General features: G+C 46.4%; 4 protein-coding genes, 1 non-coding gene and 2 pseudogenes across 6 annotated transcripts; 2 read left to right on the forward strand and 5 right to left on the reverse strand.

The window, feature by feature from the left end:
- Window positions 1-52,914: 52,914 nt before the first annotated feature.
- Window positions 52,915-512,285, reverse strand: Fars2 (phenylalanyl-tRNA synthetase 2, mitochondrial). Of its 2 annotated transcripts, XM_045137011.1 has the most exons (8): window positions 512,213-512,285; window positions 478,985-479,073; window positions 415,384-416,016; window positions 378,919-379,078; window positions 369,438-369,569; window positions 253,505-253,665; window positions 186,197-186,348; window positions 52,915-53,186 (listed from the first exon to the last, which is right to left on the reverse strand). In XM_045137011.1, the coding sequence occupies exons 3-8, from the start codon at window positions 415,993-415,995 to the stop codon at window positions 53,048-53,050; spliced, it is 1,356 nt and encodes a 451-aa protein (XP_044992946.1). In that variant the 5' UTR covers window positions 415,996-416,016; window positions 478,985-479,073; window positions 512,213-512,285; the 3' UTR covers window positions 52,915-53,047. The 2 variants fall into 2 exon arrangements, with proteins under 2 accessions (XP_044992946.1, XP_004666214.2); XM_004666157.2 differs by lacking the exons at window positions 478,985-479,073; window positions 512,213-512,285 and adding an exon at window positions 417,100-417,118.
- Window positions 453,178-453,284, reverse strand: LOC123455724. Its single transcript, XR_006634099.1, has one exon. It is a non-coding gene; the product is annotated as a U6 spliceosomal RNA (small nuclear RNA).
- A 573-nt stretch (window positions 512,286-512,858) lies between the features above and the next one.
- Window positions 512,859-608,320, forward strand: Lyrm4 (LYR motif containing 4). The gene is made up of 3 exons (XM_004666158.3): window positions 512,859-513,067; window positions 540,258-540,378; window positions 607,889-608,320. Exons 1-3 carry the CDS (start codon window positions 512,982-512,984, stop codon window positions 607,955-607,957), a joined length of 276 nt encoding a protein of 91 aa, XP_004666215.1. The 5' UTR covers window positions 512,859-512,981; the 3' UTR covers window positions 607,958-608,320.
- A 15,503-nt stretch (window positions 608,321-623,823) lies between these two features.
- Rpp40 (ribonuclease P/MRP subunit p40) lies at window positions 623,824-636,836 on the forward strand. Its single transcript, XM_045137035.1, has 8 exons — window positions 623,824-623,996; window positions 625,662-625,806; window positions 628,259-628,327; window positions 630,102-630,197; window positions 631,427-631,552; window positions 633,825-634,026; window positions 634,129-634,263; window positions 636,623-636,836. Exons 1-8 carry the CDS (start codon window positions 623,874-623,876, stop codon window positions 636,819-636,821), a joined length of 1,095 nt encoding a protein of 364 aa, XP_044992970.1. The 5' UTR covers window positions 623,824-623,873; the 3' UTR covers window positions 636,822-636,836.
- Window positions 636,837-676,772: 39,936 nt separating this feature from the next.
- Window positions 676,773-799,394, reverse strand: Cdyl (chromodomain Y like). Its single transcript, XM_045137001.1, has 7 exons — window positions 799,343-799,394; window positions 727,209-727,866; window positions 693,404-693,660; window positions 692,306-692,478; window positions 687,248-687,458; window positions 679,092-679,235; window positions 676,773-678,300 (listed from the first exon to the last, which is right to left on the reverse strand). The coding sequence occupies exons 1-7, from the start codon at window positions 799,364-799,366 to the stop codon at window positions 678,142-678,144; spliced, it is 1,626 nt and encodes a 541-aa protein (XP_044992936.1). The 5' UTR covers window positions 799,367-799,394; the 3' UTR covers window positions 676,773-678,141.
- Window positions 799,395-832,527: 33,133 nt separating this feature from the next.
- LOC123455540 lies at window positions 832,528-854,655 on the reverse strand (annotated as a pseudogene).
- A 149,496-nt stretch (window positions 854,656-1,004,151) lies between these two features.
- LOC101607755 lies at window positions 1,004,152-1,022,347 on the reverse strand (annotated as a pseudogene).
- Window positions 1,022,348-1,153,433: the final 131,086 nt, after the last annotated feature.

Below are 1,153,433 nucleotides of genomic sequence, written 5' to 3' on the forward strand. Positions count from 1 at the left end.
CAGAGACGAGGGTCTGGGACCCACTGGTAGGAGGGACTGACCAGTGCGCTTTACGGGAGGTGGTCCATCCCAAACTGGGCTGATCTGTCTATTCCCAGAGCATCACAGGCCCAGGGTTCTGCATGGTCCTCAGCGGGACGACAGGGCCCCTGCAGTCCCCAGCTGGCCAGTCATGCTTTGGTGAGAAGCACCACTGAGCAGTGTTTTGGAGGTCGGGAATCTCTCTGCCTCCCATCCTTTCCTTGGCACTAGATGGTCGGGGGGGGGGGGTGTTCCAGGTGGTCAGATACCAGACAACCCAGCTGTCAGCACCAACGTTGACAGGTGCTAGACACAGTTCTGCCCAAGGGCCCCCTGGGAGGACCAAGAGGCACAGACAGGAGCCGTCTGGGCAATGACATGTGCTGGGTACAAAGGTCCGATGGTGCCAGGTATGGTGAGCGCTCCCAAAGGGCGAGGGGTGAGGGTGTTGCTAGGGGATGGAAGTGGAGGAGAGGGGGCACTGGGGAGGAGGGCCAGCGAGAGCAAGAAAGAGTCCATGCACGTGCCAAATGAGCCCCTGCTTTGCCCAGAGGCCTGGGACACCGCTCTCGCTGCAGGACACAGCTCTGAGCCCTAAGAATCAGGCTTTGGTTCTCATGGGAGGGAAATGAAGGCCCAGAACCTTGGCTGGTGCGCGTCCTGACCAAACGCAGCCGTTCCTGTCCTTCAGGTGCAGCTCCTCAATTCTGCCTGTTGCCCCAGGGACCACAGGATCGGAGGCCATCCCAAGCAGAGAGGAGCAGCTTGTCTGGTCAAGGGAGCGCGCGCGGGGGGGGGGGGGGGGGGGGGGGGGGGCCTGGTAACTAGGGCCCAGGGGTAAGTGGTAAACAGAGGTCTAGTACAAGAAGCAGTGATGACAAGATAAAAGTGGAGAGCCAGGGCTGGAGAGATGGCTTAGTGGTTAAGCGCTTGCCTGTGAAGCCTAAGGACCCCAGTTCGAGGCTCGATTCCCCAGGACCCACGTTAGCCAGATGCACAAGGCGGCGCAGGCGTCTGGAGTTCGACTGCAGTCGCTGGAGGCCCTGGCGCGCCCATTCTGTCTCACTCTCACTCTCTCTCTCTCTCTCTCTCTCTGCCTCTTTGTGTCACTCAAATAAATAAATAAAAGTAACAAAAACAATTGTTTTTTAAGTGGAGAGCCAGAGAAAGGGAATCTTGGTGCAGTCCAAGGTCCCTGAGAACGTGGAGCTTTGCCCTGTGGCCTCAACCCCCAGATCACTGTCTGAGAGACCTTGAGTCAGTCAGTCATCTGGGCTCTGGCCACTGCTGTGATCTGGAAAGCCCCGTCCTCCCCTCCCTGGGAGCAGCGTCCTCCTTTCTGGAAGTTCCCTCACCTAGCACAGCTGTCACCCTGTGCAGAGGATGGGCAGATGGGTGCAGATGGCACGTTCGTGCTCATGGATGGGGTGGAGGTTCTGACACCCAGGATGACTCAAAAGGGGTGCAGCACGAAGCCGTCCCTCTCTCCTACCGCCTGCCAGCCGAGGACGAACGTGAACGGCCTGGAATGGCCCAAGACGACGTCCTGCAGCAGCCTCTGCACTTCGGCAGGCGCTGCGCCTCCTCCCTCCCTCCCTCCCTCCCCCTCTCTCTCCCTCCCGACCCCCCCTTTCTCCAGACAGCTGGCAGTAGTTTAGATGGAAAGAGCGCCAGCCTTCAGGAAGGTGAAGTCAGGCTGCTGGGTGAGAGGAATGAGGCCCGGAGGTGGGGTGCGGGGCAGAGAAGCGGCTTCCTGGGGAGCGAGGCCAGGCCCGGGAAGCTGCTGTTCCCCCCCAACACACACAGACTCCTAGCGCAGGCACACATCCTTTGCCCTCCTTTGACATCCTGCCTCGTCATGCAGCTCTTCCCCAACTCCGTCAGCTACGAATCCTTTCTTTAAAAGAAATCTGATATAGAAGCAAAACCAAGACATCATTCAATAATTGAAATAAATGCATAGCAAGCGCGGTGCTAGGAACTGGATATGTGTTGGTAGCCCGGACAGCCCTGGCCTCGGCCTCACGGAGTTTAGTTCAGCAGGAGAGAGCGACGGCAAACAAGCGAATGTTTGACGAGCTATTACTGCTGAAGCAGTGAAGACTTGTCTTTGAAGAGGGCCTGTAGCTTGCATGGTCAGGCAGAGATGCCCTTGCCTCTACATGGAACCCTTCCGTGGAAAGCTGGGCCCAGGGCAAACTCCACAGGCAGATGGGATGGCGAGCCCCTCTGTGTAGGTACTGCACACATTTCCCCACAACAGAAGTGGAGAAAAATGAAAAGATTCTGGCCTTGCCTCAAGAGGCTTGCTGAAGCCCAGCTATAATTTCACAACAAAGAGCAAATACAAGCCTGGGTGAGGTGGTGCACACCTTTAATCCCAGCTTTCCCGAGTCAGAGGTAGGAGGATCACCATGAGTTCAAGGCCACCCAGAGGCTACATACTGAATTCCAGGCTAGCCTAGGCTTGAGTGAGACCCTACCTTGAAAAACAAACAAACAAACAAAAAGAGCAAATACAGATGTTTACATGCAAATATTTAAAGATGCCCAACCTTGAAAAGAGGTTGTCAACAAACTCAACCAAAAAATGAGCTTATGACTAAGGATACTGAGCTAACATCCACAGTGAGAGGAGAAAAATCTTTAAATCCATGTCTTTAAATTCTTGGAGAGATATAGGAGGGTATCTATATGCCAAATGAGCAAAGATGGTTATGAATAAAAAGCTAGTAGTTATGAAGAAAACAATGACAGATCGTAGAACTGAAAGATGCAATTATTCAAAACCCATTCCAGCTCCAGCATGGAGAATGGGCTGCAAAGAGGCTCCGCGCTGCCCAGGCGCTGCGGCTTAGGGGAGGGGCGGCAGAGGGAAGGGGGGCGCAGAGAGGGCTGCACGCAGTCCCTGGGCTTGCCAGTGTGCTGAGGGCCTGCGTGCAGGCACGGTGTCTGGGCAGGCACGGTGTCTGGGCAGGCACGGTGTCTGGGCAGGCACGGCACTGCTCTGGGGCGGAGCTGGCCTGCCCCTGCGCTGACCCCAGAGACCTCTTCATGTCTGTCTGTATATCAAGGTGAGGTGGCCGTGGGCATGCCCCATTCTCAAACTGCATTTGGCAGGTTTGGTCCTCTCCTGGCCCTTGTCCAGATATGTCTGCAGAGGGTTTGAAAGAGGGGAGGCGAGTCCTGTTTTCCTGGCTGTGGAGAGTGGCAGACGTGACTATGGAGGGCTGAGAGCCTTGGAGGCAGACTTGAAATAAGACTATCCTCTGGGTCAGGAAAAGGGACACACAGAGAAAGATACTGAGCCAAGGCTAAGGCCAGCGTTGGGCAGCCATACTGGCACGGGGCTTGGGTGGCTCTTCAGAGTTGTGGTCATTTCAGGTGAAGTGCCAAGTCGTTCTGCATGCACACTGACCCATCACAAGAAGGGGTGTGGCCTTGCAGCCCACGAAATCCCTGCACTGGCCCAGCTTCCTGCAGATAGAGCCCATACTGATGGGGAACCTGAGTGGCACTTCATAGGATTCTCCATGGTGGCAGGGCCACCATTGCCTCCCAGCGGCTTGAAGCAAGCCAGGTACTTCGCTCCTTGTACTGTGTGTATACCTGCTCTGAAGCCTTTGGGAGAAATCCGAAGTACCCAGGCTAGATCAAGCCCACACAAACCACAGAGACCCTGACTGGGCTACAGAGAGCTGACCGGCTTTCTACAGGTCAAAAGTGCAGCAGGGAGCTGGAGAGATGGCTTAGTGGTTAAACGCTTGCCTGCGAAGCCTAAGGACCCTGGTTTGAGGCTCGATGGCTCGATTCCCCAAAGCCCACGTTAGCCAGATGCACAAGGGGGCACTGCCAGGCTCCTTCCCGGGCAGGTAGGTAGTGCTGTGGAAGGACCAGGCCTGCTGGTTCCTCCCAAGGGGTTGAAGGAGGAAGAGGAGCGTACAATGACTCAGAAACCTCTCCTGGCCAATGGAGAAAAACCACAGAGTCGGGAGTCTTTTTGAAGCAGAAACTCACAGGAAAAAACTCACTTTATTGGTATGAGCAGTTGCCTATATCATGTTGGGGACAAAGGCGGGGATTTTAGGATGGGGGAAGAGGTAAGGGGCAATAGTAAACTGTAACTATTGAAATGGTAATAACAATTGCCACACGGAGGTGGCAGGCCAGAAGCCATTAGACATCTTGCTGAGTCCTAGCTGGCCAGAGACAGGTCGCCAAACCTTAGCTAGGCTCAGGAAGTTCCACTAGACCTCACGCCTGGGCCTTTCAGAGCCCAACATCTCCCCCTTTTGTTTTTGTAAGAGCATTAGTCACCGTGGCCCCTGTCTTAGGTTGTCCCCCTCCAGGGATCTTACCCGTCATTGTTCACATGGAGGGCAGGGGAGGTGGCAGTGGGTCATCTGAGGAACTTAATTCCTAAGTTGCCAACCTGTGATAATGTATCTCGACCTGATGAAGTTTTATTGCCTCTAGCTTCTGGTGAATAAATTGTGTAATTTTGTTAATTACACAAGGCCCAGCAGGGAGGAGAAGGAGGAGGAGGAAGGGGAGGGGTCCAGGTAGAGGGAGGAGGTAGGGTAAGAAGTCATGTAAGCCCGTCCGCAGTGGGTTGTCCTGGAGGTCCCGCTGTCTCCTCTCCAAGTCTTCCTGGAGCCTCTTAACCTTGTCCTGGACGATTCCCAATTTACTGGCATAAAAGCAGCATTTTTCCTGTAAAAATAAATATACATCTCCCTTCTCGGCTGTTAGTAGGTTTAGTCCTCTCCTGTTTTGTAGGACTACTTCAGCCAGGGAATCTAGCTGTTGTTGGAGGTAGGTCTCCCTCCACTATAATCAAAAGAAGTCATAGGAAGGGCCTCATTTCCAGGGATGACATCTACATCTGGGATTAAGGTGGCTGGAGCATAACGGCCCATCTAATTGGTGGGCAGAAAGTTATAGGCCATCTTGCCTCCACAAACATAAACCATTCCAGAAGGCAAGCAGTGTTGAGCACTGACTGGGCTCAGTTGTGTTAAAAATACAGAAGGAAGGATGATTGTATCCCACATCTATACTGGAATTATTAGGGGAAGGCGGGGCACAAATGCCCAGAGGAAACATTGGGAAAATCTGGACGGGGATGGGGAAGGTGGCTGAGCAGTTTTTTAAGGTCGTATGGGCAACTGTACTGCAAGCAGCTGGAGAGGCCCAGATCGGAGGCAAAGCCAGCAATCCTCCGCAAGGAAGGGAGTTATTTAGTTTAGCAGGGTGAAGGACCATCTTAGGAACAGTCCTCAGGGGTGGGACGCTCCCTAGAAGTGATTGTCAGTGTCCCCTTGTTGGGACAAATATTTTAGGTCTCTCGCTGGTACCCAAATGGGTCTTTTTTCTTTCTTTCTTTCTTTTTTTTTTTTTTTTTACAGTTTTTCCGTGGACAAAAATTCCATGAGCTTTACATAAGTTTCTATCAAAAAACTCCTTTCTGTTACAGAGTTTTTGTACTTTAATTACTTCTCAGTACAAAGGTTGGGAAACAAACAAACCCTTTGATCTTAGCAATATAAATATAAATATTAAGGAATGGCCAGCTCTTATCAGTAACACTGAATGTGTATAATCTTATTTACATGTAGGTGCTAAAGTCTTGTCAAATGGCCCAGAGCTATGGATACAAGGCCAGCCAAATGGTTTTAGACAATTTCCCCTTTTTTATTTATTATTTTTTTATGAACGGGCCCCTCTGGGCCTCACTGCAGAAAGACTGTGTCTGTCTTAGGCTGTCCTCTACGATATTTAGGCCTTACCTGTCATCAGTACATGAATTCCATCATTCATTCCCTGTCTTAGGTTGACCTAACTCGAGAGAATCTTACCCTTCTTTAACTACTAGCCTCTGCAGGGGCTTTAAGATAATGTCTCAGGAAGCCAGGAAGCCGGTCGGTTCCATAGCTGTATCTCATGTACTTCTGTACGGATATCCATAAAGGATCTTAAAAGGCATTTAATGAGTATGGGCAGCAGACACAGAATAAGCAAAAGACAAACACCTGAAGTAGCAAAGCTTCCTATCTAAGAAGTGAGAGAATTCCATCCAGGCAAGGCAGACTTAAAAGCAGATATTAAGTCATCAGCAGCTTTAGCTGCGTTAAAAATAAGATGATTATTTTGCAAAGACAAAATCTCTGAATGAATTTTTTAGAAGTAACATAAATCCATTGAAAATCTACATGACACTCCAAACGAGTTTTAACTTTTAACCCTAGTATATAGAGCTAACAGGTGAAACTGTATTTAGGGTAAGGATCAAGCCCAAGATCTTAAAGGGAGGTACAGTTTGAACTTTCTCAGGAGCTACTTTAAAGCTGTGAGTATGAAGGATAGACATTAAAAGTACAAGGCTAAAGCCAAATGCCACAGCACACTTTAGGAACTCCTGTTAGGCACACTTTGCACGTTAGGCGCCAGATGCCGGGCTCCTTCCCGGGCAGGCAGGCAGTGCTGGGGAAGGACCAGGCCTGCTGGTTCCTCCCAAGGGGTTGAGAAGGAAGGTGAGCGTACAACGACTCAGAAACCTCTCCTGGCCACCAGAGAAAAACCACACTGAGTTGGGAGTCCTTTCAAAGCAGAAACTCACAGAAAAAAACTCGCTTTATTGGTATGAGCATTTGCCTATACCATGTTGGGGATGAAGGCGGGGATTTTAGGACGCGGTTAGAGGCCAATAGTAAACTTTAACTATTAAAATGGTAATTACAATTGCCACAAGGAGGTGGCAGGCCAGAAGCCATTAAGCATCTTGCTGAGTCCTAGCTGGCCAGAGACAGGTCGCCAAACTTTAGCTAGGTTCAGGAAGTTCCACTAGACCTCACTCCTGGGCCTTTCAGAGCCCAACAGGGTGCAAGCATCAGGAGTTCATTTGCAGTGGCTGGAAGCCCTGGTGCACCCAGTCTTTCTCTCTCTGTCTCTCTCTCTCTGCCTCTTTCTCTCTCTGTTGCTCTCAAATAAATAAGTAAAAATAAACAAACAACAAAAAAAGTGCAGCCAGCATGAGCTCCCCAGAGACAAAATCATCTCAGCAGGGACCTTCAGAAATTCTCCTTCTGTGATCTAAAACTTCTAAAATTTGCAGTATAAATTGCCGGGTGAGAGGAGCAAGCTTGCCTCAGTTGATAGTTGTGACCCTCTCTGCTGATTTAAATTCAGTTTGCAGATGACCCTGCTGACCATGGGCTGAGCCCAGTCTCTCAGAAGCCTTTGAGGAGCCGATGTGGCTCCTGAGCTGCTGGAGGACATCTTCACATGCTCATGGCACTGGGGGACTTGGCGTCACAGCAAGGCCTCCCTTTGCAATCTCCTGATTGACACAAGTAACAACTGAGGCAGAAGGGAATTAACAGCGGACCCCAGGACGGCTGCTCAGCTATGGGGTTCAGCAGGTTCTGCGACTTCACAATCCCCATTCTTCAGTTCACTTCTGGACTGGTTCCCCAGAAGCTGACCCAGAAATGAGAACTGGTGGGATGTGTCCCCTGAAGGAGCAGGGATGCCAGGCAGAGACACAGAGTCACCTGAGGCCACGGGCATGCAGGCTTGTCCCACAGAGGAGGTCTGGAGAGATCGAATTCTCTACCCAGCAGCCAAGGACTCCCATGGTTTGGTTACAGCTTGCCCATGTCCCCAAGGGCTCATATGTTGGAAGCTTGGTTTTCAACGTGGCAGAGTTGAGAGGCAGGACCTTTGAGAGGGGACCTGGTGGAAGAGCTTTAGGCCACGAATTAGTTCCTTTGTGTCACTGTGACCGACATACCCGACAGGAACAACTTCAGTGAGGAAAGGTTTGTTTTGGCTCACAGTTTTAGGGGTGTTTCAGTTTGTTATTGTGGGAAAAGCATGCTGGGGTTCATGTAAAAGTGTGTGGAACCCCATCACCTGGAGGTAGACTTGGAAGCAGAGGATGCACGCCAGAAGCAGGGGACTTACTCCCATCAGCCAGGCCTTGCCTCTTAAAGTTTCCACAGTGTGCCAAGATAGTTCCACCATTTGGAGGGCCTCAAAACCTAAACCTGTGAGGAACATTTCATATTCAAGCCATTGCAGGTCACTTGGGTCTGTGCCCTCAGAAAAGACTTCAGGCACTCTGGCTGCTTTCCTGGCAAGATGATTTCTTCCTCTCTCACCTTCTCCTGTCACCTGCCAAGGAAGCCTAAAGACAGGTGGGTCGATACTGACATTATATCCTTCAGTCTCCAGAATCATGAGCTGAACAAATCTTTTCCTTTATAAAATGAACCCACCTCAAGTACTTTGTTATAGTAATGAAAAACAGATTAACACACAGACCGTCTAAGAGGTATGTATGTTTCCAGCAGAGGCAAGTGTCCTGGGCGATGAGGGGCATGAAGAAAGGAAACGGACCCGAGGAGGACGTCTGCTGTAAGAATATTCCACTCTCTGTGAGCCGACACCTGCTGCACCCACCACCGTGTCTGTGGCTTGGAGAAGACAGAAGTCACCAGACACCACCACTCTCATTAGTAACAGATGACTCCCTGTTCCCTAATCCCTCAAGACAACCTGGAAGGGTCATGATCTCCCAGCGTGGCTTATCGGAGACAGCACCTGAATATTCATCCACAATCTGTCCGAAAATAGGAAACAATTACCTTTAAAACATATATTAATGGCAAAAATAATAGTAGTATGGCTGGACCATCATGGTGGTCACCACATCTGGACCTGGACACACAGCTAAGAAGTCTATCCCGCCCCTTTGGATTGAGTCACCTCCTTGTTCTCAACCATGAGGTGCTTCCAAGACAAGGTAAGGCAGTTGTGGTTGTTCTTCAGAAACTGTAAAGACTGCACACTAAAGACAAAGATGCCACAAAATACAAAGATGGGCGCTTTGGCTTCGGTTACAAAGAGAGACACTCATCAGAAACATTGACTGCCCCTCCCCCAGAGGTAAGAGTTTGTGGTCTACACCAAATATGGTGGAATGATTGGTTTGGAAGCATACATGTGGGGCACAATTTGGGCCAATGAAACCAAGAGAAAACTGCATGTGAGACTTTGTAAGGCTTTTCATGGCTCAACAAATAAGTAAATAAACATAACTTAATTTGAAAACAAAATTTAGTAAATATCTGCAGGCATGGGGAAGTGGTTCAGTGGGTTAAAGTGCTTGCTTCACAAGCATGAGGACCTGAGTTTCGGTCCCCAGCACCCACGCAAAATGCTGGTCATGGTGGCGGCTCAACTGTAATCCCAGCAATTGCGGAGGGAGAGAAATGAGGTTCTCCTCAGCTTCGGGGCTAGCTTGTGTAGCCCAGTCCTTGGTGAGTTCTGGGTTTAGTGAGAGATCCTGTCTTAGAACACAAGGTGAGGAATGATCAAGTAAGGCACTTGGCATTGACCTTGGACTTCCACATTCATTCACACACAAACATGCACATACAGAAACAGCACACATGTGAAAAATAAGTTTGCTTTTCTGCCTTTAGACTTGGGATCTCTGTGTTATTCTTAAAACCCAGGCAGTTGTCTTAGATCCAATAGCTCAGAAGCCTATGCGCATAAGCCAAAATGTTTAGGATGGAAGACCAGAAAGTAGCAAACAGCTTGGGTCCCCAAGATGTCGGTGAGCTGCGGATTAAGCAATCCTGGAACCGGCATTGTGCTGGACTTGTTAATATGTGCGATGGCAAACTGTCTAATTGTTCCAATCATAGTGAATTAGGGATTCTGTTACATACAGCCAAATGCGTCCCAACAGATTCAACTGCTATTTTGTCAGATGCCCTTTCAGAAAGGGCACAGAAAACATGTCCAGCTCCCCCAGCCTCTTATGCAGTGGCTACAGCTGCCAGATCGATACTGAGCCCTCACCCTCACCTTCCTCCCTCCCTCCCATATCACACTCCTCTTAGCCCTCCTGCTGGCAGAGGGTGTTTCATCACGTTCCAGCGTGACCACGCCATCCCCCAGATTCTCAGCTGACCACTCACAAGCTTTCCAGAAGGAGCAAGACGGTAAAAACCATGAGCCTAGTTGCTTTGTGAACTGTTTTCTTGGCTTGCCATACATGAGGAATCACATGAAAAATAAGCTCATTTATTAGCATTAATTAATCCACACAAGGTCATTTGTGAATTTTATATCACTTTAATTAACTTTTATTGAGTTCATGTTCAAAAGGAAAAACAAAAGAAAAAAGTCATTAATAAAAATCATAAGTATAACAGCTTGGTTATTCAGCAAGATAGAAAATTGGAAGGAAATCTTTTCCCATTCAATGCATGGTAGGGTTTTCTAATTTCTAGCTTTTCCCAAATATGTCCCCTTTTCAGCAGATGGGAAGGAACAGGCTGGAAGGAATTAGCTTTTTCACGTGCTTTCCTAAGACTCTTCTTGCTGCTGTCCCCTCCACGGCCACCTGTTCAGGCCGCCTTCTCTGCTAACTCTCTGAAACCTGCCTCACAGCCATTACATTATCTTGAAGTTAGCACTCCACTTTTTATTTCCCTCACAATATCCGGAGCTTATTGAGAAGAAAACCAGGTTGTTTTTTTCTTTAAATCTCCTAGTATACCTGGCATAGAGTCACCACTCAGTATAAATTTATTCAACTGGAAGTCATGAAAGTTTTCCTAGGTTTTATGAAGAATAAATGTGTTTATATTGCTATATTTCACTGTGGAAAATGAAAACCAAGAGGGAAATGCCCTTTCATAGTTTGAATGCCCCACAGCTCAAGTGCCGGCTCTGTCTTCACGCTGAGTGTGGCGAGGTGACCGGCGGAGCAGACCGTGACCCGACCGTCACCGAGGTGGGGTAGGAGGGCAGGTCTGTGCACTTTGCATGAGTCAGAGTCCCGAGGTGCGCTTCATGGGGGCCTTCCCTCTGACACAGCCATGTTTGGGCTCTTCAGACTCCTTCCTAAATTAAGCAAAAACATTTAGCTGGCTCTCACCTTTGTTCAGAGAAGCTTCTTTTTGCAGATGGCTGTGGCTACTGGGGAGACTCCAAAATCACTAAAATGCCGAGACTAAGTGATTGTCAAGTGCTCGGGGCTATATGAGATATCTATACCATCCCTTCCAAGGCTCAGGGAATAATGTGGAATAGAGGGAGGAAAAATATGTAACAGCCAGAGAATGCGGAGGAGTGCTTTGGAACACTGTTTTTGGGTCATTATGTGGCCAGCGCATTCATGACCTCAGGGCAGCTGTCATCACTGCACAAGGAGCCATTAACATTACCATTCCCTCATGGACGGTGGAGGAGGGGCATAAAATCAAAATAGAAGAGGACTGTTTGGAAAGAAAGGGGGTTCAAGTTGAAGGTTGAAGGTTGACGGGGGAGACAAGTAGTGGGAGAGGTTACAATCAAACTACATTATGGATACTTATTAAAATTGTCAATAAAAAGTTTTGTTTTTTTTTTTAAGAAACCATTTAGCTAGCCAGGTGTGGTGAGGCATGCCTTTAATCCCAGTACTCGGGAGGCAGAGATAGGACTGCTGTGAGTTCAAAGCCATGCTGAGACTACATAGTGAATTCCAGGTTAGCCTGGGCTAAAGTAAAACCCTACCTCAAAAACCCAAAACCAAAACAAAACAAAAATCCACTTAGCTAAGCTGACTGCCTCTCTTACTCAATTGTCCTCTACCACTCATTCGCCACCCTGGCCAGCCCCGGTCAGATAATTCCCCCCCAGCCCCACCGCTCTTGGGGAGCAGGCCAGGGTTCCCATGACAGAACCAGCCCAAGTGCATCTCTGTGTCCCTCCCTTGCCCTACTTATGACCTTTGTTGCCCACAGGCCGCTTGATGGATGGAGCTCTTCCAGTCTCTGATCTAGAATGACCTTGCTCGTTCTGCCTGCTGAACCAGTGGGAGACAGCCCGAGGGAGAGAGTGATTGCCTCATCCTTGGAGAAGCTTGGCATTTGGAAAAGCTGAAGGCCAATACGCACCACACTTAGGTTTATCTCAGGACTGAGGCTGATAAGTAGCGCTCCATGGCTTGCTTCTAAGAACCCAGGAATGCAATTTCTAGACGTACACTGAAACATTGTTCATGCCACAAAGGTTCTCTCGGGCTCAAAAAAATATCCCTTCTAGAGCTCCTATGAGTCAACAGAAATATCAAAGAAAGCCCAGTAGAAAAATGTACCAGATCTTTGATCTTCTTTTAAAAGGTTAACTTAATAGCTGTTAAAAAATAGGAAAATAGGTTGGGCATGGTGGCACGCACTTTTAATCCCAGCAGTTGAAGGCAGAGGTAGGGGGATCTCCATGAGTTGAGGTCACCCTGAGACTACATAGTGAATTCCAGGTCAGCCTGAGCTAGAGTGAGACCCTACCTCGAGAAAAAAAAAAGAAAAAATGTGCTGAATTTCATTAGTCAACAGGATACACATAAATTAAATCTATAGTCTGATGCCAATAGGCTCCTGCCAGAATAGATGAAATGTGAAACAGAAAATAATAAGTGTTGACAAGGATGTGGAGAAACCAGAGCTCCCACCTGCAGCTGGCAAGAGGCAGAATTAATGCCACCATTACAGAAGTGTGCCTGGTAAGATACCCAGGAGCTCTGAGCGAGATCCAGCTCTTAGGATACGCCCAGCACAAACACACGCATCTTACTGGAATATGCAGAGAAGAGGTGGTGTGGAACAGAACCAGTAATTCGACACTCGCCAGTCAGTTGTGGGACGGGTAGAAATGAGCTGAAATATACTGACCCGGTGGACTAGTCTACAGAGATGATGCCTCTTCAATCACACTCCGCGTGAGTGTGTTCACACAGCATTAGGCAGACACAGGTGGGCACAGGAGTGTGAGATACAGCAACACCTTCAACCGAGAGGCGAGGCTGAGCTGAGCTGCGTTCTCAGAGGTCAGGTGGTAGCTTGCTGGGGGATGAGTAGCTAGCTGCCTGGGGGCTTAAAGTTTTGAAACTACTTTTAATTTTAAAAATCTGGGTGCCAATTACATGTCTGTGTGTGTGCAGCTTCTAATGTAACGTTTCACCATGTATCATTTATAGAAATTGTGAATTGAGTTTGTTTTTTACTAACACATTAATTGTATGCATCATCGGGATTCATACATGCTGTAGCATGCATTGATCATATCCAACGAACACACATACATACACACACGAACACACACGCAATGTTTCCCAGCCTCCAGTAATCAGTATTCTACTTCAAGCCGACTTTGTTTTTTCAGTCTCCACATATGAAAGAACATGTGGCACTTACCTGTTTCTGTGTCTGGCTTGATTCACTTAGCATAATGCCATCCAATCTTCCAGTCTATCCGCGTTGCTAAAATGACAGGATTCCATTCTTCTTTCTGGCAGAATAAAACTCCATTGTGCACCTACTCTGCACTTTCTTTCTTTTCTTTTCTTTTTTTTGGGGGGGAGGGGGTAAGCACAACAGACTGGCCTCTTTTTATACGGAGAGAGAATGGGCACACCAGGGCCTCCAGCCACTGCAATCAAATTCCAGATGCATGTGCCACCTTGTGTGCCTGCATAGCATTGCATGCTTGTATCACTGTGTGTCTGGCTCACATGGGACCTGGAGATTCAAACATGAGTCCTTAGGCTTCGCAGGCAAGTGCCTTACCCGCTAGCCATCTCTCTAGCCCTACCCTTTCTTTGTCTAGCCATCCACTGGTGGGCACCCGGGCTGATGCCGTGTCTGAGTTGTGCTGTAGACAACATGTGGGTATCGTCTTATCCACTGACCTCCTTCCTTTGGCACCTGTAGCTTTTCTACATACCAGTAATGGATTCGCTGAGACAGAAATCATGAAAACAATTGCATTCACTCACCATAACCACAAAAGAAAAGTACTCAGGAATAAACTTAGATAAGGAGGAAAAGGCTTTATGAGAATCATAAAACACTGATGAGAAAAACTGAAGAAGACACCAAAAGATGGAAAGACCTCTCATGTCCACGAATACTGTGAGCATGACCACACTGCCCGAAGCAGTCTATAGACTCAGTGCAATCCCCATAAAAATGCCAGTGTCATCTTTCACAGAACTAGAAACCCTAAAATTCATGCATATTTCAATTAGTTTTTAAGTCTGATTCACTATTGAATATATATAAGATACAAATGTACTACGGAGACTACCTGAGGGAGGATGAAGGGTATAAAGAGAGAAGAGTGGTGAACAGGAGAGGGGAATGGAAGTGGAAAAAGAATGACAAACAGGGCGCATTTTCTCATTTAAATATACATGCATATGTATGAGACATAAAACCGAGGGGGGAGCTCCTGGGGAAGAGGAGGGCGCCCAACAAGGGGGTAGGGGAGAAACAAGGAAGGGCAATGAGGATCAAATACAACAACACAAACATGAAAATGCCACCAAGAGCCCTGCTATTGTGTATGCTGCTGAACAGTTTTTAAGTCCGAGTCAGTTTGCAAAAATGTCTGTGCTGCATGGAAACTTTTTTAGCCATGTTTCTGCCGTATGGAGTGAAAAGCTCTGCCCATATTCAGAGGGTGAGTAGTTCCCTCCCACTCTGTCTTCACACCACTTTCTCAAGGACAGGACTTGAGTTAGGACTGGGGAAAACTTCAACATGCCACTGGCTCCTGCTGGCTGGGCTGCTCCTTCCTGCCGGTGCAGTGAGGTCGTGGCCTAGAAAACAGGGCCGTGCTCCTCCATGCTGGTGGGGTTCAGGATGCTGAGCAGGAGAGAAGACCCCCTCATTCTTCTTTTTTTTTTAATTTTTTAATTTTTATTAACATTTTCCATGATTATAAAAAAATATCCCATGGTAATTCCCTCCCTCCCCCACCCCCGATACTTTCCCCTTTGAATCATTCGTCGAAGTCCTCCCTGAGCCAGCTCTGTCTGTCTGTTATAAAAGCAGACTGGGGGCTGGGGAGATGGCTTAGCGTTAAGGCACTAGCCTGAGCAGCCTAAGGACCCAGGCTCAATTCCCCAGGGCCCAAGTAAGCCAGATGCACAAGGTAGCGTTTGAGTCTGGAGTTTGTCTGCAATGCCTGGAGGCCCTTGTGCACCAATTCTTTCTCTCTCTCTCTCTCTCTTTTCATCTCCCCCCCCCAGTAAGTAAATAAATAAAATATTAAATAAATAAATAGAAGAATGCATAAAGGCAGTTTGACCTGCACAGTCAGGCACACACAGACATCCTCTCCATTCCCCCCACACTCTGTCCCTTACAGGGAAGCAGGTGGCGACTCCAACACCCAACCAGCTTCCATTGCCCCCCACTCTGTGAACTTCTTTCCCTGGCTGCTGTTTCCTTCTGCAAATAGCTGCTTGAACTGCTGTGGTCCTGGCAAGCCACCCATGGGGGTGGGGGACACTCTGTCCCCTCCTCCATCAAAGGGCCTGGGACCGTTGATGGGGACTCACTGCAGGTGGTGCTGGCTCTGCCCAGATCCCAGCAGCGCCCCGGGCAGCCCCGTGACTCTGAGCCTCAACAGCGGTGGGAGGCCCAGAGCCTGTCCAGCCTTCCGCGCAGGGGAGTGGAAGGCGACGCTCCTGGAAGCTGCCTCTTCTCTAGCTGGACATGGGCTCGGGGCACTGACCCCGCGGGCACCCCCGGTCCACTCTCCTTACACACAGTGGCCCGCCTCCACGTCCTCAGCCTCTTCACTGCAGCCTCACAGCTCAGCCCAGCTGGTCAGAACCTCCACGGTTCTGGTCTCAGCAACCTCAGCAGCTCTGTCAACTGTCTACTGAGGGCACGGAGCTGCAGTGGCAGAGGGCAGGTCTTGGCTGGCTGGTCAGTCCCTCCTGACCACTGCTGCTGTACTTCCTGTCACCCAGGAGCCACCTCACCACCAGGCACGCTGTGGAGCCCAGCGCCCTGTCCTCGGTCATTTCTGCAGCACCCTGTCATGTCGGGGTTTAATCTTTTCTCCCTGGCTTTGCCCCCTATGAGAACAAACATTCTCCTGCAGGTGTGCTGGCCAGTGGACATTCACTTCAATAGTCGCTTAGCAGCTGCCTGAGAAACACCCCAGAGTCAAAACCCTGCGGGTTGTTTGCTCTTCCCTCAACCCTCCCTGGCAAGTCCTTGTATCCTGAACATCATATTTCACTCACTGTCCTTACCTAACACTGGGGGTCATGTAAGACTTCACTCTGTCTCAGACTATAAATGACCCTCAGTGAAATGCTTGGGGGCAAATCCTGGAACAGACAAGGCATCTTAGGAGCTTGTGGCAGGTAGCTAGCCCACCGACAGCTTTGGGAATACCCTGTGCTTGAGATGGGGACACCTGTGGTCTGAAGGGGGCTCCTGTGCCTGCCGAGTCTCCTCTTGGCTGTTGACTGCAGCTGAAGTAAACAAATAACATGTGACCACATGGACCTGCCTAGAAACACCATGCTAAGAGAAATGAGCCAAGCACCGAAAGACATACCCCACAGGACACGCCACCACTGCATGCGGATCTCAGGGAGCTGGTGGCTGCCCAGGCTGGACAGTCAAGCAATGGGAAGAGGATGCTCAAGGGGTGGAAGTCACAGTTAGGGAAGAGAAACAAGTCACAGATGCAAGTGTGTTTAGGATGACTAAAGTTAATAATGACACACTCTACATGTCAAAACCTGTAAGAGAAGATTTCAAATGTTTGAGCCAGAAAAAAAATATGTATATAAATGCTTGAGAAAATAGTTTACTATAATTTGCTTTTTGGTTTTGGTATTACTTGAAACAGTGTCTCACTCTGTATCCCAGGTTGGCTTTGAATTCACTATATAGGGACTGGGAAGGTGGCTCAGACATTAGAGGCACTTGCTTGCAAAGTCTGCTGGCCAGAGTTTGATTCCGCAGTAGCCACTTAAAGCCACATGTACAAAGTGAACTCACTACATGGCCCAGGCTGGCCTCAAACTTGCCACCCTGTCTCAGTGCCCTGAGGAAGGAGAGTGTGGGAATTGCAGGCATGTTCCATCACACGTGGCTGACCCCTTTTAAAATCAGTGTAACAGAGCCAGGTATAGTGGTGAACGTCTTTAAACCCAGCACCAGGGCAGCAGAGGTAGGAGGATCACCATGAGTTCGAGGGAGACTACATAGTGAATTCCAGCTCAGCCTGAGCTAGAGTGAGACCCTACCTCGAAAAACCAAACAACAAAATCAGTGTAACATGCACACAACATTACATGGTTTATTACACATAATAACAATGGAAAAACAGACAGATTTTATTTTCAGGCTGCAACTTGGGCCGGAGCCCATCAGACGTATCTGCTGCCTTGCAAAATGGACTGTGCCTCTATGAGGGGGTCCCGGGTCGCCTCTCCTCCTCCCAGCTGCAGCCCCCACTGCCACAGAAGAGGGGCCTCAGGCCTAGCAGCTCCTCTCCTCTCCCCAGCTTCCTTGTTCTGTTACCTCAGGGCCTGGCTCTCCTTGGCTATCACCCTTCATGAATATTCATGAGTACTCCCTCCTCCCAGGGCTGTTTGCACTTGATCAGACTCCAATTATTATTAAAAACAAGAGCTTCTGGTTATGCATCCCTTTAACCACAGCCCTGATTCAGGGATTTCTGTCCTCCTCTGGTTGTAGGGTCCTTTCTTATCACCTTAGCCCCAGTTTACAGAGGAGGAAAAGAGGTTCAGAGAGGAGTTCCCAACCATCCTCCAGGTCACCAAACCGGATCCTGAGGGCTTGAACCCAGAGCCAAGGCTCTGGAGCCCAGATGCTCAGAAGACTTTGGAAATCCCTGTCCAAGAGAGTTCAAACCCAGAGCCCTGGCCAGGACACAGAATCACCGTGCTCCTTTCGTACTACCCAGCCACCCCCTGCCCATCCCTGCAGCCACTTGGAAGCTTAGTCCTGGACACCAAGGAGACCAGGAGTCCTTCACATGCACCTATGAGTCCCAGAACAGATGTACACAGTCACCCCGTTCCCAGTGCACAGAGGAAGAGCTGAAGCTCAGTCGCACAGAGCGGTGAAGGTGGCTCTCTCGGCAGGCCCCGACAGCGGGGTTTTGCTTACCCTATTTTCTTGCTCTTTCTATTTCTCTTTGCTGTATTAGTGATGGAACTCAGGATTTTGCATACTTTGGGCAATCACTGTTCCACTGAGCTGTACTGCTTGGCCCTTCTACTCCTTTGAAGGTTCCCACATTGTCCCTCTTGAGTTTTGATTCAGCCAAGTTCTGGGGTCTGGTTTTATGCAAGTATGAACACAGATGTGTGTGTGTGTGTGTGTGTGTGTGTGTGTGTGTGTGTGTGTGTGTGTTTTATTCACACAGACTCTCTGCCTCTAAGGGTGTTAGGTGAGAGGAAACATCCCAGTGTACACTGTCAAGCCACATAATATGCAAGAGGGCTACACACTGTCTGGGGTGACTAGGGTGTGTGTGGCATGGCTCTCAACTGGTGGTCCAGGCTCCAGAGCCCAGCACACAGGATGAACAGACATTATTTCATTGTGGAGGAAGCCCCCCAGCCTGGAGGAGGCCACATGGCTGCTAGGTCAGGCAGGGGCCCAGAGACCCTGGCCTCTGGTCTCATCTAGGTCAGGTGGGGCCCATCTCTGGTCTCATCTCTTCTTTAGAGTAAAGAGTCAAACTGGCGATAAGAAAATCCCAGCAGGTAGATGCTGCTCTCCCTTGAGAGGAGTTCCTGTGGAGTCCTGGCAGAGTTCTTGCAGAACCGGGGGCTGTGGGGAAATGGCATGCCTGGCAGGAAGCAAAGACTCCTCCCTTCTTGCTGCCTGGCCCCTGTGAGACCAGCATCACCAGGGTAGTGACAAGAAAGAGCTGCTGATCTCCCTCCATGTGCTAGCCGGTCTGAGACAGCCACACCCATTGGTGACTTCTGTCTGGTTCTCTACAGTTCCTGATCTTCTGGGATTTCCGTGCTGGAAATATTGGAGGCAGTAACAGTGGCCCAGCTTCCTGCAACCATCCAAGGTGGAGCTGGGTAGCTAATGTAGATAAGCTAGTGTGGTGGTTTGATTCAGGTGTTGCCCAAAACTTAGGCATTATGAATGCTAGGTTCCCGGCTGTTGGAGAATTGGGAATGAATGACTCCTGGAGGCAGTGTATTGTTGGGGGTGGGCTTATGGGTATTATAGCCAGTGTCCCCTTTCCAGTGTTTGGCACACTCTCCTTTTGCTATTGCCCACCTTTATGTTGGCCAGGGAGTGATATTCACCCTCTGCTCATGCCATCATTTTCCCCTGCCATAATGGAGCTTCCCCTTGAGTCTATAAGCCAAAATAACCCCCACTTTTCTTTTCTAAAAGCTACTCTTGGTTGGGTGATTTCAGCCAGCAATATGAACCTGACTACAACAGTAATGTTGGTACTGAGGAATGATGTCATTTGCTGCTAGACACCTGACTGTGTGAATTTGGCCTTTTGGAGCTGATTTTCAAGAGGAATGTGGAAGGATTTGAAACCTTGGCCTAAGAGACACCTTGTAGTGCTGTAAGTACAGCTTGATGGACTATTCTGGTCAGAGTTGAAAGACCTGAATGCAGGAAGAACTAAGGACTGTGAGGTTTCGCTTATGAAGGTGAAAGAGAACTTTGCTTGGAGTGAGCTAGAAGCAGTTTGTGTGAGAAGTTTGCTGTTATACCTGTGCCCTGAGAATTTGTGCTGGGTTGCAGTGTGTAGAAATTAACTGGTATGTGCAGAGGGATATGTCACAGAAAGAAATGTTTGGGCCGAAACTGTTGCCTATTCAGCTGCAATTGTATGAGAGATTACAACCTTTGAGATTGGGCCAGCTGACCTGCACTGGAACAACATGAAGAATACAGACTCTTTTGAAGGGGCCTGAGTGCTCAAGGAGTGTCCTGTTCTTCAAAGTCTGCTTTATTCTCCCCCTAGATTAACAAATTGGCACCCTACCTGGTATTGTGGAGTGTAAGAAATGCAGGAAAAAAAGGGTCATTGAATTTGCAACATAGTCTTGTGTGTTGGAAACAGCCATTGGCAGTGTGAAGCAGGTTTCTCTCTCTGGATACCTGTATGGAGACCCAATGGAGCCATGAGGATGGACTGTGGGTTGCAATGGAGACCCAGTGGAGATGCCAGGACCACAGGATGGCTGCTAAGGAAAGCTGCCAGCCCTAGATGGAGTTTTCCAGTAGCCTAGCTGGAGGGGCAGAATTGGAAATCCATAGACTTGTTGCTGGTTAGAATTTTCAGACTTGGAGATTTGTCCCTGACTAGAGTTGTTGGACGTGGAGCTACAGAGTTTGATGTTTGCCCTGTTTAAATCTGGTATTGGCTGAATATATCTTTGCTATGCCCAATGCCATCTTTTGCAGTGTGTTTATTCTGTGCCATTATGGGTTTTTTTGGGGGGGGCATTTTTGGTATCATGGCTCAGTTAAAAGACCATGAATTATGGGGATGTTTGAACAACACTGATAAAATCCATGGGGATTTTTAAAGATGGACTGAATGCCCTGCATTTTACATCATATATGGTTATCAGTTTATGGGTGTCAGGGCAGAATGTGGTTTTATTCAGGTGTCCCCATAAACTTAGGTGTTCTGAATGCTGGGTTCCCAGCTGATGGAGATTTGAGAATTAACGCCTCCTGGAGGCAGTGTGTTGTTGGGGGTGGGCTTATGGGTGTTATAGCCAGGGTTTGGCACACTCTCCTGTTGGCCAAGGAGTGATGTCCACTCTCTGCTTAAGTCATCATTTTCCCCTGCCATTATGGAGCTTCCCCTCAAGTCTGTAAGCAAAATAAACCCCCTTTTCCCAAAAGCTGCTCTTGGTGGGGTGATTTCTGCAGCAATGCGAACCTGACGGCAACGGCGAGCAGAGGCTGGGGCAGCAGGAAATGCAGCCCAACGCCCTGTGTGACCTCGGGGAAGTTGCTTAGCGCTGCTGAGCAGTGTCCTCATCCGTGACAGGAAGCAATAGTGAAGACGTGGCACTCCATGAGCACCCTCCTTGAAGCCGGAAGTGTCTGTCTCACAGGGACAGAAGTTCTGCTATGCAAACTGGCGTTCACCAAGCACTGACTACGAACCAAGCTCGGCGCTGAGCATTTCACGTTGTCCTCCTAAAACCACCACCCGCACCTGACAAAAAGACCAGGCAAGCAACCAGGCATCGCTGCCTAGAACAGCGTAGATCCAGAGAGCGGCGTTGAGCGGCCAGAGCAGGGTGGGGCGGCACTGTGCACCCCTGCCTTCTCCACACTGGTCACTCACTGGTTATGGCTGGACAGCTGTCATCGTTTGCTCGCAAATGGAGGCAATGGAAGGACTGAGAGGTGAACACACGGGTTGCAGAGGGCAGAGAAAAGAACAGACAGGTGGGGCTGGGGAGATGGCTTAGCGGTTAAGCGCTTGCCTATGAAGCCTAAGGACCCAGGTTCGAGGCTCGGTTCCCCAGGACCCACGTTAGCCAGATGCACAAGGGGGCGCACGTGTCTGGAGTTCGTTTGCAGTGGCTGGAGGCCCTGGCACGCCCATTCTCTCTCTCTGCCTCTTTCTCTCTCTGTCTGTTGCTCTCAAATAAATAAATAAAAATAAACAAAAAAATTAGAAAAAAAAAAAAGAGAACGGACAGGTGCGAGCACCTTCTCTATGCTGCAGACTGCCAGTTTTGAGACCCTGCGGTCCACTGGGTGCTGGAGTGAAGGTTAGGACTTCGTAGAGGTGAGGCAGCGTGAGCCTGGGATCGCAGAGCAGAAGACGTGGAGAGTCTAAGTATCCCTGGAGTTCACTGGCCAACGAGCAAGTCCCAAACCAATGAGAGACCCTGTGTGAAATGCAGGTAACACCCAAGGTTGTCCTTTGGCCTCCATACACACGCATGCACATGCACACGCACATGCACATACACTTATGCCCACACACACACTAAGTGGCTTCATTATCCTCACTTACATTTCCAAGCTTGTGCGCACCCTGTCTGTACTCTCCACATACCCCCTTCCCTCCCCCCGGGCCCCAGAATGCCTGGGGAGTGTGTAGACACCCCAGGGGAGCACTGCTGGGCACCAGCGCCACACCCAGCGTTCCGCGAAGGCAGGACCCTATCCTCCCACATCTGGAAAAGCAAGCTTCCTCCCACAGACATGCACAGAGCTTTGGAAAAAGACCAGAGCTAAATGGCGTCTGGAGGGTCCTGGGGAGCCAACAGAACTGGCGCAGAGGACTCACCTTCAGCAGGCATCCCTTCCCGCCGCGAGCAGCCCTGGGTGGCGCCTGACTATGGACTCCAATAGGACTCTAGGTCTCTGCTCACTTCCCTAATCAATAAAATAAGCTGGAGCATATGCCTCAACGTGTGAATGTATATTGATTAACAAATTCTATAAATGTGACACTGAGCTTATAAAAGCACTATAAACTAGACACCAAAGTTGATATTTTAAGGAGATGAGAGAAGATCCTGACTTAGTCCTTGTTCTGTTGCTCTCACAAAATGCCCGAGGCCAGCTGATATAAGAAGAGAGAACATTACTTGGCAGATGGTTCAGAAGGTTGGCAAGTTCAAGAGCATGGCATTGGCATCTATGTGACTTCGGGTAGGGCATCCTGCGGTGGCAGAGGAAATCACATGGGGGGACCCAAGCTAACATGCCAGCATGGATCTCTCCTCCTCCTCTAAAGCCACTGATGCAAACCTGGGGAGGTGGCTCATCAATGAAGTGCTTGCCTCACAGGACGGATCCTCACCTTCCCGGGAGGTTATGTAGTGAGCTTTCACCTGTGCTCAGCTCTGCTTCTCAGGAGCCGTGTGGCCCAGGGCGGGGCCTCCTCTCCCGGGTCTTTCACTCCTTCATCGTGATGTGAGGAGGACGGTCCTCCTGGGGGAGCTGGTGAGATGAGGGTCGTGGAGGCACAGCACAGTGTGTGCCCTGTGAAGAGTTGGCAGTCCCACTGGCCGCCCAGGCTGGGTAGATCAGCAGGGGGCCTGAACGTTGAAGCCCAGCTCTGGAGATGGAGTCTGAGCGGGGGACTAGGTGATGTGGACAAAGTTCCCCAGCTCCTTTTGTGGGGTGAGCTCATCACCCATGACCCCTGGCTCTGATTCAAAACACCCTTTGTGGGGTGGGCGCATGCCAGAGAAGCACATTCCGTCACTGCAGGCTGAAGTCTACAGGCAAGGCACTGGTTTAATCCCTGCTCCGGTATTTCCCCGTCCTCACAGGTGTTGCTTGCAGGTCCCTTTGGCAATTTAAAGGCTCAGCAGGGCCAGAAAAGGACTTCTAGAGGAGAAATGTTATATTTGGTTTGGAATAGCCCCAGGGATTGGAGGCCTCTACCGGGTGAGTGTCCTGAGCTACTTAGCAGAACCGCACAACCCCTCGTGAAGGCACTGAAGAAATCCCCCAGACCTCCATGGCAGCCCTGAGAGGCAGCGACCACAGAACTCTCGACACTCCTCCCTGAACATCAGGGCCTCTAGCCACTCAGCATCTGCATCCAGGAGGAGGAAACTGCCATAGGCCTCCTACCTCACCATGCCCTGGCAGAGCTCCTTGCCAAGGACCACCACACAAAAGCCCTTCTCAGCCCGAGAGGAGAACTCTACCAGGACAAAGGAGAACAGGCGTCTGGGAGCTATGAGCCACACTCCGTCCACCAAGCCCCTGTGCCCCACACTCTGACCCCAGGGCCCAGGTCGCCCTGTGCTGCAGCAGACAATGTTGCTTGAGAGCCTGGCTCTCCTCTAGTGCAAGCCTGGATTGAAAAACGCTGGGGGTGGCAGCCGAAATGTCTCCAGTTCCACGCATCTAGCTGTCCCCTCAGCCCTCTTGCCCTGTCCTCTCTGCTTCTCCCTCTCAGCAGTGGAGGTGCTCACGGGGGCTATCGGTGTGTCCTCACAGACAGAGCTCACAGTTACATAATCCAACTTCCCCAGGCCCCGCCTGTCAGTCCCCACTCCAGCCACTGCGAGGACGGGATGAGTTCATTTGCAAGGACAGCAGAAAGCCTCCAGTGGAAAACAAATGCAGTGTACCGCAGTAAGTGGGAGCAGCTTAAAAAAAAAAAAAAAAAAAAAAGCACAAAATCCACTGGGGACCCCGTTGCCATAGGAACTGGCCTTACAGCTTGCTTCTGATAATTAATGGAGGGTTTTGCTATTACAGCAGTCTTGAAGCTTCACTTTCCCTGTGCTGCACTGCAGAATGTAGCATCCGCTCCCCGTTCATCAATATTTCATGACCACCGGCTGCTGCGCGTCCTCGCCACCGAGAACGCTGGGCCCAGGCCACCCCTTGCCAGATTCGTGCTGCCTGTGAGAGAGCGGCTTGCATTTCTTCCTCTGGCTTCTGCGTGTCTCTGCCTCTGGTTGGAAGTTCTTTACAGCCTCCGTGAAGAGTAGCTTTCCCTGTGGCTCATCGCACAGAACCCTCGCATCTGTCTTCCAGGCCTGCTTTGTTTCCTAAAGGCTGAGCAGGCCTTCGCCAGGACTGGTGCTATGCTCAGGGCTTGGGGACACTGGCTTTGAAGCTCCACAATGGGCTGGCTGAGCCCTCGGGTCCCTCGTGGGTGAATGGAGACGCTGCTGCCCCGAGGGGCTGGAGAGAGGCTGAGATGGGACACAGGAGGCCCAGACCTGCCCTCCCAGCCAGGGGGTGGATGGTTGCTGTCATGGTGGCTATAATTGGTGGCACTTGGTCCTCTAACATATCTTATTTCTGTATAGATGACAAAACACCCACATTTTAAAAAAAATTAACAAATAAAAACTGTATATTTTGTGGTATACAACATAATGTTTTGATGCTCATACATATGGAATGGATAAATCAGGCTAATTAACATAGGATTACCTCACATACTTTGTTTTTGTAGTGAGAACACTTGAAATCTACTCTCAGCAATTTTCAAGCAGACAATATGTCATAATGACTCTATTCATCAAGCTGTACAACAGATCTCTTGAGATTTCTCCTGGAAGTCTGATCTTTTGACCAACATTGCCCTGATCATTTTATCCAGCCCCTTGGCCTCATAATGCTAATTTCCATACCTATGGTTCAACTAGTCTCCACAAACAAATGAGATCATGTGGCACTTGTCTTTCTTTTTTTCTTTCTTTCTTTCTTTCTTTCTTCTTTTTTTCGTTTTGTGTTTGTCTTTCTTTGTCTGGCTTATACCATTCACCATCTCACCACAACATTGTCCCTATTCATCTAGCTTGTCACAAATGAATTTTCCTTTTCTAAAGCCAACAAGGGTTCCTTTCCTCCGTGTGTGTGTGTGTGTGTGTGTGTGTGTGTGTGTGTGTGTACAAAACATTTTCTTTATCTAATCCACTGATAAACACCTTGGGTGATTGCATATCTTGACTATTGTGAACAGTGCTATAATAAATATGAAAAGTCCCTCTTCCACATACTGATTCCAATCATTTTGGATATGTGCCCAGCAGCAGTGGTTCAGATTTGGTCATGACAGCCAAAAGAAGGAAACAGCCCAAGTGGCCACCGTGGCATGAATGGATAGACAAATATCAATGTGATATATATGGTGTGTGTGTGTGTGTGTGTGTGTGTGTGTACATGAAAAGCAAAGGAAGTTCTGACACCTGCTGCCACAAGGATGAATGTTGAGGGCAACATATTAAGGGAAAGAAGAAATTCCCAGATCAAGACCATCATGACATGATATCACACACATGAGGCCCGAGAATTGTAAACATGACATGATAGCACATACATGAGGCCTGCAGAGTTGTAAGTCATGACATGCTATCACATACATGAGGCATGCAAAATTGTAAACATGACATAATATCACACACATGAGGCATGTAGAAGTTTGGGGGGATGAAGGATGTGGCTCCTCATGGGGATGGCTTCCCAACCTCGTGGCTGCTCTGGGCACCAGCCTCAGGAAGTAGTCATTCCAGAAAGGCATAGCAACAAAAGAAAAAGAAAGTAGGTGAGCCAAGAGGAGGGGAAGAGGGTGAGGCTCCTCTCTGCACACGGTCTGTCCCATGCTGCAAGGGGACTACCCCACACTTGTCTTGAGAAAGGTACGTGTGGTGCCCTGGCACCTGATTTTCCCTCAGATCTGATCTTGGCAGAGCCAAGCTGCCCTCGGGCAGGAAAAACCAGCAAGTGTGCACACCTTGGATCTGGCCTTCAAAGATGTCTTCCCTGATCTGAGATAGCACATGTATTTGTAGGTCAGCTCTGTCATCATCAACTGGGTCTTGGCAAGACATCTGTCCTTTAGAGCTAGCCTGGGATTGGGGACAAGGGACAGGAGTAGATGGGGGAACATCCTGGAGAGCAGGGGTAGGGGACCACAGTGATGAGCACCTTCATAAAGCAGCCAGCACCTCTCCCCCACGCAAGACCCACCTACAAAACCTTACCTGGGGGGGCACGGTGTGTGGCCTCTAGAGTTTCATGACTTTCCCCACAGTGACTGAGTGATCAATAGACTGTCAGGAGGGGGTGCTGCATGGGGTGAGGGGCTCAGCCTCTGTCCTCTGCACGTGTAAGATGTTGTCTTAGTCAGCTTGTCCCACTCGGACAGGCAGAAGGGTGCTGCTTTGCCGTTTGCACTGCTTGGAAATCTAGTAATAATATGTTGACACTTGTTAGGGCATCCCACAATTGGGGGGCACAGAAGGGCAACAGACAGTGAGAGAGCAGAAGAGGGAGGCTCCCGTGACAATGGCAGAGACTCTCTGACTCACCTCCTCTCGCCCTCCGTGGCATCACGGGCTGGAAATGAAATTTACAGCACATGATTTGGGGGGGCATATTCAAGCCATTGCAACTGTTCTATGGTTTAAACACAAGTGTATAAACTACTATTCTCAAAGTCCCCTCCTGTGTCTCCCCCACCACATAGCGCGTGAGCTCCATGTTGCCCCAGGCAGAGGTGCAAATACCTGACTTTTCCATTAGCCACAAGGACCTAGTCAGCTAAGAAGTCACCAAGAAGGGAGGGAGTTAGGCCATTGCCCCTGTCTGGAGAGAGCAAGCCAGCATGCTCCCACTAAGAACTCTTGCCCAGGGAGCTACAAGTTGGAATTGGTTAGAATGTCTGTCCAAGATGACCTGGGTGGGACCAGGGATGATAAAATGCAACAAATGAAGATGCCATGGGTTGGGATCATCCACAAGAATGAAAGGGGACAGATGATAACTTACCAATGAGAGACACTTCAGAAAAATGAAATTAATTTTTTGGTCAAATGGAGACCCTGGAGACCATGAATATAAATGCATCTCTAGACATAGCAAATGATGGGTCATTAACCATGTCCTTGCTGTTTTAAAGTCTGCAGGTCTTTCTCTTGAGTGGCTGCCTGGAAATCCATAAACACCTGGCATCAGCCTCTTGTGGGTTATTCTTCACACTGGGTGAGATTTGGGATGACCTGGTAGGTTGGTTCACACTAATGTCCAAGCCCGACACTCACCCAATCTGACTTAATGGCCTCCTTGGGGTAAGGGGGCTGGGGGGAGGGGCAGGCACTTTTTAAGTAATGCCAAATGATGATGATCGGGAGCCAGGGCTGAAACTCACTAGTCTAAAATTCAAGCTGGGAATGTTCTAGCAGCATAATGACTTACCGTGAAGGCTTGAATGAGACGCTCCCCGTAGGCTCACGTGCTGAAGGCTTGTAATGCTGGTGGCAGTTCGAGAGGCGGAACCTTTCTAGGAAAGGTGTCTGGCTGGGAGTGGGCTTTGGGTTGTGGTAGCCAAGCTTCCACCATGCCAGCGCTCCGCACGATCCTGCTGCTTTCTGCCAGCTGCTATGGCAAGATGTGATGTACAACCTCTGCTCTGCCATCTTTTCCCTGCCAGGTGAAGCTTCCACACAAGACTGTAAGCCAAAACAAACCCTTTTCTCCTACCAGCTGCATTTGGTTGGGTGGTTTATCCCAATAATATGAAGGTGACCAAAGTATGAAAGGAATTGAAAACATGTCCATGCACAAAGCTCACTTGGAAGCAGCTAAAACGTATTCCATCAGGTGAATGGGTAAATACACTGTGGCTTATCCCAGTGGTAGAATATTATTTAGCACTATAAAGAAATTAAATGTATGTTACTGAGAAAGAAGCCAGTCTAAAAGGTCTACATACAGTAGGATTTCAACTACATGACAATAAAGGGCAAAGCTATGGAGACCATAAAAACATCAGGCGAAGAAGGGTTAGAGATGGGACGTGGAAACAGTGGAGCCCAGAGGATCCTCGTGGGCAGTGAGACCACCTTGTATGATACTGTAATGGCAGACGCATGTCATACATTTGTTCAAACCCTCAGGATGCACCAGACCAAGGGTGAACCCTTATGAAAAACATGGACTTGGGTGATGAGAATGTATTTATGTAGGGTCACCAATTATATTTGTTATTTTACTTTTTGCTTTGTCAAAACATGTCAAGCAGCACTTAGGGGAGGGAGAGCTGTTTTGGTTCATAGTTGAGGGAGCAGGAGCAGCAGGGTGGTGGGGGTGTGAGGCAGCTGATCACGTTGCTCCCGCGGCCAGGGAGCAGAGAGCGATGGATGCTGGTGCTCAGGCCATTTACTCCTTTTCATTCAGTCCAGGACCCCAGCGCATGGGCTGGTGCCTCCCACATGTAGAGCGGGAAGTCCCTGACAGTCAAGTCTCTCTGGAAATGCCCTCACAGACATGGAAGTTCATTCCTAGGTGATTCTACATCCAGTCAGGTTGACAGTGAAGATTAGCCACTGCAGCTCCACCCTTTGCTAACTAGACTCCCAAGCACGTGGCTTTGTATCATCACATCCTGTCCTTGTCCCCCAAAGTCTCATTGCTATCTCAGAATGCAAAACGCACTTAGTCCATCACTGAAGTCCCCCTGGTCTTTAAGAGTCCCGACAGTGCTCAAAAGCCCCAAGTGTCTTCGAGACTTGAGACAAACCCCGAGCTGTTGAGCCCCATTAAAAGCGGAAAGCAAGTTAATCCTTCCAATATACAATGGCACAGGGTAAAGTTTCCCATTCGGAAAAGGATGCATGGGGATGTAGTGAGGAATGATGAATCAAAGCAAGACTGAACCCAACAGGGCAAATATCATGTTCCGCAGCTCCACATCTGATATCCAGGGCTCCGAATAAACTTGTTTGGGCTCCAGTGGCTTCAGTCACATTATCTCTCCAACTCTGTTGCGCACAGCGCGTGTGACTTGAGCCAGCGATTCTCCATGTTTTCAGCTTTCTGCACCGTGGTCCTGGTACCTCAGGTCAGGTATCCCAAGCTGCCTACTGCAACTTAGGTATCACCTTCCCAACTCCGTGCAATGGCATCTATGGGGGTTTGATCCAGGTGTCCCCCATAAACTCAGGTGTCCTGAATGCCAGGTTCTCAGCTGATGGAGATTTGGGAATTAGCGCCTCCTGGAGGTGGTGTGTTGTTGGGGGTGTGCTTATGGGTGTTATAGCCAGTGCCCCCTTGCCTGTGTTTGGCACACTCTCTTGTTGCTGTTGTCCACCCTATGTTGGCCAGGGGGTGAGGTCCATCCTTCTGCACATGCCATCATTTGCCCCTGCCATCATAGAGCTTATCCTCAAATCTGTAAACCAAAAGAAACACTTTTTTTCCCAAAGCTCCTCTTGGTCAGGTGATTTCTTCCAGCAATGGGAGCCTGACTGCGACAGTGTCCCAGAGCACCTTACAGTGAACCTGACTGCGACAGTGTCCCAGAGTACCTTTACAATGATCTAGAGCCTTGTTGAAATCTTCCAAGTCTCCCCTCTTCTTTCATGCATACAATGGGGATACCACTTCCCAGTTCTGATACAAGCTTGAGGTGGTTGCCCAGCCCAGTGGAGAGCAGCGTTTCCTGAAGAGAATAAAGGCCAGCGGCAGGCTCAGCCCCCGGGGGTCTGTGGGTGGGCCCGCTGTGCTGCGGTCACACACTGCTGCAGGTCCTGTTGGTGGTCTGAGGATGCTGCCCTCAGGTCCGGGCCCTGCACAGGCTGGAAGCCCTTCGACTGCCCAGGAGATGACTGTGATACAAACAGAACTAAGAGCCCAAGGGAGGGCCTCCCACGGTGCCAAAGGGCCAGCGTCCTGTCAACCCTGGCTTTTGCTCCTGCTCCGCGCACCTCTTGGCTCCCCAGAAGGCATACAGCAACAAGGCCCTTAATGTACTTTCTTCCAGCTCAGGCAGCTGACAGCTTTGAGACATCCGTTAAAAGAAACAGCAAGTGTTGCAATGCTGGCAAAGTTCTAGAATTTTCTTTCTTTTTTCTTTCCTTTTTTTTTTCCCCTTCCCAACTTTAACTGTTAAAATTCATCTCCGACATTGCACAAACGAAAGAAATCAACAGCTTCTTATCAAATCCCAAATCTGTCAGCCTATGTCTACCAGTTGCCTGAAGCCAAAAGCCTCTTAGCACATGTGTGACTTGAGCTGAACAGGGACGGGGACAACAGCACAGGCAGCTCTGTTCTGGCACCCTCGTTCCCAAACATTTGCTCATTTAGAGCCCTGGAGGCAGCAGTGCCTCCGCTGCCTCCCATCTCCACACCTCCTGTGCTTCCAGCAGCTCCCGATGCGCCTCTGTGTCCTCTCTCTGCAGGAACCAGTCACCAGACCAGAGTGGCAAGGCCGGTGGCTGAGCTCTGCTCTGCTCATCTTTCCTTACTACCAGGTCCCCCAGGGCATGGGAGGGACTAAGGGTACCAGTGAGGAGCCACAGGTGTCTGGGCAGAGGAAGAAGTTCTGTCATCCCTGAAAAACATCACGTATCCCCGCCTCCTCCTTGCGCTGGGAGTGTCCAGCATTGGACTCACAGGAGAACCACTTCTTGGGCAGCTTGCTAGCTGAAACCAGCCCAACAGTGCCAGAGTCCGGGAAGAACCCACCGTGCCTGTCCCAAGACACATGGAAAGAAACAGAGCCATGAGGGGATGCAAGTTTCCCTCAGACAGGTTTGTATTAACCTGGGGTTGACATATAGCCCGTTCCACTGTTGTAAGCACCGCTCATGGGGCATCTTCAGTGTGCTGAGAACTATGCATCATTTGGTTGACAAATATTTTTTAAACTTTTTAATATTTATTTATTTATTTGAAAGAGTGAGACAGAGAGAGAGAGAGAGAATGAGCACGCCAGCCTCTGCAAACAAATTCCAGATGTGTGCACCCCTTTGTGCATCTAGCTAACGTGGGTCCTGGGGAATAGAACCTGGGTCATTTGGCTTTGCAGGCAAACGCCTTAACCGTTAAGCCATCCCTCCAGCCCTGACAAACGTTTCTAAGGGAATGAAAGGAAAAAGCTTTAAAACTAAGGGAACTTCTTAACGAAGCAGTAAACAACTTCCCTTGACTCTTATGATTGGAAACAAATATGCTAAAAAGGATGAGTGAATGATGAACAAACAAGCGAGTCTCTATCTATAAGATATGATGAAGAGGAGTCTGCCTGCCCATCAAGGCAGGCTGCCTCAGTGCCTCTGTTTTGGTGAGAGCTAGGGGGTCCAGGTGAGGGGTGTAGGCTCGGGGTGGGGTCGCTGTAGGCAGAGGCATCTCCTTCCTCTCCTGGAGCTGTTGTAGCCCAAGCCCAGGGCTCAGGGGACATAGACTGTGGACAGAAGTAACTTGGATGCTTCAGCATTGCAGTGGAGACAAGGAAAGTGCTTAGTTAGGTGGTTTGGTTTGGTTTTGTTTTTGTTGCAAAAACAGAATCTCAATTGACTAGAAAATTAATAAACAACGGAAGTTTATTTTGTCCGTAGTTCTGGTGCTCTGGTGCTGGGAAGTCCAAGAACACGGCGGTGGCATCTGGTGACGGCCTTGCTGCTGTGCCAGGGCACAGCGGAAGGACGGGTGAGCAGCGAGGGCGCATGAAAGGAATCAGGCCGGATTCCTCTTTGCAGCAGGAATCCACTCCCACTGTGACTAACCAGATCCCGCAATCTGAGTCTTGTGTTCCTAGGCAGAGTCCCCGCAGCCTCCTCACCTCCTGACTCACCACATGGGCACACTGGCAATTAAATCCCAACATACATTTTGCGGGGGCATTTGAACCCTAGCAGAAGAGATTGCGCTCCGTTCCAGTCTAAAGGAGGCGTGCGGCAGCTCGCCTCCACCAGTCAGAAGTGACGTCACTCTGGGTGTGACAGCATGTTTCCCTCAACCACATCACCCCCCACGTTGCTGCTGTCCTAGTTTATCCTGTATAAGATGGGGGGGGGGGGGGAGGAAGATGCAGAGGGCGGTAATCCCTCCCGAGGGCGAAGCCCCCAGGACCCGAGCCACCACCAGGCCCCACCTCTTACGGACCGCCCGCCCCGCCTCTCTGAACTGGCTCATTGAGGACCAGCTTCCCGCATACCGCTTCCTGCTCCATTTTCAGAGAGGATGTCACGCACCTGGGACTCTGCCCAGACCCTCAGGGGCTAGCTACGGGACACCCTCAGGTGACAGCTCTCCAATGCAGTGGTATGGGGAGACAATGCATTTGGGTTGACTGGCTGAATTTTCACATCCCTTGATCTTGAGCATTCAGAATTTGAATTTCATTTTCTCTAATTCTATATATTTCCTTTCTTTTAAAGTTTCCCCTTAAAGCCTAGAGAATGTGTGTATATCCCTAACACTGGAATTCTAGAATGGCCGTTTCTTTTCTACCAAAACTCCTACCCGATTCATCTTCATAGATCAAAAATACATCCAGATAATAGCTCCCCTCATTGCTTCTTCTTGCTCTTCGTGTTATGGCCAACTCGATGAGAACTGCTGGGTGGGATTTACGACGCACCTGATGCATGCATTCAGTGGGCTTCACCCCACCACCCATGAAGAAGTAGCGCGTGACGGGGGCATTCCTGCAGCCCCCGCTCCCATGGCTGCTGCGTGGCTACCTTCCCACAAGCACAGACACAGCCCCGAAGGCAGACGTGACTCCGCTGTCCTCTCGAACGTTAGCGCGCAGGCTCGTGGTGCCCCAAGCTTTGTTCCCGTGACACCTACTGACTGCTTCTGATCAGTCATGAGTCTTGATGTGAGTGTCCCTCTGCACTTTGCTTTCCTTTGTCAGCATCACATTTTTTCAGATTTGCTGGTGTTTACGTGTGTGTGTGTATGTGTGTGTGTGTGTATGCATGCCTGCGTGCCTGTATATGTCAATCACATGCATGTCATTGCAGCATAGTACTCCTTTATATGAATGTATCATGACTCACATATTAAGTATTCTATTAATTAACATTTACACCATCTATAGTTTTTTATTTTTTTAAGTTTTATTTATTTATTAGAGACACAGAGAGGAAGAGGGAGAGAAAGAGAGGCAGATAGAGAGAGAGAATGGATGCACCAGGGCCTCCAGCCACTGCAAAAGAACTCCAAATGTATGCTTCCCCTTGTGCATCTGGCTTAGGTGAGTACTGGGGAAACAAACCAGAGTCCTTAAGATTCTCAGGCAAGCGCCTTAGCTGCGAAGCCATCTATCCACCCCTGTCTGTAGTTTTTTAAATTTAAACAATGCTGCTAAGAACATTCTAGCATTTGCCTTCTTTCATCTTTGAATGCAGTGCATTGTCTCAGCAGATTTTCTCATATTAAGCCATGTTTTCCTTCTTGGGATCAACCAACCTAACCATGATGCATTTTTATTTTTATAAATGCTGGATTTATTTGTAAGGAGAGAGAGAGTACGGGCAAGCCAGGGCCTCTTGTCTGCAGATGTGTGCACTTTGTGCATCTGTCTCCACATGGGTAATTGGGAATTAAACCTAGATGGGCACACTTGGAGAGCAAGTGTATTTCGCCATTAAGCCCATCTCCGCAGTCCCATCACCTGCCTTCCTTCAAAGGTCAGGACAGTCCTTGAAGGGCCTCGTATGATCAGGTCCCCCTCCTTTTCAGAGACACACCAAACCCCAGTTGCGGCACCAGCAGTGTTTCCCATACGGGGCCCAGTAGAGAGATCTGTGCATGGGAGGCCAGCCCTTCTTTCCCCAGATGGGCCCAGGTTCACCTCCTGCTCTATTCCTGGCTGAGTCTTAGTGATCAGCCGCAAACCCTGGTCCTCTCAATGTGTGTGTTCACCCCCATACCCCAGGGGCTGCTGGACAAAATACCCCCTGCACAGCCAGGTGTGGCTTTTCAGGTAGGGATGGTTACCCTGAGAATTCAACTTCGGAGCATGCCCATTTTCTTGGGAGCAGGTAGGAACATTTGAATATGTATTTTTCTTTATGAGAACACACAAGGGTTTGCCAGGGGGGAGAAATTTGGCAGAGTGTTCTTTGAAGATGAGAGGGGGAAGAGAGGGAGGTTTTAAATGATAGGTATGACCTAAATCTCAAGTAACTCATTCTGATTATTTTGTAAGAAACTGTAAAAACTTATAAATGGATCGTTATAGGGCATTCATTATAAAGGGGAGAAAGCTAGAAAGATAGACATATTTAGAGAAATGCTTCCAAAGACTCATGTGGTTAGGCCTTTGTTTCCAGCCCATGTGAGCCCTTTAAGAGGTAGGGCCTTGTTGCAGTCTGGGTCGCATTGCTGTTAGAAATCACCTAACCAAGAGCAGCTTCTGGGAAAAAGAGGTTTATTTGGCTTACAGGCTCGAGGGGAAGCTTCACGATGGCAGGGGAAATCGATGGCATGAGCAGAGGGTGGACATCACCCCCTGGCCAACATAAGGTGGAACACAGCAACAGTGTGCCAAACACTGGCATGGGGAAACTGGCTATAAAGCCCATAAGCCCGCCACCCATCAATACACTCCCTCCAGGAGGCATTAATTCCCAAATCTCCATCAGCTGGGAACCTAGCATTCAGAACACCTAAGTTTATGGGGGACACCTGAATCAAACCACCACAGGCCTAGTGGAATGAAGTTAGCTCATCAGGTACATGGCCTTGGAAGCAATATTGGGATCTCTCTCTCTCTCTCTCTCTCTCTCTCTCTCTCTCTCTCTCTCTCTCTCTCTCACCTTCCCAAGGAAAGCAGCCTCCTCTGTCACACACCTCCCATCATGCGCTGCCTCACCACAGGCCCAAAGGCAAAGGTGGAGGACCAACAAAGCATTGACTGCGACCTCCCAGACTACAAGACAGGGAAGTCTGTCCTCTCTCGGAGTTAATTTAGCTCCAACATATGTTACAACACCAGAAAGGCTTAAACTAACCCAGCAGATTTAAACAGAAATCCCTTGTCACTATGCCATTCCCCAAAAGCAGGCATGCCTTTCTAAGATCTTAATAACGTCTAGAAAGGAAAAGTCCATGTGGAGTACCCAGGCTGGCTGGACTTCTTTGTGCCCGGTGTGGCATGGAACAGCAGCAGTCAAATGGGCACCGCGGCCATCTCCCTGGCATCAGTACTGATGGGCGGCAGTGGGGTAGAAACTTCCTCGTTTCAGCCAATGGAACGGCACCATTCTAGCCCAGCTTTGGTGAAGAGGTGATGTTTTCAAGCAGACAGAAGGGAAGATCAGACTTGGGGAAACACAGCCTCAAAACTTGAAAAAGTACATAGCTTTGCAGGCCCAGTCTCTGGGCTGCAGACACACCCCTGGGTGGTAATAAGGCCATTCTGTCGCAGCCCAGGCTGCAAGGAGGGCCGGGACTGGCATGGGGCTGAGACCACAGACGGTGACTTGGGGAAAGCAGCCGCCTTCAGGAATCGGCTCTGGCGGCGACACACCACGCCAAGGGCCGCTGCCTCTCGGGGTCCAGCCCCCAGGCTCAGCGAGGCTGCTTCCAAGGCGAGAATAGGCAGTGGGGTGAAGGGACTCCTGGAGGGAGGGAGGCTGAGGGTCCCGAGCGTGCTGCGAGCAGCGAGGAGCGACTGGCTCCTGGGTCCTGCAAGTCACCTGGGGATGAGGCTTGTCACACTCGAGACCCTCATTGCTCGTTTCTTGCCTGGTTGTCACACTCACGCTCACACTCTTGTCCCTCAGAGCGTGTGTTCCTCATCAGGGCCCATGTGCCCCATGGCAGTGACATTTGCCACCCCACAGGCTGTATGTGGTTAGGTGCCACAGAACACACAGGTGGTTCTGTCCTATTATACAGCAAAATTAAAACAATTTCACCAGAGCAAAAAGATCAAACTGTCCAACCACATGGAAAAAAAAAAAAGACCCGAACATTCGAACGTTCCCATTCCCTGCCATTGTGTTTGGCTCTCAGATCCCTGAGGTTAACAGTTAAATTGTCTTTTAAAGCCATTTTCTTCTTCTTCTTCTTTTTTTTTTATCTGTATTTTGAACTAATTCTATCCAGACACTCAGCACAGATTCAGAACTGTTAACCTGGAAAAGGGGGGAGATGGGGAGGTCTCCTTGGTAACCGCTCTGCACGCTGTCCGGGGCTGCGGCCTGGTGGGTCTGCGCCGAGCGCCTCCCTCCGTACCCAGCACTCCTGGCTTCAGTGGCTCCGCCCGAGGGCGGCAAGAAAGGTTCAGAGAAGTGCCAGGGGGCCACAGAAACCCAACGCTCGCTGATCCCTCTGGATTTTAAAATTTGCTCATTAGTGTCTGCTGCAAATCTGCCTTTATTTTTCTACCTTGTCCTTAAGTCTCTTTTAGATCATCGGAAACATTTTTTAAAAATGAAATGGTACCCTTTGACTGACTCTGTGACTCCTACCTGGGAGTGTAGTTCAAACAAAGCAGCCCAGAGGATAAGAAGAGCCGTGCTCATAAAGACCGAACTGCGCTGCTCTTCAGACTGGCCACGGACAGCAACTTGCAAGTAACATACCAGGGTGGCATACATAAATTCTGGTATGCCTGGGCAACATATTATTATGCAGTCAACAAAAGTATGGCTAGGTAGAGACGCAGAAAAACACATAGTAGAGTCTTGAGTTTTAAAAGAATAGAGGGATAGGGAGATGGCTCAGCAGTTAAAAGGCACTTGCTTGCAAAGCCTGACACCCCAGGGCTAGATTCCCCAGTACCCACATACCCACATGAAGCCAGATGCACAAAGTGGTGTATGTGTCTGGAGTTTGTTTGCAGTAGCAGAATGCTTTGGCACACCCAATCTCTCGCTCTCTCTTTCTCTTCCTCTTAAATAAATAAAAATTAAAAATCTGCCAGATGTGGTGGTGCATGCCTTTAATCCCAGCACTTGGGAGGCAGAGATAGGAGAATCGCCATGAGTTCAAGGTCACCCTGAGGTATCATAGTGAATTCCAGGTCAGCCTGGACTAGAGTGAAACCCTACTTTGAAAAATCAGAAAAATAAAAAGCTAAAATAAAAAAAAATAATAAAGAATACAAACAGGGATTGAGAGATGGCTCAGTACTTACTTGCCATACAAAACTGAAGACCACAGTTTGCAACCTCAAAGTTTAGCATAAAGCTAGATGCGGTAGCCTACTGTAAATCAGGGGATCTACAGATTAAAAAAAAAAAAAAAAGATGGAGTGGGGACACAGGAGAATCCCAAAAGCTCGGGGGCCAATTATCCTGGTGTTTCCAGCAATCAGAAACGAGAGGCGATCTTGTCTCAAGGTCAAATTAGAGAGGTTGTCCTCTGATCTCTACACGTGTGCCAGGGCGTGGACACACCCATGCATACGCACAGCATATCTACACACACAAACAAATAGAAAAGCATTAGTGAGCCCATGTGTTCAATGATTGGTTTCAAGTCTGTAGAGGGGAGATAACAGGACGACACAAGGAAGAATAAGACCTGGAGAAGTACTCGGATGGAAGCAAACATTTCGGATGTCTTGACCTTGGATGTCTGTCCTCCACAGCTGAGGGAGAACAACGCTGTTGTGCAGCCCTGGTGGTATGTTTTCAGTGTAGACTGTCCCTCCAGACTCTTGGTACTGAAACACTGGGTCTCAAGCTGGTGGCACTGTTTTGGGAAGCTGTGGAGCTGTTAGGAGCTGGGTCTTACCTTCAGGTAGTGGCCCCTGGGGGTAGACCTTGAAGTTATTGCTGGGCACTGCTTCCTGCCTGAGCTGCTCTGCTTCCTGATCCACCAACATGTAACAAGACATGCCATAAACTCTGGTCACCACAGAGGTGGCCCCTCCTTTGCCATGGTGCACTATATCCCCTAAAACAGTGAGCCAAAATAAACCTCCCACGCTTCGGTCAGATATTAGGTCGCAGCAGGGAGCAAAGCAGCTGATATGGCAGCGTAAGGAACTTCTTCACAGAAACCAGCAACGTAGCACAGGATCCAAACTACGTAGCCTGTCTTTCTAGAATATTACCAAACTGTCAAATACTTAAGCAGTGTTTTATAACATTCCGTGAGGTGTTTCTACAAACGTTCCTAAATTAAATACTTCTGCATCAGTGACTCACTGGTCGACACATTTACTCACCATATGGAATCTGGCTTGTGACATGTATGTGTTTAGTCTCATCTTGAGGCAGGAGAGAAAAGCAGGGAAAATCAGGGGGACATGAGGAAGAAAAAGACCCCTCACCCAGCAGCCTGGTTGAAGCCTCTTGCCATCAGTGAAGCAAACATCTCAGCACAATTAATGACTGCTCAAAGCCTTTCCCTTCCGTATTATAAACCTGCGATTTTCTGGGGATCTCACCAGAAACCCTGCTGTGCAACCCAGTGGCTCCTTGTTTTACCTTCGATTACAGTCCCATCTACATCCCTGGAGCCACCGTATAAAACTCACTTATTGAAAGAAAAAGAAAAGCGGGGCTGGAGAGATGGCTTAGCATTTAAGGTGCTTGCCTGCAAAGCTAAAGGATCCATGTTCAATTCCTCAGGACCCTTGTAAGCCAGATGCACAAGGTAGGATATACGTCTGGCGTTCCTTTGAGGCAGCTGGAGGCCCTAGTGTATGCGTTTTCTCTCTCTTGCTCTCTCTCAAATAAATAAATGAAAATAAAATATTGGGAAAAAAGAAAAGGGGGTAAAGGCTTCTTAGCAACTTTTTTTGGTTTGATTTTTGTTTTTCAAGCTATGGTCTCACTCTAACCCAGACTGACCTGGAATTCATTATGTAGTCTCAGGGTGGCCTTGAACTTATGGCGATCTTCCTACCTCTGCCTCCCGAGTACTGGGATTAAAGGTGTGCGCCACCACACCCAGCTTGTGTCTCACACTTTCTAGGCGTGACTACCGAGGGGCGTGCAAGCCCAGCTGAGCGGCTCTCCTTCCTGCCACGTGCGGATCTTCTGGAGGAACCTGCACTCACGCTTGCACGTGTCTCACTTCCCGTGACTCTCTCACACCCGTGCTCTTAGGCAGGTCTTTCTTTCTGAGCGACTCTCTCCTTTTTCTTAAACCTTGTTTTGTGCTTAAAATCTGTATTGAAATATCTTTAACAAAATCTCCAACTCTGCTTCATACTGGCTAGGCCTGAAATTCGTGTCTGCATTGCTGAAGTCATGGATCCTGGGTTTGCCAGAGTCAAGGTCTCTAAAGCATTAAGGAAACTCTTCAGGCTGCAGAGGGTCACAATGTAGGGCTTTGTGTCTCTCCTCCCGCCCCGGACATCCTCACTGAATTGTTGTATTATTCATATTCACTCCCCAAAGGACCTCTTCGTGTGCTGTGAAAGAGAGATCATGAAATAGTTCGATTAGATATATGGATATCCAACTGAAATCGAACATCACTGCACTGAGGTCCAGTTTATTTTATTCAGAGTCATAATGCAAGTTAGAGAATGGGCATAGTGAGAGAGACTCCACATGGTGTACATGATTGTGCACTGGTGTATAAACTATGGAGGAAAACAACAGTTTAAGAATGAGATGAGGGCACAGGAGAGTGGAGAAGAGAAGCTGGAGGACGCCCATGCTTGCTTCGTGGGGTGATGCTTGTGTCGCTGTCTAGGAGGCTGACCAAGAAAGCTCAGTCTCTCCATCCCAAACTCTTGGAAGATGGGAGGAAGGGCCAGACCAGGAGAGCCTGAAAATCCGTTTGATCCCCTCAGGGCCTTGACAACTCAGTGACCACAGAACAATGCACGTGTGGAGGAGGATCCCAGGAGCAAGCCAAGGGGAGCCGGGAGGAGGAACCAGGAAGTAAGCGTATGTTTCCAAAGGCTGACATCCTGGGGAGAATGCTCTGTAACCATGGAGTCAAACTCAAAATCAAACCTGAACATCCCTAAATAGCTGCAACAGCCATGACTGGGACCATTGGGAGAACTTGATTATGGACCAGGTGCAAATATTGACTCAAGACTCAATGTCCAGATTTTGATGATTACATTGAAGTCAAGTGCATGATTGTTCCTATTGTTAGGAAATATACACAGGGGTTATTCAGAGGTAAAATGACAGAAGGAGAGAGACAGGGAAAGAGAGAAGAGAGGAAGGATAAGAGAGGATAGATGGATTAGATGCAAGGGGAGAGTGACAAACCAAATGGGATAAAATACTAAACAATTAGTAAAACTGGCTGAAGGACATATGGAGATGTGGGGGGCGGGCTTATGGGTGTTATAGACAGCTTTCCCTTGCCAGTGTTTGGTGCACTCTCCTGTTCCTATTGTCCACATTGTGTGGGCCAGGGGGTGATGTCCACCCTCTGCTCATACCATCATTTTCCCCTGCCATTGTGGAGCTTCCCCTCAAGCCAAAATAAATCACCTTTTCCCACAAGCTGCTCTTGGTTGGGTGATTTCTACCAGCAATGTGAACCTGATTGAAACAGTAAAGTGGTACCAAGGAGTGGGATTGCTGCTGGACACCTGACTGCATGGCTTTGGCCTTCTGGAGCTGATTTTCAAGAGGAATGTGGAAGGATTTAAAACCTTGGCCTAAGAGACACCTTGTAGTGCTTTAAGTACAGCTTGATGGACTATTCTGGTCAGAGTTGAAAGACCTGAATGCAGTAAGAACTATCGACTGTGAGGTTTGGCTTAGGAGGGTGAGAAAGAGCTTTGCTTGGACTGGGCTAGCAGTTTGTATGAGAAGCTTGCTGTTATGCCTGTGTCCTGAGAAGTTGTGTAGGGTTGCTTTGAGTAGAAATGAACTGGTGTGAACAGAGGGACATGGAAAAATGAAATCTTTGGGTTGAAACTGCTACATATTCAGCTGCAATTGTTTGAGAGATTACAACCATTGAGATTGGGCCAGCTGACCTGCACTGGGGCAACAGGAAGAATGTAGACTCTTTTGAAGGGGCCTGAGTACTCAAGGAGTGTCCTGTTCTTCATAGTCTGCTTTATCCCCCCCCCCCCCCCGCCTGGATTAACAAATTGGCACTCTACCTGGTATTGTGGAGTATAAGAAATACAGGAAAGAGAGGGTCATTGAGTTTGCAATGCGCTCTTGTGTTTTGGAAATGGCCGTGGGCAGTGTGAAGCAAGTTTGCTGGATGGCTGCATGGAGACCCAATGGAGCTGTGAGGATGAACCGTGGTTTGCAGTGGAGACCCAGTGGAGATGCCAGGACCATGGATGGGTGCTGAGAAGAGCTTCTGGCCCTGATGAAGTTATCCAGGACTGTGAGTAGCCTAGCTGGAAGGGAGGAATTGGAACTCCAGAGACTTGTTGCTGGTTAGAATTATCGGACTTGGAGATTTGTCACTGGCTAGTTGTTGGACTTGAAGCTACAGAGTTTGATGTTTGCCCTGGTTGTTTTAAATCTTTTATTGGTTGAATATTTCTTTGCTATGCCCAATGTCATCTTTTGCAATGTGAATGTTAATTCTGTGCCATTATGGGTTTTGGGGGAAGCTTTTTTAGTATTATGATTCAGTTAAAAGATCTTGGACTATGGGAATGTTTGAATATCATTGGGATTGATTAAAAACTATGGGGACTTTTAAAGTTGGACTGAATGCATTGTATTTTACATCACGTATGGATATCAGCTTATGGGGGCCAAGAGTGGACTGTGGTGGTTTGATTCAGGTGTCCCCCATAAACTTCGGTGTTCTGAATGCTAGGTTCCCAGCTGATGGAGATTTGGGATTAACATCTCCTGGAGGGAGCGTATTGTTGGGGGCGGGCTTATGGATTATAGCCCGTTTCCCCTTGCCAGTGTTTGGCACAGTCTCCTGTTGCTATGGTCCACCTTATGTTGGCCAGGGAGTGATGTCCACCCTCTGCTCATGTCATCATTTTCCTCTGCCATCGTGGAGCTTCCCCCTTGAGACTATAAGCCAAAATAAAACTCTTTTTCCCAGAAGCTGCTCTTGGTTGGGTGATTTCTACCAGCAATGAGAACCTGACTACGACAGGAGATTCCTCTATTTTTGCTTGTTTAAAGTCACATTCACATAATGCTTTAAAGGGCTGGAGAGATGGCTTAGCAGTTAAGGTGATCCCCTGAAAAACTGAAGGACCTAGGTTTGAGTCTCCAGGACCCACGTAAGCCAGATGCACAAGGTAGCACATGTATCTGGAGCTCTTTTGCAGTGGCTGATGGACCTGGTGCATCCACTCTCTCTCTCTCTCTCCCTCTTTCTCTCCCAAATAAATAAAATATATTCACAGAGAGCCAAGGACAAGTGTAGTGTCCTAGAGGAACGAACAGTTGTTACTGTCATACTGTTCGAGGTTTAGAAATGTTTAGATTAGAAAGATAAGCAAGCAGGATTTTTGTTGTTGTCGCTGAATAATGGCCAGGTGCCCTGTGTGTTCAAAGGTGGATGGAGGTGGGAGGCCAAGAAGACTGTTTCTAAGAATGTTTTAAAGAACAGTATGCGTCGTGTGGTCTGACCCCTTGATGCCATGTTTCACAGAAGAGGGACATGAATGCCAACATTACTTGCACATCTGCCTCGTGTGGGCGAAAGCAGCTATGGCCTCTCCAGCTCTGACGCAGACATCGTCTCCAAGCACCCTGTCACCGAGTCATCTCCCCCATCGCCCTTCCACTGCACAGGGATGAGGCAGGCTTCACTCCCCTGGGAGAAGATCAAAACACAGACACTGGCATGTGCCCTTTGCACAATGGGCTGCGTGTGGACAAGCCCTGCCCACCAGAGGGCATCTTCTCAGGTTCTCTCCTGCAGCTGGGCAGGAGACCAGAGGGTTCGTGGGACAGTCCGGTCATGCCTTTTGATGGCCCACTACTCTGTGGTTTTGCCCCTGCCAGCATAATTTTTAAATTTTTGGCATCTCTCTATAGGACTATTTTATAACTTTTTTGGTGACAACTTTTTTTTGTTTTGTTTTGTTTTGTTTTCAAAGTAGGGTCTCACTGTAGCCCAGGCTGACCTGGAATTCACTGTCTCAGGGTGGCCTTGAACTCATGGTGATCCTCCTACCTCTGCCTCCCAAGTGCTGGGATTAAAGGTGTGCACCACCACGCCTGGCGGTGACAACTTTATACATCCATATAATGTATTTTGATCCTAATCCCCTCCTATTACCGTCTTTTCTCTCCATGTCCCTGCTTCCCTCCACTGAACTCTTTCTTCTTCCCAGTGAGTCCCTCTTCTCTCTTTTTTGTTTTAGCAATGGATTTCTTTTCTTAAAATTTTTTTGTTTATTTTTATTTATTTATTTGAAAGTGACAGAGAGAGAAAGAGGTAGAGAGAGAGGGAATGGGCGCGCCAGGGCCTCCAGCCAATGCAAACGAACTCCAGTCGTGTGCGCCCCTTGTGCATCTGACTAATGTGAGTCCTGGGGAATCGAGCCTCGAACCGGGGGTCCTTAGGCTTCACAGGCAAGTGCTTAACTGCTAAGCCATCTCTCTAGCCCTCCCTCTTTTCTTTTGATCACTTTATTTTTTGTCTTTATCATTCACATTGAAATGCAGATGGGCCCAGTACTGCACAGGCTTGTGCAGGTGACAGAAGTCACAGAGGCCACGAATGAAACGGTCACATGTCCAGGAGACAGCATCCCAGAGCGCTCCTCCTGCCTCGGGCGCTTACGTTCTTCTGTCCCTTCCTCGACAGTGTGCTCTGAGCCTGGGGAGGTGTGACAAAGAACAGCAGCCGTTCGCTCTCAGCACTTGGATGAGTTTTGAGTCTCCCCAGTGATCACTGCCACCTGCATGGACAAGCTCCTCTGAGCAGAGGCGGGCGAGCAGCGCTCATCTATGTGCATGACCATGACTGTGGAGAGGACAATGTGATGGGCACAACATGTCCACTTGGCCAAGCGACAGTAGTAGCACCCCCTTTAGGGCCTATGGCCTTCCCAGCTTTAGGCTTTTGACTGGATTTTTGGTACCAGGTGTGAATTTTCTATCGTGGAGTGGGCCTCACATCCAATCAGAAATCTCTTGATTGCCTTCATAACACGCATGCCACTATTGCGCCAGTGGGCACGGCTTGTCTGACTGCCAGGTGGGGAGCTCACAGGCCCGCTGTGGGGCAAGGCTGCTGAGGACTTGGCTCCCCGCAGCCCGCACAGCGCCGTGACAACCAGCCAGCCCGGAAGTGGCCTCCAGCGCAGTTCCAGCTTGAGTTCTCACTGTAGAACTGTTTTTTAATTTTTGTTATAAAATGAACATTTATCATTTAAACCATCTTCAGATGTGCAGTCCGGTGGCACTAGGGATTCTCAGTGCCAACACAGCCATCACAACCGTCTCCTCCTGAGACTTTTTTGTCACCACAAATGGAAACTCTGGGCCCTCGAACCCACCGCTTTCCATTCGTCCTGTCCCTCCCTCAAACACAAGTGTGTCTCTGTCTCTTGGATTTGCCTCTTCTGGATATTCCCAGTACGTGGAATCAAACACACTGTGGTCTGACTTCTTTTCCTTAGCATCTTATTCATCTGTGGTTTAGCATGGATCTGTACCGTACTCCTTCTTATGGCCCAATAATATCATGTATCATAAACAGTTTACTAACCCACTCCTCTGTTGATAAACATTGAAATGCTTCTTGCTTCTGGTAACCATGAAGGGAGCTTCCCAGAATATTCATTAACAAGTTTTGCTTGAACATCTGTTTTCAATTACATGGCACTATTGCATGTGCCCACCCCCTTGCACAGGCTCAGGTATTTGAGCACTTGGGGACCCTTTAGGAGGCAGGGCATAGCTGGAGTAAACCAGCTCCATTTTCTCAGCCTGACATTATTTTTTTTGTGTTTCAGACCCATCGGGATGTGAGCATGCAGCTGTCACATGCTCCTGCCGTCACAGTGCCACCAGCCACCATGGCTTTAGTTGTGAGGGACTGTACCCTTCAAGTTGTGAGACAAAACAAGTCCTTCCTCCTTGAAGATGCTTCTTGCCAGGTATGTGGTCAGAGCGATGAGGAAGGCAAGCGGTGTACTTGGGCTATGCACCTAGAAGTGGGGCTGCAGGCCACATGGTAAGTCTACGGCTCACTTATTTAGGACCTGTCAAACTGTTTTCTCCAATATGTTTTTAATGCATTATTTTTTTTTCTTTAATATGGGCAAATTTTGTTTCTGCTGTTGGTGACTAAGTACGCTGTGGCATGTAACATCCCTTTTAGGGACGGGAAAATTGAGGCATAGGGAGAAGGAATGGCTTGTCCAAGGCTCTGGGCTGTTCAGGGTTTGATTTTGGCTGCCAACTGTGAGCGACTGGCAAGGCCCTAGGAAAGGAGGCTCCCCTTGTATGTGTGGGAGCTCCCATTATGAGGAGAAAGAGGCCAAAGGCATCAAGAACTCGTGACAAGGGCCTGGGAGCTCCTCTGATGGGAGACACGCTGCCGGGGAGAGCCCACTTTCCCAGCGTGAAGCTGCTTAGGACACTGTCTTTTCTCCAGGAAGGAATGAAATCACTGGGGTGGTCATAAGGGTTATCATCTGCCACCAGGAGCCCTGGCTGGATCTTACATGTACATGTATTACTGAACAGTTTTTAAACTGGGAAAAATGAATAAATTACTACTTGACAACTGAGATTGTTTGGTAGGTGAAATTCTCTTAAAAACTGTGGTCCTTAGAGAGAGAACTTGCATACTTATTTCTTGATGGGAAGAAAACCATGTATTAGGAATGTGTCCTTGGTTGGTCACCTGGGGCCCTAGATCGGGCCTTGTTTTTGCCATGGACAGCTCAGGCCTCAGGTAACCTGCACCCAAAACTGCTGTGAGCCCTGCCTTCACCAGTCCAAGCTACCATCTTCCTCTGAAGCCTGCCCAGCCACTGGGAGCCACCTGCAGTCTCTTGGATGGCCTGCAATTCCATGCCACCAAGCCTTCAGGTCACCCATTATTGCTTTCTTGCTCTTTAGCCTGACAAGTGACAAAGGTTTTTGTTGTTGTTGTTGTTGTTTTGTTTTTACCATTTTGATTTCTGGTGACAAATCCTAGTGCTTCTAACAGTAAGTCCTTTAGGCTCTGTGTGTATTGAGGCTAGTCCCTCCACCTCTCTAAAGACTCTCCTGGCACCATAAAGAATATTTGCTTCAGTGATGAGGTGTTGGGGGATTCTGATCACTGAAGATAACTGTGGGCTAACTCCACAATGCATGACCCATATACCTCAACAAGGAGGAGCCGATGGGGAGGGGGTAGGTCACGGATGAGCCTAATAATGGAACCAAACTGGTGCACTTGCAGAATAGAAAACTAATAAAAAATAAATAAATATTAAAAAAAATAATATTTGCCATAGACCTAGCCATGAGTTATGGCCATAACTAAATTAGCATTCATAAAGAGCTCATAAATACTGAAGGAAAGGCCCCTGCAATGAGTAAACACCCCACTAAAGTGCCAGCCTTGAGAGGCAATCTTTCATGTCTTCAATACTGGTGTCCTGGACTGATTAAGCCACAAAGGCATGTATGCCTCCCTCCTTCTTCAACAGAGCCCCAGCTGGTGGGCCAAGTCTGTGCTGTCCTTTCTTGGGCCTCAGTCTGACCCTACTTTCCACTTACCTGTGGGCTCTGGGCTACAGAAGGCAGGAAAGCAACTCCTGGCTGGCCTGACCTCTGACATGTTGCTCAATTTGGACTCTGAGCCTTAGCTTAATACACTCTCCTCCTGGCCTGCATCACAGTCCATTTAAACTCAATGAGGACTAACATGAAGAAATGGTGACAGACCTAAAATATACAAGTGGGGCTCAATCCTGGCCAAAGGGATTTGAGGAGAAGGGTAGGAAATCTTTTCCCCATAGTGGAAAGAAAGTTGTGAAGGGAAGCTAGACCTCTTCCTTTCTCCCTTCTAGAATTTGGAGGTAGTTGCCTGTGGGTACATTGTTTGATGCGCCTGCCAGTGCAACCGTGAGGGGAAGTACGGTCAACACGCTGCAGGTGTGGAGCAGAAAAGCAGGGTGAGCCGGATCTCAGGGCAGTGTGGGACCACAGAGCCACGCCCTTCAGCTTCCTGACTCTATGAGATGCTTGACTGAGACAGACATTGGGCATTCTGACTTTCATAGTCAAGACCATCCATGTCCCTGAGGAATTTATTTCAAATGACAATACCTCCAGCTGCCATCTTTTTCCAGAAGTCTCCCAGAACTCACCATTCTTCAGTGGGGATGGTGGCCCCCTCGGATGCTACAACCAGAGTTCTCTTCCGTGGTTCAGTGCCTACTCATGAGGCCGGATGCCAGCAACTGTGGCACACACTGCATCACTCTGTCCTTAGGACCATGCAGTGCCCCAAACTGAGCCTGCGACTCTGTGAGGCCAAGGGCTGTGCTGAAGGACGCTGAATTTGAACTTGCAGCTGCCCCTACAGAGCCAGAGTTCTTAACCACTTTGTAAGCTGCCCATTCATCTTGAAAATACACTTTCCATGACTCCAATACACAGTATTTTCCCACACTTCTCCAAGGCCCACACAGGACAGTTAGCTACAAGAGTCTCATCTCTTCTCCTGGCCTAGGGCAAATTCCCAGCAAACTCCAGCTAGACCCTACTAGGTAGACCTAACTAGAAAGGGCCAGTCAGTGACCACTGGGCCTGGCTGGAACAGAGCAGTGGAGCCTGTCAGGGCCGGCTGGCCGGGTGTGAGGCAGGGCGGCCTGCGCCGTTTAGCTTCTCCCCTTTGGGGTTTGGCAGCCGAACTGCAGAGAAGCGTCCTGTGCTGTTAAGAGGCCCTGTGGCCTACGCCACCAGCTCATGTAGTGATCAATGCTCCATGACAGGAGCATGGACTGTCATCCTGGCCGGCGACCTGTGACTTGCCAGGTGCGGTTTCCCTCATCAGAGGAGGTGAGCAGGTGAGTGGCCCAAAGTGTTTTCCTGTGCTGGGAGCGGTGGCTTCTATGCAGTCTTCTAGACCTGAACTAATGCAGACAGGCACCTTCCTCCAAGGCAGCTGGAAGGGAGGCAGGAGGAGAGGGGAGGGAGGGAGGGAGAGGAGCGCTGACCTGGCGGAAAGCTGGAGCCTCAGGGCCAGCATGGATCTGGTGGGCTGGTGGTGGTTGGAGGAGGCAGAGAAAATAAGAGACAGGGGATAGAGACCTTATGGTACTTGGATCATACTGAATTCCTTGTGCCAGTCACGACTTCCTTCTCGGGGCCCACCCGACCTGCGGCAGGTCAGGGCCGCGGTGATGCTGCTCTCGCAGACCACTGAGCCCTTGGCAGCGCTGCTCGAGCCCGGGAGCTCTCAGCCCACCCGTGTACCAATCACCCCAGCCCTGCTTCATGCCGGCGACCAGACGACATGGGCGTCCAGGGTGGTATGGCTGGAGACATTTTTTCAGCACTAGAACCCAGGCCTCATGTGTGCTGGGCAAGCACTAAGCAACATCCTCAGTACTCATCCATACTGGAAAAGTACTAAGCCATGTCCCCAGTACTGCTCCATGCTGGGCAAGCACTAAGCTACATCCTCAGTACTCATCCATACTGGAAAAGTACTAAGCCATGTCCCCAGTACTGCTCCATGCTGGGCAAGCACTAAGCTACATCCTCAGTACTCATCCATACTGGAAAAGTACTAAGCCATGTCCCCAGTACTGCTCCATGCTGGGCAAGCACTAAGCCACGTCCCCAGTACTGCTCCATGCTGGGCAAGCACTAAGCCACGTCCCCAGTACTGCTCCATGCTGGAAAAGTACTAAGCTACATCCCCAGTACTGATCCATGCTGGGATAGTACTAATCCATGTCTGCAGTACTGATCCATGCTGGGAAAGTACGAAGCTACATCTCCAGTACTGCTCCATTCTGGGAAAGGTCTCCAGACCTCATCTATGCTGGGAAGACACTAAACCACGTCCTCAGTACTGCTCCATGCTGGGAAAGCACGAAGTTACGTCCCCAGCACTCAGACTCATTGCTTCTATCCCTCAGCAATTGGCGGCAAGTTCCTGGCAAAGGCAGAATGAGGTCGCTAAGCTCGCAGACGTGCTGAGTGTTGAGAGCTGCTCTCGCAGAAACCACACACCTCTCCATCACTCATGCCCTTGGGTGCTGAAGTCACATACGGCCAGGCCCTCTGTAGCTGACGGGGTCTCAGTTCAATGTCCACAGGCTGGGCAGCCCCTCTGGGCCTCAGCCATGTGTTCTAGTCCGCCAGGCTGACTCTGTGACCGTGACCCTGAACTCCGCTGCCTGCACCTCTCACGGGGGTGGGGGGGGGCTGCCACTTGGTGTGGTTCTTGGTGGACATGTGATGGTTGGGCAGCTCCCTGCCTAAACGCACTCAGGTACTAGCTGTGGTCTCTCCCAAAGTGGGAGGGACATTTGGGGTGGGACCCTGTTTGCAGAAGGAGCTGGGAGTGGCTTCTAGGTCTCTGGCCTTGGCAGGTTCCTGGGGCTGTAATGACAATGTACCTGACCAGAAGTGCACTGTGCCATCATTTTGGGGACCAGCAGTCTGAAGTCAAGGGGTGAGAAGGACCTCCACAGTTACCTCCGAAACATACAGGGGACCCTTCCCTTCCTCTTCTCGTTTCTGGAGGCTGTTGGCAGACTTTGGGAAGCCTGGGCTCCCAGTTGCCCCAGCTGGTGTCTCTGTCTCAGGCAGCCACCGTGTCATAACACAGGCACTCTAGAAGAGGGCTTGCCCACCACAGTGAGGCCTCATTTTTGGTAAGCTAAGTGCATCTGCAGCCTATTTCCAAATACTCTCAGAACGTGGTGGTTCAGACATCCACACCTGTCTTTGGGAAGACATGATTTGGCTCGTAACAGGTATGCTCCCAGATCTGGGTGGTGACATTCTCCTCCCTCTCCCCACAGTCCAGTGATTAAACTAGCAGTGAGCAGTGCCAGCTTGCATGGTCTGAAAGAAATGCATTCTCTGGTAAGCGTCTGGAGCTCAGCTGTGCACACAGCGCTTCTCACCAGAGCCTCGTTAGATGCAGCGTCAGATTCAGCAGTTGGGAGGAGGGCGGTGTTGTGTACTTCCAATAGGCTCCTGGCTGGTGCCCGCAGTATACTGCTTGCCTGTTCAGTAGCATGAAGCCCATGAACAGGTGTGAAGCAGGTGTGATGACTCCAGTGTGACAATGAGGACGCTGAGTGTCACCGCTAGCCTGTCACCTTGCCCTGCTGCATATGAAAACAACGTTTCTTGAACTGCAAAGTGGCTGGTCATATTCTGGACTAACTTTCTCTCTTTCTGTTTGAATTTTCCTGTGTGAATCACATGCAGGCCCTTCAGTGCTAGTGGGCTGGTTGGGCCTTGTGGATCTATGTGAGTGCTCTGAGCTCGAGTTCCCTCAGAGAATAAAAGCCTGGGGCAAAAGAGGTGCACTGACCCTCACCCAACTGTTTAGACTGAGGCCATCTGCTTGAGTTTGAGGCCTGTCACCTCTTGGCAAAGAACCTGTCCAAGCACCGTGACCTCCTTGACCTCTCTGCTCCTTCACTGCTGAACTGAGGGAGGTCCATCATGCCTCATGGGGTGCTCAAGAAAGGTCTCTGGGGTCATTTTATAAAATATATATATATTTGTGGGCTGGAGAGATGGTTTAGCAGTTAAGGTGTTTGCCTGCAAAACCAAAGGTTCAATTCCCCAGGACCCACGTAAGCCAGATGCACAAGGTGATGCATGCATCTGGAGTTTGTTTGCAGTAGCTAGAGACCCTGACATGCCCATTCTCTCTCTCTCTCTCTCTTTCTCTCCTAGTAAATGGTGCCAGAAAAGCAAGGCCTTGTCACCCTATATGTGACTACTCAGATTCATCCACTGGAGGGGTTGTACCCAGGGGTCTGGTCTGTGGGAGGTTCCAGAGCAGGCAGGTAGTTTCTTGGACTAGGCAGGAAGGGACTACCTTTAAATGGAGGGATTTTAAGATGACCTTACATCAGAGTCACCATGCCAAGTCCAGCTGGCCCCGCTTATCTCAGCCCACCCGCCCACCCGGCTTCAGTTGCCCGATGCAGCATTTGCCCGTCTCACCCACTCAGATCTCTCTTGAGTGTGCACACTGCCCAGGTGTGGGTGGAGTCCTCCCGTGAGACTAGGCGGATTGGCTGGTTCACCTGGTGCAGGTGTGTCCAGATGAGCTGAGTGTGAATTCTAAAATCTGTCTTCTCTGATCCAGGGAGAGATTCTCGGCAGAAGGAACTGGGGCAGCAATGCTTTTGAGTCTTCACAGTGGTAAGATTTCCCTCTCCCACCCTGGCATGGCATGCCAGGGTGGGAGGGGACACTTCTTATTTTTGTTACTTCTTATTTTTATTACTCTTTAATTTTTTCGGAAGAGTGTGCTTTGTTTTTCTTTGATCTAAGATCCGTGTCTGTCCCCATGGGCTCCTGGATCACGTGGTGTATCTCCTCCTCCCACTTTCCCTTCCCTTCCTCAGAGCTCCGTCCTCTCCCTTCCCCATACCCTTGTGATCTCTGAATAAAATGTGGTATTTTAAAAATCAATTTTCTTGATCTGGAATTTCCAATTCTTTGGTTAATTTGCAGATATGAGCTCAGGGCTTGGGCTTCTAGGAAGCGCCTCAGCGCCCCATATTTATCCGTTACAGGTCTTCACCCACTGGAGGGGCGTCCTTAGTGGGCTCCAGGAATCTAGCTCTGTGTTTGAGGTATGCTTTTCCTGACTCCTTGACAGTCCTAGAGCAAAGTCCAAATTAACTACACAGGAAATTGCCATTCAAGCCATCCCTTCCTTCCCTCTGGGAAGCAGCTGTCTCCCCGCCCCCTGCCAGGCTTGTGCACAGTGGTCCCTCATTAAGTATTTATTCCAGCACTCACCCTCCTCCAGTATGTGGGGGGGGGGGTGGAATCTGGTGATTTCAACTGGTCACAGTGAAGCAGACAGACTACAAAGTGCCTGGGATGGGCAGGGGAGAGGTATCAAAACCCCAGGTTCTCCTTTAAAGGTTGCCTTTAGGGAGCAGAGGCGCCCATCCATCTATCCGACAAGAGGCTGGAGGACCTGGCTTCGTAGCAGCCCTCACTTCTTCCCTCTGCACTGGGGCCGAAGGCAGCCAGGGTCAAGTCCAGGGCAGGGCCTGGCTCCCAGCCTCGGGTTTATGAAAGCAAATAGCTGCCTGGCCTGGCTCAGAGATGTGACTCTTCACTTCCAAGGGACACCCTGGCATTTCATTAGTGGCCCCTTTGAAGCCTGCCCTTTGCAAAACAAAGACTAGAAGGGAGAAAGCAATGGCAGTGATTCAAAGACTTCCTGGACAGGCGACCTTGGAGATGTCCCTTTGGTTCCGGACCACTGCAGTAAAGTGAATATGCCTTAAGTAGAGGCATGTGTATCTTTTGGTTTCTTTCCTAGCACATGTAAAAGTTACACAAGATACTTTCATTGGTTAAGTTAACAACAGCATTGTGTTTGAAAAGCCATATATCTACCTTAACCAAAAACCACTGCTACGAAATACTAATGGTCTATGTGAGCTGTGTGAAAGCGGGCTCTGACGGACTCGGCTTGACACAGTGGCCACAAACCTCCAATGCGTCTGCGCGCCGCGGGCAGGCAGAGCACGGAAACCTGGCGTGCTGCCTGGGCTCCCTCTCTGCGCCTTCGCCCATTACCTGGGTGGAAGAGCGTCGGGCGAGAGTCAGGCTTGGTGCTTCATGGAACCCAGGGACCAACTGACCCCACTGGGAGGCAACGGGCAAAGAAAGCATTTCTAACAGGAGGAGCGGGAAACTGTTACTGTGTCCTCCTCCCCGAATCACAGACAAAGTGCCGCGTCAACACCTTGTAGTCAAGTGATCCTTTATTGTCTGAATGTCCTAAAACCCACCCGTTGTGACTGCCTCCAGCTCATACACAACGGAGGTCCCTCTTTCAACAGGTCGTGAGCCCTGGGCGGCTGCGCGGAAGCTGAGACCTCAGAAGCGGCCCTGCACACCCAGCCGCTGCACGGCGGCCTCCTGCACAGCCCGGTGGACGCTGCTCACTTCTTCCTGGGACAGCGTCCGCTCCATGTGGCGGTAGGTGATCCGGTAGCAGTGGCTCGTCTTGTGTGTCCTAGGCAGGGGGACAGAAAGCAGGTGGTGAGTGACCAGCAGCTGAACAGGTAGAAGCTTATCTGCAGGGACCAGACCTAGCAAGAGGCTCATGCACAGAAGGCCCACGACGGCTTGGGCTCACAGAGTGGTCTGCCCTCGTTGAAGGCTCTGGAATTTTACCATAAACAAGTAAGAAATACGATTTCTGGGCTGGAGAGATGGCTCAGCTGTTAAAGGAGCTTGCTTGCAAACCCCATGGCCTGGGTTTGTGCCCACATAAAGCTAGACACAAAAAGCGGTGTGTGCGTTGGGAGTTCATTTGCAGTGGCAGGAGGCCCCGGTATGCCCGTTCTCTCTCTCGCTCACTCCCTCTCTCTGTCTGTCCCTCAAATAAATGAAAACATTTTTAAAAAAGAAATAGGATGTCTCGGCGGGTGGGACCAGCCCTGAGGACTACACCCCAGCCCCCTGTTGCTCTAAACCCCCCAGCACAGCCTCTGTAGCCTCGCTGCTGCCCAGGAGCCAGGGCGCGGCGGCAGCGGACGGGCCTCTCAGCCCTGGCACATGGTAACTCACTTAAGTCTGCCCGTGCTACTGGACAGATAGCACTACTGACCCTGCAACGCAGTGGATGGCACGCAAATTCTAAACAATTTTTTGGTGTAGGAATTTCACTATTGCAATATTGGCTAAGGTGAGTCAGTCACTGGCTATATCTTAATTTTTTTTCAGAGATTTTGATGTAAGAATCTTCAAATGATTGAGCTTCAAAGGGCTCCCACTATGACTAGCGCATGTAGAGTCCTTTAGTCTCCCTTCAGCAGCACGCCACGCCACAGGCCCAGAGCCAGGCAGTCAGGGACACAGAGGGAATGGAGACTGCCCTCCGGCGTCTCCCAGCAGAGAAGCGGCTCGTGGACGCCACACTCCACACATAACTCAAGAAAGAACTCCTGAGTTCTACTCTTTGGCAAGTGATTTTGTCCTCTGGTATTTCCCCTGGGCTCTGGAAAGACACTGTTTGCCAGGCCATAGTGCTGGTTACTGCAGAAGCCACAAAGGAGACCCAGGTCTCCGGTGCCTGCAGAGGGCTTACCTCGTGACAGCACGTGAGCCCCGCTTCCCTGCTGCGCCCCCTCCTCCGCCTCTTCCCCTTGCTAACTGCCTGCCATCCACTCCCCTTCTGAGAGGACCAGTCCAGCCAGGAAACCAAAAGCAAGGCTTGCTTTGTTCTGGGGCTTATTTCCTGCTCCAGTGTGACCGCCAAGGTTCTCCAACTTCACCTCCCACAGGAGCCCAGATGCTGCAGCATGAGCCGACAGGCAGGGCTGGAGGCCAGGCACTTCCACCAGTTCCCCGAGGGCTGCGGGGTGAGGTGAGCTGGCAGGCCAGTGGAACAAGCCACCGGGAAGGGTCCTTGTTCAATGCTTCCTCCCTCCAAAGCCCTGACTGTAGCTCTCAGACATGGGGTATGGGCGCTGAGAGTGGTCTAGAGCAGTTATGTTATAGCAGCCTCCACAACAGGTCTGTATCCAAAGGAAACGGGATCATCGATGCACCCCATACTTACCACAGCGCTGCTTATAGAATCAGGATATGGAATCACTGCAAGTGTTCATGGATAAAGAGAATGTAGCATATACACACACAACAGAATACTATTCTGTCCTTAAAAAGGTGAGATCCTAGCCTGGAGAGATTGCTCAGTGGTTAAGGCGCTTGCCTGCAAAGCCTAAGGACCCAGGTTTGATTCCCCCATACCCATGTAAGCCAGATGCCAAAGTGGTGCATGCATCTGGAGTTCATTTGCAGTGGCTGGAGGCCTTGGCACACCCATTCTCTCTTTCTCTCCCTTACTTCCTCCCTCCCCTTCTCTGTCTCTCTCTCTGCTTGCAAATAAATAAATAAAAATGTTTTTAAAAAGAGGTGAGATCTTATTATTTGTAGCAACACGCATAAACACCGAGGACATTATGCTAAGTGAAGTAATATGGATACGGAAAGACAAGTATCATATATTCTCTCTTACATGTGAAACCACAGAAGCTGGACTCAGAAGAGAGTCAAGGGTGGGTGCCAGAGACTAGGTGGGGACGACAGGCAGAGATCTGTCAACAGGTAAAAAGTGACAATGGATGCAAGGGAGAGGTTCTGGTGACCCACTACCTAGCAGGGTTACCATGGACAACAATACCACATCCCATATTTCAAATCAGTTATAAGATCTGAAATGATTTCACAATAACAGACTAATAATTGTTTTGAGCTGATGGATATGTCAGATACTTTGATTATGACACAATGAAACATAGATGAAAACACCACACTATTCCCCTTAAATATGCATGTGTCAATCTTTTTTTTTTTTTTTGTAAATTTTTAAAAGCCAAGCAACAATATTTCAAAGTGAAATGGAAAGGGATGATATTGCCAAAAGTAGTGTGAAGGGACCAGGGCTCCCTGGCTTCAAGTGTGCCATCGGGGACTTTCTGGAAGGACTCGGGGTTATGGGGTCTCGGTGGGAAGACGGAACATGAGTCAGAGTGCTGGTGACGGAGGGAAGAGTCCATCACGAGCTCTCGGCTCACACTGGCCACCAAATCGGCTCAGAACTTAAAGGCAAGCCTATCCTGCGCGTGCCGCCCAAGCGCTCACCCCCGGCAGCCACGATGGCCGGCTGTCCCTCGGAGACAGAGAGCCACTCTGTGCTCTTAGAGACATGCCCAACCCCTCCCAGAGCCAATGAGGCACGAGCAGTAGATGCTGCAGCCGCCTATGCATGCAGGGACTGCTCAGTGGGGGAAAGAGGCTGTCGGGGGTGGTCCACTGGCAAGGTGACAGACCCGCTTCCTGGGCTGCAGCTTGCTGGAGCTCCTGTTTGGTGCACTGGCTCGGTGTGGGACTCCCAGTGGGACACCCCATGTGCAGCGGGGAAGGTCAGTTCCTGCAATGCTTTCACAGGGAGACTGGACACAGGCGGGAGGCACGGGGCAGAGGAGGGGAACCACTCACAGCCACTCTTGAGAAGGCAGAGAAGACCCTGAATGCAGTCAGGAGACCTGGCTCCAGCCCCTGCCCGGCCCGGCCCGGCTGTGAGATCTGGGGCAGTCCACGGAACCTCCTGTGCTTCAGCGACCGGACCAGTGAGGGCCGGACAAGGGAGGAACGTCAGAGCCTGGCCTTCCTGCGTGCTTGCCTGCGAAGCCCGAATAAATGAAATGTCAATACACAGCATGGACGTGCCAGGCGTAAGATGACTTATGTCTTGGGCAGGACAGAGCAGGGAGGCACAGAAACCTCATCACACCACTCAGGACATGCAATTATTCACTTCCGGAACTTTTTACTTATTATTTTTGGACTTTATTATTTCAGGTAAGGGGTCAACTATACCTGCTTACTTGTCCTATCTTTCTCCTGCTTGTGTGGCTTCCTGCAGAAAGGAGTGTAACTTTGGGAGGCAATGACTGGCATTTTTGTTTCTGTTAGGGGTTTGGCATCTGACGTTTGCTGCACCCCCCCACAGAGCATGAGGGGAGAACTGGCTTTGGCCAAGCTGTGAGTGCGGAGGGCCGTCAGGAGCGCAGCAGCCAGGACTGCTCAGAACGGAGCGCGCTTTCCATAAACGATCTGGACACTAAGGAAACCTTATTTCCCTGTCCCTATCTTTTTAAAAGAAGAGAGAAAACCATAAAATTCTTTCTGATAGCAGCACAAGGTGTGATGAATAGCACTTTTCCTAGTGAACTGATCTAAGGTTTTTGCTAAAAATAAATAAATAATTGTATTATCTTTGATTCTCACAACAAAACACAGCTATACAGAATGTGTAAATACTACAAAACACCTGACAACAAAATCTAAGTAATTCAATTGAAAACTGGCAAATGATTTGAGTAGACATTTTTCAAAAGAAGAAAAAAGTGGCCAACAAATGCACAGGGGAAAAAAGCCACTCAAATCATTAGCCATGGGGAAATGCAAATCAAACAGTGCAATGAGACACCATCTCACCCAGTCTGAAGGGCTGTCACCAAAAACAACAACAAAACCCCTTGCAGATGCTGGTGAGGATGTGGAGAAAGACGTTAGCGGAGAAAACACGCGCTCTGGGGACTCTGGCCAAGCACCACGGGCTCCTGAAAGGACACAGGTGTGGGAGGCGGCGGTCGGGACCCACAAGCCCAGGCAGCGGTGAATTTGGGTGAGTTGCCTTGCCTGGTTTTGTGTTCCTCACCGTCCTGCTCTAGCACCCCAAGAGTCAGCTCGGAGGGGCTTCTGGGAGAAGTGGTGCCCTGTGCAGTGAGAAGGCGGGGCCGCGGCGGAGGCACGCGGTGCACCGCGGATGTGGGGGGCAGCGAGCCGGCTTCATCAGTGCGGGTGGCAGCTTGAAAAAGAGAAACCGAGAAAGCCATTCTGCAGTGGCCCCGAGTCATCCTGGCAAACACTCTGGACCCCTTTTAGCCTAGTCCCCCCCCACAATCTCCCAACTGCATCAATTACTCTGCTGTGACCAACCATCTGACAGGAAAACTTGAAAGACCAAAGCTTTGTTTGGTTCAGCATACCTGTGGGGGAGGCTCACGTCCACAGCGGATGGGAAGTGGGGGTGAAGACGACAGGAAAAGGTACCAAGGACACACCCTAGAGATCTGCTGCCTCCCACCCACCCCACCACCTGCTTGCACCACTCCCCAGTAACGCTGCGATACGAGCCCGTCAAGGGATTGATTAAGCCTCGAATTAGGACCAGGAGTCATTAGGATCCAGTCCCTTCCCCAAAGCCCATTGTGGGGCAGCCAAGCCCCCAGGACATAAGGCTGAGGGACATGTCATGTCGCACCATGACCACAGCCTTCCTTGGCCTGGCTCCCCGAGGGCCCTTCCCAGCCATGTCTTCCTGCACTTCCCGGCCTGAGCTGCTCTTCTCTGCTGCGGGCCTGCCTTCTCCCGGGAGGGATTTCTGCTCCTTGGAGTCAGTCATAAGAAACCGGACCAGATGGTTCCTCTGACAGTTTCTGCCTAGCGAAAGACAGCTCCCAGGCAGGCCCTGACGGGAGCCAGGGCCAGGGGCAGGAGAGGGGAGGGAGCTGGGCCACCCCCACGTGGGCCGCTCCCAGTCAGCCTCTGTCTGCAACTTAAGAATTCCTTAGAGACACACATTTTGCAGGCAAGAGCTTTTTAACATCAGACACCTGCCAAGTCCCTGGGGGAGGCTTCAGAGCACCCCCAGGTTTCTTGTTCCCACCACTCCCTGCAACTTCTGGTACTTAGAGAACAAGGCTCCTGCCAAGCCAGCAGGGGAGGAGCTGGCGTCCTGGGCGCCTGCATCGTGGGGCCGAGGTGTTCTAGATCCTCACGTCTATGAAATATCTGCCGTGGGGAGCTCTTTTATTGCTCCCCTTACTACTGCTGTCAGCTTGAGGATCTTGGGCCAGTTCCTAATTGGATACAGCTCTGCTTCTGTCATATAGACAATAGACTCAGAAAGGACTGGATGAAAAAAGTCATACAGAGAAATTGTATACCAGAGTTTGGGCTTATTATTAGCAACTGGTATTACTATCTGTGCAGGCAAACACTACAGATCCACTTTGGCCCACACGAAAGACCCGGATCATAGACAAATGATCTGAGCTTCAACTTTCCCATCTGTGCAAAGGGATTGCTCACGAGGCCCCGGTATGAGCACAGGTGAGGGTGAGGACACGGCGCTCAGACACAACCAGACACAGTGGGAAGTTCTGCACAACTGTACTACATGGAGTGCCCGGAGCAGCCCGAGCGCAGAAGAGGAAGGAGAGGGTGGGAAGTTGCTGGATGGGTAGAGAGAGTTTCAGTCTAAGGAGAAAGTTCTGGAGATGGGTGAAGGTGATGGTTGTAGGCTAATATATGTGTCTCAATGCCACTTAAAAGTGGTGATGTCTATACTATGTAAATTCAAGGAAGAGCATTGGCCTACATAATCTGGAGGTGAGGAACTGAAATCATACACAGAGCTTGGCTATGCCCAGGGCAGGATGCTGGGGCATAACATGATTTTTGTCCTCCCCAATGGACCAGCACCATAATGCTATCATGTGAACAGCTAAGATGTCTGCACTTGATATAAACGACTTTTCTGTCCAGGTGCTCCACCCTTACTCCTGCTGAGGTTGTATCTTTTAGTCTATTTCCAAGGATAAAGGTTTTCATACCAGTTCATTTTGAGTTTAGAAGGGCCCTGGAGGGGTGGAATGAAGCCTAAGTGTGTGTGTGTGTGTGTGTGTGTGTGTGTGTGTGTGTCTTTGGCCTGTAATTCCCAGTACCAGAGATTGGTTGCTACCCACAATGAGCTCTTGATCCGAGAGATCTACAAGGTCCCCCAAACAGGATAGGTTTTTGTCATAGCACTTGATTACCCACCTGAGGCAAAAGTAAGACCCTATTGCTAAAGACACCATATGCTGCTGACATGGAGCATGGAGAGACCTGGATGGAATCCAGAAGAGAGCCAGACCCCAGACAGGTAGCCCGTCTAGTGCTGGAAAGCGCTCCATGAGCCACTGGGGGAAAGTGGTCAACAATGGTCTGAGCAACCAGAGGTCTAACCTACTCAGAAGCAGACACCCTGGCATGATGTACACGCCAGGGCAATCATGGCACACAGTCTTGGTGGGTAACCAACAACTTTCTGATTGGCTAAGGGATCCACTCAGCGTAAAGGAACCTATATCTGGAATTGGGAACCAGGTCAGAATCCTATGGAGACAAAGATTATGCTCTCCAGTGTCAAGCTGTCACTAGCCTTTGGCTAAAAGAGGGGTAACATATATCAAATTCTCCCTAAATTAGTAATGCTTGTCCCATTTAAACTATGCTGACTTCACTCTGTTGGAGAATCTGATCTTCTTTTTCAGAAGGCAATGAGACTGCAGGAGATAACCCACCCCTCGCCCTTCAGCCAAGCCACATCTGAATCCACAGAGGAATTGGGGAGACGAGCAAGAGTGCTGCTTCCATGCTGAACCTGATAATCAGCACCAGGGTGTAGGAGACAGACCCTGAGGACACTCAACACCCACCAAAGCAGAGATCCAGAGGGTCCTAAGAGCTCATCACTGAAGTAGACTTAAAATTCACCCACCATGGCTCAGGGAATTTTGCAGAAGAGGGAACAGAAAGATTGTAAGAGCCACAGGTTGAGACATCATGCCCAGAGGCATTGCCTCTCCCCGCCCCCCCCATAACTGCTGCTTCCACAATGCATAACCCACCACAACCCCATGGGGAATACCTGCAACCCCCTGAGGAGGGTTCCCAATGGAATGGGGGCAGGGACAAGGGAAAAGAGAGTACCAACACATGATGTGTCCATATGAAATATGATGTTAATAATGATAATAATTTAAAAAAAGAAAAAAGTGATTTCTCTGATCTCCTTTATGCTCTGACAGGATTTGAATATATGTGAGGTATATCTAGTATATATGTATGTATATGTACATATACATATATGTGGTATATATGTAACATATATAAATTCTTTTTCTTTTCCAGTTGTTCTACTGTCTTCCCAATAATTCTCTTATATTTCTAACAGTCTTGAAGAAATGCCTCACTTTCCACAGATTTGCAAAGCTCTGTGCTTTTCAGTTGTGTGGAAAACTTGGGAGAGATTTTATTTCCTCTCCGGTGTAGGTCTGAGGGGCCAAAGTCAACAGAGCCAGTCTCAAGCCTGCGCCGTCATAGGGACTTCCTGGCCTGCTGACAGTGGTCACTGAGGTTACAAAGTAGAAGATTTGTGGCTGGTGAAATTCACCTTTCCAACCCAGTCGATTGATCAACAATTATTTATTCTGAGTAGTTGGCTGTTTAGCAACTATTTATTCTGTGCTGAGGTTAGCACGTAGAAGATATGAACGTGTATATGAATCACTTGATCAATATATGAATATTCACGCCATGGCCACTCCTGACACAGCAGCAGTCACTGCAAAGATTGGAAAGAAGGACGAAGCTATCACTTCACATGCTATGCCTGATGACATTGTGGTCGGTGACAGGATGCAGAGACGACAGTTCTCCTGGAGACTGTATCAAAGAGTGACATCATATCCACCTGTATTTACGGAATTTCGATGTTTGTGTGAAGACAAAATCACTGAGATGGATTTCTCAGAATGTGGCCCCACCATTAAGCAATGCACGACTACATTTCAGTCCACTTGGGTGTGAAGACATTGTTACATGAAAAGATCACTAGCAGGACACAGCTATTAAATCTAAATGTCAAGTAAATGGCATGAACTAAAACTCGGAGGTCAGGAAAAGCTGAAGGATATGAGGTTAAATCGAGATCTTAAAGGACAAGTAGGATTTTGACAGGTGAAAGTCAAGGTTCTCAGACTACCTGGCAGCAGGGGCAGGTGTGTTTCTCCCTTCCCTTTTAACCAACAGTTGCTGAGTCTTTTGTTCCAGGTGTAACTGGCTCCGTAAGGACTTGCGTCATGGGTGCCTGACGTACCAGGAACGAATGCAAGCGCACGGTCACAGGCTGGAGCTGGGGACAAAAGTGTGGAGGGTGGGAGCCACCCACGGGAGACCAAGACAGTTTCACAAGCTGGTGCAAGGAAGCAGGACACATGAGTTGGGCACATGGCTAAGGGCTGAAGAGGAAAGGCCATTTCTGCAAAGGGCACCGAGTTCAAGAAGTGAGCACACTGCAGTAGGCAGTCTAGGTGCACAGAGCGTATGATCTAGAAATAGTGGGGGACTGAAGGATGGGTGGGGGCCTCACATTTCCAGCTAAGATGCCTCAGCCAAAACCATCACTAAGCAACCAACCCAAAGAACTAGGCTTGTCTTCTACAGGAATCCTCTGGAAGGGTGTAAGGCTACTGTGGTTTGAATGTGTAATGTCTCCCACAGGACTCTTGTTTGAACACTGGGTCTCCAGCTGGGGGCGGTCTTGAGGTGGGGCCCAGCTTGAAGAAGTGAGTTGCTTGGTCCCCACTTCCTACTCACCATGCTTCCTGACCGCTGGCTTACACTCCTGCCGCCATGCCTTCCTTGCCACGATGGACTGTACCCTAAAACTGTGAGCCCAGATAAATCCTTCCTGTCTTAAGTTGTTTCTTGAGAGCTATTTGGCCAGAGAAATGAATAAAGTAATCAATACAAAGACCTTTGTTTGGGCAGCCTCACTGAGTAAAACAGCAGGTTCTCAGTTAACATTGGGGCTCATTCCTTCCAAACATCAGTGGACTACTTTTAGGTGCACTCCAAGCAGTCACTGTGGACGACCTCCAAACCCACTGCTCCAGGATAGACTGTTCACTGCGAAGGTGGCACCTATTCCTTTAGGGACAGGGGCAGCTAATTTTGAAGAGAACCACACATTGGAAAAGAGAAATCTGCATACTTTTCCAATGACGTTATTTATTTATTTATTTATTTTGGAGGTAGGGTCTCACTCTAGTTCAGGCTGACCTGGAATTCACTATGTAGTCTCAGGGTGGCCTCGAACTCATGGCAATCTTCCTACCTCTGCCTCCCGAGTGCTGGGATTAAAGGTGTGTGCCACCACGCCCGGCTTTCAATGACATTATTTTGAAAGTACCCCTGAGAATGGCCTTTTTGGCTCTAATTAATAGCATCATCTCTTGATGAGTAGGAAGAGGCCATGGAATGGAGGAGGGGACTACACAGGGATCTGCCAGGCTGGCAGGGTGCATTTCCACTGTCCAGGAGATCTCACGCTGGAATGTAGCAGTGATATCTTTGTTAACTACCACACAGATGACACACTTTAGACATCATGGGATATATGAGGGACTCCACCGATCTGACCTATGATTACTTCTTGGACAGCCTATCCCACCCAGGCTTCCACAGTGCTGGCTGAGGGCACTCCCAACACGACGAGCTGTCTTGTGAGTCTCTTTGCTGTCATGGAGTCATTCTGGTCTCTCTCTCCCGTGATAGGTACTTAAAGTTGTCAACTCACTCTCGGCAGCACAGGACCAGTGGCAGTAAGAGAGGGAAGGGACCATGTGGTTGTGATTTTCATGTACAATGTCACTATCTCTAGAGTCAGGAACCTACTCATGGATGCATGGGTCCAAGAAATTCATTAATTGATTCATCCAGAAAATAACCAGCAACCTCTATGCCATGGTTTTGCTAGTTGAGGAGGAACTAACAGTGGAGAAAAGCGAGGCAAGATAAATCAGCCATGATCTGGCTTTGGTGGATGGAACTCATAGCCTCCTTCCAGAAATAGGTAAAGCAAAGAATTATATCTTTTTATAAGAAAAGGGAATTACGGTGGTGCTAAAGGCTACAGAGATGTGCATGGACCATGAGGTTACATCAAAGGCCCATTCACTGAAAGGTCAGCGAAGGCCCCTTGTGGGAGTATCCGGGAGCTGTGATATGGAAGAGGACAGGAACCAGGGAGGGGACAGAGCAGCAGGCAGCTCCCTTGCTGAGGGCGTGGCGTGGATCCAGGCCATGGGAGCCACATCAAATCCTAGCCTCTCCTCCAAGTGACAGGGTTCTGGTCATATCCTTTACCTTCTCTAGTCTGTGTACTGGTCTGGAGAAGAGCTCTTCTGCATGTCACATAAGGAAAGACAGTGCGCAGCTCCATCCAGTTGCCCTGGGCACCACTGCCTGAGTCTCCTGGCTTGGTTTGATTTTTGCTTCTTGAGGTAGGGTCTCACTGTAGCCAAGATGTAGCCATATTCACTTGGTAGTGCCAGGCTGGCCTAGTAAGCGCTCCTCGACAGGACCTCGGCGTCTCTGCTACGGGCCGCCTCCCATCCCGCGGCTCCGCACCGTGCGCCGTGTGCTTCAGCACGAGGCAAAGCCGCTGTGCTCGCCGCACATCAGAGCCCACCACGTCCTGCCCGCTGCCCGGGTGGCTGCCTCCGCAGCACCTGCTCACAGTCCCGAAGCTTCCAGGGGTCCTTAAACACCGCCCACAGGAGAAGCCAGGTTTGCAGAGGTGATGGCTTGTCTGAACTTCCCTCCGAATTTACAGATCGGAGTGAAACATGCTTAAGATGTGCCTGGAGCTTATTCAGGAAGATGACAGGATCAAGCCCATGGCGTCCACCGACTGCTCACAAGGATAACTCAGTAGCCACTGTTTATAAGGTAAATCCCAGGATGTTTTTAGAAATGGGACTATGGGGCTGGTTCAAGGTGCTTGCTTGCAAAGCCTGCAACTCAGGTTCAGTTCCCTAGTACCCATGTAAAGCCAGATGCATAAAGTGGCACACGTGTCTAGATTATGTTTGCAGTGGCAAGAGGCTCTGCCACACCCATATTCTCTCTCTCTCTCTCTCCCTCTCTCTCAAATAAAGAAAAATATTTTAAAAATAAATAGTACTATGGCTTTATCATAAGAAGGAAAAAGATAAATCAAGTGTGAAATAGTTACCAGCAGAAATGAGAAGAAAAAGTGTAAGAGAAAGGTAAAAGAACAATCTATTAAGTGTGAGGTTCCTTAACATCCCTCATTTTAACTTCACAATGAACAGAATGCATAGGTAAGGTAAAAAGCCAGAGCAAGGGGAAATATTAGGCTGAGGGAGACAGGCAGTCAGGCTGGGAAACACCTACTGCAAGTTGTGAGGTGAACCTGGAAGGAACACGCAGCATAGAAGCAGAAAAGCAGCTCCATCAAGTGGAGGTCCAGAGAGCTTGAGAAGAGAGCAGTCCATCCCACTAGGGGCGCAAGACTTACCACGGTGGCCTCGTGTTGTAGAAGGGCTTCTTCGATCAAGCTTTAAACAGGTATTTATGATTATGATCAATTAACTGGCAACGACTGATTTGCACATCACTTTCTGTGTCCCAGAGAATGGAATCTGCACATATTAAATCATTTAACTCTTTCTACAGTTCTAGTGCAGTGAGCATGATTTCCCATTTTGCAGTGGAGAAAACACAGCTCACAGAGGTTAAATGTTTACCCAAACAGCCAGTAACATAAGTGGAATTCCAACTTTGGTAGCCGGGGGCCCCCAAAGCTCTGGTCCTGTGAGATGTGTGATGACAGTGCTGGGCGTCTTATCTGCACCCCAATTCCTAAGCACTAGTGGGTTTTGTAAGGCTGCTTCCCTGACAGAACTTTAAGGAATGATTTTAAAATATGATCCCATAAAAAAAGCAATTTTGTTTAGGGCAGGGGTGGGGACTGGGGCAAGTGATTTTTCCCTTTTTTCTTTTTTTGGTTGGGTCATTTTTGCTACTTGTGTGAATCTCTGACCTCTTCAGGTCTCAATAAAATAGAAATAATGATATTTGTTCCAAACTACTCCCTCAGTTAGAAAAACTCAAGTCACGTGAGAAAAGTGTTGCCAGCAACTTGGAACAAAGTGCTAATAAAACAAAAGTTGGAGTCAATAAACCTTCCACAGCATTATTGAGTTGTAGTTGTCTATTTCCAAGCTTAGAGAAAAGAAGTGTTCACTTTTTGGTATTTTCTGAAGGAGAGAAAAAGATTTTAGGCTTAGATTTCTGGGGCATAATAGAGAAACATATCAATTTCCTCAACTTGAAATTTATCCATTAGAAATGTTTTAGCAAAATTCAGTAAGATTGCCTGTGGGTCATCATCAAAAGTAAAGTGTCCAGACACCTCAGGTGTGGGCTGAAGGGACCCTGTCTCGTGCTGTCCAGGCACAATGACATCACGGGTGTGATCAGTGTGTCTAGGTCCAGAACTTCTGGCTGAAGGTTTCCTGGGCAAAGGAATGAGTGCGGCTTGAGAACAGAGCATGCTTGGGGCATATTGTTGACACAGGTGACCAGAAGGTATGACCCTTCTCTCTCTGCCTCAACCTGTCCCATGCCTGACGTGTGGCGCTGAATGAGGTGCTGTGACTGAGGACGTTCTAAAACGACGTCAGAGTCAGACAGAGTATAGACCCTCCTGACGCACAGTGCTGGCTCACACAAGAACTCCGCCCTCTTACAACAGGCGGTGCTGGAGGAGGCGAGCCAGCAGGGAGAAGTGTCCAGGTACAAGGTGAGGAACATCAGCTGTGGAAGGGCACGCGCAAGGCTGCAGCTGCAGGGTCAGGGAGCAGACTCAACCACAGAAACCCGCAGGGCGGACTTTAATGTCCACCTGAGAATAAATCAAGACCCACACAATGTTAGAAGCTGGCCTGAGATTTGTGCCAAAGTGGAGGCCCTAACGGGCTGCCCCCTACCGTACTGGTAGACTAGGAAAGCAATACATCTAGGGGACTAGAGAACAGGAACCTTGTCTGCATGGATCTGAGGACCCAGGGATTAAGCCAACTCTGAAGACCAATACGTATCTCCAGTGGGTTTAGTATCTATGTACAGTACCTCAGGCCCTCAAGCTGAGAGTTGATCCTAGCAGGCACTCACCCTGGACAGCTAACAACAACAAAAAAAAAAAAAAAAATGCAGAAGCTGGCCCAGGGAGAGGGCCGACATCAGGAATCTCCCGAGAAAATGATCTGATGACCTAATCTCAGCCCCACACGGTAAGCACATAGGAAAATGAGTGAGCACGTGCTACAGCCAACAGACAGAAAAACAGTAACGAGTTAAAGGGCAAAACCCAAAACACGTTTAACATGGTTAATAGTGTATAAAATGCCTAAATGGACTCCTAATAGCTACAGGAAGGCCAGGTGGTCACGGCATATGACCAACAAGATGTCAGCGAGAAGTCAGCAACAGGACAGCGGGGATTCCAGGCGGGGAAAGCCTGCGTCCTCTCCCACCAGGACTGCCCTCACGTGGTTTTGGAGAACCTGGTTTTCCAGACGTGGGCTGCGGCTCAGAAGGCGTGCTAGGAAAGCAGACCTTCCTCATCCTGCCTTCCTCATCACCGTCACCTCCCTGCTGCCCAGAGAACCTTCTGATCTCGGGGATGCCTGGGAAGCAGCGGCTGAAGGGCTCACGGCCCAGCTCAGGGGCCTCGAAGACCCGCTCGCACGCCACACGAGGTTTCTTTTCTGTTAATTATTGAACCTATGTGACCCTGATTTGACACCTTTAAAGAAGACTAATAAACCACAATTTATAAAGCTGTGCATTGTTTAGTGATAGGACTTCATGCTGAGACATGTGGGCTTGGCTGAGTGTGCACGTGGACAAACTAAGGTGCTGTGACATCACGGGGTAACATACTCTTAAAGGACTACCTTTGTCTATCAGCCCACTAGCCAGTGACTGCACATGTATAAGACCCTGTTGTAAGACCCACCATAAAGTCGTCAATGAAAGCAAGCTGATACGGCTACAGTGGTTATTACCACTACAAACTTGGTTAATTAATTTGTTTACTGAACAGTACACATGCTTACTTTAAGAAAGCATCCTGTATTCCTCGATTTACTTAAGAAGAATTAAGAGCATGGATGCAAACTGATGCTGGGGTGCCAAGTGCTAAACACCAGAGGGGCATCCCATCCCTGGCTGCGAGTCGCAGGCGCCCGAGAGGCCCTCTGCTTGCCGGCGGGGTCAACCCGACCACCGTGCATTACTGCCCTGCAGGGAGTGGCTGACCAGCCTCCCTCCAACAGGGTGCTTGCCAGGCTTCACTCAGTGCATGGGTCCTGACTGGTTTTGCTTGGACAAGCCAATCTCCACAGTGGCGACAAGTCATAGGAACAACCGGAACAGGGAGGGAGAGAGAGAGATCGGGAGAAAATGGATCTGTTGTTTCCTTTTCCACAGATATGTCACAGCCACAGAAAGCCGATGCTCGTCACCTGGGGGGGGGGGGTGACGGGTGGCAGCTGAGAGGTAGGGCTAGCGCCAGGTCCGTGCCACAGCCCCTCATTTCCCTGGTGAAGCAAAGCGTGCCCTACTGTCACGCCTGGGTATAGACAGAGGTCTATTCCAATGGCAAAAGCAGCAACTTGCAAAACACAGGCACGTGTCCAAGGAGAAAGTTGCTATGGCGGGATCTAATATCTTGTTGGCAGACACTGAGCAGAGCTCTACAGTTGGAATGGTGCTTTAAATAAAAATTCTAGGCCTCCAAGCAAAGCATCCAAGAAGGCAGCCTTTCAACTGGGTCTCTACCAAGTAAACTGATGTTCAAGGCAGAGCCCCTTCCGGCCACCGCTTTCATTCCGAGTCCAGAGTACTAACCATTGCACTACCACTTTCCCTCATGGTTGTGGACGTGACTGTGATTCATAACAATTTCACACACTTATATTCTTTCTCCCACTCCTCCTCTCTCTCTATTCCAATGTCCCCAAATCAAGACTGAAGGGACCTTTGGGAGCTGAGAATACCTTCTTTGGGATGTTTCTACATGGCTATCACATTTGCTTTCACATATCACCTTCAAAGTTAAAACCAGCAAAAAGAGCCGAGGCAGTCAGACCCACCCCCTTGCCCTGCTGTGCAAGGCAGAATGTGTACAGACGCCTCCGTCGCCACACTTGTCCCCTCGATGATGGCTCTGGGTAACAGGCATGGGCATAGGGGGTCAGGAGGTTGGTATTTCTGTCATGCGGAGTGACCTTAACTTTATTTTATCTGGAGCAAGTGACTATCTTTTCTGGGTCTCAATCCCGCATCAGGACCTTATGACCAATAATGGCCTCTGGTTCCCCAGGTCAAGAGCCTCTGAGCACTTCCCTGCCCGTCTCTGGAAAGGACAGAGCACACACTGGCACGAAGGCAATCTCTGAACCTCACCATGGTCACGGCAGGGGGCAAACAAGTGGACTACGGCCTGGGAGACCAGCTGAGTAAGGTGTCCGAAACCAGACTTCACTGCAACTGTTCTGAATAAGGGTCCCCCAAGCTGCTAATTGGATTCGGCAGGCTGCTGAGTCACTGTCGTGTGAGATCAAGTCGCTCTGTGCTGAAGATGAGGCCATCCTGTCAGCAGCTGAGAACACGTCTTTGTGATTAAAAAGAAGACGGGTGCGCAAAGGCGCGGTGCGCTCACAATTTATGATGAGTAATTGAAACCTAACAGACCACAATTAGGAAGCATCTACCACAACCTTATTTTGCCATTTGTCTTTTAATTAAATGCTTCCCATGATTTAGCTCCAGCTCTGTGCAGAGCAGGAGCCCTGATGTATTGCTTATGACAGCGGAGGAGGAGGAAGAGAGGGAGCTTAAGGGTTTCGTTTAAATCCTTCCCTCCATGGATCTCTGCACACCACAAGGAGACAGTAAGTGAGGCTCGCCCTTCAAAACATTGGCATGGGACGGGGTGCACCTAGGGGATCTCTGAAAAGAGGAGCGGGGACAGGGCCAGTTGGAGGATGTTTTTCAATTTTCCAGCATTTACAAAAGTAAGAAGTCGGACAAAGGTACCATTATATTGTAAAAAAAACAAAACAAAACAAACCATTTGGGAGGAGTCTGGTATAAACTGGGTTGTAAGGAATAATTTTTACATGGGAAGGAATTCAGACAGTCTCTGTTTGTGTTATTAAGAGTATCGTGAATGAGCAGCAGCGTGGTGGTTGGCATGTCCAAGGTCACTGTGGAATCGGTCTTGGGACAAGGGAGTGGGGAGGAGGTCTTCACAACACAACCTTGTAGCGAGGCCCTCCAGGGAGCAGATGGGGAGAGAGTAAGCCCTGATCCACCAGCTCACACCTGGGGCTGGACATGGCCGGGGGTTCCACCGCAGAGGCTTAGGAAGGACCGGGGCCGGGAACTGGATTTGCTCACTGCCTGTCTTTCACAGGAGTTCTCACCAGAACGAAGGCTGCCTGACCAGAGGGTTGGAGGCAGTGGACACGGTGGCCTGCTGTTGAGTTGGCTTTCTGCTCAGGAAGCAGTGGTCTGCTGCGTCTTTACCATCTGTCCATCAAGTGCCAGGACAGCAGGACCTGCCCTCGAGGCTGAAGACATGATGAACTAAAGTCTGTACAGACAGCTCGAGTGTATTACCAGAAGCAGCTCATTGGTCACTGTGGCTTTCTTCCCTGGACTGACACCCTAAAGAGTCCACCCTCTCTATGCCCCCAGGTAAGCCAAATCACTGGTGCACAGTCTTCATGGAGATTCAGATTCCAGAATTCACCTAGAAGACTTGTGTCTAGCCCTACAGCGCGCGATCCCCGCCAGAAGCAAGTGCACCATTAGGGCCCCATTGCAGGCCCCTCAAAACCCACCTGACTCCTTGGGTTGCGGACAGTCGCCTGAGTTTTGATCAAGAAAGAATATGTTCTTGGTTGTCAGGTGGGTGCCTAGGCAATCAATATCCAAAATGGTGACAAGGCAAGAGTAAGAATTCCTACAGCGAAACCAAACGAAGTGGGACAACCAGAAGCCGTACTTTGAGATGAGCTGGAAGACTGGCAGCGCATCCTAGTCATCGTGAGTGTGCCCCAGCCTGCCTCACTGGCAGCAAGGAGAAGCCACCAAGAAAGTACTTGAAATTCATGCCAGCAACGCCTCCGCAGCCCCATCCCTGCACGCGCTGGGTCTGAACCTGGGCCTTGAACAGGGAAGCGCTCTCGCCACGGCGCTGTATCACCAGCGTTCCACTGCCTCCGATTCCTTGGGAATCTGCCTGCCAGCATCCTTTCTCTTTTTCATCTTTCATCTCTTTCCTCCCGGGACCACCCTCCCCTTACAGTGGTTTTCCTTGTCAGCCTCTGGTCCCTCTCATGGGGTTGCTGTGGGGTCTATTCTAGGAGGACAACCTTGGCAGCCAGAAGACCGTCTCTCAAGGAGCCACCTTGGTTCAGTGACAAAGCTGCATTCTGATCTTCACCTGCCCGATTGCTAGCTCTGTCTACTTCTCAATTACAACCTAGAAAAGGGGTTGCCATATACTGGTCCCCTCCAAACACGGGCCAACCCACCTGGTCCCTGTTTGAGACTCAACATATGTAAGTAAATGAGAAAGCAAATGTCAGGGTCACAGGCTGTGCAGAGGTTGTATTTGCTGGGTGAGTGAATGGGGACGGTTTCATGTGCGAGCATGTGGAGGTCAGAGGACAACTGCAGACTGCTGGTCCTTGCCTTCCTTCTCTGAGGCAGTCTTTTGTTCGCCAGGCTGGCTGGCCCGTGAGATTCTGGGGCGTTCTCCTGTCTCATCTCTCCACCTGTGTGCTGGGGTGTCAGAGCCCATCACAGCCTCCAGCTTTTACATGAAGCCTGGAAATATATACCCTTGGTACTCACATTTGTGTAGCAAGTGTTCTATCCACTGAGCCATCTGCCTAAGCCCAGGCCTAGATCGTGATTATTGCTTTGGGCTCTGTTCATGACGAGTAGTGTGTCTCTGAGCAAGTTACCTCACCTCACTGAGTTCATCATGATGTTGGGACAAAATGATAGCATGGGTGCCATACATTTAGCATGTTTTTTACCATGCACTGGGAAGAAACGTGGGCCCTTCATTACCAGTTTTTACTCTTGTATCTGATTCTTACCTGTGGCCATGATCTCTGGCTGGACTCGTGCTTGGCCTTCACATTTGGTGAGGAAAGTGGTTAAGACCCCCAGGCTTGTCGGTTGGCACCCGAGATTCCCCAAAGCTCTCAAGCCCATTCTGTCTATACTTTTGCTGCATTTAATTTAGATAAGCCCTTTGTACCAAAAAATATCACTTTTTCCAAACAGACTCATACTGGATAGGAATCCTGCAGACACATGTTTTTCTAGCTCTTACTCACCTTCCCAGATGCAAGTGGGAAAGAAGAGAAGCAGGCAGGGGAGGTGAGAGCTTGCAGGAGGTGGACTCCGGCCTTTTGCAGCAATGGGGATGGAAGGATGAAGGCCAGCTGGGAGAGGAGAGTGAAGAAGAAAGGGTGGGGGGAAGAGACCGCTTCAGGCAGGTTTCCAAGAGCATTTGGTAAAGCCATGTCAGGTAAATGTCTAATCTTAAGAAACGGTATGGGATGAAGCACAGAAAACATAAGAAAAGACTGAGCTTAGAATTAGAGAAAATAGAGACATTTTGATACAGATTTTAAAGTTAAGTGACCTGTAAATTTAATCATTAAAAACAGAGAGGCATCGTGGGAGTCCAAAGAATGGGTTGCTAACTCGGGATATCTGAGCAATTAAAGAGAAAGGAATGTCTAGCAGCACAGCGAGGGTAGGCGGGTGGATTTCTACCCACGACGCTGTTCTGATCCTCAAGACAGAACGTGCGGCTTCAGCAGGGGACCCGCGGCCCCTCTGCAGGACACTGGTAGCCGCCTCTCCACCTGCACACCGTGGCATCCAACCTGGAAGACGGCCCATGCTTCCTGCCGTGTGGTAGTCACACCCATGAGACGTTCCCTCCCCTGTAGCGTCAGGCCTGGCCTGTGTCACCAGGCAGACATGATAGTTGTTACTTGCTAACACACCCGCATACGGCTGGCACAATCAGCAGTGGTCCTCAGATAGTGAACTGAAGAGGCTTCAAAGTGTGTGTGTGCCCGTCACAATCTAAACATCCCACAACGAGTCATCGCATTATGACCTGCCTCTGCCCACTGGGCTGTGAGCTGGCTGGGCACAGTGCCTCATCCTGTGTCCCAGTCACCACTTCCTGTCTCTGAGCCTGGCCAACAGCAGGAGGTTAATAAGTAACAAGGGACAGACTGATCAATACCGGCACCTTCAGGAGACGAAGGTGAGTAAGACCTGACTCCTCCTGTATTCCCATCTACCCAGCTTCCTCCCCACTGAGCCCTGGCATCACTACCAAATCCTGCTGCTGCCCAGAGGCCATTGCACCCTTCCCTGAAGCTGCTGGCCTGAGTAGGTACTGTTTACAGAGAATCTTGACTTGGAAATCTAAGCACTCTGCCACATGTCTTGGCTGGGGGCTGAGTGGCAGGGTCTCAATGACAGGGGGCTGAAAGTGCCCATGAACTACAGTAGACAGGCAAGAACCTGCCACTGTCAGATATAGAAGTGAAGTTGATGCCATCAGTACTGAAGATAAGCGCGCGTGTGTGTGCGTGCACACACACTATGTGCATTTTTATGTCACTGTCTTTGTTCACAAGGGCAGCTCCAGCTGTATCCAGCAGAAAGCCCGGCTTCGGGCTGGTCTCAGCAGTGTAAAAAGATAATTATGTGCTGGCTGCCCGGGAATGCAAGGTATCAAATAGATTACCTTAGTAATTAAAATAATGAAAAGAGTCATCTAGGCTGGAAGATTTCTTTTGTCTTTGAAATGGAAGACTCCAAAGAAAGGCTAATATGTGAACAAGAGAGGATGTTCCAGTTAGCCTTGTCGTAATTACTGGTAGCCAGAGGAGGTCTGTTCCCGCATCACAAGTGTTCAAAGCTCCTCTCACTGGTACACTTTCCTTAGGGCTCTCTGCCAGCCCCATGTAAGGCCGCAGAGGGTCACTTTGGAACAAAGGTTCCTGGAAAGGACCTTGATTTACCTGCTGTCTTATTTGCAGCAAATGGACATTCTATGCTATCTTCAAACAGACTTTCAGTTCTACTGTCTGAAAACAGCCAATGCAGTACCAATGAAAAGAGACACACATGAACACAAACAGGCATTTGTGGATGTGGAATGCCTGAGAGACGATCACTGAACCCCAGGCTCCCTGTGAACTATGCCCACTGAAGACGGACCACAGGCAGCGTGCTGGCAGCCATGCACAGGCCCAGGCACTGTTCTGTGCTGAAGGAGCAGGGCCAAGGGCAAGGCCAGTGCTGGAGGGACAGTTATACTCTGCCCAAGAGCTCTAGAAACCACCCTAGAATCTGGATTTCCAGGAAACCTTTTTAGAGGCCATTTTCCAAGAGAGGCAGACATCACATGAGCCAGAAAGTAGAGCGGCGCTCATGAGAGCCCATGGCTGCCCCATCCTAACTTAGAAAGCAGCTTCACGTTTGTACATGCTCTTTTCCAGGGCACCGGCTCTCATGTAGCCCAGGCTGGCCTTGAATTCATAATCTTCTTGTGCCTCTGCCTACTTCTGCCGAAATACTGGGATTATAGGTGCATACCACCCTGCCTGGGTTGCAGGGTGTCATTTTGTGGTGTGCTGAGGCATAAATGGAATCATCTGTGGAGTGAACACCATGACTTTCCCTAAAGTGCAAAAGCTTCAGATACAGGCGCCGAGGTGGCCAAGCTGGGCCATCATCACTGCTGATGACACAATTGCCAAACCCAAGCAGATCTTCATGGGGCATTATGTTTATGGCATCATTATACAGTATGCTTATGTTTTATGCCCCTTTCTACATGTACATTATATTTTGTAATAAAAAGGACTAAAGATTTAATGAACTGCCTCCTGTGTGGTTCGCACAGCTCTGAACCAATCACGGGACTTCCCCACAACTCAGAGGCACAGGCAGAAACCACCATGCTACGTCTTCACGTACTCAGACCCAAACTGCTGAGCCTGTGCCAGGCTTCCCACTGTCTCCCGGAAACCCGAGTGCTCCTGGTCAGGATGCGGGGACGGAGGGAAGACGCTGCATGAGAAGCGGGTGCAGGAGCTGGATGGACAGACTGCAACCCCCCCCCCCCGCTGTGCTCTGGGACCTGGGAGACTGATAAGCGCTACTGGGCTTCCCCCTCCTGAGTCCCACCTCAGAAGAGCCTTTCCGATGGGCGCTTTTCTCACACGCTGGCCAGTACCAATTCCGACGTGTTGCTGGCAGTCACAGAGCCCCAGTCTCGATGGCCTCCTCGAAGGCAGAGCTGTGCCGAGAGGGCAACGCGGGCGCGCCCTCTCACAGCAGTGGCTCTCTGCCTCTTCTGCCCTGCTCTGCCCCACGTGGCAGCGCGGTCTCTGCGCTTGCATCCACGGGCTTAGCTTCTCACCCCCCAGGAAGTCACTTTCGCTGAACTCCTCCCTTGGCAGGGAGGAAGGAGTGCCAGAAGCACGTTGGCTACCTCACAGCCCCTCCTGGCTGACTGGTCTTAGGTCGTCCGCCATCGCTGAGCCCTTGCCTGTCCGGTCAGCAGTGTTGCGCACTGTTGCCTCTGGCCTGGCCCAGCGGTGGGGCCGGCGGCTCACCGGGGAGGGCTGGTCAACAGGATGTTGAGGGTTGTGCACGGTGAGCATTGCACACGTATGATTCTTCCAAGACTTGGCCCTGGTGAGTAGAAACTGTTACCATGTGATGTGAGTAAGCGATATTTATTAAATGCTTCGTTTCTGACTTCTTCCAAGCAATACTATAATAGTTTGGATTCTTGAATGGCTCCTGAATGTCATGTTGGCCCCAGACAGTGGTGTCCCTGGGAGACTGGAAACTGGGACAGGTGGGTCTAGTGGGACACTGGTCTCTTGCTCTTGTGGATCTGGACATGAGGTGGATGCCTGGTCTACCATGTGCTCTTGCCATGACGGTCTGCCTTGTTATGTTATTCTAAAAGCAACAGGGCCAGACTGACCATGGACTGGAGCTTCTGAAACTGTGACAAAGAATAAGCCCCCTCATTACATGCATGCACCAGCCAAGACCCCCTGTAGGAAGCTAGTGCAATGGTAAACCAATCCCAGTGTGAGCACAGCTGCTAACAAGCACACTGAAAGAGGCCAGTTGTAGTCAGCTGCTGGGATGGACCTCCAGAGCAGACACAGTTCCCGGGAGGAAGGGGGATTACCGAAGCTCACAGATCCAGGGGAAGTTCCATACTGGCAGAAGAAGCTGGTCCCCTTTGGTAGTTTGATCCAGGTGCCCCCATAAACTTAGGTGTTCCAAATGCTAGGTTCCCAGCTGATGGCAATTTGGGAATTAATGCCTCCCAGAGGCGGTGTGGGGCTTATTGGTGTTATAGCTAGCTTCCTCTTGCCAGTGTTTGGCACACTCTCCTATTGCTGTTGTCCACCTGATGATGGCCAGGAGGTGATATCCACCCTCTGCTCAGGCCATCATTTCCCCTACCATTGCGGAGCTTCTCCTCAAGTCTGTAAGACAAAATAAACCCTTTCCCACAAGTTTGGTGAGGTGTTTTCTGCCAGCAATGCAGACCTGACTGCAACACCCCCTTCCACAGGTCCATGCAGAGGAAAATACCAGCAGCAGCACCATAAGCCCGCACGCTCCAGGAACCCCAGCAGACCTCACACTCTGCCTCTCTTTAGGCTGCAATTCCGTACCTGCCCTCAAATACACCATAGGGCTAGATCCCAGGATCTGCCCACCGGGACACCTCCTCCAGCCAGAAGTCCAAGATGCTTTAATAAAACTAAGCCTGCTGGGGGACATCCATTCATTCTAAGTCATGCTGCAGTTACCCAGCAAAAAACTTTACTAAGGCCCTTGTGCAGCATGACTCTTGCCTTTTCATGTTCAAGGCGCTTTCATTCAGTAGCCAAGAGAGAGAGATCAAAGTTAGGAGCATGGGTGAAGCATTCTGTAGGCTAGGACACACTCTTTTAGCTACTGTAGGAAGGTATTGGGGGCACTTGGCCTGACCTGCTGTCCTTCAGACCATGGGTGGTGGTCCCAGTGTTATGGCTGGGGTGAAAGAAGGAAGGTCTTCCCAGTTTTCAATGCCACAGTTAGAAGGATCAATGTTATCACGCAAGCTGTCCCATCACAGGATGAGACACACTGTGTTGGATCCTTACAGAACTTTTTCAAATATCTCAAGAGGGCTTTGGAATGCTGCTAGGAGAACTTTTCAAATCTCAAATTACTTGACGTAACCCACAAGGCAATAAGAATTGATATTGCTATTGATCTGATAAGACCCACATATCCTGCCAATGCCCCATGACCCTTATGGAGCAATCCCTTCTTACACACTTATGCAGATGCAATTTCCAACAGTCAACTGGAAGAATTAAATGGAAAATTCCAGAAATAAATATTTCATAATTTTTGAATGACTTTTATTACAGCATATTGCTAGTATTATTCTATTTTACTATTATTAATTCTTACTATGCCTGACTTACAAATTAAACTTTGTCAGTGATATGCAGAGAGAAAAACAAACATATGGTGGACACATAAGGCTTCAGCACTGCCCACACTCTCGGGGGTCTGCAGGACGGCTCGGCGCGCACTTGTCCCGGCCCCGGGCGAGGATTCCATACGCCCAGCCCCCAGATACACATGCTGCAGTGACTTGCTGCTGTCAGGCAGAGGCACAAAGTCCCTCAGCAGTTCTGTGACCCTATTTCTTATCCAGGCCATAAGCACTTGCTTCACCTCTGCGTACAAGGATTCCACAAAGACGATGCCTTTTCTATTTAAAGCAAGTACCATGGGGTAGGAGTAGGAAGTTTACTTATTTTAAACAAGCTACTTGATTCCTTTATCTTAACTACAGTTTGCTCAAACATGCCCCTCTTTAAAGACCTTCAACAAGTTGGGGGCAAGTAGACAAGTGGAGGTGTTGGTGGGTTTATGTAACGTTGAGGAGAAGCAAGTGGCCAATCAAACCAAGAAAACAAAACCAGTGTTGCAGAGAGAAAACATGAAAGGAAAGTTTGTATTGGTGGAAAAGGATCCATCAGCAGAACGCCATCGCAGCCAGTGCTCAGGAGGTAATGCACAGAAGGGGGATTGAACACGCTTACTCAAAGCAGCTGAGGCTTGTCACCCCCACTCTTATTCCTTAGACCTTATTCTCTAGTGCGAATGGTGTTAGAGCCAAAGAGATAAGAACTATGGGAAGAGAAGCAATGCAGGAAGAGAGTGACGAAGTAGACGAGTTGACGAAAATAAGATGGTAAATGCAGAATTGTGGGAGCAAGCCAGGCTGTCTTCCAAAGGACGATTACACAGGCACTTTCTGTCTAGAGTAAAATAAAAAGAGGCGACTCAGGTTGAGTTCAGAGCCAGAGACCTAGGAAATAACTCACCAAGATCCCAGCACCTAGAGAGATGGGTCCACAGCAGGAAGATCAGGAAGCCGTTGCAGGCCTTGGCTTCTGGGGAATAGCCACAGGGCTCGAAGACTCATGGCACCCACAGGAGCAAAAGCACAGTGAAGGTGCTAGAGATGAGCCATGGTGCTAGAGATGCCCCCGAGATGGGTGGCAGCTTCCAATCCTGTGCAGTGGAAGAACTAACAGGAGACTCAGAACATGCAGAAGGGAGGGCCGGGCCCACACCACAGCATCGGTGTCGGCCAGGGCCACAGCTTCCCAGGGCAGAGTCAGGGGCAGAGACTCTGGAGGGTGGGGAGGGAGCTGGGGAGATGGTTTAGTGGTTAAAGGAGCTTGCTTGCAAAGCCTGCTGGCCCAGGCTCAGTTCCCCATCACCCACTTAAAGCTGATGGGTCAGCTAGACTGACTTTTGTTCATCTGCAGCCTGGCAGTTCCTTTGCTGCAGCAAGCGAGCCTGTCCAAAGAAGGTGGAGCACAAAGACAGACCTGCACTTGTGCGCGCACACACACACACGCACACATATGCACACAAATACTTTTAGAAAAGACATTCTGCTTTTATTAAACTCTTCTTTCTCAAACTTCATGTGAACTTTGGTCATAACAGGGGGTTGAGTGCATCCACTGTCTTGCCTTATGGATGTGCTCAGAACTTGTGGAAGGGAGGACAGCCATTCTGTGGTGTCCATGGAGGGCCCACTGAGAAGACCAGCATACTAGGGAAGTGTGATGGTCAGAAGCTAGCTGGTTTCTGGTTTTGTTTTACAGAGGGGCTTGGGTAATGTCTGCTACAAGGCTCCTGGTAAAGAAGGCTGACTGTGTCAATACTTACCTTCTCAAAGTCACTGTCCAGACAATACAAAGCCCAGGAGAGAAAGGCAACATGACCCAGAATGATCTCTGAGACGGAGGGTCACTCCCCTGGTTAAAGACGTGACAGTGTGTTTTTCCTTGCATTGCTGAGATAAGGCGCAGCTGCTCGTGGGGACAGGGCCATGACTCTGCCGAGGGTCCCTCTGCACCGCAGACACAGCGAGCCGCTTGCTCTCATGGCAGGGCAGCGTGCGATCCCGGAACACAGCCCTCACTAGGGAGACGGGCTGCTGTGCTGCCATGGCCATCCGGGAGATCTGCAGATATTCTTAGTTCAGAAGCTACAGCCAAGCATGACTGATTTTCAAAGAGAATGGTAAGGAGTGAGATAAAATGGTTTTTAAAAGAATTGGGGGCTGGAGAGATGGCTCAGCGGTTAAGGCACTGGCCTATAAACCTAACCCAAGTTCGATTCCCCATTATCCACATAAGGCCCGATGCACAAAATGCATTTGGAGTCTGTTTGCAGCAGTTGAAGGCCCTGGCAATCCCATTCTGTCTGTCTCTCTTCTATCATTCTCTGCTTGCGAATAAATAAGCACATAAATTTTAAAAATTAATGCTTTGTGTCATCCTGTCTGTATCCACTAATTTTGAAATTCACAGACTAACTCACCGGGCCTTTCGTTTTGACTGAAGATGCTAGCCTAGCATGGTCTTAAAAGAAATCTCTACGGCTTGTTCACCTCATGGGAGAACAATTTAAACAGCCTGAAAGATCAGGTTTTCTAGCATGAGGCTCCTGCAAACATTTGCTTACTGATTTTTTTTGCTCATTTTGTGTGCTAAGAACCCAACCCAGGGCCTCACAATGCCAGGCCAGCACTCTAGCACTGAGCTACAGAGTCTCAGCCTCACTTCCTCAGGGAAACAGCTTACATGTTACAGAGCAGCTTGATGGTGTGACCCTATACCTCAGGCGCATCTGCAGACCCCGAGTGCTCCTGAGACTCGGGCTGTTTATCCGGGGACAAGTGTCTGTATTCAGGAGAGTTGACTCATTTTTCACTTTGGACTATAATCGTGTGGTGGTTACGAGCATGGACTCTGGAGAATTTATACTCTGGTCAGGTCGGGGCTTTGCATTCTGACTTTAGGGAAAGCCATAATTGCATCTCCTATAAAATGGGCTCCGTAACAATATCTACTTGTAGAGTTTCTGAGAAAATCAAATCAAATGATCCAACTCATACATTTAGCAGAGAGTTGTAACAAAGGCCTCAAGGACAGAATTCAGTCTTAGCTGATTTCCCAGCTGTTCTGTGTAAATGCTATGAGGATGGACCCCAGGGCTGGGAGTCCTCCTGTGAGGATGGACCCCAGGGCTGGGGTCCTCCTGCCGTTACCCAGGTTCTGGGCAGGGCTCCTCTCTCACCATGCTCCTGTCACAGGAAACCCACAAGGGCCCTTGTGACCAGCACTCCAGACCTGTGCGGTCAGAGCAAAGTGCTCACTACGAGCCTGAGAAGCACAATTGTCTGGAAGAAGCTTCCCAATGCTGATCACGTGTCTTGTATCCAAGTTCAAGGACCCCAAGTCCCTTGTACCCACAATTCTCCAAGCAAATTTTAATTTATTTTAAATGTAAGTAACGGCCCACTGTTTTGGTTTTAATTATAGCCTCTCTAGGGAGACTAGGTCCAACAACGGGCCAGTGCGCTGACTTTGTCCAGGTTGGAAACAGCAGAGCTAGATGGTAGGATTCAAGTTTCATACATGTCACCCTTGAGGAAATCTTGAGGGAGTTATGCAGAGTGCAGAAAACCCATCACCAAAGGCTATGTCCACTACGATTCCATGTGTGACGGCCTGAATGTAAATGTCCCTCACTCATATCCTTGAACACCTAATCCCCAGTGGTGGTGTCTGGCAGTTACTGAGACTTTCGGAGGCGGAGCTGTGCTGAGGAAAGTCTGCTGCTGCCCGGCCTTGTGTGTTCAGCCCAGGCCGCAGACTCTCTGCCTCCTCCCTGCCCAGATGAAGATGTGACAACAGGCTCTCTGCTCGGCCTGCCGTGCTTTCCCCGCGTTGGTAGACGCGTTTCCTCCTTAAGTTGCTTTTGGCTGGGCATTCTGTCCCACATGTGAGAAAGCAACTGATACAGCCTGTCCATGAAATGACGGTTACAGAGATGGAAACCACGGGCGCCACCGGGGGCAGCAAGGCAAGGGAGGCACAAAGATGTCTTTCTGGGGTGGCTGGCATCTACTGTGGAGAGGTAGTGCCAGGCTCTCCTGGGGGTTAGATGTTTTGAATACAACTCTTTTCTTTTTTTCTGAGGTAGGGTCTCACTCTAGCCCAGGCTGACCTGGGATTCACTCTGTAGTCTCAGGGTGGCCTTGAACTCACGGTGATCCTCCTATCTCTGCCTCCTGAGTGCTGGGATTAAAGGTGTGTGCCATCATGCCCAGCTCTTTGAATGCAACTCTTAATCTGACAAGAATTCTAGAAAGTAGTACAATGATTGTTATGGGGAGGTAATATGATGGAGAATGGAATTTCAAAGGAGAAAGTCGGGGGGGAGGGAATTAACACGGGATATTTTATAATCATGGGAAATGCTAATAAAAATTAAAAAAAAAGAATTCTAGAAAGTGAAAACAGTACCAGCAACAACTGTATAAATCTTTGATAAAAGTTTCCTTCTTCAAGAATCTTGAAACTTCGGAATTTCCCCCCCTAAATGTAGGGTCTGTGATAAGTATTTTGAATTTAACTGTTGGAAAATTCTGTGACGAGCTTCGTGACTTGTAACCAACCCTTCTTGCTGTTACCATATGGTGTTTCCTTTAATAAAGACATTCTGCAGAAATAATGGTAAAAATTACTTTAAGCTTTTATGAAAGTTAGAGGTTTCTGGCAATAAAAGTACTCCTTACAATCAGAGATAGCTTTGCATGTGGTAAACAGGAAAAGCACTGCTCTCCTTGCCATTTTCTTCTAGAAAGAGTGAGGCATTGCAGTGGGTTGTTCATCTCTGGACATGTTCTTTTTTTTTTTTTAAATTTATTTTTTGTTCATTTTTTATTTATTTATTTGAGAGCGACAGACACAGAGAGAAAGACAGATAGAGGGAGAGAGAGAGAATGGGCGCGCCAGGGCTTCCAGCCTCTGCAAACGAACTCCCGATGCGTGCGCCCCCTTGTGCATCTGGCTAACGTGGGACCTGGGGAACCGAGCCTCGAACCGGGGTCCATAGGCTTCACAGGCGAGCGCTTAACCGCTAAGCCATCTCTCCAGCCCTCTGGACATGTTCTGACTCCTGTTTTAATGGCCTCACTGCAGGCCTGAAACCCTGCGCTCAGAAACCCTGCTCGACTCCTGACCCCACTTCCTCTGACGTTTACACCACAGTAACATGCCCAGCTCTCCTGAGCCCCGGCACCCTGCATCAGTTTTGAGCATTGCAGCCACACTTGGCGCCCACACAAGATGGAGCCGCTTAACGGCATCTCAGACATTCAGGAGGTGTGCAGACCGGCGAGGCTGCTCTCGCTGCCAGTGGGGCCCGGGCTCTTTCTTCCTTCTGGTTCACGACACTGAGCACGCACACGTGTTCCCTCGTGGTGCAGGACGGCCACACGGCTGCACGGACACCAGACAGCTGCAGAGGGAAAGATGTCGGGGATGTGCCCGGCAAAAGGGGCTCAGGAAACCTCACCTAGGAACTTCTGATCATTCTTTTTGGCCAAACCTGGGACTCCTGGCGATGGGTAAAGTTAAGGCAGTTAGCCTGTACTGTCCTCTCACTCACCCTACTTTAGAAAGGGGCAGAGGGTTTGTTTGCCTTCCCGTAGGATCTGGCTTCTGGAGGGAAATACTCTATTTACGGTTTGCCCGCTATATTTTCGGGTCTCCTTACATGGGTCTGAGTGTGTGAGGTCTTGGCTGCTCGGTGTGGGCTCTGTGGGAAGTCACTGCACAGTCTCTCCTCAAGCTGCCTCAGCTACTCCTGATGTCTGCATCCTGCCATGTCTGCTTTCATGCCTTGCTTTAAGGCACAGGGTTACATGACAGTGGCTTCAAGTTAAATCGCTGTCTTCACCCAAAATCACCTTGCTCAGAGTGGAAGGCAGGCGGGCCACGTGAATGACGTGGCGGGACAGAAGGGGGTGTGAGGTGCAGCGCCGCCCGTGTCCCGGCAGTGGAGGCACGGGCTGCCTTGCTAGTATTTAGCCATCTCTCTTAGGTAACTCGCCCTTCTGGATTAAAAAAGAAGTGTTCTTGCCCCTACGGTGCTTTTACATCTAGGAGAGAGCTGAATTCAGGCTGGTCTGGGTAGAGGTCTGCAGCCACTTCGGTGATGAGTGGCAGGAGAACAGATAACCGAAAATGACCCCCTGACACTAAAGGGCAGACACACATTTCTAGCTTTTGTTTCAAAACTAGTGTCAGTGGGGCTTTTTGTTACTTTAACCCACAAAATAATCACAGAGATCTAGTAAATATGGGCTGGACCTTCTTGAAAGCTCCAAACCTGTTGGTGGTTCTTTTCAGAGCAACAAGCTGTGAAGAGGAGGAGGACAAGGTGATGAGGGAGGATGAAGGAAGGGCTCTGCCAGCTCTCCGGGGACGGGGCCGTCTCATCTGTGCTCTCTGGCCTCCCGGAAAGCCCTTGAAGACTCCACCCTCCTGCGACCTGCCCTTAAGCTGCCTCCTTCACACAAGGTAGAGGGATATGTGACCTGCAGCTAGGCTGTGGGTGACACTGTGGCCTTGCCTTGTCCTTTCTTAGGTCACTCCTCCACAAAGCTGGTGACTACCCTGCCCTACTGGGAAGTCTTGTGAGGAGCTGAGCTCTCCCTGCACAGCTGAGTACGGGAGCACCGGTCTGGGTTCCCTGGCACCAGCTGAGTGGTTAGATACCTGTAGCCTCTGTAATGGTAACCTCTCATGAGAGTAGAGCCAGGAGCAGACCACCTGGGTACTACCCACCAATTCTTGGACATCAGTGTCTTCTGGGGAAAGCTACTCAGTAGGGGTTAAGGCACCCTACAATGAGTAAGCAACCTCCCATCCTTCCCTACCCAGGGGTTCAGGTTCCCAAGCTTGAGAATCATTCCTACAAGAAGAACATTAATGGCTGTCGGGACACCAGATCTGCCCAGGAAGCTATGTGAGTGCGCTTGCGTGTGTGCGTGTGTGTGCGTGCGTGTGTGCATGTGTGCATGCACATAATGAGGCAGGGTCTCACTCTAGTTCATTCTGTACTCATTCTGTAGCCCAGGCTGCCCTCAAGTTCACGAGCATCCTATTAGTGATGGGATTATAGGTCTGAGCCTAGACGTGGTGTGACACGTGGCGCCAGTGCCACGGGGGTTCATGTCCTAGAGCTGGAGGATACTTGCCAAGCTGTGCATTTGAAGGCTTAGGTCATCACCACCAGGGGTCACAGTCGTAAAGAGTCACAAGACTCACAACTGCACATGGCTTTTTGGGTTTCACATCAGTTTACTGTGGGTTGAGTACCCTTCATCCAAAACACCAAACTCCAAACTCCAAACTCTGCAAGGTTGCTTACAGTGACACAGTGTCGCCAGTGTGGCGGCTAGACGCGATAAAGCACGTCTCACAAGCACAGTGGGTCAGAGCTCGGCGTACGGGGTGAAGTAGAGCGCAAGTGTAAAACAGTGCCCACAGGCTGAGGCAGGAGAATCACGAGTTTGAGGCCTGTGGTGGCTATAAAATGATACCCTGTCTCAAAAAATTATATGAAATGATCTTCGGGCTATGTGGATAAGGTATATATGAAAGATAATGACTTTTCATGTTTAAGTTTCATCCAATCCTCAAGATCTTCCTCTCCCATTCATCTATTATGTGTACACATATATATGCAACTACTGCAATTTTTTAAACCCTAATTAAGAAACACTTCCCATCACAAGCTTTTTCAGTAAGGCATATTCAGCAACAAAGAACGAGTGCTGGGAGAATGCCAGCAGCGAGTGCACACTACCCACTAGAGGCCCGGTGACCATCTCTGCACTGATGTGTTATGTCTCATTTCTTCTAAATCTTACAATAGTCCTGAGAGAAACGGGACTCCTGACTGCCAGCGAGCAGAACACCAGAGCCACACAGCTGACAGGGCCCAGAGTCAGGCCTGCAGCTGTTCTCATCACAGTGCACATGGCCCAAACCCCAGGACTTCCTGAACCGTCCAACCTGGTGACCTGCACGTGCCAAGCCAAGATCACGAGAGAAACACCTGGAAGTGCAAAAGACAAATGCTTGTCTCACTGCTAACTAGGTAAGCTCCTTAACCTCTTGGAGTCATTGATAGACATGTACAAAAACAGCACTTCTTGGGGCTGGGGAGATGGCTTAGCGGTTAAGCGCTTGCCTGTGAAGCCTAAGGACCCCGGTTTGAGGCTCGATTCCCCAGGACCCATGTACACCAGATGCACAAGGAGGCGCATGTGTCTGGAGTTCGTCTGCAGTGGCTGGAGGCCCTGGTGCGCCCATTCCCTCTCTCTATCTGCCTCTCTCTGTCTGTTGCTCTCAAATAAATAAATAAAAATGAACAACAACAAAAATTAAACAAAAAAACAGCACTTCTAGCTGTGATGACTGATCTTGACAGGGCCTAGGATCACTGGGAGACACTAGATGCTCTGGGCATGTCAGCCAGGGAGGTTCTAGATTGGGTTAATCGATGTGGGAAGACCCACCCTCAGTGAATCAGGCTGAGTCTCGGACTGAGTCGCGGAGAAAACGAGCTGAGGTGCAGCCATCGCTGTGCTTCCCGACTGGACGCAGCACGACCAGCGGTGTCGTGCTCTTGCCACCGTGACTTCTCTGCCATGAAGGACTGTTCCCTTGAGCTGTGAACCAAAGCAAGCCATTCCTTCTTTCAGCTGCTTTGTGTCAGGTGTTTGGTCAAAGCAAGGAGAATGTAATTAATACAATAGCCAAGGGAAATACAGTTAAAAAAAAATCCCTTGAGGCTAACCTGGAAATTTATACTTCTAAATTTTGTTTTGAAAACTAATAATACTGTATACTTGGTAAAATAACCACACCTGTATCTTAGAATGTGGACTGAATGCCCTAGAAGCCTGCTTAGTTAACTTAAGAGTATATCACATGCAAGGATTTCCCTCCCTCCCCTCTCTCGTTTACTGAGGAGCCGTCAAGCTCTAGTTACCCGGGACGGGACCCAAGGCGTGCTGCATGCCGAGCCCACGCTCCCACCGAGCTGCAGCCCCGCACAGGGCTGGACGCAGTCAGCTTCCTGGGCAGTGCCACCCTGGCTCTCCTCAGGACTACGACTGTGGTTGCCTTAGAGAACAGATCACCCAGAGGTCTGGCTCTCCTGATGCCCTTTTGTCTTATCTCACAGCCTAAAGTGGGCTGAAGGCCCACATCCTGCTTACTTCCTCCCTAGGCAGGGGAGAGGGGCTGGCCAGTGACCTTTCGGGGAGAACGGCGTTCGAGGAGGTTGGTTCGCATCTCCACTGGCAGGACCCAAGGCAGGTCTGAGGGTGGAAGAGGTCGTGTAGGCCACTAGGACAGGTCACCTGCTCCAGCCTGCTTTTCAGAATCCTAGTCAGAACAGGGTGAGCATGCATTCCCACTGCTGGTTACCCCTGAGGCTGCTGCTGGAACTTGGAACTTGCCAAGAAGTTCTGGCTGCTGTCAACACCACACTGTAGGCTGTGGCCACCCCAAGTCCCTCAGCTGCCACATCGGTTAGTCTTCCTCAGTCCCATGGTGCTTTCTCCCACAGCAGCAGTGATTAGAGTCGCAGAGTTTCTTGTGGACTTATGTACTACACTTAAACACATCAGCTCCTTTAGTTCTCAGAGTGGATCTCAGGATGAGGCAATTCCAGTTCTGGTTCAGAACAGGTAGACAGTGAAGCTCAGGTCAAAGAACACGGCTGGCCACGGGGTGACACAGCAAGGACCCGGCCACAGCCACTGTGGAAGGGACGCTCAGCCAGCCTGGCAGGGTGACCCAGCAGGGATCAGACCACAGCCACTGTGGAAGGACCACAACATAGAGCAGCCATGGGCTTCTTGGTTCTGTTTCCCGACTGAGGATAGAGCTTACGGAGGAGCACGGCAAGGATGCCATGGTCCAGTGAGCCGACAGCTCCTCGTTGTTCTTGTTCTTGGGCACAGGCAGCTACAGACTGGGGAATCAGTGCCCCCACCCAAATCAGGGCAGGCAGAGTGGGAGGGAAGCTCTACCTGTGTGCAATATTGTTGGCATTTTGGGGAAAGCCAGTGATTAGTATGGAGACCCCTCCCCATATGCATATCTTTTACAGAAACATTTTCCTTCTGGGGGTATTGCACAGATGCAGGCAGATGTGGTGACCCCCACTGGAATCCAAAGTGACTCAGGACCAACCCCACACGTGACCCACGGAACTCCAATTTCCTCTGTGGAAGACCAAATCCTGATTTCACTTGTGGGCATTTCATTCATCTCTGCTTCTTAATTACATTGCGGAGAGTGTGACTATAACTTCCTCCCCGTGTCATGATGGCAGCATTCATCAGGAAGCTTTTCATTCTCTGCGGCCACTGCCTCTCTTCCAAACACAGATTCAATCTCCGCACAGACAGAAGGGCAGAATTTTTGACCCTAGGGTTAATTATCTGCAAATAAGTTAAAATCACACAAAACTTCATCCTGGAAGAAGAGAACCTACCTAGCCCAAGCCTTCCTGTGGCCTGTCCCATGACACTGGTAGTCACCCTACGAGGAGCCGCCCTGCAGGATGGGGCTGGGGTGAGGGCGGGCATGTCTTGCTCAGGGCTGTATTGTTTACAGCTAAATAGAGACCCTCGTGATGAGAAGCACTGAAAACTGAGGCAGCTATATGAATTCAGAGGGAGTGAATTAAAAAGTTGGTTTTAAAACATTTTGATATTTTTAAAAGATAAATGAGTTTTATTTCTGGAGAAAAAGGAAAAAGAGAAGCAATGAGGAAACTCGCCAGGGGCCATCAAGGGACCAGTGATGGACAAGGGAGGAGTCCAGCAGATCCGGGGGTGGGGGATCCTGATGTCACAGAACCTGGTTTATTCCTCCACACACATGCCTCCTTTCAACACTTTCTCTCCTCCCTACTCATCTGCTTGTCTCTTCATCCACTCAATTCGATTTTGATAGCCCAGCAACCATGTTTGCTTGCTTTTTAATCAAAACGACTTCTGAACACTAGATATAGTATGACCGGGTACTGGGAGCTGGAGGGCGAGATGAGAACGCGCAAGCCAGCCACTGTAGAGTGCCTGCTCTGTGCCAAGCACGGGTGTGGGCGCTTCCCAAGCCTGAACCACTAATACAGAGCTCACTGTCTCACCAAGAGGCTGGCAACACGGGCGGGGGGGGGGGAATTCTGCCCTAAGGGGGGCTGTGTGTGCCATCTGGTACCTCACACAGCACATACTGCTCCTGGTACTGGAGGTACTGGTTGACAAAACTGTCCGTTCCAAGTACTGTCTACCCACTTCCATGACCCCAGCATCCAGGATGGTGACAGGAACATGCCAGGACTGGGGCAATGTTTGCTTTTTTAGGTGATTTTTAATCAAGTGAGGAAGGACCTGTTTGTAAGAAGCTGTTGTAGTCAGGTGCACATTGCTGGTAGAAATCACCCAACCAAGAGCTGCTTGTAGGTAAAAAGGGTATATTTTGGCTTACAGACTCAAGGAGAAGCTCCATGATGGCAAGGGAAAACGATGGCATGAGCAGAGGGTAGACATCACCTCCTGGCCAACAACAGGTAACATAACATAGCAACAGGAGAGTGTGCCAAACAGTGGCAAGGGGACACTGGCTATAAGACCCATAAGCCCGCCCCCAACAACACACTGCCTCCAGGTGGCGTCAAATCCCAAATCTCCATCAGCTGGGAACCTGCATTCAGAACCCCTGAGTGTATGGGGGACCCCTGCATCAACCTCCACAGAAGCAATACACAGCTGGCTCCACGGGGTCTTGGAGAGTGTGGTCTGGGCAGGAGACAGAATGAGAGACACTGCGGGAACCTGGGGGCAAAGGGAGGCTTTGTGACCTGTCTCCATGATGAGGCTGACAGGATTCCACAGGAGGGAGGCAGGCACAGGGCCGGACTATATTCAGAGGCTCACCCACATCCACGTGAGGGTGTGATGTGGCCTGGACCTGATGAGACATTGATCAGGGAAAAGGTCTGGCCTAGACTAATCATGATTGAAGCCTTGCGAGGGACCAAAGGGGCCTATTTTTGTGCTCTTCAATTTTTAATGAGAAAAGATTTGCAGAAGACAGAGAGATCAAACTCCACTCTGAAAGTGCCACAGCTGAGATGGACTTCCACTGTAAAGGGACTTGGAACTCCAGGTTTCTGTCCCCATGACATCATGACATCTCTCACCGAGGGATGCGGGGGAGATCACGGGGTAAGAGCAACGCCGCTCTTTAAGTACCCTACACCCCAGCATGCGAAAAGGCTCCGAGCAGGGGCTGGCCGCCTCTGGGCAGGGACAGGAGTCCATGTGCCAGGCCTCCAGGGGTCTCGGATCCCAATCCCGGGGATACAGGATAGTCTACCCGAGGAGGTGGGCCTTAAGGGTTCCATGAAAAGAGGGAGGAGCTGTGAGAAAAGGATAGAAAGGAAGAGAGAAAGGGGAAAGAGAAAAGGGGAGGTGTAGAAGAGAGGAGGGAGGGGAGCTTTTCTTTTTCCAGTTCCTAGGGGCTGTCCCAGCAAACCCACCTCACTTCTCAGTCAGATTCTCTGAAACGGCCTCAGATGAACTAACTTTCAAACATCATCAGGCCGCCTGCGTGGCAAAGCGGTCAGTCACAGGACCTGTGCGCTCCATCCAGGTCTCAGCCTCCCCAGACACGCAGCACGCGGGCACTGGCGCTGAGGCATTCCATTCCGAAGCAGGGCTGCGGTGCGTACCCAGGATGCCACTTAATAGCTGCAATGTTGGCCAACTTACTTAACCTTGCTGTGCTTCCATTTTCTCATTTTTAAATGGCCATGCAGGACAAAGGACTGGTGGGCAGACCCACACACAGCTCTGGGAGCGTGACAATAACAAGGGCCCCGCGCAGCGATCCCCGCCGCCGGAGGAGGAAGGTCACTGCTGACCAGAGAAGCGCTGCATGGAGCGAGGAACTGAAGCCTCTGAACAGCTGCCAACTCTTGCATAATTGGTCCTCGGTGATACATATTTTTGTCACTTGGACTGGGCATTTATAGAAGGAGGCTTAGTTTCTCTCATGGCCCTGGGACATATAAGACCCGAACATGCTCGGACAGTCACCGAGGAAAAGACATCACTGCCCACTGGTTTCTTCAGAAAATAAGTTCCCCGGAAGCCCAGTTTTACCTGGACAAAGACCTTTTATACTTAGTGACCCTCCACCTCCCACACAGACCGAGGACGGGTTAAGTGCAGCTGTCTTTCTTTTCCACCCGCCCGCCCTCCTCTCTAGTCCCAGAAGCAGCACCCATCCTTCTCCCAAGGTCCCTCCCACACCTTGTGGTGCCACAGTTTGCTCCACACTGACTTCTCTCCCTTCACTTTCCCTGTGCTAGGCTTCTAGGGTGCTTTGGGAAGTTCCTGTCACCCCGGGCTGTTGCTTCTTGGATGCAGAACCTGCTTTCGTCCCTCTGCCCCCACTGTGTGCACCTGCACGGACCTCTCTCTCCTTCGCTTACCTTGGCTCCGTCAGGGCCCCACGACTGCCCGCAGGGCTGGCCTCCCGGGAGCCCACGTTGCTGATAAGCTTTGACTGCACCGCACATTCTCCCAAGTCCCTTAGAGCTTCCCAAAACCTTGGGATCATCTAGGGTCCATCAGGCTTTCTGGCATCCGTACTTAAATCTTTTCAACTCTGCCATCTCCAGGCCCACACTCCATCATCTCCAGGTCTATACCCTGAGACCTAACTAAACATGCCCCAACTCAGTGGTTCTTAACTTGCTGTTGGTTTTCATCTTGTGCTCAGAGCCTTCTTGTTGAGGCACTGGGGGTGGCTGGTGTTGCGGGTGTGCCCGGCAGGGGCTCAGTCCTCTGCTCAGGTCCCTGCTTTCAGTCTTTCGCCTCCAACCCAGTGTCATCGCCACAAAGTCCAGCTTAATCACACCCTGCACCATCTCCCACTAGGTGGGCACTGTCTTCTCCTATGGGCTCTGTTCCCTGCCACCCTGTCATCCTCTGCCCTGCCCTCCTCTGCCTCGCTCTGGGAAGCCTCTGACCCAGCCCCAAGGGCAGACTGCTGAGGGTGTCCTGCCGTGGAAGAGCTGCACAGTCAGTCCCTTGGCCTAACCAGGTGCTGGGTCGCTCAGCAGTACCAAGTCTTCATCCTGGTCACCAGTTCCAACATCAGCCGCCCAGGCTCTTTGCTGCAGCAGGAAGACTGATGCCGCCTGGGACTTGTGTGCCAGCTTTGCTTAAGTGCCCTTTCTGTGAAGTCGTGAAAAATTGAAACAACAGCCTGCCATCTGTAAGCGAGGGAGCAGAACAGATGCCCACAGCCAGCTTTGTGAGGAGTGTGGCATCTTGGCAGGCCACAGGACAAGCTGTAGTCAGATGCACACTAGCCACTGCTGGAGACAAGGGACATCTCCTGCCAGCCCCTCTGAGGTCAGTGGGGAAATAGTGCTCAGAGTCTAAAGGGGGAGCTTGCTCTAACCACAGACTTGGATGTCAACAATGCAGGGCGGCTGAAGGAAAGGCAGGGCAACAGCACAGGGGAAATTCTTTTAAAAAATATCATATTTATTTATTTGAGAATGAGAGAGAAGAGGCAGATATAGAGAGGGAATGGTGTGCCAAGGGCTCTAACCACTGCAAAGGGAGTCCAGATACATGTGCCACCTTGTGCAACTGGCTTACAGGGGTCCTGTGGAAATCAAACCTGGATCTTTAGGCTTCATGAGCAAGTGCCTTAACTACTAACCCATCTTTCCAGCCCTTTATTGATTTATTTATTAAAAATATTTCAGAGTTGCAGGAAAATGGATAGATCTGGAAAGGATTATACTAAATGAGGTGACCCAGGCCCAGAAAGCCAAGTGCCACATGTTCTCTCTCATATGTGGATCCTAGCTACAGATAATTGGACTTCTGTGTGAGTAGGAAGAAAATTCAGTAGCAGAGGCCAGTAAGCTAGAAAAGATATAAAGGGAAGAAAAAGGAAGGGAGGGGGGTACTTAATAGGATGGTACAGATTAATGGGGATGACAAGGCCCAAAGTGAGGTCAGGGGAAGAAATTGAGTAAAGGAAAGGTGGAGGGAGGGCTAATCAAAATCTAAGAGGATATAAAAAAATCATATGGAATCCTCCATTTTTGGTCAGTGGAACACTCCGGAGCCATAGATTGTTGCTAGAAAATTTTCAGTGCCAGGGATGGGATACCTCCAGTGAGTTGTTAGCCAGGGAGGTCCCTGATGCCCCCAAAACATTATAGGCCATGGCTGAGGCCCTTGGTTTCCCACCAGGAATAGATGGTAAGACCCTATTTCTGAAGACTCCACATACTTGGGCTGCAAGGCCACTGAGAAATCCTGCTGGAGCTGAGCTGATAACCTCCTCCATGTAGACCAGCTGACAGAAAGCTGGAAAAAGCCATTCTGCATGCAGCTCAATGGGAGAGAGAGAAATCACCAGTGAAGATCCTCAACAGTGGACACTGCTAGTCTTATATTTGGCCAGCCAGGCCAAATGAGCCAACAGGTGCAATAGTGGCACATCTGTTATGGTGGAAACCAACTGCTCTCTAATTGGACTAGAAGCCCACAGTCATGGGAGGGAATACATCCCTGATACTGAAAACTTAAAACAGGGGTAGTCATGAGCCCTAGGGGTGTAACGTCTGCTGCTGTCTGGCTAAATGTATATACTATGCTTATCAAACTGCCCAGTAAGCACTTCTCTTAATGTTCATACTTATACATTAATGCTACTCTCACTTTTGGTAGAGAATCTTCTCTTTTGAGATGGCAGTGACCTTGGGATGACTCAGAAGGCTTCACGGTGCTAGAAAGAAGTGACCAGAGTGCTCAGTACTGTAATATCTCTATCACACCTTCCAAGGCTCAAGGTCTAATGTAGAAGAGGTGGTAGAAAGAATGTAAGAGCCAAAGGAAGGGTAGGACTCCTTACAACATGCTCCCCCCAGACAAAAAATGGCCTAGATATCCATGACCTCACAGTGCCTGACACTACCTACACAAGACCATCATAACAGGAGGAAAAGACAATGATATCAAAATAAAAGAGAGACTGATTGAGATGGGGAGGGGATATGATGGAGATTGGAGTTTCAAAGGGGAAAGTGAGGGGAGGGAGGGTATTACCCTGGGATATTTTTTATAATCATGGAAGTTGTTAATAAAAATTTGAAAAAAAAAATTTCAGAGTGGAAATTCTTGACCCCAGGCACTGGCCATCTTGGGATGAAAACCCAACCAAGGGGGACTTCCAGCTGGGCCTGTTGTTTCTGATTCTCTAAGCCAAGTCTCCAGCTCTGCACCCCAGTGAGGCGCTCCTGAGCAGGGCTGGCTACGTACCTGAGGCCTTGTATTGTGATTTACAATGACTTTCTGTCAGTTACAGCTATCCACGGCACACAAGATGTTTTTCCTGATGCTTGTGAATATATCCTCAGCTTTGCCCACAGCGAAAACCATTTTGAAGTCGGCATTCTTTCTAGATGAGCCAAATTATTCCCTTTTCCTCCTTGCCCCTCCTCGTCATGAATAAACAGTCATTTCAGCTCTAGCAAACCCCACTTCAAAAGCAGGCAAAGTAAAAAACAAAAGAATAAAACAAACAGAAAACTCAATAAAGCTATAGTGCTCTGAAAGCCATAATTTCCCTCCAAATGTCACCGCGTGAAAGCGTCGAGTTCCTTCTGGGCACATTTGCAAGCCATAGCAGGCCATTCCCAGCTGCTAGATTATTTTGAAATACACCCAAATTATTGGGTGGGATTGCAAGGCAGGCATAATTTCTCCATCTACATTGCCCAGGAAGCTGTGTTGTTGTGACTAGAAACACCCGCTGCCTGTGAAGTTGCAAGTGTCCCCGGACCCTCGTTCACCCAGGGTCCACCAGCTGCACTCGCCCACCCCGCCCTTGGTGCTCTCAATTATTCAGCACCTGTCCAGTGCCCGTGGGTCCAAGCCGCCTCTTGCCCTCAGGGTAGTCTCCCCCCTAGCCCCGAGGTCCGTCGAGCTGCTTCATTCATGGTATGCTTTCCTAATGCCAGGAGCAAGCTGACCTTTCCCCAAGACAGGCAGACAGCCCATCTAGAAAACACTCTGTGGCACAGTCACAGCTACGAGCGCCAAGGACACAGGGCAATGAGCAGGGCGTGACATGCACTGGAGCGAAACGTACCTGGAAATGAGACCCTGGAGGCCCTCGCTCTGAGAACGCCTCCGACTCACTGACTTTGCCCTTAAGTAAGGAATCGGGTATTTACGATGTCCGTAACTAGTGCCCATAGGCCCCAGGCACGTGAGCAGAGGGCGCAGGACAAGCACAGGAGGGCCTGGCAGCACGGCTGAGCAGGGCTGAGGCTCAGCTGGGCTTACGGGCACAGATATGGCCACAGGTACCTCCGTCCAGCCTCTACTCTACAGCAAGTGTCTGGCCGGGCCTGTCCTACACTCCTGCCCCTCAGCGTCCCACACTTGCCTGTAACAAATACAAATGTCACTGCTGCTACCCGACACATGTCTCGGGAGCTCAGAGAGGACAGAAAGCACCGTGCAAGGAATGGGGTCTGATGCCAGGGAGGACGGTGACTCGGAGCTGACACCGTTCCAGTCATACTAAGGACTACACCACCCGTTGTCTGCCACAGCCGTGGTTACTGACAAGGTTCCTGGGAGCAGAAGCGCATGCCTGCTTTTCCTAGTAGTGCCGGCCCAGCATGTAAAGGAGGTATCATACATCTCTTCATCTGACACATGGCAAAAGCCAGGTTCGGTGAGGTCAGGTAGCTTTCCAGACATGGTGCTTGAATGAACTGTTCCCTGACACAGCCTCATGTGTTCTGAATAGTTGCTCCTCCTCAGTTGGTGGTAATTTGGGAAAGTTAAGGAGCCTGTGGAATCCTCGCAGGAGGCAGTATGTCACTGAGGGTGGACCTTGCGATTTTACACTCCAGGCCCCTTGCCAGGGCTAGCTCACTCTTGCTGCTGCCTCCCAGCTGATGTGACAAGAAGTGACGCTTCCGTCTGCTCTGCCATGATGAAGCTTCCCCTTGAGGCTGTATGCCAAGATAAACCCTTTCCTTCCATACGCTGCTTCTGGTCGGGAGTTTCGTCCCAGCAACGAGAAGTTGGCTACAACACCCAAGGCCCCCTTTGCAGCTGGAACTTGAACTAGAGTTCTCTGAACTGAGACCACCACTGTGACAGCCTAAGGATGCCACTGCCTGTCTCCCATGCCCTCTGTCAGGGCTGACCTCGTGGCAGGGCAGGGCCTGCCGTAGGAGCCACTGGCTAGGGATCTGCAGCCAGAGAAGATGTGCATGCTGGGGAAAGAGAGGACAAAGGATCTCGTCCCCACACACCATGCTGGTTACTCCATATGAAGCCCCTCTACTCCGTGAAAACCTCACAACTCAGCTGTGGGATCTGCACGGCTCAGGGGCCTCCTCCAGGTCAGCTCCCTTCTTCCTTCCTTTTTTACCTATTACAAAAATACTACTGGAAAACAATGTCATCAGCCACTCAGCACACTGACACGCATGTTGCCATCAGTCTGTCTGTCTATGGCCTTCCCTTCCATGGATCCATCCGTCTGTCCGTCTATGGCCCTCCCTTCCATGGATCCATCCGTCTGTCCGTCTATGGCCCTCTCTTACATGGATCCGTGTTTTTATAGTGCTGTGACTGGCATGCATATACAAGTTTAGGTTTTATTTTATTTAATGTTACACCCACATCTTTCCCCTGCTGCTTGAATCATTACAATTATCAGCCTCACAGTGGTCCTCTACCATGAAATGTACTCCCATCTTCTAGCATGGGGACTTGTCAGGGTTTGAAAGTCCTTCCCACCCAGTCACATGCAAGAAGCGCAGCCCAAAATGTGTACATGTTTATCACACATCCTGATGAAGGGTTTCCGGGATTAATTCCAAGAGAGGATTAAAAAGAGATTTTAGAGAGAAGAGAGCAGTTTCTATTTGTGTGAGGAGACAGGGAGCCAGTGCTGTGGCAGCCAGGTGCAGCACAGCTTGTCTTTCCAAGTCAGGCCTCGAGGTGCTGGTGGGGCCCACTGGGACAGTCACTCCGCCGCTGGAGTTCAGCTGCCCTCCTTCCAATTACTGTTCCCAAGAGAGTGACCATGATGATGATGATTATGCTATCTAACATTTATAGCACTTTTCCACATGTGAGGCACAGTGCCCAGGGTGTCACAGGTCTCACGATGTTCAAGCTTCACAGGCACACACTATCACTGTTCCTGTTCTAGACGTGGATGTGGAGCCTCCGCGGCAAGGGAGCAGCTGGGTTTGAACCCAGGGAGACAGGATACAAAGGCCATGCTCAGACATGCACAAGCTTTCCTCTAAACTCGTAACTTTGTCTTCCCTAATCAAAACCTTTGTCACGTTATCAGATCAGCTCCTGCTCATTAGCTTGGCACTCAGAGCCTGGGCCAGTGGAACCTGCCTCCCAAGTCACTTGGTGCCTTCTCCCAAACAATCCCTTCAACTCCTCCAGCCTCTGGGGCCCACAGTGGCCTCTTCTGATGGCCTTCTCTACGCTGCAGACACACACATTCCTTTCCTACTCTAGGAGCTTCCTGACCCACTGCTCAACCCCCATTGCTCTGAGCCCAGGACACAACACCCCGTGACCTGTGCTGCAGACACTACACCCCGTGACCTGTGATACAGACACAACACCCCGTGACCTGTGCTGCAGACACAACACCCCATGACCTGTGTTGCAGACACTACACCCCGTGGCCTGTGCTGCAGACACAACACCCCGTGACCTGTGCTGCAGACACAACACCCCGTGACCTGTGCTGCAGACACAACACCCCGTGGCCTGTGCTGCAGACACAACACCCCGTGACCTGTGCTGCAGACACAACACCCCGTGACCTGTGATACAGACACAACACCCCGTGACCTGTGTTGCAGACACAACACCCTGTGACCTGTGATACAGACACAACACCCCGTGGCCTGTGATACAGACACAACACCCCATGACCTGTGTTGCAGACACAACACCCCGTGACCTGTGATACAGACACAACACCCCGTGGCCTGTGTTGCAGACACAACACCCCGTGGCCTGTGATACAGACACAACACCCCGTGACCTGTGATACAGACACAACACCCCGTGGCCTGTGCTACAGACACAATACCCCGTGACCTGTGCTGCAGACACAACACCCCGTGACCTGTGTTGCAGACACAACACCCCGTGACCTGTGATACAGACACAATACCCCATGACCTGTGCTGCAGACACAACACCCCGTGACCTGTGTTGCAGACACTACACCCCATGGCCTGTGATACAGACACAACACCCCATGACCTGTGTTGCAGACACAACACCCCGTGACCTGTGATACAGACACAACACCCCGTGGCCTGTGCTACAGACACAATACCCCATGACCTGTGCTGCAGACACAACACCCCGTGACCTGTGTTGCAGACACTACACCCCATGGCCTGTGATACAGACACAACACCCCATGACCTGTGTTGCAGACACAACACCCCGTGGCCTGTGATACAGACACAACACCCCGTGGCCTGTGATACAGACACAACACCCCGTGACCTGTGCTGCAGACACAACACCCCGTGACCTGTGCTGCAGACACAACACCCCATGACCTGTGTTGCAGACACAACACCCCGTGGCCTGTGATACAGACACAACACCCCGTGGCCTGTGATACAGACACAACACCCTGTGACCTGTGATACAGACACAACACCCCGTGGCCTGTGATACAGACACAACACCCCATGACCTGTGTTGCAGACACAACACCCCGTGACCTGTGATACAGACACAACACCCCGTGGCCTGTGTTGCAGACACAACACCCCGTGGCCTGTGATACAGACACAACACCCCGTGACCTGTGATACAGACACAACACCCCGTGGCCTGTGCTACAGACACAATACCCCGTGACCTGTGCTGCAGACACAACACCCCGTGACCTGTGTTGCAGACACAACACCCCGTGACCTGTGATACAGACACAACACCCCATGGCCTGTGATACAGACACAACACCCTGTGACCTGTGATACAGACACAACACCCCGTGGCCTGTGATACAGACACAACACCCTGTGACCTGTGATACAGACACAACACCCCGTGGCCTGTGATACAGACACAACACCCCATGACCTGTGTTGCAGACACAACACCCCGTGACCTGTGATACAGACACAACACCCCGTGGCCTGTGTTGCAGACACAACACCCCGTGGCCTGTGATACAGACACAACACCCCGTGACCTGTGATACAGACACAACACCCCGTGGCCTGTGCTACAGACACAATACCCCGTGACCTGTGCTGCAGACACAACACCCCGTGACCTGTGTTGCAGACACAACACCCCGTGACCTGTGATACAGACACAACACCCCATGGCCTGTGATACAGACACAACACCCCGTGACCTGTGATACAGACACAACACCCCGTGGCCTGTGCTACAGACACAATACCCCATGACCTGTGCTGCAGACACAACACCCCGTGACCTGTGTTGCAGACACTACACCCCATGGCCTGTGATACAGACACAACACCCCATGACCTGTGTTGCAGACACAACACCCCGTGGCCTGTGATACAGACACAACACCCCGTGGCCTGTGATACAGACACAACACCCCGTGACCTGTGATACAGACACAACACCCCGTGACCTGTGCTGCAGACACAACACCCCGTGACCTGTGCTGCAGACACAACACCCCGTGACCTGTGCTGCAGACACAACACCCCATGACCTGTGTTGCAGACACAACACCCCGTGGCCTGTGATACAGACACAACACCCCGTGACCTGTGATACAGACACAACACCCCGTGGCCTGTGATACAGACACAACACCCCGTGGCCTGTGATACAGACACAACACCCCGTGGCCTGTGTTGCAGACACTACACCCCGTGACCTGTGATACAGACACAACACCCCATGGCCTGTGATACAGACACAACACCCCATGACCTGTGTTTCAGACACAACACCCCGTGACCTGTGATACAGACACTACACCCCGTGGCCTGTGATACAGACACAACACCCCGTGACCTGTGATACAGACACAACACCCCGTGGCCTGTGTTGCAGACACTACACCCCGTGGCCTGTGATACAGACACAACACCCCGTGACCTGTGCTGCAGACACAACACCCCGTGACCTGTGATACAGACACTATACCCCGTGACCTGTGATACAGACACTACACCCCGTGGCCTGTGATACAGACACAACACCCCGTGGCCTGTGATACAGACACAACACCCCGTGGCCTGTGCTGCAGACACAACACCCTATTGGCTTGTACTGTAGAGTATACAGATAGATGCAATTCCTTCTCTTCAGCAATGTTCTTCTCCTTCGCTTTAGGAACCCTCACAGTGTCAGGCCTTGCTTGGAGTTACAATCCACGCCACACTGTGAAAGACTGACTCTCCAAATCTCAGGATACTCTGTGATAAGAAGGAACAATCCACTTACATGCACTGACATGAACACGTTTGTAAGGCTGGAGACAGAACCAGGTCAAAGGCACAAACCATAAGATTCCATGTATGTAACACTGTGACCAACTACAGGGCTAGGAAGCAGACTGGGGCATCTGTGGGTGAGAGTGGAAGGTGGGCTGACTGTAGGGAACCTGGAAGGGCTGGACAGCAACTACTATGGGCGCATGAAACGGAGGTCCATGCATTTTGCTTACAAGCACTCGCTGGCGCCCCAGCTCTCCTGGGTGGCAAGGTCTGTGTTGAACACTAACACTGGCAATATAAGGACCTCAAAGGATGCACTGCTGAACACCTACTATGCGTTGAGTACAGTCCAGGCATTGTGCACCCCGCGGCAGAGCTCCTCACAGACAGCCAGCAGGGCGAGGAAGCACTAGAAGTCCCCCTTAGCCACTGAGGAAGAGATCTTGTGTCGGAACAGAGACCCGAGTGAGGAGGCAGCTTGGCTCAACGTGAAGGAGCTCCTAATGGCCCAGCTGTCCTAAAATGCTACGAGCAGCTGTGACTGAGGACGGTCAGTCAAGCACACCCTGAGAATATCTAGATCTACCCATCAACGGCCAGCTAAATCCTGGCTTCTCCCCTTATCCCAGTCCCCATGAGAGCACTGTACTCTGGAATGCAGGATGAGCTGTTTCCTGACAGATCTAGCCCCTATGGTCTGGGGGCCTTGCTTGGTTTGTGGAGCAGCCTGGGCCTTCAGCTTGTGGACTGTGGCTCTGTGAGGCCTGCAAAGGAAGATCTGGCTACAGCACCTATGATCTATTTATCTTTCTTTCCTTCCTTCCTTCCCTCCTTCATTCTTTCCTCCCTCCCTCCCTTCCTTTCTTTCTGTGTATGCATGCATGGTAAATGTATGTGTGATGTATGAATAATACATGTATGTAGAATGCATGTTATATGTATGATGCATGTATCCATGGTGTGTGATGTGTGTATGATGTAATGTATGTATCTATCATCAATTCCTACACCTGGACTTTTTTATTTTCATTTTTGCTTTTGTCCCCACTAAGTTTCCTTTGTCACAGGAGCTCCAGCTGGTCTGTACTCCTGGAACTGGCAGGAACGGCACTGGTGGCTGCCCCCTCTGGCCGCTGCTGCTGCCAGGCCTCTGCCGGGTGTTTCCTCAGGAAAAGGGCCTAATGTTCTCCACAGGCTCACATGTCTTAACACCCAGTGCCCAGCTGGTGGCACTGTTTTAGGAAATGTGGGCTCTTGGACATAAGGGCAACGGTGGTGGGTGGTGGCTGTAGTCGCCATCCTGTTTCCTGCCCCAGTCTCATTCTGCTTCCTGACCTGGTGAGGTGTCTCAGCCACGTGCTTCTGCCTCCATGAAGTGGGCACGGTTTTCCCACCACGGCGGTGGCTGAAACTGAGAGTCAGAATGAATCCTTCCTCTCTGAAGCTGCTTCTTGTCAGGGATTTGGTCCCAGTGACGAGAAAAGCAAGTAATACAATTATGGAAGCTGCCTGGTCAGGCAGATCCCAAGCCTGGCCAAGAGAAGCACAACTGGTGGTGTGGGGAGAAGTGTTCAGATTTAAAGCCCTTGCCTGTGGGAGCGCCCCAGGACGCCTCTGGGCAACCCCTCAGTGCCCGCGCACCCGCAGCACGGCAGCCGGCATGCCCACCTCTCTGCAGGGTGTTCCTGCTCTCCTGGAGCAATGTGCCTGTCACTAGCAGGCCCTTCAGCAGAGGCTGCCTGTTGTGGCTGTTTCTAAAATTCATTTCAAGCCACATTTTGGCCCCAAGCCCTGAAGACTCTTTTCAGGATGAGAGCACAGAGCCTTCCAATTTCATTTCACTTTCTCCCTGCTTGTTGAGAGAACAATCACCCAAGATAAAAATATCATCCCCAGGCAAAAGAATTTAATTCAAACACTCCGAAGAACAGATTCAACAACTTTTTTCTTACAAACAAAACAACAACAACAAACACAGCTGCATTACTTGTGGTCTACAGTTACAGAAAGAAGGAGCAAGTTGATAGAAGCCGGGAGTGCCCACAGAGGAGAGAACGTGCACCAACCGAGAGGCTTTGCCGTGAGCGTCACCCCCGTGACTGCGCCCAGCAGCGCTGCGAGGGGACCGGCCCACGCTGTAGGAGACAGGAGGCCTGGGCGATTGGCGCTGCGTCTGAGGCTGCAGTTGCGTTTACATCCAAGCAGCCCTCCACAGGACTCATGCTCTCACCAGAGTGCTACCCCTGGTAAGTGCATGTTGCTACTGCCTGAACACGGTAGGAAGTTAACTTGGGGTGCATGAAACACACGCAGATATCTGACCAGCCTCTTTCCTCTCCCTTTGTGTCTTCTTTTCTTGGGGTAGGTGGTGTGTGCTGCGGACTGGATCGAGGATCTTTAGCATATCAGCACATGTTCTATGGGGAAGCTGTAGCCCAGGCCCTTCCTTCCTTTTACATTAAACCCCAGGAGAACATACTTGGGTCTGTAATAATCCACAGCACCTAAAATGGCCTCGCCAACAAGTGGAGCATCATAGCCTGTTCACTTTCACATATACACTGTCCTCATAAGGCACAGACCCCACTAAACACTGGACACTAGAACTCAGGCTTTCAGGAGGACCTCTGTTCTCTGCAGAATCTTCTCCCAACCCATCCTCCATATTTCCACTCTGCAGTCATCATTATTTTAAATGTTAATTGATTCTCCTCTCAATTCCTCCCCCATACTTTTAGCACAACTGTGATAGTTTATGACTTTGTTTTTCAATTTATAAAATAACTAGCATGCCATATATGACCTTTTGAGATTTTCCTTTTCACTTGTATTTATAAAGTTACAGCCAGGGTTTAAAATTTTGAATCCAGCTATGGCCATCTAGAGCAGAAAGGAGGTACAGGGGGGTGAGACACACCTCACGGGCTGTACCAGGCTGCAGTCACCATTCCGGTGGCCTCCAGCCTTCCCGACAGCATGTGCATGGCACTTGCAGGCACGCCCAGCTCTGACATTGGCTTCTGAAGCTGGAGCTGGTAGGATGAAGAACCAAACCATACCTCTGCCACTGTGCCACCAAAGAAGCAATTCTTGTGAAATGTCACAATGCAGGGCTGGAGAGACTGCTCGTTGGTTAAATCTGACAGCCTGGGCTCGATTCCCCAGTACCCACATAAAGCCAGATGCACAATGTGGCTCAAGCAGCTGGAATTTGTTTTCAGTGCAGGATGCCCTGGTGTACCCATTCTTTCTCCCTGTCTCCTTCTCCATTTTTGTGATAGTTTAAATATGTGCACCCTATAGGTGCTTTATTAAGCTTGTAACTTGGGTCTCCAGCTGTCTGGCTGGAGGAGGAGTCACTGGGGGCAGATCCTGGGGTCTAGCCCAAAGGTGTGTTTGGGACGGATCTGAATTGTGACCCAAAGGTCTGCAGAGAGGTGTGAGCTCTGGGGGCCCTGCTAGCTGTTTTTGTTTCCTGCTGGCTGTTTGCTTGCTTCTCTCTGCTTAGAAGGATAGAAGTGGCTTCTTCCACTGTTGATGGAGGTTCCCCTGGATCGGTGAGCTTGAAGTAACCCTTTTCTTTCCATAAACACTGTCTAGGTGTGTATTCATCCCAGCATCATGAAACTGACTTCAACAATTCTCTGTTATTCTCTCTATGTCCTATGTCATCATCACAGCATCCTGTTCTTGAAATATTGTATTTATTTATTTAAGAGACACACACAGAGAGAGAGAGAGAGAGAGAGAATAGCCACTCTAGCCACTGCAAACAAACTCTAGACACAGGCACCACCTTATGCATCTGGCTTTATGTGGGTACTAGGGAATCGAACCTGGGTTCTTTGACTTTGTAGGCAAGTGCCTTAACTGTTAAGCATCTCTAGGTTCCCTCTGCATTTTTTTTTTTTTTAGGCAGAGTTTCATTATTGAGCCCAGGCTGGCCTCAAATTCAAGATCCTCCTACCCAGCCTCCCACTTAATGGGCTTATAAATGGATACCACTGTGTCCCATATTTTTACATTCATTCTCAAAAGTTATTGAGGACTCCAGCAAGCTTGTGTCATCGCAGTTTCCTGTTTTACCACACTCTGCAGCGGGAACACAGCTAGACAGTCTCATTTCCTCTAACCACCCGCCTTCCCCAGTGAGCAGAGCTGACTCGACACCTACCGCAGCCCGCAGGAATGGACACGGTTTGGTGCTGAGTGATGTGGCCCTGCTTTGCTACAAGACTCCAGCGGTCCACTCCTCTTTTCTGAATCTGCTCCTTCATCATTAGAATGGAGATAACTTTTCTTGGACTAGGTTAAAGAATATGTTTAGAAAAATCAGTGCCATTCTTCGTGAAAACTTTTATAGTCATTTTTATAACATTGTTCAGTGTGTTAACTATCAGTGGTTTTATTATTATGCTTAAATGAATCAATAAAATGTCACAGTTGTATTTTCTCAGATGGTCAATATCAGATATAGACATAAGCTTTCTGGAGTCCTTGATAACTTTTAAGAATGCACAAGAATGTGGAACATAGTGGTGTCTACTTGTAATCCCACTATGTGGGAGGCTGGGTAGGAGGATCTTGAACTTGAGGACAGCCTGGGCTCAATAATGAGACTCTATCTAAGAAAATGAATGCAAGGAGAACCTAGAGATCTATTTGCTAGGGAACCAAAACCCACTGCCTAGCAGCTCGTTGGTACTGGGTCAACGTCATTGAACTGTGTACTGCAGACAGTGTCTTTGACACTTTTCTCAAGCCTTTATCCTTTTTTTTTTTAAAATTTTTTTTGTTCCTTTTTTATTTATTTATTTATTTGAGAGCTACAGACACAGAGAGAAAGGCACATAGAGGGAGAGAGAGAGAATGGGCGTGCCAGGGCTTCCAGCCACTGAAAACGAACTCCAGACGCGTGCGCCCCCTTGTGCATCTGGCTAACGTGGGACCTGGGGAACCGAGCCTCGAACCGGGGTCCTTAGGCTTCACAGGCAAGTGCTTAACCGCTAAGCCATCTCTCCAGCCCTCAAGCCTTTATCCTTTGAAGCATCTCTAGTTAACATCTGGAAAATCTACTTCCTTGTTCTCCTCCCTTGTGGGCATCAAGCTTTAAGAATGGCTCACATGCTGGGTGTGGTGGCGCATGCCTTTAATCCCAGCACTCGGGAGGGAGAGGTAGGAGGATTGCCATGAGTTCGAGGCCAGTCTGAAACTACATTCCAGGTCAGCCTGGGCTAGAGAGAGAGACCCTACCTCAGAATACCAAAACAAAAAAGAATAGCTCACAAGTGGTAGAGACATGCTAGTGAGATGAGGAGCCAATGGCACGGAGGCAATGGCCCCAGGTCAAGGGCACTTTCCTCAGGGTCGCTGTATGGGCTTGTAGCTTTCTCTTCTTCCTAGGCCACATCAAGAAAGCTTCAAAGGCACGACTAAGAGCATCTGGTGTAATTGCCTTAACTTTAGTTACTGGTATTGCAGTAACTTGCTGACTTTGAGCATTAGGAATGTAGGGTAATACAGCAACAGTACATGCTAAACCAAAGCTTACCTAATATTTAAACATTCCTTCATAGGTATAGGTGCCAAGTTTTACACGGGACTAGAGCTCCTCAATGGAAGACAGCAGACATTGTGGTTGTGGCCATTTCTGTGGTGTTACAAGGAAGCCACGTTTGGAATCTATGTCAGGTAAAAGCAAACACACTGTGCCTTACAGGATTATTTGTGAATGGACTGTAATATCAAAAATCAACTACAAACTTTTAGATGTGAATGGAGCTGCAGAACCTGAACCTGAATCAGCCTGTCGTGAGGCCTGGGCACTCTCAGCTAGCGAGACGCCATGGCAGGGGCAGCTCCCAGCTGGCCACACAACCACCGTCTGCTTCATTCTGCGTAAAGCTTGTCATCGTGCTGACGTTCGAAAAAATGGACACTGACACTTGTCAGCCTGTGTGTCCCAAACCCCAGGTTAGCATCTAGATGCCTCTTTTGGCATAAGTGGCCTTTGTCTTCAGACCAGCCTGGCCGAATCAGCAGGGAAATGGGTGAGGTAGGAGCTGATCTCAGGCCTGGAGAGAGCCACCTTGGTTCCGAGGAACCAAAACTTCTGAATTAACAGGAGTATTCTAGATATGATTTCCCTGCTTTTAATAGTACTTTACCCTGAAATTAATAAATCAGAATTTAATGTCAGTTTTTATTTCAGCTCCAAAACAGAGAGGCCCCGCCTTGGGGTGAGTGTCATGTCATACATCCTGACTAGCTACTCGGTCAGTCCATGAACTTGGGGAAGAAACAACCTCGTATTTTCTGGATTACTTAGGTAAACAAGGCCTTGGCTTTTTTTTTTTTTTTTAGTGCATTCTGCACTGTCCCCCTTGAGTCTAATTTTGTAAATGTCTCTGTGAATGTTGGTATTCCAGCCCCCATCGCCTGGACTGCTGCTCACAGGGTGGCAGCTGGACTCTAGGAGGCCACTGAACGGGTTCTCAGCACAGTGGTGATATCTCAGGAGATCTTAAGAGGAGCGGCACAGGGTGGCGTTCCTGACACTCAGTCACCAATACGCACTTGGGCCGTGGGCCAGGCTGGGCAGTCAGTGAGTGCTGAGGTATGTATACAAGACAGATCTGTTGCCTGGTCTCAGAAAGGTCACAGTCTGAATGTATTGATAAAATTATCAAATTAGCACAAATTAATTACTGAGACCTTACAATACTTGCAATATGAGGGAACAGTGACATGGTCATCTCAGGAGGCACCTGAGAAGCCTGATGAGGAAGTCCAGATCCTGGATGAATATGGGTCTAGGCAAAGCCTCTGGATGGCTGCCAAGCAACTGACCCCCAGTGCTGACCTCTGGACTCCACAGACACGCATGTGTATGTACACAAACAGCGGGTATGTGGGGAGGAGGGACTGAGTGAAGAGGAGATGGGGTGATCACTGATAAAGGTATCTATGTTTTCTGAGTGGGCAATGTGACTGTTACCATGGGGCACCACTCTGTGAACCATGTTAGGAGCCACTGTAAAAACCAAAAAGTGGTGGGGAGGAAGTGGGCAGGCTACAGGTGGAACTCCACAGAACATGTGGTTGTGAAGGCTGTTTACACATGCAGGCTCTATCGTCCTCCCTCTGGGTGGAATCCCCGCTCTGACCATGACTAGCTATGTGACCTTGGACAAAACTGACCAGTTTGGAGCTCAGCTTCCTCAACATAAAATGGGAAATACATAGGCTTCTGTGGAAGCACTGAGGCGGCGTATGGCACATATGAGGGAGGTGACCAGTAAACATGCCAGGCCTGGTCTGCCCTCCCTCACGTGGCTCTCGCAGGACCCGCTGCCCCAGCACCTCCTCAAACACCATGTCCACTGAGGCTCACACAGGCTCCCGGCATTCTCATGCTGGATCCGTCCTTTGACTTTTATTGTGTTCCTGACCGAGACATTATCTTCAAAGGCTTCTTTAATTTGTGACTTAACAAGCCAGTTTTCTTTTGGGCTTTCGATTACACAAAGATATTCAGGAGGTACAGTGAGAGATAGGAAACCCATGTAGTTACATGAATCCACAATGCACCCAAGGGCCTTGCTACCTACCCAAAGGCCACTCATGAGGAGAATGGCAAACATTGCTAACACTGACAAGCTAGACTGGACTTTTTAGTACAGCCGCCTGCCTTGCCCCTCACTGTAACAAGAGTGGCCCCATCAGTTAGCAAAGACATTGGCTTCTCAGTAACAAAAGTTCCCACGAACCTGAGAGGAGAAACTATGGTAAATATCTTATGGAGGGCATTCTAAAAGCACAGTTTAGATACAACACACACACACACACACACACACACACACACACACACACACACACTTTATATGTTCACATATGCTCAAAACAGAACTGTACTATTTTCTCCCATTCAAGTTCTCTCTCCAAAATAGACTCTTGGATAAATTAACTTTGTTGTGTTGCATGTATAACTGCATGAGGCAATCAGCCGAGGTGAAATCTAAGCATCTGGACTAAATTTCGTGGCTCTGGAAAGCAGAGCCGAGGTAGGCAGTAATAGGCTCTTCTGCTTCTCCCTCTGGGAATGCCCTCAGTTAGGCAAGGCCCCACCAAACACCCAGGCTGAGTGCATCCTGGAGCCATGGGGTTGCAGTGCCACCCACACCCACAGTGGCCTGTGGAAACACACAAAATGTCCTATGGCCTGGGGTACAGCCCTTGTTTAGCATTTGCAAGGCCTGGGTTCTATCCTTAGCAAATGAACCAAGCACAAGGGTCTCTGGGAAAAGCCTTCTGAGGCAGCGCTACTCACTGGTGAAAATGCTGTGTCACATGATGCCCCCAGTGACAGCAGGAACTGGGGAGGCAGCCGGTAATCCAGATCGTCAGTGCCTGTGTGCACCGTATACGTTACTAGGAGAGATTGTCATTTACAGTGGAAATAAGTGTGAGGGTAATTAATCTATTTTTGCAAGTGTTAATATCTCCAAAGACCCATTCTCTTTGTAAGTGAAGCAAGCACATCCTACTAAAGAATGGAGCAAAACACTTCATTTTACTGCTAAGAAGTCTACACTATACATATCTTTATCACTGACCAAAGTGAATTGTGTCCTTCCTAATCTTCCTTGGCTCTGTCTGGTTTGGTAACTGAACCTCACTCAGATATGACATTGACGCGTGACTATAACCTCCACGTGTGCAGTGTATCCACAGGTATCCTGCAACAGGGGCTGACATCATGTTTGGCGTAAGCACTGTGACCAAGGCCACAGCCACTGAAGGCTTGTTGTGGCAGGGCGCAGGAGACCTGCTGTCTGTCACCTGCCTTTCCTGAGATTTCCAAGTGGCAGCTGCAGGTGCCGCGGTACATGCTTTGGGTGCTCCATGTTGGCCCAGGAAGGTCCAGGTCCAGGTCCAGGTCCAGGTCCAGGTCCAAGTCCAGGAGAGCACACTGTATAGCCACAGAATAGTGTGGTCACTGGCAGACTCTGCTGGACAGCCTGCAGGGCAGCGCTCACTACAGCAAGCACAGGGCTCTCCCCCGCTGGTCAAGTGCTCAGCGCCTCACAGAAAGGCGGCGAGGACTCAGCCTGGGGCAGAGAGCTGGGAGAGGCAGTGCTACCAGGGAGAGACTGTGGCCCTTATGGGCACAGGATTTTCTGTGAATCTTCACTCTGCTAGTTTCTGGCTGAGCGAGTAAGGTAGTGAACTCCCCTTCTTGAGCCCTAATGGGCTCATGGATGACGTGGTCCGTAGCTCAGAGCTAACAAGATAGAAAGTCAACAGTAGAGGCAACAGAACTTACAAGTTGGACAGTCATGGAGGCCAGTGCCAGGCACCCAGCGCCCAGCCTCTCCCTTGGGAGCCTGGGCAGCCAGGACAGTCCTCAGACACTGATTGTTGATCTCAAGGTCAACTTTAAAGCAACAGCCAGCTTGATTTGCATCTGTAACTGAATAGCTCAGGTTCTTTTGATCTAACTTGATTTTATTAGCAGAACTCTACAGAGCTACTAACCTCACCTGTTAATCTCAGGAAGGCTGGCCTTGACAACAACACACTGTGACCATGAGGAGGGAAGAAGGAGGGACAGAGATGTCCTTCAACTCTGCTGGACACTGTCTTGTTGATCGTTCAAGCATCTGGTGAGTATTTAAGATTTCTTGAGCAATTAGTACCTGGCTTAAATATGCTATTTAATTCTAAATTTATATAATCACTCTTACATCATGTGTTCGTACCATCATTTCCCTCCTTGCCCCCTTTCCACTGAGGCCCCCTTCAGTAGGTTGCTGGTATTCACCATGGGGTAGTGGGTTATGAGCTGAGAGAGCAGCAGTCACTGGGGTGGGGCCGATGCCTCTGGCTATGCCTCCCACCCTGTGGTGGTTCTCACAATCTTTCTGTCTCCTCTTCCACAAAATTCCCTGAGCCTTGGTGGGTGTATTTTAAGTCTGGTAGTCATTTTTTTTTTTTTTTTTTTTTGATGTTGTTGTTGGTTTTTCAAGGTAGGGTCTCACTCTAGCCCAGCCTGGCCTAGAATTCACTATGTAGTCTCAGGGTGGCCTTGAACTCTCAGAGATCCTCACATCTCCCAAGTACTGGCATTAAAGGCTGTGCCCCTGTGCCCAGCCTGGTCATTTTCTTAACCCCACTTGCACTGTTTTGTTAAGCAGCCCCATGAGCCTGGTGTATTTCTCTCAACTACCAAACCACACACCATTTTACTTAGACTCCATACTCTATGAAAATTGTATTTCTTCTCTAATGTCTGTTTTCAATTCTGGAATCCCATCCAGCACACCTACAAGACAATGAGGCATGTGCTCAATATTTCCAAGCCAAAAAAAATAAAATAAAATAAAATCTTGGAACCTTATACCAAAGCAAACTTTTCCAGTGTTCGTTCCCAGACACTGAATCACAAATACGGCAGAGGAAATTATCTTTACATAGCTTACCACACACAGAGGCTCCCCCATTCACTAGAAGGCCCTGTAGTGAGCCACACAGAGACACTAGGATGCCTCAAAGCCAGTCAATACCATCACTCTGTCCTCCTTCCCCCAGCTGTGGGGACTGTTGCAACAGGGACCACTGCCAATGACACGTGCTTCTGCTCTTGGGGACCTGCCTGTGACCCCTTGACCTTACAAAAGAGTCTCATCTCAGCATCTCTGGTTTCACCCCATCTTCTGTTTTATGCCACACCTCCCACTTCTCACAGCTTCCCACCCACCCACAGGAAAAGGTCACTTAGGGCAATGAACATGGTCCTCCCCACAGAGGAGCCCCACTTAACCCAGCAGCCAGCAGTAACTACCAGACTGTCGATTTTTGACATGGAGTTTCTTATTTAAGACTTGCTGTCTTCACAGCTGGTGAGGAAAGATTCTAGTATGGCAGGTGAGTGTAAGCACCTGATTTTAATTACTGATTTGCTAATCTTTGAAAGGAAGTATATGGGGGTGGGGACAGGACGGACAGGTGTCAGAGCTTCCATAGGACGCTGCTTTGAGGTGGGTCACAGGTTCTGTGTTCTGCTGGCACTCAGAACTGTGCGGAACGAAATGGCACACTCCAGTGACTGGCCCCCTTCCCTCATTCCCTGCAGGATAACTGCTGGGGTCACAGCTGTGGAGTCCCTCCCTCAGGAGACCACAGGACAAGCATCTCATCAACTACTTAGCACTACTGAGAAGTGACCAGAGCTGGGTCATGACAGGCCCTCTGATCTCACACGTGACACAGAGGAATTGGGCCGGAAACAAAAATCAACCAAGGCGAATGCAGACTGAGGTTCTAGCCACAAGGAAACCCTGCACCCTAGTTAAGTCCAAAGGATTGACATTCCTGACCAAATGCAGCTAGTCTGTGTAACAACCGCTCACTGCCTCTAGGACAATGTGCAAGGTCAGCTAGCTGCTCGAGCACTGCCCCCCACACAAGTGCTTGCTACTGCGCAAACACACCCTGTACTCCAGGTCTGCAGGCTTTCATCCTGCCCAGAACATTCTGCCCACCTGGGAACTCTTGCCCCTAACGAGGCTGCTAAAGGCCCTGAACATTCCTGATGGCGATCAGGAAGTGGTACCAGCCCCGCCTTCCCGCTGCAGAGTCTCACAGCCGCGCCCTCCCCTGTCAACCTGCCTCCCACTCCTGAACTTGACGTGCTGGGCAGGGAGAGTCAGTTGTCTCTAGGACCCAATCCTAACAGGGACATAGAACGGGCTCTCTGGTCTGGATGTGCACTGGGGCCTGACAGAGGCGGGAAGGGACGTGAGCTACTCGAGGTCAGAGCAGACGGCACATGCTCGCTTACATGCCCTGCCCTTCCCTTCCACGGGAAGCAGGAGGTGTTAATCATGGGCCACTAACAGTGACACGTGACTGTGGATGACGTGTCCTGAGGCCTGCATTTCAGCCTTGGTCTTCCCTCTGAGTGTACTTGATGACTATGGATTTAAAATCTGAAGGCCTGGGCTATAAGGAATCACTGCTTCTAATCCTCCTGAACTTACCTCTGCCTCCTCCCGGGTCTCGAGGTCACAGTGGTGAGATCTGACCTGGCACTGGGGTTTTCTGATGCTTAGCAGCTTACTGGAGGCCCTGATACCACTTCGTCATCACATGACGACTTTGCTTTTCGAATCTATGTAATACAGAAACGACGGCTGTTCCCCAGCCGGTAATGAGAAGCCGCTTTCATGACTGGCACTTGCATCTCCAGCATGACTTGGGCAGACCACGCTGTGAGCTGTGGGCGCGATCCACGGGAACCTGCGTGGACACATTTGTTTCTTTCAGCAAACATGGCAACAAGGTGATGAGATCCAGCAGGCCTGTAATCAAAGCAAGTCAGGAAAGGACACAGAAAGGAACAGGGACAAGCACGAGCAAGCCAGCACTCACAGGTCCGCTGACTGGGCCTCCACAAAACACAAACGAGGCATTTGGGTTCATCAAGGCATGCTGGAGAAAGCTGAGTGCATCTGCTGGGTCCCTATTATGGCCTTGCCGCTGTGCTGGGGAACAACGGGGGCTTCGTAAATGGACGGTAGGACTGCGACTTTAATAGTGCCTCCAAGTCTAACGAGCCTTCTCTGCAGCCCTGGCAAACCTTGGGCTGGGGATGCAGTCATGGCGTTGCTGAGTGCACATCTCTGCTGCAGACAAGGTGGGTGCCGGATGTCAGAACACAGCCTACGGGTGAAGATGTAGCCCAGCGGAAGAATGCTTGCCTAGCATGCATGACGCCGAGTTCAGTCGCTAGTACTGCTAAATACGTGAAGAAGTAGTTTTTTGTAAGTGGCCTTTGATTAGCAACTGGTTTGTTCTGGTTCACAGCAGAAGTCAAGCTAACTGTCATGTTATTTGCTGGAGCCCAAGCCTGCCCAGCCTCAGGTTGAAGCGAAGCTCTTGGGTCATCAAAGGACTCCTGGCAGGATGCGTAGAATGAGCTGCCCAGCCATGGCCAGAGGCTGGCGCCTCTTACGCAGGGTAGGAGGGGTTCGGAAGAAGCAAGGACAGCGCTGCTTTGAGTTAATGGCAGAACTGCTGAGCCCTGGCCAATGGCATGAAGTGCTTATGATCAGCAAGATGCAGCCTGGCCTCAGAGAGCTGCTATCTAGGGCAGAGACCCAGTGTCCTTGTGAACACAGAAGGCCAAGAACACTGTCAGTGGGGAGCAGAGCAAACACAGCTGCGGTCCTGAGGGGGAGCAGGCACAGATGCCTGGGAAATCAAGCCTGCCTTCCAGCCCTTGGCAGTGGCACCCGAGATAGGCAAGAGATCAAAATCAAGCGACAGGGAGATGAGTCTGCGCTAAGGCCTGGGGCGCATGGTGGTGTGTGCGCAGTGCGTCAAGCAGGGACTGGGTTGTAGGAAAAGAGGAGGAAAACACCTGGAGAACGTGATGGATGAACAGGGTCATGGGCATTACACCAAGCCATCTGGGAGCCATTGGGTGTTTTTGCAAGAGGCTCTACGTCTGTCCTCAAGGAAGATCAGTTGAGCAGCCACTTAGGAGACAGGCTGGAGAATAAGCTGGTGGCTGAGGAAGGGGTGGCTCACATGGGCAGTAATAGGAACTTTCCCTGGCCTGGCCATCCTGGCAGAGGAAGAAAGGTGGTCAAAGTGAGTGGGCAGCATGAGGGGCAGTGTAAAAGGAATGCTGAGGTCCCGTGTCCAGGTTAGAGTGCCCCATGGAAGCTGGCATGATGGGGGTAGTGATTCTCCTGTTTCAGCCTCCTGAGGGCTAGGATCATAGGCATGCCCCATAATAGGGCACCTCAGATTTAAGAGGAGGAAAACATCTATGTTGATCACTTGGCAGCCAAGCTACGTGAGTCCAGAACTTCCGTGGCCAGGCCAGGGTGCCTGAGCAATGGAAGGGCTGTGCTGCCCCACAGCTCCCCGAGGTCCTCATGTCCCCATCGCTTCAGCATATGTTAGGGATCGCTCTTGGACCCACTGGCACAGGGTTATTCACAGGGTGCCAGGAGGGAGCGGGCATATAGCTCAGAGAAGGTATGTGGCATGGGCTGACTTTTGGCTTCTCTTGTTAAACACTCCAGTTGGACTGTGACCAGCAATCGCTGTCATAGGCCATGGGACATGTTTGGTGCTTGATTGGACAGTGGCGGCATGGGACAGGAAGACAAGCCGCAGCAGGAGTCCGCAGTGGAAACTACACAGGCAGAGGCAGCATGCCCGAAGGAAAGGGGCCTGCATCCGGCTCAGGAGGTAGTGGGCAGTGTGGATTCCTCGCCCTTCCACGTTTCTACACCGTGCTGCTTCATGACCTACAGCTGGGTTTGGATATGGTGAGCAACTCTGGCCTTCAATGCATGCTCACCTTTTCTCAAATGAACAAAGGGAATAAAAGAAAGAGGAAAGTCTCCGAGATGTGGCGGGCGGCAGTCGGGCTGGTTGGTTCACAGTGAGGTTGTCTCCTTGTCTTATTTAGTGAATCCTTGAACTCACAGAGGGGCTCTCTATGAGTGCGGTCACTGTTCCAAGGAAGCATTACCTTGTCCCTCATCTTTCATACTCCTGGAGATGAGTGATTAGAATGCCTCTTCCTGAAGTGGTGTGACAAGTCAGGAAGCCCGGTGCCTTGTGGGGTGGGTGGGGTGGCACGGGAAGATGGACTGAGAGGCAAGCATATGAGGACATTTTCTGTGGGACAGAAATGTCAGATCTTGTTTGGGATGGTGACTACCTAGGTGTATGCAATGGTTGTAATGCATAGAGCTGAACAAGTAAGATTGTGGCATTGTATAGATATAAGTTGTATTTCAATAAAAAATTTAAAAAGTAAAATAAATCCAAGTAAGCACTCTTTCTTTTCATAGCCATGAACCCAGATATAGAAGAAGGTGTGGTACCCACTGTCCCGTCTGCACAGCACAAGCAGCATGACTGCTGACGCGCTTTCTTTGTTAGCACCCGGATGGAGCCAAGGAAGGTCTGGCTGACCCTCTGCGGGAACTGGTCAGTGTGGAGCTTGGTGTTTGGGTTCAGCCTCTCTTCTGAGGGGTGCCTTCCTTCTAGCCACAGAAAGAGGTCATCCACAACGGTCTCGTGTACTCCACGGAATGGGGTTGTCCACAGTGGTCTGTATACTCCTCCCAAACTATAGCATGCCAGGGAATAGCCATAGCTTCAATGATGGAGGTCATTTAATAGTTGGTTTGGGGGGATGAATAAAAAGGAAGTTACTAAGAATCTTGCCAGAGTTACTAGGCAGGAGAACAGGTATGCTTAGTAGCCTTGGCAGAAGGCAAAGTGGCCAGTCTGTTAATACGACAGATCACGACTGCTCCATACACATTCCATATCATGCAGCCTCTGCTATCCCTCAGCAGAGGAATTTTGCCAATAGCTCACTCTGGTTTTTGTCTTCCCTCTGAGCATAATGTTAAATCGAAACATATGGATTTCCTAATATTTTATCATTTTGGATGTTTCAAAATGGCAATTTCATATTTTGTGCTAAAGTTATTATTTATAATTTCTGCTGTCATACTGCAATGGGCCAATTTCTGCAACTGTGAGCACACTGCCACGCTTTGTTCATTTCTCTAATGTTAACGATAGCATTTGTCACTTTCATACCAAGAGCACTATTATTTTAATTTGTTCTAGAAAGCCCCGAGCTTACTGTCAACAATCTGAGTATAACACAGACCGCACACGAGTGTGTGCACAAGTCTTCTGTATACTCTGATTCAGTCACTCTTCCCAGCAACTCTAAGTTCTATCATCAGTTGAGAAAGTTACTTAACATAATGCCCTAATAGACAATTGCCAGTGGTGAGAATGGAATGGCTCCCCAGTTCAAGAAAGTTCCAGATGTTTCTTGTCATCACACTTACTATCTGTACTTCTCTTTTTCTGCTGATCTTGAAAAACACTTGCAGATTTGTCCCTGAGTCCCGTGAGAAGCTAATACCGTCTCAGGGCTCCAGAGCCAGGATTTCCATGTTGCTGTCACTTTTTGAACTTTAATGAACTCTGATGCAATCACTGATGAAAGACACAAGTTTAGCATACATGAATATCCAAATGAAGCGAGACAAGATGCACTTTGCGTTAAATGGCAGTGGACAGTAAGCAGGCCAGTCCTTGCAGCAGATGTGCAGTGCCTCAGCCACTCAGGAACGGGCTGGGTGTTAGAGAAACCCTAAACCCCACGGTGACAATATCAGACGTGGCCTTTGGGAGGTGATCAGGACATGGGGCAGAGCCTTCAGGAACAAGACAGAATCTCAGGAAGACCCCTTGTCTTTCAGTCATATAAACACATAGCAGAAAGACAGCCCTCTCTGAGCCAGGACGCAAGCCTTCATCAGAACGCAAGCCTTCATCAGAACGCAAATCCACCTGCACTTTGACTTTGGGCTTCTCAGAATCCAGACCAGTGAGAAACAGATGTTCATCATGAAATCAATCTGGTCAGTGTGAGCATGTCACTCCAGGGCCACTGCCTGCAGGAAGGAGGGCATCCCACGTTGTGACAGGGAGGGCCACTCAGAAGGGCGTGGTGGAGGAAAGGCTCTCGAGGGAATGAGGAGCCTGGTCTGGTCCAGGCAGAGCAGGAGGCACTGCCAGGGGTGGGGGTGGGGATCCTGAGAGGACAGCCTGTGCCTGTGGGGCGCCCCTGGGGTGGCAGCATCTGTGGGAGCCCTCTGAGAAGGTGGACAGGACACCATGGGCTCCCATGACTGGACCTTGAGCTCAGCTCAGCATAGATTCAAGGTTCTCAGGCTTGGTGGAGACCCATTATGCTCAGGTGGGAAGGTGGAAGCCTTCCTGAAGTTCTGGAGACCGTCACTCAACTGGTGTGTGGTGTATGAAGTGAGTAACGGGGAGGAGTGGGAAGCAGACACAATTCAGCTTTCACAAAGAGAGAAGGGTCACATTATCATACCCAGAGTTGGGACATAACATATCTGCCAGCTATAAGTTGCCAAATTAGGAATACAATGGGGTATGTGTACACATTGCAGTGGACCGCATAGTTCCCACTTCCTCCAAAATTATGAAACTGCCAACCAACCCACTAGCCAACTCTCCAGAAAACCCCAGACCTTACTTTTCAAAACAACATACCAGGTCCTACATGGAAGGGCAGGGACCGTGCAGTCCCTCACTGACAGTAAGCATGCAGCGCAGTGTGAACCGGAACTGGGGACGTTTGACTCTAGCGACACGAGTGGCTCTGGAACGCTGCGCATCCCTGGGCGGCGGAGGCTTGTCATTCTTCGGGCTCATAACACGTAATCCACCAGACCCTAGGATGCGTCAGTGTTGACAGTATCTCAACTTTGTATCATTTCGTGAGTGCTCATTCTAGCCCATGCTGACTTGGAACTCACTGTGTAGCCAGCTTCCCAGGTGGTGCGACTCTAGGTGAGAGAGGGCTGTGTCCACCTGAAGCTGGGCCTGCAGAAAGGAAGCTCAGAAGCACTGACAAGCTGCTTCTCTATGACTAAGCAAGGCTGCGCGGGAGTTCTGCCCAGCCTCCCGACTTGCAGGTCTATCCTCACTGTCCAGGGTCAAAGCCCAGCCTCCCCTACCTCAGCCTCAAAGCTCAAATGTCCACGCAGCATGGCAGAGCATGCGAGGGAGAGAAACCCAAAGCAGACGTCATGAATCTTAACGGTGAAGCCTGAGTAAACAGTGTCCTCAGACAAGCTCCCTACGCTTGCCTGACATCACTTTTTAGGAGAAAAGACTGAAGTACCTGTGCACGCAGGTGTGCGTTTGTGCTCGTGTGGCTGTACATGTGGAGGCCAGCAGACATCTGCGGGTGTCAATCCTCACCTTCGGTTGTTTTTGAGCCACAGTTGTTTACTAGGCAAGCTGGGTCACTAGCTGGCCCATGAGTCTCTTTGAGATCTTCCTGTCTCTGCCTCCTTCTTTGCTGTAGGCACACTGGAATTACAGATGCCTACCACAGCACCCGGGTTTGTGGGCTCTGGCTCTGAACTCAGGTACTCATGTTTGCACAGCAAGTGTTTCGTCCAGTTGAGCCATCTTCTCAGTCCCCCAGACTCAACATTTTTAAGCAAAAACTTCCCAGATCTGGCTCAGGGACATTCTGATTGGAGTCCAGGTGGATCTATGCCTTCTGAAACTTTATTATAATAACTAACATATTATTCCAATAAATAAATAAATCATCTTTCCACCAAATTCTAGAAGCAATGACAATTATAGTCCATTAGAAAATGATTCCAGGGCTGGAGAAATGGCTTAGCGGTTAAGGCATTTGCCTAGAAGCAAAAGGACCTAGGTTCGATTCCCCAGGACCCACGTAAGCCAGATGCACAAGGGGCACATGCATCTGGAGTTCGTTTGCAGTGGCTAGAGGCCCTGGCATGCCCATTCTCTCTCTCTCTCTCTCTCTCTCTCTTTTTCTCTCTGTCAAAATTTATAAATAAATAAAAATATATTTTAAAAAACCTGCTGGGCGTGGTGCACATGCCTTTAAAAAAATGATTTCAGTTACTTAACACACACACAGACACACACACACACACAATGTTGCTATATAAACAATAAAAGCAGCAGTAGGATTGAGGTTGGAGCTCAGTGGTGGAGTGCTTGTCCAACATGCATAAGAACCTTGTTTCAATGCCCAGCACCAGACAGAAAAAGAAGAACAATGATTGAAGAGTGTTCTATAATCCCATTAGACTCCATCTTTATTCTCTACTTACTGTCATTAACAAAAGCACAGCACCAGTTAGGACACACACCTCACAGTCCCAATCAGCTAGGGTCAATCACAGCAAACGTGGCTGCCTGTCATCATGATCCCTCTCCAAGGATTTGTTCTAACATTAAAGAATATATCACCAGAAATCTGGCTGAGTACATATTTTGCTAACAGAATACTCTGAAATATTTCACCCTCTGGTATTCCAGTTAAAAAATATGCAACAATTATTAACAGGAGTAAAATTGCTTAAATTTTTACTTTGTTTTTATTTATGTGCTCACCCTTAATGAAACATCTAGAATGATATACAGAGCTGGCCTTCAAAGTCCTGGATTTTGGATACCTTTTACAAGTGATGTCAAGAACAATACAATAAAACAAAAGCCAGAGCAAGGCTAGACTAGGTTCCAAAACAGCCAGTATACATGTGCAAACAGCGTCAAAGCTTTCAGTGCAGACTGCTATACTTGGTGCTGACAAGCCATCCATCTACTTTTCACCTACAGCATTACTCCCTAGGCCTATTTTAATATTTACTGCATTAATAAAAATGAGCAATGAAGAGAAATACAAGTCAGCTACAGGCCAGGAGTGACCCATTAAGGGACAATATAATAACAAGTCTGAATTTCCGTTAGTCTTTTTATTTACTTACATGATTTCAGGGTTGACAAAGCTAACCGCTCTGTTTCTCATTTATTCCACTTTAATGACTGTTAAACTCATCGGTGTTGGCCTTTCAGGAATGACACTGGAGATAAGGAAAAACAAAAGGGCTGCTGGCTCGGAAACTGAGGGTCCTTGACATGACACTTGTGATCTGTTGTCTAGTTTTCTTTTGTTTTATGGCGTCCTTGATTCTGTGCCTATCCAAAGCTGTGTGCCTTGAGTATCTATGTTCCCAGGAAGAGCCTTGCCTCGAGATGCGGTGCAGCCTCACATTCATATTCATGGTGCAGTCCTCCCCTGGAGACACATGCCCCACACCGCCAGGCTGTGCAGAGGCAATGCAGTGGCTGCCTCCAGGGACAGATAGCAATTTGGCTCAGGCTCACGCCACTAATACCAGCTTTCACCTGTTCGACCAGTAGCCTTTGCAGAGAGATGCACACAGGGGGCTCTAACTCTCCACGGGCTGCCAGGGCAGAGCCAGAGTAATCCTGAAGTGTTAGTGGACGGTGTCTCCCAGGGCTGGGCCAGCCACAAATGCACACAAGCTGGCAGGCCATTTTTCTCCCACAGCTTACCAAATCCCATGGAGCCTTTGGAGCCCTTTGTAGTAAGCACTTCATACCTTGGCTTTTATTTAACGTTCACATGGAAGAGTGACTGCACTTGCTGTGCTCATACAAACCTCTGGAATTCTAACAGCATGCATGAATGGAAGCACAAAGGAAAGCATTCATTCTGAGGTCATCTGGGAAAGAAAAAGTCACCCTCATGAGCCAGGGTCCAGGACAACAGGTGCTGTGGTAACAAGAGGGGCTCCCCACCAGAAAGATGGGGCTCTGCTGGTGGCAACCTCATTCTAGTAGAAAAGGTTTGGAAGATGTCAAGGATCATTTCGTAGGTCCTCAAATCTGAATGTCTCTCAAATATGGATCACTAACCACAAGTTCAGTTGGCATAGTGAGAGTAATTAAATGAAAATGACCACTGTTATTGATATGTATACATACATACGTACATCCACACACCCTCCATCTACTCTGTCATCTATCTACATCTATCCATCTACATCCATCCATCCATCCAGCTACCTACTCTCTCTCATCTTACAGTACCGAGGGTTACGTGCAGGGCCTTGCATGTGAAAGGCAAGTGCTCCACTACTGAGCGACAGCCCTCCTGCCATGTTTTGGACGCGTGTGCATGCGCAGGCATGCAGACATCAGAAGCCCACCTCAGGTTTCTCAGGAATGCTGTCTACCTTGTCTGAAACAGAACCCCTTGCTACTCTGCAGATCACCAAGTGAGCGATTCTGGCCGCTCCGTGGGTGCCAAGGGTCCTCCTGTCTGTGCCCTGGCAGTGCTGGGAGTACAGGCAAGCACCACCACAGCAGGCATTTTTATACATGGCTCTGATTCAGAACCTGGGTTTTCATGATTGCAAGGTAAGCAAGCACTTTATTGACTGAGCTATCTCCTCAGCCCCACTTCCATATTTTTAATGTCCAATAATAAATGAGATAAACAAGAAACTACAGTCATATCATGATTATCCAGAGGCTATTATCTGGAGGAACTGAGACTTGACTTATCTAGAAAACACTAAATAGCATTTCAGAGAGTGAGTGTATTTGTATCTCTGTGACTTATACTCATGGCATCTTAAAACCCTGCTCTAGACACCATTGTCCTAGGCCTCCTGCAGTTGTGAGAAGCGGCTCACGGTGACGGGAGGGCTCGGGCTCACTGGCAGTGTGCACTCCATGTACAAAAGACCCGGGTTTGATCTCCAGCATCTTAAGAAAGAAATGAGGGATGGCCAGTGTCTGCAGACTTCTGATAAGCCAAGATGTTGCTCTTAAAAAGCAGTGTCCTGGGGACAAGAGGTCTGTTGGCACAAAGGGAAGATGGCCCTGGGCACAATAAGGGTGCCCACGAGTGACGCTCGAGTTCCTGATCAGCAATGGTCCTCAGCAGTGACTGTCCACAGTCACCTGGGAGTTTAAAGAAATCCTGTAAGGTCCCACTCCAGGCCTGAGTACTGGGTATTTGCAATTTTTTACACCTCTCCTGATAATTGAAAATGCTGAAAAATCTTCTCATTGAGCATTTTCACACAAGAATCCTGTACTTTGTCCTGACCCTCTCCCTCACCTGCTTTGGTCGTCCTCCTCTTACCCCAGTCTCCCGGACTCCTTCCTCTTTCCAGAGAAGACCTTTTCTATCTTGATGTCTTGTTTTGTTTTTGCCCTCATCCCTCAGCCATGCTGGATGTTGATGGGACCAATATAATCAAGTCTTGTGGAGGTGAAAACAGTTGACAGCTGTTATGAGGTCATGAATGTGATGGTTCCTTCATGTCTAGAGTCTAGTGTCCTCTTTCTCATCCTCTCTTCTACAGTGTCTCCTGAGCCTTGGAAGTGTACTAGGTAGTGATGTCTCATTTAGTGTTAGGCATTCAATGACCAATTATTTTCAGCCTTTTGATGAGTTTTGAGCCTCTCAAGTATCCATTACCTTATGCAAAAAGAAGCTTCTGTAGCCAATGGTGACAGCAGCCCTCAATTATAGGCATAAACATAATATAAATGGGGGGTAATGATGAGCAAATCATATATATTTAGTCAAGCAGCAGTAGCAGTTTCCCCCTGGGGTCCATGACCTTCTCAGCCACAGGCTTTTGCCTAGGTTTTCAGTACCAGGCATGGATTCTCCTGTGGAGTGGGTCTCAGATCTGATCCAAACTTGAGAACTAGAGTTCTGGATACATGCTTTTCAAACTCTAAGGCGCACAGACCTCTGGTGGATGTTGTTAAGGAATAGACTAAGATGCAGGTTGGGGTGGGCCCTGAGAAGCTGCATTTAAACAGAACTCCTGTTGATGCCAAGGCTGCTGGCTCGTGCACTGGTTTGAGTAACAACACTAGGGACAATGGAAGTCCTTCAAAATTCTCTGCATGAGGGAGTGAAGTAACCAAAACATCCTTAGTATGAGGAGACCTGGTGGGAGGGATGAGGTGCGAGCCCAAGAAGGAATCTAATGAGAAAGGCAGGGCTCTGGTGGCCTGAATGGACCCCGGAAGTTGGTGACAAGTAACCCTGCCAGTCAACCCCACGGGGGCTGCTGCTGGGGAGTCGGAGGGTCCAAATGACTCCATATTACTGAAGTCTGCTCTATCATGTGTTTCCCCAGCAAGCTCCTTGCACATCACTGCCCATCTCCTTGCAGGCATGTGGGGGTCGCCTGGGAGCCACCCCTGCACTTGGAAGAGCTACCTTCCCTATCAAGCGCACTCCAGGAATAGCGGAGGACCTGGGGCCCCACTGGGTGTGTGATGGTACTGAGGTGCCCCACCCACAGGGGCCACAGAAAGAGATGCAGTTATTGGGTTTTGTTAAGTTAGGGGGATTTCTACATTGTCTGTCACTGCAATAAAGTCTGGCCCATCCTGACTGATTGGTACTCAAGCGGTTCCACGCAGGGCTGAGGGATTCCAGGAACCTGGTACGTGTGACCTGTAGCTCCTAGTGCCTGATTCTCACTTGTACAGGGGCTGCTTAAAGGTCCTGATCCCAGTAACTACCTGGACCCAGCACAGCCTCTCCTCCTGGAAACCGTGGCTGAAAGCTCTCGGAGCTATCTGCCTGGGTGTTGCCATCTCTTCCGCTGTCTTTGTGTTTGCAACAACTGTTCCATGACTCCTGGGCTTTTGTTTCTGCCCTGCACTTCAGAGATTCCTTCTTCTAGTCACAGTTCTAACTAAGGAGCATGACATGAATCTGTTAGGAGGATTTGAAGAATATCAGATGATATTTTTAATAAGAAAACAACTATTGCTTCTACGTTGAAGACATAGCTTGATCTTCTCATCAGACCTCTCACTTTACACGAAGCTAAAGCAGTGCAGAAGGTGCTAATGTCACTCAGCCCAACCTCACCCTGAAGTGAGGGGTCTGAAGTCTGAAAATAAAGGTAAGCCAGGCTCTGTATGAGCAGAGCAGAGCAGCAAAATCTGGTGGTCCTGCAAGCACTTTAAGGGTGGAGCTTCAGTTCTGACTTTCTCTCCTAACTTGTCTTTGTTGAGAGCCATATCTACCTCTCCAGGAGCAACAAACACTCCTGCATCCAGCACCGTCAGAAGTGGGAAGAGTATCACATCAAATATTCAACGTGTTAAAACTGAGTTAACAAACAATCAAAGTTAGCATTGGTAAAATGGAGTCAGAAGCCTTTTCATCTCTAAACTTCAATGCAAGCACTTGTTTAGGATCTCTCTTAGCAGGGTTGTGACTTTGAGGACTTTCCAAAACTAGCTTGACTGCCCTCAGACTCTCTTACACCTGCCAATTCTTCATCTTTTCTTTACCTCTCATAGAACTTAAACAATTTCAACATTCATTCCAATTAAATTACTATCAACAGACACCTATTTTTATTTCATTTTGCTTAGACAAAACTTTTCAAGTACTAACTGTGTCTACATTTGCTGCTCATCAGAGAAAAAGAACCCACATGAGTTTATTGGTATTTCACAAATCTTGATAATGAATATGTCACATTGGTAAATAGAAATGTAGAATTAACATCTATAGAACTGGACAAGATCTCCAAAATTATCCCTCCAAAAATCTCCCCTTTTTGTATTTTAAGCTGAAAATGTCAACTAACCAGACAGACTCACTTTGGAGATAGCCCAGTTGGTTTTGCAAACATATATATATGGTCACTGTTGTCTATACTCCATTGTCAAAGAGTTCTGTCTGTTGGCACAGCACAATTCATTTACACAGGGTGCTTCCTGAATGCAGGATCTTGATAAATGAGGTTTCATAATGGATTTGTAAAAATTACTGCTTTCTTATAAAATATAAAATTGTATTTAGCTCTCATTTGCCCAGATAACTATTAACAATTTCCTTTGAATCTTTTAAAGAAAGTTTTTATGTACAAAATGATTATGTTCTTACAAACACAAAATGTGTTAGCAGTCTACTGAATGCTGTTTATTCATATTCTATCAATATATGTTTGGCTTTATTCTTGGTGTATAGAACACTTCATAATGACTGCTAACATACCATACTATAGAAGTCTATAAATTATTTAATTCATCCTCCACTGAATTGAATACTAATTGTATTATACACATCACTGTAATGAATATATTGGCACACACGTCTTTGAATGCCTGTATTAAGATATTTCTGAGAAGCCAGCATTGTGGTATACTTGTAATTCTAGCACTTAGGAGCTCGACAGGCAAGATGGTGAATTCAAGGCCAGCATGTGAGGCACAGTGAGATTCTGCTTTCAACCCCCCCCCCCCACCAAAAACATCACAGATAAGTTCTATGTCAGAGTATGAATATTTTTAATTTATTTATATATAGGAGATACATTGCCAAATTTATTTAGATAGGGAGTTAATTTATTTGTAAATTATATATCAGGGAATATAATTATGTTAGGGAATATATATATATATATATATATACATATACATGCATATATGGGTGTGTATGTATAACATTGCCAAACATTTAAGCCTTTGCCAACCCAACAGCTGAGATAATTAAAGTTATTTCTCTGCATTCAGTCATGATTAAGGAAGAATACCCCTTCCTATGCTTATGACGGAGCACTCAACATTTCGTGTTTGCTAAGAGTCACAGGAATGCAATTAGTATTTTGCCAGGGCCTGGTAATTCCCTCTCCCCACTGTTTCCTGCACATCCTTGATCTAATTGTTCAGTATGTTTGGTTGAGCCTTACACTTTTATGTGGATAAATTCATCAGTTTTTCTCTATAGCTTCTGGGTTTCTTTTCAGGTTTATTATTCCATGGAGAGCAGAACTGCTTCTAATTTAATCTGTATAAGCAGTTGAGATGGCTGGAGAGATGGCTGTATTACGAACACATGGGGTAACCTGCTACAAGCTACTCATTCTTCCCAGAACTTTAATTATCTCATCTGTAAAACTATGAGAGTAAAAGCTCCCTTAAAGCATTACCACCAACACCAAATCAAACAATGTTGGCATGACTCAGAACACAACCCAAAGGGAGCATACCCAGATGGGAGACATGCATCTCTGAGATTCTACACGTGTCCTTAAGCTGCCGTTGGCGACACCGAGGAGGTAGAGGCAGGAAGGCTAGAACTCCAAGGTCATCTTCAACTACCTAGCAAGATCTAGGCTTACGTGGGCTACATGAGTCCCTGTCTAAAGAATCAAACAAACAAACAAAATACAAAATAGCAGCAGTTCAGCAAGGAGGGATAGACAGGTAGTGAACGTGGGGTTCTCTCTGGAGAAGACATGAGTGACGTCACCCAGCCACGACCCGGGGCTGCTGGCGTTTATGCTGAGCAGCTCCTCGAGAACCAGTCATTGGCACTGCGGGTCTCCAGGCCCCCAGAGACCTGACATGTTCTGATAATTTAGGGATTGAGCTCAGCGATGCCAGGGAAGGCCACATGGGTACAGGGCTTTTAGCTAGGTCTAGTGTCCTTACATTTTGTGAGACTGAAAAGGAGAAATTGATTAAGGCCAAAAATTGGAATTGAAACAAGATACAATCCCAGCTGTTCTGAAGGCTGCAGCAACAGAAGCACAAGTCTAAGGCAAGCTAGATAAGCTACTGAGACGCTTGAACAACTCATTTCAGTCTCACGAAAGAAAAAGTAGGCTGGAAACATAGCTATTTAATCTCAACATTTTTTTTTCATCATGGCTAATTAACTCAAAAATATGAAAGATAGCTAAGTGGTGGTACACCTCTGTAATCCCTTCATGTAAGGGGCAGACCACGAGTTCCTAGCCAGCTGGTCTACATAGTGAGACCTTGTCCAACACCTTCTTTTATCAACCAAGTGCAGAATCAAAGCTTACACAATTTTTGTAAGAAGGAACCAGCTGTCCCAGTAACTTTTAACCATTGTCGCATCCTTACTTTCAGGTGAAAAGCCATCCTAGATCTAAAGTGTCCCCATGCAACTGAGTAGAAAGCACCAGTCACTTTTTGGGTTACATTCAACTTTTAAGTAGTGCTGTGTTTTGGTAACTTAATATCTGTGTCTATGGCACAGGTCCTACTGGAGACCTTAGCCCCTGGAAGGGTAGCTGCAGGCTTAGGCCGTTTCCCATGCACCTGAGTGGGAGTTCGTGATTCTGATGTGCCTGAGCGGAGCCACGCCCTGTCTACCTCCTTTAGAAAACACCACTTGAAATGTATGGCCCTCTCCTTCCAGAATATGGTGGCCACAATATCTCCCCCACCACACCGACCTCTCTTTGAGAGGTGCAGGTCACAGTCCAGTCTCCTGGAAACTGGTTTATGTCCCATGAAGAGGGCGGCAGACGTGCTGACATGTGCCGCCACCCTCTGATAACACTGGCAACTGCCCTCCACTTCCCGTCATCCAGCGCATAAAGGCAACCTGAGGCCACTGCGGTGAGGAGCTCGGGTCACTTGGAGGAGAGGCATGGGTTCTCCAGCTCAAACCCCAGGAACCCCAGGTAAGTGCTGCGTCTACTGCTGGGCGTGTAGCTGACTTTCCTCAGTGCACCCCAGCAGTCAACTCCGAGCCTCCAAGTCTTCAAGTCTCCCCAGACAAGGCCCCACATCACAGAACACAGCCAAGGACTAATGAGCAGATTAGCACTCAGCACCTCAAAGCTCTGTCGTGGTCTGCTACCCCACACAGATAACTGGGTTCTCACAGCAGGCTTACCAGGGCACAGCTACCTCGGAACAGGTGAGGACAAACAACTGCTCAAGGTAGTCCAAGACTGGCCACTCTGCCCATTAATGCCCTGCTCAACACCACTTTGAGGGAAGCAGGTTTCACTCTCCTTCCCTCCATAAAAGCTACGTGGCGATTCACCATAAACCATCAGGCCATGCCAGGATCAGTGGTAGGAGGGAAGGTCTGATGAAAGCTTTCCCAGGAGAAAGGAAAATGAGACCATCTTGAAGAGGCTCATTAGACACCACGTTTTTCTCTTTGTAGGTTCCAGCTAATGTTTCAAAGCCATCTCCGTGGCCGTTTAAGTGTAAAGTCATCTTTACAGAGACTGTTCAAGATCAATGTCAGGCTGGGTTTGCTGTGCATAAAAGTAAACTAGGGGGAGGGGATATGATTGAGAATGCAGTTGTGAAGGGGAAAGTGGGGGGGGAATTATCATGGTTTATTGTATATAATTATGGAAGCTGTCAATAATTTTAAAAAGGAATAAGGTAAGCTAGTTTCTGTCTCAACTGATATTTATATCAGGGTACATTGTGGATATGCATGGAGATTTTCAATAAAAACAGAAAAAAGTAATGGGATGTTACTATATCAAAGTGCTATGGTAATAACTTATTGTTCATGTTTATTTAGCAAAACAGATGAAATTCAAGGTCTCTGATACAAGGCCTATTACAAAACACCAGGACATGGAAGATGAAATATAACACTGGTTAATTTGAATCTGCAAGCATCCACAATTCTGATGTCAGGAAACAAAAAAGAAAGAAAGAAAAATATGTGAGGAGGATAAAATAATTAGCCAGAGGACTAACTCAAGAGGCTTGGGGAGGTTGGCAACAATCTGGTGGCCTGGTGACTGTGACAATCTGTGAATGTCAAGACCAACAGGCAGAGCATCTGTCATACCCCCATGCTCACACAATGTAAGTTCAATAATCAGTGTAGCCTAGTACATAGCATAGAAAACATATCAGACTATGACAGACTTTTGATATATTGTTAAAAATAATTTACCATTCCTTTGCTAATGTGGGCTAGGAATGAACACATTACGATTTCTAATGATCAAGCAGGGCATCGTTCAGGCCCCTCAGCATCTACCTACAGATTGATTGTACTTGAAAGGTGTCAAGAATCTTACATGAAGGTCAAGTTTGACTTCCCAGTGCCCAGTCCATGTATGGTGTGGAACAAATACTTCACGGATATTTTTTGAGGCCCAGGGAGTATGGGTAGCTTGAGAAAGGAGATGCCTGGGGCTCCATACTGCCTCCAAAGCAGAGGCTGAGGACAGTTTTGCACAGCCAAGGAGGCCACGAAAGCCCAGCCTTGCTGCCATCAACGAGGCGGAACCCGCTTCACTGGCACAGACATCAGCTGAGCAGCCGCCCAGCAGCGCACAGGGCGCACGGGAGAAGCGGGCCGGCCTCCCCGGCCACCAGGGCCTCAGGTGTGCCTCTGGCACTGCAAGTCGTTCTCACCATGTCACCACGTGATCCTGAGGATGCTGTGGCACATGGAAGGACCCGAGAGGATGTCTGGACACCTGACTTCCCTCTGGTGGCACTATGTTGGGAGCCTGCAGAACCTTTTGGAAAGGAGGGACATAGGGCTGGGGCTAGCAGGTCCTATCCTCCCCCAGCCACAGCAGACCCTGTCAACTTCAGGACCTGAGATGTCATCAGGCTGCCTCACACTCTCACTGCCACTCCACTACTGTCATGAAACTGAATTAAGACGAATCCTTCCTCCTCTGGGTTGCTCTCATTAGGTACTTTGTTACCGTGATAAGAAAAGTCACATGCTGGGTTGTAGGGATGACTCAGCAGTTAAGGCGTTTGCCGGCAAAGCCAAAGGACCTGGGTTTGATTCCCCAGGACCCTCGTAAGCCAGATGCACAAGGTGGGGCATGTGTCTGGAGTTTGTTTGCAGTGGCTGAAGACCCTGGCAGCCCATTCTCTCTCTCTCTCTCTGTGTGTGTGTGTCTTTCTCTCTCTCAAATAAATAAATGATAAAATACTTTTCTTAAAAAAAGAAAAGTCATATGCTGCCTTTTGAAACTATGGCCTCAATTATTCTTGTTAAGGTAAGGAGGGACTTCTTACAGTAAAGTAGAGGGCAATTCTGTTAGGCAAGTAGACTTGAATAGGAAGAAACGCAATATGATTTTTTTCCCAGTGTGTATGTGAAGGCCAGAGGACAGTCTCAGATGTAGCTGAACGTTGTCCATCTCTTATTGAGGAAGAGTCTCTCCATGGCCGCGAGCTTGCCGGTTAGGGTAGGCTGGCAGGCCAGCAGCCCAGGAATCCTCCTGTTTCCACCTCCCCAACCAATAGTATTATTTTTGTGTGCCACCATGCCTGGCATTTTTAATTTTTTATTATTTATTTATTCAAGAGTGACAGACAGAGAGAAAGAGGCAGATAGAGAGAGAGAATGGGCACACCAGGCTAACATGGGTCCTGGGGAATCAAGCCTCAAACCAGGGTCTTAAGGTTCACAGGCAAGCATGTAACCGCTAAGCCATCTCTCCAGCCCGCCTGGCATTTTTATGAGTACTGGGGGTCAAGCTCAGGTCCTCATACTTGCAAGGCAAGCCCCCTAATATGATCTTCCAGAAAGTCTTTGAGAGTGGTCTCAGCTCTGGCTGGGGCAAGGCCTGAGAGAGACAGTTCAAGAGAAGATGCTGCTACCCTCCTGCCCTGCCCCCTGCCTGGGCTCCCATAGCCAAGACCTATGGTAGAATCTGAAAGGCTGTTGGGAGCCCAAAGTTTCCCTGGCTTGTCCTGCCACCCAGACCAAGCTTATCTCACTCTGCCTCAGAGTGCCAGGTTAGCAGAAGTGCCACTTGTTACATCGCAGTCACGCAAGGCCAGTCACCTCTGGAGAAAGCGGGAGTAGCATCTGGAGGGCGTCACAGAGGCGCCACCTGCGCTGCTCAGTCACCGGCTCTACCTCAGGCTATACTGGAGGGCTGAACAGGCAGTCAGCCACCAGATGTCTAAGAGCAAACATGTCCCGTAGTTCAGCGTGGGGAAGAGAGGGTCTCAGGAGATCGATGAGGGCCTCCTCGCCTTACTGGGCTCACCAAGGATGCTCAAAGACGCCCCCTGTCATGGCATTCATACACCCCTGGCTGGTTTGTCCTCAAACCTCAGGCCCCTGTCCCGTGGCTCCCTTGTGGGCTGGCCAAGCAGCTCCTCTCGCTGGCCGGCTCAGAGCTTTCATGAGCACCTCCCCGTGAGGTGCCCTTGGCAACCTGCTTCTCCTCTGGAGCCTGTAGCAATCCCAGCGCTGAGGTCAGGGATTCTGAGCTTCGTCCACATCGAGAAGAGAAGGTGTAAGAAAAACTATTCTATGGCTCCACCCATTTTCTCATATTTTACATTAGCAAAAAGTTCTCGTTTAACTTTTTTGAAGTTCCTATGGAGAAAGATATACATTTTTCTTTTTAAAATATTTTCTTCATTTATTTACTTGAGAGAGAGAGAGACAAAGAAGTGGACAGAGAATGGGTGCACTAGGGCTTCCAGCCACTGCAAATGAACTCCAGACACATGCACTACCTTGTGCATCTGGCTTACATGGGCCTGGGGAATTGAATCTGGTTCCTTAGGCTTCGCAGGCAAGTGTCTTAACTGCTAAGCCATCACTCAGCCTGACATATATGTGTCTTAACTAGCTAGTGAACTGACCATTTGAATGACTTCAAAAGTATGGAGTATACATGATCAAAATGCAATATATATATATATATATATATATATATATATGTTTGTGTGTGTGTGTTTAAAAAATTAAATTAATGCTGCATATATCCACCCTCCATCCGAGGCTGCTCCTTTTAGCCATTATCTCATCCCAGTGCACTGAGAGTGAAAATGCTGCATATATCTGGGTGCTGTGGGGAGTAATTTAGCAGAACCCAAATTGATCTGACCAGGGCCACATATGAATGCACATGATCTGTCACTAGCAGTCTAAGTGACTCTATCACATTGGCTTACGACAGCAAATTTCTGGTTGTTGCCAGAAACCTCTAAATCACTTTGCAAATTATTTATGAAAGAATTGTTTCAACTTCTGATGAGTCCCCCACCCCCCCACCGCCCGGCCTGGAAATGGCCCCTGAAGGGAGGAGGGAGGAGGGAGGGTGCGCGGGAGCCAGGCTGGGAGAAGGCCTGTCAGGTCTGTCTTTCTCTGCACTCCTCAGAAGACAACAATACTTTGGGAGCAGGAAGAAAGGACTCAGGGTCCTGGGCTCCCCAGGCTGCTCTGTGAAAGGCTTCCTAAGCTCCTGCAGAAGACTGCAGTTTCCTTCCTTTCCGCTGGCCACACTGGCCTAGAATTCTTGATGCACCCAACAGGCTGGTCTTGAACTCTTTAATCCTCCTGCCTGCACCTCTCAAGTGCTCAGACAGAGGCACATACCACCATACCAGCCTTACCTTTTTAAAGAAACTTTTTGTCTTATAAACCAATGTCATATTCGTTGAAAAACCCCTAGGAAACATGGGGCAGTTTGCAAAGAGTAATAACCACCTGCAGGTCTGCGAGCCAGGGCTCTCCCCTGGAGCAGCGCATGCACCTGCCCCTCGGGCTCTGTGGTGGCCACTTCACCAGAGTGACAACGTGAGGACAAGATGTGTGCTTTTCTCTACAGTTAAACAGAAGTTACATTGGGAACCTTCCACTGAATGTTTGTGGCTGTTTGTTAAAAAATGTTTTCACTACTAACACATTCATTGTTTAGAGGAATAAACCAATAAACCTGTCTCTCAACAGGTACTATCAGTTTATTTTACTCTAAAAACAACAATGCAGGAGTCTTTCAACCTTTCTCACAAAACCCCTTCCAGCAGGTTTTCCAAAGAACAATGACTGCATGGGGTAATGAGCACGGCCAGGCAGAGCCACAGCACCAGAACAGGACACATGCACTCCTAAAGATTTACAGGCAACCCAGCTGCCTGCGACAGCAACTATGTCCTACTTCCTCACCGGAAGTAGAGCTTATTGTTTTTATATTTTTAATTAGGGATGAAAAATAGAATCATTATTTTAAATTGCATTTCTCTGATCATTAGTGAGACTGAACTTTTAAATTTTGTTTTCTGGTATAAATTTAGATAAACTGTTCGCTGAAGTGTACTTTATTGCTTGTTTTTCCTATTAGAGTGAGGGATTCTCTCGTTGATTATTTGAGATACTACAACATTGCTTTGTAGAAGAAAGAAAAGTATATCACACACACACAAATACAAAAAAGAGAAGAAAATAAATGGTGGAAAGAGGATTAGAGAAAATACTATGGAGAGTGAAGCGTAATCGGATGGGTGGTGAAAGTACAGGCACCTGGTGAATATTCCAGAAGCATGATAAAAGATAACCGGGCATAAGTGAAAGGCAGAGCATCTGCCACATAAGCTGCACGTGGCGATGATGTAGGACACCTGGACAGTGACCACGTGGGAGACACAGGGAGGACTCTTTCCTTTGTCCATTTTCAGGAGGGCATCTAGCTCTCTCTGCAGTAAGTTGCCCCTGCAGACCAGGACAGCAGGTGATGCCTGGACAAGCCAGTGTCTCCACGCGTCCCACAACTCCTTCACCAGGGGTGACAGTCTTATTTCCCTGGTGTGCACTCAACCTCTGCGTTCACACATGTATGCAACATGCCAGAACGCACAGTGCCCTGGGCGGCCGCTGTTTCTATGCACTCACCAGGCCCTCAGCCTCAGAGCTATGGCAGGGAGCTGAAATCTGACTTCCTGCACGGGGCAGGAAGGAAACGCTGCTATGAACACACCCCCGCTGAAGTTGTTTCTCTGTTAGGATGGAGGCTGAATTTGGTGGTGGAGAACTGCTTTGCAGCTTGGGAAAACGCTCCAGCCAGCGTCTTTACTAGGGGAAGGAGGCTCTGGGGATGGGGACAGCTGAAACAGAAGCTCAGCTGAGCTCCCTAATTGAGCAAAGGTACCTCTGCAGGGGCTGCAGTGGAGGAAGGGGAACGGTGGGGATCTCTTGATGCCAAAGACACAGGATTTGGGGAGACAGCGCAGGCACACAACAGGAACCTGGAGTAGAAGAATCTGCTCTCAGAGAGGCTGTGCTCCACTGCTGCCCCAGCTACGGGACGCGATGGCCAGCAACAGTCTCAATGGTGACAAATCACTGATAGGTTGATACAGCTGCTACACAGAAATTCAACTGTCAACAGACTCTCCATCATCTCCAATCTTTTGAAAACCACGGCCTGGTTAGGGAGCCCTAGAGAAAGAGAGGGGATCAAGTGATCCCCTCTGGGAAGTCAACATTGAGGCAGGGCGGGTTGCCACCTAGGGAGGGGCAATGCCCAGAGAGCTGGGAGGCCGGAGACAAACAGCCTCGGGCCATCTGTGGAAATACTCAGCTGCACATGTCTGTACGAGGCTTACTCGTTGGGTCTGGATTTTAAGTGAAATGGTGAGAGAGCCTGTGGATAGGAGGAGGCATTGCAGACATGGCATGGTTGACATTTCAGCTGCCCAGATCTGCCCTGTGAGGACTGGGTTCAGTCTGGAGGGACGTGGCCCCCAAGGAGGGGGGTATCAGCCCTAAGAGCATAGCCTGAAGAAAACATGAGCAAGTAGTCCCTGCAGCTTACATACTCTCAGTGAGTTGTTCTCCTATTTCACACACTACTCATTAATAGAGTTGTTCTCTGGGCTTCAACAGAAGGTCAGTGACAGTCAGTGTGTCACCTCCCCACTAGCAAAAACGGTGAGGTATTTCCTCAGGACAGGCCTTCGGCAGGAAGCTCCCAGAGCTTAGCTTACTGATCCAACCACAGATCAATGTTTCAGGCATCCCTTCTGACCCAAGGGGCGCCACTTCTAAGGGGCGAAAGGCTGTAGCCTCATCCACTAGGTTACCAACCAGACAGGGGCAAGACCTACAGGAAGAGAACGGGGGACTGTCCCTTCCAATAATCCACAGCACGTTCACAGAAGACCTTGGGAAACTCACAAACCTCATCTCTAAACTTTTGAGAGCAAGAAAATGAATTATTTACCATGTTCTCTTTGTAACTCTCAGACTTTAAGTGCACATACCAGAGATTTTCCCTCCCAGCTTGCACACTCCTCAGTAGAGCTGACCCTGCAGCTTACACACTCCTCAGTAGAGCTGTCCCTGCAGCTTACACACTCCTCAGTAGAGCTGTCCCTCCAGCTTACACACTCCTCAGTAGAGCTGTCCCTGCAGCTTACACACTCCTCAGTAGAGCTGTCCCTGCAGCTTACACACTCCTCAGTAGAGCTGTCCCTGCAGCATACACACTCCTCAGTAGAGCTGTCCCTGTAGCATACACACTTCTCAGTAGAGCTGTCCCTGCAGCTTACACACTCCTCAGTAGAGCTGTCCCTGCAGCTTACACACTCCTCAGTAGAGCTGTCCCTCCAGCTTACACACTCCTCAGTAGAGTTGTCCCTCCAGCTTACACACTCCTCAGTAGAGCTGTCCCTGCAGCTTACACACTCCTCAGTAGAGCTGACCCTGCAGCTTACACACTCCTCAGTAGAGCTGTCCCTGCAGCTTACACACTCCTCAGTAGAGCTGTCCCTGCAGCTTACACACTCCTCAGTAGAGCTGTCCCTGCAGCTTACACACTCCTCAGTAGAGCTGTCCCTGCAGCTTACACACTCCTCAGTAGAGCTGTCCCTCCAGCTTACACACTCCTCAGTAGAGCTGACCCTGCAGCTTACACACTCCTCAGTAGAGCTGTCCCTGCAGCTTACACACTCCTCAGTAGAGCTGTCCCTCCAGCTTACACACTCCTCAGTAGAGCTGTCCCTGCAGCTTACACACTCCTCAGTAGAGCTGTCCCTCCAGCTTACACACTCCTCAGTAGAGCTGACCCTGCAGCTTACACACTCCTCAGTAGAGCTGTCCCTGCAGCTTACACACTCCTCAGTAGAGCTGTCCCTCCAGCTTACACACTCCTCAGTAGAGCTGTCCCTCCAGCTTACACACTCCTCAGTAGAGCTGTCCCTCCAGCTTACACACTCCTCAGTAGAGCTGTCCCTCCAGCTTACACACTTCTCAGTAGAGCTGTCCCTGCAGCTTACACACTCCTCAGTAGAGCTGTCCCTGCAGCTTACACACTCCTCAGTAGAGCTGTCCCTGCAGCTTACACACTTCTCAGTAGAGCTGTCCCTGCAGCTTACACACTCCTCAGTAGAGCTGTCCCTGCAGCTTACACACTCCTCAGTAGAGCTGTCCCTGCAGCTTACACACTCCTCAGTAGAGCTGTCCCTCCAGCTTACACACTCCTCAGTAGAGTTGTCCCTGCAGCTTACACACTCCTCAGTAGAGCTGTCCCTCCAGCTTACACACTCCTCAGTAGAGCTGTCCCTCCAGCTTACACACTCCTCAGTAGAGCTGTCCCTGCAGCTTACACACTCCTCAGTAGAGCTGTCCCTGCAGCTTACACACTCCTCAGTAGAGCTGTCCCTCCAGCTTACACACTCCTCAGTAGAGCTGTCCCTGCAGCTTACACACTCCTCAGTAGAGCTGTCCCTCCAGCTTACACACTCCTCAGTAGAGCTGACCCTGCAGCTTACACACTCCTCAGTAGAGCTGTCCCTCCAGCTTACACACTCCTCAGTAGAGCTGTCCCTCCAGCTTACACACTCCTCAGTAGAGCTGTCCCTGCAGCTTACACACTCCTCAGTAGAGCTGTCCCTGCAGCTTACACACTCCTCAGTAGAGCTGTCCCTGCAGCTTACACACTCCTCAGTAGAGCTGTCCCTGCAGCTTACACACTCCTCAGTAGAGCTGTCCCTCCAGCTTACACACTCCTCAGTAGAGCTGTCCCTGCAGCTTACACACTCCTCAGTAGAGCTGTCCCTGCAGCTTACACACTCCTCAGTAGAGCTGTCCCTGCAGCTTACACACTCCTCAGTAGAGCTGTCCCTGCAGCTTACACACTCCTCAGTAGAGCTGTCCCTGCAGCTTACATACTCTCAGTGAGTTGTTCTCCCATTTTACACACTACTCATTAATAGAGTTGTCCCTCCCTGCTTACACACTACTCAGTACGTGGTTCCTGTGTCCCTTCTAGAGGATACAGAAAATGAGAGTTACCAAGACAGCACAACTGTGCCCACATAGCTCTTAAGTCCTAGAACATGGCTAACTGTGAAATAAGGTGACTGTTTCCTGTTTATTATTAATTTAAGAACTATAGGGCAGGAGTGCAGCAAGGATCATAACAGTGATATGAACTGATGTCTTGGAGAGACGCCGAGACATGTAGCATTGATCCTTGCAGGCAAGCAGTCTTAGAGCCTGGGAGAGCTGTCTTCCCTAGACAATGGGCTCAGATTTCCCATCTCCCTCCTCTCTTCTCAAGGTGACCTTTAAGAACTGATGGAATTGTTTTCTTTTAAAAGAAGCTGGGCATGGTGGCATATGTACTGTACTCAGGAAGATAAGGCACAAGGACTTACATGAGTTTTAGACTAGCCTGGGTTACATAGTAAGTTCTACGCCAGCTTGGGCTATAGTATGATATGCAATCCTGTCTCAAAAAAAAAAAAAAAAAAAAAAACAGCCCAATAAATAGATGAATGAACAATAACAAAAGGTACCTTCTTTGGCACCCATTTTAGCTTGTTTTTGTTTTTCTTTGCTGGAAAGAGATTTCTGTGCAATCAGACCTCCAAAAGGTAGGGTGGGCACAGGACAGGTAAGCAAAGGGATGTGAGAGATGCCTTACAATATTTACTTATTTATTTATTTATTTGAGAGGGGGAGAGAGGGAGAGAAATATGGGTATGTTAGGGCCTTATTCCAGTGTAAAGGAACTCCAGATGAATTGGCTACTTTGTGCATCTGGCTTTATGTGGGCACTGGGGAATCGACCCAAGCTTTGCAAGCAAGAACTTTTAATCACTGAGCTATTTTTCCAGCCCCTGGACGTTGGCTTTTTTGCAAAAAAGGAATTTGAGAATCTGTTCCCAAACTTTCCCTCAAATCATCTAACGGTCCGCTTCCTCTTGCAATCTCCCATCCCCCCACCCCTGCGGGTTCTAGGCCCATCCCCAACCCTTGCTCTCTCCTCTGTGACTTTTCTCTTGGTTTTGTTTTTGTGTTTCTTACATGTGACTGTTTCTTGCAATGCTTGGTCCCTTTGAATCTGTATGCTGAGGCCTCTGGTCTAAGCAGCAGCCACTACCAACATCCTCCCCCCCCCCCCCCCCCCGGTCGCAGTGAGCCTCCTTTATGCCAGAAAGAAGATAAGATTCCTCCTCTCATCACGTGGAGGAAGAGTAACTAATTTCAAGTAGCTGTAAGGCAAAGCACGAAGTGTAAGCAGGGTACACCCTACGTCGCCCACACAGACCTACAGAGAAATAGCTTGGCTGTCCTAAGTTGGGGCCTCTTCTCTGTTCCTACTTGCTGAGGGCAGGTAATCTCCTTCAGCAGGTTTGCAATCCACTGTCTCCACCAGGGATCCACCCAATACCTGTAGGACTTGCTTGCACACAGGTGACTGCACCACACTAAGGCTCAGTCGTTAGAAAGTATTTGGAACACAGGACCTGAACGCTGCATGGTCAAAGGGTGGAGGGTGGCTCACAGCCACTATTGCACAGCTGCTGCAGTATGAGGGCAGAGCAGAGGCAGGGTGGCATGCCTGGCAGAAGACAAAGGCAGGAAGAAAAACCACCCCTTTAGGATGAAGAGAGCTGGACACAAACTAAGCACCTTGCAGGATCCCCTGGGTCTGTCCTTTTCTGGGACAGTTGTTGTGACCCACAGCACATACTGTATGGTCAATGTAGAGACACACAGCTTCATAAAGCATCTACTCTGATTCACAAACTTAGAGAAAGTTAATCACCTTTGGTTATAAACAAATGAGTCACCCTCTGCTTATTTAAAATTTAGAACATTTAAAATGTTTTAAATGAAAAAAGATACTGTTTTGTGAAATCACCCCAGAACCCTTTTAGATGTATATGCGATCACTTTAACAAGCCCCTGAATTTGGCTGTTCCTGGAAAGCCCGTTCTCCTTCTTTCTCCAGCAACTTTCCTTTGAACTCGCTTAGGTCTATGTACAAGATCGCAGGTTGAAACGTCACACTCCCAGGGTTAGTGAGAAAATCCTGCTCTTGTGTTAGGCTGGGGCCAAAATTTAAGGTGTCCTGCAAGAGTTTCTCTTATTAATCTAGAACAAAAGTGCAGACCTATTAAGTTCGAGAGCAGTTAATAGACAACTGAAGAAAATGAAACGTTCACATTTGGAAATATGACTCCATATAGCATTTTTAAATTGCTTTGAGATTCTGCCATCATTTGATAGATTATCACGAGGCCAGTGGCATAGGGCACCTTAATGTGACATTGTAAATGTCCCTATGGGTAGTTCTGCTCCCGCCACGAGTCTTACGAGAGCATCACTGAGAATTACAACACGTCCCAACTAGAACGGCGCACGCATGTGCAAAGAAGTACACTGTTAGTGTCATTACTCAGACATGGAGGGTTACCTATACGTGAATTTCTGTATATGCATCCAGTTTAATATACACAGTGCATCTAGTAAATACAAAATGCAATTGAAGACTAGGGCCTAAGTTTAAAACACAGGAGAGAAAAGAAAAAACTGAAGTTTAAAAAATCATTGCTGGGCTGGAGAGATGGCTTAGTGGTTAAGGTGTTTGCCTGCAAAGCCAATGGACTCAGATTCGATTCCCCAGGATCCATGTAAGCCAGGAGCACAAGGGGGCGATGCATCTGAAGTTTGCAGTGGCTGGAGGCCCAGGAGAGCCCCTTCTCTCTCTCTCTCTCCCTCCCTCCCTATCTCTCATAAGTGAGTAAAAATGTAAAAACAATCAGTGCTTTGAGGTGAACTGAAGCCCTTCACTTTCCTAATGCCCCGAAGAAGAGTGCTTCCCTGATAATGAGGTCGGCGCTGCGCTCCTGTACGAAAGCTTCCTGAGCGCTTACGGGGCTGCGTGGAGTTAAGCCTGTCACCAGCCTGAGTCGGGCTGTGTGGACTGCAACCAAATACAAAACTTAATAGCAGTTGTCTTCATGTTGATTTATATTTTAAGTGCCTCCTTCATTCAAAAAAAGTGCAATTTCCCTTGGGTGGGAGAAATAGGATTCTCACGGGAGCTTCGAGGCAGCATGTGCCACAGTTACGACCGGGATGCTGTGGGAAGGGGGTCAGAAAGCTCTGTCTGTGACATGAGAAAAACGAAATGGAACACGTCCTACTGTCTACGGAAACCAGAGGGAACTAATGAAAGAACAGTTTTTGTAGGTTACTTAGGAACTAGTCCAGGGTCATTTTGCTTTTCTCTGGATTTTCTTACTGGGCTTCAATGAAGACAAGATTTCCCAGGCACTTATGCTCAACTTCTTTTGATGTTTCCTTCTAAGTTTCTCTTAAAATGCAGTCTGAGAGCCTGGTCATAATCTAGAACATACCATGTAACTGCTGTATGCTGTTCTTCCTACACTTCTTCCGAATGATGTGAGGGTAGCAGGATTGTTTTTAACATGCTTCAGGACTAAACGGTTGCTGTGTACACTACTCGCCACCAGAACGCCAGCACACAGGTAAGAGGAGTTTTCTCACTGTAATGGTTCTGGTTGGATGTCACTGAAAAGGGTTAGATCAGCCCTGTCTCCTAAAACTGTGTCATTATTCCTCTCAGAGCTTATTTTACACAGTCACCTAGACTGGGGAGACATGACCATCAAGGCCTGTGCCTTCTGTCCATCCATCTGTGGTCTGTCTGTCCATGTACCTATCTGCCTGCCTAAATTATTTGTCCTTCTCATCTCACTTTACCTGGCTAACCTGAGTAGGATGTATTTTCTATTGACCCAACAGGTGAATACATGCAAGTTTATCAAGTATATTCTTCAAAGCTGGAGAGATGGCTTAGCAGTTAAAGCACGTGCCCGTGAAGCCTAAGGACCCAGGTTCAATTCCCTGGCCCCCATGTAAGCCAGATGTACAAGGTGTGGAGTTTGTTTGTAGTAGCTGGAGGACTTGGCATGAATATTCTCTCTCTTTCTCTTTCAAGTAAATAACAAAATGAATAAATAAATAAAATCTTTATAAAAATAAATACGTACATATATTCTTCAACAAATGTTTACTGGTAACTTATGCTGTGGTGGCATTTTTGGGGGGGAGCAATTGCTTTTCCTCCTATAATTTAGGCTGTGAAACTTTTGTTCCTGTGCTGGTGGCTGAACTGCACACAGAACCTCGTGCACACCAGGCAAGCACTTAACCTGGCCCCAGAAAGCAGGCTTTCTTCCCCTCCCGCAACGACCGAAGTGCAGGCCTCTCACGTGGTGAAAGAGGGCCCTGGCCCAGCTCTGCTGCCGCCGCAGCTTCATGTTGGCACTACTTCCCTGCCCAGGGTGCCGCTCTCAAGTTTGCATTTGCATAACGGAAGAAACTAGACCAGGCAATTTCTTAAAAAAAAAACAACTCAGTACAAAATGCCACAGTTCCCAATATGGAAGTGTTTTGTAGTGTCGGAGACCAGTAAAAATAGTTCTTGCAGAAGAGCTAAACAATGTCCCATGTGGGCTACAGGCACTCCTGTGTGAGAAGACGTACTCGCCCACACTCACCCTATAAGAACAGGGCTGGCAAAAGGAAATTAGGTGTTCACAGAACTCTGAAGAAAAAATGGGATGGCCATAAACATTCTGTAAACACAAAGGCAACTGTAAGTCCCTACCCTTCCTTCTCTATACTTGCTGGGGAACAGGGATTCCCAACCTTGAGACTAATGCTGCAGCGTGGCCGTGACCTCCATGGGTCCAGCTACCACTGTCCTTTCCAGTTAGCCCTCAGAACTCACACCTGGTCAGTAGGACTTTCTCTTAATAGTCCTCCACGTACATCCCTGAGAGAAGTACAAGACACGAAGAGAAGTTGGCTACTGGTTGTTCTGGATGCAGGTTCAGAGGCAAAGAGCCAACAGCATGAAGAGCTCTCTGACTGGCGATGCCTGTGTTCCTATTTCTTGTTTGTTTCTTTTTCCTTCTGGATAAGAATGCATTGACTGAAAATAGCCATTTTTAAAATGTCATTTTAAAATGACAACAGAAAAAAAAGAGGCCACATTTTCAAGGCCATTGTCTTTAAAAGCAACATTTGAATGCAATGTAGATATTAATCTTTGGCAGACTCCTTAAACTTGGATCTCATTTCAACACTTTGGTCAGTATTTTGTTGGGCTGGAAAACTGCACAATAATTCATTGAGGTGACTTAAAGTTAAACAAGTAATATAATTAAGGAAGACTAGGATCTTCCTACCCAGAGATAAACATAGTTGACCTCTTGCTTATAGCCTTCTAGTTTCCTGGGCTGATATGTAAGTCATATATATTATCTTTCCATAGCTAAATTCATCCCATCATCCAGACATACCCAAGAGCTCACCGACGCAGCGGGATGACCGTGCTGCCACACCACGTAACCATGGAAGTGTCTGCGCCTGCGTCAGCTGTGGGGAGCTCGGCCCTGTGCTGCCTGGGGTCTCAGTTTCTCGTCAACGAACATCATTGGCACACAGCGAGGCAGCTCCATGCCTTGTAACGTCCTCATGTTGCTTCTTCCGTGTGCCTCTCCCTTCCGCACAGCTGGCACAGGCTCAGTGAGCATGGGCTTGGCTGGATTCTGCACATGTGCTGGAGAGTTCAACCTTCTCTGCAGCCGGCACTGCACTTAGACAAAGCCAACCACTGTGAGGGGACCCTTGCTCGCACAGCTCATCGCTTGCTTCCCCAGATGCTCGTACCAGTGGACAGGCCGAAACTTGTTGGCTTGTTATAGAGGGAGATGAAAGAATGTCCTGACTAAGACCTGGTGATGACGGAAGCCGGGAGCGAGGGCTGTGGGCGGCACCATCTCACTCCAGGTCCACAATCACAAGGGATCCCCAGGCACCACCAGGCTGCACATGCTCCCAGCAAGGCCAGGAATGCCTTCAGTGCCGAGGGGCAGAACCGTTTGACACATGCGCAGTTGTAACCACCGTGGGGCGGATGGTGCCTCCTTACTGGGCTCCTTTGAGTGTGGGCACTCATCTGCTTCCTACATGGAGAGCGCTCTCTGGGGCGCCAGGAAGATGGACAGATGTGGAGCACAGGGTGGACTCACTTGACACTGAGCTGCAGGCGCAGATGGGGTGAATGTCCTTCAAAGTGGCAGGCTTTGTAGGTCTTTGGCTATGTTAATAATTCACAACTTGCCCTGATAAATGGCGAGGAAGCCTGTGTCACCGTGGGAGCTGCCAGAAGAGCACACTCATTGCAGTGGTCCATCTCATCCCATTACTATCATTATGCAAAGCTATTTTTCTCCACAGGCAAAATACAGTGTCTCCAAATTCCAGGATAAGAACCGAGAGCAAGCATGGCTTCCACATGAGTCACTGCGGCCTCGCTGTGACAGGGCTGGCTGTAGCCGGGCCCTGGACCTCACTGAGCAGTGACTCAGCTACACCAAGCCTCGGTGCTGGTGGGGGGGGGGGGGGAGTAGGACAGACAGAAGAGGGCATGGGAACGCTTACCTTCCCAAACGCCTGTGGCGCTGAAGCCAGTTACCTGCTCCTGAAATTACATAGGCCACACCATGTAGTTTTCATGTTGGTCCTGACTATCAAGGACAAACTATTTCTATGCTCAAATTTGAGCATAATGGAAAAGAGGAGCTCTCAAAAGAGTCTGCACCAAAAGGAAGCTATTGTGGTTTGCAGCCTGAAAGTTCCACTGTCGGGAGCTTGTTGGCTTGGGAGTGAATGGCCAGGATGTGCCCAAAGGCTATGGGGCAGGGCAGTTCTTAATAGGGTCTGTGGCTCTGCAATTTGGGTTTGGGGAAGGGAATTGTTAGATTTGCTGTGGCCCCCTAGATCAATGTTTTTCATTCTTTCTCTTGTCTTCCCACTGAGGAGACCTAAAATGCTGCTCTAAAAAGTGTTCACTCAGTGGGACATCTTTGAAAGGGTCCATCCATGCCAACACATTCTATCACATTTGTTCCAGAGCAAATGGTCCTACCATGTTGAAAGGAAGGGATTGTGATGGGAGGGAGCCGACTGTCTGCTCAGACTGTGTCCACATCACCATGACCTTGGCAATACTGGTTCCTTCAGTGACTTCAGGACGGTTCAGCAGAAACACTGCATAGGGCTGAGCAGAGCCGCACACCAAAGCTGAGATTCCCTCCTACTGCACCGCATCATGCCAACACCTCAGTGGCTCATGAGTTCACTTTCGGAAGCGCATGCGTCCATCTGAGGACAGGAAGGACGGGGACGGAGTGGGAGTAACTCCTGCGTCATGTTCTGCAGCTCAGCCCAGGAGCCCCATTTTCCTTTCTGAGGAACTCATGGGCACTGAAACTTCCTCCTGCTCAGCTGTTGGCCAGCAACAGGCCCTAAATTAGTTAAATTTAACTATAATAAACATACTGCAAATGAATTATATTTAACTCTAGCCGCCACCTCAGGGTGTGTCTTGAGATGGAATAATTTTAGCTTATGCTACCCTGAGCCCCCTAACTAAGGCAGAGAGTAATTACCTCAGGATTTACCATAATGAGATCACTGACACTCATTTATTATAGTGTGGGAACACTCCAGTCTTCTATGTAGTCAGGCGTAGACTGCATACTTCTGACTATGTAGTCTTGGGTGGGCATAATCAGGACAAGGAAAATAAAAATGTTCCATGTACCTGTGAGTTCAGTACAACCACTTCATTTCAGTCCTGAGAGCTACTAAGAATTAAAGAGAGGCCTAGCTGAGCCTTACCCATGAACAGAACAGGGTCTGCTCGGGAAGAAGGCAGGATAAGTCCAATGACACACCTTTAGAGAATAAGCCAAATGGAAACACAGAATGTGTTTATGAAGAACAAAAGAGCCGGGTGTGGTGGCACACGCCTTTAATCCCAGCCCTTGGGAGGCAGAGCAGAGGTAGGAGGATCACCACAAGCTTGAGGCCACCCTGAGACTACATAGTGAATTCCAGGTCAGTCTGAGCTGGAGTGAAACCCTACCTTGAAAAGCCAAAGAGAAGAAGAAGAGTATCCAGGCATCAGTGCTGTGTGCTGAGAACTCTCAGTGGCATTTGGCCAGAGGGACATTTTTCTCTCCTGAAAGTACCCACGAGTAACAGTGACTTGCAAAAAAGGGCATTGCACATAAAATATTATTATTTTCTATATTTCATTTATTTTGAATAGTATTCCCATTAATATTCTTGTTTAGCCAGTTATCTCTAACATATTTACGTGAATCACATGCGGGCAACCTACCATCAGTGTAAAGACTACTAAGACAAGGTCTCTGCTCTCTGGAAGCTCACTTTAGAGACACAATGCTGTGAATGAGTGTTTTCTTGGAGTATGGTATCAGTTGTTTTTTTTAATTTTGAAGCAAGCCCAACAGACTAGACTGGCTGTGGTGGTTTGATTCAGGTGTCCCCATAAACTTTGGTGTTCTGAATGCTGGATTCCCACCTGATGGAGATTTGGGAATTAGCAGCTCCTGGAGGCAGTGTATTGTTGGGGGTAGGCTTATGGGTGTTATAGCCAGTGTACCCTTGCCAGTGTTTGGCACACACTCCTGTTCCTATTGTCCCCCTGATGTTGGCCAGGGGGCGATGTCCACCCTCTCCTCATGCCATGGGTTTCCCCTGCCATTGTGGAGCTTCTTCTTGAGTCTATAAGCCAGAATAAATCCTTTTTTCCCCCAAAGCTGCTTTTGGTTGGGTGATTTCTGCCAGCAATGCAAACCTGACTGCAACAATAATGTTGGCAGTGAGGAGTAGGATTGCTGCTGGACAATTGGATATGTGGCTTTGGCCTTTTGAAGCTGATTTTCTAGAGGAATGTGGAAAGATTTGAAACCTTGACCAAAGAGACACCTTGCAGTGTTGTAAGTACAGCTTGATGGACTATTCTGGTCAGAGTTGAAAGACCTAAATGCAGTAAGAATTATGGACTGTGAGGTTTGGCTTATGATGGTGAGAAAGAGCTTTGCCTGGACTTGGTTAGAAGTGCTTTGTGTGAGAGGCTTGCTGTTATGCCCATGTCCTGAGAATTTGTGTAGGGTTGCATTGTGTAGAAATGGACTGTTGTGAGCAGAGGGATATGGTACAGAAAATGAAATCTCTGGGTCGAAACTGCTGCCTATTTGGCTGCAATTGTTTGAGAGATTACAACCATAGAGATTGGGCCAACTGGACTGCACTGGGGCAACAGAAGAATGCAGACTCTGTTGAAAGGGTCTGAGTGCTCAAGGAGTGTCTTATTCTTCAAAGTCTGCTTTATTCCCCTCCTGGATTAATCAATTGGCACCATACCTGGTATCATGGAGTATGAGAAATGCAGGAAAGAGAGGGTCATTGAGTTTGCAACATGGTCTTGTGTTTTGGAAATGGCCATGGGCAGTGTGAAGCAGGTTTGCTGGATGCCTGCAAGGAGGCCCCATGGGGCCATGAGGATGAACTGTGGGTTGCAGTGGAGATGCTGGAACCATGAGACAGCTGCCAAGGAGAGCTGCCAGTCCTGGATGAAGTTTTCTAGGACTGTGAGTAGCCTAGCTGGAGGGGTGGAATTGGAACTTCAAAGAATTGTTGCTGGTTAGAAATCTCGGACTTGGAAATGTGTCACTGACTAGAGTTGCTGGACTTGGAGCTACAGAGTTTGATGTTTATCCAGGTTGTTTTAAATCTTGTATTGGTGGAATATTTCTTTGCTATGCCCAATGCCATGTGTTTATTCTGTGCCATTATGGGTTTGGGTGGGGGGATTTTTGGGATTATGGCTCAGTTAAAAGATGTTGGACTATGGGAATGTTTAAACATCATTAGGATTGATTAAAAACTATGGAGACTTTTAAAGATGGACTGAATGCATTGCATTTTACATCATAGGTGGTTATCAGTTTATGAGGTACAGAGGTGGAATGTGGTGGTTTTATTACAGGTGTCCCCCATAAACTTTGGTGTTCTGAATACTGGGTTCCAAGCTGATGAAGATTTAGGAATTAACGCCTCCTGGAGACAGTGTATTGTTGGGGGCAGGCTTATGGGTATTATAGCCAGTGACCCCTTGACAGTGTTTTGCACACTCTCCTGTTCCTGTTGTCCACCTGATGTTAGCCAAGGGGTAATGTCAATCCTCTGTTCATGCCATCTTTTTCTCTGCCATCATGGAGCTTCTTCCCAAGTATGCAAGTCAAAATAAATCCCTTTTTTCCCAAATCTGCTCTTGATCAGGTGATTTCTGCTAGCAATGTGAACCTGACTGCAACATTGGCCTTTTTAATTTTTTTAATGCAAGACAGTGAGTCTGAGAGTGAGAGAGACAGAGAGAGAACTGGCACACCAGGGCCTCCAGCCACCATAACTGAACTCCAGGTACATGTGCCACCTTGTGCGTATGTGCAACCTTGCACACTTGTGTCACCTTGTATGTCTGGCTTATGTGGGATCTGAAGAGTTGAGCATGAGTCCTTAGGCATCATAGATAAGTGCCACTAAGTCATCTCTTCAGCCCTGATATTAGTTTTAACTAGTGAGGTATGCAGCCTGCTGCACATATAATAATTGGGTGAGACTGATTGATGTTGAGGAGAAAGTCCAAGTATCACATGACTAATGATCAGACTGTGTATGGCCAGTGCTCTGTATATAAGCGAGTGCATTCAGGGCACAAGCACCTGTGTTTGGGTGCACGCTATCATGAACATACTGATTTTACTTGTTATGTAGGTGTTCATGTCTTGTCTCATTCTACAAAGAACAATTCAGAGTGTCTTTCACAAGAAAATGTACCATAAAATATTTAAATATGAATAAAGACCGAAGAAGGGTATCGTTACAGTTGTCTGAAGCAGACTCACTTCCATCCACTCCTCCCTCACCTCTTTCATCGGTGAGCATGTAAGGAGCTAAAGATGGGGCTGGAAGGGGTGTGGGGCCAACTAAGAGTCCTTTTACCCTTCACCAGCACGGAGCTCTGGTCCTGTACTGGCGCTCTGGGAGGATGCGGTCATGTCTGCTGGCCACACTACTTCACTCTTTTGTGAGATGCTGGGGTGACTGGGAAGGCAGGATTTGAGCACTCTGTGGTAACTGAATGCAGCGATAGCAGTCTTGGAGGCAGCAGTATGTGAGTGTCAGGATTAGCACTACTGATCAGGGAGGGATCATGCACAGGCAGCCCTGCAGGCCAACACAGAGGCTCAGAGGCACCTCTTCTCGGCTAAAGGGAAGGTAAGAACTCCAATTTGCAAAATGTTCTAATTTACCTTAATGTTGAGGAAAGCTATTTCTCTTTACACTGGACTATTTTTTTTTAAAATAATGTTATTTATTTGTAAGGAGAGAGAAGAGAAGCAAGAATGGATGGAGAGACAGAGAAAGAGAATGAGAGAACAAATGGGTGTACAGGGCCTTTTGCAGCTGCAAATGAACTCCAGACACATGCAGCCCTTTGTGCATCTGTCTTTATGTGGGTCTAGGGAATCAAACCTGGGCAGCAAATTTTTTAAGCAAGCGCTTTTACCCAGTCAGCCATCTACCCAGCCCCAGGGTGGACTGTTCATATGTTTCTCACAAAAGGTTTTCACAGACAGAGCTATGATGGACGCGATCCTCAGCAATCTCTCATCTAGTGGCCATTTCTTACAGTCTGTTGATGGAAGGAAGGTTGTCTGTGAAGGACAGGGCAGCATCGTGGCACAGTGTTAACTGTTTCCTAACCAGTGGTCTGCTTTCTGATGAGGGAGTTGACTCATGTTTGTACATTGTGCAGTGTACAGTAGAAGGTGCCTTATTAGAATATAACCAACTTGAAAACTTCATGCAGTAAGATTCTCCCTATTATTGAATGTCCCCACACAGAGCAGCAGGAAATGTGTTGCCTGAAGGAAGCCATGGAAAACACCTGAAAAGTCATCTACTTAGTTAACAAATTTCAGGAATCCCTTTTCCTCTGCTGTTCTTGGCTATCTGAAGTGACAAGTGGGCCAGCCTCTTCCATGTCACATGTTCATCTGAACAACCCAGGCACTGTGCCGAGTGTCCCCCGATCTTCCTCAAGGGTAGTGAACTGAAACGGTATCTTTTACATTCCATCCAACAGTACAGCAGTGAAAATATATTAAATATTTGCTTATGTGGCTACTTACAAAATGCATGCAAAACAGAAAACAAACCTCACATGATGAGGGCAAGCCACCATCATTTAGAAGTAAAATCCAATAGAAGAGACGCTATGAAACCCCACAGTATCCCTTGGGGGAAGCACATTTACACACCTCTCATCTGTTGTTTTGAGCTGCTATTTATTGTCGGAGTGCACAGACTTCTGAAGGAGCGAGGCAGAGGCACGGTGAGGAGTGCGCTGATGCCGGGCATTAAAGGAACGTGGGCAGGAGACAATCACATGGGAGATTGTGGCAGAGATCCACAGCTCCAGAAACCCACACACCACAGACATATTCCACATCAACACTAGAATGGGTTTCTCATGCTCCACGAGTCAGTCACCAGCAGCCAAAATATTTTCAGAGGAAATAGCATCTGTCTTTCCCAACCCAGTACAGTTAAGGTACAGTTCTTCACTTTACACACTGCCAAAAACAAATGCTAACTAAATGTGGCTGGTTCCTTTACCTTCCCGGGGTCTGTCCTCTCCTGCAGAATGGAAGATTTATTTTTTATTTTTTAAAAAATGATTTTGGCAGGGCGTGGTGGTGCATGTCTATAATCCCAGCACTCAGGAGGCAGAGGCAGGAGGACTGGGACTACAGAGTGAGTTCTAGGTCAGCCTGGGATAGAGTGAGACCCTGCCTGGAAAAAGAAGTTGTTCGGGTGTGTGTGTGCAGAAGTCACATGCAGAGCCCGAGGACCATGTCGGCTGTCCTCTTTTTGCTCATCTGAATTTTCTTGAGAGTTTGTCACTCAACCTGGAGCTGCTGTTTTTTGTCAGTGAGCTTCAGGGATTTTGCCAGTCTCTGCCCCACACAGGACTTTCATGGCTATATATGTGTGACCATGGCCAACTTTTTATGTAGGTGCTGGAGAAGGAACTTGGGTGGTCTCAGATCCTCATGCTCCTATGGAAAGCACTCCCACCCACGGAACCATCTCCTCAGGCTCTTGGAATGGAAGACAAGATTGTTCTGAGGTCTCGTCTCGTGCTGATACTCTATTATTCTATAGTTGTGGCTGATGGCTCGATAAATGGCTGGTACCTGACAGTCCTTTATATGTCAAATGACACTTCTTTTTCATTCCTAAATCCTATTTTGTTGGATTTGATCTTAATAGAATTCTGATTATTTTGTCTGTCTTTGTATTCCCATTGTCCAGCATTGCACATGCCTCATACATAACAATTCATGTCCCAAGTCATTACTAATTGCTCTGGGTCCTTGCAGCTAGCAAGTGCTCGAGGAGCCGTACGGGAGAAGACTCGATGCAGTGCGCACAGTCAGGCTGGCTGCTTTCCCGATGAGCCCGTGAGGTGTCTGGACTGTAATTCACGCAGCAGGACTGCGGAGTCCCCAACAGGCCCATGGCGCAGTTCTACGTTTGTTCTGTCTGCACAGCATAGCACGCAAACAGAAAGCAGCAACCCTTCAATAAGAAGAAAGTACTCAATGCTGAGGGGCTCTCTAGATTCTTCTTGATACAACCCACCACCCCTCATCCAGGACACAGTACAGGGGAGGACCCCTGGTTTTCAGGGTTAGCTGCATGCAACTAAACAAGCGTGGCCTTTTCGGGCACAGACCTTCTGTGGCCAAGGCCCTCTTTTCCTCCTTCCAGACCTTTCCACTTGCTGCCTGGAAGACATTTTCTCAGTGGGACAGAGAGGAGGGTCCCAATTCTTAAGTCACTCACATGATCTTTGACTTCTGACCCTTCTTATGTTGGCCACGCACAGGGGAGCTCCTATGTTCAGTGCAGAATTAGCATAGAGATGAAACCATTTCAGGGAAGTTAGAGTAAATTGACACAGGAGATATTTTTTCCATTTCTAAAATGAAAAAGTTTTCCTTTTTCTTTAAACCTCAAAGCTGCCACTTAATTTGTGTTCCGATGAGGCTTCCACAGCAACAGAGGGGCTGTGCTGAGGGCAGAGGAGGAGGCTGGGGGAGACGGAGGCGGCCAGGGGGGTTCAGGAGGACGGCGGGGCAGATAACGAGGGCTGGGTAGGTGCTGAGGAGGGCTGAGAAGGCAAGAGGGAAACTGTAGAAGGCTGAAGGGGTCTCAGGAGGATGAGTGGGGCTGGGGAAGGCTCAAGATGGCTGAGGAGAGCTGAGGGAGGGGCTGGGGAGTGCTCACAGGAGCTGACGGGGCCTTCCCAGGCTAGAAGGATAGGGAGTCTAAGGGGAGCAGAAAAGGACTGAGGGGAGCTGAGGAAGTGTGGAGGTGCCGAAGGCACTGAGGACTGGAGGGCTCAGGAAGATGAGGGGCTCAGGAAGATGAGGGGTCGAGGAGGAAAAGGGCCTAGGGATATCGCAGTTACTGACTGCTGACAGGGTCACCTGCTGTAGGGACAGTGAAATGTCCTCTGACATGTCATGTTCCCAGACCCTGTACTTCAGCACACACACGGGCACGTCCAGGTACAAGCACTAGCAGCAGGAATCCTTCCTGGAGGTTCGTCTGCTCCAGCTCGGCTCCGTGTCCCGGGCTCCGCTCACACCACTTCAAAGACACCGTCACTGCCAGGACTCCTCCTCATCCTTCTTGTCGAGGGAGAAAGATTCCACGCCCACGCGGCTGGGCTGGAAGGAATGACAACTTCCCCTGGGCACCCGCACCCACTCTGTCTTTTTAAAGGGTTTTTCACAGCTCTACTCACCTTTTCTTAGTGCCTTGCTCTGGTCGGGGGAGAACTGTTCCCTGAAACTAGACCCCTCAGACAGCTGCCTGTGGAGGCCTGAAGACACGCCCGGCCATGGCCAACGTTAGGGATGACCAATGAACCAGCACAGGAGGCTTTAAATGACGCCAGATCCTCACAGCAAATAATTCCATCCAAACAGACCACAGGGAGAAGTAACTAATGTCCTTTTCTCTTTTTTTTTTTTCTTTCTTTCTTTCTTTCTTTCTTTCTTTCTTTCTTTCTTTCTTTCTTTCTTTCTTTCTTTCTTTCTTTTTTCTTAGTTTAAACATCTGATTTCACTGTTAAATGGTTTAAAACAGTAAAGGCAAACATGACTTTATCTGTACCAAGCTGGCTGAAGACACTCCCTTCATCAAAGGGCCAGAGTGCCCTGGGAAGAGGCTCGTTGGTAATGCTAGCTGATGCATACAAGACAGATACTGTAGACTTCCACACACTTATTATTTATTATTGTGAGCCCAGTGGAAAGAGTTTAAGCAGCTGGGAATGCACGAGAAGGGGATTGTGGGGCTCTGGCCTCTGCCCCTCTCTGTTGCCCATGAGGTCAGCAACTTCCTTGACCACGTGCTCCTGCCACGATGCACCACCTCACCCCCCGCTGAACAGCAACGCAGCCAAGTGACCACGTGACGCCTTTAGAACCACGTGCCAAGCTAAGTCTTTCTATTGGTGATTGCATGACCTCTGGTATTTTGTTACAGTGACAAAGCCGCCACACCCCTTACTTCCAACACTGGCAGGGCATTCTTGTTGCTTTGCTATGGTGAACGGACCTCGTCTTCCCTGGGAGGTTCAGAGCGGTCCGCCCTAACCACCTCCTCTTCACCTCATCTCCACACTTGCTCCCCGTCCTCAGGTACCCTGGCCTTCTTTCTGGACCTCTGATGGTCGCTTCTTCTTGCAGACAACCGTATTCAGCTTGCTCTTCAGCCGACTGCTCTTTTCTTCCCCACCTCACACTCAACCTTAACTCTACAGCTCCTTCTCTCAAAGCACCATGGGGACACTTTCTCAGTTGTCTCTCCATGATTGTGCTGATTTGGACCTCATCTGTGTGTTTTCTGTTCTATCTGCAGTGCCTGGCACCCACAGACACTCAGCTGAGTGAACAAAAGAAGTAGGGAATGAGGGGAGCACCAGAGCCGGGGAACTGCATTCTCCATTCTCCTTGAGGCAGAAAGCCTTGTCCTCCAGCAGGCTGACTTGAGAAGTGGCCTAGTCAAGACTCAGACTTCGGAAGGACAGAGGAGGGCAACCCAACAGGACCTCCTACCTCCGTAAAAGACAACTGGCCCTGGGAAAGGGGATTGGAAGCAACTTCTAACCCAGAAGGCATCCCCTGAAGACACCAGGAAGGTCTGGCAGAAAGGAAACTATCTTCCCTGTGCCATGGTGACTCCACAACACCGTCAACTCTTTTGTCTTACTGTGTGCCTGCCTCCTTCCACTGGGCTACAATCTACTGGAGACAAGGACAGGACTTTCCCCTCAGGTACACAGCACTGAAGTAACTTGGACACAGCACAGCTCAGGCATTTGTAAGGGTTTCTGATGAATGACTCACAGTCAGAACCATAAGTGAATGGATAAGAGACAACAAAACCCAAAGTGATTCATTCACAGCAGCGTGAATGGTCCAGTGCATTGGCGTCTACCACACCTTTAGGCCAACCTCCACTCCAGGGTCACTTCACAGCGGTGTGGACGGTCCTGAGAAGCAGGACACAAATCGCTGGACACTGGATGACAACGCCATAATTATCTGCTCACCTGACTGCCATTTACCAAAGTGAGTTCTTCACAGGACTGAAGGACCTTCTATTTGTCTTTAGGCATAGAAAATTTGAGTTCTCTTTCTTTATGTCTTAATGAGCAAACAAAGTTCAGCTCCAGCCTTGACATAAAATAGTTGGGTTCGTCTTGGCTGGAACAGCCTTTTGTCTCTTTGTACTTAAAATGAGACAGGAGGGCCAGATAACTTCAAAGGTTTTTCTCTTGGCTTTAATACTTGATGACTCCATAATTAGTCATGTACACAAACAGAAAAGCTAGGGACAGGCCTGTGCACCAATCACAACAGACTGCTTGTGACTCTAAGAAACCTTCCCTGGTATCAATCACTTCAGGCATGGCTAGTAAGGATCTGATATGGGCACTATGCACCGAAATCTCCCAGTGTGTTGCAAAGTGCTCCAGGGAACAATCATTAAACACAGGAGTGAACGAACCTCAGTAACCTGGCAGTACAGACAGTAATTCAAGTAAGATGTAACCAAAGAGCAAAGCTAGATATGAGTATATATCAAATTCTTTTACTACCAGACCCTACAGAAAAAAATGATTAAACAATTTGAAATGAATTTAAAATTATGTAATAACTTGGTTTTAACTTTGGGGGAAAATGCTTAACTTCTCTTAAAATGTGTCCTTGAAAATTTCTATGATAGAAATTGAGTCATAAATTTTGCTAACGACCTTCCTCATTATGGAAAAATTACACTCTTCAGGGGAACACTTTTGGCAGTGTCCCTCTAGTTCACAGCATGGGAAGAGCACCGTGGCTGGGGCGAGGTTGGCTGGGCACTTCCCCGAGAGAAGAGGACGCAGCCACAGTCAGGGGATGAGTGTGCAGGAGCGACACCCGCACACACTCACGACTGTCCCAGGTCCCAGATGGACGAACTGGAATGGCACAATGGCTACCACATTTGGGTGTGGTGCCATTCTCTGCCACACAGTAACAATACTAATGTCACAACCAGCAGCATGTGACAAGCCACTCCTTGTGCCAGGCACTGCTTTATGGTCTCAAGTCTCTTATATACTCTTCTCCACAACTGTGAGGGAGGCATTGTTTTAGCAGTGCCCATCTTCAGAGGACGAACCAAAGCTTTGCCACGTCTGTAGCACCACAGTAGCTAAGTGGTAGGAGCAAGGCACGAGCCCAGGCAGTCCGCTCAGGCCCGGACGCTTCACCACGACTCATGACTTTTTGTTCACAAACTACTCACCAGTGCATAAACTGGACTCAAGACTAAGAGTTATACAGTGGAAGCTGATCTTTGAAAATGATTTGTCCCCCTTTTCAGTCCTCTCTGTTTTTCGGGACCGTCAATCCAGGCTTTGTGTGTCTGAGCAGGGTGAACCCCAGCAGAACACGGAGAAGCCACAGCCCTGGAGTCACTGGCTCACTTAGCAAGGCCTCCAGGACCAGCTGCCATTACCACCTCCCCTCAGGCTAACAATGAAGACATGAGACCAAGATTATGTGCACCTCGGCGACCTCAGGACAGAACAGCAAATATTTAAACGCTTTCCCATGCCAATCTCCCAGGCCATTTCCCATTCGAAGCCCGACTGGACAATGTGATGAGGGCAGTGGAGTGGATGGGAAGCCTTCCTTCCCTGCCGTGAGCCATCCTCAGTTTCTACCTGTCTCCATGGATTTAGGCTCCTTGTCCCTCACTGATCTAAAGGTTTACTTCTAAAAGACAAAAGATAGGGCTTCTAAGCTGTGAGGTCTCAAAATATAAGGAAATACTTCCTTAAGAGGACTCAGGTTCATTAAGGTTGGAAGCCCTGCCAGAAATTAAAAGCATTTTAAAATGAATTTTTCAAAATATAAACATTTTATGTTAACACACACATACACAAATATATATGACTGGGTTTACTAATTAATAGGCTTTCCATGTCTTTGAAGAAGAGATAAAAATAAAATGGCATATTGCCTTGAACAAGTGGCATATGGCTGCTTTATAAATATGCACACTTTGTCTCTCTTTCTTTCTCCTAAAAACATAAAGCCCAGGCTGCATGCCATGGGACTGGCCCCTGGCTCTAGTTTGGGATGCCAGCTGGGCACCTTCAGAATCTTGGATGCCTTCCTTTTCTTAAAGCCTGTCTGGGAGCTCACCCAGCATCACCCATCATGACCACATCATCATACCTACTGAACCTGGCCGTCACCGTACAGGCGCCACTGACCACCCTGGCAACACTGTGAAACTGCACTGGCTGTGCCTCAGCCACATGCCTGGCAGCGTGGCTGCCAGTGAACACTCACGACGCCCTGTAACCAGACCTCCCTGCTTCTCAGCCCTTCAGCAACTAAGGCTGCAGGCGCTAGCAGTTCCGACAGGTAAGTGGTCACTCAGCCCAGCCAGTTCCTGGCTGGAATTCCCACATGGGATGTGTCCTTCCTTGGAAATGGAGGAAGGAGAAGCAGTAACATTTATTGAGTGTCCAGGAAAATAAAACAAATACTTTTGATAAGAGTACTACAATGCACATATTCCTTTGTAAAATTTTATTTATCAATGTTATATTTGCACATATTTGAAGGATCAAATAATTCTAAGAACGTGTCCTGACAGACAGGAACCAGGATCTCCATCCCTTCTCTTGTCAATCAGCTCCCCAGAGGCAACTTGTTTACAGCCCTTCAAGTTGATTCATCTAATAGATATCTTAATATAACATGTTTAATTTTAGGCATTACAGCCATATTTTGCTTAACAGTGGGTACACTCTGAGGACTGAATCATTGGGTGATTTTGTTATATGAACAATTTATACAAACTACGATGCCTATGACATCAACTTATAATCCACTAACTTCTAAGCAGATTGTCATAGACTGAAATGGTATGTTTCCTGACTCTATATATCGTGTGCACGTCTCCATTCTACAGGAAGAGGGGCTTGGTCTCTCACACCTCACTCCCCACCTCTTACCATCCACCCCATGCCTGGTGTGCTGGCCTGGGCCAAATTGCCACTTCCACACTTTCATTCAGACTGCAGGTCTCAGAAGATGAGGAATACTTTCCCCTCCCTGTACAACCTTGTACTTGCCCTGCCTGTAGACTACGTTCCTCTCTGGGTTGCTTCTGTAATAGCCTCTTGAAGACGACTGAGGTCAAAGCTTGTGTTCAATCTGAAATCAGAAGTCTATTACCCTTAGTTCTCTCAGGTAAGGAAACTAAAGGTACACAGAGAGTGTAAATAATTTGCTAGAGCTCATCAATCTGCTCCTAAGCTCAGTCCTCTCTACAAGAGCCACACCGCCTCTCTGTGGAAGGCACTAGACCTTCACGTCATGGGAGACATCTCCCTGACTTGCACTGAGGCCCTGCCCATTCTGTGCCCACCCCAAGTGCTCTGGCATTCAGCTTGAAAGGCCTCCGACGGGGGAGTGAATGCGTCCAACAGCGGCCCCCTTCCTGGGTGCTATACTAGTTGCTTTTCTTGTCTGAGTGATCAAGGTACTTGTGGGACATCTAAAAAGCCTCTTCTCAGACCAAGTCTGGGGTCTTCTGACCAAAAAGTCAATGGAAGGGACACTTTCAGGCCTCACTCACCAACAGCCATTGCTGTCACCTCTTAAGCAACCCAGACAACCTCCTGTGGGCACCCTCACTGCCGACCTGCCCCGTAGACTGACAACACGGGCTCCAGAGCCGCTGGGGCCAGGGTCCAGCTCCCGGCCTGGCCACCGCCGCTCCTGTAGGCTTTGAGCCAGCTACCAGTGCTCGTGGCCGTGGCTTTCTCATCCCTACATCGACAACAGCAACGGTGTCCCCTTCATGTGTTGCCATCTGTAAGCCGGGGCTGGTCCAGGCAAGCCCAGCAGAGGGCCACCCCGTGGGGCGCTCTCGGACCGGAGCCCCAGGCGCTGCAGAGCACGCAGCTCCAAGCCCTGCACGCGAGCCCCTGGGGCCCCAGAAGCGGCCTGAAGCCTTCACAGGTGGCCCCACCACTCAACTTCCAAACACTGCGTCCTGGTGGCGGTGACAGAAACTTTAGTTATGTAAAAGTTTAAAACAGTGAAATGATGCAAGCTACTTTCAGGATACCGGAGATAAACGATCTATTTATATTTTTATGGTGAAGACATAAATAGAAAAAAACATAGCACCCAAAGAAATGTTCTTTAAAATACATGTTCAGCATGGGTGAGAGGTACACACAGACCAAACAGATGCTAGCCAGATGCCTTTTCACATCAGCCGCACCTCTGCAAGATGAGTTAATTCAAGGAGATTTAGCAAACGTCAATATAATTACAAAAAAAAAAAAAAATGAGCTAGCTGCCTGACAAACTGGGACACGGGGTGCTTCAGTGTTTTTAAGTCATTATGTAAGAAGTCTGCTGGAACAGAGTAACACTGAGTTCCTAAATCCAAGCCCTGACTACTGACCCAGAGACAATACAAATAAAAGGACAATGGTTTATATACAGCGCTTATCCATTCAGCAACTGCTTGCTAATAGCTTACTGGCTGCGAGGCATCACTGATCTTCTGGGATACAACAGGAGCAGGAAAGAATTTTTGTCTTCACAAAGTGTGCTTGGTAATGAAGGAGATGGAGATGAGAAGCACTCAGATGTCAGGTTTTCAGACAGCAAAGAAACATTTAAGAAAAGCAGGACACGTAAGGGATTACCTGTAATCTCAACACTTGGGAGGCTGAGGCAGGAAGATAAAGAGTTCCTGGCCAGTCTGGGGTACACAGCTTGACTTTGTGGGAGCAGACTGGGGTACATGGCTTTGACTGTGTGAGCAGTCTGGGGTACACGACTCGACTTTGTGTGAGCAGACTGGGGTACATGGCTTTGACTGTGTGAGCAGTCTGGGGTACGTGGCTTGACTTTGTGTAAGCAGTCTGGGGTACACAGCTTGACTCTGTGAGCAGACTGGGGTACACGGCTTGACTTTGTATGAGCAGACTGGGGTACACAGCTCGACTTTGAGTGAGCAGACTGGGGTACACGGCTTGACTTTGTGTGAGCAGACTGGGGTACACAGCTTGGATTTGTGTGAGCAGTCTGGGGTACATGGTTTGACTTTGTGTGAAGACTGGGGTACACGGCTTGGATTTGTGTGAGCAGTCTGGGGTACATGGTTTGACTCTGTGTGAAGACTGGGGTACCCAGCTCAACCCTGCGTGAAATAGCATGAGGAAGAAAGAAGGCCAGAGCACGTGGAAGAGGAGAAGTGAAAAGGGAGAAAACAAAGTGCCAGACAGAGGCGGCAGGGTTCAGAGAGGCCCTTGCTGAGACCCCCTGGGTCAGTCTCACTGCTTGGAACTGAAGAAGGTGGTGACTCTCCACAGCAAAGGAATACCAGCAGCAGGGCATCTCCCCTGACCAACGCCAGCAGCAGGGCATCTCCCCTGACCAACGCCAGCAGCAGGGCATCTCCCCTGACCAACGCCAGCAGCAGGGCATCTCCCCTGACCAACGCCAGCAGCAGGGCATCTCCCCTGACCAACGCCAGCAGCAGGGCATCTCCCCTGACCAATGCCAGCAGCAGGGCATCTCCCCTGACCAACGCCAGCAGCAGGGCATCTCCCCTGACCAACGCCAGCAGTAGGGAGCATCTGTTAAGTGACTTGTTCAAGGTCTCACAGGTGGTGAGTGGCAGAGCCCCTGTAGCCTGGCTCTGAGCAGTCTTGCTGCTTGGACTGTGGAGGCAGCATTGGACATGCTCAAAACAGGATGACACCATGGGGTGAGGACGTCAGTAAACATCACAACTAAGGACACCGTGGTCTCAAGCAAATGTTACATTTTTCACCCTGGGTCTCTGTCCTGAGCTCTGGCTCCTTATTTTCCTGGAAAGCTCGCCATCCTCTCCATCAGTTAAACCATGAGGCCCTGAGAGAGGGTGGTCTTGGCCTCGCCTTTGCCCAACAACTTTGCTCAACAACTTTGCTCAGCTGTAAACAAGACGCTGTAAAGACACCTCGTTCTTTGGAGGGAGTGTGAGACAACCAATTGCCATGTGGTACCAAAAATGGCAGAGCTGAGAAAGCTCTGCTGAAAGTCATTGTTTATTAATCTAGCAGCCTCAGAAACACAAGAGGCCCATGCAATTAATGCTATCATTTCTCCTGTGCCAATTGTGTGAAGGACCAGGTCAATTGTGTGCAGCTGAGTGTGCCAGACAGCACATCTGTCGAGACAAAGGTGGGATACTCAGGCAGACCCCTTCTATAATCCAGCAGCCTCCACACACACGAGCTTACATTTTTTATTTTTAAGTTTTTTTAAATCTATTTTATTTACTTGAGACAGAGAGAGGGAGAGAATGGGCACGCCAGGACTTTCAGCTGCTGCAAACAAACTCCAGATGCATGCACCACCTTGTGCATCTGGCCTATATGGGTCCTGGGGAATCACACCTGGGTCCTTTGGCTTTGCGGGCCTTACCCACTCAGCCCTCCCTCCAGCCCTCCTAGCTTCCTTTTTACTGCAGTTCACACATCCAAGGGCATTCAGAGGAAGAGAAGCAGGAAAAAGGCCACAGGGAATCAGCTTTTCCTCTCACTCCAAAATGAACTTGGAAAACCCAGCCTGAGTGTGGAGACAGAGGCGCCTGGCTCTTATGTCTGCTCCCTAAGGGTCTGTTAATCTCTTTATACTCTCTTCCAAGGTAATATTTAAATCAACCACACAGCTCAATTTACTTTGCTGTGACTCTAATTGAATAAATCTAAAGTAACAACAAGATGTACCAGCCCAAAGCCTTGCCAGAACCCCCCGTGGGCACTTGGAGCACGCTCTGGAGACTTTCATTCTGCCAGTGTGCAGGTAACTGTACTCCATCCGACCCCTAACTTTGTCTCAGAGGCACCGTGACTGTCATGTGTTGTTTTAGAGAGAGCTCCTATTTAGTGAAGAGTGAAAGCTTCCGAGGGTACGGACTGAAGGGTTCTGGAAGGGAGGAGCACGCTATGAAGATGTTCACAAGGAGCATGTTGGTGATGGGCATCGTAGGCCAGGATCTAGTTCTGTTCAGGGAGTCCTCGGTGAGTGTACAGCCACCCCAGCTTTCAAATAAACGTCTCTGAGTAGAACCCCTCTAGTAACCTACCAATCATTCCAGCGTTTCCCAGTCCTCTTACAGGGATGAGGGAAAAAACGACAGGGAGAAGGGATGAAGGCAAGAAGACTGGAAGCTGCCAGGGCTGCTAACATTGTAAAGAAGGATGGGGCCAGGGGACCCCGCCCCTGACAGGCAGGCCCCTCAAGACAATCACGTGCTTACAGGTGCTCAGGAGTCCTTATGGTCACACAAGCAGACCTGTGGTACTCTGTAAGTTGTGGAAAGACAGAGGTTAAAAGGCACTTGTACAAGTAGGGTGGCCACACATGCCTATGACCCTTGTCCTGTGGGAGCCAGGCTCACGGGCTCACTGAGGCTTGCAAAAACAACAGACTCCAGAATCAGTGAGACTACATCTCAAGGAAACACACGGACACCCAGTGTCCTCCTGTGGCCTCCGTGCGCACACTCACAAGGTGCCTCATCTGATATACACACTCATACACTGCCACCCCAACATCACACATGCACGCACACACACAAACGGCACTTGCACAGAATGGGAACCCTGGCGGAAAGGAAGGAGCGTGGCTGCACCTGGCTGGCCTGGGCTCAGCGATCAGAGGAAGGACGAATGAGGTCAACCACCTCCACGGATGAGCCTCGCGCAGGCGGCTCTGGCAAGGAAACCTGTGTGCTGTTTATTACCTTTCGTGCGGTGCTCTCAAGAGTTAGGAAGCTTGGTCTCATGCGGGAGCAAGTTCTCCTCTTTCCTCTATGGATGGCAAAGTGGCCTTTATCACCACAAGCCTGGCCCTCATCGCCCTCCAAGCTTTCCACCTGCATTAGAATTAGTCAAAGTTTAAGATCCCGGTGTTTCTTTGGAAGCAGTGAAGCATGAGTTTCACGGTGGCTTGGGCTGGTGTGCTGTTCCAGCAGTCTATGCCTGAACACTAACTTTTAACCCCTGGGGAGAATCAAATTCTGTAGTTCCCCAAGTGTACCTGGATACCAGAATCCTCTAAGTCCACCACACATCCTGTCATTGGACAGTAAAAAAGACACGCAGGGCAAAGTACCCTGATGTGGCTGCTGATCCTGCCATGGCTGCTCAAGACAGTGAGGAAATGTTTATCAGTCAGATGAGGAATAAGGCTCTGAAGAGCCTGCCTGCTAACTGTCCCACACCTCGCCCGCCTCAGCTCCTGTTGGAGGGTTTTCCTTCTTATATTTGCTTTATGCCCCTCTGATCTCATGTCTTGCTTCTAATCGCAGCTCGGAGTGAAGCACATGTGAGGTAATTGCTCCTCGGCGCAGCGCGGTAGCGCTCATGGATCAGAAATCGCTTTCGCAGGGAGCTTTGACTGGAACTGGGTTATTATATTATTTCAGGTCCGACTTCAGCCACACACCTGCCCCCCTCCTGCAGGAAATCCATATGTGTGAAGACAGAACGCAGGGTTTTAGAATGGAGCTATTTTATTTCAGTTTTTATTTTGTGAGACAGGGTCTTACTATATAGCCCAGGCCAGCCTCAAACTTGAAACAACTTTCCTGCCTCAGCCTCTCAAGTACTGGGAGTACGTGCGACGACAGACACGCACCACTGCACCTCTCCTCTATGTTTTGGTGTATCTATGTATCTACCTACATATCCATCCATTTTTCTTTTTCGGTGTGTACATATGGCGTGGCGTGTGTGTTTTCATGGTGAGTATGGACACACGTGTGTCCCGCCCTTTCACTCAGTTTGAAGCAGGTGCGCTGCACCGTGCTGGCCTGACAGCTTTCAGATGATCTTCCTGTATCCACCTCCCTTCTTGCCTGAGGTGCGCTGCGTTACAGACTAGCCCTACAGTGGCTGGCTTTATGTAGGTTCAAGGGATCTGAAAGTGGGTGCGCACTCATGTACAGCAAATGCTTTTCCCACTGAGCCATCACCCTGGTCCTCTCTCTAGTTTTTTGGAAACAGGGTCTCATGTATGCCAGGCAAACTTTGAACTATGTGTAGCTGATGATAACCTTGAGCTACAGATGCTCATGCCTTTACCTCTGAAGTGTTGGGATTACAAGGGCATGCAACCATGCCTGGCTAGTTTCCTGAACTGCAAGCAAGTATTTCTGAGCAACTAAATTCCTAGTCAAGCTTCTCCCTGAAATGGATACTCACAACCTGGATGTCTTTGTTCATTAGGCTCTCTGGAATGAAGCTGTGTTCCTACCAAGATGATATTCCTGTAGAGCCAGACAGAGCACAGCAGCTAGAATTTGCCTCATCAGAGCTGCCAGATAGTGGAGGTGACATGAGCTGTGAAAGGTTTGAGGCCTCCAGTAAGCTGGTTCACAGGTCTGAGCTTTCCGCACCTGCCCTAGGAGCAGAGTGATGGAAGTGCCCAGGGATTCTGAAGGCGGACCTTGCCGAGAGGTCAGTGAGTTCATTATGGCACTTTCTAGACTTGGTCCTTCCAGAGCGCTGTAAATAACGAACCAGATATCAACTGAAAACAAGAGGAAAGTTGGTTGGTCCGTAACAGAAAGGGGCCTTTTCACAGCACTCAGTTTCCCACAGGGCATTTATGAAAATGACCCAGGGGAGGGAACCAACTCCCTCCACTTAGGCAAGCACATCTACTTCTCATTTATTTATGTGAGAGAGAGAGAGAGAGAGAAAGAGGCAGATACAGAAAGAGAAGATGGGCGCACCAGGGTCCATCCGCCTCCAACCACTGCAAACAAACTCCAGATGCATGCACCCCTTTGTGCATCTGGCTTAAGTGGGTCCTGGGGAATTGAACCATGGTCCTTAGGCTTCACAGGCAAATGCCTTAACTGCTAAGCCATTTTCCCAGCCACTAATTCTTATTCCTAAAAATCCCCTGAGTTTTCTGAATTGTCTGACAGGATTTGCAGAGGAATTCTCTAAGTATAGAGTGTAAACATTTTAATAGTCTACATGCAAATCTCCACGATGCCTCTGCTGGCCTCCAGGAGTGAGGGATGGGAAAGGCACTTGTTTTAAAAGTCAGGGATCAAGGCATGACAAGCTCTCTATCCCAAGGAAGGCACAGGAGCCGCACTAGAACACCCTTCTCAGCTTCCCTCTGTCCTTCTGATTGTCCCCTTCTCTACAGACAGGCCTCCTTTACCTAGCTGCGCCCCAACACACAGAAGATGTGGAAAGTGCCTCTGTCAAAAGAAAGGTGGCATCCCTGGCACTCCCAATCACTAATTCCTCTTTTAGAGCCCAGGATCTTGGTCCACTCAGCTGACACCCAGTGTCGAGAATGCCCCAGGGCACACATTTTCTTCAGGTGCCACAGCTCTGGGCTGGGAGGGAGGAGAAGTTCCCTGACAGCAAAAAGCACAGAGCTGAGTAAGCTGCTCAGGTGATGGTCACCACGCAGCCAAGCCTCAGGCCAACCTCAGGCATCTACAGCCAAGCTAGCTCAATGCCGCAAACATACAGTGTCACTTCTGCCCAGAGATTTCTGTTTCAGTCTTAACCATTTTTTACTGGAGAGAGGGTGATCCCTGCCTGTTATCCCAGCACTAGAGGCTGACCCGTCGTAAGTTCAAGGCTAGCCTGAGTTACTGAGTAAGACCCCATCTCTAAAATGAAAAACTAAAAGTTACCATTTTCTTATCTCTTTTCAGTATTGTAATTTTATATCTGAATTAAAATTTGGAATATTCACAAGTTATTTACAAACAGAAAGGCTGATTACAAAATCAGACAGTCATGGTGGTACATTCCTCTATCCCAATACTAGGGAGGCTGACATGGGCATGGTCTGAGGGCAAGGGCAGCCTGGACTACACGGTGAGATCCAGTCTCAAGAACCACTGAACCAAACACAAGTAGTTCTGACACTTCTTTAAAACCTCAGCACCAACATGCAAGGATTCTATTTCCAATGGTAAACAGGGATAACATACTCAGTACCAACGTGGAAGGGCTCTATTTACTATGGTAAACAGGGACACCACACTCAGTACCAATGTGGGAGAGTTCTATTTCCAATGGTAAACAGGGATGCGACACTCAGTACCAACGTGGGAGGGTTCTATTTACTATGGTAAACAGTGATGCCACACTCAGTACCAACGTGGGAGGGTTCTGTTTACTATGGTAAACAGGGATAACATCTCAGGACCAATGTGGGAGGGTTCTATTTACTATGGTAAACAGGGATGCCACACTCAGTACCAACATTTAATGATTCTATTAAGTATGGTAAGTTCATGAAAAGTAATATTACTTGTCCATGTCAGAAAAAGCATTAAAACAGTATATGATGGCAGCAGAATTCGTTTTATCTGTGTGTATATATTTATCCTGTGCACTAAAAAAAGGGGGATTAGCCAGGTGTGGTGGTACACAACTTTAATCCCAGCAGAGGAGGCAAAGGTAGGAGGATTACCGTGAGTTTGAAGCCACCCTAAGACTACATGGTGAATTCCAGGTCAGCCTGGGCTAAAATCCAAAAAAAATAACTAAAATAAAATAAAAGCAGAGTACATTAGAAAAAGGATATAAAATATGAACCTTGTTTATCACTGGGTATTCAATTATGGAAAATTTAAGTTATTTGTGAAAGAATTTAAGGCATATAAGAAAGGAGGGAAGGAAAGAAGATGAAAGCATCCGTAATTTAGAAGATTGGGCCAGGTGTGGTGGCGCATGCCTTTGATCCCAGAACTTGTGAGACAGAGGTATGAGGATCACCACGAGTGAAAGGCTGCCCTGAGACTACATAGTGAATTCCAGGTCAGCCTCAGAAAAGACAAAAAAAAAGAAGAAGTTTGGAAAAGGAGCTACTGAGCAGAGTATACAAAGAGCTTTTACAATGCAACGACAGCATGAAAGACAAATCAAGTCACGCAGAGGACATGAATAACTGTTTCTCCAAAGCAGATCCACAAGGGCTGCCAGGCACATGAAAAGATGTCTAACATCCTTTCGCAGGGCTACCACATCCATCCACAAGGATGGAAGGAGGGAGAAGGGAGGAACGAAGGAGGCAGTCAGAGAGACAGGAAGACACGGAATGGGAACTCAGGGGACAGGAAAGCACTGGGGGGGACTGTTGGGGAGCAGGAAGGGCACCACCAAGAAGAGGGTCAGCGTACAGAGAGGGCGGAGCAGCGATGCATATGGAGGAGAGTGCCAGAATGGCACTCATCACTTTGTATGCTAAGCTAACATTAATGAGAGCAAAACGATGACAAAAAGACAACAAGGAAAGGAGGAGGGAGGAAAAGGGAGGACGCAGACTTCTGGAACTCTGGCCTCACTGGAGGATGGACACGGGGAGCTTTGTGCCTTTCTAAGTACCTCTATTTACCCAAACTGGCAACAGTGAATTTTATTGTCATATGAATTTCACTCTTTTTTTTAATGAATCGTCTGTCTCTTTAAATATTTTTGTTCATTATTATTTATTTATTTGAGAGTGACAGAGAGAGAAAGAAAGAGGCAGACAGATAGAATGGGTGCGCCAGGGCCTCCAGCCACTACAAACGAACACCAGATGCATGTGCCACATTGTGCAACTGGCTAACATGGGTCCTGGGGAATTGAGCCTCGAACTGGGGTCCTTAGGCTTCACAGGCAAGCAGTTAACTGCTAGGCCATCTCTCCAGCCCGAATATCACTCTTATATAAAAACGAAAGCCAACAAACAAAAGCCAAAAGGCAGAGGCCTCTCTAGTGAAGTGCCTGCGGGGCAGAAGGGGTGTACAGCATATGCACGCTGTGCTGAGAGAGGAAGTGGTGTGGCTTCTCCCTGGGGCCAGCTCTGCTGGGATCTGATTCCCCACTGCACACATCCACACCATATGGTAACTAAGTTTCAGTTGTTTTACTGAGCAGTGAGTGGCAAGGGGTTTTAAAAAAGTAATTCAAGGATTAAATGATAAGTAAATATAGAGTTCTGACATTCTTAGGGAAGATGAGGGTCAAAGATGTAAACATGTCATCAGGAAAAGCAGGAAAGACATAAGAGCAGGAGAGTGCAAGACACAGGGGGTGAGAGGAGGAGCAGTGCAGCACACAGAGGTGAGAGCAGGAGCAGTGCAGCACACAGAGGTGAGAGCAGGAGCAGTGCAGCACACAGAGGTGAGAGCAGGAGCAGTGCAGCACACAGAGGTGAGAGCAGGAGCAGTGAGGCACAGAGAGGTGAGAAGAGGAGCAGTGCAGCACACAGAGGGTGAGAGCAGGAGCAGTGCAGCACACAGAGGTGAGAGCAGGAGCAGTGAGGCACAGAGAGGTGAGAAGAGGAGCAGTGCAGCACACAGAGGGTGAGAGCAGGAGCAGTGCAGCACACAGAGGTGAGAGCAGGAGCAGTGCAGCACACAGAGGTGAGAGCAGGATCAGTGCAGCACACAGAGGTGAGAGCAGGATCAGTGCAGCACACAGAGGTGAGAGCAGGAGCAGTGCAGCACACAGAGGTGAGAGCAGGAGCAGTGCAGCACACAGAGGTGAGAAGAGGAGCAGTGCAGCACACAGAGGGTGAGAGCAGGAGCAGTGCAGCACACAGAGGTGAGAGCAGGAGCAGTGCAGCACACAGAGGTGAGAGCAGGATCAGTGCAGCACACAGAGGTGAGAGCAGGAGCAGTGCAGCACACAGAGGTGAGAGGAGGATCAGTGCAGCACACAGAGGTGAGACCAGGAGCAGTGCGGCACACAGAGGTGAGAGCTGGAGCAGTGAGGCACACAGAGGGTGAGAGGAGGAGCAGTGCAGCACACAGAGGTGAGACAGGAGCAGTGCGGCACACAGAGGTGAGAGCAGGAGCAGTGAGGCACATAGAGGTGAGAGCAGGATCAGTGCAGCACACAGAGGTGAGAGCAGGAGCAGTGCAGCACACAGAGGTGAGAGCAGGATCAGTGCAGCACACAGAGGTGAGAGCAGGAGCAGTGCGACACACAGAGGTGAGAGCAGGAGCAGTGCAGCACACAGAGGTGAGAGCAGGAGCAGTGCGGCACACAGAGGTGAGAGCTGGAGCAGTGAGGCACACAGAGGGTGAGAGGAGGAGCAGTGCAGCACACAGAGGTGAGACAGGAGCAGTGCGGCACACAGAGGTGAGAGCAGGAGCAGTGAGGCACATAGAGGTGAGAGCAGGATCAGTGCAGCACACAGAGGTGAGAGCAGGAGCAGTGCAGCACACAGAGGTGAGAGCAGGATCAGTGCAGCACACAGAGGTGAGAGCAGGAGCAGTGCGACACACAGAGGTGAGAGCAGGAGCAGTGCAGCACACAGAGGTGAGAGCAGGAGCAGTGCAGCACACAGAGGGTGAGAGGAGGAGCAGTGCAGCACACAGAGGTGAGACAGGAGCAGTGCGGCACACAGAGGGTGAGAGCAGGAGCAGTGCGACACACAGAGGTGAGAGCAGGAGCAGTGCAGCACACAGAGGTGAGAGCAGGAGCAGTGCAGCACACAGAGGGTGAGAGCAGGAGCAGTGCAGCACACAGAGGTGAGAGCAGGAGCAGTGAGGCACATAGAGGTGAGAGGAGGAGCAGTGCTGCACACAGAGGTGAGAGGAGGAGCAGTGCAGTACACAGAGGTGAGACCAGGAGCAGGGCGGCACACAGAGGTGAGAGCTGGAGCAGTGAGGCACACAGAGGGTGAGAGGAGGAGCAGTGCAGCACACAGAGGTGAGACAGGAGCAGTGCGGCACACAGAGGTGAGAGCAGGAGCAGTGCAGCACACAGAGGGTGAGAGCAGGAGCAGTGCAGCACACAGAGGTGAGAGCAGGAGCAGTGCAGCACACAGAGGTGAGAGCAGGAGCAGTGAGGCACACAGAGGGTGAGAGGAGGAGCAGTGCAGCACACAGAGGTGAGAGCAGGAGCAGTGCAGCACACAGAGGTGAGAGCAGGATCAGTGCAGCACACAGAGGGTGAGAGCAGGAGCAGTGCAGCACACAGAGGTGAGAGGAGGAGCAGTGCAGCACACAGAGGTGAGAGCAGGAGCAGTGAGGCACATAGAGGTGAGAGGAGGAGCAGTGCCGCACACAGAGGTGAGAAGAGGAGCAGTGCAGCACACAGAGGTGAGAGCAGGAGCAGTGCAGCACACAGAGGTGAGAGCAGGAGCAGTGCAGCACACAGAGGTGAGAGGAGGAGCAGTGCCGCACACAGAGGTGAGAAGAGGAGCAGTGCAGCACACAGAGGTGAGAGCAGGACCAGTGCAGCACACAGAGGTGAGAGCAGGAGCAGTGCAGCACACAGAGGTGAGAGCAGGAGCAGTGAGGCACATAGAGGTGAGAGGAGGAGCAGTGCCGCACACAGAGGTGAGAAGAGGAGCAGTGCAGCACACAGAGGTGAGAGCAGGACCAGTGCAGCACACAGAGGTGAGAGCAGGAGCAGTGCAGCACACAGAGGTGAGAGGAGGAGCAGTGCCGCACACAGAGGTGAGAGCAGGAGCAGTGAGGCACATAGAGGTGAGAGGAGGAGCAGTGCAGCACACAGAGGTGAGAGCAGGAGCAGTGAGGCACATAGAGGTGAGAGGAGGAGCAGTGCCGCACACAGAGGTGAGAAGAGGAGCAGTGCAGCACACAGAGGTGAGAGCAGGACCAGTGCAGCACACAGAGGTGAGAGCAGGAGCAGTGCAGCACACAGAGGTGAGAGGAGGAGCAGTGCCGCACACAGAGGTGAGAGCTGGAGCAGTGCAGCACACAGAGGTGAGAGCAGGACCAGTGCAGCACACAGAGGTGAGAGCAGGAGCAGTGCAGCACACAGAGGTGAGAGGAGGAGCAGTGCCGCACACAGAGGTGAGAGCAGGAGCAGTGAGGCACATAGAGGTGAGAGGAGGAGCAGTGCAGCACACAGAGGTGAGAGCAGGAGCAGTGCAGCACATAGAGGTGAGAGCAGGAGCAGTGAGGCACATAGAGGTGAGAGGAGGAGCAGTGCCGCACACAGAGGTGAGAAGAGGAGCAGTGCAGCACACAGAGGTGAGAGCAGGACCAGTGTAGCACACAGAGGTGAGAGCAGGAGCAGTGCAGCACACAGGGGGTGAGAAGAGGAGCAGTGCAGTACAGAGGGTGTGAGAGCAGGAGCAGTGCGGGTCACCGACGTGAGAGCAGGAGCTTGACACAGCGTAGTCTTGTCTGCAGCCCTAGATATGTGGGCAAGAGGTTCTTTTACCACAATGGAGAAATTATCTGAGTATGTGGATGATGGAATATTTTTTAATTTCACTGCAGTGACCTTTTTATTACATCTGTGTCTTTGAATATCATGGTCTATATCTTAAATATAAACAATAAAATTTATTTGAAAAGTGCGTCATTATCACTACCATCCTAATTAAACCAATATGCAATTATGTGTGTAAATGTCTAGTCATTATTTTAATTACATCATGAAGTTGGGGATAAAACCTTTTTTAACCCTTTCTTTTATTGTATGAAGTTTGAATCATAGTCAACATTAGTACAGTGAAATTGCGACCACACATCATAAAGGCAAGTCTGGTCACATGTTATGGTGTGATTTCTGATGTCCACTGCACCTGGTCACTAGACTGCAGGATAGGACTCAGGATCTCAGAGCCCTCTGGGCCTGAAGCAAGGTCTATGCTGAAGAGAAGGGGAGTGGGCACTGCCTTGGCAGGTCTGGGCTGAAATCTCTGAAGATGTCTACAATCAGCTCTCCTCTCAAGGTTACAGGGACCTTGAATTTCAGTTCTGTATTAGTAGTTAGAATTTCTCCATCTTCCTCTCCTTTCACCATACTAAGAATAGCAGCTACTGAGATTAGTGCTCTTGAGAATTTGATCTGTCTAATATTGCCAGGTATATTCCTGCCTCAGACATGGCATAGCATTATTTTTGACTCATATTTAAATAGACTCTCTAAGCAGGAGGAATCCCAAAACCAAGATACTCCATGGACAAGAATTCGGTGACGTGATCTAGGTTAAAATTTCTAAATATAATCACCTCTGCTGCGCTCCCCGCAGGACAGTCCTCCCACTTCCCTTCGCTCGGCTTGCTCTCATCTGGGGCCTGAGAAGTGAGGGCTCAGGTCTAATGTCACTAACTGTATGTACTTCGCAATTCAGTGCCCTCTGGGGTTTCCCAAGACCAGGAGGCAATGTTTTCTACACAGCAGGTGAACAGATTTCCTGGACATACAGAACAGAAGGGAAGTGTGCACAATGTTAACAAGTTTTTTCCTCCCATTTTTGAGAAATGCTGGTCAACGTTCGGCTCTACTTCACTCAGCTTTCCAGGTCTTCATCTCCATGCTCTCATCAGGACATGCTAGTGGTGCTGGGGCGTCCGCAGCGTGCCCAAGCACGTGAGTCATTCTTCCTGAGAGGGGTCTGCAAGAGATCTGTCCGTCTCTCTAGTCTTCACAGGAGCAATGCAAGGATGGAAAATGCACACAAGGGAATTGCAGCAAGGTGGGACATTCTCACAGCTTACTCCACACGAAGAGGCCGCAGGTCGACTGTCTAGCCACGACCCTTCTAGAGACGCATCGCATTAAAGCAGATTTCTCTCGTCACTAGCACTTGCGGTGTAGGTGTGTGAGGAATACAGCTGTCAGAGATGACTGTCACCGCATGGCCCACTGAGGACTTCTCACCATCACAGTGCTGTCCCAGGCCTGTCCTTGACTGCACAGGACTGAGCTTTCTGGAGATCACCTCCCAGCCTCCCCTGTCTTCCTAAGGACGCCTTCCTAAGCTCAATCCCTTTTCCTCTGCCCTCTCCCCTTCCCTCGCTCATTCCCTCTCTTCCTCCGCCCCTTCCCTCGCTCATTCCCTCTCTTCCTCCGCCCCTTCCCTTGCTCATTCCCTCTCTTCCTCTGCCTTCTCTGCTACCCTCCCTCATTCCCTCTCTTCCTCTGCCTTCTCCGCTACCCTCCCTCATTCCCTCTCTTCCTGTCTCTCCACTGTGATGCGCTCAGGGCTCTTTCCTCCTCATCTCTTTCCTGCTGGACCCCATAGGGCCTCTGGGTCCTCCCTAGAGCTGCAACTGTCAACATATACATTCAAACCCTGCCAACCTCCAGAGCCCTCAGGCCACGTTCCCTTGTGCCCCACCTCACACTCAGCAAGTCTTCATCCCCCACGTCACAGATGCACAGATGCGTCATCCTTATGCTGCCTCCCTCCCACATATGTCCTGCCTGCCGGCTCTGACCCACAGGCCTTGGCCCTGCCTCAGCTCAGACTATCACCGCCAGAGACGACTAAGACACACCTCAGGCGGGTGTGGCGACACCTTCCTGTAATCACATGGGGAGGGTCACCACGAGTTTAAGGAGAGCCTAGCTGCAGTGACTTCAAAGTCGCTCTAGCTGTGTTAGCGAGACCCTATCTCCAAAGACAAGCTGAGGAGCAGGCCCAGTGGACCGGAGGGAGGACAGGGCACATCTGCATTCCGTGAAGGCGCTTCTGTACTCCAGACACTGGAAAGGAATCTGTGTGCACAGTGAACAGCTCAGCAGATACCATCTGCCGGCGCTTTGTTTATTCTGAGTGAACCCCCAAGCCCAGGTGGTGCCTCAGGAAACATGCCAGGCTCAGCGGCCATGGGAGCGTGCAAAACGAGCTGCACAGCTGCACGGAGGAAAACGGGGAAAGGGGGAGGAGGAAGAAACGGTGAGACAGATGATACGGAGAGAGACCCGCGCACCTTCACTCTTGGAGGTAAGGCCAACCACCTGCCCAGAGGAAGCCTGGGCCCAGACTGACTGGCAGCCCGTTTCCACTGGCCCAGAGGAAGCCTGGGCCCAGACTGACTGGCAGCCCGTTTCCACTGGCCCAGAGGAAGCCTGGGCCCAGACTGACTGGCGGCCCGTTTCCACTGGCCCAGAGGAAGCCTGGGCCCAGAGTGACTGGCGGCCTGTTTCCACTGGTGGCTGGTCAGTAGGTTTCTGTTGTGTGCCTTTCTAACGATGCTGATTCACTGCTTTCTCAGACCACTGGCTCTCTGAAGAAAGTATGGTTTAAAGATTTAGTTCCCATTTTTCCTCATTGGCTACATTCGGGTTACAAAGCCTCAACCTACTTCCCAGCTGCCAACCTTCCCCTGGCCAACATGGTCTCCACAGGGAAGGCTGCAACCCATTAAACATGGCAAACAGATGAGTTAGTTAAATGACTTTCCACATTTTCTACCAGCGCAGTTAGCATCTTCAGAAGGAGAATGAAGTGTTTGGCTGCGGTCTGCACGAGTCCACTACAGTCCATGTGCTAAAATGAAACTCCCAGATTTACAGTGGGTGGCACTTGGAAATGCAGCCTGGGCAGATAACCTGCAGAGTCGCGATGCACTGAGAATGGCAGCTGGAGGCCGGCACTCGGCCCTTGGACTCTGCGGGTGCTGGACGTGCCAGAGGTGAACCCTTACCCGCAGAAACCCACCCGGATCCCATTAGCTCAGCCTCCAGCCCCACTGAGCCCCTCACTTCCTACACTGTCGCACGCTCACTGCGTGCGCAGACCACACCCCTCACTCAGTAAAGGATAAGATTTCTGGAAAGAAAGACTTGTTATTAGGAAACAGAAAGATGGTAGAAATTTATTTATTTCAAAAATATTTATTAATGAATGTATTTATGAGAGAGAGAGAGAATAAGTGCACCAGGTCCTCTAGCCACTGCAAACGAACTCCAGAAGTATGCACCACCTTCTGCATCTGGCTTACGTGGGTCCTGGGGAATCGAGCGTGGGTCCTTAGGTTTTGCAGGATAAATTTAACTTTATAACTTTAACTGCTTTTTACCTTTAACTGCTAAGCCATCTCTCCAGCCCTATTTTATGTCTTTATATCCATTTTCCTTCATTATGACTACATGTGTACAAATAGGGTTGCTGATTTCAGTCACACCTTCCTGGGACTAACTAGTTTCGTTTCCCATGACATTCAAGATGAAAGTGAATATAATAAACCTACTTAAGACAAATATGAACCACTTCACTGATCATGTCTTTGTTCTAGCATCTCAAGCAGGAAGAAAGAATCTACAGCAAAACCACTATTTCCATAAGGGTGTGTGTGGGGGGGGGGGGGTGCTGGGAACCAAACCCAGGGCTTTATGCATGCTTAGGAAGTAGGGCAAGGGCTCTGTACTGAGTGAGCTATGTGCCCCAGTCCGAGGCAGACTGTTGTCTCACTGATGAACATAAAGGCCAGACCCGTACCTGGACTTGCTGCATGTTATAAATATCTATGGTTTTTGTGTTAGACTGTAATTTTATTTATTTCTGATATAATAATAAGTATGCACATTTATGGGGCATCATGTGCTTCTTTTTCTTTATTTGGTTTTTTGAGGGATGGTCTCAGTGTAGCTCATACTGACCTGGAATTCATAATGTAGTCTCAGGTGGCCTCGAACTCATGGATATCCTCTTACCTCTGCCTCCCAAGTGCTGGGATTAAAAGCGTACACCATCACACCCAACTCATGTGCTATTTTAACCTCTGGCTTGTATACCAGTCTTGACTAACCAGTCATGACTTGCATTGTTGGGAACTGCAGAGGCAGTGTACCTAAAAAATCAAAGATCCACCTGCTTCCTGAACCAAAGCTAGAGTTCTTGATCCCAGAAAAGCAGCTGAGGGCGGAGCTAGCGTTGTCAGCCACAGTGCCCCTCCCCTCCAGCGTCAGGCCAAACAGCAGGGGAACAGCTCGCTGATGTCTACAAGCTGACTGAATCCATGCGTCACAATTATGAGTAATGCCGCACTCCAGTGTTTCAAAGAATTCTTGAAACAAAAATTAATTAGCGCTCTCAGGAACATCTTTTTGGGACTAACTACTTTCTTTTTGAGCTACTCATTTTCCCAATTTGGAGTCTTCATAATGTTTATTTCCATATTGGATTACAAACAGTCACTACTGCTGTTACTTTTTTTTTTCTTTTGGTTTTTTCAAGGTAGGGCCTCTCTAGCCCAGGCTGACCTGGAATTCACTATCTAATCTTAGGGTGGCCTCGAATTCATGGCATTCCTCCTACCTCTGCCTCCTGAGTGCTATAGTCTCTACTGCTTATCAGACTGTGAGGCACTTGAAGGCAAGCACTCATTAACTTAAGAAGTCATTTTGGTTGGGCCTGGTGGTGCACTCCTTTAATACCAGCACTTGGGAGGCAGAAGCAGGAGGATCAGTGTGGTGGTTTGATTCAGGTGTCCCCCATAAACTTAGGTATTGTGAATGCTAGGTTCCCAGCTCATGGATATTTGGGAATTAATGCCTCCTGGAAGGAGTGTATTGTTGGGGGCGGGCTTATGGGCTTTATAGCCAGTTTCCCCATGCCAGTGTTTGGCACGCCCTCCTATTGCTGTGGTCCACCTTATGTTGGCCAGGGGATGATGTCCACCCTCTGCTCATGCCATCGTTTTCCTCTGCCATCGTGAAGCTCCCCTTGAGCCTGTAAGCCAAAATAAATCTCTTTTTCCCAGAAGCTGCTCTTGGTTGAGTGATTTCTACCAGCAATATGAACCGGACTGCAACAGTAAAGTGGTACCGAGGAGTAGGATTGCTGCTAGACACCTGACTGTGGTTTCGGCCTTTTGGAGCTGATTTTCAAGAGGAATGTGGAAGGAGTTGAAACCTTGGCCTAAGGGATGCCTTACAGTACTGTAAGTACAGCTTGATTGGCTTGATGATCAGAGTTAAAAGACCTGAATGCAGTAAGAACTATGGACTGTGAGGTCTGGCTTATGAGGGTGAGAAAGAGCTTTGCTTGGACTGGGCTAGCAGTTTGTGTGAGAAGCTTGCTCATATGCCCATGTCCTGAGAGTTGTGCAGGGTTGCTTTGCATAGAAATGAACTGGTGTGTGCAGAGGGATATGGCACAGAAAGAAAAATCTTTGGGTGAACTGTTGTCCATTCAGCTGCAACTGAGAGATTAGAACCTTTGAGACTGGGCTAACTGACTTGCGCGGGGGCAACAAGAAGAATGTAGACTCTTTTGAAGGGGCCTGAGTGCTCAAGGAGTGTCCTGTTCTTCAAAGTCTGCTTTATTCCCCCCCTGGATTAACAAATTGGCATCCTACCTGGTATCATGGAGTATAAGAAATGCTGGAAAGAGGGTCATTGAGTTTGCAACACAGTCTTGTGTTTTGGAAATGGCCATGGGCAGTGTGAAGCGGGTTTGCTGGTTGCCTGCATAGAGACCCCATGGGGCCATGAGGATGAACCATGGCTTGCAGTGGAGACCCAGTGGAGATACCGGGACCATGAGATGGCTGCCAAGGAGCTGCCAGCCCCAATGAAGTTTCCCAGGACTGTGAGTAGCCTAGCTGGAGGGGCGGAATTGGAATGCCAGAGACTTGTTGCTGGTTAGAATTATCGGACTTGAAGATTCGTCACTGGTTAGAGTTGCTGGACTTAAAGCTACAGAATTTGATGTTTGTCCTGGTTGTTTTAAATCTTGTATTGGTTGAATGTTTCTTTGCTATGCCCAATGCCATCTTTTGCAGTGTGAATATTTATTCTGTGCCATTATGGTTTTTTTGAGATTATTTTTTGGTATTACAGCTCAGTTAAAAGATCTTGAACTATGGGGATGTATGAACATCATTGGAATTGATAAAAACTATGGGGACTTTTCAAGTCAGATTGAATGCATTGTATTTTACATCATGTATGGATATCAGTTTATGGGGGCCAGGGGCGGAATGTGGTGGTTTGATTCAGGTGTCCCCCATAAACTTAGGTATTGTGAATGCTAGGTTCCCAGCTGATGGATATTTGGGAATTAATGCCTCCTGGAGGGAATATATTGATGGGTGGCGGGCTTATGGGCTTTACAGCCAGTTTCCCCATGCCAGTGTTTGGCATGCCCTCCTGTTGCTGTGGTCCACCTTATGTTGGCCAGAGGGTGATGTCCACCCTCTGCTCATGCCATCGTTTTCCTCTGCCATCGTAGAGCTCCCCTCGAGCCTGTAAGCCAAAATAAATCTCTTTTTCCCAGAAGCTGCTCTTGGTTGGGTGATTTCTACCAGCAATGTGAACCATACTGCAACAATCAGTGTGAGTTCAAGGCCACACCAAGACAAGTCAGCCTGGGTGGAGGTGAGACCCTACTTCAAAAAACAAACAAAGTCATGTTGACGTCTCCTGACCAGAAATGTCATGGACACAGTGACTCACCCATGCCACGTGTTTAGCACGTGCTCACAGTGGGAGAGCGGAGCCGAATATCGCATGTACTTTTACTCCTTCAGCTGAGGGAAGACATACTCCTACCTTCAATGCCTCCTGAACTACATCTGGTGCCCACCACCACCTCCGCCTCAGCCCTATGAGGCACAGTTCTCTGACAGACAATGCCCTTTCAGCTGGCTCCTTGTTCCTGCCCACCTCCATGCTTAGATGCCACACCTGTATTTGTCTTAGAATGGCTCTGGCCTCCAGTGACAGAGACCCACAGCAAACCAGCTGAAGCAGGAGGGGACTGACCACTGGGACCGGGATCTGAAGACGGACTGGACAAGGTGGCTGTGCCAGAGCAAGAGGGAACCAGGCTCGGGCTCAGCTGCACTTGCTCTCCACCTCTCAGGTGCTGGTCTCCCGCCCGGGCTGCTCACCACTCCCGTGGCAGCACTGCAGAGACAGCTCTAGACTCTGTCTCCACCGCCCCTCTCGGGGGCTGGTCTCCCGCCCGGCTGCTCACCACTCCCGTGGCAGACACTGCAGAGACAGCTCTAGACTCTGTCATCACAAGAGGAGCCTGAGGCTCTTTGGCTTTCCAGCCTAACACTGCAGAAAAGAGGCCATTATTGCCCGCTTTGCAAAATGCCTGCCCTGGACTAATCAGCAGGCCAAGGGGCAACAGTGTCACCCTACTGACCCTGAGGTCCCCTGTTGACCCCAGAGAAGGGGAGCAGCTGCTTCTGGAAGCGCACAACGACAGTGAACACCAGAAGACCACGCCTGCTGCCATTGTAAACAACGTGGCAGTCTGGAAACTCCATGTTCAGAGACCCACTGTTCCTCTGCACAGATAAGCTTTTCTCATCAGGATTCCTTCTTTCAGAAATTTTTCTTGCTCCTCACCTGTGACAAATACACATACAAACACATTATAATCTGACTTCTTGAATTTTTATCCAACCCTGAGCTGTCTCCCCTCCAATCAGCAAAGGTTGCCCAGGTAACCATGAATAACTTTATACTTCCTACAGTTTTATGATTCTAGACACTTGGAGCTGTATCATGTATTATCATTTTTGAGGAAGAGAGGTGTGCTCAGATCAAACCCAGATCCTAGCACACACTGAGCATGTATACTACCACTGAGCTCTGAGCTACAGCCTCAGCCCCAAACCAAACCAACCAACCTTGTTTTTTATTTTTTTTCCTGTTTTTTTTTTTTTTGAGGTAGGGTCTTGCTCTAGCCCAGTCTTAGGGTGGCCTAGAACTCATGGGCAATCCTACATCTGCCTCCTGAGTGCTAGGATGCTAGGATAGGGATTAAAGGATTGTGCCACCATACCTGGCACACAACCAACCTTCTTAACGTCACTTTTCTTTTTCCTCATTCTAGCCCAGGCTGACTTAGAACTCATGGTGATCCTTCTACCTCTGCCTCCCAAGTGCTTGGATTAAGGTGTGCACCACCATACCAGGCCTCCCAGTCATTTCTAAGGAACACTACTGCTCCGCTCTGCTTCTCCCGGGTCAGGAATCATCAATGGAGAACAGAAAGACTGATCACCCATCAGTCAATGTTGGCCTATAAAGTTAGGTCAGCCACATCCTAAGACCATATATGCTATTGCTGGAATTTCTCTTTCTCCTTCATTCATCAAAATATGTATTCGTGCTCCCTGCATTGTAAATCCTAAATACAGTAGAAAACTCAAGACCTAGAGTTTGGTGGTGATTCACCATGCAGTGGTGGAGAGAGGGATAAGCATATTGTAGTGTGCCAACTGCTATCACCAAGGAATGTGTCAGAATGCCTGTCCCTCATCACTGCAGGATTTCAAACTTGCATGTCATGTGCACTGCTCGGCAGACGAGCTGCTATGAGAGAGTGCCAGCCTTAGCAAGCACTGGGAGACGCCCTGCTCCCATCACGCCCTTGTAAAGGCTGAGACCACAGCTGTCATCTCTTACACAAATATTTCACCTTTTAATTTTCACTACTAGCTTCTCTTCTCCTTGCTTTATTATTGCCAGTTTCCTTTAGGAAGGAGTGCAGATAAAGGAGAAAGCCCCATCTGTGAAGAACAGACTCATCAGGCCATTGAGGGGCTCTCTGCCCCCAAGACATGTAACACAAGTAATGCTCAATTTGTAACCAGTTGTGACTGCGAAAGTTTAAGTCCGCTGATATTGGTTGGTTCTTTAAATTGTTCTCCCATGGAAAATACACTGTCTAAACTGACATTGCATCAGGACTTATGTGAAGTATCCAAGCTTTTATGCCCATGCATTTACTTGGTGAGGAGAAAAACCCAAGGGAAGACTCGAGGAAGGGGCTTGGCCAGACCGGTCGGAAGCAGGGGCGCCAAGCACCGTGGTTTGAGTCCCAGGTGCCAGGCGAACACTGCTGGGAGGTGTGGCTCTGCGCAAACTTGGACGTCACAGGACACCAGAAAGGCCTCAAGGCCTCAGGGTCATGCGCCACACTCAAAAGGACTCACTATCACTTGGAAACCCTCTGGGGCATCCAGAAGTACTCAGTGGGAATGTTGCCGAACACTGGGTTCTTGGGAAGTCAGTAGTGATATGTGGGAGATGTCTGAACATGAACATGGGGTGTGCCCCTGGACTCACACATGATAATGTTTGGGTACAAATTCACTTCCCGTGGGCCTCAGTGGCTCCTAAGAGAAGCAGGGTTCCCTTCATTTGTTGTAGGTTGCCCTGAGGTATCCACAGAACATGCTGCCTTTGTTTTTCCTCATTCCAGACTGAAGTCCAATCACACACTTTCCTTGGCTCCAAACAACATATGAGCCAGTGGACTGAGCTGTAGCTGCCTAGGGAGGAAGATGAAGCAAGAAATGCACAGAATCCCCTGAGAAGATACACTGGTCCCTGGACTTCTTAAGTAACGACCCCCCCCCAACCACCACACACCTCATTAAGATGCAGCTCCTTCAGGACATGAAGGAGGGGCTGATCAGCAGCCTCTGGTGGCGGACCCCAGCGGTCCTTTGGAGGCCTCCACATTCCTCCGTAAGTAACCCTTACCCAGGGACTTACCTCCTCTAGGGATCAGACTGCTGTCCCCTAAGCCCACATTCTGTTGCCATAAGAACACAGACAAACTGGACCTTGACTGCCAAGGGCACCATCAGCTCGTGTCCATGCACATCATCAGTTCAGTCCATGGAAGTGACCTCTTGTTCCTGCACGTCCCTGTCCTCTGCTACCCTTGATGTACCTTCAACCTCGGCTATGACCAATATAAGGAAAGTAGCCAGCCCACAACATACTTCCCCATCCACAGCCCCACGTGAGGGCTTTGGCCTTGCCTGTTGTGAGAGCCCAGCTTGTTTGTTGTTTGGGAAAGTATCCTCAAGGCGAGGCCCTAGTTAGCCAGGCATGTCTTCGCTACTGCACCTGCATTTTTCAAGTGATTGTAGTAGGTCTCACGTGTATCCCTGAGAATGCTTTATAGATCACACACCACAGCTTTACAGATTGAACACCAATATCTGTAATTAGGCCAACTTCTTGCTAAGCTTGTGGAGGGTTGGCTGTACCTAAATTCACAAATCTTTTGGTTCCCTCCCTCCTTACCTCCCTCCTTCTCCTCCTTCCTTCTTTTCATGCTTTTTTTTGGGGGGGGGTGTTGCTTTTTGAGGCATGGTCTCACCATAGCACAGGCTGACCTGAAACTCACACTCTAGCCCAGCCTGGCCTAAAACTCTCAGTGATCCCCTAGCTCAGCCTCCTGAGTGCTGGGAATCATGGTCTTATGTTTGGCAATTTTTTGGTTTCCAAGACAACGTTATGACTGTGTGTGAAGACCACGGCACATCCAAGGCTGAGACATCTATGAGACATGAAGGACGAGGTCACTGATACCGTGGACAGTAGAAGGGCAGGGGAAGCGAGGGCAACTCCTGCTGTTGGCTCTGGACATCAAATCTCAGTGGCAGACAGAGAAAATAAGTGGTTTTGTAAGCTGAGGTAACAAATTAAAACCTCCAAACAAGGTAGTTGGAGGTCATTATGATCAAACTACGTTATGTACATGTGTGAAAAGTGTTAATAGAAGTTAATGCATTCAGTGTCTCCCTCACAATTGCATAAGATGACAGGATGGAGAAGACCCCATCTTTGCCCGGTGACTCTGCAGCCTTTGGTCCTTTTCGGTGTGCATGTTCGCACACTTGCATTGGATGGGCAGCTGTGGGGAACAGGGACAGGGAAACATCAAGAAAGGAATGAGCTCTTCTCGGTGACTTTGTCTGGGCCATAGCTCTGCAGGCTTCGACCTCCAGAGCAGGTTGCATGCAGCTCTAGGCAAGGCAGGAGCATAGAGGAAGAAGGGGGGGGGTGCTTGCAACAATGCACTCTGCCTGGAACGCGCTCCTCAGTCCAGCAAGGAGCTGCTGGTCAAGAGGCCTCGTCCCTGTGGCCTGCCCTGCATCAGGCCTGGCCCTGCTCAGGTCTCCCTCGCTGCAGGAGGTTTCCACCTGATTGTCACTGCGGGACCACAAGCGAACCACAATCTCCGGGATCATGTAAACGAGGTGCTAGTGAAACAGTGGGTGCTAGGGGCTCAGGAAAGTCCTTGAACCCCAAACCTTGGGTTCACACTTGTATTTAACCACCAAAGAATTGGGCAAACCAACATGAGGATAATCATTAAATTATTATATTTCTTTAGGGAAGTACAGAACCAAGGGAAGGAAACTGAACATTCCCACGTGACCTGAGAGTCCTTGTGGTGGGCCTGGCAAAACTGTAGCAAGGGCAGAAAAGAAAGCGCAAGCAGCTCCTGCCGCGTGGAGAGCAGGGGGCGCAGCGCGGGCTGGAGTAGGCCGGGGGTCCTCCCCGGGGCTCGGCCCAGCCAGGCCAACACACGAACCTCACCAGAACTTTAAGGTTCACGAGGGGTCAGGAAGCCCAGAGACGTTGCCCTCCTCTCACAAACGTATTTATAGCCTTATGGTGGTGGGCCCGACCTTCAGGCTCAGGTGAGCCAGAGAGACAGCTGACTGGTCTGGGCTAGGGGCTGTCTGAGGAAGAGGCGAGCGGTGACGCCAAGTTCTCGGGGCTGAACTTGACCGACTACAGTGTCAGGATCAGGAAAGGGGACCTCCGTCCCAGAAGGGCTCAGGTTGTTTGTGGAAAACAGACCTCTCTTAGGCAAGAGATAAGGCATCAGATCATCTTGTGTGCAGACTGCACACATTTCTGCCTTCTTGGGGGCCCCATCACCCTAACTGCCTAACAAAGCTACCTGACTCCCTCTCACAGGGAAGAAAAGTGCAAACAACATTCAAAGAGCTCCCTTGAACAACCAACTGGAGCCAAAGAGGAAAGGGGGGCGACGGCCTGGCTTCTGGCTGTGCCCCGCTGTGGGCCGCTGCCTCTGCGTTTCCTTGTTCCCAGAAGAGAATGCTTCTCCTGGGATCAGCCGGGGCGACCGAGGCTGAAGGGAGTCCCACCGACGCCATCTGCAATCCCTGAGGTGCTGGGGGCCCTGCCGAAGCGGGTGCTCAGGACTAGCTAATTGTGTTTTACTTGGGCTAACACTGGTACAAGGAGGGCTGCAAGTAAAGGTAAGGGATGAGAGATGTGCCACATATGTCTGCTGTAAAAAGATGCCTTGGGAAAGAGGGAAAAACCAACGTCCAGGCTAAAAACAGTTCCTCAGAATTGCTGTCTGTGCTGAGTGAAGTCCAGCAAGCCCTCTGTCCCAGCCACCAGCACCACGGTAAAAATGGAAACGAAAGGGCAGGGACAGGCGGGTTCAAAACCGGAGCCTGCTGCCCTGGCCTTCTCCTTGGTACTGCATGCTGCCACTTTCAAGGGGACACGACTTCTGACAAGCTCCCTGCATGCAGGGCTCTCCCCAGATTTAGCAGTTACTGGATATATTTTTTAAATTACATTTAAAAAAAGATTGCTAGGCAATTTTTAAGTTCAGATAACTACTCTTATTTAGTTCTGTGAAAAGAACAAGACCAAGAATGGCTTGTAAACCAAAAGAGGTCATCCCACCTGTCACTGGCCACAGCATTTTCCAGTCCAATACCCAGGGACAGTCACAATGGCTGCCCAGCTCTGCTGGCCAGCACCAAGGTGACTTTACAAAGCTCTGCTGGCACTGGGTGACTTTACAAAGTGTTGTTTCTGATTAAAATGTACTCAAGAGCCGGGCGTGGTGGCGCACGCCTTTAATCCCAGCACTCGGGAGGCAGAGGTAGGAGGATTGCCGTGAGTTCGAGGCCACCCTGAGACTCCATACTGAATTCCAGATAAGCCTGGACTAGAGTGAGACCTTACCTCGAAAAAAAAAAAAAAAAAATAAGTGTGCTCAAGCTGTGGGAAGACCATCCACCATTCCCAAATGACAGTCTTATTCTAAGTCTTGCTCTGCCTCCCTCCATTACCAGGACTTTCAGTCGTGTGTGTCTGGCTGCCAAATCCAAGCCTCCAGGCTCTACTGAGGTGACTTTTATTCTTAAAGAACAAGTCTAACTAAGTGTAGAAGTTACTATTTTTCACAGTAATAGCTAATCATTTTTGAAAGCATTCTGTGAAATCTTCAATGCACACTACGTACAAAGCTTCATTTACAGTCACTGTTTAAGGAAAATATTGCTTTTAATGAGAAAAGAGGAAACCAAAACTCAGAATCCCAAAATGACACACGAGAGAAGTCAGGACTCAGCCCCTAGCTTCCAAAGAGATGTTCTAGATTCTTTCCACTAAGTATTCACCTCTACTCCTTAGGCCACACACCATTTCCAGTCATTTCATTAGAGCTCCTCTAAGAAATAAAGGACTAATTAGCCTTTCACCAACCACTTTGGGTAAGACTCCATCCAGAGTTATAAACATCAAGGGGCACTAATGTAACAAAAAAACCTTTGACTTGATTGCTAAGAAATAATAAAAGTTAATTTGTCTTAGTCCCAGCAAGTCCAAGATCAAGGTGACAGTAGATTCTCTTACTGTCAAGGCTCGCTCTCTGCTTCATAAACCCCTCTTACGCTTCCTCCGAGGGTGGAAGGGACAAGGAACAGAGGGAATGAAGATGCTGTTCTAATACACAGAAGAAATGACAGGACAGGCAGCTCTCTGGATCAAACCCTCGTGATGCAGTAACTTCCCTAAGGGTCTCATCTGGTGTGCATGTGTGTGTGTGTGTGTGTGTGTGTGTGTGTGTGTGCGTGTAGACAAGGTGACATTAGGTGCCTTCCTTGACTACTCCCCACCTTATTTCTTCAGACAATGCCTCTCACTGAACCCAGAGCTTTTCGATTCAACTGAACTAGCCAGCCAGAAAACTCCACAGATCCTCCTGTCTCTGCCCAACAGTGGGGTCACAGGTACATGCTGCCATGCCCGGTTTCTCAAGCATTCTAGGGATCCCGACTCAGGTGCTCATGTGTGCAGCAAGCACTCTATCAACTAAGCTGTCTACCCAGCCCCAAGGTCCCAGGAAAACTTCCATGTGAGTTTCGGAAGGACAAAAGCACAAGCATCAGTGGCCGCTGTGCCGCAGGCTCTCAGGAGCTTCTGTCAAGTGCAACAGCCCACGAGAGTATAAAGGACAGGCAAGAGCACCACCTGGGAGCCGTTAGGGTTCTGTGCTGGACCAGCCTGGGCCAGATGTACCATGAAGGCCTTCTGGTTGGAATCGCGTACAGAAAATGCACAAGAACCAGGGCTTTTTATGAGAGGCCCCAACAAGATCAGCACTGGGTTCTTGACCCTCCGGTACTCATCTGCAGAGCCCCAGAAGGTGGCCTGACCAAAGCACTCTGTCCAGTGACGTGATGCGGCTGAGCCCCATTAACTAGGCTGTTTCCTCACAAAGTCCCCTTTGGATAAAGGAGAGGACAGTCCAGGGAGGACTGCAGGCCATGCAGAAAGAGATGCGAGCATGGAGTGGGAGAAGAGGCAACAGGCTGGTCAAGAGAAGGGAGGACAGGGAGAGAGCCCGTAGACCTCTGGGGACGTACAATTCTCTCAAAAGGCCTGTCTTAACTTAAGCCCATCCTATTTACGTCCACTTCACCTTACAGTCTGTCTCCAATGAAGTGTAAGCTTAAGGGACCGTGGGCTACTTCCCCGTGCCTCCCTGGCTTTCTCACGGCCCAGGCTGACAGCCTCAAAGAAAACACTCTCCACACCTCCAGTGCTTGAGTGGTGTGAGCCGCAAGCCCAGAGATGATCAGAGCATCCAAAGGGACCAAAGGAACAGGAAGGACATAAGATTACAGCCGGCATTTGCTGTCATGAGGCAGGCCATGCACAGTCACCCTGGGTCGCCACCACCACAGTGCTGTTCGCTTAAACTTGACCATGAGGCCCTTCTGCATGGATGGAGCGGCAGCGAGCCCCTGGGAAGAGGCTCTGAACAACCAGCCAGAACAGAACATCATTTCCTCCTGACCCAAGCAGCCATCCTCCTGCAGGGACAGACTTTGTATCTGTAATCAAGACCACACTGCTCTGCTTGTCGAACTTTATGAAATTTGGCTCATATTTGGCAGTTTATGATTCCCTGAAACATCCTCAAATGTTTTATGTTCAAAAATAATACTCAATTTGCTCAACAACTTGTTTATTTCAAGGAGGACCCTTTGCGCCTCCCACGCTAACACGAGGCACAGGCTTTGATGCTAGGCAAGGAAGGGGGCCTGAGCCCTGCGGGGCAAAGTGGCAACCTGTGTCGCCTGCTGTTTAGGAAACAGTCCTGCAGGCGCAGGCACGAGTGGAGGCGTCTAGGCACTTGCTGCCACCCAGGTCAGGGAGTCTGGGTGGGGAGTAGGGAGGTCCAGGATGCTCAGGGAAGGGTAATCTCTCAGGGGAGGACTGAAGACTCTGAGGGAGGAGTCTTTTAAAATTACACATTTTTCCTTCTCCTGAATCAGGGCTTCATGAACTATGTAGCCCATAGGCCAAATCCAGCTTCAAGGCCGTCCTGAAGACAGCTGGGCCTCTTCATTTGTTCACTTACACTTTGTCAGTGGTTGCTTTTACAATGGAAGAAATGGGGTAGACCTGAAAGTTGGAAGGCCCACAAAAAAAAAAAAACAAACTATTAACAATGTCACCTTAATAGAAAAAGTATGTTGACTTCTGTCCTGGATGCAAGTCAGGATCTCTGCGCAGCGAGCCGTCACTGCTGACCGGGGTCCGCTTTCCCTCATACTCGCCCCTCGTGTGGCAGGGGCTATGCTGAGTTTCGAATGTCAGCAACCTCTAAGAAGAATGGTGTTTCAACGAGCTACTTCTCCATCACCCAGAATTCCAGGCCTGAGCTGACAGACTGAGGCACTTTAGGGGTAACAGGGCCACTGACAGTAAACGTGAGCAATGCCCTTGAGCCTGTGGGGCAGCCGGTTCCTACTTATCTCCTTCTCCCCAGTAGTCCCCACAGCCTCCACTCTGTCAGAGGCCAGAAATGCAAGCCGACACTCTGGTTTCCTGATGGGTTTCTTTCTCAGACAAGTGCTCTACCACCAGGCTACAACCTCAGTGCTTTTTCTATTTTATTTTACATTTTGAAGCACAGTCTCAGTAAGTTGTCTTGACGAGCTATTAACTCACTTTGTAGCCCCAACAGACCTTGAATTTGTGATCCTCCTGCCTCAGCCCAGAGAGCAGCTGGGATGAGAGACCTGTGCCACTGGCTGGTTTGCCCATCACAGGCCCACGCTCAGCTTCAGGGTCTCTAAGAGGCCTACCCCAAGTCCCCAGCTGAAAGCAGTTCTTAAATCACATCTCACGCATTCTCCCTCACTCTACGGCAAGCATGGATATATGTAGTGCGTGTTTACCATTTCCCCTCCCACAAGGCTATAAACTCCAAGAAGGCACAGCTCAGACTGCTTGGAGCACACTGAAGCCCTCAAACCTAAGGTGGGTCTTATGTGGAAAGTGCTTAATAAATGTTCACCAAGATTATCGACTTTCCTCAAAAACTGCTCCTTCCTTGCCTTATTTCTCTGTACCTGGAAAGGGATAAGGTAAAAAACCACTTCCAAAAAAAAAAAAACCTATATAACCATGGGCTGGAGAGATGGCTTCCTAGTTAAAGTGCTTGCCTGCAAAGCCAAAAGACCTAGGTTTGATTCCCTAGGACCCACTTCAGCCAGATGCACAAGGTGGCGCATGCATCTGGAGTTGGTTTGCAGTGGCTGGAGGCCCTGGTGTGACCACTCTTTCTTTCTCACTCTCACTCTTTGCTTTTTTTTCTCTCAAATAAATGAATAAAAATAAAATATTAAAAAACTATACAATCATTACAATCTTCTACTTCATTCACTTCCTTTCCTAAGACAGGAGAGAACAAAAGTGCATTTTGGACAGTTTTTGAAAGAGGCCCAGCACGAGACTGTTCTCTTAAGCTATCCATTCACTCCAAATTTAGTCCACTGTGTCTTGGGTGCACTGGGTTTCAGCAAAATTTACTGTTAAGTCTGCAGAAGCTATACATCACACACAGATGGGTAAGGATAAAATCAGAAAGCTTTTCACTTACTTTGGATGTTCAAACTTGTCTATAAGATCAACCTTTTCCACCAAGTCTCCTCCGATTGTTCGGACTAAGTCGTAGAAGTCATTCTCTGTGTAATTCGTGGAGGGCAGCCAGAATGAAATGTCATTGAGAACAGCAGGGTATTTGCTGAGAGGCTAGCAAAACGAGAGGAGAAAAGATCGATGCACTTGTTAGCTGGACAAGAATACATTTTTCATGGAAGGTTCAGTTGGCTAATTAGGGTATGTTGGTAAAATATTATCCTAGCATTTGAATTTTTAAGAATAAAACAGATTTAAGAGGTAAAAACAATATTCAAAACTAGCAAATTCCAGCATGACTGCTACAAATTCTTCTCACATTCATGGATAACATTACCATATATTACATTTATATTATCATTAATGCTCAATGTACTATGAAGCCATCTGAATATATCATGTTTCAGTTTCTCCCATTTGAATACTCTAGGAAAAAAGTTCAAATTTAATTAACATGTGATTCATTAACTTTGTGTGATGTTGTCAGGAAGCCATCTTAATAGAGAAAGAAGCAAAGGCTTGCCAAAACTGATATTTCAATTAGTAATGTCATTATTTGTTAGTCTTTCTAATTATTAAAATAAAGGATTAGGTTAATAAGTCATCATTTAGGAGGTTATTTTTAAAATTATGACTTAAGGATGCAATAAACACAAATGCAATCATCTCTCCCATTTTATTTCATTTATTCCTGGTTCACAAACTCCGTAGTTTATCATTATATTAGACAGACACTTACAAAGTAAATTTGTCTTAAGATATTGTACTGGTTGTACACATGCCCACATGTATGTTACACCACAGTTATATATTCCTGTATGCGCACAGACTTTTAGTTTATAAGTATGCCACAACACTAAATGTTTTAGTTTATAACTGAAATACTAAGGGAATATCTGCTAGATATAGATATTTTCTAGAAGGGCAGATACACCAGTTGGCTTATGCCAAATCTGATCATTACTATAAGCCCTTTGTGGAATCACTGATCAGAAAAAGTATAGCATTTGTAAATGGCAAAATCTCTGAAGAACTAGATTCATACATAAATGATTTTTGAACATGAGATGTCAATAAAGTCAAATAATGAGTTTAGAACATACATTTCAAACAAGTGTGGCAAAACTACCACCTAGGAGCTCTTCCTAATATACCCATGCTTCTGAAAGCTGGAATGCTGGGATCACAGTCCACAGGTTAATGAAAGCAGGAGACAGTCAGTGGCTATATGTGAAGCCTTCCCTTCTTATTGTAACCCTTTGTCCTCTAAGAAACATTTAGATTTGGGGGGATTAGTAAGAGACTAAGATTGCCAAGGATGAAACTCTCCCCTTCAGTGGATCCAAGAGGAGCTTTGACAGAAGAAATATGAGAAGGTGCCCGAGAGAGATTCTGTGTCAGCAGTCTGCAGACGACACAGGCAGTAAGAATACACACACACACACACACACACACACACACACACACACACACACAGAGGAGTATTCCTATTTGCATATGTGTGGATGCAAATACATGTGTGTTGACATGCATGTGGAGTCCACAGGTTGATGCTGTGTGTCTTCCTTGATTGGTCTCCCCCTTGTTTACTGAGGCAGGGTCTCTCATGTGAACCCAGGGTCACTGATTTGATGAGTCAAGCCAGCTTTCCGTGGGGACCCTGACTCCACCTCCCCAGCACTGGGGTTACTTTAGCTGATGCTGAGGATCTGAACTCTGGTCCTCAGACTGGCATGACAAGTACTTTTTCCAATGAGGTATCTCTCCAGCTCCTTCTTTCCCCAAGATATTTTTAAAAGTATAGATTATAATAAACACAATATAGAAAGCCGTAGATTTGCTGGCGTGGTGGCACACACCTTTAGTCGTAGCAGTCTGGAGGCCAAGTAGGAGGATCACTGTAAGTTCGAGGCCATTCTGAGATCCTATCTCAAACAACCGAAAAAAAAAGAACAACAACAAAAAGCCATATACTTTAAAAGAACACCCCACACAACCCATCACATTACAATCTACTTGAAGCTAATGCATGTATTAAGTCTGCACAAGTAGCTTGACTAAGGCAACGTTCAGGTTACTGTACTGACCAGTAGGTATCAGGCAGAGGAAACTTACTAGGGACCTGGTTTACAAATTAGATGACAACATTTGCAGAAATGTTGGCTTGCAAATGCTTACTCCCTGGTGGGTATTGAGGGTGTGGCTCAGTGGTGGAGAGTTTGCCTCGCAGGCATGAGACCTTGGGCGTGACTGGATACTGAAGGCTGAAAGCTTCTGCAGGTGTCTAAAGCTCTCCACATGATGAATCATAACAATATAATTGATAACTGGGATTAAATGAATAATTTCCACTCAAAAATAGAAAACTCACACAAATGACTAGGTACCAAATGGAAATATTTTTCAAATCTCCTTACAACAAAAAAGTTAGACTGACAGTTTATAGGATAACTTCAGGTGGGTAAGGTGAAAGATGTCCTCTCTGTATAAAAGCCTCAAGAGGTGGAAAAGGACGGGACTCAACTAAATCTATGAGACTTGAAGACAAAAACAGACAAGCACAGGAAAATTTCCAAAATAACCTTCAGTCACTTTTATGTTACATCCCGTAGGAAAAGTCCTAAAGTAACTTTAGCAAATACAATATACTTTTATTTTCATTTATTTGAGAGAGACAGAGTCAAAGAGAGAAGAGAGATAATAGGCACAGCAGGGCCTTCAGCCACTGCAAACAAAATCTAGATGTATGCGCCACCTTGTGCATCTTTCTTACGTGGGTCCTGGGGAATTGAACCTGGGTGCTTTGGCTTTGTAGGCAAGTGCCTTAGCCATAAGCAACCTCTCCACCACAAATGCACAATATAAAAGCACATTAACATAACATTTTACAAAATGGCCAGGAAAGGGTTAATCCAGAATTAAAGAAGTGCTTTACACCTACAAATAATTAAATGTGTGATTAAAACCCAGGATTACTTCATAGAGAGGAGGTACTTGATAAGTATGTGATTTTTTTCATCACAAACAAAAACAGATTTAGAGATGTAGAAATAGGAGGAAACTGGGTAATTTCAAAACTTAAAGCACACATAAGACTTAACTCACAAATTTTCAGAGCATTCCAATTCAAGTCAAGAGAAAGAACAAGATTCCTAAGAGCACCTCTGTCATCACACAGGAGATCTGACCAAGCCACTGAAGAATTCAAAGCCATGCGCTAAGTGGCTGAAATACAAGAACAAAACTTTGTGGCTGGAAATTGAATTTTTCAAAAGCGACTTAGACAAACACGCCTCATCACATTTTTCTCTTCCTCACCACTCACTGCCTTGTGGCACCTTCCAGTGGTCCCTTCGGTCCTGGTACCCAGTCCCTTGCCTTACAAGTGGAAACACTGAGTTTTGAAGTACTAGGGGTCAGCTATTAAACAGGAGAGAGAAAACGCAGGACACTTTTGTTTCATTCCAATTAACTTTTCATTTCTGGTAGGCTCTCATAGAAAACCCACAGCAGCTCTGGGCGTGAGAGTCACCTGCCCCAGGCTTTCCCGTTTCATAGAAAACCCACAGCAGCTCTGGGCGTGAGTCACCTGCCCCGGGCTTGCCCGTTGCTGAGCCCAGGAGAGCACCACTGCCAGGACCAGCTTGGTTTCTGCCATCTCTTGTTCTCTTGTTCCACTGATTCTCCTTTCTTCCTTCTGAAGCTCAGTGACGCAAAAGGTTAACTCAAGTGTGTAGATGTTTTCATGCATTAAATCGGTGTTTCCATCTAAACATTTCTTTAGATATACAGTATTCCACTGTTAAGGGTAAAATGTTTGTATGTTGACTCTCTTTTAATATTTTTATTTATTTATTTGAGTGAAAGGCAGAGAGAGAGAAAGAATAAGTACACCAGGGCGTCCTGCCATTGCAAATGAACTCCAGATGCATTATCCCTTTGTGCATCTGACTTCAGGTGGGTGCTGGGGAAGTAAACCTGGGACATCAGGTTTGCATGCAAGAGCCTTTACCTGATAAGCCATCTCTCCAGCCTATTCTGTTTGTATTTCTATCACAATTTGAACTTTATCTAACAGTGAATGTTTTAGTTTTCAAATATATTCTTTTTTTTTTTTATTTTGAGTGAGACAGAGAGAGAATGAGTGAACCAGGGCCTTCAGCTTCTGCAAACAAATTCCAGATGTGTGCACCCCCTTGTGCATGTGCAACATTGCACACTTGCATCACTGTGTGTCTGGATTACATAGGGCCTGGTGATTTGAACATGAGTTCTTAGGCTTCACAGGCAAGTGCCTTAACCACTAACCCATCTCTCCAAGTATATATATATTTAAATACTTTTTCCCCCTCTGCTGGAGACTGAACCCAGGGCTTACACATGCTAGGCATACATGTTATCATGGGATCACTCTCATCTCTAACAAATATCTGTTTACTGCTAATTTCACACTTTGTTGCACTGACCCTGGAAAAGAGTACAGCAACTATTCCTGGCTGTGTGGGACCCTGCTCTGTAACACAGGATTCAGTTAGTTCTGCAAGTGAGCTCAGCAGGCTCAGAGAAGTGGACCTGCTTGGTGTGGGCATGGAGCTTCACACACATGCACACAGACACAGACACACAGACACACACACACACACACACACACACACACACACACACACACACACACACACCCTGCTTCATGACACTGTTCAAATCTTCTGTGTTTCATGTTTAGCTGCTTGACCTTCCTGACCTACAGCTTCCAGTAAAAGATAACACAGCTCCCTCGACTGCTACTTTCTCAACCTCTCCCAGTAATTTCCAGTTTTGCTTCACAGATTTTTGAAACTGGTATTGATAAGTATATAATAACATGTTACATCTTTTTTTGTGAATTTTACCTTTGAAGTCTATTCATGTACTTCTCTTCTCTTTTATGGACTTTTGGCCTAAAGTAATAACATCTCACACTGCCTTTCATTTGAGCTAGTGCTTGCTTGGCAAATAACTTCTGCCTTTTAATCTCTTTGGGAAAAGTTTTTTGCAGTGTTGGGGATCAAAGCCAGGGCTTTGCACATGCTAGGCAAGTGTTTACAGAGTTGTATCCACAGCCCAGTTATTCTTCGTGTTTCCACGTGCATATGATGTGTGTGTCAGCACAGGAGTGGAGGTCACAGGGCAGCTTGAGACGTCAGTCTTTGCTGCCCATCTTGTTCACAGTAGGCTCTCTTGCTGTTTCCTGCTGTGTTCACCAGGCTAACAGATAAGTAAGCTTAAAGGCAATTCTCCTGCCTCCGCCTCCCTCTTCACCATAGGCACATGGACTACAGACATTCTTGCTATGGCAACTGGCTTCACATGGGTCCGACCTCAGGTGCTCATGCCTGAAAAGGGTGATTGATCTCCTCAGCCTCCAATTATTCTTTAAAAGTATCCTGCTTAAATTTAAGATCCAATTTGTTTACAGTGTTTATTGCATTTCATAATGTAACAAATGAAAAACTACTACATTTGTTTAACTCGTGTGTGTGTGTGTGTGTGTGTGTGCTTGCACACGTGCAGGCTAGGTGGTGCTGGGGCTCTAGCTCAGGGACTTGCACACGCTCTGCACACTCTGATCCACACTACTATCACAGTCCCTTTGTCAGGCTTAAAACACATCTCCTTATCGAAAGAAAAAAAATAAACATTGTGAAGACTCCAAATTGGGAAAATGAGTAGCTCAAAAGGTAAGTAGTTAGTCCCAGAAAGATGTTCCTGAGAGCGCTAATTAATTTTTTTTTTAATTTTTATTAACATTTTTCATGATTATAAAATATATCCCATGGTAATTCCCTCCCTCCCCACCCCCACACTTTCCCGTTTGAAATTCCATTCTCCATCATATTACCTCCCCATTACAATCATTGTAATTACATATATACAATATCAACCTATTAAGTATCCTCCTCCCTTCCTTTCTCCACCCTTTATGTCTCTTTTTCAACTTACTGGCCTCTGCTACTAAGTATTTTCATTCTCACGCAGAAGCCCAGTCATCTGTAGCTAGGATCCACATATGAGAGAGAACATGTGGCGCTTGGCTTTCTGGGCCTGGATTACCTGACTTAGTATAATACTTTCCAGGTCCATCCATTTTTCTGCAAATTTCATAACTTCATTTTTCTTTACCGCTGAGTAGAACTCCATTGTATAAATGTACCACATCTTCATTATCCACTCATCTGTTGAGGGACATCTAGGCTGGTTCCATTTCCCAGCTATTATAAATTGAGCAGCAATAAACATGGTTGAGCATGTACTTCTAAGGAAATGAGATCAGTCCTTTGGATATATGCCTAGGAGCGCTATAGCTGGGTCATATGGTAAATCAATCTCTTTTTTGTTGCTCAGTATTATTTTAGATATTCGAGGTTTTTTGTGATTCCAAATGAATTTTTGGATTGTTTTTTCTATTTCCATGAAGAAAGCCTTTGGAATTTTGATAGGGATTGCATTAAATGTGTAGATTGCTTTAGGTAAGATTGCCATTTTCACAATATTGATTCTTCCAATCCAGGAACAAGGGATGTTTCTCCACTTTCTAGTGTCTTCTGCAATTTCTCGCTTGAGTGTTTTAAAGTTCTCATTGTATAGATTCTTTACTTCCTTGGTTAGGTTTATTCCAAGGTATTTTATTTTTTTTGATGCAATTTTGAATGGGAGTGATTCTCTGATTTCATCCTCTGTGTGTTTGTTGTTAGCATATATGAAGGCTACTGATTTCTGTGTATTTATTTTGTATCCTGCTACATTGCTGTAGGTTTTGATCAGCTCTAACAGCTTGCTAGTAGAGTCTCTAGGGTCCTTTATGTATAGAATCATGTCATCTGCAAATAATGATAACTTGATTTCTTCCTTTCCAATTTGTATCCCTTTTATGTGTGTCTCTTGCCTTATTGCTATGGCTAAGACTTCCAAAACTATATTAAATAGAAGTGGGGACAGTGGACACCCTTGTCTTGTTCCTGATTTTAGTGGAAAAGCTTCCAGTTTTTCCCCATTTAGTAATATGTTGGCTGTAGGCTTGTCATAAATAGCCTTTATTATATTGAGATATGTTCCTTCTATTCCCAGTCTCTGTAGGACTTTAATCATGAAGGGATGTTGGATTTTGTCAAATGCTTTCTCTGCATCTAATGAGATGATCATGTGATTTTTGTCCTTCAACCCGTTTATGTAATGTATTACATTTATAGATTTGCGTATGTTGAACCATCCATGGATCTCTGGGATAAAGCCTACTTGGTCTGGGTGAATGATCTTTTTGATATACTCTTGTATTCTGTTTGCCAATATTTTGTTGAGAAATTTTGCATCTATGTTCATGAGGGAGATTGGTCTGTAATTTTCTTTTTTTGTTCTATCTTTGCCTGGTTTTGGTATCAGGGTGATGCTGGCCTCATAGAAGGATTTTGGTAGAATTCCTTCTTTTTCTATTTCCTGGAAAAGCATAAGAAGCAATGGTGTTAGCTCTTCCTTAACAGTCTGGTAAAATTCAGCAGTGAATCCATCCGGGCCTGGGCTTTTTTTAGTTGGGAGATTATTGATAACTGTTCGGATCTCCATGTTTGTTATAGGTCTATTTAAGTGATTAATCTCATTTTGATTTAATTTAGGTAGGTCATATAGATCAAGGAAATCATCCATTTCTTTCAGATTTTCATACTTTGTGGAGTATATGCTTTTGTAGTATGTCCCTATGATTTTTTGAATTTCTCTGGAATCTGTTGTGATGTTGCCTTGTTCATCTCTGATTTTATTAATTTGTGTCTCTTCTCTCTTTCTTTTGGTCAGATTTGCTAAGGGTTTATCAATCTTGTTTATCCTTTCAAAGAACCAACTCTTTGTTTCATTAATTCTTTGGATTGTTCTTTTTGTTTCTATTTCATTAATTTCTGCCCTAATCTTTATTATTTCTTCCCGTCTACTAATTTTTGGTTTGCCTTGTTCTTCTTTTTCCAAGGCTTTAAGGCGAAGCATTAGGTCGTTTACTTGCGACCTTTCTAATTTCTTAATATAGGCACTTAAGGCTATAAATTTACCTCTTAGAACTGCCTTCATTGCGTCCCAGAGATTTTGGTATGTTGTGTTCTCATTATCATTTGACTCTATAAATTTTTTGATTTCCTTTTTGATTTCTTCATTGACCCACTCATCATTTAGTAGTGTATTGTTTAGTTTCCATGATTTTGTGTATGCTCTATAGCCTTTCTTGCTACTGATTTGTAGTTTAATTCCATTGTGGTCAGATAGAATGCAAGGAATTATTTCAATTTTCCTGAATTTGTTAAGATTTGCTTTATGTCCTAATATATGGTCTATTTTAGAGAATGTTCCATGTGCTGCTGAAAAGAATGTATATTCTGCAGCCTTTGGATGAAATGTCCTGTATATATCTGTTAGGTCCATTCCTTCTATGACCTCATTTAGTCCAGATGCCTCTCTGTTTATTCTTTCCCTGGATGACCTGTCAATTGATGAGAGTGGGGTGTTAAAGTCACCCACCACCACTGTGTTTGGTGTTATCTGTGACCTTAGTTCTAATAGTGTTTGTTTGACGAATTTGGGAGCCCCCATGTTAGGTGCATATATGTTTAGGATTGTAATGTCCTCCTGTTGGAGTGTGCCCTTAATCAATATAAAGTGACCTTCCTTATCTTTCTTGACTAACGTCGGACTAAAGTCTACCCTGTCTGATATTAGGATAGCAACCCCTGCTTGTTTTCTAGGCCCATTTGCTTGAAACACCGTCTTCCAACCTTTCACCCTAAGATAATGTCTATCCTTTGTAGAAAGGTGAGTTTCTTGGAGACAACAAATTGTAGGATCCTGCTTTTTAACCCAGTCTGCAAATCTATGTCTTTTCGTTGGGGCATTGAGACCGTTGATATTAAGAGATATTATTGAAAGGTGTGTATTTATGTTTGCCATTTTTGTGTGTGTGTGTGTGTGTGTGTTACTGGTTCTACCTGTGCTCTCTTCTGTTAACTGGTATTTGAGTATAGCTTGTTTTTTCTAGGTTCCTTATATGTGTGCTTTTCCTTTTGTTCAGCATGGAGGATTCTATCAAGTATTTTCTGTAGAGCTGGTTTTGTCTTCAAATACTCCTTTAACCTGCTTTTATCATGGAATGTCTTTATTTCTCCATCTATTTGAATGGATAACTTTGCAGGATAAAGTAACCTTGGTTGACAGTTGTTATCTTTCAGAACTTGGAATATATCACTCCAAGCCCTTCTGGCTTTAAAAGTTTGTGTTGAATAATCTGCTGTAATCCTGATGGGCTTGCTTTTGTAGGTAACTTGATTTTTCTCTCTAACTGCTTTCAATAATTTTTCTTTGGTTTGTGTGTTTGGAAGTTTGATTATAATATGGCGAGGGGAGGTTCTTTCTGGGTTTTGTCTGGCTGGGGTTCTAAAGGCTTCCTGTATCTGTATTGGCACCTCTTTCCCAATTTGGGGGAAATTTTCCTCTATGATTTTGTTGAAGATGCCTACTATGCCTCTGGAGTGGAGTTCTTCTCCTTCTACTATGCCCTGAATTCTTATCTTGGATCTTTTCATAGTGTCCCGAATATCTTAAAATTCCCACTCATACTTTTCTATAAGTTTGTCTTTCTCTTTGTTGGACTGCATTAGGTCTGCCTCCTGGTCTTCTAGCTTAGATATTCTGTCCTCTCCCTCATCCATCCTACTGGTGAGATTTTCTACAGAGTTTTTTATTTCATTAACTGTGTTCTTCATTGCTAGTAATTCTGACTGGTTTTTCTTTATTATTTCTATTTCCCTATTTATGTCTTGTATTGCCTTCTTTATTTCATTAAATTGGTGTGTCCTGTCTCTTCTTTGATTCCTTTGATTTCCTCTTTGATTTCTTCCTTGATTGTTTTCATGTGTTCTTTGACCTCTTTGAACATATTTATAATTATTCTTTTGAACTCTTTCTCAGGCATTTCCTCTAACTCTTTCTCTCTGGAGGACATTTCTGATGCATTAATACTTTTAGGTGGATTTATATCATCTTGCTTTTTAGTGTTTCTTGTGTTATAATGTATATATTTTTGCATCTTGGATTAAGTTAATGCTTGGATTTTCTAGCTAGCTGTGTATTCTTAGCTGTATCAATTGATTTGATGTAATATATTTTCAGGGTAGGACCTTAAGGTATTAGGTGTGGCTCTTACGACTCTCAGAGTATCTATAAAGATGTTCTTAGGGGTTGAGATTCCCTCCTATAGGAGTATTCAAGCAGGCTGAGTGGAATAAAATACAGGTAGATTCTAAAATTTAACTAAAGACTGTACACATTCAGTCAAAAACAGCCCCGCGTATGTATGCAAGAGTAGTTATTATAATGACCAGATCTTCTATCAACAAAGAGGTTTAGATTTCTGGTCTGTTCAGGGATCCAAGTCAGCTTGTGACCAAGTGAGACCCTTCCCTGGTGCAATCCTAGTTACCTTGGGTGATTTTGGTCTCAGTCAAGTTGCTGCCTGGGTCGTCGGGCTGCTGTTCTGATTTCTGGAGCTGGGCACTTGCTTTTCCTACGGGGCAAACTGAGCCGCTGCTGCTGCCTCTGCTGCTCCCATAGCTGCCACCACCGGAGCCACCACCGCTGCTGAAGCTGCCGCTGCCGTGACCACCGCCGCTGCTCCCCCGAAGCCACTGCTGCGGGATCTGCCGCCGCTGCCACTCCTGGGTCCGCTGCTGCTGGGGCCACTGGTACCGGTGCTGGAGCCACTGAAGTTGCTGCCAAACTCTGCTCCTGCTTGGGTCCCGCTGTCAGCCCAAGTTGGCGTGGCCGGTCCCGGGCTGCTTCTGTGTTCGCTGGAGCTGGGCTCAGGCGGTGGGGGAGGGGAGGGAGCCGCGGCTGCTCTGGTTGTCTCGCTGCTCCACGTGTTCTACCTCCCGGTCTTCTCCTCCCCTGCTCGCTGCCGCTCTCCCCTCACGTTTCCCGAGTTGCGGAGAGCGCGGTGTGAGGGGAAAATCCCGCACCTGGCTTTTCCTGCGGCTCGAGCTGGTCTGGCGGTTTTCTGCTGCGCCGCGGCTGCGGCGTTTGGCCAAGCTGCCTGAGCCGCTGGAGCCGCTTTTCCCGCCTGTGCGGGCTCTGGATGCTCTATAACTCTTCTACTTCTCCGCTGCTGCCTCAATTTCCTATACACCTCACTTTTTAGTAAAAGCGTGTATTTTGCTGAGTTTTTTTGGTCTTTTTCCCCCTAGGCTGCTTTGGCGTGGTACCTACGCCGCCATCTTAACCGGAAGTCGCTAATTAATTTTTGTTTCAAGAATTCTTTGAAACACTGGAGTGCGGCATTACTCATAATTGTGATGCATGGATTCAGTCAGCTTGTAGACATCAGCGAGCTGTTCCCCTGCTGTTTGGCCTGACGCTGGAGGGGAGGGGCACTGTGGCTGACAACGCTAGCTCCGCCCTCAGCTGCTTTTCTGGGATCAAGAACTCTAGCTTTGGTTCAGGAAGCAGGTGGATCTTTGATTTTTTTAGGTACACTGCCTCTGCAGTTCCCAACAATGCAAGTCATGACTGGTTAGTCAAGACTGGTATAAAAGCCAGAGGTTAAAATAGCACATGAGCCGGGTGTGGGGGCACATGCCTTTAATCCCAGCACTTGGGAAGAAGAGGTAGTAAGATCACCATGAGTTCGAGGCCACCCTGAGACTACATAGTGAGTTCTAGGTCAGCCTGAGTTAGAGTGAGACACTACCTTGAGAAAAACAAAAAGATGAAAGGAAAAGAAAGAGAGAGAGAGAGAGGAAGAGAGAAAGAAAGAAAGAAAGAAAGAAAGAAAGAAAGAAGAAAGAGAGAAAGGAGCACATGATGCCCCCATAAATGTGCACCCTTATTATTTGGCAATTATAAATAAATAAAATTATAGTCTAACACAAAAACCATAGATATTTATAACATGCAGCGAGTCCAGGTACGGGTCTGGCCTTTATGTTCATCAGTGAAACAACAGTCTGCCTCGGACTGGGCACATAGCTCACTCAGTACAGAGCCCTTGCCCTACTTCCTAAGCCCTGGGTTTGGTTCCCAGCACCCCCCCCACACACCCTTGTGGAAATAGTGGTTTTGGTGTAGATTCTTTCTTCCTGCTTGAGATGCTAGAACAAAGACATGATCAGTGAAGTGGTTCATATTTGTCGTAAGTAGGTTTATTATATTCACTTTCATCTTGAATGTCATGGGAAACAAAACTAGTTAGTCTCAGGAAGGTGTGACTGAAATCGGTAATGTAATATTTGTACACATGCACTCATAGTGAAGTAAAACAGATATAAAGACATAAAATAGGGCTAGAGAGATGGCTTAGCAGTTAAAGTTACCCTGCAAAACCTAAGGACCCAGGTTCAAACCCCAGGACCCATGTAAGCCAGATGTACAAGGTGGTACATGCTTCTGGAGTTCGTATGCAGTGGCTAGAGGACCTGGTGCACCTATTCTCTCTCTTTCTCTAATAAATAGATAAATATTTTAAAAATAAACAAGACATTATATATATAGATATATATAAACAGAAAGATGGTACATGTATATATATATATTTCTACCATATTTCTGCTTCCTAATAACAAGCCTTTTTCTGTCCAGAAATTTTATCCTTTACTATTTTCTATTGGCTTGATCAATTTAAAACATTCTAATCTTCTTCCTTTTTCACGACAAGAAGCTGTTAATGGTATTTCCATCAAGACAAATTGTTATAAAAGCATGACGTTAGTCTGTAATTCAATTCGTTTCCTGAAGAAAATAAGAAAAGTCTAGTTTCTTTAATAGCCCCTTTCCAACTCTTTCTTGTTATGATTATCTAGAGTTTTAGCTTTCCAAAAAGCACACACAAAACCTTTTGTATACATCATCAGTTAATTGTAACTATTGCATTCTATCTCCTTGTTTTTGTATTTATTTATTTATTTGCTTTCTTTGAGGTAGGATCTCACTCCAGTTCAGGCTGACCTAGAATTAACTATGTAGTTTCAGGGTGGCCTTGAACTCATGGTGATCCTCCTACCTCTGCCTCCCAGGCGCTGGGATTAAAGGTGTGCGCCACCACGCCCGGCTATATATTTATTTTTTGAAGACGGGTCTTGTTCTAGCCCAGGCTGACCTGAAATTCAGTCTGTAGTATTAGGCTGTCTTCAAACTCATAGTAATTGTCCTACCTCTGTCCCTCGAGTGCTGGAATTTAAGGTGTATGCCATTACACTCAGCTTGTTTATATATTTTTAGGACAGTCTCGTGTAGCCCAGGTGGGCCTCAACTTCCTGTGTAGGCAGGATGTCCTTGAACTCCTGATCCTCTCGTTTATATATTTTGGGACAGTCTCGTGTAGCCCAGGTGAGCCTCAGGCTTCCTGTGTAGGCAGGACGTCCTTGAACTCCCGATCCTCTCGTTTATATATTTTTGGGACAGTCTCGTGTAGCCCAGGTTGGCCTCAGGCTTCCTGTGTAGGCAGGACGTCCTTGAGCTCCAGATCCTCTCGTTTATATATTTTTGGGACAGTCTCGTGTAGCCCTGGTCAGCCTCGGACTTCCTGTGTAGACAGGACGTCCTTGAGCTCCCGATCCTCTCGTTTCTATATTTTTAGGACAGTTTGGTGTAGCCCAGGTGGGCCTCAGACTTCCTGTGTAGGCAGGACGTCCTTGAACTCCCGATCCTCTCGTTTCTATATTTTTAGGACAGTCTCGTGTAGCCCAGGTGGGCCTCAGACTTCCTGTGTAGGCAGGACGTCCTTGAGCTCCCGATCCTCTCGTTTCTATATTTTTAGGACAGTTTGGTGTAGCCCAGGTCGGCCTCAGGCTTCCTGTGTAGGCAGGACGTCCTTGAGCTCCCGATCCTCTCGTTTATATATTTTTGGGACAGTCTCGTGTAGCCCAGGTCGGCCTCAGGCTTCCTGTGTAGGCAGGACGTCCTTGAGCTCCAGATCCTCTCGTTTATATATATTTAGGACAGTCTCGTGTAGCCCAGGTCGGCCTCAGGCTTCCTGTGTAGGCAGGACGTCCTTGAGCTCTGATCGTCTTGCTTCCATCTCCCAATGCGGGGTCACAGGCAAGTACGCTATGCTTGTCTTCACCTCTCTGTCGACAGACGTTTCTCTATGGAACTTCCGGACAGCTGTGATAGTTTATGGAGCACACAGCCACGCTAGAAAAGACACAGTGGTTCCTGAGACGGGAAGACATGTTTTCCCACGTCAGAAAGTCGAAGACAATGTGTTCCTAAAGAACAAATGTCGGCAGGTTGGTTAAACTCTTTCAGGGTCGATGAGGAGGCTCAGTGGATAAAGTGCTCGCTGCTCGGGCCTGAGTACCCGAATCCAATCCCAGACAACGTAAGTCAGAAGCCTTGGCGGGCGTCTCCGATGCCAGCTTGCTCATGCTGGCAGCACGATGGGGATGTGGAGACACAGGAGTCTCTGGACAGCTTGTGGCAAGTGCTGCACAGAAGACCAGCGAGAACCCAGGGACAGAAACGCTGCCTGAGACGAGGCAGGACAAGGACTGAGCTAAAGGCGGTCCTCTTTCCTCCACATGCACACTGTGGCATGCACACCCCCCACATGAACACGCACATGCCGTGCACACACAGACCTGAAAGAAACCGTTTCAATGCACAACACCCTTCCTCGTGTCGGTCGGCTTTCCATTGCTTTGACAATACATTCTGAAGGACCTGGTGCGTGCCAGCTCGTGGTTTCAGTTTCCCTCCAGGGCTGCTTGGCCTGAGGCGCAGCAGCTGCGCTTGACAGTGGCAGGAAGTTGCCCATGCAGGGCAGGGCAGCCAGGAAACAAGGAGAGGCGCAGGAGGGGCGAGGGTTCTAATGTCCCCCAACGACCTAACTTCCACTAGGCCTCACCCTGCCTAACCACAGGCTGGAGGCCTCACCTGTAACTGGTTCACCTCTGGGGGACCTCACAATCCAAACGCTCACACACGCTCGTCCCTGCGCTCTCCTGGGTGGGCGTGCTTTCGTGCCCGTCACAGCCTGGGGGAGGCACACTCCAGCGCTGCTCTCCGTCCAGGGCCCCTGCTCTTATAAGTTGGCACGGAATCATGGGTGGTGGGTGTTTCAGCCCAGCACGAGCACTTTCCTGGTACCTGTTAGAACCACGTCAAGTGTGCCGTCAGCCAGCCGAATCCTCCCAGGCGACGTCCCCTCTTCCTTGCGGCTCGGAAGGCTGCCACGTTCTCCTTAGGCTCTGCGGTTTGGTTCTGATGAGGCGGGGCATGCGCTTATCTTTATTTATTCCTCTCAGTATGCGGAGTGTGCTTTCAACAGCAGGGCTCAGGTCGGGTTCTAAGTCTGAAAAATTCTAGACAGTACTTCTCTGCCATCCTTTCGTCCTTTTCTGGCACAGTAATGATGCATGCACCGGAGCTGCTGAATCTGGCTTCCGTTTCTGTTAAGTGACCTATTTCAGGTCTTTATTTCTGTCTGTGCCTGCTGCATTCTGGGTGAATTCCTCAGTAATAACTTCTTACCTAACAAGTCTCCCTTTGGCAGAAACTTGTCTCAGCTGTTTTATTTTAACGAAACTTATTTGTGATATTTCAATTATTTTCTTTCTACAACTATTTGTATTTCATTTCTGTTGATTTTTGCCCCTAATTTACAATTTCCTACTGTTTAACTGTTTTACCATTGTTATTGCCCCACTGATCGCTTTGAAAATTATGAAGCATTTGTGGTAAATATTGCTTTTGATTTGAGTTCAATCTCTAGGGCCTTTTGATCCTGACTGGTGAAGTGGACGTCTGCCATGCTAACGTCAGGCTCTTCGTGTGTGGTGTGGGCTCTGCCTGTGCAGGAGAAAGACAATGTTCTCTCTTTTCCTTGCCTGGCATTCTCATGGCTCCACCCCGTGAACCCCATACCACATGGCGGTGCAGTTCTCTTCGGTGCCCCTGCCCAACAGGCAGCCCAATCAATCTCTGCCTAGCTGCTCCAGGAGTCATAGCAGGCAGTGACTTTGGCTCAGGGGTCCTGGCCTCACCATGCCCAGCTTTCAGGCAGGGTATAGCCACAGGTACAACACACCACTTGGGCCTCTTTCAGTCCAAAAGCTGCAACAGGGTTAAGCCATCTCCCCTCCTGTTACAGTCCTGGGGCCACAGTATTTTCAGGCAGATGACCTACCTGTGCTTGGGGTTGTCTCCTGCCCACAGCAATATGTGCTTTTTATGGCAAAAAGAGGATTATGACTTTTCATTTCCTGTCTGTAGGTTTTCATTTATCTTTTCTGTGTTGAACAGGCAAATTATATCCACCAAAGCAACATCAACATGAATTCCTTTCTTCACACAATGGTTCTCTATTTTGCCAGTGAGGAGGGCACATATTTCTGAAAATATGCTGAAACTCAAGTCCTTGTTCCAGAAAAGTATAGGTTTTCACAAATACAGACTCATACATAGCACTTCTAAAATTCACAATCCCAGGAGACATCATGTCAACAACTTGGAATGACAACCAAGTCTTCTATGTGTGACCCTCGAAACGAGGCAGGCAGCTCAAATGCAGATGGTAGAGATGGCTACACTAAGGGAGTTAATACCAAGCTCACACTTGGCTAGCAAGTCATATCTGCATGCATGTGTGCATCTATCTACACTGCCAGGAATAAACTGTATGGTGATAAAACTATACATTGAAGGCATCATGATTTGTCTTGTTGTAGCTATCTGCAAGGTAGTTATGTTCATTTTGATTTACAGTCTTTATTTTGTGGACTGAATTAGAAACCCCTTCTTGAACTTGGACAACTCGGAAATGTAGTTTCAGTCTCGCCTGCAGATCACCTCGGCCCCTGCTGGTCCCAGGCTCTTTCCCCTGCACAGCCCTGCCGTCTCTCAGGTGTAGAGGCCCGACAACAAGCTCCCAGCATGCCCACCTCCACCTCAGGGTCCAGCTTCCCAGGGAAGCTAGCCTTGTCCTGGTGACATCACCAAACGCCACCTATCTGCTGAAAAAAGAAGTGGGTGTGTCCAGGGGATGGTAAAACTCAAGGATGATACATGAGAAGAAGGGAGGCCCAGACTAGAGGTGCCCCAACGGCTTCAACAGTGTCCTGGTGACTGACCCTCTTCAGATCTTCAGGGGACACAGGGAGGGTCTGTAACACAGCTCATCTGCATCTTGACAGGATGCCTGGGATTCTCTTTAGTATGGGCCTATGAGGAAGCTGCTGGAAGGCCACCACATCCCCAGGTTCCATAGGGCCTAGGAGGCAGATTTTCATCATCTCCTGGGTTCTAGAGAGGCGTGAAGCTTGCCACCTCACCTCCCTCAGATCTGAGCCACAGAACGTAAGCCCCCTTCAGCAACAGGGTATGCCCCAACTTGGTGTACAATCACACGATCTGTTGCAGGCTAAATTGTGTGGTTCCCCCCACTACAAATATGCTGGAGTCCTGTCCATTAATACTTCAAAACATGACCTGATTTGAAGAGAAGGTTTTATAGAGGTAGTCAAGTTGTAGTGAAGTCACTGGGGTGGGCCCTCACTCAACATGACCGGTGTCCTTACACAAAGAGGGACTTTAGGACTCAGGGAGATCACCACGGGAAGGCGAAGACCGAGAATGGAGTGAGGAGTCTACGCGCACAGCAATACCACAGGGGGCCAGTGAGCCGCCATCAGGTAGAACGTGGTGTGACACAGACCCTCAGGAGTTAGAACCCAGCGGCTCAGATCCAGCCTCCAGAAGTGCGGCCGTATATTTCGGATGCTTAGGTAGCCGTGCTTGTGGTGCTGGCTATGGTGAGCGCCCCCCAACACCTTCCTTTTGTCCCAGACCGGTCCCTGTGCGATGAGCCGCACCTCTGGACTCTCTTCCTTCTGGGTCTGCGTAAGTCATGTGCCAACCACAACCGCAGGCTCTGACTTACCTGCCCTGACTGCCTGCTGCTCTCGGGCGTGTCATCCAACAGATTCCGAGCTGCTCCAGTTTCTTATGAAAGGCAGACAGCACCTACTTCAGCCATTCATGGTGCAGGGGACAGGAAGTGACATGCATGAGACACACAAAGTAGGCTTTTGTCCGAAACATTCATGTGGACGGTCCCATGAACCATGATCAAAGGGACTGGAAGGAAAGCTCTGGAAGGTGGAATTGTGTTTAACAATACCCTTCCACTCCATCAGGCTCAGGTTCCCTGCTTACCTGACCCCATACCCAAAATACAAAAGTTTATAGGACCTTCAGAGGTTAAAAAAGTTCTCGAAGTTTTCTTCATTTTACTCCATAATAAAATAAAATTTCTCCAGCCTCCATGAATATGTCAGGCTCAAGGAAGATCACCTTATAAGGTAAGCCAGTCAAACAGCCCAGCACAGATGTAACTTTATTCCAGCAATGTGTGTGTTGTGTGTGTGTGCACGCGCGCGTGCATGCGTGGTGTATGCCTGAGTGTTTTCTGAAGCAGCACCTCACGCATGTGCACAGGACAGAGGAGAACAACAGATGCCTACCTCCGTCACTCACTGGCCTATTTTTCCTTGAGACAGAGTCTCTTACTGACTGTGGAGTATATCGGTTACTTTCTTGTCACTAGGAAAAAACAACCAACTAGAAACAGCTTAAGGAAGAAAGGGCATAGTTTTCATTTCTGTCCCAGGCTACACCCCTCACGGCAGGGAGAGCACGGGGCGGGAGCTGGTCACCTTCAGTCCACGCTGAGGAGGCAGAGTGCGATCAATGCCGGCACTCGGCCAGCGTGCTCTTTCTCTTTTTCTGAGGTACAGTCTCACTCTGGCCCAGGCTGGCCTGGAATTCACTATGGAGTCTCAGGGTGGCCTCGAAATCATGGCGATCCTCCTTCCTCTGCCTCTCAAAGCTGGGATTAAAAGCATTTGCCACGATGTCCAGCTCTGCTCTCTCTTCCATACAGTCCAGCCCACCCACAGTTAAGATTCATCTTCCCACTTCAATGAACTGAACCACAGGCAAGCCCAGAGGCTAACCAAGTCTCAGTAACGCCTCACAGGTGGTTCTAGGGCCTGTCACCCTGACAGTCAGTATGACTCATCACATGGGACTTGGTGTTTGTCCTGCGCTGCAGATTCTATGGTCTCCGCTTCCCACGTGACTGGGGTTACAGGTGAACATGGCGACAGCAGCTGTTTATGTGGCACTGGAGGAACTGAACTCAGGTGTCTCAGGCCCCTTCAGGCCTTCATGCTTATGCAGAAAGTCCACTACCTGCTGAGCCATCTTTCCATCTCACGTCTGCCTTTTAAAAATTATTTCTTATTTTTTGAGATTGTTTCTCTCACTACTCTGGAGATCACAAGTAGGCAGGACAGGGAGCCACAGGGAACCCCAGGCTCCACCTCTCCCATGAGGACTAGACTAGCTGAACCGTGAGCTACGGGAAACCCCAGTCTCCAACTGCCCAGTGATGAGTAGACTAGATGGATAATGAGCCACAGGGAAGAATATATATATATATGTAGTCTCATGGAGGCCCAGGCTGGCCTCCAACTCACTATGTAGTTGAGTATGATCTTCAGCTTCTGACCCTACTGTACCCACCACACACCGGATTCATGGGATGCTGGGCTGTTTGCTAGACAAACACTCTACCAAATGAGCTACATCCCCAACCCCTCTTTTTGTTCTGCTTAAGTTACAAAGCACTGTGCTCTGACAGGGGTCTTGAAAGCTTACACAGGGCCCTGTAGACTCGCAGAGGCTATGGGCCATGTACTATAATGCTCAGACTGCTTCACTGACAGGATTTGACAAAGTTCACGTGCAGTATTTTCATTTTTCAAATGCATTGTGGTCTAGGATTTGGTCTAAATAAAAACCTTCTAGAATGTTAAAGTAAATGTAATAGGACTCAGAAAGATTTGAAACTATTTTTGTCCTTAGAGGGCTCATTAGAGAGTTGGGCACCATGGTATAAACACTTTAACAGTTAATTGAACACAAAATGGTATTCCACACTATTCTATTATGGAAGTACTTTGTTTTCTGAGAGTCTTCAAAAAAAAAAAAAAAAGAAAAACTGAAATTCTTTCCAAGTTAAGAACCAATATAGGAAACACAGACGAAAGTTGGAAAGACTATTTAGACCCTGGTCAGTCTCAAACAGATTTTTTGGTGAAGAAACAGAACAAAAGTTACCTGGGGATCAGAGAAGTGGATCAGTGGTCAAAGGCTCTTACTTGCAAAGCTTGCCAGCATGGGTTCAATTCCCCAGCAACTAATTTAAACCAGATGCACCAAGTGGCATTTTGTCTGGAGTTTGCTGGGCTGCCCAAATTCATTCTCTCTCTCCTCCTCCTCCTCTCTCTTATTTTCATGCCACATGCATGCAAGAATAAATAGGTAAAAAATGTTCTTAAAGTTATGTGGGCAGAATTGTGTCAACCTCTGACCAATACAGTATGCACCTGGCACTCGGTGAAATTAAGTAAAATTAAAAATCAAAATATTGGAACAAAGTAAGAAAATCAGTAAAAACCAAGGCAACATGGAATCCTAAGTTTTAAAAAAAAATCTTGTACTCATAATAAACCAAACCTTCCAACCAAATTTAATAAGCAATTTTTTATTACCAAACGAACAGATGGAATTAAAGTAAGGGCTATCAGACTTTTGAATGTAAAACCAAATAATTGATAGTGCATGCTACTTTTGTAGGTAAAAGTGATTTTTAAGTTAATTTAAGTAAGAACACAATCACATGGCCTGCAAGCAGACTGGAGGGTTTCTACATCAAGATAATTAGCCTGAGAGGTAAATGAATCATTTGAAAAGGAAATGCCATGGAAGGCACCACAGGGATAAATGTTGGAGTTGGTCTTATTTACATACTTGTTAATTAGGCTGAATAGATGGCTGCTGAAAACAGGAGAAGAAACGGAGCCACTTCCTACAAGCCTCCTGGGCTGGGTGCTTATGTGCCCACCAAACTTGCAGGTTAAAATCTAACCTAGATTATCATCCTATCACCAAAATGATGACCCTGAGTAAGACATGAGGGAAGAGTCCTCAGAAATGAGTGTGAGGGGCTGGAGAGATGGCTTAGCGGTTAAGCGCTTGCCTGTGAAGCCTAAGGATCCCGGTTCGAGACTCGGTTCCCCAGGTCCCACGTTAGCCAGATGCACAAGGGGGCACATGCATCTGGAGTTCGTTTGCAGAGGCTGGAAGCCCTGGCGCGCCCATTCTATCTCTCTCCCTCTATCTGTCTTTCTCTCTGTGTCTGTCGCTCTCAAGTAAATAAATAAATAATAAAAATTAAAAAAAAAAAAGAAATGAGTGTGAGGTCTCATGAGACAGGGAAGGGAAGGGAAGGGGAGGGAGGGGCAGGGACAGGAGAGACAAGGGAACTTGCACATGCTCAGGGCTTGTTCTCCAGCTCCCACTCTCACCCCCACCCCATCCTGCCCTCTGCAGACCAGGAGCAGGGCCTGCAAGCCCTCGCCATGCCGGCACCTGAACTGTACTTGGAGAACAGTGACGGATAAGTGTTTGTTGTTGAGGCCACACAGGCCCTGGTATTTTTATTGATTTATTTTATAGTACCCTGAACGGAAACAGAGTCCTCAGTATAAAGAAAGCCTTTTGATATTGACTCTACCACTTACTGGCTGTCTGACCTTGGGCAGATCGGGAAGGTCTGTGCACGTGAGCCTTATGAGAAATGCAGAGGGAATCTGGGGCCGCATTCTCGGCCCGGGCTGTGCCGAGGAGGTGGTGCGCATCAAGTGCCTGCCCCGCCCGGCACAGCACCCCAGGGATAGGGAAATCGTGACTAGAAAGTTGGCCAAGGTTAAAAGCTGACTAAAAGTCACCTTGACATTTCAGAACTCTGGGGAACTTGTTGAGAAAACAGCCTGTTTAAGTGCTCTGCAAAGGAATTCTAATGCACAAACCCAAAAGCAAGCACCAGAACTTAGCCTGAGGAAAAGAAGACCAGACGCTGACTAATGGTGACTGACTACAGCACACAAAAGCACATACTGAGGATAGCAATCTGTGATCTTGTCTGAGGAGCCCTGAGGACGAGAGGCGAGGGGCTGGGGGATATCTCATCTGGAGAACTGCCTGCTCTGCAACCACCCGAGCTCCATCCCAGAATGGTGAGGACTGTAATCCTAGTGCGGAGAAGGCAGAGACAGGCCACACCCCTGGGGCTCACTGGCCAGTCACTACAATCCCAGTCGGCCGCATGAGGTCTGGGCTAGTGACAGAGCCTGACTGAAGAGAGGTGGATGGCACCTGAGAAACAACACTCAAAGAGCCCACGTGCCAGAGCAAAGGACAGCCGATGAATGCTAAGGGCCAAAGGTGGGCAAGCCCCAGGCAGGGGCCAACTAGGCCACCCTGTAAGCCTGGCTCAAAGTCTCTGCTTCCCAGGGACAATTACCTTTCCCAAGCGAAGTCACAGTTACTCAGATTACAAGACATGGGAGCTTCCTCATAGCTTTGGCTATCTGACAGTCAACAGCCAAATCTAACAGTGGAAGGAAGAGGAACTGTTTGTGCCAAAGCTGGCAGCCCTCCGTGCCCAGGCTTCTATGTACAAAGGCAGTGCTTCCTACCTCACACGCTGCTGCCCAGTGAAAGTGCTCCAGAGGGTCGCGAAGGACACCCTGGGAGACCTGAGCCACTGTCAGAAAGCGCTGCGCTCAGTCAAGTGCGGCAGCAGAGGCCTGGTCACGATCACAGGTGAATAACAAGTGGGGGGGGGGGGTGCTGGAAAAATGGCTCAGTGGTTAAGGCATTTGCCTGCCAAGTCAAAAGACCCACGTAAGCCGGATGCACCAACTGGCATGTGCATCTGGAGTTCGTTTATAGTGGCTGGAGCCCTGGAACACCCATTTCCCCCACCCCACTTCTTTCTCTCAAGTAAATAAATTAATACAATACTTTTTAAAAGAAGATTACAGGGGCTCGTCCCTCCAAAACTTTAAATTGAAAAGGCCAAGTGTGAACCAAACTTAGATTCCCCAGTTTACCGGAAGCCATCCTGCCTCTCAAGAAGCCAGAAGAGACTGGGGCAGGGGCATCTGGTGAACACGTGGGGGCCTGACTTCCAGAGCACAGTTCTCCCTTCCATTTGAATCACACTCCTGCCTCCCTAATCACCCTAAGCTTCTTGCCAGCCAAAGAATGATAACTATTTGGAGGTAGAAAAGAGCTTTTCTAGAGTTCTAGCAAATTAACCCTCAGCATTATCAGAGCCTCCCAGCAAGAGATCATCAACCAAGAAGCGATGCTCCAAGCCCGATAATGAACCTCCCTCTCACAAAACGAGTAACAATACTTCTGTACACGGTGTCGGCCATGATGCCACGTCTTCCAGCTTCTTTCTCCCGGGCCTGCCATCACATGCTGGTTACCCATAGGATGGAAGGGCTTTCCAACTCCCGCCTCCCATCTGCACGACGCAGCAAGGCAGATGGTGCCATCCGGATTCTGCGGATGGGGAAAGGGAAGTGCGGAAGCCACTGCACGTGAGGGCGCCGGGCAGAGAGGAGTGGGGGATTCAAGCACCGCATGTGGCCCCCGTCTCCCCGCATCCGTAAGGTGCAGCACACCCAGGGTGCCCCATGGTTCTCAAAGTCTTCCCCACATGTACCGAACCCACGAAGGGTGTAACAGTTCTGTCTCTGAGAGCCCTGTACACCTCTGGATGCAGTGAACTCCTGTATCGAATTATTAGAAGATGCATAAATTTACAGAAACTCCCCTGTGGGGGTGGAGAATGCTGTGCCCAGAGGCCAGAGATTGTTACAAAAAAATTTCAGTGTCAGGGATGGGATACCTAATGGAGATTTTGGTCAGGGAGGCCTCTGATGGCCCCAAAACATTATAGGGTACTGCCCAGGTTCTTGGTTGCCCACCAGAACGAGATGATAAGACCCTATTGCTGAAGACTCCACATGCTTCCCCTGCAGATCACTGAGAAATCAAGCTGGAGCTGAGCTGGAAGCCTTCTTGTTGACTAGCTACCAGGATGCTGGAAAGAACTTGTAGCCTAAGGGGGAGAAAAGTCATCAACGGTCTTAACCTGCATTAGGCCCTGCAAGCTTCACAGCTGGCCAGCCAGGCCAAAGGTACTAACTATGCAACGGTGGCGTGTATGTGATGGGGAAACCTGCCGCTCTCCTACTGGCCTTGAGGCCTGCTCCGCAGGAGGGAATGCATGCCTGGAAAGAAGAAATGGTTTGGTGGAGGGGAGATTCCTAAGGGGAAAAGGGGGAGTGGTGGGAGGGGTCTGTGATCATGGTATATTGTCTAATGTATGGAAGCTATCAATCAAAAGCTTTAAAAAAAAAAACATGTGGATGCTCCTCTGTGTCCTTGAGATACATGCTGACAAGCCCACTACACACTGAAGGCAGCCAAGGTGGAAAGACCCTCCAACTCCCGCAAGCTACTGAGCATCCAGGCTGGGCAGCAGTGCGTGGGATGAACGCTGCCTGCTCTCGCTGTGAGGTGGGCTCCCTCCACAGGACGGCTGGCCCTACACTGCCGGCTAGGGAGAAAGACAGAAGTTTGAATCAAAGCACGAGTTCTACTGAACGCTATCATCTTCACCTCACTGTAAAGTCAAGTAACTACTGGCTGAACTCTTGTGAACCATCACTGTTGCTACCTGTACTAGACACCTTCATAAATGACAAAGCATTCTATGACAGAAGGTGTGGTAATTGTCCCTATTTTTACTTTTTAAGCTTTTTAAAAATTTAAAAGATTAACAAAGTAGTACCAGTTAACCTTACTGCCTACATCATGCCAAGCAAAGTCTCCTCATTTCATTTCAAATAAAGCCTCTGAGGGAGGTCACTTAGTGTCACCACCTGCTGGTGTTTGTGAACTTGGGAGGTTCTTTAGTCACTCAGTCACCTATCTGTCCTTTGAGGCCCTCAGAAGGGCTACCACAAGGATGAAAGGCCAAAGTACATACAAACCACACGGTAAAGACACATGTTGATTGTTTAACTTCTTACCCAGCTGTGGACTGAACATAACTGAGTTTGGGTCCAGCTGCTTCTGCTCAGGCTGGGCTGTTTATCATTATGGCCCAAAACCTGTGAAGACCATGACAACTACATATCTTTTTTCAGGTTCCATCCACAGGAACCATAATTCATTGCAGTATTTAGTAAGCAAAGTGACCGGCACATGATGGCAATGACCATGTCTGTGGAGCTGAATTAGAAAGTCTGTGGTCATCTTTCAGACTCCTGGCTTCTCCAGTCCTGATGTGGCTGTGGTACTGGGAAAGTAGCTCTGGGACAGGGAAGCAGGACACAGACCACGAGAGATGCTGACAGCAGAGACAACCTCCTGGAAAGAGCAAGAGAGAGGAGCCACACTTGTTCCCCCTTAGCTACATACATCAGAAATGGAGGGATAGCTATCTCCTGGCAGAGGGATGAAGGGATTAGGAGAGAACAACTTGGAAACGCTTTTAGACTGTTCTGGAAAGCTCAAGGGTGAGACCCCAAGCAGTGAGGAGGAAGAAGAGAAAGCGTGAGGCTCAGTGCTGCTCCGGGGTGAAGACCTGGGGTCGCTCTCAGGACAGTGAAGCCAGTCAGCCGTGGTCCAGGCGCTGAAGCCCTCCACCCAGCTCCAAGGCTGCCGCGCCATGCTGTGCTGTGTGACACTCTGAAAACTCCATTTCTACCTTGCCCAGGGTTCCATCAGGCTCCAACAATGGGGCTGCAGGCTAGAGGTGACAGAGGGACATGCTCCTCCTGGCTGACTACTTGTCCCTGTCAGGATCCCCACAATAAGCCGGCCTCACCTGAGCTCGAACCCTCCTCTGAGCTCAAAGGCGCCTCTCATGCTCTTCCTCCCTGGCCTGGGCCTCAGCCCTGAGGGAGCCCTCGTCCATGCTGCTGAGGAACTCCGATGACCCTTGCCTAGTGTCCTCGGGCCTGCAGGGAGCTACCTTCTGCGTCCGCTCTTCAGCTGCCGCCACCTCGGCGCCGGCACGACAGCTGGAGAACGCTGAGCAGCCCGAGCTCCTTCTACGCGGCCCGCAGCGGCTTGGGAAGCCTAGCAGAAGCCGAGCACGGCGGAAGCAAGCACCTTGCTACGGGCCATTTCCCAGCGACCTCTGAGGAGGCAAAACGGCCTGCGATGTCTGCCGTGACTACCGCACGTGGAGGGGGCCTGGAGACAGTCTTTGTTCCCATGGAACCGGAACTTGCCAAGGCAGACAGGGCACCATTTATTGGCAGAGATTTCCAAAGCTGTGAATTTGTTTATTTTTGTTTTTCTCTTGATCTATTTTCCCTCTTTTGGGGGAGAGAGGGGAGATGCTGAGGAGGGTGGGAAGGCGTTCTTACTTTCTCGTTCCCGAGTCAGGGAGACGCCCATGCTGAGGGCCGTGCACAGAGCACCCCGGGGTGACGAATGGCACGGCAGCGAGCTGGAGAGCCTGGCTACGCGGGCAAGCCTGGCATTCGCAGCCGCCGGCCCGCCTCACTTGTGCCACGTGCTGCTAACGAGGCAGAGCCATGCCAGCACTCGGGCGGCTCTGGTGGAACCTTTCCTGGCAGGTGGCGAAGAGGAAGCGGAAGGAACGCTCGCCGCAGGAGGGCTGAAGAGACACTGCTGTGGGTAGAGGAGCCGAGCCAGGGGCCTGGGCAGGGCGGAGGCCGCTCCTCGGAGTGCCCTGGCTGCTTCCGGAGGCCCGCGTACCCGCCACCAGCTCCTTTCTGGGCTTCCTCCACCTGGAGACAGCAGTGGGAACACTGACTGTGGTAAGTATGGGGCATTTCCTTGCCAAGAGATGGGAAGAAAGACACAGGTAGGGTACGCCAGCACCAGAAACACTCTGCTCTGTCTCCACACTCTCAGTGGTTTGCAAAGTGGCTGAGCAGGTACGGAGGTGATCACCTGCAACCCCAGGAATGGAGTGCTCACCTGCAACCCCAGGAATGGAGTGCTCACCTGCAACCCCAGGTACGGAGTGCTCACCTGCAACCCCAGGTACGGAGTGCTCACCTGCAACCCCAGGAACGGAGTGCTCACCTGCAACCCCAGGTACGGAGTGCTCACCTGCAACCCCAGGAATGGAGTGCTCACCTGCAACCCCAGGAACGGAGTGCTCACCTGCAACCCCAGGAACGGAGTGCTCACCTGCAACCCCAGGTACGGAGTGCTCACCTGCAACCCCAGGAACGGAGTGCTCACCTGCAACCCCAGGTACGAAGTGCTCACCTGCAACCCCAGGAACGGAGTGCTCACCTGCAACCCCAGGTATGGAGTGCTCACCTGCAACCCCAGGTACGGAGTGCTCACCTGCAACCCCAGGTACGGAGTGCTCACCTGCAACCCCAGGTATGGAGTGCTCACCTGCAACCCCAGGTACGGAGTGCTCACCTGCAACCCCAGGTATGGAGTGCTCACCTGCAACCCCAGGAACGGAGTGCTCACCTGCAACCCCAGGAACGGAGTGCTCACCTGCAACCCCAGGTACGGAGTGCTCACCTGCAACCCCAGGAACGGAGTGCTCACCTGCAACCCCAGGTACGGAGTGCTCACCTGCAACCCCAGGTACGGAGTGCTCACCTGCAACCCCAGGAACGGAGTGCTCACCTGCAACCCCAGGTATGGAGTGCTCACCTGCAACCCCAGGTACGGAGTGCTCACCTGCAACCCCAGGTATGGAGTGCTCACCTGCAACCCCAGGTACGGAGTGCTCACCTGCAACCCCAGGAACGGAGTGCTCACCTGCAACCCCAGGTACGGAGTGCTCACCTGCAACCCCAGGTATGGAGTGCTCACCTGCAACCCCAGGAACGGAGTGCTCACCTGCAACCCCAGGTATGGAGTGCTCACCTGCAACCCCAGGTACGGAGTGCTCACCTGCAACCCCAGGTATGGAGTGCTCACCTGCAACCCCAGGTACGGAGTGCTCACCTGCAACCCCAGGTATGGAGTGCTCACCTGCAACCCCAGGAACGGAGTGCTCACCTGCAACCCCAGGAACGGAGTGCTCACCTGCAACCCCAGGTACGGAGTGCTCACCTGCAACCCCAGGAACGGAGTGCTCACCTGCAACCCCAGGTACGGAGTGCTCACCTGCAACCCCAGGTACGGAGTGCTCACCTGCAACCCCAGGAACGGAGTGCTCACCTGCAACCCCAGGTATGGAGTGCTCACCTGCAACCCCAGGTACGGAGTGCTCACCTGCAACCCCAGGTATGGAGTGCTCACCTGCAACCCCAGGTACGGAGTGCTCACCTGCAACCCCAGGAACGGAGTGCTCACCTGCAACCCCAGGTACGGAGTGCTCACCTGCAACCCCAGGTATGGAGTGCTCACCTGCAACCCCAGGAACGGAGTGCTCACCTGCAACCCCAGGTACGGAGTGCTCACCTGCAACCCCAGGTACGGAGTGCTCACCTGCAACCCCAGGAACGGAGTGCTCACCTGCAACCCCAGGTATGGAGTGCTCACCTGCAACCCCAGGAACGGAGTGCTCACCTGCAACCCCAGGTATGGAGTGCTCACCTGCAACCCCAGGAACGGAGTGCTCACCTGCAACCCCAGGTATGGAGTGCTCACCTGCAACCCCAGGTACGGAGTGCTCACCTGCAACCCCAGGTATGGAGTGCTCACCTGCAACCCCAGGTACGGAGTGCTCACCTGCAACCCCAGGAATGGAGTGCTCACCTGCAACCCCAGGTATGGAGTGCTCACCTGCAACCCCAGGAACGGAGTGCTCACCTGCAACCCCAGGTATGGAGTGCTCACCTGCAACCCCAGGAACGGAGTGCTCACCTGCAACCCCAGGTATGGAGTGCTCACCTGCAACCCCAGGTACGGAGTGCTCACCTGCAACCCCAGGTACGGAGTGCTCACCTGCAACCCCAGGAACGGAGTGCTCACCTGCAACCCCAGGTATGGAGTGCTCACCTGCAACCCCAGGTATGGAGTGCTCACCTGCAACCCCAGGAACGGAGTGCTCACCTGCAACCCCAGGTACGGAGTGCTCACCTGCAACCCCAGGAACGGAGTGCTCACCTGCAACCCCAGGTATGGAGTGCTCACCTGCAACCCCAGGAACGGAGTGCTCACCTGCAACCCCAGGTATGGAGTGCTCACCTGCAACCCCAGGTACGGAGTGCTCACCTGCAACCCCAGGAACGGAGTGCTCACCTGCAACCCCAGGAACGGAGTGCTCACCTGCAACCCCAGGTACAGAGGCTGAGGTAGGAGGGCCTCAAGTTGGAGGCCAGCTTTGGCAATAGCTTTAAAAAAAGTGACAGGCATGTGCCATCACGCCCTCAATGGATTTAAAATATTACAAATGGGGCTGGAGAGATGGCTTAGCGGTTAAGCGCTTGCCTGTGAAGCCTAAGGACCCCGGTTCGAGGCTCGGTTCCCCAGGTCCCACGTTAGCCAGATGCACAAAGGGGCGCACGCGTCTGGAGTTCATTTGCAGAGGCTGGAAGCCCTGGCGCGCCCATTCTCTCTCCCGCTATCTGTCTTTCTCTCTGTGTCTATCGCTCTCAAATAAATAAATAAATAATTTAAAAAAAAATAAAATAAAATATTACAAATGACAGGAGACACTGGACCACTTAACGGTCTGAACCACTCAAAACGGCCTGTTCTAAAGGCTTGAGCAGGGATACGGAAACACAAATGTGAACGAGATGTACAGTCTCTAAACACTTGGACATGTTCAGTTCACCTCTGCCTTTATTCCCATTTTTTTCAATGAATATTTTTTGAACATTATGTACAGAGAAATGTAAAAGGCACACAAGAAGCACTAAAATTAGTAAAATACTCTTTTTACATGAAATGTACACATTACTGAGGAGCTAAATTGATTCAAATATTTAATGTGCATACCAGTTGAACAAATTTCAGGAACAAAGTACAAACACACTGTTATGGGAATTCAGGGACCAAGCAGTTGTGTGCTGGTGAGGACAGGGCTATGTGAGAGAACACGCAGTGCGGGCCCGAGTAAAAGCCAGAAGAGCCTCACTGTGGGAAACAATGGACCCGACAAAGACAGTTTATCAGCAAAACACATGGGCTCCTTCAAGTTCCACAGGCTGTGGTATAGACGAACCGAACCGTGTTGAGTTCACGGAACTGAAAGTACAGACAGGACAGACATAGACAAGGCCAGCCTCACCTATCCCTAGGAGCTGGCTGAGTAAGAGAGCACCTGGCGAGAGCTATAGTCCCATCTTGTGTTTCTGAGGTCTTCAGACTAGTGAGCAGAAGTTGGAGATTTGAATTGTTGTCATTTTCACTTAGTCCCCCTCTCCCCTCCCTCCTGCTGCTGTGTGACCTTGAGTCTCCTAGTGAGACTGCTGGACGCTCACATTTCATGTAGGTACAGTCAGCCTCGTCTCGGTACAGCATGCTCTTCCACTAACTACAGGAAATTAACCAAAAATTTTACCAAGAAAGGGCCCCTCCTCCCACCCAGACAGCGACAGAAGCCTGCCTGGGTTATGAAGGTCTGCTGCCACCTTTCTACTGGTTCTCCTGCAGCATTTAATGACATCACAGCTCATCTCGATGACTCGTTAGTACTTTGTCATGGTTAATCCAACTCCTCAAAACTCATACTCTTGTTAGAAAGTACAGGCAATAAGTTAGCTACTAAGAAATTTAAAATATAGTAGAATGTTAAATTCAGTCAGAGATAGGTCCTAGAATGCTCATAACATACAGCATGATGAGCCACATGTAAAAGAAAAGCCAAATCTTTCTTTTTCTTTTCCCTCCTCAAAGAAGTCAAAATGGTCAGGTATGATGGTGCACACTTTTAATCCCAGCACTTGGGAAGCAGAGGTCAGAGGGTCACTGTGAGTTGGAAGCCACCCTGAGACTACATAGTGAATTCCAGGTCAGCCTGGGCTAGAGCGAGAGACCCTACCTCGAAAAACCAAAAAAAAAAAAAAAAAAAAAAGAGGGACAATGCTGACTCACACCTGCACAGTTGACGAAGCTATAGCCGCTGACTGTACACTGCCTCATGGGAGAGAACTACACACGTGGGGGCCAGGATGAGGCACATCAGACAGTGTATCAGTCCCATCTGCTACCAGCAGGTTATATACTGGAACACTTCTCGTAGAGGTGGGAAGTAGGAATGGAGCTGAGTGAACCCTCATCTCTTCCCCAACCACAGACAGATCTCTGTGCTGGCCTCACAAACCTGAAACTTAAGCTGGGGCTGTCTGTGTCCCAGCCCCTTGTCAACTGATTTGCATCTCAAGGGGGAGCTCCTGGCATCTTCTCAAAGATACTTGGGAACCCCTCATGCTTTGTAAACCACAGCTCAAGGCAGAGGCAGGGTGCTCATCTCACTGTGGAAGAGGCCACCAGTCAGCATACAGGACTCTTCACCGGCACACTCGCCACACTGAGAGCCAGGGCTCAAGCACAGTCACCTTGAAATGGTCTATTCAGTACTGATGACTGTGCCCTTACAACGTGACAGCCACTCCCTGACTGTGCTCTGATAACAGGACAGCCACTCCCTGACTGTGCCCTTACAACGTGACAGCCACTCCCTGACTGTGCCCTGATAACATGACAGCCACTCACCGACTGTGCCCTTACAGTGTGCCAGCCACTCACTGTGTCCTTACAGTGTGCCAGCCACTCCCTGACTGTGCCTTACAATATGCAATCCACTCACTGACTGTACCCTTCCAATGTGCAGGACTCGGCCAAGGAACACACACACACACACAGTCTTCAAACGCAGCGTGAGAAACGCGCACTATGAGCTCCGCGGTTTCCAGAAGAGAGCCTATAACTGGGAGGAGTAAAGTAAGCTCATCAAAGCTGCGCAGCTGTTAGGGCAGGGCGAGGATGTGAACCCAGTTTGCTTGGCATCAAAATCTGCACTTCCAATCATTAGGTTTTACCAACTCATATCCACAAAATATTCAATTTTTCAAATGTGTTCTGCATTTATACACAGAAAGCTGTGTAATACATATTTATCCATAAAATAGAGAAAAATAAAAATTGATTTGATTTTCCAAAAGGATATGGCTTCAGCATCTATTTTCAGAAAACACGTTCCTGATTACGTGTCTCTACATCAGCAAGCAGACGTACGACAGGATTTCAGCGGCATTCCCAGACACAGCACAACCTCACGCCTTCCCCAGCACGTCGCCGTCACTGCGGGACGGCTGCCGCCCAGCACTTCTGCAGAGGTGACTGCAGTCAGCCCACACATTGAGCAGGCTCTGAAAACACAGCACGGCCAAGTGCAGCTACAGGGGTTTTGCCATTTCCAAAATTAAAGATGATTTCTCTACTGTCAGCAGACCACCGTCAAAGACACACTGGTTTTCTGAGCTCAGTACTCTGCGAAGCATCACTGGGCTTGGCCGCACGAATGCGAACCCACAAGTAATGAGAATCGGGTGGGCAGGCGCGCCTTTCTTGCTTTGCGTCAAACTGTCCCAGTGCTATGCACAAAGCCCCACGCTCACCCTTCCTCAGAGGTGCTGACCCAGCGCAGGGAGGCCCAGCCGTTTGTGGGGTACAGTCAAGCAGCACAGAACGGAGGTGGGCACTGGGTCACTGAGTTCGCCCCTCTCCTCCCCACACACGGGGTTCCATACCTGCGGTGGGGGGCCAGGTCCCTACGTGCCTTCACAGGTTGAAAGAATGTGAGCCAAAAAGGCACTGAGGACTGGAGAGATGGTTCAGTGGTTACCAGTGCTTTCTTACAGAGCCTGAAGGCCTGGGCTCGATTCCCCTGTGTCTACATAAAGCCAGATGCACAAAGTAGCACATGCGTCTGGAGTTCATCTGCAGCAGCACTAGGGCGAGGCACACCCATTCTCTCACTCTCTACTTCAAATAAACAAACAAGCAAACAAAGCACTGAATACACTCAACATACACAACAGCCTACAGAACTCCACAGTTTGCCTCTCCTGCCTCCTGCGCGCTCAGTGCTGACAGAAGCCCCCAGCAGAGCAGACCCGAGTTTACGACAAAGTGAGGATGTCGCACAGGACACACAGTGGGCTGTGGAGCCGTGGCGGGCAGCACCTATGCAAGGTGCGGCAGTGCAGTGTGGTGTGGGATGACATGCTCACCCGCATGACCTGCGACTGACTAGGAGCTGTGGCTCCTCCTGCTGCCAGCACAGCCAGGAACTCTGGCCGCACACCACCAGCCTGGAAGAGACCCAAGTTAAACCTCAGGGGTGGGGAGTAGCTCAGTGGTACAGGACTTGCCTAGCAAGTGTCAGGCCCCAAGTTCCAGCCTTAGCAACAGGGTATGGGGAAGAAATACCCCCCTCCACACACACACACTTCACAAGTGTGGCTTCTGTTTAGTTTTGATTTTGAGAGAAGGGCTTGTTATGTTGCCCATGCTGGGCTCAAACTGGCAACCCTTGGGCCTCCACGTGCCAAGGCTGTGATCACAGGCACAAGCCAACACAGTAGACCCAGAAGGGTTTCTGAAAGTGTATCCTTTGTCCCACCTTCACCAGTCCAGCACACCTCAGGCAACCCGCAAAGGTGAGAACCAGGGTGGCTCAGCTTCCAAACTTATAAAGACACACAGCTCTTCCACAGCTGAGGCCTGTGCATCTCGACAGGGCGGTGAGGACTGACTCTCTGGGCGACTGTGGGGACATGGGAAAGGCTTAGCTGAGCTCTCCAAACATGCTATGGAGAAGGAGTCTAGCTGATGGAACACTAATTCTGAAGAGCAGATCCCTGTGCCCACAGTGTGAATAGACAGGTACAGAAAGAAACACAGTCATGTCCTTAGGACACAGCTGGAAACCAAACTTGATGACCTCTGAGGCCCTCAAGGAAACTCAAGGATTACAGCATTAGGCAGGTGGATGCCACAAGGAATCACACAGTCTGCTGCCTTCTGACCAAGAAATAAATGTTGATCACTGAGCAAGGGGTGCTCCAAGGAACGACACTTGATGAGGGATGATCCAGTGGACAAAACCAGCCAAACCCATGCACTTAAGAGAGGGATTAGGCTTCCTTTTATCTCAGCAAGGGGAACACAAACGGGCAGCCACGATCCCAACGTCAGGACGCTAAGCCAAGGACTGTATCGCTTGGTGTTTCAATGACTGAGAATTGTAGACTGATGTTCCCTGCATTTTTAACTTACCTGAGACAATTACATGAGTGGGCAGCACTGGACTTGGACTTCTGTGTGGTCGCTGTAGTGCATTTAAAGGAGGCTGCAATGCCCCATGGTCCTTCAGTCTCCTGAGTCCCTTTGCCCTCATACTGACTGAGCCCCTTAACTTCTTTATATCCCTGCCTGCCCTCCTGCACAGCAGAGATCAAGAAGTAAGGCTGCTCTGGGGAAGACGGCAGAGCGTGCTTCACAGCTCAAGGAAACCTCGTCCTAAAGAAGCTTGGATGCCATCTTCACTGGACAACAAGCTTCCATGACCACTACTGGACTCTGTGCTTCCCGCTTGACCTTCCTTCAACCAAAATCAGTTTAAAGTCTCTAAACATGTTATCTCTTAATTTACATACAATACATATCAATTTAACAACAGGCATTAAATACAGTCATCATCCATTTGACAACTCTCTGGGAATTTAAATATCAATCTCTCCTTTAATATTTTATTTTTATTTATTTATTTGAGAGCAACAGAGAGAGAGAGAGAGAGAGAGAAAGAAAGAGGCAGAGAGAGAGAGAGAGAGAGAGAGAAAGAGAGAGAGAGACAATGGGTGCGCCAGGGCTTCCAGCCACTGCAAATGAACTCCAGATGCATGCACTCCCTTGTGCAGCTGGCTAAGGTGGGTCCTGGGGAATCAAGCCTCGAACCAGGGTCCTTAGGCTTCACAGGCAAGCACTTAACCGCTAAGTCATCTCTCCAGCCCTCAATCTCTCCTTTATACACACACAGAGACTGTTGACACTTTAAAAGTAAGTAATTAGGCCAGTGTCACGCGATGGTGATTTGGACAGAACCAGCCCATCTCCAGAGCTCATGAATTTGAGACAAGCTGGGATATTGGGCCTGAAGTATGTTACAAGATGTTTCCTTCTAAATGGGTTTCCCCAGTCCTGGAGGTCCAGGAAGTGGAAGTTCGGGTTCCATATAGGAAGGCTTCTCTAGCAGGCTCTGTGGCTCCCAAGGCAGGGTGCCGTGCTCCAGCTTTCGTCATGGTGGCTTCTGCGCAGACTATGTTGTGGTGGAAGGGATGGGGCTTGAAGCAGGAAGCATAACAAACAAAAGCTGAGCAAGACAGATTTGCTTAAAAAAATCATTTTCTGTGAGCCTTGTATTTTGGAAACATTTCATTTATAGAAATAAGTTAGCTTATGATCCTACCTTTTCCTCACTAACTTTAAGTATCCTCGATTAAAATTAATTTGTATTACGATGTTATTAAGATAAAATGATACTAATTATAGCTGTAACACTTTTATAATAGAAGAAGATTAAATCATAGTCTCACCACGTGATATTCTGAGCTGTTTGACATATTCCTCAGTACAATCTCTACGTGCTGGGAATCGTCATAGCCCATTCCACAGGTGAAGGAAGTTAGGTGCACAAAGAGTAAATGAATGGACAAACATCAAAGAGATACCAAGGAACTGTACCACAGCCCTCTCCACTGACATATGACCTGAGGTACTGCCAAAGGTTAATGAGGAAGTTAAATTTGAGAATGTTGACATAAAAGTACTTTTTTCCTATTTATTAGTCATTTGAAGATTATTCACGTGGGAACTCACATAGCTACTAATCACTATGTATTTTGAGTAATCACGTAACTCGGTCATGGTGGTTTTCAGTTACATTCAAACAAGGCTTCTGAACCATGTGATTTAGTTACTAGGATCTGAACACACCAAGAAGGCAGTCCGAAGTAGCAACAGTCTTTAAGACAGAGACGTGATTGGGGAACACTGAAACAAGAACTGTCAGTCCTTCCCAAACCCCCCCAAACAAGCCAGAGGACAGAGCACTTCCAAGCTCATCTTCAAGGCCAGCACCACCTTCCAAACCAAAAGCAGGTAAGGACACAGCAGCAAAGGGACATCACAGAATGGTAAGTGTGATGAGCATGCGTGCAGGAATTCTAGCAAATCCAGCTCTGCAGTGTAAGGTCCGGGAGTGAACAAGGTCACAGAAACCACTCTGAGGCAAAAATGGAAAAGTATGAGCTGCCTGAAGTTCCAGATAGTGTGCCTCCTAGAGCTCGTCAGTGGGGAGAAGGAGAGGAAGGGAAAAGAACTCCCTTTGTTCTTTACATGAGCCATTTCACATAGCAGGGTGAGGCCAGAGCAGTGACCTTACAAGATAAGGGGGCAGGGAATCATAGCCTGTGGGGAGAGGGGCGTTGTCAGGCAAGGAAGGGATAGTGGCTGGGCGGTTTCCTGAAGAATGTGGATGACCTACTTTCCTGTCTCTGTTGGCACATGGTGACTCCACTGTGGGAGCCTGTCCCAACCTAACAGCAGCACTGGGAAGACCCCGGGTGTGCCAGTGGAGCCTTGTCTAGAATACAAAGACATTCAGCATGTGCAAGTCAAGCAGTTCAGTGCAGTGCAGTTAAGAGAATGAAGGATAAAGATCACATGTCCCCCAAAATGCAGAATAGTTTGTGGCAGAATTAGTTAAGTATGCAATAGTACTAATTAGGTGGAGATTGCAACAGAGCAGATAAAAATATGGACTTAAAGTTTATCTCATGTTTGGAAACCATATAAGAAATAAGAAAATCATCCAAATAGCCTTTTGCCATAAAGCTTCCTGAACTTTCTTTTTTTAAAAATATAATGTTTTAGTGCATTGTGGGCACATATGCATGCACATGCACGTGGAGGTGAGAGGATAATCTTGGGTATTGTTCCTCAGAGCCCATGCACCTTTTTAGGGACAAGGTCTGTCACTGGCAGAGAACTTGCCAACTAAGCTAGAATGCCTTCCAGTGATCCCTAGAGATCCCCCATCTCCATCTCTGGGATTATATGAATGCCTTCCGGTGATCCCTAGAGATCTCCTGTCTCCACCTCTGGGATTATATGCACATGCCACCAATACCTGGTTTCTTATATGAGTTCAGGGGATCAAATTCAGGCTCATTCTTACAAGGCAAGCACTTGGCCAACCAAGCTGTCTCCCTAGCCCCTCAGTTTCCCATTGGGTCTGTATGGTAAACAGAATGGGAAAAAGTTGTTATTTCCTTCCTTTTATTTTTGGCCTCTGTGTGTGTGTGTGAGTGTGTGTGTGGTGGACGCTCCTTTGCCCTGGAGGACTAGTTACGGACAGACGTGTGTGTGTGTGTGTGTGTGTGTGTGTGTGTGTACTAGTTTATGGACAGACGTGGCCGTGTGTGTGTGTGTGTGTGTGTGTGTGTGTGTGTGTGTGTACTAGTTATGGACAGATGTGGCCTTCCTTGCCCGGAGAGTGCTGGGAACCGGAACCTGGCCCTTGTACTTGGGCAGCAAGCACTCTTTCCTCAATTGGGGATTGATATCCAAAATACATTAGGAGCTCACGTACTACTTTGGGGGAAAAAAAGCCAAAACAATTCAACTTAAAAACTGAGCAGGCATGAAGAGATGGCTCGGTGGTTAAAGTGCTTGTCTGCAATGCCTAATGAGCCAAGTTTGATTCCCCAGTACCCATGTAAAACCAAATGCACAAAGTGATGCATGTATCTAGAGTCCATTTGCACTGGCGGGAGGCCCTGGTGCACCTATTCTCTCTCTCTCTTTTAGCTCTTTCTGCTTGCAAATAAATAAATAAAATTAAAAACTGAACCAACAACTCAAAGAAACACTTTTCCAGAGACAATCTGGCCAGCAGGATAGAAAAGGTGCTACCTCTGTTGCTAGGATGTGGACAAAAAGGAAGCCCCGTTTCCTGTAGGTGGGAGTATAAGTTGGCACAGCCATTATGAAAAACAGAATAGAGAATCTTCAAAATTTAACTGATCCAGCTACACCACTCTGGGTATACATCCACATCAGGAGACAGAAGAGAGAACACTCACGCCATCACGTTTACTACAGCATTACCCACAGTATACATCCACATCAGGAGACAGAAGAGAGAACACTCACGCCATCACGTTTACTACAGCATTACCCACGGTATACATCCACATCAGGAGACAGAAGAGAGAACACTCACGCCATCACGTTTACTACAGCATTACCCACAAGCCAAGGCACGCACAGTGTCAGTGCCACCAACGGATGAACACATAAGAAAAGGCAGTGCAGGGAGAGGGAGAAGGAAAGGATGAAGTTAGCCACAGTGGAAGAAATGCTATTGTGATTCATACTAATGAAATGGGAGGATATTAAGTGAAATAAGCCTGAGCCAGATACTCTGCAAGATGTCACTCAGGTGGAATCTGGAAACTACTGAACTCAGCAGCAGAAAGAACAAAGGTGTTTGCCAGGGCATGAGTGGCAGGAAGGAGAAATGAAAGAGCTATTAGCCAGAGGGTGTAAACTTTCATTTAACAGATGAATAAGTCTGGTAATCTAATGGACAGATGCTAACTGTAGTTAACAATACTGTCTTGTTTATTTGAAATGTGATTTTAAAAAATGAGCAAATTTTAAGTGCCCTTCCCAGTTATACACACACACACACACACACACACACACACACACACACACACACACGGTATTCTGAGAGGTGGTAGATGTGGTTGATTGTGCAATCATTATACAACCCAGATCTACATCAGATCAGCACAGTCTATACTCTGAACGCATCATCTTCTATTTCAATCAAATATTTCTAAATAAAACTAAAAATAATATGATGCAGAGGTATGGAAGGTTTTTAATCCAAAGAAGAGTAAATATTTACCTCAGACAATTCTGCTTTCTTTTAATATACAGTCTTTCCCAAAGATTTCTAGTATGAGGTTTCAATATGACAAAGAACATAGGAAGGATATTACAGTAATGCAAATAAAGCATTTTTCTTCCCTGGGCTGCTCCTGTCATATCCTAATTGCTATTCTTATCAGAGCAGGAGCTGAGAATCAGGATTTTATTAAGCCCATCACCATCTCCCAGCTCAACACAACGTCGCCATGGCTTGTAGTTAGGTATGGCGCATAGAGCGTCCCCAGCTGCTCGGCATGTCCAGATGCATCAAGGAATATTTGTTCTCACAGATTATGTCAAAGACCTCTTCATTAATGCTGCGGGAGGGAACCTGCACATATGTGGAAGGGGAAACCAAACTCAACGTGCTGATAAAACAGCCATAAAGGAATAGGAATATGCCAGTGACACACCTACTACAGCCTTTCTTCAAAGAATGTATTACTTACACATGCACATGGGGGGGCAGAGAATGGAGAGAGTTCTTGGTTTCTTAAAGACCTTTAACACTGCTTTTAAATACAAGAAATTCCTACGTAATGAGCAGTTGAACAAACGGGTGGCTGAGGCATATGCAGAAGTCAGGTGCAGAGGTCTGTGTGTTTTAGTGTGGAGGAGTGGGAGATGATGATGCTGCAAAGTGATCCAGTTCCCGCAAAGAGTCTGGAGAATCCTGATGCATCTCCATGCCGTTTCCATAAGTGAGTTTGTGAAAGCAAAGGAAAAGGGAATTCTGATCAGGGAGTGACATCACAGCCAAGAGGAGGGTCCTCTGCACTCTTAACTCGCACCTGCTCAGGAGGCACTTGGCCTGCACGTGCCTTCACGTGCTTGCTCGGGGCTTGTGTGTGTGCCCATGCATGCCCACTTGCACGCACGCATTCACAAATACAGATGGCACCCTGAAAAACTCCCTCCTTTGCCTTTGATTTCCACAGGGAATTGGAGGAAAAATCCACTTAGCCCAACGGCCACAGCCATCATTTCCTCAGGAATATGGACAAGGAAGAACCCAGGCTCCTTGGGTAGACCAGGCGCATCTCCACGTGAGGACAAGGCAGCGGAGAGTATGAGCAATGCTGCAGCCAGAGTCGAGAGCAGACTGACGGCTTGAGCCCTGGCTGCACTGGACACCGTCAGCTGTGTCAGGGCTGCCACATAACCCTTTCTGGGTCTCAGTTTCCTCCTCTGTAAAATGGAAGTATTAATAGTTCAGTATCTAGGCAACAGGCTTTTTACATAATGTGCTTGGAAAAGGGCCAAGAAGCAAGATATAAAGATCTATTAAGCAGAGTTAGTACTCTATTTGTAAATATAGGGACAAGCTAGTTTCTGTTACTAAACAGTTTATTAATAATTTAAACAGCACCCATGTATCTCTGGAAGATTTTAAGATGCATATAAATGAAATTAACTGGAAATAGAGTTATCTTTATTTGTTTTATAAACAGGGAAACTGAGACACCAAGAGGGCAAACTTAAACATGCAAGTTTCTTCCCCAGGTCTTGAAAAATACTGCACTTGACTGCGCCCACAGTAGGTGCTCAATAAACACCAGCGGACCAAGGTCTACCTATGAATGAGACTGAGAGAGAAAGGCTCTTGATTCTAACTTCATTCATATTACAGATGACAGGAAGAACAGAGATATACCTATACACTGAACCATTCTGTGTTCACAATTACTTGTGAAGCTGGGGAGCACTCAACCATTAGTGAAAAGTCCATGTCAAGAGGGCACTGCCCTCTTGAATGGATGGGGCTGGACGTCACACATACTGCAGCGCAGTTATTTCTTAAAGCCCCTCAGGTATTGGCTCAACATTCGCTAGATATACCTCCAATGGCTGCATGTGTGTTCTATGTGACTCTGTGACTCATCCTGCCTTGAAAATACCAATAGTCAAAACTGAGGCCACCATGGAATCTGAAAGGCTGAACTTTATCATATCTGCAAGGATACCAGGACTTTCTTTATCCCTTCTCTCATACTCTAACTTGGAATAGGTCACCTTTTTCATTTGGTGAAATCTGATTAAAGGTTAGTCCAGGGCTGGAGAGATGGCTCAGTGGTGAAGGTGCTTGCCTATAAAGCCCAAGACCCACGTAAGCAAGATACACAAGGAGGCACATGCCTCTGGAGTTCGTCTGCAGTGACTACAGGTCCTGGTGCACCCATTTCCTCTCTATCTCTTTCTCTCTCCTAAATGTGTGTGTGTGTGTGTGTGTGTGTGTGTGTGTGTGTGTGTGTGTGTGTGTGTAAATTTTTTAAGTTAGTCTAACCATGGAGGAGTGTACTTCAGCTCTGATACAAAATGTCCCACAGCAGCACAAAGCCGGTAAACATCCCACTTCCTCCAGCTCTACCACAGAGTTGGGCAACCTTGGTCAAATTCTCCAATTCTCTGAATCTCAGTTTAAACAGAGGCAAAATGGAGACATACTTAGTGATCACTTAGTGGTATTATTGTAAAAATTACAGATAACCCAGGACAAGTGCTGAGCCGAATCCCTGGACACATGAGTGCTTCATAAACACTGGTCGTCCTCCACAGCAAGAAGGCTGGGTTCCAGTTCTGATGCAAAGGAGCTCACAAAAATGGCTTTCAGAAGCACAGGCAGGGCTGGAGAGATGGCTCAGGGGTTAAGGCACTTGCCTCCAAAGCCGAAAGACCCCGGTTCAGTTCCCCAGTATCCACATAAAGATGGTACATTCATCTGGAGTTTGTTTACAGTGGCTGGAGGCCCTGGCAGGCCCGTTGTTTTCTCTTCTCTTTTCTCTCTTCTGTCTCTCTCTCTCTCTGATTGCAAATAAATAAATAAATGTGTATTTTTTCAATAAGAAATTACATGGGACCCAGCCTTGTGCACAGCCCCCTGAGTACGGGCTCTCAGCAGAGCCATCCTCAGCACTGGGCTCTCACTCCCAGGCTCTCAGCAGCCAGATGGGAGGAGCAGATGCTACAACCCACTTGTAAAATGTTCCTCGCCCTCCGTTGTACTGCATAGTGTCAAGGCCACAAGTCTTTCATATAGCAACTGGGGCCTTTATGGCTTTGTATAAACTCTGACATGCTTACCACAAATTCTAAATTCTTGACTTCCTTTTGTGTACTCAGAGGTAGAACTTTCCAGAACTAATGAATGGGCAGCTTTCCTAATAGTTCTGCTTATCAGTCACACTAGAAGAAGGAGAAGAAGAGGGGGAGGGGGAGGGGAAAGCAGAAGAAGAAGAGGGGGAGGGGAGGGGAGGCGGCGGCGGCAGCAGAAGCAGAAGCAGTGTCAGTGGCAGCAGCAGCCGTGCATAGTGGCGCAAGGAGGATTGACATGAGTTCGAGGGCACCCTGAGACTACATAGTGAATTCCAGGTCAGCCTGAGCTAGAGTGAGACCCTACCTCGAAAAAAAAAAAAAGTAGGCTTTAGCAAGCCATTTTTCCTAATTACACAGATACTTAACTGCCCTGGCAAGTTAGAAGCCAAGATTGTATGTGTAATGGTGAAGGCCACTTGGACTGGGAAGGCCAGGTCTCTCTCTAAGAACAGCTTCCATCTTCAAACCAAAGCTGGTAGACTCCAGAAGCTCAATGACAATTTAAAATATCTTTAAAAATATTTAATTACTTATTTATTTTTATTTGAGAGAAATAGAGAAGGAGAGAGACTATGGGCATGCCTGGGCATCTAGCCACTGCAAACAAACTTCAGATCAATGTGCCACTTTGTGTATCTAGATTTACATGGGTACTGGGAAACTGAACCTGGGCTATCAGGCTTTCCAAATAGAGTGCTTTAAACTGTCAAGCCATCTCCTCAGCCTGATAATTCACATCTTGATGGCACCATACAGTTCTGTCCCTACTCACAAAGTAGTTTCACAGGCAAGGTCACAGTCACTCCTGACACATAGGCAGGGCAAGCGCCACCCCCACTGCATGGAGACACTGTGGTTCTATGACTGCAGAGTCCCATGTGGACAAGGCTGCTTCCCAAGTGGGCTTCAGAGAGGTGCTGTGGTCAGGGCGAGCAGGGGGACTGTGTTTCTGTGGGATGGTCCTGTGGCTGACCTGGCTACAGTACAGTAAATATGACTTAGAATTCCACTCTCTTCAGAGGAAAGCAGCAACGTCACCATGTACACAGAGCCAGGGCATCGTCAGCTCTCCCTTTCCTACAGGCCCTGGGTTCTGGCAAAGAAACTGCTGTAAAGTTAGTGGTGGGAAAGTGCGGGCAGCAGGCCAGGACCAGCGCCTGAGTGCCAACAGGAAAGCACACTTGTAAGCAGCTATCTTATTTCCAGTATATTTGAGAGACATGTCTTCCTTGCATTATCAATCAACGAAGAGCGGTGTTGCCATGGTGATTACCTACGTGTTTAAAAATAATCAGAGAAGCCATCAATGACTCAGTAGTCACACACTGTCATACACCGTCAGGTGCACCTTCTAAAAGACAAAGAAAATAGTGGCTTATGGGAAAAAAGTGGTCTTTCAGCTAAACCCAGATCTTGTATTGTAGGCAAAGTCATTCTTGTGAAGAGCTGTCAAAAAAAGTGCTTCAGTGTTTGGTATGGTGGTGCACATGCCTTTAATCCCAGCACTTGGGAGGGAAAGGAAGATTTTCTTGAGTTCGAGGCAACCCTGAGACTACATAGTGAATTCCAGGTCAGCCTGGGCTAGAGCGAGACCCTACCTTGAACCCCCGCCAAAATAAAGTACTTCAATCATAATCTCTTTCCTTAAACTTAAATAGTAACTCGGGCAGTAGATTTGATGTGCAAGCCATAAACCTATTCATCTAAGCATGTTCATGGTATTCATTTGATATTCTAACATGGTCATTTGTAGTTGTAATATTTAAGATTCACTTAACAATTTCTATCTGTTGGCATTGTGCTAAGGGTTTTATTGTATCTGAACTTAGAAAAGAGGCCCAGGAAATCTTTAACACAGTGAAAGAGTGGAGTTGGGACTCGAGTTCTGGTAGTCTACTTGACAGTTCATGTCTCACCATCAATTTTGCCATCACTTACTGATTTTGTATTTCTTTTTTTTCTTTTGTTTTTTGAGGTAGGGTCTCACTCTGGCCCAGGCTGATGTGTAGTTCACTATACTATGTAGTCTCTGGGTAGCCTCGAACTCACAGTGATCCTCCTACCTCTGCCTCCCGAGTGCTGGGATTAAAGGCGTGCGCCACCATGCCTGGCTGTATTTCTTTTACATTGAAAGGATACTAAAGTCTACCCTGCATGTACACCCGCCCCACACACCTAGGATTCTTCACAGCTCTGCACACAGTGATGCAGGCTGGGGGCTGGGAGGCATTCTGATTGAATACAGCCTCTGCATTGCTCTGAGTTTCCATCCCATGGCGCTTAGAGCAACTGCCCAGAGAGAAGTCTCTCTTTTGAAGGCTGTGGGCATGGGAAGGAGTGGATCTGGTGCCCTGGCAGAGAACCTGCTGTTGGACACTAGCTCTAAAAAGACGCAGAGAAAGAAACTGCTGGGAGAGACGCTAAAGGACTTAACTATCTCCATCCTTACCTAGATGGACTAGAACCATGACTCAGGAAATACCAGGTACCATCAATCATGCACATGGACAGTATGACAGTCACAGTAGTAAGCAAGTTGTTTCTATCTTTTCTCTCTCCCCCTCCCCCCCCCAAGATAGGGTCTTGCTCTAGCCCAGGCTGACCTGGAGTTCACCGAGTCTCAGGGTGGCCTCGAACTCATGGTGATCTCCCTAGCTCTGCCTCCCGATTAAAGGCATTAAGGGTGTGCATGGTTTTTTGATCATACTACGCTTGATGTTAGTGTACCCTACCTTCTGGATCCGTGCATATCCGAGCCAAGGTGGTGCTGCTCTCCCATGGGCTCAGTGAATAGTTGAAAGGGAAATGTGACTCAACCTTACATAAACAACTGGAAAAGGAGAAACAGAAAACCATCAGCCACCTCCTCAAGGTTAGCACAGTCTTCTAGGTTGACCACCTTCTCTTGACTCCCTTGGCCTTAGAATCTTTCTTCTGGACAAAGAGTCATACTTCCTCCTTTTAAAGAAATTGTACTAAGAAACCAAGCTCTGGGTACCAAAGTGTCCTGCTCCTGTTGTCCCCAAGGCCCTCAAAGCCAGCAGAACTGAACTAAGGAGGGAGAACGGCGAAAACACACACACACACACAAAGAGACACTTAGGTTCTTCCATATAAAAGTAAAAACCAAGAATGGTTGCCACACTTGGTAGTACAGGCCCAAAAGGGTACTCAAGAAGTTGAGGCAGGACAGGCAGTCCTAGATAGAGCTAGATAGAGCTAGTGCAAAGTCAGCCTGACAACTTAGTAAGACCTTATCTCAGAAACACATTTGGAGAGGGGTGCAGGAGACATAACCCAGTGGCAGACCATTTGTGTAGCATGCTGAAAACCAGAAGTTCAATCCCTAGCACAGCGCACGCGCATGCATGCACGCGCGCACGCGCACACACACACACACACACACACACACACACACACACACACACACACACCACACACACACACACACCACACACAAATACCTCTGATTCTAATCTAACAAGTAGGGTTTGTTCTTGACTTTTATAGTTCAATATTTACAATTTCCTTCTCAAACAATAACAAACTCTCCTCCTCAATATACTTGTTCCTTTATTCAAGCTACAATAAATAAAAGTTAGTTTTAAAACTGCTCACCCATGCCATGGTGAAAACAAAAACAAAAAAGACCCTGCTTATTACAGCTCAATGTTTTCCTTTTCAATCTTTTGGGGATTTTTTTTTGGGGGGGGGCGGCGATATAAATCTACATATACTGAAAAGCACAGATCACAAGTGCACATCTACATGGGCTTACTCATGACATTCTCCCAAAACCCAATCGAGACCTACAGCATTTCCAGCGGGTCTACAAAATACATTAATGTGTCTAGGATCAGAGTTATGACACAAGGACATAGCAGAAAGCTGAACACAGTGTCAGGATCACATCTGACACTAAATAGATGCTGAATCAATGAATCAATCATGCACTTGAGAAAACAGAAGTTTTATGTGCCAATCAAAAAGTAGGCATATGCTGGGCGTGGTGGTGCATGCCTTTAATCCCAGCACTTGGGAGGCAGAAGTAGGAGGATCACCAAGGGTTCAAGGCCAAGCTGAGACTACACAGTTCATTCCAGGTCAACCTGAGCTAGAGCGAGACCTTACCTCAAAAAACAAAACAAAACAAATGGGCTGGAGAGATGGCTTAGCGGTTAAGCCTAAGGACCCCAGTTCAAGGCTCGGTTCCCCAGGTCCCACGTTAGCCTATTCTCTCTCTCTACCTCTATTGTCTTTCTCTCTGTGTCTGTCGCTCTCAAATAAATAAATAAATAAATAAATAAATTTAAAAAAATTTTTAAAAAAGCGGGCATAAGGTGCATTATGTGGAGTTAGTTTATTTGCACTGGCAGGCGGCCCTGGCATGCTCATATTCTCTCTCTCTCTCTCTCTCTCTCTCTCTCTCTCTCTCTCTCTCTGTGCGTGTGTGTGTGTGTGTGTGTGTGTGTGTGTGTGTGTCTTTCATGCTCATTCTCTCTCACATACATATTAAAAACATTAAAATATCAAGAAAAACAAAAGTGGGCATAGCACACATTCTAACATGGGTGGCATCAAGGGCGGGGCTCTGAGGGAAGAGGGGCTAGGAGGGTGTAAGGAGGGTTAGCAAGCAGTGGTCAAAGTAAGTCAGATTCAGGAGTGAGCGTGGCAGGAGGAAACTCATTGCTTTACACACTAGACACGTGTTAACAGAAGACAGCAGTGGGCATAAGCAGTGGCAAGAGCGAGTGGACAAGAAGGGATATTTATGAACAAACATCTTGAGTGAAATGTTAAGAAGTCCAAGATCGCTCTTTTAGCGACACGGAGCTACTGAGACAGTTAAAACAAGGTAGTATCCTCAGGATATGGGGTGGGAGACAGGTATGTTCTGTACATTCCTAATGGGGTCAAGCTGACAGGTAGCCGGCCTCTTGGGAGGTCCGTGAAGGCATTTCCAGGAAGGATTAATGGAGGAAGGAAGATGATCCTGCAGAGTGGGCAGCCCTTCGGGTGGTGGACTATAAATAAAGGAGCCCTAGAGAACACAGGCCTCTTGCCTGGGTGCCCTCACACCTACCCTTGCTGCTGTCCTTAGTGGACTCTTTCAACGTGGACTGAAGACCAGCAGCCCTCCAGGAACCGCCCGGGGCCTTCAGGACCACATTGCGACTGCTGAGGCTCAGCCTCAGGACTGAGCAGCCCCCCGGTTCTCCCACTCTCCAACCTGCAGACAGCCATGGTGACTGCCGCCGGTATTCTGTAAGCTAATTTACCAAAGCGCATCTATAACGCACATTCCCTCTATCAGACCTGTTCCGGAGACAACCTTAACTACAGCAGGGCGGCAGCCAGCGATGGGAAGAACGGACTGAGGGGAACGAGTGCTTACTCTGTAGCACCACGGCAGGTAAGGAGCCCCGTCGGGAGCAGACTTTGGGGTCTTGCTCCCAAAAGCACTGACAGGGAAGACAGAGGATGGAGAGACACCTAGAAAAGGTGATCAGAACTGGGGAAGAGGGAAGAGGAGAGGTGCTAAAGATTATTATTATTATTATTATTTTTGTTTGTGGGTTTTTTTTTGGGTTTTTCGGGGTAGGGTCTCACTCTGGCTCAGGCCGACCTAGAATTAACTCTGCAGTCTCAGGGTGGCCTTGAACTCATGGCAATCCTCCTACCTCTGCCTCCCGAGTGCTGGGATTAAGGGCATGCACCACCACGCCTGGCAAGATTCTTGACTGTATGTTTTTAGCTAAAAAATGCCTGTCATCTAGTTATCTATCTATCTACTATCTATCATCTTACTATCTATCTATCATCTATCTATGCTAGGGATTGAGCGAGGGGCCTTGTACATGCAGAATATGCGCCCTAACACTGAACTACATCCCTGATTCTTACTTTGTGTGTATATGTGCATGCACACTCCCACCAGCACTGGTGCTGAGGTCGGCGTCATCGTCGACCATTCTCACTTCTTTACTTCCTTGAGACAGACTTCTGCTTAACTTGGAGCTTGTGCTGATTTCTGGCTAGCCTGGCTGAACAGCCCCCCAGTGATCCCGTTTCTCCACTACGCACTGGTGTTATAAGCATGTATGGCCATGCCTGGCTTCTTAAGTGGGTGCTAAGGCTGAAACTCGGGTCCTCATATGTGCACAGTAAACTGTCTTTCCCACTGAGCCATCTCCCCTGTGTCTACTCCTTACCTGATGATGAGAGCATAAACTGCACATATGACTGGGGCACCATGTGATGTTTTCATATGTGTACATTTTGCAATGCTGAAGTCACATTAACAAGGTAAGAAGCTAAGACTTTCTTTGTACATGACTCAACAGTCTTTTCCATAAAATATCTATTATTATAGAGCAGCTAAGGAAGCATCTACACCATTCTGAAATGAAGGTTCAATACTCCTAGGACACAAAGGAGGTTTGAATTGAGTGAGAGCAAAAAGAGGCTGACATGTGCTTGGCTGCATGCAGGCCACTATGCAGTTTACCACAAGTCTCTACATTCTCTTCCAATTACAAGCAAACTAATTAGTCAATAAATAATGTTTGAAGCTTTCCCTCATTTGTTTAGCGCCCAAGTTCAATTTACATACTAATGGTTACATATTTGCCTTTAATAGATGCACTATGTGAAATAAATGTAATAAATGAGTATGCATCTGAGTGTAAAGTTACCATGTCTTCATGAAAAATATGAAAGTGGAAGAGCCAGTATTTTTATTTCTCTATACTAGGAAATAAAGCTGACCCCAGGACAGGGAGATCAAATCACTTCAGAGTGGCACAGCAATGGAAATGGTGTAAAGACACAGCAGCACCAGCCAGAAGAATGGCTGGCTCATTAGGCTTTGCCCTGCAGCTGGGAGCCAGTGACGCCCACAGCCCTGGGCCCTCAGTGCTGGGAGCCGGCGACGCCCGCAGCGCTGGGCCCTCAGTGCTGGGAGCCAGTGACGCCCGCAGCCCTGGGCCTTCAGTGCTGGGAGCCGGCGACGCCCGCAGCGCTGGGCCCGCAGTGCTGGGAGCCGGCGACGCCCGCAGCGCTGGGCCCATGGCACGGGTGTTGTCCGGCTTCTACCGGCCTGCGAGGATCTTTCTCGCTCCAGTGCTACAATCTGTTGCACAATTAGCTTTCCCACAATGTGGAGGTTGCACAGCCAGAGGCACCGGCTTCTGAGGCTGAAATACTCTACTAACAAGAGGATGTTTTCCATTTCTTCTCTTTTCTTTACGAAGGTTAAATGGCACAATATGATTTCTGTGCAGCAGGTGTGGAGCTAACAAGGTGCTAATTAGAAAACTGGGCAAGAAGAAGAAAAACACCCACTTAAGACTAGGAGTCTGAGTCCAGGGATGAGAACCCCTGAGCTACGTTTAGAAGACTCAGGCTTGACAGCAGTACAGGGCAAAGATGCAAATACAAGTCCAGGAGCGTGGGCCAGAGAAGGCATTACGGGTTTTCACTGGCCCCACAGCCCTCAAATAGGCAGCGGAAGTCTACTGGCAAATCCCTTCTCTCTTCTCGTTGGCTTACGTTTCCACCAACAGAACACACCAGGAAGGTCTTAATGACGGGAGGCGCAGAGCCTTTAGGATAGCACACTGCACTCATCTGCTTTCCTTCACTTCTAAGAAACAGCTTTTCTTTAACATAGAAACATTAGAGGAAGCAATCACCAGAAGCTTAGAACTGAGCCTAGTGACTAGTGCGAGGTTGTCCTTCCACGATGACTAGCTTTTATGGAACTGTCCTTAAGTAAAGTTCAAGGGCCTGGAACATCTTTGGTAAATCCAGCAAGCTGGGCAGGCGGCTAAGCCAAGGGAGACATCTGCTTGTGCAGTCCTCCTCCACCACACCCACCCGCTTCTGCGGTCCTCATCGCTCTATTTGTCAGCCGTGGCACGCTCTCTGCTCTATCCAGCCATTTCCTGTAGCCAACCATGTCAGTGCCTTATTGCCAACAACCTCCCCTTGGTCTGAGATCATACCCCAAACAAGATCTGCTCAACAGCTACCTTCGCTTGGTCATGAAGCCATATGCCACAGAGGATCTACTCACTACCTCCCTCCCGTGATCATGAGATCACACTCCAGATAGGATCTGCTCAACAGCTACCTCCCCCGGCTCATGCTCCCACACCTCAGACCAGATCTACCCAAAGCCACCTCCAAAACTACCTCCTCTTGGTCATGAAACACACATCCCAGACTGGATCTGCCAGGCTCAGCCCCCACTACCTAGCACTGGTTATGCCACACACATCCCAGACAGCATCTGCCTGGGACCACCCCCAAAAGAGTTCAGCTCTGATGCTCCCCATAAGAAACACCCTGTTCCAACTTCTCATTTCTTCCTGGGCCTGAGCTGTCCATTGGTCTCTGTGTCACCGGCAGCCACGTGATCAGTAATTATTCCAGTTCTTATACTCATTAAGTGTTTGCATGTTCATAGACATATTCTGAAATGATGTTAAATCATGTGGGAAACCTAGACCTGGGGCATTGTTAGGCAAGAAAGGGATGATGGGATTAAACTTTGTTGTAAAACCATGTCTATTGTTGTAGTAATCATGAATAAGCATAAGGCCAAAAGTCTAGAAATAACTTATTTTAAATACATTATACAAATACATTTATTGGAGATCCTGTGGTGGCTGTTCTAGTACCACACCCTGGCTATCTTAGATCTCCCTAAAGAAGCCTTTTTTTAAAAAACGTTTCTCTTCCTCACCTTACCCCCACTGAGGAAGGCTACCTGGTGCGCTATCTGGAATCTCCGGCTGGCTGTGCTCCACTCAAGAGTCAGTCCTGGCAGCTCATGTCCCCCACACCCTCCCCCCTCCAATAAAAGCTTCCATCTTTGCCTCAGAGGGGTCTGCGTGGTCTCAGTCATTCCTGAACCTTACAGTCTTAAGGTTGATTTCTAAATGTTTGTAACAATAAAATGCAGAAAGGGACCATCAAGATTACAATTATAAAGTGTGCTTCAGCTAAGATAAAATGGGTTAACATAAAAAGTTTCTCTGAACTTCTCTCACCTTAATTGTTTAACTAATTCAAAAGTCTCTATAATAAGTTGGTAAATTTATTTATAGCGCCATGCCTTATCATTGAGATGGATATTGGGGTAAGAATATTTAAAAGTCCCTATACTGTACTACAGTCTATACTGAAATAGACTTTTATATTACTAATGTTCCATACTACATAGTCTGTAATTTTTACTGTTTTGACTGTAGTGTTTGTACTGTTTCAAGGCCATACTTTGTATGACAGCTTCTGACCTATATTGAAAATCATCTTGTGTTTCTTCTTATCTTCATAACATAGCTGCAGACATCTCTCTGCTAATTAACCATTTTTTGTGTTTTAAAATTTGCCTATTTCATATTCAAGGATTTTTGTTACTGGGCCAGGACTTTGAGCTCTGAAATTTAAAAAACTGAGTCCTTAACAAAATCAAGATATTTTGTCTAGCCTTGTTTAAGCTTAATCTTAAGTATGATATAAGTCAAAAGTACAAGGTTGATGTAAATGTCCTTCTGGGCCATTACAGTTCTACTAATTCACCTCAGAGGGTCCTGCAGCAGATAACTCCACCTACCTGGGCCATTTTTGATTGTTTTGCAAGACTGAAAGTCAGCGAGAACGCAGAGCCCCTCTCAGTTGTTTTCTTGTCCTCCCACTTCAGCTTGAAACAGTAGGATTTGAACCCACTGCCCATCTCCCAAAAGAATTGGGCGTCTCTCTCCACTGACTTTACACTTGGAGGTCATTAAAATATCGACCCAATTTCCTTTGTCCCTGGTAACATTAAAAGGAAAAAAGCTACTGCCTTCTTACCAGAGGTCTGATCCTGAATAAGATATAGAATATATAATATATGCTAATAAATTAACAGGGTTGTAAAAAGGTTGTTTAATCTCCAGTTAAGATAACTGTTATGTCCAAATGCTGAACTTGTATCTTTTCCATCTGATAAAGACTTTATTTTGTTGCATAAAATACCTGCTTACAACAATAGGTTTCTCAAGTGTTCTACTCTTAAATGTTTTCCCATTAGGTAAAACTTATTTGTTTGCTATAAACTTATTCTAAGACCAAAAAAAAAAAAAAAAAAAAAAAAAACTGGGCCTAATTATATAAAATTTCATTGTGCTTGTAAGGTTAATCAAACTTTAAACTTTTTCAGCCTAACATAGTTTCATTAGTTCTCCTAACTCTGAGACTTGTTGATCTCTGGACCAAGTAAGAAAAACTATAAGCCTTCTACACTAAGGTCTTACAAAAATTCTTTAAACCTGAAAACTAAACTTCAAAATTAGTTTCTTAATCTCTATCATGTTCCAATTTAAAATTATTTAAGATATTTCAAATATTGCTTCAATAGTAGTCTCTTATACTTCTTACCTTACCTAAACCAAATCTTTATAATTTAAAAAAAATTCCAATAAACTCCCTATCAAAGTTAACAATTCCTTCTTCCTTATCGACCACCTATGTTATTATTTTTCAACCTTAGATATATTTGTGTCACCTGTAAATGACATGTTATACACAAAAAAATCCATATAGATACATCTTGACCAGATCATACTGGCTAACAGTTTGAATATCATTTAATAGTTTTTTTTCCTGCTGCCACCTTGCCTATTCATAAGAGCCATGTAGGACAGTTGCCAGCTATTGGGTCAGGACAAAAAAATGGAGTCACAGCAGGAGGGCAACAGAGACACAAGGAAGTGGGTCACCCACATTCCTCATGGAACCGCCCAGCCATCATCCCTTCCTTGCTTAACAATGCCCCAGGTCCAGGTTTCCTGCCCCCTCACCTCTCAGGTCACCTGGTCCCTGTTCTGGTCTCACACTGCGGCCATTTCCCTTCTTCACCTTCACTCAACTGAAGAACTCTAGATAACCCATGTCTATAACCCCAAGTTGACTGCTCAGCTCTTAAGAGTCAGTCCTGGCAGCTCATGTTTTTCCCAGATAAAAGCTTCCATCTTTGCCTCAGAATGGTCTCCGTGGTCTTGGTCACCCCTGAACCTTACACCAGCCATGTGCACATGGTGCAAAATGAAGTTTGGCAAATGGGGAAACAAAGGTGAGGCTCCCAGAAGCCACCCCTTGTGACTAGAACTTCAACGGTGGTCTGCAGCAACTGTGGAGAAATAAACGACACAAGTCCAGAGCCAGTAATATTTTCGGGCTATATTAGCCTTTTTAATGATATTATTTTTCTGTATATGACCTGAGATCTCTCTGTGACCAGCAAAGATATCTGTTACTATAAGTTAAAAAAAAAAAAAACTCACAGTGGGTGGGGGAGGTGGTTTAGCCACTAAGGCACTTGCCTGCAAAGCCTAAGGACCTGGGTTCAGTTTCCCAGGACCCATGTAAGCCAGATGCACAAGGTGGCGCATGCATCTGGAATTCGTTTGTACTAGCAAGAGGCCCTGGCATGCCCATTCTCTCTTTCTCCCAAGTAAATAAATAAATAAACAATTTGTTAAAAATCTCACAGCTCTACTCCCTTCAAGTTAAACCTCTCCTGTCCCCAACATGTAATTTATTCCCCTATCTGACTGGGTCCTCCACACCCACAGTTTAGCTTCCTCTTTGCCTCTAGTCCAGCAGATTCAGTGATTCCTTGATAGGTGTTCTGTACTGATAGGGAGATGTGGATTTCTGTATCCTGACAAGTCGCAGGGCCTAAAGCTCTCCCAACATAGCTCTATCTCAGTGGGCCATTGTGTCTTGAGGCTTCTTGATAGCCCCTTCCCATGTTTAAAGAACCACTTGAAGTCCCCCTCGCAAACTGGGAGGGGTGATTAAAGTGGAGGAGTTAGTCCTCTTCCCTGTGGCACACCCAACAAGTTACATGCACCATCCTAACCGCTCTCCTGCTTACATTTTCACCTTGTCCTTTAGATTTTTACAGTAATGTCTCTTAAAGCATCTTAATGTTGTCACCTGACCCACAACTAAATAAAAACAATACTGCTCCTTCTGTCATTTCAGACACAAAATTCATCGGGACTTCTCCTCTCAGCAATAAGTAGGAAAATCATGAAAATTTGTCTTCTCTACTCCTCTCCTATAAAAGAGTCTGGAATGAAGGAGTTCCTTAGCATGTGGGAAATTCAACATACTACTGGCAATGAAGCTGGTCTGGAAACTGGCCCCTGCTATTTTGGCAGCAGCAGCCTTTGCACTTGCTAATGCTTCTCCGTCTTCTTGACTATAACCCCTCCCCCCAAGGCTAGGTGGACACACCTGGAAATTGCCAAGTCTTGACTGCTAAGATGGGAAGTGTCCCACTAACACTAAGACTTTCCTCCAATAAAGCTGAATTCCTCTGTCATAGATATTCCTACTGATGTCTTTCTTTTTCTAACAACTAGGATGTGTCTCATATAGAAATGTGAATCTCAGATGGATGTCTTATCAATTTATCTTTCAGAAGACATGCAAAGTCAGGCTTTCATCCCCAAATTTGCCCTTGTTGACATTTTCCACTCTCCCTCATAGCGCCCCCATAAGGACTTTGAACTGAACCACAGAGCGGCTGTCCTCTCCTGTTATTGCCACCCCCCCACTCTGAGCAGAGTTCCCAGGAAGCCTGAGTACTTCATGGGAGCCTTCACACGTGCCACTGCCCTGCACCCCCACGAGCCTCCCTGAGCAGGGAGCTCCATTCCGTATCCTAGAGTGGAGCAGAGCCCGACACAAGAGCAGATGCTCAGAAATGTTTTCAGAGCGATAATTGATCGTGTTCTTGTGTTTGAGATGAACCTGTTAGGTCAGGACAAAATGGAGTCACAGGGGACAGCAGGAGGGTGACAGAGAAGTGAGTCATCCACATTCCTCGAGAAACCGCCGAGCCATTACCCCTCCCCTGCCTAACAAGGTTCCAAGTCTAGATACACAGACCCCCTATTTCTCACCCTCACTTCTGGTCTCACCCTATGGCTAACGTAAAGATTAGAGATTTACAGCCCCAACAAAGAAATCCCTTCCCTTCCTCTCCTTCCCCCAACTGAAGAGCCTATAAAGCCCACTATCTGAAACCCCAAGCTGACTGCTCTGCTCTTGAGAGCCAGTCTTGGCAGCTTGTGTTTTTCCTCTGAATAAAAACTTCCATCTTTGCCTCAGAGTGGTCTCCATGGTCTTGGTCACTCCTGAACCTTACAAAAACCTATCAGATTTCACATGCATCAGCGATGGCCTCAACAGACAGTAGAGAAAAAAAGTCCCTTTGTAGGTTCCAAGCAGCTTGGACTTCCCTGCTGGGCTGACAGCCTAACCTGAATCAGAGCCACATATTAAAACAGCGAAAGATGCAGAGTGGGAGCATACGTCGCTTAGACAAAGACAGTGAGAGACAGACAGAAAGTGGAAGGACAGACGGAGGCATAGAAGCAGGCTGACAGTGCAGAATGTCATTATCCCCATGAGAGGGATGCTTCAGTGCCACCGTCCTCATGGACGCTACCCTGCTGCGCCAGGACAGGCTGACAGCCACGCAGCAGCCCAGGGCCACAGGAGCCTCATTCCCACACCTGCAGAGCGGCAGCAAGGACAGAAAGGCAATAATGGGATCCTGCTCTTGAGGCTTATTGTAAATAGTAGTTCTAGGGGAAGTGAGTTTAAGAGCTAAAGATTTGATCCACCTTTCCTCATGTCATATGACCATCTCCTCTTGGCTCTTCATGATCTTAAATCCAAATTTTTTTTCTGAAGTGTTTCCACAATCTCACATGTCTTTTCCAGAAAGATAAGGGCTCCAAAATAGTCATGCAAGAAGGAATAAAAATGCATGCCTGGAATTAGCAACAAAATTCAAGGTGGGCAGTAAAGAGACAAAGAAATAGCACTCATTCTCACAGTAACATAAACATATGCACAGTTATAATTCTATATCCTCCCCCAACCATGCAAAAGCAGAAACCTTTATATATAAGAATAGGCGTGATTGTATGAGGGTGCACTCAACAAAGAGCTAAGCATCTAAGAAGTAAGGAGAGAGAATAAAAATGAACCTCAGAAACCACATGCAAAGCTGGGCAGATGGCTAAATGGATAAAGCACTTGCTGAGCAAGCCGGAGCCCCTGAGGTCAGATCCCCAAGTGGCACCCAAAGAGGGACACTGTAGTGGTGTCCAATCTCAGCATGCCTAGGGCAACAAGGGCAGCGCACACAGGAGCATCTCTGGAAGGTTGCTAGCTAGTAAACAAGGAGAGATGCTGACTCAAAATAAGGTACAGGGTAAGGACAGATACTGGAGGCTGTCTTCTGATGGCCACACATGTGCCCACACTCACACATGAGCACATGCATGCACACACACACACAAAAGGGCCACAGCTTGAGCAAAATGTTATTTGGGAACTTATTAGAATAGATTCTTTCAAATAAAACTCACTTGCGGGCTGGAGAGATGGCTTAGCGGTTAAGCGCTTGCCTGTGAAGCCTAAGGACCCCGGTTCGAGGCTCAGTTCCCCAGGTCCCACGTTAGCCAGATGCACAAGGGGGTGCACATGTCTGGAGTTCGTTTGCAGAGGCTGGAAGCCCTGACGTGCCCATTCTCTCTCTCCCTCTATCTGTCTTTCCCTCTGTGTCTGTCACTCTCAAATAAATAAATAAAAATTAAAAAAAAAAAAACTCACTTGCAAACAGTAACAATTAGCTTCTGGCCAGTGTTATGTCTGTACAAAGGTTTCTCAACACTGATGCCATCTGTATTGTCAGTGATTTGTTTTTGGCAATACAATAGCAAAATTCACAAATGATTTCCTTAGCAGATATGTAAAAATAACATAAACAAACAGTTCAATAGAAAGTTGGGCAAAGGACTGAAATAGACATTTCTCTAAAGAAACACAAATGGCTAACAAGGACATGAAAAGATGTTCAGTATCACTAATCAACAAAGAAATGCAAATCAAAATCACAGTGGGATAGCACTTCATACACACCAACATGACTGTTATCAAGAAAGAAGGGGACAGGAGGAAGGAAGTGTAGGGAAAAGAGGGGAAGAAAAGGATGAGAAGGGGAGGAGCAAGCTCCCATAAACATGCACATTTGTAAGTCAATAAATAAAAAGTAGTCAAATATCTATATTTACAGCAGCATTATTCATAATAATAACAAATAATAAACAAAGTGTGGTATGTGTAGTGGATTGTTATTTCCTCCTATAAAATAAGAGAAACCTTGACACATGATATAATATGAATGAATCTTGAGAATGTTACGTTAAGTGAAACAAGCCAGTCACAAAAACTCAAATACTGTATGATTTCATTTCTATGGGGTAACTGCAGGAAACACATTCATAAAGTCAAATTGTAGAATGGCTGGGAGAGTAGAGATGAGAAATAATTATATGATGAACACAAAGGCTTAATCTCAAAAAAATTAATTAAAAAAAGGCTCAATCTCACAAGACAGAGTTTGGAGATGGCTGGTGATTTTACAATAATGTAACTGCTTAATTCCAATAAACTATATGATTTAAAAAGTGGTTAAGTGCTAAGTTCTCTATTACTTATAATCACGAAAATTAATATATAAATGGAATCAAGGATGTTATTTATCAATTTGACTCCTTGCATCCAAGGCTTTTTTTGCATTTAGGAGAAGAGCAGAGTCACCAACGGTGTATAAACCTGGGTGTGTACATACATAAGGACAGGCTGTGCGTTCCGGATGGCAAGGAAAGGAACAGCTGACTAAACAAACAGACCCCGTAACTTAGATCCTGATGAACAAGAATTCAGCCAAAAGCCTTAACGTTGTGGAAATTTAATCTTCATGAGGCTGCTGTGAGTTGATGCTCTAAGTCATCTCCTCTTTATAGGAAGTTGTGTGTCTGGGGAAAAAAGAAATTCTCAAAGCTGTTGGTGAGGTGTGAGCCAAACCTGTTCACTGGGTGACTACTGAGTGATGAGGTGGGCACCTTAGTGTTAGTAAAGGTCTAGCTCTAAAAAGGAGCACATGAAGGAAGGACAGGCTGAGAGGCAAGACACATGGCCTGAGAGTTCAGGGGCAAAAATGGAGGTGGGTAGGACATGTGGTGGGTTCAAATCATCTCAAACTAGATCTTGGAAAACAGAAATACTGTCGTATGAAAAATGCATAAAATGAAAATCAACAACAACCATATGAACCAATCCCAGAAAGGAAGCTACAGACAACAATGGGAGAAACAGAAAGAAAAATAATGGACAAAATCAAGGAGAAGTCCTATTCAAGAACTAAAGATTTGTCTAGCATAATTCCCCAGACTACAGCACTCTACAGATATTAGGTGCCATAAAGACAAATCCACATCCAGATGCATCACGTTCAAACTGGTGAACATGATAGGCAAAGATAAAGTCCTAAGTGTGAAACAAGACAAAAGTATTATCTACAAAGAACCAGTTTGACTGCGATGAGACTTTGCCAGAAAAAGGGCCTAATGGTCTATCTTCCCAGCGCTGAAGAACCAGCCTGCGGAATTCCACACCCTGCTACGTGAGCGCAGAAAAGGGCAACAGTAGGTAGGTGGAGCGAGCTCAGCATGTGAACAATGCAGGCTTCAGTCTGTAGCCAGGAAGAAGAGAAGGAGGATAAAGGAAATGATTCTAAGAGAAGGACTGGAATGTAAAAAGGATGTTACTAAGTTTGCTCGGTATTAGCTACTTAAAAAACATTTTAAAATATCAGAATAATAAATAACATATAGACAACTTTATGGAAATACAGTTGAAATTTTAGATGAAATGTACACATTCCAAGAAAATATAATTTAATCCAAACTAAAACTTAGAATTTGAATAATCTAAAAAGTAACAAATTTAATTTGTAATTCCCATAGAGAAAACTAGAGCCCCAGATGATTTCACTAGTAAATATGATCAAACTTACAAAGAGACACATTAATCTTCAAAAAGACTTCTGATGACTACAGAAGGGAAATGCTCTTAAACTAGTTTCATGAGAAGAGCAGAATCCTAATGCCATGACCTGAGAGACGGAAAGTTATCAAGGAGTTATAACTTCTCAACAGATACTAGCAAACCAAATTCACAACTACATAAGAAGATAATATAACTACAGTATATATATTTCAAGAATATATAATTGGTTTAATATTTTAAAATAATCACTAAATATAGCTACATTGACAGAATAAAGTAAAAACATCTCTTAAGAATACCTCAAAATATATGAAAAGGTTTAATAAATTTAATATACATTAATAATAAAAATTCTTAGCAAGCTAGAAATAGAAGGAAACATTCTTAATTTAATAAAATGCTTTACAAAAAACTTCAGAGCCCACTTTAAATAAATACACATTTCAAAACTTTCAAGATCAGACATATAATTAGGTTTTAATTTTACATTACCATAGTTCATTTAGTTCAATCTCCTCAATTCAATTTAGTCCAATAAGAATCAAAGCATCACTCATGGTAAAATGAGTTTTTCAAAGGCAGTAAGCTAACAAATTCCCTTTTGCATTTAGATCCACAAGCCCACTGGAATTCAGTTTTGAATAATGAGGAATACAGGGTCAAGTCACATTTTTAGCATGCAGACACCCAATTATCCCTACTCTGTTCACACAGGGACTTTCTCCCGCCACGGCTGGGCAGGCGGCGCAGTGAGCAGCAGCTGACGCAGGAGGGGTGTGCTGGGCCGCTCACAGTACTCCAGGGCCTGCATCACTTCTAGTCTCTCAAGTCTAACAGATGGTTATTTGGCCACTATTGGCTATCTGCGTTTCCACGTAAATTTTCATATTTGCTTATCAACCCCTCCCCCCACAAAACAGACTCTCTGGAATTCTTGCTTGTAACTACATTTGCCATATGATTAAAATTTTGAAGCAATTCTACAAATTGTTTTTAGACATACACAAATTCAATAAGCAGAATGGCAAACACTGAGTTGAAGTGAGGGGTGATTTGGGGGGAGGAGAGCAGGAACCAAAATGTCCTCTGAGACTCAAAAGGGGGTTCAACTGCATTCTAGTGGTTTTCTTCTTCAAAAGATGTATGGCGCAAATTCAAAGGCTTTAATGGCGGTAGATAGGATGGCAGGCTTACAGGCCGGCACTGTTAGCAAATCAAATCCAGAAACACTTGCTCAGGATATCCCATCATTTTAAAAAGAAATAAGGAAAAATATAAAATTAGATAAAAATAGATCTGAGTCCAGGAGCCAGTGTAGCTCTAAACTGAGGCTTTGGACAGAGAGTAAAGTCAAGGCACACGGACATTCTCTCTCCTCTGAACAGCCACTCTTAGGGACCGAAGTCACTTTAATTTTCGTTGTCCTTGCTCATTAATATGAACACTGGACTTTTCCACTGGAATTGACTGATCAACATTTGTTAGTTCTTTCATTACTTTGAGGACTCATGACGTTCCTTAGCTGAGTGACCTTGGAGTGAATGTGTCAGCCCTCTTTCCTGTGGGGCAATATAGTTAATTTTGCTAAAGGATCCATGATGACCCTGATTCCCAACCTTAGTTTACACACACAAAGTTTCCATGGCCACATATAGTTCATGAATTTCATCCAGTTGTTCTACGAACATAGGCACAGCCAGTTCTAGACAAATGAGGCCTTTTCTGTTTGACTGGTGGTCAGAGAATTAAACTGAAGGGAGATTCTAGCACCCGCAAAAGAAAAGGATTTTAGTGGGGAATCATTCTTCTAGAGGTCCCTATTATTCTAACTCATGAATGGCAATCTATTAAAACAGGGTTCAGCAGAAAGCCCCATCTTTGTGGAGGGGCCTGACTACACAGCGTGGTGCTTTGCACTGGGTGACAGGCTTGCCAGAACGAGCTCAGCGAACCTGCCAGGAACAGGCTGCCTACCCGGACCACACCAGCTTCCCGGAAGGCAAGATGTGAGGAAAACTGGCTGACAACCTCTGGAAAACTTCCTCACGCTTACAAATGAAATAAGAATGCTCACTTCCTGCCTCTGGATCTTGGTCCACAAGGCAATTCCTGGTGCTCCTGCCACCATTTCTCAGTCTTGAGGAGACGCGTGTGCGCAAAGGTTACTTGTTTCATGGTCACTGCTCTACACAATTCTGGAACACTGCTTCCCCTCATCACACCCAGGAGGAAACCCTGACCTGCCCATCACCACTCAATGACGTGTTCTTTATGTCTATGCCAGTTCCTCCTTACTCTGATGGTGCTTCTGAAATGCCTCAGGAGCCACCAGTGGCTGGTGTCCACTTTGGATGACTCTGTATCCTTCTTATTCCATTGAGAAATCAATACTTCTGCTAGCTGGACAAAGGAGTCCTAAAGCATATTGCCAACTGTGGTTACAGGTGTTGGAAAATTTAAGGTTTATCATGATATCTATCCAACAAGAAGTTTTTGTTCATTCAGTTAAAAGCCAAGAAAACATTACTAAGTATGCCACACACGCACATATAAATGTCACAAAGCACTCATCATTGTCATCTGCCCTACAAGAAAGACGATACTCAGGGTGTGTGCGTGCGTGCATGTGTGTGTGTGTTAAAGTTCCTTAATAAACAAGGAAACAAAATTGTGATCTCATCCCTCACATACATAATGACACAGCCTATAATCCTAGCAATTGGCGAGTGGAGGAAAAAGGAGGTCAGCTTGTATTCCTAGAGGCTGTCTCAAAAAGCACCACAAAAATAGAAGGGGACATTTTTCTTAATATATATAACATAACAAGATCTGCTAATTTACACAACGTTAAGAAGCAGTCAAAATCCACAGGCCTGGGGCTGAAGAGATGGATTAGTAGTTAAGACACTTTTCACCAAAGCCAAACGAACCAGGTTGGATTCCCCAGTACTATATAAAGCCAGATGCACAAGGTGGCTCATTGTCTGGAGCTTGTTTGCAATGGCCAGAGTCCCTTGCACACCCATTTCCGCTTTCTCTTTCTGCCTCTTTCTCTCTCTCTCTCTCTCTCTCTCTCTCTCTCTCTTTCTTTCTTTCTTTCTTTCTTCCTTTCTCTCTCTCTCATAAATAAATAAATAAATAAATAAATAAATAAATAAATAAATAAATAAATAAAATTGAGTAGTCTTAAAAAATCCACGGGCCTGTAATGCCAGCGTTCAATACATACATGGAGCTTCAACCCACAGGACACAGTAAGACTATGGGCCAATGGTACTATGCAGTGTTATAAGCTTCAGGTTGTAGAATACCAGTTTTGGCAAAACAAGCCAGAGAAAGCAGCTAGGGGCATGAAGGAATAATCAGTGGACTCAGGATATGGTCCTCAGAATGATCTGTCCCATCGTGGTAGGGAAACCAGCAAAGGCACTAAGGATGCTGGTGAAGATCAGGAGAAACAGTGACAGACAGGCTCTGTTGTAAATGATCTCCCTGAGCGTGCTCCAAAGATTCTGAACAGAAACGTACTGCTTTCTAACCCTGGCATGTCTCCTCATTAGTCAGTTGATAATGCCTAATACACAAGTCTGCATGGCCATCTTGCTGTCTTTCTGTGCCCCTTTCCATTAGCTTCTTCTGGAATGAGCATCTCTTTTCCAGGAAAAAAAATTATATTCAAATTTTATATGGTGGGTACAATACACCTGGAAGCAGTTAAAGAAAAGTCTGAGATCCATTAATGCCCTTGCAAGACATGGAAGCTCATGGGAGTCACATGGCTGGAGGTACATGGGAACAGGAAGAGGGCTAAAATCCTGAAGTAAGTCTCTATCAGAAACCACTTATGATAATGACCACAAAACCAGATCTAGGAGCGCTTCCAAGACAGGGAGATTAGCAAGTAATCAGTCTGGAGCCCCAAGACAATTCTGGGGAGACATGGAAGGATTTAGAGAATTAACTAGCAAAAAAGGATTAGAGAAAGGAAGAAGAAAAATTTGACCTCTACATCCACTGGTCAGTGTTAGTGAGAGTCTAAAGCTCTACTGCAGCGCCGTATGATTGTTAAGTCTCAATAAACCTGTCTCCTCCTGCACATTACAAACAACCCGAAGTTGGGAACCACGCATTCCGTCTTGCTGACTCCTGCATCGAACAGCACCTTGGTTCAGGCAAAAGTCAAAACTAGCAGCTGTCTGGACCAAGCTCCATCAATAGACCGAGTGTTGGTGAATTCAACGGTTTGCATACAGCACACAAGAAGTGCCAAGCATTACACAGTCGATCAATTACAGACAAGTCACGTGATGAACTGTGAAGGCCCAAAGGCATCTGAGCGTAACGGAACGGAGCTAACCCTGCCACAAGGAGACCCAGCTGGTCCTGACAGCACCCTTTCCTGCTGATGCCTGATGTGCTCAGGGCACAGAACCTCCAACGCAGTTGCTCTGGGTGGTGAGATGACTTCAGACATGGCTCAGTTGGTACGAAAAAATGTTCAGTTGCTATCGTGGGGATGCCTAAATGCCAAGTTCTTTGCTCTTTCGACTCTTGGATTCATTATCTCTACTTCAATTTTTTTTTTTTCTGATTTAAACAGTAACACCTTCCTTCGTTTTAAAAACTAAGGCACATGAGAAAACTATGAATTAAGTATGATGTTTATACATGTGCATTTAAATTGTATGATTTTACTTACACAGCTTCCTCACCTAGAGATACAACAATGGCAGGACACAGGAGGGAATTTTAGGCAGTTCATCAAAACTTTATAGTATACAAGTATTGCAATCCTTTAAAATTCAGGGCAAGAAAAAAAAAGAGTTTAAAGACGAAGAGCAAAAGATGTCAATTATGAAACATTGCGCCTACCTTACAAAGAGAGTTCATCTGATTAGGAAGGGCATCTCATTCCTGATTGGCTGAGATGAGGTGGCTGAGGGAGGGGCTCTAACAAGGGAGCCGCTCTTGCCAGCACTGCCGCCGGCCTCAGCAAGCCCACACGCACTCAGGCCCCACACAGGAACAGTGGACAAGAATCTGGATTTGACAGGTCCACGAGTGATTTATCTTGCCTGCCAGGCAGCTTACGACTGACCTTCACCCCAGGTGGGCTCCGGGCTCCACCCTTACTACTGAAGAGTGAACACCATTGCTTTGTTGGGTTAAATTTTGCCTTCATTCTTGGCTTGTTACTAGTTTGTTTGTGGGTTAACCGGTTTCTATCTTTGAGTACTTTCACTTTATATTTTATTTTTGTTTGTGTCCCATGTTTTGTGATATCTTTGTTTCCTTTTTGTTTAGCATTCCAGAAGTTTAATTTCTCTTCTCAATTAACAGAAATCACATGATGATCTCAGTAAATGCAGACAAAACACTTGACAAAGTTCAGTTCAACATGTCCTCAAGATTAAAGTGCTAGCAAACCTGGGGACAGAATATACTTCATACTAACAAAAGCTATATGTGACAAACCCAAAGCCAGCTATTGAAACACTAAAGGGAATGCTGAAGACATTTTCTTGAAACTCCCTGTCTCCAGTCAGATTCAGGATCCAACCTGAAGGCTCGGCTAGAGCAGTAAAACAAGAGATGCACGAAGGAGATAAAATTAGGGAAATATCCTTATTTACAGATGACGTGATTCTATGCTGAAGCCCCTCCAGCCTCTACCATAAATCTCTGGGATTTAATAAACACTTGCAGCAAAGTTGCATGACACCAATTCAACATCTGAAAACCAGCAGCTTTCGCATATTCCAACAAAGAACTTGCTGAGAAATAAATTAGGACTAATATCCCATTCACAACAGTCCCCAAGGAAATAAAGTATCTAGGAATAAATCTCACCAAGGATGCAAAAGATCTGCACAAAGAAAGCTTTAAGGCACTGAAAAAAAGAAGCAAAACAAGATCTCAGATGGTGGAGAGACCTTCCACACTGCTGCATTGGCATAATTAATACTGTGAAAATGGCTATATTAGCAAAAGTAATATATGGATTCAATGTAATGCCAATCAAAATTCCAATGACATTCTTCTCAGAATTAGAAAACACAATTCAAAAGTTCATACGGAAACATGAGGGAGCAGACACAGCCAAGGCCATCTTAAGCAGAAAGACGAATGCTGGGGGAGCCACAGCCCTGACCTTTATCATACTGCAGGCACAGTGACAGTGGCAGACAGCATGGCCTGGAAAGAAAACCAGACTCGAGGCCAAGGAAATAGAATAGAGGACCCGGAAATAAGCTCACACAGCTACGGACACCAGCTTCAGCAAATGTGGGGCTGAGAAGAAGGGACAGGAGTGCTCAGCACTGAAATATCTCAATCACACTTTCCAAGGCTCAGGGTCCATTGTAGAAGAGGTGGCAGCAAGAATGTAAGAGCCAAAGGAAGGGTAGGACTGCTTACAGCGTCCTCCTCCAGACACAAAATGGACTGGATCCATGACCTCACAGTGCCTGACACTACCTACACAAGACCATCATAATAGGAGGAAAAGATGATGACATCAAAATAAAAGAGAGACTGATTGAGAGGGGGAGGGTATGTGAAGGAGAGTGGAGTTTCAAAGGGTAAAGTGGGGGGAGGGAGGGAATTTACCATGGGATATTGTTTACAATCATGGAAGTTGTCAATTAAAAAAAAATACAGTGGAAAAAAAGAAAGCCTACTCAACAGATAGTGCTGGAAAAACTGAATATTCACCTTCAGAAGAATGAACTTAGATCTTCATCTCTCACCCTGCACAAAAATCAATTCAACTGGATCCAAGAGTTTAGCTGAAAACCAGATATGCTGAAACTGCAAAAACAAAGCACAGGAAATGCACTTCAAGTTGCAGGCATACTCAAGAACTTTCTGAACAGAATTCCAATAGCACAGAAAAGTGGACCAAGAATCAACCAGTAGAAGCACCTGAAATTAAAAGGTTTTGCACAGCAAAAGAAGCCATAAGCAGCCGGGCATGGTGGTACACTCTAATCCCAGCACTCAGGAGACAGAGGTAGGCTGATCACCATGTGTTTGAGACCAGCCTGTACTACAGAATGAGGAATGAGTGCCAGGCCATCTTGGGCTAGACTGAAACCCTACCTCAAAAAAAAAAAAAAAAAAAAAAAAAAAAAGGAAACCCTCAGCAGAGTGAATGGAAACCTACAGAATGGGAGAAAATCTTTGCCAGCTACATGTCAGACAGCTGACTGACATCCTGGATGTATAAACGTCCAAAACACAAAACTGCCAATCCCAAGAGCCCATCTCTCTCCCTACTCAAAATGACCATCCTCAAGAAATCAAGGAACAAGAACTTTGGGTGAGAATGTGAAGAAGGGGTTCCTTCTTCACTGCTGACAGGCAAGTAAGCTGGTTCAACACCTACTGAAATCAACGTGGAAGCATCTCAGCTGTGGCACTCCTGGGCATGTACCCAAAGGACTCCGTATCTTACCAGAGACACTTGCACATCCATGTTCACTGCTACTCTATTCATTATATCTAGGAGATAGAACCAACCTAGATGTCCATCCACAGATGAATATATAATGAAGATGTGTGACGTATACACAATGGAATTTTACTCAGCTGTAAAGGAATATGAAGTCAGGAAGAAAATGGAAAGGATAATCCTAAAGTGAGCTAATCCATACCCAGGGAGACAAAAGTTATATGTTCTTTCTCATATTGAGATTTTAACTCTTCATATCTCTGTGTACGTAAGTAGAGGATATGAGAATGCACATAGGCCATGAAACCTCAGGAGAGAGCACGAAAGGGGATGACGAGGTTTGCACAAGGATGGAGTGGGCAAAAGGACTCTGGTAACATGGGAGCGCAAAGAGGAGAGATGGGAGGAAAACAAAAAAAAAGACTGGAAGAATGACAAAATGAAAACCAATTATTGTATACTAAATAATAGATAGCTTAAATTTAATTAATTTACTTCTGCATATGTGTTGTGCATACATAGGTGAGCATGTGTGAACATATGTGTGCATGTGAATAATGGTGGAACACCTACCTAGTTTTTAGTGGGCGACTTGGGGACTAAACCTAGGCCACAGGACTTGGCCAACAGGTGTCTTTAATGGCAGAACCATCCCCCCAGCCCCTGCTAATAATATTTTCAATAAAAATTTTTTTTAAAGAAAATTACTACAAATTTTGGTATCTGTAAATAAGTTAATGCTTGTAATGTTTGTAAGAAATGCTTAAAAAGCGTGAAAGTGGTTTTGGAATTGGTTAACATTTCATTGTAAAATTCAACAGTTTTCAAATAGGTGGTCCTCCCAATTCCTCAGGACCATTTTTACTGTATTTTCTTAATTCTCTTAAGTGATCCTACCTGAAACCTGATCCTCTGGTTAATGTCTGGCAGACGGAACTGTCTCAGGAAGCGCTCGTCCTCACTCCAGAAGAGGCGGATGTCTGGGATGTCGTAGAGGATCATGGCCAGTCTCTCCAACCCCAGGCCAAAAGCCCAGCCGATTCGATCTTGCGCACCAGCTACAACAAGAAAACAAAGGGAAACAAGTGTTAGGAAGCAGAAAGAGCACGCCACATGACAGGGACTGGCTGCAGCGCCGCGAAGGCTGAGCAGCAGACAGGCAGGCTACCAAGGTCTCTGGCCCTTCCTCTCCACTTCCCGCACTGCTCCTGGGAAGCACACCTGTTGGAGCAGTGTCCATTTCTGAGTAAAACTCAGGCTCTTTTAAGTTCTGGCTCTGCCTCTGAATTAGGATTTTTCTATAATCTTTCCTGTTCCTATTTAAACATTTCGCCCACTTGGTGCAGGTCACTGAAGAGAAAGAAAGACAAGCCATGTCTCTATGTGGCTTGCCAGATGTGACACAAGTCTTAAGACATTCCACAGTGGGCTCCTAACACTCAAAAAGCAGTATAATGTTCCGCCGTCAGTGCTCTTTAGCTGCCGTGACTTTGTCTGTTTTCTCCTTTTGGTTTGTCGAGGTCGGGTCTTGCTCTAGCTCCGGCTGCCCTGGAAGCCACTATGAAGTCTCACGCTGCCCTTGAAATCGCAGCGATCCGGCTACCTCTGCCTCCAGAGAGCTGGGATTATAGGTGCATGCCACCACTCCCAGCGTTTGTGACTTTAGTTGGTCACCAGTCTTTCTCTGAGATTTCCCTGTATCACTGTGAATGAACCTAAAGTGCTTTTCCTCACATATCAGCAAGGAAGAGGTAAAGAAACAGAAATTTCTAGCCCCAGCTTGGAATTACCCCAACTGAAAGTCTTCCCAGATGAGGGTCCAGGAATGGAACAAGAGGCAGACCATCACCACCGTGTCCTGGCTGGATCTGTGACCATCACTTGTGATAACAAATGATGACTCTCAAAACTGTTATGTTTACAAGTGACGTGTTACCCAACAAGAAATCACCATAAGTTGACCCTTGCTATGTCATCTTGTTCATGCTTTTTACGACAAACATTTCCGCGTAGCAGTGCTAAAGTTAACTGAGCTGCCGCCACAGGGCATAACTTTCTGGGTACGAGGATGACTCTAATGAAAAAGTAAACTAGGGAAGGTTTTAGATAGGAAAGGCCACGAGTTACAGCCTGGAAGTAAGACGGATCCACTGTGCGACACCACCTCATCCACGCACACTGTCCCTTCACCTCTCCAAGATCAGGCCACACAATGTCATGCACAATACTGCTCACCCCAGAATAAACCTAAAACTAGGAGGCCCAATCCCACTGATAAGAGACAGCAATCGGCCAGGCAGCCAGGGTAAAAGAACCCCCAAAATAATGGTTTTGTCTTCCTTGATTAAACACAGGAAGTGGCACAAAGCTTGCAGAAACCTGGAAGCAGCACCCTCCAAGAAGGACCTCTACACAAAGCCTGCACCCTCCCGAGAGGACAGAGACTCTGGACCTTACCTAAGACCACGGGCCAGGCTGTAGCATCTGCTCTCTGTCCATAGTAACCTGTGGCCTTGTCTTCCGCATGAGGCCACTCCTCATAAAAACCCTGATCTGCCGGGCGTGGTGGTGCACACTTTTAATCCCAGCACTTGGGAGGCAGAGGTAAGAAGATCGCCATGAGTTCAAGGCCACCCTGAGACTCCATAGTGAATTCCAGGTCAGCCTGGGCTAGTGAGACCCCACCTCGAAAAACCAAATAATAATCATAATACTACTACCAGATCTGAGTCTTGAGGTGGGCTTCACATAAGAGCTCCACCTTGCTGCCTTCTCTTATGCACTAGACTTCAGCCCCCTTCTCTTTGTCCTCCTAAAGCTCTAAACTGTAATGAAATCTTTCTGAACCTTATCCTGCAGTCCATGGATTTCATTCTCCAAATTCATAGGACAAGGATCCAGAAACACCCCAAATTACTGGCACATTAGTGTCCAAAGAACCCAAAATTTCTGCATCACCATCTCTAAACCCTTCTGGAGAACAAGTTCATCATCCTTGTCATTCAAGAAGCTCTGAGGCAAGTTTTAGCCCAAATTGCCTTTCTTTCAGCTGTAGACTTTTCAATTGCACCTCAGAATTTCTCTTCGAGTCATCACTTCATTCCAGTCCTATTGTCATTGCAGGCTTGAGCCTCCAGCACCAATTCCCAATGCCCTCTGTCTTCTAAGCACCTTTTCATGTAAGTCATTTTGTCTTACATCTGTCCCTCACCTGGCAGAGCCTGACGGGGACAATCCTGCTGGGACTCCTCACGAGACCCTGAGGGGAACCAAGCCTGTCTCCATCGCTCCTCCCTGGAGCACACTGTACACAGAGCATGGCTGAGTCTGGCTCTCATCTGATTTGCAAGCTCCTGAAACACAGCCCAGCTCAATGTCATGTGCATCACTAGTAGTATGTCACAGTGATCAGAAGAATGGTGCTTCCAAAGCACTAGATCCTGGGCGTCATTCCCACAGCACACACTGACATTCAGGACACTGAGATTGAATGGGGTCTCTGGAGGGAAGAATAAGGGCCAGATTTCTAAAAAAAAAAAAAAAAAAAAAAAAAGATGGCACCATGTTCACAACTTGGCGTGGGGGGGGGCAAATGAGTAGGAAAGCAGAGGAGATAGAAACTCAATTTATTGCTTGCTATATATCCCATGCTAACAGACAGAAATATAGCAAGATACAAGAAGCATCACAATAGCGAAACTGGAAGGGATAAACATAATGTGAAACATAAATCAAAATAGTATGACATTTATTGGAAGAAATATCAGAAACAATATTTTTTAAAAAACTTTCGAGGGGGCTGGAGAGATGGCGTAGTGGTTAAGCGCTTGCCTGTGAAGCCTAAGGACCCTCGTTCAAGGCTCGATTCCCCAGGACATAAGGTAGCACATGCATCTGGAGTTCGTCTGCAGTGGCTGGAGGCCCCAGCATGCCCATTCTCTCTCTCTCTCTCCCCCTCCTTCTCTGTCTGTCTGTCACTCCCAAATAAATAAAAACAAAACAAAAGTTAAAAAAAAATTAAAAAAGACCCATGAAAAAAATTATGAGGGGTTGGAGAAATAGCTTAGCAGTTAAGGCACTTGCCTCTGAAGCCAGGTCCAACTCCCCAGTACCGACATAAGCCAGATGTTGCACAAGGTGGCACACGAGTCTGGAATTTGTTTGCTAGAAGCCCTTGTATGCCCATTCTCTCTCTCTCCCTCTCCCTGTCCCCCTCAAATAAATAAAGAAAGAAAATCTATTTTTAAAAAGTACGAGTTCGCAAGGACATAGTGCAAAGCATCAGAAGCACTGACCATGCCCGTTCGAGAAGAACCATGGAGCCGCAGCGCACAGCAGGCCTAGAGCCTGGCCGCCGCAACTGGGGGAGCATCCAGTTAGTGACTCAGAAATGGGGCCACATGGCTTCCACTGAGATGTCACAAGAGTGGAGGGGGATCTATGTGGATCAGCTTCTGAATGGGACAGGGAAGGTGGAGACTGAGAGGGGTGGTTGGGCCACTGGGAAAATGTTGATGATTCAATTTTAAGTTCTTGCATTTGAAGGACCACAGCAGTTAACTGCTTTTCCATCCAGTTGTCACAATGAATGCCTTAACATCAACTAGTCTAAAAGCAAAGTTATTATTCCGATTGGCCAGTAGTCAACAACCCACCCCAAAGATCAAAACAGTTACTGCACATGTAATTTCTAACTACTTTTCTCAGCAGGCTCACTGGAATGCTACCCAGCTAAAAGGCAGAGGTTCTGAGGAAGCCCAGTGACCAAGGTGGGCACTGACAGGACCATGAGGGACGCAACACTGAGTGATGTGCGCGGTCAAAAGGCTTCAGTCCCACCTGGCTGTCAGCAGGGAGGCTGAGAACCTATGCTAGACACAGAGACTGGCCCCACCTGAGAGGTCATGCTAAGGCCGTTCTGGCTGGGGGGGGGGGGGAGCTCCTGCTCCCTCAGGCACATCCAAGCTCAGGCATTCTACTAGTTCCTGTTGTCATTGCTGGGCACAAATGCCTGACAACAAGCAACATAGGAAGGAAGTTTATTTCCCTTCAAGGGGACGTAGTCCATCGTGCTGTGCTGGGGGAGGCATGAGCAGCTGGTCACACTGGGCATCGGAAAGCAGAGAGCGACAGTGTTGTTGCTCACTCACTTTCTCCGTCTCATCCAATCCGGGACCCCAGCCCACGGAGCACGCTCAGGTATGGCTCTCACCCTCAGCCTCATCTAGAAACGGCCTTACACGCCAGCCCACAGATCTGTCTCCTGTGAGATCCCAGGTCTAATCCAGGTGACCGCGGGGGGCACCCATCACAGGGATGGCAGTGCGGCTGGAACAGCGAGCCCCGGGGTTCAGCGTCTCGCCAGCGACTGCAGCAATGTCATCATTCTCAACCCACCCAGTCAGAAGGCCGCCTGCCATAGGCAGTCACCGTGGGAAGTTTCAAGGAAAGACATGGTGCCCTTGTGCTGAGCGGTACCGATTTTCAGCTTTGAAACACTTTGTTGGGTCCCATCGAAACTTGCTTCTTTGGAAGCACGCCCAGCAGTGTGCCACAAGCTCGTACATCACTGCGACACCACCAGGACTCCTATTAAGGTGCCGGGTACTCTGCGACAGTCCTCCACGGGAGGCTTTAGAAACAAACAGATTTCAGACCTAAGAAAACAATTTAAAGATTTGGAAACAGAAGAGTCTTCCTTCAGAACAATCACACTGCTTTTAAGTTTAAACATGTTATTACACTACTGATCACCATAATTCACTTTCTGCTTTGGTCCCCAGGGATGCAGAGAGCTAACTCAGCAAGTCCCTCTACAACTGAAAAAATGCCCAGTGTGTAATTCTGTGTGATGCCTTACTCTTCCAATCCTTGTTTCTTCTTTCCCCGGTCAGACAGTTGATTATAACTATGTATTCATTCTCCTGGATGTGCCTGTACAAGGCACTTGGAATTCTTTATGAAGGAGAGTGAGCCATACATAAACAGATACTTAACAGACAGTGTCAGCTAAGGTTGGGATCACCTTCAAGTCTTTGGCACACCTCAGCGGTAATCTGTTAATAGGGGTTCATGGCTGACAGGGGTTTAAGGTAACATTTTCCCCTTGTTCTAGAATTAAACACTCCAGGAAACGAGTCATGGGAGGAACACCTTCAGCTGGAGAGAACACCTCGGGTGGAAGCTGCTGGGCATCCTGCTGTGAGACTCCCACTACGGAACAGCCAACTTTTCATTGTGGATGCTGATTATCTTTCTAAGAAGGAAGGCCTAGGCATGGGAGGAATGGAAGGTGGGAGAGAGCCCATAGATGGGAGACTTAAAAAAGGAAAAGAAGGACTGGAAGGATGGCTTAGCCCGTTAAGGCATTTGCCTGCAAAGCCAAAGGACCCAGGTTCAATTCCCCAGGACCCACGTTAGCCAGATCCACAAGGGGGCTTATGCATATGGAATTCATTTGCACTGGCTGGAGGCCCTGGTGTGCCTGTTTTCTCACTCTTTCTCTGTTAAATAAATAAATAAATAAATAAATAAATAAATTTTTAAAAAAAGAGGAAGAGGAGGAGACCAGCAATGGAAACAGGACAAGATGCCTTTGAGGCAGCTGGCCTACCAGGCCCTGCCTTGGAAGCTGCAGAGAAAGAAGGTGGGTCAGAGTCAGGAGCCCAGAGGCTCTGCACACAGCCTCTTAGCTGATGCTGCATTCCATCTAGGAATCTTGCAGTCAGGGAACCAGCCAAGGGGACAATGACTGCTGAGTATAGGGCCCAGGGCAGACAGTGAAGGGCACTGCGAAAAGACTGAAGGTGCATGCTACCAGTCAGGGAATAACTGCGGAAGGCACTGGGGTGGGGTGAAGATACTGTCCCTACTCTCTGTCCACATGAGTCTAGCAGGTCAGGTGCCCAGTCATCTGTCTGAGACAGGGCTGGATGTGCATCTGGGTGCATGCACAAGCAGCCATGTCCTGGAGGTGCAGCACAGCAGGAGTGGCCTTCAGCTGTGGGTGGCTAGTGACCCAAAGCCCCAGGAAGAGGGGCTCTGTCCAGGACCACTAGGCTTCTACCAGGAAGTGCCGGAAGGCAAATGATATAGAGAGAGGGGTTAAATTTTCAGTAGGACCTTGCGTGTAACTGATTACCTCTCAACTCCCAAGAAAACATGGCTTTTCACAGTAAACTTTTTTGCGGTTTAGTGTGCCTACACAGGAACACAGATGATGCTCAAATGAAATCAGGTGGGACGACCAGTGCCCATTCCAAGACGATGCCACAGTGAGATGGACTCCCCTCTCTTCCGAAAACAGGGAAGGCCGTTTACTGCTCTATCTACGTTTGTGATCAGTGATCTGGTTAACCCTTTGGAGAAGAGTCAAGTCCTCATTCACAGTATAATCTGGGGCTGGTGAGATGGCTTAGTGGTAAAGCGCTTGCCTGTGAAGCCTAAGGACCCTGGTTGGAGGCTCAATTCCCCAGGACCCACGTTAGCCAGATGCACAAGGGGGCGCACGTGTCTGGAATTCGTTTGCAGTGGCTGGAAGCCATTGGCTCTTTCTCTATCTGCGTTCTCTGTCTGTCGCTCTCAAATAAATAAATAATTAAAAATAAATATTTCAAAGTACAATCTGAACCAGAGTACACGTAGAAACTCAAACGCATCAACTTTTCAGAGAAGAGACACACTTCACCGTTGCTGTGCTTGGAGGCAGATAGGTGCCAAGGCTTAGGCTAAACAGCACTGAGGCCTCACCTCCTCCTTCTATCAGCACTGAGGTCTCACCTCCTCCTTCTATCAGCACTGAGGCCTCACCTCCTCCTTCTATCAGCACTGAGGCCTCACCTCCTCCTTCTATCAGCACTGAGGCCTCACCTCCTCCTTCTATCAGCACTGAGGCCTCACCTCCTCCTTCTATCAGCACTGAGGCCTCACCTCCTCCTTCTATCAGCACTGAGGCCTCACCTCCTCCTTCTATCAGCACTGAGTCCTCACCTCCTCCTTCTATCAGCACTGAGGTCTCACCTCCTCCTCCTATCAGCACTGAGGTCTCACCTCCTCCTTCTATCAGCACTGAGGTCTCACCTCCTCCTCCTATCAGCACTGAGGTCTCACCTCCTCCTTCTATCAGCACTGAGGCCTCACCTCCTCCTTCTATCAGCACTGAGGTCTCACCTCCTCCTTCTATCAGCACTGAGGCCTCACCTCCTCCTTCTACCAGCACTGAGGTCTCACCTCCTCCTTCTATCAGCACTGAGGTCTCACCTCCTCCTTCTATCAGCACTGAGGCCTCACCTCCTCCTCCTATCAGCACTGAGGCCTCACCTCCTCCTTCTGTCAGCACTGAGGCCTCACCTCCTCCTTCTATCAGCACTGAGGCCTCACCTCCTCCTTCTATCAGCACTGAGGTCTCATCTCCTCCTTCTATCAGCACTGAGGCCTCGCCTCCTCCTTCTATCAGCACTGAGGCCTCGCCTCCTCCTTCTATCAGAACTGAGGCCTCACCTCCTCCTTCTATCAGCACTGAGGCCTCACCTCCTCCTTCTATCAGCACTGAGGCCTCACCTCCTCCTTCTATCAGCACTGAGGTCTCACCTCCTCCTTCTATCAGCACTGAGGCCTCACCTCCTCCTCCTATCAGCACTGAGGTCTCACCTCCTCCTTCTATCAGCACTGAGGTCTCACCTCCTCCTTCTGTCAGCACTGAGGCCTCACCTCCTCCTTCTGTCAGCACTGAGGCCTCACCTCCTCCTTCTATCAGCACTGAGGCCTCACCTCCTCCTTCTATCAGCACTGAGGCCTCACCTCCTCCTTCTATCAGCACTGAGGCCTCACCTCCTCCTTCTATCAGCACTGAGGTCTCACCTCCTCCTTCTGTCAGCACTGAGGCCTCACCTCCTCCTTCTGTCAGCACTGAGGCCTCACCTCCTCCTTCTATCAGCACTGAGGCCTCACCTCCTCCTTCTATCAGCACTGAGGCCTCACCTCCTCCTTCTATCAGCACTGAGGCCTCACCTCCTCCTTCTATCAGCACTGAGGCCTCACCTCCTCCTTCTATCAGCACTGAGGCCTCACCTCCTTCTTCTATCAGCACTGAGGCCTCACCTCCTCCTTCTACCAGCACTGAGGCCTCACCTCCTCCTTCTATCAGCACTGAGGCCTCACCTCCTCCTTCTATCAGCACTGAGGTCTCACCTCCTCCTTCTATCAGCACTGGGGCCTCACCTCCTCCTTCTATCAGCATTGAGGTCTCACCTCCTCCTTCTATCAGCACTGAGGTCTCACCTCCTCCTTCTATCAGCACTGAGGCCTCACCTCCTCCTTCTATCAGCACTGAGGCCTCACCTCCTCCTTCTATCAGCACTGAGGTCTCACCTCCTCCTTCTATCAGCACTGTGGCCTCACCTCCTCCTTCTATCAGCATTGAGGTCTCACCTCCTCCTCCTATCAGCACTGAGGTCTCACCTCCTCCTTCTATCAGCACTGAGGCCTCATCTCCTCCTTCTATCAGCACTGAGGTCTCACCTCCTCCTTCTATCAGCACTGAGGTCTCATCTCCTCCTTCTATCAGCACTGAGGTCTCACCTCCTCCTTCTATCAGCACTGAGGTCTCACCTCCTCCTTCTATCAGCACTGAGGTCTCACCTCCTCCTTCTATCAGCACTGAGGCCTCACCTCCTCCTTCTATCAGCACTGAGGCCTCACCTCCTCCTTCTATCAGCACTGAGGCCTCACGTCCTCCTTCTATCAGCACTGAGGCCTCACCTTCTCCTTCTATCAGCACTGAGGTCTCACCTCCTCCTTCTATCAGCATTGAGGTCTCACCTCCTCCTCCTATCAGCACTGAGGTCTCACCTCCTCCTTCTATCAGCACTGAGGTCTCACCTCCTCCTTCTATCAGCACTGAGGTCTCACCTCCTCCTTCTATCAGCACTGAGGCCTCACCTCCTCCTTCTATCAGCACTGAGGTCTCACCTCCTCCTTCTATCAGCACTGAGGTCTCACCTCCTCCTTCTATCAGCACTGAGGCCTCACCTCCTCCTTCTATCAGCACTGAGGCCTCACGTCCTCCTTCTATCAGCACTGAGGTCTCACCTCCTCCTTCTATCAGCACTGAGGTCTCACCTCCTCCTTCTATCAGCACTGAGGCCTCACGTCCTCCTTCTCAGCCGTCTCTGGGCTGACAGATCTCAAAGGACATTCTTGGCTCTTTTACAAAATCGGAAGGGACTACCCAATACTCTGTTTTATTTATTTTGTTTTGGTTTGGTTTTGGTTTCTCAAGGAATGGTCTCACTCTGGCCCAGGCTGACCTGGAATTCACTGTGTAGTCTCAGGGTGGCCTCGAACTCATGGCAATCCTCCTATCTCCGCCTCCCAAGGGCTAGGATTAAAGGTGTGCACCACCACACCTGGCTTTGTTTTAGTTTTTTAAAATATTTTTTTACAAGTAGAGTATGAGTGCACTGTGGCTTCTTGCCACTGCAAATGAACTCCAGATATATGTGTCACTTTGTACATCTGGCTTTACATGAGTATTGAGGAACTGAACCTCAGCCATCAGCCTTTGCAAGCAAGGGCCTTTAACCATTAAGCCATCTCCCCAGCCCAACACTGTTTTTGTTTCCCCAGAGGGACTCTATAGAAGAAATTGCAGACCAATATCACTTACAAACATAGGTACATAATCCTCAACAAATTACTAGCAAACCAACTTTAGCAGCATGTTAAAAGGATTAGACACTATGATAAAATGGGATTTATCACAGCAATGCAAGCAAGAGTAGTTCAAATTGTGACACCCAATCAATGTAATGCAACTCATTTATGATAAAGAAAACACACACATGATTATCTCAAGTGATATTATAAAAGCTTTGGACAAAATGCAGCACTTGTGATAAAACAAAATGTTCAATAAACTAGAAACACAGGGAATTTCCTCACCATGAAGATCACGTGTGAACACCCGTAGCTCGTATTGCACTCTGTGGTGACAGGTGACGTGTGAGGAAGTTACTGCCACCGCTTCTAGTCACACAACACTGAGCTCGCATCAAACAAATTCGGCAAGAAAGAGATACAACACACCCAACTGGAAATTAAGAATTAGAACTATCTCTATTGGCAGAGAACATAAACTTCCATGTAACAGTAAAGATAATAAACAGTTTGAGTAGCTCCTAAAACTCTAACAAATCTATGAAAACACTAAACTTATAAATTCAGCAAAGCTGCATGACACAAAATTAAAGTGCAAAAAATAGTTTATACACCAGCAATAACAATCTTAAAAGTAAATTAAGAAAGCAATTTCACTTATAAAAACATCAGAAAGAATAAGTACTTAGGAATAAATATAACCAAGGAGACAAAAAATTATACATTATAGAATGTTATTAAAGAAACTGAAGACAACACTGACATGGAAAGACATCCTGAACTCATAGATGGAAGATTTAATGTTATAATGATAATGCAATTTCAAAATAATATGCAGACTCAATAGAAACCCTATCAAAATACCTATGACATTTGTTTATTTTTCTGCAGAAATGAAAAAAATATTTATTCTAAAATTTATAGGAATTTCAAGAGATCCCAAATCCATGACAGCAAGAAGCCCAAGGATGGAGGACTCATGCCTCCCAGTTTTTAAACTGAGCTACAAAGCCATAGACAGCAAAGTAGACTTATGCAAGCAAAAGAAAAGGCACACTAAAGAGAGGAATAAAACAGTTCTTGCAGCAAGGTCACTTGATACTTGACAAAAGTACTGAGATCTTGACACAGAGAAAGGCAGCTTCTTAACAAATCATGCTAGGGGTGCAGGATATCTACCTTCGAAAGAAAACAGATGGACTTCAACTTTGCATCTTATACAAACGCTAATAACTGAAAGTAGATCAAGAGCCTAAACTAGAACCTAAAAATCTAAAATTCTTAAAAAGAAAACATAAGGAACAATCATCATACGACACCAATGGCCAAAGCAACCAGAGGAAAGCAGATGAGTTCCGCTCCATCAGCACTACAAGCTGTTTATGTCGAATGGCACCATCGAGAGAGAAGACGGTCCACAGAAGGGGAACACAGGCTTGCTCGCCACATAGCCGATAAAGGTGTATGGTTAAAACTACACAAGGAATTCCCACAATTCAACACAAACCCAACTGAAAAAGGTGCAGATTTAACATTTTCCCCCAAATATACAAATGGCGAGCTGCATGACAAGTGATGCAACATCATTAATTAGTGATTAGGGAAATGCAAATGAAAACCAAAACAAGAAACCACTTCACTATACGTAACACTAAAGATAATACACAGTTGTTGTGGCTCATAAAAAATTATAGATTTGGGGGGCTGGAAAAATGGCTTAGCAGCTAAGGCACTTCCCTGCAAAGCCTAAGGATGCAGGTTCAATTCCCTAGAATCCACAAAAGCCAGATGCACACAGTGGCACATGCATCCAGAATTCGTTTGCAGTAGCTAGAGACCCTGGTGTGCCCCTTCTCTCTCTCACTCTCAATAAATAAATAAAAGTAAAATATTTTTTTTAAAAAGTTATAGACTTGGGAGCTGGGCATGGTGGTACACACCTTTAATCCCAACACTTGGGAGGCAGAGATGGGAGGATCGCCGTGAGTTCAAGGCCTCCCTGAGACTACATAGCTAATTCCAGGTCAGCCTGGGCTAGAGTGAGACCCTACCTCAAAAAAAACAAAAACAAAAAAAAAAAAGAAGTTATAGACGGGGCTGGAGACCCACCAAGTAGAGGCAGAGTGTTTGCTTGGTATAACAAGGTCCTGGGCTTGGCTCCTCACAGCCAAGACTAGAAATTAGACGTCTGTGATCTGACACAGGAGTAATTCAGTCTCTCTTTTGTTCTCCCACCCTCGCTTCCTTCTCTCCCTCCTACTTTATCTCTCTCTCTTTCTCTGGGACCAATGCTCCAGTTCTACAAACACTCAATACTAACATACGATCTTAACTCAGGTTCTACAAACACTCAATGTATACTAATTTAAGGGACTTTGGTTCTGTAAACACCAAATGAAATACAAACTTCTATAAATAACATTAACATTTGATAGCAAAAATAGAGACATTTGCTGACTGCTCTCTCCTGTGGCATCTGGTGCCCATGGACCTTGAGATACACAGGTATACCCAAGCTAGGACAATGCCATCTGATGGATAAAAGCTAGCCTCCCCACCAGCACATTCAGTAACCCGCCAGGCTGCTCACGCCTCAGAACATGGCGCCTTACCAATCGCTCCCATGCCCCTAGTTCACTGCCCAGGGCTCTCAACAGTACAGTACAGAGCAGCTACTCAGTGAACATTTGCAAAGAAACGACAGGATGATGGGAAAGGAAAGGTTTCACAACTTTTTAAATTTTCCATTTTTTTGATTCACTGCAATACAGAGAAGTTTTCAATTCAGTCAGACTTTTTAAAAATTAATTAATTAATTATTTATTTGAAAGAGGGAGAAGCAGATAGCGTGAGAGAGAACAGGCAAGCCAGGGTCCTCCAGCCACTGCAAATGGACTCCACATGCATGTGCCACCTTGTGCGTCTGGCTTACAAGGGTAATGAGGAATCAAACCTAGGTCTTCAGCCTTAATTGCTGAGCTATCTCTCCAGCCTAGTGACTTTCTTTCATTCTGTATTAGTAACAGATTTTATCTATGATGCTATGAGGTAACATCTTCAGCAAGTGATTTGTCCTGTTTTGAACTTTTGGGAGCGGAGAAGCAGGATCTCATGTACTGTTACACTGGGCTCAAGCTCGCTAGGTGGCTGTGTATCACCTTGAACTTTGATCCTCCTGCCTCCAGCTCCCAAGTAGTGAGCTTATAGGCTTGGACACCATGCCTAGCCAGCAACGGGCTTACTCATTTATTTATTTATACAGACAAGATACAGCAATGTTGCCTAGGCTGGCCCTGGACCTCTGGCTACAGTGACCCTCAGGCCCCGGCCTCCCGGGCAGCTGGGACTGCAGGTGTGCACTACTGGGCTTGGCCAAAAGTGATCTCAGTGATGCTATTCCCAAGAAGACACCTCAGGAAGGAAAGAAACAAACATGAAAAGGGATCAAGATAGAACATCAGCTTCCTCTTGCCCCCACACTCCCAGGGATGCACTCACACTCATACGGGGGACGGGCATAGGCGCATGCTCCCCAGACCAAGACGGGGGGCAGGCACAGGCGGCATGCCCCCCCAGGCCGAGACAGGGGGCGGGCACAGGAGGCACGCGCCCCCAGGCCGAGACAGGGAGCGGGCACAGGTGGCATGCTCCCCCAGGCCGAGATGAGGGGTGGGCACAGGCGGCATGCGCCCCCAGGCTAAGACAGGGGGGCTGGCACAGGTGGCATGCTCCCCCAGGCCGAGACGGGGGCGGGCACAGGCGGCACGCTCCCCCAGGCCGAGACAGGGGGCGGGCACAGGTGGCATGCGCCCCCTAGGCCGAGACGGGTTGAGGGTCTTTCAATCATCTATGCAAGGATAGGGGTCAAGTGAAAAGTTTAAGCTATTACTTACTAGAATCAAGGACTGTGTTGTTTAGTTCCCTTTGTCAGAAGGGGTTAATTTCTAGAAATTCTTCAATAGTCACATGTTCCCTAGATAACTGACACAATCTGTCAATTACCAGTCATTATCTCATGGATATCATCCTCCCAGTGTTTCCCCCTGCAGCGATGGCTTACATGCTCACAATGGCGCTATGGGGAAGGCGGACATGCGTCATGGATTGTTTCATAGCTTCAAATCCATGTACACATCCACTGGCTGTTTCCCCAGGTCTGTGTAGACACAGCAACTTAGAGGGGCTGCTCAAGGGTTTCCAAACATCAGGAAGAGCCATCCCAGCTGTGAGCCTTCTCTGGAAGTACTGGCTGGCTGTGCCACACGCCAGGAGGGACAGCACAAGGGCCTGCACGTCAGAAGTCTTCTCCTCTAGCTTGGGTCTGTCTTCTCCATAAACACCCTCATGTTGGAGTTGAGCATCACTCCCAACCAGAACCCCTGAGTGAGATGCCAGGACTGTGCTGGGCAAAGGTAGTGAGTAAAAGCTCCTGCTTCCTGGCCTGTGAGTTACAAGAACAACTACAGGAAGAGAAGTTCAATGTCCCGACACTGCGCAGGCAGAGACAGGCCTCGGAAGGCCAGCACAGCCGCATCAGCTCTGGTTTTCCTCCTCCTTCTCGGGAAGCGGTCCTCCACCCCTACTTTCCAGCTCCCACTCTTAAACTGTTTGCTCAGAGACATGCACTGGATGATTGACTTCCCAAGCTGAGCCTAAAGAGTGATCCACCTGCCTCAAAAATTTCATTTCTCTTACTATACATATTCTTGGCTCCACACACTACTATCAATAAGTCCTTCACACAATTCAAAAGCAGACCCTTCTTTTAAAAGAAGTTTTCCATGGTATGGAGTGGACGGCAGATTAGGTCCTACCAGCCATGAAAGCAGGAATCCTTAATACAGCCTGAACTGCACTGCATTCTCATCAACTCACAGCACAAACACTATCACTCGCCCTATGGAAGTCACTTTGGCCCATGCTCTTTTCTGACTGGATTTCTGTGTTAAAGGGTCAGCAGCACTTTCTGGAGCACATGCCACTCACCACACATGAAGCAATCACAAGTGGTCATTCCCAGCGATAGTCTTATATGGTCATTCCCAGTGATAGTCTCCAGTGCACATTCCCAGAGACAGTCTCCCATGGTCATTCCCACTGAGAGTCTCTTGTGATCATTCCCAGTGACAGTCTCCTGTGGTCATTTCCAGTGAGTGTCCAGTGGTCATGTCCAGTGACAGTCTCCTGTGGTCATTCCCAGTGGGAGTCTTCAGTGGATATTCCCACTGAGAGTCCCCTGTAGCCATTTCCAATGAGAGTCTCCAGTGGACATTCCCAGTGAGAGTCTCCAGAGGACATTCCCAGTGAGAGTCTCCAGAGGACATTCCCAGTGAGAGTCTCCAGTGGACATTCCCAGTGAGAGTCTCCAGAGGACATTCTTAGTGAGTCTCCAGAGGGCATTCCCAGTGAGAGTCTCCAGTAGACATTCCCAGTGAGAGTCTCCAGTGAACATTGCCAGTGAGAGTCCAGTGGTCATTCCCAGGGAGAATCCACCTTGCATATATCACTAGCTTTCCTTTCCTTTGGGACCTGCATCACAGGAATCCCCTCCCCCTCTTCTCCCTCAGCATTTAATCTGGCTGTAGTGGACAGTGTGGGTTGCCATCCCAGCAGCCATCTGTCTCAGTACTGTACCACCCACAGGGAAGGCATGGTAATGAGACCTACTGGCAATCTGTTGAGGTGCTCAAAGGCTAGAGTCATCTGAGGTAAAGGACCCTCCTTACTACATTATCCTCTGTCACTTGAGAGCATGATGACTAGAAAGCGGCACTATCAGGAGGCAACAAGCTAGTGGTGGGAAGCCAGTGTGCTGAGGAGAGGAGAAAGGTGAATGCAGAACCTGGTCCCTCCCCGTGGGCCCAGAAACCTCCACATTACAATCCTCAGTAATCCTCCATTGAAATGGCAATGAGAGCCCATGTGACTGGAGCCACCATTAGTGATGGTTCTTGCTTCTTACTGAAAGCTGCATCAAACGTGCTATGCCAAGTAAAATTACAGAAATACAGAGACAGAGACAGAGATAGGGCAGGCCCTGTTGGGGGCTGGCCTTCTTGAAGCCTTCCCTCAGGACAGAAGACACCCAGCTCCCCTCTTATCTAGCTGTCAGGCTGTCTTCCCCTTTCAAGTCCCGCCATCACACATAAACGGGAGAGGTGCACATGCAGGATCCAGGGCTCATGACACCAGACAGGGGCCAAGGGTGCTACTCCAGTTAGGAGCACCCAGTCTAGAACAGTGCGAAGGGATCAAGCAGAACTTGGGGAATTTTGAAAACAAATTAAATCAAAGGATACTACAGCTTCACCACCAAGGTAGAGGAAGCCTGAAATACACCTTGCTGCACTGCTGACAGAGAGAGAGGTGTGGCTTAACTTGGCAACTCACGAGCACTGTCTTGTGGTTTCCTCCTGCTGTTTCTTCAGCATGCCCCACAACGTGGAAGTACCCACGGGAATAATAAAGATGGCTGCCTGTGAAGTGAGTTATTACGCCAGTGGCGTGAGGAAGGATGAAAACTGCCAGTAACAAGGAGCAGGCATGGGTCTCAGTCATGTGCCCCAATGAGGGGCACAAGAAATCAATGGGGTCAACAAATAAGACACACCAGCCAGAAGTCAAAGCAGAGGAGCCCTAGCGTCCATTGCTGGTCATCCCGCAAGGGGGTGCAGGGCAGCAGAGGGTCAGTGCTTCAGTACAGGTTGAGAATGAACTCAAGGGCATTCGGTTTCTCTGACACCTCCCGGGGCTCACGCGGAACAGCCATTCTACTAGAGAACACCACAAGTGTACAATCTATAGAAGCATGAGCAGACTGGACAGACAGACTAAACAACCTACCCTCAGCCAAAAGAGGGTGGCGGTGGCGACATCGGCTATAACTTCGTACGTCTGCTTACATGTACTGTGGCGATGGGACTGTGAGACGGCCTCCATGGCTCGTAGTGGAGCCGCTAGGGGGTGGAGAGGCGCTGGAGGCGGATGGCGCGTGGGGAGCCCGAGGCGTGAAGGCTGTGGAGTGTATCTGCTCCACTTCTTCCCTGCCTCCCCGCGACGCAACCCTGGCTGCCTGCGCCTGCTGCGCTTCCCCTGCCCGGATGCAAGTTCCCCTGGAACTGGGAGCTAACATTAACCCTTTGCCTCCATATGCTTCTCCGGGTTGGGTGGTTTATCCGGCAACGAGAAGGTAAATGTAGAAACATAACTACAGTATGTATGATTTCTATTTACTGATAATAATAAATTTATATTCATATTTACAAATACTTAAGAATAAAACTTTATAACATTTTTAAGTATCCACCACATATTACAGCCATCTGGGAGCAGGTTGCGTACACCCACCATGCCCAAATGCCTTGACATCTTTTGTATACTTCCTAAGAACAAAGACGCAGACTGCACACTGAAACGATACTCTCACCTAAGATGCAATTCACTTCCCAAATTGTCAAGAATCTCAGTCATGACCTTGAGGCATCTTTTCTTCTCTAGTTCAGGACCCCATTGAGGATCTCATGGTCTTCTTAACTAGGTGATGGTAAATTTTAATTAACAATTTGATTGGATCTGAAATCACCTGAGAGATAAATCCCTGGGCATATCTATGAGGGAGTTTCTACATTAGGTGACATGGGACCTGACAGTGGGCAGCCCCTTTCCAGTGAAAAGGAGAAAGCAAGACGAGCGTCACCACCCGTTGCTCTCTGCTTTCTGATCTCAGGTGCAATGGGACCCGCTCTGTGTCTCGCTCCTGCCACCTCTCCTTCCCTGACTGCACCCTCGGGCTGCGGCTCAAGATGAGCCTTCCTTCTGTGAGGAGCCTGTGTTACAGCAATGGGAAGAGAAACTACGAATCATTACAGATCATGCATGGCCTCTGCCGAGTCAGAACCGCTCCTTCACTTTCCCACATCTGACACAGCATTGACATGACATGAGAACTCAGGCCAGTTGTTTTAAAGAATGCTCCTCAGCTTAAGACTGATGTTTCTTCATGACTGGATTCAGTTTCTGGAACCCAACCAAGCTACTACAAAAGTGATATGATATCCTTCCCTAGGCATCACAGCTAAGATTCATGATACCTATTAATCAATGTTCAGAGGCCCCCAGTCCATTACCTCTATCATTTATTTTTTACTGTATTAAAAACAAATCACAAGCTAGAAGCTGGCTCAGTGGGTAAAGTCCTTGCTCTGCAAGCACAAGGACCTGAGTTCAGGTTTTCAGCACCCGGTAAAAGCCAGGCAGGGTGGTGTGTGCCTGTGATCCCAGCATTGGGGAGCTCCAGGTTCAGCGTCTTGAGACCCTGTCTAAAAATATAAGGTGGAAAGCAACTGAGAAAGACATGTGACATCAGCCTCCAGCCTCTACATTGCTGCATGCATTGGTGTGCCCACACACACACATACACACACACACACTTTCAAACACACACACATGAAAAATAGTACCCCTAAAGAGTGTGGCTTGAAGCAACTGTTCCCTTAGTTCAAAACTGTTTCGCACTTGATTCTACAGTTCTTAGTTGGGTTCACTTCTGTACATATGCCCAGCTAGACTGACACGGCTGCTGTTGGCTGCCTGTTGCTGGGGTGCTGGGGGTCTTACACATCACCCACAAGGCCTGTGTGGGCTCACATACATAAAGGTTGCACAGTTCCAGTTTCTGCAAGAGGGGAGGCCTCGGTATGAAAAGACTTGCATGTTTCTGTTTGCTGATCCCTGATTGACAGAAGCAAATCATAGACCCAAGTCAAATATAAGAGATGGAGGAAGACTGTCAACACCATTATTAACAAGTCTGTGGGAAGATGAGCTACTATAATATCTTGGCATGTACAGTATCATTTATTCTAATATCTGTTAATCTCTTCGGCAGCTATTTATTATGACGTATTTTTGTATGAAACAATGTGGTAGATAATTCATGATTGATGATGTCAAATAAAGGACAAACAATATAGCAATTACCTGCTTCCTATGAGTCAGAAAACAAGAGTCATTAATTCTCACATCATCTATATTAGGTCACTATTATTAGCTCCATTTTACAAGTGAAAAGACCAAAGTTCAGAAAGTTAAATTTGCCCAAGATGATATAAGTATCTAGAAGCCTACTGGCTGAAAGCAGCAGAAAAATCCCACTGAAATTGGCATAATTCGCAGACAACTGATGTCCACAGCAAGGATTTGGAGGTGGGCATTTCATGGTTTGGCACAAGAGCTCAAGGATGCCAAATGAAGTCCCTTGTTCTTTTTATCCTGTTTCTGCCTCAGGAATGGTGCCCATGAGCTTTGTTTTCATACTTGGCGATCTTACAGAACAATGAAGCTTTCCCAGGGCTAGAGATACAGATGACTCAGTAGTTGAAGGTGCTTGCTTGCTAAGTCTGAAAGCCTGGGTTCAATTCCCCAGTACCCACTTAAAGCCAGATGCACAGAGTGACACATGCATCTGGAGTTCATTCACAGTGGCAAGAAGCCCTGGTGTACCCATTCTCTCCCTCTTTCAAATAAATAATATTTTAGAAAAAGTTTCTTAAAGGTCCCTGAGCTTCTTAATTGCCAGTGTCCAGAAATGGATTGCTTGGCCACTGACAGCTAAAGGCTGCGAGGAACATGATTGCCTGGCTTCTCTAGTCCTAAAATGCAAACTCCTCCGGATGGGTGGCGGTGGCACTGGGGTTGGCCAACAGCAGCTAGTAAGTGCACAGCCAAGGGGTGAGCTGGGCAGGCGCTGTTCTGCGCTCACACCCTCGAGGAATCGGATTTGCAGGTGCTAAAGAAGTGTGTGCAGTTGGTCAGCTGTGCAAGTGCTGGAAACAAAGGTTCACAGGGCACAAAGGCAGAGCTGGGTTGCTTTGAAGTGAGCTAAACAGGATGTGTGGAAGGTAGCTCTCGAATAATCTTAGATGACATGCAGCGGTTTGAAAGCTAAGACTGACCAGCAGAGAGAAGTAAAAGCAAACAAACGGAGGCAGAAACATGGAATGAGGCTGAGCTGATAGAGCTGTCCACAGCGCAGCACACACAGCACACACACAGAGACATAGCGTGCACGCACACACAACACACACACATAGCACACACACACAGCACACACACATAGCACACACACACAGCACACACACAGAGACATAGCATGCATGCACACACAACACACACACAAACATAGCGCACACACACACAGCACACACATATAGCACACAGAGACATAGCGTGCATGCACACACAACACACAACACACACACACAAACATAGCACGCACACACACAGCACACACATATAGCACACAAACACACAGCACACATACACACACAGACATAGCGTGCATGCACACACAACACACAAACACACAGACAGCGTGCACACACACAGAACACACACACAGACACAGACACAGCGTGCATACACAGCACACACACACACATACATAGCGCACACACATATACAGACACAGCAAGCACACACAGCACACACACACAGCACACACACATAGCACACACATAGCGCACACACACAGACATAGTGTGCACACACAGCACACACACACAGAGCACACACGCAGCACACACAAAGACACAGCGTGCACACACAGCACGCGCATGCAGCACACACGCAGCACACACACACACAACACACAGCACAGACACACAGCACATACACAGACACACACAGACATAGTGTGCACACACAGCACACACACAGCACACACACACAGCACACATACACACAGCACAACGCAGCTCAGGGAACTGCATGCCAGGCCAAAGTGAAGGGAGGCTGCATCCTGCCCACGAACACGTCCGGCTAAATATACGCAAATTCTAACAACAGGAGGAAAAATGATAACATCAAAACAGGAAACTAGTTGGAAAGCAGAAGGGATTCAGTGAAGGGGAATTTGACAGGGAGGAAAGTGGAATGGTGGAAGGGGATTATGACCATGGTATGTTGTCTATATTTATGGAAGCTGCCAATAAAAAGTTAAAAAAAAGAATTGAGCCAAATAAACTGATGTGCAAACAAGGGCCTGTATTCCACCTCCTTACCTTCTTTTGGCTAGCCCAAAATATACTACTTTGTTTCCATTTAGGATTCCTTGTTAACAAGAGTTACCAAAGCTGGGCCACAAGCAGAAAACTAACTGGAACTCAGAGAAACGACCAGGGAGAACAAACAATAGAAAGAGATCCAAGAAATCCTGAGCACAAGTTATCAGAACACACTGACTCTCGGAGACGCGCCTGGGACAGCAGGGTCAACACAGTCCTTGTGACACAAGAAATCCTGAGCACAAGTTATCGGGACACACTGAGTCTCGGAGACGCGCCTGGGACAGCAGGGTCAACACAGTCCTTGTGACACAAGAAATCCTGAGCACAAGTTATCAGAACACACTGACTCTCGGAGACGCGCCTGGGACAGCAGGGTCAACACAGTCCTTGTGACACAAGAAATCCTGAGCACAAGTTATCGGGACACACTGACTCTCGGAGACGCGCCTGGGACAGCAGGGTCAACACAGTCCTTGTGACACAAGGCCACAGCCGTTGCTGTGCTGAGTCCACCGACCCCGAGGATCAGCTCCTGCCTGAAAGTCACCTGGTTCAGCCCTTTGCTGACCAACAAAAGTAACGCCTGCTGGGCGTGGTGGCGCAGGCCTCTAATCCCAGCAGTCGGGAGGCAGAGGTAGGAGGATCACCATGAGTTCAAGGCCACCCTGAGACTACATAGAGAATTCCAGGTCAGCCTGAGCTAAAGTGAGACCCTACCTTGAAAAACCAAAACAAAAAGTAAAGCCTATGTACTTCCAAGTGAAAACCGCAGTGACTGATATAGGTGAATAACATATCTACTACCTTGAAATGGACACATAATATACATATATGGTGTAAGAGAAACAGGAAGAATGCCTTATTCCTTTCTGAAAGGGAAACTGGTTAATGTCCCTTTTACACAGCTTAACCCATCGCTACAATGCCTGAAGCAGATATCTCTCTCTCTCTCTCTCTCTCTCTCTCTCTCACACACACACACACACACACACACACACACACACACACACTCATACACACACACTCATGGTAAGGCAAACACACTTATTTTGCTCTCTGGTACACAAGCTGGCATAATAGCTGCTCCCACCACTGCACTGGAAAAGCTGCTTTCCAAAATAAAAGTTAATACTGTTCTCTTCCTGGTCACAGTGTTATAATTTTTTTAGCCATGAAAGGAACTTAATTTAGAGTAAGTAATGCCACTGCCACTTAAGTACATGAATGATAAAAGGAACGTCAGCCGTTCTAATTCTATAATTCCCAAGTAATAACAATTAACAAAACCCTCTTGACTAGTGGGAGTTGCTTTAAGCAGTAGATAAAGGAGTCATTGAGTCTTGTAGGATTTATTCTCATAACAAAATTGCATCTCTCTTCATCATTATCCAAAAGATAATTAAAAGATGACATTTAAAAGTAAACCTTAAAAACAAAATCAAACTGCTTCCCACTCCCAAAGGAAATGTGAGTGAAAAGCAGAGCTTGCCTTCCCCTTGGGTGCTGAGACCGACCCCAGAGGGAGCTCACTGCCATCCTGCTCTCCATCCAGGGCCGCAGCTGTAGTCTCACTTGTCAGCATGGGAAATGCTGGACAGCGTCATCCCTGACTGTTACTGGATAGATACTAGCTCTGTTGTTTCACAGCTAAGGATATTGTCCTAAACCTTTCCAAAACAAAAACAAATCATTAGAAGGATCTTGTAAAGACTTACATTTCCTCCCTGGGTTTCCTCCAGCATTCTAAAATTTATGTACCTATGGTCCCTTCTTGTCAGGTCATCTGCTTCTGCAATTATCTGCACCAAAAGAAAAGGTACCCTCTCTGTCTCATGTTAGTCCAAGCACACAACTGAGTAGCCACGGAGTTGTCAATGTTGAAATTTCCTAGCAAAAGCTAAACAGCTTGGAACTATCTAATCCACACAACCTATATATAACCTATACAGCTGGGCACTATTTAATCCATGCCATTATCTAACCCACATAACCTATACATAATCTATACAGCTTGAAACTATCTAATCCACATAACCTATATATAATCTACACAACTTGAAAATATCTAATGCACATAACTTATAATCTATACAGCTTGGCACTCTCTAGTCCACACAACCTCACTTCCCCATGATTTTCCTGTTGCTCATCAACTTTCTCTAGTAGAGGGTGTGCAACCAGAGGGCATGTCCCAGATGAAGCCCAGGTAATCAAGGCTTGATGACAGGAAGATGACACATGTCAACCTGGAACCGTCCAAGGCCTGAGCTGCCACTCCGTTGTGTGCAAGTATTTACAAGAAACCTGAAAATACACAGATCCATCCCAAAAGCATTGTGAAAGGGCATTTCCTGTTCACTCTCATGAAACATTAGGACAGCTAAGAATGTATCAAAAATTTGACCATAACATTAATAAGTAAAAATGATATTTAAAATATACTAAATGAACTTTCTTCTATCAACATTTTGTATCTATTCACCTTGATTTTTTTTTCTCCTTAAGATTAGGTATAAAAATGAGATAAAGTCATAAAACCTCAAGGATGAAGAGGTCAAAGCAAATTCCAGATATCCTGCAACAAGTGAATGATCAGAACAAGTAATACAGACAAGGCAATTAGAAAGGGGACCAAGGAAGGGAAAAGAGGATGTAGTTGTTTGGATGAAATGTCCCCAGAGGCTCATATGTTTTGAATACTTGGGCCCAGCTGGTGGCAATTTGGGAAGGTTGTGGGACATTTAGGAGATGAAGCCTTGCTGGAGGAGGTGTGTTGTTGGGGATGGGCATTGGGGTTACATAGCCCAGCTCCAAGCCCAATACTTAGACCACTCCCACCCAGATAATGTGACAAGATGCGATGCCCAGCAGGCTTCTTTTTTTCTGGCATGCTCTGCCCACCATGATGAAACTTCTCCTGCCAACTGCAAGTCTTTCCATAGGCTGCTCCTGTTCCGGTGTTTTGTCCCAGCAACAAGAAAACAGTTGCAGCACAGAGTGCAACAGAATACATGGGGCACAAGAATGAAAAGGAGTCTATGAGAGGAGGAACGATAGAAGAAGCAGGGCAGGGGATGGGAAGAATGAGAGAGCAGCACCAGAAACAAATTATTTGAGAATGCCATAATGAAACTTAATGTTTTACAGGTTACTTTAGATTCATTTTTTAAGAAGAAATTCAAGAAAGAGTAAGCAGGTTAAAAACATTGACTCTGGAGCCAGATTGAGCCTGGAATCACCACTTATGAACTGATAATCTTGTCAGGTTATTGAATCTCTGACTTAAGTTCCTCATTTGCAAAGTGAGGGTCTTTAGTAAGTCATAAGGCAATGGGCTCAGGAGAGGGCCTGGAACAAAGGAAGGACAGTACGAGGTGCTGACAATTTTCATTTAACAGTTCTGGGTAGCTGGAGACAGGTCAAGTAGCAATGACTATGGACACAACAACTCATATTCACCTCAAATGATTATTCTGGGATTCTCTGTAGCTCCTTCTGCCCATATGACAAGGGCCCCTAACTACCAGCTGACTCTGTCTGAGCTCAGTGCCCTCCCACTCCCTCTCTTGTGCCTGCTGCATCCTCTTCTGGGCTCCCTGTCTCACATGGGGATCTATGCTTATGAAGTTTTGTGGGAGGCTCACCAGAAACCCCCTCTCTACAAGCACAGCTGTGGTTTCAAGGAAACGCATATGAAAAGAGTTATATGGAGCATATTCTAGTACTGGTAGAAGTCCAACAGGCTTACAGAGATGCTGAGGTCATATGCTAATTTCCCATCAGTGCAACAAAATATCTGACATAATTTATAATATTAAGGGTTATATTAGCTCACACCTTTAGAGGTTTAAGCCTATGATCAAATGGCCCTGTTGCTTTGAGCCTGTGGTGCGGTAACATATCATGGTGGGAGTATGGAAGTATGGCACTGCTGTTCCATGTCCAAGACACAAAAGGGCGGGAATAGGTGGGAGTTTCACAGTCTCCCTCAGGGGCATGTCCACAAAGCCTTAAGGACCACCTACATCACCCCATGCCTTACAGCTTTACCACCTCCACCAGTAGATCATAGGTTAGAAGCTAAACTCAAGCAATATACCGTGAAACAGTGGGACTGGTTTGCTCGTTAGCCGCCTCCACACTGTGTATGTAACAACTGAAACCTCAGTGTCCTTTAAGAAAGATCTTGGGCTGGAGAGGTGGCTTATCAGTTCAGGTGCTTGCCTACAAAGTCTAACAAACTAAGTTTGTTCCCCCAGTACCCATGTAAAGTCAGATGCACAAAGTGACATATGCAGCTGGAGTTCATCTGCAAGGGCTAGAGGCCCTGGCATGCTCCCTCCCCCCTTACTCCTTACTCTGTCTCTCTCTGCATGTAAATAAATAACAAATAAATCGGATCTCTTTGCAAGGTCATCAGATTACTGCCTTCCTCTCCCTTCTCGGGAGGAAAGTAAACAGCTACCTTACAAGAAAGTGATGGTAGAAGTGGAAGGAGATTCAGGGAGTCATTTGGAGAATTTGAGATGTTTCTCTGCATTTGGGGCCTAGAGAGATTATCTCAGCCACAGTTAAAAAAAAAACTCGAAAAGCCAACAATGCAATTTAAAAAAGGGCATCAGAGGAGCTGGAAAAAAGTTTCATACCGGACAAAATAGTTAGGCACTTGCTGTAGCTTGATGGGCACCAGACAGACAGCAGGTCCCACGAGAGCTTAACCTCCCTCCCTGGCCCTCGTTGCAATGGCCTAACTCCATTCTCTCTTGCACCCTGCTTCCCTCTTCTCCACACCCGTTCTGACTTCATCAAATGGATAAAACATGAAATCTTTAAGCATTTTACCCCTGGTCCACATAGGGTAGCAGAGGTTAACCTGAGTAGACATGATTGGGAAGGGAAATAAAATAGAACATTATGAGTTCAATGGATCTAAGTTCTCTGTACTTATTCATTTTTTCCAATGTTATATCTTGTCAAGAATTCATCCATTTAGTGAAGAAAATAACTCGCTCTTCCCAAACAAGTCCGATGTATTTTTTAGCTTGGGTATGGAATATAAGAGGCAAACAGATGGAAGGGGGACTCAAAAGGACATTGGAACAGAGCTGGATAAAAATAAGATATCAGTTGGCAAAGCCAAAAACATACTTCCGCCAGTCTGAGAACATGAAACTTCTATAACAAAAACGTGTTAATCAGGCAGACCAAATTGGTAGAATTTAAGCTGTGGAACAATGGTGTCAATTGTTCCTTTTGTCAACAAACTTTATTACATCACAGCAACACCTGCAAGAACAACGTGCCAACAGCAGTGGCTGTGAAAGTCACATGGCTTCATTCACCTTCCTGGACATCAAGGAAGCATCTCGTAGCTGCTATTGCAGACACAACTGAGCCCATGTGACCAAAGCCTTGCTATTGGTATCTAAGCACACAGCAGAACACAAGGCACTTTCAGGTCTGGCCACTGGAGACTCTCCAGTTCTCGCTTCCCATGCAGCACAAACCTTGGGGGGGGGGGGAGGGGGTCTCACATGCTCCACACGTAATGGCTGTTGATAGACAGCATCACAGTGGTTTCTCCTTGGTAAAGAAATAAATAAGACACTTAGATTCAAGGAGGTTATCTATTAGTGCAGCAATGGCCCAGTTGTCAGCTGTCACGGGCAATAGAGGAATCTGGAGCTGCCAAGTTGTATGACCTCTGAACAGCACCAAATTCCTAATGCTAATGCCAGTCTCTGCTTTACTAATAATTTTGGTAACTCAACATAAACCTTGCACTTAGGCTCTGGAGGATGAGACTTATGAAGACTTAACCACTTATAAAGAGTTGTACAGAGACGGCATTCCTAAACTGTTTAAGGCTCAATAAACAAGCATTTAACTAAATTTTAAGAATAGAAATCCCTTTATGTCTAAGAAACAGGCTGCTCAGGAAGGCTATGTGGTCATACATTTTATAAGTGTATATGATGAAGACTGACAACTGCCTAGCCTTGTTTGCATTTGAATTTTAGCTAGCTCTCTGCCTACATAGAACCCCCAAATCATGGTAAAAATACCCCAAAAACTGTTCTCCTGGTTTTATAATTTTTTGATCAAGCAGTGACTATGGGTTTCAGGGAGAAAATCAAGGGGACTCTGGTATTCTTTCAACCAACAGCAACTCAGTGTGCTCTGCTACCAGGAACACTGTGGGAGGTCAAGGGTACTTTGGGGAATCCAGAGACCTCCCCATTCATAAGGAGTAGTGGGCTCACCCCACCTTCTGTTTTTGTTTTGGTAGGTGTGGTACTTTGAATGGATGTCCCCCAGTAGACTCAGAAGTTTATTAAGGCTTTATATCTCTAGTCTCGTGGCTGGAGGAGGTGTCACTGTGGCCACCCTAAGGGTCCAGCCCTAAGGTGTGTTTGGAGGCAGATCTTAAAGTCTAGCCTAAAGATATGCAGACTGCTTGAGCTCTGCCTGTGGCTCCTGGAGTATGCTTGTTTGTGGTGCTGGTGGCGGTATTTCTCTCTGTGTGAATCTGTGAAAGGGGCAGCTTCTTCCACCATTATGGAACTTCCCCTGGATCTGTAAGCTTCAAATAAATCCCTTCCTCCTACAACTAGTGCCTGGTTTGGAAGTTCATCCCAGGAATGTAAGGCTGAATACGACAGTAGGCAAGGCCAGTATCATAACTGAGCATGGCTTCTCAACTTTGGTGTCATCCACCAAACTGTTCCTCCAGTTATCAAGCATCACTACCCCAAATGTCAAGAACAGAGCTTACAACTGCTTGTGGACCAAAACCCAAATCCTAGATAAAAGCTCAATAGAAACTTTCTTCCAGTTTCTAGTACTCAGTCATTGCAGAAATTAGGTTCTTAAAACAGAGCAGCCAGCAAATTAAAAAAGAAAACATAGATTTCTACTTCCTATATTTCTTACAGCACATTCTCTCTTGATAGTCATACAGAATCCAGTTGCTGTTCTAGCTACCACAAGATCAGTTCCAGAGATGCTTCTAGCTCTGCCCTCTCCAGAGCTTCAGAAACTTACTCCCTAACCTCTTTTGAACGCTCCATAACCAAGTCATGGCAATGTCTCCAAAAGTCAATTCTGACTTTAGCAAAACACAACTTTTGTTTGCAACACAGCCATTCATGCAAGGTCATGTAAGATACAGAGCTAAGAATCACCACGATTCCTCCCGGCTCCAAACTCCAACTACAGATCAGCAGCGTGAGCATCACTGCCATTCTAATCTCATGACAGCTAATATCATATGGGCCCCAGGCCCCACAAGAGCTTCAGTCAGTGTGCCAGCCTGTGTTCCAGAGATAGACCCCCATCATCCACACAGACCAGAGCAAGCCACACGGCACGACGTCAGGGTTCCCCAGTGCAACCCCTTCAGTTTGAATAGCTGAAGGCACCTGCCCTGGGGCAGCCCCAGACCTCCCTGTCCTGGCCTCTGCTTCCTTCTGTACCATTACCTTCTGTCACACCTTCCACAGGTAGGATGCAAGTCACATATGTAACCTGAAAATGTTAGAAACCATGTCACAAAAGTGAAAAGAAATGGGGAAATTGCTTCCATTAATACATATTATTTAATTTATCTAAAATATCCATTTTGCCCTGTAATCAATATAAAAATTATAATTTGTGTGTACACGCACATCTCGTGTGTGTGTGCTGTTTGCATGTGTTCCGTGTCCATGCAGCACACCTTACGCACTTATCTACAGAGTGTGCTCACTTGCATGGCTGGAGGAAGTGTCTATTTTCCCTGCTATCAATCATTTTTCTACTCTCACTTGAGCTGGAGCCTTTTAGAGGTCCTGAAGCTTGCTGGCAGTCTCTGTTCCCCATAAGACAGGGTTTACAGATGTGTGGCCACAACCAACCATCCTGGGGATTGAATCAAGACAAGGCTTGCCTTGTCTTAGGCCCCTTTGGGCCACATGCCTTCACAGGAACTGCTCTTAACAGCCAAGCTGTTTCTCCAACCTATAACTGAGATTTTACATTCCTTTTTTTGAGCTAAGTTTTAAAATCCACTGTATATTTTTGCTTAAAACTTATCTGTTGGAACTAGTCCCATTCAAGTGGACCACACCCATAAGTCCAAAGCTGGACAGGGCTGCTCTAATCAACAAAATGTTTGATGCACTTCCCATAAGCCAAGTTCATCTATGCTACTGTTTTTTCTTCAAACTCAATCAGATTCACCTTCCGAGACTCAGCTCAGGCAACCCTTTGTACTTCCCAAGCTGCAGCAAGTACTCACACGCTAGGGACGCCTGCAATGAGTATGTAAGTTCCTCTCCGACTACAGTTCTACACAGTGAGTTGCTCTACCTGCAGCGAGTTCCTCTACCTATAGGGAGTTCCTCTACCTGTAGTCAGTTCCTCTACATGTTGCGAATATCTCTACCTGTAGTGAGTTCCTCTACCTGTAGTGAGTTCCTCTACCTGTTGCAAATATCTCTACCTGTACAGAGTTCTTCTACCAAGAGCGAGTTCCTCTACCTGTAGGGAGTTCCTTTACCTGTACTAAATTCCTCTACCTTAGTGAGTTCCTCTACTTGTAGTGAGTTCCTCTACCTTAGTGAATACCTCTACCTTAGTGAGTTCCTCTATCTGTAGGGAATACCTCTACCTGTAGAGTTCCTCTACCTGTAGTGATTTCTTCTATCTGTAGTGAGTTCCTCTATCTATAGCGAGTTCTTCTACCTGTAATGAGTTCCTCTACCTTAGTGAATACCTCTACCTGTAGTAGTTCCTCTACCAATAGTGAGTATCTCTATCTGTAGTGAATACCTCTACCTGTAGAGTTCCTCTACTTGCAGTGAGTTCCTCTATCTGTAGGGAATATCTCTACCTGTAGTGAGTTCCTCTACATAGTGAGTTTATAGCTCTGTCTCTATCACTACAGCTCTACCTTCAGCAGAGAAAAGTCTTACCAGATCTGCTAATTGTTTTTTTACCCCAAGCATTGCAAACTCTTCCAAATAATAACAGCAAACAAATCTTAGCTTGATATAATAAATTCAGAATAGTTTGTACATTCCTGAAAAAACACAGACTATCCTTAGTTAATCAAAAATGCAAAGTCAAGTGATAAATACATGCTGTCCCTTTACAGCTTCTCTTTGGTTACATCCATGATGACATTGCACCTATAACTAGAGTTTGAACACAACAAAGAAAGTTAAATTTTGGAATGTTAAAGGATCTTAAGCACAATCTAGTTACTTTATAAATGAGGAGAAAATGGATGAACAAGTTTAAGTGGTTAATACAAAAAATGAGGAAACCTGCAATGACATCACAGTGAAGTGTGCAGGACCCTGTTTGTGGCTTCTGTCACACCACTCAGCTAATGTGGTTAGGTCTACAATCATGCTAGCCAAATAATACCTGTACTTAAGTTCAATTTAGGTTGCAGGAAACCTGCACTATTGAACCATGTTGCTGTTAGCCTCTTCTAAGATGGTGGCCGAGAATATCCTTCTCAGCCCATGTTCCTGGGATATGTACCTAGTTCTAGATCATGAAGTTGTCTGGAAGTGACCTGTACTGCTTTCAGCATGAGGCACATATGGCCTGAGATGCCACTGATGTGCTTCTCAGGCCCTGACTGGGATGTCACTGTCACTGGAGCAGGCCTGCTCTGCTGAGTCGCCAGCTTACCCCCGCTGACTTCACTAGTCCTCGCAAGAGCAAGACGTGTACACTGTGGTGCTAAGTGACTGAGATTCCCCTGGATTTGTTCTGTTCCTGCAGCAGCAGCTCATGCTTCATTACCCAGACTAACACAGACAGCAGTCTAGACTCCATACATAAGGCTGTGCATCTCCAAGGGGCGTGCTGCGCCAAAGGTAATTAATACAACACAAGCTACTGAATACAACTCTACTGTAAAGCTTTTACTTCTGCTATTTTTATTTTAAAATGCTATGCCATATTACACATTAAATCTAAGATCTTCAGGTATACGACATGGATAACTTCATAAAATTGTTAATAGCTAAAACAGACAAAATGAAATGTTGAGTCAGGTTTCCACCACCAATTGCTTCTAAAAGTGGCACTACTCCTAAGCAACACATGCACACTGCCACTCTCTGAGTGAGGGTCCTGCCGCCTTCTGTTCACAGGATGACTGCACTCCATGAGGAGAGGACCCTGGAATTCTGAGGTTTTATTCATCATCTGTGAGCAGCACAGAACCAGCACCTGATTTCCAAACTTATAAAAATTATTACTATTGTTAGATGTGCTTCTTTTTAGAAAACACTTTTCTCTATTTATTTGTCAGTGGGGGTGGGGTGGGGAGTGGGCAGGCCAGGGCCTCCTGCACTGCAAACAAACCCTAGGTACACGCACCACCTTGCATGTCTGTCCTTACATGGGCACTAGGGCAGTGAACCCAGGCTGACAGATTTTGCAAGCAAGTGCTTTCCCACTGAGACATTTCCCCAGTTCTTTTCTAAGTTTACTATTTGCAAATTATTTATCTCCACATATTACAGCATGACTTTAATTAGAAGCCATCAATGTCATTCGGCGAGGATTAATGGTGTGTGCTGATTCTCATGCTGCCGCCACAGGACGCTGGCCTAGTCTGTGCTGGAACATCTAGTAAGTGTTACAGTTGACATCAAAAAAGACTCTGTTAGGTCATTTTGCTCAAAGCAATGGTGACTCTTCAAAGGGAAAGTATAAACATGCTGGCTTTCAACAAGAATAGTTTTACTTAATGGCAGGGTGAATTCTCTGAGCCCAAAATGTCCAAATTTAAATGCATACTGAAAGCTTTCTAAACATTTATAATAGATTTTCATAGATGCTTAGGTTTTTAAATATTGAGAAACTTCCCGTAATAATGGATTAAACTATGTAATTCCTGGTGACAGAATGTGCAGGACAAGGCTACCTCATCTGAGATAATTAAAAGTTTTGTCATAGCTAGAACCGAGGAGATAAACCACCCCTCGCACTTCAGCCAAGCCACAGCTGAAACCACAGAGGAACTGGGGAGACAAGTAATGCTTCCATGCTGAACCTGACAATCAGTGCCAGGGTGAAGGAGACAGAAACTGAGGACACTCAACACCCACCAAAGCAGAAATCCAGAGGCTCCTAAGAGCTCATCACTGAAGCAGACTTAAAACTCACCCACCGCAGCTCAAGGAATTTTGCAGAAGAAAGGACAGATTGTTAAGAGCCTCACGTTGAGACATCATGCCCAGAGGCATTCCCTGCCCCCCCAAAATAAATGACTACTGCTCCCACAATGTATAACCCAGCACAACCCCATAGGGAATACCTGGAACCCTCTGAGGAGGGTCCCCAAGAGAATGGGGGAGGGATGAGAGAAAAGAGGGCACCAACACATGATGTGTCCATAAGAAATATGTTGTTGTTAATAATAATTTTTTAAAGATTTTTAAAATAATTCTCTTTTAATGTTCCCCTTAAGTACATTTCCTTCCATTTAACAATATGTACTTGGGGCTGGAAAGATGGCTTAGCGGTTAAGTGCTTGCCTATGAAGTCTGAGGGCCCCGGTTCGAGGCTCGATTCTCCAGGACCCACGTTAGCCAGATGCACAAGGGGGCGCACGCATCTGGAGTTCGGTTTGCAGTGGCTGGAGGCCCTGGCGCGCCCATTCTCTCTCTCTATCTGCCTCTTTCTCTCTCTGTGTTGCTCTCAAATAAGTAAAAATAAACAAAAAATATTTTTTAAAAAAAAGAAACACCAAAAAAAATTTTTTTAAAAAATATGTACTTGGATGGAAAGTATTTCACTATGATTCACATAATTTGTTTTAACTAGATGCTGGCAGATTACTTGTGCTTCATTTAAAGGTTTGGCTGAATACTTTGTGAGCTTTCAATGTGCAGAATCTTTCAAAACCAAAACATACCAGGGGCATTCTTAGATGTGTTCTATTATTGATCTTCTGCTGTTTTTCCTGTCCTGACTTTTACATTCGTTTCTGTTTTCTACATCACTGTATTGTACATTTTCCCATAAACACCCTCACACTTTGAGTACCACAGGAAAACGCAGGTAGTCATGAAAGGATAAAACAGTGTACTTACCTTGACCAAGAAATATTTGTAAGTCTAAAAGTAGATATTTTTTAAAACTCTTTGAATGTGTAATGTTACAAAAAGCCTAGAAACCTGGCAGGTCTCTGGCCAGGACCCAAGTACTGACTTTAATAATATGTTCCAAGGACTTAGTGTTCATTTCCCATGGCTGATGGCTGATAAAGAGACTGGTAAACACCAGAGCTTGACAAACAGTAGTTACTATGACAATCCCAGCCCACAGCCTTCCCGAATACAGAAGAGGCTTGGGAACAGAAGGCCAAGCAGAAAGCCAGGAGGGCCTGGGGGAGGCAACACCAGCAGCAAAGATGAGGGTGCCTGGGCAAAATTCTCATCACAAACAAGGGTACCACAGCTTCTACTCCACCTTCCCTGGCTAATCCAAATCACTTCACTCCTCGGCTAGCTGCCACCTCCTTGGACAGGCCTTTCAGGACCTTCTGGATTAGGGGAATTCCCTCACCAGACTTCCTCCAACCATGCACTGGAATACTTGGGTTATCACCCAACAGTATGTATGGAAGGCTCTGAGCTAGGGCTGCTCCAGGTAAGAAATGCAAACACAACACAAAATTCAGCCCCTTTCCCAGTTTCAAGCCTAGCTAATGCCCACTGCCCACCCTGATGCCCAGAACCCCTCTGGACTCTCTCTCCTCTGCACTTCTTATTAAATTGCTGAGTCATACTCATCCTGGCCTCTGAATTCTCCCCTGAATGTAGCTTCCTTCCACTCCACTAGACCCTGTCTAGCATTCTCCATCGTTTTCCTTGTTAAATATTCCCAAAATATCTGACTCACCTTCCGGTCCCCAATCTCAACATCCCACGATGTCTGACAGCACAGTGCTTCTGACCTGTTAGAATCGCCCAGCATGACTGGACCTCAGCCTGCTCTCGGCGCAGCTTCCATAGCTTCCCAAGAGAACAGTATGCTTGAGCCATTGTGAACATTTTGCAGTTTCCCACATATGGTCTACTATTTTGTGCCCAACAATGATACCTACTGTGGTTCCTAAAGCTTACTGGACACCTAACTCACATTTAAAAAATTAATATTTTATTTATTTCCAAGGGGGGAACTATATATATATATATATATATATATATATATATATATATAGAGAGAGAGAGAGAGAGAGAGAGAGAGAGAGAGAGAGAGAGAATGCCAAGGCTTCCAGCTACTGCAAATGAACTTCAGATATATGTGCCACTTTTTGCATCTGGATTTTACATGGCTACTTGAGAATCAAACTCGGGTTGCTAGGCTTTACAGGTAAGCACCTTAACCACTGAACCATCTCTCTGGCTTGTAACCCACATTATTTGTGGAAGGCATGAACGTTGAGGTATTCATGTCCCCTTCCCTTATATTTATACTCCCCTTATACTAGGCCTTGTGCCTGAACTGATCTTTCTCATATTCACATTACATAAGCCCATGACAATTATCTGTAACCTGGGAAGTGCTAAGAAAAACTTTAGCATAGGGCTGGAGAGGCGGTTAAAATACTTGCCTGCAAAGACTAAGAACCTAGGTTTGATTTCCCAGGACCTGCGTAAGACAGATGCACAGAGGGGTGCATACATCTGGAGTTCATTTGCAGTGGCCCTTGGCACACCCTCTCTATGTGCTCCCCAAATGAAATAAACAGGGCTGAAGGGATGGCTTAGTGGGTAAGGTGCTTGCCTGCAAAGCCAAAGGACCCTGGTTCAATTCCCCAGGTCCACATAAGCCAGATGTACAAGGTGGTATATGCCTCTGGAGTTCGTATATATTGGCTGGAGGCCCTGCTGTGCCCACTGTCTATCTTTTTCTATCTCAAATAAATAAAAATAAATAATTAATTAAAAATGAAGTAAATAAAATTTTTAAAAAACGTAAGTATAAATGGATGGGCAAATGACTGACAGGAAAATCATCTGCCTGGACCAAGGACCCAGGAGAACACAGGTGGATGCAGGGCAATGATCTGAAACTTCACCAAGAAGTCCAAAGGCATTCACTGCTTTCCTTTAGGGATGTGAACTGTGCAGGCCTAAGAGGTAAAATCGGAATAATTTACCACAGTGAACCAAGGCAGAGACATGGTCTTTTTCCCTTTGCTTATAACTCATCTAATATTTATTGGAAAAGCATATCGATGGCTCCATGTAATAGAACAGAATTGCCCTGGCAGTCATGGGAGCGAAAGAAATTCTAGGGCACACTCTGCTTCTAATGTGACCTGGATGCAACTCTGTGGCACTTCTGTCTACGTGAGCAATTGAAACTTTATGTTAGCTTTAGCTGGTTTTTCAACCAGAAGGAGCATTTACAGCCTATTCTTAGTATAGTACAGTAATACACTATACTAAGTATTCTATACTCTTATAGTAATATTACTATGTGGGTGTAACCCTCTACCAAGAAAAGAATTTTTGATTATAGCAAAGAACCTGACTAAAGTCTCTTATGAGATAAACACAAAAGGAAGCGTTGGCTTGACTTCTGAAGCTTGTTGAACTAAGAGATGCAAAAGGTCTGACTAACGGACCTGCATGGACTACGCGTCTGTTTAGGTCCCTGTGGTGGTTGGTCCAGGTGTCTCCTGTGAACTTAACCAGCGCTGAGTGTCTGATCCCCAGCTGATGGCAACCTGGGAACCAGAGCCTCCTGGAGGAGGTGCGGGCTTCCCCTTGCAAGTCTGGCACACTCTCCTGCTGCCACTGTCCACCTGATGTTGGCCAGGTGATGTCCAGCCTCTGACCATGACATCGTTTTCCCTGGCCATCAGTGAAGCTTCTGCTCGAGTCTGTCATTCAAAAATAAGCCCTTTTCCCTCATCAGCTGCTCCTGCTCGGGTGTTTGTCCAGCATGCAGAGCAAGAGACCCCGGGCCTGTCCCTCGTCTGCTTAGGGCTTTCTTTCAGTAGGCACTTGGAGAAATGCAGCCTTGCCTATCCGACTTCTAGATCTCCAAACACAGGAATAAATCGTTAATGCAACACATGCATGAGTGAAGACTCAATGGCCAGAAGACCAAAGAGAATGAGTTTAGTGAGGAAGACAGACGAAAGGCCACTTACGGGTATGAGTCTCTCAAATGCCTCTGTCCCATAATTATTCTGCAGCACATTTGGGAACATTAGCTATAGACCTGACAGCTTCTTTTTTCCTTTTAGTTTATGTGGCTCACAACTGAAGTTTCTTGTCCAGGCATGTATTTTTGATTCTACTTTGTGGATGGAGGATTCTTTCTTAATTGTATGTAACTGCTCCGATAATTATTTGGAAAAGTTGCTCATTTGTGATTAATTAACATTTTAATTACTGTGTGTTCAAGAGCCTTGAAGTCTTAGCCATGTACACCTGAAATTAAAATTTATTAACATTAACATAATGAAATCAAATGATTTTATGTAACTATGATTTATATTTATTCAGGAAGTAATTTAAACATGGTTTCTAGGTTATTTTCCATCACAACTGTTTTCATTCTCCTCATTTTTGCCGGCAAGGAAAAGTCGGTACTTTCCAGATTCTCTCCTCATTTACCAGATCTTCTTCTTGGCACCTATTGGTTCTTCTTAGTAATAACTATCATCCCTCTACCTTCCTCTGCGGTTGTTGATGTTAGTGGCTCTACCACTACTTGCCCTCGTATTTGCTGTTGTCTTCCGTAACTATCCCTCTGTGACTCAAAGTCCGGACCACCTGACGGGCTGCAGGTCACAATAGCACCCCCTGGCTTCTCATTTTCCTGCGGTGTCCTTGGGGTGAATGAGCAGTGTGACTCATGCTCCTGTGCTCACTGGCCTTGGGAGAGATGCGGAGAACTACTGGATCGCAGCCCAGTGTGGCCTTCAACACTAGATCAGGAAAGCTCCGCACTCACAGCATGCTGCTGGAAGCGACCATGACAGCATTAGCAACCCACAGCTCGCTTGCTTCTCACCTGCTGGTCATTGGTCTGCGAGGTCAGCTTCCAAGGCAGTGAAGGCTCCAAAGAACAAAAGGGGGCGGGGAGCAGGGACAATGTGGGGGAGCCAGTTTGCAGCACACGTGGCCCCTTGCTCACACTGTCTCCTCACTCACACATGTGCTTGTGAGGGTGCTCACAGTGCGCCAGGCCCTCTATGAGGCCCAGGGACAAGAAAAGCCAGACGTGGGCTGTGTCTCAGCACCAAACCCTTCAGCTGCTTGGCAAGTCCCACTGGCTAGTGTTCTTCCTGTTCTTGCCGTGGAAATGAGCTGCTCACACACCGTGTCTCCTCCACTGCTTCCTCCTGCTCTGCCCGGCCCAGCACAGCCTGTTTCCTCTTCCACTCTTCCTTAGAGTCTCTTGGGTGCTCCGCATTCTACCCTTTGCTTTATGCATCATGCAGTCCCTACTGCACTGGGGCAACAGGAAGAATGTAGACTCTTCTGAAGGGGACTGAGTGCTCAAGGAGTGTCCTGTTATTCAAAGTCTGCTTTATTCCCCCCTGGATTAAAAAACTGGCACCCTACCTGGTATTGTGGGGTATAAGAAATGCAGGAAAGAGAGGGTCATTGAGTTTGCAGCACTGTATTGGTTTTGGAAATAGCCATGGGCAGTGTGAAGCAGGTTTGCTGGATGTCTGCATGGATACCCCAATGGGGCCATGAAGATGAACCTTGGATTGCAGTGGAACCCAGTGGAGATGCCGGGACCACGAGATGGCTGCCAAGGAGAGCTGCCGGTCCAGGAGGAAGTTTTCCAGGACTGTGAGCAGCCTAGCTGAAGGGGCAGAACTGGAACTCCAGAGACTTGTTGTTGGTTAGGATTATCAAATTTGGAGACTTGTTACTGACTAGAGTTGTTGGACTTGAAGCTACAGTTTGATGTTTGCCCTGGTTGTTTTAAATGTTGTATTGAATATTTCTTAGCTATGCCCAATGCCATCTTTTGCAGTGTGAGTATTTATTCTGTGCCATTATGAGTTGGGGGGGGATTTTCTTTTTTGGTATTATGGCTCAGTTATAAGACCCTGGATTATGGGAATGTTTGAACATCATTGGGATTGATAAAAACTATGGGAACATTTAACTTGGACTGAATCCATTGCATTTTATATCATGGATGGTTATCAGTTTATGGGGGCCAGAGGCGGAATGTGGTGGTTTGATTCAGGTATCCCCCATAAACTTAGGTGTTCTGAGTGCTAGGTTCCCAGCTGATGGGGATTTGGGAATTAACATCTCCTGGAAGGAGTGTATTGTTGGGAGTGGGCTTATGGGTGTTATAGCCAGTTTCCCCATGCCCGTGTTTGGCACACTCTCCTGTTACTATTTGTCCACCTTATGTTGGCCAGGGGGTGATGTCCACCCTCTGCCCATGCCATCATTTTCCCCTGACATCATAGAGCTTCCCCTTGAGCCTGTAAGCCAAAGTAAACCCTTTTCCCCACAAGCTGCTCTTGGTTGGGTGATTTCTACCAGCAACGTGAACCTGACTGCGACACTTGCTTAGGGCTCACACCTGCACATGGAAGCCAGACACTTAGTCACTTGCTCACCAGATTCTCTGAATGTAGGAGGGTAAAGAAAATCCTCTAGCAGGGCATCTGCTGTGACCCCACACACCCATTTCAAAAGTGAGGGCTATAACAGGCTGAACATTTATAAATAAACTCTGGACTTCTAACAAAATAACAAAACCTTTGCCGTCAAGTCCCTTAGGAAAGAAGCTGGGTTTGCTCTCTCCTCTGTTCCGTGCCTGTCCTCTGCTCTTGTTCTCTCGGGTTTGCTCACCACACGTTGGTCACTCGTAACGAGCCTGCCTCACCCCCAGTTTCACCTGCCATCCTGGAGTCACCTACTATTGGGCGGCACCACTGAGAAACAAGCCTCATTCAGAAATTAAGCTCCAACCATGCTCTCTGCCTCTCTCAAAAGCCATTAACATGGATAATTACTATCTCAGCCTTCACTTTATATTCAATTTAAAGCCATCTTTAGCCCAAGCCTTACCCAGCCCACTAATTACTCACTCTTCAATGAGAACTTTCACTTTCAGCTGCTTTTTCAAACATAAATTCAAACACTGGAAAGAAATTGCTGGGAAGTGATGAAAGAGAACATACTTCAGAATCGTTTAGAAGTCCTGCACGCTTAGCAGTGCTGAACACCAGACTCCACACAGAAAGGGCTTCCATCCTGTGGACAGGTACGGCGCATGTGGGAGAGAAGGCCTCAAGCCTGGAGTGGATTGTGAACATGAAATACTGAAGTGTGTGACCACGTCCTAGATGTAAGCTAGTGGACACACGGACAGTGGCAAGGCCAGCCAGACACAGCGGAGTTAAAATGACTGCGACTGTCCACCACAGTGTCAGTGCGTCATGAGCCACCCATTTGCTGCCAAATTCTGAACCCTCTGTCTTTGAAAGGCTGTGAGCCTGTATTCACCAAGAAAGCAGGTGGCAGTAGGGGTCAGTGAGGTCAGGTGTCTGTGTGGATCAGTTTTAGGTAGATCTAAAGTTCCAGAGAGCAGTGTGTGCACCCAATGTGCAAAGCGGAGAGTCACCTGTGCTGGCAAATCAAAGACATGCACAGCCCACCCACATGCAGCAAGGAGGCGGGCTTTAAGTATATAGTTAGCCTTTTAGCCTTTCTCTGTGGAAACATTACATTGCTGAGAGCAACACTGAAGATTCATTGTCACAGTTACATTTCCCTGCTATTCAATTGTTCGTGAACTTTCTGAGTGGCTTTGCCTCTAGCCGTTCTCAGGAATATCTAATGATCAACTACTGTACCACATGGCTTTTCTTGCCAGTAGCTACCTCTGTTAGCTGAGTCTGGTCTACCATCCCAGACCCTCGCAGTAAGTTAGCAGAGGTAAATGATAGTCTGCAGTAGGCTGATATACCCTGGGCAGTGGTGGGAGGTGCCAGCAAAGAACCAGGGACCTCCCAACACCCAAAACAAAAAACAAGAAGCCTGCTGACACACTGGCTGGACAGGCTGTCCTCAGTGCAGGCCACAGCCCCACTCTGGTTGCCCGTATGAATGCTGCATGCCCTACAGCCACAATGGCACACTGCAGTCTTGTGCGCTATGATGACAGGTTTGCGGTGGGGTGCCTTCCTTTCTGCTGGCCTTATGTCTCCATTGGTAGAGAAATGTCCAGTAGAATGGCCTGTCCATCTTTCAGCTGCCACGCTGGCAGGCGCACTCCCTGATTGGTCCCCATTTCTCCATCAGGTGGAGCTCATCTGTGAAAAGAGTTCAAGGCATCGAAGTCTGCTCTGTACCCTATTCCCACCTACGATGGAAGAAAGGCTACGCCTCGTATGGAAGCCCTACTATTTCCTTAAGTGGGGAGAAGTTGAGGGCAGGAGCCCCTCTGTATGTAGAGGATGTAGAGCTGTGTGTTCCAGAGAATTTAGAAGAAATAAAGGTGACATTCTATTTTCCCCCACTTATTTCAAGGGGATCATTTTAATTCACTTTAAACTCAAAGAGGGAAGAAAAGACTTCTGGTGGCAAATAACAGAATAAGTAAATTTGAATTTATAATTAAAAACTGCCAACTTATTATAAAAAGTGCTTGGTGACTGGTGGAACCTAGTGGACCCTCAGAAAAACCTACAACCAGAACATCATGCCATCCATGCCATGCTGTAACTGCCCAGGAAATCATGCCACCCCTATCATTCTGTAACCATTCATCCCTTTTATCCCACTGTCTAAAAGCTATTTCTGCTTCTCAAATCCAAAGGATCAGACCCATGACTACCGAGTGCTCACAGGCATCACATTCAATTGCTTGAGCCAAGAGACAGTACACCATGGTCCTACATCAACATATTTTGGGTACCAATTGTGACTGCTCAGCATAGATGCAGGTCCCTCACCAGCAACCTAGTATTTGGGACAGAATCATTTATGGAAGGGAGGCCTTGATTGAGCAGAGAGCTGAAATATGACCAGACTAAACACCAAGTCCAAGTGGATGAGACTCCAGACAACTAAACCCTCTCTGACCTGATTTCTAGATTCTAAATTCTGGAATGCTGCAAAAAGATTAAGACCCACAGAAGTTCTGGGTGTGGTGGTACATGTCTGTTATCTTAGCATTCAGGAAGCAGAGGCAGGAGGACTGCCTGGTTTACCTAGCTAGTTCCAACCAGCCAAGACTATATGGTGAAACCCATTTCCAAAAACAAAACAAAGATAAAATAATTATCAAAATTGTTCATGAAAAAAATCCATAAATTACTTTTCCACAGCAAATACAATTTTTAGTGTGAAAGCAGTTCTACAGATAATTGATAACACGTGGCCACTAACTAACATGGGGGGTTATCACATTGGTATGTGTAAATTTGATGATTAAGAAACCATTTTCAAAACCCAAATCCTTTATTAAAACATCCTCAGGGTTTGTGGAGTGCTCTGGACAAAATCGCTTACCATACAGGCACAAGGCCTGAGAAACCCAGACAGCATCCAAATGAGACCCCCACACCTGTGAAAGCGGGGTGTGGCCTGTTCCCTCAGGGGCGGGCACAAGAGAACTGCTGGGGCTTTCTCATGGAAAACTTCAGCCCTGGGAGCTGCGCACTCTGAAGGGCAAAGCTCCAGTAAGGGCAGCACACACACACTTGAAGGGGCTCCTACGAACGCTATACTGCACAATTTTGATTTCTGAAAACTCCTGAGGATCACTGGCATGAACAGAGTAAAGACTGCCAGAGAGATGATATACTCAATCCTGACTTTGCTGAAAAAACAATAAGCATCACAGTTAATAAATTAATTGATGCATTATTTATTTAAGACAGAATTTCACTGTGTAGTCTTCAGTGACTTGAAACTGTCAATCCTGCCTTCGTCTCCCAGGTATGGAAGTGCACCTCCTCTCCCGGCTGCAGCCCAGCATTTTAAATTTACTCTGCTGCTCTGCAAGCTTTGAGGCTGCACAGCCAGGCCCAATGTACCAGCTGGCACAATGGTGGCATGCCTCTTATGGGGGAAACTAACCGCTTTCTACTGGACTCCAGGCCTGCTCCACAGGAGGGAACTCCTGACTGGTACTGGAAACCAAAAGTCTAGGGCTAGGGGGAAACTACTACTATTGTCTGGCTAAGTGGCTATTTTATGCCCACCAATCTGACCTCTAAATGCTTCTGTTTATGATCATATATTAATGCCACTCTTAGTTTTTGTTAGAGAAGCTTCTCTTTTCAGTGGTGGTGACTATTGGACTCAAAACTCATCAAAGTGCTGAGAAGTGATAGCACTAAATGAGACTTTTCTATCACACCTCCAAGGCTTGGGAACCACAGCAGAAGCGGTTATAGAAAGAATGTAAGGGCTGGAGAGATGGCTTAGCGGTTAAGCACTTGCCTGTGAAGCCTAAGGACCCCGGTTCAAGGCTCGGTTCCCCAGGTCCCACGTTAGCCAGATGCACAAGGGGGCGCACGTGTCTGGAGTTCGTTTGCAGAGGCTGGAAGCCCTGGCGCGCCCATTCTCTCTCTCTCCCTCTGCCTGTCTTTCTCTCTGTGTCTGTCGCTCTCAAATAAATAAATAAAAAATTAAAAAAAAAAAAAGAAAGAATGTAAAAGCCAAAGGAGGGAAATTTTACAATACTGCCTTCCAGACACAAAGCGGCCTGGATCTTCATGACCTCACAGTGGCTGTTGGTACCTACACAAGACCTGCGTATTATGAGGGGAAAAAATGATGACATAAAAACAGAAGAGACCAGTTGGAAAGAAGGAATTCAGTGGGGAGGAGGGAGAGGGTGGTAGGAGAGGACTATGATCATGGTGTATTGTTTATGTTTGTGGACGTTGTCAACACCAAAAAACAGTTAAATAAAATTCTATTCTTGTGCTTCCAATGCAGAGTCCTGGTCTTGCACAAAGGCTCCACCAAGGCCAAGGCCTTCACCTAAGTTGTCTCTATTTATATACGATTCTTTAGGCTGTTTTACCAAATTTGGATGTTGTGTTATATAAGCTTTCTCAATTTTATTCTACTGTGCTTCAGAATAAAATTTTATCCAGTTAAATAGAGAACTTCTTTCAAAAAATTTTTTCTAGGGCTGGAGAGATGACTTAGCAGTTAAGGTGCTTGCCTGCAAGGCCAAAGGACCCAGTTTTGATTCCCCAGAACACATGTAAGCCAGATTCACAAGGCATCACGTGGGTCTGGAGTTCATTTGCAGCAGTTGGTGGCCCCAGTACACCCATTCCTCTCTCTCTCTCAATAAGTAAATGAATAAATAAAATATTTTATACACAGCTATTCTAAAACAGGATTATAGACTTTTGGAATTACCCCCACTGTACCTTCCACAAGGTCCTCATATAATTATTTGTTCTGTGTGGACGTTTTACAAGAACCTGCTGTATGCAGATCGTGTGTGTGTGTGTCCGGATGCATGTATCTGTGGTGCACTGTGGAGGTCAGAGGTTGACACTGATGTTTTTCTTGATCACTTTACTCTCATCTTTATTCACTGAGTCACTCCTAGCCCTTTGCTATACTTTTGTTAGTTTCGTAAGAGCTTTACTTTCATTATAACATTTGACGCCACAAAAATTTTTATACTTTATTGAAAAAAACTGTGTATACTTAATCACAAATGCTGATCTTTGGGGGCAATATTCAGAGTTATGAGTACAATGATGTGACATGTGTCACCTTCAAAACAATGAGCTTCCCAAAGGTTTCCTTTGATCCTATGGCTTAGAAGTGGGGGGAGGAAATATAGATAGTTTTCCATCTGAAAGTAACTGACTAGACAGCTGTGACATGAAGTCCACGTGCGCACCTTTGCTGATGGAGCCAAGGTATGAACGGCTACCGTCCACTTCTGATGAACATGCACAGGAGAGCTTAGGATAACTATTACCTGGTATATTAAAACATCCTCCAATATGCTGTATGTGAAAACCTCTCATCTTTGGATGTTTGGGGGAGGAGGAGTGGTTTTTAGACAGGTCTTATCACATAGCCTGTGCTGGCCTTAATGGCCCGAGGTAGCCAAGTCTAGTCTTGAACTGAGTATTTTTCTGCCTCCACCTTCCAAAAGCATGAACCACCACTCTGTCTCCACTCTGGGCTCACCAATGCAATCTTTTTTTTTTTTTTTTTTGGTTTTTCGAGGTAGGGTCTCACTGTAGCCCAGGCTGACCTGGAATTCACTATGGAGTCTCAGGGTGGCCTCGAACTCACACTCCTCCCACCTCTGCCTCCCGAGTGCTGGGATTAAAGGCATGCGCCACCACGCCTGGCGCCTAAGGAATCTTTAAAGCAGACACTAATTCTTCAACAGAAATGTGGTCGGTGAGGCCATCACAGTGTTCATGAGTAGAAAATGCTGAAAGGTTACATATTGAACATCAACTTTCTTGAGAAATCTGATAATTCATTTTTCCTTAGAAAAGTACTCTTGGGCAGGGATTTATTGTTGCTAAAAGGCTTTATTAAAAAAAACACTAGTAAGAACAACAGATGAACAATTTCAGCGTATTCCTTACAGTTGGACAACTACCCACAGCAGAAACAGCAGACTTTCCTTGAGCCTCCGTGAGACATTCTGCCTCGGAACCACCTGACCGCTGCTACAGCTGACCGGAGGCCAGCGCCTCAGGCCTGCGAGGTAAGAGAGGGCAGAGGCCCAGCTGCCTGACATGCTACCTGCCCCACTGTGAATCAGCACACTGCTTCACTGGGGCATCACCTGCTGGTTCCACGACATGAAGATAGGAGGGGAAGTGAGGAAGGCACCGCTGGGCACGCACACATCCGCTCCTGTAAAAGCCCTCCAGAGCCAGGGACAAAGAGCAGGTCCATCAAGCCCACGCTGACTTACTGTAATTCAGTCAGGAATAATGACTCTTTTTATCTAGAAGGTGAAAACTCAAGACAATACTAATTTGTAAGGAATAAAGGCACCATTGGGACTGTTTTGGGCAAACTGAGATGTGTGGCCATGCATCCTGTCAGTTAATGAGTCTGCTAAAAGAATGCATGGTAATTAACACTGCCAAAAACCACTGAGAACTTAGTTTCAAGCAATACACTGACAGCGTTTCAGGCTTGTCTTTTCCAGTGTCCACAGTGAGTAGACTACAAAATGGGCCTTTTATCTTCAACAGGCACAGTTATTCCTTTCCGCTTCTTGTGTACAAAGCTGAGATTCTGGAAGTATCACTAAAACTCTTTGCAGTTTACATACAGAAATGTCAAATGACCAAACTCAGTTATTAAATACCACATTCCTCCATTGGTTTGGTCTGCCCAGCAAACCTAAACCCTCCTTTTCATGAGGGTAACCCAAACTCCTATGGGTGAACTAACCTTATGTTTGCTAAACATCCTATTCCTTCCTTCCTACTTCCACAGTACTTGAAAAGAACAAGGACAAACCAATAAGCTCTCCCTTAGAGAGTTGGATCTTGAATGTCACAGACAGAAAAAGTGTCCCAAGTCATTCCAAGGGCATACTCTAGAAGAGGCCAGCACAGCAGAGTACCCTGGTTCCCATTCTTTGTAAGACTAGTAACTGCCCTCCTGGGTGAATTCTAAGACTTTTGATGTTCTTTCAGGTAACTCCTTCCCCTTTTCCAAAGTCAGTTAGCAAAATTGGTTGCTAAGGTTCCCAGTCAGAACGCCTGGGCCTTCCTCATGAATCCACTCTGGAGTCTGTATCTCAGTCATGGCATCCAGGCACCTTCCTCGTCGGCCCTGGTGCCAGACAGGCTGCACGGGAAAGACAGCAGCGCCCACTCTGCCGCAAGCCCTGCGTGTGCCCCGTGCTTTGCCAGCTGCAGCCTCGACTCCCGGGGGTCGTGCAAGAGCCGCTTTCTTCCTCCTCAGGTCTTGCTCACTCAGGAGGATCACAGGCAGCTCTCGGCAGCCCTGCGGAAGGCAGCATCTCTGTGCAGACAGACTTCCCCGGCCTCCACAGTGGCCTTTTTTCTCAAGACACTGAAGAAAATGAAGCACCATTAGCAGAATTTCTCACCGTAGCACACACACTTCTCCAAGCTGCAGCTTCCCAGGGTGGGAATGATAGAGAATGGCAAGATACCCAACGAGCTTTGAAAGTGGTAAGTGCAAAACTGCTGATGTGGAGAATCACATAGAAATTAAATCTTCAAAAGCAACGCATTCACAAAAGGCATTGCCCTTAGACTTGCTACCTCAGCTTGGTATAAATGGCATTTGCTAGTGCCAAAATTTTGGATGCCCCTTATATTAAATTATGCAAAGGGTAGAGAGGTGCACTGAAGAGGTAGCAATCACACTGGGAAAGTTAAAAACCAATACCTCAGGAACGGAAAATGTATGTCACAGCAGCTCCATAGTTTAAGTAGTTAGCGACTACTGTTTGAGTCAGACTTGGTACCAAAAGAGCAACATATGATCTCATCAAAGACATTCTGGACAGATCTGGGCAAGTGGCTTTGTACCAGTTTTCTATTTCTGCATGTGATGACATCAAGAAGCAAAGAGGAAGCAGACTGGAGGAAAATGGCCTTAAAGTTTAAATTGGAGCCAACAATGAGAACTGTATGGGAAATAGGAGTGAGTGTTGAGTGCATTCAGTGCAGAGCAGCAAGCAGGAGCTCTCAGTCCACTCTACCCTCATGACATGGACATGACATGGAGGCCCAAAGGTCAGCAAGATCAGAACTGAGCCTCTGACTGCACCCTTATTATTTTGCAAACTTTACTCATGTTCTGGGATAAAGGACACTAAGGTTTGGCCTTCATCTCATGAACCCAAGGTGTGCCTGGGACTTCTTATGTAAAGCACACAGGGAGGCCACAGTGGGCCTGACTTCCTTCCCTCTTTTCTACTGCCAAGATCCTTTTCTCTGACGAAGTTCTTTGAGATCGTTGTAGGAACCAGCACTCACTCACACGAGACTCCTTCAATGTGAGGCAGGTGCTACTGGCAGTCGTGGGGAGTTAACTGCCTGTTTCGACCCCTGGCAGCCTGGCTCACTCAGGTCACAGGTTCTCTCCGTTTAATCAAGGCACGTCCTTCTCTTCCTTCTCGTCCGGCCGCTGGCCGTTGTGCAGACAGGGCTCCTCTGAACAGTGGCTGATGCTGCTGGAGGGAAGGGGATGGCCGTTCAGGAACCAAGAAGGGCTCCGTCACAGCAAGACACACCAAGCACTACTGTCTGCCAAAAGTACAAACAAAAAATCACATGGATCCGACATCGGATTCAAGAATCAATGATTCCACTCGCCAATGTCTCCCAAGTGGCCCGTGTGTCTAGTCATTTGGCTGGTATTGGGGACACAGCAAAGATCCAAAGGAGACACAGAAGTAAAAGGAACAAGGAAGCACCTTTGCTTCACAAGAGCGAGGTCAGCGGGCAGACTTCCTGCTGTCAGTGCTGGCTTGACTGCTCTCAACCCTCCTGGCATTCCTGTCCCCCACTATTGTTCTTGGGTACAAAGACTCTAAACAACCATCCTAAAAGGTGAAACAGCCAATAGACAAAAACAAGAAAAATAAAAATCCTGAAACTTTCAACCTCTAACAATATTTTCTCAAATCAATAATCAGAGTAGTCATATTTCCAACTTAGAACTGTAAAATATCGAAAAATTAATCATTTCCTATTTTTTGAGGATGTCTCCTCAATGCCATGTGAAGCTACATGCAGGATCAACTGCACAGCTCAAGAAATATATAACTCCTACACACCCCAGAGAGCCTCCCTGTCCCCAGAGCCACCGCACGGGCAGCTGAGCAGAACCGCTGGGGGTGATGTTCTTTCCTCTCAGACCTGGCTCCAGAGCTGCATAATTATCTACAGGTGTTAAATTATAGCACCAGGGAAAGAGGGCTGAAAACTGTTTATTCACAATGAACGATAATGTAAAGCACTTAATTGTCTTCAGATGCCGGAGCTCCTCTAATGATGAAAGGTTAATGAATTACTAATTTAGGGAGAGGAGAAGAAATTCGGGAAATATATTGTTTTAAAAAAGGCATAGTTAAAAACTCTACTTAAAGTGAAACTGAGAGTGTGACTAACCCAATAACCGACATCTCCAGCTCTCCATCAGAGCAACAGGCAGGAAGATGTTTCAACTATACCCAGGGGACTATAAGAAGCCTGAATGATACAACCAGTATTCATTTTCCATGTTAGTATCCCTTTGTTAGCACAATAATAGTTAATACAGGCCTTAATCAAAGGTGTGAAATGGTGTCAGAAAAAACACTGTGATTTCCATTATTAAATGAAATAAACACAATGTTCTTTGAACGCATATTTTTGACATTTACTCTGTGACAGTCAAACATTTCAGATGCCATTCAACTTGACCTTCGGCCCACACTAAACATATCATTCTCAACAGGCCTGGCAAGAAAAAGATCCGCTCTTTGCAGCGGCAGCACTGGCAGAGCAGAGGGTGGCGGGGCACCTGCCCAGCCCAGAGCTTACGTCCTCTGCACGGGCAGCTTCTCTGGGGCACTGGGAACAACACCAAAAACCAGTCCCTATCGTGAGAGGGACTAGTTGTTTATATTAAACTGATGCTACATTTACTAATATGTGTCATATAATAATGCTGCATTATATAGTATTCCTTATAACTTAACAGCATTTCTATAAGTAGGGATATGAAGTTTTCAAAACCTTCACATACAAGAATTCACTTAATACCATCCTACAATGATAAAACGTTAATCTTACTTTTCCAGTGAATGTTGTTCGCAGTCACAGGATTAGAGCTTATTAATTAATCCGTCAAAGCAACACTGCCTCCTAAGAGCTCACATATTAAACTATATTTGAAGATAAGACCTTTAAAGAAGGAACTACTAAACTGAGGTTAATAGGGTAGGCCCCAAACCAATCTGGCTGGTCTGCACAGAAGAGGGCAGTGGCACCCACAGAGGGCAATCAGTCTGCTGGCCCATGACCCCGGACTTCTGGTTTCTGGTGCTCCACACTACCCAGTGTGTTCCCCCACTCGCACGCAGATTAGCCCGGCTGCACGCCATGACTTGCCTGCTACACACAGAAGGTCAGCTTTTAGGTAGCATGAAGTCACCAGTTTCCCCAAATGACTCCCTAGTTTGCTGTCAGATATTCTAGAAGCTGTGCATCTCATAAATTCTAGCTCTTAAATAACCATATAGTGACTTAATCCCAGCACCAAAGTCATTTCTTAAAAACAATGAGTGTGAAGGACCTTGAGCAACATCCTCTGCAACAAGTATTGTTTGAATGGATGCGCCAATATATTTAGGATGTTATTACAGTTTGAAATTTGGACCTACAGCCACCTGGCAGGAGGGGTGTCACTGGTGATCCTCGGGCCCAGCCCTATGGTATGGCGGTGGATGTGGAATTCCAGCCTAAAGATACCCAAAGTGCCCAAGCTCTGCCTAGAGTGCCAGCAGTGAGCTTGCTTGTGGCGGCGGCGGTGGCTTTTCTCTCTCAGCATGGGCTTGGGAAAGCGGGCCAGCTTCTTCTGCGGTTACGTTCAGAACTTCCCCTGGAGTTGTACGCTTCAATAAGCATCCCTTCCTCCGTTACTGTGCCTGGTTTGGAAGCTCATCCCAGCCACCTGAGGCTGACTGTGACAGTCTCCTTCCAGAAAACAAAGGGAGGGAAGGGCACACACAGCTCTATGGGGTCCGGGTGACCGGGAGAAAGGTAATGAAGGATTCTTGGGGCGGTGGACAGTGGCGAGCTCAGTGGAAACCAAGCACGGCAATGTCCTCTGCTTTAGCCTCCCCAGTGCTGGGACCACAGGTGAGAGCTGCCACGCCCACTTCTGCCGGACCTAACAGTTTCTGGCAATACACAGGCGGAGAAGGGCTGGCCGGCAGCTTAGGCAGGGACCCACAATGCTGCAGGATGGTGAGGATTGCCAGTTTAGTCATTGTATTTCTCAGTCCTGAGCTCTGGGCAGCCACTCAGAACAGATCTACAAGTATAAACTACTATGACTCCTGCTAAAAGCATGGGAATTTAAATGGAAACCTCTCTCAGATTCCAAGTTGCTCTGTTAAACTCTTGCTCTTGATTATTGCAACTAGGAAGATAATGAGCTTAGATGAAACCAACCATGAGCTACATGAATGGCTGACCACTTCAACATCACTGGCTTAATTACAGATAAACATAAGTGAGGATCTTGTAGCGCAAAGCAAAGAACAACTCTGGAGAAGCCAAACCCAAGGCCCCACCAGGCCTTGGCTCTCGCTCTGAGGAGCCTGTCTCCTCTCCTCTGCTGGCCACTCCTCGCGGTTCTGAATGGCTTCATGCTTCCATTAGAGCAGACTCAGAAGCGTCAGCAGACCAGAGGCAGCGCTCCCTTTCCAATTCACTTTTAATTATAGAAAACAGTTGGCAAAATATCAAAGGCCCATGTACAATTTCTTCTGGTTCCACTGGGAGCAGAGGGGCTTATCAAGGCAAGAGAACAGCAGAGAAAAACAATAAAGCTTGAGAATTATGACACTGCAAGAAAGGGAAAGAAACATAAGGAAAGGGAGGAAACAAGGACACATTTACATTTTTCAGCTGGCAGGACATTGGTCCAACTGAAGGTGGTTATAGCTTTCCCTGAGATTAAACGGAGTCACACTGTTGACCTCGCTCGTGTCTATAGTTGGAAAGGGATGTTATTACTTGAGGATAGAAAAACAAACGTAATGAAAGGCAGGGAGGGAACAACAAAGTTCACCACTCTGACTGACCTCCCCACCGAGAATGCACAAACTTCCACAGCTCATCAGCTCGCCGAGTGAGTCTGAAAAGAAGAGCAATTACCCTTCCATGGTCAACATGCTCCTTTGTTTAACCGGGTCAAAAAGGACGAGATTAAACTGTAAGAAGCCTGTCATAGAACTATTTTCCAGTGCCTTTTCCTCATAGTTTTCTTCTGAAATGTTAGGTTGTTAGGATACCTTGAACTGGCTATAAGGGGAGAGGGGTGAAAAGTGAAAATATGTCTCAGTATACCCTCGGCCTAACATGTGCATCATTCAGGCAACGGGAAAAGGGAGACAAAGGAAGGTGAAGAAGGACGAAGTGTGGAAAAGACAGCAGGAGAAACCCTGACAGGGGAGGACATAGGAAGTGAGAAGGCAGGATTGGCAGGCAAGGAGCTAAAGACGGGAGGTGCCTACCACCAGGGCACCACCGTCACCAAACACAGAGAGGGCGTCCACAGGGCACACCTCACTACTTGAGCTCTTGCTGGGAGGACACAAGGGGAGTGAGGATGCCAAGGACCTGCCGCACAGCTGGTTTCCGATCCATAAGAGAAGTGAGGTAACGCAGAGCACGGAAGACCCAGCCAGGGACTCGATCCCCCAGCTGCACAGATGAGCAGAGCCATGCCTTGTGGAGCCTTACTGATCCATTCACCAGGACCTCTACTTCATGTTAAAAAGCAGGGGCTGGACCAGCCCTCGGGAGGCAGAGGTAGGAGGATCACTGTGAGTTCGAAGCCACCCAGAGACTAAATAGCAAATTCCAGGTCAGCCTGGACTAGAGTGAGCCCTACCTCCAAAAACAAAACAACAAAAAAGTAAGGAGAGATGGCTCTTCAGTCAAAGGCACTTGTTAGCAAAGTCTGAAGGCCTGGATTTGATTCCCTAGTACACATGTGAGGCCAGACGTGCAAAGTGGCACATGTACCTGCAGTTCATTTACAGTGCAAAAGGCCCTAGTGTGTCCATTTCTTCTCTTGCATTCTCTCCCTCCTGGCAAATAAATAAATAAATAAAAATATATTTTTAATGAACTCTGGGGCTGCAGAGATGGATTAGTGGTTAGAACACTTGCCTGTGATGCCTAAGGACACAGATTCAAATCCTCAGGAACCACATAAGCCAGATGCACAAGGTGGCGCATGCATCTGGAGCTCATTCACAGTGGCTAGAGGCTCTGGTGTGCCCATTCTGTCTCTCTCTATCTGCCTCTTCTTATTTTTCTCTCTCAATAAATAAATAAATTATAAATATATAATAATAAATATATATATAATAAATAAATATATTTTTTAAGTAGCTGTGGCCTGCTGGATATGGTAGCACATACTTTTAATTACAGCACTCAGGAGGCAGAGGCAGGAAGATCACTGTGAGTTCAAGGCCACCCTGGGACTACATAGTGAATTCCAGGTCAGCCTGGGCCAGAGTAGAGTGAGACCTTAGCTCAAAAAACCAAAAACAAACACACAAAAAAAAGTCATTCTGGGCTGGAGAGATGGCTTAGCGGTTAAGCGCTTGCCTGTGAAGCCTAAGGACCCCGGTTCGAGGCTTGGTTCCCCAGGTCCCACATTAGCCAGATGCACAAGGGGGTGCACGCGTCTGGAGTTCGTTTGCAGAGGCTGGAAGCCCTGGCGTGCCCATTCTCTCTCTCTCCCTCTATCTTTCTCTCTGTGTCTGTCGCTCTCAAATAAATAAATAAATAATTTGAAAAAGAAAAGTCATTCTGTACCTTAGACAGTTACTTGGCATCTCTTAGTTTCCTATCTATTAAATGAGAAAATAACAGAAGTTATTCTTCCAGATGTATTGAGGGTTAAAGGAAATATTACACAGCACAAAGAATGAGTATCTTTTACCTTTTACATACTTGGTATTCACAAAATTCCAATTACTTTTGCTATAAAATAGCCAATGAATGGCAATTAAAATTTATTTTTGAAGCACAGTGTGTTACACGAGTCTCTTATGGTCACTGCTGCTTGCCTGTCTCTCGTTTGAACGCACTCCCTCCTAAAGTGCCAGCGCCACTTCTACACAAGGTAAACGGTCAGTGCTGACTGACCAGACCACAAGGCCAGGACTCAGGTTATAGTCTTATGGAAATACAAGGCCTCCTTTATTTTATTTATTTATTTATTTTGGTTTTTCAAGGTAGGGTCTCACTCTGGCCCAGGCTGACTTGGAATTCACTCTGTAGTCTCAGGGTGGCCTTGAACTCACAGTGATCCTCCTACCTCTGCCTCTCAAGTGCTGGGATTAAAGGCATGCACCGCCATGCCCAGCCAAGGCCTCCTTTAGATAACTGTGGCCTCAATGGTCCATTTCCATCTAAGGTTGATAAACCACAGCTTTTATGTAGCCACACATGCAAATGTATTGACTCTACCAGAATTCTGCCCAATCTTTCTTAGATGTAATACAGTACTTATTAAATATCCTACACACTACCCTTAGAGACACCATAATCCCTGCCTTCAAAACTACCAAAAGCTAACTGTGGCGATGTCACACAAATGAAAATTAAAGGCAACTAGCAAATAATCGAATGAGCAAAGAGCAATATGTAGCAGCCCCACTTATGAGGGAGGGATGCACTTGCAGAGCCCACACAGACGCTGAAACAAGGACGGGGTCCAATCCAACATACACTACGTTTCTTCCTCGGCACACATACTGAGGAAAAGCTTAACTTACAGGTTAGGCATAGCAAGAGAGTGACAATGATAAAACAGAACAAACACTGCACCGTGCTATAATAAAAGTGATTCCGTCATGCTATTCAGAATGGAAAATAGTGTAAAACTTAAGAATTATTTGACTTGTGCTTGGCTGAGGGGAACTAAGACCACAGAAAGCAAGACGACAGGAGAGGCCTGCACCACGCACAGGCAGCCAGTTTGGACACAGGAAGCAAGCAGCGCGGTCCACAGGGGTCAGACAGAAATGGGACTACCTGTGGGACCCTCTGAAGTCACATCACAGGCAGACACCAGGACCGCCCCACAGGCACACGTTTACAACTGAAACCTCGCATGCAGGTGGAGAGGGGCAAGGCCTGCAAAGTCCAGGACAGCTCAACGTGGCTCCAGTCACTGGGCAAATAAACGATACACACAAAAGTTGCAAGGAAAAGGAACAAGTTGGTTTAACGATACACAGCCTACCATGTGAAAGCATCCTCTCAGGCTACACCAACTGAGTGCCAACTGTGTAACAAAGACACCGAAACAATCAAATTACACGGATACAATGGCATTTGGCAATCCCCCAAAAGGGTGCTAATGCACTAATAAAGTTAGCATGCATAAACTGGGTCAACATGGATCTAAAGAAACAAAATCAGACACAGTCCTTCCTGTCCCTTGAATGTCCATGAGGCTTTGTTCTCACAGGAACCCGCCTCCCGCAGCTCAGATGTAGGAGTGCACAGAGCCTGTCTAAGTTAGGGTTGAGTATCTCATGCACTGCCCCCTCACATGCTTGTGGGGTGCCCTTCCTCACTCTTGCCATCACGTGCACTTCTCCAGGGGCGTCAAGATTCTTCCCAGTGTCACTCTTCCAGGAAGCCTTTTCTTCTGTGCCCAGGGAGAATGAACCAGGTGCCCCCGGGAGCCTCTTGTCCTGCTGTACAGACAGATGCTGCTGTGTTCACCATCCCACAGAGGCGTGCCCAGCCTAATGGCCTCCCTCTCCATCACAGAGCTGCTAGCCTCCAGGAGCCATGGCGTACTCATTCTTCTTAATCCACAGGATAATACTAGGCCCAGAGCACAGTGAAAGCTTGACAAACACTTGAATAGAAAATAAATCAAAATTCATAGAAAATGTGTCAGCTGCCAACAGCATTTGTAGACTATACACAATGCTTACTAATGTAGAACAAATATTCAATATGTATTTGCTAATATGTTTATATTGCTAAAAGAATTTAGGATCTGTGCTCGAAGTTGCCCAGAAATGTCTGCTTTAACAAAGTTAGTACTAAGCAGTAAAACGCTAATGTTGCATCATAGTTTTCCCTTCATCCCTATGGTTAGCAAGGTTGAGACATACATGATCCTACTCTTCATAAGCCCATGAAGTGGATGCTAATATGATCAACCGTCAAGAACAGCATTAGCCACAGCATGTACTAACTACAAGGGCCAGGGCTTTTAAAGGGACTGCTGAAAATACGGGATTACGATGGGAACAACACTGATGATGACAAAACATGAAGAAGGTGAGAAAACGAAGCTGCCACATGTACAGGAAACGGAGCACGTGCCAAGAGAAGGCCAAAGCGCCAAGGACACGAGCACCCAGGGAATGACTGGGTAATGCCACAACCAGTCACCACCGAAGACGCTACTTCCGCTCGGCAGCAGGGACGCAGCACGGGAGGAGACCGCACACGGGCCCGGGCCGCAAGCAGGGCTCGTGGAGGCCACACTGCAGAGCAGCTGCCACTGCCATTCACTGCTCAGAGAACTACCAAGTGGCACGATCACTTTGAGAACTAAGTTAACAATATTTTAGACAATTAAGCATGCAGTACTGTCATCGTCCAATTTCTGTTGCTAACAACAATGTGAATTATAAAGAAATGATTTTATTCTGGCTTATGATTCTGGTCCGCATCACTGACAGCCTTCTTGCTCGAGGGTCTTGAGGTGGTGCAGTACACTGCGTGTTGAAACAGAAGGCTGTGCACTTGCCACTCCTCTGCGCACGCGCACGCGCTCTCACTTGCCCTCACTCTGTTCCTATAGAGTCACTGGTTCTTAATCATGAGGTCTCCACCCTGATACTTTCATCATAACAGCTTCCCAAAGGTCCACATCTAATCATCATCATCAGATTCAGTTCCAGTCCTCTTACTCAGAAAATATGAAGAATAAAATATTAATATACACCACATGGTGAATCCCAAAAACACTCTGTGAGTAAAAGAAAGCAAAGAACAAATCCATGAATGGGAAATTCTACAAAAGGTGAAGTATGACAGAAAGAAAAATAATGGGGTGAGAGAGAAAGAGGAGAAAATTCAAGGGCCAGGAGGGAACCTTTCAGTTAGAAGGATTTTTAGAACTTTCCAAGTCCTATGTTGAGTCATAAACTACTACATAAACTACTATGTAGGTGATATGTCTACTTACTGAAATTCAAAAAGAACACCTGAAATGGGTTTCAGAAATTCAAAATTATATTATGTGCATGACACCACTATATGCATCTCAACTCCAAAGAAAATGATGGCAGCCTATTCAAGGTACCAAACTTTCATATCTACTTACTCAGACATAAGATCACTACACCTGCAGTGCAAAAGCACTTCTGTATGATAGCAGCAAATAGCCAAGACCAGCAACGCTAAGAGGCGAGGACCGGCAGGGCTGTCTGGAGACTCACAGCTGCACAGGAGGACGCAGCACTCTGAGGAGATGCATGGCGCCAAGCATGGAAAGAAGGAAGCAGACAGAAGCCATTTTACCTCAGGTGAAATGACTGAACTTGCCAAGTGATTGGAGATGAACCGAAGGAGACACTGAAATATCATGATGCCATTCAAACATCAAATGTCACTTTCCCATGGAGGCATCTGGCAAAGGTCCGATTTAAGCTGCTATACCTCACTCACGCCAATCTCCACACTCAGACCTTCCTCCCACTTCCCTGCTTTGTTTTCCACAGTGTCCCTTGTGGTCTGATGATACAGTGCACTCACCCACCATCTCCACCAGACCACAAGCTCCAGAAAGGCGGCTTGGTCTTGCTTTGCTCGCTGCTGGAAACCTGACTCCTAAAAAAGCCTCTGAGGTCAGTTATATTTACCAAATGGACTGAATGAGGACATTAAAAGAAATAAGAGCTCTATGAAAAGAAGTGTGAAGTGTGTGTGATTATAAAGAATAGGAAGAAATGGTGTGTTCTGATTCACATACTCCAAGTATGAGACAGCAACAGCCAAAGGGCTGGAGGCAGAAAGGGATGTTAGCACTTGTGACGTTCCCCCAACAACAATGACTAAAGCACAGGCTCCTAAAGAGCACTGCCCCTTCAACAAGCCCACAACCAGACTCTTACTGTGCCATTACACCCAACAAGGGGTCTACGGCCAACAAAGCCCACAACCCTGCCTCAGTGGTGCTGCAGTGCTAAGCAGATGAGTGTGCCTACGCCATGGAGACGTCTTTGTGTGCAGCCAAATGCCACCACACAGCAAGTCACCCTGACAATGGAAGCAAACATAAGTAGATTAGTTTGGAAAGATTCGAGATCTCTCATAGTGGACACCAACCTTCCTACATCCTCAAGCCCTGACACTACCAGGAAAAGCCCGAGTCCTTTATACAGAAGAGGGCCCAAGCTCTGTGTAAGGGGAAGAATGGTGGACTGACTGGAGGAAGCCTATGGGGCATTCCCAAAATGGATATTTGCACTTTCTTCCTTAAAAAAAAAAAAAAAAAAGAAGGGCTGGAGAGATGGCTTAGCGGTTAAGCGCTTGCCTGTGAAGCCAAAGGACCCCCGTTTGAGGCTCGATTCCCAGGACCCATGTTAGCCAGATGCACAAGGGGGCGCGCACATCTGGAGTTCGTTTGCAGAGGCTGGAAGCCCTGGCGCGCCCATTCTCTCTCTCTCTCCCTCTATCTGTCTTTCTCTCTGTGTCTGTCACTCTCAAATAAATAAAAATTTTTAAAAATCTTAAAAAAAAAAAAAAGAAAAGAAAAGAAAGAGTTTCAAGGTTTGGAAAGATTCAGAGGGACACAGACAAACATAAGTTCAGGGCCTAATGCATACAGTGTAAAAACAACACACACACACATTTGACCAAGGTCACACCTGAACACAACTCCTACCTTCTGCTGAAGAATAGTCCTAAACAAACTATTCGCAAGCAAAGGATGCGTCTTCGGACAGAGTATAAACTCCGAGATAAGTGCCCCCCCGCGCAGAACAGCTCCTAAGCCCCCGAATCGGGGACCGCCGAGAGCTTGGCTTACTCAAGGGCTGCTCATGGAGTCTTCCCACATGGCCCACGCTCAAGGTGGCTCAAGGGCTGTGAAAGAAGGGGCCGAGGGGAGGCCGATGAGTCTACAACTTCAAACCACACATCACAATTTACCCTCTGGAGAATTTCCAGAAGTTTAGTCACACCACTCATTTTCAAGAGAAAACGCACCACAGCACAACACGTGAGCCAGCATTCAGGGAGAGGCAGAGACATAAATGATTCACTGGTGTGGATGGATCCCAGGCTCCCTTCAGACCTGGGGTTGATACCAGCTCTGCTGCTGATTAGAACAGGCGGCTTCGGGCAAGTTTCCTTCTCTTGGTGTCTTTGCTGTTATCCATGAATCAGGAAGTGTCAAACATAAACACAAGGTGGTAAGCACACCAGGAGACACTGAGGCATGGCTCTGCTTGGCACCTGGCATGTAGTTGCAGAGGAATCACAGAGACAGTTGTTACTACTGTGACTGCCCGTGGGCAATGGAGACTGGCTTTCTACCTCTGCTCCAGAATGTTGCACTGTGTTCTCACAAACTTCCTGAGCCTGTGTAGACAGCCTGCTTCAGGAGGTTCAGTACCCACAGAAAACCTTGCCCAAGAGGCTGTTTGCCAATTAATACTTGCCAGCACTGGGTGCTTCTCCACCCAGTGCTCACCAGGCAAAGTATGTTATTTGTGGTGACCTAGAGCCAGAAAGTGTCAGGCGGGACCCTCAAGATGGGGAGGCACCATGTGTGTGACAAGCTGCGAAGAGCGCGAAACAGCTGCCCTGCAAGCTGAAACAGGACAGAGAAACCACCCCTGCGTGTGCGAGTTACTGCCGCTGAGCACTTCGCACACCCACCACACTCTGCAACACCCACCCCAGCCATGGACACGGCAGCCAGCATCTAAACACCTTCCTTCTGTCCCCAGACTGGCCTTGGTGTACAGGGCAGGAAGACGCTCACTAATACATAAATCATAAACCCGATGGCGGCTCATTTGGGATTGCTATCAATATTGCCATCATCAGCGGACGGTACTGGCATTTCAAGCCCACTGTTTTTCTCTGGTGAGGATGGAGACAGATTGCTGCATGGAAAGGCAAAGAGTTAGATCCTGGTGGTCAGTTCATGTAGCCAAGTGACACAAATGCCCACGGGAAACAATGGACAGTCATGATCTACAAGTTGGTCCATTACATGTATGAAAGATGTCTTGTTACTTAGCAACAAGTGATGACACTGGGATGTGAGGAGGAGCCAATCACTACATCAGTGGCTCAAACTTCTTGACAAGCAGAAGTAAAAACGTAAGACAATAACTTCCTCTGGATCCTGGCTGCAAAGAATTCCCCTTGTGAGATAACCTCTATCTCTACCACTAACGAACATTTACCATGGAGTTTTCATGAAATTACCATTGGGGAAGAGTCCATTTGAGCAGGAAGTTAAAGTGAAAACAAGTCATAGTAATGACAGGCAACAAGAACAAAGCTATTCTGAGTGGCAACTGAGGTCAGGGCTCAGAGGAACTTCTCTGTCACTGGTCAGTTACTGAAACTCAAATCAAACATAAGCTCTTACCAGAGAAGTGTCCTGTGAAAAGGGATGGTGATCTCTTTTTCCAAATAAGGTGTTTTTAAAAGTTAAGTTTTACTAGAAATAGTAAGTGAACCTGAGTCTTTGTCTATATTAAATATATTATATATTTGCCAACTCTGAGTGGCCTGGGGCTGAGCAACTTATGCTCTCCGGATCCTTGAGGAAGGTAATACAATCATTTCCACCTCACAACTGAGGGAACAATGACTGGAAAAGAGTAAGTCATCATCCAAGGGCTCAAAGCTGGGGAAAGGGGGAAGATTCCAGCAGACTCAGGAGCACAGTGGGCTGACAGAACTTTCTTCTGTGTTCTGCAAATGATCTCTAGCTACACTGTCCAACTCAGTAGCTACCAGCCAGCCACAAATGGCTGTTTATGGAAAAGAGACTAACTTAATTCCAGACCTGCAGTTTCACTTCTATTCAACACAGGCTCCATGGTGATACAAAATAGGTTGCCTGCTAGCCAAAGGTATCCAGAGCTAAAAAAAAAAAAAAAAGGTTCTTATATTGTTTAAAATGTTAAAAGAGGGCTGGAGAGATGGCTTAGCAGCTAAGGTGCTTGCCTGCAAAGTGAAAGGACCCAGGTTCAATTCCCCAGCACCTAGATGCACAAGGTGGTGCATGCATCTGGAGTTGGTTTGCAGTGGCTAGATGTCCTGGTAAGTCCATTCTCTTTTTCTCTCCCTCTTTCTCTCTCGCAAATGAATAAATACAAATAAAACATTTTTAAAAATAAATAAAATGTTAAAAGAAAAAAAAGCACCAGAGTGTAGAGAAAATAAAATCTGCTGATGCCCACCCCAAAACTGGTGTCAGCCACCATAACTGTCAGCTCCTAGGGAAAAGACTTCAAGCGCAGTCCTGTGTAAATCTCACTGAGGCCAAGATGGCAAGAAGCATGATGTCAGTGTCTCCCTGTTCCGCACTACAGAGCTTACGTGACGCAAGCCTGGACAACGGCAAAAATGCTGACCACGAAATAGCCTCGTGAGTATCCAGCTACCAAACAGTCCACAGTTGTAAAGTACTTTTGCATTCGCTATCTCACATTTTACTGAAAACAATCTTGGGAGCAAGTGAGCCCATTTCATGAAGAACAGTGAGATCCAACGCTCAGGGCCGTGTGGAAGAGAAAGTCCAAGCCCACGACACACGTGAGGTGAGATTCCTGAAGAGCCTTAGGAGCTTACTAACCTGTAAGCGAGACGGACGCAGGCAGGGCAGAGGCGGCCCTGGGGTTCCCCCTCTGGAAGAAGCGGAGGCCCTGGGGTTCCCCTCTGTAAGAAGCGGCCTCTAGAGTCACCAGTGCCTAAGTACGTGCGGAGGGAGAGATGGGGTCACTTCTGGTTTCCGAACACAAACGCTCTGGGCAGGGTGAGGCGCTTTTCACCTGGGGTGCTGAGAGTCAGAGGAGCCCAGCTCTCCTCTGAAGTGTGGGTAGCCCTGAGCCTCGCCCTGGCCCGCGGGGTACTCGTGTTAGACACAGCTCTCTCAGCAGCACGGAAGACCCTTCGACGGGACTTCTGACACTCCCATTGCGAAACCCCTGGGGTGCCCAGGACGGGAGGACCTCGGGGACTTGCTGTGTGAAGCAAAGTGGCCTTCGCTGCGCTGGGATTACTGGCCGTTCCCATGTTTTCCTGGAGCTGAGAGGTTTTTCACACTCTTCTGTTCAACATAGGAGCCACTGGGTATATGTGGCAGTAACAGTTAAGTGACTTCCACAAAATTACGCCTCTGGCTCTTCGGTTGAACTCATGGGCAACTCAAGCTGTGTAGCCACGTGTGGCTGGTGGCGGCTACTTTGGGAAACGCAGGCCCGGAACACTCCGGACCACCGCGGCCGCGTGCGGACTGTGCTGCAACCCGGACCCGGAGTCGCTCAGTTCCCACGCGGTGCCCCGTCCTTCCCTGGACTCCGCGCGGGGGCACTGCGGCGCCCGGCCCGGGTGTGGGACACTGGCACACGTGCCCCCCCCACCCGGCAGCTGGGCCACGCGCTCGTGTGGGAGTTACTGGGCATGTTGGACTTCCCGACGTCTTTGCTCACCTGAGCACGGTGGCCTAAGTGACGTCAACAGAACCCCTCCCGGGTGCACATTACTGTCTGAAGACGCTTTTCCTCTCCGTCCTCTTAGCTCTTGGTGGCCTGCCTTACTGCCTGCCTAAGCTCGCAGCCCCTTCCCCACGCCTCCGCACGCGCACCGGCACCGGAGCGGTCAGGTGTCAGCGCTCGGGGCCGCGACCAGCCGCTGCGACGCGCTCTGGGGAGCACGTGCCCGCAGGAAGGGGCGCAGCTGAGGGCCGGGGTCTTCTGAGACTGCGCCCCCAGTGAGGCCGTCCGCAGACGCGATCCCGTGCGGGCCCCGCGAGGGCCCGACGCGGGCGAGTCCGCGCAGAGGCGGGGCGTGCGCACTGCTCCGGGCCGGCTCGCGGAGGGAGCGGGTGCGGCCCGAGGCGCCCGCAGGCACGGCAGAAACGGAGCTGGGAGGAGAGGAGACGACGCACTCGCCCCCCGACGAGCTGCTCAGCCCGGAGAAGCACGACTTCCCATGTCGTCCTTAAGAACTCGGCTTAAGCAGCGCCTTCCGAGGCTCTTCCAAGGAGCCGCTCGGACCCTCGCTCCGCATCGCTAGCACGGAGAAGCGTCTCTCCTTCACCTCCAGGACCCTGGTTGAGCATATGGCCTGGCACTACTCACATTCAGAAACCATTCATGTGACAGAAGGAAGAAAAGAAATGGCAGGATGAGACACCACGGAGTTCCTTGTGTATTATCTTATCTCATTTAATCCAGTGAGGGTTATAGTCAGTAAAGTCAGACTTTATCAGATCTGAGATATCACTTATAAGACATTGCAATATCTTATTTACAATTAGGAAAGAAAATTCTTTCAAAATAACTGGAAGATGGCTAGAGAAATGGCTCACCAGTTCAGGCACTTGCCTGCAAAGTCTCGAGTCTGATTACCCAGTACCCATGCAAAGCCAGACGCACAAAGTGACGCATGTGTCTGGAGTTCATTTGCAGTGGTAGGTGTACTGATACACCCATTCTCTCCCCCCTCATTTTCCCTCCCTCTTTCTCTCTGCCTCTCTCAGACAAATAAATAAAAATATTTGAAAAAAATAACTGGGAAATAATATATATACTATAAGATAAGTAATGATTCTGGAAATACAAAAAAGTGTGTGTGAAGGGCTGTGTCTTGGAATTTTTTAAATATGGTATGTTTTAAATTTTATGCTAAAAATGATTTAAAGAGGCAAAACTATAAGGCAGAGGCTACTGTGCACTTTGCCGGGAATACATGGCGGGCTGCCCAGGAAGACGGCCCATGTCCCCTTGGCTCTGCTCCCACCCCCCTTCAACAGGCTGTCCACGTTCTGAAAGACCTCACACAGGAAACACTCTGGTGAACCTTTTCATGCTCAAGAGGGACTTCCAAAATGTCCACTGGTAATTATGAAGGAGCCAGAAGTCACCATCAAGGGCTGCCCCTCTGGGGAGGTGAAAAAGTGCAGTCCCTGTCTGCTTACACCAAGCAGGAGAGTATTCTGATTTTTTAGAAGCAGGGAGTCTTTCCACCAGGGGGTGCATGGCAACGGCCAGCAACATGTGAGCCTGGGGCGATGAACTATAACCGGTGGGGTGAGGGGAAACTGAGTGCGATTTCCGATTTCGTTGGGAAGCCAGGTCAAAGGGTGCGGCACCTGCACTACAGTGGCAGCAGAAGTTCTTCCAGCTCTCGGGCCTAGGAGCAAGTAAGTGAGGGGAGCCAAAGGGGCAGCAGGGAAAGAAATCATGGTAGTGACTCCACTTGCTCGGAGTCTCATGGACAGCTGGAGACACGGCCCATGCCCCGTATCCTCGTTTCAACATCGCGGCAGCACTGCCGTAACTTGCCCATGAATAGGTGCTGTGGCTACAAGCCTGGCAGTGCTCCAGCTCAGCCCCACCCCTCCCCTGCCTCTGAGCCTGAGGCCAGGGCACTGGTCCCGGCTTCCATGTGGCAGCCCTGGGAGGAGCACATGGAGGGCTCCCCCAGGCTTAAGAGGCAGGTGGTATCCACGCAGAAGCAAGATGAAGGGATGCTGCTGCCAAGACTATTTCTCCTTCCAGGGACAAGAACACCACGAGGGACAAGAGGGACGATGAGGGGGCAACACACACACAAAGGCCAGCAAGCTTTGCTGCAGGCGAACTGCAAGGAGCGCTCCACAGAGCACTTTGCAAAATCACTTGACCTCAGACTAGTGTGCATGCATACGCGCGCGCGCACGCACACACACACACCAGCAGGTCCTATCAAGTGCAAACGCCTGCAGCTCACCATGTAGTCACACTCAGGAAGAGCAAGGAGGACAGAGACTTCAGTCAGCTCAGGAGACAAAGTTGAGAAGGACAGAACAAAAGGCCAGTCTTGCTCCAGAGCCTTAACAATTTCCCCAAATGTGTCTTGAAAGGGTTATTTTAGGCTGGAGAGATGGCTTAGCAGTTAAGGCACTAGCCTGTGAAGCCTAAGGACCCAGGTTCAATTCTCCAAGTTCCACGTAAGCTAGATGCAAAAAGTGGCACATGCATCTGAAGTTCGTTTGCAGTGGACAGTTCCTGGCATGCCCATTCTCTCTCTCTCTTTCTCTAATAAATAAATAAAAATAAAAAATCTTTGAAAAATGGTTATTTCCACTTCAAAGAATTTGTTCAGAAACTACCTACTTTCATTTGCAGTTAGAATGTTTACTGAACTCATTAAAAATGTACATCACTTGGGGTTCGAAAAGGAAAGAGAAAGGACACAATGACCAGATGCGCCCTGCTTGGTCTTATTATTCATGAACTGCTATGTGCTTCCATATTATGTACATTTTTCAGCAGCCTTGTCATAAGTTAACTCAAATTGAATATGTGACAAATTACATCCTCTCCCCACCCTGGAATTGTGCAATTAATTTTCTAAACCTAATTTGAAGGCTTTATATTTAACTTTACTATTTTTCACCAGGTTATTTTTGGTACATCGTTTCAAACTATCAAGATTTTTTTGACTCAGGATAAAGTCACTAATCATATTAGCTATCCCTCCCAGCCTGGTGCCAACTGCCAATGTGATAAATATGCCTTTACCAAAGTCATTGATAAAAAGCATGAATAAGCCAAGTCTGAGGGCGCTGCCTCACTCCACCGGAAATAGCCTCCCATGTTAAAATGAAGTCAATAACCTTCACTTTGGGAAAACATGTTAAGATAAAAACAAATACAGCTAACTGTGCTCTTCTGCACAGTCCGCTCTGTCCCACAGGCCTTGGGGGGAGATTTTGGTGTTTTTTGTTTGTTTGTTTTGTTTTTCGAGGTAGGGTCTAGCTCAGGCTGACCTGGAATTCACTATGTATTCTCAGGGTGGCCTCGAACACACAGCGATACTCCTACCTCTGCATCCCAAGTGCTGGGACTAAAGGCGTGCCCACCCTGCCTGGGTTCTCTGGGGGACATTATGAGATGCCCTGTGGATAACTACATGCACAACGCTACCACATGGCTTTATCTACTGCTAAGCAAATTAAGATTCTTAGCTCAGGATGAGACGTGAGAGGTTTTTCAGCCATGTTTTAGTGGTACCAAGACCATCAGCATCCAATCCCAACTACCCCACATGTACATCTGCTCCTTATCTTTGTGGGATGTGCACTAATGCCTCCAGTGGATCCCTGAAGCTGTGGACAGTATTGAATCCTATGTTTTGTCCAATGTATGCAAACCTATACTAAAGACGAATTTATAAAATAGCCCCAGTAAGAGGTTAGCAGTAGTTTAAAAGAACTATATGGGCTAGAGGCATGGCTTAGTGTACAAGGCACTCACCTGCAAAGCCAAAGGATTCAGGTTCAAGTCCCAAAGTCCCATGTAAGCTAGATGCACATGAAACTAAGTCATACTAGGAAGACAAAGCACTTTTTAAAAATGAAAGAACAGGTTTGGAGAGATGGCTTAGCGATTAAGTGCTTGCCTGTGAAGCCTAAGGACCCCGGTTCAAGGTTCGATTCTCCAGGACATACATTAGCCAGATGCACAAGGGGGCGCACACATCTGGAGTTCATCTGCAGTGGCTGGAGGCCCTAACGTGCCCATTCTCTCTCTATATATATATCTGCCTCTTTCTTTCTCTGTCTGTCACTCTCAAATGAATAAATAAAAATAATAAACAAAATATTTAAAATAAAAAAAACTATAATTCCAGATTACAATAAAATTCCAAGAGTGTGGCCTTTCTTACTTGCCACATAGTACTGTGCCCACTCTTCCACTAATGATAACACCCACCAACAAGAAGACTGTGAGTGACACACGGCGGGACAAAGAGGAGGGTGAACAGCAAGGAAGTGGAGAGGAAAGAGTGACCCACAGACAAGCAGGGTGCAGCATGTCACTCAGTACAGTCTGCAACTAACACTCAGGACTTGTTCTTCCCTAGAATACAGTTCCTGAGTACACTACTGACAGAATACAGTTCCCAAGTACACTCCTGAGAGGATACAGTTCCCGGGTGCACTCCTGAGGGGATACAGTTCCCGGGTGCACTCCTGAGGGGATACAGTTCCCGGGTGCACTCCTGAGAGGATACAGTTCCCGGGTGCACTCCTGAGGGGATACAGATCCCGGGTACACTTGAGGAATGCTGTGCCAGGCAGGGATCTCGAGGAATGCTGTGCCAGGCAGGGATCTTGAGGAATGCTGTGCCAGGCAGGGATCTCGAGGAACGCTGTGCCAGGCAGGATCTCGAGGAACGCTGTGCCAGGCAGGATCTCGAGGAATGCTGTGCCAGGCAGGGATCTCGAGGAACGCTGTGCCAGGCAGGATCTCGAGGAATGCTGTGCCAGGCATGATCTCGAGGAATGTTGTGCCAGGCAGGATCTCGAGGAATGCGGTACCAGGCAGAGATCTTGAGGAATGCTGTGCCAGGCAGGATCTCAAGGAATGCGGTGCCAGGCAGGATCTCGAGGAATGTGGTGCCAGGCAGGATCTTGAGGAATGCGGTGCCAGGCAAGCTGTAGAAAGACAACAGCCTGGTGTGTCCCCAAGTTGCTCACGATTGTGCAGTTTTGCTTAGCTCCTTTAAAGTTGTTATTTAACCTCAAAATGTTAGGTTGAAATGATGTCAATACTATGATTCAAACCAGAGAGATTCTTGGCAACTATTTCCACATGCATAGATCTGTGCTCACTGTCAGTGGCTGTAACATCAATAGGTATACTGTGCACAAGTCAAAGTTGGCAATGGTGACAAAATCAACAAGGCAAACAGCAGTGTCTTAGAAACAGGTTTGCCACTGTGAGACCAGGGTAGACAACCACCTGCAGGCCTCCTGCCCCTAAAGCTGGAGGAGCACCTCCTCCTAGGCCCTTGCACATGTCTGCGAGAGGCAAGGAAGGCAGAACTCCAGTCCAGCCCCAGGCCCCTCAAACACTGTGGCTGGGATACCTCACTTATGGAGGTAACTGGAATAGGTTAGATCAGATGTTTAATACAAAGACAACATAATTATGCCAACAATAAAGAGCAGACAAACCTACCACATTTCACAGACATGCTAAAGGTTCCAGCCCCAGTGAGGATTCCTAAGCAAAGGGATAAGTGAAAAGACTATATATGAGAATGAAGCATGCGCCAGATGTCCAGGCCCTTCATGTGGGAAGAGGTGAGACACAGGAATGTCCGAGAGGCAGACACAGCCTCAGCATGCTGAATTCGCCACAGCGGCAGCTCTCCTACGTGACAAATCATGTAAGTGCTTAAAAGAATCTAAAAAGCACAAGCACGTGATAAAGCTTATGATTTGTAGTTATTGACTATAAAAAGATAATTCAGAAAACAAGGGAGGTTCGTAATACACCCTTGCAGCAGGCACTTGGGCTCCGTCTTACCCGTAGTTACTAGACTCAAGGTGGGGAGGGGAAGGGCAGTCTTGGGAGGCACTTCACCTGTCACAAAAGGAAAGAACAGCAGGGCGCGGTGGCACACACCTTTCATCCCAGCACTCGGGAGGCAGAGGTAGGAGGATCACCATGAGTTCGAGGCCACCCTGAGACTACACAGTGAATTCCAGGTCCCAACTATGGAGCAGCTGGAGAAGCTTCGGTGGATGGGCTACTTTGCCTCCAGCTCCACTGTGGACAATGGTGGTGGTTTTCCACTTACAAGCTCCAGCGTTCAGTCACCGGAGAGCACCCTGCCAGTGTGGCTGTGCCCATGTTCTGCCCTCCACTGGTGACACAGACTGTGGCTGAGAGACAGAAGAAGTCTCCAGGCAGGGGCTAGGAAGCAGGAGGCTCCTGCTGTCACTTAGTCACTCAGTCAGTCAGTTAGTTTCGTTTATTTGTTTTTAGCAGTGCTGGGGATCAAACCCAGCACCATGTGCCTGCCATCCAAGCGCTCTACCACTGAGCCAGACTCCTACCCAGTTAAAGGGACACTTATTCTATGCTTATTTCATGAAGTGGAAATGATACTTCTTATTCTCAAAGTTGGCTGTTGGGCTGAGATCAGTGAAAAAATAAAACGTGAGGACACCACAGGAATGAAATGTTATCATCTGATTACTTCTGTTGCTAACTTTCTAGAAGTTTACCCAGAAGTGGAAATAGCTACTTACAAAGACAGGTTAGTGGGTGTCTGCGCACAGAGGATGCCAGTGAAATCTGAGAAGCCTCTATTGCAGCCATACCAGTCAATGTTCTTTCAGTGGTACCAGGCCGAACAAATTTCATTCTTTCTGTGACAGCCACCACATATGTATATGTATGGAGTTATTATTATTCATTTACCCTTAAGTACTATTAATTACATATAAAAATTAACAATAATCAGGAATGGAGAGATGTGCCTGTGGTTAAGGTACTTGCCTGTAAAGCCTAATAACTCAGGTTCTACTCCCTAGTACTCACATAAAGCCAGATGCATGAAGTACTACAGGCATTGGGAGTTCATTTGCAGTGGCTAGAAGCCCTGATGGACCCCCTTTATTGCTCTGTCTCTCTTCTCTCTCCCTCCCTCCCTCCCTCCCTCCCTCCCTCCCTCCCTCCCTCCCTCCCTCCCTCTCTCTCTCTCTCTCTGTAAATAAATCAATGAATAAAATATTTTTTTAAAAATTACAGTAATCAGTTAATTGGGGCTCAGAGAGGATGAGCCCAGAGTGGCAGCAGGGACGACAGGCTCAGGTGAGCTGACTCGAGCCATGCTCCTGACCACGGGCGTGCTGCGGCGAGGCAGGACAGGGAGTCCTTCCATGGACCAAGCGAAGGGAAGTGCTGTTTCAGGAAGAAAATAAGACAACTAATGACACACGGAGTGTCAGGAGCAGGTCTGTTGTTGACACTGCTCAGAAACCAGTTCCTGGGAATCTCTAGGGAATTCTCAAAACCAGCTCTGCTTAGCCCTGTAAAAGGTCTTCTCTGTCTGTTTGTTTGGGTTGTTTTGCTTATTTTTGAGGATTAAACCTAAGGCCTCCTGCATACTTCTCAAGCACTCTACTAAGTGAGTAGTGCACAGGCTGGCCCTTCACTAAGCCTATATAGCCCAGGCAGACCTCGAACCTGTGAACCTTGTGGCTCCCAAGTAGCTGGGATTACAAGTGTGCACCACCACACATGGCCTTGATTGCTTGTTTAAGTTATAAAATCACACACAAAGTATTACAGAAGGCATATGCACCAGGATCGTGGACATACACAGTTGATAAGGACATAACCCCCTACTGAGTCACACAGAATCAGGAGTGAGGAGCCCTGACTGCCCACACCGACTTCAGATACTTCCTCCCGATTGTGAAAGCAGTTCTCTTCCCTCCCTCTACCATGTGGAGTGCTGTGCTGCTCAGGCTACTGGGCCCGATGTGCTGCCTTCAGAAACCCACGTCCTTCTCCACAGTGAAGGTGTCCTTTCTCTCGCATGGCCATTCCTCTCAATGACCCTTGGTGGCAGCCATCTCTCTGCTGCCCTCGGGCCACTATTCCTGATATCCAGCCCTCCCCCACCTCCCGTGGCACTGGACAATGTGCAGGCTCTGATTGCCCCCAAGAACTTCTCTGCAATAGCAAGCACCTTTCTTTTACCGTTCACTCCAGTGCCCTTCCAAGGTACTTTATACCAGGCTACATTCACCTCCCCGCTTCTCTTCACACATCCAATAAACATTATCGGCCACTAACGCCTTCATAATGGCTAGGAGCTATGGCCTAGATAGTCATTGAAACAGATGAGATCTTGCCCAATTGAAACCTAAATTCTAGTAAGGACAATAGATAATAAATCTGACAATAAGTAGGATAATTCACAAATTGCTAATTTCTATGGGGAAAATGAAATAGAGTAATATAAAAGAAAAGATGGTTTTTTTGGCTCAGATAAATAAGAACTCTCACTGAAAAGCACTTGAGATGGGAAGAACACCTCGGAAACAATGAGGCGAGGGAAGGCCCTGAGCGAGTGCTGCTGGCTCTCGGCAGAGGTGCTGGGGATGGTGTCTTCTAGGTGCTGGTTTTATCCTTGGGCCTGAGACCAGGCATCGCTCCACTCTGAGGGTGGAAGGGAGCTCCTCATTCTGTGACTTTCTCAGCAGTGGGCACACTTCCCAGAAGCTCTTGGTTGATGGGCTCTTATGTCTCGCTTTCCAGCACAGGGTCATAAACGGAAGAAGCGAATCAACAGTACAAAGATGACCGTGGTTCAGTGTGACTTATCGCAATCTGTCCCTAGGCAAGAGACAGGAGTGCCTAGCCCTAAAATACCAAGGGTCACAGCTGCTACCTGAGCAAAATGACAGCATGACACAAAATAAAAGAAACAACCACCATGTCCACACAGCAAGCCTCGGGAACAGGGGCACAGAGAGAGGAGGCTGGAAAGGGCTCTCGGCACGGTGCTTGCGCATAGAGAAAGGCATGTCCACACCCAACCAGAAAGGAGTGTCAGAGCTACAGACCAGCTGAGAGTGAACACTCTCAACGTCAGCCATTTCGGACACCGAAAGCAGTGAGGGAAGATGAGGGTGGCCAACGCAATGAGAGCAGAAGCAGAGGCCAACTACACAGGGCCCGAGGCCAGAGACTTCCTGGGAACACATGCTATGTGACACATTCTCCCATCTGCCCAGTTACTCTCCTTCAGTTCACTGGCAAACAAAGGAAACCCGGATCCTGACTGAGCCCCTCAGGTCCCCCACGGTCTGGATCCACACTGGATCCACACTACACACTCATATCCCCCAGCCACGAAGCAGTTCCACAGTCACATTCTTGCAAGTGCCTAGAATCTTCTCTTCCATCCTGTACATCCAACTCAAAGACTGTTGACATAGCTGGTCTTCCAACTATTGCCTGTGGGAGAATTGGGAAACTTCAAAGACTAAAAACAGAAACCTTTGCCAAGCGCCCACAGAAAAGCCATTTCTCCTGTCTACAGCCATATCCTTACATCTGGGGTAATTCTTGAGCCACTTGGTGAATTCCAGCTTGATGATGGCTCTTTTTGGCTGAAACTTGTCTCTGCACTACCCTTTAACAAATCACGGCGGCGTCTGTGTGGTCCTCCGCTTCCTCCCTTCACTCTACTTCCTGTGCCAAGCACACTGCCTGACAAACATCAGTTCTTCAGTAAATAGCAAATGAAACAATACATTCAGAAACAAGTGGACAGAGTGCTGGCCGGGCCTGGCCATCAACCTTCGGGTGAAACGGGCACAAGCAGACAGAGGCGCGGGTCTTCAGTGAGCGCGGCAGTGGCCCAAGAAGAGAGCGGCGTGTGCTCAGCAGGACACAAGGTCTTTCCTAAATGGAGAGCTCCCTGATCTTCCCATCAATTCTGGCCAGAGCAGAAGGGTGCTGACCAGAGGGAAGGGTGGTGAAGGGTGGGAAAACAGTGGGAGGGAAGTTGTCTCAAGCCCCCAAATCATCAACACCTAGACAAACATTCTTCTTTGTTGCTCTAGAAGCGAAGCTGTCAGCAGGGCACTGAGGGACAGAAGTCGCAGAGAACTTTAGCACAGTAAAATTGTCAACTCCACTGATTATTTTGTGTGTGGGGGGGTTGTTTTGATTTGTGCTTTTCTTGTTTTGTTACTTTACTTTTTATTCTGTTGGAAGACACAGGGTTGCCCTTATCACAAACAAACATTCAATCTTTTTATGCCTGAGTAGATCAGATTAAAACATAAGGAAAAAGATAATTCAACTCAGTCTGCAAGTGGAAAAAGCTTACTTTTCCACCAAATTGAGCTTGAACAAAAGAAGAATTACTGAAAGAACAAAAATGGTGTAGAACATTCAATGTTTTTTAAACTTCAGGTATTTTCTCCTGAACTAGGAATGAGGAATTCTCATTGACAGAGCATGTGTCAGGAGCCTGAGGTATGAACACCCCCAGAGCATGTCTCAGGAGTATGAGGTATGAACACCCCCAGAGCATGTGTCAGGAGTATGAGGTATGAACACTTCCAGAACACGTCTCAGGAGCCTGAGGTATGAACATTCACAGAGCATGTGTCAGGAGTATGAGGTATGAACACTTCCAGAACACGTCTCAGGAGCCTGAGGTATGAACATTCACAGAGCATGTGTCAGGAGTATGAGGTATGAACACTTCCAGAACATGTCTCAGGAGCCTGAGGTATGAACACTTCACACAGCATGTCTTGGGAGCCTGAGGTATGAACACCCCCAGAGCATGTGTCAGGAGCCTGAGGTATGAACACTCACAGAGCATGTGTCAGGAGTATGAGGTATGAACACTTCCAGAACATGTCTCAGGAGCCTGAGGTATGAACACTTCACAGAGCATGTCTTGGGAGCCTGAGGTATGAACACCCCCAGAGCATGTGTCAGGAGCCTGAGGTATGAACACTCACAGAGCATGTCCCAGGAGCATGAGGTAGAGATCATGAGGTTTTACTGGTATTGCTTGTCCCATCCTCTTTGACCTCGTTTAAATGCAGTGTTTTGCATTCAAAGATTTGCAACACCAAAAGTAACATTAAAATGAGAACAAGCCGGGTGTGGTGGCACACGCTTTTAATCCCAGCACTTGGAGAGGCAGAGGTAGGAGGACTGCTGTGAGTTCAAGGCCACCCTGAGACTACGTAGTAAATTCCAGGTCCACTTGAGCTACAGTAAGACCCTACCTCAAAAAATAAAATAAAATAAAAATAAATACATAAAATGAAAACAAAAAAAGAATCATCCAAACCTATTTAAAATAATATCACATATGAGCACATATATGAATGCTATGAACATATATTTGTAGTTAGTTCATGAAACTGCTAGAACCATTTTTTGTCCTGTATATAAAATCTTCCATGCTATGTCCTGACTTTGTGGCTCTCATTTAACAACGTGGAGGGCTCTTATTTCTTTTACTCAATAAACAAAGCAGACTGACAGCACAGGCTTCTTTTGGCTTTGGCAGACGATTGGACAAACAAACATTTATCCGGGGTTACTCAGCTGTGATACTTAAGGGGATTCATGACATCCTATGTCTGGTGGCTGCTTTGCTTTGACAAGATAATTGCACCTTGGACCACCTAGAACATTGTGGTAAATGGAGAGAGCTGGTTTTAAAATTTAAAAACATGGACTGGGCAGAATTTAATCAGTCACGCCTCTATAAAATTAAGGCAGATATAAATAAATGGGCAATAGAAAGGTGCAATAAAACCAGGATTAATCAAACCATGATTAATTCAGGATCGGATTAAAGCCAATGGTACCAGCTGCATCCGATCCTTTCTGCAGCATTAGTCTCCCCTGCTCCCTTCTGTCGTCCTGCTTCACCCCTTTCCATTCCCTCTGTTCTTGCCCCGAGGGCACCTTCCTCGGGTGAATAAACCTGCAGGAGAGTTAATTGTCACATACATGGATTTAATCACATTGTCCATCACATTTGGGGGCCCTGCCTTCAGCGATCCATGACTAATTGTTGTGGTAATTTTTCAATCATTAACAGCAGCGCATATGCTGCCGACAAATCCCAAGGTACTGAGAGAAGACAGAGACAAGCAGCCGCAGGCTCCAGAAGGGCTGCCACATGCCCCCCAGCCCCAGCCCCAATCCTATTCGCCATGCCTCCTTGTTAATATACACTGATCCCAGGGGTATGGCGGGTGACAGAGAGCTCAGAGGGGCCTGAGCATGCCTTGTGACATTGCCTTGTTTGCAATCTAGACTCAGAAAAAAGAAAAGAGGAAGAGGAAAGGAAAGGAAATTAAAACTCCATGTGGGACAAGAAGCTGAGGGCCTATTTTGAATTCTGATTGTTTTTTCATTCACTTTCAGGCAGGTTCCTGAGCTGTGGTAAGTGCCCTTTCTTTGCGTTTCAGCAGTATTAGCGATCTCCATGGCAACCACCAGCGCACATCTGCTGCACCACACTGCAGCTTCTTGGGCTCAATTCTCAAGTCACCCTGGCGTCAGACAGGGCGTGCCCCGTGCACTGGTGGGACGAGACCCCGCCTGGGGATCCTCAGCTGACTGAAGCCTCGGTCTAATCACCACGTAATATGAAAGAGCAAGATCACAGGGAGTACAATCAGTTTGCACACGGCAATAGGATTCCAAGAATGCTATTTAGTTTTTCATTTTCTTTTTCTTAAAAGTCTTTGTTGGTTAAAAGCAAAGAGCCAATAGAACGACTAACTAGACAAAAATGATTACTTTTAAAAGTGGGTGCTACAATGTCGAGAGCCTCCTATTTTTTATGTATTATTCAAGCATACTTCTCATATACCTTTCATTAAGGCAAGTTATTGAAATGAAATTAAAAATCCTCTGTGTTTTTTTTACTGGGGGGTGGGACCTTGAATAAGGGACATTTGGTAACGTTATGGTAATGTTATGGTTTGGTAATGTTAACCAGAGTATGGAGACATAAGAGGGTTTGTGTGTTTTCATTCAAATTTTAACTCTTCCTACCAAGTGTTGGGAAATTCCCTCTTATACCCAGTTTTCCCAAGATTAAAGTAAGATCCATGTATTTTAGGCACTTAGCTCAGGATCACTGGACAAGACCTCTGCAAAACTTAATTAACATGTGCAATTCATGTTTCGTCTGCAAATGAAACGTAGTCGGGCTCCAGTGCTACAAAACATGGGACAGAGCGCCCTCTGCTGCTGCTGACAGGTCAGTCTCCCGTGTCTGGAACCCAAAGCCGGGGTTCACTTAGTGTGGTTCCAGACAACGCCGTTCAGAGAAGACAAAAGGTTAGACAACCTCCTAGATGTGTACTCTGGCTTAAAGGGCACATGCTAACCCACTGGAGGAGAACGCGGGGGGAGCAGGCAGGCCTCTATGAACAGAGCAAGACCACTCACAGCAATCTGAGTTAGAAACAGCATGAGGAGGGGCTCAGGAAAATTCAGAATGCCCAGTTGTACATCATGAAAGCACACTAAGGAAGAACAAAAAGCAGACTCTCTTCAAGGAAAGGATACCCACATGACTATAATGATTAGTCTGCTTTCTAGAAAAGTCAGATGAAAAGTGAAAGGAAATCTCTTTATTTTCCTTAGAATTTTTAAGTCATAACACTAGTTATTAACTTCCAATTTTGTCTCCTACCTCTTTCTCAACAAACTCCGATTTGGTTTAGTATGGAATAATACAACATAAATTATATCGAAAATAATTTTTTTTTAAAATTAATTAATTTATTTATTTGAGAGAGAGGCAAGGGGAGCGAGAGAAAGAGAGGGGGGTGGATGGCTGCGCCAGGGCCTTCAGCCACTGCAAATAAACTCCACACACATGCACCACCTTGTGCATCTGGCTTACATGGGTTTTGGGGAATCGAACATGGGTCCATTGGCTTTACAGGCAAATACCTTAACTGCTAAGCCATCTCTCCAGCCCCAAAATTCACCTTTAAGCCTATATGGACTTAGTCACGACAGCAAACAAAAACTGCAGAGGGAAATTAATCCAAATGCTGCTCCTATCACTCTTCCCCATTACACAAGTACGGTAACTAACAAGGTACACAACTTCAGCTAGGTATTGTATCCAAGAAGCTGGGTTTTCTTATTACCAATTAATTCCTTTTGTAAAGATGTAGATGCAACAGTGACAACGATGTACTAAGTGACAGTGTATCACAGTCTGATACAAGATGGGCTGTTACTTTGTGTCAAACTATGAGGGAGTGACAGGCACTGAACTTTTATTCTTACAACTCTTTGAGGGCACTGCCAATATTATCCCTCATGGCTGAATTAAGAGAAATCAAGAGGTAATTTTCTGATATATAGTTACACAGCTGATAAGTAACAAAACAAAAGAATCACCTTAGCACAAAGACTTCTGAAGAACACTGAATGAAGGCAAATCCTAAGAAGAGACTCCAACAGGGATTGTGGAGGCCAGTTCCTTGGAAAGAATAACATTGTAAAACCTGTTTACTTCACATATTTACTCAACTAAACCCAAACATCATTTCCTTGAGAAGTGAAGAGCACATTCTTTCCCGTTACCTTACATGTGTGCATGCATGTAGGGAAAGGGGTTCTTGGTTCTAAGCGGTTGTCAATGCAGAAGGCTAAGAAGGCATGCAGAGATCAGCTACTGCCACCCCAGCCCTGGAACCTTTTCACCCCATACCAGGAGGGAGGCTGAGTGGCCTCTGCAGTGTGTGTGGGTCCACGATGGGGAAAGGGAGGAGAGGGGCTCAGGCAGAACCCCAGGAGGCCAACGGGTAGTGAGGACATGGAGGGAGAGTAATGGCGAAGAAGAGCCAGAAAGCTGGCTGCAGCCTGTCCCAGAAGCCCAGAAAATGGTCAGAGGGACAGTGGCAATGAGTAATGATGGGCTTTTGCCAAGAAACTCTTTTTAGGAGCTCATATTGGTCTTCGATCCATAACTCCTCAGATTCAAAGCAACCCAAGCCCAGCAAACACAACAGCTAGAAATTTTACATTTTTCCTGTCACACAATACCTGGGAAGTGGGCTATAAGATTTCAAGTCATGCAAATACCTACACTGTATAGGTACAAACTGCAGATGCCAAATTCATCAACTTTGATCATTCTAACAGGTATATTTCCCTAAAAAGACAAATGGAGTCAGATTTACACTACCCTTACAATCACTTTCCCATATAAGATGGAGAACTGAGGCATCCCATTCTTGTGAGCAGTAGGAACATTCGGTTAATCACTGACTGTGCACTCTCTGAGACTGTTCTACAGACCTAGGGGAAAGACGGCACATTGAGCAATAGTACTCAGAAAGGCAGTACCACGTTTTATGAATGAATGGCTCTCTTTGAAGAAGATCTAAAGATTTTTGGCCAATCTATACTTCAGAAAATAAGATTCTTTCTATATTCTATAGACTCTCTTTAAACATGAAGAACTTGATGCAAAGACAAAAGGTACCTCCCTTATTCTAATAGCTAACAGCTTCACCTCATCATCACACACACCTCCTTTGATTTCACCATAAAGGCAATGTCCTCTCCCACCAGCGAAGGAGAAAGCATGCAATGGAGAAAGCTGCAGTCATGGCAGACCTGGTACTGTGCATGTGGAATTGTTCAGCGTTCTGAAAGGTGACTTGGCAGTGCACTGCAAGACCAGAAAGGTCGCTGGAAAATCACGATACTGATATGGCTTACAAAGGGCCTCAACGAGTGACCTGGATGTGTCTGACACATCACCAGAACTCCTGGTTGAGAATGGCATAGCCTTTCTGACAGACAAGATACCTACAGAGGTTCCCTTCAACTCTGATATTTGGTAGCTGAAGGTTTTCACAAAAGCCTCAGTCTCTCAGTGAGGAAAGAGCTGATCACCAGTGCATAGCAGACCCAGAAGTCTAAGTAGAGAAGGAGACAGAAGAGCTGATCACCAGTGCACAGCAGACCCAGGAGTCTAAGTAGAGAAGGAGACAGAAGAGCTGATCACCAGTGCACAGCAGACCCAGGAATCTAAGGAGAGATGGAGACAGAAGAGCTGATCACCAGTGCACAACAGACCCTGGAGTCTAAGGAGAGAAGGAGACAGAAGAGCTGATCACCAGTGCACAACAGACCCTGGAGTCTAAGGAGAGAAGGAGACAGAAGAGCTGATCACCAGTGCACAACAGACCCTGGAGTCTAAGGAGAGAAGGAGACAGAAGAGCTGATCACCAGTGCACAGCAGACCCTGGAGTCTAAGAGAGATGGAGACAGAAGAGCTGATCACCAGTGCACAGCAGACCCTGGAATCTAAGGAGAGAAGGAGACAGAAGAGCTGATCACCAGTGCACAGCAGACCCTGGAATCTAAGGAGAGAAGGAGACAGAAGAGCTGATCACCAGTGCATAGCAGACCCAGGAGTCTAAGGAGAGATGGAGACAGAAGAGCTGATCACCAGTGCACAGCAGACCCAGGAGTCTAAGGAGAAAAGGAGACAAAAGAGCTGATTACCAGTGCACAGCAGACCCTGGAATCTAAGGAGAGATGGAGACAGAAGAGCTGATCACCAGTGCACAGCAGACCCTGGAATCTAAGGAGAGATGGAGACAGAAGAGCTGATCACCAGTGCACAGCAGACCCTGGAGTCTAAGGAGAGAAGGAGACAGAAGAGCTGATCACCAGTGCACAGCAGACCCTGGAATCTAAGGAGAGAAGGAGACAGAAGAGCTGATCACCAGTGCACAGCAGACCCTGGAGTCTAAGGAGAGATGGAGACAGAAGAGCTGATCACCAGTGCACAGCAGACCCTGGAGTCTAAGGAGAGAAGGAGACAAAAGAGCTGATCACCAGCGCACAGCAGACCCTGGAGTCTAAGGAGAGAAGGGAGACAGAAGAGCTGATCACCAGTGCACAGCAGTCCAGGGAGTCTAAGGAGAGAAGGAGACAGAAGAGCTGATCACCAGTGCACAGCAGACCCTGGAATCTAAGGAGAGAAGGAGACAGAAGAGCTGATCACCAGTGCACAGCAGACCCTGGAATCTAAGGAGAGAAGGAGACAGAAGAGCTGATTACCAGTGCACAGCAGACCCTGGAGTCTAAGAGAGATGGAGACAGAAGAGCTGATCACCAGTGCACAGCAGACCCTGGAATCTAAGGAGAGAAGGAGACAGAAGAGCTGATCACCAGTGCACAGCAGTCCAGGGAGTCTAAGGACAGATGGTACAGAAGGTCCTCTAGCATACTAAGACTACAAGAGAAGCTTTAAACTAGTCCAGACTGTTGCCTCAAGATACACCCAAATTCCCCAGTGTAGAGATTGTTGTAGAGTGACTCTTCCACAGTGGACACCTCAGGTTCTGTGCCCATCAGGAGGGAAAGCCCCCTGGAGGGGGGAATCATGTTTCTCTGACAACTACTGTTTCACATACAGTAAATTTTTCCTGTTGTTTCTCACCTCACAGATACCAGAAGACCACACATGAAATTTTCCACTTCCAAAATAACATTAGATACCAATTTTGAATCTACTTCTCATGAGAAAATGCAGCTGTGAGATGGTTAGAAGATTGGTTAGATGCCATAGATAGAAATTAGAAGCTCCTGAAGAGTATGATAAGGTCCTGCTGGACCATGAAACAGCCAGAATTAGAAATCCCCATTTTGAAGTAATTCACCAAGGAACATTTCATTAACATCTCCAAACTACTGTCACAACTCAGTGCCTAAGACTTCTCAGAAGCTTGCTGATCTTACAATCAGAAATGAGATGGACAAGGACCATAAAGTAATTTTCACATGCAACATGTCCCAGGCTTCAGAGTGGTTAACTGCCCTGACATATTATTATGTAAGTTCAGAATATCCATGCCAGGTGTAGTAGACAGCTTCAGGTCCACTGAGATGAACTTCCAAACCAGGCATAGTTATGGAGGAAGGGATATTTATTAAAGCTTATAGATGCAGGGGTATTCTATAACGGATGAAAAAGCTGGCCCTGCTTTCACAGGTCAAAGCAGAGAGACAGAGAGAGAAGCCACAAGCCAAAAGCCATACAGCACACTTCAGGATCTCCAGGTGGAACTAGACACTCTGAATATTTTTAGATTGGAATTTCAAACCCACCACCACACCTTAAAATCCACCCAGTGACACCTCCTCCAGCCAGGTGGCTGCAGATCCAAACTACAAACTAATAAAACACTGAATATATTGGGGGCCTTCTATTCAAACTATCACAACAGGTAAACAGCAGGTGCCTCCTTGGGGACAACATTCTTATTAAATTCATATACTACAAAAAAAAAACATATGCCACATTTACTTTAAAGAATTGAATTCTTGAGAATCTATGCCTCAGCAACCAGGGAATGGCTTATTCAACTCACAATTAATAAGCTAGGAGATGAGTATTCAACTCACAACCAGTGAACTAGGGAATGACTACTCAAATCACAACTAATAAACTAGAAAATGAATATTCAACTCAAAACTAATAAACCGGGGAATAACTTATTCAACTCGTAAACAACAAACTAAGGAATGACTATTCAACTCACAACCAAAGAACTAGGGAATGACTATTCAACTCACAACAATATGACAGTAAACCTTGCATTTGTATCCAGTTCCTAGGAAAACACCCATGACGGAGACTGCAGAGGATGTGGCTCTCGACATCCCAATGAAGACGATAACCACCTGCACTCTAAAGAAAGAGGTCACGGCAGCATGTGGCTGAGGTGTCCCTGCGCTCTGAAGCTCAAAGAACCACAAAGGAGCCAATGCCAGCTGCTAGCCAAGGTGGGTCCACTCACAGCACCAGCACTTCTCAAAGGGTGGCGAACACTGCCCATACCAGGGCCTCGAGAGTGTGGCTTCAGCGCAGCCAGAGGCACTCCCCACCAGCCCGCATCACAGGTTAGCTCCCAGGGCTTTGAGAACAGCCTGCTAATGACTCAGTGGTTTTGCCAGCAGGCCTAAGAATGAGCTCTCACTGGGTGGGTGGGACCCATGGGGACCACTAGGAAGTCTCATATCCCCTGGGAGTAAGAAAATCAAAGAATCCTAAGGAACAAAGGAAACTTCCCATCCTTTCCACCAAATATTTGTTGATTATGCCTGAGATCAAAGCCTGGGGATAGAGTGACTAACAGTTCCTACTCTTGCTCTTCCGGAACTCAACATCCACGAGAGAAATAGGAAAGACACCTAGCAGTCACACAGGTGTGGCATGGCAATGGAGAGATGTGCAAGGAAGAAAGGAATGGAAATGGAAGGGCAGAGCCATCACTTGCAAAGAATCAGGATGTCACAAGCAAATTGTATCATTATGAGTAAGTAGAAATTAAGGGGAGAAAAAGAAGGAAAGGTCTGTGTAAGGTTACAGAGGCAAAGAGAGAAGGAACATTCAGAAAACTTGCTATTATTCATCTTTCTCGAAAAGAAAGAGCTGCTGTGGAGTTGTCAGAAATAAGGTTTCAGAAGCATGTGAGGGCCAGAATGGCAGCTTGCCCCTGTAATCCAGCTACTCAGAAGGCTGAGGCAGGAGGGTGGCTTCAGTATGGGGACTGAGGCCAGCCTCAGAAACAAAATGAGATCTCATCTCTTCAAAGAAAAGTAATGTGAGACTATGCAAACAAGACGTGTAGATCCTGCTCACTAAGTGTAACTTTCCAGGTTTACTGACACACAGTAAAAATAAAGCTAATTCCTGTACAATGGACGTGTTCTCAAGCTCAAGACAGGAATCACTATTCTTTGTTTTAAATATAGCTATGAAAAGGTCTTTCTGACAAGTAAGTTAAAACAAAAAGAAGAGTAAGAAAGCTATTGGTACTCACGGTACAAATCTTCCTTTATTATAGTTTTCATTAACTCTTTAGGTCTATGAGAGAAAAGAAATCTGCTGATGCTTTTCAGACGATCTGTGGCAAATTCAAAGGTGTAAGGGCTGGTTTTCTAGCAACATGTCTGCCACAGTGGATGGAGAATCGGATGCATGTCCATGTGGGCAGCTAATAAAGGGAAGGACTTGCCAGGGATCTCTACAAAGACATCACCTGGGGGCCAGTCTGAAGGCAGCAGAAGACTCCTGCTGTCTCAGGCTGGTATAGCTTTAGTGAGAAGCCAGTGGAGCAGACTAGTGAGAGACTGGGATCCGAAGTGCCCAGATAAAGGTAACTTTAAATGAACAGCAGTTAACACCAAGCAAAGAAACCAGGATAAAAAGACATGATCAGTCTACATACTATAAAAATGAGCTGAACTTGTTTTATTTTTATTTTTAAATAGATGTGATACAAAGATGGAAGCTGAGTGTGGTGGTGCACGCCTTTAATCCCAGCACTTGGAGGTAGAGGTACAAGGATTGCCATGTGTTCAAAGCCAGCCTGAGACTACATAGTGAATTCCAGGCCAGACTGGTGTACAGCAAGACCCTACTTCAAAAATCAACAACAACCAAAAAAAGAAAAGAAAAGAAAAAAGAAAGAAAGGGAGGAAGAAAGAAGAAATACATGGGGTTTAAATTTGCAAAGTTCAAACCACTTAGTACCAGAGCTCCATCTTCCCAATCTCCACAGGCCAGCACCTGACAGGCCCGGCCCACTTCCCTTCTCTGTGACACCAGGACTCTTCCGTTGTTTAGAGACTCCTGAAAAAAGATACACCTTCGGAGAAAGGTGGCCATTTTGTTATTTTCACCCTTTTTAGGCTAGATCATGTAAAATTATTATTAAATCACTGTTCTCCCTGAAACAAAGTTGATTTTGTTTTGCTTTAACCTATACATCTATTTCTGGCTTAGGGTCACTGATCATTTTAAATGTTTAAAAGTATTATAAAAAGGTCCAGCAACCTATATTTAATATTTCACACAGAACCAGCATTATAGGAGCTTATAACTGAAAGAGGAAAATGGGTACCTGAGAAAACAACTAACCCTATTAAAGAATGCTCACAGCAATGACAATTACCTAACTAACAGTAGAGAGGGTTTTCACATCTGGGAGGGCAAAGGGACAAAGTAATCTTGCAGGTTTGGAAAAGCCCAACTCTGGCAGATGATCCCTCTTCCTAAAAACATCCCCAAGCTGGAAGTAGCCCAGAACTCCCGATGACTCTGCCCTGCTGCCCCGTTGAAATTGAGGATACCGGCCTGCAAGCGGGTCAAGATCATGGCCGTCTGTTCTGCGTATGATGGACGCAGCTGCTCTCACATCCTGGCCTCTGCGCGAGCTCAGTAGGACAGCAGCACCTGAAACCGTCCCTGTCTGCCCCAGATGGAACGCCGGCCCCTTTGCAGGTCTAGAAAGCTGCCCAGAGCAGATGTTCACTAATACTGCTAAATAGTTAGTGCAGCAAAAGATGAAGAAAGAGAGAACAGTCACTATCGGGAGCAAGAGGCCCCTGGAAGCTCTGCTTGCCCCAGCTCACCGTCATACTCCTTCACACAAAGATGAGGAACACTCAAGTCAGAGGCTGGATCCTGGACCACTCCACAGGGCCAGCCACGAGCCCCTGCTCTGGAGAACCCCTGCACACACCTTCAGTAAATACTCCTGTAATAAGACCTCTCTTGATCTACCTATGGGGGGGGAGGGCAAAGAAATCAGTACCATAAGCCAAAAGGAAAACCAGAGCAAGCGGGATGAAGCACGTTATTAAGAGCCTCTGCCAGGCGCAGCATCAGTGACAGCCAACAGCCGTGTGACGTGCTGAGACCCAGCATGGCTTCAGGACATGGACCAACCACCACTAAGCAGCCTCTGCGCGTGCTGCGAGTGGATTTGAGCCTCCAGGGCAAAAGCTGACATCTGAAGAAAACGTCTATCATTCAAGTCGGCCACACTCACTGTAGTAAGCCTGTCCCGCAATGTTTCCATTAGCTGCATAACAATACAGCAATGCTCTTTTCTTTTTCCTTATGAAAGAAAAACAAAAAAAGAAAAAAATAACCTGCCCTAAACTTAGGAAAGGAATTCTAATAGTCTTCTATGGTTGACAAGAAAGTGAGCCTAAAAGTGGGTGAAGATGGGCCCATGTCAAGGCACAAAATACAAGATTGCAAAATTTGGGGTTATAACAAGGTTTGTAAAATGTCCAGGAATTCACAAGACCTTCCAGAACTAGTGAACAAGTTGTCAAGGTCACAGGATATAAGCTGAATATATAAAAATCAACAATAGTCTACATAAGAACAATGACCAATCAGGAATTAAGACGTAAAGAAAAACTCCATTCCTAATACCATTGAAACCAATAAAATACTCAGAAGTCAATTTCATAAAACAAATGTAACATCTGTGAAAACTACACGCTACTGTTATGCGAAATAAAAGGTCAAGCCAATCTCCATCTTGCAAATAAAGAATTTGGAACTAAACCCACTACAAGGCAGAGCTGAGTCACTGTGACAAGCCCAATGGCCCACAGAATAAAATAGTCACTACCTGTAAGGAAAAACCTGCCAGCCTTCAAGTTACATACAGGTAGAAAATATATGTTAACTCAGTCCTATTGAGGTGGAAATTTTCTCCAACATGATCTACAGACACAATGCCTGTTCTATGAAAATCCAAGTTTTGTTTCTAAAACAAGTTAATTGTAAAATTTGTTTGAATCACAAAAAAATTAAAAGGAACTTTTTTTGGAACTTACACTACCTAATTTTTCATGTGTTATAAAGTGCTAATCATGTGTGTACAACGCTACTGAACACACTGCATGCTTCCAACGCGGGCACCAAGGCAATTCAACGGAGAGGAGACGCGCGTATCGGGAAAGCTGAGCTGGCACGGACTAGCGCTGGCACTCACGACGCCACAACGGCTGCACTGTCCACACAAGACCTGAGCAATGTGAAGGAAAAAAGATGATGGATCAGAACACAAAAGGGATTAGCGGAAAAGAAGGCTTCTGTGGAGGAGGATGGGGAAGGCAAAGGACGGTGGTGGGAGACAATGAGGATCAGGATCCACTGTGCAAATACATTCGGGCCTCGTCAGTAAAAGTTTAGGAAATCAATACATAATAAGAACAGCAATCAAAGCGGGCTGAGGAGACGGCTCAGCTGTCAAGGCGCTTGCCTGCGAAGCCTGAGGACCTTGTGCTACTCTCCAGATCTCACACTAGTCAGATGCACAAAGGTGAGGCAAGCACAGGGTCGCACGTGCACACGAGGCAGCACAAGCATCTGGAATTCGATTGCAGTGGCTGAGGCTCTGGTGTACCAATTCTCTCTCTTTCTCTCTCTCTCTTGCTCTCTCTAAAACTAAAAATAAAAAGGAAAAAAATATTAAAAAGAAAGATGAATTAAGAACCTTCGCTTATACCAGAGACAAAATTTAAATCCACATAGTCACAACTGTAGAAGAAAATAGAGAGAGAAAGTCGTTGTGACATGGACTAAGGGCTCTTAGATGCACTACCAAAAGCATAATCTAGAAAAGAAAAATACGAATAAATTGGACTTTATCAGAATTTTAAAAAGTATACTTCAATAGACATTGCAAGAAAATAAAGTCATGACATAGACTAAGAGGAAATATAGATAAATCATAAACAAAGTAAAGATCAAGAATACATATAGAGGCTGGAGAGATGGCTCAGCAGTTAAAAATACGTAAACAACTCAGTGAGCAGGGTGGTGCACACCTATAATCCCAGGTCTCAGGAGGCTAAAGCAGGTGGACTGATATGAGTTCAAGGTCAACCTAGTCTACATAGTGAGTTCAGGACAGACTAGGCTACATAATGAGAACTGTTTGAAAACAAAACAAAAGCCAAAATATACAAGCAACTCATATATAAATAGTAAGTAGGATGAACAATCAAATTAAAAATGAGTCAACTATCATAAGAGATAAATCACCTTAGCAGCTATACAAATGATGAATAAGAACGTGAAAAGATGATTATTTTCATTCTTCCTGAGGAAAACATAAATAAAGCTACCACAGTTTACGTGAGTACCCAAAGGGATAGCTGGCGTCAGTCAGTCAGTCAATACAGCAAGCTGGGAAGGAGGCAGAGCAAACATTCTCCCCCATTTTGAAGGCACATGGATGATCAACTTCAGAAAGTGGCTTGCTTTTGTAAGGAGTAAATCATACGCTGACCACACAACCAAACAACTGTACTCTTGAGTTCTCCCACAAGAACTGAACTCACTCCCACAAAGACATGTATGTCCACAGTGGTGTCACTTAGAACAGACCAAACTCAACAATCTAAATGCCCTCCGCTGATGAGCAGGTAAGAGACGTAGATGGCATTCACCAGTATGAGAACAACTAGAGACATGATCACAGGATGAACCAACAACGGCTACGCTGATTAGAAAAAGTCACAGCAAATGGTCTCGTTTACGTGAGGTGTCAAGAAAACAAAACAACACAATGCAAGATGTAATAACGACTCTCATCAGTCACTCCCGCCCTCTGGTCTGTACCACACTGCTTTCCTGATGTCTGGGTTCTTGGAAGGCCTTTGGTTGCTACACTGGATGCACTTAGCAAGGCTGAGGACTGGGAGTGGAGACCATCTTCCTGGGCTTTGGATATCTTTGTTGGTCACCATGACAGAAAAGTACAGTGTTTCTCTGAGTGTACCAGCCTCCTATCAACACCAGGGTAAGTAGCAACAGACAGCTCTGTCAGTTGGTCTGATCTGGGGACCACTGCTACAGCAAAGTGTTCTTAAAGGGACGCATCCCAGGGTGACTTTCTAGATCCTAGAAAGGAATAGGAAACACGGTTCTAGCTACCTGGCCCATTCTACGGCTCTGGAACATACCTAGAAGCCTAGTCTTGACCCTGCTCCTTGCACTTCCCATTATGTGGAAGGCTCTCAATCCTGTGTCTTAAGTACCAAAGGTTAAAACAGCTACTCAAGTTGTCTTCCTCAACTGAGGCCCTGAGGAACAAGCCACCCAGACAGTAATCTCACAGGTGGCCGCAGAGCACAGAGCAGTAATGGATATTTCCAAGAATCGGCAAGGGGACATCAAGATGATATCTGAGAGTCAGAAATGGACAAACTTGCCCAGGCAGGAGCAGGTCAGAATATTCTGGGGCAACGTCTCCAAAAGATCAGCATTAGAATGATGTAAATGGATGGGTGGAGAGTTAGTTCCAGACAACTTGAAAAACATGGTCAAATTAGTACCAAAAAGGACCCAGAAACCCAACAATATAGACTAAGTAAAAAGTTGTGTAGGGAAGAAAAGGCAATCATACTTTTATGTGAAGATAGTATTCAAATGAAACAACCAACACAACACTGATCTGTCCTGAATTGTCCTAACCAAAGTGAAGTGAGAAAGGACACAGGATTGTAACAGTGTGCTGGGATCAGGAAAGAGTCCTTGAATCCCAAAACCTGGGTTCATGTCTGTATTAGCCAAAGAACTGGGTCAACCACACTGACAAGGAAAATTATTAAATTATTATATTTATTGAGGGAGTATAAAACCAAGGGAAGAAAAATGGGTATAACCACATGGTCTGAGAGCCCATGAGGTAGGCCTGGAAGACATGTGGACAGGAGTCACAGAGGACAGAAGAAAGTGCAGAGAGCTCCTGCCACGTGGAGGACAGGGAGGGAGAGCCCATGTGGGAGTGGAGGACAGGGGCCTTACCAGGACCTGGAAGTTCAGGACAAAGGGCAGCCAAGATGGGCTTGGCCTCTGGTTGGGTCTATTTATGCCCTTATTGTGGTGGCCTTCCCTTCAGGCTCGGGTGAGCCAGAGGCAGGACTCACTGGTACAGGCTAGGGACTGGCTCAAGAAGAGGCCAGCTATAACGCCAAGTTTTGGGGCTGAGCTTAACCAACCACAATGCCAGGATCAGATTTAAATTCTAGGAAAGGGGAACTCCCTCCTGGGAGGGGTTCAGGTTGTTCATGGAATAAAAGGTCTAGGAAGCTCCTTTAGGCAAGAGATAAGAAGTTAGACCATTCTCTGATCTCTAGCAAAGTGGAGATTGCAAGGGCAGACTTAAGGACATTCTTGCCTTTACTTTCAAGGGCCCAGTCACCCTCACTGCCTCAGGATGCTTTGGTGTAAAACCAGAGAAGAAATGGCTATATCCTCATTTTTCATATGGCATGATCAAAAAAGAGTACTTAACATTGGTACAAATTTAAAAATAGTGATATGAGCTACTGACATTGTTATAAAAGTTGTAAGAGTTGAAGCTGGTTCCTCTAGGGAAGAGGAACTGGAAGGGCAGTGGGCAAAGAGCATGCAGGAATTGGTCAGTTGGTTATCAAACCTCACAGAACTATTTGAGTCTTTAAACTATATTGGAAAAAGAAAACCTTTACATAAAAAGAGAAAATCATTTAAGGGAAAAAAAAAAGGGCAGAGGCATGAATCCTCTAGATTTTTCTACTGGCAAGGCCAATATGCTCTAGGTATGGTGGTACCTTCTGCTGTGGGCATATACAAATAATCAGAACGCAAATGGACACTTCTCACTGTCCTGTGTAATGGTGGCTGAGTCACTGTGAGTAAGAGTCAGAAAGCGCAACAGAGGAAAAGTCATCACAGAGGAGAGAAACATCCTGGGGAAGAGAAGTGTCACAGAGGAGACATGTCACAAAAGAAACATCATAGGCCAGGCGTGGTGGCACAGGCCTTTAATCCCAGCACTTGGGAGGCAGAGGTAGAAGGATCACCATGAGTTCGAGGCGACCCTGAGACTCCATAGTGAATTACAGGTCATCCTGGACCAGAGTGAGGCCCTATCTTGAAAAAAAAAAAAAGAAAAGAAAAGAAAAAGAAAACATCACAGAAGATATGTCACAGAGGGAAGAAGCTGAAAACCAAAGTGACTGCCATAAAACAAGAAAAATGGACTTACAAGGAGCACCCTAATATATTGAGGGGGTGCCACACTAAAAGAATCATAAACTGGCCGGGCGTGGTGGCGCACACCTTTAATCCCAGCACTCGGGAGGCAGAGGTAGGAGGATCGCCATGAGTTCAAGGCCACCCTGAGATGACAGAGTTAATTCCAGGTCAGCCTAGACCAGAGTGAGACCCTACCTCGAAAAACCAAAAAAAAAAAAAAAAAATCATAAACTGGTTTTCAGAGAAAGACAAAATACCTGAAATAAATTGGAAGCAACCACTTACTGCCTCTACTTAAAACAGTTGTAAAAAATGCCAGCATTTTGGGCTGGAGAGATGGCCCACCACTTAAGGCATTTGCCTGCAAATCTCAAGGACCCAGGTTTGATTCCCCAGTACCTACGTGAATCCAGATGCACTAGGTAGTGCATGCATCTGGAGATCATTTGCAGTGGCTAGAGGCCCTGGCATTCTCATACTCTATCTGCTCCTCTCTCTCTCTCAAATAAATAATTTTTTTAAAAAAAAAAGGCAATGTAGGGCTGGAGAGATGGCTTAGCAGTTAAGGTGCTTGCCTGTGAAGACCCAGGTTCCCATTACCCACATAAGCCAGCTACACAAGGCGGAGCATGCATCTGGAGTTCATTTGCAGTGGCTGGAGACCCTGGTGTACCCATTCTCTCTCTTTCTCTCCCTCTTTCCCTCTCTCTCTCTCTTTCTCTCTGCCTCTTTCTCTCTTATTCTCTCTCAAATAAATAAAAATATTTTCAAAATGCCAACATTTTGAACTAACAGTTAATCAGATCACCTAAATTCAAATATATCTTGAAATATCCACAAGTCATCATTTCCAGCACACACAGAACCATGTACTTGGTTTGGAAGTAGAACAGGCTCAGGGTCAGGCCCCCTGCTATGCGGGAAATCCTGCTTCCCTCCATTCTGCCACATGGCCCAAGTCACCAGTTCTGCCAAACATCATGGGTAATGAGCTGATGTTAAAATTTTTCAAAGCAACAGATCATGTGGAAACTGACCCCATATAGTCAAACTATTAAGTTTCCTGCATTAATCTTTAATAGAGTTTGACAGGATAATTCTAATGCATCTGAGAACAAAAGGAAAATAAAAACTCCCAGCACCAGCCACGTTAGAATTTGTTTTCAAGACAGACTTGCACCATTTGTATAGGCCTGGCCTTTCCCACCATAACAGATAAATCTGTGCTTGCCAGAGCAAAATTTCATTCCCCCCATAATCAAATAGCTACCAGCATGTTCTGTGAACACTATAAATCTGCCCATGTTGATTCTTGAAATGAAAAATATCAGGGGAAATAAATAATCCTTTACTCCCTGCCATTCTCAGGAATAAGAAACAGACATTTTGAAGAGAGAAAAGAAACAATAAAACGTCCCCATATCAGGCTTTGGTTTGGAAGTGCCAGACTGCACAGTGTCCTCATGTACAGGGAGGAATGAGCGATGGCTTGGGCTGATAGGCTGGTCTCTGAGGGAAAATAAGACCCTGACTTCACACTCTTAATTATTCACCATCAGCAGGAGCTATGCTCCACTTCCCATTTGTCAATTAACATGCAGGTTCAGATACAAAGGACTTGGCTCTGAGCAGCACGGGCTGGAGAGCACACCCTTACGCCTACAGCTCCACTCAGTCTTCAGTGCCAGCTTTGCCCACCCAGGTCCCTGGCACCCCTCGCCCTAGCAGGTAAGGTGTCTTGACGTGGTATACCAGTTCTTGCTTCCCATTAAGCCAGGACTGAATTTCCAGACATGGCAGGCTGTGCTCTAAATAATGACAGGACAAAACCTAGACAGACCCGAGGAGCAGAAGGCAGCGGCAGGCCCGTCAGAGCCAAGGGGAAGAGAGCCAAAGGGATTTGGCCATGGGAGCAGACACACAAGCTGTGCCCTGGAGCTGACCACGGTGCAGGGCAGGATGGACAAAGGAATGAAGCCACACCACAGTGACCCAACCCAAGATCACTTCAGAGCCCCAAGTCACGGCCTCTGGAGATGCCAAGGGACGCCCAGCAGCCTGACAGGTTTCTAGAGAAAGAAGTCCAGCCTACATGCAGGTTCTGCACTGCACATGGGAGGTCGGAAGCCCCCTGAAGGGCGGGGAGTGTAGAGGCTATTAGGAATAGTGCTCCTGCACTGAGGAGATCGCTGTGTCCTCCATGGTCAGTCCTAGCTGAGACAACAGCTCACTGCTCTTTCCTTTAGCTGTGTCCTCGAAGGTCAGTTCTAGCTGAGAGAACAGCTCACGGCTCTTTCCTTTAGTTGTAGCCTGAAAGGTCAGTCCTAGCTGAGACAACAGTTCACAGCTCTTTCCCTTAGTTGTATCCTTGATGGTCAATCCTAGCTGAGCAACAGCTCACAGCTCTTTCCTTTATTTGACTCAGTTTCTCCCACAAAATACAATGAGATCATATTCTTGTTTCCACCTCTCATAGTCAACTATCTGAAATTCAATTAGCTTTTAGTTTCAAGTCTTTAAATACTCATGGAGTCCAGGATTCAGGTGCATCATGGAATTAAAAAATAAATGGGGGCTGAAGAAATGGCTTAGCAATTAAGACACTTGCCTGCAAAGCCATAGGACCCAGGTTCAATTGCCCAGGACCATCATAAGCCAGGCACACAAGGTGGCACATGAATCTAGAGTTGGTCTGCAGCAGCTGAAGGCCCCAGTGTGCCCATTCTCTATCTGCCTCTTTCTCTCTACTCTCATAAATAAAGATGAAACAACAAAAAAGTCAAATAAATAACTATGAGCAGGCTCTGCTATCCAGGAGATCAGATCTGGGAGTTTCAAGCAATCCTCAAACAGAATAAAATACGGTCACTGTCACAGGGACTATGGCAACAGCCTACTTGACAATTCTGCAAACTGAGAGAAGGGTGTGTTAGATTTGGAAAATGACATCCATAAAATAGTCAGGTGGGGGGACTGGAGAGATAGCTTAGTGATTAAGGTGCTTGCCTGCAAAGCCTAACGACCCAGGTTCGATTCCCCAGTACACATATAAAGCCAGATGCATGTAGTGGCACATAAATCTTGAGTTCGTTTGCAGCAGCTGGAGGTACTGGAGTGCCCATTCTCTCTCTGTTCTCTCTCTCTCCCTGCTTGCAAATAAATAAATAAATAAATAAAATTTTTAAAAATTAGTCATATGTGGGTACTGCCGCAAGACTGCAGCAGTTTGGGGAGAAGAAACAGACTCTAGCCCTGGATGTCAAGCGGAAAGCGAGTGAAGTGCGGTGGCACTGCCATCCCCCCACGGCCGACTGTGGCAGGATGCCGGTATGCTGAGATGACAACTTGGTCTTGGAGTTGAGAACGCACACAATGGCTTGAAGATAGAGAGTGAGGCCCTTGGGTGACAGGGAACACGAGTCACCAGTCTGCCCAAGGCTGCAGACAGATAGGGAAAGGGAAAGCGGGGCTCAGATTTCTGGAGAAGAGGATGTTTGAACTTGGTCTGGAAGACAGAATTTCACAAGCATTGGGAATGTCAAAACTGGCAGCTGATTCCAAGAGCAAAAAAGACTTACAGACACTAAGCATGCAGGCTGCCCTCCTTGGCCTCCCCTTCCCTGCCACCATGTCAGAGACATCCTTTAAAAAGTAGCGACATCCAGGACTGAGACCTGGATGATGAAAACCATGTCCTTTGCACTGACCCTGAGGGGCAATGATAAATGTTCCCCAGAGCGAGGCAATCCCAGTAGATACTTACAATGATGCCTGCTAATTTCCTTCCCCATCTCCTCACAACATAGTCTCTTGCCGTGTCCCTTTAACCACAGAACTGTTGACAAGGTGGTACTAATTAAATGTTGTTAAGTCCTTCAAATGCTCCAAGAACGCAAGCAAGATGGGCAAGAAAGTTCATGTGTTTGCATTCTAATATATTTCAAAGACCTAGGAGAGTGCCAAGCACATGGTAAGTTTGCAATCAATACTTATAAAAAGAAGGAGCAAGGTTGGATTCATGGAAGTGAATACTATCTGACAATATAAAACAATTTTCAATGTCATCTCTAATTGTTGCCTTTTGTAGCTGAGAAACTAGATGATGGAGATGTCAAAAGATTCCTGTATGGCCATCCTGTGGCTCGGCAGCACACTGGCTCCTTAACTAACATCCAGGAATTCTGAACTTGCAGATAAGCATCTTCCGCCCACAGTCCCTCTTTTTTTACATTTCCAATGCTCTACAATTACGAGCAATAACACTAGAAAGCACAAGTTTATAGATCTCTAAAGAATTTTATCCTAAAAATGTTTAGAACCTCCATGACAGAATATTAGAAAAATAAAAACAATTTGGGGCTGGAGGGATGGCTTAGTGGTTAAGGCGTTTACCAGCAAAGCCAAAGGACCCTGGTTCAGTTCCCCAGGACCCAAGTTAGCCAGATGCACAAGGGGGCACACACATCTGGAGTTCATTTACAGTGGCTGGAGGCCCTGGTACGTCCATTCTCTCTCTCTCCCTCTCCCTTTCTGTCAAATAAATAAATATATTAAAAACAAATTGGGAGAAGAAGGGGGAAACACTGATTTCAGGTCAATGAGATGAAAACACGTGTTCTCTGTGTTGTTACCACACTGCTGCTCAGGATGTCTGAGATCACCTCCATTACTCTGCTTTGAAATCGCTCAGAAAACCACTTCAGATATTCCTCAACTAACACCTCACAGTCTGGCCTTCCCCGCTGGCTCCCTGGAGACTAACACATACCCAAGCTTCAAAAATCCTCTCTTGGCACTAAAAGTGTATATATTTTGAAAGGTAAAAATAGAGGTTTGTGTCATCTTTGGAGTAGCTTTTTGGAATCTATCTTCAGCAAAGATTTAAAAATCAACGAGCTGCTTGGTAACCATCTGCAAAGTAAGAACAAATAACAAGTAAGTGGTACCCAAGACAGGTTGAAAGAAAAGGCACCTCCTCTCACTGCTGTTCCAAACAAGAACGTGTGATCCCTGGGTCTGTGCAGGAGCTGAGCAAGCTGCTGGGGAGTGTGGAGAGAACCACCAATCAGATCCCTGTCCCCAAACAAGTACACATTATCCCTGGGTCTGTGCAGGAGCTGGGGGTCGGGGGTGAACCAGATCCCAGCCCCTACAAGGCGTACAGGCTGGGGAAGAGAAGGGTCAGTCATGCTGTGACCCCAGGGGTTGTTACAATGATGACGCTCACCACAGCACAAAGAGACATGCGTGGAGACCATAGGGTCTCTGACCCACCCTGGCCATCCGGGCAGGACGCAGACAGCACACCATGTGTCAGGGAGATGGCAGGCTCGTGGGCCGTGTGGTGGTCAGGACGAGGGAAGACACTGGCCCACGGCCATCGCCTACAGCTGTAAGAACCTAAAGATCATGGAGAGCTTCCATGATGGAGGTTTCCAAACAGTACGAACACATCAAGTCAGCATGTGAGGGTTAGTTGCTGACGTAGCATCTGAGAGTGAAAGCAGGAAATACTATACATGTGTCCAGGGAATGGACAGCAGACTCAGTAATCCCAAACGGAGTTGACAACATCAATAGGCACATTTCTTTGGTGGGGAAGTGGGGAGAAACACAATTCTTCAAATACCAAAATACACAATTTCGTAAAACAATCAAATAATGATAATTTACAAGCTGGCATACAAACTAAATAACAAAACTTCCCATTCCTGGTTTTCAAACATCACTGAACCATTCTAGACTAAAACTGGCCTGTCTTATGAGGTCAGGCACAAGCTAAGGTCTGAGCACATGCCTGTCATCCCAGAGGGTGCCTTCCATTGGGCTATGTCTGCACTGGCCATGGGGCTGTGGAATCCTTTAGGGTCCCTGTATACCTTGTTCCATAGGGGTGCTGGGCCCCCAGCCACACACAGGACTCACAAAGCATCAGCTCACAGAGGGAGCTGGTGATGAAAGACAAACAACAGGGTTTGGAAATAATGTCAGATTTAGGTTACAGAGATGTTATAGGGATGTTTCACAATTAATTTCCTCATGTGTCAGACAAAGCAAATCAAATCCTGTAGCTCTGTAAGATCAGAGTAAGGAATGACAGTGAGAGGATTCTGAATTTCAGTTGTTTCTGTAGATCTCCTGTCTCTTAGGTGAAGGGAATTTTCTCTCAACTTTTATGTCAAGTATATTGTGTTGTTCCTGAAGGGAAGAGCTTTGATCTTGCAGACACTAGGTAGTATTAATGAAGTGCTTACCTCTTGCCTTTACCACTGGGGATCAACAGCCAAATCTATCTCTCCGTAGCAAATGAGAAATGTGTGTTTCCTGGGTGCAAGCTCATGACAGCTTTAGTACTTCCTAATTCTTATTTCTCTTTATCTTTTCTCCTCATTTTACTCAAAATATCCATATCAAATGTCACTATCTTATAACCTTTGTGGAACTCTTTATAAATAAATCTATAAATAAATACTTAAGCAAAGAAGCCTTCAAATCCCACTAATTTATTCGTCAGTGAAACTGTTGGTAGTACAGTTTTACAAAACCTCAGTTAGGCTGATTTTCAATCAGAACTACCCAGAATGCCTCCCATGAGCCCCCAACAGAATTTCTAAGGAATGACATGACCAGGGTCTTCAGGAACCCATCTCCAACTTCTCGGCTTCTTTGACCCTTGGCAGCGTCCCTTCTGTCTGCTCCTCACAGAGGCCAGTCACTTTCCAGCATCTACTTCCTCTTTGAGTTCTGTGGCCACATCTGTAATTCAAGCTCTGCCGCTTCTCTCCTGAGCTGCTGCAGATATACTCCTGAGCAACCTGTCTCCATCTTGGCTCCAGTAAATCTGCTGATCAATCCAGAAGTGGAGAGTAAAGAGTTTGTGAACAACACCAAAGCAAAGCAATAAATGAACTTTAGTAGAGTTTGAAAACTGAGAGCTGGGGCTGGAGAAATAGTTTGCAGTCAAAAATGCTTTCTTATGGGCTGGAGAGATGGCTTAACGGTTAAGGTGCTTGCCTGTGAAGCCTACGGATCCAGGTTCAATTCTCCAGGTCACATGTAAGCCAGATGCACAAGGTGGCTCATGTGTCTGGACTTTGTTTGCAGTGGCTAGAGGCCTGGGCGTGCCCATTCTCTCTCTCTCTCTCTCTCTCTCTCTCTCTCTCTCTCTCTCTCTCTCTCTCTCTCTCTGTCTGTCTCAAATAAAAATAAAAAATAAATTTATTATTACTATTATTATGATTATTATTATTGTTTTTCAAGGTATGGTTTCACTCTAGTCGAGGCTGACCTGGAATTCACTATGTAGTCTCAAGGTGGCCTCGAACTCATGGTGATCCTCCTACCTCTGCCTTCTGAGTGCTAAATTAAATTTGTTTTAAAAGATGCTTTCTTATAAAGTCTTGCAGCCTTGGTTTGATTCCCCAGCACCACATAAAGCCAGATGCACAAAATGGCGCATGTGTCTGGAGTTCCGGAGTTAATTGCAACAGGTGGAGGTCCTGGTTTGCCCATATTCCCACCACCCACCTGTATGTGTGTGTGTGTGTCAAATAAATATCTTTTAGAGGTTACCTTCGAAAGGAGAAAAACGGTTAAATTTCAGCAGTGGTCCTAGTGTGCCCATACTCACCCCCCCATCTCAAATAAATAAATAGATATCTTTTAAAGGTTACCTTCCAAAAGGAGAAAAAGAAAAGGCAGAGCTGGCCACCCTCAGGACCCCAGCATCTGTACTGCAGGCTAAAGAAGCCCCGAGGAGTGGCCCAACTGCAGCAAGAATGGGAAGGAGGAAGAAACCCCGTGTGATGGCCCCAGCCAGTTATCGTGTGCTCCATGGGCTGAGTCAGAAGCGCAGGAGATTGAGGCTAGCCTACGCTATACAGCCAATTCAAGGCTATCCTGAGCTATACAATAAGACCCTGTCTCACAAGTAACAGAAGGGAAAGCAAGCGAGAGTGAGAGAAAGTAGGAGGCAGGCAAGGCTAGGGGAAGGGCTGGTGGCCCCTCGGATCTTACCATGTGGCTCCTGTCTAGAAACCACAGCGGTGTCCCGGTCCAAGCACCAATGCATAGCTCTCATCTCGACTTCCCATAACTTGCAGTGCCTGCCTACATGGTCCTCCTGAAAGATTCCAAGCAACTCACTGTTCCCTTTGGTTACTGTGTGGCCCCTCCCATCCTATCCCATTTCTGAACTCCAAACACTATCATTTTCTTCAATGCAGTTTAATTTCATAACCCCTAAGTATGAATTAATTATGGCTCCTGCCATCAGAACCTTGGAGCTCTGTACAAGAAAAGGCTAAATTGAATAACTATTATATGTGGTATCTATTGGTGTTGCAGTCAGGTTCGCATTGCTGGTAGAAATCACAAAACCAAGAGCAGCTTGTGGGAAAAAAGAGGTTTAATTTGGCTTACAGGCTCAAAGGGAAGCTCCACAATGGCAGGGGAAAACAACGGCATGAGCAGAGGGTTGACATCACCCCTTGGCCAACACCAGGTAGACAACAGAAACAGGAAAGTATGCCAAACACTAGCAAAGGGGGAGCTGGCTATAACACCTATAAGCCCACCCCCAACAACAACACTGCCTCCAGGAGGGATTAATTTCCAAATCTCCATCAGCTAGGAACCTAGCATTCAGAACACCTAAGTTTATGGGAGACATTTGAATCAAACCACCACAACTGGGTAATTACTTAATTATAATAAGAATATTCAGGGGCTGGAGAGATGGCTTAGCAGTTAAGTGCTTGCCTGTGAAGCCTAAGGACCCCAGTTTGAGGCTTGATTCCCCAGGACCCACGTAAGACAGATGCACAAGGTGGTGCATGCATTTGGAGTTTGTTTGCAATGGCTGGAGGCCCTGGTGCACCCACTCTCCCTCTCTCGCTCTCCCTCCCCCTCTTTCTCTCTCTGTCTGTCACTCTCAAATAAATTAAAAAAAAAAATAATGTTCAGTGAGAGGTCAGTTGTTTGGAGTCATGTTTCAAAGCAAAACCACATTTAAACTAACCTTGTGGTTACATGGAATCTAACCAATCAGATCTGATAACAAACACCAGCACTGACTGCCGTTATTTCCATCTCTCATTGTACCTGGCCCACACTAAAAATCCAATACTGCCTGCTGAATAACCCATATGTAATATGCATCATAAATTTTAAATAAGATATTAACCACGCAGAACATTACCTTTAACTGTTAATTTTAAGAAATGTCCAGGAGGATCTTGTATCAGAGCAATGCCATTGAGGCAGATGACACCCATAACCTCAAGTACAGAGCCAGAACCTCACAATTAAGTCTCCATTGGTCATTGCTCAATTGTAAATTCAAGCAGTGAGCCCCAAATCTCCAATTCTACTGACAGCTCAGGAACCATCATACTGGCTTACTTGAGAATTAAATACTAAGCAGAACATGTTTCCTAGAGACAGGAATAATTGAATTTTCATGAAACGTGATGCTGTGTTTGCTTATTCTGTGTAAACATACACAGATTGCAAGCAAGGCTAGATTAATTCCTTCAAAGCACACTAGATTCCCACAAACATAATGAAGATGTCTGGAGTAATAAAACCTTAGAAGTCAACACTTGATGACTTTTTCATTTATTTTCCTATACCTGAAGTAGTAAGATGAAAATATAGGACTTTTATATGTAAATTAATCCAAAAGTAGTTCTTGTAAGAAATACATGATAGCTCAGAATGAAAGCAAACCTTATACGCACACACAAGTGAGCAGTGGCCTAGGGAGCCTCAAAGTTCTTGTGACGCCTCCAGTCACATCAGAGCGCCACATCACCGTCAATGGCACAAGCTCCTTCCCAAGATCCTCCAGAAAGAAAGTGGAGTACAAGGCAGCAGACAATGGGAAAGGCCTTGAAAAGCGTCCTGAGGAATCAGACAATGGGAAAGGCCATGAAAAGCGTCCTGAGGAATCACACGTTGTTCCACAGGAAAGCAGAGAGCTGACGGGCGAGGTGGCCAGGCAAGCTGTGTGTGGCCCGTGATGAGTAGAGCACACAGTCCCATGTAGACAGTCCTACACAGGCTCCAAGAGCTTCCTGTGGCCTCTCTAACCCCAACCTGCTGCCCCTCAAGGAAAGAATAGGAATTAGCAACTGCAGACCTCAGTCCAAAGCTGGCACCTTCAACTCCATGGATACGCACCCTTCAAGGGAAGAATCAACTTTTCATTTGTAAACTGCTTGTGTTTAGCATTCATGACACTTGGATATCACAGGAAATTTGGATATCACAGGAAATTATCAGTGTCCACAGATGGCTACTGGAATCCAGCCACACTTTACCTGCTCATCTGCACCTGCCTGTCTCTGTGCTCCCACAGTAAAGTGGACACTGCAATGGGGGCCAGCATCAGGGCCAGCCTGCTTCCCAAGCATGTCTGTCGGCAGATAGCCTACAGCATACATTCTCTCCCCTACCCCACACCAACTTTCACCTATCCCTCGACTTTCAGATGGAGACCTTTTCTGAAGACCCCAGATCACTCTAGACATGTCCTCTGTCTCCACAGCACAGTGCCTGCCCTTCTTGCTGCAGGCACAACACCATGCGGTCACGGCAAGCAGCCTGTCTACATTCCCATCTTTCCGTGAGCTCCAGGAGGACAGGGACCATCTGTAGCCTACATTTCCACTGTAAGTTGGCAGTTCCAAGTGCTCCATACATCCATACTGAGCAATCGCATGACTGAAGAACACAGAACCACATCATCTGACGTAAGCATCAGTATTGTCCAGTTCATACCTGACATCCAAGGAGAGGCCTCCTGCACGGCCTCTTCAGGAACCACTTCCTGCTTCAACTGCTACCACAGAACTGTGGACACGCAGGCTTCCCCAGCAATCTCTACCCCCAGACTGAACAGACTTTAAAGGTAGAAAGTACCTCTTCAAGCACGGGGCAAACCACGCCTATACTTAGTAAAGGACTGCTGAAAGGATCTGAGTTGGAAGGAAAGGTGGGTTCTACTAGCTAGAAGTTCTCAGTATACCCAGGATGGACTGTGAGAGCTTTTCTCTCAGTATACCCATGATGGACTGTGAGAGCTTTTCTCTCAGTACCCATGATGGACTGTGAGAGCTTTTCTCTCAGTATACCCATGATGGACTGTGACAGCTGTTCCTTCTAAGGCCTTTACAACTCACAAAGTGCTTAAGACTAGATCTACACAGAAAAATGGGCCCACATGCTGAATGGGTATTCTAAGTTCCTTGTGTTGGTACCGGCCATTTCTGTCATAGTGACGTGCTCCTGCAGGAAAAGGTTTAAAAAAGAATACCTCATTGTTTGTCATTATCTTCTCAAAAGAAACTTCTCCATTCCCACCAGCCTCAGCAGCCAATAGAAGAAGATGTCTGTAAGTCTTCATCTTGGGATGTGTTCCATCAAAAGAATTTTTCTTTCAACTAATATATGTATATGTGCATGAACATATAGGGTCCAGAGGACAATGTCGAATGTCATCCTTAGGACCCTGTCTATTTTTTTAAGTTAGAGTCACCAATTGACACGGAGTTTGCCAATTAGACCAGCAAGCCCCAGGGACCCACTTGTCTTGGTCTCCCAGCACCAGGGTTAAAGGTGCACCCTAGCAAGCCCAGCGTTTTCACAAGTGCACAGGGTCGCACTCAGGCCCCCATGCCTGTGCAGCAGAGTTTACGGACAGCCATCTGCCCCACCTGAGACACTGTGCAGTGGAGGCAGGGGCGGGGGGGCAGGGAAAGCTACTGCGCACTCTGCCTCTTACTGCCTGCCTCCTTAACTGTCTTGCAACGAAGAAAAGTGCCCAATATTTTCAAACCATCAGTTCCCACATTGAGAACTACTAACGAATCCCCCCCCCCCGTGTGTGTGTGTGTGTGTGTAAAACACCTAGTAATATAATAATATTCAGCTCAATGAAAAGTCATACTTTTAAACCTGGTATAAGTACACTCAACGTCATCACTCCTCCACTTTTCCAGGAGTGTAGCATGGCCATTTCAAGAAGACTTTGCTCCCAACTTAAAATACAGAAATGAACCTTGAGGAAAAAAAATGGCACAAGAAAAATAACTTAACAGATTGCTTTTACCCCCACAGTACCATAAATTCCTCAACTTCCAAATTGCCTTTTTGTAGGGAAAAGAATAAAACCGAGCCACTGGGAGCACATCACACCTGCCTGCAAGGATGCCTAATCCCTTAACAAGGGATCTGCAAGTACTTTAGATGAAATGCAAGTATATGCACAGCTCCAATCCCTGCACAAGGGCTCTGCAAGTATTTAGGATGAAATGCAAGTATATGCACATCCCTAATCCCTGAACAAGGGCTCTGCAAGTACTTTAGATGAAATGCAAGTATATGCACAGCCCTAATCCCTGCACAAGGGCTCTGCAAGTACTTTAGATGAAATGCAATTATATGCACATACTAATTTTTTGTGTTTCAGTTTGTCACTGGGGATGGGGGTGTGGTTAAGCAACCATATACAGCAAATTCCTGCTGGCATGCTATGTCCCATGCGGTGCTTCATAAACAAATGCAAAGCCCTGCGGATCTGATTAACATTTAAAACTCCAGGTTGTTTTGGAGGCTGTGTTCTAGACTTTAAGAGTTTAAAGAAAACCTGGAAATGAGGTTTGCGGACATTCAATGCACAGATGACAAAACCAAGACCCACAGGAGTTGCCTAAGTTATGCCGCCCGGCAGGGCCAGGCCAGGTCTAGACTAGGAGGCCCTTCTGTTATTTTACTCAACTAGGAATCCCACAGAGCAGCTGAGGGCAGGAAGGGCCACGGCTTAGCTCAGGAAGCTAGTAGAGTTTTCCTCTCATATTTCTCTTTCCTGAGTACCTAAGGAAAGTGTCATTAACCTTGGCATGGGGGACAACAGCCTCTCATGTACCTAGCTCATCTGGAATCTGCATACCGAGGGCTTATGAATAAATCAGTACAATATTTCTGAGGCATGCAATAACCATCAGGCATCTGTGGGGCTGGGGTCCAGCTAGCTAGACTAGCTGGGCTATAACTCCCATATGTACACTCATAAAACCCCATAAGCTTGTCACGATTCTGAAACCAGCAGACTACACAGGGCACATTCACCCTTTCAACTGTCGAGGCTCTGGTCCTATCATGTCTGCTAGTGCCCATTAGCCGGAGCAGTCAGAGGGCAAGTCACAGACGAGCAGGCAGTCTCCCACGAGGGAGCGTGCCTCCCCAGGCCAGGTCAAACAAGCGGACAAGGGAAGGAGGGAGGAGCTGGGAACAGTCACGGGCACTGACGAGAGAGGTGGGCCACTGCGGACAGTCCAAGCTGGGTCAAATTCACTCAAGTCTTATTTGGCCTCTTCAAAGCAGACCTCATCAGTTTCAGGACATCAAAAGCGATGACCAGATTTGGTGAGTTTCAGGTATCAGGGAGACAATGGGAAAAAGGATAACATCTGGAAATGAAAAATTAAATCACATGGATGGGGGAGGAATGGGGAATTAATTACCTTATGTAGTCACCAAGGAGAGAAAACTTTAGGTTGCAGAAAGAACCGCCCTAGAAGATGGAACGGCTCCTCTTTTCCAATGTCTAGAATTCATGCCGCCAGCTGTCTTCAGCCCCCACCACCACCGCCTCAGAAGAGCAGGCGTAGCCCAGGCTTGAATCCAGGGCTGAGACCTTTGCTTTATGAGAGCAAGAGAAACATGGGACAGTGACAGGATTAGAAGCAGGATTAGGAAGAACTAAAAACTACACCAGGAAATACAGCCAATTCAGTGCAAAAACCATCAATGGAGACCACAGGCAAGCTCGAAGCTACATTTTCTAGTCAAACAAAAGCACTCTACCACACACTTTCCCAGCACAGAGGAACTGTCACAGAGGGCGGGACCAAATCTGACAGAACACAAGGAGAAAGGTAGATGTCAGACAGTCATGAACTATTCAGAATGCTAGTAGTGAAAATAGTAATGACAGAGCAGCGGCCGAGGGACGTGGAACTGCGAGAGGGACAGAGCAAGCAGCACAAGAGACGTGGAACTGCGAGAGGGACAGAGCAGCGGCCGAGGGACGTGAACTGCGAGAGGGACAGAGCAGCGGCCGAGGGACGTGGAACTGCGAGAGGGACAGAGCAGCGGCCGAGGGACGTGAACTGCGAGAGGGACAGAGCAGCGGCCGAGGGACGTGAACTGCGAGAGGGCCAGAGCAGCGGCCGAGGGACGTGGAGCTGCGAGAGGGACAGAGCAGCGGCCGAGGGACGTGGAACTGTGAGAGGGACAGAGCAAGCAGCACAAGAGACGTGGAACTGCGAGAGGGACAGAGCAGCGGCCGAGGGACGTGGAAGTGCGAGAGGGACAGAACAGCGACCGAGGGACGTGAACTGCGAGAGGGACAGAGCAGTGACCGAGGGACGTGAACTGCGCGAGGGACAGAGCAGCGGCCGAGGGACGTGAACTGCGAGAGGGACAGAGCAGCGGCCGAGGGACGTGAACTGTGAGAGGGACAGAGCAGCGGCCGAGGGACGTGGAACTGCGAGAGGGACAGAGCAGCGGCCGAGGGACGTGAACTGCGAGAGGGCCAGAGCAGCGGCCGAGGGACGTGGAGCTGCGAGAGGGACAGAGCAGCGGCCGAGGGACGTGAACTGCGAGAGGGACAGAGCAGCGGCCGAGGGACGTGGAACTGCGAGAGGGACAGAGCAGCGGCCGAGGGACGTGGAACTGCGAGAGGGACAGAGCAGCGGCCGAGGGACGTGAACTGCGAGAGGGCCAGAGCAGCGGCTGAGGGACGTGGAGCTGCGAGAGGGACAGAGCAGCGGCCGAGGGACGTGGAGCTGCGAGAGGGGACAGAGCAGCAGGAGCAGGGTTATCTATCTTCATGCAGTTCATCACCTACCCACTTGAAGTTTCTGGTGAAGTGATTTTATTTTTAAGACAATGATGTGATATATAATAAGCCCAGAGCTAGAGAGCTCATTGGGTAAAGTTTCGCCTCACAAGTACGAGAACCTGAGTTTGACGCCCAGGACCCAGGTAAAAATGCCAAGCATGGTAGCGCACACTTGTCGTCCCAGAGTGGGGAAGTGGAGGCAGAGCAACCCCAGAGTTCAAGGTTCATCAGCCTAGCCAGTGACCAACGAGAGACCAGTCTCCAAAAGAGGCTAGTGGTACTCCTGAGGGTAACACTTCAGGAGGTCTTCTGGCTTCCACATGCACAGCTCACATCTACACATGCACCCCACCCATTCCATAGTAATACACACACACACACACACACACACACACACACACACACACCATACACAGGCAAAAATAAATAAATAAATAAAAACAATCATAAACCTAAAGCTACTCAAGAGAAAAATACATGTTTCTTTTATGAAAGAGCAACTTAGAAAAAGTCATAAGCCTGGAGAATTATATACTACATAGACATACCTAGTGACTATTATCCAATCTAAATGTAAAAATTTGCCAATGAGATAAAAAGAGAGAGAAATGGGAAAATGAACCCAAGTTGAAAATGATTTTTCTATTGTTTTTTAAGGTAGGGTCTCACTCTAGTCCAGGTTGACTTGGAATTCACTATATAGTCTCAGGGTGGCCTCAAAGTCACAGTGATGCCTCCTACCTCTGCCTCCTGAGTGCTGGGATTAAAGGCGTGTGCACCACCATGCCTGGCTCAAAGTTGAAAATGTAAAAAAAGAAAAAAAACTATAAATGTCAGTTAAGCATGTATTCAGCCTTCATGGCAATCAGTAAATAATGCAAGGCACTGTGAGTTTGCAAGTTTCACCTCATCAGACAGGGAAAGTCATGTGTTCAAGAGGCAGCTGTGGGGCCTGGGGGCGGAGCAGCGGGAGCAGCATGTGGGACTCAGGGCAGAGAAGTGAGAGAATGAAAAGAAAGCATGACGATATCCAGTATGTTTTCAGGTACCATTAGAAAACACAGGGCTAAAGGGAAGAGAAAGAAAGGGAGGAGGATACTTAATAGGTTGATATTGTATATATGTAACTACAATGATTGTAATGGGGAGGTAATATGATGGAGAATGGAATTTCAAATGGGAAAGTGTGGGGGTGGGGAGGGAGGGAATTACCATGGGATATATTTTATAATCATGGAAAATGTTAATAAAAATTTTTTTTAAATTAAATTAAATTAAAAGAAAAAAGAAAAGAAAACACAGGGCCAAGAACTTCAGCAAACATGTCCAACCACACCTGAAACTCACCAGTGAATTCAAATAGCCCAGCCCCGGCTCCTCCTCTGAGAGCAGACAGTGTGTGCCCACTGCTGCTGAGGAGCCCGCAGGGAGCACGCGCTCTCCAGCACGCGGGCCTCTGCCTCAGGCGCGTCTGATCACAAGCTTCATGGACTGGAGAGGAAACGGCCAGTCATGCCACGGTCAGAGCTCATCGCAGAGAAGCACTAAGGCAAGGGCTCCAAGCCACACGCGCCAAGACTGGCCCATCCATGCAGAAACGACAAGATGAAGGACTCAGGAACCAGAGGGATGCCATGACAGTCTTCAGAGTCACTAGTAGGCCCAAGTTCCTGTTTCCTGGCTAGGTTTAACTTTAAGAGTTACTGAAAAAAGATCATAAACTGCCTATGCCATACATTTTTATAGTCATAAGATAAGTTGCTTAAGTTCCTCAAACACACATAGCCAATCACAATAAAGGTTACCTAATCTGCTTGGAATCCCCCTAGCCCCCTGCCCACCAGCTCTGCCCCCCAGCATCCTAAGCCTATCAGAAAAATACAAGTGCAGTTACTACTTAAATCTACCAATCATGTAACCATTCCCCTACTTCTTTGTTCAAGTCCCTATGAAAAACCTGCCCCCCTGCTGCTCAGGGCTCTTGTGCAGATCCACTGCCTTGGTGAAGTCAAGAGTCCGAGCTTAAGCCTGAAATAAAGCTCCTTGCCTTTGCCTACGTGTTTGGTTCTCCTTGGAGTTCACGAGAACTGGGCATAACGGAGACTCATCAAGCACAGTGACAGTGCTGTGGGCCTGAGACAACAGAGATGTGCAGGGATATTGGGCAGAATGAAAGCCATCCAGGCCCATCTGAGACAAAGGAACATGGACATGCTAGATATGATGCTATCTTAGAAAGGATAGGGTTCTATAAAGAAATATGTAACATATGACCTCAAGTTTGACTTAAGTGACCATGAAGTTACTTTCATTCTCTTTTTTATACTTCATGGTTTCAGTCATTACAACTTACGTTTATACCAGAAAGAGCCTTATCATTTTATTACCAATTCCAAGAGAGAAAAAAGAGTTCCCTATTCCAACAGATTAAATACATGTCATAAGGAGGAACTTCAAGGCAAAACTTTACTTCATGTGTTTCATGGGCCTGAAACACATGTGTGGGCATTAAAAAGCAACAAAAGGGCCACACTAACAGCGGGAAGGAGGCAGGTGTGGGTGAGATAAAAGGGACAGGAGAGGGAGACATGGAGGAAGTGGGAGACACGTGGGCAAAGAGGAGCCAGGACGGGAGCTTAGTCAGCCTCGCCCACTCGGCCTCAGAACTACAGCCAGCTTAGCCTTGATCACTAAAGCTGAGGGGGTCAATAGAAAAGTGAAGCCAATGTAGCCAGGGGTACAAACTTGTGTCGTGCAAATATTCTTTCATCTGCACTGCCTTCTGTTCCTGCCTGGGGCATAAGCATACTAGTCAGCCCCTCCCTGGGATTACAAGTGAAAGCTCTGGGAAGGTAAACAAAACCCCAGAGGACTCTGGAAAGTAAAGGAATAGACAATTACAAGAAAGAGTCAAAACCTGTTGCATCACTTCCTTCCTTGTTTTCTTCCTCATATGATTTTGCCAAGGTGATTCCAAGGTGGAGAACACAAACCCCAGGCAACGGACACTTAAAAGAAACCCCTGTGGACACAGGGCTGGGGCTTCCTGACCTGGAGGGGAACCTTGGGTGGAGTCTAGACACAGAAACTCCCACCCGTCTGTGTCAGTCAGCCTCCTGAGCAGCACTGGAGCAGTGCAGGTCATAGAAGCCTCCTCACAAAGCTCACACAGCAAAGACACACTCAGATCAGAATCACTCAAGAATGAAGTCACAACCAAGGCCTGACTCTTGAAGGTTATTCACATACTGAATCACCAACAGGCACCTCAGACTTCTAACAAGACAGGACAGCATGGACACACCTGACCCGTCACAATGTCCACACCCAACAGAAACCTGCTGGACAAAGAACCTGGAAGACATGACCATTTCTCCAAAGAAGTTGTTGAGATATCAGACAAATGCTTTACAATTTGGCTCAAAGAAAGAGAAATATGTTTGGTAGGAGAAAATACAGGTATTCTCAGCAAGAAAGCAGACTGAAAAACATTGCCAATTTTAAAACTAACAAAAAAAATGTGCTAGGGGGATTGCTGAGTGGTTAAGGTGCTTGCTTGCCTACAAAGCCAAAGAACCCAGGTTCAATTCAGGGAAAAAATAAAAATAAAAAAATGTATCTGGTGAACAGGGCAGCAAAGTGGAGAAAAAATGGAAAGTCCATAAACATGAAGACAGTCAGTAAAGATCACCCAAGAGTCTATGAACAAAAAGTCAGTCTGAAATCACCCAAAAGTCAATAAACATGAAGTCAGTCAGTACAGATTGCCGGTGAGCCTCTAAGCATGAATGCAGTCCATAGAGATCACTGGAGAGCCTCTAAGCATGAAGTCAGTCCATAGAGATCACTGGAGAGCCTCTAAGCATGAAGTCAGTCGATAGAGCTCACTGGAGAGCCCCTAAGCATGAAGCCAGTCGATAGAGATCACTGGAGAGTCCCTGAGCATGAAGACAGTCAATAGAGATCACCAAACAGTCTATAAACATGAAATCAGTTAACAAAGGTCATGTATATCTATAAGCATGAAGGAAGTCAGTAGAGATCACCCAACATGAAATATATATTAATACAAACAAAAAAAATCATAGGGTCCCTGGGGATAAAATCAATATGTCTTACATGAGAGTTAGGTAAACTCAAAGAAAAAACATATCTAAAAATATCAACATTACACAGATGAAACCAAAGGCAAAAAATCTTGAAAGTCACTAGAGAAAAAGAATAGACACCAGATAAACAGGTGAAGTACAACTGACATTATTATGTATTTTTCCATCAGAAGCCACAGAGGCAGAAGCAATGAAATACCATCATTAAATTTCTAAGAGAAAGGAAATACCCATGAACTGTAAATTCTATATTCAATAACAGCATTCTTCAAAGGGTCTGGGGAAATGGTTCAGGAGGTAAGGTCTTTGCCATGCAAGCCTGAGGGTCTAAGTTGGGACCCCAACCCCCCCTGTCAAAGGAGGTGTGGTGGCACATTCCAGCCTCAGTGCAGAAGAGGCAATGTCAGGATGAGCCTTGCTGGCTGGCTAGTCTGGCCAGGTGAGTGGACTCCAGGTTCAGTGACCAACTGTGTGGCAGTTCCTGTCTTGCTACTGGGACAAAACACCTGGCCAGAAGCAGCTCATGGGAAGAAAGGGCCTATACTGGCTTACAGTTTGTTTCAAGGAGCGGTCCGTCGGGCAGGGGAAGAATGGAACCAGGGTGTCACGGCTTCACGCAGCAGCAGGAACAGGGCACCGTCTCAGAGGGAGGTAGTCAAGTAGCATCCAGCAGGGCCAAACCAGTTAATAAACCTCAAGCTCTGCCCAGCAACACACCTCCTCCAGCCGTGCTTTACATTCCAAATGCCCAGCAAGCCTCCCCAAATGCCACTAGCATTCGGAAGACATTTGACATTCAATCTGCTATTGCACTGGTCTCAGAAAACAGGCAAGAGAACACGCTGAGTAAGACACTCCATGATGAGCTCTGGTCTCCACATATATGCACATACATGTGCAAGCATAACCACACATATGTGCACACATACATACAAATATGCACTCACACAACATACACATGCAAAAATGTCTCAAGATAAAGAGGAAATAAAAGCATGCTCAGATAAGCATTAAGCAGGTGCAGTCGATATGAAATGCCAAAAGAAATTTTTCACAGCAAAGGTAAAAAGTATTAGAAAGAAACATGAGTCTTTATTTAAATTTTTATTTATTTATTTTAAGAGCAATAGACAAGAGAAAGAGGCAGAAAGAGAGAGAGAGAGACAGAATGGGTGTGCCAGGGCCTCCAGCCACTGCAAACGAACTCCAGACGCGTGCACCCCCCCTTGTGCATCTGGCTAACGTGGGTCCTGGGGAATCGAGCCTTAAACCAGGATCCTTAGGTTTCACAGGCAAGCGTTTAACTGATAAGCCATCTCTCCAGCCCAAAACATGAGTCTTTAAAAGTAAAGGCAGAGCAAGAAAAGTGGTAAATAGTCACATAAATTAAAAAGTATTGTTGTGTCTCAATTTCTTTGAAATGCATGACCATGAAAGAAAAGATTGTCACACTAAAATGTGAGGTTTCATTTCATGTCGATATAACATGAAATTAAAACATAAATGCAATTAGGGAGAGATAAGAGAAGGCTTGAGATTGTTTATGTTGATTGTCAACTTGACAGGATCTACAATCACCTAGGAAACAAGTCTCTGGGCATGCCTATGGGGGATTATCTTAAGTTAGCTGAGATGGAAAAAACTCACCTTAACTGTGAACAGTCCTTGTGCTGGGGTCCTAGACTGAATACAAAAGAGGAAGCCAAGTGAATTAAGACCAAGCATTCATCTCTCCTGGCTTCCTGACTGCAGATACAATGTGACCAACTACCTCATCTTCTTGCCAAAATGACTTCCCCATCATGATGGACTACACTTTCAAACCATGAGCAAAAATAAACCCTTCTATCCTAAAGTGTTTGAACACAGCAAGGAGAAAAGTAAGGAAGAGAACATTGGGAGAGAAATTTTTATATAAGCAAAACAAACCAAGAAAAAGAATTATCATACATAAAGATGTTTATTTCATAATGAGAAAATGCCCTATAGCCTTAATAATTCCTTGGCAAAAAAATGCCAACTATATGTACTAATAATATAGCATAAAAAAAAAAATGAAGACTCCTTCTGACAGAAACTGACGGGTAATTTACAACCACATCGTGATTACCAACACCGGCACTGGACCAGCACCACTCTGCCCATAGGCACTGACACATGGAGGGTGGAGGAGAGCAATAGGAAGGAGACAACAAAAGAGGAAAGACTGCCCTGAAAGAGGAGGGTCCTCGGTGGAATGAGGGCAGGAGAGAAAACAAAGGAGTGTGATCAGAACATGGCCAAGTTACAGTATGCTTATATATTAGAAACCCCAACAATTTTTTTTTACAAAATGAAGAGAAATTGACAGAATAAAAGGACCACGTAGGTAGCTCCACAACCATAGTAGAACTTCTCTTGTCCCAGCATGTGTAAGATGAAAAGATAAATAGACAACAAATGTGTAACTCAGTAGGTACAGAAAAGCAAACAACCCTAGGAATTACTTTGATGTAACTTACATTTATAGAACATTCTACCAGATTTCTTCTGGAAGAGAAATGGAAACATGTCTATACAAAGGCCCTTATACAAATATTTATTGCATTTTGGATTTATATTTCAAAGTAGCAACAACATGAACGCCCGTCTACAAGTAAATGGCAAACAAGCTGCAAGGTGTCTGCCCAGGGATGCCGTCTGCGAGACAAAGCGACAAACCGCTGAAGCACGGAGCGGAACGCGTGAGGATGGTCTCAAAATCACCTCGCACTGAACTGAAGAGGCCACATCTAGGCATACACGGTGACTGTAGCTGTGTACACATCACGATTAAAAAAGGAAACCAGTACAGCAGCAGCTGCTACTGTGCCATGCAGCCAGGGAGGGATGATCACAATCACAGTGGTTCAGAGGAAACAGTCGTGGACACGGATTCTGCCTTGACTGTGGTCATGACTGCATGGCTGTGTGTAAAGATCAAAACGAACCAAGGTGCCTGCTTCCAACACGTGCAGCTCAAGAGGCTGTGATGATTACACACATGAGCTGGGAAACAGCCAGCCTCACCTGAACACAGGGCTTCCAAAGCGTGTCGGACTCGCTGGAAGTCGCCAGGGCACAGCTGGCTGAGTGGGTGCTTCTGCTCTGTGGTGAGGCGGCACATCATGGTGGGTACACACAGAAGAAAAAGCTGCTCATCTCTTGCAGCAGAGAGAGAGAGAGAGGTAAGAACAACCCAGAGTCCCAGTACCCCTTCAAGGGCACCTCTCCCATTAGTTAATGTGCTTCTCTAGGCCCTGTCTCCTAAAGATTCTTCAAATGGCTCCAATCTGGGGACCAAGCCTTTCCACATGGGCTTTAGGGGGTAATAGAGATCTAAACCTTTGTAAGTTTCACAGGGGAAAACACATATTCAATGTTCTTCTAGCCCTTGGTCTAATACCTGCCTTGTACACACAAGACACTAACAACATAAGCAACGGGTCTACCTTTGTCTGACACAGGCCTCTCTACACCTTGCTCTTGTTACCTACAAGTCACCAACTTAGATCAACACTGAATCGTGTGAGTGTGCACGTGCACACGCACGCACGTGCATGCTAACAGCTACAACAGTGAACAGACTAGATGTAGATTCACACTCACACAGGAGAAACAGCCCGAGGTGTGGCACTGTGCAAAGGGCAGAGAAAGCACACTCCTTAGACACAGGAGCCTCACTGATGCACAGAGCACATGTCCAACACGACTTTCATCAACGTTCTCTGCTGAACGTCATCAAGATGACCCAGTCTTCTCCAACCCTCCCCTCTTATCCCCTCTCCTCTCATTCTGCCTAACAATCTCTTACAAACACTTACTACACAACACCATCATCATTTCTGTGTCTGTGTGCTGGGACATTCTCAAAGGCAGGAACAAGGCTTATTTAGTCTCCTACAGCCTCAGAAGAGCTTTTAAGAAATAACTTGATAAGTAGGGAAATGAGTGTTTGAAACTAGAAAATGTCCTGCATGGGTTGACAAGTGTTTCCTGAGATTTACTTTTGGAGTGTTAACAAGGAGGCAAGAAGTACGTTCTGTGTTTTACAGGTTATTTTCCATTACAGGGCATCTTCTCCCTTGGCCTACATATGATCTTCTAAACCTCAAGGGGGCTCAAGGCATGGTAATTTCCTTCTCGGTGTGATCGTGAGTGGTCATCATCCTTGGACGGCGCTAGATGACTGTTCCCCACACACCGTGTGAGAAGACAAATGTGGCCTGAGCCATCCCAGTGGGAAACAGTGTGTAGTACTGGGGATGTGACTCAGTACTGTCCTCAAAACACCTCTCCAAGGACAGAAACAACCAAATCCTCAGGAGAGTGGTCACACTTACATCACAGTTACTCAGTCTAAGGAACCCGAATGTAATGATGAAGATACATATTATAAGAAAGAAGAAATAAAGCAAAATTTCATGAGCCCTTTGGAAAACTTTCATTCCATGCACTGAAACAGTCAACCTCGGTGTGCCCCATGTTTTCTCTGGTTGCTTAAATTAGCAATCTCATTTAATGCTTTAATTAAATGTACTGGGTCACAGGAGGTAACACGTAAGGTGGCAGTCCTTCTTCCTAGGTAACTAATTACAGAACATGTAAGGTTTTGCCTGCTTTTTCTTCCAGTTCCTTATTTTATGGTAGGTAGAATGATTTGTTTGAACTCAGTTTTTAGCTACTGCAAAGCCAAGCACTTTATGATTTGGGCAGCACTCGCAGTGGCAGTGGCTGTGGAGGTTTGGATCAGCTGTCCTCCATGAGCTCGCACGTTCTGAACGCTCGCTTTGTCCCAGCTGGTAGAGCCTGGGAGTCGGGACTCTCGCCGGAAGACGTCTGATGCTAGGGCCGGGCTTGGGGCCTTGTGGCCAGCCCCCCTTGCCAGTTTGGCTCTCTCCTGCTGCTGCTTTCCACCTGCTGTGGCAGAAGTGATGTCCAGTCTCTGCTTGTGCCATGCTTTACCCTGCCGTCATGGAGCTTCCTCATAATAAAAATAAAACCAAGATAAAGCATTCTTTCCAAGAGCTGCTTTTGGCTGGGTGCTTTCTGACAGCAGTGGAGAGGTCACTGCAGCAATGGCTGGCATTAAGACTTGGGAGTCTTCACAAGCACTGCCCAGCTAATAATCCCATGGAGTCTCCTTCTTGGACTTGGTGAAATGGAATTCATGCCAGCTTCTACTCCTGAGCCTCACTGTCAAGGCTAATAGAAGAAGGCTCTCTGAGGTGCTGACCTGATGGTGAGGTGAAAGGGCGCTAACCACTACCCTTGCTTCAGCCTCTACCTGATGTTCTACAAGATGCTAAGAGAAAGAGAATGCATGCCAGTCAGTGGTACTGTGTCTTAGTTCTCTCTCCTTAAGCCCCATATGGTGCTGCACACTTAGCACTCACGAGGCTGAGGCAGGAGAATCAGGAGCTCAAAGCCAGCCTCAGCTGCAAAGCATGGGCTTCATGAGACCCCCATCTCAAAAACAAATTCTCTCTTAAGACGAAATATTGGGAAGAAGGGACAGGAAGAACAGAAAGGGGAGACATTAGAGAGGAGAAGGGGGGCAGAAAACATGAAAGTATGAACTAGAGGGATTACACATAGCCAGTCTTTCTTCAGACTGTAGGCACTCAGAAAACAGAAAATCATTTACACTCATCAAATAATTTCTATGGTTAGCAACTGCATCACGTGTGGTTTTAATTTTCGAATGAAATGAAAACACATTCAAATCTGAACACCGAGCAGAAGTTTGTCATAATGATAAGCAAAAAGCAAAACCTACACAGACTGTCTTTCATAAAATCACCTCTTCTCTCACTTCATTTCATTTCCCTCACGTGTGAGATATTCGCATGTTACGGTAGAACCACACAGCAGCTTGAGCACATCCCAATAGCTCTCAGTCACTGAACCATATTTGCATTGTGTCGGCATGTGTGGTGTGCATGCACACATGAACAGCGCATGCACATGTGTGTACCGATGCATGCACTCCATGCACACATATGTGGAAGCCAGAGGACACAAGGTGTCCTCCCTTATCACACTTCCTTCTGCCTTCACATCACTTGAGGTGACCTTTTCTCTTGCTGCTGCTGCTGCTTGTTACGTTGCCGTTACTTTCAAGGGTACCTGACAGAGCTGGTACAGCCGTATGACAGCAGTGTCACCGGCGTGACCAACATCAGGAAATTGCTGTGAGGGGAAAACTCAAAAAACCATAGAAGATTACAGGTAACAAAGACCACGGAATTGCAAGCAACAAGCGACCCCATAAGGAAATTCAGTATATTTTATGTCCTAGCTCTGGCCCCTTGACAAGGCATGTCAGGGAAGAAGCTGAAGTAGGACTCATTCATTCAAATCCTTTGAAGAGAAAACAGGCAAACGAAGGCCACATGGGCATCTGAACCCTTCCTAGACAAGGAGACACAAGACCTTAAACACTTGCCCCACATTTTGTACTTTTATTGAAAAGCACAAAGTCTACATGCTTTCATTTCTCTCAGTTTCCTATTACTTTGTGTTTCCATTAAAAGTGTTTACTTGATCAATGAACACAGATACAGTTACAGATCATAAGTTTCCTGAGTTCCACCCAATTAAATATGGATTCCACACATGTAGGACAGTTTTTGTTTAGGTATTTCCTATTTGAGAAGACTGTAACCATTAGCAAAAATTTAAATACTATGTCAGCAATTAAACTCCACTAAATATTTTACTGGGTGGCAGATTCCTTACTGAGCATTTTATAGCCATCACCTCAACTAGTCTTCATAAAGAACTTAAAGGTGGTGTCATTGTGACCATTCCAACTATGAAGCATTACAGGAACTGTTACTGCACCAAGCTGTGACAAAAGCCCAAGATGTCCAGAAAGCCAAGGACAACTCTCATAACTCTTAGTCACCAGTTCCCGCCCAAGGTCTGCCCTTCAAATACGTGAAAGCCATCCATGAAGCACTGACCCTGGGCCCTGCAACCATCTTGCTCAGCAGCACACAATCATAACCTGTCAGCGGACTAAACCCACGCCTGGGCTGATAGAAGAAACCAACAGCAAAACCAAGGGCAACCTGAGCAGACACTGGAGCACAAGGGTTTCCGGTTAACTGCTGTGATTACCAAGTCTGGAGGTCACGTACCAAAGAGCTAGCAAGGCACCCACTAACTTCACCACTGGTAATGCCATGAGTTATTGTCACTTTGGTAAAAACCATTAAGCAGTACTTCAAGAAGAAGAAGAGGCTGGTTGAAATCATGAGTACTTCACTAGGACTTGCACGGTTGTCTGATAATGTCAGAGGGCCATAACTCCACCCTCAGACAGATTAGACCAGACACCACCATTCCCTGTGAAGAGTCATGGTGTGTCACTACACATGGGCAAGGGGCTGATTACTTCCCTTTACCCTAACTCTAATCACCTTTCTCTCCGCTTGCCTCAAGCCGTCCTATGTGACATCCCCTAGGCCTTATTCTCAGAAGGGTGGATCTGAGACTGGGGCTCTAGCCTCCTCACATGTAGCACCTCGGGAATTAGCATTTTGTAGTTCACTGGCATGGTAAGTGGCCGGCAAAGCTGGCATCACCGGTGACAAGAGTAAGGGAAACCAGGAGTCATGTCTGCCACAGCTCGGTCATCATATTACTCTGAGTCTTCTGTCCCACCACATCTCCGCTCCCCAGCCCCAACCTGGTAGCTCACCCCAGCCCATGGTCTGTCCTTGTACCTGAATCACCAACAAGGACATCTCTTGCTCACCCTGAGGCAGAGGCCCTGCACCCAGCCCAAGCCAGCTGCAGTCTGAGAGCACGTGGCCCGCGTCCTGGGACAGGGTGGGCTTCGACCATGGGAATGAGCTCCTCTGCACACTGCTTTTCACGTGTGCTCTGACGTCAGAGGTGCCGTCCCTCAGCGTCTCCCAGGCAGTTTGGTATTTGCAAACCTCCAGTGTCCACTGTTTTATGAGGCAGCACTCCTGCAGCAGAGCGCTGGAGACTCACTCAAGTGGGTCCACTTGATCAGCAACAGGCTTCCCACTTCCCTCGTGGATGGGGTGGGATGGGATGGCGCTACATCATGGGAGCAACCAAAGATGGTGGGCCCAAGTATTACTCTTGTAAATTTTTGGTGCATGTATGTGTAGTGTACCCATGTGTGTGCGTGTGTTCACATGGGGATTTGTGCATGTGTGTGTACATGCACACACGTGCAGGCTGGAGGCTAATGTTGGGTATGCTCTTCAGTCACTTCCCAGCTTACTGGCTTGAGACAGGGTCTCTCAAGGAGCCCAGAGCTCCGATTCAGTGCACTTGGGAGAGCTGCTGTCTCTGCCCCCCAGGGCTAGCTTTAAAGGCCTGTGCCACCACACCAACTATGTGGGTGTTGGGGATCCAGGCTCAGGTCCTCATGCTTCCACAGGAGATGTTTTACCCACTGAGCCAGCTCCCCAGCACCCTAAATGGCTTACTCCTGTGTTTTCATGTATTTAAGAAATATCTGCTGGATTGAGCTCTGGAAGTGAATTAAACAACAAAGGAGTGTTACACATTCATTTTGCTGGTGAATAGTTTAGAAGACACACTGCACTCCTGTGGAATGGACCAAATACCCTGGATCAATGACAAAACAGCTCATCAAAAACACAAAATCCTAAGGTGCAAATCCAGAACCAACAAGGGCAATCCCCTACGAGAAGATGTGCCCTCCAGGACCACAGGTGAGTCTTCGTGGCATCTGAGGACAGGCTGCTGATGCTGCCCCTAGAGAGTATGGACAAGCCTGTAAGGGACTGCAGAGGCAGGTACAGTGAGAGCAGAGCGGCCCTTTGGCAGTGCAGGGGGTCTGTTCTACCTGAATTGACGAGTTTCTGTTCCATCACGCCACAGCCAAGAACTTCCAGCCATTCTCCATGGAACTTGATCTCCATCTCAAAGGAAGGATGAGTGAAAGGAAAGTAGCAGTCTACCCATCGGACCTCCAGCCCTGCCAAAGGCAAAGGAAAGTTCAGTGTTACCTTTCTTGATTCCAGTTCACCCTTCAGCTAATGACACTGTTACAATCACAACAGTGAGTAAAATAAATAAGCAACTAATTTACAACATGTGAGGGCAAGGCAATAAATCTTACAATCTGTGAAAAACTAGGCATGTCTTTTCCCATATGGAAAACACTTTGTGTTGTTCCAGAACCTTCTAAACCAAATCAATCACCTGTCAGGTGCCTGCAACCACATGGCAGTGTAAAATTAGTTCAAGATCATGAGAAAGCAGATGAGTCCGTTATTTTCTGGAAGCGACAATGACATATCACAGTCAGAGAATGCCGGAATTTCTGTTTGGAATAACCCCACCATCAACGTCACAGCAAGTAGACTCCATGAGAACAACTTGAGCTTATCCTCTTCAACGTCTCATTATCATGAAATGTTCTTCATTAGACCTGCTTCCAACTATTCCCTAGTCCTACAAGCTCATAACAAACTAGCTAGTTGTCACTTCGTTTTTATTTGAGAGACAGAGGGAGAGAGACAGAGGGAGAGAGATAGAGGGAGAAGAGAATGGATGCACTAGGACCTCCAGCCACTGCAAACAAACTCCAGACACATGTACCACCCTGTGCATCTGGCCTGTGCATCTGGCTTACTTGGTTCCTGGGGAATTAAATCTGGGTCCTTTGGCTTTGCGACAGGCACTTTAACCATAAAGCCATCCCTCCAGCTGGGCTTTCACTTTCTTAAATGTGTATTTTTTTTTAATTATAACAGCAAATAAGGAGTTATTAAAACAAGACATCCAAATGTAAGTAAAACATTTGCAAAGTCAAATGTGCTGGGCATGGTGGCACATGCCTTTAATCCCAGCACTGGGGAGGAAGAGGTAGGAGGATCACCATGAGTTCAAGGCCACCCTGAGACTACATAGTAAATTCCAGATCAGCCTGAGCTAGAATGAGACCCTCCCTCGAAAAATGGGAAAAAAAGTCACTTTTTTCCTACAAATCAATGCCCAATACACATAAATTTAAATCTCCACAAACAAGAAGCCCAATGCCCAAATGGATTTTCTTCTTTTTTTTTTTTTTTTTTTTTTTTGGTTTTTCGAGGTAGGGTCTCACTCTGGTCCAGGCTAACCTGGAATTAACTCTGTAGTCTCAGGGTGGCCTTGAACTCACGGCGATCCTCCTACCTCTGCCTCCCGAGTGCTGGGATTAAAGGCGTGCACCACCACGCCCGGCTTCCAAATGGATTTTCAATAAGCAATTAGAACTATGATACTGTTAGTTAACAAAGGAAAAGTTTATTGAACTCAAAAACAAAGGTTGTCTGAGAAGAGCAGAGGTTAGTGAAGCAGAAAATGAGAGGGGAGGTCACCTAGCAACTTGATAACCCCACTCAAAACACAGACAACAGCAGGCAGTGACAAATCACCTATTCCAATCCCTTCTGGGAGCTTCTTTCTCTCCATATTCCACACAGTGCCTCCTCCATGCGAAACACCTAAATCTCCACGGAAACATGCCCCTGTCCAGTGAATTTAAGAGACTGTGTGTTTTGCTCAAAGTTATCTACATTTTAAGCCTCTAGAAACCAAAATATGGGATGGATAAAAATAATTTCCTCTTGGTGCTGAAGAGACTGCTTAGTCGTTAAGGTGCTTGCCTTCAAATCCTAAGAACCCAGGTTCAATTCCCCAGTCCCCACATAAGACAGATGGACAAGGTGATGCATGCAAAGTTCATTTGCAGTGGCTAGAAACCCTGGTGTGCCCATTCTCGCTCGCTTGCCCCCCCCCTTCCTCTTTCTTTCCCTCAAATAAAGAAATAAAATACTTTAAAAAATAAATTCCTACATCTCTTGAGTACATCCTTGCCTCTGCCACCAGGCTTCATAGGGAGAGAAGGCCTAGAGAGAGTATCACCTGGCTGGAAATAAACTCCTGAAAATCTGGTGCACAGTCTAAACCAAAAAAAGTGACTCATCTCTGCTGGAAAAGACATCTGACCAGGAAACCTCTGTCAGCAGGAAATCCCAAGAGCCCTCTGTCTATACACCAAGCCAGTGCTTGGTTTTTCAGATGCTCACTGGTGCTCCATTGCAGTAACACTCTTTAAGAGTTGTCTGATTAAGTAACACGTTCGTAGGCTTGAACATCATCCCTCTCACGTGACCAACCTCATCATGGATGAAGCCGGCCGGCACAGAGATGTCTCCCTGTGCTTGTTTCCTCCACACACTTCCAAATCTTATAGTTCTCTTGATTGCCAGATGTAAGCAGTCTTCTTCTATGTCCCTACACACATCATTCCACACCATGTTTTTCACCGAATGAAATGCCTGGAGGCCGAGTGGAGGGAAGACACAGGCCCTTCCTCATTCCCATCTGCCCCGCAGTGCTGCGGCACGCGCCCCCCTGCCATCGTACAGGAAGCCCCGGACTGATATGTGCTTGGAGAACATCCATTATTTTGTTACTGAAAGCAATGTTGTAACAAAATACCCTTCTGGGCCAGAGAATAAATGCTTTTATGACTGTGATAAATATTGCCAAGTTGTCCTCCATAAGCGCCATGGAACATTTTATGCTAGCATTGGCTCAATAGTTTTCACGGGGACCAAGGCATTCAGCTAATTAGTAGAAGCGCTGCCTGACCCGCCCTGGATAGTTGCTGTAGGATCCATAAGCTGAGAAGCCACGGCCGGGATCCCCAGGCTCAGGCTGTCTTTCTGGCTGCTTGCCGTCTGTGTGTACCCTAGCAAAGAAAGTGTTCTTTGGAACGAGCAACCATGTCACAGCAGTTATGAGGAAGAGGAGACCCATTTAAGATCTGAAGCATCCTCGTGGGCATGTGAGTGTTGACTCCATTTCCAAGGCAGCACAGAATCACTCATGACTTACAATCCATCCCCATCTAGGGCCTCACAAACCTGGCAATGCCACCACGGCGACTCTGTAGTATGCCATATATATCCTCTATGTCCACACAGCCATGAACGCGGGGTACGGTGCTACAGACGGCTAAGTGAAATGAAGTCACTTCCTGCTGCAAAGCGAAGGTGAGCCACCCCCTCTGGCCTCTCAAGGGTGAGGACCGCTCCCAAGCACACACAAGAAGACGGTCGTGTGTTTCAGCCACAATGACTCCCTCTGCTGAAACACACACAAAGTGGCAGAGAAGGCTGAAAGGCTGGCAATGCCCCCAGCACACGTGAGTGATGCCACCGCTGTGTCTCCTGCTAGGTGAGGACAACAGTGTGCTGGCAGTCTTCTTCACAGGGATCTTCTGATTAGGAACAGGGTCTGAAAGTTGTGTCATTTCTGTACCTCCATTGTAAGGACAGAAGCCGTCAGCAGCATAATTCAATGGGTCGCCTCATTTTATAAACTGGATATGGGGCCAGAGGCACTGCAACAAGTGACCTACTCTCTCCTGCTATTTAGAGATGCAAAACGTGACCACAGTTGGCTGAGTGGCTTCAGATAAGTTCATTTCCTGGTGCTTCAACATGATTAGGATATTGCAAGGTTTTGTGACAATTTAGTAAAGAAAAGTACAAAGGAAAGCACAGAGCTTGGCACCTAGTAAATGCTGGATGGGTGCTTTTTATTTGAATGTTATGGAAATGAACCAGTAATATAAAAAGTTCCATACTTCCTTTGTAAACAAAGAAGTAAACATTTCTAAATTGTAGTGTTCCAACGGACACAGCATTTGTTGCTCATTTCCTGCGTGCTGGGTACATGTAAGTCGTACTCATGCGTTCTCTCAATGCCACGCAGGTGGGTGGCTGGCACTGGCACCCCCGACGGTGCTTGTCATTTTCCTCTTGCAGGTGGAGGAAGCATGGCCCATGCTGCTTACTTGAATTTCCAGCCCAAGGCCAGAGCCATGCACGTCTTACAACAGAGGTTCGTGAAGCCAGCACTGGAGCAGACGGTGAAAACAACACTCGTTCATGCTCCACACAGAATGCATTCCCGAACAGGATGGCAGAGTGGGGAGTTTCAGAACAGAGACAGGACAGAAAATAAAAAGGACATCAACACTGCAGTGAGAGGATGAAACAGGCGTGCTGGTCCACAGCCAGAGAGCACCATGAGCTCGTCCTCTGCAGATGACACACTGCTGGCGTGACACCCGGGGGTGGTGAAAGCTGTGTCATGGCTCGGACAGGATAAGCTCAAGGCAAGTGCAAGAAGGGGACGAAAGCTGTCTCCCAGGGAGCTGGGGAGATGGCTCCACAGTTAAAGGCGCTTGGTTGCAAAGCCTGCTGGTCTGGGTTAGACTCCCCAGTACTTACGTAAAGCCATATGCACAAAGTGGCACATCTGTGTCTGGAGTTTGTTTGCAATACTAAGATGCTCTGGCATGTCCATATACTTATTCATTTATATTCTCTCCCTCTCTCTCTTTTTCTCTCTCTGTCTAAGTAAGTAAACAAAAATATTTTTGTTTAATTTTTACCCCAATGCAGCCTGAGCCCATGGATCTGAAGACTTGCAGATTGAGAGATCCAAGGCATAGGGCATCTGGACACCTCCATTATTGCTGATTACATATCAACTTCCCATGACACGTTGCTCTCTTCTTCAAGTTCTTATGTAAAAAGGCAAAGCATTCACATATGACTACACATATTTTCCTAAATTCTTTAAACTACCTTTAGATTACTGAAACTTAACACATGTAAATACTCTGTCCACAGTTATTAAACTATGCTATTTAGGGAATAGGAAGAAACTACTGCTCAGGAATCATATCAAGATGAAAACATCCACACACAGGCAGTACAGATGGAAATTTTAAACAAAAAAGTTCTTGATCCACATGTACAGAAGTCGTGGAATGTATGAGACAGTGGACACCGGGACAAAGAACTTACTGCTGAAGGTGAGACTTACAGCCCTGCTCCCAGGAGAGAGGCAGACGCAGGGCAACCCAGGGACCTGCTGAGAAGAGAGACAGGGAGTCTGGACAAGCTACGGTGGCTGGGATGCACAGGGCGAAGGGGAGAGAGAAGCACTGTGAAGATATGCAGAAGATCCCCCAGTACTCGGAGGAATGTCAACCAGGGCATGTATGTTGGAGGCACCAGTTGTGGTGAGGCAACAAGCCCCACGAAATGGGCAGGAATGATGCCCATAGAGACCAGAGATAATGTCCGTGCCTGTGAGCAATGGAAAGCCTCCGAGTAGACAGGCTTGTCATTTACAGTACTACGAAAGACACTGCATGAGCAATGGGGAAGCCAAGCACATCCTAAAGTCTATACTGATCATACCTACGATGCTTCAAAAGAAAAATCATAGCAGGGTCAAAGGCCTCTGAGTGCCCCCAGTGCAAAGCTCTTAGGTATTACCCAGGTACAAAAATATCCAAAGCATCACAAAGTATAGTTAACAATGTTGGCATCATATAGATAATTATCAGATAAACAAACAAGAAAAAATATTAAGACGAGAAAAATCTTACCCAGAAATAGCAGGTGGTATTGGGGAAAAGACATTAAAACACATAAAATAATGAAATTCAACTTGCTCACAAAGCTACAGGAAGAGTGACATGTTAGTAGAGAAGGGTAAGATAAGTTAAAAGATCTGAAGTGAGACACATGAATGTGATGAGATGGTGCAAATGGGACCAGCAGCAAACTAGCCATGACAGAGCAGAGACTGGTGACCTGGAAGACGTGGCAATGAAAATTATCCAACATGTAACAGAAGATACAAGCTCAGGAGAGGAAAATGAACAGAGCACCAACAAACAAAAAGTGTCAGCACGCACATAAACACATAATTAAGGCTCTCCAAAGGAAGGTATGTGACTCTCTCAGTTTCCTGAGATAGTGTCCTCATTTGTATGCTGAGCACCTCTACTGTCATGACAGAGGGCAGCTAACATCTCCCTATCACAAGGATCTTCAACCTCAGGAAGGCTCAACACATCGGAGTCTTACTTGAAAAATGCGGCCTGCTGTGCACCATCTAGACCCCCAGGAACACAGGCCTGTCAGCAAAGCTTGCTGAAGTGAATGCGTGGCTTACCCCCGCCCGGGAGTACTCTGAAAATAACCGCCGAATCAGATAGCACCAGCCAGACCAAAAGCAGATTTAAAGCAGGGCTGGAGAGACAGCGTAGCAGTCAAGGCACACGCTGCGAAGCTAAAGGACCCAGGTTCAATTCCCCAGGTCCCATGTAAGCCAGATGCACAAAGTGGAACAAGCATCTGGAGTTCATTTGCAGCAGCTACAGACCCTGGCAGGCCCATTCTCTCCACTCTCTCTCTCTCTCTCTCTGTGTGTGTGTGTGTGTGTGTGTGTGTGTGTGTGTGTGTGTGTGTGTGTGTGTGTGTGTTTGTGTGTGTGTGTGTGTGTGTCTCTGCCTCTTTCTTTCTCAAACAAAGTAACAAAGTTTTTTAAATTTTTTAAAAAGATTACTAAAGTTATATGCTTTAAAATATTGTTAAATCAATGCTTACCCTTTATTTTTAAAGTTTTTACTTGTTTGCAAGGAGAAAGAGACAAGATAGAGAGAGACAATGGGTACGCCATGTCCTTTTGCCCCTGCAAATGAGCTCCAGATGCATGTGCTGCTTTATACATCTGTCTCTATGTGGGTACCAGGAAATCAAACAGAGACCAGCAAGCTTTGCAAGCAAGTGCCATTTCCTTAGTACACTTTAAAATATTATTAAAAGTTCAATGTAGGGGCTGGAGAGATGGTTTAGCAGTTAAGGCACTTGCCTGCAATGCCAAAGGATTCAGGTTTGATTCCCCAGAACACACGTAAAACAGATGCACAAAGGGTAAACGCATGTGGAGTTCCTGTGCAGTACCTGGAGGCTCTGGCACACCCATTCTCTCTCTACCTGCCTATCTCTCTCTTTCTCCCTCTCCTAAATAAAATAAACATTTTAAAAATTCAATTTAGGATCAAAGTAGAACACTCATAAAACTAATTGTTCAACTCAATTACTTTCACTTCATAATATTAACAGAGACTCCTGGGTAGAGAAAATATGAAAAGAAAACATGTAAGACACGGGTTCTCTGTTACTGCTACCTCAGCACTTCCCTCTGGCCCAGAGCTCTACAAGGCTGGACAAGAGCATAGACTGGTCCCTGTGCAGCCTGGGTTAGAAGGAAGGTTACTTGCGGGCATGAGCGACCAGGCTGGGAGGAAGGGCAAGATCACCAACTGCAGCCAGGCCTGACAGAGCCATGCCCTTGTCAGAAGTGTGGAGTAGAGGCTATCAGAACTGCCCCATGGAAGGCCTTCACACTCTTGCCATGCTCAGCCTTCTGATGTAGGACAGACACACCCTCAGGCAAGGTGGGCCCTGGGAGCGAAGGCTAGGACACTGACAGATGGAGGCCACGTGGACACCAGCAATAAGGACCCTTGGGGAGGATTCTTAGGGCTATGTTTCAATGACCAACACAGGCCTTTGAGTTCTGTACCACTTAGGAGAGCTGTGCCTCCCGGCAAGGGCCATGTGCAGTCACGAGGAGCGCAGTGCCAGCGTGCCTCCCTCGGAGCGGCCATCTGCTCCCCACCAACACTGGTGCGCTATAAGGGAAGCAAGCACCCGTTTGTCAGACACTGTACCAGCAAAGGGCTCAGGTCCTGGTACGCCAAGCATGGCATAGAATTTACAGAAGACTGCTAAGAAATAAGAAAAAAAAAATGAATTCCACAAGTATAAAAATATTCTGCAGGGTTATTTGATTTCTTTCTAATTCTGGAATGATAATCTTATAACACCCTTAGGACACTGGTACAACTGAAATGTTAGCAGAATATAATAAACCACATGTATAAAGTGGTGAAAATGCCTGAACTAAAGCAGATATAATAATGACAAGTTGCCACAAGGAAATAATGGTTCTCTAGTTTTTAATTTTGCTTTTTGAGAACGAAAGAAACTAGTAATAATAACAAAAGGCGAGAGCTTGCCAATACAAACACACACTAAATGTGTCTCAGGCTCACAATCCAGTTCCCATTCAGTAAGAAGAAGAAGTAAAACTGAAGTCCTGAGGCGATCTAGGGCACCCAAAGTTCAACTGGACAGGATGCGACAAATGAGGCCGTGCCACAAGCTGCCCCAGGAGTCAGCCCCCAGGAGAGAGACAGGATGCTTATTTTCACATCATGGTTTTCATAGCCTGATGGTCTCAGGAATAAGATACTAAAATGAATGAGACATTCTCGTCCCCTCTTCTCTACCCTCCTTCCCTCTCTCTCTCTTTCTTCTACAACCTGCTGTCTCCTTCTCTCCTTCTGTCTCCCCTTTCCTTCTTAACACAGTATCTCGCTTATGTAGCCCTGGGTGTCCCTAATCCCATGATCCTGCTGCCTTCTCTTCTCAAGTGCTACAATTATAACCCTGCACCAAAACATGGTTGTTTAAATATACATATATTATATATACATATATATATATTATATATATATGTGTGTGTGTATGTGTGTGTGTGTGTGTGTGTGTGTGTGTATATATATATATATATATATATATATATATATATATATATATATTTATTTATTTGCTTTTTCAAGGTAGGGTCTCACTGTAGCCCAGGCTGACCTAGAATTCACTCTGTAGTCTCAGGGTGGCCTTGAACTCACAGCCATCCTCCTACCTCTGCCTCCTGAGTGCTGGGATTAAAGGTGTGTACCACCACACCCAACTTGTTTAAAATATTTTGAATTGGGGCTAGGGAAATGGCTCTTGGCACAAAGCACTTTCTGTGAAAGTTTGAGTACCTGAGTTTATACTTCTAGATCCCAAGGACCCATGATGAACTTCTAGAATCTTAGCACACATATGGCTAGGTAAGTGGTGGAGAAAGAAGAATCTTCTGGAACCTTATGACCAGCTAGCCCAGCTAACACAACAGTGAACAATAAGAGAAATCCTGACCTAAACAAGGGGGACGCAGTGGAGCAACCTGGAAAGTCATGCTCTAACCTCATGCATGTGTGACATGTGTGTCCTATACTCACACACATGAACACATGCACACACCAAAAAAAAAAAAAAAAGCCCCAAGGACTAGACAGCAACACCAGCAGCTGGTCAGCAGGTGCATGGACCCTAAGCCACAGTCACTTTCTTTCTCTTGCAGATTCCATTTTGATTCCTCCTATATATCAAGTCGAATTAACCATGACAGCCATATGGTCTGTCCCACAAAGGACAGAACCATTAAGCCGTCACTTACATACACCAATAAATAAATAAATACCCTAGACACAACCAGCCTCAGTGATTTATACCATGGTAATTGCTGACATTAGCCACCACGGACATAAGTACGTGCACACCTACCATCTCCAAAAAGATGCTTCATAAGCCTGGTGAGGACTTGCTTAAGGTCGAACTCCACAAGCTTCACAGCCTCCATGGTGTGTGTCTCTTGCTTGTGGGCAGAACGGGAACTGTGCTCAAAGAGCTGCAGGCTTTCTCCATCCTTTATGTCAGCAAATAGCTATCAACCAAGAAGAATAAAAGAAGATAAACCATCCAGGTCAATCTCTATCAAACAACATAGAAAATCTAGTCAAAATAATATTTATTCCCAGGCGATAACGTAGAAATAAGAATTACATCCTGTACTTAATAAATGTACTGAAAGTAACAACCACTTTGGACCCACTTTGAGCAAAGCTCTGTGCTACATGGTGGGGAAGGCTTCTGGGGAATCAAGACACTGTTCTGATCATTGCTGTTCTGTTTTACATTTGCATAAATTTATACTCACTTCCTCACAAGGGACATTGTCCTCAATTCCAGGCAAAATGTCAAGCTTTCAGACTCTAAAACAGTAACCTAAACTGTCCCACGGGATCCCAACAGCATCACAGGACAGTAAGTAAGAAGCACAGTTTCAGGATAAAAGCCAGTGACGTTCATACAACAGGACGCAGGCTGGAATGAAGTCCACACAACAGGACGCAGGCTGGAATTTCATCGCTCTCTCCGGGCGCCCTCACGGGCCTTATGCATATTTCTGCCACTGCTGCCCATTTAACTTGGGCATGTGATATGGTCACTAAGCCTCAGATTATGATATATACACTAAGAAAATGTTAAATTTACAGGTTTGATGATAGTGACATATGGAAATACAAGCTAAGTGGGAGAGTACAACAACTAAATAAAAGAAAACTGTCATCATCTTTACTGATAGGGAGCTATTTCACTATGGAGCTAGGGTGTCTCTGTCTTCGGTGAAGGAGCAGATCTTTACTTCTGAGGAGACTGGGTAAAGACAAAGAAATGAACATTAACCATCATTCTTCCTGCCTAAAAAATCAAATCAAAAATGAAAAAAATGACTAATTAAAGGAGTGAAGCAATTGTCATTTCTAGTAATCTTGTAGTGAATGACTAAAACCAAACCTCCTGATTAGTACTTCTAGAAAATCCAAACATTGCTAAAGGCTGAAAAAGTAACAGTAGACAAGACTTACTAAACAAAACTCTATAAGATAGCATAAACCCAAAGACTGGAGAGATGGCTTAGTGGCTAAGGCACTTGCCTGCAAAGCCTAAGGAGCCAGGTTCAACTCCCCAGAACCCATGTAAGCCAGATGCACATGGTGTCACATGCTTCTAGAGTTTATTTATAGTGGCTAGAGACTCTCATATGTCCATCCCCTCCCTCCCTCCCTCTCTCTCTCTCTCTCCCCCCCCCTCTCTTGCTCTGTCTCTCTCATAAATAAATAAACAAATAAATAAATTTTTAAAACACAGAAAAAATAAAGCACTGAGATACTTGCTTGTGAAGCCCAAGGACCCAGGTTTGATTGCCCAGTACCCATGTAAGCTAGAGGCACAAGGTGGCACATGCATCTGGAGTTCATTTGCAGTGTCTAAAGACCATGGTGCACCCATTCTCGATTTTTCTATCTGCCTCTTTCTCAAATTAAAAAAATAAGAAAATAAATAAAATATTAAAAAAAATAATAAAGCATAAAACCGGAAAAAAGGTCCAGCATGAAGCCAAAGACAGTTCCAACCTTGTCAGGACTTCAAGTGGAAGCCAAGCATAGTTGGTAACAATTTACACAGCCAATAACAAGAGTGCAAGCCTGGGAGCTGCCCAAGCAGGCGTGTCTCACGGCAGCCCGGAAGGACTCACCTTCCTAAGAAGAGTGAGCAAACACAATGCAGACCTCGTGGAGACCTGCCCCTGCTGACAGCTGTCACATTTCCTGCGCAACAAGGCGGACCGAGGCGAGGAACAGGAAGCAAGGCAGCCCAGACTGAGTGCTCAGTTTTCTCAGCCATAGAGCCTACTCTCCTAGTCTAGGCCTCAAGAAGTCTCAGGAGAGCTGAAAACAATGACAGATGCAGTGCCTTCCAGTACTTCCTCTGAAAATAACAGAGCAGAAAGACAACCAAATAAACATCTTAAATACAGTGCCCTCAGCAGAATGTGAACACAGAATGTCTAAACATCAACATAGCTATATGCTAAAATGTGGGCAGGCAGGCAGAGTCCAGGAAGAGAGCTCGCACACTCCTGCTCTCTTACGAACTTTTGACGAAGGCCAGGGCAAACCAGAACAGCAGAAGGGCAGAGGAAAAGGGTTGAGTGGGTGCTAAGATTAACCTAAAAATCAGCACTAGGCATGTGACAGTGGGGTACTGTGATGACACAGTGAAAAAAGGAAATGACAGTGGGGACATTCTGATATCTCAATGGAGAATTCATTGTCAAGGAACTACAGGGCAATGTGATGTGATAATGTAGCACTGTGATGTCATAGATGGACATTTTAATGTGAAACTGAGGCACTGTGTGAAGTCACAGTGGGGCACTGGGACATGACGGGGGGCATCGTGTTGTCACAAAGTATCACTGTTTTGACTCAGTGGAGTATTGTGAAGTCATAGTGAGGCACTGTGATTTTACAGGGTGCCACTGTGATATCACAGTGTCCCATTGTGAAAATGGGTCATGGTGATGTCACAGGGGGACATTAAAATGTCACACTGAAGCAATAACATGTGACAGGCCAGCAATGATGTGAAATTAGGGAGTTGTGCTGTCACAGTGAGATGCTAGGATGCCTGAGAAAAGCACTGCAATGCACTGTGATATGACAACTGGGCATTCTGATGTTGCAACAAGTCACTGTGATTCAACAATGGTGTGCCTTTATGTCACCATAGGACACTGTGACTTCACAGTGGATCATGTGATATGGCAATGGGTCACGGTGAGGTAACAGTGAGACACTGTGATGTCGCAGCGGGACATAGTAGACCATGATGATGCCAGAAAGCAGCGCTGTGGTGTGGCACTGGGGCACTGCGACTTCACAGCAGGCACTGTGATGTGACAATGGAGATTCATGACATAACAGTAGGGCACTGCAATATCACAGTAGGGAATTGTGATATGACAAAAAGGCATGGTGACATTAAAAGGAGGCATGGTGATGTCACTATGATGTAAGGCAATGTGATGTCACAGAACAGATTGGGATATGACTGGGGTATTTGATCAGAGATGGAGTACTGTCACAGCGGGCACTGTGATGTCAGACCAGGGCAGTGTGAAGCCACAGAAAGAAGTATGATGTACTGGTGTAGTCAGGTTCACACTGTTTGCAGAAATCACCCAATCAAGAGCAGCTTGTGGGGAAAAGGGGGGTTTGTTTTGGCTTACAGATTCGAGGGGAAGCTCCATCATGGCAGGGGAAAACAATGGCCTGAGCAGAGGGTGGGCATCACCCCCTGGCCAACATAAGGTGGACAACAGCAAGAGGAGAATGTGCAAAACACTGGCATGGGGAAGCTGGCTATAACACCCATAAGCCCACCCCCAACAATACACTCCCTCCAGGAGGCATTAATCCCCAAATCTCCATCAGCTGGGAACCTTGCATGCAGGACACCTAAGTTTATGGAGGACACCTGAGTCAAACCACCACATTCCACCCCTGGCCCCTATAAACTGATAACCATCCATGATATTAAATGTAATGCCTTCAGTCCAACCTTAAAAGTCTCCATATTTTTTATCAATTATAATGATGTTCAAATATCACGTTAATCCAAGATCTTTTAACTGAGCCATACCAACCCCCCCAAAAAAAAAACATAATGGCACAGAATACACATTCACAGTGCAAAAGATGGCACTGGGCATAGCAAAGATATACTCAAACAATACATGATTTAAACAGGGAAAACACCAAACTCTATAGCCCCAAGTCCAACTCTAGCCAGTGACAAGTCTAAGTCCGATAATTTTAACCAACAACAAGTCTGGAGTTCCAATTCCGCCCCTCCAGCTAGGCTACTTACATTCCTAGAAAACTTCATCTGGGGCCAGCAGCTCCCCTTAGCTGTGGTCCCTGAATTGTCATTGGGTCTCCCCATTGCAACCCACAGTCCATCTTCACGGCTTCATTGGGTCTCCATGCAGGCATCCAGCAAACCTGCTTCACACTGCCCATGGCCATTTCCAAAATATAAGACCACATTGCAAATTCAATGGCCCTCTCTTTCCTACATTTCTTATACTCAATAATACCAGGTAGGGTGCTAATTTCTTAGGGGGGGTGAAAAAAGGAGACTTTGAAGAACAGGAAACTCCTTGAGCACTCAGGCCCCTTCAAAAGAGCTGCATTCTTCCTGTTGTAGATCAGCTGGCACAATCTCAATGGGTGTAGTCTCTTATAATTGCAGCTGAATAGGCAGCAGTTTGGGCTCAAATATTTCATTTTTTCTGTGGTATCTCCCTCTGTTCACATCAGTCCATTTCTACACAATGCAACCCTGCACAACTTCTCAGGACAAGGCCATAACAGCAAGCTTCTCACACAAACTGCTTCTAGCCCATTCTAGGCAAAGCTCTTTCTGACCCTCACAAGCCAAACCTCACAGTCCATAGTTCTTACTGCATTCAGGTCTTTCAAGTCTGACCAGAATAGGTCATCAAGCAGTACTCACAGCACTACAAGGCGTCTCTGAGGCTAAGGTTTCAAATCTTTCCAAATTCCTCTTGAAAATCAACTGCAAAAGGCCAAAACCATGCAGTCAGGTGTCTAGGAGCAAATGACACCACTCCTCGGTACCAACATTACTGTTACAGTCAGGTTCACAGCACTAGCAGAAATCACCCAACCAATAGCAGCTTGTGGGGGAAAAAGGAATTTATTTTGCTTTACAGACTCAAGGGGAAGCTCCATTATGGCAGGGAAAACGATGGCATGAGCAAAGGGGTGGACATCACTCCCTGGCCAACATAAGATAGACAAAAACAGCAGGAGAGTGTGCCAAACACTAGCAAAGGGCTGGCATAAGCCTGCCCCCGACAATACACTGCCTCCAGCAGGCATTAATTCCCAAATCTCTATCAGCTGGGAACCTAGCATTTAGAACATTTAAGTTTATGGGGGACACCTGAATCAAACCACCACACGTGTCACGTGGTGTGACACTTGAGCATTGTGACATGACTAGGTGACATGACAGCAGGACACTGTAATGTCACACTGTGGCAATGTGACGTGAGATCGGGCATTGTCCTGTCACAGACAGTAATGTGACGTGAGATCGGGCATTGTCCTGTCACAGACAGTAATGTGACGTGAGATCGGGCATTGTCCTGTCACAGACAGTAATGTGACGTGAGATGGGGCATTGTCCTGTCACAGAAGGTAATGTGATGTGGCAGTATGACATTGTCCTGTCACAGAAGGTAATGTGATGTGGCGGTATGGCATTGTGATATGACAGTATGGCATTGCTATGTGACACTGGGGTATTGGGATCTCACAGAGCATTCTGATGGGAGAGAGTGCTATGGTGGGAAAGTGAGGAGCTGTCATGGAACAGTGCAGCATGGTGATGTCTGGGCACACTATCTCATTATGCCCACCCTTACCCCACCCACATTGGCACTGATATATCTGAATTCAGGCACACTCACCAACTCAGTGCTCACCTGTGTGGCCTTCCCTTGCTGTCGTGGGTGTAACTGAAGCCGCACTCCGCACACCCCTCACTACACCACCTGCCGTTACCACTGTACACGCGAGCTCGGCTCCGCCACCTACTTCTCAAAGTCCTCCTCCCATTTGTGTTGCTCACGTAATGCACTTACATGTACTGGCCTGCAGATAACGGGCGATTCATGAACTCCCAACCAAACTGAGCTCACCTAACCTACCCCATATGGGAAACATCACAATTTCCACATATGAACATCAGCACTAAACTGAATAAGCACTATATAAATTCAAGGCAACCTAATAAACATTTCAGTATCATTGTCACAGAAGTAGAATAATGTTAAAATTGATACGGAAGCACAAAACACCACAAGTAGCCAAAAAGATCCTCATCAAAAAAAGAAAAAAATACTGCTGGAGGTATCACCATACTTGATGAACCATAGCAATAAAAAATGGCATGGCCCCACTCATGGAGAAGTATGCCTTTAATCCCAGCACTTTGGAGGCAAAGGTACTATCACCATAAGTCCAAGGCCACCCACTACGTAGTGAATTCCAGGTCAACCTGGGCTAGAGCAAAATGTGACCTCTAAAAACCAAAAAAAAAAAAAAAAAAAAAAACCAAGAAAGAAAGAAAAAGGCATAGTACAGGGACAGAAACACATATATCAAAGGAATCAATAGGTTCCAGTATAAATCCATATAACTATAGCCAAATGATTTTTTACAAGGATTCTATAATACACATCTTGAAAAGACAGCATCTTCAAAAAAATGGTGCTGAGCTGGGCATGGTGGCGCATGCCTTTAATCCCAGCACTCGGGAGGCAGAGGTAGGAGGATCGCCATGAGTTCAAGGCCACCCTGAGAATACAGAGTGAATTCCAGGTCAGCCTGAGCCAGAGTGAGAACCTACCTTGAAAAAAAAAAAATGGTGTTGAAAAAAATGATGCCTGCTTATAGAAAAATGAAACTAGACCATTGGGCTACAGAGATGGCTTAGCAGTTAAGGCACTTGCCTTTAAAGCCAAAGGACCCAGGTTTGGTTCCCCAGAACACATGTAAGCCAGATGCCCAAAGAGGTGCAGGTGTCTGGAGTTTGTTTGCAGTGGCTGAAGGCCCTAGCACATTTTCTTTCTCTCCCTCTCTCTCTCTCTCTCTCAGATAAAGAAAGTACTAAATATTTTTTAAAATAAGAAACTAAACCCTTATCCCTCAACGAGCACAAAAATCAACTGTCTGGATCAAAGACCTCAAAGTAGGAAACTCTAAGATACCTGGAGGAAACCCTTCAAGATGAGGCATGGAGGACTTTCTGAATAGGACCCTAAGAGTCCAGGAAACAAAGCAAACAATCAACAATAGGACCTCATGAAACTAGAAAGCTATTTTACAGCAAAATAAACCATTAAGCAAGTCAAAAGACACCCTAAAGAATGTGAGAACAGCTTTGCCAACTACGCATCCGACAAAGGGTAAATATACAGAACACACAGAGAACTCAAAAACTAAGCATTAAGAAAAGAACCAACTCAACCAAAAAGTAGACTGCACAAGTGAACAGAGTTCTCAAAAGAATAAATACAAGTGGCCAACAAATATGTGAGAACAATTTCAACACCCTAGCTTCTAGTCACTCCAGTGAGATGGCTATCACAGAAACAAAGGGCCGCAAACACTGGGGAGTGTGTTGGGGAAGGAAACCCTTACATCATTGCAGGTAGGAGTGCACACGGAAATACCATTATGGAAATCAGTGTGAACACCTTCCACAAAGAGCTATAATGAAGGGAGCTTCAGAAATAATCACCCAGTAAAGTGCTTGCTTTACCATCATGAAAACCTCAGCTCAAGACCCAAAACCCATGTAAAAAATCCAAAATACAGCTGTGTATGGTGGCGCATGCCTTTAATCCCAGCACTTGGAAGGCAGAAATAGGAAGATGGCCATGAGTTCAAGGCCACCCGGAGACTACATAGTGAAATCCAGGTCAGCCTGAGCTAGAGTGAGACTGTACCTTGTAAAAATAAAATTAAATTAAACTAAAAAGGCTAAAATCAAGCCACCATATGGCCCAGCTATTCCACCTGTGGAGGACTCTATCGCCTACTACAGGCGTACTACTGATCCAGAACCTGCTGTTGCTCTAGTTACAACAGCCAAGAAACAGAATGAGCCTAGATGGCCAGCACCTGAGGAACAGCTAGTTAACATAGAATACATATACCAGTATAATTTCATATAGCTGCCAAGAAAAATGAAATTGAAGGAAATGGGATAGAACTAGAAAAAATACATTATGTGAGGTATCTCAGAAAGACACTCCCTCTTCTTCAATAGTTTCAGGAAGGTAATGGGGATAACACGGCTCTCTGATTAGACTTGATGTCAGCTCCACAGGGTAAGTGCACATCTGGTCCTGACAACCAGGTCCCAAGCCTGTGTCTAGGGAGAAGGGCCTAAGGAAGACTCTACTATGGTGGTGCTAACAGATATGCTGTCAACCTGCTGCTTGACACTGATCTTTACGTAAGCAGATCAGCTCTTCCCTTGGCCCAGGTCAGAAAAGCGTATTTATTTATGCTATTATTTTGTTTTAATTTGGCAGTAGGAGATAATCAGTGCAGAGAATGAAAAGTGGTCAAGTGCTGACAGTAAGTGACTGGTGCATACTCAGCGCTAATCAACACATTCACACCATCGCCTGTGCGGCTCAAAGAACACTGCACATTAGACGGAAATAATGTCCTGGGGGACAGAGAGGAATTCTGGGGTCTGGACATGAGAAAACTACTGCAATCATGAACTCACACCAGCTGCTCAAGACCTGCAATGACAGGGCAAGTCAACATTCTATCCTGGGGGAGGGAACTGGGAAGGCCACTTAGTTATGACAGCTAAAGGTTGCAGGAGAGACAATGTCATTCTCTTTAGTGGCAAAATTTAGATAGATGCTAGACAGATAGATGAATAGATAGATAGACAGATCATATATAAATAGACAGTTGGCATATTTCTGTATCAACATGTCACCTGCCCCTTCATGGGCACAGTTTACTCTATTACCAAAATTACTCCAGCATACTGGTAAAAGTTATCCCTCAATAGACCTATCCTGACACGCTACAGTCACGCAAAGTGTACAGTCTGCATAGGTGTGCTCGCTTCGGAAGCATGTATGCTAAACTGAAGCCATACTTTAGCTTTGTCTCCTCGAGCTCTACATTCTAGGGGTCTTCAGATGTGAAATGAGGCCTATCCACCATCATGGCATTATGCCAAATAGTTTCATCGTCCTAAAGGACATCTGCGTTCTGCAAATACATTTATCTCTCCCCAATAACCCAATCCCTTAAAAAATTCATAACTTCACACAAGTACATAATGTATTTTAATCATATTATTCAACACCCATAAGCATTTCTTATCCCCCTTCCACTTCTGTTGAACCTTTTATTCTCCCCATCTACTGCCTGGTTTTCATGTGTGTATGTGTGTGCATGTGAATGTGGGGGGAGAGAGAGAGAGAAAGAGAGAGAAGAGTTTAATTAGGATTGTTTGCATAGGCATGGATGAGAAGCGATTTATTCGTCTATAGCTTACCAGTGGCCACACTACTGGGGAATGTGACTCCCCTGCCCAAGCAATCAATAACTGCAGATGGCTCCTCAAGGAGGTGCCCCATGAGCCCCTCCTCCTCCACGATGGAATGGTGATGGTTCCCATCATGTGCAATTCTTTTGCAGATAACCTAAGCTGCTTTGAGTGCATGGCTGCAGTGGCTGTTGACGTCCTCAAGAGAGTGGTGTCACAGCACTCCTCCCATCCTCTGGCTTTGCATTAATTCTGTCCCTGCTTCCATAATGTTGCCTAAGTCTTGTACAAAGTGACACAGATGTCCTGTTAAGGGTTAAGTCTTCAACAGTTGTTATCCTCAACATTCTGGAAGCAGCATTAACCACTGCTCACTGCAATAAGAAGCTTCTTTGACCATAGTTGAGAGCAACAATAATTCTTGTCCCATCCTGTATGCGTCTAACCCCTGATGTCTTTACTCTGCTCCATAATTTTACATTTTCCAAAATATCAACTGAAATCATAGGGCATATGAGCTTTTAAAATTGGTATATTTCACTTACCAATATGCATTGTTCTTTATGTATTTTTATGTCTTCATAGCTTACTTACAGTCTTTTTAAATAAAATATTTTATTACTGATATAGTTATGATCTCATTTTTTTTATTTCTTTAAATATTTTACACCTAGGAATTCTAACAGGTGAAGCAACTGAGGACTGTACTGGCTGTCATTCATAGGAACAGTCTAATAGCATTCTGTTTGCTGTGTTTCCTGATCTTAAGTTTGTAGATGCTAATCAGTGGGAAGCCCAAAGGCTCAAGCTTGTTTATATATAATTGGCCAATGACAGCTTATGAGGAGAGCCCCAGGTCTCATTTCTCCACTGCAGCTGGTGGAGAAAAAGGTGCCTATAGAGCCGCACCGCCACATGTGCTCCAGGCTGTCCGCTCACTCCAGTCTTCACTCCTCAGAGAAGTCACCCCTCCTTTTCTGTATTTTTTGTTTTTTTGAGATAAGGTCTCACTCACTCTAGCCCAGGCTGACATGGAATTCACTACACAGTCTCAGGGTGGCCTTGAACTCACAGAGATCCTCCTACCTTTGCCTTCCATGCACTGGGATCAAACGCAGCACACCTGGCTAAATTCATTCATTTCTATAAGCTTTAAAAATGTAGCAGAATTATTTCATATGTTTAGCTTTTACAACTATTCCTTTGTCCTTCTTCTTTCAGCATATCTGGTCCACAATAGATAAGTTTTTGGAACTTGACTTTATGAATGGCTTTCAGAGCCATACTACAAATTCCACAAGAAGTGAACATCCTTTATACATTTTTACATTGTATATCTGTTTTGTGGTATTTGGGATTGAATCCAGAGCCATGTTATATGTGTTTTTTAGTTATTATTGTTGCTTGTTTGTTTTTGTTGTTAGTTTTAAGCAAGGTTTCAAATACAGCCCACACTGGCCTGGAACTATGTGGCTCAGGCTGGCCTTAAGCTTGAGGCTATAGTATAGCCTCACACTCCCTAGTGCTGGGATTATAGGCATGAGCCACCACATCTAGCACCAGTTCCTAATTTTTTTTAAAAAAAATATTTATTTATTTGCGGGAGCGAGAGATAAAGAGGCAGAGAGAGACTTCCGGTTAACATGGTGGCATAGGAACCACACCAAAGCAGCCTAGGGGACAAAAAAGAAAAAAAAAAAACAGCAAATTACACTCTTCTACTAAAAAGTGAGGTGTATAAGAAATTACCAATGGCAGCAGAGAAGTAGGAGAGACCCAGAGCAGCCAGAGCCCGCACAGGCCGGCAGAAACAGCTCATGCAGTGGCGGCACCAGGTCTGCGGGGCCACAGCTGCCAGGCTCGGCTTGAGCCACAGGAAAAGCCAGGTGAGGAGGTTTACAACTCACACCGGAGCTCTTGGCACACTCAAGAAACGTGGAGAACCGCAGCAAACAACAGAGGAACAGCTCATGAGGTAGAAGATAATGTGGACCAGCAGGAGAAATAGAGCCACAGCCTCCCATCCCCTACCACCAACACAAGTGCCAGCAAGCACCAGAGACCAGCAGAGGAGAGATCACAGCACCCAGCACTGGCAACCAAAGCACTGATCCAGCAACCCAGGCAGCCTACCTGAACCCACAGCCCAGGAAAGAGGGACCAAAGCAGGAGCGCAGCACAACTGAGATGAAAATCATCCCAGACAGTAACTGGGATTATGACAGGTCAGTACTCACCAAATAAGCCTGGTATATAGGCTTGAATCAGAAATGCTAATTGTACCTTCCACGTCAGGATAAATTATATGTTAAATGTGATGGATGGTCATATTTGCTATTCTTAAATAAGCTACATTTTGGGCTTGTCATTTGTTGCTTCCTGATTTATACTGGCTTTGTTTCCTTTTTTGTTGTCCATTAGGGAAGGGTCTCACTTGGTCACAAGGAACTCTCATCAGACTAGAAATCTTAATCTCCTAGTTGACAGGATTAAGGGTGTGGGGCAACACACACCCTAATGGACAGTGACTTTGTTAGAAGATCTGGTTGTCATAACACCTACTCTTGCATAAATACTCTGTGCTGTTTTTCATTGCATGTGTACATTGTTTAGTTAAATTTTAGAATCTGCCTATATTTTGTTCCACTCAACCTACCTGAATACTCTCACAGTGAGGTCAGGGGAAGAGATTGAGTAAAGGAAAGGAAGAGGGATGGCTAATCAAAATCTAAGAGGATATAAATAAATCATATGGAATCCTATTTTATTGGACAATGGGACACTCAGAAGCCATAGGTTGTTACTGGAAAATTTTCAGTGCTAGTGATGGGATACCTTCCAGTGAGTTGTTGGGCACGGAGGTCCCCGATGTGCCCAAAACATTACAGGCCATTGCCGAGGCCCTTGGTTTCCCGCCAGGAATAGATAGTAAGACCACACTGCTGAAGACTCCACATATTTGTGCTATAAGACCACTAAAAAACCCTACTGGAGCTGAGCTGAAAACCTCTTCCATGTAGACTAGCTGACAAAAAGCTGGAAGAAGCCATTCTGCATACAGTTCAATGGGAGAGAGAGAAATCACCAGTGAGGATACTCAACAGTAGACACTGTAAGTCTTATATTTTGCCAGCCAGGCCAACAGGTGCAATAGTGGCACATCTGCCATGGTGGAAACCAACTGCCTTCTAATTGGACTGGAGGCCCACACCATGGGAGGGAATATATCCCTGATACTGAAAACCTAAAACAGGAGTAGTCATGAGCCCTAGGGGTGTATCGTCTGCTGCTCTCTGGCTAAATGTATATACTATGCTCATCAAACTGCCCAGTAAGTACTTCTCTTAATGTTCATACCTATATATTAATGCTACTCTCACTTTTGGTAGAGAATCTTCTCTTTTCAGATGGCAGTGACCGTGGGATGACTCAGAAGGCATCATGGTGCTGGGAAGAAGTCACAGGAGTGCTCAGCACTGCAATATCTCTTTCACATCTTCCAAGGCTCAGGGTCCATTGTGGAAGAGGTGGTGGAAAGAATGTAAGAGACAAAGGAAGGGTGGGACTCCTTATAACATGCTCCTCCAGGCACAAAATGGCCTGTATATCCATGACCTCACAGTGCCTGACACTACCTACAAAAGACCATCATAATAGCAGGTAAAAGATCATGACATCAAAATAAAAAAGAGACAAAATGAGAAGGGGAGAGGATATGATGGAGGATGGAGTTTCAAAGGGGAAAGTGGGAGAGGGAGGACATTACAATAGGATATTGCTTACAATCATGGAAGTTTTTAATTAAAAAAAATAACTTAAAAAAAGAAGCAGAGAGAGAGAGAGAGAGAATGGGCTCACCAGGGCTTTCAGCCATTTCAAACAAACTCCAGAAGCATACGCAACCTTGTGCATCTGGCTTACATGGGTCCTGGGGAATCAAACCAAGATCCTTTTGGCTTTACAGGTAAACACCTTAACCGCTAGCCATCTCTCCAGGCCCAGTTCCTAATTTTTAAAATGCTGTTACTCAACTTGGACAATCAAAATTCTAACTATATGGTTAAATGATTTTTTTTTTTTACCATCTTCAAAAATCAAGTCTGTCCAGAGGGCATAATCTGAGAATCAATGACAATAGATCATGATAAAATTTCAGCCAACCCTGAAAGTAGTTCAAGCAACATGCCCATCACTGGAACTAATGTCCTCTGAGGAAATTAGAAGAAAGACAATAGCCTTTTGATTGCTAGAATGCTGTTCTGGTTACATATATATAGACAGAGATATATATACAGATAGATAGATAGATATAGATATATATTTTTGAATTTCCAATGCACACAATTGCTGATGTTACCACATGCTTGGACTGCAGAACACTGAGCAGTCAAGATGGAACTGAGCTAGAAGCCTGCTCCCTGCTGAGAAGTGCTGTTCAGCCTATAGAGATAAACGTCACCAACAATCTGAACAGGCCATGTCCATTTCACATTTGGAAGCTAGGCCAATGGTGCCAAATGGTGCAATGGTGGTGTGTCTGTTGTGAGGGAAACAAACTGCTGAATGACTGAATTTGAGTTTTACACCACTGAGGAAATTCATACCAAGTACTGAAAACCTAATCAAAAGCCCATGGCTGGGGAGGTCATAAGCCCTACAGGGAAAAGTACTATTGTTGTGTGACTAAATGGATACATTATGTCCACCAAACTGCCCTCTAGATACTTATGCTTCTGTCCATACATGAATGCTACTCTCACTTTTGGAAAGAAAAGTTTCTCTTTTCAGATGGTGGTGACCACTGATGAGACTCAAAACTCATCAAAGTGCTGAAAAGAAGACACAGAATAGTGTTCAGCACAAGTGAGACATTTCTATCACACCCTCCAAGCTCAAGGACCACTGTGGAGAGGTGGCAGAAAGAATGTAAGAGCTGAAGGAAGGGGAGGGGTGCTTACAATACTGACTGCCAAACACAAAGTGGCCGTTGCATTTGCGACTTTATAGTGACTGACACTACCTACACAAGACTTGTGAAACAGAATAACAAGAAAATGAGGACATCAAAATAGAACCAGGACTAGTTGGAAAGAAGAAGGGATTCGGTGGAGGGGTGGGGACGGGGGAAGTGGGCATTGGGATGGGATTATAATCAAGACATGTTATGCATATGTATGGATGTTGTCAATAAAAGTTTTAAAAAATAAAACAAATAAATGTAATTTTTAAACTCTTGGTAGGGAAAGCCCTGTACACACTTGGGTTCACAAACACTATTTTGCATTAAAGACAAATAATCTAGTAAATGCAACATGAAATCAGCAAGCAATCCCAATTTTTCTTTATAGAACAGTTACATTTGAAAAATATTATACCATTACTAGAGATGTTGTTCAGTCATAACATGAACATTAAAATTCAAGATTTAAAATGAAATCATAACATTGTAAAATTTTATCATCTCTATGTGATAGGATTATTCACAATTTTTCCTTCCGTTTGGTGATTTCTATATTTTATGTTTTCCAATAAAGATTATCTTTGAAGTTATATAGAACACAGTAAGTGTTATTTGAAAAACAAAAGATGAAATGGGAAAGTATTTAAATGTCTGTATTTCACACTACAACACAATATAAGGACCAGCTCTAAGATTACTACAGCACAGTGCTCTGACACCCCAACAGGTAAAGACAAGGCTGTCTTTTCTTGGGATGAGGACCACCGAGAACACAGCACTGGGGAATCGAAACCATGAGCCAGCAGGGTGAAATGGAAGGGAGATTGCATTAGTAGTGCTACAAGCAAAGCAGGGCTCTTGGGGGAAATGTGGATCCACACAGAGGCTCATCCCTAGCAGACAATAAACAACGGGCCAGGACTGCAGAGGTCTTAGGTTTGCAGAATTCCGTTGCAATCCAGGAAAGATCCAAGTCCTGCTAGCTGAGCTGATTCAGTAACAGAAAGAGGTATGGTCCCACTGCAGTATGTTAAACGTACAATCAGCACATTGTTGAGGGTCATCCAACTAGAAAAGGAACTAGAATGGGGCCTTGGAGTGAGCCTGCTGTCCCCGGGCGCCATTACCAAGAAGACCACAGGGTGGCAGCCCTCTGTCTACGCGAGTGCAGAGAACCTCTTATGGCTCTTGTTCCACCTCAGTGTCCGGAGAAGTGTCATGTGTGCCACAATGAGCACCAGAAAGATGCTCTTCTGTACTACAGTGATGTAAGGACACTGCTACAGTCAGGTTGGCAATGCTGCAGAAACCACCTGACCAAGAGCAGCTTGTGGGGAAGAAAGGTTTATAGTGGCTCAAAGGCTCGAGGGGAAGCTTGATCATGGCAGGGGAATGACGGCGTGAGCAGAGGGTGGACACCACTCCCTGGCCAACATCAGGTGGACAACAGCAACAGGAGAGTGCGCCAAACACTAGCAAGGGGAAGCTTGATCATGGCAGGGGAATGACGGCGTGAGCAGAGGGTGGACACCACTCCCTGGCCAACATCAGATGGACAACAGCAACAGGAGAGTGCGCCAAACACTAGCAAGGGGAAGCTGGCTATAATACCCATAAGCCCGCCCCCAGCAATATACTGCCTCCTGGAGGTGTTAATTCCCAGATCTCCATCAGCTGGGAACCTAGCAGTCAGAACACCTAAGTTTATGGGGGACACCTGAATCAAACCACCACAGATACTGAATGTTTCTTCAATGCCGTTTATTAACAACAAGGATATTTCAAAGTGACACTCAATCATGAACAAGAAAAACAGCATATTTCCCTACACGTGTCATCAAATGAGGCACCTCCCCATGGAACCATTGGATTTTAACATCCCTCCAAAACAATGCAAAGCATGCCAGGTATGGTAGTGTGTGCCTATAATCCCAACACTGGGAAAGCTGTGGCAGGACGATAGTGAGTTTCAGACCAGCCTGATATAAATAAGAAGACCCTATCTTCCCACCCAAATCAAACAAAACCAAACAACAAAAAAACCAGTGACTTTACAGTGATCTTTTCACGTATACATGTGTCTTGATGCCTAAGACCAGCTCTATGTACCTCCATCTTCTGAAGCTTCAGCCCCACTTTGCACCAACGTCATTAGGCTGTTAGCAAGGAAAAGTGCAGTCTTCGCTCCAACCGCCATTCGAGCCAAGGAGAAATACTGGATCATCCAAGAAGTCAGAACCTAAAACCTTAATCCAATGGGACCATCTTTCTGGTTTCCATGAGCCACAGCCACAGGCGTGGTAGACCCCAAGTACAGACACGAAAGCCAGTGCTCTTCAGCCCAGAAGCCCCCCCAAAATGGCGAAGGAAGGCTCAGTCGTTACCCGTTCCCGAGAGCGCATAGCAGGGACCAATGACAACAGTTTCAGGACGGTCCCTGTCATTACACACCAGTGAGGCGCTACCTCCAAAGGGACAAAGGCACTTACACAAGGCGGGGAAGCACTAGAATAAGAAGCTGAAAGAAGCAGAGGAAGTCAATGCTTGAGAGGAAAATAAAGAATGAGTGTTACAAACCGTGCCATTCGGAACTCTAGCCCTGAAACAGTTACGATGAAATCACTTCAATCATATCTGAAAATATTAAGCTGTTGGCCAATCAGATAGCCATTACTGAATCACCAATTTGGCTAATTTTAGGTCTGTAAGTCAATCTTTGCCTGAGAAACTAAGAGTGAAAAAGATACAACTCTATGGAAGAGACAGAGTGTCATTTTTGCTCTGCACCCTGTGAAATATGCAGAACAGTGACTTGCGGCACGGGCACATGATTCGTGATCATGTTAATGGAAGGGACAGCTGGGATCTGCAGCCAACCAGGATAGTTAGGCACAATCACTGAGAACATGGAAGAAATGGGGTTCAAACTGTGAACTCAGATGGTGCAAACCAGCATTTGAATGAGGGGGACAGCAAAAGGAGGAGGAGGAGGGAAGGAGCAGGAGCTGCTTTTAGAACTGGACAACAGGACTGGACAGATGGCTTAGTGGTTAAGGTGTTTGCCTATGAAGCCAAAGGGGCCAAGTTCAATTCCCCAGGACCCACATAAGCCAAATGCATAAGGGGCACATGCTTCTGGAGTTTGTCTCAGTGGCTGGAGGCCCTGATGAGCCCATTCTCATTCTCTCTCTCTCTCTCTCTCTCTCTCTCTGCTTGCAAATAAATGAATAAAAATAAATTTTAAAAAAATGGACAACAGTATCCAAGTGGTATTTGGTCTGCTAATGTGCTTTGTCCACATCACAGAATACCGTGGCAAATCACTGTGTTTAAATTAGTCATATGATTTTATTAAAAAGGGCCTACCTGAGGAAATGAGCAGAGAAGGAGGCAGGAAGAAAGATGCTTTCCCAATAGTAACAGGGAAGCCCTTTGGCAACTGAGGACATACATGGACATTTCGTGAGAGACAAGAATAACTGGTGTGTTTGGAAATGAAAATGCAACAAAGGGTCTTTCCTTCCCTCCTTCCCTCCCTTTCTGGTTCTGGAATTTCCGGGGCCCAGGAAGTAGGAGTCAGAGAACTAAGACCTGCATGGGGGAATTGGTAGAACAATGGAGAAAGGGACTTGAAGAGAACAGACAGATCCACTGTAGGTTTCCCAGAATGACTGCACTACAGGTCACAGGACAAAAGCACACTGTCCATCTCCCAAAACTATCAGCAAGTCCTGCACCACTCGCAGGGTTCATTACAGGCACTTTACAGTTCCTGGAACAGATTTCCAGACCTGTGCTCTGCTGAGAAAGGGGACTGTGGGGCGCACAACTAGAAACATGTAATTTTGGCCAGATTAGGCTTTCTCTTGCCAAACTATGTAGCTTAAGCATTACAGGCCAGCATAAGATCAGTGCCATCTAGAGGTAGAGCCAGGAACGGTTTCACCATTGGCTGGGATCAGGATACCTCACCACAAACACACTCGTCATTGCTTATAACCATTTTTTAAAAATGAGTATCAAATTATATTGACAATAATACCTTTTAAATTAAAGACAGATATAACTGAAACAAGGATGATATCAACTTGATAATATTCCACTTATATTTATTCTTTTCTGTACTTTTCCCACCTCTCTTACTTGCATGATTGCTGAAAGAGATAAGGATTCAGATAAGAAAACTGCAAACTATTGGCTTAACCCTGGTTTCAGAAGCGGCTGGCTCCTCACACTGCCAAGGTGATCTAAAATGCTACAGCAAGAAAGTTAGGAAATGGAAAAACAAAAATGAACCTAGGTAATAACTAAAGGAACTTGGTTTGTGCTGGGCACCATGGAGCACGCCTGTGCCACAGCTGACAGAGGCTGGTGCTGGGCACCATGGAACACGCCTGTGCCACAGCTGAGGGAGGCTGGTGCTGGGCACCGTGGAGCACACCTGTGCCAGAGCTGAGGGTAAAGGAGGCAGAAGACTCACCTGAGCAAGGAGTCTACCACCTGTCTAGGTGACACAACAAGACTCAGGCTCAAAAAAAAAAAAAAAAGTTTACTGCTATGTGAGGGATCATAAATACTGCTTGAAAGTTCATGTGTTAACTGTAATTCCCTAGCCTGCACAACTCCTGGAAAGTGGTGAAGGAAGTCAGGTTATAGGGTTGTTCTCTTAAAGAATATTATGAGGTCCCAACCCCTTCCTCCCTCTCTTTGCTTTTCAGCTACCACAATATGAGCATCTTGCTCAACATATGCCTACCATAATGTGCCTGTCATAGACCCAAAGTCAGTGGGGCCAAGTGAACACAGAATGAAACCTCAGAAAGCAAAACAAGCCTGTCTTCAAAAATTATCTCAAGGATTTCTTACAGTATGAAAAAATGGATGTAACATAAATTCTGACAAATGTACCATAGTAGTAAGATATGAATAGTGGGAAAGGCAGAGTTTAAGGTGTTCACACTCTCGTGTCAATAATTTTTCTGTGTAATACAAGGGTCAGTACAAAACTGAATACACAGAAAGGATAAAACCCCAAGTGCAGCATCAAGCTCCTACTGTGCATTAGACAGGCGCCGGGGTTTCCAAACAGCCTACTGAGCATGAAGACAGGCAACTGTGGTTTCCAAGCAGCCTACTGAGCATGAAGACAGGCAGCCATGGTTTCCAAGCAGCCTACTGAGCATGAAGACAGGCAGCCGTGGTTTCCAAGCAGCCTACTGAGCATGAAGACAGGCAGCCGTGGTTTCCAAGCAGCCTACTGAGCATGAAGACAGGCAGCCATGGTTTCCAAGAAGCCTACTGAGCATGAAGACAGGCAGCCGTGGTTTCCAAGCAGCCTACTGAGCATGAAGACAGGCAGCCATGGTTTCCAAGCAGCCTACTGAGCATGAAGACAGGCAGCCGTGGTTTCCAAGCAGCCTACTGAGCATGAAGACAGGCAGCCGTGGTTTCCAAGCAGCCTACTGAGCATGAAGACAGGCAGCCGTGGTTTCCAAGCAGCCTACTGAGCATGAAGACAGGCGACCATGTCTTTCTAACAGCTCAAGAGCACTAGAAAGGCTCTGGGTGCCAGAAAGGCCTCAACACAGTACTTCACCAGTGTTGATGCTTTGTGCAAGCCTTTCTAATTACCTGATTAATCTAGATCTTCATCAATAAGCTCATGCTATGTCAAAAATGAAATTCTGGTGAAGGAAGTATTAGATGTTCTCTCCAATTAACATCAGAGACCACACTGATCAGGCACCACATTCCTTTCAATATTCCCACCCACTCTCTTTTCATTTGCTTCGCACTTCCTTACTGAGAACAGAGACGCCACCAGGTAAAAACTTCCCAGGTTCTAGTCCTCCATCCTTTCCCCACAAGGGTACGTCCTCACTGCAGTTCAGTTCCCACACTCCCCAGCCTACTACTAGAGAGAAACTGGGTTTGTCAAAAGGCACCTTCCTCTGGCCAGGTCTGGACTTTCCAGCGTCTGGGGCACCTCTCCTGTTGCTTGGTAAGCTCACAGTTCTTACTCAGAACGCATGTCATATTCCTACCTGGTTCTCTTCTGGCACTTTCCTCTCAATGAACACATTCCACTCTTCACCCTAAAGTGCCCACCAAACAAATGAAACTCCCTCTAATACTAGGTCGTACCCTACGATCCCTTCTCACGGTCACAGTGAGTGCTCACAATGTTTGGCTCTTGCTCTCAGCATCCCTTTCCTCCCACCGTCACTAAGTCTTTCTTTTTTTTTTTTTTGGTTCATTTTTTATTTATTTATTTGAGAGCGACAGACATAGAGAGAAAGACACATAGAGGGAAAGAGAGAGAATGGGTGCGCCAGGGCTTCCAGCCACTGCAAACGAACTCCAGACGCGTGCGCCCCCTTGTGCATCTGGCTAACGTGGGACCTGGGGAACCGAGCCTTGAACCGGGGTCCTTAGGCTTCACAGGCAAGCGCTTAACCGCTAAGCCATCTCTCCAGCCCACCGTCACTAAGTCTTTCTAATCCACAAGTCTCACCCTCTGCCTTCTACACCCTTGCTCTGCACACCACTGTGCCCACATGAATGTGCTCAACCCAGAGCTCCAGCTGCCAGCTACATGCTGATGCCTTGGAGTGCGGATGTCATGGTGGTTGGGAACTCCTTCAAACACTGCCCTCCAGATGGCTGTGCTCAGCCAGGCCCCACAGAAGGGCCACCAAGGGGCCTTGGCGGAGTCCTCCACCCGAGCATGCCCTGGCCTCAATTCTCCCTTCTGTTCCCAGTATAAAGCATGCTCCTCTCCCTTGGGCCTCACTCGGCAGTGCTCCTCCTTCCCGCCCCCCACATGCCGTAGTAAGTAAGGGCCAGTACGTGCCTCCCCCTCACCGTTCTGTCCTGGTCACAGAGCCATCTCCTTGGCCTGACCATCATTTCAGTGTTCCAGCTCCAGTCTCAGAGCATTGCTCCACTGACCACATTACTGCGCAGAACTACTTGAACTTGCCAACTTGATTGCCTCACTCTTACATTTCAACGTGATTAATGACACCTCTGATTTTTAGGAAACTAAAATATAGATGCCCACACAGTTACATGGGAAAGCCTCAATAAGCAGCTCATGCCTCCTCTTTACCACCATCTCACGTCACCTCTCAATGTGTCAGCCATTCAACAAGACCTGTTCTAGGGATGGGTCACAACTGTCTTATTTCACTGCCATCGTATCTTCTACCCCTCACCTAATGATGCCTGACCCTTCTTCTCTGCCTGTTATAAGGACCGGTTCAAGACTCTTCCAGCCACCTCCTCCTCCTCCCAGGAACGGACGTTTCTTGCTCTACATGGTGGCATGGTGGCCATCTCTCTCTTGCTGTGTGCAGTGTGTGGCTTATGAAAACCTTTCTCTCCTGAGACGTAAACAAAGGAATATGACACAGGATCTTTTTTTACTTCACCCTTGCTTGGGATGAGGTTCCCAAGATGCGGTCCAGAGGAGCTGACCCACATCCTAGGGCGGCAACACGGCAAAGCAGCTGAGCTCTGGGCCACAGAGACAGGCCAGTCCTCTAAACTGAGAGCTACGGCCCATCACTCTGACAAGTGTGCCTCATATATTTCCGTCTGACCCAACAGAAGTACTGAGAATCCCTCCGAAACATGATCGCATCCACACATTTTACCTCAGGACTCCCAAGCCTGCATTTCCCATGAAAGCAGCAAGCAAATTCAATTATGTTATCTAAATCCAACTAAAGCATTTCAGCAAATATTAAGTATTCAAATCTCTTTGGGGGAAAGATTGGGATGTCTTATATTAAAGGGACAGCTGACTCATTTAAGTGGATTTTGGGTGGTAATTTCCACAGTTGTTAATTTCTTTAAACAACTGGGCCCGAAGTGGGATCTTCTGCTCCTCATTTGGGAAGACTTGTGTTTGGAAGAGCCAGTCAAACACATCTCTGTCTTCCGGTCTCTGCGGGAAGCCCATTCTTGCTCCAGCTAATTGATACTGAACCAGCTTTGTCTTTGCCTGGATTTCAGCAATGCACCACGTGCCAACTAATCACAGCACTGAGATTAGCAAGGAGAGGGAAGCACTGAGACAAACGACGTGCTTTCCTCCTGGGCTTAGACTCATTTCGCCTCACTGAAACAAGACTGTGCCTGTGGAGTCAGGGGAAGCGCCACACAGACATGCTTGTGGTGAAAGAAGAACACCCTTGCTTGTCGGGGTGCTGTTCTGGTGAGGTGTCTCCCCTGGACGACACATGTGCCTCTCATTGCAGTCTAAGCTTCCTTGGGACATCTCCTACTTCACTTGATATGAACCTCATTTACAAATTTAAGGAGGTCCTTGATGGGCCACATGGTCTGGCCAAGGCTCCAAGCCTCCATGACAGAAAACTCGGGCGAATATTTAATCTCTCTCCCCAATCCCTGGGGAGGCACTTTTGTGCAGGACTCGGCACAGCTGCAAGCTGAGCCCTGCAGGCCACTGAGCGCACAGCACCACTGAGCAACAAGCGGCGCCTCACACAAGGCTGCTCAAGACACTGCTGTGGCTAAGGGGACCGCACGTTTGGTGAGCTGTCCTACCTGCTTTTAAGAACGCTAACATCTCTGACATGTGTAAAGCAGCACCTTTCTTCTGCTGAAACTCTCTCAGGGTGCAGATGGAAAAAGAAGGTGATTAATATTCTGTCAAGTTCTGGCCAGGACAGAGAAAATACCAGATGTTTCATCACATCAAAGTAAGAAAGGTACTGCATGGAGCTATACTAAAGTACAAGAGAGACTCAATAAGTGGACATGTAAAAGCAAAAAGCAACAAAAATGGTAACAAAAGAAGACACATCCATGTGCGAATTAGCTCGCATGACAGTATTGGAAGGACAAATGCACCAATGTCCAATCTAATTTTATGTTCTCTCATCATGCTCCTCCCAGGTCATATAGACAGACAGGAGACAGAGCCTTTTCTTCGTTACATAGGAAAACCACTCATTCATGATGCCACTGGGAGAACAGTGGCAGGATGATCACAACAGCTACACTCTAACACCGGGTGAACTGTGACAGCATGATCACCTCATCTACACTCTAACACTGGGTGAACTGTGACAGGATGATCACCTCATCTACTCTCTAACACTGGGTGAACTGTGACAGGATGATCACCTCATCTAAGCTCTAACACTGGGTGAACTGTGACAGGATGATCACCTCATCTAAGCTCTAACACTGGGTGAACTATGACACGATGATCACCTCATCTAAGCTCTAACACTGGGTGAACTGCGACACGATGATCACCTCATCTAAGCTCTAACACTGGGTGAACTATGACACGATGATCACCTCATCTAAGCTCTAACACCGGGTGAACTATGACAAGATGATCACCTCATCTAAGCTCTAACACTGGGTGAACTGTGACAGGATGGTCACCTCATCTAAGCTCTAACACCGGGTGAACTATGACACGATGATCACCTCATCTAAGCTCTAACACTGGGTGAACTGCGACACGATGATCACCTCATCTAAGCTCTAACACTGGGTGAACTGCGACAGGATGGTCACCTCATCTAAGCTCTAACACTGGGTGAACTGTGACAGGATGTTCACCTCATCTAAGCTCTAACACCGGGTGAACTGTGACAGGATGGTCACCTCATCTAAGCTCTAACACCGGATGAACTGCGACACGATGATCACCTCATCTAAGCTCTAACACTGGGTGAACTGCGACAGGATGATCACCTCATCTAAGCTCTAACACTGGGTGAACTGTGACAGGATGGTCACCTCATCTAAGCTCTAACACTGGGTGAACTGTGACAGGATGGTCACCTCATCTAAGCTCTAACACTGGGTGAACTATGACAGGATGATCATCTCATCTAAGCTCTAACACCGGGTGAACTATGACATGATGATCACCTCATCTAAGCTCTAACACTGGGTGAACTGTGACAGGATGATCACCTCATCTAAGCTCTAACACCGGGTGAACTATGACACGATGATCACCTCATCTAAGCTCTAACACCGGGTGAACTATGACATGATGATCACCTCATCTAAGCTCTAACACTGGGTGAACTGTGACAGGATGGTCACCTCATCTAAGCTCTAACACCGGGTGAACTATGACACGATGATCACCTCATCTAAGCTCTAACACCGGGTGAACTGTGACAGGATGATCACCTCATCTAAGCTCTAACACCGGGTGAACTGTGACAGGATGGTCACCTCATCTAAGCTCTAACACCGGGTGAACTGTGACAGGATGGTCACCTCATCTAAGCTCTAACACCGGGTGAACTGTGACAGGATGATCACCTCATCTAAGCTCTAACACCGGGTGAACTGTGACAGGATGATCACCTCATCTAAGCTCTAACAGTGGGTGAACTGCGACAGGATGGTCACCTCATCTAAGCTCTAACACTGGGTGAACTGCGACAGGATGATCACCTCATCTAAGCTCTAACACTGGGTGAACTGTGACAGGATGATCACCTCATCTAAGCTCTAACACTGGGTGAACTGTGACAGGATGGTCACCTCATCTAAGCTCTAACACCGGGTGAACTGTGACAGGATGATCACCTCATCTAAGCTCTAACACTGGGTGAACTGTGACAGGATGATCACCTCATCTAAGCTCTAACACTGGGTGAACTGTGACAGGATGATCACCTCATCTAAGCTCTAACACTGGGTGAACTGTGACAGGATGATCACCTCATCTAAGCTCTAACACCGGGTGAATTGTGACAGGATGATCACCTCATCTAAGCTCTAACACTGGGTGAACTATGACAGGATGGTCACCTCATCTAAGCTCTAACACTGGGTGAACTGTGACAGGATGATCACCTCATCTAAGCTCTAACACTGGGTGAACTATGACAGGATGATCACCTCATCTAAGCTCTAACACCGGGTGAATTGTGACAGGATGATCACCTCATCTAAGCTCTAACACTGGGTGAACTATGACACGATGATCACCTCATCTAAGCTCTAACACTGGGTGAACTGCGACACGATGATCACCTCATCTAAGCTCTAACACTGGGTGAACTATGACACGATGATCACCTCATCTAAGCTCTAACACCGGGTGAACTATGACAAGATGATCACCTCATCTAAGCTCTAACACTGGGTGAACTGTGACAGGATGGTCACCTCATCTAAGCTCTAACACCGGGTGAACTATGACACGATGATCACCTCATCTAAGCTCTAACACTGGGTGAACTGTGACACGATGGTCACCTCATCTAAGCTCTAACACTGGGTGAACTGTGACAGGATGGATGCCCTCAAGTGGGATCACTGGTTTTTTCTCATCTTTACACTAGAACTCACACTACTTTCTTTCTGCTTCTTTTGACTTCACACCTGAGCTGGAAGTACACCTCCATAACAACATGATGCAATTCCTTATAATGATTCTCATAAATCTTTTTGTTTTTATTTCTCAAAAGAACTCCAATACAAAAGCAATACAAATCTCCTAAGCCTTGGAACACATCAGAAGGAAACTATAAGCAGGTTTCTCCCTAGGTGCATTTGTAGGTACCAAATGCTTACAGACTCTTTGAAAAAAAATAAATCAACTGTATATAAGGTACGTGAGTTGAAATTAGAATCATTTCTATCATTATTGCTAAAGCATACAAACACATATTCCACATAATCCCACCACAAAAATCCCTTGAAATTATGCTGGTACTATGATTTTGGGGTGTTAATCCTCCAGACGAAGTGAGAAGAACCTGGGCAACTATCCTGAAGGGACTTTAAGGGACTTTTATATTTTCTAGGAGGTTTTAGTCTTAAACAATTCAAGAACTGATCGTGGTGCATTGTCTATGTGTATATAGGCCATCAATAAAATGTTTGAAGAAATCAAGAACTAAAAGCTATCAGGCTAGAAAACAGAAATCAGAGTTCCCTTAAACCATACTCTCTCACTCAGAGTCTTTCAGGTAAGAAAATTATTCTTTCCATTTAACCACCATAAATGCTTCTCTAAGCTTAGCTCATAAATTTTAAGTGTACAACAAATTAAACTCCACAACAAGATGGGACTCCCAGGGTCAAGGTGTATCTGAAACCTACTGCTCCTCACAAGACCCATGCCCTCAATTCTGTATGTGCCTGACCTTGAGGGGACACTGTTTGACCACCACTATCCCCTGTCTTCATTCCAAAGGGCCTCTTGACCCTCAAGCCATCTTAACAGGTGACAGGGTCACTCTCAAGTGAGGACATAGTCTATATTATCCGGTAAGTGGGGAAAGAGAGAATCAATTCAGGATAAGAATTTCCATAGAGACTGAAAGTCTCTTTGTCGCTAACTACAAAATACATGGTCTAATCAAGCAACCTGTAAATCCCTCACACAGTGCACAAAAATTTATGTACACATGTGTGTCTGTACTGTCCAAACCACTCACAAGATTCTGAATTGACGAGAAACTGTGTGTGCATGTGTGTGTGTGCGCATGTACATGTGTATGTGTGTACATTTGTGTGTGCACTATGCAAACTTCTCATGTGATTCTGAAGAGAAACAAGGAGAGCAATGACTGGCAGGATAAAACACTGTCAGTCATACACAAAATCACAGTCACGCTGGGCATAATGATGCATGTCCTTGATCCCAGCACTCAGGAGACCAAGGTGGGAGGATCACCGTGAGTTTGAAAGGAGCCTCACACTACATAGTAAATTCCAGGATAGCTTGAGATCCTACCTCAAAATAACAAATCAAGAAAAAATAAATTACATTCTCCATGGAAGTAGAAAACAAAGCTGAAAAAAACATTGCCATCAGATGATGTTATACTTAATGAAACTTTTTTGCCTCTCCAATTGAAGTGAACCCATAACAGTCTACAGCTGTACAGAGATCTACACAGGAGTCAGGACGATGGTATTGGAGAGTGACCTCATCCAGAACTCAGAAAGAGGACCTGAAAGTGGCTGGGAAAAGTGCATCATCAGCCTCCAACAGAAGGAGCCTCTGTATTTAAAAGTTCACTCGGAGTATTCAGACGGGTAGGGTGTGAGCTGCTGCCAGCCGGGTCTGAGGCAAGCTGGGAAAGCCTCTCACCTGCCACCCACCTGCACCACCCCAGCAGAACATGAGAAGTGATGTCAACCCAACCCAACAAGCAATTTGTGGCAATGTGCACCAGGCAAGGAAATGTGGTCCCTAGAAAGCTGTGAAGTCTACTGGAAACATACATATCTTAGGATATCTACTGAATACACATATCTTAGAATATCTACTTAACACACATATCTTAGGATATCTACTGGACACACATCTTAGGCTGTCTACTAGACACACATATCTTAGGATATCTACTGGACACATACATGTTAGAATATCTACTAGAAACACACATTTCTTAAGATAGTTAGAAAAGACATTTTTACTGTAATCATATGGATTCAGTGAAACTTAAATGAGCCCTCTTATCCTTCAATAGCAATAATGTGAATGATGGCACTTTTCTTGAGATTTCGGGAAAATGATGCATAAAGGACATATAGTATTTTCTCCTCATTCCAGGAGCTCAGGATTTCCCTGGTCAATACACCCTCAATCCTATATGAGAACTAAGAGGCTTCTCCACTGTTTATATTCGGAAATATTAAGTTAAAACCAAAACAAATGTTTGTTTCCTAGGTGTGGCTTTCCCTAAACAAGTCATTGACTTTTTGACAAGTAAAAGCCTAAAGCTTTAAAGTCTCCATAAACCAACCTTCAATGCCTGCTCTGTGGAAAATGGAGTTGAGCCTTTGCAAAAGTTTTTCTTTGGCAGCTCTCAAAACAGCTTTCGCTAAAAGGTACATTTTCAATAAATTTCAGGTATGAGCATCCAGAAATCCCACCAACTGTCACTATGCCCATTTCTGACCTGTTTGGTTTGCCACAGTCTTTGTGGAGTGCTCGTTACGAGTCCTGCAGCAGCCAGTGCTCCATGTATCCCCTGGCTCTGTAGAGTGCTCCTCTCTGTTCACCAATCAGTCCTTCTTCCCACAATGCTGTGCTGTGCTTGACAGTTCTTGACCTGATGATGTGACTTCCAGATGGCCACCCAGGCCAGGGTGGGTCTGTGCAGTGATGCAGATGGGTCTGAGTCACCCATGCACCTGTAAGCAGCCTCAATAAGCGCCCTGCTTCACCAAATATAATAATTCTTAATGGTTCACTTTTCCTCCTCATAACAGGCCTTGATTGATAGGCTTGCTGCTCTGGAAGGAGACGCAGGACTGGAAGTGCCTAAGACAGCAGGCTAGGGAACTGCCATGCAACTGAACGTGTACACACAGCCATCTTCTGTGAGTGCAGGCTGGCACAAGGGAAAGGGTATCTAAGTTCAACATGGGCTGGTTGCTGCGGCTCTGCACATGATCCTTGTACACACAGAAGGTACAGCAAAACAGCCTAGAACTCTTAAAGAATTTACCAGCACCTAGGGACACCAAAACACAGAAAGCAGCATTTCAAGACAGTGAGTTGTACAAAACAACAGTCAGGCATGGGCAATGAGGCTACAAAACAACAGTGAGGCATGGGGCAGTGAGGCCATAAGGGCATAATGGGCCTCAGCTAAGAGGTTACATGTCCATCTGCTGCAAGCAGTAACAGAGTTTCTGCAAAAGCACTATGTGCAGAAAGAGGAGGCTCTGCAAATGGGTCTCCAAACCCCACTAAGTCTTCTACATAAAACCCACACAGACTCCAAACTATGACCAGTAAGTACGCTATCAGATTTAAAAATAAGTAAAGAACTGGGAAGAAGAAAAAAAATTGAAGACAAGGTGTTTCCAAGTGTGTCTTGGACTGGTGTACTGCCTAAAAGACTTCTTTAAAAGAGATTAGGGAAACAAGCAAGGTATCTAGAACCTATTAAGGCCAGATGAAAATGCCCTCAGTAAAACCCTCTCCAAGAGGCTATGAAGGAAACCCATTAGCCACTCAGGGGAAAATAAACAACCCCGTCATTCACTGAAGGACAGATCAGTGGTTTGAAGCTGGAAGCAGGAAGAATATCATTGGCTCATGGTGAGAGTGGAAGACAATGGGAAGCCCTGAGAAGCTCAAGAGCAAAAGGAACCATCTGGAAAGAGGGAGAGAGCATCAAAGGGGGCAAAGTGACCCCGTCTAGTAATGAATGGGGCAGTTGCTTACTAGAAATCCACAATGGGGCATTCAATATGAAGAGTCCCCACACTCTTCAATCCACAATGAAATATCCCCGTTCTACTAGCAATCATGACAAGCAAGGACCACAGCCACTGACAGGGTCCCCTCTTCACATTCCTATTGGAAGAAACAGTGAATAACTAATGTGATTTTTTAAAAGCAAATGAGTGGGGCTGGAGAGATGGCTTAGTGGTTAAGGTGCCTGCCTGTGAAGCCTAAGGACCCATATTCTACTCTCCAGATCCCACAGTAGCCAGACACACAAAGGTGAGGCAAGCGCAAGGTCTCACATGCCCACTATGTGGTGCAAGCATCTGGTGTTCTAATGCAGTTCTGAGACCCTGGTTTGCACAGGCCTCTAATCCCAGCACACATAGGAGGACCTCCATGAGTTTGAGGCCACTCTGAGGTCACCCAAAGACTACATAGTGAATTCCAGGTCAACCTGGGCTACAGGAAAACCCTACGTCAAAAACTAAAAAATTTAAGCCAGGCGTGGTGGCGCATGCCTTTAATCCCAGCACTAGGGAGGCAGAGGTAGGAGGATCACCGAGAGTTCGAGGCCACCCTGAGACTCCATGGCGAATTCCAGGTCAGCCTGAGCCAGAGTGAGACCCTACCTCGAAAAACCAAGAAAAAAAAAAAAACTAAAAAATTTAAAAAATATATATTTTTTAAAGGAAAAGAAGCAGCTAACTCTGGAGAAGTCACAATGAGATCGTCTCACCACAACAAAGAAACTGAGAACAGTGCAAACATACCATTCTAAAACCTGTTATGCTGCTCTTGTGATTTGAATTTTTCTGTAAAATAATAAAATTCTGGGCCACAAAGTGACAATACATTGAGGTTTGAGAACAGCTGGCTAAAAGTATGAGAAACAAAACAAATGCACACATTCCATATAGTTATTTTAAATTATGTATTTAACTGTCTTTGAATTTCACTGATGGAGGCATTTATTAGACAAAGGTTTTCTTTAATGGAGTCAATTGTAACATTTTTTTTTTCTCTCTCTAGGATTTTTCTTTCTCAAGAAATTGCAGGTTTCAGATATTGTATTCTACTAAGGTGATAATAGTCTCCTATATTTTTTAAGTTTTGAAGAGTTTATTTTCAAAAAAATTCACCTTAAAAATTCGCCTTAAATTCACATTTGTAAAAAGTGAATATTACATATGGTGTAAGGCTGAGATCAATTTGCTCCCATCTATCTGCCTTAGAACACTCAGTATGGAATTTGTTAGCTCTCCATTTATTTAACATCACTTTATACTTACATTCTAACTCTAAGACTAGTCCTTTGAGTTTTACAATACCCAGTAGACATCCTGGTGAAATTCACACAACACTCAGAATAATTTTGACACTGTTTTCTTAGATAGCAGTCTACACTACTACACTACAGTTACTGTAAATGAAATCATTATGCTGTTACATTTTATGACTGGCTATTATTTAAGGATAAGAAACACTACTTTTTTGACATTGGACTTGCAGAATTATGTAACTGTAAGACTTGGTCTGGATAGTCTCTTTTCTTGCCATTACATTAAATGTGAATAAGGCACCTGGAGCTCACGTTTTCCAGTGTTTGTAATTCGCAGGTCTCTTTCCATTTTACTCCTTCCTTTCCATTTTACAGGAGACCGTCCAGGCCACGGATAAGTAGGGTTAGGACAGGAAGTGACTCTCAATGGTAGCTGGCTTGACAGAAATGTGTACACTGAGGCTGGAGAGATGGCTTAGTGGTTAAGGCACTTGCCTACAAAGTCTAAGAACCAATGTTCAACTCCCCAGATCCCACATAAGCCAGACGCATGAGGAAGGTCACACATGAGCACAAGGTGGCGCACACATCTGGAGTTTGACTGCAGTGGCTGGAGGCCCTGGCACACCAATTGTCTCTCTCTCACTCTCTCCCATAAAATTAAAAAAAGAAAGAAAGAAAGAAGTATTTACAATGGTTCAACAGCAGTTACTGTCAGTGTCTGACAGGTACGACATCCAGGTTCAGGAAGTTCTTTTCTACTCCTAGTTCTTTTCTAAAGTTTTGCCATGAGAGATTACTGTCAATGAATATTTTTTAATGCCAGGAGATAATTAAATGTCAATAAGTTCTTTTGTTCATCTATCTAAAAATAAAATGATTTTCTCCTGGCGTAAGTTTGTGTGGTAAAATGCGATATATGGAAAGAGTAACTGCGTAAGGTAAGATACAACACTGACTTAAATTTACAAATGCTTCAGTCAATCACTATCAGGAATGACTGATATCCACAAAGAGGCATTTCCAAATTGTCCTGTTCATGCAGTTTGGATATTGACATATCTAACTTCACAAACTAAATGTGACAGATGTCTCTTTTCCTCTTTACTGAAACAGACTACCAAAGTCTCACAATTTGGTAAAAACTCATGTGTAAAATTACAAAGACTGATGGAGGACAGACTGTTGATTATAGATTTATATTCTTCCAGTTTTCTATCGTGTGTCATTTATGCTCTTATCTTGACTCTGCCATGACTTTAAACACACTAATATGGCTGGAGAGATGGCTTTGTGGTTAAGGTGCTTGCCTGCGAAGCCTAAGGACTCATGTTTGATTCTACGGGTCCCATGTAAGCCAGATGCACAAAGTGATACAAGAACACAAGGCATCACAGACACTCAAGGGGATGCACATGTCTGGAATTTGACTGCAGTGGCTGGAGCTCTGGTGTACCAATTTTATGTCTCACTCTCACTCTCTTGCATAGAAAAAAAGCCAATCTGTTGTGCTTGCCTCAAAAACTACAATAAAATAAACACACCAATAGTTGTCTTCTAATGAAAGTAGGGACTATTCTCTGTTCTAATGCTTTGTTTTTTTTTCCTTTCAGCATCTAGGAGAATGTCGCAAGCAGAAAAAAAAATTCTCCTCATGTATCCACCTTAATTTTTTCCTTTAAAAATATTTCTCTTGCAAGCCAGGCGTGGTGGCGCAAGCCTTTAATCCCAGCACTCAGGAGGCAGAAGTAGTAGGATTGTTGTGAGTTCGAGGCCATCGTGAGACTCTATAGTGAATTCCAGGTCAGCCTGGGCTATAGTGAGACCCTACCTCAAAAAAAATTTATATATAAATATATATATGTGTATATGTGTGTGTGTGTGTGTGTGTGTGTATTTCTCTTGGGATGGAAAGATGGCTCATTGGTTAAACATGCTTGCTTATAAAGCCTGATGGCCCAGGTCTGATTCCCCAGTACGCATATAAAGCCAGATACACGAAGTGGCACAAAGTCTAGAGTTCTTTTGTACCAGAGGCACTGGTGCACCAATTCTCTCTCTCCCCCCCCCCCTTCTCTCTCTCTCTCATAAATAAATAAATAAATATTTACAAAAAATGCTTCCCTTGGCAGAATCTCCACACTGTCATCAGCTGATCTGTTGGGTTCGTTTTATCATTTCTAGGAGATATTTCCTCCTATTTGCTTTCTTTGCATTTACTTGGAGTGTGTCATTAATTCTGTTAAGCAGCACAGCCCAAACTGTGGCCAAAGGATAAATTTAGATTTCTGATTGGTTGTGAATGGAGAGATAGGCTTACTACACCTACAGCCGCACACACTACACACACAACTCACCAGGAGTTACTAAGAACACCTAAACTTCCCTAAACTCTACCCAAAGAGTTAAAAGAAGTCCATGGACAACAGGTTGGAACAAAAGGACTTAAACACTCCTGAACATTTCACATCACTTGAAGATTTCCAAGGATTTACATTCAATTCTTCTCTATTTCAACCTGTAATCCCATTCAAGCACACCTGCTACCGAGCCCCTGTCTAGATTCGGCCTAAGACAACATGTTCCTCTCCTCTCTATACCTACTATAAATGTGGCAACTGCACCTAGATTCTTGAGCTTGGTCAGATTCGAATGCAACTGCTGTGACAAGTGTGTAGGGTTGGTTGGTGTGACCACTTCCATCAAAAGACACACTCTGCTGTGACATGGCAATCACCGACAACTGTACTGAAATTCCATGCCAAAGTGATACTGGCTCTGTGGTGTTCATCCTCTGTGTGATCCCTGATGAAGGGCACCGTTTCCTGAGCATCGCTGCGTGCCTCCATGAGCTCAGCAGCCGACATGGTACAGAACATCTTATCCAGTTTTGACTTACTACCCAGGGTCTTTGCTAGGGACAACCTGTCACCCACTTGTCACTGTGTATTGTACATGGGTTTTGCCATTTCAGTTGCTCTCTCTATCCTTGTGGAAAGATTTGTCTGGAATAATGTGGCTTTTAGTACCTCTTAGGTACTCTATCTCACAAGGTTTTCCAGAGAAAAGAAAATGAAACAATAAAAATGGAGCCCTGAGGCTAGAGAAATGGCTCAGCAGATAAAGGCACTTGCTTACAAAGCCTGGTACCCTGAGTTCAATACCCCAGTTCCCACATAAAGCCAGATGCACAAAGTGGTGCATGCATCTGGAGTTCACTTGCAGTGGCTGGAGACCCTGATGCACCCGTTCTTATTCTCTCTTTCTATGTCTCAAATACATATATAAAAATATTTTTGAAAAATGAATGGAGACAGGCGTGGTGACACATGCTTTAACCCCTGCACTTGGGAAGTGAAGGAAGGAGGAATGGTATGAATACTGAGACACCAGAGTGAATTCCAGATCAGCCTGGGCTACAGCGAGTCCTGCCTTGAAAACAAGACCCCCCCCCCAAAAAAAAGGTAAATGGAGTACTGCACCAAGCTGCAAGGGGTCACATCCACATGCAGGGCTATGCATTTGTCTTCAACTAGGAACCAGTAACTACCTCACAGCTTCAGAAGAGATTAACTATAAAAACTAAACTGGACACCAAGCAAATACAAACCAAAGGGATGGGTCACCACCTGTCTCTTTTCTACTTGTTGTGGTAGCCTGGATCCCCCTCCTAGCATGAATCTTTACGAGCTTTTCTTTATGAGATGCACTGGACTACACACCTGTCCAATTTGTGCCCTGGACACCATGTTATTGACATCACTTCTTATACAGATTAACCATAAGTGATGTCTATCATGCTGCCATATGTCCCCAACTCTGACTTATCCTTGTTCATTTCCTTTTAGCTTCCTAGTAAAGCTATGCCCTTATTAATAGTTATTATTACTAATGTTAAAAATAACCAGCTAGTCCCAAGTAGTACCCGCCCATCTAAGCTCTCCTGACACCCAGTTCGGAGGCCACTGTGTGGAAAGCTAACTACCACAGCACTGGTCCACAAAACAGAGTGAATGCCAGGGCAGTTCCTTTCAGCTGTCTCCTGCTAAATCACCTAGTTACTAGAATAAAGCAATTATTATTTATTATTCTAAGGACCCGCCCTATGCTATTTATTTTCACATTAACAGCTCATTTAGCCATGTTTGCTGTGACCATAATTCCCCCTTTTCTAATAAACAATGCTGGAAAAAGTTCCTATAGGCAGAAGGGAAATACTTGTTTAATCTTGTTCCACCTATTTCTTACAATATAAACAGAAATGACTTTTAAAATATCTGAATGTGTAATGAGTATTGTGATATTTTGAATTTATTTCTTCTTTCTTAATTTTTGGGACAGGACTTCACTATGAAGCCTAAGGTGGCCTTGAACTCAGAGCACTCCCCTACCTCAGCTTCCCAAGTTCTACGGTTACAGACACTTGCCACTGTGCTTCTTCAGAGTTTTTTTCTTTCTTTTTTTTTTTTCTTTTTCCAGGTAGGGTCTCATTCTAGCCCAGGCTGACCTGGAATTCACTATGGAGTCTCAGGGTGGCCTCGAACTCACGGTGATCCTCCTACCTCTGCCTCCCGAGTGCTGGGATTAAAGGCGTGCGCCACCACGCCCGGCTTCTTCTTCAGATTTTTTTAGGAAATGAGTTAGTCTATCATCTAACAGATGTAACGTGTACAATATACTGGTATATCACCTAACAGATATAAGAAGTTGGGGGCTGGAGAAATGGTTTAGTGATTAAGGTGCTTGCCTGCAAAGGCTAAAGACCCAGGTTCAAGTCCCCAAGACTCCTATAAGCCAGATGCACGAGGTGGTGCATGCATCTGGAATTCATTTGCAGCAGCTGAAGGCCCAGGTATGCCTGTTCTCTCTATATCTGCCTCTCTTTTTCTCTAATAAAATAAAAATGTTTTTTAAAAAAGAAATTGTTATGAAGGGGAAAGAGGAAAGGAAATATGGTTTGTTGTCTGTCAGTATAGAAATTATCTATAAAAATAGATATATATTAGAAAAAAAAGAAATTGGGGCTGGAGAGATGACTTAGCAGTTAAAGCACTTGTCTGTGAAGCCTACGGACCCAGGATCAATTCTCCAGGTCCCATTTAAGCCAGATGCACATAGTGGTGCATGCCTCTGGAGTTTGTCTGCAGTGGCTAGAGGCCCTAATGTGCCCATTTATTCTCTCTCTCTCTCCCTCTCTCTAATAAATTTTTAAAAAGAAAGAAAAAATTGGTTTGTTTTGATAATAGAAGGAATGTCAGACTTGTGATCAACAAGGCTCTACGCATCCATCCAAACTCACAAGTGAATCCCAGCAATTAAGACACACTTACATCATGCAAAGCAGGGAGGGAGTGGCTCAGAGGCAAGAATACAGTGCACAGCCCAAGCCAACACATCTCCAGTCCCATGTGGCATGGAAGCTCATTACCCCTAGCACCATGAAAATGTCATTGAGTTCCAATAACAGAACTGCAATAGCTGAGCACAGGCCTCAGTGCTGAACGTGGCTATGGACGGTCCAGTCACAAGGAGTACATCAGAGAAAGACAGGTCAGCACTGTGACAAAAAGAACAAGAATAGAAAGATAACAAAGAGAGGCTACAGACTGCAATGGTTACCGAGGCAGGTGTTGGGGTCCACAGAGGCCATCTCAAAAAGTCTCTATAGCAGAGTAAGACCAACGACCACCATCCTGGCTTTACTGCAATCACCTGCCGTGGCAGCAACGCTAAATGCCCTTCACCAGTGAGGAGCTCGCGGAGACTCACCTCGTGCTTGGAGAAGAGCCGCACGCCCTCCAGCTGGTGGAACACTGGGTAGTGCTGGGCGTCGATCTGGTCGCGCCGGTAGACGTCGCCCACCACCAAGAAAGCGTTCAGCCCCGCGTGCAGCAAGTCCCACTGGTGCGCCGACGTGTGCGCCCTCAGCATGTGGGTCCTGTTCAGGTAGTAGCTGTCCCCCTTCTTCCTGCTGGGGTGCTCAGCTGGGATGAGCAGGCTATCGAAATTCTGCCACGTGGTGACCACGGGGGACAGCCTGTCGTAGACAGAGAACAGGGGCGTCCCGGAGCGGCCCGTGTACTGCGCGTAGAAGTGGGCCTTCACCCGCTCCTTCAGCAGCCACAGCGGGTGGTGCTGCTGGTTGTGCAGGTTCCGGCCGACCCGGGACAAGACCTTCGGGCTGACGTTGGTGTGGTCATCCTGAGGGTAGGATCTGCCCAGCAGCTCTACCACACCCCCGGGAGCTCCTGGGGCAGCAAACTCTGACGCAGCTGACCTCAAGCCTCCGGCCTGCTCCTGATGGCCTCTGCAGACATGACCAACCCTCCTCACCAGGCAGATGTGCGCATGGGCAGCTCTACTGAGGACTGTGAAAACCATTGTAGAAACGTCTCACAGGTTCTGGAAAGAGCACACAGACAAAACACAGGTCAAGTTTCATTTGATGCACAGAAAGCAGGGCATCTCTCTGTGTACTACCAGCTCCCCACTGGACGTATGGGACCCTGCCACCCCTCCACACATCAGGAAGAACAACGGGAGAATCTGCTGACAGAGGCCAATCTGATGTACATGTCCCTTCAAAGTCCATGGTGAAAGTGTCGGTACTGAGAAGTGGGCCGGAAAGACATCTTGGGTCATTAGGGTTCTGCCTTGTAACTGACTCATGCAGGAACAAGACAAGGGTGTCCACTGTCCCCATTTTATTTACTATAGCAGTGGAAGTCTTAGCCATAGCAATAAGGCAAGAGACACACATAAAAGGGATACAAATTGGAAACAAAGAGATCAAGTTATCATTATTTACATATGACATGATTGTATAATAAAGGACCCTAAAGATTCTACCTGCAAACTATTAGAGCTGATAAACACATATACCCATGCAGCAGGATACAAAATAAATACAAATAATCAGTAGACTTCCTATATGCTACCAACAAACACACAGAGGATGAAATCAGAGAATCACTCCCATTCACAATTGCATCAAAAATAAATAAACAAAGTACCTTGGAATAAACCCAATGAAGGAAGTGAAGGATCTCTACAATGAAAACTTTAAAACACTCAAGCGAGAAATTGCAAAAGACACTAGGAAATAGAAAAACATCCTTGTTCTTGGATCAGAAGAATCAATATTGTGAAAATGACAATCTTGCAAAAAGCAATCTGCACATTTAATCTAATCCCCAACAAAATTCCAAAGGCATTCTTCACAGAAATAGAAAAAAAAAATACAAAAATTCATTTGGAAGAAAAAAAATCTCAACTATCTAAGACTATACTGAGCAACAAAAATAAAGCTAGTGTTATCACCATACCAGATTTTAACCTATACTACAGAGCCATAGTAACAAAAACTGCATGGTATTGGCACAAAAGCAGACATGTAGATCAATGGAACAGAAGAGAGGATCCAAATATAAGTTCGGGTAGCTATAGCCACCTGATATTCAATAAAAATGCCAAAAAAATACTCACTGGAGAAAACACTGTCTCTTCAGCAAATGGTGCTGGGAAAACTGTATATATATATCTGTAGAAGGATGAAAATAGATTCTTGTCTTTCTCCATCTATAAGAATTAAGTCCAAATGGATTAGAGACCTTAACATCAGACCTGAAACTCTGAAACTGCTACTGGGAAATGTAGGGAAAACCCTTCAACATATTGGTCTTGGCAAAGACTTCTTGAATATAACCCCAATTGCTCAGGCAATAAAACCACAGAATAACCACTAGGACCTCATGAAATTACAAAGATTTTGTATGGCAAAGGAAACTGTGAATAAAGCAAAGTGGCAACCTACAGAATGCGAAAAAATCTTTGCCAGCTATACATTTGATAGAGGATTAATATCTAGGATATACAAAGAACTCAAAAAATTTGATAATAAATCAAACAACCCAATTTAAAAATGGGCTGTGGAACTAAATAGAGAATTCTCCAAAGAAGAAATACAGATGGAATATAAGCATCTAAAAAAAATGTTCTACATCCCTAGTCATCAGGGAAACGCAGATTAAAACTACACTGAGATTCCATCTCACTCCTATCAGATTGGCTACCATCATGAAAACAAATGACCATAAATGCTGGCGAGGATGTGGAAAAAGAGGAACCCTTCTACACTATTGGTGGGAATGCAATCTGGTCCACCCATTGTGGAAATCAGTGTGGAGGTTCCTAAGACTGCTAAAAATAGATCTACCATATGACCCAGCTATAGCACTCCTAGGCATATATCTTAAGGATTCATCTCATTACCTTAGAGATACGTGCTCAACCATGTTTATTGCTGATCAATTCACAATAGCTGGGAAATGGAACCAGCCTAGCTGTCCCTTAACTGATGAGTAGATAATGAAGATATGGCGCATTTATACAATGGAGTTCTACTCAGCGGTAAAGAAAAATGAAGTTATAAAATTTGCAGGAAAATGGATGGTTCTGGAAAGGATATACTAACTGAGGCCCAGAAAGCCAAGCATTTCATGTTCTCTCTCATATGTGGATCCTAGCTACAGATGACTGGGCTTCTATGTGAGTAGGAAGAAAACTTAGTAGCTAAGGCCAGTGAGCTAGAAAAGAGATATAAAGGGAAGAGAAAAAAAGGGGGGGTACTTAATAGGATGGTATTGTATATAGATTAATGGGGTGAAAAGGCCCAAATGAGGTCAAGGGAAGAGATAGAGTAAAGGAAAGGCAGAGGGAGGGCTACTCAGAATCTAAGAGGATCTAAGTAAATCATATGGAAACCTACTTTTTTGGACAATGGAACACTCAGGAGCCATAGGTTGTTACTAGAAAATTTTCAGTGCCAGGGATGGGATACCTTCTAGTGTGTTGTTGGCCAGGGAGGTCCCTGATGCCCCCAAAACATTACAGGCCGTTGCCAAAGCCCTTGGTTTCCCACCAGGAATAGATGGTAAGACCCTATTGCTGAAGACTCCACATACTTGGGCTACAAGGCCACTGAGAAATTCTGCTGGAACTGAGCTGATAACCTCCTCCATGTAGACCAGCTGACAGAAAGCTGGAAGAAGCCATTCTACATGCAGTTCAATGGGAGAAAGAGATACCACCAGTAAAGATACTCAACAGTGGACACTGCAAGCCTTGTAATTGGCCAGCCAGGCCAAATGAGCCAACGGGTGCAATAGTGGCACGTCTGTCATGGTGGAAACCAACTTCCCTCTGAGTGGACTGGATGTCCACTCCATGGGAGGAAATACATCCCTGATACTGAAAACTTAAAGCAGGGGTAATCATGAGCCCTAAGGGTGTAACATCTGCTACTGTCTGGCTACATGTATATACTCTGCTTATCAAACTGCTCAGTAAGCACTTCTCTTAATCTTCATACCCATACATTAATGCTACTCTCACTTTTGGTAAAGAATCTTCTCTTTTCAGATGGTAGTGACCTTGGGATGATTCAGAAGGTATCATGGTGCTGGAAAGAAGTGACAGGAGTGCTCAGCACTGCGATATCTCTATCACACCTTTCAATGCTCAGGGTCTATTACAGAAGAGGTGGTGGAAACAATGTGAGAGCCAATGAAAGGGTAGGACTCCTTACAGTGTGCTCCCCTGGACACAAAATGGCCTGTATATCCATGGCCTCATAGTGCCTGACAGTACCTACACAAGGCCATCATAATAGGAGAAATAAAATTAAACAAAAGAGAAACTGATTGAGAGGAGAAGGGGATATGACAGAGGATGGAGTTTCAAAAGGGGAAAGTGGGGGAATATTGTTTATAATCATGGAAGTTGTTAATAAAAAAATGAAAAGAAAAAATTAAAAAATAAAAAATTTTATAAACATATTTCTTCAGAACTATAAGTGATTAAGTTGTTTATATAAACCTGTGACTTAGAGTCCTTATTACTTCCTGCCATAATGTAGTAGTTTAATAAAATACACTGCTTGCTCAAAAAAAAAATAATGGAAAACTTAAAATATAATAAAAAGTGACAGACTATCTCCATGGACATTTATAAATGAAAGTCTTCCATATCTTTAGATCTGCTCACGTAACTTGTGCATCATCCCATCAACTACATATATAAATGTAAATTTTCCGTATCTTTACATCTGCTCACGTAACCTGTACATCGTCCCATCAACTACACTTATAAATGTAAATCTTCCATATCTTTCCATCTGCTCACGTAACCTGTACATCGTCCCATCAACTACATTTATAAGTGCAAATCTTCCATATTCTTACATCTGCTCACGTAACCTGTACATCGTCCCATCAACTACACTTATAAGTGTAAGTCTTCCGTATCTTGACATCTGCTCACGTAACCTGTACATTGTCCCATCAGCTACATTTTGTTCTGTAAAAGTGCACATTTTTACTACATATAGACACTACATGAGGCACAGAATGAAAGTAGAAAGGAAGAAAACAGAGATGGAGGGAGGGAAGAAAGAATGCTGCATGAGGGGCAGGATTAGTGGTCCCGTGGTAAATGCACTTGCCACACGAGCGTGAGGGCCAGTGTTCAGCTTCCGGAACTGACACACACACGGGCCAGCTCGGCAGGCTGCCCGTAAGCCCAGTGCTTGGGAAGTGATGCCTCACGGTAGCAGGGCGGCGAGACGGCTGAGTCAATGAGCTCTAGGTTCAAGGATGAGAATCTGCCTCACCAAATAAAGTGGAAAGTGAGAGAGGAAGATAGCCAACATCAACTTCTGGTCACCACATACACACAAGTGCAGGCATAGCTGTGCACATGTGCCCACGTGCATGCAAACACATATACATGCATGCACATACATAGTCCACATGCATGTGAAAAGAAAAAAAGAGAAGAAATGAAGGGGAAGGAAGAAAAGAGGGAGGAAATGGGAAGGAAAAAAGAAAAGAAGGATGGGCTAGAGGGATGGCTTAGAGTTTAAGGCATTTGCTTGCAAATCCAAAGGACCCAGGTTCAATTCCCCAACCCACGTTAGCCAGATGCACAAGGGGGCGCATGCATCTGGAGTTTGTTTGTAGTGGCTGGAGGTGCTGGCATGCTCATTCTCTACCCCCCTTTCTCTGTCAAATAAATAAAAAAAATTATAAAAATATAATATTTTTTAAAAGAAAAGGAAAAGAGAGATGGAAGGGAAGAAAGGAAAGAAAAATTCCTAGAATTTTAAGACTATCAAATTCACAGCTCACAATCACACTGGCAGTCATATAGTAAAAGCCCTTTACCACTCGGGCATAGCCAACCAATCTCTGTGACTAACTGAGGAAAACTGATAGGATAGGAAGACTGTGGTTCACTCACAAAATGCACACCTTACTAACAGAGAAGCCAGCTTCCATGAAATGAAATGTAATGAAAGTACTGGATGCCATGTTCCAATGTTTGTACATTAATTCAGCTCATAAACTCAAATCAGTCAAATCCAAATGTCTAAAAGTTGGTTTACATCAATTATGCCACTTTAGAACACACTACAATGTGGTTATTTATACCCCAAAAGCCTTCCATAAAGATAAATAACTTCATGAATGTACTGAGCTGCGTTAGGAAGGAACTGTGTTGCTTCAAGTACCACCAAAGGGACCTGGCGTGGATCTGAGCAGCACAATTATCAGATTCAAAATTAGAATTGGGACTACCTAACTCCAAGTTAAAACTATTGCGCTTATTTTAGACTCCGTACTAAAAACCTGTATGCAGCACTTTTGCCTAGAACTTTCCTCATTGCGAAGTCTTCTAAGACACCCAGGAATTCTGGATTTATTCATTACAGAACTCTTTTGTCAGAGTTGCTTCAAGTGTTTCTGGCTAAACTTCAACTGAAATCCATCTTCCCATCTACACTGCTCTGTGACTTGTCACTGCAGTAGATATGAATCTTAAATATGCATGTGCAGCTTGACACATCTTAGCACAAAATCAGACTGTTAAACCATTAGTTTCTTAACTCAGCACCCTTGGTGAGACAGAAGAAAATGCTGCTTTCTTTGAAAGGCATATGCCGTTAGACAAATTCAGAATTGTTCAGAGAAACGCATTTTCATGCAGTCACTCAGGGCTGCTCCCCACGCTTCTCCTTCTCAGTTCCTGCTGCTCCACACCAAAACCTGCTCAAAGTTCCCACAGACATGCCCCAATCTCAGGTCCCTTCTCTCGACTTCTTACATAAGTGTAAGTTTTCTGATCAAAGTTGAACATTCCTGTCTGCATTTTCTGACCTTTAATCCACCTGCCCAACCCCTGCTCACAGCCACACTCTTTGTAGGGGACTACCACACACGCACTTGTTCTTTCTATGATCTCTTTATGGACAAAGAGTACTTACTGATGAGCTCTCCTTGCTTCCATCCCTGCTTATATCCATACTCTTGTCTCCTATTCCTTGTTCTGTCTAAGATCTCCTTACAGAGGAAAAGTACTGTCTAGGCCTCATCACTTTCATCTGAGAAGTGAAGTCCTCTCCTTGTGATGCTATCAGCTTTTTCTATATGAAACGTGCCATGTGGAAATACACAGGAGGCCCAGAAAGACCCAGCAAAGGCAGTTTTCTGTTGACGCCTTGCTCTTCCAATTCACCCTGACCACGAATCAGAGGTAGACCTCCCCACCAAACAAACTTAAACCCTAAACAGACCAAGTACGTCATGTCAACGGCTGTGCCTTGCCATTAGGACAAAGTTCTGAGCTCTGAGCAATTCAAGTACTCGCCAAGGCTCAGTCCTGTCCCCTTCATGCTCAACCTTTGTTTTGCTGACTGATCTAGGCCAAGCACCAATGCTACTTCAATATGTGAATGCATAAGTACATAAATCTCATGAAACTTAGCACCTTCGATTTTGAAAATGAAGTTAATATTTGAACAAATGCACAAAAACAAATGACCCAAGGTCCAGACAGACACAGCACAGTCCCTTCTTCAGCTATCAACTATGGCGTTTTCGGTACGTACACACCATGCAACACACAGTTTTCCTGAAAGCAAAGTTTTAAAGACTGACTGGTCCTCTGCAGTAAATACTTGCTAGGTTCTATTTCAGCTTAATTCAATGAAAAGGTTTTTGCATTATGTATAAAACTTTCCTACTCACAAATATCAGTAACCTTTATAACCACAAAAGAAGCAAAAGCATAAATATGGATGTGAAGTGTTTTGGTACAAAGGAGAAAATGAGACATGAAATGCGAAAACCCCAGATGCAGTACTTATTTTCTGCAGAGAAACAAAAATGATGTTTGGTTCCATCAAGCACATGCACATATCTGCACTACTCCAGAACCGTGGGGAAATGGCAAGTCCCACTCCTCAAAGAGCCCACCAGGAGCAGTTTCTACTCTCTGTTCCTGCTGAGCAGGGTGAGTGTCGAAAGTCTGTAAGCATCCAGTTCCACCCATCACTCACTAGTGGGAGAGTTACGGTCATGAATGTTCCAGCAGGCAGCTCACTACTACCAAGACATTTAGGGGCTGGGATGGTGGCTCAGCCATTAAAGGTGCCTGCTGGTAAAACCTGCCCTGGCTCAGTTCCCCAGCATCCACATAAAACCAGACACAACCAGTGGTACAGAGGTCTGGCATTTGTATGCAAACAAGAGACTCTGGTGTGCTCATACACACATGTGCAAATAAATAAATAAAGATGGTTTGCTTTTTTTTTTTTGGTTTTTCCAAGGTAGGGTCTCACTGTAGCCCACGCTGACCTGGAATTCACTATGTAGTTTCAGGGTGGCCTCAAACTCAAGGTGATCCTCCTACCTCTGCCTCCCAAGTGCTGGGATTAAAGGCATGCGCCACCACACCCGACTTAAAGATTGGTTTTTGAAAGAAAGAAACTTAATACTATTTACATTTTTTTGCCATGATAATGGCCCTTCTGGGAATTTGTCATGAGAAATGTTCTAATGAGGGGGCTGGAGAGATGGCTTAGCAGTTAAGGTCTGCAAAGCCAAAGGGTTGGCCTGCAAAACCAAAAGACCTCTGTTTGATTCCTCAGGACCGACATAAGCCAGATGCATGAGGTAGCACATGTGTCTGGAGTTTGTTGGCAGTGGCTGGAGGCCCTGGCATGCCCATTCTCTTTCTCTCTCTTGCTCTCTCTCTCTCTCTCCCTCTCCCTCTCTCTGTCTCCCTTTTTCTCTCTCACTTTCTCAAATAGATAAATAAATTTTTTTAGAAAGAAATATTCTGATGAAGATAAAAGTGAAACATAAAATTTTACTTTGGTCTTATTTATATAAGAAAAAACTTACAAATAACAAATATATAAAACAAGAGAATGATTAAGCAGATTATTGTAGAGCCACACAAAAAATGCAGTTATTACATATAACAAAATTGGAAAAGTTTTAACAATGTGGCAATATGTTAATAACATGATAAATAGGACATGTAATTGTGTTTATATATATAAATATTTATGCATAAATACATGCATACCATATGCAGAAACTGTGAGAAAAATACTTCAAAAATTTAATAACAGTTATTCCTAATACTTTATACGTATATTCAAATTTTCTAAATATACTTTAATAGTATTTTAAAGGTTTTAATTTTGAAAAGTACGAAGTTATCATGAGAATAAAATATTTAAGACCATCTTTCAGGGCTGGAGAGATGGCTTAGCAGTTAAGCGCTTGCCTGTGAAACCTAAGGACCCTGGTTCAAGGCTTAATTCCCCAGGACCCATGTTAGCCAGATGCACAAGGGGACACATGCGTCTGGAGTTCGTTTGCAGTGGCTGGAAGCCCTGGCGCACCCATTCTCTCTCTCTTTCCCTATCTGCTTCTTTCTCTGTCACTCTCAAAAATAAATAAAAATGAACAAAAAAATTTTTATTTTTAAATCTGTCAGGTTGAGAACTAGATACCTGATGCTTAAATTAAGCTCTCTTGTAATTATATCAAGAAAAGTGTCAGTGCACCAGCTGACAGAAAGCTGGAAGAAGCCATTCTACATGCAGTTCAATGGGAGAAAGAGATACCACCAGTAAAGATACTCAACAGTGGACACTGCAAGCCTTATAATTGGCCAGCCAGGCCAAATGAGCCAACAGGTACAAAAGTGGCACGTCTGTCATGGTGGAAACCAACTTCCCTCTGAGTGGACTGGATGTCCACTCCATGGGAGGAAATACATCCCTGATACTGAAAACTTAAAGCAGGGGTAATCATGAGCCCTAAGGGTGTAACATCTGCTACTGTCTGGCTACATGTATATACTCTGCTTATCAAACTGCTCAGTAAGCACTTCTCTTAATCTTCATACCCATACATTAATGCTACTCTCACTTTTGGTAGAGAATCTTCTCTTTTCAGATAGTAGTGACCTTGGGATGATTCAGAAGGTATCATGGTGCTGGAAAGAAGTGACAGGAGTACTCAGCACTGCGATATCTCTATCACACCTTTCAATGCTCAGGGTCTATTACAGAAGAGTTGGTGGAAAGAATGGGAGAGCCAAAGGAAGGGTAGGACTCCTTAAAACATGCTCCTCCAGACACAAAATGGCCTGCATATCCATGTCCTCACCGTGCCTGACACTACCTACCCAAGACCATCATAAGAGGAGAAAAATATCATGGCATCAAAATAAAAAAGAGACTGATTGAGGTGGGAAGGAGATATGATGGAGAATGGAATTTCAAAGGGGAAAGTGGGGGGGAGGGTATTACCATGGGATATTTTTTATAATCATGGAAAATGTTAATAAAAATTGAAGAAAAACAAAAAGAAAAATGTCAGTGCAAATAGAATCTTGACAAAGGTAGTTTGTGTCCAGTGACCATCTAAGCAAATCTTTCTCTTCATGCTCCATGGAGTATGTGGCTGACAAAGCTTCTCTGCCTCCCGAGCATATCTTCCCCAGATGTGAACTGCCTGTCATAAGCACAGCACACTCCATCAGGCTGCTTCCTGAGACATTGAGATCTTAGGAAACCAGGAATTCCTGGTTTTATTGCAAACATGTTTCTCAATTCTCTTCATGAAAGCTTTAATACATGTTGCACCTAAAAGGTTGAATGGCATTTTAGTCAAAAGAAAACATTTGAGCTGGAGAGATGGCTCAGTGGTTAAGGCACTTGCCTCAGAAGCCCAAGGACCCATGTTTGACTCTCCAGATCCCACATAAGCCAGACACACAGGGTGGTGCAAGCACACAAGGTCACACATGTGCAGAAGGGGGTGCACACATCTGGAGTTCAATTGCAGTGGCTGGAGGTCCTGGTGCACCAATTCTCTCTCTCCCTCTGCCTCTCTCTCTCTCTGTCTCTGTCTCATTGAAACAAAGGGAGGGAGGGAGGGAGGGAGGGAGGGAGGGAGGGAGGGAGGGAGGGAGGGAGGGAGGAAGGAAGGAAGGAAGGAAGGAAGGAAGGAAGGAAGGAAGGAAGGAAGGAAGGAAGGAAGGAAGGAAAGAAGGTGGACTTATTTCTGAGGAGGATACTGATGGAAACGTCACTGAAACGAGCCAGTCCTTCCGCTTCCGGCACGGCACACTGTGAGCTGCAGAGGGCTTCGGAAGCAGGTGCCTCAGTGCAGCCACACACGTCCTTCCTCACGGGCTTCCACCTGGACAGCTAACACGGGCCTCAAGTCTGTCTTTGTTGATACCACTGTCATAACTCAATGCTGCTGACAGCATAACCACACAACAGTACCTTGAGTCAAGGATGTTTATGATGGAAAAGCCAGATAAACATATATGCTAATGCAAGTTGGGAACTGGGGTTGCTTATGCTTCAAATTAGATAAAATAAACCCTAACCAGGCCCCAGCTCTGCTTACCATAGCCAGATACCATCCTAGTGAACAAACCCGTGGTCTTTAAGCCACACGCCAAACCATCAAGACAGGCTGTATTATGTTGAGGTCTGTATTTGTGAGGCCTAAGTAAGATATCTGTGACACATGTGGAAGCCTAAGAGTGAAAACACTATGGGCCATGCCTCTGGTCCAGTTGGTACAGAAAACCCTCTGGTTCTCCCACTTCTGTTTTTAAAAAATTATTTATTGCAGCTGGGCGTGGTGATGCATGCCTTTAATCCCAGCACTTGGGAGGCAGAGGTAGGAGGATCACCGTGAGTTCAAGGTCACCCTGAGATTACATAGTAAATTCCAGGCCAGCATGAGCTACAATGAAACCCTACCTCAAAAAAAAAAAAAAATCATTTATTAATTTGAGAGAGAAAGACAAAGAGAATGGGCACACCAGGGCCTGTAACCACTGCAAACAAAATGCAACTGCATGTGGTACCTTGTGCATCCAGCCCTACATGGGTGTTGGGGTACTAGTACTAAGGTACTAATGCTAGGTGCTAGTGCCTTAACCACTAAGCCATTTCTCCAGCCCCCAGTTCTGTATTTCTAATGGATTGTTGTGAGTGTCTCTGTCCATGCCTCCTTCCCTCTTTCAGGACCTGAACCCTACAGTGCTGGCTGCAGCAATTCTTCAGTAATGGGCCAGGCCTACAACAGAAGGTCTTGGGAAAAGCTTCTTCCATTCTTCTTTCTCTCTAGGATAGATTTCCATTCAGGCAGACTCTCCTGCCCTGAAAAATGGCAGCTCACTGCCATCACTGCCCACAGGTCAAGGCCAGCATCTACCTGATGACACACTTCCAGCTGTACTCTTGGGAGTGTCTTCATTCGTGCTCATTTCCTCACTACTGTCCTCCTCACCCTGCTCTGACCTTGGGTAAGTGTATCATTACAAAGTCTTATAGTTATTCAACTTAGGATTTGGGCTGATCACCTTTCAGTGTAAGTATGATATCTTTTCATCAGTGATAGAAACCTTTCAACATCATCTCTGCAGGTTCACTTATGCACATCACATAGTAACTCAAAGTCAGTCTCACACATTTGTTAATGGCGATTTACCAGCTTTCAAGTGTTAGTAACTGAACAGCCATCACTTTTTTGGAGAGGGGTTGTACTTTTGAGGTAGGGTCTCACTCACCCAGGCTGACCTGAAATTCACTAAATAGTCTCAGGCTGGCCTCAAACTTTCAGTGATCCTCCTACCTCTGCCTCCTGAGTGCTAGGATTAAAGGCATGTGCTGCCATGCCAGGCTTAGCTATCATATTTGAAGCTGAATTCTTTCTTAATGTCCGGGAACCCTAGAAATCTAGGAATGATATAGCAAGTATGGCAAGTACGCATCTTATTTTGTTTTCTAATCTGTGCAGACCTGGTCTCTAGGAGGTGTAAAATTCCTCGGTTGCCAGGCCGCGTTAGAGACATCGCCCTGCTGAGGAGAGAAGCCGCAGCAGGTCTTCTCACGGCAAGCTGAGGAGTGGCTTGCGGAACACAGGCCAGGAACGTCAAGTCCTCCTTTCCTTCTTGTCCAGTTCAGGTTCACTGAACATGTGCTGCTGGTAACAAGTTCTACTGGACAGCCTGATAGCACTTCTTCTGTCACCTATCCATGCTTATAGAAACAATTTAGTCTAAAGAACTGCATTTTCCTTTCACACATCTTAAACCCCTTGCTAACACATGGAATTCTCAAAACAAGTCCTTATGGTTAATATCCTTAAAACTAACTGCTGCCTAGTCAGCCACTAACATTAATCTTTCCTAAAAACCTCATACCTGAAGAACAAGGCTATTTCATCTACAAAGCAAATTTATTCAGTTCAAAGGTTTTCATGAATATTTTCATAGAGACTTCATCACTGAGATGAGCAGAGCTCTCCACCACAGACCCCTAAGTATCCTGAAGCTGCTTAAACCTGCACAGTCATCTCTGCATCCAACTCGCTCTCCTCTGCCACTCACCTGCACGTCTTATAGTCTAGCTTACTTCATAAGCAGTGAGCCACTCATTGGATGCCTTCAATTATTTATTAACCAACCCTCTCGGTTTATATTTTAACTTTTGTGCATATGCCTGTGGTGTGCATGTGTGTCCATATGTGTGTGAAGTATGTGTCAGTGCATGTGTGCATAGAAGTGTGTGTGGATGCCAAAGGCAGACAGCATGTGAGCAGGTACAAGCAGGAGTCTTTCACAATCACGCTGTACTTTACTGAGACGGATCTCTCAATGAACCCAGAGCTCACTGGTCCAAATAGCTTAGCTAGCCAGCCGCCCCAGTATCCTCCTGTCTCCCCCTCCCAAGCCATAATAGGGCCACAGGAGCACTCTGCCATGCATGGCTCTTTGTGTGGGTTCTGGGAATTCTCACTTGTGTCTTCACACTTGTGCAGAACTAACTGAGCCATTACCCTCCACTCCCAATCCTCTTAATCTATGCAGCCAACATCTTTACTTGCTTTGGCTATATAATCGTTTCTTATTTTCATGACTACCTGGTAATCACCATCACTATAACTACACACATGTCCCACAATGTGTACACAGTGTAGCTCCCCAAAAGAGAAGACACCTTGTGGCCATACCACAGTCAGGCTCATAACAACGTTCTGGTTTCTACTACTGATAACAACAGAGCTTCCAGTCCCGCCTCTGTCTACTATTACAGGCTCTCCAGCCCTTAAGGTTTTCACAATGCAACTGGATTCAAGTGCCCCACCCCCTGCTGTCTTTCGAGAACCCATACACACCCAAAAATCGTAACATAGCAAATTATACAAAATCCTAGCACCATCAGTTTCTAAGTCAAATTAGTTCAATTTTAAGTGAGTTTGGGCAACACTTTTATGAGAGAAACAAACAAAACTTTGTTTAGGAGGCTGTCTGAAACTTAAAAACTACAAATCTAGGAACCTTTGGGCTCAGGTGTCCCTTTGTCCCAATTCTACCACTTCACATCAATTTGGCCCAATATGGCCTTTTCTACACCTTCGCCACCATCCCACACTAGGGACAACAGGATGCCCTTCTAAAACACATATGACTGTATCAGTTTTCTGCTGGTAAACCTAACAGCCCTAACTTTAAGTCTAGAACTTGAGAGTCCCAAGCTACCTTCCTCACCTCTGCTTGACTGCTGTCCCAAGACAGACACTGTGTTTCACTCCTCAGAACCTCTGTGCCAAGCGATGGAGGACTTTCAGTCACTCCATGAATAGTGTTTTCTTTCATTTTTTTTTTATTTCAGCATACATATGTTAACAGTTGCACTAAAATTTTAATTACAAAGAAAAATAACAATGACCCTTAACTAAAGCAGTATTACCTCACCTATTTGGTGACATTCAAAAAAGGGAAGTATAATTTACCATGATGGAAAAATAAAGCATATTATGTCCTGCAGTAGAAGGAGCATGTTCTGAATCCAGGAGAATCAAGAACATAGCTGAAATGTAGACAAATGGTACAAATGTGGCAAAGATTAAACTGCATAAGCCCAGCTCCTGGTCATGGTTATCCTGGCCAGACCTTCCTTCTGAAGGGGCATGGGGAAGATAACACACCAGAAGGTAATCATCAGGGACAAAGCTACACACTGACACTGACATGGATATCCACCTGAAGAGCAACAGGGTCTATTTTGCACCGGGCAGGACTTGTGCAAGGCTCAGAGAATAAGATCACCAAAAGGCCAGCTTTACTGTGTAGAGGAGAAGATGCGAGGTCTACATATTCTGGAACTAACTGAGCACCAGGGAAGCTCATCTCTCTCCTGCAGGCTTGAATTAAATAAATATGAATAAAATGCATTTGGAAAATAGATATTGGCTCTTTATGTCTAATAACCTAGTTAGTAACCACCTGTGAACATGGATATCTCTCCCCTGGAAAGTAACACTTTGAGGGCAGGAACAATTCATTTTATTGCTTCTGTTCCATAGTCAGCATATGAAGAGCCCACATAGAGCCTGTGTTTGTTCCACAGATGGATGAATGAGTAGCTCTCGCACCAAACATGTAACATGGTCAGCATAAGTACTCAGGGCTCACACTAACACCGTCATGCATGTGAAGTACTCAGTGCTCACACTAACACCGTCATGCACATGAAGTACTCAGGGCTCACACTAACACGATCATGCACATGAAGTACTCAGGGCTCACACTAACACCGTCATGCACATGAAGTACTCAGGGCTCACACTAACACAGTCATGCACGTGAAGTACTCAGTGCTCACACTAACACCGTCATGCACGTGAAGTACTCAGTGCTCACACTAACACCGTCATTCAGGGCTCACACTAACACGGTCATGCACATGAAGTACTCAGCGCTTACACTAACACCATCATGCATGTGAAGCACTCAGGGCTCACACTAACACAGTCATGCACGTGAAGTACTCAGTGCTTACACTAACACCGTCATGCATGTGAAGCACTCAGGGCTCACACTAACATGGTCATGCACATGAAGTACTCAGTGCTTACACTAACACCGTCATGCATGTGAAGCACTCAGGGCTCACACTAACACGGTCATGCTCGTGAAGTACTCAGTGCTCACACTAACACGGTCATGCACGTGAAGTACTCAGTGCTCTCACTAACACGGTCATGCACGTGAAGTACTCAGTGCTCACACTAACACGGTCATGCACGTGAAGCACTCAGGGCTCACACTAACACCGTCATGCACGTGAAGTACTCAGTGCTCACACTAACACCGTCATGCACGTGAAGTACTCAGTGCTCACACTAACACGGTCATGCACGTGAAGTACTCAGGGCTCACACTAACACCGTCATGCACATGAAGTACTCAGGGCTCACACTAACACCGTCATGCACGTGAAGTACTCAGTGCTCACACTAACACCATCATGCACGTGAAGCACTCAGGGCTCACACTAACACAGTCATGCACGTGAAGCACTCAGAGCTCACACTAACACCGTCATGCACGTGAAGCACTCAGAGCTCACACTAACACCGTCATGCACGTGAAGTACTCAGTGCTCACACTAACACCGTCATGCACGTGAAGCACTCAGGGCTCACACTAACACGGTCATGCACGTGAAGTACTCAGTGCTCTCACTAACATGGTCATGCACGTGAAGTACTCAGCAATCACATTAACATCATCAGCATATGAAGAGCCCACACAAAGCATGTGCTTCTTCTACAAATGAACAACTGAATATGAATGAACAGTTCTCACACCACACTGCTCAAGCAATTGTTTCTAGTAAGCTAAACATTAAACAAAGTGCCATTCATACAACATATGGGCAAATGGACAATGTATTTTGAAATCTGTGGGCAAGACCATGACGTGCATGGAGGATGCATGCAAACACAATGGAACTGACAGCATTCCATACCTTTCCTTGAATTCTGTCCATTCAGAATCAAGGGTTATTTTTCACAGAATCCAGTACACCTGAGTCCCAGAAACAACTGTAGGTTCTCATTAACAATGGCCTTGCTTCTACCCTAGGTACATCAACATCCTTGAAAAGCAAGAAGTGAAAAACTCTCCAGCAATAATTCATCACCATGCATTTCTCTGACTGATTCCAGAACATGTAGGAGGCAAAAGAGACGCACGCAGAGGCTGGAGACCAGGGCTCCAGCACACATGAGGATCTGTAGCTCGGAAATACCAGCAAGCACTTGTCACACACCAGTGCTCTTGGCTTACAAGGGTTAGTATAAGTAATATTTAGCTCAAATGGTTATTTATTTACCTATCATTGATCTCAAGAGCTACTTAAGGCAAGGTTTATAGCCATCAGCAAGAAACTGGCACTGAATGTTGCTGCCTGGGGCACATAGCCTCCACTGGTTGGCAAAGGCCCTTTACAGTAGTAATGAGTGTGCCATTTGTCAAGACAATTATGCATGAGTTTAGCAGCTGCAGAAAGCAGACAAGTAAAGGGCCCAGGGCATATAGATTGGACGCCAGAGAGCACGCCTAACACTTCAGTCTTTTGTAACAGTGATCTTTTGTTATACATAATACCTTTAAAAAAAAAAATAAGTCCAAGGGGGAAAAAGTGGTGGGAGAAGCAAGTCTTGACACAGCTATTATTTGAATTTACAATGCTCTCTTCCCATTCAAGAGTTTTTATCAGCATAGTTCAGTTGACAAATTACTAACAAAACCAATCTTTGCTAATAACTGACAAGGTTCCAATAGTGAGAAAAGTGAAGGAAGGTGTTCTTCACCCTGGGAGTTTATTTATTCAGAAACAGAAAACATCCCATGAGAAAAGTATCTGTGATGAAACAAAAACAATGGGGAAATGCAAATTTTAAAAGGTTTTTCTCTTTTTCATTAAGTACAAGTAACAATACCGTCTCATGAGAAATTGGACAAAAATATGTAACTGAATGAATGCATGCATGAGGGAAAGATTGTGGACAAAGCCCTACAAATTAATTTCAGCATTTGCTGGTAAGTGACTGAAGATGTCATGGTAAGTCAAGCCTGTAAACTCAGCTCTCAGGAGGCTGAAGGGGAGAAACACCATGAGCTAAAGCCATACTGAGCTACAGAGTGCTTTCAGGTTAACCTGGGCTAGATAGAGTGAGACACTGCCTCAAAAACAAGCAACAAAAATAGAAGATATAACGATATGTGGAATTGCTATGAGTTTTTCACTACTTCTCACTTCTAACAGTATCCATGTTACCGGTCCCTATTGGTAGGAATGTATTCTTAAATGTGTTCGAGAAAATAGCCCTCTCAGTGAACGAGGCACATACATGCACACAAATAAACACATGCAAACACATATGCATACAACCAAACATACACACACAGCAAAACAAAACTAAATCACCCCTAACACTCTTTATTATCTCAAGAAAGCCAAGTGATAACAAAAATACTACTTAACCACAGAAAATATTGACCTATTACCACTCTGTATTGTGTTTTGTACAAAAAGAAAATAGTAATTTACCTGCACTTGTATATATTCCACATTTGAGGAGCTACAATATAAATAATTATCCATAGAATTCAGCACTAGAGTTTTACAACAATTTTACTATGATATACATGTACATTACAACTGTAAACTTTTAAAGTATTCAACTAATGATGCAAATGAAGCAAACCAAAAATGAACCCAACATGGCTCAGAGAAATTTTGCAGAGGAGGGGGGGGTGAAAAGAACGTCAGAGCCACATGTTGGGTCATGATATGCAGAGACATTTATCCTACCCATAACTGTGGGCTAATTCCAGAATGCATGACCCATATACCTCAACAAGGAGGGACCAAGGGGAGGGGGTAGGTCATGGATGAGCCTAATAATGGTACCAAACTGACTGTATGTGCTGAATACAAAACTAATTAATAAAAAAAATTTTTTTAAAGAAAGTAAAGCTAGAAACCGGAGAGTACACTGAGCAAACCTTGGGTTGGGATAACAGGGACTACACTCCTTAGCAGTAATGTAAACTTTAATGCGTTTTCTCTTTGGGTCTTGGTTTCCTCATTTGGCAAATGAAAGTAAAATCCTTGTGATGTTTCTCTCTCTGAATGTCTGAGCTATCTTTGGTCTGAATGGAACAATGACAATAAAGTAATTGTTAAACTATAAAAAAATTTAAAAATAACTAAAATAAATAATTAAAATATTCAACTAATGAGAAAAAATAAGGTTTTGCACAGAAATACTTTGGCAATAAGAATGGTAATGGCAAGTAAATTTAAAAATTGTTTTAAACCTGCTCATTAATTACACATTGAAACTATTTTAAGGAATTAAATATATGATTGCTATAGAAACATAACTTCCAGGTTAAACTCTCCTAAGTATAATTAATAAATGGACTTTTCACCTAAGATTGTCCAAAAAAAGTCATTTCATATAAAATCCTGGGGTCCTGACTCTGATAGAGAAGGGAGTGAATGCAGCACAGAGAGGTTCTGGCAGTCCACAGCCCAGTGTCCACAGACCACGATGAAGCGGACGCTGGCTAAGACTTTATAGTGCTGTACAATGCAGAGTACTGACTAAAGCCTGTGCCTCGTGTCTTTAAACTTCCGCACAGCAAGCAGTGCCTCAATTAGGCTCCTAGCGCATGGCTTCTGTCCACCTCACAAACTCTGCACTTGGTGATTCTAAAAGGCACTTACTTACAATGGACACATACCACTTTACACAGCAAAATCACCGAAAAATGCATAAGAATGTGCAAAACATGACACCAAGTATATTATGAAAAGGCCCTTATGTGCAGCCTCAGTACAGCAGGGTGAGAGCAGAGAGCTGTCCCGGCAGCCTCAACCTCAGCCACAGGCGCAGCCGCAGCCGCAGCCGCAGGGCACACGGGGCTACTCTGGGGTTCCTCCTATTCTGCACATGGCCACAGGAGCTTCTCCAGGATTGATTCTGGGTATAAATAACTTTTAGGAGTGAGAAAATTTATCAATACACAATCTGTAAATAATGCTATACACTGCGTATACATCAAGACAATCTGACAGTAGACATCTCCAAGGAGAGGAAACAGGAGACTGAGAGACAGAGAAGTAAGAGAAGTTTGTGTTTTAATAGATGATCATTTTTTTATTCTGTAAATTTTGTAGTGAATGATTATGTGTATGTAAACATTTGCATATGTAAATTGTGTCACCTGAGCTCCAAGAAAATACCACTTGACACATGAGTACTCTAAAAGAATTAAATTTCAGTACTGGGGTAAAAAGAGTCAAAACATAGCAAATTAAATGAATGAAAACAAAACGTAAATGTAGCAATAAATGAATTAAAAAATGGAAAAACCATAACTATTGAGTCTCTTTAAATTAGGAAACTGTGACTCTCCTGCCAAGCAAAAGCACAGAAATTAACTTAATGGCAAACAAAACCTAGGCCATGCATGGGCTCTCACTCCATCCAAGAACACCAAGACCATGTGTGGGCCCTGACTGCATCCAAGAATACCAAGACCATGCGTGGGCTCTCACTCCATCCAAGAACATCAAGACCATGCGTGGACTCTCACTCCATCCAAGAACATCAAGACCATGGGTGGGCTCTCACTCCATCCAAGAACACCAAGACCATGCATGGGCTCTCACTCCATCCAAGAACACCAAGACCATGCGTGGACTCTCACTCCCTCCAAGAACACCAAGACCATGCGTGGACTCTCACTCCCTCCAAGAACACCAAGACCATGCGTGGACTCTCACTCCATCCAAGAACACCAAGACCATGCGTGGACTCTCACTCCATCCAAGAACACCAAGACCATGCGTGGGCTCTCACTCCCATCCAAGAACACCAAGACCATGCGTGGGCTCTCACTCCATCCAAGAACGCCAAGACCATGCGTGGGCTCTCACTCCATCCAAGAACGCCAAGACCATGCGTGGACTCTCACTCCATCCAAGAACACCAAGACCATGTGTGGGCTCCTATGAAGCCAGCATCATCCTAATACCAAAACCGGACAAAGACAGAACATAAAAAAGAAAATTACAGATCAATCTCTCTCATGAACATAGATGCAAAAATTCTCAACAAACTGTCAGCAAACAGAATACAAGAATATGACAAAAAGATCATTCACCCAATGCAGGGATGGTTCAACATATACAAATCGATAAATGTAATACATTATATAAATGGACTGAAGGACAAAAATCACATGGTCATCTCATTAGATGCAGAGAATGCATTTGACAAAATCCAACATCCCTTCATAATAAAAGTACTATAGCAACTGGTAATGGAAGGAACATATCTCAACATAATAAAGGCTGTTTATGACAAACCTACAGCCAACATAATACTAAATGGAGAAAAACTTGAAGCTTTTCCACTAAAATCAGGAACAAGATAAGGGTGCCCACTTTCCCTATTTTTTTAATATAGTACTGGAAGTCTTAGCCATAGCAATAAGGCAATAGACACACACAAAAGGGACACAAATTGGAAAGGAAGAGATTAAGTTATCATTACTTGCACAAGACATGATTCTATACATAAAGGACCCTAAAGACTCTACCAGGAAAGAGACCTGATAAACACCTATAGCCATGTAGCAGGATACCAAATACACACACAGAAATCAGTAGCCTCCTATATGCTAACAACAAACACAGAGAGAATGAAATCAGAGAATCACTCCCATTCACAATTGCATCAAACAAAAAAGAAAGGAAGAAAAGAAAATACCTTGGAATAAATCTAACAAAGGAAGTGAAGGATCTCTACAATGAAAACATTAAAACACTGAAGCAAAAATTTGCAGAAGACACTGGGAAATGGAAAGACATCTCTTGTTCTTGGATTGGAAGGATCAATATTGTGAAAAAGGCAATCTTACCAAAAGCAATCTACACATTTAATGCAATTCCCATAAAAATTCCGATGGCATTTTCCACAAAAATAGAAAAAGCAATCCAAAAATTTATTTAGAAGCAAAAAATATCCTCAAGTATCTAAAACAATTTTGAGCAACAAAAATAACCTATATTATAGAGTCATAGTAACAAAACCAGCATGGTACTGACATAAAAACAGACATGTAGATCAATGGAACAGAGGACCCAGATAAACATCTTGGTAGCTATAGCCACCTGATATTCAACAACAATGCCAAAAATACTCATTGGAGAGAAGATAGCATCTTCAGCAAATCGTACTGGGAAAACTAGATATGTATCTGTAAACAATGAAAATATATCCTTATCTCTCTCCATACACAAGAATTAAGTTCAAATGGATCAAAGACCTTAACATCAGACCTGAAACTCTGAAACTGCTACAGGAAAAAGTAGAAGAAACCCTTCAGCATATTGGTCTTAGTAAAGACTTTCTGAATATAACCCCAATTATTCAGGCAATAAAACCACAGATTAACTGCTGGGACCACATGAACTTACAAAGATTTTGTATAGCAAAGGATACTGTGAAGAGAGCAAAGAGGCAACCTACAGAATGGGAGAAAATCTTTGCCAGCTATACATCTGACAGAGGATTAACATCTAGGTTATACAAAGAACTCAAAAAATTAAATAATAAGAAAGAAAACAACCCAATTAAAAAATGGGCCATGGAACTAAATAGAGAGTTCTCAAAAGAAGAAATATAGATGGCATATAAACATCCTAAAAAATGTTCTGATAGTCCTCTGTCATGAAGGAAAAGCAGATTAAAACTATGTTGAGATTCCATCTCACTCCTGTCAGAATGGCTACCATCATGAAAACAAATGACCATAACTGCTGGTGAGGATGTGGAAAAAGAGGAACCCTTCTACATTGTTGGTGGAATTGCAATCTGGTCCAGCCATTGTGAAAATCAGAGTGGAGGTTCCTGAGACAGCTTAAAAAAATTACTGTTCAGCAAGACTAGTTTTAGATAAAAGGGGGAATAAATATGTCCCAAACACCAATTAATTTAAGATTATTAAAGCAGTAAGGGAAAATGGAGTAAATTTTAAAAAGGTCTCTAAGATATAAAAGGTCTGTTCACTAAGTGTAATTACTATAGACTTGTTTGCAAGAGAGGCTAGCCAGGGCTATGGGAAAAGGAAGGCAGGGAAGTCAGTGCAGCCACGTACCCCACTCCCACCCCACTCGCAACTCTGTTGCTGAGAGCCAGCTCTCCTGCTCGCGGAAGCAGTATTTGAGCTGTAAAATAACTAGCTTGCAAAACTGTCTACATTGCGCTTAACATATTTTGATTTAAAAATATATTCATGTTGCCTAAGAGCTGGAAGTAAAAATATATATTTATAAGTAGAAATTTTATATAATTTTAGTTCTCAGGAAAGAAATAACTCAAGTGTTTTGCTTCTGCATTAAAGTTTTATCGTCTTTCCAGGACTGAGTTGTGAATGGAAAGGGAGCACAGTATGTGAACGCAGAGAAGGGACTTGGCTAGCATGACGCTGTTTTAATTACCCCCGTCATTGGTGCGGAATTCCCAGATCCCTGCGCCTGTAGACAAGTAAAGCCTAACAGGCTGGTGGTTCTTAGGCTCTGTCCTGCTCCGTGAGTGAAAGGGGTTGGAAACCATTCACATTCCACTTTCAATTACCTTCACAGCTGAAGTACTTACAAGGAAATTTGTTTTGAATAGTAAACAAAACTTCATGGAAGGAAAGGGGAAAGTCAAGCTGTAAACAATCACTGCCATGGCCAGCCTCCCTCACAAGCACCTCACTACAGGGCAGAAGCCAAAGAGGTGAAAGATGGAGTTCCCTCTGGAAAAGGCCAGCCAGGACTACTGAGACCTGCTCAGAAACCAGAGAAAAACTGCCTAAGATTTTCATTCACAGGAAAAGGTTTGGTTAAATAAATAAGATAAAGTGATGAATACCACAGAGACACCACAAGGCTAACAAGTAGAAGATACAAACATAGTTTGGGTGATTTATTTCTTTTGTTTTCATTTATTTATTTGAGAGAGATAGAGGCAGAGAGAGAATGGGCACACCAGGGCCTATAGCCACTGCAACCGAACTCCAGATGCATGCCCCCGCCCCCCATGCATCTGGATTACATGGGTCTGGGAGAATGTAACCTGTATTCTTTGCCTTTTCAGGCAAACGCCTTAACCATTAAACCATCTCTCCAGCCCTAGAAACATAGTTTTATCACCCACTCCTTTCTTCTTACAGGTCTGAGGAACTAAACACATCTTAAAAAACTATCCCAACCAGGGTGTAGTGGTGCACGCCTTTAATCCCAGCACTCAGGAGGCAGAGGTAGGAAGATCACCATGAGTTTGAGGCCACTCTGAGAACAACAACAACAAAATCCCAGGCTGGAGAGATGACTCAGGGATTAAGGTGCTTGTTTGCAAAGCCTAAAGACTGAGGTTCTATTCCCTAGCTGTGGTGGTTTGATTCAGGTGTCACCCATCAACTTAGGTGTTCTGGATGCTAGGTTCCCAGCTGATGGAGATTTGGGAATTAATGCCTCCTGGAGAGAGTATATTGTTGGGGGTGAGCTTATAGCCAGTTACACCATGCCTCTGACACACTCTCCTGTTGCTATTGTCCACCTGATGTTGGCCAGGGAGTGATATCCACCCTCTGCTCATGCCATCGTTTACCCCTGCCATTGTGGAGCTTCCCCTCAAGCCTAGAATCCAAAATAAAACTTTTTCTCACAAGCTGCTCTTTGTTGGGTGATTTCTACCAGCAACATGAACCTGACTCAACAGGACTGAGGAGTGGGATTGCTGCTAGATACCTGACTGCATGGCTTTGGCCTTTTGGAGCTATTTTTCAAGAGGAATGTGGAAGAATTTGAAACCTTGGCCTAAGAGATGCCTTGCAGTGCTGTAAGTACAGCTTGATGGACTATTCTGGTCAGAGTTGAAAGACCTGAATGCAGTAAGAACTATGGACTGTGAGGTTTGGCTTGTGACGGTGAGAAAGAGCTTTGCTTGGACTGGGCTAGAAGTTTGCGTGAAAAGCTTGCTCTTATGCCCATGTCCTGAGAAGTTGTGCACGGTTGCTTTGCATAGAAATGAACTGATATGAGCAGAGGGATATGGCACAGAAAAAATGAAATCTTTGGACCTAAACTGCTTCCCGTTCACCTGCAAATTTTTTGAGAGATTACAACCATTGATATTGGGCCAGCTGACTTGCATTGGAGCAACAGGAAGAGTGTAGACTCTTTTGAGGGGCCTGAGTGCTCAAGGAGTGTCCTGTTCTTCAAAGTCTGCTTTATTCCCCCTTGGATTAACAAACTGGCACCCTACCTGGTAATGTGGAATATGAGAAATGCAAAAAAGAGAGGGTCATTGAGTTTGCAACACGGTCTTGTGTTTTGGAAAGGCCATGGGCAGTGTGAAGCAGGTTTGCTGGTTGCCTGCATGGAGATAGGGCCGTAAGGATGAACTGTGGGTTGCAGTAGAGACCCAGGAAAGATGCCAGGACCACGAGATGGCTGCCAAGGAAAGCTGCTGGCCGGATGAAGTTTTCCAGGACTGTGAGTAGCCTAGCTGGAGGGGTAGAATTGGAATGCCAGAGTATTTATTCTGTGCCACTATGGGGTTTTTGAGGTTTTTTTTTTTTTTTTTGGTATTATGGCTCAGTTAAAAGATCTTTGACTATGGGATTTTTGAGTATCATTGGGATTAATAAAAACTATGGGGACTTTTAAAGTTGAACTGAATGCATTGTATTTTACATCATGGATGGTTATCAGTTTATGGGGGCCAGGGGCAGAATGTGGTAGTTTGATTCAGGTGTCCCCCATAAACTTAGGTGTTCTGGATGCTAGGTTCCCAGTTGATGGAGATTTGTTAATAATGCCTCCTAGAGGCAGTGTATTGTTGGGGGCGGGTTTATAGCCAGTTTCTCCAAGCCAGTGTCTGGCATACTCTCCTGTTGCTATTGTCCACCCTAAGTTGGCCAGGGGGGTGATGTCCTCCCTCTGCTCATGCCATTCATCATTTTTCCCTGCCATCGTGGAGCTTCCCCTCAAGGCTATAAGCCAAAATAACCTGTTTTTCCCACAAGCGGCTCTTGGTCAGGTGATTTCTATCAGCAACGCGAACCTGACCGCAGCACCAGCACACATGCCAGATGCACGAGGGGCGCGCGTCTGCAGTTCGTCTGAAGTGGCTGGAGGCCCTGGCGTGCCCACCCTCTCTATATCTGCTTCTCTCTCTTTCATAATAAATAAATAAATAAATAAATATTACTTTGGGGGCATTTGAGGTAGGGTCACTCTGACCCAGGCTGACCTGGAATTCACTATGTAGTCTCAGGATGGCCTCTAACTCTCTGTGATCCTCCTACCTCTGCCTCCCAAGTGCTAGGATTAAAGGCGTGTGCCACCATGCCTGGCTAAATATTGTTTTTTTGAAAGAAGGAAAAAACAATATCCCTCTCTTGCTCAGCTTCCTCTTCTGCTCTGACCCCACTGTGCTCTACTTTTCCACTGATCTCCTTCCACAGTAGTCTACACTGGAAGCTCTACTTCCTGTCTGTTTTCTCTAAGGTCCATTCAAAATACACATTTCTTCCATAAGAAAACAGTTCCTGTCTGGATCACCAGGAACTTACAGGTTAGTATTCCCAGTGGCAAGTTTGGGGTTCATGTGTCTGGAACTATCAACTATATACATGTTTGTATCCCAATATATCCAACACTAAGCTCTTGCTTTTGCACAGAACCTGACCCCCTCTAACTTGTGCTTTTCCATCCTAGTCTCCCAGGTATCAAGTAGGAAACCCTGGAGTCACCCTTGGTTCCTCTGTTTGCATTCCATAGTTAAGGACATAAGCAAATGCTGTTGGCTTGACCTGCAAAGCCTGGGCCTGACTTCTTTCTCTTATGCCCACTTCTGCTCTCGTCTCAGCAGTCTGCTCTCTCAGGGGAGTTGTCAGAGTGCCTCCTACTTGGTGTCTCTGTTTTCTTCTTAAGTCGCTGTAGTCTATTTTGTGCACAGCTGCAAGAGTGATCCCTGGGCAAGAGAAGCTGCTCAATGGGTAAGTGTAAATACTGCTCAAGCATGAGGGCCTGGCGGACCTGAGAACCCCAGAGTTTGAATATCCAGACCCAACATAAACAGCTGGGCATGGCCACACGCACATGGAGCCACAGCCCTGCGTGGAAGCACAGACTAAGAACTGTCCGAGCCCAGAGAACTCTGGAATCAGTAAAGAGACTCCAGCTCAAAACAAGAACAGGCTGTAGAGCCATGTAGCAATAGCCCAATGCTCTCCTGCAGCTATCATAGGTGGGTGTCCCTCACCACAGATGAGCATAACAGATGCCACAGCACAGCAAACCCCCCCCCACACACACACACTACTAAGTACCTTCAGCTCCCAAATCTCAGTCTAACACATTGCAGAGGCGGAACTCGAAATGTGAGCCACATCTGTGTATATAATCTCACCCCAGGTGTGAACATGGTGTCTAGCCTGTGGTTGTGCTACATTACCTGGCAGAGGAGAAAGAATTCTGCAGATACAATTAAGGGCCTGTGGTGGTTTGAGTCAAACCTATAAACTTATGTCTTCTGAATGCTAGATCCCCAACTCGGGAAAGTTTGGGAATTGTAATCTTGTTGGAGGAGGTGTGTTGTTAGGAGCGGGCTTATGGGTATCAAGCCGGATCCCCCTTGCAGTGTTTGGCACACTCTCCTGCTGCTGTTGTCCACCTGGTGCTGGCTAGGAAGTAATGTCCAGCCTCTGATTATGCATGTTTCCCCCTGTCACGATGGAGTACAGCCTCAGATCTATAAGTGTGAGTTTCCTTTCCCTTCCCTTCCCTTCCCTTCCACAAGCTGCTTTTGGTTGGGTGTTTGCTGAGCAATGCAGAGCTGCAACACTGAGCAAATCAACAGGGAGATTCCACAGCACCTCTGAGCCGGTCATGTTTCGCCAAGCTCATAGATGAAGTGTCTGAGAGGCTCTCTTGCTGGCCATGAAGAAGCAAAGAATGATGAAGTGAACTACCAGTGAAGAGGGCCACATGGCCAGGACTGTAGGAAGCCTCTAGGAGCAAAAGACCACCATCCTATGGTTCCAAAGAACTGAACTCTGCCCAATCTTATGCAAACATGGATGAGGATCTGGATGAGCATCAGGATGAGCATGCAGTCCAAATATAACATGGACTTCAGCCTTAAAACATCCCAAAGAATGGGGCTGGAGAGATGGCTTAGCAGCTAAGCACTTGCCTGTGAAGCCTAACGACCCTAGTTCAAGGTTCGATTCTCCAGGACCCACGTTAGCCAGATGCACAAGGGGCGCATGCATCTGGAGTTCGTTTGCAGTGGCTGGAGGCCCTGGTGTGCCCATTCTCTCCCTCTCCTCTCTCTCTCTCTCTCTCCCCCCCCCTCCCTCCCTCTTTGTCTGTCACTCTCAAATAAATAAATAAAAATAAACAAAAAATGAAAAATCCCAAAGAACATACCACCTGAGCTATACCTGGGCATGTGCAGAAGCTGTGGGACAATAAACAGGTGTCATGTTTGGCTGTTATTGTGTCACTGTGCTGCAGTAGGGGACACAGTCAATGAAGCACTGTCTTCCCATTCATGTTAGATGATCTCTCAAAGATACATCTAGGCTGGTTAAGGCTCTTGCCTGCAAAGCCAAAAGACCTTGGTTCAATTCCCCAGGATCAATGTCAGTCAGATGCACAAGGGGGCACATGCATCTGGAGTTCATTTACATTGGCTGGAGGCCCTGGGGCGCCCATTCTTATTCTCTCTCTCTCCCTCTCCTCTCCTCTCTCTCTTCCTCTCAAATAATAACAATAAAATATTTTTTTTAAAAAAGGAAGCTACATCTATTGAGATTCCAAAACCCAACTAACAGTCACTTTATGTCCAACTCATAACATTTGTTACCCTAAAAAATAAAGCAAAGCCAAGGGGCACAGTCCCTGCAATGGGATGCACATGCCAGAGAAAGCAAACAGCCCGTATGAGCAGTGAAGAGAAGCAGCGCCGTAAATGTCCGGATGTAATCTGAACTGAAGTGTCTCACTACTTGGTCCCCAGCAAGTGACACTGTTTGAGGAGGCTAGGAACCTTTAAGACTTGTGACCTAACTGGCAAGGTGGATCACAGGAGGTGAGCCCTGAAGTAATACTCGCCACATCTAGTGGGGCTGGGCTCCCTGTCTCCTAGGAAGAGCTCCAGTAGTCACTCCCACGACCACTTCTGCCCAGCACAGTGACTGACGCCCATGGCGACTGAGTCAACTGCTGCTACCAGGCGTTTGATCGCTGTGACAAGAAAGGGAAGGGGATTCGCACTGGGGCTCCTTCACCTCCTTTCCTGCCATGCTGCAGGGGTGTCTGAGGTGGTGTGCTCTGGATAAATGAGCACACTGGGGGTGACACGGTGGCACTATTTACAACAGAAAGGGGAAAATAGCAGTGCGAACTCAGCCTCTGTAAAATGTGACAGGAGACAAAGGGAGGGAAAGAGACTACACAGAAGCAATTTCAGAGTTGTTAAGATACTTTCCTTTAAATACCTCTCACTTTGGAAAACTAGAAATTCAATGCTAGAGAGTGGTCACACACATGAAGATGGAAATAATGTCCATTAAAAAAGACAAATGGGTGCTGGAGAGATGGCTTAATGGTTAAGGCTCTTGCCTGCAAAGCCTAAGGACCCAGGTTCAACTCCCTAGTGCCCACATAAGCCAGATGCACAAGGGAGTGCATGTGTCTGGAGTTCCTCTGCAGTGGCTAAAGACTCTCTCAAGTAAATAAATAAATCGACAGATAAATATTTTTAGAAAAGACAAAGGGGAGCTGGGGAGATGGCTCGGAGGTTAAAGGAACTAACTTGCGAAGATAGTGGCCCAGGTTCAATTCCCCAGCACCCGTATACAGCCAGATGCACAAAGTAACACATGTGGCTAGATTCCTTTGCAGTGGCAAGAGGCTCTGCTATACCACACACACACTTTCTCTCTCTCTCTCATAAATATTTTAGAAAAACAAATGAATGTTGAATAGAAGACAGCCAAGCAGAAAAATGAAAACAGAATGTGACACCGCCAGTTTCTTTAGGCTGTGGGAACACCATGCAAGCAGACAACCAAATCCTGCCACTGTGCCAGCAAAGCTTCACCCAGCTCTCCTCCACACAGCTTCTCTTCACAGGACAGAAATGTCTCTATAGACCATAGCAAAGGACAGTGAAACTAAGCGCGCATGCGTGCATGCGTGCATGCGCGCACACACACACACACACACACACACAAACAACACGAGATCTGGAAAATAAAAACATTCCTCCCACCACTGTGTTTGCTTACTCCCTCTCAAGTTCCCAAGACCCCTACACCTCATTGATACCCAGGCAGGAAGACCTGAGCAAAAAAAAACACTGAGTTACTGTGATGCACAGGCGTCAGATGGTTTAGCTGTTACTAACACTGGTGTTGTTATTAAAGTAAAAATAAATGCCATAGATGTGGCAAATCCTTTGGCCAGTCACACAACCTAAACTTAAGCTACCTCGTTTCCCGGAAACACTACCTCTGGACATTGATGAAACTCATTATATTCCCTGTAAGCATGATAAATGGAGCCAACTTACTAGTGTTGGCTTGAACTCTCCCAGTTCATGAGCTTCTTCCACACACATAACAAATTTTAAACATTTTCTAATAATCTAATTTCATTCCATGATTATGAATCATGAGAAGTAATCTCTTACTGTGTGGACAGAAATATGTGCCAGGTATAGGTAAGTAATCTGTAATTGAAATGAAACTTTCCAAGTTACTTGGCAGTTCCCAAAAACAAGTCACACAATGGGACTAGAATATATTATATCTCACTAGAGTATATAAAATACTGACTGAGGAACACAGCCATGCCACTGATCAGAAAGACTTAGTTATACCCACATTTGCATTTTCATTATCATCATTTCTTGTCCCTGCTCCTTTTGGTATAATTTTTTTTTTTTTTTTTTTTTTTTTTTTTTTGGTTTTTCGAGGTAGGGTCTCACTCTGGTCCAGGCTGACCTGGAATTAACTCTGTCATCTCAGGGTGGCCTTGAACTCATGGCAATCCTCCTACCTCTGCCTCCCGAGTGCTGGGATTAAAGGCATGCACCACCACGCCTGGCTAGTAATTTCTTAATTTTTCTAATGAATATCAATAATAAGTCATGTGAATGCCTACTACTTGATAAGTCAATTAAACTGTGATAGTTTTTTAAAAAGTGTTAGAGCAAAGGTCCCCAAAATGGGTGAAGAAAGCTGCTCCCAAAAGCCAGTGGTTATTAATCATGAATCCCAGTGCCGGTGACGAGACAGATAACTCCCAATAAGCTGTTGATCAGGGAGGCTAGAGAGGGCCCTAAACCTATATTGCCATTGCTTGTTTGTCCATCAAAACAAAATGGTCAGTCCTTACTGCTGAAGACATCACATGTTTCAGTTGCAGGACATCAATAAGCTGGAACTGAGCTGGAAGTTTCCCCCCTGCCAGCTAGTTTTCTTCATATCAGAAAGTACTATACAAGCTGCCAGAGGAGAAAATTCATCAACAGTCCTACCCAGTTATAGATGCTGTGTAATCCACTTGACAGGCAAGATATGCCCGTTGGCACAATAGTGGAATGGATGTTATGGGAGTAACCAACTGCTTTCTAATTGGATTTGATACCCACTCCACAGGAGGAAATTCATGACTGGTACCATAAACTTGGCAAAAAGCCTACAACTAGGGACACACCCTAGGGAGTGAACTACTATTGTAAGGCAAAATGGACAGCATGTCAAACTGCCTTCTAAATTTGTTTTTGTTCTCATAGATTAGTACTGCTTGAAGAGTACTTGATCACGGAAGTTTCCTACTATACTGGGCTTGCAAAATTGCAGAGAATAAATGAATACTGATTGCTCAGCCTCAATGAGATCATCTAAACCACCCTTCCAAGGCTCAAGGAATCTCACATAAGAGGAGGCAGAAAGAATGTAAGAGCAGAGCTGAGCACTCAGAGGCAGAGTTCGGAGGATTGATGCGAATTCAAGGCAGCCTGGGACTACAGAATGAGTTCCTGGTCAGCTTGGGCTAAAGTGAGACCTTACCTCATCAACAAACAAAAACAGTGTCAGAGCAAGAGCACTGGAAAAAAGACTGCAAAATGCTGCCATCTGGACATGACACGCCATTGTAGTCATGCAGTGACAGCAGATGTGATTTCTAGCACAAAACCAAACCCTCACCATCGATGAAGGAAGATAAATGACAGGCCAGACATCCCAGACTACCTAATGGCAGCTAATGGTTACAGAAAGGGAGTCAGGTTTGCAAGTGGTGCAATCACTGGTAAATTCCCTATTCTACAGCAAATAACCTTCCACTTATAATCATGCAAACAATCCGAACTTAACTCACTGTGTTACAAAAAGGCATGAAAGTAATATGGGGGTGGGTAGGGGGAAAAAAGAGTGTTAATGCGAGGCAAGGGGGAAAGAAGCTCAGATGTTACAGGAGCCTGCGTGCAAAGCCCTGGAATGTCCATGCTCAGTCATTCCCATTCTCTCTCTCTCTTCTTCCCAAATAAATAAAAACAATTAAGCACATGATAAATATGTGTGAAAATTTCAAAATAGAAAAAAATAAGTAACTTAAAATTTAAGTCCATTAAGAAATTTAAGTGCACTTTTTAACTTTCCATCCAACTCATTTTGACAAGAGCAGCATAGTGGCCAAAATAAAATTGAAAAGCATATAACTACATGTGCCATGGTCACTGATCAGGTAATTTTTAAGCATTTTAGTTTTTCTGAGAGAGAGAAAAAAAAAAAAAAAAAGAGCGCCAAGGCCAAGTCCTCTTCCCCCGCAAGCAGTGAAGCCGCAGGAAGGCAGAGCAGACGCAGAAGAGGCAGAGGACGGTGGGCTCCACCGCCTGGGAGGCCGTCGGCTGGGCGAAGAAGCAAAAGTGCCAATCGCCACCTGTGGGGCGGTGATCAGACCCCGCACCTTCACCCCCAAAGAGCAGCCTCTGCTGCTCTAGAACTTGGAACTGGCCTATGAAGATGAAGCTTAAGAGTATGGTCTATTCTCACTAAGTGTTCTTAACCCTGCCTCAAAATCTTACTCCTGGTTTCTTTTAAACACAAAGAAGGTAAGTACATAAATAAATAAAAACACAAGGGAAGCGCAGAATTAAATCAAGCCCATGCACACCTCTACATATTTTCGTTGAATCGTGTAAGAGCGCTGGGCTGAAGAACCGGCCCTGTGCTCTGCGGTGTGCGTGCGTGAGCAGCAAGCCTGGGCTCGGCGTCTGCGAGCAGCACCACCCCTGCGTGAGAGCCCTGCCCCCCTCTGCGCAGAAGACCCGGGGGTGTCCCACCTGTGCGAAGGGAATAGAAATGCAAGGGTGAGGTGCTGCTATCTACTAGAGTTATTGTACAATATGATTAAATTTAGATGCTTTCATAGAAAATATTAACAAGTTTTCACTATTTTCCTAAGTTTTACATGTCTTTTCCTTACTGATCGTACTCCACCAGAAAATTAAACTTCATTTCTGAACCTTTTACATGCTGAATAAGCTAATATAATTTGGTTTCCCTTCTTCTCCCAAAATGGTTTACATTAGACCCAATTACTATCACTCAATAAACTGGTAAATTCCACCTAACAATATTTGTTCCAAACAGTTTCCATCTGAATGCCATCTGTGCACTTAATTAAATCAATTCCATATTTTAGTACAAGTTGAAAATCACATCAATACATAAGCACAAGACCCAGAACCAAAACACATCCAATAATAGCTAGATAGATACAGTCAGTCCATCTAGAAAGTTCTCAAAACTCTACACCCCACCTCAAAGTACCTATAGTTCACTTGAGGGGCCCACCTGGTACTTACCTCACTGTTTTCCCCCATGTCCTCTCCCTAGGCGTAAAGGAGAGCATCCCTGTCTCACTTGGACGTAGGCTGTCTAACATATCACAAAGGATCATAGAGAAGCAGAAATAGAATGGGCAAGTATTTTGCAATAGACCAGTCACCAAAAGTAGTGAGTCCCTGAAGTATGGATATTGATTTCAAAGTAGGAATCCAGGACTATTCCAGCTCACTACAACATGGGTACACTGACCAAGACCTGTTGCTCTCAAGAACCAAGGTCAATAAAGGGTAACATGCCTGACAAACCAAATTCACTTCCATCAACTTACACGAACCCTCAGATCACCACAGAAATCACAAAAGACAGCATCAGACCATAATCTTAGCTTATACACAGAAGGCTGTGTTTACATAACATAACTGGCATGCTTCTTAAGTCAAGCAGCAGTGCCAGGGGCTCCACATTAGCACAGATAGACGAGGCTCACCTGTCAAGCTACAATTTTGACTGGATATATTTTTTTTTATTCCCTGGCAAGTTCTACTTTTGAATTGTTTCCTTCATTAGAAGTGATTTATCATTATTTTATATTAAAAAGAAATATAAAAAATAAATAACTTAAAATAGAACTGTTAAAGTTTGCATATTTTAAATGATTATCTTTAAAATTACTCAGATACCTGATGCAAATCTCTAATCCCAGCTTTGGGAGGTAGAGGCAGGAGGATCAGAAGTTCAAGGTCATCCTCAGCATACAGCAAGTTCTAGGCCAGTTTATGATGGATGAGAACCCCTCACCCTCAAAAGAAGAACCAGATTATTCACATACCAACTAGGATGGCAACAGTCAAGCTTGTCTACGTTGAGAAGTTCTCTGGGGTAGAATCCTGACATGAGTCTCTGCCCCACACGGTGAGCGCCACCACTGGCGCCATGAACACACGAGGCGGCCTAGATGCCGCTGTGCTTCTCACGTGACCAGCCTCATCTGCCACACCACACCACACGTGAACATTCCAATCCTATTCTCATGCACACTAAACCATGCAGTTCATTCGTAAATTCCATGTGTGGTCATGAAAAGACGAAGAAAAAGTAAATAGCCCCTCTATCTCTTCAGAGGAGTGTTTCCATGGTACACAGTTGTGCCGCCTCCTCCCTCCAGACTTCAATTTAAACAAATCTTAGCCTACTGCTCTTCATCTATTCTTAGTCAAACATGTACCTTAGGGGGCTGGAGAGAAGGCTTACCAGTTAAGGCACCTGCCTGTGAAGCTTAAGGACCCAGGTTTGATTCCCCAGAACCCATGTAAGCCAGATGCACATGGTGACGCATACATCTGGAGTTCATTTGTAGTGGCTAGAGGTCCTGGTGCACCCATTCTCTCCCTCCCCCCTCTAATAAATAAGTAAAAATAAATATTTTTAAAAAACCGTATCTTGGCTGGAGAGATGGCATAGCAGTTAAGGCACTTGCCAGCAAAGCCAAAAGACCCAGGTCCAATTCCTCAGTACCCACATAAAGCCAGATGCACAAGGTGGTGCATTCATCTGGAGTCTGTTTGCAGTGACTAGGGGTCCTGATGCACCCATTCTCCTCCATCTATCTATCTATCTATCTATCTATCTATCTATCTATCTATCTATCTATCTATCATCTATCATATATTATCTGTCATCTGCCTCTTTCTCAAATAAATAAGTAAAATATTTCTTTAAATGTACCTTAGTGAGATCCCATGGTTGCACAGAGGTTCATACAAATTTACCTCATCCTTTTATATAAAGGTGCAAAGTATCACATCATATGAAAGCTCTATACTGACATCTCCCTACTGAAGCACAAGTTGCTTCCAATGTTTTGTTAAAGCTAGGGTTGTATAAAGGCAAACTGTACGCACACCATTTATACACACTGATGCTTTTTTGTTAAAGCTAGGGTTCTATAATAAGAAACTTTACACACACCATTTATACACACTGATGCTTTTTGTTAAAGCTAGGGTTCTATAATAACAAACTTTACACACACCATTTATACACACTGATGCTTTTTGTTAAAGCTAGGGTTGTGTAAAAGCAAACTGTACACACACCATTTATACACACAGATGCTTTTTGTTAAAGCTAGGGTTGTGTAAAGGCAAACTGTATACACACCATTTATACACACTGATGCTTTTTTGTTAAAGCTAGGGTTCTATAATAACAAACTTTACACACAACATTTATACACACTGATGCTTTTTGTTAAAGCTAGGGTTCTATAATAACGAACTTTACACACACCATTTATATACACTGATGCTTTTTATTAAAGCTAGGGTTGTATAAAGGCAAACTGTACACACACCATTTATACACACTGATACTTTTTATTAAAGCTTGGGTTGTGTAAAGCAAAGTGTACACACACCATTTATACACACTGATGCTTTTTTGTTAAAGCTAGTGTTCTATAATAACAAACTTTACACACACCATTTATACACATTGATGCTTGTTGTTAAAGCTAGGGTTGTGTAAAGGCAAACTGTACACACACCATTTATACACACTGATGCTTTTTGTTAAAGCTAGGGTTGTGTAAAGGCAAACTGTACACACACCATTTATACACACTGATGCTTTTTGTTAAAGCTAGGGTTGTGTAAAGGCAAACTGTACACATACCATTTATACACACTGATGTTTTTGTTAAAGCTAGGGTTGTGTAAAGGCAAACTGTCCACACACCATTTATACACACTGATGCTTTTTATTAAAGCTAGGGTTGTGTAAAGGCAAACTGTACACACATCATTTATACACACTGATGCTTTTTTGTTAAAGCTAGGGTTCTATAATAACAAACTTTACACACACCATTTATACACATTGATGCTTGTTGTTAAAGCTAGGGTTGTGTAAAGCAAACTGTACACACACCATTTATACACACTGATGCTTTTTTGTTAAAGCTAGGGTTCTATAATAACAAACTTTACACACACCATTTATACACACTGATGCTTTTTGTTAAAGCTAGGGTTGTGTAAAGGCAAACTGTACACATACCATTTATACATACTGATGCTTTTTGTTAAAGCTAGGGTTGTGTAAAGGCAAACTGTACACACACCATTTATACACACTGATGCTTTTTTGTTAAAGCTAGGGTTCTATAATAACAAACTTTACACATAACATTTATACACACTGATGCTTTTTGTTAAAGCTGGGGTTGTGTAAAGGCAAAGTATACACACACCATTTATACACACTGATGCTTTTTGTTAAAGCTAGGGTTGTGTAAAGGCAAACTGTACACACACCATTTATACACACTGATGCTTTTTTGTTAAAGCTAGGGTTGTAGCACCTTCTGGCACTAGATATGTTGACTGTCTGGGGACTGACTCTCTCCTGGCTTCCAGTCATACCGTTCCGTTCCATTTTACGTGTCAGCTGTATATGGTGTCTTCAGCAATAGGGTCTTGCCACTAACCTTTGGTGGGTCATCAAGTACTCTGACAGAAATCTGTCATTCTTTTAGGAAACCTTATAGGTTTCTCTGATCAAAAGCTCATTTGGCCGGACATGGTGGTGCACACCTTTAATCCCAGCACTAGGGAGGCAGAGGTAGGAGGATTGCCAGGAGTTCAAGGCCACCCAAAGATGACAGAGTTAATTCCAGGTCAGCCTGGACCAGAGTGAGACCCTACCTTGAAAATCAAAAAAAAAAAAAAAAAAAAAAGCTCATTGTGGATGATAGCCCCATGCTGGTACTGGGAGTCACAGGTCAGTGCCCACTAAGAAAATGAGGAAGAATATAACTAATATACAAGAGTTAGGAAGGAGAGAGAGAAGGAGAGGGAGGGAGGGAAGATGTAGAGGATTTAGGTTAGATTGATCCTACCCTCTCCAGTGTCTTGTGGTTCAGGTGTTTCCTATAAGGGCCTGGTGAGGGTTCAACCATTTGGTCTGCCTTTTAGGAAGTAGAATTTTATGGTACCATTGCCGTTTGGGTCTAAATTAGTGTTTCCCACCCCTTCTATGCCCTTCCCTCCCTCCCCATCCATCCTAGTGTCTAGTCCATGAGATGCTTGCTGGATATGTAAGATGTCTTGGGTAGATTCAGGTTAGGTGCTGTAGATGAGTAAGACTATGTGCGATTTTTTTTCTGTGATTGGGTAAGTTCATTGAGAATGATCTGTTCCAGGTTCACCCATTTTTCCTCAAATTTCTTTGTGTCATTTTTTCTTACTGCTGTGTAGAATTCCACTGTGTAGATATACCACATCTTAGTTATCCATTCTTCTAGTGCTGGACATCTGGATTGATTCCAGCTCTTAGCTATTACGAATTGAGCTACTACAAACATGGTTGAGAAAATCTCTCTGGCCTAAAAATATGTAACGCTTCATGAATTTGCGAGTTATCCTTGCGCAGGGGCCATGCTAATCTTCTCTGTATCGTTCCAATTTTAGTATATGTGCTGCCGAAGTGAGCACTGGGGTTGCATATTTTGAACACTCTAATCAGTGCATGTTGGTGATCTCGAGCCTGGCAGGTCATACTGGTTAGAGATCCAGCTATCTTTAGAGTATATTCACACAGGTCAGAGGCCTGCATCTTTCTGAGAGGCAAATGTGGTAACATTATAACTATGGAAACCTGTTTTCAGTGTCTTCTGAATGGGCAATCTCTTGACTGTCATTGGTTCCCTAGAGATTCTTTTTGGCAGGAATTATTTACTTCGCTAATGTGATAGCTGTTTGGTAAGTCAGAGAAGAAGTGCCTGTCTCTAGCCAGCCCAGCCGCAGCCAGGAGCTAGACCAAGAGTGTGCCATGTTGTCAGCACTGACTCCGGTGCTTCTCTTGGTTGCACACCCTCTTCTGCACCGCCTCCTGCGTTCTGAGCACTTCAGCGCTAAGCACTTGACTCATAGCTGCATTCCTGTTCTGAGCCTCCCCTGCCCCATTGCCCAGGCATTCCCTGCTTTTGCCATTCCCCCTCTTGGATCTCTAGAGTCTCACTGGCTGTCCTTTTGTTAATAATATCCTCCTCCTTAGAAATGCATCTGTGGTTCTCTAACAATACCATAGTCCTCCAACCTCATGCATTTTAAATCTTTGACGTCAGGCATAATGATTTAAACAAGATTTTGCAGAAAAAAGTATCAAACAATTTTTTGAACCTTCTCCTACATGATTTTATGCTAATTCTATTTTAGTAAAAGTACCTGCTAGTATAGAGGTAAAATAGTTTGGTATCTCAACTTATTTCAAAGGTGTTTCAAAGGGCATACAAATGTGGGTTTTACACTGTTAGAGGGAAGTCCAGCTGGCACACTCCTCCTACAATGATATATTTTACCCTCTCAGGCACAACTGAAAATACACTAAACCTTTTGACCAGCAACTCAACATTAGGATGTTATCCTAAAAAAGCATCAATGTGTATAAATGATATGTATACAGTTTGCCTATATACAACCCTAGCCTTAACAAAAAAGCATCATTGTGTATAAATGGTGTGTGTACATTGGAGACACTGTACACAAGACACTGGAGAGGGTAGGATCAATCTAACCTAAACCTTCTACATCTTCCCTCCCTCCCTCTCCCTCTCCCTCTTCTCCCTAGCTCTTGTACATTAGTTATATTCTTCCTCATTTTCTTAGTGGGCACTGACCTGTGACTCCCAGTACCAGCATGGGGCTATCATCCACAATGAGCTTTTGATCAGAGAAACCTACAAGGTTTCCAAAAAGAATGACAGAATTCTGTCAGAGTACCAAAGGTTAGTGGTAAGACCCTATTGCTGAAGACACCATATGCAGCTGACACGTAAAATGGAACAGCATGGCTGGAAGCCAGGAGAGAGTCAGTCGCCAGTCAGCGTGTCTAGTGCCAGAAGGTGCTACATGGGCGAGACAATATAGAAGGTAGGATGACATACCTTCGAGACAATCTAAAATGTAGGATGACACACCTTCGAGACAATCTAGAAGGCAGGATGGCACTCCTTCCAGACAATCTAGAAGGCAGGATGGCACTCCTTCCAGACAATCTAGAAGGCAGGATGGCACTCCTTCCAGACAATCTAGAAGGCAGGATGGCACACCTGCAAGGCCACAGGTCTAAGAAAGAAATTTTGGTTAAAGTTCGAAACATCACATAAGGACTACTAGTCATATTCTTGCCTTGGCCTATAGATAAAGCAAAGAGTTCTGCCTGCTAAGCATAACCAGCTTTGGTGAGCAGAAATGCATTCTGTATCTTCTGTCCCTTGACACTAAGGCATCCTGGTCTGGACTCTAACCCCATCCCTGACAGGCAGTTGCTCCCTCTGTACTTTACATAGGATCACTACCTTCTCAGGAAACGTATCACGTGCAGCAGACTGACAAGTGGTGCTAAAGGAACCTAAGATCACACCTGTCTCACGTATTTCCTACCTGACTCCATCCCTCCTGACACCCAGCACATGCAGACATGCCCCATGAGCACATGCACAGTAAGACTGACAAGCAGAGCACTAAATGGACCAACGGATCTCAGCTCGTCAGGCATCAGAATGAGCCAAAGGCTGCTACGCCGGCATCTTCCAAAAGGCAAAAATCCACTAGCTTGTCAACATCCGTGCTTGCAATTAGCCTTTCTATGGCTCTGCTCATTCCTTTTTCATAACTGTTCTTCTGCCTATCAATTCTTAGCACCTCATACATTGGCAGGGAACTACTGCCAACCTAAAATAATGTCATGCATTATGAAGTGCTTTCAAGGACTCATTGGAACCTCACTAGCATTCCAAGGAGAGGAGTGCAACCCTCTCGAGGTGTGGGTGGCTTGATGATCCTCTGTGTTTCCAACACCCTTTTCAGGGCTGGCTATATAGCTGGCACTCAGCGAATTAAGTTACCTCTGAGGGTTATATTCCTGTCCAACAAGTAGTGATCAAAAATATTCATTTCATGGGTGGGGATGGATCAGTGGCTAAGGTGCTTGCCTGCAAAGCCTAACGATCCAGGTTTGATTCCCTAGTACCCACATAAAAGCCAGACACATGAATTTGGAGTTTGTTTGCAGGGGCTGGAGGCCCTGATATGCCCATTCTCTCCCTCTCCCTCTCCCTCTCCTTCTCCCTCTCGCTCTTGCTCTCACTCTCTCGCTCTCCTGTCTGTCTACTTGAAAGTAAATAAATAAACATATTTTATTTAAAAAAAGAATATTCAGGGATGGAGAAATAGTCTCAGTGGTTAAGTCATTTGCCTACAAAGCCAAAGGACCTCAGTTTGATTCCTCAGGACCCATGCAAGCCAGATGCACAAGGTGGTGCATGCATCTGAAGGTCGCTTGCAGTGGCTCAAGGCCCTAGAGTGTACATTCATATTCTCTCTACCTCTCTCCTCTCTCAAATACATAAATAAGAATATTCATTTCAGAGTTCAGGCCTGGCTAGACAACACAGTGAGACCAGCCTCAAATATGAATAAGTACATAAATAACTCTGTTTCACAGTTTCTGGGACACCTAAGTGGAGTCATGCATTTGCACTGACTAACAAACTGAGGCCAAAACTCACAAAGCCACAAACATTTCCTCACTGGACTCTCACAGACCATGAACCACCTCGGAATGTGAGCAGCTGTTTGGGAGTAACTGCATGGGGCACTGCCCTGCACTGGGCATAGCAGCAGGCACTGCCGGATTCCCCTCGGCCGGGCAGGAGTAATCCCCGCGCTGTGTTACAGTGCACTGTTAACCTCGCTCTGCTTTTTAGACCTAATGCTGGGGGGGGGGGGGGCGGGGGGAGCATGTGCACATGCTATGTATGTTCAAATGCATATACGTGTGTGAGTTCACATGCATGTGTGTACAAGTGTGTGTGGAGGACAACCTCAGGTACCACGCTCAGAAACACTGTTCACCTCTTTTTGTTTTGTTTTGTTTTGTTTTGTTTTTTGTTTTTTCGAGGTAGGGTCTCACTCTAGCCCAGGCTGACCTGAAATTCACTACGGAGTCTCAGGGTGGCCTCGAACTCATGGCGATCCTCCTACCTCTGCCTCCCGAGTGCTGGGATTAAAGGCGTGCACCACCACGTGCGGCTTATGTTCACCTCTTTTTGAAACAGTTTCTCTAATTGGCCTGGAGTTTATAAATAAGGTTCAACCAGCCGGCCAGCAAGCCCCAGGGGCCTGTCTGCATCTGTCTCTCCCCAGCCCTACTTCCTGCACTGGGATTACAAGCACACAGCACCAGGTCCAGCTTCATTTAAATGGCTGTACTGAGGACTGTACTCAGGTCATCATGCTTGCAAGGCAAGTACTTTACCCACTGCTGTCTCCCCCATGCCAAACACTCTTTCTTAGCTCAAAAAAATAAAATAAAATAAACAACAAAAAGGACCCCTTTCAGCAGTAAAAAGCCATTTTCTATAAAGATTTGAATTTCTCCCAATACGAAACTGAGGTGCAGAGGAAGTAGAAGAAGGAAGTTTGAGAGTGGGTATTGTCATGCCTGTCAATGCGGTACTCTCAGGAGACACGGAGTGACAGAGGCCACGTGCGATATGTCCTCTGTAAGGAGCCATTTGACTCCCCCTTCACAGGCGCTGTGTAACCTTACCACACGTCTTCAGAGGACAGGCAGATGGACATCCAGAAAGCAAATCAGATTTTACTTTAGAGGCAACACAGACTTCCCAGCAGACTTCACTATAGACAGGGAAAACAGCAACAGTGACAAATACAGAAGACACATGCCAAGTGGAAATATAGTGGCTTCAATACAGCATAGCACAAAATCGGGTCCCTGAACAGTTAACTGCATGACCACTCACACCTCTTCATCCCTGGACAGTCGTGATCTTGTCCTGTTCAAGAACAGAGTCCAAGAAACATTGTGTAAGAAGGAGACATGACACATAACCTTCCCCATCCAGTCTCATCCTGCAGCTCTGTCTCTGCTCCTTCCTGTCCTCTTCTCCAGCCCAACCCCTAACCATCCTAGATCCACACAAGGATTCCTGCTCCAAACAAAACAACACTACATGAGAGCCAGTGCGCTTGATTTTATGTCTATGTGCATGAGGAAAAAGGAAGATCAGTTAGCTTACTCGAAATGACATGGACATACCTAGTGGCAGAAGGAAAACTGGGATAATGGTCACCTTGCACAGTATTTACCTTCTTAGAAGTTGAAACCAGTAGGATGCTCCAGAAATGCCTTCATTTCTACATTGAAAACTTGCAATCCTGCTCAGCTTTCTAAAGGTCTATTTTAACTGAATCCGTCTCAAATGATGGCAGGGCTTAACTGGCATGAAGGGCTACAGTAAGAGTATTTCCTCCACAGAGAGATAAGTACATTATCTGGTGTACGGTTGAAGGGAATAAAGCTTTCGCACTTTCATTTCTTGTTCAGGTTTGCCTGGTTTCTTAGGAGTGGATTTCTTCCTTCCATGGGCCAAAAAACTCACTAAGACCATGTCAATTACCCCAAATGCAGAGACTGTGATGTCTCCATGCGACATACCTCCTCCAGAATGGCATGTCAATTACCCCAAATGCAGAGACTGTGATGTCTCCATGCGACATACCTCCTGCAGAATGGCATGCCCAGCACCTCCCCAGAGGGACCCTAGAGACCCCTCCTGCAACCCTTCAACACTCTTCCTCCCCTTACTAAGGCCTGTTTCTGATCTTTTCATTCTCTCTGAAGAACTTCTCTAAATCTTCCTTGACATAGCAGAGCTACTGATGACAACTCTCTTCGGTTTGGGCTTGCTCCAGACAGTCTGTGATGCTTCATTCTTCACAGATGAGGAGAGGATTCTGGGCAGACAGCTTTGTCCTTTTCTGAGCACATGGTCTGTGACGAGACACCTGGTGGTGGTGTCCTCTGTATTCCTCTGAGGGTGAGGTGTGCTCTTCTGACTGCCTTCAAGACTGCCCATGTCCCCGATTTCTATGAGTTGTCATGTGATGTCTCTAAGCACAGATATAACTGCTATTTGACTGTACAGTGTTCTCTGATCATGATCATCTACCACTTCCTGTTTATTTGATTTTGGAGAAGTCACAGTTACAATAATTTCTTCTGCTCTTCTCTTTTCTCTTGTGGTATTCACATCGTATGTTCTGGAATTGGTTTTCTTGGGTCTCTGTACGTTTAGGCTTGCTGGCCCTTTCCTGAACTGGGCCCAGGTTGCTGAGGAGCCCAAGTTCACTCTTTATGTAGTTACAGTGCTGGACTGTCAGCATTCTCACTGCTTTATCACTCACCTGCTTTGAGACAGGCACTCGCTGCGTAGCCCTGGCTGGCTTCCAACTCCCCTGTCCTGCTTCAGCGCGAGGGCTGGATACTGACAAGTGCCACTCTACCAGCTGCTGTGGACTCTGGTCTCCATCTCTTCTGTATGACTCCCAAGCTGTGCTTGCATGCTGTTCACCATGCCTTGTGCCGTTAGCTCTGTACTGAGTTTACAATGCTGAGGATGGAAGCCAGGACTGTGCGCAAGCCAGGTAAGTGGACTCTGGCATATGAACCCTAGCTATTTAAATTCTGAGTCAGGTCTCTTTACTTCTGATCCCCAGGCTGTGCTTTTAGCAGGCATGGTGACTTCCTTGCAGAATGTGTTCTACATTGTATTATTTAAAAGGCACTTAGGTCACCAGGCATTTAGTAGGTCTTAGGTTGATCTGGCTAGGATTTAGGTTGCTGATCATTGTTATAGGGCTGGTGGCTAAAATTCTCCGTATCGTCCATGTTCGTGTCTCCCCTATTGAAGTCTAAGACTTGATTTCTTTTAGCTTAAGCTCTCTTTCCCAGCCTGAGTCTGATGTGATGTGATGGGTAAGGGCAAGGGTAAAAATGGGGAAAGGGCGTGTTCCTGACTAGATCTTACTAGGTCTGACTAGGTGGTAGTGAGTTTGGGTCCCTGGAACATGATGTTCACAGACTTGGGGTTTGGTTTCCGCCTACATGGACAGGGGTATGCCAGAGATGAAGGCGAGTATTTCTCCCCCATGGGGTAGACAGCTCCGGTAAAACACAAGTCTGTTAGGCTTTGCGAAAATAGTTTCTTTTGAGGGCAGAACAAAATGTTCTGGGTATATTTTTATTTCAAAATGGTTATTTTTCCCTTCCCACTGTGAGAAACTGGAGGTGTTTATTTATTTGTTTAATATATCCTAGTGAAATTTGTAGACGAAAAATACATGAGCATTTAGAAACTCGTGTAAGGGGACTAAAGAGATGACTCGGCAGTCAAAGGCATTTATTTGCTGGCAAAACCTACGGATCTGAGTTTGACACTTTCCAGCACCCATCCAAAGCCATTTGCAAAATGGCACATGCATCTGTGATCCCAGTGAGCCTATAGCAATGGGAGGCAGGGCAGGGAGAAGCTGAAGCCAGGGCCACCTCGACTGCCAGTCACTGAATTGCACAAGTGCACGTGGCACGTATGCATACATTCCTACCCATATGTAATTCCCAAGGCCACTCAGACTGAGCCTCCCATGGCACCTAAGCGACAGTCTAGTTTACTCTGCCCGGGAGGGGTGTGCTCCGCTGTGGTAAGCTGTAATTGCGTGTGTGCACCTCTGGGTCCAGCACAATGCTTCATCCAGGTGACCTCAGTTCTCTCATGGGTTTAAAAAGAGTCACTAATTTTCAGTTTGTTTGCTTGTTTTTCTGCTTTTTTCCTATTGCAAGGACAGAAACATGGACTTCCCTGCTCTCCATGTGTGGTCTCACTAAATTTTTGGCTGATTAATTCGTTGTTTTTTAGTTTCATTGTTGTCCATGTTTGCAATTTCCAAAATAGGGCTTTGTCTCATGAGTCTGCACCCAACATGCTATTCATGATGCTGCTTACATTCGACACACACAGGTTTAGAGAAATTGCTACATGCTATTCATGATGCTGCTTACATCCAACACACACAAAGGTTTAGGGAAATTGCTAACCCTCCTACAGGCCAGCGAATCTTACCCACTATAGCTGGCATTTAAAATCTCTCTGGCTGTTCCAACTACAGCAAACCTTTCCTTATAAATAACTTCTAAAACCAGATGCCAGCCAACAGGAATATGGCTCCATTAGTCAGCTGAGACTGCCAGTTAAGCATCTGGCCAGCAGCCAGCAGCCTCTCCCTAGCGCAGCCCTGGCAGCAGGACAGGACGAGTGGCCGCAGTGCACGCTGCCCTCCCTCCGCCAGAGCTCACCGCGGACGGCCTGCGAGGGAGCAGCAGGGAAATTACCTCACTCGAATGAAGCGGTTTCCTAGAAGGTCGTTTATCATAGACATTTGGCTCTGAACATGCATGTATAATGAGCCCTTCCCATTTGCCAGGTAATCTGGTGCCTCTTCCTTTCTTCTTTAAAATAAAAATCTACACTTCAGAAATAAAATGAGGAGAAAAAATACCTTCAAAGCATCATGCCAACAACAGACAAAACTTTAGGAAATGCATGTCTCACGGCTGGTATCCTTCTTGGAAAAGACAGAGTAGTGATCTTACTTCACTGCAAATAGTTCATATTAAGATCTTGCTGCTTTTCCAAGTCTGGGAATGTCTTCCAGATCATGGATTTGTCTTATCTGTGTATGTATGTGTCATGCGTGTGTGTGAATGTGGAGACCACAGGTCCGTTTGGAAGCTCTTCATTTATCACTTTCCACACTGCTCTCAAGACAAGGTCCTACTGAGACCAGAACTCATCCAAGCAAGCCAGCCAAGCCTGGGGACCCTCCTGTCTCTGCCACCACAGCACTGGGTGTATCTGGGCCCCAGGGCTCTGAGCTCAGGTGTGCGTTCTTGCGCGGCACTAGCAGTACCAACTCTACGCCACCCCCACAGCCCAAGCTGGGTTTTTATAATTTCTCTTTGCTCCTTTTCTGTCTACCATCAAATAACATTCCGATGATTGGGGCTTCCAAACTAACTCCTTCACCTCAATAAATCTATAATGAATTTCATTACATCAATTTCTGACTTCAGAAACAGATTCATGGCAAAAGACCAAAATGGCACACACAGAGTTTTGCTTCACTATGGGCATCTGCAGACGTGGCCTGCCAGAAAGGATGTGGGGGAAAAACCCTAGTGATGGGGAAAGTCGCTGCATACCCAGAGAAAAGCTCTCTTTGACATTGCCTGCTGATATTAAAATTGACTTTGTGTCGGTCAATCATAAAAACAGACAGAAGATACCCTAAGATGTTACTTACTCTAAGTGATTATTCCTAAAATGCAAGAACACAAAACCTCCCTTACAAAAAGGTTCCTGAAAGAAACCACGTCACAAAGCCAAGAGTCTACAAACAAAACCTAGAACCAACGCTCTCTTACCACAATGCTCCTGCTTTATAAATTCACATTTCATGTTAGATTTTCTCAAAATTGAATATAACTGAACTTTTTTGTTTTTTATAGGAGGTATATCTTTCTCAAATGATTCCAGATTACTATGTAAAATTTGACCCACATTCCTCAAAAAGCTTTTCAGGCTAAAGTAATATAAATATTCAACTCAAATTGTATGAGACAGCAATAAAACGTGTACTTCCTCAATCTCGTTCCTCTCTACCCTCCTCTTCTCTTTCCCATCATGCCTCCCTCCAAACAGGACCTCTGTGGATCGCAAGTCTGAGCTGAGAATAAGTGACTATTGTGCACTTAGCCTCAAACAGGGTATTGAAGGCACCCCCTAAAACTCACAGGCAGGCTAGCCAGGGATGGGGCAGAAAGAACACAGGAGAAGGAGGATGACTCTAATACACTGTCTTTTGGATATGGCATGAACCTTACACTCATGACTTCACAGCAGCTGTAGTTTCCTGCATATTGAGCCTGTCAGCACATTACAATTGATGGGGAGAATACATGAGGCCCCACACCTCCCAAGTAGCTAATGGCAGGTAGCAGTCGCTGGGAAAGGGAAGGCTGGATCACCAGTGGCATAGCCAGTGGCAAAGTGCCCATTCTATAAAAAATAACCCTTTACTAATCACCATGCAAGCAACCCTCATTTTATTCATTTAAAAAAAAAAGAGTATGAAGGTTAAGATGATGATTAACAGAGAAGTAAGGTGTTAATGGGAAAAGGATAAGAGATTAGATTAAAAATATACTCTAAACATGTATGAAAATATAAAATATTAGTAATTTTTTTAAAAAGGTCATCAGGTGGACATGAAGCGCACTGAGTGGAAGAGCACTCATATCTGGTACTGGAAACCAAGTCATAACCCCATTGTCAGGAAACTCATAGACTTCAAAGAGAAGCCCTCTGGGGAACACGAGTGGGCTTGCACACCAAAAAGTCCCTCAAATAACTTTGCTCATCTCCTGCTCTAATTCTTGGTTGGAGAATCTATTTTATTTTACAGAAAGCAGAGAAAGTGAAGGAGAAACCAAGATCCATCAATAAGACAAAGAGAGCTATCTACCTCAAGACATGCCACCTCTACCACATCTGCCAGGGCCTAGGAGAAACTGCAGAGGAAGTAGCGACATGAATACTGCTCTTACTGCTGGCCTGACAACCAGGGTGATGGTGACAGACATGGTGATCAATCAACCCATCAAAGCAGAAATCCAGAGGCCACAGAGAACTCAACACTAAATCAGACTGCCAACAGGCCTGCCAAAGAGGGGGCAGAAAGACTGTAAGAGATACAGAATAGGTAGGGATACCCTCAGACATGGTCTCCCTGTCCCCCATCCCACAAGACTGGCAGAGGTCTTCATGACCCCACAGTGGACACAATAACCCCAATGAGGAGGGTCCTAGAGAAATGGGAGCAGGGGCAAGAGGATAAGAGTATAAACTGTTATAATATAGATACATACATACATACATACATACATATATATATATATACATATATATATATTTATATATATGTGTGTGTATATATATATATATATATTGCAAAATAAATTATTTAAGGAAATAATTCATGAGGGCCAGGGAGTTGGTTCAGTAGAAAATCACTTGCCCTACAAGCATGAGGACCTAAGTTCAGATCCCACAGTGCCCGGAAGGCTGGAAACTGCAGTGCTAACATCTCCAGTGTAACATGCTGAGGGGAGAAAGGAAGTGAGCAGAGATGGGAGAACTGCCTGGAGGCTTCTGGGTCATCCAGCCTGACAAAAGCAGGACAAGACCCTGCCTGAAACATGGCGGAAGGTGAGGAGGACACGCAAAGTGTCTTCTACTCCACGTGCACAGCATGGAATGCGCACGGCCTTATTCACACGCATGCATGAGCGTAGGCGCATGCACAAACACACACACATCATATACAACACCAAAAACAACCCTGCCTGCCACCCGCTGACCAGCCCCACACTCACGTGTCACCCTCACCCTGCCTGCCACCCGCTGACCAGCCCACACTCACGTGTCACCTCACCCTGCCTGCCACCCGCTGACCAGCGCACACTCACGTGTCACCTCACCCTGCCTGCCACCCGCTGACCAGCGCACACTCATGTGTCACCTCACCCTGCCTGCCACCCGCTGACCAGCCCACACTCACATGTCACCCTCACCCTGCCTGCCACCCGCTGACCAGCGCACACTCACGTGTCACCTCACCCTGCCTGCCACCCACTGACCAGCCCACACTCACATGTCACCCTCACCCTGCCTGCCACCCGCTGACCAGCGCACACTCACGTGTCACCTCACCCTGCCTGCCACCCACTGACCAGCCCACACTCACGTGTCACCCTCACCCTGCCTGCCACCCGCTGACCAGCCCACACTCACATGTCACCTCACCCTGCCTGCCACCCGCTGACCAGCGCACACTCACGTGTCACCTCACCCTGCCTGACACCCGCTGACCAGCCCACACTCACGTGTCACCTCACCCTGCCTGACACCCGCTGACCAGCCCACACTCACGTGTCACCTCACCCTGCCTGCCACCCGCTGACCAGCCCACACTCACGTGTCACCTCACCCTGCCTGCCACCCACTGACCAGCCCACACTCATGTGTCACCTCACCCTGCCTGCCACCCGCTGACCAGCCCCACACTCACGTGCCACCCTCACCCCCCACCATCCAGCCCCTCTGATCATCCCTGAGTCATGGCTTCAGTGCCTCGAGGACCCAGTTGCCTCTCTGCATCCTTACTGGGACTCCCTCATCCACCACCCCATCTTCAAGCAGTCTATACTGACCTCAGGCCCTATAGTCTTCCTTAGTCTGTTAATCCATTGCAATCACCTGATCATCTTACTTTCAAGGTCTGTCCCCTGGGAGCTGACTCCATGGTTAAAGGTGCTGCCTCCTGACCTGCTGGCCAGTTCCCAGCACCTCACATGGGCTGTAGGGATTCAACTTCCAGTTCGCTTGCTTGTACGTCAAGCACTCTGCCTGCTGAGCCATCTCCACAGCCCAGGAAACGAATCTGTAGTGCGTTTTAACTTTTTCACTATTATGTGTGTATATGGGCGCACGTGTGGAGGACTGAGGACAACCTCTGGGTGTTGTCCTCTCCTTCCTTCTTGGAGACAGGGTCTCTCAGTTGCTGCATGCTGGGACAGAAGTACTTGCCTGTAATCCTAATGCGAGGGAGACAAAAAAAAAAAAAAAAGGTACAACCCTAGGGCTACGGGTTTGCCAGCTAGCAAGTTTTGTACAACGGGTGAGCTCCAGGCTCAGTGAGACCCTGTGTTAAAAAATTAGGTGAAAATTGCATCAAAAAAAAATAAAGTACCTTGGAATAAACCTAACAAAGGAAGTAAAGAATCTCTACAATGAGAACTTTAAAACACTCAAGCGAGAAATTGCAGAAGACACTAGAAAGTGGAGAAACATCCCTTGTTCCTGGATTGGAAGAATCAATATTGTGAAAATGGCAATCTTACCTAAAGCAATCTATACATTTAATGCAATCCCTATCAAAATTCCAAAAGCATTCTTCATGGAAATAGAAAAAACAATCCAAAAATTCATTTGGAATCACAAAAAAAATTCGAATATCTAAAATAATACTGAGCAACAAAAATAAGGCTGGTGGTATCACCATACCTGATTTTAATCTATACTACAGAGCCATAGTAACAAAAGCAGCATGGTACTGGCACAAAAACAGACATGTAGATCAGTGGAACAGAATAGAGGACCCAGATGTAAGTCCAGGTAGCTACAGCCACCTGATATTTGATAAAAATGCCAAAAATACTCATTGGAGAAAAGACAGCCTCTTCAGCAAATGGTGTTGGGAAAACTGGATATATATCTGCAGAAGGATGAAAATAGATTCTTCTCTCTCGCCATGCACAAGAATTAAGTCCAAATGGATTAAAGATCTTAACATCAGACCTGAAACTCTGAAACTGCTACAGGAAAAAGTAGGGAAAACCCTTCAACATATTGGTCTTGGCCAAGATTTTCCGAATACAACCCCAATTGCTCAGGCAATAAAACCACAGATTAATCACTGGGACTTCATGAAATTACAAAGATTTTGCACTGCAAAGGACACAGTGAAAAAAGCAAAGAGGCAACCTACAGAATAGGAAAAAGTCTTTGCCAGCTATATATCTGATAGAGGGTTAATATCTAGGACATACAAAGAACTCAAAAGTTAAATAAAGAATCAAGCCAATCAAAACATGGGCTATGGAGCTAAATAGAGCATTCTCAAAGGAAGAAATATGAATGGCATATGAGCATCTAAAAAAAAGTTCTACATCCCTAGTCATCAGGGAAATGCAGATTAAAACTACACTGAGATTCCATCTCACTCCTGTCAGATTGGCCACCATCATGAAAACAAATGATCATAAATGTTGGCAAGGATGTGGAAAAACAGGAACCCTTCTACACTGCTGGTGGGAATGCAGTCTGGTCCAGCCATTGTGGAAATCAGTGTGGAGGTTCCTAAAACAGCTAAAGATTGATCTACCATATGACCCAGCTATAGCACTCCTAGGCATACATCCTAAGGACTCATCTCATTTCCTTAGAAGTACGTGCTCAACCATGTTTATCGCTGCTCAATTTATAATAGCTGGGAAATAGAACCAGCCTAGATGTCCCTCAACTGATGAGTGGATAATGAAGATGTGGCACATTTATACAATGGAGTTCTACTCAGCGGTAAAGAAAAACAAAGTTATGAAATTTGCAGAAAAATGGATGGACCTGGAAAGGATTATACTAAGTGAGGTCACCCAGGCCCAGAAAGCCAAGCGCCACATGTTCTCTCTCATATGTGGATACTAGCTACAGATGATTGGGCTTCTGCATGAGAATGAAAATACTTAGTACCAGAGGCCAGTAAGTTAAAAAGGAGACATACAGGGAAGAGAAAGGAAGGGAGGAGGATACTTAATAGGTTGATATTGTATATATGTAAGTACAATGATTGAGATGGGGAGGTAATATGATGGAGAATGGAATTTCAAAGGGGAAAGTGTGGCAGGGGGAGCAAGGGAATTACCATAGGATTTTTTTTTTAATCATGGAAAATGCTAATAAATTTTTTTTAAAGCAAAAAAAAAAAAAAAAAAAAAACAAACGGTGAACAAGACTGAAGAAGGACAGTCAGCATTGATCACTGGCCTACACACACAAATGTATACACACACATACACAGCCCAGAGAAACGGAGAAACATCTTCTGGCTAAAATGTGCTTAGAATAATGCATGAGCTCTTTGTAACCTGCCCCAGACAGTCCCACGTTTAGATACACACTGAAATCTAGGAAGGCTTTCTACCTTGAAGCGCTCTGGGACAGACTACACACCAAAAGGATGTCTGGAAATGGGAGACAAGCAACAGTATTTTTTAATGTTTTTGTTTTGTTTTGTTTTGTTTTTTGTTTTGTTTTATAAGGCAGGGTCTCACTCTAGCCCAAGATGACCTGGAATTCACTATGTAGTCTACGGCAGGCCTCAAACTCACAGCAATCCTCCTACCTCAGCTCCTAAGTGCAGCGATTAAAGGTGTGTGTCACCATGCCTGGCTTAAATTTTTTCTTCTACCTCCAGCATGTGAAACCTGAGCCTGTGAGGGGCATTTCAAATTCAAACCAGAACACGAAAGTGGGCTCTTGGGCCTCTGCCAATAAGATTGCTTGATTGCAACCACCTTTCCAACACACTCGTGTACATCTAACCTTTCCAGAATCTTTGAATTTGAACCGCCCGCCACAGCTGTGTGCCTCCTGGCACCTGCCCTTCCCCTGCTGCGTCACTGAGCACACAGTGTAGGCTGCTTACTGGCCGGGCGGCATGCGCGTGACAAAGCTCGGCTGTCCGACACTGGGTCTCCAGCTCCTGCTCCACCGCGTTTTGCAGACTGGCATCTTTCTTAATGTTTGTATTTGAACCCAGCTTGGGCGCTCAAGATTGATATCTGGAACTGTGGCCTTGATACAATTTTTTTAGAGAAAAGCATAGAACAGAAGGCAAGAACAGACAGCTCCATATTTCCTCACACACCGAGAATAACCCCATTTTCAAACCCTCCTCAGTGAGCACATCCCCAGCAGCTAAAGACAAGCCACATCTCTGAAGCTTGGATGTTCCCTGCCTTTCCTGCTGTCTAACTCTCAATATTCTGTACCATTGCTAACACCTTTTGTAGGTTGGCAATATTATCTTCAAGTGTCAAACACTAAATCCTTGGATAATGAAGTCAATTCCCAGTTTCTTTCTCAGGGTTGTCATGAAACTTCAGTGAGAGTCTATGACAAACTTATGAACCACAAGCATAAGTTCTGAGACTTATTGGAGATTGGTCATAAGGAAAGCCCAGCAAGAATCCTCATTGGAAGTTTTATATGTTGATTTCTGGGGATAAAGGACTATATGAATGAAACTTTCATCCTTTTAAATTAAAGACATACTCAGAAAAATTATAGTTCATTCAAAATTTACATTGATTCCAGAAGATGGTCCCAAGTTACTTGCTTTTTTCTAAATTATCTACAAGTTTTAGATACTGTACATATATGAAAACCTTATTAGCTGACAAGAAGCTTTATGCACCTAAATTTGGCTTATGGATGAATATGTTTGTGTGACAAAAATAAAACCTATGAGTATTCAAAAGATTCTTAAAGTACAGCAAGCTGTTTAAGTTGAGTTGTGCCCCAAACAAATGCGCAATGAACAAATTCTCATGGGCCATAATGGGTGTCAGTGGGAACTGGAAAGATCTTACAGTTACATAAGAGGGCAATCTGGGTCACTATTTGTAAGTTATTCCTTTTTTTGTTGTTGTTTTGTTTTGTTTTGAGGTAGGGTCTCACTGTAGCCCAGGCTAACCTGGAATTCACTATGTAGTCTCAGGGTGGCCTTGAATTCACAGTGATCCTCCTACCTCTGCCTCCCGAGTATTGGGATTAAAGGCGTGTGCCACCACACCCGGCTTACAGTTCATTCTTAATAATAAGATGCTGACAAAAACCTCTTGTCACCATCCTTACAAACTATATTCTTTACACAAATAGATGAGAGGTATATAACTTTCTTAGCTAATTCAATCACACAGGTTAAAAACCTCAGCGGGGGAGATGGAAGAAGGAGCTGTAGAGATGGCTTAGACATCAAGCGCTTCTTGTGCAAGCACGAGGGCCTGAGCTTGGGCCCGCAGCCCTCACACACAGGAGGGTCCCTGGGACCTGCTGGTCAGGCAGTCCTGCTGCATCAAGGAGCTCCAGACCCAGGGAAAGACCCTCTCTCAAGAAATCAGAGGGATGGGCTGGAGAGATGGCGTAGCGGTTAAGCGCTTACCTGTGAAGCCTAAGGACCCTGGTTCGAGGCTCGGTTCCCCAGGACCCATGTTAGCCAGATGCACAAGGGGGCGCACGCGTCTGGAGTTCATTTGCAGAGGCTGGAAGCCCTGGTGCGCCCATTCTCTCTCTCCCCCTCTATCTGTCTTTCTCTCTGTGCCTGTCGCTCTCAAATAAATAAATAAAATTTTTTTTTTAAATGCTGTATAAGAAATCAGAGGGAGACAAAATAGGAAAGACACCCAACACTGACCCCTGGCCTCCAGTCTCAGGTACACATGTGCATGTTACCCGCCCATATGAGCACAGACCTCACTGAGGAGTCCAGGTTTCAGAGCAGGGTCACCTACACAAGGAGGCCGCTGTCTTTAGTAGGGTTGCTCAGAGTCCAGCAGCAGCTCAGTCAACAAAGAAAATGGCGGGTAGGAAGCCCCGTTTACCAGAGCTGTGGCAGTGCGCACCTTGATGCGTGAAGTGGAGGGAAGATGAAGGCCTGGGCCTCCCGCTCAGGAGAGATGCTGAGAGCGCAGCTCAGGGCCCAAGTCTCGCCTGGCCAGCAAGCACAAGACCCTGGGCCTCGCCTCCACATGCGCAGATAGACAGACAGACCCCAGCCTTTACATGTGCATATGCACACACACATACAAACAAAACCACCACCTCCATCTCTGCTTTCATCCCCTCTCCCAAAAATAGTTCTCTGGAAGCCAATGTGGTAGTGGGGAGGAAGCCCACGCAAGTGCTATTAAACCTCTCAGTGTAACAAGTCTTCTATGTTGTGACACACACACTTACGCAGTACACCTCCCTTTTCATTTAATGATAGCATGGTTTGTAATCCATTCTTCAGTGGCAAATCCAGGCCATCCTCACTGCTAATGGACCAAGGCTTTGCTAGGCATGCTGTTTCTGGAGGTTTGCTAGGACAGACCTTCGTAAGTGTAAACACAGCCCGGCTCATTAGCCGTAAGGTTACAGGGGAAAGTGCATGTATATTTATTTGGTGTTGCTCAATTCCACAATACTTTCATTAACTCACTGAAAGTAACTTTGTGCAGAGCTGGGCATGGTGGCACACACCTTTAACTCCAGCACGTGGTAGGCAGAGGAAGGAGGATCGCTGTGAGTTCAAGGCCACCCTGAGATGACATAGTGAATTCCAGGTCAGCCTGGGCTACAGTGAGCCCCTACCTCAAAAAGCCAATAATAATAATAACAATAATAATAACTTTGTGGAGCCCTAATATTTCTATACTTTCATTATCTTGTAGTGACTTTCAATAAAAACAAAGGCCTCTATCTGTGAATATAATGTTTTGGTGTTGAGTTTATTTGCCCAGACTCTCATCAGCACTTGGAAGTTTATTCACTAAGCTGGTCAAAAATGATGTCTTCTTCATACTTTTGACCGCACATCTCCATTTGCTGTTTTGCCACAGCACATCCGTTGCAGTGACAGCTTTTTCATTAATTGTTTTTATGAACCTGTAAACACACTGTGTATAGATATTTGTATGGTATGTGTGCGTTGTGCACAGTGTTCACAGGTGCACACGCATGTACACGTGTGTGACTGGAGACCAGAGGTTGACATCACGGGTCCTCCACTTTCTCTCCATTATATGCTGAGATAGGGTCTCTTTGAACCCAGGGTTCACCCACTGGCTAGCTAGCCAGCTTGCCCCAGTGATTCCCAATCTCCACCTCTGGAGTGCTGGGATTACGGGAAAGCACCAAGCCTACTCAGCACTTATGTGGGTGCCGGGGTCCAAATTCCAGTCCTCACACAGGCGCCTTTGTCCACGAGCCATCGCCCCACCCTCTGAGCTCTTTGAAAACTGTTACTAACTGTTCTTCCTAGATCATGCATGTTCCAAATTCACTGTCAATTTGTGAGTGAATATTTGACAATAATTATAGATTTCTTTCTTTACAGAATAAGCTTACAATGATTATTGTATAACCTGTGCGCCTTATGTCCGGCTTACCATGAGATCTGCCCCATTCCCAAGTTACAAATAAACTCACCTGTGCTGTCTTAGCAAATTTTACTTTAAGTCTTTTTTTCTAGAATTCACTAAAGTATAAAGAATAAAATGGAAATAACGTTTTCCCTAACATTTAAATTGTGAGGAAATAAAGAATTTTCTACAGTTGATTTGAAAACATCAAATTACCATTATCTAATCTTAAGTCAATTTTAAGTTTATTTATGGACATTTCATAGATCTGTTTCCATTTATCCCTGTTTATTTTTCTGTTAAAAAAAAAAAAAGCTTCAATCATGTAAGCCCACCATTTAAATTATGTAGCTTTACAATTAATCTAACCCTGGTAAAGTTAGTAGCTCCCAAACTACCACCTTCACAATGTCCTAGGTATCCTGTTTTTTATAAATCTCTTTTCACAAGAATTGCATTAGATGTTCTTCTATTCTTTGAGTTTGAGTTATAGTCATTTTGTAGACTAATTTGCACAGAAGTAGTACTTTTCAACAGAGTGATTATATAATACCAAGTATCAAAAACTAATTTACACAGCAGTAGTATTTTCAACACAAAGTGTTACAAATGATACCGAGAATGCTAGTAGCAAGAGTGAGTACAAAGAACCATGGCCACTGTGATGCTACTCCATATGTAAGCTCATGATCCAAGCTTCCTGTATTGAACAAACACATCAGCCTGCCACAGACTGGAAAGAAAACGCATGGTCCTTCACAGATGGTCTAAGAAGCACAGACAAAACGCCCACCCTTCAGTTCTTTGTCATGACAGACGCAGGACTTAACCCTCTGCAGCCCCGGACTCCTTCCTGCCCCTGGGACCTCATGCGGTCCCTTTGCATCAACATCCAGAAGCCTTGGCCTGGCTTCTCATTCAAAGACAGCATTTTTCTGTCCTGAGGTCTTTGGCATGGGTATTGTCTTGGCCAGGTATGGCCAGCCCAGTGTAAACACTCAATCAACTGGGGAAAGAATGGGAGGACTGTGTAGCCTTTCACTTCCAGAAAGAAAAAGAAGCTCTCACACCCATTTCCCATGCCCAGCTGGCTGTTTTTCTTTTTGAAGAGTTGTTTATTTCACAAGCTTAAAAGTCTCACACACTCCCTTTGCTCATCAGAAACCTCCATAGAAACTGCAAAAGGCTACAAAGTCAAGCTGAAACAGTAGCATGGTGAGAAGCATGCAAGCCCCCCTCTACTCTGTGAGGCTCTCGCCCACTGAGATGCCAGGGCAGGGAACATGCTTGCTATAAGCTCACTCAAGAGCAGGGTGCCAGGGACCACGCATGCCTACCCCACATCCACCGGTGTTTAGCCAGATGCCACTTGTCAGTACTTTTTCTAACCACCAGTCTGTGGGACGGACGGGCAACTGATAGGTCAGAAAATCAAGCAGTTCATCAACGCGGGATGAAATGCGCAAACGCACTACTGAGCAAGGAAACTCAAAATGCAATAACATACTTGCCTATCACGTTAACAAAGTTAAACAGCCACAGCATAACCTACATGTTGTGCATGAATAGTTTCATATATCCAGCACTGATTCTGTTGAATCATCCAGGTATGTGTGTAAGTAAACATCAAGATGCTTAATTGTTTTTACTATTGCCATTTGTTTCTACTCTAGGCAAAAAATCCAAATACGTGTCAAGTTTTATGCACAAGATTCCACAGAGGCTCATTCACAACCAGGAATATTCCAGAGCAGTTTCCGGGAAAGCCTCTGGAAGGAAGACAGCCTTGCCACTGCTGACTGAGACTGACAGCCAGACAGTCCTGGTTTACACGGGTGGTGCATAGCCCCTGAGGAAAAGAGGGCTGAGCCACAGGCCCAGATGTGGAAAATGTTCAGTTAATATTTTACCAAGTGCCCCTCACTAGGCAATGACACCTCTACAAAAAGACATTAAATAATAGCAAAGAATGCATGTATTATTTTTGATGTATAATTTTCTTAACCAATTAAAACACATGGAAATTAGAAAAAGAATGAGAGAAAATTAAAAATGTTCTAAATAGTTTGCATTCAGCTTAAGGACAGGTGTAAGTTATTTTTCATCTTTCAGTGTTTTCTGATTCTTCTGCATAGTTCTTTTCTTGTATTTTCAAGACAAAGCAAAGCCGAAGGGTGCAAATGCCAGAGACAGGAAAGATGGCTCATGGGGCAAAAGTACTTGATGCAACAATGGGGGCTTGAGAGGGTCTGAGACCACCTGAATTTGAGTCTCCAGGACCCATATAAACAGCTGGGGGTCACCACGCATGTCTGTATCCCCAGTCCTATGGGAGCAAAAACTGGAGAATGGAATCACTGGAGCTCAAGAGGAACCACAGCTCCGCACTCACAGAGACTCTGGCTCAAGTAAACACATACAGATGAGTGACAAGAGAAAAAACACCCAACCTTCTCCTCTAGCCTCTGTGACTGTGAGTGGGTCTGCACACACACGTGCATATGCCCCCCACACACATGCATTTTAGAAAGGTGTCAACTTCACATGCTGTAGCAGAATGTCTACCAAGCGCCAGGCTGCAAGAGGCCAGTTGTCTACATGGAGAAGACGTACTACCTGCTATGCACAGAAAGCTGTGAGGCTCAAGTTTTAAAGAAGCAGAGGGAAATCATGATTTCTGCTAGTCTAGAGGGAGATGAGTAAGTGCAAGGTCTCCCAGGAGGAAAATGGGGGCACACTGGAGGAGACTTGGGGCTTATACACCCCCGCACCATGCATAAAATAAGCTGTTCAGTCCAACCAGCGACACACACTCTAACCCAAAGTTACAGAAACTAGTAAAAGCCTTCTGAAATATAAATACCTATCAAGTCCTACCTGATCAGCCAGCAGCAGTAACTACTGGCAGCTGAGGAGATCACCATCAGTTTCCAGGGGTCTCAGGCCACCATAGGATGATCAGTTCCTGGTCGTCTACAAATCATTCAACTCCCAGGATAGACATCACACTGGCTGTTAGCGAGCCAGTGCACTGCTAATTCCCTCACTTTGTGTTCTAAGTCCCTTCATTTGACAAGCTCCAAGAATACTCGCCTTCCTATTAATGTGTTTCTTTTCAGAATTGCAATTGCCTGGCTGAATGTGTGTATCACACTGGGGGTCAGGGGTCATGGAAGGAAAGGGGGTAAAACAACACACAACAGAGATAATATTAAAGTTTGGTCCAAAGTGAATGTTCCCTTGACAACCTTAAAACTCTTCTCTGGGCATGTGAGTCAGAATGGTTTTAGGGCTGGAGAGATGGGTTAGTGGTTAAAGTGCTTGCCTGCAAAGCCAAAGGACCCTGGTTTGGTTCCCCAGGGCCCATGTAAGCCAGACACACAATGTGGTACATGCATCTGGAGTTCGTTTGCAGTGACTACAAGCCATGATGTGCATATTCTCTCTCTCCCTCTCTCCTCTCTCAAAAAAAATATGAAAATACATAAAAAAGAATGGTTTCACAATTGTGGAAATTGCACACTCAAATCATGAACTACATCTAACACTGCACATTCTCTCTTTCTAAACAAGTGTTGTTATTCAAACCTGAAAACAATGCAAAGAAGTAATATTGTATGGAACTGAATTTTGATCCTGTACCATCTCTTGGCTTCAGTACAAGTCTCCAAGCCTGTGTCACTCCAAACCTCTCTATACCTGAGTGCACTGAAACCTCAATTTCTCAATGCATGTCTACTCAGTGAAAAGAGGCAAGTGTGGCCAAAGAGCAAAATCCACACACTAATCTGCAAAGAATGCCAAGAGGGCCAACTCGCCCAGCATGGTGAAAAGAGTCATGCTAGGCTAGGACTCAAAAGACCCTCCTTGGAGTTCTGGGTCACAAACATCAGTATGACCGCAGGGAAGTCACTTCCCCTGGGCTCATCAGGAGGTCCCATCAGAGGATGTGGAAGATTACCTCCAGAAGTCAAGTCTTCTCAGGTGTCACCTTCTGTGATGGTTAATCCTCACTGTCAATTTGGTTGGATTTTGAATCACCATGGAAACATATCTCTGGGTATTTCCAGAAAGGTTTGCAGGAGAGAGGAGGCCCACACCGAATGTGGATGGCGTCACTCCATAAGCTGGAGTTCTAGGCTGCATAAGAAAGAGAGCATGCTATGCGCTAGTTCCATGACTGCAGATGTGATGTGACCAGCCACCTCACCCTCCTGACACTGTGCTTTCCCTACCACGATGCACTGGATCACCCCAAACTGCAAAGCAAAATAAGCCCTTCCCTCCCTGAGATGCTTCTTGATGGGCAGTGGGCCACAGCACTGGCAGAATTACGGCATCCCCCCCAAACTCCTCTACTGACCCTCCTGTGACACCTGTGGAGACTTCCCACGTAAGCACGGAGCTCCAGATCTGCCAGCTGACCACGGATCAGGAGGACGAAATACTCCCTTCCCTCAGTCACGAGACATAAAGCCAACACAAATACACACACACACAACACTGCACGACAAGACAGCATAGAAGACGGGTATGAAGTTAGTTATTTTAAAAGCCACAGTCCTGGGCTGGAAGACAGAACAGTGGCAAAGCCCTTACAGTGCAAGCAAGAGCACCTGGGCTTAGATCCCCAAATACAACGTAAAGCCCAACATGCAAAAGTCATTGGCAGTCCCAGTGCACCCATGGCAAGAAGGGAGATGGACACAGGAGAATTTTCCAGAAATTTGTGGGCTAGCTATCTGGTAAACACCACAGAGAACAGTAACAAGAATAAAACCTTACCTCAAAGAGATGGGAGGCAAAGGCCACACTCACATGTGTGGACACACACACATGCACGTCTGCTTCATGGCAGGGAGGAACACTGAAGGAAACTGCAATGACAATGGTCCTAACAAACTGCTAATCAAAATGCCCCTTCCATGTGCCCAAGAATCCCTCAAAATCCTTCAAAATGTCCCTCCCACATGCCAGGGAATAACTTCAAAAAAACCTTGTCATCATGAGCCCTCCAGGAGGCAATCAAAGCAGTGTCCCAACCTGGCGAGAAGCGCTGTCTGCTAAGCTCAGCCAGCAGTCTCCTGAGCACAAGCCCCAGCACCGCCGCCTCTCAAGGCCCTGCCAACCCCCTTTGGCCACCAGCTTCACCTGTAGATCAAAGGCATTCCAAAGAAGTAGAGAGCCACTAAGCACCTGGCGACAACTAAATGTTCTTGTCAAGTCATCTATGTCCACTATTTAAAAGTTCAAAGTGCAGGGGATCAAAAAACATATATATAACCAGGTATTCAGGAATCTCACAGATAGAACATTTGGACCTCTTTCTAATTATATGCATGCATATGCGCACGCACACACACACACACACACACACACGGTTAACATATTTTTCATCCAAGGATTCAAGCATCTATGGGTCAAAAACAGATAAAAATAAACCTGAATTGTCCCAAATATGCACAGACTGTCTTATTTCTTAAGCAATGCAATGTAATGATCACGTTGTCAGCATTCACACTGTGTTAGGTATCAAGAGTTAGTGAGCAATGGATTAAGGTATGCCAGAATAGGAACTGCACCATGTTATGTATGAGATGAGCAAACCTGGGCACGCTGGTGTTTGCAGGGGTCCTGGAATCGATTTCCCAGTGACCGATGTTTGCTCTGACTCCATCAAGAACGAGGTGGGAATGGACAGGAACATCTTTGTTCTCACCTACTCAATTCTATCAGTTTCTGCCACTAGTAAAGTCTCTGAGGCATATGCTGCAAAAAGGCCACTATGAATCACACATTCTTTCTTCTGCAGTGGCAGACAGGGCTCTTTATACACACAGGGGCTCCCTGGGGCTCTAAGGTGTTAACTAAGTCCATGACTTACAGTACCCAGAACTAAATAACATAAATATAAATACATGCTCCATAAAGACAGGAAAGCAATTTTCTAACACAAATTTAAAAAGAAAAAAAACATGACAGATATCATTCTTATGTGAGGAAAATAGTCCAACAATCTCAGCTAAATAAAGACACCATAGAGAAGACATTTTATGACTTTCATCATGGTAAAATTCTTAAGGCCAAAGAGTAAGATATTAGAGAGAAATCACAAGCAATCAGAGCAAACTTCCCATACCTTGGCCATATATTAAGACCCTAGCTTCTTTAAAATCTCAGTAGCCCAGCACATTTCAGAGCCACACTGGAGAGCGGATCCTCGAAGAGCGCTGAGGACAGAGCAGCGCCGGGTTCTCTTGCTTAAATGCAGCTCTGATGAGGCCGCACCCAGCAGGCCTCTCAGTCTGCATCTCCCCAGGACGGAGGGCCTCTCTGGCCGCAGTATGACAGGCACGGGAGACAACCTGGGACATAAACACACTGGTCCAGTGCGCCCGTACCACACTGTGTTCAGAAAGCATAAGGCCAAGCCACCAGGATTGGTGGCACACGCCTTTAATCCCCGCACTCAGGAGGCAGAGGTAGAGTTCGAGGCCACCCTGTGACTCTGTAGTGAATTCCAGGTCAGCCTGGGCCAGAGTGAGACCCTACCTCAGAAAACCAAAATAAAAGAAAGAAAGAAAGCACAAGGCCTCTTGTGCTTCTTGGAAGGAGAACCAAGACTCTCTTAATAAAATATATGCTCCCCTCCAGGCATCCCCAGCTTAAATCAGCTTTAGATATTTTTCTTAGTGTCATTCAAAAGCAAATTTCTGACAGAGATGGCTAGATGGGGCTGTTTTAAAACTCAATTGGAATCTTATTCAAAGGGTTTGAAGACAAAAGTTAACCCCAAAACTTAAGAAGAAAATCAAACATATTGTAGACATTTGTTTTTTGAGGCAAGCTCAAATCTTTTTATTTTATTTTATTTTATTTTTTAGTGCAAGAGAGAGAGAGAGAACTGGCATACCAGGACCTCCAGCCACAATAATTACACTCCAGACATGTATGCCACACTGTGCACATGTGCGATCTTGCATGTTTGCATGGGATCTGGAGAGCAGAACATGGGTCCTTAGGCTTGGCAGGGAAGCACCTTAATATCTAATCCATCTCTCCAGCCCAACTGTATTCCTAAGAAAATATTTTAAATAAAAGGGGGCACATTTGTGCTCATTCTGGTAGCACATATACTAAAAGGGGGAACATTTTAAAATATAAAGTTTGAAAGGCAAGAAAAATGATAATGATATTTAAAGATTACTATATTTTAAACAATGTTTTTATTTAAAAGGGCTACATTTCATAATTCCTAGCATGAGTTCTGCGGGCAGGCTTTGAACCAGGTGCTGACATTAGGCAAGGCCTAACCTTACTGTGTGTTACAGGACTCAAAGTTCAAGAAGCAGGCCCAGTTCAAATTCAAATCTGCACACACAGTGGGTCACCTAAGTAATACTCATGCCACTTCTCTCTGCACTCTCTTCCTGGTCTATATGCAACATTGAAGACAGCCAGTACCTACCTCCCAGGTAGAGATCAGAACCCCCAGGCACTTCTGGTGATAATGCAAAATGACACAGCTGCCCACTATAGAAAACTGCCTGGAAACTCCTGAAACAAGTAAACACAGAATTAGTACATTATCCAGAATTCTACATCTACCACAAGTGCTAAAAGCAAGGACTTAAAGGGATACTGGGTACCCATGGTCATGGTCATATTCCCCATAATAACCAAGAGGCAGATGCAACATACCAGCCCACTGGGAAGAGGTAAACAGCAAGATACCAACGGTCTACGACACAGATGACACTTAGGGATGTTGTGCAATTAAAACAAACCACTCATGAAAACAAAAACATTCTTTATTCTCACTTAAATAAGGTATGTAGGGCTGGAGAGATAGATTAGTGATTAAGGTGCTTGCCTGCAAAGCCAAAGGACCCAGATTCAATTCTCCAGGATTCATGTAAGCCAGATGCACAAGAGGGAGGGGATATGTATCTGGAGTTCATGTGCAGCAGCCAAAGGCCCTGGCATGCCCATTCTCTCTCTCTGTCAAATAAATAAAAATAATTAAAAAATAAATAAATAAGGTATGTAGACTGTTCGCATTCATAGAGAAAGAAGTAGAGTAGAGGCTGCCAGCGGTTGCAGAAGGGAACAACAGGGAGTCCACATCTCCTGGGCGCAGAGTTTCGGTTCGGGAAGATGAAAGGTTTTGTAGACGGATGGTGGTGATGGAGGTGCATCAGTGCAACGCTCTTAGGACCAACAAACTGCAGAGTTAAAATGATCATTTTCACGACTTCTACAATCTCTTGCCACTCTAAAATATTAAAATTTAAATTAAAATATGAAAAAATACCCAATTTCTAGAGCTGTACCTCAGGACTAACCACTCATGAGCCAGACAGTGGACGGTGGGTGCCGGCACAGAGTGGCACCTCCTTAGATTCCAGAGCTCCTGTCTCTCTGGCTTCCCGAAATCCACACTACAGTGTCCTCAGGATCCTCCATCTTGGAGCAGGATGCCTTCGGCCGGTGCATATTCCAGCCTCAGACTTCTTCCCATGGCCAGAAGACATCCACAGCCCAAGGGATAAGGATGAAGCAACTGCTAAGCTGTGAACAGAATCTTCAGTAAGTCCGTAAAGCTGGGCGACCACATGGAACACAGCAGATTGCACCCTTTCTCCTAGACGGCTGCTGACAATCTCTCCCCAAAATCAGGATCACAGATCAAGGCTACCATACAGATCCCCGCACAGGGGGACAGGAGGAAAACTCCAAGCACTTCATGTACATTCTTTCACTTTTATATTACAAACAAGACTCTTACTCTCTTGATCCTTTCACAAACATTTCAATCATGAAATTTTCAAGCGTACATAAAGGTTGGGCTTAGCGGGCCCGACCTCCAGGTAACAGCAGCACAACTAATTGTCACTCTGTTGACTCAACCGTCTAAGAATCTAAGTTCTGAAACAAAATATATTTGAAATCACATGATACACAGCAACACTGGAGGAATTTCACTTCTAACAATGCTTGCCATAGTCATCCTCTATTTTTCTTTATTTTTGAAGGTCTGTTTTGAGGCCTTCAATTCCTTTCCTCTCTTCCCTCAAAGCCACAGAAAATTTCCTATCTGCCTTAGCAACATCAGTACAGGGACACAGCACAGGCAGAAGTCTGTTGTGCATCTGGTTCCCGAGATGTGTATGTTCTTCACAGACCTTGAGGTCACTCCACTTTGCAAACCAATGCACACGCACATCACACACCAGCGTTCTTTATCCCTCGTTCGACTATCCTTCCTAACCTCATGTCCTGACTTCCTTACTGTCCTAAGCCAAGTACTCCATACTCAAGTCTAATCACTGAGAAGACCCCATGTATAGTAAGAGACTAACCTCAAGTGCTTAGGGTAAGTCCCAGACTCTAAATTAAAAATTAAAACACAGCAATGTAGGGCTTACATATAATTTACAAATGTTAAAGAAAAATATGCTAGACACTGGATTATGAAATATTCAACAGGCCTTCTTATGCAAGTCATTCCTTCGTGTGTGTGTGTGTGTGTGTGTGTGTGTGTGTGTGTGAGATTAAACTTTTTTCACAATACAAGTTTTATCTGCTAATGAGATTCATTTCCTTGTAGTACTTTTCACCTGTGGCAAACCTGCCACCTCTAATTTGTTCTAAAAGGAATTTTAATCACCCAATCAATCATACTCTCGACCTTCAGCCTTCACAGCCACTTTGCCATGGTCAAACCTGGCACTAAAAATGCATGTTGCCACAGTTCTGTTGTCCTCAAGCTCCAAAATGTCAGTGAAGTGAACAAGTCAAGTGAGCAAGCCCTCAGACAGATGATAACGGCACGTGGGGTTTCTAAGTTGTCCTCTGCAAGGACATTGTAATGAAACTGAGTATCTGTAACACCACCAAGTGATAGCTCTTCCTCCACTGGGACTTAACGGCTTAGAAACAATGCAGCTTCCTACACAGCAAAATCACTCCTCGCTATAAAAATCATGACTTCATTTGGGGGTTGGTGTCTTTTTTCACACCGATAAGAGTGAAGGCAGATCCTTGCTGCGCTCACCCCACCCACACAAGTGGCCATCGTTCCTGCTCCTCCTATTCTTGTTAGGCAAAAGCCTCAGCCCTCAGTCACTTCAGCACCTGCTCAGGCCTGCATTCCCAATCGAACCAAAAGTACCCTCTCCAGCCACAGTCGCCACCACTCACAGCTTTATGTTTCTTTCCCAAGAAGAAGCCAAGACATAAACACAAGGCAGGGCTTCTTAACTTTCCCCTGAGAAATGTTTACATGACCATGGTTGTATGGTATAAATGCAGGTATACAATCAAACACTTCCTAATAAGTCACAAGGAAATATGTTTTAACATAATTCTTTGGTATGCATAACATTTTATCATTTATGAAAAAAAAAAGCAAATTTGCCTAAGAATAAGACTGATGTGCTCGTTTTTACATAAAGAATTGAGTCTTGACTGATTCTCTAGGACTTAGAGCATTTTCAACATTTTTCAGAGTTAACTGATATTTTGATTTTATAATTGTCAATGCTAAGAGCATCACTTCATATAAATATACAGTACAAAATGGCAGAAGCATGTTTAAGAACAGTTTAGAAATTGTTAAAAAAAAATTTTGAATACATAGCCAAAACTCACTAAACAATTTTTTATGAACTAAAGCCAGCAAAGAAAACAATTTTCACAATCATTCTAACACAATACAATTCAGACATGCTCCTGTGATACAAGCTGAGGAATGATGGTGGGAAGATATTAAGTCTTTGTTTTGCCATAATTAAAAACATTTTGGGGCTGGAGAGATGGCTTAGCGGTTAAGCGCTTGCCTGTGAAGCCTAAGGATCCCAGTTCGAAGCTTGATTCCCCAGGTCCCACGTTAGCCTGGAGCTCGTTTGCAGTGGCTGGAGGCCCTGGCGCACCCATTCTCTCTCTTCTTTCCCTATCTGCCTCTTTCTCTCTCTGTCACTATCAAATAAATAAAAATAAACAAAAAAAAATTTAAAAAAAAAATTTTGTTGCCAGGCGTGGTAGCGCACGCCTTTAATCCCAGCACTTGGGAGGCAGAGGTGGGAGGATAATCGAGAGTTCGAGGCCACCCTGAGACTACATAATTAATTCCAGGTCAGCCTGGACCAGAGTGAGACCCTACCTCAAAAATAAAAAAATAAAAAAACATTTTGTTGGGCTGGAGAGATGGCTTAGCGGTTAAGCGCTTGCCTGTGAAGCCTAAGGACCCCGGTTTGAGGCTCAATTCCCCAGGACCCACGTTAGCCAGATGCACAAGGAGGCACACGCATCTGGAATTCATCTGCAGTGGCTGGAAGCCCTGCAGCACCCATTCCCTCTCTCTCTCTCTCTCTCTCTCTCTTTCCCTCTTTCTTTGTCACTCTCAAATAAATAAATAAAAATAAACCAGGGCTGGAGAGATGGCTTAGCGGTTAAACGCTTGCCTGTGAAGCCTAAGGACCCCGGTTCAAGGAGGCTCGGTTCCCCAGGTCCCATGTTAGCCAGATGCACAAGGGGGCGCACGCGTCTGGAGTTCGTTTGCAGAGGCTGGAAGCCCTGGCGCACCCATTCTCTCTCTCTCCCTCTACCTGTCTTTCTCTCTGTGTCTGTCACTCTCAGATAAATAAATAAAAAAATGAACAAAAAAAATTAAAAAAAAATAAAATAAAATAAACCAAAAAACATTTTTTAAAAAAATATTTTGTTTCTATAAGAGCAAAAACATTGTATCTACAGTAAAAACACTGCAATTCATAACATATAAACAGTCTTGATTCTGCAGGGCATGGTGACACAACCTTTAATCCCAGCACTCAGGAGGTTGAGATCACTGTGAGTTAAAGGCCACCATAGGGCTATAGAGTAAGTTTCTGGTCAGCCTGGTCTACAGAGAGACCCTCCCTTGAAAAATAACAAAATATTCGACTCAACTCTGAGTGCTTCAGGCAGTGTGAGATGGTGTTGTCTGGCAACCCCAAACCCATGAATTTCAAATTATCAATAACATGCATCTAGACCACCTCGATGACCTTAATTCATGGATGTGAGACATGCATCCAGCTCACCTCGATGACTTTATTCATGGATGTGAGACACACATCCAGAGCACCTTGATGACCTTCATTCATGGATGTTAGACATGCATGCAGATAAACTCAACGGTCTTTATCATGGATGTTAGACACACATGCAGCTCACTTTGATGACTTTATTCATGGGTGTGAGACACGCATCCAGCTCACCTCGACGACTTTATTCATGGACGTGAGACACGCATCTAGCTCACCTCAATGACTTTATTCATGGACGTGAGACACGCATCTAGCTCACCTCGATGACTTTATTCATGGACGTGAGACACGCATCCAGCTCACCTCGATGACTTTATTCATGGGTGTGAGACACGCATCCAGCTCACCTCGACGGTCTTTATTCATGGATGTGAGACACACATGCAGCTCACCTCGATGGTCTTTATTCATGGACGTGAGACACACATCCAGCTCACCTCAATGGTCTTTATTCATGGGTGCGACACATGCATCCAGCTCACCTCGATGACTTTATTCATGGGTGTGAGACATGCATCCAGCTCACCTCCATGGTCTTTGTTCATAGATGTAAGATCACATCCAGCTCACCTCGACAGTCTTTATTCATGGATGTGAGATCACATCCAGCTCACCTAGACGGTCTTTATTCATGAATATAAGACACATATCCAGGTCACCTTGATGATCTTTATTCATGGAATTTAAGCTCACAATAATGTCCTAAAAGTGATTAGTGAGGAAACATATCTTATGTCCAAGAAACATGCTAGGTTGTACAGAACATGTTCCACACTCTAGAAATTATTGTGTAAGAAAGTAAAATGACCCAAAGATTTCTCTATTCTAGGAACTTAACACGCAGCATATTTTCTTAAAAATTTAACAAATAAAACCATCAAGATTTAAAGTCACTTTTGGAGATCTTGCACTTTCTAACTAGTTTCTCAAAGGGACTTTGACCACAAAGGAGTGGCATTCCTTTCACTTTGGATTTCCTCTGGTGCATAAATTCAACCAGTGCCCAATTAGGGAAATACTCAAGCGGTTCTACTACATCCTACCTCAATTAAGATAGAAAGATATCACAGAAAACTTAAACCTTTAAGTATTAAAATTCAAAGGAATTCTTTTACTGTTGCCTTTAATCTAAAACTTGATTCATGTTTTGTGTTTAACATTTCATCAAAATACCTCAAAAAAACAAAAATAAATTTCATTAGAACTTTCTTACATTTTTTTAATACTATTGCCATTAGATTGAATCATTCAAGAAAATCTACTCCAGAGGCATTGTCAATAATGAAAATGTAACCTGGGGCTAACACACTTCTTACAATATTGATGGCAAGGCTTAAACACCTAAGAAGCTCAACCTAGAACAAATGACTTACAGCTTCTGCTTCCTTCACAGACTGAAGATAATAACTCTCATAGGTCTATTAAAAGTTTTCAGACTAGGGGCTAAATAAGGCTCAGCTTAAGGTTAAGCCATGTGGTGGTTTTATTCAGGTGTCCCCCATAAACTTAGGTGTTCTGAATGCTAGGTTCCCAGCTGATAAAGATAAGGAAATCAATGCCTCTGGGAGGCAGTGTATTGTTGGGGGCAGCTTAATGGGTTGTTATAACCAGTTTCCCCTTGCCAGTGTTTAGCACACTCTCCAGTTGCTATTGTCCACCTTATGTTGGCCAGGGGGTGATGTCAACTCACTGCTCATGCCATCATTTTCCCCTGCCATCGTGGAGCTTCCCCTTGAGCCTGTAAGACAAAATAATTTTTTTTTCCCCAGAAGCTTGGTTGGGTGATTTCTACCAGCAATGTTAACCAGACTACAACAGTAAAGTGGTGCCGAGGAGTGGGATTGCTACTAGACACCTGACTATGGCTTTGGCCTTCTGGACCTGATTTTCAAGAGGAATGTGAAAGGATTTGAAACCTTGGCCTAGGAGATGCCTTGTAGTGCTGTAAGTACAGCTTGATGGACTATTCTGGTCAGAGTTGAAAGACCTGAATGCAGTAAGAACTATGGACTGTGAGGTTTGGCTTATGAGGGTGAGAAAGAGCTTTGCTTGGACTAGGCTAGCAGTTTGTGTGAGAAGCTTGCTCATATGTCCATGTCCTGAGAAGTTGTGCAGGGTTGCTTTGCGTAGAAATGAACTGGTGTGTGCAGAGGGATATGGCACAGAAAGAAAAATCTTTGGGTGAACTGTTGCCTGTTCAGTTGCAATTGAGAGATTACAACCCTTGAGACTGGGCTAGCTGACCTGCGCTGGGGCAACAGGAGGAATGTCAATTCTTTTGAAGGGGCCTGAGTGTTCAAGGAATGTCCTATGCTTCAAAATCTGCTTTATTCCTTTCCCCCCCTGGATTAACAAATTGGCACCCTACCTGGTATTGTGGAATATAAGAAATGCAGTAAACAGAGGGTCATTGAGTTTGCCACATGGTCTTGTGTTTTGGAAATGGCCATGGGCAGTGTGAAGCAGGTTTGCTGGATGCCTGCATGGAGACCCCATGGGGCCATGAGGATGAACCATGGCTTGCAGTGGAGACCCAGTAGAGATGACAGCCGGGACCATGAGGTGGCTGCCAAGGAGAGCTGCCGGCCCCAATGAAGTTTTCCAGGACTGTGAGTAGCCTAGCTGGAGCGGCGGAATTGGAACTCCAGAGACTTGTTGCTGGTTAGAATTATCGGACTTGGAGATTTGTCACTGGCTAGTTGTTGGACTTGAAAATACAGAGTTTGATGTTTGCCCTGGTTGTTTTAAATTTTGTATTGGTTGAATGTTTCTTTGCTATGCCCAATGCCATCTTTTGCAGTGTGACTATTTATTCTGTGCCATTATGTGTTTTTTGAGGTTATTTTTTGGTATTATGGCTCAGTTAAAAGATCTTGGACTATGGGGATGGATGAACGTCATTAGAATTGATAAAAAAAAAAAAAACTATGGGGACTTTTAAAGTTAGATGAATGCATTGCACTTTGCATCATGTATGGTTATCAGTTTATGGGGGCCAGGGGCTGAATGTGGTGGTTGGAGTCAGGTGTCCCCCATAAACTCAGGTGTTCTGAATGCTAGGTTCCCAGCTGATGGAGATTTGGGAATTAACACCTCCTAGAGGGTGTGTATTGTTGGGGGCAGGCTTATGGGTTATTATAGCCAGTTTCCCTTGCCAGTGTTTGACACACTCTCCTGTTGCTATTGTCCACCTTATGTTGGCCAGGGGGTGATAGCCACCCTTTGGTCATGCCATCGTTTACCCCTGCCATCGTGGAGCTTCCCCCAAGCCTGTAAGCCAAAATAAATCTTTTTCCCAGAAGCTGCTCTTGGTTGGGTGATTTCTACCAGCAATGTGAACCAGACTACAACAAGCCACTTGCTTGCAAAGCCTAAGGTCCCAGGTCAATTCCCTAGTACCCATGTAAGCTAGACACACAAGGAGGTGCATGCATATGGAGTTCATTTGCAAGTGGCTGGAGGCCCTGAGGTGCCCATATTCTCATTCTCTCTCTCAATCTCTCTCTCTCTGTCTCTCAAGTAAGTACAGAAATAAATAAAGTGTAAAAAAATTATAAATAAAACTTTTCAGACTATATACATAGGTCTCAAAAAATGTCTATGTATTTAAATGTAAATAAAATACCTATTGCCATTTGTAAAACTCACTTATTGCAATACAGGGACTATGTAATATTATGTATGAGAATGACACTGGAGTGAAAAACTTTAAAAAACAAACAGTTTAAGTTACATTAGAAGAGATCAAATACAGCAGAAGCTCACTTTAATCTACCAGAGCCGCACCTTGAACTTATCTGGACTCTTCCAGCAAGTTCTTCAAAGAGTTACATATCCGTGTATGTCTTACACAAGCCTGTGAAGCTGCACTGCCGTGGTGATGGACACACATGCTGTTTGAAGTCAAGGCAGCAAGGAGCAGCAGACTGAGGGGCTACGTGTGCTCCCATGGATCTGAGCCAAGGCTGCCTTCCAGGCCCGCCCACTGCTGCTTTCCCCATGGCACCCATGCCAGTGTGCACATGGTTCTGTTCTTCAGCCTCCTGAAGCCAAGGGTGTACCCAAGTAATCAAGAGCAAGTCCTCCACCAAAAGAGACTTATTCTTTCCAGTCCTCAAATTCCTATGCTCATTCAGTTACTACAAAGCCATCCTGAATTTATTTATTTTGTTTGGTGGCCAGTGTCACTATACTGCTAAGTGATTCCTTTTGCCTTTCTCAGTGGACACTCGTAAAAGGTTTGAATACAAAACACCTATGTGATATAGCAGTATATATTGCCTGTCACTTAAAGAAAATTATCTAGAATTATTTTTTTAGATAACAGAAAAGATCAGGCTCGGGGTGAGCATGTAAGGTTAGTGATGGACAGAAGTGATAAGTAAGCTGGATGGCTCCACACTTCACAAGAAACATCACCCATTTCCCAGAATGAAGTGATAATGCATCTAGTAGGCTGCCATCATTTTAAAGATGTGATCCCTGAAGACCCACAGGGATCAGTGCCAGTCAGCCTAGACAATGACTACAGAGGAGTTTCACATCCATGGCCAAGCTCACAGACAGAAAGGAGAAGGAGGCAGGGTGTGGTGACGCACACCTTTAATCCCAGCACTCAGGAGACAGAGGTAGGAGGATCACCATGAGTTCAAGGGCAGCCTGAGACTACATAGTGAATTCCAGGTCAGCCTGAACTAGAGTGAGACCCTACTTCAAAAAATTTTAAAAGAAAGAGAAGAGAAGAGAAGAGAAGAGAAGAGAAGAGAAGAGAAGAGAAGAGAAGAGAAGAGAAGAGAAGAGAAGAGAAGAGAAAAGAGAAAAGAGAAAAGAAGAGAAAAAAGAAGAGAAAAGAAAAGAAAAGAGAAAAGAGAAAAGAAGAGAAAAAAGAAGAGAAAAGAAAAGAAAAGAGAAAAGAAGAGAAAAGAAGAGAAAAGAAAAGAAAAGAAGAGAAAAGAAGAGAAAAGAAAAGAAAAGAAAAGAAAAGAAAAGAAAAGAAAAGAAAAGAAAAGAAGAAAGACAGAAAGAGAGAGAAAGAAGGAGAGTTTCTAAGAGCAGGGAGCTGTGGTAAGGGCTGAGTCACTCAAGTACTTGCCTTGCAAGCATGAGCACCTGCGTTCCATCTCCAAAATCTATGTAAAAAGTAGCCCCCCCCCACACACACATGTGACATACACCTGTAATCCCAGAACTGGAGAGGCAGCAACAGAAAGATCCTAGTGACATGCTGACCAGCTAGGCTAGCTTACTTGGTGAGCTGTAGGCCAATGAGAGACTGTGTCTCAAAGGAGGGGAGAGCATTCTTGAGAATGACACCACAGTTGTCTTCTGGCCTGCACACCAGCTCACACACTCTCTCTCTCTCCCTCCCCTCATCCCCCCAAAAAAGTAGAGTTGGCTTGGGCTAGAACAAGACCCTACCTGGAATAAACAAAACCAAAAAATGCAGAGAGTAGAGGGAATCAGAGTTGTTCCTAATCAGACAAGAGCTTCAGTGTCAGATAAAAAAGGCCTGGGGAACAAACATTAGTGAAAGCTATACAACATTGTCAAAGGGCTTCATGTCACTGAATTATATACTTAAGATGATTTAAAGGTTAAATTTCATGATTATGGTTCACTGAAAAAATCCATAATGAAGCATGGCTTTTAAACATTTTCCTTTAATTCAGTAAAGGGTACAGCTACAGATTTTTATTTCCAATTGCAAGCTTCAAGTAAGGCAATATAAACAGCAGTGGAGGTCTGACATTTCTAATCTATTTTTTTAAATTTATTGTGTAAATTCTTCACTAAATCTTACCTGCACTTATGCCGTAGTTACATTCAAACTACTAAGACAAAACACCTGATGAAAAGCAGCTGATAGGAGGTAAGTATTCTTTTGGCTTACAGTCTTGAGGGGAAGCTTCATGATGGCAGGGGAAAGCATGGCATGAGCAGAGGCTGGACACCATCTCAGCCACCACAGTGGGAAACAGCAATAGGAGAGTGAGCCACAGTCTGGCAAGGGAGAGCTTGCTAACCCCCTGAGGCCTGCTCCTATCAACACTTTTCTGCAAGCAAAACTCCACCTCCCAAATTTCCACCACCTGGGAATCAAGCATTCAAAACACATGAGCTGATGGGGGACATGTGATTCAAACCACCACATTCTGCCTCTGGCTACTATAAGCTCACAGGCATCCATGATATAAAATGCAATGTATTCACTCCAACCTTTAAAAGTTCCCATGGTTTTTCAACCCCAATACTGTTCAAACATCCTCATAGTCCAAGGTCTCTTAATCATGAGTCTGTAAAACCAAAAACATAATGGCACAGAATTAAATTCACATCTCAAGAAATGGCACTAGGCACAGCAAGGAAAGATTGGACTAAGATCTAAAACAAGCAGGGCAAATATCAAATCCTACAACATTATGTCCATCTGGGAGCCACAACAAAGTGTGGTGTTCTAATTCCACTCTTCCAGCTTGCATGAGCACAGCCCAGGGAAAACTCCATCCTCAACCAGTAGCCTTTCTAGTCCCATAGTCCTGGCATCTTGAAAAGTCCTGGGGTCTCCACTGCAATCCACAGTTCATCCTCATGGCTCCACCAGGTCTCCACACAAGGACTCTGGCAACCATGCCTCATATTGTCCAGCATCTATTTAAAAAAAAAAAAAAAACACATCATAATGCAAATCAAATAACCCTTTCTTTCCTGCATTTGTTATACTACAAAAGCACCAAGTGGGCTGCCAAATTTATTAATCAAAGGAGGAATAAAGCTGACTTTGAAAAGCAAGAAAACTCTTTGAGCATCCAGGACCCCTACTTTCAAAAGTCAGCAGTCTTTCTGCCATTCCAATGCAGAATGGCTGGCCTAATCTCAAGGGTGCTAGTTTCTCAAACAACTGTATCTGAAACAGGCTGCTGCCTCCATCCTGAAACCTTCATTTGTTTCTATGCCATTTCCATTTGATCACACCAGACAATTTTTACATAATACAGCCCTACAAAAGTCCTTAGGGAATGGACAGAACTCAAAAAGCCTCATACAAACCACTGTTAGCTCAGTCTGGACAAAGCTTTTTCTTCCCCTCATAAGCCAAACTACACAGTCTACAGTTCTCACTACATTTATTTCTTTCAACTCTGACCAGAACAGTACATTATTCTGCTTATAGCAAATGCAGACAACTTCTCAGGCCAAGGTTTAAAATCTTTCCACATTCCTCCTACAAATCATTTTCAAAAAGCCGAAAGTTACACGATCAGGTTTCTAACAATGACCCCCACTCCCAGTACCAATTTTCTGCTTTAGTTACCTTCTTTTTTTGAGGTAAGTCCAACAAACTGGCCTTTTCTATGAGAGAGAAAAAGAGCAAGAACAAAAGAAAGAAAATTGGCACACCAGGGCCTCCAGCCACTGTACTCAAACTCCAGACGCATGTGTCACCTTGTGCGTCTGGCTTACTTGGGATTCTGGCCAAAATCCTAATCATGTTTGCCCTGACATTCTGTGTTTTCTATTGTTTCCCTGAAGAAAAACAAAAATTCTTCACCCTATGGAGCTACTTGCTGACCTCCGTTGCTGAACCTGCCTGATTGCCGGAACCAAACACAAAAGCCACAACTCACTCTCTTCATGTTGTTATCCTCCCTGCTCCAAGCAGCCAGCGAGATTTATCTTGCTTTCACTGTGGTTCTTCTTTCAAACACTAATAATATTGTCCTTGAGCTCTCCTCTGAGTCTGTTTCTATATTCTAAGAACTCACAAAAGGGAATCCCAGTTCCTGGCAACACTCCCATCCCCACAGACTATCTGCCAGACACTGCTATAGAAATTCTCAGAGCTGCTCTAGATACTAGGTGTCCTTTTTTCTGAAATTAATAATTACACCATCTCACACATCCCTTTCCAGAACTCCCATTACAGCACAAGCTCTATGCTGCAGGTACAGGCCAGGAACCAAGGCCAGCAATTCACCAGGAGACCACCAGACATCTAAACAGAGGGAGTGGGAACTGTATGTTTAGATGAAGAATGGCTGCGGAGGCCTATCTAAGGAAGCAATGTTTAAGCCAGGATTAGAAAGAAAAGTCATTCAAAAGGACACAAAGTTTCAAAATAAAGAGAACTGAAGTACCAAAGTATTCCTATGGGAATGGCTAAGCATATTCTAGAAACTAAATTTAGTGCATTTTGCTGCTGTCTCATTAACTTGAAACACCAAGCAAAGTATTTAACTGACACCCAAATCTCTTCCAGTGGGGAAGTTAGACAACAGTCAATGCATTACTCAAATCGGTTCTCCTTCTTCTAAATCACCTGCCCTTTTGTAATCTCATTTCTTGAAGCACAGATGTCTGAGTGGGCAGAGACAGAAAGAGCTATTAATTTTGTTACTTCTTAACAGAGGAAAGATGAGCTGAAATGAGTTTCTGAATTACTGTGAATTTTAACTAACTGTGTCCTTCCATGCCACTATTAACACGGGCAATGGAGATATCTTCATCCCAGACTGAGCACTTGCTAGTCAAGAGCATCATCATTATCGGTACCAAGGGCAAACAACCCACAGAGGTCAAGAGCAATGCCCAGCTGTGAAGCAAGCAGACAGGGTGAAGGGCCTTCCCCATACCTCAGCACTGCCGTCACTGGGGGGTCAGAGGAGAAGATGGGACTGAGGGGAACTCCAAACACTAAGCGCCCTCAATACCCCTGTAACCCAGGTGCTAGGAACGCCTTTACTTTACTCAGTGTTGTGCTGATTCTACACCCAACTGACAGGGCCTCTGGGTGTCACACATTAGAGTCAACCACCCATGATATGACATAGTCCTAGGCAAGATGACCTTCTAAGTCAACAGATGAGGAAAACAGGCTGGGCTCCCTCAAAGTGGTGGTCCTCGCTCCCTTTGCCGAGGCCTGAACGAAAGAATGTACAATAAACACCCTCCCCCTCTGGCACTCTGCAACTGGGACATCAAGTGTCTACCAACGTCAGACATGGACTACAACTTAATCTGCTCTGAGCCCCCCAGTGACAGCAGTGCTGAGGTAAGGGAAAGGCCCCTTCACTCTGTCAGCTCACTTCACAGTTGGATACTGCTTTTGACAACTGTGGGCTGTTTGCCCTTGGTACAAATAATGAATATACTCTTAAATAGCAAATACTCAATCTGGGAGGAAAATATCTCAACTTACTCCATCAGGTCTCCAGGTTCTCCAGTCTTCAGGCTTGGACTGAAATTTAAACCTTTGGCTCTCCTGGTTCTCAGAGCTTGGGACTCAAACTGGGCTTAAATGGGTCTCCAGCTTGTCCACTGAAGATCTTTTGAGCCCCAAATATATATTTATACATATATCCCCTATAAACACATACAATATTATTTGCATGTTCCCTTTACATTTTTTGAGGCAGGGTCTCACTCCAGCCCTGGATGATCTGGAACTCACTCTGTCCACCCAGGCTGACCATAAACTCACAGTGAGCCTCCTGCCTCTGCCTCCCATGTGCTGGAGTTAAAGGCTTGTGCCACTATACCTGGCTCTCTTCTCTATTCTGTTTGTTTGTGTCCTTTTACTCTAACATCTGTCTCTCTGTGCCTTTCCAACTCGTTTTTCTCTAACATCAGTTCTTTGGTCCTTAACTGCATTCATGCAGTACACCATCCTCAGCACAAGCTTCCTCTGAGAGCTACATAAAGCGTCGCCATGACGCAGCCTGTGACCTCTGAGAAGGGAGACAGGACGGCTAAAGCACACGTCCTCTTGGATATGCACTGTCTTCAGAGGACGACCCGAGACTCAACCTTCCTCTCTCCTTAGAGGGAGCCACACTATCTCAATATTTCTCTTCCTACTGCCATTTCTTTCCAAGAGGAAAAGAGAACCTTTTTTACTAGGAAGACTGGTTAGTGCCCTCTTAACAAATTAAGAATTAAACATGAAAACCATGCTACTCATGTTAGGCTTTGATCGAAAGGACCAAAAAAAAGGGGGGGGGGGCAAATGTTAACTAACAGGAAAACCCTTGCCTGTGAAGCCTAAGGACCCTGGTTCAAGGCTCTATTCCCCCATGTAAGCCAGATGCACAAGGTGGTGCATATGTCTGAAGTTCATTTGCAGTAGCTGGAGGTCCTTGCACACCCATTCTCTCTCTTACCTGCCTCGTTCTCTCTCGCTTGCTCACTCGCTCTCGCTCTTGCTCTCTCTCTGTCTGTTGCTCTCAAATAAAAATTTTTTAAAAAACAATTTTTTTAAAGCTTAAAACAAAAACTCAAAGATTCCTTATATGGTATGACCACATCTTCATAAGACACTTTCTAGCCATCCATCCTTCTAGTTATCTGTATAAAAATTCACAAAGAGGGCCTGGCATAGTGGCACATGCCTTTAATCCCAGCACTCGGGAGGCAGACATAGGAGGATCACCATGAGTTCAAGGTCACCCTGAGAATGCAGAATAAATTCCAGATCAGCCTGAGCTGGAGTGAGACCCTACCTCAAAAATTTAAAAAAAAAAAATCCACAAAGAAACAATGGGCACAGTGGCTCACAACTATACCCTTGGCATTTAAGAGGCTGGGAAAAAAGATTGCCATTTGAGCTCTGGACTACATGGTGAGGTCAGGCTAAATTAACCTACTCAATGAGTCACTGTCTTGAAAAGAAAGAGAGAGAGGGAGAGAGAGGGAGGGAGGAGAAAGGAAGAAAGGAAGGCAGGAAGGAAAGAAGAAAGAAATTCACAGAAATCAGAATGATGTTTAAAAGGTATGGTCTATAATCCCAGCACTTGGGAGGCAGAAGTAGGAGGATCACCATGAGCTTGAGGCCACCTGAGACTACATAGTGAATTCCAGGTCAGCCTGGGTTAGAGTGAGACCCTACCTCAAAAACCAAAAAAAAAAAAAAAAAAAAAAAGTATTATCTACCACTATTTCTAGAATATAAGAATTAAGAGTATCTTCATTGACTCTACTTTCCTAATGTGCCAGTGTGGTGGTTTGATTCAGGTATCCCCCATAAACTTAGGTGTCCTGAATGCTAGGTTCCCAGCTGATGGAGGTTTGGGAATTAACGCGTCCTGGAGGGAGTGTATTGTTGGGAGCGAGCTTATGGGTGTTATAGCCAGTTTACCCATGCCAGTGTTTGGCATACTCTCCTCTTGCTCTTGTCCACCTTATGTGGGCCAGAGGGTGATGTCCACCTTCTGCTCATGCCATCGTTTTCCCCTGCAATCATGGAGCTTCTCCTCGAGCCTGTAAGCCATAATACATCCTTTTCCCCTCAAGTTGCTCTTGGGTAAGTATTTTCTGGCAGCAATGTGAACCTAACTGTAATAGCTAAGGTTTTTTTTTTTTGTTTGTTTGTTTGTTTGTTTTTTGAGGTAGGGTCTCGCTCTAGTGCAGGCTGACCTGTAATTCACTATGTAGTCTCAGGTTGGCCTCAAACGCATGGCGATCCTCCTACCTCTGCCTACCAAGTGCTGGGATTAAAGGCGTGTGCCACCACGCCTGGCTGCGCTAAGATGATAAAATAGTAAACGTATCATTTTCAGAAAATATTTATGTCAGAACATTAATGTGAACTTTTAAAGAAGGCAAAAAACAATAAATGTAACAAAAAGTACCAAAATGCACAGTTTATAGCCTGGCATTGTGACACAACCAGTACTGTCACCCCAGCACCTGAGGGACGGAACAAGAGATGCAACAGTTTTGGTGATCTCTGGCTCCCTAGCAAGCTCAAGGCTGGTCTGGGATACCTGAGATTCTGTCTCAAAACTTAAAAAGAAAAGAACAAAACTATACACTTTACAAAGAAAACAAGTTAAAGCTCGGTGCGTGGTAAGCCTGTAGTCCCAGCTGCTCAGGAGGCAGAGGCAGAGGCAGAAGAATCACTTGGATGGAAAGTTCTGGGCTGTAGCCTAAGGGGTGCCTAAGGTGGGGTGAACCGGCACACGTCAGAAATGGAGCAGGTCAAAACTCCCACACTCAGCAGTAGTGGGATCATGCCTGTGAACAGCCACTGCACTCCAGCCTGGACAGCACAGTAAGACCCCTCTTTAAAAAGAAGAGTTTTTAAAAATAGGTTAAAACTCATTTCTGCAATTTTAAAACTAAGACCATCGCAAAGATAACAGAGGGATCAGATTGGGAAAGGGGAAGGATATAATAAGGTCCCTTGGAGGAAGCTTGAAAGAACCCCTGCTTCCCACCCTCTAGGGAAGAGTGGGGGAGTATCTGATTCCTTAGCTCAGGTAGTGGGTAGTTCATTTGACTCACGTGAACAAGGGGCAGAAATGTGTTCTGCATAGTGGGTAGAACATGAGTGGGCATCCAACTGACAGGAAACCTAAAGCAGGCTGACAGCAGGAGCGTAGGACTTCCTACAGGAAACGTGAGAGAGGGTGACGGCAAGAATGGAGGACTTCCTACAGGAAACGTGAGAGAGGGTGACGGCAAGAATGGAGGACTTCCTACAGGAGACGTGAGAGAGGGTGACGGCAAGAATGGAGGACTTCCTACAGGAGACGTGAGAGAGGGTGACGGCAAGAACGGAGGACTTCCTACAGGAAACGTGAGAGAGGGTGACGGCAAGAATGGAGGACTTCCTACAGGAAACGTGAGAGAGGGTGACGGCAAGAATGGAGGACTTCCTACAGGAGACGTGAGAGAGGGTGACGGCAAGAATGGAGGACTTCCTACAGGAGACGTGAGAGAGGGTGACGGCAAGAATGGAGGACTTCCTACAGCAGACGTGAGAGAGGGTGACGGCAAGAATGGAGGACTTCCTACAGGAGACGTGAGAGAGGGTGACGGCAAGAATGGAGGACTTCCTACAGGAGACGTGAGAGAGGGTGACGGCAAGAATGGAGGACTTCCTACAGGAGACGTGAGAGAGGGTGACGGCAAGAATGGAGGACTTCCTACAGGAGACGTGAGAGAGGGTGACGGCAAGAACGGAGGACTTCCTACAGGAGACGTGAGAGAGGGTGACGGCAAGAACGGAGGACTTCCTGCAGGAGACGTGAGAGAGGGTGACGGCAAGAATGGAGGACTTCCTACAGGAAACGTGAGAGAGGGTGACGGCAAGAACAGAGGACGTCCTACAGGAGACGTGAGAGAGAGTGACGGCAAGAATGGAGGACTTCCTACAGGAAACGTGAGAGAGGGTGACGGCAAGAACGGAGGACTTCCTGCAGGAGACGTGAGAGAGGGTGACGGCAAGAATGGAGGACTTCCTACAGGAGACGTGAGAGAGGGTGACGGCAAGAACAGAGGACGTCCTACAGGAGACGTGAGAGAGAGTGACGGCAAGAATGGAGGACTTCCTACAGGAAACGTGAGAGAGGGTGACGGCAAGAACGGAGGACTTCCTGCAGGAGACGTGAGAGAGGGTGACGGCAAGAATGGAGGACTTCCTACAGGAAACGTGAGAGAGGGTGACGGCAAGAACAGAGGACGTCCTACAGGAGACGTGAGAGAGAGTGACGGCAAGAATGGAGGACTTCCTACAGGAAACGTGAGAGAGGGTGACGGCAAGAACGGAGGACTTCCTGCAGGAGACGTGAGAGAGGGTGACGGCAAGAATGGAGGACTTCCTACAGGAGACGTGAGAGAGGGTGACGGCAAGAACGGAGGACTTCCTGCAGGAGACGTGAGAGAGGGTGACGGCAAGAATGGAGGACTTCCTACAGGAAACGTGAGAGAGGGTGACGGCAAGAACAGAGGACGTCCTACAGGAGACGTGAGAGAGAGTGACGGCAAGAACGGAGGACTTCCTGCAGGAAACGTGAGAGAGGGTGACGGCAAGAATGGAGGACTTCCTACAGGAGACGTGAGACAGGGTGACGGCAAGAACGGAGGACTTCCTGCAGGAGACGTGAGAGAGGGTGACGGCAAGAACGGAGGACTTCCTGCAGGAGACGTGAGAGAGAGTGACGGCAAGAATGGAGGACTTCCTACAGGAGACGTGAGAGAGAGTGACGGCAAGAATGGAGGACTTCCTACAGGAAACGTGAGAGAGGGTGACGGCAAGAATGGAGGACTTCCTACAGGAGACGTGAGACAGGGTGACGGCAAGAACGGAGGACTTCCTGCAGGAGACGTGAGAGAGGGTGACGGCAAGAACGGAGGACTTCCTACAGGAGACGTGAGAGAGGGTGACGGCAAGAACGGAGGACTTCCTACAGGAGACGTGAGAGAGGGTGACGGCAAGAATGGAGGACTTCCTACAGGAGACGTGAGAGAGGGTGACGGCAAGAATGGAGGACTTCCTACAGGAGACGTGAGACAGGGTGACGGCAAGAACGGAGGACTTCCTGCAGGAGACGTGAGAGAGAGTGACGGCAAGAATGGAGGACTTCCTACAGGAGACGTGAGAGAGGGTGACGGCAAGAATGGAGGACGTCCTACAGGAAACGTGAGAGAGGGTGACGGCAAGAATGGAGGACTTCCTACAGGAGACGTGAGACAGGGTGACGGCAAGAACGGAGGACTTCCTGCAGGAGACGTGAGAGAGGGTGACGGCAAGAATGGAGGACTTCCTACAGGAAACGTGAGAGAGGGTGACGGCAAGAATGGAGGACTTCCTACAGGAGACGTGAGAGAGGGTGACGGCAAGAACAGAGGACGTCCTACAGGAGACGTGAGAGAGAGTGACGGCAAGAATGGAGGACTTCCTGCAGGAAACGTGAGAGAGGGTGACGGCAAGAATGGAGGACTTCCTACAGGAGACGTGAGACAGGGTGACGGCAAGAACAGAAGACTTCCTACAGGAAACGTGAGAGAGGGTGACGGCAAGAACAGAGGACGTCCTACAGGAAACGTGAGAGAGAGTGACGGCAAGAATGGAGGACTTCCTGCAGGAAACGTGAGAGAGGGTGACGGCAAGAATGGAGGACGTCCTACAGGAAACGTGAGAGAGGGTGACGGCAAGAACGGAGGACTTCCTGCAGGAGACGTGAGAGAGGGTGACAGCAAGAATGGAGGACTTCCTACAGGAGACGTGAGAGAGGGTGACGGCAAGAACAGAGGACGTCCTACAGGAGACGTGAGAGAGGGTGACGGCAAGAATGGAGGACTTCCTACAGGAAACGTGAGAGAGGGTGACGGCAAGAACGGAGGACTTCCTGCAGGAGACGTGAGAGAGGGTGACGGCAAGAATGGAGGACTTCCTACAGGAAACGTGAGAGAGGGTGACGGCAAGAACAGAGGACGTCCTACAGGAGACGTGAGAGAGAGTGACGGCAAGAATGGAGGACGTCCTGCAGGAGACGTGAGAGAGGGTGACGGCAAGAATGGAGGACTTCCTACAGGAGACGTGAGAGAGGGTGACGGCAAGAATGGAGGACTTCCTACAGGAAACGTGAGAGAGGGTGACGGCAAGAATGGAGGACTTCCTACAGGAGACGTGAGAGAGGGTGACGGCAAGAACAGAGGACGTCCTACAGGAGACGTGAGAGAGAGTGACGGCAAGAATGGAGGACTTCCTGCAGGAGACGTGAGAGAGGGTGACGGCAAGAACGGAGGACTTCCTACAGGAGACGTGAGAGAGAGTGACGGCAAGAATGGAGGACTTCCTGCAGGAGACGTGAGAGAGGGTGACGGCAAGAATGGAGGACTTCCTACAGGAGACGTGAGAGAGGGTGACGGCAAGAATGGAGGACTTCCTACAGGAGACGTGAGAGAGGGTGACGGCAAGAACGGAGGACTTCCTACAGGAGACGTGAGAGAGGGTGACGGCAAGAACGGAGGACTTCCTGCAGGAGACGTGAGAGAGGGTGACGGCAAGAATGGAGGACTTCCTGCAGGAGACGTGAGAGAGGGTGACGGCAAGAACGGAGGACTTCCTACAGGAGACGTGAGAGAGGGTGACGGCAAGAATGGAGGACTTCCTGCAGGAGACGTGAGAGAGGGTGACGGCAAGAATGGAGGACTTCCTACAGGAGACGTGAGAGAGGGTGACGGCAAGAATGGAGGACTTCCTGCAGGAGACGTGAGAGAGGGTGACGGCAAGAATGGAGGACGTCCTACAGGAGACGTGAGAGAGGGTGACGGCAAGAATGGAGGACTTCCTACAGGAAACGTGAGAGAGGGTGACGGCAAGAATGGAGGACGTCCTGCAGGAGACGTGAGAGAGGGTGACGGCAAGAATGGAGGACTTCCTACAGGAGACGTGAGAGAGGGTGACGGCAAGAATGGAGGACTTCCTACAGGAGACGTGAGAGAGGGTGACGGCAAGAATGGAGGACGTCCTGCAGGAGACGTGAGAGAGGGTGACGGCAAGAATGGAGGACTTCCTACAGGAGACGTGAGAGAGGGTGACGGCAATAACGGAGGACTTCCTACAGGAGACGTGAGAGAGAGTGACGGCAAGAATGGAGGACTTCCTACAGGAGACGTGAGAGAGGGTGACGGCAAGAACGGAGGACTTCCTGCAGGAGACGTGAGAGAGGGTGACGGCAAGAATGGAGGACTTCCTGCAGGAGACGTGAGAGAGGGTGACGGCAAGAACAGAAGACTTCCTACAGGAGACGTGAGAGAGAGAGGGTGGCAGCAAGAACGGAGGACTTCCTATAGGAAACATGATGCTTTTGAGCTTTTATTACTTCCTCCATGCTGACATGACAATGTGACAGTACCTGTCTGCTCCTGCCATGCTTCTCACCTTGACAGAAAGTTCCCAGGAAACAGTAAACCAAAATAAACCCTTTCCTTCTATAAGTTGCTTATGGTCAGATATTTTGTCCCAGCAATGAGTAAACATAACTGCTTCACCAAGAGATGTCTTTCAGGAGTAAATCCTGAAACTATTATACTAGTGAGATTTGCTGATTTATAGACTACTTAGCAAAGATCTGCAGAAGCTATGCAAATAACTACTGAACCCTATGTCAATGTAGTCAATTTAATAACTTATTTCCACATCTAAGTACTTATTAAGTCATTGTTGAACAAATAAAGAAATTGGAACTACCTGAGAGGTAAAACAGTTTCATGACAGCTTTTATCTAGATAGAGGCATAAGGAGCCAAGAATGACATGACCCCAACGTCATCCACAAACTGATGAAAGGTCATGCTTCTGCCACAGGGAGAAGATTGAACCAAAGAAGAGACAGGGACTAAACAGGTAACATGGAGAAACAGCCTGGCTTTACTGAGACCTCACCATAGGGTGCCTAGGACATTCTAGCCTGTGGATAATGTTTAACTCTGCGAAACTGTCACACTCTCCCTTAGAGCAGAGATATACTTATGTAACATCCACCATGATTTTCAGTTTCTTTAAAGTGTTCATGAGTCACTGCAGCTTAGTTTTGCATATTTTTATAATCACTATGCTACTTGTGTGTTTGAAAAATGGAAGGATATACATGTGTTGAAACTGTTTAAACTACAGGTGGTGTTGGGGGCACAAAGGAAGCATTTAAATCCTTTTTGGCTAGCTTCCATTTTCCAGCTGTCTAGCACAGGGTGGAAAACCCAGCTGTACCTGGTTGATTTGTCAAGAGCAGTAATACGAACATTCACCTCGTTCTGCCTCACACTCAGAACCTGTAGCACAGCCAGAATAAAGACTGACAATGAAAATGAAGAAGAGGCAGAAAAGATTCCTACAAAACTACAAATCAAAGCTCAAGTCTCATCAAGTTATTGATCCAGTAGCAGACATTCACTGAACGCACGTTTTACATATAGTAATGATCATTCACCATAATCACATTCATGCATCTATACAACAACTGTATTTTCTAAAGCTCAGACTCAAAGAGGATATACAATACTCCCAGTTCTGGACAACAAAGGGATTGAAAATAAATACATACCTAGAAAAAAAATCATTCACCCAGTTATGATGACAATTACCAAAACATAAGCATTCAATGTAAATTATATTTTTAGTATTTTAAGGCTGCTTTTAGAATTCAGTTATACTACCAAATAAAATATGGCATGAGAGTATGGAAAACTGAAAATATTTCAGAATTAAACAGTCCTCAGTTCCAAGATCAAATTTGTCATGTGACCTGTTTACTATTTATTTTTATTTATTCATTTTATTGGTTTATTTGCATGTACAAATGGGTGGTGTGTGCATATGTGTAGGAGTGTTCCTATGTGTAGGTACACATGTGTGCAAGTATGCACGTGTGTATGCAGAGGCCACAAGTGGGCATCGATTGTCTTCCTCAATCGCTCCCCACCTTGTTTTTTTTTTTTTTTTAAATTTTTTTTATTTATTTATTTGAGAGCGACAGACAGAGAGAAAGACAGATAGAGGGAGAGAGAGAGAATGGGCGCGCCAGGGCTTCCAGCCTCTGCAAACGAACTCCAGACGCGTGCGCCCCCTTGTGCATCTGGCTAACGTGGGACCTGGGGAACCGAGCCTCGAACCGGGGTTCTTAGGCTTCACAGGCAAGCGCTTAACCGCTAAGCCATCTCTCCAGCCCCCCACCTTGTTTTTAAGACATGATCTCTCAGTGAGCCTGGAGGTCACCAAATTAGCTAGACTAGAAATACAGCCAGCCCGCCCCAGGGATCCTCTGGTGTCTGCCTCTCCAAGGCTGGGATTATAAACATTCACTGCTACACCTGGCTTTTAGCAGGTGTTGGGGATTCAAACCCAGGTCCTCACATTTGTGTGGCAAGCACTTCACTGACTAAGCCATCTTCCAAGCCCCCATGTGAACTGGCTACTATTTAAAGGCCCTCAGATCCAGGGTGGGTATCTGATTTGATTGTGACAACATATGAGTAACAATGCCCACCTGATTCAACTAGCATGAGAACTAAGTATATGTCAGAAATGCTCTACAATGCCTGACAAAAACTTACAAACTGAGAAGACAAGGAAGCATGAGCACTCAGGAAAGCCAACGCATGAGGCCCAAGCCCACAGTATGTTGACATGTCATCACTGTTCCTTGTACGCGGGCACAGTCAATTAACAGACAGTGAATGTCAACTAAGGAAAGACTTACAGGCCCTCCAAAGTGCTGATTACAGAACTCCAAAGGAAAAAGGCCCCAAAAGTCTACAAATCTGCTAGTGTTGCAGTAAAGACATGCCTTATTGCTTCCTCATGTTCTTGTAGAACCCCAACAATACAGAACAAGACTGTGATGTGGTATCACTGCTCAGCCTCCACCCTGATTTGTATTCAGTGACATGACAACAGTCCACCTCCTTCCCACCTACTCCTCAGCAAAACCAACTAGCCACTCACAAAGCACTTCACTCAGAGAACTTCCTGTCACTGTACCCCTTATCCTCAACCTCCTACTGACCACAGAGTCAGATAATCAAAGAACTGCACCTCAAGACAGAGGGTGGAACAGATGCCTCCACTCCATGGAGAACAAAAGGCAAGTAAAGCCGTTTTGAGACTTCAATTCTTGGTTCTTGCAATTATCTCTCTGCAAACTATGGCTTTATAAGAGTGCAGAGCTCCTGGATTTTGGTCTCAACATACAAGGGCATACAGATTAACAATCACTCCAGTATCATACCATGTTACCATATGCCTCAGGGGCCCCAAGCACAGGCCAGGCTTAGGCCTGTTGCCCCCGCATAATCACTTACTAGCACTCCCTTTCACTGATCTCAAATGCCTTGATTTAGGAAATGAAAGATGTGATCAGTCGACTGTTAAGTCAATTACCCAAAATGACATGAAACTCTGATCCAACTGTGAAATGCTACCAAAACAACGAAATCCCACTCATTTTCTTCCTTAAAACGACATTTCTGTTTGGCACCATTAACAAAACATCCAGCCAGTCTCCCCGGACAAGTCAGCCCAGTACCCACAGTCTAAGAGCACTCGGCATGCTGAAGCTAAAGAATCTGCTAAACGCAGCTCTGCTGCAAACCACCCGTGTCGAGAAGTCCTACAGCCCCTCCTGAGGCCGCTCTTTCAAACAGGAAGTGCATGCCAAACGCCATCTTCACGCTGCACCTGGTGACCAACCACAGTCATTGGCTAAAATGCTCATTTTCATGGTCCTAGAACTACCAAAAACATAAAATAAAACTAGACTCTTTACTCCAAATTATAAAAATAGTGCCAAGAAATCAACTTTTAAGACAACACAAAATTTAAGAATAAAGTGGCATGTGTATCTGGAATGGAGTTTGTTTGCAATGGCTGGAGGTCCTAGTACGTCCATTCTCTCTGTGTCTCTTCTCTCTGCCTCTCTGTTTGCAAATAAATAAATATCATGCCAGGCATGATGGCACACACCTTTCATCCCACCACTCAGGAGGCTGAGGTGGGAGGATGGCTATGAGTTCAAGGCCAGCCTGGGACTACAGAAGTGAATTCCAGCCTGGGCTACAGTGAGACCCTACTATGGAAAAACCAAAATAATAATAATGGTGACGATAATGTAAATCACTTTTCTAGAAGAGCTGATGTGAGGCATGCTACACTGAAATGCTGAGACAGTAAACAAACCCTCAACCCTGACCAACAGGAGAGGAGCACTCAGCGCAGAAAAGACCTTGTGATGGAGAAAACAGTTTGTGTCACCTCAGATTGTCAGCATCAATGGGCAGAAGATACAAGAAGCAGCAATCCAAGGATTTAAAGCTTACTTACTTCCATTCTCTCATTCAACAAAGGTTGACTGTCTAAGAGGCACTATGCTTACAGTGACAAAATAGACATGATCCTCTCCTCACAAAACTTTCTGGTGAAAGAAATCAACATTAAAGCAACATAACAAGTAAACAGATTCAAAATTAAACATTTTGTGTCAAGCTTTAACAAAAAATAAAATTACGTGAATAAAGCCAGAAGGTTATAAAGGAGGGACTATTGGGCAACATGTCTAACAAGAACTATCTCCAGGAACTGCCAAAATGGCAGCTCTACACAAAGACTGTGAGGACATGCGGCCTGGGAGGTGCCAGCCTTGCTACTGACCACGGATGTCCTGTTTACTCCTGTGGCCAAGGATAACTGTTTCAAAATACTTACGTAATTCTCCTCATTTTGCCCTTAGAAGCATTTAAACACACTCCTAGTTTCCATGGCATAGTATTCTGCATTGCAAAGTTCCATGTTTATTTTCAAATAAATATCAGTATTCTTTACCAAGTCTATTATTAAAAGGTTGACATCAATAACCTATCATTATGAACATATGCAATTTTAAATTATATAAAGAGTTAGAAAATAAATAAGGTGTTATAAGAACTAATAAAGTCATGATGGTGTAATTTAAATTGAAGGCAGGGAGCACATCACTCAAGAAGTGACACTTAAGCTGAGTGGTCACTCATCAGGTGAAGACAGAGGGAGAACAATGATGTTTCCAGGGAGAGGCCCTTATGGACAAATATCTTTTAGTGCAAAAAGCTGGGTTTCTGTGTATATATAGCAGATTTTGGCTAATAAATAATAAACACATAACACAAAACATCTTAAGTAGCAAAGACAACCTTAAATTATGCAGCAATAAATTCTAAATAAAATCTTCACAAAGCTGAAGCAGAGAATTTCTTTCATTTTTGGGTGCTGTAAGCAAGTGCCTTCTCTCCAAACCCCAGATCATGTTTAACCTTTTTCCACTTCCTCTGAGGACATACTTCCTTTAGTTAGGATCCACATGGCTCCCTAATACGCCATGTAACAAACTCTCACCTTCACTACCACCATGCCTTCCCACCGCGATGGACTAATACCCTCAAATAATGAGCCACAGTTGATCCTTCTCCGAAGTTGCTCCCTTCGGGTATTTTATCACAGTGACAAGAAAACTGATGTAGGCATCACATCACAACATGCTGAGCTACCAGTAACAATTCCAAACTTGCTCTGCATGGCCAAGGCTGGACTCCCCATGGTTCTCGGCCCTTCCCTCTCCCACCTCTCCACAGAGCTGCAAAATGGCTACTAAACTCTAGGACATAGTCAGACAAGTACCAAGTCAAGAAGAGACGGCGTAACCCAGCCCTTTGTGGTAACTAGCCAACATTTAACAGAAAACACCTTCCAGCCAATTCCTACTTGTCCCATTAACTAGATCTGTGTCTTGTGACTATCCCTGGCTATTAAAACCAAGCATTCTGACAAAAATGCTGAACACCATGACTACCAGCATAGACCATTCAACTTCAAGAACTAATGTCCACACAAAGTCAGAATATGCATGACCAGGAAGAAATATGGTTAATAGACTACCAATTAACAGTACCTGAGGAGCTGGAGAAATGGCTTAGTGTTTAAAGCACTTGCCTACAAAGCCTAACAACCCAGGTTCAATTCCCCAGTACCCACATAATGCCAGATGCACAAAAAGGTACATGTATCTGGAGTTTGTCTGCAGCAGCTGGAGGCCCTGGTGCACCCATTCTCTGTCTGTCTCTCTTCTCTATGTCTCTCTCTGCTTGTAATACATTAATGAAAAAGAATTTTAAGTACCTGACAAAGTAACCCAATTATTTTCAAAGGTGAGTTACTTAGAGGTTATGTAATTGATTAATTCATTAGCAATTGATGGTCTTTGATGCTACTATGTGCAAAGCTAGATGCAAAGTGTTGGAGAAACAATGATAATTACATATAGACAGTCCATATTCCAGTGGAATATACAACACAGTATTTAGGGACAATATGAAGCCAGGCATGGTAGTACATGCCTTTAATCCCAGCACTCAGAAGGCAGAGGCAGGTGCATCACTATGAGTCTGAGGCCACCTCGAGACTACATAGTGAATTCTAAGTCAGCCTGAGCTAGAAAGTGAAACCCCTACCTCAAAAAAACTGTATATCACACAAATATACAACTTTAACAAGACTACTGTAGCTTTGTTCTTTTTATAAGAAATAATTCCTCCTTGGCTTATAGACCAGCATATTTATGTTTTTACCCCATACCAATATGCCTATCCATATATTATGGGAACAGTTGTATCCTATAGGTTAAACAGGCAACTCAAACTGAAATAATCATAATGATTTCCCCTGCCAGTTACAAGGGACAATGCAGTGAATGAAAAGCTCTCTTCTTCTGCTTAGGTTCTGAGAACAAACACACAAGAACTGCTGGTGACCACCACAACCAAGAGAAGTTGCAATCACTGGGAGGAAGCTGCCATTGGAGGAGACAACGCAGGGGCAACAAAGCAGGTTCTCTACAGCACGGTCTCGCCGTGCCTCGAACCAACACTCAAGCCCCACGGTACCGCGAACTCTCACAACACAGGAGGCGGCAAAGCCACTGGGGTGGCGAGAATCTGCCTGACTTGGGCTTTTGTGACAACTTCACTTATACTTACTTGAAAAGCACCTCACAATGATAAGGGGCATAAAAGAAAAAAGATTTGTTCCAGTTATAAAGTATAATCAAGTAAGTATACTCAACTGAAACCAGAAGAAGGCTAGGCAGGAAGAAGGAACGTTCTAGCCAGCTGGATTAGCTAGAAAAGCAAAAAGTAGTTTAAAAAAAAAATACTAGAAAGAGGCTGGGAAGATGACTCAGTGGATAAAGGGGCTTGTTTGCAAAGCCTGCAGACCCAGGTTCAATTCCCCAGTGCCATGTAAAGATGCACAAAGTGGCACATGCATATGGAGTTCATTTGCAGCCACAAAAAACCCTGGCATGCCCACACATCCATACTGATTTTCAATATCTATCTCCCTCTCTCTCTTTCTCTCTCTCTCTTTCTCCCCCTCATTCTCTCCTCAGAAATAAATTTTTTTTAAAAAAATCAAAGACTGAAAAGGTACAGGAATGGATGGGCCGGAGAATGCCCAGGGCCACACTCAGGGTCTTACAGACTACTCTGGGAGTTTAGACAGAATCCTGAAAGTGTTTTGGAGGGAATGGTAGCACTGAAATTACTATGAATTACTATGCAATTAATTCATTCACATAAACTTAAAGAATAATGGCCCAGTCCTATAGCAAGAACACACCATGACCCAGGCTATAGTAAGAACACACCATGGTCCAGTCCTATAGCAAGAACACACCACTGTCCAGTCCTACAGCAAGAACACACCACAGTCCAGTCCTACAGCAAGAACACACCACAGTCCAGTCCTACAGCAAGAACACACCACAGTCCAGTCCTACAGCAAGAACACACCACGGTCCAGTCCTACAGCAAGAACACACCACGGTCCAGTCCTATAGCAAGAACACACCACGGTCCAGTCCTACAGCAAGAACACACCACGGTCCAGTCCTACAGCAAGAACACACCACGGTCCAGTCCTACAGCAAGAACACACCACGGTCCAGTCCTGTAACAAGAACACACCACGGTCCAGTCCTACAGCAAGAACATACCACAGTCCAGTCCTACAGCAAGAACACACCACGGTCCAGTCCTACAGCAAGAACATACCACAGTCCAGTCCTACAGCAAGAACACACCACGGTCCAGTCCTACAGCAAGAACACACCACGGTCCAGTCCTACAGCAAGAACACACCACGGTCCAGTCCTACAGCAAGAACACACCACGGTCCAGTCCTGTAACAAGAACACACCACGGTCCAGTCCTACAGCAAGAACACACCACAGTCCAGTCCTACAGCAAGAACACACCACGGTCCAGTCCTACAGCAAGAACACACCACGGTCCAGTCCTACAGCAAGAACACACCACGGTCCAGTCCTACAGCAAGAACACACCACGGTCCAGTCCTACAGCAAGAACACACCACGGTCCAGTCCTACAGCAAGAACACACCACGGTCCAGTCCTACAGCAAGAACACACCACGGTCCAGTCCTACAGCAAGAACACACCACGGTCCAGTCCTGTAACAAGAACACACCACGGTCCAGTCCTATAGCAAGAACACACCACGGTCCAGTCCTATAACAAGAACACACCATGGTCCAGTCTTATAGCAAGAACACACCATGTTCCAGTCCTATAACAAGAACTCATCATAGACCAGTCTTATAGCAGGAACACACCATAGATGAGTCCTATATCAAGAACATACCATGAGCCAGCCCTATAGCAAGTGCTTTTTTGATGTTTTTAATTTTGTTTTTGAGAGAGTGAGATACAGAACTGATATGCCAGGGCCTTAGCCATTGCAAACGAAATCCAAATGCATGTGCCATCTTGTATGCATGTGCCAACTTGTGTGCATGCGTCATCTTGTACCACTGGCTCACATGGTTTCTGGGGAGTTGAACCTGGGTCCTTTGGCTTTGCAGGCAAGAACTTTAACCGCTAAGCAAGCTCTCCACCCACCCCATTTTTTTTTTCCACTTAGTTCTCAAGAGCAAAACAAATGATGCTCATCAACACTACAACTAGGTACCCACAGAACTTCCAGGAAGATTCATAGCACAAGACTTACTACATTTTGGTGTTAAGGAGATGGCTCAGTGGTTAAAGGTGCTTATTGTGACTGCAGTTCAAATCCCCAGCACCCACATCAGGCCAAAATGTAAAGTGGTACATTTGTCTATACTCCTAGCTTGCCTATGGCAATGAGAGGTAGAGTAGGAAGAATGCCAACACTTGAAAGTAGCTAGTTTACCTTCCAAGAGGCAAATAAGAGACTGTCTCAAAACAAGGTGGAAGGAAAGAGCCAACACCCTAACATTGTCTTCTGACCTCCATACATACATATACCACCCCCACACACACACTAAAGTTTTTTTTTTTTTAATTTATTTTATTTGAGAGCGACAGACACAGAGAGAAAGACAGATAGAGGGAGAGAGAGAGAATGGGCGCGCCAGGGCTTCCAGCCACTGCAAACGAACTCCAGACGCGTGCGCCCCCTTGTGCATCTGGCTAACGTGGGACCTGGGGAACCGAGCCTCGAACCGGGGTCCTTAGGCTTCACAGGCAAGCGCTTAACCGCTAAGCCATCTCTCCAGCCCCACACTAAAGTTTTTAAACAGTGGCTCTGGGTAATCTAGTGGACCCCATACAAGTCCTGAAATGACAGAACAGGAACAGTTTGTTTAGATGCTGTAAAAAGGGAGGACTTGGACTGGAGAAATGGCTTAGTAGTTAAGGCGTTTGCCTGCAAAGCCAAAGGACCCAGGTTCAATACCCCAGCACACACATTGCCAGATGCACAAGGAAACACATGTGTCTGGAGTTCGTTTGCAGTAGCTGGAGGCCCTGGCATGCCCATTCTCTCCCTCCCTCTCTCTCTCTGTCAAATAAATAAATCATGAGCTGGAGAGATGGCTTAGTGGTTAAGCTCTTGCCTGTGAAGCCTAAGAACCCAGGTTCACGGCTCGATTCACCAGGACCCACGTTAGCCAGATGCACAAGGGGGCACACACATCTGGAGTTTGTTTGCAGCGGCTGGAGGCCCTGGCGTGCCCATTCTCTCTCTATCTGCCTTTCTGTCTCTGTCTGTCGCTCTCAAATAAATAAATAAAAAACTTTTAAATTTTTTAAAAATAAACAAATCTTTTAAAAGGACTGTCTAAGCCTGGTGGCATAGGCCTGTAATCCCAGCTATGATGGAAGCTGAGACAGGAGAATCATATGTTCCAGGTCAGCTGGGATAACTCTGGGCCCTGTCTCAAAATAAACTTAAAAAAAAAAAAAAAAAAAAAAAACCAAACACACATTGCCGGGCATGGTGGCACATGCACTTAATCCCAGCACTCAGGAGGAAGAGGCAGGAGGACTGCCATGAGTTTGAGGCCACCATGAGACTACAAAGTGAATTCCAAGTCAGCCCGTGCTAGAGCAAGACCCTACCTTGAAGAAAAAAAAAAAAAAAAACAACTGGGAATAAAGCTCAGCCTGTACACACTGGAGCAGCTGCATAAGCACAAAGCCCTGGGTTCAATCCCCAGGCTGCCCAAAAGCACACAAGCAGAAAATGAGACCTGTACCAGGCGAAACACTGGAGCTGCTCAGGCCAAGGCATTGTTGCAGAGCACCTTGATACTGGAGACATAACCATGTCTGTCACAGTTGGGATTTGAATGCCCCCCAAAGACCCATGTGCTAAAAGGCTTGGTCCCAGGCTGGGTGTTACTGGGAGGTAATCAAAACACTAAGTCCAGGGCATAGTGGGAGGTTTTAGGTCACTGGAATGTATCCCCAAAAAGGATTATGGTATGTCAGTCTCCTTTCTGTCTTTTTCATATCCCATCCAAGAAGTAAGCCGCTTTGTTTTTCCATGTGCTTATACCAGATATGCCTCCATACCCCTAAAGCAAAGGAGTAATTTGATCATGGCCTGAAATGTCCAAAATGGTGAAGTAAATCATTCCTCTTTATATGTGGGTTGTCTCACATATAGAGTAACAATGGAAAGTTGACTAGCACAATATCCTTTTTTTATATATATAAAATGTTTTGAGGGCTGGAGAGATGGCTTAGCGGTTCCCCGGTTCGAGGCTCGGTTCCCCAGGTCCCACGTTAGCCAGATGCACAAGGGGGCGCACGCGTCTGGAGTTCGTTTGCAGAGGCTGGAGGCCCTGGCACGCCCATTCTCTCTCTTCCCCTCTATCTGTCTTTCTCTCTGTGTCTGTCGCTCTCAAATATATAAATAAATAATTTGAAAAAAAAAGTTTTTGAGGGCTGGAGAGATGGCTTAGCGTTTAAGCACTTGCCTGTGAAGCCTAAGGACACGGGTTCAAGGCTCGATTCCCCAGGACCCACGTTAGCCAGATGCACAAAGGGGCGCACGTGTCTGGAGTTCATTTGCAGTGGCTGGAGGCCCTGGCGCGCCCATTCTCTGCCTCCCCCTCCCTCTCTCCCTCCCTCCCTCTCTCTCTCTCTCTCCCCCCCCCCTTCCTCTCTCTGTCGCTCTCAAATAAATAAATATAGTTTTAAAAAATGTTTTGAGACTCAGTGTGAAAGACAGGAAGCCTAAAAGGATTTTTATAACGCACTTTATCTTCAATTCCTTTAAATGCCAAGGCATAATGACTAGTGGTGTACTTGGATACAAGGACATCAAGTTACAAGTGTAAGGTCAGAAAGGCGTTTCAAGCCCTTAAAGCTCCTGAAAATACAAAGTGCTTCTGAATAGAGCAAATGCTGTTTCAAAATCAGATATACCAAGGCAGATGACAACACATGTTATGCAATCTAACGCTCATTTATGAAATTACTCTTGGCTGGCTGTGTTTGCGCGAAGAAACGAGGTGGCTCGTTCCATGTCGATGATATGAAAGTAAGACTCCAAAAACAACATAAGTGCCTTCCAAACACACTAATCAAAACTGGCTTGGGGACGCTTTCATCCAGCCCCACGATCAAGGACAAGCACGAGGAGCCTCACCACTTTTTACAAGACAATTCCCAAGTGTTTAAAGTCGTGGAAGAAAGTTGGCAGCCTCGTGCTTCGGGTGTGAAATGATCCCTAGGACGTCCTTAAAGCCCTGAAGGTAACTCCAAATTATCGTGACGGCGATAGCCTAGACTTCTCGTCTTTTTTTAAAATGCATTTAGCCGGGCTGCAAAACTCTGAGCTCTGAACTCGGGAGCGGAGCGTGACGACGGCCGCGGGGGAGCGAGCCTGGGGCGGGGGGCGGCGGGTCTGCAAAGCACACGCGAACTCGGGACTGCAGGCCCAGCCCGGAAGTGGGAAAAGTCAGGGCGCACCGCGCAGACACCCAGGCCCAGCGGGGCCGGCACTCACCCAGCGCCAGCCGGGGAACCCGGGCGCGCGGCGGCACGTCCAAAGCGAGAGGCGCGGCGTGCTCGCGGGCCTGCGCGCCGGGAGGACCCTCGGCTCCTCAGGCCCCGCGCGCGCCGGGCGCCGCCATCTTGACGGACGGCGGCCCGGCACCGGAGGCCCCGCCCCCCGGGGCGCCCCGCGCGACGCCTGAGCCGCGGGAAGACACGGCTCGTCCGCTGCGCAGCCCCTGACGCAGCGACCTCCACCCGAGGCTCTGCGCCGAAACCCCGGCCCGCCCACCCGGGACGGTCAAAGTGAAATCGCCCTCGGAAGCGCTGCGCGGCCCTTCAGGCGGCGCCGTGGACAGCCATGGCGTCGGGGGCGGGGCGTCGGCGCGCCCTGGTAACCCTGGCAACGCGGCCTCGGGCAGGTGCAGGAGGCGCGGCGCCGGGAGACGCCCCCGGCTCGAGCACGCCCCCTCGTTCCGAGCCGCCCCCCTTCCTCCCCCGAGCGTGCCTCGGGCCCAAGGCCGTCGTGCCCGGAGCGCGGCGCGGCGCTCGCTGCCCGTGGCTGTCCGCCGCCGTGCCTGCGCCCGCCTCCCCGCGGGCAGGGCCGGCTCGCGCGCGCGCCTGGGCTTTCCGGCGTGGTTGGTTGCATTTTATTTTTTTTTTTTTTTTGCCTCGGTTGAAATCTGAGTTCAGCTAAACTTGGGCCCTCCCCGGAGAGGACCCGTTCGGTCGTGCCGGTGGCCCGTGTGTGTTCGGTTTTAGTTTTTGTTTTCCTTTCCAACATGGCAGCCTCCAGCCGCGCGCAAGTCTTAGACCTGTACCGGGCGATGCTGAGAGAGAGCAAGCATTTCAGCGCCTACAACTACAGGTGACCCCGGCGGGAACCGGGAGGGTCCCCAGGGGGCGGCGACAGTGACGGCCCGTGCGGCGGGGCAGCGGCCCGGGGATGCCCTTCGGGAGACCCCGCAGAGGCTCAAGTCCGCGGCGTGCTCCGCCGTGGCTGGCAGCGTCGTGTGTCTGCGGTACCCCGGTTGCACGGAGAAGTGCAAGGGGCTAAGAGTTAGGGCCCGCGTGTGGCAAAGATCGCACTTGCTTTGAGAATACAGTGGAAGTGACCGTGAGCACTTGGCCGTGAAGCTGAAGGCTCGCTTCTGCGCCTGTTCTGTTGTGTTTCAAGAATCAGGTCTCATCTAATTGGGGAATGGAGGACAAGGGGTGCATAAACAGGTATGATAAAGGAATAGGAGTTGCACATGCTTCCGGGAACTGAAAAGTTAGCTTGTCCTGGATCATCAGAGCGAGACATCCCCTCTGGCACCTTTTATTGCAGGAAAATGAGAGTATAAATTCTTACTTTATTCCGAGTTTTTTTAATGTTTTATTAATTTATTTGCAAGCAGAGTGGAGGGGGGCGCCAGGGCCTCTAGCCACTGCAAACCAACCCCAAAGGCATGTGCTAGTTTGTGCTTCTGGCTTACGTGGGTACTGGGGAATAGAACCCAGGCTGTTACACTTTACATGCAAGCACCTTAACCACTGACCCATCTCTCTAGCCTCCGAAGTTATTTTTAAGTTTAAGTTTAAAAAAAATAAAACACAATAGTCATAGATCTTAATGAGGTACCGTGTGATGCATGCACCAAGTTGTAATTCCTTCATCCAATAAAGTCTTAGAATCCAGCCCTCTCTCTATCTGTCCCATTACCTTATTTGCTTGCCTGTCTTTTATACTCACTTGTTAAGCTCTCGACCTCCGAGCCACTGCTTTCATAGGTTCTGCTTCCTTGTAACTTCTGGCCCATTATTTCTGTACATATCTTACAGATCTCTTTCAGATCCAGTGTCCTACTACTGAGCTGAATCTTGCGTGTGAGCCATAGCCCTGAGACCAAGAATCTGATGAGACTAGCTCATCTTTTTTCTCTAATGGGATTCTTTAAAATGATTTTCCAGGTGCTCCAACGATTGAACAGGCTTTGCCTCACTTTTATCACCTCACATAACTAAAAATCAACATTATTTCTTTAGGTGACTGGCTAGGACATGGCCTGGGTGTCCTGGTGTCAGAGGCTCCTCCTAGAAGATCTTTTTCCAAGTACTTCTCTCCCTTCTCTGGGGATTGGGCTGGCAGGCCCTGTGATGAACAGGTCAGGTACAGCCTCTGGTCTGTGGGCTAAAGCACAGAACCTCTCACATGGTGATTCATACTTTTACAAATGTGCGAGGAAAATACTCCTCCCATCACCTTGAGAGAATCTGGATTGTCCTAGTGAGATCCTACCTCCTGGTTAAAAGAAGCATTTACTGAGAGCATGGTTTTACTTGACATCAACTTGGGAGAATAATAGGTATAAACACCCTGTTGGTGAGATTTCTAACAAATAGTACTTAGTACTTATTGATGGAGCAAAAATATGCAAATAAACACATGCAAACTGACCATGTTATCACTGACTTCACTCACCCTGTGGGAGAGGACCCATCTGGAGGCACGTGGTAGGAAAGACAGATGGCAGCCCTTATAAAGTATGTAACCATAGCCCCTCTGAACCTGTTTTCATGTTCATAAGACCAGATCATTGGACTATAACGTTCCATTTCTCAGATTTCATCTGAAGTGACTTAGGAGCCAATAAGGCAAAATTTGTTCAAGAAATTCCAAACCAGGGTTGTTATAAGTTCATTGGTATAGCACTTGCCTGCCATGGCCAAGGCCTAGGGTTCTATCCCCAGCACTGCAAAAAAGTAAATGCCAATAGGAATAAAAGGATCAGGAATTCCGGAAGTATTAGACCATAGACTGCATGTTTTTGGGGGGGGGTTCGCTTCTCAAAAGATGCAGGTACAGAGGACACATGTGCAAATACTACTTTTGTTGGTGGCAGGTATAAAGACACGCTGGCAGTGTGATGTCACTGATGGTGTCTCATGAGAGGAAATGGGTGGGAAGATAGGTGGTAGCATAAAGAACAGGAATGGGCCGAGCTTGGGCCTATTTGTGAAAGCCATGTCATCGTTTGAAGCAGACCACAGAAGTACCCGTTACATAGCTCATCCCGAGTACAGAAGGGACCAAAAGCGTGGTGGTCACTTAGGCTTAGGCTTAGTGGTGGCCAAGGTGGATGAGAGCTGAGACAGACGAGTTTTGAGGTAAGTGGAATTGGCTGTTCTAGTGAGTGGTTGGCGATGTTTGTTTAGAGAGCGAACTGCGCTTGTTAGAAGAGTGTAATCACAGGAAGAAAACTTGCTACAAATGCAGCATCACATACAAAGTACAGAATTTGACACTTAGAGAAGGACAGAGTGTGCCAGGGTGGCCACGGCATAGCTTCTTAGTGCCGCCAAGAAAACTGTTCTATTAGTTACTTTTCTCTTGCTGTGACAGCACAAAAACTGACAAAAGCAGTTTTAGGGAGGGTTTATTTTGGCTCACAGCTTGAGTCCATCATGATGGGGGGGGGAGGCGGAGCAGTAGGAGCAAGGCCATCAGGAAGCAGAGAGATGAATGCTGGTGCCTGACTCACTGTCTCTTCATTCAGCCTGTGACCCCTGTTCATGGGTGGTACAGTCCTCACTCAGCATGGGTCTCTCCTTTCTGAAAACACCCTCGTAGGCACCTAGAGCTGTGTTCATGGTGGTTCTAACTCCAGCCAGGTTAACAGTGAAGATGAACCATGAATGTCAGGTAAATGAGGCTGGAGCCAGTGACATGTGGGAGTGGGAGTCTATTTATAGCCAACTTTTTCTTTATGAGTAGAGGAAACCCAGAATAACAACTAAAAGTGCAACATAGTAGATACAGAAACGAATAACATGCCACGGCCATAGCTGCATGTGCTGTGCTTCTGTGCAACCTGCAGTGCGGCAGATGTGGTCACACCAGCCTTGTCACAGTGCAGTGGGATCACATTGTCACGGCTAGTGTCCCAGACAACAGGAGTTGGGGTTTCATTGTAATTGTTTCGGCCCCTCATTGTACGTGTACTTGGCATTTCTCTGGATCTAAGTGGTAACTTAATCTTCTGCCTTCTCTACACCTGCTCTCATTTATCATCCTCCAACTATCATATGCCTGTTATGTATGCCCGTTCATGTTCATTGATGCTCAGTTACCTGATCAATCTGTTCTCAGAGTGGTTGTGTTTTTAATATTTTTTTTTATTTATTCATCTGACAGAGAAAGAGGGGGACAGAGTGAGAGGGAGAGAATGGACACGCCAGGGTCTCCAGCCACTGCAAACGAACTCCAGACGTGTATGCCCCCTTGTGCATCTGGCTAACGTGGGTCCTTTGGCCTTGCAGGCAAATGCCTTAACCGCTAAGCCATCCCTCCAGCCTGTTACTGTGGTTTTTTGGTTTTTTGGTTTGTTTTTTTCTTTTTTCCTTTTATTTTATTTTATTTTATTTATTTTTTTTTTTTTTTGGTTTTTCAAGGTAGGGTCTCACTCTGGTCCAGGCTGACCTGGAATTAACTCTGTCATCTCAGGGTGGCCTTGAACTCATGGCAATCCTCCTACCTCTGCCTCCCGAGTGCTAGGATTAAAGGTGTGCGCCACCACGCCCGGCTAGTGTGATTGTGTTTTTAATAAGCAGCAACTACTTACACCCAGCTTCATTAATGCCTTACCCTTATATTTATTATTTTGTCTCTGTGGTGGGTAATTTTCCAAATGGGTTTCTTGCCCTCCCTTTAGCTTAGTTTATTCATTTACTTACATGACCTATTCCCTGTAGTTGCATCTTTCTAGAGCACACTCATCGAATGACTTTATATATTCAATGTTTTCCCTAATTACCTCTTCCCCATATCAAATTCCAAAGAATCATACTGTTTTAACCAAAAACCACATTTATGGACAGAAGCATTTCACCTGCAATCCCGTTTGCCTTGAGCAGTAAGCAAAAAGCTACGGGTATTTCCTTGCAGCAAGATTGAAGGGCGGCTGTTGATGCCCTGCCCTCGCCCTTAGCACTCACTTTGCTATGAGGATTTAAACTACAGTGCCACTTTGTCATCTGCTGTTGTGGACCAGGAAGAATACCCATGGCCACTGGGTAATTTCTGTGAGAAGAAAGATCAGTTGTTTTCCTACCTTACAGACCGCACAAAGAGCAAAAGAAATGGAATCTAAGCCCAAAATGGCAGCCTATTTCCTTCCTTGCTTCATATGCACCAATGGCTTTTGAATAAAATAATAGCTCACATCCCAGCTTTATCCTGCCCTCTCTTATTTCTGCTTTTCAGGCATAACAAAAATCCTTGAGTTTTCTTTGTAGTGTCCTATGACATGAGGAAAATGTAGCTGTGGGTGCTCCTCTGCACTCCTGACATAAAAAGTCCCAAATCCTTTCCTACATAGACCTACCATCCCGTTGCCCTGTCCTTGTATCTTGTTCCTGGCCTATTTAGGGATGCTTGTTAGCCAGCCCTTTTCTCAGGATCATCAGGCCATTCTATCCAGGTCTGCCTTCCCTGTCACTTTCCATTCGCCCTGTGCCCTTCTCCCAGAGACATGCAGTTTGTGGTTTGACATCATGTGATGCTCTGAACAGAGCTTTCCTGAGGTCTGATGACAGGCTCTAGTGGGTGTGTGTTCACCACGGGCACCCTCAGCTTGGGTAATTGCTGGGGTGAGAGGGGAAGGAGGATGTGACAGTCTCCCAAATTGGACTTACAGGATCCTGTCCTCATCTTTCAGAACATTCCCCCACTGCTCACCACTTTTCCCCTCGAATGCATCTTGCACAGTAAGAACTGTGTTGAGTCAGTTGAGTGTCAGCAGTGGGCACAGAAGAGCACTGTGTTCTAGGTAGCAGCATACTGTCGCGTAAGATAGAAAGGGTGTGGATGGGCCCGGACACATCTTCCTTCCTTCCTCATCGTGTGTCTGAACTTAGAATGAGCAAACAGAATTTTAAAACAGAATTCAGTTTTCTCAAAGCAAACTTACATTCTTTTTTTTCCAGAAATTCATCTTTTACATGTTTTTAGAAAAAAAAGTCTTTCTGCAAATGATGTCAGCATGACATTTTTGTCACTAGGATTACATGATGTGTGCAGGTAAACAAAGCACTACAAATAATCCTGAAGTCATAGAACAGTTTGCAGGCCACTGTCACTGACCTGAGCAGCAGAAGGGCCCTCATAGGCGGCCCACCCCAGGACACCCCATTCCCACCCCTGGGCTGTGTTTCCTGCTGCTCTGCCTGGGCTCCTTCTGGCACCTTGTGCTCTGTAGCCTGAGGCAGCACACTGCTCTGGGCCTCGGGTTTTCAGTGTTCATATGTGCACCCTGCCACCGTTGATGGGGCTCTCACACTTACCTAGATCTAAAGACAACATGTCCTGGCCCTCTGCGCCAAGCTAGGGTACAACTGCTTCTCACCCACAGTGAGGAGGTGGCCTTGGGACTGAGCCTGTGTCATGGCTGAGCTGACAAGCCACCCTGGACTGCTCTCTCTCCTTTGTCAGCACCCCAACCTCTGAGAGGGTGTGGCAGACATGGCATGCTAGCAGGGTCTTTTCAGAAAAAGTAGACTAAATTCAGGAGCAAGCTATGTTGCAAGTAGTTTCTTAAAAATCATTTCCTAGGATAGTGAATTCCAGGTCAGCCTGAGCTAGACTGAAACCCTACATAAAAAGTAAAACAGATGCACAAGGTTACACTTGTGTTTGTAGTTCCTTTAAAGTGGCTGGAGGGCCTAGCATGCCCATTCTCATTCTCTCTTTGTAATAAATAGATGAGCAAAATAAAGGTCAAAAAAAAACAACGCTGTTAACCTGTGTGGTGGGGCACACCTTTAATCCTAGCACTTGGGAGGCAGAGGTAGGAGGATCATGGTGAGTTCCAGGCAACCCAGAAACCACATAGTGCATTATAGGTCAGCCAGGGCCAGACAGAAACCCTACCTCGAAAACTCAAACAAAACAAAAGAAAAAAAAAAAACTGTTGAGCTGGAGAGTTGGGTCTGTGGTTTAAGGAACTTGCAAAGCCAAAGACCCAGGTTTGATTCCCCAGCACCTACATAAACAGATGCACAAGGTGGCACTTGTGTCTGGAGACCGTTTGTGGTGGCTGGAGGCCCTAGCATGTTCATTCTCATTCCTTTTCTCTCTACCTCTTTCTAATAAATAAATAAGTAAAATAAACATAAAAAAATAATTTCCTGGGGCTAGAGAGATGGCTTAGCAGTTAATGTGTTTGTCTGCAAAGCCAAAGGATCTCGGTTCAATTCCCCAGGACCCACGCAAGCCAGATGCACAAGGTGGCATATGCATCTGGAGTTTTTTTGCAGTGGCTGGAGGCCCTGGCATGCCATTCCCTCTCTCCCCCTCCCTCCCCCCCTCCCTCCTTCCCCCCCACCTTGCTCTCTCAAGTCAATAAATAAAAATCGTTTCCTGAAGCTTGGCATGATGGCACATGCCTTTAATCCCAGCACCTGAGAGACAGAGGTAGGAGGATCACTGTGAGTTTGGGCCACCCTGAGACTACTGAGTGAATTCCAGTTCAGCCTGGGCTAGAGCAAGACCCTACCTTTAAAAACAAATTTTTAAAAAGTTATTTCCTGGGGCTGGGGTGTGGTACAGCATCTGCCAAAAAAAATATTTTCTGTTCTAAAACATAACAGAAAAAAGTATCCCAAATATTGAGACATGCAGGATGATGAGCAATATCTGGTGTGGGATGAAAAGTCCTTGTTCTTCAGAATATTGATTACCGTAATGGTTGTGTACATATGTTATTAAGATGCCACCATCTGCTTCTCAGATTTTCAAAGGTCATAAAAACAAGTCTAAGTCTATGAGGGAACGTATGATAAGTAAGGTTCTGGGAGGGAACGTATGGGTAAGTGAGCCTCTGTGGGGGAACGGATGGGTTAAGTGAGCCTCTGTGGGGGAACGGATGAGTAAGTGAGGCTCTCTATTGTAATATTTGGAAAACTGAAATGCAGAAGCTAGTTTTGTATAGCCTCCGCGACTGTCACCTTCGTAGCACTCACCTTCACTCCTCAGCCTTGGAGAAGCTTCCTTTGCTGCAGGCATGTGCTGGGTGTCGCAGTCGATGGTTTCCTGCATCCTCTTGCCCTGGGGAATAATGATGGATCTAGTGTTCATTTTTGCCAAGTCCTTCCTTTTTTTTCTTTAAGAATGGAGGGAAGAAATATGCCTCTGCAGTATAGCCCATTTTCTTTTTTTTTTTAATATTTTTTGTTCATTTTTATTATTTGAGAGTGACAGAGAAAGAGAGAGAGAAAGAGACAGAGAGAGAATGGGCACCCCAGGACCTCCAGCCACTGCAAACGAACTCCAGACTTGTGTGCCCCCTTGTGCATCTGGCTAACGTGGGTCCTGGGGAATTGAACCTCAAACTGGGGTCCTTAGGCTTCACAGACAAGAGCTTAACAGCTAAGTCATCTCTCCAGCCCCATTTTCATCTTATATTTCCTTTGCAAGTTCATTTGTCAGCCTAGAGAAAATATGTTCCAAATATTGGGTTTTTTAAATATTTTACTTATTCATTTATTATAGAGAGAGAGAGAGAATGGGCATGCCAGGACTGCTAGTCACTGCAAATGAATTCCAGACACATGTGCCACCATGTGCATATAGTTTACGTGGGTTCTGGGTTAATCCAACCTGGGTCCTTAGGCTTTGCAGGCAAACGTCTTAAACACTGAGCCATCTTTCCAGCCCTGGATTCTTTTTTTTAGTATTTTTATTTATTTATTTGCAAGCAGAGAGAGATAAAGAAAGATAGAGAGAATGGGCATGCCAAGGCCTTCAACCGCTGCAAAGGAACTCCAAGGGTAAGCACCTGTGCATCTGGCTTTATGTGGATACTGGGGAATCCAACCTGGGTCGTCAGGCCCTGCAGGCAAGCACCTTAACTGCTGAGTCATCTCTCCAAGCCTGAATACTAGATCCTTTAAAAAGAGAATCAGCATGATTTACTCCATTCCAGTCATTTCCATGTGCAAGACAATGGGAACGTGGAAGACTAGGTTTGAGAGCGGTTTTACCTCCTAACTGCGGTCTCTAAGACAGCTGACAGTCTGGCTTGGTGGTGAGGCAGCTTGAAGGAAAGAAGCAAGGAGGCGGGCAATGTGGCGGCCCCTTTAATGCCAGCACTCAGGAGGCAGAGGTGGGAGGATGGCTGAGAGCTCCAGACCACCCTGAGCCTACATAGTGAATTCCAGGTCAGCTGGGGCTAGAGTGAGAGCCTACCTTGGAAACAGAAAACAAGGAGGGGGAGGAAGTGGAAGGTAGAGCACCTTAATTATGTGCCAGTGAAGCAGGTCAATAGTAGAATTTCTGCAGGAGACCCTGGGCCCAGCCATATTTTGAATTCTGTAAGAGAAGAAATTCTATCATATTTATGTTTTGTAACCCTCTGTTTTCCTATGGTAGGAACACTAATGATAAAATGTAAGTAAACTGGGCTGGAGAAATGGCTCAGCAGTTGAGGCACTTGCCTGCAAAACCTAATGTCCAGGGTTTGATTTCCCTATGTAAATGATAAATATTTTTTAAGTGTCAGTAAACCAACAATTATAAGTTGGAGAATTCATAAGGCACTTGCAAATTAGGGCAGTGGTAACACCATGGGAGTGCCAGTGCCAGTGCTTACTTACTTAAATTGAAATGAGCTGCTTACGGCCTTCCTGTGAGCCCTCAAGATTCCTGAGTCAGACCATTGTCATGTCTCCTTATTTGTATAGCTTGTCCCCTTCTGTCACAAATGCTGCTTTCTTTTCTTTAATTCTTGTACAAGGTACTTTTGACAAAGAGATTGATACATAGCATATGCTTGGTAGCCAAAGTCATTCTGTTAACAAATGTTTGCTGAGTGGTCCTGGCCTGGGCACGGGGAGACACCATGGGAATAAAATATATCTTTTATAAATATATGAAATGAAAGAGTCCTGTTTCCACAACGCCTGCATTCACTTGTGGAATTCTGTACTTTCCTGAAGCTGGATTAGTTTGACTCCAGGGATCAAACACATTGGAAGGCCTAGATGAACGTCATGGCTCATGCTGGTCATTCCAGCACTCAGGATCCAACGCAGGAGGATTGCTACAAGTTCCATGCTAGCCTGGGCTACAGAGTTATGGGGGGAAAAAACAAAAGAAGCACTGGAGAAATCAGTGTCATTCAAATTTTGACAGAGACTACTGTCTGTACTTAGCAAGGATGCTGTTTCTTCCTTAAGGATATCTCCTGTGTACTCGTGCAGAGTCCCTAGTGTCCCATGAAAGGGGACAGAGGTAGCTCTGGATAGAGTTAACGTTGAGCATGTGCCGTGCCAGCACTGTTCCTATAGACTTTCATGTGCACCATCATCATATTAAGAATCATTGCAGTCGGGACTAGTCCATTCTCCAAGTACAATAACAATTGCTGTCGTTTTTGATTAAGCATTTTTATGATTACCATGTCACATGCTAGACCCTCCCTTGCATTATTCTCACTGAATTGCAAAAACAAACAAAAAATGTAGATGAACACTTACACCCCATTTTGCAAATAAGAAAGCCAGAGCTTCTAGAATAAAATGCCAAAGCCCGAGCCGTGACTGATACATGGGCCAACTTTACCCATCCAGTGTCTCCACAATGCTCCATGCTGACCGAGGCAGATAGCGCCACCTCCGCCCTCTGCCTCTTTGGGTGGGCTTCTCTCCAGAAGCCACAGACCTGTGGTATCCTGAGAGCTGAGTGCATGAAAGCCATTTGTGAAAACCCTGACTCTTGAGCTACCTTTAGCACCAGTGACCTTTTTCTGTGTAGTAATCTCTGAGTAGCCCAAGGTAACTGACTCTAGGACCCACCGTGAATAACAAAATTCCCAAGATGTTCACATCCCTTAGAGAAAGTCGCATGAATGCTATGTGTCCTGTGAGTACCTCCATTGTGTTGCTTAGGAGTAAGAAGGAAAGTGACCTTGTGCAGCACAGACTCTGTTTTCTTTAGTTCTTGTGTGGTTAGTCACATAGTTGGTTGGTTCTGTGGGTGTACAGAACCTATGGCTATGAAGGCGCAGGGCCTGCAGGGGTAGAGGCTGACTGCACTTGATAACCCTTGGTTTCAAATTCATATTCATAATTTGGACTCATGAATTGTTTTTCCCTAAATAATTTTCATCTTTGTTGTCGTCGTTAGCAGTTCCTCCTTCCCGAGTTTTAGCCTTGCTCATAAAGCTAACATTCATACTGCCCACAGTGTTTCTACTCTAGAGGGCTGTCTGTGGGAGACAGGACCTCCACGTGCTCCCAGGGACGTCTCAGTTTTGGATCTTCCCTCCCACAGGTTGCCACAGCCCTTCCTGCATTCACCTTTTTTTTTTAATTAATTTATTTGCGGTCACAGAGAGAGACAGAGAGAACTGGCACACCAGGACCTCCAGCCATTGCAAATGAACTCCAGATGCATGTCCCGGTTTGTGCATCTGGCTTGATGTGGGTACTTGGGGAATCTATTCTGGGTCATTAGGTTTTGCAGGCAAAGGCCTTAACTGCTGAGCCATTCTCCAGTCTCACATTCACCTTTGTTAAGACAGAGGCTTAAACATGATTTAAAACTGTCATGTCGAAGTGATGTTCATAGATATTGCTCCCAGCTGCTGTCCTGTTTTAGAGCTCCTAAGTAAATGTTCAGTATTGTGTGTGTATACCCTCTGGCAATATTATCACAAAGGATGCCATTTTATAAATTGAAAGTAAATTAACTTGGGTACATGCCATATTCCAAAATACCAGCAGAGGGGTGGGAATACTGTTGATGAAAAATAACATTTCTGCAATGTTGTAATGAGAGAGCAAAAAATGGAAAGGTAAGAGGCAAGATTTTGGCTGAGAGAAAGTGTGGTCTCACTTATGTATGAGACACAGTGCACACTGAAGGCTGGAAATATTAATGTGTGCAGCAGTGGATGGTGGGCAAGGACTGCCCTGTCAGTGCCAGGAGTGTTCTAGAAGAGTCACTCTCTGGTGACCCTGTTACTTCAGTGGAGGAAACAATGCTGAAGCACAGCCCACAGCCTCTCCCTGACCAACCTCAGCAGTGTGAGTGTCCTCCCTGCCAAGGAGCTGACCTTCCTCAGGACTCCTCTCTCCCTGTGGGGATGGTGAGGATGCTGCCCAGGGCCCTCATGGACCTGCAGGCTGGGTTCCATCGGTGTGCGCCTTGACTCTGAAGGAGCCTCTGGCCCTTCAGAAGAGGGGCTCACACGGTAGGGGTGCTCTGTACAACTGGCTTGTGCCAGCACCCTCCTCCTCAAGCCCTACAGTCTGACTCCGTGCTCTCCTGTTGTGGGCACCTTTGTCCCAACATCAGCGCCTACCAGCCTCCTGGAGTGCACAGGCTTCCTTGTCCGTTCTGTCTTCTTGAGGCAGGATCTCCCTCTAGCCCAGGCTGACCTGGGACTTACTCTGTAGCTCAGGCTAGCTTTGCACTCATAGCAATCCTCCTACCTCCAGAGTGTGGGAATTAAAGGTGTGTACCTCCACACCTGGCAACTTGTCTCTCAGTCTCCCTGCTTAGCTGACCCTCCTTCCCGCTTCTTGTCCTTTGGTATTGAGGCCCGGATGTTCCCTCCTGACATTCTCATGCCCTCGCTGACGGCTTCTCACAGGTGTGCTGTAACGAGTGCTCTGGCCTACAACCTCTTTCCAAGGACCTCCAGGGCGTTTCAGGGTATGCCAGCACCATGCACTGCCTGGCCTATTCCAGCCATCCCAGCAAACTTGGCCATCTTGTACTTTTTCTCCTGGTTCAGATGCTTCTGCTTAAACCAGGAGTCATTGTTTGCTCATGACTTGATCCAGGGTTGGTAGATCTCTGTGTCCCATGGAGTCTTTCTCACCTACTCCCCTTTCAGGGTCTTCTTTGTATACCCACAGTCCCATGAGCCTGTCAGCATCTGTCTGGGTTTTATGACAGCATCCTACTGGTCTCCCTGCCCCTTTTCTTGGGTGTGGCAGACATCCTTCCAACTGCCACCAGGATGTCTTCTCCATCCTCTTTCTGATTGTTTAAAAAAAAAAAAAAAAAAAGGATTAACTGAAGCACAATTCCAATAGCTGGCGAGATGGCTTAGCAGTTAAGGCACTTGCCTGCAAAGCCTACTGACCCAGGTTCAACTCCCCAGAACCCACATAAGCCAGATACACATAATGGTGCATGTTCATTTGCAGTGACTGGAGGCTCTGGAGTGCCTCCGCCCATAAATAAGTAAAAAAGAACAGCATTCAAATGAATACGTGCTAAAGACAAAGTGAATCCAATAAATAACATAGGTCTATGAATAACTACACCAAAGACATTATTGTTAATATGAAATGTGTTGAGTTTGTTTGTAAAATTCAGGTATTCTAATGTATCCATTCTCTACTACTGGGAATATTAAGGAGTGGCCCAAAGTCAAATTTTACATTTCATGTAGCAGCTATAGCAAATAAATTCGATCACAACATTAGCATGTTATTCTTCAAAGACCTATATTCAGTTCGCTCTACTCACTGAATTAAATTACTTGTTTATATAAGGATAAAAGAGCCAGTCAACTCAGCTGAATAAAATATGGATTATTTACAAAACCCTTGAACTTTCTCTTATTTAAATACTTTTAACTGTGTTTGTTGACCTAACATATATCCTGAATGTATGAGTTTGGATAATCAATGATACCTCTTTAAACACAAATCCTCTCTAAGAAATTAAAAAAAAAACAAAACATTAGGGCTGGGTGTGGTGGCACATGTCTTTAATCCCAGCACTCGGGAGGCAGCGGTGAGGATTGCTATGAGTTTAAGGCCAGCCTGTTATTGCACAATGAGTTCCAGGTCATCCTGAGTTAGAGTGAGACCCTTTATCAAAAAGAAAAAAAAATTAACATAAATATAGACTTGTCCCACAAAGCACATCTTAAATGACTTTGGTTTCCTTAAAACCATTTGCTACAATGTGGTGAAAGTAAATGCCCTTGGGCCTGGTCTAGAATCCTTACCATCATTTAGTGTTGTGCTAAATTTTTAATAAATAAAAAGGATTAGCGGGCTGGAGACTTAGCCCAGTGGGGTAGTAGCATTTTCATAGCATGTATGAGGCCTCGGATTAATCACTGGTACTTCCAAAAAAGGAACTTTGGACCCTACCATATCTCTTCATATAAACTAAGGCCGCATTAAATTTTATTAGTTTAATTTGTTTTTTCTTAACCATTGAATCAGCATTGTGAGGGGTGTTTTAAGCAAGAACATTGAGAAAATAAGGACAGAATAAGGTCTGGGGTGAGGTTTGCAAGCAGACATGCTGCTTGGAAGGCAGGACCCCGGTAGATGTGAACAGTACTTTCTCAGACAAGGCTCTGAGCTTCCAGAAGCCTCTGCAGAGAGAACCATAGTTAGCCACGGGAGTGAGAGTGGACACAATACTAAAGCAGCCGGGTGCTTAGAAGGACAGCAGCTCTTTGTGCGTGTGAAATGAGAAGATTTCCTTACAGTTCTTCCTTTGAAGGTCAGCATAAGCATAGCCAGTATTGCTGAGGGGCAGAGATAACTTTCTGAGAAGTTTTGTCCCTTCAAAGCCAGAACACTGGGGGGCCACTTACCCATGCTTTAACTCTACTCTAGCCTTGTTGTCCTTCAAGCCTCTCGCTGGCCTGCAAACAAGTGGGTGAGGTTTGTGTGTGCCTGAAATGTTGTCATACAGAGTTGGTTTGCTTTGCTTTGAGATTTGAAATTTCTGTATTTTTCTTGTTTAACTTTGTTTTTTCCATAAAGTAGCAAATCCAGAATTTATTGTCCATAAACATTAAATAATTTAGAGGTCATGTCTTAAATGGGCCAACACTGTAATTTTAAATTTAAAAGGCATTTATATTCTATATGCCAATGGTTAACCCTCTTGCATAATGAAGCTTGAACTGGGTTTTTCTGGTACTATGTCAAGCTCTGTTATGGTAGTAGGTTGGGAAAGGGGTGAGAAATACCAGAAAATTTCATCCCTGCCCACAGTGCCTTAATGTTACAGTATGTTTAAAAGAAATGTAGCCAATTCCATAAGAAACAGATGGGTAGGCTGGAGATATGGCTTAGTAGTTAAGGTACTTACCTGAAAAGCCTAAGGACCTTGGCTTGATTCCCCAGGACCCATGTAAGCCAGATACACAAGGTGGCTCATGCATTTCGAGTTTGTTTGCAGTGGCTGGAGGCCTTGGCATGCCCATTAATTCTCTCTCTCTCCCTCCCTCCCCCTTCTGTCTTTCTCTCTCTAATAAATTAAAATATTTAAAATAAGAGAAACAGATGGGTAGATGGGAGAAAAGTTACTTCTAGAATGTTCTCTCTCTTCTACCTCACAAGTACAGCTTATAGGACTCCACAAAGTAAGCCTGGAGGGGACACATAAGGAAACCTTGGGTCTTAGACACGGCTGTTACTTCTGAGATTGATGCTCTCAGAGATCCGCTCCCGAAAGGGCTCCAGGTCTCACACTTGCTAGACATCCTCACTGCAGACTCAGTGGACTCCATCATGGTGGCCTTTGCTGCAATCGGTCGTTTGCATTTGGAACCGTCCTGTTGGCAGCAGAATGCCAGAGGCTGTGATGATAGATCCAGGTGATAATGAGGAGTGTAATCTTGATGGATTATAGTTCCGAAGCACCACAGAGCATGCCAAGACAGAAATACTAAGCTGTTGCCCAAGGGACAGAGGAGCATCCACTGCAAAACGGGTGTGTTGCTTACTTGCTGTTTCATAAATGTCTTTCACAGAGTATGTTGTTGTAAACCTTCCCCATAGAACTTATCTAAAATCTGCATTTATATGAATGTGTGGGTGGATAAGTGGACGGTGCATATGCGTGCATGGATAGGTGAATGGCCAGTTGGTTGGTTGGTTTTGAGGGGAGCTAGGGATTAAAGGCAGGGCTTTGTACATGCTTAATACTGGCTCTGCCACTGAGCTGCACCTCCAGCGCTAATTTGCCATAATTTATTTGACTTTTAATTGGATGTTTAAATTAGTACAAAGGAGGCTGAGAGGGGTGAGGAGACATCCTAAGTGCCAAGAACTGGAAGTCTAAGAAGTTTATGTCTATTGAGAGGGATTCCTAGCCTTGTCCCCTTTGAGCCCTGAAGAGAGTTCTCCTTTTTGCCCTTGTGTTACATCCATTTGTCAAAGCTGAGTCTGTGAGTTCATGACCCTCTGTTCTGTAAGTGCACCTAGTGCAGAGGAACACAACTGGGAAAAAAATTACTATTTGGGCTCATTGGTTTTACCACACTGGGTGGTGCCAACTTTAAACAGCCCTTCCCATACTTGGCAGGTTCAGGAGTATTGAACGCTGCTTCTGACATGACTGTTTGAATTCTTCAGTCATCCAGACCTCATCATCTTTCCTTGTAATTATGACTCCTGATGTATACGGAAACATTACAAAAAGAAAAAAAAGCTCAGTTGTCTTAGCTAATGTCACTGATTTTTTTTTAATCTTCTAACTTGTTTAATAAATATTTTAGATTTGTTCTCTATTTTCTAATGAACACTGTTGTAGTTGTCTTCTTGTTGCTGGGATAGAATATCCAACCAGAAGCAGTTTAACAAAGGAGGGGGATTATTTCCAGCTTACAATTTTGAGGGGAAATTTTATCATGACAGGGAAAGTATGACATGCAACTGGGCAAGACATCTTGTCACATCAACTGGGAAAAAGCAGAAAAAGTGATCTAGCTAGTACTGGCAAGCTGGGCTAGATTACAAACTCCCAAGACCCATCTCAGTGATTTACCTCCTCCAGCAAGGTTCCACCTCCCAAAGTCTACACCAGCTAGAGGTTAAGTATGAAGCTTAATCACAAACACATAAATACTCAGCATGGTAATGCATGCCTCTAGTCCCAGCCCTTAGGAGGTAAAGGTAGGATTGCTATGAGTTTGATGCCAACCTAAGGCTTCATAGTGAACCCAGGTCAGCCTAGGCTAAAGGGAGACCCTACCCTGAAAATGAAAACAAAAGCAAAAGATAAAACACTTGAGGCTCTGGGGATATTTTTACATCCAAACCCACAAAGACTATCCTCTGGCTTTTCTATGCTGCAATAAAAAGCTATATCTGGAGATGGCTCAGCAATTAAAGGTGCTTGCTTGCAAAGCCTGCTGGTCCAGGTTCCATTGCCCAGGAACCAGATTCAGCCAGATGCACAAAGTGGTGGGACCTTCTATCTGGAGTTCAGTGTAGTGGCACAAGGCCCTAGCAGGCCCATGCTCACTCACTCTGTCTCTTGCTCTCTGTCTCTCTCACACACACGCATACAGACAAAAAAATAAATATTATCTTAAAGTAGCTGTATTTTAAAGTTAAGTAGTATTTTATGAATAAGAAAGATGTTAAAACTGGGTTTGGTGGCATATGCTTTTAATACTATCACTCAGAGGCTCAGGTAGAAGGATTGCAGTGAGTTCAAGGCCAGCCTGAGACTACATAGTGAATTCCAGGTCAACCTGGATAGAGTGAGACCCTACTTGAAAAAAAAAAAGAAAGATGTTTAAGCTCTTCATTTTTATCTAAGTATGGCTTTGTTTACATTTCAAAGATTTTTATATATGATATTTTTTATTATCAAAGATATTTTCCTAATTTTGTCACAAATTTGTTCTAGGCCAGATTACGATTTTTTTTTTTTTTTCTGTTTGAGAGAACAGGCATACCAGGGTCTCTAGCCACTGTAAATGAACTCCAGGCGCATGCACCACCCTGTACATCTAGCTTTACATGGGTACTGAGAATTCAAACCTGGGCCCTTTGGCTTTCCCACCAAGTGCCTTAACCACTAAGCAAGCTCCAGCCCAGATTACTATATAAGAAGGTTTTTCCGAGAACTGGGGTTTTGCCACTGTGTTTACTACATTGTGGGCACTTGGTGTGTGCTGAGTTCTTCCTAAGGTCACTCATGCATCCTGATGACCTCACTCCCTCTCTGTAAAGCTCATCATTTTATCTACTGTGAATCACACCAGCTGCCCTGCCTACTCCCTCTTTTTTTCATAGAACCTTTCATGTCTGTTCTACATATTAGCACATCTTCAGAGTGCTTCTCAAGGCTGGCTTATCTTTACAGACAACTGCTTTCATTGGGAACTATCCCATGGTTGCCTTGCATCCCTATCTATGACTTTCAGATTACTTCAAGCCTGTATCTTCTCACCTGAGCCATATTTCTGGTGGCCCTCTAGACATGTCTATGACTTATTATTTTTGCCTCCAAATACACTATGAAAATAAGCTTCTGTTGTTTTAGCTCTAAATATTAATTTATTGCTTCTATGTGCATGCATGTGTGTATGTGTGTTCATGTGTGGGCTCATGTGTATAAGTGTGCCATGTACTATTGTGCATGTACATGTGGGGCAGAGGTCACCATTAGGTGTCATCCTCAACGGGTCGTAACTGAACATGAAGCCCATCAGTGTGGCTACCAGCCAGCCAGCGCCAGGGACCCTCCTGTCTCCGCTCAGCACAGGGACTACACATTTACACAGGTGATCATAGGTCCTCGTGCTTGCCTGGAAAGCATTTTACAAGAACCCCATAGAAGTTCTTGAGAACACATGAGTGAATGGTGTTTGTAACCTCCCCATAGAAAAAGCTTTTAAATGATGATAACCTAGAAAACGTAACATAAAATAGATACAACTGACTAAATAAAAATTGAACATGTTTAGGCCTGGAGAGATGGCTTAATGGTTAAGGCGCTTGCCTACAAAGCCTAAGGACCCAGGTTCTATTCCCCAGTACCCACATAAGCCAGATGCATAAGGGTGGTACATGTGTCTAGAGTTCATTTGCAGTGGCTAGAAGCCATGCTGCGCCCACTCACTCCCTTACTCTTTTTTTCTCTCTCTCAAATAAATATTTTTTTAAGGTTGGACATTTCTACATAGCAGAAACATAGATATCATAAAGCCAAATAATGAAGAGAATATTTCAACTTCAGTAGACAAAAAGCCAGGTTTGGGATGTATATTGATATCAAATAATCAATAAGGTAGTTCTTTAAATATTTATATTGATCTGAGAAAGAATATAGGCATACCAGAGCCTCCAGCCACTGCAAACAAACTGCAGATGCATGTGCCATATAGTGCATCTGGTTTTCCATGGGTACTGGGGAATCGAACCTGGACCACCAGACTCTGCAAGTAAGCACCTTTAGCCACTGAGCCATCTCTCCAGCTTCAATCAATAAAAAACTTTTATAAGGATTTGGGGAGTGGCTCAGGGATAAAACACTTGCATAGCATGTGTACAGCCTTGGCTTTGATTCCCAGTACCATAAATGTATGTATTTAAGTGATATGTATATAAATCAATGAAAAAAACTAAAGGTAAACAGCATGTTTAGAATAATGCCATTTGGAAGAACAGTTACATAAATGTTTTAATATAACTCTAGCATCAGGGCAGATACATAAAAAACTGAATACTGAGTGCATGGAGAGAGAGCTGTAACTGAGTCATGGAGAGTGCTATAACTGAGTACATGGAGAGAGCTGTAACTGAGTACATGGAGAGTGCTGTAACTGAGTCATGGAGAGAGAATTGTAACTGAGTCATGGAGAGAGCCGTAACTGAGTCATGGAGAGAGCCGTAACTGAGTACATGGAGAGAGCTGTAACTGAGTCATGGAGAGAGAACTGTAACTGAGTACATGGAGAGAGCTGTAACTGAGTCATGGAGAGAGAGCTATAACTGAGTACATGGAGAGTGCTGTAACTGAGTCATGGAGAGAGTGCTGTAACTGAGTCATGGAGAGAGAACTGTAACTGAGTACATGGAGAGAGCTGTAACTGAGTCATGGAGAGAGCTGTAACTGAGTCATGGAGAGAGCTGTATCTGATTCATGGAGAGAGCTATAACTGAGTATATGGAGAGAGCTGTAACTGAGTACATGGAGAGAGAGCTGTAACTGAGTCATGGAGAGAGAGCTGTGACTGAGTAGCATTACTGCTCCCTGTGATGTCCTTGTTGCACCAGAAGCTGTTTTTCTTTTGCTCAAAATATGTTTGTTGCTGTGATAATGCTTGAGCCTGGTTTTTCACCCAACTCTTTCTGAATTATTCTCTTGTGAGCTGTATAAATAAATTAACATCCCTTCTTGCTCATTTACTTCATGTGGTCTTGATGTCTTTCTGCTTGGTTGGCATGTGTCATTTTATGTCATATTTGTTTCTAACTGGGCTGGGTCTTTCAGAACAGTGTCGGTGGTCAGGAACTCCAGCAGGATAGCTGCCGTGCACACAGGGACAGCAGGCCTCAAGGGGAGCACTGAGGAGGACGTTAGCCAGTCAGGCTGTGAGTGTTAGAATAGTGGGAGAATTGTTTAGGTGGCCAAGAGTACAGTAATCCATCCTTGCCAATCCACTTAACCCTCACCTCAAAGCAATGGCAACCTTCCAGGGAGTGTGTAAGTTTGTAGTAACTGTAGAATACTTACAGGTGTCCCCAAATTCAGAAGCTTGATTCTGGTAATTTTGCCTCCTTACTCTGCACCCCTTCATCCATCACTGCCTCCTTTCTCAAACACTTAAACTCAATTATGCTTATATCAATAGCTCCTTCCCTCCAAGGCGTTAGCCACTTGTCTTTTCTTAAGACAGGACTGCTACTTGAACTATTTGGAGGAGCACTTCAGTGATGCTGAGAGATAAGGTGACCTTTTCAAGCTTTGCAGTGCCAGAGACAATTTTTGTAATGCCTTCTCAAATGACTAATAACTTGGCTTGGCTTAAGCCAGGTATTTATCAAACACTGGGTAGAGTTTGTTGACCTCTGGGGAGGAATATCTTAAGATTGAAAACTCACATACCTGAATCAGCTGGGCTCAAAGCCAAGCTCTTCTACATTGTAGATATACATGGGCTTTTTCCCTACTTTTCTGCCTTTTTAAATTTCCCTGAGTCATAGAATGTGGGGATTTAATGAGATTAGGAGTATCAGGTACCCAGCAGAATCCTTAGTGCTTGGGATCTCTATCATGAATGGTTTTCTTCTTATCCTCCTGGATCCTAAAAGCAGCATGTCACATTTCCTTTGAGGATTCTGAAAATACATATGTAAGTATATACTTAATTTTTTTTTTTTTTTTTTTTTTTTTTTTGGTTTTTCGAGGTAGGGTCTCACTCTGGCTCAGGCTGACCTGGAATTCACTATGTAGTCTCAGGGTGGCCTCGAACTCACGGCGATCCTCCGACCTCTGCCTCCCGAGTGCTGGGATTAAAGGTGTGCGCCACCACACCCGACATTATACTTAATTTTTTAAATATTTTATTTATTTATTTGAGAAGGAGAGAGAGAGAATGGGTCCACCAGGGCCTCCGCCACTGCAAACAAACTCCAGATGCATGAGCCACCTCGTGCATCTGGCGTACGTGGGTCATGGAGACTCGAAACAGGATCCTTTGGCTTTGCAGGCAAATGCCTTAACCACTAAGCCCTGATTATATACTTTTTTGTTTCCCATTCAGTATCATCTGCTTAAACTTTTTTTTTTTTTTTTTTTTTTTTTTTTTTTTTTTGTCTTTCTGCAAGTATTTGTTCTCTGACCTTGGAGTTCAGGATTTTCTTCTTAGTAACTGTGTTACCATTGTCCTACAGCTATTTGATGTCATTTTTTATACTAAGTTCGAGAATATTTTCTTCCATTATCTTTCATTACCTAAAAATCTCAGTCTGTTCACACTTATTCATAAGGCATATTATTTACCATATTCTGATGGCTAATTCTTCCCTACATCATCTCAGCAGCTCTCGTCACTCTGCAGTGTTTCCTGTCTGACACTGCATCTGTCCTCTGTGGTCCGTGCTGACCTGTGTCAGCTGTGCACATGTCCTCCACCATGCTGATTGTTTTGCCATAGAAGTAGGCGAAGAGAGTATCTATATATTTACTTTTTAAATTTAAAAGCCAACTTCCAAGGGCATAATTTATGCACAATGAAGTGCATCTACTTTAAGTCCACAGTGAAATGTTTTAACCCCTAAGCCTGTGGAAACTGCACCTAGAAGAAGAGAACCATCGAGCAAGTGCCTGTGGCCCCCACGTGCTCCCTTTGAATGACATGTTTCCTGTTTCTTCTTTTTGTAGTAGAGCTCATGCCCCACTGGACCTAGAGGTCAACACCCTGCCCTTCTCCACCATGTCCCCAACACCTGTCAGAGTGCCAGCATCATGTCTGGTTTCTTGGGTGAATTCTGAGTGTGGGCTCTGCAATCACTGGCAAATGCACTTGTGTGACTAACTGTGTACCACAGACTCCTCCACTTTTGTGCTGGTTTTTGTTCTTTGTTTCCCTGTTGGTTATTATTGTTTCTCACTTTGGTGTTTTGAGGCTCAGTCTTGCTCTAGCCCAGGCTGGCCTGGAATTTACTCTGTAGTCTCAGGGTGGCCTCGAACTCACAGCAGTCTTCCTACCTCTGGCTCCTGAGTGCTGGGATTAAAGGTGTGCACCACCACACCTGGCTGATTTTGTTTTTGTTGTAATCAGGTTTCAAACTTTAGTGGTCCAGAGGAGCCCTGAGCTCCCAGCTGTCCTCGTGTCTCAGCCCCTCAAGCGCTAGAGTGACCGGAGTGGCTTGTCCCTCCAGCTTCTTCCTGTTCCTCGGGGCAGTGCTGCTGCTCCTGGGGACTTAACCCAGGACCTGGCCCGTGCTTGGAAAGAGCTGTGCCATGGAGCTCCGTCCATCACCAGGGCAGCACCTGCTCAGCGGGCACTTGGCATGGAGCTACAGCTCTAGCTAAAGGTCTTTTTAATACTGCTCCTGGTACTTTAAAGTTTATGTATCCAGTAAGTACTTCTCAGATACCTTCTCTGAGCCATGCACTTCAGATGCAGTGGTGAGCAGGAAAGATAGAAGACCTTGCTGTGGGAACTCACATATAGTAGGAGGAAGCCTTCTGCTCTGTTCTTCACGCTACTACCTGCCCATGGTGCTTAAGATACTCCTTCAACTTTCTGTGTGTTCTGATCCATCTTACCATGCTACACACACACTGTTGTCTCAAGGCTCTGTTACATTAGATGAGAGCCTAACCCAGAACCAGGGCTGGAGAACTGGAAGAAAAGGAAGATGATGAGAGCCAGAGCCTCAGAGGCCCCCCGACACCTCAGCACTGAAGCAGACCAAAAATGAACCCAATATGGCTCAGGGAAATTTTGCGGAAGAGGGGGCGGAAAGAATGTCAGAGTCACATGTTGGGTCATGATATGCAGAGACATTTATCATACCAATAACTGTGGGCTAACTCCACAATGCACGACCCATATACGTCAACAAGGAGGGTCCAATGGGAGGGGGTAGATTATGGATGAGCCTAAACAATGGTACCAAACTGCCTGTATTTGCTGAAAAGAAAACTAATAAATTAAAAAAAAAAATGGGGATATAGGTTGAAATAATGAGGGTCTCTCCCCCTCCACCCCGAGGTAGGGTCTCACTCTGGTCCAGGCTGACCTGGAATTCACTGTGTAGACTCAGGGTGGCGTTGAACTCACGGTGATCCTCCCTGTGCCACCACACCCTGTAAAAAAAAAAATGAGCTTTTTAATGATTGACCACATTGTTCCACCAAAGGAAGGAATGTAGGATAAACTTGGATTTGAGAAGTCCCCACATGAAAATGCTCCTACCTTTGGAAGGAAAAGCCACATAGGGAAAAGAGGGTTTTCAATGTGCTTAGTGAAAACATATGTGCTTTTGTTGACTTTTGTTCAGAGGACTTTTGGGCCATGTGGATTTCAGTCTCAGAAGAGAAGTCTAGGCTAGAGAAATAGAAATCCAGTGACATATATATCACACAATACAATTACTGGCAGAGAGGTCTATAGATGGGCTCTAGAGAAAATGAAGTATTGGGGGCAGCAGAAATAGATGAACCCACAAAGGAAATTAGGGAGGAAGAAACCAACTGACTAGAGCCCCTCTCTCCAGATCCACAGAAAGAAAACCTGCAAAGATGGGATGGGGTATAACTCGGAGTAAAGCACATGCTTAACACAGCAGCATTGCCTGCCCAGCCCATGGGTGGGGGAGCATGCTGGCATTCAGTGTCCTCAGGACAGTAAAGGACTGCATTGCTCGGGAACATGGGACATTTCAGTTCAGGCAAGTGGAAGGACAGGTCTTTGCAGGCAGTCAGAGGTGGGTGAGAGTTTGGTCCAAAGAGTCCTTTAGAAGGGGTTGAGCAGTTTTGTCTCTGGGATTCTTGTCTTGGGGGTCAGAGAGTAGCAAGAAGAGGCACAGGCATGCTTACTTAAGGGTTGGGTGAACGGGAGCCAGCATCTGAGATTAAGAATGACAGAAGCTGCCGGGCGTGGTGGCGCATGCCTTTAATCCCAGCACTTGGGAGGCAGAGGTAGGAGGATCGCCATGAGTTCGAGGCCACCCTGAGACTCCATAGTGAATTCCAGGTCAGCCTGGGCTAGAGTGAGACCCTGCCTCGAAAAACCAAAAAAAAAAAAAAAAAAAAAAGAATGACAGAAGCAGCCGCGAGCATTTGGCCTGCCTTTGGTGATTCTGGGAGGGAGAACATGAGCGGGCCTCAGGCTTCGCTGTCGGCTGCGATGCTTGGAAGCTGGAGTGGAAGGAACTCAGACCCTTGACCCTTGCAGCAATGAAAGAACAGCCAGTTAAAGGAACTTGTGGATACTTGAGGTCTGCTGGCAGACCAAAGCACCGAGGCTGGCCTAGACAAGGAAGTCCGGCAGGAATGTCCTGGTTACAGAGCCCTAGGAACCTCAGCACTCAGGAACCAGCAGGGTGTGGTGATGTGAATGGCATCTCCTTGCTACTGCTCTGGAGGCAGGCTGCTGCCTCCTGCTCCTTCTTGTCGCCCTTTCTTTGGTTTTGCTTTTGCAGTGCTGAGAATTTGGACCATGGCCTCATGCATATTAAAATGAGTGGATGGTGATGACCCATAATGCAGCTGCAAGCCATGTGCATGTATAGCATGTGTTATGTTTCATGCCTAATTTCAAACAGCATCTCACTTGAAGGATCGTCAGCCGCCACAAAGCATTGTGAGGCAGCTGGCCATCTTTTCCATTAAAGCATCTGTACGTCTTTCTTTTAAAATTCTTGGTGGTACAGGCAAGAAGAGCATGCTACAGGATAAATGCTGTGCCTTGGTAGCCAGCAAAGAAAGAAAGAGAGAGAGGGGGGGGGGAGAAAGAAAGAAAGAAAGAAAGAAAGAAAGAAAGAAAGAAAGAAAGAAAGAAAGAAAGAAAGAAAGAAAGAAAGAGAGAGAAAGGGAGGGAGGGAGGGAGGGAGGGAGGGAGGGAGGGAGGGAGGGAGGGAGGGAGGGAGGGAAGGCATACATACATATAACCAATGTTAAAAACAGGATCAGGGCAAGATTGAAATAATCAGTGGTTAGCCCTCACAAAATATGAGCAGTCGGACTAAAGAGATGGCTTAACGGTTAAGGCACTTGCCTGCGAAGCCTAAGAACCCATGTTCGAATCCCAAGGTCCTACCAGACGCAGTGATGCAAGCACGTAATGTCACAAATGCACAAAACGGAGCTCACATGTCTGGAGTTTGTTCACAGCAGTTTAAGGACCTGATGTGCTCATTCTCTCGCTCTCTCTCTCTCTCAAAATAATAATAAAAATAAGTGAGGGGTCATACAGATTGTGTATACCTTTCCAAAATTGATTATTTGGAATCAGTCTACACAACTGAGAAACTCACATGCAGACACATCTTTGTACTGGGTTTGATACCCAGTATACACACACACATACACACATTCCCAGAGGTAAATTTATGTTAGTATGAAAACAGCTTTGCATACAAATCACAATACTGGAGTTAGGTGTGGATAGATAGCACTGTGGGTAAAGCCAAAGGACCTGGGTACTCAGGTAAAATGGAGAGCATGGTGCTTCTATAATCCTAACACCGAGATGGCAGAGACAGGGTTCCTGTAGAGTTCACGAGCTATTCTAGTGTAACTGTTATACTCTAGGCAGCAAAAGACCTTGTCTCAATAAAAGTGGACAAAGCCGAGCATATTGGAGCATGCTTTGAATCCCAGCACTTGGGAGGTAGAGGTAAGAGGATCACTGTGCGTTCATAAGGTGGATGGTATTCCTGAAGATTACACCCAAAGTTTTCCTCTGGCCTCTATATGCACACACACGTGTGCGCGTGCACACATACATACATACATACATACATACATACATACATACATAAGAGTTAAAGCCGGGAGAGTGGTGCATGCTTGTAAACCCAAAACTCAGAAGGGGGAGGCAAGAGGATTGCAAGTTCAAGACCAGCCCGGCCTAAATAGCAAGACTATATATATATGAAAAAAATTTTTTTGAAAGAGAAAGAATTGGTACACCAGGGCCTCCGCCATTGCAATTGAACTCCAGATGCTTGCACCACCTAGTGGGCTTGTGCAGCCTTGCGCTTGCCTCACCTTTTTGTGTCTGGCTAATGTGGAATCTAGGAAGTTGAACATGGGTCCTTAGGCTCCTCAGGCAAGTGCCTTAACTGCTAAGCCATCTCTCCAGCCCAAGACCCTATCTTAACAAAAGAAAAAAAAAAGGAGAAAAATAGAATTAATTTGTCCCTTTGTTCTCATCACCATTAAAAAAGAAAATGCTTTGAAAGAGCCAGTGGGTGTGGTGAAGAGCATATCTATTGTTACATAAACGCCATATAAGAAAGTGCACCAGAAATTCTGTGAGCTTGCTTCCTAGCTGCCATCTATAGTCTTGCTGGATTCAGGACTCCAAATCAAAGGAATCTGGATCTGTAATGTATTGGTAAAACCCTGCCCCTTTTCTAATATCCATTCCCTTTTCAAGTGAATGAGGCCTACGTGAATGGGCTGGTGGCTACTGAACTAAGTCCTTTCCAGTCACCACAGCCCCTAAGATTTGGTGGGACACAGGCACCTCTACAAGTGCTCCTGTTCTGATAGGGTTAAGATCACCATCTCAGTAGTGTCTTCACAGGCTGAAGGAGTAAATTCCTGGACTCGGCCTTTCTTAACTTTGTAGTTCCTCTTGTTACAGGATTTCATTTAACTCTTGTGGTATGAAAGTTCGTTTTACGTTGGGAATGGTTATCTAGAACCAAATCAGCATGCTGACTTGGTACATGTATTGCTGCAACATAAGTCTCCTGGTGCATATACATCTTCAGATATCTCACCCTCAACCCTTTTTTCTCCGTTCTTTGAGTCCATGTCATTCTTCTATTGCTTAATGTTTCTAGCAAGCACTGTGAGCCGCTGAGCCACCCTCAAGCCCTGCTAAGTCTTGCTAATAGTCATTTCCATGCAGTGTGGATGGGGAGAACAGGGGTTAGGGTTGTGGCTGTCTTGAGCGTGGAGCTTGTCTGGTTGAGGATGCTTGATGTTCCTCTGTGGTTAATTATCCAGACCACTCTACGCTCTGTACACACACCGTGGAATGACTGAGGACATTATTGGGCAAAGGTGAGGCCGTGACACAAAGAGAAAGGAATACTGATTGTATTAAGGTATAACAAGAGTAATAATAAAAAGAATAGCCTTTATTTACTGTCTCTCACCTTTCAAAGGGAAAGTAGAGCTGAAAGATGGGCAAGGATTGGAAAGCCAGTCACTGTCTTGGTACACGCATATGATATATATACATCATTTGACCTGTGAACCCTTAATCTGCCTCTGTACTGTAAAGGTCCAGCTACCCACATTAATGGAGGGAGACAGATGAGCATAGCTCTACAAGCCAGTAACAAGCAGCGCTCAGTTGCAGCTTGCCATTTGTATGTGACTTGTTTGAATAGATTTCTTAATTCTAAATCTGTTTGCTTAGTCATCCCAGAATAATAATGGACTGGCCTGGCCCACAGGGAAAGATCAAAGTGGATTATCCATAGTAGAATATTTCACAATTAACTCGTTGGGGGTGGGAGGGAGCTAGCTTTTAAATGCATTTAAAAGCAAGGCCTCACTCATGCTGACACCCTTTTTTTCCTTCTCTGAATTCATTTAGAATGTATGCTGTCAGGAGGATAAGAGATGCCTTCCGAGAAAATAAGAATGTAAAAGATCCTGTCGAAATTCAAGCCCTAGTGAATAAAGCCAAAAGAGACCTTGAAGTCATCCGTCGACAGGTAAGATGGATTGGTGATGCACTGGTTTTCATTAAGCATCCTCACCATTGCCATTTCCCCTTGATTGGACATCACTGCTTTGATGTTTGTGATTTACACCACAGGGTCAGGAGATGCCTTCTGCTTTCCCTTACAGAAATGTAAAAAGTGAACTGGAATATTACTGAGTTCAAAGACAACCTGGAGGAAAATACTAGCTTTCTGGAATTTCCAGAAACTGATCCTTCTGGAAACCTGAGCTCTCACGGTTCACTCAATGCTGACACCTTCAGTGTGGAAAACTCCAATATAAAAACTGGTTTTGTTATCTATGTCATTTTTATTGTGAGCCTTACTGTATGAACATAATGTAAATTGGTCATATTCTCACCAGGTTAAGCCTCCATTCCACCAAGGACCCTCCTTGGTGGGGGAAGGGGTGATCATGGTGGGATCATGAGTGAAGAGCTGAACCCTGTGGCTCTTCTTTCTGCCTCCACTTCCATAATGTTCCCCAGCCTCAGGGGGCATGTTATAAGTCTCCTTTAGTGTAAAGTTCTTGGCAGCCTTTTATTTTATGCTTCAATGAGTTTTGAGTCACCTACGTGTCTACTGCCATCTTCCTGAAGGAGTTCTCAGGCCAGCAGTGGGGAAAACTGCTTTTTAATCTAAGGCTTTAGATGAGGTATTACACATGGCTATGGCAGACTTATGTCAGAATATAAAACATGCTCCTTGACAAAAGAACGCAAGATGAGTGGAAGGGTAAAGACCTGGAGTTCTACTGGCGCATGGAAGGTGTATCTGCGGGTCAGAGCGTTCAGAGCACAGCTGCTCCAGCGCTGATCCCCACAGGACCTTGGGCAGTGGTTCTTGCTTTTGTTCTGCACCATTGCCAGGGCTCACCTAGTTCAGACTGACCTAGAATTCACCGTGGAGTCTCAGGGTGGCCTCAAACTCAAGGCGATCCTCCTGCCTCTGCCTCTGCCTCCCAAGTGCTGGGATTAAAGGCGTGTGTCACCACGCCCAGCTGCCATTTCTGTTTTAACCTGTAAATTGTAGCACATTTGCTTAGGAAGTATGGATGGGAGAACCTCTTACATTTTCTGAGTTCTGCAGTGTTCTGTAAGGGCTTCTTTGCCATAATCAGGAGACCCTTAGTTGGCTGATAGAACTAATCCTCCCCTGACCCTTCCTCATGATTGACTCAAAATAGAATTCAAACAGAAATATTAACTGAAGTTCTCAGCACTCAGGAAGCTCACGTAGGAATCACAGTGAGTTCCAGGCTAGCCTGGGCTGGAATGAGACTCTTTCTCAAAAGAAAAAGAAAAAATACTGAGGTTTGCATTTGGTGTCAAGGTGAAGGCAGCTTCTCTTGCCTACGTGATGCAGTAGTCTTCAGAACAGTACGCACACTCCAGTGGCCTCCCTGAGCTGCGGCTCTCTAGCACTGGAATAACCATGCTGCCAAGTAACATGAAGAATGATACAATCACCAGGAGAAAAAACACACCTGCATTTTTCATATGCATTGACTGCTGCAAGTACATACATAAGTACCCACATAGAAACGGTACGCTGATAAGCCGGGCGTGGTGGCACAGGCCTTTAATCCCAGCACTCGGGAGGCAGAGGTGGGAGGATCGCCGTGAGTTTGAGGCCACCCTGAGACTACATAGTGAGTTCCAGGTCAGCCTGGACTAGAGTGAGATCCTACCTTCAAAAACCAAAAATTAAAGTAAAAAAAAAAAAACACAAGCAAACAAACAAACAGCAACCAAAAAGTATAAAAAAAGAAAACTCTAGGCTGATGGCATTTTCCAGTCACCAGTGATTGCATCATATCACAGAATCTCCCCAGCATAGAACTTAGGAAACATACAACACACATCTGTGCTTTTACGTCAAATCAGAATGATTTGGTTCTTTAGAACTTTCTCTATGTTGAAATGTCCAAGCATTTTTAAGGTAGGCTAGTTTTATCCTCATATAAAAGTGTGCCGAACATGAACAGCTTGGGAAAGGAGATGTGTGTCCTATCTGGTTATATTGATTCTTTTTTTGTTTGTTTTTGTTCTTGTTTTTTAGTTTTTTGAGAGAAAGAAAGGCAGAGAGAGAAAGTAAGATGAGCGCAAATGAACTCCAGACATATGCACCATTTTGTGCATCTGGCTTCATGTGGGCACTGCGGAATTGAATTGCAGGCCATCAGGCTTTGCAAGAAAGTGCCTATAATTGCTACACCATCTCTTGATTTTTTTGTTGTTGTTGTTTTTTGTTTGTTTGTTTTTCGAGGTAGGGTCTCACTCTAGTCCAGGCTGACCTGGAACTCACTATGGAGTCTCAGGGTGGCCTTGAACTCACAGTGATCCCCCTACCTCTGCCTCCCGAGTGCTGGGATTAAAGGCGTGTGCCACCACGCCCAGCTTTATCTCTTGATTTTTTATTTGAAATGCTGAAATTACTCTTTCAAAAACTAAGCCAGGGTTGGAGACGTGGCTCCGTTGTAAAACATTTAGCTGTCATGCACGAGGCCCGGGTGTGTTCATTCACCAATACTGCAAAGGGGAAAAACACCACCATACTATGTCCACTAGCCACCATCTTCAGTGAATGCCTTATGACACCTTATGATGTCTGATTACGTGCCATAGTGGAGGGGGAAATGCAGACTCCCCAAGCCAACTCACTCCATCTGGCGTACATCAACCGGCCTTGGACTGAAGGCTGTATACCTAAACACCCTGTGCACTGGCCTCTGTCACTGACACACCAGTCACCTCTCTGTGTGTCCTGTGTTCCCTTCACCAGAGAAGAATCAGTTTGGAATCAGCCTCCTCCAGAGGCTTCCTAGCACCTTGACAAGAAAATATGAAGTCCTTGAGCCCTCCACTGCCCTCACCTGCCTCATCACACTGTTCCCATTGTCTTCTCACTTGCCCTGCTGCATAACCAGCTTGTTTCCTCTCAGACATCATCCTTTCTGCCTAGAGGAGTCCCTCCCAGGCTCTCCTAAGGTGTACTTCTCCCTGACCACACTTTCTAAAACCCCGTGTTCCTCACAGCACCAACACCTAAAGCACTGCTGTTCATGACTTTACCTGTTCTCTTCTACCCTGTAAAGCAGCAGGACCACGAGCACAGAGATCTGACCTGTTGTGGTCACTGCCCCCCCATTAGCCTCATGACCTTGCACAAGATTTAACCACTATGTCTAATGGAAAACACAAATCCCGAGAGTTGGATTGTGGTGTGGAACAAAAGGCCCTACCAGGAAAGCCAGGTATGGTGCCGCACGTCTGTAATCCCAGCACTCGGGAGGCAGAGATAGGAGGATCGCCAAGAGTTTTGAGGCCACCCTAAGACTACATAGTGAATTCTAGGTCAGCCTGAGCCAGAGTGAAACACCACCTCAAAAAACAAAAAAAAAAAATAACAAAGACCCTACCGGGAAGGAAGCAGGCATCATGCATCCCCATGAGGAGGGGACCTTCAGCGTGTTCACAGTTCACTTCCTGTCCTTTTCATTGTGCATTCTCTTGGGATGGTGAATGAGGCATAGAACACATGGGGAACACTTGCTTTTATTGTCCACCACAAACACAAAAGCCCCGTATCGAACTGACTCTCTGGATTTGTCAACTAAATGAATGTGTTCACTTTCTCCCAAAATTATATGACTCAGTCAAGGGGTCTGTTGCTACCAAAATGGCAGTATCTAAGACTCAGAATCCAGGCAACCAGAATCTTCCTCGAAAGCATGAACTGTAAAAGGATCTTGACCCGTCACCCCCATGAACTATGGTGTCCTTCTTGTCACTGGGCTTGGTGGACCTAAGGCACTCACAGGTTGTGCACGAACCTCAGCCCGCAGTTCCATAGACCTGAAGCCCATGGCCACTGGCCCAGCTGCCAGATGTGCTGCTCCTAAAGCACCAGCAGCCTGCTACTCTGCCTGCTAGTCACCTTCATGAGGCAGCTTCCTCAGCCCCTCACCTGCTCAGCTCCGATTTCCTTGGCAGTTCAGTCATCTCTAGTTTTATGAAGCCACCAGAATTCTAGTAAGATCTGGAAATTTTTGAAGAACTTTCTGAACAAAAACATTTTGTAGAGAAACTAAGTTCAGGAAAACAGGATTCCATGTTAAGGCAATGCAGCAGGACATGAGCTACTACCCTTAGAGAAAACTCTGGAGTTCAAGGATGTTCACTCCTGAATCTGTGGAAACAGATGATGATAGTAAGTTGTCTGCCAGTTTGTTCCCAGGGCATTTAAGGCCCTCACCGACCTCTCCTCAGCCTCTCCTTGGTCATTCTTTCTTCACATCCTTACTGTGAGGATGTTGAGTCTTCATGATGACAGCCCTGAGGGAGTTCAGGGTAGCACTAGTGTTTCCTATTGACCTCACACAACTCCTAAGCATTTGTGCTGTTTCAGGAAGTGGCAGGTTGTTTCTCTTTCATGGCAAGCATATCAGCCTCTCATTCCTCTGCTACAACTGTGGAAGGACATGCCCTTGTTCTTGCCTTGACATTCTTGGACTGACTCTCACCCTGTACATTATACCAGATTGTGTGAGTCTCAACTTTCCAAGCCATGTGCATCATATATCATATCCTGGACAAGCAGAAATATTCTTCTGCCTTTTGATAAAACTGCCGTTTTTTCCACGTATGATAGTTCTGGTAAGATAGATTAGAACGGTCCTGGCAGCTTATATTGGTTCTTACTATCTTCAGAAAGCAGTTTCTGGAGTAACCCTCATTAAACATAGCTTCTCTGCCTGCTCTTCCACTGAAACCCTAAAGACCAAGGAGGCTTCTGTCAGGGGTGGAGGGGCATGGAGCCAGACATGAGCTGTGGCTGTGGCTTGTGTGTGGGCCACATGGAGCCAGGCCCCATGAACAGAAGGTGGGTTGTGGGTAGTGTTAGGCAGATAGCTCACAAGCAATCTGGACAGAAAGAATTACCCAGAAAAAAGCAAGGAGCATGAAGGTCCGTTTATGGTGTTGTCATTATGTTTCCTGCACTAACTAGCCCCTTACTGCTGTGGGAGGAGCGCCGTCGCATCTCCAGCCCCCGAGGCTCTCCCTGCTTGTGCAGCTCACCGCTGTCTTCATTCTCCATCTAGCTGAGTCACGAACGTCTGAGAGAGTGGAGAGATGGTCGGCAGAGGGGTAGAGGGATGCCCATGCTGCAGGGGGAGTCACCAGGGCTGATGGTGTTTGAAGATATTCCCTCCAGACAGGAGTTATGATGATTTCAGAAATGCTCAGCCAAGTCCTAAGTTCATTCTAGCTCACCCTGAAACCCAGTGAAGACTTAGTCAACTAGTCATTCCATGGCTTAGGAATGTCCACCCAACTCTTAGATGCTTAGCACCTGTGTGAAGCTTGGATGCCTTTATACCTCCAGCATGCCCAGGTGTCCTTGTAGGGAAGTGACCTTCCATTTCCAGGTTCTCAGCAGCAGGCCTTGATAACAGAAGTTGGTTGGAGTACAGTGTTTGGCTGTATTTCACAGCATTGTCAGCTAGGCAAACCTAAGATCTGTGGAAAGGAAAACTGTTTTTAGAAGTTCCTGGCCACTAACTAAAGTAGACTACTGCATTTAGCACCAAATGTGTACCCACGTAGTATTTGGATACCTACCAAGTACAAGAAGTCACTAAAGTACACATTTCAGCCTGGAGAGATGGCTTAGCAGCTAAGGTGTTTGCCTGTGATGCTTAAGGACCCAGGTTCCATTCCCCAGTACCCATGTAAGCCAGATGCATAAGGTGATGCATGCGTCTGGAGTTATTTGCAGTGGCTAGAGGCCATGGCGTGCCCTTTCTCTCTCTCTCTCCCTCCCTCCCTCTCTTTCTCCCCTCCCCCTTTCTATCAAATAAGTAATACGTTTAATAACACATTTGTAAAAGAGCTAAACCTAACAAAATAAGTTTTCTCTGTTTAGTACCCAAGTTTTAGGATGATTGATTGCTCTTAGTAAGAAGAGAAACTAGGCATGTTCTGATTCAGAATAATGTCCAGATTGTAGAGTGATACCAATTTTGCCATCAGCTTTTTGGTGGTCATTACTCTGTACCCCAGTATTTCTTCTTATGCTTCCTTTTTCTTTAAATGTACAGAAGTGTTAGGATTATGAACCTATTTGGAAGCAGTTAAGAACAGAAAATATATACAGCACTAAAGACATATGGAGTTGACATAACATGTCATAGGTTCTGTTAATATAAGTGTGCGTGTATATCTGTATGCACATTTTTAGTATTTCTTAGCTTACACTTAATTATTATTTTTGTAAGTCACTCAAAGCAAAATGTTTTGCTGGTTAATTAGCATTGGGGGTGATGGTAGGTAAGTCTAAAACCATATTTGTTCTTATTTTCATTGCTATTTTATGGTTGTTTTTAAATAACCACTCAAGAGAAATGTCAAGAGTCACTCTGTATGTGCTGCTGTGAAAGGCAGAGCTGGTCACCAGTGCCCTGGTCAGTACTTAAAGCTGGAACAAGTACTGCCTGCCTCATAGTGCCCTTTAGGACATCCTGTGGACAAGTGTACTGCACCTGTATCTCTCATAGGCATGCATTTACTAAAGCTCCATCTCAGTAGTTCAGGGAAATTTATAAAGCATATTTTACTAGTTGTTTTGATGGACCAAAGGAAAGTGGACCCCTATGTCAGGGGCATTTAGCACGTATGAAAACAATTGTATCCTCTTCACAGTAGCCAAAAGTGGACCCTATGTCAGGAGCATTTAGCACATATGAAAACAATTATATACTCTTTTCAGTAGCCAAAAGTAGACCATATGTCAGAGGCATTTAACACGTATGAAAACAATTATATGCTCTTCTCAGTAAAGTGGACCGTATGTCAGAGGCATTTTACACGTATGAAAACAATTATATGCTCTTCTCAGTAGCCAAAAGGTAGAAGCAGCCCAGCATCTGTTGGCAGGTGAGTGAGCAACTGCGTGTGGTGAAAACTGACAGTAGACTGTGCTCAACTTGAGAAAGCAAGGAAGTCCCATACATGCTAAGTTGAGCTGAGCCTGGAGGGTATGCTTAGTGAAGTAAGGGCACTGTGGTCCACTTCCATACTCGGCATTACCAAAGCAGGAAGCAGAATAGTGGTTACCACCGACTAAAGGGAAGATGATGAAAACATGAACCTGCCTTGTTTGTTTGTTTGTTTGTTTGTTTGTTTGTTTGTTTTTTGAGTTAGGGTCTCAAAATAGTCCAGGCAGTAGTAGTAGTCTCAGGGTGGCCTTGAACTCACAGCAATCCTCCCAAGTGCTGGGATTAAAGGCATGTACCACCATGACCAGCATTGAACCTACTTTTAACACTATTCAACTATGTACTTGAAAATGGTTAAAATGATAAATTTATGTTCGGCGTTTTTTACAATTAAAAAGTCCCAGGGCTGAAGGGATGGGTAAGCAGGTAAGGCATTTGCCTGCAAAGCCAAAGGACACAGGTTCAATTCCCCAGGACACACATTAGCCGGATGCACACATCTGGAGTTTGTTTGCAGTGACTGGAGGCTCTAGCATGCGCATTCTCATTCTCTCTCTCTCTCTAATAAATTAATAAAAATATAATATTTTAAAAGTGTCCCAAAGGAGCTGGAGAGATGGCTCACCAGTTAAAGGCACTTGCTTACTTGCCAAGCCTGAAAGTCCAACAATCAGCTTTGATTCCCCAGTACCCACAAGGCAGATGCACAAAGTGGTGCATGTGTCTGGAGTTTGTTTGCAGTGGCAGGAAGCCCTGGCACACCCATACTCATTCTCTTTCTCTCTGCCTCTTTCTCTCGGTTTCTCTACCTCTCAAATAAAAAACTTTCTTAGAAGTGACCTACAAAGTAACTTATAGCTGGTCATTGATTCTTTTTGTTGTTGCTTGTTAATTGGGAAGAATAAAATTAACTGTTTCATGTCTCTGCAGTTGAGGGTAACAAACAAAAGTCATTTAAAGCTTGAATTAGAGAATAGCCGGGCACGGTAGCACATAACTTTAATCCTAGCCCTTGGGAGGGTAGGAGGATGGCCATGAGTTCAAGACCACCCTGTAACTACCTAGCAAATTCCAGGTCATCCTGGGCTAGAGCGAGACCCTACCTTGAAAAACCAAAAAATAAAAATAAAAAGAAGAAGAAGAAAAAGTGTTTTTTTGGGGTTTTTTTTTTTTGGTGGATATTCTTAGGTCTAGCGCCCATCTCTTTCCTCACTTAATGGAGCGGAAACACAGCTTAAAAATCCTTCCTGGCAGCATTTTCTTCTGTGGCCAGATCGACTAATATTAAACCCAAGCATCTGTCTTTGCTTTCAGTGATTTTAAAAGTGCCGTCAGAGGCAGAGCTGTCTATACTCTGTCCTGTACTTCAGCAAAATGCCTCAAGAAAGCAACAGGAATTTTGATACAGTGACCAGAATTTGTCCCTAAGTGAACCCATATCTTTAGGATTTATGGATTTTTTTTTTCAATATGAATGAAACATCCATTAGCCCCTGATGAAGGCAGGAAGGCAGTTGTAGCTTCATAAATGTGTGGGTGACACTCATTTTCTTCAGTCTCTTCAATGTATAGCAAGACCTCCTCACAGAAGAATTTGGTCTTCCTTCCTCTCTGCTTTTCTAGGACTATTCAGTAAATCCTGAAGCCTGAGGGAAGAGTGTGCCCTATGCTTGGTTCCTCAGACTTGTCGTGCATGACACAAATGACATTCCTCCTTGAGAAAAAGCCTTCTTCTGCAACAGTGGTTCTCGCAGCACAGTCCTGCGTGCAGGAGCGCTCACAGTACTTCTGTGGGGCCTCCGCTGTATCAGGACGTCCTCCATCTCCCACGTAGTCACCAGAGCCATTCACTTCAGCATCTAAGAACCGTCTTTGTGCAGACCCCCTTGGAACCAGGTGTCGTCAGCCATGGCACAGAGCGTACACAGCCCACTGACAAGGCTGCAGAAGTGCTCATCTTTGCTGAGGGATTACTTTCTGTCCGCTACAAGTTGCTGATTTGCCATCCTCCTCCGTCTCAGATGCACTGGTGGAGGACGAAGGTGATGACGGCAGTGGTAGGGAGGGTGCGTCAGCATCGCCTCCTTGTACAAGCACCAGTCACCGAGCAGAGGTCTTGGGATATTTTGTCTTTTCCTATAAGAGGGATACTGCTACTCTGACTTTTCAGGTGAGGAAATTCAGATCTTGCGCACAAGTAGTTCTCCAGGGACACACAATTAGAAAAAATGGGGACACCACACCACGTTAAGGAGAGTTCACACTATGGGCAGCTTTGTCATGAAGATGAGAAGAAGTAGCAGACCTGTGTTCCCTTCTCCTAAGTATTCATTTCGAGTCTTATTAGAAGGGAGCCATTGATTTCTACAAGCCAGTCTTCTTTATCCTTCCTCAAAATAAAATCTCTTGGTGCCTTCAAAAGAAAAAGGAAAAAAGAAACCACACACACAGAAAATGTTAAAGTTCAACCACCTTATTTAAGAAGTGTTTGCTCGGAATCTCCCCACAGATCTAGAGGTTACACCTCCAACTGTGCTTTTCCTGAGGAGCAATCACCAAAGTGTCCTTCAGGGAAAGCTGTTTTTGCTTGGCTTGTCCTTCCAGCCACACTTGTGCACAGGCTCTTCCCATCTCTTGGGGTGGGAACAGAAGGGGCTTCACCTTGCCTGTATTCATTTCTGCATCAACATGGCTTCCTCAGAAGTGGCTGGGAAATGATGACTGGGCTGGCGTGTACCCAAGGAAACACTCATTTCTTTTCAGGTTGGATGGATTTGCCCTGTATGTAGATGAAGATAGTTTCCTTGGTGCTTTTAGAAAGACTTCTCCAAATTATACATGTCTCAGTCTCAAAAAATATTTTTTTAAAAAATTGTTTTTTGTTTGTTTATTTTTATTTCAGAGCGACAGAGAGAGAGAAAGAAAGAGGCAGAGAGTGAGAGAGAGAGAATGGGCGCGCCAGGGCTTCAAGCCACTGCAAACAAACTCCAGATGCATGCACCCCCTTGTGCATTTGGCTAACATTGGTCCTGGGGAATCAGGCCTCGAACCGAGGTCCTTAGGCTTCACAGACAAGCGCCTAACCACTAAGCCATCTCTCCAGCCCATCAAAAAAATATTTTAAGGGTTTTTTTCCGCTGTGATGTTATTGAAGTGGTAAGAGAACAAAAGAATTTTTGAACACAATAACCCTTAATTAGAACAGTCAATAGTTCTCTTTCTGTGTTCATGAAGCTTAGTCTTGCTGTTAAAAAATGTCATTACCATAATTCATTTTCCCTACTAAAAGCAAAGTACCTTTTTTTCACCATGCTGTGGACAGAAACTAGGGCCTCACATGCTAGGCAAATGCTCTGCTGTGGTCCAGGCCCATCTTAAGTTAATACCAGTTTCACACAGGATGGATTTTTTAAATACCAGTACCAGGAGCTATATCAGAAATGTTATATCACTTCCAACCTGGCAGTTAAGACTGTGATCTCACGGATCAGTCAGTTACAAATCACAAAATAACTCAACTTCTCTAAGGTGTATATAATAATTTTTCATCAAATAAGGCTAATATGAAATTAAATCAGTATTTTAAGTATTTTCCTTTTCTACAAACATTTAGACTTGGCCAGTAAGAGGTAAGGAGCCTGGCATACTGGTCCCCAAGATAACTTAAGGACAGAGTTTTGTCATGAATTGTCTGCATCTAACAACCTGAGTTGAGCAGTGAAATAATTTCTTTCGTAGGATTCAGCAAAGCCTCCAGTGGGGTCAGAAAGAAAGAACAAAAATAAAGTTCTCCCTTTGAAAAAGTTTACCAGTCAAGACAAACTTGATTTTTGTTTATTTTTTTGTTTGTTTGTTTGTTTTTTGTTTTTTTTGGTTGGGGGTGGTGAGGTAGGGCTTTGCTCTCGCCCAGGCTGACATGAATTAGTCTCAGGCGGCCCTCAAACTCAAACTCGTAGCAGTCCTCCTACCTCTGCTTCCCAAAAGCTAGGGTTAAAGGTACGCACCACCACACTTGGCAGCTTGGTATTTCTTGCTGGTTTCTTTTTTCTCTTAACTGTCATTTAACATTTGCAGCAAGGGTTTAGAGATGGCTCAGTAGTTAAAGGCACTTGCTTGCAAAGCTTGCCAGCCTGGGTTCAATTCTCTAGCCACCTACATAAAAGCAGACAGGCACTTGCTTGCAGCAGCAAAAGACTGACACATGTGCATGCATGCGCACACACACATACACACACACATAATTTCTAGAAGTCAAAGTTACAGCTATGTAGCTGTCTGTGTTCATCACAATATCTAAGTATTTCCCTTCTGAAAATAGTTTTTGAATCTCAGCCCAGTTTTTCCCTACAAGTCCCATCATAAGGGTTTTCTCTTTCCATGCAATTTCAGGAACAAGTGGCCTGTTCCTGTCTTTTTTTTTTTTTTAACTTTTTTTGTTTTTTTATTTTTATTATTATTATTATTTTACTTATTTATTTGACAGCGACAGGCAGAGAGAGATAGAGAATGGGCACACTAGGGCCTCTAACCACTGCAAATGAACTCCATATGCATGTGCCACCTTGTGCATCTGGCTTACGTGGGTCCTGGGGAATCGAGCCTCGAACTGGGGTCCTTAGGCTTCAAAGGCAAGTGTTTAACCGCTAAGCCATCTCTCCAGCCCATGTTCCTGTCTTTTTTTCTACCATGTGTGTAGAAGAACACATGTTTTTCTGTGGTGGGCTCCACGCCAGCTTCTGCTGCTGTTCATCCCCATGGGTGTTCCATGTCCATTGGCCCTAGCACCACACAGGGCACCTAGAACACACCCAGAGCACCTTCTGCATTCCCCATCACCACCCCTGGGAGGGCCTTCAGTGCCTTCTCTCCATCATTGGAGATCATCACCCTTCAAGCCACCAAAGCATTCAGATGTGACTTCACTTTGTGGCATTTGTCACGTTGTCTTACACTGGCGTGTTATAAGTCCTCCTGCCTGTGTCATGTGAGCTTCAGTAGAGACAGGCCTGTTTTCTGACTCACCGTGTTGTTCTCAGCACCTCACAGTTGTCGTAAGTGTTCCTTCATGCTTAAAAAGGCAAGGGTGCCGGGAGGAAGGGCACAGAAAAGAATGTTCAGCTAGAACTCAGGGCTGGATCTAGTTTGGGACCTGACGGACCCAGAAAGCTAAAGACAGGCTTTCGCTCCACAACAAACACTGTGAGCAGTACTTGCTCTGTGAGCCATTTAGGAGTTCTATGGACACAGGTTTAGATGGCATGTATAAGGAAATCAGCTGGTCAGTGAATCATGTTATCGTAACTAACCACACTTAGATTTGAAGCCCCCTTTGGCTAAAGAAGTAGCCATCTCCCTTCAGAAAGCAAGCCAGGGAAATCTAGACCCGAGAGTACTGCCCATGCCCTTTAAACAGGCTGGAAAGCACGGGTACTGTGGGGAAAGTTCCGACAGAATGCGATGAGCCTACCCAGCTTCCTTCACATTTTGTCTTACTCTTGGGAGGCTTACAAAGCACAGCATGAGGGTTAGGCAGGAATGGTTTCCCATCCTGCTTTTCCCTCCTGGCTTTATGAATTCACTCAGGTAAATAATTTTCTGAGGGACTCACTTCCATATTGTATAAAACAGCTATACGTGTCCACATGGAGCAGGGACTCAAGGAACACTGAACGATGGTACTTAGAGAGCACGCAGCAGGGTTTGTCCTGTGGCAGATGTTTTTGAGAGAGCTGCAGCCTCATCGATGCCTTAGTTGTGCTTTGGACTTCTGATATGTTGGAGTGTGCTGGAACCTAAGATTCGGGACTAGTGGGAGGAGGCTACTCTTGAGTGTGCAGGAGCCTGTGAGATGCGGGTCTGGTGGGAGGGATGTTAGTCACTAGTTGGGTGCCCTTAGACCAAAGTGTGGAGCTGTGTCCCTCCTCCCTTTGAGACTCACTTCCCAGGCCCCATGAGATGAGTGGTTTTGCTGTGCCCTTAACCTCACCACAGACCCCCAATATAGCAGGCCAACAAGCTATAAACTGTCACCTCTGACCTACACATCTACAGCACAGACCCATCATTGTGTTTTAGTAGAATGTGTTTTATAAAACTTAGAATCTGGTACACTTTATAGTCTTGGATAAACCCTCTTCATTTAGAGTCGGGAGGATCTTAGGAAGTTGCTGAGAGCCCTGTGATTTCTCACTGTTCACGTGGCTGGCAAGCCTGATGAAAGAGCATGTCCTTGCTGGGTGGACGGAGCAGCGTGCCTGACCTTTACACTGCCTCAGGGAGCACAGCACCTGCCTTCTGTGAGTGAGTGTGTTAAGCCAGCTTCTTCCTACAATGCAGCCGCTCTCCTAGAAGCATACTTGGCATACCTCTAAGCTGTCAGACGTTGCCTTTGCTGATGCCATTGACCTTAAGTCCTCTTTGAAGCTTGTCTTTGTCACTCACTTTCCTTGCCTGCCTTCTCCTGAATCCCGGCACATGCTCACTTTGTCCATGGTCCTTTACTCAGGCTCTGACAGACATTCCACTGCCTCCCTGCTCATCTGTGTAGATAATCTCACTTGGAACGTGAAAGCACCCTTTGCTTCCTGGCAGCCTAATTTCTGTCTGCACTCATGGCGTCTGGCTGTATTGATGGGCATAACTCTGTAACTGCTGGTGTCAGAACACTTGGGGAGGTTCATCAATCTTGTGTTTTTTTAATTGGCATCAATACTGTGCTTGCATTTATCAATAGTTCTTAATTGCCAGGTTATAAAACTGAAACTTCTGTAATAAATTTACACAAATAAAGTCAGTTGTTAGAGCTTAAAATTCCTATGAGTATTTGATGCATTATAAATTGTTTTTATACAAAAAAATAAGTAAAAACAAATCGTTTTATGATGATGTGTGAGTATGTGTGTAACAACTGTGCAGCAAAAGACAGACTCAAGTCAGTGTCATTGTCTGTATACAATTAAGCTAAAAGCCAGGTCATCCCAGTGGAAACAACAGGAAGCACAACACGTCACCATGAAGTTCAGCATGACTGTCAAGAGGAAGGCAATGCACGTCCCCCTGGCAGTGACGCATGGTGGGCCTCCTGCTAAGGAAGCCGACGCCCAAAGCGCACTGAGCTCCTTCAGTGACACTGTGTTCAAGAGGGCTGAGGAGGCTGTGGGAGCTGAGGTGACTCACCTGCTGCGTGAGAGTCTGCAGGTCTGGATCTCAGACTCAAGGGCATCTGAGAGGACTGTTTTTCAGGGGAAACTTCACCAATCCCAGGAAGACGCCCAGATGTATTCCATACAGTTTGTTAAGCACATAAAGGTTCTGGGATGTTTGGCTTGGTTTTTATCATTGCTGTTGTTAGTTTCTTTTTTTCCTAATCAGATTTAATCCAGAATGTTCTCCACTCTACGTTTGGTCAAGTTTTTCTCTACTGATACATAAACTCAGAATGGTGCCCTTGGCCACAGACTGTGTGGGTAATATGCCACTTCTTCTGTTGCTTCACCTTAGAAATCTGTAATATCTTTTATTTTTGTTGATTCCTAGTAGGTTTGGCCATTTGCTAGAGTGTAATTAAGCAGATATCTACATTATAAACACATTGCTTTTGTTTTTTGTTTGCTTGGGTTTTAGTTTTGGTTTTGGTTTTGCAAGATAGGGTCTTGCTCTAGCCCAGGCTGTCCTGGAATTCACTATGTAGTCTCAGGGTGGCCTCGAACTCATGCCAGTCCTCCTACCTCTGCCTCCCAAGTATTGGGATTAAGGCAATGAGCTACCACACCTGGCTCTAAATTGTACCTTTTACCCAGAGGTGTACAGACCCATTAATGTACTTTGTATCAGTTCTTACATTAATGGTTGCAAAATAGTGATTTTTCTGTCTTTTACCACCTACTTAACTCCTGCTTAACACTGTGGTGGCCACTTTAAGGAGAATAAATCTTGAATTACAGTCATTACATTTTTCAGTAGTCTATCTTGCTTCTCATTCCCTGTAGAACAAGCTCATGCATGATCTTAGCACAAGACTCGATGAAGCATTGCCCCACAGCCTGTACTAAAGCCTGATGGCACGTGGCTTCCTTGTTACCACACAGAGGATCAGCATCAGCCTGCAGTGGGCAGGACCAGATCACTGCTAAGCTGCATATTCATCACTTGCACCATTGAATTGAAGAAAAACAGACTAGGTCCCTATGTCTGGGGCCCTATGGGATGAATCTGTACATTAGGTTTCTCAGCTACTTTTACCAAGCGTAAGATGAATATTGTTCATGACTTAGTTTTCTTTTGCCCCTTTTTGGTTTTTCCGAGGTAGGGTTTTACTCTAGCACAGGCGGACCTGGATGGAATAGTCTCAGGGTGGCTTCAAACTCATGGTGATCTCTTATCTCTGCCTCCCAAGTGCTGGGATTAAAGGCATGCCGCCACCATGCCAAGCTTCACCTCATATTTTTAATGGATTCTGTTATTTCACTTTATAGCTTATCATCTACTTACTTTGTTCCCCTAAATATTCAATATTTACTTAGTTTCTGGGTATTGCTTTTCTATAAATATCTTCATGTGCATCCCTAAAAGCTTTCTTAGGATGCATATGGATCATTAAAGAGGCTGGGCCTATATGGTTATATACACAGATTCTCGTAAGATGGATGAGGCAACTTTTAAATGCAGTGCTTATATATAACAAGTCTTTACCTTTTACTTAAAAGTAGTCCACAGACATGTGGAAACAAAGTTTTGTATGAGTTACCTGGTAGTTCCTGAGCTTTTACAGTTCAAAGTTGGGCCTGAAAACTGCCCAAGACCACACTGAGTGAAGTGCTTCCAGGATTTACTGGGTCACGCTAGTCTATAACTCCAGACACTAGATTTAACTCGAATGTAAACTAGTTATGAGATTCTTGGGAGTTTTTCCATTATGTGGTGATAAGAGATACTTATAATTGGCATCTGTCAGATTTTCACTTTTCAAGAGTAGATCTTGGAATATCTTGTTGCTAATTGACTCCTGCAACCTCCCTGTGATCCTAAAAACAGTGAATTCCTTGCCTCTTATCTATAGCTAGCCTGTTAGTGTTCTGTGACATAAAGCACTAGGAACTGCAGGGTGAAGGCAGTTGTGAAGTCATGCTTGGGTTTGGAATTTCCCTTACCATATTTGCATCAAACTAGCTGATCTAATTAATTTATCTATAGTTTAGAAAACTAATCATAGAACCCTAGTGTGGCCAATTCAAACTACTGGTATGTACCAAAGTGAAGAAAGACTGAAATTTGGACACTTGTTATGTATGGGACATATTACCAGTGAATTTTTCCCAGCCTTAAGGAGAGAAAAAAATTATGCTATTGAGATTACTAATATCAACAAGTATCTTTCCACCTCTCTATTCTACTGTCGGCTTCTCTTTCTCCAAGTACTTATTTCTAGGCAGCTGAGACATGGAGCAGAGATTTCTAATGGCGCTGTGTCCAAGAAAGAGTTTGTGAGCCTAGTGGGTCTCTGGACCTCAGAGGAGCCTGACCTGCTGCAGGTCACTGTCTCTAAAAATAAATGTGTGTCACATGCACAACGGTCATGTGCTGCTCTGCATGCATGTATGTGCTTGCAGGTACGTATTATGAGGGTGAGATATTTTTATTTTTTGTTTATTTTTATTTCTTTATTTGAGAGGGACAGACAGAGAGAGAGAGAAAGAGGCAGAGAGAGAGAGAGAGAATGGTCGTGCCAAGGCCTCCAACCACTGCAAATGAACTGTGGATGCATGCTCCACCTTGTGCATATGGCTAATGTGGGTCCTGGGGAAATGACCCTCGAACCAGGAACCTTAGGCTTCCTAACCAAGTGCATGGGACCAAGCACTTAACCAGTAAGCCATTTCCCCAGCCCCCTGAGGGTGAGATTTTAATTAATTATCTAATTAAAATTTCTGTGTTAGAACCTATTAGAGGTATCATATTCAGTTGATTCCTCACTAAGATACTTAAGAATAGAACATATAGCAGACTACCAATAGCTTTCTTTTTATTTTTTTTTTAATTTTTTAAATTTATTTATTTGAGAGTGACACACAGAGAGAGAAAGAGGCAGAGAAAGAGAGAGAGAGAGAGAGAGAATGGGTACACCAGGGCTTCCAGCCACTGCAAATGAACTCCAGATGCATGTGCCCTCTTGTGCATCTGGCTAACATGGGTCCTGGAGAATCAAGCCTTAAACCGGGGTCCTTAGGCTTCACAGGCAACTGCTTAACCACTAAGCCATCTCTCCAGCCCAGCTTTCTTTTTCAAGTAGAGATGCATTGGACTAAAATCCATGTGTCTTAACGGGGGAGCAGAAGGGGATCATGGGATGCTGTCTGGGGTACTCTGGAGCTGTCCGCTGGTGCTGAGGAAAGAGAGCACTAGGAACCACAGCTGTTTATAAAAAGTTGAGCAATAGCACTTTGAGCCAAATTAAGTTAAAAATAAATAAAAAGCCTCAAGGAACGCAGAGAAATTAGTGTGAATCTGTTAAGTAGTTTCTAAAGATGTCAGAACATTGTAGTCTATATGCTGAGTGTAACACTTCATTATTCCAAAGGCAGCTTAGAACTGATGCCAGGAAAATCCTATTAAAAAAATCAAAATGAGGGCTGGAGAGATGGCTTAGCGGTTAAGCGCTTGCCTGTGAAGCCTAAGGACTCCGGTTCGAGGCTCAGTTCCCCAGGTCCCACGTTAGCCAGATGCACAAGGGGGTGCACGCGTCTGGAGTTCGTTTGCAGATGCTGGAAGCCCTGGCACGCCCATTCTCTCTCTCTCCCTCTATCTGTCTTTCTCTCTGTGTCTGTCACTCTCAAATAAAAAAAAAAAATGAGAAAGAGAGAGTCCTTCAGTGTGGTATTTGGGGCAAGTTAGAAAACATGAGATGGTGAACTCAAATCTGGTTATGTCATTAAGTCACTGAAGAGCTGGAAAAGTTACATAAATGTCTCCACTGTGTCTGTGAAGTAGAGTTACCACAATATCAGTCTAATTTGCTAGCCCTGTAAGTATATTTATTATGTAAACACTTACTGAACACAGTAGAATTCTAATGAAAATGCCTAGATTTGAGGGTAACAGTGATGAAAGTATGCGCTGATGTGTTGTGTTTTGACAGACGATTTAGCCACTTTTGTGTTTTAAACTTTAAAGGAAAATCTTCATCACCAACAGAATAAAGTCAGGTATGGGTCTTCTGTGCTCTGCCAAAGCTACCCTGTGGAGTGATCTAGTCCCTGACTTCCAGGACGTTGAAAGCATGCAAGTCCGAGTATGGGTACAAGTGCATCTCTTGGTCTTTGGTGCTGTGGTTTGAATATGAAATGCTCCCCGAAAACAGGTTCATGTTTTCAATACTTATACTTGGTCCCTAGCTGGTAATATTCTTTTGGCTGATTCTGGAAACTTTTAAGATATGGGTCCTTAGGAGTACTTTGTCCCTGGCCCCTTTCTGTACCTACCTGTCTACCTGCCTCCCTCCCTCTCTCCTTCCTGGGAACCACGGTATGAACAAACAGCTGTCCTAACCAAGTGCATGGGACCAAGCATCCTCAGTGGCACAAGTATGAAGATAAGATCACGAAATAATTGTCCCACAGTCCCTTACACAAAAGCTTTGTGGCACAAGAAAATAATACATAAATAAATTTGGTTCTTATTTGTAATTGACAAATATACATGATATGCATTTGCAGTATGTAACATGGTACTTTGATGTGACATGCATATCTTGTAAACAGATTTCAAGCTGGCCACCATATCTGCATATGTCACTTCCCTACTGAGTGCATGTGTGCATGTCTGAATCTACTCTCCTAGCAGTTGTTAAGAATGCAGAACAGGGGCTGGAGAGATGGCTTAGCGGTTAAGCACTTGCCTGTGAAGCCTAAGGACCCCGGTTCGAGGCTCGGTTCCCCAGGTCCCACGTTAGCCAGATGCACAAGGGGGCGCACGCATCTGGAGTTCGTTTGCAGAGGCTGGAAGCCCTGGTGCGCCCATTCTCTCTGTCTCCCTCTATCTGTCTTTCTGTCTGTGTCTGTTGCTCTCAAATAAATTAATTAATTAATTAATTTTAAAAAAAAGAATGCAGAACAGGGCTGGAGAAGATGGCTTAGCAGTTAAGGTGTTTGCCTGCAAAGCCAAAGGACCCTGGTTTGATTCCCCAGGACCCATGTAAGGTAGCTGCACAAGGAGGTACACGCATCTGGAGTTTGTTTGCAGTGGCTGGAGGCCCTGGCGCTCACTTTCTTTCTCTCTCTCTCCCTCCCTCCCTCCCTCCCTCCCTTTCTCCTTCCCTCCCTCCCTCTCCTTCCCTCTCTCTATTTCCCTATTAAGTGAATAAATATTTAAGAATAAAAAGAATGCAAAACATTGTCGTTAACAGTTGTCACAATGTTGTACAAACTTCCCACCAGTTCTTATTCCCACCCCAAGCAGAGCTGTAAGATTCAGGCTGCTGCTCTGGCTGCCATACTCTCTTTATTTGCTTGCAGCCTCACAGCTGAGCGATGAGGAGGGACCACATCTGTGCCCTCACTTGAGGAGCTGCTTGTGCTGAGGAGCAGAGAGACAGGAGAGGAATGGGAAAGAAGAAAAGCAAGATCTGATAGGAGACTCCCAATGGGAGATTGTGGCTTGGGACATCAGAATTTTTTTTTTAATTTTTACTTTATTTATTTGAGAGCAACAGACACAAAGACAGAGGGGGAGAGAGAGAATGGGCGCGCCAGGGCTTCCAGCCTCTGCAAACAAACTCCAGACGCGTGCGCCCCCTTGTGCATCTGGCTAACGTGGGACCTGGGGAACCGAGCCTCGAACCGGGGTCCTTAGGCTTCACAGGCAAGCGCTTAACCGCTAAGCCATCTCTCCAGCCCCAGAATTTTTTAAGAAGTTTATTCTTCAAAATTATTTTCACCAACTGGAATGTTATGGTTATTATATTGGTGCATACTCCTTTTGAAAGCAGAGCCTTTGCTTTACTATATCTAATCCAAGTCTAATAAAATAGTAGGTACATTTACCATGCTATCAGACACCATGTAAGCTGTTTTTGCTGGCTGAGGTAAGAAGAAAGCATCCTCTGCAAGCTTCTGAATTGCACATTATGTATTTAAGGTTGTCTCCCCAGCAGCACATGGAGGGTGAGGTACAGGAATGCAGGGCACAGGGAACCGGAACCTCCTGGTTTGTACAATGAAAAAGGACAGAAATTACAATGCAATACAGTTCATTTTCTTTCCTGCAACAACATCCCCATGAGCTAGCTAGATACCCAGTCTTTGAGTGCCTTTCTTAGTGCCCATGGACTATAGGTTAGTTTCTGGGGGCTGACAGAATTGAAGGGGAGCAAAAGCCTTTAGGAACTGAATCATATGAGTCCCAAGTATGTTCAGGAAAAGTCTAGCATCGGTGCTTTCTTCATAGCGTCTACCACTGTTCAGGGTAAAGGCCAGATTATAAAAGTAAACCATGTGCACAGATGAAATCTTCTTACAATTAAAATCTCTGCAACATAAAGTAGCCCTCTCGCTCAGATTATAGTCTCCTTAAAAATTGATACATTCCTGGGCTGGAGAGATGGCTTAGCGGTTAAGCACTTGCCTGTGAAGCCTAAGGACCCCGGTTCGAGGCTCGGTTCCCCAGGTCCCACGTTAGCCAGATGCACAAGGGGGCGCACGTGTCTGGAGTTCGTTTGCAGAGGCTGGAAGCCCTGGCGCGCCCATTCTCTCTCTCTCCCTCTACCTGTCTTTCTCTCTGTGTCTGTCGCTCTCAAATAAATAAATAAATAAATAAATAAAAGAAAAAAATTGATACATTCCAAATAAAGGACACAGGAGATCCATTGATACCTAGCAAAATGAGATCTGTGTATCAAAGCCATCTTTTTAAAATAGACATGTCCAAGCTTGTCCTTCTGAATGCCTACTATCTTTTATTTAAAGCCCTGACCCTAAGACACTAGTAAGACAAAAAGATATATGCATGATATACATCAAATATTGTTCATTTTTTTAAATATTTATGGGGCTCTGACCATAAATAAAATTTATTTTCACATAATTATCTTCACATAAAGATCAATTCATTAATTGATAAATGAAACTTTATAATGTATCTTTGGTAAACATTTAAGCATTGATTATTTCCTTATCCAATTTAAAAAGTAATTGCTAAATGTAATATAACTGCTTTTTGAAACCCCTTCAGTGTAAAGAGCAGCTGAAACAATACAAAAACAGTCGTTACAAAGCCAGTTACTACATTTGCACTGAGCCTGTTCTGAGAAGCTAACAGCATTGGTTTGCTTTTAGTCTTCATTATTTTTACACAGCGTCATAGGGCATTAGAAATGGCATGTTAATTAATACCTGTCTGGGTTTAATAATCCATAATAGCAAGACCCAGAGGCAACTCTACGTGACTGCCAGGCACAGGACTGTTTGTCATTCTGCATTGGCTCTTCCTCTTGATGGGCATACAACAAAAAATCTTATTACAACAACCTCTCAGATGGACCCACCCACCCATACCTAGATTGCCATGTACTTGCTCTTACCTCTCCTGCTCCTTCTACCAACCAGTCCTCCACATCTGGCACCTCGGCCAGGTGGATGTTACACATGGCCTCTAGGTCTCTTTCCCCAGCTACGTATAAGCAAGGTGTGTGTCAGGCCTAGCTGTTGTCCCATTAAGAGCAAACCATTGTGACTGGGTGTGTGTCACTCTGATTGGGGAACAAAGGAGAGAGCCATGTGAAGAATGGAAAAGTTCCTCTGGGAATTGTGTTGAGTCCAGGTTGTGAACATTCTATTTTCTAGGGACATTTAGCAGGAGTTAAAAATGTAGGCCTAGATCTCACAGGTTGCTTAGCCATCTAATAGAAAATGAAACCAGGCTTTGTTGTATCCAGAAAAGAGAACCAGAACAGCAGGAATGAGAGAGAAAGGTGGGAGTTTGGTCACACACCTTGCTTATACGTAGCTGGGGAAAGAGACCTAGAGGCCATGTGTAACATCCACCTGGCCGAGGTGCCAGATGTGGAGGACTGTTTGGTAGAAGGAGCAGGAGAGGTAAGAGCAAGTACATGGCAATCTAGGTATGGGTGGGTGGGTCCATCTGAGAGGTTGTTGTAATAAGATTTTTTGTTGTATGCCCATCAAGAGGAAGAGCCAATGCAGAAGTAATCAATGCAGTCGCAACAATGACTGGAGTATACCAGAGCGTGGTCCAGAGCTGCCGGGAGAGAAGCAGTGGCTTCGGAATTGGTTCACACACTGAAAGAAAAGGGGAGGGAGTGTGTGTAATCAGACCAGATGAGTTTGAGGCAGAGAGGAAATTGAAGCCACTCATGTTTTCTTTCCTACCTGGTGATTCATGTTTCACCCTGGATTTTGTAACAGCGCACATAAAATATCAGATAGACCAGTACTTTCTTTTATGCCTTTATTTTTCTTGGCATGAGAATTCATCGTATGTGTTCCCAATCCTTTCAGAGGGTAAAACTCTGTGCAGAGTCTGGTTGTAGAGCTAGAATGTGTTGTGTGAGAACAGAAGAAACAACCTTTAGTGGTGGCTTTTGGGGAGAATGAGAAGCACTCTTTGAAAAGGAGTAGAAGCTGGGCATGGTGACTTTAATCCCAGAACTCCAGAAGCTGAGGTTGGTGGATTGCCATGAGTTCGAACCCAGCCTGGAATACAGAGGGATTTCCAGGTTAGTTTGGGCTAAAGTGAGATTCTACCTCAAAAAAAAAAAAAAAAAAAAAAAAAAAAACAGAGGGGGAGAAGGACTAGAAGTAAGGTTGGGGAGATGGCTCCATGGTTAAAGGCTCTTGCTCCTCAGGCCTGCTGACCAGTGCCCACATGAAGCCGGGCACGCAGTGGCACACACTTTTATAAACCCAAAGGGCTACTGCAGCCAGATGTCAAGTCAGGATAATCCCCAAACTCCACAGCCAACAAGTCCTAGCAGCAAAACAAGGTGGGAGGAGAGGACCAAACCCTGTAAATGCTGAGACAAATGTGCATGCACACACAGTGGTCGTCGAAGAGTGGGTGAAAGGATAGCTGGGCACAGGCCAGCCGGGGTACGGTGAAATCCCATATTTCAGAGGCAGGTGCCCAGCACTGAATCTCCACTACAGTAGATGGAGAGAAAGGGATTGGCACCACCTTCCCCCAGCTGGTTTGACAAATACGAGGTGGCAGTGGAGCAAGGCTACCCCAGGGCAGGCTGCAGAGACTGCCCTCTCAGGCCTGAGGTGGCAGGGTGGAGGGCCAGCGCAGTGAAAGTCTGCAGAGACTGCCCTCTCAGGCCTGAGGCTGGCAGGGTGGAGGGCCAGCGCAGTGAAAGTCTGCAGAGACTGCCCTCTCAGGCCTGAGGCTGGCAGGGTGGAGGGCCAGCGCAGTGAAAGTCTGCAGAGACTGCCCTCTCAGGCCTGAGGCTGGCAGGATGGAGGGCCAGCGCAGTGAAAGTCTGCAGAGACTGCCCTCTCAGGCCTGAGGCTGGCAGGATGGAGGGCCAGCGCAGTGAAAGTCTGCAGAGACTGCCCTCTCAGGCCTGAGGCTGGCAGGGTGGAGGGCCAGCGCAGTGAAAGTCTGCAGAGACTGCCCTCTCAGGCCTGAGGCTGGCAGGGTGGAGGGCCAGCGCAGTGAAAGTCTGCAGAGACTGCCCTCTCAGGCCTGAGGCTGGCAGGATGGAGGGCCAGCGCAGTGAAAGTCTGCAGAGACTGCCCTCTCAGGCCTGAGGCTGGCAGGATGGAGGGCCAGCGCAGTGAAAGTCTGCAGAGACTGCCCTCTCAGGCCTGAGGCTGGCAGGATGGAGGGCCAGCGCAGTGAAAGTCTGCAGAGACTGCCCTCTCAGGCCTGAGGCTGGCAGGGTGGAGGGCCAGCGCAGTGAAAGTCTGCAGAGACTGCCCTCTCAGGCCTGAGGCTGGCAGGATGGAGGGCCAGCGCAGTGAAAGTCTGCAGAGACTGCCCTCTCAGGCCTGAGGCTGGCAGGATGGAGGGCCAGCGCAGTGAAAGGCACTCTGAGAAGGAAGAGCAAAGCCAAGATGACGGATGAGAACAAAAGGACATGAGGTCAAGTCAAGGTCGTGGGCTTGGACTTGTTCTGAATGACAGTGAGGTCCACGTTGCTGCATTCTTAAGGGTGGGCGACATTCTGAGAGGCAGGCAGGTCATCGACTTGAGCACAGTAGGTGGTGTGGAAGAACATTAGTATAGATGCAAGCAGAGGGGAGAGTGCCCAGCGAATGGAACCAGGACAGCAGGAAAGAAATCACCAGATGACAGCTAAATATAACACGGGGAGGGGAGGCTCACACTGCCACAGCACACTCCTACGCCGCCGCACATGGGGGCCCGGAGACTGTGATGTGTGAGATTTTATATAGATCTCCAGAAGTTCGGTAGTGGTGCATGGCATGGCTAACTCGAGATCTCTCCCTGACTAGCTCCAGGGCAGTCTGCATCCGTAGGTTACACCAGCTCTGGCAAAGTCTAGCGCTTACAGATTAGCCTGTGAAAAAAGTCTGTATGTCAGCTGTGTCACAACTTGTGCTGAGACTTGGTGGATTTCTTCCCACCTAATAAACTGGTGTGTGGCTGGAAATAAAGGAAATTGATTAGCCTGTGTGGCCAACATAGGAATCCATCTGCCATAGTTATATATCCTCTGGTTAAGCACAGCAGGAAATGTTTGGTAAGCAGAACCATAGCCTAAAATGTACTGTAATACTATAAACATGATGTAGAACCATGTTATAAAACCCAACTTAGGCTCCTTCTCAAAAATTCAACATAGGGGCTGGACAGATGGCTTAGCAGTTAAGCACTTGCCTGTGAAGCCTAAGGACCCCAGTTCAAGGCCCAATTCCCCAGGACCCACATAAACCAGATGTATGGGGGGGGGCATGCATCTGGAGTTCATTTGCAGTGGCTGGAGGCCCTGGGATGCCCATTCTCTATCTATCTGCCTCTTTCTCTACATCTTTCACTCTCAAATAAATAAATTAATATATCTTTAAAAAAATTCAACACAGAATTTCAATGTGACCTGTGAACACATGCCCAAAAGACTTGAGAACAGGGTAGAGTACCCTGTTTTTTTTACCTATGTGCATGACAGAATATTTTATAATAGCCAAAAATGTACTTTTCATTGATAAATGAATGTGCATAAAATCCAGTAGTATGTTCAGTAGAGTATTACTCATCCTTAAGGTGAAAGGAAATCATGGAATGGTTTTCTATGAACAACGGGAGACATTATGTCAACTGAAATACATCACAAAAAGATACTGTAGCACTCCAGGTATGTAAGGTACCTAGAATCCTTGGATTCACAGAAACTAAAAGTAGAACATTCTTACCAGGTTGCAGGAAGAAGAAAGCATAAGTGGGTCCTTAATGAGTACAGCACTTTGGTTTGGGGTCATGAGGTTGTTCTGGAGATGGTTGGAGGTGAGGGTGATAACGAGCAGGACAGTGTATGCACATGCTTAGTGCCTCTGAAATATGTAGCATGTTACAGTTCAAACACTAACCCTGTTATGCATCATTAACCGCAGCTAAAGATAGGTGAAAAGCCTCCTTTAAAGAGCTTTAGTGATAAATTTTATGGTATCTACATTGTTCTCAATAAGCACACCTTTAATCCCAGCACTGGGAGGCAGAGGTAGGAGGATCGCTGTGAGTTCGAGGCTACCCTGAGGCTCCATAGTGAATTCCAGGTCAGCCTGGGGCTAGAGTGAGACCCTACCTCAAAAAAAAAAAAAAAAAATCCTAAATTGAACCTTTGGGAGGTGTTCTGCATGTTTGACGTGTATATGGTAGTCCTGCTCTCAGAAACACCGTGCCCTGTGGAGACCATCGTGTCCAGAAGTCCTCATGAGTGTGGATAGCCTCACTGAACATGTGCAGTCACCTCTGCACTTTCACAGGATGCAGCGGCATTGCCAGCAGACACCCACACACAGTGGAGAGAGAGACGGGTCCATGGGGACCAAAGCTGGTGACTGAGCAGAAGCTCGCACAGACCTGCCTGAGTCAGCCTCTGGATTAGCTTCTGTGCTTTCATAGAATGCAGGAGCCTCTGACTGGCCCTCTTTACGGTGGCTAAAAAAAATTAGTTCTCACCCAGGCTTGGTGGCACATGCCTTTAATCCCAGCACTCAGGAGGCAGACGTGGAGGAAAAGGATCACTGGGAGTTTGAGGCCACCCTGAGACTGACTATATAGTGAATTCCAGGTCAGCCTGGCCTAGTGAGACCCTACCTCAAAAAAAAAAAAAAAAAAAAGAAAAAGAAAAAGAAAAAAATGGTTCTCTGTCTGTGTTTGTCAGCTTTCTGTTAGAGTGACAAAATGACTGATACCAACTTATAAGGAAGAAAGGTTTATTTTGGTTCACAGTTACAGATACTCAGTCTGTTATCACTGGGCATTATTCACATGCATCTGACCTGGCCTGTTTGGGAGAGTGCGGAGCAGCCACTGCAGCAGGCAGGCTTGTCTTGCAGATCATCCCACTTGTCAGGGGACTTGCAGGCTGCGTGCACATCTGTGGCTTGTTGGATTGTTAGCTTTGTGAGTTACTGAGTAAGTTGCTGCCATAAAGATGTCTTTGACAGCCATGACGAAAGGTCAGAGGGCAGGACAGAGACCTTGAGCACCTCCAAACCTGGGAGAGCAGGTCTCTGGGTCAGCTGTCAAGTTCCTCTGCACTGGTCATTGGGTTAGCCACACCAGGACCGTGGGCAGCACAGGAATGTGGCCATTCAGAAGGGGCAGTACTGTGAAGGGGTCATCCTTAAGAGCCAGGGTAATATTTCTGCTTAGGTAACATACTTCCCAGTGATATGAAGGGTGAGGGTGGGACTCTGCAAGATAGCAGTATCCATCACGGTGTCTCAAGGAGAACATTCTCCATCCTTACGATCAAGTACCCATTCCCTCTCCCTTCCCCCACTGACAAGTAAATACATACTTAAAAGAGCCAGGTCCTGTCCAGAAACCAGCCGTTCCACACCGCTTGTCCCTTCCTACTGCACTTGGGTTCTCTCTGCCCTCCATTATGGTCCCTGAGCCTTGGAAGGAGTCATATAGATACTCCGTTTAGGTATGACCACTCAAGTCTCCTTGTTTATTAGCACTATTCCAGTTTGAGCCTCTGCAGTCACCGCTTACCACTGCAAAAAGAAGCTTCTAAGCAAAGCTGACTACGGCTGTCATGTGTGTACATGTACAGTTATTAAGAAGGCAGCTTGGTGGGCACATTGTGTCCATTTAGCAAAGCAGCAGTAGCTTCCCCACCAGGGCCTGTAACCTTCCCTGAAAATGGAATTATGACTTGCATTGATTTAAAATCACACTGTGGACCAGCCAGGCATTTGACCTTCAAATCCTCCTGTTGGCACTGGTTCTTAGCCCCTCTGTTCCAGGCCCAGGACTCACAAAACAAGGCACCATTGAAGGGTAACACACTTATATTTTCTTGCAAAAATTTCAACCCTGGAGACTACAATTCCCTCCCCAGTTTGCTCACTAATATTTATAAGGAAAATAAGAATCTACGTTTTCAGTAAGTGGCAGGCATCCTTTGTCTCCCCATGTTGGGCTGTGTTTTGTTGCATCACTTATATATATTGAGCCAAGAGTGGTGGTGCATACCCATAACCTCAGCACTTAAGAGGCTGAGGTAGTTCTCTAGATCAGGGCCAGCCTGGGCTAAGTAGCAAGTTCCAGGCTGGCCTGAGCTAAAAAAACGAAACCCTGTCTTAAAAGTCTGTGTATATGATGTCTTGATGCTTAATTGGCTAAGGAGCAAACCTTTAGCTACTGTGTGAAACTGGAGACAAGCTTCCGTGTTGAAGCTGACGTTGGCTCATATTTCCTCAACCGCCTCAGTCCTTGTTAGAATTCAAACTTGTTTTGGATATGACAGCATCTGTTAGAGGAGATAATAAATATTTGCATATACACCTTAATTTCATATCTGAGGCCTCCTAAATGTCAATTATAACTGTAAAGATTAAATAAGGACTAAATAAAAATAAACTAAGTGAATAGTAGCCAAGACAAAGTATAAGAAATCTGTAAGGTTTGTCTTCCTGCTTGCCTTGAATTAATCATTAAATTGATAACTACCCTCTCTTCCTCTGAGGAGAAATGTCCCAGTGACACCAAACAGGACAGAGCTCACCAGTGATCTCTTCTTTGCTTGTTAAACTTACGTCTTTGTGAAAGCAGCCCTCTCACCATACCTCCCTCCTGTTGGACTCAGTGTCACCTCTGGGGAAGCCAGGAGCGGGAAGTGTGGCTGCACTTCTCTTTCTAACCACAATAGTTGATTTAAAAGGTGGCACAATCCTTAGTAACACGACTGGCGCCATGTAGTGGTAAAATTTGTTGTTTTTTCTCTGTGAAGTTTAATGATTTTTTTTTTTTTCGAGGTAGGTTTTCACTGTAGCTCAGGCTGACCTGGAATTCACTATGTAGTCTCAGGGTGGCCTCGAACTCACCATGATCCTCCTCCGTCTGCCCCCCGAGTGCTGGGATTAAAGGCGTACACCACCACACCCGGCTGATTTTCATTTTTGACACTCAGAACTCATACTACAAAATTTACCCTATGACCTAAACGCAGTCAGCTGCTTGTGAAAGACTTGTCAGTTCTCTGTCACCCTGGATGTTGGGTCAGGGGAGGTTGCAGAGAGTCGTCTAGGGAAGGTGAGGCCTGAGGCGTAGAGAAGAGGGCTGCGGAAGCAGCGGTTTGCGTGCTGGGCTCAGCTTTATTCTCACAAAATCCTGGAGCTCAGCAGAGGATGCTGGTCATAGTCGTGAGAACCCGTCTCAGACCCCCTGGCCTTGGAACAGAATCCTCTGTCTGTGGTTTTCAGTTTCCCTCACAGTAACCAGGACTGCCCAGAACGTACAGTTTTCTGCAAGATTGTTCCCTACTGAAACCACACGGAAGTTTAAAAAAATAAAAAGCTGGGCGTGGTGGCACCCACCTTTAATCCCAGCACTTGGGGGGCAGAGGTAGGAGGATCACTGAGAGTTCCAGACCACCCTGAGACTACATAGTGAATTCCAGTTCAGCCTGAGCTACAGTGAAGCCCTACCTCGAAAAACCAAAAATATAAAATAAAAGAAATACAGAGTCTCACCATGTAGCACTGTCTGGCCTTCTACCTCAGTCTGCCAAGTACCAGCATTCAAAGTATTGTGTACAACTGGTTGCAGCTGTATTTTCAGCTAGCACATCCCTTCCCAACTGATTTCTCACCTCATGGCCTTGTCTCTTGCATAGTAAAACATGAGCTCTTCTCAGCAAAATTGACCCTAAAGCTGATAGGCACTTAAAAGGCACTCAGTGAGTAGTTAATAAGTAGGTGGTAAATTCACAAGTAGAAAAAAGCTGAAAATACTCAATGGTCTGTTCTTGACCACTCTTGTACTTACTAACATTCTCTTCAGTAACAGTCTTAGTGAATTTCAGCTGTGTTACTATGGGTTATTCACATGACATGAAAGGGTTGTGTTGTGCATATTTTGTTTAACTCCTTAGAGTGTGGCATTGTGTCTTCCTCTACGACTAGTTCAGACCTCAGAGATTGTAAGTCATACACATCTTGGGAACATGCGTGATTGTTTGGCTACACAGGTTAGAACTTTGGGCCAGCTTGAGGGCAGCCTGAGGAATCTTCATGCCAAGGTTCTTTTTGCCCAAACAGTGCCCAAAGCATAGCCCCATACACAGCCATGCAGCAGTGTTGAGATTCCTAATTGGCATGTTAGCATTAGCAAACATATACTGCCACAAAGCACAAGAAATTTCATCACATCCCTGGCAAATTCATACTGCAAGAAAGGGACAGATGGTTGAAAACAGCAATAAGACATCCCGTTACATGTCTACAAACACCATTAGCAGTTAAAGGGATGTTATTAATGGATTGGATTCACTTGGGGAGTCATGTCTCCATAATGCACATTAAAGCAATGATGCTTCTGGTATTTTTAATGTGATCAACTCCAAAGACAAACATGTCTCTGTGTGTAATTAGAAAATGGATTTAATGACAGCAAAGAAACTGCTATCCATCCTGACTCCAGATTGGAGGCTCTTGTTACCACACAGTGCCACAGAGTGAAACATGGCTGGGTGCTGGCCCCATCAGTCACTGACTTGACACCATCGTGTTTTGCTGCTGTATTTTAAGAGAGGGGGAAAGGTGAAACTGTTACTTGTATTTTTTTAATTTTTATATATTTATTTGCAAGCAGAGAGAAAATGGACGTGCCAGGGCCTCCAGCCACTGCAAATGGACTCCAGGTGCATCCACTATTTTGTGCATCCATCTCTGCATGGGCGCTGAGGAACTCAATTTGTTAGGATTTGCAGGCAAGCACCTTAACTGCTGAGCCGTCTCTCTAGCCCTGAAATTATTTCTAAAAAGGCATTAATCTCCCAAGTATTTTCACTTCCTTCTAGAGCTAAAGCCTTTATCAGGGCTTTTACTATAAACATGAGAATGATTTGAGGTGCTTTTGTTGGCAAATGGGGTTCATTTTGGCACCACATACATGCAAATACCTAAAGCCATGAGCTTTTCCAAAGATAGCTTATTCAAGGTGGCCAAATGAGATGAGGCAAGAAGCCAAGTCTAGAATGTGCCTACCAGAGGCTAGGGTCAGGAGTGATTGTGGTCTGAAGAAACAGGTGACCTGAGACAAGAAGAAAGGTAAGTGGAAAAAGAAGGTGCAGTCTCGGAGGCCAGTGTGAGGAATGAAGGCCCTGAGCCCTTCAAGATTACATTTCAGGACGTGGCTGTGTGAGTGTGATCTCAGGACTCAATGGTCAGCCCTCTGGTCTCAGAAGGTCACCCCTTAGACTCCTGAGCACCCTAGAGCAAAGGGTTGTTGCTTTCAGCCTGTTTTCACTTTAGTACAACTGCCACCAGGTTCCTAAAATGATAACTTTGACAACCATTACCACAACACCCTTTCATTGGGTGTTACCTCCAGCTAAGTGGCGATGTGACTTCTAGTCAGTGAGGGAAGTGACTCCCTAAGCGCATGTGAGGCGGGGCTGTTCACCCTGGCTTCCTCAGCTGTGCATGGCTGCTGGCTGCAGAGCATAGCATGCTGCTCACCAGATGCTGCAGGGCTACCGAACCAGCTGCATGGTCCTCACTGCACACAGAGGGGGCTTTCTGCCCTGCACGGCCAGGTCAGGATCTTGAGCTGCAGGGCCTCAGGCAAGAGCCACTCTCCTTGGGACATCTCATGCTTGGCCATAGACATGGAGCCAGACAGCTGAGTTGCCAGCCTGGCATCTGAGCAAAAGCGTCTGCTCCTGGAACGCCCCTCATCCTTCCGGGTGGTCAGAGCCTTGTCTCCTCGCCCACTGTGGGCAGCTTCCGCTTCTCCTGGGCTTTGCAAAGCGGATCTTCAATCACTTTCCAGAATGACTGCCTCACCTTCTTCCCGAGTGTTGGAGTATGGGTGTGCCTGTGTTTCCACTGTTACCTTGCAGCTCAGCTGCCCACCCATGGCTTCCAGGAAGGCCTGTGATCTGGTGGTGTGTACGTGTACAGAGTTCCTTGTGGGGCTTCGGGGGGCATATCTGCAGCCAGGAATGTGGAATGCTGCCATGCATGGGGTTTGGCCAGAGCTCCACCACAGCAGGCCTGCGCACAGCCTCATCCTCACAGCCAGTGCTGTCGGTGGTAGCTTTGGACTCCACTCCATGGTTGGGGCTCTGTGCTGGACTGATGACTTGTAGGAGTTGCACCTCGGTTCATGTTCATCGCTGTGTAAATCTGCCATGTTTGACCTCAGCACCTGTAGGGACTGGCACATGAGAGCCCCAGGAAAAGAGGCGCTTTGCCTCTTGCTGGACCCACATGTTCCCGTGGCTGGGTCACAAGCACCAGCCAAATGGCAGCAACTGCTTACTGACCCTTCCATGGAGACTGGAAAGCTTACAGTCCTTGCTGTGCCTCTCATTTTCACAGTGCCTCTTGGTCCTCCCTTGGCCCTCATTGTCTCTCCCTTTGCCTTCTCAGCCACATGTTACTTGATGGTGGTGTGGCTTTCTCGAGCAAGAAGTATAGCAACTGGAACATGTGTTTCACATACTGGACGCCAGACAGTGGTGAGATTCATGCTGGTAGATGCAGGAATTGAAGGGACCAAGGCTCATGAAACACTGTTGTACAGTTTCACCTGACCAGAAAGGAGAGTTAGAGAGGGATGTGATACTGATGGACAGTGAGGCATTGTGCTTGTGTGGGGAGCCTAGTGTAAGGGAAGTGTTGCCCTTTTATTACATAGAGGGTCTGTAATTTTTGTAATACCCATCGAGGACAAGAAGAAAAATGATTACCAATCTTTCTGTCATAAAGCAATGTCATTATCCTCTGTTTCCTTCCAGAATACTACTTCTCAGATAGACGCATTAAAATGTATATTTTGAATGGAAGATTCTTAGTCCTTAGTAGCTTATTGGTTTTGGTATCTGAGGTAGGGTCTCACTCTGGCCAGGTTGATCTGGAACCAACTCTTATCTATAGCCCAGGCTGACCTTGAATTCACTGAGTGCTGGGATTAAAGGTGTGAACCATCAGACCTGGCTTAGCTTTATGAGTTCCTGATGTCAAACTGATGCCTTCAAGTTAGTAAATAAGGACCCACATCCTCATTTTAAAGGGCACACACAGAGTGTACCAACTGTCACTTATGTAGCTGTCCCTTAGCCTTAACCATTTAGGTCACTTCCATGGTTCACTGCTGTAATGCTCTTTGATGAATATCCTGGTCAGTGGCATATCTAACTGATATGATATTATGATAGATTGCTGCAAGTAGAATTGATAGGTCTACATTTATACCCCATACAAAAAGATTTTATACCTGCCGTGTTTGGGAGAGAAGGGTGTATGTTTGATTTTAATGCTCTACTTCTGTGTTGTTCCTGTGATGTAAGATTGGATGAAATGCTATTGTAAAGAAAGATTAAAGGCATGCGCCGCCACGCCCAGCTTAGCCCCAGTTTTTAATAATGCATCCTAGTGAGCTTCTGAAAAATATTTTATTCGCTGGGCATGGTAGTACACAACTTTAATCCCAGCACTTGGGAGGCAGAGGTAGGAGGATCACTGTGAGTTCAAGGCCAGCCTGAGAGTACATAGTGAACTGCAGGACAGTCTGGGCTAACGCGAGACCCGAATTTTATATATATATATTCTCCATGTTAAACAAATTCTGTATTACCTTTGTTTCCAACAAATGAGCTAAACCTTGGAGCAGTGCTTTCCTCTGTGTACGAGTCTTAGGTGGTGGTTGGTAGTGTGCATGTCAGTATGTGTTGTTATGGCAGCAGGATAACTGATCTTTTCTTCCCTCCCTCGGATATACTGCAACAAACAGCAACAGGTAGGAAAAGGCTTAACTGCAACAGCATCTTTACCTGTTTTCTTCATGGACCCCAAAATCAACCAAGTCAAAGACACCTTGAAAAAGTTACAGTTGCCAGGCGTGGTGACGCATGTCTTTAACCCCAGTACTGGGGAGGCAGAGGTAGGAGGATCACCGTGAGTTCAAGCCCACTCTGAGACTACTTCGTCAGTTCCAGGTCAGCCTGGGCTAGAGCAGACCCTGAAAGAAGAAAAAGTAGCTGGGTGTGGTGGCACACGTCTGCATGCCTTTATTCCCAGCACTCAGGAGGCAAAGGTAGGAGAACCACCATAAGTTGGAGGTCACCCGGACAATACAGAGTGAATTCTAGGTCAGCCGGGGCTAGAGTGAGACCCTACTTCGAAAAAAAAAAAAAAAGTTACAATTGAGTGTTTGATATGTTCAGGTTTTAGAGTCTGGCTTAGAAAAGTGGCTGTGTGGGTCAAGTGCTTACTTGTAAACGTGAGAAAATGAGCTCAGGTCCCAGCACCCACAGAAAGTGTCAGGCATCGTGGAATCCCATCAGTGAGAACATGAGCTCAGGTCCCAGCACCCACAGAAAGTGTCAGGCATCGTGGAATCCCATCAGTGAGAACATGAGCTCAGGTCCCAGCACCCACAGAAAGTGTCAGGCATCGTGGAATCCCATCAGTGAGAACATGAGCTCAGGTCCCAGCACCCACAGAAAGTGTCAGGCATCGTGGAATCCCATCAGTAGTGAGGCAGAGACAGGAGGACCTCAGAACTGACTGGCTAGCTGATTGAGTGAAAATAGTGAGATGTGGAGTCAGCCAGAGATCCTGTCTCAAGACGAGGTGGAGAACGAAAAAGCAAGATCCCATATCTACCTCTGGCTTCCACACACATGTGTACACATTACCTTATCCCATTATTATTGCATCCCATTATTATAAATGTGTATCATATTACCTTGTTCTATAAAGCAACTGCATAGAATTACTCCATCCTACACTGCTTATATCATAAAGTGATTAAATGGGGTAACTTCTATACATTCATAAAGGAAACTTCTAAATAGGTCTTGTGTTTTAAGAAAGATTAAGAATGACTCAAAACACTACCACAAATCTCTGTGTAGTGATGGTATTGGCATATATTCCCTGAAAACTCCTTTCTTTTGTTTTGTTCTTTCTTTTTGTGTATTACTAAAGTCAGACTTAGTTCAGAGGCAGCAGATAATTCCTTTGGTAGCTGTTTCACAGCTCTTGTGATCTAGTGTATGAGAGCTGATTTTCCCGCATTATTAGGATATTGTTTTCATTGAAGTGTGTCACAATTTTAATTTTAAAAAACAGCAAAATTATTCATGTAACCATTCTGTGTACTGCCTCTGCTCACCTACCTCAGGTTTTCCACAATTCTTAGTTTGCTTCATATTTCTATTGGGTAGATTATATAGCAATCATAATAGCATATTTCCTAGAAAAAGACAGGAAAAACACTACCATTTGTTACACCGATATTGGGAACTTGGGTTGTGTTGTATCTAAAACTGAATCTCTGGAATTCTGTATCAAGACACAACTAGAAGAAAAGTAGAAAATGTTTAGGGAAGTAGGTAATCTGCAGAAACAGGACTGAAGAGTAGGGTGTAACTCACCTTGCAGGCACAGGCCCTTGTGTTCAGTACTGGTCCAGGAAGCTGGGGGCAGGGCTGAAAGAGCCTTTAGAGCTGCCTTGCCTTTTCCAGAGTATTGTCTTCACAGGCAAACGCAGATCCACATCTGAATCCTTCCTGAAGTGGCAGAGGACACACACTAGCAGACAGGAATAGGTCATCTTTGGGTGTGGCATTAAGGCTGTCACCAAAGTCAGGAGTAACCCCTTAATTTCTGTTTCCTGATTTTGCTCATCAAAATAAAATATTTCTCATAAGATGCTTATGAACTAATTTCCAATTTGGAAGATCATTGTAGAATTTGCTATTACTGACCATTGTTTCAAAGAATTTTGTTCAGATAACTGGCCATATGAATGCTCTGGAGCAGGGAGGAGACAAGGAAGGGGAAATTGTTTAAAAGGGAATGAGGTTTGTTCTCAATTTGTGTATATGTGTGTGTACGCATGTGTGTGTGTGCGTGCACGTGTGTGTGTACAAGCCCAACAGACTGGAGAGAATGAATTGGTGCGCCCGGGCCCCCAGACGCTTGCGCCACTTTGTGTGCATGTGCAGCCTTGCTCACTGGCCTCACCTTGTGCATCTGGCTTACATGGATCCTGGAGAGTTGAACATAGGTCCTTAGCTTCGCAGGACCATCTCTCCAGCCCTCAATTTGTATTTTTATTAACATAAAAAGAAGAGGTTTCATTACGGCATTTGTCTTTTATTTGTGCGTGTGCATGTGCACACACTCGTGTACCAGGGCCTCCTGCAGCTGCAAATGACCACTAAACACATGGGCCACTTTTTGCATAGGAGAACATTTGGATACTGGGGATTTGAACCTGGACCAGTAGGGTTTGCCAACAAGTGCCTCCAACTGCTGAGCCATTTCCCCAGCCCTTATTATAGCACTTTTCAAACAAAATTTTTATGTTATTTCTCTCACCTCCTCTGTGCCCTCCCCCACTGAAAAAATGGTGAGGTGGAGTGAAAGAAGATAAATAAGAAAAAACTCTCATCCACGGTGTAGAAAGAACTACAGGTCCTTTTTCCTTTTTTTTTTTTTTTTTTTTTTTTTTTTTGGTTTTTCGAGGTAGGGTCTCACTCTAGCCCAGGCTGACCTGGAATTCACTATGGAGTCTCAGGGTGGCCTCGAACTCACAGCGATCCTCCTGCCTCTGCCTCCCAAGTGCTGGGATTAAAGGCGTGTGCCACCACACCCGGCTCAGGTCCACTTTTTAAAAGACCCAAAGTCAGATTTATGGATGGAAAAGGGATTTGAACACTCTGCTTACTTAAGGGGATGATGTCCAGGTGGAGAGTCTTTCTTGTTCTAGCTCCTTTTTCCATTTTCTCTTTACTTGTAAGAGAGCATATATCATTCCAACACTTCTCTACTATTGACATTCTAAAAGAGTGTGTTTATGAAGCTTCAGTATCATGTACGGTTCCATTAAAACAATGTCCTGTAAATATTGCAGTCTTGGGCTCATGGTGTTTTAGTACCACAGACATAAACATGCAGAACGGAAAGGATGCACCAACGGGAGGCAGCAGATGGTTCCTACACATTTCTGTCCCTAAGAACAAGTGTAGCTTTCCCGTTGCCATTGTGAGCAGTCAGGTCTCCTCCAGCACCTGCATCTCCTCCATCCCTCCTTTCCCTGTCTGCTTCTCCCGCCCCCATATGCGCATGCGCATGCACACGTCCAAGCAGTGGGTGTCTTCTCCCTTACCCACAGCCACCCACAGCTCACTGCTGCATGTCACCAGTGACATCCCGGGGGAGAAAATGGGGGGACACATCAGTGATAGGGATGGGTGAAGTAAGGCCTCACAGGTGTTCCACGTGGCCTGGGTTTGGGTCTTGAGATAAATGAAGTGGGTGTAGATAATACCAAAGTCGGAGTTAAGCCATCCTGCTTTAATGCCTGCTGAGACTGGAATCATCCGAGCTGTGCAGAGTCCTGCTGGGTCAGAACTGCTCTGTAAGCAAGATCACCAGTGGTGCTTGGGGACCCTCAGGGCTCACAGATGAGGACTGCCCCACTGAGGGCCCCTGTGGGCAGCTTGGTTTGTGCTTTGGAGTACTTTTTTTTTATTTTTACAGCTCCTCTCTAGGGATCATAAATCCTGGGGATGACATACAGGAAGTGACAAACATGTTTTTCAGAATAGGCAGACCTTCTCTAAAGAGATAGTGTCCTGCCTTCCTACTTTAACCCCAGGCACCCAGTACCACCTGCAGCAGAACGCCTCTGGAACCAGAGGGCCTGGAGAGAGCTACAGCGCCGCCTCCTTAGCCTGGCCTCCAGAGGACTGTCAAACTGGTTAAGGATTCATGATGGGACTAGGGAGATAGCTTAGCAGTTAAAGTTATTTGATTGCAAAGCCTGGGCCCAGGCTCAATTCATAGCACCCACATAAAACTGGTCATAAAGTGGCACATGTGTCCAGTGTCCACTTGCTGTCACAAGAAATGCTGATACACCTACACACACACACACACACACACACACACACACACACAGATTTTTTTAAGAATTCATTGGGGAGCTCAGGTGTGTTAATACTTTGGACCCACAATGCTCTGCCACTTCAACTGAGATCCAAAGTGATAGTAGCTGTTTCAGTTTTTATTTAAATGCCATTTGAAAGCAGATACATTGTGATGAAAATAAATCACTAAAATACTGACTACTGTGTAGCCTTTTGTGGTTGCTTTCTTTGATGATTCAAATCAGCTTGCTTTCCCCATCAGCAACAGAAAATAATCAATATACTATATTGAATACTTTTTTTTTGGTTTTTTGAGGTAGGGTCTCACTCTAGCCCAGGCTGATCTGGAATTCACTATGGAGTCTCAGGGTGGCCTCGAACTCATGGCCATCCTCCTACCTCTGCCTCCCGAGTGCTGGGATTAAAGGCGTGCACCACCATGCCTGGCCTTTGAATACTTTGTACTATGCTGCTCCAGTGAATGTTCTAACTTGTTCCAAATACTGGCCACTAAGTCTATTTAGAAAAAAGATTCATTAGATCAGTCTACAGGATATAGACTGGACAGTCCAACAATAGGTGTTTGTAAGCTGGAGAGTGGGAGAACTTTGGATTTAGGAGGCTCCCAGAGCTTTCCAGCATAAGTGTGATTTGTAGCAGATTCTAAAGATAGGCACAATGATAAGGATAATTCTGTACAAGGTGTCAGGATGGGAAGACCCAAAACCTATACGTGCTCTCTCTTCAAGGCTACAGAGGACTGATTTTAAGAGAGAAGTTGAATTGGGTTTTGAACAGTTACATGAGGCAGTGAGAACCACTAAAATGCTTCATCCAGACTCTTCCTACACCAGTCCCAGGTCCTTTTATAGATGCAGTACATGAGTTATAACAACCACCCTTTATCTTACGTCATCATTCGTGCCTTTGACACCAGTGACTCTCGCTCACTGTAGTTCAGGGCCATGTGGTTCCTGGTTGTCATGTGTGCCTTTTCCCAGCATTAGCACAGCCAGCTCCTCTGCCCTCCCTCTCATCTCTTGTGCAGTAAGGACCACCCAGTTGGCCATGGCACTTAAATACTTGCCTGCTAGACACTTCTTTGTGTGGCCTTCACAAGCACGCTGTTTCCCAACACAGACCTAGATATGCCTCCTCCTGTTGAAAAACCTCCCATGACTTTCTCAGGCATTAGTGCTAAAATAGTTCAGCCTGCTGCGTGCACACACACACACACACACGCAGGTCTATCATGGTCTCCTGTGGACCATCTAACACCCCATTCTCAGCCTCCTGCGCCATGCAGGTGCCACAGCCTTCCTCCCGCCACGTGGCAGTGTAATTATGAACCTTGAAGTAGAGCTGTGCAGGCTGATGGGCATGCTGTCTTTGGACCTCCTTCTCTTGACTTGCCCCTTTGCCACAGCGTGCACCTCCACTTGCCCAGCTTGACCTTAAGAGCAGCATGTGGCAAGTGCCTTGGAAAGGAATATGGTGACATTTAAATTCCATTGCCAGTATGATCTGCCAATCATACCTGTTCATATTTGCTTCTGCTTCTTGAAATACTTCAAAGTTCTGCTTGTTAGTCATAACATGCACTGACACTCATGCACATGCATGTAGACATGTAACTAATGGTACGTAGAAGTGTTCTTTCCCTCCCACGCACAGCCACCCTTGTCTGATTCTATCCCCATACAGGGGAGGTGTGGTGGGCATAGCCATCGAGTTTAGCACCTCGCCTCCTTTCAAAGGCCTGTGCCCTCTCTTCACCAGACCTGGCAACAGCAGAGACAATGGTGCCCGTGGTGCCGAGGTTGGCCATCACCCAGTGACTGAAGTGTCCCACTACAGCGTTTGCCTTCAGGCTTCATTTAAATCCAACTCATGTTTTCCTACTGTGGCTCAGATACTTAAAATTGAGAGATAACATTCAATTTTAAGCAAAACACAAATAAAATCGGTCTTTCTAAAGAGAAGTAGCAGCAGCCTCCTGGGGCATTTCTTTAAATGGACTAGTATGTTGATCTTGGAGAAATTGGGAGCCATCTTTCTTGTATTTATTATTAAGCCAGGTGAAATAAAAACCAAATCTCTCTCTCTCTTTAGCCTTTTTTTTTTTTTTTTTTTTTTTTTTTTTTTTGTTTTGGGTGGGGTCTCACTGTGGTCCAGGCTGACCTGGAATTAACTATGTAGTCTCAGGGTGGCCTCGAAGTCATGGAGATCCTCTTACCTCTGCCTCCCAAGTGCTGGGATTAAAGGTGTGCGCCACCACACCCGTCCCCAAATCTCATTTTTAAGTGCCACCCACAGGAATTTTCCTGTGTTCTTTCTATCTTAATAAGTAACTTGCACTATTTCTCTGTAGTTAAGGCATATGATTAAAAATACTAAATTTCAATATTTGGAATTTTGTTTTGGCTTGGTTTTTAGTTTTAAATACCATTTAGCTTTTTGCAGAACTTACACAAAGAACATTTTATAACATTGGCTGGCTGTGACTGTCTAACTGTGTGAGAAGAGTTGTGTGACTGCCTGACTGTATGAGAATCAGTTGCTATGGGCTCACCTTCACCAGAGAAAGATACCTCCCCTCATCCCCCACCAGCCTGCTGGAAGATAGCAGTTACCAGAGCTCACCACAGCCTGTCTTCATTCTCCTCAGTGGGTGCTTTAAACGAAATTGCTATAGATGAGATGGTTCAAGGCTTTAAATGGTGATTTTTTGTTTGTTTGCCATACCAAGTCATTCTTGATGACATAGGGGACATTTTTTCTGAGAGCTTTAACTCACTATGTGTTCATGAATAAATCCTGTAGTTAGAAAAAACCAGAGTGTTGCTTTTTGCCACTCTGTGCTCAGCGCTGTTTACTTGAGTTTAAGGGGATCGTTCCTGGACATGGGCATAGCCTCCCTTGACCAGACAAGAGTCAGAATGCTGGAGTGGTGGGACAGGCCTTCTTCCTTCAGAATGACAGGATTGCCTTGAAGTGAGAGGTCAGGAGGGAGGTCTGTGAAACATGTGGTAACAATGGGAAGCGTCCACACGCGCGTATGCACACACACTCAGTACTTCTCCCAGAGAGGACCCAGACTTCTCATTGTGTTAGTTGCAGATCAGAAGAGGTTGGGCCAAGGATACATAGAACAGATGGAACAGTTCTGGTTTTCTGTTTTCTTTTTGGATGACATACAGTAGCAGAACACATTTGTGGCCTATGGAGGGCTCTGTGCCAGAGTATCAGCTAGCTTGGCAAGGAGCCGCCATAGTTCGTCCTCCAGATGGGAAGTCCCAGAATGAGGCCCAGCTCCCGCCTGCTTTCTGCCCCTGCTTGTTCTGCCTCAGGTTCCCTGGTTACCTCCTGCTCAGATGGTCACCTCAGTGAGCTCAGTATGAGCAGTGCACACATACACACATGGTCCTTGGGCAGGATGCCTGTGGCCCATGCATTTCTCAGGGCCTGGGTGCACTTTGTCTGACACAATGTTGTTAACACGGAGTCACCGCTTGGCCGTCTGCAGAGAAGGGACCGTGAGCCTCAGCTCTGTATATCGCTCCTTTCCTCTTAGGTCAGGCTATATCCAAGGGGCAAGTGGCTCAAGCACTGCCACAGTTGTCTCAGGGTCTGAAATGGAATGAGGCTGCTCACGCCTCCCCTTTGCCTTCTGTGGCAAATCTTCAGATGGGTGCACAATCCCATTGAAAGTGGACTACAGAATGAGCAAGGTTACAAATCAGCATAGTCGTTGCTTTGGAGAAGTAAGAACAGGGGGTGTCAGCCTGCCTTCAAACCCATCGTGAGACTTTCCTCTGCTTTTTCTTCGCCTTGGAAGTCTGAGCTTGCAGGAATTGAACTGTGTGTGATGTCTTGGAGCACACAGAATTCTGAGTGCTGTAAAATACCAATTAGGCATTTATTTTGCCTAATGCTCTTCAGCCATTCTGAGTGAGCTCCCCTATATTATCATTTGAACCTTCACAGTAGCTGGGGGAGCAAACAGGCCTACACTGTGTAGTGCCACATAGTGTAACTAGTATAACGTGTAAGAGAGTAGTAGAAACAATGTTTAAAGCCTCGTTGTCTCATGGGATCCCCAGTGTCTGCATGATTCCTGCCCCCACTCCACCTTAGGCACACAGTTCATGAAAACCAGCATAGCTTGCCAGCATCAGTAATTTTCATTCTGTTTGTGATCTGAGTTCAGCCTAATAAAGATGGAGTCAAGGCACCTGTCCTGTGTTTCTGTTATATTACAGTCGTCACTCTAGCAGAAGCCATGCTGGGGATGAGGCGATTCTGTGTTGACATAAAGCAGTATTTCTGTATGTTCTTCCTACTGCCCTGGCAATCCCAGAGCCAGAGTGAAGGTCCTGGTTGTGCTGCCTCCCCTCTGACACACGGTGATCTCGGTTGTACTACAAGCTTTCGAACGTGACCTTTTTTAAGTAGGTAAATGAGATGTGTTGAGCTTTGTGCTCTCCTCTGTCTTTGTCCTGTGTGATCTAAGTGTCTGCATGCTGTTCTCTGTTAGCATGTTACTCCCCTTCGTAACCACCGTTCTCACCCGTCCTGGGGCAAAGGAATGGAGTATCAATGACATATTAAAAAATCAACTATATAGATCCAGTTTTCAGGTTTTATGTGGAATTCCCTCTGCTGTTTAATTCCACTAAAATTACATTTTCATGTTAACTTAATGGGCTAATATTTTATAACCTTTAAGATTGAGTACATGGAATGGAATCAATATTTCTGATAATGACTTGATGGAGGGGCAGTTCAGTAACAAGTCATTTAATATATTTTTTTTATTTATTTGAGAGTGACAGAGAGAGAAAGAGGCAGATAAACAGAGAGAGAATGGGCGCGCCAGGGCCTCCAGCCACTGCAAACGAACTCCAGATGCGTGCGCCTCAATTCTCCAAGGGTCCTTAGGTTTCACAGGCAAGTGCTTAACCGCTAAGCCATCTCTCCAGCCCAAAAATCATTTAAAGCTTACAGACTAATAGTGATGGAAATTAGGGGCCTCCAGGTGTCAAATATCTGATTTGCAGGGTTTGCTTCCCCTCTGGTTTATTACAAGATGAAAAGTGTCTCCCGGCATTCATGGAAGCATTCAGTAGGTCATTTTCCTCACTTGGCGTAGGGAAACAGATTGAGAACCACAGCATTGCATGCAGGGTGTTCTCAGCTACACTGCTGCGATCTGGTGTTTCTTCCCGAGGTGCTCACTTCTAAGGGTACGCTCTGCTTTCTCTGCTGCCGTCGTTGGGACCTGTCTCCACGTGTCTCTGCTCGCAGAGGACACAGCTATTCCATTCAAGGGTAGGTCAGTGGCTCTATAGTTGTCAATGACTGTATTCATTTGTTGAGTGCTGTTCATCAGTAGTGTTCCCTAATGGTGGCTGCACATCAGATGTATTTTTAAGACTTACAGAAAGGATTTTGATGAGCCCCCTGGTGTAAAACACAGGTTCCAATGAGAGTACCAAGTAATCCTTCATGCGGTTTCGAGTCACTCGGCGCACAGAAGGTACTGTGTGCGTTGTTATTGAGCCCCTCTCTCGCAGGGAAGGAATGGAGGCTCTGGTTACTTGCATTGTCCATGGTCCCGCCACCTAGGGCCTCCATCCCGTTTCCAGGTGCCCGGCTCCATGAAGGCAGAGAGGCATGAGGCGCACGTTGTGCTGGTGATATGGTGTCTTCATCATGTTGAAGACTATCAACAGGAATGCAGATGAAAGCAGCATGTTGTGCCAAGCATGGGAGCACAAAGAAACCTGGTTAGGTGAAAAGTCGCTTCATTTAAGGAGCCCAAGAGCCTAAGGTCTTACGGAAATCTATTTAGAACGTACCAGCACTTACCATGTATATGGCGGATTCTAGAGACAAATAAAACACCTCATGCTTTCATTATATAATCATATCTCTCTTCACTTGCCATCAAGTTCACCAGCACAGGTTAGTGGATAGAACACTAATCCTCTGCCCCACGGCTACATTAGCCTCATGCCCTCATGAGAAGTTGACCCAGCTCACAGGAGAGTAGGCAAAAAGAAGAGAGCCTCCTCCAGAAAGGTCGTCTCCCCGCCTGCAAACAGTTCCCTGCAAGCGCATTAGCCTGAACTGGGTAATGGAGGTAAATGGTCATCACCTCAAGCAGTGACACATAGGACGTCTGTACAGTGGCCATGGGAGGGAAGGTCGCAGACACCAGATGAGCAGCAAGGCAGGGACAGTAGCTAGAGGTGCTGGCCATGTGCGGGTGGCTGGAGAGTCTTCACCCCGCCTCGCTCTCCGTACTTCCTCTCCTTCCTTCTCTTAACCTAATAAAGTCTCTAAACCTTGCTCTCTGGTCTATGGATTTTGCTTCTCTAAATTCATAAAACAAAATACAGGGTACCCTAAATTTATTGGTGGATTAGCAAGGTACCCCAAAACTCCTGTTCTACCTTGGCATGATTGGCCAAGAAGCTTAAAGGGTATCTTCTCTTCACCTTTTTCCTCTTGGGAACTGGGCACTTTTTTTTTCTCTTTCTATCTGCTTTTTGTTGTTGTTGTTGTTTATTTTAATTTATTTATTTGAGAGTGACAGAGAGAGAGAAAAGCATAGAGAGAGAGAGAGAATGGATGCCCTAGGCCCTCCCGCCAGGGTTAGAGCGAGACCCTACCTTGAAAAACCAAAAAAAAAAAAAAAAAAGAGGCACTCTTATCATGGGAACAAAGAAACGATACTTGCTCAATATAACTCAGTAATGTTCCAAACTTATGCCAAAACATCATTAATCTCCAACAGTCAAAATGGTTTGCTACTAAATGAGGCCAGAAGTACATTGGGCAGCCCTTAATGGCACCCAGTGGCTCTGTGGCACTAACCTTTGGCCCTGGATGCCCCCAGGATGGATTAGACAGTAAACTCTGGGATTTCCTTGGATACAAGAGCAACAAGTAAAGCCCTTAGAGTGCCCTGCCAATTTACCTATAGTAAAATACTATAGGTAATACTAGGAGCCTTTTTCGCTGGTGTGATCATTTCTTCTGTTGTTATTCCATCTATTGGCTTAGAAAATGTCATCTGGAAAACTCAGTAAATATACCCAAAAAGTTTTAAACGACACAGCTTCTTTTTGTAAACAAATGCACCACTATTCCCAGTTGTTTGCAAGCAGGGGAGGGAACGGGTGCCCCAGGGCCTAGTGCCCCTGCAGATGGACTGCAGATGCTCGGGCCGTGTGTGACTGGCTTTATGTGGGTACTGGAGAATGAAACCCAGGTCATCAGCACCCTAATCACTGAGTCATCTCCTAAGCCCAGAATCTCCCTTAGTTCTGATGTTCAAATGATGAGAAAGGCCATTATACAAAGTCTTTTGGTTTTGACATCCTCACAGCAGCCCAGGGTGGTAAATAACTCAGCTAATGTGTCATCTGCTTTGCAAAACCTACAAGAACAAATTCCGACCATGCCAGACATTCTTGTGACATTCAGTGAAGAGTGTTGGGGATGGATCTCAGGTCTTTCATGGTGGAAAATATTATCCTGTCATAACCCTTATAAGTATTCTGTTAATTGTTGGACCCTGTTTACGCAGTTGCTGTTTTAACTTTATCTCTGCTCGTTTATAGTCAGCTCACACTCAGATAGTCCTGACACAATGTAACTCCATCTACCTGGCTTCTGTATATCATTCTTAAAGGCCTAAGTCTACAAGAATGGGAACACTAAAGGCCTCCAGTTTGCTGTGTGCCCACTTCCCCTTAACTCCTCGTTTTATTCTTTCTCCCCAACATTTTTTTCCAGGAATGTCTTCCTGCACGCCACCAGTGCATTTGCGGGTACCTTAGTCCCCCTAGAGAAGTTTCCCAACTGCCACACCCAGCGACCCCACTCAGCTTGAAGACGCCAAATCAGTCTTCATCCAGATCCCCTAATGGCAGTTAGGGTTGCTTCTTCAGAGGGGGATTGAGGCAATTGGGTTGACTGGGCCCTGAAAGTAAACAGCAGGAATGCCCTTGCTGGCAGTCTCCACTTTCCTGGAGATGAGAGAAGAATGTGACTACCCCCAACTGCTACTGGAAAAGGAGTTCCCTAGAGTTGTGTTTCCATAAACAACCTGAGCCCCTCCCTGGGAAGGAGTATTCCTGGAAGGTTTAAATCTGATCCCAACATTGTGGTTGGTTAAGCTCAGCCCCAAAACTTGGTGTCATGGCTGGTTAGAATCTATAAATGACCCCAATTTGGACCACAGGGTGGGATTTACCCCCTCTCACCTCCTTCATGGTGGGAGCTCTCTCCACCCCCTCCTCTTTCCTTCTCTTGACCTAATAAAGTCTCTCTAAACCTTAAAAAAAAAAAGAAAGAAAGAAAGAAAGAAAGAAAGAAAGAAAGAAAGAAAGAAAGAAAGAAAGAAAAAGCAAGGTAGCTAGACACTCCCTGCATGTCTCCATTATTTTCTGCCAGCCATGCCTTGTAACGGGACAGTTTCACCTAGGAAGGCCTCTATATGTGCACTGTGGCACATGTTCACTTGCACAGGTGACACACACACAACAAAAGTAAAGAAAGTGAGTGAATGGTCACACTGGAACATATGTAATGAGTTCCTGTTGTAATCGCGTGCCAGCCTGTGTGCAGGCTTTGACATACTCCATTCCAAGGAGGCATAACCTCCTTTTTCAGTAGAAAGAATGACAGAAGGTTAACTGCATAAGTGATACAACTGGAAATAGCCAAGCTGGGGTTTGAACCTACGTGTGATGGCTGCAGGTTCCCAGGCTTTAGCAGAGAAGGGCCCAAGGTGCTACAGTAAGGAAGTTAGACTAGAGAAGTGGGAAGGAAGGCCTGCCTAGAGAGCAGATCTGGTGGAGTTGTTTGTGTCTTCACTTATCATTCGAAACTTTGAGACTCATTTGAGTGGAGGGACCTGGTGAGTGCCTCCTTCACCACCATTAATAGTCACCTGCCTGCCACAGAGTTCACAGACTGGTGGGCTCGGAAACAGATGAGCTGTGGCATATATTACTGCCTCTTACCACACCATATTTCTGAAGCCTGAAACCAGTGTGGACACGTGAATGTCAGCAGAGATCAGGTGTGCCAGAGACATGGCACTCTGCTTCTGCACACGAGGATTTATCTAACATCTAATGTCTGTCTCTTTTACATTTGTCCTAGAGGATCATGACTTGAGCGTTCAGAGACAGATGATTTCCTGGGAGGAAACCATCCAAAGGAATAGCAGGCTCGCTTCTGTGATAAGCTGGCAAGATGGCATGTCTAGCATGTCCTTGAGATGGCTCCTGCCCACCTGTCTGGTGTGTGTGTGTACACATGTACTTACACTTGTATGTACCTGTAGGATTCTTTAAATGGGATTATGTACCTGGTTTTCACATATATGTAAGTGCTTTATATATAGTACATAAAAATTGCTGTAGGCTTTTCATTGTCTTGTTTTATTATTCCAGTCCTAGTTCAGGGGAAGGTTTGTTTGAAACTCTGGGCTTCCCAAGTTATTTTAAGATATAAGAAGCCCTGGGCTGGAGAGATGGCTTAGTGTTTAAGGTGCTTGCCTGCGAAACCTAAGGACACAGGTTTGATTCCCCAGTACCCACATAAGTCAGATATACAAGATTGCACATGTGTCTGAAGCTTGTTTATAGTGGCCAGAGGTCCTGACATGCTCATTCTGTCTTTCTCTCTCTCAAATAAATAATTTTAAAGAATATAAGAAGCCCTTATGATAACCTGTCTTCACAGCAGTCAACAACCTGTAGGGCTGTGTGTGTGTGTGTGTGTGTCCCCGTGTGGGTTTTTTTTTTTCCTAAAAGTTGTACCAGGATTTTCAGATTAATTTTTCTCCCATCTTTAATATAATTTGGGAACTATCTCTGTGGAGTAGCATAGCAGTAAGGACCAGTGAGTTTGGGTTTTTGTTTTTGTTTTTGTTTTGTTTTGTATTAAAAGGAAATTTATTGGATTATCTTAGGGCAGTCAAACAATAGCAGTTTGTAGGCCTGAGAGTCAAGGAACCCAGCAGCTGCTCAGTCCACAAGGCTGGATGCCTCAGCCGTCTCAATGGAAAGCCTGGAGGCTTCCTGAAGAGATGCTGCTCTTCAGTCCATGCTGGAAGGCAGCAAGCAACACCAGCAGACAGGTGGGAGGAGGGAATACTTTCCTTCCCAGAGCTTCCTTAGATAAAGCACCCCCTGCCCACCTCCCAAGGGAGGCCACTCAGGGGGAAGGGCTCACCCTGGGGGAAGGATTCCTCCTTTAGTTAATTCTCCTGGAAGCAACCTCAGAGACCCACTTATGAGGAATGTCTGTGATTCCTAAACAGATCAAGTTGACACAAACTTAACCAACACACGTGGGTACTGGAGAATTAGGCTTTGTAGGCAAGTGCCTTAACTGCTGAGTTATCTCTCTGGCATGAAAATATTTTTGTGTAGATCTAGAATGCTATATGAATTGTTCATTAGATTATCCCTGAGGGGAAAAGATTTCAGGAAACTCACTTTGTAGTCCACATGGTTTAATGTTTTTGTTCTTTTGTTTTGCTTTGTTGTTTTTCTTTTTTTTATTTTATTTTATTTTTTATTAGCATTTTCCATGATTATAAAAAAAATATCCCATGGTAATTCCCTCCCTCCCCCCCCACCACACTTTCCCCTTTGAAATTCCATTCTCCATCATATTACCTCCCCATCTCAATCACTGTACTTACATATATACAATACCAACCTATTAAGTACCCTCCTCCCTTCCTTTCTCTTCCCTTTATGTCTCCTTTTTAACTTACTGGCCTCTGCTACTAAGTATTTTCCTTCTCACGCAGAAGCCCAATCATTTGTTACTAGGATCCACATATGAAAGAGAACATGTGGCGCTTGGCTTTCTGGGCCTGGAGTTTGGGGTTTTGTTGTTTTGTTTTTTGTTTTTCAAGGTAGGGTCTCCTCTAGCTCAAGTTGACCTGGAATTCAAATACACTATGTAGTCTCAGGGTGGCCTTGAACTCATGGTGATCCTACTCCCTCTGCCTCCCGAGTGCTGGGATTAAAGGCGTGCGCCACCACACCCAACAGGACCAGGGTTTTGAGTTGGATTTTGAAAGCAGACATCTAAGAATGCTTTTGTCCCAGCTTTATGGCATGCATCAGACCGTGGCTCTCCAATGAATGAACATCTCCCTTGCCTGAGATTCGGTGTCTCTGAGATAATGAGCCTGACACCATCCCATATACCTGTGTCCTTTGGACCTGGGAGAATTAATGAGCTGATACGTAAAGACCCTGCAAGTCTTGAAATGAAGGCCTCTCCCAGTAAGCGTCCTGTCGCAGAATTCTTCGTCATTCTTCCCTCCGTAGCTTGTTTCTCATTTTACAGTCTTCATCCTATGTTCATCACTCATATTTTTGAACACCTGAAAATATCACACACATTCATATAGTTTCTTGAATTATTAATGAGCAGTCAGAACTATACTTCCAGTAGACACTAAATTGGCTAAATATTATTCACCCAATCATTTATCTGAAATGAGATGTCATGCTACAACCCTAAAAATTTAATAATTAATGGGAAATTTCAAGTTTAAAGTTCAGTTTTGAAATAACAGCTAAGCATTATGTCAAAAAATTAAATTTTGTTAAAGGAGCTCTTCTAGGTGGTCACAAAAGAACAACTTGAATTCTAGTGTAAAAATGTACAAATATGGGGCTGGAGAGATAGCTTAGTGCTTAAAGCACTTGCCTGTGAAGCCTCAGGACCCAGGTTCAATTTCCCAGTACCCTCATAAGTCCTGGTGTGCCCATTGTATTTCTACCTGCCTCTTTCTCTCTCAAATAAATAAATAAATAATTTTTTAAAATATTCACACACATTCAGTTTCATACTCAGAAGTACATTATACATTACAGGGATATATATATATAGTATAGAATATATATACATACATATAGATGTTGGACTAGAATTTATTTCATTGTATTTTTCACACGCATGTAAATGGAAAATGATTCTATATAAGAAGCTGTCATATTCAAGAATTATTGTTGGGGCTGGAGGGATGGCTTAGTGGTTAAGGCATTTGCCTGCAAAGCCTAGGGACCCAGGTTCATTTTCCCAGTACCCACATAAAGCCAGATACACAAAGTGGAACATACATCTGGAGTTCATTGCTATGTCTAGAGTCCCTGGTGCCATTCTCTCTCTTCCCCTCCCTCCCTCCCTCCCTCCCTCTCTCTCTCTCTCTCTCTCTTGTAAGTAAATAATTTTTTTAAAGTATGTTTTATTTATTTATTTGAGAGAGAGAAAGATGCAGACACAGAGAGAGACAGAGAATAGGCACTCCAGGGCCTCCAGCCACTGCAAATGAACTCCAGATGCATGTGCCACTTTGTGCATCTGGCTTACGTGGGTCCTGGGGAATGAAACCAAGGTCCTTTGGCTTTGCAGGCAAGTGCCTTAACTGCTAAGCCATCTCTCTAGACCTCTAAATGAATAATTTTTTAATATATTTTATTTATTTATTTGAGAGAGAGAGAGAATAGGCACACCAGGTCCTCCAACCACTGCAGACAAACTCCAGATGCATGCACCCCCTTGAGCATCTGGCTTACATGGGTGTTGGAGAGTCAAACCGGGATCCTTTGGCTTTGCAGGCAAACACCTTAAATGCTGAGCCATCTCTCCAGCCTCTAATTTTTAAAATGAGTTATTGTTACCTGGGCATGGTGGCACACACCTTTAATCGCAGCACTCAGGATGCAGAGGTAGGAAGATCATCATGAGGTCAAGACCACCCTGAGACTACATAGTGAATCCCAGGTCAGCCTGGGCTAGAGTGAGGCACTACCTCAAAAAGGGAAAACAAAACAAGCCGGACGTGGTGGTGTACACCTTTAATTGCAGCACTTGGAAGGCAGAGGTAGGTGAAACACCATGAGTTCAAGGCCACCCTGAAACTACATAGTGAATTCCAGGTCAGCCTAAGCTAGAGTGAAACCCTAACTCAGAAAAGAAAAAAAAAAAAGAATATTATTAACAAAGTTTGGGGAGATTTGATTTCTCATTACTGCATGTACTTGGATGTGTGTATACATGAGTCTCCTTGCTAAAGATTATCATCACCTACACTAAAATTCTCTTCTCTCATTTAAAGACTGCCTTGGACGGCTTTCACTCTTTGCATACTCTGGTCCCCAGAACATTTAGAAGGCACAGGCATTGCACACAACTCTAGTTCAAATGTAGGCCTAGATCCAGACTCTCCATAGCACCATGAGGTCACAGCCTGTTAACTGCTGATATTTGATGATCTTGGGGTCCTGGAAGAGCCTCGCTTCTCTCATTCTCAGTAAATGTGACATTGAGTTTTAACAGTGTAGTGGGCCCTGCTCCCAGTCAAGGTGGTCAAGGTTAAGCTAATATAAACACACAGGTGACTCTCTCCCCACCAGTTCCAACAAGTTCTCCTAAGGAAGACTTTGTGAAGGTACGGCAGTGACCCGCCTCACCACCATCTTTTCTGAGCAGGTGATATGGCCATGAGTAGAGGTGGGTAAAGGGGGAGCAGGACATTAGAGACTGTGGGTGTGGGAGAGCTGGTCCAGCCCTAGGACTAAAACAGAAAACTGCTGAGGTGGAAGAGAAGTGCCCCTAGAGCCTCCCTACCGGCTAATTACCAAAAGTACTCTAGTCAGTGTGCTGTCCATGAGACCTGGAGCTTCCGGGAAGCTGAGCTGAACACAGTGCCACGCTGTTCCTTCCCTGGGAAAATAACGAGGAAGAGGAGGGGCCGGCTTGGGTCCGGTTGCCAGTTCCTGACTTGGCTCCCAGCCCTGGGAAGTGAAGCAGGGGGAGAAAGCAGATATTCTCAGCACTGGAATCTCATGTCTGTGAATATTGTCGGTTTCCTGCTGTCTTTAGACAAAGATTTAAAAGAATCCTCTCATGAAACTGACAGATAAGTAGACATAAAATTTGGTTAAACCAAGGATGTATTTTCTTACCTGTGCGGTATTCTGTGGACACTGATAACCACCGTTGTAACCATAGCCTCATATAGAGTCTCAAGAGAAGGGAACACTCACGCACTGGGACACTTGCAGTGAGGTTCCAAAGTGGTTGTTTCTAGATGGCCTCATTAGGGACTTGACTTAACCTGACCCGAGGTTAAATTGTCATAATATCAATGACTTCATCTGGGTTGTTACCACATATTTACTTCCTGGAGTAGTTAACCTGCTTAAAGAAAAGAAAATTGAGCCTGGCGTGGTGGCGCACGTCTTTAATTTCAGCACTTGGGAGGTATAAGTAGGAGGACCACAGTGAGTTCAAGGCCACCCTGAGTCTACCTAGTGAATTTCAGGTCAGCCTGGCCTATAATGAGACCCTACCTCAAAAAACCGAAAAGAAAAAAATAAAAGAAAATTGTAGTGCAGCCCTGTTTTCCTAAGAAAATAAATAATTCATATAGAATCTAAATATATTCTTAAATTGCTAAATTAAAATATTTTTTTATGCATGTGCATGCATGCCCCCTCAAGGGTCCCTTGCTGCTGCAAAGGCATGCTGGTCCACTTTCACATGAGTGGCAGGGAAGTTGAACCTGGACTTGCAGGCTCTGCAAGCACACTCCTTAACCACTGAGTCATCTCCCAACCCCAGGTTTTTCAGCCTAAGCACAAATACCCCAGCAAAGCTTCCTGTCACCCACTTAGGGTCATCATTAAGGCAGAAAGTTTTAGATGTTCTCAAGGACAACTGGTTGCCATGGCTTCTTTCAGGCCACTGAAGTTTATATCCTGACTAGGAAAAGTGCCTCTAAGCAGTTGTTATAAGTGTGCTGTCAGAAACAGAGATAGACACATTTATGTCTTTGTCAGCAGTGCCAAAACTGATTGACTGACAGTGAAGTCCTCAGCTACGTTGGGCTCATCTGCTGTGGTCTCTAATGTGAAGTAGTCCTAACCCTGATGGCAAAGCCTGGGACAACCGCGGGTTCTTCTAGTCCAGTCTTTTTTGTTGTTGTTGTTGTTTTGCAAGGTAGGGTCTCACTGTAGCCCAGGCTCACCTGGAATTCACTATGTAGTCTCAGGGTGGCCTCACACAGTAATCCTCCTACCCCTGCCCCCCCAAGTGCTGGGATTAAAGGCATGTGCCACCACACCTGGCTTCTTTTATTCTAATCTTTTTTTTTTAATATTTTTTTGTTTATTTATTTATTTGAGAGCGACAGACACAGAGAGAAAGACAGATAGAGAGAGAGAGAGAGAATGGGCGCGCCAGGGCTTCCAGCCTCTGCAAACGAACTCCAGACGCGTGCGCCCCCTTGTGCATCTGGCTAACGTGGGACCTGGGGAACTGAGCCTCGAACCGGGGTCCTTAGGCTTCACAGGCAAGCGCTTAACCGCTGAACCATCTCTCCAGCCCTTTTATTCTAATCTTAATTGCTATTTTTCACTGTCAGATCACACTACACAGTGATGTATATATTTATATGCATGTGTGTGTGTGTGCGCGCACGCACAGAATAGCAATGAGAGGGTCAAAGAGGCCTCAGTGAAGATGGAGAAGTGGCAGGTGAAAGTCAGTGAAGTGCTCAGATGTAGAGTGAAGGGATCAGTCAGGCTGGAGAGCTTTATGTGGGGCCCAGAGACAAGCTGCCAAGGCATCAGACCACTGAGGTGAGCAGCATAAGTCCAGGGCCAGACTAGCTGAGGGATGGATGGAGGGACAGATATTCCAGTGGGCCACACATGTCAAGGAATGGGGACTGTGCTGACCTGAAGCCTCTTGGACAGGCAGGAGTTCTGCTTTTTGGTCCCTTAACACAGGTACTAGATGGTCAAATGACAGCTCAGTGAGGCCCTCGCCATCACAGTATGAGGTGTTCCTTCTTTCAAGTGATCCAGGTGATGGTGTTGAGCCCTTCCTAAATCTGAAGTGTTCTGTATGTTCACAGGCCTGGTTTTCCTATATGGTCTTAATAAATCCATATGTCTGTAGATTCCCAGTCTACCTAAGTCCATAGGCGCTACCTTTTTACTTGCACAAATAAGTTATCAGTCTGTGCCTCAAGGTTCATGCCAAACATGCTGAGAATGAGGTGGGTGGTGTCACAAACAAGACAGAGTCATCTTTCTCAGCATTTGCACTCAAAATTGAGCCAGCTGCTGCTTTGTGAGATGGAGTCGCGAGGGGCAAGCCAGTGCCTGAGAGTTACTGTGAAAGGCATTGCTTCACACAGTACGGAGCCAAAGCAGGGCAGTGACTGAGCACAGGTCACAGCTGCTCGCCAAGGGGACAAATGATGGCAGAAGCATGCACACTGTTCACATACACCTCTGCTTTTCTGTAAATTGGTCCAAAATGGCCATCTCTGCTACCCTTCTCCTGCAAGTCCTGATGTAAGAGTGCTAAAGATCTCAAGAGGGAAATTCATTCAGTTCGTGGCTTCCCTTTACCTGTGTCTAGTTCACATGCACGTGTGTACAGGTGTGTGTGCATATAGATGTAGAGGCCAGAGGAAAACATTAGACAGCGTTCCTAGGAATGCTGCCCACCTTTTTTTTTTTTTTTTTGAGGCAAGGTATTTCAATGACTCAGAGCTCAACAATCAGGCAAGACTGGCTGGCCAGCCCTGTGGGTCCCGCTGTCTGCCTCCTCAGCCACTGATTTTACAGTGCCCCCACACCCACGCCAGACTCCATGCCTGCAAGGTAAGCACTATACTGACTGTTCCTTAGCACCTTTTTTTTTTTTTAATTTATTTCTAACTAACAGATTGTGTGGTTTTTCCTGGAGAGACATTTTTTTTCTTTTTTGTTTTTTTCAAGGTAGGGTCTCACTCTAGCTCAGGCTGACCTGGAATCCACTCTGTAGTCTCAAATTGGCCTCGAACTCACAACAGTCCTACTACCTCTGCCTCCCAAGTGCTGGGATTAAAGGCGTGTGCCACAACACCCGACCTGAAGAAATCTTTTCAAAGTTCATCTTCACCTCATAGAGAGGGTTCTGAAAGGCAAAAGAAAAGATTCTGTCCAAGTCTAGCATGGTGAACTGGGTCTACCTAAAGGAGAATGAACCACTGATAGACACACATGCACACACATACTCACATGTGATTCTTCCACCTATGTACTATAGCATGCAGTCCCAGGACCACATGTAGCTGGGGCAGGAAGAAGTAGTGAATGATTTCTCAGATGAGTGTCTTCTGACCTGCCTTCCTTCCACAAGGGATGTCAACAACCTCTTTCCATCACTATCACTTCACTGTCAGCTGCCTTGCCACGCTGACTTCATTGCCATGACTGTGGGCTACTCTTCTGTAGATTACCACAGCTGCTCTGCTTCAGTAAGGCAGTGCCCGAGTCCAACCCTGGAGAAACAGAGATGTGCGGACTACAATGTCACCGCAGCACAGCTGTTCTGATGTGTGGAGCTCAGTGTGGCGTTTCACCTACGTAGACATCTGTGATTGTTGGACCAGGGCTGTGTCTTATTTTAAGAGTGAAAAACGCTGGGGCTAGAGAGATCGCTCAGTGGTTAAGTGTGCTTCCTGCAGAGCAGGAGGGTCTCGGGACCTGAGACTGCCTACAGAGTCCACATCTCCAGATCCCACACAAAACAGCTGGGTGTGACTGGCTGCCTGCAACCCCAGTACCACAGGGAGGCAGAGACCTGAGAGTCTTCAGAGTCCCACAAGCTCTGAAACCAGTGAAAAGAGACTCCAGCTGAAAACAAGAGCAGGCAGAAGAGTGATGGAAACTCATTGTTCTGTTGTAGCTCGTGTAGGGGAGAGTACTGGGTGCAGAAAGGTCACATGCACATGCAAACACCACGCAGGCCACATCTCTCTCTCTCACACACACACACACACACACACACACACACACACACACACAGAGAGAGAGAGAGAGAATTGGTGCACCAGGGCCTCAGCCACTGAGATTGAACTTCAGACGCTTTTACCACCTAGTGGGCATGTGTGACCTTGCAATTGCCTCACCTTTGTGTGTCTGTCTTACATGGGATCTGGAGAGCGATCAAACATAGGTCCTTAGTCTTCTCAGGCAAGCACCTTAACTGCTAAGTCATCTCTCCAGCCCAAAAAAGGTATTTTTTGAAAGCGAGCAGATCTTTTCAGGAAGCCCTCACAACTTGCGACGGCAGAGTTGTGTCGTCTGACTGCGCCCAGTTCTTTCCTGACAGCAGAATGAGACCACTCTGTTCATCAGTCAGCATCGATGCCACAGGGCCGCACAGAGACTGGTGCCCTCCCTGGGGCGTACAGGGCACTGAACAGCCTGCCACTTCAGGAAAGAGGCAGTCTTGGGATGGGCGAGTGATGGCATCTGCTGCGGTGGGGAACCTGCGCTAGACACACAGAGGCGGCACGGGTTGTCTGGGCATCGGTGAATCACACACTTGTGTTGGAATCCTGGTCTTCCCTTCACCGATGCTGTTGCCCTGGACAAGTGCCTGTTTTGAACCTCTCCACATTTTAGTTTTCACTGCCAAAATTGAAGGTCACAGCATCTCCCTTAACAGTGAGACGTAAGATGAACGGATACCTAGCACAGCCCCATCTTTGTTCCCAGGAAAGTCGAGGTTCCTAAGGGCGGGCATGAATAAGGGGACCGCGGTGCCATGCTCAGCTCTTTCCGGTAACATGCATTTGTTTGCTTGGGCCAAAGAGAGGAAGAATGTGTCTAAACAGCATGCTACAGTGCTGCGAAGCCAGCAGACAGCAGTGCAGGGCTGGGTGAGACACCCTGCGCTCCAGCAGGGGCATTTCAGCCGCGCAGAGATCATATAAAATGTGTTTAGAAAGCCGGCTTGGCGCACGCCTGTAATCCCAGTACTCGGGAGACTACGTAGTTAATAGCTCAGGTCTGGCTGTGGTAACCCTACCTCAAAAAAAAAAAAAAAAACTGTGTTAGCGAGCTTGCAATAATAAGTAAATGTAACTGTAGAGTCTATAATGGAGGTACAGTATTCAGGTGAAAGACACACTTCAAGGGCTCGTTTGAGGGTTGGTAAAAGGACAATTCAACAGAAGTAGAAAGGACACGCGGATGACAGGGATAATATCCAGGTTGCTGGAGCTTCCTACATGGAAAAGGAGAAGGATGGCGGGTCTTCCGCAGCAGACTGTTGAACACGGTGCTGGAGGTGGTGCAGTAAGCCTTCCACGTGGCCTGGAGGAGATGGCCGGAAGTGAACTCTTACTGCTGCTAACCATCGCCTCGTGTCCCCCCCTGTGTTCTAATAGAGGAACATGAACTTACGTGAAAAGGAGGAGCAGAGGTTTGCCTCAGACTTGGACTGATATTCCCTATCAGCCCACTGGAATGTGTGGCTCTTAAACCATCTCCTGGCTCCCGGCCAGGAGGAGGCCTTTCTCTCTGCCCCTCTCTCTTGTGAGTGAGGCTTTTCTCCTTCCCTGGGGCTGGTGACCTGCTTCTGCGTCTGCAGCTTGCCATCATCCCGGGCAGGCATCACTGAGAAGTCATCCAGTGTGTCCTTGCTGAGACTTGCTAGGCAGAGCTTAAGAGTCCTGGCTCTATCATCCATGTACCTACCCCAGCTTCCAGACAGTTCTAGCTCAGTCTGGGTTGCTGAAGAGATTTCCCAGCTTCCAGGGCTGTGAGTAGATGGAATTCTCTGGAAAAAAGGAAGAAATCCTGTATGAGAATGCATTTGCCATGATTCTCTCAAATAACCCTTCTTGCACAAACCTAGGAAAGCCCTTCTCCCAAGCCTGTCTGCCTCTGCCAACTCAGCCAGGGGCCTTACGGAGCAGTCAGCATGGGGGGGCCCTGGACAGCTTGGCCCCAGGGAAGCCGCCCAACAGGCATTTTTTTCCTCACACCACTGCATAAGCCACTCTGATGATGTGGTCACATCAGATCTCTCTCACCCTCTGTAAGCATTTCTTTTTCTGGGATATGAAGCTGCTCTTGGGGAAGAAAAGCAATTTGATGTCAGGGGCTCCTTTGAGCCTTGGGAATTAAGCCTCAGAAGCTTGGAATTGGAGCTCAGCTGCTGGTGGAAAATACACGGTGAATGTTTTATTCAGTAATGCATATATAACATTGAGCAGAATCCAAATACATAAATCACTTATACAATGGCTGTTCAGAGCTACCTGCCAGCGTTGCAGAACCTCTGCCAGAACGGCTTACAAGGTCCTCTGTTGCCATCTGCTGGCCAAGTGTTCGTGAAGCTGTTTCACGTTCATGGCGTCCCAACCCGCCCCACCCCGAGCCTCACCTAGCTCTCTAGCATTCCGATTTTTCTGGGGTGAAAACTGTCAAAGCCAACTTGTCTTGCATGTTGAGGATTACAGAGGAAATCTGAAAGGCTCTAAAACTAGCAGAACAGAGAGATGACAAAGCTAGTTTCTTCCCCCTGGCTTTGTCCCAGCTTCTTGTACTTCCTGGGCCCCCTGGGATGAGGCCCCATGCCAGACTGTATCTCAAGGCCTGAGGCTCTGTCTTTATAACCGATCCTGTTGTTGTTCCTGTCAGACTCTCTGACTCTGAGCTACCATCACCAGTATATCAATGAGGTAGGAATTATTAACATCAGCCAGGAAAGCCAACCCATAACTAGGCATGGACTCAAAGTCTGAGCCTGAAAACTGTCACAAGTGCCATAAAGCCTCCATGCCAAACTGGAGGTCTGCTTTCAGTGCAGCTCTCACCTCGCAGCCTGACCACAGGCCTCCGCAGGTCTCACTTCTGTGGAGTGGTACACGTGGCTCCGTGGAGGACCAGATGCAGGTCTCACTTCTCTGGAGGAGGACACCTGGCTCCGTGGAGGACCAAGTGAGATAGGCTGGCGTAGAAGCCATGCTTAGAAACAGAAGGTGCGGTGGCTGTCAGGACCTAGGAAAGCAGGCTGGGCCATTAGTCTTGAGTGGGTGAGGCTTCAGTGAAGGGGGTTAAAAACCCTTTGGGTATGGATGCTGGTGACGGCTCCAAAAGTGTGCCGTACCTGTGCCTTAGAACTGCACACTTAAGGGCCAGAGAGATGGCGCAGAGCTTACAGACACTTGTTTGCAAAGCCTGATCACCCGAGTTTGATTCCCCAGTACCCGCCTAGGGCCAGATACACAAAGTGGTACGTGTGTCTGGAATTCATTTGCCATGGCAAGAGGCCCTGGCACCCATACCCTCTATCTGCCTCTTTCTCTGTCTCTCTCAAATAAATAAATAAAAATAAAGAACCATACACTTAACAATGGGAAGAATGGTACATACATACAAATGCACAAAAAAATAGTTTGGGGGATTGAGGGATGGTTTAGCAGTTAAGGCATTTTTCTGCAAAGCCAAAGGACCCAGGTTCAATTCCCCAGCATCCATGTTAGCCAGATGCACAAGGGGTGCATGCATCTGGAGTTCGTTTGCAGTGGCTGGAGGCCCTGGTGTACCTATTCTTCTCCCCTCTCCCTTCTCTCTCTTCTCTCTCTCCCCTCCCTCTCCCTCTCCTTCTTCCTCTCCCTCTTTCTCTATCAAATAAATAACTATAAAAAATAGTTTTGAGTTTATTTCTAATTCTAAGGGTAGATAGTTTTTCTATGTGGATTCAGCAGGAAAATTTAAAAGAAAATTTGTGTCTTTGAAGGAGACTGGGCCTGAGGCATGCAGAATAAACCCCATCTAGGGAGTTAATTCAGTTGCCACCAAAATAAAAGAAAGAAGTGAAAAAGGAGACATAAAGGGAAGAGAAAGGAAGGGAGGAGGGTACTTAATAGGTTGATATTGTATATATGTAAGTACAATGATTGTGATGGGGAGGTAAAATGATGGAGAATGGAATTTCAAAGGGGGAAGTGGGGGGGGAATTACCATGGGATATTTTTTATAATCATGGAAAATGCTAATAAAAATTAAATTTAAATTTACAAAAAAAACCTCATTTGCAGGGACTCTGCACCTTGCACAGTGCTGGAGTCCCTTGCCGAGGAGGCAAGGCGGGGGGGGGAGCACAGCCTCCAAGAGTGGGTGGCCTCGGCTTGCCAGCTTCCAAGGCTGAGACTCGTAACTCTCTCACGGGCATCTTTAAATGTGTACAGAATGGAATAGTGCAAGCTCTTATTACCCATCCCCCACATTTGGTAATTCTGTGCCTGAGGTCAAACCTTTTATTTTTTCATATATATAAGTGCTCACATCCTTCTCTTATTTTGAGGAAGTTTTTGTTATTTCATGTAAAATTAATTTAATACACATCTGTAAATATGAAACTCTTTAAAAACTTCAAAACTAACAATATAAAAGTGTTCACATTTTGTCTCACAAGTAGAATTTTTCAAAATGCACATTTGAATTAGAGTTCAAGTAAAGGACTGGACAGTATGTCTCCTTAATCTCTTTACAAGAAACCTATAACTATAGTCATGTTTTCCCCCTTCTTACTTGTAATTAGTTTGCCAAAGAAATCACCTTTTGTTTCCGTATAGTACATATTTCATCTTTCTTTGTCACTTAATGGTATAAAGCTGGACTATCAGTTCTTACTGATCCTGGGTGTGAGCCTCAGCTGCTCGTCGGGTCCACTGGGCGCTTTCCCAGAGCTGGGCCAGGAGGAGCGGCTTGTGGCTTCCTGAACAAGATCAACATGGAAGTGCCGCGTGGGCAGCAGCCCTGCTCCCAAACCACTTGAGCAGGTGTTCAAAGAAAACCTTGTGTGCAGGTGTTCATAGCTGCGCTGTTTATGGTGGTCCAGAGTTGGAACAAGCCAGATGCCCTTCAGCTAAAGAAAGAACAAAGAAATGGCTCTCCACACCACTGCATCCGGCTCACTATAAAGTATGAACTGCCATCGTGTGCTACACACGCTCAGCGAGAGAAGGGTGACCAAAGGCCGCACATAGACCAGTCTATTTCTATGAAATGTCCATGACAAGGAAACCACCAAGATAGCAGATTAATGGCCATGTGTATTTTTAAGATTCTGATGAGTAAGCAACACCTCGATCAAATAATCTCTGAAGTGAAGCCCAAGCACCCTGTATAGCCCTCGAGGGATGCCAGGACTTGGAGTCCTCCGTGGAGGCAGGGCCAGGCAAGGCCACGTCTTCTTTCCAGTACTAGGATAGAAGCAAGGACACTGCACAAGCGCTCTGCTGCTGAGCCACCTCCAGCAACATGACCACTTCTTTCAAGCCCCTTGTGGTGGTGTGAATAGATGGCCCCAGTATATTCAGTATTTTATTAGTTTGTAGGTTGGATCTGCAGCCACCTGCTGGAGGAGGTGCCACTGGGCAGATCCTGAGGTGTGGTGCTGGGTTTGAACTTCCAATCTAAAGATATGCAGAGTGCTTAAGCTCCTCCTAGAGTTCCCAAAGTGTGCTGTGTGGTTTGTGGCTCCTCTCTCCCTCTCCCTCTCTCCTTCCCTCCCTCCCTCCCTCCCTCCACCATCCGTGTTCTCCCTCCCTCCCTCCCCCCCTCCCTCCCCCCTCTCCCCCCACCCCCTCTCAGCTTGAACCTGTGAAGGCAGGCCAGCTTCTGCCATTCTGGACCTTCCCCTGGATCTGTAAGCTTCAGTAAATCCCTTTCTCCCTAACTGTGCCTGGTCTGGACACTCATCTCAGCGACCTGAAGCTATCTGCCACCCTCCCCTACGGGGAGTGTTGGTGTGCTCACCGATCACGTATTCCAGGAGATACCCATGCCTTTTAGGATCCTATCAGAGAACATACCAGAAATCTGCCAAAATACTCTCTTCTTTCTTTATCTGCCCTGATGGGGTTTGGTCTGAGGAAAGGGTCCTGCTTCTAGCTTCCTGTTATATAATAAAGTGACCCTGCATCACACAACCCACACAGGACAGCTTCAAGGCAAGCAGGCCCAGTTTCCTAGCATGGAATGTGCGCGGCCTGCCTAGTGCAGACCCCTCTTCTGCGGTGTCCTGGACACCTCTTTCTAGTCTGGGCCTGCAAGCTTCCAACAGTCATACAGGAGCCCTGCTGGGGCCATAGCTAGAATTACCCATGGGCTGCATGGAGATGGCAAAGCTAGTTTCCTTGCTTGTCACCCCTTTTTTGTGGCCAAATTTGAATAGGAGCAGTTGGACAGGTAGTTCTGCCTGTGGAGATGAACAGCTTCTGATTTTTCTTGGCCTGGTATTCTTCACTAATACCCCACACTCCCACTTCTGAATGTCTCAGTGGCTGAGGTGCCCTCCTCCAAATGAACCCGCAAACCACATCTCCATCTTTTTTCCTCTCAAACTGTGCAGCCCAGCCTAAGTGGCCAAAGGACTCCTCTCTGAATGACATGCGGGTTCCACTTACCGTGTTACCAAGGAAAAAGGCACTTCTTGAGGAGGTGTGAGTTGTAGAAACCAAGACACATACTCAAGTCAGGAGAGCACCATAATTTATTTTCCAAATGTACACATGTGAGCATCCAAATAAATTCCTCTGGCTGTTCACTCATCCATAATATTTCATTTCATTGTTTTTTATGATGCTGAAACCCAGGACTCTAAATCCCTGAATGTGTGATGGTGGATAAGTCAAGCAAGTGGTCTTCACACCTCGTCCCTGAGGAGAGGAGTTAGGGATAGTGTGACATGTGCCTTCTTTACAGTGCATGTGTCCTGAAAGCCCAGGGATTTGGGTGCTTTTGCAAAACACTGCTTTTAGTCAAACCTTAACTGGTCTCCCTCAGTTGAGAGCCACATCCTTTAAAGAGAAAGGTCTAGCTAGGATGGAACTGTGAGGCAGGGGATGTGGTGACTTTGCATTAAGATCCCTGTGCTGTTCTTTCACAGGGTGTGTTTTTTGGGTCTTCAGTCTTTTACAATGCCGGTTTAAAAGACTACACAGTAAGTATTGCAATAAAAGAAGCAACGGCCAACTTAGGCAGGTAGTTTGAATATCAGAATATAAAATGGGAAACTTAAAGAGCTCCGTTAAGAAGAAATTGATTTTTTTTTAATTTTTATTAACATTTTCCATGATTATAAAATATATCCCATGGTAATTCCCTCCCTCCCCACCCCCACACTTTCCCGTTTGAAATTCCATTCTCAATCATATTACCTCCCCATTACAATCATTGTAATTACATATATACAATATCAACCTATTAAGTATCCTCCTCCCTTCCTTTCTCCACCCTTTATGTCTCCTTTTCAACTTACTGGCCTCTGCTACTAAGTATTTTCATTCTCACACAGAAGCCCAGTCATCTGTAGCTAGGATCCCCATATGAGAGAGAACATGTGGCGCTTGGCTTTCTGGGCCTGGGTTACCTCACTTAGTATAATACTTTCCAGGTCCATCCATTTTTCTGCAAATTTCATAACTTCATTTTTCTTTACCGCTGAGTAGAACTCCATTGTATAAATGTACCACATCTTCATTATCCACTCATCTGTTGAGGGACATCTAGGCTGGTTCCATTTCCCAGCTATTATAAATTGAGCAGCAATAAACATGGTTGAGCATGTACTTCTAAGGAAATGAGATGAGTCCTTTGGATATATGCCTAGGAGTGCTATAGCTGGGTCATATGGTAGATCAATCTCTAGCTGCTTTAGGAACCTCCACACTGTTTTCCACAATGGCTGGACCAGATTGCATTCCCACCAGCAGTGCAGAAGGGTTCCTTTTTTTCCACATCCCTGCCAACATTTATGATCATTTGTAAGAAATTGATTTTTTAATATATTTTATTTATTTATTTGAGAGCAAAAGAGGCAGAGAGAGAGAATGGGCATGCCAGGGCCTCCAGCCACTGCAGACAAACTTCAGATATGTGCGTCCCCTTGTGCATCTTGCTTACATCTGGCCTGGAGAGTCAAACTGGAAAGACGTGAGCAGGAGCCAGCAATTCAGCCATCTCCCACACTATACTCCATATCTGAGGCAGAAAACAATTAGAACAGGAAGAGGTTAAGTGACAGGTTCCTAAACTGGATCTTGGATTTTTGTTGTCATGAAAAGTGGCCGCTGAAATATTTAGGCATGATCTCCCTCCCTGAGAAAATGACCCCTATTTTAGCTGCTGTCAGTGAGCCAGGTAGCCCTGTCACTTGACTTCCCTCTAGGGGAATATGCACAGCTCCTGTCAAGTCCGACAGCTTCATTTAGCCCTCAGTGACTGGTGTGCTAGAGATAGGACTTATGTCTGTGAGGCCACAGGGTGCTCTTACTGTACAACTCCATGGCACCCCCACTCTCAGCTGGGAGCAAGGGTTTGAGTGGTGATGGGTATTCCACTTCCATGGTGTTCTCTACACATTGGCACGTTCTATAAAAATATCTCTGTGAATAGTGACAAGCGTACATTCAGACTTCCACTTGACTTTTATTATACCAACAAGATTGCCATTTCTTTTATTGAGGTTCAGCAACTTGAGACCCTGCTTCCACTGCCTCCCCAGATCCGTGCTCACCATGGGCTGATTAATGTTCCGACCAAAAATGTAAAACCCTGGTGTAACTACCAGTTCTCTGGATTGCAGACTACAGCGCAGCTCTGCAGCGCGTGACCACTGGGAACAGGACCAGAGCTCAGGGCCGGGGCACAGGTCCTCTCCATTCTACTTTTGGCAACTTGCCACTCACATATATTTTCTTCAAAATCAAAAGCCAGTGTGAAAATGCTAAATTGTAACATCAGTGTATATTGTACTGTAATTTTTAAACCTAAAAATAAAAAATGGATGATATTTGATCAGTGCTGCCTATTAGGAATGCAACACACGGTGTAGGGCCTGGTGCATGGTACATGGTAAAGCCGTGACATGCAACCAGGAGTCCCCAAGTTCAGATGCCTGGAACCCACTTACCCCTGACGTTGTACAGTCGTGTCTGTAGTCCCAGCGCTCTTCAGGCGAGAAAAGAGGCAGACAGGAGAATTGCCCAAAATTTTCTGGGCCAACTGGCCTGACAAATGCAATGGGAAGTAACCAAGAGAGTCAACCTCAAACAAGATGAACGGAGGGCCAAGACCAACACCTGAGGTTGTCTTGTAATGCCGACTTGTGTGCCTGCATTTGCACACACGAACACACACTGTGGTGGTTTCATTCAGGTGTCCCCCAGAAACTTAGGTGTTCCGAATGCTAGGTTCCCACCTGATGGAAATTTGGGAATTAACGCCTCCTGGAGGCAGTGTATTGTTGGGAGCGGGCTTATGGGTGTTATAGTCACTGTCCCCTTGCCAGTGTTTGGCACACTCTCCTGTTGCTATTGTCCACCTGATGTTGGCCAGGGGTTGATGTCCACCCTCTGCTTATGCCATCATTTTCCCCTGCCATCATGGAGCTGCCCCTCGAGCCTGTAAGCCAAAATAAACCTCTTTGTTCCCCACAAGCTGCTCTTGGTTGGGTGATTTATACCAGCAATGCAAACCTCACTGCAGCATCCATGCTAACCTGGAACTTACCAATTTAGCCCACGCTGGCCTCAAATTTAAGATAATCTTTCTGCCTTATCCTGAAAACTGCTGGGATTACAAGTATGAAAAACCATGCTCACCAGGTTTCCTGCCGTTTTTAACTGAGCTACTGAAAATGGAAGTGAGGTAGCATCTACTGAAATGCAGGGTTTACTGTGTAATGTTAGCGTTCTAGGTATCAATGTAAAACACGTTCTCACCTTGAAGGGAGTAAGAGATAGTTCATTCTGGAGCTAAATATGAGTAGCCATTGTCTGTGAACATGGATTCAGGTTACCCAAACACCATGACACTGTGTAGGAAGGAAACATTCCATGAAGCTTTTTATCCAGAACAAAAGAAAATCACAAATCAAGACACTTTTCAAATACACTCATGGGAAGATCCAGTAGGCAGCTTACGGTGAAGCAGGAAAATAGTTGCTACAGGTCTCAGATGCTATGTTCGCATTCTTCACTTTGGAGTTAGTGGACTGTTAAAAAGGTTTTGTGGAATAGTCAAGGGTTGGCTCAGACACAGAGTGGAAGCTAGCCCAGAATAATTCTGCTTGTATCTGCAACATTTCTTCTCTCCATGGTCACAAAGCTCTAATGAGCCAGGCCAGCTTATACCTTTAACACAGGTGGGCCTTTTTTTCTGCAGCTCACATAGGTAGTGGGCTAGGGTTGTGTGGCTCAATGGTAAAGCACCTACCTAGCCAGCAGAAGGCCCTGGGTTCCACCCCCAAGACTACCAAAAAGAATCTGGATTAGTAACAGCAGATAGCTAATGATTTCTATCTGGTCACATGAAAATACGACAGAATGAGCATGCAAAAATAGACAATTTTCCCGGGCGTGGTGGCGCACACCTTTAATCCCAGCACTCAGGAGGGAGAGGTAGGAGGATTGCCGTGAGTTCAAGGCCACCCTGAGACTACAGAGTGAATTCCAGGTCAGCCTGGACTAGAATGAAACCCTACCTTGAAAAAAAAGATAGACAATTTGTAGTGGTGAGATGGATGCCTTTTTGTTTGTTTGTTTATTTGTTTTTGTTTTTTTGAGGTAGGGTCTTGCTCTAGCCCAGGCTGACCTGGAATTCACTCTGTAGTCTCAGGCTGGCCTTACTCAGCAGAAGGACAGAGAGAGAGAATGGGCACACAAGGGCCGCCGGCTGCTGCAGATGAACTCCAGACCCATGCACCATTTTGTGCATCTGGCTTTACATGGGTACTGGGGGATCAAACTTGAATCCTTAGGTTTTACAGGCAAGCAGATTAACCACTGAGCCATTTCTTGAGCCCAGATGAATTTTTTAAATGACACCATGTTCACAGAATTAACTGAGATTTAGTATGAAGACTGCATGCTATGAATGTATTTAGAGATAAGTTTCAAGTGAGAGTGGTAAGCACTAACTGTGAGATCGGATACACCGTTCACTCCTACAGCCTTGCTGGGGGTGACGGTGATGGTGACGCCTGTAACCTTACAAGAGTGAGTCAGTAAAGTGGATAACACTGTGTAGACACCTAAGCATGAGCACGTATTATTCAGCGCCATCTTTACCACAGAAGAGTGAAATGGCAGTCTTATGTGCTTAGCATGATTCCTTTACAGCCAGTGAAAGTCAGGAAAAGCTTAGTCACTGGCATTTTTTAGAATCAGCAGTGACAAAAACTCACACGAGGAAGGGAGGCTGATCTCGCACTTTCCCCTTAGCAGTTACAGGTGAGCACATGGAGAGCCCCCACGTCTCAAGGAAAGGCTGTTTCTGAATTGCCTCCCTTCCTAAGAACATTGGGGCAAGTGCTCTGAGATCCAGACAGATGTCACAGTGCCCAGGACTTTCTTCCCTAGTTCTAGTTGTTCCTTAGAAGAAGAAAAATCTCACACAGGAAATCCCTTCAGAAGAAAACTGTCACAAAGATTCTTGGTCCTAGATGGACAGGCTGTATCCCTGAATTGAGGCTCTGGCATGTAGGACAATGGAAGTGTTGGGGCACCAAGAGAGGCACTTAACTGAAAAGAATACTTAACACAAAAAGAGACAGGAAAGATGGGAGACCACAGACAGGTGTTCCCAGGTTCCATCCCCAGCCTTGCCAGGGTCAGCAGCTGAGTCTGGCTCTGCTCTCTGCGGGAGGCCGTGGTCAGGAAAGTAAACCGTGCCAGGTGGAGAGCTCTGCCCATGCATGGCCTCACCAGCTCAGACACGAGGCTGAACACTGGTGCCATCTGAGAGAGCTGTGAGATGCCTGGCCTCCCCAGGGAGGGCGGGGAAGGTGGACAGGCGCATCTGGGATCAACTTCGCCTGTTGTGGCCAGCGCTTTGCATTTAGCAGACTGATGAAGTCGGGCTCTGTGACACACCCAGATCCCTAGCGCTAGAAAGCTGAAGCAAGGAGGTAGTGTCTGAGACTAGCTTGTGTCAGAGAAACATGGGCCCAGCCGTTCTTCACCTGTGTCTCTTTGTTGCCATCAGGTCCATATTGGCCAACTGTATTCAACTGACAAGCTGATCATTGAGAACCAGGAGAAGCCCAGAACCTAAGGACTGGGACTGAGGACCCGCGTCAGCATCCATTCTCTGTGGAGTGGGGCCTCCCAGCGCCAGCTAAGCACCGCCTCTTGCTCTGCCTGCCCCGTAGGAGCTGATGAACTGAGCCACGTGCCCACTCCGTCCCACACAGCGGGAGGCCTGGCTTTCTGCCCTGGGCTCTGTGTCAGCACGAAGACCTGGAGGCGCTCAGACTGGTGCTGCGCGCTGCTGTGTCCCTCTCTGCCCACCCCGCCTCCGTCTCGCACACCGCGTATGCTTGCCTAGGGCCTTTGCAGACTCTTCCTTAGTCCTTAACAATAAACAGAATTCTCTCCCTTCCTTTTGCACCAAATAAACCCAGTATGACGAATGTAAGCTCATTTCCCAGGAAGCAGAGCGTGAAGAAGCGGGGGCCCAGGGCAGGCTCCCACCATCAACGGAAGGCTTCTTTGTGAGGGCCGGTGCAAGCACTGGTCGAGGTAGAGCAGCGGGAAGTGGGTCACGGAGGGGCACAGAGCGCGCCCATGGTTGTGCACCTGGCAGGGTGCAGCAGTGAGTGTGTGGACACATGCCTAGAGATGGAGTCCACGCCAGCCTGACCACTCTGAGTGAGATATGGGCAAGTCGTGGAGCCCCTTCTGGCCTTTTTTCTTTCTTTTGGTTGTGTGTGTGTGCGCACGCACGCACATGGTGTATATGCAGATGTGTGCTCTCTACTCAGAGGCCAGCAGAAGACGTGAGGTTTCCTCCCCTGTCACTCTCCCGCTTCATCTCTCTGCGACAGTCTGTTGCTGAGCCCCGAGCTCTACGTTGTTCAGTTAGACTGGCTCTGGTCTCTGGCCTTGAGTACTGGGGTGTGCACAGCCATGGCCAGCTTTTTACATGGGTGGTGGTGGTTAAACTTGAATTCTCATGTACCCATGAGGCCATCTCCCCAGTCCCCACCCACCCCAGATACATCAGAATCTTCAGTCACAATCTGCAAGAAAAGACATGCACTCTGAGTGACTTCTGGTGACTGGAAAAATGGCTCAGCAGCTAAGGCACTGCACACAATGCCAATGCCTAATGACCTGGGTTTAATTCACCAGATGCACAAAGTGGTGCAAGGATCTAGAGTGAGTCTTCAGTGGCTAGAGGCCCTGGCACATCCATTCTCTCCTCCCCTCTCCCTTCTTCCCTCTCTCATAAGTACATAAATGAATAAATAACTTCTGGGAAGTGCCATGTCCAGTCTTGGGGTTCAGATTCAGCTGATCAACAGAATCGCCTGGAAAATTAGCGAGGTTCTGTACGTATGTGTGTAGAGAGTATGGTATGATGTGTGCGTCCCATGCACATGCTTGCAAAGGCTGAGGAGGCATCCATTGTTTTCCTGTTGCTCATCCACATACAAATTTCCTTGAGATGGGGTCTCCCTCAGCCTGGAGTTGCTGTCTACCAGTGACCCTTAGCAACTCTGTGGTCTCCACTGCCCACTCCTGTGAACTGGTGTTGCAGATGTGTGTGGCCATGCCCAGCTTTTACATAGGTTCTGGGGAGTCAGACTTAACTCCCTTCAGCCAGGTAAGCCATCATGCTTAAGCAGCAAGCACTCTAAGCAGCTGACAGTCCCCCAGCCTCCCTTCCTCAGCATTCCCTTCTCCTGGTACTTCCCTCCCTGCAGACTCTGTGAGGCAAGACATAATAGGTAAGCATCTTAATACAATTCCACTGTTTTCTGTGCATGGCCAGTGTAGGGAACCACCTTCAGTAGCTTCTAGGTAATGAAGGTGACATGTACATCATGTAGCAATATGTATCCACACCATTGTTTCTCTGCCATAAAAGTCATGGGTGAAGCCGGACGTGGTGGCATGCACCTTTAATTCCAGCACTCGGGAGGCAGAGGTAAGAGGATTGCCATGAGTTCAAGACTACATAGTGGAGTTGGGCATGGTGGCGCACGTCTTTAATCCCAGCAACCGGGAGGCAGAGGTAGGAGAATTGCCATGAGTTCGAGGCCACCCTGAGACTACATAGTGAATTCCAGGTCAGCCTGGGATAGAGTGAGACCCTACCTCAAAAAACCAAAAAAAAAAAAAGACTACATAGTGAATTCCAGGTCAGCCTGAGCTACAGTGAGACCCAACCTCGAAAAACCAATCATGGATGAGGGCTGGAGAGATGGCTTAGCAGTTAAGGCACTTCCCTGCCCTGGTTCAACTCCCTAGGACCCACGTAAGCCAGATGTACAAAGTGTCACATGCATCTGGAGTTCGTTTGCACTGGCTGAAGGCCCTGACATGCCCATTCTTTCTCCCACTTCTCGCTGTCTCAAAAATCTTTTTTTTTTTTTTTTGCTTTTTCGAGGTACGGTCTCACTCTGGTCCAGGCTGACCTAGAACTAGCTATGTAGTCTCTGGGTGGCCTCGAACTCATGGTGATCTTCCTACCTCTGCTGGGATTAAAGGCGTGTGCCACCACACCCAGCAAAAATAAATATTTTTTTAACCATGGGTGGGAGCTGGAGGGATGGCTTAGCAGTTAAGGTGTTTGCCTGCAAAGCCAAAGGACCCAGGTTAGCCAGATTCATAAGGGAGTGCATGCATCTGGAGTTTGTTTGCCTTGGCTAGAGGCCCTAGTGTACCCATTCTCTCCCACTCTCTTTCTCTTCCTGTCAAATAAATGGGTAAGCCAGGGGTAATAATAATCCACTGTAATCCCCACACTTGGGGGCTGAAGCCAGAGAATCAAGAATCTGAGGCCAGCCTTAACAACATACCAATTTGAGCCAGCCTGAGCTACATAATGAGATCCTGTCTCAAGAACACCCTCCCCCAGTCACAGTTTCCCATTCTAGCATCTATGCAGCATAGATAGGTAACTGCACTCCAAATAAGTCAGTGTACAGACACCTAGAGCGTCATAGGGCACTTTCTTATGTTTAATCCTGTAATGAGCTTGAAAAGTAATGGTTTAATTATGGTAATTCCCTCTGCTTGTGTCATTCATTATACGTTGTTCCCGTTGGTTGGGCACTGCGTCTGTTAATCTCAGGATTGAGTCTTGTGCACCTGTAAGACTAGTGAAGCTCTTAGGAAATCTGGAATCTGACACTGTCCATATTAACTCCACTCCTAGGAGCTGCTGTATTCAAAACGCAGGGCGTCCTGTCTAGGTAAACAGGTGATGTGGCAATGTGATCTCCCTTCAGCTGACGGTCCTGGGTCACCAGCCAGGTGGGTGAGTCTCTGCCGACATCCCACAGTGGTACTATAGGTGGCACTTTCTCATGACGTATGGAATTGTGAGCAGGATGGCAGCACCATGGTGACCCTGCACAGGCGTCCCATAGGCAGTCACAGAGCAAATTTATCTTGCTCCGCAGGCCACTAACAACAGCTGTTTTGTGTTAATTAAACCACGTGAATGGGTGTGGGCATGCTCAAGCCTCAATACAGACTAATTTTTATAACCCAGATAAAAAAAAAAAAAAAACTGTATCTGGCGTTGGAAGAAAGAAACGGAGACTGAAAAGCCACAGACAGAAGTCTGAGGCAGAGCGTTCTTAGTGGTCCCCGAATGCAAGGGGACCTCAGCTGGGTTGTAGAGCTTTGGACTAAGTGGCATGTACCAGGTGGTGTAACCTTGTTACTGTTACAAAGTACCTGACCAAAAGCAGCTTGTGGAAGGAAAGAGTTTATTTTGGCTTACAGACTCAAGAGGAAGCTCCATGATGGCAGGGGGAAAAAAACATGGTATGAGCAGAGGCTGGACATCACCTCTGCCATGCAGGTAGAAACAGCGAGTGAGTAGGCCAAAGTAACAATGGCAAGCTAATAAACCATCAAGGTTCACCTCCAGCAAAGGGCCACTTCCCAGTTGCTATCAGCTGGGAAGCAAGCATTCAAACCAGGAGTGTGTGGGGGACACCTGATGCAGAGCACTGCCTCTGCTGTTTCTATAATGCAGCCATCCACCTGCTGACAACCTGCTACAGAGCCTGGGGCCAGGTGAGGGGTGGGGAATGGAACCACCCGTCCCGGTCAGCCTCAGAGCTCTCCAGCGTGTGCCCTGCCCTGAAGTGCTCAAGATCAACAGAAGTCCAAACTATGGAAGAAAAAAAACACTACTCAAGTTCCACTTCCCAGTCTTTCAGAGATGACCATGAACTGCCCTGGCGATACTGTGTTCATACTAGGAAACTTTGTGGCTGAATGCGTGAATGTATGGCCTATGTGGTCCTGATTCTCTGGACGGTGGAACTGAGCCAAGGGACCCAGTGGACTTGGTGTAGAATGGTCGGTGTGCACTGAGCCATGTGACGCAATGGCCTTCAGCTCCCTTCAGAGCCTCACCCTACACTGCAAGCCTTTCCATCTATCTTGGGTTTCAGAAGATTAAAACCAGGCTGGAGAAATGGCTTAGCAGTTAAGGCTCTTGCCTGAAAATTCAAAGGACCCAGGTTTGATTCTCCAGGACCCACATAAACCAGATGTACAAGGTGGCATATGCATCTGTAATTTGTTTGCAGTGGCTGAAGGCCCTGGCGCACCCATGCTCATTCTCTCTCTCAAATAAAAATTAATCTTAAAAAAAAATTTTAATAGAGTAAAACCATTTCTTTTTCAACCCAGGCATTATGCATGTTAGAAAAAGGTTCTGCCGCTGGGTTACATGCTTTGTAACTTTAAAAATCCACTGTAGTAAAACTATCTAACAGACAGCTTCAGGTCACTGAGGTGAACTTCCAGACCAGCACAGTTACGAAGGAAGGGATTTATTGCAGCTTACAGATCACAGGTCCAAGCAGAGAGCCACAAGCCACAACCCAAAAGTCAAAAAGCCACACTACACTGCACACTTCAGGAACTCCAGGTGGAGCTAGGCACTCCGCATATCTTTAGACTGGAATTTGAAATCCTCCGCCACACCTCAGGGCTGCACTCCTCCAGCCAGGTGGCTGCAGGTCTGAATTACAAACTGTAATAAAACACTGAATATAGTGGGGGCCATCTATTCAGACTACCACATCATCTAAAAGTTTGTATGTTTGTTTTTTGAGGTAGGGTCTCACTGTAGCCCAGGCTGACCTGGAATTCACTATGTCGTCTCAGGGTGGCCTCGAACTCACGGCAATCCTCCTAACTCTCCTGAGTGCTGTGGTTAAAGGCGTGCGCCACCCCCGGCTCCAAAGACCTTTATAAAGAGCGCTCACCTGTAGAACTCAATGGAGCAAACATCCTCCTGCTTAACATGTGTTTAACAGCATTGAAGGAGCAGAGGTTTGTCAACAAAGGGGGACACAAGATTTTTATTTTTAATGGCTGAGGATGGTTGGCCTCCAAAAATTAAAACACATTATTAATAGTGCCAAAGTATATTTTGTTTAAGTGAGCTTTTTTTTAACTTGTTAAGTACAGTCAGCCCTCCATCCCACATGTTCCACATCCAAAGATCCAGCCAATCACCGAACAGAAATACCTGGAAAGTATTTCTCTCACAGAAAGCTACATGCACCTTTTACACGAGTAGGTAGTGCAAAGCACCTAGAAGTGATTGAAAACCCAAGGCCAAATGTGGGGCTCTGTGCACACACATCTTCTGTGTAGGAAGCTACCACAGCACAACCGTGAACCCACAGGGCCGATCCTCTTAGACACTACGCACACACACTGCTGCTGGCTTTCAGATGAAGGGACATCCTGGCTGTCAAGGCCGTGCTGCCAGTACTGTGGCAGGCAGAGGAAAGGTAAGGGCTTAGAAGCAGGAAGTAAAGAGGGGTTTCTTATGCCTGGAATAGGGTTCGGTGAATTTAAGAATTCTTTTGGGGGAGCTTAGCCCTCAGTCATGGACAATAAGACCCTTAAGACATGACCTGAACCCCGGTGATCTGCAGATAGAAGTGGACCTGAGCATGCTGGGCAGGTACTCAAGACAGTCAGTCACAAGCTCAGAATGCCCAGTGTTGTCACCTGTGATGGTGGACAGCTTGCGTCAGAAGCCACACAACCAGCCTTGTCATGATAGGCACATCTGATGAGAGCGCCTGTGTGAATGAAGTTTGGAGTCCATGCAAGCATGCCCGCATCCACGGAGGCCTTGCTGCTGAGGACAGTGAACGGTGACAAACCAGGTCTCCCCTTCCCCACCTGAGTTTGCCCACAACTTATATGGACAGTGGCTGACACCCCCTGAAAACAGTAAGGCCTTCCCTTCCCGGTCCCTGAGGCGTATCAGTACTTCAGGGAACCGCTGGTGAAGACTGCTTCTCAGGTTCATGCCCACGTGGGGAGCGGGATGGGTGTCGACGGCTTTGCTCAGGGGCGCAGTTTCGAGTCCCAAGACCCTGAAGAGAGAAGCAAGAATGCTCTTGAGGATGAAATGAACTGCTCTTTGCCTGGCATGTGGGGAAGCAGAACTGCCACCACGGAGACAGCAAAGTTGGTGTCTTGCTGTCTCAAAACTAGATCACTGTCCACCCCACAATGCCTGGAGCTGCGCGTGCAGGGGTGGTTGTGACCAGCTGCTCTCAGAAGACACATCCCTGCTGACCGCGCCGATTATACTAAGTGAGGTAACCCACGCTGAAAAAGTCAAACACCACACGTTCTCTCTCATGTGGATCCTAGCTTCAAATGTTTAGATATTTTGTGGTTGGAGGAAGTTAGTAATGGAGGCCAGGAAGCTAGAAAGGGACTATGGCAGAGGGAAGAGAATGGAGGGATTAAAGGAAATGTGTCATAGATATGCAAGTAGAGGGTAGAAAACCTGGGGAGAGGATGATCTCAGGAGGGGATGCAAGGAAGGCTAATCAAAATTTAAGATGTATGAATAAGCCATATGGAAATCTACTGTGCTAGCCGAAGACATCACTTAAAAGCAAAGAGGACCGGGCGTGGTGGCGCACGCCTTTAATCCCAGCACTCAGGAGGCAGAGGTAGGAGGAGTGCCATGAGTTCGAGGCCACCCTGAGACTCCATAGTGATTCCAGGTCAGCCTGGGCTACAGTGAGACCCTACCTTGAAAAACAAAAAATTAAAAGCAAGAGGGGTAGGGGTACAGCACATGTGAGCTGTGGGTTCCACCCTAGCACCCAAAATTGAGCAAAACAATGAAAAAAAATGGCCAATGTATCTAAAAGAGGTTATAGTTTGAGGCTAAATCAGGTGGACTATTATTTTGTCTACACAGACCTGTACTTTTTAAGGGAGAACTCAGCAGCTATGTTCCCCTCCCCCTCGCAGTCAGCACTGCTCTGCTGGTCTGTTGGTATGTAACCAGGGTCACACAGTTCTGACTTCACCCAAAACATGTTTATTTCAAGTGGCAGCATTCATTAAGAGGTTAACTGCCTTACTTCTCAGCATGTAGTGTTAAAAAGTACTAAGCAGAGGTGGGCACGCTTTCTGTAAGGAGTGGACAGGGACTACTTTACACTTGGCATACAGTCTTTTTTTTTTTTTTTTTCTTTTTTTTTGGTTTTTGAGGTAGGATCTCACTCTGGCTCTGCCTGAGCTGGAATTCACTATGTAGTCTCAGGGTGGCCTCGAACTTTCAGCGATGCTCCTACCTCTGCCTCCCAAGTGCTGGGATTAAAGGCATGCACCACCATGTTCGGCTTGGCATACAGTCTTTTTACATCTACCCAACTGTGCCATGGCAACAGCAGACCACCTGCAGAAGGCATCAGTGAAGGCATGCTGCACTCCAGTGAGAACTTACAGATGCCCAAATGTGAATTTCATGGAACGCATTACTGCTCTTGGGTAGTTTTTGCTTTGTCATTTTGTTGAGACTGGATCTCATTCTGCAGTCCAGGTTGACTTCAAACATTTCACCATCCTCCTGTCTCAGCCTCCCAAGTGCTGGGGTGACAGGTGTGCACCATCACAGCTGGCTTTCATATTATTCTCTTATGTCCCAAAATAGTATTTTTTTCTGTTGTGATTTTGTTGTTTTCAAGGTAGGGTTTCACTAGCTTAAGCTGACCTGGAATTCACTATGTAGCTTCAGGGAGACCTCAAGTGATCCTCCTACCTCTGCCTCCCAAATTCTGGGATTAAAGGCATGCACCACCACACCCAGCTTTCCAAAACACTATTAATTTCCATTAGTTTAACATATAAAAGCCATTCATCTCTGGCCCTACAAAAACAGACTGTGAGCCAAGTTTGGCCTGTGGCCTATGGTGTGCTGACCTGTCCTATAGAACAATCATGAAAGCCTCCTTCCTTAAAGGTAACCATCCTCAAACTTTCGGGTGTAGTAGTTTTGTGCTGAAAACATGGGAATTCCGGATGGAGAGATGGCTTAGCGGTGAAGGCGCTAGCCTGTGAGGCCAAAGGACCCAGGTTTGATTCACCGGGACTCGCGTAAGCCAGATGAACAAGATGGTGCATGCATCTGGAGTTCATTTGTGGTGCCCATTCACTGTCTCCTGCTCCCTGCTTCTCTAAGTAAATAAATAAATAAAAATATTTTTTAAAAATAGGAATCTCTTGCCTTTTCACAAGAACATAAGTTACCAACCAAGGATAACCAGGGGCCCTCCTACTGGCTACCTCCTGGCCACATCACACGGGCACCTCAGCTACCTGCAGTGGAAGGAGCCTGTCCTGATCCTTCAGCCCATCTAGTTCTGACCATACTTTGCCACCCATCAAGTCACCACTCCTCCAGTGGCAGTGAGGAGGGGGAAATGCCCCTTTCTTCCCCACCCCTGCATTTGGAGACAAGCCTGGGAGACCCCAGCCTCTAGCTGCAGAGACCTCTCACAGCTCAAGGCCTCCCTGTTACTCTGGCATTTTAGTTCACCAGGCATTTTATTAAGGCAGGGTACAGAGCACGCTGCCGAACATTTTGAAGATCATTTCTGCCCTATATGGGGGCCGTGGGCCCTTCCACATCAGACAGGAGGAATGGGCAGAAGGACACAACTTTGTGTTACAGTTGTTACAGGAAGCTGTGTCATGGGCTGACCATCGCCACAGCACCCGGGAGGCCTGTCAGACCCTCAGAGGTAAACTATGAAGCCCAGCTGAAAAACGTGTGCAAGTGGCCTCTATGTTTAAAAGGACATTTGTACACCATCCGAAATAATCAGCCTCAAGTCTGTGCAAACATTTCCAGATCCAGTGAAAAGAAAGGGACAGGCTGACCAGGCCCAGCTGTTTTCTCTGCGTACCATGCCTGGATGAAAAAATCCCAAGTGAATTCCTACTCCTTTGGTGCACAGTGGCCTGGCTTTGTGCTTTCCTAAGAGTCCATCGAGCTCAAAAGTTATATTCAAGTTAAAAGCAAAACCCCGAGATCACAGAGCCAAACGCCAAGCCTTCTTTTTTTGCGGGGTTGGGGGAGCCTCCCGTCGGGGCTCTGAGCATGTCTTCGTTCTGACACAGGCTGCGAAATCTAAAGGCCATGTACAAGAGCAGGGTGCAAGGCATGCCCAACCCGGTGCTTGCTGCTGGATCTGCCCGAGCTGTGAGTTAAGTTCCAGGTCGCCAGGGAGAAGTGGACGCGCTTGGCCCTTGGTTCCTCCAATATCCCGGGACGGGTCCTCGGGCGGCTCGGGGACCGCTCCGCCGGCTCGTCCAGGGAGGAGCCGCGACGCTGACCGAGTAAGTATCTCCCGGCCGGCAGCGGGGCAGAGCCCGCGATCCAGACACACGGCTGCGCTCGGCCCGGGGGCGGAGGAGGGTCCGCAGCCGGGCGGGGTCTCCGCCCACAACCCCGAGCGGCCCCGGGTCCTGGGGCGCCGGCTGCTCAGCGCCCGCGAGGACGCGCAGGCCTCCGCGGGGAGGGGACGGGAGGGGAGCGGAGCGCGGGGACCGGGCCGGGCGGGCGTCGGGGCCGCGGGGCGGGCGTGGGGAAGAGCGCAGCGCCGGCTAGCCCAGGGCTTTCGGCGGCCCGCGTCGACCTGGCCCGGGGAACCGCCGGCAGGGCAGGACCTGGGCCCGGAGGCGCCCGCCGCCGCCGCCTGTGCCAGCGTCTTCCCGCGCTCCCGAAGACCCGAAGGAGCTCAGACGGTGCCGGGGACGGGGGTGGCCGCAGCTCCCCGGCGCCCCTCTTCGCCCGCGGTGTCCCGGCTGTCGCAGCTCTGCGCGCAACCGTGGGCGAGCAGACCCGGGCAGAGATCGCGGCGTGTCACGGGCGCGGAGGCGCTCTTCCCGAGGAGGGCCGTGGCCCGGCTTTTGTCCTAGCTGGCGCGGGTGTGGAGAGCCCGCGACTCGGTCACTCGGGCGCTGCTTTTGCAGCCTCCGTGCAGCCAGGTGCCCGGGGCGCCCGCGCGTGCTCCCAGCCGACGGCGGGGCAGGGGTCCTGGACGCTGATGGGCTCGCCGCCTTCCCGCGCGGGCGCCCTCGGAAGCGGCCAGGCTGCAGAGAAGGGCTGGGGTGGAGCGCCGAGCCACGGGCTCACCTCGGCCTCTGCTTCCCCGGCACGTGCCGGAGCGTCCATGGGCGGGAGCCGCGTGGCCGCACGTCCGGCCGGCTCCCCCGCTGGGCTGTCCCTGGCGGGCGGGCGGAACTCTCCCCTTGGCCCGGGTGCTCGGCGTCCCTGAGAGGCACAAGTCACGCCAGGCCGCCAGTGACAGGAGAGCGCGACTTACTTCCCCGCGCCCCGTCCCGGGCTCCCTTCCTTCCCCGCTCCTCCGGCTTGAGGGCAGCCCTGCTTGATGCTTCCGCACACAGGGGCGGAATTGCTCCTTCTGAGGTGGCAGCACGCCACTCTCCACGAGGGCACAACTGCTCAATGGCAGGGAACTCTGGCCAAGTGGGATGCGGAGAAAAGCGGGAGGGCACCTTGGAAAGGGCGCCTTGGAGAGGGCACTTTGGAGAGGACACCTTGGAGAGAGCGCCTTGGAGAGGGCACTTTGGCGAGGGCACCTTGGAGAGAGCGCCTTGGAGAGGGCACTTTGGCGAGGGCGCCTTGGAGAGGGCACTTTGGAGAGGGCACCCGGACCCCTCCCCGGGGCGGGGCAGCCCGCGGCCATTGGACAGCTGCAGCCTCCTCACCGCGTGGCGGGTGCGGCTGGGAGGAGAGCCGCCCTGGACACGACCGCGCTCCTGCTCCCCGCTGCGCAGGCCCAGTTCGCCTGCAGGCTCTGTGCTCTGGATGGTGAGCGAGGCCCGCCAGGGCGGACGGGCCCGGAAGCCCTGGAGCTTTCCCTGCAGGGCCCATGATGGTGCCAGACGAGGTAGGTGGTTAGACTAGGCAGCGAGCCGCATCGTGGGGCTCCGTGCCCGGGCGGGACAGAGCCACAGGGAACGTGTCTCTGACACAAAGCTGCGGGCTCTCTTTCCCGCCTTCCCTGAGTGTTGAGGGAGGGAGGCCGCCTGTGGTGGCCTGGCTCTGGAGCAGCCCCCGTCGTCCTTGCCCGTCTCCTCCTGCAGTGTGGGCCATCACAGTGCGCGCCCGCGGGCTCTGAGCTCCAGACCCGCTCTGCCGACGTCGTTCCTTCATCTCCTCCGGAAGCGTGGCCCATCACGATGCTCCTGTGCTCTGAACCCTGGATCACGTGGGGCATCTGAAGCGCAGATTGTGTAGCTACATTGTGACTTCGTGAGTGGCCACTCATCAATGATCTGGTCTATTTGAGTGATCTTAATGGCCACCAGTGTGTGGATTAACTAGTGATGAGCCACCTTCACCTGGGCCCAGGTGCATTGTCCTAGGGTCCTCAGGACCTCATAGTACTGTGTGAGCAACTGGCTCAACGTGCCCATGGTCACACGCTGTTCCCTTCTCTCGTGCCTCCTCCATCCCAACAACCTTCGTGAGAAATCAAGATTCAGATTATAAAAAATAAACTTCTCAGCCAGGCATGGTGCTGCACGCCTTGAATCCCAGCACTCAGGAGGCACAGGTATAAGGACTGCCATGAGGCCACCCTAAGACTACGTAGTGAATTCCAGGTCAGCCTGGACTAGAAGTGAGGCCCTACCTCGAAAAACCAAACAATAAATTTCTCTATTGCTCAAGATTTCACATGCTTGGAGTGCAAGGTCACTGAGAAATCAAGCTGGAGCTGAGATGAAAAGCTGACCAGCTGACAGAAAGCTGGAAAAAGCTATGCTGCATGCAGCCCTAAGGAAGAGAAACAACAGTGGATACTACAAGCCTTAAATTTGGCCAGCCACACCAAATGAGCCAATGGGTGCAATAGTGGCATGTCTGTTATGGGGAAAACCAACCTCTCACTAATTGGACTCGAAGCCCACTCCATGGGAGGGCATACATGACTGGTACGGAAAACCTATGACGGGAGAGATCATGAGCCCTAGGGGTGTAACTCCTGCTGGTGTCTGACTAAATGCATATATTATGCTCATCAAACTGCCCAGTAAACACTTCTCTTAATGTTCATACTCATAAATTAATGCTACTCTCACTGCTGGGTTAGAGATGCTTCTCCTTTCAGATGGCTGTCTTTTCTCCAATGAATATTTTTGGCATTTTTGTCAAGTGTCAGGTGGCTGTAGTTACCCAGGCTTACATCTGAGTCCTCAATCTGTTCCGTTGATGTACATGTCTGCTTTTGTGCCAGGACCATGCTGTTTTTGTTACTATGGCTCTGTAGTATAGGCTAAAATCAGGTATGCTGATACCACCAGCCTTAGCGAGGTATGGTGCCACATGTCTTTAACCTCAGCACTTGGGAGGATCGCTGTGAGTCTGAGGCCACACTAAGACTACATACTGAATTCCTGGTGAGCCTGGGCTACAGCAGGACTCCACTTTGAAAAACCAAGAAATAAAACGTCTTTAGTTGTGTGCATCCTTCTGCCTCACCCCTCCTCTCCTCCTGTCTTCCCCAGCCTCCAGTAGACCTTCCCAACTCTGTATTCTGTCCCTTTGCCTACATGTCTCCTGCACCCTCCCTAACCCTTCCTCACTTTTCCTTCTTTCTGGCTCCTTCCAGCTTGCTGACCCATACTACTAACTGTTTATTCCACTTTACATACAGATCCAATAAGTCAAAGCTAGGATCCAGACATAAAAGAACATGTAGCATTTGTCCTTCTGCACTTATCTAATTTTTTCGAGATCCATCCATTTTCTTATGAATTTCACAATTTCATTTTTCTTTATAGCTGAATAAAACTCCATTCTGTATATACACCACATCTTCATTAGACATTCATCAGCAGATGGGCATCTACACTGATTTCTTTTCCTAGCTATTGTGACCAGAGCAGCCACAAACCTAGCTGAGCCAGTATCTGGACAGTAGAGTATACAGTACTTAGGATGTATGCCCAGGAGTGGTAGAGCTGGGTCACATGGCAGACCCATGAGCAAGCTCCTCACCAATATTTGTTGTCATTTGATTTTTCAGTGATAGCTATTCTGGCTGGAGTGTAATGGAATCTCAAGTAGTTTTAATTTGCATTTCCCTGATAGCTAAAAATCATGAACATTTAAAAATGTTTGTTGGCTTTTGGTATTTCTTTTTTTAAAGATTTTTAATATTTATTTTTATTTATTACACAGAGGCAGAATGGGCATACTAGGGTTTCTATCCACTGCAAACAAACTCCAGACGCATGCACCACCGTGGGCCTGACTTATGTGCATTCTGGGGAGTCAAACTTGGGTCCTTAAGCAAGCAAGGACCCAAGCACCTTAGCTGCTAAACCATGTCTTCAGGCTTGTGTTTTTTTGAGAACTTTTTGTTCAGTTCCATGGTCTCACTCTAGCCCAGGCTGAACTGACACTCACATTGTTGGCCTCAAACTCACAGAGATCCTCTGCCTCCCAAGTGCGAGGATTGCAGCCCATTTTTGTTGGATTGGATTATTCTTATGGCTCAGGGTTTTTTTTTGGGGGGGGGTTGGCTTTTCGAGGTAGGTTCTCACTCTAGCCTAGGCTGACCTGGCATTCACTCTGCAAGTCTCAGGGTGATCAGAGGTCCTACCTCTGCCTCCTGAGTGCTGGGATTAAAGGCATGTGCCACCCCCAGCCTTAGTATTTTGCTTCTTTGTATATTCTTTTTGTTTGTTTGTTTTTTTGAGGTAGGGTTTCACACTAGCTCAGGCTGACCTGGAATTCACTATGTAATCTCAGGCTGGCCTTAAACTCATGGAAATCCTCCTACCTCTGCCTCCCAAGTGCTGGGATTAAAGGCGTGCACCACCACACCCAGCTTCTTTGTATATTCTAGATACTAAGTCTCTGTTAGATATATAGCTGGCCACAATTTTCACCTATTCTGTAAGTTGTCTTTTGACTCAGTGAACAGTTTTCTTAGCTATACAGTAGCAGTTTAGTTTTATGAGATCCTGTGATTTGTTGGTGTTTCCTCATTCCTTGGGCTCAGCAGGTCCTACCCTATATGGAAATCTTGAAGTGTTTGCCTACTTTTTCCTCTAGTCTTTTGAGGGTTCCAGCTCTTACATGGAATTCTTTGATCCATTTGGAATTGATTTTTGTGCGCAGCAAGAGATGCTAGTCTAAATCCATTGTAAAACAGGTACATGTCCAGTTTGCCCACCATCACTGGTGCTTTTTCTAACGGATGTTTCTGGCCTCTTTGTCAAAATCAGGTGGCTGTACTTACATACCTGAAACATGTTTTATTCCATCCATCTACATGTCTGTTGTGCCAGCTCCATGCTATTATTACTACTATGGCTCTGCAGCATAACTTTAGATTAGGTACAGTGTTACCTCCAGCAGCATTTTGCTAAGGACATTGTTGGCTATCCTATGTATTTTGTGCTTCCATGTGGATTTTAAAACTTAATATTGCCTGGACTAGAGCAAAACCCTACCTCAAAACAAAAATAATAAAAATAGAACTTACTTTTCTCTCCCTCTTTTTTTTTTTTTTTTTTGAGGTAGGGTCTCACTTTAGCTCAGGCAGACCTGGAATTCACTATGTAGTTTCAGGGTGGCCTCGAACTCTCGGCAATCCTCCTACCTCTGCCTCCCGAGTGCTGGGATTAAAGGTGTGCGCCACCTCGCCCAGCATTGTCTCTATTTCTATGATGAATGGCACAGGAATTGATTGGAATTGCACTGAATTTTTATATTGCTTTTGGTGGGATGTCCATTTTCATATTAATTCTTCTGATCCATGAACATGGGAGGTCTTCTCATCTTCACGTGTCTTCCTCAGTTTCTTCCTTCAGTGTTTTAAAGTTTTCATTGTATAGGTCTTTCACTTCCTTGTTTAGGCAATTAAGGAGTATTTTTGTGACCATTATATATGGGACTATTTCCCTTTATTTGTCAGTATTTTTGTCAATACAGATCAGAAAAAATGGAAAACTCTTGTCTCTCACAGGAACAAATTTTTGAAAGTGGTTCCAACGGAATATCGACTAAGAAGTAAAAAAAAAAAAAAGCGCATTGTTATCTCTCCACACAACTTCCTTTCCGTCTGGGAAGGAATTGAATTCAAATCAACTTTTGGTCCTGTTCGTTGCCGAGAGGTCCATATTAGGGTAATAGAGCTCTGCAAAGCAGACCAGGGAGGAGTCACAGGAGCAGTGCGGGTGTGCACCCCCAAAGTGGGCTGGGGACCACTTAACTGCGGATGAATTTCCGGCCTGTACTGGGCCTTCCCTCTGGCCTGTCTTCCTCTTGGCGCTGCATGAACTCAGTACAGTATGGACCCTTCAGCCACAAACCCCAGGGTCCAGGGAGCTCCGGAGGAGGAAAGGGATAAAGGAAATTCGGCTTGGAAAACAAGCGCCAGGTCTCCCAGAACCGGATTCAACGGCGGACCTTGCCGTAGCGGGCCTGTGTGGAAGCACGGCCGCCTCCAGCCCTAACCGAAGTAACAGCCTTCAGCGCAGGCGCGCCCGGGGGCGGGGCTACGGGCGGGGCGGGGCTACGGGCGGGGCGGGGCTACGGGCGGGGCGGGGCCAGCGGGGCGGGGCGGGGCGGGGCCTGGCACCAGGAAGTCGCGTGGCGGGCGCGGCCGAAGTAGCAAGAGAACATGAGCACGCTGCGCAGGCTGCAGGAGACGCCACGGCACTTACTGGTCTGCGAGAAATCCAACTTGGGCCACGCCAAGTCGCGCCACCGGCAGCTCGTGGAGACGCACTACTATAACTACCGGGTGAGCCGGCTTCGCGGTGCAGCGGCCCGAACCAGCCCGGCTGGCGGAGGGGAAGGGAGAGGAAGGCGGCCGATTCGCCGCGCATGCTGGGAACGGTAGTCTCTGTGCCGCCTGAACTCCACGTTTTGTAGCAGTGAAGAACTACAAGTCCCAGCATGCATCTGGCAGCCCATGAGGCTGGCTGAGGCGCGCGCCTTTGGCTGGTTGTGCCCCGAAGGATGCAAACTCCACTTCTGCCAGGACCTTAGGGGCCGATGTCGTGGTCTTGGTCCCCGGGAGTTGCCTGAGAGCCTGCTCGGGGCAAAGTCGCCCAGCCGGTCCTAGATTGGGGCTGTGCTTCCTGCGGCCCCGGGTGCGCCTTCCCCGAGCCTCTGCTGCCCCGGGAGGTGCTTTGGGCCCGGAGGAATGGCACGCGCACCTCACCCTGAGATGATGCGGGCGTAAGCACGTCGCACTTTACGTCGATCGGCGTGCGGGGTGACTCAGACGTTGGAAAAAGGCTGGTAGTAGGACTTTGCGGGAGGCACTTGAAAGACGTGAGCACCGTTTGAAATCCGCTGGGTTCTTACATCTCTGTCTTGGCTGGAAAACTCATCACAGACTGCTGTCTGGAAAGCGAGACCTCTAGAGGCGCTTAACGTTCCTATGTAGCTTCTCTCGTTTTTTAAAAACTATTTATTATTACGCCAGGGCCTCCTGTCACTGCAAACTCCAGACACGTAGGCTACTTAAAAGAAAAAAAAAGTTTTATTTGCTCAGTGGTTAAGGCTGTTCCCTTGCAAAGCCTAAGTTCAGTTCCCCAGTACCCATGTAAAGCTAAATGCACAAAGTGGAGTTCCTTTGCAGTGACTACAGGCCCTGGTACACCCATTCTATCTGCCCCCCCATTTATTTATTTACTTATTTGAGAGAGAGAGAATGGGCAGGCCAGAGCCTCTAGGCACTGCAAATGGACTCCAGATGCATGTACCACCTTGTGTCATCTGGCTTGGGTGGGTACTGGGTAATCGAACCTAGTTCCATAGGCTTCCAAGGCAAACCATCTCTCCAGCCCCACGCAGGCTACTTTGTGCATCCGGTTTTATATAGGTTTTGGGTTATTGAACCTGGGCTTTGCAAGCAAGTTTTTCTTTTCTTTTTTTGAAATAGCGTGACACTCTAGCCCAGACTGACCTACAATTCACTATTGTAGTCTAGGGTGGTCTCAAACTCGGTGATCCTCTTGCCTCCTCTTCCCAAGAGCAGGGATTAACGGTGTGCCCCACCATGCCAAGTTCTTTTAACCACTGAGTCATTTCCCTATCCTCTACTTAGCCACGTAGTCCCTAAATCCTTTTGCTACAAGAAGTTCCTTTGATTCCCAGGATGCTAGGGCAAACAATTAAGGATACTGAGCTGCACTGTTTCCTTGAACAGTATTGCCTGTGTGCAAAAGTGTAAGTGTGAGCAAGACTTCCATTAAAGTATTTCATTAAACGTTGCTATGCAGAAATGAAAAATTGACCTGTCCAATTCCCATTTGCTTGAGATGGGTGGATGAAGAGATTTGCCTCCTGTGTTTGTTCAAAAAAAAAGGAGAGAAATAGAAATTTCATGATACTTCACCCCTAAAAATTTACTGCTGATCTTCATGAGCATAATTCTTGGTATTATACATTCCAATAGGTTTCCTTTCTCATTCCTGAATGTGGGTTGTTATCCAAAGAACTAAAAGACTTCATCAAGGAAATTGGGCCCTATTACTCTGTGCAGAACTTACCTCTTCATGAATTAATTGCACATGAATTCATCAGCACCTTCGTACAGAAAGGTAAGATAGCCAGGTGTGGTGGCGCACACCTTTAATCCCAGCACTCGGGAGGCAGAGGTAGGAGGATTGCTGAGAGTTTGAGGCCACCCTGAGACTGCATAGTGAATTCCAGGGTCAGCCTGGGCTAGAGCGAGACCCTACCTCGAAAAAAAAAAAAAGGTAAGATTAAACTATGTAATGTCACCCAATGAACAGGGTAAGACAAGGGACTGTAGGAAGACTACATACACACCAAAATAAATAGATGAAACAGTATTGGGTTCCGTGCTTGGAAAAGTGCCGTTGTCCATGTCATTACTCCATGCCTTACTCCTCTCCCCTCCGTGTTGTCACACTCTTCCTATGTCCTCTTTAGGTGGTGGCTTCTGATCACTGTCCCCAAGTCTGGGTGTGGATATTGTGACGTAGGACGTGTGTCATCTTTAAACCAGGGTTGAGCTGGAGAGATGGCTTAGCAGTTAAGGTGCTTGCCTACAAAGCCTAAGGACCCAAGTTCAATTCCCCAGTACTCACATAAACAGATGCACAAGGTAGCACATGCATCTGGAGTTCGTTTGTAGTGTCTAGAGAACCTGGCGCACCCATTCTGTTTCTCAAGTAAATAAAGCATTAAAAAAACAAAAACCAGGGTTGATAGGAGGGGAGTCTTACAGCCTTTGTTCCCGTGCACTGCTAGCGGGCCTGTGACTGCAGGCATCAAGTTCAGTGGGTGTTCTCGTTAGACTCCTAAGAGTCTCAGCACTGGTTTTTTAAAAAATTTATTTATTTATTTATTGGAGGGAGAGTGGTCGTTCCAGGACCTACAGCCACTGCCAATGAACTTCAGAAGCATGTGCCACCCTGCATATCTGCATTACACTGGGTTCTTAGGCTTCATAGGCAAACACCTTAACTGCTAAGCCATATCTCTTCAGCCCTCAGCTGCTGTTTTGTATCAGTATCTTCTTAGAGTTTTATGTCTCTGACCCTCTTTGGTTTACCTAATTTGTGGTCATATCTGCAGGATTGACTGGCTTGTTCTAATATTTTCCTGGAAGCCATTGTCTTGGGGAGTGCACCGCTAAGTAGATAGTGCTCATCAGCTATAGACTTACTTACAGCTCTCTGGTTTGGCCTTTCCCCTAGACCCATGAAGTCTTCTGACTCTGCCTGGCTACTTCTAAGCTAAACACTTCTCTTTCTTTTCTTTATGCAGTCCTGAGGATTGAACCTAGGACTTGCACATGTTAGGCACACACTCTGCCACTGAGCCCAGCCCCTTGTTTGAGGCATGTTCTCACTGTGTTGCCTATGCGAGCCCAGAACTAGGGATCTTCTGCCTTAGCCTTCTAAGTAGCTGGGATTACAACCCTGTGCCATCAGGCCCAGCTTGCTTTTATTTTCACCAACTTTGTTCTTCAGTGTTGAAGGCTGATACCATTTTGTTAATGGCCTGGATACCTTTTTTTTTTTTTTTCACTATGTAGTCTCAGGGTGACCTTGAACTCACAGTGATCCTCCTACCTCTGCCTCCCGAGTTGGGATTAAAGGTATGTGCTACCAGGCCTGGCTACAGCCTGGATACTTTTTTTTTTTTTTTAGGTTTTTTGAGGTAGGGTCTCACTCTAGCTCTGGCTGGCCTGCAATTCACTATATAGTCTCAGCCTGCATACTTTTTTTTTTTTTTTTTTAATTTTTATTAACATTTTCCATGATTATAAAATATATCCCATGGTAATTCCCTCCCTCCCCACCCCCACACTTTCCCGTTTGAAATTCCATTCTCAATCATATTACCTCCCCATTACAAACATTGTAATTACATATATACAATATCAACCTATTAAGTATCCTCCTCCCTTCCTTTCTCCACCCTTTATGTCTCCTTTTCAACTTACTGGCCTCTGCTACTAAGTATTTTCATTCTCACGCAGAAGCCCAGTCATCTGCAGCTAGGATCCCCATATGAGAGAGAACATGTGGCGCTTGTCAGCCTGCATACTTTTAACAGGCACTTTTAAATATACTAGTAATCAACCCTGCCGATAACTTTAGGCAGTGGGCCTATGATCCCCACTTAGCAGGTGAGGAAAGATTAAGTAGCTTTTGAATATTCAGCTGTTTAAGTAGTCTGCATATTAATTATCAAATACTATCTCTAAAGCATGTTCACCAACCTCTTGTACTTTGTACCTTTCTGCTGGCATCCCCAAGGTCCCAGGTTCCATTCTGAGTCTCTCTCTGCCTGATCATTGTAAAGTTGCACAAAAAGTTCCTTGATGGGTGGGTGACCTAACTGGGCTAGCTTCTGAGCTGCAGCATACCCGTGGCACATATGAGGTTTCTTGAGTGAGCTGGAGCACGGGAAGGTACCGATCGCTACTTATCTGAAGGGTTGTCATGAGGCAATAACCCACTAGCATGTTGCAGATGTGACTTCTCTAACTTGGTTTCTCCCCCAAACATTGTCCAGGTCCATGCTACGCACTATCATACAACACAGGCATTGATGAAGATGATACTGCCGCCCTGCTGCCAAATGGTAACAGCCCTCGTCTTTTCTCCTTTCTTTCATCGTAAAAGGAGTGCATAGTGTGACCAAGAAGAGCTGCCAGGATGGCTTAAAGTGCTTGCCATGCTCGCATTAACAAACTTGAGTTTAAATCCCCAGCGCTCAGGTGAATAAATGGAAAAACAAGGGGCCAGAGAGATGGCTCAGTGGTTAAAGATGAAGAATCAAGCTCAGAGTGGTGGCGCACACCTTTAATCTCAGCACTTGGGAGGCAGAGGTAGGAGGATCGCTGTGAGTGTGAGGCCACCCTGAGACTACCTAGTGAATTCCATGTCAGTCTGGGCTAGAGCGAGACCCTAGCTCAAAAAACCAAAAATAAATTAATTAATTAAAAGTCAAGTCAAATCATACAGATCTATAAAATGGTATTTCTCCCTTTCCTCCACTCTTAACCTCCATTCCTTTATAGAAGGAACAGTTTGATATTTATTCTTCCAGAACTTTCCATGGTTTATAACCAAAATTTAACATGCATCACATTATGCCACATTATTTCTAAAAGTTCCTGTTTCTCAAGCTATATAACATAGACATTTGGGGGGGAGTATTACTTTTTTTTTTTTTTTTTTTAGTTTTTTGAGGTAGGGTCTCACTCTAGCCCAGGCTGACCTGGAATTCACTATGTAGTCTCAGGGTGGCCTTGAACTCATAGCGATCCTCCTACCTCTGTCTCCCCAGTGCTGGGATTAAAGGTGTGCGCCACCACACCCAACATATTTTTATTTATTTATTTATTTTTGAGGTAGATTGACCTGAAATTCACTGTGTAGTCTCAGGCTGGCCTTGAACTCACAGTGATCCTCCTGCCTCTACCTCCCCAATGCTGGGATTGAAAGCCTGCTGACATTTTTCCGTATCAATATATATAGTTCAAACTTAGCTGCTTTCTTTGTTTGTTTTGAGACAGGGCCTTGCCATGTAGCCTAAATGTGTCAAACTCTCAGGCAGACATCTTAATCATTAGGCCTTCCTTCCAGCCCTCTCTCAAATTTGCAATAGCCCTGCTTCAGCTTTCTTAGTACCAGGCATATGCTACTGTTGCAGGCAGGTTCATATTGCTGGCACAGAACACCTGACCAAGAGCAGCTTGTGGGAAATAGAAAAGGGTTGTTTTGGCTTACAGACTCCAGGGGAAGCTCCATGATGGCAGGGGGAAATGATAGTATGAGCAGAGGGTGGACATCACCCCCTGGCCAACATAAGGTGGACAATAGGAGAGTGTGCCAAACACTGGCAAGAGGAATCTGGCTGTAACGCCCATAAGCCTGTTCCCAACAATACATGGTCTCCAGGATCTCCAGGAGGCATTAATATCCAAGTTGCCTAGCATTCAGAACACCTAGGTCTATGGGGATACCTGAATCAAACCACCACAGCTACCATGTCTTTAGCCTGCCTCTCATTTACAATTTTTAATGTCTTAAATATATAAATTATGTGTATACTATGACTTAATGATTTCTTCCTTAATAGAAATTTAATTATGTCTAGTTTTGCTGTGATAATTAATATCTGTACATGTATGTACATATAAATAATATTACCAGGGATGGTGGTTCACACTTACAACCTTTGCAGTAGAGAGAGCCTGGAGGACTGCCCCAAGTTCAAGGTCAGCCTGGCCTCCCAAGCTGAATAGTAGTCATGTGCTACAAATCAGGTCCACACTTACTACAGTTCTCTCACTGATAGAACATGAACTATGTTGTTAGCATCTCTTTCATGTGAGCTGTTTGATTTACAGGGAAGTTAATTTTATCACTGGATAAAGACACTTATGAGGAAACTGGGCTTCAAGGTCATCCTTCTCGGTATTCTGGCAGAAAAATTATGAAGTTTGGTGAGTATGATTGTGCTCCATCTGTGTCTAGCAAGTCATTGTTCTTCATGAAACATGAGCTAAATTTTTGGCTCACTTCTGATAGAGATCAGAGTTTTATGTATTAAGTTGAAATTCTCTTATTAGAGCAAATGAAACAATGGCTTTCTTGCCTTTACAATTCTGACTCAAGGGGGGGTTTTGGTTATACATCACAGGCTTTGGCCATAGGCTGCATTAATAAAGACCATGAAATTGGACTGGTTCCTGGGCTGCAAGATGGCTCAGCAGTTAAGGTAATTGCCTGCAAAGCCTACTTACCTGAATTCAGTTCCCCAGGACCCACATAAAGCTGAGTGGTGCAAGCATCTGGAGTTCGTTTTCAGTGGCGGGAGGCCCTGGCATTCCATTCTCTCTCTGTGTCTCTCTTCTCCCTGTCTGCTTGCAAATGAATTTTAAAAAGAAAACAAGCCAAGTGTGGTGGCGCACGCCTTTAATCCTAGCACTCAGGAGGCCATGGTAGGAGGATCGCTGAGAGTTCAAGGCCACCCTGAGACTCCATAGTGAATTCCAGGTCAGCCTGGACAAGAGTGAGACCCTACCTCAAAAACAAAAAAAAAAAAAAAAAAAAAAAGTTCAGTGTAATAAACCCAAGATAGGAGCTACAAGTTGTACAGAAATGTCCTTCAGCCTCCCCACGTCTTCATGATAGCTGGCAGAAGTCCCCAGTGAGTGGAGTTATGTGGACCTGATGGCTGATATGGTGTAGACAGCAGTAGGTCAGGCAGCCACATCCACGGGTAGGGTTAGGGTTGGCCTCCTGAGCCCTTTGCCCTTGCTCTTTGACCTAGAGAAGATACGAATTTAAATCTTGTGGTTGGCCGCTTTCAACAGCAGAAATGCCCTCTGAAGGGACATTTTTAACTTGAGCCAAAGAGAATGAACAGAGTAATATGTAGTATTTTTAAACTTTTCTTGACTATTTATTTGCAAATAGAGAGACAGAGAATGGGTGCACCTGGGCCTTTAGGTATTGTAAACAAACTCCAGATGCACGCACCACTTTGTGCACCTGGCTTTACATGGGTACTGAGAATTGAATCCATGATGTTGGACTTTGCAGGCAAGTGCCTTAACTACTGAGCCATCTCTCCAGCCCAAATTCTGACTTCTTTAAATGTAACATGTCCTCCACAGTGTAAGCTTTGTATAATTTGGATGAAATATCTGTTTCTTTTTCTATTTTTAAGTTGTTTCCATTGATTTGATGGATTTATCCCTTAACCTGGATTCTAAGAAGTCTGAAAGAATATCTTGGTGCCTGAAAGAAAAGAAACCTATGAAATTTGATTTTCTTTTGGCCTGGCATCATACAGGTATGAAGAAGAAATTCATAATGATCAATGATTTTGTCACCTAATTGTTAATTAAAGGGGAGTAACGGAGGACTGGGGTGTGGGTTACCTGTGTGGTCGAGGGATGTAGTGTACATAGTGTGGGTGTGGAGAAGGGAGCTGCCCTCACTCTTCTGCTGTGCTGAGTCATCATGGTAACCTAGTTCTAAAGCCACTTGCCTCTGTCTCCAGAAATCTTCAGAGTAGCTAACTTTTACTGTTTCTCCCCTTCCTTCATTCCAGGTTACCTCACACAGTCTTGGCTAGAATATTTTAAATCAATGCCAGTTAAAATTGTACATATGTGTGGTCTGTTTACTCCTTATTGCAGAGCATAGGCATACCATTACATCTCAGATACAGTTTTTGTTGTGACTTGATTAACATACTGAATTTAGTGGGAAGTTTGATGTTGAAGTATTTTTTAATGTTTACAGCTGTCACATGCATTGTGTTACACATGTGTCTTTGGTCCAGTATAAAATTGTAACAAACCAGATCCTTAGAAGTTAGATGTTCCAGTGCTCTCCTGGCTGGATTGGAATGGGTACAGGTCTGCTTTGGAAGTAGGTCCGCATGTCTTTCCTCATGGGAGTTCTTGGACACTGGGTGCCTGAGGTTGCTTCCACACACCCTAGTTGATTGTACTCTGGAAAGAGGACGCAGAGACCTACTGAGTCCACTTGACATCTTCTTGAGGGCTGTCCCTGCAGGGTCTCTGCAGCTTCTTGTCCCTATGACTGCCAGCTGCCAGTGACCCAGGAACTAACTGAGATGTCACCCCATTTATTTGCCAACTGCTAAAGTCACCCACCAGAGTCTCATGGGTCAGAGACAAAGGACTTAATTCCTCACACAGTAGCAGTTCCCAAGCACGAAAGAAAGCCTCACAACCAGGCAAGCTGATAGCATCGGTCTCAATCCAAGGCGAGAGGCCTTAGAACCTGGAGTCTGATGTCCAGGGTCGGGAGAAGCTGGATGTCCCAGCTCCAGGAGAGAGAATTCACTTTTTTTCTACTTTTTTCTTTTTTTTGTTGTTAATGTGTGTGAGAGAGAATTGCTGCACCAGGGTCTCCAGCCACTGCAGTCAAACTCCAGATGTGTACACCACCTTGTACACATGTGCAACCTTGTGCACTTATGTCACTTTGTGCGTCTGGCTTATGTGGAACCAGGAGAGTCGAACATGGGTCCTTAGGCTTTGCAGGCAAGCAATCACCTTAACCACTAACCCATCTCAACAGCCCCCTCTACCTTTTTTTTAAATTTGGGCTCACCTTTGTAGGTAGATCTTCTCTACTTAGTCTAGAAGCTCAGATGCTAATTTCCTCTTGAATCATTCTCACAGATAGCCAGAAATAAATAAACTTTACTAGCTACCCAAGTTAACCATCACACAAAGATCCAGCATTTGCACAAGTTCACTCATTTTGTTTTCATAGAGTGACATAACACTTGGTCCAGTAGTGTTGGCTCCTGTAGTGGGCTACATTACAGGAGGGGAACCCAGAGTCTGAGAATCTTAAACTTTTATAATGGCAGTAAGCCGGCTGACCTCTGCCCACCGAGAGAGGGAGACATTATTTTGATTATGCTAATCAGTAGGCCGCCTTCCCTGTGTGCTCTGGTTTCTACCTTCTGGTTTCTAGCGTGTCTGTTTCTACCTTCCATGGCTGCTGTGGGCACACTCCTGTGAGAGGTACACAGGGTGGTACTCGGTTTTCAAGGGGAAGTGTAGTGTGAGATCTTTGTGGGTTTTTTTTTTTTTTTAATTGCATGAATAAGCTTTCCGAAGAGCTCACTATGTTCATACATAGCAGTCCTTTGGGTTTTATGTATTAAGTTGAAATTCTCTTATTAGAGCAAATGAAACTACCATGGGGCTGAGCTAAAGACATGTGAATCTCCAGGAAAAGAGAAAGATGCATGTTTATAGAACTTGACGCAACAAGCTGAAAGCAACTTTAAATGATTTTAATTTGTATACAGCTTTGGACAGCTTTCATTTTATTTAATCCTATCTGTTGTCCATAACTCTCTGAAGGGGATGCAAAAGGTGCCAGGCATGGTGGAGCACACCTGTAATTCTGACACTCAGAAAGGCAGCAGAGGCAGGAGGATTGTGAGTGCTAGGCCAGCCTGAACTACATGCTGAAACTCTGTGTCACAAAAAAGGAAAGTGGCTTAAAAAAAAAAAAAAGGATGGAGTCAGTTCTCAAAGACTTTAAATATTGACATGGTCTTATATCAACAGAATCAGCAGGAGAATCAACAATGATGTCATACTTCTCCAAATACCACATTCGGGAGCATCAGCCAAAAGTGGCACTGAGCACCGTGACCGAGCTGCCGTGCCCAGTGCTGCAGAGCAGGGAGCTCAGGGGCAAGCCGGAGGAAAGCTGCAGTGCCCCGGAGCTCCTCGACTGGCTTGGCGCTGTCTTCTGCGGAGCTGACCTGTGGGTATCGACTCCCTTTGAGGTCTACAAATCTCGAGCTTATGGTTTGTTTTCAGTAGGAGCTTTGGGTAGTAACCGTTGGTTCTTTCCTTTATGTGTCAGAAATAATGAACCTAGTGACTTCATATCAACATACTGCTGCCCCCAGCCAAGCACAGTGGCGGCCAGAGCTTGTCTGTGTTCCATCACTGGGCTCATACTTCCGGAGGAGATACAGGTGCTCCTGGAGCAGCTGAGGTGAAGATTCTTTGTGCCTTGTCTGTCTCGCTTGTTGTTGCCATATTTGCATGTGAAGGACATTTTTGGTGTGATGCAAAGCAGGGCCAAGCACACACATTCCTCTCATTTCCCTTCTTTGAGTCCAAGGTGGGGAAATGCTGTTGGTAAGCCCTCATCCCCATGGAGAGAGAAAGCAAAGATTTGGTCGGCTTCCTGAAAACAATCTACTCTTCTTGCTGGTTCTGATCCCCTGAGCTTTTTTTTTTTTTTTTTTTAATTTTATTTATTTATTTGAAAGCGACAGACTGAGAGAGAAAGAGGTAGATAGAGAAGAGAGAATGGGCGTGCCAGGGCCTCCAGCCACTGCCAACGAACTCCAGATGCATGCACCCCCTTGTGCATCTGGCTAACGTGGGTCCTGGGGAATTGAGCCTCGAACCAGGGTCCTTAGGCTTCACAGGCAAGCACCTAACTGCTAAGCCATCTCTCCAGCCCCCCTGCCCCCCCCCCCCCGAGCTTTTTTGGCGCAGAGGTCTAAAGTCACATGGAAACCCACCTGCTGGTTGGACACAGTGTGTTCATTCTGAGTATCAGCTCTGCACAGTCTCATTCTGAAATGCGGTCTCCTCAGTGAGCCTCAGCCACCTCTCAGGTGTCTTCCAGCACCTGCCTTCTGTCATCGCTGGGTGTCAGTATGCCAAGCACTGCACAGAACAGTGTAGGCTTTTGTCTTAATTTGGAGAATTGCTATGTAAATAAAATGTGTACATTGCAAGTGATGGGACATTGCTTGCAGTGTGAAGACACTGGGGTCCCAGGTTGAACAGCTTAAGTGAAGTGTAATTCTATTAGTTAAGCAGTTCTCAAGTCTTCCCTGTTTTCTTTTCCTGGGGTTGACCCGAGGGCCTTGTGCATATAATGTAAGTGCTCTACTGTTGAGTACTCCAAGCTCGATGTCTCCTTCTGAATTATGTGGATTTAAGTCTTCAGGGCGTTTCTTCTTTTCGGGTGGGGGGAGGGTGTTCAAGGTAGGGTCTCACTCCAGCTCAGGCTGAACTGAAACTCACTCTGTAGTCTCAGGGTGGCCTCACACTCAACGGCAGTCCTCCTGCTTGTGCCTCCTGAGTGCTGGGATTAAAGGCGTGCGGCACCAGGGCTTTTCTTTTTAAATACATTGTTTTGCTTATTTTTATTTATTTATTTATTTGAGAGCAACAGACAGAGAAAGAGGCAGAGAGAGAGAGAGAGAATGGGCGCACCAGCGCCTCCAGCCACTGCAAACAAACTCCAGATGTGTATGCCCCCTTGTACATCTGACTAACGTGGGTCCTGGGCAATCGAGCCTCGAACTGGGGTCCTTAGGCTTCACAGGCAAGCGTTTAACTGCTAAGGTATCTCTCCAGCCCAGGGCTTTTCTTTTTAAACCCAACACATTTGATCATATTTATCAGTTTAGTATCTTGATTTGCATCAATAAGAAGGTTTGGGCTTGGGGCTGGAGAGATGTCTTAGTGGTTAAGGCATTTGCCTGCAAAGCCAAAGGATCCTGGTTTGACTCTCCAAGACCCACGTAAGCCAAATGCACAAGGGGCATCTACAGTTCCATTTGCAGTGGCTGGAGGCCCTGGCGCACCATTCTCTCTCTCTCAAATAAATAAATACAATATTTTTTTTAAAAATGAAATCTAGTCAATAATTCTATAGTGGTTTATTAAACAAGGACTGAGAACATCACTCTTTTTCCTAGATATTTTTTGTCTTCCATTCTGGGGATTCATCACAGGGTTGTGAGCATGCTAGGTATATGCTCAGTCACTGAGCTACAAGTCCAATTTTTAAAATTAAATTGAATTTAAGTTTTTAGAAGTAGGGTCTCACTCTAGCTCAGGCTGACCTGGAATTCATTAAGGAGTCTCAGGATGGCCTCGAACTCATGGTGATCCTCCTTCCTCTGTCTCCCGAGAACATTACTTTTAATGAGGGAGAAACTTATTTTTATACCATTTGTGGAGTTTGTTTTATTTTTTGTTGTTTTAAGTAGTATTCCAGATTAAGGATGGGAACAGCTGAAGTTTGCTGTAGCCCAGAATGACCTGGAATTTACTCTGCAGTCTCATGGTGGCCTCAAACTCAGCAGTCCTCCTACCTGTGCCTCCTGAGTGCTGGGATTAAAGGTGTGCATTCTATGTTTTATAGTTAATCTTTATGGGATTCACAGTGTATTAAATTCATACCTCCTTGTGTTGTAAAATCAAAGACAGAGAGTAAGCCTAATTAGAGCACCTGAAATACCTGTTATCACCGATTTTTTTTTCTTTTTGAAATGTAATCATTTCTCACTCTTACTTGTTTATTCAGAATTGTCTTTCTCTTTCAGTCACTACTTTGATGAACCGAAGTTGGCTCCATGGGTCACCTTGTCAGTTCAAGGCTTTGCAGACAGCCCTGTCTCGTGGAGAGAGAACGAACATGGTTTTCGAATGGGAGGAGAGCACTTATACAACTTTGTAATTTTTAATAATCGGGACTATTGGCTTCAGATGGCTGTTGGGGCAGACGATGACTGCCCACCATAAAGAACACAAAGTTTACCTCCTGCCTGTCTGCATCTCTGTGTGCTGTCAGACTTCTCCCTCATGAAAGGGCTGTGTGACTGCCCAAGCTTGGATAACGGTGACATTTCTCAGGTCAGCACAGCTTGCTTTCAGTCTGTGGTGGGGATCCTGTGTTGCTGACAGGTGGGTTGGTTTTCCGGTGGTGGATCAGAGTCTATCTCACTAACATAAGCACACATGGTGTATTGCAAGTAGAGTATGCATGGTAGGCACCAGAGAGAATCCAGCCACTGGGTCAGGTACAACCTTTTTAGGTATTACTTAACAGGCCATTCATGTATGTAAGGTATTTTTAATCTTTGGTTATACATTTCTCTCTGAGTGTTTAAGACCATGCAGATAGCCACATTTAATTAAGGATTAGTTTTGAAGGTCACTGATGGCTCTCCAAAGACACTTTAGGGACACAGGAGTAGCGCCATAGCTTACTGGTGTCTTTTGTCGGTTAGGAAGAGACAGGGCCATGCTGGCCAAGTAGTTTTCCCTTCTTTGGGAAGTCAGGAGGACTTATTGCTCCTCAATTGTGACTCTCCTATTTCAGACTGTACACCAATTTTGTTTGGGTCTCCATAGCCTCCCTGCTCAGGAAGACAGGTGACTTACCAGGGGGCCAGTGTAGAAGTGTCCCATCATCTCCAATGGCCCCATGACCTGGGAGCACAGGCCAAAATATTGGCGCTTCTTACTCTGATAATTCCAATTGGCTTTGGCTTCTACGTAGGTAATTAACACATTTAGAAAGGAAGTTACACCAGCCTGGATGTGTGTACATATAGAGCACATTTGATTACTGAAATAGACTTAGTTAAAGAATGGCACAAGGGCTTCTAAAATCATTTTGTCCAATCTTTAAAATTTTAGTTGAACTATGGCAGCATAAGCCTTATATGTGAGGTATAGAAAGTAGGCACATCTCGCCGGGCGTGGTGGCACACGCCTTTAATCCCAGCACTTGGGAGGCAGAGGTAGGAGGATCGCCATGAGTTCGAGGCCACCCTGAGACTACAGAGTTAATTCCAGGTCAGCCTGGACCAGAATGAGACCCTACCTCGGAAAAAAAAAAAAAAAACAGAAAGTAGGCACATCTCATATTTTAAATACCTAATTATAAATATAGGCAGAATCTGCTACCAGTCTTGAAAACAGTACCAACTGATTTATAGACTAACTCATTTGACCTAGAAATTGTCAGAAAAGGACAAGTAAGGCAGTATAAAGTCTTAGCACCTGTGTTTGAAAACATCTTCAATTAGTTCAGATACCTGTGTTGGTACAAATTAACCAGAGAACATTGGAAACAGAACCATAGAGCTTGTAATTTTTTTTTTCTCTCTCTCAGATGAGGACCATTGTTTGAGCATGAGGCTATACCCTAAAGTAGGAAATATGTCTTAAGAGTTAATTTTGTTATAAGCACTGGACTTCCATACAATAGAGCAGAATCTGGTGTCTGTCTCTCTCCCTCCCTCCCTCCCCCCCCTCTCTCTTTTAACCAAAACAGCTAGCTAAATTCTTATATAACCCCTGATAAATCTTTTTGAAAGAAAAAACATTGGCTGGCAACCAATGATTTTGGCTTAAACTTGATAGCTATTGATTTTATGTACCACAGAAATTTTTATTAACATAAAACAATTTTATGTTTTACCCATGACTTAAATTTGATAGAGCTTAAGCAAGCTATCCCAACATATCCCAGGAAGATGAAAGTTATCCTTATTGAAATTAAATCACTTTTAAACCTAAGTGACTAAACTTAGTTATGACCATTCAATCGAATTAGCATAAATAAGACAGAAGCTATCTGTAAAGTCACAATGTCTTTAGGTATGAGTACTTCACCTTTGGAAATTAATCACTTCTATGTGAGCCTTTATCTTAAGAATAGTTAAAACCTTGATGAAAAGAGGAACCTAATTTACTTTACTGAGAGAATCTTAAGGCCAGTTTTATAACCCTTAAATCATAACAGATTAGCATTAGTGACCTATCAGTGGTGAGGCCTTATCATAAGACTCAGTTTCTCCACTGATGAAAACCTTGGCATTGGGTAAACATTAGATTTAATCCAATTAAATGTTTCCAAGAAGGGACCCTTCCCCTGATATACACATTAGGTAAGTCTGATGCTTGTCTTATGTAAGGAGTTTGTTTGTTTGTTTTGGTTTTTTTGAGGTAGGGTCCCTCTCTAGCCCAGGCTGACCTGGAATTCACTATGGAGTCTCAGGGTGGCCCCAAACTCACAGTGATCCTCCTACCTCTGCCTCCCAAGTGCTGGGATTAAAGGCATGCACCACCATGCCCGGCTATGTAAGGAGATTGTAACCTGATCCAATACCTTGACTCAGTTGCCCTATTTAACATTTTGTCTAGTGAGAAATTTTATCTTAACAGATGTGACTTTAGGTGTTCAAAAGAGAACTAAAGAGAACCACAGTTATATGCTATACTCCTTTTTCCTTGTCAGAGACAATTGGCCATTTTATCTCTAGTCAGAGTCTGGGGGACACATGGCTTAAACTTGCATGGGGTCTGAGATAAAGAGGGTTCCATCGTTTTTTCAGAGTCCAGCTTTCCATGAATTTAAGTAGCATATGTTGGAAGCAAGAGCAAAATGAAATTACAGAGCAGAGAGATAAACATCCTGACATTCCTTTCCTATTCTGAAGTTGTTTGTTTTTACATAGCAAATTTACCCATTTGCAAAACACAAGGTGATAGACTCTTGTCTATGTTTAACCTGGTTAGACCTCCAATTACATCTGTACTTATGATTTTGTGACCCACCTAGCATAGGCATTCCCTGTGTCTAATGTAAGATGAATTTAGATTAAGACTGTATCCCTATATAAAACTTCTAGAGTATCCTTAAGAGTCTGTAAACAGTTGAAAAATCTCTAACCTTAGGCATGGCATTTAGGTTTAGCCTGGAAATTCTTTCTTACATACGCACATATTTATCCACATACTTTAACATCTAAGTACCACTCAAAAAGCATTTTTAACGAGCATTCTATGTCCCTACATTGAAAAATTATTTCCCAGTTCCTTCAGTCAATTCATCTCATCCCTTATAAGGCTATTATGAAAAACTACACCAAATTAATTAATCCTGTTACTCACTAACAAGTGAGTAGTCTAAAGACAATTTTATGTCATTAATATCAATAAGACACTAAACTAAGGCAAATATTGTTGCTCTCTTGAGGCAGGCTGCCCTAGAAGTCAGGTCAGTTGCCTCCTCCTTTTAAGTACACTACAATTTTTTTTCTTTAAAATTTTTTTTTTTTTAATTTTTTTATTTGAGAGCTACAGAGACAGAGAGAAAGACAGATAGAGGGAGAGAGAGAATGGGCGCGCCAGGGCTTCCAGCCTCTGCAAACGAACTCCAGACGCCTGTGCCCCCTTGTGCATCTGGCTAACGTGGGACCTGGGGAACCGAGCCTCGAACCGGGGTCCTTAGGATTCACAGGCAAGCGCTTAACTGCTAAGCCATCTCTCCAGCCCATTTAAATTTTTTTATTTTATTTTTACTTATTTGATAGTGACAGAGAGAAAGAGGCAGATAGGGAGAGAAGGGCGCATCAGGGCCTCCAGCCATTGCAAACAAACTCCAGATGCGTGCGCCCCCTTGTGCATCTGGCTAACGTGGGACCTGGGGAACCGAGCCTCGAACTGGGGTCCTTAGGATTCACAGGCAAGCGCTTAACTGCTAAGCCATCTCTCCAGCCCATTTAAATTTTTTTATTTTATTTTTACTTACTTATTTGATAGTGACAGAGAGAAAGAGGCAGATAGGGAGAGAAGGGCGCATCAGGGCCTCCAGCCATTGCAAACAAACTCCAGATGCGTGCGCCCCCTTGTGCATCTGGCTAACGTGGGTCCTGTGGAATTGAACCTTGAACCAGGGTTCTTAGGCTTCACAGGCAAGCACTTAATCGCTAAGCCATCTCTCCAGTCCACAATTTTTTTTAATACCTGACAAATTATAAGTTACCACTTTAGAGAGAATTCTGTTGTTTTTAATAATCCTTTATGAAAAGTTGAAGCTGACCTAGAACATAAATTCAGTAATTATATTCATGCTATCATGTAACAAAGTTGACACTTTTTTTTACGTAAAATTTCAGTTCTTTATAGGTTGTAGTTAAACATGACTTCTTTTTTTTCTTTCTTGCTGCTTTTTGGTGCACTCTTGCAGCTGGGCAGGGCTTGAGCCTTGCCCTCCTTCTGGCACTCTCCAGGGGTCCTATCTAGTGCACATGGAGGTAATGGCCAAGAAGACTGCCAAGAGGCCAAGGATTCTGACTACCTGAGGGGGGCGGGGGGCAGGACTGCCAGGAGCCTCTGAAGAAGGCGACCCACTGGGAGGCCACTGAAGAAGGAGTGGGCCTGCTCTGGGGCCACTGGGAGAGGAGGCGGAGACATGGCACCTGCATGGGCAGAGGCGCTGTTGTCTGCCACTTGACTCTGACCCAAGCTGCTTTGGAGCGCTTGCAAAGCTGGTGTGTAGTTTTGCTCCTTAAAGGGAGTGAGGGGAAATTTCCTTCCTGAGCTTTTCATTTCCTAGCCAGATAAGCTATGTGGGTCCACGTGGATGCCTAGAAATCCAGAAATGACCTGGAGGACTTCTTCCCAAAAGGAGACTGCCTCCCTCTGGGAGAACGAATTCCCTTAACTTTCAGAAGAGCTGTTAGTCCATGAATCTGAGATATATATCTATATACATATTTTGGCAGAGGCAGTTTTACCCATGACAACGAAAGATTAGAAATGCCAAGACCAGAGGGCAACATTCCCGAGGGCTGATTAGCACACAGGGGATTCCCCAGAGCTCCGGGCGTGAGCCTGTCCACAAGTTTAAGAGGCCAGCGACCTGCCCTACAGGCTTTTAAGAGGTCGATGTGTTACCATTTTTTTGTTTTGTTTTTGTCAGAGAGAGAGGGTTTTTGCCAATACCCAATGGGCTGTCAGGGTCCAGGCAGAGGATGGCTGGCCTTCAGTCAATACCAAAGAGTGGCCTTTGCCAAGAGATGTCAGTTGCTAGTTTGTCATGTCTGGTCCTACTGAGGACTCTGAAGCCTGTCATGGCGTCCATCTGGTTCCTAAGTCCTTCAGTGCACACATTTGGAGTTTGTTTACAGTAGCAAGAGGCTCTGGTATGCCTATTTTCTTCCCTTCCATCTCCCCATTCTTTCACTCTTAAATAAATAAGTATATTTTTTAAGGCCAGTGCAATGGTGCACACCTTTAGTCCCAGCACTTGGGAGGCAAAGGTAGGAGGATAGCAGTGAGTTCAAGGCCACCCTGAGACGACAAAGTGAATTCCAGGTCATCCTGGACAAGAGTGAGACCCTATATCAAAAAAAAAAAAAAAGTATTTTGTTTTGTTTTGTGTTTTCAAGGAAGGGTCTCACTCTAGCCCAGGCTGACCTGGAACTCACTATGTTGTCTCAGGGTGGCCTCAAACTCATGGCAAATCTCCTACCTCTGCCCCTCGAGTGCTGGGATTGAAGGTGTGTGCCACCACATCTGGCTCATTTCTTCTTTTTGAAGACTAACAGAAAGCAAGCTGCTGACTGTTGTAAACCCAAGCCCTGGTGACTAAGCAACCTGCCCACATGCAGCCCGCAGACAAATGAATTGGTTTTTGGACAACTGCGCTTACAGCTAGAGGGCAACTGAGGTGGCCTGTCCCTTCTCTAAGGCCTAGCCATAGCATAGCCTCAGAGCTTTCAGTTATAGCCAGTGTATTCCCAGCATAGTCAAAAAGAAAAACACGCTTTCAAAGAAGCCAAATCTCATATGAAAATTACCCATGGCTAGGCTGTAATGGGCTGCCGGAGAGAGAAAGCATCATTTGCTTTGTACCCAAATTCATTCTGTCAAAGACCTGGCAGCTGCAGGAGCCTCCCGGCTCATTTGAGATACAACACGGATGTTTCTGGTGTGCCTGGATAGTGGCCTCAGTCCCAATCCAACAGGGCCAGAAGTCATTGGCTCTGAGCACTGGGTGTCAGGTTACAGGCCCACGATAACACAAGGTCTAGTTCACCTGAACCGAGCTGCTCCAAGACCCGCTCTCTGCTGGCTTCGGGTCCCCAGCTTCCTCAGTTAAAGCCAGAAGGGGCCAGAGGCTGTGAGTGAAGGGACCAAACTGACACCATGACAGGCTTCAGAAAGGTGCCACCCTAACTACGCCTAAGTTTCAGTTTCCGGGAGAGGTAGGCAAGACTTCTGGAAAAAAAACATGAAAAAAGGGCAGGTTGTTAATTAACAGTGGCCCTGACATGTGGTCACCAAAGACAGCCGCCATTTTGTGCTCCGGGGGCCAAGTCAGCTCCTGGAGACGTCCAAACATGTCTCTTTGGCCAACCAATCAGAGACGTACAACGGTAACTGCTGCTTGCCTAGCCAATCACGTCAGAAGATTACCTAACCCATCTGGAATTCCCCTAGTTGTGCTTAAAAGGAGCCTGCGTGCTCCTCTGGTGGTGCCATTTTGTCTGAACCCAGATACTGGCTGATTCTGCAGAATAAACACTTTGTTTTTACATACTATTTGAGTCTGGGGTCTTTCTTCGGCAATTCTTGGGCCCTTGCAGTGAGAAGGAAGGAGCTGGGGCACCAGGAGAGCTGGGATCCAGTAGCTTGGCTCAACAACACTCCTCCCATCCACCCTGACCCCTTCCTTGCTCTCTACTGATCTTTCTGGATGTTTCCATGGCAGATTTTCTAGCATTCCTGCCAGAACCCAACACTGTAATATCAGTGTAGTATGAAAACTGTTCTGCTTTGCAACTGTTGTTTTCATTCAGGATTTTCTGGAATCCCAGCTCCCTTCCAACCCTACCTCTAGTGGTCTGCCAAAGATTTTGGATCTCTGAGACAAGCATATGGGAATGTCTTCTGGCCCTCTCCCACGTGGAGATGGAGACACAGGTCCTCCAGGCATAAGGGACTGGAAGGGAGGAAGACAGAACATTTGAGGCTTCCAGAGCAGGGCTGAGCTCATACCAGAGGGCAGGCATGTCTGCGACTATGCTCCCTGACCCTCAGCTAGGGGGCTCCCACACAAGATGTCAACTATGAAAATGCAAAGCAGAAACAAATGTAAAACTGACCAAGCAGACATCTCCTCCCTCCAGGCCTGGAACGTTAGTGCACAGCAAACGTCAGCTGGTAGAATTGTTGGTTGAAAAGATTGCCTTGCTGACATGTAAACTCCTCAATTCCCATTGCATTTAGGAAAGGACAACATACTTGGGCTGCATAGACTGCTCTGGGAAAGGCTCCTGGTGTTTTCTTTTTTTTAATAACATTTTTGCCAATCAAGGATATCAGAGGCATTTTGTCTCTAATATTCAAATATGTACATTAAGCACAAAAACAAAGTTTATGGAAACTTCTTTTAATTGTCAAATAGGTTGGAGAGATGGCTTAGTGGTTAAGGCATTTGCCTGCAAAGCCAAACAACCCTGGTTCAGTTCCCCAGGAGCCACATAAGCCAGATGCACAAAGGGGTGCATGCGTCTGGAGTTCATTTGTGGTGGCTGGAGGCCCTGGCACAATGATACCCCCCCCCATCTATTTGCTGCTCGCTCAAATAAATAAACAATTAAATAAAAATAAATTGTGGTAAAACATACAACATGATAGCCAGATGCACAAGGGGGCGCACGCATCTGGAGTTCGTTTGCAGAGGCTGGAAGCCCTGGCGCGCCCATTCTCTCTCTCTCCCTCTATCTGTCTTTCTCTCTGTGTCTGTTGCTCTCAAATAAATAAATAAATAATTTAAAAAAAAACACATACAACATGAAATTTGTCACTTTAACCTTTTTTTTTTTTATTGATTTATTTGAGAGTGACAGAGAGAGAAAGAGGCAGATAGAGAGCGAGAGAGAGAATGGGCGCACCAGGGCTTCCAGCCACTGCAAACGAACTCCAGACGCGTGCGCCCCCTTGTGCATCTGGCTAACGTGGGTCCTGAGGAATCGAGCCTCGAACCGGGGTCCTTAGGCTTCACAGGCAAGTGCTTAACCACTACGCCATCTCTCCAGCCCCACTTTAACCATTTTGAAGGGCATTGTTCAGTGGGGTTACATACAGTCACAGGGCCAGGGTGTAGTTCAGTAGCTAAAGACCTGTCTAGGCATGTGCAAGGCCCAGGTTTCTTTCCCAGCATTACAAACAACTGCTCTGAGCATTGTATGAGGTACAGTGAAACAACCTACATATCCAGGACTGACCTATTGAATGAAGGGGTCGCAGGGGTACTTTTAGGAAGGGCCCTTCTACAACTCCCAAATGTTTTAATATAAAGTTTATGCCCACTCTTCCTGAAAGTGGCCTACGGCCTTTTGCTAAAGTAATTGTACATTGGGGGAAAGAAAATAATCAGAACTTTGGGGGCCTGCCTACTGGACATTGGCTCTGAATTGACATTGATTCCAGGACACCAAACAATACTGTGGCCCTAGATTTAAAGTAGGTGATCAATGGAGTTTTGGCAAATGTTCGACTGACAGTAGATCCCCAAAGTTATTCACCAGCCCCAGAATGCGTAACTGGGTAGACTGGAGGAGTCGGCAGAACCCCCACATTGGTTTGCCACCATCCCTCTCCAGAAGCGCCTCATTTCCCACACTGAATCTCTAACCATTTGACGAACATGAGCTCCTCATCACCACCCCAGCCCTTGGTGGCCACCGCTCTACCTTCTGACTCTCTGAATGTGACTAAGTACCCAAGCGGGAGGAGAAGTTGCTTTTTCTTTTCAAGGTAGAGTTTTGCTCTATCCCAGGCTGACCTGGAACACACACTATAGTCCCTAGAGTGGCCTCGAACTCACAGAGACCCTCCTACTTCTGCCTCCCGAGTGCTGGGATTAAAGGCCCGTACCACCTCACCTGGTTTTCTGGTTTTTTTTATTTGTTTGTTTGTTTTTAATTTAAAAAGTATTTTGGGTTTCCATAAATAATAATCTCCTGAATCACAGAATGAACATTTCCATTCTATAAATGAAGGGGTGGCCAAGATCAAAATCTGGTATGACCCTCTCACCACTACAAGCAGATTTCCTGAGGGGGTAAGGTCTCTGCCTAATACCTTCTGACAGGGCAGGATCACAATGCACTGGGGTCTGAAACCATCTCTGGACACTGGGACCCAAGGCTGAAGCTTCCCAGCCAATAGCCCTGCCCCTTGCAAGGGACAAAACTCTGACAGGTGCTGTGACCCAGATGTCATCACATTCCCCTGCCAGGGGCCATAGCCTTTGACGGTCTAATGTCTCTCGCACCTGAAGGTACTCCCCTATCCAGCTCTGCCCTTCACACCAGCTGGCCCCACCTCCTCTTTCTGCCTCCTTCCATCTGGTTTTCAGGCCGGCTTCACCCCAAACCCAGCAGGGGAGGAGTTCACAGTGACTTCTTAGTGGCCACATTTGGGGCTGAATTGTGTACCCCTCAAATGTCTATGTCGGAGTCCTTATGCTTAGTACCTCAGAGGGGTTGGTGCTTGAGCCAGGGCCTTTACAGAGTGATGGGGTGTAAAGAGAGGTCCTAGAGTGAGCTGCCACGTGGGTGGTAACCTCAGAAAGGCAGGACATGAGGACACAGGCACAAAGATCTAGGAGTGACCACTTGCAGACACAGCAGGAGGGCTGTGGCAAACCCTGCCTTCACTGCTTTGATCTGATGGGTAAGTAACTGTGTTTGACTGCAATGTGCTGGTGTGGTGGCAAGCACACACCCACATGAGGACCTGGCTGGCCCCATCCTCTTTGTCCTCTTCTGGGCATACACTCTCCCAGGTCCCCCAGAATCCCACCATCCCATCTAAAACCTTCACATGTATGACTATTCTTCCTCAGTCGGTGCCCTAAGTGAGTCCACTCAAGACTGTTTCTTTCCAACCCTCCACTGGCCACCTTGCTGCAGGCAATTGCCTGAGGTCTTTGGCAAAGGATCAGCGCCCCCAAAACAGCTCCCCAAACCATGACCACACCCTCCTAGCACTTCAAGCACAAGCTAGTTCCAGAGAAAGAGGAGCCTGGAAGAAAACATTGAACGATCTCCCACCACACCCTCAAACACAACCAGCAACCACCACCGGATGACAAAAGGCCCAGGGAGGGAATTGCTTGCTTCATAGTAAAACCTAAAATGTTCACATGGAGCACAAGCTCAAGAGGCAGGATGGAGCGTTCCAGCCAGCTATGTTGTGAGACCCTGTCTCAGTTAACAACAACGACAACAGCATGGCATAAGAACCATGTCCACTTAGCCACAGGCCACTCTTAGGAAGGACCTAATGAAACTGGGGACCTCAAGAGCTCAGAAAAAGACCTCTATGAGAATCCTCAGTTTGAGCCCATCCTGCAGGTATGCAATGGCTCGGTGTGTAGTTGTCTGGATCCGTGTGTGGTTGCCAGGCTTCATGTGAGAGTGATGTATCCAAGCGGGGACACCATCCACCTTGACAGCAGTTGGGATGGTCAGGATCACAGTGAAGGGTCCCTTCCAACTGGGTTCGGTTCAGGGGTCTCTTTTCAGTGTCTTTTGATGAGCACTAGAGCTCCTGGTCTGAACCCGTGAGGGGTAGGTGGGGGTGTCTTCTCATAGATGGCCTATAGCTGGAGCCAGAGACGTTCTTGCACCGGAAATAAGGCTTGTAGGGAGGAAAGGAATCTTTCATCATCAAATTTGGTTAACATTTCTGCTTTTATATTGGGCAACAAGGGTGCAGGCCTTGCATACATTATTTCAAATGGGGTCAGTTCAAAACGGGGAGTTTCGAACTCGGAACAGGGCAAAGGGAAGGAGAGACACCCAGTCATCACCAGTTTCAAGGGTTAATTTAGTTAGGGTCTCCTTTAGGGTCCAATTCATCCTTTCTACCTGTCCTGAACTCTGGGGACAATACACACAATGAAGTGTCCAATTAGTCCCCACAATGGTAACTACAGCCTGGGTTACCTGTGAGGTGAAGGCTGGTCCATTGTCTGACCCCAAAAGGACAGATAAACCATACCTTGGAATGATGTCATCTAACAGTTTCTTGGCCACAGTTGTGGCAGTCTCATTCTTAGTTGGAAAAGCCTCAGCCCATCCTGAAAAGGTGTCTATAAATGCTAGTAAATACTTGTATCTATATAAACCAGGTTTTTATCTCTGTAAAGTCAATTTCCCAGTCAGGTTCCTCTTTCCCTGATTCCTGACCAAGAAATTCCACTTTTTGCATTTACCAGGTGGCAGGCATGGCATCGGGCTATGGCTTCTGCTGCCTTTTGTCTCAAGTAAAAAATTTTAAGGTGGGCCCATCTAAGTAAGTCCTTAATCTTCTGTTGTCCTAGATGAGTGCTCTGGTGTATTTGTCTGATGAGTGGGTTAGCAAAGTCTGATGGGAGAATGATCCTTCCATCAGGAGTCTTATACCATCCTTGTTCCTTATAGGCTGCTGTGCAGGTCTTAATCCTCTGTAGTTCTGAATCAGTGTAGTTTGGTGTCTGGCAAGGTTGGCGCCACCATTGGAGGCAATTTTGCCACCAGGGTAGTAGAGACCTGGAGGGCTGCCTTCCGTGCCACCTTGTTAGCTCTGTTATTCCCCTTAGAAGTAGGATCCTCCCCTTTCTGGTGACCAGGGCAGTGAATGATTGCTATCTCTTTGGGGAGCCATATAGCCTGCAGGAAGTCCAAAATCTCCTGTTTATTTTTAATGGTTTTTCCTTCTGCTGTCAATAGTCCCATTTCTTTATAAATGGGCCCATGAAAAACATAGTGGCTATCAGTATAGATATTAAGTCTCTTTCCTTGGCCTAGTTGCAAGGCCTCAGTCAGGGCTATCAATTCAGCTTTCTGGGCAGACATATCTGGAGGGAGGGCTTCTGACCATACAGTTGTCTCTTCCGTTGTCACTGCAGCTCCTGCATACCAGACATCATCCTTAAGGAAGCTGCTTCCATCTGTATACCAGGTCAGCTCTAAGGGGAATGTCCTTGAGATCTGGTCAGGTCCCTTGTAAACTGCTCAAGATCTCCAAGCAGTCATGTATGGGACTGTCCAGATCCGGGTCAGGTAGCAGCATTGTGGGATTGAAGACCTGACTGGCGGCAAATTGAACCCATGTGGTGTTGAGTAGCAGAGCCTAATAATGAGTCAGTCTGGCATTGGTCAGCCACCTGTCAGAGAGCTGCTTTAGCACTCCTTCAATAGCAGTAGGAGTAGTCACTCTCAGAGTTTGGCCCAAAGTCAGCTTATCTGAATCTTTGACTAATAAGGCAGTGGCTGCTATTATTTAGAGGCATGGGGGCTGTCTGGTTGCCACTGGGTCCAATTTCTTTGATATTTAAGCAATCGGCCTCTTCCAAGGGGCTGAGAGTTTGAGTCAATACCCCTTTAGTTATGCCTTTGTTCTCATCAACATAAAGATGGAAGGTTTGTGGATGTCTGGCAAAGCCAATGCTGGGGCTTCAAGGAGGGCCTTTTCAACTGGAGGAAGGCCTTTTCCATTTCTGGGGTCCATTCAAGGGAATTTTCCTGTCCCCTTGTGGCCTCATAGAGAGGCTTGGCAATCTCTGTAAATCTAGGTAGTCAAAGTCTACAAAACCCTGCCAACCCCAAGAACTCACATATCTGTCACTGGGTTCTGGGATGGGGAATGCTGAGGATTCTCTCTTTGTGGGCTCAAGACAACAGGCGTTGTGCCCCCTTGAGTATGTATCCACGGTAAGTTACGCCCCTCTGGCAGAGCTGCGCCTTTCTGGTTGAAACTCGGTATCCCATGCTATCCAATTCTCTCAGCAAGGCCTCTGTGGCTGAGCGGCAGACTCCTTCATCTGAGGCTGCTAAGAGGGGATCTAAACACTGCAAGAGGGTTATTTGGGGATGGGCCTGGTGGTACTCACCCAGATCCTCAAGGAGTGCCTCATCAAAGATGGTGGGTGAGTTTTTAAATCCTTGAAGCCATCAGGTCCAAGTCAACTGCCCATTGAATCCACGATCAGCATGGCTCCATTCAAAGGCAAACAGGTTGACTGGCCAGGGCCAGCAGCAGACTGAAGAATGCATCCTTGAGGTCTAGCACCATGTAAACATTGTATTCATGTGACCGAGTGTTTAGCAGAGTGTACGGGTTCAGCACCATGGGGTGGATATCTCCCACCCATTTATTAATTTCCCTCAGATCCTGAACAGGCTGGTAATCATTGGAGTGGGTGTTTTTTTGTGTTTTTTTTTTTTCCCCCTGGCAGGAGAGGAGTATTCCAGGGGGACTGACAAGGGACTAATATCCCTTGTTTCCAAAGTTAGTTTCTGTGAGGTATTATTCCCAGTTTGGCCTCTCAGAGCATAGGGTATTGGAAGACTCAGATTGGGCTGGCATTAGCCCTCAGTTGGACCATGACTGGGGCCCAATGCTTTGCCAGCCTGGTCTGATTTCTTTCTGCCCATACACCTGGAATCCTTTCCCATAGTTACCTCAGATATGGGCTGTCAGGGGTGGCTTGGGAGGGAGAGGTATAGAGTTTATATTATTCCTCCAGTGATACAGTTAACACTTTAAAGGACCATTCTGATTAAGAACCTGTACTGCCTTGGGGTTGAAATGGATTTGTGCTCCATTTTAGTCAAAAGATCTTGCCCCAAGAGTGGATATGGGCACTCAGGGATGACCATGAACAAATGAGTTACTCATCCCATTCCTAAGTGCACTTATCTTCGTGTAGTCCATGAATATTGATTTGTCCCAGTGGCTCCTTGGACCCATGCCCTTTTGGTGTACAGGGGTCCCATGGGCTATTTCAGGATTGAATGCTGAGCCCCAGTGTCGACTAGAAAGTCTACTGGTTTCCCCTCCACCTTCAAGGTTACCCAGGACTCATGGAGGGGATGTGAACCCTAATGTCCTCAGTCACTGAGTTCTCCTATATCCAGTATTTTAGAATTTTTGTCCCTTTGTCTTTGTGGACATTCATGTTTCCAATGTCTCATCTCTTTGTAATAAGCACATTGGTATTTTTGGAGATGGGGTTGCTGTTGTCCTTCACCTCTCAATTGTGGGGCTGGTTTGGCCCTGCTTCTCCCATAAGCCATGTTTTTTTTAATTCCCTTGGGTCAGATTTTCCCATGGTAGCCAGTAGTATTTTGACCAAGCCTCTAGTTTGTTTAACTTCTGGAATCTCTCTATTATTATAAACTTTATCTGCTATTGCTACAAGTTCTAACATCTGCTTATCAGCAAAACTGTCCAATCATTGGAGTTTTCTGTGGATGTCTGGTGCCGCCTGGGTGACAAAAGCAATGTTCATGGCAGACTGGTTTTCCCTTGATTCTAGGTCTAGAGGCTTCTAGTAGCCTCTCTACAAAGGTACCTGGGCTTTCCTCCTTATCTTGTATAAGCTTCCCTACCTTAGACAAATGTGTGGGCTTCCTAGCAGCCTCTCAGAGACCCCCCACTAGAATCTGGCAGTAGGGTTTGAGTCTCTCCTTACCTTCAGGGATGTTGGGATCCCAGCCAGGCCAGGCTAAAGGGAAGACTGCATCCATGACAGCCTGTACAATCATAGGTTGGCCATTAGGTCCAGGAACTAGTTTGCAGGCAGCAGCTAGAATCAATTCCCTTTCCTCTGTTGTGAAGAGAACCTGTGAAAGCTGCACCAGAATCAGACTGGAGCTCTCAGGCTCCACCAGATCAGAGCTTTGCAGCTCCACCAGATGGCAGCCTATCCTGTGAATGGGTTCTGCCAGATTGGAGCTTTTGGGCTCCAACAGAAGGAGGTCTGGAGCATCCTCAGAACCCCCAACTCTGAGGTAATTATAGGCTTGTCAGCCTTACCTCAGTGGGCCTCCAAATTGAGCTTGGACATCAGATTTACCAAAAATGAAACAAAGAACAGAGCAAAGACATACAGTACAGAGGGGTGCCCCGACTCACCCATTAGCGGAGAACTAAATGTTCTCCTGGAAATGTTCCACTATTGAATCTGGTGTGTGGGAGGGGTCCCCCCAGGTGATCCCAGACAAGCCCCCAGATGTAAGAGTCTCAGAATCGCTGAAGACCCCAGACTCAAATAGTATGCAAAAAAAAAAGAGCGCTTATTCTGCAGAAGCAGCCAGCATGCGGGGGTCAACCATTCATGCAAAATGGTGACCCCAAGAGGAACTTGCAGGCTCCTTTTAAGCACAGCTAGAGGAATTTTTGGCAGACTTAGTCTGTTTTAACATGATTGGCTAATTTGAAGTGTAACTGTATTTGTATTCCTCTGATTGGTCCTAAGGTTTTGGTGGGCTAGGTCTAGGGGAATCTTAAGCAGGTTAGGTAATTTTAAAATGACTGTCTAGGCAGGCAGCAGTTACAGCTGTATATCTCTTATTGGTTGGGGTAGGAAGCTGGAAAGGGACACATCTCCAGGAACTGACTCAGCCCCAGTGATTATCTTGTCAAAGTCACTGTTGATTAATAGTCCTTTGCTCTAGAAATCTTGGTTGTCTCTTGGTTGTTCTGAAAATCTTGGTTGTTGGGAAACTGAAACTTAGGCCTAATTAGAATAGTGCTGTACTGAAGCCTGTCATGGTGTCAGTTTGGTCCCTTCAGGCCCTACTGGACAATGAAGGGGAGGGGCACAGGGAAGAGCATGAAGGGAGCTAAAGTGAGAACCTACCTTGATAAAACTTTTTTTAAAATGGCTAGAAAGGACTTCCAGTTAAAATGGCAGCATAGGAACCACACCAAAGAAGCCTAAGGGAGAAAAACAAACAAACAAACAAATAAATAAATAAACCCAGAAAAATACACTCTTTTACTAAAAAGTGAGGTGAATAAGAAATTAAAATGGCAGCAGAGACATAGAAGAGATCCAGAACATCCAGGTCCCACCTAGGCAGGCACCAGGTCTGCGGGGCCACAGCTGCCAGGCTCGGCTTGAGCTGCAGGAAAAGCCAGGTGAGGGGATTTTCCACTCACACCAGAGCTCTTCCCAAACTCAAGAAACGTGGAGAACTGCAGTGAGCAATGGAGGAGCAGATCACGAGATAGAGGATCATGTAGACCAGCGAGAGAACTATAGCCACCATCGACAGCCTCCCTTCCCTCACAACCAGTACAAGCATCAGCAAGCACCAGAGACTAGGGAAGGGACATCCCAGCACCAGTGACCAGAGTAGTGATCCAATGTCCCAGCCAGCCTACCTGAACCCACAGTGCACCAAAGAGAGGCCCAAGCAAGAGTGCAACATAACTGAGACCAATCATCCCAAAGGTACCTAGGATTACACCAGGTCAGTTCCTGCCAAATATACCTGGTTTATAGGCCTGAATCAGAAGAGCTAATTGCACCTTCCATATTATGATAAATTATATGTTAAATCTGATGGATGGTCAGATTTGCAATTCTTAAATAAGCTATATTTTGGGCTTGTTATTTGCTGCTCCTTGATTTATAGTGGCTTTGTTTCCTCTTCGCTTATACATTAGGGAAGGGTCTCATTTGGTCACAAACTGACTTGGAATGCTCAACAGACCAGAAATCTTAACTTCCATGTTGTCAGGAAAAAGGATGTGTGGCACCACACACGTAGGAACAGTTAGAGGATCTGGTTGTCATAATACCTACTCTTGAATAAATGCTCTATGCTGTTTTTCATTGAAAGTGTACATTGTTTAGTTAAATTTTAGAATCTGCTGTATTTTGGTCCACTCAGGCTACTTGAATACTCTCCTGGGAGGCAAATCCAACACCTAGGGTCACTTTTGTAGATACTCTGAGAGTCTTGAGAGCTACACCTAGCACCTTAAGCTCCTACCCTGTAGATATATAACATCAGATTGATTGATACACCTAATAATAGGCAGCTAACTAAAAACTCCAAGCATTAAATTAATCCAAGATGCAAAAATATATACATTACAACACAAGCAACACTAAATATCAAGACAATATAAATACTCCAAAAATATTAATGCATCTGAAATGACATCCAGTGAGAATAAGTTGGAGGAAATGCCTGAGAAAAATTTCAAAAGAATGATTGTAAATGTGCTCAAAGAAGTCAAAGAAGAAATAAAAGGAATGAAAGAGGAAATCAAAGGAATCAAAGAAGACACAGGACACCAGTTTAATGAAATAAAGAGGTCAATACAAGACATAAATAAGGAAATAGAAATAATAAAGAAAAACCAGTCAGAATTACTAGCAATGAAGAACACAGTTAATGAAATAAAAACTCTGTAGAAAATCTCACCAACAGAATGGATGAAGGAGAGGACAGAATATCTAAGCTAGAAGACCAGGTGGCAGATCTAACACAGTACAGCAAAGAGGAAGACAAACTAATAGAAAAATATGAATGGGAACTTCAAGATATTTGGGACACTATCAAACATAATATCAAACATAAGAATTCAGGGTGTAGTAAAAAAGAACTTCACTCCAAAGGCATAGTAGGCATCTTCAACAAAATCACAGAAGAAAACTTCCCCCAAATTGGGAAAGAGGTGCCAATGCAAATACAGGAACCCTTTAGAAGACCAACCAGACAAAACCTGGAAAGAACATCACCTCACCATATTATAATTAAACTACCAAACACACAAACCAAAGAAAAAACATTGAAAGCAGTTAGAGAGAAAAATCAAGTTACCTACAAAGGCAAGCCTATCAGGATTACAGCAGATTATCCAACACAAACTTTAAAAGCCAGAAGAGCTTGGAGTGATGTATTTCAGGTTCTAAAAATAACAACTGTTAACCAAGGTTAGTTTATCCTGCAAAGCTATCCATTCAAATAGACAGAGAAATAAGGACATTCCATGACAAAATCATACTAAAGGAGTATTTGAAAAACCAACTCTACAGAAAATACTTGAAAGAATCATCCATGCTGAAGAGAAAGAAAAACACACATATAAGCAACCTGGAAAAAACAAACAATACTCAAATACTACTTAACACAAGAGAGCAAAGGTAAAACCAGAAGAACTACCAAAAAAATGGCAAAAATAAGTAGACAGCTTTCAATAATATCTCTTAACATCAACAGCCTCAATGCCCCAACCAAAAGACATTGGTGTGCAGACTGGGTTAAAAAGCAGGATCCTACAATTTGTTGTCTCCAAGAAACTCACCTTTCTACAAAGAATGGACACTATCTTAGGGTAAAAGATTGGAAAACAGTGTTTCAAGCAAATGGGCCTAGAAAACAAGCAGGGGTTGCTATCCTAATACATGACAAGGTAGACTTTAGTCCAACGTTAGTCAAGAAAGATAAGGAAGGTCACTTTATATTGATTAAAGGCACACTCCAACAGGAGGATATTACAATCCTAAACATATATGCACCTAACATGGGGGCTCCCAAATTCATCAAGCAAACGCTATTAGAACTAAGGTCATGGATAACACAAAACACAGTGGTAGTGGGTGACTTCAACACCCCACTCTCATCAATTGACAAGTCATGCCAGGAAAAAATAAACAGAGAGGCATTGGACTAAATGAGGTCATAGAAGAAATGGACCTAACAGATATATACAGGACATTTCATCCAAATGCTGCAAAATATACATTCTTTTCAACAGCACATGGAACATTCTCTAAAATAGACCATATATTAGGACACAAAACAAATCTTAACAGATACAGGAAAATTGAAATAATTCCTTGCATTCTATCTGACAACAATAGAATCAAACTACATATCAATAGCAATAAAAGCTATAGAGCATACACAAAATCATGGAAACTAAACAATACACTACTAAATGATGAATGGGTCAATGAAGAAATCAAGAAGGAAATCAAAAAATTTATAGAGTCAAATGATAATGAGAACACAACATACCAAAACCTTTGGGACACAATTAAGGCAGTCCTAAGTGGTAAGTTTATAGCTTTAAGTGCCTATATTAAGAAATTAGAGGGCTGGAGAGATGGCTTAGTGGTTAAGTGCTTGCCCGTGAAGCCTAAGGACCCCGGTTCGAGGCTTGATTCTCCAGGACCCACGTTAGCCAGATGCAAAAGGGGGCGCACACATCTGGAGTTCGTTTGCAGTGGCTAGAAGCCCTGGCATGCCCACTCTCCCCTCTCTCTCTCTCTTTCTCTCTCTCTCTCTCGCTCTCTCTGCCTCTTTCTCTGTCACTGTCAGATAAATAAATAAAAATAAACAAAAAAAATTAAAAAAAAAAGAAATTAGAAAGGTGTCAAGTAAACAACCTAATGCTTCGCCTTAAACCCTTGGAAAAAGAAAAACAAGGCAAGCTAAAAATCAGTAGATGGGAAGAAATAATAAAGATTAGGGCAGAAATTAATGAAATAGGAACAACAAAAACAAAAACAATCCAAAGAATCAATAAAACAAAAGCTGGTTATTTGAAAAGATAAACAAGATTGATAAACCCTTAGCAAATCTGACCAAAAGAAAGAGAGAAGAGACACAAATTAATAAAATTAGAGATGAAAATGGCAACATCACAACAGATATCAGAGAAATTTAAAAAATCATAGGGATATAGTATAAAAACATATACTCCACTAAGTATGAAAATCTGAAAGAAATGGATGATTTCCTTGATTTATATGACCTACCTAAATTAAATCAAGATGAGACTAATCACTTAAATAGACCTATAACAAGTATGGAGATCCAAGCTGTTATCAAAAATCTCCCAAATAAAAAAAAGTCCAGGCCCAGATGGATTCACTGTTGAATTTTACCAGACCTTCAGGGAAGGACTAACACCATTGCTTTCTTAAGCTTTCCATAAAATTGAAAAAGAAGGAATCTGACCAAACTCCTTCTATGAAGCCAGCATCATCCTGATACCAAAACCAGGCAAAGATAGAACAAAAACAGAAAATTACAGACCCATCTCCCTCATGAACATAGATGCAAAAATTCTCAACAAAATATTGGCAAACATAATACAAGAATATATCAGAAATATCATTCACCCCGACCAAGTAAGCTTTATCCCAGAGATACAGGTATGGTTCAACATATGCAAATCGATAAATGTAATACATTATATAAATGGACTGAAGGACAAAAATCACATGGTCATCTCATTAGATGCAGAGAAAGCATTTGACAAAATCCAACATCCCTTCATGATAAAAGTCCTACAGAGACTGGCAATAGAAGGAACATATCTCAATATTATAAAGGCTATTTATGATAAGCCTACAGCCAATATATTACTAAATGGGGAAAATCTAGAAGATTTTCTGCTAAAATCAGGAACAAGACAAGGGTGTCTACTGTCCCCACTTTTATTTAATATGGTACTGGAAGTCTTAGCCATAGCAATAAGGCAAGAGATTCACATAAAAGGGATACAAATTGGAAAGGAAGAGATCAAGTTATCATTATTTTCAGATGATATGATTCTATACATAAAGGACCTTAAAGATTCTACCAGAAAACTGTTAGAGCTGATAAACACCTATAGCCATGTAGCAGGAGACAAAATAAATACACAGAAATCAGTAGCCTTCCTATATGCTAACAACAAGCATACAGAGGATGAAATCAGAGAATCACTCCCATTCACAATTGCATCTATCTATCTATCTATCTATCTATCTATCTATCTATCTATCTATCTATCTATGGAGAGAGAGAGAGAGTACTTTGGAATAAACATAACCAAGGAAGTGAAGGATCTCTACAATGAAAACTTTAAAACACTCAAGCGAGAAATTGCAGAAGACACTGGGAAATGGAAAAACATCCCTTGTTCCTGGATCAGAACAGTCAATGTTGTAAAACTGGCAATCTTACCAAAAGCAATTGATCCATATCAAAATTCCAACAGTATTCTTCATAGAAATAGAAAAACTGTCCAAAAATTCATTTAGAATCACAAAAAAATCTCGAATAAATAAAACAATACTAAGCACCAAAATAAAGCTGGTGGTATACCTGATTTTAACCTATACTACAGAGCCATAGTAACAAAAACGTCATGGTCCTGGCACAAAAGCAGACATGTACATCAATGGAACAGAATAGAGGACTCAGATGTAAGCCTGGGTAACTACAGCCACCTGATATTTGATAAAAATGCCAAAAAATACTCATTGGAGAAAAGACAGCTTGTTCTGCAAATGGTGCTGGGAAAACTGGATATGTATCTGTAGTAGGATGAAAGTAGATCTGTAGCTCTCTGTATGCACAAGAATTAAGTCCAAATGGATCAAAGACCTTAATATCAGACCTGAAACTCTGAAAGTACTAGAGGAGAAAGCAGGTAAAACCCTTCAACATATTGGTCTTGGCAAAGACTTCCTGAATATAACTGCAATTACTCATGCAATAAAACCACAGACTAACTGCCGGGACCTCATGAAATTACAAAATTTTGTACAGCAAAGGACACTGTGAAGAAAGCAAAGAGGTACCCTACAGAATAGGAAAATATCTTTGGCAGCTATATACCTGATAGAGGATTAGTTTCTAGGATATACAAAGAACTAAAAAATTAAATAATAAGAAATCAAAGAAGCCAATTAAAAATGGGTTATAGAACTAAATAGAGAGTTATCAAAAGAAGAAATAAAGCCAGGTGTGGTGGCATATGCCTTTAATCCAAACACTCGGGAGGCAGAGGTAGAAGGATTGCCATGAGTTTGAGGCCACCCTGGGATTACAGAGTGATTTCCAGGCTTCACAGGCAAGTGCTTAAGCACTAAGCCATCTCTCCAGCCCCCTCCCAGTGATTCTTAAAGCCAGAAAATAATATATTTCAAGGGCTGGGCGTGGTGGTGCACACCTTTAGTCCCAGCATTCGGGAGGCAGAGGTAGGAGCATTGCCATGAGTTCGAGGCCACCCTTAGATTCCATAGTGAATTCCAGGTCAGCTTGGGCTAGAGTGAGACCCTACCTCAAAAAACAAATATATATATATTTCAAGAACTGACAGGAAATTACTTCCCATCAGTCCATCCAGTGAATAGTAGTTGAGATTACTAAACCTAGCAAACCTCTTTTAGGAACTGGAGAGATGGCTTAACAGTTAAAGTGCTTGCCCATGAAGCCTAAGAATCCAAGTTCAATTCCCTAGAACTCATGTAAGCCACATGCACAAGGTGGTGCATGCATCTGGAATATATATATATGAATATATATATATATATATATATATATATTTTTTTTTTTTTGTTTTTGTTTTTTCGAGGTAGGGTTTCACTCTAGCTCTGGCTGACCTGGAAGTCACTATGTAGTCTCAGAGTGGCCTCAAACTTGTGGTGATACTCCTACCTCTGCTTCCCGAGTGCTGGGATTAAAGGTATGTGCCACCACACCCGGTCTAATAGATAAATATTTTTAAAACTCTTTTTGAAAATGGTGGAGAGGCCGGGTGTAGTGGGGCAGGCCTTTAATCCCAGCTCTCAGAGGGCAGAGGTAGAAGGATAGAGGTAGGTGGAACACTTTAAGTTCAAGGCCAGCCTAAGATAACATAGTGAATTCCAGGTCATCCTGGGCTAGAGGAAGATCCTACCTTGAAAAAAAAATTGGTGGAGAAATAAGGACTTTTCAAGACATCCAGGAACTAAGGCAGTCCGTGAATGACACGCCTGCACTGCAGCGGATACTCAACGGGAGGATTATACGTAGGGGAGGGAAACAGTCTCAATCAAAAGCATAGGAAAGACTAAATTTCCTGGGAGGAACTGAATGAAGGAGAGCCAGGAGCAACCCATCATGTGTGGGACAGCAAATCAGCAAACCTCTGGTCCTAACAGAAATCAACAAACAGCAGTCCAGCTAGCAAGAATTAATACTGTAAGAATTATCAGTGCTGAAAGTAGTTCACAGCTTCTCTGTAAACCCCACTAACATTTCAGTGGCATCCTTCATGGAACTAGACAAAATAGTAGTTCATATAAAAGCCAAAAGACCCTCTGTGGTTTGAATGTGGAATGCTTCCCATAGGCTCATATCTTTGAACACTTGGTGCCCAGAAGGTGGGACTGGTTTTGAAGGTTGTGCAAGCTTTACAAGATAGAACCATGATAAAGGAAGTGGGTCAGCGGTGGTGTGCCTTGAGACCCACTTTCTGTCTATCTACTTCTTTTTAAAATAATTTTTATTTTTACTTATGTGTTTGTGAAGAGAGAGAGAGAGAGAGTGTGTGTTGTAGTCAGATTTGCATTGCTGGCAGAAATCACCTGACCAAGAGCAGCTTGAGGGTAAAAAAAAAAAAAAAAAAGTTTATTTTGGCTTACAGACTTGAGGGAGAAGCTCCATTATGGCAGGGGAAAGGATGGCATGAGCAGAGGGTCAATATGGGGTCCTGGCCAACATCAGGTGGACAATAGCAACAGGAGAGCGTGCCAAACACTGCCAAGAGGAAACTGGCTATAACACCTATAAGGCCCCCAGCAATACACTGCCTCCTGGAGGCATTAATTCCCAAATCTCCATCAGCTGGGAACAGAGTAGTCAGAACACCTAATTATGGGGGACACCTGAATCAAACCTACACAGAGAGGGAGAGTGAGTATGGGCATGTCAGGGCCTCTTGCCACCCCAAACAAATTCCAGATGCATGTGCCATATTGTGCATCTGGGTTTAAATGGGTACTGGGGCATTAAGCCTGAGTCTGATGTCAGGCTTTGCACACAAGTGCCTTTAATGGAGCAGCTCCCCAGTCCAGCTCTCTACTGCTTGGCTATAGATGCAAGTGACCACTGAGCTCATGCACCATGACTTCCCCTCCAAGGTGGACTGTATACCCTTAACCTTGAGCCAAAATAAAACCTTCCTCTCAGGCTAGAGAGATGGCTTGGTGGTTAAGGCACTTTCCTGAAAAGCCAAAGAACCTTGGTTCTATTCCCCAGGACCCAGGTAAGCCAGATACACAAGGTGGAAAATGCATCTGGAAGAGAACCTGAAAATGGCTGGATTATAAAAGGAATACTGGGGCTGGAGAGATGACTTAGCAGTTAAGCGCTTGCCTGTGAAGCCTAAGGACCCCGGTTCGAGGCTCAACTCCCCAGGACCCACGTTAGCCAGATGCACAAGGGGGCACATGCGTCTGGAGTTCGTTTGCAGTGGCTGGAGCCCCTGGCGTGCCCATTCTCTCTCTCTCTGTCTGTCTGCCTCTTTCTCTCTCTGTCTGTTGCTCTCAAATAAATAAATAAACAAAAAAAATTAAAAAAAATAAAAAATAAAAGGAATATTGTTTTTCATTTATTTGCAAGCAGAGGAGTAGGGAAAATGGACACACTAGGGCCTGTTGCCACTGCAAATGAACTCCAGATGCATGTGCCACTTGGTGCTTCAGACTTTATGTGGGTGCTGGGAAATCAAACCTGGGCTGGCAGGCTTTTCAAGCAAGTGCCTATAACCACTGAGTCATCTCCCCAGCCCCTGCCTTTTTTTTTTTTTAAATAAAGTTCTATGTTTTATGTTGTATAAATTTAAAATAATTTGTACATGCAAAATTTAAATATTATTCTTAGCTATCCAGAAATCAGATGTTTAGAAACAGGCAATTCCCAAAGGTCTGTGTAACTTGGACTTTACTACTTTGAATATATTAATGAAACGCGCAGCATGTGAGAAAAATATAAATTAATAGAAAGAAGTAATTGTGTATACTTATTAGCATAACCTAATAATATGGTATATGTAGTTAGCTTTCCTTTACTATAATAAAGTGGCATGTAATTGGCCTGCAGAGAGCCAGGGCTTACCTGGGGGCTTAGTCCACGTGGACTGACTTCACTGATTGGGGCCTGAGGCAAAGCTGGGCATCATGGCAGTAGCTGTGCTGGCAAGCTGCTGGAAGCAGAAAGAGTGGGCAAGACCAAGGCCCTGTAACCTCCTCTGAGGGCACATCTTTGATAACTCAGCTTCCTCTCGCCAGGTCTCTACTGCCAAAAGAGGTTGCAAACTGGAGCTCACGCCTTGAACACCAGGGCCTCTGGGGACAGCTCCGACCCCGACTGTAGCGTGCGCGCTACTACAGGCGAGCTGCTGCTCCAGGCCTTTAAGTCCATTGTCTCTCGAGATGCTTCTCAGTGTCTTCAGGAGTTAGCTTGTAAATAATAGTAGTAGTAATTTAAATAATTTGTAAAACACAAATGGTCTCAAAAATATAACATTGAATATGATACAAGTTGTACAACTGTATATATAGTATATAATATATACATTTATGGAAAGTTTAAAAGCTTAATTAGTGATTAACAATAACATTAATTATTAATATTGTTAACTAACAATAAAACCATAATGACATTCAAAGGGTTAAAAAAAATCTCAAGGCTGGAGAGATGACTTAGCGGTTAAGGTGTTTGTCTGCAAAGCCAAAGGATCCTGGTTCAATTCTCCATGGTTCTGACTTGTTTCCCAGCTCCAGCTATGGGTCTTGTACCACTGAGGGGATCAGTTAGCCAATTCAAGAGCAGTTGGTTCCCCACTATGGCTGTGTGCCACTATTGCACGTCTGTGGGCATCACAACAGGTTATTTGCTGCTAAGTAGGTTAGACCATGAGTTGCTTGGACAGATATTAGTCATTTCAGTCGCCCATGTAGCACCTTCTGGCACTAGACACGCTGACTGTCTGGGGACTGACTCTCTCCTGGCTTCCAGCCATGCTGTTCCATTTTACGTGTCAGCTGCATATGGTGTCTTCAGCAATAGGGTCTTACCACTAGCCTTTGGTGGGTCATCAAGCACTCTGACAGAAACCTGTCATTCTTTTACGAAACCTTGTAGGTTTCTCCGATCAAAAGCTCATTGTGGATGATAGCCCCATTGCTGGTACTGGGAGTTACAGGTCAGTGCCCACTAAGAAAATGAGGAAAACGATAACTAATATACAAGAGTTAGAGAGACGGGAGAGGGAGAGGGAGAGGGAGGGAGGGAAGATGTAGAAGATTTAGGTTAGACTTGATCCTACTCTCTCCAGTGTCTTGTGTTTCAGGTGTTTCCTGTAAGGGCCTGGTGAAGGTTCAGCCATTTGGTCTGCCTTTTAGGAAGTAGAATTTTATGGTACCATTGCCGTTTGGATCTAGATTAGTGTTTCCCACCCATTCGATGCCCTCCCCTCCCTCCCCATCTATCCTAGTGTCTAGTCCATGAGATGCTTGCTGGGTATGTAAGGTATCTTGGGTAGATTCAAGTTAGGTGCTGTAGATGAGTGAGACTATGTGGTGATTTTTTCTCTGTGATTGGGTAAGTTCACTGAGAAGGATCTGTTCCAGGTTCACCCATTTTTCCTCAAATTTCTTTGTGTCATTTTTTCTTACTGCTGTATAGAATTCCATTGTGTAGATATACCACATCTTAGTTAGTTAGTGATGGACATCTGGATTGATTCCCACTATTAGCTATTACGAATTGAGCCGCTACAAACATGGTTGAGCAAATCTCTCTGGCCTGTGGTTTGAAGGTTTTAGGGTAGATGCCCAGTAAGGGAATAACTGGGTCTGTTGGTATCTCTATAGTCAGCTTTTTCAGGAGTCTCCATATTGCTTTCCAAAGTGGTTGTACCATCCTGCATTCCCACCAACAGTGGATGAGTGTTCCTACTTCTCCACATCCTCGCCAGCATTTATTTTCATTTGATTTTTTTGATGTTTGCTATCCTTATTGGGGTAAGGTGGAATCTTATAGTTGTTTTAATTTGCATTTCTCTGATGATTAGGGATGATGAACATTTTCTTAAGTGTGTGTTTGCCATTTGTATTTCTTCCTCTGTGAACTGCTTTTTCAGCTCTTTTCCCCATTTGTGAGTGGGGTGTTTGACTTCTTACTGTTTAGATTTTTGAGTTCTTTGTAGATTCTAGAGATTAGGCCTCTATCAGCTGGATAACCCACAAATATTTTCTCCTATTCCAGTAGTATTCGAGTTTCTGGTCTTATATTGAGATCTTTGATCCATTTGGATTTGAGTGTAGTGCATGGTGAAATGTGTGGATCAAGTTTCGGTTTCCTGCATGTGATTATCCAGTTTGTCCAGGACCATTTGTTGAACATGCTGTATTGTTCTGGCCTTTGTTGAATATCAAGCTATAGTTGCTTGACCCAAAGTCTGGGTCCTCAAGTCAATTCCATTGGTCTATACTCCTGTTTTTATGCCAGTACCATGCTGTTTTTATTACTATGGCCTTGTAATATAGCTTTAGATCAGGTATGGTGATGCCACCAGAGGTATTTCTTTTGCTGAGGATATGTTTGGATATGTTGTGAGGCCTTCTGCCTTTCCATATGAAATTTGAGATCATTTTTTCTATCTCTGTGAAGAACACTGTAGGGATTTTAAATGGAATTGCATTAAATCTATATATTGCCTTTGGTAGGATTGTCATCTTCACAATGTTAATTCTGCCTGTCCAGGAGCATGGGAGATCTTTCCATTTTCTCAAGTGCTCCTCAATTTCTTTTTTGAGTGTTTTTATGTTTTTGTTGTATAGATCTTTCACTTCCTTGGTTAATGTTATTCCAAGGTATTTTTTTTTTTTGTTGCTATTGAAAATGGGACTATGTCCCTTATTTCTTTCTCTATATCTTTGTCATTTGCATATAGAAATGCTACTGATTTTTGTGCTTTAATTTTATGTCCTGCTAGTTTGCTATAGGAGTTAATCACCTTCAGGAGTTTTGGGATGGAGTCTCTTGGGTCTCTTACATATATAATCTTGTCATCAGCAAATAGAGCTAACTTAACTTCTTCCTTTCCAAATTGTATCCCTTTTATTTGCTTCTCCTGTCTTATTGCTTGAACTAGGACTTCCAGTACTATATTGAAAAGCAGAGGTGAGAGAGGACAACCCTGTCTTGTTCCTGATCTTAATGGGATTTCCTCCAGTCTCTACATTAAGTATTATTTGGGCCTTCAGAGCTTTGTATATTGCCTTTATTATGTTAAGATATGAACCAACCATGCCAATTCTCTCCAATGTCTTTATGATGAAGTGATGTTGTATCTTGTCAAAGGCCTTTTCTGCATCTATCGAAATGATCATGTGGTTTTTATGTTTAACCTTGTTTATGTGGTGTATTACATTGACAGATTTCTGTATGTTGAACCACCCTTGTGTTCCTGGGATGAATCCCTCTTGGTCAAAGTGGATAATGCTTTTGATGTGATGTTGGATTCGGTTTGTGAGGATTTTGTTCAGGATCTTTGCATCTAAGTTCATTAGAGAAATAGGCCGGTAGTTTTCTTTTCTTGTGGCATCTCTGGCTGGTTTTGGAATTAGGGTGATACTAGCTTCATAAAAGGAGTTGAGTAGCTTTCACTGTTCTTCAATTGTGTGGCACAGTTTTAGGAAGATTGGTTTGAGTTCTTCCATGAAGGTTTGGTAGAATTCAGCTGAGAAGCCATCTGGTCCTGGACTCTTCTTTTTGGGGAGGTTTTTTTTTTTTTTTTTTTTTTTTTTTTTTTTTACTTTTTCAATCTCCATGAGTGTGATGTGTTCATTGAGGTGATTAATCTGCTCTGAGTTTGGTTTTGATAGATGGTATGCGTCCAGGAATTTATCCATCTCCTCCACATTATCCAGTTTTGTGGAGTAAAGGTTTTTGAAATAAGTCCTGATGATTCTCCCAATTTCATTTACGTCTGTTGTGATCTCTCCTTTTTCATCTTGAATTTTGTTAATTTGAAGCTTCTCCTTTTTTGGCTTGATCAAATTGGCCAGGGGTTTGTCAATCTTGTTTATTTTTTCAAAGAACCAGCTCTTTGTTTTGTCAATTGTATTAATTGTTTCCTTGTTTTCCAACTCATTAATTTCTGCTCTGATTTTAATTATTTCTTTCCTTCTGGAGCTCTTTGGGTGGGATTTTTCTTGTTTTTCCAGTGCCTTTAGGTGGGTGGTTATGTTGTTGATTTGGGATCTTTCTGTCTTTTTTATGAAGGCATTGAGTGCTATGAATTTCCCCCTGAGGACCACCTTCATTGTGTCCCATAAGTTTTGGTACAATGTGTTCTCATTGTCACTCAATTCCAAAAATTTTGCACTTTCATTTTTTATTCATACACTATCCATTTATTGTTTAAAAGTGTGCTGTTCGGGCTGGAGAGATGGCCTAGCGGTTAAGTGCTTGCCTGTGAAGTCTAAGGACCCCGGTTCGAGGCTCGGTTCCCCAGGTCCCACGTTAGCCAGATGCACAAGGGGGCGCACGCGTCTGGAGTTCGTTTGCAGAGGCAGGAAGCCCTGGCGCGCCCATTCTCTCTCTCTCCCTCTATCTGTCTTTCTCTCTGTGTCTGTCGCTCTCAAATAAATAAATAAATAAATAATTTTTAAAAAAGTGTGCTGTTCATTTTTCCAGGTGCCATTGGGATTCTTGGTGGGTCTTTTGTTGTTGATTTCTAGCAATATAGCATTGTGATCTGATATCATGCAGGGAATTATATCAATTTTCCTAAAAATGTGGAGGCAGTCTTTGTGACCCAGTATATGGTCTACTTTAAAGAATGTTCTATGGGCTGCTGAGAAGAATGTGTAGTCTGTGGATTTGTGATGAAGAGTTCTGTAAATGTCCATTAGGTCTAAGTGATCAATGGTTTTGTTGAGCTCTCTTACTTCCCTGTTGAGTTTCTGTTTGGATGATCTGTCTATTACTGATAATGGTGTATTGAAGTCCCCAGCTATGATGGTGTTGGTGTTTACTTCTGTTTTATTGTCAAGTAGGTTTTGTTTTATGAACTGTGGTGCCCCTGTGTTTGGTGCATACAGATTTATGATTGTAATATCCTCTTGATGGATCATTCCCTTGATAAGTAGGAAGTAGCCTTCTTTGTCTTTTTTGATTATTTTTGGTTTGAAGTCTATTTTATCCAATATTAATATAGCTACACCTGCTTGTTTCTTATTCCCATTTGCTTGGAATATTGTTTTCCACCCATTCACCCTGAGGAGGTGTCTGTCTTTAGCGGGGAGGTGGGTTTCTTGAAGGCAACAGATTAAGGGGTCTAATTTTTTGATCCATCCTGTTAGCTTGTGTCTCTTGATGGGTGAGTTAAGGCCATTAATATTTAGGGTAATGACTGTGAGATTTGATTTGATCCCTGCCATATTGTGATGGTAGATGTGTGTTGGTGATTTCATGGGCTTTGAAGTTTTTGTGCCTACTCTGAGTTTGGTTATTGTGATCTGCTTCTTGTAGGCATTTGAGTTTGGTTATTTGTTTCTTCTCTGTGGAGAATTTCCTGAAATACTCTCTGTAGGTTTGGTTTTGTGTTCATATTATTGTAAAGCTGTGTTTTGTCATGGAAAGTTTTTCTTTCACCATCTATTATGAGGGATACTTTTGCTGGGTAGACTAGTTTGGGTTGGAATCCATAGGTTCTTAGACTTTGGAGAGTTTCATTCCAGGCCCTTCTAGGTTTCAGGGTTTCCATTGAGAGGTCTGAGGTAATTTTGATGGGGTTACCTTTAAATGTGGTGTGCTGTTTTTCCCTAGCTGCTTTTAGGATTTTCTCTTTGGTGTCAATGTTTAGAGTCTTAATGATAATATATCTTGGAGAGTTTCCCCTTTGGTCTAGTCTGTTTGGAGTTCTGTTGGCTTCTTGTATCTTGATGGGCCTTTCTTTTAAGAGACTGGGGAAGTTTTCTTCAATTATTTTGTTAAATAAGTTCTCCATGCCTTTGGTCTGAAATTCTTCTCCTTCTGGTATTCCAATGATTCTGATATTAGGATGTTTAAGTGTATCCTACAATTCCCTCATGTTCTGTTCACAGGAACTTTTGAACTTACTGAAATTTTTGAACTCTTGAACTGTTTCTTCCATCTTGTCTTCCAGATCAGAGTTTCTATCCTCCACTTTACTGACTATATTCTTGAGAGCCTCTAGAGAGTTTGGACTTGTTCAATTAAGCTTGCATTTTCTACTACTTTTCTACATATCATTTCCATTGCTCTGTCAAGCTCCCTTTTCACTTCATTTTCTGATTTTCTAGATGATTCTTGGAATTCATCCTTGCATTTCTTTATGTCTTCATTTAGTATTGCCAGCTGATTTTTAAGGCCTTTTTTTTTTTTCACTCTCTCTCAATACTCTTAACTCTCTTTGAACTCCTTCCAATCTCTTATCAATTTATTCTAGCTTAGTGATGGTAGCATCCACACGATTATCGGTCTTTTGTTGCTTTCTTGCAAGTTCTACCAGTAGGTTGGTTAGGGTTTCATTGCTCATAGATTCAATTTGATGTTCTGATCCTAATGACTCTTCTATGTTTTGGTTAGATGGTTTCATTGTAGGACTGGGTGATCTAACTGGATTTTCTTGCATTTGATTTTTCATGTTATTTCTTTTGTGCTGTGGTCTGCCCATGACAGTGTATGGGCACGTAGGTGGGTGGATCAGCCTGGGCTCTAGCGCAATGGGAATCTGAGGCAGCCTGGGGCAGTTGCCAAGCAGCCTGGGCTTTGGCCTGAATTCTGAAGCAGTAATGTGCCAAAACTGCCTGCATTTGAGCTTGGAGGGGGACTGAGGTACCAAGCCCTGAAGTTTCCCAAACTCTGGCTGGGAACACTGGGACCCAGAAACAGTCTGCGCTCCCCCGCAAAAGGAGAATGGGGGATGGCCCTCGGGAAAGACATGTAGGGGATGGCACCTGACCTGGTGCGAGCAAGAGACACAGTTTGGGCTTGTGTGGCAGTTGTTGTGGGACTGGGCTCACTGACCATGCAGTGGTAGGGGCAGTAATGTGGGCAAGTGTGCAGAGCAGTTTAAGCTTCCACACACAGGGATCGATTGGCACAGTGATGAGCAACTGGTGCACAATTGAAGCACGGCAGCAGCGGCTGTGGGTGTGGAGGCCGTGGCGGCGGGTCACAGTGGCTATTTGGTGGGAGGGGTGGTCTACCCGACTGCGAGGGGATCCACGATTCCCTGTTTCCTCCCCTTCTGTGCCCTCCCTCTGTCAAGGAGACCCAGAAAACCCTTAATGTCTTGCCTTTCTTTCCCCAGGATTTGCAGCACAGCTAGGCGGTCGCTATCTTGGCCGGAAGTCCTATTTTAACGTTTTTTTATTGTCAGCTTCCATAATTATAGACAATAAGCCATGATAATTCAGTCCCCACTCTTCGCTTCACAAATGCACTATCCATCATATCCCGTCCCCCTCTCAGTCTCTCTTTTATTTTGATGTCATATTTTCCTCCTATTATGAGGGTCCTGTGTAGGTAGTGTAAGATCCCCAGAACAAGGACCCCATGCTCTGCCCGGAAATGGCAACACCCCAAATCACTCACGAGAAACGGTCTTGATGCAAACAGCAAGAGGATTTTATTCCAAGCGCGCTGGGGCCCACAGTCGTACACCGCACAGGGGTAGAGGACTGCAGAGCCCCGAATGCAGGATCGGGACAGTTTTTATAGGGTTTCTAACAAAGCCTGTGCATTAGACCAATCATTTTTTTAACATCAGGAGCCCATGGGGTGCGAGCCAGTCAGTTTGTGCCACTCCATAGTTTCTAAGCCAATTAGTTTAATTTGTTCAAGCCCCTCGTGGACCAATCAGTCTCTTATGACCTTGGTGGTCAGCATTTGCGCAGGTCCTTGGGTGGGAGTAGCAGAGTGTGGTATCAGTCTCCTATGACCTTGATGGTCTGAGGCAGGCTGCTACGGCTTATGGTGTGGGCTACTAAGGCTTACGGTGCAGGCTATTAGGGCTTATGGTGCAGGCTATTTACAGAAACCAAATAAGTGGTTCACTTTATTATTCATTTCCCATCCTTGCCCTTTTTACCTAGTTTTATATTAGGAGCGGGCTCTGATATAATGAGAAGAGGGATTCTTTACTTGCTTCCAACAGAGAGTAAAGCCTGGAGTTTGAGGTATGCAGGGGCCCGCTTAAGCTCCCTTTGGAGCGTGATAGTATTTCTGGGCTTCTGAATTCTTGGGCCTTTCAGTAGTACCAGGCATTGTGAGGTCATGGATATCCAGGCCAATTTGTGTCTGGAAGACTTCCTTTGCCTCTTACATTATTTTTGCCACCTCTTCCACAATGGACCCGGAGCCTTGGAGGGTGTGATAGAGATGTTTCAGTGCTGAACACTCCTCTGTCACTTCTTCTCAGCACTATGGTGTCTTATGAGTCATCCCAAAGGTTACCACCATCTGAAAGGAGAAGCATCTCTAACCCAGAAGTGAGAGTAGCATTAATTTATGAGTATGAACATTAAGAGAAGTGCTTACTGGGCAGTTTGATGAGCATAATATATGCATTTAGTCAGACACCAGCAGGAGTTACACCCCTAGGGCTCATGACCTCTCCCGTCATAGGTTTTCTGTACCAGTCATGTATGCCCTCCCATGGAGTGGGCTTCGAGTCCAATTAGTGAGAGGTTGGTTTTCCCCATAACAGACATGCCACTATCACACCCATTGGCTCATTTGGTGTGGCTGGCCAAATTTAAGGCTTGTAGTATCCACTGTTGTTTCTCTTCCTTAGGGCTGCATGCAGCATAGCTTTTTCCAGCTTTCTGTCAGCTGGTCAGCTTTTCATCTCAGCTCCAGCTTGATTTCTCAGTGACCTTGCACTCCAAGCATGTGAAATCTTGAGCAATAGAGAAATTTATTGTTTGGTTTTTTGAGGTAGGGCCTCACTTCTAGTCCAGGCTGACCTGGAATTCACTACGTAGTCTTAGGGTGGCCTCAAACTCATGGCAGTCCTTCTACCTGTGCCTCCTGAGTGCTGGGATTCAAGGCGTGCAGCACCATGCCTGGTTGAGAAGTTTATTTTTTATAATCTGAATCTTGATTTCTCACGAAGGTTGTTGGGATGGAGGAGGCACGAGAGGAGGGAACAGCGTGTGACCATGGGCACGTTGAGCCAGTTGCTCACACAGTACTATGAGGTCCTGAGGACCCTAGGACAATGCACCTGGGCCCAGGTGAAGGTGGCTCATCACTAGTTAATCCACACACTGGTGGCCATTAAGCTTACTCAAATAGACCAGATCAATGATGAGTGGCCACTCACGAAGTCACAATGTAGCTCCACAATCTGCGCTTCAGATGCCCCACGTGATCCAGGGTTCAGAGCACAGGAGCATCGTGATGGGCCACGCTTCCGGAGGAGATGAAGGAACGACGTCGGCAGAGCGGGTCTGGAGCTCAGAGCCCGCGGGCGCGCACTGTGATGGCCCACACTGCAGGAGGAGACGGGCAAGGACGACGGGGGCTGCTCCAGAGCCAGGCCACCACAGGCGGCCTCCCTCCCTCAACACTCAGGGAAGGCGGGAAAGAGAGCCCGCAGCTTTGTGTCAGAGACACGTTCCCTGTGGCTCTGTCCCGCCCGGGCACGGAGCCCCACGATGCGGCTCGCTGCCTAGTCTAACCACCTACCTCGTCTGGCACCATCATGGGCCCTGCAGGGAAAGCTCCAGGGCTTCCGGGCCCGTCCGCCCTGGCGGGCCTCGCTCACCATCCAGAGCACAGAGCCTGCAGGCGAACTGGGCCACGCAGCGGGGAGCAGGAGCGCGGTCGTGTCCAGGGCGGCTGTCCTCCCAGCCGCACCGGCCACGCGGTGAGGAGGCTGCAGCTGTCTAATGACCGCGGGCTGCCCCGCCCCGGGGAGGGGTCCGGGTGCCCTCTCCAAAGTGCCCTCTCCAAGGTGCCCTTGCCAAAATGGCCTCTCCAAGGTGCCATCTCCAAATGCCCTCTCCAAGGTGCCCTCAACAAAGTGCCCTCTCCAAAGTGCCCTGTCCAAGGTGCCCTCAAAGCGCCCAGTCCAAAGCGCCCTCTCCAAGGCTCCCTTTCCAAGGTGCCCTCCCGCTTTTCTCCGCATCCCGCTTGGCCAGTGTTCCCTGCCATTGAGCAGTTGTGCCCTCGTGGAGAGTGGTGTGCTGCCACCTCAGAAGGAGCAATTCCGCCCCTGTGTGCGGAAGCAGCAAGCAGGGCTGCCCTCAAGCCCGAGGAGCCGGGAAGGAGGGGAGCCCGGGACGGGGCGCGGGGAAGTAAGTCGCGCTCTCCTGTCACTGGCGGCCTGGCGTGACTTGTGCCTCTCAGGGACGCCGAGCACCCGGGCCGCGGGGAGAGTTCCGCCCGCCCGCCAGGGACAGCCCAGCGGGGGAGCCGGCCGGACGTGCGGCCACGCGGCTCCCGCCCATGGACGCTCCGGCACGTGCCGGGGAAGCAGAGGCCGAGGTGAGCCCGTGGCTCGGCGCTCCACCCCAGCCCTTCTCTGCAGCCTGGCCGCTTCCGAGGGCGCCCGCGCGGGAAGGCGGCGAGCCCATCAGCGTCCAGGACCCCTGCCCCGCCGTCGGCTGGGAGCACGCGCGGGCGCCCCGGGCACCTGGCTGCACGGAGGCTGCAAAAGCAGCGCCCGAGTGACCGAGTCGCGGGCTCTCCACACCCGCGCCAGCTAGGACAAAAGCCGGGCCACGGCCCTCCTCGGGAAGAGCGCCTCCGCGCCCGTGACACGCCGCGATCTCTGCCCGGGTCTGCTCGCCCACGGTTGCGCGCAGAGCTGCGACAGCCGGGACACCGCGGGCGAAGAGGGGCGCCGGGGAGCTGCGGCCACCCCCGTCCCCGGCACCGTCTGGGCTCCTTCGGGTCTTCGGGAGCGCGGGAAGACGCTGGCACAGGCGGCGGCGGCGGGCGCCTCCGGGCCCAGGTCCTGCCCTGCCGGCGGTTCCCCGGGCCAGGTCGACGCGGGCCGCCGAAAGCCCTGGGCTAGCCGGCGCTGCGCTCTTCCCCACGCCCGCCCCGCGGCCCCGACGCCCGCCCGGCCCGGTCCCCGCGCTCCGCTCCCCTCCCGTCCCCTCCCCGCGGAGGCCTGCGCGTCCTCGCGGGCGCTGAGCAGCCGGCGCCCCAGGACCCGGGGCCGCTCGGGGTTGTGGGCGGAGACCCCGCCCGGCTGCGGACCCTCCTCCGCCCCCGGGCCGAGCGCAGCCGTGTGTCTGGATCGCGGGCTCTGCCCCGCTGCCGGCCGGGAGATACTTACTCGGTCAGCGTCGCGGCTCCTCCCTGGACGAGCCGGCGGAGCGGTCCCCGAGCCGCCCGAGGACCCGTCCCGGGATATTGGAGGAACCAAGGGCCAAGCGCGTCCACTTCTCCCTGGCGACCTGGAACTTAACTCACAGCTCGGGCAGATCCAGCAGCAAGCACCGGGTTGGGCATGCCTTGCACCCTGCTCTTGTACATGGCCTTTAGATTTCGCAGCCTGTGTCAGAACGAAGACATGCTCAGAGCCCCGAGGGGAGGCTCCCACCCCCCAAAAATGCTTCGCGTTTGGCTCTGTGATCTCGGGGTTTTGCTTTTAACTTGAATATAACTTTTGAGCTCGATGGACTCTTAGGAAAGCACAAAGCCAGGCCACTGTGCACCAAAGGAGTAGGAATTCACTTGGGATCTTTTCATCCAGGCATGGTACGCAGAGAAAACAGCTGGGCCTGGTCAGCCTGTCCCTTTCTTTTCACTGGATCTGGAAATGTTTGCACAGACTTGAGGCTGATTATTTCGGATGGTGTACAAATGTCCCTTTAAACATATAGGCCACTTGCACGTTTCTCAGCTGGGCTTCATAGTTTACCTCTGAGGGTCTGACAGGCCTCCTGGGTGCTGTGGCGATGGTCAGCCCATGACACAGCTTCCTGTAACAACAACGTTGTGTCCTTCTGCCCATTCCTCCTGTCTGATGTGGAAGGGCCCACGGCCCCCATATAGGGCAGAAATGATCTTCAAAATGTTCGGCAGCGTGCTCTGTACTCTGCCTTAATAAAATGCCTGGTGAACTAAAATGCCAGAGTAACAGGGAGGCCTTGCTGTGAGCTGTGAGAGGTCTCCGCAGCCAGAGGCTGGGGTCTCTCAGGCTTGGCTCCAAATGCACGGGTGGGGAAGAAAGGGGCATTTTCCCCTCCTTACTGCCACCGTAGGAGTGGTGACTTGATGGGTGGCAAAGTATGGTCAGAACTAGATGGGCTGAAAGATCAGGACAGGCTCCTTCCACTGCAGGTAGCTGAGGTGCCCCTGTGATGTGGCCGGAGGTAGCCAGTAGGAGGGCACCTGGTTATCCTTGGTTGGTAACTTATGTTCTTGTGAAAAGGCAAGGGATTCCTATTTTCAAAAAATATTTTTATTTATTTATTTACTTAGAGAAGCAGGGAGCAGGAGACAGTGAATGGGCACCACAAATGAACTCCAGATGCATGCACCACCTTGTTCATCTGGCTTACGCAAGTCCCGGTGAATCAAACCTGGGTCCTTTGGCGTCACAGGCTAGCACCTTCACCGCTAAGCCATCTCTCCATCCGGAATTCCCATGTTTTGAGCACAAAACTACTACACCCGAAAGTTTGAGGATGGTCACCTTTAAGGAAGGAGGCTTTCATGATTGTTCTATAGGACAGGTCAGCACACCATAGGCCACAGGCCAAACTTGGCTCACAGTCTGTTTTTGTAGGGCCAGAGATCAATAAATGGCTTTTATATGTTAAAGTAATGGAAATTAAATACTACTACTTTGGAGGAGCTGGGTGTGGTGATGCATACCTTTAATTCCAGAACTTGGGAGGCAGAAGTAGGAGGATCCTGGTGAGTTCAACGCCACCCTTTTGGGCCTTGAGAGGCCCGGGTGTGAGGCCTAGTGGAACTTCCTGAGTCTAGCTCAAGTTTGGTGATCTGCCTCTGGCCAGCTAGGACTCAGCAAGATGCCTAATGGCTTTTGGCCTGCTACTTCTGCATAGGAGTTGGAATTTCCCTGCGCAGGCGCTTGGGACCAATCATGTCAAAGGTATGGGCTTACTATTGGCCCTTACCTCTTTCCCCATCCTAGAATCCCCCGCCTTTTTTCTCAACATTATATAGGCAACCACCTGTAAGAATAAAGCGAATTCCTGCTTTGACAAGACTCCCGGATCAGTGTGGTTTTTCTACGGTGACTAGGAGAGGTTTTGAGTTGTCCAATGTTCACCCTCTTTCTCAACCCCTTGGGAGGAACCTTGGGGCCTGCTCCCTCCTCAGCACTACCCGCTGGAGGAGCTGGGCACCACCCAGAGGCTACATAGTGAATTCTAGGTCAGCTTGAGCTAGTGAGACCCTACCTTGAAAAGAACAAAAACACAACAGAAAAGAATACTATTTTGGGACATAAGAGAATAATATGAAAGCCAGCTGTGATGGTGCACACCTGTCACCCCAGCACTTGGGAGGCTGAGACAGGAGGATTGCTAAGAGTTTGAGGCCAGCCAAGGATATCTAGACCTCTGGAGGTTGAGACAGGAGGATGGTGACAGACATGGTTGAGGCCAACCTGGGTTGCAGAATGAGATCCAGTCTCAACAAAATGACAAAACAACCCAACAGCAGTAATGAGTTCTGTGAAATTCACATTTGGGCATCCATAAGTTCTCACTGGAATGCAGCATGTCTTCACTGATGCCTTCTGCAGGTGGTCTGCTGTTGCCATGGCAGAGTTGGGTAGATGTAAAAAGACTGTATGCCAAGTGTAGTTTCTGTCCACCCCTTATAGAAAGTGTGCCCTGTTGCCAAGTAGTGGTTACTTCAAAATGCGCTAACACCAGGTGACCTTGGTGGACAGGTCAGGCAATGACGATGCAGACAGAGCTTGTGGACTATGTGTGGTGGTTTCAATGTTCAATGTCCCCCGGAGCCTCCTGCTTTGGATTATGTCTCAGACTTAATTCCCAGCAGATGGTGCTGTTTGAGAAGTTTGTGGAACCTTGCCGGGCGTGGCTGGTGGAGTGTTACTGCCCACCCCCACTTACAACACTCAGCTGACTATACTTCCTGTTGCTAGAGATCAGACACCCCCTCAACCATGATGGAGCTTCCCCTTGAAACTAGAAGCCTTTACCACAAAATGCTTCTGGTCAGGTGTTTCAGAAGGTCACTGGCACACCATCACAAGGGATGAAGCTCAGCCATTAACCAGGAGCTCCATGCAGATGAACTCATTCACTTTACCCAGAGATCCTCAATTCTACCCAGTCATGGCCTGACCAGAAGCCAAAACAGGCTGCTCTTCCCTACGCTACAACAGGCAGGTCAAGCTATCTGCAGTGTGGTCAAGGCCTCAGAAACTCAGAGGTCTATGGTTCAATTTACCTTGTGTCACCATGTCATGTACTTCACCATTTAAAATGTCCAGATAAGGATGGCTTGGTGGTTAAGGCATTTTCCTGCAAAGCCATAGGACCCAGGTTCAATTCCCCAGGACACACATAAGCCAGATGCACAAGAGGGCGCATGCATCTGGAGTTCATTTACAGTGGCTGGAGGCCCTGGTGTGCATATTCTCTCTTTCTTTCTCTGTCAAATAAATAAATAAAAATAAAATAAAATAAAAAAGATGTCCAGATAATTCAAGGCAAAACCTGAGCAGAGCCAATTTTCATCTTGACTTGATCTCACTGGGCTATGGTTAAGGCAGGCAGATGGAACACGCCAGAGCACAAGCCTTGTTTCTGGGTGCCTTGTCACCACCAGGATGAGTGATGCTCACAGTCCAGGATGCACCGCAGGCTCTCAGATGGCAGTGCCCACCTTCCTGGAGTCTCTGCTCAGTAACACCTTCCCACACAAACATGGAATGCTACCTGCACTCGGGGATGGGTTGGACAGATTTGTTTACAAAGGGACACATACCAGTTTAGCAGAGGCCACCAGGTGGACTTAGGCATGGGACTTGGGGAAGCAGATGACTGGACTTCTGGAGCGAAAGCATATCTAGTCAGTGGGGCCCTGCTCCCACTTACAGTGCCACTGCTTAGTGGATGCCAATTCTGTAAGAGAGTTTTCTTCCTTTGGGGAAGTAACTGCACCCACCCACCAGCCCATCCACCCATCCATCCAGCGCACACATAGGCTGGAGCCTCCGAAGAAGCCAAACCCATGTCTTTTGTTTGTTTTGGTGTGTGTGTGTACTTTACAAACACCCCAGGAGAAGCCGGGCATGAATTATTAATCAGAGAAACATTCCAAATGTGTTAAGAAATATTAGTTTATTTAACCAGTTTTCACAGCTGAATATTTATTCTATAAAAACTTTTACGGATTGTACAGTTTATATATAGTTCAAACTACGGAACGAAAAAGTAGGTCCCACAGATGCAAAAATACTGTACCAATCAATCCCAGGTAAAGGCAGATGTACACACTGCACGGCCCTCCACGCGGTCAGGGAGGCAGTCAGCTCTAAGTATAAACTTCAAAACTGTACAAAAATAAGGTTTTGACTTTATTTCATTCTTCATACATTCACTATGATTGCAAGCCCAGAAGCCCGAGTAACGAGAGGCGTCTGGAGTCAGGGTCAGGCCCCACTCCGGGGCGCCCGTGGACACTGTACTGTGCTCAGTGTGTGGTGGAGACATGAAGCAGGGCCAGGAACATTAAATGTCAAATATAAGGTAGCTCTTCTTCGAGTTTCTGTATTTAATAGTGTGCCAAGAGAATTTTAACTTATTAAATAAAATATATTCTAAGTGAACCTAAAAATTACACTTTATAAACATAAAAATACTTTTTGGTGTAATACATCAATCTTATTTGCAGATAGAAAACCAAACTGTGTATAAAGTAGTATTTCTCACCCTGCCACAAAGCACTTACATAGTTATTTTTCAAAAGGGTCAGAAAAACGATTGAAAACCCACTAAGACTAACGTGTAACTTAGCTATCCATATCTCAGCTAGTCAGGACTCACTAATACTGCAACATAAGCTTTCCCCAGACAGCGGTGTCTGCGCTGACTGGAGAAGGGCGGGCGTATCTGGAAAAGGGAGAATAGACCGTAAGTTGCTGGCTGTGCTTTTCACCAGAAATGTTTTCCCTACAAGGTAAATTTTAATTTAGCGTTTTTAAACCACTGAGGTACTTGCACCTCTCCCCTCAGAGACAGAGGAAACATTTCACATCTTTCTACATCTCCATGTGGGGAGGGAGGAGAGGCAGACACACCTCTGGTCTGTGTTCTAGAAGGGGAAAAAAATATGAGTAAAATAAACATCATTCCAAACTTCTCTGTTACCCAAAATGAATAGAAAACAATTCTTTTTTAAATACAGTACTAGCTAGAGAAAAACTAGGGCTTCCAAAAGCAGTCTGGTGTTCACCACACGTTTTCATACTTGTATAAAATAATGACGTTTGGACAAAGGAGCTTTGTAGTTATTTATTTTAAAGTTACAGCACTTAAAAACTCCTTGGTAATAAATAGTCTGGATGTTCCCAGTCCTGCTTCCAAGTGCGAGCTATGGGCGAACTTCAGGCTGTAAGGATGGGCCGCGGCAACAGGAGTCGCAGACGTCCCACTCAAACCAGTTCCTATGGTCCGCCCGCAGCCCACCAATCAAAATTCATCGATTTTCCTCTGCAAGTACTTTAACATGGAGTCCATGCCCTGGGCGGAGCCCCAGATCTTCTTGAGCACCTCGCACTCCCTCTCGTTGGCCTGTTCCAACTCCAGCTTCATGTTGCAGCGCACCAGGGCCTTGGATTCCTCCAGGACCTGCGGGTGACAATGGCAAGTTAGCAAGCTGGTGCACCCAGGTGCCAAGACCACATGCAGGGCAGCAACCGTTAAATCAGAGCCATTACTTGTTAAAACGGCCAGCAGACATATTTTTTTCCTCAGAATACTTATCAGGTCTACTGTATATAAAGTACGCTTGGTCACCCCTGCCTAGCCAACTTTGAAATGAAAATATTCAAAAAATGTCTGCCCGGTATGGTGGCGCATGCCTTTAATCCCAGCATTTGGAAGGCAGAGGTAGGAGGACTGCCACGAGTTCGAGGCTATCCTGAAACCCTACCTCGAAAAATCAAAAAACAAAATACAAAAGAAAACCGAAACAATGTTTGCAGTGAATCTGCCCAGTCTATTATTTTGCAACAGTATGGTACACCACATATTACAAAGCATGTACAATGCACCAGCCATTCCATCAGGCAGAGATGACTCTGAAGTATAGGTGAGGGTGTGTGCACAATGCAAGGACGCCATTAAAAAAATTATTTGCAAGCACAGGGAGACAGAAAATAAAGAGAATGGTGTATTAGGGCCTCCAGCTGCTGCAAACGTATTCCAGATGTATATGCCACTGTGCATCTGGCTTATGTGGGTACTGGGGAACTGAACTTGGGTCGTTAGGCTCATAGGCAAGCACCTTAACCATTAAGCCACCTGTGCATTTTGGTGTACACGGAAAGGCACCCTGGATAATGAACACAGAGGGATTGTTGTTGTTTTGTTTTTCCCAATTTTGAAAATCAACATGTAAAAGAACCACTCAGACGTACAACTGGGTTACATGAGGCGAGTTCCTTGATGCGAACCATGACTTCCTGGGTGAAGGTCCCTGGCCAGAACACCTGCGAGACCAGGCCCTTGCCACACGCCTCCTGCGCAGTCAGCTTCCGCCCACTGAGCAACATTTCATTTGCCTGAAAGGAAGAATGGACACGATATGAGACACAGGGGGGAGGCACACAGAGAAGACCTGTCTTGGAAACATCCCTCAAAAATCCAAGCCAAGGACAGACTGACTTGGACAACAGAACCCGTCTCAGACCCTCTCATGACTGGAAGAACCAACTGTGTACGGCACAAGCACACTGGGCAGGAAAGTAGTATCCTGGGACTGTGACCCCCCCAAATCTTAATGACTTTCTTTATGATGTAATTACCATTCATATGGATTAAAAAATAGGTCCAAATTAGAAAAGGTTTATGTTATGTTAGGTTAATTTGAAGTTACTGGTATAAATTCCTGAGTTTCTCCTCTTAATGCCAACCATGTCCACATGAACTCATCTAATTTGCCAAATAATCCCAGGAAAAGGAGCCCAAACAGGAGCAGGCAATCTGTGGGTTTAAGGAACCACACACGTTATTTCCCATATCTGAGAGGTCAACAGTGACTCATTCTTGAGACCAAATGGCACTGTCACGAACGTGAAAGCTACCGCAGGGGGACACTGTGGAGGCCACATTGTACCATATGGATAATAACCACCCAGGACTCAAATGTACACCAAATGACTGTACTTTCTGTAAGAAGGTCTGAGTTGCTTCACATGGTTTAATGGATACAGTGGAAAAAAAAATTTTTTTTTTTTTGGTGGTGGTTTTTTCTTTTTGGTTTTGTGAGATAAGCTGACTTGGAATTCACTATGTAGTCTCAGGGTGGCCTCGAACTCATGGCGATCCTCCTACCTCTGCCTCCTGAGTGCTGGGATAAAAAGTGTGCCCCACAACACCCAGCTGTTGGTGGTTTCCTAAAAAAGTGTGTGTGTACATATTGTAAAGTCAACTGACTTGCTGTCCTGATTCTAGGTCACACCACACAGGTGGATGAGTAACAGGCTAACTTTCCATCAGACCCCACTGTGATGACGACCTGACTATGAGCTTCTGGTGCCCAGATAAACATGCGAGGTGGATGACTCCCTTTTCCGGAGGCAAAGTGGACTCCATGAGATCTAAGCCACAGGCCCTGTGATTCGCATACGCACAGTGCAGAGCCCCCAGCCCCAGGTGCAGGCGAACTTGCGGCTGACTTTCTGCCTCTTCCACAGGACAGCTGGATCCTCATAAGAAGGATCCGAGGTTTTGAGTCATCCCAAGTGTAGATGGTCTCTTGTCTTGGACAATAGCATGAGCCTCTGAAGCATCTGGAATATTCTGTGACACCCTTGAGGTGAATGAGGAGCCCCCTTCTCAGTGAAGGGATGGCCCACAAACACATCCATTAAAATCTTTCTTGGGGGCTGGAGAGATGGCTTAGAGGTTAAGGTATTTGCCTGCAAAGCCAAGGATCCCTGTTCGACTCTGCAGGACCCACATAAGCCAGATGCACAAGGAGGTGCATTCATTTGGAGTTCAGTTGTGGTGGCTGGAGGCCCTGACATGCCCGTTCTCTCTCTCTCTCTCTCAAATAAATAAATAAATCTGGGTGTGGTGGTGGAGGCCTTTAATGCTAGCACTTAGGAAGCAGAGACAGGAGGATGCCAGTGAGAGGTTACCCTAAGACTACATAGGAAAAAATCCCAGGCCAGCTTGGGCAAGAGACCCTGTATCAAAAAAAAAAAAAAAAGACTTTCTTGGCCTCACATTGGCTATTGACAGTTCTGCAGTGAGAAAAAGGGGCCTTTGACGCCATGTGCAGAGGGGAAATGTTCTAGAGTCCCTGACATTTCCTTCCCTATTTCATTTCTATGGCATGACACCAATACTCAGTTCCTTACATCAAGCCTTTTGAGGTGTGAGCTCAAGATGGTAGACCCTAATGACTTTGCTGGGCGTGGTGAACCCTGCTCTGGTCTCCCTGGGGGACCTTCTCCGTCTTCCTGAGTTGCTGCTTATTTTGTTTCCCTGAACTAATGATCTTTCCGTCTCTGCCTCCCGAATCATGGAATTGCATGGAATTCCAGGTGAATGCCAACACCTCCAGCCTCAGCCACTTCTCTGCTTGTGGCTTTCTGCCCTCTGGAGGTCGAGTGACGCCCCAACACTTCCTCAGTCTCCCTTCCACCTCTTCCTGGTTCTCCCTGCCGGGCCGCTCAGAGCCATCTCTTCTCTAGCCTGCAGCTGTCACAGCAGCCCACCTTCCTCCTCCTGGCCTGGCTGCTCACTGTTACTAGACAGTTTTTTTGCTTTTTTTGTTTTTTTTTCTTCTTCTGATGGATAGCTCTTTTTTATAACTGTATGTCTGGATGCAAGACAAAGAGAGAAAAAGTTGATTTTATCCAAGAATATGACAATATTGATTCAAGGCTGTTAATGTGTCCCATTTCGAAGGAGGCAGTCAGTCAGTTTGAAGCAGAAGGTGTAAAAAGACCAAAACAGCCCCAAACACCCAGGACCAGCAGCACAAGAAAAACTTACTACGAAAACATGCTCAAGTGAGCGAGAGACTCGTGCTCCAATTTTCAGTAGATTTAAAATGGCAACTTTTACGTTTCTACTCGTGTCACAGACGTGTAAAGCTGTGGGTCTCCGGGAAATACACAAGCCATAGGAGGAACATGATACAAACTGTGGGTCAAGCACCCACGTGGTCAAAACTGGCCCCATGCTTAACATCGAGACAGAGGGAAGGGGACAGGACTTTCTTTGAGTGCAACCAAAAAGATGGACAGTCTTCAGGGCTTGGCTAGACGGAAGAGGTGTGGGAACAAAGCCGGCAGGAACAAACTCCCCAGTGGGGCAGCTCCCAGAGCTGCTGTCAGGGAGGGATGTCAGCTACTGTCTGCCGTGTGTGTGTGTGTGTGTGTGTGTGTGTGTGTGTGTGTGTGTGTCAGGGGCTGCACCTGTCATTCTGGGCTGTCGTTTTTGCTCTTCTAGATGCCAACTAGTACCTAATAAGAACACTTCTTGGGCACACAGGCTTGTAGAGGCAGGGAGTCCGTGGGTGACCAGGGTATCTGGTGCCCGCTGGGGAGGAGGGCAGTGGGCAGTAGAACAGACTGGTAGGCTAAGGCCCACCTACTGGCACACAAGCGCACCCCCCAGCTTTTTGCCAGCAGGCCCTTTACCCCTCAGCTCTCCTGGTGGAGCTTTATGTACGCAAAGGGAGAAAGCCAGACTCGCTCTAGTCCTGCTTTGGGCTGCGGAAGGCGTCAACACTTGAGTACTTACACACCAAGTGCAAGACGGAGGTGCAGCCTTTGAGCATCACGTCCAACAAGCGCGGCCACAGTACAGCGTTCACTGTTTGCAGAGGGCTTTAGTCAAAGACTCTGCTCACAAGGTAGGAAGTTACAGTGTGCGGCACGCAGTCCACTTGTTCGGACATCCTAGACCTGGTGTTTAGGGTATGGTCTGCCCTATGTTGGAGACTGTCTCTAATGACCAGCATCTCGTCAGCTATGGAAGCCAGAAATGTGTCTAGCCATTGCCACATATGCCCTGAGGGTGGGCAAAATCCCCCCAGCTGACAGCAGCCCCAGCATCAGACCCCAAGGTGGGACAAAGATTAGTACCCGGTCAGCACTCCCCGGGGAGGACAGTGGTTGACCAAGAAGCTCAATCTGCAGCAGCTTTAAGCCATTCTGGAATTTTCCCGAGGCTGCTGAACTCTTAAGACCTCCACTGGTGACAGCATTTGGTTCAAGAGCTCAAATTCCAAAAATCATTTACAAATGTACGAACATCCAAGCTTGCTTAATAACTCCCTCATCCCATTCTGTAGGAGCGGAATTCATGCCTAGTAATGAAAACCTAGTCAAAACTCCATGGTTGGGAAGGTTCTAAGCCCCATAGGGAAAGCAATTACTGCTGTTTGACTAATGCCCACAAAACTGCCCTCTAAACATTTATGTTTGTGCCTATAAAATAGTCCTGCTCTCACTTTTTTTTGAGAATTTGGTAAACTCATCTAACTTAAAAAACATTTCTTGAAGTTGTATATAGAGTCAAGACCCTTTTGTTATAAAAACCACCAAAAATATTTTTAAGGCAGAAATATGGTATCAAGACCAGTTAATAAATTGTGGAGAATAAAAAAAGTGGTTAGAACCGGGCGTGGTGGCACATGACTTTAATTCCAGCACTCGGGAGGCAGACAGCCATGGAGCATGTTCGTAGTGTCTCCAGACACAGTTCATTCATGACACAGCGTCTCTTGTTATCTGTGTAAGACCTGTATGATATTGGGCCCATCAACATTTCATGGATGATAGAGGAGGGCAAAAACCAAACAAAAGGCATCAAAATAAAGACAGAATTGGAAACAAGACGGGTTCAGTGGAGAGAGGAGACAAAAAAGGGTGGTAGGAGGGGATTACGTAAATATTTTAATAAAGGTTTTTCTTCTGGGCCCTTCCTGTGCACCACCTCACATTCACACAGGTGCTGCAGTGGGGAGAAGCAGACTCCCCGGAGAGGTAACTCACACTGAGCTTACAGGGGCACTAAGGATGTTCTACTGCCAGGGTCGGCAGTAACTGCTACTAACGACCTCTTTCACTAACAACTCACACCGGATCTAAAAATCATCTTGGTAACACCCCTACCCTGTCATACAGGGGTGGCCCTGTGACAGCTCTTGGGGCGGACACAGATCAGCACAGACGGCACACACTGATGGGACTGCTCCTGGCAGCTCGACCCAGGCACAAGGCCTCACGGGGCTACCACACCCGAAAGCCATGGGCAGTGGGGTCCTCGGAGCTCCTCGGGGTTAGGCACTGCACACACGCCCGGCCTCGCCTCTCCGGGGATGTTCTTTAGGAACCCATTGCGGTTTTCAGAGAAACTGACTGCGGCAGTTGGGGGGCAGAGGAAGAGGTGAAAGGACTTGGGGGCTGGCTGTGTGCTGGACGACGAGGAGGACCCGGGGCTCTCCCAAGCCAGGGGAGCTCAATGAACCTGTCACAGGGTCCACCCTCACTCTTACACCCTCACGTGGTGACAGCTTCTCCCTGTGGTGGGGAGCAGAGAGCTGAGACTCAGCGCAGGCCAGGACACAGCAGCCACAGTGGCCAAGCTTCAGTCGTTATTTATCTACCTGAGGAAGGTCTGTTAGGCTATGGGAGGAGAAAGATGCCCAAACCTACCCCAGACCTCTGCATCAATGCCCTCTCTCTGAATCGCAGATTCCTTTGGCCGCATGCTTGTAGGAAGGCCCCACCTGTCCCTGGCAAGAACAGCTCTCTTCCCAAGATACCATGGCTCCTCTCAGAGCTGCCTCACCCTCCTGGCATCAGGCTTGCAACTCACCTCCTCCCTCAAAGTGGGACAGTGCATGTGTGTGTGGGTGTGTGTGTGTGGGGGAGAAAACAAGACATCTGGGAATGAATTCTAAGGGTGTATAACCCAGGGCCCCAAGATGGGCAGAACTGACCACTAGTTAAGGAACGCCTCAGAACACCAATTCAATTCCCTGACAAGTCCTCCAGATGACCATCTGACCCTGCTCCACATGGTGGCTCTGAGAAAGAGTGGCGCCAGGCTGATGGAGCTGTGGCAGGCCATGGAGCAGGTTAGCAAGATGCCATGTGAAGCTTGTGGTGAGTGCCAGAGGGAAAGCCACACTGCAGCCCTGCTAACGTGGGGTGTGGGGTGGGGGGTACAGCAGTGACCAGAAGCTGAGCAGGTGGCTCAGGGCCCCATCATCTGTTGGACAGCTGCCCTGCCTCAGCCCACACTTGTGGCCACATGGGGAGCTCTGGGTGACTGAGAGTGGCTGGTCAGCATGAGGGCATGAGGAGGAAAGGGCCAGTAACTCCCTTGGCATCACGCACCGTGACTATGAAAGCCAGAGGCGAGGAAGTGCCCATCCTGGGGGGGGGTGGTGTCTGGTCATCTAACTGGTCTACGTTAGGATGCCACCAACCCACGCGTAAGTGTGTGGCCTCCATGACCAGCCTGGCACGTCAAGACTGGGGATAAGCAGGTCTGGGGTAAAGATATGCAAAGAAAAGGAGGCGGGGGGGGGGGGGCAAATCCTGCCGTGCCAGGTCCTCGTCCGCTGGGGCCACCTGGGTGTAGACGCAGCACTGACACTGGTCAGTCTTGGCTGCGCATGAGGGACAGGGGAGGGGGTCACAGCCTGCTCTGGAGTATTAAGGTGACTCTGATACGAATCACAAATGTCTGCCAGGGGGATATAGATAGATAGAGAGATAAGGCTGGCTGCCTTGCATGGCCTTGCAAGGATAGCAGCCTGCTCACTCCTGCTAGCAACTGCCTGGCACCAAGAACAGACGCGTCCTCTACATTGTGCCCGCAGGTCTTCAGGCTTCACCAAGTCTTGGAGGCTCATGGAGAGCCTGGCGTGTCACAGGGCTCTGTACCAGCCAGGGGGTGTCCACAGAAGGACACCTGAGAGGGTTAGGGACCGCAAGGCCTCTGCTGGGCCACGCAGCAATGGCGGTGTGGTGCACGGCACACATGTGGATCAGGTACACTGGGGGGGGGGGGTCTTCCAGTTTGGGGTACAGGCAGTGCCCAAGGGCAGCTACTCAGACTCAAGCAAGCAGAGTGACTGGGTCTCAGTCCCCCTAGGACAAGCATCTCACCAGAGCCATCCATGAGGCCAGCAGAATGGGCAGCTACTGGGGAGGCACATGCAGGAGAGCAGGTGGTGCTGAGACCAGAAGGGCACAGGAGACTGCTGTTTGTCCGCCTACCTCCCCCAGTTCATTAACATTACGGAGAAAGTTTAGATTTGTGGAAAAATTACAAAACTGTAAAAGAGAGAGTTGCCAGTAACTGTTCCCAGCTCCTCCTTGACTAGCGCGTCATGCCTTATGATCACAATCAGAAAACATTCACTGGCCTCATGTTATTCACTAGAAGACAGACAAACCCTGTGCCAGCCTTGCCAATTTCCCCACAGAAGCTGTGACCCAGGATTCCACTGGGACCCACCACACAGCTCGGCGTTTCCTACGGGGAACATGGCTCAGCAGGTGCGGCCTGGGCTACCTGAGGTTTTCCCGCTGACCAGACAAAGCCCCAGGGTGCAGAGGCCCACATCGTCCCAGAGCACTCGCTCGGCCATGGGTGCCTGCAGGCTTCCCTGGTACAGACAGGAGGAGGCTCCCTCACGATGCTTTCCCTCCTACCGCAGTCCCGGGGGCTTCCGCCTGCAAATGTTTGCTAGTCTACCCTCTTCCTCCGACAAACGTGAAAGTAGTGGGTCTCCGTGGCAGGGGAGGGAGGGAAGTCTTGTTGCCCTGGCCGTGAGGGTGCTGCTGGCACATGGCTGTCAGCTTCTCCTGGGACACGCTTAGGCCAGTCACTGTGCCCATGGGCACAGCATTCTCCCCGAGCAGCCCACATGTAGCGCTGATGGACGTGATGTGGCCATGCCAGTCCATTTACGTTCTCCCGAGTTCTCAGGGGATGGTCAAGGCCACACCACAGGCTGGCCATACCCCCTGTCCAGTTCGAGTCCTCCCCATCCCCTCACCAGCGAGCCAAGCACTCTTCTGCCAGAGCGGCCTTGGCTCGGCTTCCAAAGAACCCACCCGCAGCACCGGCATTTGCCTTAATTCAAGGGCAAAGGAATGGGGCTCCTGTAATTACTTGTCAAACCACAAGCTGTGATATAAACACAAACTCTCACAGATTTCAAACTTAATTTTATGTCAGAAAAGGCCCTTCTCCTTTGCAACTCTACTTCCTCCTCATGTGTTTAAGAAAGTGTACCTTTTTATTAAAGAACTCTGTCATCACAAATTCCACTGTTTGGGGTACCACTGGGGCAGCTATGGAGTGGCTGTCAGCGTTAGTCAGGTAAAGCCGTAACTCTTTATGCACGGGGCCGTTCTCTCGGGAGTGGCGATGCGGAGCAGAGAGTAATGTTCCTGAACCACGCTGCGGGTGACAAGTGTACCTAACGCCAAGTCCCCAGAGAACAGCACACTGTATAGACTGAGCAAAACCACAACCAAATCAGATCTCGTCAGGACGGTTCTAGAATGATTTTTTTTTAAACGGTACTCACAGACGCTCCTCCCATAATCTTGGGGAACATAACTGTAGAGCAGCCATCTGGACTCTGTCCGAAGGTGGTATAGGGTGTTTGAAACCAAGCCTTTTCGTTAGCCCAAACCACATCACAAAGAGGCAATATGGATGCTCCTAGTCCAATGGCTGGGCCATTAACTGCTACAATAATGGGCTTCTTAAACTGAATGAAAGTATTCACGAAGTTTCTAAAATAAAAAATAAATGGGGAATTACTGAAAACATTGCATATCAGAGCAGATGAAAAGTCCACTATGGAGTTCAATTTCCCAAGATGTAAACTCTTTGTAAATCATTAAGGGGCAAGATTTGTATAATGCTTTCTTCTGCAGGCTGTGAAACGTGGATTCATTTGCTGTGTGCTGTAAAGGCCTAAGGACGGTCTGGCTATCATGTAAGGGGCTGGGGCTGCCACAAGTCCTGTGTGGGGTTTTTGGAGGATGCTTCTGTGCCTACAAGGTAGCTCATGAGCTCTCTAACTGGTATATCTTGTTCCTTAATCTTTCCTCCCTTGAGCAGTCCACTCAACCAACCAAGAAGTGATTCCCAAAGACCATGGATGAGGCACCTTGGGGCTGTCTGGTGTTTGGCAAATAACAGTGATTCAGGATTAGGAGTCAGAAAGTGCAGGGGCAGGATCTAGCTTTGGTATGCAATTTCTGACTTTTTTTTTTTTTTTTTTTTTTGCTGGAAACAACCTGAATTCATCTTGAGCTAGACAGAATGACCTTGGGGAGGCTGGAGACAGGCTGATAGATCCAGTTGAAGCAGGAGCTCAAAGGACAGTAAGGCCAGGAGTGGGGCGACCCTTACAGAGGAGGCACCTCGAGCGACGTGTCGGGGTGGCTTCTTGTTAGGCAAAGTGCTGGACTGACATCATGAAAACCACGACGCAGCGTATTAGGTGCTCCCTAGTTCCCTGAACACCCACAGGATGGGCCACAGGTTTTGTGAGATGGGGCATGTTGTGGAGCTGAGAAAGGGCAAGTGTGAGGGACGCGGAAGATCAGGGCCGCAGGAGTCAGCAGCTTGCCAAGGCCTCGTCTGCAAGCTCAGCACCGCCTGGGAGAGGGGTTGTTGGAACTCTGAGCAAGAAGTAACTCATTCAAATGAATGAGGCACACTAAGACTTCCCAAATGAGAAAGCCCGAGGCATTGTTGGAAAGATCACACTGGGGTTTAATGATACAAAGAAAGCCAGACAACCTTTTTAGCAGCCTCTTGAAACAGCTTAGAAAAACTACAGTTCACTGCCTTTGAGGATCAGAGTTCTTGGAAAGATAACCACTGAATGGCCTTCATGATACGGAGTAGGTGGCCCCAAAATGGATCAGGGGCCCCGCGTGGTTCATTCTCATAAGCCTCACGGAAGTACAATCTGCCCCAGTGCTAAAACACCTACACACGCCAAGGGGGCACAAGTTAACATGAGAAGAACGGTCAAACTTATTGTAAGGGTAAAATGATCCCAGAGAGGCAGTAAAGGGGATAACAAGTCACTGCAATATTGCTCTCTGCCATGCTGTTTGTATAAAACTGTTTTGAAAGTGTATGATGAGAAGTTGAAACGTGGATTTTAGCAAGCTGGATAAAATTTTTTTGTAACTGAAATTTTTATTGTCACCTGGAATTACTTTCGATGAATTTGAAGGGTCTTTCTGGGAGGGGTCTGAGCCTACCTGCCCACTCTGGAACAAAGATCTTTCCTTCCCAGAGTGAGCTTAGATGCCAGATAAAAACTTGGTTGCAAAGAAAATTAAAAACCTCTGTGGAAACATTCTGTCTAGAAGGTACTTCCCAGGGCCAGGAAGGCTTACTCCTGTGAGTGTTAAGTCAAGCTACAAGGCCCCCAGAGGTGGAAAGTAGTGACTGCCCCGGGCCTGGTGCTGCAGCCCTCAATAGCCAACCCACTGCTTTCGCCATTTGCCAGGTATGAAAAAGTGTGCACATTTCATAACTTTAAAAATCAAAGTGTACACACATTCAACTGTATGCAATACAACGCTGAATTCACGTGGCGCCTTTCAATTATTTGTGAATTGAGCTAAAGGTTAGGCTGGGTTTGGCAGGGAAAGGAAAGCTTTATAATAAAACACAATTCCTGGGAAGAACATTCATTAATTCAGACATCAAAAGAGTGACATAAGCACCTAGCAGGCTAGGATTGTTTGGGGAAATAAGGCAACGAGGAGCTGGGCGTTCTTAAGAGCCAGTAGTTTCTCAAGTGAGCTAGATAGACAGGGCTGCCTGAACGGGGCTCATCTAGGGCGCTGCTGGGCCAGAGACCCCATCCACGTCCCGCAGCCCCTTAGCGCCGAGCGGGGGCACGGGGGCTCCCCCTCCGTCGAGGGACCCCAGGGCCTCGCATTTTCACTAAGGCGCTGGGCATTTCACTGCAGTGAACCCTTAGAACGGTCATCACCACCAATCCCACCAGAGAATCAGCTGTACCTGGACAGCCAACAACCTAATGTCTCAGCCAGCTTTCCTCTTTCCTACCTGGCTTTGACAAGCTTGTTACAACGAGGTCCTCTGCCTCAAAGCTTTAGGGGCCTAAGAGGGACAGCGCAACAACAAGCATGCGGGCAGCCATGCGGGAGAAAGGCTAACCATCTGGCGGGAAAAGTCACACCACCAAGCCGCATTCACTTAAACTAGAGACAGGATACAAGGAAGCAGGACAGCCCGATGCGAGTGCTGGGACCAGGAGCAGGGAGCTAGCTGGTGGAAACACACTTAAAAAAGCTAGCCCAAGCCTAAGAAGTGGACACATGACAACTGCCTTCACTGAACTTTTGTTTCACTGACTCTAGAACCACCAGCCTCAGCTGCTGTCCAGGGTGACCAATCACTGGAGGGAGGAGCAGGCTGAGCAGGTGAAGCTGGGGGGAGTTCCTCCCTAGGGAAAAGAGAGCCACACTCAGAGGTGCTGGCTGGCTGCAACCAGAGGGCACAGTATCCTGTGGGTTCGGTGTGGGCCAAGGAAGTTCTGCAGAGCCCCTGTACGAGGTGGAGCAGTTTGGATACGAAACTGCGAGTTAGGTTCCCATAATCCATCCTGATGGAGGGGCTAAGAGTGAAGGCTGTCTAAAGTGGTCTCAGTAATCAAACTGAATCACAAAATAGTGTCATCAAGCACTGGACCACAAGCTTAAAATTGTTTAGGTGATCAGAAGTATAAGATCAGATTATCAAACTTCATAATGATCAAGTTACAGTCACCCCAAGACTGGGACTGCGAACCACAGGGCTCAGGGAGACAAGCGAACACTGCCTTCCACCTCCAACGGGTGGGCACTGTCACGAGAGCCACTTGGGTGGTCTCTCCGCCATGCACTAGACCCCCATCCCTGAAACAAGTCTGATCCTGCTAACTACTATCTGCTACAGAATGGCTTAGGGGACCAGAGAGCCCAGGGACGGCCACGGGACAGTGTTTAACCCCAACCACTGGGGGGCTGCTCGACCTCAGAATCTCAGCTTCAACACTGCCAGCATAGGGGACAGCAGGGTCTGGAGGAGAGCCAGCCTGCTCCATTGCTATTGTAAGTCTGTATCACTTTAAATTTCCATCTTTCCAGGGACTAAAAACGCAAACGTAACGGTTTCTGCAGGTTCCCCAGAACGGTGGCTTTCTAGGGAGGGGACAGGGAAAGACATCCCCCTGGTTGGTGACTGGCCCCATTTGCTTTAACTAAAACTCACCTCAGAAAACAAGGACAGACTTTAATTGTGTGTGGTGACAGGCACAAAGGAGGAGGGGGTGTGCTCAGAGCAAGAAGGTCTATGACAGTGATTGAAACTCCAACCAGAGGGGAAGTGGACGTCTCTCAAAACTGGGGAAGTCTTTTGGAAAGGCAGCTCAAAACAACACTGTACGTTCGTTCATTTACCAGAAACAATCTGTTATCTGTGTGTGAGTGTGAAAATGCTTAGCTTAAGAAGGTCATGCTGTAGACTTGAATTTGTTAAGAAAAGTGGACTTCATGCCAGGCATGGTGGCACACGCTTTTAATCCTAGCACTTGGGAGGCAGAGGTAGGAGGATTGTTGTGAAGTTAAGAGGCCACCCTGAGACTAGAGTGAGACCCTACCTAAAAATGAAGGAAGGAAGGAACAGAGGGAGGAAGGGAGGGAAAGAGGAAGGAAGAGAGAAAGAAATAAAGAAAGAAAGACGGGCTGATTTCAAGCCAGGTAATAAGTACATGGCTGTAGCCTGAGAACTTGGGAGACTGAGGCAGGAGGATCAGGAGTTCAAGGCAAGCATTATCTATGCAGGGACACTCTTCTAAAATAATAATAACAGTAAAAGCCACAAAAGGAAAGTAAATTTCAATGCATACATATTTTAAGTATAATTTGTTTTCAAAATAATCTGAACTTTAAAAATTTCATTTTTAACAGGTTGTATTTTTTAAATATAATTTTATCTGTCATTTTAAAATTGAAAAGAAGAAAAACTATTTAGGAAAAGGCTGAACACATACAAGTGAACAGTAGATTCTCTAGTGAAGGGTATAAAAAGGGGAACTTTCTCCTGTGTATCATTTTATTTCTGTGTGTCACTGGAAATTAGGAGGAACTCAATGAGACTGTGCACTATTTATTTTCTGGAAAAAAAAAAAAAGCCAAACCAACTTGTCTTTATACTTGTACGCTCCTAAGGAATTGTCACAAAACCTAGACAGTTTAGAGTCAAGCAAATGGTATGTCATTATTTCGAGGAGAATGCATCTTTACTGAAGGGTCGAGGACAGAACACACAGCAAATAATGGGCACCTGGCTGCACGTAGTGTATGTAGACCTCCATGAGAATCACCCGGCCCTGGGCCTAAGCCAGCCTTCAAGCCGGTGATCTGCCCAAGGCAAACAGTAATTTATGCCAGGCATGGTATAGAAAAATACAGGTAATTTAATTAATTTTGCTACTAGTGCTTTTCTGAGGAAGAGCTACATCTGAGGCTTGTCCAGGCCCGTTTCCACAGAGGCCGGCTCACCGCACCCCAACCCTGAGGCGCCCTCCCCGCTTCGGTACCTGATAGCATCGGCCATCTTCGTGCTCTCTCTCTTCCTGTCGTCGGTGAGCCGGCGGATGAAATAAATGAAATCCAGGCCGCAGCAGAAGACGCTGCCCACGGCGCTGAGCAGCACCAGCTTGCTGTCGTCGGCCGCGGCCGTGTTCAGAGCGCTCTGGACCTCTTTCATCACCTGGAAGTCACCACAAGTTCAAGAGGTCAGGGAGCAGGCTGGGCACGGAACCCCGCAAGCACGTGTCGCTGAGCGGTCTAGTGCTACAGCAAGGCGTCCCCGGGCTGGCGCGCCACGTCATCCGCCACGAAGAAACTCGCACACTCCGCATGCCCTGCACTCGGGCCAGGGCGCGCGTGCCGTCCACTACATCGCAGCCAAGGTTACAAGTGCTGTCCAGTGGCGTTCCACAGTTTGGACAGCAGGTGGCATCTTCACCCAGTTCAAAGACAGGAGCTCAGTCCCAGCTTTTTTATTTTTCTTCTTCCTTTAACCAGCCTAGCACAGGTGGGACAGAGCTCAGCCGTCTGGTGTGTAAGTAAGCGTGCCCCGTGGCAGCGCACGAGCAGAAGGTAGAGGGTCTCTGGGGCGTGAGTCACATTTAAAGTAACCAGCCACGGCAGCCCGAGGCTGTCAGGACCAGCCCTGAACGGCCTGGTTTTGTGACTTGGCCACACTCCCACGTGCAGGGCTAGCTCCAACACCCAGACTCTGGAGCCTTCAAGAATGGGGCCAGGGCCCAGGGCATCAAGATTCTGACAAAAACCATGGCAGAGCCTGTAATGCACTTCAGGGAGGCCACGGGCCCCTGAGGCTCTGCAGAAGAGCTCCTGACCCGGGGTGGGGGTGGGGGGGCGATGGGGATGGGGGGAGGTGAACAAAGAGGCACAGAGCCACGGTTCCTATGGGAGCCACATCAGGAGAGTGTGCTGCCTAGCACCCACCTGCTGCGAGTTATCACCGTGGCACAAACGTGATGAGGGGCCAGGCTGCCACACGTCACCTGTCACCTCTGCCCAACTCGAGCCCTTAGCAAGAGGACACCAGCAGCGTCCAGCCAAGCAGGCTGGGACAGGAAGCACACAGCCTGGGGCGCGTCTCTCACCTCTGGGTTTAATGAGTTATTCTCTGATGATTTTGTGGACAACAAGATGTGAGTGAAGCCATCTTGCTTCCTGACGACAATATCTCTGTATCTGTAGGCGCTCTCTGTCTGCCTCACACTGAAACGCAACCGCTTGTCAAAAGGCTGGTCTCTTCTGTCGTCAATAAATTTCCTTTTCCCGGCTGTAACTCCTGTAACAGACGTCTGTATGGTGGTGGTCCCATTGGCTGTTAGTGCATCCATGAACGGAGATGTACCTGCCAAGAGTTTGAAATCACAGTGGTCTGTGATGTCCTCCCACAAATCCATTCCCCAGTGTATCCTCTGAAGTACACCATAGCAAGATGCCCATAGCAAACCCAGGGCTTAATGTTATATTATACAAAAGTTAGAACCTCTCCCAAATTCACTTTTTTTGTTTGTTTTTTTGAGGTAGGGTCTCACTCTGGCCCACGCTAACCTGGAATTCACTATGTAGTCTCAGGGTGGACTTGAACTCACGGCAATCCTCCTACCTCTGCCTCCTAAGTGCTGGGATTAAAGGCATGCGTCACCATGCTCAGCTCCCAAGTTCACTTTTAATTTGCTTTACATCAGTATCTGACCAAGAAAACTAACTTCTTGCTTATCTGGATTAAAAAACAAGGCTTACAGGAGGGTAGGTGCAAAATTAGACTTCAGGCCACCTGCTATTTAGCCACACACATATGCAGCCACTGACATATCAGACCTCAGCTCCCTATAAACAACATAGATAAATAAGGGTGTTTTCCTTATGTTGTCTCACGTGACTATGTGGTCTGCCTACTGGTCCCAGTTCTACTTTTTCAAATATTCCTTAACTAGCTGAAGGCAGCTCTCCTTTGTCCCACCTATGCGCCTTCAGGTGCCATCACACCCCAGGCCACCATGGTCGCCGCTCTTCCACACACCTCAAGGCATGGGGTCTTCAATTTGCCTTCTGTGGTCTTCATGCGCGCTGGGCATGTGCTGTATACCCCTGAGTCACACCCAACACTCAATACTTTCAAGACAGTGACGTGACTGTGTCATTTAATATGCTGCTGGAAGGTATCAAAGTGTGTCAGCGGAAGACCTGAAAGTATGGTGAAGAATAATTACCCTCCCATCTCTATGACTTGTTGCTGTGTGGCAGTGAAGGCAGAGCCTCTGCAGGAGGGAGAAACCGAAAGAAGTGCATGAAAACGGAACACGCTGCGCTAATACAACAGCAATACTAGTTTTCTGAACTCATGAAGTGCTAGCAATCAGAAGTATTTCCTCCAAATTAAAAGAAAATAGCCAAGGCTAACAGGAAACACACACGGACACTTTAGAGAAGCCAAATCTCCTGGTGAAGTATCCCTACTTTCACTCATCAAGTGGAAAGAACGTCAACTACCTTAAAATCTAAAAGGAAAATAAAAGCTGGGTGTAGTGGGACACACTTGTTATCTCAACACTCAGGAGGCCGAGGCAGGACTGTGAACTCAAAGACAGACTGGATGACTGGGCAGACTGCCTCACCTCGCTACAACCTGAAAGAATGGAAGGACACCCGGCAGACGCCTCCCAGGTAGGCGTCGTGTTTCTATCCTGAGACAGTGTTTTGCACCACTCTCCATCGGGACACCATGCTGTTCTCAGGCTGCCTCGGTGGTTAAAGATGCATTAGAATTCATTTTCCCAACCGGCCCTGGAATGGACACTCGTGTTTGATGAATTCATCCTGAGCAGTGGCCTGCGTCACTCCAATGTTGGTGAATTCACAGGGCAAGCTCCTAGTGGATTCCCAACCTGCAGCTTTTCTCCACCAGGAACATATGATGTTACCTGTCAGGCAAATGTTGCCGAATCCTTTTGAAGAGCTTATTCATTTGCAAGCAGAGCTAGAGGAGCGAGAATGGGCATGCCAGGGCCTCGAGTCACTGCAGACAAAGTCCACATGCAAGTGCCACTTTGTGCACCCGTTTCGCAGGAGAGTTCTTACTGCTGAGCCCTCTCTGCAGACCAGCCTTTCTTTATACTTCATCTTGTTTCTTTTCTCACATCCCACCCTCAAAACCTTCCAATCTCTTCTGACCAGAAACCCCCTCGTACCTGACCTGCTCACCCGCCACAGCTTTCCTGGTCTACACTCACTGGGCCCACTTTCCCCTTAGCCTGCCATTTCTCAACCCACTCCACTTCAGAGCCAGAGCCCACAGAGGCTGAGTGCAGACATGGACTGTGGACAATCCTGAGCCTGAGGCCAGGTGAGCAGGAGACAGGGGCCTCCACAGAAGGAGTGACCACTCAAGGGAGCCACTTCCCAGCTCAGAAGAGGGGATGGGCCAGGCAACCCCTCCAAAGGGAAAAGAAATTGGTGGTAGTGGGGTGGGGGGAGAGAAGGTGGGGAGGACCCGTCTGTGGGGCTAGGAAGGGACACATTCAGAGAGGATGGAGGAGGAGCGGGGGTGAAAACATACAGAGTGCCATGCGCAGGTGTGTCCCGAGCGGTACTTGCTATGGACAAGTGGGAATGGACAAGAGGTACTAAAGGGGACCATGGAGGCTACTGACAAACTTGACCAAGACTTCGGTCAAGAGAACAGCAGGCTTGGAAGCCCCCACAGGACACAATGTAAGACGGGTGGAACTACAGAAAACCTCGTGTTCAAACTAGGAAATCAGTGAAAACACATGTTTAAGCAAAGCAGAAATACAATTGAAAGTAAGAGGATAATAACAAAATGGCTTTCCTGCCTAAGGAGATAGTACCAGGAATTATTATATGCATAGGCAAGCAGGAGACCACATGACTCGGCACTGGGGAGATGTGACTAGAGACCTCTGGAGACAGGAGGGGGACCCTGGCTTTCTCAGAGGGCTTCTGAGGCCACCCAATAGTGTGCTGGATCTTCAAGACTTACTTAGGGTAAATTAACTTTTTCCCCCTGAGGTAAGGTCTCACTCTAGCCCAGGCTGACCTGGAATTCGCTATGTACCCTCAGGGTAGCCGTGAACTCTCTTCTTTCTACCTTTGCCCCTTCCCCCCTAAGGGCTGGGATTAATGGCATGTGCCACCATGCCTGGCTGTGAATCAAAATTTTTTTGAGGTCGAGTCTCACTCAAGCCCAGGCTGACCTGGAACTCACTATGTAGTCTCAGGGTGACCTCGAACTCATGGCAATCTTCCTACCTCTGCCTCCTGAGTGCCACCATGCCTGGCTGAATCAGACTTTTAGTGGAGGCTCTACGTGAGCCCACATTCGTATGATGGAATCCTCATCTCTAAGGTAGTGCTGCCTTATGACCACAGCTGTTGAGTCAGGAAGCTCCCAGGAGACACCACGTCCACCAGTCCCTTGAACTTGAACGTTTCAGCCTCCAGAACTGTGAAAATGGAATTTTCTACGTTTATAAGCTATTTGCTGTATGGAATTGTGTTACTGCAGCCTGAATGGACGAGACACCTGCTGTCACCTGACTGTACTTCCTACAGTAACCCTTCCTGTCTAAAAGGCACAGGTCCCTTAACTTCTCTGATAGCATCCTTCCACAGACGCAGGGCCGCTAGGCCACCAGGCGCACAGCACCAGTCGGCAGGCACCTCACAGAAAGCCACAAGTCTCTGGGCAGTGATTCCCAGGGGCATCCATGGATCCATTCAGGCTCATGCTGACTGTGATAGTTAAGGTGTTGTCAACTTAATCTATTTAGTAATCCACAGGTTGCTCCTAGGAAGGATCAACCAAAGGAGGAGGTCTTTCCCCCAGGGTGAGCCCTTCCCCCAGAGTGAGCGGCCCCGCTCAGAGGGGGACTTGATATAAGGAAGCTCTGGGTAGAAGAGTTCCCTTTTCCTTCCTTCCACTTGGCTCCCAGCGCTGCTCGCTACCTTCTAGCGTGGATTGAAGACCAGTGTGGACTAAAGACCAACATCAACTGAAGACCCATGTGGATCTAAACCCAGCAGCCTCCAGGCTTCCCCGCACCATCTGCAGTGCCGGGTCAGGACTGCTGAGGCATCTGGACACAAGGACTGAGCAGCTACCAGGTTCAGTGATTCTCAGGCCTGCAACTGCTATTGGACTACTGTAAACTAATCCAATAAATTCCCTCTTTAAATAATTCATTCTAGCAATTCTGTTCCCCTAGAGAACCCTGACTAATGCACTGACCAAGACTACTTAACTTGACCTACAGCTTCTTGCATTAGAACCATGCCAATGAAAGACCTGGAAATGCCAAAATGACCCTGGGGGGAATGGGATAAAACGAAACACAATGTTAGAGGTATCACAGAGCTGCGGTATCTCCAAACTATACTACAGGGCCACCGTAACAAAACCAGACACAGACAAGTGGAATAGAGGACTCAGAAATAATCCTACACAGATAAAGCCATGTGGCTGTCAACAAAGATGTCAAAAATAGTTGGAAAAAGACAGCTTCTTTGAACAAATGGTGTAAGGAAAACTGGTCACCCACATGTGGAAGAATGAAACCCAATCCCTCCCCGTCTTACCTTGTACAAAATCAACCCAAACTAGCTCAGAGACCTCAATGTAATCCTAAAGCTCTGAGCTAGGAGGGGAAAGCACTTCCTGGCTTAGGCACAGGTAATGCTCTCAGAATGGGGCTCCAAGAGCTCGGGAAATACAACAGCGAGACAGCCGCCCGGGATCGCAGCAACCACCAAGGCCTGCGCACACAGGGAGGCGAAGGCGGGAGAAAGGCTGCGGCCAGGCTCCTGACAGGAAAGAAGAGCACAATCCAGCCCCGGCCCAAACCAAACCATTTAGTCAGTAAATGGGCAGATAAACTGAGCAGACTTTTTTGTTTTTTTTAAAGCAGAAACTGCCCAATTATAGAAAAAATGTTCAGCATCCTAAGCCATCAGGGAAATGCAAATCAAAACTACCCTGAGATTTAATCTCACTGCAGCCACATCAAGAAACCAACTATGACACAAGCTGGTGAGGAGGAGGAGGAGGAGGAGGAAACGAGCTCGAACACACTGCTGGTGGGAATGTACTTCAGTGCAGCCACAGTATGGAGGTTCCTCAAAACAAATACCCCCCAAAGGTGGAGTTACCCTCTGAGGGGAGCAGCACCGAAGCAATCAAGGTCAGCAGTGCACAGACACTCCCCGCAGTAGAGTCCACAGCCGCCCCGCGCGGCCTTCACCCGTGGTGGACGCCTCGGTGGCTGCTCTTTGCCAGCTGTGATTTTTCTGCTCATCTGATCAGAAGCCACACACCTCCCCAACCTGCCCATCTTGTGCTGGCTCCTAACATCACCTGCTCACATTACCCCACTGTTCTTCATAGCATCCCTAAAAGTTTGTCTTGTTAGACCTTTTTACCACATATTTTTTATTTGGGGGGGGGTATGGGTGTGTTAGGGTCTCTAGCCACTGCAAATGAACTCCAGATGCATGAGCCACCATGTGCATCTGGCTTACGTAGGTACTGGGGATTCGAACCTGGGTCCTTACGTTTTACAGAAAAGCGTCTTAACTACTACGCCATCACTCCAGGCCTCTCATTAGATCTTTAGGAGAGTAGTGCTCTCGGTGTGCTCACAAAAGCCTGCGGGCGGATTCCCCGTGTGGATCTCTCTCTCCCACCCCTAGTGGTCACAACACTCAGTAAGGCTACTACTTAATCGTGAAGCCCCTAGAAAGACAAGGACTTGTGACCTGCCGGACACAGCACGGCTAACCCAGGCACAGGCAGTCCCGCACTCCAGAGCAGAAGCGACTGCTGATGGCTGAGGAGGAGATAGACCCCTCACACCCAGAGACCACACACACTAAACGGGGAGGTTCAGTGACCCAAAGAAGCCACAGCTGCTTGTGGTTCCTTAAGGGCAGAAGCTCGGGATCACCAGCTAGCCTGACCTTCAGCACCCGAGCAGACCCAGGGATCCATCACGGGCTGCTTGCTTCCAGGGTTGACACAGACGCAAGTTGGAATGTTCTGCTTCCCTAGTCCTAAATATATTTCTTTAAACAGTTACATTTTAAAGTAATGAATTAAGGTTGATAAGTTTATTAAAAACAAAATGACACAAATCAACCACTACTAGCAGGTAAGAGTGAGAAAGGTAGCTGGTCTGTCCTTCACCATCCCAGTGTCTGTTCTGTGGCTGCCAGTCACTGGCTCCCACACTGGGGCCAGGCTAGGAGACTCTTCTCTCATGGTCACTTCAGTCTGACTGTGGCCCAGAAACTTCTAGGGGTGACGGGCAGGAGGCTCTGGGTTCTAGTTCCCTTGAGGCTGCTCTCCCACCCCACACAACAGCTTCTTCAAAGTTCAAGTTCAAAAGGCAGTTTCATGGCTCCCAGTATTTATTTCAGATATAACACACTACCAGAAAGTAGAGCTCACAGCAGGGGTATTGCACTGCTGTATCCCCTACGGTGGGTCACACTGGGGCAGTTTGAGAACGGAGTTTGTGAACACACCTGTGTGCCAAGTTCCTCTTGTGGGAGGTGCCACTGTGCTTCCAATATTCTCAAACCAGGTCATCTGGACGCTGAGAGCGCTCCAGCACCCATACCTGTACTTGACCACTGGATACAGTTGTCCGAAGCACAGCCCTGAGATTCAAGCTTGGCGGAACCCCTCGGCACCTGCTTCCTGCGCAGCCGCCTCTGCCTCGCACGGGCACACGGCCACCCCTTAAGAAGGCGGGCACAGAAGATAGGACACCTGGCTTCTGGCTGCCTCACCGGTCTGGCTTGGCCCTGGACTTTCCCCCATGTGGAGCCAGCGCCTTCCCTGACCTGCCTGTGTCTGCCTCGGTCTCTCCATTGGCTGTGATTGGGCCACTCCAACCTCTGGTGTCTGGTGACTGTGCTGCACACTGCCACCAGCCAGCCACAGGGCCACCACAACTTCTTCAGATGTTTTACTTAGTGACTCCCTACAAACTAAGAACCAGTATCTAAACACTAATGACTTTATACACATGCGAACAGCCAAGTGTTTTCATGACTCCGGGTCTCTTTCCCACCTCAGATGCCCTCTCGTGATACTAACCCAGCATCACGTTCCCCCCTCCAGGACCGAGCAGCGCCCCTCGGCTCTTCCACGTGCACCGGCACGGGGACCCCGACACCTTGTACAGCGTAACCTCACACCCTGGCACAGTGTCAATGGCAGGACAGATACAATCTTACAAGTAACTCATTCTCTCTTTGTTAAAGAACTCAAACAGTTTGGTCTCTAGCACCCATGTACAACTGCTGCGTGTGGGGGCGCACACCTGTACTTCCAGCACTGGGTGGGCGAGGCCAGGGGGACGACATCCGAGGTCACCCCGATCTCCTCGTGCACATGCACACTCACTGCATGTGCGCACGCACAAGGAAGAACATGAAGACCTGGAGATCATGAGAACACAAGCTGTGGCACCTTCAACTACAGCAATTTGCTTTACTCTTTCAGAGGACCACATAAAATATTTTACATGAAAAGTAATAAGGAGAGTTAAATTGAAAAATACTACTCTGAGACAAGAAATAGTACCAATCAGCAAGACTATGTAACTTTAAATCAAGTCTACCTACTTAACTACAACTTCCGAAAACAAGTAAGGCCAGCCTTATCAGGCCCCAAATTGCACAAGAATGATGTATTTGACATGCCAAGTGTGGCATGCCACCACCCACAGCAAGAGTTCTTACTCTGATGCATGAAGGAGCACCTTGAGAAGTCTGGGACAGCTCAGACTGGGACCTAGTATGTATGTCAAGGCCATGGGCTTAATTAATCTCTAGCAATGGCCAAACACAAACCAGCAATTAGGACCCCGGGGCCTCACTTGCCAGCCAGTCTAGCCTAAACTGCTAAGTTTCAGGCCAATGGGAGAGCATGCCTCAAATGAGGCAGAGGGTGCTCCTGACAATCAACACCTGGGCTGTCCTCTGGCCTGCACATTCATACATGCACCTGCACACACAAATATGTACTATGCATTACAATGTTTTTAAATTTTTATTTTAGTAAGGGGGGGGAGGGAGGGAGGAAGAAAATGGAGAAAATGAGAATGGTTGTGCCAGGGCCTTTAGCCACTGCAAACAAACTGCAGACACATACGCCACCGTGTGTATCTGGCTTTACATGGGTACTGGGGAATCAAATCCAGGTCCGCTTTGTAGGCAAACACCTTAACCACGGAGCCATCTTTCCAGCCCCATCAAAACATTCTTTTTAGCCGGGCGTGGTGGCGCACGCCTTTAATCCCAGCACTCAGGAGGCAGAGGTGGGAGCAGTTGGAGGCCACCCTGAGACTCCATAGTGAATTCCAGGTCAGCCTGAGCTCAAGTGAGACCTACCTCGAAAAATCTTCGACACTGCTGGTGAGAATGCAATCTGGTCCAGCCATTGTGGAGGTTCCTAAAACAGCTAAAAAATTGATCTTCCATATGACCCAGCTATAGCACTCCTAGGCATATATCCTAAGGACTCATCTTATTACCTTAGAAGTACATGCTCAACCATGTTTATTGCCGCTCAATTCATAATAGCTGGGAAATGGAACCAGCCTAGATGTCCCTCAACTGATGAGTGGATAGTGAAGATGTGGCACATTTATACAATAGAGTTCTACTCAGCGGTAAAGAAAAATGAAGTTATGAAATTTGCAGGAAAATGGATGGACCTGGAAAGTATTATACTAAGTGAGGTAACCCAGGCCCAGAAAGCCAAGCGCCACAAGTTCTCTCTCATATGTGGATCCTAGCTACAGATGATTGGGCTTCTGTGTGAGAAGGAAAAAACTCAGTAGCAGAGGCCAGTAAGTTAAAAAGGAGATATAAAGGGAAGAGAAAGGAAGGGAGGAGGGTACTTAATAGGTTGGTATTGTATATATCCAAGTAGAATAGATTAACGGGGGTGAAAAGGCCCAAAATGAAGTCAGGAGAAGAGATTGAGTAAAGGAAAGGTGGAGGGAGGGCTAATCAAAGAGCATGCAAATAAATCATATGGAATCCTCCAGTTTTAGACAATGGAACACTCAGGAGCCATAGATCGTTGTTAGAAAATTTTCAGTGCCAGGAATGGGATACCTCCAGTGAGTTGTTGGTCAGGGAAGTCCCTGAAGCCCCCAAAACATTATAGGCCACTGCCGAGGCCCTTGGTTTCCCACCAGGAATAGATGGTAAGACCCTATTGCTGAAGACTTCACATACTTGGGCTGCAAGGCCACTGAGAAATCCTGCTGGAACTGAGCTGATAACCTCTTCCATGTAGACCAGCTGACAGAAAGCTGGAAGAAGCCATTCTACATGTAGTTCAATGGAAGAAAGAGATTGGTTACTGCAAGCCTTATAATTGGCTAGCCATCCCAAATGAGCAAATGGGAGCAATAGTGGCATGTCTGTCATGGTGGAAACCAACTGCCCTCCAATTGGACTGGAGGCCCACTCCATGGGGGGAAACACAACCCTGATACTAAAAATTTAAAACAGGGTAGTCATGAGCCCTAGGGGTGTAACATCTGCTGATGTCTGGAAAAATGTATATAGTATGCTTATCAAACTGCCCAGTAAGCACTTCTCTTAATATTTATACCCTTCTATTAATGCTGCTCTCCCTTTGGGTAGAAAATCTTCTCTTTTCAGATGGCAGTGACTTTGGGATGACTCAGAAGGTATCATAGTGCTGGTAAGAAGTGGCTGGAGTACTAAGTAACATCTCGATCACATCTTCCAAGGCTCAGGGTCTAATGCCGAAGAGGTGGCGGAAAGAATGTAAGAGCCAAAGGAAGGGTAGGACTCTACAACATGCTCCCTCCAGACATAAAATGGCCTGCATATCCATGACCTCATAGTGCCTGACACTACCTACATAAGAGGAGGAAAAGACCATGACATCAAAGTAAAAGAGAGACTGATTGATGTGGAGAGGGGATATGACAGAGAATGGAATTTCAAAGGGGAAAGTGGGGGGGGGGGTAGAGGGAGGTTATTACTATGGGATACTTTTTATAATCATGGAAAATGTTAATAAAAATTGAGGGAAAAAAAAAAACAACTTTTTTTTTTGGAGGTAGAGTTTTCTCTAGCCCAGGCTGACCTGGAATTCACTATGGACTCTCGGGATGGCCTTGCACTTACAGTGATCCTCCTACCTCTGCCTCCCAAGTGCTGGATTAAGGGTGTGTGCCATCACATCTGGCTCACCTCACCAAAACATTTTAGTGGGAAAAAAAGTGCTGGTTGCTGTACCCTGGCAACCCTTGAGGTTCCTGGGTTGTAGTGTAGATTTCCTTGCAAACATGACCTAAGAACCACAACCCTGGCACTTGGTACCAGCCACTGTCAGAACACACATGGAGCCTGAAGCAGGACATCCTGAATACAGTGTGTGTGTATACATATACATATACATATACATATACATATACATATACATATACATGAATGAAATTATCTAGGGCAGGTGACAGCAGCTGCACTTCCTCCGAACCAGGAGGCGGCTCGTGTCGTCAGAAAGTTAAACAGTTCAGTAACAGTAAACAAATGGGGCGACGGCGCTCAGGAACAGGAAACCCAGCAGAATTGTGGCGCGCAGTAGTGACCGCAGGAGCACTCGCATGGCTTCCCTGACGGTCTCCAGCGTGGTGTGGCTTGGCTGGTTCTGTGGGTCATTCAGGCAAGTCAAAGCCTTCACCTTGTGAAAAGTCCCTCCGCACTCAGTGGTGAGGCTTCCCACCTCCTCCTCTCACTTGTCACCAAACACAAGAGGCAGGAGGAGGGAGTGTTGCTTATAGATGGCCCCACACAGGCAAGGGTGTGGTACCAGCTGCCCCCCAAATTTTCATGTCACTAGTGGAAACTCAAGGCCAGCCAATGGAGAGAGCGCCCAGTCCGATTAGTCTTGCTCTCCAGCTACTTCCCACCGAGTAAACAGGCACACGTGAAAGCCAGCCAGGAACACGTGAAGTGATGGGAAAGCGAGCAATGCGCATTCCTACACGGTTGGTTAAGACGTGGTGCACGTGGGCTTTCAGCTCCTACGTGCTGTGCATACAGTAAGCACTCAACAGTTCTCTGTTGAACATAACTGGTAACAGTGTGATACACAATGGAGAAACAGTTCAGAGATGCCACGTTCATGGCGCTCTGAGAAAGGCTTGCCACGAGCAGCCAGGATGGAAATAAGAGGCTGGAGTCAGCCTTGGACGGGTTTAAACACCACATTAAAAAATTATGGGCATAGTGCTGAAGGCAATGGACGATTATTAGACTATCAGCAGCAAATGACCCACCTGCCAGGAAAACTGAAAACCTGGCCCAGGCAGAGAGCAACGTACAAGATCTTCCAGGGAGCATAAAATGTGTTCTGAGACAGTTCAAAACACCCTGCAAGCTGACCTAACTCCCAATATATGTCTTAGAGTTTAGTTAGAAAAATATATATACTTGAGAGAGGCAGACAGACCACTAAGCCGTCTCTCTCTAGCCTGAGTTTAGTAAATTTTAAGGGCTCCACAATAGGGTCTTCCTATTAGCTCTGGCATCACTGTAACAAATTGGCCGCTAGGCACATCTCCAGTGAGCTGGACAGAGATGGGCTGGGCTCAGGCTGCTGAGGTTCCTCCCTGCCCTGGGTGGGGAGTTCGAAAGGAAGTGTACTAGGGTCACAGGTACTGTTGAGAATGCCCACTGCCCAGTCCTACCTGTCCTGAAGCTGCGTCGCTGTCGCCTGCCAGCAGGACTTGCAGACCATTGAGACCGGCGCCCACCGTCTTCCGGGAGACCATTCATGTTGGGGGGCTATTAAACACCCAGCCAACCCCTTCTCCTACGATCTCAAAAGCCGACAATGGAGTAATACACTGCCTCTGGCGTTTCACTAGAGCAGCTCCAACCGTGATCTCTTGTACTCCATGGAGCCGGGAAAGACCTCCTCCCTTTGCGCCCACACTGCTCACAGGATGCCCAGGAGTCAGGGCAGCATCTGCTGTCACTGACACACTGTCCTCAGGGCAATGACAGTAGGTGGTGTGTGTGGAGAGAATATCTCAGAAGTCCCGGATAAAGGACCAGCCAAGGTCACCTGGGGCAGTATGGGAGTATGGACACTCACCAGTTAAAGGCGCTTGCAAAGCACACTGGCCTGGCTCCAACTCCCCAGTACCCACGCAAACCTCGACAGAGTGGCACATGTATTTGAAGTTTATTTGCAATGGCAAGAGGCTCTGACACACCTATTCATTCTCTCTCTTCCTACCAATAAATAAATAGTATTTTCTTAATTTACTATGTCTACGTGCACAGTCAGCGACACTGGACAGACCCACAGTGTGCAGCCATCACTGCGCACATCAAACTCCCCTCCTTCCTCCACCCTCAAAGACTCTCCTCGTCCTGTCTATGGATCTGGTCTGGGGACCTCCAGTGAGGAGTTTCCTATTGGTTCCCTGCACAGCTTCTTTCATTCAGCATAAAGGCCTCGAGGCACAGCTCCATCATGTGGAAAGATCACATTGTTTACCTGTCAGCAGGGGACTCCCACGCTGGGCAGAAGTGGCTGTTCCAGACCCTTCACGGACATTCCTAGAAGAGGTCCTTTGGCTTTGCAGGCAAATGCCTTAACTGCTAAGCCATCTCTCCGGCCCTTGTTGTTACTCAGTCATATTTCAATCTTGTGACTATTTATGGGAAGTTACTCACACACAAAAAATGGATTTTATATGGAGGATAGCCTCAAAATTTAGAAAGTCTGCTATGAAAGCTCAACAGGAGTGTGTGTTCTCATAATCACAGCTACCTGAGAGGCTGAGGCAGGAGGATCTCAAATTCGAGGCCTGTCTGGGCAAGTTAGCAATCAACCTTCCTCAGCTATACCAGCAGGGAGAGAGACCTACCACCATGATGGGAAAGATGTGGACTCCATCCTCCTGATCTGCTCATTAGTGCCAAGTGCCAACGGGAGGTGGGAGCACAGGTTTTTATATATTTTTTTTATTTTTAGTTTTTTCGAGGTAGGGTCTCACTCTAGCTCAGGCTGACCTGGAATTCACTCTGTAGTCTCAGGGTGGCCTTGAACTCTCGGCAATCCTCCTACCTCTACCTCCCGAATGCTGGGATTAAAGGTGTGTGCCAAAGCCCGGCTATTTTTTTTTATTTTTTAATTTTTATTAGCATTTTCCATGATTATAAAAAAATATCCCATGGTAATCCCCCCCCCCACTTTCCCCTTTGAAATTCCATTCTCCATCATATTACCTCCCTATCTCAATCATTGGAGCACAGGATTTTTTAAACCTCAGGAGGGGGAAGCCTAAGAAGGTTCCACCCTAGCCCAAGTCTGAAGCTCAGACCCACACAGTAAGGTGAAGAACACAATTAAGAACTGAAAACTGGTAGAAGAGAAGCTAAAAGTTGAACTGATTCACTGAGTTACTGTTAAAGAGTTAACAGCTGAGGAGCTAAAACTTATCTTTGTCATAAGATGGAAAAATCCCACAGAAGGAACTGTCCAGAAAGGACCCAGTGATAAGAATGATAAGAAGGAAAGACAGTTTAGCGAAAACAAAGTAAAATGGAGCCACTGTTAGGGTGGCCTGAGGACAGAAATGACTGATGAACGGCCACATCTTGTTTGTTCACTTACCCCTCCCCCCTGGGCTATGAAAACTAGAAAATGGAAATAAAATCTCAGCTTGGGGCCCAAACTTTTTTGGGGGGGGCTACCTCAAGCTTTTTGCCCCCCCCCAAAAATAAACTACTTTCACTCATCCTGGTGTTGGAGTGATCTCTCCAGAGAATTTCTACAACAAAACCAAAAGCCCTGTAGTGCCAGGACAAGCTAAGGGCATGGGGAGGGAGAGGAGACTGCCCAGGACAGATGGAAGCTGATGGCAACACTGAGAAACCTTCCTGCAGCCTGAGCCACCGTCCTGGGCACAAGCCTCCTCTAGGAATCTGCAACTCAGATTTCGAGTTGACCCAGGGAAGCCACGACCACTCTAGGTATAAGTATTAAGTATCACAATCAGTCCTTTAGACAAATGTTCAGCATCCAAACAAATATTACCAAGGCTGAGCGTGGTGGTGCACACCTTTAATCCCAGCACTCTGGAGGCAGAGGTAAAAGGACCCAGGCCACCTTGAGACTACACAGTGAATTTCAAGTCAGCCTGAACTAGAATGAGATCCTACCTCAGAAAGAAAGAAAGAGGGAGGGAGGGAGGGAGGAAGAAATAACAGAATGGCAAAATGTCTCATCCCATCCCGGAAGGTGACTTCCCCACAGCCACTAAAGGTGGAGCTCCCAGGGTCAGGACTGACCCTCCGCTTCAGGGTGAGGTCTTCCTGAGCATGGAAACCCCAAAGTAGCTGCACCGCAGAGAAGTCTTGGACTGTGACCTCCCAGAGCTGCTACAACTCAAAGGCAGCTGCAGTGGCATCACAAAAAGCTCAGAAGCTGGTTTCTGGAACACACTTTTACAGTCAGTCCCAGGGGAGTGGGCTTGCAACTTTTCCCCAGATTTGTGGATTTCTCTTCACCCCTGGAAGGAATGTTTCAATTTCTAACCAACAGTGGTCAAAGTGGGCCCTTAATCATTCATTCCTATAACCTTGAGTAGTCTTGTGACCCTTAAGTTTCAGGTATCCTGGACTTGATTTCCTGAATCCCTGGAGCCCCCTTCCTCTCTTCAGGAGGGAATATCCCAATTCCAACTGGGAAGAGCCTGCTACACAACAACTTTATGTAAACAAACGTTTACTGCCAGAAAACAAGAGGGGTGCAGAGAATGAACAGCAAGAAGCACGGACACCCAGAGAGCTGGAGACCATGGTTGATAGCAGCTTCCCAGCAGGAGCAAAGGTTTTCGGGTCACATCATTAGATAGCCTGCTGAGAAACGCAAATAACAAAGAGTTCAGTGTAACCATCCTTCCACAGTGAGGAAGGAGTTAATGTATTCCCAGATGCTCTGCAATTAAAAACTACGGGGAGGGCTGGAGAGATGGTTTAGGGGTTAAGCCCTTACCTGTGAAGCCTAAGGGCCCTGGCTCAAGGCTCGATTCCCTGGGACCCACATAAGTCAGATGCACAAGGGGGCGCATACGTCTGGGGTTCCTTTGCAGTGGCTGGAGGCCCTGGCACACCCATTCTCCCTATCTGCCTCTCTCTCTCTTGTCACTCTCAAGTAAATAAATGAAAATAAACAACAACAACAAAATCTATAGGAGGCAAAAATAAATAAAAATAAAATAGTAAAAACAAAACAAAACAAACCCCGAAACTACAGGAAGGCTTCTGGGCTGCAATGAGGATGGTAGCAATCAAGTCAACCCCAGGAAGAAAGGAGGAACACTGATAAAGGGAAACACAAGTGGTAGAAAAAATGCAGGACAAATGTATTTTGGCTGGTAATTCTTCTCTTATCTGACCTAAAAGACATTTGCATGAGGCAGTCATTACATATCTATGCTAGGCATATAATTTGTGTGACAGCAGCAGCCAAAGGAAGGAGGGCAGAGTGGAGTTGTATAGGAACAAAGCTCTTTTATGCTACTGAACTGTAAATAATCTCCAGGGCAATCACTGAAAAACAGCTGAAACCGTAGAGCATATGTGGTAAAGTAAAGATGAAAAGTGACACACTAGGCTATATTTAACACACAGAAAGCCACGCAGGAAAGGGAGAGTAAAGAGAAGGGGCTGACGTAAATGCGCCCGTGTCGCTGTACCCATGCTGCTTAAATGGCTGGGCTGGTGGGCTCGACCACCGTCACTACGGAGTCAGCACTCGTGAGGTCAATGTTTCATACACTGGCCTTCTGCTTTTATGAGTCTAATTATCTACAGTGACTATTGTAGATAGTTCGATCCCCAGGACCCATGTAAGCCACATGCATAAGGTGGCACATGCACCTGGAGTTCATCTGCAGCAGTTGGAGGCCCTGGCGTGCCATTTCTCTCTCTCATGTAAACAAATAAAAAAAACTGCAAAACAAGCAAACCCCACAAATATGCAAAACCAAAGACATGTCATCCTCCAGATCTACCAATCCCATAGCAATGGACCCTGATGAGAAACTTAGATGAAAGAATTCTGAGAACACAACTAATCAACGGAATACAAGGTATAGAAATGGACTTAAACTAATACATGAAAAGACAGAAATGACGCTGGAAAGGAGAAGCACAGCAAATGAACAGCTCTATGGAAAGCCTCACCCTGTGAAATAATGGACTGTGGAGAGAACAAATCATCACATGAAAACAAGGCAGAGGAACGGGTACATTCAGTGAAGAACAGCACTTTGATATTTATTTAAAAGCTATAGAATGGGTGTGCCAGGGTATCCAACTGCTGCAAATGAGCTCCAGATGCATATGCCAACTTGTGCATCTGGCTTTACGTGGGTACTGGGGAATCAAACTTGGGTTCTTTGGCTTTGTAGGCAAGTGTCTTAACTGCTAAACCAACCTCTCCAGCCCAACAATAATATTTTAAAAATATGAATGGAACAACATTCAAGAGTTTTGGGATACAATGAAAAGGCTATTATTTATAGACGATATGATTATACATAAGAAACCCTAAAGATTATACCAGAAAATTCCTAGAGCTTGTAAGCTCGTGCCAAAGTTTCAGGACACAAAACTACAAAATTAACACACAAAACTATTAACTTTTGCCATGTGTAGTGGTGCATGCCTTAAATTCCAGCACTTGGGAGGCAGAGGTAGGAGGATTGCTGTGAGTTCAAGGCCCCCAGAGACTACATAGTGAATCCCAGGTCAGCCTGGACCAGAGTGAAACTCTACCTCAAAAACCCAAAACATAACAAAACAAACAAACAAAAAATTAGTAACTTTCTTAAATGTCAACAACAAGCATAGGGAGAATGAAATCAAGAAACACTTCCATCCAGAATATCCTTAACTCCTTGGAATAAGCTGAACCAAGGAAGTGAAAGACCGCCACAGCGAAAACGTTCAGGGAAGGAAGGAAGAAGTGGGCAGATACTAGAAGATGGAAAGCTCTCCCATGGAAGTCGGGGGTCGCGTGAGCTCTTCTTTTCCAACTTGTATGCCTTTCAGCTAAGGCGTCAAGTGACAGCAGTGTAGAGTCCACACACTCATCTTGTTCCCAATTACTGAGTGAATGCTTCCTCTTTTAAATTTACCATGATGCTGGCTAAGAAAGTTTGCTGAATACATCCTGTACTACTGAGAGATATGTCCCCTCGATCCCTAGCCTCTCTGGGACTTTTCCCATGCTGGATTTTGTCAAAAGCCCTTTCTGTATCAATTGAAATAATCACGTGATTTCTGTCCTTTCATGGATGTGACAATTTACTTGTTTATGTAGAATCATGCCCGCATCTGCCCACTGGATCATGACTGTGACAATTTGAATGTAGATTGCTCCCATGGACTCACGCCTGATACTGAAGCCTCAGCTCCGGGAAGCGCCTGTGTTCTGGCTGGAGGAAGTGCGTCATGGGGGCACCTTGGGGTGCTCGGTGAGCCCGCGCGCTCTTCTCTCCTCCCCGCCCTGCAAGGCGATGTGCTCGGCCTACCTGCTGCTGCCATGCCCTCCCCACCGTGAGGGACTGCCTGTTCTGGGCCGGGCATGTTATCCTGGCAACATGAAAGTAACTGAAATAGTGGTGTGGGATCTCCTCAGTTACACATATTTTATTGTGCTCGTCAGGGGGACAGAAGATGGGTGAAGCTGCAGAACGCTGAAACAGCCGTGCTTGGGGAGGCAGAGGGACTTACGACCGTGCTCCCACTGCAGAAGACACTGGAAGTACTTTATAGTGAAGAGAAGTATACTAGATCCAAGAGCCTCCAGGGGAAAGAAAGATGAAGAAAACCACGTTCTATGATTGTTGTTAAGCAATTGAAAACCAAGAAAGCACCAAACATTACAAAATAAAATGGCAAGAATCAGTACACACTTTTCAATAACAATCCTGAGTATTAACAGTCTCCGTTCTCCAATCAAAAGACAGACTAGCAGAATAGATTACAGGAAGCATCCAAGAAACAGACCTCTCAAGGAAAGACAAGCACTACCTTAGGAAGAAAGGGTTGAAAAAGATTTCAAGCAAACAGAACCAGGAAAGAAGCAGGTGTTGCTATTCTAATACCTGACAAAAAAGACTTCAAACAAAATTACAGTATGTCTGCAGAGATGGCTCAGCAATTAAGGTGCCTGCCTGCAAAGTCTAAGGACCACAGTTTTATTCATTTGCAGTTGTTGAAGATCCTGGTGCACTCATTCTGTCTCTGTCACTATCTCTGCTTCAAATAAATAAGAATGTTAAAAAATAATTATAATAGGGCTGGAGAGATGGCTTAGCGGTTAAGCGCTTGCCTGTGAAGCCTAAGGACCCTGGTTCGAGGCTTGATTCCCCAGGACCCATGTTAGCCAGATGCACAAGGGGGCGCAGGTGTCTGGAGTTTTTGCAGTGTCTGCAGTGGCCGGGGGCCCTGGCGTGCCCATTCTCCCTTTCTCCGATTCTTTCTCTATCACTCTCAACTAAATAAATAAAAATTAACAAAAAATTAAAATAATAATAGTAATTATAATAAAGAGAACTGCACAATACTGGTTCCATCTGCATCTCTTCACGGATAACAGACTGCAAGGGAAAAGACAGCAAAACAGAAGAGGGGCTAGTTAAAAGAAGGGGTCCAGTGGGAGGGAAGGAGTTGGAGATTATGATCAAATTATCTTGAGTGCATGTAGAAAAATTGTCAATGAAGAAATTAAAGAAACAAGGCTAGAGAGATAGCTTAGGGTTAAGGTGCTTGCCCACAAAGCCAAAGAACCAAGGTGCTATTCTCCAGGACCCATGTATGTGTTGTGGTGTGTGTGTTCTTTGCACACAGTCTTTGGGCTGCCTATGAAGTCCTTGTTACAAACAGGTTTTCAGCAATGAAGTTATGCCTAATACTTCAAAATGAGTATAATTAAGGGCTGGAGAGAAGGCTCAGTGGTTTAGGCATTGCCTGCAAAGCCTAATGACCCAGGTTCAATTCCCCACTATCCATGTAAAGCCATGTTCACAAAGTGACACATGCATCTGGAGTCTGTTTGCAGTGGCTGGAGACCTTGGTACCCAAGTTCTCCCTGTCTCTCTTCTTGCAAATCAACACAGAACCAGACTTCTGCCCACTGGCCATCTTCCAGTACCATCGCTAATACTTTCTGAACTAATCATAGCCTGGCCTTCAGCAACGGCTTAGTTTCTATTTGTCCTGATGCCTGGACTTGGCACAAAAATCAAAAGCAAATCCCCACCCCAACCGCTGCACAGAAAAACACAACCCAGACTGTAAAGTGCTGCAGGTCTCTTTTCAGGAAAGGTTGTGGGGGGGGGATTCAAACTATCAGAAACCCCAAGAGTCCCCCTGAAGACCTTGGCTTCTACTGTCACTCATACACTAATGAGCTCTTCTTGGGGCAGAATAACCTTGCAAAAGGAACAAGATAAGAAAGTCATGACATCAAAATAAAAGAGAGACTGATTGAGATGGGGAGGGGATATGATGGAGAATGGAATTTCAAAGGGGAAAGTGGGGGGGGGGTAGGTTACTACCAGGGGATATTTTTTATAAATCATGGAAAATGTTAATAAAAACTGAGGAAAAAAAAGAAAGAAAATCAGGATCATGGACTGGTGATTATCTAAATCAAAGCTGTACGGGCAACCGCAGGCTGTCACTGTTGCAGGGTGGATCATGCACAGGGCTGAAGAGGTTCACACAGGGTTCCTGACCGTCTTTGACTTAGATGAATCAACCAGAAGGCTCGGGACGCAGCTACACCTTTTTGTGAAGGCTGTGGAGTCACAGGACAGTTAAGATTAGGCAGGAATTGACAGGCGTGGTGGCGCATGCCTTTAATCCCAGCACTCGGGAGGCAGAGATAGGATTGCCATGAGTTCAAGACCCTACCTTGAAAAAGAAAACAAACAAAACAACAACAACAACAACAACAACAAAAAGATTAGGCAGCAACTACCAGCCAGGCTGAGGCCAGGAGCATAAGGAACTAAGCTCATTAAAAGAAAGGAATGGCGCACACCTTTGATCTCAGGCAGAGGAAGGAGGCCACCCTGAGACTACATAGTGAATTCCAGGTCAGCCTGAGCTACAGTGAAACCCTACCTAGAAAAACAAAAACAACAAAAGAAAGGAATGGATGTGCAAAACCATGAGGGAGGGAAGAAAATGGTCAGTTCCAGGAAGTGGATGAAGGCTAGTGTGCTGGAAACAGAGCGTAAGCCAGATGGGCCGGCCCCACAGTAAATGCCTGAATCATCTCTGGTACTGCAGAGAGCTAAGACCACCGGGCAAGACAGTGCTAGGATGTACATCTACACCACATCACCTGTAGCTAGACGAAAAACTAGACTGAAGACGACTGTGCTTTCTTAGGTGGAGTCAAGAGTGAGAGCTCATGGGCCAGTATGGACCTTGAGACAGATTGGATGATAACAATGCAGGAAGGGGAAAGATGACTTTTGGACAGAAACACTGACTGAACTAGATGCAGCTTATTGATTCTGAATGAAAGTAGCACCTAATGACATGGGAAAGACTGGAACCAATTTCCACTCCACAGGACATGTCAGCAAGTACATTGCCTTTAAAAAAAAATTATTTATTTATTTGAGAGCAAGAGAGAGAGAGAAAGAGGCAGCTAGAGAGAGAGCGAGAGAGAGAGAGAGAGAGAGAGAGAGAGAGAGAGAATGGGCACGCCAGGGGCGCCACTGCTAACGAACTCCAGATACATGCATATTTAATAGCAGTTTTATTAAATAGCTAAAGAATAAATAATAAAATAGAATAGCTATTTTATTAAATAGCCAATAGCTAAAGAAATCACATTCTGATGCTCTGGGGAGACAAGCATGCAAGCCCATTGGCCCTCAGCTCCAAGGTATGTCATTTACATGCCTATGTCAAGAAAAATGCCCTAAAGTTGTGCAACGCTGTCCTCCAGCCAGGGACAGCAGGAGAGCTGCCCCACGGAGACCCTGGCATTGTATCTTCCCTATGTAGCTAGCTTACTTTACCAAGCTAAAGCTAAGCTAACTGAACGCAAACATTTCCTTGAGCCCATTTCTGAACCACAATCTAGCGTAGTCTAGTCAGCATTTCTCTGTTGGGTGTAAAACCTATCACCTATGATGAGTCTATTTCTGTGCTGGCATCCCAGAGGGCACCACAAGGGTAGTACAGCCTGCCTGCCCTGGCTCCTCGACCATCATTCAAGCAGCATTGCCAAGGGCCACCTGTGGTTTTGTCCGAACAATTGCGACTGACCAGCTCCAGGGCAGAGTCTACAATCTGAGCCCCCACCCCACAGACAGGGCCAGAGCCACTCAAAGAGCTGCTCTCAGCAGCAGAGACACAATATAAAGAAAAGCCTGAAAGATGCGCTTGCTAAGTCTCCATAAACACAATATAGAACATTACACAATGATTTCACAATCAAGTCTTGAGGTCAATTTTGACCACTTAAAAACTGCATCAGAGCCAAAAGCTACCGTCAGCTTTTCTCTCCGGTCTGGGAAAAGCTGCACCAGTGTGATCTGTGTTCCCTACCTGGCTCCCCATTCTGCACTGACACCCCACAGTGGCAGGAGTCGGGGGAGGGGGGCACGCACCTGACTTACCGGAGCACCAAGGAACTGCAGTTTCACACGTGGGCGGTAAACAGCTACATGTGTGACTCTTGGTGTTGCGGGAAAAGGCCTCCCTGGGCTGCCTCAGCAGCAGGCAGATGGTGTAATCAAGTGAGCCCAGTGTGCAGCTGCTTATTAAATGCGCATTAGAGAATCCCTTGTGGAAACCAGGAAATGCACAAATTAGATCGCATGCCATGCGGTCTTCAGAACGGCTAATGTAATGGGCAGAGCGCTGGTTCGGGCCACTGGGCAAGAATGCAACACCACAACGCGGCGCGCGGAGCACCGGACACATGTGCATCTGCAAGGACAGCTCCTTCAACCAACCAAGTCAACAATAAAACGCACCCTGAGGTCATCTCAAAGCCCTTGCCCAGCGCGGTGGCACACACCTTTAATCCTAGCACTTGGGAGGCAGAGGGAGGATTTGCCATGAGTTCAAGGCTACCCTGGGAATACAGAGTGAATGAATTCCAGGTCAGCCTGAGCTACTGTGAGACCCTACCTCGAAAAGCCAAAAAAAAAAAAGGGGGGGGCCTCCTCTTGGCTTGTGAATATGAAGCATTTCACATGACAGTGTAGACAGCTGCCTGTAACTTTAGAGCTTCTGTCTCAAGTAAGGCTTGTCTTGGGGTGGGGAGTAACGAGTACGTAAAATTCAAGAGAAAGGAGAAATCTGCTTTTCACTTTCCTTTTAAAGGTCTTTCAGATGCTGGTTCAAATCACTGAGATGAGAAATACTGTGTTCAGAGTCACACTCTGGAAGATGTCCTGCGGTCCCAGGCTGTGTGGGCTGAGGCCCTGCCCCCCCAGCCGTCAGTCTCCTGCCACAAGGTAGGCACAGGGGCGCGGGCCACGGGCAGAGCCAGCAGCACGCTCATTAACAGCAAGGTCTTATTTTCACAAGGTCCACATTACGTTCTCAAAGCACTGCTACGAAGCCAAACTGTCATCTAACTGGCTGTCAGAGGAAGCACCAAGTATGCAGAGTAACTATGGAGCTTTGCTGAAAGTGGTGCCCGAACAAGAAAACGCTGTGATCCCCTGCTAACAAGAGACGGAGCACTTCAACATCAATAGGAGAAATAACCCACCTAGACCAGGTGCTTCAGGCAGCAACGCGGTGCAGTGAATGAAGTCCCAGCTCCCAGCCTTACAGGAGCTTTCCTTACCAGATAAAAGCGCAAACCCCATCAACAATGCAAGACTTTGAAAAATTACTCATTTATTTTATTTTCTTGTTTATTTATCTGAGAATGACAGAGAGAGAGAGAAAAGGCACGGCAGGGTCTTCAGCCACTGCAGACAAACTCCAGACACGTGCGACCCCTTGTGCATCTGGCTAACGTGGGTCCTGGAGAATTGAGCCTCAACCAGGGTCCTTAGGCTTCACAGGCAAGCACTTAACCGCGAAGCCATCACTCCAGCCCACCAATGCAACACTTAATAAAAAATACAGATACTCTTCTCACAGGCCATGCTGTCTTAACCATGTGATTTTAAGATTTTTGCCAGGACCAAGTAGAAACGTTCCTATCAAAACGGACTGTGGAGGCCTAGCCAATGCTGCTGCAATGCAATCTCTGAGGCCAGATCACATAGGGAGGGTCACCAGACGTCAAGCCCTGGGGGTTCAAGGGCCTCACTGCTGGTGAGTACCTCATGGCAGCAGCCTCAGAACAGAGAGAAGGAAGGAGGGCAAGGACGCAGATCCACACCTTGGACGCACTGGGGCACAACTTGGAGTCTAGTTCATGGGCACTGCCCCGAACACCTAATCACCGCCCACGAGTCCCACCTGTTAAAGGTCCTATCACCTCTCACACCACACTTCCTCCACATGAGCCTCTCTGCAGGACACAGCAGAAGCTGTGTCCAAACACAGACAAAGGATAGACCCTAAATCCCGGAGCATGGGAAAGGAGGAGCTTCTAGACAGGAAGGCGGACCTTCAGTGACGGCATGGGAAGGCAGCGTCATTATGTAATATCCAAAACCAAGTTTGGGGCTGGAGAGGTGGCTTAGCAGTTAAGGTGCTTGCTGGTAAAGCCAAAGGACCCAGGTTTAATTCCTCAGTACCCGTGTAAATCCAGATGTGCCAAGGTGGCACGTGTCTGCAATTTGTTTGCAGTGGCTAGAGGCCCTGGCACGCCCATTCTCTTTCTCTTTCAAAAAAAAAAAAATGTTAGGACTCACTTCCCCATCACTAATACAAAATAAACTAGCAGACAACTTATCCTTTCACATACTACTTCTAGATAGGCTTGCCAAGCCCCTCCCGGGCGATGTATTAGGTGTGCCACTTTAGAAAAGGTACTGCAAAATGGCCCTCCTTGGTGACACCATGCTTTCTTTTTTTTTTCTTTAACTTTTTGTAGTAAACTTTATTTATCATATAAGATTTTTTTTTTTTCTCTTTTTGGTTTTTTGAGGTAGGGTCTCACTCTAGCTCAGGCTAACCTGGGATTCCCTCTGTAGTCTTAGGATGGCCTTGAATTCCTGACACCATGTTTTCTTATGCTGGAAGCACTTTAAAGGATCGTGTAGGTTTGTCTAAGAGAGAAGAGTTGACGTCCACAAGCCTGCTGCATAAACAGGACCCTGACAGGCAGAGCAGGGACCTGTTGAGGACCCGGGACAGTCCTTTAGATCAGCAAGGATGCTGGTGGATCTGACATTCTTACCAGGCTAGAAGGGCCAAGAGCAGGCACCAGAGAACCTGCCAGGTCATTTTAGGAGCAACCTTGTCATTTAAACCAGGTCACTTTGAGACTCGTGTGACTGGGTTTACTGCTGACTCACTGCCCTCACAGCTTGAGTTCAGAACATGCTGGGGAGAGACGGCCGGCCACCACAGCAGTGGCCACCTTCCAGAGGGCGAGCTCACCCAGTGGCGCAGCTGGCAGCAGGGACGGAGGGTGTGCTCGTGAGCGGCCTTCTCCACTCTCAGCGGGGCTGGAGCAACGGTGCTACTTTCTTCCAAGCAGTAACGGGGTCCTCACCCCATATACAATGCAGTCACTCACTCTAGCGCCTTTAATATTTTGTTTATTTACTTCGGGGGGCAGTTAAGGGAGAGAAAATGGGCATGACAAGGCCTCCAGCGTGTGCAAACAAACTCCAGACACGAGTCACTGTGTGAATCGGGTTTTATGTGGGTAGTGGGAATTGAACCTGGGTCCTTTGGCTTTGCAGGCAAGTGCCTTAACTGCTAAGCCATCTCTCCACCCCTCTGGCTCCTTTAAACTGCAAATTAGATATGGTCATGGCTGAGGAAAGAAGGGATGTCGTATGGTATGTCTGAGAACCTAGTAAGTCCCCAGTTTTTTAAAAAGAGTAAGGACCAATTAACTTCTTTATCATAGGGGAGCATGGGCCAAATGTTCTTATAAACAAACCTGATTACACAGCACTGACTTCTTGGGGGGTGGTGTGGGAGGTAAGAGTTGTGGTGGATGGAAGATGGAGAAATCCATTTGCATTCAAAAGTAAATGCAAAAAGAGGAGGAGGGAATGGGCAACAAATACTCTAGAGATAGAACTCAGGATGTTTCTCAATACTCCTAATGCCACAGCAGACCGGTTATGGCCCGGCAGGAGAGGCGGCACATCAGACCCATCGCCAGGGAGGTGTGCAGTTACTGTATTCGGATAATTGCTTTTTATGGACCTGGTCTGTCACCTTAGATGCCACCACTCTGGCAAGAGCGGGTCTGTGCAGGGGCTCACTAATGACCACCCTGTGACATGAAGTCCAGGGCACTGCTCAGGCCTTTGGAAATGCTCACCCCTGCAGGGCTTGATTTTCAGCACCACGGAGGGCTCTGAGCTCTGGGCTCGCGTAGTGCCCCTCTGCTGACTCCAGAACCACCACAAAGGGCTCTGACCTCAACCCTTCTCGTGCCCCACACGCAGGAGCTTCTAGAAGCAGGGGCAGGGCCGTGGGTTCTGAGCCCTGCATTCTCAGCATATACAGAGCCTAGCACATGGTCTATATGAATGAATAATGTACACCCAGGGAAGTTTCCAGAAACTCCATGTACAGTAGCTGTCAGTGCACCACAGAGAACAGAATCAGCCTAAAGCTGAAAGCACAATGCCTTAAAAACAGAAGAAAAATGGCTTTAGGAGCTGTAGAGATGGCCCAGCCATTAAGACACTTGACTGCAAAGCTTAACGACCTGAGTTCCTGAGTTTGATTCTCCAGTACCCATGTGTGGTACTTTGAGTAGATGCCCCCTCCCCAGATTCAGGACAAAATGGTACATGCATCTGGAGTCCATCTGCGGTGGCTAGAGGTCCTGATGTAGCCGTTCTCTGCCTTCCTCTCATGTCTCTCTCTGGTTGCAAGCAGATACAGACATCTGGCAAGGTGCTGACAGGTTTGTTGTAACGAAGTCAAACAAACCAGGCTCGGGGGCCAAAGCCACCAAGGTGTACGGTGTCATGGTCAACAAACTCCATTTGTTGAAACCCAGTGAATTATAATCAACTAGATGCTGCCATATAAAACAATGCAGCACTAATTTTCAAAAGAGGGCAGCCAAAGTACGCTGAAGGTATACTATGAGAGAACACTTTGATCAACTCCACACATTTGTGGCCACCTGCTGTGTGGCAGGGAGTATATGCCAAGATGTGTCCTGGTTTTCCCTCTTGGGAAGTTCCCTTGAACACGGGGGATAGCTCTTAAAGAGGATTGTGTCTACTTCACTTAAAAGAGATGCGCATGTGGGGTGAAGGAGTGCATGCTTGTAACCCACACTCAAGACACAGAGGCAAGACTGTGAAAGTTCCAGGGCGACATAGCCAGACCTGCCTTAAAAAAAATAAAACAATTCACTTAAAAAACAGCACACACTTGCAGCAGAAACGTCTGCTGACCTGGTTGGTTTGGAAGAGCTCCCCCAAACACCTGGGGTGGGGTGGGGGTGACACTGGGGCAGCCAGTACCCCACGCTGATAACTTGTCCCCTGGCAGGTGCTCTGTGTGTCTCCTTCACAGCACAGTGCCCCGAATGTGCATTTCTGCATGTGACTGTCACAGGGAGCAGCCTCTTAGGGGCTGTGACACAATGAGAGAAACAGCTGGACAAGTGACAAGGGGACACAACGCCTAGAGTTCTAGAAACACACGAGCTGAACAGGAGGACAAACTCTCCACGAGGGTGTGGAGGACGGGAATCTTCGCAGAGGTGATGTGGAAATGACTGCGGGCATGGAGGTGCCAGGAATCGACTTCTGGGAATATGCACAAAAGGACTTGAAAGCAGGGACTTGGAGAGGTGGCTGTGGACTCAGGTAGTTAGCAGTGATATTTACAACCGCCAAAAGGTAGAAACAATTCACATAATGGTGGGCGGATGGAGGGAAACAAGGGAGGAAGTTCTGACACTGTATGATAGACACAAACTTGGAGGACACTGAAAGAGAACGCAAGGACAAATGTTGTTATGATCCCCCTTTTAGGAAGTGTTGAAGGGTAAACTTCGGAGTCAAAGGTGGTCCTCAAGGATGTGGAGAGGTGACATTAGTATTGGCTGGCTACAGAGATTTATGAAGAGTTCCAGACTCTCAGGGCTGGAGAGATGGCTCCTTGATTAAGCATGCTTGACTGCAAAACCTGTCAATGTGACTTTAATCCTCCCCAGCATTCCGTTAAAGCTGGATGCAAAGTGGCGTCGGCCATCTGTGATCCCAACCCCGCAACAAGGGAAGGTGCAACAGGAGACCCCAAAGCTCACGGGCCTGGAGTTCTCTGCAGCAGAAGACCCTGTCTCAGAGGAAGTGGAACACGCACGCCATGACACGCATGCACCCAGAAACACATATACACACTTAAATAAGCAAATGTACTTGAAAACACGACTTCCAGACTCTGCACAGATCACAGTGCATGTAACACCAGCAAACTGTGACATAATGGATAATGCTGTGTTTGCCGCTGCAATTTAAACAGTTAAAAAGAAAACACAAACCAGCAACACGGTGAGCTACGTCTACCGTGGCTGAAGCGTGGGTTCGATCGAAGCCGGGCACCTGCACAGCACTCGGGGAGAGTAGACAGAAGGGAGATGTGGGAAGCGCTGGCATCGTCTGATCTCCAGAGGCCAGCTGGGGCTTAGGAATTTTTCAGGCCCCAGATGTAGGTGTGCTTGACCTTGACTATAACAGCTAACAAGACTTGGTGGTTTGAGACAGGCGGGGGAGGGGTATGCTTGACTCCCTCAATTGCTATCAGCAGTGTGAATTCTACTAAAAAGCCACCTATCACCATTGTGTGACCCAGCAGAAGCAGGTTCCAGTGTGGAACCTATTTTACCACCAACTCTGCTCAGTAAAGTCATTTTAACCCAGTGGCATTCTCTCTCAGAACCCGTCTTACCTGTGATGTAAGGCTCCTCGGACCCAGGACCAATGGTCAAGTATCTCTGGCAAGAGGAGCATGCTGGGAAGTCAGACTGACCACTACACATATCTGGTCATTTGCACTCTGAAGCCACAAGATGCCATTCCAGGTCACAGCGGTGAGAGGGGGACACGTAAGGAGGTGTCCAGCTCCTGGCCTGGCAATGCCAGAGCAACAAGAGGAAACATTAAAAATCTGACTTTTGTTCTGTCTCTGGGCCAGTGAAAACTCAAAAGGGATGAAACTAGTTACAAATATTCGCTTTTTGACATCTGACCTAGAGTTCAAATTGGACTGCAGGCTGGGTAAGACCCAACGAACCACAATCTTTCCAGGGTCAGAATCTGACAAGCTTGGCCAGGCCCCACCCCGCAAACTCGGAAATCAATCGCAGCCCTGTGCTGGGCTCCTGTTTAAAAGGAGTGCCCGCACTCCAACGGCAGAGGGCAGACTGTGCATGCAGGCGCAGACAGATGTGTATCCGGGCCACGGGGGAGTAAATGGGATCAACAATTGACCAATCTGGGCAAAGAATGTACAGGGCTTTCTTCTTCTTCTTTTTAAAAAAAAAAAAAAAAAAAAAAAAACGTTGGCTTGCAGCTTCCACTACTGTGAAGTTCTGTTTATAAAAGTTTAAAACCTTGAAAAGCAATGCCTTCAACATCTGACAGCTCACTCCATGCAATAACATTGATAAAGTTTAATTTTTTCACTAACATTCTCACTTCCTACTTGTTGAATGATAAGTAATTGCATATTTGTGAGAAAACAAAGTCATGGTGATCTGACATTTTTATGATTTAAAAATATATTATTGGGCTGGAGAGATGGCTTAGGGGTCAAGGCACTTGCCTGCAAAGCCTAAGGGCTCAAGTTTGATTATTTAGGTCCCATGTAAACCAGATACATATAACGACACATGTGTCTGGGGTTTGTTTGCAGTGGCTAGAGGCCCTGGTGTGGCCATTCTTACTCACTCTCTTTCTGTCCCTTATAAATAAATAATATATAAATAATAAAATTACATATATATTTATATATTATTTATTTATTTATTTGAGAGAGCAAGCTTGGGTGTGCCAGGGCCTTTTGCTATCAGCAAACTCTAGATGCATGCACCACTTTGTGTATATGGCTTTATGTGGTACTGGGGAACAGAACCAGGGCCGGCAGGCTTTGCACACAAGAGCCTTTAACTGCTAAGCCACCTCCTCAGCCCAGATTCTCCAGTCCCGAGAAGCTGTGCTCTCACCTTTTAAACCTGTTTCATCTTTAACACTGAAGACATACGGTTGTTCTATAGGATTCACATGTGCACGTGTGTGCGTGTTAAAATAACCCCAGAACATTCACTCTTTCGGTTCACAGACACAATCACACACGGCAATCACATCCCTGGAAAGCACATAACTCAGGTTTTACATGGAGGAGGGTTCAGTATCTGCTTCATTTGGTTTTAGAAAAACAGTTTTCTTATGCAGCTCTAAAATTAATCTGGAAAATGAAAACAAACAGCCGCTTCACACCTGTCTGTGTGTGTCTCACTGTTTCCCTAGCTTGCTCTGAGCCAGAGAGAGGGGATATGAAAGGAATGACAGCACCCTCCCCCCCACCTCAAATCCCCCCCACACAGGGTTTTGCGGAGAATCAAATATGCACCAGGTGCCACTCTGGCCAGTCCCTCCTCCTTGGCATGCCCTGTGAATGCAGGGGACAGAACAGCTATCTTTTTGCCTCAGGAATGATTAGGGCCCTGGTCCATCTGAGCCAGGCTAACCGCCTGGCAGACTACCAGCTTTGCTACCGTGGGGTATGCTCCCTGGAGGAGGTGGGAGGAGGGACCATTCCTTCCCTTATTAAGCTGCAAGCCTGGCTCCGTGGTGAGCACAGGAAGTTACTTGCCACGGTCTTAAAAACTCACACAACGCTTCCGTTTTCCCTCAGAGGAGATGATGTTGGTAGTGTGGTTTGGAAGGTGAGTCTGGATCTCACCGACAACGCGGAGAGGAGTGAGGACAGCGGTGGCTTTGGGGAAAGACGTCCTCACAGCGCTGCTCTGCGCCGGCCCGCCGAGCTCCAGAGAAGGGTTCCGTTGAGGACTCTGCTCACTCGTCCTGTTCACTTTTCTTTTTCCTGGCAAGCCCAACAGACTGGCCTCTCTCTTTTTTTAAGTTGAGAAGCAAGAGCAGGAGTGAGAGAGGATTTGCACGCCAGGGCCTCCATCCACCGCAGCCAAACTCTAGATGCATGTGCTGCCTTGAGCACGTGGCCTAGGTGGAGCTGGAGAGTCACGTGAATCCTTAGGGCACTGCTGTCATTCCTCAGCCACCACCCCTGCCCTTCCTACTTAAAATTTTTTTTTGTTTATTTTTATTTATTTCTTTGAGAGCCACAGACAGAGAAAGAGAGAGAGAGAATGGGCACACCAGGCCTCCAGCCACCGCAAAAGAACTCTAGTTGCGTGCGCCCCCTTGTGCATCTGGCTAACGTGGGTCCTGGGGGAATCGAGCCTTGAGCCGGGGTCCTTAGGCTTCATAGGCAAGTGCTTAACCGCTAAGCCATCTCTCCAGCCCCTCTACTTTTTATTTAAGCCGCGGCCACCTTACAGACATTTTTTTTTAAAGTTTTATTTATTTATTTATTTATTTGAGAGCGACAGACACAGAGAAAGACAGATAGAGGGGGAGAGAGAGAATGGGCACGCCAGGGCTTCCAGCCTCTGCAAACGAACTCCAGATGCATGCGCCCCCTTGTGCATCTGGCTAACGTGGGACCTGGGGAACCGAGCCTCGAACCGGGGTCCTTAGGCTTCAAGGCAAGCGCTTAACCGCTAAGCCATCTCTCCAGCCCCTTACAGACATTTTTAAAGGAAATCACTAAATGCTCATATTGGAGCCAGTATCCACCCTACATATGAGAGATCATGGAATGGAGGGCTGCCTTTGCTGCACAGGTCTCACTTACATAAGAAAGTAGAAACTTAATCACAGGAGGGCCAAGAGAAAGAGCGTTGGGAGTGGAAACTAATCAAAGCTGGACTTCGAGGTTCCGAGCCAAGTGCTTGGGGGTGGGGGAGATCCTCAATCTTGCTGGTCAAAATCCTGAGCACCATGGGTTCCCCTGCATTAACAATGTACATCCTCACAGAGTTTGTGGACCATAAAGGAGGCCCATAGAGCTCCTGAAGCCCTTTTTAAAATTATTTAAAATTATTTTTATTTATTTATTTGAGAGTGACAGACAGAGAAACAGGCAGATAGAGAGAGAGAGAATGGGCGCGCCAGGGCCTCCAGCCACTGCAGAGGAACTCCAGATGCATGTGCCCCCTTGTGCATCTGGCTAACGTGGGTCCTGGGGAATTGAGCCTTGAACTTGAGCCTGAACCGCTAAGCCATCTCTTCAGCCCTCCTGAAGCCTTTTAATAGTTCCTTTAAAAGTCAAAAACTGTCTTAGCAGTTAAAGCACTTGCCTGCGAAGTCCAAGGACCCAAGTTTGATTCCCCAGTACTCATGTAAGCCAGATGCACGAGGTGGCGCACACATCTGGAGTTCCTTTGCAGTGGCCGAAGACCCTAGCACTCCCGTTCTCTCTGCTTCTTCCTCTGTCTCTCATAAATAAACAATTTTTTAAAAAAGTTTAAAACCAGGGCTGGGAAATGGCTTAGATATTAAGGCATTTGCCTGCGAAGCTTATGGACCCCAGTTTGATCCCCCAGGACCCACGTAACCAAGATGCACAAGGGGGTACATGTGTCTGTAGTTCATTTGCAGTAGCTGGAAGCCCTGGCGTGCCCATTCTCTCCCTCTCCCCCCCTCTCTCTCTGCCTCTTTCTCTCAAATAAATAAGTTAAATATATTTTTTAAAAAGTTAAAACCAGTCTTTCTGGAGCAGGGACAACTAGGGCACACTGAGCTCCATGGGCCTCCCAGACTCCGTGTGGTGGGCTGCAGGCACGGCCACCTGACATGAACGTAGGCAGCCAAGTTCCGTGTGTTTCCGTGTGGACGTTCCTCCCGATTCCTTCCAGCTGTCAGGGGGAGTAAAGCCTGCTCTGGCACTGCAGCCTTCGAGAGACCAAGCTGTGATCTGGGTCTGACCCACTCACAGCTGTCACTTGCCCACCCCTTGCTCCAATCTTGCCTGTGGCCTCATCCTGGACCAAAGTCATCGTAAAAATGTAAGGTTCCTTTATGTCACAGATACAGCACCCATGGTGGGGGTGGGGGTCAGGATCTAAGCTCTGACTCCTTCCTCCATACTATGGCTCTCTCCATGGGAAGCACAGCTTCCCTGCCTAGAAACTATCAGCGCCAGCACATCATGTCACCTCTACCTCTGAACATCTTTGATAGCGTAAGACACTACCTTGGGGAAGTTGGAATACAGGGTATCACCACATCTGCATGCAAGCACACGTGTCCCATGTGAGGTCCACCTGGGACAGAAGTGCGGGACTGCTGGGGTTGGGCATATGCTCGCAAGGCAGCAATTCCCTGTCCAGGAAGATACCCCAGATTTCAGCTTCGAGCCTGCTGAGCTGTCATACAAGGTGCCAGGCCAAGAGGAAAACTTGTTGCACACAGCACGACAAGGCTGTCAGAGTAAGGTCCTAGGTGAACCCTTTTCTGTGGCTAGCCCCAGCCAGGCAACACCACCCTTAGGCATTCTGACACACGATACAAAGAGGAGCCCTGGAGGTGGGGCCTCCTACCCCAGGCAGAGCTGAAGGGGAGGTTGAGGCGTGCTGCCCTGGTGTCAGCAAGCATTACTGATTGAGAGATACGGAAACGCCATGGCTCGCTAACTAAGCACCCACATAGCTAGCCTGCGTCCCAGGGCTGCATCTCTACTCCAAACCATTCCCCTAAGTCTGAAAAGGCTGTGGCGAGACAGGCAAGATCAGGGCTGAAAGAGAGGCATGGGCCGCAGGGCCCGGATAAGAGAAGCAGAGAAGAGAATTTGGGACTGGTAGCCAGTGAAGGGTGATCAAACAGGGGAAGGATGCATAGATGAGGGCAGACACAGGAGGTAGGCACACTGAGGCACAACCAGTGATGCCACAGAGCCTAGGAGTGGGGCAGTGGAGCGGACACCTTCTCCAAAACAGGGAGTAAGAGAATCCAACAGACCGTTAAGGCAAACAACATCCTTGCTGAAAGCTGTTTCCTGTCACTCACATGGGGGAGCAACGTGAGATCAATGGCCAGGTGAGGCACTACGGGGGTAGGGTCTTTGTCTAGCCCAAGCTGACCTGGAATTCACTGTGTAGTCTCAGGCTGGCCTTGAACTCATGGTGATCCTTCTATCTCTGCCTTCTGAGTGCTGGGATTAAAGGTGTGTGCCACTATGCCCAGCTACAAGTGAGTTCTTAACAAAAGGCTCTGTGTCTATGAGATGTAGGATGCAGGTGGCTGTCAAAGGAAACTTGCTATAAAGAAAACACTGAACACAGCTTGTTTAGAGAGCCGCTGCTCAAAGCAGGTCAAGGTGGAGGCCGAATTGTGTGGGACAGAGAGACAGGCGTGCTGACTTAAATGAATGCTAACAGATTCAAGGGAAGAAAGGAGAAGTTGGCAAGATCTCCCCAGGGTCTTGGAGACATCTGTGTGAACCCCCACCCCATATGTGCATGAGCAGGAGTAGGTATCTAGAGGGGGACCCACATGCTCTAAGGTCACTGCCCTGGCAGGTGGACCAACAGACCATGGCAGCCCGCCGGACACTCACCTTTTCCGTTAACAGCTAAGCCTGTGGCCATGGCGGCAGTCACAGGACCAGACACCTGAGGCACTAGTGGGTGTATTCGGGGTCTGCTCCCCATCCTGGCTCGCTCTGCACCAGGGCCCAGCAAAGCTCCCACGGGCTTCTCTGCGGTCACCTCCGGTGCCACTGTGTCCTCGGGGCCCTGCTCCGCAGGGTCCAGCTTCTCGGGGCTCTCGCTCTGAAAGCCGTCCATCGAGGTCCTGCTCTTGATGGGGCTCTTAGGCACGAGGATCTTAATCCCTGACTTAGCAAGGTCCATGTTCCTGCGGCCCGCAAGAGGCGGGGCTGTGTTTTTCCTGAACTTCTGGCTGGTAGCCAGCAGCTGGCTGGTTTGGTCTTTGCTCCCCACAAGCGCCTTGGGGGCCGCCTTGGAGAGGTTGCTGTGGGTGGATCTGGAGATCTGCTTGCGGGCGTTGCTGGGCGAGGTCCTGCTGGCGCGGGCCAGGCTGCCCTCCTTCTGCCTCTCGCTGTGGCGCCGGTTGAAGTCATGGATGTACTCCTCGCAGTTCACGAGGTGCTGCTCCGGCTCCCACGTGTCATCCTCGCTGTCATAGCCTTTCCACCGCACCAGGTACTCCGTCTTCCCCTTCTTGTTTTTCCTTTTGTCAACAATCCTTTCAACCTGTGTATGACAGAAAAGTTCACTTTTTAAAGAAATAGGCACAGAACACCTGAAATCCTGGCAATTGCTTTGAAATGAGCGCAAACTCAATGCCTGTATTTTAGTTGCTAAGCCATCACTCCAGCCCCAAATGCTTGCATTTTATGCTTTCAATACATGGACTGTGTATGTATTAAGGCATCACATGGTAGCCACTGGTAGCAACGTTTGTGCGATCACATGTCAGTTACATGCATACTCTGAAAAACCAATAATGGTTTGGCTCTGGTGGTGCGTACTTGTAATCCCAGCAACGGGGGGCCGAGGCAGCAGGGTTGCCGTTCAAGGCTCCAGGGCCATACGACGAGACCTTCTTCTATTAAGTATAAATTGCAACTATGCTTTAGTTATCAGCATAAATAAATAAATAAATAAATAAATAAATAAATAAATAAAGTTGAGTGTGATGACTTTATTAAACAGAATTGAGTTCTAGGTTAGCTGAGCTACCTCAAAAAAAATCTCTGAGGAAAAAATAAAATGTATGAATGTGCCCTAGGTAGCTTACTTCTTGACTCCAAAGAGCTCCTTTTTATTTCTACACCGAGCCCTGCCCCCCAAGTTGGTTTTCACAATCATAGGGGCTGTACATGCCACCTGCAGCTGTGGGCCTGGCTAATCTTAAGTGACCAGCAGCAGACAACAAGCTGTGCAAGGTGAGGGCCTCTGTGCTGGCTAACTGGCACATGCAAGGAAATGTGGCTGGTCCTGTGGGCATCATTCTGAAGCAGTTGGTTAAACCGGGAAGGCAGCAGGAGCTGGTCAGGCTGCTCACTTTGAAACCTTGGTCTTAACTTTTCCACTAGATTCTTTAAAGGAAGATGTTGATCGTTTGATTTGGTAATTTACGCATCCTGCATCAAATTTTCACACACACCCTTGCTTTCTGAGCTGTCGTGATACTGTACTCCTGTGGCAGTGCAATGTAACTGAGAGACCCACGAGTCCCATGAAGGGAAAAGTAGGTGTAGTGCCCATATGCTATCAGACACACCCAGAATTTGGTGTGGTGCCTACACTTAGTAAAAACCTTCAGCCTGCTTCCCAGGTATCCTGTGTGACTTTGTGCTCTTTGGGCAGGAGGCCATGGCAAGACAGCAGCCCTTCAGTTATGAATATAATGGTCTAAACCCATCAATCATCAAGAAAATCAGTGCATTTTTGGCAAAGTTACACAGGGGTCAGGGGGCATAGCGGTGTGCAAAGTTCTCCAATTTCCTAAAACCATGCAGGCTGAACATAACTGCAGATAACCTGGCAGAATAAAAAATAATAGCACTCTCTCCCCAGTTCGCCTACTTAGAGAAAAGGACAAACTTTCCTGATATGCACAGAACTAAATCCCCTAGCCACAGAACAGCCGAGATGAGGCATGCACGGTGCTTCCACGCAGAGGCTGCGGCACAGAGGCCAGTCTCGCGACCAACTCCCGAGTCACACACTCCCGTCGGGTCGGGCCAGCACGAGCAGGCGCGCACAGTGGGAGCCCAGTGAGGAGAGCTGTTTTCCACCCCGCTCCTTCACGTGTGAATGGTTCTGCACGGAGGTGCAACCTTTCAACTTAAATAAAAGGTGTATTTCTGAAAAATTTCACACAAATCAATTTCATGGTAGCTGTAGCCCGAAGGTTTTAAATCTAAGTAGTAAGGAGAGGGTGTGTTATGGGGAAACTCAAGTTTAATGTTTTTTCCCCTCCTAAATCCATTTCCACTCAGGGCCATGTACACTCAGCCACAGCGGCCCCTTGCTCTCGCCTCCAAGTCTTGCTGCTGAGGCAGGGCTACGGTGGAAGGGGGCTGCACAGAGTGGGTTTCTTTTCTCTCCCTCTTTCATCCTGAATCCCTAGGGAACGTCTCCCCTGTCCGAAGTCAGGATGCCAGGGCTCCGCCTGTCTGTGGGAGGAGCGGTAGGGCAAGAGGACTGGCCTCCGAGGTCATTCCTGTGCCCGCGTGGGCTTCTCCAATGCTCCGCAGCTTGGACTGCTCGGAAATGCCAGGATGTGGCAGCAAGGTGCTTATGGAAGAGCCAGAGCCAGCCTGTGCTCACGGACAATCCTGCCCCTGCATGTCATGTCAGCCAGCACAGCGGCAGCAAACCGAACAACAAGCCGCTCGAATCACAGATATGAGACGCCGAGTGTCGTAACTTCCCTGCGAGTGTCACAATGTTCTTTTAGTTCTTAGAAGTCGAACCCATTCTCTGAGTCAGCCATAACCCACAGTTTCTAGACCCTCTTTAGAACACTACTGTTGCAATTAAGAGACAACCTAGGGGAGGGCATGAATGTACGGCAGTGGGGAAAACCTGGCACATCACTGCCCTTCTCAGTCAGTGGCACTGGTGGCCTCTGAAAGTCACAGTGATGCTGAGGACTTTCCTCAGGTTTGGGACTCACACCAATGGCTGGATAACACAGAACAACCATGTACCACTATGAAGTAAACAGAGTATTTAGTTATCATTTTTAAATATTTTATTTATTTATTTGACAGAGAAAGAGCGAGAGAGAGAAAGAATGGGCACGCCAGGGCCTCCAGCCACTGCAACTGAACTCCAGACACATTTATCTCCTTGTACATCTGGCTAATGTAGGTCCTGGAGGATTGAACTTGGGTCCTTTGGCTTTACAGGCAAATACCTTAACCACTAAGCCATCCCTCCAGCCCTAGTTATCATTTTAAAAAAAAAGATTTAGTTTTTTGAAGTAGGGTCTCGCTCTAGCCCCGGCTGACCTATGTAGTCTCAGAGTGGCCTTGAACTCATGAACCTCCTACCTCTACCTCCCAAGTGCTGGGATCAAAAGTGTGCAACACTGCGCCCAGCAGATTATTTAAACACTGTTTATAGCAAAGAATCCTAGAAATCTATGAAATGCAATAGGCTGCTTAGAGGAGGAAGATAAAAAATTATCCTATTTAGGGCTGGAGAGATGGCTTAGCGGTTAAGGTGTTTGCCTGTGAAGCCTAAGGACCCAGATTTGATTCTCCAGGTCCCACGTAAGCCTGATGCACATGATGGCACATGCATCTGGAGTTCATTTGCAGTGGCTAGAGGACCTGGCATGCCCTTCTCTCTCTTCCCTTCCTGTCTCTAATAAATAAATAAATAAATAAAAATAAAAAATTATCCTATTTAGAACAAGTTGTCTGAGCTTTTAGTTTTTATATAACAGCTTCATCAAGTGGGAAAGCAATCGTTTCGGTAGAAGCTGGACTGGAGCTCACACCTTGGCTTCCCAGCTAGGACGCCTCCTCTGGGCCTGCTGTGCACAGTGACTCGGGGGCTGCGCTGCCTGCTCGCCGGCCAGAAGTACGTGGAATGCACTCTTGACATTTACGACTTCCACTGGGCCTACTGGGTGCACTGTACGGTGCAAAGTATCTCTATTTCAAAAACAGAATTTCTGCCGGATGTGGTGGCGCACGCCTTTAATCCCAGCACTCAGGAGGCAGAGGTAGGAGGATTGCCGTAAGTTCGAGGCCACCCTGAGAATACAGAGTGAATTCTAGGTCAGCATGGCCTATAGCGAGACCCTACCTCAAAAAAATATATATAGAATTTCAATTTCTTAATTCTTCGTGCATGTACAAAAGAGGAAGACAAAATGGGTGTGCCACACCTCTTGCCACTGCATATGCAATCCAGGTATGTGCCACTCTGCACATCAGGCTTTGCAAGCACTTCAATGGCTAAGCCATCTCCTTCCCCCAAGGAGGGACTCAATGCAACTCTCTACAAGTGCTGGAAAGAGACTAAAGCCCCAAGTGCAGGGACAGGACCCTTTAAGGGGGGCTCGCATCATACTGGCCAAGGGCGGGCAGTTATAATGGGCAGAACTCTGGAGGGGCTCACAGGCAGCACAGGGTGAGCCCCCAAGCTAGCACAGTAACTCCCTGAAAAGGTAGTCTGGACAAAAAAGGGGAGATAGCTCAAATGGGCAAAGTGCTCAAAGACCCGAGAGCTCGAACCCCAGAACCCACATAAAATACCAGGGGTGATGGCATGTGCCTACCATCCCAGATTTGGGGAGGCAGAGACTGGGGGTACTTGGGAGCTAGCTGGCCAGCTAGTCCAGCACAATCAGTGAGCTGCAAGTTCAATGAGGACACTTGTCTCAAAGAATGAGGTGGAAAGTGGTAAAGGCTAATGTTGATTTCTGGCCTGTGCATACATACATGCATGGGTGTGTGTATGTACAAAACACAGAGAAAAGTGGTGCTCTGCTAGCAAAATATGCACACCTACAAGACCCTCACGTAGAAACATGTCTCCCAAAACTCTTAAGAAATGATTAAGGAGCCAGGTGTGATGCACGCCTTTAACCCCAGCACTGGGGAGGCAGAGGTAGGAGGGTTGCCCTTAGTTTGAGGCCACCCTGAGACTATATTGTGAATTCCAGGTCAGCCTGGGCTAGAGTGAGACCCTACCTTGAAAAACCAAAAGAAAGAAAAAACAAAAAAAGAGTAGTGATGGGCTGGAGAGATGGCTTAGTGGTTAAGTGCTTGCCTGTGAAGCCTAAGGACCCTGGTTCGAGGCTCTATTCCCCAGGACCCACATTAGCCAGATGCACAAGGGGTGTACACGTCTGGAGTTCGTTTGCAGTGGCTGGAGGCCCTGCCACGCCCATTCTCTCTCTCTCTATCTGCCTCTTTCTCTCTCTGTCTGTTGCTATCAAATAAGTAAAAATCAACAAAAAATTTTTAAAAAAGTAGTAATAAAGGAGGGTTGGGGAAATGGCTTAGTAGTTAAGGCACTTGCCTGTGAAGCCTAAGAACCCATGTTCTATTCTCCAGATCCCAAATAAACCAGACACAAGGCGGTGCACAGTTCAGCTGCAGAGGCTGGAGTCCTGGTGTTGCCAATTCTCTTATGAAAAAGTAAAAGTTTAATAGATAAACAAATAAATAAATAACCCAGCCCCAAGTACATACTATGTATAAAACACATCAATGAAATTAAACCTGCTTGGGTTTCACACTGGTGACTAGCAGGGTGGACCTCGAGAACAGGACTGTCACCAGGCAAACAAGAGGGCGTTGCTGGGAGTGTGCTGACTTAGCAACAACGGCTTTTCCAATGCTGGCCACAGATTCACCTTGGCGAAAGAGCTCTGAAACACAGCACAGAAGCTGACAACTGCAGGGAGGGCCAGCGTGCTGGAAGGGTACGGAGCAAAGATGAGCGGCTGCCAGGGCTGCGACGGCAGATCACGGGTGCTCCACGCAGGGAAACTATCCCGCATGACACGGGGATGGCCGACCCATCCTTACACATTTGTCCGCATCTAGACGACTGAAAAGTGTAATTGTCCCCTTTCAGGAGTGGATTTAAAATCACAAGATTTTCACAGCACTCGTCACCTTAAGTGACTTTCACAAGGTGTTATGGCCATCATCTACTGTGTATGTATTGTTTAAATACACCTGAAGTCAAAACGACTGCATACATGTTAAGCCACAAGGTGAGGAAATCTCAGTAAGAGTTTGAGAGACTATCTATCTTACAGAACCTGCTCTAGCTGTGAAGATGAAGAATAACAACACTGCATCAGAAGTGACCTAGGTATTCCTAACTTTCTAAATAAACCATGAGTCAAAGAAGAAATAATTCTTATGAATTAGAAAATGTTTCTGAGATCCAGATCACAGTGTTTAAAGGAAGCTATATGGCTTTAAAGGCCCTTCTAAGTTTCTACTTTGAAAACTCAAAAACAAAAATGGTAGCTATAACTGGATGTGGTGGCACACGCCTTTAATCCCAGCACTTGAGAGACAGAGGTAGGAAGAGGATCGCTGTGAGTTCCAGGCCATCCTGAGATGACATAGTGAATTCCAGGTCAGCCTGAGCTAGAGTGAGACCCTGCCTCGAAAAACCACACACACACACAAAAAAAAAGATAGCTATATATATTGTGTAAATTCTCAAAAGTCCTCCCTCATTCCAGGTATAATGGCTTCCCTAGTGAATTCCAACCATGTTTTGGGGAAGGGGGAAATAAAATCATAGAAACTCTTTCAGAAGATAAATAATCTGTTTTACAGAGCCAGCATCATCCTAAAAGCTAATGAAACAATTACAGATTTATACCCTTCGTGAATACATGTAAAAATGCACATTAAAATATTAGCCAACTTAAGCCAGGCACAGTGTGGTTGCCTGCAGTCTGGCATCTAGAGGCAGGGCAGGAGGAATGCAAATTTAAGGCTAGCCTAGGCTACAAATCAAAAGCTAATCTCAAACAATAAATAAAATTATTGGCAAGCTGAACCTGAGGACACAGAAAAGTATGTCATAACCAAATGTGGCTTATCCCAGAAATGCAAGGTGACCTTCATGTTACAAAAAGACAATACAACCTGTCAGTTTGAAAATAAGAAAACCATGTATGTGAAGAGATGCAATAAAGCATTACTGATAGAAATTAAAAACCTAGATCAATGTAGATACCACATGTTCTTGAATTCAGAGCAAATACTATTAAGATATTTCCCAAATGCAGGTAAAGAATACAATACATTCTTGAAGATTTTCCCAGCCAGATTTTATGTGGAAATGGACAAGATTCTTAAAGTTTACAAGGAAAGAAAGGCCTGAACCTGAATGAAAGACGCCAAAGCAATCTTCAAAGAACTGGGCGGTGGGGGAGGAGGAAGGTTCCCCACAGGTTTCTTCAAGACATGAGCAGAAAGCTGCAGACTGAAGGCGGTGTGGTGCCTACATCCGGATCTGCACACACCACACAACAGGAGACGGCAGGGCACCCCATCTGTGCGGCCACAAAACTGACCTGCTTACAAAGGCCCCTCGTAATCCACTTGGTCAACGATCTTCTGATATTGGGGCGCGCACGCGTGCGCTGTGTGTAGTGTGCCTGCATGTGTGTCCAAGCGGGTGGAGGCCAGAAGTTGCGTCAGTTCTTCCTCAGCCTCTCTGGACGCAGAGATCACCAATTCTGATAGTCCAGGTCGCCAGCATTCCCTAGAATCTCTGCTCTGTCTGCCTTCTGGATGCTGGGATTACAGGCAGGTACTGGGAATCCAAATTCAGGTACTCATGCTTGCATGGCAAGCATGTGCCAACTAAGACATTGCCTTAGACTCTGACAAGTCTTTAATAAATTGTCTTGGAGCACCAGATATATACTTAAAAAAAAAAAGTCAACCACAACTTACTATCACATATATAGGTTAACCAGTCCTACTATAGGCCAAACATAAAACTGAAAAACACGAAACTTTTTGACCTGAACATGGCTCAGGAAAAGATAAGGCCTGTTAGTCACAAAAAGTGATACTCATGGAAGAAAACTAATCAAGCAACTTCTTCAAAATCCCAGCAAGCCATAGAGTGTGAGGAAGCAGACATGAAAATCCACTCGTAATGTCAGCTTCTGCCTCAGTCTGCGGGCTACTTGTCTGCTTATCAACACTACACTACATGCCTCAACATAAGCAACGGGACGGGGAGGGGCACAGCCAGACACAAGCACACCCAGCTTTCTGCGTGGGTGCTGCGGATTGAACTCGGGTCCCATGCTGAGACAGTGTAAGCGCTCTTTCCCACTGAGCCATTCCCCAGCTCCATGGTTTGAAATTTGTAAATGAAAGATGAGGTTGACATAATTTGCTAGTCGCTTTTGCAGGGGGCGGGGACGCTCTGAATGAGTAAGTGTGGAATTGTACCTGGCACCAGTTTAAACCACTTGCTGTCTGCATGCTTGACGAACACATCACAAGAGAACGTGATCTGCAGTGAGGCTGTACAATCGGCATCACAACTCCACCCAGCTGCCGCGACGACAGGTCACCAAGAACACTTACCTCCCCACGGCGCTGCTCTTCAGAAGCCACCACAAAACGTTTGCTATTGCGCGCTGGCAACACAACCCAAGCATGCTCAACAGAAAGCCTGACGAAATCACAGAATGCAATTCCTGTCTGGACTCAATGATTGGCACCATGCCCCACAGCCTGGCTCTATCACGTGGGCACAGATGAAACTGTGGAGGAACTAAACACAGAAAGTCCCCAGCCTAAGGGCTGTGTGGTTCTGGTTTTATGAATCCCAGCTTACCATAATTTACCTTAAATATGCTTATTTATTAGAGAGAGTCTGTGTGGGGGTGTGAGCGTATGGGTGCATCCAGCCTGCTGCACAGGAGCTCCAGACAGAATCCCCACAAGGTGCGGCTGGCCTATGTGAGGACATGAGGAAGTAAACCTGGTCCAGCACTTGTAACCCAGCATCCTTAACCACGGAACCTCTCAGCAGCCCAATCTATCTGAAATTTAAAAACCCTTGTTAACGTGTTTAGTTTTAAACTTCATTTCCATAAACCAATACAACATCAATCAATGCTGCTCTGACGTGGCTATAAAATGTCCCTAGTAGGCTGTGTGTTTGAACACTGTGTTCCTGCCTGGGGGGGTAGAGGGGGCTGTCTGGAGACTTGCTGAAAGAAGTGGGGCAGAGGGGGTGGGCTTGAGCCACCCGGCCACTCCCGACTGCCCACTGTGAGCAGCTCTAACCACCGTTTCTTTAAACCTTCCCCCCTTGGTGTTGTTTCAGCCATACACCCTCTCACAGAGCAGAGAAAGGTCACTGATCCAAACCCCAAGATATGCCAGGTGAGTACAGGGTGTCTTCGGCACATGTGGATCTTGGCAGGCAGACTCTGCGAGAGTTCCCTGCTGTGGCTGAATGGAGACTGTTCTCAATGAGCTGTTCTCAATGAGCCCTGTGATGAAGAGCTCCAAGCCTCTGCTGACGGGGCAAGTGTGCCCACCAGAGGCTCCAAACTCATTCTGGCACGTAACGCAACAAGGCTGTCCCATCACCCACACAGTAGTCAAAGTACACACGGACACACTTGCACACGCATCCTCTGACCAACGGCAAGCACTGTTTGGCATCTGCAGAGATCTTGTGTCACAGAAGCAACGCGGAAAAAGAGCACCTTTCCAGCATGAACACAAGCCAGGGGCCTGGCTGCAAAGGTGCCGCACCGCCACGAAGGGACACCGGCAGGAGTCAGCGAGGCGAGGCTCAGAGCTGCTCAGTGGGCAAGCGTGTCTTCGCGCACCCCAGGCTCCCACAGAGCCTTCTAAGGGAGACTGCTGAGGATGGAGCGCACGGCTAGAAACATTCCTCCACAAAGCCCCACAGGCTACAGAGATCACGTCTGACAGGTGCCTGGAGATCTGCCCAGCGAGGGGTTTGTGAGTCTGGCACTCCAACGAGATCAACACCACACAAGGCCCCTTGCCTCTGCTGAGGACAAAGAAACTCCTTTCTCTCCCCTCACCCACAAGCGAGAGGAGTTGAGGTAAACGTAACACGCCACATGCACGCCACAGGGCTGAGGGTGCCACTCAGCAGTAAAAAGCTTGCTTAACGTGTGAAGTCCTGGGTACAGTGGCAACACCAGAAAGAAATCAAGGAATGAAACACAGCAACCTCCTCAGAGCGTGTAAGTCCAGAAAGACCACAGGGAGCGGCCTGGCGATGGCAACGGGGCTGGAAGACGGCTCGGTGACGAAGAGCACATCCGTGCGGGCATGAGCAGAGAGGACCTCGACACATGCGAACAACTGGCCATGGCCACATGGGCCTTAAGCCCAGTCCCAGGCCGAAGCTCATGAAGAGACAGCAAGCGCCCCTTTGGGATCAATAACAGACTCCAGCTCAAGTAAGAGAGGGTGAAAGAGCAATGGGGATTAGAGCGAGAACTTACCTTGAAAATTAAAGAAAGAGAGACCTGACGAGGAGAAGCCGGAGCTGGCGATCAGTGTGTGTGACCAGCATGTAGCTTAAGCCAGGGAGGGAGATCGTCTGACTCATGGAAAGTCGACGTTAACGACAGGAATCTGGTGTCTGTGTGCACTGGAAGTTATTAAATTCATAAGATCGCGTGAAGAGCGAGCATGGGGGCTGGAGAGATGGTTCAGTGGTCGAAGGCACTTGCTGGCAGACCCTGCTGGCCTGGTTCAGTTCCCCAGTATCATCAGCATGCAGAAGGAGGCAAGAGTCTGGAAAGGCCTGAGTATCCCTGCAGGGAGGAAAGCCTGGGACAGCCTCAGAGGCTCCCTGTCCTTCAAACCAGTCCAGTGCAGCAGATTACAAAAGTCTGAGGGCCTCAAAGTCTTTGTTTGCACACAACATCTTGTCCACAAATAAATTACACAGATGTGGCCGCTAGCGACAGGGACAAGTGAGGAAGCGTACACCATTCCTTGACTCACATCTAGGTGTGCAATACCCAGAAATGCTCGGGGAGGGGGTCCTGAAAACAAGAGCATAAACTATTTTAAAATAAAAAGTTCCCAGGCGTGGTGGTGCATGCCTTTAATCCCAGCACCTGGGAGGCAGAGGTAAGAGGATTGCCGACAGTCTGAGGGCAGCCTGAGAAGACACAGTGAATTCCAGGTCAGCTTGGCTACAGTGAGACCCCACAAAAGTTAATAGAGGGCTGGAGAGATGGATTAGCAGTTAAGGCACTTGCCTGCAGAGCCAAAGGACCAGGCAGAGCGGCGTGGCGAAAAGCAGCAGCAGACCCACAGCGTGACAGATTTCAGACAGCAACGCTCTAAGTACGTTGGCACAGTGTTCCTCTGTGTGAGCCTGGGCTTTGTCACAGCAGCGAAAACAAGGCCAGGACACCTCCTCACTCTGGACACCATTGCAGCCACAGCAAACATGGGGTGCGTCTTTATTTGATGGTTCCCCTTTAGTTTTTTTCTTCAGTGACATTACTGCTCATAAGTGTTTCATATTTTAGGTGACTATGGTTGTTGCTATTGCAAGTCTTCCTCTGATACCGAAACAACAGATAAGCGGATAAGAAAACGTAAATCAACTATGTCCAGCCCTTACTAACAATCCTACCTGCAGGCAAGGACAGCTATGTTTCTTAGTTTTCAAGCTTATAACCAACGTTGTTGCTTATTTTAGAGATTACTTATAGATGTATTCCACTATTAATATGTTCAGGTAAATTGGAATATCTTTTATCAAACAGAATAGGTTCCATTGCTTAATCTGCTAAAAGTCTTTTTCTTAATTAAGGGTGGTGAATTTTAATGGTTTTAATCTAATCAGATGTTTTATGATAGTGAGGTTCATATTCCATTATTAATATGTTTAGATAAATTACAATCTTTTATCAGACAGTGTGGAGTCTATTATTGCTGAGGTTTTTTAAAATTAAAGGTGGTGAGCTTTAATGGTCTTCAGTCTAATTAGATGTTTTATGATAGTTCTCCTACATTTTATTTATTTATTTGAGACAGAGTAAGAGAAAGAGGTAGAAAACGGGCATGCCAGGGCCTCTAGCCATTGCAAACTTCAAACGTATGTGCCACCTTGTGCAACTGGCTTTATGTGGGAATCAAACTTTGGTCCTTAAGTTTTGTTAGTGTCTTACCACTAAGCCATCTCTCCAGCCCAGCTGCGATCATTTTTTAAAATACTTTTTTTTAGATTTATTTTTATTTGAGACCAAGAAGGGGGGGGGAGGGAGAGAGAGAGAGAGAGAGTGAGAATGAGCACGCCAGGGCCTCTTAGCCACTGCAAACGGACTCCAGACACATGCACCACCATGCGCATCTGGCTTACGTGGGACATGGAGAATTGAACCTGGGTCCTTAGGTGTCATAAGCATGTGCCTTAACTGCTAAACCATCTCTCCAGCCCCAGTTGTGATCTTTTTATACCGCTGAATTCTTGCTTAAGCTTTAGGAAGTTCTGTGATCATGGTCACAGATATAACACAGCCTGCATTTATCTAAGAACTTTAACATCAGCAAAGATGAGACGACAAGATATTCTGTTTCCTAATATGCAGTAAGATGGATGCAAGCAGTGACGCCCCTCCAGCAAGAATTCCGGCCAAAGGTGGGAGCCTGAGTTTAACACACCTGGATCCAATAATTACCAATTTATGGGAAACTTTCAATTTACAACAGAAAAAGAAGTTTAAAGATACAAGGCTGTGGTCACTCTGAACTGTGGGCGGTCCTCCAGCACAAACGATGCGGTTCCTTCAGTAAGTGGAACGAGGAAAACAGGACAGAAGAAACATTTTCGAAATATCTATGAGCTGTGTTAGCCAAGTGTAGCCATAATGTGGGTCCTAACTGAAACAAACCAATGCAGAGGTGACTTTGTTTGTTTTGGAGGTAAGGTCTCACTTCAGCCCAGGCTGACATGAAACTAACTTTGTAGTTCCTGGCTGACCTTGAACTCACAGGAATCCTCCTACCTCTGCCTCCTGCATGCTGGGATTAAAGGCATGTACTACCACACCTGGCTTAAAAGTGGCACTTTTAGGCAAAAGTACTGTATACAGTATTATAGGTACAGACCTAACATCAGTGTAGTTTGAAGTTAACCACAAACAGTGGTGCATGATAGAGGCTGGCTTGGCTTAAGCTTTCTGACTTTATGGTGGTACTAAAGCAAAGCTAAGCTTCATTCAGGACCTTGTCCCTAAAACATGAGTGCAAAACCAAAGGCAACGTTACCCCATGGCAAAGAAAAGGCAGTCACTTTGATCAGGCTTGCCCTGGAAAAGAGCGAGAGAGCTCTGGGGACTGGCAGGATCCTTAGGAGCAGGAGCTGCTGCTTCTCCAGTGGGAAGCGAGGAGTGTGGGTGAGCGTGTCCCGGACTGAGCTACGCACCACACAGGCAACCTGGAGCGTGGAAGCTCACTCTTGGAATCAGGTTCCTTCTTATTGTAATCAGAAAGTAGGCTTGGGGACTGGAGGGATGGCTTAACAGTTAAGGCATTGCCTGCAAAGCCAAAGGAACAAGGTTCGAGTCCCCAGGACCCATGTTAGCCAGATGCACAGGGAGGCACACACATCTGGAGTTTGTTTCCAGTGGCTGGAGGCTCCGGAGAGCCCATTCTCTCTCTCTTTCTCTGTCAAATAAACTAAATAAAATAAATAAAAGTTTAAAAAAATAGGTTTGTTCTATGAAACAGCTCTCTGGTGACTTGCTGAAAATAGCACAAAACAGCAATCATTCCAGAAAGATTAGTAAGAGAATCACCACCCTCAGACCGGCAGAAAACTCTGCGACACAGAACGAAAACCAGTCAGTCATGAACAGACCCAGAATGGACAAAAGGCACGGTGGGTCCACTTGGAAGCCCCCCCCCCATGTTGCCCAGCATTGTTCCCGGGGTCCTGAGCACATCCGTGTTTGCTAGCCCTGCATGCTGCACCCCCCATAACTATGACACCATGACGCCCTCTGTCCCTTCCTCTCCAGACAGCGCGCTGGCCCCCGCCTGCCCCCTTTCCTACTGCCCTTGCTGCACACTTTGCCCCTCCACTCTGCAAAGCCAGCTCCCTCTTCTTCTTCAGGTCATTTTCTCAGAAGTCCAATTTCCTCAGCTGTGCCACCTGAAGTGCCAAGCACCGGGGTTGTTCTCCTCAGCATCAATGACCATGTGACACACATGGACTGACGTCATCTGTACTGCACCCCCTCCATGGGCACACCGGGCTCTCTGCTTACATGTCCAGGTGCTCGCCTCCCGCGCCGAGACCACACAGGCAGCAAACTTAATAAGCAGCTGAGAGCCCCACAGGCTGCATGAATAATAGTGTGGGTCGATCTCAGAGGCTAATGTGTCAGAAATTAAATCGTAATTCTTTCTGACAGCTCAATGTGAGCATACTGAAGAACGACATTCAAACACCACACACTGTGGTGGAGAGGTCGGCACGGCAAGGGCCAAGGTCTGAACCCCGCCCTTTGCACAAGAGTGACTCCTGCCTGCTTGTGAGCACAGACCCCAAAGTGTGTCACAAAGTCATTAGAATTGATGGACTTTCATGACACGAGCTAGAATGGAGCCTTCTGAGCACACAGGGTGACGCTCTATGGACCATTTCATTTTAGGTACTAACAGATACGTGCAGCAGGCTGTTCCAACTGTACCTTCAGATCGACTCTTGAAGCAAACAAAGGGGCTCACCAGTACTTCCCAGAGAAGGAAGAAGGCTGTGGGCCAAATCGCGGCCCCAAGTGCAGCTTCGTAGCTGGAGTCTCTCAGCAGATGCACTGAGCTCTCTGGAAACTCCTTGTAATACACCTGTTCACCACTTACATGCACTACTTTGTTGGCTTTTTTCTTGTGGCAGGGTCTCACTTTAGCTCAGGCTGAGTTGGATTTCACTCTGCAGTCTCAGGGTGGCCTCCCCAGCGCTGGGATTAAAGGTGTCTGCCACCATGCCTGGCCACACACACCACCTTTAAGTCTACAGAGTTACTCTAAAACCCCAAGGTGAGCATCAAGTGGCTCTTTTCTTTCCTTTTATAGAAAGCAACTTTAGGTAGTCTAGGGGTAGAATTCCAGCTCTTTAGAAGTAAGCTCATAGCTGCCTTATGCAAACATCTTATAAACCCACAGCCATCACCTCTCATCCTAAGTCAGGACCTCAGAAGAACTGTCTGCCCCAACCTCAGCTAAGAACTCTTCAGATTTCTAAAGCAACTGGCCAGCCTACCATGGTTTGGTGTGTTTCAGAGACCGGCTGGCTACATGCTGGGTGTGAAGAACGAAGCCTCCTCGAGATACGACCCATGTGGAGAACTTACCCTGTGAGGCGCAGTTACACTCAAAGGGAGGTGTCCGTACCTGCCAGGCTTGGAACCACTTTTCTACCCGAATAGAATCATGAGATTGAGATCAATGGTTCTCCACCCCCTCCCCCGGAATTCACTATGTAGTGTCAGGGTAGCCTCGAACTAATGGCGATCCTTCTATCTCTGCCTCCCAAGGGCTAGGATTAAAGGTGTGCACCACCATGCCTAACTCATCTGGCAACCTATCCTAAGAGGCATATCTCTCCTCCACATCTGAAAGGAAGGAGAGGCACATGGGGAGGTCTCGGGTGATTAGCAGCCACAGGGCTTCATTCATCAAAATGATTCGTTAGAGCCTGCACGGTTCTTTAGATGAGAACCCACATGTCCAAACTCTGTGACCTGCGGGAATAAATACATGCCCAGGTGTCAGCTGCCTATCATCCCACAGAAAGTGATGTGCACAGTAACTGCTGGCTTCTCAGAGGACTGAGGTGAGGAGGGGTGCCCACAACATGGGTGGAGGGCACTCACTGGGGTACAGTGAGTGTTCAAGGGACGGCCCCAGTGAGAAGTGGACCACACTGCCAAGAGCACGTGTATGTGGTGTGTACCCATCAGTGGGGCAAAAACAGCACACCCCTGTAGAGAGAATCACAAAACACAATCCCCCAAAGCCGGAAGCCAGTATTTGGAAAAAAATCAAGATGTTAAGAGCGGGGGACCGGAGGAAGGGAAGAAATAAGGGGCACGAGCGCAGGCTGCTGGGCTGCGCCGCGGCTCGGGGGAGGTGGGGGGCCAGATGCTGCTCAGGAGCCTGGTCCGTCCGTGACCAGAAGTAGTAGGTGCTGGGGGGCGGGGGGGGGGGGGGGGGGGCGGACCTCAGCGGTGAGTGCTCACACGGGAGGCAGAGCCAGGTCCAGGAGAGTCAGGAGGCTCTGAGAGCTGTCCTTGGTGCTAAACAAGGGGACGCGGCAGGGAAGGGCAGGCAAAGGGCTGTGTGTGAACGGGGCTCTGCAACCGGGCTTGGGAGGCAGGAACTTTAGTTTGGACCGCACTCAGGGGCAGTTCCGCCTACAGGCTTGGCTCCGCAGCCGTGGCTGGCCCTGCCTCGGCCTCTCTGAGCTTTGCTGCTCTCACACCAGCCCATCCTGGGTCGAGGGTGGAATGCGCAAACACTCGACGGGGATCGTTCAGTCCATCGAAAGCGCAAAGCAGGACCTCAACGTGTAAATGTTCAGTGAGACCATTCAGATTTATTACGTTCATTGACTGTACAGGGAAGCACAGGGCAGACCCGCGCCATCAAGACCAGCGACAAGTGGAGATCAAAAGCATGATGGAACTACATCAATACATAAAAACGACATACAGACGAACCAACATAGACTGTGAAGGAGCCTACAAGAAAGGGTCAACAACCCTTCCTCCAACAAAGGCAGATGCACATCACTGAAGTCCTCAACGACACACATGTCAGTTAACAAAGAGCTTTAATACTAAATTTAAACTTAAAAAATATTTTTATTTATTTATTTGACAGAGAGAAAGAGGGAGAGAAGGGGAGAGAAGAGAGAATGGGCTCACCAGGGCCTCCAGCCACTGCAAAGGAACTCCAGGCACACGCGCCCCCTTGTGCAGCTGGCTGACGTGGGGCCTGGGGAGTTGACCTGGGTCCTGTGGCTTTGCAGGCAAACGCCTTAACCACTAAGCCATCCCCCCAGCCCCTAATCTAAACTTTGAAATTGTTTTTTTATTAAAAGTTGTTGCCAGCAATGGTGGTGCACGCCTTTAATCCAGCACCTGTGAGGCAGAGGTAGGAGGATCACTGTGATTTTGAGGCCACCCTGAGAGTACAGATTGAATTCCAGGTCAGCCTGGGCTATACTGAGACCCTACCTTGAAAAATCAAAATAAATAAATAAATATATATATGTATATTACATATAATAAATTAAAATTTGCATCTCCACATCTGTCAACAAATTTATACCAGTACACAGTATACAGTACACATTTGCATACTATCTATAGCTGCCTTTGGGTTACCATGGTGGCATTATGAATAGACACATAGATGACCCACAATCATACTCACTACTGTCCCTTGACAGCAAAGGTTTGCTGGACTCTAGGGCCTCCGAACTAGTAAAATCCTCGTGCTACTATAAACAATGCTACAGAAGGGTAATGCAGATTATTTTGGTGACTTTTAACACAAACAGAAAGAAACTTCCCTGTACACCTGTGAATGAACAAGTTGAAATACTGCTGCAGAGTGGTGTCACCTCTGCTGCCCACCAGCGAAGTCCTCAGACCACTCCTGTGAGAGTCCGCCCAAGCACTGGAAATGGCTGACTCTTGGCTAAGACACGTATATCTGGCCTGTATTTGATTCAATTTACATTTTTAAAAGCCGACAATTTCCTAGACAAAAAAAATCAGTTTTTGAAGTATTTGGAAAACAATTTTTGAAATCAAAGCTTTCACATAAGTAGTGAATCAATATAAAATTAAGTAATAAACTGAAAAAGTGAATATTTAAAGCTTAACAATGGGGACTAGAGAGATGGTTCAGCAGTTAGACACTTGCTTGTAAATCCTGCTGGCCTGGAGTTCGATGCTCCCCGTAACTAATGATATCCTGAACAGAAGTTTTCAGAAAACAATGCTTATACAAGTATTTGAGCAAAGCAGTTCATATCGCAATGAAAAAATGAGCCACACTAAAGGACTTCCCTTTAGCAGGGGTTACTCTATTTACTGGCTCCACAGAGGGGTGGGCGGAGGGCAGAGCCAAGTCAAGTGAACCATCTCAAGTGTGCTTATCCGAAAGCAGCTTTAAACAGGGGCATTTGTTCTTGGGAACAAAACCCACGCTGGGGGAAGACCGTCCTCAGAGCCAGTCACAGCACGGTGAGGTGTGGAAGCACGCCAGGGGCAGCGGTAATCGGCTCAGCGTGGAGACCGTTACTAACTTGCAGGCCCTGAAGTTTACTTTAGATAGTCGGTAAAAAGGTTCGCGAGCAGGTCCATCAACACGCAGAAGCCAGCACTGGTGCACAGTACTTCTTAGGACCACCAGTCAGTTTTCAGCTCTCATCCTTTCGTGGGCCTCCACGTGAAAGGCCACTCACTCACGGGTGGTGCTGGTGTGGGACAGTTTGGCTTATTATGACTGTTGTTCAGCCGTCGGGCAGGTTTACCAGGCATGAAATGCATCTCTGACTTTGGTTAGGCTTCCAGAGTGTGGTGATGGAGGCATGGCCACTTTAAGACGGCCACTCTGATAAAGCCATGGTACCACAACTTTGTGGACTGTGAAGAACACCTCTTTACCTTAGACAGCTGGGCAAAATCCTGTAACACAAACCCTGTCTGAAAATGAACTGTCAAGAGCTGGAGAGATGGCTTAGTGGTTAAGGTGCATGCCTGTGAAGCCTAAGGCCCAGGTTCAATTCTCCAGGTCCCACGTAAGCCAGATGAACATGGTGGCATGTGCATCTGGAGTTCACTTGCAGTGGCTAGAGGCCCTAGCATGCCCATTCTCTCTCTCTCTCATAAGTAAATAAAAATAAATTTAAAAAAATGAAGTGTCAAGCCGGGCACAGTGGTGCATGACTTAAATCCCAGCACTCAGGAGGCAGAAGGATCACTGTGAGTTCAAGGTCAGCCTGAGACTACATAATGAATTCCAGGTCAACCTGGGCTAGAGTGAGACCCTTATGTGCTTTGAGGCTAAGCCAGGACCAATTCAAACCATGCTGTTATATATTACATGATTGCCATGAAGAAACTATCTAAAAAAACTGGGCTAGAAAGATGGCTCAGCAGTTAAGGCAGTTGCCTATAAAGCCTAATGACCCGGGGTTCAATTCCCCAGTGCCCACACAGAGCCAGGTACACAAAGTGATGCAGGCACTGGCTAGAGGCCTTTCCCCTCCCCACATAAAATAAATAAAAATATATATTTTTAAAAATAAAGCGCAGGTAAAAATAATTAAAAAATGTCTAAAATATTAAAAGGAGCCAGGCGTGGTGGTGCACGCCTTTAATCCCAGCACTTGGGAGGCAGAGGTAGGAGGACTGCCATGAGTTCAAGGCCACCCTGAGATGACAGAGTTAATTCCAGGTCAGCCTGGACCAGAGTGAGACCCTACCTCGAAAAACAAACAAACAAACAAACAAACAAACAAAAAATACTTTCTAAATTATTAAAAGGGTAAATGAGAAAAGAATGATAAAACAATCCAACATATCCCACACACAAATCCACCAGCCACTTAAACAATAACTGGGAAAATGAGTTAGAAAAAAAAAAAAAGCCTAAGAGGAAAAAAAGCAAAATGCAAGAAGTATCTCTTTATCAGTAATACTTTACAAGTAATTTGGCTTTTCTACGCAACAGGAAAGATTGACAAAATGGATATAAAAACCTGACCCAGCTCTAACTTGTCCACCAGAAACTTTCTTCAGATTCAAAATCACAGACTTGAGTGTAAGGGGACAGGAAAGATGTTGCCCAAGAGCAGAAACCAAGAGTGCAAGAGCTACGACACGCACCAAACAAGAGACCAAGGGCGACACGCACACAGGAGACCAAGGACACAGATCCAGTCCGGTCCCCAACAAGACAGAGCAGCGATCAACAGAAATGCTCGAAACAGCGGGACTGGAGAGACGGCGATGGACAGTGGTTACCGTGGCTACCTGAACGAACGAACATGAGGGCCTGAGACCACCCCAAGTTCAAATCTCCACAAAGCTCATGAAAACAGTCGGGCATGACCACACACACTGTAGCCTGAATCAGGGAGAGCAGAGCAGGTCATCACTGGGGCTTGGGACAGCAAGCTCTAGGGTCAGCTGACTCCAAGCAGGGGAAAACCGGTGGGTGAGTGATGGAGGTCACCTGACCTCCTCCGGCCAGCACAAGAAAGCACTGCAGGCGAGCACATGGGGCGCCACGCCAGCACATACATGTGCATCTACCATCCACACACGTCACGTAGTGCCCGCCCTCACAAAGAGAAACACACCGAAAACAAGGGGCTGGGAAGATGGTCCAGTGGACTAAAGCTCAGATCCCCAGCACCCACGTCAATCCCAGGGCTAAGGGAGGGGGGGTGGACCCTCAGGGCGAGCTGGCAAGCTGCAGGGATCGGGAGCTAGCTCTGGGGGAGGCCGCCTCTCAGAAAATGAGGTGGACAGGAATCAAGGAAGACATATGGCATCACCCCTGGGCCTCCACAGGCACGTGAACAGGCAACACACCCATGTACTACAGAACGGCACACACGCATACTACACCAAACAAAGGAAAAAAACCTTAAAATGGAAAGGAGACAGTTCTGCAGTGACAACTGCCAATACACCACTTAAATAATTGTTTTTTTAATTTGAGACAGAGAGGGAGAGTGAGAGAATGTGCATGCCAGGGCCTCTAGCCACTGCAAATGAACTCCAGATGCATGTGCCACCTTGTGCATCTGGCTTACGTGGGACCTGGAAAATCAAACCTAGGTCCTTAGGCTTCACAGGCAAGTACCTTAACCACTCATCCATTTCTTCAGCCCAGTACACCACTTTCAATAAACACAACATCTCATAGATCAATCAAGAGGTAAACAACACAGTAAACCAAGGAGACCCAACAAAACAGAATATTCCACATTATAGCAGACAGCACCATCTTAGGTGCACATGGGTCATTCCATAACAGGCAAGTACAGACCTCAAAACATGTTTCAGGGCCAGGAATGGAGTTCCACTGGTCCACTGGTAGTGGTTGCCTAGCATGCACCTCAGCACCAAATAACCATGTACACACCTGAGACCCTAGTACTCTGAAAATTCAAGGTTGTATTCAACCATCTTTGGACCCAGACAGATGATAGACATGTGGACAGTAAGACACAGACAGATTGTAGATAGATGACAGACAGATGGGGCAGATTCTCAAATTTCAAGAAGTGGCAGATAATCTAGCTTCTAGTTATCAACAGCAAAAACACAAATAAGTGGAAGTTAAAACAAATTTTAAAAAGTTTTGAGCTGGACGTGGTGGTGCATGCCTGTAATCCCAGCACTCAGGAGGCAGAGGTTGGAGGATCACTGTGTATTCGAGGCCAACCTGAGCTGCAGTGAGACCCCACCTCAAAAACCAAAAACAAACAACAACAACAAAAAACTTTCAAAAAATCTAAGGGTTGGAGTGATGGCTTAGCAGTTAAGGCGCTTGCCTGTGAAGCCAAAGGACCCAGGTCTGATTCCCCAATACTCACATAAGATAGATGCACATGGTGGTACATAAGTCTGGCGTTTGTTTGCAGTGGCTAGAGGGCCTGGCACACACACCTCCCTCCCTCCCTCCCTCCCTCCCTCCCTCCCTCCCTCCCTCCCTCCCTCCCTCCCTCCCTCCCTCCCTCCCTCCCTCCCTCTCTCTCATTAATAAAAATTTTTAAATCTTGAAAAAAATCCTAAGAACAGAAGATCCTTTGAAGCAACATTCTGAACATATCACTAAGAAGACAAGTTATTAAATTGTTTCACAAAAATTAAAATTTTGAAGTTAATTTGTGACATGTAGTTATTAATAAAATAACAACACTGAATTTATGACTTAGTAAACCACAGGTATGGTGGTATGGTGTGGTGTTTTGATTCAGGGGTCCCCCATAAACTTAGGTGTTCTGAATGCTAGGTTCCCCAGCTGATGGAGATTGGAGAATTAATGCCTGCTAGAGGCAGTGCATTGTTGGGAACGGGCTTATGGGTGTTATAGCCAGTTTCCCAGTGCCATTGTTTGGCACACTCTCCTGTTGCTATTGTCCACCTTATGTTGGCCAGGGGGTGACGTCCACCCTCTGCTCATGCCATTGTTTTCCCCTGCCATCATGTACTGTCCCCTCAAGCCTGTAAGCCAAAATAAACCTCTTTTTCCCAGAAGCTGCTCTTGGTTGGGTGATTTCTACCAGCAGTGTGAACCTGACTGCAACAGTAAAGTGGTACAGAGGAGAACAATTGCTGCTAGACATGTAACTGTGTGGCTTTGGCCTTGTGGAGCTGATTTTCAAGAGGAATGTGGAAGGATTTGAAACCTTGGTCAAACAGATGCCTTGTAGTGCTGTAAGTACAGCTTGATAGACTGTTCGGGTCAGCACTAAAAGACCTGAATGCAGTAAGAACTATGGACTGTGAGGTTTGGCTTATGAGTGAGAAAGAGCTTTGCTTGGACGGGCTAGATGGTAAGACACTATTGCTGAAGACTCCACATACTTGGGCTGCAAGGCCACTGAGAAATCCTGCTGGAACTGAGCTGATAACTTCCTCCATGTAGACCAGCTGACAGAAAGCTGGAAGAAGCCATGCTGCATGTAGTTCAATGGGAGAAAGAGATACCACCAGGGAAGATATTCAACAGTGGACACTGCAAGCCTTATAATTGGCCAGCCAGGTCAAATGAGCCAGTAGGTACAATAGTGGCACGTCTGCCACTGTGGAAACCAACTGCCCTCCAATTGGACTGGAGGCCCACTCCATGGGGGGAAACACATTCCTGATACTGAAAACTTAAAACAAGGGTAGTCATGAGCCCCAAGGGGTGTAAATGTATATACTATGTTTATCCAACAGCCCAGTAAGCACTTCTGTTAATGTTCACACCCTTCTATTAATGCTACTCAACCATTACTTTCTGGCCCAAAAGAGCTGAAGCAAGACACAATGGACCAATACTATATGATTCCCTTTATACCACATATCTAAACAAAGCATATTCTACTGGAACATAATAATATACCAAACACTTCCAGAAGTAGAAGAAGGGAATGGGGAATTATTACATAAACTTTCAGACCTTCTGGTTAGGGTAGTTTAAAAAGTTTTAGAGATGGTGAATCAACACTGAGATCAGAATCACTGAATTATATATAGGCTTCAAATGTTCTTCTGGTAAATTTTATGTTACATGTTTTACCATAAGACAAAAGTAACAGATAGTTAGCAGATAACATACATGCCTGATGGCCAATCAAGAATCCAAAACAGGGCTGGAGAGATGGCTTAGCAGTTAAGGCATTTGCCTACGAAGGCTAAGGACCCGGTTCAAACCCCAGTACCCACGTAAGCCAGATACACGAGGTAGTGCATGCGTCTGGGGTTTGTTTGCAGTGGCTGGAGGCCCTGACATGTCTATTCTCTCTCTTCCTCTGCCAATCTTTCTCTCAAATAAATAAATAAATTTAAAATTATAAAAGTCAAGTCAAAATATTAGTTCAAGAAACCTGCCAAAAATTTTTTAAAAAGGAGGAAGGAAGGGAAGGAAGGTGGGAGGGAAGAAAGGAGGGGAAGGAAGGAAAGGAGGAAAGAAGGGATGCTGGAAAGATGGCTCAGTGGTTAAGGCATTTGCCTGCAAAGCCAAAGGAGCAAGGTTCAATTCCCCAAGATGCACATAAGACAAGGTGGCACTGCATTTGGAGTTTGTTTACAGTGGCTAGAAGGTCCTGGTGCACCCCCATTCATTCTCTCTCTATTTCTATCTGCCTTTCTCTCTCTCAAATAAATAAATAAATAATTTTTTTTTTAAAAAGAAAGAAAGACTGCCAATTCCTGTGCCATCTCTCAGTGTGCAGCTCGACGGAGCGAACACCCACATAGGGCCCACGTATGACTGGATAGGTTTCAAGAAATGACCTATTCCGTTTCAAAGCCCCTGCAAGGAGGGACTCCACAGGCAAGAAGAGAGATCTCCTCATAAGCACAGGTGGCACTCTGGGGTTGAGCTCAGATATACATACACAAGACAACAGTTCATGGGGCTTTTAGAGAGGAACGCATCTAAAAAACTCACTGAAAGTGTTTTGCACACTACCAAAAGGTCCTAACAGACAGAAGGCACGGCTTCACTTTCCATACTCCATGGCAGTAGTGAGGGCAGGAGTCTCTTGCCCAGTGTTGGACATCATCCCCATGAGGTGTTGTAACCCCTTGAAGAGTCACCTTCATTACAGTATTAGAAATTCTTAGGATCCAACCAGTAAAAAAAAAAAAAAAAAAAAAGTTACTTTTTCAAATTCCTATGGGATACAAGTTAGCTTAACATAAAACCAGTCATTACCAATAAACATCACTACTGATATTTCCCCCAAAACAAACACTATTGCTTTATGCTTTAGGATTTTTGTTTTGAGGCAGGGTCTCACTCTAGTCCAGGTTGACCTGAAACACTCTGCAGCCCAGGCTGGCCTTGAACTCAGGTGGATCCTCTGACCTCAGCTGGGATTAAAGGTGTGCGCCACCATACCCAGCTGCTTTATGCTTTTTATACTTCAATTTCGTAGAGTGATACTCCATTTATAGTTTTCTGGAGTTTATTTTAAAAGCAAATGTTGTGGAGAGATGGCTTAGCAGTTAAGGTACTTGCCTGCAAAGCCTAAGAACCCAGGTTCAGTTCCCCAGGACCCACATAAGCTAGATGCACAAGGTGGCGCATGCCTCTGGAGTTCATCTGCAGTGGCTGGAGGTCCTGGTGTGCCCATTCTCTCTCTCTCTAATAAATAAGTAAAATATTTTAAAAAGCATTATTTAAAAGTAAATGTTCTTTTAAGAAGGTAATGGAACAGGTGGTAAACATGATGTTGCAACACTTGAAATGTGAGTTACAGCTCAGTCAGAATGAAGCCCAATTACAGTATAGCTGTGATGGGATAATGGACATATTTTACTGTATATAATCCCAAAGGACTAGGCTTTAAATTCTAATGGCACATTGAAACCTAAGGAGCACTTTTCACATAAAGAATTCCCATATGGAAAACATAATCAACCCTGATTTAGATTTCATATATCTGATCTCCCACAGGGACCATAAAACTTCCGTAGCCACTAGGGCGAAAAGGTGAGGAGATTAATAGCGATAAGATGGGGTGAGATTAATAGAATTTAGTACAAGGTTAGAAAATATAAAACTGCTCCCAGTGCTATTAATATTCAATGCTTAGTCTGTGCCAGGAACTAAGTAATATTCAGACCATCTCAGGACCCTGGCAAGCCAGAAATCAGTAACAGAATCAAATCACCAGGAGAGATGATCTTTTTCTCCACGCAGCCTGGAAGCTGAGTTACAACAACCCACCCACCCTCCAGAGCATAAAATGGGCATTTTCAGAGTCCCAGACTCTTGTGTTCAGGGCCCTGAAACAAACAAACAAACAAAAAAATCTCACAACTGCTGAGAACTAGTTTCATCTACCTACTGGGGACACTCATATTCTCTTAGGGAAAAAATCCAGATCGTGCCGTGATTGGCTGTGTTTCTACAGCTTCTGTGTCTTGCTGTGGCTTAACAACCAGCAGCCACAGGTAACTACCACAGATGGAGAGACTAGTCCACAATCCCCACCACCAGTCCAAGATAAACCTTTTGCCCCTCTGTTTCATCAACTTCTTTTGTTTATTTATTTATTTATTTATTTTGAGAAAGTAAGAGAGGAAAAGAGGCAGACAGAGAGAGAATGGGCGCACCAGGGCCTCCAGCCACTACAAATGAACTCCAGACATATGCGCCACCTTATGCATCTGGCTTATATGGGTCCTGGGGAATCAAAACTGGGTCCTTTGGCTTTGCAGGCAAACGCCTTAATCACTAAGCCATCCCTCCAGCCCATCAACTTCCTTTTAAAAAATATTTTATTTATTTACAGAGAGAGAGAGAATGGGTGCACCAGGGTCTCTACCAACTGCAAACCAACTCCAGATGCATGTGCCACCATGTGCACCTGGCTTACGTGGGTACTGGGGAATTGAACCTGGATCCTTAGGCTTTGCAGGCATGTGTGCCTGAACCACTAAGCCATCTCTCCAGCCCTCACCAACTTTTTTAATGTCCCTTGTCCCCTGAATCTCCCATCTATCACTAATCCTTGATCCTCTCATAAACGGAGCTGCTTAACTTCTGCAGTGCTGGCTTGTGAAGGCAAGTCAGTGTTTACGGGGCTTTTAGATGGCTCGTTCCAGGATGAGCGGTAGCATCCCTGGCCCATGTTCAGGAAGCATTTCGCAGGCACATATACTATCCAGAAGTGCAGCCAATGTGCCCCCAGGTGTAACTTAAACCCACTGCTATCCTCAGAAATGACTGTAACAAGCACCTGCTCTGAGGTAACGCTGAGAGAAATATGCAGAGACCAAGAGAAGAAACACCATCGTCACCATGTCTAAAGCAGGAGTCCGTCGGAGTTAACTGAAGATGCCACATCTGTGAGGTGAGCAGCAGGCTCCCCAAAACAGCAAGTGCCAATGACACGGAGGCTGTCAGGGTACCAGAGAGCAGGACAGAGGGGACCACAGACTCCGATGACTGCAAGTGGGTGTCAGAACAGGTGACTGTGACCCAAGGGCGCAGAGCCTGGGCTGCAGCGGGCCATGGCCCCATCCAGCCTGAGCACTGACCCACCTCAGCTGGAAACACCTCAAGAAGGGATGTTTAGATCCCATGACTGACTCGAGTAGATTCAATACTCCCATTAATCAATAGGAAAAAAAGCATCTCACAATACAATATTTATTATGAAACAGAATACAATGCACACAATACTGACCTGATTCACGAAAATATCCTGAGGAGTAACATGCACACGCACGCACACAACATGGGGGGGAGGGCTCATACCATGGTTCTTAATGGAAAATTGGTTCCAGAACCCTTAAATTCCAAACCCCACAGACACTCAAGTAGCCCCCTGTGTACCTTTTGTTTTGTTTTGAGATAGAATTTCACTCTAGTGCAGGCTGAGCTGGAACTCAACCTGTAGTCCTTCCTCTGCCTCCTAAATGCTGGGGTTGAAAGATGTGCCACCAGGCCCAGCCCCTTCCGTATACTTTAAATCACTGCCAGGGTCTGCAAAAGACTGACTAAGTGCTATGTGAATGGTTTAAGTGCTGTAATCAGTTGACCTAATGCTTATGGAATACATCAAGCAAAAACACATACAAAATTGCTTGAATATTTTCCATTTATTTTTTCCTAGTGGTAGGAACTGAACCCAAGGCCTCACTCAGGCTAAGCCAGTGTTCTACCACTGAGCCGCATGGCCAGCCTGGTATTTTCAATCCATAGTTGGTAAAACATAGACACATGGATAGAGAGGGCCAACTCCCAAAATCCTAGCACCCATCTCGGGGTGTCACAGGGGCTGACCAGCTGCAAGCAGGGGGCCCTTCAGAAGCGCAGCGCAGACACAGCACATGTAGCCTTTCTTGGCATGTGTGCGTGGACCTGAAGCTAGAAGGGCACAGCTGCTCGACAGGAGCTGAAAGGAAGCTGCGTCCTGCCACCGGCTGGAAGAACAGCGCCACAGCTGACCACAGCATTCTTACCTTGCAAGGTCAATGCTGACCGGAAGTGGGTAGAGTGGCTCTCACACCTTCCCACCCCACAGTTTACTACACAACACATGTGCTCGCCTCTTGGAGAAGACCAGAAAGCCACCAGGCAAAGCAGGGCACAGGAGCGTGAGCGGAAACCTGGGCATCCACGAGAGGAAGTCCACGGGCAACGGGAGGACGATGAACCACACTTCAATCTTCGACGTGCCCTTGCAGCCCAGACTGTCAACGTGGGAAAGGACTTAGCTGCAAGCAGTAAGTGACTCTTATAAGGACACTGTCTACTGTTCCTTTAACAAAAGATTTCCAAATTCTTTCTCTTTCTTGGAGACACATGGTCCTCCTTAAAAAGAACATTAAGCAGATTGTGGTAGCTCACGCCCTAAATCCCAGCACTCTGGAGGCAGAGGTAGGAAGAGGGCCTTGAGTTTGAGCCCAGCCTGAGACTGCATAGTGAATTCCTGGGCTAGAGCAAGATCTCACCTCAAAAAAACCAATGAGATGGGGAGGGGATATGATGGAAAATGGAGTTTCAAAGGAAAAAGTGGGGGGGGGGAGGGTATTACCATGGGATATTTTTTATCATCATGGAAGTTGTTAATAAAAATTTGAGAAAAAAAAGAAAGAAAAGAAAATGTGGGCTTCCAGTTAAGATGGTGGCATAGGAACCATGCCAAAGCAGCCTAGGGGAGAAAAAGCCAAAGGGTGAGGGGGGACAATGAGAGAGGGAGGGACAGAGTAGAGAACATCAACCTCTTTTTTCCTACCCACTTGTCTACTTCCTAGTTTCCATTTTTAATTTGAATGGCCACTAACACTTCACTCCAGGAGAAGAAGGCTGAAAGAACGTAACTTTAGTAGCAACCATGCACCAAAAATTACGAATACTTAAGCATTCTTACTCTGAAAAGGATATTTTTACAAGTTTCTTGGGGAAACGTTTGGTCCCAAGGAAGTGACCATCTGGGTAAGGTCATCTGATTCTGACGTAGCGAAGAGCCCCAAGGTTCACGCAGACAGAGGCTCACTAGCGCTGGGCAGGCAGAGCCACCCGACCACCAGCTTGGGAGACTCAGGCCCTCAAGATACGGCTCTGGGCAAACACACTCCTCTGGGGCAAATTGTAAACTATCAGTTAATTATTCAAATGCTTACAATGACACTGTGAACTTTTCACTTGGGAGAAGACTGTCCATAGCATTCAAATTATTAAACAGCAAGCCCCAAAAACCTGCCTACATCTCAACAAGTAAAAAATAAACAGCACAGGAAGAGAAATAATCTGAAAAATACATTTGCCTTAAAAGGGCTTTAAAATGTGAGGTTAGCATTAAATGACTTTCAACTGGAAAAGGGCTAACAAAGATTGCAAACCCACTTACTTAGCTTCTGTTGATCTAAAAAACACAAGTTTAAGAAATCTCACTTTCAGGACTTCCCGGTAAGATGGTGCCTTAGGTACCACGCCAAAGGAGCTTAGGGGGGAAAAGACCAAACAACTCAGCAAAATACACACTTCTACTAAAAAGTGAGGTGTATAGGAAATTGAAACGGCAATGGAAAAGAAGAGATCCAGAGCATCCAGAGCCCGCAGAGGCTGGCAAAAGCGGCCCCAGCAGCTCCGCCAACCGCGGTGGCCCGCCAGACTCTGCTCAAGTCACAGGAAAAGCCAGGTGCGGGCGCTTCCCCCTTCCCCTCACACCACGCTCTCCGCAACTCAAGAAGCGTGAAGGGAGAGCGGCAGTGAGCAGATCACAAGGTAGAAGAACACGTGGAACTGAGAGAACTAGAGCAGCTGTGGCTCCAGGACCCAGCCACGCCAACGTGCGCCAAAAGTGGGACCCGAGCAGGAGCGGAGTCTGGTAGCAACATCAGTGGCTCTGGCACCAGCAACAACTGCCTCAGCAGCGGCACATCCAGAAGCGGCAGCTACAGCATCAGCAGTGACAGACCCAGCAGAGGCAGCTTTAGCAACAGTGGCGACAGATCCAGCAGCAGCAGCAGCAGCAGCGGTTCCAGCAGCAGGGGTGCTGATCTGCAGGGCCACAGTTGCCAGGCTCAGTTTACCCCACAGGAAAAGCCAGTGCCCAGCTCCGGAAATCAGAACAACAGCCCAATGACCCAGCCAGTAACTTGACTGAAACCAAAATCATTCAAAAAGGTAATTGGGATTGCACCAGGGAAGGGTCTCACTTGGTCACAAGCTGACTTGGATCCCTAACAGACCAGAAATCTTAACCTCTTTGTTGATAGAGGATCTGGTTGTTATAATAACTACTCTTGCATAAATACTCGGTGCTGTTTTTGATTGAATGGGTACAGTGTTTAGTTAACTTTTAGAATCTACCTGTATTTTATTCCACTCAGCCTGCTTGAATACTCCCATAGCAGGTAAACTCAACACCTAGGAACACCATTGTAGATACTCTGAGAGTCTTAAGAGCCACACCTCACACCTTAAGCTCCTACGCTGAAGATATATAACATCAAATCAATTGATACAGCTAAGAATACCCAGCTAGCTAGAACGCCCAAGCATCAACTTATTCCAAGATGCAAAAATATATACATTATAACATAAGAAGCACTAAAAACCAAGACAATATAAATCCACCTAAAAGAATTAATGCATCAGAAATGACCTCCAGTGAGAACGAGTTAGAGGAAATGCCTGAGAAAGATTTCAAAAGAATGATTGTAAATATGTTCCAAGAAGTCCAAGAACAAATCAAATGAATCAAAGAAGAAATCAAAGGAATCAAAGAGGAAATCAAAGAAGATACAGGACACCAATTTAATGAAATAAAGAAGGCAATAGAAGACATAAGTAAGGAAATAGAAATAATAAAGAAATAAACTAGTCAGAATTACTGGCAATGAAGAACACAGTTAATGAAATAAAAAACTCTGTAGAAAAATCTCACCAATAGAATGGATGAAGGAGAGGACAGAATATCTAAGCTAGAAGACCAGGTGGCAGATCTAATACAGTCCAACAAAGAGAAAGGCAAACTCATAGAAAAGTATGAGTGGGAATTTCAAGATATTTGAGACACTATGAAAAGATCAAACATAAGAATTCAGGACATAGTAGGAGAAGAATTCCACTCCAAAGGCATAGTAGGTATCTTCAACAAAATCATAGAAGAAAACTTCCCCCAAATTGGTAAAGAGGTGCCAATGCAGATACAGGAAGCCTTTAGAAAGCCAGCCAGACAAAACCTAGCAAGAACCTCTCCTTGCCATATTATAATCAAACCACCAAACACACAAACCAAAGAAAAAATACTGAAAGCAGTTAGAGAAAAAAACCAAGTTACCTACAAAGGCAAGTCCATCAGGATTACAGCAGATTATTCAACACAAACTTTAAAAGTCAGAAGGGCTTGGAGTGATGTATTCCAAGTTCTGAAAGATAACAACTTTCAACCAAGGTTACTTTATCCTGCAAAGCTATCCATTCAAATAGACGGAGAAATAAGGACATTCCATGACAAAAGCAGGTTAAAGGAGTATTTGAAGACAAAACCAGCTCTACAGAAAATACTTGCTAGAATCTTCCATGAAGGAAAAGCACACATATCAGGAACCTGGAAAAAAACAAGCAATGCTCAATACTAGTTAACACAAGAGAGCACAGGTAGAACCGGAACCACAAAAAAAAAAAAAAAAAAAAAAAGGCAAACATAAATACACACCTTTCAAAAATATCTCTTAATATCAATGGCTTTAATGCCCCAACTAAAAGACTTAGGTTTGTAGACTGGGTTAAAAAGCAGGATCCTACAATTTGTTCTCTCCAAGAAACTCACCTTTCTACAAAGGAAAAACATTATCTTAGGGTGAAAGGTTGGAAGAGGGTGTTTCAAGCAAATGGGCCTAGAAAACAAGCAGGGGTTGCTATCCTAATATCGGACAAGGAGACTTCAGTCAAGAAAGATAAGGAAGGTCACTTTATATTGATTAAGGGCACACTCCAACAGGAAGACATTACAATCCTAAACATATATGCACCTAACATGGGGGCTCCCAAATTCATCAAACAAACACTATTAGAACTAAGGTCAGAGATAACACCAAACACAGGATTGCCATGACAGAGTTAATTTCAGGTCAGCCTGGACCAGAGTGAGACCTTACCTCAAAAAACCAAAAAAAAAAAAAGAGAGAGAGAGAGAGAAAGAGAGAGAGAGAGAGAATATACAAAATCATGGAAACTAAACAATACACTACTTAATGATTAATTGGTCAATAAGGAAATCAAAGCATTTATAGAGTCAAACGATAATGAGAACACAACATACCAAAATCTCTGGGACACAATGAAGGCAGTTCTAAGAGGTAAATTTATAGCCTTAAGTGCCTATATTAAGAAACTAGAAAGGTAGCAAGTAAACGACCTAATGCTTCATGTTAAAGCCTTAGAAAAAGAAGAACAAGACAAACCAAAAATCAGTAGATGGGAAGAAATAATAAAGATTAGGGCAGAAATTAATGAAATAGAAACAAAAAATATCCAAAGAATTAATGATACAAAGAGTTGGTTCTTTAAAAGGATAAACAAGATTGATAAACCCTTAGCAAATCTGACCAAAAGAAAGAGAGAAGAGACACAAATTAATAAAATCAGAGATGAACAAGGTAACATCACAACAGATTCCAGAGAAATTCAAAAAATCATACGGACATACTATAAAAGCATATACTCCACAAAGTATGAAAATCTGAAAGAAATGGATGATTTCCTTGATTTATATGACCTACCTAAATTAAATCAAGATGAGATTAATCACTTAAATATACCTATAACAAACATGGGGATCCGAACAGTTATCAATAATCTCCCAACTAAAAAAAGCCCAGGCCCAGATGGATTCACTGCTGCATTTTACCAGACAGTTAAGGAGGAGCTAACACCATTGCTTCTTAAGCTTTTCCAGGAAATAGAAAAAGAAGGAAATCTGCCAAACTCCTTCTATGAAGCCAGCATCACCCTGATACCAAAACCAGGCAAAGATAGAACAAAAAAAGAAAATTACAGACCAATCTCCCTCATGAACATAGATGCACAAATTCTCAACAAAATATTGGCAAACAGAATACAAGAGTATATCAAAAAGATCACTCACCCTGACCAAGTAGGCTTTATCCCAGAGATGCAGGGATGGTTCAATATACACAGATCTATAAATGTAATACATTATATAAATTGGTTGAAGGGCAAAGATCACATGATCATCTTATTAGATACAGAGAAAGCATTTGACAAAATCCAACATCCCTTCATGATAAAAGTCCTACAGAGACTGGGAATAGAAGGAACATATCTCAATATGATAAAAGTTACTTATGACAAGCTTACAACCAACATATTACTAAATGGGGAAAAACTGGAAACTTTTCCACTAAAATCAGGAACAAAACAAGGGTTCCACTGCCCCACTTTTATTTAATATAGTTTTGGAAGTCTTAGCCATAGCAATAAGGCAAGAGACACACATAAAAGGGATACAAATTGGAAAGGAAGAGATAAAGTTATCACTCTTTGCAGATGACATGATTCTATAAAAAAAGGACCCTAAAGACTCTACTAGAAAACTGTTAGAGCTGATCAAAACATACAGCAATGAGCAGGAAACAAAATAAATACACAGAAATCAGTAGCCTTCTTATATGCTAACAACAAACACACAGAGGATGAAACCAGAGAATCACTCCCATTCACAATTGCATCCAAAAAAAAATAAATAAATAAAGTACCTTGGAATAAACCTAACTAACAAAGTAAAGAATCTCTACAATGAGAACACTCAAGCGAGAAATTGCAGAAGACACTAGAAAGTAGAGAAACATCCCTTGTTCCTGGATTGCAAGAATCAATATTGTGAAAGTGGCAATCTTACCAAAAGAAACCTACACATTTAATGTAATCCCTATCGAAATTCCAAAGGCATTCTTCATGGAAATAGAAAAAACAATCCAAAAATTCATTTGGAATCACAAAAAAACTCAAATATCTAAAATAATACTGAGCAACAAAAATAAGGCTGCTGGTTATCACCATACCTGATTTTAACCTATACTACAGAGCCACAGTAACAAAAACAGCATGGTACTGGTACAAAAACAGACATGTAGATCAGGGGAACAGAATAGAGGACCCAGATGTAAACCCAAGTAGCTATAGCCACCTGATATTCGATAAAAATGCCCAAAATACTCATTGGAGAAAAGACAGCCTCTTCAGCAAATGGTGTTGGGGAAACTGGATATATATCTGCAGAAGGATGAAAATAGATTCTTCTCTCTCTCCATGTATAAGAATTAAGTCCAAATGGATTAAAGACCTTAACATCAGACCTGAAACTCTGAAACTGCTAGAGGAAAAAGTAGGGGAAACTTTTCAACATATTGGTCTTGGCAAAGACTTTCTGAATATAACCCCAATTGCTCAGGCAATAAAACCACAGATTAATCACTGGGACCTCATGAAATTACAAAGATTTTGCACTGCAAAGGACACAGTGAAAAAAGCAAAGAGGCAACCTACAGAATGGGAAAAAATCTTCGCCAGCTATATATCTGATAGAGGATTAATATCTAGGATATACAAAGAACTCAAAATGTTCAATAATAAGGAATCAAACAAGCCAATCAAAAAATGGGCCATGGAGCTAAATAGACCATTCTCAAGGAAGAAATACGAATGGCATATAAGCATCTAAAAAAATGTTCTACGTCACTAGCCTCAGGGATATGCACATTAAAACTACATTGAGATTCCATCTCACTCCTGTCAGATTGGCCACCATCATGAAAACAAATGATCATAAATGTTGGCGGGGATGTGGAAAAAGAGGAACTCTTCTACACTGCTGGTGGGAATGCAATCTGGTCCAGCCATTGTGGAAATCTGTGTGGAGGTTCCTAAAACAGCTAAAGATTGATCTACCATATGACCCAGCTATAGCACTTCTAGGCATATATCCGAAGGACTCATCTCATTTCCTTAGAAGTACATGCTCTACCATGTTTATTGCTGCTCAATTTATAAATAGCTGGGAAATGGAACCAGCTTAGATGTCCCTCAACTGACGAGTGGATAATGAAGATGTGGCACATTTATACAATGGAGTTCTACTCAGTGGTAAGGAAAAATGAAGTTATGAAATTTGCAGAAAAATGGATGGACCTGGAAAGTATTATACTAAGTGAGGTAACCAAGGCCCAGAAAGCCAAGCGCCACATGTTCTCTCTCATATGTGGATCCTAGCTACAGATGATTGGGCTTCTGCGTGAAAATGAAAATACTTAGTAGCAGAGGCCAGTAAGTTAAAAAGGAGATATAAACGGAAGAGAAAGGAAGGGAGCAGGGAACTTAATAGGTTGATATTGTATATATATAAGTACAATGATTGTGATGGGGAGGTAGTATGATGGAAGAATGGAGTTTCAGAGGGGAAAGTGTGGGGGGGAGGGAGGGAATTACCATGGGATATTTTTTTATAATCATGGAAAATGCTAAGAAGCACATGATATATCCATACAAAATATGCTGTTAATAATAGTAATAATAAACATAAAAATTTAAAAGGGGAAAGTGCGGGAGGGACGGGGAGGGTATTGCCATGGGATATATTTTATAATCATGGAAAATGTTAATAAAAATTGTGAAAAGAAAATAAAAATAAAAAAGGACCAAAAAAATAAAAATATTAAAAATAAAAAGAAATCTCACTTTCCTCTCAAGTAAGCTGACTGTTCCATTTCCTCTGCTACACAATACCCAGCGCTGGAAAGGGAATCCGCAGGTGGCCTTCTCCGTGATTCCTGGTCATGGCTGGCTCTGACAAAGGCTAACTGTCCATGGTGTCCCATGCAGTCCTTTCAGTCTATTTCTCTGAACGCTGTCAAAATGAAGGCTGACCCGCGCGGCTGCGGCTGCACACTGTTGTGGCGGCGCACCTGTAATTACAGGTCTCCTGGGAAATAGCACGTGGCTGCAGACCTGGGCATTCGGAGGAGTCTCCTTGAAGTGAGCCAGGTCCCAGAATAAACCCGGGTGACACTTTTTTACGTGCCATAATTACAAAGGACAAGCACACCGAAAAAGTCAAATGCTCACAAAATGAAGTGTGTTTAAAACAACAGACAAGCGGGACATAAAGCATTCACTAGTTAGCAAGGCTCTAATGGTAAGCGAAGTGTTCGTAGTTTATAAACACACAGTTCATATTCAGCCCTGTTCCACGGGAGTGGGGTGGGGAGGTAGGGAGGAGGCAGAGACCTGGATCCCCCCCCTACACCACCTCCCCTGCAGTCACTGGCTGGCCAGTCCTCTCCAACCACAGCCATGCGCTCAGACTGACTGTTTTCTTGCTCAATAACATCACATCCAAAGTAAAGCTTAAAAAAGAAAATCAACCAAAATACACAAAAACCACCAAGATAGTTTGAGGCCAAAAATGGCCTGAGAACCCAACTTAGTTGGTTGGGTGCAAGCCTCAGGAGCAGGAGGACCTGCAGAGCTCCTGTCAAAGGGCTGGGCGTGGCTGAGGGTGGGGCTTACCTGGTGAGAGGAAGGCCACTGGAAGACCCAGTCTCCAGGAGGTGGGGCTGGACGATGGTTCAGCAGTTACAAGCCATTACTGCAGAGGTAATAAACCCACCAGGGCAAGTGGTGAGCCGGGGATCAGGGAGCAGCAAAGCAGGCACTGGGTCTGCAGGTGCAGGCTCTGGGTGTCTGGGATCCGTTAATGTGCCGACCCATCCATTCACCTCTCTGAGAGAAAGAGAATGTAGTCGCACCAGGGCCTCCGGCACACAAACTCCAGACACAGGCCCCCTTTGTGCATGTGGCTTTATGTGGGCACAGGGGAATCAAACCCAGGCCATCACGGCTTTGCAAATGTCTTTTTAACAAGTGAGCCATTTCTTTCTTAAAAATAGATTTTTAGGGCTAGAGGAATGGCTTAGTGGTTAAGGTGCTTGCCTGCAAAGCCAAAGGACCCAGGTTAGATTCCCCAGGACTCACGTTAGCCAGATGCATAAGGGGGTGCACACGTCTGTTGCAAATAAATATATTTCATTTATTTATTTACTTACTTACTTACTTGACAGAGAAAGGGAGAGAGAGAATGGGTGCCCCAGGGCCTCCAGCCACTGCAAATGAACTCAAGATGTACTTTGTGCATCTGGCTTTATGTGAGTACTGGGGAATTGAACCCAGATTATTAGACTCTGCAGGCAAGCCCCTTAACCACTGAGCTATTTCTCCAGACCTAATGTGTTGCTTTTTGATCCAATAAGTCCATTTGAAAAACTGTAGATAATCTGAATCAACAGAGAAACATGCTAAGGAAAATCATCATGTACCGGGTAGGTCGTGTACTTCCTGACTGCATAAGGATTCACAAACATCCCACCCTTCAATTGGAACGAGCACAGCAGTATCTGTATGGTCCTATAGAGAATATTCAAAATCAGCCCATGCCATACAAAATGCACACATATAGAAATACATACATACACATACATGTGTGTGTGCTGTGGGAAGTCACGATGGAGAGACGATTAGAAGACAGCTGCTCCTCTCCCCTAGCCGCTGGTCCACATGGGTGGGTAGACATGCGTATCCTGTCAGTCCCACGGACTGGGGTGGAAGACAAAGCAAACTGCACATAGCAGGCAGAAAAATGGGAATAATGTTGGCTCTCAGGGCCAGGAGGCCTGTCACCCAAGACCAGACACTGCACCTTCACTCTGCCTGCAGCCCCATCAGAAGACAACACTGACCCGGGACCCCGGCTTCCCCCCAGCGCAGTGCCCGGCGAGCAGGCAAGCCCACGGGGCCCACCTCTGGGAGCTGCTGGTCTGTCTTCACTTCAGTGACAGGAGGCCCATGGTCTGGGGACTAGGCTGGTCTCGGGGAGCGTGGCCCGGGGGTCGGGAAACCCTGTTCAGTTCGCCTTCAAACAAGTACAAGTCAGTGACTCCCAAGTTCTTTCCTCTTCCCCCTCATTTCAACTCAAAAAATAGTCTACTAAATCCAAAAATAGTTTGTAGCACAAAGTTCAAGAAAAGTTACTCCAGTATTTTTAGGAAATACCTTGTGCACAAAAGTTTTGCTAGGGGCAGTGTTAACTAACTGCGGAAGTGAAAATAGCTGGCAAATACTTCTGTTTATGGCTGTAACGGAAGTGTTAATAACCTGGTTTACTTATCGTAAGTCTGAGGAGGTAACTTCGGGCAAATTCTACCAAAATATGGACAAATAAAATTAAGAGAGTATAACAAGAATACACTCACACAGACCAAAGTCAATTTCACCTACAGGAGAGATTGAGCTACAGCAAAGCAAATCCCTTGATAGCCAAAGAAAGCATGGTGCTCAGCGCAGGGAGTCCTGGGCACCCTGGGAGGATCCCAAGGCGTCAGGATGTGCATCAGCGCTCTGCCAGTCAAGCCCACTTAAGCCTCACACACAACCACCAAGACCACTCTGCTGGCAAAGACAGAGAGAGGAATACCTGCACGACGCTGGGAGAGAGTCATACCTCGCAGGGAGGCACCGAGCCTCGGGAAGCCGAGCCCGCACGAGACAACAGAATATGCTGGACGTGAGCACCAAGGAAGACAGTGTTAAACACTAATTCGCTAGAAAGCATGACTGTCCCCTTGGAAAATCCTAGTGCCCTAATAACTACACCTATTACTACATAACAAATGAAGATCTATGAGCACATGAGAAGTCCCAGGGTGCCCCTATACACTGGCAATCAATTAGAAATCAGTCCTTTAAAACCATTTTCACTGGGTTGGAGAGACAGCTCAGTTGTTACAGTACTCATATACAAAGCCTGCCAGACAGGACCCAGTCCCCAGCACCCTCATAAAGCGAGACGCACGATGTGACACACAGATCGGGAACTCACTTCAGTGGCAAGAGGAGGCCCTGTCACACCCATACTCTGTCCCTCTGTGTGTGTCTCTATCTCTCAAATAAATAAATAAAATTTTATAAATTATTTTTATAAATCAGAAAAATTACCTTAGGATAAACCTAACAAAACAAAAGTACAATATATGTGCATACACATCCAACTATAAGCACATACATGTACAGACACAGCCAACTATAAAACTGTACTGAAAAGCTTAAAACACACTAGTTGAAAGATTTATGTCATGGTTACGTTCAGGTTGGTAGGGCAAAAAACCGACCAAGCCAGGTGTAGTACTTGGGAGGCCAAGGGAGGAGGACTCACCCTGGGTCTAGAGTGAGACCCTTCCTCAACTTCCCCCACCCCTGGCCAAAAGAAAACACACCCAGCCGAGAGCAGCTGATGGGAGGAAAAGATTTACTGTGGCTTACAGTCTCCAGGGCAAGCTTCAAGATGGCAGGGAAACGATGGCATGAGCAGAGGCTGGACGTCACCTCTGCCACAGGAGGTGGAAAACAGCAGCAAGAAATTGAGCCAAATAAGCACTGGCAAGCTAGAATAAACCCAGGTTACCCCCGCGACCCTCCCCCCCAAGGATACAGCTCCTCCAGCAAGGTCCACCTGTCAAGCTGCTGCAAGTGTTCAAAACACATGCGTTTACAAGGGGCATCTGACCCAAACCACCACAATGTACCATCCGTACTCAGGAATGGCTATGAGACAACAAAACCATTATACCTAAACATTCTCTGCTTAAGTTAATGTAGAAATCCAAGGCAATTCCTTGCCTTGAAAGCTCCAGAATTTCTCACAGAACATGGCAGAGTAAAAACTTCCTATAAACACTGGACTTTCTTAAAAAGCCCCCGGAATTTTTACAGAAAAAGGAACAGGGGAACAACATGACACACACACAAAAATTATACAGTAATTAGCAGGGTGTGATGGCACACGCCTTTAATCCCAGCACAAAGGTAGGAGGATCACTGTGAGTTCAAGACCACCCTGAGACTGCATAGTGAATTCCAGGTCAGCCTGAGCTAGAGTGAGACCCTATCTCAGAAAACAAAAACAAAACAATAAAATTAATTATGCAGTAATTAAAGTAATGTTATAAAAAAACAGAACGTGCAAATTAAACACAGAAACAAACTAACACTCAAGCTGATTCCACACTTCAGAAAATAACTGGGCAGGTCCTTTAGTGAAAATGCTGGTAGCCTTCCACCCGAACAGTTCCGGGCACCCGTCCGTGAAACACGCCCTGGGAACTGACTGCCACACTGGACATCTCCGAGAACACAAAAGCAGACAACCACCCTCCTTCAAGGAGGAGGTGGGTGCCCACTGGAGGCTGCAGAAGGAAAGGATGAGGGGCCTCCACAGTGCGGCCCAGGCCTGTATTGCTGTGATGGGCGGGCTGCAGTGTCCGCTGCATTTTCTATACCAGATCCCTCTCGTAGGGACCTTGTAAGGTGCGCGCACGTCCAGCTGCACTGGTCCGGGCGGTACCTGACATTCTGTATCTCCAGCCAAGTCCTCCACAAGGCTGCTGCATCGTGCAGCCTCCACGGACCACCCTGCGCAAAGCACCGCTGCCCTGCTCCTCTTGAAGGGGCCACGGGAGACTGTAAAATTATTCAGGTTGGGAAGAAAAGAGGCTGGGACACAAGTGAGGTCATAGGCAGGAGAAAACAGGTATCGGGCTTTATTTTCCAATACAGTAACAGAGTGCTTGTGTAGTGCTTGATTTGACTTGTGCTTGTGTACTGTGTACGACCTGGGGGTCAGGTGTGTATGGTGGGTGCATGTGTGCACACCCCCATACAAACACATGTGGAGGCCACAGAACATTAGCTCATCCATGTGTTTCCTTGAGATGGAGTCTTGTAAGACCCCTAAAACGAGGACCCCACGCTCTGCCCGGATATGGCGACACCCCACATCACTCACGAGAAGCGGTCTTGATGCAAACTGCAAGAGGATTTTATTCCAAGCGCGCTGGGGCCCACAGCCGTACACCGCACAGGGGTAGAGGACTGCAGAGCCCCGAATCAGGATCGGGACAGTTTTTATAGGGTTTCTAACAAAGCCTGTGCATTAGACCAATCATTTTTTTAATATCAGGAGCCCGCGGGGTGCGAGCCAGTCAGTTTGTGTCACTCCATAGTTTCTAAGCCAATTAGTTTAATTTGTTCAAGCCCCTCGTGGACCAATCAGTCTCTTATGACCTTGATGGTCAGCATTTGCGCAGTCCTTGGGTGGGGGTAGCAGAGTGTGGTATCAGTCTCCTATGACCTTGGTGGTCTGAGGCAGGCTGCTACAGCTTATGGTGCAGGCTACTAAGGCTTACAGTGTGGGCTATTAAGGCTTGTGGTGTAGGCTATTTACAGAAACCAAATAAGTGGTTTACTTTACTATTCATTTCCCATCCTTGAGGGCGATCTCATGCCCTTTTTACCTAGTTTTATATTAGGAGTGGGCTCTGATATAATGAGAAGAGGGATTCTTTACTTGCTTTCAACAGAGAGTAAAGCCTGGAGTTTGAGGTATGCAGGGGCCCGCTTAAGCTCCCTTTGGAGCGTGATAGTATTTCTGGGCTTCTGAATTCTTGGGCCTTTCAGTTCACTGATTTGGGAGCCATTTTCAGGAGTCCCAGTGATTCTCCAGTCTCTGCTCCCTACAGGACTGGAGTTGGACATTCATGGCCACACCCAGCTATTTACGTGGCTGCTAGGGGAGTCAAAATCAGGCAGTCTCAGGTCCCCGCACGTGCACAGGAAGCACTATCACCTGCTAGGCCATTGTTCCTGCTCGGAGTACTACTTACACAATTAAAAGCTAGTTTTTTATTAAAATATTTTATTTATTTATTGAGGGGGGTAGAATGGGCATGCCAGGGCCTCTAGCCACTGCAAACAAACTCCAGATGCTATCTGCCACCTTGTGCATCTGGCTTACATGGGTACTGGGGAATTAAACCTGGGTCCTTAGGCTTCATAGGCAAGTGCCTTAACCACTAAGCCATCTCTCCAGACCTAAAAGCTAGTTTTTTAAAAACTCAAGATACAAAACTTGAGCATATAATTACTAAATCTTAGGACTGTCATAATGGTCAGTATAAGTACAAAGAGAGGGTCAGTTAATGTTAGCCAGTAATGCTCCTCAAGTAAAAATCAGTATTAGGCAGAAGAGTGGCTGGAAGACATCAACCCAGAAGCTGTGCTTACAGCCCACGATAACTGCAGAGCTACTTTTTCAAACTAGTTCAAACTATGCCCAACTTTTATTTAATTGTTTAAGTCCATTATGTTTATTTTTAAAAATAACCATTTCTATCTATATCAATACCTATGGCTAACCTTGACTGTCAACTGGATGGCATTTATCATCATCATGGAAACACAAGTCTGTGTGTTTCTATGAGTATGTTTCCAGAAAAGTTTAAGGAAGCAGGCTCACAGTGACTGTGGGCAGCACCCACCCACGGGACAGGGTCACACACTGAATAAATGGAGAAAGCAGGCTGAGAAGCCCCCTTTCCCCCCAAAAAAAGTAGGCTGAGAAGCCTCCACTCTCCCCCCCTTCCCAACAGCTGGCGCAACGTGACCAGCTCCTCCCCGCTCGTATGATGGACTGCAACCCCTCAAACTATGAGCCACAGCCTTCCTTTCCGGTATTTGATGATAGCAATGAAAGAGAAAAGTCGCAATGTTTTACATAACGTAATACAGGTTATGTTTTATCCACACCCTATTCTTCTTAAAAATATTTTTATTTATTTGACAGAGAAAGAGATGGGGGGGGGAGAATGGGCACACCAGGGCCTCCAGCAAACAAACTCCTGAGATATGTGCACCTTTGCGCATCTGGTAATAATGTGGGTCCTGGGGAATCGAACCTAGGTCCTTTAGCTCTGCAGGCAAACGCCTTCACTGCTAAGCTTCAGCCCTCCACCCCCTACTCTTGAGGACAGACAGGCTAACGAGCTCACAGAAATGTTGCTTGGATAATGCTAACTACAGCAAGTCTCTGGGCTGAACCCTGAGGGCAGACCTGGAGAAGCCTCAGGAGGCCCCGGGACCCGGCAAGAGAGACGACACTCACTCGCACAAGTGTGTGCAACTGTGCTTTATAAACGGCCACGTGGTCTGAATGTGTGATTCCCAACACGATGGCATTACAGGGTGGCACCTTTCAGAAGTGATCAGGACAAAAGGCCCAACCTCACAAAGTGAGACTCCTGCCCTCCTCTCAGAGACCCCGAGTTCCCCAGCTGAGACCCACATAGACACTGCATCTGCCAGTGCCTTACTCTTAGACATCCAGCCCCTAGACCTATAAAGCAATAAGCTGCTATTTATAAATCATTCAGCTTTATTATTATTATTTATTTATTATTAGTACAGTCCAAATGAACTAGGATAGCACTTAAGTTAACAAAAGAATTCATAGATTTTTACCATGTGCTGGGACCCTCTCTTTCCAAATGGGTAAAATGGATTCATGAAATAAAAATATATTTATTAATCAGGGTTCAGAAAGTCTCCGATCCAATGGTGACTCATTCCATACAGACACAGCAACTGATGACACCTGAAACTGTTTAGTAACTGGAGTCTTATTAATGGTATGCATTGCTCATTTTGTCACCGGCAATAACGCAAGGCACCATAAAGACCAAGCTACTTTTACGAGCAGCAGCCTCTATGAAGGCCACTAAGGCATTTGCTTCCTTCTAGTTGGGAAACCATCTGGGGACTGTCCTCCACGTGGGTCTCGCTGAGGGGGTGGAAACTGGGTGATGCACAAACACAAAACCTAGTATCAACACAGCACAAGAAGTGTCATCAACACCAAACAACACACAATTCAACACGGAAGGGCCGGAGAGACGGCTCAGTGCTTAAGGCACTTGCCTGCGAAGTCTATCACGCTGGGTTCAATTCCCCAGAACCCACATACAGCCAGATGTGAAGTGCTGCATGCATGTGGAGTTCATTTACACCGGCTGGAGGCCCTGGCATGCCCATATTCTTTCCTTCTCTGTCTGTCTGTATGTCTCTCTCCCCCCACCCCTCTGTCTCTCCCAGCTTACAAATAAATAAAAAGTTTTAAAAACTCAACATGGAGAGCCACCGCTAAGTGAAAAAAGCCAAGGGCACCTTTTCATAGGCTCCGCGCTGGTAACAGACACAGGGACACGGGTCTGCCTACGCTGATCCAGACACACATGAAAGACAGACAAAACCCGAGGTGGCTCACCTACTGGGGATGACGGAGAGCTTGCGGGACGGGAAGTGGAAGGGGAGGGATGAGGCGGGGCACAGAGAATGCCCATCGGTGCGGCTCCCACTCCTGAGCCAGTCATGCGTGTTCCACAAAGCAAACGAGTAAATGTCAGCTATCTAGAACGGAACACTGGACTGGAAATGAAACTCTCCATAGGAACTCTGAGAACATGTTCAGACAAAAGCAAACCTGCACTGGGCTTCTGGTTTCCTGAACTGTGAAAACATCATTTTCCATTGTTAATGCCACTTTAGGCTGTGCATTTTGTTATGGAAGTGCCAGCAAACTAATACAGACCACCACAGGCCCCCTTCTATGGAGTCTTGCCAAAACTGGGCCAAACCTCACCTTAGGGACATTCCATAAAGTTAACTTAAAAACATTCTTCAGGGCTGGAGAGATGGCTTAGTGGTTAAGGCACTTGCTGGCAAAGCCAAAGGACCCAGGTTCAATTCCCCAGTACCAACATAAAGCCAGATGCAAAGTGGCACATGCAGCTTGAGTTTGTTTGCAGTGGCTTAGAGGTCCTTGCATGCCCACTCTCTCCTCTCAAATAAACAAGTATTTTTAAAAATTCTTTTAAAATGTTGCAGCTATGATCAGAAAGAATAAGGAACTGCCACAGACTGAAAGAGGATGAAAAGAGATAATTAAACGCAACACTGTGTCCAGAAACAAGGACACTGAGAGGCAGGCCGGTGACATGAAAGGAACAGGTCCCACTATATCCCAGTGAGGTTCCAGGCGATGTTAAAAGTCAGGAGCTCAGGTGAGGGATATTTGCAACTTTCCTGTAAGTCTAAAATGTCTCCAAAATAAAAAGATTCTTTTAAAAATAGTGACAGCCGAGCTGGAGAGATGGCTTAGCAGTTAAGACGCTTGCCTGCCAGGCCAATGGATTCAGGTTCGATTCCCCAGATCCCACATAAGTCAGATGAACAAGGTGGCACATGTGTCTGGAGTTCATTTGCAGTGGCTGGAGGCCCTGGTGCACCCACTTTCTCTCTCTTTGCCTCTTTCTCTGTCTCTCTCCCTCAAATAAATAAAAAATATTTTTTAGAAAATGGTGACAGCTATCACAATATTTTGGTGGAGAATGCACAGATCACTGGAGCAGACTTGGGAGCAGCATGGAGGAGGTGTGGGTTACCAGCTCTCCATTCCACGGGTCTGCTGGCCTGACACTGGACACACACTCAAACACGTTGACACTGGACACTCCAATATGTCATTTAGGCTTGGCCAACAGAGGGAGCTGGAGGGACACTGAAATGAGGCATCCCATTCCTCAGCCTGTAGTGTTCCAGGTGCCACTCACTGACCACTGGCCTGCGGACCACTGTTCATCTTGGCACCCACAGGTCTTGGGTTCCCTTGGCAGGCCCTGCCCCTCCAGCCTTGAGCAGACCAGGTTCCTGTCTCGTCAGAGCTGCCGCTTCTGGATCCATTGAAGACTTCTCTCAGCTCCAGTGGTTAATTTTACATTAAGTCCACTGGACTGAGGGGCTGCCCAGCCAGCTGGGAAAGTATGGGAAGGACTAACACATGCATGAAGAGACTGGGCAAGACCACTGTCACCCTGAGGGGCGGGAATCACCCATCAGAGGGCCTGTCTAGGGCGAAAGAGAACAGCAGGGTGAATCCCATCTGGCGGGGACTGCCGTGTGTCTTCTGCCCTCACGGGTGCTGCTCTGGTTCCCCGGCCGCAGATGCAGACTGGGACTATCGCTGGACACCGCTTTCCTGGGTCGCCAGCTCTGACTAGAGACAGAAGGCCTCAGAGCTTAGGTTCTCAGCCTTCACAAGGGACATCCCGTGAACTGACTCCTGCAGTAACCTGTCAACCCACAGGACTCGCTGGTGCACTTTCTCTGAGAACCCTAAGTAGCAACGCTTGCAGCCATCAGCTCTTTCCTTCACAACTAGCTAATTTACACACTGGTTAGCACAGAGTTCATGTTTAATGGGTCGAGATGGGTAGTTTAAATATATCATCACTATTCAAATGTGATGTGTAGTTCTTTGGAAAATGGACTCTAAACTTTTGATTGAAACCTTATTTATTGTTCAAATGGGCTACAATGAATATTTTTTCCTTTTTTTGGTTTTTCGAGGTAGGGTCTCAATCTGGCTCAGACTGACCTGGAATTCACTATGTAGTCTCTTGGGTGTCTTTGAACTCACAGTGATCCACCTACCTCTGCCTCCTGAGTGCTGGGATTACAAGTGTGTGCCACCACACCTGGCTTATTTTTTTTTTTTCTCTATTTTTTTAAACCACAGCCACAAAATATATGACCTGGAGATCACAGACAAGTGTACAGAAATTGGACAACTACCTGTGTTAAACGTGCTGTAAGTTCCTCACAATTTACTGATTTTGTTTTCTCATCTAAATGATAGTCCTTAAAGTCCAGTGTCAAGGTTAATTACTCCTCTTACCTGTCATGGAGAGATATCTTCTCCAAGAACTGGCAGTGTCTCTCTCACAGTCTGTGGGACAGAGTACATACACAGAGGGGTGTGTGTGGTGATGTCTTGAGACACAGTACCTTGGTCTAGAAACACAGGGGCTGGGCACTAACGGGAATGACTACTGCAGTGGTCACGCTTCATTCAGGCAGCACCTCCCCCCCCCCCCCCCGTCCCCGCACCCTCAGCTATAAGGCTACAGAAGAGTGATTTAGCCAGGACCGCTCGGTGGATGTGACTGGGGCTCTCCCAAGTCAACACTTTTCCTCTCCCTACTAACTGCACTAGATAGGCTATGACTCAGAGCCCAATCTTCACCAACATGGACTTTGCACTGGTGTCTTAAAAATAAAACAGGGGGGCTGGAAAGATGGCTTAGTGGTTAAGGCGCTTGTCTGCAAAGCCAAAGGACCTAGGTTTGAATCCCCGGGACCCACGTAAGCCAGATGCACAAGGTGACGTATCCATCTGGAAGCCCTGATGTGCCCATTCATCATATTCTTTCCCTCCCTCCCTCCCTCCCTCCCTCCCTCCCTTTCTCTCTCTCTCTCTCTCTGTGTGTGTGTGTGTGTCTCACTCTGCCTCTTTCCCTATCTCAAATAAATATAAAACAAAATAAAAAAAGAGCAAGCTATTAGGATATGCAAGGTGGTATATGCATCTGGAAGCCCTGACGTGCCCATTCATTCTCTCTCTCTCTCTCTCTCTCTCTCTCTCTCTCTCTCTCTCCCTCTCTCTCTCTATGTCTCACTCTGCTTCTTTACTTATCTCAAATAAATAAAAAATAAAATGAAATAAAAAGATAAGCTGTTGGGATATGCACAGATAAAGGGGCATTTTGAAAGCCAACAAGACAAGATGACAAAGCAAGTGTGCTGAACCTTAAAATGGGTAAATCACAGAAAATAAAAATATTGAAAAACAGAAAATAAAGTTTTCATTTCCATAAATGTGGTAGAAAAGAACCCCCCCTTTCTAGGACACACACACACAGAGAGAGAGAGAGAGAAAGAGAGAGAGAGAGAGAGAGAGAGAGAGAGAGATTGCCACAATGTTTTAAATACTGCAAAGCAACCATCACCTACCAGCTGGCAAGAAGGGTATCTTAAAAAATGAAGTTTAAAAAAAAAAACAGACTGGAGAGATGGCTTAGCAGTTAAGACACTTGCCTGCAAAGCCAAAGGACCCAGCTTTGATTCACCAGAACCACATAAGCCAGATGCACAGAGTGGTGCACGCCTATGAAGTGTGTCTGCAGCTGCTAGAGGTCCTGGCACATCCAGCCCCCCAAATAGAAATAAAACATTTTTTAAAATCCACCCATTTTATCTGCCTTTTTCTATCTCTCTCAAATAAATAAAATTGAAATTAAAAAGAGTTTGGAGCTGGAGAGATGGTTTAGTGGTTAAGGTGCTTGCCTACAAAGCTTTAGGACCCAGGTTCGACTCCTCAGTACTCACATAAGCCAGATGCACAAGGAGGTACATGCATTTGTTTGTAGTGTCTGGAGTCACTGGCATACCCATTCTTTCTCTATCTCTCCTCTCTCTCTCAAAATAAGTAAATAAAGAAAATAATTTTTAAAAACAATGCTGGAGAGTCAGGTGTGGTGGTGCACGCCTTTAATCCCAGCACTTGGGAGGCAGAGGTAGGAGGATCGCTGTGAGTTTGAGGCCACCCTGAGACTACATAGTGAATTCCAGGTCAACCTGGGCCAGAGTGAGACCCTATCTTGAAAAACCAAAATAACAGCTGGAAGGATGGCTTAGAGGTTAAGGAACTTGCCTGCAAAGCTTAAGGCCCCAGATACACAAGGTCACACATGCGCCCAAGATGGCGCACCCACCTGGGCAGGAGGCAGGAGAGGGGCAAAGGGCCCAGTCTCAGAACTCTCAGAGGGCCCCAACCTCAGGCTCAAGTTGCAGTACAAGTTCTCCACCTGTAGGTGACGGCTTCGGGCTCCTGAATGTCCGCAGAGGGATGGGAGGAACTGTCCAAATGAAGGGGCGGGGACCGAACAGGAAGGAACAGGAGTTCGGCAATACCGGGGCACTCTGGAGCCAGGCGTTCAGAGCACCTCCAACCCAGTCCTTCAAAACACGGGTGGATTTCAAAGAAAAATGCACCTAAAAAGAATTACAGGTGAATCTCATACAAAAATCATCAACTTCAAAAACATGCATGGGAAAAATCCACGCGCAGTGAACTGGGTGTGGTGGTACACGCCTTTAATCCCAGTACTTGGGAGGGAAAGGCAGGACTGCTGTGAGTTTGTGGCCACCCTGAGACTGCATAGACCCTACCTAAAAAACAAAACAAGCAAAATGCATGGAGCAAGTGACTTTAAAAGAAAACAATGCTTCTGAACAAAATAAACTGTTACTTCCAAGCAAACCAAAGTCCGCTTCTTGTGACAGCAGAATCATGTAAGGGGCCACTCCTACCCACAGATAGGATGTGTAAAACTGAGTTTTTAGAAAACTGTCTAAAGACTGAGGAAGTGTGAAAACTACAGAACGTCAAACCAGAACAGGTAAGCGTGGACAGGCTTGGGCTCAACCCCATGGCTGCGGCTGCAGGCGCCAGAGCGAGGCTCCACGCAGCAGAGACCCTGAAAGCCCGCCTCACAGACCACAGCAGCGACCCTCGCGGTGCAGGCTGTCTGCGATGGACTGGGCAGCCACAGTCAGCCTGGCGAGAAGCCCGGCTGCAGCCAGGAGCCTTCTAAGAGGAACAGGAGACCAGATCCGTGGGTCTGGGCAGAGGGTGCAAAGCTCTGGCAGGGCAGCTGAGAAGCAGGAGAGTCCCAAGGAAAGCAAAGGAAGTAAATCTCTACCCAGACCCTCAGCCCTCCTCCAACACTGCAGGCTTGTGGAGAGCCCAGGGGACAGGCGGACAGACTGACAAAATACCACCACAGGCACCACAAACAAAGCAGCAGAGTTGCAGCTGACCTCCAAGAAACTTCACTGTATCCACCAATAAAATCCCGGGACCTGCCTAAGAACACTAAAGACTGAGTGATGGTGTGTGTCCAAATTTCAACAAAAAGAAAACAGCTAGTCAAATACGGCCATTCACGGAACTCAGTAAAACCTGACTCCAAGTGACCCTAGATATTGTGCTTCAGCAATTTCTGGGCAAATGTAACTATTGCAGAGAATCCTTAAACTGACTTAAAAGAAAATGATGGAAAGTATGAATGAACAGATATATATATATGGCAATGTGATGGGAAAAATGAGTCTTGAAAAAAAGAAAATTCTAGATCTGAGTAAAAATTTATTAAACAACTACAGAGGCTGGAGAAATAGCTCAGCAGTTAAGGCACTAAGGACCCAGGTTCAATTCCCCAGTACCCACATAAGCAGATGCACAAGGTGGTGCATGTGTCTGGAGTTCTCTATCTGCCCCTTTCTCTCAAATAAATAAATAGATCAACAACTACACCACTTATACAGATGCTTTCTACTGTCAAAAAAAAAAATTTGAAGAACAAAAGTGGGGTCTGGGGACATGGCTCAGTGGCTAAAGGCACTTACTTGCAAAGCCTATCAATCTGGGTTCAAATCCCCAGTACCTGCATAAAGCCAGATGCACGACTAGGCCCAGGCATCTGAAGTGCATCTGAAGTTCGTCTGCAGCAGCAAGGGGCCCTGGTATCCATTCTCTCCCTTTCTCCCTGATCTCAAAAAAGAACAGGGGCTGAAGAGATAGCAGTTAAAGAGTTTGCCTGCAAAGCCAAAGGACTCAGCTTTGATTCCCCAGGACCCACATAAGCCAGATGCACAAGGTTTGCAGAGGCTGGAGGCCCTGGTGCACCCACTGCTCAGGTGGTGCTCTCTCTCCCTGGGTCATTTCCCAAAAGGGGAAAGTGGTTCTGTCCTACAGCTCCCTACCCTTTCCAGTTAGCTCTGATAGGGATCTATAAAGATTTCAGAAGCCTCCCCTTTCACCCCACCTACTCTAAAGCCCAGAGGGAGGGACCTTCTGTTATGAAAATCAAGGTTTCAAAGAGATGTTTCTACCTTCCAGGAAAGAAAGCTCAGGCTTTGTCTGGGGAGAAACCAGCTTCTCCCTTGGAACAAACACTTGTAGACCCAAAACAAAAGATCAAAAGCCCACCTTCCAAAGATCTGGGCCAGTACAACTCCAGCAAGATTCCCAACTCAACCCTCCCCTCCTACTTTTCCACCAGAAGACTTTAAAAACCTTTTCTTCCTCTTAGTGCAGAGCTCTCTCCCACTTCCCTGCGAACCCTACCACCCTCTCGATGTTAATAAAACTTTGGACCCAACAAGTGTCTGGATGGTTTTCTAAAATCCCTAACCTAACCTAACAGAAGGCTCCTGCCAAGGCAGACACACACACCTGGAGAGCCTCACCCGCACCCCCTCGCTGCACGCAAACTCACCACCTTTGGGGCGCCAGCCTGGCAACCAGGAGCTGCTCAGGACTGTTTCCTGGGGAAAGTGCACTGAGGTCTGTCCATCCATTTAAGCAACGAATTCCGAAAGACTGTTATGAACAGAACCTAATGACATGCCAAATTAATTCCAAGGGTAATGTTACTCTGGTAGGTAACTAGATGGATGGGGAAGGAGAGAGTGGAAGTTAGGGACGAGGAGAGACAGCCATTGCCTTCCCTTTGCTTGCTTTCTGTGGACTGTTACTCCAACAATAAGAATGTATGAGTTTTAAACTGGGTACCACATCAGGGTGTGGCAGCCCCACATCTATAATTTCAGCACTAAGAAAGTGGAAGGAGAAACAGGAGTTCCCCTGCCTACAATGCAAAAGCTGCATAAGACCCTACCTTAAAAAACAAACAGCCATAGCATGGTAGGCGTGGTAGTGCATGCCTTTGATCCTAGCACTTGGTAGGAGGTAGGAGGATTGCTGTGAGTTCGAGGCTACCCTGAAACTACATAGTGAATTCCAGTGAGATGCTAACCTCAAAAAAAAAAAAAAAAAAAAAAAAAAAAAGTTAACAGAAGGGCTGGGAGATGGCTCCCGGGTAAAGGCATTTACTTACGAAGCCTACTAGCCCAGGTTCAATTCCCCAGCCACCCGCATGGCTAGATGGCATTCCTTTGCAGAGGCAAAAGAGCCTGGTACACCCTTGTGCACACACACACATACCTGTGTGTGCCACAAAGTAAGCTGGCTGGGCACGGTAGGGCATACCTTTAGGAAGCAGAGGTAGAAAGATCACTGTGGGTTCCAGGTGAGGGTAGCCTGGGCTAGAGTGAGAACCTAGCTTGAAAAAGAACCAGTAATAATAATTATATGATTATTATTACATTGTATTATTATTGAGAGGGAGTCAGGTAGCTTTGTTAGGCAGTTGGGGTTTCTCAAAGTATCCTTGCATTCTCTACTTTGCCAGAGATCAAAGTATGATCTGACTTATCTCTTCCAGAAACAGCCAGGGCCCCACCTGGGAGGGAGGTCGTCTTCCCTAGGATTTAATGCTAACATTATGGTTGATCAAGTTCAGCCCCTAGAGCTTGCTGTCATGGCTAGCCTCTTTCTGAGACAGCCTAGCCCAGACCAATCAGCTGTCTCTCTGGCTCACTTGAGCCAAAACGTAAAACCCACCACAGTAAGGTTATAAATAGATGCTGAGAGGTGCATGCCTCTCTCTGGACTGCCTGACCACTCCTGAGCCTCTAGGTTCTGGTGAGCCCAGCCAGGCCTAGACAAGAGGGACCACCCTTACTCCCACATGATGAGGCCTTTATCCCTTCCTGCCCTCCACATGACAGGAGCTTTTTGTACTTTTCTTTCCTCCCTCCCTCCTTCCCTCTCTCTCTCTTTTGAGGTAGGAGCTCACTATAGCCCAGACTAACCTGGAATTCACTCTGTAGTCTCAGGGTGGCCTCGAACTCACAGTGATCCTCCTACCTCTGTCTTCAGAATGCTGGGATTAAAGGCGTGCGCCACCACGCCCAGCTTCTCTCTCTTTTTACAGACCACCCTTGGTTCTGTACTGCCCTCAATAATTGTAATAATTTAATAATCATCCTTCTCGGTCTTATTTTATCCAGTTCTCTGGTTAGAAGTAGACATGAACCTATGGTTTGGGATTCAAGAACTGTATTTGTGAACCCTTAACACCCCATTTCAATATTATTGTTAGACAGGAAACTGAACTGGACACCACAGGGCATAGCATGATGACATTTTCTCTCATCCCGCACACGAGTCAGCCTTCTGCTCATGTAGTCTCACGGGGCACCCTTCTTGCCCTTTAGCCATTGGGGCGTCACCTTGGGCATCAAACTGCCACAGCATCAGTGCTTGTGTTGAACCTTATTTTACCTAATGGCCACAGAGTGCAGGAATGGTGGTGTTGGCAGTGGAGACATGCCAAGCAGATGCTTAGTGCTTCCTCTAGGTGTAAAGTGAACGGTCAAAGGATCCACTTATTCAACTGAGAGATAAATTCATGAAATTTATCGAGACTATAATTTCAACCACAGCACATCCAATTTATAAATTAAATACCATAGGTTTGCTTGTGTTAGCTGGCCTCCCATTCCGGCAACAACAGAATAACCTGAGGTTATCACACTGGAGAAAGACTTTGGCGAAAGGTTTAAGAGAATTCAGTCTACTGGCCTGGGTGGGACATCGTGCTGCAAGCGTGGGGTGAAGCAAGCTGTTCACTCTAGGGCCAAGAAGTGAGGGAAAAAGAGAAACCAGGTTTCTCAGCATTTCTTTAAGGATCTGTCCCAAATGGTCCGACGACCCCTCCTGTCACTCAGCCCCACTTCTCAGGGGCTCTAACAGCACCTGGTGAGAGGCAAGTCTTTCACAGGCCCGCAATGGGAGAAGCAGAGCCGAACGCAGCAGTATGAGCCGGGGAGAGAGCCGCGCGTGGGCTGAGACGACAACTCGGGATGCTGCCACAGTCCCTGTGAGACGCTGGTCCTCTGCAGGAAGAGCGTAACAAATCACGCCCTAGTGCCTGCCACGCGTGCGTGTGCACACACACACACGCACACACTTTCCCCATCCTTGGAAGTGCTAACAAAACAATAACTTACTTCTTGCTTTAAGTACAAAAACTCCTGTGCAGGTTGGAGGGGAGCAGACAGTCTAGGGGCCGGGGACAATTCTGAACTCACACCAAGCTGGCTACACTCGGCCCAAGGTGCCTGAGATTTCAGAAGGGTAGAGATTCTCTTTCTGAGCCACAGAAAAAAAATCCTAGGCAAATAAAGTGGCCAGATGACCGCTGTGTCCCACACCAGAGCAAATACCAGCCACATGGTCAAAACCAGAGGAGGGGACCTCACCAAAGGATGACAGGTCAAGTCCAGAGGCACCAAGGCTGAGAGGGAGCGCTTCCCACTGCTCACCAACACACTACTTGGAAGAAGCAGATTTCTTTGGGCTCATGTTCACAGGATCACTTGGCGCCTGTTCTGGGCTTGTGCTCAGGGCGGGGAAGGCACAGTGGACAGCAGGAAGCCAGGGAAAAGGATGTGGTCACAGCCCTGATAGTCCACCCCTACAAGGACACATCCCCAACGCCCATCTCCTAAAGGTCCTATCCCTTGCCAATAATGCCCCAGGCGGGTGACCAAATCTTTGGGGGAGGCTCCAGACTCCACTCACAGAGCACTGTGGAAGTCACAGCTGTCAAGTAGACCCCCGGGCCCCACCCCAGGTCTCAGAGGAGCTCCCATGCTCCAGCCCCCCCCCCCCCCGCTCCTGCAGGCAGAAGGCTGAGCTGAGAAGAAACACAGCGTGATGAATTTAGACAGAAACAAGCACCTTTAAGTTTCACTTAGAAAACCCTGTTTAACCACTCAAATCTCGCTTACACATCACCAAGTTGGCTTAAGCTTCCTTTACCTGGCATTGTTGAAGAAGATAACATGTGAGCCCTTCTTAGAAGGGGTGTGCATGCACGCGCGCACACACATGCATACAGAGCAGGAGATCATGGCAAAGACTTAGAGAAAAGTTAGTTTTTAAGACATGTTGTATCACCCCCAAAAGTCTATGGAGCACACTGTTAGCATTACAAAATTCCTAGGGTAACGTGAGAGGCAAACAAAGATCAGACTGGCAGAGCCATTCAGTGCCCAATTCCTACCTCCAGTCCTCATGAGAATGTTTGCTCACTTTCTGCTGAGTTTGAACAACGTGGGTGGAAACTGGAGTACACACATCGTAACAATAAACCGAATTCTATCACTTACATGTCAAAGCTTTGAAAAGGACATTCTGAGAATTCTTTCCAACACATGCCTTTTCTTGGCACACGTGTCTCTCACACATTCTGCTCCCAGACTCATGACTGGAAAAAGACCTGAAATCCCAACACCTTTGGCTAATGTGAAAAAACTTACCTTCTCAGTCTACCTGTCTTGGGCAGAGGCCAGTTCCTGACCAACTACCCTGTTCTACCATGCTAGGGTAATCAGTTGAGCCCAAGAAAATCAAGCTCAAAATAAAAGGCAGGCAGCCTCCATGAAGCTCCAGAAATGACCAACGAATGCATGCACACGAGGAAAGCCATTCTTTTTACAAGCTGAGAAAAACTGGGGAGGTGTCCCTAGTTCTCTTGTGGGCCGGGTGACTGAGCTCTGCAATTAAGAGATGCCCCTGGTCTGGGTGAAATGGAGCTCGAGGCCATGAGGAGACGTTGGCCTGGGCCTGGCTCTTCCGTTAGGAGGTCACCTCCACAAAGTGCACAGGGCGTATCTACAAAGAGCTCACCTCCTTGGTGGCCTCACTCTTCCAGGGCTCTGGAGTCCTCTTCCTCCTGCTCTGGGTCGGCATGTCGCGTGTACACCCTGAAGGGCCTAGCAGCTTCAACAATTTCTGCTTTTCTCAATTTTTTTTTTTACTGCTACTAGCAGTGTCCCACCTGTTACTTACAATAAAGGCAGATGTGTGACAAAAAAAGAAAAGACCTTAATCCCAGCACTCGAGAGGCAGGGGAGGAGGATCACGATGAGTTCAAGGCTACCCTGAGTCTACACAGTGAATTCCAGGTGAGCCTGAGCTAGAGTGAAACCCTACCTCAAAAAAACAAAAAAAGGGCTGGAGAGATGGCTTAGCAGTTAAGTGCTTGCCTGTGAAGCCTAAGGACCCTGGTTGGAGGCTCGGTTCCCCAGGTCCCACGTTAGCCAGATGCACAAGGGGGCGCACGCATCTGGAGTTCGTCTGCAGTGGCTGGAGGCCCTGGCACGCCCATTCTCTCTCTCTCCCTCTATCTGTCTTTCTCTCTGTGTCTGTCGCTCTCAAATAAATAATTAAAAAAAAAAAAGCAAGAAATGCTCTGTGCAGACTCAGGATGCCCACAGTGAGTTACTGATGAACAATGAGGACATCATGACCTCCGCACAACACTGCTGGTTCTATGGGACACCCTGAAGGCGCTTTCCAAGCATGCTGAGCCTAATCTCCAAGCCTCCGCACGGTGGTACAGGGCGTCCATCCCGCCTACACACTTTCCACCTATGAAAGCATAAAGCACATCTGTTTTTTGAAACATAAAATCCATTTTAAAACTAATATTCCAATTTGTATGTCCTTTTTTCTGTCTCAAATTAAGAATTCTTGTTTTGGGCTGGAGAGATGGCTCAGTAGTTAAAGGCTCTTGCTTACAAAGCCTGACAGCCTGGATTCCATGCTCCAGTGCCCACATAAGGCCAGATGTACAACATGACACATGTGGCTGGAGTTCATGTGCAGTGGCGAGAGGTCTTGGTTCAACCACACTTACATTCGCTTTCCCTCTTTCTCTCTCTCTCAAATGAATAAAAATATTTAGAATTCTTCTTTATCTCCTAATCACCTTATGCCATCTTGCCCCACATGCCCCAATGCAGTTTTCACATATAATTTCAAACTCCAATCACTAATATGTATATTTTAGTAAAGTCTACCACATTTATGATCCCAGACAGGACAGGAGACACGCCAGGAGAACACGTGTAGCCAACCATCCTAGAAGAGAGTGTACACACCATGAGACCCAGAGGAAGCCACGTGTGAGACCGTGAAAACTACAGCATAAAACAAAAGGTAAACTGGCCCCAAAGAATTCAGATGGAGATGCTGCTGGAAAACGTGGGTGAGGTTTGGGGTTATCTCTGCCTTGGGTGCTGTGCTGCTGAGGCAGATGTATCCCAGGTGAGCTGGGTGAGGACAGACCATGACACCAGGGACTCTGCACTGCTGGAGAACTGACAACTCGCGGGTGCCAAGCAGGAAGGCCCGCAGGCACAGACGAACTGGGGGCCGGTGAGGAGGCAGCCGGGCTGGGGGAGAGAAGGTTCGCCCGTAGAGCAAACGGGCAGAACACGGACAAACACAGCTTCCCAAGGAACTGGCTTAGAACTGCATCAGTTTCATAAGCAGTCTGCATGAAATCCAGCTTGTAGTTTATTTGCATTTTCATATCATTAGGTAAATTGCAGTGCGGGCTCAAACCCTCTATCTCTGTCACGATACTACAAATTCCAAGTCAAGGGGCTTCATCAGATGCAGGCAGAGTAGTGGCGGTAGCAAGCTACACTCCCACTCCAAGTAAGCAGATCTTAATAAAATACAACTCTTCGTGCTTTACAGGGCTTGTAGGAAGCAAGAGAAATAGCCAACTACTCAGTAGCACCCCCAAGTCTGACCTCAGTGAATGAGTAATTCATAAAGATGGGTCAACACCAAAGACGAAAATAGAGAGCTGCTGCCCAGTGGAGGAAAAAACAAAACAAGGGCTGGAGAGAGGGCTTCGCAGTTAAGGCCCTTGCCTATGAAGTCTAAGGACCCATGTTCAACTCTTCAGGTCCCATGTCAGCCAGATGCATAAGGTGGCACATGCATCTGGAATTTTATCACAGTGGCTTAAAGACACTGGTGCGCCAATTCTCCACATCACCCCACCACCTGCATTAAAAATGGCCAGTCTGCATTGTGGAAATCAGTGTGGAGGTTCCTAAAACAGCTAAAGATTGATCTACCATATGACCCAGCTATAGCACTCCTAGGCATATATCCTAAGGACTCATCTCATTTCCTTAGAAGTACATGCTCAACCATGTTTATTGTTGCTCAATTTATGATAGCTGGGAAATGGAACCAGCCTAGATGTCCCTCAACAGATGAGTGGATAATGAAGATGTGGCACATGTATACAACGGAGTTCTACTCAGCGGTAAAGAAAAATGAAGTTATGAAATTTGCAGAAAACTGGATGGACCTGGAAAGGATTATACTAAGTCAGGTAACCCAGGCCCAGAAAGCCAAGAGCCACATGTTCTCTCTCATATGTGGATCCTAGCTACAGATGATTGGGCTTCTGCGTGAGAATGAAAATACTTAGTAGCAGAGGCCAGTAAGTTAAAAAGGAGACATAAAGGGAAGAGAGAAAGGAAGGGAGGAGGGTACTTAATAGGTTGATATTGTATATATGTAAGTACAATGATTGTGATGAGGAGGTAATATGGTGGAGAATGGAATTTCAAAGGAGAAAGTGGGGGGGAGGGAGGGAATTAACATGGGATTTTTTTTATAATCATGGAAAATACTAATAAAAATAAAAAAATAAAAAAAGGGATATTTTAAAAAATGGCCAGTCTGTTGGGCTTGCCTCAAAAACACAACAAACCCCACAGAATATTTATGCAAATACAGTAAAGCTGAAACAAAAATCTCAAGCTGGGAAGATGGCTCAGTGGTTAAAAGCACTTGCTTACAAAGCCTGCTGGCCCAGGTTTGAATCCCTAGTACCCATGTAAAGCCAGAGGCAAAGCGGCATGTGTCTGGAGTTTGCACAAGCCCTGGTGCGCATACACTCTAGCAGTCTCTACCTCTCTATCTGCAAATAAGTAAAAATACTTATTAAAAAAGATATAGGGAGCCGGGCATTGCGGCACACACCTTTAATCCTAGCACTCGGGAGGCAGAGGTAGGAGGATCAGCATGAGTTCAAGGTCACCCTAAGACTAAAATCAGACCCTACTTCAAACCCCTCCCAAGAAAAGATATAAGGACATGCCTGATATTAAAAACTATGACACCTGCTGGTATTTGCTTAATGCATATATTATGCTCACCAAACTGCCCAGGTAAGCACTTCTCTTAATGTTCATACTTATGTATTTGTGCTATTCTCACTTTTGGTTAGAGAAGCTTCTCTTTTCAGATGGTGGTGACCTCTGGGATGAGGCAAAAGGCACCATGGTGCTGAGAAGTGACAGGAGTGCTCAGCACTGACACATCTCTATCACACCTTCCAAGACTTCAGGGTCGGCTGCAGAAGGTGGCAGGAAGAATGTGAGGCCGAAGGAAGGGTGGAGAACTGCTTGTAATGCACTCGTCCAGACTCAACCAGCCTAGACGTCCCAGACCTCACAGTGCCTGGCACTACCTATAGAACCAGCGTCACAGGAGGCAAAGATGACGACATCAAAATAAAAGAGACTAATGGGGGGGGTGATGGAAACTGGAGTTATGAAGGGGAAAGTGAGGTGGGAGGGAATTTTCATGGTTTATTGTCTATAATTATGGGAGTTGTCAATAAATAATAAAAGTTAAATTTTTAAAAAGATATAGGGGCTGGAGAGATGGCCCACGAAGCCTAAGAACTCATGTTCAAATCTTCAGATCCCGTATAAGCCAGTCAGTCAGGCAAGTGTGCAACATTGCATGCACATGCACACAGGGGGTGCACGAGTCTGGAGTTCACTTGCAGGAACTGAAGACTGGCATGCCCATTCTGCTCCCCCTGTCACCTTTCTCTCACAAATAAAAAAAAAAGTATACGGTTGGAGAGATGGTTTTGTGGTTAAGACGCTTGTCTGCAAAGCCAAGGGACCCACGTTCAAATCCCCAGGACCCATGTACACCAGGTGCACAAGGCGGTGCAAGCTTCTGGAGCTCATCTGCAAAGGCCGAAGGCTCTGATGTGCCCACTCTCCCCCGCGCCCCACTCGCTCTCGCAAATAAATATTTTTTTTTAAAGGGTGTAAAAGCCAGGCGTGGTGGTACATGCCTTTAATCCCAGCACTTGGGGGCTGAGGAAGGAGGATGGCTGGTCTGGGACTAAAAAGCTTGAGTTCCAAGTCAGGCTGGAGATGACTCCAGCCAAAGGTCACTTAAGCCCAAAAGCTCCCTTAGGCTGGGGACTCAGGCAACGTGTCCACTGATGTTCAGTAACGAGGGCGGCCCCTCCTCAACAATGCCAAAACAGTGCTGCTGCTTTCACCCGCGCAGCGGGCTACAATGAGACCCTGCCCTGAAAACAAACAAAAGTGTAAAAACTCAATGGGTAAATTAAATACCACAAGGCTACAATACAACACACCTCAGATTCATGATGCATTTAATTTTGGTCCTTCTGTTCAGGAACTTTTAACTGCCGACAAGTTTTCAGTGACCCTCCACGCTCAAGCAGTGATGAGAACTTATGAAGATGGCAGAGCTGAGCCGGCGAAAGTGAGACGCCGGTGGCTGCGGGTCATCTGACAGCCCAGCTGCGCTGATTTGGCCACGTCAAGATGGGCATTGTCAGGTGTGCTATGGGCGTGGCAGCGGGGGTGCTCTTGGGGGTGACCGGGACATGGTAGTGGGGGGGTCTCTTGGGCACCGTTTCCTTTCTCAAGATTGGAACACAGGGTCAGGAGTTAGGGGAGGTGACGCAGAGGAGGAAGCTTTGGCACATTCACAGCCACCGGAACAGGAACACCATGCTCACCACAACAGTTCTATCAGCTACATCTGTCCTTTCCCAGACATCCTGACCCCTGTAATTTTTCTTTTAATTCCCAAAAGGAAAAAAAAAAAGATGAAGCCAGGCAGTGGTGGCACTTGGAAGGCCAAGGTAGGAGGATCACCATGAGTTCAAGGCCACCCTGAGACATAGTGAATTCTAGGTCAGCCTGAGTTAGAATGAGACCCTACCTCGGAAAACCAAAAGATGATAAACAGGAGAATAAATTTGAAGTTCAAATGAACCAGAAGCTAGAATCAAGGAAACACCTGAGATGATTTTGATTTCATAAGAAAATAAAGGCCGATGACTTTCATATATGCATAGAAAGGGGAACGAACAAGGGGCCAGAGACATGTCTCAGTGGTTGAAGGCCCTGGCCTGGGTCTGAGTCCCGAGTACCCACACAAAGCCACTGGCATAAAATGGTGTATGTGTGCGGAGCTGGTTGGCAGTTAGCTGGAGGCCCTCTCATGTCCATACTCACTCACCTCGTCTCTCAATCTGTGCGTCTGTGTGATAAATTAAAAATGAAGATGGTTCATATAATCAGAAAATTTGACCTTTTGTACACAGTGCTTCACTAAAGAAGTGTCTATACGAAATTCTCGAGGAAAAAATCCTAGAAGGAAGCACTGAAATAGAAAACTGGGAAATCAAAGCATTTGGTAAACATGTAAGTACAGCTAAACTAATATTGTCCATATGAAATGACAACACCATACCTTGCCAAGCAACAAGCATCTACATTCAGGTGAGTGAGATCAGAGTCAAAGTGATCTGAAGGCCTTGCACTACGTGATCTATGTGAGTTCGCAAGAACGACCAACGGGGTCTGCGAGGTGGCTTAGCAGTTAGTTAGGGCGCTTGGCCAGCAAAGCCAAAGGACCTAGGTTTGATTCCCCAGGACCCACATAAGGCCAGATGCACGAGGTGGCACATGTGTCTGGAGTTCATTTGCAGTAACCAGAGAGGCCATAGCATACCAGTTCTATTTGCTTCTCTCTCTCTCTAATAAATAAAGTATTTTAAAAAAATGAATGACCACCTGGTACTGAAAACCTAATCAAAAGCCTATGGCAGAGCCGGGCGTGGTGGCGCACGCCTTGAATCCCAGCACTCGGGAGGCAGAGGTAGGAGGATCACTGTGAGTTCAAGGCCACCCTGAGACTCCAGAGTGAATTCCAGGTCAGCCTGAGCTAGAGTGAGACTCTACCTTGAAAGGCCAAGGGGAAAAAATAAAGCCTATGGCAGGGGAGGTTAAGAGCTGTAGGGGTATAAAGCCTGCTCTTGTCTGGCTAAATGCATATATTTTCTCAACAAGCTGCCCTGAAAGCACTACACTTAATGTTCATATTCATGTATTAACACTACTCTCACTTTTGGTTAGAGAAGCTTCACTTTTCAGATGGCGATGACCACGGGGATAATTCAAAAGGCCCAAAATTCTCACTGGAGAAAAGACAGCTTCTTCAGCAAATGGTGTTGGGAAAACTGGGTATATATCTGCAGAAGGATGAAAATAGATTCTTCTCTCTCTCCATGTACAAGAATTAAGTCCAAATGGATTAAAGACCTTAACATCAGACCTGAAACTCTGAAACTTCTAGAGGAAAAAGTAGGGGAAGCCCTTCAACATATTGGTCTTGGCAAAGACTTTCTGAATACAACCCCAATTGCTCAGGCAATAAAACCATAGATTAATCACCAGGACCCCATGAAATTACAAAGATTTTGCACTGCAAAGGACACAGTGAAAAAAGCAAAGAGGCAACTTACAGAACGGGAAAAAATCTTCGCCAGCTATATATCTGATAGAGGATTAATATCTAGGATATACAAAGAACTCACAAAGTTAAATAATAAGGAATCAAGCCAATCAAAAAATGGGCTATGGAGCTAAATAGAGCATTCTCAAAGGAAGAAATACAAATGGCATATAAGCATCTAAAAAAATGTTCTACATCACTAGTCATCAGGGAAATGCAGATTAAAACTACAATGAGATTCCATCTCACTCCTGTCAAATTGGCCACCATCATGAAAACAAATGATCACAAATGTTGGTGGGGATGTGGAAAAAGAGGAACCCTTCTACACTGCTGATGGGAATGTAATCTGGTCCAGCCATTGTGGAAATCAGTGTGGAGTTTCCTAAAACAGCTAAAGATTGATCTACCATATGACCCAGCTATAGCACTCCTAGGCATATATCCAAAGGACTCATCTCATTTCCTTAGAAGTATGTGCTCAACCATGTTTATTGCTGCTCAATTTATAATAGCTGGGAAATGGAACCAGCCTAGATGTCCCTCAACTGATGAGTGGATAATGAAGATGTGGCACATTTATACAATGGAGTTCTACTCAGTGGTAAGGAAAAATGAAGTTATGAAATTTGCATAAAAATGGATGGACCTGGAAAGGATTATACTAAGTGAGGTAACCCAGGCCCAGAAAGCCAAGCGCCACAAGTTCTTCTCTCATATGTGGATCCTAGCTACAGATGATTGGGCTTCTGCGTGAGAAGGAAAATACTTAGTAGCAGAGGCCAGTAAGTTAAAATGGAGATATAAAGGGAAAAGAAAGGAAGGGAGGAGGGTACTGAATAGGTTGGTATTGTATATATGTAAGTACAATGATTGAGATAGGGAGGTAATATGATGGAGAATGGAATTTCCACGGGGAAAGTGTCTGGGTAAGGGAGAGAATTACCATGAGATTTTTTTTTATAATCATGGAAGATGTTAATACAAATTTAAAAATTTAAAAAAAAAAAATAAAATACTCATGTGATTGTACAGACTTTCCTACAAATGGAGTGAAGCCTTTCCTGGAGTTCCCGGAGTCACGTGCTTGTACAAGCCTCTCTCTCTCTCTCTCTCAAGTAAATGAATAAATAAAATATTTTTTTTAAATAATCAAAATCAAAATCAAAACTTACCTGTAATTTTTACTAAGTGTGCATAGCTTTTGGTCCAACAATGAGAAGGTATCTACCTACAACACTCCTTTGGCCTTCATGTTAAAATTTACATCCAGCCATGTGCATGTGCTGCACCATAGACTCTTAACTCACCCGCAAACACACACAGACACACACAGATGAAGAGTCGCAAAGACATTCCCTACAATGGCACCCGAAACAGAACAGCTACCCTTCTACCAAACTGTAAAGCCAGAAAGGATACGTGTAATTACAGACGGGTCAGTTCAGCAACAAGAAGAAACAAGTACGTGTGTGTGTGTGTGTGTGTGTGTGTGTGTGTCAACAGAACTCCCACTTGTGTAAAACAAGTATTAGGGGAGCTAAAGGCGCTGAAACATCTCTATCACACTTTCCCAGGCTAGGGGTCCATTGGGGAAGAGGCTGCAGAGAATGGAAGGGCAGACTGCTTACAATGCAATCGTTGAGGCAGAAATTGGCCTCGAGATCCATGACCTCAAACTGCCTGGCACGACCTTCACAAGACCGGCATAACAGGAAGGAAGGAAGAGGATGACAGGAAGACAAGAGACTAGTGAGAGACGGTGGCACCCGCCTTTAATTCCAGCAGGGGTAGAAGGATCGCAGTGAGTTCAAGGCCACCCTGAAACTACATAGTAAATTCCAGGTCAGCCTGGACTAGTGTGAGACCCTACCTCGAAACACTGAAAAAAAAAAAAAAAAACCAAGAGAGAGAAAGGAAGAGACAGACAGACAGACAGTAATTGAGGGGAGGGGATATAACAGAGAGTGGATTTGTGAAGGGGAAAGTGAAGGAGGAGAGGGAATTATCATGGTTTATTGTCTGTAATTATGGAAGTAGTCAATAAAAATTTTTTTAAAGAGGGCTGGAGAGATGGTTTAGTGGTTAAGGCGCTTGCCTGCAAAGCCTAAGGACCTTGGCTCCATTCCCCATGACCCAAGTAAGCCAGATGCACAAGGTGGCACATGTGTCTGGAGTTCATTTGCAGTGGCTAGAGGCCCTGGTATGTCCATTCTCTCTCTCTCTCTCTTAAATAAATAAAATCAGAGATGAAAAAGGAGACATTATAATGGACACTATAGAAACACAAGGATCATAAGACATTGTTATGAACAAGACTGAATTATAAAGTACAAACTACATTAATATTAACAGAAGTAAGCGTGGAGATTTAATCAATAATAAAAAGCCTCTCATGAAAGCAAAGCCTGATGATTTCACAGTTGAAACTGACCCAAAGCTTAAAACATTACCACCACCTTCTCAAATCCTTCCAAAAAAACTGGAGGACAGGAGACTTTCAAACTCAGGTTCCATGGTCAATATTTCTCTAATACAAAAACCAAACAAGAACACCACAGAACAATGTACCAATGAATGTAGGCATCAAAACACTCAACAAAATACTACCAACCTTCACTAGTAGCACATTAAAATGCACACACATACACCCCCACCAGGATGAATGGAATTCCTTCTAGGATGCAAGGATGATTCAATATACATACATTAATAAAATATCACATTAACAGAATGGAGAACAAAAATTCTATGATCATTTCAATGAATGCAGAAAAAGCATTTGACAACATTCAACATCCCTCCATGATTAAAAATAAAACCCTGGGCTGGAGAGATGGCTTAGTGGTTAAGATGCTTGCCTGCAAAACCAAAGGACCCGGATTCAATTCCCCAGGACCCACATAAGCCAGATGTACAAGATGGCGTATGTGTCTGGAGTTCATTTGCAGTGGCTGAAGGCCCTGATGCACCCATTTCTCTCTCTCCCTCTCAAATCAATAGATAAAAATAAAATATTAACAAAAATAAAACCCTCAACAAATCAGATAAAGACAAAATAAAAGGCGAACAGGCAACACCATAGATATCATCATGCTGAAAGGGAAGGTTGAAAGCCTTCCTGCTAAGCTCTGGAACTAGACAAGGATGTTCACCCTTATCACCTCCACTCAACAGAGTACAAAGAGCCTTAGCCAACGCCATTAGGCAAAAGAAGTATAAGGCATCCAATCTGAAAAGAAACTAAACTGTCTCTTCATATACAGAAAACCCTGAAGACCCCCCCCCAAAAAAAAACACTTTGGGCATTAATAAACAATTTTAACAAAATTGTATGGTATAAAATCAACATTCAAAAATCAGCAGGGCTTCCATATGCTAATAGCTACCATCTCAAAAAGAACACAAGCTAGCCATCTCGTTTGTAATAAGTAGCCAAAAGAAAATAAGCCAAAACAGTTAGAAACATATTTAACCACGTACAGGGCTCGGGCTTATGGCAGACACGCAATACTACAGGACACGGACAAATGAAATAAGACACGAAACGCCGGCACATCTTTAATCCCAGCACTCAGACAGAGGTAGGAGGATGACTGTGAGTTCGAGGCCACCTGAGACTACAGAGTGAATTCCAGGTCAGCCTGGGCTACAGCAAGACCCTACCTGGGGGGGAAAAAAAAACTGTCCTATGTTCATAGACTGGGACTATCCATAACATAACATGCATGGAATGATCTAAAGATTCAGCATTACCCTAAAATACCTAGGACATTCTTTTTTAAAATTTTTTAAAATATATTTTATTTATTTATTTATTTGAGGGGGGGGGAGAGGAAGAGGAAGAGGAAGAGGAAGAGGAAGAGGAAGAGGAAGAGGAAGAGGAAGAGGAAGAGAAAGAGAAAGAGAAAGAGAAAGAGAAAGAGAAAGAGAAAGAGAAAGAGAAAGAGAAAGAGAAAGAGAAAGAGAAAGGGCATGCCAGGGCCTCCAGCCATTGCAAATGAATTCCAGATGTATGTGCCCCTTTCTGTATCTGGCTTACGTGGATTCTGGAGATTTGAACCGGGATCCTTTGGCTTTGTAGGCAGACGCCTTATCTGCACAGAAACAGAAGGGGGAAAAAATCCTACAATTTATACAGAAAAGCAAAAGGATCCCAACTTGCCAAAGCAATCTTGAGCAAAAAGATTAAAGGCATGGGCATCACACTCGCTCTAAAGTTGGCATAAATGAAAGTGCATAGTACCAGCATAAACCACACAGACCAAGGGAACATAACAGAAAGCCTAAACAAAGCCAAACACTTACAGACAAATGTTTTCCAAGAATGGTGCCAGCTAGTACCAAGAGCACCCAAGGGAGAAAGGACTCTGGTGTTGGACAAAGCCGGGTGTCCACATATGAGAGACTAGATCCTTATCTCTCCCCATGTACAAAAGGTCAGTTCAAGCTGGGCTTGGTGGTGTATACCTTTAATACCAGAAGCAGAGGTAGGAGGATCTCTGTTAAGTTTGAGGCCACCCTGAGATTACCTAGTGAATTCAGGTCAGCCTGGGCTAGAGTAAGACCCTCCCTCAAAATACCAAATACAATATAAAGGATAAAACCACTGGCTGAAAATATGGCTCAGCAGTTAAATGTGCTTGGTTGGAAAGCCCATCAGCTGAGGTTCAATTCTCAAGTAAAGCCAGATGCACAAAACAGCCCATATGTCTAGAGTTCTTTTGCATCAGCAAGAGGCCCTAGCAGGTCCATTCTCATTCTTTTCTCTGGCCTCCCCCAGACCCCTACAAATACACACATGAAAATTTTTTTTTTTTAAATTAACAACTGGGCATGGTGGCACATGCCTTTAATCCCAGCACTTGGGAGGCAGAGGTAGGAGCATCATGGTGAGTTCAAGGTTGCCCCCAAGACTACATAGTGAGTTCCAGGTCAGCCTGGGCTACAGTGAAACCCTACCTTAAAAATAAATAAATAAATAAAGTTAAGAAAACTACCAGATAATACAGCAACCCCAATTCTGGATTTGTATCCCAAAGAATAGAGCAAGTACCTTGAGGAAGCACCTATACTCCCCTGCTTAATGCAGAACTGTTCAAAAGGACCATGATATGGAATCCTAGGGGTCAGCCAATGGTTGAATAAAGATCATGGTGCAGATACACAATGGAAAACTACAAAGAAAAACTTCCTGTCATCAGTGGAACTGGAAGCCATGACAAGTGAAAAAAGCCAGGGGCAGAAAGACAAATATCTCAAGAACTTACTCCTACAGGGAATTACAGAAAAGGTGACCTCACAGTAGAGGAGACACAGGTTGTTAGAGGCTGGAGTCACTGAGCCAGGACAGGCTGGGAAGATGTAGGAAGAGTAGGGTTAAGAAATGTACTGCATAGCAACAGTCACCATGGTTAGTGATGATATACCGTAGTGCTGAAAAATACTAAGACTAGACATTGTTTTCATCACAAAAATAACTATGTGAGGTAATGCATGTTAACTAGCTTCAGTAACAATTCCACAATGCTTGGGCACATTATATTTTATTTATTTATTTACTTACTTACTTATTTGGGGGGGCTAGCAGGTAAGACAGAATGGGCGCACTAGGTTCAATTCCCCAGGTTCAATTCCCCAGGACCATGGCGCATCCATTCTTTCTATCTCTCTCCCTCTTTCTGTCAAATTAATTAATTAAAAAATAAATCTGTTTTTCCTTAATCCTAGCTGCTGGAGATAAAAGAAGTTCATTTATTTTTTTTCCTTTATTTTTATTTATTTATTTGAGAGTGACAGGGAGAGAAACAGGCAGAGAGAGAGAGAAAATAGATGCACCAGGGCCTCCAGCCACTGAAAACGAACTCCAGATGCATGCGCCACCTTGTGCATCTGGCTTATGTGGGTCCTGGGGAATCGAGCCTCGAAGCAGGGTCCTTAGGCCTCACAGGCAAGCGCTTAACTGCTAAGCCATCTCTCCAGCCCCAAGTTCATCTATTCTTATCCTTCAATTAATAGCAGCTCTTCCAATTCTAGAACATTGGTGTTTCACCCAACTTCTTTAGGATCTGTTCCCTTTTGATTCACAAAACAGTCTCAGTTGTCTGACTAAATTGATGCATTTTGACCACCAGTTTACCCATACATTAATGCTACTTTCACTTTTGGTTAGGGAAGCTTCTCTTTTCAGATGGCAGTGATCCCTGGGGAGACTCAAAACTCACCAACTTGTAAGAAGCAACATGCTCAGCTGAGTCATCTCTAGCAGCCTCTCCTAGGCTCAGGAACCACTGCAGAAATGGAGTCTGAAAGAACGCAAAAGCCAAGAGGAGGAGGGCAGTTTTGCCATACTGCCTTCCGTAGTGTTCCTGACCTCACAGCGGCTGAGGCTAACCTACACAAGACCCACATATTAGGATGACTGATATCAAAGTAGGAGAGACAAGCTGAAAAAAAAGGACTGGGGGGGGGGAGAGAAGGGAGGATGGTGGGAGGGGTTCATGCTCATGATATGTTGTCTGTATGTATGGAAGATGTCAATAAAAATTAAAAAACAATAGCCAGGCATGGTAGCAAATGCCTTTAATCCCAGCACTCAGGAGGCATAGGTAGGAGGACTGCCTTGAGTTCGAGGCCAACCTGAGCGAGTTCCAGGTCAGCCTGGGCTAGATAGAGGGAGACTACTACAAAGAAAAAAAGTGTTTTAAATAATAGTTTCAATGGACACTTAACAGCATTAAGGACCTACTACTGTACACCAGGTCCCACGCTAAGACTGAAGACATTTATTCCTTTAAGGTGAAAAAAGTAAGGCTTAGCAGCCAGGCAACTCACCCAAGTTAATGAAGAACCACCCTCCCATCCAGCCTCGTGCTCAGCGGAAACCGCTGCATCCCCCAGTTGCCAAGACTCCAAATCTGTACCACCTGAGGCTTAATATGAAACTTCCTCCAAGTTGGGGATAATGAGAGAAAACATCATAAGCAAACACCCCTTGATGTGACTACGTCATCTTAATAATCTGTGTGGCCTGTCAGACTGTGGTGCTCAGTGTGTGTTGTGGTGGCCCCACAAATAAGACCCTCCGATCAAACCACACTATTCTAGAGTGTCTGAAACAGGAATGGGCCTTACTCGTGGGAATTTTAGATTAGTTCCAGAACAGTTATAATCACTAACCATTACATGCCTGCTGTGGGAAGAGTAGGGATCTGCTTTATATGTTTTCTCATTTAAACCTCACAACTGTGAGGGAGACATTGATCCAAATTTCACAGATGAGGAAACTGAACTTTCAAGACTAATTTACCAAATGTGACTGAGCTGGAGTCCAGTAACCACCAGTGTTACTCCACATCCCGCCTCAATTGATATGTAAAGCTTTCTTTAAAAAAAAAAAATTGGGGGCTGGAGAGATGGCTCACTGGTTAAGGCGCTTGCCTGCAAAGCCTAACCATCTGGGTTTGATTCCCCAGTACCCGTGTGAAGCCAGATGCAAAGTGTCACATGTGTCTATAGTTCTTTTGCAGTGGTTGGAAGCCCTGGCGTGTACATTCTGACTGTCTCTCTCTCCTTGCAAATAAGTAATATTTTAAAAATAAGTATTTTTAGCCAGATGTGGTGACACACGCTTTTAATCCCAGCACCCCAGAGGCAGAGGTAGGAGGAATGCCGTGAGTTCAAGGCTGCCCTGAGACTACATAGTGACTTCCAGGTCAGCCTGAGCTAGAGTGAGATCCTACCTCGAGAAACAATAATATATATATATATTCGTGCTGGGCATGGTGACACATCCCTTTAATCCCAGCACTCAGGAGGCAGAAGGATCACTGTGAGTTCAAGGCCAGCCTGAGAATAGAGTACATTCCAAGTTAGTCTGGGCTACAAGTGAGCTATTACCTGGAAAATCAAAAAAGATTACTTTTTAAAAAATGAGAGAGAATGGGCAAGGCAGGGCCTCTTGCCACTTCAAATTCCAGATGCATGTGCCACTTTGTGCATCGGGCTTTCCCTGGGTACTGGGGAATCAAACGCAGGCCATGGAGCTTTGCAAGCAAGTGCCTTTGCCAACATGCCATCTCTCCAGCCAATGCAAACCTCTCAAATGTCAATTTTCTTTCTTTCTTTCCTTTTTTTGACTTTTGGGTCAGGATTGCACATACAGCGCAGGCTAACCTGGATCCTCCTGCCTCAGCCTCCTGAGCACTGGTCAAATGCCTGGCTCAAATATCAGCTTTTAGTTGTAATACAGTTAGTGTTTCCTCCCAGTAGAGAAGTTAGAAAACTCAACCTAAAAGACACTGACCACAACGTGCCTACCACACATTCACACTGACCACCTTGATCATACCTGACACCTCCCTGCCCCCCCAAAAGAAAAAACTAAACCAAAACCCATATTCAAAGTCTCAACTGTGCAGGGGTTACCCTTCATTTGCAAGGTGCTTGTATTTATTCCCCATCAGATACTCATCCTTGAGGGTTTGGGACCATCTCATACCTCCCTCTCTCCCTATAGAGCCGCCATTCAAAAGCACACGCTGGCCAGGCGTGGTGGCGCACACCTTTAATTCCAACAGAGGCAGAAGGATCACCCTAAATTTGACAGGTCGGCCTGAGCTAGAGAGACCCTACCTTGAAAAACCAACCAACCAACCAACCAACCAAACAAACAAAAACCACGCTGAACGAACACTACAGGGCAGAATGTTACTTACTTATCATTTCTACCAGAAAAACAGCAAGTAGAAAACCAGGAAACACGGAATACTCAAGTAAATTTATTAATTCATAATGCAGCCCTACTCAAAGTAGTCAATGTTCTCCAGATTATCTTGATCTGTACAGGATACAACTCATGTATAAGGTGCTCCTCGGGCCCAATACCCACAGAAATGATGATTTGCAGCCACAGAAGCAAACGCATGACTTAGAACCACAGAAACTACCGCAAAAACAAACGCTCAGGGCCAAGCAATGGAACAAGAGGTCTGATGGCGAGCAAACCAGGGCCATGCTACACTGAGGACTCCCCTCGACCACGCCAGGAAGCTTCTCCCCCTGCATCCTACCCTCTACTTCAGGCCCTTCTCCACACCAAACGCTTTCACCTGGAAGGGAAGCTCCTTGAAAGTAACAGGGAGTTTTCTCTAACAGTGTCTTGAGTACACCCGGGCACAGCTAAAGTGTAAAGTGGTTAAAAAGGACTGGGCATTTTCAGAGTGGGCTAAGGCCTGCTGACCACACACCATGTGAGGAAAGAGAGCTTTACCATTATTCTACGTAGGTAACCTCCTATTCACAACTTTCCCAAACTTTGGTTTTAGGAAGAAAACATCAAGAAAAAGTTGCAGGAAGATGGTCACTGTTGTCAACAATGCCCCCATTCTATGCCAATGGCAACAAAACGCACAGAGTCACGCCTTGTAGGGATCACTTGGGGACCAAATGGCTCAAGTGATCTAAACACTCAGGTCCCTAAAGGCATCATCGTAAAGATGAATTTGGAGGGTATCAGAAGTTTCAAGCCTCTTAATAAAAAGATATATTTACAAATATATGAAAACGGACAATCATTTCTCCAAAAGAACAGTCTTCCACACTTGTCTTCCTGGGACGTCTACTTTGAAACACGTCACGAAGTTACACCGACACATTCGGAACCAATGCGCCCGAAGATCCAGACCGATAACTCTCCACGTTACAGTTGAGGCTGGCCGACCCATCCCTAGCTCACCGTCCCGACTGTCCCCTTGCTCGCTCGCGGGGTGGCGGCCGGAGTGGACCGGCGTTCAGTTTGAAAATGTCCCGGCTCCGGCCACAATGCTAAACCTGATCAGAGCATGTGGTCAACGCCGAGTGATATTCCGCATCCCGTCCCCCCGCACCCGAGAGCGGAGCCGGCCAGAGGGGCGAGGGGCCCGGCCCCCGCCCGCGCCCCGCCCCGCCCCCACGGGCGCAGAACCCGGCCCGCGACGCGGGGTGAAATGGACAGGAAACCCCCCGGCACCGCCCGCGGACCCCGCCGGGGGGCTCGGCGCGCACGACCCACGCGGGCGGCGGCACTCGGGGCTCCGCGGGAGCCGGTCACCCGCGTCAGCGCCACTTCCCCGCGGGCCCCGGGAACTCTCCGCGCGCCTCCCGCGGGCCCCGGGGCTCGGCCGGGCTTCCCGTCCCGCAAAGTGCGTCCGCGGGCCTGCGGGGGCGGCGGGGCAGGGGAGCGGGGCGCGGGGGAGGGAGGTACCTCGTACAGCTCCTCGGAGGCCATGGCGCGCGGCCGGCGGGGTCGGGGCGCGGCGCCCGCCCGCCCGGACACTTTGTTGGGTCCCCCCCGGCGTGCGTGGCCTGCGCTTCCTGCTCGGCCGGGCGCCGGGGCGCGGGGGCCCCCGCCGAGCCTCGGGCACTCACTGGGCGGCCGGCGGCGGCGGCGGGGTTGTGCGCAGGAGCAGCTGCGCAACGCGCCCGGGGCGCCCCGCGCTCAGAGCCCGGCGGGCCGGCTGCGGCTGCGGCTGGGGCCGGGGCTGGGGCGCGGGCTCATCCTGCCCGCCGCGGGCCGGGGCCGGGGCCGGGCGCGCTGGGGCGGCGGGATCGCGGCTGCCCTCTCTCCGCTCGAGTGCAGAAAGCTTCCTACTTGCGACCAAAAAAAAAAAAAAAAAAAAAAAAAAAAAAAAAAAACCTGCCCCGGCCACTGAGCATGCCCAGTGCGGCCGCCTGTAGCCCGGCGGCGCCGCGCTCCCGCGCTCCGGGTTTTCGGGCCGTCCTCCCTCGCGGGCGGCGGGGCGGGGCGGGGCGGGGCGGCCGAGGGGAGTCGGGCTCCGTTCGGGGCTCCGGCGCGGGCGGTGACCCGCCGCGAGCGAGCGAGCCGGCAGGAAGGGGAGGAGCCGGGCGGGGTGGGCGGGGCCCGCGGGGCGGTGGGCGGGGCCCGCGGCGGGAGGCGGGGCTCCGAGTCCCGAGTCCCGCTCGCTCCCGGCGTGGAGGGGGGTCGGCGCCGCACCCCCGCCTGCCCCGACGTGGGCGCACGTCGCCCGGAGGAGGGCGCGCCCGGGACTTCGAGGATTCCCGAGGAAGAGGAGGACGAGGAGGGTACCGGCCGCTCGGGCGGGGACCCGCAAGACAAAGTTGGCCAGGGGACCCGGCGACAGGGTGGCCCCGCGTCTGGAGCCCCCCGCCCCGACGGCACGGCCAGGAAACCGCCCCCTCTCCCCGGCACCGGCCTTCCCCGAGAGCCGCCGCCGGGCGCCCACCGCGCCGCCCCAGCCCCGAACCCGGGCGGCCCAGGTGGGATCTCCCGCCCTGCCACGTGCCCGCTGCCCCCGGCGGCCGCAGCCAAGACCCGGAGCCGAGAGCCGGAGCGCGCCCCGCCGGGGCCGGGAGCCGGGCGCGGCCGGAGGAGGGAGCGAGCGAGGGCGGGAGGGAGGGCGGGCGTGGGGCCTCCGGGAGCGGCCACCTCCTCCGAAGGGCGCGGGGTGGGGACTCCCGAGGTGTGCGCCCCTCGGACGAGGCCGTCAGCGGAGATGCTCAGCGCGGGGCAGCCTGGTGGACATCGCGACCTGCCCTCGGCGTGGGCTGCAGGACGCTGGCCCTTCCTTACTTTGTAGGCGACTGGGCAAAGCTCAGCTCACCGGCTGGCATCTAGACGTTTCCCCGTAGGCAGACAAGAGGCTTCCGGCTCCCCCAAACAACCGAGGACTCGGAACCCTCCGGCCACAGCAGTGCAACTTCCCCTCGGAGCCTTGCAGACATTTAGTTTTCGGGTTCGCCAGTTTATAACTGCTGCGTTCCCAGGGCTTCCTCTCTCCGGTGCTCCATGCAATCCGAACTCCCATTAGTTTGCTCCCTGTTTCTCGCAATTCATTTGTGCCCCAGAGCATCTTAACACCCGCAGACCCGAACGCCAGCCCCTTAAATGCCTGTATCTGCGGCCCCCACCGCCAGCAAAGCCCCCGAATCCCAAACTCCCTCCCCGACGCCATCTGGAAACGTGTCCTTCGCGACTTCCCCCATCGGGGCTCCCGCGGCATTCGCGCGTGTCTCCACCCCGACACCACCTCTCCATATAAAAAAAGTTCTTGGTCAATGAACTGGAGTTTCAGTTCCCGCACATCAAACTCCCACAATCAAACTCCTTGACAATCGTCCCAGATGTAACTCTCCAACTCATCCACCGCTCAAGGTGCCTCGATCCCCGCCTTGGGGGTTCCGGGTTAGGGAAGTCTCCCCGAGGCTGCCCCGCCTCCAGCCAGCGCCCCTTTCCTCCCAGGGCAGCTCGGGGCTCGGTCGCAGGGGAGGATCACGTCCAGGGCGCACACGCCCATCCGCAATTGTAAGCTCCTGGAAGGCAAGAGCTAGGACTCCCACGTGACCAGTCCGAGGCCCGGCGCACGCTCACAGCATGGCAAGTGCTTGCAGGCGATGGTTAAGAAAAACCAGGGATCCTCAGTACGAAATGAGCAGATCCGTCTCACATACAAGTCTGTACAAAAAAAAGGACCCGTGGGGGGTGGGGGTGCACGCCTTTAATCCCTGAGCTCTGGAGGCAGAGGTAGGAATATCTCCGTGAGTTCGAGGCCACGCTGAGACTACTGGGGTAGAGTGAGACGCTACGGGGGGTGGGGGGGAATGGACCCAATGAAGTACAAACACTATTTTTCCACCACCAACCACCACCTCCTTACCACTACTTGGGGGCGTTATTTATGAACAATTTGCAAGATCATCTACCGTGGAGCCATGGTACAATGATGCCTCTAAAAACCCTCCAATCCCCTCACTAGCCCGGGGGACGAGAGGAGGAAAGAAGGGAGGACGCAGCAGCCATATTCAGATGCTGGGCCAGTCCACAGAGAGAAAGGTGCTGCTTCCCACTGGTGGGGAGAGGAAGCCTGGAAATGAGAACTCGAAAAAGCCACGTTTACGCTGATCTTTAACACCCAGGACCTGGAGTATGACTAACCACAGCCAGTCCTTCGCATGCAGGTGTAAGGCTGGTGGGTTGTGCCAAAGCAGGGCAAGCCTTTCTCTCATCTCAGCGCCAGCTGCCTCTCCCCTCCAGGGTGAATTTCCTTCCACCCTCGCGCCAAGACCTACACCGAGGCACCCGACTAATGGCTGAGACTCTGATCACGTGTTCGGCTGCCCCTGGTCCCTCCACTTGCCTTCTTACTTGCTACCCTCCATTTAAAACCGGATTGATTATTAAATGCTATTTTCCTTAAGTACATTTTACCTCATCAGTTGAGCTTATCTTACTTTTAAATAAGTGTTACTTTCCTCCCTCACTTTTAAATATGTTTTATGAGCACTTACTACAGAAGTAAATATGCCCAAGATCACTGGATGGCTGTGAATTGAAGCCACCTTTTATGAAACGAGGAAGTTTTGCAGGAGTTACCATGACCACGTATGTGGGTGCTGTGCGAAAGTACTTTGTGGATTGGGAATAGAAGGAAACCCCACCACCACCACCACCACCAAACACATGAAGACGACTGTGCCAAAAATACACACTGTACAGAAGCAGGCACCAGAAAGCCAAGACAGCTGAAGAGCTTGAAAGTGGTCAATACAGGACGGTGGACACACACAATATATATATCCACAGCAAGAAGCTGCAACCCTTACCTGACCTGAGCTGGTGAGGAAGATTCACAAGGTCCACTTTACTCCTTTTTCCAATATACCCAAGCCAGCTAGTCAGCAACGGGCACTACCCAACCAGGGCTCGGGATCCACCGGCAGAGCAGCCATCTTCTCCCTCAGGACCAGGAAGGCAAGAACCTTACGAGGGAGATCTCCCTCTTACCCTCCGGCTGCCAGACTTATCCCATTCTCTCGATAATCTGCATGCCATCTACATTTGAATCCCAAGGCAGGCGATGGGGGGTGGAACTTTAAGACAAAAGCCAGGGCAAGCCCCCAGTGCTCTCAAAGCCGAAGGCACGTTAAGGTTGGGTGGCTCTGAAAAGCTATAGATTAACATTCCCTCCACTAGTTCTTCACCCAGAAGCACACACCGTCTTGGCTAACTCCTCTAAAGCCCGGAATTTAACTGTGACTTTGCATGAAGAAGGGACTAAGGTGTGCTGGTTTGTTTAAAAACACTGACTAGAAGGAAATTAAATACCACCCTTGTGATAGATTACCCAGTTCCTAAAACCAGGTGACATTCCCATTCCCATTAACGGCTGGAGGAGAATGGTGCTCATGGGAGAAACGAGAGGCCCGGAACTAGCCAGGAAAGGAATTCAGATCCAGGGCCCTTCTCTGAATGTGGAGCCAGCCAGACCTTCCTTTCCTGGAAGCCTGCATTGGATGTGCCCTCGCTCTTTTCTGGCCAACCGATATCACTGATCCCTGGTTTCAGCCACTACTTCCTTCCCCGGCCACATGGTCGATTTCCCATTTCCATGACCGGCCTCTCCTCCCCCAGCCTGCTCCCAGAGCCACGCTGCCTCCCACCGGGAAGTCAGGAGCGAGCTGCTGTTCCAAGGCTTCCTGGTCAAGCAGCTACCGATCATTTAACTCTTTACCCTAAAGATGTCAGCTTGGGATTTCTTAACATTTGGTTTTTGCTACTGCTCAAAGCTGGGTAATTTATAAGGAAGGGTCTTCTCCTTTTCTTTTTTTCTTTCTTTCCTTCCTTCCTTCCTTCTTTCTTTCTTTTTCTTCTTTTTTTTCCTGGCAGTGCTGGAGATTGAAACATGCTAGGCAAGCACTCTACAACTGAGTTACAACCCCAGCAAAGGTCTGTTGTTTTGTTTTTTGAAGTAAGGTCTCACTCTAGCCCAGGCTGACCTGGAATTCACTATGCAGATTTAGGCTGGCCTCAAACTCACAGAGATCCTCCCACCTCTGCCTCCCAAATGCTGGGATTAAAGGTATGTGCCACCACACCTGCCTAAGAGTCATTTTTTTTTAAACTGAACTACATAATAGTGTTTTAACATATATACATACATATATGTGTGTATATATATATGTGTATATATATATGTGTATATACATATATGTGTGTATATATATGTATGTGTGCATACACACACACACACTTTATTTATTTTTTTGAGGGACAGGGAGGAGAGAGAGAGAATGGGCATTCTAGGGCCTCCAGCCACTGCAAACAAACTCCAGATGCATGAACCACCTTGTGCATCTGGCTTACATGGGTCCTGGAGAATTGAACCTGGGTCCTTTGGCTTTGTAGGCAAGTGCCTTAACCACAAAGCCATCTCTCCAGCCCGATTATAGTGTTTTTATTATTTATTTTCAAGGTAGGGTTTCACTCTAGTCCAGGCTGACCTGAAATTCAATCTGTATTCTCAGGGTGGCCTCGAACTCATGATGATCCTGCTATCTCTGCCTCCCAAGTGCTGGGATTAAAGGTGTGTGCCACCATACCTGGAAATTATAGTGTTTTTAATGTCAGTTATTTTTTTAATTTTTTTTCTCAATTTTATTAAACATTTTCCATGATTATAAAAAATATCCAATGGTAATACCCCCTAACATCAGTTATTTTATATATTTATTTAATTCTTTTATTTATCTAATGGTGATTCTACCATTTGTTTTATTTAATTCTTCTATTAATCAAGAGTAAGGAAGGAGAGAGTGTGTGTGTTTAAATAACTGTATGCATCATCTCACCTTCTGGAATGGGAAAAGGCCAAAAAGTCATAAAGAGCTGCAAGGTGCTCCCATGACTTTTTGGTTGGTTTCATACCAGTGCTAACTCATTTTGGATCCCTGAAGATACAGCAAGTAGAACTTTTCCCTTGAATAATTGTGTTGGTTAATTATTTTTCACCACTCAACTGAGACCATCCACCCATTCTTTTACCCTCTGGTTTCAGAGACCACCACAGGAAGGAGACGTAGCCTGGGTCCTGAGCAGGTGAGCCTGAACTCTAAACAAAGTGTAAAAGAGCAAATTTTTTTTTGTCACTAGTATCATTTAGTATAGGGGGCTCTCTAGGTATGGACCCCTGACTACCACCACCAGCAACACCTTAGAACTTGCTAGAAATACCAGTAGAAGAGCACTTAGTATGTTCAGGGTCCCGGGTTCAGTCCCCAATCTTCCCACCCCAACATATATTCTCTACTTACCTACAGGGCCCAACAATCTGTTCAGGAATTCCTTCAGAAGTTTCTAACGCTAGTGAGAAGTATTGGCTTAGAGCGATTTATAACAGATATGTATATGTACATATCAAGTCTTGTTGCTACTAGCAGTTTCTAAATGGAAGAATGGAATCAATAGAGTGCAGTGAACTGGGAGAATGTATCAAGTGCATCTATCACTTTCCCAAGTGTGCCTATTTTTCCCTCTCGCAAATATGTGTGTGTGTATTTATTTATTTGCAAGCACAGGGATAGGGAGAATGGGCACACCAGGGTCTCCAGCCACTGAAAATGAACTCCAGATATTGGCTTTGTGGGCAAATGTCTTAACCACTGAACTATCCCTCCAGCCCAGGTACCTATTCTTTTTATTTATTTTTTAATTCTTTTGGTTTTTTTCAAGGTAGGGTTTTGCTCTAGCCAAGGCTAACCTGGAATTCACTATATAGTCTCATGGCAATCCTCCTACCTCAGCTTCTCAAGTGCTGGGATTAAAGGTGTGCACCACTACGCCCAGATCCAGGTAACTATTCTTTAGTAAGATTTTGCTTCCTGGCTGGAGAGATAGCTCAGTGGCTAAAGGCACTTGTTTGCAAAGCCTGATGGCCCAAGTTCAATTCTCCAGTGACCATGTAAAGAAGATGCACAAAGTGGCACATGCATCTGAAGTCTGTTTGCAGTGGCAGTAGCAGTGAAGAGCAGTCCTCTGCCTTCCGAGTGCTGGTTTTAAAGGCATGTACTAGGGCCTGGAGAGGTGGCTTAGTGGTTTAGGCACTTGCTTGCAAAGCCAAAGGACCTAGGTTCTATTTCCCAGTACCCATGTAACATCAGAAGCATAAGGTGGGGAATGTATCTAGAGTTTGTTTACAGTGGCTAGAGGCCCTGGCATGCCCATTCTCTCTCTATCTGCCTCTTTCTCTTTCTTTTACAAATAAATAGATATATAAGATATATTTTTTTAATAAGATGTGCAATATCGTGCCCAACAGGTTATACATTTTGAACTCATTAGAATTTTATCATATATGTGAAGTCTTTTGTATCTAGATCATCTAACAGACTGAATAAATGGACCAAGTTTAATTCAGTCAACAGGAATATTAACAAAACACACACACACAAGAAAAATTATTGTGTGCTGGGAAGTGTTCTAAATGACAAATGTTAAGCTCTTTAATCCAATAAGCACGTAATAAAATTATAGTCAACATTTACAAAGCTCTCTAGGTAAGTGTGTTCGTCTGTAACACACCTTTTAGAACAAGCACCAGTACAAGTTAGTGAAGAAACTGCAATTCATGCTCACTCAGGTCCAGGTAGCTTGAAGGTCTAAGTTCTGAATCACTAAGACATTCATTCATTCATACCATGATTATTTATTGATCACCTGTAAGCAGATTCCTTGCTGATGAAAATAAATTACACACACACACACACACACACACACACACACACACACACACACAGAGTTTCTCTTCCCAGCAGCTAATAATTACTGGGATAGACACTAAAATGCCAGGGGAAAGATATTCTTAGTTACCAATCAAGGACTATGGCAGGAAGCTATGAGCCTGGACCACCTGAGATGGCTCAGTTCCACTAGTTCCTGTGACACCAGAGTGCCACACAGGACATGCTTAGGAGCCAACAAAGCAAGAACGCTGGAAATTACCTCCAAATAATTTGTCTTAAAACACAAAATAAGGGCTAAAAGAGATGGCCCAGTAGTGAAGGCACTTGCCTGCAAAGCTTCATGACCCGTGTTCTATTCTTCAGTACCCATGTGAAGACATATGCACAAAGTGGTGCATGCATCTGGAGTTGGTTTGCAATGGCTGGATGCCCTGGTGTGCCCACTTTCTCCCCTCCCCCACACTCTCTCATCTCACTTCTCTGTGTGTGCAAATAAATAAAGTCATAATTTATTTGTTTATTTGAGAGAGAGAGAGAAAGGCAGAGAGAGGATGTGAGAGAATGGGTGCACCAGGGTCTCCAGCCACTGCAAACGAACTCCAGACACATGCCACATGTGTCATTTTGTACATTTGGCTTATGTGAGTCCTGGGAAATCGAACCTGGGTCCTTTGGCTTTGCAGGCAAGAGCCTTAACTGCTAAGCCATCTCTCAGTCCTGTCTCTCTCTCTCTCTGTCTCTGTGTGCATATTTATCTATTTGCAAGTGGTTGGAGGGAAAGAATGGGCACATGAGGGACACAAGCCACTGCAAATGAACTCCAGATGCATATACCACTTTGTGTATCTGTCGTTATGTGAATACTGGGGAATTGAACCTGGGTCGTTAGGCTTTGTGGACAAGCACCTTAACCACTTGGTTATCTCTCCAGCCCAAATATATATATATATTTAAAGTAAGCCTGATCTGAGTGTGGTTGTGCACCCCTTTAATCCCAGAGGTAGGAGGATTACCATGAGTACAAGGTCACCCTAAGACTACATAGTAAATTCCAGGCCAGCCTGAGCTAGAACGAGACCCTACCTTGAAAAACAAAAACAAACAAACAGTAAAAGCCTGTTGCAGAGGCACATGCCTTTAATTCCAGCACTGGGAAGGCAGAGGCAGGAGGATGGTCAATGGAGGCCAGCCTGGTCTACAGAGTAAGTTCCAGGTCAGCTTGGTGAGCTCCTGCCTCAAGAAACCAAAGAAAATACACATTTAAAGAGAAATCACGGAAGAAAGCAATGTCTTCACTTCTGCACAACTGCTTCACAGTTGCCATTCTTTAACAGCTGGTAGGGTTGGAGAAAGGGAGACAAAACAGGTAATGGGAAGGGATTATGATCAAAACACATTACAGGGGCTGGAGAGATGGCTCAGTGGTTAAGGTGCTTGCCTGCAAAGCCTAACAACCCCAGGACCCACGTAAAGACAAGTGCACAGTGGTACATGCATCTGGAGTTCATTCATTTGTAGAGACTGGAGGCCCTGGTGCTTCCATTCTCTCTCTCTCTCTCTCTCTCTCTCTCTCTCTCTTTCATTCTTTCTGCATGTGTGTGTGTGTATGTCTGCCTGTCTCCCTTCTCTCTGTCTCCTGCTTGCAAATAAATAAATAAAAATGTTTTCTAGGGCTGGAGAGGTGGCTTAGTGGTTAAGGCATTTGCCTGCAAAGCCAAAGGACCCAGGTTCAATTCCCCAGGATCCATGTAAGCCAGATGCACAAGGTGGCACATGTATCTGGAGTTTGTTTGCAGAATTAGAGGCCCTGGCATGCCTATTCTCTCTCAACTAAAATGAAATATCCTTAAAAAAATATTTTCTAAAAATCACATTGTGTACATCTATGAAAATTGTCATCAAAGCTGGTTAAAAAAAAAAAAAACCCACATCTGAAATACCGAGCATTGAAAAGAACATAAAGGGCTGAGGATTTGTCCACACATGCCTGAGAACCTGAATTCGGGTCCTTAGACCCCATGAAAAACCCAGAATATGCTAAATGTTTGAAGCACTGCTCATTTTATGTCACTAGATTTGGTGTGTTCACGGGTCTAAAATCTTGGATCTGTGTTTGTGAGGAAGATTTATCTGAAATCTTCCTTTCTTATGCTGTCAGGTTTTAATACCAAGGTTGCATAGCTTTCATCAAAGGGGTTGTCATCTGCCTGTTTTCTAGTTCCGGTCTGCATAGGAACGCCTTCCCCTCTGTGTTGTGTGTTTGCTCAGGAAGTTGTCTGCCGCTGGAGCAATCTTGTTGGAAATTTTCAAATTAAAGATTCAAATTCCTTAAGGAAGATGAGACTTCCATTACTCCTGTGGCAAATTATCCATTTCATCTAAGTTGCCAAGTTTAATAATAAGAATTTTCACAAAAATTAATATTTATAGGATCTGCAGTTAGGTTCCTTTTTCTTTTGGTTTTTCGAGGCAGGGTCTCGCTTTCTAGCCCAAGCTGACCTGAAATTCATTATGTAGTTTCAGGGTAGCCTTGAACTCACATCAATCCACCATGCCTGGCTTTTTATAAAATTATTTTATTGGAGCCGGGCATGGTGGTGCACACCTTTAATCCCAGCATGTGGGAAGCAGAGGTAGGAGGATTGCTGTGAGTTTGAGGCCACCCTGAGAGTATATAGTGAATTCCAGGTCAGCCTGGGCTAGAGTGAGGCCCTATCTTGAAAACAAAACAAAACAAAAAAGATTTTATTTTCATTTTACTTATTTATTTTTTGAGATGGGGTCTCACTGTAGGCCAGCCTGACTTGGAACTCGCTCTATAGTCTAAGCTGCCCTTAAGCTCAGAACAATACTCCTACCTCAGCCTCTAGAATGCTGAGGTTAAAGGTATGAGATTCAGAATGGAGAGATGGCTCAGCAGTTAAGACATTTGCTTGCATGCAAAGCCTAACGTCCCAGGTTCAGTTCTCTAGTACACAGATATACCATGTTGCACGTTCATCTGGAGTTTGTTTACAGAAGCTAAAGGCCCTCTGCTTGCAAATAAATTAATTAATTAAATAGGTGTGAGATTCTTAAAAAAAGTTCTTCCCCTCAGCTTGTCTTTTTATCCTAACAGGAAAGTTGGCCTCACCTATTTAGTCCACCATTACCAGAAACATGTGTAATCTTGACCACCATTCCTAAACGTAGGTATATTATTATTATTATTCCCATATTACAGAGAGGAAATGGGTTGAAAATAACTAAAGAATAGGACCAGCCATAACTATGCTATAAATATTGATTATTGTGTTTATAGAGCAAGCGGCCTGGGGGCTATCAGATGTCACCACATGAGCAGAGTTCCCCTGATTGATCGGGGGACAGGGCATGTTTACCAACAATATGTTTGTAACAGAACCACCCATGAGGCTTTTTTGCTTCCTACATCGGATTATTCCTTGAGATATAGCTATGAAAATATCCATTAAACTTAACCGTAACTGGGGAGTGCTCTATCTGCCCCAAGAGTGCAGCTACATCAAGTTGTGAAAGCCATTTTTAGGAAGTGTATGAAATGGTTGAAAGCAAACACTTGGTATTTTTTGTTTTCAGGAATTTTGAACATTTTTTTCTTTTATTAACATATTTTGTATTTCGTATGGACACGTCATGTTTTTTGTTTTGTTTTGATTTCCGTTTTGGTTTTTGGAGATAGGGTCTTGCTCTAGCTCAGGCTGACCTAGAATTCACTATGTCATCTTAGGGTGACTTGAAACCCACAGCAATCCTCCTACCTCTGCCTCTCTAGTGCTGGGATTAAAGGCAAGTGCCACCGTGCCTGGATTTTTAATTTTTTTTATTTATTTACAAGCAGGTAGGAGAGCGACAGAGATACAGAAAGTGGGCAGGCCAGGGCCTCTAGCTGCTTCAAATGAACTCCAGATGCACCACCTTGTGCATCTGGCTTTAGGTGGGTACTGGTGAATCGAACCTGGGTCCTTGGGCTTTTCAGGCAAGCGCCTTAACCACTGAGCTATCTCTCCAGGCCTAAATTGTCTTATTTTGTCAAGCTGCTTTTCCTCCCTCTATGTTCACTTCCACTAGGTCTAGATTTCTTACTTGGAACAGTTGACTTTCACATCTAACTTCTTCTGAGTAAGAAATAGCTGGACCCTTTCTGACCTAGCTGAAATGCTCACTCCTTCCTCTGCTCACTGCCAGTCCTCTAAGCCAGGCAAATGTTTTAGTGACCAATCTGTACAGAACCAGCCTCTGCAGCACTCAGTCACGTGAGAGCATCGTGAACAGTCCCTGTTTCCTCTGCCTTTGTCCCTGTGTGTCCCTACTAGAGAGTGGGTTCTTGAGGAGCTTTAAACCACAACATAGGCTTGGGAGATGTCTCAGCCACTCAAAGTGCTTGCTTGCAAAGCCTGATGGCATGGGTTCAATTCCCAAGTACCCATGGAAAGCTAGATGCATATTGTGCATTTAGTATTCATTTACAGTGGCAGGAGGCCCTGGTGTGCCTATTCTCTTTCTGTCTCACTCTCTCTGCTTGCAAATAAATAAAATATATTTTAAAAAAAATACAGCACTTTTAACACAGGAGTACTCCACTATGCTGAGGTCAAAATGCCCCGCACTCCTACAGTAAATGTCCGTGGACCACTAATAGGGATGCTCTTTCTTGACTATGAGAGGCTGTGATTTTCATCCAGCTGAGGGTTGTTCATGGGGAAAAAGGATTGTTTCAACCCCAAGTTGACTTTCTAACTTCAGCAGAACATCGGATTGTTCTTGGTAAATAGGCAAAAAGCAGCAGTGGTGAGCTGTTCAAAGACAGCTACTGTGAGTGGCCTACCTATACTTTCTAAAAATGAAAAGTGCTCTTGCAGTTTAAACCCTAGAATCTGCATTTACTAAAAATAAAAATTTATTAACATTTTATCCATCTTGTGGGGAAGTATAACTAAATAACTTATGTTATATCTATGTAATAAAATATTGGGTAGCCCTTAGAATGATGCTTCTCTAAGAGCTTTAAAAAGATAGGGAAGCTGGGTGTGATGGTGCACGCCGTTAGTCCCACTACTGGGAGGCAGATGTAGGAGGATCACTGTGAGTTTGAGGCCAGCCTGGGACTACAGAGGGAGTTCTAGCTCAGCCTGGACTAAAGTGACACTTTACTTCAAAAAAAAAAAAAAAACGGGCTGGAGAGATGGCTTAGCGGTTAAGCGCTTGCCTGTGAAGCCTAAGGACCCCGGTTCAAGGCTCGATTCCCCAGGACCCATGTTAGCCAGATGCACAAAGGGGTGCACGCATCTGGAGTTCGTTTGCAGTGGCTGGAAGCCCTGGCGTACCCATTCTATCTCTCTCCTCCTCCTCCTCTCTGTCTGTCAGTCTCAAATAAATAAAAATAAACAAAAAATTTAAAAAAAAACTAACCAAACATAAAACAAAAAATAAGGTAAGGAGAAGGCTAGAGAGAAGGCTCAGCAGTCAAGGTACTTGCCTGCAATGCCTAAGAACCCGGGTCGATTTTCCAGTACCCATATAAGTCAGAGGCACAAGATGGCTCATGCATGTGGAGTTCATTTCCAGTGGCTAGAGGCCCTGGCGCACCCATTCTTGCTCTATCTGCCTCTCTCTCTCTCTTTCTCAAATAAATTAACTATTTTTTTTTCTTAGTAAAGATAAGAAGGGCTGGAGAGATGGCTTAATGGTTAAGGCGTTTGCCTGCAAAGCCAAAGGACCCAGTACAACTCTCTAGGACCCATGTAAGCCAGCTGCACAAGGGGGCACATGCGTCTGGAGTTTGTTTGCAGTGGCTGGAGGCCCTGGCACGCCCTTTCTCTATCTGCTTCTTTCTGTCTCCTTCTCTCTCTCTCTCAAATAAATAAAAATTCAAAAAAATATAAGGAGATGCATGAATTTTTAGTAATAAGATAAAAAGCCTGGAACAATATATAAAATACTTGTGAAGGATATAATATAAAAAAGTTTAAAAAATGGAAATAACTATTGCTGAAGACTCCACATACTTGAGCTGCAAGGCCACTGAGAAATCCTGCTAGAACTGAGCTGATAACCTCCTCCATGTAGACCAGCTGATAGAAAGCTGGAAGAAGCCATTCTGCATGCAGTTCATTGGGAGAGAGAGAAATCACCAGTGAAGATACTCAACAGTGGACACTGCAAGTCTTATATTTGGCCAGCCAGGCCAAATGAGCCAACAGGTGCAATAGTGGCACATCTGTCATGGTGGAAACCAACTGCCCTCCAATTGGACTGGAGGCCCGCTCCATGGGATGGAATACGTCCCTGATACTGAAAACCTAAAACAGGGGTAGTCATGAGCCCTAGGGGTATAACGTCTGTTGCTGTCTGGCAGTGTGTGTATATGTGTGTGTATATATGTATATGTATACATTATTTACATATATGTACTGTTTTTTTGAGGTAGGCTCTTACTCTAGCTCATGCTGACCTGGAATTCACTATGTAGTCTCAGGTTGGCCTTAAACTCACAGCAATCCTCCTACATCTGCCTCCCGAGTGCTGGGATTTTAAGTTGTGTGCCACCATGCCTGGCTTCAATTTATATTTTTAGATGTAGAAATGGGCAAAGAATTTATTTTTGACAATCTGAGTTAATGTACATTTATTCATGTCAATCAGTTTTGGGTACAGTGTTAGCCCAAACCAATCATTTATTTATTTATTTATTTATTTATTTATTTATTTATTGAGGTAGGGTCTTACTTGAGCCCAGGCTGACCTGGAACTCACTATGTAGTTTCAGGGTGGCCTCAAAATCAATGGTGATTCTCCGACCTCTGCCTCCCAAGTGCTTGGATTAAAGGCATGCACCACCATGCCTGGCCCAATCATGTATTATATATGAGGCCTAAAAACATATTAACACTTTTTAGTTATCCAATAATCACAATAGTTATGGTTTTTGCTAGGTCTGGGAGCCAGGAATGGGCTAAATGCTCTCTCTCTCTCAATAAGTCATGAACATCATAGTAAGATGTGAGGTGACAAAAGTAACTCTGTAGTATGAAGGAGTTTGAAAATAAATTGACATAGCTGATGCATTTGAATTCAGGTATTCTTAATTTTTAAATCATCTGTAACACCTGTTATCACTGTCAAAATAACTTGCTTTCTTCTTTTTGACTATTATATTGTTTGTAGAATGACTTCCTTTCAATTGTTAGAAGGAAGTGTTGGAAATCCAGCCTCTAGATATTTAAAATTAGGTGGAAGGGAGAAGATACAGACACACACACACACTATGCACACACACCCTATACACACACTGCGGTGGCTTGAATGAATGTCACCTATAAGCTCATATGTATGTGTTTTGGTCACTTGGTCCCCAGCTCATGGCAATTTGGGAAGGCTGTGGAGCCCTGCTGGAGGGGGTGTGCCACTGGGGGTCCACATTGAGGTTCATTAGTCCAGCCCACTGGGTGTTCAGCGCTCCCTCAGACTGCTGCCTTCCTGCTGAGCAGTGGCCGTGGTGAGGTCTAGGCTTCCTGCTCAGACCTGCCATCCTCTCCCCTCCCCGCCAGGGTGACACTTCCCCTTGAAACTAAAAGTGAAATAAACTCTTTCCTTCCAAGAGTTGCTTCTGGTTGGTGAGAAGGGAACTGCTACACACACACACACACACACACACACACACCCCACCAGCCTGGGGTGTGCAGAGGTTGGAAGACAGGACTGTGTACAAATTAGGCAAGTATTCTGCCACCAAGCGACATTCCCCACCTGAGAATGGTAATGACACCACAAAGCAACATATAATCATGCCACCTAGAAACGCCAGCAACAGACATGGCAGACGAACACTGGAGGAAAGGAAAGCCCAGCCCAGCGGCTTGCACTGAGCATCTTAGGGGAATCAGGTAGGAGAAGATGTACTTCAGGAGAGGAACCATGCAAGAAGAAGTTTGGAAGACAGGAAATAAAATGGAGCGAGGTGTGTGTGGACTACAGAGGCCGGTCAAATGGAAAGGGAGGATGGAAGAAGAGGCTGCAGGGCAAAGGCCGCTGTGGTCAGTACGAGACAGCCGATGGCAGCCGCCCACGGACCGCTCACTGTGGGCATCCTGGAGGGAGGGAGCACGTGGGAGATAAGGCAGCAGGAGAGCAGTGGCCGGCTGGGCCCCTAAGCAAGTGCATGACGTCGCAGAGGGAAGAAAGTTACAACAGAGCAATATGACAGGACTTAGTGAGGAATTTGATCTGAAGGGGAAATAAGAGGGGAAGTCAAAGAAATATTGAAGAATTTCAAGTTTTGATATTTAGTCTTGAGAATGCTCATAGTATAGGCAAAAGTAAGGACATTAAAAATTAAAAAAAAAAAAAAAGATAGGGACTGGAGAGATGGCTCAGCAGTTCAGGGACCTTGCTTGCAAAGCCTGCCAGCCTGGGTTGAATTTCCCAGTAACCCATTAAACTCAGATGCACAAAGTGGCACATGTATCTCGAGTTCATCCACAGAGACAAGAGGCCCTGGTGTACCCATAGTCACACATTCTCTGTTGGCCTCTCTCTCTCTCAAATAAACAAACAAATAAAAATGTTTTCTAAAGCATTTTTATTTTTATATCCATGAGCTCGCAGTGCCTGACACTACCTACGCAAGACCATCATAATAGGAGGAAAAGATCATGACATCAAAACAAAAGAGACTACATAGTGAATTGTGAATTCCAGGTCAGCCTGTGCTTGATGGAGACCCTACCTCAAAGGGTGGGGGAGCTGTAGAGATGGTTTAGTGGTTAAGTGTTTGCCTGTGAAGCTTGTGGACCCTGGTTCAAGGCTCGATTCCTCAGAACGCATGTAAGCCAGACGCACAAGGGGTCGCATGCATCTGGAGTTTGTTTGCAGTGGCTGGAGGCCCTGGCATGCCCATTCTCTCTCTGTCTATCTGCCTCTTTCTCTGTCTGTCTGTCACTCTCAAATAAATAAAAAGAAAAATAAAAAGGATATAAGTAAGAAGTCAAAGTATTTCTATTTGCAGATGATATGATGCTATACTTAAAAGACCTGAATGCCTTCACCAGAAAATGCTTAGATAGAATAAATACTTTCATGATACAAAGTCAGCACACAGAAACAAATAGCCCTTCTGTATAGCAACAATAAACTTGCTGAGAAAGAAATTAAGAAAGAAAAAGTCACATTGCTGGGTATGGTGGCACATGCTTTTATTCCCAGCACTCGGGAGGTAGAGGAAGGAGGATCTCTGTGAGTTTGAGGCCAATCTGAGACTACAGAGTGAATTCCAGGTCATCCTGGGCTATAGTGAGACCTTACTTCGAAAAAACAAACCAAGGGGCTGGAGAGATGGCTTAGCAGTTAAGGTGCTTGTCTGCAAAGCCTAACGACCTTGGTTAGATTGCCCAGGACCCACATAATGCCAGATGCAGTGGCTCATGCATCTGGAGTTTGCAGTGGCTGGAGGCCCTGGTGCACCCATTCTTTCTCTCTTTCTGTCCTTTCTCTGCTTGCAAATAAATCAATAAAAATTAAAAAAAAAAAAACAACAAAAATCACATCCACGATAACTTAAAAATGCCTAGTAATAATTATGATGGTCTTGTGTAGGTACTGCCAGGCCTGGACATCCAGGCCACTTTGTGTCTGGAAGAGTGCATTGAAAGGAGTCCTACCCTTCCTTTGGCTCTTACATTCTTTCCACCACCTTTCCCCCTCTTTCTTAAAAGAAAGATGTTGGTGTGGTGGTTCACATCTATGATCCTAGCATTTGGGAGGTTGATGAGGGTCCGGGTGATTTCAAGGTCAGCCTGGGGCTACAGCATAAATTCTAGGTCAGCCCAGGACAGAATGAGACCTTGCTGAGAGAAGAGACAAAAGAAGGAGGAAGAGAAACAAAACAGCATGGAATAAAAGAGAGGCTCCAGATGTAGATCTCCACAGCTAGAACCACCTATTTCTTTTGTTTGTTTTGTTTTGGGTTTTGGTTTTTCAAGGTAGGGTCTTGCTCTAGCCTAGGCTGACTTGGAATTCACTTAGGCTGGCCTTGAACTCAAAGAAATCCTACCTCTGCCTCCCAAGTGCTGGGATTAAAGGTGTGTGCCACCATGCCCGGCATAATTTTTCTTTCTTTCGTTCTTTTATTTATTTATTTATTTTTTGGAGGTAGGGTCTCACTTTAGCCAGGCTGACCTGGAATTTATTATGTAGTCTCAGGCTGGCCTCAACCTCACAGTGATCCTACCTCTGCCTCCTGAGTGCTGGGATTAAAGGTGTACATCACCACACCCAATCAGAACCATCAAATTTTTGACAGAAGTGTCAAAAACTTGTATTTGAGAAATGTTAATAGGAAAGCTATTTCTCACTGTACACACACACACACACACACACACACACACACACACACAAATTAAAATGGATTGAAGGGCTGGAGAGATGGCTTAGCGGTTAAGCGCTTGCCTGTGAAGCCTAAGGACCCTGGTTCAAGGCTCGATTTCCCCAGGACCCACGTTAGCCAGATACACAAGATGGTGCATGTATCTGAAGTTTTTTTTGCAGTGGCTGGAGGCCCTGATGTGTCCATTCTCTTTCTCTCTTTCTCTCTCTCTCTCCCTCTTTCTCTCTGTCTGTTGCTCTCAAATAAATTAAAATAAAATAAAAGGTGAGAGCTACCTTGCCCAGTGGAATGTTTTTAAAAAATGGATCAAAGACCTTCAGCTAAGAGCACTGAAGTTGCTGAAGGAAAACGTGGTGCACGCTTTAGAGCACAGGGTCTGGCAAAATCATACGCCTCGCAAGCTTGACCCCAGCCTTGGACACCCAGGTCCCACATCAAAAGCAGAATCTGTGGCAGGCTGCTGGGATTCCAGCTGGTGGACAGATGGAAGGCAGGCATAGAAAAAACTCCTAGAAGTTCGTGTGCCCACCAGCCTGGGGAACATGGCCGTGAATGATAAGGAGGGACTCCCTCTCAGAAAGCTGGACAGCATGGGCCAACACCTGACCGACCATTGTCTTCTGACCTCCACGTGCACACCGTGGCACACTTACACATGAACACACACCCATCATACACACACAATCAAAAAACACTTCGAGGGCTGGAGAGATGGCTTAGCGGTTAAGCGCTTGCCTGTGAAGCCTAAGGATCCCGGTTCGAGGCTCGGTTCCCCAGGTCCCACATTAGCCAGATGCACAAGGGGGCGCACGCGTCTGGAGTTCGTTTGCAGAGGCTGGAAGCCCTGGCGCGCCCATTCTCTCTCTTCCCCTCTATCTGTCTTTCTCCCTGTGTCTGTCACTCTCAAATAAATAAACAAAAAATGAACAAAAAAAAAGAAAAACACTTTGAAAGCCAGGCATGGTGGTACATGCCTTTAATCCCAGCCCTCGGGAGGCAGAGGTAGGAGGATCACCATAACTATGAGGCCACCCTGAGACTATATAGTGCATTCCAGGTCAGCCTGGGCTAGAGTGAGACCCTGCCTCAGAAAAAACAAAAACACAAAACAACAACAATCACTTTAAAATGTAAACATTATAAACATAGACAAGGTCTTTCTAAAAAGGATTCCAATAATACAGAAAATAATCCTCCAAGCCAGGCATGGGGGTACATGCCTTTAATCCCAGTACTCCGGAGGCAGAGGTAGGAGGATTGCTGTGAGTTTGAGGCCACCTTGAGAATACATAGTGAATGCCATGTCAGTGAGATCTTGCCTCGAAAAACCAATAAAATATATAAATAAAAAATAATCCTCTCAGAGGCAGGAGGATCTCTGTAAGGTTGAAGCCAGCCTGGTCTACATAATGAGTTCCAGACCAGCCAGGGCACTATATTGAGACCCTGTTTCAAAAGACAAAACAAAAACAAAATGAAAGTTTGAAAAGCACTGGGCTCAGGGGGAATGTACCTGTGATCTTATCCTATCCCACGAGGCAGACTCCCTAAGGGCTGGGTGTAGCTCAATGGTACATTACTTGCCTAGCATGCACAAAGTCCTGGGTTCCATCCACAGCAATGCATACACACACACACACACACACACACCATGCAAACTCTAAGCCAGGTATAGTCATACATGCTGTGATCCCAGCACTCTTGAGGCAGGAGGATGACAAGTTTGAGGCCAGCCTGGGCTACATGTGAGAACCTGTAACAAACTTCACATTCAGGAATGCCTAAGGCCTAGCATGGTTCACACCTTTAATCCCAGCACTCGGGAGGCAGAGGTAGGAGGATTGCCATGACTTCGAGGCCACCCTGAGACTATATAGTGAATTCCAGATCAGCCTGGGCTAGAGTGAGACCTTACCCCCCAAAAAAAGGGGGTGCTAGAGAGATGGTTTAGTGGCTAAGGCACTTGCCTACAAAGCCTAAGGATCCAGGTTCGAATCTCCAGGTCCTATGTAAGCCAGATGCACAAGGTGATGTGTGTATCTCGAGTTCCTTTGCAGTTGCTAGAAGGCCCTGGCATGCCCATTCCCTCTCTCTCTCTCTAACAAATGAACAAAAATAAATATTTTTTTTAAAAAAGGAAAAAAATAATCCCCTAAATTGTTGAATGGGACTACATGAAATTAAAAATCTATGTAGCAAGAATGGAGAGATGGCTTAGCAGTTAAGGCACTTGCCTGTGAAGTCTAAGGATCCAGGTTCCATTCTCCAGGTCCTGTGTAAGCCAGATGCATAAGGTGGCACATGCATCTAGAGTTCGTTTGCAGTGGCTAGAGACTCTGGCACACCCATTCTCTCTCTCTCTCTCTCTCTCTCTCCGTGTGTGTGTGTGTGTGTGTGTGTGTGAATGTGTGTGTGTCTCAAATAAATAAAAATAAATCTTTTTTAAAAAAATCTATGCAGCAGAAGAAGCTAATGGCATAGTGAAAAGACAGTCTATAGAATGGGGAAAAAATATTTGTCAACTATATATGGGACAGAGACTTAATATCTATATTTTAATATTTTATTTAATATTTAATATTGACAGAGAGAAAGAGAGAGAAAAAATGGGTGTGCCAGGGCTTCTAGCCACTGCAAATGAACTCCAGACACATGTACCCCCTTGTGCATCTGGCTTTATGTGGGTCCTGGGGAATCGAACCTGGGTCCTTTGGCTTTGGAGGCAAGAGCTTTAACTGCTAAGCCATCTCTTCAGCCCCAATAATTTTTTTTGTTAAAAAAAAACCAAAAACCAGAACTAAGAACAGGGGCAGGAGATGGTTCAAAAGGTTAAAAGAGCTGACTTACAAGCCTGTTGACCCAAGTTCAGCTGCCCAGTGCCCACGTAAAGCTGGCTCATGGCAGCTGGTGCACCTGTCTGCAATCCTAATGCACTGTGACAACAGGAGACCACGGCAGGAGAATGGGACTTATGGTACAACCCCAAACCACTCTAACCATCATTCCACGGACGTTTCTGCACATGTGATTACTCACCACTGCTAAGAATGGGATCGGCACAGAGTCTGTCCAGTGGGGAACAGATGAAAGAGGGGAGTGCACACGCCTGCGCTGTGGGACGCCGAGCTGGACACCTCTCTGCAAGCTGTCACAGTGCTGGAAAGTGCTACACAGGCTTCTCGGGAGAAAAGTCATCAGCAGTCTTACCCAGCAGTGCACCCGTGAGCTCTACAGTCAGGTAAGATGTGTCCAGTGGACGCAGTAGTGGCATGACTGGGACGGGGACAGCCAACTGCTCTCTTCTTGGATTGGAGGTCTTATTGCAAGGGAGGGAATTTATGACTGGTCCTGAAAACCTAGTCAAAAGCCAATGGATTGGGGGCTGGAGAGATGGCTTAGCGGTTAAGGCGTTTGCTGCAAAGCTACCTCAGTTCAATTCCCCGGGACTCATGTAAGCCAGATGCACAAGGGGATAATGCATCCGGAGTTCATTTGCAATGGCTGGAGGCTCTGGCGTGCCCGTTCTCTCTCCCTCTCAAATAAATAAATAAAAATAAAGTTAAAAAAATTTTTTTGGGCTGGAGAGATGGCTTAGCAGTTAAGTGCTTGCCTGTGAAGCCTAAGGACCCCGGTTTGAGGCTCGGTTCCCCAGGTCCCACGTTAGCCAGATGCACAAGGGGGCGCACGCGTCTGGAGTTCGTTTGCAGAGGCTGGAAGCCCTGGCGCGCCCATTCTCTCTCTTTCCCTCTATGTGTCTTTCTCTCTGTGTCTGTCGCTCTCAAATCAATAAATAAAAAATGAACCAAAAAACTTTAAAAAAAAAATTTTTTTAAGCCTGTGGATTGTAAGGTTGTGGGCCTTATGAGGAAAGTCCTACTGTTGTTTGGGTATGTTGTGCTCGTCAAATTATTTTCTAAATATAAATATTTATGCCCACAGATAAAGGCTGTTCTCACCTTTCACCTGAGAAACTTCTTTTTGTAGTTGGTGGTAACTATCGGGGAGACTCAAAACCCATCAAAGTACCAAGACGCAATGACAAGATAGTGCTCAGCACTAAATGAGACATCTCTCTCTTATCACACCCTCAAGGCACAGGGAGCATTGCAGAAGAGGTGGAAGGAAGCATGAAAGAGCCAGAGGATGTGGAGGAGTGCTGGGGAATTCTGTCTTGTGGACACGAGTGGCCATTGCATTTATGACCTCATGACGGCTGATGTCACCTGTACAAGACTGCACAAAATTGGGCCCGTTAGCGTGTTATCAGGGTTGATGGAGGAGGGGAATAAAGACATCCAAATAGAAAAAAGGGACCAGTTGGGAAAAAGAAAGAGGTTCAGTGGGAGGGGAGTGAAGAGAGGGGAGACAAAAGCAGTTAATGGGATGGGATTATGCACAAGATACATTATTGTTGTATTTACCTTTTCTTTTTTAAAATGCTTTTTAAAATTTTATTTATTGATTTGAGAGAGGAGAAAGAGAGAGAGAGAATGGATGCACCAGTGCCTCTAGCCACTGTAAATGAACTTCCAACACATGTGCCACCCATGCATCTGCGTCTGGCTGACACGGGTACGGAGTCCGTAGGCTTCTCAGGCAAGTAACCTGTAATTACGTTTTCATTGCAGAGACAAACACCCAACCAGAAGCAGCTTATGGGAGGAGAGGATTTATTTCACGCTGAACGAGTCCAGGGCAAGTTCTGTCATGATGGGAGAAGGGGGCACACACTTCACGCATCCGTAGCAGAGAGACACAAGCCGGCACCATCAAGCAAGAGCTGACTCTGAACATACAGGCTGGTCTAATGATGGGTCTCATGACACATCTCTAGCTGCCTGCTGGAGACTAAGTAAGCAGGAAGCTTAATCAAAAACAACTGAGGCTGGGGACTGGGGAAATGGCTTAGCAGTTAAGCCATTTGCTTGCGAAGCCTCAGGACGTGGGTTCGATTCCCTAGGACCCACGTAAGCCAGATGTACAAGGGAGTGCATGGGTCTGGAGTTCGTTTGCAGTAGCTGGAGGCCCTGGTATGCCCATTCTCTCTCTCTCTGCCTCTTCCTCTGTCTCTCTTTCTCTCAAATAAATAAATAAATAAAACATTTTTAAAAACCTGAGGCTATGGAGACATTTATATTCAAACTACCATAATTATGCCCATGTTTGCAAATTGTCAATAAAAAAAGGTTTTTTAAAAAGTTGTGTAGTAAAGTTTTCCTACAGCCACATCCCTAGGGAAATTTCTCCTGTGAGTTTTCATGAGGAAGAGGCTGGCGCTCTATCATACCGGGCTAGAGGTAAACACCTCTGTGTTAGATATAAGCCTTCCCCAGAAGCAGGTGTGGTGGCCCTGGGATTGACCCCATTCACACACGCACAATTCAGTCCAATCGGTTCTACACAAAGCAAACACTTGAAGTCTAAATACAAAGAGCTCTGATGATCCAGTTTGATCCAAAGGTAAACTTCAGAATAACCAGCAGTATGGAGAATTTGCATTTCCTTCCATAATCACTATTTCTCAGAAAAGTAAGCATTTTGGTAAGGGATTATAGAGCAAGGAGTTCAAACTGGCTTGTCTGGTGAGAGCCTGGGTGCTGGTGCTCTGTGCTGTCAGGGTGATGTGCACCTTGACCACGGCTGACTCAGGGGAAAAGGACAAAGTGACCTTAGGAAAGTGACCACTATGGTTTGGATAAGTGTCCTCCAGAGGCCCAAGGGTTCAAGGGCGAGTTGCCAGCCTGGGCCACTCACTACCAGCACGTAGCAGAGCCTTTAAGATGCGGGACCTGCTGAGAAGTCTTCAGCTCACTGGGGGTGTGTGCAAGAAGATACCGGAACTCTGGCCCCGTCTTCTCTCTCTTCACGTCCTGGTTGTCATGGGATGAGTGGCTGTGTCACCACAGGTCCAGAGGCAACAAGGACGACCAGGCATGGAACGATATCTCCAAGACTTTGAGCCAAATGAGCTCTCTCTCTCTCACACCTATCTTTTTCTGCTTGTGCATATATGTGACATGTGTGGTGTGTGCGTGGTGTATGCATGTGTATGTGTGTGTGAAGATGCACGTGCCCTCTGTGCATGAGGCCAAAGAACACCAGGCACCCCTCCTCCACTGCTCATCTGCTTATGTCCTTGAGACAGAGTCCAAAGCTTATGGTTTGTGTCAGTCCCAGGAACTCCAGTCTCCATTCCCCGCAGGACTGGGGTTATAGACACGCGTGACCCTGCCCAGCTGTTGATGTGGGTGCCGGAGAATCAAACTCAGGCAGTCCAGGTCCCCTCAGGCCCTCATGCTCTTTGTCCACTAAGCCACCTCTCCAGTCCTCTTTCCTCTTTTAAGTTGATTATGTGAGGCATCTGGCTACAGTGGAGAAAGCATGACTAACCTCTACCTGCCTGTCGTGTCTCACATTTGGTGGAGGTACAGCTCTCAGAACCTCCTTCTATCACCACCCCTGGGCTTCTTGGAGCCTATTTTCTCAGTTTAAGATAATAAAACCATTAATAGAAGCTGGGCGTGGTGGCACACGCCTTTTTAGTTCCTGTACTTGGGAGGCAGAGGTAGAAGGGTTGCCAGGAATTTAGGCCAGTCTGCAGCTACAGAGTTCCAGGTCTGCCTGGGCTATAGTGAGATCTTATCTCAAAAAAAAAAGCAAAAAAAAAAAAAAAAAAAGGCTAGGAGTGGTGGCCCACACCTTTAATCCCAGCACTTGGGAGGCCGAGATAGGAGGATCGCCATAGGTTCAAGGCCAGCCTGAGACTACATAGTGAATTCCGGGTCAGCCTGGGCTAGAGTGAGAACTGAAAAAAAAAAAAAAAAAGAAGAAAGAAAAAAAACTAAATTAAAAAAGCCATTAATATATACATTATGTTCACATGCGGCCGTGAAAGTTTGTTACTATTGTTGTTGTTGTTATTGGTAGTAGTAACAGCAATGGAGGTGGAACCCAGGACCTAGGCATCCTGGGCCAGTGCTCTACACTGAACTGCATGCCCCAGCCCAAAACAGTTCTGTTTATTTATTGAAAGCAAGAAAGAGACAGATAGAGAAAGAGAGAAAATGCTCTTGTCAGGTCTTCTAGCCACTGCAAATGAACTCCAGATAAATGTGCTATCATGTGCATCTGGCTTTATGTGGGTACTGGGGAATTGAACGTGGGTCCTTTGGCTTGGCAGGCAAGCACCTTAACTACTGAGCCATCACTGTAGCCCCCCCCCCCGCCCCCCCCCCCCCCCGCAATAGTTCTTAAACTAACAGACTTCCATTTGTCCACTTTTGTCCCTATTGCCATGGGGTGAGAAGAGGCTCATCCCATGGCAAATCAAGCTAAATTCTCATTTAAACACAATGAGGGAGAACAAAAGAAGTGCTCTAACCTGTCTGGAGCAGGGGCCAGGGGATGGGGAGGAGGTGAGAGTAGCTGAGATTCTGTAGCTTTCATCCTGAAATACCTTGCCTCTGGCCTTTTAGGATAACAGATTAGATTGTTTTAGTGTGCACCTATCCTTTGTGGAATCTGAGCTCCTAGGAGGCAGGGTAACCGTTTCTGTTAGGCAGTCCCAGGAGGGTGCTTAGCCAATACTATCCTGATTTTGGCCCAGACTCTGCACTTAAATCTTCCCCGAAGTGATGATGAAAGCCTGTTGAAGTACAAGTTCAGAAATGTGGATTTTTAAAGTCGTCACGCCAGTGGGCCAACGAGACTACTGAATGACTGATGGCTTTAAAGAGCTGTAAATGACCTTTATCTGAAGGCACTCAGCCCCTCATCAAACTCTACAACATTCATCTTGGGAAGGAAGAAAAAGCCCATCCCAAAGCTGCAGCCCATTTCTGTCCTTGCTGTTCCCAGCCTCGGTGATGGTAACAGGGCGGAATTCTCCAGAGCACCCACCCAGGGTATGCTGTGCACATTAACACAGGCAGAGCCTGCTGGGAAACTCCAACATCCCTGTGCTAATTGCCCTGAAGTCGTTATTGTTGCTGCATTCTATAGGGAATTGATTCCTGGGTCACGTGTGCAGGAACACACGTTGGAGACTAGAGAAGCTATTTAATGGCTGCAAAAAAAATGGAGGTAATGCAGGCTGCCACGCATCTGTGGCCTTGCCTGGCGTTACCAACTTCATGTTGGGCCCAGGGCCAACCAAGCACACATAGGAAATATGAATAGGCACCAATAGCATGGAAATAGCTCTTCAACTTCATTCCTGCTTGATACATGCTTTTGCTAAATATTTACAATAAGGGAAAGTGAAGGTTTCCTGAAATATTTTGCATTTCCAAGTGTGGTTTCTTTTTTTCTCTCCCCACCACCCCTTATCCTGAGAGTTTTAAAATAAAATTGGTTGGCTAAAGTTAAAAGATGATCTAGTCCAGAGTGGAGCAACTTGTTCTGTGAATTTATTGTCCACCCTTAGCTGACACAGAGTGCCTTTGTGGAATATAACATGTTCATGGCACTCCCTCTGTTCTCTGTAGACAGCAGCCCTCGTTATCAGCATAAAGTTCTGGATCCTTAGATGGATTAAAGCAAAAGGAAGCACTTTGAATACATTTTATGAAGGAGACCAGGCACAAAACAGAAAGAAAATATTTAGGGTTGGAGGGATGGCTTTAGCTTTGCACTAGCCTGCAAAGCTAAAGGACCAAGGTTCAATTCCCCAGGACCCACATAAGCCAGATGCACAAGGTGGTGCATGCTTCTGGAGTTCATTTGCAGGGCTGAAAGCTCTGGCACACCCATTCTCTCTATCTGCCTCTTTCTCTCTCAAATATAAATAAAAAATAAAATAAAATTTTTATAAGATAAAGAAAAAGCAGGGGGCTAGAGAGATAATTTAGCGGTTAAGCGCTTGCCTGTGGAGCCTAAGGACCCTGGTTTGAGGCTCAATTCCCCAGTACCCACATAATGGTATAAATGTTAATGCACCTCCAGAAAGCACCCAAGGAGAGGACCACAGGTAAAGGCTGGTTAGATTTGGGGTGAGGCCCGAGAAGTTGCATTGCTGGTAGAATTTAGGAGAGGCTGACAGTGTTAATCCACAGACCATATCCCTCAGCAGCTGACCCTTCCTAGCAGCGCTTTCATCAGAGACATTTTTGTTGTTGTTGTTTAACCATTGAAAAAAACATTTGCTCAAAGCCAGATGTCGGGGTGTGGGGGAGCTGGTGCAGCAGGTAAAGGCACTTGCTCCTAAAACCTGATCTCCCTGGTTTGACTCCCCAGCATCCACAGAGAGCCAGATGCCAAAAGTGGCACAAGCATCTGGTGTTTATTTGCAGTGGCAAGAGACCTTGGTACGCCCATGTACATACACACACACATACACGTGCACACACAAATAATAAATGTATATATTGTTTTATGAGGTAGGGTCATGCTTTATCCCTGCCTGACATGGAATTCACTATGTAGTCCAGGCTGGCCTTGAAGTCACAGCAATAATCCTTCCATCTCTGTCTCCTGTGTGTTGAGATTAAAGGTGTGTGCCACCATGCCAGGCAGAGAGAAAAAAAGAAAGAGAGAGAGAATGGGGCATACCAGGGCCTTTAGCCACTGCAAACAAACTCCAAACACAAGCACCACTTTGTGCATCTGCTTTATGTGGGTACTGGGGCATTGAACTTGGGTCATTAGGCTTTGCAGGCAAATGCCTTAACTGCTGAGCCATCTCTCCCAGCCTAATAAATAAAACTTTTAAAACAACAGCTATATGGAATTAAGAATTATTAAGGCAAGCCTGGTGTGGTGGCACACACCTTTAGTCCCAGCATTTGGGAGGCAGGGGTGGGAGGATCACCGTGAGTTCAAGGCCACCCTGAGAATACACAGTGAATTCCAGGGCAGCCTGGACTAGAGTGAGATACTAATTCGGGAAAAAAAACACCAAAATTATTAAGGCATGTCTGACTTAAGCCATATACCGATCCCCCCTTTATATTCCTAGCTTTTATTATTCACACAACTGTCATATTCATTTTAGTACATCATACTTTTAATTTTAAGAAGACTAGCTGGGTGTGGCGGCTCAAGCCTTTAATCCCAGCACTAGGGAGGACGGTGAGGTAGAATAATTGCTGTGTGAGGTCAGCCTGGACTACAGGAATTCTAGCTCAGCTCTGCCAGTCTTTTTATTTTTTATTTTTTTTGAGGTAGGGTCTCACTCTAGCCCAGACTGACCTGGAATTCACCATGTAGTGTCAGGGTGGCCTCGAACTCAAAATGATCCTCCCACCTCTGCCTTCCGAGTGCTGGGATTAAAGGCGTGCGCCACCATGCCTGGCTCTGCCACCGTCTTTTATTTACTTATTTATTTATTATTTTTACTTTTTTGGTTTTTTGAGGTAGGGTTTCACTCTAGTCCAGGCTGACCTGGAATTCACTATGTATTCTCAGGGTGGTCTTGAACTCACGGAGATCCTCCTACCTCTGCTTCCTGAATGCTGGGATTAAAGACATGCGGCCACAACGCTCAGCTGCCACAATCTTTTAAAAGGGAAACGAGCTCTGGTGAGCGGGTGGGACAGTTGATCCTGCCGTGTTTTGTCTTAATCCACCATAGCTCCAAAGGTGTGCTGACAACTTCCTACCATGAACCTCCCTGCTTCTGTGAGGTCTCTAGTAGCCAGTGCACAGGGCAGACCCTAAGGAACGTTCTTGGCCTATGAGGGTTATGAATTTGTGGTTTCATACCCCAGCTCCAGCGGCTTTCTGGAGACAATTTTACAGTTTGTTAGTGGGACAAAGGCCCAGCATGTACAAGTTAGCTAACTCATCAACCACAATTCAGTGCCCCTCTTTTACACGTAACTTTCTCCTTCCATCACTTTTCTTTCCTGGGACCATCCCCCTAACCCCACTGATCTCAAAAAACATTTTTTTTTTTTTTTTTCTAGATAGGGTCTTGCTGTAGCCCAGGCTGACCTGGAATTCACTATGTAGTCTCTGGGTGGCCTCATCCTCATGGGGATCCTCCTACCTCTGCCTCCCGAGTGCTGGGGTTAAAGACATGCAGACCATGCACGGATTATTCTAAGAGGAAGCTCAAAATACTGCCCTGCACGGGGGAGGGCAAGTGCGCTCACAAGCACCTTTCTGCACACCTTCATCTCTTCCTTTGCCATGAGAAGTCCGTGAGGGGGCTGGGGGCTTTCATAGGAAGGCTGGGCTAAGTAAGGAGGCCGGGAGATTTTCCCCGGGAATAAACATGTTGGAGGGAAGGAGCAACAATGTGATGCGGCGTGATTAATCTCTTCATACCCGTGGTATGAAAGGAGGGCAGATTCGTGGGCTTTGCAAGTGCTGCTTATGCAGTTCAGTAGGGTTTTCAAAATACAAACTGTTTTAGCCTGTTTGGAACTCAATTTCCCCGTCTTCCAAGGGCTAGAATTTCAGAAGCAGGCCACCGGTCCCAGACCGGACCAAGTCTTTTCGTGTGTGTGGTATGAGGCATCCCATATATTAACTCCCAACCTTACCACAAGCTATCACGTTGAAGTCAGACTCCAGGGTCTAATAATGTAGACGTTCCCACGGCACAGACAAAATGCCACAGCTTGGACATAAATGAACTGCCTCCGTTCCATTGGTAGGAAAGGCATCGGAGCCAGAACTTGGGCCCACATCTGCTCGGCCCCGAAGCGCATGCTGTCTTTCAACACTGCTCCAGAAAGCAAGGAGTCAACGCACACGCTTGATTTCGCAAGAAATTTTTCTGCAACTGTATTGTGAGGACGTGAGGGCCCCATCTATGTCCGCATGCGCTCCAGGCTGGGAGTCTGAGGTCACCTCCCTTTCAGTACAGCTAGGAGCTCAGGTCCACTTTGTATGGGAGCCTCCAGGCTCTCCCTATTTAAGGAAGCAGTGAACAGTAACAAACCTTGGCCTGAGCTGGGAACAGAAGTGAGGTGGAAGTGGGCTCAGCTGTCGCTGACTCCCGGCGGTCCATCTTTGTATTTCCAGGGTTCCTTCACTGGGTCTGGACGTGGGTGTGGTGGAATTAGGCCAGAACGAACACCGATAAGAGACCAAGAGCACCATGCTTGTCTTGCTCACCTGAGACAACTTCCTCACTGGGGAAGACTAGCTCCTTATCTGTAATTTTTGGGTGCAACTACTTTTTCTTCCCCCCAAAATTTTTTTTTGAAACAGGATCTTGCTATAGGCCTTGAACTCCCAACCTTCCTCAACGGCCCTAATGCTGGGATTAAGATTCTTATTATCTTCTGCTCTCTTGGGGATTGAACCTACGTATGTTAGGCAAGTGCTCTATCTCTGAGACACTACAGTGTTTCCATGCATTTTGTTATGTAATCGGAGTCTGTCAGTCCCCATCCCTTTCTCCTTTTCTTTGCCTTCCTTCCTCCTCGCCTCTTTATTTTTCCTCCCTTGTTTTCTTCCTTCTATCTTCTTCCTTCCTTCTTTCCTTTTTTCTTTCTTTATTCTTTTCTCCCTCCCTTCTTCTTCTCCCTCTCCTTCTCTTTACTTTTTCCTTCCTTCCTTCCTTCTTTCTTTTTGTTTGTTTTTGTTATTCAAGGTAGGGTCTCACTCTATCTCAGGCTGACCTGGAGTTCACTATGTAGTCTCAGGATGGCTTCAAAATCATGGCGATCCTCTACCTCTGCCTCCTGAGTGCTGGGATTAAAGGTGTGCACCACCACACATGGCTTATTTCTTTCCTTCTTTCTTTTAAGCCTATAATGGCTTCTCCAGATCAGTTTAAATGACATTTAGTTTCCTCTAGGAAAAAAAAATTATTGTGTCTTTAAAACTTGCTTTTCATCACTTAAGCAAGTCACATTTTTTAATTAAAAATTTCAGGCTGTACAGAACAGTTTAGCCTGAAAACCTATTCCTTTCTGCCCCCCCCCCTTAAAACCTCCATTTCTGCTCCCCAGAGATCATTATTGTTGATAGCTTCCTGGATATCAATTGTAGAGTATTATCAGGGACCTGGAATGTAAAGCAGATTTATAGCGACTGGTCTTCTAGTAGCCTTCTCCCGTCATTTTGAGTTGCTCGAAGCTTTGACTTTTCTCCCCTCCCAAAAGAGTTGCTAGGTGACCCTGCACACCTCACCGACAGGTCACCAAACCGGCCCTGCAGCCACCGCCCTCCACCCACGCTGGCCTATCTATGAGCAGAGGCCAGAAAGGACGTGGGAGGATTGCCTGGAGCTGGGAGCCCTCAGCCTCGGGCCCTGTTACCTCATCTGCCCGGTGGGTTGTGGCTGGACTCCAGGGACCCATGAATAAGGACAGAAAGTCCTCCATCCTTACTTTCTCCATCTCCTGATTGTACCTGGAACACCCTTCAAGATAAATGCAAGCCACAAGCCACGGCATTAGCAGCAGCCGCAGTAACTCTGCCACCAAGGGAAACCACAGATGTTTCCACATCACACACAGTTGTGAATATCTCAAAGCACCATGTGCTCATTCTTACTCGGACACTATAGCGAGAACCCATTACCCGTGGCGAACAGAACAGCATTGAAGCGAAACGTGTAATTCCAGGACCAACGCCGCCTGGCACCACTGACAGGAGCAGCCGTGGTCAGGTGCCCGAAGTGGAGAGGGCTGCGTGTGGGCACCGGGCAGAAGGGGCGACGTGCGGCGAGGCGAGTGGGTCCTGGCCAGCTACGCGCAGCACAGGGCCTCTGGGTGACCACACTCTATGGCATGCTTTAGGCTTTCTAAGAGGGTGTTCCCCAATACAGAAACAAAGCAATGAAGAACTGAGTAGATGTGGAATTCACTATGCAGTCTCAGGGTGGTCTCGAACTCGTGGTGATCCTCCTACCTCTTCCTCCCGAGTGCTGGGATTAAAGGCGTGCGCCACCATGCCTGGCAATCCTTCATATTTTATTTTGCAAACTTAAAAACATGATTCTGAGGCCCACAACTTGCGCTTTTCTATCAAAGCCGTCCCAACACAGAAGCGATCTAGAGTGGGAAGATATGGGACGGCCCTCGACTGAAGATTCTTCAAGTTCAGGTGAACATGACACACACGCCATGGAAACCGAGCTTGGGAGTTGGAGGTCGGGTCTTCTCCCGTGGTCCCCTCTGACAATGCGGCTGCAGGGCCCCAGCGGCTGCCGCTAAACCCAGCTGAGACACACTCCTTAGAGGGGCAGGTCTGTGTTTACCACATCCGGAGGGGTCAGCTGGTCACCTAGCAATCCAAAATCTTTCGTTTTGGGGGGGCGGAGGGGAGGCTTGAGGCAAAGACTTACTTTAGCCCAGGCTGACCTGGAACACACTCTGCAGTCCCAGGCTGGCCCCCAACTCCCAGAAATCCTCCTGCCTCTGCTGGGATCAAAGGTGTGCACACCATGTCTGGCTGGGATGCCCAAATCCTGCTGAAGCAGCGCACCCCAACAGGCAGAAGAAGGCAATGTGGGCCAAGTGAGGGCAGAAGAGGTGGCCAGTGGTCAGTGCAGATGCCCACAGGCTGGGCCTGGCATAGCTTGGCAAGAGCCCAGGAGTGGGTTTGTCCAGAAGGACCCACACATAGTGCTTCCTGAGGAACCCCACAGAGGGGCCTTTTTGGATAGCAGCTCTGCAGCCGTGCTCGGTAAGTAAAGGCAATTTAGCTCTGCTCTGTCCACGATCCTTTCTTCCAACCCAAGAAGGGCCAAGAAACAGCAGAGAGTGTTTAAATTCCCACAGTGGCGCATCAGTGCCCAGACTGCAGCTGATTTTAAAACCAAGTCCCTAAAGAGCCATCTGTTCAGCCCAAGGAGTCAAGAAGGGACCAGAAATTTGGGGATTTGGAGGCAGGGGTTGAAGAGACCACAAAGCCATTCTGACATGTTTGCCCAGAAGTTTGGAAATTTCATTTGTTCATCGTACTGGTTGTTTGTCCTTGTTTAAGCTTTAGTTTTTACATATTTGTTTGTTTGTTTATTTAGAGAGAGAGAAAGAGGCAGATAGAGAGAAAGAGAATGGGTATACCAGGGCCTCCGGCCACTGCAAACAAAACTCCAGAAACATGTGCCACCTTGTACATCTGGCTTACCTGGGTCCTGGGGAATTGAGCCTGGATCCTTACACTTCACAGGCAAGTATCTTAACCAGTAAGCCGCCTCTCCAGCCCTAAACTTTAATTTTATTTTTGTTTTTCGAGGTAGGGTCTCACTCCTATCCAGACTGACCTGGTATTAACTATGTAGTCTCAGGGTGGCCTCGAACTCACGGAGATCCTCCTACCTCTGCCTCCCGAGTGCTAGGATTAAAGGTGTGTGCCACCATGCCTGGCTAAACTTTAATTTTTAACATGATTCATTTTTCATGTGTCTAAGTTACATATATTTTTATGGTTTCATTTTTTAAGACTATGTAACTGTTTTTGTTGTTGTTGTTTGAGGTAGTGTCTCACTCTAGCTTGGGCTGAGCTGGAACTCACTCTGTAGTCCCAGGCTGGCCTTGAACTCGCAGTGATCCTCCTACCTCAGCCTCCCGAGCGCTGGGATTAACGGTTTAAATGTAACCCTTACATCCCCTGGGTTTGCCACCTCCTCGTTCCTGCCTGACGTCGGTCCGGCATGCCCGCGTGTCTGGGAAAGCCCTGGAAAGTCTCTGGACGCTCACCTGGCAGGTGTCGGTGGCGAGGCGCTGCCATTCCTCTGGGAGGGCGGGGGGCTCTTCCTGCTCCTGGGTAAGCTGGCTGCTGCTCAGGCCCTGGAGGGAGAAGGAGAACCCTTAGCTCGCTGAGTTCTCCGGACGGGCCGCTCGTGGGAGGATCTGTACCTGCTGGGAGGGGAGGCCAGCCTGAGCACAGCAGCGGAACCTGCGGTCAGCGCTGGGCCGCCTGGTCTGGACAAGAACGGGAGGTGGGCGCCCTTGGTGACTGAGGCCCACGGCAAGAGCCGGGAGAAATTTGCGGTGCGTCTTGGGGACAGTGGCCATCACATGCCTGTCACCGGGTCACTCTGCAGTACTGGGCTGCCACCCTGCCCCGTGCCCGCTCCCAGCCAGCCAAATCCTCCTTCCAATGCTATCGTTTCTGTCTGTTTCCCAGGCATACTTTTCTCTTTCTAGCATTTCCCATATCCACCTTAAATTGCTTTTTCCTTCCTTACATTTTCTTTTGTTAATGCTTTCCGTGTCCTCATTTTTTCATTACTTTTGTTTTTTAGTCACAAATTCAAGGGATGCTGAGCTTTTCCCCCACTTCAAATCACTCTCACATAATACTATGAAATTATTGCTGGGCATGGTGGCACACACCTTTAATCCCAGCACTTGGGAGGCGCAGGGAGGAGGATTGCTGTGAGTTCAATGCCACTCTGAGATGACATTGTGAATTCCAGGTCAGCCTGGGCTAGAGCAAGGCCCTACCTTGGAAAACCAATTTGTGTGTGTATGTGTATTTTGTCATGTAAATAGTTCATGCAGGGCTGGAGACATAGTTTAGCAGTTAAGGCACTTGCTGCCAAAGCCAAAGGACGAATTCCCCAGAACGTAAATAAAGCCAATAGAGTTCATTTGCAGTGGCTAGAGGCCTTGGCACACCCATTCTCTCCCTATCTGCCTCTTCCCCCCTTCTCAAATAAATAAATAAAAGATTAAATAATTCATACGTTTGTAAGAACATGAAAAGACCACTTTGTATTTGATACCCCAAAGAATGACAATATTAATCACCTCGTTACCACCTACATAGGTTCCCACCACCTTCAGTTCTTTTTGTGTCAGCTTGTGCAGGAGTTGGAACTCCAAGGACCGTTTTGGAGTTCTGTGGTGGAAGGGTGGAAGACACTTGGGGCACCTGACCCAGCTCCTGGTACCTCGCTAGGTGAACGAGGTTCTGATAGTCCCCTTTCAAAGGTATACTGGTTGCTTCGGTTGTTAAATATACTAGCATCCTTTAATAAGAAGGATTTATATCTTAACTACTCACAAAGATGAAAATGGGACAGAAGCCTCATGATTTATGTGAATACTTCACGTGAAAAAGACCTGGAGGCTTTAGTTAACAACAAGATTTATTTAAGCTGTAAGTGTTAAGTGGCTTTGAAAGAGACAAATATAGTCATTGAATGAAATTACCAGAAAGTGTAACATTCCAAACACAGGAAGTATTCTCACTACATCCCAACAGTGTGCTCAGAGTTAAGTACCAGGAAGGGTTCAGAATAATCCTTTTGCATGCCCAAGGAGGGACACACGGAGAAGAAAGTACCAATGTTGCTGGACGTGGTGGCACACACTTTTATACCAGCACTCGGGAGGCAGAGGTAGGAGGATTGCTGTGAGCTCAAGGCCACCCTGAGATTACATAGTGAATTTCAGGTCAGCCTCGGCTAGAGCAAAACCCTACCTCGAAAAGCCAGAAAAAAAAAAAAAAAAAAGAATGTGAGAAAACAAAGGAAGTATCAATATTGGGCTGGAAAGATGGCTCAGCAGTGAAAGGCACTTGCTTGTAAAGCCTGATGGTCCAGGTTTGATTCCCAGATACTCACGTAAAACCAGATGCGCTAAGTGGTGCATGCATCTGGAGTCCATTTGCAGAGGCAAGAGGCCTTGACACAGCCATTCCCCCCCCCCTCTCTGCTTGCATATAAATTAGTAAAAATATTTGAATTTATTTCCCCTTGAGACTACATAATAAATTCCAAATTAGCCAGGGCTAGAGTGATACCCTACCTCAAAACAAAACAAAACAAAACAAAACAAAAAACCCACAAAGAACAAACAAACAAACAAACAAAAACCAAAAAAAGAAATATCAATGTTACTCTTAGTTTCATCACTCTGAAGACCCATGTTCAAACTTTTTTGAGGAGGGTGAGGGGAGGAAAATGACCTTTTAGCATGTTTGCCAGAAAGGAGTGAAAAATTCATAGGCACAGGGACACAGACTAAGCAGGGGACTGTGATCAGAAGAGCGTGTGGGGGTGTCTGCCTCGATGGCAGGAAGGGCTGTGTCTGGACCGAGGAGTCCATCTTTCTGCGTTGTTCAGAAGATAATCCCAGTCACAGGAGGGAAGGAAATACTCAAGGAGAAGCGGATTCTTAAATGTATCCGATGCTTCCTGAAGCCACTTTCCTTACTGGCTCTGCTCCCCGCGGTCTCCATTCTGACGCTCCTGGGGTGCAGCTTTTCTCCTGAAGCATGTCTGGTCCTCAGAAAATGGGACAGTTCCACTGTCTTTACGATGTCGATTACAGTAAGCATGGTTCCGTCTTGCCTGATCTGATATAACCTTTCTTTCATTGTTTTTCTTTTGAGTCAGGGTCTTACGTATCCCAGGCTGGCCTCAAACTGACTATGTAGTCAAGGACAACTTTGAGCTCCTTGATCCTCCTCCCTCCGCCTCCCAAGTGCTGGGACAACAGGCACGGACTACCACCCTTGGCCTGATGTGGTGCTCAGGATCAAACCTAGGGCGTTACGTGTGCTAGGCAAGTGCTGTATCTACTGAGCCGCCTCCCCATCCCCGGTATTTCCTTTCTAACTCCACTTTCAGTGATGTCTCCCATGGCAAGGCCTGTGCAGGGCGCCCGATCACCGCACTGCGCTGCCTCCGCCGCTGGGTAGCATGGGTGTCTCTTTGTTCTTACTGGCCCATGTCTAGATGACTCTCCTTGCGTTCTGGCCTCTGACTTTCCTGACTTTCTCAATATCTCATTCAGATGATGCTGACCTGACCACTGGTCCTTCTCAGGGTGGCTTCCCAGAGGTCACCCTCTCCTCTTCCAGCCTCCTGCGCTGGGGTGACAGCTCTGTCAGGACTTTAAATTCCTAAACATCAGCAACTTGTATTTTTTTTTTTTTTCTATTCCATCACAGACAAAGTGTAAATGCACGGTGGCTGATTTGACTCACAATTTAGAGAGGAGAATGCAAATAGGAACTCCACCATGCATCCCTTTGACTCTTGCTTTTTTGCCCTTGTACAGAACCCAGTTTAGCACCTGCACAATTCTTGAAGAGAGATTTGCTAAGCAAGAAGACATTCGGTGTCAGTACTGAATTTTGTCTCCCAGAGAGTTTCCTCCCTCCTTTGGAGGTGTGTAAATACATCATCTAGTGATAAAACCTTGGCAAAATAGCACATCAGTCTTCATGGTCAACTCTCTAGTTGAACAACGCTTTTAATCTCGGGTCACTTCACCTACCATCGAAATCTGTCCTTCTCAGCTATAGACTACCAGAGATTACATGCTCTGTGCAGTTAACATCACAATCAAAACATCATCAGGAAAAAAAATGCACTTGCTAAAAGAACGCCTCTTGATGCTTTCAGAATAGAAAACCTTTGAAGGTTTGTGGTTGTTTTAGGTTGCCTGCATTATTGTCTCTACTCCTTTCTTCTTATTTTTGTCATGAACTTTACAGTACAAACATACTACAGACTGGTCATATTCCCATTAGGTGATGCTCTCCTGTCCCCCTTTTCCTGCTTGCATTCCACTGAGGGCCCTCCTCAGTGGGATTAGGTATTCAATGCACCAGCCAGTCTCAGTGAGGGGACAATGTTTCAGGATACACTTTCCCAACCTGTGGGCTTTTACAATTTTTCTGTCTCCTCTTCCACAATGTTCCCTGCTGGGTATGTTATTAGTCTCCTTTAATGTTGGGCTTTCTGCATTCTTGGAATTTATACTCTGATGAGTTTTGAGTGTCTTCAGTGTCTACCACCATCTTCTTGGAGGAGGTTGTCAGTCTAGCAGTGAGAGCAGCACTGAGTTTAAATGTCCACTTCTTCTCTAGTGTCTCTTGGGCCCTGGGAGATGTGTTAAAGATGGCTCATCTTGTTGTATTGATGGGCTGTCTCTTTGAGCCAGTTGTCCAAAAGTAATTGGGTGTTGAAGGTATATTTGAATGGTACTTACCTAGCATGTGATGAGGCAGTTTAGTTCTAACATAGCAAGTAATCAAGTGAGAGCAAAAAATGATTAGATCACTCTTATTCTTTTTGATTTTTTTTTTTTTTGAGGCAGGGTTTTCACTCTAGTCCAGGCTGACCTGGAATTCACTACTTTGTCTCAGGGTGGCCTTGAACTCACGGTGATACTCATACCTCCGTCTTCTGAGTGCTGTGATTAAAGGCATGAACTACCACTCTCCATTTGTTTTGCTTATTTTATATATATATATATATATATATATATATATATATATATATATATATATATAATATTCATTTATTTGAGAAAGGAAGAGAGAGAGAGGAGGAGGAAAGGGAGGGAGAGAGGGAGAGAATGGGCATGCCAGGACCTCTAGCCACTGCAAACCAACTTCAAATGCATGTGCCTATTTGTGCATTTGGCTTTATGTGAATTCTAGGGAATTGAACCTGGGTTCCTAGGCTTTGCAGGCAAGCATGTTAGCTGCTGAGCCATCTCTCCAGCCATGCAGTGACACCCCAGTGTGACATGATGATTCTGCTTATGTCTAGGTGACTGCTTCTGTAAGTGATCCCAATAAACCCATGGGTTTGCTATTGGACTGGTCCAGCATCATTGTTTGGTCTATTGTTGGTGCCCTAACTGAGGTGACCGGACAGTTATGTGTCCCCAGGAAATGACACTTATTAAGAAGTAATTGGAAATGTTCTAGAACTGAGAAGGATGGAGGAGGAAGGCTGTGCATGAAGAAGGAGGTTAAGAGAAGCTGAGACTTTGTGAGCCAGGCTGGAGAGGAGAGCTTCTTCCATTCCCGGCCATGGCCAGAGAAGGGACTCCAGGAGATGGTAGAGGTGACAAGGTAGTGGCCTGGGGCTGAGCCGGAGGCAAAGTCCAACAAACCAGCAAGGCCAGTGGGGAGGTTTGGCTGGGCTGGGGACCAGAGTGGCTAATCATATGCAAACAAGCTCATTTTACCGGGTGTGACCAGAGATAAAGGAAGGGCCTGCAGTGCCAGGGCTTCCTGTGAGAGGCGATAACACTCGAAAGATGGGAAAGTTTAGTTAATGGAAGGACGAATCATTAACAAACATACAAATTCTGAAGCATGGCGAAACTGTAAAATCCATACTCACCAATCGTCTCAAGTCCGACCCATCTAACCAACACATGGCTTCTGTCAACAGCACAGAGCTGGCTGCCAGAAGCCAGGAGGGGAGGCAGGACCCGGCTTCCAATGTGGAAAAGGCTGGTAATGCGGGAGAGAGGAGCCAGCAGGCCGGGAACCAGCCTGTCCTCAAACCACAGACGCAGAAAAAAGTCAACATACCATTTGTCACGGGTTCACCACTGGCCCTGCTAAGTCGTGCTCATCAAGTACATGGAGCCCCCAGGTGGCAGCCGGAATCCTCCGCAAACACTGCGTCTCACTGTGGTGACCCACCTGGGAGGGCAGCTGGAAGCAGTTTGTCAGTGACAATTCAGGAAAGAATCCATGTCAGCTCGGGGCATATGTTAAACACAATTGTCAAATGGAGGTACTTGAGAATAGTAATTCTGTCTGAGCTGGAGGAAGAGGGATGTGAGTGAAATGAAGGGAGAAGGAGGAAAGCTTTGAAGCAGGCAGTGATGCTTGGTAAGAGTGGCACAAAGCAAGATGACTTGGCAGTTCTTTTTCCTCAGTGTCTGAACAAATTCTGGTGACTCAAGGCTGTGAAAGGCCACACATTGCAAGCCTGCTGTGTGTGGATAAGAAGTTCTGTTTAAGGTGTCTGCAAAGACCCTGGAGGCTTTTTCTCCAGCTATATAAATGAGATCTCTGTCTTCCTCACTGTACCGCATGCTTACTGATGTGGACTACATACCAAATGGGTTGACACAGAAAACGGACGCTTCTCTAGGAAGTCTTTGCCAATGGGATATTGTATTTGTCTTGATTCGTCCCCATTCCTAAAATGGCTACTTCGTGTCAAGGAGACAGAAAGGAATTGGTGGGTGTGGAGGCCCTTTGATACTTTATGGAAAATATGCATTTCAAGTTACTGAAATTAAAGTGACTGATGATAAAGTCGCTGAAACTAGATGTCTGTCTACTATGGTGACGTGGATCATTGACAGCGGGGGCATGACTTTAGAGCCTACTGATGGCAGGTAGGTTTTGGAAATTATATTAGTCCTGAGAACAACCAATAACTCACCATCACTGTCTTCATTGTACAAAGAAAGGAATGGAGTCTCAGAGTGGCCATTGGAAATCTACTGTAGCTGGGTGTGGTGGCACATGCCTTTAATGCCAGGCCTCAGGGGGCAGGGGTAGGAGGATTGCGTGAGTTTGAGGCCACCCTGAGACTCCATAGTGAAATCCAGGTCAGCCTGAGCTAGAGTGAGACCCTGCTGATCTCTGTCCTGGTACTAGTCAGCTTTCTGTTTCTATACAAACTCCCGTGTTTCCTGAGCTCGTTGGCGTCTAAACAGAAAAGGTTCGTTTTTGGCTCACAGTTTTGGAGGGTTTAGTTCACGATTAGTCAGCTCTGAGGCTTTGGCACGTGGTGAGGCAGCAGATCAGGGGCCAGGGTTGGAGCCAAGCAGCTCCTCACCTCCCAATGGCTGGGAAGCAAAACAGGGGAAGAGAGGTCAGGATCCTTTCCTCTTTGAGGGCACGTAATGACCCCAAACCCCCACATTTTCTCCTCCCCCCGTATGTTCTCTTTCTTCTCCACTACTCCCCGCATTGAAGACTTGCATACAAGGTAAATTCTGATCCTTTAAGCTGTAGCTACAGCCCTTCCACTTCCCAGCATGTCCACCATCTCCTCCAAACAGTGCCGCAGGCTGGGCACCAACACAGGGGGAGCATCCAGATCCAAGCTACGATAGCCCTCATGAATGGATTAATCCACACATTGGATTCATGGATTAATGGGTCATCTGGAGAGAAGGTCTGCTACATGCAGTTTGGCTAGGTGTGGTGGTTGGAATCAGATGTCCCATATAAACTCTTATGTTTCCTTTCTTCCTTTTTGTTTGGTTTTTCCAGGGTAGGGTCTCACTCTGGCCCAGGCTAACCTAGAATTAACTCTGCAGTCTCAGGGTGGCCTAGAACTCACTGTGATCCCCCTACTTCTGCCTCCCAAGTGCTGGGATTAAAGGCCTGCGCCACTATGCCCAGCTTCTTCCTTTTCTTTCTTTCTTTCTTTTGTTTTCTCTTCCTTTTCTTCCTTCCTTCCTTCTTTCCTTCCTTTTCTTCTTCATTTTTTTTTTCTTTTTTGGTAGGGTCTCACTCTAGCCTAGGCTAACCTTCAATTCACTCTGTAGTCTCAAGGTGGACTTGAACTCACAGCAGTTCTTCTACCTCTGTCTCCTGAGTGCTGGGATTAAAGGCATGTGCCACCATGTCTGGTTTTTTTTTTAAAATTATTTACTTATTTGAAGGAGAAAGACGATGGAAAGAGGCAGATGGGGTGAGAGGGGAGAGTATGGACACACCAGGGCCTCCTGTACTGCCAACTAACTCCTAGCTGCATGTGCCGCTTTGTACATCTGGCTTTATGTGGGTAATGGGGAATGGAACCTGGTCCATCAGGCTTTGTAGGCAAGTGCCTTTAACTGCTGAGCCATCTTTTCAGCCTATCATGTATTTTCAATGTCTTTTTTCCCCAACTGGTGGCGATTTGGGAGGTGAGCCCTTGCTGGAGGAGGTGTGTTGTTGGGGGTGGGCTTAGGAGTGTCACAGCCAGCTCCCCCTTGCCAGAGCTTAGCTGACTCTCCTGCTGCCATTTCCCCCATTGTGGCAGAGGTGGTGCCCAGCCCCTGCCAGTGCCATGCGCCCCCCCATCATCACGGAGCTTCCCCTCAAGGCTGAAAGCCAAAATAAACCCTTTCCTCCCGTCAGCTGCTTGAGGTTGGGTGTTTTGTCCCAGCAACATGAAGGTGGCGGCAACAGTAGGTGTGTGAGCTTCCTGTTTGTCACTGTCTGCAGCTTGCACCACGGGGGGGGGGGGGGTCTGCCAGCAAGACCACTGCTAGATGCCTTCTCTGTGAACCAGAACCATGGGCCAAAATAAATCTATTTTCTTTCTTTTTATTTATGATATATGTATATATATATATATATATATATATATATATATATATATATATATATATAGAGAGAGAGAGAGAGAGAGAGAGAGAGAGAGAGAATAGGTGCTCCAGGGCCTCCAGCCACTGCAAATGTGCTCCAGACACATGTGTCCTCTTGTGCATCTAGCTTACAAGGGTACTGGGGAATCAAACCTGGGTCCTTAGGCTTTGCCGACAAACACCTTAACTGCTAAGCCACCTCTCCATTCCAAATTTCTTTTCTTTTTCTTTTTTTCTCTTTTGTAATTTTTTTTATTTTTAAAACTTTTTTTTTTAATTTTTTTTTTTTTTAATTTATTTGAGAGCGACAGACACAGAGAGAAAGACAGATAGAGGGAGAGAGAGAGAATGGGCGTGCCAGGGCTTCCAGCCTCTGCAAACGAACTCCAGACACGTGCGCCCCCTTGTGCATCTGGCTAACGTGGGACCTGGGGAACCGAGCCTCGAACCGGGGTCCTTAGGCTTCACAGGCAAGCGCTTAACCGCTAAGCCATCTCTCCAGCCCATCTCTTTTGTAATTTTAATTGAAGTACTGTTAAGTCATTTTTTATCGGTCATAAAAGCACCAAATTTTAAAATCTAAATCAAATTTTGGGGAAGGGAAGAAACACCATGCACTTCCCTCCAGAACAAAACAATGATGTTCATTCCTCCAAATGTCTAACTCGAAGGTCAAGTGAAACCAAAACAAAACTAAGTTAAAAAAAGAAAACCCACACAGAAATAAAAAGTAATAAAAATCACATGGGGGGGGCGAGTCAGTGCATTTCATAGTTTTTGCTGTGCTGTCTAATTGTCCTTCAGCTGACTTTCAAAAAATTAACACCCTAATTCATCAAAATATACATTTCCATTGGCTTTTTAAAATTAAAAATAATAATTAAAAAAGAAAGAAAAACTTGAAGGAATTCACAATCAGTTGCCTGACTCGTCTTGATGGCACGTACAGCGTAAGGAGGTCAGAAAGGCTGCTCGCAGCACACGTGATTAGGGGACGCTCATCTTCAGGGCTTAGATTTCTTCCAGACAGTGTAAAATACCCACAATTCCAAATAGGAAGGGACACAGACAATCTCCTTTGAAAATCCCACAGGACAATACAGGCGCCCAAGCTGTTCTTCATAAAGTGATAGGGCTTCCGTCAAATTAACACAGTTCCCCTGTGTAAAATATTTTCCATCCTGTTTCAATACTTTCATTGAAAGGTCAAGAATCAGTCTGACTGGCATAACAGGGTATGTGGTAAGTCATGGTTGTCCAGCTTTTCCATAGAAAGTGGTGATGTATTTGTTTCTTCCTTGCATGGAGCCATTGGATTTGATGGCTGATTAATTTCCAGTGTTACTGTATTACAAAATAAATGTAACCTTACTTTTTAAGCTGCATGCTAGTAAAATGCTTTGCTTTTTAATAAATAAATTTAAAATACAGTTAAAAAAAAAAAGAATCAGTCTGAAAAACTCCCATGTGGAATCTTCTTCTGGAGATGTAGAAATTGGGACAGCGGTCAAATCATTAATCACATAATCAAACTCTCTCCCTTCTTTGGCATACCTCTTCAGTACTGGAATGCAGTCTTCCATGAGGACCTGATAGCAAGCAGTCTCCTTATAGATTGAGACATCACCACATGTTCTTCGCATGTATTTCTTACATCCATCAATCACCATTTGGTCCATTTCTACCATAGTGACCATCTTTGGTTTCAGTTTGACTATCTCACATAATATGCCCCCATCTCCACCTCCCAGAATCAGGACATCTCTGCCAGTATAATCTTCTTTCCTGCTGCCCATGATGGCCCAAGTATATGCCAGGTCACTCTCTGCCAAATTAACATCCCCACTGAGAATGAGAATATTTCCAAATTGCTTGGAGTGTAGAATTTTAATGTTCTGATAAGGGGAATCGCCATCATACACCAGGTCATCGATGTCACGATGTCATACTCAACCAGGCGCCCATCAGCAGTGGGCCAGTATCTGTCACCCGCCCAGCACTGTCCTGACTCAGTTCTTTCATTTTTATTTCTATTTTGTTCAAAACACTGTCAGTCTCTTCTTTGCTTTGTATGTCACTGTCATAACTCTGGAGGTCCAGCAACACCAATCCATGTGGATAAATTCTCAAGTTGGCGAAGCTTCCCTTTTTGTTCGTGTAGGTTGCTAAATAGCCATGGTCCTGCCCGGTGTGTACCGACTCTGCCTTCCCCCGCTCCTGGAAAATGGACTGGAGGCCTTTTAGAATAGAATGGTTTCACCATCAGCTTTGGCGCCGAGCATGAAGTCGAGCGGGCTGTGCCGGCGACCGCGGGAGACTGGGCGACCGCAGGGCGTGTCTGGCTGCGGCTGGCCCTTTTTTTAAAAATTTACTTTTATTTTTATTTATTTATTTGAGAGTGACAGAGAGAGAGAGAGAGAGAGAGAGAGAGAGAGAGAGAGAGAGAGAGAAAAGAGTGGCCACCCCAGGGCTTCCAGCCACTGCAAACAAACTCCAGACGTGTGCGCCCCCTTGTGCATCTGGCTAATGGGGGTCCTGGGGAATTGAGCATCGAACCAGGGTCCTTTGGCTTCACAGGCAAGTGCTTAACCATTAATCCATCTCTCCACCCCCAAATCTCTTTTCTTTATCACTTAACCAGTCCATGGGATTGTGTTATTAGCACAGAAAATAGACTAAGATAGCCAAACATTTCATTTTTAAAAATTTTATTTTTATTTGTCTATTTTAGAGAGTGATACAGAAGTAGGCAGGTAGAGAGAATGGGCACACCAGGGCCTCCAGCTACTGCAAATGAACTCCAGATGTGTGTGCTCCCTTGTGCATCTGTCTGGCTTATGTGGGTCCTAGGGAATTGAACTTGGGTTCTTTGGCTTTGCAGGCAAGTGCCTTAACCACTAAGCGAACTCTCCAGCCCCAAACATTTCTTTTAACCTTCAAGGTACATTAATTTTATTATTTTTATGTTTTTAAATTTTTATTATTTATTTACTTAAGAGAGGGAGAGAGAATGAGTGTGTTAGGGCTTCCAGCCACTGCAAATGAACTCCAGATGCATGCACCGCCTTGTGCATCTGTCTTACATGGGTACTGGGGAATTGAACCCGATATCCTTTGGCTTTGCAGGCAAGTGCCTTAACCACTAAGCCTTCCCTCCAGCCCGAAGGTACATTAATTTTAGAAGCAGACTAGAGCAGAACACATAAGCTGCCAACCATTTCATTTTTGCTTCCTTCTTTGAGGACTGGTTCAGATCTCAACACTCAAGTTCTTTGTTAGTGAGTTGTCTTAATAGGTGCCTAAAAATATGCCTTAAACGTCCCCTCAGATTTTAAATTGCTTAGAGCAGTGGCTGGCCTTAGTTAACTACAGGTTTTACATAAGCAGACTATAACCATGGAATGAATAATCAGAAGTGTAAAGTGTAATCATGGAATGAATGATCAGAAATGCTGTGTTCCCAGCCCAACAGCAGCAGCAAAACAAGGGTTCCCGTTTCAGCCAGAGAGGACACTTGGGGTTCAGCGTCATGGGGAAGCGACCGGTAATCAACCCTCGTTCCACGCCCATGTTGAAAACACATAGCTGATCAGAAATAACATCACCACAGTCTCACCACTCCCGAGACCCACATGCAGCACACTTGTTGAAACATCCAATGCTAAGCTCAAATCCTCTCAGCACTCGGCTCGTGCTGTGTCTGAGACACTGGTAGATGGGGGGACCCATTGCCAGCTCCCCTCTCTCTACCTTCTGGGTGGATTTGGCCAGTCCGAAGAGCACTGGCGTTCATCAGGAATACAGGCTTGCTCCCTATTGGCTTGCAGGAGACTCAGGCTGGGTAACCTCCGCTGCCTCCAGGTAGAGTGCTCCCCTCTGCATGCTGCTCACCACATGCCACTCCGTCTCCGTTAGCCCTGACTCTGCCGTGCCTCTGCCAATAGCTTCTTCATGAATCTTTCCTCCAATCACGCCGCTTGACACAGCCATCTGTCTCCTTCCTGGGCCCTGACTCAACAGGCTTCTACACACAGTACTGCAGCCAGTAAAGATGCCCAGACCTCAATGAAATGGACGTCTGACTCTTGTGACATTTTCATTCAGACTACTGAAGTGGGGTTAAAGGTCACCAGTGGCCTCAGTCTGGCTCTAAGGGTTCCCAGGACTCAAAGCTTGGACTGTAGCATGAACTCTCTTTTAAATTTTAATTGGGGGCTGGAGAGATGGCTTAGCGGTTAAGCGCTTGCCTGTGAAGCCTAAGGACCCCGGTTCAAGGCTTGGTTCCCCAGGTCCCACGTTAGCCAGATGCACAAGGGGGCGCACGCATCTGGAGTTCGTTTGCAGTGGCCGGAAGCCCTGGCGCGCCCATTCTATCTCTCTCCCTCTATCTGTCTTTCTCTCTATGTCTGTCACTCTCAAATAAATAAATAAATAATGAACAACAACAAAAAAAGAATATGATTTAAAAAAAAAAATTTTTAATTGGGCTGGTTGTGGTGGTGGGTGTTGGTAGGAACTTGCTGAAGAGGCAGAGGCAGAGGCAGGAGGATCAGGAGTTCGAGGCCAGCCTGGGCTACACATTTAATGATGTAATATTTTCTTTTCTCAGAATAATATCTAACATCTTCATTATTCTTAAAAAATGTTTAAATTGGATTTTAGGAACATTATTTTTCTTACAATTATTTTATTTTTTAAATTAAATTAAATTTAGTTTAAAAATATTTAAAAATATTTTATTTATTTATGAGAGAGAGAGAGAGAGAGAGAATGAGAATAGGCATCCAGGGCCTCCAGCCACTACAAATGAACTCCAGACACATGCACCAACATGTGCATCTGGCTTATGTGGGTACTGGGGAATCGAACATGTGTCCTTAGGCTTTGCAGGCAAGCTCCTTAACCGCTAAGCCATCTCTCCAGACCATAATTTAATTTAGTTTTATTTATTTATTTTTATTTTTATTTTGAGGGAGGGTCTCACTCTAGTCCAGGCTGACCTAGAATTTACTATGTAGTCTCAGGGTGGCCTTGAACTCATGGCGATCCTCCTACCTCTGCTTCTGGAATGCTGAGATTAAAAGTGTATGCCACTATGCCCGGCTTTATTGAATGTTTTTGATTTGTTTAATTTCATGTGCATGTATGTGTGCATGTGTGTGTGTGCGTGTGTGAATGTGTATGTTTTTTGTGTGTATATGTATATGATGTGCCAGGACCTCTTGCTGCTGCAAGTGAATGCCTGATGCTTGTACCACTTTTTGTGTTTGGCTCTATGTGGGTGCTAGGGAATTGAACCTGGGCCAGCAGGTTTTGTAAGAAAGTGCCTTTAATCACTCACCCATCTGCCCTAGAAGTTTTTTTTTTTTTTTTTTTGAGGTAGGGTCTCGCTCTAGCCCAGGCTGACCTGGAATTCAATATGCAGTCTCAGGGTGGCCTTGAACTCATGGCAATCCTCCTATCTCTGCCTCCCGAGTGCTGGGATTAAAGGCATGTGCCACCACGCCTGGCTTTGGAGACATTTTAGAGCTTGAATAAAACTGAATCTAGTCCACAGCTGTTTGTAGCATGTCTAAAAGTCACATAAGGATGGAGCAGCCTGGATAGCTATTAGTTAGGATCAGGATATGGAGTGATCCAAAATGATGACACAGCTGTTGAGAAGACTCTGACCCACTAGTCTTTGAAAAAATAACACTGACAGGGCTGGAGAAATGGCTTAGTGGTTAAAGCACATGCCTGAGAAGCCTAAGGACATAGGTTCGATTCTCCAGGTCCCATGTAAACCAGATGTACATGATGCAGATGCACATGGTGGTGCATGTATCTGGAGTTCATTTGTATTGGCTAGAGTCCCTGGAGCAACCATTCTCCCTCTCCCTCTCTGTTTCTAATAAATAATAAATGAATAAGTAAAAATAAATCAAAAAAGAAAAAGAAAAACAACACTGAAAGGTATGTATAATGTCGTTGAATATATATTTAAAATATTTATTTATTTATTTGAGAGAGAGAGAATGGACACACCAGGGTTCCTAGCCACTGCAATGAACAAATTCCAGATGTATGCACCACCTTGTGCATCTGGCTTGATGTGGGTACTGGGGAAATCGAACCAGGTCCTTAGGATTTGAAGGCAGGTGTCTTAACTGCTGAGCCATCATCTCTCCAGCCATGAATATTTCTTAAAACATGCAAGATGGGCTGAAGAAATGGCTTATCAGTTAAAGCTGGGCTAGAGAGATGGCTCAGCAGTTAAAGGCATTATTTGCAAAGCCTGCTGGCTCAGGTTTGATTCCCCAGCATCCACATAAAGCCAGATGCTCAAAGTGACTACATGAGTCTGGAGCATGTTTGCAGTGGCAAGAGGCCCTCGTGTGCCCACACTCTGTCTCTCTCTCCTTGTAAATTAAAAAATATATATAAAATAAAAATATGCTTATGCAAGTAAAACTAGAATCAATATGGAAATATTAATTTTCATTAATTCAGTTTAAAAGTTTGGCACACAACTTATATATAAGTAGTGGGACTATAGATTTATTTATTTTTGTGGGAATATAGATTTTTAAAAAATATTTAGTGAGGTGAAGGCAGGAGGATTAGATGTTCAAGGTCATATTTGGTTAGATATAGTGACTTTAAGAACAGCCACACATGTGATGCTCTCTCAAAAAAGTTTAGGAATTTAAAGGACTGGAGGGATTGCTTAGTAGTTAAGGCATTTGCCTGCAAAGCCAAAGGACCCAGGCTCGATTCCCCAGGACCCATGTTAACCAGATGCACAAGGGGGTGTACATGTCTGGAGTTCATTTGCAGGGCCTGGAGGCCCTGGCATACCCATTCTCTCTCTCTCCCTCTTTATCAAATAAACAAATAAATAAAAATAAAATACTTAAAAAAACATTTAAGAAGCCGGGCATGGCTTTAATCCCAGCACTCGGGAGGCAGAGGTAGGAGGATTGCCATGAGTTTGAGGCCACCTTGAGACTCCATAGTGAATTCCAGGTCAGCCTGGCTGGAGTGAGACCCTACCTCGAAAAACCAAAAAAAAAAAAAAAAAAAAAAAAAAAAAAGAATTTTTAAGATAAACTGTAAACATTGCTTTTATAAATGCCAGAAACAATGAATATTTTTTTGCTTTAAAATTTTTTAACTTTATTTATTTGAGAAACACACACACATATATGGAGAGAGAGAGAGAGAATGGATGCACCATGGTCTAGCCACTGCAAATGAATTCCAGGCACACGTGCCACCTTGTGCACCTGGCTTATGTGGGTCCTGGGGAATTGAACCTAGGTCCTTTGGTTTTGTAGGCAAGTGCCTTAACCACTAAGCAATTTCTCCAGCCCAGTGAAAATATTTAAAACTCATTCATTTTAAACACTGAAATGCAACTTTGTCTAAGAAATCCCTGCTTATCATGCATCTTGAGTGACTTGGCAAGAAGTCTCTTCTGGGGAGTTCAAAGCCCCATTACTCTGGCCTCCACAGGCCACAGCAGAGGAAACAAAAGCAAGGAATGGCGGACAGACTCCTCCAAACATGGTATTGGCTCTTCTTCTGGCATTTCTCTTCAGCTTCCAATGCCTTGTTTGCCCTTGCACTTGAGAATGCCCTTGAGTTCACGTTCATGCCCATAACTGACCTGGACCTCCACCAAGTCCTCCTGATGCAATAGAATCTCTCCATCACTTGCCCTTACTTGGCTCTGGGTACCTCTCTTGGAGCACCTATTTCATGTCACCCATATAACATCTGTAAGGAAGGCTCCTGAAGTCTGTTCTTTTCTTTTCTTTTCTTTTCTTTTCTTTTCTTTTCTTTTCTTTTCTTTTCTTTTCTTTTCTTTTCTTTTCTTTTCTTTTCTTTTGTCTTTTCTTATTAGTTGTCTATCCACTCTGGACACCCAATTCCAAGCTGCTGGTGAGAGCAGCCCACAACACACAGCAAATACCAGAGAATGAACCACTGTCTTTTCCAGCTTGCCAGTGTCACTGTCATCCTGAATTGCTTTGTCGCTTTCTTTCCCTCCCTCCCTCCCTTCCTCCTTCCTTTTTTTAAGGAAAGGCCAACAGACTGACCTTGTTTTATGTAAGAGAGTGAGAGTGGGAGCTAGTGTGTTAGTGTGCATGTTTGTGTGTGTGTGAGAGAGGGAGAGGGAGAGGGAGAGAGAATTGGTGTTCTAGGGCCTCCAGCCACTGTAACTGACCTCCAGACGTGTGGACGCCTAGTGCACGTGTGCGGCCTTGCACACTTGCGTCACCTGGCGTCTGGCTTATGTGGGACCTGGAGAGTTGAACATGGGTCCTTAGGCTTCACAGGCAAGCATCTTAACCACTGAGCCATCTCTCTAGCCCTCATTTTATTTTATTTTATATTTTATTTACTTATTTATTTGAGAGATAGAAAGAGGCAGATATATACAGAGAATGGGTGTACCAGGGCCTCCAGCCACCTTAAATGAACTCCGGATACATGCGCCACCTTGTGCAGCTGGCTTACGTGGGTCCTAAGTAATAGAACCTGGGCCCTTAGGCTACACAGGCAAGTGTCTTAACTGCTAAGCCGTCTCTCCTACTCACTTCTCTCTCTCTCTCTCTTTTTTTTTTTAGCTTTCTTTCTTCCTTCCCTTTGTCTTCCTTCCCCTTCCCCTCCCTTCCTTCCTTCCTTTCTTCCTTCCCTCCCTTTTTTTCTTTCTTTTGTATCTTGAGACAGTCTCACAATATTACCTCTTCCTGGCCTGGAATGCTCTATGTCGGCCTTGAACTCACACAGAGATCTGCCTGCCTCTGCCTCTTGAGTGTGGAGTTAATGGGGATGCACCACTATGCCTAGCTTGTTAGGCATTTTTTAGCAAGGAAAAAACTAACTAACTAACTCACAACTAACTAACTAACTAACTAACTGGCCTGTGACATTCTCTATGGCCCCGCCAGGAACTCAGACGTCCTTGGGAGGAGGGACGCAGGCTCAGGGCTGCCTGCCCTGGTACTCAAGCACAGGATGTAGGGTGCGCTGCCATTTCACACAGAGGACGTGGAAACTGGAACCCAGGCAATGATTGCTTAGGTCATTGGAAGTTATTAAAGAAAGCAGTAGAAAAGACAAAAGTAACCAATATGCTGAAATGAAAGGTCTGGCTACAAACAGCTAATTTAGAGGGACAAGTGGAGGATGGAGAGGAGAGCAATGTTGGGAAGCTCTACGGTATGGCCGTGGAGAGCTTTGGGGAGACCAGCATTATAGAGCTACAGTGTACGGCTGTGGAGAGCCAGAATACTTACGTTGCACAAGTTCTGAATACATACAGTTAAAATCATCATTATTATTATTATTTGTTTTTTTGAGGTAGGGTTTAGTCAAGGCTGACCTGGATTCACTATGTAATCTCAGGGTGGCCTTGAACTCACAATGATCCTCCTACCTCTGCCTCCCAAGTGCTGGGATTAAAGGCATGTGCCACCATGTCTGGCTAAAATCATTATTTATTTATTTATTTATTTATTTATTTATTTTTTGAGGTAGGATCTTACTCTAGCTCAAGCTGACCTGGAATAGTCTCAGGGTGGTCTCAAACTCACAGTGATCCCCCTACCTCTGCCTCCCAAGAGCTGGGATTCAAGGCATGCGCCACCACGCCCAGCTAAAATCATTATTTTTAAATCAAGAGTGGAGTCTAACAACTCCGCCTCATGCCCCCAGGACCAATTCAGCTTCTGGATGGCCTTACCATTGCTTCTGTTCAGGGAAGCTCTCCAGTTCTTAGTCTTGCCTTTTTGCCCCGCTGGCCTGTCTCCTGACTGGCATGCCGTAAACCCCTCGGGGGTCTCTGCGCTCTCAGATCACCACCTGCAATTACAATCCCAACAGCGAGAAGTTACTTTGGTAAAGGGGACATGAAGGCTCATGGTGTTTCAGAACTTTCCCAGGTCCTTCTCAGATCCGAGAGGCAGCCATCATCTTGTGCTGTGCAGAGGAAGCAGGAAATATCACTTAGCATGACATCAAAGTAACAGCATATTTAAAATAAAGGGGGGGGGGGCTGGAAGGTGGCTTAGTGGTTAAGCACTTGCCTGCAAAGGAGTCGGGTTCAGTCCCCCAGTACCACATAAAGCCAGATGCACTGAGTGGTGCGTGTGTTTGGAGTTCGTTTGCAGTGGCTAGAGGCCCTGGTACATCAAACTTCTCTCTATTTGCCTCTCTCTCTCTCTTAAGTAAGTAAGTAAGTAAATAAATAAATAAATAAAATAGTTTAAAATAAAGAGTGAAAAACAATGCCTATAAACCTGTCCAACTTGCTGTTATTTGCCATCTCATATGCAAATATCTTGGTTTCTTGCCATTTATCACATTACAATATAGAAAAGAGTGGCCTGATATTTACCATGAGGCTTGGGAAGCTACCACGTACAGCCCTGAAAATAAGTGTTAGGTCTTTGGAATCATCTCTTTCATTTCTCCTGTTTCCTCTCTTCTCTCCCTTCTTTCTCCACCCCTGTATCCTTCTCCTCACGGGGATGAAATCCAGGGTTGTACAAGCTAGGCAAGTACTCCACAGCTGAGTTTTTCTGCCCGGTCCGGCCCTCACTTCCTCTCTTGACCTTGGCTAGTAACCTGGGGAGACAAAGATAACAAGAGGGGGATCCACCTTTCCATCCTGGAGCGGTCTGTAGTCTAGCAGGGTGACAGGCACCTCAACATCTCCCTTGAAAGGACCGGAAGTTGCCCAGCTGGAAGTGATGCATTTTCAGGGAGGGCAGGAGCAAGCCTGAGCTGTTTGCAGAGCAAGAAGTGGATTGGTTCAGACATGGTGTGCAGAGTCAATGCCTTCGGGATTGGTTTTAGATAAACAAAAATAACAGAAGTCAGCCGCATGTGGTGGCGCACGCCTTTAATCCTAGCACAGGCAGAAGTAGGAGGATCACAGTGAGTTAGAGGCCAGTCTGAGACTACATAGTAAATTCCAGGTCAGCCTGGGCTAGAGTGAGACCCTACCATGGAAAAAAAGAAGTCATTTCCCTTGGCTTTTAAGACATAAAGGTGAGCCGAGCGTGATGGTGTATGCCTTTAATCCCAGCCCTCGGAGGCAGAGGCAGGAGGATTGCCATGAGTTTGAGGCCACCTTGAGACTACATAGTTAATTCCAGGTCAGCCTGGGGCAAAGTGAAACCTTACTTTGAAAAACTAAAAAAGGAAAAAAGAAAAAAGGTGAAAATCTCTTATTTCTGAGAAAACATCTCGTGTCATATACTACTAAGCAGAACCCAAACTTGGACAAGAAATCAAGATTGCTGTTGGCAACACAGGGAACTGGGGAGACTGAGGCCTTCTACATTAGTCAGTTCATGCATCGGAGAGTTTTCAGGGGGAATGTGGTATCACGAGCCCACTGTGGGCTCCATGTGAATTCCAGCTGGTGTTTTATTTATTTATCTATTTGAGGGGAAGAGAAAGAATGGGCACGCCAGGGCCTCCAGCTGCTGCAAATGAACTCCAGATGCATGTGCCACCCTGTGCATCTGGTTTATATAGGTCCTGGGGAATTGAACTGTGGTTCTTTGGCTTTGCAGGAAAGTGCCTTAACTGCTAAGCCATATTTCCAGCCCTTATTTTTTAATTTATTTGCAAGGAGAGAGAGAGATTGCGATTGAGACAGAGAGAGAAAGAATAGGCATACCAGAACCTCCTACAACTGCAAAAGAACTCCAGAGATATGTGTCACTTTGTGCATCTGGCTTTATGTGGGTACTGGGAATCAAATCTGGGACATTAGGTTTTACAAGCAAATACCTTTAGCCACTGAATCATCTCTCCAACCCCTCATTTCTATCACAGCTTAATTTAGGATCAAACACACTTTTCCTGGAAGCTGTAGGACTGCTCAAGGGAGCAGACAGCTGAGGAAGCTGGTATCTAGGAGAGAGGCTCCCTCTATCTGGGGCTTCCACAGGAGTGAGGTGGATCTTTCCAGTCCTGAACCACAATGTAAACATTTTTAAACTTTTTTTTTGTTTATTTATTTATTTGAGAATGACACAGAGAGAGAGAGAAAGAGGCAGAGAGAGAGAGAGAGAGAGAATGGGTGTGCCAGGGCCTCCAGCCACTGCAAACAAACTCCAGATGCATGCGCCCCCTTGGGCATCTGGCTAACGGGGGTCCTGGGGAATTGAGCCGCGAACCGGGGTCCTTAGGCCTCACAGGCAAGCGCTTAACCGCTAAGCCATCTCTCCAGCCCACAATGTAAACATTTTTGATTCACTAAGCGCATGTTATGTACCAAACTTTACACTCAGCACCATATATGGCATCTCTAATTAGTTTTGGGGTTTTAAATTTTTATTTATTTATTTGAGAGCGACAGACAGAGAGAGAAAGAGGCAGAGAGAAAGAGAGAGAGAGATAATGGGCGCGCCAGGTCCTCCAGCCACTGCAAACGATGTGTGTGCCCCCTTGTGCATCTGGCTAATGTGGGTCCTGGGGAATCAAGCCTCGAACCGGTGTCCTAAGGCTTCACAAGCAAGAGCTTAACTGCTAAGCCATCTCTCCAGCCCAGTTTTTGGGTTTTATTTTTGGGGAGTTTCGAGATAGCCCAGGCTGACCTGGAATTTACTTTGTTTTCTCACGGTGGCCTCGAACTCACGGCGATCCTCCTACCTCTGCCTCCTAAGTGCTGGGATTAAAGGCGTGCGCCACCACGCCCGGCTCTTTCTTTTATTCTTTATATGTTGTTGAAACTTGACTTGAGGAGAGGCAGTGATAGCAAGTGTGAACATCCACTGAGAGGCAGGCTGGTCCCCACTGTGAGCATGTCATTCCAACATGGGCTGAATGTTGGCTTCGTATCTCCCCTCTGTGAGCAGATGCCTGACCTCACTCCCTGCATGTCATAAACATGGCAGAAAATGACACCAGGTCCCTGGCACATGGTATGATTTCAGCATATTAGCTTTTATTATCCATGGGGAAATTATGTGTGAATGTTCCACTGCTGGGACATTACATTTTGCAAAATATAATTTAAAGTACTACTAATAAAAATTGTAGAAATTTTCATCTGCACTCAGCTTTTAATTACTTAAGTAATAATAGAATACCTAGTCAATTATTTGATGTTCAAATGACATGCATAAATCCAGATGATCTTTAATCACCCCTGGTGGCATTTGACTGCCAACTGGGGAGGAGGCTAATAAAGGGGTACATGAAGGAGATCTTGGGGTGGTGACCTTTCCTCTGGCCTTCAAGTTCCAAGGCCTGTTCTGATGCTCCTAGTGTGCCTGGGAATCATGAGAGCAAGGATGTCGATGCCTGTAGAGTAGAAAGCACCAGATATCCAGAGATGGTTTCCAGGCCTGCCCCGCTCCTCAGGGTTCTGAGATCTTACTCCTACTTCTTGACTAAAACAAGTTTGAATCTGGGGATTTGTCAGGGGCCTGTTCAAGGTGATACTTTGCTTGATCCCCTCATTTGATAGACGTGGGAATGACGAAATGTACCCGCAAAGCACAAGGTCCCGTACCTGGAACATGACAGCGGCAGAAGAAAGACGCCCTCACCCAGAGCTGCAGAAAAGGAGTTGCGAATGCTTTCCTTTGCTTTCTCGTGCAACTTCTCACAAATGGGAGCCATTAACTTGAATTTCCTTGGCTCCAACCCTTGTCTTCTCGGGGATGGGAAAAGTAAGTGATTCCAGGTGTGTGTAAAGGAGAAGGTGGGTCCCAGTGTGGCAAGACACAGCATGAGAGTCCAAGGTCGGCAGCTGTTTTGGTCACACGTGTCCTTCAGCTGTGCCTGGGGAGGAGGCTGGCTCTGCTGCCCATGACTGCCCTGGGCCACCAACTGCTGCACATGAGGATGGCGGCAACCTGTGGGATTTGTTCCTTTGTCCTCTTCACTTCCCTTCACTTCTCTGGGCACCTTGCCAACAATGTGGCCCAGGAAGAAAGTCTGGGGAATTCCTGGCACCTCTGCAGCGTGAGAATGAAAATCACTCTAATGCTGCCAAGGATACAGGACAGCTGTGCCATTGCTTAGGGCGTGCAGGGTTCTAGTTTTTGTATTCTGTACCAGATTCCCAGGGCGACTGCTGGTTGGATACGCTCAAGACAAGAAGACAGCCCTTCCAGAAGCATCTTTCCTTGTCAGTCCTGGGTTCAGATGGGCTCTCAGAGTTTGCTTTTCCACATGCATGTGGCCCCATGGCCTGTTTCTTAGCTGCTACTTTTCCCTTTATACTACATGGTGCTCTGCCCTCCTCTGCCTCTCCTGAAGCCCTTCCCTGGCCAATTCCATACCAGCACTTCTATGCAAACCAGAGAACCACAAGCACAGTATTTGCTGTGGATGTCAATGTCAAGTCCTGAAATGTTTCCCACACATACACACAAAAATTTCAGATAACACTCCAGAATTTATTTATTTATGTTTGGTTTTTTGAGGTAGGGTCTCACCGCAGCCCAGGCTGACCTGGAATTCACTATGTAGTCTCAGGGTGGCCTTGAACTCAAGGCAATCCTCCTAAATCTGCCTCCCAAGTGCTGCGATTAAAGGCGTGTGCCAACATGCCCGGCTCTAAGATGGCCTCTTAACTGTGAATCTTATAATATCAAAACAAGTTACATACTTCCAACATATATTGGCACAGAGTAAACATTTCCATGGCTCTAAGGCATAACAAGGAAAGATTGGACCAATGAAAATCAATAACCATTAGGCAAACATAAAACATCTGAAGTCTAATTCTGATATCCATAAGAAAATGGCCAGTTATGAGTCTCTGGAATTTCACATTCCGCTCCTCCAGTAGGGCTGAGTAGCCATGGGAACTTCCATCCAGAGCCAGCAGAGCTCCGAGGTAGTGCCTGCACAGTCCTGATCTATCCAAAACACCTTTGGGTCTCCACGCAAACCACTGTCGTCTTCCATGGTTTTGTTGGTCTCTCCATCAGGGTCATCACACCTGCCTCACGTGCCATGGCTCAGTAGCAGCCATTGGAACCATGTGCACTTGATGACCCCTCCGTGCATTTTTCACACTTCCAAAACCAACACCAGGGGTGCAAGACACAGCTATTGTTCATTTGGGGAAGAAATGACTCTTAACCCTGAGGAGCAGGTTCCTTCCTGTCAGTCATCTCCTTTCTGAAGTTTGCATTTCTGCCATCCAGTCTTTCCTCAGGCAGACTCTGCATTGTTTCAGCGTCAAGCAGTTGAGGCCTCCCGGACCGTGGTGATATCCTCAGCAGCAGCTTCAGTGACCTCAAGTCAGTCTCTGTGCAATCAACTTAAACTTGTCAGAGTTTTTCCAGTTTAAAATCTTTTTTTTTAATCTTTATTCATTTGAGAGAGAAAGAGAGACAAAGAGGCCAATAGAGAATGGGCAGTCAGGGCCTCCAGCCACTGCAAATGATCTCCAAATGCATATGCCACCTTGTGCTTCTGGCTTACTTGGGTCCTGGGGAGTTGAACCTGGATCCTTTGGCTTTGTAGGCAAATGTCTTAACTTCTAAACCATTTCTCCACCGTCCAATTTTAAATCTTATATCACAGTTCTACATCTCCCATAAAGAACATCATATTCCTTTTTTTTTTTGTTTTTGAGGTAGGGTCTCACTCTAGCTCAGGCTGATCTGGAATTCACTATGTAGTGTCAGGGTGACCTTGAACTCCCAGTGATCCTCCTACTTCTGCCTCCTATGTACTGGGGTTAAAGGCATGAACCACCTTGTCCGGCTTGTTTTGTTTTTCAAGGTAGGGTCTTGCTCTAGGCCAGGCTAACTTGGAATTCATTATGTAGTTTCAGGGTGGCCTTAAACTCACAGCAATCCTACCTCTGCCTCCCAAGCACTGGGATTAAAGGCATGTGCCACCATGCCTGGCAAAAACCAACTTTATTTTTTTAAGGTAGGGTCTCACTCTGGCCCAGGCTGACCAGAAATTCACTATGGAGTCTCAGGGTGGCCTCAAACTCATGGTGATCCTCCTACCTCTGCCTCCCAAGTGCTGGGATTAAAGGCGTGTGCCACCACGCCCGGCTAAAAACCAATTTTTTAATGGACGGTTTTTATACTAGTACATAATGTACATAATGTAGTTTGATTATAATCTCTTCTCAGTACCTTTTTTTTTTTTTTTTTTTTGAGGTAGGGTCTTACTCTAGCCCAGGCTGACCTAGAATTCACTATGTCTTCTTAGGGTGGCCTTGAACCCAAGCAATCCTGCTACCTCTGCCTTCTGAGTGCTGGGATTAAAGGTGTGCACCACCACACCAGGTTTATTTTGACATCTTTTTATCCCTCCCTTTTCCATCAGACCTGGTGGAATGTTGATGGGCTCAATATTGCTCAGGTAATGATAACCACTATGTAATCGTGACTGCAACATCTACTTCATGCTGGAAAGACAGTGTTCCAAAGCACACCGCCTCATTTCCTGGCTCTTACGTTCTTTCCGCCCCTCTTGCGCAGTGTTTCCTGAGCCTTGGAGGGAGTGACAGATGTCCCCGTGCTGAGCCCTCCACAGCCACAGCCCCTTATTCTCAGCATTTTGATCACAATGGCTTGTTTGTTCTACTGTGAACTACGCTGACCTGGAACCCACTCTGCAGCCTACCTAGGCTGGCCTTAAACTCAAGGCCATCATTTCTACCTTGGGCTCCTGAGTTTTGGGTTAAAGGTATGAACCACCATGTCCAGTCTCTTTTACTCTTCTTGCACATATTTAAGTTGCACACTGGAAATTCTAATACACATAATGTGATGGTGAATTTTGACAGTCAACTTGACTGGATTGAGAGACTCTGAGATCATTTAAGTGTGTGAGGATGTGCTTAGGAGGGTGCTAATCATCAGAGAAAAGTAGATCATGAGAACTCAAAATCTGAGTAGGCTATTAGGAGGAGGTGGCATTGTAGAAGGTGGGGTGGAGTTGGGGGAAGTAAGTGGCTGGGTTAATGTAGGGAAGAGTTTAAGGCAGGGTGGAGTTGGGGGAAGTAAGTGGCTGGGTTGATCTAGGGAGGTGGTTAAGCATAGTTCCTCTCACCCTCCCTTCCTCTCTCTTTCCCTTTCCCCTTCCCTCTCTTCATTTCCCTTTTTCTTCCTTCCTCCTTTCCTTTTACCTCTCTATCTTTGGCAGCTCTTTGGGTGTCATAAGGACCTGAAATAAGAGTAGTGATAAAAATGAATTATTTTAAAGGAAAAGAGCCAGCTATCATGACTAAAGAATTGTAGCCGGAACACAGATTCTATTCATTTCTTTAAAAATTTGGCTGAGCACAGATCATGTGATCAGCACTTCTGGGAAACAGGTAAGAACCTGGTCCTGCCTCAATGAGTTAACAACTAATAAAATAAGAAAAATCTACAATATGGGGAAGATATGAAAACTGGCTCATGGGTCACTTTTAAAATTTATGTGTGTGTGTGTGTGTGTGTGCGCGCGCGCGCGTGTGCGTGCACGTATGGGTGCTCCAGGGCCTCTTTCCACTACAAACAAAACGTCAGACACGCACCACTTTTGGGGCTGGCTTTACATGGCTGACTGAAGAATTGAACCTGGGATAGCAAGCTTTGCAAGCAAGCACCTTTAATCATTGAGCTATCTTTTCAACCCCAAGTATATATATATATGTGTGTATATATATATATATATACATTTTTTTTTTTTTAAAGGAGTAGAAGCAGAAGTCCTCTTGTGGGAACAGTCAAACCTGTAAAGGCAAAGGATAGACACGGGCAGGTGCCATGGCTGGCAGAGTTAAGACACAGCAGTGACTAACCTAAACCCTGAGAAACGTGAGGTGTGTGGAAGAAAGTGGGCTGGTGTTAGGAAGGCCTAGAAAAGTGGGTTGAAGTTTGGACTTTTAAAAACGTTGATGAAAACCACATTGACGCTCCGGAGGCTGAGGGAGGAGGATAGCTGTGAGTTGGGACGGACTCCCAAGATGGAGTCACCAAGGTCAGCAGAATGGTGACCGAGGCATAAGGAAGTGGATTATCCACATTCCTCAAGAAACCATCTCCTCCTTGCCTGACAATGCCCAGGTCATGGTTTCCTGCCCCTTTTCTCTTTTGTTACTTGGTCACTGTTCTGGTGTCACACCCTGGCTATTTTACATGGTTAATGCACTGTTCTCCCCTAAAGGAACTTTTCTATTCGACTTAACAAAGGAGTTCTTCTCCCTTCCTCACCTTCCCCGCCCCCAGGCCCTATAAAGCGCACGACCTGAAAGCTCAGGTGGGCCGTGCTCCCTCTCCTCAGTCAGCCCGGGCAGCTTTCGTCTTGGCCTCAGGGTGGAGTGCGTGGTCTCGGTCACTCCTAACCTTACAGGTACAAAGCCAGCCTGTACTAGGTCAGTCTGGGCTAGTGTGAAACGTGCCTCAACTTTATCCCCTCTCCTGAACATTGATAGTGTTTTCTTCCTGCACTTAGGAGTGGTTGCATGTATATTCACTTAACGAATTTATTTAGCATGCATATGAAATTTGTAAATGTTCTGCCTATATATTCATAGCTTAGAGCATCTAAATAATAGTAGAATGTTGAAACTGGTATAATCACCACAGCATGCACCAAACACTATAACCTTGAACTATGTCAAATAAATAGGAAAAGATACAAAGTTACTTAGAAATGTTTTAACATGCATCTTTAAGAACTACAGCTCAAATAGATAGAAAATTAACAAGGATGCAAGCTGAAAACGCAATAAAATATATGTACTAGCCAGATGTAGTGGCACATGCCTTTAATCCCAGCATTTGGGAGGCAGAAGTAGGAGGAGTGCTGTGAGTTCAAAGCCAGCCTAGGGTTACAGAGTGAATTCCAGGTCAGCCTGGGCTACAGTGAGATCCTACCTCGAAACAAAACAAAACAACCCCCAAAATATATATGTATTTACAAAATAAACATAAAATAGACTTTTTTTTTCAGTGTTTACAACAATAAGCCATATACTAGACCTTTGAAAAAGCTTTAATAACTTCCAAAGAAGCCTCATATTTAGACAATGTTTTCCAACTTCAGTGCCATCATGGAATTAACTTTTTTGAAAATAAGATACCTAAAATAAAGTCCTATTTATTTAGAAACCAGATAGCATACTATAAACACACTCACTTTCAAGGTACTTAAAACTAAAAATACACAGTAGAATTTTGGTAATACATCTAAAGAAGTTTGAGAAAGCAAATGTATAACTTTACTGCACTAATAAACAAGTTAAAAAGCAAAGGAAGCCGGGCGTGGTGGTGCGTGCCTTTAATCCCAGCTCTCGGGAAGCAGAGGTAGGAGGATTGCCATGAGTTCGAGGCCACCCTGAGAGTCCATAGTGAATTCCAGGTCAGCCTGGGCTCGAGTGAGACCCTACCTCGAAAAACCAAATAAAATAAAATAAAAAGCAAAGGAGCTTCCGTAATCCAATTCTACATCATATCCATTAGGGTCACCACTATAGAAAAATTCACACATATTAGTGGTTCAAGGGATAGCTTAGCCTTTTAATAAAAGTCTTATTTTCATACAATAAAATGCATACATTTTCATAGTCTGGATTAAAAAAATATTTCAAGATTTTATTTTTAATTTTGTTTATTTATGAGAGAGAGAGAGAGAGAGAGAGGGAGAATGGGTCTGTCAGGCCTCCAGCCACTGCAAATGAACCCCAGACACATGCGCCACCTTGTGCATCTGGCCTATGTGGGCACTGGGGAAATGAACCTGGGTCCTTAGGCTTCACAGGCAAGCATTTTAACCACTAAGCCATCTCTCCAGCCCCTGATTTTTTTTTTTTTTTAAGTCTCAAATGTGCAGGTAAGGGATTTGGATGGCCAGAGGTCATATGATAGAATAAAAATGTAGCAATGTCGGCATTGAACTAACAGTTACATCATCTCCTTACAGTGTACTCTTGGGGAAATTGAGTCCCAGGGCCTCATTTCCTATTTTCAGTGGTGATGGAAATACATTGCTGAGAAATATGGAAGGATCAAATAGAGAATTGTATGCAAAATGTATATGGCCCCATGGCAATAATGATAAAAGAGAATTAAGCTAGGCAAGGAGCCTCTATTAATGATGTCATTGTAGAAAGGAGCTTAGATGCTAAGCAGGCATGCTTGCCAGTGGCTGGTGGACAGCACTCTGAACACTTCAAAATATCAGTGATGTTGTACGAGATGAAGTCAGATAATTTGCAAGGAAAGGACCAAGATGGCTCCATTTTTATCCTAAAATCAAAAGAATGCTATTTAAACCTTTCTACGTCAAGGAGAGAAAAATAATAAGGTTTTCATTATGAAAAGATCACGTGGCTGCTTTGTCAGCACGAGCAGAAACAGGAGTCAAAATAGCTTGCTGTTTAGGTGAGAGATGAGGCAGCTTGCTGACCACGATGGACCAAAGACGGAAATGAACCAGAGGCGGAAGGGACGGGGAGGTAGGCTTAGCAGCCCTTGGTGATGGAGTAGAAATAATGCGGGGACCAGTGGAAGGCTCCATGTCGACTGGGCACTGGGACTTGAAGGGATGCTACCCACCGGGTTAGGACTCCGTGAAGAGGACAGCGAGGGGTGCAGATGTGAGCTCCGTTTTGCATGTCTGGCGTCGGTGGTGCCACTGAGACATCTCCGTGGAGATTCTAGCTAGCTGATTGGATATACTTTCTGATGTCTCGATGATTGATTTACCAGGCTGGCTATCTAGTTCTCTCTGTCTCCATCAACCTGTGGTGGTGACTACTGTGTTCTGCTGCTATTTCAACTCCACTGGCCAAAAGTGGACATCTCATCTTTTCTCCACACATCTCTATCTGCCTTATACCTTCTGATGACACCATCAGTTTTCTGATCATTCATTTTAAAGTCTGAACAGAATTTTGGACTTATTTTCTTTTTAATTTTTGACAAGTTTTATATATGCATATAATGTAAACTTTTCCTTTTCTTCTGTTCCCGTAATTTAATTACAAAATCCAGAATTATTTCCTTTTGAGATTTTTTTTTTTGAAGTAGGGTCTTACTCTAGTCCAGGCTGACCTAGAACTCACTCTGTAGTCCCAGGCTGGCCTCGAACTCAAAGCAATCCTCCTGCCTCTGCCTCCTGAGTACTGGAATTTAAAGCATGTGCCACCATGCCGGGCTTGAGATAACTTACGTATTTTAAAAATAATTTATTTATTAGAAATACAGAGAGAGACAGAGAGAGAGAGAAGGAAAGAATGGGCATGTCAGGGCCTTTAGATACTACAAACAAACTTCAGACTCATGTGTCACCTTGTGCATGTGGTTTTATGTGGGCACTGGGGAATCAAACCTGGGTCATTAGCAGTCAAGTTCCTTAACCAATGAGCCATCTCTCTAGCTCCTATACATTTCTTATTATTCACCTTCCTCCTCTACTGTCCTTCATTCCCTCGCTTCCTCCCTTTATTTCAAGGCAGGCTCTCACCTAGCTCATTGTGACCTGGAACTTAACTCTGTAGCCCCAGGCTGGCCTTGAACTCACTGTGGTGACCCTCTTACCTCTGCATCCCAAGTATTGGGATTAAAGGTGTGTGTTAGCACGCCCGACTTAAATATAAATATTTTCCCCTTTTAATACAATGGATTTAAGTTCATTAAAGTTCTTATTCTATACAATACAATAAGCATTTTATCTCCCAACTCTGATCTCCATCCAGAACACTGCAAACAGTTAGTCTCAAACATTGCTTTCTCGGTCCTATGCCTCCCGCAAAACCTACTGGTAGCTCCCACTGGCCTGGGACGAGAATTTGCTGGCTTTAGGTAGGAAGGAAGGCCTTTCGCAGTTTGACCCCAGGCGACTTTGTCGCTCTGCTCTCTGCTCCCCGCTCCAGGATGGCTACCAAACCCGGGCCTTACTGCATTCTGGGCAAGTGCTGAACCTCGGCCGCGCAGCCTCCAGTGGTTTAAACCTCTCCTCGCTGCAGGAGCCTTTGCTCAAGCGGAGACTCTGCTGGTAAGCGCAGGCCTGGGGGAAGCAGCCCGGCCGCCCTGCGCCTGTACCTGCGCCGTCCCGGGAGGGGAGTCTCCGCGGGACGCGGCTGGACCATCTCCTTCTGGGCAGCGCTCCGGGGCAGGAACAGACGTCCCTAAGGAACGAGTGGGCCGCCGAACCAACGTCCAGCAAGTGTCCTCGGCGTGTCCGCCCGCCCCTGGCTTTCTGCTCCGCAGGCAGGAGCGCGGCCTCGCAACAGGCACCTTTGTGATGTAATGTCACCGCGTTCGGCCGCGTCTCTCCAGCCTTTTCCGAGTCACACTGCTGCGCATCCAAGGGTGCCACCACATCAAATCCCAGCCTGGCTTTACAGGGGGCACAAAGGACCTCGGCCTTATTTCATCTGAGAAATGTTACATACACTTCAGAGCTTTCCAAACCTGGGGGTGGGGACCGGCACCCTGCTTTTACAGGCAGCCCCCGCCCGAGTTCAGATCCTCAAGCACGAGCAAGGGGAAGCGGAGGGAGAGTCAGAGTTGGGGGGTCGGGGGGCGATGCTCAAAGATGGTGCCCAGCGTCGCCTTCCCTTTGGGCATCATGTCACACGAAGAAACGGGCGAGCCTGGCGCGGTGGCGCAGGCCTTTAATCCCAGCACTCCCCTCAAGCAGGCTGAGGTAGGGAGTTGCTGTGAATTCGAGGCCAGCCTGAGACTACTTGTACACAGTTGTGGTGGTTTGATTCAGGTGTCCCCCATAAACCTAGGTGTTCTGAATGCTAGGTTCCCAGCTGATGGAGATTTAGGAATTTACGCTTCCTGGAGGCAGTGTATTGTTGGGGGCCGGTTTACCGGTGTTATAGCCAGTGTCCCCTTGCCAGTGTTTGGCACACTCTCCTGTTGCTGTGGTCCACCTGATGTTGGCCAGGGGGTGATGTCCACCTTCTGCTCATGCCATCGTTTCCCCCCTGCCATCGTGGAGCTTCCCCCTCTAGCCTGTAAACCAAAATAAACTCTTTTTTTCCCCCCACAAGCTGCTCTGGGTTGGGTGATTTCTACCAGCAATGTGAACCAGACTGCAACGTCAGGGTTTTAATTCCAGGTCAGTTTGAGCTGGGCTCCTGTGAGACCCTACCTGGAAGAAACAAAAAAGGAAACAAGTGGGTTTTCTGGAAGTCCTGCTTTCTTCCCATTTTGAGCAGCTGGTGTTCAAAATACCTGTGGGCCTGTGCGGTAGAAGACTTGTGGAAGGCGTTTGCACATTTGTGTGTGGGATTAAAACACGAAGCGAGGTGCAGGGGGCTGAGGAGCTAGCTCAGCTGGCCCGGGCTTTGATTCCCCAGCGCTGCCTAACCCTTACCTGACGCCACAAACCTTCTCCCAGCTCTCAGGAGGTGTTGGCAGGAGAGTCAGAAGTTATTCTCAGCTACACAGTGAATTTGAGGCTAGCATGAAATGAGAGAGAGAGAGAGAGAGAGAGAGAGAGAGAGAGAGAGAGAGAGAAAGAGGAAGGGAGGGAGAGGGAGGGAGAGATTGAGAGAGAGCGGGGAATATGAAGGCTGGGTGAAGGCGGGCTGTTCAAGGGGAGGAGAGTGGGCCTCGTGAACTGCCCATGTCGGTTGTCCAGGGTTACTAGGTCAAGGAGATGGGAGAAGAGTCCACCCAGCAGCAGACAACGGCTCAAGGGCAACTTCAAGGTCCAGGCAGGCCACAGCTCCAAGGACAGATAGCGGTCAGTGCATGAGCCTTACTGCCTGCAGCTCCTGCAGTTCCTGACCGGGAGAAGGAGCGAGAAGAAGCCAGTGAGTCTGCCACTCAGATCACCTGGCAGTCCTGCACCGCAGCCCAGTGGTGTGTCTGTGGGATGGGTGGAGAACCGGTTTCTGCAGGCTGGAGAACTGAGGATGAGGTCAGAGGGCGCCGTTCCCTCCCAGGACTCCCTCCATAAAAAGCATGACCAATATTGCTTCAAGCAAAGGAGGTTTATTGAGAAAAGAAGAAAAAAGCCTGAGAATGTCAGGGTCAGCATGCTTAGGATTTGACCAGCATGCAAAGAGAAAGAATGGGCAAGAACGAAGTTACACTTTGTGTGACAGAGCTCCGAGAAGTTCAGCAGTGAGGACTGTGAAGCTACCGCCCTGAGGAGGGGTCTTTTGCAGAGTAACACATATTTTCTTATTGAGGGGACAGCTATTTCTCCCACATCCTGAACCTGCCTTTAGGTAAGGGGTGGCTCCTCAAAATAGTTTTATTTGTGAGAAGGGAGAGCGAGAGAGCGAGAGAGCGAGTGAGAGAGAGAGAGAGAGAGAGAGAGAGAGAGAGAGTGAGTGGGGGAGGGAGGGAGAGAGAGAGGGAGAAAGAAAGAAAGAAAGAAAGAAAGAAAGAAAGAAAGAAAGAAAGAAAGAAAGAAAGAACAAGCATATTCAGGCCTCTTGCTGCTGCAGGTGAACTCCAGATTCGTGTGTCACTTTGTGCATCTGGCTTTCCATGGGTACTGGGGAATTAATCAAACATAGGGTCCTCAGGCTCTGCAAGCAAGTGCTTTCAGCTGCAGAGCCATCTCTCCAGACCCAGGGGTGGCTTCTTGATCAGTTGATTGATAGGCTTTCTTGGGTTAACTTTTTTTTGTTGTTTTTGAGGTAGGGTCTCACTCTAGCCCCTGCTGACCTGGAATTCACTATGTAGTCTCAGGCTGCCCTCGAACTCACAGCAAGCCTCCTACCTCTGCCTCCCGAGTGCTGGGATTAAAGGTGTGCGCCACCACGGCCTGCTAAACTACCTCAAAAGAGTTAATCCAAGGGAGCCTAATCCCAGCACTCGGGAGGCAGAGGTAGGAGGATCACCTTGAGTTCGAGGCCACCCTGAGACTACATAGTGAATTCCAGGTCAGCCTGAACTAGAGTGAGACCCTTCCTCAAAACATCAATAATGACAAAAATCTAAACAAACAAACAAAAAAGAGGTAGTTAACAAAAACACTGGTTATTTTAATTCTGAAAGTTGAGGTCACTCAATGGTAAGATTTAATTCTTTTTTTGGGGGGGTGGATATTTTCCTTGAAGATCTGATTCTCTAATTTTTTTATGCTTTCATGTAAATGAGTTTTGAGGCCACGATTATGAAATCCTTGAGGTGGATTTACTTCTGCACCTGTCATCACGTGTCCCTGCCGCTGCCATCTCGATGAGTGCTGGGCAGTGAGAGACGGGCTGTCTGCAGGAAGCTTCAGCTCTAGTTGGCTCGTGTACGGCCCACGGTGGCCTCAAACAGAGGATCTGGAGGAAGAAGATTCTGTGGTAGGAGCGTGCAGTGGTTCAGGAGTCAATGCCGTCCTCTAACTAGTGATCACTTCATCCCCCTCTCTACTTAATGCATCCTGTCTCTTCTGGGAATTATGTTTCTAGGACATATTCTATTTTTTATTATTCAAAAAAATTTTTTGTTTATTTTATTTATTTGAGAGCTAGAGAGAGAGAGAGAGAGAGAGAATGGGTGCGCCAGGGCTTCCAGCCTCTGCAAACGAACTCCAGACGCGTGCGCCCCCTTGTGCATCTGGCTAACGTGGGACCTGGGGAACCGAGCCTCGAACTGGGGTCCTTAGGCTTCACAGGCAAGCGCTTAACTGCTAAGCCATCTCTCCAGCCCACATATTCTATTTTTTACTTGAATACATTGTGTACAGGGCTGGGATATTCCTCAGTTGGTTAAGTGCTGGCCTCGCAATTCTGAAGAACGCATGTAAAGTGCTGGGATGGGGCGTCTCCTCACCGCACCACTGGGAAACGGAAGACGGGAGGAGGCCGAGGGCTCCCCGGCCTCCTAGTGCAGCCAGCGTCCTGAGCTCCCGTCGCCAAGGAGGCGGCTGGTGTTTCTGAAGACCACACGTGAGGCTCTCCTCTGGCTCCACGTCCGCAGACACACGCACGTGTGCCCCTGCACACAAACACTTGGTTTCATGAACACATATATACATATGCAGAAAAAGGAAAATATTGTGTGTATAACTATTTATGGAATCATACAATTGTCTACTGCATTATTTAGCAATTCGTTATGAAATACTTAAGTAACAGAAGTAGAAATTAGAGTACAGTGAGCCACATAAATGTCATGACTTTTTAAAAATTTTTTAATTTTTTCACAATCTTTATTAACATTTTCCATGATTATAAAAAATATCCCATGGTAATACTCTCTCTCCCTCCCCGCACTTTCCCCTTTGAAATTTCATTCTCCATCCTATTACCTCCCCATCTCAATCATTGTACTTAAATATATACAATACCAACCTATTAAGTGCCCTCCTCCCTTCCTTTACCGCTTTTTTTAAAATTGTACATGGGGCTGGAGAGATGGCTCAGTAGCTAAAGCACTGGCCTTCAGAGCCTAAGGACCTGAGTTTGATTCTCCAGGACCCATGTAAAGCCAGATACGTGCCAGGGCCTCCAGTCACTGAAAATGAATTCCAGATATATATGCCACCTTGTGCCTCCAGCTTCATATGGTTACTGGAGAATTGAACCTGGGTTGTTAAGCTTTGTGGGCAAGTGCCTTAACCTCTGACCCATATCTCCAGCCCTGTTATTTTTATTTTTAGTAAACAGTTCTCCTGTAATCCAGGGTGGACTTGGACTCCTAATGTCTTGAGGATGACCTTGAATTTTGGATCCTCCTCCTGCCCCCTCCCAAGTACCCTCAGCTTTTCACAAGAAGGAAGAGTACCCTAAATTCTGTGTTGGCTACTTCTCATGTTTTCTTTTCTTTCTTTTGTTCTTTCCTCTTTCTCTTCTTCCTCCTTTCCCCTCCATTTCCTTCTCCTTCCTTTTTTATTTCTTTTTCCTTTTTTCCCTTTTTTTTTTTTTTTTTTTTGAGGTAGGGTTTCACTCTGGCTCAGGCTAACCTGGCATTCACTATGTAGTCTTAGGATGGCCTTGAACTCCTACCTCTGCCACCAAGCCCTGCTCTTCCCCTCCCTTTCTTTTCTTTCCCTTCCTCCTTCCCATCTTTCTTTTTATTGGGGGAGGGGGGCGAGGGGACAAGGTTTTCTCTCTGTATCTCCCATTGTCCTGAAACTTACTATGTAGCCCAGTATGTTTTCACCCCATAGTGACCCTCCTGCTGCAACTGCTGGGGTGACAAGATGGTTGGCGTGGCCCACCAGGCCCCGTTCTTCCTGAGATTTCTCTACAGTTTGGTCACCTACCTCTGTGTTTCCAACTAATCTATTATTTAGTTACAGGCTTTTATACACACTTATTGATGCATAAATGAAGTTTTGGCTAGTGACACACTTCATGTATGATGGTGGACCCATACAATTAGAATGTCTAGTGATATCATTTTTTTCTGTTCTATATATATTTTTTTATTATTGACAACTTCCATAAATATAGACAACAAAAAACATGATAATTCCTGCCCCCATCTTCCCCTTCACAACTCCACTGTCCATCATATCTCTTTTTTATTTTGACATCATCATCTTTTCCTCCTGTTACACTGGTCTTGTGTAGGTAGTGCCAGGCACTGCAAGGTCATGGATATCCAGGCCATTCTGTGTCTGGCAGAGTGCATTGTAAGCAGTCCCACCACTGCTTCTGAAATCTTTTTTTTTTTTTTTTGAGGTAGGGATTTGCTCTACCATGCCTGGCTAGACATTATTGTTATTAATTTATTTTGTTTTCTTGAGATAGGGCATCATTCGAGCCCAGGCTGACCTGGAATTTGCTATGTAATCTCATGCTGGCCTCAAATTTACTGCAATCCTCCTACCTATGCTTTCAGAGTGTTGGAATTAAAGGTCTGTACCAACACACCCGGCTTAGACATTATTTAAAATTCTTTTTATTCTTTTATTTGTATGTGTGCGAGAGCATGGGTAAACCAGGGTCTCTTGCCACTGAAAATGAACTACACGCATGTGTGTGTGTGTGTGTGCGCGCGCGCACACACACACACACACACACATCATGCATCTGGCTTTATGTGGGTACTGGGGAATCAAACCTGGACTCGCAGGCTTTGCAAGCACCTTTATGAGACTGATACCCTGGCTGCTGTGCTAACGAGGCGCCTAGGTAACTACCTTTAACTGCTGCGCCATCTCCCTAGCCCCAGGCATTATTTAAAAAATCTATTTATGCTAACAGGTAAAGTTACATGCTATTTATTTTCATATGTGTGTACTTTTCTCTCTTTTTTGTTTTCTTTTTTTGAGGAAGAGTCTCACTGTAGCTCAGGCTGAACTGAAACTCTCACTCTTTGTAGTCTTAGGCTGGCCTCAAACTCACATGATCTTCCTACCTCTGCCTCTGAGTGCTGGGGCTAAAAGAACTCACAACTATACAATAAACTATACAAACTATAAAATAATAATAATTATTTTATTTACTTATTTATTTTTGTTTTTCCAGGTAGGGTTTCACTCTAGCTGACCTGGAATTCACTATGTATTCTCAGGGTGGCCTTGAACTCATGGTGATCCTCCTACCTCTGCCTCCCGAGTGCTGGGATTAAAGGCATGTGCCACCACGCCTGGCTATGAAAATTATTATTATTGTATTTATTTATTTGAGAGAGAAAGAGAGAGTAGAATGGGAGCATGGGTGCACCAGGGCCTCTTGCCACTGCAAACAAACTCCAGTCACATGTGACACTTTGCATCTGGCTTTGTGTGGGTACTGGGGACTATAACTTGGACTGGCAAGCTTTGCAAGCTAGCACCTTCAACCCTTGAGCCATCTCCCCAGCCTGTATTCTCTGTTAGAACGTATTATTTACTCTGTTCTCAGTAGTTGTTGGATTGTGTTGTGCTTTGAATGTAAAAATGTCCCCCATCCTTAGGCTCATGTATTTGAACACTTGGTCCCCAGGTAGGCACTGTTGGGGAAGGTTGGGAAACCTTTAGAAGGCGGTGCTTTGTTGGAGGAAGTGGGTCACTGGTGGGGGGCAGAGGAGCTTGAGATTTTGTGGCTGGACCCACGTCTTGCTGCCAGCTGCTTCCTGCCTGCTGATGACAAACTGGCTTCCTGCCTGCTCCTGCCGTGCCTTCCCTGACATTATGAAACTTCCCCTTGAAACTAAGCTGAAAATAAACCCTTTTCTTCCTTAGATTGCTTACGGTCAATATAAGTGCTTAGTTTTATTTATTTATTTATTTATTTATTTATTTATTTATTAAGAACAATGATACAATATCCTTGCTCTTGCTGGTGGCTTCCATGGCCAACAGTTTAAGGTCTCTATCTGGATTGCGGTTCCTGGGTTGCAGGGAATGGGGAACTTTGCTGGGTGTATTGCCTTAAGATTCAGGTCAAAGAGCAGAAGACATCCTGGTTCATTAAAGCCGAAACATTTATTATAGGCTATCGATCATTTACACACTTGTTGAGAGGGTTGGAGAGCTAGATTGTAGAGAGAATGTATGGGAATGATTCCCAAAGCCACACCAAGGGACTGGGCCACTGGGTAAGCCACCACTTTCCCCTTCAAGAGGAAGCTATGTTTTGAGCCAGAAGGCTGCCAAGTCAGTTCTGACTCCAAAGCCACAGGGTGTTGGGCAAATCAGGGAGCCACTTCAGCAAAAGCAGGCCTCCACAGTTAGACCTGTTGGCTCCAGAACCAAGCCCGTGTTCAGAAACCACCTTTTCCAATGGGGAAGCCACCATTACAATCTCTACCCAAGAAATGACTACCCTCTGCTGCCCATTTAACTCAGTTCAGGCCTCACCGAGGACATTGTATGGGCCAACTATTAATCACCCTGGAACACTTAAGCTACCACTAGCTGGAGATGAAATTTCAAGTTTTCCACCTTTGCATGCTAGAAGGAGTAAAAGTTGAGCAAACCAGTTTCCAGTGTCTGCCGCAGGAAGCAACGCCAGCTTTCATTCTCATGTGGTTGGATCTGTCGACATTCCTGGCAGCCAAACACGAGGAGACCTGTGGCTCAACATCCTCGCCAATGCCTGATTTTGTTGGGTTTTCGGTTTTGAAAAGCTATTTTAGTATCATTTTAATTTATATTCCATGATTAATAGTGAGGTGGAGGATGCCTTTTTATATACTTTGGCCATTCATATTTTCCCACATAGGCCTGCTATATATTTTCGGTTCTTTTTCTCGTTTTGTTCTTTGGGGTCCTGCTTACTCTGAAGGATACTCTGTCTATATCGCAGCAAATGTCTTAGCAGGTTGGGACTTGTCTTTTTACTTTCCTAAGGGTGATTTTACTGAACAAAGGTCTTCATTGGTCAGTTTTACTAAGGTTGTCTTTATAGTTTGTACTTAATTTTTTAAAATTTATTTATTTGAGAGAGAGAGAGAGAGAGAGAGAGAGAGAGAGAGAGAATGAATATATGTGCCAGTGCCTCCAGCTGCTGCAAACAAACTCCAGACTCATCCAGCAGCTTGTGCATGTGGCCTGCATGGGTTTTGGGGAATCAAACTTGGGTCCTTTGGCTTTACAGGCATGTACCTTAACCACTAACCCATCCCTCCAGCCTGATAGTTTGTACTTTTTTTGTTGGATTAAAAGATCTTGTCCTATGTAGCTGGGACTGAAGACATTCAGCTGCACAAATAGATTTGTTTTATTTATTTATCTGAGAGTGACAGAGAGAGAAAGAGGCAGATAGAGGGAGAGAGAGAGAGAGAATGGGCACTCCAGGGCCTCCAGCCACTGCAAATTAACTCCAGATACGTGCACCCCTTGTTCATCTGGCTAATGTGGGTCCTGGGGAATCAAGCCTCGAACCAGGGTACTTAGGCTTCACAGGCAAGCGCTTAACCACTAAGCCATCTCTCCAGCCCTAGATTTGGTTTTTGTGTATGTATGGGACAGATATCCATGCTCATTTTTCTCCTTATGAGTAGTTCCTGATCTGCAGACCACATTCATCATATATGGTGTGTGGATTTGAGTGGGTCTCTGGTTCTGGCTCCTTTCTTGTTCCATGGATCTGTTTTGTTAAAAATTTATTTATTTATTAGAGAGAGAGTGTGCACGAGAGAGAATTGGCATGCTAGGGCCTTAGCCACTTCAAATGCATCTTAGATGCATGCACCACCTGTGCATGTGTGCTGCATGTGCGTATGGCCTACGTGGGTTCTGGGGAGTCAAACCTGTGTCCTTAGGCTTTGCAGGCAGGTGCCTTAACCTCTAAGCCATCTCTCCACTCCCATGCATCTGTTTTTTTTTTTTGAGACAAGCCCAACAGACTGGCTTTTTTAATGCAAAGAAATGAGTGAGAGAGTGAGAGAGAAAGTAAGAGGATTTGTGTGCCAGGACCTCCAGCCACTGCAGTCGAACTCCAGACACATGTGCCACCTTGTGCCCATGTACAACCTTGTATGCTTGCATCTCCTTGTGCGTCTGGCTCATGTGGGACCTGAAGAGTCAAACATGGGGTCTTAGGCTTTGCAGGCAAACACTTTAACTGCTAAGCCATCTCTCAAGCCCCATGGGTGTTTTTTTTTTTTTTCAATCCTTGCACTAAAAACACACCATCCTAGTTGCTTATCTCATGTCCATATTGTCAGAATACTTTTCTTGCTTTGGGCTTTTTGCAATTGATGTTATATATTATGAAATTTGTTAAGTTCTCCAAAATACCTTATTAAGATTTTTAAGTTAGAATTGCATTGACTCTAAGGAACAAGATTTCATAAGTTTTGATATATTCAACATCTATAATCTTCTATAGTAAATTCTTCTATAGTAAATTATGTCATTCTGTTTATTTAAAATCTTTCACCAAAATTGTATATTGTGTGTGTGTATATATATATATATATGTATAATTTTATTATTGACAACTTCTCTCCTTACAGACAATAAAGAATTATAATTCCCTCCCTTCCCCCGCTTTCCCCTTCACAACTCCACTCTCCATCATATCCCTTCTCTCTCTCCATTAGTCTCTTTTTTATTTTGATGTCATCGTATTTTTCTCCTATTATGAGGGACTTATGAAGGTATTGCTAGGCACTGTGAGGTTGTGGATATTGAGGCCAATTTTTGTCTGGACAGTTGCACTGTAAGGTGTGGTACCCTTCCTTTGGCTTTTACATTCTTTCTGCCACCTCTTCTGCAATGAACCCTGAGCCTTGGAGGGTGTGATAGAGATGTTTCAGTGCTGGACACTTCTCTATCACTCCTTCTCAGCATTATGTTGTCTTTTGGGTCATCCAGTGGTCATTACCATCTGAAAAGAGAAGGTTCTCTAACCAAAAGCGAGAGTAGCATTAATACATGAATATGAATATTAAGTGTAGTGCTTTCAGGGCAGTTTGGTGAGAATAATATATGCATTTAGCCAGACAAGAGCAGGCTTTAAACTCCTAAGGCTCATGACCTCACCCTGCCTTAGGCTTTTGATTAGGTTTTCAGTACCAGGCGTGTATTCCCTCTCATAGAGTGGGCCTCCAGTCCAATTAGAGAACAGTTGGTTTCCCCAGAGCAGACATGCCACTATTGCACTTGTTCAGTCATTTGTCCTGGCTGACCAAATTTGAGGCTTCCAATGTCCAGTTGTTTTCACCACTGATGACTTCTGTCTCCCATAGGGCTGCATGCAGTGCAGTTTTTTCCAGCTTACAGTTAACTGGTTTAGAGGGAAGAGGTTTTCAGCTCAGCCCCAGCTTGATTTCTCAGTGACCTTGCTGCCCAGGCATTGAAGTCTTCAGCAATAGGGTCTTACCATCTGTTTTTCATGGGAAGCCAAGAGCCTTGGCAATAGGCTGTAATGTTTTGGAGGCAACAGGGACCTCCTTGGCCAGCAATTCATTGGAAGGTATCCCATCCTGGGCACTGAAAATTTTCTAGTAGCAATCTGTGGCTTCTGGATGTCCATTATCCAAAAAAGTAGGTTTTCATATGTCTTATTCAAATATCCTGAATTTTGATTGAACCTCTCCCCCACCTTCTTTTACTCAGTCTCTTCCCCTGACCTCATTTAGGCCTTTCCCCTCCCTGTAATCTGTTCTTTTACTTACATATATACAATACCATCCCCTTAAGTCCTTCCCTTTCCTCTGTCCCTTATAGCCTTTTTCTAGCTTATTGGCGTCTGCTACCGATTTTTGGTTCCAGCTCACACACAAGTCTAAACATTTGTAGCTAGGATCCAAATATGAGAAAGAACATGCAATTCTTGGCTTTCTGGGACTGGGTTACCTCACTTAGTATACTCCTTTCCAGATCTATCTATTTCTCTGAAAATTTCATAATTTCATTTTTCTTTACTGCTGAGTAAAACTTCATTGTGCAAATGTACCACATCTTTATTATCCATTCATCTGTGGATGGATATCTAGGCTGGTTCCATTTCCTAGCTATTGTGAACAGAGCAGCAATAAACATAGTTGTGCAGGAATCTCTAAGGTAGTGACAAGAGTCATTAGGATATATGCCTAGGAGTGCTATAGCTGGGTCATATGGTAAATCTATTTTTAGCTGTCTTAAGAACTTCCACACTGATTTCCACAATGGCTATACCAGATTCCATTCCCACCAACAGTGTAGAAGGGTCCACCTTTTTCTGTATCCTCACCAACATTTATTGTCATTTGCTTTCTTGATGATAGCCATTCTGACAGGAGTGAGATGGAATCTCAAAGTAGTTTAAATTTGCATTTCCCTGATGGCTAAGAATGTTGAACACTTTTTTTTTTTAGATGTTTATGTGCCATCTGTATTTCTTCCTTTGAGAACTCTCTATTTAGTTCCATAGCCCATTTTTTAATTGGGTTGTTTGATTTCTTATTGTTTTGTTTTTTGAGTTCTGTATATTCTGGATATTAATCCTCTGTTAGATGTATACCTGGTAAAGGTTTTCTCCCATTCTGTAGGTTATCTCTTTGCTCTATTGATAGTGTCCTTTGCTGTACAAAAGCTTTGTCATTTCATAAGCTCCCAGTGGTGGTTAGTGGTTTTATTTTCTGAGCAATTGGGGTTATATTCAGAAAGTCATTGTCTATGCCAATATGTTGAAGGGTTCTCCTACCTTTTCCTCTAGCAGTTTCAAAGTCTCAGGTTTGATATTAAGGTAAGAGATCCATTTGGACTTGATTCTTGTGTGTGGAGAAAGACAAGAATCTATTTTCATCCTTCTACCTATAGATATCCAGTTTTCCCAGCACTACTTGTTGAAGAGGCTGTCTTTTCTCCAGTGAATAGTTTTGGCATTTTTGTCAAAAATCAGATGGTTGTAGCTGCCTGCGTTAACATCTGGGTCCTGTATTCTGTTCCATTGAGCTACATCTCTGTCTTTGTACCAGACATAAGCTGTTTTTGTTACTACAGCTCTGTAATATAGCTTAAAATTGGGTATGGTGATACCACCAGCCTTATTTTTGTTGCTCAAAATTGTTTTGTCTATTCGAGGTTTTTTGTGTTTCCAAATGAATTTTTTTTGTTTTGTTTTTTGAGGTAGGATCTCACTCTATCCCAGGCTTACCTGAATTCAGTCTGTGGTTTTAGGGTGGCCTTGAACTCACATTGATCCTCATACCTCTGCCTCCTGAGTGCTGGGATTAATGGCATGCACCACCCCGCTCAGCTTCCAAATGAATTTTAGGATATGTTTTTCTATTTCTGTGAAGAATGCAATTGGAATTTTAATGGGGATTGCATTAAATGTATAGATTGCTTTTGGTAAGATTGACATTTTCACAATATTGATTCTTCTAATCTAAGAACAAGGATGTCTTTCCATTTCCTAGTGTCTTCTGCAATTTTTCACTTGAGTGTTTTAAAGTTTTCATTGTAGAGATCCTTCATTTCCTTGGTTAGGTTTATTCTGAGGTACTTTATTTATTTATTTGAAGCAATTGTCAATGGGAGAGATTCCTTGATTTCATTTTTGCATGTTTGTTGTTAGTATATAGGAAAGCTACTGATTTCTGTGTGTTTATTTTGTATTCTACTACATTGCTAAAAGTGTTTATCAGTTCTAGCAGTTTGCTGGTAGAGTCTTCGGGGTCCTTTATGTTTAGAATCATTTTCATGCGCAAATAATGATAATTTGATTTCTTCCTTTCCAATTTGTATCCCTTTTATAAGTGTCTCTTGCCTTACTGTTATAGCTAAGACTTCGAGTACTATATTAAATAAAAGTGGGGACAGTGGACACCCTGTCTTGTTCCTGAATTTAGTGGAAAAGCTTCATGTTTTTCCCCATTTAGTGTTATGTTGGCTGTAGGTTTGTCATAAATAGCTTTTATTGTGTTGGGATGTGTTCCTTCTATTCTCAGTTTCTGTAGGACTTTTACTATGAAGGAATGTTGTATTTTGTCGAATGCCTTTTTGCATCTATTAAGATGATCATGTGATTTTTGTCCTTTAGTCCACTTATATAGTGTATTACATTTATTGATTTGTGTATGTTGAACCATCCCTGCATCTCTGAGATGAAGCCTACTTGGTCGGGATGAAGATCTTCTTGATATATTCTTGTATTCTGTTTGCCAATATTTTGTTGAGAATTTTTGTATCTATGTTCATGAGGGAGATTGGAGTATAATTTCCTTTTTTTTCTTTTTTGTTCTGCCTTTGTCTGGTTTTGGTATCAGGGTGATGCTGGTTTCGTAGAAGGGGTTTGGTAGAATTCCTTTCTTTTCTATTTTATGGAAAAGTTTGAAAAGCAGTGGTGTTAATTCTTCCATGAAGGTCTGATAAAATTCACCAATGAATCCATCTGGGCCTGGGCTTTTTTTAGTTGGGAGACTTTTTATAACTCCTTGGATCTCCATAGTTGTTATAGGTCTATCTGAATGGTTTATCTCATCTTGATTTAATTTTGGTAGGTCATATGAATCAAGATAATCATTAATTTATTTCAGATTTTCAAACTTAGAGGCATATATATGCTTAATGTATGTCCTTATGATTTTATGAATTTCTTTGGTATCTGTTGTAATGGTGCATTTTAATCTCTAATTTAAAATTTTTTTCTATTCTCTCTTTCTTCTGGTCAGATTTGTTAAGAGTTTGTGTTTTGCTTGTGCCTTCTGATGTATGAGTGCTGGTTTGAATGGTACTAAATGTTTTTCCTTAGCAGTTCAGATAACACTGTGATTTCTCTCTTACTAAAGAGAGGAGATACATTAATATGTATTCTAATATTGGCTCCAGTTTTCATTTTTGGAAGATGCTCAGCTTGGCCACGCCGTTTCTCCACTTTGTTAAATTGCCATATTACTTTTGCCAATATTTTGCTCAGGGCTTTTGCATCTATGCCCATGAATGAGGTTGATCTTCATTTTTCCTTTCCAACACTGGTCTTAATTTTTTAAAAACATATTTTATTTTTATTTAACAGAGGAAGAAGAAGAGCGAGAGAGAAGGACAGAGAGAGAATGGGCACACCAGGGCCTCCAGCCACTGCAGACAAACTCCAGGTGCATGTGCCCCCTTGTGCATCTGGCTAATGTGAGTCCTGGGGAATTGAACCAGGGTCCTTTGGCTTGCAGGCAAATACCTTAACCCCTAAGCCATCCTTCCAGCCCTGGTCTTAAATTTTTTATACAAGCTTGGAAATTTCTCACAAAATGAGCCTGGGCAGTGACTCTGCTGGAAAATTTCAAGCATAAAAAGCAGTTTTGTTATCATGTAGATCACCTGAACCAATTCTAAACAACCAAAACTTCATACCCTTTGATGAGCATCTCCTCATCCCTCCGGTCCCTGACAACCAGCATTCTACTTTTGTTTCTGAGTGTATTTTGGTTTCTATATATCAGTGAGCTCATAGAACATTGGTCCTTCTGTGTCTGTTTTATTCTACTTGGCATGATGTCTCCTAGCTTCACCCATGTCAAAGTAGAAAGATTTCCTTCTTTCCAAAGACTGGGCACTACGCCACTGCACATATGTACCTTATATTTTTAAAAATCCAATTTCCTATTGACATACACTCGGAATGACTCAATTCCTTGGCTACTGTGATACAAATAATGCTACAATGCTGATGGGAGCACAAATATTTCTTTGAGATCTTGACTTCAGTTTTTTTGGAAATATATCGAGGTCAGATTGCTGAGCCCCTTTCCAAACTTCTGTGATAGCTACACCAATTTATAGCTTGCATAGGTTTCCTTTCTCACTTTTCTACTGGTCAGTGCTTGTATCTCTTTGTCTTCTTGACCATGGCTAAGGAGTATGAGGTGATTTCAATGTGGCTTTAATTGTAATTTTCCTGATGAGTACTCTTTTTTGGGATCATTAGCGTGTTTTTTTTTTTTTTAATGCAGGGTCTTGCTCTAGCCTGGGCTGACCTGGAATTCACTATGTAGTCTTGGGGTGGCCCTTGAACTCATGGTGATCCTCCTACCTTTGTCTCCTGTGTGCTGGGATTGAAGGCATGCGCCACCATACCTGGTTCCATTGTTTTTTTTTTTAAATATTTTATTTATTTATTTTTGGTTTTTCAAGGTAGGGTCTCGCTCTAGCTCAGGCTGAGCTAGAATTCATTCTGTATTCTCAGGGTGGCCGTGAGCTCTTGGCAATCCTTCTACTTCTGCCTCCCAAGTGTTGGGATTAAAGGCTTGCGCTACCATGCCTGGCTTTACTTATTTTTTGAGAGAGAGAGAGAGAAGTGCATGCTGTCCTTGCCTCAAAAAATGCTGTGTTTTTGTGGGCCTCTTTAGTCCTGCAGCATAGCAACTATAAGAAAGATAATCTTATCAAAGGCTGGTTTTAGGGAAGATAATGTCCTGGGGATTATTTCCATCAAGGGTCTCCTCTGGGTAATTGAGTGAGGCGAAGACAGCCGAAATGCTCCTGAGGACTTCCTCTACTTAGAAGGCTTTGGTCAGACATATTGACTACGCACTCCCCAGAGATGTTGTTGCCAGCTTCTGCAGTCAAATTCCCAGAAGAGATGTTTCTGAAGTCAAATTCTGGGTCACTGAATCATAGATTGGAGACATCTCACAGGTTATCTGGTCAGGGGCTAGTTCGGCCAGGAAGGTCCTTCATTTCTTTGAAACTTTATATTTCAATGTGAATTGCAGGTAAATTTTAATTTATTAGGATGAATACCTTCTCACAGTAATCATACAGAAGAACATTTTAAATAATATGCAAAATATAAGACAGAAGTCCTTTTCCTTCTTTAAGCACCTCAGTTTATTTTTGTCTGCAGTTACTGTCATTAAGCCTAAACAATACTTTACCTTTGTAGGTTTTTAGACTAGCTGCTATCTTCCCTTCATGACAATGATTAAGTTCCCCTCTCCTTTCTTCCTCTTTCTTCCTTTCTGCTTGTCACATTTTAGTTGTAGTTCCTCTGTTACCATGATAACTTTAAACAGTGTTCTTGAACTTTTATACTTTGACTTTGACCCAGGTTCAAGTCCCTGGGACCTACGTAAGCCAGATGCACTGGAGCGTCCCTGGCTTTTCCCTGTGTATGATAAGGAGATCAACTCTTCTGTTTTCACTCCCTTGTTCTGCTTCTCCCTCAGTCCTGGGGACTGAACCCACACTTTGCACATGCTAGGCCAGCACTCTACCACTGAGCTACACCCCCAACCCAAATATGTTCAGTTTCATTTTCTCAGTGGTGTCCCTTCTGTATGTCTTAAAATGCTATAAGGTTACTCCTTTATGCTAATGAACACCTGTCCTCTTGGGTTCTGCCTTCACCCCTGTCACTTTATGGGTCTGCCTGAAAAGGTCTGCATTCTATCCTCTTGCTTGACAGTTTGGTTGAGTGTAAATTCTAGGTTTAAAAAAATTGCTTCAGAAATGTGGAGGTCTTACTCTGGCATATCCTGGCCTGTTACATGAAACCTGCAGCTATTTTTCTTTTCTGTCTCTTTTTCAAAATTTATTTATTTTATTGACAACTCCATAATTATAGACAATAACCTATGGTAATTCCCTCCCTCCCCCCACTTTCTCCTTTGCAACTCCACTCTCCGTAATACATTTTCTGCTCTCAATCTGTCTCTCTTTTATTTTGATGTCATCATATTTTCCTCCTATTATGATGGCCTTGTGTAGGTAGTGTTAGGCACTGTGAAGTCATGAGTATCCAGGCCATTTTGTGCCTGCAGGAGCATGTTGTAAGGAGTCCTGTCCTTCCTTTGGCTCTTATATCTTTCTGCATCTTCTTCCACAATGGACCCTCAGCCTTGGAAGATGTGATAGAGATATTGCAGTGCTGAGCACCCCTCTGTCACTTCTCAGCACTATGGTGCTTTCTGAGTCATCCCTAGGTCACGGCCATCTGAAAAGAGAAGCTTCTCTAACCAAAAGTGAGAGTAGCATTAATGTATGGGTATGAACATTAAGAGAAGTGCTTACTGGGTAGTTTGGTGAACATAGTACATACATTTAACCAGATACCAGCAGATATTGAGCCTTAGGGGTGTAACGTCTGCTGGTGTCTGTCTTTTTTTTTTTTTTAATCTATCTATCTATATATTTTATTGAGCTATAGAGATGGCTTAGCAGTTAGGGCACACCCAGGTTCAATTCCCTAGGACCTACGTAAACCAGATGCACAAGGTGGCACATGTGTCTAGACTGTGTTTGCAGTGGCTAGAGGCCCTGGTGAGCCCGTTCTCTCTCTCTCTCTTTCTGCCTCTTTAAAATAAATAAATAAAATGTTTTATTTATTTATTTGAGACACAGAGAGAGTATGGGTGCTCTAGGGCCTCCTGCCACTGCAAACATACTCCAGACACACGCTCCACTCTGTGTATCCGACTTTATGTGGATAATGGGGAACTGAACTTGGGCAGCCAGGGTTTGCAAGAAAGTACCTTTAACCACTGAGCAATCTCTGCAGCACTTCTCGGCCTCTTTTGAGGTCTGCAGACTCTTTACCTGGTCCCTTGTATTAGAACAACACAGCCATGTGCCTTGTGGGTCTGTTGTGGTTTCTCTTCTGGGAGTTGGTGAGATTTCTAATCTAGAAATTCATCCTTCATTTCTGGGAAATTTTTCTTGAATTGTTTTGCTGCTACTAATTTTTTTTTGCCTTTGGCATGCTTGGGAAATTCTTCAAGTCTCCCATGCTTTCCTTTCTCTTTTCTATCCCTTGTCTCTTTGTTCTCTCTGAGAAACTTTCTTGGCCTGTTTTCTATTATAAGTGATTTTATTTGTTAATTTAACTTTTCAAAAGAAGTGACTTTGCATCCTTAATAGATTTCTTTTTTTTTAAAAAAATTATAATTATTATTATTTGCGAGGTAGGGTCTCAACTGTAGCCCAGACTGACTTGGAACTCCTTTGGTAGTCGCAGGCTGTCCTTGAACTCATGGCGACCCTCCTTCCTCTCCCTCCCAAGTGCTGGGCGCACAGGCGGGAGGCACCACACCCAGCTTCTTTAGGCCATTTCTTCAAGAGTCCGCACTGCCCTCCACTGCCTCAGGCCTGCAATGCCTTTTCCTTTCTAGCTTGCGTTTTCAGCTTGCTTTCTTCTTAGGCCTCCACACCGCTGGGCGTTGCCGACTGCACGGCCCTCTTGCTCTTCCGAGGTGTCCGTGACACCTGACGGCCGAGCCCACCATGCACGACCCGCGGTCCCCGACCAGGAGGGTCCCTGCGGAGCGGGGAGGACGGGGAGGGGCTGACGGTGGCACCAACGTGGCGGTGAACACACGCGGGCATTACTAACGAAGACGAAAGAGCGGCCCAGCAGACGCCCACTCGAGGTCCTTCCCGCGGGCTCGGCGCAGCGCGCGGGGCGACCCGTCCTGTCCGGGGCGCGGTGAGCTGCTCCGCCACCGTTTGCATCTGGCTTACGTGGACCTGGAGAGTCAAACCTGCCCTTAGGCTTCGCACGCAAGCAAGCGCCTTAACCACTAAGCCATCCCTGCAGCCCGAGGGGACTTTTCTGTTTGTTTGCTTGTTTGTGTCTCACTCTAGCTCAGGCTGACCTGAAATTCACTATGTAGTCTCAGGGTGCCCTCGAACTCGCGGCGATCCTCCTGCTTCTGCCTCCCAAGTGCTGGGATTAAAGGCCCAAGAGGGGAAGTTTTGACTGTTCTGCTTGGGGAAAAGGAGCCTGGCCTCCAGCCTTGTGAGAACAAGAGGCGGTGGAGGACGCGGTGCCTGGCTCCATCCAGTGTGCACAGTGCCCGGCGCCCAGCCCCCGCCTTCCAGACGCTTCTGCCCAGGGTCCCTAGTTCCCAGGTGCTCGGGCGTAGATCTCGAGTAGGAAAACCCTCCGTGACTCTTTCCTGGGGGGCAGGCTGGACAGGAGAGCTGGCGGGGTCCACCCGCTTCCCAGCCAGCTGTCTAGCCTCACCTCCTGGCGCTGTCCCCTCGCCCCAGCTCCGGAAGGTGCAAGGTGCGGCGCAGTCGCCTCCGCGGCCTGTGGCTATCTGGACCACCTTGGCCGTCCTGCTGCGGGTCTGGTCTGCCCAGGAGCGACTCTCCCTTGCCTCCTGGTGTCCGGGATGGTTTCTTCCCGTTCTCTTCACTGTGGTGAGGACAAAGCCCTGAAAGTCCCTGTCACCATTGTTTGCCTTTGAGGGAGGGAATGGAAATAATGTTCAAGCTGCCAGCTTTATCTGAAGACTCTCTTTGACTTGACAGCTTCCCATTGAGACTGGGACGCCAACTTGGGAGACTTGGAAAGCAATGAGAAATTCAAAGGAAAACAGAAATGACCACAGTTCTCATTTTTGCTTATCACTCTGAATGCGTACTTGGGACAGATATACTCATACAGTCATTGTACCATCAGTAGAAAACACGTTTTTCAAACTTTATTTGCACGTGTGTCTGTGTGTATGTGCATGGGCACACCTGGGTCTTTTGCCACTTGCTGAGAATAAACACTAGATACTTGGGCCATTCTTTTGCACCTAGATTTATGTGAGTGAGTGTTGGAGAATTGAACTCAGCCTGCAGGCTTTGCAAGCTCAAGCAAGAGCCTTTAACTACTGAGCCATCTCCCCAGCGCCCCCCCCCCCCTTTTTGAGGCAGAGTCTCACTTCAGACCAAGCTGACCTGGGGCTTACTCTACAGCATAAGCTGGCCTCGAACTCATGGTGATCTTAAACTTCGTGAGTTCTAGCTGGGGGTACAGGCGTGAGCCATAGTGCCAGGCTTCAAAACAGCTTTTTGTTGTTGTTGTTGTTATTGTCAAAACAACTATTAAAAAAAAATGTCACCAGTATGGCTATTGTTCTTTTAAAATCTTTCCAACCTTGCAGACAAGTAAGATAATCTTTTGTCTTTCTTAAATCCCAGTCATTCTATGTCTTATATTACATACAGTCCTGCAAAATCCCATATGCCTTGCTAATTTGTATTATTTGTATTTCTTCTCTTATGCATTGCCTTTCTGATTTCCTTTGCCCAGTTTCAATTAATGCTTTTATCTTATTGATCGCAAGAACTCTATATATTAAGGCTATTGATTCAGTACTTCAAATATACTTTCCTATTGTCTTTCATTTCATAGGGTGTTTTTCATTTTGTGCTGCCAATCAATTACTCCACTTATATCTGGAATTTTGCTATTCTGGTCTGATTCCCAAGGCTGTTCATCTCCACAGGCTTGTAGCTCTATGGGCTCATACTGCAGAGAAATAAGATTCTAACTTCTTTAAAAAAAATATTTTATTTTTATTTATTTATTTACTTATTTGACACAGAGAGAAAGCGAGAGAGAGAATGGGTGCGCCAGGGCCTCCAGCCACTGAAAACAAACTCCAGACATGTGCGCCCCCTTGTGCATCTGGCTAACGTGGGTCCTGGGGAATTGAACCAGGGTCCTTTGGCTTTGCAGGCAAATGCCTTAAGCACTAAGCCATCCCTCCAGCCCAAGATTCTAACTTTTGAATTTTCCTTATGTCTCAGTTGTCTTAACAATATTTATTTAACGTATGTTTTCCTCAGGCATGGTGGCACACGCCTGTAATCCCAGCACTCGGGAAGCAGAAGTAGGAGAATTGGACTAGAGTGAAACCCTACCTCCAAAAACCGAAACCAAACAAAGAAAACAACAACAAACAACCAAAACCCCCCACAAAAACAAAAAACAAAAAAGACACAAGTGTGTTTCCACACTGAGTTGAAGTGCCCCTTTTATTTGTATGTGTTGTGGAGCAAGAAGGATGAGCTGTCCGGCATGCCCAGGGCCTCCTCCAGGACCCGGGAGTTCCCCTTTCCTTGACTGACGTCAGCTGCACTATTCTTGCCGATGCCAAGTCTGGCGGCTACATGTGTCCTTACTGATTTTACAAACACATGTGGGTCCTCTACAGTGCCTGTGATGGTGGTAAGAACTGAGAATAAAGAGGATACAAATTTGTCCGGGATTGTATAATCTTCTGTTCTTATCACGGTGACGAAAACAACCTGAGGGAGGAACGGTTTGTTTTACACATAGTGTCACAGGCTTTAGTCACTCATGGACGGGAGGGACTTCCGTCATGGCAGGCAGGAATCAGGGAATACAGGAAGGAGCCAGGGGGAGAGGTCGACCCCAAAGACACTCCCAGTGACCTACTTGCTCCAACCAGACCCACCTCCTGCCTTTTCCCAATAATGCCATCATGAATCCACTAAGTGGCTAATCTGTTGGTTAGGCCAAAGATTCATGATGTGATCATCTCTGCAAACATCGTCACAGAAATGCGCAGAAGTGAGTCTTTCTAATCTTCCATGAGTTTCTCAATCCAATCAAATTAATGATTAAGATGAGCTGTTACAAGACGTCACTCCATTGTCCCATGACAGATCTCTTCTGTGCAAACAACAGAGAATCTGGAAGACTGGGCACTAAATGTTAAAGGTATTTTTTATTTTTCCTAAGAGTGTATTCTTAGTTGAATTTTGATCCCTTTGTTCATTTTTGTATTGCTTGTTGTTTTCCTATGAGATCTACATTATCTTTTATCATAATTTTTAAAAACACATCTCAGCTTCATAGAGTCAGTTTAATTGTAATCTTGGATCATAACACTCTTTGGGATCCCACATTATCATTACAAAGAGCAAACAAAGAAGAAATCCACAGAGCTTAGTTAAGACTCAGGGGAGAGAGTATTCCAGGGGAGTGTGATAAGAGACACTCCTTGGGTGACCCAGTGGGAGAAGGGAGAGCAGACAGGGACTGGTCCAAGGGTGCAGCCTTCTGCACCAACATGTCCTTGGGAAACTGTGAACAGTTCAGCTTGTCAGAAGCTGAGGCCATAAATGGGAGTGAGCACGCATTAGCTGGAACATTCAGAGGACATTCAAGATGAGCAATTTAAAGGCTGTGGGCATATGCTCACCTAGGGGTCTCGTATAACCTTAATTGCTTTAATTAGCAAACCTTTGGGCAATTTTTCTCAATTGGAAGGTGGGATATTCTTCCTATCAGATAGTTTATCACTATATTAATGCTATGGGAATGAAGTCTCTAAGTCAATGAATCTCGATGTGAAAATAATCTGTAGAAATAAATGCAACTATATAGAAATAATTAGTAAAGTGAGAACTTTTACAAAATCACCATTCCCTCCCCCCCCCCCCAGCATTGACAGCTTTTGCCTCTATAACACTTTCCCCAAGGGCACAAGGAAATGTCCCAGGCTTTCCCATGACCGCCCCACCTGGGTCCACATGGCTTCATGTCTCTGCTCTCTCCCAGAAGGAAGGTGTTGTGTTGTCCATTCTGCTGTTCTGTCATATTTTGTCACCTGAGTCCTTCTCAGTCAGTCGACTGTGTCCTTAAAGCTGTCCCTACTGAGGTTAGGGAAGAACCCTCTCCCAACCCAGTCTCATGGTCTGCCTGCTCTTATTTTAACCTTTGGCCACACTTGACCACCCCTTCCTTCTGGAAACTTGTTTTTGGAGCTTTCATTCCACCCCACCCCACCCCATTTCACGCCATCACACCCCATCTGTTGCAGTCCGGTTCGCATTGCTGGTAGAAATCACCCAACCAAGAGCAGCTGGTGAGAAAAAGAGATTTATTTCAGCTTGCAGGCTTGAGGGGAAGCTCCATGATGGCAGGGGAAAACTATGGCATGAGCAAAGGGTGAACATTACCCCTGGCCAACATAAGGTGGACAATTGCCACAGGAGACTGTGCCAAACACTGGCTTGGGGGAAACTGGCTATAACACCCATAGTCTGCCCCCCAAAACACACTGTCTCCGGGAGGCGTTAATTCCCAAATCTCCATGAGCTGGAAACCTAGCATTCAGAACACCTAAGTTTAAGAGGGACACCTGAATCAAACCACCACACTTCGCCCCTGTCCCCCTATAAACTGGTAACCATACATGATGTAAACACAATGCATTCATCCAACTTTAAAAGTTCCCATAGTTTTTTATCATTTCAAATGATGTTCATACATCCCCATAGTCCAAGGTCTTTTAACTGAGCCATAATACCAAAAATCCCCCCCAAAACCCATAATGGCACAGAATAAACATTCACACTGCAAATGATAGTATTGGGCATAGCAAAGAAATACTCAAGCAATACATGATTTAAACAGGGCAAACACCAAACTCTGTAGCTCCAAGTCCAACAACTCTAGTTTAGTGACAAACCTCCAAGTCTGATAACTTTAACCAGCAACAGGTCTCTGGACTTCCAATTCTGCCCCTCCAGCTAGGCTACTCACAGTCCTGGAAAATTTCACTGGTGCCGGCAGCTTTCCTTAGCAACCATCTCGTGGTCCCGGCATCTCCACTGGGTCTCCACTGCAACCCACGGTTCATCCTCATGGCCCCATGGGGTCTCCATGCAGGCATCCAGCAAACCTGCTTCACACTGCCCATGGCCATTTCCAAAACACAAGACCATGTTGCAAACTCAATAACACTCTCTTTCCTGCATTTCTTATACTCCACAATACCAGGTAGGGTGCCAATTTGTTAATCCAGGGGGGAATAAAGCAGACTTTGAAGAACAGGACACTCCTTGAGCACTCAGACCCCTTCAAAAGGGTCTACATTCTTCCTGTTGCCCTAGTGCAAGTCAGCTGGCCCAATCTCAAAGGTTGTAATCTCTCAATTGCAGCTGAACAGGCAGCAGTTCACCCAAAGATTTCATTTTTTCTGTGCCATATCCCTCTGCTCACACTGGATTATTTCTACACAAAGCAACCCTGCACAACTTCTCAGGACACAAGCATAACAGTAAGCTTTTTACACAAACTGCTAGCCCAGTCCAGGCAAAGCTCTTTCTCACCCTCATAAGCCAAACCTTACAGTCCATAGTTCTTATTGCATTCAGGTCTTTTAACTCTAATCAGAATAGTCCATCAAGCTATACTTACAGCATTGCAAGGTGTCTCAAGCCAAAGTTTCAAATTCTTCCACAATCCTCTTGAAATCAGCTCCAAAGGCCAAGGCCACACAGTCAGGTGTCCAGCAGCAATCCCACTCCTCGGTACCACTTTACTGTTGCAGTCAGGTTCACATTGCTGATAGAAATCACCCATCCAAGAACAGCTTGTGGGAAAAAGAGGCTTACTTAGGCTTGTAGGCTTGAGGGGAAGCTCCACGATGGCAGGGGAAACAATGGCATGAGCATAGCATCAACATCACCCCCTGGTCAACATAAGGTGGACAATAGCAACAGGAGAGTGTGCCAAACACTAGCCTGGGGGACCTGGCTATAATACCCATATGCCCACCCCCCGCAATACACTCCCTCTAGGAGGCGTTAATTCCCAATCTCCATCAGCTGGGAACCTAGCATTCAGAACACCTAAGTTTATGGGGGACACCTGGATCAGACCACCACACCATCCTATCCCACCCCACCCCATCTCATCCCATCTCTCTTGGCTCACAGAGTTGCTGAGTGGCTATTGGTGGCTCTGCCACTGCATTGTGCTCTTGGCTGTATTTTGAGGCCTGAGAAAAGGCAGTTTTTTTTTGTTGAGGAATTGCACATCTGAAGGAAGTTGGGACCACAAACCCCCAAGTTGTATCTTCATGGCTTTGGACACTTGGCCCATCAGTGATCTGAATATGTCCCCATGAGCCCTGATTCTGCTTGCAAAATGGCATGTCCCCATGGGGGAAAAGGACCATTTCAGTGGAGATACCCACAAGCTGAAGCTCTTTGGTTACGGTGCTGTGAGTTTCAAGAAGGTCAACCCTCCTCCAGGCATTGACTATCAACTGGGCCAAGGCTATTTTTGGAAATATTTTGTGGAAAATCCAACACAGATTATTAAATGATGTTAGTTTTGTTGGGTGGGAAAATCATGGTATGTTTGTATTTAAAAAGCCCTGTTGGCTGGAGACATATTAACTACTAAGGTGCCTTAGATTTGCTTTAGGCTTCTGAAGCAAGTAAGCTGTGGTAATATACAGGCCTATAATACCAGCACTTGAGAGGCCGAGGCAGGAGGATCATGAAGTCACGGCCCGCCTGAGCTACATAGGAATGGCTTTCCTCAAGCAAACAAAACAAGTTGATTGTTAAAAAATTACCTGGGTGAAGAGCATGAGGAGATTCTGCTTTGCTACCTCTGTGCAAGCTGAGCATTTCCTCAGCAATGGCTTTAAAACTCATGATTACTCATGGGTTCTACACCGCGTGCGTTGTCATCCCACAGAAGCCGTGAGTCAGGGGACAGATGCAGGGGGAGCGTCACTCAAGACCAGGAAAGTATGTGTTCTTTGTTCAGTGCTCATAACTAAATGCCTACAAATTATTTGTTTTAATTCTCACAGTTCTTTCATTAAGTAAACAGTACAGGATCTGCCGGTGCAAACCTTTCTCAAATATAGCACGTTTTGTCATAAAAGAATGGATCGCAAGCCGGGCGTGGTGGCGCACGGCTTTAATCCCAGCACTCAGGAGGCAGAGGTAGGAGCATTGCCATGAGTTCAAGGCCACCCTGAGATGACAGAGTTCATTCCAGGTCAGCCTGGACCAGAGTGAGACCCTACCTCAAAAAACCAAAAAAAAAAAAAAAAGAAAAAAAGAATGGATCGCACAGATCCGGATTGAAACTTTGCTGGGTGACTTATGGAACCACCAAAGCCTAGGGCCCTGTGGATGGGAGGTATAATGACCCAGGGAGGCACGCTGGGGACAGGAGGTGTAGGGACCCAGTGAGGTGTTTGTCTAGGAGGTGCTGAAGCCTAGCATTAAGCCAGTAGCTAGTACTCAAGAGCCTGTCTTGGCAGCATTACATTAAGGGTGCCTGTCTATCTGGTCCTGTTCTTCCTGCTGTGACAGAACACCCAACTAAAGCAACTTAGGAAGGAAGGGTGTGCTTTGGCTCACCGTTGGAGGGTGCAGCCATTGTGGGGGGAGGCACAGCAGTGGAGTGGGAGGCAGCTGGTCACACTACTCTGCGGCCAGGAAGCAGAGGGTGATTAGTGCTGGTGCTCAGCTTTCTCCTGTTTTCTTTTTTAAAAAAACTTTACTTTTGTTTATTTACTTATTAGAGAGAGAAGGAGAGAGAGAGACAGAGAGCGAGAGCGCACTAGGGCCTCCAGCCACTGCAAACAAACTCCAGATGCATGCGCCTCCTTGTGCGTCTGGCTTACGTGGGTCCTGGAGAATCGAGGTCCTTTGGCTTTGCAGGCAAATGCCTTAACCACTAAGCCATCTCTGCAGCCCCCTGTTTTCTTTTTTATTCAGTCTGGGATCACAGTGATGGGAAGGTGCTGCCCACATCCGAGTGCGCGCGGGGGGGGGGGTGGCTTTCATCCTCAGATAAACCTCTCTGGAAATGCCGTCACAGATGTGCCCAGAGGTGTGTCTCCTTGGGGGTTGGGAATCCAGGCGAGTTGACAATGAAAATTAGCCATCATACTGACCAAGGAAGACTTTTTACGGTTGATTATTTTCTTTCTACGATGGGGGTGGCGATTGCTCCAAAATGTAAGAACACAGGTTGTCCATCCAGAGTCTTCCTCACAAAGGCAGGGTAGAGAGGCTTCATGATTCCAGAAGTGTCAGTGGCTTCAAAAGCTGTTTTCAGCCGGGTGTGGTGGTGCACGCCTTTAATCCCAGCCCTTGGGAGGTAGAGGTAGGAGGATTGCCATGAGTTTGAGGCCACCCTGAGACTATAGAGTGAATTACAGGTCATCCTGGGCTAGAGTGAGAGCCTACCTCAAAACCAAACCAAACCAAATTAAATCAAACCAAAACGAAACAAAGCCAGAAAAAAAGCTGTTTTCACTCTGGGGAGGGGTCTGCAGGCAGGAAAACGAGGATTGGATTTCCAGTGCCTCAGTCTTGGAATCCACTGCCCACCCGGGAGGGGAGCCCATATTAACGTAGCTTCTCTCTCTGCATTGCTGATGTTCTGGGCCGGGTCACTCAGCGCTGTAGAGACCAGCTTGTGCACTGGGAAACGTCTAGCAGTATCCTGACCTCGGCTCTCTAGTGCCAGCAGTGTGTCCTACCTAGTGTGACAGTCTGGGAAGCAATCAAAAAATGCCTCTCGATATTGTTCAATGTTCTCTACAGAGCAAAACAGTCCTCGATTGGGATCACTGGGTTAGCAGGAAAAGTTACTCCAAGGCCTGCTGCCTCTGAGTGCAAACCTATCCAGGCCCAAAACAGCATGAAGCAGGAGACCCCACAGAACCCAAGAGCCCCTTGTAAGGGTTCATTCAGTCTTAAGCCTCAAGGACAGGAAGCAGAGGCCTCAGTGCTCATTGCGGTTTCCTGCTCGTTGCTGGCACAAAACACCCAACCAAAAGCAGCTGATGGGAGGAAAGTTATTTATTTCAGTTTACAGACTCAGGGGGAAGCTTCATGATGGCCCTGGAAAGAAAACAGAGCAGAGGCTGCACATTAGCTCCGCCACAGCAGGAGGCACATGGAAACAGGAGGGCGAGCCAGACACGGGCAAGGGGGAGCTGGTTGTAACTTTCACAGGCCCACCCCAGCAACACACCTCCTCCCGCAAGGCTCCTCCTCCCAAATTAGCTGGGGACCAAGCATTCAGAACACAGGAGTTATCATGTGCTTTAGCCCTTTGGAGCTCACGGCGCTGGAGCCACGAGGCCTTAGAGGAAAGGGCTGGACTTGTGATCTCAGTTGTACATATGTGTGATCTGGAGCCAGGGGACAGACGCAAACCCACAACTGGCATGTGGAACAGGGGAGCAGGAGACCTCAATGCCAAGGGCTTTCTTAATTAATGAAGGAACTTACTATTTTCTGGTGTGGGGCTTGGGAGATAGATAAAAATAAGATATTGGGCCTGGGGAAATGCACAGTGGTTAAAGGTATTTGCTTGCAATGCCTGCCACCTCGGATTTAATTCCCCAGTACCAACTTAAAGCCAGATGAACAAAGAGGCACATATGTGTGGAGTTTGGTTGCAGTGGCTAGAGGTCCTGGCCTGCCCATTCTGTCTCTTTCTTTGAAAATAATAAACTAAAAATATTTATAAAAGAAGCTATCAGCACTGCCTTCCAGGCTGAAATCCAGCTCTTCCTGAGGTAAATGCTGCGCTGGGACACCCCGTGTGCAGGGTAGGATTGGAGGCAGGTTGGCCAGTTTCTCATGACGAAGATGAGGATTCAAAACAAGTTGTTGGCTTAGGTCCCAGCTGGGAGTGACTGGAACCTGGTGACAAGGTCTTTCTGCTCCAGTTTATGGAGCAATCTGCATTTCAGGTCACAGCAGGTGCTGTGGTCACCTCCCCAGACTCTGCACATTGCAATGTGCACGGCGCCTCTTCCCAGTGCTCCCTGTCAACATGCCCGCTCAGTGATGATGTCATCCACTCCCAGTGCTCCCTGTCATGCCTGCTCAGTGATGATGTCATCCACTCCCAATGCTCCCTGTCAACATGCCTGCTCGGTGATGATGTCATCCACTCCCAGTGCTCCCTGTCGACATGCCTGCTCAGTGATGATGTCATCCACTCCCCAGTGCTCCCTGTCGACATGCCCGCTCAGTGATGATGTCATCCTCTTCCCAGTGCTCCCTGTCAACATGCCCGCTCAGTGATGATGTCATCCACTCCCCAGTGCTCCCTGTCGACATGCCCGCTCGGTGATGATGTCATCCACTCCCAGTGCTCCCTGTCGACATGCCTGCACAGTGATGATGTCATCCACTCCCAGTGCTCCCTGTCGACATGCCCGCTCAGTGATGATGTCATCCACTCCCAGTGCTCCCTGTCAACATGCCCGCACAGTGATGATGTCATCCACTCCCAGTGCTCCCTGTCGACATGCCCGCTCGGTGATGATGTCATCCACTCCCCAGTGCTCCCTGTCGACATGCCCGCTCGGTGATGATGTCATCCACTCCCAGTGCTCCCTGTCGACATGCCTGCTCAGTGATGATGTCATCCATTCCCCAGTGCTCCCTGTCGACATGCCTGCTCAGTGATGATGTCATCCACTCCCAGTGCTCCCTGTCGACATGCCCGCTCGGTGATGATGTCATCCACTCCCCAGTGCTCCCTGTCGACATGCCCGCTCGGTGATGATGTCATCCACTCCCAGTGCTCCCTGTCGACATGCCTGCTCAGTGATGATGTCATCCATTCCCCAGTGCTCCCTGTCGACATGCCTGCTCAGTGATGATGTCATCCTCTCCCAGTGCTCCCTGTCGACATGCCTGCTCAGTGATGATGTCATCCACTCCCAGTGCTCCCTGTCGACATGCCTGCTCGGTGATGATGTCATCCACTCCCAGTGCTCCCTGTCGACATGCCCGCTCGGTGATGATGTCATCCACTCCCAGTGCTCCCTGTCGACATGCCCGCTCGGTGATGATGTCATCCACTCCCAGTGCTCCCTGTCGACATGCCCGCTCGGTGATGATGTCATCCACTCCCAGTGCTCCCTGTCGACATGCCTGCTTGGCTGATCTCATTGCCCATGCAAACATGCCTCGTGTAAATTTTTTTATGACATTCTGGTAGTAGTCCAAGGCTTCCCTGGCCTGTGGGGTGTGGAACTAGGCTCTGTAAAGTTAACTAAGGATGGCTGAGAAGTAGTTGTGGAGTTAGGGACCTGGGTCACCATTCCCCACGAACCAGGATACAAGGTCAGAGGAGCCGGCTCTCCACAGGGCTGTCTGTAGTACAGCCGTTTACAGCATCTATCCCAGGCTCGTTGGCACTTCTTCAACGAAAGGTGGACCTCAATCCCACCCTTGAGCTTGGGCCAGCCCTGGTGACTCCCTGTGAACAAGAGGATGTGGCAGAGTGACTTCTGAAAGCTGGGTCATGCCGGGCGACACAGCTTCGGCTCTGATTGTTTGCAGTCTCTTTCTTCTGTCTCCCCGTGTCTGTCTCTGTCTCTCTGCTCGTCTCTGTTTCTCTTCTGACTGGCTCCACTCCAGAGAGGCATATGCGAGCTTTCCAGTTGTAGCCCCGGCCTAAACCCCAGCCAACAGCCAGCCTCAGCCACCTGACCGAGGGCCAGTGTGTAGGCATCTCAACCTTCCAGCCACGCTAGTGGGTTTCTTTCTAACGCAGCCGAAAGAGCAACAGCAGTGCCTTTCTTTTTGTCTGTAATGCAGCAGGTGCTGACTGGAAGAGGTAATGACAGCTTCAGTAAGGTGAGTAAGGTGAACAGCTATCTCATGAGCAAGCACGTGCTGTGTACTCAGACCCTTGATCTTTGACACAGATCCTATCATTTTATCTTCACAGCAGGTAAGGTAAGATAAATACTGTATATTATTATTTCAATGTTTAAAAAAACATTTTTGTTTATTTGTAAGCAGAGAGAGACAGGTATATGTATGTATATACATACATACATACATACATACATACATATATATATATATATATATATATATATATATATAGAGAGAGAGAGAGAGAGAGAGAGAGAGAGAGAGAGAGAGAGAGAGAGAGAGCATGGGTACGTCATGGCCTCTAGCCACTGTAAATTAACTCCCGATATATGTGAATCTGGCTTTACATGGGTCCTGGGGAATTGAAGTCGGGTCATTAGGTTTTGCAGGCAAATGCCTTAAGTGTTGAGCTGTCTCTCCATCCCTATTTTAAGTTTTTATGATAATTTCCATACACAGAGACAATATAATATGCTTATAATCACCTCACACCACCACTCTCCCTGTCCTTCCACTGAATTCCTTCTTCTTTCTAACTAGTCTCTCTTCCCCTCTGATGTCATATTTCCCCTTCTATCTTGCAGGACGTGAGTAGACAGCACCTGGCACTGAGGGTCATGAATGCCATGGCACTTGGAGTCTGTAAGACAGCAACACTGGATATTACTAATGCCACTACAAAAACGTGGGTAACTTTTCCAAGTTCAGTTGGTTCTTGACCAATAGCTTGAAATTCAGCGCCTTCATTTATATGCTATGGAGGCCAGCCCTGCTGCGTTGATGGGAGGCTCATGCCAGTGTCCGGGGGCCGGCTGGCGAGGGGCAGCAGAGCATATCCCACGGCGACGGCTTCACGTTGCCTGGAAGCATCTGCTGTATCTTAAGGGGCAGCAGCCGTGCCGTCGTCCTGTCCCTGCCCTTCTGGCTGCCCTGTGATCAGTCTCATCCTGCATCTGCCCCACGGTGCTTCTTGAAGCCTGGCGGCGCCCACTTGCACCGGGGTCACGGGAGCAGCTGGGTATATGTGCTGATTCCAGGACCCGTCCGCAGGCTCACTGAAGCACTATGACGTTCTTCTGCGAAAGTCTTGAGACCTATGAGTTTAGGGACAAATACAAACCCTTAAGGAGTCGGAGGGAGCCTGCTGGCCTCGGGCTCCTCGTCTCGTCCCCGCAGTCTGCGCACGCGTGCCAGTGATTGTCAGACTTTGCTCCTGCTCACGGGACTGACAGAAACAGCTGCCTCACTGGAGCTCTGCTCACGTGCTTGTGGCTCTGTGGAGTGATCCCTGTGAACTTCAGGGGAAAGCCTTCACTCTTGAAGCCTATGCCTGGGTGAACGTACCTCTGCCATCATAGGACCTTCAGGACAAAGGCAAGTGGACCCTGAGGCTATTTTGTCCTAGAACCCAGGCAGATGAGATGCTGCAGCTGTGAATCTGGCGGCCTCCGATGGGCCTGCGCTGTCTTTATCACTTCCCAGAGAGGCGGACACGAGGACCGCGAGCCAGCTGTCACGCCTTTGGTCCAGAGAGCAGGGAGGACTCCCTATGCTCCCTTTCCTCCGCAACCTCCTTAATCACGGCGCTCCAGAGGTGCGGTCCTGTAATTCAAACCATCGGGCAGTGGAGTTCAGCATTTGGGCTCACGGAGACCAGGCTGGCAACTTAGCAGAAGTGCAAAGAAACAACCACACCAAGCGCCCTTGAGCGTGCCACAGCTAAGGCTGCGGGCATGAAAGGGCAGCCGAGGAGGAGACGCCACTGTCGGGAGAGTTGAGGGATCATAGACAGCAGGGCCTAACAGGAACAAGTCGTGGGCGTGCCGCAAGCACAGGACTGGGCACGAGAGCTGGTGAGCTCTTGAGGAAAGCCCCAGGAGTAGGAGGGTCGTGAGTAGCCTCCGAAGGACAGGTAGACTTTCATCTTGTGGCGTGACTGCAGAAGACCTCACTCTCAGAGGCTGCCGTGGACTTATGACAACGATGCATTCTTCAGTTTCGATCCCAAGGACCTCTCTTGACTTACCCTGCTCCAACCCTGCTGAGCCACAGGTCCACATGGAGAAGTTGGCACATGCGGACACCACAGAAGTGCCACTTCCTGGAGGGAGGTGTGTTCAAGACCCTCAGCGCATGTCTGAAGCCGCAGGTATGGTGTTTTGTTCCTGTACACACACCTACGGCAGGTGTACTTTATAAGTGAGGTAAATAGATTAATAGCAGTAATATGACAGAATTATAACAATGTGCTGTAATAAAGCTGACAGTATGACTGCCCTTAAATTCTGGGGCCATCAATAAGTGAACTTAGCGTTGATTGACACAGGGGCTGATAATGTAAGTGAACCTAAATCAAGACCACGAGCAAGTGGTGATTAGGACAGCATACACAGTGTAGGTACACTGGGCAGAGGGTAATTTGCCATCCATGCGGGATGGAGTGGGACAGCCCAAGATTTCATCACATTACTCAGAATGGTGCATAATTCAAAACTTCTGAATCGTTTATTTCTGGAACTTTCCATCACAACTTTTGGAATGCACTTAACTTCAGATACTCAAAACTGTAGAGACCAAAACCTTGGGGAAGGGAGACTGCTGGCTTGCACCTTCCTGTCCTGGAGAGAAGTTTTAGGGTGACTGGTTGTGAGCAGCACCATCGGGTGGGCGTTCAGAGTTGCTGGGTTTGCTAAAGGCCATGCTTCATATTTTTCTGTCAGGGCCCCCCCCCCCATTCCATAGCCACAATAGTGGGTGACTAAAATGAAGAGCCAGCTTGAGCATGGCGGCTAACACTTGGAGGCTGAGGCAGGAGGATTGCCGTGAGTTTGAGGCCAGCTCGGGCTATACAGAGTGAGACCCCGCCTCAGAGAAAAATGAAGCCAGGTTTCGATTCCCTCCCCACCCCCTGTGGAGATGGCAGCTCTTGGTGGATATTCTTCTTGGGGTGGCATGTGACTTGTCTTGTTGGTGCCTGGCATCAGGCCAGGTGCAGTGCAGATGATGGGCGCCGACACTTCCTGAGGACTGCCACCGAGGCCCACACCGTGGGCCTGAATCCTTGGCCTCACAGAGCCAGGGAGCACGTCTTCCCCATGTCTCTGTGTCCTTGGAGTGGTATTTAATGTCAACCCCCACTTCCTTCACTGAAGACCACTCCTTAGCTACTTTTTTTTGTTTTGTTTTGTTCTTTTGAGGTATGGTCTCACTCTAGCTCAGGCTGACCTGGAATTCACTGTTTAGTCTCAGGGTGGCCTCAAACTCATGGTGATCCTCCTACCTCTGCCTCCCAAGTGCTGGGATTAAAGGCGTGCGTCACCATGCCCTGCCCAACCACATTTTTTTTTTTTTTTTGAGGTAGGGTCTCATGCTAGCTCAGGCTGACCTGGAAGTCACTATGTAATCTCAGGGGGGCCTTGAACTCATGGCAATCCTCCTACCTCTGCCTCCCGAGTGCTGGGGTTAAAGGCGTGCATCACCACGCCTGGCATCATCAGCTGCTTTTTTGAGCTGAGGGAGCAGGTGCTGAGGAAATCCTCCACACAGGAGACACCGTCACCTGGGGCAGTGGCTGTCTGAATCTTGCAGATCTCCTGACCATGGTCCCAGCTGCAGGGCCCCCAGAACAAGAAAGGGTTAAAACAGGGGCTGAGGAGATAGCCCAGTGGATATGCAATAGTACCTGAGTTCAAATCCCCAGAGCCCACATCCAAAGCCCTGTGGTGGCTTCTGTAATTCCCAGTAAGCCTATGGGGAGAAGAGAGGCAAAGAGAGCAGAATTTCCTGGATGCTCAAAAAGGGTGTGGTGAACAATGAGATGGTGCTTCACGTGAGGGGCACGGCTAGAACCAACCCAGACCACGTCCTCTGACCTCCGCACACCTACACTCAACACACACAAACCAAATAAATAAATAAATAACTTTTTAAGAAGGTAAAAACAAATTAACAATATGCAACAAAAGCTCCGGGAATTTAGATGAAATTCTACTCATCACAAATATTTCTCATTTTTGCATCCACCAGGGGATTTCTATCTTTTCCTCGTTCTCCTTTTCCCACCCCCAGAAACCTTTGCTTCCTCCAGAGAGACTTCTTTTAGTCCCCAGTTATTCCTCCCATTACTTGTTGACTTAGAAGTAAGTTTCGGCAGAGGACAGGACAGTCAGGCTGGACCTCTGTGCTGGCTTCCCTGTGGGTAAAAGCTGCCTTGCTGACTCAGAGCTTGGTGGGGTCCTGGCCAGTGCTTGCTTGTATTTTGGTTCAGGGAACGCGCTGAAGAGTGCAGTGTGCAGAGGGGCCTGGGCCTGGTCACCTGTCCAGGCTGCTCAGGACAGCTCAGCCCAGGCTGTCCTTCAGGGGCGCCTGGTGCTGAGTACAGAGTCCCTCCATTGAGGAAGCCCCTCGTCCCCACCTCAGCAGAAGGCCTGGCTGCTGCTTCAGGATGCTGCATGGTACCTTTTTGGAATGTGGAGCCTGGAGCCCAGTGCCTGGCTTCTGATACAGGCTCACTGCGTCCTTGCTGGCAGATGCTGGGCAAACTAGCTTGAGTGAGCCTCAGTTTCCACATCTGTATGGAGTGGGACAAATTGGAAAGCCAAAACAAACCATACAAGCTCTTCCATAGGAGAAACTGACAACCCAAGTATTTAACCCACCCTTCTTTAAAAAAAAATTATTCTTATTTATTTATTTGAGAGCGACAGACACAGAGAGAAAGAGGGAGAGAGAGAGAGAAAATGGGTGCACCAGGGCTTCTAGTCACTGCAAACAAACTCCAGACGTGTGCACTCCCTTGTGCATCTGGCTAATGTGTTACCCACCTTTCATTTTAATTGCTGTTTTGGTTTTGTTCGAAGCAGGGTCTCACTCTTGCCCATGTTTGAAATGGAGCTCAGTATGTAGCCCAGGCTGGCTTGGAATTCATGGCAATCCTCCTGCTTCAGCCTCCTGAGTGCTGGGTCTAAAAGTGTGCTCCACCACACTTGGCTCCATTTGACTTTTTTGTTTTTTGTTGTTGTTGTTTTCAAGGTAGAGTCTTGATCTAGCACAGGCTGACCTGAAATTCACTATGTTGTCTCAGGGTGGCCTTGAACTCAAGGTGATCCTCCTACCTCTGCCTTCCAAGTGCTGGGATTGAAGGTGTGTGACACCATGCCCAGCTGCCCCAGTTCTTAAAGTCAGAACTGGCCATCCACAGCCATGCCCTCAGGTCTGGAGGCCTCCAGTTGGGGTACACTCAGCTTTGCCTAGGCAAAAAAAGAAAAAAAGAGATGCTACTGCTTGGAAAAAGCCTTAAATGTGTTGTATATAGTGCCTGTAAGAACGAACTCTCCAGTAAATGAGGCGTACCCCTGGAATCAAAGCCACTTGGAATCAGGCTCACAACCACACGGCCCAGGCGGTAGAAAGGCGTGAGGCGGCGGCGGCGGCTGCGACTTCCCAGAGACGGAGGCGAGCATCTGTGCAGGGGTCTCGGAGCGGAGTAGCTGTTCTTTGTGCCATTGGCACGGCCCCTCAGCTCTCCCCACCCCAGACTCTCCCCATCCTTCCCGCTTCTCCTCCTGGTCCCTCCTCTCATCTCACGACCGTTGTGGGTTCTCGTGCTAGGTTTTCCTGTCCACTGTGAGCGTCTGCATGCCAGGGAGTGTGTATGGTATGTGCATACACTCATGTGAGTGTGTGTGTGCGCGTGTGTACACACTTGCGTGCACTCACGTGTGCCTTCCTGACAGGGCTAGACACAGAAACAAGTGCCAGTTAAACTCATGCATGTGATAGAAGCACATCACATGCCCTCTGTCCCATCCACTTGCCCAGTTGCACATTCTTGCCCTGAAACTGAGCCATTTGGACGCAGATTGAGAGAGGACACAGACCTACCTTTGATGAAGTTTCCTGAGGCAGAGCTGAGCCAAGGGCTGGACTGACCATGAACAGACTGCCTTTTTTCTCTGCAATCCTCTCCACGGCTCCCATCCTGGCTTTAAAAAAATTTATTTATTTATTTGTGAGAGAGAGCGCTGGGGGTGGTGGTGGGAGATAGTGGGTACACCAGGGCCTCCAGCCACTGCAAATGAATTCCAGACGCATGTACCATGCTGTGCATCTGGCTTATGTGGGTCCTGGGGAATTGAACCTGGGTCCTTTGGCTTTGCAGGCAAGTGCCTTAATTGCTAAGCCATCCCTCCAGCCCCCATCCTGGCTTTTGATCCAGCTTAAGGCTATGGCTACCTCTTCATTTGGCAGTGACATAGTATTCAAATGTCTTTTAACTTTGGTTTTTTAATCATGGACATTAGACTTGGGTTTTTCTTCTGGTCCACCACAGGAGTCCTATCCCAGTATGATATGGAACACTGGAGAAATGCTTTAAAATTAAATGAATAATTTTGCATAGTATGTTGTCATCCTAAAAATATTATTTATTTCACAGAGAAAGAGAGAGAGAGAGGAGAAGCAGATAAAAAGAGAAAGAGAAATATTACAGAGTATGGGTGTACCAGGGCCTCTAACCAGTACAAATAAATTCCAGATGCATGTGCCACCTTGTGCATCTGGCTGAAGTGGGTACTGTGGAATCGAACCTGAGTTGTTAGGCTTTACAGGGAAGCGCCTTAACCACCAAGCCATCTCTCCAGCCCCATGTTGTCACTTAAAATTTTTTTTCTTTAATAAAGAGAGAGAGTGGCCTCCAGCCACTGCAAATGAACTCCAGACACGTGTGCCCCCTTGTGCATTTGGCTAACGTGGGCGAGCCTTGAACCAGGGTCCTTTGGCTTCACGGGCAAGTGCTTAACCGCTAAGCCATCTCTCCAGTCCCCCATGTTGTCACTTTTTAAAGTTTATTTATCTGTGGAGAAAGAGAGAGCGCCTCTTTCTACTGCAAATTAACTCCAGATACACGCACAGTGTTGTGCATCTGTCTTTAAGTGGACACTGAAGAATTGAACTTGGGCCGGCAGGCTTTGTAAACCAGCCCTTTTAATTCCTGAGCAGGCTCCGCAGCCCTCCACTTTTGATGTCTATACCAGGCACTGTTGAAGTTCATTCCACAGAATAACCAGAAGTTGCCACCATTTGTTTTCAGGAAGAAAACTGAAGGCCAAAGAGGTTAAGGGTCTTGAGGAAGGTTATACAGCTAATAAGAGGCAGAGGTTAGGCTCTAGGCTGCCTTCCTTTAAGCCCACACTTTTAATGATTCAGCCATTTACACTAACAGTAAGAATGGCTAGTATGTCTCTTGAACAGTAATGGAGATTTCATAATGTAACAAGCTCTTCCCAGAGAGTGATGGAGTCAAAGCCAAGATTGACCCTCAGATTCTGAAGTTGTATTTTCTTTTTAGACAAGCCCAATAGGCTGGTCTTTAAAAAATTATTTATTTTATTATCATTATTATTGTTTTTTTTGAGATAAGATCTCACTCTAGCTCAGGCTGACCTGGAAATCACTATGTAGGCTCAGGGTGGTCTTGAACTTACAGTGATCCTCTTACCTCTGCCTCCTGAGTGCTGGGATTAAAGGTGTTTGCCACCACACCTGGCTTATTTTATCTTTTTTTTTTTTTTTTTTTTTTTTTTTTACAGAGGTAAAGAGAGAGAGAGAGAGAGAGGGAGAGAATGGGGGCTCTAGAACATCTAGCCACTGCAAACAAACTCCAGATGCATGCACCACCTCATGCATCTGTCTTACATGGGTCCTGGGGAATCAAAGTTGGGTTCTTTGGTTTTGCAGGCAAGTGCCTTAACTAGTAAGCCATTTCTCCAGCCCTGCCCACCCCCCTTTTAAAAAATGTGATACAGTGAGAGCAAGAGAGAGAGAGAGAGAGAGAGAGAGAGAGAGAGAGAGAGAGGGAGAAAGAATTGGCATAGAAGGGCCTCCAGCTGCAGTAGTCAAAACTCTGGAAGCATGCGCCACCTTGTGCGCGTGTGTGACCTTGCGCTTGCATTGCCTTGTGCCTCTGGCTTACATGGGATTTGAAGAGTCCAACATGGGTCCTTGGGTTTAACAGGCAAGCACCTTAACCACTAAGCTATCTCTCTAGCCCCTGAAGTTGTATCTATATATCATGAACCACCCTCCTTACAAAGATGGATGTGCCAGCTGCCACTGCTGCTAAGGTACACACACACACAGCTACAGAGGTGTCCCTCCGGTAGGTAGAAGTTTAGTGAGTCACCTTAGATGCCTGGTGATGGAGCAGAGAAGGCGAAGGTAAGGGGGAAGCATGCTTGGTCCAGTTGCAGGAAGCTGGGCCCCCTCTGAGCTTGATGGTGAGAGAGAGAAGCCGGGGCCAGAGCAAGTGTCGGTGGGGTCATTACAGAAGGAGAGGTGAGCCGGCCGAAGGTTGCACGGCCTGAAATCGGACTCCAAGAACTGAAGACTAATGCAGGTGGAAGTGACCGTCTCGTCATCCCACCTGTAAAGTGGATGAGTGTTGATAACATTTGCCCCTCCCCAGGGCATTGCTCAGGCCTCCACTTTCAATGGGCTTCCTGGCAAACGCCAGTAGTCCACCATACTGAACACAGAGAGGTCAGGGGGCCTGTGCCTCAAGAGACATGTTTGTGGGAGGCGAACATAGCAGAAGTTTCAGCTTTTCATCTGCTCGTCACTGCATCTCTTTCTTCAGATAGCAGGTCCTCTTTGCTCTGACAGGTGAGTTACTTCACGGTTTTGCCCACAGTGACTGTTCCAAGAGGTGAAACTGGGGCTGGGCCAAGCCAACATAGTCAGTCTTGCCTGGACTTCTTCAAAGAGAAATACTTCCTTTCTGGCTAAAGAGTTGTGGATATGAGTCAGAACTTCTGCTGTCATGAGCCGTCGCCTGACTTGTCCTGGGGAGTCATGAACAGATGCCTGTTCACTGCAGATGGTCCATCAGCCAACGACCGACCAAAGAAACGACTCCACTAAGGGTACTTGGTGAGCCAGCGAGATTAATGGAGTCATTTACAGGAGCTTGGGGGAGGAGTAATAACCAGGCATAGGTGACTCAAAAGCAGTCCCCCCACATCGGGGTACCGTTCAGAAAAGCTGCACCCCCAGAGCCATGATTTTCATGGAGCTGCTGCAAGGGGTTTTTGCTCCCCCCCCCACAGCTGTTTACTGCTCATAAGACCTTGGGGAGGAGCCTCATGGGGCTTGGAAATTTCGTGAGCTTCTTGGGATCTAAGCCTCCCTCTATCCTCAGAGGGAGAGTGTTTTAGTGGGAAGGAAATCGCTGCACAGCACGTGTTTGCCACGCAGGAAAACTGGCATGCCTGGGCGATGGTCACACTCAAAGAGAAGCTGACCCAGGCACAGAGGGCCAGCCCTGGACAATGGACTCTGAGCCTGTGGCTTGGTCACCTGCAAGGACATCTCTACCCCTGCCTTCCTGTCTTGCAATTTGGTCCTTGCAATAACAAGGAGTTCTGCTGTTTTCAGGAGGTTAATTTAAGAAGAGCTTGATTGTATTAAACCTCAAGAACATGAACAGAATGACAAGGTACGGAAGCTCTGCTCTGAGTAACCCAGCCGCTTAGCTGTTGCCTGGAGGAAACGGCGCAACGCTGTCTGCCTCGGGTGCTCTGATCACCCCGACTTCAGTTTCTGAATCTTCCTTGCATTGGCGGCAGGGATACAACAGATCAAAAGGGAATTGGAACCCAAGGGAGGCGAGGAGACGGGAACCAGGGCCAGCAGCCCTTGAATGAGCGAATAAGCTTGTCCCCAGGCCCTGTCGGCCACGCGAGTGGAATGGTGCCTTCCTGTGTGTTTTGGAAACGTGCGTGTGTCCGGATCGCGAAGCCGCTGCGGCACACGGTCAAGTGAGGACGAGAGCTGCAGCAGTTTTCGCAGGCAGTTGGGGTCCCCGCGTTAGAGCTGCAGGGGAGGGCGTGTGTGACTCGAAGAAGCTCTACAGAGCTCTGCCAGGCCTGGCTCAGACAACCAAGCACTGCGAAGAGGTAGGGCCGTGCCCGGTGGGCAGGGAGCAGGGAGAAGCAGCGAGGGCACGGGGCATGCTGTGCTGTGGGTGTGGTGGAGATACCCGCAGGACAGCTGCGTGGGGCTTTTCAAAGGGCCACGTGAAAAATCTGGTTGGAGATCGTAAGCGAAGTTAGGGCTGGAGGCGGTGGCGCTGGGGTGGGCAGGAAGTGGGCAGTCATATGGTGAACGAGACTCCCAGTAATGTCCTGCAAACAGAAGACAAAGGACAGGCTCGAAGCCAGAACGAGGGGGTGGGGGGGGTGAGGCGATGCATTTGAGGTGAAAAAGGGGAGAGTGGGAGGGAAGGAAGGAGAGACAGAGGGAGGGAAAATGCAGAGAAGAAGTGAGGGGAGGGAGGGAAAGAGAGAGAGAAAGAGAGAAAGAGGGAGGGAGAAAAGAGAGAAGAAGGATAGGAGGGAAAAGGGGAAGAGATTCCAAAGTGGAAGAACAGGTTTCAGATAGGAGTGACTCCCAAATAAGCAATAATGTCAGTAGCAACCTATGCCTCAAGATGAAGAGGAGCCACCCTTGGTTATGGACGAGAATCTTGGGAAAATCTTTTGCAATCAACAGGGATGTAAAAGTTGAATAAGAAGAGGAAGTGGATTGCGAGAAATATCCCATCCTTTCCTTCCTCTCACAATGGCTGCCTTCCCTCGAGTCTCATCTCTTCTTTTTCCTATTTTTTCGAGGTAGGGTCTCACTCTAGCTCAGGGTGACTTGGAATTCACTATGGAGTCTCAGGGTGGCCTCAAAGTCATGGTGATCCTCCTACCTCTGCCTCCCAAGTGCTGTCTTTTTACCCTTTTCCACGGTCTCTTAAACGTGGTTTCTGTCATTGTTTTTTCCTACCTCCACTCACTGCACCAGGCTCTATTTCACATAGCACTGCATGCCAATGCCACGCCTGCCTGGCATCCTGGCTGCAGAAACAGTAACTTAAGAGTTCATTCAGATGGATGGTGACACCTTGGTGGAATAGCAGCAAACACATTCGTCACTGTAGTCAGGCGTGGTGGCGCACGGCTTTAATCCCAGCATTAGGGAGGCAGAGATGGGAGGATTGCTGTTGAGTGTGAAACCAGCCTGAGACTACATAGTGAATTCCAGGTCAGCCTGGGCTAGAGCGAGGCCCTACCTCAACCCCACCCACCAAAAAACGTATTTATCACTCTAGACATGCTGCTGGGCAGGCCGAGGTGGTCGGGGGTCCTCTCACTCACACAGTCGATCAAGGCTGAGGTGGAACAAGGTTCTGCCACTGTGGTGTGGCTCCACGCCTGCCATTTGTTGCTGTCCAAGCCAGGAGAGAGAGAGAGAGAAAGAGGGAGAGGGAGAGAGAGGGAGGGAGGGAGGCTTTGCCTAGGCATATGCAGCTGGATGGATGCCCAGCTGTGGCTTGAGGGGGTGTGACTCGGGCCACGCTGCATTTAGTGAGCATGCGGTCCCTTCTGCTATGGTCTGAAGGCAGGGGAGGCTGGGGAATGCAGCTTAGCTGAGGCACAGGAGGAAAGAGCAAGCAGTAGTGGCTGAGCTCAAGATCTTTCATTTTTGGACCCTGCCCCTGCTTCTGACCTTTCTCCTGCAGTTTGACCGTACTTCAAGGTGGGACAGTAGTGTTGACCTGGCCTCCCACGTGCCATGTGTCCCTCAGTCAAGCATATTGCTTCTTTTTCAGTCCTGTTGGCTTTCTCAGAGCCCACTCATGCTGTAAGCTAACAGGGTGGAGGGGCACATAGAGCCTTTTTCGGAGTTTTAGAAGTTTGAGGGTCCCCAGGCTCTGTCTCTGTGCTGCTTGTCCCATCCCTGTACCAATTACGCAGATTCCTATGGTCTTCTGTTGCCATCGACTGCAAACTCATTCAGGGTTTTAAATTCACTCTATAATTACACTAACGTCTAGCCTCCCAGATCAGGATGTGTGGCCCGAGAAATCATAGTGTACCCACCAGAATCCAATGGCTAAAGTGCCACACATCAGCCATCTTCAGGAACATTATCCCCAAGAAATACAGAAACCCAGTGGCTACTGTGGTCTGGAATGGCATCGACTGTCACCACTTTGGAATATAGAAAGTTAAGGGAGAATTACATCAGAGCAGAGTTGATGACAGTCATTTTCCTCCAGGGCACTGAATTGCCAAGCTCAACTTCTGACATCCAGAGACCTTCTCAGTCAAACTGAAATGCTTAGACATACCATTGCAAAAGGACTGACATTAAATCCAGCAGAAGGCTGGCATTTCATGCTGGCACTGTGGGCTCCTGTGTGATCATTTGAATTGGAGTATTTCAGAGGGCTCGCCTGTGTCCTGAGAGGGTTTTCAGATGAACAGTTTTATATGGTGCCTGTTCTGGTTCATTCAGTAGCTGGAAGCCTGTTTACCGATCTGCAGCTGAGGGCCTGGGCACTGTCTGTGAATTATTTTGTCTTCAAGTTGATCAGGGCAACAGGCCCTGAGCCTGCTTATAGCTTAAATCTGACCATTAATCTTGAGGCACCCCTTCTTCCACAATGTCCCCTGAGCCTTGGAGGGAGTGTTACAAGTCTCCTTCAGTGTTGAGCTCCCTGCAACCTCTGGTTTTCTGCTCTGATGAGTTCTGAGTCTCCTCAGTGTCTAATGCCACGTCCCTAGAGGAGGTTCTCAGGCTGGCAGTGAGAGCAGCGCTACAATCGGTACTTCTAAATATCTGCTTATTTATTTGAGAAAGAAAGAGGCAGATAGAGAGGAAGAGAGAATGGGCACGCCAGGGCCTCCAGCCACTGCAAACAAACTCCAGACACATGCATCCTCTTGTGCATCTGGTTTGCATGGGTCCTCGGGAATCGAAGTGGGGTCCTTAGGCTTCTCAAGCAAATGCCTTAACTGCTAAGCCATTTCTCCAGCCCCAATCTGTACTTCTTTTTTTTTTTTTAATTTTTCTTAGCATTTTCCATGATTATAAAAAAATTATCCCATGTTAATTCCCTCCCTCCTCCCCCAACTTTCCCCCTTGAAATTCCATTCTCCATCATATTACCTCTCCATCACAATCATTGTACTTACATATATACAATATCAACCTATTAAGTACCCTCCTCCCTTCCTTTCTTTTCCCCTTATGTCTCCTTTTTAACTTACTGGCCTCTGCTACTAAGTATTTTCATTCTCATGCAGAAGTCCAGTCATCTGTAGCTAGGATCCACATATGAGAGAGAACATGTGGCGCTTGGTTTTCTGGGCCTGGGTTACTTCACTTAGTATAATCCTTTCCAGATCCATCCATTTTTCTGCAAATTTCATAACTTCATTTTTCTTTACCGCTGAGTAGAACTTCATTGTATAAATGTGCCACATCTTCATTATCTACTCATCAGATGAGGGTTGGTTCCATTTCCCAGCTATTATAAATTGAGCAGCAATAAACATGGTTGAGCACGTACTTCTAAGGAAATGAGATGAGTCCTTCGGATATATTCCTAGGAGTGCTATAGCTGGGTCATATGGTAGATCAATCTTTAGCTGGAACCTCCACACTGATTTCCACAATGGCTGGACCAGATTGCATTCCCACCAGCAGTGTAGAAGGGTTCCTCTTTTTCCACATTCCTGCCAACATTTATGATCATTTGTTTTCATGATGGTGGCCAATCTGACAGGAGTGAGATGGAATCTCAATGTAGTTTTAATCTGCATTTCCCTGATGACTAGTGATGTAGAACATTTTTTTAGATGCTTATATGCCATTCGTATTTCTTCCTTTGAGAATGCTCTATTTAGCTCCATAGCCCATTTTTTGATTGGCTTGTTTGATTCCTTATTATTTAACTTTTGGAGTTCTTTGTATATTCTAGATATTAATCCTCTATCAGATATATAGCTGGTGAAGATTTTTTCCCATTCTGTAGGTTGCCTCTTTGCTTTTTTCACTGTGTCCTTTGCAGTGCAAAATCTTTGTAATTTCATGGGGTCCTGGTGATTAATTTGCGGTTTTATTACCTGAGCAATTGGGGTTGTATTCAGAAAGTCTTTGCCAAGACCAATATGTTGAAGGGCTTTCCCTACTTTTTCCTCTAGCAGTTTCAGAGTTTCAGATCTGATGTTAAGGTCTTTAATCCATTTGGACTTAATTCTTGTACATGGAGAGAGAGAAGAATCTATTTTCATCCTTCTGCAGATATATACCCAGTTTTCCCAACACCATTTGCTGAAGAAGCTGTCTTTTCTCCAGTGAGTATTTTGGGCATTTTTATTGAATATCAGGTGTCTATAGCTACCTGGACTTACATCTGGGTCCTCTATTCTGTTCCACTGATCTACATGTTTGTTTTTGTGCCAGTACCACGCTGTTTTTGTTACTATGGCTCTGTAGTATAGGTTAAAATCATGTATGGTGATACCACCAGCCTTATTTTTGTTGCTCAGTATTATTTTAGATATTCGAGGTTTTTTGTGATTCCAAATGAATTTTTGGATTGTTTTTTCTATTTCCATGAAGAAAGCCTTTGGAATTTTGATGGGGATTACATTAAATGTGTAGATTGCTTTTGGTAAGATTGCCATTTTCAAAATATTGATTCTTCCAATCCAGGAACAGGGGATGTTTCTCCACTTTCTAGTGTCTTCTGCAATTTCTCGCTTGAGTGTTTTAAAGTTCTCATTGTAGAGATTCTTTACTTCCTTGGTTAGGTTTATTCCAAGTACTTTATTTTTTTTGGATGCAATTGTGAATAGGAGTGATTCTCTGATTTCATCCTCTGTGTATTTGTTGTTAGCATATATGAAGGCTACTGATTTCTGTGTATTTATTTTGTATCCTGCTACATGGCTGTAGGTTTTTATCAGCTCTAACAGTTTTCTAGTAGAGTTTTTAGGGTCCTTTATGTATAGAATCATGTCATCTACAAATAATGATAACTTGATCTCTTCCTTTCCAATTTGTATCCCTTTTATGTATGTCTCTTGCCTTATTGCTGTGGCTAAGACTTCCAAAACTATATTAAATAAAAGTGGTGACAGTGGACACCCTTTTCTTGTTCCTGATTTTAGTGGAAAAGCTTCCAGTTTTTCCTCATTTAGTAATATGTTGGCTGTAGGCTTGTCATAAATAGCTTTTATTTTATTGAGATATGTTCCTTCTATTCCCAGTCTCTGTAGGACTTTTATCATGAAGGGATGTTGGATTTTGTCAAATGCTTTCTCTGTATCTAATGAGATAATCATGTGATTTTTGTCCTTCAACCAGTTTATATAATGTATTACATTTATAGATTTGTGTATATTGAACCATCCCTGCATCTCTGGGATAAAGCCTACTTGGTCAGGGTGAATGATCTTTTTGATATACTCTTGTATTCTGTTTGCCAATATTTTGTTGAGAATTTGTGCATCTATGTTCATGAGGGAGATTGGTCTGTAATTTTCTTTTTTTGTTCTATCTTTGCCTGGTTTTGGTATCAGAGTGATGCTGGCCTCATAGAAGGAATTTGGTAGAATTCCTTTTTCTATTTCCTGGAAAAGCTTAAGAAGCAATGGTGTTAGCTCTTCCTTGAAGGTCTGGTAAAATTCAGTAGTGAATCCATCTGGGCCTGGGCTTTTTTTACTTGGGAGATTATTGATAAGTGTTTGGATCTCCATGTTTGTTATAGGTCTATTTAAGTGATTAATCTCATTTTGATTTAATTTAGGTAGGTCATATAAATCAAGGAAATCATCCATTTCTTTCAGATTTTCATACTTTGTGGAGTATATGCTTTTATAGTATGTCCCTATGATTTTTTGAATTTCTCTGGAATCTGTTGTGATGTTACTTTTTTCAACTCTGGTTTTATTAATTTGTGTCTCTTCTTTCTTTCTTTTGGTCAGATTTGCTAAGGGTTTATCAATCTTGTTTAGCCTTTCAAAGAACCAACTCTTTGTTTCATTAATTCTTTGGATTTTTATTTTTTATATTTTTAATTTTTTGGATTTTTTTAGTTTCTATTTCATTAATTTCTGTCCTAAACTTTATTATTTCTTCCTGCCTACTTATTTTTGGTTTGCCTTGTTCTTCTTTTTCCAAGGCTTTAAGGTGAAGCATTAGGTCGTTTACTTGTGACCTTTCTAATTTCTTAATATAGGCACTTAAAGCTATAAATTTGCCTCTTAGAACTGCCTTCATTATGTCCCAGAGATTTGATATGTTGTGTTCTCATTATCATTTGACTCTATAAATTTTTTGATTTCCTTCTTGATTTTTTCATTGACCCATTCATGATTTAGTAGTGTATTGTTTAGTTTCCATGATTTTGTGTATGCTCTATAGCCTTTCTTGCTACTGATTTGTAGTTTAATTCCATTGTGGTCAGATAGAATGCAAGGAATTATTTCGATTTTCCTGAATTTGTTAAGATTTGCTTTGTGTCCTAATATATGGTCTATTTTAGAGAATTTTCCATGTGCTGCTGAAAAGAATGTATATTCTGCAGCCTTTGGATGAAATGTCCTGTATATATCTGTTAGGTCCATTCCTTCTATGACCTCATTTAGTCCAGATGCTCTCTGTTTATTTTTTCCTGGGATGACCTGTCAATTGATGAGAGTGAGGAGTTAAAGTCACCAACCACCACTGTGTTTGGTGTTATCTGTGACCTTAGTCCTAATAGTGTTTGTTTGATGAATTTGGGAGCCCCCATGTTAGGTGCATATATGTTTAGGACTGTAATGTCCTCCTGTTGGAGTGTGCCCTTAATCAATATAAAGGGACCTTCCTTATCTTTCTTGACTAACTTTGGACTAAAGTCTACCTTGTCTGATATTAGGATAGCAACCCCTGCTTGTTTTCTAGGCCTATTTGCTTGAAACATTGTCTTCCAACTTTCACCCTAAGATAATATCTATCCTTTGTAGAAAGGTGAGTTTCTTGGAGACAACAAATTGTAGGATCCTGCTTTTTAACCCAGTCTGCAAACCTATGTCTTTTCGTTGGGGCATTGAGGCCATTGATATTAAGAGATATTATTGAAAGGTGTGTATTTATGTTTACTATTTTTTGTTTGTGGTTCCGGTTCTACCTGTGCTCTCTTGTGTTAACTAGTATTTGAGTATTGCTTGTTTTTTCTAGGTTCCTTATATGTGTGCTTTTCCTTTTCTTCAGCATGGAGGATTCTGTGAAGTATTTTCTGTAGAGCTGGTTTTGTCTTCAAATACTCCTTTAACCTGCTTTTGTCATGGAATGTCCTTATTTCTCCGTGTATTTGAATGGATAGCTTTGCAGGATAAAGTAACCTTGGTTGACAGTTGTTATCTCTCAGAATTTGGAATATATCACTCCAAGCCCTTCTGGCTTTAAAAGTTTGTGTTGAATAATCTGCTGTAATCCTGATAGGCTTGCTTTTGTAGGTAACTTGATTTTTCTCTCTGACTGCTTTTAATATTTTTTCTTTGGTGTGTGTGTTTGGAAGTTTGATTATAATATGGCAAGGAGAGGTTATTTCCAGATTTTGTCTGGCTGGAGTTCTAAAGGCTTCCTGTATCTGTATTGGCACCTCTTTCCCAATTTGGGGGAAATTTTCTTCTATGATTTTGTTGAAGATGCCTACTATGCCTTTGGAGTGGAATTCTTCTCCTTCTACTATGCCCTGAATTCTTATATTTGATCTTTTCATAGTGTCCCAAATATCTTGAAATTCCCACTCATACTTTTCTATGTTTGTCTTTCTCTTTGTTGGACTATATTAGATCTGCCACCTGGTCTTCTAGCTTAGATATTCTGTCCTCTCCTTCATCCATTCTACTGGTGATAATTTCTACAGAGTTTTTTATTTCATTAACTGTGTTCTTAATTGCTAGTAATTCTGACTGGTTTTTCTTTATTATTTCTATTTCCTTATTTGTGTCTTGTATTGCCTTCTTTATTTCATGAAATTGGTGTCCTGCCTCTTCTTTGATTCCTTTGATTTCCTCTTTAAGTTCCTCTTTGACTCCTTTGATTTGTTCTCTGACTTCTTTGAACATATTTACAATCATTCTTTTGAACTCTTTCTCAGGCATTTCCTCTAACTCATTCTCACTGGAGGTCATTTCTGATGCATTAATACTTTTTGGTGGATTTATATCGTCTTGCTTTTTAGTGTTTCTTGTGTTATAATGTATATATATTTTCATCTTAAGTTAATGCTTGGATTTTGTAGCTAACTGGGTATTCTTAGCTGTATCAATTGATTTGATGTTATATATTTTCAGGGTAGGAGCTTAAGGTGTTAGGTGTGGCTCTTAAGACTCTCAGAGTATCTACAATGGTGCTCCTAGGGGTTGAGTTTCCCTGCTATGGGAGTGTTCAAGTAGGCTGAGTGGAATAAAATACAGGTAGATTCTAAAATTTAACTAAACACTGTACCCATTCAATCAAAAACAGCCCCAAGTATGTATGCCAGAGTAGTTATTATAACAACCAGATCCTCTATCAACATAGAGGTTAAGATTTCTGGTCTGTTGAGGGATCCAAGTCAGCTCATGACCAAGTGAGACCCTTCCCTGGTGCAATCCCAGTTACCTTGGATGATTTTGGTTTCAGTCAAGTTGCTGCCTGGTCATTGGGCTGCTGTTCTGATTTCTGGAGCTGGCACTGGCTTTTCCTGTGGGGCAAACCTAGCCTGGCAACTGTGGCCCTGCAGATCAGCACCCCCCTGCTGGAACTGCTGTTGCTAAAGCTGCCTCTGCTGGGTCTTTCAGCAGCTGAAGCTGCTGCTGCTGCTGGGCCCACTGCTGCTGCTGCCTCTGCTGCTGCTGCTGCTGTAGCTGCCACTGCTGGAGCCACTGCTACTGCTGAAGCTGCTGCTGCTGGTCCACTGCCACTGCTGCCGCTCCTGGGTCTGCTGCTGCTGGGTCTGCCGCTGCTGCCGCTACTGGATCTCCTGCTGGTGGGGCCACTGTTGCCAGTGCCAGAGCCGCTGATGTTGCTGCCGGACTCTGCTCCTGCTTGCGTCCCGCTGTCGGCTCAAGTTGGCATGGCCAGTCCCAGACCGCTGCTCTGTTCGCCGGAGCTGGGCTCAGGCGGTGGGGGAGGGAAGGGAGCCACGGCTGCTCCGGTTCTCTCGCTGCTCCAAGCGTTCTTCTCCCTCGCGGTCTGCTCCTCCGCTGCTCACTGCCGCTCTCCCCTCACGTTTCCCGAGTTGCGGAGAGCGCGGTGTGAGGGGAAAATCCCGCACCTGGCTTCTCCTGTGGCTCGAGCCGAGCCTGGCAGCTTTCTTGTGTGCCGTTGCTGCCGCAGTTGGCGGACCTGCCAGGGCTGCTTTTGCCAGCCTGTGTGGGCTCTGGATGCCCTGGATCTCTTCTATTTCTCCGCTGCGGCTTCAGTTTCCTATACACCTCACTTTTTAGTAAAAGTGTGTATTTTGCTGAGTTTTTTTTGTCTTTCCCCCCCCCCCCCCAGGCTGCTTTGGCATGGTGCCTACGCTGCCATCTTAACCGGAAGTCCAACCAGCACTTCTTAAAGACCTCTCTGCTCAGCATAACCCCCTGGCTTATCCTTCCTCATATTTCACATGCTCCTGAATGTCTGTGCTCGTAGTGTCTGCTCTTTCTAGAACATTCTTCCTCCCTTCAGTCTGTCTGTCCCAGATGAAATCCAGAGCATTCTTTAATCATCTTGAAGGGAATTAACACCGTCTGCTTAAAAAAAATTTTTTTTGTTGTTTATTTTTATTTATTTATTTGAGAGTGACACAGAGAGAAAGGGAGGGAGAGAGAGAGAGAGAGAGAGAGAGAGAGAGAGAGAGAGAGAGACAGAGAGAGAGAATGGGTGCGCCAGGGCCTCCAGCCACTGCAAATGAACTCCAGACGCATGCGCCCCCTTGTGGATCTGGCTAATGTGGGTCCTGGGAAATCGAGCTTTGAACCAGGGTCCTTAGGCTTCACAGGCAAGCACTTAACTGCTAAGCCATCTCTCCAGCCCCACCCTCTGCTTTTTAAAAACTTTTTATTTGTATTTCTCTTTGTGATAGTTTCCACTGATTGTGAGCTAACTCTGCCTCATTGTTCTGTCTCTGTCGCTGGGACTTTGGTTTCTCTTCATAGACCCTGTGGCCTCCGCCGTCATTGATGTCTTCTAGCTACCGGGCCTGAGCTGCCCGCCCTCTCAAGGGTGGAGCTGTGGCCTCCAGTCAGATGGGGCTTGCACTACAGGTGGGAAGACTCACTTAAAAGCAGGCTACAGGGCTGAGGAGATTGCTTAGTGATTCAGGGTGCTTGCTTGCCAAGCTTGTTGGCCAGGGTTTAATTCCACAGTAGGTAGGTAAAACCAGGTACACAAAATGGCATATGCATCTGGAGTTTGTTTGTAGTGGCGGGAGGCCTTGGCATGCCCATTCATGTACACACCCTCTCTCTTTTTCTGCTTGCAAATAAATAAATAAATAAATAAATATATATATATATATTTTAATTTTTTAATTTTTATTTATTTATTTGAGAGTGACAGAGAGAGAAAGACAGATAGAGGGAGAGAGAGAGAATGGGCGCGCCAGGGCTTCCAGCCTCTGCAAACGAACTCCAGACGCGTGCGCCCCCTTGTGCATCTGGCTAACGTGGGACCTGGGGAACCGAGCCTCGAACCGAGGTCCTTAGGCTTCACAGGCAAGCGCTTAATCGCTAAGCCATCTTTCCAGCCCTATATATATATTTTTGAGGTAGGGTCTTACTCTAGCTCAGGCTGACCTGGAATTCACTATGTAGTCTCAGGAGGTCTTGAACTCATGGTGATACTCCTACCTCTGCCTCCCGAGTGCTGGGATTAAAGGCATGTGCCACCATCCCTGGCTCAAAAATAGTTTTTTAAAAGAACAAGGCTACATATTGCATACCAGTTATAGCTATTTTGGGGTTGGTACAAGGTAGCCATGGAATGGCTTCTAGAAAGCTGTTGGCCAGAGCATCATATGAGACACTGCTTCCCTGAAGGGCTTTTATAGTTGGATGTGGGCTGCTCAGCTCCATGGGATTCCCTTCCTCTTGTGGTGTGGTGTGAGCCCATGGCCCAGAGAGGGATGAAAGCCTGATGGCAGGCAATGAGAACCCTATTGTTTCACAAAGGGACTCTGAGACACCATGGTGATCAGTGGCTGGGTTTATTTGATGTGAGAATGTGGGGTGGGGTAAAGTGGAAGTGAGATTTACTTTTCCATTTATTTATCAAGAACATTATTTTGAACAGAAATATGTTCAGAGAGCTGAAAGAGAATGATGGAGTAAAGCTGTTCTGTTGTCAGGGAAATCACAGCTACTGAGGTGAACTCAGGCTGTTCACAAAAGCAACGCTAAAATAAGTGGCTTATGAAAACAACTGTAAAATGGAATGGAGAGATTGAAAGAAACGGAGACACAGATGGAGATAGAGATAGAGAGAGAGAGACAGACAGATGGAGAAAATAATGACTTTGTAGGACAAATCAAAATAACCAAATCAGCCCAAGAGGTGGCACACATCTTTAGTCCCAGCACTCAGGAGGCAAACTGAGATCCGGGTCAGCTTGGGCTGCCTTGAAAAAGCAGAACAGAACAGAACAAAGCAAAAGATAACCAGGAAGTAGAGAGAGTGAGCAGAGCCTTGGACTGCCCAGCAGAAGAGCTGGGATTAATCTTGCCTTTGTCACTTCCTAGCTGTGGGCAGGACTTTGGGTCAGTCACGTGACCTCTCTGAGCTTCCATTTCTCCATCTGGAATTTGGTGGAATGACCCTGCACACTGGTCTTACTGAGGTCAGGGAAGTCTATCATGGGAAACACTGTTGACATGGACATTGTCAAAATCTTTTCTTCCTGGCCAGAGCACGTCTCTGCTTTACTTCCTGCAAGCTGGCCTCCTGCATCTCTTGCATGGTGACCATCTATCTGTCTCCTTGATGGCCGTTTGGGGCTTGCTTCAGGCTGGCTTTGGGGTGGAGAGGCTGGCTTTCCATGACGGTCAGCTTCTAGGTCTCTCACTCTCCCAGAGGTTTGAGGGTTCATGTGTAACTGAAGCTTCCAGTCTCTCATGCCCAAAGCCCTGGGCTCATGCCCACTTCCTCCTGAGTCTGTTTGGCTGTTTTCCACCTGGTCTCGTCCACTTCCAGCGCACCGCCGTCCCTGGACACCAGCCCAGATGGCTGCAGGAGTTGCACCGGGCGGCTTCCTCTTTGCCCGCCGCCAGCTGCTCTGCATCATGAGATGGAGGACCTGGAAACGTGAGTGAGGTACGCCGCTGCCGCGTGGCCCTGCATCTCAAAGTCAAGGTGTGGCCCCTCACTTTTACCTTCCTCGTGGTGCTTTGCCCTGCTCCAGCCGTGCCTCCTGACCTGGTCCTTGAGCAATCCACTTGTGCTCCACCGCAGGGCTCCCGCGCTGCCTGTCTCGTCTGCACTTCCTCTGTCCTTCTCATGCCCTTCAGATCGCCGCAAACCTAGGCTGCCCCATGTAAATTGGACTTTCCTGTCTCATTTTGCTCCATAACCATCACACAGACACACTTTACACACTTGTTGCGACTGCCTCCCTTACCTGCTTTTGCATTGTGCATCTCAAGACAGTAGCGCTGTTTTCATTTGGCTCACTGTTCTTTCTTCAATATTGCCCTTTACTTTTTGCTTTGTTGGAAAAAAAAATTGTACCTACTTGAGATGATGGTCTGTTCGTTGAAAGTGTCTCCTATAAACCCATCTGGGCGTGGCATTTTGGGCATGTATTTAAGAATAATGTTAAGGACTTTGTCAATTTCTGGGCAAGCAGACTTTGCAAGCAAGTGTCTTTAACCACTAAGCCATCTGCCTGGCCCATGGTCTAAATTTTAGAGTTGTCCACCTGTCATTTTTATCATAGTCTTAGTTATTAATGCATAGCTCACTGGTAGTTATACTTTATTCATAATATGCTCTGTTGTGGTGTCTATCCTCTTAATAAATCCTGACAGTCTTATACTGTTACTTTAATCAAAGAATCTTCTGGTCCTTCTCTATTCTTCTATTTTACTGATTTCTTCGATTTTCACTCTCTGAAGTTTAAATAATTTCTTCATGCCCTAGAACCAACACCACAGCTCAATACTTTAGAGACTTTAAATTTCTTCTTTGTTTGGGGACAAATTTCTCTCAAAGTAAACATTGGTTGCATTTAAATTTTTATATATCTAATGTTTGTATTGCCATTCAGCTGAGCATAGTTAATTTTTAAATTTTGTATTTTTCTTTAACCTGTATATTATCTTGTAATTCAGCTAAGTATGTGATCATTTAAAATTTTTATTTTGGGATGTGTGTGTGCATGTTTATTTGTGTATGCATGCATGTGCATGTTCAAGTGTGTTTGTGTTGATGTGTGCATACACTCATGTTGTCCATGTTCATGTGTGTGTGCATGTGAGTGCTTATGTGTGTGGAGATCAGAAGACAGTCACTCCAGGCATTGGTCTCACCTTCCACCTTGTCTCAGGGAGGCTTCTCGCTTTCTCTTTTTTAAAGTTTTTTTTTTTTAAAAATAATACTTTTGTTAATTTTATTTTTTATTTTTTTTTAACATTTTTTTTAAATTTATTTGAGAGTGACAGACACAGAGAGAAAGACAGATAGAGGGAGAGAGAGAGAGAATGGGCGTGCCAGGGCTTCCAGCCTCTGCAAACGAACTCCAGACGCGTGCGCCCCCTTGTGCATCTGGCTAACGTGGGACCTGGGGAACTGAGCCTCCAACCGGGGTCCTTAGGCTTCACAGGCTAGCGCTTAACCGCTAAGCCAATCTCTCCAGCCCTTTTGTTAATTTTTATGTATTTATTTGAGAGTAACATAGAAAGAGGTAGATAGAGAGAATGGATGCGCCAGGGCTTCCAGCCACTGCAAACCAACTCCATATGTGTGCACCCCCTTGTGCATCTGGCTAACATGGGTCCTGGAGAATTGAGCCTCGAACCGGGGTCCTTAGGCTTCACAGGCAAGCACTTAACCGCTAAGCCATCTCTCCAGCCCTTAAGTTTTTATTTATTTATTTGAGAGCAACAGACAGAGAGAGAAAGAGAGAGAGAGAATGGGCACGCCAAACGAACTCCAGATGTGTGTGCCCCCTTGTGCATCTGGCTCACGTGGGTCCTGGGAATCGAGCCTCCAACCGGGGTCCTTAGGCTTCACAGGCAAGAGCTTAACCACTAAGCCATCTCTCCAGGTCCCCCTTTTTTTGAGGTAGGGTCTCACTCTAGCCCAGGCTGACCTGGAATTCACCTGGTAGTCTCAGGGTGGCCTCGAACTCATGGCGATCCTCAGGAAGGTTCTGTTATTGTTCGCTGCTGTGTTCTTCAGGTAAGATGGAATGCAAGCTTCTGGAAGAGTCTCCTGGCTCTGGCTCCCTTCTTGCCATGTGTGCACTGAGATTACAGGTGCTCACCATGGCACCCAGCTCTGATGGGGGCTCTAGGGATCTGAACTCAGGTACTCTCCCTTTGTGGCAAGTGTTTCAGCCACTAAACCATATTTGTATTTTACACGACTAATTTAATTTCACTGTTACCAGATTTCCAAATATGCTTTATCCCCAAGCTGATGGTCGCCGAGTTTTGGTAAAACATACATGTATGCATATATTTCATGTACTTATGAAAGATACAGATCCTATATTGTGTGGAAAAACTATATGTATTCATTAGGTGAGAATTTTGTGGACCTAAATTGAGTGGTTCATATATTTTGTATTCCATAATTTTCTTTTTTTGAGACAGGGTCTCACCCTGTAGCCCAGACCATTCTGAACTCACTATGTAGACCAGCCTGGTCCTGAACTCATGGTGATAAATAAGCCTGTCTTTGGCTACCAAGTGCTGGGTTCATAGGTATGAATCACTATGCCTGGTATATCTGGCATTCTTGTTGATGTGTTTTGATTGATAATAACTGAGAAGACCATGCAGAGCTCACCCACTCTGGGGACGGGGCTCTGTGACACGTGGCTCTGGCTGTATGTCCAGCACTGACCGAAGTGTCCATCCCTGTTCTATCGGGCCGACGTGCGAAGTGTTCACTGGTCGGCTGTCCACATGAAGCAGGATGAGCACACATTTGCACCAGCAAGAGACCCTGGCACCAAACACACATGTATATGCAAATAAGTAAATAATGTTTTAAAATTTAAATATTTATTTGAGAGAGAGAGAGAGAGAGAGGGAGGGGGAGAGAATGGGCACACCAGGACCTTCTGCCACTGCAGATGAACTCCAGATGCATGTGTCACTTTGTGCATCTGGCTTTACATGCGTACTGGAGGATGGAACCCGGCCAATCAGGTTTTGAGAGCAAGTGCCATCTCTCCAGCCCTGTCTCCCTCCCCCACTTTTTTTTTTTTTTTAATTTTAACTCTAGATAGTACATATGAGAGAAAACAGGCAACATTTGTTTTCTGAGTCTGGCTCATTTCACTTAACACAGTGCTCAAGTTCCATCCAATTTTCTGCAAATAACATGATTTCATTTTTGATTATAACTAAATTAAACTCCAGTGTGTGTGTGTGTGTGTGTGTGTATGTGTTCTGGCCGTGGGTGTGCAGGAGGCTCCCTGCCGCGCCTCGCTTAGTCCCTCTAGTGTGCACGGGTCAGGAGAACAGCTGCAGCACGTGGGGCTTCTGTTCTGTTCCCCGTGTTTTGTCTTTTCAAGGTTTCTCTCTTGTCCAGACTGACCTGGAATTCACTCTGTAGTCTCAGGGCGGCCTTGAACTCCGCGATCCTCCTACCTCTGCCTCCTGAGTGCTGGGATTAAAGTTGTGCGCCATCATGCCCGGCCCTATTGTTAGTGTTTTAAAATAAATATTTTATTTATTTATGAGAGAGAGAGAGGCAGATACATATAGAGGAAGAATGGGTGTGCCAGGGCCTCTAGTCACTGCAAATGAACTGTAGACACATGCATCACCTTGTACATCTGGCTTTATGTGGGTCCTGGGGAATTGAACCTGGGCCCTTTGTCTTTGTAAGCAAGCACCTTAGCCACTAAGCCATCTCTCCAGCCCTGTTTTCAGGTTTTTTGGAGTCTCCATACTGATTTTCACGGTGGCTGCATTAGTTTACATTTCCACTAGAAACGAGTGTCCCCCTTCCCTGTGTCCTCACCAGCACTTAACTGTCCTTTGTACCCTCCCAGGTGGGGTCTCGCTCTGGCTCAGGCTGACCTGGAATTCACTACGGAGTCTCAGGATGGCCTTGAAATCACAGTGATCCTCCTACCTCTGCCTCCCAAGTGCTGGGATTAAACGCATTGAGCTATCACGCCTGGTCCTTTTTGTTAATATTTTATTTATTTAAGAGAGACGGAGGGAGGGAGGGAGAGGAAGAGACAGAATGGGAGTGCCAGGACCTCTAGCCTCTGCAAATGAACTCTAGACACACAAGCCCCCTTGGCATCTGTCTTACATGAGTCCTGGGGAATCAAACCTGGGTCCTTAGGCTTCACAGGCAAGCGCCTTAACTGCTAAGCCATCTCTCCAGCCCTGTTCTTTGATTTTTGGTGTTTGCCATTCTGACTGGGGTGAGATGGAATCTCAAAGTAGTTTGAATTTGTATTTCCATGATGGCTAAGGATGTTGAACATTTTTTAAAATATTTATTGGCTATTTGTAGTTCTTTTTTTAAAACTTCTTCTTTTGAGAACTATCTCTTTGATAATTCATTTTCCTCTTTATTGATTGGATGGCATGTTTTGGCATTTAGGCTTCGAAATTTTTTCAGATTCTAGACATTACCTCCCTGCCTGATGCATAGGTGGCGAAGATTCTTCTGTCGCTTTGTAGACCACCGCTCCACTCTGACTGCTGACTTTGCAGTGCTAAAATTCTTAACTTCATGTCATTCCATTTGTCAATGTTTTTAACTTTGTGTTGATAACTTCCATAAACATAGACAATATTCCATGATACTAACCCTTTCCCACCACCCTCCCTTCCTCTACTCTGGAATTCCCACTCCACTGAATCCCTCCTTTTTTCCAATTAGTCTCCTATTCTGATGTCATCATTTTTATCATTTTTGTCAGTTTTAGACATCATTTCCTGTGCCACTGGAGTCCTTTCAGAAGTTGTGCGTGTATCTTAAAGTGCTTACCCATGTTTTCCTCTAGCTGTTTCAGAGTTTCAGGTCTTACATTAACTTTGAGCCATTTGGAATTGGGGTGTGTATGTGTACATGTGTGTGTGCCTATGCGTGCATGTGTACAGAATCAGTTCATTCTTCTACATGTGGGTATCCAGAGTTCCCACCACTCTTTCTTCCTTCCTTCCTTCTTTCCTTCCTTCCTTCCTTCCTTCCTTCCTTCCTTCCTTCCTTCCTTTCTTCCTTCCTTCCTTCCTTTCATTCTTTCTTTCTTCTTTTGAAGTAGGGTCTCACTCTAGCTCAGGCTGACCTGGATCACTACATAGTCTCAGGGTGGCCTCGAACTCACGACAATCCTCCTTCCTCTGTCTCCCAAGTGCTGGGATTAAAGGCGTGCGCCATGGCACCTGGCTTCCAACCACTGGTTCTGTTTTGTAACTTTTTCTTGACAATGTTCATACACATCCCCAGCATTCCGTGATCATAATCTCCTCCTATCACCCTCATTGTCCCCCTCCCCATCCTTTCTCCACTGAACCCCTTCTTTCCAGCTAGTCCCTGTCTGTTCTGACATCCTCCTGTCCTCACTGTGTGGGTCTGTGAGGCAGCAGCAGCCGTTGTGATGTTACGAATGTGAGGATGACTTTGTGTGTGAAGGACAGAATTACCAGTACTCCTCCACTCCTCCGGCTCTTACATTCTTTCTGCTACTTCTTCTGCAATAGTCCCTGAGCCTTGAGGGTGTGGTAGAGGTGTCTCAGTGCTGAACACGCCACTGTCACTTCTCAGCACTTTGATGAGTTCTGAGTCTCCCCCAGTAGTCCAGCCTATCTATGTTTCTGACATTAAAAAGTGTTTTATTTATTTATTTGAGAGAGAGAGAGAGAGAAGCAGATAGAAAGAACGTGGGTGCTCCAGGGCCTCTAGCCACCGCAAACAAACTCCAGATGCATGCACCACCTCGTGCATCTGGCTTTATATGGGTACTGGGTAATTGAACCTGGGTGTTTTGGCTTTGCCAGCAAACACCTTAACTGCTAAGCCATCTCTTTAGCCCTGTGTTTGACCCTTTTGTCGAAGATAAGGTGGCGGTTGCTATGTGGCTTACGCGTGGGTTCTCTGTTCCACTGGTCTCCCTGTCTGTCTTTGCGCAGTGCCGAGCTGCTTCTGTCACCTAGCTCTGTAGCATAGCTTGACGGTGGGTGTTGTGATGCCTCGGGCCTTGCTCTTTCTGCTTTGGCTGTTTGGGACTTTTGTGCTTTCACCTGTATTTCATATGTGCTTTCATATGTATTTTAGGAGTTTTTCCTAGTTCTATGAAGAATATAGTTGGAATTTTGATGAATATTGGGTTGTATATGTAGATTGCTTTTGTGAGGGGGTTTTTGTCTTTTTTCCCCTGGTTTCTTTCTCAGCAAGTTCATTATTAGTATATAGAAAAGCTGCTGATTTTTGTACGTTGATTTTATAACATGACACTTTCTAAAAAGTGTTTGTCAGACATAAGAGCTTTCTGATGACCTCTTTAGGGCTTTTTAAGTATAAGGTCATGTCATCTGCATGTGAGGATCATTTGATTTCTTTCCTTCTTATTTGTGTTTCTTCCATGTCTTCCCATCGTCTTATTGCTTCAGCGACGGCCTCAAGCACTGTATTAAAGAGAGAGCGAACACCCATTCCTGATTCCTGATTTGGGGAGAAATGAGGGTCTGTGTAATGGCTCCACGGATAAAGGGCTTGTGTGCAAGTGTGAGGACCAGAGTCCAGATCCCCAGTGCCCACAGCGGTGCTACGGAGGTAAACCACAGCGCATGGCAATCAGAGATGGCGCATTAGTTTCCCATGGCTGTGGCCAAACGCCTGACAAGCAGTTTAAGGAAGGAAATCCTGGGACTCAGTTCATCTCAGTGGGGATGGGAGGAATGGCAGCAAGAGCCGGAAGTGAACTAGTTCCATTTCATCCACAGTCAGGAAGCAGAGGGTTACCAAGAAGTGGGGCCAGTTATAAAAACTGAGGGCCCAACCACCGTGACCTACTTCCTCCATCAAGGCTCCACTCCACAAAGGCTCACAGCCTTCCCAAACCAAGCTGGCTGGCCGTCCCGGCTGCATCAGCTACTCCTGGGCTCTGCCTCTATAACTAAGGTGCAGAGAGATTGAAGAGACACCCAGGGTTAGCCTTTGACCATTGTGCACACCCACACACACATGAACATGCATATACATGCATTCACACAAAAATTTAAATATTTTCAGTTTTTCCAGTCCAGTATAATGTTGGCTATATATAGCTTTTGTTATGTTGAAGTCTTATAATTTCTTTCTTTCTTTCTTTCTTTCTTTCTTTCTTTCTTTCTTTCTTTCTTTCTTTCTTTCTTTCTTTCTTTCTATTTGTCTTTCCCTCCTCCCTCCCTCCTTCCCTCCTTTCCTCCCTCCCTCCCTCCTTCCTTCCCTCCCCCTCTTTCTTATTTTCTTTCTTATTTTTGATGTTTTGAGGTAGGGTCTCACTCTAGCACAAGCTGACCTGGATTTCACTATGTAGTCTCAGGCTGGCCTCGAACTCACAGTGATCCCCCTACCTCTGCCTCCTGAGTGCTGGGATTAAAGGCATGTGCCACCCCCTGGCTTATCATTTCTTTCTGTTGGGAATATTGCTGTGCTCCAACTGGACCCCAATATCCACTTACCATTTTCTTCCTGCCCCTCCCCGTCTCATGGTCTGTTATCCACCGTTATATTCTCTAGACCACTGATCTCTGAGAATCATTTTTAAATCCTCTACACAAAAGTGAGAACATGTGATATTTGTCTTTGCTGCATTTATCTTATTTCACATGCTGTTCTCAAGCACTGTCTGTGTTGTTGCAGTTGACAGAATTTCTTTTTAAGGCTGAATATCATTATATCAGTGTGTAGCCATAGTACATGTTATTTATCCATTCATCTGTTGAGAGGCATCTTGATTGATTCCATAGCTTGGTCATTTTGAATATGCCATAATAAATACAGAGTGCAGTTGTCTATTCAACACACTGGCTCAGTTTTCTTTGGATCTCATTCTAGTAGTGGGGTGGTTGGGTCTCATGGAAGTGCTATTTTTGGCTTGTTTGGGGGATTTCTCTGTGGCGGAGGTACTAATTTTCAGCCCCACCAGCCATGAGCAAGAGTGTCTGAGGTTTCCCTTTGCCCATATCCCTGCCAGCCCTCTTGCTTCCACTGGTTTGGAGAGCTGCAGTTCTGACGAGCGTGCAGGGGCTCCTCGCTGTGCTTGGTTTGCATCTCCCTGGTGACTAGTGGCCCTGAGGGCTTTCTCAGGTGACATTTGCACATCCTCTTCTGAGAAACAGGCATTCAGGTCACTTGTCCCTTTTTTTTTGGTTTTTGGAGGTAGGGTAATTGTTATTATTTTCTATTGAGTTGTTTGAGGTTCTATACAATTTTGCTTAGCACTCCTGAGTCATTTCCTCCCCACCCTCTTCCTCCATCTTGCAGTACTGGGGATGGAACCCAGAGCCTGCCCCTGTTAGACGACTGCTCTACCACTAAGTTACCCCTCCAATTCACTGTGTAGTCTCAGGCTGGCTTCAAACTTACGGTGGTTCTCCTACCTCTGCCTCCCCACCTGAGTGCTGGGATTGAAGAGGTGTACCACCATTTGAGGCTATTTAAAAAATATTTTATTTGTTTATTTATTTATTGGGGGGCAGATAGAATGGGAGCGCAAGGGCCTACAGCTACTGCACACGAACCCCAGTCGCATGCAGCACTTTGTGCATCTGGCTTACATGGGTCCTACAGAGTTGAACCTGGGTTCTTAGGCTTCACTCACGTGCAAGCGCCTTAACCCTAAGCCATCTTTCCAGCCCTTGAGGCTATTTTATTATGTGCATAAACGTACACATTTGCTCTCTTCCTGGTGAATGAAAACTTTGATACCTAGTCTGTGTAAGGCCCTGAGTTCAATCCCCACTATCACAAAAACAAAATCAAAATCACTCAAATTCACTTTATTATTTATTTAGTTATTTTTTTTTTGCTTTTCTGAGGTAGGGTCTCACTAGCTCAGGATGACCTAGAAATCACTGTGTAGTCTCAGGGTGGCCTTAAACTCATGGAGATCCTCCTACCTCTGCCTCCCGAGTGCTGGGATTAAAGGCGTGCGCCACCATGCCTGGCTTATTTAATTTTTTTTTTTTTGATTTTTCAAGGTAGGGTCTCACTCTAGCCCGGGCTGACCTGGAATTTACTCTGGAGTCTCAGGGTGGCCTTGAACTCACGGCAATCCTCCTACCTCTGCCTCCCGAATGCTAGGACTAAAGGCGTGTGCTATCACGCCTGGCTTATTTAAATTTTTTAAAATTATTGACAACTTCTGTAATTATAGACAATAAATTATGATAATTCCCTCCCTCTTTCCCTTTTACAACTCCACTCTATCATATCACCCCCCTCAATCAGTCTTTTATTTTGATGTCATCATCTTTTCCTCCTATTATGATGGTCTTATATAGGTAGTGTCAGGCACTGTGAGGTCATGGATATCCAGGCCATTTTGTGTCTGGAGGAGCACATTGTAAGGAGTCCTACCCTTCCTTTGGCTCTTACATTCTTTTGCCTTCTCTTCCTCAATGAATCCTGAGCCTTGGAAGGTGTGATAGAAATGATTCCGTGCTGAGCACTCCTCTGTCACTTCTTCTTAGCACCATGGTGCCTTCTGAATCATCTCAGAGGTCACCACCATCTGAAGCATTTTATTATTTTGAAGTGACTCTCTGAATCCCCAATAATGCTTGTCTTTGAATATATTTTAACGATCCTACTATGCTAAAGAGCTCTCTTTTGACTCCTTTTGTTAACATGCCACCTTCCATTGATGTGCTTTCAACCTTTGCATGTCTTTACTTTTAATGAGCTTCTCTTGTAAACAGCACATGTTTGAAAATTCTGTTAATAATTTGTGTCATGAGTTCCTTCCAAACCCACTTATTTTAATGATGATACATTTGGACTTACTCTGACTTTGTTGTCTTAAGATTTCTGTTTCTGTTTTCTCTTTTGTTGACTTTCTTCATTTAAAAGGATTTATTTATTTATTTGCAAGCTGAGAGAGATAGAGGGAAGAGAGACAGAGAATGGACACACCAGGGCCTTAAGTCAAAAGGAACTCCAGATGCATGTGCCACTTTGTGCACCTGGCTTTGAGTGGGTACTGGGGACTTGTACCTGGCGGTAGGTGTTGCAGGCAAACAATGACTACTAGGCCACCTCTCGAGCCTACTTTTTCTTTTATTTGAGGTAGAGTCTCACTGTAGCCTGAAATGACCTGGAACTCACTCTGTAGCCCTAGGCTAGCCTTAAACTCATAGAGATCCTCCTACCTCACAATCCAGAATGTTGGGACTAAAAGGTGTGCATCACCGTGCCAGACTGTGCTTTCAAAAAAGTAATAGAAGTCAACATTCTTTCTAAGTAGAACTTTAGCGTCCCTCTTACCCTTGGCCTCCTTTGAAAGGGTTGGGCTCTTGGTGGTCTTGTGTGCTTGGCCTCTGAGCTTGTTTCCCTGGAGATAGTGGCTCATCCTGGGGCTCTTACCAAAGAGCAGCCTCTGGAGGGCGCTCAGGGAGGAGGGCGTGGCTCCAGGGGCCCAGGGAAGAGAACTTGGTCGCAAAGAGCTCCTGGTGAGTGAACCCTTGGGTGCTGCTGAGCTCCTTGTTCTGACAAACAACTAACTGCAAGGTGTGTTTCCTGATCTACAGAGAAAAGCAAAACCAGATGATGCCCTGGCAATGTGATTTCCCAGCTCTTGGGGGGCTGAGAGGTGTGGAGGCAGCTGTCTGAGGGGTTTTAGGGTTCACCTGTATTATTTTCAGCTCCTCACCTGCAGTGGGTTTTTTTTTTTAATATATTTTATTGATTTATTTGAGAGAGAAAAAGAGGGAGAGAGAGAGAATGGGCATGCCAGGGCCTCCAGCCACTACAAACAAACTCTAGATGCATGCGCCCCCTTGTGCATCTGGCTTACGTGGATCTGAAGAATCGAACCAGGGTCCTTAGGCTTCATAGACAGGTGCCTAAACCCCTAAGCCATCTCTCTGGCCCCGAGATCTGTTACAATCTTATGGGCTACTGTCATATATGTAGTATGCCACTGACCAAAACATCATTATGCAGCGAATCACTGGATAAGCACCTTGGACTTGGCAAAATAAAGCACCTCGTGAGGTTGCTGCGACGATAGGGCTACCACACAGATCTGGACAGCACATCAGAGCAGAACTCAGTCCTATGTGCTCACATTCCACTCATCCCAAATTTCAGTGGCTATACTGCTTTCACAGTAATAAGTCAGACTTCAGCTTACACCTTTCTTTTGGCCTTAGCCAACTGTCCTCCTAGCGTTCAGCGGCAAGGATGATTTCTGACTGAGCCATCCTAAGCAGTCAGCTCATTCTCTTATACCTCTTCTGTCCCCTATGTAGTCTTTTTTTTTTTTTTCTTACAGTGGGCTTTTTCAAAGTCCGATTTTATTTTGGAGGGCAAATGCACTTAGAGGTTTGGCGGTAGGTCAGGTCCCTGACGGTTACCCATTTTCTACAGCTCGTCTCTCCCTAAGCCGAAGCCCGCCTTCCACAGACACCAGCAGCCCTGCAGGCACCCCTTCCCTCCCATCCCGAGGTTTCTTCCGGGGTCTCAGGGCACATCTTCTCAGTTCCAGGTGACTTTCGAGGAGAGCGCCCATGCCGGACTGTTAGCCTCTTGACATAGACCCCAGGGGTCACTTTTTCTTACGGACGGTTCCTTTTTCCTGCCCCCACGCTTCATGGTAACAGACTTGGCTTTCGCAGGCTGCTCTGACCGCAGCTTTGAGCTGAGTCTCTGGCTATTCCTTGGTTGGCGCCACTTCTTTCTTTCTTTTCTTTTTTTTTTCCTCAGTAGCTTTCTCTTTATTCTGGAAAGCAACATTCTGCTCAGTTAATTGATTTTTGCAGCATACATCATCTTGTCCCCAAGTCATACAGCCCTCCATGCAGAGCCGCAGGGTGTGTGTGTGTGTGTGTGTGTGTGTGTGTGTGTGTGTGTGTGTAAGAGGACATGGAGTTCATGAATGGACAGTCCTTTTCCTGGTCTCTTTTTTTTTTTTTTTTTTTGAGGTAGGATCTTACTCTAGCCCAGGCCGACCTGCAACTCACTCTGTAGCCCAGGCTGGCCTATCCACCTGCCTCAGCCTCCTGAGTGCTGGAATTAGAGGTGTGAGTCACCACACCTGGCCTCCTTTTACTCTTTTTTTAGAGAAACCTATTGCCTCAAACTCTGGGTTGGAGAGACGTCAGACTTGGGGACACAATGTATTGTCGGGCAAGGGTGAGATGTGCAGTTATAATCAATGTTTGAACACTTGATGAAAGTCTACCACCCTCCTTCTTTAACCCTCAGCCTCCAACGCTGGAAGACAATACCCAAATCGAAAATCACCTCTGGAAACCAATCAGTCCCTAGAGAAAATGCCTCCAGAAACCTTTATTTTCCCAAAGGAAAATCTAGCTTTCTACTTGTTGCATAATCATCTCCTGGAGCGTACCAGTTCAAAAAGTTCTATCCACATTTCCAGGACAGCCAATTTTAAGACCTTCTGATTAGTTAAGTGTGGCCCACTAGGACAGGGGCACCATGCATCAGAGAGCAGCTTTTATTATGAGAGACCTAAGCTGGCATTATTTCTAGAAGACGTGAATACACACATCAGAAGAAAAAAGAGGGCTGGAGAGATGGCTTGGTGGTTAAGGTACTTCCCAGCAAAGCCAAAGGATCCAGTTTGATTTCCCAGTACCAATGTAAAGCCAGATGCACAAGGTGGTGCACGTCTGGAGTTTGCAGTGGCTAGAGGTCCCGGTGTGCCCATTCTCTCTCTCAAATAAATAAATAAATAAATAAAATTTTTTTTTTAAAAAGAAGAAAAAAGAAACTGAATTACAATGATGTCCTTGGAGAAAAAGAAACAACGTAAGAATTAAAATGAAAGCTTTGAAATTAAAAATGTGGACGCTGAAACAAAAGTTTCAAAAGAGTTTAGGAGATAAAGATTCTTCCAGAAGCAAGGCAGGGAGAGAGTGTGATGGACAATTGTGAGATGAGATGACCAATCCGAGACTGTGTTTAGGAGGTCTAGCATTTTCTCCTCGAGTTGTTGGGAAAAAAAAAAGAATAGAGACAAAGAAGAACATTTTAGAAAAATCATACGTGAAACTTTCCGGGTAGTGAAGGACATCTTGCCCCAGTTTGGATGGGACTAGAAGAATGTTGTCTGGTGCAAATAGATGGGAAAATGTTCAGAGGGATAAAACAGGTCAGAGATTCAGCTACTGAGCGGGCATCAGATTTATCAGTAGTAATGGTGAATATTAGACAAAAATAGACTAATATTTTTAAAAATTCTCAAAAGGTATTGTCAGTAAACACAGGGCTTCCTAAATGTTTTTACAGGACAGGGAAATGTGATGGCTTATCTCCTGGGCATGAAGCTGCCATCCTAAACTGCCTCTTACATCTCAGGTGAGTTCTACTGGCGTTGAACTAATCAACAATAAGTTCGCTTGTTTTGGTGCTACCAATCTACTGTTTAATAAGTATTTTTTAAAAAATATTTTTGTTTTATTTTTATTTATTTATTTGATAGTGACAGAGAGAGAAAGAGGCAGATAGGGAGAGAAGAGAGAGAATGGGTGCACCAGGGCCTCCAGCCACTGCAAACGAACTCCAGACGCATGCGCCCCCTTGTGCATCTGGCTAACGTGGGTCCTGGGGAATTGAGCCTCGAACTGGGGTTCTTAGGCTTCTCAGGCAAGTGCTTAACAGCTAAGCAATCTCTCTAGCCCTGTTTAATAAATATTTTTGCATGCCAGAGGGCCAGTAACTACTACAGACCCTAGGTGCATGCACCACTTTGTGTGTCTGGCTTGTTTGGGTACTGGGGAATTGAACCCAGGTCATCAGGCTTTCCAGGCAAGCACCTTAACTGCTGAGCCATTTCTCCAGCCCCAATCTGCTGTTTGATGATTTCTCACCAGGGGTTCTCAACCAGAAGTGGCGTTGCACCCTCAGGAGGTTCGTGGCAATGTTTGGTGGTGACTGTTTGGCCAACACTGCTTGGGATGTATGTGGGACATGTTCCTGAAATCTAGGTCCAGGGTGTTTCTCAACTTCCTACTGTGTGCATCACAGTCTCCCACAGACTGTCCTGCCCAGGATGTTGATAATGCTGTTGCAGTCAGGTTCACATTGCTGGTAGAAATCACCCAACCAACAGCAGCTTGTGGGAAAAAGAGGTTTATTTTGGCTTGAGGGGAAGCTCCATGATGGCAGGGGAAAATGATGGCATGAGCAGAGGGTGGACATAACCCCCTAGACAACATAAGGTGGACCATAGCAACAGAGAGTGTGCCAAACACTGGCAAGGGGACACTGGCTGTAACACCCATAAGCCCGCCGCCAACAATACACTGCCTCCAGGAGGCGTTAATTCCCAAATTTCCAACAGGTGGGGGAGCCTAGCATCTAGAACACCTAAGTTTATGGGGAAGCCTGAATCAAACCACCACAAATGCCAAGCTGAGAAATGTTGATATTTGAAATTATCCAGCATGTAACCATGCCTTAATTAGGATACAGAATGCTGAACAAGTTTCCCTTTCACAGCAGGAGAGTTGAGTTGCCTTTTCCTTCACTTCCTGCCCCGGCAACCACCGACCTGCATATTACCACTTTCGTTTTGCTCTGTCCAGGATTCCATGCAAATGTGATCATGTAGTTTGTAGTTTTTGTGTGTGACCTCTTGTGCTCAGCATATTGTCTTTAGATCATAGATCAGTGGATCCTTTTTAAAAATTTTATCTTATATGTAGTGTAACAGGTTATATTCTTTTATCCCCTCCCCCTGACTCCAGTTACCCTGGGGCCCTCCTCGGTGGGGTTATGGGATTCGCTGTGGGGTCATGAGGCCTCAGTCAGTCCAGTCCCCTGTGGGGTAGCAGGGGCTCCGTGCCTCAGGGAATTCCTACCCTCTCCGTGGCTTTTACAGTCTTTCCGCTCCTCTTCCACAATGTTACAAAACAGAACCAGTGGTTGGAAGCCAGGTGCCATGGCGCACGCCTTTAATCCCAGCACTTGGGAGACAGAGGAAGGAGGATTGTCGTGAGTTCGAGGCCACCCTGAGACTATGTAGTGATCCAGGTCAGCCTGAGCTAGAGTGAGACCCTACTTCAAAAGAAGAAAGAAAGAATGAAAGGAAGGAAGGAAGGAAGGAAGGAAGGAAGGAAGGAAGAAAGAGTGGTGGGAACTCTGGACACCCACATGTAGAAGAATGAACTGAGTCTGTACACATGCACGCATAGGCACACACACATGTACACACACACACACACCAATTCCAAATGGCTCAAAGTTAATGTAAGACCTGAAACTCTGAAACAGCTACAGGAAAACATGTTCCCCGAGCCTCTGGATTTCTGCTTTGATAAGTTTTGATTGATCGTCGTGTCTGTCGCTATGACCCTGGGCTCACTGTCAGCTTAGCAGTGAGAGCAGTGTGTGATGTCATTCCTTGGCACTTCCTCCTAGGCCTTGGCTGGTGGGCAGACGTGGCGCATCTCATGGTGGGTAGTGGCTATCTTCTTATAGGTCTTACCTATGGGTCTAGGCTCTCTTCCGTTTTCTTTGCCATAATGGCTCGTGGCCCTGCTTGCAGCTAGCCTTGAGCTGGTCTGTCCCCTCCCAGGCCCCACTCCCTGACTGGAGTCAAGTGATTCCTTTTTAAACTTGTTTTGTGGAATTTAGCATGACCATACAATTGTTTAATTATTTACCCGTCAAAGGAAATTTGGTGGTTTGTTTCCAGCTTGGGATTATTAAGGATAAGGCTGTTAGGGATGTCATAGGGATAAGTCATAGGTTTAGTATTATTACAAGCTGCCAGTGGTTAGCCAGAAGAGTTGGCCCTGTTTGTGTGCCAATCCAAAGCACCTGCGAGGCCCAGTCTCTCCGTGGTCTCCTCACTCACTGGCTACTGTCCGGCTCTAACTCTAGGTGACGTCTTGTTTGCGTTGCTTTAACAAGATACCTCCTGCTGGCTTTTCTGTAAAGAGAGCAGCTTCATTTGCCTCATGACCCTAGTTGTTGCAAAGTTCAAACAGCGCGGTGCTGGTGCCCTGTGAGGGCCTGTGCCAGCCTCGTCACGTGGCAGACGCGGGAGGAAGCTGACAGGAATAAGCATATGTGATGGGCTCCCTCGACAATAAGCTGGTTTCATCAGCACTAACTCTCTCCATCCCCTCCAAGGGGAATGACCGTGACCTGTCCACCTTCCCCCAGGTGCCGCCTCCTACAGGTCCCGGCACTTCAACGTTGCCACCTTGCGGACCACACTTCCACCCCAAGAACCTTTGAGGGACAAACCATGTCTGAACCACAGCAGCTAAGGGAATGAGGCGGTTTTGATGTCTCACTGTCCTTGTACCTTTAATTCACGTTTTTTTTTTTTCTTTTGGTTTTTTGAGGTAGGGTTTCACTCTAGCCCAGGCTGACCTGGAATTCACTATGGAGTCTCAGGGTGGCCTCGAACTCATGGCAATCCTCCTACCTCTGCCTCCCAAATGCTGGGATTAAAGGCATGTGCCACCACGCCCGGCTTTAATTCACGTTTTTATGATGAATTTATTGAACTTTATTTTGTAGTACAGAGGACTGGATCCAGGACCTCCTGTCTGCTGGGAAAGTGTTCTGCCAGTGAGCTACATCCCTAGTTCTGCTGGCCATTTCTCCACATACCATGACACTTTTTATAGCTATCTCTGTGGGTGCACGCGCATGCGTGAACACGAGTGCACGTGGAGGTCAGAGGACAACCCTGGCTGCTGGTCCTCGTGTCTCACCTTGTTTGAAGGAAGATGTTTTGTCATTCGCTGCTGCAAACACTGGGCCAGCCAGCCAGCTTCTGGGATTCTCCTGTCTTGTAATACCTGTTGCTGTGTCCAGGTTTTCTCTTGGGTTTTCAAGGTAGGGTCTCACTCTAGCCCAGGCTGACCTGGAATTCACTATGGAGTCTCAGAGTGGCCTCGAACTCACAGTGATCCTCCTACCTCTGCCTCCCAAGTGCTGAGATTAAAGGCGTGCGCCACCACGCCCGGCTTGTGTCCAGCTTTTAAGTGGGCTCTGGGACCTAAACTTAGGTGCTCTTGCTTACGTCAATTCTTCACCCTTTTGTGTGTCTTTTTTGAAGTATCTGCTGCAATCTTTCTCCCATGTAAAAACAATTATATTGTCCACAACACTGGTTGAATTGTAAGAATTCTTTATACATTCCGACTATATATATTGTTTCCTCAAATGTATACATTATCAGAAATGTCTCCCAGTTTGTGGCCTGCACTATTTTAAGATAGACAGGGTTTTTTTTTTTTTAATATTTATTTGAGAGAGAAGAAGAGCAAGAGGCAGATAGAGTGGGTGAGAATGAGCACACCCGGGTCTCCAGCCACTGCAGACAAACTCCAGACACAGTGTCCCCTTGTGTGTCTGGCTTATTTGGGTCCTGGGGAATTGAACCTGGGTCCTTTGACTTTGTAGGCAAGCACCTTAACCTCTAAGCCATCTCTCCAGCCACTGAGACAGTGGCTTTAACTCTTAATATAGCTTCATGCATTAGTATTCCTCTTATAGCTACTCTTCTCTGTGATCTATATGAATTTTTTCCACCCATGATTTCATATACTGTTTCTACTTTCTCTTATAACATGCATAACTTTAGTTTTTTTTTTTTCTTTTTGTTCCTTGTTTTAGAGACAGGATCTCACTCTATAGAGAGGCTGGGCTTAAACTCACCCCAGTCCTCCCAAGTGCTAGGATTATAAGGTGTGACCACTATGCCTGGTTTCATTTCTGATTAGTCCTATAAGTTAACATTCGTGCATGCTTTGAGGGGAGGGCCACTTGAATGTCCAGTTGCTTCATTACCATGTATTTGAGAGCATCCTTGTGCCACTCAACCTTGTCATTGAGCCTTGAAAACTGAGTGAGCATTTACGTGTCAGAATCCAGTCAGTCTCCTTGGTGGTGTCTGAGCATTTACGTGTCAGAATCCAGTCAGTCTCCTTGGTGGTGTCTGAGCATTTACGTGTCAGAATCCAGTCAGTCTCCTTGGTGGTGTCTGAGCATTTATGTGTCAGAATCCAGTCAGTTTCATTGGTGGTGTCTCTGTCCTCACGTGGATCGCTCAAGTCTTCCGTGCTGTATACGGTACATTAGTGATGTGTGCATCTGCCTTACATGGGACCTGGAGAATTGAACCTGGATCCTTAGGTTTCTCATTTCTCAGGCATGCGCCTTAATTGCTAAGCCATCTCTCCAGCCCTAGCCACATATCTTTTTAGCTGCGTCTATAGATGTCCTTTATCAGTCAGAGGAAGTTCTTTTTAGTTTGTTCATTTTATTTTTTTTGGGGGGGGAGGGAGAGTTTTGCAATCGATCCCGAGCTAGCTTTTTAAATTTTTTTTTAAAGAAAACATTTTATTGACAGCTTTCATAATTATAGGCCATAAACCACAACAACTCCATATCCTCCTTTGCCTTCCTCCTCACAAATTCACCCTCTATCATGTCCCCTCTCCCTTTCAATTAGTTTCTCTTTTATTTTGACGTCATCATCTTTTCCTCCTATTATGAGGGGCCTGTGTAGGTAGTGCCAGGTACTGTGAGGTCATGGATATCCAGGCCATTTTGTGTCTGAAAGAGTGCATTGTAAGCAGTCCTACCCTTCCTCTGGCTCTTATATTCTGTCTGCCACCTCTTCTACAATGGACCCTGAGCCTTGGAAGGTGTGATAGAGATGTTTCAGTGCTGAGCACTCCTCTGTCACTTCTTCTCAGCACTATAGTACCTTGAATCATCCCAGAGTTCACTGCCATCTGAAAAGAGAAGCTTCTCTAACCAAAAGTGAAAGTAGCATTAATGTATGGGAATGAACATACGAAAGGTGCTTACAGGGAAGTTTGGTGAGCATAATGTATGCATTTAGCCAGACAACAGCAGGCGTTACTCCCCTAGGGCTCATGATCTCCCCTGCCATAGCTTTTGACTAGGTTTGCAGTACCAGACTTGTGCTCTCTCCTGTGAAGTGGGCCTGTAGCCTAATTAGAGAGTGGTTGGTTTCCCCCATAACACACATGCCACTCTTGTACCAATTGGCACATTTGACCTGACAGGCCAATCTTAAGTCTTGCAGTGACCACTGCTATTTATAACCATTGATGACTTCTCTCTGTCCCATAGGTCTGCATGCAGAGTAGCTTTTTCCAGCTTTCTGTCAGCTGGTCTACACTGAAGAGATTATCAGCTCAGTTCCAGCAGGATTTCTCAGTGGCCTTGCAGCCCAAGACTGTGGAGTCTTCAGCAATAGGGTCTTTCCATCTATTCCTGGTGGGAAACCAAGAGCCTCTGCAATGGCCTATAATATTTTAGAGGCATCAGGGACTTCCCTGGCCAACAACTCACTGGAAGGTATCCCAACTCTGGCACTGAAAATTTCCTAGCTATAATCTGTGACTTCTGGGTATGTCAGGCTAGCTTTGAATTTGGAATTATCTTGCTTCAGCCTCCTGAGTTGCCAGGGTCACAGTGGCATGCTACCACACCTACCTGAAAGTTCTCTTTTCCACATGAGATTTTTTAGTTTTTTTGCTTCTCAATTTATTTTTTAGGTTATTTATCTGAGAGAAGGAAAGAGGCAGAGAGAGAAAGAGAGTGGACGTGGACTTCAGACACGTGTGCCCCTTGTGCACATGTGCAAAATTTCACATGTGCATCACTGTGCACCTGGCTTACATAGGACCGGGAGATTTGAACATGTGTTCTTGGGCTTTGCAGGCAAGCGCCTTAACTACTAAGCCATCTCTCCAGCCCTCCACAAGAGCTTTTAATCACTGGTGAGAATTAAGATTACTAGATGGTTCCCTTTATTTCTGGAGGTGATATTTATTCTGCTCAAATGGTGTACCACGCTGAATGATTTTCAGATGTTTAATCTTGAATTCCTGGGGTAAATCTCATTTGGTTGTGATGAATCATTCTTTCAAAACTCTGCCTGACTCATCTTGCTAGTATTGTATTATGGCTTTTGCTTTCATGCTCATGAAGTGTATTAGCTACAGTGTCATTTCCTTATGTCACTGAAGAACAAACAGAAAGGGATGGCCGTTTCTTTGGAAGTGTTTGTTTAAAGATGACTCACATGTAATCTCTTCCTTAATTGTTTGATAGAATTCATCAGGAAAACTGCTTCAGAACTGGACTTGGGTTTTTGGGAAGATTTCCACTACAATAGATTGTATTTAATAGATATAGACTTATTTGTATTTTATATTTTCTCTTGTGCTAGCTGTGGATACACACACACACACAGAGCTACACACATACTCACACACATACATTTTTCTTTTTTTTTCACAATTTTTATTAACATTTTCCATTATTATAAAAAATATCCCATGGTAATACCCTCCCTCCCCCCCCCCCCCACTTTCCCCTTTGAAATTCCATTCTCCATCATATTACCTCCCCATCTTAATCATTCTACTTACATATATACAATACCAACCTATTAAGTACCCTCCTCTCTTCCTTTCTCTTCCCTTTATAACTCCTTTTTAACTTACTGGCCTCTGCTACTTAGTATTTTCCTTCTCACACAGAAGCCCAATTATATGTAGCTAGGATCCACATATGAGAGAGAACATGTGGCGCTTGGCTTTCTGGACCTCACTTAGTATAATCCTTTCCAGATCCATCCATTTTTTTCTGCAAATTTCATAACTTCATTTTTCTTTACCACTGAGTAGAACTCCATTGTATAAATGTGCCACATCTTCATTATCCACTCGTCAGTTGAGGGACATCTAGGCTGGTTCCATTTCCCAGCTATTATGAATTGAGCAGCAATAAACATGGTTGAGCACGTACTTCTAAGGAAATGAGATGAGTCCTTAGGATATATGCCTAGGAGTGCTATAGCTGGGTCATATGGTAGATCAATCTTTATCTGGGCATTATAGGTGATGCATTGTGGGGCATTTATTGGGCATTATTGGTGATGCATTGTGGGGGTAGCCATCAGTTATGGGGAAGAGGCAATGTTCTTTGTAAACTCTGGTTATTGGTTCCCTGTCCAAAGGATAGGTGACAGACTCTCTCTCTCTCTCTTTTTTTCCCCCGAGGTAGGGTCTCACTCTGGCCCAGGCTGACCTGGAATTCACTATGGAGTCTCAGGGTGGCCTCAAACTCATGGCGATCCTCCTACCTCTGCCTCCCGAGTGCTGGGATTAAAGGCATGTGCCACCACGCCTGGCACTAATATCTATTTTGATTTATTTATTTGAGAGAGAGAAGAAGAGAGAAAGAGAGAATTGCTGCATTAGGGCCTTCAGCCGCTGCAAATGAACTACAGACACATGTGCCACTTTGTACATCTGGCTTATGTGGGTCCTGGGCCATTGAACCTGGGTTATTTGGCTTTGCAGCAAGCGCCTTATATGCTAAAGCCATCTCTCCTGCCCTCTCACATTCTTTAGGAGCTGTGTTCTCCTTGATGATGGTTTCTTTGCTGTGCAGAAACTTTTTAATTTCATGTATTCCCATTTGCTGATTCTTGAAGCTATTTCTGGTGCTATTTCTTGTCCTGTTCAGAAGGTCTTGCCTATGATTATGTTCCGAATGTGTTTTTCTTCAGCACTTTCAGTGTGTGAGGTTTTAGACCAAGGTCTTTGATCCATTTTGACTTGATATTTGTACAGGGAGAAAGCGGTTTGGATCTAATTTTATTCTTCAGATGGATATCCAGATTTGCCAGCACAATTTGTTGAATAAGCTATCTTTTTTTCCCACGGAATATTTTTGGCTTATTTGTCAAAGATTAGGTGGTCATCGTAATGAGGACTGACTTCCAGACCCTCTGTCAGTTTAGCGGGCCTCTGTCTGTCTGTCTGGACGCGGCGCCTGCTGCCCTGTCATTACGGCTCCGCAGTACAGTCTGAGATCAGGCTTTGTCATTCCTCCTGCTCTGTCCTCTCTCCTTCGGGCTGCTCTGGCTACGTGTGGTCTTTTGTAGTGCCATATGAATTCTTGAATTATTTTTTTCCTAGCTTTGTGAACGAAAATGTATTATATAATTTTTACATGATGCCATTTGGATGGGAAGGAAATGGAATTTTTATAAAGGTGAAATTATAAAGCTTGTTGTGACTTCACTTAGGATTGCTACGTAAATATGTCCTTAACACCGTACTAGCCAGATCTTTGTAGCTACGTGGAGAGTTTTCACATGACTACCTTGTTTCATCCTCTCTTTAGCCCTGCAGGACAGTATCATTATTGATATTTTTTTAAAATATATTTTTTTTGTTTGGGAAAGAGAGAGAGAGGGAGAGAGAGAGAGAGAGAGAGAGAGAGAGAGAGCACTAGGGCTTCTAGCCACTGAAAACGAACTATAGATGCATGCACTACTTCGTGCATCTAGCTTTACATGGGTGCTGGGGAATCAAACCCAGGCTGTCAGGCTTTGCAAGCAAGTGCCTTTAACCACTGAGTCATCTCTTCAGCCATTGATAATATTTCAACTTCCTTTGTAGCTGAGTTAAAAGATGCGCTCAGGCCCGCCATGGTAGTGCATGCCTGTGATCCCAGCACTCAGGAGGCAGAGGTAGGAGGATCACTGTGAGTTCAAAACCAGCCTGAGACTACATAGTGCACTCCAGGTCAGCCTGGACTAGGAGACCCTACCTCATTCTCCCCCCTCAAAAAGAGCTCTTTTTTACTCACATTGGTGGTGCCTGAGGAGGGTGGGCTCCAAACTCATTATTTCCATTAGTAATAACTGTAACATATACAAGCAAATCACAAATGGTTGTAAACATATTGACTTACTCATTTGCATATTTTCATCCTGATAACCTGATTACTTGAATGGTTGGTTGCAAATGGAACATACTTTGATTTTGGTTTGAATCAATTTATATACAGACTCTGCTGTAGTTATTTGCTATATGACTTCAAGAATGTAACTTAATCTATCTCAGCCTCTACACTTGAAGCCAGATGTTACTTCTATACTCACAGCACTGTTCTCAAGGGTTAACACATGGAAGGCACTCATGAGAGTCCTGAAGTCAGGATGGACTTACTAATTGCTTAATATTATACCATTTTGTTATATGATTAATGATTCAGAGAACTGAAGTCATTTAATAACTCATGTGTTGTTTTTTTTTTTTTTGTATAGAATAGCAACATTGACCCACTATCAAAATGACAGCGCTCAATTCTACTGAAATGAGTTTTAAAAGAAGTGAGGCAGAAACAGGTGGATCTCTGAATTTAAGGCTAGCTTTCTCTACATTGTGAATTTCATGCCAGCTAGGGCTACATAGTGACATCTTGTTTCAAAAGCAAAGAGAAATGAGGGCTGGAGAATTGGCTTAGCAGTTTAGCGCTTGCCTATGACGTCTAAGGACCCCAGTTCGAGGCTCAATTCCCCAGGACCCACAATAGCTAGATGCACAAGGGGGCGCATGTGTCTGGAGTTCGTTTGCAGTGGTTGGAAGCCCTGGTGCACCCATTCTCTCTCTCTCTCTCTGCCTCCTTCTCTCTCTCTGCCACTCTCAAATAAATAAATAAAAATGAACAAAAAATTTTTTTTAAAAGAAAAGAGAAGTGAGACATTTGTACATAAATATCAGCAAAGATGAAAATATTTTAATATTAATTTACTTAAAAAATTTTAATTTCTATTTATTTATTTGAGAGAGAGAGAGAGATACAAAAATAGGCAGGTAGAGCGAGAGAAAGAATGGGCACACCAGGGCCTACAGCCACTGCAGACAAACTCCAGATGCATGCACCCCCTTGTGCATCTGGCTTACATGGGTCCTGGGGAGTCAAACCTGGGTCCTTTGGCTTTGTAGGCAAGCACCTTAACTGCCAAGCCATCTCTCCAGCCCTTAATTTACTTTCTGATGATCACCTTTCCAATGCAGTGAGTCACTACGAGTCAGGCTGCTTGCAGAGACTCTTCCTTTTGGAAGACAGTTGCCATATAGAGACAATGTGGCAAGCAGATAGCAGGTAACACTCGTCACCTCTAAGGACGGGGTTGTGCTGGGAAGGAACTGCCCAGTTTTCCCATTAATTTAAAAAGAGTGATTATGTGTAAAACAAGCCTTCCTGAAATAATAAGCTTGGCATGCCTGGCACCCTGGCTCCCCGCGGTCATTTCCTGTCACATGCAGAGACCTTCCTGAGTGATGGGCTTTAGTCCTGGGGTCGCTGTGAGCACCAGTGAGCTTCTTGTATCAAGGGATTTGCATCTGGTTTCCATAGAGGAGGTGTGGTCCTCGGCTCTTTAGCCCAGTAGTCAAAACAATTGAGGATTAGAGAGAATTTATTCATGTTACAGAAGTGATTTCTCTGCTAGCCTTCCCAGCTCTCCTATGACCTGCCCTAGACGCCATGGCTGTCAAAGTCACTTTAATGAAACACACTTATAAGTGGAGATTAAAAAGAGGACAGTGGCTGTTATCTCACACCCCAAGAGGGCTTTGGAGTTTTGATTTTCAATCATTCCTAATATCTGTGCAAGCAAAGCATTAGCGCCCTCCAGTTGAACTCGCTTCTGTCGCTCAGGCCTGCCCAGGCTGTCTCCCAAACTCCCTTCCAGAATTCCATCACCCCATGTTTTCCCTTTGCTTCTTTCTTGGGTTATTCGGAGCTAAAAGGGGGTGAGGGAGGTGGGCTTGAGCCTCAACCGCTGTGTGGAGCCAGGGAGAACCAGGGAGGTGGCAGTGGCCCTAGCCTGTCCTGTGCATCCATCCTCAGGCCTCCCTATACCCCCCACCTCCCCCCTACCCCCCCCCACCTCTGTCAGGAGCTCTGGGCTTTGGTGTGACCTCCAGCAGTTCACACGCTTTTAGAGCCGACCTTGTTGCAGACTCACCGCTCAGTCTCCAGGTGATGCTTGGCAGTACCGAGTAGAAGAGTCCAATTCACAATGCAGTGCGTGTTAACAGCTACAGTCTGCCCTGTTCATCTCACAAACACTCCAAAGCCGGCTGAAGCTCTGGTGGCAAAACTGTCACTCCTGTTGTCTCCATGGTGACCTTATTAACACATTGTCTGCTTTACATCTCTGTAGTATTTCATTTTCAAACTTAACACTCACTTAATTTTGAAACTCAAAAAGATGACTCGGGGAAAACCTTCTGTTTTCGGAGAAGTTAGAAAAGGTTGGACGAGGATGTCACAGGCCATGGGATATCCAATGATTCGGATTCTGAGGAGTTAGCTGTATGAGTTACTTCTCTTAAAAAGTGACCAAGGGCTGGAGAGATGGCATAGTGGTTAAGCGTTTGCCTCTAAAGTCTAAGAACCCCAGTTTGAGGCTCGATTCCCCAGGACCCACATAAGCCAGATGCACAAGGTGGTGTATGCATCTGGAGTTCGTTTGCAGTGGTTGGAGGCCCTAGTGTGCCCATTTTCTCTATTTGCCTCTTTCGCTCTCTGTCTATCACTCTCAAATAAATTAAAAAAATAAAATAAAATAAAAGTGACCAAAAGGCTGGGGAGATGGTGCAGTAGTTAAAGGCACCTGCTTGCCAAGCCTGCTGGCCTGAGTTTGATTCCTCAGTACCCATGTGAAGCCAGATCCACAATGTGGCTCATGAGGCGAGTTTGTTTGCAGTGGCCATAGTCCGAAGCCGCCTTTCTCCCCTCCTTCTTTCCTTCCTTTCTCCCTTTCTTCTTTCTGTATCCCTCCCTCCCTTCTTTCCATTCCTCCATTCCTCCCTCCCCTCTCCAAGTAAGTGAGATTTCTAGGCTGGGAGATGGCTCAGTGGTTAAAGGTGCTTGCTTGCAAAGCCTGCTGGCCTATGTTCAATTCCCCGTGATTTCCCAGTCCCCTCATAAAACCAAATGTCACATGTATCTGGAGCTCATTTGTAGCAGCAAGAGGCCCTGCTGTGCCCATGCCTCCCTTCCTTTTTCTTTCTCTCTCTCTTTTTCTGTGTCTCTGTCTCTAAATAAATAAATAAATAAATGCCAGCTTTTTTTTAAAAGGATTTCTTGAGATGCCAGTTCCAGCCCTGTGCATGTGGGACAAATAGCAGAGAATACTGGGGAAAACCCAAATAAATCAATACATCAAGAATATAGAGCTAGCTGGGTGTGGTGACGCCTTTAATCCCAGCTCTTGGGAGGCAGAGGTAGGAGGATCACTGCGAGTTTGAGGCCACCCTGAGACTACACAGTGAATTCCAGGTCAGCCTGGGCTACAGTGAGACCCTACCTCGAAAGAAAAACAAACAAACAAAAAAACAAAGCATGGAGCCGACTGCCTGTCACGAGATGGGTCACCTCTACCTCCTCCCAGACCCAGAAGTCACTATGGAAGATGGTGACAGACACCATGGTTACTCAGACCTCATCAAACCAGAGATCCAGAAGCCACAGAGAAAAGCAACACTAAGTCAGACCTACATCTTGCCCGTCACGGCTCAGGGAACACTGTGGAAGAGGGGCGGACATTGTAAGAGTCTCCAGGTAGGTGGGAATACCTGAGACTCTTTACCTCCCCCCAGGGATTGACAGAAGCCTGTGGTCCCCACAATGAATACCAATAACCACACTAGAAGACCCTCAGCAGAAGTGGGCTGGGGTAAGGGGCCCTAGGAGTTCAACTTTTTTTAAAAAAGAACATCAGGGGCTGGAGAGATGGCTTAGTAGATAAGGTGTTTGCCTGTGAAGCCAAAGGACCCATGTTCAATTCCCCAGGACCCACGTAAGCCAAATACACAAGGGGCACATGCATCCGGAGTTCATTTGGACTGGCACGCCCATTCTCTTTCTGTCTCTCTCTTCTCCCTCTCTCTCTGCTTGCAAATAAATAAATAAATATTAAAAAAATCAATAAAGATAAAAATATTTCAAAAATATTTCTTTACAAGAAAGTTACCAAGTACTCAATCAGAAGGAAGTAAAGGAAGGGAAGGTCTGTTTTAGCTCACAGTTTGAGGGCACTGTCTGCGTGTCTGGGAAGCACGGCACCAGGAGCGTGAGGCATCTGGTCGCACTGAGTCACCAGTAAGGAAGCACTGGTGGATGCTGGGACTTGGTTTACTTTCTTCTTTATTTAGTATGGAACCTCAGGCATAGGATGGTGCCACCCACATTCAGGGTGAATCTTTCCTGCTCAACTAAACCTTTCTGGAAATTCTCTCATAGACATGTACAGTGGTGTGTTTCTATGGAGATTTAAATCCAGTCAAGTTCTGAATGAAGATAAAATATCGCAGGAGCTGAGTTTTCGGATGGGCCCTTGTTGATGTGCATGCGGTCAAATCCTGTTCCCAGTCTTTGAGGTTAACATCTGGGCAAAACCTGGCCATGTCTTGGGCACTTGGCGCTATCATAGTGCCTTTGAGTCCCTTGTTCAGACACACGTTTGTGGATGGAATTAGTTAGGATGTGGCTCAGGCTTTCAGGTTTTCTTTGTTGGCAGTGCTAGGATGCAGTCCAGGGTCCCGCCCGCGCTAGGTCAGCTCTCTGCACGGATCTGCACCTCCAGCCCTGGCTTGTTTTGTGTGTAGCTCAGGGTGCCCTGCAGCGGGCTATGCAGACCACGCTGGCCTTGATGTTGTGATCTTCCTGCATGTGCCTTCCGAATGCTGGGATTCCAAGCCAACCATGCTCAGCTTCTGGCTTCAATTTAAAAAGCTGAATGGACAAATAATAATTGTACATATATTTATGAGAACAACTGTTGCAGTCAGGTTGGCATTGCTGGTAGGAATCACCTAACCCAGAGCAGCTTGTGGGGAAAAAACAGGTTTATTTTGGCTTACAGGCTTGAGGGGGAAACTCTATGATGGTAGGGAAAATGATGGCATGAGCAGAGGGTGGACATCACCCCCTGGCCAACATAAGGTAGTTAATAGCAGCAGCAGAGTGTGCAAAACACTGGCATGGGGAAACTGGCTATAACACCCATAAGCCTGCCCCCAACAATACACTGGCCCCAGGAGGCTTCAATTTCCAACTGCCATCAGCTGGGGAACCTAGCATCTAGAACACCTAAGTTTATGGGGGACACCTGAATCAAACCACTACATTCCATCTCTGGCCCCCATAAACTGTTAACTACCCATGATGTAAAATGCAGTACATTCAGTCTATCTTTAAAAGTCTTCATAGTTTTTATTAATCCTAATGATGTTCAAACATCCCCATAATCCAAGATCTTCTAACTGAGCCAGAATGCCCCCAAATCCCCCCCAACCCCACATAGGCACAGAATAAGCATTCACACTGCGAAAGGTGACATTGGGCATAGCAAAGAAATAATCAACCAATGCAAGATTTTAAACAACAGGCAAACATCAAACTCTGTAGCTTCAAGTCCAACAACTCTAGCCAGTGACAAATCTCAAAATCTGATAATTCTAAACAGCAACAAGTCTCTGGCGTTCCAATTCCACCCCTCAAGGTAGGCTACTCATAGTCCTGGAAATTTCACTGGAGCCAGCAGCTTTCCTTAGCAGCCATCTCATGGTCGCATCATCTCCACTGGGTCTCCACTGCAATCCACGGTTCATCCTCATGGCTCTGTCGGGTCTCCATGCAGACATCCAGCAAACCTGCTTCACATTGCCCATGGCCATTTCCAAAACACAAAGATCGTGTTGTAAATTCAATGAACCTCTCTTTTCTGTATTTTTTATACTCCACAATACCAGGTAGCATGCCAATTTGATAATCCAGGAGGGAATAAAGCAGACTTTGAAAAACAGGACACTCCTTGACCACTCAGGCCCCTTCAAAAGAGTCTACATTCTTCCTGTTGCCCCAGTGCAGGTCAGCTGGCCCAGTCTCAAAGGTTGTAATCTCTCAATGGCAGCTGAACGGGCAACAGTTCACCCAAAGATTTTTCTTTCTGTGCCATATCCCTCTGTACACACCAGTTCATTTCTACGCAAAGCAACCCTGCACAACTTCTCAGGACCTGGGCATAACAGCAAGCTTCCCACACAAACTGCTAGCCCAGTCAAAGCAAAGCTCTTTCTCACCCTCATAACCCAAACCTCACATCCATAGTTCTTACTGCATTCAGGTCTTTCAACTCTGACTGGAATAATCCATCAAGCTGTACTTACAGCACTGCAAGGCATCTCTTAGGCCAAGGTTTCAAATCCTCCCACATTCCTCTTGAAAATCAGCTCCAAAAGGCCAAAGCCACAGAGCCAGGTGTCTAGCAGCAATCCCACTCTTCGGTACCACTTTACTATTACAGTCAGGTTCGCATTGCTGGTGGAAATCACCCAATCCGGAGCATCTTATGGGGAAAAAAGAGGTTTGTTTAGGCTTATAGGCTCGAGAGGGAAGCTCCATGATGGCAGGGGAAAATGATGGCATGAGCAGAGGGTGGATATCACCCTCTGGCCAACATAAGGTGGACAATAGCAACAGGAGAGTGTGCCCAATCCGGAGCATCTTGTGGGGAAAAAAGAGGTTTGTTTAGGCTTATAGGCTCAAGAGGGAAGCTCCATGATGGCAGGGGAAAATGATGGCATGAGCAGAGGGTGGACATCACTCTCTGGCCAACATAAGGTGGACAATAGCAACAGGAGAGTATGCCAAACACTAGCCTGGGGAACCTGGCTATAACACCCATAAGCCCACCCCCCCAACAATACACTGCCTCCAGGAGGCTTCAATTTCCAACTGCTATCAGCTGGGGAATTTAGCATTCAGAGTTTATGGGGACACCTGAATCCAATCACCACACCAACACAACAATTTAGGCATATAGCTCAACATAATACAAGCTGTAAGGTTTGGACCTGATATGTCTCAAGCAGGCTCATATGTTTGAACTCCTGGTCCTCAGCTGATGGTGCTCTTTGGGGACGATGTGGACCTTGCAGGGCAGGAGGCATGGCTGGGGGAGCTGGTCACCGAGGGCAGACTGCTACGGATTATTGCTGGACCCTGTTTTTAGCTCAAGCTCTCTTTCCTTTCTAGTTCTCCAAGATGTGAGCCAGCCATATTTCAAACTTTTATTTATTTATTTATTTAATTATTATTTTGGTTTTTTGAGGTAGGGTCTCACTCTGGCCCACGCTGACCTGGAATTCACTGTGTAGTCTCAGGCTGGCCTTGAACTCACGGCAGTTCTCCTACCTCTGCCTCCCGAGTGCTGGGATTAAAGGCGTGTGTGCCACTATGCCCGGCTCATATTTCAAACTTTTGACACTATAGATCGAGCCCTTCCAGCCACCATGCCCTTGCCCTCTTGATGGCATGTGCCCTCCACTGTAAGTAGAAAGAAGCCTCTCCCCAGGTGGCACGTGTCAGCTGCTCTGTCACGGTGAGGAGAGATGTAACTCGTACCGAGAGGAGAAAAGCTGAAAACCTCTTTTTCTGAGCTCTAGAACAAGACAAGGATGTCTGTTTGTAGCACGACGAGTCTACTATATTGTACTAGAAGAAACCACGGTGGAATGGGCAAAGATTTCTTGGCTAAAACTCTAGTGCACAGGCAACAAAACTGGAAACAGATGAATGTGATTACAAGCTCCAAACCTGCTGCTCAGAAAAGAAGCGACCAGCCGGGCGAAGAAGTAACTCACGGAGCAGGACGCCTGAGATGCCAACCAGGAATCCATATCTAGAACAGGCCCAATAGTACATTACCTGACTAAAAAGGGCAATCGCCCTAAGTAAACATCTCCCCAAAGAAGGCATACAAGTGGCCAATGGAGTTATGAAAAATCCTCAACATAACTGATCATCAAGGGCTGGAGAGATGGCTTAGCAGTTAAGCGCTTGCCTGTGAAGCCTAAGTACCTCAGTTCAAGGCTCAGTTCCCCAGGACCCACGTTAGCCAGATGCACAAGGGGGTGCATGCATCTGGAGTTTGTTTGCAGAGGCTGGAGGCCCTGGAGTGCCCATTCTCTCTGAATCAAACCACCACACCAACACATTTATTTGAGTGTGCCTCTGTCACACTCAAATAAATATGAATAGACAACAACAACAAAAAGTTAAAAAAAACTGATCATCAAGAAAATGTAAATCAAATCACAATGAGATATTTCTCCCCACTGAAAACAGCTGCTACGGAAATGACAAGAGCTCGGTGTGGTGTCGCATGCCTTTAGTCATAACACTTTGGGAGGCTGAAGTAGAAAGATCGCCATAAGTCTGAGGCTAGCCTGGAGCTACAGAGACCCTGCCTCCAATAAACAAACAAACAAACAAACAACAACAACAAAAACTAACCATCTATCTAAGTAAATACATAAAAAGACAAAAGATGGGAGGTATTGGTGAGGATATGGAAAAAGGTACCTTTTGCTCACTGTTAGTAAGAAAGTAAATTAGGCCGGGCGTGGTGGTGCACGCCTTTAATCCCAGCACTCGGGAGGCAGAGGTAGGAGGATTGCCATGAGTTCAAGGCCACCCTGAGATGACAGAGTTAATTTCAGCCTGGCCCAGAGTGAGACCCTACCTCGAAAAACCAAAAAAAAAAAAAAAAAAAAGAAAGTAAATTAGTATAACCACTATAGAAAATAGTTTATTTTTATTTTAATTTTTTTTTGTTTTTTGAGGTAGGGTTTCACTCTAGCCCAGGCTGACCTGGAATTCACTATGGAGTCTCAGGGTGGCCTTGAACTCACAGTGATCCTCCTACCTCTGCCTCCCAAGTGCTGGGATTAAAGGCGTGTGCCATCACGCCCGGCTTAGAAAATAGTTTTAAAAATTGTTGGAAAATTGTTTAAAAACCTAGAAATAGAACCTCCTTCTGACCCAGCAATGCCACCATGGGGAGTCTGCTGAAGAGATGTCCTCACTCCTAGGAAGTGGGAGTGATCTAAATGTTCACCAAATCAGAGATAAAGAAAAGGGGTTCATACACACCATGGTTGCCCCTCAGCCCCTCAAATGAAATCCTGCCACTCATGACAACAGATGTGGAACCAGAGATCATTATGCTAAGCGAAACAAGAGGGGTGCAGAAAACCAAGTGTCACATGATGTCATTTGTGTGAAATCTAAAACTTGATTTTATGGACTTTGATCATAGAATGGTGGTTACCTGAGGCTGGTGTGAACAGAGAGACAGGGAGAATAGGGTGGGGCTAGTCAATGGTGCAAAGTGACAAGGGGTGCAAGAAGCTCTGGGGTGCTGTTGGACTGTAGAGTGATTACAGATAAAGTTATACTGTATATTTTATCCTTTATTACTATTATTATTATTTTTGGTTTTTCAAGGTAGGGTCTCACTCTGGTCCAGAATGACCTGGAATTCACTATGTAGTCTCAGGGTGGCCTCAAACTCTTGCCAATCCCCCTACCTCTGCCTCCCAAGTGCTGGGATTAAAGGCGTGCACCACCATGCCCACCCTTGTTTTGGTCTTTTAAGGTGGGGTCTCACTCTATCCCAGACTGACCTGGAATTCGCTATGTAGTCTCAGCCTGGCCTCCGATTCATAGTGATCCTCCTACCTCTGCTTCCTGAGTGCTGAGCACCACGACACCTAAGTTTCATTTTTTTATATATCAGTTAAAATAAATTTTAATTTATAAAGAGCTAATCTTGGGCTGGAGAGATGCCGAGCAGTTAGGAGCACTTCCTGAGCTAACATAAGGGCCTGAGGAGGCCGAGAGGATCCACATAAACAGCAGGCTGTGGCCATGGACACTTATGATCCGGGTCCCCTGGGGAGCAGAGACTGGAGAGTTGCTGGAGCTCATGAAGATACGGCGAGCTCCGGGATCAGTAAAACACTTAGACTCAAGCAAGAATGGCAGAAGAGCCACCATAGGGGACCTCATGGGCCGGGGGAAAGCATCTGATAGAAGGAGACTCTGTGCAGCGCAGGCAGCAAGCTGAGTGGACTTGCTGTGGGGGACATTTGCCAGGACAATTATAAAGTTGAAAAGTGATCTTTCTGGTGGAGTGGAATGGTGAGGTACACAGGAGCTCTTGGTACTGTTTTGCAACATTTTTCTAAATGAAGAATAAAACCATTTTGAGTTATACCAGAGACATGAATAAAATGTTTTTATAAGTAATGTGATGGTTTATATTGATTGTCAACCTGATAGGCCTAGCGTCACCTAGAAGAGTCCCTGGGCATGCCTGTGTGGGATTATCCGATTAGGTTACTTGAGGTGGGAAGACCTACCTTGACTGTGGGTGGCTCTATTCCATGGGCTGGAGTCCTGGGCTGCGTAAAAAGGAGAGACCTGGCTGAGCACTGGTGAGCCTCTCTCTGTGCCCTCGCTGCGGTCTGGATGTGAGCAGCTGCCTCACGCTGCCGCCGCCATCCATGCCTTCCACGCCTTCCGCGCCGCACTGAACTAGGAGGAAACTGAGCCAGAACCGCCCCTCCTTCCTGCAGTTGCTGTGGTCAGGCATTTGGTCACAGCAATAGAAAAGTGGTCCTGAGAAGTGGGGTCACTGCTGTGATGACCTTGACTGTGTGGTCCGTAGGCCTTTGGAACTGGTTTTTGGGAGGAATGTGGAAGAGTGTAGAACTCTGGGCTAGAAAACGCTGGAATACTGTCAGCAGAGCTTAATGGACTATTCTTGTGGGAGCTGAAGCCGAGACAAGCAAGGTTTTCTTGTCTGGAAGAAATGTAGAGCTTCCAGCTCACGGGGTTTCAGAGCAGAATAGAGGCTCTGGGAGCAGGGCTCGAGGTAGTTGAGGTTATTTGCTGTCAGACGCTGGCTGCATTCCGCCCTTGTCCCGAGAGCTTGACCGAGGTGGAAGTCACATATAATGGCCACAGTGGCTTGTTTGGTGGAGGAGATCTCACGCCAGCGCAATGTTGAGGCTCGTGCAGCTGTGATTTCTAAAGAGCTCAGCGCCATTGCAGAGAAAGCCCGTGCACCCATCCGTGTATAAACCCGCATTCATTTGAAGGAAGAAAGCCTAAACTGAAGGGGTTTCCGGCTGGAATGCAGCTCCTTAGGGAAGTGACTTGCCAAGGTCATCCTGAAAGACATAACGAGGCTCTACTGCTGTGGTCCAAGGGGCCAGGTTGCACCCCAAGCAGACAGCAGAACTTGGCAGCAATGTCCACGTGACACGGGCTTTGGAAGGATGAAAGATGCAAGATTGAGGAGGTCGTGGAGCCTGTGTCAGGGTTCCAGAGAGCCACTGAAGTCAGGTAATCATGTGGCAGGGCTGGAGTCCCTGGCATGGAGGTCCTGAGATGCCACTGCAAGAAGCTACTAAGGTGAGGGTAAGTTGCAATGAAGACCCCAGATTGCTACAGGTGCCGGGCTGGAGGACTTTTGCCGGTGGGTGGGGGGCCTTGGACTCAGGGTGGAGCTTCCCCGAGAAAGAGGCTATGTGTGCTGTAGGCAGAAGGGCTGACAAGGTGGGGTTACCCCCGCCCTTTGGAGCCCAGACATCTCAACTTGAGCCCCAGAGGCCAGACTCGGAGCTGCACACTTTGGAGTTTACCTGCTGGGTTTTGGTTTGGTTTGGAGCTCACAGGGAAGAGATTGCCTTGATTTTCAGAGGGGACTTTGGATGTTGGAACAGTGTTGGAGAGTTTTGAAGTTAGTAGAACTTAATGCATTTTGCTATATGAGATGGCCAGCAGTCTGTGGGACAAGGGATAGAAAGCTATGGCTATAAAAATGTTTGCAAAATGGCCTGGACATCCATGACCTCACAGTGCCTGACGCGACCCACACAAGACCATCATAATAAGAGGAAAGGATTATGACATCAAAATAAAAGAGAGACTGATTGAGAGGGGGAGGGGATATGATGGATGATGGAGTATCAAAGGGGAAAGTGGGGGGAAGGGAGGGCATTACCATGGGATATTGCTTACAATTATGGAAGTTGTTAATGAAAAATAATAAATTAAAAAATGTTGTGTTTGGGTACCAAGTTGAAAAAAGGTGGGTTTGTGATGGTTTATATTGATTGTCAACCTGACGAGACCTAAAACCATGTTGGAAACCAGCCTCTGGGTGTGTCTGTGAGGGGTGATCTTGAGTAGTTGAGATGGGAAGACCCACTTTGACTGTGGGCGGCCCCATCCCATAGGCTGGGGTCCTGAAGTGTACGAAGGAGAAAGGTGGCTGAGCCGAAAGCGGAGAGAAGAAACTGAACTTGTTTGTGGGGTGTGTTGTGAAATGCTGTCTGTGTGTGCAGAGTGTAATGAAATCAGGGCCGTTAGCATCTCCGTCTCCTAAACACTTGCCGTTTCTTTGCAGGGAAACCTTTTCCAGTTATTTTAAATATATAGTATATTACTGTAAATTATGGCTATCCACTGTGATATAGAACTTATTTATCTTATTTTTGGTTTTTCAAGGTAGGGTCTCACTGTAGCCCAGGCTGACCTGGAATTCACTATGTAGTCTTAGGTTAGTCTTGAACTCACCACAATCCGATTTCTGCCTTTCAAGTGCTGGGACTAAAGACACCTGGCCAGAATTTATTTTTGTTGTTGTTGTCTAACTATAATGCATTTTTTTCTTTAAAACATATTTTGTTTATTTCACGGAGAGAGAATGAATGAGAATGGGTACGCCAGGGCCTCTTGCCACTGCAAATGCACTCCAGATGCGCTGCTACTTTGTGATCTGGCTTTGTGTGGGTACTGGGGATTTGAACCTAGGTTGAACATGAGTCAGCAGGCTTTGCAAGCAAGTGCCTTTAACCACTGAGATGTCTTCCCAGCCTCTTGCTGTAATTTAAGACCTTCTGTTTAACTTCCTCTAACTCTCCTTCCCCCACCCCGCCGCCTCAAGCTTCAATGACCACTGTTCCACCTTCCACTTCTGTGAGGTACTTCCATGTATGAGTGTGAACGGTGGTATTTGCATTTCTGTGCCTGAATTACTTTACATAAGATCTTCCATCCATGTTGCTGCACCTGGCAGCATTTCATCATTTTAAAGGTCAAATGATGGTCCATTGTATTTATGAGCTTTATTTTCTTCCCTTATTTCCTCTCTTTTTTTTTTTAATATTTTTAAATATTTTATTTATTTACTTGTTTGAGAGCAAAAGATGCAGAGAAAGGGAAAGGGAGAGAGAGAGAGAATGGGCATACCAGGGCCTCCTGCCACTGCAAATGAACTCTAGATGCATGTGCCCCCTTGTGCATCTGGCTAACGTGGGTCCTGGGGAATCAAACCAAGATTCTTTGACTTTGCAGGCAAACGCCTTAACCTCTAAGCCATCTTCTCCAGCCCTCCTCTCTTTCTAAGTTGGCCTCAACTTAGTGATTCACCTGCCTTTGCTTCAAGTGTTGGGATGGCAGGCATATGCCATCACGCCTTGCCCCACCTTGTCCCTCTCCCCCAGTTTTTCCATCAGTGGATTAGAAGGCATCTCACAGAAGTTGGCTCCTCGTCTGGGCTGCCCTGCTCGTGGGCTGCAGGGAACCCGGACGCGCGGAGGTCTCTGGCTCGCTCTCCTCTTTCCTCTGAGCACACACCTGGCCGTGACACTGCTGCGTCACGCGGCTGTTCTATTTTTAGTTGCTTCAGAAACTTGCACACTGCTTTCTTATAGTTCACGTTCCTACCCGCAGTGCTCTGAGCTCCCCTTTAACTCCACCTTACCAGCACGTGTTGCTTCCCCCTCCTTGGTAAGAGCCGTTCTAACCGGGACAAATGGAGCCACACATCTGGGACTCAGACGCTTCTCGCTGAGCTCGTGGGGCCGCGGGTCTGCTCTCAGCCACCAGGAGCCCTTTCCTTGGGACAGCAGCCTGATTGCTGAGAGCATGCGATTTGGGGTCATACAACAGGGAGTTAGATACTCAGTATCACACATGACACCGACAGTTTGTCATGTATGTGTTGCTCATTTCCCCATCTGCACCGTGAGCACGCCTGTACTCAGCCCAGAGCGCCTGTGAGGAGCCATGACGTCAGCTTCGTTGCTAGCGGTACTGCTGTGAGCCACTGCGGATGCAGGTGTTATTTCTGTTATCTTGTGTTATTTAAAATCCCGAGTGTTTGGCTGAACACAGTGGGAACGCTGCTCTTTGCTAATAATGACAGTAGTCATGGCTACTGTTTACTGGACACCGACTGTTGCAGTCAGCTCCACGTTGCTGGGACAAGCATCCAACCAGACACAGCTTACGGAAGGAAAAGGTTTTATTTAGGCTTACAGATCCAGGGGAGCACCATCAGTGCTAGAAGAAGCTGGCTCCCTGTCATAGAGCCAGAGAAACAGTGTGGCAGGCAGATACCAACCTGAGCAAGCACGAACCACCGCAGCTCCAACTGACCTCTCCACACCTTTACGCTGGACTTCAGAATGGACCCCCAATACAGCTTAGGGCTGGACTCCAAGATACACCCCTAGTTTCACCTCTTCCCCACCAGAGTTCTCCCACTGGAGACTCAAAATTTGGGCCCACATCTATTGGGCCATATGTTCACACTACAACACCTACTGTGGGCACGTCTTGCTCACTGGACCACTGCAAGCCCAGGAGAAAGCCAAGCAGTGCCATCATCAGCCCACTCTCTCTTCCAGCTCACGCTGCTTACGGGAGCGGTGCGGAGGGCCCAGCAGAGAACTCGTCCACAGACCACGAGGGCACCTTACGCCTTCAACCTTGGTCAAAAGTCAGCGTGCAAAACACCTGTGTGTTAAAGAGCCACCACCCGAGGGGCTCTTTAACTGTTGCTGAACATGGCATGTCTCATTCTCTAGTGGCCTTTGTAGAGACCATGGCATTGGTTTCTTTTGAAGCTGAGAAAAGGCCTGGCTGTCTCAATGATTGCTTTCTTCTTTCTTATTTTCTTTCTCCCTCCCTCCCTCCCTCCCTCCCTCCCTCCCTCCCTCCCTCCCTCCCTCCCTCCCTCCCTCCCTCCCTTCCTTCCTTCCTTTTTTTTTTGAAGCAAGCCCAACAGACTGGTCTTTTTTTTATGAGAGAGAAAGAGAGTGAGAGAGAGAATTGGCATGCCAGGGCCTCCAGCCACTGTAATCAAACTCCAGATGCATGACCACCTTGTGCTTGTGTGTTCTTGTGCGCTTGCATCACCTTGTTTGTCTAGCTTATGTGGGATCTGGAGAGCTGAACATGAGTCCTTGGGCTTTGCAGGCAAGCACCTTAACCAATAAGGAATCTCTCCAGCCCCATTATTTCTTTTAAAGAACATGTTTCATTTATTGATTTGAGAGCGAGAGCTGGAGAGGGAATGGGTGTGCCAGAGTGTCTACTACTGCCGCCTTGTGCACCTGGCTTTATGTGGGTGCTGGGGAACTGAACCTGGATACTTTGGCTTTTCGGGCAAGTGCCTTAATGACTAAGCCATCTCTCCAATGCTCTTGGTGATTTCTTATTTCCTTTTGGGGCAGGATAGAGACAAAGAAATTATGGGGACCCAAGAAGGACAAAAAAAAAAAAAAAAAGGAAACCTCAACTGGGAGGTGGCCTTTCTCCAGCTGGGAAACAAGCATTCTAGCACAGTTAACATTTGCTTAAGGCCTTTCTCCTTCTCACTGTCAATGTACAATTTTATAGGAATCTCCCCAGAAACCTTGTGTGCAACTCTAATGGCCCCTTAGCAATCTTTGAGATGTGACTTGAGAGCCACCAAAATAGCGTTTATGACTAATGTTAAGACACTCCATTGTGACTATTCTTTGGGAAGCTCACATCCACACTTGGGAATGTCTTACTTGCTGCAGCTGTCTTAGAGAAGCCTCCAAATCATTCTTTGGGGATGTCTTACATTCCTTCTGAATACAGCTCTATCTCTAAACCCTTCTGTTTAAAACTGTATTAAAATATCTTAGTAACACTGAAGTCTGCTTGCTACTGACTAGTCCTAAAAATCTTTTCTGCCACAAAGCCACGAATCTTGGGTTTGCTGGAATTGAAGTTCCTTCCTAAAAGATGAAGGGAGACAGAGTGAATTTCAGGTCAGGCTGGGCTGGAGTGAGACCCTACCTCAAAAAGCCAAAACAAAATAATAATAAAAAGTAAAAATAAATAAATAAAATTAAATTAAAGAAAGAAAAAATGAAGGGACTTCCATACGCTGTCCAGGGAGTCAGCGTGGAGCTGTCCCTCTGTCCCCTCACAACAGTCATCGATTTTAGTTGCATGTCTGTGCCTGATACTAGAGATTCAGATCCCTAGGTTCCGGTAGAGTCAAGTAACTCCTTTCTGCTGGTGCGGTTACATTTTGTGGTAGGGGGTGGAGCCCAGGACATGGCGCCTTCTAAGAAGGTGTTCTCCGTCTGAGCCAGTCCTTAGCAGGAAGCTGTATTTCTTTTACATTTATTTTGTGTTTGCATGTATATGGTGTGCATGTGTGCATATGTGTCTGTGCATGTGCGTGGGTTTACATGTGTACAGGTGTGCTTGCAGAGTGGAGACCAGAGGTTAACGTTGGATGTCTCCCTTGCTGACTCCACTTTATTTGCTGAGGTAAGGTCTCTCATTTGGGTCCAGAACTTGCCGTTCAGCTAGCCTAGGTAGCCCCCTTGCCCTGAGGGATCTCCGTCTCCTTCTCCTCCGTGCTGGGATCGTAGGCATGCCCCAGTGCCTGCCCAGCACTTACATAGGCACGCATGGCACGCACTCTGTCCCCAGAGCCGACTCCCAGCCGCAAAGCATTTAAAAACGCGCCTTCTCTCCCCGAATCACAAGGCCAGCCAGGGTTAGGCATGGCTAATGCTCCCTGCCCACTCCGCCAGCCTTTCCCGCTTCCCCTGGGTTTTTGGCATTGTAAAGTTGAGGTTTGGGTTTGCATCTAGCTTTGTCTCCCTAGACTAGACTTCCTGACAGACATTTTACTGCTCTTTCATGCCTTATCTCTTGTTCTTTATTTACCTTCCACTAATATTTTTATAGTCCAAACATTATTATATCATTTCCAAATCTTCAACAAGCATAAAAACAAATAAATGAATGAGTGTAATTTTCCACCCGAGGTTTCCAATGGAATTTTCCTTAAAGATTCCACCTCTTTATTCTTTTTCCCCAATCTCTGTTTCACTTACTTTAGTACTTTTAACTAATTTTTCCACAATGTAAACTCTGATGCTTATTTACTTTAAAAGGGCATGATCTGTTCTAAAGGGAGCCAGCCTTCGACTTAAGGTGGTATAGTCGTGTGGAGAGACTGGTCTGGGTGGGGTCGAAGCCAGACATAACGAGACTTCTGGAGAGGGCCACCTGAGTTCAAGGGAAGGCACTGGCATAGAGCAGACGTGGGCTTGCCAATGCAGGCAGCCTGTCTCTTCATGGCCTCGTGCCCCCTGCACGGGCCCCAGCCTAGACACCCTCCCTTCCTACAGTACGTCAGCGTGCAGCGGTTTCTCTGTGTTGCTGATGTCATGAGGGGCACGGGGGTCAATGAGCTCGTCCTCCGTCCTGAGGGCTGTGTTCATGGCAGCGTTTCCTCATTTCACAGCAGCCTTCATGGAAGGAAGTGAGACAGTTCCAAAGGTCGCCAGAAGATCACAAAGCAGCAAGTCCAGTCACGTGTGCCGTGTGTGCTGCTGAACATGTGGAGATGGCCGTTAGAGCCTGGAGGAAGCCAGGTAGGCTTCAGCCTGGCATCTCCTCTATTAACGCGCATATGTAACCAGCTGCAGGTCTTTGCTTGGCCAAGTCTTCTATATAGGAAAAAGGACTTTCAAGAAATAACTTGTGTGGCTGGAGGGATGGCTGAGTGCTTAAGAAGTTCGCCTGCAAAGCCTAAAGATCCAGGTTCTATTCCCCAGGACCCACATAAGCCAGATGCACAAGGGGGTGCATTCACCTGGCATTCGTTCGCAGTGGCTGGATGACCTGGAGAGCCCATTCTCTCTCTCTGTCTGCCTCCCTCTCTCTGTGTGTCTCTTTCAAAATGGATAAATAAATAAAATTTAAAAAAGAAATAACTCGAGTGAAAATCCTGTGTAATACCATTGCATATACCAGCGATATCATACCAGTGCATTCACGGAATGGCTTTTAAATGAGATCTTGAGTGACGCAGATAAACCCTGTCATGCTTCCTCTGCAAATCAGCGTCAGTGACTTACAGCCAGGCCCCACTGCCTGCTTCGTAGCCCTCACTCGATGCAGGGTCTTCTGTTCTGCTTCACAAGGAGCAGCCCTGCCATTCACTCCTGTCGAGCACCTGCTGTGTAAATGTGTACATTGGACGTTGACACTGTCCTTTAGGAATTTACCATGGCATTGAGATAATACAGTGGCAGAAAAGACACCCCTACGATATAAAGCAGTACAAGTTAACAGTGACAGCAGATGGGGAAATACAAGGTGCAAGAAATTCAGCGGAAGGCATCGTGCCGGGGCTTGGTGAGATGTGGCAACCACTTCTCCCAGAAGATACGGCTCCACATGGGGAAAGCTTGTAGGTTTGTTTCTTTGATTTTTCAAGGTAGGGTCTCACTCTAGCTCAGGCTGACCTGGAATTCACTATGTAGTCTCAGGGTGGCCTCGAACTCACGGCAATCCTCCTACATCTGCCTCCCGAGTGCTGGGATTAAAGGCGTGCGCCACCACACCAGATTTTTTATTTTCATTTTTACTTTTTTTTTATTGATAACTTCCATAATTGTAAACAATACCCTGTGGTAATTCCCTCCCTCGCCTCTTTGAAACTCCACTCTCCATCATATCCCTTCCCCTTCCAGAGAAAGAGAGAGAGAGAGAGAGAGAGAGAGAGAAATAATATAGGCATGTCAGGGCCTTTTGCTGCTGCAAACTCCAGATGCATGTGTCACTTTGGGCATCCGGCTTTCTGCGGGTACTGGGGAATTGAACCCAATCCCTTATGCTTTGCAAGCAAGTGCCTTCATTGCTGAGCCATCTCTCCAGCCTCCAAAGCTTATAGTGTAGAATTCTGGCCCAGTCCTTGCCTTCAAACAGGGTTGTCAACATCACGGGTCTTTCTTTCCTCCTTACCACACCTTGCCCATGCCACTGGCAAGATAACATCCAACCTCTTTGCTTAGCACAGTCTTCCCCAGGATCTTGAATATGGGATTTATGGATGTGGACTTAGGGAAATGACTGCATCCTTTTGGGTAGATCTATGAAATGTGAGCTTAACCATGGCCAGAATCATGAGAAGAGATTACTTCTCTTGTAATAGAATGTATGTTTCCTTGATTGATTTTCCTCAGGTATAAGTGAGAATTGGTGAGAAGGAATTTTTCTTTTTAGCCTGTCCTCTGAGAAGGGACTAATGACAAAGCAGTTGTAGGAAGTGGCAGAAAATGAGGTCTCTGGAAAGCTTAGAGCCCAGGGACAGTATGTGGTGACAGTTGTGGTCACCAGCGCCCTGGGAGGGGAGGCAAAGACTGGATCTGCTGCCAAACACCTTATGCCACATAGAAGACCACTCTCCATGCCAGTTATCTGCCAAAACGTTATTAGTGCCCAGAAGAAAGAAGAATTTAGGAATTACCAAATCTCAGTTAAGAAAAAGTTGCTCAAAAAATTCATCTCAGAGGAAAGGAAAACAAAAGAGTGAATCTGACTAACTTCCAACATTTTAATCAGAAATGAAGTCGTTTCATTTTTAAAAATTTTTATTCACTTTTGTTTTTTGTTAACAACTTCTATGGTTGAAAACAATCGGTTCATTTTTAATCTGCCCCACTGCGACTCTTTCTTTGTTCCTGGAGCTGCTCATTGAGTGTGACTCTGAATGTAACAAAGTGTCAGTCAAATGGCCTCAGAGGAGCTTGCTACCGACTCGTTGCCAAGCAGTGTCGTCAGCCTTACTTTCTCTGCTCTGCCGGGAGCACCCACCTTCCAGAGCTGGCTGCACTACGTCATCCTTTCTAGTTCCTGCTTCTCTCTGGAGGACACGGAGCACGTACAGGGAAGGAGTCCATCTTGAAATCACAGAGGACTGGAAACTTCCGTCTGGATTTTCATTCATTGGTTTTCATCTTGGCTGACTGGAGGCTGTTGGTGAATATTGCATTAGAATATAATACACTTATTTTGGGGATCAGAGTTCAGAGGTCATTTTAACTTTATCTTGAAGATTAATGCACAGAATTTATGTGTATGTTTTGTCTTTGTGTGGTGTGTACGTGTGGTGCACACATGGTTATATGTGTATATGCATGTTGTGGTGGTTTGAATGTGAATGCTTGTCCCCTATAGCCTCAAGTTTCTTTTTTTTTTTTTTTGAGGTAGGGTCTCCCTCTTTCCCAGGCTGACCTGGAATTCACTATGTAGTCTCAGGGTGGCCTTAAACTCACTGCGATCCTCCTACCTCTGCCTCCACAGTGCTGGGATTAAAGGCATGTGCCACCATGCCTGGCTTTTAGCCTCAGGTTTTGTTTTTTTTTTTTTAATTTTTATTAACATTTTCCATGATTATAAAAGCCTCAGGTATTTTTGATTAAGGTTAAGCTTCCAGCAGCCTGCTGGAAGAGGTGCCCCTGGGGGCAGATCCTGGGATCCAGCCCTGAGGTGTGTTTGGGGTGGAACTTGATTCCAGCCCACAGGTGTGTGGAGAGTGCTGGAGCTAGCTCGCTCTGCTCCTGTTGTTGGATGCCTCTCTCTGCTCCGTCTATGCAAGAGAGCTTCCCTGCCTCTGACAGAACTTCCCCCGGATCTATTCTCTTGAAAGAAGCCTTTTCCTCCCATGAACTGTGTCTGGCTGGATGTTCGTCCCAACCACGTGGAGCTGACTACAGCACAACTCTGTCCATTTGCCTTTAGTCAGGGTCTCTCATTTGCCCGGAGTCCACCAGTTAGGTGGACTGACTGGCCAGCAGGCTCCAGGGATTCTCCTCTCTCTGCTCACCCAGTGGTAGGGCTGCAGGCCGCAACACCATGTTCAACGTTTGCGTGAGTTCTGGAGATCTGGACTCGGGTCCTCATTCTTGCAAAGCAGACACTTTATCCCTGAAATTATCTCCCTAACCTTGATGTGCATGTTTTTTTTTTCTGTTGTACACTTTTTTTTTTTTTTTTTGAGGTAGGGTTTCACTCTAGCTCAGGCTGACCTAGAATTCACTATGTAGTCTCAGGGTGGCCTTGAACTCAGTGATCCTCCTAACTCTGCCTCACGAGTGCTGGGATTAAAGGCGTGCGCCACTGAGCCTGGCTCTTTTGTGCACATTTTTACGTACACAACTGGGCTGGAGAGATTGCTTAGCAGTTAGGGTGTTTGCCTGTGAAGCCTCGGGACCTAGGATTGACTCCCCAGGACTCGTGTAAGTCAGATGCACAGGTGGCACATGCATCTGGAGCTCATTTGCAGTGGCTAGAGGCCCTGGTGTGCCCATTCTCCCCTACCTCTCTCTAATAAATAAATAAATAAATAAATAAAGCTAAAAAAATTATCACATCCCCATGTGTTAATTTTAAAGGTAAGCATATATGGTTTTTCCAAGGTATGGTCTTGCTATAGCCCAGGCTAACGTGGAATTCACTATGTAGTCTCAGGGTGGCCTCAAACTCACAGCAATTCTACTATCTCTGCCTCCCAAGTGCTGGGATTAAAGGTGTGTGCCACCACGCCCGGTGTATGCATACCTTTTGACTCCTGAAAATCTGTTAATTTATCAAGGAATTTACTGCATGTCAACTTTGAGCAGACATGGAGCTAGGTACAATGCCATGAGAATTTGCAGTCCGGTAGGAGGTGATACAGATAATTACAGAACTGTGCTAAGTGCCAAGATGGAATCATTAAAGGGTGCCTTGGGAACATAGTAAGAAGCAGTCCCTTGAGCTCAGACCTGAAACTCCAAGGCCGTGTGGGGGAGTGAGGGAAGGAACAAGAGGCAATATTCCCCAAGAGTGACAAACATGTGCCAATGTTCAAGGGTGGTAAATTGGCAGCACAGGGAGCACGGTGAGTGTGAAGAATGGGCATCAGAGCTGGTTGGAGGGTACAGGCTTAGGATTCAAAAGCATCTCAGTGAAAAGTTCAGCTATTGGACCAATTCACTAGGAATAGGATGCAAAGCCGGGAGGGAATGGGACCAAAGAAGAATACATAAAAGTAGGAGCATGCAAAAATTAACAAAATTGAGCCAGAGCTATAGAAAACATGCCTAGCAGGTACATGGTCATAGTTTAAATCCCCAACACCATAACACACACACACAAATAACACACACACACACACACACACATGCACACACACACACACACACACACACAAACACAAATTGGCAAGATAAAGGAAAATGACAAACTATAACTGGTAGAAAATATTTTCAATACAAATATATGAACACTGCCTAATCAATAAGAGAAAGGGGAAGAAACCAGGCATGGTGGTGCACACACCTCTAGTCCCAGCGCTCTGGAGGCTGAGGTAGGAGGATCACCATGAGTTCAAGGCCAGCCTGAGACTACAGAGTGAGTTCCAGGTCAGCATGGGCCAGAGTGAGACTCTGCCTTGAAAAAATGAAAAAAGGGAAAAGAAAAAGGGGAAGAACCCAAAGGAAAAATTGACTGAAGTCATGTAAAAAATGTTTCCTAAACAAATGAAGATGATGCCTTGTGGGCATTCTTCTTTATTTTTTTATTTTTATTTTTTTAAAAATTAATTAATTAATTTATTTATTTGAGAGCGATAGACACAGAGAGAAAGACAGATAGAGGGAGAGAGAGAGAATGGGCGCGCCAGGGCTTCCAGCCTCTGCAAACGAACTCCAGACGCGTGCGCCCCCTTGTGCATCTGGCTAACGTGGGTCCTGGGGAACCGAGCCTCGAACCGGGGTCCTTAGGCTTCACAGGCAAGCGCTTAACCGCTAAGCCATCTCTCCAGCCCTTATTTTTATTTTTTGAGGTAGGGTCTCACTCTAGCTGTTCTCAAACTCACGATGATCATCCTACCTCTGCCTCCCAAGTGCTGGGATTGAAGATGTTGGCCCCCATGCCTGACTCTTCTGAGTGTTCCTGAAAATGCAGATTAAAGCCATAAAAGACATGCTGTTTTGCACTCCTGAGACTAGCCAAATTGAAAAAAGTCTGACAGAACCAAATATTGGTTAGAATGTGGAACAATGAGAAGTCTGGTATGCTTGTAGGGGTATAAATTAGAGTAACTACTTCGCAAAAATATTTGTAAGCCAGAAATAGGAAGATGCATCTATCTTGCACATTCGAGGCATGTCAGGAGGCATGCGACTGTACTCTCTGGAACTGGCACTATCTAAAATGTTATTGATGGCAGAGCATGGCACAATAATCTATTTGTGTGTATTCACATTGGATACGAGAGAACAATGGAAATAAACAAAGTACAATTATGTGGCTGTGTGGAGAGCCACAACCGATAAAAGCCATTAACACAGGCACAGCCATGTCTACCTCTAGTCAAATCTCAGAGAGTGGAGTGGCACCCAGCTCCTCCCTAATTTCTCCTCTTGGACTGTTTGTAGGGGCCTGACCTTGTGCAGAAGACAGGATGTGCAGCAAAACAGTCTGCAGCTGCCTCATTCCTGCGTCCCCTGACCTTGTCTCTCTGTTCCCAGGCTTTTTCTATATTTGATAAGAGAGTTGTCAAAGTTTTTATGTGTGTATAAAATATCAGCACTGGCTAGGTGGTGCCTCAGTGTCTCCATCAGAGCTTGCAGACCTCCCGATCCCGGCTTTTTTTCTGCTACTTGTGCCTGTCTCTCTTTCTTCCTAATCCCCAAGTTTCCCCAACAGGTCAAAGCTGCTCTGGTTGCAACATATATGTTACAGGCCAAACTCTTTTTCTTCAAAATCTGTATCTTGGCATGTTAGCTCCCAGTACCTCGGGATGTGATTGGATTGGGGACAGACTCAATGAAGAGGTCACTGAAGTGTGGTCACTAAAGTGGTCTTTAAGGAGTCCTATGTAACTGATGTTCCTAAAAGAAGGGACACTCAGGACATAGGTAGGCACCGGAGGCGGGGGGAGCACACGAGGACCCAGAGAGAAGACCGCGTACGAGCCAAGGCGAGAGGCCCGGAGAAACTAACATGGCAGCACCTTGGATTTTCAGCTTTCATAAGTTTGAGAAGATAAACTTTGGTTGCTTAAGTCCTGTGGTGCTTGGTGATGGCAGCAGTGCAAACTGGGACAGTGTGCCAACGTGCCAACGTGCTGGCTGCCAGGTGAGGTCACAGGCCCCGGACTTCTACCGGCGATTCCGTCTTCGTGAAGGTTGTGTTTTTTTTTGTTTTTTTTTTTTGAGGCAGGGTCTCACTCTAGCCCAGGCTGTCCTGGAATTTGCTATGCAGTCTCAGGGTGACCTCAAAGTCTCGGCGATCCTCCTCCCTCTGCCTCCCTAGTGCTGGGATTAAAGAAGGCATGCACCACCACACCTGGCTTTCGGTAAAGTTTTTATAAAAAGACATACAGTGTGTTGGAGAGATGACTTAGCACTTAAGGCACTTGCCTGGGAAGCCTAAGGACCCAGGTTCGATTCCCCAGTACCCACCTAAACCCAGATGTCTAGAGTTCATTTGCAGGGGCAGGAGGCCCTATAGCACCTGTACTTTCTCTCTCTCTTTCAAATAAATGAGTAAAAATATTTTAAAAAAGACATAGTTTAGACATACATACACATAATTCAACGAATTCTTCCATTCTTATGCCCATTTCACAAGATGGTTTTGTTTCCACCCTTTGAATGTGCCCAGACTTACTAAATGACACATAGGGAATAAAGTATACTTTATTCTGACGGTGTGCTTTGCAAGCCAACACTGTGAAGAACAGTGGGCCTTCTCCTTGCGGTCTCACATCACTGGCTCTGTGGGAAGCCAGGGACTGCGCTCCAAGGACGCTCACACAGCTGCATGGAAGAGCTGGCTCCATATTCTTTGCCAACCACTGCGTGAGTGTCTGTCTCGGAAGTGAGTGCCCATCTCGGAAGCGAAGCACCTCCCCCAGTGAGCCTTCAGATGACTGCAGCCTCTGCCCATCCGCCACTGCGACCTCGTGAACATGCATTCTCCAGGGCCACGCACGCTGACTTGGGGCTTGGGAAGTAATACATGTGCAATGTTTTAAGCTGTTATGTTCTGAGACAAGTTTTTACAGGGTCACGAGACGAATAGAATTCCTGATGGACATGAATGCTGGCCTGCTGGTGCTTGCTTGGATGGATGGGAGAGGACGCGATCTTCACAGGAACACAGATGTCCTAAGGAGCTGCCAGAATTTATTTGTAAATACTCACTTTGTTGCCTTTTAAAAATTGTAATTATAGGGCTGAGGAGATGGCTCAGCAGTTAAAGGCACTTGCTTGCAAAGCTTATAGGCCCAGGTTCAATTCCCCGGCACCCATGTACAAAAAACTGGATGCATGCACGGAGGTTCGTTGTCTGAGATCTCACATCACCCACGACGATGGGCAGCGAAGCCGGGAGGATGCAGAGCTCCCAGGCCAGTGAGTGTGGTGCCCGCTCACTTGCAGCCTGGCGGTTGGGTTGCAGGGGCAGAAGACCCTGTCACAAAGAAGGCTCAGCGTAGCCACCTCCACGTTGTCCTCTGACTTCCATATGCATGCTGTGGCACATGTGCCCCCCATGAATAAATAAATAATTTCAAACTGTAATAATATGTACATATTCTATTACCTATCTATCATCTACCTGTCAATCATCTACCTGACTAGCAGCCAGTCTATTGAGAAAGTGTGTGACCCAAGCCAGAAGCCAAAGGAGACGTGGAGCTGTTTCATGGCAGCTAAGGAGTGAGCAGGCTGCGGAGGAAGGGGTGCCTGGGGGAGTGGGCTGACTGTGGAAGCAGCAGCACTGGTGAGTGGGGAGTGGGCGGGGCACGAGCAGCCCCCCCATCAAGCTGGAGGCCCCCCTGACTGTGGAGGGCCAGAGTCCAGCTCAAGTGGGACCCTTCAAGTGAAGTCTGGAGCGCTGTCCCTCTGTGCACCCCAGGCTGGGCTGGCCAGCGCTTCCTTCTCCTTACAAACCACCACCGCAGGCGTTGCTGCTGCTTTGAACACTGACCGTGAACCTGAGGTACTGCGTCGCGGCTCTGTCGTGTGACTTCATTCGGTCTTCACTGCCGCCCTGCAGAGCAAGCCCTCTTGTCATCTCTGATTTGCAAAGGAGGTTCCACAGTGCTCGTAAAGGGGCCAGGCTCTGTTCAACCGTTCAAGTGCCTGGGCACAGCCATCATTCCACATGGCCTCCTAGGAGACAGGCACAGAGATTCCAGCCTCCCCTGAGGCGCGTGGCAATGGTAACTGTGCATCTGTGGCTCTGCTGGCTGCGATCTACTGGATGGGGCAGATCTGTCTCTCCCAAACTTTGTGACTTGGCACCCGCCAGTGGCGTGCATGGTGAATGCGTGAATGCCGGCTTGTTTCTCAGCCCTGTGGGTGCTGACTGTGCTGACCTCCTGAGACTTTTCCCCAGCTTTATGTAAAGCTGCTCTTCTGTTGCTTCCAATTCCAGAGACCAGAGCCTATGTTTATTTTCTGGGCTGTCCCGGGCTGCCAGAGCCTGCTTTGAGGGTGGGAAGTGTATGTCCTCTCTGGGACAGCTGGGCATAGTCAAGCATGGGAATGTGTGTGGCTGCAAGGTGCCCAGCTGTTCCGTCCCTGATGGGAGCAATTTTGAGGGATGACCTGCACTCAGTCCCGGAGCTGCCTACGTGGCCTTTTCACAGAGACATCATCCATGGGGCTTGGCTTATGGGGCCGGTCATAGTCTCAGAGATAGTCCAACAGAGCTTCCTGCGCATGCTCTTTCTCTGCGGTGCACCCATCAAGCTTTAGAGCTGGGGCTGGGGAGATGGCTCTGCAGTTAAGGCACTTGCCTGTAAAACTTAACAGTCTGGGTTTGATTCCCCAGTACCCAAGTAAAGCCAGATGCACAAAGTGGCACATGCGTCTGGAGTTTGTTTGTGGTGGCTAGAGGCCCCGGTGTGCCCGTTCTCTCTCTGTGTCTGCCTCTTTGTCTCTCTCTGCACATAAATAAATAAATTTGAAGCTAGACCTCCCCTTGAACCTGGCTGAACTGAGTCAGCACAGTCAGCAGAGTTCAGTGGAATCAAGAGAACTTCAGTGCTGACTTCTTTTAAAACATATTTATTTGAGGGCTGGAAAGATGGCTGAGGGGTTAAGGCTCTTAACTGTGAAGCCTAAGGACTCCCCAGATCTCACTTAAGCCAGAGGCACAAAGGTGAGGCAAGCACAAGGTTGCACATGCCCACTAGGTGGCACAAGCATCTGGCGTTCCATTTCAGTGGCTCAGGCCTTGGCATACCAATTATCTCTCTCCCTGAGAATAAAAATAATATCTCTGTCTCTCTCACTCACTCTCTCTGAGAATAAAAATAATATATATATATTTAAAATGTTTTGTTTATTTTTATTTATTTATTAGAGAGCAACAGATATAGAGAGAAAGAGGCAGATATATAGAGAGAATGGGCATTCCAGGGCCTCCAGCCACTGTAAACGAACTCCAAACGTGTGTACCCCCTTGTGCATCTGGCTAACATGGGTCCTGGGAATTGAGCCTCAAACCAGGGTCCCTAGGCTTCACAGGCAAGCACTTAACTGCTAAGCCATCTTTCCAGCTATATATGTATGTGTGTGTGTGTATATATATATATACACATATGTTTGTATATACATATATTTTTTTTGAGAGAGAGAGAGGGAGAGAGACAGAGAATACGGGCACACACAGATGCATGCACCACTTTGTTTATCTGGCTCTTACATTGGTACTGGGGCATCAAACTTGGGCCATAAAGCTTTACAAGCACCTTTAATTACTGAGCAAGCTCTCCAGTCCCTTCAGCGCTGGCTTCTGAAAATGGGTCAGAAAACCTCCCGTCGCTTTTGCCTTTGCCTTTGGAATTCTGTTCCCTGACTCTGCCACCTGGATCACTGGTTCTCAACAACTATTTGAAAAGTCCCAGCTACATGGAGGCCTGTATGCAGATATCTCAGCTCGAAAGCTGTATGTGGGAAGAAGCTTCCAGATGGTTTTAGCTCCCAGCCATGCAGCCGCCCTGTCTTTAAAGTCTCTGCGAAGTAAGGTTCCAGACACAGTGGAACAGAAACAAGCTGTCCCTGTCACCTTGTCCTAGTTTCAGACCCACAGAATCTGTGGGCAGAAGAAAAATGGCGGTTGTGTTATGTTGTCAGGTTGGGAGGGTTTGACATGCAGCAGCGGGAGACTGGAAGACTCAGGAACGTGTCCCGGCTTGCCTTCTTCCAGCCTTGTCCTTCTTTCCCACGCTCCTGCCAGGATTTCCTGGGAATGTCTACTAGTCTTTGCATAGGACTTTGTGTCTGCCCGAAGGAACGTCACTTGCGACAGCGTCCATCCTTGCCTGGCCTGGAAGCTCTACCTGAGGGGCTGTTAGGAGCGTGGTGCACGGGCACCGCTTGTTACTGCCCGCTGTCACCTAGGGCACGGGGACCGAGGCGCGTCTTCAGCCTCAGGAAGCTGGGAGTGGGAAGCGGTTTGGAGTCTGTGGCAAGCCTGTAGGCTTATCTGGTTATGGACCCAAAGGGAAAGCAGAGAGGAGCTGAAATGGGGAAGATTGGTGGGCAAGGCCGAGGGCTGGTAGAGGTGCCCCGCTGGACGGAGCTAGGTGTCTGGACACGATGGTCACGCTAGTCTGGGTGTGGGACAGAGGGGCTGCCCCAAGGCCAGGTCAGCATCAGCTGGGGGGCGTGAAGCAGATCGTATGTCGGGATCGAGCTCCGGGGCACAGGCCAGGTCACCAGAATGTGACATAGAAGACTGGAGGAGACACGGCGGCAGAGACCCCGGGGGGGGGGGGCTCAGGTACCTGGAGGCCTTGTAGTGTGAGGCCACGTGTCCTCTTCTTGGCTAACATCTTTTAGGTGTTTTCAGGCTGGTTTACATGGGTCAGATCTTGGGGTCCTCAGCTGGAGGAGTGTGTGAACTGCTAGCTGATCCTATGAGCACAGACATACCCGGCGCTCAGGAGCACCCGGTAAATACGACAGGAAGGTTATTCATCATGTGGGAAGTAGCTGGCAGGGCTGGCATTCTCCATGGTTGGTCCTTTAAAAAGCCAGAGAAATTGGTTAAAGAAAAGAGCCTGGAGCTGGAGAGATGGTTTAGTGGCTTAGTGCTTAAGGCACTTGCCTGGGAAGCCTAAGGACCCCGGTTTGATTCCTCAGTAGCCACTCAAGCCAGATGCACAGAGTGGGGCCTGTGTCTGGAGTTAATTTGCAGTTGCTGGAGGCCCTGGTGTGCCCAGTTTCTCTCTCTGTCTTTCTCCTCTCACTCTCTCAACTAAGTAACTAAATCAATAAAAAGCCAACTTAATTTTTCCAGGAAAGATGAATGGCAGAGATGCAGGAAGAAAGGTGAGGTGAGACGGGCCACGGGCAAAGCTGTTGAGATTGTACCCAGGCTGGCATCTCTTCCGGAGGTTTGCAGAATCAGACCCCCTGCTCAGCCTGCAGGGCTCCTCGCCCCATGAGCCATGGCCTCAGGAGCTGTGGCCATCTGGGGATGAAGCCAGCTGTGGATGACTGCCAGGTCACTCCACTGGTGTTGCTCAAATACGTAGGGCAAGAAAAGTTGACTTAATAGCTGGCTTGATCTATGGGCGTTGGAAAGGTGTTATAGACACATGATTAAAAAAATTAACCCAGGGGCTGGAGAGATGGCTTAGCGGTTAAGCACTTGCCTGTGAAGCCTAAGGACCCTGGTTAGAGGCTCGATTCCCTAGGACCCACGTTAGCCAGATGCACAAGGGGGCGCACACATCTGGAGTTCGTTTGCAGTGGCTGGAGGCCCTGGCACACCCATTCTCTCTCTCTCTCTGCCTCTTTCTTTATCCCTCTCAAATAAATAAGTAAAAAACAAAAAAATTAAAAAAATTCTCACAGATTTATATTCTATACAAAAGGAAAACAGAAGAGTAGATTTTCATCCCAATGACTCCTAGATCTTAATTGCACACGTCGAAGCCACAGCTGGGGCTGTTCTGTCTCTTGCACACTTTCTTGTGATCTGTGCACATCACGTTCCCATCCATGCAAGCAGTGACCTCCCGGAAGTGGTCCTAACTGCTGGGTAGCACACACAGCCAGCGAGCGAGAGTCTGGGACCTGCTGTGTCAGCTCACAGGAGCCAGCTGTTGAATTTTCAATGTTGTCAGCTGGTTGTCAAACATAGCTCTTATTAAAATCTAAATTCAATGACCTTTTAATTAAGTCGGCTATAATGAAAAACAAATAGCCCAAACCCATGACTTCCTAATGATTTTTCTACCTCTTACCCTTGTCTGTGCTCTTCAGGTGGTTTGTGTCTCGCGGACACATGTGCTCTGTGACATGGGCTACGTCTGTGGGGCGGGAATGTCGCTCCGTGGTGCGCTGTTTGTGGCTCTCCCAGCTCTGTGTGCTACGAGGCAGTGTTGGTGGCACTGAAGTGGCACAGGCGGAAGCATCTATGCTTTGGAAGTGAGCAGACACTGAATCACAGCTCGATTAACATTTTGTTGGTTGTTTAGACCAGCAACCTGCAAACTTTTCTAGAAAGGGTCAGATAGTAAATATCTTATACTTTGTGGGCCATGCATCTGGTCTCGAAGTGGCACACGTAGGGAACCTATAGAAGGATAAGCACGGCCATGTTGTACGTTGTAATCACAAAACAGCAGGCTAGACTGGGTCTGAGGCCCCTGGTTTGTTGACCGTTGGTCTGGACGTAAAGTGGTGGGGGAAAAAAACAGCAATGAAGTTGATTAAAGTTACAACTGTGGTGTCCGATTCTTTTACGTTGTCGAGAGCTCAAAAACTTCAAATGTGGGCTGGAGAGCTTGCTCAGTGGTTAAGGTGCTTGCTTGCAAAGCCTAACAACCCAAGTTCATTCCCCAGTACCCATGTAAAGCCAGATGCACAGGGTGGCACATGCATGTGGAGTTTGTTTGCAGGAGCTAGAAGCCCTGGCGTGCCCATTCTCTCTTCCCATGCTCAGCTGTTTTTTCTTATTTATAAACTGCATACTGTAATTCCTTAGACTACTGAAATTTATAATATTTCGTATACTTACAATACTTTCACACTCTTTCAGCACAGCACTTCATGTAACCCATGAGAAGTTTGCTCTTGCTCACTTACGGTTCTTTCATAATATGCATCTTTCTCATTATCCTCAGTAGCTTTGTTCTTTTGAATGTTTCACACCATTTAGACAGGTTCCAGACTTATTGAACCAGTCTCTCTATCTGCATTCTCAGCTATATCTATAGCATGATTCTCAGAAGCAGACTTATTGACATAAGAGAATTGGGATTGGTTATTCTGAGTTGATATTGACAAATTATTTTTCAAAGATATCAAACTGATCTACACTCCCACCCAAAATGTAAGAGAGTATTCGTTTAACTGGTATGTTATCACTCTTTAAAAATTTTGGGAGACAGATCTTATTATATGGTCCAGACTGTCCTTGAACTTGTGATCTCTTGAGTACTCATACCTGTAAGTCCGCCCTGTTGTGGTGATTTGAATGTGAATGTGTGTCGTATGTCCCCATAGCCTCAGTTAGTTTTGATAATGTTAAGCTTCCTGCATAAGCCTTTAGCAGCCTGCTAGACAGTGTGTCACTAGGGGAGGGTCCTGGGGCCCAGCCCCAAGGTGTGTTTGAGGGCAGATCTTGACTCCAGCTCAAGGTGTGGAGAGGGCATTTGAGTCCTGGCAGTTCTTGCTTGCTTGTGGTGCTGGTTGTTGGTGGTTTCTGTCTTTGTTTAGGCTTGTGAAGGGGAACCAGCTTCTTCCATCTTTGATGATTTCCCCCAGATTCTGTAAGACTGAAATAAACCTGTTTCCCCCATCAACTGCATCTGGTTGGATGTTCATCCCAGTGGTGTGGCGCTGATTACAACCGTTTTTGGCACCAAGAGTGGGGTCTTGCTGAGATGACTCTGACCACGTGGATTTTGTTCTGCTGGAGCTTGTTTGCTGGAGGTGGGGGGGTCATGGACTTGGGACTGCAGAAGCCTTGCAGAGGAGTAAGCCCACTTTTATGGGCTCTTCTTGTGAGAGTTTGGAAGTGCTGACTACAACACGTTTTCAGATGTTAGAAAACCTGGTGGTTGGAACTAGGCGTGGTGGTGCTTGTCTGTGATTCCAGCCCTCACGAGGCTGAGAAAGGAGGATCACCATGAGCTGAAGGCCAGCTTGGGGCTACAGAGCGAGTTCCAGGTCTGCCTACCTCAACACTCCTCCCGCCCCCCCCCCAAATGATAATAAAATCTGATTTATGGACATTTTTCCTTAGTGAAATTTAATTTGCATTTCATTCTTCTCGAGAGTGTAGACTTTCTCATGTCTAAATGCTGCTTGTATTGTCAGCTGTGTAAATGACTTGTAGTCTTCACTCATTTTTTTCAAAAGGAATTTTTTCTGCTAACGTGCAAATTCCATTTATGTCCTACAGTAGAGTGTGGGCACCACAAGGCAGGGACTTTTAGTTGTTTCAAATCTTCAAATGCTTGGACCAGTGCCTGACACATCACAGTTGCTCATTAAAGTTTTGTTAGCTAATTAGTTAATTACTAAAAGACTTACCCCTGTCTGTAATCTATAACACCATACTCTTTCGAAGTTTGTCCTTTGACTTTTATATTTTTCTTGCACTCTTTCTTAAGTGAAAGAAAATAGTTTTATTATTGAACATTAACCAAAATGTGGTACATAGCATAGGCACCCAAAGATAATGTAAAGAGGCTCATCCCCTGCTTTATTTTGTTCATTTACTCAAAATTTTATTTATTTTCATATTTTTTACATTTTTACACATGTGTATAATGTATTTTGATCTTATTTTCCCCCAATTATTCTTTCTTAGCCCCTACCCATTAATACCCTTCTTTCCCACTAGTCTTCATCTTACTTTTATGCCTTAAAAAAAAAAAAAAACATTGAGCTAAATTAGGGTTGCTTTTTAGAATTTAAAAAAATGTTTTAATTTTGGTTTTTGTTTTTTTGAGGTAGGGTCTCACTCTAGCTCAGGCTGACCTGGAATTCACTATGTAGTTTCAGGGTGGCCTCAAACTCACGGCAATTCTCCTACCTCTTTCTCTCGAGTACTGGGATTAAAGGCGTGTGCCACCACACCCAGCTCTATTTTTTGATATGAGGTCTCATGTAGTCCAGGCTGACCTGGAACTTGCTATGTAGCTGAGCCTGATCTTGAATTCCTGACCCTCCTGCTTCTAGCTCACAGGTTGTAGGATGACAATCACGCACTAGTTACCCCCAGCATAAGCCCCTCCCCTTGTGTGTGGCTGAGTGGGTATAGTCTATTACATTGAGTAGGTTTTGTCATTTATTTTTAATTGATCTTCAATAGTTGAACATATTTATGAGAAACATGTCAAAGTAATGATAAATGCTTGAGGTGAAGGAAATACTAATTACTCCAATTTGATTATTATGCAGCATACTACCCCCTTGTAGGAATTTTAATCTATCTAGAGTCAAATTTAGAAATCTTTTCCCTATGGTTTTTGTACCTGTAAGTCTTACTTAACAAGGTGTTCATTTCTGAAACAACTAAGTGAGTCCTCCTGTGTTATCACCTAGGAATTTATTTGATCATTTTTCTGTTTGAATGTGGCCCATCTGGACACTGTCAGATATGTGATAAAGTCCATCGCAGACTTATAGTGAGTCCACTGTGCTGTCCAGTTTCTGACACATTGAAGCATCTCACTTGCCTAGTGAGTTAAAATTCTACTTTATTGTAGCCAGATTCCACGTGTGGGTTCTCGATTCCAGTCTCCCTGCGGCTCCATCTGTAGCTTTGTATGCCGGCACCAGGCTGCTTCATTATTCATGCCTCCTTCTGCCCCGTGGTGTTCACAGCCTTGGAGTGGCCAAATCTATGCAAATATTGCAGTGGGGCTAAGCCAGATTTGGCCTGAGGCATGTACACTTAGCTTTTAAAGAATGTCTAAGGTGATTTTGCAGACATTCCTCCCACTTGATTTTTGTAGTGTCTCTGGGTGGGGGGAGGTAGAAGTTGTTCCCTTAGTACAGATGAGGAGGCTGAGCGTCAGAAGGGAGTGGCTTTTGCCATATCATCTGCCCAGTTGTTTGTCTACTGGATGCTAACCAGTTTATTCCTGTTACTAATACCTTTTCCCTCTCATCACTTCAAATACAGGCTTATGGCTTAGCATTTTAATATAACTAAAATAAAATGACCCCCAGCTCCTGTAACCTAATCAGATCAGCGAGGCCATACCTCTGCCTACTTCCTTGATGTACCCACTTCTGCCGGCTTCCTTGGCCTGAATCAAGCTCTGGTGGAAAAGGTGATGCTTTGTCTATATGGTGACAGTTTGTAGCACAGTAAGTGGTAGCTCATAGTTGTCATCTTTTTCTTTTGTTTGTTTGTTTACTTGATTACGAGCATTACATTATCCTGAAGACGGACAGACAGACCTGAGCTTCGGTTTCCACTCTGAGCTGCAAGCTGGGCGAAGGCGCAGACTCCCTCATGTGTACAGAGCTAGTGTTGGAGTAGTTAGGTGACCGCTCCATAAACCTTCACGATTTCCAGTTTGCTGCCTTATTCTGAGGTTCCGAAGCTCATTTCTTCACGGATAGGGAACTATTTCAGGATTCTCCCCCAACCAAGAAAATCAGGGGCGCTCTTCTTTCTGACACCCCGTATGGATTGATAAGCTGCCACATGTCTGACAAGCTTCTGTTGTGTTCTCCAAAAAGGCAGCACTAAAAATCAGTGGTGGCAGCTTACTCTAATTTAGATTCCACTTACTCTTGCACGTCCCTCTGGATCTGTTGGTGTCATTAGCTAAGAAAGGGTTTGTGAAATAAATTAATAGTGTAAACAAGACATGCGAAAGTGCTGCATATGATTAAGGGATCTGTTTCCAAGCATGCTTGAATATTTGAGCAGCACTATTTTATAGGTTTTTTTTTTTTTTTTGCAAGCTCTGCCCTGCTCATGTCCACTCACGACCCAGTGACCACACTGGCCAGCTACACGGTGAACTCGGTTCTGTTCTCTGTGAGATGGAGGGAAGCTCTCACCATGGCCACCTCTGAATACTGGGTACCCTGTGGTGCCTGTACACGGGGTGCTCTAAAAATGTCTGTGGAAATAGTAGACATGTCTCAAGGGGCACTTGCTTTTTGTATATAAAGTGATTAATTTGTCTTTGATAGCTGGTAGGTTAGACATTCCTAGGCAAATATCCTGGGGTCCATTCAGCTAAATTATTTCATCTCATAAACTTAGTTCCTGGTTTCCTAATTTTTTTCTTGACACCATTTTCTTTTGGTCTTTTAAAAATTTTGTTACTAGAGAGAGAGAGAGAAAGAGAGAAAAAGAGAGAGAGGGGTATGCCAGGATCTCTTGCCACTATAAATGAACTCCAGATGCATGTACCCATTTTGTGCATCTGATTTTACATGGGTACTGATGAATCGAACCCAGGTTAGTAGGCTTTGCAAGCAAGCACCTCTAAGCTGATCTATTTTTCCAGCCCCAACACCATTATTTTTCTAGGCTTAAACTTGGGGCCTACGCTGAGGGTAGAACTCAGTTGGTAGTGTGCTTGTCTAGCATGCATGAAGCCCTGGGTTTGATACCAAGCACCATGTAAGCTGGGAATCATGGTACATGCCTGTCATTTCAGCACTTGGAAGGGGGGACAGGAGGATCAAAAGCTCAGTGGTTATTCTTGGCCACATATTTAGGTCACTATGGACCACATGAGAGCCTATCTCAATTGACAACAACAAAATGTTGGGGTCCTGTTTAATTTCTTCTTCCCCCTTTCTTCCTTAATAGTCAACAAGTTATGAGGTCACCCATTCGGCCTTCAAAGTACCTCTTGTTTTGCTTGCCTCTTCCTTGCGGGTGACATCCTGCCCTTCACTGCACTTCCTCATGACTGACAGGATCCAACTCCATATAAGTGAAAAATATTAATTTCCTCTCAATTTCCCCCCACTCCACTTCCATCAAGGTGAGCAGTGTCAACAGTTTAATATGTACCTTTTAACTTTCTTCTCTATGCTCATATATAAGTATAGTTTAAAAAATGAAAAGGTCATGCAGTACATGTAACCAAATAGAACAAGGAAAGCTTTTCCCAGAAATGAAGCTGGAACACATGGGTGTCATCTGTACCCTTAGTAATGAAAATGGTAATTGTAATGAGCATAATGCAAACAGAAATGTCAGTAGGTGCAAAATTAAAATAAAATTGATTATAGACATTGATATGATGTGGGGTTGGAGTACTGGAGGAATTAGATTTCTATAAAGACACAGGAGACCCTAGGCCCATGAATCCCAATTTCAGATTCTCATCCAAGTTATCAAAGATTGAAAACATGGATGCAGAGAAGGGTAGATTATGAATTATAAGATTTATTTTAGGGAGAGTTAAAGGGAAAACAAACTAGGAAAGCCCAATTCTCAGCAATTCAAAAGCCAACCTGGAAATGGGAAGGAGAGACAGAAGATCCCTGAGGAAGTTTGAATAGCTGTCCCCAATATATTCAGGAGTTTTTTTTTTTTTTTTTTTTTTTTTTTGAGGTAGGGTCTCACTCTGGCCTAGGCTGACTGACCTGGAATTCACTATGGAGTCTCAGGGTGGCCTCAAACTCATGGAGATCCTCCTACCTCGGCCTCCTGAGTGCTGGGATTAAAGGCATGTGCCACCATGCCTGGCTCCAGGAGATTTTTTAAAAAAATATTTATTTATTTATTTGACAGAGAAAGAGGGAGAGAGAGAGAGAGACAGAGAGAGAATGGGTGCACCAGGGCCTCCAGCCACTGCAAATGAACTCCAGACTCGTGCACCCTCTTGTACATCTGACTAATTTGGGTCCTGGGGAATTGAGCCTCAAACCTGGGTCCTTAGGCTTCACAGGCAAACACTTAACCACTAAGCCATTTCTCCAGCCCATATTCAGGAGTTTTATTAAAGCTCTTGGATTTCCAGCTACCTGGCTGGAGAAGGTATCACTGGGGGGCGGATCTGAATTACAGTCTAAGATATGTAAATTGTCTGAGTTCTGTCTGGGTTCCCTGTAGTTTGGCTGGTGAGTTCTCTCTTTTTTTTTGCCATTATAGAATTTCCCCTGGATCTTCAAGCTTCAAATAAATGACATTTCTCCCATAAATTGTGCCTGATTTGGAGGTTCATCTCAGCAACATGTGGCTGTCTACTACAAAATTGGTACCAGGAGTGGGGTTGCTGAGATGACTATGATCATGTAGATTTTGATCTTTTGGAGGAATGGGCATGGACTTGGTTCTTGCAACTGTGGATGCCTTCCAAAGTGGCAAGCCAAGTTTTATGGGCTATTCTGATGAGAGTTTGAAATGTTAAGTGTAGAGAGAATTGTAGTTGGAGGCTTGGCTTATGAATTTTCCAAGGGAAAGAAAAGGTGGCAGAGAACTTTGTTGGAACTGGGCTACTGGCATAAGGGGTGGCAGCATTCTGCTGGCCATGCTCAGAGAGTTTGAGCAAAGCTAAATTCGTAATGGACTGATGTGCTTGGCTAAAGATATGGGACTGAGAAATTTTAAGATTTTAAATTGGAAAAATCAAAACAAGTTTAAATTTTACTGGCACAGAGACTGGTTTTAGGTTACCAAAGCTGCTATTGTCAAACACTCAAACACATTAGTAATCTTTTTTTTTTTTTTTTTTTTCTTGAGGTAGGGTTTTGCTCTAGCCCAGGCAGACCGGGAATTTACTATGTAGTTTAAGGGTGGCCTCAAACTCATGGTGATCCTTCTATCTCTGCCTCCAAAGTGCTAGGATTAAAGGCATGTGCCACCAGGCCTGGCTCAAATTAGCAATCTTAAGGAAGATGGCCCAACTGCTTTACATAAAACAGTAAAGAGGATGCCTAAGAAAAGACTGAATGATAGGAATGCAAACACTTTTGAAAGGAGATCTGAAAAGAAGGAAGCTACTGTTCAATTCAGTTTATTTCATCCCTGAATTAAGAATATGCCTGTGTCCTGCACACCTCACGTTGATTTTGGAAGCATGAAAATCTGTGGAGTGGTCATGAAGTCCCACATGATTCCAGAAGTCATTGCTGAGGCTGAGGCACGATGGCCCTGGTGGACTGGCGAAACTATTGAAAAGTGGACTGTGGTTTGCATGGAGAGCTGAAGATGTTTTGATATACCAGGACCGTGCAAGGGCTGCCATGGAGCACACTGTTGGCCTAGCATGGAAGTCTTCCCTGGCTGTTCAGCCCAGCTGAAGAGGTAGAATTGGAAAACCCAGTGACTCTTCATTGGTCACTGGTTACGGTATGGGACCTGAATTACTAAGTTTGATGTTTGTATCAAGGTTATTGAGTTTTTGTTGTTCTAGTCTCTCCTTGCTATGCCTTATAGTCATTGAAAGTGTTTACTCTGTGCTTTTATATGTTCAAGGTATATAACTTGTTTTGATTTTCCAGGACTCACAGCTAAGAGGCAGTCTTAAATATCAGATGAAACTTGGTACTTTGGAACAATGTTAAGTTGGTTAAGACTATAGGACCCTTGAAGTTGGACTGAAAGCAGTTTACAGTGTGAGATGGTTATGAATCTACTAGGGCCCATGGGCAGAATGTGGTAGTTTGAATAGATGTCCCCCAATAGATTCAGGAGTTTTATTAAAGCTTCATGGATTTCCAGCTACCTGGCTGGAGGAGGTGTCACTGGGGGCAGATCTAGATTCCAGTCTGAGATGTGTCTGTAAGTGTCTGAGTTCACTGGGGAGGAGGCGTCACTGGAGGCAGATCTGGACTCCAGTCTGAGATGTGTATGTAAGTGTCTGAGTTCTGCCTGGGGTCCCTGTGGTTTGGCTGCCTATTCTTTTTTACTTTTGTTCTTGCTTTTGGTGGTGGGTTTTCTCTTTTCTGCCATTATGGAATATCCCTGGATCTGTAAACTTCAAATAAATGCTATTATTTTTCCCATAAACTGTGCCTGGTTTGGAGGTTCATACCAGAGACATGTGGCTGTAATCTCCTCTACTACACTCCCCTTACATGTGGGGGTGCGGAGAGCAGAAGGAGAGGGATTAGGGGCCAAGAGAGGTCAGAAGAGCCAAGAACTTGTCAAAAGTTACTATGTATTTCAGGTTTACTTATATGGACCAGGCATCTAATTAGAATGAACCTCATCATCAGACTCTGGTGAGTAACAGGGAGTTCTGATTGGTTGTTGGGCTCAAGAGGCTGATTCAGGAAGGGCCAGTTCATGGATGTGCTAAGCAGTATGGGGGAAGTTAAGGAAGAAGCAGGAAGCTGTTGCTGAGGGGTTGTTGCTTGTAGCCATCTTGGATGAGACTGGATCAAATGCATGTTCTAGTCATGTTAGGGCTGGCAAGGTGGTAGCCATGTTTCCGCGGGCCATTCCCTAGCTAACTACTTGCCAGGAAAGAAAAGGATACCCTTGCTGCTAACAAGCATCAGATATAGAGCTTTAAATTTCTAAAATAAAACACAGTAAGACATCTTTACAACTTGGAGCAAGCAATAACTTTTTAGTATGCAAAAAAATATCAGGAATAGATAATAGAAAAGTTTAGTTTTGACATCAAGTTTAAAAACTGCTCTTTGGGGCTGGAGAGATGGCTCAGCAGTTAAGGCACTTGCTTGCAAAGCTTAACAACTGGGTTAGATAACCCACTACCCACATAAAGTTGGATGCACAGTGTGGCACATAATTCTGGAGTGCATTTGCAGAGGCTAGAGGCCCTGGTACACCCATTCCCTCTGTCTCTCTCTCTCTCTCTCTCTCACTGTCTATCTCCTATCTCTCTATGCTTGCAAATAAATAAATAGAAATATTTTTAAAAAATGGTCTTTGAAAAATCACCATTAAGAAAATACAAGCTCAGTGCTGGGAGACAGCTCAGTGGATAAAGTGCTTGTCACCCAAGTGTGAGTACTTGAGTCTGGACCCCCAGAACTCAGAAAGCTGGGTGCCGTGGTGTGAGTACTTGAGTCTGGACACCCAGAACTCAGAAAGCTGGGCGCCATGGCAGGCATCTGCACTCCCGGCATGTCTTTGGAAGATGTGAGGAGGTCAGTGTGCCTGGAGAATACAGTGGGGACCAACATGAAAACTGCTCACAGTATAAGACAAAGAAATACCCAAGGTTGTCCTCTGACCTCCACATGTGCACAGTGGTATGTGTGTGCCCACACTCACACACAGTCACCAGAAGATTAGCAAAAAGGAAAATGAAAACTCAGAGACTGACTTTTAGCAAATGCTTTGCCATGCATGCTTATGTATACAGGTATACACAAGTGTCAGCAACCTATAAGGAGCTTTTATAATTCAACAGTAAGAAAACAAATCAATGGGAAAAATAGGCGAATGTCTTTGGCAGCTCACAAAACATATATGGAGATATGGAGATACATAAATTGCCAGCAAGCCCGTGAACAGATGCTCATCATTAGATTTCATAGGTATGCAAGTTAAAGCCACAATAAGATATACCACACATCTAGATGAGTGGTTAACATGAAAAACTTCAGCACACAAAGTGTGACCAGTTATAAGAGCACCTGGGCATCTCCTGTAGAGCTGCGGGTGGGAGGCTTAATTGCTCAACAATGCACACAGTCGTGACCTTGGAATTTCCCTTGTAGTTGCCCCAGAAGAGATGAGAAGACGCAAGCGCACAAAGCTCCATGCACAAGTGCCAACACCAGCTTTGCGCTGCACACGAACGCTGGGAAGAACGCCAGCATCCATCGGTGGGTGACGGTGGTGTGCTCACGTAATTGAACTGAAGGCAGAGAAGGAAGGGGTCACTGATACACGCAGCCATGAGGAAGAGCCCAGAGTTGCGCTGAGCGATGGGAGCCAGACGCCGACCAAGCCAGCCTGGGATTCCCCGAAGCCAGATCTCCGAGCAGGCAAACAGAGCGCTTCCGCCGGGACCGGTGAAGAGCAGGGATGCATGATGGCTAGCCCTGGCTGTCAGCTGACTGGATTGAGAAACAACTACGGGATTAGTAAGACATATCTCTGGGTGTGTTTATGAGGACACTTCATTTCCAGAGAGGACTGACTAAGGCGGGTGATGTTCCCTGCATGTGGACAGCACTGACCCACAGGCTGGAGTTCTGGACAGAATGAAAGGGGAGATGGAAGCCTGCTTAACATGGGCCTTGTTTCTCGTCACCACGATGCAGGCTGCCTTTCTCTCCCCCGCCCCAGCCCCCGCAGCCCCGACTGAAACCAGGAGCCAAAAGAAATCCTTCGTCCTTGCAGTTGATTTTCAGGTATTTGTTACGGCAGTGAGAAAGCTGACATAGAAAATTCACTACTATTGCAGTCGGGTTCTCATTGCTTGTAGAAATCACCCAACTAAGGGCAGCTTTTGGGACAAAAAGGGTTTATTTTGGCTTACAGACTCGAAGGGAAAATTATGGCATGAGTAGAGGGTGGACATTACCACCTGGCCAACATAAGGTGGACAATAGCAACAGTGCCAAACACTGGCAAGGGGACACTGGCTATAACACCCATAAGACCTCCCCCAACAATACACTGCCTCCAGGAGCCTTAATTCCCAAATCTCCATCATCTGGGAACCCAGCATTCAGAACACCTGAGTTTATGGGGACACCTGGATCAGAACCCCCACGACTATGAAGTACGTAAAGGAACATTTTTTAAAATTTTTATTTATTTATTTGAGAGCGACAGACAGAGAGACAAAGAGGGAGAGAGAGAGAATGGGCGCATCAGGGCCTCCAGCCACCGCAAATGAACTCCAGACACATGCGCCCCCTTGTGCATCTGGCTAACGTGGGTCCTGGGGAATCGAGCCTTGAACCGGGGTCCTTAGACTTCACAGGCAAGCGTTTAACCACTAAGCCATCTCTCCAGCCCTAAAGGAACATTTTTGGGTGATGGAAATGTTTGCTACCACGACTGTCGTAGTGGTGAGCAGACATGCCTATCTGTAAAAGCTGATTGAATGGCATATTTTTATATGTGTATTTTATTGTATGCAGATGATAACTCGAAATTGTATGTGTGTGCAAAACATTCTATTGCACTTTTCTTGCTTCACAGTATATCATGGGCATTGCTCTGGCTTCATACGTGGGGATCTAACTCATTCCTTCTGCAAGCAGGTGCCTTTAACCATGGAGCCAGCCCCCTGCCTCCTAGCCCATTCCTTTTAGTTGTTGCATAATATTTCATAGTATGGATAAGTTCTTCTCTTCCTCCTCTCCTCCCTTCTCCTCTTTTTTTCCTCTGCTCCTTATTCTTCTACAGGGCCTTGCTTTGTAACCCAGGCTGCCCTCAAACTCATGACCTTCCTGCTTCAGCCTCTTAAGTGCTGATGGTATAGGTGTGTGCCATCATGCCCAGCCTGGATAAGATCTTCTTGATGGGTTATGTAGAATCCCCAACCTTTTGGACAAAATGCCTTTTCAAGTCTCTCTCTCTCTCTCTCTTTCTGTCTCTCTCTCTCTGTGTATGATGATAGCAAAATACCTGAAGCTGGTATATAATAAAGAAAAGGGGTTTGGGGCTGGAGAGAAGGCTCAGCAGTTAAGGTGCTTGCTTGCAAAGCATAACGGCCCAGGTTTGATTCCCTAGTACCCATGTTAAGCCAGATACAATTTGTTTTCAGTGGCTAGAGGCCCTGGTGTGCCCATTCTCTCTCTCTCTCTCTTGTCTCTCTGTGCTTGCAAAGAAATAAATAAAAACATTTTTTCAAAAGCAGTTTGTTTAGTTTTGGAGGTTGAAAGTCCAAGACTTGGGGTCCCAGTGATTCAGAGTCTGGTAAGGGGCTCAGTGGCTGCATCACATCATTGCAGATGGCACCATGGTGGGAGAACGTGGGAAAAGGAGATGGGGGGGGGGGGGAGAGAGCCAACCATGCTATTTCATGACAGTTTTGTCTCATAAGAACTAACTCACTCCATGAGATCAGCATTAATTGCTTCCAATGACCTAATTCCTTCCACTGAGCAGCCTGTAGTAAGTCCCACCCCTCTCAACATCTCTGGATGGGGCCAAGCTTTCACATACCAGCACATGGCTTCTCAGGGGCAGACAACGCCCAAACCATGGTGATATGCATGTTATTGTATACAAGGACTTTTATTTTCTCAAAGGGAAGAGTTTCACTGATTGTATCATTGGCTTAAGGACATGTGGGCAGTTTAATTTTTAAAGATGATATTCAATCTTTTCCATAAAGGACATGTGTTCTCATCCATCATGCATGAGAACACTTGCTTTCCTCATCCTTGACCGCACTTCGTATGAGCACTCTTTTTTGTCATGTATTCCATTGTCTTACTTTGTATTTCTTTTGAATCTAGACGCATGCCATTCTTTTTACTTTGCTGATGGCTGGAAATAACTCTTAAGACAGAGTATTCTCCAGTAACAAAGTTTATAAACTTGAGTTTTCAGAAGATAAAACTCTCATGTTTTGACTTTAAGCAATTTTTGATAATTCACCTAAAGTAAAAATGTACCATCCAAGTTATAAAGGTTAAACACTCAATGCAATAGCAGAGTTGATTAGATGTAGGTACTGTTTCTGATTCAGAAATGGAAAGCAAATTGGCATTGCTGTCTGGTACCAGTGCTATGCCACCGTCACCCACTGTATCTAGGAGGAACATGTTCATTCATTACTGATAGAATGAAGGCTCCATTATTACACTAGGTTTTTCTTTTGCCTCTGCTACCCTCAAACCCACTTAATCTTTGCATGTCTTCGTGGGAGGATTGACAAGTCCTGGGAACCGCATTCACGGAGGCAGGTTCTTCATCAAGTATGTTCCAGACCACCCGAGAAGCTGGCAGCTTGTAGAATCGTTCTCCCATGGAAACCCCAGTGGGATGCAGAAGCATCCTGAGACTGGAAGACAAAGATCAGCATTTGCACTGTTTTGAGCAATGAATTAGTTTAGGATTATGAAACCCAGTCCTTCCCCTGAGCAGGGCTGGTTTTCCCTGAAGGGTCCCCGGGCCAGGCTCAGGTTTGCACGCTGCAGCCTCAGCGCTTGGAAGCTGGGCAGTTGCAGCATGAGAGGTCCTTCCATCTACCCATACAATGCCCCTTAGGAAGAACGCTTTCTTTCCTCCCCAAGCCATCTGCAAAGCTCCCTGGAGGGCAGCCACTTCAGCTTCCCTGCCCCTGCGGGCGAGGCCAGCCTGGCGCAGTGCCTGCAGGATAGAGTGACGCTTCAAGGCAAGAAACTCCAGGCGCTAACTGGACAATCCTGCACACTCTTCCGGACCAATCGCTCCCAAACGCTTCTCCTCAACTACTTCCATCTTCAACAATGTGCAGTTTCCTTCTGACTCCTGGATAAGGAACACATGCACTTCCTAGGGCTTATCAAAGTGCCCCCTCAGCGCTTCCGGTTCTGCTGGGGCCGCCGCCATCCCGTTCCCCTCACCTGCTGCCTCTTGCCCTGCAAACTGCCCTGGCCTCCCTCCTTCCAGCTGTGGCTCGGCTGTGAGCTCATGCACAGGCTTCCCGCTCCTCCTGCCTCTGCTGGTCGCTCCTGCATCTGCGCTGCACTAGAACCTGCATGATGGATACCCAGTTTGGCAGATGTCATGCGTTACTGGAACCCGTGTGATGGTTACCAGTGTGACATCATGTGTTACTAGAACCTGTGTCAAGGCTCCCCAGGTGAGACACATTTGTTACTAGAACCCCTGTGACGGTTCCCCAGGTGAGACATTGTGTTACTGTTGGGGAGTTGCTGTGTTGAAAGCCTTGCTTTCTTCTTTCTGCTTTAGCACACAGAGCATGATGAATTGTGACTGGATAGCGTTTTGGGGACAAAGGCCATGTCTGAGGAACCTTCTGCCTCCCCCCACCGCCCTGGGCTCTGTGGTGAGACTGGACCCATGGAAGCGGCACAACACAGGCCTGTCTCATCCGCGCACATACCTGGATTTGTTAGCGGCAACACTGAATTTCCTCATTCAAGTGCTAAAATTCAGATGAAGTAATTTATTTTGAGATACTTGCTTCCAGATGTTCTGATTTTTTCTTTTTTCTTTTTTCTTTTTTTTTTTTTTTTTGGCTTTTCGTGGCAGAGTCTCACTCTAGCCCAGGCTGACCTGGAATTCACTATGTGGTCTCAGGGTGGCCTTGAACTCACAGTGATCCCCTTACCTCTGCCTCCTGAGTGCTGGGATTAAAGGCATGCGCCACCACCCCTGGCCCTAAGATGTTCTGAAGTTGTGCATGCATTCACCAACTCGTTTCCAGAACTTGCTGTTTGCATGTCATTGTGCTATGTGCAGGAGACATAATGATGTTTTAGCCAATCTAGAATGACAATGCCATGAGGTCGATAGCTGTTAACCAACAGAAATTTCTACTCTCTCTTCTTCTCCTCCTCTTCCTTCCCCTTACCTGGAATATGGATGATCAAACACAGGGGCACTCCTACACAGGCTAAACAATTATTGTACCACTGAGTGATAATTCATAGCATTTTTGATCACTTCTTTTGAGACAGGATCTCACTAAGTTTCCCAGACTGGCCTTGAACTCACTCTTTAGTCCAGGCAGCCCTTGAACTTGGGATCCTCCTGCCTCAGCCTCTTAAGCAGTGGACATTGAAGGCTTGGGACACCTTTGGTTATTCTTCACAATTTTCTGTAGGCTGGAAAGATCACGAGGCAGGTGGGTTCAGGTTCTGGTGGGAGTCGACCTTTTTGTTCATAGATGGTACCTTCTCCTTGTGTCCTCACATGGTAGAAAGGGTACAGAGAGCTATATGGGGTTCCTTTCATAAGGATACTAAGCCCATTCATAAGTACTCTCCATGACCTAACCTAACCACCCCATACAGGCTCTATCTTCTAATTCCATCACCTGGGTGATAGGAGGAAAAGTGTCAATCATTGATCCATTAAAACAGACAATCAAAACAACACTAACAAAACAAACCAAGTGCCTGGCCTCAGGAGATGGACACTCTTAGAGGAAAAGCAGACAGTTTAGTACCCCACAGAATGTGCAGTTGCTACATGGTCAATGTCGTTAGTATCACTGTGGTTTTGTGAGAACCTAGAAGAGGAAGTTGCCTCAATAGGATGGTAATGGAATGTTCTCCTGAGGAAGTGATCCTTGTACTGGATGGTGATGGGATGCTATCCCAAGGAGGTGATCCTTGAACTGGATGTTAATGGATGTTTTCTGAGGAAGTGATCCTTGAAATGGCTGGTGATAAGTATTTTCCTGAGGAAGTGATTCTTGAACTGGATGGTGATGGATGCTTACCTGAGGAAGTGGTTATTGAACTAGATGGCGATGGGTATTTTCTTGAGGAAGTGATCCTTGAACTATAAGGTGATGGATGTTTTCTGAAGAAGTGGTTCTTGAACTAGATGGTGATGAATTTTTCCTGAGGAAGTGGTCCTTGACCTGGATGGTGATGGATGCTTTCTGGGGACGTGGTTCTTGAACCAAATGGTGAGTGAAGTTTTCTGAGGAAGTGATCTTTGAACTGGATGGTGATAGATTTTTTCTGAAGAATTGGTTCTTGAACTAGATGGTGATGGATTTTTCCTGAGAAAGTGGTCCTTGAACTGAATAGTGATGGATGCTTTCTGAGGAAGTGGTCCTTGAACTGGATGGTGATGAATGTCTTCCTGAGGAAGTGATCCTTGTACTAGATGGTGATGGATGTTTTTCTGAGGAAGTGATCCTTGTAGTAGATGGTGATGGGTGTTTTCCTGATGAAGTGGTTCTTGAACTGGATGGTATGGGATGATTTCCTGAGGAAGAGATCCTTGCAGTATGGTTGTAAGGAAATGAAGAGCTAACAGTGGTGGGTACTTACTGCCAGAGAGGATAGTGTTGGGAGAAGGCCACAGTCAGAGAATTGGAGTGCACTAATGTGACCTTAGTTACAAGGGGGAGTCACTGGGGTTGAGCCATTACAGACACTCTAGCTTTTTCAAGGGAGCCTGATGGAGGGCTGTGGCATCTGACTGGCATTGGAAAGTCACCCTGGATGTGGTATAACACGAAGGAGGGCACAGGAGCAAGGTAAACAGCCCAACTAGGGGCCAATGCTGTGGTCCAGGCAAGGGTTAATGGGTACTTGTGCTGAGATGTCATGATGTTGGAGAGAAGGAACTTCACTGTTAAGATGAGCAGCGCTTAGTGATCGGTCAGGGAGAGGAGTGCGGCTCATGGCAACCAGGCTTCTGAAGAGCAGTAGAAAGCTAAATGGTAATCACTTCACCAGGAGGAAACCCAGTGACACCTGGGCTGTCCTCCGGCTTCCACATGTGTGTTCACATGAGTACAAGCACACTCACACACACTGTACCCCTGCATTCACATGAGCACACATACTCATTAAAGGAGAAGGAAGCATGGACTTGGAAGGGTGGTTCCTATTTTAATTTTGGAAGTGTCAGGTTGAAGTGCTTTTGAGATACCCGACTCAGCTGCCGGTAGCCACCCGTCCCTGATTCTTCCATCAGGAAGTCCTGAATTTAAGCATGCATACAACTGTTCAGTAGAAATGTATTTCCCAACCTTCCATGCACATCCATGTGTTCATGAACTTGGCTAGTGGTATGTGAAGGGAGGTGAGGTGTGAAGCGTCTGGGTCATGCCTTTAAGATGCAACTTACACCTTTTGAACCTCCCCTACTTCCTGCTGGCTGGGGTGCAGAAGGGCTTGGGCCCTAAAATTCAGAACTTGCATTGTGGCGGTAGGTTCTCCCTGTTGTCTCCAGCCTGCTTCGTGCCTCAGCTCATCCAGTCGAAGAGGAGATACCAAACAAGCATTTGTTTTTTGTTTTTTTCTTTTTCGAGGTAGGGTCTCACTCTGGTCCAGGCTGACCTGGAATTAACTATATCATCTCAGGGTGGCCTTGAACTCATGGAAATCCTCCTACCTCTGCCTCCCACGTGCTGGGATTAAAGGCGTGCGCCACCACGCCCGGCCAAACAAGCATTTGGATACCAGGTATGAACCTAGAGCCCGTGCTTGACAAGGAGACAGGGATTTGAAAATTGTTAACATGTAGGCTAGAAAATGAGGACTCTGGAAATGAAAACCATGAGTGTGCATGAGACTGTAGCGAGGGAGGTGAGAGAACGGGTAGAGGAGGGTTCTGGAACACAGCCTTAAGGACATTTGGGAAAGATGTACAAAGAGAATGAGAAGGCTCAGCTCCGGCCATAGATGGAAATGCAGGGTGATGTTAACTCATGAAATTCCTTATGGAGGGAGCCTTGCCCAGGGCTGGACTTGAACTGACTTTGCAGGCCAGTGTGGCCACTCTGAGGGGGTGAGCTTGTCTACGGAAGGGCTTTGCTGGATGATGTCATCAGTGCCCATGCAGCTCCACATAGCTCTGGCAGGAAGACAGAGGGACCAAAATACTATTTCTCAATCTAATTTTCACCAGAAGATACCAGCAGCATTGAGAAAAACATCAAATTCAGTTGGAGGCTTAAGATTTTGTATCAAGCAGATTCTGAAAATTCATTTCAAGATATTTGAGATGGGCAGCTTACTGTGTGGTATAGGCTGGCCTTGAACTCCTGGCTTAAGTAATTCTCCTGTCTTAACCCCATGAGTAGCTGGGACTACAAACACCTACAAACACTGAGCTAGAAGATGTTCTTAACTTGAATTTTTAACAATCCACATAACACCAGCCTTACCATTTTCATATGTGCAGTCCAATGGCATTAAATAAACTTACTTTGCTGTGAAGTGTCTCCATTGTTTTCACCTTGCATTTGAAACTATTCTCATTAGACCTTCCTGATCCCACACCTTTTCATTTTCTCACTCTAAAATTACGTTAACTGCTTCATACTGTCCTTTCTCTGGCTTATTTCACTGAGCATAATGCCTGCAAGGTTCATCCACATTATAGCAAGTGCCAGCTTTGTGTGTGCGTGTGTTTAAGGGTGTGAGTGTGAGCACACGTATGCCCTGGTGCACGTGTGGAGGCAGAGTGTCGGTCCTTGCCTTTCTGTCATGTTAGAGGCAAGGCCTCTCTCTTGTTCTCGTCGATGCTGTCCACTGCTGGACTGGTCCACGAGCTTCCAGGAGGTTCTCCCATCTCACTAAGCATGCGGGGATGACAGAAACCCACCACAGCTCCCAGTGTTTACGTGGGGCCTGGGCCTCTGAACTCAGATACTCAGGTTTAAATGACAAGCACTTTGTCCCCAGCCCCTCAGGCCAGCCTTTGAAAGACTGAACTCTACTGAAAGGCCACACTTTGTTTCTATGAGCTCATTTTAGAATTGACTGTCCAAATTCTCGCCCCTCTGGTAGAGCTTCCTTGGCCCTGTTCATTGAGGAAGCTTGTAGATGAGAGAGGGTAAATTAGCTGCTGACTGCCCTCAAGAAAACTGACCATGTAAGTGGACACTGGCAAACTTTCCCTGTAACATGGCCAGATGGTGAACGTCTTGGCCATACAGTCGCTCTCTTTTGTAATCACTCCACTCCTCTCCTGGAAGCCTCTCTGGCTTCGTTTCTCTCTGTATCCTTGCCAGTCTGTCAGCTTTGAAGGCAGGAGCTGTCCCCCAGCACTGACATATCACCAGAGTGGGGACTTCACCTGCGGTGCACCTGCCTGAGAGTCATGGCTGTGGTAACAGAGCTCTTCTTGGCTGACTTACTCAGGGCTAAAGGAGCGTCCCTATGGTGTGAAGCACCCTGGGGAGGAAGTAGGTCACAAAGATTTACCTAGAGATCATTGTCAAGCCATATACAAGATTGGTACCATTTTAATTTGTGACATTTCCTACAGTAAGCCATTCCCACGTCTCTTCTAATAGATGGTGGGGGCTTGCATGTCGGTGTGCTGGAATCAAAGATAAGATTTTCACAGTGTGTGTGGGGGAGGGCAGAAGTCTTCTCACCGTAACGAGTTAATGGCTTGTACATGGGATGAAGAATAAAGGTTGCCCCACTTCTTTTTGTTCCTAACAAAAATTAGAGCCATCACATGTGGTTATACTTACTAACCACCACCCTACCACCCTGGCAGGTGGACAACGGGCTGACCTATGATCGTTAATCTGCTGCTCAGGCTACAGACCCGTGAATTTGGAGGGAGTACTTTCTCCTGCTTCAAATACAGGTGCCCCATGAGCTTGCTGGGCCTGAAACGACTATGTTCCTTGCCTTTTTTTTTTTTTTTTCTTGAGACGAGGTCTGGCTATATTGCTTGGGCTGGACTCAAAATCCTGAGCTCAACTGGCCTTCCTGTCTCAGTCTCCTGCATGGCTGGGCCAGTAGGCACGCCCCACCATGTCTGACTGGTTCAGCTTTTGGGTAACTACTCACCTAGCTCATTGCCTACCTGTCCATTCTGCCTCATACACTTTACTACCCAACCACGGCTGTACTGACGTGGCCATTCCCATACTCCAAGCATGACAATGGAGGCCTGATGTCACAGCGAATTCCAGAAGTCTCTTTCAGGTACGATTCCGTGATTTTGGAGGGACAACCTTCCTGTTAGGTGTCTGTCTCAGGCTCCCCTTTGCGCCTGAGCTAAACCCTGGCTGGCCTTCTGTGTGCTGGGGCTGGTGGCCAGTGAAGCAGCAATGGCGAATGCTTACTGGCCCTGTGACTGTATGCCAGCTGGCACTGACCTTTGCCTGACTTCTTAGAACAGTCCTCTGAGACAGTTGTACCAAAAGTTGACAGGCTTTTCATGGCTCATTTCCTTTACTGAGAACAACCTTGTAAACTGTATTCTTCAAAACTCTGTTGGGCATGCTAGCTTTTATTACATATATTTAAAAAAAATTTATTGACAACTCCCTTATATATAAACAAGTTTCCATGATCATAATTCCCTCCTATCACCCTCTCTTTTTCCCCTTTAGAATCTCGCCTTCCACTGAACCCCTTTCTTCCAACTTGTCCCTGGTCTATTTTGATGTCATTTTTTTTTCCTCCTATTACGCAAGTCTTATGCCGGTAGCCTCAGCCACTGTGAGGTCTTGAATAGCGCAGCCACTTTGTGTCTGGAAGACGGTGTTTGCAAAGCACTCCTCCCCTTCTGTTCTTTCTTCCACGTCTTCTGCAACGGTCCCCGAGCCTTGGAAGGTGTGATGGAGATGTCTCACTTAGTGCAGAAGAGTTCACTGTCGCTTCTTCTCAGTGCTTTGGTGGGTTTTGAGTCTCCACAGTGGTCGTAGAGGAAAGGTCTCTCTCTTGTTTGGTGGGTTTTGAGTCTCCCCGGTGGTCGTAGAGGCAAGGTCTCTCTCTTGCTCTCGGTGGTGCTGTTCACTACTGCACAGATCCACAAACTTTTGGGAGGTTCTCTCATCTCACCAAGCATGCTGAGATGGCAGAAACCCATCACCGCTTCCAGCTTTTACATGGGGCCTGGGCCTCTGAACTCCTAGAATAGCATTAATACGTGGGCATAAAGGTAAGTATTTAGAGGGCAGTTTGATGAACACAGCACATCCATTTAGTCCGACAACAGTAGTCGTTTCCTGCTAGGGCTTATGACCTCGCAAGCCATACTCTCTTGTTTAGGTTTTCAGTACTAGGCATGAATTTCCTCCCATGGAACAGTCCTCAACTGAATTCCTACTTAAAAAAAAATCTTTGGGGTTGGAGAGACTGCACAGTGGTTAAGGAACTTGCCTGTGAAGCCTAAGGACCTAGGTTTGATTTCCCAGAGCCCCATAAACCAGATGCACATGGTGGCACATGCATCTGGAGTTTGTTTGCAGTGGCTAGAGGTCCTGGCATGCCCATTCTCTCTGTCTCTCTCTCCCTCCCTCCCTCCCTCCCTCTCTTTCTCTAACAAATAAATAAAATTAAAAGGAAATGTAGAAGATATTTCTCGAAGTTGAAATAAAAGCATACTAATTAGTAACATGAAGAATATGAAATTATATATATATAAATCTTCCACATACATTATCTCATGTAGCTTTCTCAAGAACTCTGTATGGTATGGATATTATGATCATTCTGAAATGCTCTGAAACAGAGGTATTTCAGATTTCTTACTTTCTTAATATTTTGAAATATTTGTATATATCTACTTTGGGCATGGAACCCAAGTATAAACATACACTTAATTTGCATTTCATTTATGTACACACACACACACACATATCCTGAAGGTAGTTATAGTCAACATTTTTAGTGCACCTGTGTGTGGACTGTAACCTGTCACGTGAGGTAGGTCAGGTGTAGGATGGTCCTTTGTGGCATCATGCTGGAACTGAAAAAGGTTTTGGGTTTAGAGCAATGGGTTCTGGCTTTTCTACTTAGAAATGTTCAGCCTGTATTCTGGTCTTTGACTGAAAATATCGAGGTTCACAGATGACAAACGGCTCCCCATGCTCTCTTGTCAGCAGGTGGTTTGGTATCAAGGCTGTGCTCTGAAAATTTCAGTAGCTTTGGCTCAGAGCCACCCTGAGAATCAGTGACCAGCAGTCACTAGCTTGAGGTTCTTCCTCACAGCTGTGGGGCCCGGCCCGGTGACATGAGCTGTTCAGAGCCCAGGAGGCCCTGCTGCAGGCGCTCTGTGGACGTGGTTTCAGAGCAGATGGTTCTAGACTGCCTGTGATGACATCACCTCTTCCCATGCTTCTGGGCCATGTGGTCAGCTCAACTGTACAGAGCATGAAGTGTCTTTTATTTCTTCTCTTCCTACAAAGCACAATTCTTATTTTGTTATGTTTTCTTGCCTATTTAAACATTTGTTTATTTTATTTTTTTATATAAAGATTTGGTTTCACTATGTAGCCCAGGCTACTCTTGAACTTGACAGTCTCCCACTTTCACTTCTCTAGTTCTAGTATTAGAAGTATGTGTCATACAATTGGTTAAAATCTATCTTTTTTTTTTGGTTTTCCAAGGTAGGGTCTCTCACTCCAGGCCAGGCTGACCTAGAATTCACTATGTAGTCTCAAGGTGGCCTCGAACTCTGATGATCCTCCTACCTCTGCCTCCCAAGTGCTGGGATAAAAGGCGTGTGCCACCACGCCCAACTAAAATCTCTTTATCTTAAAGTGGAAAATATTGCATGATTTATGGGGCACAAGTTAATATTTTGATGTATTTTTTCTGGACATTTGTCACTTTATTGGATATGCCTTATTGAACCTCACTAATAATGGAGGTTTCAGGAATGGAAGGTGTGTGCCATCCCTGCTTCAGGCAAGTTTGTGGATACCAGATCATATCTTTCCTTAGGCCCTGTTCCCTGAGACACAATGCTCAGTTAGGTCAGTAGATGACCCTGCAACCCTCTCAGTGTCCCAGTGACAGGAAGAACCCCACATCTTTTCTTACCGCAAGTCAAAATTGATCCAATTTAGAATGGCAGAAAGTGTGGTGGCACATGCCTTTAATCCCAGCACTCAGGAGGCAGAGGTAGGAGGATCACTGTGAGTTTGAGGCCACCCTGAGACTCCATAGTGAGTTCCAGGTCAGCCTGGACTAGAGCGAGACCCTACTTTGAAAAAAAAAAAAAAAAGAAGAAGAAGAAGAAAAGAAAGAAAGCTGAGCAAAGTTGTGAATGCAAAGAAAACATTCTTGATGAAAATTAAAAGTGGTGGTGCTCTCGGGAACACGGGGACAATCAGAATGAGGAGCAGTCTCGTTGGTGACAGGGAGAAAATGCTCACGGCTGGGACTGAAGACGATGCTAGCCACCAGCTTCTCTTAAGGTAAGCATAGGGCGGTAACTCCTTTTGATTCCATGAAGGCTGAGGTGGCCAAGGAAGATGCAGAAGAAATGCTTGAAGCCAGCGGGGGCTGGTTCATGTGGCTTTGTGGCAGAAACTGCCTCCAGCCTATGACGAGCAAGGGGAGCCCCGGGTGCCGATGGAGTGGCTGCTGCAAACTCCCAGAAAACGGAGCCAGTGAAGCTGGCTGTGCTAAACAAGAGATTTCCACAGAGCTGAAGCCACCTCGTCCTGGGAAAAGCGCCGTCTTAAGTCATGGTCAGCTTCAAAGCTTCCAAGGACAGACTGAAGCTCTTGCTAGGGACTGTGTTAGTCGGACGTCTGTTACTGTGGCCCAATAGAAAAAAAAAAGAAGGAAGGTTATTTCCGATGATAGTGTTTATTTGTCAGAAAAGACCACTTACTTCATGCTGTCCAGGAAACAGAGGAAGAAAAGAAGGGGACAGGTCAAGATGTGTCCTTCAAAGGCCCAGGCCCAGTGACCTTACTCCAACCAGCTCCCCCACCCAGCTAGAAACTAGGTTAATCAATGGGTTCATCTACTAAAGAACCTTTGGGAACCAATCACCTCTGAACATGCTGAAGGCCACATGAGTCTTCAGGGGCATTTCATAGCCAAGGCACAACAGGGGTGAAAGCAGCTGATGACTGCAGTTGAAATCAGCTCATTTTCCACTGTCACAACCCCAGGGCACTTAGGAGGAGGTCTCACCTACTCTGCATGTTCTCCACAAAGACACCATTAAGCCCGGATGCACATCTGTCTTCAGTGTGGTTTATGGGATGCTTTAAGCTCACTGGTGAGATCTACTGCTTGGATGAAAATATCCCTGTGGTTATCCAGGAGCTCTGGTAGAGGTGGAAAGCAAGCGTCTCCAAGTCTTCTAACACTGCACTCACTTTGTAGCCAGTGGATCAGGGAGTAACTTTGATTTTTAAAAAAATTTAATTATTTATGTGCATGTGTATATGTGTGTATGGGTGTACCAGGGTCTCTCGCCACTGCAAATGAACTCCAGACACATGCTACACCTTGTGTCCAGCTTTACGTGAGTGCTGGGGAATTGAACCTGGGTCAGCAGGCTTTGCTTGCTTGCCTTTAACAGCTGAGCAAACTCCCCAGCCCCAACTTTTAAATCTCATTATTTAAGAGAAATGTTCAGTAGGCCCTGTTGCCATTGGTGGTGGTTCTTTGATGGAGATGAGAAAAGTAAATTGGAAACCTAGAAGGGATTTTCCACTCTAGACGTCATTAAGAACACTCAGGATCCACTGGAGATCAACATATCAGCATGAACTGGAATTCAGAAGGCGGTGGATTCAACCTAATGGATGACATGAGGGATCCTGAGGCCTCGGAAGGAGCTGCAGACGAGGAAACAGCCATCGAGGAGGAGCTTGGAGGAGTGACTGTATTGCTATAATCTTTGTATGTGTGAGCACGACAGTGTTTTCTGAAATGCAGCCTACTTACTCCCTGTGAAGATGCTGGGAACACTGTTGGAACGCCACAGGATTTAGAATATTGCATAAACGTGGTTGCTAGAGCAACCGCAGGGTTTGAAAGAACTGACTCCAGTTTTGAAAGAAGTTCTCCGTGGGGAAAATGCTATCAGACAGCATTACATGCTGCAGAGGAATCTTTTGTGAATGGAAGTCAATGGATGTGGCAAGCGTCATTGTTATTTTAAGAAATTGCCGCCTCCACCCTCAGCCACAGGCAGCTTGCTCTTTCACAGACGCCAACCGGCAAAAGGACTATGAGATACCGAAGGATCAAATAATTCGTAGCACGTTTTAGAAGTAAGGCACTTAAAAATTAAGGTGCGTACCTTTTTAGGCATATTTGCACACTTACTAGACTATTTTATAGCACATAGATAGCCTTGTTTGTTGAGACAGGATCTTGCTTTGTAGTGTTGTGCCACGACCCCTGACCAGGAGCCAAGACCCCCAGTCACCCAGGAGTCACCTAGAGGACCGCCACAGAAGCCGAGACACTGGAATGTAAAAGCAACAGGTTTCTTTTAATGTCAAGCTTAAGCAGGGACTCAATCCACACAGACCGACGCAGCGGGAGTGGGAGAGAGCCCCGACCTCCTAAAAGTAGGGGTTTATAAAGGAAAAGAGTGGGAAGGGGGCAAAAGGGTTACATCACATAGCATCTTTTAAAATGATTGGTTCCAAGAAGGCGCGTGCGGGAACATTTCTAGTTGCTCATCTCTGGTCAGCAGACTGCTTGCAGATCCTATCTTTTGCAAGGGGCCGGAGGCCCCCAGAGCTAAGTATTTCTGGAATGTCCTGTTGAGCAAGCGAGCATGAGTTTCAGAAGCAAAGGTCGGCACTTTAATCAGTTAGTTCCTTATCTGAGCCGAGCCCAGGATCCTCCTTTGTTCACAATGGTTTGTCCTACAATGGCAGTGTCATTGTTTAATTAGTTACGTGTTATTTTTTTCTGGTTTCTCAGTAGCTCAGGCTGGCCACAAACTCACTTTGCAGTCAAGGCCATCTTTTGAACTTGCGTCTCCCAAGTGCTGAGCTTACAAGAGCATATCACCACACCCAGCCTCAAATACAACTCTCATCAGCATTGGAAACCAAAAACTTAGTGTGACTCACTTTGGTGAGATACTCAGTTTATTGTGGTGGCCTGACTTTCTGTGGTATGCCTGTCATACTTTGTCAAACAAGTCAAGCTAATTATTGTACCTATTACTTCACATAACTTACCACAGTTTTTGTACTGAGAACATCTAAATCCTACTTTTAAAGAAAATTTACAATAATAATCTTAAATAACTATTAGCTGCAGTCACCATACTGTACAAAAGATCTTCAGTTCTGACTCCTCCTACCTAACCACAAATTCATTACCCTTTGGCCAACATCTCTCGTTTCTGAACTGTCCACGTTTATGAGTTTTCTAAGCCAGATCCTGCAGTGCCTGCCATTCCGTGCCTGGTTTCTTTCACTAAGCGTAACGTCCTTCAGGTCCATACTTTGTCGCAAATAAGATACTCCCTTGCTCTTTGCTGTGGCAGGAGTGAGCACGCCTGTTTTGTCCTCATAAGGTTTGAAGTCTTGGGGTGTGGATTTGAGAAGTCACCCATAGGGCCTCTGCCTTTCATTGGACACAGCCATCTGCTTCTCCAGAGCTTGCCACTTTGGTTCTGAAGCAACTTTTTGCAGAGTGTGGAAGGTATTGGATACACACTGAGCTCCGACAGCTTGGCCAAGGTCAGATCTATAAATGCCTTGGTCATTGCCGATTCCCTGACAGCTTTAACAGGGAGTGAAGATAAAGGTGGTGGACTGGTCGCATTGAAGCCTAGAGTTGCTCCTGCTGAGCACTGGCGCTGTGGATCCCAGCCACAGATGTGGACCCACGTTTGCAGAACATACTCAGCAGGTCTGGCCAGACGCACCATGTGCAGGAGCCCAGGCCAGGCACATTCTTTCAGGACCATATCTGAGGAACTAACTAGGGGGAGAACCTTGCCTACATCGAGACCAGCCACACACATGGAGCCAGGGAGGGTTATTCTCAAGCTTTCAAATCTAATAGAGCCAAGCAGCACGTGCCGGCCTCCCCAGCATTAGGCACCCCGAGGCAAGCTGGAGGCTAGCCTGGGCTACACAGTGAGCTCTTGTTTCAAAGACATCAAGCCAACCAAATCAAAGAAAAATCTAAGATATTTATCCTACTCAGTCTTAGACTTGCTTGGGACCCAGGAACTCTCTCTCTCTCTCTCTTTTTGGTCCCATATCTCTCTTTTTATCTACACCATGATGGAGAGACACAGGATGGACATTCCCAGCCTGAAAGCACATGACTTGCCTGGTCTCATAGGTTCACAAGTCAAGAGGAATTTTGCTCATGGAGGGAGACTCTCACCATGTCTAACTTAAGGACTATTTGTATGAGATGATGAAATTATAACTGCTCTTGGAATGGGTTATGACTTTGGGAGTGCTAGATGTGTGAGTGTGTTTTGCCTGTGAGAAGGACAAGCATTTGAGGAGACCAAACTGTTACCTGTGTTCCTCAGGGTTAAATGTTGCTGTCCCAACCCTCCTCCACACCTCGGAATATGGCCTTATTTGGGCATAGGATGGTTGTAAAATGGAATTAGTTAAGATGAAGGCATACTAGAGTGAACAGAGTCCCTGTGAAAGGGGAAATTTGGACCAGACACGCAGGAGAACACAATGTAAAGATGAGGCCAGAGGCTGGGGTGTCTACAGGCAAGGGAACGCCACCCATGCCTGCGCAGCACCAGAGCGGAAAAAGGCCTGGGACAGACAGACAGACAGCTCGTGTCGCAGCCCTGCTGACACCTCTCTGCCAGACCTGCAGCCTTGGGAACCCTGGGAAGACGAGTTTCCATTGATCCAGCCAGCCCAGCTGTGGTACTTTGTTGTGGTGGCGTTAGCAGACTAATGTAGATTTTGGCAGGATTTAAAGCTTTCTGGACCTAAAATGTCTTCTCTAAAGACTGTCTTTATCCCTAAGTACTCATTTAAGGGCTCTATTTTGAGAAAATTCTAAGATATGGGGAAAAGCGGCCCAGAGCTAGAAGCGAAGCTCGCAGACGTCAGCGAGGGAGGCTCGCTACGCCACGCTCCCCCCGGGCCACGGAGTGAGCACGCTTTTGTGAATGGGCTTCAGTGCTCAGCATTGTGGAGTACCCACTGTGTCTTGTAGTACATTCTTTCTTAAAAATGTTTTTTCTTGAGAACTTTAATACATTAACATACTATAATTTGATCATTCTCCTGTCCTAGTACCCTCCTTTCACCCTCCCTCGCCCCATTCCACTGAGCACCTCCTCTTCCTCAGTCGTCCACCCTCAGTTTCATCTCTCGTTCCTTTTGTCCTCTGAACTGCTCCATGTCAAAATGCTGATGGACTCAGAACTGCGAAGGTCTTGTGGGAGTCATGACAACCGCTGTGGGGTTATGAATGCACAGGTCAGTTCACGTCCAGAGGACAGTGCCCCCAGAGTGCTCCTTCCTATCCCGTGGCTCTTACATCCTTACTGTTCCCTCTTCTGCAATGTTCCCTGAGCTTTGGACAGCGTGACAGAGATTTCTCACTTAGCCATGAGCTCTCAACAGCCTCTCTTGTAGTAGATTGTTGGTGTGGGGGGGAAAACACAGAAAGAAGGCTTTAGCTGAGCGTGGTGGCGCACGCCTTTAATCCCAGCTCTTGGGAGGCAGAGGTAGGAGGATCACTGTGAGTTTGAGGCCACCCTGAAACTACATAATGAATTCCAAGTCAGCCTGGACTAGAGTGAGACTCTACCTCAAAAAACAAACAAACAAACAAACAAACAAACAACAAAAAGGAAAAAAAAAAAGGAAAGGAAAGAAGCAGCCCTGGACTGGTTTTTCACATAATGGTGGTTTCCTGTTACTCATGCCAAGATACTTGTGGCTTGCCCTGGCTCCATGCATCCAGAAGTCAGAAAAGCAAGGACTCAGTTTCCAGTTTCCTGGGCCCTAGTAGCCGGTGCAGTCTGCCCATCATCTGCCTCTTTGCTTGAAGACAGTGTGGGTGGGGAGATGTAGCAAGTGAGCAAGTTAGGCAGTGCCATGCTTCCAAAAGCAAATGCCTGCCAGACATGGGGGCGCATGCCTTTGATCCCAGCATGTGGGTGCTGGGGTAGGAGGGGCGACTTATGCTGAAGGTGTGAGTTGCCACAGGCAGGCACTTCACAGAGTTTTCATCACGCTTAGAGGTGGGTGTAAGTGGTTGTTTCTTCTTTGATGGGATGTTTCTAAAGGTGAGGCTCTTGGAGTAGCAATGCTCCCAGACTGGTTATAGAGCCACCCCACACTTTTGCAAAAGTTAGGTGCATTGAATGCAGTCTCAAACAACAGGGCATTGGCACTGGGAGCCGTGACCCAGTGGGCATGGAAACACCCCAGAATTCTCTCACTTGGTTGCTGAGTCCCATTAGGGAGGCATGCGTCTTTACAGTGCATGGGGAAGCCCCTGACATCACTCAGGACCCACTGTCAGCAAGTCGTGTCTCAGAGAAGACCACAGTGTTGTATGGGTGAAAGCTTTGCACACGAGGGCATTTGCTGTACAGAACCCAAGGCTGTCAGAGACCAAGTGTGTTAACTCTTGGAGGAATTGAGTCTTGCATATAGGTCTCCATCCTGACATCTTCCCAGCTAGAATTCCTACTATGGGGTGTAGCCCAGCAAACCCTTGCTGACAAGGAACACATATTTGTTTTCGAGGTTGAGTCTTGCTGAAGCCCAAGCTGACCTGGAATTCACCGCATAGTCTCAGGCTGGCCTCAAACTCGGCGATCCTCCTACCTGGGCACCTGCACGCTGGGATCAAAGGCGTGTGCCCCCATGTTTGGCAGGAATTTGCTTTTGGAAGCATGGCACTGCCTAACTCACTCACTTGCTACATCTCCAGGGTCAATGGGTGTATCAGTTGCTTTCTCATTGTTAGGACAAAATACCCAGCGAGAAGCAGCATAGGGAAGGAAAGAATTTATTTTGGATTACAGTTCCAGAGGGTGGAGCCCATCATGATGGGGAAAGCAGGGCAAGGGCAGGAAGCCAGTGTCACATTGTCACACTGGCAGGGAGGAAGCAGGATTGCACATGGGGCCAGGCTTGGACACCTAAAGGCCCATCCTGGGATAGTGACACACTTCCCCCACAAGACTCTACCTTCTAAAGGTTCCACAACCTTCCTGAACAGCACCAGCAGCTGGGGACTAAGTCCTAAAGCACGTCAGTCAGTGGGGACATTGTCTATTCCATCCACCACAGCAAACAAATCTGTTCAGCCCAGACTGTTTGCTGTAGTCAGATGCCCGGACGTTGTGCCATGAGGCTGTTCCCAGGACTGTTTTCTCTCATAGATGTTCATGGCTTCCGTAGCCAGAGAAGGTAGGGAAGGGTTTGGAGGGGTGTCCCTCAGTTGTGGAGGGCGTGTCTTCTATCACAGTGTGAAGGGGATGCTGTATGTGTGAGGCAGTTCAGGCGTAAAGCACTTTGAGGAGCTTGGGGCACTTAATGAATGAAATTCATAGGTGAGTGACGAAGGAGCTGAGGGGCGCCATCTTTTGCAGCTCTGTCAGGAATCACAACCCTTTTAAGGTGTTTCAACAGAGAAAAGTTCATGTAGGGATTCAGTGGCATGAGACAAGCTGAGAAAGCAAGCGGGAGAGGGTGAGCCACGAGAGATGCAGAAAGCAGGAAGCTGCCACCAGCTGTAGTATCAGGTGGGATTTGCCAGAGCCCAGAGGCTCTCAAAGAAGAGCCAGGCCAGGCCAGGCTTGCTGTGAGGGAGCTGGGCCAGCGCAGGGACTGGCCAAGGCTGGGAGATGGAGTCACTGACCTAGGTGCTTTTTGAGGCCCTTCTCCATCTCCACCCCCAACGTGTTTTGATAACATACAGTACTAGAGAGTCATGTGCCATGGGAAGAGAAGAAGATCAGTAAATGGATGGGGCCCGGGCAGATCTGAGGGCAAGCGGCCCGGTGACTAGCGCCGTCAGCGGGGTGCGCTGTGTCTGCAGGGCGGCGCTGGGAGTCACGGGTGAAATGCATCTACCTGCTCCACATCGCAGCTCAGCATTTGAGGTAGGCTCTCTGGCTCCGGGTCCTCCAGGGCCACGGTGAGGAGTAGGGCCTGGGATCTCAGTACAATGTGAAGGAATAGGGCCTGGGTCCTGCACTACCACAGTGAGGAATAGGGCCTGCTGTTCCTCAGAAGCTTTCTGGGGTCTTGGACAGGGCAGGTGCAGCTGAGAAGTTCACGCTCTGGGGTCTCATGTGGTTTAGAGCCTCCCTGACTTGCCGGAGGTCAGCACAGGTGCCCAGCGTCCCACAGGAAGGGAGAGCCTGCATCACACTGACTCTGCTCTTTCTTGGTAACCATTTGATTTTTTTGGTCTGGATCAAGATTAAGAAGCCATCCTTAGTGGAAGGTGGTCCCATGAATAGGAGAGAATGGAGAAAGCAGTACAAAATCAGAGGTGACATCTATGCAGCAGTGCCTCGCCCAGCCTGGACTCCTGGTAGCAGAGTTTTAAGACCAGTCACCTGAAACCTGAGGAAGTTGGTTTCAGCGGTGCTGTGGGATGAGGGAGACATGAGGGGCGCCCTGGGGTCACGCCAGGGTTTCAAAGCTGAAGCAGCCGGCTCTGTTCTGCCCATGTCGGTGCTGTTTGCCCCATCAGCAGGCTGGGCTCCAGGAAGACCAAGGCAAGCGCCCTGTCCACATCATGTGGGGTCTTCCTGTTTGCTCCCTTTCACTCACAGTCGGGTCTCCCTCACTAGCAACACCCTCTGGAAGCTTGGAGTGATTTCTGTCTCACAACAGTTTTCTAGCTGGCTTACCTTGGGTGACAAGCGCTGAGGTCACACTCTGAGGTGCTAATTTACACATGGTACCACGGGACGGTCTCAAGGTCATTGAAAACATTAGGTCATCAAATATTAGCCACTGTTTTGCCTAATACTCACTGTATGGGATGATTTCTGTGGGAGGGTTAGAGTTCTCATTTTCTGTCATGTGATGATTCCGCAATGTTATCACTAAGTGGCCAAAGCTACTCTTCCTGCCTTTTCCATTTCCCTTGGTTCTTTGAGAGGAAGAAACTTTATTTCTATTGTAGCATTTCAGGCTCGTGTCCACTCTCAGGTCTTTGTGAGTGACTGCTGGTGGGAGCTCAGAATAGCAGTGCATGCCTTTAGTCCCAGCACTCAGGAGGCTGAGATAGGAGGATCACTGTGAGTACAAGGCCAACCCTGAGCTACAGGGTAAGCTCCAGGTCAGCCTGGGCTACAGTGAGACCCTACCTCGGAGCTCCCCCCTCCAAAGAAAAAGCTTGAGCAAAGAAAAGTTAAAGAAAAAAAAAAAGGAAAAAAAAAAGTGCTACGTCAAAGATCCTAACCTGGATGCCCAGAAAACCTTTCCTTAAAAGAAATGGCTTGAAAAAAGAGTCAGAGGGCTGGAGAGATGGCTTAGCGGTTAAGCACTTGCCTGTGAAGCCTAAGGACCCCGGTTCGAGGCTCGGTTCCCCAGGTCCCACGTTAGCCAGATGCACAAGGGGGCACACGCGTCTGGAGTTCGTTTGCAGAGGCTGGAAGCCCTGGCGCGCCCATTCTCTCTCTCTCCCTCTATCTGTCTTTCTCTCTGTGTCTGTCGCTCTCAAATAAATAAAAATTTAAAAAAAAAAAAAAAGAGAGTCAGAAATGGTACCTAGACTCTTGCAGCCTGTGCCTCCTAATATGCAGGATATTGAACAACCTAGTTCTTCATCATAAATGACTATCCATCGTGGGTCTAGGTGATGCTGTTGAGAAATTGGTGATCTCATTCCATTGGATGGTTGGGTTCAACACACACTTGATTAATTACACCCGGCACAACAAGTGCCTGGGAATCTGCTTCCGTGCTTGGAGAATATAGCTTCCTTCTATAATCACTCCACTTTATTTGGCACAGCGTATGCAGGGCCACAAAGAAAATGCCAGACCCTGGTGTGTCTGATCGCTCTCCTGGGAGATGAGTGAGTGAGATGGGAGAGGAAGGGGGGAGGGGCAGAAGGAGCATTTGGTCCATCTACTGCATAGATGGCCCCACAGATCTGCTAGTCCCTGTACCTCATTGTCCATGGTTCTACCTTTGTGCATGACTCACACGCTCACCCACAGTGCTGCCTCCACGGGCCATGAACTTGTTCACCAACTCAAGTGTTTGACAGCTCCCTTCTCCGAGCCACTGTTTGATTAAGGCACTGGGGACACATGAGAAGGTCCTGTTGTCAAGAACCTTCTCTCTAGATAATGTCCCCATGGCTATGGGATGGGTGGTAGGATGGGGCAGAGGGTTCCCAGAATGCTTTGCGCACACAGATGACGGCCATCTCACTCTGCGCGGGCGGCAGTGAGCTGCATGTGGTCTGCTCCCGGAGCTTGTTCTTTGGACTTCTGTATTTTGCACAGTAAGCTTTAAGTTAACTATGAATATTGGGGAAACATCAAAGTTTTTATCTTTTCTGGCTTCCTGCATTTTCTCTTTCTGCCACAACTGCAGTCTGTGTATAGTGAGCATCTTTTCCATGGTTAGTCCCTAGAGTCAGGAGTGAAGACAGAATACATTCCGGGCTCCCAAGAGGCTTGGAGAAGGCAGAGTCTGGAGAAACCTCAAGTCTGAAGGTTGAAGAAGGAACATATTCTGAGCAGGGCACCATGGCCCAAAGGTGGCCATGGAGCAGAGGTTAGCCAGGTGTGAGGAGCCCAGAAGTGCAAGAAGTCAGTAGAGGGATGAAGAGAAACAGTCAAGAAATGTAACTTCAACAAGACCTCCTGGACACCAAAGTGGGCTGGGTTGGCCTGCTTCTCACCAGTGCTACTTGGCAGACAGGACTTGGGAACAGAGTTCATGTGAGACCTGTGGGTGTCCACCAGGGAAAGAAGAGGTCTGAGAGGTCCCAGGTACGAGTGAGGATGGATCTGACACCTGGCTGGACTCTATTTCCGTGGTGTCTGGATCTCAGCAGGAAGTCCCATTAAGTTCGAAAGACTTCCAGGTTGGAATGTCTTTTGAGAGCTTAGGATACGAAAGGGTAGTCTTTCCTTGGGACACTGAGTTAAGAAGTGGCTTTCATGTATATTTTCTTCAGTCAATATTTCTGTGTTCAAAAAAAAAAAAAAAACACAACAGAAGGAGGTGCTATTTTTTTTTTCCAGTTATGTGGAATCACTCATGGAAGGGGGTTACTCCTAGAACTCTGGCAAAAGCAGTGAAACTCCTTCCAATACCAGCCTCAGGAATTCTCATGACCCGGTTACCATTTTTGTCCAGATGGAGGTGACAGGACTCAGTCCAGCACTGGAACCTGTAATTTTAATTCTCAGGGAAGGCCTAGCCTAACCACTAATCTGCCTGTGAATGAAGAGGTGTAACGTGTTCTTACAAACTGGATAAGCATGGCGAGTTAAGCTTCTGCTTCGTGTCCCATTTCCAAAATCAAAGCCTTGTAGGTGAGAAAAAGCAACTGTGAGAGATGGATTTATGTCTTTCCCCCAAAAGTACTGGATATCTACTTTGGTGGGGGAGGGGTGCGCTTCTGGTGAAGCCAGCACCTTGCCGTGGTAGGCTGGTGCTCTACCTCTGAGCCACACCTTCAGTCCGGGACGTCTACCTCCTTTTTAGCATTGCCTCTTTGTAATGATTTCACAAATGCAATGAGGAATAGCTGTTTCCTGAGAAGGTAAAAAAACAGACAACTTAGTTTAGATGAACATTGGTGTTTTTATTTGAAGGGTTCTTTTTCCATGAGGCCTTCCTTGTAACCCTTCCAAAAGCATCATTCCATGAACTTTATTGTGTCTAGATTTGGTATTCTTAAAACTTCCTAGAAATTTCAGTTATGACATAATAACTCGTAACCACCTTCCCGAGTGGGCAGTCCAGCTGTGCTAATCACAAGCTCTCTACTCATGGGCACCATCCTCAGTGATGTCTGCATCCTGTGAAACTGTAGCTGTTCCCATTAATCTCTAGCTCCCGAACCCCTTCCTCCCCAGCTGTGGCAGGTGCCATTTGGCTTGCTGGGTCTATGAGAGTGCCTTATCTAGACAGCTCATGTAAGTAGAATTAAGACAGTATTTGTCGTTCTGTGCCTGGCCTATGTCACTTAGCATAATGTCCTCAGGCCCTGGGTCTAGTTGGTCTTTAAAATACCATTTCCTCTTACTGCCCGAGGGCTGGCCCATTTTAACTATGGAAAGTCACCAGCGGAATTTTTAAAATAGTCCCTGAGCCTGAATATTTCCAGGATGAGCATGCATCTGGAAAATGCCATGTCACTCGCGGCTGAGTGGAGCGTCTCAGCCGTGCTGTGGAGGAGAGGGTCCTCTGAAGAGGCACCAGCTGGGACCCTCCCGTAGAGCAGGGCAGGGAGCCCACGGGCCCAGAGCCAGGGCCAGGGCACGCTCTGCAGATGTGCCCCGCTCACACCAGTGCCAGCCGTCACACTGCTCTCTCTGGGCCGTGGCAACAGCTGCCAGTGGAGTGGGGCTGGCCGCAGCTCTGGGGGAGGCATGTGTCCGGTCTGCTGCCAGAGCTGAAGAGCAGGGGCAGCTGCTGTGGAGGCAAAGAGGAGGACGGGCACAGAGGGTGCCGTCACCATGCCAGACCTCCGTGCAGGCCCCCTCAAAACAGTGTGGCCCTTCGCCATTGTTGGTGCGGCCCTGCACGCTGCGGGAGGCACAGTGAAACCCTCTCTCCTCTGGGCAGCCAGGGCCCACGTCTAGACAGCTGCTCAGACATGTCACCCGGATGATGGAATGAGCGAGGGGCTGGCCTGAGACGCCAGGCTGTCCATCTCCCAGACGCGTCCTATAAGAGTGCCTGGGGTTGTTCTTCTGTCCCTGCAGCAATGCAAATAATCTCTAAAAAGAGTGACAACAAATTTTCCAAAGAAATGTCATTTGTCGCTGTCAATAACATGGATTTCCCACCCCCAAAGAGCCAATGTTTTCTCACTACTTATCAAGTCTCTTACACTTTGATGACTAATGGAAAATTCAATGGCAATTTGTTACTCTTTTGTATTGTTTGTGATCAGAAACGACAGTGAACAAAGGGGCCATCAGTTGGGGTTGCATTCAGAATTCCCCGTCTCCTGAGAGAGCGCATGTGCACATATCGGTAGGGCTGATCTCTGTAATATGTGTAGCGTATATAAATTACCCATGTGGTAATCTCCACCTTAAAAACCATGTTGCCATCCATCAGCTCATTTTGGCATTACAAGAATACCTATGATATTGCTTTGGTTGAAAAGAATGAGACTTAAAGGAGAGATGGCTTGTTAAAGGCCATGTAGCAAGTCAATTGCAGTTAAAATATAGGTCTCCTGAGACTTAAACCAAAGCTCTTTCCACTAAATTGTGCTTCTGAGAAGCATGTCAGAATGGGAAAGAGATGCAAGACACTCTGTATTTCGCTCTCCTACTGATGGCCTGTTTACACCCCCCCACTCCAAGAACTCTTGGAATGCTAAATTAGTGATTACTTGAAAATCAATAGGCCATACTATTAGGATGGTCTAAATAAAATTGCCATCGCAGAAAGTTAAGATACTCAAATAGCAGTTCATATATTTCTAACTTTTTAGGTGTGTCATATTTTCCGCACACCCTCCTTTCCGTGGTCAATTTGGCTGGTTGCTGCACTGCCAAGCTCACTGCCCCAGGGTCTCGGCCTTCCAGTGACCTCAGACCCTTGTTTCAGCCTCCATAACTAATTGAGCCAATTTTCGGAGGCAGCTGGGCAAACTTGCACTTAACCCCAAGCCCACTCAGACTGATGCAAACATGACTCACAGATGAGCAATTTGCAAGAATTTCCAACAGGTCTAGCTTGTTTCTGGTTCTCCCGAAAAAAGGAATTTGATCAGCTCACTGCTATGTTCATCCGAACGTCTGTGTGCTGGGGAGTGGGGGTATCCAAGGCCATGGCGGGGTGAGAGGGTTATTGAAACTCAGGAGGCTGTCTTGGCTGTAGGTCAGAAATGATGGCCGAAGCAATCTTCATTAGTGTCATTCATTCTCACCATCGGCCGGAAGCTGGTCTCCTGCTTGAGCTGCCCAGCTTCCACCATCTGGTGTGAAGTCAGGATGCCCTTATCGAGGACCAGGAGTTGGCAGGTTCCAAGTGGGGGCCGCCTGGCCAAAGGGATGTGACTACCACTGCAAGACGGTAGAGACTCTTGCTTCCAGCAGAAGGCAGAGGAACAAGGATGGCGCGCTCTGTGTTTTCTGGTTACATGATCCTTTTGTGACCCACTTGATGTGAGGCATGAAATCATATTAAACCAGAAACTCTCTAGAGCTGCTGACTGGGAGGAGTGTCCCCAAAGTGGGTGTCGGTGACCTTGCTGCAGGCAGTGAGGACTTCATTTTCACTGAGAACTCCAGATGGAAAGAACACAGAAGGCCAGAGCAGAAAACTCTGTTTCCCGCCACCTCACCCTGAAAGACTGCAGACTCCAGGCTAGTATTACACAGACATGAAGGAGCAGGGCCACAGAGTGAGTGGGAACTTTGGGAAACACGTGGGAGGGAAGCACACCCGTCCAGTCAGTGATGCAGAGGGGCAGCAGGACAGTAGCCCTGTGGGAGAAAGAAATGCCACCCTGAGTTGGGGCCTCTGATGATTTCCCCAGTGCCAGAATAATCCCACTGTGGACAATTTTGTAGTGCCCAATTTAACCACTGGCCTACAAAATTTCTGGGTGTTAGATAATTTTCTTCCCATAGCCTGTGTGAGTTGACTCCAAAGACTACCAGCTCAGGGGCTTCAACATTAAAGCCAGACAAATATATCACACAGGTAAAAATGGAAGAATCTTGGGGCCAGAAGTGAATGTCTCTGAGAGGGGACTTGTCCCCTTCTTTCTACTCCTCCCCTCTCTTGTCTGTTAGTCCTTAGGGGAGTGGCATTCTGTGAAACCATCAATGCATGACCTTCCTACTCCCAAGCTTGAGGTCCCAATACCCTAACTGGTGGAAGCACCCAGAGCCCAGTGTGTTTCTGGAAAGCCCTATCCCCTCCATCTACAGCTGCGTGCATCACAGTGCTGGCCAGACAAGGCGATGCCCAGGTCTGCTCCAGGCAGGAGGGCAGAATTGCTGGATAACTACACTGCTGACCTCCTGGAGGGAGCCTGCGAGGGCCTGCCAATGTGCAGGGGCATGGAATAGGCTCAGATTCCTCCCCAAGTGAGTCTGGGCATAATTTAAAACACCTGTATGTCAGAGGAGAAACTCAGCTCCAAGGTTAGGTAGGTGGAACTCAGCCTGTAGACTGCATGGCTTTGTAGGACCACGGGGAGGATTTATTCCAAAAGAAATTCTTACGATTGCAACTAGAAAAATTAAATGTCAAATAGTAAATTTTTCTTCCAGCTATGCAAACAGCAGGGCTTATTCTGCTGGACAACACAGCTTTAAAATTTTATCTATCTATCTATCTATCTATCTATCTATCTATCTATCTATCTATCTATCTATCTATCCTTTTTGAAAAAAAGAAAGAGGGGCTCCAACACAGCCTTTGGAGAGCATAACTTGACCCAAAACAGATAGCTATTAACATTCCCTCAAAGTGCTACTCCCATGGATACATTTTGGGAAATGACATTCTAGAAACTTGAACTACAATCGGTACAGGTTGAGTATCTTATCCAGAATGCTTTGAACTGGGACTAGAAATGTTTAGTATTTCTGATTTTGTTTTTGTTTCTTGAGGTAGGGTCTCACTATAGCCCAGGCTGACCTGGAATTTACTATGTAGTCTAAGGGTGGCCTCAAATTCACAGTGACTCTCCTACCTCTGCCTCCCGAGTGTTGGGATTATAGGTGTGCGCCACCACGCCTGGCTAGATTTCTGATTATTTCGAGTTTGGAATATTTACACATACATAATGAGGTATCCTGAGGGAGGGACCAAGTGTGAACATAAAATGCACTTAGGTTTCATGTATAGCTGGTGTATACAACACCTTTAGGGCACTTACATTTTTCCCCCCCGCACTTAGATTTTGATTGTGACACATCAGCCGAGGTTAGGTGTGTGTGGAGCTTTCAACTGGTGGGTTCATGCTCAGAAACTTTCAGATTTCAGCCATTTTGGACTTCATATATTTGGATTAGGTGTTTGTTTTACATACAGTTACATCCTTGGGTCACAAGTTCTTGGATACTCTCCACCTTCATTATTACTCTTGACCTACATTATTACACTAATGAATCCCTTAAGTCAGGAGTTCTTGGGATGATCTTGACCTGTGTCCAGTGAATGCCTTAGGTCGGGAGTTCTTGGAATGATCTCCACCTGTGTCCAGTGAATGCCTTAGGTCGGGAGTTCTTGGAATGATCTCCACCTGTGTCCAGTGAATGCCTTAGGTCAGGAGTTCTTGGGATGATCTCCACCTGTGCCTAGGAATCCCTTAGGTCAGGAGTTCTTGGAATGATCTCCACCTGTGTCCAGTGAATGCCTTAGGTCAGGAGTTCTTGGAATGATCTCCACCTGTGCCCAGTGAATGCCTTAGGTCAGGAGTTCTTGGAATGATCTCCACCTGTGCCTAGGAATCCCTTAGGTCAGGAGTTCTTGGGATGATCTCCACCTGTGTCCAGTGAATGCCTTAGGTCGGGAGTTCTTGGAATGATCTCCACCTGTGCCTAGGAATCCCTTAGGTCAGGAGTTCTTGGAATGATCTCCACCTGTGCCTAGTGAATCCCTTAGGTCGGGAGTTCTTGGGATGATCTCCACCTGTGCCTAGTGAATCCCTTAGGTCGGGAGTTCTTGGAATGATCTCCACCTGTGTCCAGTGAATGCCTTAGGTCAGGAGTTCTTGGAATGATCTCCACCTGTGTCCAGTGAATGCCTTAGGTCAGGAGTTCTTGGGATGATCTCCACCTGTGCCTAGGAATCCCTTAGGTAAGGAGTTCTTGGGATGATCTCCACCTGTGCCTAGTGAATCCCTTAGGTCGGGAGTTCTTGGGATGATCTCCACCTGTGTCCAGTGAATGCCTTAGGTCAGGAGTTCTTGGAATGATCTCCACCTGTGCCTAGGAATCCCTTAGGTCAGGAGTTCTTGGAATGATCTCCACCTGTGCCTAGTGAATGCCTTAGGTCAGGAGTTCTTGGAATGATCTCCACCTGTGCCTAGTGAATGCCTTAGGTCAGGAGTTCTTGGAATGATCTCCACCTGTGCCTAGTGAATCCCTTAGGTCAGGAGTTCTTGGAATGATCTTCACCTGTGCCTAGGAATCCCTTAGGTCAGGAGTTCTTGGGATGATCTCCACCTGTGCCTAGTGAATCCCTTAGGTCGGGAGTTCTTGGAATGATCTCCACCTGTGTCCAGTGAATGCCTTAGGTCAGGAGTTCTTGGAATGATCTCCACCTGTGTCCAGTGAATGCCTTAGGTCAGGAGTTCTTGGAATGATCTCCACCTGTGCCTAGGAATCCCTTAGGTCAGGAGTTCTTGGAATGATCTCCACCTGTGCCTAGTGAATCCCTTAGGTCGGGAGTTCTTGGGATGATCTCCACCTGTGTCCAGTGAATCCCTTAGGTCGGGAGTTCTTGGAATGATCTCCACCTGTGTCCGGTGAATGCCTTAGGTCGGGAGTTCTTGGAATGATCTCCACCTGTGTCCAGTGAATGCCTTAGTCGGGAGTTCTTGGAATGATCTCCACCTGTGTCCAGTGAATGCCTTAGGTCAGGAGTTCTTGGGATGATCTCCACCTGTGCCCAGTGAATGCCTTAGGTCAGGAGTTCTTGGGATGATCTCCACCTGTGCCTAGTGAATCCCTTAGGTCGGGAGTTCTTGGGATGATCTCCACCTGTGTCCAGTGAATGCCTTAGGTCAGGAGTTCTTGGAATGATCTCCACCTGTGCCTAGTGAATCCCTTAGGTCGGGAGTTCTTGGAATGATCTCCACCTGTGTCCAGTGAATCCCTTAGGTCGGGAGTTCTTGGGATGATCTCCACCTGTGTCCAGTGAATGCCTTAGGTCAGGAGTTCTTGGGATGATCTCCACCTGTGCCCAGCAAATCTCTTAGGTCGGGAGTTCTTGGAATACTCTTCACCTGTATATTGTGGAACCCTTAGGTCAGAAGTTCTTGTCTTGATAACAAAGAGTATCTGAACTTAGATGAGAGAAGTATTGTTTTATTTCCATTAATCTTTAACTTCAGTCTCCCTTTCATTCGTGAGTAACATTAGCCCTTCCTCAGTGACCAATGGGAACACTGGTGTTTTCATTTCACACAAGGTGAGGTCTTCAGTGTCGAGTCTGCATGGGACCACCTGATGCTGAGACTCCATATCATCTATTGTGATGCTGTCATGGTTGCCGGAGTCCTGTCCAGCAGTGTCCACTCATCGTGAGTGGCGGCCATGTGCACCTGTGAGAGACTGTCTGGCTGTTGCCTGGAAGTATATTTGAAAAATTGGCCATTGGATCTGTCTTTCCTGTGGGGGACTCCACCGCCCCTTCTCATCTCACGGCGGTGGCCTCCAGGCTTGGAGCATTCTTAGGGACGACCCTGAAGCAGGAGACTTTCAACCCAGAGCCTACGAGCATGCCTGCCCTGAGAGCCTTTTCTTGTAGCGCAGCCTTAGGGAACTGGGCTCTTGCTTAGGCCGTTACAGGGACACTTGGGTCAAGCCCTGCTCAGAGGCCAGGAGCATTTTCTGAGATCATGGCTCCAGTGTAAGGCCCCAACTTCCTGAGCCGCAGAGACCAGCAAAGCTTTGAAGAAAGGAACCTCCTGTTGGATCCCAGTAGTCATTCTAAATCCCCAGAGTTTCCTTTGCCAAACAGTTACATCCTCAGGAGTCCTGTGTCAAACTGTTTATAGCCTGTGATGATTCGCACTATTGCCTGATTTCTTCTTTAGAGCTTGTGATAAAGCCCAGATGTGCTTCCAGATCTGGAGTTCTACAGTGGTGGCTGCAGGGTAGGTTGCTTACTTTCCTGGGTATCAATGCGCTTGTCAATGAAATGTGCATTTTCATCCTCTCACACATTTCTTAGAGGACCTTGGTTGGGATCATTTGAGGTGATGGACAAGAAATTTATTTTTGTACAGAAAAGCCTGTTTGAGAGCATGTAAGTTAGTTTTATCACAATGGCCAGGGGAGAAAAGTATGGGTCAGCTTGTCAAGAGTGAGGGTGACTTGCAGTGTGCCAGTTACAAGAGAGGCTGGAGAAAATGCCAGTGCTGGTGAGGGTAGGTAGAGTGTGGCTGTACCTGCAGGAAGCTCTGACACCCTGAGGGCGACCTCAGCGTCTTGGGACCCTGGAGATAGGATGGGGTGGATTCGTCACTGGGAGGGTCGTGGGGGGTGATTTCTGAGACCTTGGAGAAGCAGTAGGGTAGATTGTCACTGGAAAGGTCACGTGACAGGTCCTGGGTACAGGCAGTAATCTGTCACAGCAGGTGACAGAGTTCACTGATCTCTCTGTAGATGGTGTTCGTGTGGTTGACATAGTTATGCCAGTTTCTATGTAGTAATTCACATTCAGCATGAGAAAAGAAGTATGTGGGTGAGCCAGTGAGTAGCTTCCCCTGCCTGGGTTCCCGAGACCCTCAGGGTTTGTCTTCTGGGAGAGTGGGAGAGGTGGTTAATCTGACAAGAAGCCAGTTGGAAGCTGGATGGATGAGACGTGGGGCGTCTGGAAAGCATGATAAAAATGAAATATTGCTGTATTAAGGGTAAGAATAGAAGTTCTGAAGAGTTGCAATAACAATTCTCTTTTTCATTTCCCATTGTTTACTTCCTAAACCACAATGTGACAAATCTCATGCATTTTCCTCTTCTGGGTGACAGTTTGGTCGAGTTATTTGTCTGGACCAGTCTTTGCTTTGGGGAGAAAATAAACATTTTCTAGGTATTTTGGGGTGTAATTTGAATGAAGGCAGAAAAAGGAATTGGATTCAGAAATAATATTATCACAATATATAAAGCATAATGAAAGAAAGTAATCTCACGAAATATCCATGTATCTTGCCTCTATTTCCAAAGTGATTCTAGGGGAAATAGGCAAACTCCCACAGACATATTAGCTTCTTGCAAAAGGGTTCAAAAAAATCCTGCAGAAAAATGGAAGGACTCAGTCCTTGGAGTGTGAGGGGCTAGAGGGATGCTGACCTTTGCAGGAGAGGGGCCAGGTCATGGAAGTGTGGGGCCAGGTGGGGCAAACTGCAGGAATCCTCTTAGCTCCTTAGCAACCTGGGAGATGGGGCTGAAAGGGCATTTTGTTTCTGCCCAAACAGCAGGTTCTTCAAAGGGTCAGACAGCCTCACCCAGGCCCATGTCCACTTGTGCCAACACTTTAGGAATGACAGGAACATATTGCTTTCATAGGAACTTGGCATCGCTGAAGGGAAGGAGCCATCACCTGGGCAGATGGGTCACTGGGTCTCACATCAGCAGTGTGGGTGGAGAATGGGGTTCTGTACCTCCTGCGAGCTTGCAGACATCACCAGTGTTGCTGGAACACGGCTCTCCTGACTCCCGGGGAGGGTGACCAGCCCAGTATGTGCCCAGAACTAAGAACTTGGACAAACTGGTTTGCCACCCGTCTTGTAATAGAGCCACATTGGAACACAGCCTCACCTGCTCATTTACACATTGCCCCTAGCTATATCTGTACTCTAACGGTCAAGTTGAATAGTTGAGACAGAGACCTGTGGCCTGAAATATTTGCTACCTGCTCTTGACAAGAAGTTTTCTGATTCCTGGTGCAGGGCGCCAGTTACTACACTCGTCACATGTGGAGATACGGTAATGTATTTACGGTTACGTCACTGGCTCTCACATGTACAATCTAGTTGGGAAGGCGTCACACGCACGAGAATTTCAACTTGAAGCTGCCAGTTTGCTGCCTCCTGACCGCAGCCCCGGCGTGATCATCCCCGCACAGAGCAGGCGCCCTCAGTCCTCCTTGTGGGAGAGACTGTTCTACGCATCACACACTCTTGTGAGGTAGGAGTTATTCTTGTTTCTTTGTTCCCGATGACAGGATTAAGTGTCACACATTCCTGGAGGTTTGTGTGGCAGGCTCCGAGCGCAGCATCTCTACACACTTGCTCTTCTGCCCCCCTCACAACAATAATAACACACCACAGCTATTTTTGCAGGGTAAGAACCGGATGCTCAGATGGGTGAGGTGACTTGCCAGTGTTCTTGGGGGGCATGAGAGGGTGGAGCCAGGACACACTCATTGCGGGTCTCTGCGATCAGAAGCACGCCTTCTGCTGTGTTGTCGGTGCGGTGGAGACCTGCTCTTCTTTTGGCTGCCCCCAGCACCCAGGGACAATTAACTCATTTCATGTGTCAGTGTATGTTCACTGAATTAATGTTTAAAAGCATGTTTGAGAGACAGAGAGAGAGAGAGACATAAAGAGCGAAAGAGAGAGAACATGCATCTGGTTTTATGTGGTCACAGAACCCAGGCCATCAGGCTTTGCAAGCAAACACCTCTAACCATTGAGCGATCTCTCCAACTCCTCACTGAAATTAAATTTTCTCAAGCAAGCTAATGGAGCCTGAGGAGCATAGGGTTCAGGGAATGAGACCTTGTAAGGGGTTTCTGTAGCTTGGCTATCTTGTGGTAAAGGTGTGGTTTCAAGACCTTGGTTTAGTGGGAGGCAGCAGAGCCTTTGGGAAGTACGGCCTAGGGGACGCAGCGTGGTCAGGAGACACGACCGGAGGGAACGGTGGCACAGTTCCTCCTGCCTTTCCTCTCCGCGTCCTGGCTGCCCTGAGGTGAGCAGGCCTCTTCCACCCGTGCTCCTGCCAGCGCCTCTGCTGCTACCACAGACCCAACGCAGCAGGTGCTAAGGACCACGGACTGTGAAACCACGAGCCAAAATATACCTTTTCTCCTTCAAAGTTCATTTCCCTCACGCATCTGCTGCAGCGATGGAAAGATAACTAACCCAGGATTATTTCAGGCATTTTGAGAGAGGAGGCAGCCTTTCCTGGAAGGGAAATACCCTGCGCTAAGCTTGCGGTATGGACAGGTGAGGGCCGAGCTGGGCTTCAGGAAGGAGGTTGTGAAGACACAAAGCACCGCAGAGGACGCACATGTGGGGAGTGACGTCATCCTAGAGGGACAGGGTTACAAGATGTGCACTTGGGGAGACCTGCTTGGGCCAGGGGCAGCCATGGTATATTTCAGTGGCAATGATGAAAATGAACAAAATAGAGATGTGCCTGGGTTAAAGATCAGCCTTGGGCAGGGCAAGCAAGCACCTGAACCACTGAGCTATCTCCTCAGCCCCGCTAGGCAGTGTATAGGCTGTGTTAGACAGAGGAGTGAGTTAGTGGACAGCGCAGGAGGTCTAGGCAGAAGGTGAGGAGACCTGGACACATTGGCTGGTAGAGCAAATTTAAGGGACAGGGACAGAAGTGACCAGTTGTACAAGACACAATGGCAAGGACAGTGAGGAGGAATGAAAGGAGGAGAGTATGCGGCTCGGAGGTGCTCACTGGCACCTAGGTGGACACTTGCTGCAGCGAGCCGGAAATTTAGACTGGGGGCCAGGAAAGAGAGTGGGGCTGGAGCAGTGACCGGGCAGTGAGCCTGGGGTGCAGCCCAAGGAGAGAAGGAAAGAAGAGGGAGAGGGGCGAGCAGGCATGCAGAGTGCACGCTGAGGAAGAAAGACACAGAAGGCAGCGAGAACCAGACTCCAAGTGCTGTCACTTTGTAAGGGCAGAAACTGTTAGTTTTTGGGTTCTTGTCCACTCAGCCCTGCAGTTATCAGCCAGGGTCACTTTCCATTCTAACTTCGGGACTGGCCAGATCCATGTTTTATGAGGGAACCTGTCCTTTCTGACATAATTGGCTCCAAAATGCCACCTTGTGTGTCAGGCAGGCCTCTGCCTTACTATCTTTGATGAAGGTTGTTGATAATACCTGTAACAGGTGGGAACATGTATAAACATGTGTGCCTCAGACTTTGTGTGAGAATCACGAACAAACAGAGAGCCTCTAGTGCATGCTTCCTCCCTGTTAAACAGAGAGCCCCCAGTGCGTGCCCCCTCCCTGCTCAACAGAGAGCCCCCAGTGCATGCCTCCTCCCTGCTAAACAGAGAGCCTCTAGTGTGTGCCTCCTCCCTGCTCAACATATTGCAAGGTGATCTCATTGAATTCTCCATCCTCCTGCCACAGTGTTATCTTCACATTGAGCAGCGTGGACATGGCGCCTGTAGACTGTGAGCTGGAAAGCCAGTGGGTAGCAGAAGCTGGGTCTAGCCAAACAGAAAGTTTTGCTTTGATCGGTTGCATGGATTATCTTGAGAGAGAAAGAAAAGAAGTGGGAATTAGAAGGCCATGTAAGAAAGAGGGGAGAGTGAGAGAATTGTTTTAAAATATTTTTTATTGATAGCTTCCATACTCACAGACAATAAACCATGACAATTCTCCTCCCTCCCCCACTTTCTCTTTCACAACTCTGCTCTCCATCATATCCCCTCCCTCTCTCCATTAGTCTCTCATTTATTTTGATGTCATCATCTTTTCTTCCTATTGTGAGGGTCTTGTCATGGTCGTTCTAGGCACTGTGAGGTCAAGGATATTGAGGCCAATCTCTGTGTGGATGATTGCATTGTAAGCAGTCCTACCCTTCCTTTGGCTCTTACATTCTTTCTTCCACCTCTTCCACAATGGACCCTGAGTGCTGGAAGATGTAAACACTCCTCTGTCACTTCTTAGCACTATGGTGCCTTTTGGGTCATCCAAGAAGTCACTGCCATCTGAAAAGAGAAGCTTCTCTAACTAAAAGTGAGAGTAACAATATTTGGGTATGAACATTAAGTAAAGTGCTTACAGGGCAGATTGGTGAGCATCGTATATGCATTTAGCCAGACAAGAGCAGGTGTTACACTCTGAAGGCTCATGACCTCCTCCTCCATATGCTTTCTAATTACCAAGGTTGCCTTGAGCTGGTTGTTAGGAGAGCACCCACCCCACACAAGGCCAGCAGGAGGTGTCTCCTAGAGGAAAAGGGCAGCTAATGCTTTCTGCAATCTCCCAGTCCAGATATGGAGACACTTGCTTCCAGAGGCCATAAGAGGTGCTGAGAGTCACACCACTCCAAGTAAACCTGGACCTAAAGGCAGAGAGCGGAAGGCATGCTGGGAGCCAGTCCTGGTGGTTTCCCTGCTGGGGTATGTGACTGTGAATCGACCTCCGTGGGTGAGCTGGTACTCCAGACTGGTGGGTGGGAAAGGTCATTTACAAAGCAATATGAAGAAGTGTGAGCGTTGAGATTGGAAGAGCAGAGTTATGACAGGCTAGCCCCACCTGCGGAGACATGCGTATTAATATGAAAGGATGCTTTGCTGATGCCCGCTTGTCTTTAATGGCTCTCTGAGCACTCCCCTTCGGTGGTTCAAGGAATGAGTGAGAGTAGGTACACGTGTATGTGGGCCTATGTGCATGACTGGCGGGATGAAATCTTCACATCCTCCAGGGCCTAGAACATGCTGGAGACAGAGAGGAGATGAGGGAGGAGCAGGGGAAGCTGGTGGAGAAGAGGGGGGGCATTCTGGAGACACTGGGCTCATCTATGAGGTGATGGAGAAGAAAGAATGCTTGAGACATGGACCAGGCCGGCACTCTCAGACACTCCCATCCTGGGCCTCTTCCAAGGGTTTCTGCAGTTCCGTGTGCTCCCCCCCCCCGGAATAGAAATAATAAAAATCCTAAATGATTAACATATGAATAATAATTACAAACAGTAAAAGTCCTAAGTGATTCCAAGCTAGTAAGGGGAGGAGAGTGATACCATAATGTTGCACAACTTCACTCACCTGGCTTGGCCATGGAAAGCAGTGCAAGGAGGGACAGCAGTCAGGGGACCTGTCCACATGGGGTCTACGAGGGAGGGCTGGGCCAGTGGCTACGTGGGCACACCAGCCACTTCTCTTTCTTTTTCAGAAAAGGTGAAATTCTTCATTATTCTTCTGTGGAGTAAGGGATGATGGAGAAGAAAAGGTGACTTTCACTTTCTGCCCAGTGAAAAATCTTTCAAATACATGATGTTCCAAAGGGTTTCATAAATTCCTCTCTAGAGAAAGCCCTCAAGTAGAATATGTCCCAGAGGAATATACTTACAAGCAAGAGGCCAGAGAGGGCACTTGAAAAGCTCCCCCGAAATGCACACAATCCTCTGGCATAAAAGATCCTGGCATTGGCTTCTGTCTGGCCCAGTTGGAGCCTGAGGTATTCAGAGGCCACTGTTTAGAAAGTTACCTCCAAGGACAGAGACCCACAAAAGCTGCCTGCACATTTCCTGTTGCTATCTCAGAAAGTCAGTGAGGCAGGATGGGAAGAACCCAGCATGAATTTCCAACCTCCGAACTCCTGTGTCGTATTTTTATATCTTGTTTGTTTCTGGTTATAGTTAGTAGAAAACCTTGCAGATAAAATGGTTCTGTTGGCTTTCCTGCTTTCAATGGGTGATGGGGAGACTGCCAGACTCGGGGGCAGAAAAATCAGAGGGTCCAAGAGGAGGCACCATAGCCAAGAGGAGAGCAGAGCCATGTGGTTCTGGGGCCACTGGCATTGCAAGAAGAGGGAAATGTTTTCTATATTAATTCTATGTGTCAATTTGTTGGGATTCTAAGCGTGCCGATGTGTGGTCAAGCATTATTCTGGATGCTTCTATGAGATTGTGTTAGATGTGACTAGCAGTTGACCCGGTGGACTGTATGCAAAGCGGATTGCTTTCCATAACATGCATGGGCCATAGCCAATCAGGTGAATTGAATCTTGTAAAGTTCAGTAAATTCCTGAGCCTTGCTTACTTTCTGAGACTATGTTTCAGCTTGGAACTTCTTATCCAGCCTCTCCAAGATGAAATGTTTCAAAGCCCTGGACTTGCTCTGTGCCAGGCTGTCATCCCAGCTGGACTCTTCTTTCATCACTCCCCTTCCTTCCGCGCCAAGCGAAGGGAGGCTGCTGAGCAGCACACGGGCGCCAAGCCCAGCACCTCTGAGCAGCACGCCGACGCAGGGCCACCTCGCCGTCCAACCCCATGGACGACTCTGCAGAGAGAGGTCGCGTGTCTGTCCTGGACTCCAGAGGAAAGCCTGGCTTTATCGGCTGGCCCCAGTGCTCGTGAGGCCAGGGCCAGGGTCTGCCTCTGTGGAAGTTGTCCCTCTGATTTAAAACACCTCCGTGAAGCACCTAGTATTTTCCAGCCTCACATACCCAACACAGGATCCTTTCTAAAATCATTCTGCATGTACGCCAGCCATGGTAGGACAGGCCTGGAATCCCAGCACATGGGAGGTGGAGGCAGGAGGATTATTGAAGGCTAGTCTGGGCTACATGATAAGTTTGAGGCCATCCTGGACTACATGAGACAATCTTAATGAAAAAGACAAAGCAAAGTTATTCTGTAAAACAGATCATGTGTTGAGTATGTGAGTTGTTCACACTCAGGAAAACATACTTTACATGTGAAGATACTTGCTTGTATTTAAGGGAAGACCAAACAAAGCCTGTGATTTATACATCTTGATTTGAGGGTAACTGTGGATTTGATTGTTCTGCTAAATTCCAATGTTGTGATGGCCAAGTGTGCTATCAAAAGATAGTTATTGAACTTTTTATTTTTAAATATTTTATTTGGGAGAGAGAGAGAGAGAGGGAGAGAGAAAATGAGTGCACCAGGGCCCGTAGCTACTGCAAACAAACTCCAGATACACGTGCCACCTTGTGCATCTGGCTTACATGGGTCCTGAGGAATTGAACCTGGGTCCTTAGGCTTTGCAGTCAAATACCTTAACTGCTTAGCCATCTCACCAGCCCTAAACTTTGTTAAAAAAGAATGTCGTCCAAAAATTTTGGTACTTTAGGGTAAAAGGAAATCTATCCTTTGTTCCTGACTGATGGTGCTTAGTTTCCACAGCAACACTGGAATGCAGGGGGACATTTGACAGAAATGCCTGTCTCCTCAGCAAGAAGTTCACGGGGAAGAGCAGGCATATCAGATCTGGCAGTTTTCTCTGTTTAAAACTTAATTTCCGGGCTGGAGAGATGGCTTAGCGGTTAAGCGCTTGCCTGTGAAGCCTAAGGACCCCGGTTCGAGGCTCGGTTCCCCAGGTCCCACGTTAGCCAGATGCACAAGGGGGCGCACGCATCTGGAGTTCGTTTGCAGAGGCTGGAAGCCCTGGCGCGCCCATTCTCTCTCTCCCTCTATCTATCTTTCTCTCTCTCAAAAAAAAAAAAAAAAAAACAACTCAATTTCCATGATGTCATCAAACATACCTGACTGGCAGCACACACGGAGACGTGGTGTGGAAGGGGGCTGACGAAGGGCGTGGAAGCGTGCACAAAACCGAGCTGGCTGTGTTCGCGTGCAATAAGAAGGCAACAAGCGATGCAACAGTTCGTCCCGAACCCGCCAGCATATAAATACTGCAAGGCAGGTGCCCACAGCTTGAATGCGCTACCCGGGGCTCCACAAGTCCGGTCTCGTCCCTGTCTGTTCACCGAGGCAGGCGGGGCCTGACGTCATCAGAGAGGGCGGGGGAGTGTGCGGAGTGGGCCGGTCCCTGAGCTGGCATGACGCCAACCCCTTAGCAAACACCGGCGGGGAGCATGCTTGGAGCGTGCTCGTTCCAAAGGTGACTGTTCCCGACCTGGCGTGGATGGCCTTTCAAGCACGTTCCCATGATGGGAGTGAAGGCCTGGCTCTCACAGTGTGCGCATCAGTCTCCTCCCCGTCTTGCGAGCTTGCAAAAGGCTTCTGGAATCTACCTAGCTGTGCTCGGCTCGGGATTGGATGACTCGCAGGTTCTTGGATTCAAGATGGATGGCTTTTTTTCTCCTTTAGATGAAGACCAGCCCCAGCTCTGGCAAGGGTAAAAAGCAGGTCTACTGAGGCCAAAAAGTGTGAAATACAAGTCCACAGCACGATACCCTAACCTCCAGTCACGTGAAGTACCAGAGTTCACCAAGTTCCAGGGTTGCATAAGAGAGACTCCGTGTTCTTTGTAATGGAGGGTTCTTAGCATGTTTAGAATCCTATGTCTTACGTAGGGCGCAGGAGCAGTCTGAATCATATTAAGTAGCATTGCAGTTCTTCCTAACTCCTGTCCACCTTAGCAAGATCAATAACTGCTTCCAAAGCTACTATCCTGCTTTCCACAAAGTGGCCAAATTCAGCGTGAGATCCAAAAAGAACCGGGTCACTTGGCAGGTGTCCATTCTCCCGAAGAGCCCTACGGCTCCCAAGAACTGATGGTGATGGCATGTCTGTAACTTGGAAGAAGTTTCTCCATGTTCAAAAGCCGGCTTATTTCTTCAAGAATTCGTGGCACATCAGGATCTAAGTTCTCCAGTGTTCCAACTTCGTTATTCACGCTCAGTGCAGGTGTAACAGAGTTGGACCAGGGCGTCCATCCATCATGTCTGCACGGAAGTAGTTATACCCATTACTTTGTTAAAGAGCAGAGATCTTTGCAAGAGACATTTGAAATGGATTTCCACAAACCCATGTGTGGAAACCAGCATTTGACTCCACATATGAGACTGCAACTTCTGAGCTGACACAGTGGAAGCCAGACTCAGTAGTTTATTGAAAACTTGTAGTATGCTAAAAAAGAAGCTAAAAGTTAAACTGATGAGTTACTGAGTTAAAAAGTTAATTGTTGAGGGACTAAACTTATCTTTGTTAGCAGATGGAAAAATCCCAAAGAGGGAATTTTCCAGAAAGGGCCCAGAAGGACGATGAGAAAAAAATGACGGTTTAGGCTAAAACAAAGTAAAATGGAGTTCATTGTTATGGTGGCCTGACTACAAAATGATGGATATGCAAATTGTCACATCTTGTTTTTTCACTTAACCCCACCCCACTGGCTATGGAAACTATAGAATGGAAATAAAATCTCCACTCAGGGCAGAGCTTGTTTGGCCCCTGGGTAAATAAATTCCTCTACTTTCACTCATACTGGCGTTGGAGTGATCTTTCCAGAAAATTTCTGCAGCAGTAGCACAAATTCCATGCTGACCCTGTTTTCAACAAATCGCACAAGATGAGCTTTGCACCAAGGCCGAGCATCATATCCCCAGGAGCATGTGTGGGTTACCCTTCTCTTCTCCACCCCTGAACGTGGGGTGTAGTAAAATGCCCCAGTTTTCAGTTCATGTGCCACTATTTACCTAGTTCCTCTTTAATCCAGTGGTGATACTCATTAACACCAAAGGCTTTTTTTTTCATCCAAGGTCTATAAATATATCCTGAAATTCCCTTCAGCACCCATTCATCTAACCAAGACATTCTAGATATGAAACATTGAAAAAACCTGCTGGGCCAAGGATTGGGCTGAACACCTTTTTGCCAAAGGTGTCTTGTGTATAATAAAGAAACTGTGCAAAAGATTTGTACTAAAATGCTCATGGAAGCATAAGCAGCCACTTCAACATATGCCTCATCAGTGAACACAGCTTTTTAAAATTTAATTTAATTTATTAGAGAGAGAGAGAAAAAGGCAGATAGAGAGAGAGAATGGGTGCATCAGGGCCTTCAGCTACTGTAAACGAACTCCAGATAAATGTGCACCTGGCTTATGTGGGTCCTGGGGAATTGAACCTGAGTCATCTCTCCCACCCAATGAATACATTTTAAAGACAGGAGTATGGATATCTACATGTCAGAATTTCTTCTTAAAATTCAAACACTTCGTGAGGTATGATGTATGTTTAAGCAGTGGAAGAAGTTGGAGTGAACAGAAATGAATGGCTTCATGCATGGTGGATCTACAAGTATTTTGACAGGTCCAATGGCCAGGAAGGAGTCGGTGCTGCTGTGGGAATGGTGAGCATGCGGTGGAAGGTCTTCTTCCTCATCTCATGGGTATCCACTGTCTCCACAAACTCTCCATTGGAAACAGCTACCACTGCAGCATCTACTGTGAATGCTGACTTCCAGGCACACAGCTCAGAGTAGGAGTCAACACATAGGAACCACAATCTTGTGGAGTTTTGATACCCACAAGAGAAGACATGAGACCCTCTCTCTGCTATATGCCCCTCTACACTGGGCATCACAAAATGAAGACTTCCTTCCTTTTGACTGATCCAAGGAAAAGTTAATGTGTATCTTCAGGACTTTTAACTCATCAACGTGTCTCCACAGCTCGGATGCAACCTTAATGCAAAATTCTCCAGATAAGCATTGGGAAAATAGTTGAGATGTCTCTGCTTTGACTCACTGTGGCACACTTCCAAGGCGGGGTCATTATAAATAAAAGCAGCTTCTACATCAGTGATCCTTAGTTGGTATGTTCTACACTGTTTGCTGCTCAACTCGATCCTATTCAGGTTTGCAACAGCAGGAAATACAGTAAGCTCCACAGCCCCACAGCCGATTTTCTCTAGAAGTTGATGTTGTCCATGCAGACAACTTGTAATTTGCACGGCCAGGGGCTTTCAAAGCCCTTGTCTCCTTTCTTGTGGTTCATTTTGGAGCTCTAGGCCAGTGGATGGCATGAAGTGGTCCCACGGAGCTCCTCGGCCCTGCCAGGCTTCCTGGGGTGCTGTGGGAAATTCCTTTGTGAGCACCTCATTCCCATCCACCACTGCCCTGAGGTCCCTGGGGTCTCTGCCACATGTTGCCCCTTACCTCTGACTTCTGGCATTGGTGGAAGTTGTACCACCAAGATTTTAATACAGGAAACCCAAGGACTAGGGACAAATAAATATGATGATGTGAAATTCTATGATATTTCCAGCAGGCTAGGTATTGTTTCTACTTCCTTTCAGCAGACAGAGGATATATCCTGCGGTATATGTAGTCAGCTCTCCGTGTCTATGGGCTGCAGCAGATTCAACCAACCATAGATCTAAAATATTTATTTTGAAAGTTGCACCTGTACAGAACACATATAGGCTTTTTCTCATTGTTGCTTCCTAAACAATACAGTGTATCAACTGCTTCCCCAGTATTTACACAATACTAGGGACGATAAGAAACGCAGAGCTGACAAAGTTTGCAGGACACACAGGTTCTATGCAGATACGGTGACATTCTGTACGAGGGCCTTTAGCATTCCCAGCATTAGTATTTATGGGAGGGGCTCCTAGAACCAACACACTGCGGATGCTGATGCTGATGCTGATGCTGATGCTGATGCTGATGCTGATACTGATGCTGATGCTGATACTGATGCTGATGCTGAGGGCTGCTGCACCTGCAGTTCTACCTCTCTCTGACACACATGTCTGTCAGTTATCTGCCATTTATTACCTACCTACCGTGGACCATCTATCCATCGTCTATTATTTCTCTGCCTATCATGCATCATTCATCCATCTATCATTACTACGTTTCTCCTCCTCCTCCTCCTCCTTCTTCTTTTGAGGTAGGATCTTACTCTAGCTTAGGCTGACCTGGAATTCACTATGTAGTCTCAGGATGACCTTGAACTCATGGTGATCCTCCGACTTCTGAGTGCTGGAATGAAAAGCATGCGCCACCACACCCGACTCGTACCATGTGTCTTTATATCGCTTATCTACCTACCTGCCCTGCATCACCTGCCATTGTCTATCTAAATCTATGATGTAGACCAACGCGTTCAATGACACCCATTCTAGCTTTCTCTTTCTATACCTGTGACTCCCCATCCAGCAGGGTAATGCAGCCCCATGCGAATGGTGTTTCTGGAGAATATAATGGATACTATGAGAGAGGGCAGATGTGAAAGGTGGTCTGGCCTGTGCTTGGGAAGGCCTTCCATAGAAGACTTTGTAAAAGGTTGTTGGTGAGTTATTCAAGAATTTTGAGGAAAGAGAAATAGGATTCACTCAGGAGAGTAAAGTTAATGGATGTTTAAGTGTGACTAAGGAAGGATTTTGAGCTGGAAGGGAAGGCTTCGGGACATTTTGTGGATTTGTGACAGCTCTGTTGGACTATGTTCAACTTGGCAGCGACATGGTCTCTCCCTCAGTGTGGCTCCTCGTGTGAGGCTCTGTGCAGTGAACTTAGCACATACCCTCTCTCTGTTCCCTGGCAAGACTCCGAGTCACAGGGAAGACGGTCTTCGAAGTGCTGTCCTCACATTTACTTCTTATCTACACCAGCAGCGAGGACCCAGTTAGTCTTTCCTGCAGTGAGGTTTCTACCTAAGCATCTTAAACATGACATTTGTCATAATGGGCATGGTGCCCAGCATCCGAGGGTCCTAGTCCTCTTTCAATGATTGTGAATAAGCCAGGATGCTTTTTTTTTTTTGGTGGCAAATAATTGGAAATCCAACACCATCAGCTTGAAGAACAAGGAACCTTGGTAGCTCATGTGACCGGAGGTCCAGAGGAAGCTGACTAGCAGCATTCAGGTTAAGGAATGGTGTGGTCCAACAGCTCAGCCTGTGCTCATTGGGCGCTGTTTTCCCTTCCAGGAGACATTGAGAGGATCATAGAGTCTGGATCTCATCTCAATGCTTCATGTTACCTAGTGTTACAAGAAACTGCTGCTAACAAAACAGGCACTGGAGGCAGAGTAGGGAGTCAGATTTATTCCTGTCGACGTGGACTCAGGGGAATAACTTCCAAAGCCTGAGCCTAGAGCCATGGTCACTCAGGGACTTACAGACAGCATCCTTTCTGGCCTTGTCTGTCATTGGCAGGTTTAAATTTTCTATGTGGCTGAGGCCATAATCAGGAAACTCTGTGGTAGAAAAGAAACTGAAAGTTGAACTGATTCACTGAGTTACTACTCTAAGCTAAGTGCTGAGGAGCTAAGCTTTGTTAGCAGATGGAAAATCCCAAAGAGAGAACTTTTCAGAAAGGACCCAGAGGGACAATAAAAAGGCAAGAGTTTAGACTAAAACAAAGTAAAATGGAGTTCATTGTTAGGGTGGCCTGACTACAGACATGATTGATATGCAAATTTTCCACTTCTTGTTTTTTCACTTGCCCCTCCCTTGACTGTGAAAACTATAAAATGAAAATAAAAGCTCCAGGCCATAGCTTCTTTGGAGTGCTCTCTGAAGCTCTTTGGCCCCAGGGTAAATAAACCCCTCTACTTTCACTCATACTGGCATTGGAGTGATCTTTCCAGGGAATTTCTGCAACAGCCTTAGCAGCAGGCAGGTTTATAGACTGGAAGGGCAGGTAGACCGGGGGTGGGTGGGGGGGTGGGGGAGGGTTTGCAAGCAGCTGCATTTCAAGATAAGGCTCAGCAAACAGGATAAGGCTCTGCAAGCATATCTATTTCAGAATAAGGCTTTGCAAGCAGCGCCAGGATTTTACTTCCTCCTTGGTCTTGGCTTCCTGCCTCTCTAGAGCACAGCTTTTTAAACTGTGGGTCACAGCCTAACATGAAATTAACAGTGGGGACTGCAAGAAGTTTGCAAGCAGTTTAAGATTTCTGAATGTGAAACAACCAAAAATTAATTCAAAATCAGGGCTGGAGAGATGGCTTAGCGATTAAGGCATTTGCCTGCACAGCCAAAGGATCCCGGTTTGATTCTCCAGGACCCATGTAAACCAGATGCACAAGGGGGCACATGCATCTGGAGTTCGTTTGCAGTGGCTGGGGGCTCTGACGTGCCCATTCTCTCTCCCCTTCTTTCTCTCTCAAATAAATAAAATATATTAAAAAATTAATTCAAATTCAAAAGTTAAAGAATCTGAGGTGCTTCTCAGCATTTTCACTGCAGCCTTGACTCTGAACATACAACACTCATCCTTTACTCTGCAAATGCCACCACACCATGCAAAGCCAGTGAACTGCCTGAAGCACAGGGGCTCAGACAATTCTAGGTGATCATATGTTATGATTTACAGGGCTATGACTGTACACACACATTTTCTCATCTAAAGAAGCATAATGGTTGAATTATGGGAAACAAAGAGTCGTAATATTTTCCTACTGTCATCCCACAGCATGTAAGTACCAAATTAGCATATCTTTAGATTGTATTGTGTTAGAATGTTTGATTTTAAAAACTGCGTATTTGAGCTGCTAATTTGAGCTTCATAACAAATCATTAAATGAATTTTGGCTTCAGATTTAGAAAGCATTTCCAACAACATTTTAAGTGGCCTTAAATATACTTTTTTGTGATGTGTTTATGTGAAGCACTGTTCTCAGCATTGATGATTATAAAATCAAAATATTGATCTACTTTGAAAAACACCCAAGGAGCGCTACTGCATCCTGCAGTATTCAGTGTTAGTCATGATTTAATTCTCATTAGCATATAAATTTGGTAGAATGATAGGTACACCAAAGAATTATTTAAGAATAAATTTTTTTATGATTTGTTACTAGTGAATGTTTGATCTGTATACCTAGTTTTAAAACAGAGGTGATATGCCAGGTGTACCAGCCATTACATGCAAAATAGACAAGGTGTTGGTGACAAGGAGAAGTAAATGTGGTAGGAAAGAAGCTAAAAGTTGAGCAGGATTCATCGAATTACTGTAAAAGTTAATTGCTAAGGAGCTAAACTTATCTTTGTCAGCAGATGGAAAAACCCCAAGGAAGAAATGGTCCAGAAAGGGCCCAGAGGGATGATAAGAAAGAAAGTTTAGGGTAAAACAAAGTAAAATGGAATTCATTGTTAGGGTGGCCTAACTACAGAAATGATTAATATGTAAATTGTCATATCTTGTTTGTTCATTTACCCCTCCCCTTGGCTATGAAAACTATACAATGGAAATAAAATCTCAGCTCGGAGTTAGAGCCTCTTTGGAGCGCTATGTCAAGGTCTTTGGTCCCTGGGTAATAAACTGCTCTGCTTTCACTCATATTGGCATTGGAGAGACCTTTCCAGAAAATTTCTATAGCAGTAGAATGGTACGTACACTGAAGAATTGGGAAGGGAATCAAGGAGGCCGCCCTGCATCAGGCAGATCTGCAAACCCTACATCAGACAGATCAGAAGGATGGAGACACTCGCTGCACAGGACAAAGGAAAAGGCTCCGAGACAAGAGGGACCAATAAAAACATGAGGGACCTGTTGGACCAGAACCAGGACTGGGACCCGCTGAGGTAAGGTGGAAATGAAAGAAGAAGAAGACGACCTCTGCAGCTCAGGTTGTCCTCTATTCTGTCAGAGTGAGGGGCAGCGAAGGACAGCAGTCTCTGCCCATGGGTCTGGGAGACCACTGTGTCCAGACTTAGCTGCGTTGGCCTTTTAAAGGAACACAGGCGGGAGCCGAACAGGGAGGTTAAAAGTGGAAGCAGCCTCGTTGCCTTTGCTGTCTTGTTTTCCAAGTGGGCCTGGTCAGGCTCGTCTGTCTAGGTCGGCAGGTCCTGGGACTTCTGGTGAGTTATTAGCCCTTCAGAACCCGATCCATCATGTGGATAAAACCTTGGCACACCTATGCTGCCTCTTTCAGTCTGTCTGTCTTTTCCAAAAAAATGAAAAATGTTTCTAAAAAGCCCCAATCTGGAGCCTGCTTAGATGGGTTCCCAGCTCTGGGACCCTGCCATCCTGGCAGGTGCTTTTGTTCATAATAAACAAGTTTTCTATGCATCTTTGAATTTCTTTGTGTTTGTCATAGGACATCCAATTCTTTGTTTGTCCTAAGGAGTGGTCATGAAACCTCCAGAGGGCTAGACCACCAGAAGGCCCTGCATCAGCAGGACTTGAACTCATGTCTAATTCAGTCTCATCCAAGATGGCTGTAAGCAACAATTTCCTAGTCCTCCCTCAGCAACAGCTTCCAGTTTCTTTCTCAGCTTCGTGGGATTAGCCTCTTGGTGGTTACTTCCTGAGCCAGTGTTCCTCTTGGGGCCACCAAACCGGTTACCAGGCTTCTCCCTGCACACCTGACTCTGGATATAAGGCTCGGTCTAATTAGGTGCTTGATTCCTGTAAACAGCCTGAAGCACATGTTTACTCTCTCTTCACTTGCTTAGTCCTTCCCCTTCCTCCAGCCTTCTTTCCCAGAGAGACCTTTATGTGAGGGGGAATTTCTCAGTCTCCCTTTCCCGTTCCTGGCAGGGTATTGGTGGTGAATTTCTTTTGGCTTGGGCTTTCCCGCTTTGATAAATCCTAAATCTCCCCAACATAAGTATCATAATTTTCCCTTCACATATGCCTGCATTCTCAACTCTTTCCTAATTGGGCAAGAACCCAAGATCTGACAGCCATTGCTGTGGGAATTCTAATCCCACAGAGCTCCGTCCCACATTTGTAGGGTGTGCACCCAAGGCTGAGCTGCCTCACAGGGGCTGTGGGGGAGGGGTGTCCAGTGGTGGCTGTCATCTTCTTTGTGGCATGCAGTGGCGAGTGGGGCCTGCCATGTGGCTAAAGGGACATCCTACAAACAGGTGCAGGACTAGAGCGAGTCCTTGAGAGTAGCATGTGTGGGAAAGGATTGCCAACAAGCCACCATGCCTTGAGACTTGGCCTCTGCTATGTGTGATAAAACATGCAACCAAGGCTGCCCAGCAGGAAGTTACTTGAGTAAGGGAGGAATTACAATAGGCAGACGTAGAAGTGGGACTCCCAGCATTTGACCAGGAGTGACTTGTGGACTATGACACAAAACCATGACCTCAGACAAAGTTCATTTTGAGTGACTTCTCAGGAAAAGCCCCAGTTGGAGCTGTGCACAGCTGAAAAGTCTTTTATTAGAGAAAGTGCATCTGCTTATTGTCAAGGTTATAGGTAAAAAGCTCAAGTAGTAGGTAACTAACTAACGAACTTAAGGAGAGCGCATCTGGAGATTGTTTACAAAGGCTAGTCATCAAAGGAGTTTAAACGTTAAAGAACTATTGAACTTATCCTACCTAGGGAAAGAGCCGAGAGGTGTTAGAGCTGCTGACACTGTGTGTGGAGGTGTCATGAAGTGATAAGGTGGCTGACGTGCCAGCTCCAAAAGAAAACAAACAGCAGAGGATATGTGGAGACAGCATGTATGAGATCACTACTGCTGGGGATTTGCACTCTGCCAACAAGGCAGGTGTGGCATGGGTTAAGGGTTGACTTTAGGGCTGGAGAGATGGCTTAGTGGTTAAGATGTTTGCCTGCAAAGCCAAAGGACCCAGGTTCAATTTCCCAGGACCCAAGTTAGCCAGATGCACAAGGGGCACATGTGTTTGGAGTTCATCTGCAGTGGCTGGAGGCCCTGGCACACCCATTCTCTCTCTCTCTTTCTCTGTCAAATAAATAAAAATAAAATGTTTAAGAATATATAAAGTTAACTTTAAACCCCAACAGAAAGGACATAGGGCTAGGGGGCCACTGCAATAATCTCTGATTTGACAAGTAAATTGGATTAAAAAACAAAAGAATCAAGCTAAAGGAGATACAAGATCAAGAAGACTCCCTTGTCTAACTTTTAATAGAAAGGAAGGGAAAAATCCATGAGTAACATGCAGATGGATAAGTAAATGACAGGGAGAACTCAGCTTCTTAACTGCTTGAGTTGGCCTTTTAAACCAACAAGGAAAGACCCTGTCACAGCCTGGCTCACGAGATGTGTGACACGGGGCAGATGAAATCAGTGTGGGTGCTATGGAGGCAGAGACACTGAGTGATGTAACTCTGCCTTCCTGGAAACCAAGTCTGCATAGCCTGGGGCCGTATGAAGAAACTCAGTCCCTAATGGGCTGGTTCACGGGGGGGGGGGGGGTGGGGGGTGGGTGGGGGGGGTGGGGGGGGGAATTGTCTTCCAGTGAGGTTCCTATGGATATCAGGGACTGACAATCCAGGAAGAACAGACATTACTGGAGGAATTGGGTATGAGAGAGAGGCTGTGCCTGATGCCCATGGCTCTGGGCCAGGGAGCACGGTGTTCACCAAGAAGTTAATGAAGATGTTACGTCAACATGTTCCTTGGAGCTAGCATGAGACTTCAGTGGCTTTGCTGGTCCCCCCTGGTGGGACATGATCCTTCTCAGGTAGGAGATTAGATGTAGATTTGTTCTGAAATGTAAATTGAGTCCATAAAATGGTTACACAATCAAGAGAGGGTGAGAGAGAGGAGACAGAAGTGTCTCCCTGTGCCACTTGAAGGCAAATGTGGCAAGGTCTTTGTCGAGTCAGAGTTCTTAAGGAAAAAACAACTCGAGAAAAGCCAAATGCTATGCTAGTGAGCTTCTGGGAGGCTTTGAAGCCTGGAACAGCTCATAAGAGGCGTAGATGACAAGATGAAGACATGGGTGTGGGCAGTTACCCCCCAGGGTAAGCTAAATACATTTCTTTCCTCCAACATGCTACACGGGAGGTGAAAACTGTTTGCCTAGATGGAGGCTTTCAAAGCAGCCAGACATGGCTTGAAAAGAGCTAATGACGAGATTGCAGCTACAGGGTCAGTCCCCTGGGGCCTGTCACCAGCGAGCCAGCCTTGGTGGTAAGTATGTGTGGGGTTTGATTCAGGTGTCCCCCATAAACTTAGGTGCTCTGAATGCTAGGTTTCCAGCTCATGGAGATTTGGGAATTAACGCCTCCTGGAGGCAGTGTATTGTTGGGGCTGGGCTTGTGGGTGTTATAGCCAGCACCCCTATGACAGTGTTTAGCACACTCTCCTGTTGCTATTGTCCACCTTATGTTGGCCAGGGAGTGAGGTCCACCCTCTGCTCATGCCATCATTTTCCCCTGCCATTGTGGAGCTTCCCATTGAGCCTGTAAGCCAAAATAAACCTCTTTTTCTCACAAGCTGATCTTAGTTGGGTGATTTCTACTAGCAATTCGAACCTGACTGCAACACTCATCAAACTTTCAATACATTTATCTGTATGCCAGTAGCAGCATGGACTGCCAAACCCATATTTTATGCAGTAGGTCCTGAATTTTAATCACTATTGTTTATTTTGAAGCTCAGGTGATGTCTGCTGGGCTAGTGAGAACTCCTTCAAGCTGGCTTCTGTGTCCTTTAAAAATGTCCCCTAAATCTTTGGACTCATTTTTACTCTCTGATAGAATGAGAGCTCTATGTTCACTGTGGTTTTTTTTTCCTCCATGTGCATTTTGTCCTTTTCCTGCTAAAATCATAGGACTGGCCATTCTCTAAGAAGTGCGGCTCCATTTACCAGAGCACGGTGTTTAGAAGAGAGCATTTTGATGCTAAGCTGCGCTCAGTGCGCTCGTGGGCCCTGTGGTTGGCTCCTCAGCTGCCTTTCTGCTCGGTCTAAGTATATTCAAAAACCCATGAATTCACACCAGGGTCCTGAGTCCACTATAATGCCACTCAGTTCAAATGAGCAGTTCCCACATCTTGTAGTTCATTATTCTGGTGTTGGCAAACTTGACTTCTATCATTTTCACCATGTGTTTGATTACCCCCCCTCCATAGACCATCACCATCTCCTCACTGTAGGCCTGTACTTCATGACTGCCCGCCTCTTTTATCAGTTCCTTGCAAGGCAGATACAATAACCTCTACCTCATCCTGTCAAAACCACCTCTATGGCCAGCCTGGGGTTATCTTCCATCAGGATACACGGTCCATGTCCAGGAGAGCTAGACAACCCAAACCAAGTTCTCTTAGGAAGGAAGAGGGAGAAAGAATGTTGATTTTGCAATAACACTGCTCATTTATAAGACACACATGCACATTTCCATTATTGGAAAAACCTAAACCTAAAACTGCCATAAAAACAAAAATTAAAAAGCGAAACAAAACAAAGACTCTAGCCCTTGTCCCAACAGCCATGTCCCATAGGCGTTGGCATTGGCATGGCAGAGCCCTCTTGCCTCACCTTTCCCGTGATGGGAAGTGTGGCTTCTTGGTGCTGAGCCAGTGACCGGTGACCTCTGGCTGCTGAGAATAGCACCAGCGTGTACACAGCCACGCCAAACAGCCAACGCTTCACACAAGGGCTTTGGAGCAGAGCCCAGGGCTGAAGTCATGGCCCAGTAAATGCATTTGGAAGTCACAGCCCAGGCTTCCTGGTTTCATGCTCCTCCTACTTCCCTTCCTTAAATCACTCTTTGCATTAGAGGCCGTGCAAATATAGCATGTTAAAGACATTGGGAAACTTCTCTCTGGAAAATTTGCATAAATTTTTACTCTTGCTGAAGTGTTGATAAATGCTAGCTTCTCCACGCCCCGGCCACCTGGTGTGGAAAGTATCCAACACTGGTATTATTAGACCTAGGATTTTTTTTTGCCAGTCTGAAGTTGGCACTTGTTGTTTTGATTTACAGTTGTTTAATCATAACTAAATGTGAACATTTTTTTCACTATAGGTAAGATCATTTTTATTTCTTTCACAAAAGTCTATTCATAGCCTCTGTTCATTTAAAAACATTTTTAAAATTAATTACTTTATTTGAGAGACAGAGAAAGAAAGAGAGAGAGAGAAGAGAGGGGGGGGAGCATGCCAGGGCCTCTAGCCACTGCAAACGAACACCAGATGCATATGTCACCTTGTGCATCTGCTTATGTGGGTACTGGAGAATCGAAACTGAGTTCTTAGGCTTTGTAGGCAGCCACTTTAACTGCTAAGCTCTCTCTCTAGCCCCAAATTTAAAATATTTTATTGACATCTTTTATATATGTCTATAGTGTATTTTGAGCATAATCCCTTCCCATTACCTTCTCTTGTCCCCTGAACCCATTTTTTTCAGCTGCTCTGCCTTCTACTTTGATGTCCTTTCTTAGCCCTCCTCAACCATCCATGAGGACATGCTGTTGGGTCCACTACTGTACAGGTCTTGTGCAGGTAATGACAATTGCTGTGATGGTACGAATGCCTGGAAGACTGTTCCAAGCTGCGCTCTGGCTCGTACATTCTTTCTGCCCCCTCTTCTGCAATGTCTCCTGAGCCCTGCAGAGTGCGACATATATGTCTCATTTAGCACAGAGCATTCAACTGTCACTTCTCGGCACCGTCTTGAGTTCTGAGTCTCCTTGTCATCACTACCAACAGCAAAGAGAAGCTTCTTTCATTGACGGGCAGAGCAGCACTGGCCTCTGGGCGTGGGCACAATTTGGACAATCCGATGGGCACAGCGTGTTCCTTTAGCCGATCAACCTGGGGCATGTGTCTGTCCACTTTTCTTCGTTTAAATTTTTCTCACAGCTGGGTGTGGTGGCGCACGCCTTTAACCCCAGCTCTTGGGAGGCAGAGGTAGGAGGATCACTGTGAGTTCGAGGCTACCCTGAGAATACAGAGTGAATTCCAGGTCAGCCTGAACTAGAGTGAAACCCTACCTTGAAAAACCAAAATAAGCAAATAAATACATACATAAATAAATAGATAAATAAAAATCTCACTGATTTGTCCAAGTTTTTTGCATATAGAGGAAAATTAGGATATGATTTTATGACAGAAATTGCGAATGTTTTGTGCATCTATGGGTAGTAGTGTTTTTTTTAGATGGTACAATTTGTTAATACGGTATAAAAGATACTGTTTATATTTTTGATGTATTGGTTTTATGTTTTCTTGATGAAGGCTTCATGATTTGAAGAATTAAAATCTGTGTAAAAAATGCTACTGGTGTGACCCTGTCCCCCCATCACCCTACCTGAGAAGCCTGGTCCCTGTCCCCCACTTGCCCTCCCCACTATGCATGTATGTGGTCATTTGCATTGCATACAACTGCCAGTGAAGAGGCTGTCAGGCCCAAAGCCAGGGACTCTCCCCATATAACGCGACACTGATGGTCAGGATGCTCTTAGGAGTAACTACTGTTAGTTTGTTTGGGGGACTCAGGGGCATTCACATGGACTCCGCCTTCTCCGCCTTTACAGGTGAAAGCTGAGAGCTCTGTGCTTCTGGATTTGTGGGTGAAGGCATCATTTTACCTACGCCCCATTTCTTCATGGCCTGAAGACATTGAGTGACAGTGTGTGACCTACAGTGAGGACCGCTGGACACTTTCTGCTTGTCCACTTTCACTTAATTCCCACTCACCTTACTGCTCCTCCCTCAGAGGCTTTTTGTTTCTTTTGTGTTTCACCAAAGCCTAGATGTTACTCTAGGTTCACCATTCCCATAATAAGCTCCAAAATGAACACACGGAACACGACGTTTCCGTGGACCAGAAGTGTAACAAGAACAGCTTAGGGGGATGCGCTGACATCGTAGGTCTCTTAAGTTTAGGTCCTGGACACGTGTAGTAGACTAAAGTTTGGATCCTACAAAACCATGGGCACTAAACATGCTTCACATAGCACTGGGAACATGGCCACAATCATTGGCTTAAACTGGGTTCCATAGTTTGAGCCTACATAGAGAATTCCAGGTCAACCTGGGCTAGAGTGAGACCATACCTCAAAAAAAAAAAAAAAAAAAAGTACAACTTAGTGCTTTATACCTCCCTAAAACAAAACGATTATTTATTTATTTATTTATTTGAGAGAGCGAGTGAGCGAACAAGAGAGAGCATGTCAGGGCTTCCAACCCCTGCAAAGGAACTCCAGATGCATGTGCCACCTTGTATATCTGGTTCGTGGGTCCTGGGGAATCAAACTGAGGTCCTTTGGCTTTGCAGGCAAATGCCTAACTGCTAAGCCATCTCTCCAGCCCTAAGCTATTACTTTTGAATGAAGTCAAAGTAAATTTTTGGTAAAGAATGATGGAGTGAGTGAGACACCCATCAACTTTCGCAGAAAGAACAAATCAGAGACATATTTCAATGAGAAGAAAAGTGAACTAAGAGGAAAATAGAGTCTGAGAACAATGGTGCATACAAATATGTAGATATATATTTTACCAAATGTAACCAATGAGGAATATATTTATGATTTTGTTTGTGCATGTGTGTGTGTGTTTAAATAAGAAATATAACTCCAGGACTGAAGAGAAGACTTGCTTGTTGGTGAAAGGTGCTTGCTTGCAAAGTTGGCTGGCTCAGGTTCGATTCCCTAGTACCCACATATAGCCAGATGCTACAAAGTGACACACGTGTATGACTTTCTCTTTTCTTTTCTTTTCTTTTCTTTTCTTTTCTTTTCTTTTCTTTTCTTTTCTTTTCTTTTCTGTTCTGTTCTTTTCTGTTCTGTTCTTTCTTCCTCCCTTCCTTCCTTCCTTCCTTCCTTCCTTCCTTCCTTCCTTCCTTCTTTCTTTCTTTCTTTCTTTCTTTCTTTCTTTCTTTCTTTCTTTCTTTCTTTCTTTCTTTCTTTCTTTTTTCGCAGTGGCAGGAAGCCCCACATACACACACACACACACGGACAAATAAAAAAATTTGATGGCACAATACAAATTTTGGTCTAGGGCTGGAGGGATGGCTTAGCAGTTAAGGCGCTTGCCTGTTAAGCCTAGGACACAGTTTCGATTCCCCCAGACCTATGTAAGCCAGATATGAGACCCTACCTTGAACAACCAAAAAAAAAAAAAAAAGTGCAACCTAATACTTTATACCTCCCTAAGGTATTATTTATTTAAAGTGTTATTTATTTATTTAAGAGAGCAAGAGAGAGAGAGAGAGAGAGAGAGAGAGAGAGAGAGAGAGAGAGAATGGGCACGCCAGGGCTTCCAGCCACTGGAAACAAACTCCGGACGCATTTGCCACCTCGTGTATCTGGCTTACGTGGATCCTGGGAATTGAGGTGGCGCATGTGTCTGGAGTTCGTTTGCAGTGACTGGAGGCCCTGACATGCCCACTCTCTTTCTCTCTGTCTCAAATAAATAAATAAAATAAGATAAAGAATACCGGAAGTCTTTAAAAAAGTTGGTCTAGTCAGACAGAAGCTTGCACCCAGCAGAGAGCTTAGGCCTATTCCAAGCACACTGAGCATTCATAAGCACTGATCCTATTAATAACACATTCATATCCTTGACTATAATGCAATTAAATTAGAATTCACAATATAAAAATAGAATTACATGACAAGAGATACGCCCATGTATTTGCAAACTGGCCAGCTGTCTCTGAAGTGGCTTTGGGTTACAGGAGAATCACAGTAGAAATCCCTAAGAGAAGGCTGTGAGAGCCAGTGAGCTGCTTTCATTATCTCCATTTACATGTACACAGTTCCTCTTACTGTTCCCCCTTTCTCTCCTCCACTCTCCAATTTTTAAGTTTTTTGCTTGAAAAATGTTTCCCAGTTACCCTCTTCCCTTTTATAGCTTATGTATTTTTGCCTTGTTTGTTCTCCACTTTCCCAGGATGACTTTCCCTCTCAGGGGTTTCAGCCTTCACTTGCTTCCTTTGTGCTTATCACATTTAGATCTCATTGACATTTTACCTTCTCTCCCTCCCGCCCTCCCCCCCTCCAATCATTTTGGAGATGAGATCTTGCTCTATAGGCTGGCCTTGAACTCTCAACCCTCCAGCCTCAGACTCCAGAGCCCTGGGATAACAGGCACATACCATGATGTCAGCTTTACTTTGTTATTTCAAAGGCTGGCTTTTAACATAATATTTCTTTTTTTTAAATATTTATTTGAGAGCGACAGAGAGAGAAAGAGGCAGAGAGAGAGAGAGAGAGAGAATGGGCACACCAGGGCTTCCAGCCACTGCAAACGAACTCCAGACACGTGTGCCCCCTTGTGCATCTGGCTAACGTGGGTCCTGGGGAAGAGCCTCGAACTGGGGTCCTTAGGCTTCACAGGCAAGTGCTTAACCACTAAGCCATCTCTCCAGCCCAACATAATATTTCTATTTTAAAAGTTTATACGTTTCAAGAGAGTTCTTATTCTAACCTTTCACAAACACCCTCAATATTCCTTATCTTGTACCTGTTGTTTTATCCCAGTATTTCCCCCATCAGCTCATTTCCTGCATCTCTGGAATCAGAGCCAGCCTGGGAAGCTTGGCCTCAAGGGAACTGCACCTCTCTTTGCAGGGGAGGAGCTTTGACGGCCAAGGCCTGCCTCCGCTCTCAGCACCCAGCTGCCCTGGTGGGTATCTGCAAGCTCAGAGGTTGTCTCCACTCTGGGGCGCTCAGAATGTCCTCATTAGCCACTCAAGACTCTGGCTTCCTCTGTGCAGAGATGTACAGTCATACATTCCTTAATGATGAAGGTGTGTTCTGGGAAGCACACTGTTGGATGATCAAGTCACAGTATGAACATCACAGGGTGCATTTCCACAACCTAGATGGATGGTCTAACCTCCAGCATAGCTAGGCTATGCGAGATAGCCTGCTGCTTCCTGCCTACAAAACTGGATAGCATGTTACTGAATACTGTGGCAACTGTAATACAATGGCAAGGAAGTTGCATATCTAATCATATCTAGTGGTCCGCTGTCATATGTATGATCCACTGCTGATGGGAACATTGGTGAGGGGCACACAGCTATACTTAATGTACTGGCATAATGACTTCTTCCCCACCAGGAGGTCCCAGTGTTACATGAAACATTGTGTTTGGGCTGGGCACACCCACAGCATGCCCCAAGGCTGGAGAGATTGGAAGGAACACAGGACCTCCTGCTGACTGGGCCCTGACCCAGGACAGAACCTGGTGGCCTTGTAGTTTGTGAGCCTGACAGTGCTCGTGCAGACACTGTCCATCCCCCTTCTCCATGTAAGTCTAGAATTTTTTTTTTCCCCCTGAGGTAGGGTCTCACTCTAGCCCAGGTTGACCTAGAATTCACTATGTAGTCTCAGAGTGGCCTTGAACTCATGGCAATCCTCCTACCTCTGCCTTCCCTGTGCTGGGATTAAAGATGTGCGCCACCATGCCTGGCTATGGGCAACTTTTCTTTTTCTTTTATTTATTTATTTATTTATTTAATTTTTACTTATTTATTTGAGAATGACAGACACAGAGAGAAAGGCAGATAGATAGATAGGTAGGTAGGTAGATAGATAGATAGATAGATAGATAGATAAGATAGATAGATAGATAGATAGATAGATAGATAGATAGATAGAGAGAATGGGTGCACCAGGGCCTCCAGACGCTGCAAAGTTACTCCAGATGCATGCGCCCCCTTGTGCATCTGGCTAACGTGGGTCCTGGGAAAAAAAGCATCGAACCAGGGTCCTTAGGCTTCACAGGTAAGCGCTAAACTGCTAAGCCATCTCTCCAGCCTGATGGGAAACTTTTTTGAGGCTATGCCACTGAAGAAAATGATTCTTCCTCTAGCAACCTTTAACTGCCAATAACTCCTTGGTGGTGAGCCCCTCCCCCATCCATGAGGCAATGTTGATGGGTCCAGGCTTGTGCAAAAGCCATGTTATGTCCAGAACACAGTATTCCAAAGCACTGCTCCTCATCCACTGGCTTCTACAGTCTCTGCTCCCCTCTTCTGTAATGTTCCCTGAGCCTTGGAGGGGGTGGTATAGATGTCTCATTTAGGGCTGAGCATGCAATAGTCACTTATTCATAGCATTTGACCAGTTAATGAGTCTGTGCATTAACCACTGCCCAATGCAAAAGGAAACTTCTCTGATCAAGGCTGGGAACAGCACTAATTTATGCTTATAAATAAACGTCTAGAAGGCAGCTTGTCGTGCACAACATATCCATTTAGCAACACACGGGCCTCCCTAAGGCCTAAGTCTTTCCAAGCCATCAGATTCTGAGCAGGTTTACAATACCAGCCATGAATTCCCTCCATGGTAGTGGGTCTCATCTCCAACCAGAAAGCAGTTGGTTACCCTATACAGTCATGCCACTATTGCACCAATGAACATCTTCCCATTGTGGTCAGCTGTGGAGCTCACGGCATTCACAGATGGATAGAAGTGTTGATGTCAATTGTTCCCTAGCAAACTAGTCATGTTGCTTGGCACTATGAAAAGGACCCACCAGAGGAAGCTGCCAGCTCAGTTTCACCTTTATTTCTCCATATCCTGCAACCAAAGCATGTGGTGTCTTCAGCAACAGGAACCCATCCTCTAGTTCTGATAAGCACCCAAGAGCACTGACAATAGCCTGCATTGGTTGGGGGCCTCGTGACCTCCTTGACCAGCTCATAGAGCGCTATCCCCTACCTGGCACTTGGATTTCTGTTTTCTAGCCAATGGTTCTATCAATGCGGGTATCGCCGTTCAAACTTGTTTCTTTACATTTTTCATTAGCTTACAAAGTCTTAGGTGTCCATGTGGTTTTTTCATATTCCTTAGCTTTGTTTAATTGTTCCCCCTTCTCCCTCCTCTCCCCCATTCCCATGCTTTTTGTGCTTTGAGACAAGGTTTCACACGGTAGCCTCAAACTCATAGCAATCCTCCTGCCTCCAGTTACAAGTGTGGACTCCTCCCAGCCTATTTTTCTTGACATATTCTCTCTATCATGAGCTCACTCAGTTCATACGTATGATCTGTGGTGATCTTTTAAATGTTTGCCCATTTCACATAGCTTATAGCAGGATTAACCATCCCTGATAACTGAAAGTCAAGCCTGGCTCATTTGTTCATTTAACAAGTGTGTCTTCTTTCTTCCTTGAGCTGTCTGAAGGTCTTTAGGAAATGGAGAAGAGGGTAAATCTTTTTCCTTGGAGCCTGTCTTTCAGAAGAAAATGTACTAGCCTCATGGGAAACTTCTTTCCACACTTAAGGGGAGAATAGCAAACATATTCTGTCTGTTCCTCAGGGCACAGAAGTCCCTTGCTTTTCTGTATTTGGATCCAGTTAGCTGTACTCTTTCCACAGTGGCTTCCATCACTCTTATTATTTTTTTTGACAACTTCTGTAATTGTAAATATCCCATGGTTATGCCCTCCTTCCCTGCGCTTTCCCCTTTGAAACTCCATTCTCCATCATATCCTCTCCCCCTCTCAATCAGTCTGTCTTTTAACTTAATGTCATGAACTTTTCCTCCTATTATGATGGTCTTGTGTAGGTAGTGTCAGGCGCTGTGAGGTCATGGATATACAGGCCATTTTGTGTCTGGAGGAGCACATTGTAAGGAGTCCTACCCTTCCTCTGGTTCTTACATTCTTTCTGCCACCTCTTCCACAATTGGCCCTGAGCCTTGGAAGATACAGACGTTTCAGTGCTGAAAGCCCCTCTGTCACTTCTTCTCAGCACCATGGTGCCTTCTGAGTCATCCCAAGGTCACTGCCATCTGAAAAGAGAAGTTTCTTTTCATCACCCTTCATGTACTATGACAGCTGGGAAAAGCCTGGCACTGGATGCCTACTTGTCAAATAAGAGTGAGTTCCTCACCAAGATTTCAAGTGGTGGTGGCAGGGGCAGGCGTGGCCAGATGGCTCAGCAGGTCAGGGTGCTTGCTGCACAAGCATGAGAACCCGAGTCCAAGGTCCAAGGACATGGCCACACAAGCCGCACCCTAGTGCTGGTGGGGGGGGAGGAGACAGAAGAACTGCGGGAGCCCACTGCTCAACCGGTCTGACCCAAAAATGGCAGCCCCGTGGTCAGTGAATTGTCCCGCGCAAGGCCCGTGTCGGCCGCCGGCCAGCCTCGGTGCCCGGACAGTTAGGAAGAGCCCCACCTGGCTGCCGCTTGGGCACCGCGGAGCTGCCGCGGGCACCCCAGGAACACGAGGCCAGGGAAGCCCTTGCACCTGGAGGCTGGGTCACCGCAGAGCCTGCGAGACGCGGGTTCACAGGCTGGGTTCTCTGCGGCGGGCTCCAACGTGGAGCTTGGGGTGCAGCAGCTCTGGGCAGAGGAGACGCGAAGTGGGGGCCCTGTCCCCTGGGCCTCAGCGCTGCTCCACATGGGGCCCGGGCAGCTGGGCACTCTCGGGCACTGGCCCCCTGGCAGCCAGCAGCTGGGCCAGACGTCGCAAGGCGGTGCTGTCACTCCCGCCACTGGACACTGAGTCTTTCAAGGCAGGTGTGGCAAAGTTGGCAGTGCCAAGAGGGAGTGTGGACCCTTGCCCAAGGTGATTATGAAGAGGCCACGAGAGGCCGAGAAAATCTCCCTTACCTAAGGTCTCTGTCCTGGAAAGAGGACCCTGGGCAAGGGGCTCACACGGGTGCCTCGGCCACATGTCTATGAATGAGGCATCCAATTAGAATGGGCCTCACCTCCAGGCTCAGGTGTGTAGGAAGGAACCTGATTGGTTCTGTGCCCAGATAGGGGCTCAGGGAGGGCCAGCCCGCAGGTGCTGCGCCCGAGAAGCTGAGACACAAGCAGGAAATTGCTGCTGAGCGGAAGTTACTTCCAGCCCTGGTGGGTGAGGCTGGATTAGGCATGGGCGCTGGCCCTGCCCGAGCAGTCAAGGTGGCATCCGTGTTTCCTGGGCCAGCCGCTAGCTAACTCCCTATCTGGAAAGAAGCCCCTGTGGTAGTTTGAATGCATGTCCCCCATCGACTCGGGCGTTTTATTAAAGTTTGTGATTTGAGTCTCCAGCCGCCTGCCTGGAGGAGGTGTCACTGAGGGCAGATCCTGGGATCCAGCTAAAAGGTGTGTTTGGGGACGTTTCTGAATTTCAGCCCAAAGGTCTGCAGAGAGGTGTGAGCTCTGGGGGTCTTGCTTGCTTCAGGTTTGTGCTTGCCACTTTCTTTTGTTGTTGTTATTTTCTTTGTTTTGTGTTTGCTGCAACCCTGGATCTGTAAGCTGAAATAAATCCCTTCCTCTTGTAGAGCTGTGTTCCCCAGCCTCATGAAGACGTCTACAACATGGGCCCAGGGGACCCCTGACTGTTGCTGGGGGCCTCAGAGAATCCCCACAGCACCCCAGCTCCCTGCTGCTCCCCGGAGCTCAGCTTGGTCCAGACTCTGCAGTCTTCTGCCTTGTCCTGGTTCTGGTTGGAGCTCCTGCCTGGACCAGCTCCTCCCTGAATCCCAGCAACGGAGACTCTGCTTGGCCAGCGTGTCAGCCTGCGTCATGCGGCCACTTGTCCTCAGTGCCTGGGGATTCTGGCGGGGCCTCTGCTCCCCTACCCAGTGCGGGGGCCAGTGGCCAGGGGCTCTGGGTGGGACCCTGCCCCAGGGCAGGAAGCAGAGTCTGCTCTGTGAACGAAGGTGGTCACTGCATCTTCCTGAAGCAGTTGGAGGAAAATGAGTGGAGTTTTGGTTCACTGCCTAGGAGCTGGCCGCTGCTGTTTTGAGCCTGTCATTCAGTCTCTTCATTTACTGTGAGGACCCTGGGGGCTGAGTTGGCGATCCATCTGCTCTGGGTCTTGCAGCTGGCCAGAGCAGAGCTGGGTAGAGGACATTGTCCAGAACCAGAACTCTTCACGGGCAGACTACAGCCACCTCTCTCAAGACCTGGTGTGTGTTTAGAAAGGGTCTCATTAGCAGACTTTATATTCTCTCTGCTTAGCTCCTCGGCCTGCTTGGCCCCATCCTGGCAGGTGGCCAGTCTGGCTGAAGACAAATTATCCCCCCGCCAGCTGGGTGTGGGGCTTATACGCCTGCAGGCCACAGGGAAAGCAGCTGGCCCAGCGAGGGGCCACTCCAGTGAGTGTGACAGAGGGAAGGGTCTTTGTACCCCATCGGAAGTGCCCTTGGTTCAGCCTCTCTTCACCCCAGCAGGGAGGCTCCCTGGGCCTGCCTCATGAAGCCCTAGCTGTTCTGGGCCCCTCACTCCTCCAATTCCTCCACTGCCCTCTTTTAGCAAAGCTCATGTGGAAGTGAATGAAATCATCTTGCTTCCTTCTTTTCCTTTTCTTTTCTTTTCTTTTTTTTTTTGAGGTAGAGTTTCACTCCAGTTAGTCCAGGCTGACCCGGAATTCACTATGTAGTCTCAGGGTGGCCTCGAACTCATAGTGATCCTCCTACCTCTGCCTCCCAAGTGCTGGGACTAAAGGTGTGTGCCACCACGCCCGGCTTTTGTTTTTACTTTTTAATGTGGTTCCTTGGCCTACAACACTGAGTTCTTCATTTTTAAAATCTAGTGTTGATCGGCCATTGTTGTCCCCATCCTGCCTCCCATTATTCAGGGTTCTTTCACTATCTTTCTAGAATATTCTTTCTGCTGTTTTTTTAAGCCATTAGTTAATCAATGTCCTTTAATAAGGAGCCAGGTGTGTAGGTTATGGTGGATGAACGAGGAGGGGGTGGAGATGTCCCAGCAGTGAGAAGCAGGGGAGGTGCCTTGCTTCTTTCATCTCTGTGATGCTGACCAACTTTCATGGAATTTTCGTCTTCTCCATGGGTAGATTTTTTTTTTAAATTTTAATTTAATTTAATTTTTTCTCAATTTTTTAAACATTTTCCATGATTATAAAAAATATCCCATGGTAATACCCTCCCTCCCCCCTTTTCCCCTTTGAAATTCCATTCTCCATCATATCTCCTCCCCATCTCAATAACTCTCTTTTATTTTGATGTCATAATTTTTCCCTCCTCTTATGTTGTTCTTGTATAAGTAGTGTCAGGCACTATGAGGTCATGAATATTGAGGCCATTTTATGTCTGTAGGAGCATGTTTTAAGGAGCCCTACCCTTCCTTTGACTCTCACATTCTTTCCACCACCTCTTCCACATTAGACCCTGAGCCTCGGAAGGTGTGATCGAAATGTTACTCGGTACTCTAGTCACTTCTGTAATACCTTCTGAGTTGTCCCAAGGTCACTGCCATCTGAAAAGGGAAGATTCTCTACCCAAAGTGAGAGTAGAATTAATATAAGGGTGTGAATACTAAGAGAAGTGCTTACTGGGCAGTTTGATAAGCATAGTATATACACTTATCCAGACATCAGCAGATGTTACACCCCTAGGGCTCATGACTACCCCTGTTTTAAGTTTTCAATATCAGGGATGTATTCCCATCCTTGGAGCGGGCCTCCAGTCCAATTGGAGGACAGTTGGTTTCCACCATGACAGATGTGCCACTATTGCACCCGTTGGCTCATTTGGCCTGGGTGGCCAATTATAAGGCTTGCAGTTTCCACTGTTGAGTATCTTCACTGTTGGTATCGCTATCTCCCATTGAACTGCATGTAGAATGGCTTCTTCCAGCTTTCTGTCAGCTGGTCTACATGGAGGAGGTTATCAGCTCAATTCCAGCAGGATTTCTCAATGGCCTTGTAGCCCAAGTATGTGTAGTCTTCAGCAATAGGATCTTACCATCAATTCCTTGTGGGAAACCAAGGGCCTTGGTAATGGCCCATAATGTTTTGGGGGCATCAGTGATGTCCCTGGTCAACAACTCACTGGAAGGTATCCCATCCCTGGCACTGAAAATTTTCTAGCAATGATCTATGGCTCCTGAGTGTTCCATTGTCCAAAAACTGGAGGATTCCATATGATTTATTTATATCCTTCTATATTTTGATTAGCCCTCTCTCCACCTTTCCTTTACTCAGTCTCTTCCCCTGACCCCACTTTGGGCTTTTTCACCCCTGTTAATCTATTCTTCTATTTACATATATACAATACCAACCTATTAAGTACCCTCCTCCCTTCCTTTCTCTTTCCTTTATATTGATTTTTTAGCTTTCTGGTCTCTGCTACTGAGTTTTTTCCTTCTCACCCAGAAGCCCAATCATCTGTAGCTAGGATCCACATATGAAAGAGAACATGTGGCGCTTGGCTTTCTGGGCCTGGGTTACCTCACTTACTATAATCCTTTCCAGATCCATCCATTTTTTTCTGCAAATTTCAAAACCTTGTTTTTCTTTACCGCTGAGTAGAACTCCATTGTATAAATGTGCCATATCTTCATTATCTACTCATCAGTTGAGGGACATCTAGGCTGGTTCCATTTCCCAGCTATTATAAATTAAGCACCAATAAACATGGTTGAGCACATACTTTTTTTTTTTTTTTTTTTTCGAGGTAGGTTCTCACTCTGGTCCAGGCTGACCTGGAATTAACTCTGTAGTCTCAGGGTGGCCTTGAACTCACGGCGATCCTCCTACCTCTGCCTCCCGAGTGCTGGGATTAAAGGCGTGCGCCACCATGAGCACATACTTCTAAGGAAATGAGATGAGTCCTTTGGATATATGCCTAGGAGTGCCATAGCTGGGACATATGGTAGACCAATCTCTAGCTGTTTTAGGAACCTCCACACTGATTTCCACAATGGCTGGACCAGATTGCATTCCCACCAGCAGTGTAGAAGGGTTCCTCTTTTTCCACATCCACACCAGCATTTATGATCATTTGTTTTCATGATGGTGGCCAATCTAACAGGAGTGAGATGGAATCTCAATGTAGTTTTAATCTGCATTTCTCTGATGACTAGGGACATAGAACATTTTTTTAGATGCTTATACGCCATTCGTATTTCTTCCTTTGAGAACTCTCTATTTAGCTCCATAGCCCATTTTTTTATTTGGCTTGTTTGATTTCTTATTAGTTAGCTTTTTGAGTTCTTTGTATATCCTAGATATTAATCCTCTATCAGATATATAGCTGGCGAAGATATTTTCCCATTCTGTAGGTCGCCTCTTTGTTTTATTCACAGTGTCCTTTGCAGTACAAAATCTTTGTAATTTCATGAAGTCCCAGTGGTTAATCTGTGGTTTTATTGCCTGAGCAATTGGGGTTGTATTCAGAAAGTCTTTCCTAAGACCAATATGTTGAAGGGTTTTCCCTACTTTTTCCTCTAGCAGTTTTTAGAGTTTCTAGTCTGATGTTAAGGTCTTTAATCCATTTGGACTTAATTCTTGTGCATGGAGAGAGAGAAGAATCTATTTTCATCCTTCTACAGATACATATCCAGTTTTCCCAGCACCATTTGCTGAAGAGTCTGTCTTTTCTCCAATCAGTATTTTTGCTATTTTTATCAAATATCAGGTGGCTGTAGCTACCTGGACTTACATCTGAGTCTTCTATTCTGTTCCACTGATCTACATGTCTGCTTTTGTGCCAGTACCACGCTGTTTTTGTTACTATGGCTCTGTAGTATAGGTTAAAATCAGGTATGGTGATACCACCAGCATTATTTTTGTTGCTCAGTATTATTTTAGATATTTAAGTTATTTTGTGATTCCAAATGAATTTTTGGATTGTTTTTTTCTATTTCCATGAAGAACGCCTTTGGAATTTTGATGGGGATTGCATTAAATGTGTAGATTGCTTTTGGTAAGATTGCCATTTTCAAAATATTGATTCTTCCAATCCAGGAACTTTTATCATGAAGGACTTTTATCATGAAGGGATGTTGGATTTTGTCAAATGCTTTCTCTGCATCTGATGAGATAATCATGTGATTTTTGTCCTTCAATCCATTTATATAATGTATTACATTTATCGATTTGTATATATGAAACCATCCCTGCATCTCTGGGATAAAGCCTACTTGGTCAGGGTGAATGATCTTTTCATATATTCTTGTATTCTGTTTGCCAATATTTTGTTGAGAATTTTTGCATCTATGTTCATGAGGGAGATTGGTCTATAATTGTCTTTTTTTGTTCTATCTTTGCCTGGTTTTGATATCAGGGTGATGCTGGCTTCATAGAAGGAGTTTGGTAGAATTCCTTCTTTTTCTATTTTATGAAAAAGCTTAAGAAGCAATGGTGTTAGCTCTTCCTTGAAGGTCTGGTAAAATTCAGTAGTGAATCCATCTGGGCCTGGGCCTTTTTTAGTTGGGAGATTTTTGATAACAGTTCAGATCTCCATGCTTGTTATAGGTCTATTTAAGTGATTAATCTCATTTTGATTTAATTTAGGTAGGTCATATAAATCAAGGAAATAATCCATTTCTTTCAGATTTTCATACTTTGTGGAGTATATGCTTTTATAGTATGTACCTATGATTTTTTGATTTTCTCTGTCATCTGTTGTGAAGTTACCTTTTTCATCTCTAATTTTATTAATTTGTATCTCTTCTCTCTTTCTTTTGGTCAGATTTGCTAAGGGTTTATCAATCTTGTTTATCCTTTCAAAGAACCAATTCTTTTTTTTTTTTTTTTTTTTTTTTTTTTGGTTTTTTGAAATAGGGTCTTACTCTGGTCCAGGCTGACCTGGAATTAACTCTGTCATCTCAGGGTGGCCTTGAACTCATGGCAATCCTCCTACCTCTGCCTCCCGAGTGCTGGGATTAAAGGCATGTGCCACCATGCCCGGCTCAAAGTACCAATTCTTTGTTTCATTGATTCTTTGGATTGTTTTTTTAGTTTCTATTTCATTAATTTCTGCCCTAATCTTTATTATTTCTTCCCACGTACTAATATTTGGTTTGCCTTGTTCTTCTTTTTCCAAGGCTTTAAGGTGAAGCATTAGGTCGTTTACTTGTGACCTTTCTAATTTCTTGATATAAGCACTTAAAGCTATAAATTTACCTCTTACAATTGCCTTCATTGTGTCCCAGAGATTTTGGTATGTTGTGTTCTCATTATCGTTTGACTCTATAAATTTTTTGATTTCCCTCTTGGTTTCTTCATTGACCCATTCATCATTTAGTAATGTGTTGTTTAATTTCCATGATTTTGTGTATGCTCTACAGCCTTTCTTGCTATTGATTTGTAGTTTGATTCCATTGTGTTCAGATAGACTGCAAGGAATTATTTTAATTTTCCTGTATTGGTTAAGATTTGCCTTGTATCCTAATATATGGTCTATTTTAGAGAATATTCCATATGCTGCTGAAAAGAATGTATATTCTGCAGCATTTGTATGAAATGTTCTGTAGATATCTGTTAGGTACTTTCCTTCTATGACCTCATTTAGTCCAGATGCCTCTCTGTTTATTTTTTCCTGGAATGACTTGTCAATTGATGAGATTGGGTGTTGAAGTCACTGACTACCACTGTGTTTGGTGTTATCTGTGACCTCAGTTCTAACCTTGTTTGTTTGATTAATTTGGGGGCCCCCATGTTAGGTGCATATATGTTTAGGATTGTAATGTCCTCCTGTTGGAGGGTGCCTTTAATCAATATAAAGTGGCCTTCCTTATCTTTCTTAACTAATGTTGGATGGAAGTCTATCTTGTCTGATATTAGTATAGCAACCCCTGCTTGTTTTCTAGGTCCATTTGCTTGAAACACCATTTTCCAACCTTTCACCCTAAGATAGTGTCTATCTTTTGTAGAAGGGTGGGTTTCTCAGAGGCAACAAATTGAAGGATCATTCTTTTTAACCCAGTCTATAAACCTATGTCTTTTTGTTGGGGCATTGAGGCTGTTGATATTAAGAGATATTATTGAAAGGTGTGTATTCATTTTTTGCTGTTTTTTTTTTTGTAATTCTTCCTGTTTTACCTTTGCTCTTTTGTGTTAAGTAGTATTTGGGTATTGTTTGTTTTTTCCTGGTTTCTTATATGTGTGCTTTTCTTTTTCTTCAGCATGGAGAATTCTTTCAAGTATTTTCTGTAGAGCTGGTTTTGTCTTAAAATACTCCTTTAGCCTGCTTTTGTTGTGGAATGTCCTTATTTCTCCGTCTATTTGAATGGATAGCTTTGCAGGATAAATTAATCTTGGTTGACAGCTGTTATCTTTTAGAACTTGGAATACATCACCACATGCCCTTCTGGCTTTTAAAGTTTGTGTTGAGTAATCTGCTACAATCCTGATAGGCTTGCCTTTGTAGGTAACTTGATTTTTCTCTGACTACTTTCAATATTTTTTCTTTGGTTTGTATGTTTGGTAGTTTGATTATAATATGGTGAGAAGTGGTTCTTCCCAGGTTTTGTCTGGTTGGTGTTCTAAAGAATTCCTGTATCTGCATTGGCACCTCTTTCACAATTTGGGAGAAGTTTTCTTCTATGATTTTGTTGAAGATGCAAACTATGCCTTTGGAATGAAAGTTTTCTCCTTTTATTATGCCCTGAATTCTTATGTTTGGTCTTTTCCTAGTGTCCCGAATATCTTTAAATTCCCACTCATACTTTTCTATAAGGTTGTCTTTCTCTTTGTTGGATTGTATTAGATCTGCCACCTGGTCTTCTAGCTTAGATATTCTGTCCTCTCCTTCATCCATTCTACTACTGAGATTTTCTACAGAGATTTTTATTTCATTAACTGTGTTCTTTATTGCTAGTAATTCTAACTGGTTTTTCTTTATTATTTCTAGTTCCTTATTTATGTCTAGTATTGACCTCTTTATTTCATTAAATTGGTGTCATATTTCTTCTTTGCTTCCTTTGATTTCTTCTTTGAGTTCTTTGAACATATTTATAAGAATTCTTTTAAGATCTTTCTGAGGCATTTCCTCTAACTTGTTCTCACTGGAGGTCATTTCTGATGCATTAATGCTTTTTGGTGGATTTATATTGTCTTGATTTTTGGTTTTTCTTGTGTTATAATGTATATATTTTTGCATCTTGGATTATTTAATGATCAGATTTTCCAGTTAGCTGGGTATTATGAGATATATCAATCAATCTGATGTTATACATCTTCAGGGTAGGAGCTTAAGGTGCTAGGTGTGGCTCTGAAGACTCTCAGAGTATCTACAAAAGTGACTGTAGGTGTTGGGTGTGCCTGCTATGAGAGTATTCAAGTAGGCAAAGTGGAACAAAATACAGGCAGATTCCAAAATTTAACTAAACAATGTACACTTACAATGAAAAGCACACAGAGTATTTATCCAAGAGTGTTTATCCAAGAGTAGGTATTATGACAACCAGATCCTCTGTCTGTTCCTTAGGCTGTGTGGTGCCTCACCCACTCCCTTAATCCTGACAACAAGGTGGTTAAGATTTCTGGTCTGTAGAGGGTTCCAAGTCAGCTTGTGACCAGGTGAGACCCTTCCCTAATGTATAACAGAACAGTAAACAAAGCCACTATAATCAAGAAGCAACAATAACAAGCCCAAAATACAGCTTATGTAAGAATGGCAAATTTGACCATCCATCCAATTTAACATATAATTTATCCTGATATGGAAGGTGCAATTAGCACTTCTGGTTCAGACATATATACCAGGTTTATTAGGCGGGTACAGACCTGGTGTAATCCCACCTACCTTTTGGGATGATTTTGGTCTCAGCTGCGCTCTCAATTTGGTCCCTCTTTGGTGCTCTGTCAGTTCAAGTAGGCATGGCCGGGTCCCTGGACTGCTGCCCTGTTCCCGAGGGCACTGGCAGTGGGGAAGGGGAGGGAGCCGATGCTGCTCAGTTTGCCCGCTGTTCCACGTGTTCTTCTACCTTGTGATCTGCTCCTCTGTTGTTCACTGCTGCTTTCCCTTCATGTTTCTTGAGTTTGCGTAGAGCTCCTGTGTGAGTGGAAAATCTCCTCACCTGGCTTTTCCTGCAGCTCAAGCTGAGCCTGGCAGCTGGCTGGCACTTGTAGTCTTGCAGGCAGACCTGCCCTGCCGGAACAGCATCTGCCAGCCCGTGCGGGCTCTGGATGCTCTGGATCTCTGTGATGCTATTTCAATTTCCTATACACCTCACTTTTTAGTGGTTTTTTTTGGCTTTTCCCCCCTGGGCTGCTTTGGTGTGGTACCTATGCTGCCATCTTAACTGGAAGTAATTAAATTAAATTAAATTAAATTTGTTTATTAGAGAGAGAAGAGGCATGCCAGGGATTCTAGCCTCTGCAAACAAACTTCAGACACATGCACCACCTTGTGCATGTGGCTTACGTGGGTCCTGAGGAATTGAACCTGGGTCCTTGGGTTTCACAGGCAAGTGCCTTAATGGCTAAGCCATCTCTCCACTCCTTCTCCATGGGTAGATGTCTTGATTAAAAACGTGTAACTTGAAAGAGTTGGCAAAGCTCTGTAGCCTCCAGCACCCTTGTGGTTATAAAAGGTCCCATGGCCATGCTGGCATGGAGCAGAGGTGGTGTGTAATGCTGTAGGTGGTGGCCCCCTGGGACTTGGGAAGCTGAAGGAGTGTTGCAAGTGTCTGGTCATGAGGAACAGTCCAAACAGGACCTTCTCCCAAATGTCAAGAGTTGTATATTTCCCTTCCTGGGGCAAAATTCCACAGGTTCCCAGCGATGCCAGTAAGCTGAAGATCAGAGGGAGAGGCCTTCCTGCAGAGGGACAGCCACCAGGGCGCGGAGTGTGAGTAGCTTGAGGGAGGAAGGATGCTGTGCATTCCCACCTGGGGTGGACTTGAATCAGGGTCTAGAAATGTTGGTGCGGACAGTGCCATCCTTAAAGAGGGAGCTGGGATGGGTGGCAGCCGTGGGCTGACGGGCCTGTGCAAGTGGTGCTAATGTTCGCCACTTGGAGAAGGATGAGACCACACAGCTTTGATGTGTCCCAGGCAGAGCAAGAGCTCATCTGGCCAGTCGAGTCTGCGAGTCGGGAGGAGTGGTCAGTGCAGAGCCCTGGGTCTACATTCAGCTCCGTGGGAAGAACTGTGCTTGCGTTATGTACAAATATATGAGACACTTGATTTTGTTACATAAACTCTCCATCATCTTCCAGCCAAGATAGCGACCACCTAGCTGCCCTGCAAATCCCGGGGAAGAAAAGATAGATGCAAATCCTAAGGAGAGAGCCACCCCATCATACCTCGACAGAAACTAAGGAAAATTGGCAAAACAAGCAAGGGTACTGTTTTCATGATGAACTAGATACCAGCACAAGGGGGAAGGAGACCAACACAGAGAAAAATCAATGCCTACCAAATCAAGGAACCAGAGCCCCAGAGGCCCCCAACACCTCATCACTGAAGCAGACCAAAAATGAACCCAACATGGCTCAGGGAAATTTTGTGGAAGAGGGGGCAGAAAGAATGTCAGAGTCACATGTTGGGTCATGATATACAGAGACATTTATCATACCAATAACTGTGGGCTAACCCCACAATGCATGACCCATACACCTCAACAAGGAGGGGCCAATGGGGAGGGGGTAGGTCACGGATGAGCCTAATAACAGTACCAAACTGCTTGTACTTGCACAATAGAAAACTAATAAGAAAAGAAATGGAAAAAAAAAAAACTCCATGTTAGTTTTTTGAGGCAGGGTCTCACTCTATCTCAGGCTGACCTGGAATTCACTATGTAGTCTCAGGGTGGCCTTGAACTCATGGTGATCCTCCTACTCTGCCTCCTGAGTGCTGGGATTAAAGGCGTGCGCCACCACGCCTGGGTCTTTTTCTTTATCAAGAAACAAAAACGTAGATGGACGAGGTCTGTCGTGTGGCCATGGTCCTGTCGTGATGTGCGACGGGGTCTTTCATCTTCCTCTCAGCCTCTGAGTAGCTGTAGCATCCTGGTACCCAGGCAGGGGTGGAGACTGAACACACTTCTTTTTCAAAGGTTTTATTTTGTGTGTGGTATGGGCATGTCTGGTGTATGTGCATGTTTGAGGTGGGTGCATGTATGACATAGCATGAATGTGGAGATGTCAGAGGACAACTTTGGGGCCAGTCCTTGGCTGTTCCCCTCATTTGAGCAGAGTTTCTCAGTCAGGTTCTCACTTTGCTGTGCTGGCCATGAGTGGATTCAGGGGATCCCCCTGTCTCTGCCTCCCATCTCCCCATCAGCATCAATGTGCTGGGATTACAGAAGCCCACCGTGGCTTCAGTCTTTTCTGTGGGGTTTTAGGGTTGAACTCAGGTACTCCAGCTTGAGGGACAAGTGCTTTATCCACAGAGCCACCTCCTCAATCCTCAAAATACTTCTTGAGAGAAATATCACAAGTTGACGGCACCCTGCAATTCCGCCGACTGCCTCACACCAAGGGGGAGTCGAGGAATTGGCAGGTGTGTCTGACTGCTTTGTGATACTTTGAGAGAGTATCTGAAGCCGGTTGATTTTTGAAGAAGACTTCAGTTGATGCTTCTGGAGCTCTGTAGTGGGGCACTAGCGTCTGCCTGCTCTAGTGATGGCCTCATTGTGGGTGGCATCATAATGCCAGGTGCCCATGTGGGAGAGACATCATGCAGGAGACAGGAGTCTGGAACAGTCCAGGGAGGTGCCAGGCTCACTTACCACAACCTGCTCTTGGGACACTTCCTTCCTTTGGGGAGACCAGCATGAGTCCCATGAGGAGTCACCTTCCCCTCTCTCTCTCTTTTTTTTTTTTTAGAATGGTTATTTTGTAGAATTTTTTTATTAATTAGGTTTGTACTCAGCGAATACAGTCAATTTGGTACCATTGTGAGGCTCATCCATGTCCTACCCCCTCCCCCTGGCCCCTCCTTGTTGAGGTATATGGGTCATGCATTGTGCAATTAGCCCACAGTTATGGGTAGGAGAAATGTCTCTGTGTATCCTGACCCAACATGTGGCTCTGACATTCTTTCCGCTCCCTCTTCCACCAAATTTCCTTGATCCATGTTGGGTTCATTTTTGGTCTGCTTCAGTGATGAGGTGTTGGGGGCTTCTGGGTCTCTGGATATCTGATTTGGTAGGAGTTGATTGTTCTCTGTGTTGATCTCCTTCACCCTTGTGCTGGTACCTGGTTCACCAAGAAAACAGCACCCTTGCTTGTTTTGCCAGTTGTTCTTAGTTTCAGCTGGGGCCTTTTTGAAGTATGATGGGGTGGCTCTCTTCTTAGGATCTATGTCTATCTGAAAAAGAAAAGCAGATTCTCCAATGGAGAGTCAGTTAGCACCAGACAAATGAGATAACCCTTACTTTTTTATAGAGAATTTAGTGGGTGTAGGCCCTCTTGTAGCTCATGATTGGTGGTATCTTGATAGTGGAGAGCGGGTTTATGTTTGGATATAGTTCTGACTTGTTTCCCAGATCCAGCTATGTGTCCTGTACCACTGAGGGGATCAGTTAGCCAAATCAAGAGCAGTTAGTTTCCCACCATGGCTGTGTGCCACTATTGCACTTGTGTGAGCATCATGACAGGTTATTTGCTGCTAAGTAGGTTAGACCATGAGTTGCTTGGACAGATATTGGTCATTGTCCCCCAGTCGCCCATGTAGCACCTCCCAGAACTAGACGCGCTGGGAGTCTCCTTCCTCTTAACGACTCTACACTCAACAGAGCTGCCCAGAGGGCCAGCTTCCAGCAGGTGAGGCTTTTAGCACTCAGACCAGATGCACACTGCAGAGCCATCACAGGGAAACTGGCTGCTTGCTGCATGTGGTGGTCTGAGTCAGCTGCCCCCCATGAACTCATGTGTTCTGAATGCTTGCTCCTTGGCTGACGGCAGTTTGGGTGTGGAGCCTTGCTGGCTGGAGGAGGGGTGTTGTTGGGGGTGGACTTAGGGTGTCCCAGCCAGCTCCCCCTTGTCAGAGCTCAGCTCACTCTCTCGTGCAGCTGGTTTTCACCTGCTGTCACGAGGAGTGGTTCCCGCCTCTGCTCTAGAACCGCCCCTTCCTCAACCTCATGCAGCTTCCCCTCAAGACTGTAAGCCAAAATAGCCTTAATCCTATCAGCTGCTCTTGGTCAGATGCTTTGTGCCAGCAACAGGAAGGAAAATGCCACACTGTGTTTGCTGTTCCAGCCTCACAAGAGACGAATGACTTTACCTGGACACACACGGGGCACAAGTGAGTATGTGTTTGATTACTTGATCGGAGCCAAACTTTGAGCATGTGCTTGGCTGTGTGGGAAGTGCGATCCTCTGGGGGCAAGGGCCCCAGCTGCTGTGCTGCTAGCCCGGCCCTGGACACTTCTGCTAAGGACAGCACTGCATGGTGCCACTTTCCAAGTTAGCTGCCCAGGACACCTTTGGTCTTACCATTGGCTCCTACCTTCACGGTTCATCCATTCACTGTGATAGAAGAGTTCAAGTGGGTAAGAGAGGGGAGTAGAGAAGGTTGATACTTTCATCTGGGGAAGGGTTCACAGAAGAGGTAATGCTTGGTCTGTTTTTTTTTACCCTTTGTTATTGACAACTTTCATAAATATAAACAATATGCCATGGTTATAATCCCGTCCCACCACTCGCCCTTTGCCGCCTTCCAGATCCCCCGTCACCGAGCCCCTTCCTCTTTCCAGCTAGTCTGCCTTCTGCTTTGATGCCATCATCTGTTCCCTCCTATTCCACAGGTCTGGTGTAGGTGGCATCAAGCACTGTGCTTAACCTGAATCTTGAAGGACTTGAAGCTTGGCCTACTGGGTAGAGTGGAAGAAAGCATCCCTCATTTGCAGACAGCAATTAAAGATGCCTTCTCTATCTTGTAGTTACTTCTTGGGTTTGTCCTTTGCTTCCTTACGCATGACTGTCCTAGATCAGGCAGGAGCGTGACAAGTCAGCCTTGGACTAAGCTTTCTATCCTTGTCCCCTCGGTGCGTCCTGCAAAGGCGTCAGCATCTAGCAGTCGCCTGTGCCATCAGTGCTGACTGGACAGTGCACAGACCAAGGCTGTCATCATGGACACTGACATTCCCTCTGGTCTCAGTGGTGTAGGGGGATAAGGGGAAGCTCAGACCCGAACCTCCAGCACCGACTGCCTCTCTAATCTGAGCTCTCTCTTTGCTTCCCCGTTATTTTTCTGTTCCAGCTTTCTTTTCTTGTCAAGAAGATCTGCATGCTGTCCCTTAAACTTATGTGGAATGTTTGAACCTTGTGCCTTTGTTTATTTACTTTTTTAGGATTTCTCGATTAACTCTGCTGATCTTTTCTTGCAAGGTGTTGAGGTCATTAAAAATTCTTTTAGGGCTGAAGAGATGGCTTAGTGGTTAAGGTGCTTGCCTGCAAAGTCAAAGAACCTAGGTTCAGTTCCCCAGGATCCATGTAAGCCAGATGCACAAGGTGGTGCATGTGTCTGGAGTTCATTTGTAGTGGCTAGAGGCCATGGTATGTCTGTTCTTTCTCTATCTGCCTCTCTCTCTCTGCTTCTTTCTTTCCCTCTAAACTTAATAAATAAAAAAAATATTATTAGGGCTGCAGAACTAACTTAGTGGTTAAGGCACTTGCCTACAAAGCCAAAGGACCAAGGTTCTAGTTCCCAGGACCCACGTAAGCTAGATGCACAAGGGGGCACATGCATCTGGAGTTTGTTTGCAGTAGCTGGAGGCCCTGGCATGCCCATTCTCCCCCCCTTCCCACCTATTTCTCTGTGTCTCAAATAAAAAACAATAAAAATTATTTTAGGGGCTTGGAGGATGTCTCAGTAGTTAAAGGCATTTGCTTGCAAAGCCTTCTGGCAAGGGTTCAATTCTCCAACACCCACATAAAACCAGATTCAAAGAGTGGTCCATGCATGTGGTGTTGATTTGCAGCTGGAGACCCTGGCACATACTCTACCCCGCCCCACCAAATAAATATATTAAAAGCTTTTAATTGCCAAATAAAAGATCATATTATTTATCATGTGCATGTTGACCTGATGTGTTTACATTGCACAGTGCATAAAGCAAGGCTATTAGCATTTGCATCATCCCGTTCACCTACCTACTTGGGGGCAGAGCCTTGCACATGCTGGGCAAGTGCTCTATTGCTGAGCCCTGCCCCTAGCTCTTGCTTCTTGAGACAACTATGTAGCCCAGACCGGGCTCAGACGTGCTATCCCTCTGTCTCTGCCTCTTGAGTACTGTGATTATAGGTGTGAACCAATATGCCCTTCTGACATGCCCCAGTGTTGTGAAGAGATGGATGGCTTAGCGGTTAAGCGCTCGCCTGTGAAGCCTAAGGACCCCGGTTTGAGGCTCGGTTCCCCAGGTCCCACGTTAGCCAGATGCACAAGGGGGCGCATGCATCTGGAGTTTGTTTGCAGAGGCTGGAAGCCCTGGCGCGCCCATTCTCTCTCTCTCCCTCTATCTGTCTTTCTCTCTGTCTCTGTCACTCTCAAATAAATAAATAAATAAAATATTAAAAAAACAAAACAAAACTATTTTGATCTAAAATAGCATCGAAGACTAGTCCAATTCTATCACAAACCTCTCTTCTGCTCCATTCCTACAACCTAAGTTTTTCTTTCTTTTTAAAAAAATTTGTTTGAGAGACAGGGAGAGAGAGTGAGAGAGACAGAAAGAGAGAAAGAAAGTGTGGGTACACCAGGGCCTCTTGCTACTGCAAACAAACTTCAGATGTATTCACTGCTTTGTGTGACTGGCTTTACCTGGGTACTGGGGAATTGAACTTGAGCCAGCAGGCTTTGCAAACAAGTGCTTTTAACCATAAAGCCATCTCCTCAGCCCATCTTTCTTTCCTTCCTTCCCTCCTTCCTTCCTTCCTTCCTTCCTTCTTTCTTTTCATTTCCTCTCCTCTCTTTTATCTTTTTCATTTTCACTTCCTTCCTTCCTTTTTTTCTTTCTCTCTAAACTGTTTTTCTCAAACTCCCCATTTGTATTATTTATTCATTTTTGAGTTAATCATTAGTGTCTTATAAGTAGATTTCATGATTGTTGTGATGGTTAATATCTATCAATCTATCATCTATCTATATAATCTACCTACCTATCTATTAATATTGATTGTTAACTTGACAGGATCTAAAATCACCATGGAAACAAGTCTCTGGGCATCTCAGAGGGAGTTTCTAGATGCAGTTAATTGAGAAAAGGAAGACCACCCTTACTGTGGGCACTACCGTTCCACAGGCGGGGGTCTCAGAATGCCAAGGAGTAGGCAGGTTGAGCACCAGCACCCATCTCTGTCTGGTTCCTGATGCAAACCCCACGAGACAGGCTGCCGCGTCTCGCTGCCGCGGTGGCCCGTCAGAGCATGTTTCCGTATGCGGGAGGTTTATGGAAACGCCGTCAGAAGCAAGAGCTAGGGGCAGGGCTCAGCAATAGAGCACTTGCCCAGCATGTGCAAGGCTCTGCCCCCAAGTAGGTAGGTGAACGGGATGATGCAAATGCTAATAGCCTCGCTTTACGCACTGTGCAATGTAAACGCATCAGGCCCATGGGAGCAGAGCTCGGTGTTTACTTGCATGCTCTGGAGCGGTGTGTTATTCAAACCACAATTGCAGACCGCAGTGGATGACAATGTGGAACAGCTCTGGACCCAGCTGAGCACAGCGCGGGAAGAGCTTTGGAACTTTGTCAGCAGCGTGCTGTGGTCATGGCTGCCGAGCACTCAAGGGGCCCGTCTACTGAACACAAATAGGCAGGACTGGGCGTAGTCAGCTCGCACGTTCGCTCAGTCCTGTGCTGTGTGCACTGCACGAGCGCCTGGCCAGCAGGACCACGTGCGCGTGTGCGTGGGTGGCGCGTGGTGACAGTGGCTGGACCGCCACCATTTGTAAAGGGCTGCCTCAGAGTGCCCGCATTGCATCTTTCATACCCAAAGGGCCTCTGGGTGCTTGTAGAGTGATAAACACTAGAGATTTGAACATTTTTATAGTCTTGTTTTTCTTTTCTATCCCCGATGGAAAGTCAGAAACTTCAACACGAAGTCAGCGGTAATTTAAGTCATGAGATGTATGTATGTCATGTCATCTGGCATGTTACTTAGCTTTCTGCCACTGAAACAAAGCCCTTGAGGCAATCACCTTAAAGAGAGGAAAGGCTTGTTTGGCACACGTTTTAGAGGCTCAGTCTGTGGTCATTTGGCCTGCTCACTTTGGGCCTGTGTTAGGCAGCTCGTCAAGTTGCTTACCTGATGGCTGGAAGGCCAAACAAAGAAGTTCTGGGCTTTCAGAATCCCCCTCAAGTGCACATGCTCAGGGTCCCCGCTTCTTCCTACTAGGCCTCATCTCTTAAAAGTTCCACCCCCAGGGGCTGGGGAGATGGCTCTGTGAATGAAGCACTTTCCACTCAAGCTGGAGTACGTGGTTCAGTCCCCAGGCTCCATGCACAAAGCTGGCAGCCGTGATAGACCCCAGCGTACAGATAGCCAGAGAGATGGGAGGTGGAGGCTGGAGAATCTCCCAGAACCCTGGAAGCTTGTGGCGAGGGTAGCAAATAGCAGCAGAGCAAGAACCCAGAGTGAGAAATCCTGCTGTGGGCAGGCAAGAACTCACCCAAAAGTTGTCCTCTGACCTCCACGTGTGTGTTGTGACATGTCCATGTCCACGCACACAACATACAAAAATGAAAAAGCTTCTGACCCCCAGGAGCACCACAGTCTCTAACAAATGGGCATCAGGGACACACCCAGATCATAGCACTTGGGTTACCCTGACCCTTAAGAGTGAATCGAGATTGGCTCATTGTGGTGCAGTTACAGACGCTTGAAGGCCTTCCTCAACGTCCTCGGTGCAGGCTGCTGGGGAGAAAAGTCATCAACAGTCTCAGCCAGCAGTAGAACCTGCCAGTTACTCAGCCAGCCAGCCAGGCAAGATGTGCCCACTGGCACACGAGTGGGCATGACTGTTATGGGGGTGACCAATTGCAATGTGATTGGATTTGAGGAGCACATGGGAAGGGATCAGTCCCAGGTACTGAAAGCCTGGTCAAAAACCAGGGGTTGGGAAGGCAACAGGCCCTAGGGGGAAGCTGCTGCCGTTGTTTGGCTAAATGGCTATGTTGTCCTCATCAAAGTGGCCTCAAAATATTTATGTTTATGGCCATAGTTTAGTGCTGCTGCACTTTCAGTCAGGGAAATGGGGTGACTACAGCAGAGACAGACCTATCAAAGCGTGCAGAAGTAACAGTTAAGTGCTCAACATCAACTAAGATGTTTGAACGTCCAGCCGAGCTCGGAGAGTACTGTGGAAGAGGAGGCAGAGGACTGCGGGCCCGGAGGGTGAGGAAGCGTGCTCTGGAATGCTGGCTCCTGCACTCACAGCGGCCCGGCCGCTCGTGACCTCACGCAGCTGGGACCCGCGCCATCATGGGTCCGTCATCACGCACGACGGAGGAGGAGGGAAAAGGAGATCAAACCAAAAGAACGAGTTGGAAAAGAAGGGGTCATGTGGAAGGAGAGTGGGGGAGGAGGAAACGAAAATACTGGGAGGGAATTATGATCAAAGCATGTGCATATGTGAAAACTGCTGATAAAATTTGTACTATATAATAAAAAGGACCTACCTCAGAATTTAGGGAAGATGTTGGACTTATCTGCCTATTACCTCTGGCTCTTTGGATTTATTCCTAGCCTCACCATCCCTTGCCCCCTCCACCTTGACTCTTGGAGGAATTTGGCAGCCATCTTCATTTTCCTCTTATGGTAGGAGACTCACCGAGGCATCTGTCTGAGGTGGGAAGACAGAGCAATTCCGTCCCAAAGAGGCACCATCCTGAAAAATCAATGCACGTGACACTATTTGCAATGCTTCTGGAAGCTTCTCAAGGGGTTAACTTCCTGGCCTATTCTTCCCTTGGTCTCCTGTAGACGACAGGATCGGTTCCCATACTCTTTCTGAAGGCAGTGTGTTCCAGAGGCCCTTGGTGAGTGCTTTCATTGACCTTTAGTGGTTGGTGTAGTCACCATCACTCAGTCTAGATTAAGAAGTTCAGAGCTTTATTCCTTAACCCAACACTCTTGCGATCCTCGTTGCGATCTCTCTAATGGGACTTGCTCGTGGGACGGAAGTCTGCTATGACTGAGCAGCGCTCCCCTCACGTCCCTCCCCCACACGTGTAGCGCTTCATGCAGGGCAGACACAAGCCCCATGGGCTCCACGTCCCACCCACAGTGCCCCCTCCACACCTTAAGTTCTCCCAGCATGATGGGGTGGATGATTTTGCTCACTGCTTCGCGGAGCCGGGAAGACTGATGGAGCTGTGTGTGTCTCCGCCTTGCTCCGTCAGCCTGGGCCAATGGCAGCTAAAGCCATGAAGGCCTTTCTGGTTTCAGAGGCACTGCTTTTCCTGCATAGTGCCTGTCCTGTTGATACCTTCCTCGAGAGAGACGTGCCCTATATATTCAATAAGGGACAGGGCTCAGCTGTTGTCTAACAATAGGAGAAAGCCCCCAGGACACACGGTGGTGATGTCACTGGAGTCAGATAAGGTGAAGCCTGTGTCTCCAAGGGGCCATAACTAAAAGGGAAAAATAATCCTGGGGCAGGTGGACTCTCAAGACCTGCCCAAATCACAGAGTCCTCCAATCCCCAACGAGGAGGGAGGAAGAGGAGGGAGGAAGGGGCCCTCTACCGAGGAAGCCCGGAGGAGGAGCGGGATGGAAGAGGGAGCCGCCGCATGCTTCTTCGTGCCAGCGTTGGCATGGAAAGCATGCAGAAATGGCTCCGGCTGCACCTCTGCTCAAGGCTGGCACACACCCCTCCTCCACCCAGCAACCCCTAAGCCCTGCACCTCTCTTGCAGTTACAGATAAAGAATCGCTCCTGTGTCCCTCCTCCTGCTTCTGGCTGTGCCTTAAAGGTAGGGTCTTTATCTGTGTAAACCGAGGAGGAGGCAGGGGGAGAAAGAAGGCAGGCAAGGACAGAGAAAGATGGGGGCTGTCGCCAAGCGCCACCTGGGCTCTTTCTCCCTCTGAAGGCAGATGACTTTCTGCAGAGCAGGAGTTTCTTTCTGCTGCTCTCCAAGGCATCATTATGGGATACAAATGGCAGAGCTATGCCAACACTCTGGCTTGCCAAGGAAATTCGAGGCACAAGTACTTCCCTTCCCTCCCCATTCTCCCCTCCCCTCCCTTCCCCTTCCTTCCTTCCTCCTTTCTTTCTTCTTTCCCTTTCCTTCCTTCCCTTTTCTCCTTCTTTCTTCTTTCTCCTGCCTCCCTCCCTTCCTTCCTTTCTTCCTTCCTTCCATCTCCCTGTGTCCCTAGCCCAGGCTGATCTAGTCCTCACTCTGTACCACCAGGCTGGACTTGAAGTCATTGTGATCCACCTATCTCTGCTGGCACTACAGGTGTGTGCCACCACATCTGCTTCCTGGCCTCTTCCTACTCTGCTCCACCCTTGCCTGCCTCCTACTCTGCTCCACCCTTGCCTGCCTCCCTCTTTATGGCTTGGGAGAGGCTGAAGGTACAATACTCATTTACTCCTCCCAAACAGCTCTGTGGAGTACATCTCACGACCTATGTCTGACCATCAGAACACGAATTTTCGCTAGGTTAATGTGCCCAAGACCACTCAGTGAATGCGAACACACCCACAGCTCAAACCCGGAGCCTTTTGGCCCAAAGATGTGGGTTGCGGCTGCTGTGAAGGCCTAGATGGTGCAGCCAAGCCTGAGGCTGATGCGTAAGGAGGAGGTGAGCTTTGAGCTGGTCAACACAGGAATGGAAGTTTGTCAGGTCAACCCAGGAGAGCCACGCATCTCACTCCTGACGTGGGTACCACTGGGACACTGGTGGGAAGGTGGCCAAAGGGCCTGCCTTAGGCTGCCTGGGTGCTGAATCTCAGTGGGGTCAGGGCAGGGCCCAGCACATCCTTCTGAGGGAACAGGGACTTATCTTGAAGATGCTGGAGAGGCAGAGAAGATTGGGATCTCCAGACTGTGTCTTCTGGATCTGGCTAGGGCACCTAGGAGCCTCTAGGGATGGTTGAGAAGCAGCACTTCTGGTAGGTGGAGCACCGGCTGTGAGGAGCCCCAGGAGGGTGATGGTCCAGGCCCATGGAGTGGCCCTTGCCTGAACCCCCACGATTGTCCTTTAAGAAGAGCCCCATTCACGCTTCTGGGTTCACCAGCCCCTTGGCCGGCTTTTCGTTCATGTCCAGCCTCCTCCAACCCAGTGTTTCAGACAGGCCTGGGAGGTGGGCACATGGGTGCTGTCCTGTGTCATTTGAAAGTGCCTCTGGTGAGATTCCCCAAGGCCCATGGCTGACGGACCGCTTCCCGCACTCCCACGTGTGACTAGTATGGACTAAGAGGAGAAGTGATCGGAACCTACTGTGCTAGAGGCCGCGTGCGCACAGGTACTTCTGTCGTGCTCACAACTTATTTTGTTAACTACTTTATAAATTTGATTTTTATTTATTTATTTGAGAGAGAAAGAGGGAGAGAGAGAGACGGGGGGGAGGGGAGAGAAGCCCCCAGCCACTGCAAGTAAACTTCAAATGCATGCGCCACCTTGTGCATCTGGCTTATGTGGGCACTGGGGAATTGAACCTAGGTCTTTTGGCTTTGCAGGCAAGTGTCTTCACTGCTAAGCCATTTCTTCAGCCCCTGTTAAATATTTTAAATCCATCCTTGTCCTTATAGTCTGATGTTGCCTATGCCCATGTTTGTTTGTTTTCCTTTTTTTTAAAAAAATTTGTTTTGGTTTCTTGAGATAGGGTCTCACTATGTGGCCAAAGCTGGTCTTGAACTCTCAGCATTCCTCCTTCCTGAGCCTCTCAAATCCTGAGATTACAAGTATGAGCCATCAGGTCTGGTCTGGGGCAGCAGCAGCTAGCATACAAAGTGATAAGCTTAATCATGGCTCAGGACAATCTATTCAAAATGACAATTTGGGCATCTTTTTCTTCCCTCTTTCCTCTCCTCCCCTTCTCTCTTCTTACATTTTGTCTTAGACTTGCTGTGTAGTCCAGCGGCAGGAGTGTACTTTCCCACCAATGGTGAATAAGGTTCCTCTTTCCCCACACTCTCAACAGCATCTGTTTTCGTTGTGATGACAGCCATTCTGTCTGGAGTGAAATGGAATCTCAAAGTAGTTTACGTTTGTATTTCCCTAATAGTAGTGAACTTTGTTTTTTGCTACCATACTGAATAATTTTTATTTCTTTTGAGAATGCTTGGTTCATTTCCAGCATCAGTTCCACACTTCTTGTTGGGACCAAAAACAAAATACCTGACCAGAATCAACTTAATGGAAGAAAAAGGGTTTAATTGGCCTTGGAGTTTGGGAGGGAGTTTATCATGGTAGGAAAACATGGCAGGAGCAGAAAAGTAATGTAAAATCATCATGTGAGCAAGGAGAAGGACATGAGAGGTGAAGCTAGCTGGGCTGGACACCCAGGGACACACTTCCTGCTCTCTACCTTCCTACAGCCTCCACGACTTGTCAATCAGCACCGTAGGCGGGGCTTAAGTGCTCAGACATAAGAGTCTAGGGGGCAGTTTTACATCCAGACCACCAGGGTTCCATAGCCCATTTCTAAAACTGGCTTGTTTGTTTCCTGGATGCTTTCTGAGTTCCTTGTATATTCTGTATATATTTATAAATTAATTTACTTTTTATTGACAACTTCCATGATTGTAAACAATATCCCATGGTAATTCCCTCCCTCCCCCTACCTTCCCCTTTGAAACTCCACTCTCCATCATATCCCCTCCCCCTTTCAATCAGACTCTCTTTTATTTTGACATCATGATCTTTTCCTCCTATTATGATGGTCTTGTGTAGGTAGTGTCAGGCACTGTGAGGTCATGGATATGCAGGCCATTTTGTGTCTGGAGGAATGTGCTGTAAGAGTCCTACCCTTCCTTTGGCTGTTATATTTAACCTTTGTCAGATGTATAGTTGGCAATTTTTTCTCCCATAATGCAGGCTGCCTCTTCACTTGATTGGCTATTGCCTTTGCTTTACAGAGCTTTTCAGGTTCATGGGATCCCACTGGTCTGTTGTTGGTCTTTTTTTCTGAATGACTGGAGTCCTGTTCAGAAAGCCCTTACCATGCCTGTATCTTGATGTGTGCTCCATACTTTTTCCTCTAGCACTTGTCAGAGTTTCAGGTCCTACACTGAGGTCCTTGATCAACTTGGGGTTGGGTTTTGGCTTCACCATTTTCCCTGTCATCACGAGCAGAGCCCAGGACTGCAGCTACTGGGCACACTTGTCAACACTTGCTTTTCCCTGACTCCTGCGTGGCCATCCACCCTGGTGTGTGGGGCGGCATCCCACTCCAGGCTTGGTTGGCATGTCGTGGATTGTTGAGCCATTCTCATTGCTTGCTGGCATTTACATGCTTTCTCGGGGGAAAAATGTATACTCAAATTTTTTGTTTTTGAATCCAGTTGTTTGTATTTTTGGTATTCAGTCAAAGAATCAATGCACGCTCCTTTGGTTCCCATTTTCTTCCCAGAATCTGGCACGCTGCCTGTACACCCCACACCCTATTGAGCCTTTTCCCAGTGCTGCTATAGTAACTGTAGGCAGGCAAGCAGGAACATGAGTGATAGTAAGTCACTCTCTCCGCTCACATGCTGGACTCCACGTTAGGCATAGCGGTGCTCCATCAAACCCACCGAGACGGGCCCTGGCCAGGAAGATCAGTTAGAGAGTGAGCTCTTAGATTACACAAGACGTTGGCCCTGCTGTGTAATTACTTTCAGACTCATCAGTTACACAATATGCATTTTAAAAACCAAAGTCATTTTCCACAGTAATTTTGCCTTAACTTTTGTCTGAGTTAGAATCCTGCATAAAACACCATCAGAGGCATGCATTTCGCAGCCTTTTAATCTGCAAAGGCTGCTCTGGCAACCGGACATTCTAAAGTGAGCTATTAGAACTCTTTTAGGGACTTCTGCATAAGATGGCAGCTTAGGAGCCATGCCAAACCAGCCTAGGGAGGGATTTAAACAAAACCCCAGCAAAATACACTCTTCTTCTGAAAAGTGAAGGAGTGTAGGTTATTCTTAGACACAGCGGAGAAGCCAGAGAGACCAAGACCCACCAGAAAAGAGGAAAATGGCCAGAGTCCCACTGAGGCGATTGTGGCCCATGATCCGTGTGCCCGCCTGGGGCAGTCCCACCAGGCACAAGAAGCAGCAGAGACCAAGCAACAGATTTTTCAACTCCATCAGCCTTCTTGCAAACTTAAGAAATCTGAAGGAAAGACAGCTGAGATAAACTAAAGCGCTACTGAAAGTGTGAGCAACTCCAGAAGTCCGAACTCTCCCATCCCCCGCCATCAGAACCGCGAACCTCCAGCATTCAGCCCCCAGTGGAGCGCAGCCAGCAGAGGGAATCAGAGATACAGCTGCACAGCACAACGTGGAGGGATCGAAGTGGGCACTCGGCATTGGTGAGATTGGAAGCCACCCTAAAAAGTAACTAGGCTGACTGAAAACAAACAAACAAAAACAAACAGGTACACAGTCCTGTAAGAGCTAAGCTCTCTTTCCTTGTCAGGGCAGGTTATGGGGGATATATTCTTGGTTGGCTTTACCATTTTCAAATAACCTGTATTTGGGGGTTGACTTTTATTGCTGTTGGTGCTTTCATATATATAGGGCCTTTGTCTTTTGCTTCTGTCATTATTGGATGCAGGGTCTGATCCAATCCAGGTTGACCTGGAACCCGGTTCAGAACAGAAATCTCTACCTCCTAGCTGGCAAGATTAAGGTTGTAGAACAACACATGCCCTTAGGGATTTTGGCTTTATAAAACTATCTTTTTGTTTTAATCCCCACAATTGCATACTTTGTACTGGTTTTTATTGATTGTGTATGTAACTCCATTGAAGTTTAGAATTTGCCAGTAAATTATTCCACCCAGTCCACTAGAATACTTGCTTTGCAAGCAAACTCAACACCTAGGATTACCTCAGTGGCTTGATTGGGGGACAAGAGCTACACGTGGCACTTGAACTCATATCCTGAGGGTATATAGAGGTGGACTGCAATGTCTGGGAACACTGCAGATAAGTAGAAAACCCAAGCATCAAATCAATTCAGGAAGCAAAAGTCGCTACAATATAATACAAGAAACTCAAAGAATCAAGACAATACAGTCCCACTAAAACTATAAATCCATCAGAAATGATCACCAATGAGACTGTTGTAGATGAAATGCCTAACAAAGATTTCAAGAAAATGATGGTATCTATGCTCAAAGAAATCAGAGAAGAAACGAAGGGAACCAAAGAGGAAAACAAAGGAATTAAAGAAGAAAACAAACTTCTGAAAGAGAACACAGGAAACTAGCTTCATGGAATAAAGAAGTCATTACAAGACATGAGTAAGGAAATAGAAATACTGAAGAAAAACCAGGCTGAAATCCTGGCTCTGAAGAATACAGTCAAAGAAATAAAAACCTCTGTGGAAAGTTTCTCCAGTAGAATGGATGAAGGAGAGGACAGAATCTAAACTAGAAGACCAGGTACAGATATAATACAGTCCAACAAAGAGAAAGACAAGCTAATAACAAGGTATAAATGGGAATTTCAAGATATCTGGGACACTATGAAAAGATCAAACATAAGAATTCAGGGCATAACAGAAGGAGAAAAATTTCAATCCAGAGGCTTAGTAGGTGTTTTCAACAAAATCATAGAAGAAAAATTTCCTCAAATTGGGAAAGAAATGCCAATGCAGATACAAGAAGCTTTTAGAACACCAAACAGGCAAAATCTGGAAAGAACCTCTCCTCACCATGTTATAATTAAACTACTAAACACACAAGCCAAATAAAATATATTGAAAGCAGTTAGAGAGAAGAAGCAAGTCACCTACAAAGGCAAGTCCATCAGAATAACTGGAGATTACTCAACACAAACTTTAAAAGCCAGAAGGGCTTGGAATGATGTATTCCAAGTTCTGAAAAATAACTGTCAACCAAGATTACTTTATCCTGTAAAGCTATCTATCCAAATTGATGTAGAAATAAGAACATTCTACAACAAAAACAGGCTAAAGGAATATATGACAACTAAACCAGCTCTACAGAAAATTCTTAATGTCAAAGATAAAGCAAAACACACACAAGAGGAAATAGGAAAAAATAAACCACACTCAAATAACAGTTAAAACAAATGAGTAAAGGGAAAACAGGAAACACTACAAAGAAGAAGAATGGTGAGAATAAATGCATACCTTTCAATAATAACTTAAAATTTTTTTGTTTATTTTTATTTATTTATTTGAAAGTGACAGACAGAGAAAGAGGCAGACAGACAGAGAGAAAGAGAGACACACATCTGAATTAAATGATGTCATGGAACAAATGGGCCTAACAGATATCTACAGAACATTCCATCCAAATGCTGCAGAATATACATTTTTCTCAGCAGCACATGGAACATTCTCTAAAATAGACCATATATTAGGACACAAAGGAAATCTCCACAAATGTAGGAAAATTCAAATAATCCCTTGGACTCTATCTGACCACAATGGGATTAAACTGCACATCAGCAACAAGAAAAGCTACAGAATATACAGAAATTCATGGAGACTAAACAGTACACTTTTGAATGATCAGTGGGTCACTGAAGAAATAAAAAAAGAAATCAATGAATTCATAGAATCAAATGATGATGATAATACAACATACCAAAACCTTTGAGACACAATGAAGGCAGTCCTAAGAGGGAAATTTATAGCTCTAAGTGCCTCTATTAAGAAATGAGGGAGTTCACAAATAAACAATTTAATGCTCCCCCTTAAGACCTTGGAAAAAGAAGAACAAGGCAAACCAAAAAGCAGTAGATGAGAAGAAATCATAAAGATTAGGGAAGGAATTAATGAAATAGCGACCAAAAAAAAAAAAAAAAAAAATCCAAAGAATCAACAAAACAAAGAGTTGGTTCTTTGAAAGGATAAACACGATTGATAAACCCTTAGCAAATTTGACCAGCAGAAAGAGAGAAGAGAGAAAAATTAATAAAATTAGAGATGAAAAAGTCACCATTACAACAGATACCAAAGAAATTCAGACAATTATAAGGACATACTTTAAGAATATATGTGCACCTAAGTTTGAAAACCTGAATGAAATGGATGATTTCCTTGATTTATATGACCTACCAAAATTAAATCAAGATGAGATAAACCATTTAAATAGACCTATAACAAATACAGAGATCCAAGCAGTTATAAAATATCTCCTAACTAAAGAAAGCCCAGGCCCAGATGGATTCACTGGCGAATTTTACCAGACCTCCATGGAAGAACTAACACCAACACTTCTCAAACTTTTCCATAAAATAGAAAAGGAAAGAATTCTACTGAAGTCCTTCTATGAAGGCAGCATCACCCTCATACCAAAACCAGGCAAAGACAGAACAAAAAAGAAAATTATAGACCAATCTCCCTCATGAACTTAGATGCAAAAATTCTGAACAAAATATTGGCAAACAGAATACAAGAATATATCAAAAAGATTATTCACCCTGACCCTGGCTTTATCCCAGGGATACAGAGATGGTTCAACATAGGCAAATCAATAAATGTAATACATCATATAAATGGTCTGAAGGACAAAAATCACATGATCATCTCATTAGATGCAGAAAAGGCATTTGACAAAACCCAATATCCTTTCATGGTAAAAGTATTACAAAAATTGGCACTAGAAGGAACATATCTCAACATAATAAAAGCTGTGACAACCCTACAGCCAACATAATACTAAATGCTGAAAAACTTGAAGCTTTTCCATTAAATTCAGGAACAAAACAAGGGTGTCCACTGTCTCCACTTTTATTTAATATAGTACTGGAAGTCTTAGATATAGCAATAAGGCAAGAGACACTTGTAAAAGGGATACAAATTGGAAAGGAAGAGATCAGATTATCACTATTTGCAGATGATATGATTCTATCCATAAAAGATCCTAAAAACTCTACCAGCAAACTTTTAGAGCTGATAAACATAGCAGGATACAAAATAAATACACAGAAATCAGTAGCTTTCTTATATACTAACAACAAACATGCAGAAAATGAACTCAGGGAATCTCTCCCATTCACAATTGCCTCAAAAAAAAAAAAAAAAGTACCTTGGAATAAACCTAACTAAAGAAGTGAAGGATCTCTACAATGAAAACTTCAAAACACTCAGGTGAGAAATTACAGAAGACACAAGGAAATGGAAAGATATCCCATGTTCTTGGATTGGAAGAATCAATATTGTGAAAATGTAATCTAACCAAAAGCAATTTACACATTTAATGCAATCCCCATTAAAATTACAATGGCATTCTTTACAGGAATAGAAAAAAAAATCCTAAATTTCATTTGGAAGCAGAAAAAACCTCGAATAGCCAAAATGATTTTGAGCAATAAAAATAAGGCTTGTGGTATCACCATACCTGATTTAAGCTATATTACAAAGCCATAGTAACAAAAACAGCATGGTATTGGCACAAAGACAGACATGTAGATCAATGGAACAGAATAGAGGACTGAGATGGTAATCCAGGCAGCCACAGCCATTTGATTTTTGACAAAAATTCAGTCCATTTATTACACATTGTTTTTCTTTTTTTTTTTAAACTTATCCATAGTAAAACTAACTAGGCTCCCTCTGCTTCTTGCCTGTGATGTGACCAGCAGGCTCTCACTCCTGCCACCATGCCTTTCCTGTCATGAACCTTCCCGCTTGAAACTGTAAGCTGAGTTAAATCATTTTGTTTCCATAAGCTGCTTCTGGTCAGGTGTGTGTCCATGGAAATAGGAAAGTGAGTGAGACCACAGGTGTGGGGCTCCACTGACTTTGCTGAGCCCTGTGGAGGAACACAATCTTTCTTCTTTGAATTTTTATTTATTTGAGAGAGAGAGAGAGAGGAGGGAAAAAAGAGAGAGAAAAAGGCAGAGATGGAAAGAGGGGGGGCGAGAGAGAGAGAGAGTGAGAGAGAGAGAGAGACAGAGAAAGAAAGAATGGACGCATTAGGGCCTCCAGCCATAGCAAGTGAACCCAGATACATGTGCCACCTTGTGCATCTGCCTTATGTGGATCCTGGAGAATCGAACTTGTGTCCTTTGGCTTTGCAGACAAATGCCTTAACCACTAAGCCATCTCTCCAGTTTATTCTGAGACAGGAGCAGCTTCAACAGGTCTGAATGGCATGTAACTTGGGTTCGTAAAGTGCTAAAGAAATCAAGAAGGGATGAGAAAAAAATAAACCAGACAAAGGGGCCTGTCTGGGTCACTCAGAAGCAAATGTGACAAGATTTGTGCTGAGTAGGAGTTCCTAAGAAAGACTAAGCTTCCTCTAGCAGTGGGCAGTAATTTTCCTAGAGTAACCTGTGTGTATATTCCTCTCCTATAAGAAGGTATACTGGAGGTGGGAATTGTTCCCACAGCCCGGGGCTCTCCCAGAAGCCATGTGTGGATGCCAGAGAGGAAGGAGCCCCAACCCCAGTACAGCTTAGATCCTGTCTGGCTGGGGCAGCTAGCTTATGCAAGCAAGCATGACCTGCTACCCCCAGGCCATGGGCTGAACTGAGTAGCTCAAGTTGAGCCTGTCCCGAGGTGGCAGTGCCTCAGGGTGAGGAGGTGGGATGACTGATGGAGAAGGAGTGTGGAGGACTAACTCGATAACACCACCCATCTGTGTGCCTGCAGCCAGCACTGCTCTTTTGAGGAAACAACCGATACAAGTGATGGAATCCTTCTATGCAGTATTGGGCCTGACTAATCTTTTTCTTCAGTGTGTCTTAGCTGCTGATGCCTGAAATGAACTGGCATTTGCTTGGAATGATGGATGATGAGCTTTCAGAGATTTGTCCATAGTTTGTAAAAGCTTTAAAAACAACAACAACAACTGTGTGTGTGTATGTGTGTGTGTGTGTGTGTGTGTGTGTGAGAGGGGGGAGGAAGGCAATATGCCAGGGCCTTCTGCTATTGTAATCAAACTCTAGACGCATGTACCACTTCGTGTATCTGGCTTTACATGGGTTAATCAAACCCAGGCCATCAGGCTTTGCAAGCAAATGTGTTTAACCACTGAGGCATATCTCCAGCCCCTAAAGGCTTCTTTATTGAGATGATACAATGCTAATCTCAGGGTGTTTTATGGGTTTAAAAAACATCTGAAAGATTTATAAGCATACTTAAGGGAATAGAGATGGGAAACCAGTCCCCACAGGCTGAAAGAGCCAGGGACAGCTGTAAAGTCTTTGGAACTGTTGAGATTTGGCAAGGCACAGAAGAGATGGTGAGTCTATGGCTATGCCACCCTGAACATGCCTGATCTTGTTGGATCTGGGATGCTAAGCAGGGTCAGGCCTGGTTAGTATTTGGATGGAAGACAGAAGCGAAAAATCCTCAACTGTGTAAAACTGTAAACATTAAAAATGGTTGGACTAGCTGGACATGGTGGCATATGCCTTTAATCCCAGCACTTGGGAGGCAGAGGTAGGAGGATTGCCATGAGTTCAAGGCCACCCTGAGACTACATAGTGAATTCCAGGTCAGCCTGAGCTAGAGTGAAGCCCCACCTCGAAAAACAAAACAAAACAAAACAAAAAAAGGTTGGACTGGAGAGATTGCTTAGTGGTTAAGGTGTTTGCCTGCAAAGCCAAAGGACCTAGGTTCAACTCCCCAGGAGGACTCATGTAATCCAGATACACAAAGTGGAGCATGCATCTGGAGTTCGTTTGTAGTAGCTGGAGGCCCTAGTGCACCCGTTCTCTCTCTCTCTCTCTGTCTACATATATATATATATATATATTTATTTATTTAAATGGTTACAGAGTGTGAGTAAAGGTACCTTGTACAGGTGAGAAAAGACACCTCCAGAAGCTATAAAGGTTATTGAATGAATAACCCAGTACTAGAAGTGTGCTACCTTTTCACAAGTAACCAGCCACTGAGGTACCCGATGCCCCCAAACAACGCAGGCTATGGGTTGCCCACCAGGACTGGATGGTGGTGCTAAGGATCTCACAGGGCTTGCTTGTAGGACATGGAGAAATGCAGCTGGGAACGAGCTGGACACTTCCTGCTGGCCAGCTTTCACAGTGCCGGAAGGTGCTGTGCAGGCTCCTGGGGAGCAATAGTCCTATTAGATCGTGGCCCCTGCCTGCCAGGCAAGACATGCCTGCTGGTGCAATAGTGGCACAACTGGTGTAATAATTGCTTTCTAGCTGGATTTTAAAGCTCACTTCACTGGAATAAATTCAAGTTTGATAGGCTAAGATAGGTCAAAAAGGTTGGGGAGGTCATAGGCCCTAGTGGGGAAGCCATTGCTATTGTTTTGATAAACTGACATGATATTATATACCTGCCAAATTACCTTTAGATAGTTAAGTTTATACCACTAGATTATTGCTGCTTTATTCCTAGATCAGAGAAGCTTCTTTCTGCAGTGGGCATGGTTATTGTGGAGATTTATAACTGATCAAAGTGCAGAGAATAGGTGGCTGTTTGGTGTTCAGTGCTAAACGGGCCATCTATGTCATTTCCCACAGGGCCCTGGGAGCATTGCAGAAGACAAGGTGGAAAGCATGTAACAGCTGGAGGAAAGGGGAGATGGTCATAGGTTGCTGCCCTCTGGGCAGAGCATGTCCATTGTCCTCATAAACTCTGGCAACTGTGATTGCCCACAGAAGACCTGCACAAGACGCCCATTGATGTTGTCATGGAGTGGGGAGGGATGGCTGCTGAGGCAACAATTTTCCTTTAGTGGTTATCGCACCCATAGCTTGTTCAGATCCAGTAAGTACCCTTCGCCCATGCTCCTGAAAGCAACCCCAGTTGAATTCAATGTTTTACCAAGCTAGATTTGGGAGAAGCGGTTTCTTTGCTGCGTCGTTGGAGCTCTGTGTGGAGTGAGTAGACATTTTCCTCATCTCCCTAGGGAAAGTTAGGGCAACACTACCCATACTCAAACCACAGCATGGAGTGAATGTGATCTCAACCCTTTGGTTCTTGCTGTTTTCACTCAAAATGCATTTGCCACTCATCTATTGTGTTTTGAATAGGCAGTTTCTCCCTTGTATTGTGAGTCAAGCTCCATTCAAGGGATTTATCACAGTTTTTAACCCATTCTTTGGTAGAGAGACCTAAGAATTATTTCCAGTTTGTAATGGTTATGGGTCGAGGGGCAATAAAGACACACAAAGACTCCTGTGAACCTATGTTTCCATTTCCCCAGAGTAAATACCTAGTGGTGTGGTTGTGGTGGAACATGTGAGACATGTATGTTTATCTCCAGAAGATCCTGCCAAACTCCTTTCTACTGTGGCTTTTCATCCTGCTTTCCTTCTAACAGGGTGGGAGAGATCTGGCTGTGCAAGACTCCCATAGCACGCCGTGGTACGGCCAGTGGTGGTATTTCAGGCATCCTGATAGAAGCGTAATGAGATCTCATGGAGGCTTTAAACATTTCCTGTATGACAGCAAATGCTTATTTGTCATGTTGTTTGGTGATGGCATTTGTTCACATCTGCCATTCTAAAAGCTGGTTTGATTTACTTTATTACTATTGAGTTACAAGAGTTTGTTATGGGGCTGGAGAGATGGCTTAGTGGTTTAAGGTGCTTGCTTACAAAGCCTGCTGGCCTGAGTTCAATTCCCCAGTACTCAGATGTGCAAAGTGGTGCGTGCATCTGGAGTTCATTTGAGCAACAAGAAGCCCCCTCTCTCTCTCTGTCTCCTAAATAAATAATAAATAAATAGCTAAAAATATTTTTTCAAAAGTTTGTTAGGTACTCTAGATTCAAGGTCATTTACATCTGTCTAATTTGTAAAGATTTTTTTTTTTTTTTTTTGGTTTTTCGAGGTAGGGTCTCACTTTGGTCCAGGCTGACCTGGAATTAACTCTGTAGTCTCAGGGTGGCCTTGAACTCACAGTGATCCTCCTACCTCTGCCTTCCTAGTGCTGGGATTAAAGGCATGCGCCACCACGCCCGGCAAATTTGTAAAGATTTTTATCCATCTTTAGGTTGTCATTTCATTCAGTTGATGGTGATTTTTGAAGAACAAAAGTTATAAATTTTGATAATGTCAAATGTATTACTTTTTATATTTATGGGTGGTAGTTTGCATAACCCAAGATCACAAAGATTCCTTCTTATATTTTCTAGAAATTTTGATTACAGCATTTATATTTTTGTCTATGACACATTTTGAGTTAATATTTATGTATATGAGCTATGAGATATGATTAAGACTGATGTGTGTGTATCTGTGTGTATGTGTGTGTCAAATAGCCAACTGCTAAGAAGCATTAATTGAAAAATATTATACTTGACCTGTTGAATCATGTTGAAGATTTTCTTTAACAAAAAGTCAACTGATCATAAGTATAAAAAATTTTCTGTAGTCTATTTTGCATTTATTTCTGTGCATACATGCTATACTGCCATGACATATGAGTCATCTTTTCATTACTATAATTAAATACTTGAGACAAGTTTCTTTAAAAGGAAATGGAGCTTATTTTGGCTCATGGTTGTGAAGATAAAAGGTCCCAAAAGTATGAAGCTGAATCTTGCGAGGGTGTCTGGGCTACAACACATCATGATAGGAGCGTGTACATTCCCTGTGTGTCTTTCTCTCTCTCCTTATGAAGTCACCAGAACTTATTCATGGAGCTCCACCCTAATGATATAACTTTTACTAATCACTTCTCAAAAGCCAAACCTCTAGCCGTCATCGTTAACTTAAGTTTACACCTTCATGAGGACATGGACGTAAGACTGTCGGGATTTCACTCCGGCATGAGCTGGGGGGGCAGACCATAGCCGCTGCTTACTGTAGTAAGCTTTCAACTCTGTAAGTGTGGAGGCCTCGACTTCTCTGCTTTTCAGAACTGTTCCAGGTAGTCTGGTTCTTTTAAGTTGATCGTAAATTTAGAATCAGCCTCTCAATCTCTACTAAAATGCCAGCTGTGTCTTTGATAGAAGCTTCACTGATTTTTAGATGCTTTTAGAGTATAATTGTCTTAGTAATCTTAATTCTTTTAACTTATACACATGAAATCTCCACTTTAGTTTTCCTTACCTTTTCTCTGCAACATTTCATAGATATTATATTTCCTTTGTTGAATGTGCTCTGTTGTTTGCTTTGATGCTTTCACAAATGGAATGATTTCCTTTCATTTATAATAGTTTACATTAAAACTATTGCTCTAGTATGCTGCAATATTTCTAAGCTTGTTTACTAATTCGGATAGGTTTTTTTCCCCACATTCACTAGGATTTTATACCTTAGTTGATTATATGAATAGGCTTTTAATTCTTCCTTTCTAGTTTATGTGCCTTTGATTTCTTTCTCCTATCTTACTACAGTGACCAGAAATTCTTATAAAGGGTTGAATGAAACAAGTGAGACAACATTCATTTTTTCCTGTTCCTGATCTTAATCAGTCAGTCACAGTTGTGCACCATTTTAGCAGTAGTATTTTCCCACAGGTGCATTTTGTAGGAGAAAATTGTTATCTATTCCCATTGAGAGGTTTCTTTTTTTTTTTTTTTAAACTGTGATTCACAGGAAAATGGAATTTTAAGTCAGCATTCATAAGTGATAGCACAAAAAAGTTCATGAGAAATGCCAGCAAACAAAATCTACCAATATTTAAAAAGGAATATATGCCATGGTTAAGGGAGGATATCCTAGGAAGGAGGGTATATTAAAGATCCCCAAAGCAATTTATTTGGTACATCATATTAATAGAATGATGGTATGGTAGCATGATTTTATGAATAGATACAGATAAAGAAGCCAATAAAATTCTATACTAAGTCATGATTTAAAAAAAACCTTCTCAATAGGAATAGAAAAGAACTTTCTCCTACAAAGTGCACTTGTGTGTGAGTGTATGTGTGTGCATTTGTATGTGTGTGAGTGTGTGTGTATGTGTGCATATTTGGTGACGAAAATGTCTTGGAAGTAGATATAGTCATGGCTACACCACTTAGTGTGTGCATAATCAAGCACACCTTGTGTGTCTGGCTTACATGGGATCTGAAGAGTTGAACTGGGGTCCTTTGGCTTTGCAGGCAAGCACCTAAACTACTAAGCCATTTCTCCATTTATTTTTATTTATTTATTTGTTAGAGAGAGAGAGAGAGAATTGGCGCACTAGGGCCTCAGCCACTGAAATTGAACTCCAGACTTTTGCGCCACTCTGACCTTGTGCTTGCCTCACCTTTGTGTGTCTGGCTAATGTGCGATCTGGAGAGTAGAACATGGGTCCTTAGGCTTCATAGGCAAGCACCTTAACCACTAAGCCATCTCTCCAGATCCCCTCCCTTTATTTTTGAGTTAGTTTTAGAAGTCTGTGTTTCTTGGAATTTTTTTCCATTTCCCCTTTTATCTAATATCCAGATGTATAATTCTTCATGTTATCCTCTTAAATTATTTTTTATCTATATAAGTTCTATAATAATGTTTCCTCTTTCAAATTTGAATTATTGCCACCCTTGATTTTAATGATTGAGGGTTTTATATTCTTGTTCCACTAACTAAGGATTTGTCAGTTTTGTTGCCTTGGGGGAGTCACATTTTATATATCCACACACACAGTCTTTCTTTCTCCCTTCTCTTTCACTCTCGGTGTGTGTGTGTGTGTGTGTGTGCGCGCGCGCATATGCGTGACAGAGAGAGTGAGCACTTGGGGGGGAGGAAGATGTTGTAGATGGACCCCATGTTTAGATACACTAGGCAAGTTTACACATGTTCTACCACTGATCTATATTCTAAGTTCACATTTCATATCTTAATTTATGACAATCTAGTTTAGATTACTGTGAGCTCAGGTTTAAGAGTGTAACAGGGTGTGGCTATATGGTCCCATACCTTCATTTATGTTGTTTGCCTGTGATTTTTTTTTATAGATTGTCTACTTGTTGACACAAGGTTTAATTATTGTATAATGTTGTCATCATCTAAATAAAATAAAAATGTTGTAAACAAATCCACATTTATAGTCCCCCTTGTGTTTCCTAGGTAGGTTGCCAGCACTATTTACATATATGGATTTAAATTAATGCTTGCTAGTGTATTTTCACTATAGTCTTAAAGACAGATTTCTCACTGGCTCGGCAAATTGTGAAGAACTATTTCAGTGTTTATCACTTGTATTTTATTTATCCTGCACTTTGAAGGATAGCTTAACTATATACATATATAATTCTTGAGTCTTTTTCTTCAGCACTTGGAATTTGTCATTCCATTGACTTGACTCTTTATTTTTTCTGATAAGAGTTAATTTTACAGAAGCTCATTCAAACATGATAAATCAAGTCCTCTGTTTTAAAAAACCACTTTATTTATTTATTTATTTACAAACAGAGAGAGAGAGAAGAGAGACAGAGAGATTGGATACACCAGGGCCTCCAGACATTGCAAATGAACTCAAGATACATGAGCCACTTGGTGCATCTGGCTTTACATGGGTACTGGGAAAATGAGCCCAGGTTGTTAGGCTTTGCAGGCAAGCACTTTAAACTGCTGAGTCATCTCTCCAGTTCCTCTTCTGTTATTTTAAAGATTGTCTTTCATAAAGTTTGATCATTGCAGACCTAAATGTGGATCTCTTTATATTTATCCTAATATTTTAAAAAATATTTTATTTTTATTTATTTATTTATTTGACAGAGAAAGACAGAGAGAGAATGGGCACACCAGGGCTTCTAGCCACTCCAAACAAACTCCAGATGCATGCGCCCCCTTGTGCATCTGGCTAACATGGGTCCTGGGGAATCAAACCTGGGTCCTTTGGCTATGCAGGCAAATGCCTTAACTGCTAAGCCATCCCTCCAGCCCTATCCTAATTTTTTTGTATGTGGAGATTTTCAGGGTGTGTTGGATCATATTTTCCCTAAAAGTTGGGAGCTTAGGCATTATTTCCTCAACTTTTTTGACCCATTCCTTCTTTCCTTACTTGCTGGGTCTCCCATTGAACATATTTTGTTTGCTTGATGGTGCCCCACAGGTATCCGACAGTCTGTTCATTCTTCCTATTTCACCTTTATCTTCATTTCTCAGATTAAGTAGTCTTTGACCTCTTTGAGTTTCCTATTTCTTCTGCCTCTTCAAATTTGCTGGTGAGAGTCTCTCTAGTAAAATTTTTATTTCAATCATCATACTTTTCAACTTTTGAATTTGTATTTGTTTATTTAAATGATTTCTATCTCATGTTTGTTTTTTCTATGTGATAAACACTGTTCTCACATACTTTAATTCTTCAAACATATTCAAAAAGATCTGATTTAAAATTGTTGTTTAATATAGGCTATTGTCAAAGCACTTGGTTACCCACCAGAGCTAAATGTTAAGACCCTACTGTTGAAACCACAGAACATCAGGAGAGCATGGAAGTGTGAAAGGAGCCAGCTCCATGCTGGGCAGCCCTCACAGTGCTGGAAAGTGCTATGTGAGCTGTGGGGAATAACGATCACCAGTCGTGTGAACAAGCAGGGGATCATGCAGGCTATGAAAGTAACCAGTGGGACAAGACGTACAAACTTGGGCAATAGTGACACATAGCCCATTAGGCTATCAATGGTTCTGTGATTGGATAAGAGGCTCATTCAGTGGGAGAGAACTCATACCTGGTACTGAGAAACAAGTCAGAATCCTATAGAAATGGTGATTATGAACCATAGACTCCAGAGAGAAGATCCCACTAGTTTTTGGCCAAGAAGAATGGCTATGCTCATCAAAAAAGTCTCTCAATTAACTATACATATCCCCTTTAATTCATGCTGTTTTGACTCTTGGTTGGAGAAACTTTTTTTAAAATAGATGGCAGCAAAAACCAGGGAGAATCAAGATCCTATATGAAAATAAAAGATATCCGACTGCCTAGCATGAGATGAGATACCCCTAGCACATCTGCAAGGGCCCAGGAGACATCACAGAGGAAAATTTAAACATGAGCGCTGCCCTCACTGCTGTCCTGACAACCTGCTCCAGGGAGATGGCCATAGACTCGGAGGACACTCAAAACTCACCACAGCAGAAATGCGGAGGTTGCAGAGAGCTCAACACTAAAGTGGACTTATAACACACCTGCCAAAGATCAGGGAACATTGCTGAAGAGGGGGTGGAAAGATTTTAAGGGCCACGGAGTGAGAAGGAGTATCCTGAGGCACTTCCCTTCCACAAAGCCTACCTGATATATTTATAACCCCACAGTGAGGGCCTCAGGGGGACGGTGGCAGGGAATAGGGATACAAGTGGGAAACATAAAGGGAATGTGACCAGCACAAGATTTGATCATATTGTAAAGTTCATGATTCAGTTAAAACAAAACAAAACAAAACAAAATGTTTAGTAAGTCTACTATTTGTATTTTATTTGTATTTGACATTTTCTGTTGCTTGCTTTTTATTCTGTGAATGAGCCATACTTCTTTCTTTTGGTATTGGGGATTGAATTTAGGGCCTGGTGCATATTAAGCAAGCACTCTGCCACTGAACTACATATACACCCCCAGCCCAGTCCAGAACAATTCTTTTCTTTCTTCTTTTCTTCCTTTCCTCCTTCCTCCCTGCCTCCCTCCCTCTCTCCCCTTCTCTCTCTTTCCTTCCTTCCTTCCTTCCTTCCTTCCTTCCTTCCTTCCTTCCTTCCTTCCTTCCTTCCTTCCTTCTTTCTTTCTTTCTTTCTTTCTTTCTTTCTTTCTTTCTTTCTTTCTTTCTTTCTTTCTTTCTTTCTTTCCTTTGAGAGAGAGAATGGACACATCAGGGCCTCCAGATACATGCCCCACCTTGTGCATGTGGCTCATGTGGGTCCTGGGGCTTTGCAGATAAGCGTCTTAACCACTAAGCCATCTCTCCAGCCCATGTGCTTTGTTATTTGTTTGCATGTTATATTTTTTGAAAGCTGTACAGCTTCACAAATATGTAGTAACTCTGGACATCAGTCTTTTCTTTATTCTCAGTCTTTGATGTTTTTGCTGTTCTTGTAGATATAGCTGTTGCTGACCTGTTGAGCAATTCTTAGGAGTTAATTCTGTAAATACACACGTGACCACCTGAAATGTTCTCTTGGCTAGTGCAGCCAGTTAAATCAGGTAGGGCTCATGAATACCTAAAAATTCCCCCCCATTTTTGTTTGCTGAGGGGCTGCATGCTCTTCCATTCAGGCCACAATTCTGCTTTGGCCCCACATTTGGCTTTATAGAGGCTAAAGTCAACCAAGGGTGACATTCCAGAGCCTTCTTGGCCCTTTCCTGCTGATGCACTCAGCCCGGGGATGAGCAGAGCCCTTTCCCAGCCCTGGCCCTCTAGATTACTGGGATTTACTGTATTGTATTAGTTTTTAGTTTTTATTAGTCCCAACTCTTAACATCGCCACAGGCAAGCACGGGGTTAGGTAATTGTTTGAAGTTTGCAGTGCCTGCTCCTGGAGTAGAGGCTGTTTCCACACGACCAAGGCGGGGGTCAGGGTGGGTAAGACAAATCCTGCAGCGAAGACCTTGCAGGAAATCACCAGGCAGACCCAGCAGTGACAGTCTTCTGAGAACGGGATTTTGAGAGAAAGAGCCCCAGTCCTTCCAGTGAGCTCTGTGGACCGTTACTTTCAAGGAGATCAAGGGCATGTGAAAATGTCAGGCGGATCACTGTTTCTGAGAGGAATGACCCCAGACTGCTTCAAGCCAGAGCCGTGAGAAGGTGGGCTTTGACGCTTTTTGTTCTGGTTAGGGTTTTTATGAAAGAGAAGAGGTCTGGAAGTCTCTACTTCATTATCCTCTTTCACCACATTTCTGCTGACTTTCAAGCTACATTTTATGAATTATTTTCTCATTTCTTTGTGGTTAGAATATACATCCTAGTACATTCACTCACTTTTCTTTCTCTCTTCTTTCTTTCTTTCTTTTTTTTTTTTTTTTTGGTTACACAGTCTCTCACATTATAGCTCAGAATGTCCTGGATCTATGTAGCTCATATTGGCCTTGAACTTGTGACAATCCTCTTGCCTTGGCCTTCTGAGTGCTAGGATTACAGGTGTGAGCTACTATCCCCCACTTGATTCCATATTCATACTATGCAGTAGCTTTGTTTTATTATAAGTCCATTTACATTCATTTCTTTCTCTGTTGTATATATATTTGTTAGTGTATTTACATACACACACACACACACACACACACGCACACACACACAAATCTAAATATTAAACGTGTTGTAGGACCCCCAAAACAGGGACCCCACGCTCTTCCCGGATATGGCGACACCCCAAATCACTCACGAGAAGCGGTCTTGATGCAAACTGCAAAAGGATTTTATTCCAAGCGCTCTGGGGCCCACAGTCGTACACCGCACAGGGGTAGAGGACTGCAGAGCCCCGAATGCAGGAATGGGACAGTTTTTATAGGGTTTCTAACAAAGCCTGTGCATTAGACCAGTCATTTCTTAACATCAGGGGCCCGCGTGGTGCGAGCCAGTCAGTTTGTGCCACTCCATAGTTTCTAAGCCAATTAGTTTAAATTACTCAAGCCCCCCGTGGACCAATCAGTTTCCTATGACCTCGGTGGTCAGCATTTGCGCGGGTCCTTGGGTGGGGGTGGCAAAGTGTGGTTTAAGGCAGGCTGCTATGGCCTACGGTGCTGGCTACTAAGGCTTATGGTGCGGGCTATTAAGGCTTACAGTGCGGGCTATTTACAGAAACCAAATAAGCGGTTTACTCCATTACTCATTTCCCATCCTTGAGGGCTATCTCACGCCCTTTTTACCTAGTTTTATATTAGGAGCGGGCTCTGATATAATGAGAAGAGGGATTCTTTACTTACTTCCAACAGAGAGTAGGGCCTGGAGTTTGAGGTATGCAGGGGCCCGCTAAAGCTCCTTTTGGAGTGTGATAGTATTTCTGGGCTTCTGGATTCTTGGGCCTTTCAGTGTCTCAAGGGCTCATGTTCTCAGACTATGGTGCTATTGGGAGGTGGTGGCACCTTCAGGAAGTGAGGCACAGAGAAAGGAAATTAGGTCACAGGGGTTTGCCCTCACAGGGGATATTTGAACCCTGTCCCCTTCTCTTTGGCTTTGCTTCTTGGCCACTATGGATGAACTAACAGCTTTGTTCTATCCCACACTCTCTTCTGTAATATTCTGCCTTGTCACATGCCCCAAAACAAAGATGCCAACTGACCATGGGCTGAGACCTCTGAAACCATGAGCCAAAATAAACCTGCCCTCGATAAAGTTGCTAAATTTCAGTATTTTTTCATGGTGACAGAATTCTAACACATCCTCTGAGTCCTCATACACATATTATTTACTCAATAGATAATGTTACACTGTATATAATTTACATGTTATATGCAGCCATTCATTTAATAAGTTATATTATATATAAACAATCTATGCATGTTTTAGACCTATTAGTAGTTTGAAGTAAAGCTGCAGTCACTTCTACTGCCTGGCAAACATACCTGGCTGACCAGAGCACGAGGAGGCAAGGTCTGTAGACGTCTAGTATTCACCCTCCAATCGTCATGGGTTTACGAGACTAAACACCTCCATTCGTCGGTTGACTTTGGTAAATTTTCAGTTACCCCTTTCAATAAATTTGTCAGTTTTATTCTTTTTTTTTTTTAAACTATGGGGACTTTTTAAAAAAAATTTATTTATTTGAGAGCAACAGACACAGAGAGAAAGACAGATAGAGGGAGAGAGAGAATGGGTGCGCCAGGGCTTCCAGCCACTGCAAACGAACTCCAGACGCATGCGCCCCCTTGTGCATCTGGCTAACGTGGGACCTGGGGAACCGAGCCTCGAACCGGGGTCCTTAGGCTTCATAGGCAAGCACTTAACTGCTAAGCCATCTCTCCAGCCCAGTTTTATTCTTATTTGCTGGACTCATTGTTCTAGTGAGAAGTTCTGCCTCCTCCTAGGGTATATTATGTCCAACCAGGCTAGATGATGCCAAGCTGTTTTTCAAAGGACCTTTACCAAGTTATCCTCCTGCCAGCAGAGAATGAGAATCCCCACGCTCTGGATCCTTGCCAACACATGATTGCAGCGCGCCCTTCACCAGTCCTGTGCTCACCTCTACTGACCTTTCCACGCACCCGATGTTGTCCTTAGATGAATGGGCTTAAATGCAAAGACATTGGAATCCATATTTTCCTTTCCATGGGTGATTTCTGCCCTGAAGATATTCTGCTACTGCCTTTTAAAAGTGGTATTAATTTGTTAATCACGTTTAGGTTTCACTCAGTCTACTTAAAATTGATGTTCGATATGAAGTATTTTCTTTCTTTTTCTATGTAGACATCTAGTTGGCATTATTTACTTGCTCATGGAACAGGGAGGGGCTCTTGAGGCCCTCTCCCCTCCCCAAGAAGTTGGTGGAGGGTGCTGGGGGGTGGGTCATGTTCTTCAGTGCTGGAGCCGATGGTAAGCTAGTTGCCCATGAGCCGGTCGGTAACCTCAGCGCATGCTCTGAAGGAAGCCACACTTAAATTCAGTGAGGCGCACATGCCCCCACCCATACACTCACCCCCACCCTGGGAGGGGACCAGTTGCGAAGAAGGGGCTTAACAGGAATAGGAAGGGGATAAATGAAGATAATGGGGGTGAATATGATCAAAATACATTATACACATATATGAACTTTTCAAAGTAAAATAATTTTAAAAAGATAGTTTGGGGCTGGAGAGATGCTCAGTGGTTATGGTGCTTGCCTGGAAAGTCTAACTACCTGGGTTTGATTCCCCAGTGCTCATATAAAACCAGATGCACACAGTGGTGCATGCATCTGGAGCTTGTTTGCAGCATATTGTCTGTCTGTCTCTCTTCTCTCTCTCTCTCTCACTACTTGCAAATAAATAAAAAAAATTTAAGATTATTTTAAAAACCATCTTTTCACTACTTCTGCTTTGAAACCTTTCTTCTGTGTATTTGTCAATGACTGTCAAATTGATCTTGTGATTCTCATATTCAAGAGGATGTAGCTGGATTTCAAATCCATCATCACTTATAATGGATTGAAATCTTTTAAAATTAACTTTAATTTCAAATTTTTCTTTCACATGAAGGCTTGTAGGTTATAGGAATCTTTCAAAACTGTCTTTTAACTAATAAATAATTTTTAATGACATGAAAAATCCCAAAGTACTAAATTTTTCCATTGACATGATACTGTATTTTTAAAGCTTATTCTTAGTTTAAAATAGTTTTTTAGAAATGGGTGTGTGTGAGTTTGCACACATGCGTGCTCCAGGGTCTCTTGCTGCTGCAATTGAAAGTCTGGTTTTACGTGGGTAGCTGAGGAATTGAGCCCAAGCTGGCAGGCTTTGCAAGTAAGTGCCTTTGACCACTGAGTCTAGGCACTTTCCATGGGTTTTGTGATGTAGCCTCAAGGTGGCCTCTGACTCATAGTGATCCTCTCACCTCTGCCTCCCGAATGCTCGAATGCTCGGATCAAAGGCATGCTCCACCACGCCCAGTTTAAATCAAATTTTAAAAGAAGAATAAAATCCTGCTCTAAGAATGTTAACATAATATTGTAGAATATGCTATGTATTCACTGCAATTTGCATTCAGCAAACAAACCTCGTCATTTTCACTCCTCCCTTCCACTGCTTTGCAGAGTTAAACAGCAATCCCACTTTCCAAGCGATCTCATGGAAAGGTAAAATTTAAATAATTGAACTTCTGTTTCTTTGTCCTGCAGTTACTATATTGTCACTGTTTATTTTGAATCCACTGTGTAAACACAGGAATGTGCAGAGCCCTAGGAAATACAAACAGCAATTTTAACAAGTCACAAGCTTACCCTTGAAACAATTCTCATACTGAGATCTTTTTGAACTGATTTTCACATCTTTAAATTTAAAAAGTCCAGGTATAATCTGTGTATGGCAACATCCCCTCTATAGTAGAGGTTTGAGAATTCTGATAAGTGCTTCCCTGTGGTGCCACCACAATGAACAAATTCCACCAGTCTCCCCACGCTGGTATCGTGGAGATTCCTCCCATCTCTGCTCTGGCGATAGATTTTCTGTCCCTGTATGCTTTCTTTCTGCAGGATGTCATAAATGGTATCACACAGCATGAATCCTTTAGAGTCTGCCTTTCACTTAGAGTGTGTTGGAGATCCAGCTACGCTTTGGAGTATGCCAATAGCTTTTTCTCTATGTTCCTGAGTAATACTCCCTCAGTCAATTTCCACTCTCCGGATAAGACATTGTTGAGTTTCGGCACATGGGTTCCTATGTTCCTTTCAGCTTTTAATTTTAGTTGAGCAATTGTATACAGTGTCAGATTTATTCTCAAGTACTTGAGACTTTTTTGATGAAGTAAATGGCATCTTTAATTTTTTCATACTTGATATAGTTTGGATCTGCAATGTCCTCTAAATGCTCTGTACTAAAAGCATCGAGTCAGGGGTGAATGGCCCATTCCTGTGAATCAACATTAGGGTGCAGACAGATCAGCTGTTCAAGGCCGCATAGTGAGACCCTGTCCAGAAAATAAATATACAAAAGGGTGGTCACCAGGCACTATAGGTAGGCAACCTGAAGGACGTGGGGCCCAATGAAAGGAAGTGAGGTCACTGGGGGCGCATCCTTGAAAAGAATGCTGGGAAGCCTGGCTCTGGTAAGGCTTTCTTTGCTTCCCCCTTGTAGGAAGTAAGCATCTTTGGTTTAATACCACCTCCCATTATAGTGTTCTGCCGTGCCCTAGGCCCCTAACAATAGGGTTAGATAATCATAGACTGAGACTTCTGGAGTTGTCAGGATGTTGTAGTAAATTTGAGTCTAGTCTGGCCTACATGATACTTGGTCTCAAAATAATAATTAAAAAATCACCTTTTAAGCTAAAACAACTTTCTATTTTCTTCCTTATAAGTTAATTAACTCAAGTGTTTTGTCACAGGAATGGAAAACTGACTTATAATATCCCCAAAATTCTTACTGGATAAAGACAGAATGAGCTCTGTGATTGACAATCTATTTAGAAAACTTGCTGTGTTTGGCATGTAATTCTAATAATTTAGCAAAAATTCACCTGGGATTTTTTTTTTTAAAGCAGATCCTATTTTAATTTCTTTTTGTTTATTTTTATTTATTTATTTATTTGAGAGCAACAGACAGAGAGAAAGAGGGAGGGGGGAGAGAGAGAGAGAGAGAGAGAGAATGGGTGCCAGGGCCTCCAGCCACTGCAAATGAACTCCAGATGCATACGTCCCCTTGTGCATCTGGTTAACATGGGTCCTGTGGAATCCAGACTCGAACCGGGATCCTTAGGCTTCACAGGCAAGTGCTTAACTGCTAAGCCATCTCTCCAGACCCCCCTGGGAATTTTTAAATGTGTTTTTGAGGCAAGCCCAACAGACTGGCCTTTATTTACATGTGTGTGTGTGAGAGAGAGAGAGAGAGAGAGAATTGGCACACCAGGGCCTCTAGCCTCTGCAAATCCAACTCCAGATATGTGTGCCAACTTGTGCACATGTGCCACCTTGTGTACTTGTGTCATTTTGTGCACCTGGCTTGCATGGGATCTGGAGAGTTGAACATAGGTCCTTAGGCTTTGCAGGCAAGTGCCTTCCTTAACTGCTAAGCCATCTCACCAGCTCTCACCTGGGATTTTTCATGTGTACAAATATTTGCCACCAATTCAATTTTTCAAATTAGAAAAAGTTCCCTTTTGCTTTTAATTTGCTAAAGTCTTTTAAATTTACACAAAGAATGCTGATTATGCCCTGGACACCGGCCAGAGCCTCGCGGTACACATGGAGATGACCGGCTGGGTTATTTTAGAGTGGAGCTTTGGGCAGTTGTTCTAGAAGTTGGAACGAACGGGGGATGGGGTTGCATTATGACAGATGAGCAGCATGAAACAGGAGGCAGGAGGGGAAGCCAGCCTGCGGATGCGGGAGGGAGCGGGTCTGCGGTTAGGGACCTGGCGAGGTTGAAGACCAGCCGAGCTGGAATGAGAGAAGGGCGCGTGAAGAATGGGCGAGGCATTCGGAGTAGAGCAGAGGTTTTCAACTTTGGCTGCTTGTGGTAGCCATCTTGGGGGGGGGGTCTTCAACAATGGGAGGTGCTTGAGCCAGTGAAATTTGATCCAGGGCCAGCGGGAAGACTCGGAGGGCAAAGTGCTTGCCACACACGCGGGGAGCTGAGTGCGTATCTTGAGCGCCCCTGAACAGCCCAGCGCCTCAGCACATGCCTGTTTCAAAAATTAAGGTGGAGAGTGATTGCGGCAGACACCCGCCACGGCACCTGGTCTCCACATGCAGGCGTGCACACATGCGCACGAACACTCACACACAGAAGAGAATCAGCGGTGAATCTGGGGGACAGATGACTGAGACTCTGGGCTAGTCACCCATCACAGTGCCCAGCAGGGACAGTGGCCTCCAGCTGAGGAGGCTTCAGGAAGCAGATTTAACATCTGCCTGAGGTCAAGAGGGCTGGGAAATAGTAAATGACCAGCTTTTGGCATTTCTAAACCTGTAATTGTGTAATTCTTCTTGCTTTTGCCTGGATGTTGGCACTGCCAGATGACAGACGGCTACATTTGAGGGCCCACATCTGTGAAGTATATAAGCCTGCGTCAGTTCCCCATGCTAATGTCAGTCCTTACCCTCTGCACTCCACCATTATTTTAGTCCATCATTTATTTCAGGTTCATGCTTTATCTGGGATTAAATATCTTTCTAAACTACTTGCAATTGTGTTTGGTACACCGTGGATGGTAAATAAATTCTCAGAAAAGATTTCTTTACATTGAAAAATGATTCATTGATCTTTTCCCACCAATAACTAGCCTCCCCAGTGCATGTAACATAGTATTCTGTTTATATGTCACTTTACAAAAACATATTTATTGTATGGGATATATATATATGTGTGTGTGTGTGTGTGTGTGTGTGTATGTGTGTGTATGTATATATATATATATATATATATATATATATATATATACAGGTTTTGTTTTTCAAGGTACAGTCTCGCTTTAGCCCAGGCTGACCAGGAATTCACTATGTAAAATCAGGATGGCCTTGAACTCACAATGATCCTTCTACCTCTGCCTCCTGACTGCTGGGATTAAAGGTGTGCACCACCATGCCCAGCTCAAAAGCATATTTTGATTTCACCTTTAAAAAAATAAGTAACAAAGAATTTTAAAGCCAGAAAAAAAGTAAAGAAAATCTCATCTAATCTTCTTCTGCTAAATGAATAATGTATTTGATAACCTGCAGCAACCTACTTCCTTTCATTTCTGACCAGCATGTCTGTGAGCTTCACATCGTTAGCCCAGACTGACAAAGGACTGCTTATGAAAGGTAGGCTCAACCACTCAGCTGATACTTGCCATTGTATTGGTCAGGTGTGTGTGTGTCTAATGCGTCGTAGCACTACTGGTATTGCAGACAGGTTCCCATTGCTGGCAGAAATCACCCGACCAAGAGCAGCTGTTGGGGGAATAAAAGGGTTTATTTTGGCTTATAGTCTTGCAGGGAAGCTCTATGATGGCAGGGAAAATGATGGCATGAGCAGAGGGTGGACATCATCCCCTGGTCAACATTAGGTGGACAACAGGAACAGGAGAGCATGCCAAATGCTAGCAAGGGGACTCTGGCTATAATACCCATAAGCATGCCCCAACAATACACTGCCTCCAGGATGTGTTAATTCCTGACTCTCCATCAGCTGGGAACCTAAGTTTCTGGGGGACACCTGAATCAAACTATCACAACTGGCGTGGCTTAGGGAGCTTGCTTTTAATGTTGGCTGGACACTGGGTGCAGATTCAGTGCTGGGTAGTGTGGGCTCGGCTACCTGATAACTTTGAATGCTGCTGCTAAAAGCTGACAGGGAGCTAAGCCAGTGGCTCAGAGCAGGGGCTTTGGACATGACAATTACCTAATCTTGCTGAGTGTCTGTTTGACCATTTATGATCTAGGGGCAGCTACAGCGCCCACCTCCCAGACATGGGGTGAGAAGTCAGATCCTGCATTCAAAACATTGAACCCTGTGCCTGGCATGTAGTGAAACTTTCTAGATGTTCATTTGAGCTAAACTGGAATGCTCCACTTAGATCTTGTTCCACGTGGCATAGCCATGCATCTGTCTACAGAGACTGACTCCTTAAGATTGTGGATGGCAGTGTCCCGCAGTGCCAAGTTCAGTAGATGGTAGTGTACTTGGATCTCAGGACCAACATCATGAATGCCCCTGGCATGGATAAGCCAATGGGCTTCAAGAGCTTCTCAGGAAGCTGCCGATAACATGAGGTTGGCAGTCTGATGTCACACATCCCTCTGCCTTCAAATGTTTGCCACTTGCCCTTTTAGTTTCTCAGCTGCCTTTTGAGCTTACAAGTGGATTTGCTACTTCCATGGGTGTGTCTGTTGGGGTTTCAACCCTCTTTCTAAAGCTAGTGTGTTTTCTGGTTGAGTTTTGGTCCTGGCGCTTGGGGGTCTCGAAGCAGAGAAGTTCTAAGTGATGTCCCAGGAGCGTTTCTTGTACTGTTCTCAAACCTTCGGGGATTCGTGGTGGCTGGTGGGGATGTGAGGCATTTTCCTTCTGCCGCCTTCTAAATAGAATGCTCCACTGGGAAATTTTCTAATTTTCTTCACTTGTGGAGATTTTGTTTTGTTTTTCTTCATCCACAAATACAATCACCAAGTCCCCAGAGCAGAAGCACAGGGAACTGAGCAGGCATTCTGAGCGGTGGCCCGCCGCGTGGGTGTACCAGGCAATCCTGAGAACTGGCCATGCGCATCCTTCCACGACCATATGTTCTGCGGCTGTGGATTCTGACCCACCTGCATCTCATCACTCCACAATAGCAGGAATCCTATTTATAAGGAGCAGCGCAGCTGGTGCCTGCAGAAACCAGAGCCAAAGCAAGCATGGGCTTGGGCTAAAGACACTTCCAGAAACTCTGGCTCCTCGCTCAAAAATAGGCACAGGAGGTAGCGCATATTTTCAAAGGTGGGGACCTTCACCCTTAAGAAAGCCAGCACAGGGCTGGAGAGTTGGCTCAGCAGCTAAGGTGCTTGCCTGAAAAGCCCAAGGACCCATGTTTGACTCTTCAGGCTCCATGTAAGCCAGATGCACAAGGTGATGCAAGTGTGCAAGGTTGCACATGTGAACAAGGTGGCACATGAGTTTGATTACAGTGGCTGGAGGCCCTGGTGTGCCAATTCTTTCTCTCAAACTTAAATAAAAAGATCATCATAATAGGAGGAAAAGATCATGACATCAAAATAAAAGAGAGCCTGACTGGGAGAGGGAGGGGATATGATGGAGAATGGAGTTTCAAAGGGGAAGGTGGGGGAAGGAGGGCATTACCATGGGATATTTTGTATTATCATGGAAGTTGTTTAAAAAATTTTGGAAAAAGCAAGCAAGCAAGCAAGACAGCACAGGCACCAGGTGTCTTCCCAGTCAGCTTTCATAACACTTTCCACCTTAGGTTTGAACCAGAATTCTGAAGCCCAGTGCGGTAGTTTGGCTTTGGATCTGATTTATGGCTTGCTGTTTTCTAGCTAACTTTAGTCTTACATCAGTCTTTTAGGAGTCATATCTCACGCTTTTGTTTTTATCAAAAGATTTCATAGCTTACTGAATTTATTCATGCTTTCTTTTGAAAGCTATTTTTTAAATAGAAAGAAATTATTTATATGCTTTAAAAAGCACAGTATAAAGGAATGCAAGTGAGAACACAGACACAAGTCTTTCTTCCACCCTGAACTTCTAGTCTTGTCAGGCTTATTTTTCTGAGGTAGCTGTTGGAACCAGTTTGCTGGCATCTCTCTCTCTCTCTCTCTATATATATATATATATATGTGTGTGTGTGTGTGTGTGTGTGTGTGTGTGTGTGTGTATGCATATATATATGCACATGCACGCATGTGTAACCATACACATAAGGACACACACATACATACACACCACACACACACACATACACACACACTCCACAGAACACAAGATTCTCAGGAATATTTGTATTGGAGCAGGAGGGCAAAACTAATACACACACACACACACACACACACACACACACACACATAGTTTTCTTCACCTCATGTACTAGCCTGTGCCTTGCTTTTTCTACATGATGTCTCTACTGTATCAGCTCACATGCACTCACCTCATTCTTTTTCAAGGAAGTTTCACCTGTCTTTTGCATTTTGATTTAAGGAACAATAAGGAGCTACCTTCATTTTTGCCTCCTGCTCTAACCAGTGGACTGCTCCACCTGGAAATGGCCTCATGTGGTGTAATTACAGCAGCTCTGAGAATGTCTCCTAGCATTGCCCAGGCCTGCAATTCCTTATGTAGACCTGCTGCACACCTTTGATTTGTAGCTTTGGCCACCTGCTCCAATACAAACGTTCCTGAGAATCTTGTGTTCTGTGCAGTGTGTGTGGTGCCAGATCGGTCACCCTTGGTTACCTATCCTCAGGGACGCTATCTGCCTCCTTTGAAACAGGGTCTTTCATTGGCCGGGAGCTCGCCTGTTAGATTAAATTATGTGGCCCATGAGTTTCAGGGATCTGCCTATCTCCAGTGCTGGGATTATAGACGTGCGCTGCCATGCCTGGCATTTTACATGGTTCTGGGGATCAAACTCAGCTTCTCAGGCTTGCAAGACAAGCACTTTATCAACTGAGCTACCTCTTCCTTCATTCTTTCTCATCCAACTCTGGGAACCAACGATTTTCTCGGACTTTATTTATGGGAATATGTTTAACTGTGACAGAAAGCTGATCAAAGTTAGGAGACTCTTCATACCAGGGGTGCGGGGGAGAGGAGAGAAGAAAAGAGATGGTAGAGCCCTTTCCCAGCCACTCCACAGCTTTCCCCTTGTCCCCTGAGGTCCCATGGGCCCCTATAGGTAAGACTGGGTCCACAGAGGATTCCTCTTCTAATTTTTGCTTATCACAAAAATTCTGTTCCTTTAGGGAGTCCTGGGGAAAGAGCCGCAGAGGTACACTTGTCTCTGCAGAAGAAGATCTTCCAGAGAACTATTATGACACTTGTTTCATGAAAACGAACGGCGCATAGCAAGCTTTGGTCATGCGCGTGCCCTTGTTTGTTGAGCACTCACCGTTGGCTGGCAGTGGGCTGAGCCGTGCAGCAGTCATTCGATTTCAGCCTGACCATGGACCTACAGGAACCCCGCCCAGCGCGCGCTCATGCGCGGAGCCCTGGGCCGCCCTCTCCCCACCCGCGCTCGACATCCTCTGCTGTACGTGTGCCGGGTGGACCATGAAGACGAGGGCTGTCTGGGTGGCTCCTTGTGAACTGGAGGCCACTGTTGCCTAGGTCAGAGTGGTTGCAACCACTTGGCTTCACTGGCTCGATGGGCGACCTCTTTGATGTCAAAATCTGACACCTCCACCTGCATATGAAGCTGACGGTCCCACTCTCTGAGTGTGCCTCCCATGAAGTCTGAAGATCATGACGCCCCTCAGACCACTGACCCCCCTCACCCTTCCCCATGCCTCACCTCTCCCTGACTCTCTCATAAACACCCCAGTATTCATTACCTTGTCACCACCTCCAGACCCCTCACAGGAGGCTGCTGGAGGGAAGCTGAACCGCACCCTCGTGCCCGGGAAGCGGGGAGGTAGGAGGCGCTCATGACGACACCAGGAACTTGAGGCTACTTGCACCTCTGCGGACCTGGAGGCACAGACAGGCAGGAGGCCAGGCCGGGCCATCAACGTCAAGGAGCTCATACCAGCCACGACCGCCTCCTCCCCACACCGTGCTACCTGCGGGGGCCTAAGCGTGCCAGCACAGGAGCCTTTGCAGGACATTTTGCACCCAAAACATAACACTTTCTATTTGACCCTTGCTCCCAGGCCAACGCCCTCTTTGACCTTCCCAGGGCATTGCGGTCTTTGGAAACATCTGGAAAACTGACAGGCAGGCTGGTAGAACAGAGGACCCTCGCTCAGTAATGCTCAGGATGGGGGGCGGCTCCGGGGCTCTCCCACCTGTGACTGCCAGTCCTTTGATGTTCGCAGGGCGGCGGTATTGTGGTAGTGTTTACACCAAAGAGGCATGCCTCGGCTCCACTTCTGTTTGTGTTTGCGCCATGCGTGGCCGGCTCTGCTTTCCTTATCTTCAGAGGCCGGGACAGCGACATGTCTGCCACAGCTGGTCTCCATGGAGGATTATGGAGGGTGAAATGACCCTCTTGGGCAGTGTTCTCATCTTCTGTATATATGGTCCGCACATTAGCTCCTGCACGGGTGTGTGTTGGGGCGGGGGAGGCTGATCTTGGCAGAATCTTCAATTTGTCAGAAATTTTTGTATGTGGAGAGAAACTATACCATATCTGCTTTGATTAATGTTCAGCTTATTGATTTTGAAGTAATCAACACCCATATAAATATTCTGACAGTTGCTATATGGTGATAAAATAAAAATGAGCTAATGAATTTAACAAATTTGATTTCTTCCAAATTTAAAAATTGATGGCAAATTTAATTTAGCTGTTCACAAATCTAACATTACCAGGTGCATTTGGTTATGTTTGGTCATGTTAAGTGATTTACGGACTCCAAGCAATATTTCAATTTCATTTGGTTTTTGACACATAATAATTGTATGTATTTATGGGGTGGAATGTGATGTTTTGATACATGTGCACATTGTATACTCATCAAATTGGGGTAATTTGAATATTCATCACTTTAAACAGTAAGTAGTGTTTCAAAAATTACAAAGCTTATGGTACTTAATTTAGAAAATGGTCACCAATATGCTAACAACTCGGACTCAGGCTTATGATTCTGTTATTAGTGTTTTTATTCCTTTGACTTGTGCCATCATCTTTCACTCTTACCACTGTTTATTGAAGCTTCTTCTTTTTTTTTTTTCTTTTTCAAGGTAAGGTCTTAGTCCAGCCAGGGATGACATGGAACTCACTCTGCAGTCCTAGGCTGGCCTTGAACTCATGGCGATCCTCATACCTCTGCCTCCTAAGGGCTGGCATCAAAGGCACACACTACTGTGCCCAGCTCTTTATTGCTTCTTTCCTCACCTAAACTAGCCAGGGCTAATAATGACCCATTGCTTTTGTGAGAACAAGAAATGGTGGGCTAGGGGCGGGGGAGGTAGCTCAGTTGATAAAGTACTTGTCTTGTAAGCATGAAGACCAGAGTTTGATCCCCAGACAGATCCTACACATGCCAGTCACAGTGACAAGTATTTGTAATCTCGGGCTGGGGAAGTGGAGACGGGAGGGTCCCTGGGACTCACTGGTCAGTCAGGCTAGCCTAGCCAGGTGAGCTCCAGGCCAGTGGGAGAGCCTGTGTCAAAGTAGATGAATGGTGTCCGGGGAATGACACCCAAGGTTGTTCTCTGGCTTGCTTACACACACACACACACACACACACACACACACACACACACACACACACTTTTACTGAGATTTACCAGTGGTTAACATATTAACATTTTTGTCTTATTTCCTCATGAATACGTTCTCAGAAAACTTCTGGGTTTTTTTGGTAACAAGACCTTTAAGGTGGCGCTGTGAGTCCTCCTAGACCTCACCACGAGTCTCCTACTGCCAAACGCTCTCCTTGTGGTACTAAATTTAATCAAGAAATCACTTTTGAAGTTCATGGCTTTGATCATGGTTGAGAAGTGAGACCGTCCACTGAAGTGAATTTGCTGTCCAGTCCTAGTTTTCTCCATGGGGGACACTGGTTTGGACACCCAGAGGCTCTGAGACCACTGAGTGGAATATCTGATAAGTGGGGTATTCGAGGGAAAGGCATTCCAGGCCAGCGGGAACAAGTGGAAAGGCCCAGGCAGCACACAGCCGGGCACAGCCAGGCAGCCAGGGACCAGGCTCACCAGCAGGGAAGCGCTGCTCGCGAGGTCCCCGTGGAGGCAGGCGCGGAAGTCGTGGCCAGCACGGGGAGAACGTGGTTCCAGTGCGTTAGTTGCTTTTCTCATGGCTGTGACAAAACAACCTAAGGAGGGAAGGGTCTGTGTCAGCCTACAGTTCCGAAGCACAGCCAGTCCATCATGGGGGAAGGCGTGGCGGCAGGAGCGGAAGCAGCTGGTCACGTTCAATCCACACGCAGGAAGCAGACAGCGATGTCTGCCGCTGCTCTGCCAGCTCTCTTCTCTTTGTACAGCCCAGGACCCCAGGCCCATGTGTCGGCAGGTCTTCCCACCTCAATCAAATTAAATTATATCTAGAAATCCTTTATAGGCATGCCAAGAGATTTGTTTCCATGGTGATTCTATATCCTGTCAAGTTAGCAACAAGATCAACCAGCACGCCAGGCTACGAGTGATGGGCATGCTGCATTCTGAGCAGGAAAGTGGTGTGATCTGACTTTAAAAAAGTATTTATTTACTTATTTATTTTTAGGGGGGGGGGGAAGAGGCAGAGAGAAAGACAGAATGGGTGTGCCAGGGCCTCCAGTCACTGCAAATGAACTCCAGATGCATGTGCTCCCTTGGGCATCTGGCTTACCTGGGTCCTGGGGAATTGAGCTGGGGTCTTTAGGCTTCACAGGCAAACACCTTAACTGCTAAGCCATTTCCCTAGCCCCAGTGAGCTGACTTTTTGCTTTGCCTTGCCACTTAGAATTTTTTTTTTTAAGAATTCTTTACACTTATTCAAAGTGATCCTTTAAATGGGTAGGAACAGAATGTTGGTGTAAATTCCTCTCATGCATACATTAGGAAAGGAGACAGTAAGTGAAAGAAACTATGCTATTTCTAAAGCAGTGTGATTCTGTCACAAGTGCAGCCTGGCTGACTGAGGCTCAGAGAGCATCTTGACTTCGGACTATTAAACATAAGACAGCAAATGCCTGTGGACCAGCAGCTGGTTTCAGAATCGCATGGGGCGTGGCTCTGTGGAGCTGGGCGCCTGCCTGGGCTACTCCCCTCCGCGCACCCTGTGGACACGCACTTTCCTGGCTTCTGGATTTATCATGCCCCTGTTTCCCTGTTTTCCCAACCAGGTGTCCTCAGCAGACACTGCTGGCCTTGCTTTGAGCTGCTCTGGACATTCTGTCTTCCTCTGGCTCTCCTGTGATGCTTCACCGAGCCCATCTTCTCTCCTGCACCCCGCGGAGCGCCCAGCCTCCCTTGAGTTCTCCGCTCAGCCATGCAGCTGCTCCCGGGATTTGGCTGAGCTCGTTCTTTCTCTTGTCCTGGAGCACATGGGAGCGTTTCTCTAGGGCACACACCTCTCGTGTCGTCACGTCTGTGTGACAAAGCTTGGCCTGCAAAACAGGTGCAGCCTCCTTCCTCCCCTCCCGTGTTCAGGGAGCCTGAATCCTGTCCAGCTCGGTCTGCGCTTGGGAGTGAAGTCTATCTGTGCTCGGATCCTGGGGGAGCAGGAGGAGGCTCAGGAGGAGAACAGGGAGTAGTTTCCCAGGCCCTGGTCTGGGGAGCTCGTGGCAGCTTGTCCTTTACACAATCGGCACCTGGCAGGTGTCTGGGGACCCCAGCTGCAGCACAGTGACCTCAGGGGACCACTGCGTGGCCACTTACAATCCTTGCCTGGGTTTGTGGTAACAAACTTGGGATGTCTCTTCTGGAACGCGCCCCAGCCTGGCCCCGCAGCCTCTTGATTTTGCCATGCTTCAGTGCGATTCTAATTATGACCTCTCCCAGCTGTCTGGCTTGCGGATAGCTGGAGGCCCGGCCATGCACTGGGGTCTGTTGGAGGCAGAGGAGCCCCTGGATTTGGGAGTCCTGCAGAGCTCTTGGGCCCCAGGTGCAGTCTGTGCCTCTGGGCTGGGTCCAGGTTGTTTCATGTCCTCTCTGGGGTGGGGTGGGGGGGGAGGTGCTCGGCTGGTGGAGCAGCCACAGGAAGAGGGCTTGGGGTGACCTGAGTCCCCACCTGGGAGCCCCTCCTTCCCTGTGGGCACAGTGCTGGCTCAGGTCTCTCTGGCTTCTCAGGCCTCGTTGCAGTCCCTAGTGCCCTGCCAAGATCAACCGAGACTCATGTTCATACTAGCTGGGAGTCCTGCTCCTCCGATGGCCAGGCCCGGATGGGGCAGGTTGAAGACCCTTGGAGGCCCCACTGCATGACAGGATGAATGAGCTGGGTGATGCGACAAGAGAAATGGGGGTACAACTGGGGACCCTTTACGTGGGGGTGGTGTCCGAAGCCATGGGAAGCAGTAAGACTGATGTTCTGCCTCCAGTTCCTATGGATCCCAGTAAGGAACGGACGTGGGTGAGGACGGACAGAGCTGGGAGGCGTGCAGGCTGTGGGAAGCGCGGAGGATAATACGGTGGGGCCTGAGCTTTGCCCAGCATGTTTGGCAATGCCAAAGTTTTATGATGTGATGAGACAAGTGTCAGTAGGCAAAGCCTGTTGGAGTGGGCTGGTGAGAAGAGGGAGGTGGTGAGAATGTGGGCGAACTCACTTGGGCATACTTGGGAGGAGTTTTGCTATTGAAGGGAGCTAGGAAGTTGCTGGAAGTTGCAGAGAAAAAGTGAGGGAGATATTTGAAGATATTTTTCAAAAATATCTTTTAAATTGAATTTAATACTTCATTTTAAACACTTTGATTGCAACATACCACATACACCATAAAGCCCAACCACTTTAAGAGTATAATTCAATGATTTACCAAATTGTCCAACTGTTGTTATAAACCAGTTCTGGGACATTTCCATTACTCCATTGTAGTTCTTTGTACTCATTTATAGTTAATCCAGTTTCCACCCCTGCTTCAGGCAAACACTAATCGACTTTTTGCCTTTATAGATATGTCTTTCATGGGAATGCCCCCAAAGCAGAACCATACAATGCATTGCCCTGTATATGTATGTATATATATATATATACATATATATATATATATATATATATATATATATATATATTTGAAAGATAAAAAGAGAGGCAGATAAAGAAATAAATTGGATGCATGGGGGCATCTAGCCACTGTAAACAAACTCCAGGCGAGGGTAAGGAACTTATGTGGAAGTAGGGATTAGGGTTTCTCCCCTCAGCTCAGCTCAGCTCAGCCTGGCTGCGATAAGGGCAAACCCACCAGAGCCTGGAGGTTCAGGGTTGATGGTCAGGCAGTCCATAGAGAGGCTTGTGCCCTCACACGCATCTATTTATAACCTTCACGTGAGCCAGAGAGACAGCTGACTGTTTTGGGCTAGAGGCTGGCTCAGAAAGAGGCCAGCTATGACACCAAGTTCTGGGGTCTAAGCTTGACCAACCACAATGCCAGGATTTGCTTTGAATTCTAGAAAAAGAGACCTCCCTCCCAGGGAGGGGCTCAGGTATGGAAAAACAGGACTTGGGAACTAGGCAAGAGATAAGAAATCTGATCATCCTTTAATCTCTGCCAAGTGCAGATTGCAAGAGACCTTCCTGTCTTTTTACTTTTAGGGGCTCAGTCACCTTACTGCCTAACAAAGCTACCTGACTCCCTCTCAAGAGTATTATTTCTTTTTTAAAAATTTATACGGACACACAATTGTACATATAGAGTGCATGGGCGATGTTTCAATACATGCGTTCATGTGTGATGATCAAATCAGGATAATTATTGTATCTGTCAACTTAAACATTGATCATATTTTTTAACTTTTTTATTATTAGATATAGCATATTTTGTATGTAAACATGTTGGTATCATCCTTTCCCTCCTCCCTGCCCCTTTTCTGAAGAGGCCTTCCTCACTGGGGATGCAGGTCAACCCCTTGGGGAATGTGGGTCATGCTTTATGGGGCAGCAGTCAGTTATGGGGGAGAGGCAGTGTCTCTGTGCAAAATGTCACAACTTGTGGCTATAACAATCTTTCCACCCCCTCTTCTGCAAGATTCCCTGAGACATGCTGGGAACATTTTAATTCTACTTCAGTGATGGGTACTTAGGAGCATCTAGATGTCTGGTTTGGCAGATGTTGAGTGTCCTCAGTATCTTTCTCCATCACCTTTGTTTTGATATCAGCTTAACTGACCCCCCCCTTTTTTTTACAGTGAGAACATTCAAAATCCTCTCTTCTGGCATTTGAAATACGCAACATGTACTGCTCTTTACTGTCACTCCACAGTGCCACAAAGTACCACAGCTTCCATGCCGTGACATTTGAGGATGGCAATTGCCTTGTGCACATCTGTGCTCAGTCCATATTTAGTGCTCAGTAGCTATTGAATTGATATAAAGTTTCACCAAGACTTTTACTTTCTGAAGAATTTCCCTCCTAGAACTGACAGGTGGACTAGTAGGTTGGTTGACATAGAAATTGATGTATTATTGCTATGATTTGGAAAAAGAATATTTTTTCCAAGCAACACCTTGCCCATGAAACTTGGTAATGTAAATCACTATCTCTGGTTCTCTAGTCTCTAGGCAAATCAGTGGGTTAGCGTGAGGCTCGGACTTGGCAGGTGGGGAGCGAGGCATCTCACCAAGGCTCCCAGGAAATGCTAATGCTCCTGGCCTGTGAACCACAGTGTGACCAGTAAGGTCTATGAAAGATGCAGTTGCACAAATGATTAAGTCAGAAAAGAGCTGTCAAAGTCATAGCTGAAGGTGGGAGGGAGTTCCTGGGGCGGGAGGCAGAGATGGGAAAGAAAGCACACCTCAAAATTCCCACCTGACTTCATCAACTCAGATAGGGACAATAGAAATCAGCGTCTTGCCATCCATTCAGAACTCAAAATGCCTTTGGTAAATTAAAGATGTGAAGACAGGCCAACGAAAAAGGTGCAGAAGAGACAAATTGGGTAACTGTCCCCATAGGTCCATGTGCTAAAGGCTTGGTCCGCAGGGTGTGCCACTGAGAGGCGATGTGGGCTTTTAGAAGGTGAGGCCTTATAGCAGACCCTTATACACGGCAGGGTCACCTGAGGACTGTGCAGGCCTGGCTAGTCTGTTCTGTGGCCCATAATATGAGTGATGTGGTCCACCATGCATGTACTATGATGCATGCATTCCTGCCATGATGCCCAGTACTCACTGTAAGCTAAAAGCAAGATTCGATCTCACGCTGGCCTCTCCAGAACCATGAACCAACATAAGCTTTTCTCCATAACGTAATCACTTCAGGTATTTTATTCTGGCAATGCAAAGTCGACCAACTTATAAGTAAAGAGCACTGTGCTTACAGAGGACAAACCAACCTTTAAGACCTATGGTGAACCATGGAAAGGTGGATGCATACAGAATGGAAACATACCTGAAAATCCTGCATGCCTTTTGCTGCTTGTGAGTCAGCAGTGGAGGTGCCCATGAGTCAGCAGCAGTGGAGGCGCCCGTGAGTCAGCAGTACAGGTGCCTGTGAGTCAGCAGTGGAAGTGCCCATGAGTCAGCAGTACAGGTGCCCATGAGTCAGCAGTGAAGGTGCCCATGAGTCAGCAGTACAGTTGCCCGTGAGTCAGCAGTGGAGGTGCCCATGAGTCAGCAGTGGAGGTGCCCGTGAGTCAGCAGTACAGGTGCCCGTGAGTCAGCAGTGGAGATGCCTGTGAGTCAGCAGTGGAGGTGCCCATGAGTCAGCAGTGGAGGTGCCCGTGAGTCAGCAGTACAGTTGCCCGTGAGTCAGCAGTGGGGTTGCCCGTGAGTCAGCAGTGGAGGTGCCTGTGAGTCAGCAGTGGAGGTGCCCGTGAGTCAGCGGTGGAGGTGCCCGTGAGTCAGCAGTGGAGGTGCCCGTGAGTCAGCAGTGGAGGTGCTCATGAGTCAGCAGTACAGGTGCCCATGAATCAGCAGTGGAGGTGCCCATGAGTCAGCAGTGGAGGTGCCCGTGAGTCAGCAGTGGAGGTGCCTGTGAGTCAGCAGTGGAGGTTCCCGTGAATCAGCAGTGGAGGTGCCCGTGAGTCAGCAGTACAGGTGCCCATGAGTCAGCTGTGGAGGTGCCCGTGAGTCAGCAGTGGAGGCGCCCGTGAGTCGGCAGTGGAGGTTCCCGTGAGTCAGCAGTACAGGTGCTCGTGAGTCAGCAGTGGAGGTTCCCGTGAGTCAGCAGTACAGGCGCCCGTGAGTCAGCAGTGGAGGTTCCCGTGAGTCAGCAGTACAGGTGCTCGTGAGTCAGCAGTACAGGTGCCCGTGAGTCAGAAGTAGAAGTGCCCGTGAGTCAGCAGTACAGGTGCCCATGAGTCAGCAGGACAGCGGCTCTACTTTGGATCAATTATAAAAGTAGATTACACATTCAGAGGCTGGGGTTGCCTTTAGCACTGCTCAGAACTTTGGTAGACTTTTATATGTAGTTTTGGGTTAAATGAGTCCACAAAGATGCAGAGAGATTGAAAGATATTTAAGTAAGGGTGTCGAGCAGAATTAAAGCTTGCAGGGTCAGAGTGCCTGGTCAGAAGGAAGGCTGCACCGGGATGTAATAAGATGTTGTCCAGAAGGGATGTTTTGAAGGAGATGGTGAGAATGCTTCTTCTATGTTTCTCTTTATTTATTTATTTTTTTCTGATGCCAACTCTTTTTTACTGAAATTACTATTCTTTTAAAAAATCTTTTTTTTTTTTTTTTTTTTTGGTTTTTTGAGGTAGGGTCTCACTCTGGTCCAGGCTGACCTGGAATTAACTCTGTCATCTCAGGGTGGCCTTGAACTCATGGCAATCCTCCTACCTCTGCCTCCTGAGTGCTGGGATTAAAGGTGTGCGCCACCACACCCAGCTTAAAAAATCTTTTAATTGTTATTACTATTAACAACATATTTTGTATGTATACATCATGTGTTGGTACCCTCTTTCCCCTCATCCCGGCCCCCATTTCACTGGAGACGCTCCTTAGCGGGGTTGCAGGTATTCCCTATGGGGTTGTGGTTTATGCATTGTGGGAGTAGCAGTCAGTTATTTTTTTGTGGGGGAGGCAGTGACTCTGGGCATGATGTCTCAATCTGTGGCTCTTACAATCTTTCTGCCCCCTCTTCTGCAAAAATCCCCAAGCTGTGGTGGGCAAGTTTTAAGTCTACTTCAGTGATGAGCTCTTAGGAGCCTCTGGATCTCTGCTTTGGTGGGTGTTGAGTATCCTCAGGGTCTGTCTCCTACACCCTGGCTCTGATTATCAGGTTCACCATGGAAGCAACACTCATGCTCATCTCCCCAATTCCTCTGTGGATTCAGCTGTGGCTTACCTGAAGTGTGATGGGTAGTTTATATCCTCAGGTCTCATTACCTTCTGAAAAATAAAAATGGAGAGTGAAGTCAGCATAGTTTAAATGGGATAAGCATTATTAATTTAGGGAGAATTTGACATATGTTACCCTTATTTTAGCCAAAGCCTAGTGAGAGCTTGACACTGGAGAGCATAATCTTTGTCTCCATAGGATTCTGACCTGGTTCCCAATTCCAGATATGGGTTCCTTTACACTGAGCAGATCTCTTAGCCAATCAGAAATTTGTTGGTTACCCACCAAGACTGTGTGCCATGATTGCCCTGGCGTGTACATTATGCCAGGGTGTTTGCTTCTGAGTAGCTTAGACCTCCGGTTGCTCAGACCATTGTTGGCCACTTTCCACCAGTAGCTCATGTAGCGCTTTCCAGAACTAGGCAAGCTAGCTGTCTGGGGACTGACTTCTGAATTCCAGCCAGGTCTCTGCATGCTCTGTGTCAGCAGCATATGGTGTCTTCAGCAATAGGGTCTTAGCTTTGGCCTCGGGCGGGTAATCAAGTGCTGTGATAGAAACCTGTCTTGATTTGGGGACCTTGTAGGTCTCTCTGATCAATAGCTCAATGCGGGTAGCAACCAATCTCTGGTACTGGTAGTTACAGGCCAGAGACAAAAAAAAAAATTTTTTTTCTTTTAAGCTTAGGCTTCATCCCATCCTCTCCAGGGCCCTTCTTTTCAGGTGCTCCCCCCTTACTCCTGTTGAGGGTTACATCATTTAGTCTGTCTCCAGGGGTAAAGGTTTCTATAGTACCAGTTCATTTTGGATTTAGTTTTGTGCTTGTTGCCCTCTCCTCCTAAACCTTCCATCCCTATTGTCTGGTCTTGAGTTGCCTATCAGGTATGTCAGCAACGCAAGTAGGTCCAGGTTAGGAACCACAGATGAGTGAGACCATGTGGCGTTTGTCTTTCTGTGATTGTGTGTGTTTGCTGAATACGATTTGTTCCAAGTCTGTCCATTTTTCTATAAATTTCATTGTATTGAGTAGAATTCCATTGTGTAAATGTACCACATATTCATTATCCATTTACCCAATGATGGGCATCTGGATTAGTTCCAGTTCTTAGCAATAATGAACTGAGCAGTGATAAACATGGTTGAGCAAATATCTCTGTAGTGATGCATGGAGCATTTCGGATAAACGCTCTGTAAAGGAATAACTGGGTCTGTTGGTAGCTCAATGTTCATCCATTTTAGGAATCTCCATATTGGTTTCCATAGTGGTTGTACAAGTTACATTTCCACTAACAATGGATGAGGGTTCCTCTTTCCCTACGTCCTCACCAACATAAGATGAGATTTCCTTCAGCTGCTTCAAGACTGATTCTGGTGGACGTGAAAAGCCTTCTGGTGCAGAGGATTGTTCAGCATCTACATACATTAACAAGGAAAATTCTTTAAAATGAGCCATGCTGGAAAGTTTGTGTCTGAAGATTGAGTGGAGTCCAGCTGGAGGACATAGCTAAAATCATGAGTTATGTCCACCTGTGCCACTCTGGGCCTCTGAGGACCAAATATAAGCATGGAAAAGTGGTCACTTTCCTTCTAGGGACCTCAGAAGGTCACTCAGAGCTCCTCGCCCACTGGGTGCATTGGCTGAGGCAGAGCCTGTGGGTCTGCCGTGGAGTACAGACACTTCTCCCCTCTGTCTGGCCTGGTTCCCTTGGAGCCTGCAAACAGCCTGCAGCAGCGCAGCGGAGCCTCCATTGGCCCGGGGACCCTGAGCGCAGTGAGATCCTCACAAAGGACGTGCACAGAGCAGGGGCTGTGATTCCTGTTCTTATTGGTAAATGATGTTGGCTGGGGGTGTAGGATGGTTCAGGTGAGATGAAACACCCTTTTAGAATTGAAGCTTTACCGAGAAAGTCAGGAGCACATTATTATAGGTGGCATGGTGGGATTTAAAACCAGACTGGCGGGGGAGAGACTGTAGAAATCCTGAAGAACAAAGTGGGGGGGTCTTTTTAATGAGTTTCTGGGGGTGAAGGGTTTGTCTGTGGACTACCTGAGAAAAGCCACAAGCAGACAATGAGAAGAGAGTGGGAGATAAAGAAGGTCTCTCTGGGGCGGTGCTGTTCTGTTTCCACCTGCGCGTAGATAGGACCCAAGGCCATTGCTCAGGTAGCTCGGGGTTTCCCTGGCATCAGGGGGCTTATCTTGTTTTCTCACCTGGCCATGGTTCCTGGACAGTAGGGGCGTCTTAAAGTGGTCTTATCTATGTTCAAACACACAAGGTCCAGAAGGCAATATACATGGTGGGATACTCAGGTGGGAGAGAAGCAAAGCCTGATGGGACTGGAAAACTCCTTCTAAAGAAGAGAGAAGCAGCTTAGACCCAAGTGATTCAAGAATGAGGCCTTACGTCTTGAGATCGCCTGACATCATGTGGGTTTTTAATGCATATCTCCTTCCTTTGAGATGTATGGGCAAGTTTCCACTGATGGATGAGTAAGTAAGCAAAATACACTCCACTCACACAATAGAATATTTCCTCAGTCTAAAAAGGGAAGAAGTTCTGGAATGTTCTACAATATGGGTGGATCTTGAGGACATTATACTTACTGAAATAAAGCAGTCACAAAAAGATAAACACACATGATCTCACTCATATAAAATATAAAATCATAGAGACAGAAAATAGAATGGTGGTTGCCAGGAGCTGATGGGAGGGAGATATTATGTAATGATCACAGTCCCAGCTTTGCCAGATAAAAAGTTTGGGGGATGCATGGTGCTAATGTTTGCACAATAGTATTGGTGTAGTTAACGCCGTTGAGCTAAATACTTAAAATGGCTCACAAGATAAGTTTTATGTTATGTGTATTTTACCATAATTTTAAAAACTTGGAAAATAGAACCATATGGTCCTGTAGTCCCTCTCCTGAGTACATATACATCTGTGTCTGGGTGTGGTCCGGCAGGCTCCCTCCCTTGAATGTATATATAGATGCCTATGTCTGGAGGGGATGGGGTGCTCACTGCACCACAGCTGGGATCTGAGGGGCAGGTGGACAAGGAACGTGCAACATATCCACAGCACGGACTATCACGCAGCCAGAATTCCCAGTGGACATGAATGCAGTTGGGGAGGGGGCGTTGTCAGTGAGACAAGCCAGACACAGGAGACAAAAGTGGAAGCTAAACTCGAATAAAATAGAATCAGAGATGAGAATGCTGGTGTGCAGGACATGAGGGAGGGGAATGGGTGAAAGTTTCATTTATGCAAAATAAATGAATTCTACAGATTTGCTATACAATCTAGGGCTGATGATGAACAATGACTTATTATATACTTCAACAATTAAAAACATAATTGTTAATATTTTATTTACTTATTTGCCAGCAGTAAAACAGAAGGAGGGAGAGAGTAAGAGAGAAGATGTGTCAGGGCCTCTTGTCACTGCAGATGAACTCTGAGACACATGCCCCACCTGGTGCAGCAGGCTTTATGTGGATATGGGGAACCAAACCCAGGCTGCCAGGCTTTGCAAACAGGTGCCTTTCATCACTGAGCCATCTCCCCAGCCCTATTTAACAACCGTCTAAGAAGGTCGATATGTGTTGTAGCCACAAAAGGAAAAATGATCTAAGACAGAAACAAACCAGCCCAAAACAAACAAGAGGAGGGTCATGGTTAAGTTCGTGACCCCAATACTGTTGCGGACGATGGTTTTGTTGGTGTGTATGTCTCTCTAAGTGCACTGAGGTATGTGTCAATCATACTTTAGTAATGTTTTTCCAGGCTGGAAAAGAAACTGGCAAAAAGCCCTATGTTGGCCAACAAGTGCAGAAGCCAAGCCCTGGCTGTGTCTGAATTCAGTCCCCAGGTTAAGAGTGACAGCTCTGAGGAAACTGGTCCAAAACCCTGAGAGAGCCGGGTGGAGGGCAAGCCCTAGAGACAGTGCCAGGCACAGCATAGGACCCACCACAGTTACCAACAGCTGTACCACAGGACCTTTTGTGATTGGATGAGTTCCATAAAATAGGTGCTTCATGGAATTAACACGGGGAAGAAACATGAGCATTGGGGTCAAAAGAGTTGCTTTTGTCAACCTTACCAAAAAAAGAAAGAAAGAAACAGCAAAGCAGCAGGGTATAAAGAAGGGTTCTTAGGCATGTTCTTGGTGATCACAGAATCTGCCGGGAGCCCAAGCTTACATGGAGACACCATAGTCTCCTGCAAAAGAACTTCTACACGGACCTCTGCACGGCCACTCTCGGTCTAGCCTTGAATGGACGCCCCTCTTAGTAGTCATCCTCGAGGCCTCAGACCCTGGTTTCAAAATAGCTATTGTAGCCTTCCACATTCTTGTCTTCAAACCTTTCCGCTTGTCTCAACCTCTGAACATGCCCATAGTTTACTGCGACATTCATGTTCCCTTAGCAACAGTCAACTCCCCAACAAATAACAATGTTCTTTAGAGAATCTCTCTCTGGTGGGCTTTTATTTAGTTGATGTTCTTGTCAGCTTCACGCTGCTGGAAAAAAGCACCTGAGCAAAGTGTGGGAGGAAAGGGTTTATTTTGGCTGGTAGACTTGGAGGGATGCTTCATGATGGCAAGGAAAAATGTGGCGTGAGCAGAGACTGATCATCACCTCCTGGCCAATATAAGCAGGAGAGAGTGTCAAACACTGGCAAGAAGCTGGCTATGACACCCATAATTCCACCCCCAAGGACACACCTCCTCCAACAAGGCTACAATTCCCTGATTTCCATCAGCTATGGATCTAGCATTCAGAAGACATGAGTTTATGGGGGACACCTGAATCAAACCACCACAGTTGGCAACTTGGATAGCTATAGCTCTGTAATGTGACTCGTGGTATATTTATAGGGTGTTAATTTATGCCCTTTGTACACAGATAATGCCACACATTATAATAACCAGAGAAGCTCAGGCTTCCGGATGATGGTGTCAACTTCTAATGTAGGCTGGGTTCTTTGCTTGGTGACAAAATAACCGGCTGGGTTTATGGAGGCTACCCACATGCTTGTGATGAGATAAGAGCAGGCAGGCAATCTAAACAGCAGGAGCTAGCCACTTCTGAGGGAAAATTTTGCCATTTTCTTCCTGATAGCCCCTATGTTGGTGAGGGCTGTCCGTGGCCCAGCTGTGGGTATAGAATGCTCTGGGGAGAAGAAGGAAGCTAGACCATCCTCAGAGTTTATGGTAGTGTGTGTGTGTGTGTGTGTGTGTGTGTGTGCATGTGCACACTTGTGTTTTTGAGGGAGGGTCTCACTGTAGCCCAGGCTGGCCTGGAATTCACTCTGGAGTCTCTGGCTGACCTTGAACTCACAGCGATCCTCCTACCACTGGCTCCTGAGTGCTGAGAGTAAAGGAGTGAACACCACACCCCTGTATTTTTTACAAGTTGTTATTAAATAATGATTTTATCATCAACTACCAGGGAACTACTACATTCCTTTCGCTTAGCATCAAAAGCTACATGAACCCCATGATTTTTGGTTTCCATGTTACGAGCTTAGTTACATGCGTTGGTGAAGAGAGACACACAAATGAGGCCACAATGTCTCTTCAACTCAGTCCTTTAACATCATCAGAGTTCACAGCAATGGAACAGCTGGACGGCTTTGTTTTTGTTTATTGTTCCTTTGTTATTTTTATTTTTGGTTTTCTGAGGTAAGGTCTCACTATAGCCCAGGCTGACCTGTAATTCACTATGTAGTCTCAGGGTGGTTTAGAACTCACAGTGATCTTCCTATCTCAGCCTCCTGAGTACCGGAATTAAAGGTGTGCATCACAATTCCCACCTTGTTATTCTTTTCTGATATATTTTATGAGCTCAAGATGTGACCTAGATATTGATAATACATCTCTGAGTTTTCTTTCTGCTGTATACAAGAATCCGGTTTTATTTCTGTTTACAGTAGGAGTGACTGTAAGGTGGACTGCACAGAGGCCCTCCCTCCCAGCAGGGTTAGGAAGCATGGTTCACAGTCCTGTGAGTTCCTTTGACTCACCACAACTGCGTGCTGAACTGCTGCTGGAAGAGGGTGTCCCTTGGAGCCTTTTCGGGGAGAAATTGCCCCACTCCACATGGTTATGAAGTGATTACATTACTCATTAGACATTTAGGCATGTAGACATTGACTATATAAATTCAACCCCAACTGTAATAGCTACTGCTTCATTGAGGACTTATCCCATGTCAAACTTTGTGCACTTAATTTGGTTAAATCATCCCAACAAACCTTTTGAAATAATCAACATTATCCATTTCATTATGTGGATAAAGTAACAAGGCTTCAAGAAGATGTTGAGAACTTGTTTATGGTCACATAAATGTCAAGTTGTTGGACAGAAGAATTTTGCCACCAAAGTTTATACTTTAACCTATCCTATAATTTAACTCTAGCCTGTATTCTTTTTTATTTGACATTTTTATTGACAATTTTCAAACATGTACATAATGTATCTTGATCATAATCCCCTCCATCACCTTCTGTTGTCTCTCTGCCCCAGCTCCCCTCCTCTGACCCCTTCTTTCTGATTAGCCCTTCTCTACTCTATACAGGTTCTGGCCTTCCCTCTGTGCTCGTGTCGAAATGCCGACGTGCCCAGCACTGTGCGGGTCTGGTGCAGGCCGAGCTGCTGCTGGGTCATGAGTGCGGCGCCTCTTCATGCCTCCAGGTGTGCCTCCCCTTCCTCTGGCTCTTGCTTCTTTCTGCCCTCTGTTCTGCAGTGGACCCTGAGCCTTGGGTGGTGTGGTAGAGATGACTTATTTAGTGCTGAGCATTTAACAATCCCTTAGTCTCAGGACTTTGACTAGTTTTGAGAGTCCCAGTAGTCACCACCATCTGCCAAAAGCAACCTTTCTGTCCAAAAGTGAGAATAAACAGAAACATATTTAGAAGGCATTTTGGTGTGCATAGTATATCCATTTAGCCAAATACCATTAATCACTTCTCCTCTAGGGTCTACGATCTTCCTAGTCATAAGCTTTTGACTAGATTTTCACAACCAACCCTCAGTTCCCTGTTGTGGAGAGGGCAGCAACTCCAGCCAGAGAGCAGTTGGTTACCCCCGTAACAGTTATGCCGCTATTTCACCAGAGCTCCTCTCTTGCCTACTGGCCACTTGTGTATGATGCACACTGGTTCTGCTGCCTGGTAACACTAGGGATGTTCTGACCTTGCGCTTTCCAGCACCATGGCAGTTAGCAAACAGGGAAGTTTCTAGCTCAGCTCCAGCTTGATTTCTCAGCATCCTGAAGTATGTGGTGTCTTTAGCAATAGAGACTTATGTGCAAACAAGAGCATTGACAATGACCTGTACTGTTTTGGGGTAACTCATGGGCCTTCCTGACTCATAACTCACTGGGAGGCACCCCACCCTTGGAACTTGTGTTTTCCTGAAACAATCTCTATTTGTTGTCTTGTCTATATTCTATAGGCTTACTACGAGAGGCGTTATCTACAGAAATAAAAAGAAAGCATTTCTGAGTGAGCTTGCCCAAATCTTGCTTTCATGGCCATCTTCTGTCTTCTCCTTGTCGGTAGACATTACCCCAGGCTGGTGAGCAGTGGGACACAGCACTTCCATTCCCAAACGTCACGAGACTGAAGTATGACCTGTGCTTTAATTATGCTCTTGAATGGAGCATTTACAAATGGTTTATTTTATTAAAAATGACTTCGGGGAGAGGCTCTCCACACGCCAGCCACACCGTTCAATGACGTCAGCAATACATCATTGTGGAGTGGACAGCGCAGTCGGTTGTAAAACAGTTTCGTAACATCCCAAGGAAACCTGTCAACCATCAGCCATTACTTCTTCATCCTCTAGCTCACTCCAAGGCCAGGGCAACCACTGGTCTACCGTCTCTATTTATAGGCCTATTCCGGAGGCTTTGCCAAAACAGAATGATTCCCTAGGCTCTCCTTTGTGACGAACTTCTGCTTTGTTCTGTTTTCAACCACTTTGAAAAGGCATCATTGCCCTACAGAAGCTATAGGCGTTTAATGCAGACAATGTAACGTGTTTGGAAGTAAGTGTATACCCAGGAAGCCATAGACACATCTGATGCATGAACGTATCCATAACTTCCAGAAGTTTCTTCTCAGCCCTTGAGGTGTTTGCTGTCCTTTTTTGAGATAAGAGTAGTTAACATAAGCTCTATCTTCTTAGTGAGTTAAAGTATGCAGCGTTGGCGACCACATGTCCTGTGCTGCCCCTTTGGTCCCCAGAGCCTGGAGCTCATGCATGGAGAAATCTTGTGCTGTTCACCCATCACCTTCAAGGCAGGAGAAGTGTTGACTGTGTGGAGACAGTTATTGTGAGGAGAGCTTGCTTGCGCCTGGCTAGGCCACTGATGGTCCTACCATTTTGTCGGAGCTGCTTTGAGTCTCTGCTCTTGGGGAGATGGACGGCCTAGCCCTGTGCTTGGCTCGAGCACATAGCGGGTGTGATAGCAGCAGGCCGTGGTTGTTTGCACAGGACACACCGCTGTCACTGCTACACCAAAATCATTGATTACGTTGGCCAGGGCTTCAGCACTTCCAGGTCGGTCTGTACTGTCCCCACCACACCTCCTTCAGCTCCCTTACTCGTCTTCTAGAGATCCTGTGCCAGTCATGCCAAAGCAAAACAACCCATCAACACCCCCCCTCAACCAACCCACCAAACAATCCTGGTGGCGACTGCGCCTTTCCCTCACATCCCACCAGGGAGGAACGACCACTCCAGTGGCCATCCAGGCTTTAGATGTTTTGCTTCAGAAGCTCCACGCAGGGCTGGATGCATGGCTCAGTGGGTAAGTCATTTACAGTACAAGTGTGAGGAACTAAGTCTGGATCCCCAGAAGCCATGAAAAGCTGGATTTGGTATGGTGATTTTAATCCCAGTGTAGCTTATGCTGAGGCAAATGAGAGATTCTACAGCAAAACAGGTGGGTGGATGTGCAGATGGCTCGGTAGGTCAGAGGGCTCACTGCACAGACAGGAAGACCTGCACTTGACTTTCAGGACCCAGTTACAGAGCCAGGCATGGCTGTGCATGACTATAGCCCTGGCACCGGGGAAGACAGAGGTAGGACCCTTGCTGAGGCTAGTTGGGTAGCCAGTCTGACCGCAAACGGTAGCTCTAAGTTCAGTGAGAGGATGTGTCTCAAGAAAAAATCTCAAAGAAAAGTGAGAGAGCAGGACAGTCGACACTCTTCCCTGGTCTCCACACGGGTGGGCCTGAGGCATGTGCATGTGTAAAAATGCACATGCAAAACTCCTCACCCCCACCCCACATCAAAAGCAAAACAAGGTGGAATCAGGACAAACACTAAGTTGTCCTTTGACCTTCACATGTGGGCCATGGCATGTGCACACCTATACTCCCACAGATGAATGTGTGAGCGCAAGCGTGACTTCGTGGAGATGCTTGTATGTGTGTGTCTAAATGTGTATGTCTGTTTGGTTGCTCTCCTGCAGTGGCGGGAGTGGGAAGTCGGGTGTGGTCTTGTTTTGAGCCAGTCTCCTTTTACTGTGGACTTTGCATGCTCTGCTCCCCTGCAACACTGGGGTTACAGGTGCATGTGGCCTCGCCCAGCTGTTTCCCATGGGATCTGGAGATTTGAACTTGGGCAGACTCAGGGCCTCATGCTTGTGCAGGAAACACACTGAACTGCTGAGTCATCTCTCCAGCCCTGGAATTCTACTGTTATTGGGAATAGTTAAAACCACTGAATCCTAATCTCTCCAGGCCAGAGATTCCTAGAATTCTACTGTTATTGGGAATAGTTAAAACCACTGAATCCTAATCTCTCCAGGCCAGAGATTCCTAGAATTCTACTGCTATTGGGAATCGGTGAGTCCTAACAAGAGCAGTAAGATTCAGAGAAGGAACACCTTTCTGTTTCTACCTGGGCACTATTTTCCTCTTGAGCCACTGGTGACCACACTTATTCAATGGGCTGCTATTGCGTGTATTTTTGTGAGGATGAGGAAAGAAGGATCTCCAGGCTGGTCTCAAGCTCACAGTGTCTGCTTCGGGGCAGAGAGCGCTGAGGCTACAGGAGCGCGCGAGCTGCTATGCCTGGCCCTGGCTCGCATTTCCCCCAAATATATTTGCCCTGCCAGAGAGGCTTGGAGAGGCTCAACTACTCCACAAAGCCCTTAACTCCCCTTCACCTTTCAAACTACGAATTTATTTTTACATTCATGTCATTTTAAGAGATATAAACATCTGGAGACAAGACACAAGTCACACAGTCTCCCATTTTCACATCTCTGCCATTTTCAGAGTAGTTCTTCTTCGGAATATACTTAACACTGGTAATGACAGTCTACATATATGTTTGTGTTATGCAATTTTCACCTTAAAACACTCACACAAGCAATTTTGCCTGATAAAATAGACTTTACAGCCTCACAGTTAGTGGTTGTGTTACATTTTGTTGAATGTTACATACCATAATTGACTTATATATCCTCTTGCTAATGAATATTTAGATTATTCCTCTGTTTTGTAATTATAACAAATACCACACTGAACCTCTTGGTGCACAGATGTTTTCTACACTTAGAAAGTTTTTCCTAGGCCTGGTTCCCAGAAGCAACAATAGAGCCCTGATCAGTGAGGGAAGGCCTGGATGCGTCACCCAGCTGCCTTCCAAGAGGCTAGATCCAATTCACCCTGACAGCACAGGTTTCAGAAGGTTCCAGAGCTCTCAGCTGAGCTTTCAGTTAAACAGTGTTATGGAAACAGATTGCCTGGGATGGTATCCCAGAGCTCCATCACCCCAGTACTACTGTGGAGACAGCTAAGAGGTTTGAGTCACAGGGGAGATTACCAGAGCTCAAGAATCACGACCTTACCTTGTGTCCCCCAGATGGCTTCCTGGGCTCCTGATACAGGGGGTAGCAGGGGCATGGTAAAGCACAGTCAGAGAAGTCAGGAAACCAGAACACAGAGGTACAGTTCAGGTTGAGATTCCTTCCACTCCTGAGGTACCTCACTCATCGCTTTCTCTTGTTGGGCATGGCTTGCCTCTGAAGCCTCTCTGCTAGGACCACTTTTGCTATTGGTTCAAGGCAATCAAGCTTCTAGCTCTTTTTTTGAAATATTTTATTTATTTATTAGAGAGAGAGATAAGAGAGAGAGAGAGAGAGAGAGAGAGAGAGAGAGAGAGAGAGAGAAACAAATAGAGAGAGAGAGAATGGGTGCTCCAGACCTCCAGCTACTGCAAACAAACTCCAGACACGTGCACCACCTTGTGCTGATGTGGGTGCTGGGGAATCAAACATGGGTCCTTAGGCTTCACAGGCAAGTGCCTTAACTGCCACGCCATCTCTCCAGCCTTCCGTCTTCTAGTTCTACCATTGATGTTCATGTTGTTCTCCTAGGCACCTGGACGAGTGACAAGAGATGGTCGATGTGTGCCGTGGTGGTGGTGGTGGTGCTGGGACTTGGACCCAGGGCCTGGCTTGCCCTCGACCACCATGCCAACAGCAGAATGGGAGCCTAAGGAAACTTTATTTCATGTATTCCTGTAGCGGACATGGTGTCTGCTTGCCAAGCATATGTCTTTTTCTTCTTCCTTACCAACTAAGCGTTCATTTTATTTAAGGCTGTGACATACTGGCTGAGATGATGCATTTCCCAGTCCTCCTGTATCTGGAGACATTAGACAGGTGATACAGTTCAGGTCTCTGAAATGTGCATAGTTTCAGGAGAAGCTGATTTTCCTCTCCTGCTCTCCTCTGTTTCTTAAAAGAAAATTTTTTTTTGTTTTGTTCTGTTTTTCAAGGTAGAGTCTCACTGTGACCCAAGCTGACCTGGAATTCACTATGTAGTCTCAGGCTGGCCTTGAACTCATGGCGATTTACCTCCCTCTGCCTCCAAAGTGCTGGGATTAAAGATGTGTACCACCATGCCCAGCCTTTGAAAATAATTTCATTTATTTATTTGTAAGCAGACAAAAAGAGAATGAGAGAGAGGGAGTAAATGCTCTGGGACCTCCTGCCACTGTAGTGAGCTCCAGATGCATGTACCACTTTATGCATCTGGATTTATGTGGTACTGGGGAACTGAACCCAAGTCATCAGGCTTTGGCTTTGCAAGCTAGTAATTTTAACCACTGAGCCATCTGTCCAGCTCTTCCTACTTTCTTTCTGTGAGTCTGGAAGTGGAACAGCCTTCTCACCACCAGTAGGTGACCAACCTGAGGGTGAAAGTCACAGGCCAAGGGAGGCAGAGTCAAGAAGGGAGGAGCTACAGCCCTGATATATCACGGGGCTAGAGCATTTGCCACGACTTACATTCTGAGTAAATGAAATTGCTTTACGTAGCACTCTGGCTGTTAAACACTATGCTTTGTGACACAAAGAACTTGAAGGTGAAGACATTTCCTCCAGATGCATGCACCACCTTGTGCAGCTAGCTTTATGTGGGTACTGGGGAATGGAAGTTGGGTCCTTTGGTTTTGCAGGCAAGTACCTTAACCTCTGAGCCATCTCTTCAACCCTAGACTTGCTTTTAAATTATTTTATTTATTTATTTATTTAAGAGCGACAGACAGAGAGGGAAAGAGACAGAGAGAGAGAGAGAGAGAGAGAGAGGAGAGAGTGGGCGCGCCAGGGCTTCCAGCCACTGCAAATGAACTCCAGATGCGTGTGCCCTCTTGTGCATCTGGCTAACGTGGGTCCTGGGGAATTGAGCCTTGAACCGGGGTCCTTAGGCTTCACAGGCCAGCGCTTAACCGCTAAGCCATCTCTCCAGCCCTAGACTTGCTTTTAAATGACATTTGGAAAGCTTCTATACTGATCTTGCTCCTGAAAAAAAAAAGTTCCTCAGCTTTATGGGAATGACTTACAGAGAGATTCAAATAACAGAGTGGATACAGGTCAAGTTTACGTGGTCTCTCATTTGCTGAGATAATCCAGCAAGGGAGTGTTTTAATAAATCAAGCAATATTTTCCTTTGTAAGCCTGGGCGAACACTGCTCCTGCATTGGTACGTGGTACATTTGTTAGCGACAGGCAATTTCTCAAAGGAAGAAAGAACAAATTATCTCAGCCTACTACTCAGGCCTCATGCCACATTTTAGAAAAGAAAGTGAGGGCTGGGATTTGGGCAGTCCCCAAAACACCACGCCTTTAACTGTTCCGTGTGTAGCTATTGCTTCTGACTTGAATCATTGCCTCTTGAAAGGAGAAAAGCTATAAGATTCAGAAAGTAAAAGAAACACACAAGACTCTACAGTAAGTGAAGCTGAGAAGGAAATAGCCAAGGTCACATAAGCAGTGCTGATGGGTGAGAGGAAGAACCTCCGTCTGCCAAGCCTCCTGCACGGTGCACAGGACACAGTGCTCCTGAGATGTCACCCATGTCGGAGTGGGCGTTTCGACTCGAGTCCCCTACGCTCCTACAAGAAACTCTTCCAAATTCGCTGGCTCACTAGGTTAGACTGTGGTAGAATTCTATGTGTTATCTATCTGTTATCTGTTCTATCTGAGGTGAACAGATGCTCAGGTCTCCCCAGGAAACGTCACATCAGCCAGCTTCGAAAGTTCCTTTTGCCGCAGCTGCGTTCAGCTCTGTGGCTGTCCTTTCGATGTCACCACGTGAGCACCTCCTCCAGGGCAGATGTTACCTCCCTGGCCCCACGATGCCCTTCCCTTCACGCTGTCCACTGGTCACAGAGCCAAAGACGTCTGCTGCTACAGGGTTCCAGGGGCCCCCACACCTGTGCCCTGTTATTCCCCCAACCTTTCAGAAGTTACCCCACAAATGTGGCCTTGACTGGAAGTGACGCCAGGCATGGCTTTTGCAGCTCACTCTCAGCCCGAGCTGGAGTCAACACGGAGAACGACGACGACCATCCTGGAGCGCGCAGCGCTGGCCACACTGCGGCGGGACGCACCTTGCGGTCGCGTTCCCGTGTACAGGGATGAGAAGCGATCTTGTGGAAGAGCCAGGAGGGTCAGATGTTGAGGCATGGAAGCCCCAAACACTGACACATTTGGAAGGGCTGCACAAGCACTTGAAGCAGCCCAGCCAACCACCTAGGATGTCATGTCCTTTGACGATCTCAACAGACAGCCTCCCCAACCCTGTCCATCTCTTTTATTGTGGAAAAGGACCACTGGCTGTGGATTCCAGATTTAGCAAGTAAGCACAGAGGATTTCCAATTAAACTTGATTTTCAAATAAATACCCATTTATTTTTAAAAAATATTTTATTATTTATTTATTTATTTGACAGAGAGAGGGAGAGAGAATGGGCATGCCAGGGCCTCTATCTACTGCAGACGAACTCCAGACGTATGCATTCCCTTGTGCATCTGGCTTATGTGGGTCCTGGGGAATTGAACCTAGGTCCTTTGGCTTTGCAGACAAACACCTTAACTGCTAAGCCATCCCTCCAGCACTTAATAACCATTTTTATAACATAAGAATGTCTCATATAGGGCTGGAGATGGCTTAGCAGTTGGAGCACTTGCCTGCAAAGCCTAAAGACTCATGTTCAACTGTCCAGATCCCACATAAGTCAGATGCACAAGGTGATGCAAATGCGCAAGGTTGCACATGCACACAAGTTGGTGCACGTGAGCTTGATCGCAGTGGCTGGAGACCCTGGCGCACCAATATTCCCTCTCTCTATCTCTCACTTTCTTACTCCTCTCTCTCCCTCATTAAAAAAAATTAAAACAGGGCTGGAGAGATGGCTTAGCGGTTAAGTGCTTGCCTGTGAAGAAGCCTAAGGACCCTGGTTCAAGGCTCGATTCCCCAGGACCCACGTTAGCCAGATGCACAAGGGGGCGTGCACATCTGGAATTTGTCTGCAGTGGCTGGAAAGCCTGGCGCACCCATTCTTTCTCTCTGCCTCTTTCTCTGTCTATCACTCTCAAATAAATAAATAAAAGTAAACCAAAAAAATTAAAAAAAAATTAAAACAAGGGCCGGATGTGGTGGCGCATGCCTTTAATCCCAGCACTTGGGAGGCAGGGGTAGGAGGATCGCTGTGAGTCCGAGGCCACCCTGAGAATACATAGTGAATTCCAGGTCAGCCTGGGCTACAGCGAGACCCAACTTCAAACCCCCCCCCCCAAAAATTAAAACAAAGAATGTCTCAAATATTGTATGGGACCATACTAACATTAACAATTATTTCTCATTTATCTGATTCATTTTAATTGGACATCCTGTATTTGGCTTGATAACTTGACTATAGGTTCCTAGGGTGAAAATCTCTGAGGAATTATGGGGGTGTGTGAGTCCTTTATCTCTTGAAGTCTTGAAATGATAGTTGTCTGGGGCTCGGGTTTTTGGTTTTTGGTTTGTTTTGTTTTTTTGGTTTTTCGAGGTAGGGTTTCACTCCAGTCCAGGCTGAGCTAGAATTCACTATAGAGTCTCAGGGTGGCCTCGAACTCATGGCGATCCTCCTACGCCTGGTGGCTCAGTTTTTTTAACTAAATTTTTTAAATTTTTATTTATTTACTTACTAGAGAAAGGCGGGGGGAGAGAATGGGTGTGCCAGGGCCTCCAGCCACTGCAAAAGAACTCCAGACACATGTGTCCCCATATGCATCTGGCTTTTGTGTGCTCTGGGGAATCAAACCTGGGTCCTTAGACTTTGCAGGCACCTTAACCGCTAAGTCATCTCTCTAACCTTGGGTCTCAGTTTTAATCAAAGGCTATTATCAGGGTCCCAAATGGTTCACACACCTGTGTCCTGTTATTCCCACAGTGTGTGCACGCTACTTTTATGTTGCAGTGACAAAATACCAACAGAAATAGCTTAAGATAGGGAGGGTTTGTCTTGGCTCCCACAGGTATCTATCCATCACGGTGAGGAGCATGTCGTGGAGCAGGAAGAGTAGAAAGCATGCTGCCGCTGGCTGACTTTCCCTCTACCACCCCCTTGTATTCTGAATGGAACCGCCCACATTTCGGGTGTGCCCTTTCCTAATCAAACGGGGTGACTCTTCTGGTCCCTCCTTCTTTTTTTTTTTTTTAATTTAATTTATTAGTTTTCTTTTCAGTAAATACAGGCAGTTTGGTACCATTATTTAGGCTCATCTGTGATCTACCCCCTCCCATTAGACCCTCCTTATTATTGAAAATGGGTCGTGAATTGTGGAGTTAGCCCCCAGTTATTAGTATGATAAATGTCTCTGAAAATCATGACCCTGGTCCCTCCTTCTTATACCTCTCAGCTTGTGTCCCAAGCATGCCCTCTTGTAACCCCTTCCTTCTTTTTCCCTCACCCAGGCCAACTGCAAAGGGATGGTAGGCTGTGAATGACTGACTGGGTGGGGAGAACCTGGCTTCTCTAGAATGATCTCTCTGGCTCATTAGCAGGAATGCTTCCTTTACTGGTTCTCAGAAGCAGCTTGGTAGCAGGTGAGAGTTTATTATCCCAGAATTTCTCAGGCTCTGGCATATCCTGATGGACTCCAACATCTTTTTCTTCCAATTCTCTTGGTTCAGGAGCTGGTGAGGTACATAGGCCCTGCTTTGGAGATCTACCAGAGATCTATCCTCTCTTCACAGCTCTTCCTTAATGGAAATGATGAACACTTTCTTTCCTTGTTAGTTGAGAAGATTGGACTCTTAAAGAGAAACCTTTCCTATTTAGGAAACTGCAGAAAATCAAAGCAAAGAGAGTACTCTCAACTATGCACATGGCTGTATTTGTGAAGGTCACTTTCTAGTTCAAGACTCTTCTGGGGTGGTGCTTGGCACAGCCACAAAGAACCGAGTCTTGTCCTTTACCCTTCTCTTGGGCCAAAGGACTGCCCTGCTGAAGGTGTTGGGTGCTTCCTGAGGCTGGCTTTGGCCATCACACACTCCCAAGACCTATGGCACATCGTACTGTGGCACCCCATGTAGAGGACCCTCTGGTTACGCCCATCACTTTGAAAGACCTCACTCCTCCCATCACCCCACAGAGGGAGTCCTCATAGCTCTATTTCTGCTTCTGTCTGTCAAACCAGGTTCCTGTCTCGGAGGCTCGGGGCTGCCTGAGGTCAGACACCTTGGAGGCGGCTTCATTTCCCCCTAGGCAGTGTGTGCACTTTGCCGGGGTCATGCCATGATAGAAGTAGACCCCTTCCTCTCTGCTGCTCTCATTAGCCTCCCTTCCTCTGTGCAGAAGAAGAGGTTCTCACCTTGGCTGGGTGAGAAGTGTGTGGGCCTCAGTTCACCGACTGTAAAGATCATGACCTCAGATGTTGCAGTCTTCAAAGAGCGGCAGTGAGGTCTCATTTCACTTGGTTGCTAAACCATGTCTGGCTCCCTTCCCTGGGGTCATCATGGTAGGAAGGGACCAGAGAGATGCCAATGTGCCAACAAACGAAGCTGGGAGGTTTTCCAGAATCCTAACTCACCACCATGTCAGGTGTCATATCAGGTGTGATTGAGCACAGTCCTTCTTTTTCAAAAGCCTAACTTTTTTCAAAAGAAGCGAGGAACATAACTTGGTGTCCCCATCCCCTGTTAGGAGTTGAAGAGGAAATGGACTCATGACTTTGAAAACTTTGTTCCGAAGTGGTGGCACTGTTTCCAGAGGCTGTGCAACCTCTGGGAACAGGATTCTGGCTGGTGGAGGTGGGTCACGGGAGGCAGGCCTCGAGGCCCGGTCCCGGTGCCCATCTGGCCACCACGTGCAACCGCTGCCCACGCGGCGCTATAGACCGACAGCCTCGCTGCCGTGCTGGCCCAGCAAACTTCGGTCTCTGAAACCCTAATCTTTCCGCCCTTAACGCTCCGCTGTCAGGTATTACGTCACAGCAACAAGAAAAGAAAGCATAAACTCTCCGTTCCACACGGCCCCCATAATGGGGCCGCCACCTTCACATTGCAGTCGTGCACTGAATTGTGATTTCCCCTAAAACTTGCTCGTCGAAGTCCCGCTGCAGCGACCCTTCACCGTCCGTGGTGTCGCTCACTTCCTGTCATTTTAGTCCCCCACCGTAGCAGTCACTTTCTCATGGCTGGGACAAAACACCCAGGCCGAATTAGCTTGTGGAGGGAAGGAAGTTTATTTTGACACTTTTGGAAGGGAGTTTCGTCACAAATGTCAGGCAGGTGTCTCATATTTTCACATCAGCAGAGAAGAAATAGAACCCCCGAGTGTGGCAAGTGGGGTCCAGGGTCCACCCCAGTGAAACACTTCCCCCAGTACCTTCCTGAGTGGCTACCAGTTGGGAACTAACCATTCAAGCCCATGGGTTGTGGGGGACATCTTACACTCAAATCACCAGACCCACAGTCAACTGCAGTCTGAAAATATCAAGCAGACTGTCGCATCCACATTCACATTGCTAGCAATCACCCAACCAAGAGAAGCTTGTGGGAAAAGAGGTTTATTTTGGCTTATAGACTTGAGGGGAAGCTCCATGATGGCAGGGGAAAATGATGGCATGAGCAGAGGGTAGACATCACCCCCTGGCCAACATAAGGTGGACAATAGCAACAGGAGAGTGTGCCAAACACTGGCATGGGGAAACTGGCTATAACTCCCATAAGCCCGCTCACAATAATACACCACCTCCAAGAGGCATTAATTCCCAAATCTCTTTCAGCTGGGAACCTAGCATTCAGAACACCTAAGTTTATGAAGGACACCTGAATCAAACCCCCACATTCCGCCCCTGGCCACCATAAACTGATAACTATACATGATGTAAAATGCAATACATTCATCCAACTTTAAAATCCCCCATAGTTTTTATCAATCCCAATGATATGTTCAAACATCCCCATAGTCTAAGGTCTTTTAACTGAGCCCTAATACTAAAAAACCCCCCAAACCCGTAATGGCACAGAATAAACATTCACACTGCAAAAGATGGCATTGGGCATAACAAAGAAATATTCAGCCAATACAAGATTTAAAACAATCAGGGAAAACATCAAACTCTAGCTCCAAGTCCAACAACTCTAGCCAGTGACAAATCTCCAAGTCCAATAATTGTAACCAGCAATAAGTCTCTGGCATTCCGATTCTGCCCCTCCAGCTAGGCTACTCACAGTCCTGGAAAACCTCATTGGGGCGGGCAGCTCTCCTTGGCAGCCATCTTGTGGTTCCAGCATCTTCACTGGGTCTCTACTGCAACCCATGGTTCATCCTCATGGTCCCATGGAGTCTCTATACAGGCAAGCAGAAAATCTGCTTCATAGTGCCCTTGGCCATTTCCAAAACACAAGACCACATTGAAAACTCAATGACTTTCTCTCTCTCCTGTATTTCTTATACTCCACAATACCAGGTAGGGTGCCAATTTGTTAATCCGGGGGGCGGGGGGATAAAGCAGACTTTGAAGAACAGGGCACTTCTTGAGCACTCAGGCCCCTCCAAAAGAGTGTGCATTCTTCCTGTTGCCCCAGTGCAGGTCAGCTAGCCCAGTCTCTCAATTGTAGGTGAATGGGCAACAGTTTCCCCAAAGATTTTTCTTTCTGTGCCATATCCCTCTGCTCATACCAGTTCATTTCTACACAGAGCAACCCTGCACAGCTTCTCAGGACACAGGCATAACATCAAGCTTCTCACACAAACTGCTAGCCCAGTCCAATCAAAACTCTTTCTCACATTCATAAGCCAAGCCTCATAGTCCATAGTTCATATTGCATTCAGGTCTTTCAACTAGGATCATAATAGTCGATCAAGCTGTATGTAGAGCACTGCAAGGCATGTCTTAGGCTAAGGTTTCAAATCCTTCCACATTCCTCTTGAAAATCAGCTCCAAAAGGCCAAAGCCACAAGTCAGGTGTCTAGCAGTGATCCCACTCCTCGGTACCACTTTACTGTTGCATTCAAGTTCGCATTGCTGGTAGAAATCACCCAACCAAGAGCAGCTTGTGGGAAAAAGAGGTTTATTTTGGCTTACAGGCTCGAGGGGGAAGCTCCACAAAGGCAGGGGAAAACGATGGCACGAGCAGAGGGTGGACATCACCCCCGGCCAACATAAAGTGGACCATAGCAACAGAAGAGTGTGCCAAACACTGGCAAGGGGAAACTGGCTATAACACCCATAAGCCCGCCCCAAACAATACACTGCCTCCAGGAGGTAGTAATTCTCAAATTTCCACCAGCTGGGAACCTAGCATTCAGAACACCTAAGTTTATGGGGAACACCTGAATCAAACCACTACGTGGACTATTCCAGAAATAAACAATACCTAAGTTTTAAATTGTCCTCCATTCTGAACAGTATCATGATATTCCCAGAGCCCAGTTTCCCACACAGGCCCTGCATCATGTCTCTATCCAGCGCATCCACACTGCACTTCCCCCTACTTGTTCATCACTCAGGAACCATCTTAGTTATCAGATAGCTATTGTGATTTTGCTGTTTTTGTCCCCAAATAACATTTACTTTACTTACTAATGCTTTCAAAGCACAATAGCAGCAATGTTATAAATTTAAATATGCCATAAAGAACCTCCAAGGTGCTTCTTGTAAGTGAAATATTGGATGTTCTCAATTTTAAAAGGAAAATAAAAAATGTATATTGGGTCTGTGAAGGTCTATGGTACAAAACAATCTTCTAGCTGTAGAATTGTGGAGAAGGAGGTGCTGCCATAGCTCAGACTGCAGACGTTATAGCCACAGAGCATAACAAGCGCACCTTCCAGCGCCAGCAAGGGATAAGCCCAGCGTGGCATGTTCAAGGGAGAGAGGTCACATTCTCCTAACTCACTAAGGTATATTGTTATAATGATCCTCTTTTTACGGTTAGCTATCATTGATAATCTCTTACTGTGCCTACTTTATGAATTAAGCTTTATCCTAGGCACATACATCTAGAAAAAGAAACTGTATATAAGATTTAATACAGAAGCTGGGTGTGGTGCCGCACGCCTTTAATCCCAGCCCTCAGGAAGCAGAGGTAGGAGGATCGCTGTGAATTCAAGGCCACTCTGAGACTCCATAGTGAATTCCAGGTCAGCCTGGGCAAAAGTGAGACCCTACCTTGAAAAACCAAACCAAAAAAAAAAAAAAAAAAAAAAGATTTAGTACAATCTGGACTTCAGGAATCCATTGGAGGTCTTGGTGTGTAATCTTCATGGACAACATCTGATTGTGCCTTAGAATTGACTGTATTGTAGATAGGGTCTTTAAAGGGTAATTAAGTTAATGTGAGGTCTTTTGGGTGAGCCCTAATCCCATGTGACTGATTTCCTTCAACGAGGAAAAGATCAGGACGCAGACACCAAGGGAAGACGGTGTTGAGGACACAGGGAGAAAACGCCCATTGGCGAGCTCAGAGCGGTTCAGAAGAGGGTCTCTGTGCAGAAGCTGAAGTCAGACTCCAGCCAGGGCTGGGAGGGGCTGACCTGAGCTGCCGGGTCGGCATGGTTTCGTTATGGAGGCCTGCTATGGTGCATCTTGAATGTTCCCCAGAGGCCAGTGCGTGGTGTCCCTGGGAGGCAGTGGAACCTTTAAGAGGTGGAGGCTAGCAGGAAGTCTTTAGGTCATTAGAAGTGTGTCCTTAAAGAGAATTTCCAGGCTTCAGGCCCCTCCTCCATCACTTTTGCTTCCTGGCCACAAGATGCATGGCGTGGCTGGGCCGCAGGCACTCACATTGTACTGTCTCTCCACAGGCCAGAAGCAGTGGACTGGAACCTCTAAAACTGTGAGCCAAAATAAGCCTGTTCTCTTAATAAATGGCTTATCTTGGGCTGGGTGGGGTAACTCAGTGACAGAGTGCTTACCTAGTATGTGTGAGGGCCTACCTTCAATTCTGGGCACTGGAAAATAAAAAAAAAATTCTCTCGGGTATTCTATAATGTTAATGGAAAGAAATCTAGCATAGTGTTGGGAGTGTGTGTGTTTTAAGGCAAGCTCTGGTGATCAAGCTCAGGTCTTTATGCTTACAAAGCAAGAACTTCATTGACTGAGCCCAGCTCTAGCGTAGATTATTTTTTATATTTGAGGCAAGCCCACAGGCTGGCCTATATTTATGTGAGAGAGAGCAAGCATGAGAGAGAGAGAGAGAGAGCGAGCTGGTGCGCCAGGGCCTCTAGCCACTGCAGTCGGGCTCCAGCTGCGTGTGCCCGCTTGTGCACATGTGCGACTTTGTGCTTGTGTCACCTTGTGTGTCTGGCTTTCGTGGGATCTGAAGAGTTGAGCATGGGTCCTCAGGCTTCTTAGGCAAGCACCTCAAGTGCTAAGCCATCTCTCCAGCCCACCCCCTGCTCTTTAAAAACTGGTCAAAGTACTGGAAATTGGTGACTGTTGAGTACTCAGCCCTGCAAGTTCAGGGAACATTGTGGAAGAGTAGACAGAAGGAACGTAAGGCTGGAGGATAGAGCTCTGTCATCTAGACATGGCATGGCCACTGCACTCATGTGGCCTCGTGAGATGGGGGGCCAGAACTCCATGATGGAGGCAGGAGAGGCTTCAGGGGCCCCACCTCTCGCCAAGGAGCTCATGCACTTAGTGGTTGGGGAAAGGGAGTCATTCTCTTCAGTGGTTCCGCCGAAGTGAGAAGGAGATAAGAGAGCAAAACAAGGAGTATATATGATCAAAATACAATATAGTGTACACTATAAAATTGTCAAAGAACAAATAAAAACGACACAAATCCAGGTTATCAGTGCTGTGGCCTGGCCTGAGGTTGCAGCGGCAGGTTGCATAAAGGACATGGAGAACCAGAGTGGCATGCCCCATAGGCTGCTCTCCTGGCTCAGGCTGCCTTCCCTTCCAGGCCGCAGTCCCTAGAGCTGGTTATGTTCACTTCACAGAATGGAGATCTGAGAAGGAGAAGACAGGCTCTGCAGGACATCCAGGGGTATCTCAGCAGCTCCCCACTGACGTGAGGTATGGCTTCCCAAATGCTATGAAAGCTGTCCTTACAGCTTAATAAAAACTCTATAGACAGCCAGGTGTGGTGGCGCACGCCTTTAATCCCAGCACTCGGGAGGCAGAGGTAGGAGGATCGCTGTGACTTCGAGGCCACCCTGAGGCTACTAGAGAATTCCAGGTCAGCCTGGGCTCCAGTGAGTGAGACTCCACCTCAAAAAACCAAACAACAACAACAACAAAACTACAGATATTGGAAGGAACAAGGTGAGTATGGATGAAATAAGGGAGTTTCACCTTCTGCTTGTGACTGAAGCGTTAGTGTTAAAGATTATGACCACCGTCTTATGAGAGATGGAGCGGGTATTAGTGACTTGTATTAGAATCAAGGTGGCCTTTTCCTGACAGGTAGTTAGCTGGGGACTGACCCCCAGCAGCACGGATGCCCCTTGCCTGTCCTGACAGGACTAGAACTCGAGTCTGATCTAGCTTTACTCATGATGGATGAAACAACCTCCTAATTCCTCAACAACTTCCTGTTTCCCCAACTTCACCCTGTGGGTGAGCTGTTCCTAGGTCCAGGTCATTGTTCCTCCTGGGCTCACCAGCCAGCCAGGCCCCTCCCCGCACACCTGAGCCTGGGGATGAGGCTCGTGCCGCTTGGATGTTTGAGTCATGTAAAAGGGCCCGAGGCACGTGTGAAGCCCTTCTCCTCCTCTCCCCTTCTAGTCACCACATGAGGAAATTCTTCCCTGGTCTGCTTCCCTGCCCTCCCATATGCCTCTTTCCTGCTTGCTTTTATTTTCTCTCCTGTTTTCACACTCTCCTTAATACCATCTCAGCATCTATTCTTCTCTGTGTCCGTGTTTTTTGACTCTTTCAAAACTCAGGCAAGGACCCAAAGTTGGGCTTCACAAGCCTGGGGGATCTCCCGCATCTTTATGGAGATCTAAGTTTACCCAAGACTTCAATCTGGCCTCATTAGTGTTCCTGATTTACAGATGAGGATTGTGAAGGTAGTGACTTGTTCAAAGCTATTTAAGAGTAACATGTAGGGACAGAAGACATTCTGGGCCACGCCTGCTCCCGCTCTCAGCCATGACTGATGGAAGTACATTCTCTCTCTGCTCAGCTCTGTGTGGGCAGACACCGAGGTTCCACCACGTGTGCATCTCTGGGACCCGTGTCTGCACCCCCAGAGCTTTGGCCTCCCCTCTTCTTCACAGAGGACTTTACCAGGTTCCATAGGCAAGCTCAAGGCGGTAGTCCTCAGGCTTCCCGAGTGTGAAGGTGACAGAAAGCCACAGCTGTGTCTCACCTCGGTGTCTCCCAAGAGCCTCAGCTTAAAAGTAAAGCTCGGTGTGTGGCCTCCTTTTTTTGTTTGTCTGTTTTCAATTCACAAGTTATTGTAAGGAGAGAAGAGAAGCTCTTGCTATAGAAATCACGCTTTTCAGAAGGATCCCCTTTTAACAAGGTTATGAAGCAGTTGATGGCTTGAGGCAAGAGTATTTAAATCATATTAGCTGTGTTCTTTTCCCTAAGCCTGTATTCATTTGCGTGGTGCTCAGGCATTTGTGTGAGAGAGGTGATAAGTTCTCTGATCAAGCACAGTGAAGTGTAAGCCACGGGCTGCCAGGGTGGGGGCACCTGCCTCTCACACTGAGTGGTTGCTTGAGGGCTGGATGCCCATCACTGCCATGCTGCTGCAGCTCTTGGGCTGGGACTGGAAAAGAGCCTGGCTGGACGCAGAAGCTGCCCTGGCCCTGACTCCCCACTGTTGGTATCTGGGCCGCCAGGTGCCCAGCCGGCCTCTGCTGAGCCAAGGGCCAACAGCAGCCTCTGAGCTGGATTGAAAATCCTGCAGGAGTAGCAGGGAGGTAGTATTTGGTCTTGAAAATTGCTTCTTAGCTTGGTGCCAGTCCAACCCTCCCGGCCACATTTCTGCAGTCCCTGTCCTCCTGCGGCCACCCTCCCCAGCAGCTGAGGGCCTTTGCAAGTCAGGACTGCCCTAAGCTTTGTGCGGGGAATCGCGAAGACTCAGGTTCTGGCTGGAATAAACCCAGAGGAGTCCTCTTCGGAGCTTGCAGTGCCGACCATTTGGGCTTGCATGAATTAGATAGACTCCCAGAGTGCGGCGGACAGTTGTCAGCGTGGTCACCAGGATTCCTCCTTCCTGGCGTTCTCTCTTTTAAGTCATCCCCTCCCTGGAGTGCGGGCATGTGCCCGGGACTTGCTTCTCACGTGGCACTGGAAATGATTAAGAGACTCTACCATCTTTTTAATGAGAATAACATGTTACCTACTACTCGAACACGGCTCCATATTTGTAATCTTTTAAAACTATTTATTTATTTCTTTGGGGGACTGAGAGTATATCAGGGCCTCCTAGCACTGCAAACAAACTCCAGACGCCTGTGCCACTCTGTGCATCTGGCTTGATGTGGGTACTGGGGGACTGAGCCTGGGACAATCGGCTTTGCAAGCAAGAGCGTTCAACCAGCCCAAGCCTGTGTCACCTTATACAAGACTCTCTTTGTGGCAGTTACCCTCTTGTCGCTGGGACAAAAACACCTGACCAAAAGCATCCTATGGGAGGAAAGGGTTTATTTCAGCTTATAGTTTTGAGGGGACGTTTCTCCATGGCGGGGAAACATGGCATGAACTGACAGTAGAGGCACTACATCTGGTCACATGTGTCACAGAGCAGGAAGAAAGTTGCCAGAGTGAGCTAGCTAGTGAACACCCACCACGGCTGAACTGATACACCTTAAGGGCCACCTCCAGCGGCGCATCTGCTCCGGCAAGGCTCCACCCCAAAGGCTCCACCACGTGGGGACTGAGTGTGAGGCTACAGGGACATTGTATTGTTCAGGCCACCATGCTCTTTCAGGTAGGCTCCCCTGTGGTACTTTGGCTGGCTTTGCCAATGCAAGCCACTATGGTGCCGCCAGCCGTGGAGAAAGCCGTGTGTCAGAACCAAAGGCAGCCGTGGCCAGTGACCGGCATGGCTCTGAAGCATGCCGTCCTCCTACCACAGGGGACTGGGCTCTTCTGGTCACCTGAGCTGCTGGATGAGCCGCAGCCTGACCTTGACCGCGGCCCGTGTGCCTCTGACACAGAGGACTCAGCCAGAGGTCAGATCGCGGACCCTGGGAGATGACACATGCGTGTTGTCCAAAACTGCTAAACTAAGGCAATTATGGTGGCGCATGGCTGTATTCACAGAGCATGGGCCTCTGAGCCGGGGGATGGTGAACTTGAGGCCAGGCTGGCCCACATAAAGACTTTACTAGCGAACAAATTCCAATGGGGAAAAGCTGCTAAATTTGTGGAAATTTGTTACACAGCAGCGATAACAGGTCCTCGGTACTCTGGCCGGCGGTAGCGCGTCTCTGCTAAGGTGGCCGACACTCGGACAGCCACCCTTCTTGACTTCCAGCCGGCCTTTGAAGATGTGGAAAAATGGTCTAAGAAAAAATGTGGGGGAAACACTGGCTTTGCCACTTTTCTGGATGTGTGTTCTTTTGGTAAAATCAATCCCCTAAACATGTAGCAAGTACAAAGGGTGTGAATGGGTTGTGTATAAAGCAAAGGGCATTAGCGGGGAGTGTGCAGGAATGTGCTGGCCTGGCCCTTGGGTGCAACAGGAAGTGAGAAGGAAGTGACAGGTCAGGGAGGCTTGCTGGGGAGGAGAGGACAGGAGGAGGCTTGCTGGGGAGGAGAGGACAGGAGGAGGCTGGCTGGGGAGGAGAGGACAGGAGGAGGCTTGCTGGAGAGGGCGTCAGTTGAAGGCACCGTGCGGTGCTGGTTCTCCTTGAGTGGCCTGGAAAGCTCTTCTGGGAAGGCTCTGAAGAGTGGCTGTGGGAATGGAATGGCCCAGCACACTGCAGAGTTAGCTCTCTGTCCTGACTCGTGACTGGTTTTGAAGGCGATGCCTGGGTAGCAGGGACCCCAGAGCAGTTCTGTGTCCCTCCCGGTCTCAGAGCCATGTCTGACACATCAGCTCACACAAGCACTAAGTGTTGGTCAGCCAGAGTGAAAGTTTAAGCTGCCCACTGTTGCTTTGAGATTTTTCACATACTAAGAAGTCAAAATTCATTATTTTTGCTGGTGTTGGAGACTTTGCTAGAGATGAATGAGAATGGAAAGCTATAAGGTTTCAGACAGGTTCTGGGACCCTTTTATTGGTAGAGATCATTATCAGCAGCTTAGACGGCGGTGGTCCAGGAGTGGGAAGGCTCAAGGAATGGGGGAGCCAGCGGATGCCGAGGCGCCTGTGTGGAAGCAGTGGTGTGCCAAGGGTGAAGGGTGGAGATCTGGCTCTGAACTGGGAAGCTGAGGAGGAGAGAGAATGAGATAGGAAGAAAGACAGGAGAAGGCAAGGGCGCGTGGGGAGGTAGACAGGGAAGAGAGCGAGGCAGAGGGGAACAGAGGGAGAAGATACGGAGGTACAGGCAGAGATAGAGGAAGAGGATGGGAGAGAGAGAGAAAGAAGATGGCTTCTGGGCAGTCTTACTCCCCTGGGGAGGGACAGTTGGCCAATGTGGGGCGGAGCCTCGGGTGGTACGGGCTGCTGCTCAGAGATATTCTCAGTTTCCGTCCCAGGTCTTAGCATGGCCAGGTGGTAGGGGAGAGAGGGGGACGGGAGAGAGCTCCGAGGCTCGGCCACGCCACGTTGACAAGGAGGACGTTTCTGGTCTTTCAATCCTTCCCCAGTGTTCGTGGCAAGAACAGTGAGGGGCAGTGCTGCCTCAGGGTGAGTAGGTGCACACCTTCCTCTGCCTGGCAATACTACAGAGGGCAGGATGCAGGAAAACCCTTCCCACTTTTGTGTGTTTGGGGGGCGTGTGTTTCCTCTTATACGGCTTGTTCCACGACTCCCACTGCTTAAGCCGTCAGCAGTATTCATCATGTTTGACTTAAGACTTCCTGTCTTTTACCATCTTGGGGGTCGAACTTGCTTCTTCCCTAGAGGTTGAGGGTTCCAGAGATATGATGCAGTCACAGGCTCATAGGATGCACAAGCAGCTGGGTAGCTGACGTGGTGTGCGATCAGCTGGGTGTGGACCTGACCGCGCTGGGACACCCAGGCGTTTGTGACACAGATGCTGTTGCGAAGGTGTCTGCTGGGTGCAGTGCACATGTCCATCCGTGTGTCACCAGTGGCAGATGACTTCCCATGACGTAGGTTGGAGGCCTTATGAGAGAAAGACCGAGGATCCTCAGGAGGAAGAAAGTCTACCTTCAGACCACTCGGACTGCAAGCTACAGCCAGCGCCACCTAGATTTTCCAGTCTGCCAGGCTGCCCTGAGGACTTTGAGCTTGCCAGCCCCCAAAATAGATCTCTTTCTTTAGGAGGCACAAGGAGGGGAGGGGGAGAGGACCACATACCATGGTGGTAGGGACGGATAGGAAGTACTGGGAAGGGAGGAGCTGCTGGAACCCCTGTAGAGGTCGCCTGACTTCTGCTCTTTTCATCACAAAGCCATCCTGAGAAAGACTCTGGGACACGTGCACAGATGTTTCAAGGAGATCTGGAGGAGGGCAGAGGCTCCCTTCGCCCCTGCCTTGCTTCCTGCAGGGTAGCTTCCGAAAAAGCTTCTTATAGTGGTGCTGGGACAGCCCTGGAAACGGCTTTCTCTGCATTAAGAACAAGGTGGCCTCTGCTGCCAGCAAGCTTCAAGCCACATGTTCCGCCCCTGGTCACTGCAGACTGTGGGAGGAAGACCGCCGTGGCTGGTGTGTCCTGCGCCTCACAACCAGAACTCCCCCACAGCTGTCCTGTGCAGTGTTCTCCATGTTCTCAAGAACCTAGGTCTCTCTAACTCCTCCCACACCTGCGGTGTTTACCAGGTGCCCACCTCTCCCCAGGGGCTCGCGTTGTCCCAGAAGGAGGTCTCTGGTCTCCTCTGGTGCCCTTGTACATCCCGCTACTCTGGCTGAGAATGTTCTGGTGACTTGGGCCGGGATGCACTGGGACAAAGTCTCTGAGCACCACATTAGGCCAAACACGTGTCAAATGCCATTGTGGGGGAGGTGTGTGTTAGTTTTTTATATGAAGTTGAATTTTAAAATGTTGACTTAAAACCCATTTTCTAAGTATAACCCTTCAGCTTGACCCTTAGCCCCCGAGAGCCACTGTTGAGCAGACAAAGGTGGCTGTGGGAGGAAATCCAGTGGCAGGGACTATAGTTACCTAGCTATGTTATGGCTTGAACTTCTCTTTCAATGGTACACCAAGAGTTCCCACTCTTCTTGGAGGTCGGTGGCCCTTGGTGGGCATGCAAGCACCACCCAGCCTTCCAGACATGCCTGGGCACCTTCCTGCTAGTGCTATGGCCACGTGGTCTTGAGCTAGACCTTCAAGTATGTCTAGATCTGAGTCATGGATGGGGCTTTAGGCTAATTTGTTCTCCTGACCAGGAGAAAGGGTCATTGAATTAATTGATGCCCAACTTTGCACACAGTAGAAATTAAAGGGAAAGTTTGCCACAACTGGTTGCTTCTCAGACCATCACCAGGCTAGAAATTGTCATTCCTGGGAAGAAAAGTGCTCTAAGAACGCATGAGGATCAATGTATACTAGCATTCATCATGAAAGGTCCCCCACTCCTCAAATAACTCTGGATTGAGTGAATGAATGAATGAATGAATGAATGAGGCTCTGCCTTGTGTCTAGGCAACACCTTTTGTATGTTTCTCCATGCACCTGTTGTCTCCATCAGAGTTTCCCATACAAGGCAGCGACTTGCTCCTCTGCTTTCTCTTCTCCCTTTTCTTTTTGGAGTGCAGACAACTTTTATCTTCTGAGGGTAATAAGTGCAGAGTCCATAATTAGAACATTATGGTCTGGTCTTCAAGAAGAATGTAATAGCTAGGATTTGGGAGGATGGAAATGAAGTCCTGACATTCATGCTTTAAGATTAAAATGGAGCTGGCGGGATGGCTCAATAGGAAAACATTTACTTTATGCATGCGTGAGGACCAGAGTTGAGATCCTCACACCCACATGAATGACAGCAGGCATTGGGCTCACCTGTAATCCCAGGGCTTGGGTGGCAGAGACAGGGGCTCCCGGGACAAGCTGGCTGACTAGACAAGCCAGATCAGTGACTCTGGGTTCAAGTGAGTGAACTTGCCTTGAGAAGTAGGAGAGTGATGACAGGAACCTATGGTCTCCACATGCATGCCCACGCCTACAAGCACACACACATGCAATGCACACACACACATGCATATACACCCATGCACACATACACACACACAATGTTGTGTAACCCCTCACCTACTCACGACCTCCCTACTGTGATCAGCTGAATTATGCCTGATATGCTACAGAATAGGAGAAGTTCAGGAATGAGAACCAAGGAAAGGAAGGAGTGCCCCGAGGAGGAGAGGTACAAGGAGGAGAGGATGCTGTTGGGAAGTAAAACTGAAAATACATGGCACAACTGTGCTCCACTCTCCTGTCTACTGGTGATAGATGGTGTGGGAGGGTTCCTACGCAGGCTAGGAGTGGAGGACTGCAGTGCCATATCACCATGGAGACAGAATGTGCCAGAACAACTGTGTGCCCATGTATGCACTGTGTGTCTGTAGAATTTTTAATTCAAGCTAGGGTCTCACTCTAGTCCAGGCTGACCTGGAGTTCATTATGTAGTCTCAGGATATCCTTGAACTCATGGTGACCCTCCTACTCTGCCTTCTGAGTGCTGGGCTTAAAGGCATGTGCCACCACACTGGCTCTCTCTAGAACTCTCTAAGTGATTTCCAACGTGTTTGCTGCTCCTTGTGATGATGCTTGTGTCCTGTAGAGGTCAGCCGCGGCAGGCTGAGTGTGTGTGGTTGAATGGAAGCCATTTCTGGTTCTTTCTCAGTGAGCTCCTGGTCTTCTTTGGTGGGCATTGATTCTTTCTTAGTGGTGCTGGGTCTCCAGGCTCTGCAACTTCCCATAAAGCAGAAGCGGAGAAGGCAGGGAAGGTATTGGCACGTGGGCACCTCTCCTTGCATCAGGCATCATATGGGTTTTCATTACTGAGCTTCCCCAACGTTCAGCCTGAGTCACCCCCTCCACCCTGCCTCTCATGTTCCTGTAGGAAGTGACCACATGAATTGTCTCCCTTGTCCAAGAGCATCCAATTCCCTGGCCACCCCTGGTGTGGTGGTTTGGTTCAGGTGTCCCCCATCGACTCAGGTGTTCTGAACTCAGCTAGGTTCCCAGCTGATAGGGATTGAGGAATTGACGCCTCCTGGAGGTGGTATATTTTTTGGAGGGTGGGCTTATGTTTTCCCATGCCAGTGTTTGGCACACTCTCTTGTTCCTGTGGTCCACCTTATGTTGGCCAGGGGTGATGTCCACCCTCTGCTCATGCCATCCTTTTCCCCTGCCATCATGGAGCTTCCCCTCAAGTCTATAAGCCAAAATAAATCTTTTTTTTTTTTTTTTTTAAATCCCAAAGCTACTCTTGCTCAGTTGATTTCTGCCAGCAATGTAAACCTGGCTGCAGTACCTGACCTCCACATGGGGCAGGTGACTTATAAAACCTGCTTTGTTTAATAGCCACGCATTTCAATTATGTGGCCATCTTGTGACATATCTTCCTCCAGGTGCCTTTACTTCTTTAAGTCACTGAGCTGAGACAAAGCTTATTTCCTGTCTTATTATGTCTTATTTCCTGTCATTCCCTATCAAATTCCCTCACTGTCCTACTCCCTGCAGGTTCCAGTTTCCTGGCTGTCAGCGTCCCCAACTGAGTCAGTGGTGACAGTGTGGAGCTAGGCAGTTGCACTCAGGCTGCAGAGCACAGGGCCAAGGGCCCGTCAAGGGAAGCAAAATCCTCTCAACGATATCCTAAACACATGGTCCTTGTACAGGGTCGAAGGAGCGAGAGGGCGGGGGAGAGAGAGAGGAGACCGAGACTGACTGCGAGGGTGGCTTGGCCAGACGGAAACCACGGAAACCAGACAAGAGACACACGCTTCAAAGCAGAGACCCAGAAATAGAGCCTAAGACCTTCTCCAAGTCAAGACAAGGTGTCTAGCAGCTGAGTACCCTGAAGACGCCAGTCAGGGGGACTCCCTCCTCAGCCCTCACGGGCACACATACCCCTAGCTAGAGGGAGACGTAATACAGTACACCTGGTGTGGACTGGCTCCTATGCTTCCCCACATTCTATGTTGACACGGTCATGCTTAACATGATGGCATTTGGAGATGTGTCTGTGGGACACAATTAAGGTTAAATGAGGTTGTGAGAACAGAGTCCTGACGTGACACAGCTGATGTCTTTATAGAAACGGAGGTGCCAAGAACATGCGGTGGGGAATAGAGTGTGTCCCTGACAACTGATGCTGGGAAAAGTGGATCCCCACATACAAAAGATGAAATTATGCTGTACCATGTCCAGGAACAACTCAGTGGATCAAATACAAATAAGACATGAAATCATGAACTCCCTCCCTTATAGTCCCTTTCTGGCCTTCTGTTAGAGCGACTACTGTCGGAAGACAAGGAGACCAGGGCTGGCGTGCATGTGGAGAGAAGAGGGACCCTGGCGCCCTGTGGGCGACAGTGTAAATTAGCACGGTCATTGTGGAAAGCTGTGTGACGGCACCTCAGACACTATCACATTATCCAGTATCCACCCAAGGTAAACAGAATCGGCGTCCTGTAGAGATATCCGGCTGGCCCTGTGTCCTGTAGCTATTCACAATAGCTGAGGTATGGAGTCAACCCAGGTGCCCAGTCAATTCACATCGACATGGAATTCGTTTCAAAGGCAGAAACCCGCATTTGAAGGAGGAGTTCACAGGACGAGAATGACGTCTGGGCCACTTAGGCTTCTGAGGAGGGTGGCATGAGTCAGCTCTTCCTGGATGGCGGGGGAGGGGCGGGCAGCCGTAATCCCTCATCGGGGCTCCAGTAGAGGAAGATGCCCGCGAGGTTTGGTCGGCGGCCTGGAAGCAGCAGCCTGCAATATTCGTTGTCTTCTTTGCTCTTTACCTAATATTTGACTTTTCTTGTGGATCTAAACCCCCACCCCCCTTTTTTTTTCCTCCAGCAGGAACTTTGCAGTGCAGGCTTCTAAATCACAGCTAGTTAATAAAATGTGTCTCTCATCAAACATTGACAAAATGACATGTCAAAGCTCTAGTTGGATAGGCCCCGGGATGTGTGTGTTTATTTTATTCACTAATTCTTAGCTGGACAACAGTGGTGATGGTCACAGTGAGATCACCCATGCTATGATGAACTGAATGGAAATGCAACAGACATTTCATAGGCTTCGTTTCGCTTAAGCAGTGAGTGGGTGTTACGCTGAGTGCTTTTCTCGTCCGTTTGACAGATGAGAACATGTAGACAGGAGTAGCCCATCCAGTCGGTGGGCATTTCAGATGCAAGAAAGACCTTTTTAGCCTTATACCTGCCCTGGCTGTAAAAGCAGCTGCGACCTGCCTCATTCCTACCCCTGTTCCTCTGTGTGACGTCAGCACTGGGGTCTTTGAGCTGCCAGGGAGCAACGGAGCTCTTATGCTATATTCTCCATTTTCCTCTCTCATCCTTTCCTCTTCTTCATGATTGCAACAGAAATGTTTATTTATGAAAACTTACTAGTCAGTCACTTCCCATAATGTCAGAGATTATTAACAGCCGAACACAGTGGCAAAAACCAAGAGGTAGAGACAGATTCTCCAAAGATAATGAATTTCTTTGGGAGTAGAATTGCAATGGGAATACATGTGTCATGGTAAATTACCTGTGTGTTCAAGGAGCTTGAGGCAAAGGGATTTTTTTTTTTTTTTTTGCAACAATCCTTGACCACAGGGATTGATAACAACAGTGGCATCAGTCCAAGATGAAAGCAGGCCCGTTGGGAGGCAGAGATCCCTGACACAGTATTTTTGTGTGAAGTTACAGTAGCCTTTGTGCAACGCCCTGATTCTGGAAAACTCTCATGATAATTCTTGGCCTCAAACCAGCACCATAAGATCATTTATTTGTGAGGGGTTCACTAAAGGTGCTCTTTGGATTCTGAAACGTTCACCATAGCTCGGTCCTGGTCATCACAGGGTCCTGGTCTAGTGTGATAATTCTTGGCATCAAACCAGCATGCATGAGATTTGTTTGTTTGCTAGGGGTTGACTAAAGAGACTCCATTTTGTGATTCTGAGCCTTTCACAGTAGTCTGGTCCTGGTCATCACGGGGTCCTGGTCTGGTGTGTGTGACAGGCAAACATGTCAGCAGAAAACGACTACAAGTTGTGAATGTTCTGAGAGGTGTTCATAGAAGCCTGTGGTGGGGACAGGAAATAACTCAAGGGGCAGGTGGCAAAGCAAAATTGGATGGTGACCTTTGAGTAGAATCAGGAAGCATGCAGGTTTCCTGGGTGTTCAAGGGCTCTTCTGTGTCCCTCCCAATTCCTGTATCTATCGTAGCACTGACGACTGAACCCAGGGACTTGCACATGCCAGGCAAGCACTCTACCTCTGAGTTACCCACTAGCTGCCAAATGCATGGTTGAAATGCTAGTCACCAGTGACGACTCTGGAGACGAGGCCTTTGGGAGGTCACGAGGTGGGGCCTCCCTGACGAGAGCAATGGCTCTGTGGAACCGGAAGGAGCCGGCGAGCCTCAGTATCTACTGTGGTGGGATACAGGACAACTTCCACTGGGAACTCAGTTGCTCAACACCTTGATCTTAGACTATTCACCTTCCAAAACTATGAGAACTAAATGCACATTGTTTAAGGCCCCCCAGTCTATGGTATTTGTTTAGCAGTCTGAACAGACTCAGACACTGGCTAAAAACAGAGAGAAAGACACTTGTGGTAGAGAGACCAAGGACAGACAGACAGAGTCGGAGGCCCTCCACAGCCTCACTTCAATATTCCTGGTTCTGGCAATTCTCAGCCAACAAGCTTTGGTGTGCTCCCATCTGGAGCTTTTCCTCTGTCTCCCCTCCCTCCCTTCTTACTTTCCTTCCTTCCTTCTTTTGTGCATACGTGTGTGTGTGCGTGCATGCGTGTGTATGTGTGTGTGCGTGCGTGTGTGTGCATGTGTGTGCTCGTGCTGTGGGGCTTGCTGCCTGCGGAGGCCAGAGTGGGAACAGCGGGTCCCTGGCTCTGGGGCTCCTCCACCTGGTCTCATCCTGAACCCGAGTCTTCTTTTTCTTACCCTGGAGCTTGTGGGGCTCTGACGATTCTCGGGTCTCTGTTGCTGTGCAGCACTGGGGTTATAGGCGCACATGGACAGGCTGAGCTGTTTTACATGAGACCTGGAGACTCGAACTTGGGCAGTCTCAGACCCCTCATGCTTGCGCAGGAAGTGCACCTAACTACTGAGCTATCCTTCCAAACCATCTGTAGCTTGTCTCACAGATGAAGGTGAGCCAGTGGCATGGGAGCCTGGCCTCCAACCAAGAGCTTCCGAGTCACCGTGGCTCCCTCAACATAAAGCTTGAGTTCACACCTGGGAGCAAGTGACTTTGCCGACTAGGACCTGGAAGACATGTTCGGGACAATGTCTGGGCGGCGTCTTGTGAGCTGGCACCAGGATTCCTTACAGAGCTGCTGCTCATCTTGCCTTGGGTCCAGGAACCATTTACTGCCCTTGTCTTTCCATTAACTTAGATGTTTGTCCCAAGCAGGCATTGGTGACATGACAGCCTTATGGAGAGAGCGGAGGGAGGCAATGAACAGGGCCACATACGTGTTTGCTTGTGAGTGGCGATCCATTCTCCTGAGGCCCAGAGCCGGGAGCTGTAGAACCGAGGCCTAATGCGGGTGGCAGGAGCCACAGGCTCTCCGAGGAGGAAAAGAAGGAACAAGCCCGTCTGCCCTAGAGAAATTTCGGGAAAAGGAAGGGGTATGTTTGAAGGCCCCAAGGAGAGCGAGGTGTTCGGGGTACTGGAAAGGAGAGGGCGTGAGGTGTGGTGAGAACAGAAGTGCCGGCATGCACCTGAGGCAGGTGGGACGAGGAGGCTGACGGCCTGGGGCCTCTGCAGGAGTTTGAAACTGATCCCCAAAGAAGCCAGAAGTCCCCGAGGATCTTTGAGTAGAAGGTGCTATCATCTAGTTTCTGTTTGAAAATCATCCCTTTGGATCCATGCAAAGAACAGGCAGGAAGGCCACACACAGATGGCCAATCAGAGCCTGCACTCCCAAGTGGCTCTGACGTCGGAGCCCTTGAGAGCAGCTAAAAAAGGCTGGTGTCTGAGCCTCCTCCATCCCCATTTCATTGCTCTGAAGTGTGGAAAGTGCCTCACATTATTTACATTTACACAGGTCACTAGATCTGGAAGGTGGAAGGTGTGCCTCAGTGGTGGTGTGGTCTGGTGCAGTGGTCACGAGAAGGCAAGTTAGGAGCTGATAGGAGGCAGGAGTAGCAGTGTTGTGGGCATTTGTTACCAGTGGTAGAGGAGATAATAAAGAACACTCACAAGTCTGGTTGTCAGCTGGTGAGATGACTGTGGTGAAAGGCACTTGCTTTCAAAGCTGTGCTGGCCCCAAGTTCGATTCCCCCAGTACCCACAGATGTACAAAGTGGCACATACATCTAGAGTTTGTTTGCAGTGGCAAGAGGCCGTGGCATGCCCATAGTCTCAGTCTCTCTCTCTCTTTCTTCACAAAGAAAAACAAAGTGTGGCTTGAGTCAAAGAGATAGAAGCATCTCTGGGAGAGAAAACGGAAGAGAAGATGACCAAGCACGCAGCACTGAGAGCTGCCGGTCGAGGAGCTAAGTGCATAGAGACAGAGGAGGAGAGCTCGGGAAGCAGAGGGCGTCATGGGAGGTCGCCGTGGCGCTGTCAGAAGTAGAGCGGAGCCAGGCTGAGGGGGAGAGCAGGGGAAGTGTCCTCTGAGCTGAGAGGAGTTGTTGACCGACTTAAGTACAGGGCTTCAGATGGGAGTAGGGATGAAGTCAGAGAGGGTATGATTAAAGATGGACGGAAAGTGAACAAATGCAGAAAATGCGTGAAGACAGTATCTCGCAGGCAGACTGTGGTCCCCTCTCTGCTTCCGGGTGCTCCTGAGGTAAGAGCCTCCCCTGCTACATGCTCCTGTCAGAGTGATGTCCTGCCCAAGGGCATGAGGCCAAGAAACCATAGATTGAACCCTCTAAAACCATGAGCCCCAAAGAAATCTTTGCACATTCAAAAGAAAACAAGACTATGAGGAACCAAGAGAGGAAGTGGTGGCTGACAGAGGACGTGCGGCGGTGGGAGGAGGTCTCATGACATGGGAAGTCCCAGAGCTGGTGTATATGCTGTCAGTCCATTTCCTTTCGCTATGACAAAACACAAGAAACTAGTTCATTCATCAAGAATACAAGTTTATTGGCTCATGGTTCTGCAGGCTGGGAAGTCCAATAGCACAGTGCTGGCACCTGCTGAGCGCCTAGGAGAGGGCATTGCATGGTGAGACGCAAATCTAGCTGACTCTATCTCTTTTTATAAAGTCTTTATCAGTGATGTCAAGGGGTCCACACTTAGCATCTCATCTAACCCTAATTAGCTCCCAAAGGCCTCACCTGCAAATATTAACACATGGGTGGGCGTTAAGTTACCACAGAAAGTGAACCACAGAAAGTGCTGACAAGGACATTCCAGAGAACAACTGAGAGAAGAAAGAAGGAAGAAAAGTGAAAGAGAGAGAGAGAGAAAGAAGGACTGAGAGAAAGACAACACCACCATTATCATCAGGGAGGAAAGTTTAATTAAACAAGAGGCCCAGAACCATGGGAGATACTGATCCCCCCCTTTTTTAGGATGGATGAAGAAGAAAGGGGCAGACACGTGAAGCTATGGGGGAATGAGAGGATTCTTCTTAGCTAACAAACTCCATTTTCTCAGTTACGTACCATAAAACAGGCAAGAGCTGCAGAGCTGGCAGGGGATGAGAATGAGGAGGGGAGGTGGAGGTCTGAGGAGGTTAGAGAAGGCAAGAGACCATCGCTAAGGAGAGAGGGAGAAATGCAATGCAGCGTCTCTTATCTGTAGGAAACAGGTTCCAAGATCCCCTCCCTGCCCCGCCCAGTGGGTGCCTGAAACCATGGACAGCACCCCTCTTTATCTTTACTGCATTTTCTTATATATATATATATATATATATTTTCATATATATATGAAAAAGATCAGGCCTTTAGCATTCACTTAAAGATGTAGTTTATGGTTTCTCTTTAGATAGCCAGAATCACTTTGTTTACTTATTTATTTTTTTGGGAGAGAGAGAAGCAGAGAGAAAGTGAGCATGGGCATGTCAGGGCCTCCAGCCACTACAAACTCCAGACACATGTGCCACCTTGTGCATCTGCCTTATGTGGGTCCTGGAGAATTGAACCTGGGTTATTGGGTTTGCAGGCAAGTGCCTTAACCACTAAGCCATCTCTCCAGCCCCCAGATCACTTTTCTCATATGCTAGGGCCATTATTAAGTGAAGTCAGGGCATCTGAAGACAAGAGCTGTGGGATTACAATGGTGGATCTGATAGTTGAGATGGTTAATAACTGATGGACAGGCAGGTAATATGTATCATGTGGATACGTTGAACAAAGAAATATTTGCATGCTGGACATAACAAAGTAGAATGGCTCCACATTATTCAAAGCAATGGATAACTTAAAAAAAATTAAAGGGAATTTTCCTTTTCATATTTTCTAACTGGTTGACCATGTATAACTGAAACTGGAAACAGAAAGCTCAGATAAGATGACTTCTGTCCCAGAGCATGTCATGTATGTAGGTCACTGCTGCGTGTCCACACAGAGTGACCACCAAGGTGTCACCAACAAGGCTCAATGGCCAAGATGCTGATGTGGAGAAAGAAGTGGTGAGCTGTACTCAGGACTGAGGATCCATGGGTCTCAGGTGACTTTAGTTAATATAGACTTAGTACAAAAGCAAAGGAGAGGCTAGATTGCACCACCCCCCTCCAAGACAGCCTGACTAACAGCTTCCAGAGCCCACACCTTTGATGGTTGGCCAAGACCCACCTTTTCCAGGTGGCTCCTAGCCTGTGGCATGAGGACTCAGGTAATGGTTAGGACTAGAGTTGCTTTGAATTATTACAATAATATTTGCACTAATGTTCTAATGAACTAGTTACATTTTAATAACTGGGACAAAATACCAGGCCAGGAAGGAAAGGGTTTATTCAGCTTGCAATTCAAGAAGCTATAGTCCATTATGCCTGGGAAGACATGATAGGCCAGCTTGACACATTTTAGCCAGAGGCAATCTATCAGTCAACATTTCATTTCTGGGACAAAACACTTGACAAGAAGCAACTTCTGGAAGGAAATTGGTTTAATTCAGCTTAAAGTTCTAAGGGTAGAGTTGACCATGGCTGTGAGAGCATGGCAGGAACAGGAAGCCTGAATCATGTCACATGAACAGGGAGGAAGTAGAGAGAGCTGGATGCTGAATGCTCAGTATGCTTTCTTCTTTTTATGTCATCTAGGAACCCAGCCCCTGGGATGATGCCCCCACAGTTAGGATGAATCCTTCCAACTCAATTAACCTAATCTAGAACATTCCTCATAGACATGACCAGAGATTTGTTTCCATGGAGATTCTAAATCCTGGCAAGTGAACAATCACAGATTAATCATCACAAATCCAAGCCTTGTCAACTTGACACTCAAACAAAACACTTTTTTTTTCCTTAAAGCAGGGTCTTATGTTAGGCCAGAGTGACTTGTAAATTACACTGTAGCCCAGGATGGCCACTCAAACTCATGGAAATCCTTGTGCCTCAGCCTCTGCAATGGTAGGATTAAAGGTATGTGCTACCACGCCTGGATCCAACATAAGATTTTAAGCCATAGTTTTCCAGCCCTTGGCCCCACAGGCTCATCATCATCTCATAATGCAAAATGCATTCTGTACAACTTCAAAAATCTTTAACAGTGCCAAATGTAGTGGCACACACCTTTAATTCCATCACTCAGGGGCAGAGGTAGGAGGATTGCCCCGAGTTCAAGGCCACCCTGAGACTACATCGTGAATTCCAGGTCAGCCTGGGCTAGAGTGAGACCTTCCCTCAAAAAACCAAAAGAGAAAAAATTTAACAATTATAGCATTGTTCAAAAGTCCCGAATCCAAAGCCTTATTGGAAACTCAAGTTAATCCCTTAAGTATGAGCCCCATAAAATCAAAACGCACATTAGGTACTCCCAGTACATAACCATACAAAGTAAGCATTTTCATTCCAAAAAGGAGGAATAGGGGCATAGCAAAGAAAGATTGGACCAAAGTCGCATGACTGAAACCCAGAAGGGCAAATACCAAACTCATGCTCAGTATCTGTGGTCCATGATGAGATGACCTGGGCTCTAACGGGCCTGAGTAGCTCCACCCCCCAGCTTTGTTTCCTGTAGCCTTTCTCATAGGCCAGATCCACTCCAAGCCTGCAGCTCTTCTTAGTAGGATGTCTCATGGTCCTGGCATATGTAACATCCTGGGGTGTCCACTGCAACATGGGGCGTGGGGGTCATCTTTACAGCTTTACCCAGTGGCCCTCATGACTTATGTCTTCCTTTACATTACCTAGTCGCAGTGACTTTCTGGAACCACCTCTGTGACCCTCTATGTCTTGCATCTTTCATTCTTCTAAGGCTAGTACCACATGGGCAATGCTGACACGTTCTGCTCTCAGATCAGGATGAAGCCTGGCACCCATGGAACACAGGTGGAGCCCCTCTGTATGTTGAACTTGGAGAGCAGAGACTTCCTCACATCCATGTGTCAGGCCTTGTCCTTTCAGAAGAATTCATTTCCTCCCATCTCAAGCCCTCACTGGGTTGGGTCCTGCCCTCCAAGCGCACTGTCTGTGGTCCCAGTGACGAGCTGGCGCACTACTGCTCAATAACTACAGATGAAGCAGCAGCAGTCTACACGTTTTCCTACATTTCTTTCTGTGAAAACTTTATGTTTTTCATCTCTCTCTTCTGTACATTGTATTCTTTTCCATTGTAGATCTGAACCAAGGCACCTAAAAGAAGCCATTGCACAGACTCAATGACATTTTGCCTTGTGATTTCCCTCCAGCCCAGTCCATTACTTTTAAATTCAAATGCATTCATGTTCTCATAACATTGGCAGAATGCCATCAGGTTCTTTGGCAGAGTATCACCTAAAGAGCCTCTAGCCCAGTTCCTGATAGTCCTTTTCTTGCTCTGGAACCTTACAAACTGAGCCTCTGCAGTGCACATTTCTCCTGGTCTTCTGAAGCCCCACCACAATGGCCAACTGAGCTCTGCTGACAGCACTGTAAGGGTTCTACAGTTCAACATTCCAGATCTTTCCATGTTCCTCCTGCAAACCAGTTCCAGAACCCATGAAGCACCCAGAATGGTTTATCACACTAATAGCCCCACTTCTTGGTACCAATTTTCTTTATTAGTTTCTCATTGCTATGAACAAATACCCGACAGGACAAAGCTTAAAGAAGGAAAGGGTTTAACCCAGTTTAGTCGATTATGATAGCAAAGGCATAGCAGGCCAGTTCATCACATTTCAGCTAGGGACAGGAAGCAGGAAGTGAGGCCAGGCTATAAGACCTCAAGACTCGCCCCACCTGCTAGTGACATAACTTCCTCTAGCAAGACTCCAAATCCTAAAGGTTCCACAACCTTCATGAACAGTGACACTAGCGTCAACCAAGTGTTCAAACACAGGAGCTAATGAGGGGGGCATTTTGCCTTCAAACTGCTACACCTTGTGATGTGTAATGAAAACTCAAAACAGTACACACTCAGTGTCTCCATGTCCGTGCTTAGTGAGTCCTCTGCTTGGGATCCCTGGTGTGGCAGTCAAGGTGATTGCTGAGGTGATGGCATCTCACCTCAGATTCTCTTCTACCCCAGGTTGTTGCTGTTCAGTTCCTCACAGCAGTAGCATTCATGGAAGCTTGCTTCTGCAAGGCCAGTGGGAGACAGACAGCCTTGTTCAAAGGAAATGCATACATAGGCCTTGCATACATGAGGGCAGGGGTCATCATGGAATTCATCCAATGACAACATTCATATGAGATGAAATAAAAATTTCCCCTTTCTTTCATGATTGCAGAAGCATTGTTAGTTCAGTGACTAGAATCTACAGGAATGTATGGAGAGGGAAATCAAAGTGTACTCATAACATTACCCCTTCCTCTAAAGATAAACACAATTATTCTGCTCTATGTCTCTTTATTAATGGGACCACAATTTAGAATGATTAAAAAGCCCCTTACCATTGGATCAAATGTTCCTTGAGAAAATGCATGTGAATATAGTTTGCAGCACTCTGCTGGGTTTGATTTAAACGCCGCCCTTTTGTACGTGGCTGGCTTCCAATTTTTAGCTATTAAAAATAACGTTGAAGAATTCACTTCAGCATTTAGTGCTTATCCTGAGTCCACAGTTCTCTGGAAGCTTTGATGAGAGACACTTAGAGTTTTAGAACCAGAAGACCAATGCCAAGAACAAAACGAATCCATCAGCAATGAGAAGCACCCATAACCTGAGGAGATTATGTAGAAAAATGCAGTTAGTTTTTACTTGAGCAGATAATTTCTTTCCTTTACAGGCATTACTGTCATTAGCAAGAGAGTCCAAAGGTGTTCTGACTGAGGGTATTCTGAGTGAGGGCCTTCTCCCTAAGGGTGTTCTGGGAGTATTTTCACTGAGGGTGTTCTGACTAAGGGTGTTCTATCTGAGGGTGTTCTCACTGTGAATGCTCTGACTGAGGGTGTTCTCACTGAGGGTGTGCAGGCTGAGGGCTCCTTGGAAATTGATAATAAGACCCACAGATAGGCAGGGATAGGGACAGGAGAGACCATGTCCCCTCCAAAGGGCTGCAGAGGCCACATCCCCTCCAAAGGGCTGGTAATTTGTTACATAACATAGCAAAGGGCTCCAGCATAACCGCTGTGGAGAAAGGGTCCATGGATACCTGAAAGAGCAGGACTGCTGCAGGTAGGAGAAGCCACATAAGTGTTCCAGTTCTGGTTCCCAGTTTCTCTTAATCACTGCATGGCACAGGGTTTGCATAGGTCATTATAAAGTTTCAGGACTACTGAGAGCAGGAGGAAGGGCCCGAGACAAGCTAGGCGTTGCAGTCAGGTTTGCATTACTGATAGAAATCACCCAACTAAGAGCAGATTGTGGGCAAAAAAGGTTTATTTTGGCTTACAGGCTCAAGGGGAAGCCCATGATGACAGGGGAAAATGGCATGAGCAGAGGGTGGACATCACCTCCAGGCCAACATAAGTTGGACTATAACAACAGGAGAGTGTGCCAAACATTGGCATGGGGAAACTGGCTATAACACCCATAAGCCCACCCCCAATAATACACTCCCTCTAGGAGTTATTAATTCCCAAATCTCCATCAGCTGGGAACCTAGCATTCAGAACACCTGAATCAAGCCACCACATTCCACCCCATAAGCTGATAACCATACATGACGTAAAATGCACTGCATTCATCTAACTTTAAAAGTCCTCATAGTTTTTATCAATTCCAATGATATTCATACATCCCCATAGTCCAAGATCTTTTAACTGAGCCATAACACCAAAAAATAACCTCAAAAAAAGCATAAGAGCACAGAATAAACATTCACACTGCAGAAGATGGCTTTCAGCATAGCAAAGAAACATTTAGCCAATGTAAGACTTAAAACAACCAGGGCAAGCATCAAACTGTAACTCCAAATCCAACAACTCTAGCCAGCAACAAATCTCCAAGTCTGATAATGCTAACCAATCACAAGTCCAATTCTGCCCCTCCGGCTAGGCTACTCACTGTCCTGGAAAACTTCATCTGGGCCCAGCATCTTTCCTTAGCAACCATTTCATGGTCCTGGCATCTCCATTGGGTCTCCACTGCAATCCATGGTTCATCCTCATGGCCCCCTGGGGTCCCCATGCAGGCATCCAGCAAACCTGCTTTTCACTGCCCATGCATGTTTCTAAAACACAAGATGATGTTGCAACTTCAATGACCCTCTTTCCAGCATTTCTTATACACCACAATACCAGGTAGGGTGCCAATTTGTTAATCCAGGGGGGAATAAAGCAGACTTTGAAGGACAGGACACTTCTTGAGCATTCAGTCCCCTTCAAAAGAGTCTACATTCTTCCTGTTGCCCCAGCGCAGGTCAGCTGTCCCAGTATCAAAGGTTGTAATCTCTCAATTGCAGCTGTTTGGGCAGCAATTCAGCCAAAGATTTCATTCTTTCTGTGCCATGTCCCTCTGCTCACACCAGTTCATTTCTGTGCAAAGCAACCCTGCACAACTTCTCAGGACACAGGCATGACAGCAAGTTTCCTACACAAAGATCTTTCAACTCTGACCAGAGTAGTCCATCAGGCTGTACTTACAGCACTGCAAGATGTCTCTTATGCCAAGGTTTCAAATCCTTTCACATTCCTCTTGAAAATCAGCTCCAAAAGGCCAAAGCCACACAGTCAGGTGTCCAGCAGCAACCCCACTCCTCGGTACCACTTTACTGTTGCAGTCAGGTTCACATTGCTGGTAGAAATCACCCAAACAAGAGCAGCTTGTGGGGAAAAGAGGTTTATTTTGGCTTACAGGCTTGAAGGGAAGCTCTATGATGGCAGGGGAAACGATGGCATGAGCAGAGGGTGGACATCACCCCCTGGCCAACCTAAGTGGACCATAGCAACAGGAGAGCATGCCAAACACTGGCATGGGGAAATTGGCTATAACACCCATAAGCCTACCCCTAAAAATACACTGCTTCCAGGAGGCATTAATTCCCAAATCTCCATCAGCTGGGAACCTAGTATTCAGAACACCTAAATTTATGGGGGACACCTGGATCAAACCACCACATTAGGAAAGAGCTGGAGGGAGGGTGTGGAGATGGAATAGAATGAAAGGACCAAAGGAGGCCCATGACTCATGAGGAAATGAAAGGGGAATTCCTCTGGAGCTGAGCAGAGGCCAGTTAGCTGCCTGTACCTACAAGCTCCATAAAGTGATTTAAATATATTGGTCTTTGTGGGATTGGGGCTAACCTTAATGAGTGCCTCCATTTCTTCTTGTGATAAACATGGTGTTTGTGAATGGGGGGAACTCTAGACTGCTTCAAGTTCCCAGTCAGACAGTGCTGGGCTTGGTGCGCCCAGGCTGGCCCAAAGACTAAGCTCCCAGAAGTGCTGGACGTGACTTGGGTCTGAGCTGTCGGGTTTTCTGGTAGAATGGAAGGCAGAAAAGTTTCTGGATGTTGATGTGTTGGTGGAGGGAGTAAGCGTTAACACAAGCAAAGAGTAAGCAGGCTTGGTCACATAGAAGTGGACTGCTTCCTTGGGATCCCTGCGTGGGCACCCCAGGAAGTGTTGTGAAGCTGGACTTGGCAATGTTTATGTGGCTTCTCCTGTCTGCAGCAGCCCTGCTCTTTCAGATATACGTGGACCCTTTTTCCCACAGCAGTTAGGCCTGAACCCATGGCTGTGTTATGAAGCAAATTGTTAGCCTTTTTGGAGGGGACACAACTTCTCCTGTCCCTATCCTTGCCCACCTGTGGCCTTGCAGAATCTATCTGTGTGTTCATGTCCAGCACAAAGAGCTCCAACTGCCATTCAAGGGAAGCCTTACTCCTCTTTTTATGTCACCTTAAGGACCCTAAGCTGAGTGGTAAATGCAGGACGAGGTTTGGAGAAGGGTGATTCACATTGGCCTATCCGCCATGCAAACCTCTAAGCAGCGATTCTGCTCCTAACCTCCTATGCTTCTCAATTTGACAACACACCAAGGTGGAAAGGCCAGGTATAGAGCAGGGGTTGTGTCTGGGGAGGGAAGAGGATCTTGCCTCTGTGGGACAATGTCTATAGACTTTTTGGATTGTCAATGCTGTGTGTGTGTGCCTGGCACCTACAGGGTAGAGGCTAGGATCCAGCTAAACATCTTCCACTTCACGGAACAGTCCCTCCATGGCCCAGAGTTACTGTGCCCCAAATGTCAACACTGGCAAGGTCAAAAAATCCATGTTAAGCTCTAAACGATTCCTTCTTTTATCAGGAATCCTGGGGGCTGGGTTTGTATACCACACAAGTTTGGGTGGGAGCCATCTGCTTGAACCTTATTTAAGGAAAGCATCCTGGCAAACATTTTAGTGTTTTCTCTAAAGCAAAACGAAAATATCCCCATTTGTGGAGAAAACAAATAAATGTTCCCATCTATTTGGCTAGGTAATAAGAGGGCTTGTTTGCTTAACAGTGAGAATAGGAACCCTGGCCTCCAGTTGCCTCATAGGAGAATCCACTGAGGAGGGCTGGGCTAGCAGGTACAGCCATTCTTCAGAGGTGGCATTGGGCCCTTGACACTCAGCAAATCTGTCAGTCTGAGGCAGGGCTTAGTCAAAGAGTTACTAGGCATCTACCCACCTTTTATTGGCTGGCATATGAACCTTGGAGTCTCAGGCTTTCTAACTGTAACAAGAGGATGCTGACATGAGTATATGTGAATAGAGAACAAAGCCACCAAATGTGGCTTTGAAAGCTCGTGCATATGGTGATGAATTTTGGTAGGAGGCTCATAAAAGCAGTGTCATTGGGGTACCCAAGGTGTGCTCTAAGACCTGCAACTGCAATATGGTCCATGAATAAATATATTAGCAGCAGTGGTGACCCCAGGGAGCGAGTCTGAAGTGCAGAACCCTGGGTCCCACTGAGTCAGTCTCTACACTAACAAGATCCACAGAGAATTCCTGTGAAAGCCCCACACTATCTGAACTCTTTATATTTTGTAATTCAAAGAGACAGGCTCCCTTTGGGCAGTTTATGCTGTTAGTTTTATGGACTGACGAATAGTAATTCTTCATTACAAATGGTGCCTCTAGGACCAATAGTGAGGGACAGTATCTTGAATTACCATGTCATAAATTTAATGTCAGAGACCATCTCTTCACACCAGGCCCTACAGTAAGTAATTTTCAATGCTTTAGAGAGCTCAAGTATTTTAATGCGGCATTTGGGTTTAAAGAACCCGATGTTGAAGAGCGGGCTTTAGGAATCCTTAGAAATGGTGGCACAAACATGGGCATGTGATCGGTTACCCAATGATAAGGCCCATCAATGTCATTGCATTACAACATGCCCTGTATTCTTTTTTTAAAAGTTTATTTATTTATTTATTTGAGAGAGACAGACACAGAGAGAAAGACAGATAGAGGGAGAGAGAGAGAATGGGCGTGCCAGGGCTTCCAGCCTCTGCAAATGAACTCCAGACGCGTGCGCCCCCTTGTGCATCTGGCTAACGTGGGTCCTGGGGAACCGAGCCTCGAACCGGGGTCCTTAGGCTTCACAGGCAAGCGCTTAACCACTAAGCCATCTCTCCAGCCCCTGTATTCTTGACATTGAAAACTGTTTGCATTAGTTACTTTACTCATGGGCAAACAATACCTGGCAGCATAAGGAAAGAAAGGATTGCTTAGAGTGTTCCAAAGGTACATTCCATCATGGCAGGGGAGGTGTGGCAGCAGCAGTGGGGGACCTGTCGGTTGCATCACATCCACAGGCATGAAGCAGGCAGTAAACAGGAAGTGAGCCAAGATAATAAACCTCAGGGCTCACGCCCACAGCTCACTCTCTCTAGCAAGACATCACATCCTAAAGGTTTGACAACCTTCCAGAATAGTTGGGGGACCAACTATTCAGCTACATATGTTTATGAGGGACATTTCATATGCCAGCCATAACACCATTGATATAGTCATTCATTTATCAAATATTTATTGCATGTATGTTACATAATCATGTTAACTATAGATTTAGAGAAATGCAATACATGATACCAAATCATTAATGGTGAACTATGTGTTAAAAGTTAAAAATCTAACCCATAACGAATATGAAGAAAGCACAAAATAAATCATAACACGTGAAAAAATAACTTATTTAGAAATTTTAAGAGCCTAAATATTGTATTTGATATGGATGGTCATTTTTATTTGTTCCTATGCCAAACTAAAACAGTTACTCCAGAAATGGAATTAATGTTGCTGATGTTTAGATAAAGTGGATTTTCATAACTCAAAAATAAAAATCTCTAAGCTATTGATTCTAAAAATGTAACCTAATCTCCTCAAATTTAAGTTTGATTATTAATTATTAGGGAGGTTGATTATGTGTAGTTTACATAGCTTATAATTTAAGTGATTGGAAGAATGACACATGAATTCAACGCTTGGCGTTTGCAGGCTGGGTATGTAGCACAGGGGCAGAGCACTTGCCTGGCGTGGGTGAGGCCTCACGTAGGGTCCTTCGCACTGAAAACAAGGGGGATAAAAAGCTTGACCTTCACAGCACTGAATTCCTTCCTTACTTCCTTTTTTATTTTTAAAAATATTTATTTATTTATTTATTGACTTATTTGAGAGAAAGAAAAATGGGGGGAGAGAGAAAGTGGGTGCAGCAGGGCCTCCAGCCACTGCAAAGGAACTCCAGACGCGTGCGCCCCCTTGTGCATCTGGCTGACGTGGGTCCTGGGGAGTCAAACCTAGGTCCTTTGGCTTTGCAGTCAAGTGCCTTAACTGCTAAGCCATCTCTCCAGCTCTCTTCATTTATGTTTATGGTGCTAGGGATTGTGCCTAGGGCCTTAATCCTGCTAGGCAAGCACCCTACTTCTTAAGTGCATATTGTCCCTCTTTTCACTTTATTTATTTATTTATTTATTTTGAGGTAGGGTCTTGCTCTAGCTGTGGCTGACCTGGAATTCACTATGGAGTCTCAGGGTGGCCTTGAACTTGTGGTAATTCTCCTACCTCTGCCTCCCTAGTGCTGGGATTAAAGGTATGTGCCATCATGCCCGGCCTTCTTTTCACTTTTTATTTTGATAAAATAAAAAGTTGTGCAGGTTATCCAGGCATGGTGGCTCACGCCTTTAATCTCAGTGCTCAGGAAGCAGACATAGGAGGCTCACTGTGAGTTCAAGACCACCCTGAGACTCCATAGTGAATTCCAGGTCAGCCTGTACTAGAGTGAAACTCTACCTCCAAAAACCAAAATAATAGTAATAATAATAATAATAATAATAAATAAAATAAAAAGTTGTGCAGGCTGTCCTTGAACTCATTCTGTAATATAGATACAGGTCTGCACCTCCAAGATTTCTACAGGATGAATCTTTATCTCTGCCCCCAGTCAGTTACTAGGAGGGCTTCCCTTCCTATTTTCCTCATCTTAAATCTGTACTTTTCTTCTTCATTCTACAGGTTTGGTTTACTTCCTAACCCAGCTCTGTCCCTGAGATCAGCATGGTGGTTTGGCTCATAAGGTTTCAGAGAGGAATATGGACTCTGTAGGGAATTAGGCTAGAGGCAGTTTGTGGGATATTATAGTAAAGCATTCTGCTCCTGTCCTGAGAACTTGAATGAAACTGAATTTGAAAGTTATGGACTAGTGTATTTGGTGGAGGAAATGTCAGGGTAGAAAATCATTGAGTCTATGGCGTCGCTTCTTTTAGTTACTCTCTGTCACAGTCAGGCCCACATTGCTAGTAGAAATCACCCAAACAAGAGCAGCTTCTGAGAAAAAGAGGTTTGTTTTGGCTTACAGGCTTGAGGGGAAGCTCCACAATGGCAGGGAAAATGATGGCATGAGCAGAGGGTGGACATCACCCCCTGACCAACATGAGGTGGACAATAGTAACCAGAGAGTGTGCTAAACACTGGCCAGGGGACACTGGCTATAACACCCATAAGCCTGGCCCCAACAATGCACTGCCTTCAGGAGGCATTAATTTCCAAATCTCTATCAGCTGGGAACATAGCAGTTAGAACACCTAAGTTTGTGGGGCACACCTGAATCAAGCCACCACACTCTGATTCAGATCTACAATGAAAGAGAGGAAAAGGGAAGAAATGTGAACAAATTAAAATCTGAAGCCCAGAAACTACAGCCTCTTTTGAGTGTAATTGTTGATGAGGGCACCACCATTAACTTTCAGCACTGGGACACAGGAAGAATGCCTTTGGGGCAGGGCCCAACCCTCTGAAGGTGGTGGCTGGCAAGAATGCAAATTCTTTTTAAAAGAAAAGACCTGAAGGAAAAGTTTTTAAGGAAGTCTCTGGTCCCTGTGGGAAGCACACAGAGGCTGCTATAGCCGTGTTTCATGGGCTCCGGGGTCCATCCTGACCCGAAAGAATGCAAACCACAAAGTGAGGCAGGGTTGGGATTCCTTCAAGGAGACCTTGTAAGGACATTGCAAGACACTCTAAAGGTCATCCCCCAATTGCAATAGATTCTGGATGTTAGAGATGCCAGGACCATGGGACATTTGCCAAGGAAAACTGTGGGCTCAGTGAAGAAAGAGCCAGCCCTTGGAGAAGCAGAGTTATGAACACTTCTTTGAGCCCAGATGATCCCCTTACGAATCCCAGATGCCAGCATGATGGTGCAAACTCACCAGAAGGCCATGTCACTGAGTTGTAAATGGCTTCCTGAATTACTGATGACACAGGGCTGCCAGGTTTGGAGTTTCCCCTGCTGGGTTTTAGTCTTTTTTAGGCCTGATCATTCCTTGTTATGCCTCCATTCTTACCTTCTGGCTTGGGACTATCTACTTTGTACCAAGGAATATTGGAATTATATAAATTGTTTTCTGATATTATAGGAACTCGTAGCTAAGAGACGGTCTTGAGTATCAGATGAGGCTTTAGACTTTTGAACAGTGCTGGAACTGTTAAAAACTATGGGGACTTTTGAAGTTGGACTGAATGCATTTTGTATTATGAGATGCCCACGACCTTATGGGGACAAATGGAAAGCTGTGGCTTAAAAGTGTGTCCTGTTTGAATGTCAAGTTGACAAGGGGTAGACTTGTAATAGTTAATCCCTGGTTATCAGCAGGACAAGATTTAGACTCACCATTGAAGCACATTTTTAGGTCATGTCTATAAGGGATTTCCTGCATTGGATGAGTTGAGGTGGTAGGACGCCCTCCCCTCCCCACTAGCTGGCCAGCACCACCCCGCAGGCTGGATTTCTCGGACTGTGTAAGGAGGCAGACGGCAGCTGGGTAGGCAGCATTTGCCACTTCCTCTCTACCTCGTCCTTACTGATGTGATGATCTCATCCTGCTGTTCACTCCTGCTGTGCCTTCCCCTGCCAGGGCGACTTCCCCTCAAAGCTGGGAGCCAAGAATAAACCATCCTTTCCTTACATTGCCTCTGACTGAGCCTTTTGTCCCAGCAATGAGAAGGTAACTGACATACTTGGCCAAAAGTTTACTTCATAAAAATCTATTTGGCTCTGCTAATGGAAATGACAAAGGTTATTCCCTAATAGTCATTGGTCCTCTCTTTCACAGAAATAGTACTAGTGGGCTGGAGAGATGGCTTAGTGGTTAAGGTGTATGTAGAGGCAAAGGACCTCGGTTCAATTCCCCAGGAGCCACATAAGCCAGATGCACAGGGGCCTCATGCATCTGGAGTTTGTTTGCAGTGGCTGGAGAACCTGGCGTGCCCATTCTTCTCTCTCTCTCTCCCTCCTTTTCTCTCTTGCTCACTCAAATAAATAAATGAGATTTAAAAAAAGAAATAGAATCAGTAACCCTAGGCATCAACTGCTCAGCAAAAATATTATCTTTTTCAGCTCTCTTTGCATTGAGTGTGGTCATGCAATGGGAGTCCAGCCAGTGGAGTACAAGGGACACTTCTGTATGCTGTCCAGTGAGGAGGAGCATACTCCCCTGTCGTGACTCAGGAGCAGGAAAGCACACAGCGTCCTCCCCAAGGGACACTGTGTCATCGGTAATTCAGGAAGCCATTTACAACTCAGTGACATGGCCTTCTGGTGAGTTTGCACCATCATGCTTTGCATAATGATGGGGACACATTCCAAGAAACACATCACCAGGTAATTTCGTCAGTGTAT

Source organism: Jaculus jaculus, chromosome 17 (genome assembly GCF_020740685.1).
Source record: "Jaculus jaculus isolate mJacJac1 chromosome 17, mJacJac1.mat.Y.cur, whole genome shotgun sequence".
NCBI lineage: Eukaryota > Metazoa > Chordata > Mammalia > Rodentia > Dipodidae > Jaculus > Jaculus jaculus.

Bases quoted from the DNA above. Each gene is read 5' to 3' on its own strand.
- Fars2 (XM_045137011.1), bottom strand. From the start codon at position 415,995: ATGGTTTTCACAGTCCTCAGTAGAGCTGCCCATGCGCACATCTGCCTG. The intron at 379,079-415,383 runs GTGAGTCTCCGC...CTTGGTTGATAG, and splicing joins GGCTCTTCTCCAAGCACGAG to CTATTTGCTGACATAAAGGA. The intron at 253,666-369,437 runs GTAGAACAGACC...TTCTTGTTGTAG, and splicing joins ACAGAAACTCGTCAATTCAG to CTGGTGCGCAAGATCGAATC.
- Rpp40 (XM_045137035.1), top strand. From the start codon at position 623,874: ATGAGCACGCTGCGCAGGCTGCAGGAGACGCCACGGCACTTACTGGTC. The intron at 631,553-633,824 runs GTATGAAGAAGA...TTATATCAACAG, and splicing joins TTTGGCCTGGCATCATACAG to AATCAGCAGGAGAATCAACA. The intron at 634,264-636,622 runs GTGAAGATTCTT...TTTCTCTTTCAG, and splicing joins GTGCTCCTGGAGCAGCTGAG to TCACTACTTTGATGAACCGA.
- Lyrm4 (XM_004666158.3), top strand. From the start codon at position 512,982: ATGGCAGCCTCCAGCCGCGCGCAAGTCTTAGACCTGTACCGGGCGATG. The intron at 513,068-540,257 runs GTGACCCCGGCG...GAATTCATTTAG, and splicing joins TTCAGCGCCTACAACTACAG to AATGTATGCTGTCAGGAGGA. The intron at 540,379-607,888 runs GTAAGATGGATT...TGTTGCCATCAG, and splicing joins TTGAAGTCATCCGTCGACAG to GTCCATATTGGCCAACTGTA.
- Cdyl (XM_045137001.1), bottom strand. From the start codon at position 799,366: ATGGCCTCCGAGGAGCTGTACGAG. The intron at 692,479-693,403 runs GTGAGAGACGCG...GGTGACTTCCAG, and splicing joins ATAACTCATTAAACCCAGAG to GTGATGAAAGAGGTCCAGAG. The intron at 687,459-692,305 runs GTACCGAAGCGG...TTTTTATTTTAG, and splicing joins AAGATGGCCGATGCTATCAG to AAACTTCGTGAATACTTTCA.